Source organism: Heterocephalus glaber, unplaced genomic scaffold, assembly GCF_053883595.1.
Source record: "Heterocephalus glaber isolate CG9 unplaced genomic scaffold, H.glaber_assembly_v1.0 deba00001600, whole genome shotgun sequence".
NCBI lineage: Eukaryota > Metazoa > Chordata > Mammalia > Rodentia > Bathyergidae > Heterocephalus > Heterocephalus glaber.
The window spans coordinates 3,838,809-4,992,241 of record NW_028258372.1 but is presented as its reverse complement, the minus strand read 5'-3'; the positions used below and the strand labels follow the sequence as shown (position 1 = coordinate 4,992,241).

At 38.9% G+C, this 1,153,433-nt stretch overlaps 4 protein-coding genes, 3 long non-coding RNA genes and 4 pseudogenes across 31 annotated transcripts; 4 read left to right on the top strand and 7 right to left on the bottom strand.

The window, feature by feature from the left end:
• Nucleotides 1–209,140: 209,140 nt before the first annotated feature.
• On the bottom strand, nucleotides 209,141–217,897 carry Zbtb18 (zinc finger and BTB domain containing 18). 5 transcript variants are annotated; one of them, XM_087194273.1, is made up of 2 exons: nucleotides 217,879–217,897; nucleotides 209,141–212,768 (listed from the first exon to the last, which is right to left on the bottom strand). In XM_087194273.1, exon 2 carries the CDS (start codon nucleotides 212,752–212,754, stop codon nucleotides 211,186–211,188), a length of 1,569 nt encoding a protein of 522 aa, XP_087050399.1. In that variant the 5' UTR covers nucleotides 212,755–212,768; nucleotides 217,879–217,897; the 3' UTR covers nucleotides 209,141–211,185. The 5 variants fall into 5 exon arrangements, with proteins under 5 accessions (XP_087050399.1, XP_087050398.1, XP_004853561.1 ...); XM_087194272.1 differs by lacking the exon at nucleotides 217,879–217,897 and adding an exon at nucleotides 217,490–217,638; XM_004853504.4 differs by lacking the exon at nucleotides 217,879–217,897 and adding an exon at nucleotides 215,238–217,020.
• Nucleotides 217,898–218,168: 271 nt separating this feature from the next.
• LOC110350922 (uncharacterized) lies at nucleotides 218,169–226,348 on the top strand. The gene is made up of 3 exons (XR_002397868.2): nucleotides 218,169–224,479; nucleotides 225,847–225,934; nucleotides 226,049–226,348. It is a non-coding gene; the product is annotated as an uncharacterized LOC110350922 (long non-coding RNA).
• Nucleotides 226,349–240,288: 13,940 nt separating this feature from the next.
• Nucleotides 240,289–249,986, bottom strand: LOC147823064 (ubiquitin carboxyl-terminal hydrolase CYLD pseudogene; annotated as a pseudogene).
• A 2,416-nt stretch (nucleotides 249,987–252,402) lies between these two features.
• On the bottom strand, nucleotides 252,403–270,851 carry LOC110350952 (uncharacterized). The gene is made up of 4 exons (XR_002397913.2): nucleotides 270,581–270,851; nucleotides 268,454–268,574; nucleotides 263,221–263,305; nucleotides 252,403–257,450 (listed from the first exon to the last, which is right to left on the bottom strand). It is a non-coding gene; the product is annotated as an uncharacterized LOC110350952 (long non-coding RNA).
• A 32,434-nt stretch (nucleotides 270,852–303,285) lies between these two features.
• LOC110350923 (uncharacterized) lies at nucleotides 303,286–334,172 on the bottom strand. 2 transcript variants are annotated; one of them, XR_002397869.2, is made up of 3 exons: nucleotides 330,712–334,172; nucleotides 329,436–329,564; nucleotides 303,286–305,899 (listed from the first exon to the last, which is right to left on the bottom strand). It is a non-coding gene; the product is annotated as an uncharacterized LOC110350923 (long non-coding RNA). The 2 variants fall into 2 exon arrangements; XR_015444506.1 differs by having other exon boundaries at nucleotides 329,436–332,955; nucleotides 333,124–334,172.
• Nucleotides 334,173–345,576: 11,404 nt separating this feature from the next.
• Nucleotides 345,577–351,685, bottom strand: LOC101707118 (receptor-interacting serine/threonine-protein kinase 1 pseudogene; annotated as a pseudogene).
• A 59,695-nt stretch (nucleotides 351,686–411,380) lies between these two features.
• On the bottom strand, nucleotides 411,381–412,381 carry LOC101699367 (S-adenosylmethionine decarboxylase proenzyme-like; annotated as a pseudogene).
• A 6,776-nt stretch (nucleotides 412,382–419,157) lies between these two features.
• Nucleotides 419,158–678,989, top strand: Akt3 (AKT serine/threonine kinase 3). 10 transcript variants are annotated; one of them, XM_004853513.4, is made up of 14 exons: nucleotides 419,158–419,454; nucleotides 428,834–428,991; nucleotides 542,490–542,615; nucleotides 570,225–570,336; nucleotides 577,434–577,578; nucleotides 582,838–582,969; nucleotides 595,312–595,377; nucleotides 596,727–596,795; nucleotides 621,155–621,277; nucleotides 630,130–630,258; nucleotides 640,623–640,837; nucleotides 646,890–646,977; nucleotides 667,393–667,495; nucleotides 673,500–678,989. In XM_004853513.4, the coding sequence occupies exons 2-14, from the start codon at nucleotides 428,946–428,948 to the stop codon at nucleotides 673,583–673,585; spliced, it is 1,440 nt and encodes a 479-aa protein (XP_004853570.1). In that variant the 5' UTR covers nucleotides 419,158–419,454; nucleotides 428,834–428,945; the 3' UTR covers nucleotides 673,586–678,989. The 10 variants fall into 10 exon arrangements, with proteins under 10 accessions (XP_004853570.1, XP_087050183.1, XP_087050179.1 ...); XM_087194053.1 differs by lacking the exon at nucleotides 419,158–419,454 and adding an exon at nucleotides 426,751–426,899; XM_087194054.1 differs by lacking the exons at nucleotides 419,158–419,454; nucleotides 428,834–428,991 and adding exons at nucleotides 478,350–478,464; nucleotides 479,389–479,504.
• On the bottom strand, nucleotides 673,622–895,765 carry Sdccag8 (SHH signaling and ciliogenesis regulator SDCCAG8). Of its 5 annotated transcripts, none has more exons than XM_021265534.2 (18): nucleotides 895,635–895,765; nucleotides 883,929–884,081; nucleotides 882,728–882,813; nucleotides 879,608–879,721; nucleotides 876,517–876,642; nucleotides 869,750–869,878; nucleotides 868,246–868,310; nucleotides 865,275–865,463; nucleotides 857,620–857,758; nucleotides 847,989–848,141; nucleotides 830,088–830,222; nucleotides 826,422–826,538; nucleotides 793,008–793,150; nucleotides 761,846–761,973; nucleotides 759,605–759,713; nucleotides 744,643–744,774; nucleotides 687,024–687,150; nucleotides 673,622–683,465 (listed from the first exon to the last, which is right to left on the bottom strand). In XM_021265534.2, exons 4-18 carry the CDS (start codon nucleotides 879,692–879,694, stop codon nucleotides 683,211–683,213), a joined length of 2,034 nt encoding a protein of 677 aa, XP_021121193.1. In that variant the 5' UTR covers nucleotides 879,695–879,721; nucleotides 882,728–882,813; nucleotides 883,929–884,081; nucleotides 895,635–895,765; the 3' UTR covers nucleotides 673,622–683,210. The 5 variants fall into 5 exon arrangements, with proteins under 5 accessions (XP_021121193.1, XP_021121185.1, XP_004853564.1 ...); XM_021265526.2 differs by lacking the exon at nucleotides 895,635–895,765 and adding an exon at nucleotides 895,082–895,622; XM_004853507.4 differs by lacking the exon at nucleotides 895,635–895,765 and adding an exon at nucleotides 895,082–895,619 and having other exon boundaries at nucleotides 673,622–678,951.
• On the top strand, nucleotides 841,513–843,271 carry LOC147823063 (ankyrin repeat domain-containing protein 26 pseudogene; annotated as a pseudogene).
• A 336-nt stretch (nucleotides 895,766–896,101) lies between the features above and the next one.
• On the top strand, nucleotides 896,102–1,012,774 carry Cep170 (centrosomal protein 170). Of its 7 annotated transcripts, XM_087194047.1 has the most exons (21): nucleotides 896,102–896,236; nucleotides 923,012–923,157; nucleotides 926,850–926,939; nucleotides 933,925–934,006; nucleotides 944,172–944,227; nucleotides 944,318–944,480; nucleotides 945,418–945,552; nucleotides 949,684–950,157; nucleotides 954,630–954,793; nucleotides 954,980–955,276; nucleotides 967,428–967,577; nucleotides 970,003–970,126; nucleotides 972,962–974,791; nucleotides 983,161–983,398; nucleotides 993,743–993,920; nucleotides 996,326–996,496; nucleotides 999,383–999,471; nucleotides 1,007,626–1,007,719; nucleotides 1,008,802–1,008,853; nucleotides 1,010,409–1,010,534; nucleotides 1,011,018–1,012,774. In XM_087194047.1, the coding sequence occupies exons 2-21, from the start codon at nucleotides 923,053–923,055 to the stop codon at nucleotides 1,011,026–1,011,028; spliced, it is 4,629 nt and encodes a 1,542-aa protein (XP_087050173.1). In that variant the 5' UTR covers nucleotides 896,102–896,236; nucleotides 923,012–923,052; the 3' UTR covers nucleotides 1,011,029–1,012,774. The 7 variants fall into 7 exon arrangements, with proteins under 7 accessions (XP_087050173.1, XP_004853576.1, XP_087050172.1 ...); XM_004853519.4 differs by having other exon boundaries at nucleotides 933,925–934,003; nucleotides 944,169–944,227; nucleotides 993,743–993,890; nucleotides 1,010,409–1,012,774; XM_087194046.1 differs by having other exon boundaries at nucleotides 983,269–983,398; nucleotides 1,010,409–1,012,774.
• The last annotated feature ends 140,659 nt before the right edge of the window (nucleotides 1,012,775–1,153,433 follow it).

The window sequence follows — 1,153,433 nt, the reverse complement described above, 5'->3', positions numbered from 1 at the left end:
TGGGTTCAAATAAAGGGGGAGTATTCTGAGTGCAATTCATGGCAATGTGTCTTTTACTATAATGTATTTTTAAAGAAAATTTAAACATTTACTGTATTTTTATCGTAACTCATACCTGAGAGAAATTAAAGGAAGAAAGACTTATCTTTGTTCATGGCTTCAGAGGTTCAGTCCATGGTCACTTGGCTCCATTTCTTCTGGGCTCATGGTAAGGGAGAGGATCATGGCAGGGAGCATGTTGTAGGGCTAAGCAACTCTGCCCTTGGCAGACCAGAGGCAGAGCAAATGAGGGGAATGGGCTGGGATCCCAGTATTCCCTTCCGGGGCATACACCCAGTGACCTTTCCCCAACTAGGCTCTGCCTCCTAAAGGTTCCACACCTCCCAGTAGCATCACCAAGGGGGGACCAAGCCTTCAACACATGAGGCTCTGGTGAGATTATGGATCCAAACCATAACATGATGAAAACACAAGCAGAAAACCAGTAGCGTCTGACTGAGCCAGGTTTGCCACAGTCATGTCAATACATATTTTGTCACTATATTTTGTTTTAGCCACTCTCATGGGTGCTCAGGGATATTCCATTATGCCTCCAATGTGCTTTTCCTTAACAAGCTCACATGCTTTCTGTAGATCCTCTTCTATGAAATGTCTGTCTATTCATCTATTCATCTATGTCTATTCTTCTTTTCATCAATCAACTGGATTATCTGTCTTTCTACCATTGAGTTTTGAGAGTCCTTTATATACATTAGGTTCAACATGCCATTTGTGTCCCAAGTGTTTGTGTACGTGCCTGGTCCGTTTTTCCACCTCTCTCTTCTGTTCATTTTCTGTTTGTTAGTGCCTGTGCTAATGCTACACTGTCCTAAGGACAGTAGGTTAATAAACATTTTATATATTTCATAGGCTTGTTGCTCTTCCTTATTCTTTATCTTCAAAACAGACTTCAGCTACTCTTGCCCTTTTGTTTTTCCATATGAATTTTTTGGACCAGTATGTCAAGTTTTGTATAACTTCATCAGATACAGAGTATTTTTTTTTTTTTTTTTTTTTTTTGGTACCGGGGATTGAACTCAGAACCTTGGCTTGAGAGGCAGGCAGCAGAACCATTGGGCTAAATCCCTGGTCCAGATACAGAGTATTGTAGAGAACTGTGGAGGATTGGCATCTTTATAGTAGGTAATCTTTTCATCCATGAATGTGGTCTAGTATTTCTTTTAAACCTTTGATAGTATAATGTAAGTTTCCTCAAAGGGTCTTGGTCTTGCTATGGTATGGATCTTCAATGTCCTGTAAAGGCCTATATGTTATGTTACAGGGTAGGTTCCTATCTCAGTGCTACTGGGAGGTGGTAGAAATTAAAAGATGTCAGGTCTGATGCAGGAAATTAGGGAAAGGGCAGGCTGGCTGAAAAACAGAATGTAACTTGTCAATTACAAAGATGCTGAAGGGGAGGCTGGGAATAGGATATACTTATGTAACCTGATCAAGAACAAATGTGACCTGTTAATTATGGCCAGGATAGATGGGCAGAGCAACTTCCACTGGACAGGGTCTAGGAGGGTATAGAAAGGAGGTGAGTCTGAGGCCCTTAACTTCGCTGCCACTGTCATCTTGAAGTTCTGCTGTCTCTGCAGTGACTTGTCCAGTGAACACGATGTATCTCTTCTTCTCTTTTCTTCACTCTTTGCTTTTTTTCCTTTTTCACTTTTCTGCACTCTTTCCAAGCTGAACTTTCCTTTACTTTGAATAGAAGTTGCATTTAACTGTTCACCAATTGTCTCAGCCAATTTTTCAATTCTTTGGGTGGGACAGAAAATGACTAGAATCTTTGGATACTGTGCAGTCTGGCAACAATTCCAGTCATAGGGGATATGGTCTTGAGGAGGACTGTGGGACCTCAGCCTTTTCCTCTTTCTTTTTCACTTCCTGGTCATGAGGTGAGTATTTTGCTCTGCCACATGCTGTCGGCATGGTGTGTTGCCTCACCACAGGCCTGAAAGCATGAGGGCCAACCCTTAAAGGACTGGAACTTCCCAAAACAATGAGTCAAAATGAGTCTTTTGTCTTTCTAAATTGATTATCTTAGGTGTTTGTTATAGTGACAGGAAGCTAACACAAATCTTAAACATTGCTAGAGGGGAAGCTTGTTCTTCCATCTTGATTTCTATCAGGAAGGATTTCCCCCAGGTACACTTCTCCTCCTTCACCTACTTCACCCTTAGAGAGAGGTAATGACTTATCTAACATCAAATTTGCAGACTACTTCAACTTATCTCCATCCTTTTCCCTTTGGGGAATAAGAAGTCTATATTGAGCAGGCATTATGCTTGTTTCTGTAGGGTAGGCTTGTTTTTTCCTGAAGGTTCTGTTGAATATAAACTGTGATAGTAGCATCATTATCTCATTCCTAACTGCAGAGAAAAACATTTTCCATTAATTACGATGTAGCTGTAGGTTTTTGGTAGATGCCCTTATCAGTTTAAGTAGTGTCCTTTTATTTCTGAGTTGCCAAGAGTTTTTGTCTTGCATAGAAGTTGAATTTTATTAAATTATTTTCTGCCTTTATTGAAATGATCATATGATTTTTCTCCTTTATTCTGTTTACAAGCAAATTGTACTTTTTCTTTGTAACTTTTAATTTTGATAAGTTTAAAACTTACCTAAAGGGGCCGGGGACTTGGCTCAGTAGTTTCGCTGCCTGCTGTGCAAGTGGAAGGATCTGAGTTTGATCCCTGGCCCCCACCTCCAAAAAAAAAAAAAACTTACCTAAAAATTCAAGATTTGTAAAAGGAAGTCACATGACCTTTTACCCAGATTTATCAATTGTTTTGCCTCATTCACTTTATCATTACCCTCTCAACACACACATATATGTGCATGTTGATTATTTATTTTTCTGGAAAATTTTATTTATTTATTTATTTATTATTTTTGGTACTGGGGATTGAACTTTGGACCTTGTGCTTGCTAGGCAGGCAGTGGAACCACTGAGCTAAATCCCCGGCCCTTGAACAATTTTAATTGAACAAATTAAATTGAAGATATGCCTTTTTATCCCTAAATGCTTCGCATATATATATATTTTTTTATCTTAAATTCTCTTATTGGTACATTTTAGGTATACAATATGTTTACATTTATCATTGGGTGCTTATACCTATACATGATGTACCTTGGTTCTTATTTTTTCCCCATTACCTGTGCGCCCTTCACCCCCACCACCCTTCCCTATTTACATAGACTTCATTTCCATTTTTTTTTCTTTTCTCATAATTTTTCCTTTCCCTTCTTTCCTTTCCCCTTCCCCTCCCACTTCTCCTATCCCTTTGGACCTTTAATTCCTATTTCAAATTATCAATTATTCATTTTAATCATTTAAACCCTTATTTACACTTTCAGTTTCTCACACTGGAGAAACTATTCGGTATTTACATGTGTGACCTATTTATTTCACTTAAGCATATAGCCTCAATATGCGTCCATTTAGCTATAAATGTCCCTAGTTTCTTGTTCTTTATAGTTGAGTAGTACTCCATTTTAATAAAAAAACCACATCTTCTTTATCCAGTTTCCAGTTGATGGGCACTTGGTCTGTTTCCAAGCTTTAGCTATTACAAACTGTGCCGCTGTAAACATGGGTGCACATATATTGCTGTGGTATGATCCTTTTAATTCTTTGGGGAAGATCCCCAGCAGGGGAATAGCTGGGTCAAATGGGACCTCCAGCCCTGGTTCTTTGAGGTATCTCCATACTGATTTCCACAGTGGTTGCACCAGCCTTCACTCCCACCAACAATGGAGAAGGGTTCCTTTCTCCCTACACCCCTGCCAGTGTTTGTTATTGGTTGATTTGTTGATAGCAGCCATTCTTTCTGGGATGAGGTGGAGTCTCAGCGTTTTCATTTGCATCTCTCAAACAACCAGTGATGATAAACATTTTTTCATACGTTTATTTGTTGTTTTTACTTCTTTGAGAAATGTCTGTTCATTTCGGATGCCCATTTTTGAATTGGGTCTTTGAATTTGGGGGGTCTGATTTTTTTCAGTTCTCTATATATTCTAGATGGTAGTCCTTTGTCTGAGGTACAGCTGCTAAAAATTTTTTCCTACATTGTAGGTTGTCTCTTAGCTCTGTTGGTGGTTTCTTTTGCAGTGCAGAAACTTTTTTTTGGTACCGGGGATCAAACTTGGGTTCTTGCGCTTGCGAGGCAGGCGCCAGAACCACTGAGCTAAATCCCTGGCCCCATGCAGAAGCTTTTTAATAAGATGAGATCCCAGTTGTTGATTCTTTGTGCTAGTTCCTGTGCTACTGAGGTTTTGTTCATAAAGTCTTTTCCTATGCCAATGTCTTCAAGAGTTCTACCTAACTTATCTTCCAACAAGTTTAATGTTGCTTTGTATATTTCTTAAGAAGCAAGACATTTTCTTATGTGACTATGAGTCAGTAAAGCCCAAAAATTAAACACTTAATGATACCTTATTATTCATATGTGAATGTTAAACTAACCCTGTGTTCTTAGAATAAACTCCACTCCGACACAGTATCTATCCTTGTCATATTGATGAGATTTGGATTTGAATTGGTCTGGCTGCTTGCTTCCTCCTCCTCCCCCATTAAATTTGTGCTTATGAGAGAATTTGTCTCCATAATTTCCTTCTTGGTAATAACCTTGCTCAGTCTTAAACAGTGAATTAGAACGTATTCTTTCTTGTTCCTCTTCCTAGAAGAGTTGTGTGGATTATACTATCTCTTTCTTAAATATTGTAGAGAATTTGCCTCTGAAGGAATAGGAAGAGTTTTGATTTGAGATTCATTTAAATAGCCAGAGGACTAGATTTTCTATAGTGTATATTTCATAAATTTTTTAAAAATGTCATTTTATCTAATTTTCCAGTTGTTCATATGTAGGGAACAGGGAAAGGTTACATTACTAGAACCTCTGCAGTAAGTCCTAGTCTGCGAGCCACAGCAGCACAAAGCGAATTACAGGAAAGGTAGAAAAATGAGACTGAGAAGAAGCTAAGCTTTGGGTCTGATCAGTGCTGCTCTGGGCAGCAAAAACGAAAGCCCGCAGCTTACCGCGCCTTTTATTCCATACATCTGAAGAAACAAATGTTAACAAATGACTTGCAGAGAGTTCAGTACATCCTGCGTAAATAAGATATAACAATCCAAGAACAAGGAAGAACCTAGTAGATGTTTGTTCCTCCCAGGATGTTTTCAGCTCCCAGGATGTTTTTTGTCCTGGAGCATCACAGCATCACCGGATCATTGAGGTTTCAGTTGTGACCGGAGGCCAAAATGAAATTATGTCTCGGAATTCCATAGCTGGGCAGTAGGCAGGAGAACTCGGCTAACCAAATGATTTTTCCCTAAAATTATGTACCATTGCTCCCGACATTCATAGTATCATTGTATTACCCTTTTAATATATGACTATATAGAGTCACGTTCCCTTGCTCATTCCTGATATTTTTACTTGTGTCTTCTCTTGTTTTCTTGATTAGTCTTATTATTAATTTTCTTAGCTTTTTCAAATAGTAAACTTTTTGCCTTGCCAAGTCTCTCTTATGTGTTTGCTTTTGATTTTTATTAATGTCTGTTTTTATATCTTCATTTTATTTTCTTTGGGTTTAACTTGCTATACCCTCTCCCCAACTTCTTGAGATAGATGCTTATAACATTCATATTTTGGTCTTTTTTCTAATGTATACATTTAAGACTATATTTTTCGTCAAGCACATCTTTGGCAGCCTTCCATAAGTTTTGATATGTGGTATTCATCATTTCAAAATATTTCTAATTTTTATTGTGACTTCTTCAACTCTTAAATGATGTAGCAGTGTATTAATTTCTAAACATACATGGAGAATTTTTGGTTTTTATGTAATTGATTTCTAGTTTAATTTTTTTAAATTTAAAAACATTTTTATTAATACACTTGCAGTACATGATGTTGACCTTCCTTGAGCGGAGCTGGTACATGTACATAACACATCTTTGTTCCTTTCTTCCTCCCCTCTCCTCCCTTCATCCCCTCTCCCACATTTCTTCATCCTCTTCCCATTTGAGAAAGATCTACCTCCCTACTTCCTATTATCTTTTATTTTTTACCTTATTTATTTTTTGAGTTTCTCATATAAAACAAAGCACATGATAATTAAGCTCATGTATCTGATTTATTTCCTTTAACATTATGATCTCAAGGTACGTCCATTTTCCTACAAATGATTCCAAGGTTTAGCTACAGTAGTATGAATTTTGCTGCTAATTTCATGCTACAGGATTTCTATTTTTCTGAGACAGGGTCTTCCTAAATTACCCGAAGTAACTAAGTTACTACAGGCACATGCCACTGCACCTAGCTTCTATAGGATTTCTACAGTTTCAAATTTTTTTTATTATAACCCCATCTATATAATTTTGTCATTTCTATTTATAAAAGACATAATTATTAAGAAAAATTCATATATTTACCCCCGTATTTCCATTTTCAAGATTTTAAAATTTCTCTGTACAGAGTTATATTTCCATTTGATAGCATTTTTCTGCCACCAGAAAGAATTTCTATAACCTTTCTTATGGTGCAGATCTGGTGAAAAACTTTTCCAAAAAGTGACAGAGGGGTTTTTTTTTTTTGGTACCAGGGATCAAACTCGGGACCTTGTGCTTGCGAGGCAGGTGGCGGAACCACTGAGCTAAATTCCTGGCCCCTAGTTTCAAATTTTTAAAGACTAGCTTTATGGATGATATCAGTATAAGCTGCAGGTGTACTTAAAAAGAATTTGTGCAAGTTTAATTATATTGTTCAACTCTTTTACATGCTAACCTTTATTTTCTCGACTTAATCTATCAGTTTTTGAGACAAATGATAGTATCTCTACAATTTTGAGTTTGACTGTTCTTATTTATGTAAAATTTGGTTTTATATATTTTGATCTTTAGAAAACCATACAAATTGAGAATTATTATATCTTCCTGATGATTAAACCTTGATATATGGCTTAAAAATCCTAATTGGATTATCTTAATTTTTTGTTGAATTTAATAAAATTTTATATTGTGATTTATTATGTTTCATTGTTTCCAATATTTTTTCTTTAAGTATTGATCTGACACTCAGTTTTCCTTTTCTTTTCTTTTTTTGCCAGATTGAAAGCTGTCTCCCCTGGTGCTTCCCTCCTTCACCCCTGTGCCAAAATTTCTATTAGTTTGGAATTTCACCAATACCCATTGATTATAATCACAACTACCTCCTTTTTAAATTGGTTTTAATTGTAAATGACTACCTTTTAAATAAAAAATTAGATTTTCCTTGTGTCTTTTCTCTCCATACGTGTTAACCTATCAATTTCCATTCTCATGCTTTAAAAAAGACGTTCCTCACACACACCACAGTTTCCCTTTGGGTAGCTGTTTGTTTGTTGGTCTGTATTTGTGGTGCTGGGGATTGAACGTGGGGCCTCATGTGTGTTAGGCGAGTACTGTACCATGAGTTATACTTCCAGGCCAGAAGCCTTAATTTTTGTATGTCTGAGAACTTTTTATATAATTTTCATTGTTAAAATTAGTTTAGTTCAATATAAAATTCCAGTTTTATAGTTATTTTTCTTGAGAACTTTGAAGGTGTTATCATTTTTTGACCACTATTGGGGCTGATATAAACTTTGCTATGTGCCTAATTATTATTTCTTTGTATATAATGTTTACTTTTGTTCTATAGCTGGTGAGATTTTCTCTAAGTGTAGTTGTATAGTTTTAGTATGAGTCTAGATGTGGCTTTCTACTAGAGAGTTGGAGAACATTTCTCTCCAAGATTTCATGTCTTTCTTCAATTATGGGAGATTCTTAACTGTTAGTATTACAAATATTTCTTCTCTGCCATTCCCAAAACAGACTTAATTTTGAAATCTCATTAAATTAACTTAGGAATTTTTTAATCTAGTCCCTATATCTCTTTTTGCGGTGTGGGGATTGAATCCAGGATCTCTTTCCCACAGAGTTACATCTTCAGTCCTTTAAAAATGTTATTTGTAGACAGGGTCACTCTGGGTTGCTCAGGCTGTCCTTGAACTTGTGATCCTCCTGCCTCAGCCTCTCAAACAGCTGGAATTACAAGTGTGTGCCACCACGCCTGGATGTTTCCTATCTTTTAAGTGCTTGTGTGAAAATAATATAGTTCAATATCATGTATGTTTATGTATATACACATACATATACAGAATTACATAATTTTAAATTTTAAGTTTATTTTTAACTGATGTATAAACATAAAAATTATACCTATTTATGGGGTACCATGTGATGGTTTGGTACATGTACACATTGTATAATGTTTAAGACAGGGTAAATATATTTATCTCTTCAAATGTTTAGCATTTCTTTATGGTAAAAACATCCAAAATCTTTTCTTCTAGCTTTTTTTGGTTTTGTTTTGTTTTTTGGTACCAGGGATTGAACTCAGGACCTTGCACTTGTGAGTTAGGCAGCAGCACCACTGAGCTAAATCCCTGGCCCTCTTCTAGCTTTGTGAAATGTACAGTACATTATTGTAACCTATAATCACCCTACTGTACATATATGTAGTATATACACATATTAAATATATAAACACATTCATATATATGCACACATATTCATATACGCACACACACATATATTCATATACTTTGTTCTGGAAGAATTCTTCAGTATTCCCTTCTGGTTAGCATATTTATTCTTTGTGTCAAATCTCATACTGACTTTTTTAACATGAGTCTATTTTTATATTTCTTTCTATTTCTATTTAGTTCTTGATATATACACCTGTTCCTTTGTTTTTTTCCTCTCCACATGTTCTTGGTCTGTAGAAATGAAATTTATTATTTCATTTGTCTTTTTGCATTATAAACGTCTTTTAAAAAAGAAGTCTTTCCCAGACTGTTCCATAAAATTGATTTAATCAGAAATAATTGAGATTCAGATTCTTGCTTTAATTCTCATTGGATTTTCTCCTGTTTAGGGATATACTTACTGTGAATGGGAGTTTTTTGCTTGTATTTTCTTTCTCTTCACCTTACCTCTACTCCTATTTTCACAGATCTTACAGACATTTAAGTCATCCAACTCTAACCCTGAACTACATCTACTATGTCAGGGCTTTTCTCCCTTAGTACTCAGAGTTCTCCAGGGGAAAGGCACCAACAAGATGCATACATAAAAGATTTATATAGATTTTTTATGGGAATGGCTCTTGATACTATGGAGACCAGGAAGTCCCAGGATCTGCCATCTATAAGCTGGAGAAGCAAAACAGGCGGTGGTATAATTCAGTTTGACTCTGAAAGTCTAGAAACCAGGAGCACCCAAGGGCAGGAGGAAATAGATGTCCCAGCTCAAAAAGAGAGGGATCAAAGTGATCTTTTCTTTACCTTTCTGTTCTTTTTGGGCCCTCAATGGATTGTTTGATGTCCACCCACACCTCTTTACTTTATTCTTTTAAATGTTAATCTTTTCTGGAAACATTCTCCCAGACACACCTAGAAATAATGTTTTAGAAGCTCCTGGACATGCCTCAGCACAGACTTTAGAGCTAGACATATAATTAACCATCACACTTCTCATAGTAATATTGGTGATATCATATTCACAGTCATTAAATTTGCTTTAAGTATTTTTAAATTAATTGTATTGGTACATTTTAGGTATACAATATAATAACATTCATCATTGGAAATTTGCACTTTTACATAATCTCTCCTGAGTCTTATTTTTTCCCCCTTCCCCTGCCCGCCCTTCAACCCCTCCATCCCTCCCAACTTACAAAGACTTTGCTTCCAGTTTTTCATTTTCTCATATTAATTCCATTTCCTTCTTTTCTTTCCCTACCCCTCCCATTTCCCTTCCCCTTTGCCCCTTTTCTTCCTATTTCACATTATCTATTATACCTTTTAGTCCTTATTTGCACTTTCAGTTTCACAGTAGAGAAACTATTTGGTATTTACACATGGGTGTCCTATTTATTTCACTGAAGAATATCGCCTCAATGTGCATCCATTTAGTTATAAATGTCTCTAATTTCTCTTTTTTATGGCTGAGAAGTACTCCATTTTATTTTCTTTAAAAACCCACATTTTCTTATCCAGTATCCAGTTGATGGGCAGTTGGGCTGTTTCCATGCTTTCAGTATTACAAACTGTGCTGCTATGAACATGGGTGCACATATATCACTGTGGTATGATTCTTTTAATTCTTTGGGGAAGATACCCAGCAGGGGAATAGCTGGGTCAAATGGGACTTCCAGTCCTAGTTCGTTGAGGTATCTCCATACTAATTTCCACAGTAGTTGCACCAGTCGACACTTCCACCAGTAGTAAAGCAGGGTTCCTCTTTCCCCACAGCCCCACCAGCATTTGTTATTGGTTGATTTCATGATAGCAGCCATTCTTTCTTGGGTGAGGTGGAATCTCAGTGTTGTTTTCATTTGCATCTCTCAAATGACCAGTGATGCTGAACATTTTTTCATATGTTTATCAGGTATTTCTACTTCTTTGTCTGAGAAGTGTCTGTTCATTTCAGATCTCCATTTTTGGATTGGGTCTTTAAATTTGGGAGGTCTGATTTTTTTAAGTTCTTCATAGATTCTAGATAGTAGACCTTTGTCGGAGGAACAGCAGGTGAAAATTTTTTCCCACATTATAGGTTGTCTCTTCACATTGTTGGTAGTAAGAAGAGATCCCATTTGTTGATTGTTTGTGCTAGTTCACAGGCAACTGAGGTTTTGTTCATAAAATCTTTTTCTACCCCAATGTCTTCAAGAGTTCTACCTAACCTCTGTTCCAGCTGGTTCAGTTTTTCTGTTTTAATATTTAGATCTTTAATCCATTTTGATTTTAGTTTAGTACATGGTGAGAGATATAGGTCTAGTTTTAATCTTTGGCAAGTTGAAACCCAATTTTTCCAGCACCATTTATTAAAGAGGCTATCTTTCCTCCAGTGAGGGTGTTTGGCTCCTTTGTCGAAGATGAGGTGGCTGAGTGTGTCTGGAGTTGTTTCTGTATCTTCTAATCTGTTCCACAGGTCCTTAGGTCTGTTTCTTTGCCAGTACCATGCTGTTTTTATCACAGTAGCTTTGTAGTATAGTTTCAAATTGGGGGTTGTGATACCCCTGCCATGTCTCTATTACCTAGAATTGCTTTTGCTATTCTAGTTCTCTTCTGGTTCCAAATGAATTTTTGAATTGTTTTGTCAAGGCTCGTGAAGTATGCTGCTGGAATTTCAATTGGGATTTCATTGAATCTATATAGTAGTTAGGAAGTATGGCCATGTTCACTATGTTGATTCTTCCTACTCAGGAGCAAGAGATGTCTTTCCATTTTCTGATATCATCTTCAATCTCTCTTTTCAGAGTGCTATAGTTTTCAGAGAAGAGGTCTTTGTTTTCTTTTGTTAGGTTGATTCTTAGGTATTTCAGTTTCTAGGCTGCTATTGTGAAAAGAATCGTTTGCCCTATTTCTCTCTCAGTGAGTCTGTTGTTTGTGTAGAGGAAAGCTATTGATTTTTGTGTCTTGACTTTGTATCCAGCTACTTTACTGAATTTGGTTATTCAATCTAGAAGACTTTTGGTGGTGTTCTTGAGGTCTTCTATATAGAGAATCACGTCATCTGCAAATAATGACAATTTGACTTCTTCCTTTCCTTTTATTTCTTTCTCTTGTCTAATTGCTGTGGCTAATGTTTCCAAAACTACATTGAACAGGAGTGGTGATAGTGGACGTCCTTGTCTTGTTTATGATTTTAGTGTGAAGGATTTCAGTTTTTGACCATTTAGTGTGATATTGGCTGTTGGTTTTTCATAGATGGCTTTTATCAGATTGAGGTAGAGACCATCTATTCCAATTTTTTGTTGGGTTTTTATCATAAATGCATGTTAGATTTTGTCAAATGCTTTTTCTGCATCTATTGAGATGATCATATGGTTTTTGTCCTTGGGTCTATTGATAGAGTGTATTACATTGATTGATTTGCATATGTTGAACCATCCCTGCATCCCTGGGGTGAATCCCACTTGGTCAGGATGTATTATCTTCTGCATTCTATTTTGCTTTAAGTATTTTTTATTACAGATGCTTTCTCTCTTTAGGCTGAAAGCAGAATCCTAAGACACAATCTTGTTAGCAGGTTAATTTTTCACATTTCTTTCATTAAGACCCATTCTGGTCCCCCCCCTTTACCAACAAAAAGGACTTCACTTCTCGTTTCCTATTGTGCACTAGCTATCTCCTCACTCAAGAGTCAAATTCTAGACCCTCACTAAACACAGATCTGCCATTTCAGCTGCTTGGCAGATTTAGTTTCTTTCACAGAGACGATTGTATTTACTTTTGTTTTGTGTCTTGCTTGTCACTGCGAGGTCATTGGAGGAAGGAGGTATGAGACAGTGTGAAGTCCCTGAGCTGTCTTGAGCAGGATTTGATTCACTTCTTATGGAACATGGTATCCTTTTTCCTCCGGTGAATGAACACCTTTCTATTTCAGGTAGTTTTGAGTCAACCTTGATGCTGGTTTTTGGGGAAATTATAGGGTTGTTTACCTAGCAACAGAGCAGAAGAATATAAGGAGCTGTCAGCTGCAAAGACCATAAGACTTCACTCTAAGGGGGTGCTAGAGGAGGTGGGATGGAGGGCTGGGAGGCGTTGAGGTTTCGATCTTAAATGCTTCCTCCCAAAGCTTAGGTGTTGAAGGCTTGGTGCTAGTGGGAGGTGGTGGAAACTTTAGGATAGGGGGCCCAGGTGGAGGAAGTAGGTCACTGGGGAAATGCCTGTCGAGGGGATATTGGGACCCTGGCTCATTTCTCTCTTTCTTTGCTTCCCAGTTGCCATGAGGTGAGCAGTCTCCTCTACCACACTTCCATCATGGTACGCTGGGCTGCCACAGGCCCCAAAACAGTGAGGCAAAAAGACCATGGAGTAATACCCTTGAAACCATGAGCCAAAACAAATTATTCCACCTTTCAGTTTGTTTATTGGAGGGAGGTATTTTGTCACAGCAACACAAGGTTGACTGAAATGGGTCCTTGTCCTCTACCATTCTCTCTTCCACCAAACTTCCCAGAGGAATACAAAGTGTTAACTGCTAGAAACATAGATCTGAAAATGTTGAAAAAACAAGAAACAAGTTGTCCAAATGGTATTCATTTGTTTTTCTTATGACAATATAAACAGACTCAAAAATGTCCAATTAGATAGAAAATTTAAAAGAAGAACAATGACAAATATTTTTGACATAATTGACCATAATCTGGAGTAGACTTTAAATTTCCTACTGCAGTTATTTTATTTTATTTGTTCTTAATAAATTTTCCTTGAGAAATATTTAAAAATAATTAGTATACTTAAATGATTAACTTTAGATATTAATGAGTTGCTGATATTTCTTGAAAGATTCCCAGTGAGTTTGCATTATAATTTAATTTGTATGTGGTGTAAACTCTTGAATTGGAACAAATCTAGAAGATGAAATGTTTTCCAGGATAAAGCTGAACATCACAGTTCATTCAGTGTGAATTTTCTCTTTACAGCCTGTTAAACAACACAACTATGGAGGCGAATTCAGTTTTGTGTGCATGTGATTAAGGGGTTAAAATCTCCGGTTCTCTGAATTTTCTGAGCATGTGGTGGCCAGCCCAGAGCCAGATTAAGCCATGTTAATTTCCCAGAAGATTTCAAAGAGTCGTCTTTTGAAAGGGAGAAGTTTGGACTAATAAGAACCAGGATCACCTCGGGTAGTCACATGGAAAAGAATAGAAACAAATTACTCCTGGCTTGTTCAACATTGTTGCTGGGTGCTTTCTCTGGTCAAACCAGACTGCTTTGTTTTCCCTTATTCCAAAGAGAAAAGTTATTTCAGTAATGTCCTGGGAAAGGCAAGACAGCGACAGCAAAATTGTGCCAAGTGCTCCTCTGTGTTCTCTTTCTTATGATCCACTCTTCCAGAGAGGCATTGCAAAGATGGTGAAGTCTTTGGTGTATCAAGCTCTCAATTTGAATTCCTGGTTTGCTATTTATATCCAGTGAAGACTCAGGAAATTGTTATTTCCAATCTGAGCTTCAATTTCTATTAAAAAAGATAATTAACGTCTACATCATGGTCATGATGGTAAAGATTTGGGTTATGATAAGGTCTATTATGTGCCTGGTGCGCAGTATGTATTTCAATAATGTCTGGGAATAAATGGCTTTTCTTGATCAGGTCAGTAGTTGTCTTTACTCTTGAGAGCTGGTGAAACTCACCACTTTGTGTGTGTGTGTGTGTGTGTGTGTGTGTGTGTGTGTTGCGTGCGTGTGTAATTTGGAAAATGATGTCTGCCACAGGAGAGTCGATAGTCCTAAAAGCATTTGGCTGGACCTGGCTGGAGTGTGAAATAAAATCAGAGACCAGCTACGAGGCCATTGCTACAGTGATCCTGGTGGAAGTAACAAAGACCTGGGAAAGGCAGTGACAGAACACGGCAGAAATGAGATGGACATCAGAGTTGGCACTGGGAGGGATTCAACCTCATGCAGGCAAAGAGGAAGAGTAGAACAGCAGAAAGAAGAGTCAAAGGGTTTGAACCTGAGTGCCCAGAAGAGTGGAGATGCTCTTATCTGAAAGAGGGAAGTCACAGAGAAAAGCAGGAACCTTCTGCTCCCTCTTCACACATCACCACTGGCCCCTTTCCAGCACCTCACGCATGCTGTGCCTCAATCTATTTCGCATGCAGGCCCTCTGTTCCACACAGATCTACATGGTGGCTCAGATTCCGGGGCTTCAGTAAGTCCCTAAAGGGCTGGTATGATGACTCTTTAACAGACGACATCAAAGGCTATCTATCAGTAGAAGTGAGATCATTTGTGAATATGATCTGAAGCCAAAGTCCTGTGTTAATTTTAAGTTTTGCCATAGTATCTGCAGATCCAGGAAGAGGTAGCTGGACAGACGAGGCTTCTGCTAAAGGATCTCCAGTTCTTTTTGGTGGTATTACCTGCGCTAGGAGGTCAGGGCCTCAGACTTGATGCTTTCTTGGCTTCACTGGCAGTATCTTCCTCTACTGCGCTCTGCTGTTGAGGGCTCAGAGATGGCTTAGGTACATGGACGCTTCATGGTCATTCCAAGAAGTTAGGGTCCACAAGAGAGATTACAGTGAAGTCGTAAGATCATCTGAAAACAACCCAAATGAATGCTATTCTTCTCCTAGTGACACCTAGAGAGAGGCTAAACAAATATTTCAATGAGACTGCCATTCCTCAATTTTTAGGACCTGCCCTTTTGGTTATTTTTATAGTTATTTGTGAACCATCATCACTGCATACTTTGTTTTTCATCCTCAACTGCCTTACCCACTACATAAATCAGGGCTCTTTTATTTGTAAGTGATAGAGATGAACTCAATCTGAGTGAAAAACAATTTATTGGTTCACATAGCAGGCTGGAGAGAGCCAGCATCAAGTATGACAGAATCCAAGGGTTCAAATAATATCATTGGTTCTCTCTGTTCCTTTCATTTATCTTTATGGGCTCAATTCATTCTGTACCACTGCTAATGGGCTTCCTGTATATGCCAAGGAAGAAGGCTACCAGGAATCCCAAAACTATGCCCTTCTACATTATGTCATTCCAGGAAAAGAGCACTTGCCCTCACCTACACTCCATTCATACATTATTTCTGGGCAGGACTCTGATGGTCTCAAACTGAGCTACGTGGGTATTTCCCTAGCTGGAGGGAAAAATTCATTAGCAGAAAAAAAGGAAGGTGGGAATCACATGTTCGGAGGAGACAAAATAATAGTGGCCAGTGGCTATGTCATCTGCTTTGATCTTCATCCTTGATGCTAATCAATCTTGAACTATTTCCAAAGCCTATCCTGGTAGTTAGTTAGAAATGCTGCTTCTCAAACTCCATCCCAGCCTTACTGGGTCAGAGTCTAAGATTCCCAGCTGAGTCTTATGTACACTGAAGTCCAGGAAAAGCTGAAATAAATGAAAAGGATGGCAAGGCCTCTGAAGGTGCTTTTCTGAGAGGGCTGGAAGATTCCTGCGTGTGGCTGCAGAGGGTAGCAGGTAACAGCCTACCCAGGTGAACACCGGGAGAAAGCAGCAGGCCAGGTGTGTTAGTCAGCTTTTCATCCCTGTAACAGAATACCTGAGAATATCAACATAAAGGAGGAAAGATTTATTTTGGCTCAGAGTTTCAGGGGTCTCAGTGCATGGTCAGCTGGCTCCATTGCTTTTTGGCCTTTGGTGAGGCAGAAACATCATGGTGGAAGGACACAGGCAAAGAAAGCTGCTCACCTCGTGGCAGCCGGGAAGTACAGAGAATGAGAGATAGAGGGGAAGGGGCCAGAAACCAGACACAGTCCCTAAGGTGAGCACTTCTCTTCAACTAGCCCCCACCTCCTGTTTCCATTAATAATTCTATCACTATGATTTTATCAGTGAACGAATCCACTTGATGAAGTTAGAGCCTTTCGACCCAGTCACTTTCCCAAAAGCCCATTAGTTGACTAGCAAGCCTTTAGTACCTCAGTTTTGGGGACATTTCAAACCCAAGCCATAAGGCCTGGAAACTACATGCATGTCCCAGGAAGGAACTTAGAGGCCAGAGTCAGGCAGGCCACAAAGTCAGAGCCAAGCTAAGCCAAGATGGTTCCACTCAACTGTTGAGCAGGGGCTCCTTGAGCTCCCTGGGTATAGCAGATGGTGATGCAGTCTGGGTGGCTGAGTCTACAGGATGTGTCTTCTGTGGCTTCCACAGAGTAGAGAAGAAAACTTTCAGGCTGGGGAGAGTCTGTTCCCAGAGTTATGATAATGAGGCAAATGGTGGCATGACTTTGTCTCTGTTTTGAATGAACCTTTACTATAGTCAATTGTTAAATGAGGCAAAAAGGTGGCATGATTTTGTCTCTCTTTTTAATGAACATTTACTACAGTTAATTGCTAGAATAATCCTGAAATTTAGATCCTATCTAGTTGCAAATAGAGTCACTTCATGCAGAAGAGTTTATGCAAAACACAATCTTACCTAGACAGACTTTGCCCTTTCCCAAGTGAATTAGTCATAGGAGTGAGATGTGGAAATTAAATAAATTCTCAGTTGGCTCAATCAGTTCCCTTCTCTCTTATCTATTTATTTTAAATAGAATATTCCTGTAAGAAGGGCTGCAGAGGCCAGGGATTTAGCTCAGTGGTTCCAGTGCCTGCCTCACAAATGCAAGGTCCCGAGTTCAATCCCTGGTACCAAAAAAAAAAAAAAAAAAAAAAGAAGGGCTGCAGAAATGAAAGCAACTAGAAGTTTAATTAGATAGAAAGGTTTAGAGGACTAGAGATCTGGACCCAAAACAAATTGCTTTCTGCCACTTGGCTCAAGGCTCTGAGCCCTTTGCAAACATAGCCCTGGAGTGCAGCATAGGCTGAAATCTGGAGGGCTGGGGAGCAGATTTCCACTGGGCCTTGCAGCTGCTCTGGCCCCTAGTGTCCTGCAATCCTGTAAGCTGGGAGGCATTTTTGCTTCCAATGGGGCTCTCAAGTTCTAGAGTGGGGGTTAAGGACCCAGGTTTGGGACTCAGACCTGCTAGGTTTGAACCCTCTCTTTGCCACTTACTATATACACGAGGTTGGGGAAGTGACCCAACTTTGGTCTTCTTAACTATGAGATGTGATAAAAAAAAAATACAGTGTGTTAATCTCGCTCAAAATACTGCGCTTGCTGCAAACATAGCTATCCATCGTTCTTGCCACTTTCTGAATCAATTCTAGAAGCCTTTGCTGTGAGTGTCTTTGGTTGCACCGCTGTGTGTGGCTTTAGGTGCTCTGTCATGGCTGCTCAAAGTCCTGAATCAATTCAAAATGTTTGCCTTTTGTTGACATTTTGACTTTGGGGAAAAGCCAGAAGTTGCATGGTGCCAGACCTGGTGAATATAGTGGATGATGATGCACCATCATGTTTTTAAGAGCCTGTTTTACCATCGAACGGCACTTGGCAGAAGCAGTTAGCATATTTTTAAATCATACCTTGTAAGAAACTCATGAAAAGAACTTCCAGAACTGCCTCAGAAAGTGGCAAGAATGATGGATAAGTGTGTTCAAAGTAAGGGGGAGGATTCCGAGAAGGACTAATGGCAACATCTCTTTTATTGTGTTAACATTTTAAAATTTAAATGTTCGCCATATTTTTCTTTGCCTACTGTATAGGGCAGAATTAGTGATAGGCTCATCATGAGGATTATAAGAGAAAATGTGGACAAAGCATGGAGGTAGAGATTGTCTTTCTCCTAATCATACTCTGCACACACCTATTTCATTCCCATGTGATGTCTATGAATTCACAGTACATTAGTCTTGAAATGACTTGAAGTAACATCCCATCTTTGAGATTATTAGAGACATCCTGAGGATTCTGAGAAATATGGAGTCCTAGAAGAATTTAGAGTTCATAACGTTGACTTTTGAGCATTGAGCAGTTAATGAGAAGGGACTGCCTCTGCTCTCCCATTTTTTTCCAGGTCCCCATGGCTGTTCTTAGAAATGATCTTTCCTGTGCACAGTGCAGGAGACCAGCATTAGTATTCTTCTCCTTATCCCCTTTCGGCATTTTTGGAACAAAGCACACATACACACAAGCCAGGATTTGGACTCCTGGTTTGGGGCACCTCTCCTTTCTTCACTGGGCACAGTTACCGGGAATCCTGTCTGTGGAATGCAGGGTGTGGTCTCTGACGGGGAGGGAGGGCAAAATCCCTGGGAGGAGGGCGGTCCCCTCCGCCTTGGTCACAGTGGCGCCAGCACTTGGAGCTCCACCCATTGTCCCCATGCTCTGAACAGTCTCGCCCTCTGTCTCCCTCAGCCACTAGGAAGCCAAAGACTCTACAGTCAGTAGCTTTACTCTTGAACTCTTCTAAACCCAGAACCCAAAGGTTCACGTCTTATGGGCAAATTTCTAGCATGTTGGCTGGGCCTCAGTCTCCATAGGCTTTTCTGTGTCTCTCTGAGCTGCCACCTGCATGAGTCCACCGGAAGTTTTGAAGAAATGTGAAGATCTAGGCTTGGATTTGTTTGTTGCTTCATTGGCAGTTCTTTCTGAGCAGGCCTTGAGCTGCTCTTCTTTGCCTACTTACCCAAGCAGGTCTCTTCCTCTAGAATAAAGTGATCCATCCCAGCAAATTCTGTTCAACGTTTCTCTAAAAAGTCTTTTTAGCACAGCACTACCCGAAACCAGGATAATCTCTCTCTCTCTGTCCTTCCCTCACACTCCCACCCCCATACTAGGGATTGAACCCAGGGGCTCTGCACCAAGCTACATCCCTAGCCCTTTTAAATTTTGAGACAAGATCTCTCTAAATCCAGGCTGGCAATCCTCCTGCCTCAGCCTTCCAAAGTGCTGGGATTACAGGCATGCAGATTGCACCGGCTAATCTCTTCTTATTTATCTGTACAGATGGCGAGCTCCAGGAGGGCGGGGAGCGTTCTGTGTCATCTCTCTCAGGGAACCTCCATCCAGGGGTTTCACAGACTTGGTGGCTTAGGCAAATGACCTACATTCTCTTCTCTGAGAAAGGGGACCTTGTTATCTAGCTCACAGAATAATCACTCTAACCACCTGGCTCAGGATTTGGTGCAATTTTACTTTCCTTCTTCACTCTGCTTCCAAGATGTTCAAAAAAATATTTGCTCAATGAATAAGTTAATAAATAAATATATATATAATAGAATAATTTTCTATTTCTATGTGCTCCTATTCTTGTTGTTATTTGTCTTATTGATGCTGATGACAAAAAATAACGGTAACTAAAGACTGTTTCTTCCTCTCTGAGGCATTGTTTAAAGCTTGAGGTAGGATAGAAGTAATTCAACCTATATCAACACGGACTACTATTCTGCAGAACTGTCGAAGGCGTGGTGGAAGAAAAAGACTATTCTGTTGCTTCAATTTGTATTTCTCTGATTACCAGTGTTGTGAAGCACTTGTGAAAAACCAACAGAACTATGCTTGTTAAACCATTTGACAGTGACTGAGTACATCCACAAAACACCAACACAGGATTCAGGATGGCCAGGCACACTCTGAAGGCAGTCACACCCCAAGAGTTCCAGGCTGTGAAGTCACACAGACTGTGGTGGGCAGACTGTGTAGCCAGAGAAAGGGGAGCTCCCTGGTGGGGGCTGGGGTCTGCCAGTGGGATCCTCTGACCTGTGCATGTCATGCTTTGCTCCTGGCAATGGCCATAACCCGCTACAGAGTACACCCTCCTGAGAAATCTCTTCTCCAGTCCTACCTGTAGCCTAGCTCCTACTATCATCTTACCTCCATTCACTGGAGAGCCTCCAGGCATCTCTGCCATCCAGAGTCATAACCGAACTCCTCCTGATCCAGGGAATGAGTGGCCTCCTGCCTTTCAAGCTAGGTTCACCTCCTGGGGGCTTACTCCTGTGTCAGGATGGACCTTCCCCTCTCTGGACAGTGGTGAGAGCAAACTCACTCTTCCTTGGAAGGGAATGCCCTGTCACCTGCAGTCTGATCCTGGCTTTGGGCTTTTCTAGAATGGCCTGGAGAACTCAGTGACCTTGGGTGTTTGGTCACAGAGAACACTGTACCTGGGGCTGTTGTGGAATGGTCAGGATGGACTTGGCAGCCCTTGCGTGTTCTTTTCAGGGAATTTTTAGAAAGATGATTGGCTTCCCACATCCCCCTACTCTGTTTCCACGGTCCCGTGAGCCAAGAATTTGGAAAAACTTGTAAACCAAGATTGAAAATAATTTTCAAGGTCATAGAATACACATAATTTTATGTAATTGTGTGTGATTAAGTGAAGCAGTTTGACCAAGTGAGCTTGAACCTTCCCATCCTGGAACTGATCATTGCTATGCCTTTGCCTAACCAAAAAGCCCACTGAAGTATTTGTGGGCATGAATTCAGAATTATTTATCTCTAGGTAAAATAGTTTAAAATAAAAGGTTTCCTGGCTTGGGGAGAGGGAGAGAGAGAGAGAGAGAGAGAGAGAGAGAGAGAGAGAGAGAGAGAGAGAGAGAGAGAGAGAGAGAGAGACTGGTTTTCAGCCAGGTTCTATGGTAGACATATAACTGTGCACCATGTTCTTTGCTGTCATTTCTGATAGTGATTCAGTCAGGCAGAACTGGATTCAGAACACCTCCAAGGAAGGTTTCACTTGTTGAGGGAGGACTGTACCCATTAATATTCAGACCATGGAGACAGGACTCTCAGGCAAAAGCTAAGGCTTTGAAGGTGGCTATTGGGATCCTGCTGACCTTTCCTCTAGGGGCTTACTATACAGCAAGCCAATCAACCCACACTTAGTGCCTGTGAAGAAGCAGGCATGGGCTTGGCCTCTGAGAAAAATACAAAAAGAGGCAACGACTGAAAGATGCCTTTATTGCATATAGAAAAAGAACTGCTAGAATAATGGATATGGTGTAGGGTAGGAAAGTGCAACCAACACCTTCATAGGAGAAGCACTGTGATCTCCAATCACGAATTGGCTGAGGCAGTTTATTACAGTAATAACAGCCTCATAGAAATTCTGGCTGTGCTACCCACTACCTGAGTGATCTTGGACATATTAACCCTTCTTGGTCTCATTTTCCACCCCATAAATGTCTTTTTCTTGTCACTGAGACACAATACTTGATACCCATAACTTAAAGGAGAAGAGATTTATTTAGGCTTACATTTTCTAGAAGTTTCAGTCTATGGTCAGCTGGCTCCAAGGCAGGACAGCATGGCAGAGGGGCATAGCGGAAGAGAAGCTGCTTGTGATACGGTGGACAGGAAGCAGAGTCAAGGGAGGAGCCAGGAAGGGAGATATGCCCTTCTGGGTCACACCCACAGTGGTCCATTTTTTCTGACCAGACCCCACCTCCTAACTGCAAGTCAGCTATTCTGCCCCAATAATCCAGTCACCTTCCAAAGCCCTGCCTGTGAGGGCATGAGGCTTTGAGGGGGCATCCAGATATAAACCATGACATCATGCTAACTACTTCATAGGGCTGCTTTGAGGAGGAAGTGATGTCAATCATGCACTAGGGGTGCTCCCTCATGTATAAAGAAAGCTGCTCAAATGTTAGTTACAGTTAGCATTACCTTCTCCCTGGCTGCTAACACCCGGGTCCCTGGCCACAAGACTCAGAGCTTACTTGGAGAAGGCTAGTTAAGGGTGGCTGCTGGAGGCAGAAGAGACAGATGCTCTGTTGCAGGAGGCTGAGGGACTTCCAGGGAAGGCCTATCTTGGAGTTCTTATCCTTTTTGTGGAAATGTGCAAATGCACAAAACCATAGAGAGAAAAGGACTGTATAAGGGACACCTGCCGAGGCATTTCTTGGATATATCAGTTGTTAACATTTTACCATATTTATTTTATTTATTGTAAAGATTTTACTAATGTATTACAAAGTAAATTACAAATATCATTATATTTCATCCCTCAGTGTATCACTGTGTATCTCCAAAGCAGAAGGACAATTAACCACAATATGGTTATCCCACCTAACCAGTCAACAACTCCCTCCTCAGACAGGCATCTTGGAATATTTTGAATGATCTTTTTGATTTCAAGATAGATTATGCCAGGGAGGAGACCATTTTGAAGACAAGATAATGTTACCATATGGAAGAGAGAATGTCCCAGACACTAGGATTGAAAAGAGAATGCATTGTCTGGTCACCATCTACTCCTCACCCAATAGATATTTGTCCTCCACGCACTTATGGATAAATAGAGTCTGGCCTGAGATCTTTTGTATGGATGAGCTCATTACGATTTGTTTCTTTCAAAAGGAGGAAAACATGTTTTTGAAGGCTGCTTGACAGACAAGGAGGATATTAATAAATGACATGCAAATTTCTTAATTTTACTTTGGCTGGCTATGTGATTGCTACTTCTGCATTACAGGCTGGTGATGGGAGCTCCTTTAAAAAAACATTTACTGAGCTCTGAGTGCATGTTGGGTTCTCCAGATGACCTTGGCTGGCAGGTAGGGGGCAGGGTCATCGTGACCCAAGGTGGGTGAGATGTGGACACATCTGAGTGAAAACTAGTAATTTTGAGACTCTTGGGTGGATAGACTGCAAAGATTTGACTAAAAAGCTGCTTCAAGTTCTTTTTATAGCTCTGTGGCTCACACATGAGAAAGCAATTTCAATTGATTGACCTTTTTAAACTTAATTTTTGTGTTGTTTTTCTATTTCTCTCTTCCACATGTAGATGGGAATGGATGGGAACCACTTCCCATTGGCAAATTTGGGTGCTCTGGGTTTCCAAGTTCAATCATCTTTCCTCCTTCTCCCAAGAACAGTATGAAGGCTGCTCTTCATTACTCTGTGAGATAATCATCCTCTTTGGTCTCAGTGTTGGCCAAAGGTGTTGAACAGTAAGAACCTCAAAGTGTAGGGTAGTGGCTAAGGACATAGATTCTGGAATAAGACTACCTGGACTGAAAACCTGCTTGTACCACACACTACTGGTTCTTTTTTTTTTTTTTATCAAGGGAAAAGAGGAGTCAGTCTTTCAAGTGGCCATTTGTACTAATCAGCTTTTGGCTACTGTGACAAAATACCTGAGGTAATCACTTACAAGGAGGAGAAGTCTAACTTGGTTCACAGTTTCAGAGGGTTCAGTCCATGGTTCTTTGGCCTTATTGCTTCAGAGCGCTTGGTGGGACCTTACATTATGGAGGAAGTACATTGCAGAGGAAGCCGCTCACCTTCTTGTACAGAGAAGCAAAAAGAGAGAGGAAGATGAAAATGCTGGGGTTCAAATATTCTTTTAATAGTGTCCCTCTAATAACTTTCTCCCACCAGGCCCCACTTCCTAAAGATTCCACCACCTCCCAATAGAACCACAGAGCATTTGAGGGATGCTTCAGATCCAAACTGTAGTGCCATTTTTTAATATTTACTCTTTTGAGAAGACATTTTCATTTGTTCTGGAGAAGATTGTCCTTCCTCAAGTATGACAAATCATTTTCTTATGAAAAGAAAAATAATAATTATAAGCCAAGGGTGAATGTTAATGCACAGTAACCGTTTCTATCCTATTAGGTGTTCTGAACTGCTTGTCTCACTTAGCTTTTGTAGAAGCAACTCAACTCCTACTTCCCCTTCTTGTAATACATGCTTTCTCTTGCTTGTGGAATTTTTATACTTAGAATAAAAAGCAGAGTATCTTAGTTTCAAGATAGGAAAATGAGTGCTTATATAGAGGAGCACTTTTATAGCATCTAGAGGTCATAACCAAGCATAAGCCAAATACAATTTGATTGAATAAAGCTTTTATTTAAAAAGTATCCCAGCGCTTAAAAATCTCTACTGATGTTTATGTCACACTGTGCAATCTCCCATAAATTTTAAATAATACTACCATCTATAACCAAGTCATGAGGTTTGAATTACTTGTAAAATAGCGCTTGTGGATACCAGTACTGACTTAATGCATGTGAATATTGAGCCTTACATCCTAGACTATTGACACTGTTCAGAAGTCTACTGAGCAGAAATCCTCATGTGTCCTGGGCAGAAACCTTCCAAACAGGAGGATGACAAACAATGCAAAGGCACAAGTCTAGATCAGTGTTTAATAGGTCAGAAGAGTACAAATTTTAGAAGACTGAGAGATGAGAAGTGCTGAGAAGTGCAGTCAACTGTTTAAGTCACTGGAGAAAGGGGAATCTGAGTAACCTTAGGTAACGCTCACCAAGGGAAAGGGGAAAAGTAAATGACAGAGAAAGGAATCTCCTTCCCTAATAAGCCCATGGTGCTACTGGTAGGTGGGAACCTTTAAGATGTGGGGCCTAGAGGGAGGTTTTAGATCACTGGAGGAGATTAGGGAACATCACTATATTTTCTTTCCTTTCTTCTCTATCCCTCCAACCCATTTCTTTTTTGAGACAGAATATTGCTAAGTTGTCCAGGATGGGTTTGAACTTATGCTTCTCCTGCCTCCCAGAGTGCTGGGATTACAGGCATGTGCCATTATACTTGGCTCTTCTTTTCTTCTTGCTCTCAGCGAGGAGGTGAATGGCTTTACCTTGCCTTGTGCTCCTGTCATGATATGTTGCCACAGGCCCAAAGCACCAGGGCCAGTTGATCACAGACTGAGACCTCCAAAAGTGTGAGTTAAAATAACCTTCTTCTCTTTATTAGTTGACTTATCTTAGGTATTCATTATAGTAACAGAAAGCAGACTAACACACCCCTGGAATGCAGATGTCAGGAGAGACAGGTGGCATTCAGTACATGCATATGAAATCTTGACCATATTAAAAATGAAGTGAAGATCCAGGCATGATGGCACATGTCTGTAATCTGGGGAGGCTGAAGCAGGAGAATCGCTGCTAGTTCAAGGCCCACCTGGGCTACATAGTGAATTCAAGGCCAGCCTGAACTGCATAGCGGGACCCTGTTTATAAATAAATGAGTGAGTGAATGAATGAAGAAATAAATAAGCAAGGCAAGGAATTAAAAAATGGGAAAAACCAGGGCTGGGGATTTAGCTCAGTGGTTCTGTCGCCTGCTGCGCAAGCGCAAGGACCCGAGTGTTCGATCCCTGGTACCAAAAAAAAAAAAAAAAAAAAAAGGGAAAAGCCTGGATACTTGAGAGCATAGCTGAGTTACAACACTGGCCCTGATTGCAACCTCCCCATTCCTTGTTGTGAGAGAGAAATAAAGCCCTACTTCTCTCGGCTACTTTAACAGTGTTTTCTGTTTCTTACATCCAAATGCATTCCTGAGACTGATTCAAAGATTCTCCTGGAAGAGCTGAGTGAAACTCAGTTAGCAATTTGTTAGCTTCTTCTACAGAATGGCACAGTTTTCAGCCTAAAATATCCAATTTAAATTTTTTTTTTCCATTTCATTTTTCTTTCTGTTCAGACCAGGCGATTCCAGATCTAAGTAATGCATCAAGTGTGTGGGGCGCAGCAGTCCTCTGCTTTTGACGACACAGTACTTCCATCCTGCTATTACCACCATCTTGATGAGCAAAGCAATTTTGATGGCAAAATTTCTGCTTAGCTTCACTGCTCTCTCACTTGCCGCTGAAGCCCTTCTGCTCTGTATTTGTTTGTTTGCTTGTTTGTTTGTTGAGACAGGGTTTCAGCATTGCCCAGAGTGGTCTCGAGGTCCTCCACTGGAGTGATCAGCTTCACCCTCAGCCTCCCAAACAGCGGGGTCTACAAGCGTGTGCTGCTGTTCCCAGCTTAGCCCTTCTGTGCCGACTGCGGAAAAACCCAGCACCCCAAAGGAGGTCATGTGACTTTAGTTTACGCAGCTTGACCTTGACCACGTGTCAGGAAAGGATGAGTAGTAGTGTCAGATGTCCCCACGCGTGTTTCATTTCTCTATCTAAAACATTTGTTTATTTATCAAATAAAAATTGACTGTGTATATTTTAATAATCTTCTCAAGAACTTAACCAACTCCAAAGGAAGTTTACTTGCCCCAAGACATCCAACAGCCTCATGAGGCCCACGCTCATGGAATGATTATTTGTGGTAAACTCCTAACTTGCCTGTGTCATTCTTCAGCATCTGAGATGTGATTAAAAAAATATGGTGGATGCTTCATTTAAAAAAATTTATTATAGTAGAAATACATTGCCATTAACCACCCACAAAACATTGTCTCTCACTCCAAACACACTCATCCCATCATTCTGGCCACTTTCTGAAGCAGTTCCGGAAATACTCTTTTGTGAGTGTCTTTAGTTGCACTGTTGTGGCTGCCTTGACCTCCGAAATCCATTCAAAACATTTTTCTTTCCTGGTCATTTGGATTTTTGGGAAGACCAGAAGTTGTAGGGTGCCAGGTTCATTGAATAGAGTGGATGAGGGCAAACCTTAATGTTGGACTCTCTGTTGGATGGTGCTCAGCAATGGAATTCACCATATTTTAAAAATTGTACCTTGTGAAGACACTATAATAATTTTTTAAATGTTCACTGTATATTTTGCTAGATTTTTTTTTTTTTGTACTGGGGATCGAACTCGGGACCCTCCACTTGCAAGGCAGGCAGTGACACCACTGAGCTAAATCCCCAGTTCACTGTATATTTTGATCACACCTCATGTATGGGCCAAAGCCAGTCTTTTCAACTAAACAACTAAAACATGTCAGACATAAGAGAAGCAGAGAGTAGACCAGACTACTTGTACGGAAATCCAAAAATTTTTCCATCTGTATTAACTATGAGATAATTACAAAGTGAGGTGACTATTACTTGAAAGTGAGTATAGTTCACTATTCCTGAAGTCACACACCATAAAGTATGGTGCTCTACACTGACCGTAGTTTGATGGAGGCTGAGGTCACTTGCTAGCCTGTGTTGGTCTTAGCCATTGTCAAGGCGGTATCTGGGTCATAAAGGCTTCAAAGAGTAGGGTCTCATGACTGGTCAGATAGGCTTTGTGGGCTGGGAGAAGCCAGGAAACAGCAGAAAAGCCAATAAATGTAAATTCTTAGTCCAAGGAGCCAAAGTCATGTTCAAGATACCTAGAGGACCTCAACAAGGGAGGAGTGGAATTCTTGTGGTATTTTGTTTTGTCTTGTTTGTTGTTTTACAGTGCTAGAGATCCAACCCAAGGCCTTGTGCATGCTAGGCAAGTGATCTACCACTGAGTTATAGCCACATCCTGGAATTATTAATAAGACAGATTCTTCTAGAGTCCCCAAGTTGTTTCTGGAGCAATGTGAGTTGAGGAATTCTAATGCACTTGCTATTAGGCCATTTCAAACTTTCCTGACTGGCACCTACAGACATAAAGGGCCCTGTATCCTTTGCCAGGAAACCTACAATTGGAAGAGGAGACTAGCAGTATCCTGATTTAGATTGGCTGTCATCTCCTTGCTGCTAGTCCTAGAAATCCCAACAGTCTATACTGGGGATGTAGACAGTCACAGGACAAGCCTGAACTATTTTCCTGGAACATTAATTTTGTTTGATGACAAATAATCAACAACACTGTTATACTTAAACAATATGTTATAGAGTATAAAACAAAATTCACTTGATTTTAGGGAATAACCCAAAGCTTCAAAGCAATTTGCCTTTTTGATGGGTTATGTTAGACATTCACAGTTCTCTGTCCTGGTGAAAGTGCTCTGGCTAAAAGTTTTGAAAGCAGTAAATTGGAAAATAGAGGTCAGAGTCTAATCAGATATTAGCTTTCCAAAGCACCTCCTCCAAGGCAGGGGCATATACCATTTACCTTTCTCTCTCTAGTCCTTTCCCAAACATGACAAAAGAACAAGGAAAAAAGAAAAAAAAAATCCTCTGAAGAAAACCACAGACCACATTTTGGTGAAGATCTTGCAGGATGCCCCTCCATGCATACAGGCAAGGGCGATGTGTGGATTCTCTTTTTTATAAAGAGGATTGTATTTGTCTGTGTGCTTCTCTAAGGCACAGGATACTCATTTTTACAATCAGCCAGATTTGACTCAAATAAGTTAAAATTCCCAGATATCTGCTCATAGCGAATAAGGTGGTACACCAAAGTCTACTCATGTGGTGAAAAGGACTCATATCTTTTTGACTCTGAGGCCTGGACCTAGTAGAACATCGTTTTCCATCATCTCCCATGAGCCTCTTGTGGTGATAGAGAAGCCCACCGATGGATCTGTAGAGCCAAGCCCATCTGCTGGTGCTGACAGTACTCAGTGTGACATGCGCCTGCTGGGGTAGACAGGTGCCAAGAGTGGCTGACAGCAGGTGGCCCCATGCGTGGTGTGGTGAGCCCCCGTGAGTGACATAGGGCAGGGAGGCAGAAGACGCCCTGCACGGAAGCCCTAGGTACAGCTGCTGCCCTGTGGCCCAGGCAGCTGTGCTGAGAAACCCAGCTGAGCACACCTGCCCTGCCCAGCCTGAGGGTGTGGACTGCTTTGAGCAAAACCTTTGTTCCAAGCATGACCTTACAGTGTGGCTCTACAAACAGTGGCAAGAATTCAGAAGGGGAGAAAGCCCCACACCCTCTCCCCTGTGTGCTCTGTGGAGAGTCAGAGAGAAGGCTGAGCCTGCATGCTCTGGGTAGACTTTCAGTGCCTGCTGGATTATACTACCCTGAATATACTTCAAATGCCTGGAATTTAGGAAGGACACAGTAGATTGAGACCATGGCTTTTGAATGAATTTGGATGAGGCCTGAGTTCTTACAACTGCAGCCATGAAACCTTGGCCACCTTCCTTACCTCCTCTGTAAAATGGAAAAACAAAGGATTAGCTACACTAATGTATAGCAGGTGCCTAGCAGAGTGCCTGGGTAGCTGCTGGAAAAAAGTGCTTCAAGGCTCACCTTGGCACATCCAGGACTTCATGGAGCTGGGAACTCAGTTGCTGTCAGGTGTCCAAATAGGCTTTCTGCAGGCCTGTGTTGAGTGTAAACATGCACACGCACATGCACACACACTCTCGCTCGTGCACACCTCAAAGGCTCCTCACCTGGCCTGCTGCTTGCAGTAATAACCCTTGAAGCGGTGGGCTGCTCCACCTGCTCCACAAAGCTGTTCTCCTGGGGCCTGGCTCTCCTCCACTGAGCACTTTGCTCTCCCCTTTTTGTCCTCTGTGTTGCTCTTGGGTCTCTACTTGCCTTTTTTATTCTAATTTTTTTTTTAAGAGATGGGCTTCACTCTGTAGCCCAGGCTGGCCTCGAAGTCCTGAGCTCCAGCAATCCTCCTGCCACAGCCTCCAGAGGGCTTGGGACTGCAGTTGTGCAGCCACCAAGACTGTCTCCCACTGGCCTACAGGTTCTTAAGCAGCTAGCATTTATACCTGGGTGTCCCTGTGGGCCCAGCGGTGAGCACTCACAGACATCGCTTCCTTAGGGGAAAGGCTGCCTGGGGTAGTTTAGGCACTGAGAACATGGAGTTTAAATCCAGGCAGAGATAGGTTTGGATTCCAGTTTGGCTACTACCCTCCTACGAGACTTAGGGCAAGGTGTTTTAGCCTTCTTCGCTGTCAGTTTCCAGAACAATAATATAGGGATAATAATAACATCTAAATGTTCTTATAAGAATCAGTAATACCCATGTTTGTAAAGCAAGTGGTAGACACCGATTATTAGCTATTGCTAGTTTTATTAGTAGCTTTATTATGAATGCATTTTTATGAATTTAATGATAAAAATAAAACATGACCAGACTAGTGGTTTTGGACTTATGTGGTGAAAGCTGAATCTTTGTATCCATTGCACAAGTTCAAGGTCCACTTCAGACTCATGCTTACCATTAAGGTGAGTAGAGAGGAAGGAGACGGACACGTCCCCAGCTCTGTGCAGAGGGAGGGACAGGTGCCCCGTTACCCACAGGGACTTACCAGTCTGCTCAAAGCCCTTACTTCAGCCTTGTGGCAAGTTCTGCTTTGTAAGAGCATTGACTAAATACTATTTCTGATGCTCTTTGGGGAAAGCCATGAGATTCGTAAAGGTAAGTGGAATTACTGTCACACAAAGGAGGAAACCTACAGCAGTTTCACAGTCCTTTTGGATGGCAGTGGCATTTATTTCTTTCTCTTTTAAACTGTGTCTCTTAAGTTTTGGCATCTTCTGTCTACTTGTTTCTAGATACACACACACACACACACACACACACACACACACACACACACCCCTCCATAGAGTTATAGCATGTAACTCTGCTTAAAAGTCTCTTATAAAAGAAGTCAATTTAGGGGTTCCCATCCCTCTCAGGCTACAATCCCATCTCACTGTGTAGTTCAGGCTGGTCTTGAGAACTCACTGTGTAGTCCAGGCTGTCCTTGAACTCAAGGTGATCCTCCTGCCTCTGCGGCCCAAGTGCTGGGATTATAGGCAGGCAACATCACACTCAGCTAATCCGAAGCTTTCCGATAGTTTAGACCTGTATAGGACCTGGCTTCTCCATGCCTCATTGACCTGCATTCTTCCCACTCTTTTTGTTTGCTCTGTTCCAACTACATGGACATGTAGTCCTTCCTGGAGGGAATTTTACCACAGGGCCTTTGCACATGCTGCCCCCTGCCCAGAATGCTTTTTCCCTCAGGTGTCTTCATGGCTTGTTCCTCCACTTCTTTCAGGCCTCTGCTCAGATGTCATCTTATCAGAGGGGACTTACTACTAATCCCAACTAACATTGCACCAAGCACCCCTCATTTTATTTCATTTGCCTTATTTGTCTTTCTGTGTGACACTTACCTCTCCAAAGGTGTATATGAATATTTTTGCCAACTTCTCCTAGTAGAGTATAAGCTCCCTGAGGGCAGAGACTGTGTTTGTTGACTGCTGTAGACCAGCACCTGGCACCAGTGGGAAAAGAGTGAGCCCTAGGTGACCCCTGACACCGTGCCTGTGAGTGTGGAGAGGGAACCCTCTCGCTAAAGCACTTTGCCATGATGGGCTTCAAGTACTCACCCACTCTGTGGATCAGAAGGCCCTGGGTGGGTGGCTGGCCGCCTTCCTCAGCCATGAACTTGGTCTCCATGAGTATCTTGGGTAATGGTCTTGAAATACATTTTAGCCAGCAGATGAGGCAGTGGCTTTCTTGCGGAGGGTCTTACACATCCCATATGCTCAATACATGTTTGAAAGACAACTGCTGAAGATGAAAGGGGAAAACTAGCTCTGTAAAACCACAGACCTTGTAAAATAGGCACTAGTTTTCTTTATCAGAGGGTTGAGGATGAAGTTGGATCAAGGGAGAGCCTTTTGATTGCATGTTCCACCCCTTGTCGCTAGCATTTTATGTGATATTAGGAAATCAAGAGAGGGATTTATTCTGTACTAATCATGGAATATCTTGGAAGATCAGGAAAGTGTTGAATGCTCTGCTCAATATTTAATCATAAATTTTCACCAAGAAAAAATATGAAGTTTTATTTCTTACAGAGATGGATTTATCTTCTTATATCTATATCTTTATATCTATCTATGAACTGTTCACAAGAAAAAGAAAAGCCAAATACTACAGAAGAGAACAAAGAAGAAAGAAAAATAGTCACTCAAGATCTCATTCTCTGGAGAAACCACAGAAAACATTTTGGTGGACATCTTTCAGGATACCTCTCAACGCATGTGTGCAGCATATGGATTCCCTTTCACCAAAATGGATCATATTATACATTTTATGTAAGCTGCTTTCTTTACCTGGTATTATATCATGAAGGTATGTTTCTGGTCAATATATGTAAATCTTTAACCCTTTTTTCTTTTCTATTTTTCAATTTTGAAATCGTCTTAAATAGAATAATGGGATTCCACTGCATGCTGAAGCTAGACAATTAATAGATATTGAGGTTGTTTTCAAATTCTTGCTGTTAGATCCAATTGTATATTTGGGCTACTCTATGAGCATGCCCTAGGCCACCTTATCCTATGTTATGCCTTAGCTCTAGAAATGTGCCCCCAAAGCCTCATGTGTTCAGAGATGGGGCTTTTGGAAAGTGGTTGGATCATGGGGCCCTACACCCACGCCTGGGTTGATCTACGTGTGGGTCCCCAGCTGAGTGTGCTGTTGGGAGGTGGGGCCTGGGGGAAAGAGGAGTCCCTGGGGATGGGAAGGGTGCATCTCCCTCAGTGCCTCCTCTTTTCTCACTCAGCTTCCTGGCTGCCACAGGATAAGCAGTTGTCCTCTACCCAGGCCCTGCTACCACGCCCTTTGTGCCTTGGAGTCAGCTAATCCTGAACTGAAAATGTGAGCCAACTTCGATCTCCTCCTTTAAGTGGGTTGTACAGGTGCTGTGTCCCAGGGACGGGAAGCAACTAAGACATCCAGACTGAATCTTCTGTCACCTATGCCCCCATCCCCTACGGCACTGTCTCCAAGGAAATCTCCAACCACCACAGCCACTGGTGGTCTTCATGTCCATCCAGAAAACACTACCTTGAAGGTTGCTGGTTCTCAGTATCAACCAAATAGACATTTCATTCATCTCCCATGTAGGGAGGAGGGCTTGCTTACTTAGGTCTAGAAAAATTCAGCAGTGTTTTCATAGTGACCTTGGCATCAGTGGTGTCCCTCCAGCGCCCATTCCCTCATCTCTGACAATAGCATTGGTGGGAACTACGTACACCTCTCCTGCTGACATAGTTCTGCTGCACCTGAGGACACTCCCTAAAATCAGGCTGCAATCTCAACGTTATCAACAGTCCACAGAGCCGCACAGGACTTGGCCTCTCCACTCTTTGCTGATTTCTGTTCCACCTACTCTTTTGGTTCCTCTGTTCCAGCCAGGCGGGCTTGCTTGTCATTCTCACCACCATTTTTAATAATAAAAATCCCATGTGGGTCTTTGAACAGTCACCGTTCGTGTCCATTCCTTCCATGTACAAGGTCCTTCTCCACAACCTCCAAGTTACAGGGTTGGAAGCTACTGGGGTCGGTGTGAAAGCCCCTCATAGACCACGCAGGCCTAACCAGGCAGACAAGTATCAGGGAACCTCAAGAGGGCAGAGTATGTTATCGTGGTGGCCTTAAATACCTCCTCTCAATTGGTTTAGAGTGCAGGAGGAGCATAAAGCTTAAGATAATAAACTTTAATGCTATGTGGGTCTTTTTTGTTTTCTTTCTTTTCCATTTTCCTCTCCTTTTGCCCCAGCATTGAACTTGTCAGGGTGGCTTCTTTTTGCCAAACACTGCTGCTGTGTCAGAGTGCGCCTCACTCACTATTATTAACCTATTTAACAGCTGAGGACACTGAAGCACCCAGAAGTTACGTGACCCACCCAGGATCATGTGACAGTGGCCGAGAGTCCAGGGACGCAGGCTTCTGATGGCCGAGCTGCCTTTGGCTCAGGCCCTGCTGTCCATGGGGCCCACAGCAGCTCAGGTTACAGGATGAGTTTCCTGTAACAGCAGTGGAAGGAGTTGTGGAGAAACCCTGGAGCTTTTGCTATCTGCTCACAGGGTCCAGAGATGGGTGGTGATGTTTTCACTCAGTCCGACACTGTCATGGGTGGATTAGGAGGTCCCAGGTGGGTAACTGAATAGTTCACTGTGGCCGTCCATGAACAAAGGAGCATAGCAGCTATCCAGCCCACTGTAGGGAGAGAGGGTGCAGGACAGGGAGGAAGGAGATGGACCTTATGGAGAGCGCACCCTGAGCCAGGCATCATGCTGGGAGGCCTCACATAGATCAATTCCCCGACTCCACATCAACTCTGAGAGGCCAATCAACACTCCAGCTCTCTCCTCCACCCCCTCCTCTTGGTTGAGGAATAAGGCATGGGAGCTGCTAAGTGGAAAGTAGCTAGGCTCTGACGGAGATAGGGTTTTAACCGGTCTTCAATGCAGAAGTTGAGCCTCTCCCGGGCTGTGTTGCCCATCGTGTCCCACCCCCACCCCAGACAGGCTGAAGAAGACCCTGGAGTGAGACCCTTTCCGTGCAGGAGTCCTGCTCACTCCTCTGCACACACAGCAGCCCTCCTTTGCTTCCTGTGCCACCAGTGTGTCACCGAGGAGGACAATGTCCAAAGTTGCTCCTTTTCTCTGAACCTCTTGGTGAGCATCCCTCCAGACCGATATTGGCGCAAGGACACCATTTTGGCTGCAATCCCGCCGAGTTTCATTTTCACTTTTTTATTGAAAAATCAAAATCCGGGGAATTAGAGCCTTTCCATATTGATTTTCCAGGGGCAAGTGAAAATTGCATTCTGTACAGGACCAAGAAAGTGCCACCTTGAGTGGTGACAGGGCTGACGCCGGAGATGACGCGCAGCCAGGGGAATGATGGGGCCAACAGATGTACTCTGTGTCATTTTTCAAAGTGACAAGAGCAAGAACTAATTTTTGGTCCATCCACAATGATTTCTGGCATTAACATTTTATTTTTATTTAGTTTTCAGCTGAAAGTCAAGGGGAGAGAAGCAGAAGAAACTTGAGAACTGGGAAGCTGAAATTTCTCCCTTCAGCAGGTCAGGGCTGGAGAGTCAAGTGGGGCCGTCGTGCTTTAGGACAGCGGAGAGAACCAGGATTGTAGCTTATTTACTCGCTTTGAGGTCCTGACCTTCCTTCTGGGCTCAGAGCTTGCTCCGCCAATTTACCTTCGGCAGGACCTTTTGGAGAAGACTTCCTCTCCTGAACCTCAGTGTTCGCATCTGTATATTGGGACAGAAGCTATCACACAAGATAGTGAGTATTGATTACTTAGTTGATCGACCAAATGGCTAAACAAGATAAATCACATGAGGCATCTGATTTGATGAGATGAATGTTTGTTTCCTACAGTGACTCATTTTTGGCTGAGCGAGCAAACCTCTAAGAAGTTTGAAGTATCTTGAGGCTCATGGCTCAGGTATTCTTTGCCATTTTCAATATTATTTCCTTCTTTTTCCTATTCCATCAGGGTCAGTGCCTCATGTTTGGTTGAGGGTGAAAACCTACTATCCCCCTGCAAAACTGTCTTCCAGGTAAAGACACTGTGTGAGCTAATATACCCAAACAACTGGTTCTTTCCGTCCTGCCTCCCTGCATTCCTTAGCACCTGTAAAATGTCTTACCTTTCCTCTCTTCCATATTCAGGCTGATTGTTGACATCGACCACAGGCCTGAGAGCGAGCAGATCTCAGTGAAGCAGTGAGAGCCCAGCAGACCTGGGAGGACGAGAAGACTCTGCCAGGCAGAGAGGAGCTCAGCTGAACTGCAGGAATGGCCCCGGGAGGCCCCTGGGCACCCAGCTTTGAGGGTAGCTTGCCGACCTGGGACTCACAAACGTTCAGCCAGATGCACAGCTGTGGGAGCAAGGAGTGAGACAGCAGCTTTGAACACACTGAGTGGTTTAGCAGTGCCTGGTAGTGTGTGACACCGAGCGGAGGCGTCAACTCCCAGAACTGTCACCACCTGGGACTTAGTGAAAGGCAAACTCAGCCGGAAATACTGAGTGCCACAGAGGGCCAGCGAATGAAATGCTGGGGGCGGAAGGAAGGGGTGGGGTGGGTGCCTGCGCTTTGAAATTCAGGCAAGGAAAGTTCTTTCAATGGATCCTCTTCCAACCTGCCTGGGTACAACAACTGGACGTGGCATGTGACGGGCGCTGCAGACAGATCGTGTTTCACACATGCAGCTGCAGTATCTGGCACACAGGTGTTTGGTTCTGTGTTTGCCAGCTGCTCTGCAGCGCCTGGCTGCTATGCATGGGAGGGGCAAGGGAGGGGGAGCCTCACACTTGTTGCTGTCAAAAGGGAGGAGGGGGCTCAGCGTTTGAGTCAGCGGGAGTCCCTGGGCTGCTGCTCAAGGGCTCATCCACAGTAGGGGTGGGACTGGGTGGGGTGAGGAGGGGAGGAGGTGACTGGGAACCTCCAGGCAAAGCAAGCTGGCCGGGGAGCCAGACAGCCTGGGAGCGAGTAGCATTTCCGTTTCCGGGGTACAAGGCCCCTGGGCACCTCAAGTCAGGCCCCATCTCCATCTCTAAGAAACTGTGGATCTCCTGCCAGATTTCTTACGAGTCTGGGCCTCAGTTTCCTCACCTATAAACTGAGTGTATAGCACCCAATCTGCAGCCTCCTGAAGACCCCACAAGAAGGTACACAAAGCACTGAGGGAAGCTGCATCCTGGGGCCCGGGCAGAGGTGCAGGGACTCGCCGTACTCCTGGGTCCTCCGTGTCTGCCTGGCCTAGCAGTTCTGGGTCTCAGGCTGTTGCCACCAGGGTTCAGATGCACATGATTGATTTTCTGCTCTTTTGCCTTCCTCAGGGAGCAAGAAGGTGGCTCAGCGAAGACACTAAAGTCACAAGGGAAAGGGAGACAGGGAGTGTGGGCTGGGGACTGTTGGTCCTGTCCACTGCTGGCCCCCACTCCTTTCCCTTTGCAGCCCTGGCCAGTTTGGGGCTCTTCATAGCCGTCACTCTCATGTGGGGCTCTTCCTGGCACTCTGGTCCTTTCAGAGCCCAGGGCTATGTGCTCTGCCCACCACTCTGACCTTGGCACATTGTGTGGGCACAGGAAGACCTGACTGGTGTCTGCGGGAGTGATGCGGAGGAGCAGGGGTGGCCATGCCCTGCCTCTCTGTCCCTCCTGCACCCTGCATGTTGTCTCTTCCGAGGCTGGGAGGTGGGATGGCCCAGGCCAGAGCTGGGCAGGCAGGGGAAGACAGCTGGACCCCAGGATCCCAGGATCTGAGCTTTGGGTGTGGAGACTGGGTGGTCTTTCTGGGGTTGCCTCTGGGATGTTACTAGCTTTGTTGCAGGGGTGACCTTTTGTGGGTATTTGCAAAGAAATCACCATCTCTGGCATCTCTGGCAAGGACTCTGAATTCCTCTAGCTAGGATAGCAGTGGGTGCTCTGGCCACAGTCCCTATTCTTGCTGGGCCTTGCTCCTGTGTGACCTGCACCTACCAAGCTAGATGTCTGCCCGCGAAGGGCCTCCTCTCAAGCTGGGACCCTCTCAATGACCTCTCTACAGTTATTGCCAGGGTCCAAATTACTTTCCCTCCTGGACCTCTCTGGGAAAGGATGTTTATTGAGCACCTGTTATCTGCCAGGCATTGAGCTAATGACTTCACACCCAGTAGACTATAGTGGGTGCTATTGGTTTCCCTACTTTATAGACGAATCAACTGAGGAACAGAGGTATTAAGAATTTCCCAGCATTTCACATCTGGCAGAACTGGGGTCGGGGTCCCCTTCTGCAAGACTGCTGAGCCTGTGTTCTTTCCATGCCATTCAACATCTCTGAACAACTTTGTAGCTGACCTAGCAGCCCTGGGCTATGGGCCTGTATCCTTCCTTTCCAGGCAATGTCCTCTTGAGGGGATAGTGCCAGTCTTCATCCAGTCATTTATTGAACAAGTAGACATTGGGCACCTACTGTGTACAGGCTCTGTTTCAATAGCTGGAGATAAACTGAGTGGACAGAGCCCTCCCCACCCCACCCCAAAGAAGCTTCTAATAGAGGGGAAAGGCAGACATTAAAAGGATATGCACATAATTTAATGAACTAGTTGGTTATAATTGTATCAAGTGCAAGGAAAGAAGAGTGCACTCTACTAAGAGAAGCTTTTCTGGGTCAATCAAGGAGGACTTCCTTGAGGAAGAGACAGATTCCTATCTGTGTTGGCAACCAGGAAAGCATCTTTGAAGGTAGTACCTGAGGAGAGGACAGTGTCCTGGCACCTGGGGTGGGGAGGGAGAACAGCCAGCTTGTGCAGCTTCAGACAGACATTGGTGGATCAGGCACGACCCAAGCTCTCATGTTCAGCTCTGAAAGGAGTAAGGATGTTTTAAGATACCCATGGGAGGAAAACGCCACCTGGAACAGAATCGGCACCATCTTGGTGCTGGCCGGCCAACGACCCAGGCAGATACCACTTTGGTTTGGATCTGTAGTTTTCCCAGCCTGAGGGACAGACTGTGTGACCCTCTCAGGCCACTCCTGAGAATGGAAAGTCACTTGTTGAAGATGTAAACAGAGCGTATTAAAACTGGCAGGATCTAGGTAGCTCACTGCCATCTTCTCTCTTCCTGCCCTTCCTCTGATCCTGTTTATGACACACAGTCTCCATATTTCTGATCACAAGTGTGCTTTTAAGGACAGCTCCTGTGAGCTCTTCCCTTCAACCCAGTACACTCTTTCTGTGGGCCCCGGTGGAGTCCCAGAGACCCTAGGTGATGCCAGACCACAGAAAGGCAGGAGCAGAGGCAAGATCTGGGCCCTCCAGCCTCTTCCCTCTCCTTTGAGAACTTGGTTTCTGATGGGGTAGAGCGAGGCTCCCTCACAATCCCGCTTAGCCTCATCCTAACAAAGCCATAAGATCAATTTACTGCCACTTTCTGAACCTTCCTCCAGAATTGTTTAGGACAAGCAGAACACTGGCTTGTTATTGAGTTTTGTTCTTTCTAAGACCTAAGCCAGCCAGAGGGGCATAAAGAGAAGCTGAGGGCCAAGGATTTAGCTCAGTGGTTCCGCCTCCTGCCTCTCGAGCGCAAGGTCCCGAGTTCAATCCCTGGTACAAAGAGAGAGAGAGAGAGAGAGAGAGAGAGAGAAGCTGAGTCTGCCTTTCCTATTAGTGAGGTATGTGGGGTACTCTGAACAGTGAATACAACCCCAGAAAGGAGCAACAGCTTCCAGTCTTGTCCACACTCGGCTGGACATGTAGCCGGGCTTAGCACACCTAGGAAGGCCCAGGGTCCCTCCAGACCACTCTAGCAGGACTACAGGGACTCAGGAAAACAAAAGCTACTCCTTCCCACAAAGAATTTGGGATTCCTGGTGCATGGAGTCTTGACTTCCGAGCAGCCAACCTTCCAGCTAAATTACAATCCAAGACTTGGGAAGGAATGGAGAAACTCAGGCTGGAGATGGGCTTTCAGTTGCTGGAAGACCCATGGTCATCTAAACACACTTAGGTTGTCCCCATACGTTTCTTCACCTGTTTGAAAAATTAAAGGTTGATTCATAGGCTGGTCATATCTACATGATGCAAAACTACTGTTGAGTTACTTTGCTTTTCAAAACAAGGCAGTGCTTTTGCTCTTGGTTAGAGCCCCTTTCTTTTCTTTCCGGGTTGGATACTGGTCCACTTTTCAACTTTCATTCATCTTTCTACCGTATGGGCCTCAACATCCACATCTATAAATTGAATTTTTCTCTTGTCTTAGCCTATTTTGTGTTGCCATAACAGGATATGACAGGTTGGGGTAATTCAGAAAGAAAATCAATTTGTTCCTCACAGTTCTGGGGTCCAGGAAGTCCAGTATCAAGGTGAGGGTCTTTTTGCTGTGCCACAACATGGCAGGAGGGAGAAAGGCAAGCGAACACACACGTAAGAGAGCAAGAAATGGCTGGACCCACTTTCACAATAAACCCATTCGCGCCATCATAACCCATTCCTGTGATAATGAACACACTTCTCCAATAATGACATGATCACTTTTCAGATCTAGTCAACTCCAACAGGTCCTACCCCTCACTTCTGTTGCACTGGGATTAAGCTTCTAATACCTGAACACTGAGGGACCATAGTACCTCTGAAGAAGAGAGAGTTCCCAGCCATGTTGAATCTCTGAATTGAAAGGCATAAAGACTACCTGGTTGTCTGTCCCAGAAGTTATATTGTTGCTGACTTTAGTTTTGCTTAGGACCCCTTCTCCATAACCGAAGGGACTTTCTTTCCTTGTGGTAGCTCCACAGAAGATCTGAGAAGGTGTTCTCAGCTCTATCTCTGGATATCTGGGAGGTGATGGGGTGGGACAGAGGGAGTCTCATGAAATCTTAAGACTGGAAGAGTTGATGGAGGTCGTCCAAACATGTGCCCTGCACACTCTCAAATCAGCCCAAGTTGTAAGTAAGCATTAGTATGTTATAACAGCATCTCTCTCTATCCCCTGAACATTTTCCAGCTCCCAATGGGAAGATCTCTTCAAGGACCACAGTTTTCATTTCATCAAGTCCCTTTCAATATGAAGATTGAGAATTTGAGAAAATGAGCCATTCTTTCCTTGAGAAGAGTATGGACAACTCTACAGGCCCCATGACAATAAAAGGTGTTCAGCATATTCAAGTACTAAAATTGACTTGTCTTGAAGGGGATTTGTGCCTCTGCTTCTTGTTCTAACTTTTGCCATGTTACACATTTGAGATCACTAGAGAAACCTACCCCATTTTTGTTTGGGAAAGTTGAGAAGAGCCACTGTTCATTGAAATACATATAGAATTGATTTATAATAAACTTTCAGTGAAGTGGTAGACAGAGCCACACTTATTATTATCAGCTCTCTGAGAGTTGTCACAGATATCAGGAGTTTCTTTCAGCTCAATGAAAATTGAGCCTAAGTTTATCATTTTTAATAGACTTTGCTATGTAGAACAGTTTTAGGTTCACAGCAAAATTAAGTGAAAAGTACAGTGATTTCCTTTGTAATCTTGCTTCCACGTGTGCATAACCTCACCATTACCAGCACCCCCACACGAGGCTGTACTTTGGTTGTAGTTGGTGAACATAAATAAGTACATCATTATCACCAGAAGCTGTAATATTGTTTTGGCCATTTGTTCTAGGACTTGTCTTCTGACTTGCAGGGAATCAGCCCCTTCCCTGTTTTCTGTCTCCCCTGGGTATTGGAGACCAACATTATGTCTTCAAAGTCTACGTGCTCTTCTCCAGCAAGCTGCCATCCAGGGCATCCAAACCACTGAGGAAAGGCTTCTTCCAGCTTTGAATCCTGATCAAGAATTCTTGCTGTGGGCAAGAGCAGGACCAGGCTTCAGGAGCCCTCCTCTGTGACCCTAGTCCTGCTGAGTGGACTTCCTGGAACCAACGCTAATGCTTCCTCTCCCTGCGGCAAGTAATTGAGAATTGATTATAGCACCTTAACAATGGCTCTGTTTGGAGGCCTGGGGTTCTCGGCTCTATCTCTGGATATCTGTGAAAAGTTCAATTAGGGTAAAAGTATTAAGCAGAAATGCGAATGCAGGAAAACAGAAGTGGATGAGGCCTCTCTTAGGCCGTGATGCAACGCTTAAGTAAGAAAAAGGAAATACTGGGATGGCCTCAGTCCGTCAGGAGAATAGAGCAGATTTTTGGACGGATGTGGCAAAAATTCTTCTGACACAAAACCTCACACATCGAGGGCCTTGACCAAAGAGGGCCTTGACCAAAGAGGTCCTTGATTAAAAAGTGATTCCAAAGTAACACAAGACCAGGGAGAGCTGGACTTGCTGATTGCCCACCAATGCATGCCCCTTAGCATCCTAACTCCTCTACGGATGTATCATACATATGGATGTATCATCATGATATGGATGTATCATGAAATTCTACACTTTTCTCCTGAAAACTGAGCTTTTGACTTGGACAACCATGGACAGATTTCACTGCACTTCTGGGACCTGCCAAATTTTGGGGTAGCAGATAGTCATTTTGTGTCCCTAATAAGCATTTTAATAAAGTAATAGAGAATCAGGATAGTGACTTATGCAGCCCACCATTGGCAGAGGCCCCATTCTCCTTCAAGGTGACAGCAGCTGCCCACTCCCCGGGGCTGGTGGAAGACCCAGTACAGCATGTTCATGTTCCCTCCTTCCCACTGCCCTGACCCAAATGACACCTTCCTGCCAAGACTCTTACCTGTGCTCCTTCTGGGTCTGTCTGTCTCTGTTCTTCCCAGTCCATTCTGCCCAGGAGTCAAATTACTTTTCCTACAAAAAGCTGTGAACCTGTCACTCCCCATCTCAATGGACCATTACTGTACAGCAGCATTTCTTAGGGATTAATAGGTTTTCCATAAAAAAAATAGGATTTTTCTAGACCAAATAAAATTAAAGAGTTTCTTTACTTGCAGGCCTTTTTGGAACCTTAGGATGCTAATAAGCATTGCAAATTTTCAAATGTGTCCCTCAAATTTACTTGAGTAGGATCCTGGCAGGAAACAAATGGCTCCCTCAAAGGAGTAACTGTGGAGACTGTTAACAGAAGTGTGAGCAGGTTAAGGAAGATGAAGCACCCAGGTGCTAGGAACAGGGGGAAGTCACTTCCACTGGGCTTTGGGGCAAAGGAAGAGAAGAGACCCTGGGGCAGGTGCGGACTTCAGAGAGACAGCACCTCCCCTAAGCCGAAATCTCCCACCAGGGGAAAGGCCACCGGCCACTCATCACTTCACACCCGCTCTGCTCTCCAACCTCCCTCCCTGCCACTGCTCTGCCACACCCTGCTTCAACACACAGCCTCCTCGGGGACGCATCATTCTCTCACCATTGGCAACTACTCAACACATCCCTTTTCTCTCCTAGGGGACTTTCTGGCCACCTCAAAGTGGCCAGATAAGGTGATGATGAGGGCAGTTTCCAAACTGGGACAGGCACAATCTGGAAAGCGATTTCCTGTGTCTTCCTGAGGCGGCATTTAAGGTGCTCCAAAATACCAGAAGACCGGAACATCTCGGTGACTTACAGGGACAGAATGTTTGCGACTGCGACTGTCCTGGAGGACTTTCTCCGCCAGACCTCTGCTCTAAGCTACTGCTTTTGCCCTTCCACTGGGATTTCACGCACTCAGTTGAAGGTTCCATCTTGTCACTCCGTGAGAAGCCCAGGTCCCAAGTCCACAAATGCTTGTCATTTTTCTCCTTGCCCTGAGCCATCATGGTGGCATGAGTTCGGAGCCGATGTCCCAGCTGTGCTGTGCCGGGGGTGGTTTGTGAAGAAGGCGTGCAGTGAGCTGCTGCTTGGGAAGGAGAGGCCCCTCCATGTTGGGGGAGTTCATTTTCAGGGGAGCAGGATGAGGCAGTGTCATGGAGAGTGGGTAGGGATAGTCAGGTCCCACAGGCAGTGAGTGGAGGGCAGGAGAGCACTGGTCTGAGAACAGCACGCACACGTGCATGCAAGTATGTGTGCATGCGTGCACGTGTGTGTGTGTGTGTGTGTGTGTGTGTGTGTGAAGTTAAGCCTTCACTGACCTCCCGGGCTCTCTTGCCTTCCTTCTTGCTTGGCTTCAGCCACCCGGCTCCTGCATACCATTCTCGTCTCCTATCTGAGTTTCAGTTTAACTGGACACAGGCCACAGAACCGCTGGCTGCCACCTGCCCATTCAGCAGGACAGTATTTGGGGTTGAGTGTGACACTTTGTGAGAACCGAAGATTCAGGAATCTCCAATTCCCTAGGCTTATGTCAACATGCTGGCTTCAATAATCCAACCTTTGCCATAGTATCCGAGAGTTTCCAAATGGTCTGCATGGATCTGGTGCAGAACAGCTGGAAAGACAGCTCTGGGCCCGGGGGTCCATCCCCTGTGAGGTGAGGCTCAGCTATAGTTTTAAATTTTGAGGGAACCAATAAAAAGCTTGCATCTTTTGCAGTGTAAAGTCATTAACAAGACTTTAGGCCCTAAGCTTGTCTATATGTTACTCTCGAAGTGTCCGAGGGAAGACGCTTCATCATGAATTAGTGTGTGTGTGTGTGTGTGTGTGTGTGTCTATATGTAACCTTGGTGTCAGGGGACAGAGAGACAAAGGAATCCAGAATAACTGTTATAGCCCAAGAAAATGTTTAATAGTGAAACTAAAAAATGAGTCCTTCCTACTCCTCCATGCCCTCTTTAAATGCTCCTCTTTCCCTTTTGGGTGAGGTTAGGGGAAAGAAAGGAACCACGGATAGGAGGATGCACTTTCTTTGCAGAGGGAGCCCCCGGGCAGCATTTCTGCCTTTAGTTGGAGCAGAGCCTCCCTGCTTGGCATAGTCCCTCTCCTTGGGGACTGAGCGCAGGCCTTGCTGCCCTCTGTGGCCCTGCTGGGCTGCCAAGGAGCCTGCGGACCGGACAGAACAGACAGGGGCAGGCCCGTGACAGTGCGCAGAGATGGTCCGGCCACCGGGCTGCAGGAAGTAGCAGCAGTGCTGTGTCCTCCTCTGGTCCACACAGCCTCTCACCCTCCACAGCCCACTGTGGAGAGCAGTGGCTGGTCGGGCTCCTCTCCGCGTCCTGGCAGTGGGCCCCTGGTGGAGGTGATGTGGCCCCTCCCTGGGCCTGCTGGGAGTCCGCACCTTCTTTTCTTCTCCAGCCACAGTGCAGGGAGCCCCGAGTCCCAGATTCCTGGTTGCCTCTTCCTTCCAGCCTGAGCGCCAGCAGAGCTCCACTTCTTCAGGCCAGCCCGGCACAGGCTCTCCTGCCCTGCCCTGTGTCCTCTCCTTCCACCCCCGTCCTCAGGGGGAGCCCCGTTCCCCTAGTTCTGAGCCTGCTACCTGGCCACTTCCCTTTGAACTTTGCCTTTTTGCTTTGCAGCATTAGCACTTGGATCCGGGGGTGCCTGAGTCCTCTTCCCCTGGGGACTACCTGAAGGACTCCAGACTCTGTTAGCTTCTCAGGACCCGTTTCCCTTCTCACTTGGCCACACCATAGCACTGTGCGAGGTGGGCGGGGGAGCAGCGAAGAGGCCGTTTCCACCTTCTCCTTCCGTTTTGAGTGTCAGCCATTTGCAGGGCTCTGAGCGCAGAACTGCAGGGAATCCCAACATGCTTAGGACTCAGGGCTTGTTCTCAAGGACTTTGACATTTGGGAAGGCTAATAAAACACACATCTGAGCTCCCCCAGGTAGACCAGAGCAGGTGGCCCCAGGAAGGACCAACCCCAGCTTCCCGAAGAAGAGCCTGAGCTGGCTGGGCAGAGGCTTTGGTGTGCTGGACATGGGTCTAAGGGAAACCGGGCCACCTTTCCCAGAAGGTTTAGTAGCTAGACCTAACAGTTGCAAGCTTAAGGGTCTTTAATGCTGCAATTCTGCATCCCCTCACCCCAATTCTGCAAGTCCTCCAACTCCCATGCTCGCTGCTCATTATAATCTGGGACATGGAACATGTGCATTGTTCATCTGAAGGGTCCGAGGAGAGTTCTGCATCTGAGCTGGCACTGCAGGCCTTCTTTTTCACAGCTGGATTTACGGGGAATGTTTCACTCTCTGTATTAAGTGAAAGATGGTCCCTTCTGAATTTTTGTTTTCCTGGGAAACGCCACTGGTAACACAGAAATTCTTGATACGGAAGATGAACAAGTTAAGAAACAAGAGCTCCTCTGTTTTCTCTTTTCTTTTTTGTTGATATCTTCTCTCTCTGCCCAACAAGTACAACGATGCAGGTGAGATAACATTTCATTTTCTTTCTATAGAGATGCTGTTTCTCATATCCTCCCTCTGGCCCCTCTCTTTAATTTCACAAAGAATCTCAACAAGGCAAATTAGCTGACGTGGGGTAGGCTCAGAGGCAGCATTTATGATAACACATTCTCCAGCTGCCCAGTCCCCAGGGTTGGAGAGATTTGGTCTCCCAGCTCCTCCCTGTCCCTTCCACATCCAGCCTTTGGATCACAAAGGCGCTCAGTGTAGGCTCCTGACAGATCGCTGCAACCCGATAGGCACCTCTCCCAGCGAGCACTTTGTGCCCTCGCAGTCAATAGCCACCTGGTCTCCAGGGATCAGTCCCTTGATTCATTCCAGCCACCCTGGAGCCTCCACACCCTACACTGCCAAGAGCATCTCCTTCAAGGGCAGGGTCAGCACCACCCTTGGGTGGGGAGGGTCAAGAAGAAAGTTCTGAAGTCACAGAGTTGACAAAAGGAGTAGGAAGACATGGAGCAATGGCCCCAAACTTGGTGACTGGAAAGCAAAGCAAGGGAAAAAACAAGAAAAAAGAATTGCACAGAAATAAAACAGGGCATTGATTTATTTTATTTTATTATTTGGCTAAGAACTATTGACCAGAGAGAGATGAACAGCCTCACTGAGTTATCTACGCACTCATTGTGAAGGGAGGCAATGCAATGGACCGGACGTCTCAGCATTCCCAGGTGCCATCCGTTCCAGTTTTCCTGGCACTGTGACATTCTCTATTGCTTCCCAAACTTCTCTCCCACCTGCACCTGCCCACGGGCTCCCAACAGTACTGTAGGGTATATATTTCTCCATTACATAAGGGCATGTATTATTGGACATTCTTGCTGCTGACATCCAGCCCACATTGAAACTTAAGGTCTTTTTGGAATCCTTCAAATTTAAAACATTCAAAGTAAAACAAGGTTGGTTTAGAAAACTTTTTGGAAAGTTTCAATACTCATTCATCCCATAATAATTAAATCCTTCTGCCCACTGGTGTCCCAACCCCCAGGCTGGGATGTTGAGGGTCCCCAGCCTGCTGCTCCACTGTTCTTATCCTGATTGTTACAGCCTGGAGATGCACAGCTTCCTTGCATTTTAATGTTGCTCTTGAGATAGTGGCAAAAAAATGAGCCAACTTCCCAGAGTCCTTGTGATGTGCAAATCCCTGGAGGAGGCTACACGCACAGTATTGCTGCACTGATTTCCAAATGCCCAACTCCATGATCACGCTGAATTCTTGCACTGGAACAAAGGGGACTGAAGTCCCTTTCTGAGCCAGAGCAGAGTTGCCCTGGGAACCTGGATCTGCATTCGCTCATCCAGTCCCTTTTCACGGAGCAGTGTGCTTCTAGGGCCTACGGGCGAGATGGGCGGCCCAGGTAGGGACAAGGAAAGGGAGAAACGATGGAGAAGCCCCTGAGGAGAGCTGCAGAAATACGGCACATACTGAGCTGTGGGAGGAGGCTGCCAGTGACATAGTTGGGACAGGGCCCTTTGCTAGGGGAAAAAACCCTCAGTCCACCTTCCTGCACTGCCTGGACTCCCACTACTTCTCTCCCAAACGCCTGGGAATACAGGCCCTCTGGCCAGGGAAAGCAGCTCCTGTCGTGGAGGTGGCATTTCTCTGCTCAGGACCACTCAGAGCCTGCAGGGGGTGGGTACATCCCCACCCCATCTTTCCTTCCCCCTCTGGCTGGAAGGGCACAGCAGTGACTTACTGAAGTTGAGCCCTGGGCCACTTTAGTACTGGTTCCCCATGGATCATCTCCTTAAAAAATCTTGGCAGCTGCGATCCCCTCTACTTTCTGTTTTTAGAAAGAGCAAAGCCAACCTGAAAGGATGGCTCTTGTCTGAGAAGGGGCTGCCCTGTGAATATGGGCCTTCCCTCTGCGGACCTCTGCAGGTGACAAAGACGGAGCTCCTTTGTCACACAGTAAGCTTGGGCGTCGGGGTCACACCCATTCTTCTGCCGATAGCTTCCTGTCACTGACCCCTCTCCCAGCCCTGCCTAAGCTCTCCGCAAGCTGAGGCCCAACACATACATAAGGCTGATACGCACATCACAGACAGGTGTATACACACACATATACATGTTTACATACACTTACGCTACACAAGTGGAGCTGAATCGGCCTCCTCGCACTGAGGCCTGTGCTCTACGCTGTGCTGTCCCTCAGCCCTTCCCGGCCCAGGGTGGCTCCCCAGGCCACCAGGCCAAGGCTGGCTTGGATTCCCTTTGGGATAAACCCATGTGGCCACACTCTTGCTTTTTCCCCACACCTGAACTTCTTTCCCCTTCTTATTCTCTAATGTTTTCCAGACAAACAGAAAGCATGGGTTATGGCGCACGGGGCTTAATGTGACTTAATATATAGACCGTACGTATTCCTCAGGAATCCAGTAGGTTGAATTGAGTGCAAGCTATAGCCCATGGCCAAGGAAGGGCCTGGGTTCATCCATAGTTCACGTGGCAGAAATGAGTGAGTCATTCCTCTATGGCACAGCCAGGGCTGGATTACCCTGCAGCTTCCTTCCTTAAATGGACCGAGATTCCAACTGCTTCGTGAATAACAAAGATCTTAATGTCCCACTGGCCAACGGAGACCAGCCCAGCAACCAAAGGAACCGCAGCAGCTGTTTTTTTCCAGAGTGCTGAAGGCTGCAATCTTAGCCCCGCTCAGCTGTCATGATGCAACCTTGTGGGGTCCGGTGCAGAGAGCACAGAGGATCCAGAGTGTGGGTGCCACCCCTGGAAAACCACAGTCTGAAACGGGCTCCTGAGGTCAGGGGTCCCCCAGTGTGATCTGGGGCCCGCTCCCTGCCTGGGAAGCATTGCTCTTCTTCAAGGGTCACAACACTATTTGGCAATGTTTGTGGCATGCAAATGACAATATTTAAGAATCCACAGGACAGCAAACCTTCTCTTTGCCCTCAATTTAATGTCTGATCAATACCTCATTTTCTCTTTCCTTTGTCTTCTTGGCTATTTGTGCCTGTCTCCAGGAACACTGGCTAAGTATCTGATAAACATTAAATGTTAAACACACATTGTGCAATGCGCTTCTCTGTTAATTAAGTGTAAGCAGAGAAATACAAAAGTCTGCACCTATGTGAAGGTCGTTCTCATTGCAACTTCTGGTTATTTCCTGCATGAGTGCAAGTCATAGAAAGTCAAGATTTCACATTCATTAATGTCACTCGTAAAAATCATAACTCTTATGGTAAAAAGGGAAAAGAATCAACAGTGAGCAAAAAGAACCCTAAAAGGGGAATTGGGGCAGGAATAGCAGATAGGCTTAAGAACATGAGTAGGAAAATCAGCTCACCAGGCTCCAAGTGGCGGCTCTGACACTTTCTTCAGGAATCTTGGGCAAGACCCCTAAGCAATCTCAACTTCAGCTTTCTCCCCTGTGAAACAGGAGCGATGCTTAGCCTCCCAGGGTCGTCCTGCAGATTAAGTGAGGTGACATGGAATGCCTTGTAGTGGGCAAGAGTTTAGGAAATGTGAGCTCCATTTCTTTCCTCTTTTACTCTGAAGTATTCGTATTTTCCAAGCTGAGTGCAAACATCACTTGGATGGGCTTTGGCAGATCATTCAAGGCAAGCTGGCAGGCAGAGGAATTTGCCCGTCCTAAGACCTCTCCATATTAATAGGACTGATTGTGTCAAGGCTGATGGAGCCTTTGGTTCCCAGCCAGGATGCTGGCCACGAGGGCCTCTTTCATGCTTCTGAATGGCTGGGGTTGGGGAGCTTCTTTGATGAGCTTCTTTGTGCATATTCAAGGGAATGGGGTCAGTGTCCCTTCCCTAGAAACACTGGGCCCACATCTTTGCCCCTCAAAGAGCGGCTTTGTTATTGTCCCGGTTGTTTTATTTAAACTTTCTTTAAATTGACCTCCTTTCTCCATAGTATATGCTACAATAATTGGCCCCTGATCAAATGTTTCTAAAAGCATTCCTAATGGCCTTTGGTTAAATGCCACATAAACAATGCTTCCCTGGGACACAGCCCTCTTCTGATAAGCCTTGCAGATCATGGGGTACGGACCTCTGCAGATAAAGATAATCCTGGGGTCTCTTCCCCAAGAAGAAGAGAGCCAACACAGTGCCTGCCTTTCATGCCCGAGCACCACCTCCCCGCTCTGTCTGCCCTACGAGGTGCCCCCACCCTCTGGCTCAGCTATGGTCCAGGGTTAACAAACATATTGACTTACACTAAGTCCTTCTTCAAAGTCCCCATCCCCTCTCCTGCCCAATGTCCAGAACTATGACATGGAATTAAAATAAAGCTATTGTGGTTTGAACCTAATGAACATGGCCTGATAATCCTCAAGGCTGGTTGGCTTTCAGTAGCTAAGACTGTCTAGTATGCTCAAAGTTATTTCTTCACACACATTTCACCATATAAAATGCCCCTGCAAATGAGGATTGTGTACATTGTGACCTCATCTTGACATGAACTTGAGACAGAAAGAGTGATCTAGAAGAATGCAAACCAAATGTTTGAACAAATTACATTTCCACTGAGGCATTATAGTTCATTTTCTTTGATTTTATTGCTTAACTATATTTACTAAATCTTCCCTAATGCTCATATTACATTCTCATATTAAAAATAAAATAAAATAAAGTTTGGTGTTTTAAAGATTACCAAAATAGTGGCTCATAAATACATCATTCTTTCCTCCTCAAAGAGCCAAATGCTGTCTGTTTTCCTTTTTTCAGGTATAAATCACTATTTGCTCTGTGTCAGTCGGTGAGTGCTGTTTACAAGGCTATTTTAAACTAACAAGCTTATTTTGGAAGGTTCTGATAGACTTAGAAGGAATTACAGGGTTTGAGTTGGGTAATGTCTTAGAGCCAATGCCTGTTTTGATGGACAAGAGAAGAAATAACTAAGTGCCTCTTTGGCTGAGAGGAAGCAAGAGCAAGCATTTGAAATTTACAGTGGGTTCAAATAGTTGCCTTTTATATAGATCAGTTAAAAATACAGTATCCCCTAAAGAGGCTAAGCATGGACCATGTCTTTTTTTACACTTCTTTTCCCAAGACTATTTGGTTCAGGAAGGAGTTTGGCTTAGTTAGAACGTTTTATGCTTGCACACAACACGTGCGCTGAGGTGTTCTTTGGGGAGGGGTTAATCCATGCTTCTGAACTAGGCAGCATTTGTAACAAACATCCGGGCACAGTGAAAGCTCTTGGCTCAGTTTCTGATTGGATCCTATAGGGGCTTCATGACCTGCACTGAAGTCGGCAGCTGGTAGAGGGCGCTGTGGTTGGATTTCCCACGTGTTTCCCATGTCCCGGGTCAGGACAGTGCTCATTCTTTCACCTCCGTTGCTTCCTCTCTCTGTCCATGAGTAATGGGCTCATCCACTGTTTCATTGAGTGTTTTCTTCCTGTCTCCCGGTGCCCCAGGGCCTGTGTGCAGAGACTTCGGCTGTTGGAGGGCTGCTGTTAAACGGCTGGCACTGCCGGCTGGCCTGGAAGCCCAGCACCAGAGCGGCCTGCCAAGTCTCAGCACAGCAGAGGGGCCTGATGGACTCTGGCTCTGGGCGGGCGGGGCGAACCCTCCGACCTGGAAAGGCTTTGGAGATGCCGGCAGAATTTGTCAGGGTTGAGGCCTGTGCAGAGAATCGCTGATCATTTACCTGCTTGGTTGCAATGAAGACTTCATAGATGTAGGAGGCGGGGGCCAGGATGTTGGCTGAAGAGACTTCTGGAGTGTCCTGGGGCTGACCTAAGAGAGAGCAGCTGAGAAGAGTACTCCGGACGAAGAAGGGAGCCTTTGATGTTTTCTCAGGAAGCAGTCATTTCCTCTGTTGCAAAATCGCTCGTGCGATAAATGTTACTGTATCGTGTTGTAAATGCCTGTGCTGGCCAATGTGATGAAATACCTGTGAAAAACAATGTAAAGGAGGAAAAATTTTTGGCTCAGGGTTTCAGAGGTTTCAGTCTTGTTCAACTGACTCCATTTTTTAGGCCTGTGGCAAGGCAGAGACATCATGGCGGAAGGGCATGGCCAAAGAAAGCTGCTCACCTAATGGGAGCCAGGAAGCAAAGAGGAAAAGAGCCAGAAGAGGAAGAGGCAGGGACAAGACACAGTCCTAAAGGCCATGCCCCTATGGCTCACTCCCTCTAACTAGGCCCTGCCTGCTAATGGCCCATTCATCTGTGAACTGAATTCAATGGATTACTCTATTCATGAGGTCAGCGCTCTCATGATCTAATCAACTCTCTAGGCTCCACCACTGAACATTGCTGCATCAGGGCTCAAATCCTCAGTACATGGTTCTTTGGGGTATGCTTCCAATTTAAACCATAGCAGTGATGTTGTGTGCAGAAGCAATAGGGGTAGCTTGGGATCTACTGTTGAAAAGGATCGAAACCCTGGTACTAAAGAGAATATTAAGCATCAGGCACTGGGAAATCACATCCATCATAAAATTGGTTTGAGTGTTGGCCTGAAGGGGTGCACTGGTGGAAATTTGCTTTATGTTATAGGAGTTCCCATCAAACTGTGTATAAATTGTTTTGTGATGCCGTGAACTAAGCCAGTTAGAATTCAACTCCTTTCTTACTGACTTACATAGGAGGTTCATGGACTACCAAAGCATAAAAATAAATCTTAGTTTGGGCTGTTAAAAGTTTCAGAATTTGTAAGTCTATGAAAGGTTTACCTTTGTCTATTTAGCAGCTTCTTTTTTGGGAATACAAATTGATAGGAGAAGAAAACTTACAAATAATATTTAAAATAATGAGAGAAGAAACTCTCTTCGAGCATCTACATGCATTTTAGAAAAGCTAATTGTAAAAATATTACCATTGTCCTAAACATACCTATGTTAAACACTGCTGGTTACTGTGGGAGGAGGATGTGGGTAAGAATATGAAAATAAATATGACAGTCCCTATGGGCTCAAATAAATTAAAGGTAAGAAAGAATGCTTTAAATATATCCCTTGCATCCTCAACCATCTTAAGAGGAAAAACAACTCTTGCTGTATCTCATTATCAAATCTCAAACCAATGAAGCTTGACCTGTATTCCTATCAATAACTGAATATTTGACTTTCACAAATCTGTTGGCAATTAATAGCCTGTCTTAAGTTCTCTTCTTGCTTAAGATTTTAGCAGCATTCAGTGCTAATGACTGCTTTCAATTTCTTTGTTTTCCAGATAAGGAATATGTGATTTATTTACACAAGGGAATACTACACAATCATGAGAATGAACCATGTGCAAATATATATAATAAAAATCTCACAAACATATAATTGAGCCAAAGAAGTCAGACACAATAAATGCACAATGTTTATTTCCATTCATATAACATCCCAAAGCAGACAAGACTAGTGTGTGCTTGTAGAAGCGGACAGCTAGAGAGGACATCACCGGGAGGGAGCCCGACAGGGCTGGGGGGGGTGGGGTGGCGACTGCACATATGTGATCGGCTTGTGAAAATCACTGATGCATGGGGAGAGATACTCCCTTGCCTCTGCTGGGTCCTCAGCAGAGGCTGAGGGAAGTCTCCAGTCTTCTCCCCTTGACCACATCTCCTCACCACCAAGTCCATGATCTCTGTCTCCCTCCAGTGCGCTCCAGGACTGGAGGGCTCTCTACCCTCCCTCCCTAGACAGAGCCCCCCAGGTAAGAGTCAACTTCTCTCAGGAAGCACGGAAGTAAGCACCGATGTTTTGATGCTGCAGCCCCAACAATGGACAGCTCAGGCTGCTGGTGGTGACCATGCTAGGACTTATTCGGCTGAGCACCCGCAGGCCTGTGATATGGTAGCTGCCCCGGTGGGGGTGTTGAAACACCACCTCTGTCGGGGGAGGTCATTGTCATGTTGCTTAGCTCAGAGTTGTTGCAAGGGGCAAGATGAGTTTCTGTGTGTAAAATGCTTAGCAACTGACACAAGTTAGGACTTCACGAATACGAGGTGTCAACTCAGCTTCATCTGAGGCGCGCTAGTATGAGGAAGATAGCCAGGCAATGTCTTATTCACTATTATCGCTGTATTCTTTCTCCTTTTTGTTTTCCATCTCAGTCTTTGTACTCTTTTTGCGGCTCTTACTAGTTCTTCTAGGCTTATAATGCCATGGTTTCATCTGCATGGTTTCTCCTTCCTCCCTTCCTCCTCTTCTTCCTCCTCCTCCTCCTGTAACACTGAAGACTAAACATAGGGCCTTTGAACTTAGTTAAAGCCCTTTTTATAATTTTTTATTTCTGAAATAGGGTCTTGCTAAATTGTTAAATTGCCCAGGCTGGGCTTGAGCTTGCAATCCTCCTGTCTCAGCCTCTCAGAGTGCTAGGATTACAAGCATGCACTACCACACTCAGCTGTGATTTCTCTTCCTACCCTGGATACTTTCTCTGAAGAAGCTCATAAGACCCCATCACTTTAACCACAAGTTATATCAATGTTGGCTCAGAAATATCACCTTAACATTGACCTCTCCGTAGATAAGTGCAAGCTACCTGAAGCTCCCGAGCACTAAGTGATGGGAAAAGATTGTTATCGTGGCAACATGAAGCATGGCTTAGATGGTGGCACAATCGAGACAGCAACTGGGTCAGGAGACTTCTATGTCCTGGTGAGAGGTTTCAAGGTGCCATATACATGTCAACCTATTGCACGTTGATCTTGCTTGCATTATGCCTTGCCACACATCTTGATGGATGTGTCCATGTGCCTGCCTCCTTTTCCAGCCTGCTTGACCTATCTGAAGGGAAGAACTTACACCTTTGCATCTTTAGTCTGCCATCATATTGTAGCGTGAGTTACTTATACCAACAGCGCAGCAGTGAGATTGGAAAGGAGGGCAGACGTTTTAGATGTTGAAAGTACTTGTTGATAGAGCTTGTGGAGCAGTCAGAGGTGGAGCCTGAGGAGGTGGGAGGAGATGAAGGGGACTCTGAGCATCAAGTCACGGTGGCCAGGTTGGTGAGACCATTATTTGAGAGAAGAAACATAGGAAAAAGGGACAGTGGGGTCAATGTGTTGGGTTTGCAACACATTGTGTTGGGTTGTTGATTGCAGAGAGATCAAGGCATAGTGGAAATTGGATGTGGAAATGTTAAGGAAGCAGATGGAACCACAAAATTGTGCTGATGTACTATGTATTATTCTATAAAACCGAAAGGATTATTGTTGGAAATTAAAAAAAAATATTGTATTACTCATTGAATTATGGCATCTCAGGGTTTAGAGAGATCCCAATGTTTGTTGAATGCTTGAAGCCTCTATACACCTTCCTGCTGACCTTCCTGTACTTTGGTCTCAGTCTGCAAGTTCTCTTTGTATTTACAGCATTTTTCCTCTTTGATTCACCTTCAAAGACTTCAAAGTTTCTTTTCCTTGCAGTTTTAAGTCTCTATGGCTTTTAAAAAATCAGAACAATTTTTTTTTTTTACCAGTCATCTGCTCAGAGAAATCTGACTGAGCACTTATTGACCTGGTTTGGGTGTCCATAATTTTGCTCATAGACTATTTGACATATTGTTCTAGACAGTAGGAGAAGCTCTGGGTTAACAGGAAGACAAAAGGTTAGAACAGGCTCATCTCGTAGCAACTGCCTTTCCTCAGCGGGAAGTTTGCCATTTTTGGATGTGCTATGCTTACACAAGCTGGGAATAGACTGCCATGGCATGGATCTTGCCTGCACCATCCACCAGCTGAGAGACCTTGGACAGGTTACTGAGCCACTTGGAACTCTGATTCCTTCTGGTAAATGAAGATTTCAATTTAATCTCTTGTTAGGAGGATTGAATGTGTACTGCTGAAATAGTCTCTGCCATAAAGTTAAGTCTTCATAAATATTAGCTCTTATTCTTACCAGCACAGTCCCAGCCATCAACACAATGGACAATCCCCACTGGGGGACCCATGGTGGAATGAGGAAAGATGGCAGGAGTAGTCCTCACTCACCTAATGACAAAGAAAGGAAATGACTAGAATTGCTAAGGACTCCATGTAACAGAGAGGAAGTTTCAGCAATGAGCCAAGAGTCTCTCCACTCACAGTTTTCCAAGGGAGAGAATTGCGGGAAGACGCGGCTTCCGGCGTTTAGAAGTGAGAATGTTTTCATCATCATTGTGAGGCCTACTTTAAATAGTTTGGCTAATTAGGTGATGATTAAATTGCATTGCTTCCATATGTTTGTGCCTTCTTCTGTGCAGAATATATCTGCCTGAAAAGTTGTAGGTAAATTATCTGTTTGTGGAAGAATTCTTTGATAGTTTGTACATAGTAAGCACTGGAGTGTATTGAATGGCAAACTTTTTAAAAGCTAATAATGATGATGCTGATGAACAACCACTAACATGTGAGTACTTACCTTGTGCTACATGTAGTGATTGCATTTAAATCCTATTAGGTTGGGACTGTCATTTCAAGTTAACCCCTGAAGAGACTGAAGTCTAGACAGCAACAGATCCTTGGTGTTGTCAAGACCTCTCTTTCCTTTCTTTGTTTGCATGTTTGGCATTTTGTTGTTAGATATTCTTAGAACAGAATGCACCTGCAGGAGAAACAACTTTCAATGGATCCCTAAATAGACGTGGTGCTAAAGAAGCAGAAGGGCCTGGCACATGGCTCAGCTGAAGGCAGGCAGCACAGAGATGATGTGGACTCTTAGTGTATGTTGAGCAGAGAAAGGCTGAGGTGGAAGAACAGTGAAGAACAGTGAGTGAAAGCAGACAAGCAGAGGGTCTCACGCTGAGCAATTTCAGGTAAGCCCGGATGACATTGCTTTCTTTTTACCCAAGACAACCCCAGACTCATCGGAAATGGACCCATGTTGTCTGCCCAGCCTCATCCCATCAGTCCCTCTTCTCAAAGTCCAGCTTCCTGCACACAGAACACTACCTTTAGTTCCTGAAACATACCAGCTCCTTTCACATCTTTGTTTCTCTACATGATGTACCCTCTATCAGAAACGCCCTTTTTCACAGCCCCAGCTGGTAAATATAATGAAGCCACCACACACTTTGTATCCTTTCCTTTGCTAAACACGTAACATAAATTATCCCTAGTTCTTACAACAATTCTGCAAGGTAAGCATGATTATTTCCATTTTGCATATGGGGAAAGACAGGCCCACCAAGGCTGAGCAATGAATGCAGGTTTACACACTTAGATTTAGGGCTAGAATGTAGATCTGACTGATTTGAAAGGCCATCACTTTCTCCGTGTTCCATACCTTTTGAAATTTCTAGTCACCTTTGAAGTTACAGCCCTAATGTCATTTCCTTAGTGAAGCACATTTCTCTACAGTTCTATAGTACTCTGCATGCACCCTTAAAACAATCAGTACTCATATGTGTTGTACTCTGATTGCACGTCTGCTTGGCTCCCCTGTATAGATTTCATGAAGGAAGGGAGGGGTGTATCTTTATACATCTTTATAATAATGTCTTACCACTCCTCCATCTTCCGACCAAGATTTCTACATTGCTCATCATATAATATGGACTTAATAAATTATTGTTGAATTAGCGAATAAATTAATTAATGCCAGGGAGCTAATTTGTAAAGCTGTGAACCTCCTCCTCTTTGCCAGATTATTGATTCTGCCTCTAAGTATGTTCTCTGTCTGCTTCCTACACTAGAATGATGAGCACTAACCAGATGGCGAGCCATGGAGACGTCCACCCTTGGAACCCAACACCTGTTTCCCAAGCCAGTGTGCTGGAAATGATTGGAGCTCACATCAGGCCTTGGCCACCTTCTTTGTGGCCTTAACAAACACAGTAAAGTAACAAAAGCAATAAACAACACCAGCAGCGCCAAATCTAAGAACTGTATGTAAGACTCTTGATTAACCCTTCAGATCCGACCCAGCAGCAGAAATTCTTAATTTCCCCAGTCCTTACCCATTACAGCATTTGCTGCATCTCTCCACATCAACATGATTTGCATAGACATGTGCTCCGTGCTGCTGCAGTGCTGCTCTGCCCAGCCCTTTTTTTAAATGTTTGCTGTAGCCAAATGTCCAAGCCCCAGTACGAATCTGCAGTTTGTGTTTTCATATAAGCAGAATCACTTAACCTCAGAGAAGTTCACCTACATTTATTGTCAATCATCCCTTGGTTTTTGTCAGCCTGTGACCTACCTTCTTTTAGATTCTGGCTACCTCTCCTTCCAAGCACATGACTTACTTCCAGAGTAGTTCCCTGGAATCTGAGATGACTGCAAAATGTACTGCACCAGGCTTCTTCAACTGACGCAAAGTTGAGTTATCCTTCAACAGAGAGTGATCTATTCATACAATTAAAATAGTGCAACAGTAGGCACTCCAAGTCCTAAAGAGGTTTGTTCACTAATGTCTTCAATGGCAATATGTTGTTTCATTTTGTTTCTCGGAGCCATTGTCCAAGGAACATAGACTTCACATCATGCATGCTCCTAGACTGACCATCCTTCCTGGTTTATACCGGTTGTTCTGGTGTTGCACTGTCCAGGTTTGCATCTGTCGTAGGTAGAAATGTCCAGGTTTGGAAGACAAAGGTTACCTCACTCCTTAATATCCCCTCACTGCACCCAAGCCTATTCATAGACTGCTAGTCCAGCTATGAAATGACTGTGACAGGGAGGCCATTGTGGTGAACCAACCAAGGAAGGGCAGGCAACCAGAGAGATGTGTGCAGATATATAGGACTTCATCTAGTGAGCAGATCTGGATGCAGGCCCAGGCAGGCAGGCAGGCAGGCAGGCAGGCTGCTGTTGGGTACTCAACCCACCTAAAGGGAAGCCCCAACATGGACATGGCAGACTCACACCGGAGGCCTTGAGGAGCCTTGGAGAGACAGTGCAATTTTTTCTGTCTAAAGACATTATGTAAATGTATAAGGAAGAGCCATTAACTGATTAACAGATGAGTATAAATTAGCTCATATGATTAAGTGATTAATACCTATTGTGAATCAGCAGAGTCCAAAGAGAATAGAGTCTGATGAAAGGAGACTAAATATTTTGCCCATTCTATTACCAGGTTTGTAGTTGGCCATGTGGCATCTCATTTTGATGTAATTTCCTCTGTTATTTTGTTTCCTGTGGAGAAGGGATGAAGGGTAGAGGAAATCAATCTCTAGTAAACCTAGGCACATGATCCACACCGCCACACTGGTCCTCCCAGCAGCCCGTAAGGAAACATCTGCATTTCCCATTTTACAATGAGGTGATGGGACTTGGAGCAGCAGGCAAACTGTCTAAGATGCAGAACCAGGACTGATGGCCAAAGTGGATCCCAGATCTCATCACTGTTCTGCAGGGCCAAGTTTCCACTGAGATTAGAAATTTGAAGGGAAAGCATAGCTTGTTTCTGGATGAGTGAGAAGAATGAGTGATGACTGTGAAAAGAGGATAAAAAGACAACGTGAAATTGGTGGTGGTAATGATCATTTCAAATACTGAACTACAGGAACCCTGCTAAAATTTCCACATATATTTTATTTAATCCATAATTAAGATATCTGTGAAGTAGGTATTATGAGCAACTTTCTCCTCCTCTAATTTCTCTTCCTCCTCCTCTTCTTCCTCTCCTTCTTCTTCTGCCTCTTGACACTGGGAAATGAACCCAGGCCCTTCACACTGAGCCCTAAGCCCTTTTTTTAAAAAAAAAATTTTTTTTATTTTGAGACAGAGTCTTGCTGAGTTGCTCAAGTAGGGCTTAAAGTTACGATCCTCCTATCTCAGAGTGCTGGGGTAACAGACATGAACCACCACACCCAGCATGATCCTCTTCTTGAAAATAAGAAAATTGAAGCTCTGGGTCAAGAACCTAGTGGTTGTATTACAATTCAAGTCCAGTTCACTCTGATGACAGAGCTTCTTCTCTTGACCTTTAGTTTACTGAAAGGGATGCAAGAATGAATGAAAACAGCTGGATTAGCCAGCTTTCTGTTACTGTAAGAAAGTACCTGAGATAATAAACTTAAAAAGAGAAAACGTTTATTTTGGATTAGCATTTAGTTCATAGTTGGTCCTGTTGTTGTGGACCCTGTGGTGAGGCACCACATCATGGCAGGGCATGCATGACAGAGCAAGCTGCTCACTTTATGATTACCGGGAAGCAAAAAGAGAGGAAGAGGAACAGCCAGGGCCCCAATATCTCATTCAAGTTTGCACCCCTATGACCTAACTTCCTCCCACTAGACCCCGCCTCTTAAAGGTTCCACTACGCCCAGTAGTGCCATGGGCTGGGGACCAAGTCTTCAGCACATGAGCCTTTGGGAAACATCAAGATCCCAATGATAGCATTACTCAGTTATAGCTTGATGCCAAGCAGCCTTGTGGCTCCAAACTCTGCAACAACCTAGAGTAAAACTTTACTTGTTCTCCATCAGGATTCTGACCTAGAAAAATTCTGAGTAATATAATACCTAGAAACAGCCCAGTATGAAACTGTATCTGAAATAATTATGTGTGGCCTAAAAAGTATTGAAATTTTATTCTCTGTATTATTTATGTTAGTACAGATTGGCAGTCACCTTTAGCTAATTAATTACTACTGAGATAAGAAAAGGTCTATTATAGGAAGAAATTGAATAGCCAATGGGCAATATGAGCGCTTTGTATGTTTAGAGGTGAAGATACAAGAAAAGAAATCCAGGATGAGGCTGGAGTACCAACATAAAATTTGTTTTTTCCTCAAAATTATCAAAACCCAATCCGCCATATTTTACTAGGGAAAAGCAAATCAAGTGAATAAATATAAAATGTGTAATATTAACTCCAGTTAAGTGATGACCAATAATGACTTAGAGATCTTGGTCATTAGCACATGGGCATTAGGAAAATTGGGAAGTAGGGAAATAGCTCTCTCCATTCTTCTCTACTCTGGTTTTCAGAATTCCCTTTCCCAAGGTTTCCAGGGACCCCAGGCCTGCTTCTGGACATCTCCAAAGTCTCGGGATAGAAAGATTTGACCCAAGATTCAGGTCTCTTCCCTCCCTCATCTGATGCTGAACCTTTGCTTGGAGACAGTGTTCAAGTTAACTCACTAGATAAATTCATGCAGATACTTAGCAAGTTCTATTAAACTTTAAAATAGGATCTGCTTCAATCATGCATGTGCTACTAATGCTACACATTTTAAGGACTAGGAAAAGTTGAGAAGGAGCTACTTAAGAGGAGGGAAGTTTCTTGCTGGGCTTCTCTGTGTAGGCCTAGTCAAGTCCTCAGGGAGGGGTTCTGCACCTGGACCTCAGCAGGAACAAGCAGGTTATCTCAAGACAAATGGCCACAGGCTACTAGCAAGTACAGATATTCCTCATTTAACCACCTGCTTGTTTAAAGGCTGCTTAGACATACGACCTGCCACTTGGACTTGTGACCCATCTTTTTTCTACAGATCTCTACGTCTTGTTTATAGAGCCTCAATGTCTTCTGCAGTACACCGTGTTTATACAGCACTGTGATTTTTGCTGTTTTTACTGCACAATACAGTACTGTACTCCTAAGTTCCATTATATATTACAGTACTGCAAGCAAGAGTCATGCAAATAAAAGCAAAGAGTTGAAGTTTCCTTGGGCCATTTCTTTGTTCTGAATATTGTAATGCACATACTAGATAGCATTCCTCACTTAGCAGCCAATTTATTTCATACCGAGCTGCAGGACCATGACTTGGTCATTAGAAGGGGAGTGACTGGACAGTGGCGGACACCTGCTCCCCCCCAGGACCCCTCCCACCCTGCACTCAGCCTCTGACCTCAGACAAGTCACTCTGCTGATTCCTGCCTTCTTTTTCCTTCAAGTCATTTGTGTCAAAATCCATTTGGATCAAGATTCAAGGGAGAAATCGCTTTTGTTTGCTCCAAATCCCCGAGCTTCTTGAAGGCAGGAGCGCATCATGGTCCTACACCAGGTCAGCACCTCACGTGTGCAGTTGGATGAAGGTCACCCAGGAGTGTTCAGAAATCAGGCCCCTGCAGCCAATGTTCAAATCTTTATTCTTTGCGACTCAGCTGGATTATCTGAGTGACCTGGTGATCCACATAGCGGATGCCAGATTTTCCCTCTCCTTCTAAATGTGTTGTCTCTGCTTTTGCATGCATTTCTATATATTTTTAACATTTTAGGAGCCAGGGATTTACCTCAGTGGTTTCGCTGCCTGCTGTGCAAGCGCAAGGACCCGAGTTCAATCCCTGGTACCAAAAAAACCCAACATTTTATTACATATATTCTTGTAACCTACTTGTGAAATAAGCCAATGTACAAATAGACCAAAAAAATGGAATATTCAGATTTGTAGAAATATTACAATGTATTTATTGCCTGGTTGTATTTAAAACTCTTTTAAGAAACCTGGCAGTTCTTGACCTCCTCTTAGTAAGATTCCATCAGAGTAAGAGACCATAGGGATATGACATTCCCTGCATCCACTACTTACTCTCTACACTTAACACCTTCCGAAATCCTTACTGAAGTCTTCTAACAAATGTTAGTGCTCTGTGTGCCACAAATGCATTTGAGCTTTGAATTTTTCAGTATTTGTTAAAAAAAAAAAAGCTTGAAAGACTGCTAGGAACAGGGGGCATCAATTCTGTGGAAAACTGGGGCACAGCCACATTAGGGGACCTGGTCCCAGAATCCCTGGGGCAGAAAAGCAGGTAAATCAGAGCCCAGTTTGTGCCCAGGGTTGGCCACGCTGCCCTGTCACTGGGTTTGGGAGGCAGCTGAAGCCAGGTGGGCGAAGAGCAGAGCGGCTGTGAGCTCTCTAAGGTGGCCAGATGGCAGGGAGCAGCCTGCTGGGCATGGTAATGGCCAACCGAGGCTTGGGCACTTTTTGCTGGAATTTGCTCGCTGTTATCAAGGAGCCAGGTGACATGGGTCATCTTCCGCTTCAAGCCAAGTTACAGGACAACAGGAGAAATCCACCACCTGGCCGCGACAGCTCAGTGCACAGCCCTCACGTGGGCTGCGCGGCAAGTGGAGCCTCAGAAAACAAAACTCTTTCGTGTCTGGTCTTAAAGGGCTCTGCGGAGCTCCGCCGCTTCCAGGCCTGTGAGCGCTGAACTTGCCCTTCACTGGCCCGCCGCGCTTTTCCCTGACCCCAGGGCTCTGGAAGTTGTTCTGCAGACCGACACCCTCTTCCCACCTCACCTAGCTCCCTGCGGTGCCCTCTCCCACTCATCTGTTTCCTGTGTGCTGCTTCTTTAGAGAATGTGCGCAGCAATGGATTTGGAAGCAGTTGAATAAAATGACTTCATCAAGGAAAATAATTTTATATAAAAATTATAGCCTAGAAAGAGAAGGTTGGTTATTAGATTGAAGCAAGCAGCCCTGCTCAATAGCAGAAGTGTCCGACAGAGGCTGCCAAGTCAGGGAACAGGGCTCTGAGGTGTGAATCAGTCTCTGTCCCTCCTCCACAGCCATGGTACTTTTTGGTGACTGGCAGTTGCTATGCGGAACATCAGAATCATAGATTACCTTCCCTCCCTTTAAGGGAAGGCTTCTGATCAGATTTTCCCACTACATTTTATTAATATTTGCATATGTTTTAGGGGGGTCCCTGGCTTCCCACCCCTGCCAATAACTCAAGGAAGCCCCCGAAGGGTGCAAATCATGGCAGAGTGAAAGGATGGTCAATGTCCCATAAGGGGAATTTTGATTTCACCTGACTTGAATTCCAAGTTGTAGGCAATAAGCATTCAAGGATGAAAGTGAGAACCCAGAGTTAGGCCAATAGTCTTGATTCTTAGTCCTGCTATTTGCAAACACATCTTTGGGCAGCTGGAGGATAAATACCAACTTGGGCCTAAGGTGAAGAACCTTTCTAGACGTTGATCTATCCAGGAATGAAATAACCGTAAGGACAATCGGAGGTTTCCCACTGGGTGTTGTTCTCGTGGGGCTAAAGAGAGCTGTAAGGGACAGGAGGAGGAGGACCCTGAAGCAGGCCACAGCAGGAGGAGTGATCCAAGGAAGAGCAGTACACCAAGGTGAGTCCCATGGTCTGAGCAGGGCACATGTCTGAGCATCCTGGCATGTTCCAGAAGTGTGGAGAGAATGGGAAAGACAGCTCAGCATCCAGACTGAAGAAGACTGAACACAGCAAGGGGAGATGAGGGTGCAGAAAGTCAAGTGATGGCCCTGGAGAATATTTTCTGCCAGGTGGCTCCAGTTGGAGGCCAGAGCCCTGCCCTGGGTCAGGCCAACTGCCACCCAAGGACTCTGGCAGTGGATAAGTACCAGGAAGCTTGGGTACATTGAGAGGGCAGAGGAAGAGCCTCAAGGGGGCAACTGGGGTGGTGGGGAGAAAGATGCCAAAAAATATGGAGACTCCTGTGCCCGTATCTTCTCTGCCACCTCCTCCCAATGCTCCCCCTCTCCAACACACTGCCATGGTGACTTCTCTTCCTCACCAAATGACTACTGATATTCATGCAAACCTGGTTCCCCTTTTTATTTATTTATTATTTATTTATTTATTATTTATTTATTTATTGGTACTGGGGATCGAACTTGGGTCCTTGCGCTTGCATCGCAGGCTGTGAAACCACTGAGCTAAATCCCTGGCCCTGGTTCCCCTTTTTAAATTCCAGAGCTGCATGGAATTCCAGAATGAAGTGGCTCTGGGGTCCCTGGAAGTAGAACTCCACTCTTTCTCATCCTGGTTGGCTTTGGTGGGGAGGGATCTGGGCAGAGAGGGCACTAACGGGAGGCTGGAGGAGTTTTCGTTTGCCCACTATTATGTTTTATATAAAGATCGATTTACTTTCTTGGTACTGTGAAATTGAATCCAGGTAGCGCTGAGCTGCATCCCAAGCCCTTTTGATTTTTTAATTTGAGACAGGGTGTCACTAAGTTGCCCAGGCTGGTCTCAAATTTGTCATCCTCCTGCCTTGGCCTCCTGGGTAGCTGGGATTCCAGGCAAGCGTCATTGTGCCTGGTTTAAGATTGATTTTTTTTTTTTTTGGGTACTGGGGATCGAACTTGGGTCCTTGCTCTTGTGCAGCAGGCGGCGAAACCACTGAGCTAAATCCCGGGCCTAAGATTGATATTTTCAAAAGGCAAAAACCTTGACCCAAAGAAAGGACGTCAAGGAAAAGACAAACAAAAAATCCTCAACACCTGGATGTACAATTTGGTGCATCTAGGTGATCCTTACAGACATGAGCATTGACCAAGAGTTGAGGGGGTGGTTTTTAACCCTCTGTGGAGGCAGCAGGCTGGGTACCTCAGGGTAGGTGCTTCGGGTGGGCTGTGAGATCACGCTGGGCTGGTGGTCAGACCACCTCCCTCTCAAGGTTTCCATTTGCAGCCTATAAAGTGCATGGTTCCGCTCAGGTAGAAGATGTCACCAGTCTTCCTCACGGCATGGGAAGCCACCAGCATGAACCAGAAGACCCATCGATGTTAGATCAGGTGCCATCTGGGTATAATCCCCATCAGAGGGGCCGCGGGGGACCTGGAGCCTTCTAAGGTGACATCAGCAGTATCCACACCCAGAGAAAGAAGGGAGTAATGGAAGGAAAGCGCCAGGCAATGGTCACCCGCGTGGCTCCAGCAGGGCCCCAGGCCAACTCTAGCCTGAAAGCATCACGCTAGAGGTGGAAAGCTTGAAATCTGATCCTTCCCCAGAGAACAGAATGAGGGTGCAGTTCCCTGGGGAAAGAGAAACCAGGCTGAACAGAAATTAGCCTTCGCCAGCTGCTCCTGCAATTACATTTAAATTCAGTTAAAAGAACTCCTTTCACTTGATAAAAGCAGTTGTCTTTCCAAATTATTCCCGGCCTCTTTTATTACAAACGCAACATAACAACACCACGGCCAGGTGAGAAGGGTCCTTCTCTCTGGATCTCTGTCACCCTCTCCTCTCCTTGGCCCTGTGCTAGGACACATTAGCAGTTTGTGGCTGAGAGCTGAGAAAGCTGAAGTGCCCTATTAGCATAAGATTCTGTGACTCATTGACTCACAGATTGTAAATCAGACTAACATTGGATTTTAATTAATTATATTAATTTTAGGGGAAACAACAAAACTGAAAAGTCTGCAGTGCTTCATTTACTGAGAAACTCTGAAATGTCTTTTATTTTTAGCAAGAGCCATAAAAACATCTCATACTGAAATAATGTAAAAATCAAGGAAGGGTTGTATTACTCAGCGTGATCACGCCCTTTAAAAGGCTTTGACATTTTCTTTATTTTTGTAAGTTTTTTTAGAAAGAAAAAAATATATGCATGCAATATATGACATACACGTCCATACATGCACACACTACACCAGACCCTCCCCGTAACACCACTCACTACTGGCTGTGATTCAGGATAAGGTGTGTCTGTCTTAGATCTGCTCAACGGTGGATTAATTACTGAATTATTATACAGAACTTGCAATGCATTAGTTTCATTTAAAAGCCTGCTCCATAGTTAAAAAGTGTCTAATACTTGTAAGCACACACACAAACTCATTTTGTGTTTAGTATTCACTTGCATTTATTCATTTATTAATTTATTCAAGCTAATGCTTACTGTATGCCTGGTACCTGTGCAAGTCCTAAGAGCATAAAAATAATCTGAGCCTTAGCAGAGCACAAATTGTAAGGGGAAGTTAAGTGGGGTTTGGCATGATGAAGTGACATGACAGAGCTAAGAGGGCAGGGTGCAGTGGAACAAGGTAGGAGCCCTAAAGGAAGTGGGAATGCTTTTTGTGGTGGTGACAAGAAAGAAAGCCAATAGTGACAGTGTAGGGCTTTTAGTTCAGGAGTAGCTATGAGGGACACTGGAAGGGTCTGGTGCAGGCTAGGGCTGGGGAATACAGCACTGAATACCCAGCCATCGCCACCACCCTTTTGGAGTTTCCAACCTAGTAAGGAGATTATGATTAATCAAACAATAACACAGGCATTTCACTGCCATTGTGCTAAGAGCTTTTAAGGGAAGGTACATGTGCTTAAATGGTGTACTTGCTGAGGAGCTAAGCAACAGCCAGAAAGCAGGGAGGGCTTCCCCGGAAGTGAGCAGAGCCTGATGGTAAGTAGGAGAGGCCAGCCAGGGGGAGGGAGGGGGAAAACGGGAATGCAAAGCACTGATAAGGGAGGAAGCTTGGAGTTCCCTAGAAAATGAAAAGAAGCATAGTGAGGCAGGTGAGAGTCCTGAGACCCGGGGTTGGAAGGTGGGCTGTGCAAGATCACATAGGATTTAGGCTTTCAGGAAAGTGCAAAGGAGCATAATAATGTGCACACAGAGAATTTATTTGGGGGGAAGAATTATGAATTTAAAAGTGTTTAGCACTTGTCTAAGGCCTATGAAATTTAGTTATTCTCCCTAGATCTGTACCCATCTTAAGTCCTTCTACTTGACCAGTCTATGCAGTCTGCACCTTCATGTTGGTCACCAGGAATATATTCTATCCTGGTGGCTCTGACTTCGACCCCAAACCTAGTTTTCTGATTTTTCCCTTGCCTCCATGGCAACTTATGATTTCGGTTATGATAAACTCCATCTCAATGATGGAATAGCTCATTTGTTCAATTACTCATTCAGCAACTGTGTATTGAACACCCCTATTGTACAGAAACTCATTCATCACTGAGCCCACAATATTGCAAAGGTATAAGGCCATGCATAAAAATTGTAATAGTGAACCTGATAGTAGAGGCCCTACATAGTGCACTAAAGCACAGAAAAGGAAAAAATAAGGTTAAGATTTTATTCATAAAAATCCAGCATAATATACGGTTAAATTTCCAGAATTAATAAGGGATTTACCAACACAGTTGAATACTTTGATACTCAGTTTTCTGTGACTTTAACAAATACTTCTGATGATCGACTTATAACGAGAATAGGTTTCTCTGGGCTCATGGCTTTGGAGCTTTTGGTGCATGATTACCTGGCCCTGTTGCTTTTAAGCCTGTGGCAAGGGAGCTGACAGCAATGGACACCACAGGGGAATACTGTTCACCTCTTGGCTGGGATGGGAAAGAGGAAGAAACAGGGGCTAGGCTCCCACTGGCCCCTGCAAGGCACACCCCCAGCCACTGGAGACCTCCCACTGGGCCCCACGCCTGGCCAAACTGGGGGCCACACCCTTAACACATAGGCCTTTGAGGATATTTAAGATCCAACAATAGCAGATGTGATCGCAGTATAAAACTCAGCTATATCCCCATAAATCAACACCAAAATATATTAAAACAGAAATCAACTAATATGAATTCTTTTGAAATAAGCAAGGGCTCTATGGCCAAAATTTAAAAACTGTACTGAGATAGTGGATGCATAGAGGAAAAACCCAAGTCAGACTCAATTTCTCCTATTATACATTCACAACACAGGTACTCCCAAACCCCAAAGTGTCTGCGGATTTCCCCCCACCAGCAAGTATGCTATCAATTCTGCAGCAGACACTGGATGATTGTCCTCTAATCCAATCAGGTCTGATGGTAGCTATCTGGAGATAGTTGAGATACTCCATCCCCAAGACTGATCCCTCTTCAGATGCAAGGCTTGGGTTGCTTTACCAGCTATAAATCAGGGTTTCTAAAACCCCCTCCTCCGGTTTGATTAATTTGCTTGAGTGGCTCATGGAACTCAGGGAAACTTGTTATATCTGTGATATAAAATATCTTCCACAAAGGATACAGATGAAGAGATGGTTGGAGTGAGATACAGGGGAAGGAACATGAAGTCTCCATGCCCTCTGCAGGCGTGTCACTCTCCAGGAGCAGCTACACATTCAGGTATGAGGCTCTCAGAACCTTGTCCTTCTGGGTTTTAAGGAGACTTCACTGCCCAGGCACCACTGCAAAAAGATTGCGTGGGGGAACCTGGCAGGGTCTGTCTACTCAGCCTTCTAGGTCTCTCTGTGCAGAACTGCCTTACCCGAGGGCATGGAATAGAACCCCCGAGGAAAGAGTCCTATGACAAGTGTAGCTTAGCGAATTTCTTTAAGGTCAGTTCCAAGACAGAAGGGTGGGGGACAAATTCAATTTCTGCTTAGGGGCAGAGAAATCTAGTTACTATGACCTACCTTGGGAGGGAAATTATGAGCCAGCAACCATGGATGTAAACTATAAAATATCATGTCACAAGAAATACTAAAGGAAATCTAAATAAATTGAAAAATGTACCATATTTAAGGAGGGAAGACTCAACATTGGAAAGATGCTTATTTTCCTAATTGATTTGTAGATCTATATATCCTAATTCTCATCAAAATCTCAACAAAATTTTACAGAAATTAGAAAATTGATTATAACATTTATATGTGAATATGAAGAATATCTCAGACTATCTTTTTTTTTTGGTACTGGGGATCGAACTTGGGACCTTGTGCTTGCAAGGCAGATGGCAGAACCACTGAGCTAAATCCCCGCCCCTGTCTTAGACTATCTTGAAGGAAATAATCATAGAGGGGGGCTTTCTCTACTGGACACTAAAATTTATTTTAAGTTACAGTAAAGGTAGTATGGTATTAGAGAGATATTAAGTATTAGTACGGTATTATCAGAGGTGGACAAACAGACCAATGGAACAGAAGACAGAAAAAGACATATGATAGAATTCTAGAGCAGATCAGTGGGAAAAGTAATGGCTTTTCAGTGAGGAAGTCCTAGTTCATTAAAGATTTCAATGTGAAAGGTAAATTTATAAGCTGTTGCATAGTAACATAAACTATCTTCCTGTAACATATGTATATACAATCTCATCATAAGATTCAATTATGAAAGATGTATGATTTTTGACTAAATTAAAATTAGAACTACATTCACAAAAAGATACAACAAAAATAACAAAAGGTGAAACCACAGGTTAGGATAAGCTATAATTGTTATATGTCACAAATTCTGTAATAAACTGAGACTACATAAATACTGCTCCAAATCGCCACAGATAAATTATAACTGATAATACATTGAAAATATATAAAGCACTAGTACAAATCAATAAGATACAAGTCTAATAGAAAAATGTACAAAGCCTGGCAAGTTACCCACAGCAAAATCTAAGTAGCGAATAAATATGTGTAAAAGTGTTTCATTAGTAATGAAGGAAATGCAAATTAGAACCACAAAGAGGTAACACTAGAGATAATATGAAGAAGTAACACAAAGATGCCACAATGAGATAATGACTATCAGATTGGCAAAGAATTTAAGTTTGACAATATTATTTGCCAAAGTCTATTGGTGAGGATGTGTAGTAAAAAGAACCCTCATGCATTTATGGTGAGGGGAAGATGTAAATTGGCATAAGTGCATTGGAAAGTAATTTGGATTATTCACCAGAGTTTACATTTACTCAGTGTGCAATTCAGTGCTGCTACCACCCCTGTCTTAGAGAAGAAACCCATGTCTGTGTACATGAAGTCTACATCTCAGACAGAATTGTTGATAATGACTCAAAACTGGAACCAACCCAAATGTCCTTCCACAAAGAATGGATAAATAAGCTGAGTATCTCATTTTATTTTATAATTTTAAATATACCTTTTATTTTTAATTGATATATAGTAATCATGCTTACCTATGGGGTACAGAGCAACATTTCAATGTACCGTGTAGTAATCAGATCAGGGGAGCTGGCCTGTCACCTCAGACATTTATCATTTCTTTAAGGGAACATTCAAAATCTTCTGCTATCTGTTTTGAAATATTCGATTAATTGTTAAGCATAGTTACTTAGTGTGCTAAAGAACATTAGATTTCTTCTATCTAGCTAGTCTCTATACACATCCTCTCTGCACCCTTCACAGGCTCTGGTAAGCACTTTCTTTTTCCTACTTATATGAAATAAACTTTTTAGCTTCCACATAATTTCACTTAATATAATGTCATCAAGTTCCATCCATATTGTTGCAAATGACACAGTTTATTCTTTTCATGGCTGAATAATATACCATTGTGTGTATACATCACATTTTTTGAATATATTATGTTTTCTTACAAAAGAAAACATTGTCAATAAATAGGTGCAGCAATTTGTAACATAAGTAACTTTCAGACAGTGTTGAACAAGAGACATAAGACAGAATATGTACAATATGATTTCCATTCATATGAAATTTTAAAACAGATAAAACCAAATCATATTGTTTATTAAGACATACTAAAGTTGTAAAAACTGTAAATCCAGAGCAGGATTATTGCAAAATTCAGAATCACAGTTTCTTCTAGGGTAGAGGGAGGATGATATGATTAGGAGTTGAGGAGATTCAATTGTGGCAGCCTTCTGTGGTGATTCCTGGGTGGCAGGTAAAAAAGTTTCACTATATCACCATTTGTTAAACTGTACATATGTAGTTTTAATTTTTTCTGAAGGAATATTGCATTTTTCAACAAAAATTTGTTAAATTGCATGCATAATTTAAGAGTTCCCAAGGATTTCCAGTCTTTTGGCATTATTCTTCCCTTTAATAGGCTCATAAGAAAAATGGGTCTTCATCAACTTTTTGATCATGCAAGTCATCTTCAATTTCTCTTTTCCTCTCTTCCTCTTCCTCTCACCCCACTTTCTCTGTACTGGGGATTGAACCCAGGGCCTTCACACTGAGCTACATCCCCAGCCTTTAAAAACAACTTTGATTTTCAGACACACTCTTGCTAAGTCACTACATTGCCCAGGCTAGGCTCAATTTGAGATCCTCCTGTCTCAGCTTCCCAGAGTGCTAAGATCATGGGTGTGTACCACCATACTTGGTTAATGAACAATATTTGAACATTCACAAATGTATAAACATTTGTTTATTTATAATTTTTGTATATATACTACTATTCATAGTTAACTTCCAAGTGGATATGTTAATCCCTATTTCAAAAATCTTGACTTTTTGAGCACCATCATGCCATATCTGATCAGTAATCATTTTTTTCCTTAAAATTTATTTGACAAACAGCCATTTTGTGGAGGTTCTATTTACATTATCACCATTAACTTCTATTTTCATTTTCTTTGTAGGAATCTTTTAAAATCACTTGTCCATTTGGGGGGGGGGGGATGCATTTAGTTAAAACTAGATGATACAACCCATAAATTGACTTCACTGCTTATAGGTGAATTATAATACATGTAAGTAAGCTGGAAGCAATGAATAGCACTGTATTAGTTATCTACTGAAGGGTAACAAATTAGTCTCAAAAACTTAAAACAACAAATATTCATTGTCTCATAATTTCTGAGTGTTATGAATACAGACATGTGAGTGTGACCAAAAATACAGTTCATATTTAAATTTTTTAAATATTATTACAGAAAAGACATGTTGCCATGAATCCCTTTCAAAATCGCCTCAAATTTCAAACCCATTTATCCCATCATTCTTGCCACTTTCTGAAGCAGTTCTGGAAGTCCTCTTTCGTAAGTGTCTTTAACCGTGCTGCTGTGGCTGCTGTGATGTCCTGAATCGATACAAAAAGTTTACATTTCATGGTCATCTTGACTTTGGAGAACAGCCAGAAGTTGCATGGTGCCAGATCTGGTGAATAAGGTGAGGGAGAACCCACCATAATGTTTTTACAAGCCTGCCTTTCTGTTGCACGGTAGTCAGCAGCCATGTTCACCACATATTTTCGTCGCACCTTGTGGTTTAGCTGGGCATCTCTGATCAAGATCTCTCATGAGAATGAATGCAGCATGCAGGGCTTCAGTGTCATTGGAAAGTCCATTGGGATCAAGGGAAGGGTAGGGACTGGTGTGTTATCCCCTTCCATGCTCCCTTATTTAGCGTCTGGCACATTTTACTCCTTTCTCACATAGCCTCTCCACAGGGCTACCTTGTGACTTTCCCAGGTGAGCAATTCAAGAGGGAATAAGAGCGAGTACCCAAGACAGAAGTCACAGTTTGACTCCAGGAAGATGCCCCTTCCTGGGCACATGATCTGTGCAGGAGAACACTCCATGCCTGATTTTCTACTCTGCTGTTTAATCCTGAAATTCTCAATAATTTTAGAACAAGAAGTCACACATTGTCATTTTGCTCTGAATCCTGCAAATCATGTATCAGTTTTGCCCTTGAAAATCATATTTTTGCTAGAGGTCACTGACCACAGGTTAGAGGTATATCTTACCAAACAAGGGCACCTCTGTTTTGCTTTTGTTTTTCTTTTACAGTTCTGGGGGTTTAACCACATTCAGGGTCACACACATGCTAGGATAATGAACTACCACCGGCTGCACTCCCAACACAGGGCATCTAACTTGCGAACCATTCGATTCTCGGGAATTTCATCTGGAGTTGGATATTGAGAATAGGAGTCAAGTCACAAATGTGGTGAAATCCTGAAGAGAAGATCCAGGAAACGTTGCTTTAGGGTCATTAGAGAAATGTTGGTGATTCCCAGGTCCTGGTCATTCAGCTCTTTCTTGGGTTCCATCATATATTCTAGACTTTTACCAACACATTTCTCTTTTTGCTTAATCTAATTATTTGGGTTCTACTCTTTCTTGGTTTGTTTTTTTTTTTGGTACCGGGGATGGAACTTGGGTCTTTGCTCTTGCAGAGCAGGGGGCAAAACCACCAAGCTAAATCCCCGGCCCTGGGTTCTACTCTTTGTAACCAAAGAGTCTTAATAAATTCAACAAATCTTATTCGTTAATGGTGCTTCGGCTAGGACTGTTCAATAGGTTCTGACACACTGTTGAGAACCATTCTTGTGCACCCTTTCAGAATTCCAAGTTGAATGATGTCATATACATAGATTTAGATCCACCATAGTAAGAGTATTTACACTGCAGAAATCAGGAACTGCTGCAAATAAGGAATCTCACTCCCACTCCCCTACAGAGAGCTGGTTGCTAAACATTTAGCAACTTGCCATTGGATCTCTTCCTGCTTTAGTATACAAGGAGAGAGTTACATAGGACTAGGCTCTGTAGGAATGAGACAGTGAAAAAAAAAGATGATCCACAATCATAACAACAGAAATCCAAACCCTTAAAACCCAGTGTCATGACTGCCTTAGGGTCATCTGTCCAGCACTCAATGACCTCCACTCTGAGAACTGCTTTCACTACATGGTTCTGGCAAGCATACCTTCCCACCCCCAGTGTATTAGACCAGCGTGACACATCACCTGAGTTGGGCCAATCAGATTCTCTGTCATGTAATTCGAAATTAGAATTCAATAATTTTCTTTTTAAGGTGGCAGAATGTGCACATGCAATTTTCTCTCCCACTTTCTAAGACATCAATAAAGTATAAGGGAAAACCCATAAATATGAAGAGTATCATGGGCAGGAAGACTTTCAATGCATTTCTGGAATATGAAGTCTGGAAGCCCACTGACAGATGAAACAGTGAGAAAGCATCAGTTCAGACAACTCAGAAGGCTGTACAATACAGAAGCCAACTTGTCCAACAGAAGCTTGGGAAGCCACCAAGCTCACCCGGCAGGCACCAAATTCTACTTACTGAATGTCTGCTCCCTGCACCTCTCGCCTGTCCTCTTTACCAAGCCTAGAAAAGGCAGCCCAGTTCTTTACCCATAGGCAAAACAAAAAGGGGCTTAGCTAAAAGAAAATGAGCATTCGTTGGTTGATGTCGGACTCTTAAAGATCTCTCTGTGCTTGCACTTCGGGGTCCTCCCAGCCTAAAATCCAGTACCCTACCTGACCAACTCTTCCTTTGTTTATTCTGAAGCAAAGCCTGCCATTTGTTGGGCCCTTATCATATCTACAAATTTCCCAGTTAAACACTTCATTTATGAAAGAGTAGGAAAATATACATACAATAGCAGGAGAAACCCAATTGGCTCCCTATAAACAAATCAAACCACTGTTCTTTCATTCGTAATTAGAAACATGCAAGCAAAATTAACCAGATTTCAGAATACAAGTAGCATGAAAACAAGATAAATACAAGTATGAAACACAATAAACAGATGGCAGGGATAATTAAGGGAACTCAAAAATTGAAAGCCAAATAAATAAATAACACAAATATCGAACTGGTATCCTCAGGGAGAGATGAAAAGTATCACATCCACAGAACAAGAACAGGTTGCTTTGAGAAAGGAACAAGGCGAACAGACAAGCAGTCCAAAGGAGGCTGTAAGACAGGACTCAGGCATGTTACATGTTCTCTTGGTTACCAAAGTCAAATTCTAAATTGGGGGTGGCTATTTTCTCCTTGTGAGATGGAATTAAGGGGCGTTTTAAAATTCACATGTTGGGTTTACCATCTTCCCTCATGTAAAAGCAGCAGCTAAGAAAGTAACTTTCAGAAAAGAATAGAGTAAATAGGAAACAGAGAAAAATGAATAGGGCAAGGTGCAGCCTGGCTTCTTGATATTTTTCCCATTTCTATTTCATTCTCCTAGAGAGGCCCATTGCCTTTGGGTCTTGTGAGATGACCTAGTAACTTTTTAATAAATTGAACTTCTCCATTCAAACTAGGTCAAGTTACTTTTTGTTAGCTAGGAAACAAAAGAGTCTTAAGTAAGACAAATGTTCTGGGGAGCTGGAAAGTGATCAACTCTCAAGTCTCTTAGGTTCAAATGTGAGTAAATGGAAGGTCAGAAGAAAAATCAACTCCAATGAGTCTTGTGCCCTTGTTCTTGTGGTTAACTTTTCCCAAATACTACACTGACATTCAAATTATAAAGTTGGACAGCAGATGCCCCACATGCAGTGTTCCCTGCATTTACATTTATTTTCTTAACATCTTGAAAGAAAGATGGAGCTTAGCCTGCCAAATCTCTAAGCACCTCATAATAACCTATTCAGACATCATATGGAAGGATTAATTTAGCCATTTCACACATTAATACAGTAGCAAATTAACCTACCTTTTCATGTCTCTGGGGAAGTCTGGGAATTTTAACTACAACTTTGTATATACTTGAAAATAATACATTTATTTTATCTTGAAAGTCAGACTTATGGGAGTAACACAATTCCACAGAGACAGCCCTGAATTAGTAATATCAATGAGAGACCATCACATCAGTCCCTAGTTCTTTTTCCTCCTCAAGATGTTTTACCAAAATGTGCTTCACCCTCTGGATGGCATTGGAAAGGAGATACCAAAGAGCTAAATGATAAGAGACCCTTGATGTGCTGTGATAGAGAAGAACATCATAGGGCTCTGCTATGATTCCACTGAAGAAGAGAGGTGCACACAGCTTTGGTAGGAAGGAAAAGACAAAGGCAATTTGTCAGGCAAATGGTGATATCCTGATATGATAGACATTGCATTGGGGGAGATTCGCATTTTCATGCTTAAGCCAGCTTTGCCTTTTCAAGCGCATAGGAATTTTATTTATCTTTGTGGATTTAGTCTTTTGGTTCATTTGTTTGTATTCCAGGCAGAAGACAAGTTGCCTTCTCAACCCAGCCACAGTCCATGAATCAGTTGTTTAACCCAAATCCAATTGAGTGTTGCAGGAGAGAGAAGAGGAAACATCCCACACCCAAGTGGCCCACACCACAAACAAAGGGGAGTCTCTGGGTGTCAGCTCTAGGCTTCAGCTGGGCCCAGCAGGAAGCTGATGTCCCTGTGCCAGGGTGAGGGCGGCTGCCGAAGCAGATGCTGGGCAACTGGAAGAACCATTGATTTCAGAAGCTCCAATTCCTCAGGGTAGCAGCCCCCCTCCTCCCCTTGCTGGGAGCTGTGTTGGCCACCACTGGCTGCCAGCTCAGCTCGAACCGGGAGAGTCGTCACCAGCCTCTGGCTCCAAGCAGGAGGTTTGTTAGGAATCAGCGCTATCTGCTTATGAAGATTTATGGAGAAGCCGACAGACATTAGGCTTTGAAGCAGAACTCAGGTGAGCTCTCTGCTACATGGAGGATTCAGGGATGATCAAGAATGATTTCCTCTCCCCTCTGGTTCCCGTTGGTTCTCCAGCTCTGGGCCTGGCCCGGGAGGAAAAGCAAGGGTGAGGCCTGGCTTTCTGGAGCTACTCATTCTTCTTCAGAGAGAAAGAGAGAGACTGGCACCTTTTGTGGCATCTCACATGGAGGGGAAAGGCCAAGATAAATGGATAGTTTCAAGGTCATTAGCTGCCTGAGCTCACAGTTTGCTTTTCTCTGCCAGAGGACTGCTTAGAGGGGTTATAAATGTTTTGTGGCTGGACCAGGGGAGCCCACTGTTGGATCTAGGGCTCTGGAACCTGCTGCCAGTGGCCAATCTGGACTCTGGGGGGCTGTGGAGTGTGCCTTCTCTGCCTTCATACACTTGCTCTGCAAGAGCTAGGGCCACAAAATGTGGAACCCACCCCTTGGAAAGCCCCACAGGCCCCTTCATAGACATCAATGAGCCATTGGCATTCAGGCTTCCCAGCTAAGAAAGGGGAAAGGCATAAGTGAGAAATGCAAATCTTAAAACACACACACACACACACACACACACACACACACACTCAACAAAAGAGGAGGAAGTAGAGTTGGTGGCCCTCTGTGAGTAGAGCAGAGCCCTGGAAGGCAGGGTGGGTAGAAAGGTGCAGTGAGAAGAGGAGCCTGCATTCTTGCGGGAATTTTGGTTTTGTTTCTTCCGATCATTTTCTGGATCCTTCAAGTTCTTGTCTACTACACTCTCACTTCTTTTTCTTTCAATTCAAATTTTTTTATTGTGGCCTTAAATATTTGACAGGGTCGGGTGGGGGGTGGGAGTGGAACAAATTAAAGTTCCAGCTATTTATATTGTTCCAAATTTATCTCTGAGCCTCAAAACTGCACTTGTATACATTTTGACTTCAGAGTACACACACTATGTTGTGTTGTTTCACGTACTTTAGTACATTAATGTAGACATCATTCTTTTTAAATTTTTGTTTCTTGTAGTATTGCGGATGGAACCCAGGGCTTCATGCATGCTAGGTAAGCACTGTACCTCCGAGCTACACCCAGGCCCCCTGACTTTCTTACCTCTCTAAATGGCTGCAAATTGGATCCCTGTAGTGATATCTTAACGGACTTGGCCATTCAACTATCCCTGGATACAGCATTTGTGTAGACTATGTATACCTATGCATCTATATCTGTATCTATATCTATATTTCATCCCCAAACAACTACATCCCAGACCAGAGTACTATAATTATTACAGCCAGCGATCCCACATTGACACATCATTGCCATCCAGTCCATAGTTACATTAGGACTCACAATTGGTGTTTAGACGAACGTATAGTATGTAATGTGCAATGATATGACCCAACATTATCATTTGAGACAGACTACTTTCATTGCTCTAAAAATCCTGTGTATATTTGGGGTGAAATTTATATTTATGTATTTACAATTTCAACCTAAGGTAAAAGTTTATAAATATATATATTTTAAAATGTTAATCTTTGAATAGAATCTGTCCTTTTCTCTTTTTTCCTTTTGCAATACAGTACCCCCACCCCCCTTTCCTTCTTTTTTCAGTGCTGAGGATGGAACCCCGGGTAAATGCTCTACCACTGCCCCACACTCCCGGCCCCTCTAAGTTATATTCTTAGAAATTCAATTTCCGGGTCAAAAAATACAAATCTTTCATAGTCCTTGTTCCATACAGCTACTTGGTTCTCCATCTAAGAAGCAGAGACCAAATTCCAATAGCAGAGTGCACAATGGAAGCCTTTTCCTCTCTGCAGAGTCAAGGTTGATGTTTGCTATTTTTTGTTTTCTTTTGCAAAGCTGGTCTTTCCGGTCCTGTTTCGCTTTACTCGCCTTTTGCCCTGATACTCATTTTTCCAACTGCTTTCATGGACATCCTGTTTCCTCTGCTCACAACTTGTGGTCTAGAGAAGCATCTTCTGTAGCACACTGTGCAGTTGGCAGGTAACTGCCCCCACACACCTGCCGCCCAGTAGCATGGCCCAAAAGGATTCTTGTCACCAGCCATTTACCAAGCCCTTCGGATGCTTGACCTCCAGACACAGCAGTGTTTCCGGGCAGGAAGGCCTCCTTGCTTCTGCATGCTGAGAACTCACCTTCAGGGTTCTCTTAGTAGCTTGGTGGGGGTAAAAGGGGTGGTTCTAACCACAGCCCATACCTTCCACCCGGCTCAGCTTTCTGGGCTTGAGAGGGTAGGGGAGCAAGAACAGCATGATCTCCCCTGCAGGTGGCCATCTCTCCCTCCTTGCGATGCAGGGGCCTGCTTCCACTGACACCAATAGAATAGTCCTGCGGATTCTGCAGGACTGATATGTGCTTTACTGGGGGAGGCAGAGGATATATATGAGGGGCAGAGAGAGACGAGAGAGAGAGAGAATTCATATCAGAGTTTTATGTTTTGTATTTTGCATGTACAGGATTATTATAAAGGATATTACAAGGGACAAAGATGAAGAGATGGATGCATAGGACAAGGGATAGAGGGAGAAGTCACAGTTTCTGTGCCCTGTCTAGAAATTCCTCCTCCAAATACCTCCATGTTCAAACCAAGGATTTCTTGTAATTTAGTAACTTCTCAGGACTTTAGGTTCCCCCAAGGACTTCCTTTACTCCCAGAGATGATTGGTTTGGGTTTCACCAATGAGCAAGTACTGATAAAGAAGAAAAGAGAAAACCAGATCCCCTAGAAATGGTATTTCCAGAGTTCCCGGTACCCATTAGTATCCATATGTTGCTTGAATCTATCTATAGTTGTGGATATATGGTGTCCATATTTATACTATTCAAGCAATTTAATTTGTGGGTGCTTTATGAAAAAGAAATTGAGACTTTTAAAGTAAAGACCTGCAGAGTTTGATCTGGAGCCAACCCTGTCTCCTTAGTGAACATCTCATCAGACTCATGTACCTAATGCTCTGTGTGAGGCAGATGCCAGAGAAGGCTTCAATTAAAAGACATTGAGCCAATGAATGAGCAACAATGTTATTGTCCTCACTTTAGTGATGAGGAAACCTCAATCAAGAACATTTCATTGGGCCTGCCTGGCAAGCACAAGGTCCTGAGTTCGATCCCTGATACCAAAAACAAACAAACAAACAAACAAACAAACATTTCAGCGACCTCCACTGGGGATACTTTCTGTAAACCTGGACCAGCATGTGGCCTGCTGACCCCTGGCTTGGCTCTTTCTTATCTTACAAAGTGTTGGTAATTTTTGCTAATGCTTTCCTAGGGCGGTACCAGCCTGTTTTCTGCTGCTGTAATAAATGCCACAGGCAGGGTGAATTACAAAGAATAAAAATTTATTCTGTTTATGGTTCTAGAGGCTGGGAGGGCCCAGGCTGAGGGACTGCTGCTGGTGAAGGCTTCTTGCTCCTGAGGCCTCTCATCATGTGGTGAGACAGAGCAAGCTCGCTAACTCAGGTTTCCCTTCCTCCTTTTAAAAGCCACCAATGCCATCATAGGCCCCATTTCATGATCTCATCAAATCTTATTTATCTCTCAAAGGCCTGATCTCCAAATACAGTCAACATATGACTTTGGAGATTAGGGTTCAGTGTGAATTTCGTAGGCACCCACACATACACCAGCGCAAGGATCAAATTTGAGAAATTATGTTGAAACCACATAAAGCAGAATTTATTCACCACTGAGGTAGCCAAACATCAGCCTGCAGCAGGGGCAAATTCTGGAATCCCTCTCCCAGGAGAGACTTTCTGCAAGAAAAAACAGATCTGTCACATGCTGTAGACAGTATCACCCAATCACTTAGCATTTGTATAGCTTCAACACAGAGCATCTTCATTTACATGACCTCATTTGATTCCTCTAACAACTTTGTAGCTATAGGTGTTGCTGTTGTGTTTACTGATGAGAGACTCGGGTGCAGAACAGCTGTGTTCTCCCCATGAACACGCAGCTAGCGAGAGGCAGAGCCAAGATGAAAACATCCCGAATTTTCCCCATGCAGTCAGCACGGAGGATGAAGGTGCGGCTCCCAGGACTGCAGTGCTCTGGGGTCATCATTGTGGTCACCATTGCTCAAGTGCTGGTGTCACTAGTGTGTCCTTTGCCATCTTGTCTGATTCTCACAGCCACCCTACTGAGTGGGCACTATCTTTGGGTGAGAAAACTAAAGAACAGAGAAAATAACTTGTTCAAGGTCCCCCAGCCTGCAAATTGCAGAGAAAAGATTTGAACCCAGACGTGGGACCTGTAATCTTTGCTACTAACCACATGACACCAAGAAGAGGTGAAGGTGACCATGGTGACCAGGTGACATCTGGAGGGTCTGCTTGCCTGTCCAAGGATGGTGGCAGAGCCTACCTTTGTTGCCTTGAAGCCTCACCCAGACAAAAACTGGTCTCAGAGCAGAAGCCCTTATGACCTTAAGTCCTAAGCTCTCAGAACAGGAGGCAGAAGCATTTACAGTGGAGCCAGATTAAGGGAGAACAAATTAAGGAAGTTGCCCTTTGCTCAGCCCCAGATGACAACTGGGATTTCTCAAAGAGCAAAGAGCCACACAAGTAGGACCCCCAGAAATGTGTTTGCAGCTTAGCATGACAGGGTTTACCCAGGCTGCTGAGGGCAGGTCCTGGCGCTGGGTATCATGGGGCTGTGTGGTGTCCTTCAGAGAGAAGAGGCAGCCCCACAAGCCTGCAGCAACAAAAACAGAAATTGTTCAGAACCAAGGCATCAAGAGTCAACAAAGAACCTGACAAGCAGAGGGGAGGGGGTTGGCTGTCCCTTAGCCAAAAGAAAAGGAGTCACCTTTGCATTTTCCCTTGAAACTACACACTGTGGGCTGGGAGCTGTCATCCCCCAAATGTCAGAGAGGGACAGGGGACTGGAGAGTAGCTGGATGAAGTGACTTGGCCCACGAAGTGGAAGGTAAATTGGCAGGGCTCCTCGAGGCCTGGGCTGCTGGGTAACACGCATGACTGCTCCCAGCAGCAGCATGGGCTCTGACACCAAGCCCAGGGAGGCCTGGCAGCTCAGAGATTGGGGCTGGCTCAGAGAGCCTGGACTTGGACAATTGGACTGCTCACAGTGGGGCCACTCAGGCTGCCTCTAGTTCCGGCTTTGGCTGGAAGCTGTTTTCCTTTTTCAGCATCCTCTCTGCTCACACCTTATCCTTCCTTCTGTTTCCATCCTCATCCTATACAAACGACAAGACTAAATGCTCAAGGGTCCCCTCTTCCCAATGCCCAGTCAGTTAACTCACTTATTTATTAACTCATCCATTGATCAGCCACAAATAATCATTTTGTCACTTCTGGCCCCTGACTGTATGCCCAGCCCCATGCCAGGCACTGTATATGCAGCACAAATATGTGTTGGACTTAGTAGCTCCCCTCAAGGAGTTTCTAGACTTCAACTGAGGGACAAAAGCAAAAACCAGCTTCAGCAAGAAAATAATAAGACGGAATTGTGAACTGCTGCAACAATTTGAGCCAGAAGTAAGGGTTGATTCTAGTTACTTAATTCCTAGAAAAATTATCCTTGGTCATGTCTTCTATGGCTTGCAAGTGTCTTCCAGAGGCCCGTGAGTTAGTCTTGGTCACCAGCCTGGCACAGTACTGGGAGGTGATGGAACCTTTAAGAAATGGGGCCCATTTAGGTTACTGGGAGTAGACCTTTCACTGTGACCTGGTTCCTTTCTCTTTGCTTCTGGGCCACCATGAGATGAAAATGCCTCCTCTGCCATGATGTCCTGGGCCACCACAGGCCCAAAGCAACAGAACCAACTGAACTTGGACTAAGACCCCTGAAACTGTGAGCCAAAAATGAACCTTTTCCCTACTGTAAGTTGTTGTTCTCAGGTATTTTGTTACAGTGATCAAAAGCTGACTGACACTCTGTCCCATAATGCAACCATCCTCCTAGTTTGCCTATATCTTCAGAGACTCGACAGAGATTGAAACTAGAGCAGATTGGAGTGTGGTTCCATGGATCAGTTGGTGACTTCTGCTTGGGGCTTTTCTGGCTTTCCCAATCCACCTAATGACTTCAGAGAGAAGCAAGAAGAGGAGGGACAGCCCATCTGGGTCTCACCAGTAAGGAACTATGCAGGCAGGGGACAGTAACAACTGCTCAGGAGAAAGCGAGCTTAAAAAAGGAATCTCCCTAGTCAGAGTACTTTTCCAAGTATCTGCTGCTTTGCAGAGATTTCATGTCTGTTTTGTGCTATTTGGGAACAAGGCTGAAAAATGGGCACTGTCATCTGTACTGCTTGTACGCAGCGACTTGAGTCCCAGAGAAGTTAAATAAACCCTAGCAGTGCTCGAAGGTAGTGAGAGACCTGGCAAGTATTTGAATTCATATACCAGAAATTCTCCAAAGATAGGCAGAAAGCTCTGTCCAGCTGTTCCACTGATGACTGTGTCACTGGACCATTAAGACTTGGGAAAAAAGACTCAACTAAGATTTTCCGTGGAGGGATTCTTGATGAAGATGATGTCAAGAAGATTTCTGGCTCAAGAAGAATCGCTAGTGAGGGCAATGTCCAATGAGGAGGCAGAGGTAATGCATGTCAACTTTGCAATGGCTTTCAGCAAGCCTCTTAATTTTAGAAGGGGGTTGGGTTATGGATTTGACAGAAGAACAAAAACACAAATAATTGCTCACCAGAACAATCCCCATCCCCTCTCCAGGAAAATGGCAGCAAAAACCTCAGCCAAACACTTGAAGTTGCCTGACTGTGTCACAGCTCACTTCAAGGATGTGGGACAAGAAGAGAATTCAGGGGGTTGAGAGGAGGAGGAAGTAGTGTGAAGCTAAGAAGCCCTTTACTCAAAACAGCTTTAGAGTAAGTAAGAGAAAAAGGACGTCAGAAATCCCCACCCAGTAAGTTTACATGATGTTAGAATCTCAGAATCCTGGATGGGCTAAATCTCCAAAGCAGTGATTTTCTTTTATGGCATCTTTTTGTCTTTAGAATTCATGTCCTTTAGTAGATGGCAGCCCCTCTCCTTCGTAAGAAGAATTACCTTCAAAACTTGTAGGACTCAGGATTGCCTAATGAAAATCCTCTGACAGGCCTCATTGTCTCCTGATGTTGGGCTTACTTGGAGCTATCTAGCATGTAAAGAGTAAGATGAATTTTATGACCTTCTGTCCGTTCTGAAATTGAAGTTTAGATGATTCCAGCCACTCCCAACTTCCTGTTTCCCCACCACAGAGGTTGCTCAGAGCCTGGAAGTTCTTGGAGCCTGGAAGTTACGTGGTCCCCTCACATCTTCCAGCCTTTGTCACTGTGTCCAGGAGCAGGGAAGTGAGTGCTGGCAGCAACTGTGACACCTGTGAAAAATGTGAATTGATGATCACTTTCCTTAGATGCACCACTTAATATGTTTTATAGAAAAGATCAAGACAATTTTGCATGACTCAAGAGGGAGAAGTGACGGATAGGAAGTATTATTACAAACAGCGAGCTGAGGAACATCAAGTTATTGGTATTGACTATAATTTTAAGGTTTTTGTTTTGTTCTCAATAAAGATTAAATCCAGTTCTTCCACACTGAGGTGTACCGCCAGTGCATTTTCTATTTGTTATTTTGAGATAGGGTCTCACTAAATTGCTAAGTTGCTCAGGTTGGGCTCAAACTTGAAGTCCTCTTCCTCAGTTTACCAGAGTGCTGGATTACAGGCATGTGCCACCATGCCTGGTTAACTTTAAGTTTTTAAATGACCTGATGCCCAGAGTCAGTGATGTCTCTCTCTAAGCTTTTGCATCTAAGCTGCTCATGAGACTCACCTGGTCCTTGCTTTATCTGTTCCCTATCTTCTCCCTTTGGAATGTTTTTGACTACTCTGAGAGGCAATTAAAAATGGTTCCTCATCCTCATTTGGTAATCTACACTTAATTTTGGATTCTGAGAAGTGAATTTTGATTGCTAGGAAGCAGATTCCTTTTTATTCAAGTAGAAAGAATATGGAAACATTTCTGCCTTGCCCTTCATATTTGATTGATACTTTTCACTTTGAAAGCTAATTATATCTGATGTGAAGGAAAAATGGAATTCAGAAATATGGGTATTCTTTTCATGAATTTTCATTCTGAAAATTTGGGTCATCTGTTCAGTTCTTTCATGCCTCAGTTTACCCATTGTGTTAGCTTCCCATCATTGTGACAAATACCTAAGAAAATCAACTTAAGAGAAGGAATAGTTTATTTTGGTTCATGGTTTCAGAGGTTTCAGCCCATGGTTAGTTGGCTCTGCTGCCCTTGGGCCTGTGGTGAGGCAGAATATCATGGTGGAAAAAAAGCTGCTCAAGAAAGGGAGAGAATGGGGAAATCTCCTTCAAGGGCACACTGCCCGTGACCTACGTTCCTCCCACTAGGCTCCACCTCCACAAAGTTCCACCACTTTCCCACAATGTCACAGGCTAGTGACCAAGCCCTCAACCCATGGCCTTTGGAGGAGATTTATGATCCAAACCATAACACTCACCTACCAGCTAAGGTGAGATTCCTGTTCCTCCAATAGAAATGAGTTATGAATCTAACTCATCATATCCCATTGGTCTTGCAGAACCCCCCTCCCAAGGAGGACCTCCAAGGTCACTATGACTTTTCACTCATTACTGGAATGTTCTCCACATCATCCCTGACAGGTGGCATTCAGTCCTGAAGGACATTCTTCCAGGGACTGGAGCCCTCCATATACAAGGCATTTGTTTCATTTCTCTGTGAGTCTCAATATTAGAACATTCTTCCTTATACTCAAAAATGTTCCTATGATACGTATCTATCAGTTATAGATATTTCCACCTCTTGAAACAAAGCAAAACAGATGGACTCTCTGGTATTTCAACCCTTTGGATTTGAATTCTCTTTTGTAGGCATTTTTGTAAGTTGCTTGAAGTACACTCTAAATGAGCATTTTGAGCAAAATAAATGTATTGCTAAATTTGCTGTAGTCACTCTTGTTGTTGGTGAACTCTCAATTAAGCAAACAAAAGCATGTTCCAGTGAAGTGGGAAGTCTATTGAGTATGCTTCTGAGATACAGGTAACCTCATTTCTGTACTACACACCACTAAACCTGCCGGATGATGATTTTTTTCTCATCTGTAATGTTTACACAGCTAATGAGATCACTGCATTTTAAGAGTCTGACCAGGAAGTAAAGGACCTAAGAGTTTGCATAAGACTTACAGATGAAATCCTTTGGATATGTTTGTAAATGTTAGCACTTAACATCAAGGGTCTATGGTACCAGTTAGAAGAGATTTTTATTTAAGCCTTTACTTTAGGGGCTGGAAGAAGTATTATTCAGTTATTTGTTCAACAAACATTTGTTGAGTATGTATTATGTGTCATGAAATGTTCTAGATATTTGTATTACATCAAAAAACAAACAGACAAAAATCCTTGCTCTTGTAAAGCTAACATCCTAGTAAGAGAATTTTTAAAAATGTGCATTAAACCATTCTAATAAATGAACTACACTGTAGGTTCAAAGGTACCAGGGCTGAGGTATAGGTCAGTGGGTTGGATCTCCAGTACCAAATGAATGAATAAATAAATAAATAAATATTGCTTAGCTCTTTAAAGAAACAAACCAAAGGTGTAGGGGACAGGACAAAGTTAGGGGCAAGAATACTGAGAGGGTAGGGGTGAAGTCTGTAAATGAAAATTATAAGGTTGGCTTTCCAGTTTCAGATAGTTGGACAAAGAGACATACTAGAAATTACCAGGGAGAAAGGAAGAAAATCAAAAGAAAAGAAAATGCAAAGCTATTGTTTTGAATATTTTAACAGTCAGAGGCCAGGGATTTAGCTCAGTGGTTCTGCTGCCTGCCTCACAAGCGCAAGGTCCCCAGTTTGATCCTGGTACCAGGGGGAAAAAAAAGAAAAGAACAGTCATAGTAGAAATCATGGAGGGTGATTTGGTCATTGTGAGCTATGCTTTTCAGATAGGAGATCTTATTTTCATGTGGATTGTGATGAGTGAGATTTTCAGTGTGAGCAATACCCAGAGGGTAGAGTGATACAAAGTCAAAAAATGATTTGGGAAACTGGAAGCTTCCATGTAGGAAGCAAATCAGCAGGGTCAGAATCTCAAACTAAATGAACTGCCTGAGGTAAGAAGGATAGGGCTGATCCAAGATGGTGCCACCAGAGAACTGCAAGCCAGCAAGCACACCACAGCATAACCAAAGACAAAAAAGGGGAGAAGAAAGAACTCCTAGTTCTTTATATTTCAACTGGGAGGATAGTTAGGATATTTCTCATAGGCTGTGACTTTGAACAGTTCTGAGAATAGGATAAGTCAGGAAAATAAATCAGAAAGTGCTCCATCCCATATACATATGTATGCTCTCCAAACTGGGCAGAAAAGGAGATATTTGCACATTCTTTCTGTTTCCATATTGGTTAGAAACATTGAAAATGTTATGTCTAGGGCCTAAATCCTAAGAAAACCTACTGCTGAGCCAATGGTCAGGAAATAGATTTAAAAGCAGGCTTCAGGTCTAGAAAGAAGAAGGATGGAGCCTTTGTCAGAAGACACCATCATCTCATCAACTCAAGGCCTTCAAGGTCTACTAAAAGTGGGATTAAAAGTTAAGAGCACATAAGAGGGGTTGTTTTGTTCTTTAAGTCCATGGAGCCATGCTGTGACAGATCTCTACTATGCACTGTGCATGGCCCTGATGTTTCCTTCATGAAAGCACAGCTTTTGGGGGTACCCAAATGAGTTGTGACTGCTTAATTGTGAAGAACTACAGAGAAATCAGAGACCTGATGGAACTTGATTCATAGGGATGCAAGGTTTAATGAATGGAATCCCCACCTCCTGTATATTGACAATTTCACTCTTGAGAATTGGAACAGTTGGCCATTAAATACAAATTATTTAGGAACCTATGAAAATATATGAGAATTAAACATGTTTGTGGCCCTAAAGGAGAACTATAAAATTGAAATTAATAAATATTTTATTTGCAAGAGTGGCATTATGGTGACTTATTTAATTGCTAAATTTACTACAGTTATTTCTCAGTATCTTTGTGGATTGGTTTCAGGACACCCTCACCCCAAACCAAAATTGGCAAATGCTCAAGTCCCTGATAAGAAAATGGCATATTATTTGTATATAACCTACACACATCCTCCACTATACTTTAAGTCAGCCCTGGATTACTTATAATACCCAATTCAGTATAAGTGCTATTCAAATAGTATTGTCTATTGTCACTGTATTGTCTAGGCAATAATGACAGGAAATTGAAGGCCTGTACATGTTCAGTACAGGCACAATTTTCTCCCCAAATATCTTTTTTCCAAGGTTGGTTGAATCCACAGATGCAGAACCCCTAGATATAGTTGTCTTTTTTTTTTTTTTTTGGTACCAGGGATTGAACTCAGGACCTTGCATTTGCAAAGCAGGCGGCAGAACCACTGAGCTAAATCCTCGGCCCTAGAACCCCTAGATATGGATGGCCAACTATAATAATAAAAACAACATTGCACTTGAAAACAATAAAATATATAGATTTTGTCTTCCTACAAGAATTCCTAAGTAGGTACAAACAAGAACTCTCAGGAAAACAGTGCCAATCATAATTTAAATTACTCACAGCCAAACAATTTCAAAGGCAAATTATAATTTTTGAATAATTTTGTAGTAAAAAATAATACCCTCTATATTTACTGTGGGATGTGGGTACATTGTACTATGCATGATATGGAGTAGGCGTGGGGGTCTCCAAATACGAGAGTGTCTAGGGCCAAGAAGGTGCGAACACAGTTGCAAGCTGAGGTCATGTGCTGGATGTCAGGGAGACAAGCGCCCATTGTCTGTGCAGTGCGGAGCCAAAGGTCTATAAAGATAAAACAGCAGTTCCACTTCAGGCTTGGGACAAAAGGTCTAGGTTAAGAAAGCCACTTTGCTCCAGTTCCCCGTGGGTTCCCTCTGCCTACCCGCTTCCTCTTTCCACAACATAGCCTCATTCATTTACTTCGGTAGCTCCTTTCTGGAACAAATTCTCACCTCAATCTTTTCCAGCATGCTACAGTAACAGAGTTCTCAGAGGCTTTGATTGATGGGGTTTGAAACAGTCTTTCTTTTTGGAAATATTTATATTTGATCCCTTTTGGACAGACTGCACATAGCTAGAGCTTATCACATTGCTGGAAATTATGGGAAGGCTCGGAGAGACAGGAACCCTGAGTGTGCCGAGCCCTGGGAGTGCAGAGATTAATACCCATTTGTGCTTTGCCATCCTCAACCTCTGATAAGTGTAAATAACGTTTGGAAAAGATAGTGATGCATCATGATCTATTATATGGTGGCGGTGATTCTGGTTGTCCTGTCTTCAACAGTAATTTATCATTCTCTGCGGTGACACAGATCGCAGTCCCTGCCTAACACTCTGGAATGTATGATCTACTGACTGTAACGGTGATGAATTTGTGTTTATATCATAACATTCTTAACCTAAGCTAGACCTGACCTCCTGCTCCAGTTTGGAAATGTACTGAAAAGACATTTTTTGGTAGACCTCTGTGGTTTTTCAGGTGTTATGACAAACTCTTTTCCCCTTCTTGGGGAGGTGAGGTACTGTGAAGTGGTACAAATAATGAGAAGGTCAATTTGTTGATTTAAGAAAGTCCTCAAATCTTCCTTACCTGTTGTCCTTTTAGCATAAATAATATACAGAGTAAGAGATCAGAAGAGACCAGCCTCATCCTGGCAATCCTCAGAGAGGTTAGGAAGAAAAAGGTTTGCTCTCTCAAGATGTGAGTCTGCTTCCATCTCCCTGGTCTCCATTTGAAGTGTGCCTGGGCTTTTGTGGACCAATGGTGGCATCTGTGTGGATCTACACTGTCCCAGGAGAGGGACAGCAGTCGAACCCAGACCTTTTCAATCTGCCCTCTAATGCAATTAGTTTCTCTGAAAGAGAGTGGGAGGGGCTTACGATCTTTGGGAGGTTTTACAGAAAAACACTATCTGTTTCTCTGGAGCCCTTTCTTTTCTGTGAAGTGTGAGAACTCCATGAAGTACAAAAAAATTTAAATTGAGAATCTGTTATTCCTTTCTGAAATGATCTTTGTATTGAAATCAATTGCCTTTTTCATTTATATGAGAAACCCAAGGATCATGGGTTAAGAAATAATACTGGAGTTACAATTATCTATATTTAAAAGGGTGATTTAGAAAGGCAGCAATTGCATTTTAGACCCCTCCCCCACAAAAAACACCTTTTAAAAGATATTTACCCCAGATTCTCATTTTGAGACAAAAACTACAATAATGCTGCAGCCTGGCAAGGCTGTGGGGAAGCTGCACTTTTCCCAGGGTCCTCCTTGGTCCCAGCATGTTCCTTCGCTCCCTCGTCACCCTCACAGCTCCAGGCTTCCCTACCTGATGCCCTCGCAGTGTCCTTGCTCACTCACAGATTGTCCCCCATTTTCAAATCCCCGACAATGAGCTAGGATGACAAATTTGCCTGTGCTAATGTGCAGAAGCAATACGCATTTTAGCTGAAGTCTCTGGAATCAACTCTTGCTGCCCTGCCGAAGCCCACGGCACCTCAGAGGGCGGGAGTCCAGGTGAGCGTGAATCCAGGGGAAAAAGGAAGTGCACTGGTCTTTGTTACACCCTCCTCTCACTTAACAGAAATGCCATCTCTCATCCTTGCGTATTTTTCTAATTTTTAGATGTAGAATTTTGAGTTACTCTCAGAACAATAGAAATTTCACCAGCATGATCAAAAGTGACACTCATTTGCTAATTTCAAACCCGGACGAGGGGACACGATAATGAATCTTCCATACATACCAGCACTTCACACAGTACTTTGTCATCTATAGTGGGTTATTAATACTACCCCAGAGCCTTGGCAGCCACCACCCTTTATCACATTCCACATTCTACTTTTTCATAAACATCTTATCTCATCCAGCCTAACATAACTCCTAATACTTTATATAACCATGAAATTCAACACTCCACCTTCACTGGAGAGTTCTTCTTTTTCAAAGCCCAATCCTTCTTATATTCACTTTAGATTACAACAACATTAATTGCTATTTTATGCGCATACACAGACAGACTTCTTCACAACTTTACTTCTTGGTAACTTACAAGTGCACTGGTTGACAGCATCCTCAATTAGCAGAATCATTTCCATATCCTGGACATATACATTGATCAGAAAAGATGACAATTTATTTTTAGACAGACGCAGACTGCATAATTTAAATATATTTCCCATTTGGCAAAAATGGTGTTGTAGCTAATGTATGTACAATATTTCCAAAAACATTGGTACTTTCCCATAAATATCTTCCATATTTTTTTCAGTGAGTAATAAAAAAGGTTGAGGTGGGATGTGTTTTATCCCACCACATTATATCATTCCTATTTTTCCTCTTTGTTGGATGGCAATCAGGGGCCCTGATGCCAAGCTTTGGAAGCAACAGCATCTGGCTCCTTGGCAGATCCCGCAGGCAGACTTGCTGCCAGCCTCTAAGCTGCGTCTGGGTCTGTTGCATGGTTTGGCTGCAGATGGACTCTCTGGGTTGCCTCGTGCTTCTGGAAGCCAGTCCTGGCTTTCCTTTGATTCGGAGGACTTTACTCATTTTTATTCATTTGTGAAGAAGGGCCCATCCAAATGTTTCATGAAACCAACACAGGAGAACATTAATGGATCAAATTTTGCCTTTGAAGAGGCAGAGGTCAGTGTGTCTTGGGGCAGGAGATGCGTCATTCTGGAGAGGGGTCTACACATGTGCATGGTTCTTCCCATGAACTTCGATTCTCAGGGCCTTGGAAGGAGGCCAGTTGCGTGTTACCATCTCTCCCTCCCACAGGATGAGTTTGTGTGGTTACCTGAAAAGACAGAAACACAGACAGCTCAGGCCCCCTCAGATCAGTACAGCCTCCTCTTTCTTTTGTCCTTTCAATGGGATTAGGCCCTGAGGAAATAAAAAGGAATGATGGAGGTCCCCTCTTCTTCTCTCCTGTACTGTAGCATTATTATCATCCACATGAGCATAGGATTACACCATGGCAAGAAGAAAGGTGAATATTGAGTCTTAATTTAGTCTGAACTAAGTCCACATGTCACAGCCAGATCCTTCTCTTAGTCTTCTCTGAGATTCTGCCCTCTAAGGAAAGGTTTTCCAGTTGTCTTAGATTTATGAAACCCCGTCACCATGGATATTATTTATCACTCAGAGCCATTAAAAACTCTCAGCTCTGCACATACATACATACCATACTATAATTAAAATAGATTTTATTTCTGTTCTAAGGATTATTACAAAGATTTTGTGGTATTTCTTGAGTAAGTTCACATTTTCATTGATTCATTTCTTAGCTACTTGTTAGATACCAATTATTTGCTAAACACAAACTCTTGCTCTCATGGAGTTTGCTTTCCACTAGGGGATGGTGGACTATGAAACCATGAATTAACAAGATAATTTTTGATAGTGGTAGTACTAGGAAAAAAAAAGATTTGATGTAAAGGTTTGGTCCAGTAGGAGGAGAGCTATTTAAGATGGATTGGTCCCCAATTCTAAGTATATATCTAAAGGAAATAAAATCACTATCTCAAAGAAACATCTGCACTGTCATGTTCATCGCAGCCTTATTCACAATATGCAAGATTTGGAAACAACCTAGGTGCCCATTGATAGATAAGTGAATAAGAAAAGTGTGTTGTTGTATACACAATGGAATCTTATTTCACCTTAAAAAATGAAGGAAATTCAGTCATTTGGGAAAACATGGATAAACCTGTAGGAAATTATGATAAATAAAATAAACCAGACCCAGAAATGTAAGTACTGCATGATCTCCCTTTTATACAGAACATAAAAAAGTTGAACTCATAAAATCAGGAAGTAGAAAGTTACCAGGAACTGGGCCAAGAGAAATGAGAAGATGTTGGTAAAAGGATGCAAACTTTCAGTTATAAAATGAGTAAGTACTGGAGACCCAGTGTACAGCATAGTGACTATAATTAATAACAATGTATTGTGTACTTGAAACTTGCTGAAAGTAGATCCTAAATGTTCTCCACATACACTCTCTCTCACACACATGATAACTGTGAGATGATGGATATGTTAATTAGCCAATTGTAGCAAGCATTCCACCATGCAAATGTATATCAAAACATTGTGCGGTATACCTTGAATATATACAATTTTCATTTGTCAATTGTGCCTCCATAAAATGAAGGGGAGGTTTGACTGGGAAGGATTACTTAAGAAAGTTACACAAGATCGAAGACCTAAGTGATGAAAAAGGAGCCAGCTATGATCTGGGTGAATTGTGTTCCTGGGAGAGAGAATAATCATGCAAAGGTCTCATCAGGGCATGATCTTGGCCCAGAGAGACATTTGAAATTCTAGTAAGGACCAGCAACAAGAGGTGGGCAGGGGCCGGCTGCATCCTTGTGGGTTAGGGTAAAAGGCTTCGAGTTAATTTCAAGAACAATGGGAAACTATTGGTGTTTTAGGTAAGGGATTACCATGATGCATCTATTTCTTTAAAAAAGTCATTTTGACTACTCCAAAGAGGAGTAATCATAGAAACAAGAAATCAGTAATGTAATAATGTAAGAGATGGTATCAGATAATAATGTTAGTGATATTTACATTTATTGAGCACTTAACTGTGTATTAGGAAGTAGGCGTGCTTTATCTTGTCTGATCTTCCCAGAAAAACTCTGACTTAGGGATTATCTTCTCCATTTAATAAGATAAACTGCAGGATTCAGACCTGTGTATGTCTAATTCAGGTAGGCATGCTGCCTCCCTATGAAGCAACCCTAATGGAAAACTCTCCATTATTTTTTTCTGCACGCCTTCAAATAAGAATGAGATGAAGTTAAAAAGGATATTATTGCATGTCAATAAAATGAACCAAGTCCTTTCACAAAATTTTATTTGAGATTGACAAAAAAAAATAGCATGGCAGAATGCTCTCAGAAAGAAGGAGGAACCTAGATAGGGATTTCAGGATTTCAGGTCATCAAAGCCTAGAATATCTTTTTGTGCAATTTAAGGGTGGTAAGTACAGTTCTATTTCTAATCCCAGAAAGCTGGGGTTTTTAGAAGCTCTCATTTCAGCTTTTCCTTCACCCCTAAAGGCCAGTGGCTCTTGAAAGCCTTTATGTTTGAGATGTACTCATGGGGCAAGGAACAGAGGATTTCTTCCCTTGAGTTCATGAGGTAATCTATTCCATATTTCTTTTAGTCCTAAAATTATCTATTTAAATGAGCTGAGAACTCTTGGACATATTGGGAAAATTAAGTTCCAATGAGCCCAGAAGCAGGAAAGGGCTCCGTTAGCAAATGTAGACAGTAACTCTTCTTTATTGTTGCACTTGTGTCAAAAAACACAAAGGAATTGTAAGATATGATCACAACACCCAGCCTTTAAATCTTTTTTGAACAAGCAAATGCCTTCACCAACATGATGGGTTCATTTAGATTCAAGCAACCAAATCATTTGAACCAAACAACCAGAAAAATTCATTCATATTCCCTCTCTCTCTGCCTCCCTCCCTCCCTCCCTCCCTCTCTCTCCTGAATTGGCTGGTCATTTCCCTGCATGTATGCACCAATTTAATCAAGCAAATGGAACCAACTATGTACATGTACTCAATCATACATTGAAATCACTTTCATTGAAGCACATTTTTATTAGTACCTTAGGACAAAAAAAATTTCTTTTCACACTAAAACTCTGTGTATACTTCCCCAAAATTCTGCCACTTGGTTTCTGTCACTTGAAAAATGTGATGTCAGTTTAAGATGTTATGGAATCGTCATTACTTCTTATTATTGGGATATAGCTCATTTCACATCCTATTTATCACAGACATTAGGATCCAGGCATAATGACCTTGAGGTTCTTCATTTAGACATGAGTAATGACTCTTACCACTGTAACAAAAATACTATAAAACAAAAAGAAGGGATAGTTTTGAAGAATAAAGTGTTTCCTTTGCTAAATGGGCTCAGATCCTTTCAAGAACATTGAAACTTCTAGCTTCAAACCTAATAACTTCTGAGTTGGTGTGTCGAGGGATGAGGCTGCTGGTCCCAAGTCCCATAGTCCACCTAACACAAGTGAAGAAGAGCGTGCCGAATGTTGCGGAAGTTTACGTCTCCCAAACACAGCGCCCACGAGACTGGTTCAAAAGGTCAGGGTGTGTCCCAGCTACGCCACTCCAACAGTCTGAGGAAACACTGAGAAACTTGTCTGACCTCACCGTCTGCCCCTTCGGAAAGTCCCATCAGCCGCTTGTTCGCGTGGACTTCCGGTTGTGCTCTCAGGACAAGCTTTCCTGGAAGCACTGGAGTTGTTTTTATTCTATACCTGACGTAGCCACACCCAAATGTAGTGCGCGGTGTCGGTGTCTGGTACTCTTTGCTGCTTCCTCTTCCCTGCTTCAACACCTTCCTCTGAAGCAAGTAACATGAGACTCTTCCCTGCTCATGGCTCCTCCGCATTTTCTGAAACCCCTGACTTGTTTCCTGACGCTCCCTTCCATGGTCAGCATTACGGGCACTTCGTCCTCCACATGGATGATCCAGCTCACGCCTTGGCCTCTTTGTTCCTGATCTCCTTTGCTAAAAAGTGCTTTTCCTCTAGAGCTCAGCGACACACTCCCATGGCCAAACCCAAGACACCATCGTGCACAAGTGAACAACCTCCCTGGTCTCGGCCACCTCACTCTGGCCCCCATCTGCCTTCGCTGTTAATATCCTGTTATCCCCTCCCAGCAGGTTGTGGTGACAGCATGACCAACATTCTGTCAGCCACCCTAGCTTTTTCCTGATCCATTGTCACTACCCCTCACCCACCCCCCACATTCTTGCTTCCTTTCCTAGCTTGGATTCCCAGTCCAGCACCGTAGAACCCTTTGCAAAAGCCCTGAACAATGGTACCTCTTTGTTTCTCCATAATGCCAATTAAAATCCCCATCTTTGTTCAATTTAGTGATCCACTTATTCCTTGCTGGGACTTGAGAGCTAAAAATCTCTTTGCTTCATTTTACATGGAAGCACACCTTCTCCTTACTAAGGCAAACTCCTCCACTTATGATTGGAATCTTATCCCCTGTGTCATCTCAAGGGCTTTGCTCCTACAATTATTTCCTCTCTCTTTCCTCCTTAATTTCTCTCTACATTCATTTCCATCAGCAAATAAAATTTCATCTATGCTACCCATGTTAAAAACAAAGTCACCCAATTCCCAGTCCCTACCCAGTCTCATTTCTGTGCTTTCCCTCCTAGGAAAATCTCTGAGATGGTGGTTCTCACACACCGTTTCCATTCCCTCACCTCACTGAAATGCCTTTGATATGGTTGCCAAAGCCAAAGCCAAATATCAGTTCTCTGCCCTTCTCCCACTGGACCTCTCAGCAGCGCTGGTCCAGGTCACTTCCCCTTCTTCTAGAGACCCATTCCTCACTGGACTTCCAGGATGCTATGTCCTCCTACCTCACTGGCTCTGTGAAGTTCCTCTGGTAGCTCTCCTTCTTTGTGTTCTCTAAATGTTGGGGCACCCTAGGACTCATTCTTGACTTCCAAATCTATCTAATTCCCTAAGGTGATCTTATCCAGTCCCATAGAGTTAAGCCATTTTTATGTTGTTGACCATCTCATTTTTTATCCAGCTCAGACATTCCTTTAAGTTCCAGAGTCAAATACTCAACTGCCTACTCACTGTTCTCATTTATATGACTAACAGGTCCCTCACAATCAGCAGTGTCCACACTGAAACTTTGATTTTTTTCTTTCCCAATTCAACTGAGCTTTCTTCCCCCCTTTCAGTGTATGTCTGCACCATCCACTCAATTACTCAGTCTAAAATCCTTAGAGTCATTATTGATTCTCTTCTTTTCCTTGAACTCTATATCCAATCCGTGAGTAAGTCCCATTGATGCTGCTCTCAGGATAAGTCCCCAAACCGAGCGCATCTCACCATCTCAGCTGCTACAGCCACAGTCCCGGGTCCCCTCACCTATCTGATGGCCTGTGGCTCCTGTTCGCCGGCCTCCCCCGAGCCTCCTATGGTCCATATTGCACAATGCAGATGGGGTAATTTTCCTAGAGCATAAGTCAAATGGTGTTACTCTCCTGGCTAAAGCACTCTGTCAGCTTTTAGTTATGCCTAACATAAAATGAAAAATGGCCACCATGATCTGGATCCTCTCATCCCCTCTAACCTTCCCCAGCCCTTAGGGTTCTTTATACTTCAGTCTTACTGTCCTTTCAGCAGCACTAATTCTCGTCTTAAGACCATTGTACCTGCTACCTGGACCATGTGGAACACTCATCCCTCAGATCTGTGAGCCTCCTCCTTCTTCTTCACACAATACTGCCTCAGAGAATCACTTCCTTGCTCAAGCAGGGCCCTGTCTCCCACCGCATCCCTCGGCTTCTCTCCCTGACAGTGCCATCTTATCTCTTAGGACATTTAGAAGATCCTGAAACCGTAGCGTGGGTTTGCTTGTCTTCTGTGTTTGCTTCTTGTTGTCCCTCTGCTAGCATGTAAGATTATAATATCTCAAGGATTCAAAGCTATGATTATATTTCTTTCTATCAACCACAGGAAAAAAATGTAAAAAAGTAGTTTAATAAAATGAATGTTCCTCGAATGTAATCATTATCAGCCACAACACTCACACTCATGCAAATGTGAAAAACATCCAGTGCACTACTCAGGTTAAAATATTAAGAGATTGTTGGCATATCTACATCTCTGTAATTGGTATCTCATGGTGATTGTCCACTGTAGTTGTCTGGAGCATACAGGCTCGCTCTTGGAAAGGCTGTAGTGCCGTCTAAAGTTTCACTGAGCACTGGTCACATGAAAACAGGTAATCAAAGTTCAAGATGAGGACGGGTGGAGTTCTGTGAACTCTTAAAACTTGGTTTACTCACCTTCTTCCAAAGTGGAGCTTTTGCTTGGACTGACACTGGATGTTACAAATCACCCTCTGTGGTTTTTCAGTTGCTTCAGCCTCCCTGCCTGAGATGGGGGAGTTCAGGCTGAGGAGCATGCACTGTGATGATGGAGCTCTGTCCAGGCATGAGTCAACCGTGCCCATGCCTGGGGACACACATGTAGGATGCTGGGATGAGGACATAATAGAAAATGCCAAAGGCTACGAAGCTGGTTTCATGTAGTTAGAAGCACTTTCAGCAAGGCCCAAGAATATTAAAAGACACAAGCTGAAGAAAGGGGACTAAGGGCAAAGGCATTCCAAGAACCCTAATGCACTAGGAGTACACCCAGGAGGAAATCCTATCCAGGAGGGGAAGTGAGTCAGAGCTTGCTTACAAGACTGGAGAAGGAGGACAATTGGATTGTAGAAGAAGCTTAGCAATTTATATCTTTGGGCTTTAAAAGGGTCTCAGATTGGTTTTTCACATTCCATGGTTAAATTTTACAAAAGTTGTCCCCGGAACGGCCTTCAGGTGAGCCTGTCCGTGGGCAGAGGAACAGGTCTGGGCCTCCTCCTGAAGGACAGAGGATCTGGACAGCACTGGGAGGGCCTCTGGAAGGCATTTCCTGTGTACCCTGCACCTTTCTGGGGAATTGGCAGCCATTCAAGAGCTCTGCCTTATCCTGTCTCGTTAGAATATAAAACTCAACTGGATGCGGCGCTTTGAGGCAGGTGGTCTGTAGTTTACATGCTGCCTATAATTCCTGAAGCCACCTACAGTAAATGCTTGAAATAAATTGTGGGAAATCACCGGAATAATCTTGCAAAAATGCAGGTAATGCTTAAATAAAGGCCACCTAAAGACCAGGGAGAGAGCAGGGGCCAGTGTGGCTGTACCTGGAAGCCCCAGGAGACAGTGTAAGGACGACATGGGAACCTTGCCTACCTGGGCTTCAAGCAAACTCTGTCTGCTCCATTCTCCTGATCCTTTGTCAGAATATTCATCCAGCTGAGTCTCAAGCTCACTCTCAGACACCAGAGGAGAGTCCCTTTTCATCTTCACAAAGTGACAAAGAACAATAGGGAGCCCTGGATATTCCCTCCCTGTCACATTGGAGGCCTTCTTGTGATTCATTCTACTGCTTGGTACAAAATTCTCACGGGAATCATTAGTGGCCTTGGAGGAAGGAAGGATTCTGATGCCACCGCTCATCTCCTTATGAGAGAAATGGCAAATTAACTATAAAAACAAGCAAACAAACCAGCCTGTAACTGGGCAAACAGTGGCCCCATGAGCTATTGACACTCAGATACAGCACTGGGTCTCTGCTGCTGCACCTCACATCTGTCTCCCAGTTCCATGTCTCAGAGCCTCGTGGTCAGAGTTCCAGCTCCTCTTCATATAATTCCAAGGGTGACAAGAAGCTGTTCATTGCTCTAATGGGTTCAGACTCTGGTATATACAGTACTATCACCTTAAATGATTATTTCAAGAGTGTTTAACAGTATTTATTTGTTATTTGATCAACAATCACTTGCCCATTTTCTACAGATCCACCTTGTGGAATCTCTAGGGATCCAGAGAAAGAAAAGAGACATTCCCTGCTGTCAAGGAGCCTGTGGTAGGGGTGAAGCAGGAATCAGCCAATCAGTAATGCCAATCTGATGGCCCATGCTGGCTAAGGGGCACACAAGGCATGTTGGGTAAGGGAAGGGTGTCTGATTCAGCTGCAGAGGGCTCCAAAAGGAAATGCTCTGGGAGGAAAACACACTTATACTCTTGTTCCAAGGAAAACAGAAAATAACGAGGAAGAGGAAAAGAGAATGCACTTCCAGACACAGAAGAAGTGAGGCAGAGACGTGAGTGTATGAGGGAGCAAGGCCCATGCAGACACCTGACTGGAGGGAAGGGTGTGTGTAGGCACCTGGGAGAGACCCAGGGAGGCAGGGTCCGAGCAATGAAGATTCCTCAGGCTCTACTGATGAGCACTGCCACTTACTCTAAAGGCTGGCGGGAACAAGGCACGACCAGGCTTGCTTTGTAGAAGATGTATTCTGGCAGTAAAAGGGACAGAATGGACAGGAGGCTGAAGGTGTGTGGTTGAACGATACTCCAGCCATAAAACTGAGGAGAATTGATGATCCACTGCACACAGACTGAGGGAAAAGGAGTTGGGTACGATGCCCACATTTCTGATTTAGACAAGCCCATCTTTGCTTTAAATGCAACATTGCAAAGAGAGATTTCAAAGGTGACCAAACTTTGTAAGACTCAAGAGGAAAATTTGAAAGTTTCAAAGATAAACTCCAATTACATTAATTCAACAAGTTTTCCATAGGTTTTACTTTCACTCTGAATTGAGAGTCAGAGCCTTAAATAAGCACCGAGAGGAATCTGGATCAGAGGTGAGTTCTGATGGCTGGATGTTCTCAGGGTATAGTACAATTCCCACCTAAATGGGGCGTGACCTTGAATACACAAAGGATGAGGATCCCAAGAATAGAGATTCTGCTGCCATACAAGCAAGATATATAAATATGAATGTCAAGCCACTCCGATGCATGAAAGGCTTTTAAAATGCCTGAGAGTTCCAGAGTGCACTGGGCCTCCATAAGCACAATGAAATGATAATGAAGACAACCAGTAGCGGAGACCACCCACCAGCGGTTTTATTGCTGTAACTAGGAATGAAGGGTCTCCCTGGAACTATTGACACGGGATGGCATTGTCATTTTTAGCGCATGCTAAAGCTGTGATTGTGAAAGGAATTGTCTCTGTTAAACCAGAGCCAGACTATTTATGGACATTCCTGCTCCCCTACATTCTTGTGCCATGGCTATAGGTAAGAAAAAAATGGAAAATGGCTGCTTGGTTTTCACACATTTCTCCATAAATTCCCTGTCCATGCTTAATTAACCGAGGAAGAAATATGCTTTGGAGACTTCTTTTTGGAGGGCTTCAAGCTTAGGTTCAGCACAAGCCCCTACCTTCTCATTTATTCCCTTTTCTTCTGAAAAACCGTGAATCATGGTCCCCGCTGAGGCCACACACAAAGCTGTAGGTCAAAGGACTGTACTTAGCCCAGGAGGGAGGGAGTTTCTCCAGCTATAAGGAAAGGCAAACTCATTTGCTTTTGTATGTGAAATGCAAATATCAGACAAAAATAACTTTATTGTCCTTGCTGTAGAAACTCATCACACACGTGCACACACATATACACACACACAACATGCTCCCTTAGCCTACACTCTAGGCAGTGAGCACCAAAGCTGTTTGTGTGCCTGTGTTTGCACCCTTCCCTAGCTAAGAATATGCAGTGGATGAAGAGCGTGGTGAGGCTCCAGTTTTCAGGTCCTTCTGCAGGCTCTTCAACCCTCCAGCCCAAGCAAGTGGGCAGGCAGGGAGACTGAGGGCTGGGAGATACTCAGTCTGTGTTGGTTTCTCTTGGAGTCTGAGGACAGCATAGACCTGGGGGCAGACCAAGGAAAAGAACTTTGGGGTCAAGTTTACCTATTTGCTTCTGCTCTGAGAAGTTGGATGATGGGTCCCCAAATAGGGTTCGATAGAAACACTAAGTTCTAGTATTTAACAGCACAGTGAGGTGACTACAGGTCACAATAATCTATTATATACTTCACGAATCACTAGAAGAGATGTGCTTAAAGGCTCCTAACACAAAGTAATGATAAGGAGATGGAAATGTTAATTATCTTGATTTAATCAGTACCTTTTGGATGCATGTATTAAAATATCACACTGTACTACATAAATAAGTACAATTATTACATGTTAATAATTTAAAATTTAAGGCTAGGGCCATAGCTCAATGGTAGAGGACATGCTTAACATGTGCAAAGCCCTGAGTTCAATCTCCAGCACTGAAAAAAGAAAAACAAAAAAAGTTTAAAGAGAAGAAAAAATTAACTGCCCTGACTTGATCATTACACACTTAAACATGTATTGAATTATGACAATAATACCCCATAAATTTATACAATTAAAAGAAAAATAATCAAAAGGGAAAACAGAAGTTTGGTTTTTCTCATCCTGAGTGCTTCATTTATTTAGCTGGACATCTGGCTTTCTTCTTCTTTTTTTTCCTTTTGCCTGCTGCCTCGTAGGCGGCTGCTAGAATGAGGGAGTCATTTGTTCAAGAAATGTTATGTGCCAGACCCTAAGGACAGGGAGGGTGACAAAGTGAGGGATCTCTTCAGAGCACTGGAGGGGCGAACTGAGTCAGGGCTGATGGGCCCATAGGAAGTCACTAGCATCAAGAAAACTCAAATGCAGACTACACCCAACAAAAACTGAGCTCAGTCACGCATTGCTGTAAAGCAGAAATTAACAGTTTTCACCCAGTGGACTGATCATTTCACTGGGACTGGGGACTTTACATGAGGGATGAAGGCCTTAGGGAGAGGCCCCGGAAATAGAGGCTGTCTCTGAGGAACAACCCACAGAGTCTAGGACACCGCTGAGCTGCAACTAATGACCCTTGAACTGAAACAAGCCACTTACACCATGTCCCAACCCCAGCCCAGCAGGTCAGGAGGAAGAGGAGGCTCTGGAGCAGCAGTCCCAATCAGGCTTCACCTGTGCCCTCACAACCTGGGTAAGCCCGGGTGACAGTCCTGTCAAGCTTCAATGTGTTTGCACATAAAGTTGGGTATAAAAATACATAACTTCCTGGCTGGAGGCGTAGCTCAGTGGTAGAGCACTTCCCTACCATTTAAGGCCCTGGGTTCCATTCCCTGGTTGTGGGGCAGGAATAGGGGGCAGGGAGAGAGGGGGAGGGGGAGAGGGAAAGGGAGAGGGAGAGGGAGGGAGGAGAGAGAGACGGGGGGGGGGGGAGAGTGCCAGGGACAAACCAGCATTCAATCATGTGAGCCATTAAGATACAACTATTTGATACTGAGGTAGACCAGCAGTACGGGGACAGACAGCCTGTGTCTGGGCACAGGATAAGTAATACATGTCTTCTGACCCTGAGTTTTGTCTGGAAGTGTGACTTCCAAATCAGATATAGATTTGAAATAAGTCATCTATTCTGGATATCTCTGGCCTTGATCATTTCCAAGACCCATGGCCTTATATTGCTGACTGGCCACTCTGCTAATGCCAGGAGAGTGGGATTCACAGCACCCTGTCAGGTGGCTGATACCACCAGGGAGATGGGTGTGTAGCATATTTTGTCTTCAGCTCTTTAGACTAACAGGTAAAGCACATGTCAGAGAATCCACTACCCCGATTTCACCACATCCAACAATTTTGTACATTGTCTGCGGTTCCGATTTTTATGCCTTCCAAATAAGACCTTGTACACAGAGGGCCTGAGGTTGGTGGCTGCTAAGAAAATTCTCCATTTACTTACTCAGGGAAACTTGTTCTTGACTGGACCCTGGAAAAATCAGCCCAGATGACAGTTCTGACTTTGAAAGACTCAGATAAGCCTACATCTCTTAGACAAGGGGAGTTACAGGTAGGTAAGAGAATCTTTGAACACACATGGCTTCCTATTTGCTGAAGGAGGACAGACAGGAGGTGGGAAGGAGGGGAGAGGAGAGAGAGAAAGCAGGGAGATAGAAATGTGACATTAACCACAAACTTATTGTAAACTTGAGGTGGCTTTAGTGAAGAAAATCTCTAAACTGAAAAAAAAGTAACCCAATTGAATTGGAGATTTGGTGGGGTTTGAAAACAATCCAATGACTTCAATTGAAAAGGCAATCATTTCTATTAGTAAATGTAATTATTCTTGACTCCTATAATTTAAAAAAATGAATATATCTGTATTCCTGATGCATTATTACATCTATCACAGAATGCAAAATTGAGGGCCCAGCCTGGAAACAGGTAATTCATGTAAACAATTAAGTACCTATACAAAAACAATGGTTCCTTCCTATCTGCAGTCACATAAAACCCAGTAGGCCTGTGTCAAATATCTGGATATTACTTGTTATGACATTGAGTATATCTAAAATGTATGAGATTGTAACTATAATTTTCGATATAAATTCTCTGGTGTTCTCTGATTTTTTTTTTTTACTAGCTTTTGAAGTTTGACACAGAACAAATTGAGTTAGTAGGTATTTTCATGCACACAAAGACTGAATACTTTCAGTTAAGCTAAAAATTTCTCAGATAATCCTCAATATCCTATACAGATACTTTTGTTGCCAATTAGATCTGAGCCATTTATCCTCCAATAGTAACCAGGTATGACAGCATATTCTCAATAGGCAAAAAATGGGGATAACCTGTCCATTGACAGACGAATGGGTAAATGAACTATGTGCTATATGCACATAATGGAATATTACTCAGCCATGAAAGGAAGTTCTGTCTCATGCTACAACATAGATGAAACTTGAAAACATTATAATAAGAAAAATAAGCCAGCCACTGAAGGAATATTGTGTAACTCTACTCATATGAGATTCCTCAAATAGAAAAATTCAGAGACAGAAAGAACAGTGGTTATCAAGAGGTGGGAGAAGGAGGTTATATTTAATGGTTACAGAGTTTCTATTTAGGGTGTGGCTTGGTGGCAAACCACTTGTCTAGCATGGGTGAGGCCCTAGGTTCAATCCAGTCACCTGAAAAACAAAAGCAGTTTCTATTTAGAATGATGAAAGAGAAATAGCTACACAATATTGTGAATGTACTCAATGCCATTTCACTGTAAAATGGTTCAAATGTTATGTAAAGCCTACTGTCATTTTTAAAAAAGAACACAACCAAAGGAATACTATTTAGCTCTACTCTTGTGTCTAAAACTTACAAAAAGCAGAAATGTATTTTGCATCTCTGAATTCTAACAATGACCGTCAAACTCCTGCTCACAGAATGAAATCATAGCTCTGCAGAGTGAACAGGGCAAGACAGAAGTAAAACAAGATGTTCCTGACACTTTCCTATTATGCATAGTATGATGGGAGAAATAAAAGCAGTAAAAAGAAAAAAATCAGAGTTTTAGGAGAGAAAAAACCCAGCAGTGAGAACAACAGTTACAAGCAGTAAAGAAACTCATGGAGTGACATTAGGAGCACCACTTTGCCCATACATTATTTTTCAGTCCCTTGGGGAGAAGTTGGAAATTTTTTTCCTTCCAAACACATCTGAAGCTGTTTTAATTTGTTTAATGTCATGTTAGTCTATCTGCTTATTCCACACACTCACTCTTAGTGATCACATTATGTATCTAAGGAAGCCAACCCACTTTTCTCTGCAAGCTCCTGAGGATGAGCCATGGGGGTCCTGGCTATGGAGCCAGTCTCACGAGTTCGTCAGCTTAATCAAGCTAATCTGGAATAATGTGGAAAAAATATTCTTCAATATGAAAAACATGTCCTAAACTACAGTTGTTGGCACCCTTGGAAATGGTCCCAAGGAAGAGAAACTGTCCAGTGGGCTTTCAGAATAATAGTGAGCTCCCTACCCAGCACCAATCAGCTCAGACTCAGGAGATACAGTGCTGAGTGTTAATAGAAATAACATGGCAATGGCCAAGAAGCAGAACCGGCAAGGGCTACTCATTCGTTTAGAAAGAACTAATAAAATTCAAAGAAAGTTTTTGATGGTGGAGTACCTATATGCCTATTCCTACAAACTTTCACTACTCCCCATAAGCTAGACAGACAATGAACACAGACAGTCCTAGGATGTCCATTCCTCCTGGAGACTGACTCTGGGGAAAGACATAAGCATGCAGTTGAAGCTGGCAGCAGTAGTGCACACCTCTCTTCCAGCTACTCAGAGGCTGTGGCAGGAAGATCTCAAGTTCCAGGTCAGCCTGGAAAACTTACTGAGACTTTGTTTCAAAATAAAATTTAAAAGGGCTGGGAATGTAGTTCAGTAGCACTTGCATGAGGCCCTGGGTTCAGTCCCTAGCAAGCAAAACAAGGGAAAAAAGAATTGCAGTTGAGCAAAATAATACAATGGGAATGCTCAGGAAGAGTCTGAAACAGGCTGACTATGCTTAGGTTGGCAACATCACAGCTGGGGTCTCACTGGTGGTCAGTGACAGTGAAGCGGCCCAGGGAAGTGGTTTTGGATGAACTCGAAGGCAGGAAAGGAAGATGGTGAAATCGCCTGTACATTCACTTTGGACGCAACCCAGTGGGATTTTAAAGCCGTCCCTTACTTTGAGCTAAGAAAAACACGTGACCAGAAGCCCTTGTCCAGATGATTCACGTGTAAAGACACCTTTTGGCTGGTGGGTGCAGCTGCCAGACCCAGCTTTGTGCAACTCTGCCTGGTGGCCTGCACCGCACAATGGGGAGTCGTCCCTCCCTCCCACCAGCCCTCTCCACTGAGGCCGCCTCTGCTGCTGCTGTTTCTCAGCTGTCCGCAGCAAGCCGTGTGTTTCAAGCTGGGCACAGTGTGCCTTTGAAGGGACTCTTTGGCCCATTCACTGCAGCTGTCCCACTTGTCCTGGCACCGAGCAGCTGCCTGGGCCCCATGCGTACCTCTTGCCCACAAAGCCCAGCATGGGCTGGGTGCCCTTGGGTTAGAAGAGGTGGCTCAAGCCACTCCCCGCTCTCTGTGGCCAGTCATGTACTCTGTCTGTCCAGCACTGCTGGTCACCCTTCCCAGTTGCCCAATTGTTCAGCATCACCTGGCTCAGAGTCACGAGTCTGATGTCTGCGTGGGCTGGTTAGTCAGGTATGCTTGTCCTGTGACCCCAGAAGGCTGACTAACCAGAAATCCCAGAAATGTGATCCTCTGATTGGCTGCTCAGGATCCTGGACAAGAAAGCAGGTTGAACCAGTGGAAAAGTGTCACCTCTGCTGGAAAAACTCCTCAGAATTTGCTCCCCCTGATCGATGAGTTGGTCAGAGCCCTAATATTTCCTACGGGGCACAGTGGCCCCCTCACCACCTTACTGACCTTCGTGCCCTGGTGCGATCTGACTCTGATCTTTATTTTATTTTATTTATTTTGCAGTGCTAGGATGGACCTCAGAACCTAGTGCATGCTAGGCATTCACTCCACCGCTGAGTTACATCCCTGCCCCCTGATCCTGGTCTTTAAATGCAATCTCTCCTCGCTTAAAATTTCTGCCTCTCAGTTATGTTGAGTTGCACAACAACATTTATTAATAGTGTAAAAGTGTATATAATTTAAATAAATCAGAGGCTTCCTGTACCTTTTTGTTTTTTCTCAATCCAGCATACCAGGCTGAACTTACAAAGTAGATAAAAGTAATGTCTGTGGTCTTTATGTCTACTACAGACTTCAGAACATCCACTGTTTCCACAGGACTGTCTCAAGGGCTAAGAATTGTACTGACATCGCATTGAATTAGAAATATTTCCCACAAGTTCTGGGCCAATTTTTTAAAACAAGCTAGCTTCTAGACCACTTGTGTCTTACAGACTGCCTGAATAAAATAAGAAAAGTGATATTAACTTAATATGCAATCCTGCTATATATAAATGGAGAATAAACCCAGAGGTCAATGAGTTGACAAGAGAGGTAAAATAGTTGATGAAAAAGCCATATTAATCAAAAGATTATCATTTTGGTGAGAGTTGACCACTGACCTCCCCCAAGGTACTCATAGCATGAGGGAGAAGGCTGATAAATCACTAAGAATTGAAATTCTGGATGTGAGTTTTTCTGGGTTTTTGTCTTACAGAGACTTCAGGAGCTTAAAGTTAATACTTGATTTATCAGAATTAAAAATTCGTAAAGGAAACAACTGAATTTTACCTTAAACTATTATGTTCAAATTACAAATCCTGTTATCCTATTTATATATCTTTTAAATTTTACAACCACTTTTAAGAAAATTTTCACTTCCTTTAAAAATTCCCTTAAATAGTTGAAATAAAAATAATATGCTTAGGGGAAGGAGACTAAAAAGAGAAACAAGCTGTGTTATGTACCTGTATCCACTCCCCAAGATGATTGTAATCTGCATGTACTGCAAACATACTAATAATGAACCCATTTTCTTTTTTAAATGCTTTCACTGTCTGCTCTATTAAATCTTAGTTTTCTGTCCACTCCCTGAAATTTGCAGTCCTCACCAAAACAAAACTAATGTCCTCCACTTCCTTGATTGAACTTGTCTTTCTCTGACTCTTGAGATATGTGACTATCATTTTATTTTGAATGTTTCCCAAGTCTTTGCCTGCCTGACTCTGTACATCCTGCAAAACATATTGATGGTACCAATATGCCACATTAAAGGCAAAAAGGAAATATGCAAAGATGCCATGATAAAGTGACCTAACCAGCATAATGAGTAGGAGCTAGAAAAGTAAGAATGGAAACATCTTGGTTAAACCCATGTTCTACAGAGAGCGTTCTGTCAGTCCTGAAGGCAGGGAAGTGGTTACAAAGAGATGACATTGGACAGTGAAAAGTTATATGCAAATGAAGGGGACCGATGATGCTAGATTGAAGAGTATAGAAAAGAAATCCAACATCTTAATTAAACAAGCTTCCAAAACAGTTGAGTTTTGTCAGAAAATTTACACAAATATCTGTAGGTAGATATGCTGTGTTGATGCTTGAGTGAGAACAGACATTTTTGGGTGGCAGTAGTATTGGGGTTGGGTAGGAAAACTTTTGTCATCTTTTTAATTTTATTTATTTATTTATTTTTGGTACTGGGGATCGAACTCAGGACCTTGCACTTGTGAGGCAGGCACAGTGTCACTGAGCTAAATCCCCAGCCCACTGTCATCTTATTATGAACAGTCAAGATCCAGGCTGTATTCCCACTTTGCTAGAAGGTCATCTCCTTGAACTTCAAGATCCCTTCCTCAGGAGGGACTTGCCTACTCTCTCACTCATACATTCTCATGGCTCCTTGTATTTCTTCCTGGAATCATGCATCCAATGTGTACTTCAGTAGTTATTCATGTAATTATGGACAACATCTGTCTCTCTCACTCTGTGAGAACTGAGATCACATCTGCCTCATTCACTGACACATCCCCAGCACCCAGACCAATCCAAGGTCTAAATGGTGCTCAAAAGCTATGTGTTGAATGAACGAATAGATGAAGGCATGAACAACTAGAGGAATGATTGATGGAGTCGATTAATCCATTATAGTAATAAACAGTACAGGTCTCTGCTGGTAGAGACAAATGCAATATGCTCCTTTTAATGGTGCTCTGAATTTTTTTCAAGCATGGTGGATCAGCATGTAAGAGCAGTCAAGAGCATTAGTTTTGGTGTCATACCTATGTTGGGTGATCTTACACAACCCACTTAACTCCTTAAGGCTTCAGTCTTCTCATTTGTAAAATAGGAATAATTATAGTATTGTGTGTATTGATTTTATTTCAAATATGGAAGAATTATATGTGAAATTATTTTAAGCAAGCAAATGTCTCAAAATCAGCTACTCAATATTCTCTTTGATCTTACTATGCCTTAAATATAAAGGTATAGATCTTCTGGAAGGTAGACAGATGCATCAATTTAAAAAGCTCTAAGTAGGAGGAAGTAGATCAGAAGAGGCCAGCTTTTGTACCTGAGATTATAGGCAACTCTTAGAACATAGGTACAGCTCTCAAAAGAATAAAAATAATTTCTTCATGAATTATATTAACCTAATGATTAAAAGCAATACCATTTGAAACATTTGGTATGATGTTATAATGTAACTATTGTGACTATAATTTATCTCTAATGTTTCATAAATGTCACATACATTCAGCATAATAGGTATTTTAGATATTCTACTTGAAAATGCAGATTATAGGAAAAAAATTGTTTTTATCAAGTGGAATTCTGATTTTCAGCCTTACATGAAAGGTAGCTTCTCAAATTTATTGTGTTTGTGATACTTTGATTTATACTAATGTTTTTAAAATACAAATTGTAGATATATTTCTATCACTAGAGACTTCTGACTCCAAGCCTTAAGAATGCATATGGCCTCTTGAGTGTATTGCCAGATTTATGATTTTATGATGCTCTTTTTATAACCACAAAAGTTACTCTAAAGCATTTTTTATCATAATTCTCTGTGAATGTTTATTTATGATCATGTTAATATTGTGTTTTAGTATTTTTGTGCTTCTGACAATTTATGACCCATGAGAAGACAAGAATCTATTGAGGCATCTGCTCTGCCAATAATCCTTGGGCTCCTGAAACTAACTGATCTCATCAGATTTCATTCAAATGATCCTATTACTTCACATGGGACAGTAAAGAAGAGATCTGGGTGTTTTTAAATTAAGTATGTCCAAGTCAATGACTAATTCCATAAAACTATATTCAGATATTAATACAAGTTAGGAGTAAGTTGGAATCTGAAATCAATGGCTGCATCAGGTTTCGAGGTTCTTGGTATTTTAGAGCTTCCTTTCAATAACAGGAAGTAAGAAAGTCAACCAATGGAGCCAGGCACATGAGGGTTCCCTGGACTCCTTTGTACTCTCAATTTCGTGCTTGTTGATGCTATTCCTACTCCAGCTGAACTCCAGCGTCCATGTGGAAGCCATTTCTAAAAGACCAGCAAGCCTCACCCTCGGGAAGCAATTACCAGTGTGAAAGTTCTGGAAAGTTTTGTGCGTACTCTACATAGGAGAAATACTGACTTGGGCCAAGAGGTGAACGTGAGCCTGTGGCCACCCCCACTTACCTTGTGGAAAAGCAAACAAAACTCAGAATTCGTGATGTTCCCTGGCTCTCTGCATTCTCTGTTAAAGGAGAAAGGAGGCCTATTTGCCATTTTCTCGAAGTGTGGGCTTTCCAAAGATATGGCACTTGGTTCACTTTCACATATATATATCTTGGTTTAGTCATACTGAGAGGAGTTGGGTTTTGAAATGTCAAAGCACTGGCCTCAAGTAAGTGGGCACAGTTCCCATTTGTACAGCGCAGAATTTCAGGAAGCAAGGCCTCTCTGTGAGATGAGTGTGTGGAGCTTGAATCCAGCCAGCTGATGCTCACTCTCCTAAGGAAATTGGTGGCTCAGCAGATGCTCTGCAAGGCAAGTGAAGGAAGAAGAGACCCCTGATCCTAAAGTCAGCTTCCAGAGCCTGTCCCCTTCACACAAGGGCTCCTTTGAGCCACAGAGGTCACACACAGTTGAAGCCATCCACACTGTGGGCTCAGCATTGTGAACCAAAAGCAAGTGAGATACACTCACACTCAAGGTAAAGACATAGCCATCCATTCCTGCGGGCATGAGGGAGATCGCGGACTATGCAATAGGCTGGAAATTCAAAGTCTGTGGGTTTTAATCCCTGCTGTGTCATGTGTGACCTGGGTGAGCCCTTTAGCATTCATTCTGCTCCAGGGTCCACATCTGTAAGAGGAGGCTTGCACACACAGCTGGTACCTATTAGTAGCTTATTACTGCTGAACTGATGGATGGGACCCCTCAGAGCTCTTCACCTTCTCCTTAGAGAACAGGGAAGATTTTCAAGTCCAGGATCCATCTAGTGTTTTGTTAGGTCCCCCACATAAATGCCTGTCCCATTTCTAGAAAAAGCCTCATCTTACTCTTGGGCATTTCAGGCTGGGCAGTGTCCTTGATGAGGTTGCCAATGGATACCAAGGATGAGCTGCAATCACAGCACATGGGAAGCCAGAAGGCAAGGAAAACAAGAAAGCTAGCAACAGAAGAGAAGCAGAAGATAAATTCATGCCCAGGGCAGAAGGGCTCTGTGCTTTGAGGATACCATAAGACTTAGGGTTCAAACACCCTATGCGGCTGGGAAACAACAGGTCTGCACCTCATTTTCTCCATCAGTAAAATGAAGAAGACTAGGGCCTGTGTCAGAGCATTCTGTAGTGATGAAGCCCGCAAGTGCATGCAGAGTCCTTAGCCCAGTGCTGGCATAAGCAATAATTGTCATGATTAGTACCACCCTCACTCCACGCTACAGCTAAAACGCAAAGCCTATTGATTTCTTATTTACCATGCTGACTTTTTCTGGATACGTCTCATGGCCTAAATGGAGATCTAGCTGGGAGAGGGAGATCTGGATTTATCATGCATTCTTTATGACACAGTTGGAAGTTATTGAATCTCAAGTGTTTCACTGTGGTCCCCATTCACAGTAAGCACCGGCTCCCACTCTACCATGAGAGCTGATCTCCCTCTGGAGACGAAGCACTGAGTGGAGACAAAGAGGCCTCTGCACGCAGCTGGCCATCAGCTCCAAGGTGCGGCGGAGGGAGGTAGAGGTGGGGCAGGTGCGGGAGGGCCTGGGGGGAAGCGGAGCAGGACACAGCATCATGGGGTTTCTCTGCTTCCCTTTCGGCACCTCAGAGGCAGGGACACCCCTTGCCAGAGGGTTTAAAGAGGCCATGTGTAGGCGCACTCAGCCTGGGGACCACCACACAGTTCTCAGGAAATGGTGCCTATTCAAAACTTAAATGCGGATCCTAGTTGTAGTGTTTACGATGCCGATGTTTATTTTCTTGGTGTTCGCTTTTCAGAGACACTCAATAAATATTTGCCAAACTTTGAGAAGTCCGTGGTGGCCATTCACAGAGTCTATTCCTGTGCTGTCTAAGTGGTTTGGCATTCTCAAGCTTACAAAGGAAAGAATGATGGAAAAAATTCCATTTTGTCTGAAACTCCAGGAAATGTGGCTAATCTAGGGGACTGATTTTCCACCATTCAAGGCTAAAGGACAAAGACATGAGGAAGTTCTCCCAGCTTCTCCCAGTCATCTGAATTCTCCAGAAGCATTCACTTTCAGCAAAGGAAAAGTTTAAAAGTTGTTTTCATTTCCAATGAACGTTGTTCCACTAATATTACATTGAACCATTTCAACTTCCACTTTTTGAATAGATCAAAAATGGTCAAATGTTGATATCATAACAACAGAGATGACTTCAAAACACTTATTACACTGAAATAAATGGAGAAATTGATTGTCTATATAGGTGGCTTTCAATATCCATGTTTTTCAAATGAGAACTTTTCAAGAGGTCAATAGTAACCACTCTAAGTCTACAAAATTGTGATTAAAATGAACTACATTTCCCTTTCTTCAAAAGCCTGAACACATGCTTAAAAGACTATAGTCTTAGTTTATGATTCTTTTCAGACTTACTCTAGGAATTACATTACCATTGAACAAAAAAGTTGGTTTTTATTTATTTTTTTTAATGTCCAAGACAGAATACATTATGTGTCAGGCACTTTCTAAGCTCTTTAAACACATTAATTCATTTTATGCTTTTGACTATTTGAATGAGATAGTTACAGTTATCCATGTTTTATAAACAAGGGAAATGAGGTAGAGGGGTTAAAGAAGCCTGTTAAACTCACCCTGCTATGTCAAAAATGAATGCTAAAATAATGACTACAAATGATGTAGGTTTTCTCAACAGAATTTCTTGACCTAATCCCTGAATTCCTCCTATTCTTCACTGTTAATATAGGTTTTTCTTTAATCTTTTGTTGATGTTGGAAGGTGTTATCATACCTATGCTTTTACTATTTTAAAACTACAGGCTTTTAAAAGATGCTCGCAGTATATAAATAGTTAAATAGCAATTTCAGCTCCTCATGTGGATGAGCCATAGAGACATTGTACAGCTCTTGCCTTTGTATATCTTCATTCTCTCTCTCCTTTCTTTGAAAGTGTTGGCTCTGAGGATACTTACATAGAACCAATGTTTCACTATGCATTTACTTAGCTGACTGGACACATTTGCATTCAGTGGTTTCTGTCCATATAGCCAAAATTTTTAATAGTGCTATTGAGTATGCACATGAATTCTTTTAGATATTCTTCTATTTGCATTTCATATAGATGGAAATTATTGTTTGGGGGATTGCATTTTGGCCTCTGGTGAGTTATAGACTTGTAATGAAGATCAGTATGAAAGAAAAATTTCCAAGTTTATGTACAGGTAGCAAATGCTGAAGTCATGAATTAAGAGGCAAACAAGCAAAGTAGTCATCAAAATTCTGCTTGCCTTCAACCAAAACCTTAACCTATATGAGACTAGCACATATCTAATCAATAAGCTTTCTAGAGAACCAGTCCCTGAATCTAACAAGACACCAATTTTGGAACAGCTTAATTGAATTAACGAGAAGATTATTCACTTGGCAGCTGTTGTGTGTGTGATGGGGGGTGGTAGCTGTTGATCACAGAGCCGACAGACTCAGGCACAATCGGCCACTGCTGTCAATTTAATTAGTGGTATAGATCCTGTCTCAAATAGTTCTTCGTTCCAGTACTTGGTGTTAAAGGAAGTATCAATCATCCTAGGTCTTCTTTGATTAAGTGCGTAAGTAACTTCTTCGCTTTTCATGTCTTTTTTCCCCCCGATCCATTCCTTCCTTCACTCAACAGTCAGCTCCCACCATGTAGGACCTGTGAATACAGGATGATACAGAAACTCAACGGATCACTTAGATGGACTTGAAGCAGACTTTTCTGTCTCCAAAGATATTTCTTTTATGGATAACTTCTGGTTTTATTTTGAAAATGTGTGAATAATGACTTATTAAAATGTCAGTGTCAGAATCCTAGAATTTGAAAAAAGATGGCTTCAACCTCTGCTTTGTGGCATTTAAAATTACATTTCCTAAAATTCTATGAGTTATGTTTTTGTCTGCGTTTTCTTTTAAGGCAGTAGATTGCAGAATCAGGGATTCTCACTGGGGACATTCCACAGAGCAGGCTGGCCTGACTCTAAGACTTCTGGGCCCAGCTATCTAATCCCCCAAACTGTAGCACTCATCTTAGTTTTCTCCACTACAACATTGTAATTCTGGGTCTCGGGCTGAGATGACATCAAGAATCCCCTTTTAAATCAGGAATCCATAGGCCAAGGCTGGAGGTATGGCTTTGGTAGAGCACTCTCCTAACATGTACAAAGTCCTGGGCTTGATCCTCAGCACCCTCTCCGAAAAGGAAGGAAGGAAGGGAGTGAGGGAGGAATCTATAGTACAGCAAGGCTGGGACAGGACACTTGGGGTGGAGGTGAGAGGAAGGAACCTCAGAAAGGGAGCTGGCAGGGGCACCTAAGCCAGACTCTGAAGCACCCACCTCCTGGCCTGCAGCAGGCCCTCCCATCCAGAGATGATTAGAGGTGATAGAAGGAAGGCATATAGGTTTCCCCTCCATTTGTTTGCGAGAAGAGAGGCTTCCCTTCCTGCTTCTGGTGAGGCTCCTGAGGGTTGTTAGCATCCCTTGAGTGAAGACCCTGCTACTTATTTCAACCATCACTCCATAAGCATCAGCTCTAGGAATAAGCACTCTTCTGGTCTGGGAACAGAGCTGGTCTGTCTTTAGGGCCAGGCTCTGGGCTGCTAGCAGATCAGCTCATGGCAGAACCAGACTGATGAGCAGGGCTCAAAGCCATTGACTGTTCTCTACGGCAGCATATGCATATTTAATTAGGTGGAGAGTTAGTCTTACCAGGGTCTCAGCAAAGGCAGGCACAAAGCCTGCACCCTGAGCTGCTCTCACAAGACTGCTATAATATCCTTTTCTGTCCCTGCAGAAGTAATTCTGTGCTTGTCCTCTGAGAAGGAGCCAAATCAGTTTTTGTCCTATAATTATAGTGTCTTCAGCATCTATGTTCCCAAATTCACTGGTCCTTAACTAAAATGCACATCTTTATTTGTATATAGTAATGGATGAGAATAATTTGAGTCAAAATAGAAAGTTGCAACTTATAGGACAAACTATGTGCCTAAAACATTCTAGAAGTGTCATAATTAAGCCGTTAAAAGGATGGCATGTGGGAGATAGTCTTATAAGTGAGACCACTTAACATTAGCTATATACATATAATTCTTTTAAATGCTTAAAGTTCAAGTGTTAGCGTATGAAAGTTAGTTATGTAATGATGTCAATCTCTTAAGCAGAATTCCGTGGATTGGATCTTGAATGTCCCCTGAAGGGCCACATTTTAAAGACTTTGTCCTCAAATGGGATCTCCTGGGAGGTGAGCAAACCTTTAAGAAGTAGGAGGATTTAAGTGCTTGGCAGTATGGGTTTGAAGGGGATTGTAGGACCCCGGTCTCTTCCTTCCTCTCTTTGCTTCCTGGCTCCCATGACATGAGCAGCCTCCTCCACCACAATCCACGAGATCCTCACAATCCCTACCATGACATGTTGCTTTGCCACAGGCCCAAAATGGTGCCAATCAATCATGGGCTGAAACCTCTGAAACTATGAGCCAAAATAAGCTTTTCTCCTTTTACATTTATTATCTCAGGTATTTTGTTACAGCAACAGAAAGCTTTTTAACACACAAGGTACTCTGGTTATCTATTATTGTGCAGTAAACCATCCATTAATGGCACAAAATGTTACCTATCATTTCTCCTTATTATTATTGTCTGTCATTAGTGTAGAAGAAAGGTGGGTCTCAAGTAGACAGCTAGACAACTCTTATTCAGGGTATTTTCAGATTAGGGTAGTGGAAACTGGGGTGATTATAAAGCTTTCCTCACTCACATGCCTGGAAGTTGATGTTGACTGTCAGCAGGTGTATTAATCATCTTTTAGTCTGGTGATTTGACATGAGGACCTACAGGCATCACTTTACCTCAGAGCTGGCTAATTCTTCCACACAGTAAAGGGCTTTCATATGCAAACCATTCACCCACCTCCTGTATTGGGTTCTCTAGGGATCTCTCAGACTGGACCACTATGTCCTGCCCTAATCACCATAGGAACAGGTACCAGACAACCAGAGACAATTCCTATGTCCTACAAATGAGTTACACAAGCAAGCCAATCCTATACCTACATATTCTGCCTTTCTAGTCCTTCCAGAGGAAACCACAGTAATGGCTCTTTCCCCAGTGTCCCCCCTCTTTCTGCCCCGTGACCTGCCCTAGTGTTTTCTTGTATAGTCCCTCATGGTTGGTATGTCTTCTGTTTTCAGAGATCTGTGAGTATAAAATCGAGAGCCCCTTCTGTGTCTGTGTGTACCACCATAGCTCATAAGGCCAAATCGTAAGTACATTTTAAAACAGCTGACACTTTGGCTATTGACGGGATTGCCTGTCTACCTGCGGCATCTCCACATGGCTTGTGCTTCCTCACATTATGGCTGCTGGGTTCTGAGGGCGAGCATCCCCCCAAAAGATAGAAAGAGAAGCAGGTAGAGGCAGTATCACCCTTTCTCTGAGCCTCAAAAGTTGCTTAGCGTCCCTTCTGTCAGTTGCTAGTCAGAAAGGTCAACCCATGTTCAAGGGGAAGGAGCTGGGCATGGTGGCACCACATGCCTGTAATTCCAGCACTCTGGAAGGTTGAGGCAGGAGGGTCTCAAGTTCAAGCCTAGCCTAGGCAACTAAGCACCTTAGTGAGATCTTGTCTCAAAATTTAAAAAAATTAAGAAAGGCTGAAGATGTAGTGTGAAGTTCAGTTCCCAGTAACTAACACACACACACACACACACACACACACACACACACACACACAGATAAAGGGGGGTTCTCTTGTGATGTCCTGAAGTTGTGATCTTTAATGCTTTAAATCATGCTAAATTAATTTATATATTTTGAAATTATTTTATGGTCAAGTTTGAAACTTTATTTTTGTTTTCCTGTCAAGCCACTTCCTTAACACAAATTTAGAGAACAATACTCATGTAGCAAACTGAGTTGTGGGCCAAAATAAAAACTCAAACTCATTAAAATTCAAAAATTTGTCTGTGTGGAATGTGGAAAATGGTTATTGGAATTTTAGCTCAAGTGTTACCTGCCTGACAAGAATTTATGTTTTCTTCATCTAATTACTGCTTTTGCTTTTATTAATTAGTTTTAAGAAAGATCTGAAGAAAACTGTAGAGAGAGCATTCAGTCTTTTAACTGATGCAGAAGTGATTAATTCAAAATTCTTGATAATGCTTTTTAAGATACCAGATAGGAGAGAGAGGGCTGCTTCAGTGGTGGTTTGTTTTCACCAGCAAATGACACCAGAAGACCTGAATCTGCTTCAAGAAAACGTGATGAAGGCATTAGATGGGTGAATCTCAGCATGAGGAAAAGAAAAAACCTTGGAAAAAAGAAAGGTACAGAGGCTCAACACTCAGGAGGCTGGCAGAAGGATCATGAGTTCAAGGCCAGCCTGGGCTGCATAGTGAGATCCTGTCCAACAACAACAACAAAACAACAACAACAACAACAACAACAAAACTCCCCAAATTAAATGAGCATTAGAATTTAGAATGAAGGAGGACAATCTAGATGAACTGATAAAGCTAAAGGAGAAGGGAGAGGTAACTTAGTGAAACCCCAGGGGAAGACAGAAATTATTCTCCAAGGAAGATGCATGGAAGAAGATCCAGAAACGTCCTTTCTGTTTTTGGGATGGGCCTCAGTACAGAAGACATCCAAGAGGCAGGGCTTCTTAGTACCAACTTGAACTCAGCGAAGCAAAGGATAGTTTTCAAATCCACAGGTTCTGAAGGTTTTACACCCTAAGGAGCTCTTGGTAATGGCTGCCCACCTTGCACCTTGGTGAGGTGAAAATAGTCACAGGAAGATCAACATCCTGTTTGATAGCATCAAAGACAATTAAAGGAGGAAGCCTTCTAGAAAGTCAGTTTCCTTATCTGTAGAAAAGACAACATCCAAACATCAGCTGATGTCCCTTAAAGGCTGCTGGAGCATGTCAAGAGTTGGTGTCAGGAGTGATGTTCCCCCAGCCTCCTGTGACATGCAAGCAGAGTATACCCATCTTTTCTTCATTCTGTGAAATAATGTGTGACATTAACCTTTAGTACAGACTCTCTCTTCATTTTCACTTGTGAAATGGAATGTCCCTTTTCCTCCCAATCTTTCCTAAGGTCATGAAGATCAACCTTAATCTAGATAGATTCCTTCACAGTTCGGAAAAATGGGGCATTGAATGGCTATGGTTTTAGAATTCCTTGCAGCTCTAACGTGGCTTGGTTCTGTGAGAGCCAAAATAGACAGAAATGGGTCACTGCATGCACAGGATCTTCTCAGTACCCCAGTGAGGAAGCAGAAGCCTGGGCTCCAGCTTGTAGCTTCAGAGATACTGATTCATAAGCCATTCCTTCATCATCTCACGGACATCATTTGAATTCCTTATGAAAGTGAGGCTTAGTTGTCTATGGACCATGTGTGTGTGTGCATGTGTGCATCTGTGTTTGAGAGACACAGACAGACAGACATAGGTAGACCCTTTTGGACTATGATCCCTGACTACACAATTACCACTCTTCAACCAAATCCATTTGCAAATTGGATCAATTGGTAATTTTCAAACCCGAATAATATTTTATTTTGGTTTTTTGATACTGGGGATCGAACTTGGGACCTTGCGCTTGCGCAGCAGGCACCGGAACCACTGAGCTAAATCCCCAGCCCCCGAATGATATTTTAAATGCAAACATTTCCTAAACATTACCTCTTCTAATTTTTTTAAAAAGAAAAGAAGAATTGAGGGCTGGCAGTGCAGCTCAGTGGTACAGCATGTGCTTAGTATGCACAAGGCCTGGGTTCCATCCCAAACACCAAAAGCAAAGAATTACCTGCACCCACATAACACCCAATTACACTGTTTTCTTCACCTCTTTGCAACCTCATCCCACAGTGTCGAAGACATGCATGTGTTTTGTTGTGGCTGTCTTCTTTGTTTTTGAATTGTCTTAAAATACTAGTAAAGGGGGAGAGATCAACAGATTCAAAGAAAGGGAGCTGCAGTTCACACCGGAGTTGCTTTTTCTGGGGAGCACTTGCAAGTCTAAAATAAGACTTGCAAGTGCCATTTGCCTGGAAAGGAGAGTAGCAGGGAGACAGATGTTTCCCTCATTATTTTTGTTCAGAGACACCATTGCTGTTCCGACATGTCACCATCCTAGAGGGCCACAACACAGAGCAGGACAGCTGTGTTCACCTATCTTTGTGACTGCCACCAGGGCCAGGGGTAGGAGACTATAGCTTGCATTTTTTCCTTCATTTAGAGGCCTTGGTTTTAAAAATAAAAACAGTGAGCAATCATTTATTTCTCGTGTCAGGAGACAACCCTGTTTCCTGACTGTCCAGCTAGGATCTTACCTTGTGGGTCTTGGTGGGTAGAAACTGCAAGAAGCTGAAAACTAAGGGGAAATGGGCAGAGTCAAGATCAGATGTGTTTCTCTCTTTTCTCTCCATCTATCTTGAAATAGATATCTTATTTTTTTAAATCTCAAACCCATTGTTGCATGTTAACACTTTCAGATCTGGGTAATAACTCCAAGCTTTCTTATTTGGTGAGAATGTGAAAGCTCTTTCCAGGTATATTCAAGTCCACTCTTGAGAATAGACCCTAGCTACCAGCAGTCCAGGAAATGCTGCATTCTTATATATGTTGGGGAGGATTTCCTGCAAGGGGTCAAGAAAACATACTTTCCCATTGTCTTTGTTTAAGTCATACAAAGTCCTTGTGTCCAACTGGAGAGGCTATTGGTGGCTGCCATGGCAACGAAGGTCGATGGGCAGGTCACACTTTGGCACTGTACGAAAACCCCAAATGGTCACCTTCTCAACAAATGCAAATGAGAAGACAAGGTGCTTCTGAGTGTGTCCCAAGGTTCACCATTCACCACCCCTGTCCCATTTACCTAGTTAGTAAAACAACTGTAGCAAGAAGCAACTAAACCTAAGCCGATACACGGGAAGTGCAGTTTGGCTTATTAGCACTCTTACTTAATAACATTCTAAGAATCCATTTGCTTTTGAATAACAGAGGAGAGCATCAGTGTACAGAAAAAGCAGAAGAGTCAGTAATAACCCTGTAAATCTTGAAGTGAATGTCTCAGTGTCTTGCCTATAAGAGATAAAGCTCCAGAGCGGTTAGCAACCAAGAGCCAGCAGGTGGATTAATGTCTAGATGCTGAGATACCAGTCCCAGGTCTGGCTCAAGGTCTAACATTGAGTTGACAATAATAAAAATAACAATAGAAAGAGTGAGGAGAAAGTCCTGGGAATGACTGAAGTCAACACACAACCTGGAGCCGTTTACTTCCTGTACTGCAGGCATCTGTCAGCTGGGTCTCCCTTAGTTTTCAGCCAGTGTCTTCCTGCTCCCTCAGTGCCCTTTAAGCAGTTTCCACTGCTGAGGCTGACTTAGCAGGCCTTGTCTGTGGCTCTTTGGACGTGGACATCTACAGTGAATACCTAGGGCCACTTGCAAGGTCAGTGTTTCCTAGAATGGCTCCGTTAGGAAGCTACATTTCAAGGGCTTCTTTCCTTAGGTCTCAGAACAACCCATTTGCTGTGGTCCTGAGTGCACAGTAGAGATCAATGCCTACCAGAATGCTGGGGCTTGAGAAAGCTTATAAAAGGCTGAAAGCAAAAGGAAGTGACATAGAAAAATATTCTTAGTAGAGTGGCATGTCACTTGCTGGACTTTTAAGCAAGAGTTAATGGTAGTAATCTGTCAAACAAACAAATAAAAAAGGAAAATGGAATAGGTCTGAAAGAATCTTTCAGTGGTGCTATGGCAGCTGAGTATTTCCCAGGTTGGGGACAAAGATAAACCACCTGCCACATGGTCACTGGTGGGACCCCATGAGACTCTCCCCTTGCCAATCAATAAAGTCACCAGAAGGAAGCTATGAGGCTAAGATAAAACAAAAAGATCACTGGCACATTAATTCCATTAATATTATTAGAATGGAGAAAAAAAACTTGTATTTTATTCTCATTTTCAGAAGTGCTAGTTAAATTAGGTAGCGATAAATTGACCTAGAAAAATTTTACACACACACACACACACACACACACACACACACACACACACAGAGTGGTGTCTAGCAATGATGCCTAGAATAGAAAATGAGATGCTCATTTTCAGACAAGTTCACGATAAGGTCAAGTTACATCTCCATGGGCTGAGATGAATTGAATAAGCCCAGGAGTGCCCAGTTTTATGGATTTTGTCCACAACATATTCCAGAGTCTACTTTTTTCTACCAGGAGGTTACATAAAAGAACTTGCATTCTCACCATGGAGCATGCAGACAACATTTATAAAAGGCAGCAATTCAGGCAGTGTATATAAATGCCTCGAGATAAAAGCGATATGATTCCATTTATAGGAAGTATGAAGTAATAAAAAACTCATCAATGCTGTTAGAAGTCAGGATAACAACTACCTTTGTTTGGGGGTAAATGCTAGTGATTCTAGAGACTTTTGGAATGCTGAAAGCATCCTGGCTTTTTGATCTGGGTGCTGGTCACCTGAGTACATTCAGCTGTAATAATGTATACTTGTGTGCAATTTTTGTTGTATACATGTCATACTTCAGTAATATTTCATGTAAACTCCAAAAGATGATGCAGAACCCAGTACAGAAGTAAGAAGGATCTCTGACAAGGTCTGGCCTGCTTCACAAAGAGAGTGAGATTGAAAAAAAAAAGAGAGTGAGATTTAAGGTGGACTCAGATGGATAGATGAAAAGCTTGAATCAGTGGTGCCCACTCATTCCTGGAACTCAGAATTCTTAACACATAGAGGCTTTCCATAAAGTAGGTGAAGTAGGTGAAGTTACTCAATGGGTTGAATATACACATTTTCCAAACATAAGTTGCAATAACACAGTTGTATAGATCTGATGTTTCCAACATGTCCTGTTCTAAACTTACCTCTCAGTAACCATGGTAAATCAACTTAATGCTGTAATGTAATTTGGAGAGTTTACAGGAGTCCCATGATGAGCTGGCAACATGCATGTATGTCAATAGGAAAACCCACTCCCGTTTTACTTTCGTGGGTTCCATGCAGGATGTGAACTAGGCAGACATTCATCAAGCTCCACAGTGTATTCAAGTACTTCCTGGAGTTTAAACTCCTCAAGGTCAGGGACCAACTTTCCAACAAGTAAGTGACAGAGAACTGGAACTGGAACCCATGTCCTCTGATTCCGAGTTCTTCACTCTTGAGTTTCGAAGGCCTGATGGGCTCATAGACAACATAACGTTTTTCTTGCCAGGTAGATTGAAATGTCTCTATCAAGGGATTCTCTTCCCCGACTAGTGGTGAAGATTTGCAGGCAAGCTATTTTTCTTATGCTTGCATTCATTCATTTCTTCAGCAGATTTCTAATGAGCCCACATTATGAAATGGCACTGTTTGTTAATTGCTCTGAAATATAAATGGAGTACAGTGAGTAATTTCTACCATACATGGTCGTTATAAGAAATCACTTGTAGGGATAAAGTGATTAAAGTCCATGAGAAACTCAGTCTAGTGGAGAGAAGAGAAGCAACTAAATGAATGCAGCAAGATTTCTTAGAGAATTCATGGAGGATACTTGGAAGAATATTATTTTTCTTGATTCGTCTTTCTGTTACTTTGATCATTGTTTTCATTTAAAAACAGTGTTTATTGTCAACCATGTTATTGTGGTATCATCTTGCTTCAAATAAGTACTGGGTGGCAAGGAATGCTATTGTATATGGTCAAGTAAGGCAAAAACAATCATCATCCCTACAGTACCACTGAGGTTTATTTCCTATAGATATTAATGAAGGAATAAAGCTTGGCATTGCTGTTTTTATGTAGGCCCACACTGAGTTACAGGAAATGTCATGGGGAAAAAATGTTTGTCTATGTCCTTGTTTCTACTTTCACTGCTGAGCATCATAGGATATAAAAGCCACAGTGTTCTTGTGCAGACTGAATCTTCTCAGTGGAAACACAAGTCCAAAAAATAGTTCGCCCTCTTAAAGTATCAGGCAAGGTAGACGTTTTTGGCTGGAATCTTACCAAAACATAACTTTGCTTCAATACGGAAATTGTTCTCATATATCTTTTAAAGCTGCTTATAATATTCCTAAGGAAAAAAAAGCCCACATGTAATTGTGAAACTAGTATCCTGGAAAACAGTCAAAAGACTTCTAGTTTGGATCAGAGAAAGATTAAAATAGTGTTTCTATCAAATAAAGTCATCACTCCAAAATTACTAGCATTTCTTTCAATCATTTGAAGAAGGTCATGGAGAAATTGGCTAATATGCCATTTCCCTTAAGGGTAGTTATGATACCTCCAATGCATCTAGTACTTGATTTGTCCATTAGATGCATACTGATACTATAGAGACTTCTTTTTTAGTTTAATCCCTTTTGGAAGCCTCAAAGGCCACTGAATCTCCAAAATCATAAACATTATAAAAAGTCTGACTTAGACACAAAATTTTGATACTTGTTGACTTATGAAGCACACACTATGCTTGGCTTCAGTGTACTTGGTTTTGCTTCTTTGGTAGATAGAGAAACACAGCATGCACTGTTCTCATTGCCTTTGACATTGGTGTGTGCATATAACCAACTGGTGAGTGGTTAACAATTTTGAAATCATGTCCACCCCTGCTAAACATTTGTCAACTTCAACAGCTTCAGAAACTTTAATGACAATGGACACATTAACTACATAAGAAACTTTTTGTCAAGGATGTAAAAGAGAATATGACATTTTTTTCTTCCATCTATATAAGTCCAGAGACTTTCCAAAGAGCAAGTCTTAAGTATTTAACCGAACCTCAGGTAGAAGGCACTTTGTTATTTTTCTGTTCATTTTTGTTATTTTGCATTAAGAAAAAAAGAAAGGCTCTCTCTCAAAACATAGGAATACATTAGTCAGCTTTCTGTTGTGACAAAATACCCGAGGGAATAAACTTCAAAGGAGGAAGGGTTTATTCTGGCTCATGGTTTTAGAGATTTTGTTCCCATTTCCTGCAGGCCTGTGGTGGGAGAATATATCATGGTGGTAACATGGAGAATAGGAGGTTATTCATCTCAAGGTAGACAGGAAGCAAAAGAAAGCTATAGGAATGGGGCAGGTGCACAATCCCCTTCCAGGACACACCCCAGCAACCTAACATCCTCCCACCAGGTTCCACCTCTTAAATGTTCCACCACCTCCCAATAGTGCCACAGCCTCGGACCACACCTTTAACACCTAGGATTTGGAGGAGACATTTCAGATCCTAACTAAACAAAGAGACTATTAATGGGCTTGACTTAGTTGGCAAATGGTTTTTTTTCTATAATCAGGATACCAATCTTTGCATTCAAGACCTGCCCATCATGATCATGGGCACTGCAACTCTAAACGAATGCAACAATAAAAGAATGAGGACAGACAATTATGTAAACATTCCACTTCTGTAGGTTGAAGTAAAAAAGGCCAACCCTTAACAACATCTTTGAAGGAAAACAATCCTTTGTGTGGTAGTCACCTTCCAACATGACACATCAGGATCTTCACCTCCTAAGTGTTCCTGTGGAGTCCCCATCTACAACAAGCAGGAGTGATCAGCGTAATCAATCAACAAGACACTGCAGAAATGATGCTGTGTAACTTCTTAGGAGAAATCAGGAAAGATGTTTGGTTTCCATATTCATTTATGTTGACTCTTGTTAGCTGCCACTTCTAAGTGTATTGGTTTGTAAAGTTATACCCCCATGTGGGAGGTTCATCTTTTTTGAAACTGACAGCTCCCAATTTAAGATTCCATGGAGGTATGAAACATTAGTTCTGTAAGAATTACTGTTATATTTAGACATTTTTATTTTTAAGAATATTTGATCCATAGGGAAGATATATATGCCTTAAATTTGTTACACATAAAAGAAATAGGGAGGGCAGCCAAGATTTATTTATTTATACCTCAGCCTTCCATCCCCACTTTCTTCTGTCTTGGTTAGAGTTTGGGTGAATTTTCCTGATGACAACTTGTCCTAGAGGAACTGAGAGAATTAATTCCAAATGGAATCCCAGAAATAAAGAGTCATGTATATCACCAGTAGATTAGTTTCCTATGGCTGCTGTAACAGATTACCACTGATTAAGTGGCTTAAATAAAGCACATTTATGTCTTACTGTTCCAAAGGGTTGAAGTCTGGTGAAGGTCTCGCTGAGCTAAAATCATGTTGCCCACAGAGCTCTGTTTCTTTCTGGAGGTTTTAGTTGGAGGATCTATTTCCTGGCTTTTCCCAGTATCTGGAGGCTGCTGCATTCTTTGGCTCAGGATTTCCTTTCTCCATTTTCAAAAGCAACAAGTCCTTCTTCGAGCACACCACTCTAACCTTCATCTATAGCCACATCTGCCTGTTATTCTTCTTCCACTGCCCTCCCCTACTTTTAAGGACTCTCGATGTCTCCACTGGGCCAAGGTGTGATTCAGTTGAGGTCTTGAGATGGACACCACCTGCAAAGTTTATTTGGCCACATAAGGTAACATATTCACTTGTTCCAAGAATAGGACATGTTTGGATAAGCAATTATTCTACCTATCACAACAATCTTTAGGTTGTCTAAAAATAATGTTCTTAGGGCTGCAGGTATGACACGGTAGTAGAGTGTTTGGCCAAGGTGTAGGAAGCCCTCAATTTGATCCCCAGCTCCAAAAGAGGAGGACGAGGGGAAGGGGGTTTTTCTTCCTGAAAATTTGTTTTTTGTCAGTTGTAAGAAGCAAATGAGTATTACCAGACTGTACCCTCTAAAATATAGTCTAGGCAGACATGGCAGCCAACAGCAGGGGTAACTCCTCCCTCTGAAGTGAATTTCTTACCAATTTTATCATGAAAAAAGAAGAGAGCATGCACAGCGCCATCCAAGACTGGCTATCTTTAAGATTCCATGGAGGTATGAAACATTAGTTCTGTAAGAATTACTGTTATATTTAGACATTTTTATTTTTAAGAATATTTGATCCATAGGGAAGATATATATGCCTTAAATTTGTTACACATAAACGAAATAGGGAGGGCAGCCAAGATTTATTTTCATTTGACATTATTCTAGTCTCTCTTCCCAAGAGGCAGGATCCACAGTTTGGATTATGTTAATGATTTTCTTCTCAACAGTAATTATTTATGGACTAGAGCAGCAATACATTTCTTTTTTTTTTTTTTGTACTGGGGATCCAATACGGGATCTTGTGCTTGTGAGGCAGGCCCTGGAACCACTGAGCTAAATCCTCGGCTGCAATACATTTCTTAACCATGCCCTTTTTGATTCATACTTCTCATGTGTTTTCTTATTCAAATTAGTGTTTGCTTATTTGCATGATATATAATTGATACTTTATGAAATTGATATGGTTGCAAATTTGACAGTATATTGCATGCTCTGTAATTCAATAACTGTGAAATTCATCCCATTTTTATCAGATTAGAAAACCTAGATGAAAATGAAAAGCTACAATTACAAAGGGCACATGTTTAACTTGCCAAAAGTTTCTGTCAAATACACATCCCAAATGTGAATTTAATATACCTGAAAATGCTGTGTGGAATTCCAAGCATGAGATAAGATGAAACAATGTCCAAAGATTCGGGCTTCTTAGTTAGGAACCAGGAGTAAAGTGAGTAAAAAAAGATTTATTTCTCTGCTGGGCACATGGCACAGATTTCCTTCCGATGGTCAACTGTTTCCAGCACAGAAGGAATCCAGGTGCCCACGCTCTCCACCCCGATCATAAGCACACGAAGGGTTACAGCAAGGATAAATGTAAGGCATGTGCAGCCCACGTTTTTCTTCCTATTAAAACATCTCAGACAGATGAGAAGGAAAGACGGCCTTTTTTTTTTTTTTCAAATCCTACAGGTGGTTTCAGTTACTTGATATGGTTTGTCTAATTGCTCAGGTGTTACGTGCACAAAATAGAGAGCAAATCATCTTTTGTAAAGTTACTTAATCAGCTTCTGAATGTTGCCTGCATCTTTTTTAGCATAAATCCCCTTTTCTGCCTGCAAAAGCTACAATATGCTGTGTTCCTGTCTCACCCTTTACCATCCAGCCTCAAGAAGCTGGATGTGACAAGCACAGCATTAAGGGGGGGGGGGGATGCCACCAGCTGTTGCTAATAAAACAACTGCAGCTCCGGCACTGGTAGCTTCTTCCTCTAACTTCATATCTCCGTGGTGTTGGCAGTAATTGGGAGGGGGGTTAAGGGGTATTTCTCTCTCCAGGGAGACAATAAGAATATTAATATTAATGCAATATCTGCTCCTTCAGATGGGAATGGATAAGATGAAATGACTTAAAGAAGGCTTGATCAATCATTCTGCTTCTCGGCAAGAAAATGATCCTTTTGCATTTAAGAAAGAACATCTGGGTAGAATCACAGTGGTTAAAAGGATGGGGTGGTTGGCAACCCAAAATTCACTTTCTTGATAGAGTTAGAATTTACCCCCACTGTGACTTCTGCCCTTGCTGGAGGCAAAAGCAAAACTTTGAAATGCTTTGCTTGAATATTTGTGCTTGCATTTTGGCACTCCTTCTCTGACCTTACTGCTCACTGATTTATTAGCAGAGTTCAGGAAGGCATCTGAGGTGGCTGGTCCACTTGTCTGAGGCAGAGGACAGGGTGGCTGACTCTGTGAACATTTCTGACTCTGTGACCCCGCATCTGGCCCATGAAGTGCAATCTGCTCCCAGGGCAGCTTGAGAAGCGTCCCCAACCAAAGGCTCTTTGGTGTGATGGGGACAGTGAGCCAGACCGTTCAAAGGCTGAGAGAGCCCAGTGTTTGCTACTTGCTTAGGTCCAGGGAGTCTTCGAGGCTGCACAAAAGGACCCTGCACATGGGCGACAGACATGGGTTTCTCAAGACATCCAAGGGCTCAAGGTTTTGCTCCTGAAAGCACAACTGAGCCTTGTGTAAGAGACAAAGATGTGTGGCCTGGGGAGGGGGTGGGGACACTGATCCTGTTACTGTTCTCTCTCTGAATGACCCAGCATGGAGACTTTTGTGACCTGCATCCCCCTTGCCAGATGCCAGACGGCCATTAGTTAACCAGAGAGGCGACCTTTGCTGTGACATTCCCGCCACCCGTTCACCCCCCCCCCCCCAGGGAGGATTTGGGAGTACAGCGCACGGTGGGGATCACCAGGGTAAAAGCAGCACGGAAAACACATTTGGAGGTTGAGAGGAAGGTAGAAGTAACCAAGTCCAAGGCAAAATGAGGAGGTAGCATTCAGAGAGAATCTCCCAACCTAGTGTGTATTTTAAAGATCACAGTAAAATCCTGAGAAACAGAGCTCATTTTTCTGAAGAGCATTCACCCACTCTGACCTCATTCTCCAAGCCTTTATATTTGTGTGTAACACTTTAATTGTTCAAACCTCCTAAGAGCCTCCTTTGCAACCTTTAATACACTGAGACTCACCTTAGATCTACTCTATCAGAATCGCCGACAGAGCAACCAGGGGGGAGCCACTGCATCCGTAACAGTTGGTCCCAGCCCTCTCCCTGTCCTTTATTCCCTACCTTCCTAGGTATTCTTTCATGTTGTAAGGTACTTAAAACATTGCTGGCATAATCAGGAAGGAAATACATGTATATTTGTATATAATGTGACATTTCTTGTTGTTAAAAGAGATTTTTGTTTTCCCTATCAGAATGCAAGTTCTATAATATTGCTGAGTATCTGATGCCTGGAAATGTATCTAGCACATGATAGGTGCTTAGTAAATACTTGCTGACTTAATGAATAAATATAGGTTTATTCTTCACCCTCTGAGAGTACAGAGCCTAAGAAAGCCCCATATAGATGACCAAAAGCAGAAGGCTGGCAGTGTCTAACTAGGCAATCAAATACTGGCCAAGTTTCATTTCAGAAGATGATGATTGATTCAATTACTATTGTTTTTCCATTTTTGGGCCACAAGCAGGTGAGTTGCTTCAAAGGCCTTCATGGGAACATGCATCCATACACGTGGTTTCTAAAGAAACCCTATTCTACTCTTTAGTACATTATGTTATTGCTATGGAAACAGCGATATTTTAAAGAAGAACACTGGAACTTTCCAAATACAGTATTTATTCTTCTTGTGCTAGCAAAATAATGTGTTTCGCCTAAGAACTTGTTAGGTGGCCTGCAGCTAAATATAAAGAGACAGATTCTCATCATGTGTAAGTCTACGGGAAAATTTGGACCACCAGCTTTTCAAGATACATTTTAAAATAAACTCAGTGCAAAACTCTAGACATAATTGGGGCCTTCGATGAAACACTTAATATGTCAGCTTTTTTTTTTGAGTTAGAAAAATTATTTATATTTGAACCCAAGAAATACCCTGTGCAGGTTCCAAGCTGGTATTACTCGGGGATATTCAGAAGGTCAGAAATAGTTGTTACTCTTGTCCTTATTTCATCAGTGTTCAGCTGTCTCTGTAGTCCTAGATTTCCTGGGCTGGTGTCTCATTTTAACCAAGAGGTCAAGAGACCAGTATGAACCCATATCTATACTCTTGTAGCATAAGAGAAGAGGAACAAGACAGTACCGTATGAGTGTTGTTAACAGGGCCACTTCACTCTAGCTCACACATACAGAGGTTCAGTGTCACTTACCAATACTCACTGGTACCATTTTGTCCTCTACCTACATAGAGTCATGCTATAGCTTTGACCTTGAAGGTCCCACAAAAGCCCATGAGTTAAAGGCTTTGGCTCCAGTTTGGTGTAGTGGGAGGTGTTAGAACTTTTAGGACGGGGTCTAAGAGTGGGGTCTTTAGGTCATTGGACCACCATTGGATCTCTCCAACCAGATGTCTTCCAGAAATAAACAGGTCTGCCAATGATGAACCAGAACCTCCAAAACTGTAAGCCAAAATAAACCTTCTGTCTTTATAAGTGAATTTATCCCAGGTAGTTATTATAGTAATGGAAATCTGTTTAACAATGCGTTTTTAAAACCTCTCTTCCTGCTGATAAAAAATTATTAGCAATTAAGTTGTACAATCCCAGCATTATAGAGATCATAATTTCTTTCATGTATTGAGTGCAAAATTGACAGCATTTTAACATTAGTTTTTACCTTAAATAAGTTGTTCATATCCCTCTTCTTCCCTAGTGATGAAAAGAGTATAAACTTGAAGTCAGAGCTAGGTTTGTCTTCTGCCTTTGCAGCAGAAGAGTTGTTTGCCTTTGGAAAGTTTGCATAACATTACATGCATAACATAATGAGTTATCTTGAAGATGGAACCTAACCCAGACCATGAAATTCATCTTGTACAAGATTTCAATTTTGTCATGAAATAAAGTTTCGCAGTGTGGAATTTTCCACTTGCAGCATCATGTTGGTGCTCAAAACATTTCAGATCTTGAAGGTTTTGGTTTTTGGATTTTCAGATTAGGGGTGCTGAACTTGTAAGAGTAAATTGAATGATTTGCATTAGATTTTATACTACTTTGTGGCATATCTGAGAAAACGCAAAACTCTCATCTTCTTTCTACTCCCTGTGAATGGTGGATAGGAGGCATACACACCCTGCCACTCTCCTGTCACTTCACCAGTCACCGCAAATTGATGACAGCACTGATTCTCATTGATCCCTGGAATTTTTTAAAATTAATTTTATTGGTACATTTTAGGTATATAATATAATGACATTCATCATTAGAAATTTGCACCTTTTTTTTTAAATACTGATGCAATGTCTTTTTTATTTTTTTTCCCCCATTAAGTTTATTGGTACATTTTAGGTATAAAATACAATTACCTTCATCACTGGGATCTTGTACCATTACATGAGTATCTTGGTTCTTATTTTTTTCCCCTTCCCCTGCCCTCCCTTCACCCCCTCCATCCTTCCCTATTTGCAGACTTTGTTTCCATTTTTTTCCTTTTCTCATATTTTTTCTTTTCCCTTCTTTCCTTTCCCCTACTCCTCCCACTTCCCCTGCTCCTTGAGACCTTTTCTTCCTGTTACACAATATCAATTATACATTTTTAAAACTACAATATCAAGATCTAGGAGACATTACCACCGATTTTACAGAATTTAAAAGGATATAGAAAGCATATTACAAAATCTTTTTTGAAATAAATTTGACAACTTCTAAGAAGTACCTTGGAAGACAAATTAATGAAACTAACTCTGGAAGAAATATAAAATTTGAATAGCACCTATAAAACAAAGTATATCCCTAGCTTGAAAACCTACCTATATGACAACAGCAAGCACATATACATTTTAACTGATAAATTATATCAAACAATTAAAGCAGAAAAAAAGAAGGAACACTTCTCCCCTCATTTTAGGGACTCAACCTTGTGCTAATCCTAAAACTGGATAAAGATAATAGAAGAAAAAAGTATGAACATAGATAGAAATTTGTTTAACAAAACAAACTATTAGAAGTCAGATCTGGCAGGATGTAGAAAGTGGTTTTGTTATAGGAATGGCAGTGTTGGTTCAGCATTGGAAGATCCACCCCCAAAAGTCATCATTTTAACAGAGGAAAGGAAAAAGCCATATGATCCTGTCACTAGTTGGAGAAAAAGTATTGGACTAAATTCTACAGCTGTTCATGGTAAAAGCTATCTATCAGGAGACTAGAAGTAGAACAGAAACTTCTCAACAAATTAAAGACATGTACTCCATACTTCCAGCAAGAACGCCTTATATGAACGGAGAAGATACAATGCTTTCTCCCTAAAAGGGAGAACAAGGGCAGATATGCCTACTCTTCATCTGTCCATTAAACTTTGAAACCTAGGCCCAAACCAAAATAGTCTGGCAATAAAATGACACAATTAGGATAGGATTGGCAAGGTAGAAGCAAAATCTTTATATGTAGATGAATTGATCATCTACAGAGAAAATACTAAGAAATCTCTAGGAGCCCCTAGAACTTGTATTTGAATTTAGCAGGATTAGAAAACACAAGGTATATATAAAAATTCACGTCTGTGTATACTTGCTATAAATGAAGAATTGGATATTGAAATTTAAAAGTTATGTAGGAGTACAAAGGACCTAGAAAGGTTAAAAAAAAAAAAACAGTGTCAGGCCGGAGATTTAGCTCAGTGGTTTTGCCGCCTGCTGCACAAGCGCAAGGACCCGAATTCGATCCCCGGTACAAAAAAAAACCAGTGTTGGAAGACGTTTAGTACCTAATTTTAAGACTTCTTCTAAAGCTACAGTAATCAAGGCAGTGTTGGTGTAAGGAAAGACATATAGATCATTGGAATAAAACAGAGAATCTAGAAATAGAGCCACACATATATGGTCCACTGAGTTTTGAAAGATTATTTAACATTAGCATTTTATAGAATATAAACTCAATTCAAGAGCCGAGGAAGAGATAGTGTTTTCAGCAAATGGCACTAGAACACCTGGTATCTGTATATAAAAAATTAACCTCAACCCTTTATTTCCATACATGAAAATAACTTGAAGGGATCCTATGAACCTAAATATGAAAGCCTAAAAGTATAAAACTTTAAGAAGAAATTATAAGGGAAAATGTTTATGAATTCAGGGTAGGCAAGAACTACCTAGGATACAAAAGACATGATGTATAAAAGAAAAAAACTGATAAATGGGATTCCATCAAAATTTAGAACTTTAAATGACATCATTAAAATGAAAAGTAGTCCTTAAACAGACCGTATTTACAATGCATATAACCTATGACCAGAATAAATAAAGAATTCTTAGAGCTCATTAATAAACAACCCAATTAAAAAGTAGACATAAGAAGATGATAAACAGCCAGTATAGCACCAGGAAAGAAGTGCAACTCTAGAATCAGAAAAATACTAATCAGTACAATAATAAGATTGAATTATACACTCATTAGGGAGATGAAGTTAAAAGTTTTAAAAGCCTTGTCATGACTTTTTCTTTTTGTTGGATTCTCCCCCTTTGCGTTTAATTTGTCACGCCCAATGGATTCATTCTGCTGGGTTTCCTGGGGTTGTGATCCTCATTGTGTTTTCCTAGGGTATTGTCTAAAATTTTTTGGAGTCCTGGCTTGATATTCATGAAGTTCCTGAGGTGCTCTTTATCATGAAAGTATCTTATTTTGAAAGATAGTTTTGCAGGGTACATCAATCTGGGTTGGAGGCTGTTTTCTTTTAGGGCTTGAAATACATCACTCCAAGTTCTTCTTGCCTTGAGGGTTTGCATTGAGAAGTCTGCTGTGATTCTGACGGGCTTTCCTTTGTATGTGATTTGTTTCTTTTCTCTCTCTGCTTGTAGAATTTTGTTCTTCTGTTGGATTTCTGGAATCCTAACTATTATATGCCTATGTGTAGATTTTTTTTGATCAAGGCTAGCTGGAGTCCTATATGCCTCACTTATCTGTATGTCAAGTTCTTTTCCCCTCCTTGGGAAGTTTTCTGCCATCACTTCTGTGAACAGTTTTTTAACGTTATCTGGACTCCCTCCTCTTTCTTCATTGACTCCAATCAGTCTTATGTTATTCTTCTTTGCATTGTCTAGCAGCTGCTGGATTGATTTCTTGTGTTCCTTTACAATTTTAGAGCAATATTTCTTTTCCTGGTCACTAATTGCAATCTTATCTTCTATATGTGAAATTCTATCCTCACATTGGTTCATTCTGCTGCACAGACTTTCAATGGAGTTTTTAATCTCCTGGAAATCTGTTTGCATCTGTTTTACAGATTCCATTTGTTTCCTATGTTGAGATTCCATCATGTTCCTCAGATCCTCTATTTTTTTTTACCTGTGTCCTCTCTAGATTTATTAATCATGTCTTGCACCATGAGCAAAATCTCTGCTTTTATCTGAGTAATTATTTCTGATTTCATTTTTCCCAGATCCTCTTTTTTTGCCAGTTCAGAGAGTCCAGGTGGCTGACTATCAGATTGTTCCATCTCTTTTCCCTTTGGGGTTGCTGTAGGTGATCCAGAAGTCTGTTTTTGAGGCTTGTTTATGTGTCTTCTCATTTCTGGGTGGGGAGAAGGCTTTTGGTGCCTGCGTGGCTCACCTTCTCTGCCCTAGGAGCTTGGGATGGCAGCAGGGGAGCTTCCTTCTGGGTGCTGGGACCGGCTCACCTTCTCTGCCCTAAGAGCTTGGGATGGTGGCGGGGGAGGAAATTTACACCTCAACGTAATCCATCTGGTTCATATTTGTTCCCCATTCCCCTGCCCTCCCTTCAAACCCTATCTACCAAGACTTTATTTCCATTTTTTCATTTTCTCATATTACTTCCATTCCCTTCTTTCCTTTCCCCTCCCCCTCCCCCTTCCCTTCCCCTTTGCCCCTTTTCTTCCTTTTTCACATTATCTATTATACCTTTTAGTCCTTATTTACACTTTCAGTTTCTCACACTAGAGAAACTATTTGGTATTTACACATGTGTGTCCTATTTATTTCAGTTAAGAGTATTGCCTCAATGTGCATCCATTTAGCTATAAATGTCTCTAGTTTCTCATTCTTTTTTTTTTTTTTGCTTAAATTCTTTTATTGGCACATTTTAGGTATACAATACATTTACATTTAGCATTGGGTGCTTGTACCTGTTCATGATGTATCTTGGTTCTTATTTTTTCCCCATTCCCTGTTCTACCTTCAATCCCTCTACCCTTCCCTATTTACAAAGACTTTATTTCCATTTTTTCCTCCTCTCATAGTTTTTCCTTTCCCTTCTTTCCTTTCCCCTTCCCCTCCCACTTCCCCTACCCTTTTGGACCTTTCCTTCCTATTTCAAATTATCAATTATTCATTTTAATCATTTTAATCCTTATTTACACTTTCAGTTTCTCACACTAGAGAAACTGTTCGGTATTTACATATGTGTGTCCTATTTATTTCACTTAAGAGCATGGCCTCAATATGCATCCATTTAGCTATAAATGTCTCTAGGTTCTCATGCTTTATGGCTGAGTAGTACTCCTTTTTTTTTTTTTTTATACCAGGGATCAAACTCCAGTCCTTGGGCTTGCGCAGCAGGTGGCGAAATCCCTGAGCTATATTCCCGGCCCACAGTAGTACTCCATTTTATAAAAAAAAAACCCTCATCTTCTTTATCCAGTTTCCAGTTGATGGACACTTGGGCTGTTTCCAAGCTTTCACTATTACAAATTGTGCTGCTATGAACATGGGTGCACATAGATTGCTGTGGTATGATTCTTTTAATTCTTTTTGAAATATCCCCAGCAGGGGAATAGCTGGGTCAAATGGGACCTCTAGTCCTAGTTCTTTGAGGTATCTCCATACTGATTTCCACAGTGGTTATACCAGTCTACACTCCCACCAACAATGGAAAAGGGTTCCTTTCTCCCCACACCCCTGCCAGCATTTATTATTGGTTGATTTCTTGATAGCAGCCATTCATCCTGGAGTGAGGTGGAATCTCAGTGTTGTTTTCATCTGCATCTCTCGAATGACCAGTGATGTTGAACATTTTTTCTTATGTTTATTTGCTGCTTTTACTTCTTTGTCTCAGAAATGTCTGTTCATTTCAGATGCCCGTTTTTGAATTGGGATGGTGTCTGATTTTTTTCACTTCTTTATATATTCTAAATTACTCCTTTGTCTGAGGTACAGCTGCTAAAAATTTTTTCCCATATTGTAGATTGTCTCTTAGCTCTATTGGTGGTTTCTCTTGCAGTGCAGAAGCTTTTTAATAAGATGAGATTCCAGTTGTTGATTCTTTGTGCTAGTTCCCATGTTACTGAGGTTTTGTTCATAAAGTCTTTTCCTATGCCAATGTCTTCAAGAGTTCTACCTAACTTATCTTCCAGCAAGTTTAGTGTTTCTGTTTTAATATTTAGATCTTTAATCCACTTTGATCTTAGTTTTGTGCATGGTGATAGGTGTGGGTCTAGTTTTAATCTTTGGTAAGTCGAAATCCAGTTTTTCTAACACCATTTATTAAATAGACTATCTTTCCTCCATTGAGGGGTGGTTGGCTCCTTTGTCAAAGATGAGGTGGCTGAGTATGTCTGAAGTTGTTTCTGCATCTTCTAATCTATTCCACTGATCCTCCGGTCTGTTTCTTTGCCAGTACCATGCTGTTTTTATCACAGTAGCTTTGTAGTATAGTTTCAAGTTGAGAATTGTGATACCCACTGCCATGTCTCTGTTGCCTAGAATTGCTTTTGCTATTCTAGGTCTCTTCTGGTTCCAAATGAATTTTTGGATTGTTTTCTCTAGTTCTGTGAAATATATTGTTGGAATTTCAATTGGCATTGCATTAAATCTATATAGCAGTTTTGGAAGTATGGCCATTTTCACTATATTCGTTCTTCTTACCCAGGAACAAGGGATGTCTTTCCATTTTCTTATATCCTCTTTGATCTCTTTTTTCAGAGTGCTGTAGTCTTCAGTGTAGAGGTCTTTTGCTTCCTTTGTTAGATTGATTCCTAGGTATTTCAGTTTTTTGGATGCTATTGTAAAAGGAATTATTTCCCTAATTTCTCTCTCAGTGAGTCTGTTATTTGTGTACAAGAAGGCTATTGTTTTTTGACTGTTGACCTTGTATCCAGCTACTCTACTCAATCTGTCAATTAAGTCTAGAAGTCTTTTGGTGGAGTTTTTTGGGTCTTCTATGTAAAGTATCATATCGTTAGCAAATAATGACAGTTTAACTTCTTCCTTTCCTATCTTTATGCCTTTTATTTTTCCTCTTTTCTAATTGCTGTGGCTAATGTTTCCAAAACTATATTGAACAGGAGTGGTGATAGTGGGCATCCTTGTCTTGTTCCTGATTTTAGGGTGAAAGTTTTCAGTTTTTGACCATTTAGTATGTTGCCTGTTGGTTTTTCATAGATAGCCTTAATCAGGTTGAGTTAAAGACCTTCTATTCCAATTTTCTGCAGGGTGTTTTCTTTTTTTATCATGAATGGGTGTTGGATTTTTCAAATGCTTTTTCTGTGTCTATTGAGATGATCATATGGTTTTTCCCCTTGGCTGTATTGATATAGTGTATTACATTGATTGATTTGTGTATATTGAACCATCCCTGCATCCCTGGGATAAATACAACTTGGTCAAGGTGTATGATCTTCTTTATGAGCCTCTGTATTCTGTTTGCCAGTGTCTTGTTGATGATTTTTGCATCTATGTTCATTAGTGAGATTGGCCTATAGTTCTCTTTTTCGGTTGGGTCATTTTCTGCTTTGGGGATCAAGGTGATGCTTGCTTCCAGGAATGAATATGGGAGTATTGTTTCCCTTTCAGTTTCATTGAAGAGTTTAAACAGTAGTGGCAGTAGTTCTTCTCTAAATGTCTTGTAGAATTCAGGAGTGAAGCCATCAGGACCCAGGCTTTTCTTAGTTGCTAAGTTTTTAATTACATTTCAATTTCGTGGATTGATATTGGGTTGTATAGAATTTTTAAGTCATCTTCGTTCATCTTTGGTAATTCACACATATCTAGGAATCTGCCCATTTCTTCTGTATTTTCCATCTTATTGGTGTATAGATTCTCAAAATAGGTATTGATGATCCTCTGGATTTCTCCTGCGTCTGTTGTAATTTCACCCTTTTCATTCCTAATTGCATGGATTTGGGCCTTTTCTTTCCTTGTTCTGATAAGGTTGGCTAAGGGTTTGTCAATTTTGTTCATTCTTTCGAAGAACCAACTCTTGGCTTCATTGGTTTTTTTGTATCATTCTCTTAGTCTCCATTGCATTGATTTCTGCTCTGATCTTTATAATTTGCTCCCTTGTATGAGCTTTGGGTGTGTCCTGCTCTTCTTTTTCTAGAAGCTTGAGGTTCAGCATCACGTTGTTTAATTGAGCTTGCTCTGTTTTCCTAATGTGACTATTCACTGCTATGAATTTCCCTCATGAGATTGCTTGCATTGTGTCCCATAGATTCCAATATGTTGTATTGTCATTGTCATTTGATTGTAGGAACTATCTGATTTCTTCTTTAATTTCCTCTGTGACCCATTGGTTATTTAGAAGTGTATTGTTCAGTTTCCATGTGTTTATGAAATTCTTGTGGTTTCTTTTGCTATTGATCTCAAATTTTATCGCACTATGGTATGATAATATACAGGGGACAATTTCAATTCCTTTGCACTTACTTAAACATGTTCTATGAGCAAGTATGTGGTCCATTTTAGAGAATGACCCATGTGCAGCTGAAAAAACTGTGTATTCTGATTTTGTGGGGTGGAACACTCTGTAAACATCTGTTAAGTTCCTTTGTTCAAGAGTTTGACTGAGCTCTAGTATTTCATTGTTTATTTTTTGTCTAGTTGATCTATCTATTTGTGACAGTAGGGTATTGAGGTCCCCCACTACTGTTGTATTAGTGTTTATATGATTTTTCATGTGCATTAGTATTTGTTTTATATAATTGGGTGCACTCGTTTTTGATGCATATATATTAATGATTGTCATCTCTTCTTCTTGGAGTATTCCCTTTACAAGGATGTAGTGTCCTTCTTTGTCTCTCTTAATCAGTGTTGATTTGAAATCCACTTGATCTGCAAAGAGGATAGCTACTTCTGCTTTTTTGGGGGTTCCTGTCGCATGGAGTATTGTTTTCTACCCTTTAACTTTCAGTCTATGAGTTTCTATTTGAATTAAGTGTGTTGTATGCAACATATTGTTGGATCTTGCTTCTTGACCCATTCTGCCAATTTATTTCTTTTGATTGGTGAATTAAGACCATTAACATTGATGGTTATAACTGATATGTATTGACTTATCCTTGTCATGACCTTTTCTTTTTGTTGGATTTTCCCCCATTGTGTTTAATTTCTTGTTGTGCCCAATGGATTCATTCTGCTGGGTTTCCTGGGGTTGTGATCCTCATTGTCTTTTCCCAGGATATTTTCTAAAATTTTTAGAGGTGCTGGTTTGGTATTCCTGAAGTTCCTAAGGTGCTCTTTGTCATAAAAGAATCTTATTTCTCCATCAATTTTGAAAGATAGTTTTGCAGGGTACATCAATCTGGATTGGAGGCTATTTTCCTTTAGGGCTTGAAATATGTGACTCCAAGCTCTTCTTGCCTTGAGGATTTGGGAAGTCTGCTGTGATTGTGATGGGCTTTCCTTGGTATGTGATTTGTTTCTTTTCTCTAACTGCTTGTAGAATTTTGTTCTTCTGTTAGGTTTCTTGATCAAGGCTAGTTGGAGTTTTATTTATTTATGTATTTATTTTTTAGTTGGAGTTTTATATGCCTCACTTATATGTATGTCAAGTTCTTTTCTCCTGCTTGGGAAGTTTTCTGCCATCACTTTTGTGAACAGTTTTTTTATGTTGTCTGCACTCTCTCCTGTTTCTTCATTGACTCCTATCAGTTTTATGTTATTCTTCTTTACATCATCTAGCAGCTGCTGGATTGATTTCTCATGGTCCATTACAATTGTAAAGAAATTTTTCTTTTCCTGGTTACTAATTGCCATCTTATCTTCTATATCTGAAATTCTGCCCTCACATTTGCTCATTCTGCTGCTTTCAATGGAGTTTTTAATCTCCTTGAAATCTGTTTGCATCTGTTTTATGGATTCCATTTGTTTTTTATGTTGGGATTCCATCATGTTCCTCAGTTCCTCTATTTTTTTATTTGTGTCCTCTCTAGGTTTATTAATCATGTCTTGCACTATGTGCATAATCTCTGCTGTTATCTGAGAAATTATTTCTGATTTCATTTTTCACAGATGTTCTTTTGTTGCCAGTTCAGGGAGTCCAGGTGGTTGAGTATCAGATTGTTCCATCTCATTGCCCTTTGGGGTTGCCTTAGGTGATCTGGAAGTATGGTTTTGAGTCTTATTTACTTGTCTTCTCATTTCAACAGATGCAGCCTTTTATGTGTTTGTTGAGGTGACTTTATGCTCACCCAGTGGTCTTGAATTCTCAGCAAGCCACAGAGTGGCCTTTACTCTGCTGCTCACCTGTACACCAATTCCTGGGTTCAGAGTGGTGGCCTTCTGGATCCCTGAGCTGACCTGTTGTCTGGGTGGGCTTCTGGCTGGGGTCTGTGCACACTTGGGATGGTATCTAGGCATGCCTCTCACTGGGGCCCCTATGTAGCTGTTGTCTGGGACAGCCTTTGGCTAGGGCTGTGGACTCCAGTTTCTGTGGTCTGCCCAGGCTTCTGGCTAGGGTCTCCACATATTTATCAATGGTATCGGGGTGAGCTTCTGGGTATTGCTCTGTACCTGTGTACTCTTTTCCAGGCAGGTCCTTGGCTGTGGCTGATGGAATGGTAGGCCCCTTGGCTGAAGCTTGTGTGCCTATGCAGCTCTTTTCTGGGCCAGCCTTTGGCTTGGGCACGTGTGTAGGAGCCTCTGGGGTCTGGGCGCATTCCCGGCTGGGATCCTCCTGCAGCCCCACCAGTCTGGCCCACACACCTGCTCCCCAGGATCTGTGCGCACTTCTGGTCCCTAGAATTTTTATAACCATACCCCAAGCAACCACCAGAGTTGATTTATTATTTTAAATCTTTTTACCTTCCTTGAATTAGATTATTTTCCATGTTTCAACTGCTTTGAAGATGCATTTGCTAACATTTATTTGCATACTTCCTTTCTATTATGTTCATTTAAAAATCCTAGAAAATGTACTTCTTTACCATTTTTAATTGAACCAGTCATAATTAAATTCCAATACATTAACCCACAGAGCGATAAACTTTTCTGAAAATCCTATACCACTCTTATTTAAAAGAAATCATATCAATCCAGTTCTCTAAAACCTTGCTCAAACCCAACATTGAATCCCATCCATTTTACTCCCCTGTGTTTTATCAATGATTTCATCTCCTTCTGTCCTTTATCAAGGTTCTGCTCTCTGCCTTTTATCTTTAGTGTCTCCATCTCCTGGATCTTTGGCCACTTAATTTTTGGATGAAGTCACCATCCTGTCTGGCTTCATAGTGAGTGCAATTTCACTTGGGCCCCCGGAGCTGCTCTGTGATTCCTCCATATAACTGTAGTTGGTCCTTCTCTCTATTCATTTCTTCAGAGCTTCTAAACCTTCATCTGTGTTCTCAATCTCCAGCCCCAGGCTTCCAGGGGGATGCCAACCTGTCACAAAGAACACAGATACCATTAGGTAGGGACAGCCCCAGCAGCCCTGAGTTCTGCCTGCACCTCTACATACACTTTTTCTTGGCTGGACCTCAAGCCCTTGCTTCATGATATCCAAACCTTCTCTTATTCTGTGCCCCTCCTCTGAGCCAGGGCCCTGAGCAGTACCATTATTTTCCTACCTTTCACCCAACACACCTTTAAAATCTTTTCTTGGATGAATTCCTTTCAGTCTAGAAATGAGGTCAAGAATATGTCTCACAAAAATGAGCTAGCAAGCAATCATACAACAAAAGCCTTCCAGTGTGCTTAGAGTTTCATACAATTTTTTCATCCTTTCTAGGTGCTTTCCCTCTTGCTCCCTGTGCTTGGGGTAAGGATCTGCCTACTTCTGCACATCCAAATCCAGCCCACTCTGAGATTCAAATCAAATGATTTTTGTCTTCTTGACAGCTCCAAATACACATAGTCATCTGTTTCCTTAGACTTTGCTAGTGACCTATCTCCCCCATACCAATCTTATCTCTTTCATCTTCCTTGTGTATAATTATGTACACCTCTGATCTCCTAACTCCTGGGAATGATACAAGGTAAGAATCTGTTGGGTTTATCTCTGTGTTTCCAAAAGTGTCCAACAAGTAATTGCATGTAAGAGAATTTTCTTAGTTGTGGCCATTGTACAGAGATGGTGAATCTGAGCTACAAGAGTCTTATTCCCTTTACACAGTCCTATGTTCTTAAAATTTTCTGTATCAATTAAATCATGATTGCAACATTTTTGTGATCTTGTAATAAGTTTCTCTGAAGGTCTGTTTCCTAAATGCATTTATGTTACACATAGTAGGAGCTCAATGAATGAACAAGTGAATACATTTTGGATGATGATATCTGTAAAGTTTGAATTTGTTAAGGGTAAAATTGGAAGTATTTTGGCTACAAGAAACACATTTTGCTTTTTAGTGTTGGGGGTAGAACCCAGGGTCTCACACATGCTAGATAAGTGCTCCACCACTGAGCAACACCCCAAGCCCTCAAAAGTGTGAGCCTGGGGCTCCCTGCCAGCTGTGTGCTCTTTGATGTAGACCACAGCAGTGCTAATAAAGAGTAGAGTTGCCTCTTGCCCCAACCATGGGGCTCCAGTCCTTCTGCTGTGCTATACTTCCATGTTTAGGATTTTGGCAATTTAACATCTTTAAAAAATTATAATGTAGGCTGGGAATTTAGCTCAGTGGCACTGTGCCTGCCTCGCAAGCGCAAGGTTCTGAGTTCGATCCCTGGTACCAAAAAAAAAAAAATTATAATGTAAATGTCATTTGTTTTCAAAATCTAGCTGTTAAATGGCGATTATTAAGGTCAAAGGTAAAATTGTTACTTGTCATAAGAGACCAGTAGAATCTTCTGCTCCCACATTTCAGACCAAGGAAGGACCACAAATGTTGAATCAGGAGGTCAGTTCCAAATAATTAAAGAAAACTGGTTAAGGACATTTTAATGTCTACTCTGTGTGAAGTCAGGTGGAATCTAAATTGTGATACATATACAGTTGGGGATAACTCTACTGAAGAGAATTTGGGTGACTTTTTTGCTTTTTGTGTTATTTATAATAATTGATGTTCACCTGGACCCCAGTTTTACTATATTTGACAATGATAGGATTATGTAGAAATCTCACAGCACCACAGGTACTTTCAGGAGATCAAAGTACAACCCAGGTAATAAGCAGTTTGCAGGTACTGAGGAATGCACATTTGGTTATTGGATGGGACACTTTGTGATTCTGAATAGGGCTGATGAAAGCATTCACTTGAACCCAGGAGGGAATCTATTATCCAAGAACATAAGAACTCGATCGCACCTTAAGAAAACAAAAAAAAAAGAAGCTTAGTTTGTAGTAGATAACCACAATGGGACAAGAAAGGACAGCATTAGTCCTCAGCAGAATTTCCCAGTAATTGCCTCTCTGAACAGGCTCAAATCAAGTAATCACATAAAGATAAAGCTAAGGATATGAAAAAATAATTCACACATTTAGGTGTGACAAGTAAAGCCTGGATGTATTTGTTTTTCATTCCTTGCTGAAATACAGAAGCTGTATTTTATATCTGTGGGAAGGAGCTATAGGACTGAATGCAGGGATTAAAATACACCATGATTGCTTTCATCAAATAAATAGACTTTATATATAATAGACCTGTATGTATTATTTAGGGAGAGTTTTGCATGGAAATGAAGTATCAGTTACAACTCTGGTTCCCAATTACCTTATACAACTTGTCTCTTCCAAATGGATATTTCAATCTCTAATTATTAAAAGATGAAATGTTGGAATGTTGGATAGATTGAAATCATTTGTCAGATCACGAAGTCCTCATAACATTTCTCAGCCTTAATAACACATCTGCTCTTAGAATGTGGTCTCTTGATAATAGCTGTCTAAAAGTGTCTGAATTTAGGGATTATTTGAGACAACAGATTTCCTTCTATTTGGAATTGAATGAGGCATCTGCTCCCTCCCGGTTAGCTTTGTGCAATAGTCTCAAGGCATTCATAAAAGGGCAGATCATTTTGAACATTATGAGAAGGAAAAAAGACCTCTGTTGACAATCAGATTCACAAAGATGAAGTAAGGAATTTTAAGGATGGGTAGTATTTATGTGTAGAAATATCATTCCATAGTTTATTTTACAATCTGGAGAAAACATGGTGGAACAACTAAGGACTAAAGGAATAACACAGGACTCCAAAACCAACAATTTAGAAAATGTCGATGGAATAGTCAGCAAACATTCACAAAACTGTATCTGATTTAATTCAATACAACAACAGAACTCAGTGGAAATGGACAACCGTGACCATTCCAAAGACCATATGCCAAATTAAGTGTCCAACTGCAAGACTAGACTAAACAGAACGAAAAGTAATACATATAAATCACCTTCTCCATTCCACTTCCAAGAGAAAATATTCTAAAAGATGAAACCATAACAAAACTTTTATGCAAGTTCAAGGGTGTGCTGAATGTAACTACAGAGAAATGTGGGGCAAGAGTTCAAACATCCTTGAAGGTGCTTGACTGATAAGGAAGAGACTGGCACCAGCTTGTTAACTACAGCTAATTATAAAAATTACCATTTATAGTTGGGCAAATTCACTTTGAAATGATGATGTTGCCCTTTTATTTCCACACACACCCACAAAAATATTCTTTACATTTATAAAGAAGTAAAAGAAAAATTTGCATATTGTCATCCTGCAGATAGCTTCACAGATGGCATTAATGGATGCATAACAACAATGAGATAACATTTAAAAAAATGAAACCATCCTCTTCCTATAAGTCACTTCATATTACATGCATAGACTTATATACACATAAGACATACGTTGAGTAGATGGCTTTGTCAGAGGGATAGATTCTCAAATCGCATAACTGTGAAAGGAGTGTAATAATGAAGTGTAAAACTTGAGCCCTGCCTGCATCAAAGTACAGCTGTCTAATCACTGATTATGTAGGACAACACTGAATTGTGTTGAAATAAATAAAGGTGTAATAAGAAACACCCTTCCACTTGTCTTCTGTTTTTCCAGGGTGTCCTTATTCATTGATCTTTCCGTTGCGTTTAACATCACTGATTATCTTCCCTTTGGGAACCTTCATGCTGTGGGATTTTCTGCCGCACGATTATCTCTTGGACAACTCTTTCCCTGCGTCTAAATTCCCTTCCTCCCTGTAGGAGCTCTCAACAGGCAGGGGCTGGAAGATTAGGGGCCACACCCTGGGGCAGAGTTCAAATCTATTTGGGGCCTTTTCACTTGTCCCAGTGTTTGGAAAGGACTACTGATGTTTCATGGGATAGGAAGGAAAAAGAAGAGAGAGGAGATAAAAACCTCAATTGTTCAATGGGATATACCAAACAATTCTATATAACAAAGTCTTCTGCCAAAATGCACACAGCAATCCACCACTGGGACACATTAAGTGGGAAAACCAAATCCTCAACCTCTCATTCATTAGTTGTGAACCTCTACTCTGGAGTCTACTGCTTCCACTTTAGTCAAATCCCCCATACACGCGGGAGAGGGACTCTCCCACATTATCACCTTGTCCTTTAGTGTTGTTTGGGCCCTTCCCAGTTGCTACCAAAGATCTCCTCATGGGCAGTTTAGACTGATAGCTGCCTGGAAGGCTGTCAGACATATTCTCCTTCCTCCCCCTCCCCCTCCTCTCCGTCTCTCCTCCTCCTTTTTCTTTCTTTCTTTCCTCCTCCTCCTCCTCCTCCTTCCTTTATCCTCATAATCAAAAGACTGTGTTCTGCCAGTTCTTCTTATGTGCAATGTCTTTGAGATGTTTCTTTTCCAGGGCCATGGCTACTCCTTAGCAGACACTTCCATTACCCTAGATCAAGTCTAAACGGCATCCCTAAAAGAAGTCCTCTCTTAACCACCTTTCATGCTGTTGCCACCACTGTGCTTATGGAACACTCTCCATCATTTTGGATCATGCAATATGATAGATCTTGCCTATTAGTGCTCGCTGTGACTCTTCATCCCACCCTCAATGCCCTTCATATTCTTCTCCCTATTTCACCTCTCGTCTTTACCTATTCCCTTCTCCCAGAGCTTCTGTCCCAGCCAACCTGATCTTCCCCACAGACTGGTGTGAAGTTTTCATTCCTTGACCAATATCTTTCCAGCTACCCCTGACACTGACTCCATGTCCTCTTCCTCCCACTTGCTTGCTCTATGTGGAGCCAGAGAAAAAAGGAGAAATCAGAAATAACAATCCTGTTTTTCTGTATCATTGTGACATTTAGCTCATTACTAACATTTTTGTATTAGTTGTGATTTTTAAAAAAGTATTGCCTTCAAATATTCTGTATTTTGACTCCTGAAGTTTTAGGTGTGCCCTGAAGTTTGCCCCAAGCCAAATGCCTCCCTTGTCTCACCTTCATCCTGGCCGCTCTTATGGTCTCCTCTCCTCTCATTCTGCACCTCCTGGGAGGTCCTGATGAGTGGCTTCAGTGCTGAAAACCCCCTTGGCTCTGTTTTTAGCATTGATCTAATGCGTGCCTGCTGTCAGGTGTTCTGTGGGTACATGTAGTCGTGGGAGAGTACTTGTCACCTGCAGGCTTGTGCCATTTGGTCCCTCTAGGACCAGGGCTCCTACATTGTGCTCTTCACAGGGCTAAACATTTTGCCCCCTCCACTCAGTGGATGCTTAATAAATAACCATGAGCATCCCAGAATACAAAAGCTGGACAGTGACTGAAGCCTAAGTGAAGATATCAAAATGCAATAACAGAATGTTGACGTTAGAAAATGCAAGAGAAACAGACAAATGAGCAATCTCAGTATTATTCCACTCTTATTTTTGTTTTGAAATTTATCTGCAAATCATTACTGGGCTATGGTTCCTCAGAGATGAGTCCTAGCACCTTGGGTTGGCTGGTCACTGACCACTAGTTACTTACAACTGCCATCCCCAAGTGCTGTGGACCCTCTTGGTTCACACTGTCCATCTCTTTCACAATGAGAGAGAGCAGGGACAGCTCCTCCTCCTTTAGTGTGAAAACACATGGCTATCAGATAACAAGGTTAAGTATTTTAGAAGCATGTGGCAGAATAAATTAGTTTCATCTCACTAGAGGAAGAAGAGTCACCATATTGGAAGATGAGCACTTGTGAATCCGAAGGTGTGGCTTTAGGAGTGGAGTCTTTAGGGATCTAGTGACACCATTTGGAAAATGAGTAGGATCGTATATTTGGACCCTTGGACTTCAGGCTGTTAGAAGTTCAATTCTCTGCCCCTCCCCCACAGCACGTAATTGAGTTCTGACATTCAGAGAGCAGGCAGCTGGGAATCTGGGTCAAACCTGCCTCCTTTCTCCTCTTTGCATCCTTCTCTAGCTCCCTTCCTACTCCTCGCTCACATTCCTTCCAGCTATTTCCTGCTTATTTGCCACCCAAATCCCCTTCCTCAAACCCAGACATGGATAACAGTGCTAACAGGACAAGAACAGAAGTTGAGAAAACCTGATGGTAATAAATTATTCCTCTGACTGTGTATCTTTCCAAATGGTTCCTATGTATAATACTTTCTATGCAAAACAAACACGTAAATTATACATGGGTTGCTCCAGGCTCTTCTAAAATGCAATGCGTTCTCTAAAAATTTGATTATTTTAAACATTAGACAGACCAATAAATATATTTTTGCTGTAGTTTGGATCTTGAATGTTCCCAAAGGTCCATGTGCTAAAAACTTGATCCCTAGTACATGGCACAATTTGGAGGTGGTGGAAACTTTAAGGGGTGGGGCCTAGGAGGAGGAAGTTAGGTCATTGGGGTTTTATCCTTGAGGAGGATATTGGGACCTGAGCTCCTTCCTCTCTTAATCTCTCTCGCTTCATGGCCAGCATGACGTGAACAAATGTCCCCTGCCACATGTTCCCGCCATGATATACTGTGCCTCCACTGACCTAAAGTGAGGGGGCCAAGGAACTATGAACTGAAACCATGAGCCAAGATAAACCTTTCTTCCTGTTAAGTTGATTATGTCAGGTATTTTATCACAGTGACAGAAATCTGACTGACACACGTTTTGACAGGAAAAGGGATAGAAATAACAATCATAGCATCTTTGTTGTTACTTTGTGATGCGCCCAGCTACCCAGTTTTGACAGGGTTATCCAGAAGAGGCATTACATTATCCATCCTGCCTAAAAAGCAGCAGATTTAGGTGAGTTCCTTCAGGGGCCATACAGGATGTTGGGGAAGAGAGAGTGAGTGCAAAGAAGGCTCCCCCAGGTCTCTGGTTGGTCCCTCTCCCTTCCTTCTAAGGCCCCTATATTAATAGCTCACTGGATCTCTTAACATCCATCAAACTTCTAGTACAAACATTTTAATTTATTGAACAAAAGATCTCTTGTTTTAAAAAAGCAACAGGTAAACATTCTTGGACCATCAACATTTGAAACATCCAGGAGAAAGACATTTGAACATCATTATTAATCTGTCCAAACAATATGTTGTATTTCCTGACCTCTAAATGATAGCATTTAAAGAAACCAGAGGGAAGCACGAGTAGCAGTTTGGAGAGCTTGGATGTTATAAGAAAACATATGGAATGTGTTTTATAGAAACATAAATAATATGTAACAAGAAAAAAGCAAGGAGCAGCACACAACCCAAGGCGATTACAAAAGAGTTTCAGAAACATCTGAGAAAAAGGCAAAGGAGTGTATTAGTTCCCTGTGGCTGCTGTAACAAATACCCAGCAACCTGGTGGTTTAAAACATAAAAATGTATTTGCTTACAGTTGTTGAGACCAGAAATCCAAAACCAGCATCTCTGGGCTGAAATCAAGGTTTGGAAGCTGTGCACACCTCCCCAGACTCTAGAGAACCCATCCCTGACTCTCACAGCTCAGGTGACCCCCACCAGCCATCGTCTTATGGCTGCATTGCTCCAGTCCTCCTTGGGAGCCACACTGCCCTGCCTCTTCCATCTGGGTTGAATCTCCTCCCTCTTATAAACACACTTGTGGTTACACTAAGGGTCCACCAAGATAACCTTTCATTTCCAGGTCCTTAACTTAAGTAATGTCATTTCCAAAGTCCTCTTTGCCATATATATATATATATATATATATATATATATATATATATATATATATATATATATTGCAGGCTCTGGAGAGTATGACTGATAGTCTTGTGGGCCTTTCTTTAGCCTGCTGCAGGAGGCTGACAGCAGCCAGGATGAATCTGTACAAAACGTGGAAGGTGACACAAATGGCTTGTTGGGTCCTGCTTATAGTCAGAGATAAACAAAGAAAGAATAGAATTGTTTCATAGAGATGAAAAAATTGTACAAGGTGTGATCAAATTATATTTTATTTTAAAATTTACTGAAGACTCATTGCCATTAATCCTCCTCAAAATACTCCCGCTTGCCTTGAACACACTTGTCCCACCATTCTTGCCACTTTCTGAAGGAATTCTGAAAGTTCTCTTTCTTGAGTGTCTTTATGAGGTGTGGTAACAAATATAGTGAATGCTGCTGCTGAATGCCATCCAACAGAAAGGCCGACTTGTGGAAGCATTATGGTATGTCCTCAGGTACCTTATGTACCAAATCTGGCACCATGCAACTTCTGGATCTTCCCCAAAGCCAAAATGACCGTGAAAGGTAAACATTTTGAATTGATTGAGGATATCAAGGTAGCCATGACAGCACCACTAGAGACATGCATGAAAGAGGACTTCCAAAACTGCTTCAGAAAGTGGGGCCAAATATATGCAAAGTGAGGGGAAGTTTTTTGAGGGGGATTGATGGCAATGTGTCTTTTACTTTAATAAGTTTTTTTAAAAATTGAAATATTCACTATGGTTTTGATCACACTACCTATTTGCCCAGCATCTGAGACAGTCCTTGGTACATAGAAAAGTCTTAATTAATATTTGTCAAATTAATAATAATTGAGCATTGAACATTTTTCATATGTGAGAGTGATTTATATTTGTTAACTCCTTTAGGAAAGATAGAAAGAAGGAAAGGAGGGATAAAGGAAAACAGAAGAGAGAAATGAGAATGAGAGCTGAGAGATGACACAAAAGAAAGTATAAAAGACTAAAAGATTGTTAACCCTACTCTTTATTCCATATAAAAATCATTAATGAATTATTAAACAGAAATAGAATGTGAATAATGTGAGATCACTTCAAGCTTAGCACAGATCTTTAACTTAGGATCCCTGAACCTCTTCACACCAGTATAGGTTGAATAAAAATATATGTGAAAGAAAATAAAAATGAAAACCTAAGACCCTGAGCTACTACGAATTTAATACGACTTAGCATATGGTCCAGTCAGGGGAATATGTGTCATCCTGTAATCCTCCAAAGAAGTGGGATTCCCAGTTATGGGAACAATGGAAATTGTGGGAAACATGGCAAAAAGGAAAGCTGACATCAATGACATAAGCAAACTGTTTACAATTTCTAAAGTTTTATTTACTTATCTGCATAACACATGCCTAAAAGGGTTATTATGAGGATTAAAATAAAGAATGAGGGTCCTGACACATGCTGAGATTTAAATAATATGAATTCAGGGCTGGGGACATAGCTTAGTGGAAAAGTGCTCGCCTAGCATGTATGAGGCCTTGGGTTCCATTCCCAGCACCACGGCACATTAATAAAATAATGTGAGTTCACTTCTGCCTTTCCTCTCCCTTCATTTTTGTTGTACTTTGCCCAAGGCCAATAACGGATGAACAGTGAACAAACTGCAGGCACAGCCAGAGGAAGGGTACGGGCTTGGTGAATTAACTAGAAACTATGTCTTCTTGTAATAGTTGTGTCTTATGTTTCCATAACATCTGACAGTTTTTAGACAGTTTGAATCCCCAGAACAGAACTATACCTAAGTGGTTAAGCACTGTTATGTCATTTGGTATATGAATGTGAAAATGAACAGAGTGATTACATGGTCCAGCAAAGGTGATATTACTCACAAAAAGCAGAAGTGGAATCCAAACGCAAGTCTCCTGAGCATTCATTTAGCCTTTTTCTCTTTATTATGCAGCCTCCCTTACCAGCAATGGTAGAAGAGAATGGGAAATGTTATTGTGCAGATGCCTGAAGGGAGAAATGGTATCAGAAGGGTTGGCCTCCAGTAAAAGAATGGGATTAATGGGTGCAAATTACAGCCAGACACGTTTCGGCCTGACATTGGAGAGGAGCTTTATGACACTTGGAGGTAAAGTACAGCTGACTAAGGTTGCCTAGTGAGATATTCAAGGAAGAGGAGACCAGATGTCTGCATTGGGATCATTTGAGCAGATCCACTCTTTTATTCCATTGTTAAATACATTTTTTTTTTTTTGGTACTGGGGTTCGAACTTGGGACCTTGCGTTTGAGAGGCAGGCACCGGACCCACTGAGCTAAACCCCAGCCCTAAATACATAATTATTGAGCAAAACCCTGTGATAGGTATGGAGGGAGATAGATCATGTTGTCTCTGACGTGGATCACCTCAAATGCCCCTGACAACTTTAGAAATCATACCAGTGTTTGACATTTTTACTTAAACAGATTTTTAAGACATTTGGGAAAACACAATTGGCATCAACAGTGGAGACTTTTAACAACTGACAGAGCAATGCTTAAACCCACCTAAATGTTGCTTTATTTTTCAATATTGAATGGACATACGAAAAAATGTGCTCAGCCCTGCAAGCCTTGTGTTCATCTTTCTAAAGTAGAAACGGACAGTATGACAGGGCAAGGGGTATTTCTTTCTCCAGCCTCCTTCAGAGAGCAATCATTTATTTCATTTATTCATGTACAATCTGGAATGTTAGCTGTAATTTTGAGGGAGGTTAGGTCAACTTAATTCTCTAAGCCTTTGAAAATTTTAAAAATGTAACCATGTGCCAGCCTGAAGTGTTTCAATATTTGCATTTCTAAGTCCTATAAATTATAAGCATTTATTTTATGAAACTTGGAAAGATCATTATTTGTCTCAAATTATACCAGTTCTGCAGGCATCACATCAGAACACAGAATTGTGGAACATATGAGATAGAAACCTGACACTCAGTTCTCTGTGATGTGTTAAATAGAAAAAAAAATTGTACTGCTGTATAAAAAGCTGGATAATCACTTTCAAACCTCAAATTATAAGATTAAATCAATAAAGGAAACAAAGGAAAAGGTACACCCAAATCAGAATCTCCAAAGACAGTCCAGGAATTTAAGGAAGGGTTGAGTAACAAAATAAAAGCTAACACTCAAACTATCACTGAATTGTTTGGGGGCACGGGGGTTGTTTTGTGGTGCTGGGGATTAAACCCAGAAATGCTAGGCAAGCACTCTGCTGAAGTACATCTTTGCCATGCTACTGAATTTATGACCTGGATTAAAAATTCGTTTTACTCAAATCTGTAGTTTATGTGTATTTATCTTAAAATAACATGTTGAAGTATGTTTTGGGTCTTAGGACATTGTTGATATTGTTGATTCTTAAAAAGACTACCTATCACACGTCATGTCATGGCCCATAGGGAATAATATTTCCTATGATTAAAAATAAAGAAAAAAAGGACACTGATCACCTTTCCCAGTAAATTAGTCTTTAAAGCTAAACCTACTTATCCACAGGCCAATTTCTAGCCCACATGATTTCCCTAGACCTTTCCACATTTATTAGTGTGAAAATAATGATGCATCTTGTGACAGCAACCATCAGTTTCTTAAGAAATCACCCCCCAAAATGTTCAATAGATCAGAGTTCTGAATTTTACTTCCCCTAGACCTTTGCGTAGGCCCTGATTTAGCACTGATAGGATCTCCCCAATGCCCCCCCTTTTCCCCAAGGAACCCAGACCTGTAATGAATCATTAATTAAAGTAGATCTTGAATTCCTGATTCAACTGCTGCATGCATAGAGATTTTTTTCTTTAACAGTTAACAACTTTAAGATTCAAAAATTTTAAACCCTCATTGTTTCAAAAAGCTATTTTGTTTCTTTAGTATTTGGAATAGAAATAGGTTATAAATTTAAAAAAGAAATAGGTTTATAAATTTAAGAGCCATGAATGATTAAAGCAATGTACCTTCCTGCTAGATGAAATAAAAACGGGAATCTTTTTCTCTTTTCAGTGGCTTTACAGGATGGTCTTGTGCCTCCAGAATAGGAAAGAGACTGGTCTAATTGTATTTAATTTATAAATATTAAATCCAGATGAAACTTCTTACTTAATTCATAGCCTTCCCTTGGTGGTGAAGCATTGCTCATGTAAACTGTAATCTTTGGGTTAAGAAAAATAGAATTTAATCAATATTGACTCTCCAGTTTCTCTTTCTGGAGTCTGCATATATATGGCTAATGCTCTCCAATATTTATTGCTAAAAGAGCATAATGCCAGCAGACAACTTGGAAATGTATAATAATGACCGAATCCTAGAGGGTGAGAGTCCAGGTCTCTCGTGTGGATCTTCCCCACTTCTGTTCAAAGGAAAAGCTGGCCTCTGTTTTAAAAGGCTGCAGTGAAGCAGTTTTTGTGATTTTCCTTGAAGACACATTTCTGTGTCTCACAACTCTTTGGGAAAATCTTTTATATATTTAACCTATATCCTTACCACGGCCCCTCCTCGGAACAGGTCAGCCATAGAATGTCGCTCTCCTCTGCGTGAGACTCTTGTGCCCATGAGGAATAGAATACAATAGTCCCACAGCCCTCTCTCCAGATATGGTTTCATCTTCTCTGACTGTAACTGCACAAATGTTTCTGTTATGGATCAAAGTCCACATTCCAGTACTGACTGCTGTAAGAATCTGAACCCAGTCTTGTCTTGTTCAGCACTGTGAGAAAAGTAGCATTTAGATGTCAGATTCTGGCCCCTTCTCTGACTGTGACTTTATCAGCAATATGATTGGGAGCAAGTTGCTTACTTAAGTGGAACTACTAACACATCCTATAGAAGTTTGTTGAGAAAATTCAGTGAGATAATGCACAGAAAATAGTTAGATCACAGCCTAGTACAGAGTAAGCCCTCAATAAATGTTAGTATCAGTTCATTAGTTAATATCTACTTATCAAATCCATGGATTTAGACATTGGGCTGTTATAAGTCTGGGGAATTACCATGGATGGGTCAGATAGTTGATATCCTGTATGTGGCTTTCAGACCCATGTGATACCTAGGGTGAGATTTAATATTGTTTCACATCAAGCCTGATTTCTTTTGGTACCTGAATTACTTCCTAGTAACATTATCAGCACCAATGGTACCCTGGTACCTTAGAGAGGTTTAAATAGACAGAGGTTAAAATGATCCAAGAGTTGGCCCATCCATGATGAAGTTTACTTGGAGAAGGGGATTAGGGCTTTCTAGGTTAAGTCCAATGATTTGCAAATGTTTTCTTTACTGAGGAACGTTAACATGTTCTTTAACTGATCCACAGACAGGTAAGATGAGAGAATGTCACTGACAAATTCAAGTGATCAAAAGGAAAAGTGACGGCTTTAAGAGAAGAGACTTACTGCGTGTGGTCTAAAATGTGAGGCACACAGGGTTGATATGGCAGGAGTGTGGATGTGATGAAATGCTGTCCAGGAAAATGGTGATTATTGCTGAGAGCAGTCTGTCTCTGAGTTGGGTCCCGATTTGAGAGAAACATGAGCTGACTGATGGATGCAGGAAGGGAGAGTCTCAGGAACACAATCGAAGCATCCTTTGTGTTGGGGAAAGCTTGACATAGACCCACACCTCAAAACGGCTTTGTGGCTTGCTAAGTAAGGTGCTGAGCTCAAGATGCTGAAAACACTGGCCTTAATTACACTTCTACTTTCCAAAGCACCAAAAATCAGATGATATTTTTAAAGTTAATCAACTAATTAGGGCACAATACTCTTATTGTGCTAGGAAAGTACCTTAGCTTCCCATAGAGTTATGTTTCTACACTATCTAACTTTAGGGGTACTAAAGTGACTGTCCCCAGTGCAGGACCATGAAGCCTGCTCACATGTGCACAGAGCATATGGCTAAGAGCAACCAACCATGCCAGTCTGCCTTTCCTTACTTTATCCCTCCCTTCCCCCCTTCTCCCCCTCTTCTCCCCTTTCCTTGTGGAAAATATCAAGCTGTTTTGCTCATTTTTTGGTTCTAGACCCTCTTCAGTTTTTCAAGGACATTTGCACCACACGCCAAAGACGAAGACCCTATCAACACAAAATGCATAATATGGGATATTTATTGAAACATGGTGGAAAGGAGGTTTCCTAATTTTGTTTTAAAATAGTTTAATATGTATATATAAGTCTGTACGTAGATAAATAGAATGAATTATGAGTTTATCTGACAGTACCTATAGAATCAGAAAGAAAATTTTTTCTTCTTTTAAAGTGATTTATCAGAATAAACCTTATATTTTTTATCAAGTAGATAAAATTACAACACTGACTATTTTTCTTTCACTGTATAAGGATTACCAAAAAAGGAAGAATGCTGGTTTCAAACTTTAAAAAAAAAGAAACCAACTTCTTAAATTGTATCTTAAATGATTGTTAGATGTTCTTCCTGGAGAAATTTTGGCACAAACGGCAAAATTCCTGTGATTGGCAAGCAAAAATAAAGAAAGGGCAGAAGCTGAGTTGTCCATTCATGGTCAGCTAGTCTGAGTTTTAGTACAAACCTCCTTTTGAAGGCTCAGGGTTCCATTCCCTAGACTCAGTGTCAGAGCTGGACGGACCAAGGTCCTGTCCTCACATTTTACTCTAGGAACCTGGGACCCCCAGAGCAGTAGGTGGCTTGTATGAGATCCCAATTACTGATTAGCAGAGCCAGGCCTGAAAGGGAGCTCTCTTGATTCCCAGCTGGGTGTTTTTCCCCGACAACATTGCCTCTTCTCTTGACAGAAAAGGAACCTGCATCAAAAGTCTCCTGAGAGATGCCATGTGGGTTTTTTTTTAAGTGTGATGCAGTTTTTATTCCACTTTGAGAAAAATGCTGCCAAACTGTTCTCCAGGGAGCGGAGCCTCTAGAAGGAGAGGAAGGCTTTCGTGCTTGGAGATCACAATGAATAATCATTCCTTTAACACCTAGACTGCATCCCAAAGGCCACAACCACCCTGGGGAGGCTGATCAGATGGAGAACATGTGAGCTGGATTAAGGAGAAACGACACCGAGAAAAGCTGAGGAGCAAGCAATCAAAGGACGTTGGAGTAGCACTGAAACTCGAGCAAGACTAGGTAGTGGGAGAGAAGTTCGGATCCTCTCTCTCTCACACACACACAAACACTGTATTATCTTCATATGCATATGATGTCTTTTCTTTAGCCATTGAGAGGCCAATAAAGAACAACATAGATGCCTCTTGGCTACGCTAGGGGATTGGATTTCTAGTAGGGGACAGTGTGAGAGAATAAAGAAATCTAGATGGGGTCAAACAAAAAGCAAAGCATCGAGGGATGAATAGAGTTGAAACACAATGGCTGAGTGAAACAAGTCAAAGTGTTTTGTGCCATGCTTGGTGAGCTAGTGATGAGATTCCTTCCAACAGATCAATTTTGAGGCTCTCCCACACCCAATTTATTTTATTTGGGGTTTTTTGGGAAATTTTAAAGGAATAATTTATTTAATATCTATTAAATATTTAAATGTTTATTTAATATTTATTTATTTATTTGACAAAGTCTCACTATGCTTGCCCAGACCGAATTCAAGTGACCCTCTTGCCTTACACGCTCAAGCAAAGGAACTACAGGTCCACACTACCATTCCCACATCTACCTTCATTTTAGAATAATCTTGGTTTCCTTCGTTTTTAACTAAAAAGACAGTTTTAAATAAATCTAAGCTTATAGGATAAGTCTAGATACTCTTGGTATGCCAAAGTTTCTGATAAGCATTTAAATAACATTTTATTTTCCAGATGGCATTAGATATTACAATATCTAATGTATTTCTTCACCTATAGTAGGTGCTGAATGGATATTAGCTGTCATCCACATGTTTACTGATGGACTTAATACAGTACACGTGAAATACAAAGTGATTGGGATATGTGTATTCAGGAAGCATCTTTCCAGGATTTTCTTCTCTAAATACAACCCCAGAGGAGAAATCTGATGAGATCCCACATCTAATTGATTTCACTTTTCATTCTTTTTTCTCACCCATGTTGAAAAGAATATTTTCAGCTTTTTCCCAGGAATGATGCAGTGTGATGCTTCTTAAATTTTTCTCTCTACCACCTGAGCATACACATGCACACACACACACACTCACACACATGCAATGACAGAAAAGAACAGTCTTTCTTTGATCCACATGAACATTTATTCCAAGAGCAAGACATCAGGATCAGGTCTTGCTGCAGCACCTTGTTACATCTTTGTCTCTGAAGGTGACTTTCCAGGTAGGCTGCAGACAGCTGTCAGCTGCTGGCTGCAGGGCCAATAGCTCCACACCCACAGGGCTTCTGAAAGCACCTTGGAATTCCAGAGTGTCCCAGAGGATGGCTTGGAGTGTGATTTTGCCTAGGAAGAGCACTCCCAGTTCTAACCAAATTTGCAGGCACAAGTGATTTTTGTTTTTTTTTGTTTTGGTACCGGGCATCGAACTTGGGTCCTTGCACTTGTGCAGCAGGTGGTGGAAACCACTGAGTTAAATCCCCAGCCCAACACAAGTTTTTTATAAGAAAACATCTGAAAAAAAATTCTTAGTTATGTGAAAATATATTCAACAGAAAAATTAAATCTCTGTCCAGTGAAGTACTTAATTTCCATTATACCTTTGACAACCCCATAAAAACAGCAAGTGGCTTGTGGGGACATGACCTCCCAGGGTGACATTAGCAGACTCTTAAGAGTCATAGAGTGGCCACACTCTGTCACTGGGAGGGATTTTTCTAGAAAAAAATGCAGGGAGGAGCTCATATTTTATCCATGAGAAATAGAATTCTAGGCACAAATATTTCTTTGTTTTTTAAAATTCACCAATATGATTCTTTACTTTGTTTTTCTTTTATTTCTAAGACATAGTTTTAAATAGAAAATTTATAATTTTCAAATACAGCCTTTTAAATAGTCCTAACAGCTCTTGTTACATTGTTATTATTATTTTCATTGTTGTTGTTATTTTCAAATCCAAGGTACTACGTTTCCATATTCTTTAAAAAGTAGCTTAAATCTGGGCCATTCTTGAAAACACTATGTTTTGCGATACGTATGAATTAAAGTGCTTAGAATTCAGTATCAACAAGCAGCAAATGACCTTTGTAAATACACCTAATTTACTGAGTCCATTAGGTTTATGATAATAAATAAAACCTCTGCAATGTTTCATAGTAGCAATAATGCCTTTCAAATGATTCTGTAGTTAATGGCCAATTTCAGAGCATTAAATGTTGTTAACAATCAATTTACTGGATATTATTGTGCTTCCGTTTATAAATATCAAATTATATAGGTCATAGTGTTACCTTTGCAGGCCACTTGCAGAATTTATATTGATGTTCTGTAGAATAATTGTCAGACATTTTATCGTGATGATTTTTTTTTTTTAAGAAAAATCTGATTCTCTTCCGGTTCCTAGGCTTTCACACAGATACTTTCTCTAACTTTTTTCCCCTCTGGATCAGGTAATTAAAAGGGTATTGATGCAAAGAGAAGCCGAGCACCACATGGCTTGGCAAAGTGTTTCCATAAAGTTCTGTCCTGTAGCTGTGGATGCAAACTCAAGCTGGTCATGTGCAGAATTCCAGCATGTTGAGCCCACTACCCCTCGGCACAGCCAAATGTTTCCGCAGCTGCCCTTTTGTCCTGTTTCTTAAATAAACAAAGAACAGATACAAATTAATGACCTAAATTTATGGCAAAACACACTGCCTTCCCAGAGCAAATAGCCTTAAAAGAACAGATGCTAAACTGACATTTCTTACTCACAGACCCCCCAGAGAAGATACTTCGGTGAGCACATTCATTTATATTCTATAGAAACTAATAATTTGTGGAGATGCAGTCGTGTGGCTCAGTGTCACACTCACATGTCGCTTTCACGAGCTTCCTGGCGTGGGCAGAGGGCACTCATGGTTTGTTCTGTGATCTGCTGGCCCATTCTGTTCCAAAAATCTTAACAACTTTATTTCACTTTTGCATTTTATTTGGCTTTAAAATTTTTTTTTTTTTTTTTTGCTGAGAAAGACCAAAAGATCCTTTTACTGGGATTTTAAATAATACCTAATGATTGGGTTAGGTTGGCATCATCACTACTGTGATTTCTAGAGAATGGCAGGAATGGCAGGAAATCTTTTGTTTTACTCTTTACACAGTGTGGAATTTTATGAAAATGGATTTGTTTCCATCAAACTCGGTTCAGAATTTGCTTTCTGCTCTTTGTCTTAGTTTCTATTTTCGCCAGTGCCAATGACATACAACAAAACTTGATGGAAACAATGAAAACCTCGCTGCCGACTTTGCATCCAGGGACTTAGTAGCTTCATAATTTATGGCAAATGGGAATGAAGCTAGGTCACCTCCAAGCAGGCATCAGAACGAAAAGGTGCAGTATGTTCGTTGGCCACACGTTGCGAATTCTCTTTATCCCACACTGTACAATATTTCCAATTTTATTCAATAATTTAATATACATTTTCTTGTCAAGCTTCTTGGCAGCAGGCTATGCAGCTTGCAAGATGGACTGAGAATGCCACAGGTGGGCTGATTAGCGGGTGGCATTTCTGAGTTCTAACAAGCTGTTAGCATTATGTCTGTTTGCTTTAGGTACAGATGTGAAATGATTTGACAGTAGATTTCAAAAGTGTGTGAGTACATTTTTGTATGTCAAACTATGGAAATATTTTTTTAATTTCACACATTGATAGTATGTATTGTATTTATTAATTTCAGAAAGAATATGCCACTGACATGGCATAAAAATTAAAAAGCAGTATCCATAATGTATAAAGTGAACAGATTGAATAAACATCTCACCCCCAGTTAGTCAGAAAGTCTTATCTTGTGCTTCAGAAAAAGTCAGAGGTTGGAATATTGCAGCCAGGAAATAAGTCTTTGAAAAGTTTGTTTTAATTAGTTTTACAGTGTGATGGTGATTTTTAAAAAGGAGGAAGAAAAAAAAAGAAAAAAGAAGCAAAAGGGAAAACAACAACCACACACAACAAATGGCGTGTGGAACGTTTGCCAGTCACATTAAGTGACATCTGCCCTTGTCTAAAATTTCAAAGGTGATTTCAGGATTTATGAAAGAAAGTCTGCTTGACATGCAAAAAGAGAAGTTAAAATAAATCTTAGAAATTCAAATGTTTCTATATAGTAAGGTTACTAGATAGCTGTGAACAATGAGAGACACCCTGGAGTTGCAGAGCAGACTGGGTGACATTCAAAGGTAATTTCACCTAACTAGGGAAGAGAAAACTATTTCTGAGGATGGGTCAGCTCACCCCAGTGGATGAGTTCAAAGGGGAGTATTTGTGCTCAAGCTTGGGGGGATCAGTTCTGCTTTGAGGCTCCACATTCTCCAATGTGTTCTCTTCCTCAGTCCTTGGAGAAGCTTTCATCATGAAATCCATCCTCACCTCTCCCTGTGAAAGAACCTCATGGTGGCTGCAGGGGGAAGGGAGATACCTCTGTCCCTCTCAGGTAGAATCTGAAAAGTCCCTTGGTCACATTCCCCAGATCAGAAGCAAGCCCTGAGCACACCAGATACCCATGTTAGTCCCATAGCGTCCACAGGAAGCTCTGAGCAGACACCAGAGAAATGTGGGTCAGAACTCCATGGCTTCAGGCCGGGAGTGCTACTACCACCGTCGAAGCAAGTACCAGGCAATGTGAAAGGGGCTCTGATTTTGCCTCCATCATTACATGGATGTCAACAGCGCTAAATGATCTTAAAGAATAACTAAAGGACATTCTGATTTTGCAGATGAAAAGAGGGAACGTGTCATACCCTTTCCCAGGGAGGGCTCCCTTTGCTCATGCAAGGTGTGTTGAAAATGTGTGCTTCTGGGCTGGGCCACTTGCTCACAGTCACCCAAGCAGGCTGCTAAACTCCAAGCCTGCTGCAGTGAAGTAGTTTGAAATCTGTATTTTAATGATCGTACTCATTCAACAGATATTTACCAGGCGCTGACTTTGTGCCAGACACTGTTCTAGGTACGGAGAGTAAGCAGGGGATGAAATAGACAACTCTCCCTCCCCTTGGGAGCCCACCTTCTGGTGGGAGAATCCAATCATAAACTAAACAAGTCAGTACCTTGTGTGTTGCTTGAGAAAGTAAAGGGGCCAAGAAGGAAAGAGGGTGATTCCAAGTGCGGAGGAGTGAAATGAGTGTGTTCAGGCGAGGTCACCCTGGAGGAGGAGAGGCTGCCTGCCCAGCGGGGGACCCAGTCACAGTCTCGATGTGGGAGGAGCCTGGCAAGATCAGTGAGTCAGTATGGCCAGAAGAGCAGGGCAAGGAGAGAGCTTGCCTGCAAAGGTAGATGGGTGGGCTGTAGGACACCAGGGTCACTGTAAAGGGAAACAGCTTTTCCAAGGGTTATCACGGGAGCCCTGCTACTGTGAATGTTCCCTGTATGTTTACGAGGCGGAGTATTTCAAATTCCACACAACGAACTTCCCAACCAGGTTTTGGAATGCAACTCATTGAAACATGGGAGCCCGCCCTGGAATATAAAACAGGCCAGAAACAACACCGTCTCATCTTGGGTTAAGCCCTTTACACACAAAACTGGAACATGGTCTGGTGCAAAATGACTCTCTTAACTTTCGCCATGGTTCTCCCCGTGTACCACGTCTCCTCAGCCACACAAAGACGTTCGCCCTGGTTTCCAGCCAGTTCAACAATAAACAATTTTAAAAAGTAATAATCCTAGTTCCTAGATTTTACACAATGCTACATTCTCTGTATTTACTAGTTTTTCTTATTATAGGCTTCTGGCTAATAAAATAATTTCTTAAATAATGGTTATATACGCTACGACCTCTAATGTTGCAGTGATAAGAAAAGGTGGATGTGCTATGAAGCCCATGTGGGAATACCAGTAACTCAACCCAACGCGAGATCTCTGTCACCACCTCTTGTTCTCAGTGCCTGGCATAGTGCAGTCATTGAATCAAAATCTGTTGACTGTTAAAGACATTTTCATCAGAAAGAGAAAGTGGACAGCAGAGAAAAATTCTTCGTAATTTTACCTTCTCAATACAATTGCAGTGTGGGTTATTTCCTCCTCCATCGTACAACCTACTTCTAAAAATAGCACATGGTGGAGGAAGGTGACTCTGTCCTCTGAGGGCTGAGACTGACAACAGACCTGTGTCTCCTAGGTCGGCATCTTGGGCGCGGGCTATACCCAGAAAATGCCCTGGGTGTTATTTCTGGGTGCAGGCCTTTGATGACCCCTACCATCCCGGGGCGGGTAGAGAGACATCAGGGTCCACAAACCCTGCCTGACCTCCTGCATTTGTCCAGCTGCTACGGCTTGTTTCGGCCTCCCCACCAGAGTGCAGCTGCTCTGTGCCGCTACTGTGATGAGCCTGACACCCCTCACCCTCGTGGTCAGAGGAGGACTCCGAAGATTTGACGTTTACACCTCCCCACCCCCAACACCACCATACCAGCTGCCTTTAAACACTTCAAACCACGATGCAGGTACTAAACATTTATTTTCAGCATAAGGAAAAAAGAGTCTCAATTGCAAACCAACACTAATATTTTTAAGAGAACATTTCTGTGTTGTAATGTCCCCGTCTCTGCCTAGTAAGAGAACACCGCTGGTTTGTCCTGTGGAGGACTGGTGATGGGTTGGAGAGATGATGGATTTGCACTGATCCGGCCCCACTCCTGGCTCTCCTGGTGCCCCCTGTGACCAATGGCAGGCATTTTCGAGACAGCTGGCAGGGTGAGGGGTGCAGGCTGGGGCTGTGCTTCGAGCTCACTGGCCTCTGCACGGATCAAAGACTCATTAGCATTTCGCTCTCACCAAATCAACTTATTGGCTCAGACAATCTGTATTGCTTTAAACCTTAGACAGCTATGAAATTTGTCAACTAGGCAGGGTTTGGATTTGATTTTTGACAGTTCCCACCCGAAGACAAAAAGGTACATATTCCCAAAGCCACATATATTGTGTGTACTTATAATTCTAGTTTGGGTTTTTCGCGAATATAAATTAAAACTTATTTCCCAAAGCACCAAAATAATAACTTGGGGTTACAAAATATAACAAATGGGCCACAAGAAAATGGAGAAAATATCTCTCCTGAAAGATCTGGTGGCAAACCACGCAGAACATGACTTCACAGTTTACGTTGTCTCAAGAATCTCCTGCAAGATTTGCAAGATTGTAGAATTTGCAGTATGACAGTGTGGCATGTCTCCTACTCTATGAGTATTAATGTTTGTTCAAAAGATGTTGCCTTCCCATTTCCATTTTTTTGAGATGTGGTCCTTGCTATGTTGCTCAGACTGATCTCTACCAAGTTATTTTCCTGCCTCAGCCTCCCCAGGAGCTGGGACTGTAGGTGCATGCCACTGGCACTCAGCATCTGACTACCAACATAGATTCTACCACTGACTGACTATATGATTAACAACAATCAACTTTACTTTTTTGTCTCGGAAATTTACCAGACAGAAAATGAGAATCACAATATTATCCTGTTATGAGCTCTTTGAGAAAACTGTGCAAAGAAATATTTTTTTAAATGCAGAGAATTTTTTTTTTATTTAACAAAATGAAAGTCTCAGTACAGGAGCATGAGGATTGCTTTCCTTTAAAAGGGGGAAATTTTCATGAAGGCAGAAAACTTCACATTTCAGCTCTGTGCATTGGCCCATTGCTATGACTCTCTGTGAGAGCTGTCCAGTCTGCTGGAAACAGCAAAGGCAACCTCTTTGCTGTTCATTTTCCTTTTAAGAATCCTCCAGTTTCCGTTACAGTATTGCCTGGAAGCAAAGAAGGCAGCAGCCTGTTTTCCAGTTGGAGCCTGATGCTATCTGTGTGGATCTGGGTGCTGGGGGCACAGGAAAGACACAGACTTTGTGACTCCTGCCTTCCAGAGAGGCTCCAGTTGCGATGTTGGCCATGAAGCTGGCACCACGGCAAAGGCTGAGGGCTATGGCCCCCGGTGACCGGGCTATACCTGTCCAAGTCACTGCCATGTTAAGCTTGGGACAGCCAGATGCTTGGTTGGGGGTGTCAGATATAGCAGTGGGGGAGGAAGGAAGAAGAACAACCATTTGGTTAGATCTGAAAAAGAAATCCCAAAAACCATATTAACATCTATTTTTTAAAAACAGGCTCCGAAAAGCCTCCAGTTTCGTGGAGTGCACGGGAAAAACAGCTGTTGGGTGGAGGGGATAATGAATGGCGGGCTGGTGAGCAGCTCGGAGGAGATGGCACTGTGGTCCTGGGCAGGGCGAGGCTGCTCCTGCCAGGGAGAAAGGAGTGCGTCAGGGCAATCAATCAAGTCAGGAACGCCAACCTTTGGGTTCGCAGGGAGGATTTGCTTCTCGGTGGGTTGCATTTTCCTAACTCATAATTCTCTTCAGTGGAAAAGAAGAAGAGGGAACTTCAGGACCGATTGTATTATGGGGGGTCCCACTGAATAAAGCATGTCCCATTGTCAAGGCACCCTTATGAGGACCTTCTTGCCTGCCCGCTTTGCTGAGCACTCAATTAGGCCCTTGAATTCTAAACCACACTATATAGGCTGCGTAATGGGTGTGCAGTTGCCTAAGGTGACTTGAATTAACTTTGAAATCAGAGATGCTAAGAAGCCAGGAGTGGCAGCATACACCCATAATTCTAGCTACTCGGGAGCCTGAGGCAGGAGGGTCACTTGAGCCCAGGAGCTGGAGGCCCACCTGGGAAATACAATGAGAGACTGTCCCTTATAACAAAAAATAAGGAGGCTGAGGGTGTGGCTCGGTGGTAGGGGCTTGCCTAGCCTGCTCAAAGGCCTGGGTTCAATTCCCAACATGATCCTCCCCCAAATTGGGGAACACTCACTCTGTAAGCTTTAGCTATTTCTCAGCACACATGTTTCAGATTCTGCATCTTGTCATCTCTGTCCTTTTAGATAGTGACTCCCTGTGTAGTGTTTTATGCAAATTAAATAATGTCTACAAGCAGTTTAGCATTTTTAATAGTTTAAAATCTTTCACTCCAGTATCTGTAAAGAGGTCTTGTCATGAATTCATTCCAACTTATACAAGGTTAAATTTCTCCTGGACTAGTAAGCCAGTTTATTTCTTAAATGATATTAATAAAATGTGTATGATGGATGCTTTCACATCCAAAGTGAGCATATTGTTAGCGTTGGGTTCAGTTTTTTTTAATCCTATGTATTTTACTAAAAATAGTTTACCCAAAGAAAAGTCTGCTTTAATTTAATTGTGCTTTAAAAAAAAATCCATCATCTGCCAGGAATTAGTTACAGTAACATTAGAATTTGAGACTATAGTCAGCAAAAGAAAACCCCCAATAAAAGAAAATTAATCGGGGCTGGGGTTGTAAACCCGGTGGCAGAGCGCATGCTTCACGTGAGCAAGACTCTGGGCTCAATCCCCAGCACTGAAAGAAGAAAAGCAATCTCTCCATCAGGATGCAGAAATGTATCCACTTAGGGGTCTCTCCACCATCTCTTCTGTGCTGGGGATTTCACCGTTTCCTGTGAAGGAAACGATAAGGAGGGAAGGAGCACTGAGCTCCACTAGATGGGACGGAGGCCCGCCGTGCGTGCCCGGGATGACGGCTTCCTCTTGATGCTGATACGGAGAGAAGGGTCACAGCCGCGCCAGGACAGGCACAGCAGGGGCAGCTGCCACCCCCACTGGCTCGTGCGGTTTGACTCAAGATAACAAAACAGAGCTATAGGAAAACAGAAGAATTCCATTAGCAGGAGCACTCATCCTCCGGGAGAGGTGAGCAGGCCTCAACCTGCCAAAATTCTGTGAGTAATGACACAGCCCCAGAAAATTCATGGATCCCACAGTTTTCAACCACCCCACCAGGTTTTTCTACACCTCTCAGCAATTTTAGATGTAGGCTTCTCAGGTGCCTCCCCCACTGCCATGCTGAATTGGCAGCTCAGGAAGCTGAGCCTCCTCCTTCCTGGAGGGGCTGTTTTCCTTAGGGAGAAGAACCCGTGTTAAACAGGATAGAAAAAGAGTGGAAAAAAGGAACAAGGTAAACAAAGGCAGCAGGGATGCAAGAAACAAACAGAGGAAAAGTTTGAAACATTGAATTTAGGCTGATGCAGAGCAAAAAACTAGAAATAAGCAATAAGAACAGGCATTGCCTTCTTAAGGAGAGATTCCTGGCTTATTCAGAAAATATGTGGAAAAAAAGGAAATTTAAAAAGCACAAAGAAAAGATCCTCCCAGCAAGGATGTACTATGATGTACTAGATGACTGAGAGTTTAAAATAATATTTGAGGATACAAAAGTCAGGACAATTGAAGAACAACCAGGAAACTCTGTAAGAAAGTAATGTGGATTCCCAAATATAAACTTGCAATGGAAAGGACAAAAGAAAAAGCCACAGAAAGAATCAGAAGTTAATGAATCTAAATTATTTGGCAATGTCGTCTTCAGGTGACCTGAACTTCTGGATAAGTCAAGGTTAACATGGAAAGCTCTAAGTGCCCAGTGACTACACATTTAACTGTTTTCTTAAAGACTAAGGCATTCTCTTTGATGTCACGTGGTCATGAACTTCCATTCTTTGTGGTTGCAAGAAACTCGTTTTGACTGAAGAGTGACACTGTGGCATCACACAAACTTGGGTTCAAATGGCAGCTCTGTTCCTTATTAGTTGTAGGCCTCCAGGGAGTTGCTTAAGACCCATCAGCACAGGGGCATAATAATAGTGACAAAATTGTTGCAAAGATGAAATGAGACAGTGGATGTCAGTTGCTTGACACAGTATCTGGTACATAATAACCACTCCATCTTAATTGTTCTTCTTAAATTGTTCTTCTTATTATTGCAATTTCCACTCTGTTTGAAGAGATACAAAAAAGGTATCCGTGAATCTGAATGTATTCACCACATCACTTACTGCTACGATAAACTTCTTTTCTTAGACTCAATTCTCTCTGCCTTTAAAATGAAATGTATTGGGAGATGGGTTAGGCCAGGAGGGAAGGGATTCTGACTAGCTGAGGATTAAGGAGAGATAGGTTAAAATTAACTGCTTCATTGGTATTTCCAATATGATGAATTATAATGTATTTAGGCTCAAAGTTGTAGTTGTAAATTGTCTGCCATTGCCCACTATCACCTTCTGTTTTCTGCCTTGTATCGCTGGGATTCTAATTTCTTAAGACTCCACAGTAGCTCAACCACTGCATGAAATCTGCAAGTTATTTTTCAAACATTGTTTAGTCTTAAATTACTTTCTAAAAATAATGCAAAAATTAAACAACAACAAAAAAAACTTTTAAAGAGGAGCTTGTGGTACAAGTGCTAGGCATACGCAGGCCCTGGGTTCAATCCCCAGCACCAAAAAATAAAAAGTAAAAATAAAAAATATCACTGACTTTCATGGACCGCCAACTGAGGGGCAGCTCCCAAGGATCCAGGAGCTCCCTCCCCACTAAGATGCAGGCCCCCAAGAATGAAGCTTGTGCGCATTCAGGAAGCGCCAAGACACTCAAAGTCATGGTGCAGACAGTGAGGAGGAGTTTTTCTCATGGAATCCGAGAGAAATGTGAACTCAATGTGCACACATCTGGGATAGGAAACTGGCTTCTCAGCTCAAACCGGATTTCAGGGAAATCTGCTGGGCGAGTCTCAGGAAGTATGATGTTTGCAGATTTCATTTTATGTTCCTTTAAAACGTGGTATTAACAGCCCAGAGATCTCTCACATGCTGTGTGAGATACACCATCCAAGCTGCTCAGGTACATCTTTTCTCCCCCACGACCGACCCTACTTAGCATTGACGATTTGACAAAAATCACAGCCCAAGATGGTGACGGCAGCTTCGTTAATAACGATTACCACAGCAGATGGAAAACGGCAGACAAAACTTTCCATAGAATGAGTCTACCACAAAATTTCTTGACGAGACAGAAGGATGGTTAGCTACCATAGAATTATTCCTTACTTAACTGAATAAAACTGTTGAATTTTTACTCGCCCCTTTTGATGATTTTCACAGATCTCCGCTGGCTTACATTTCAGATTCAGACCCCTCGTTCGTGTGTGAAATGTACTACTTACTATTCGGACGTGTGGCACTTCTCAGGGCCATGAAGTGCACATTCTTCCTTAAATGTATGCGTGTACATGTGTTCCTGAGAAAAGTGACTCCATAGGTATTGTGCCCAGCAGTTGATCTTTCCAATGGGTACACACACTTGGACTTCTGCTGCCGACAGAAAGCAAGTTGTACACCCACCACCAGAATGTTTTTTGATCATTTGGGTTGTTTTGCTCATCTCTGCTTTGTGTTGTTTAATTTCGTTTACAGTGCAAATAGCCTCAGCAGACGCTCACCATTAATACTGGAAAACACAGCCAGCATCTCTTTTTATTCCCTCCCTCCCCGACAGCCAGCTCAGTGAGGAATAGAAAGGACTGTGCCCTCCTCCTCTTGCCACTGCTGGAAGGAGAATGAGCCCCCATCCCCTCATGCCTGCTGGAGGGCGGAGGGCCCAGGAGGACCTCAGTGCACTGGCTTCGAGACAGAGCAAGGTGACCAGAGCCAAGCCAGCAAGAAGCAAACCAAGATTCCTCTTTCTGATCCAAAGAGCCTTCCAGTGCTGGGAAAGGATGCCAGTGAGAGCCTGAGTCTTCAAATGAGGCTCTGCTCTCCCTTCTCCACACCAAGGGAGCCCCCTCCAGCAACTTTGCTTAATTAACCTGTTCCAAGAAGCTGGAAAATCCCCTAAGCTGAACAGTCCACAAATTGAGCCTGAACTGCCAGAAGACTCCTGTCGTGTAGACTATTCCGAGTATTAATTACACTACCAAACCCTCTGTGTTCCTGACCCACCATTGAAGAACCACTGGCTAAGCAAACCTGAACACATGAACCATTTCTGTGAGACGCTCTGGGTGGAGGAGAACCAATGCATTTCTGTACTCTCCTGTTTTAAATACAAAACTCTCCCCTCATCCATGAGTGGAAGTTCCAAGACCCACAGTGGATGCATCAAGAATCCACAACCTGTATTACTGGTTTTCCTCTCCATACTACTTATGATAACGTTTAATTCATAAATTACTCACAGTAAGAGGTTAACAATGACTAATAATAAAATAGAACAATTGTAACAATCTCTTGTAATAAAAGTTATGTGAATGTCCTCTCTCTCTCTCTCTCCATCTTATTACAACATTCTCTTTCTCCTTTTTCTTGTGATATAAGATGACACAATGCTTACATGAAGAGATACATGGGACCGAAGGAAGATTCATGTTTCTGGGTGAACATCAAGGGGTTTCATCATGCTAATCAGAACGGTCAATTTAAAACTTTAGAATTGTTTATCTCAGAGACTTCCTGCCTAACATGTTCAGACTGTGCTTGATGTGGGCAAGTAAAATCACAGAGAGCAACACTGTGGATGAAAGTGGACTTGCCTTCAAAAGGTCCTGACCAAGGACTGAGCTGGGCCTTGGAGATCTGGGTTCCAGTTCTAGCCTTCAACTCATCCACTTGTCTCCCCTTGGATTTCTCACTCATCCTACCTCAGTTTCCCATCTGTATAATGTGCATAAGGAATTTCTGGGATTATTGTTGTAAGAACTTATAAGATAACAGGAGTGGAAGTATTTTATAAGCTCAAAAAAAAGTCCCTGTCTGTGTCTAGACTCCATGACTGAGTCTTCTTCCTCAGGAACCAAGAGGATGGAGGGGCAGATTAGGGATGGAGGAACCCCCTCAGGCTTGGGCCATGCCTTCTGTGACCCTGCGACACGGTGCCTGCTGACCTGGTGCCATCCATAGTGAGATGACCACAGCTGGCTCCTTGAAAAAGCTGGGCAATGTGTATTTCCCATCAAATAGGGAAATATGCCTGGGCTGAGATTAAATGTGGGAGTTTGGGGTCAGAGAGACACTGCCCCTTGCTATACAACTCTGGGCACATTATTTAGCCTCACACTACTTGCACTTCCTCAACTACAAAAATGGGGGTAACAGTGGCATTGCCATGCCCAGGGTTGTTGTGATGATTAAATGAGATGATGTTAAGCATTTGTCCCAGTACCTGGCGCATGGTCGGGTCAATAAATGTCACGTAGCCATTGTACTCTGGAGCCCCTAGCATGCACCCAGACTGCCCTATCTGTGCCTATGGTAGCATTCTGTGAATTGGTAGTGTCCAGCCATTCATTTGAGTGACTCTTCCAAGCCATCCCAGACTTCACTCAAATGCTGCCATCTTCATAAAAATGCCCTTGATTTATTCCCCAAACCTGTTCCCCAGAGTGTACTAATCTCAGTGTCAGGGTCGGAGCCAGCACTGGGCGCTCAGTAACCGTGCAGGAATAAAGGGCCCTTACTCGAAGACACCCCAAACTCAGGTCCTTGCTCTGCTCTTGTCTTTTCCAACAAAAGATCCTGCATTTTCATCTCACACTGGGCCTTGCAAATTATATTATCTGGTCGGGTTTGAATATTTTGTTTTGGTCTCAATTCTGCCTTGTAAACCTTATAACTTGTCATTAACATGCATTTAGAATGCAGTTTGTTCTCATCATTCATACAGTTGTGAATTTGCTGACTCTTTGGATTTATGTAACCCCAGAATCAATACTTGCCGGGCTTCCAGGGTCATTGCCAGACATGCAGAGTGGCAGGCTTGTGGCAGTGGGAAGGGGGACCCAGCGGTGGAAGAGATGGGAGAGTCTAAAAGATGGAGATGGAATACATAGGTGGAGCAATCCCCCATGAGGAATGTTCACTATGCATCACAAACACATACTACGTAAAAATCACCCGATATACCTGCTCCCAGCTGAGGTGAAACAAGGCGACTATCTCTGCCTTATCACTTCGGGTCTCACACTGTAAGCAAGTATCCTTTCTATGGTCTATTTAGTGCCACATTTTTCACGTCTTGTGCTTTTTCTTGGTGCTGTTGCTGCTTTAAATGGCCCCAAAGGGCAGTGTGGCACAGTGCTGTCTAGCATTGCTAGAGGCAAGAAGGCTGTGATGTTTCTGCCATAGAACAGACTTGGTTTACAAGCCTTGCTTAGGTATAAGATGCTGTGCTATTGGTCATGAGCTCAGTGTTAATGAATCAACAATATATAGGCAATACCATGGCTCTGAACAGAAGCACACATTAAAACCAGGGTATGTGTTGATCAGTTGGCAACAATGTGGTGCCCAGAGGCACAAAGGAAACTAACTCTGTATTTCTCCTTAGGAAGACCATTCAGGCTTCACTTATTTCAGTGTTCACAGTGACTTTACGGAGCACAATTACCACTAGTAACAAAAATTGCCTCTGAATCCTTTAAGGACAGAGTTTACTAAAACCTGGTTTTACTTATTTTCCCCTTTTCTCCAGTGTCATCTTTGCCCCTCCTTTGCCTAGTCTAGTACCATGAAAATATTGGTGTTCCAAAAAATGTTAACTAAATTAAGTTAGGAGACTATCTTTAAAGAAGCATGAACACCTGCTTGTCAATTTTATGATTTTTCTGCTTGTTTCATATGAAATCAAAGTGCTTGTGCTATTGTAATTATATAAAAGACTGCTACTCTACAAATTTGTAGGCTACTCTCAATTTTTGCCCCTGGTAAAATGAAAAGTAGGTACTAATGTACCAAAATCCTTCACAGTACTCAGACAAAATATTAAGGCTCAGATTTTTTTTTTGTTTTTGTTGAGGAAAAGTTGTCATCGCGTCCTAAAGGGATATATATACAACAAAAGGGTCTGTATTTTGAGGGAAATTCTAGATATGGGAGAAGTCCTGTTCTGAGTTACTCTCATGTGAACAATGTATAGGAGGTTAGACGAAATAATAGCCTGGAAAGAAATGGAACCCATTACTTAGAATAGGGATTATAGACTTCTAGAATAACTAACCTACTTATGTGTTTAAAGCAGATAGGATTACCGGATCCCAGGCAAGGGGCACCCTAGAGTTTGCAGAATGTAGAAAGGAATGACATGCTTTTCTTAGTTGTCAATAGGAGGATGGTAGAGGGCAGAGCTCATTATATCATAGATGAGCTACAGCTGAGCATATTTTTCTAAACAAAAATATCCATTCTCTAGTGACTGAGTCCAAAGCTGTTTACTGAGATCTATCACGCTGCTATTTAGGAGGGAGATAACCTGGCTTAGTTCACTTTACTCAAGGCATCTGTGGACAAACAAGTGCAAAAGGGGTGAGCACCTGGCACCTGGATACACCTGCTCCTCCTACCGCCTCCCATCATCTACCTCCACACTCTCAGCCCCGGCTGCCCGGTGTGCCTCTCCTTCCATGAAAATATGTCCATAGCTAGAAAAGATTTCTCAAAAGGGGCCTTCTTCCAAAGTGATCAGCGCAGTCCCTTAAGTAACCAAGTAAGGCTGAGACAGACCTGTCCTTAGGAAAGACAAAGTTTAGATTATATATACAATGCATCGATGAAACAAAGCATAGCCAGGAGGAAGCTGATTGAAGCTCAGGAAGCTGTTGCTGTTTCCCAACAGCTGATGAAGAGAATGTTTCAGATAACGCATCTTTTGTTTGTTTGTTTGTTTTTGTTTTGTTTTGTTTTTGGTAGCAGGGATCGAACTCGGTCCTTGCGTTTGCAAGGCAAGCGATGATAACGTGTCTTTTGAGAAGAGAAATTTAAGGAAACCCATGACCCTTGGCAACATATCTCTTTGAGTCCATCTAGTAAACAGCAATAAGTTTACAAGAATTGGAAGACAGATGAGAAAAGAGGCTCTGGGTGAAAGAATGGTTTATAAAGATCTGGAAGGAGGGAAGCAGGCATTGTATGTAGGGTTAAAATAATACACATGTGTTAGAGTGCAGAGTGTGGAGCTGAATGTAACAGGAAGAAATGAAATAAAACCTGTTCAATGGAGTCATGAGATAAAAACCCCATGAATCCGAGGCAAAAGAGTATGTGCTCCAGCAGCTATGGGGATCCACCAAGTGTCTTCCAGGAGGAGAACACTATGCTTAGAACTGCAATCAGAACAAATGAAAGCAACAGAGTTGCACAGATGAGTAGAGAAGGCTGAGAACAGGCAGAGAGGCCAGGGAAGCAGTGTGACCATTGTGGACAGCAGGATGAGAGGCGCTGGGGACCGGGAGGGAAGACGAGGAGACAGAGTCTGTGGTCAGGATCATTAGACGGGGCCGAGGCTCTGGGAGGAGGAGGAGGAGGATTCAAACAGGGGCTTCTGAGCCACAGCGACTAGGAAGCAGAGGTGCCTGGTGAGTGAGGTGGGTAGAAGATTTTGGCATGTGGCGTTTAAGATGCTGGAAGCAACTGAAAATTGGCAGAGTGCAGATATGACTGCATCTGAATTGCATTTCAGATATTAAATCACCAACTGTTCTGACTTTGTTTCTTTCTTACCTACCAATATTTCCCAAAAAGGTACATCTAGGCCTGATTTCTGAGACCTGGGGTCACCTAGGAGGAATTTAGCCTGGCTTTGATGAGCTGGCGTGTGTTAGAGAACGTGTTCTTCACAAGAGACTGAATAAAGATCGTAACATTATTACACTTCCAACTACTCATGGAATTAGTAATCTGTATTTTACCTTTGTGTTCTCTTCTCCCTCCTCCACTCTCACCCTCACCCTTCCAATGAGAGGAGAGAGAGAGAGAGAGGGAGAGAGAGAGAGAGAGAGGGAGAGAGAGAGAGAGTGAGAGAGAATTGAGTTTCTATTATTTCAAGCCCATCACTAACCACTGTGAAGGACAGACACAGAGGTGCCAAGCATTGTGCTATCTTCAGAAGAGCTTTCAGTCGGGTGAGGACTGCAGTGGCCGGCAATAGTTATTATTATTGAGAATAATAGTGGTATGGCATTGAGCAGTGAATTAGGAGACATGCCTAGGCTTGGATTGTAGTAGTTAACATATAGGTTCTGGAGCCAATAAGCTGGACTGAAAGTTTTGCTCTACTGCTTATTCATTCTAAGAACTTAATTATTAAAGGTTCTAGGGTCTCAGTTTTCTTATCTGTAAAATGGGAATAATAATTACTCCATAGGACTTTATGAAAATTAAATAACTGAATAAATATAATCTACCATAGATGTGCTAGAAACTCTTACATGTTTTGAGCACGTGTTAAGCACTCGATAAATCTTAACTGTTATTATTTGGCAGTATTTTCATAAATACCATGTCATTTAGTTCTTATAACAATTCTGCAAAACCAGTACTATTTTTCCTATTTATGAATGAGGTCCCCAAGATGCAGAGTAGCTGATATGCCCCAAGTTGCCATGAATTGAAGAAAGCATAGAGTGAATTCAGGTAAATCCAGTGTTCAGTCAACAACAGTGTAACTCGACCTGTCTCAGGATAGGGTGAATTTTAAAAGGGTGCTATAAATCTCAAACTGATCTATACTCTCAAAATTGGAGACAGTTTAACAATGGATGACCATTAAATAATTAGCAATGATTAGAGCTTCTAATATAACTCCCTAATTTAAGCTCATCCCATAAATAGCCATTTAGCATTATTTGATTGTGATAATAAATTAGATTGGCCAGGTATTTCACTTTGATTTTGTGAACTATCCCTGGAGGCAGGGCTTATTGAAAAATTAGCTTCTAATTTCCTATGGCTGAAACTAGTTTGCTAGAATTAATACGTCAAGTGATGTGTTTTTAGACAACATCAAGTGTGGTCTGAATGCTTTGGATGAATATCAGGGAGAGGTTTAATAACAAGGAGATGCCTGAGGTCAGATGTGAGGCTGCCAGGATGAGCTCTGCACTGCACAAAAATGCATCTCACACAGGAGTGAGCTGCTCTCTGCCAACCAAGCCTATGTGGAAGAGTCTAGGCTGGGCCGGCTTTCCCTGGACTCTCCATAGCACTTTTCTATTCTTCCTTGGAGAGTCTTCTTAATCGCTACCTTCAGTTTGCCATCTGGTCAACCTCTCAGGCTCTTGCTCAAGCTAAGTCACATAAGACATTTGCCTAGAGTGTCCTCAAATCCACAGGAAGAATATCAACCTAGGCCTCAAACGAAAGCCAGAAGTGAGTACAAAAAGAGTTGGATCAGAACTGTATCAGGCACTGAAACAGAGAGAGAAAAAAGTGAGACTACAAATGAAAATTGAAAAATACATCTGAAATAAAAAATTTTTAGAATAGCCCAAGTGAGAAAATGCTACATATGTGATGGGTAAAACATTCTTTATATGCAGGATAATCCCAGGCCCTTCTTCCTGGGTGCTAGCCTGGATCTGGACAGGAGGGTAGCTATTTATGTATGTGTCTTCTCTACACTAGACTGAAGCCTTTAAAGAGACTTGATGTGCATCTTGTCATTTTTGTATTCCCCATAGAGTCTGACATATGGCAAACACTTAGCAAATATCTGTTAAATGAATAAAAGAATGATGAATAGAGGTGGGGATGCTACTGCTAGCACTACTGTTACCTCATCCCCCAATAAAATCTATCACTTATTGGACATTTACTAGGTTCCCAAAGTTGTGCTGAGCATTGACACACATAATTTTCTTACTTAATCCTCACAAAAAAACTTACCAGACCAAAGCTATTCTTAGCCCATTTTAGAAATGAGGAAACTGAAGCTTTAGGGAAGTTGTCCTTGCCAAAACTGCATCACTAACAAGTGCCAGAAATAGTAAATCTGTCAGACCCCTCAGCCAATGAACTTGACCACTTGATTGTACTGCTTTGGAGGCACAGTTTTGTTTTAATTCTGAACTGGATTCTAAAGTTTCTGTAAGAGACTTTCCCATCCTCCCCTTCAACCAGCACCACTCAAACTGAGTTCACTGGCCCACTTGGGTACTCTTTGGGCAACTGTACACTCCATGCATTGTCAAATAATTAATTATCTGGTTAACTGGACATCTTGACGGCAGGGACTCTTGTTCACTTACGTTCTCCCATTGTGAATAGCATAATGCCTGGAATACTGTAAGTGATAAATAAATGTTTGTGGGGTTGATTAATTATTGAACTCTGAGAAAACAATGGTCATTTAGTAGACCATGTTGACTGGAGCCTATTTTGGTTTTGATCCAGGGATTCTTTCATGAAAGGCCTGAATGGTCCAAGCGATGAGATAACAGTGGTTTCAGCATTGCTCAGCAGCTACCTTTGGGGCTGGATTTACTGCCCTCTGGAGTGAAATCCTGGCCCTCAACTTCACTGATCTGTCAAGAGCAGTGTTTTTAGGTGTGGGGCTGTTGATTGCTCCATAAGCAAACTGTTCAAGTCACAAGTGCTTCTTGGTACTGGCATGGGAGGTTGATTATGAGGTGGTAACAGGACTTCCATGTTCCCAAGGAGGAAGCTAGGAAAGGCTAAGAGAAATGGGAGTCACTCTGCTCCAACTTTAATATTAACACATTAAAATAAAGGAAGACATCTTAAACCTGGAAAAAATGTTAAAGCTTACAGTAAAATAAGAAACAAAAACAACATCCTAGAATAATGGTTAACAACATGACCTTTGGAGTTGAATTTGTTTCAAATTCTAATCCCGATCCTCTCTTAACTACTTTTGTTATGCAGAGGTAGTTGATTGTGAGCCTTGGTTTTCTTGTCTATAAAATGGTACCGATAATGTCTACCTTATATGATTTATTAGTCTGCTCTCCCTTACTGAAATAGATACCTGAGATGAATCAACTCATAAAGAGAAAAGGTCTGCTTTGAATCACGGTTTTAGAAATCTCAGTCCATAGTCAGTTGGCCTCGTTGTTTGGGGCCTGAGGTAGCTCGTCACAACACGGGGCACCTGCAGGGCAAAACCACTCACCTCATGACTGAGATGCAAAAGAGAAACAAAAAGGAAGAGATCAGGGTCCCACTGTCCCTTTCAAATTCTTATCCCCAATGACCTAAAACCTCCCACACTAATCCCACATCTTAAAGTTTTCACCACCTCAATTGCACTAAGCTAGTGACCAAGCCCTTTAACACATGGGCCTTTGGGAGGCATCCAACAACCAAACCATAGCCTATGCTAAGCATTAGATGATGTGTCCAAAATATTTAAGACAGCATAGATTATAGTGCAAAGGCTCTGTAAAAGGTAGTTGTTATTCAAATGATTAAAGTTTATTTATTTGTTTAATAAGGCTGGAACGGTGAACAGATACATAGAGATTACCCCCATCAAGCTTTGTATTAACTTGTAAACTAGCCACAGGCTCTTTTGCTCTATAGCTACATCCCCGTGTACCCTTTAAGTACCCTCCCATTGGACTCTGAGCTCAGCCATGTGCCTGGCTTTGGCCAGTAGGAGGTTAGCCAACACCAGGTATGGAGAAGCTTGAAAGATGCTTGTGTTTTGTCCTGTCTGGCAGCTCATAGAACTTCTGCTGCCACCACCATGTGAAGAAGCTCAAGCTAGCCTACAAGATGGTGAGAGATCCATGGCCCAATTCCCACCATTTCCTTGGCCAACTGCCCATTTCTAGAATGTAGGCAAGGCCACTCCAATGTCATTGCCTCCAGCTGACCCACAGCCAATCACAGATATATTAGTAAACGCAGCAGAAGTAGGTTGATCAGGCCTAGACTAGAAAAGCTATTTAGCCAGCTCACAGAATTGTGAGCTAAATAAATAGTGGCTGTTTTAAACAATTAAGTTCTGGGGTAGCTTCTTACACAGCCAAAGCTAACTGATACAAGCTTACAGCCTAACACAGGAGCAAATAAGCTTTTCCAGTACAGAACCAAATAGCAAATATTTCAGCTTTGCGACCCAAAAAGTTTTCATTGAGACTACATATCTCTGCTGTTGTATCCCCAAAAAAGCCATAGACAATATAGAAATGGATAATCATAGCCGAGTTTAGCCAGAAGCCTGTTGTTTGCTATCCCTTGCTCTAACACAAAATACAGACATTACTCAAATAATCATACAATAAGAGGTATACAAATAAGTTGGAATAGCATCTGAAGGGCTAAGTCTCATTAGCTATTAAAAAGAATAGTCAGAGAGCTTGCCCCAGGCTTAGCAATTCTGATGAACTTTGTTGATTAGATTTACTCAGAAGCAGACTGTAGGACAAAGACTAGTACAAGCATACTCTCTGGGAGATGATCTCTACTTGGGAGCATGGTAGAAGAGTACAGAGGAGATAGAGAAGAAAACCAACATGAAGCTAATTAATAAGCAGGTTACCATGGGCAAGGTTGGTCCACTGGGGCCTCCAGGGGACACTCTAGGTCAGTGGTGGAAAGCCCATGGCACACGTGCCGCAGTGGGCTGTTTGCATCATTGAAAGTTCTAAAAGGTTCGCCATCACTGGTCTAGATCATAGGAGGGGTGAGGAAGCGGCTTATATATTCTCCAACTCCCACCCATTGATTTTGCAGGTTGCTTCTGGAGGATACCAATTCTCCCAAGTTCTGCCCTGACCCTAACTAAAGTCCTGCAGACAGAGAGACTTCCCAGGCAGAGAGCAGCAGTTTGCAATAAGCAACTGGCCTACAAATGGGGGTCCCAAAGGGAAGTGGGGCCATGGGCAGCCTCTGCTGCAGAATGCTTCCCTGTGGGGGAAGGTCCGAGTAGAGCTGTGTAAGATTAGTAGGACTGATGGGTGAGAGAAGCCATGCCTGAAGGGGAGAAGGGAAGGAGGGCCACCTGGGGAGAAACATATGTAGACAAGCTGTAGAAGCCTAGAACCCAGCATCTATGACAATTCACATCTAACATAGGCTGATCGTTTCCTCGGGATGCTATAGCAAAGTACCACAAACCTGGTGGCTTAAAACAACAGAAATTTAGCCTGTCACAGACAGTTCTAGAGGAAGAAGTCTGAAATCAAGCTTTCAGCAGGGGCATGCTTTCCCTGGAGGCTCAAGAACGGGATCCTTCCTTGCCTCTTCCTAGCCTTTTATTTTTTTAGTTTAAATATTTATTTTGCCATTTGCAGTATGAGTTTATACAAAGTATTTGATATTAATGCTTCAGTTTCTTTATAAATCAAACCAAGATAATGTCATTTACCTGTTTTTTTGTCCCCCAAAGTTCATATGCTGAAACCTTAAACTCTAATGGAATGATATAAGGAATTGCAGTCTTTGGGAGATAATTAGGTAAGAAGGGTGTAGATCTTATAATAGGTTTAGTTTCCTTATAAGAAGAGAGAGGAACACATACCTGTATTCCTAGCACTTGGAAGGCTGAAGCAGGAGGATCACCATGAGTTCAAGGCTAGCCTGACTACAGAGTGAGTTCAAGGGCAGTCTGAACTACATAGAAAGACCTTGTCTCAAACAAACAAACAAGAGTGAGAAAGACAATAAAGAGCTTGCTTCCTCTCTCCCTCTCTCTCTCTCTCTCTCTCTCTCTGTCTCTCTCTCTCTGGCCGGCCCCCTTCGTTTCCGTGTAAGGACACAGCCAACCAGGAAGAGGGCCCTCACCAGAACCTGACTATGCTGATTCTGGGCTTCCCAGACTCCAGAACTATGATAAATACATCTTTGTTCTTTAAGCTACACAATATACAGTATTTTTGTTATAGCAGACTGAACTAAGGTATTGCCTTTACAGGTTGTTGAGACAATTAGAGACAATAAACAAAACACCTTCAAAAGTGCTTGGTAACATGCTTAATAAATGGTAGCAATTCATATTTTCTATGGTTTTGATCAATGTTCTTGAAGTTAGAATGTTGCTTTATGTTGACATAAAGTGTGATGAAATAGGCTTTTAACTGTATCAAGACAGAGAAACGTTGGTAATCAAATATGTGGGGCAGGAGATAACTGGAGCTAACAGGTAACTTAAATTTTTACCTACACTTACACTCTAGTTTATTGTATGTAGGTCCATAACTTCAAACATTGTTACTTTAGTAATGAATCCCAAATTTATATCTCCAGTTCAAATTTCCTCTAACACCAGGTTTGCATATCCATCTGTCTATTCAGCATTTTCTTGGGGATGTCTCATAGGTTCCTCAGACTCCAAAATAAAACTCTTAATTTTTCCCTCACCAACTTGTTCCTCTCCCAGCCTTTCCCATCTCAGTAAATGTAAACTTCATTCTTTCATTTTATTGGCCTAAAATCTTGGAATCATCTTTGACTCTTTTTCTATAACATGTCCCAAAATATATTTCACATCTCTCCTGTAAAATGTACACAGAGTCTAATCTCCTGTGGTTCCTGGAAACATGTCCATTGCCACTCCATTGTCTCGCTGGGCCTCTGCTGCTTCCTGGTGCTGTGTTATTGGAGTCCAAACAGCAGTCAGCAGTCCTCTCTGATCAATGGAAGTAAGGGATCGACGGGGAAATCTTTGGAGTGCGTGGTTGCTTTTTCTGTTCTGACTAAATGACAAACTCAGGATACACCTTGATATTTCCATAACCTCCCCTCTCGGGCCTAATTTTTGCTTGAAGTTGGGTGCAGCCTCTGATCTTGTGTGCTGGATATTTGGGAATGGCCGGGGGTGGTGGTGAAGTAATAACACGTGACCTTTGTAAGGCAGCTCATTCATCCTAGTATTTTATCCAAGTATTTACAGTCCAAGCCGCACTGTTGTTTCACATAGGTCTGATCCGGCACTCTGGATTACATTTTTGCAAATGGCTGATTAAGATAAAACACCTTTCCAGGCTCGCTTCTGAGAGCGACCTATGTACTGACACACACAAAGGCGTCTACCGCCTCTGCACCAACGCACGTCCCCTCTAGGCCAGCGGCGCGCGCCCGCACACGCACAGCCGCTGAAGTTCCACGGCGGCTCCACGCGGACCTCTTCCTAGGCTTTGCTGGCTCCTGGTCAACTTTGGTGCTTCTTCTCCTTGTGATTTAGATCTAAAATGTCCCACAAAAAGCTCATGTATCTAAGGGCTGGGGATTTAGCTCAGTGGTGCCGCCGCCTGCCTTGCAAGCATAAAGTCCTGAGTTCAATCCCCGGTACCAAAAAAACCCCCACCAAAAACAAAAAAAAACCCTCTTGTGTCTGAAGTGGGGCTTTGGGAAGGTGATTGGATCACAGGGGCACTATACTCATCAGTGCATTAATCCATCAATCAGTTCACAGATAAATGTGCTGTTAGGAGAGAGGACCTGGAGGTAAAATTATGGAGATGTGGCCTTGAGGTCTACGTCTAGTCCCTCACCCTTTTCTCTCTGGCACTGTTTCCCTGCTCTTCTTCCCAGCCAGTGTGAACTAAGTAGCTTTGCTCTGCCATGCCCTCCACCATGATGTTCCTGCCTTAGAGCCAGCTGACCATGGACTGAATCCTCTGAAACCACGAGACAAATTAAACCTCACCTCCTTTAAATTGTGGATGTCAGGTATTTTGTCCCAGAGGTAGAAAAGCTGAATAATACACTTGTTTTGTGAACACTTCACTCCAATCTGTGCCTCCATCATCACATGGTTGCCTTTCCTCTGTATATCTGTGTCTAAATTCCACTCTTCTTATAAGGGCACCAGTGATTGGATTGGGATTCAGCATGATCTCATTTTAACTAGATTATATCTTCAAAGACCCCATTTCCTGATAAGATCACATTCCCAGTACTAGGAGTTAGAACTTGAACATATTTTTTTGGGAGGTACAAGCCAACTCATAGCAGTGATAGAGAAGGAACAGCCGCAGAAAGAGGAAAATCAGGAGACTGTGCTGTTACAGACAGCCCAAAGGACATCCTTTGAGGAGGGGGCAGTGACTGCCATAAATAAGAGGAAGATGGCAAAGTGTCCATTGGATTTAGAAATGCAGACATGGAGGTTCTTACCAAGAGCTGATTCTGTGAAGAAATTGGAGAATAACAACGGGGAACATGAGAGGAGGAAATGGAGATAGTGGATTACCACTGTATCAAGCCTGAGCAGTGAAAAGGAAGGAACAGTAAGAATGAAGGGTTTATGAGGTTGAGGGAGACTTTTTGTTAAAGATGGTAGTAACTGCACCTATCACTGGAAAGAACAGATTTTGAAGATGTTGACTATGGAGGTGGTAAGCATAGAGCAGGGTCCTTGACACAGTGACACAGTAGAAAATGGGTTTGTGAGACCAGGCTTCTCTACACCAGGAGGGGAGGAGGGATGACCAGTGTAGGCCCTGAAATTCTCTCCTCTGCCCCTAATGCCCCCATTCTCAGAATAATCTACCTGGTAACCGTCATCCACTGGCGTGCCCCCAAGGAGAGCTCTCACTCCACATTTCCCTAGTGCTTCCCTCTCTTTTGTGATGCTTTACCAGTGTTCATCAATAAATGTCCTTTGTGTCTACCGAGACCCTTCCTAAAAAATTTGAACTGGGAGAAGGAAGTATAAGGCTTCAAGGCCTTGGTAAATTCATGAACTGTCTTGTTGATCTTGAAAATATCCCCAGAAAGAAGGCAGGACAAGATTATCATCTTCATTTTTCATGAGAGGAAAGTAAGACCCCAAGAAGTCAAGCATTTTAGATAAGTTTATGGGATCCAAACCCACATCCTTGGATATCTTATCTGGGCTTTTTCCACTTCAAAAAGCTGCCTTCCCCAGTGTGATATCAAAGGTGGCTTAGAAGTTACATCAGAATAAGGATATTCTGGCTTCCTGAGGGAAAACCAGGGGAAATGGGTCGTTTTTTTTCAAGAGTCTTAGAGTAGCAAGAAATATTTATGGCCTTGCCATATTAGGAATAATAAAGGAGGGTAATATCTGGGGAACTAAATTCATCTTTTCTAGGAAGGCCACACAACTAAAGAATGCAAGAAAATTTTTCTATCATCTGAGAGTATTCTCTATCCAGCAAACATTTACTGAGCTCCCACTGCGTGCCAGGAATTGTTCTCAGCACTAAGAGATAAAAATAACTGAGGTTTTTCTCTGTTCTCCCAACTTAGATGTCATAGTTTGGGTCAGGACGTCCCCCAAAGGCCCAGGTGTTCCTGGCTTGTTCCCCAGCCTGGGGTGCCACTGAGAAGTGGTTTGACTCCTTAGGAGGAGAGGTCTGGTAGAAGGAGGTGAGGTACTTGGGACATGCCCAGAACCCTGGTCTCTTCCTCTTGCTCTCTCTTTCCGGACCATGAGGTGAATGGGCTTCCTTTGCTACATGCTCCCACCATGAAATGCTGCCTCACCACAGGCCCAGAAGCAACGGACTAACTCACAATGAACTAAAACCTCCAAAATGATGAGCCAAAATAACCCCCCACACACACCAGCACAGAGGTGAGCTGCTCCCAGCACACAAGACAAGGATTCTGGGGTGCTGTACCGCCCCCCCATCCCACCGCCAGCACGGAGGAGGTGAGGCATGCAGGTGCCAGCAGCAGCCCCACCCCCTTGAATTGAGAAGAAACATAAACAAGTTTCAAAACCAGACTTCCAGATCACCTAAAACAACCCTAAAGGGAAATGAGATGGAAAACTGTGATACTCAAACCCCCGGACTCCCTGAACTGGCAATAAAAGAGGATCTGGAAAAAATGAAATCAGAAATAATTTCTCAGATAACAATAGAGATTGTGCTCATAGTGCAAGACATGATTAATAAATCTAGAGAGGACACAGATAAAAAAAGAGAGGAGGCTGAGGAACACGATGGAATCCCAACATAGGAAACAAATGGAATCCATAAAACAGATACAAACAGATTTCCAAGGAGATTAAAAACTCCATTGAAAATCCATGCAGCAAAATGAGCCAATGTGAGGACCGAATTTCAGATATGGAAGATAAGATTGCAATTAGTGACCAGGAAAAGAAAAATTTCTTTAAAATTGTAAGGGACCATGAGAAATCAGTCCATCAGCTGCTAGATGATGCAAAGAATAACATAAGACTGATTGGAGTCAATGAAGAAACAGGAGAGAGTGCAGATGAGATTAAAAAACTCTGCACAGAAGTGATGGCAGAAAACTTCCCAAACAGGGGAAAAGAACTTGACATACAGATAAATGAGGCATATAAAACTCCAACTAGCCTTGATTTAAAAAAAATCTACACATAGGCATATAATTGTTAAGATACCAGGAACCCAACAGGAGAACAAAATTCTACAAGCAGTTAGAGAAAAGCAATAAATCATATACAAAGGAAAGCCCATCAGAATCACAGCAGACTTCTCAATGCAAACCCTCAAGGCAAGAAGAGCTTGGAGTGATGTATTTCAAGCCCTAAAAGAAAACAGCCTCCAACCCAGATTGATGTACCCTGCAAAATTATCTTTCAAAATTGATGGAGAAATAAGATACTATCATGACAAAGAGCACCTTAGGAGCTTCATGAATACCAAACCAGCACTCCAAAAATTTTAGACAATATCCTAGGAAAAGACAATGAGGATCACAACCCCAGGAAGCCTAGCAGAATGAATCCATCAGGCTTGACAAGAAATTAAACGCAAAGGGGGAGAATCCAACAAACAGAAAAAGTCATGACAATGATAAGTCAATAAGTATGAGTTATAACCATCAATGTTAATGGTCTCAATTCACCATTCAAAAGAAATAGACTGGCAGAATGGGTTAAGAAGCAAGATCCAACCATATGCTCCATACAAGAAACACATTTAATTCAAAAAGAAACTCATAATCTGAAAGTTAAAGGGTGGAAAACAATACTCCATGTGACAGGAACACCCCCCCCCCCAAAAAAAGCAGGTGTAGCTATCCTCTTCACAGATCAAGTGGATTTCAAATGAAAATCTGAAACACTCTGGTCCCAAGAATTTCAGATAAGGGATACTCAACTTGTATGTACAAATCTACTGTGAACATGTATTTTCATTCCTCTCAAGTAAAAACTTAAGAACAGGACTGTTGGTTCTTAACAGTAATACAAGAAATTTCTATATTGTTTTCCAAAGTGGTTTTATCATTTTTACATTCACATTAGCAGTATTAGAAAGTTCTAACTGGTTCACACCTAAGCTGACACTTGTTCTTTTAAAACTTTTAACTTCATCTCCCTAATGAGTGTATAATTCAATCTTGTTATTGTACTGATTAGTATATTTCTGATTCTAGTGTTGCACACCTTTCCTTGTGCTGTACTGGCCATTTATCATCTTCTTGTGTCTACTTTTTAATTGGGTTGTCTATTAATGAGCTGTAAGAGTTCTTTATGTATTGTGGTCATAGGTTATATGCATTATAAATATGGTCTGTTTAAGGACTACTTTTCATTTTCTTAATGATGTCATTTAAAGTTCTAAATTTTGATGGAATCTCACTTATCAATTTTTTTCTTTTGTACATCATGTTTTTTATATCCTAGGAAATTCTTGCCTACCCTAAATTCATAAACATTTTCCCTTATAATTTCTTCTTAAAGTTTTATAGTTTTAGTTTTTCATATTTAGGTTCATAGATCCTTTTGTTATTTTTATGTATGGAAATAAAGGGTTGAGGTTAATTTTTTATATATGGTATTCTAGTGTCACTTGCCGAAAACACTGTCTTATCCTCTGCTCTTGAATTGAGTTTATGTTCTATAAAATGTTAATGTTAAATAATCTTTCAAAACTCAGTGGACCATATATGTGTGCTTCTATTTCTAGATTCTCTGTTTTGTTCTAATGATCTATATGTCTTTCCTTACACCAACACTGCCTTGATTATTATAGCTTTAGAGGAAGTCTTAAAATTAGGTACTAAACATCTTCCAACACTGTTTTTTGTTCTTTTCCTTTTTACTTTTCTAGGTCCTTTGTACTCCTACATAACTTTTAAATTTCAATGTCCAATTCTTCATTTATAGCAAGTATACATAGACCTGAATGTTTATATATAAAAATTCTAATTGTGTTTTCTAATCCTGCTAAATTCAAATACAAGTTCTAGGGGCTCCTAGAGATTTCTTAGTATTTTCTCTGTAGATGATCAATTCATCTACATGTAAAGATTTTACTTCTACCTTGCCAATCCTATCCTAATTGTGTCATTTTATTGCCAGACTATTTTGGTTTGGGCCTAGGTTTCAAAGTTTAATGAACAGATGAAGAGTAGGCATATCTGCCCTTGTTCCCCACCTTAGGGAGAAAGCATTGTATCTTCTCCATTCACATAGGGCATCTTTGCTGAAAGTATGGAGTACATGTCTTTGATTTGTTGAGAAGTTTCTGTTCTACTTCTAGTCTCCTGATAGATAGCTTTTACCATGAACAGCTGTAGAATTTAGTCCAATACTTTTTCTCCAACTAGTGACAGGATCATATGGCTTTTTCCTTTCCTCTGTTAAAATGATGACTTTTGGGGGTGGATCTTCCAATGCTGAACCAACACTGCCATCCCTATAACAAAACCACTTTCTACATCCTGCCAGATCTGACTTCTGATAGTTTGTTTTGTTAAACAAATTTCTATCTATGTTCATACTTTTCTCTTTTATTATCTTTATCCAGTTTTAGGATTAGCACAAGGTTGAGTTCCTAAAATGAGAGCACTTTCTTCCCTGCCCCCCCCCCCGCCCCCCGTACCGGGGATCAAACTTGGGTCCTTGTGCTTGAGGGGCAGGAGATTTCCTAAAATGAGGGGAAAAGTGTTCCTTATTTTTTCTGCTTTAATTGTAGATATAATTTATCAGTTAAAATGTATATGAGCCTGTTGTTGTCATGTAGGTAGGTTTTCAAGCTAGGAATATACTTTCTTTAATAGGTGCTATTCAAATTTTATATTTCCTCTAGTGTCAGTTTCATTAATTTGTCTTCCAAGGTACTTCTTAGAAGTTGTCAAATTTATTTCAAAAAAGATTTTTGTAATATGCTTTCTATATCCTTTTAAATTCTGTAAAATCTGTGATAATATCTTCTATATCTTGATATTGTAAGTCAAAAATGTATAATTGATATTGTGTAATAGGAAGAAAAGGTCTAAAGGAGTAGGGAAGGGGGAGGGGGAGGGGGAAGGAAAGAAGGGAAAAGAAAAAATATGAGAAAAGGAAAAAAATGGAAACAAAGTCTTTGCAAATAGGGAAGGATGGAGGAGGTGAAGGGAGGGCAGGGAAATGGGAAAAAATAAGAACCAAGATACTCATGTAATGGTACAAGATCCCAATGATGTGAATGTAACTGTATTGTATACCTAAAATGTACCAATAAACTTAATGGGAAAAAAAATAAACCTTTCCCTTTTTAAGTGGAGTATCTCAGGAATTTTGTTACAGTAACAAAAGGCTGACTAAACTACAATCTGGGGAACAAACATGGTATAGGCTACCCTGGTCATGTGGAATGAGTCCTAGAAAAACACTGATGTGTCTGGGGAGCAATGCTTCTTCAGCAACATTGGTTGAGACACAGAGTCTGTGAGAAGAAAGAGGAGGGAGAAGAGAGAGCCCCAAGAGAGGAGTAAGAGAAATAAGGCCAAGATGATAGTAATAATAAAGAATATTTATATAGAGTTTATGGTTTAAAAAACACTCTTACATAATTTTTTTTCATTTAATCTTCATAATAGCCCTTTGAAAAGTAAATAGAAAAGTGTTTCCACCATACGGAAGCTCTGGGAAATGAGCCTTCCCAAAGCAGCAATATATTCAAAATGAATAAAGTAAGAAATATACCCATATTACACTACATATTCATTAGACTTGTCTTCCTGAATTGCATCTGACAGCTTTTGCCTAGATTGAGGGTTCTTTAATTCGTCGTGTTTAGCCCAAGCAATGCTCAAGATTGCCTTATTTTAGGTTCCTAATAACACTAATGCCTGGAGGCTGGCTCAGGTCTCCAGCCCTGGCTTCTCCCTCCAAGCCAGAAACCCCTACATGGGCCTGCGCATTACCAAGACCTGCCCACCCAGCATCCGAAATCTCCTACATCTGTCTGCTCTTTACCTCACGCTCCTCAACCAGTGCCGCCAAGGTCCCCGTGCCACAGTATTTTAAAATGTTTCCTAACTAATCTCCCTGCCTCTCTTTTCTCCCACCACGTCTCCAAACTGCAGACAGAAAGAGCTTTCTGAGATGCAAAGCAGTCCTGTTATCCCCAGCTAAGCCCCGCCCGCAGTGGCCTCCCCTCACTACAGGATGAAGTTGAACACCCCACCTTCTCTCAGGCCTTGGTCACCTGGACCCTCCCCTTTCGTCCTCACTTCCGTCTCCCAGGCCAGGCCATGTGCAACGGCTCCCATGCTTCTACCTCAGTATCCCGCACAGTCTTCACCTCCCTGTCCATCTCACACCCGTGTCCTTTATGTCCTCCTCCCTCCTATGCCTTCTTCTGGTGACATCAAGGGAAGCCTTCTCTGACCTTACAGTGACCTCAGCTGTGCACAATCAAAACATATGGTGAAGGTTTAAACAAAAATTAGAACAATAATTACAGTAAAAGACACCTTAACATTAATTACGCCTCAACACACATGCACACACGCACTTTGAAAACACTTATCCTATCGTGCTTGCCACTTTTGGAAACAGTTATTGAAGTTCTCCTTCATGAGCATCTTCAGTGGTGCTGTCTTAGCTGCCTTGATGTCCTGAATGGATTCAAAACGTCTGCCTTTCATGATCGTTTCGACTTTGAGGAAGATCTAGAAGTCACGTGGTGCCATGAGGTGGATGGCAAATGAGGTGGATGAGGACCCTCAATGTTTTCATGAGCCTGCTTTTCTGTTGGATAACAGTTGGCAACAAGACTCGAATCCCAGAAAGACACTCAGAAAAACCGTCTTCCGGAACTGCTTCAGAAAGAGGGAAGAAAAAGGGGACAAGTGTGTTAGAACAGAAGGGAAGTATTCTGAGGGGGATTCATGGCAATGTGTCTTTTACTTTAATACATTTTTAGAATTTTAAACACCCACCATATATTTTGATCACACTGCACATGTCCATGCATCCCAGCTGTGTTGTTTTCCATGGCCCTGTGCACAGAGGGGCCCCCACACTGAGCACATAGAGAAATCCAGTGAGTGTCTGTTGGATGAAAGGCTCCATAGAATCCATCCCCAGGCACACTGTGTAGCAGGCTGGGGAGCTGGTGGTGTATTCTGCAAGTAAAATGGATTTGGAACAAGGAAGTGAGTTGACCTCACTTGTGCTTTTGAAAGTTTGCTCTGGATTCCGGGAAACCCGTGAGGAGGCTGTGCGGTGGCCCACACCGGAAGTAACAAAGCACACACCAGGAAGGCGTGGGCGGGAAGGCAGATAAGGGAGAAAGGCAGCTATCTCACCGGTGAATCCCATCCACCCCTCAGACAGGAGTTAGGGGACAGACATGGGGATGCCAACAGAGCAAGGAAATGGTTGTGGGAAGCTCTGGAATGTAAATCCTGTCCATCTCTCTTTTGTTTTTTTTCTCTTTTTGGTGCTGGGGGTGGAACCCAGAGCCTCGCACATGCTAAGGACACCCTCTACCACTGAGCTACAACCCAGGCCCTGGAAGTTACATTTGGAATGATTTGTGCACAGTCATTTTCCCACCGCCAACCGACATAAAGACAACTCTTGCACACTCAATACTCAGAAACTTTCCAGGAACCCCTTGGCTTCTGGTTGTCATTGCTCTAGATTAAGGATCTAAGTCTTCATGCTTTTGACCCAAACCCTCATGAGGAGAGCAGACATTTGCATAGCATGGGGTTATTATTGTCGCTTTTTTGGTTATTTATTCAGAGAAAATTTGACTTATGAAATCAACAGTGGTTTGCACTGGTATCTTGCACACGTGCACGTGCACGTCCACACACACACACACACACACAGAGCTTCAAAGCCATGGGACATTAGGGACATCTGTGACAAGGGATGGTGGGCTTGGGTTTTTTGTTTCATTTTGCTTTTTAGTCTTTAAAACTCCCCTTGTCCCATCTCATCGGAGCTGTGCCCTGCTCACCTCTCCTGAGCAGCTCCTGGGGACAGCAGCCACTGTGCTGGCCAGAGACTGTCTGGGGGCAGGCAGGCAGGCTGTCCGATGGGTGGAATTGGCAAAGAGCTCACACATTATTCCCTCTGAAGGCAACCTTCAGGGCACAGGCCAATTTAAACATGACTTGTCATCATTCAGCATAGCCTCGCTAGGTCCCTGTGTCCAACAGTTTCACAGAGCCCCATATATCCGAAGTGCTTATCCCTGTTGGGCGGAAGCAGGAAGGACAGAGATAGGAACATTTTCTTGGAGCTAAATCAGACCATGCTGCATGCCCAGGTTCTGGCTCAGCACGCAGAGCTGTCACGGTCACAGGGAAGCATGTGGGGCTGGAGGCCAGACCATCTGCAGTCAAAGCCCAGCCTGGCCACTTCTAGAGCTATGATGTTGGGTACAATTGTTCAACATCTCTACCTCAGTTTCCTCATCTATGAAATGGGTATCATAAAAGTAACTATACCCACGGTTTTCATGAGGATTAGATGAGATGATACTTACAAATTGCCTAGCACTCAGCACTCTGGAGCCCTTGGGTAGTGGGATTTTGCAACCTGCAGACCCTTTTGGCAGAGTAAATAATTCCATGCTGTGTTTTTAGGGCTCCCTGTCTCCATGGGCATCTGATCCTTTCCTGAAATCTGATTCTCTTAGAGCTTCCAAAATGCTCCTGGAAATGATTAGTAATAGATTTATTTTCTTGCTTTAAAATTGTTTTATTGTGATAAAAAACAAATAATATTAAATTTGGCATTAGTCACATTTAGAGATGCAATCATTATTGTGCTGCAGTTGCAGAACATCCTTAACACCCCAAAATAAAATCCTGCACCCACTAACAGTCACTCTGCCCCCAGCTCCTGAAACTGTGGATCTGTTTTCTGTCCCTATGGATTTGCCTAGTTTGTATATTTCATATAAATGGGATTTTCCTGTGTCCCATTTCCTGTGCTCCTGAGTGACACATTGCACTGGGTGGTCAGCAGTACACACTTTGGGAGCCAGGCCTACCGGGGTCTGAGTACCGCTGGGCCACAACTGGCTCAACCACAGTAGAGAATAACTTGCTGTTTTGGCAACTTGGCTTCTTCCTCTAGAAATCAAGGACACTGATCATAGACTCCTTGCCTGGATTTATGCAAGGAATAATGAGATGACACATAGCCAGTGTGCTGGTGCCCACCATTAAAATTATTTTCCATTCTATTAGTAATGCAGGTTCATTGAAGAAAGACTTGGAAAGCCCAGAAATGTATATATAAGAAAGAGAAATCACCCAGGTGCCCCAACAACCTTGTTAGATTAAGATCCAGACCATGGCTCACCTTGGTGCCAGCCAGCAGCAGTGGTATCCACGGCTCATGCATGCATCGTGGGCTTTGGAGTGGGGCAGCCCTGAGCCTGCCTCTTTCCTCTGCCACTTCATGGTGACCTCAGACAAGTCACTTAAGCGAGAGCTCTAGTTCATCATCTGGCACATTCCATGGGGAATACCAGCTTCTTGGGTTGGTATGAGAATTTAAAAGCAATGGTCAATGCCAAGTGCCTGGCTCATGGTAGGATCTCCATAGTCTGGGCACACACGAGTGGGCCCAAAGTGGGCAGCCCATGAGAACAGCCATGGAGGTGACAAGCAGGGAATCCAGCAGTTGTGCAGAAATGGCTATGTGTCCAGAGTTTCCAGAATCAGAGGAACGAGGAGGACTTTGCAGGCACTGAGAAGGTGCTGAGCACGGCAAGGCTGTGGGCTGTTTGATTTCCCTCCCTCACCTTCACACTCTGCCGCTCCTGCCTGTCTCCCTGTCTCTCCCTCTCCTCCCGGCCTGGGATCAAAGGACAGCTTCCTGTGGATGGCACAGAAGATGTGCACGTTGGGAGGGTAGTAACAATAGCAATGGTAATAGCTGGTGCTTCTAGGGAGGGCTGCTGTATGCCAGGCACCAAGCCAACTCCCTTCTCTCCTCCTCCTCCTCAACTCCCAGAGAAGGAAATAGGGATCTCTGTAGAATCGCCAGGCCTGTGGCAACAGAGACATGCCTGTCACCACGGGACTCCTCTGAGCATCACAGCCACACCTCCTCGGAATCTGCATCCACTGAAACACACACCTAGAGAAGGGAGCAAAGAAAGTGGCCAGCACATGGAGTCCGACGTCCAGTTTAGAACAGCCCTAGAGAGTAATAAGCCAGGTTCCCTCAGGTATCGGGGCCTACCCTATGCTACCAAACTCCTTGGCCAAAGCTGTACACTGTTTTCAGAAAGCCAAAGCAAGGCTACCTGAGCTCAGGACATGTCAGCCTTCAAAAAATGTAAACTGATCCTGTAATGTACAAAATGCTGGTTAATTTGGTCCACATGGCACCAGAGAACTCTGATGCCTGGTAAGGACATATAGTTTGGCTGTGGGCACCCCAGGGCACATGTGCAATTGGGAATGATTACACTGCTGTTTGCCCATCAGATAAGGGGTGACTGATCATTCCTAGTACTTCCACAAGCCCCAAATGACTTGGGGTAGAGCTGTCTCCTCCCGAAGTTGAGTAGCCCCAGAAGGCAGAAAGGGCATGGAGCTAAACCAAGTCCCATCTCCCCATCACTAGGAAGCTCTGTGACCTTAGGCCAGCCACTTTGCTTCTCTGAGTCTCTACGGCTAAACCTGCTGATTAGACATGTGGCTAATGAGAGATTTCTGTCTAATGAGAGAATCCAAATCCCTTTCTGGCTTTAAAGTCTCTTTTTGAGCCTTCTCACATGAACTTTTGGGACAGTCAATGGGGACAAAAGAAGCTGTGGGTATAAATAATCCCTGCTAGACCAATCATGAGCCACTTCCGCAACCAAAGTCACATGCAATACTGCAATATGCTCTGGTCTTCCTGAAATTGTGCGGGTCAGTCAGTTGATCCACAACTATCATAAAACCTCTAGAAACATGCAAAATGCAAAGGAATAAAAAATTGAATTCTGTAAAAAAAATCCTTTTGTCATATCCCAATTTCTTCTCATCCTTTTTTATTAGTAGATGCTTATGATACATAATAACTACATTTATCTTAGGGAATTGACACGTATACATATTGCATCGTCATCATTTTTACTCATTTTCTTTTTATCTTGAATTTTTTTTTTTTTTTTTTGGTACTGGGGATTGAACTCGGGTCCTTGTGCTTGTGCAGCAGGAGGCGAAACTACTGAGCTAAATCCCCAGCCCCTTAACTTGATTTTTTTATAAGCAGATTTAATGGGTTTCAGAGTCAGCAAACCTAGGTTGGGATTCTGATCTCTTGGGAAGTTATACTCTGAAGTTCAGTTTCCTCATCTGTTAAATGGGCATCAATACCAACTTCAACTATGGTGGAGAGATTGGCAGGAATTTGTGTGGAAAGACACAGCAAACATGGGGCATGAGGCACCCACTAAATGCCAGCTGTTTCACAGGTGAGATTCTCAAAGCAAGCTTCTGTGCTTGCTTTTTTTCTTTGGTTTCTCCTAGGTCCTCTGGGACATGGACAACTTTTTTCTTGGCAAACCCAATACACAATACTTAGTGGGATAAACGAATTCATCCATTACTGAAATTACTTCTCTGGCTTTTTCCCTCAGATTCTGACTTCCATGGTTTCAGTGTTTTTCTTTCTATTGTCAACATCTCTTCCAGGCAGTAGGTTTAAATCTTTACTGCAAGTCTTAGAGACACCCACCCCCCCTTTCTGAAGAGGATTCTAGAATTTGCATCTCATCTGAGAAGGCTTACACTTGCATAATATCTCTCCTGAGAACCACCAGGCTCCAGGCAGCCCTGGGGGTGGAAGGTAGAGCTTCCCCAGCACTCAAAAGAGCAAGCCACTGCCCTCACAGGACACAGTGGACTAGACCGTTTGCACTTTGAGCATCCAGTTGCAAGAAACCCCATGCTCACACACCTAAAACATCATCGTAAATAAATCACATTTTAGTCCTGCCCACTCAGCTTACCAGACTAAGAGCAATTAGTATGAGTGGGAGGGAGGCTTCGAGAAACTGGTGGAGGAGAAGAACGTGGCAAACAAGGACAGAGATGTGTCTGAGAGGTGGCCAGGATCCACTCTCCTGAGGAAGCTTCTGTCCTGGAACCCCGCACTGCTTCCTCGTGTCCTCCCTTCCCTGGACTGGAGACTAACTCAGGCTCCTCCTGGCTATCCTCTCTACCTCTGCAGATTGCAAAGCCGGAGAGTGAGGCTGTGTTACTAGTGGATCTGGAAAGCCCACTAGCAGAGAGAGCCTTGTTGCTCCGTGGAATTAGTGAATTGCAGGAGGCGGATGCCACTGCTGTGTTCAGCTTGGTGCGTCCCCATGCTAGGCAGGGCCTGACCCCGTCAGGGTGCCTGTGGAGTGAGCAGACGCCTGCACACAGGAAGAAATGCGTGAGCTCCACCCATTGCAGCAGCAAGGAAGCACTTCCGGTTCAAGGCGATCAGGCCCCCATTTCACAGCTTGTTGCTTTTATGGCCTGGGCTACTTAGGAGTCACAAGTGAAGGCCCCGGGAGAGTGTAGAGGGCAAGGTGTGGGCAGGTCCCAGGGGAGAGAGGCTGCAGGTGGGGTGAGGCCAGCTGCCCTGCCCGGAAGCAGATGGGAGACAAGCAGGAGGGCAGCAGAGCAGGTGAGCCACAGGAGAAGTGCCGGCAGGGAAGGAAGTTGATGAAGCAAGAGGGAGGAGGGGAAGTAGCACATCTGGGTTGCCCAGTGGCGTGGACCCAAGCCCAGGATCCCACACACTTCATCATCTCTTTCCAGAGCCCTGTGAAATTAGTATCATTACCTCTACTTTATGGAGGAGAAAACGAGGTGCGGAGGAAATAAAACCATAATCAAGGTCAAGGAGCTGGCAAATGGAAGCATTGAACTTTGATTCCAAGTGTCACCTGTCCCCAAACCGACATTCTTATTTCCCTGTGCTGTCTCCTGGGGGAAAAAAGCAGGGCGATGGATACTGATCGGAAAGATACACATCATCTGTGATGGCCCTGCTCACTCCACCCTGCTGGCAGCCAACACCACAGCTCACCATCAACCCCCAAGTCCTACTGACTTGGGGGATCTAGGGCCCAGACACTTCTTTCCATCCCTGACTGGGCCACTGCCTTAGCCCAAGTCCATCTGGACCACAGCTGTCGTCTCCTGACAGGTCACCCTGTTCCCACCTCACTTCCCACTTCCACAAAAGAAGTGGTGCTCTTCCTGGAATGCACACTGAAATGCCTCAGCCTGCTTTAGAATGAGGTTCAGATCCCCTGTGACGTGACCCTACCAATCAGCCCAGCATACCCTGGCTACTCTGCCCTCTGAAGTAGATGGGATGGTGGTTCCCCAAAAGATATGCCCACATCCTAATGTCCAGACCTGGTAAACATAACCTGGTTTTGGTAAAGGGTGTTTGCAGATGTAACGGAGTTAAAGATGTTGAGATGAGACGATCATCCTGGATTATCCAGGTGGGTCCTAAGTCTGACGAAAAGTCCCTTCATGAGAGTCAGAAGAGGAGAAACACAGACACAGAGTATGAAGCCACATGAAATGGGGAAGAGATTGGAATGGTGTGGCCACAAGGAACACCTAATGCCACCAGAAACTGGAATTTAAGAGGCAAGGAAAGATTCTCCCACGGAGCCTCTGCGGGGAGCATGGCCCTGCCAATGGCTTAATTTTAGATTCCTGTTCTCCACGATTGCAAGACTGAAGTTTTAAGGTGCCATGTTTATGGTCACTTGTTCTAGTAGCCCTGGGAAACCATACACCCCACCCATGGGGTCCAGCCAGGTTGACTGGACAGAGAAGGAGTGAATGCCTGCTCAAAGCCACCTGGGTCTCCTGGTCCTTCACACGTGTTGGTCCCTCTGCCTAAAATATTCTTCTGCCCCGTTATTATGTGGGTAACTCCTGCTCTCCTGTCACTTCCTCTGAAGAGTCTCAGACCCATCAGCCAGGCTGGCCCCACTCAAGGTGGGTTCCTACTTACTACTCTGTTTTGTGCCCCATCATAGCACTCATGACTTTCAGACAGTTCTTTTTAAAATGGCTTCATTGGCTGTAAATTTACTGAGGTCAGGGACTGCTAGATCCCAAGAGCCAAGTGTGCAGTGTCAATACAGATTTGCTCTGTACTGCATATTTTCTCCTACCTTTCCACACTCAACTCAAAATGGCCTTCCCTAAGCAAGAACTCACAAATAAAAACTATTGCCATCTTTGACTTCCTGGTAAAAGCTCCTTTCAGCCCCTCAGAACATTCTAGTCCTACTTCTACCTCTGGGAAGCTTGAATTAAAGCTTTTGTATGGTCACCCAAACTTGCCCAAGCATGATACCCCGTTTCCCAGGACACCGTGATCGGCTTGTAGTTGGACATATCTTCCCTTTGGAGTTAAATAGATGCTCAGAGAGTGCCGTCCTCCTCCTTCTGGGGTCACTAGCTTGGATGAGGCCATTTCTGTCTATGCTCATCTCCCCCATCATTTGAGGACAGCCCATCTTCAGCTGGAAATATGGAAGTAAACCCAAGAAAAGTGATGGGGAGGGGAAAGAGAGACTGAGAGGACTTAACATCTGAGTCCCTGTATCCAGCCAAGCCTGGACTTCTCAGTTACATGAATTAATAAATTCCTCTCTTTTTTCAAGCTAGCCCAAGTCTATTTTCCCTTGCCCGTGACTTCATGGGTCCCAACAGAGACAACACTTCCACTATTTGGAGGGTATCGACACACCAGTCCTCGCTGGCCTTCAAAGCAGCAGTTGCTGAAATCTTTATTTTAATGAGGAAGTAGGGCTTGATGGACCAGTCGCACATCCAAATTCACACAGTTGAGAAGTGCTGAGTCCCACAGGCAGGCGAGGGGAAGATCAACAGAGGCTGGAAACAAGGCCATATCCGTAGTAGGTCCCCAAAGTTTCCCAAATACAACTCACAATAATTTGACTCCTGGCAACAAAGATAAAATCCATGGTGCCTAAAATACTCACCTTTGTTTTTTTCAGGGTTTGTGACTCTGAATTATGCTTCTCCACCTTGTCCTAGACGACCTAACTCTAATCAGGAGCTTCTTTCAATCTCTTGCACATCTTTATTCTGAGGATTTTGCATCTGTCACAATGGGTCCAAGACTATCTAAGGAGTGACAAGCCACACAGCCAAACAGCCTTTGCCTGCCATTTAGAACCATCTGTGTGGCTCTCTTTCTCTCTGCGGCTGGGTCTCTCCTTCCAAGAGAAAGGCACGTTTCTGGGTTGTGACGTTGGAAGCACATGACGGGGTTGGTTAGTATGCAATGTAGCTAATATCCTACCTGATGGTCATTATTTGCTCAAGCTCAAGGGCCTCATTCATATCTACCAACATCAGTGCTCCTGGCCCCTCCACACCGGTCCAAGGATCCCTGTGTCCCAGCTGGAGAGCATACATTTTGCACCTGCTGCAAATGCAGAGCTCTTCACTGTCATAGAGTGTCCCTCCTAAGTCCCAAACAAGAAGAAAGGGGAAACACTGTGCTGGTTCACATGCTCCATTGTCTAATTATCCCCTGTTCCACTACAGGGCCCCTTGATGGCTATTGCATAGCTGAGAGGTAAACTCAGCAACTGAGTTCCAGGGTCTCAGTAGGATGATCCAGGTAAGGATTTCTGAAACATGTATGTGAGAAGGTTATAAAATAATAAAGAAGGGAGGTTAAATGAACTAAATTGAATGAAAATTAATTAATATTTTAGAGTACTTTAAAAATACATTATTTCACTTAACCAGTTGGCCTTGACGTAGAAATTCACTGTGATTAGCCCACAAGGGAGAATATATTATTCTCACTTCCAAATAAATATTTTCTCCTAGTTTCCCTTTCAATTCAATTGAGAAACATAACTGGCCCCTGTTATTTTGTGAGCTCAGCACCAGCCTCGTTTCAGGGAACTGTTTCCCATCTGCTGAGAACTGCTCCCCTGTCCCTAACCACGCTGGACATACAGGTCCCTCGGTATGGCACCCTGGGGGCTGACCGCCTGTTGTTACAATGGGCCTTGCCCTTGGCAACAACCATTGGTCCAGAAGTGAGCACCTGACCCAGACAGGCCAATCAGAGCCCTCCCTCAGGATTTAGGAACTACAACTGACAAGAAGAAGTCAGTCTCTCTCTGGGTGTCTGGAAATGAAGACATGTAAATGCAGAAGCAGTTGGCAGCCCTGTTCCACCATGTGGACTGAGGAATAGAAAATGCCAATCAGCAGAAAGAGAATCAGAGGCAGGGGAAAGACAACAAATCCAGACAGCCTTTGAGCTTCTCATTCTACTGCTCCCAAGGCCTATCCATATTCCTCTTTTGGATTTTGTTGAATCCAAGTAGCTTTATGATAAAAAATTCTTTTTTGGCTTAAACCAGCTTAAGTTGGATTTCTCTTCCTTACAACAAAAAAGAGTTTTAACTAATATGAGAACATAGTCCTATTTCAGTCTCACTGACATGCTAATCTTGAATTCCTTAACCATTTTACTTGGTGACTTCAGAAGGCAGGGGAGAATATTTGAGTTAGTCTCCTGCCCAAATTAGTCTGTAGTCATTCTCCTGGACTGTTTTGTACTAGAGATTCTAGTAGTTTTCCTCCACCTTGGAATGATTAAGAACATGCTAGAAATACAGGGAATGACTAGGTTAGGGGTCTGGCTACCAATGGTGCATCATGGGATTCTTATGATTATCACTAAGAATTTGGCCTTCTTTTAAAAATCGTTTCCAAGTGTGATGTGTTCTCATTTGATGACCTACCTGAATAAGTGACCTCTGACCCTTGGGCCTATCCACAATCCTCTTGGACACTCCAAATCCCATGTGCCTCATCCACAAGCAGCAGACCTTGGCGCGCTCTTTCCTGGTGGAAGCTGAACATCTACCAGAATTAGCGTTTTCACAGGCAAGGCACTGTGTGCAAGGTGGCTGGGAGCTGTCCAAACAAAACTCTGTGAAGAAGCTGAGGCAGGCAGCAAACTCCTTTGCAGGGCTAGTAGGAATCACTTCTTAGCTAGGAGCCGTCTCTATCTGTTCATTGCAAGTTAAATAATCAACAGCAAAAAAAGAACACAAGTGATACTGTCCCATCCACTTTCTTAAAAGCAGATGCTCAGTATAAAAAATGATGAAAGTCAATAAGCTCTTGCCTAATATTTATTTAAGATTTCTTGGGTTTCTTCTATTAAATAAAAATTAACCAAAAATCCACTGGCCTTGACCAGACAAGAGAGCATATGTTTAGCACATGGCTAGCACGCGTAGACATAAATGTAGTTAGGTATTAAAATCCCACGGGCTGGTAGAAATGCTTGCTAGCCCTACCCATATCCTCCCTTATCAGAGTGTGTGTACCTTTGATCACAAGAGCCTCAGAAGCCTGAGTAGTGTGTTAGTCACCATTTCTACTCTAATTGGAAAATATTTCCTCATTCAAGTTCAATCAGCATTTCAATTAAACAGGTAAAAAAAAAAATACCCAAGAATTTAGGGCTGTAAAGAACCTTAGAGTCACTTGGTCCAAAAAGTTTATTGAAAGATGAAGCAATGAAGTCACTTGCTCAAGACCGCCTAGCTTGTGAGCCGAGAACTTGAGGGCAGAGTACACGCCTTTCGCCAGCCGGTTCCTCTTAGAAGGTCTGATAATAGAGTCCCAGGTCCTCTCTCTGAACCTTGTTGTGCCTGGGCAGCCTTGCTGGCGCTGAGGCTGTGGATGTCCAAGAAATTAAGGCCACTGGCTCTTCTGTGTTCTCCGTGGAGAAAGTTCCGAGGCACAGGGGGCTGGTGTAGCAGGGTTTTCAAAGGCCTGCAGCGGGAGCCCTGCTCCCAGGGATGTGGTCCAGATGTCCTCGTGTTGCCTCTGCACATGCAAGCTCCACACTGCTGCAGTGCCCCACACAGCAGCAGAGCTGCAGGAGGCTTCCTGGAGCCCCAGGAAATGCATTCAAAACACACCTGCAAAAACTGCCACCAACAACTCTCCAAGGAAGGAAGGGCAGCCCACCACAGGATGGGAAGCTGGATGCAGAGACCTGCGCTCCTGCCATCAGCCTGCTTCCTCCTCTGGTCACTTATCATGGCCAGGCAGAAGAAAACAATGAAATTGCAGTGCACACAGAAGTCAGACTGACACATAACCGCACTTTGGAAGACAGGGCCTGATCGCTCGGCAGCTTGAGTGGGAATGTGAGAAAATCATGGGGATTTCACAGAGCAGGTGGAGTTCAGCACAAACAACCCCGAGTGTCTTGCTAATCATTAGCAATGGCACCTTTGTTCAATTGCAAGAAGTGCAGTCTGAGGGGAACTCCCCACCCTTGGAAAAGACACCGTAAAGATACAGTAATAGAATTTTGTGGAAGCTCAAGAGGTGCAACAAACTGACGCGAGCTTTCCAGGTGGAGGGCAGTGCAGCAGTACCTTAGCGTCACCTGCGGCCAAGCGTCACCTGAGTAGCATCCCAGCTTGCCAGTGAGTCCCACTCCCATCTCCAGAGATTTGTCCAGATGCATACGCAGAGGAAAGAGTTATCTTTCTATTTGCCCATGATTTTCTTTGAACAATAGGGATGCCCAGAAAAACGTGGGTTTGGAAGCTTCTATCTGGAAGAGCGTGTGGAGGATTTCTCAATCCCTATTATTTCTGGTTTCTCTATCGGTTGTTACCTGAACAAAGGTGGCAATTCCGTACAGGCTGGCTAAGAGAAGAAAACTGTTCTCACTCGGGTTCTATAAATTACCCATATTCGCACTTTAATATCAAGTATGATATGTATTAGAGTGCACGATTTTGGCTAGAATCAATCTGGAAGGCTGTCAAATAAAACACAAAATAGAAAAATAAATCCAAAGTAAAATTTATGACATGATTTTACTCCCATTGCATTCCATTTAACAAATGCATATGTTTTACAATATCTTTAATAATAATTATTAAACATAGTAAAATACTTCCAAACTTGGCTCATTGCATAATTGTACTTTGAGAGGAAAAAAATTTATCTGAGGCCTTGTCAATATGCCACTTCCTCCTCCCCCAGCTTTTAACAGAAGCAGCCTCTAGTGGAATAATCCAAGCTGTGTTCAAGAAGTTGGCAAGTAGGTCCAATTAAATGTGGTTTTACTGTATTCTGGCGTTTGCATATCTAGTTTGCCAAGAAGTAATCTTTCACAAAAAAAAAAAGGAAAGAAAGAAATAAAAATCTGTACTGGCCGAGACACAGCCTGGATGGTGTAATGCATATCACATAACTCTACCCCATGACTAAGATCATCTTTTTTTCTTAAATAGCTGTGGAAAACATATCAGACATCCATCATATTCCTATATGAATCACAAAACACTATCCTTTATAGAGCTTCTTACATTTATACATGAAGAACTGAAATTCATCTTAATAGCTCTGTTTATTTTAATTATTAAACAGAAAAGGGGTTAGGTTTTGCCACCTGAGCTTGATATATTTATTCAGGTGTCCTCCAGTTGGATTATCTGAATGAGGCTATACAGGATCTTACTGACTAGTAAATACCCACTTGTCAAAGAGTCAGCCATACACATTCACAAACCTGGGTACCTGGAACCCAGAGAGGGCTTCACTGAGCTTTGCAAATGAAATCCTGGGCAGTTCTTTGCTGGTGTTTTATTCAGTTCTCATCCCTTATGGAGGAGCTGACTTGGAGTAGCCCCTTTCAGCTAACCAGCACTCTACACGAACAATCAGCTGTACCCAAAGTCCAGATGGAAAGCTGTCAACAAAGAGACTCCTTCCGCTCTGCCTACTGCATGATTCATCCCTGGCACGAAGACAGGCCCAGAGATGGCTCCACCACCTCGCCTCCCGTAGGTGAGCCAGGCGAGGAGCACAGGTGCCCACTCCACAGGTCGGCAGGGACAAGTCAGGTCGGAGAAGGCTGCAAAACACACAACCTGGCCTTTGTTATAAACCATCATGAGCTCATTAAAAACACATGCAGAAATGGTTAAACAAAATCCTCTAAACCTTTTACAAAATTGCCAGTCCATTAGAAGGACTGAGCTCACAGCAAACTCTCCTTCCAATGTGTGCAATGGAGCAGCTAATGTCCTTTGGACTCTTGTCTATGGCATCAAGCAGAGGGAAGGTTTTTGGGGGGTGCTTGTTTGTTTTTGGTTCTTGTTGTTTTTAACTTTTTAAAAACCAAACTATTAAATATATCCACTAAAAGAACTATTCTACCAAAGATGTGTTGTACAATCATTGCCTTCATAAAAACTGATGGAAATTACAAAATGAAAAGGAAGATTTGTGTCCTTATAGCAAGGAGAGAAAGAAGAAAAAGAAAAATAGATGACTGTGGCTCGAATGCCTTTGTGAGGTGGCAGTGCATCAAAGAGCAGAGTGGACACGCTGAATGGGGATTCTGAAGCCATCCAATACTTGGCCCTGTTGTGTGAAAAAAAAGTTGGATCATAACTTAGATCCCTGCAATATTTACTCAAAATGTGCCGATAATCAGCACTGCATGCAGCAGCAGCATATTCCACTGCCCGGTGGACTTTTACCGGCTGCATCTTTCTCCAAGTGGATTTATTCCCTCTGCTATGATCTGACCGTAGATTGACTGCACTACAATATGGCCCTAACAACACAGGAAATGACACATAGATGATGTGAGGCATGGCACTGAGATACTCTGAGCTCTGATGTGGCATGTGCCACCTTCTCCTGGAGATATTGGAGTTAATCATTTAAATCTCTGGGCAAATCATTTAATATGTGGGCTTTCCTGGGGAATCATCCTTGTTTGTTAACATTACATATATTCTTTATACTGTTTTTTTATATTTATGATACAAGAGTAAACATGAATCAAAGCTTTCAGTATTCATTTCTTTAGCCTTAAGAGAAAAAATATCCGTATTCAACTTAGACTTTGGACCAGATAAATCAGAAAGAGCTTTGAGAGATCCGTCAGCATGGACCAAAAGTGTGACATAGGTTATATGAGGTTTGCACACTTAAATGTGTACCAACCCACCTGAGCACAGGAAATCTTTCTCATTACTATGTTACTTTAATTTTAACACTGCATGTAGAAATTGCTTTCCTCGGGGCCTGTTTAAAACTGAAATAAAGTTGAAACTACTAGTGCTCAGTGAATTTAAATCATAAAAATCCACACTGAATAAAATCCACATTGGTAGGAAGGCTTTGTGATAAAAAATGTCCTCTTGATGTAAAAAAGAATGATTGTAATAGTGTTGTCACCTTAAAATTTACATAGCATCTTTTCTCTAAGAGCTTAATGCTTCTGCATGTGAGGTTTTCATATCATTCCAAGGAAGAAGTGATGTGAGTTTTATTATTCTGGTCTCACAAATGGAGAATGGAGTTCGCAGGTAGGATTCCTCTGGTGCTGCTTTGACAGATCTCCCCAACTTTCCCTTGAGCCTTCTTTCCAGTAAATGATGCTGAGAGGAGGTGAGAAACATTCCAAGAAACCAAGGCCAATTTTCAGATTAAGTGGAAACTTGTTCAGTTCTCCCATTTCAGGAGCAAACAAGTTTTCAGGTTCCTGTGTGGCTGCCACCCTCAGCTGCGTGTCCTCGTTTCTTCTCTCCCTCCTGCATGTCCAGCCGCAGCTCTGACAGCCCCGCAGTTCCCAGCCTGCGTGGAGCAAGGAGTGGTGTCGCGTTGTGATTGAGCAAATAACACATTTTGGAAACCCAAGAAACCCTTTCAGAGCTGGGTGCACTGAGGGAGAGCGTGTCAGTCTGAAGAATCCTGCCAGGGTTTCAGCTCTTGATGAGCTGGAAAGAGACAGAGACCAAAACAAGTCCCTCTCTGACACGAGCAGAGAACATCCTGTTGCATATATTTGTTAAATAATTGAGAGGGTCACCATCAGGAAGAGAGCATCATTCTGGTCTCAGATTCCAATTGTAAATCGATGTAGCAGACAATGGTTAAGTGTGATCATGGTAAATACATAGTTGCATCATGCAAATTTTATCACTGAGGCTCAACTAAAACGTAGATTTCAGATCGGACTTGATCAAAGATGTACCCAAAGGAGGAATGTAACCTTTGTGTGCCTGTAAAGAGCAAAGAATCACATCTCCAAAATGATAAATTCCAAATTTCAAGAATGTATGAAATTCTTGCATAGAGCTTGGATGGCCTTCCTTCCCAAGCCTAGCCCTGTACCTGCTCCTTCCCTTTTAGGGTAGATGAGTGGGAAGTCACATCTGCCCCTCCAACTCTGGGTTTTAGTGATTTTAGATTCATCTCTGTGCGGAAGAATGGGAGGCACTAACTGCAAGGAGAGAGTATCAGGCACATGGTACAGCTCTTCAAATCATGGGAAATAATCGGGCCATTCCAGCCCTTGGATTTTTATAATTTGAATAACAAAGTTAACTCGTTATCTAAAAGCAGTCCAGAAGGCAAATTTCAAAATTCAGGGTACAGATGTAAACTTGGACTTGTTTTTGTTTCTAAGGCTTAAATGTTATTTTAGGAGAGATTTTTTTAAATTATATATATCAGTAAATAAAAATTACAATATGAGGCTTGATCGCCTCATTCTTCAAGGGTGTTATTTGACTAACTTTTAAACACAAACACTTCAGTCATTTAAAATCCTCCATACCGGTCAAGCCTACAAACCGCCTGTTGTATTTTGGGCAAATTATTATTTTTACTGCAAGATAAGCACCTTTACAAAACAAACTGAATAAATGATGACAAACCCTCCCTGCCTCCCCCTTTCACACAGAAGTGATTCTAGTACAGCTTTGAGGCATCCCTCAAGTAAAAGAACATAAAAATAGAATGTGAGAAATCACCACATTTTCTAGACTTCACATTTAGTATGAAAAGCAAAACTTCTTTGTGCCCCAACATATCCCCTAATTTTTTCCCCTTTTCCCCTAAGAATTTCATCCACGTTGGTGTTGTTTATTGCAATAACACCCAGAAACACTTCTGCTCCTCATCTGCACTCTCCGGCATCCCTTCGAGCATATATGTGGCTTACTGGGGTAGGGTGGTAATAGAGCCAATCTGAAATGTAGTTTTCATTTCAAATTTGTTTCCATTTTCTCAAAATGGTAGAAAGTCAGATACAAAATCAAGTTGGCTGGAAAATTCAGTTGTGCAACAGTGTCAAAATCACTGGATGCATAAAATTTACCCTCTTCTAGTAAATAAAAGGACATTGAGAAACAGAGAGAGCAGACTACAAAGTAGAAATTTTACTTTGAGTCTCAACAACAACAAAACAAAAGACTCTAAAGGAATATTTTATATGCCAGACTTCAGTTTCTTTCGTTTCATTCAGTTGCAAAATCTTAGGGATTTTGAAGAGATCTTAAACAAATTTTACACTGCAGGCTCAGGTACAATGACTATGCTTTGAATACATACCTGTGCTGTTCCTCTCTCCTGTCACATGCTTAGGCATGAGACATCTTTTCTCCAAGTTAGGTATTAGAGAAATAGCTGTATAAATTAAATTTTCTTCAAATATGGTTCTATGCTTAAATTTCTTCCACTTGAGAATTTGCAGTGACATAGAGGAACAGCTATGAATTAGAAAAATGGATTTTTAAGCACATAAATAGACTGCACTAACTTCTACGGTAGCACTGGCTCCTAAGCTTTGAATACTTTTCTTCAATGTTTTAATTATTTATTATTGTACTATTGCACATTTCAAAAATTATCCAAATTGACATCTTTAGGAGACATGGTTATCTGTATAATAAGCATGCAATTAACATTTCAATATTACCAATGAACACATGTATATAATATAAAGGTCCACAGAAAAAATATATGTATATTTCTAGTCTCTTTAAAAAATGAATCTTAAGAGATTCAGATGGAAAGCCTAAATGCTTTTTGATCAGAAATCATTTCAGAGCATTAGACTTACAAAAATATTAAGGTCTTCAATAATCCTCTAAAAGTAAAATGAGTTATATTAAGTATGAATTTTTAATAAAATGAACATGTCTGTTTTTACAAATAGTCTTAAGTAACATACATTTATAAACCATGCATGATTAGGATACATTCTTTAAAGCTATCCCCTATTGAAAGTTAGCTCCGGTTTGACATAGCACACATAAATAAGGTTATGCTACTCTTTCAGCTTCAGTACCATTATATATGCATTGTGTATTGAAACAACAGATTTAATCTATCTTTGTTTACCAATATTCAAAAACATTTTTCCATGCTCCACTTCATATTAACTACAAATATACATTTTACAAGCTTGAATATTTGGGACAATAGGACTCTTTAAAATTCCTATATAGGCATATTAAGCATGCGTATTGACAGTTATTAAAAGCTACTTGATTTAATGATTAACTACAGAGATCCTAACAAGCCATAAGCCAGTCACTTTGGTGAGTGGACTGTATGAGTGTCGTGCGGCCTCTCAAAGCCACTCTTAAATATCCTCACTGAAACTGTTACTGCCTAATGTGCTACATTTTAAAGCCAAATTGGGATTTCACTCCTTTTCTGCCAAACTAACTAGAGAGAATGCTTCCTATAGCAAGTCACAAACTTAACTGCAAACCCATTCCTAAAGTAACATCTTATTTGGGAATATGTGGCTATAAATTCCAGAAAATTTCTGGTTTTGAAAGGTTTTTGTTTTGTTTTGTTTTGTTAACTACCCTTCAGAGATTAAGTATCATATACAAAACTAAGAATTACGATGAACAGTAAATTTGTAAATATTAGAATAGAATTAGGAAAGGTATAATTCATCCCTTTCCAAAAAAAAATCATTGATTTCTTTCAAAGGCTGGAATATTTTAGGAAAAAAATATTTTATATGCTCAAATTATCTGGATAATTCTACAATTTATCGTAAGCAGATAATAAAGTATTTGAACTTGGGAAAAATTATTTTCATGCCTTTATTTCCAAGATCTCACCCTTTCTCAACACAAAGCTTCTTTCACAAGAAATTACTAAGTTAATTAGTAGAGTTTTAAAAAAAGGAGTTGGTTTGCAAAAACGCTGAAAGTTTAATTTCTAAAGTGTCTCTGAAAATGAATTGATATTTCTAAAAAATGTTTAGTGTCATCAGTAAGATCTGACTGTTTGGCTATCCTTTTATAATGTTAAGCAAGTCTGAGCAGGGATAGGAGGTCTACAAACAGAAAATATTTCTTTTTATAGAACTATGGTGATTCGGTCAAAAAGTAAGTAGTTCTAGTCTTAGACCGAAGGATCACACACAACGATGTTTTGCCATGCTTCTGTAGGCAAAAGGTAGAAATTTTTTAACATAAGGAACAAAATCCTGTTTGTGTGATAAACTTGGACTCAAGCCAAAATGAAATTCCTAAAAGCTATTTGCTTTTTTAAAATACAATTATTTATTTTTAAAGATATTACCTTTAACATTTTAAAGGCAAAAAGACTTTAATGTGGATGGACCTTTTCTGTCCCGCATTTCAAAATTCATACTTGCTTCATTCACTGTACCTTACAGCAATTTCAAACAATGCAACGAATACTTATAAAAATTTAGATCATTATCTACAGATTAAATTTTTAAATTACCTGAGTTTCCTATCCAGAGGCATGCACAAGTTTCTCTCTTTCAATTAGAAATCAAAGACCATTTTAGGATTTATAGGAATAAAATGTCTTACAATATAAGAAATTCTGAGATCTTAAGACCTATTTTTTTAAAAAAAACAGAAACAATGAGAATTATTAAATCAAATTTTTATATAGTTTGTGTTTTACATATAAACATGGAAGTTCAGGATTTTTAAAGTAGTCATTCCTTAGATTAAAAAAAATTTTACGCGACAGTTGGTAGTTCAAAACAAAAGATTTGGGAAAGTGAGTTCCGTCAGTATGTGAGCCATTATATACTTGTAATGTTCACCTTTTTCTCACCCTCCAAAAATCTGTTTGTAGATATTCATGACAAGTCTATTAAAGAAAAACTCCACTTGATTCACCCATTAATCTGATAGCATAATTAACTAGAGGACATCCAAAACCAGGATCCTTAACATTTCCTGCTTCTCCAATATCCCCCAGAGTACAGCTAGCACCAGTGCTGAGCCCACAAAGATCCAGGGCATAATTGATTACCTGAAAGAAACAGATGTTTTCAAAAGTAAGTGAAACCACATTTTACAAATATACTTATGCATCAGGCCAGATGTCAAAGAAGGAATCCATTCTAATGGTTTCCAACACGATTGTGCAACAAATTTTCTTAAGTTTATCAAACTGATTCCTGTATCTCACTTATCAAATGTGGCAATTTGTATAATATTCTGTTCTAGTTTTGCAATGTTTTAAGAAGTTATTTTCAAATCACGCTTTGATGAGTATATCTGGTTAAGCTTGTTAAGGTAGTACTCGCTTGAAATTAGATGACCAGGGGAACTGAATATGTGAACTCAGTACCTTCAGGATGCTCTAAGTTACTCTGACCACTTACTACAGGAAAATCGAGTGTCAATGTCTTTTTTAAGTCTGTAATTGCTCAAGAAATTATTTTGCAGAGTCCAAATGTATATTCCCCTTTCATGTGAAATGTTTGCCTGGTTAAAACCAAGTGTAAGTTGCATACATATTTTCAATAAAAAGGGAAAATGTAGGATTCCCAATTGTAAATTTCCAATTGTGTTTTACAACAAAATCTTTGTGGATTCCTATTCCAAAGCCGTCAGGGAGCTTATAAACGGGATTCATATTCAAGTCTCAGATCTTACTCCACTTCTACAGAGATTAAGAATATTACCCTTACTATACATCATTTAACATAAATGCAACAGTAGTACTAAGTATTTTAATATGCATTTTTAGGATTGGAAGTTACAGACTTCAGGATTTACAAAATCTCCCTGGTCAGTGCCTAGCCCTAGGTGCAATTTAGGGCCACTTGTGACAATTCCTCTGCAGTCCCATCCAAATACGTGAGGGTTCTGTTAATTCCCTAGGTCAACCAGCAATGTTTCTCACCCTGACATATACCCAACAAGACAGGCCTGAAATTGGGACAATCACATAAGGTAAGGAAGTGTTATTTTAATGTCACATACATTTAAATAATTTTAAAATTTTAAATTTGTGAATTAAAACCTGGAACTGTTTAAGTTCTCCCAGCAACAAAAAGGATGCACATAGCTAATCTTGAACAACTGAGTGCCTGCTAATTCAATTGCCTACAAATCCACTCATTAGCCAAGCAGTCTTCCAAATTAAGACATCCGGTCTCCCTTCAATTTTCCACTTAAACCAGAACACAGAGTAGATTTGACCAATCAACTTAGGATAAAATTACACATGAAAAGTGACTTTACGTTGCATGGATTAGTAGTTGGACAGCCTGTCGTAAAAACCCTGTGCTGCCACTTGAAGTTTCACGGATTCACAAGTTTCTGGGGAATTACCTCAATATTCTTATTGAGACCAAAGAAAATGGGTCATATTTTTTAAATGTGCATTTAAATTAGAATGTTTGCTCATTTCCATTTGGGTAACCTAACGCACATTAATAATTTCATAAACTCTGAATAGAACTGATGTTAAAAGAGACCGTGTACTATACATACTTAGACTCTACCTAGTACGTGATCATAATACAAAACACACACACATACACACACACACACACACGGGAAATTCTCAGTTCATATAATTTATTGCAGTTAGCACACAGTTTAAAAATTCACCAACACACCAATAGTACAAAACTAAACAGCATTATAAGTTATTCCCCCCTCAGGAAAATAAAACATACTATGATTGTCAAAGCTAGATGTCAGTCTAAGTTTTAGAACAGAGGAAGAATGGGAAACTAAGAAAAGGAAGAAGCAATCACTCACAATGACCACAAAAAGAAAATCCAAAAGAAAGTCCGTTTTTCTCACAGACATTGATTGTCTTCTCTAAATTAATAAAAATTATTTTAACATAAACTGTATTTAAAAAAACTAGAAACTCTTCAAGTAACTAAAGATAATGCTCCAAGGCCATTTTCACAGCTTTTTTTGTTTGTTTGCTTTAAATGCCATTACAGCCAAATTAACACACATTTGACCAAATATTTCCAAAACAGTCCAGCAACACACAATGGAGTTTTCCATTCAGTATCTTAAGCACAAAAATAGGCTATGTTTACAGTAGTTAAGGCGATCAAATTTTAAACAAAAGCAATTAAAAAAAAAAAAAGGGAAAAACAGCAAACGTTTTCCATGCTACTCCCATAGACCTTATTTGTAAGTGCAAGACAGGAAAACAAACACTGTGCAAAATGCTTTTGCCCTGTGTGCTGGTCATTCAAACCACACGTTGGGCTGCAGCCTCTGCTGCCGATACTCATAGTCTACTAACCCCGTCCCCATGTCAATCAAGGCAGTCCAGTCCTTTCAGCCTGGGGCTTTTTTCAGTCCATAGAATCTTTTCATGAGTTGGGGTGGGGGGACAGAAAGAAAGGGGTTGCAAAAAAAAAAGGAGAGAATGACCTATTGTCAATTTGTGCAGTAGTTATTCTAAAAATGCTCAACTGGGTAAATGTGTACACCTAAACTTTGAGCTGGCATGGGTTTTGTGCAATTAGAAGTTTGTTATAAATGCACACTGCACATGCAAATCTTTAAGCCGTTTGTAAACATGTATATGTTCCTTGTTATGTAGCGAAGTTACTAATTTGCAGCTTAAGATTTTATTCAGCTTAACAGTTTCAACTTAAAGACAGTGGGAAAGTCAATTTAAATTATATAAAATAAAAATAAAAACAGTGCATTTACGTTCTTCATAACACCAGTTTTTTTCCAAATGGTGCTATTTTTCTAAGGAAATTAAATAATTTTAAACTCACTCGTTAAAGTTATACAATGCAAACAAAGACAAAAATATATTGAACTCATGCATTTCTGTAGCGTTAATATTTACTTTTCAAGACTCAACTAAGAGCATCAACACAACCTGTCAAGTTCTTTGACAACCCCCCCCCCCCGCCGGCCCATGTAATCAATTACAGTATACAAGAACAGTAATTCACATTTTTAAACACACAGTTCAACACTGCTGAAGCTGCGACATCCTTTTCATCCCGAGCAAACCTTCACCAAGACAGTAGTCCAGTGATCCCAGTGTACTTTCAGAATCTCTCACTGGGAACTGTCAGAAAACCAGAAGTTGCCACAGAAAGTTTTAAGTCAACTGCTTGTTTAAAAATAGATAATCCAGCATTTCAGAAATTTTCCATTTGGGTCTAAAAGCATTCAGGTTTCCAACAGCCAGAAAAGGTTCATGCAATTTGAGACACAGAGGCTAATAAAACTGGAGGGAATTTCTACTTTAAGAAACAAAACCAGAAATGTGGGGCACAAAAAAAGAACTCCAAAGACAATGCAGTGTTGACAAAATTAAGCCATATGAAAGCATTTTGTGATAGGACAATTTGTTTCGAAGGTTCTTACTGGCTTACTTCAACTATCCCTCAAAGAAAAGATACCTCTCTATTCTCTGACTTGCTCTAAAGTTTCTTTTATCAGAATGCTAAATTAGTGAGATTCTCATGCTATTATTCTAAAGTGCAAAAACAAGTTAAGATCCCAACTTTTTAGTTCCAGGAAACAAGACTGCTTTTAGACCGTACCACAACTATATAGAGATCTATGTATATATGTATATATATATATTATTTATATATATATATAAAATTATTTCCAAAGTTCTTGAGAGCTATCTTCTAAGGTCCAGTCTCTGACAGCAGGCAAGCTCAGTGCTTCGCTTTTGACCGACAAGGAGTTCACCAACTCACAGTGGAACTTGCGAATGTGTCTGTACAGGTCTCCCGACTGCGTGAACCTGCGCTCACACCACTTGCAGGCATGTGGCTTCTCACGCGTGTGCACCACGGCGTGGCGGCTCAGGTTGTGCGAGTACTGGAAGCTCTTGCCGCACTGGGTGCACGTGTAGGGCTTCTCCCCCGAGTGAGTCCTCTCGTGGCGCTTGAGGGTGTACATGCAGGAGAAAGTCTTCCCACACAGCGAGCACGTGGGCACGTTGACATCGGCCGCCGGCTTGCTGCGGATGCCATCCTGCTCCCGGAAGTGGGTGCTCAGGTGGATCTGCAGGATGTGAGGGCTGGGGAAGACTTTGTTGCACAAGGGGCACATGAAGATCTGGCCCGCAGGGCTCAGGATGTTGGAGACGTAGGGGAGCAGACTGCTCTCCATGCCCCCTTCCACCTGGACCCGCTCACTCTCTGGGGTCATCATTTCGTCATCACTGGCTTTGTCCTCCCGGTCCAGCTCCCTCAAGACCGAGTCCTCCCTCAGAGGAGCCAGATGGGCCGGCTCATACTGTACCCTGTTATTAGTGCTCACACTTTCTTTCACAGTGCTATGTTCCATGTCATAGTCATTAGTGCCAACATCACTCTCATCACAGGAAGCCTCTTTCTCCACCTTCACCTGCACCAGGTTGCTTCTCAGCACGTCCTGTGAAGAGAAATAAGAGCTGTTCAGATTTTCAACTCCTGAAAGGCTGGACTTGACAGACAGGTCCAGCACACAGTCAACATCTGCCGAATCCCTCACGGAGGTGACAGACCTCTGGGACAAAGACTCTGTTGAGCTGCAGGGGCTGGCTACTGTTTTTCCAGCTGCTGTGGCGTGTGGCTCTGCCTCTCCGCCAGCCTGGGGGATGCCTGCTGAGTCTGAGGGCAATCGCATCCACATGTTCCCAGGCTCGGCCGCCAAGTCCCGTTTGCTGGGCAGAATGTTCAATTTTTCATCTTCCCCTTCATCTTCATCACTGGGCAAATCGCCTGCCATGTGGCTGCTGCCATCTGAGAGGCTCTCAACTTTGTCTGAACAACTTGAAGCATCTTCTTCCTTTTTGGTGCTGTCTGCCTCCGTGGTGGCTTTCTCTTTCAGCTTCTTTTTGCAGACTTTGACAATGTCATACATGTGGAGATAACTGGCAGCTGCTAGCACGTCTTCAATGGGCAAGTCTTTGAACTGGAGTTTCCCTTCATACATGAATTCAAGCAGGAGAGCGAAAGCGGGGGCTGTAACAATGTCGCTGTTCAGATGAACAATGTCTCTTTTGTCCAGCTGGTCCTTGTAAAAGAGGTGGAAATACATGCTGCATGAAGCCAGTACAGCTCGGTGCGCTCGGAACTGGGCATCTCCCACCAGAACAGTGCAATCACAAAGAAAGCCCTGGTGTCTCTGCTCGCTCAGACACTGCAGCAAATGTCTACTATGGTCTGGGAACTCCATACTGTCTTCATAACCTGGGGAAAGAAGAATTTCTCATTAGAACCTAATCAAAAACAACTTTTCAGCACTCTGGTCCCCATATAAAAAAATACTAATTCCACCTTGGCTGCTGGGATACATGCCCCTGAATTTTAATCAGGCTTATCACACACCCAGGATCTAAATTTAGGGCGAAAAATGTACACTTCCCGAACTTCGTTACTCCAGCAAACAGTCCCTAATGCATCTCCACCTTCCCTGAACTTCTGATCAAGTTTTAAAAGCCTACATTTAACTTCAGCCTCTTACTGAGGATAGGAATTGAAATCTCTTTCAGAAGAAATTTAGCTAACTCTACTTGACAAATTATGTTCTTCATCAAACTACAAGATAGCTTTAATTTCAAAGGGACAATTCATATCATGAACAAAGGAAAGTCCCAGATATATTCTGAAGATTCAAAAAAACTCATTCAACTATTCTTTTTATTTCATACTTTTGATACCTGACTGTACTTCACATAATTTAAGCAAACACACACACATTTGGCTGAGTCAAGGAAAAAAAAAAAATGAAATCGCATAATTAGTCCAGAAATCAGCAAACAACTTACTTTTAAAGTCAAGAGTGTTACAACAACAAAAGCCTTGTGTATAAAAACAGATGTTAATGCCTTAAGATTTGCAGGTATAGCACACATGTACGAGATCAGAAGGAACTATACCAACAGATGGAAAAGATCATCTTTATTCTGAACAAATCCAAAGATTTTTTCAAATGAATTGAGAAAAAAATGGTTCTATTTTTTCTTTTTCTGGTAGAATCTGTACTTCAACAATACTGGGAACCAAAAGAGCCTTTATTTAACTCTGAAAATTCTCATCTAAACTTTGATCTGCTGCAAGGCAAAATAAGTTCCGTATTAAAATTAATTCCAATTTTTAAGAATAAAGACATACCACTCTTAAATGAAACTCAAAAGCTTTGCAGATTCAATTTTTTTTAAGCCTTTCTAGAAAAACTTCTTTTCGGCTCTGCCTTACCTCGCCAACAGAATATACTTTTTTTCAACATAACATGACATATTTTCTTTTCTCACTAGCTTCTATTCAACTATGCATCTTTGCCTTTTCTGGTAAGGGGGGGGCGTGAAATGGAGAGAGAGGAAAGGCAAAGATGTACAAAGGGTCAAAATTCAACTTTAGTGAGTGAACTCTGTAAAAATAAAGAAAACCTGACTTCCCCTCTCCTGTGACCAGAAGCCAGGCTCCATGCCACTCACTGCAGCAAGTGCAATTTCAGGATGAACAGATACTAATTTAATATTCAGAAATTACTTCCCTTCTTCTACACTTTGCCCAAGATAGCCTAAAACTTTCATCCTAATGCCAGATCCATTCTGCAAGAAGCCACTGCTAGAATAAACCAAGATTTACAATACAATCACTTTAAGTGCCCCACAGCTAACATCAATCCTAATCCTTGAGAGGGCTAAAAATAAAGATTGGAGGGCAGCTCACAAGGTAGCCGTGATCAAATTAGGAGGCTGAGAGGACAGAGGGACGAAGAAGGAAGCTTATAAACATCTGATCCAGCTGACTGTGGCCATATGGCAGCTGCTGCCCAGATAAAGAGATTAAGAATAGAGGAGTGCGATTACAGCTGTCTGGCCAATTCAGGCAGCTCAAATCTACAAGTTCTAAATTAGTCACTAACACAGAAACTCCTGCAAATAATCATTGTCATGCTGAAATTACAGAGCTTTTAAATATATATATTTGAGAGAGAAATGAGGGAACCAGTCAAACTATTCTCCTGAGGACAAAAGTTTGGTTTTTTGCTTTTTGGTTTTTCCTCATCTTAAAAAACCTCCGGTTTCAAAAGCACTACAGCTGTATGTTTCAGTAGTGCTGCTGAGTGTTTTGAAGAATAAAGTTTCACAGTGGAATTAATTACACAACAATCTAGCTTCTTAACCAGAATAATCTTCTCATATAAGTTTGAATGCTGGATTCCAGACAGTTTACTATTTCTGCCCCCCTCAAGCAAAAGGAATCTAAATAACAGTGAACAACAAAAAAGCATTTTAATCCAAAGTGATCTCAAAAAGCAGTATTTCAAAGCCTTTCTTAACATTTCAAAACTTGAAATATTTCTGTGTATTAAAGTTATTTACTTGCTCAAGTAAAAGGGAGAAAAATTAAAACTAAGCAAGCCCAAGACTTTCAACTCCAGTAAGATCATTATTTAATACTCAATTTCATATATTATTCCTAAACTGGGTTAGAAAAGTAATGTGATTTTTTTAAATTAAATAAACAAAACACCAAAACAGAAATATGCTCAATCTAATCTCTTGCTACTCCTACCTTTAGGACACATAAACCTGATTAAGTCCTTTCCTCTGAGTCTTCCTGGCTCCAGGTCTGTTACATCGGTGGAAAAAAAGCAGACTAAGAGAGACAGATGCAAAGTGGAGATGATGTTAGAGAGGAATGAGATACCTTCTCCACCACAGATCCGCACACACTAACTCCCTGTCTGTGTTAGAATAAAAGGCTGAGGGATGGCAGGCTGTCAGCTGCTCTGACATCATGTTCAGATGGAAATGCTACCTCCAGCTGTGCTCCTTTTAATGCCATATGCTACTCCTCTACACTCCTGCCACCAGCTTTTTCTTAGGAGAACTTTTCTCTTCTGTTAGTATAAACAAAATACTTCAAAGTCTTCGTTTTTTTCCCCAAACTTTCTAACAGAAGAAATTGAAAAACTCAGCATATGGAGTTCTACTGTATTTATGGAATAGCAACACTTCTGTCTTAAGTTGGTGGACTGGCTTGCATACTGACAGCACACTCAAGCCACGGTGCTATTCAGGAAATCCAGATTCACTTTTATTCAACTCCAACGTTTAGTTTCAAAGGCAGCTTGGGGATATTTTTTTAACTAACCCATTTGACATCTCCAGTCCCATTTCAACATTATTACCAGGCTTTTTTCTGTGGAGATAATGGTATCCATCACTGAAACACTGGCAGACTTATTAGGAACTATTACTTCAGCCTGGTTCACCTTATTTCACTCTTACTTAACAACTTATCTACAACTACCTTCTCAGGAAAATTTCTCACACTGCCAAAGCTAATGCAAATTTCAATTCTCAGTATCAACAAGCTGAAACTGCACTTTCTGAAATCCTAGAAAGTATTTCAGTTCAATGAGACAAATTAATAAGCTGATACAACCTGCTGCCGTCACTTAAAATGAAGGCTATACCTGCGTATCTGATCTTTCTGCGCAGAAAACGCAGAGCCTTGCCTTGATCTGTGTCCCATAACATTTTTTTCTTTTCTCTTTTTGTTTTTCTTTTTTTTGGTCACTCTGTAATGTTCTTGATCACAAGAAAACCTTTGGGGGGGGGGCGGTCCCGTAAGTTGAGGAACTTTTTAGCTAGAGTTTGTGAGTCTTTTCTAGTGGCTGATGAAATGGTAATGTAACCCGGGCTGGGCTGACCAGCGCCCTGCAAGGTGCTGCGACATCCATGAAAGTCAAACACTTTTCCAACAGGCACTTGAGAGAGTGAAAAGTAGGAAAGGGGCTGGGGCCTGAGGCGCAGGAGCCCCAGCCCCCGCAGTAACTACTTGGTCTCATTAGGAAACCGTGGCAAAGAGTTAAAGGGTAACAAAACCCAGCGACTCTGTCCTGTCCCCGCTTTCCCAAAGTCACAAACCTAACTTTCCCTAACTTCGCAGTGAATGACATAATTATGAACGCCTAGTTCCAGAGCCTCTTCCCCCCAAGCTACACAGCCTAGTCTCCACAAATGCCCTCGCCCCATTCCAACGTATCAGACATTAATCACCCCATTTACCCAGTGGGGTGGGGGGTGAGTGACAGTTTAATGAGCCCCAAGCACCGCAATGGGCCAGCGACTCCCACTCCACAAATCAACCCCTTCACGTCTCGCTACCGCGGACCCACAGAGGTTTTGAGAGGTTGGAGTTTTGTTTTTCAAAGAGGTGCGGGCGGGGTTGGGGGGTGCCGAGTGGGGAAGAAATGCAAATCGACGTAGCTGCCCGTGCTTAGAGCACACGGGGAAAGAGGAAGGTTAAAACCACAGGGAAGGAGGTGGAGGGCGTAGAGCCGGTGCAGCAGGAAAACACCTTCAACAACAGCCAAGAAAGCAGAGCCGGGTCACGGCAACAACAAAAGAAAAGTCGCAAGAAGAAGCCAGCGGGAGGAGGGTGGTTGCTACCGCTTCCCCGACGCCACCGCGCGCAAGCCCCTGGGCCTCCCAGCAACGGCCACGGCCCGGCCCGGGAGGGGCGCCCTGCCCTGCCCTCCTCCTCCCTCCTCCTCCCTCCCGGGCGCACTGCAGCTGCACGGTCCCGGAGCACGGCCGTCCCGGGCGCCACTGCAGCTGCGGCGGCTCCCAAGCCCCCTCCCCCAGCCCGCCGCCCTCCGCACCCGAGAGGCGCCGCCGCAGCTGCACCGGCCGAGCCAGCCCCGCGCCGCAGCTGCACCGGCCGGGGGGGCGCGGCCCGAGCCCGCCCCGCCCGCCCCGCAGCTGCGGCGGCCCCAGCCCCGCGCCCGGCCTCCCGCAGCTGCGTCGCCCCCCGCCGCTCCGCCCGCACAAACTAACTCCACTCGCGGGGGCGCCGGCCCGCTCGCCCCGCCGCATGCCTGCCGCCCCCCGCCCGCCGGGGGCCGGGGCGCCGAGGGCGCGGGTCAGGGACCGGGCCGGCGCGGGACTCACACGGAGCGGCCCTAAGTCACCGCGTCCCCGCCGCCGCGTCCGCCTCCGCCGCCGCCTGCACCGCCGCCTCCGCCCGGCCGCCGCCGCTGCCGGACTTGGTGGGCTTCCTCCTCCTCGGGCCCCCTCCCGCCCGGCCCCCCACCCCCCGGCCCCGCCGCCCGCTCCCTCCCTCCCTCCCACCCCGCTGGCAGCCGGAGGAGCGCGGCGGAGCGAAGAGGGCCCCACTCTCAACGGCTCCCCATGGCAGCAGCCCAGCGGCGGCCGCAGCCTGCCAGACACAGCGAGGGAGCGAGGGAGCGAGCGCGGAGCCGACGGGGCGGGGGGCCGGTTGGGGGGGGGGGCGGCGCGGGGGAGGGGAGGGAGGGAGGGGAGGGGGCGGGAGGACGCACCACGCACGCACGCGGCGGCGCCGGCCAGATGTTCCCCCTCGGCCCGCCCCCCTCCTCCCCTGCCCGCGCCGGGCGTCTGCGATTGACCGAAAGCGGCAGGACCGGCGCTCCCCGCCCGCCCCCAGGCCGCAGACTCTTCCAATAGGAGGGCGTCGTTTCAGAGAGGGCGGAGGGGGCGGTGGGCCAAAGGCGGACTGACAAAGGGCTCTAGCCAATAGGAGAGGCTATCTGGGGCTGCCGCCCGCGCTCGCCAATCGCAGGCGGAAAATGTCGGGGTGGGCGGAGCCCGGGCGGGTGGGGGCCGGTAGCGAGGCGGCGCGGGGCGGAGTCCGCGGGCGCTGCGGCGATGTCGGCAGCGGCGCCCCTCTGGGTGACTTGGCCGTGAGAAAGTGAAAGGAGCCCGCAGGCGGCGGCGACAGCTGCGCTGGGAGGGGCCTGTTTCCAGGCTCCGAGTCCCCGCGCACTTTGTGGGTGCGGAGCAAGCTCTTCGGTGCGCGCCGTGGCGACCGCGGATATACTTTTTAAGCGTGCTGGGCTTGGCCGGGCACCCGGGGACGCGGGACTCTAGGCCGGCCTCGGCAGCCCCTCTGCGCCCTCGCCTGGGTCCCCGCCTGCCCTCGCCGGCTCCGCGCCGCGGTGTCCGCCAGGTGCACCTCGGCGAGCCGCTGAGGGAGGCGCAGCTTCGCCGGCAAGTGTTAGGCAGAGCCGAGCGCCTGCACTTCCCCTAGAAACCTCGCGTCCCGTCTATACTTAGGCTGTTACAAGGCATTCCTGAGTGACCAAATTCTAGGGCTTTACAGTAAAATTGATGCTTGTAGATGCTTTAGCGGATTCCTTAATTGCTATGTAACAAGCCACAACTTTACCCAGGCAAGATGTTAGACTTGTGTCGCTGTTCCTTACCTTCAAATAAACTTCTCCTCAGTCCCTTTTCTTCGCAGTTAAACTGTGTTGATCACTGGCCACAGCCAGGAAAAAAGGCAGAAATTTCTGCTCTGGAGAAAAGTGAAATCTTGTTAAGTCAAATGCGATAAAAAGGTGAATAGCAAAGGGGGGGGGCAAGAAAATGAAATAGAAATCTGCATAGTGAGGAAGTCAATACATGAGTAATTGTCTAAATGAAACGTGTTTATTCTTTGCTAACCGAACCCGGATTGGCAAGCTTGTTGCTAACCAACTTGCGGGGACACCTTTCCAGTGGGCAAAGTGTGCTTTCGCTTTGTTCCGGGTCAAATGGGTAAAGTTGAATGGTGTGGGCAAATCAGACATGTTGAATTGCTAATGAGGTGAAACGGGAGCTCACGAAATTCCTGAGACTGAAACAGCATTGGGACATCCAGTTAGAAACAGGCGTGATGTTCTCTACTCTTTCCTCAATCTTCTGTGTCCTCGTGGACACGGATCACTAAGGTCAAGGCTATCCTATACTAACTGGAGATTTTTATCCCATGAAGTCTATTTTGTATCCATGCTGTTGATAAATTCTGGGTCTTTCCAGTCTTTTGTTAAAAGGCCCAATTTCAATTTCACATGTTTCAAATTAGGAACATTTATAACTGTTCTGATGGATGAAACATACTGAGAGAGAGAAGTAAAAAAGAACACATGCATCGCCAACAAGTTCAGGGGGAAAGGGGGGAGAGTGTTTGCATTCTCAAAGCTGTATCTCACCAATTAAAAATAAGGAAAGTAGATCTCTGGATAAATAGATATCAAATAATTGATAGTGTCAGGATATCAGACACATTCATGAGAAAATCAGAACATTCGGATTATCCACAAAAAACTTAAGATACCAAAGTGTACGTGGTTGAGAACAAAATTGCAAGTCTAACAAAAGGTTTTACAGAATGTATCTACAAGTAGAATAACAACCCCACAGATGTGGAGGAAGAGACTTTGGTGCATCAAAATTATGATCATTGTTTTTTCCTTCTAACACTCATTACTACAATTCATTTTGAGAACTGGAAATAGAGATAAAATGGGTATTTAAGGGAGGCAGTATGTCACCCCTCAATTGCTACAACAGTCTTATCCAAGGTCCCTGGTGCAATTATACTTTCTCTGCCCTTTTAAAATTCTCTGGCTTCATTTGAATTTATAAACTTACTGTGCAAATGATACTTTTAATCCTCTTTAGAAAATCAATATACTGCAAATTTTGACAGTTATCAGATGTATCATAATACAGAATGAATACTATTTTTTATTATGCACCCATTGAAACCATGGAAGGTAAAAATCAAGATTCTAAATGTTTCCTTTAAGTAAGTGCCTCAAAGTGGCGTCTGTTCGCCCCTATACAGCAGGCTTAGCAAATTAACCATTATACCAAACTACTTGACAGAGTTGGTGGTTGTAGTTGATGGGGGAGGAGGGGATTGCTTTTGTGTGTTTGGGATTTGTTGTTGTTGTGTTGTTTTGGAGTTAATAATCTACTTTCCTTTTTTTCCTCACAAAGTGGGGGAGGGTGCAAAAGGTGCCAATACTAAAATATTGAGAAAATACACCATTGCTTTCTCTCTGTAGGAACATCATTCCTGTACAGTTCCAATTAATTTATACTTTTCTAAGTCCTGAAATTTAAAAAGAAAATGCTAGAAGAGAATCTAACCATTCATAGTTAGAGTTCTTGCCAGAGAACAAGTTTTGTTTTAATAACATGCATTTAACCAATTACAATTTAACAGTATCGAAAACTGACAGACCAAATAAAATTTAATTTGATGGGTAACTGCCTAAAATGAATGTCTGACTTTAAATGTGGACCACAGGTTAAATCACTTAAAAACATCAGTATTTTTATTATACTTTATACAGTAGATCATGTTGGAAACGTATCAATGAAATTAATTTTTGAACATTGACTGTATTAACCACATATAATTGGAATTTTTTCTTTAAAAATGAGAGAGGCAAATAACAAAAGACTATATATTCCAATGTGTGATATTTATAATATAACAACTATAAAATGTAACAAAGTACAGTATACGTTAACCTGGCTTTTGTTTTTTGTTTGTGGGTTTTTTCTTTTAATGGTCTCACTGAATTGCCTAGGTTGATCTCAAACTCCTGGGCACAAAGGATTCTCTTGCCTCAGCATCCTGAGTAGCTGAAAATAGCTACCATATCTAGCTGTGGTTATTTTACCTATAGAGAGAAAAGCACACACTAAATGAAAAGTTTGCTCAAGCTTCTAGTAAGCCTGCTCACTTTCCATACCACACAGTACATGAAACTTTTAACTTAGCTTTTCTTTCTCTCCCACCCGCAACTCTCCCCATTCTCTCTCTCCCCCCATCCCTAGCTTTTAGAAATGAACAGGTTGGTGTGGTCTAAAGGGAGAAAGAGGCACAGAAACATAGCTGAGACAGTGAAAAAAGAACGTAAATGAACAAATTGGAACACCTGTCGCAACTGTGAAGTAGACAGGGAGCAGCATTTTTAAAGATACTTGGATATACATTTATACTTCTCCAGAGCACATTATGTACCAAGTCTTTCCCGGGATTGTGGATTCTGTGATACTTGAACTATTGGGTAAGTTCTTGAACTATGATCAGCCAGATGTTGGAGATCATTCTGCCTGATTCCCAGCCCTGAAGACAAAAGTGATGTCTCCGTAAACTCTGGAGGAGAAACCCTCAAGGTGTGCGGGCACCAGTCTCACCCCATACCAAAAAGGCACAGAGCCCGCACCAGTCATTCAAACCTGTGGAGGGTTAAGGACAAAGAGGAGCAAAGGGTACAATATTCCCAGAACTGCCCTTTCGGTGAAGCTAGTTTCCAGTTGCTTACTGTAAATTTGTGTTTTTATAAACAGCAAAATGCCTGAAGGAGGCTCCATCTGGACTAAGACTGACCACTTCAGAGAATGTAGGAAAAACGCAAAGAGGGACTTCAGTAGCCATTCAATTCACACCTCTTTTTTCTCTTTTTTACTATCTTTCTGTCTCCGTCTCTCATTGACTTGACCTTCATCATATGCATTGCACCTTTTGCGTAAGTTTAAAAATGCATATATAGTATTTTCATAGTTAACTTTGTGCAATAAATACATTCATCATTCACTTTATATATGATCCCAGGCAGTGTGTGTGCACGTGCATGTGTGCTGGGGATGGAACCCAGGGCCTTCACATGTTAGGCAAGTGCTGTCCTCCTGAGGGACACCTCCACCCACCCAGGGAATTTTGAACCCCAAGCCGCACTCTTTCTTGTTACACAGAATACCTTCCTGTGATCCACTTACTGAAGTTCAGTCAGTTAAAAATTATTTAAATGTTACCCTAAATAAAATAAATGTATATAGGCAAGCTTACCGTCCTTGAAAATCACACAGTGCATCTAAAAACCAGATGTTAGAATTTATCTCCTGTATTGAAGATTGCATTGATTTGGGTAATTAAAAGATGCACTTATTGGGTCCGAGATTTAGCTCAGGGGTTCTGGCACCTGCCTCCCAAGCGCAAGGTCCTGAGTTCAATCCCCGGTACCCACCCCCCGCCCTGAAAAAAAAGGTACGTGTATTTCATCAATAGATTTCTTTTTAGTTTTGATTTCTAAAGTAATTCATCTGAACATTTGACTTTTCCAGATGATAGGCTGTTTAAAAAGATTTGATATGAACCTATGATATTCATGTAAGTCTTTAAGAGAGAGGTGTTGTTCTAAAATTCTGTAAATATAGTAAATTAGGTATTCTTTTGTTCAAAATAAAAATGTAAACCTTTTATGCTTGCTTCACTCCTGAATACAGCACCTTCACAGGCTTGAACTAGCAGAAAGGAAAATGACACATCCAGAAATTATCTGAAAACTTGCAATACTTTGGAGAAATGTGTGTCTGTATTATCATAATTCTTGTACATTTTCTGCCATGTGCTAGGTGCCAACAATACATGAAGTAATGTAATCCCCCTTATATTTATGACTTCATTATGTATAAATGTCTTTGTGAACCCACTGAACAACAGTAAGATTTTTTTCTTTCAGTGATAATTTATTGTTGATGCCTCGTAAATGCAGAGTAATCCTAACTAATATAAATAATGTAAACTATCTTAATTAAAATCCTTGGTTATAAAGAAACTCTATACATTCAGCACAAAAGTCTGGGTGCATACCAAATTCAAACTGCTTGCAGACATAAAAGCAGACAGAAGGTTAAATCTCACTCCAGAAATTTACTTTGCCCTGAGGGATCACATGCAACTCAGGAAGTTGCTTCTCTTACAAAGAACTAGCATTTCTGCTTAAGACTAAAATGATTATTTTTAAAGTACCCATTTTACAATGCAAATGTGTATCTAAATTAAACTCAGTAAAAATAAGCACTTTAAATTGAATCTGCAGTAATGACTTTATGGGAGACAATAGAAAAAGTGGTTCTCGAATATCAACTATGAGAAAACAGATTTCAAAACCCTCCTAGAGGTCTGGAAGCTTTCTTTGTTCTGTGTATGATAATGTATTGGCCTGTGTTTAACTGAGAACCCATTGCTCTGAAGTTATTTTGTAAAACCGAGGCTGTTCGTGAAGGCTACAGCAAAAAAGAAAAGGTAGATCAAAACAGCAACAACAAAAGAAACTGGTGATCAGTCTCCAGTGCCAAGCCATGCCTTAGCATTTCAAATATGGACAGGTGCAGGGAACGGACTCTAAGACAGCAGCAACGAGAGACTGAGTTACAAAGACACATTCACAATAGGCACTTTAGTCAGACACAAATGACGATATTCTATAGAGAGACCTGGGAGGGGTTACATGACAGTTGGAAGGCTGTGACAATGTAGGGTAATTGAAGAGCAGTAAAGAGAAGGGAAGTGGTTTGGGGAAGAGGCGGTGGTGGTAGAGATGGAACATGAAGTGACAAAGTAAAGGAAGCAGAGATGCTAATATTCTTTGCTGGGCTCTGCTCATCTATGCCACTATTCTTTGTCAAACCATGTCTCATTAATTGTCCATAAATAATGCCTTATGGAGCAGCCCAAAAGTAAAGAGGACTAGAATATACTTGTGGAATGGTGGCCACTCCTTTGGGAGTTGTCCTTGGCAGAGTTACTTTTGCTTCCCCTCCCTTTTTGCCTGGCATTCTAAATTCTAAAGCAAAGCCTCGCCTAAATGATTAAGATGTTAAACACTAAATAATCTTCCTTTAGATTTACAGAACCTAGACCCTCTGGTGACCTTCAGATAACAATGGAATATGTAACGCCTCTTCTTATTCTTTAATCCTGTATATTAACTAACATAAAGCACATAAATTGCTATGCACTTCAACTTGCAAAAAAGTAAAATGTCTAAAGAAAATATGGGAACCAGCTCCAAAAGGTCAAGGTCAGTTGCAGTATTCCAGCTTGGGAGGGGTGGAGACACACCCCCTCTGTGATGAAGACTCCACCCAACAAGTGACCTTTCTACCTACTGTGCCACTGCATCTGTCTTTTCTCTCTACAAATGTCCTTTCACGTGCCTGAGACCCCAAATGTGGTGCTTTGAGGATGATAGCCCACTCCATTTTCTTAGGGCTGGCCCTGGAATAAGCCTGATTTTGTTCCCACCAATTTGTCTCCAGAGTATTGGCTTTTGAGTGGTGAGTAGATGGACTTGGTCCAAGAATACTTAGAACAGTATTTAACTTTTCCTAGATGTGAAGTGTTACAGTGTACACAGTACATACAGTGTGTGTGTGTGTGTGTGTGTGTGTGTGTGCTTGAGCTCATGTGCCTGTGTCATTAGATTGCTTTTTCTGATAAAATCCTGCCTGATACAAAATGGATTTTTTTAAACAATGTAAGAGTTTTGTAGCCCACTCATTACATAGTTGTAGACTGGCCCTATGGAGAAAGCATGGGATTATATTGACATTTCATTGAGAGATATGATCTGTTTGTTAACATAACTAGTCACATTTTAGAAATGAATACATTCACTGAGCACTGACTGAACACCGTCATACATGATGCCTGGTACTAGGCACATCAGCCTCCATTCAAAACATCTAGCTTATTTCATGCCAGATGTATAAATTACCATTGGAAAGAACCTAGGTTGAACTACGTTGATAAAGTGAATAAGGAAAATTTCCATGATCTGAGATACTTTCTATTATTTATTTATTTATTTATTTTTGGTGCAGTGCTGGAGATCAAACCCAAGGTCTCATGCATCCTAGACCCTATTTTTCATTTCCTGTCTTTTTTGGGAGGGATATCATAAGTTCTCTCAGAATGGAGCCTTTTTCTATATGACCAGCTGTATCCTTAGCTGCCAGAATGCGGCTTAGCACATAATAAGCATCCACAAAATATTTATAGGGAAGAAAAAAGGAAAGGAAGGAACAACAAAGAGAGGAAAGAAGTGAGAGAAAGGAAAGGAAGGGAGGGAGAGAGGGAAAGAAATGACTTCGACCTTAGCATTTTTCCAGAGGCTGGAGGTAAGATCAGTGCTTTACATGTTCAGACACTCCCTGCAAACCCAGAACAAAGAGAGAAATGCATTTTATATGTAGACTACCAGAAAAGTGGCCACTTATTTTCTCAGCGGTACTCTGACTCAACCCTCTATGAACATAGTAAATGTTTTACTCTTGGTAAGATCATAGAAATTCTCTATATAAAGAATATTTCATTTAGCTGGGTGCTGTATTGTGCACCTGTAGTCCCAGGTACTCAGGGGGCTGAGGTAAGAGGATTCCTTTAGCTCAAGAATTTGGGATCAACATGAGAAACAGTGAGATCCTGTCTCTTAAAAAAGAAAAGGAAAAAGAAAATAAAGAATATTTCCTCTTTTAGAGATGAGTTATTCCTCAAAACTAAGAGACATAAGAGCTATTATTTTCATTACTTGGTGGAAAATGTGGAAAATATTGAAAAGAAAGGGTGACTCATCCAATGCCCTAGCCTGAAATTGGTAAGTTGCAGAGCTACTTCATCAGTTTGCTGAGTTGCTGTTTTTCAGATATTTAGGCCATGCTGAAACTAGAAGAAAAAAACTCTCATGGGCCCAGTGGTACATGACTATAGTACCAGCTACTCCAGAGACTGAGGTAAGAGTTGAGGCCTCATAAAAAATAAAAAATAAAAAAATGGTAGGGAGCTCCATTAATAGAATCTGCCATACTTAGAAAAATACATAATCTTTTGGATCTTTATCATTACAGAAAAAGTCCATGATCTCAATTGAACTGCATAGACAAGCTAAGAATATAATGGAAGGAATTATTTCTGAATTTTCAAGTATAGTTTCAACTAAAGACATAAGTCATTGGTGGATAAAAATGAAGATGCCTCCAAGCAAGAGACGTTTTCCCTTTCTGCAGATTCTTTTAAGACAATAGGGTCCTAATAGCAATAAATCTGATGCAGAGGAATTGATAAAACTATATATAGGTGCATTCTGTGACTATGAGAAATAAAAGATTATATTTTCATTTGCATGGTTTGCTGGGTTTTATTTGGCAGATATAATAACACAGGCTTCGCAGAGCCCATAAAACAAAGTGAGAACAGCAGCTCATTTGGTGGCAGAATGTAATGGTTATGGCTAAAGGGCTTACATAATTCATCTCAAACCCTTATGCCTATATTTATTATTGTTTAAATGAAAATTAAACTCTCACAGCCATAAGGAGGGATCTGGTCAGAAATTTGAGATCTTTTCTTCTCAGACAGCTTTTGAGCTTATGGGTCTGTGACACTTAAAAACAGCTATAGAAATATTCAAGAAGGCACATACTTCACCCAAGTATTGTTAGTAACTCATTCCTCCAATTCTGCCTTTCTAAATAATTCTAAAACTCCCACAGGATGAGAATGAGTGTAGAGAGAGGCCCTATTCATTACACTGCCTTGGGAATTCTAGTTAGACTCAGAGCAATGTAAGCTAGGGTAAGGGATAATGTTTGCATTGAGCACAAGGTAGTACTTTGAGGGAAGGTTGGAGGGACAATAAAAGAGAAGGGCTGAGGCAAGTGATACTGACATGAACATTTCACCTAAGTAGAGTATCTCTTAATATCATTAGAAGTATTTCTGTTACATCATAGCACTAAAAGATTTTTAAATTCATGCTGTTTAACCACTTTTTTTTTTTTTTTTTTTTGCAAGGATAAAAACCTTGATTCAATTGTGAATGCTCAAGACTATGGGCTTTCTATTAAGGGAAGAAACTGGGTTTACTTTTTTAAGAAATATAGTTTTTTAAAGAGAAATATGATTTTTCTGTGTATGCTTTTTTCTCTCTCTCTCTCTCCTTCTTTCTTTCTTTCTTTTTTCCTGTGGTAGGGATCAAATCCAGGTGCTGTACCACTGAGCTACATTACAGCCTATATGCCATATTATTAAATGCCTATCTGGATAAGGTTTTAAAATATCAATGATCATACCAATTTAGTGGAACTATGTTGCTTAAAACAGGAATATAAAATAACATCAGATTTTTACTTTCTGCAAATCTCATGGCGTAAACACATCATATGTAAACATAAGTTTTATAACATCAATCAAAATTGCATGCCATTCAGTAAGATAGAAATGTTTAGTATTTAAGGGCCATAATAATATTTATACTCAAAGTAGTCTTAAAAATAAAATCAACAGATTAAACCAATCATTTTTAATGACCAGCATATCCTCCCCATACAAGTTAAATAGTTAAGTAAACTCTTAATAGTTTATTTGTGAAAATAAATAAAAATGCATGGCCTAAATTTTACCCAGCATGAGCAAACACATAAGAGGCTATTTTTGAAACTGGGCTATCACTCTTGATTTTAGAACTTCTTCGTTATTTTTAGGTAAATCAATATGGATACTAAAGTGATTAGTTTGAACATTCCAAATTTGAAAATTTTATGTTATTTAGGTTGCTACTATCTACATACATGAACCAATTTGAATGAATTTGGAGGGAAAGACAAATACAAAAAGAAAGTTATTTTAAATGACTATTAAGTGCATGTAAATAACTCATTTTCTCAATAATGAGGTAATTGACAGAATTCATCTTGCTTTGGTAGTGAGCCCAAGCAGTGTGTGTGTGTGTGTGAAAGCACAGCTTTAATTGAACATTATTCTAGTTGAATAGGAATCAAATGCAAGCAAAAATTTCAAGGAACATTAAAAATCAAATAGAATATTATATATTTTCATTTGAGGTCATAAATGTAGCCTATGTATTTATTCTTCTCAGAAGATGGTTGTTTCCTAATCCATACTCATTTTTCAATCAGCTGATTTTGATGGCTTTCCTGTGGCTACAGGAAAGATCTGACAAGTAAAAAGGGAAAAACAATGGTAAACTGACCCTGATAAAGACAATTTCAGAAAAGATCAAAAGGAGACAGAAGGAAAAGGAAATGGGGACAACCAAAAACATTAGGTAAAATTTTAGAAATAAAATAATTGCATACATTGTTAATTATATTTTTGGGGGGCAATACTTTATTTATTGATTTATTCATTCATTCATTCATTCATTCATTCTATGCTAGGAATGGAACCCAGGGCCTCAAGCATGCTGAGCAAGTGCTCCACCACTGAGTTATACTCAGAGCTCACTAATTTTTTTGAATTGGAAATAATATATCCTATTATTTTAACTTTTTCGAAAATCTCCCTTCACTAAATTAAGAACAGGGGACCTAACACCTGGTGAGCTCGGCTATTCTTGGAGTCACCGCCCCACCGCAAGGTGTGTGCACTTGTGAAACAAGAGGGGACTGGAAAGGAAACAAAGGCTTGTTTTTCCTTTCAGAGACTTTCGAGCACAAAGAAGCATAGCTCTCAGAACTGCCTGCTGTCTTATCAATGCGAGTAGATGTTAGTTTGGTCAGAGTGAATATCCAGATTCTATTTCCCCAAATGACTGAAGGGAACATTTTATATTTTCTCTCTACCTCCATGTCATGTGCCTCCAAACCTCACCTCCATTCCAAATGTTTTCCTTTATGCTTTTCACATTTGCGTTCTTATCATTATTATTTTTAGGGTTGCAATCTCCAACAGTCCTTATTTTCACTCAAAATTATAATACAGGGGACTATGGCCAATGCTATGCAGATGGCCAAATAGATAATAAAGACTCAGTTCATGAATAATATCCACTCAGAAAGAGGACAAAAGCAACAGGAAAAAAGAGCCCAAATTGGACAAAATGTGCATGCTATATTTAAAAAAAACACACACGCGATCATTGTCAGAGATCATTAAGGGCGCCCTGTAGTTTTAATTATATGCCAGTGGCACCAATTTGATGTGACTGTTTGCTCTTATAGTCAATAAAAAAGTCATAACTGCCATCAAATTTAAATTTAATTTATTTTCTACACGGCCCTTTCTGTTTTCCTTGGGGTTTTTTTTCCTTTATAACATTAACACTTTTTTTGTTAAAAAATGTGTGAAAGATTAATTTGTAGAATGAGGGGAGCTGTGGGTGCACAGGACAGATGGAGTGGGTGGGACATGACAGTTTTCGTCTGTGGCATCATTTTGTTGTTGCTATTGCAAGGGAGCGAAATAAAGCTCCTGCTACCACGATCATTTCTTGGGGGTCCCTCAGAGGAGGTGAGTTACTTTACCCTCACGCTGGCCACCGAGGCTTGGAGACCCTCTCCCTAACACAGTAAGCCTACTGGAGCATTTTAATTCAAAATTGCTTTTGCTTAGAATTCCGCCTGACTTTTGTATAAAACAGAATGAAATGTACTTTTTCTTGGTAAGCTCACAATACTGCATTGAATTAATGATTTGTCTTCTCTGAGATCTTTATCATAAACCTAAAAAGAATGAGAGCTTAGATGCAAAAAATATATATATTAGTATTGTTGCTTAAAAGTTTTGGAGCACCAGTCAAAAATTCTGCTCGCACTGAAGAGGAATTTTAAAAGATTGTCAAAAATGATGATATGCAAGTTTTGATTTTTGTCTTGGAACAGCTTTAATTCATACATAAGTATTACAGGAGTCCGCCATTGTAAAGGTTCTTATGGAAGAATAAAACAGTTACTGCAAAAAAATCACTGTCATATGGCACACACTGACGTTCTGAGAAAAAGTAAAACTCTGAGGAGGAAGAGGGGAATTCAGGACAGCACGTGGGAGGGAAAATGGGAGCTCTTTTTATGCACAAAGAGATCCATTAACAATATCAGTTTCCTTCTTCCTTGATAACGGAATCAATGTGATTGTCAATAAATGACTTGGTATGACGGAGGAAACGACTACATGCACATGAAACTTTTAATGGTTAATTCTTAGCAAGGCAAGCATGCAGACACCACACCAGCACCACCCACACCTCCACCTCAAACTAGTCCATCTGTGTTGTCTGACATGGTGAGGCAAAGCAGTCCACAAAAAATTGTCAGCAGCCTAAGAAGTGAGCACCCCAGTTTCTTAGTTCTTCTTTGGTCCCAAGGCCGCTTTACCCTGGAGATCAGAGTTCCTATGGATAAGGGATTCGTTACTCGTCACTGTATAGTATTACATTATTTTTCTAACTAGACAAGGAGGAACATGTCTCTGACAGTGCTCCTGAATGGCACCCGGTGGAATTCCAGCTCTACTGGGATCAGGGACATGGTAAGCAACACCACGAAGGCAGCAAGACACAGTGATTAAAAGTCACTGGATTGTCTGCATTTGACACCAGGCTGCCCCTAACTACCTAACTGTAACCAAGATACCAACATACCCAAGCCTTAGTTTCCACTGCTGTAGAACAAGCGGGACAATAATAGTAGGGAAATTCAGCATAGGATTAGAGGAGAATTCAGAGAGACATTCCTTTGTAAGGTATTTAGACAATACCTAGCAGGCAGTTAATTGGCCTTGATTTCCTAGAAGTCAGTTTTTAGATATTTCCAACATCTGATCCTAAGGACACTCAAACCTTCAAATCTTTAATATGAAATATTAGTAGTGTGGGAAAATACAGTGTTGGACTGTAAGTGGGTGGGTGGGGAGTGAGGGAGGATAAAAACAATTAAAAAACAAATAATAGAGTATTCTATAGGAGGAAGTATAAATATTGTTCACTTGGAAAATAGCATAGACAGAAAAGAAATATGATAAAGGTATCTACCATATATTTAACTTAAAGATGTTAGCTATTTTAAATTTATGTATTCTACCAGAATTTCTCTTTAATTCTATACACTTATAGGCATTATGGAAATGAAAGATTCAGCAAGTTCTTGTGGTTCATGCCAACACATGCACAAACATAAACACAGGACAGAGACTGTCTATCCACCAATCACTGCACTATTACCATTCTACCCCTGCTTATACTAAACAACTGCAATCTTTGATATTTATACATGTATGTAATTATTTCTATACAGCTGAGGCACACAATTATTATTCTTATTCTTGTTTTGTATCTGATGCAGTTAGGTTTATGCCTCAAACACTGGAGAAGAGTTAATTCACTGACTACAGAGGATTTGAATTCTGTTGGGCTAAGACTAGGGTGAAATGGGTAAGCATGTGCATTACATCATTTTTTCTAAAACAATGCTAGGGATCAAACTAGGGTCTCATGAGTGCTAGTCAAGTGCTCTACCGCTGAGCCACATTTCCAGCCAAATATTTTTTATTACAAACAAGAAAGTATATGTATGTACACAGATGTGTATATTTTTCCTTCATGATTCTTATGTTTGCACTTATTAACTTTACTACATTTTCCTGGTCTTCTGTTAATATCAGCTCTCCCTTTCTACTCTAGTGATAAAATTCAATTTTTACCATGTACATGACTGCCCCAAAATAAAAACTACAGTTCTCAGCTTCCTTTGCAGCTGGATATAACCATGTGACAAGTTATAGAAATATAAGTAGAAATGCTTTATGTAGTTTACAGGAAGCCTCATTAAAAGACAGTCAGTGTGGCTTTGGGGCCCTTCTGTCTCTGTTGCTTTCTGGTATCTGAAATATGGATATGATGGCTGGAACTTGGGCCGACATAGTGGACCACAAGGATGAATGCCACACAGAAGGTAGGCTGGAGAGTTGAGCTGGAAGAAGCTGCCTGAATTTAATGACTTCCTAAAGTAATCATACCAGCCCAGGACTGCCTACTTCCCAACTTTGTTTCTACAAGGAAGAAATCATATCGGTGCAAATGTAAATTGATATAGTTATTATGTAAAGCAATATGAGGCTTCCTCAAAAAGTTAAAAATAGAACTATCATATGATTGAGCCATCTCATTTATGGCTGTATATCCAAAGGAAATGAAAACAGTATGTAGTCAAGATACAGACGCAATTTAAGTATTTATCAGTAGAGGAATAAATAAAATGAGTATATGAATATACACTGGAATACTATTGAGCCTTCAAAAGGAAGGAAATCCTGTCATTTGTGACATATATAAACATAGAGGACAGTATGCTAAGTGAAATAAGCCATGCACAGAAATAAAAGTGCTACATGGTTTATGGTATATGTGGAATTTTTAAAAAGTCAAATTCATGCACACATCAAAAAAGGGAAAGTGAATAAATCATTAAATAAAACTAATTCTACAGAAGCAGAGAATAAAATGATAGCTACCAAGGGTGGGGAATATGGAGAGATCTTGGCACAAGGTTATAATTGTGTGGGATAAATAAGTTCTAGAGATCTAATATGTAAATGGGACTAGAATTAATATTATAGTGCTGTATTATATACACATAAATGGTACCTATGAGAAGACATGAATATGTTAATTTGACCACAGTAATGAGTTCACTATATATAATTTTTTACATATATATACATTACATTGTACCTCTAAAATACAAACATTTTTATTTAAAAATTCAAATAAAATGAATGGAAAAGAAATTAATTCCAGGTGAAGCGAACATAGGTGATTTTTTGTTTTCTTTGTACTTTTCTGCATTTTAAAAATAAAAATAGATATTGGTGTTAATTTAAAATAGAAAGAAGTAAATTACATTTTATTATTTGAAGTTTCTTTACCTGTATATGAATGTAATTCTAAGGCTTTGCATACATCTTCTTAAACACAAGAGAAATTCTGATATTTATCACTATTAAGGTTCCACCTTTAAATGGAATATAATATCATGTAAGTATAACAACATAACAAAGGTGATATTTAAATAGCAGATTCTAATATGCTTTAAAAACGTGTGCTTATACATTTAAAAACATTAGTAGGAAAAATGTATTATCAGCTTTCTGTTGCTGTAACAAAATACCCAATGTAACAAACATATAGGGAGGAAAGATTTATTTTGGCTCAAAATTTCAGAGGTTTCAGTCCATGGTCATTTGGCCCTGTTGCTTTTGAGCCTGTGACAAGATAGCACATTATGGTGGAAGCATGTGATCAAGAAAACTGCTTACCTCATGGCAGCTGGGAAACAAAAAGGGAGAGAAAATTGATGGTCGGCAATATTCCCTTTGAGGATGTGTCCCCAGTTACCTAACTTCCTCCCACTAGGCCCTGCCTCCTAATGGTTCCCTTGCCTCCCAATAGTACCACAGGCTGGAAACCAAGCCTTTAGCATATGAGCCTTGGGGGACATTTAAGATCCAAACAATAACAATAAATAATGCTAGCTGTTGGAAAAACCAACCCTTCCATCTCGGTGGCTTAACAAACAAAAGCTTATTTCTGACATGATGGCTTAAGGTGGGGGTCCCTGTTCCATGAAGTTATTCAGAGACCAAAGCTTTTTTTCTTCCTGTTTTCACCATTAGAAACTTTATTACTTTCCACATATGGGAAATACTCAGTCACAGGCCCAAACTGACCACAAGGTAGCTTGAGAAATTTAGTTTACTTACCAAAAAGATGAGATGAAACAGAGCACTAGCTTTCTCTCAGCTGAAAAATAAACACAAAATATACTTTCCAATATTCTTGTTTTAAACTTCTTTTCTAAAGGTCCACTTAACAAGGGCCATATTTTCAAGGGTGCTGCTCATTGTGTGGCAAAATATTCTTCATAGGTCATCTTGATATTGAAATATCAATTTGAAATTCAAATGTTTCTTTTTGTAATTTAAAAATATATTATTTCTCTAAAATTTCTGAAGTCCTCAAAATGCTGTTACTTCAGTCATAAGCTCTGGTCAATGCTGTTCTTTGGATTCTTTTGCTCTGCCTGCTTGTTGTTGTTGCCTTTCTCATGAGGAGGGTAATTTTTTCAGCATCTTAGAGAACATGAATAAAAGCTTCCATAAGGATTGATATTGTTAAAATGCATGTAAGTAGTAGTTGGGGAATATAATTGCTCACTAAGGCAGAAAGGACTCTTTAATTTTTTTTATATTAGTATTGGATATTTTATAGGCTACTGTGATTATAAGATACCTGATCTTTGTATAAAATAAGATCAAGTAGAGTATTTTAATTGGTTAGATGCTCCAAAAATAAGTGACAGATTGATAATGATAGATAGATGATAGATAGATAGATTGACAGATAGATGATAGATTGGTGGGTGGATAGATGGATGAAGAAAATGATTGATCTCTAGTTCCCTCCCCAAATCAATCATGATGGTTTTATTGAATTAATCATTTATCAAAGACAATGTATTTGAGAAAACATGATTGGGATAAAAAATAATAGATTCAAGAGGAAGAAAATCTAAGATTTTATTTCACTCTGATAAAGGTCATAAACAAGTTATTGTTGGTAACATTTTATCATGAGACAACTGCATTTTTATAAAAATTTTACAGATTTGATTTTCAGAACTATCCAAAACTGTTATTGTTAACTATCATTTCCTTTGATTGTTTGCCATTTAGAAAAAGGTACTGGGTGCTATGGTTTAGGTATGGAATGTGCCCCCAAAGTCTTATGTGTTCAGAGGTGGACCTTTTGGAAGGTGATTGGATCATGGGGTGTTATACTCAGGGGTGGACTGATCCACTGGTGAGTTCATAGCTAAATGTGCTGTTAGGAGGTGGGACCTAATTGGAAGAGGTGTATCACTGGGGGCCTGCCTGTTTTTTCTTTCCCTGCTTCTACCTTTTCTCTCTACTTCCTGGCTGCCATGAGGTAAGCAGATTTTCTCCTCCAACCCTCTATCATGCTCTTTCTGCTTTGGATCAGCCAATCTGAACTGAATCCCTCTTAACCATGAGCTGAATTAAACCTCTCATCCTTTAAATTGTGGGTACCAGGTATTTTGTCCCGTGATTAGTACACTGGGGATTGAACCCAGGGCTATCATACCTAGTCGTATCTCTAGCCCTTTCTATGTTTTCTTTTGAGACAAGGTCTTGTTAAGTTGCCTGACTTGCCTTGAACTTGAAATCCTCCTGCTTCAGCCTCCTGAGTCACTGGGATTATAGATGTGTGTCACAACAATGGTTTGATTGTTTTGAGGTTCAGCTTTCTTCCAGAGGTCTGAGGCATATGATAGACAGAAGATAAATTACTGTAGATTAGTCTATCTTCCAAATGAAATATAAAGCAAATTTTAGTGCTTTGGCTTGTTCACTGAAAATGTAAAACTGAACTTAAAATGTTGTATTAACCTGAAAAATCTGAAGTTTTGATGTTTATATATGGTAACAAAGAGACTGTTCAAAAATCCTTTTGTAAAGCCAGTAAGAATTTTAGGTTAAAAATGAAAAGACTTTCAACTGATTTTTGTTTGTTTCAAAGATACTCCACTTTGAAAGTATTTAGCTCACCTATATAATAAGTCTGGCACACAGTGGCCACTCAAATAGTTTTGTTTTCTTTTAAATAGTACTGAGGATTGAACCCCAGGCCTTCACACTGAGCTCTATCTCCAGCCCTTTTTCTACTGTTTTAAATTTTGAGATAGGGTCTCACTAAGTTCTTCAGGCTGGGCTTCAACTTGGTATCCTCCTGTCTCAGCCTCTCAGAGTGCTGGGATTACAGGCATGTGCCACCACACCTTGCTCAAATAGTTTCTAAATAATAAGTAACCAGATCCCCAGGGGACTAAGAGAAGAGGAGGGCAAATGAGGAAGCTCTGGAGTCCAGGCTAGTCGTGGGCTCCAGTGAGCAGCACAGAAGTACCTGGTGCTGTCGCTGCAGCAGGAAGCCCACCTGGATGAAGGCAACTCCAGCATCTCCAAGGAGATGAGGAGAGTGAAGCTGCTAACATGGAATGGCTCATTTATGCTATTCTCATGTACTAAAAAAAGTACCTAGCATGTGCATGAATTTTGTGCCTTTGGGAAGGAGGAGGAATTTCTCAGTGGCCTGACCAAGGCTCTGAGCTGCAGGAAACCATCAGAATTTCTTCAGTCTTCTCATGTGTTCTAGGCTGGAGCCAGAACTGAACTAATCTCTTCTTTCATCCAAATCTTTCTTCACATATTCAGACTTGGTATGACCATGGGCCTAGGTCACTAGTTCATAAGCTTTAGTGCTTATCAGAGTCACCCAGGGACTTCTCCCAAAATACCATTGCTGTGCTCCATCTCCCACTTAACTGAATCCAAACCTGCAAGGTAAAAGGGTCTGGACATGAAATCCAAAGGTGTGTGATGCTGTTGAGTGTGTTACTCATTAACAATCAAGAAACCCTGGCCTGGTTTACCTCTGCAGCCGAACAAGATGCATCATTATTGAGTCTGAATGCAGTTGTTGCAGTCTTTGGTCACCACCTAGATACGCGCTATGTTTGAATCTTAACTCCTAAATGCTCATGTATTGAAGGCTTAGTCCCCAGCTAATGGTACTACTAGGATCTGGTGGAACCTTTCAGAGATGATGCCCAATGCGAGGAATTTAGGTCACTGGGGACCTGTCCTTTAAGGGGATATTGTCACCCTGGTCATTTTATATCAATTTTTAAAAAGATTTTCACTATGTTGCCCAGGCTGGCCTCAAACTCATAAGCTCAAGTGATCCTTCTGCCTCAGCCTTCCAGCTAGCTAGGACTACAGGCACGCACTGCCAAATAGCTCAGGTGATAGGCATGTGCCACCATGCCTGGCTCCCTTCCTCTCCCTCCCTTTTCACTTCCTCTGCTACAAGGTAAGATGCTTCCTCTACCACACATTCCCATCATAATGCACTGTACTACCACAAGCCCAAAGCAACTATGGACCGAAGCCTTTATAACCATTAGTGAAAATAAACATTTTCTGCTTTTAAATTGATTAGCTTGAGTATTTCGTTGCCGCAGTGGAAAACTAACACAATGTGGAAGGACTCAGTCAGTATCCTCACTTACCAGTGAATGACGCTCAACCTCATGAAGTCTCTGTCCACACCTCGCGGAGACTGGGAATAGTCTCCATGTCTTAAGAGTGTGCCATTGTATTAAACAACTGACTCAACTCCCAAGCATTTGGACTAAATTTCTGTGAACATATGAGCACTCAAAAAAAGAAAGAGTGAATAAGTGCAGGTGGACTATTAACAACAGTCTGGACACTCATTTAACACTATTAAAAGAATTAATGCATTTCTAGGCATATAAGTGGCTAGAATGGGATTAAATATGATTAATTGTTTTTCATTTAGAAAACCTAGAAAGTCGATCATCTCCAGTTAAAAACAATCTGGTCTTTCAAAAAAGAGGCTGGTCAAAATAAAAATGCCAGATTGCGATGATGAGACTGTCAAATAATTCAAAAATGGAATCATCATTTTTCAGGTTCTTTTATTATTGCTACTACTCTAATAAACTGAAGGCAAAGGGAAAAAAGACAACTGGGAATTAATGTTGTACGGGTATTCTTTTATTTAGCTTGGCTGTCTTTTTGAAACACTGATTTCCATCTATTGAGCCTTTTGATATAGATCAGTTAAACATGAATGAACAAAGTCTTTTTGTCTAGTTTGCCTTATCTTAATAACAAGAATACAGTGTGCTTTCTGCCTCCCTTCAGTAGTTTATAAATAGTCCGTATAAAACTGCCCATTACCTTTTGATACATACTAAGCTCATTATTGAAAAATTTTACCTCCTCATACCCCCTGGCCTTCCTTCATCTAAATGAAACTTTTTCCACTGGAATATATATGGCAGGGAAAATCAGCAAATACTTATGTTCAAACCCCAAGGGGGCAGCCTGCACACAGATGAAAATATGTCCATGCACATACAAGGTTTTTGTTGCACGACAGCAGGCCCAGAGGAGAAAAACAAAGCCTGCACAAACAATTTCACTCAGAGAAGTAAAAGAACCCAGTCACTCACATGTATTCAAATTAATATGTAACCTCCAAAGTTAGTAGAAATCCTGACATTGTTCAAGCTACTGGCACAAGATTAATAGTGCATAAACCACAACACATTTTTGTGAAATTCATATTTACTTAATAATACATAGCACCAACTTTGCAGTCAGATGTCCAGGAAGCAGGCAAAACAAGTTATATTTAGGAGTCTAGCCAAGGACCATTTGCTCATTCATGAGACTGTTCTAAGAAGCCCAAAGCCAGAATATCAAGATAAGCCATTATCTGGGCAATGGCTGCAGGGCTGAACTGCCTCAGCAAGTGTAGTGCATCCATTGGCCAGACAACTAGGTGAGTGAAAATGTGTGCCTAACACAAGCTTGTCAGCATTACTGCAAGAGAAGGGCAGGGAGCATTCATGCTGATGGCGGTCAGAACATTTTATATTCAAAGAATGTTTATTGATTGGTTTGGAGAAAGTTTTGACCAAGGGGGTCTAACATGAAAAATTTATCTGAAAACTAATTTGCTTCTTAGAAAAGAGATTCAGATAAGGGACAAACAATAGCAGCAATTACACGTAAGACAGAAATGCATCTTATCTGCCTCCTGTTGTTTCCTGACTGCTACCGGAGCTGCAAGACCACAGCTTCCACTTCTCATCAAGATGAATTACAGTGAGTGGGGAGCACTTTGAGACTTGCAGAGTGCCTTCTGATCCCACAGGCTGGGAAAGAACAGCAATAAGAGATGCCTCGTGAAATTAAAGGCATAGAAAGCAGCATCCAGTCATGTTGTTGTCTCTAAGCTGTGTTGAATTCTTTCCGTATGCCCTGTGCCATGCCAGGTATGTGGGATACCAGAATGCATTCAACCCTGTCCCCAGGCACCTATGTTCATCCTGTCATTTATTATTATTATTAATTCAAACAAATACTCCATTTGGAACACAATTCCTTGAGTTTACCCTGAAAGAAAAACACTGAAACCTTTTCACTTTTGGATAAATGATTCCCACTTTGGTGAGTGTGACCATACCACACTTTGTCTTATGGGAGCCACGTGACTCATTCCCTCTGATGGCTGTGAACCTGTGAATCTCACAGGTGGAAACGTAAGCGGTAGCTCCCGGCCCTCCAGCTGCCTCGGCCCTCCAGCTGCCTCAGCCCTCCAAGGTGGTCAAGGAGGCCTCCTGAAGAGATGGAGCGCTGCAGGGCCAGCCCTCGTGATTGCAGGGAACAGGCACCTGCAGGCTCATCCAGCCCCCAGCAGACTTCAAGGGTGAGAAATTAGTCTGTTGTGATGCAAAGTCACTGAGATTTGAGGGTTTTTTTAAACTGCAGCATAACATAACCTATGCTGTCTGATACCATTAACAAATGTCTGTTTTCCTTGGGACTTTTAGAGGAGACAAGAAATCACAGACTCTATAGAGATAAAAGGTGCATCACAGATTAATAGTAGATTCACTCAGTGCAGATAAATCTCCCAGTGGAAAGAGATCAACTTCTCCCCCGTGATTTTTACTCTCAATCAGTGTCATCGTCATTGTCACACCAACTCCTCCCAAGATCCTAAACTATTACACCTGCCCCCACCCATGCCTGGCTTCTTGGAACACCCACATACCTGTTGAAACTTTGTTACTAAGACAGGAAGACAAAATGAAAGCACAAATGTGTAAAATTAGATGGATTTGGATTTGCTGAGTATAAATTTCTCTTTTTTTTTTTTTGGTACCGGGGATCAAACTCGGGACCTTGCGCTTGCAAGACAGGCAGCAGAACCACTGAGCTAAATCCCGGGCCCCTGAATATGAATTTCTAATCAAAGTGCATTTGATCTTCCTTTTCCAAACATTAGCAAGATGTTTTTCTTTTTTGCTATTTTGGAGGTGGAACCCAGGCTCTCACACATGCTAGGCAAGCACTCTACCACTGAGCTCCACTCCAAACCACTACAAGAGGGCCAGGGATTTAGCTCAGTGGTGCCTCCGCCAGGCTCGCAAGCACAAGATTCCGAGTTTGATCCCCGGTACAAAAAAAGAAAACACAAAAAAACCCCACTACAAGACCTTTATTGATTTTTGCATCCTGAATCCATTCAGTTAAATCATACCTGAAACTGTAAAGAAGAAATCCGAAATAACTCCTGACTTGGCCAGATGCTGGCTTTGTTTATCCACCCAAAATTATGACAACATACAAAATACAGTGTTTTCTTTTTTTTTTCTTTTTATTTTTTTTTGACTGACACATTACTGTTTTTTAATATAATGATAATTGCATTACATCAAGATTTCATACATGGCAAAATATGGACGGTGATCAAAAGTTTCCAAATGTATGTACTTGCTACATGTTAAGGTCAAAATATAAGTTAAGGATTTGGTTTTTTTCTTTTTGTTTTTTTTTGTTTTGAATTTACATTAAATGTTTTTTTAAAGGCTGTAACATGAAAAAAGAAGAACACAACACAGATTACATTATGATGACCAAGACAGTGTTGTACATGACAAATCAAAACAAAACAAATGTATACAGTAAATATACCAGTGCTGAACATGGTACTTGAAATTTAACCCAAGCTGCATATGCATAAAATGATCTGACTACAGGATTATGCAAAATAAATTTTTTTAGAACACCAGAATGTCATCCATTTGGACTATAAAGTGACTTATTCCCCTAAAGAGGATTTTGAGACAATTTCTTTATGACGTGAAAAGAACTGACATAACACTTAAATAGTACAAAAATAATTGAAAACATATTTGTAATGCAGTTCTCTATAAAATGTACAGTTAATCTTATTACTTAAAAAACTGAAAAGCAAAAGACCACCCTGAATAATGATGAAAACCTCAACAAAGAAAAATGCTCATCATTTGGATATCATTGGCAGAAAACTGATAAGATTTTGTTGAGGGGAACAAGGAAGGTATCTAATGAAGTCATTCATGTAAAATTTGTTCAAAAATGTTCATAAAGTTGTAAATTTCTGCTTGTAACATCTTAAATACATTTTCTACTATTTAACTGGAGGACAAAAGAATATCTTGAAGAAAGTGTTTCTCAAAATGAGGTTCAAAAGTCCAAAAGAGTTCTAATGTGGGCTCAATCATAAACATGGTAAACAAACACCCTGGGTGATTATTCTACACATAACTTTATGTTGTGAATAACTTCTCCTTTTTGTTTTAAAACAAGTTCCAGGCATTAAGAGCAATGTACACGCCTTGGAAATGAACAGGAGAATGTCTATAAACATTTTTCTTTGATGTTTTCATTAGTTTCAAACTAAATTATATGAAGAAAAGACAATACACGAGTACAAGCTTTGGGGCATCTAAAAATGGTTAAAAGATAATTTCTTAGGGCCGGGGATTCAGCTCAGTGGCTTCACTGCCCACTGCGGAAGCGCAAGGACCTGAGTTCGATCCCCGGTACCAAAAAAAAAAAAAAGATAATTTCTTAAATGTTTACAAATGTTAAATCATTCCAAATTTAAAACTAGATCATTAAGTAAAATTAGGATGCTATATATCATCCTTCTGTTTTAGTATCATTTTTATGCCAAGGATGTGAAAGGTAACCATCATCTAAATGTAAATAAGTTATAATGGTACAATCTTAGTTTAATTTAATTTTAATGATCTAGTTTCAAATTCAGAACAATTTAAAACTTATAAACATTTTTCTTTTTTTTTTTTTGGTACCGGGGATCGAACTCGGGTCCCTGCGCTCGCACAGCAGGTGGCAAAACCACTGAGCCAAATCCCCGGCCCTATAAACATTTAATAAATTATCTTTTAATCTTTTTCAGATGCCCCATTTCATGAGAACTATTACCTTTCCAAAGCTTGCAGTCGTATACCGTATTTTCTTCATATAAAAAAGATACAAGTATATGTGTTTTTAGTCACAATTGTTGGTATTTTTTGGATTTTCCTGAAGACTGCGTAAACTCACCCCAAAAGGTGGTCAGTTTCAAAAGTGTAGTTGGAGAGAAACTAGCATAGGCAAGATATTTTACTGAAAAGACAAATTGTTTTCTTGTATCATAAGTAAAAAGAAAAAGTACTAGGCATTATGTCCCACTCAACAAATGGAATGTATGTACAAGTGTGGTTAACAAACGATTGCCTCACTGTTATTTAAATCAGTTCATAAAAATCCAATCTATGAACAAAAAATTCCAGAGGCTCTACTACAGACTATAAGAATCAAGTATTACATCTAAATATAGCTTCAAAACAATAAATTAAAATTACCTTCCTGACATCTCTGAAATGGTTAATTCTATCTAGGCTGGTAACAAGTTTTTCCAAGCATTAAATGGGAACATAAGCAAAGTGCATAGTTGAAAAATAGGGATCAGACCCCTTCTTCATACATCGTAAGATGACTGAAATACTCAAAACCTGCAAATTCATATCCATCAAGCTCCCTCACGACATCATTATCATCTGGGGTCAGCTGGACAGGTTCATTAGTAAATTCAGGATCAAAGTTGTTCAAACTGAATCGCTCAGAGATATTTGAGGGGTTTTTTTTGGGTTTTTTTCCAGAAAGAAGAAACATTTATTTGTATTTTCAGTGGACTAAAAGAGGTTTTAAACTGTCACAATTAAAATTTTATGCTTCCAAAAATATCATATAATCAATGCAGTTAACTTAAAGCTTCAGGTATTAATTAACTTCATTTAGACTTCTTTAAAAACCAACACGAACATACTTTCTAGAGTGCAAAATGCTTATTAAATACTTCGGTAACACAAAAGCAATTGGTTTTGAAGTACAGTAATCCTTTTCTGAATTGCCACCACGCAAAGATACCTATTGCCGGCAATGGGTGTGGAACAGAACTGCCAGCTCCGGGCAATTGCAACACTGAGATTTTGTGTTCAGTCTCTTCACCTCTCAGGATGACCCATTACTTTCATAAGCTCATGGTCGGACTCAGGTACATGCACATATATGCATTGCAAAGAAGTCTGCAAGCACAGCCTTGGATTCTCCTGGGGTCCAAGGAGTGTAGGTCCTTGGGAGACATCTTCAGGTACTTGCCCACTTCCGGGCAGGGGGTCACCTGGGGAATGTTGAAGCCATTCTGACCACCTTCCCAGTGAGCCATACAGTCAAAGAAGACCCAGGCAGAATCGTCCTTCCCATACTTCACAAATGCAACGTAATGACTCGTTTCTATGCAGAGAACAGCAAACAACTCCATCTTCTGGCAGGGGATGCAGCCGTGTCTCCAGTCCCAGTCAGGCAAATCTTTGGGGAGTGACACTGGGTTATATTTATGATTCAACCTTTTGGGATGAAGGTGGACTTGAGTGTTGCAGGTTTTACAAAACCACTCGATCTTTCCAGCTGAGACGTCCGGATCATCATACCGCTCTCTACACTCATACATGGCGGGCCCTCTGCAGATCCGGCACTGCCTGGGAGTATCTTCAAGTAAATCTGTTATATTTAATTCCAAAGAAGGAAAAAATTTTAAAAATAATTTAAAGTCTTTTCCAAATCGAGGCATCTGAATAATCAGACATGATGGTGCCTCTGCAAATTTCAGGTTACTGTAGATAAACGACCATTCTAATAACTGTTGAATTGTAGGAACTCCAACTTTCTTGTTTTTTTCAATAAAAATTTGATGGAAGTAACAATCTTGTACTGTTTGACCTGCTGATCTTATTTTTAACAATGGTTCTACCCTTAAAATGTGGTGAAACAGGATATTTAAGAATTCTTCAGGATCTTTTTCTTCACAGGTAAATCCTGATGCAGGTTCAACTTTTTCAAGTATTTTCCTTAGTTTCATAATTTTTGTGGCACATACATATCTATATATTCTCAGAGGATTAACAATTTCTGTCCTCAGTAGTTCTTGTGTTTCACTGTAATATTCTACATCATTCTTTTCTTTGGGTCTAAGTAATACAGTGTCCAGAACAGAACTAAAAGCAAATAAGCAAAATAAGGTTGAATCTAAGTAACAAGAATTGCAATGACCCTGGATCCCTTTCTTCTTTCCAGTCATTATCTCCAAACCTTCTTTTTCCATTTTTGGTGGAGTGTTTTCTTCTACCACTTCACTTAAATAGCCTCCAAATTCTAGGGAGTTGCAACGCTCAATCTGATTGGAGACAGGCTGCACGAACGCAAACCTAGTCTGGCCTGCAGCTCTTCAGTTTCACGAACAGTGCCGTCTTCGGGGCACAGGTGAAATATTGAGTGCCCCTGAAGGTTCCATCTGTGCAGCCTGCGAATTCATCCTCCAGTTCCCATCCAGCTAGAACTTCATTGAGCCCCGGTGGCTGACCAATCCAGCGGATGACCCCATAAAAAAAAGGAGGATTCTCCTTCACTTCAGCCGGTGAGCCCACTTCCAGGCCATGTGACCCATTTAAGGTATAAAATAATTCAGATCTATTCCTATTTCCAGGGTCGGAGGTAGATTCTGTAGCCTTTGGTTTATTATGGCTGGATGAACCTTTGTCCCCAACACCTCATGACATAAAGGCAAGTTTGAGAGGCCCCCTTTCCTGTGTCATGCTATCTGGGGTGATATCACTGATGTGCAAGAGAATTGCACTTTCAACACTTGCAAAGCCACAAAGCTGTACTCCATCAAACTTTCCATCCCAGTTGCCAATAGGGTTATCCATGTCCACACCAACAAAATATCCTAAGCTCTCTTTTCCTGGCAAAACATCACAGAATATAACTGTTCCAGATTCTATAGTTTTTCCAACCTTCAAAGAAACTCTGGAGTTTATTTCCAAAGTGGGGAGTTCAACCTGCATTGTGTCCACTGGGCCTGCATAATCACTTTCCGGTCCATTGTCATCATCTTTTATGATTTCTAGCTTGTCCAATGCAACAAGTGCTCCACAATCTTCATCACACTGAAAAAGCTGTTTCCCTTGATATACCCCATCAGTGAAACCTTGACCACGACCTTCTTCCTCCGACGCACGGGCCCCCGCACAGCCGAACCTGCTACCTGAGATATTTGGTTTAAATGGAGGCACCACCTGCTTTTGTTCCATCATGTCCCAGTCCACATTTTGAAAGAATGGATGCTCCTGAATATCACCAAAGCCCCTGTGAGGATGACAACCCAGTCGTTCTTTTGGGTATTTGTTTAGAAAATCCTTTTTCACTGCTTTCATGGCATACATACAATTTGATTCTTTCTGTTGGACTAACAGTTCTTTCCCGTAAGTTCCTCTGCCATTCACTTGGAGCAAATCAAAGTCCTCAAACCCTAAGCCAGATGAAGCTTTGCCACTTTCCCCGGTGTTCCCTGCCTCATTCTTTTCATCAACTTGTTCTAAAGTCTCATAAGTTGAAAGGTTATGTGGGATCGCTGTGTGTGCAGGGTCTGAAGCCATGGATGATGGATTGACTGGCATCGTGGGCTCTGATGGTAAAGAACACTGCCCACATTCAATTGTAATATGCTTATGGCACTTCTTGTGAACTGGGAGTTTACAGTTGGTGCACTTATACACCTGGTGGCCAAGTCCCCCTACACGGTCTGTACAGACAGCACAGTGAGCTCGCCTGCTGAAGCGTGTGGCCTGAAAAGTGTGGCCATTCACATAATACAGATTTCTCCAGCAGCCTGCAGCTCTGTGGTGGATGGGTTTCTCTTCTCCTGGACAAGGCACTTTAGGATGTTCTGGTATAGAAGGAGATGAATGAATTAAGAGCTCAGAATCTTTCTTTAGCTTAGAAACCCTAATGGCCTCTTCTAACTCCAAGTGAGGTGACACAGTGTCTGGGTCTCCTCCTTCCTCTACCCAGTGTGTGGTAAAAAGATGTTTATTGTCCAAACACCACACATCTCGATCTTTATCACACAGGCCCTCAAAGTGGATGGAATTCTCAAGAGACCTTGTCATGGTGTCTCTTCCCAAAATCAGGGCAGATCGGGTAGAGGTGTGGGTGGTAGAGGTGCCTGGGAAGAAGGGACCATAGACGGGTTGGCTGCCCAGGGAAACAGGCAGGCAGGGCTCAGAGAACGAGAGTGGTCTGACTGACTGCAGGGACCACACTGGCCGGGGTTCTGCAAGGCTCTCTGTGAAGTTGTTTCCAAGAGTGCCGGCCAGGCCTGGATGGATGGACACCAGGCTTCTCAGTGTCTCTCGGGGGCCGGTGGCTGTGACTTCGGTCTCCCCCTCTGGACTTTGACTCTCTAGGTTTTTTGTGCCTGGCTCTGGGGAGACCTGCCCAGAGCTACTGCATGTTTCTGGGCCTGGTGATACTTGCCCCGCACTCTTCCCAGTTTCTGTGCCATTATTTGGGCTTAGGGAGACTTCACTGGGGTACCTTGATTTTGGTAGATCACTGGTGCTCACTCCCAGGGAGACCGTCCCTGGGGTGTCTGTGACAGTCATGCGGCTGCTGCAGCATGGCCTGCGGCATCTGGATGGAGTCAGCTGTCTTCTTATTCTTTCACAGATACTTTCTCTACCTGGGGTCTTGAGGCTGTGGCCTCTCGAAGTGGAGAAGCAGCTCAGCATGTTCACTGTTGACCGTCTCTGGCCAAGTGAGCTTGGGAGATGGCAGTTATAACCCAGCAGGCAAGAGTTCCAAGTTCTATTTGGAGATGTTGCCAAGGAAGTGACCTCATGTCCTGGGGTTCCATAACCTGAGTCTCCACGTAATAGAAAAGCCTATAGCCCTGTAGGGATAGAGACCCCCTAGGCAGGGAGAGATGAGCCCCTCCCCAAAGGACTTCAGATAGCTGGCAGAACAGGCTTAACCACCCACAAGAAGCTGACAGTCTGCTGAGGATACACCTCCTCTTCACGCTGTACCCTGCAAAGCTTGGTTTGCTAAGATCAAAAGGAAAAAGAACCTTGGCCCTAAAATGTAAAAGGCCCCTGAAAAGACCCTTCCTTGTTGTCCCTAGTAATGAGCTAAGTTAATCATTAACCAATCAGGTAGGGGTGCCCTCAGCCCAGAGGCAGGATAGGCCCCCAACTACTACAAAACCAGCATCTTGAGTCCCCTTGCAATGGTGGCTCTGTTTCAGGTACCCCTGCCTGTCTCTCTGTGAGAAGGCAGCTGTACTCTTGCATGCTTACTCAATAAAAGTACAACTTTGCTTCTACGCTTTCGGTCTCTATCTGATTCTTCCACAACCTTCTGTGTCATCAGGAGAGTCAGGCCCGGGACTGTGGAGACTCTCCCCCTGTCTCCGCCCATGACAGCCATCTTTTCTTCATACTAAATAAATCAGTGGCCACTTCTTTTGTTATTTTCATCTAAGTATCTATGAATATTTTTACCTATTTCTCATCTATCTGTTAGTTTTTCACTTTTGCATTACTGGGGCTTGTACTCTGCATCTCCTCAGTGAACTCTAGCCTCAGACATTTTACTCCAGATACCCACTAAGGGTCTCACTAACTCACAAATTGGCCGGGCTGGATTCCACCATGTGATCTTCTTACCTCAGCTGTCCAGAGTGCTGGGACTGCAGTCACACACCATCCTGCCTGATTCAGTGTGCAACTACAGTGGTCTGGGGTGCCTTTATTGCAGAGATTTTCTTCACTTTTCCAATGGGCCTCCTTTTTCATCAAGGAGCCTGAGAGAGGCCCTCTTTTTGTTCCTCACTTCCGCTCTATCTTCTGGAGCTCAGAACAATGTCCTTTATGACCTCCTGCGCCTCTGTGCTGTGGATCCAAATACTGTCCCAGCACAGCCACTGGGGTCGGGGGAGAGCGGTGCTGCTGGCACCCACGCAGCTCACCTCCTCGGCACTGGGGGGGCTCTGCGCCTCCATTTTTTTGCTGTTTTGCACTGTGAAGTACATCTGAGGATTTTATGTGTCTATGCTGTCCCTGGGCCTACTCTAGAAAGTTGTATAACAAATTTCTTCTACATGAGGGTCAACCTGATGCCAGCAACTTTGAGCTATTGAAATCTTGATTTCAGGATCTGCAAAGATGTGGACCTGAAGAAGATAGCTCTTACAGGACAGTCCCCTTCGGAGCACCGCTTGTTTACCCTTCATGACTGTGTGGCCGGCTGGGAGCAGCACCGTTTGTCAGGAAGAAAGTATCAGGTCACTTGTTGCCAGCAAATTGTTAACTGCTTCCAGATGTGGTAGAGGATGCTTGTAATCCCAGCACCGGGAGACTGAGGATATGCCTTTGAAGTCAGTCTCAGCTACGTACTGTGTTCAAGGCCAGCCCGAACTACATAGCAAGATCCTGTGCCTGGGGCTGGTGTGGCTTCTGCACCTCCATCACAGGGGCTCTCTGATGTCCAGGGGGAGGCAGCATAGCTCCTTGTCCTCCCCTCACTCCCAGATCCCGATGTGGTCACAGAAATCAGCATCCTGGTTCAATTCTCACTGTATAACGAACCATCTCAGAATATAAAGACTTCAAATATCTTCAGTATTAGGGACCATGAGTCTGGTTGCACTGTGGCTTCTTCAGCTGACCCTGCCTGCATCATTCTTGGAGCAACATTCCATTAATGGACATTCTCAGTAGTATGCCTTGAAAGAACATGTACAAGACACTGATGGATACCATCGCTGTTGGGCATGATGAGAGGCACAAGTCTTTCTTGCTGAGATCTGAAATATGGCAAAGATTTCTCTTCTCACAATTTTTCTTCAATATCACAGTAGAAGTTGTAGCTATGCCTCAGAGCCAAGCCCAGCGACCGCTGGACGCCAAGGCCTGAGCACCTGTGTGTGGTAGCAGGATTGCCATGGACTCCCACTGCAGCCGGTGTGTTCGTCGGTGGGCCAGTACCTTCCAGTGCATGGCTGGCATTCGCTGCCCCCTCTCAACCATGACTCCAGTCCCTGCATGGACAGCTCAGCGTTCTGCATGAGTGTCAAACAGTACTTGATCCAGCATCTTGCTATTTCACCCTTCCTTTGATGATAAGCTCTGGAACATCTCCTTCAGCTTCGGGAGTCTCTTCTGTGTCTGGGATCTTTCCAATTTGACCAAAAATAACATTAGCAGCTGATAAACAGTGCCTGGCTTCCATAAAGCATAGCTTGTTGATATAAAATTGCGACAAGGTAGCAGCATTAATAGCCCACTCCATAGGATGGTACGCACTGTGCTCAAGCTGGCGTTTTAGCGTGCTGTGGCAATAATGAGCAGCCTTCTCAAACATTTCCATATGCCGGTAGACTTGAGCCAGGTAATACAGGGTATGAGGACAAACCTTCTCAAACCTGTGAAGAATAAAGTATCTTTTTGATCTTTCTTGTTCAGTAAGTTTCTCTTCTTTGGGAAGAAAATGCTCAGTAGGATCAAGAGGGGGACTCCCAATCTCTTTCATATACTGATTATGCAGTGCTTCTGATGATTCTAGGTAAGCCTGTGCAGTTTTGATTTCTTCTCTTTCAGACCATAAAATACCCAAGTTATTCTGCGCCTGGATGCTCAGGGACGCGCAGGCGGAAGACAGCCGGTACCGGCACAGCAGCTGCAGGCACTTGGCCAGGTGCTCCTCCCCCGCCGACAGCTCCTCCGTGTCGATGTGGTTCACCCCGAGGTGGAACTCGATGACCGCCAGCCTCACCACGAGCTACGCGCTCGGCCTCCAGCGCTTCGGCCAGCGGCTCCAGGGCGTGGTCCCGGCGCCGAAGCCTTCGTCGGCCTGAGGCCGCTCATCCAGGCTGCTCCTCATCGACCTCGCCTCGGGCGGGCGCGGGGCCAAGCAGTGCCTTGACCTCTTCTTCCACTAGCGCCCGGGCGCTGTATTTCGCAAAACACAGTGTTTTCTATGGACCGATGGGATTCTCTATACACAAAATAACTCTTCAAAAGCAGTATTCTCATTAACAATTAATTTGTGATTTTAGATTACTTTGTATGTTCCAAGTAAGCGCTATCTTACTGTGAACAATAATAGTCATCACCATATTTTAAGCCTATTCATGCACAGAAGAGAGTAAGGAAGTTCTTTATAATGTAAATTATTCCTAAATTCTAGAAATTCAGTTTACCCTTATAAACATTACTTAATTACAAATTCTTCTATTAAAATATATAATTGTTGGGAAAACAAGCTCCTGTTTAGTTGCCAGTTCTTGAAAAATAAAACTATATTGAGTCTTACTCTGGGTTAGGGGAAAGTGATCACAAAAGGGAAGTTCGGGTTTCCAAGGCAGGCTTTAATTCTCTGGGAAAAGTAAATTCTATTTACTTCTTGTTTTAGATAATTAAAGTCCTTTTTTTCTTGTGTGTACTATGTTTTAATCTGCTATAAGTCCATTCTACCTCTGAGTTATATCCCCAGACCAAGCTCAGTCCCTAACAGGGAGATGTGCTATAGAGGTTTAGAGCATAGACTCTGAAGTTAGACTCATGGCACTTAACTTGCTCTGCAGCCTTGAAGAAATTTACAAATGCTCTTGGGCCTCATCTTAGCTATAAAATGAGGTTATATTGTCTCTATCTCAAAAGCAGTCCCTGGCCAAGCACAGTGTTTTTTGAGTAGAAATGAATTCATAAACTAGGTATGAAATAGAACATCAAGAAAACCAATCCTGGATTTTCCACAATACTCTGAAATAGAATGCAGAAAAGTTTCCCATGCTGTCCCTGAGAGACTCCAAAAATGGACACCAGTGGGTGCAGATACTGGTTGCTTGGGGAACTCAAATTCAGAGGACTCTCAGAGACCATGGCTAACTACATAGTGCGAATTATTCATTCAGATAGGCCAAACTTGAACTAAAGTTTTCTAGGGCTCACAGGCTGTGCAGGGGCAGTGCTTGTGGGAGTAACTCAGCCCAGCAAGCCCAGCTTAGGTGGAGACTGACTGTGTCCAGTCCTTGGCACTGCAGATCCCACATGCGCACTTCTGGGGTTATGAAATCCAAAAGGTCTACAACCAAAGTGATTCTGTTTTTGTTTTTTGATGAGTGAACACAAAACTTACTTTGTGTCTCTCTTAATCCACTTTGTGTCTCTCTTAATCCACTTTGTGTGGCTACAAGTGAATGCCAGAAACTTAGATACAGATTTATTCAGCTTACGGTTCTGGATTTGGAGATGTCTAAGGTCAAGGGGTCACTCTGGGTGATGACCTTCTTGCTCGTGGGAATTCTGTGGAGTCCCCAGGTGGCACAGGGCATCAACCTGTTGAGAAGGTCAGAGAAAAGAGACAAGTCAGACTGGGTTTCGTAACAGACCTGTTCTTGAGAGAACTCATTAGTCCACTGGTCCATTAATCCAGTGGTACCGGTCTGTGGGTTGTTAGGAAGTGGGCCACACAGCAGGAGGTGAGGATGAGAGAGCAGCTGAAGCTTCATCACTCACATTCCACCTGAGTTCCATCTCTTGTCAGATCAGCTGGCGCTGGATTATCATAGCAGCTCGAACCCTACTGTGAACCGCACCTGCCGGGGATCTAGGTTGTGCACTCCTTCGGAGAATATAATGTCATAATAATGCAAATAAAGTGCTGCTGCTGCCTGCCTTGCAAGTACAAGGTCCTGAGTTCGACCCCTGGTACCCAAAACAAAACAAAAAAAATACAAGTAAGGTACACAATAAATGTAATGCACTTGAATCATCCCAAAGCTGTTCTCTCCCTCAGGCCCCAGTTCATAGAAAAAAAACTGGTCCCCAAAACTGGTCCCCGGTGTCAAAACAGTTGGGGACTGGAATGGGAATTAACCCATACATGGGAACACAGCCTACAGGCCTCCGTCACCTACCTCTTCAAGGCCCTACCATGGGATTAAGTTTTCAACAGGAATTTTCATGGGGACCTTCAAGCCCTAGCAGCATCAGAACTCATCTTGCACTCAACTGAGACCATGTGGAGTCCTTGTTTCCCACTAAGTGTGAATCTTTCTATGTTTTCACTACTGAAATGAGTGCTTATGGGTGCTGGCTGCCCCAGACCTTGCTAGGATGTCACATATGATGTGCACTCCACTTTCTAAACTCTGAACAATTTGGAATTGCAAATGCTGTATGACGCAAGGACTTGTGATGTGGCATTATGGACCTGTGCCCTCTTCCATGTGATGCTTTTTGTTTGGAATTGGGGAAATCACTGACAACTCTATGATGTTTCCAGGTCTGGGATGTGAGCTCTATGGATTCTCTTCTCTTCCACCTCAAGCACAGAGGTGGCATACTGAGTTGGTCTTCGTCATCTTACTAATGACTGTCACCCAGCACTGTCCCACACAAAGAAAATCCACACATGTAACTTGATACTCCCAAGTGTCAATATTAAAAAGCTAATATTTAAATGTATCTTACTTATTCCAATATTATTACTAGGAATTTGAATTTCAATATGTAACCAATATTTTAAAATATTATGAGGGATTTTTTTTCACATTCATAAAATCTGCCAATGCGGTGTGTAGTTAACATTTACTGAGCACATGGCAGGAGCTCAGGCTGTAACCTCCAGGGTGGCAGACCGGTTCCCCTTGCTTCACCGTCCGTACAAGTAGTCCGGGTGACTGAATCCTCCTTGATTATGCAAGTGTCTCTCCAGCTTCTGCTCCTCTCTCCCAGGCCTGTTCTTTCCTCCTCCCTCCCCACACCTTTCTCCTCTCCTTCTTTGTGTGGTGCTGATAACCGAACCCAGGGCCTCCTCGCATATGCTAAGCACACTTTCTACCACCACTACACTCTGGGCCTCAACTTTTATCTTAATAAGAACCACTTTCTCGGAAGCAAGTTGGGCCTTCTCCACTTGTGTAGGAACTATTATTATCATCAGGATCTGGTGGAGAGGGAAATCTGAGCCCCAAAGTTAAAGACTTATCAGAGACACACAGTGAAATCACAGCAAGTTTAGGAATCACAGGGCTCCTCTGTAGGCTGAACACACAGGGCGCAGAGCCGCGGATGGCTGACTCTACCCTGATGGTTTCTCTGGGCCCATCCTTACCTTCCACTGTGTCTCCAAAATCCTGGAGTCTGCTGGGCTTCAGCTCTTTTCTCTCCCTATACTCCAGTGATGGAATCTTTGCTCCAGTCCTCAGTCCTGCATTCCCAGCTCCTCCTAGACACATCTCAAAATACGCATCAAAAACAGGAATCCCTCCCCCCACCCTCCCTGAGCACACACACCAGCAACTACGCTGACCCAGGGCCTGGGTGACTGGCAGCCCTTCCAGGCCCTCTCAAAGTTTCACCCACTGCAATTCAAACTTTATAACCCATAAGCTGAACGTTGTAATTTCACTGCAATTTTACATAAACACTAGTAGACTATTTACTAGAACTTGGGGGTCATAAGGTTAATAATTTGCAATTTACCAGATTTAGAAAACCTTAAAAACCACTGGAAGAGCTGCATGTTGTGGGGCACACCTGTAATCCCAGCACTCTGGAGGCTGAGGCAGGAAGACTGCAAGTCCGAGGACAACGTGGGCAACTTAGCAAGATCCTGCCTGAGATTTCTGAAAGGGGGTAGGGAGCTGGAGATGTGACTCAGCACTCTCCGGGTTCAATCCCTCATACCAGAAAAAGAGAAAAAAAAAAGAAAGATTTTATTTGTTAGGGTCACATGAAGCCAAAGCATACATTTGAATTGCTCAGAGAGAAAAGTGTATTAAATTTTATCACTGCAGTTTAAAATGTTGAAAGGAAACTAATAATTAAGGTAAAGGACACTCATGGTATAATGGAAATTTAGTCCTTTCAACTCAAGACAATCAAAAACTAGTCAATTCCACAATATACACATGTATTAAAATATCAAAAGTTACCCCATTAAAATCTACAACTTGTATGTTTTTATCTATTGGTTAAAAATAAATTTAATTTTAAAAGAGAAAAGAAAAAACTAATCAAAAGTGTTTCTTGGGCCGAGAATTTAGTTCAGTGGTTCTGCCGCCTGCCTCGAAAGTGGAAGGTCCCTAGTTCGATCCCTGGTACCAAAAAAAAAAAAAAGTATTTCCTCTTATTGAACATAAAATTTACCAGATTTATACATAGAATAACCAGATTTGTAGCATAAAAGTTTTAGGAAACCGGGCTTCTAAGTTTGTCGTTTTAATAAACTGGGTATTGAGTTAAAGCCCTCGTGTCTATCATGTGTGCTGAAGGGGCCAGGAAGGTGGCTTCTGGACACGGCAGTCCCAGGGAGCATTTCCACAGACGAGTCTGCCAGAGAAGCCGGGTCAGGAGGTTTTCCAGGGCTGGGTGGGGGTGGCACAGAGAGGCAAGGCAGAAGAAGAGCTGGTGAAGCAGGGAAGACAGAGAGGAGCAGAAGAAGGTTGGCCACCCATCCCTTGAGGCCCTCAGCCTGAAGAAAAGCTGGGGCCCCAGAACCCAGAAGGTGGCCGAAGCTCCCTTTCTACACTGGCGCAGGCTTGGCACTGTCCTCAGGTCTCTGATGGACACTTCTTCATCTGTTCTCATGGGGACTCGTCCCTGATTATCCAGCCGCAGCCAGGGACGTGCTGCCCAAATCCAGCCCTTGGGCAGCAGAACCTGAACTGAGCTTTGACTTCCTGTTCTCAGGTTGTCGCCACCACTGTCTCAAGAAATCTAATGCCACCTTTCATGGAGAAGTAGAGGGTCCTATCTAGCAAATCACAGAAATCCGTAAGCATATAAGGCCTGGCTGTTGTGCTTCTGATTGGTGAAGGTGACCATCGTCTCTCTCAGTAGACTCCACTTCAAGGACACAGCACTGGCCCAGTGAGTGACTGTCTGGTGACAGTAGGGCCAGCAGGATTTATATCACATTCAACATCTTGGATGCTCCAAGATGGATGGAGACTCGCACATTAAAGTTTTCAGTGGACGGCCTTCTTTTATTTTGGTACTGGGGATCGAACTCGGGACCTTGTGCTTGCGAGGCAGGCGGCGGAGCTAAATCCCCGGCCCTGGATGGCCTTCTTAACTCTTGCTAATTTGATTAAAGTCACCATCTTCATAGATAAAAATTTACTTTTGAGGAAAATAGAAGGAGGGGCACAGCACAGGGCAAAGGACTTTTCACAATGTTTGATGGGGACAGAGGAAATAAAGCAGGTAATCTATTCATGGTTTTGTTTGTTTAAACCCAATTATAATTAAGAGACAAACCAGAAGATTAATATATCAGTCCCAATGTCAGTTGTCATTTTGGTCATTAAGCCATATGCCTGTCCCGCATCTTTGATGACAGCCAAACACAAGAATTGGACAAGAAGAAAAAATGGCCAGAGTACTGGGGGAAAATTTTTTTTTCTTCTCTATAGAGCTAAACGTTGTCACTTATTTGAGTTATGTGTAAGACCTGTATTTAGCAAATAAAATACAGGGCACTCTGTTGTATTCAGATAAACAATAAAAATTGATTTTCAGGTAAATATGTCCCCAGTATCGCATAGGGTATAATGTAACATTTGGGACACACTTACATGAAGAAGTTATTAAAAAGTTTTCATTGCTTACGTTAAATTCAAAGTCAGTCGGGCGCCCTGCATTCTATCTGGCAGCCCTCACTACTTGGTCACTGGGTTAATGTATTCTAGCGTAGCTTTTAAAGTAGTTTTAATAGAAACAAATGTACACAAGAATAGTTTTATTTTACTTATTATTCTGACACTGAATGAGGAGGTCCTTCCTACCCTATCATTTGCATCTTGGAGAAATTGAGCGTGCTGGGACTTTACATTGGGACACCCAGTTACTATGCAATGCAGCAGAATCCTGCCTCAGATCTGTGGGAGTGCAAAGCCAGCTGTTTGTCCTGACCCTGTGAACCTCTCAGACATCCAGTTAATAACACAAGCAACCATTGCTTTCTCTTTTTAAAATTTGTGGCAAAATACACATAACATTAAATTTACCATCTTAGCCATTTTTTAGTGAAAAGTTAATCAAGGCTTTTGTATATGGGGAGGGCAAGAGGGGTCAAGGGGAGGGGGAATGAGAAAAAAAGGAGAAGCAGGGTGTGTCATGCGTAGGTAAAAATTCCTCATGATGAATGTTATCATTATGTATATCTACAATGTACCAATAAATGTTTTGCTAAAAAAAATTCACATTGTTGTGCAACCCATCTCTAGGACTCTTTGTCTTTCAAAACTGAAATTCTGTATCCACTAAACAACAATTTCCTGTTCCTATACCCTTTGCCCCTGGCAACCACCGTTCTACTTTCTGTCTATAAATTTGACTATTTTAGGTACCTTATATAAGTGGAATCATACAGTATTTATATACTGATTTATATACAGTATATCACTTATTTTACTTAGCATGATGTTCTCAAAGTCCATTCATATTGTAGCGCATGTTACAACTTCCTTCTTTTTTAAGGCTGAGTAATATTCTATTCTGTGGCTACACCACATTTTTGTTTTTCTGTGTATCCATTGATGGACACTTGTGGTGCTTACAACTTTTGAACACAGTGAATAATCATGTATGAACATCGGTCTCCTATTATCTCTTTAAGGCCCCATTTTCAGTCTTTTTATGGCCAAAACAAAATTATTGTACAGATATACCACATTTTGTCTATCTCTTCAATTATTAAAGGACATTTGGGTTGTTCCCACCTTTGCTTATCATGAATAGTACTACTATGAATGTTCATGTAAAGATTTTTATATGGACATGTGTTTTCATTTCTCTTGGATATATATAATGTCTTCGCCCCACAGGCCTGGTGGGTTAGGAACAAAAGAACTTTATTTCTCACAGTCCTAGAGGCTGGAAAGTCCAAGATGAAGGTGCCGGCAGATGTTGTGTCTGGTGCAGGCCAATTTCCGGGCTCCTAAGAGACCATCTTCTCTCTATAAACTCACATGGTGATAGGGAATGGGGGCTCTCTCCAGGCCTCTTTGATAAGGGCACCGACTCCATCCATGGAGCCCTTGTGACCTAATCACCTCCCAAAGGCCTCATCTCCAAATATCATCACACTGAGCATTAGGATTTAAAACACGCATTCTAACATATACATATTCAGTCTATAGCATTGGAATATTCATAGCATATATATATTCAATCTATAGCATAGTCCACTCTATAGGAGTGGAATAACTGGATCATATGTAACTCTATGTTGAATCAATCAAGGAACTTCTAAACTGTTTTCCAAGCAGTGGAACCATTTTCTACTTCTACCAGAATACGTGAGGGTTCTGATTTTCCCATATCCTTTCCAACACTTGTTGTTATTATCTGATTTTTCTCTTCTTGGCATCCCTATAGGGATGAAGTGGTATCTTGTGGTTAGGGTTTGTATTTCCCTGGTGTCTAATGATGTCCCAAACCTGCGATAGTGTGATACACTTCTGTGAATCCTGCAGGCTCACCCTGCCACTTGATTCAGCGAGTAAGACCTGGGTCAAGTCCAAGTTCTTCACTGAACAGTGTGGTCTTAGGCAAGTTGCTGTACTTAATCTCTCTTGTGTGGAGCTTCTGTCTTCTGTAAAACAAGAAAAGGTATGTAAATCACATAGATGTGCATCTGGCAAATAGTAAACTTCAGTATGCAGTGAGCACTATGATAATAAGAGAGTGGTAATATTGTACATGAGAGCAATTTGTGCTTATAACCCTTTACCTGACTTCTCACTACCTACAGAGTAGGACCCACAGTCCTCAGTATGGCCCAAAGGACACAAGCCCAATTTGTATCTACCACACAAATTGTATGTCTTTGTGATCCACCTTGAGCACCCAGCTTTACTGACACCACACTGTTTGTAGTTTTTCCTAACACCATGTCTTTTCATATCTCTGTGGCTTTACTTATGCCATTCCCTCTGTCTGAAAGCCTTCTTTAGTTTTCATGGCCCAATTAACATGTACTAATCCTTTATGGTGCAAAGAAATTGGGTTAGGGAGCTCACTTGTAGACTTTCATTGTTTCCTTGCCTACTGATTTATACGGGAATTCTGTTAGGTGCCTGTCTCTGCCAATAAGCAGATACTGGGCTATGCTTTGAGGGCAAAAGGAGGAATGCCAGATATTGTTCCAGCCTCCACTGAGCAGAGTTTGGAGGCAGGGAGGACCATGTTTCTTGAGCTACATTATATTCTCCAAAGTACTAGGTACTTTCAAGTGTTGTCAAACTGACCAAAATATGATGCCTCAAGACAGGACAGCTTAGCCCAGTACTGAACTTCCTCCTTACATATGTGTTTTATTGAATGTTTTAAAGGAAGGCTTAGTGCTAAGGGTCAGAATGAATTCCAGGTAAACAGTATAGTGTCTTCTAGATCCCACTCTTTAAACCTTTCCCAGTACTTTGTGGGGCCAGATAACCAGATGCCCAACCCCGTCTGAGCTACCTGTGGGCTCCTGGCTCCCTCTCCCATTATAATCTATCTTTCCTCCTATTGCAAACCAGTGAGTAGAAATAGTTTTATTAAATTCCTTTTAGATTAAACAAAGTCTCACATACTATAGTGTAGATTAAAATGTTCCCCAGGGTCCTTTCTCTGTGGTGTCAGCCTTTGTGATACAGAAGTACCAATGTGAGAATCTTCTCTCATATGCAGAGCAGGAAGTTAACTATAGTTTGTTAGGACCATGTGTTGAAGGGTCAGCCCGTGGCACTATTGGAAGGTGGTGGAACCTTTAAGATGTGGGGCTTCATGGGAGGAAGTGAGGAAACTGAGGGAGTGCTCTCAAAGGGGACATGAGAAACCTGGGAGAATTTTCACTTTCTCTTGTCTTCCCAGACAACATGAGGTGAACAGACCCCTCTTCCACATACTCCTGCCATGATGTACCCCACCACAGGGCCAAAGTGAGAGTTGATCAACCATGGACCAAAACTTCTGAAGTCATGAGCCAAAACAAACCCTCTCCTCCTTTTAAATTGTTTCTCTCAGGTATTGTGTCATAGAAACAGAAAGCTGACTAACACAGAGTACTTTCTGTCTGGGACACACAGATGACACTATTGCAAGTAGAGAATTAGCCACGTGGCCAGTCTAGAAGCAATATCTTGGCTGGAAAATTCCTACCAGCAGTGCTTGAGAATCCTGATGATGTAAAGTTAATCTGGTTAATATAAAGTTAAACTTGTTAAAGAGATAAGCTCCTCAAAGAAGATTCATTTAAGAGGGAATTTTAATGCTGGCAATTTCAACAGGGCCATATGGGAAGACATGCTGGGGGCAGAGGAACTTTTCAGCACCTTCAATTATAACTAGTTCATATTTTTCTTGGAAGGACAGTAGTGGGTGAGTTTATACATGTAATATTCTATTGAATAATATATTCTGACTAATAAAACTGGGTTCACTCCAACAAATGGAAAATGCCTATAGCAATATGGCACCCAACCTCTGGATTTTTCCAAGTAAATAACCTAAGATAATCAAATGTGTGCCTTGTTGGATAAGGACTTATGAGTGTCCTCTACTTACAAGTGTGAATCCCAAAAAAGCAGGACCACTGGCTCACCCATGTGAGTGTCAAACATGGTACTTGGCCTCAAGAAGCCATAGAGAGGCCAGGGATTTAGCTCAGTGGTTCCACTGCCTGCCCTGCAAGCGCAAGAACCTGAGTTCAATCCCCGGTACCAAAAAAAAAAAAAAAAAAAAAGTCATAGAGAAATTCTTGCTGAAGGGGAGAAGGAAGAAGGCCAGGAAAGGAGTAGAGGGATAAGTGGAATCAAGAGTTACCTCAGGTACCACAAGGCAGTACCTCAGGTACTTAAGGCCCCTATTCGGGGACTTAAAAAGAAAGGAACAGTAAGTAGTAGCATCCACAAATACCCCTTGGCCAAAAGGTACAACAATTAAGTCAGTTTTGCCAAGAACTCTGCTGTTTCATTTAATTGTCTCTTCAGAAGTTGCATAGACCTTTTATCAGCCACAGGAGTAAGCTGTTAACAGTAATATTGTTAAGACTGATAATGCTGTCATAATAACCTTCTTCCAGGTGTTCATAACTTCCGGTGTTTAGAGTAGAGTTTCTTCCATTTCCTTCCAAAGGCAACTTTTGGAAGTTTGAGAAATAAGTCTCACATTTATGTTTAATTTGGTAAAAATTACATCCTGCTTATTTTCCTCTTTCTCAGTAGAAAAACACAAAATAGAAATAAAGTATAGAATCAAATAATTTCCAAAGGTAAAGCAATACCTTATGAAATACTAATTATTGTCTTTTTCCTGATCTTCAAAAGTAACATTTGTATTATAAACATACTTTGCCTGTTTTCACAGGCATCATGCATTTTACTTTTAAACAACAAAGCTAGTGCTAAATTATGTTTTCCTTTAAGGAGGATATAATTTCATATTCAACCAGCACAGCAGTTTCAGGCTTACCAATTAAGTCTGTAGAAGGAATTATTATCACCTCTCTAGTTACAATCTCTCCTACCTAGCAAAAATCACAGAATGAAATGGAAAGACCCACATAAAGGTTAAAGAAACAATTCAGTAAAGCAAGTGAACTTGAATGCTAAATTTTGAAAGCACCATTACTACTCGCTGTGTTTTGCATTAATAATTAGTATTCCTGCACCAAGAAGAGATATTTCCAAATATCTTGAACTTGGGCTTGTACATTGATTACATTTGGAGTTCAGTTTTGCCTCTTAATCTTTGCTGGCATTCATAGTACGCTTGGCCTTTCATGGCTGGCTCCATCGAACAATAAATGAAACCACTTTAAAAGTCCAACAACAGGAGTGGTTTTTAGAAAATCAGCAGCCAAACTGATTCACCACATTGGCCTCCTTCCCAGGGATGGAGATAATGCTAGTTGTAGTACCAGTTACTCTGTTTGAGAACAGAATGGTTACCCTCAGGGCTCCAACTGCATGGCTGGTCAGGCGAACTGAAGAATGTCTAGGATGACAGCAATAACGGAGGTGACTCCTAGGCTGGAACAAGTCCTGAATTAAGTTGGTACATTCAAAGTTGCCATAGAAACCCTATTGGAATGTCCTTATGTCTGCAGAATTAATTTTACGTTTAAATGTTAATATGCCTTCCTACATTTCATGATATAGAAAGACAAATATGGAAGAAAGAAAACATACTCTCACGTCTGAGCTCCTTAGGACATTGAATAATTTCCCAACACAAAGTCACCCTTTTTAACTGACGGACCACAGAAGAGGTGGTGTGGGGTGCCACGGCTGGGAGTTCTTTAGGAGCATGTGTGCCTTTACGTCAAATGCAGCACTCTGAAAGGCACTGCTGTAATTCAGCGAACCCAGCTTGTACTTGAAGCCAAATGAAATGCAAAGTTGCCTTTCAATAGCAAACTGCACAGAGGAAAATGCCAGTTAGGGATTGTGAGAAGTTTCAGCTACTGTATTTTTCACAGACTGAATTTTACCAGCAAGTGTCGGTGAGAAAACATTTGGAGGGTCTTTTAAAATGCGTACATTATCAATTAATCTATAGTACGTTTTAAATAAATATTTCTAGTAAATGTAACAAAAACCAGCATTTGTATGGCTTGCACCTAAATTATCATCATCTCTGCAAAGCAGATGCGGGAATGCAAGACGAGGGGAACAATCGGCACTGTAATTTGCCCAGTAACATTGTTTTAGATCTAATTAGTGCTTATGCAGATCCTTTACAAAAATGTGAAAACTGCACCAGGATGTAATTGTTTAATGAATTTAGTGCAAAGCACATCTGCATAAATTCCATTTTAGCTGAAAAAACTAAGTTCAACTGCTATTTGCTCCAGAGCCAAAACATTGTGAATTGTGCCCACTGTGCTTTAGCCTTGCTCTGCTGGCTCGGATATTTCAAATAAATACTACAAAGTTAAAGCCTCCAGCTGCAGACCAACCCATCTGTAGATGTTTGTTATATTTGGCAGTACTGCAGAATGATCGTGCCTTCCTGATGGAAAAAAAACCTCAAAGTTTTGTCAGCAAAAAAAAAAGAAAGTGAGAGAGAGAGAGAAAAGAAAAGTAAAAGTTGAAATATTCATCACCCAATAGAAGTAAAGTTTTGAATATGACTTTACCTAGCAGTGAATTTTAAACACCTGTTCCAGTTGAGCCTACCATGTCAACTGGAATAATTTTATTTTCTCCTGTCCTTTCCAACATTCAAGTTCACCTAAAATGACAGAAATTTAAATTACAAGTTTACTGAAACTGGAATTTGAAGCTTTCCTTTAACTTGCCAGAGATCTTATTTGACACTCTTTATGATCAGAGCATAAGTGCAAAAAATCAGCAACAAAAAAGAGATGAGGTAGGCATGGGTGTGTTTACATGATTGGCTGGAAAGCTGACACTTCTTAGTGCTTCCGGTGGTTTTTTTGTTTTGTTTTGTTTTTCTATTTTGGCTGCTGCATTTTTGTTGCAACACAATGAAGAGCTAAACCAGTAATGTTTGTTCTCTTAGCTCCTGTACAGATAGAGGTGGGTGGGGTGACAGAGCTTGGTTAGGCCCAGTATGGAAATGCTGGGGCCCGAGTTAGCAGAATTCTGTAAAGTGATAAACCATAATTAGTCTTCCCCATTCTTCTCGATATTCCACTTTAGGTTTAAACCACCTGAAAAGAGTGCTGTAGTGCCACTGATGTAGATACTGATTGAAGCAGATACTGTAGATCCTGGGTCAGGCTGTCTCAGGTTAGGCTTCCCTACGAAAGCAAGCCCTGAGGCAAAGATGTGTCTGCAGAACATTTATGGGATAGTATTCCTGGGTGATCCATACCTGGTTGCAAGATTGAGAAGTCAACTTGTGGCAGAGTTGCCATTGAGGCCGCAGCTGCACAGCGTGCTCTGGAGCTGGGTGCTCCTGCAGAATTAAGACTGAGCAGAGGCAAAGGGGTTGGGACTTCTCACTCCATATCCATTACCCCATATCACTGGATATGAGCTGTGCCTGGGGAGGGGCATAGTTTGGCTGGGGCCCTACCCTTTGGCCAGGGGACATCTGTGAGCTGACTGCAGCCAATGCTTGGGGAGGCTGGAGAAATGATGCCTGGGTCCTGACTGAGGATCTTGGCCTTGAACCACGACATCTACTGTGTTTAGTCCTCACGGACTTAGGTCCACTAATCCCTTGTGTAATAACTTCACCCTCCCCGCCCCAGGATCCTGCCTGCAAGATTCTCTCATCATCTCAGCAAAAGGAAGGAGAGTAGGATGAACTGCAGTCACTGACTGTGGGAATATCACTGCTCCTCATCTCGCCTTTCCTCCTCTACCCACTCCATATTACCAGCGTCGCAGATGACACAGACAGCTTACCTGGTGGGTGAACTGGTCGCCCTGCGATTCTCAGGCTATGCATGCTGTGCTTGTCTATCATCAAAATTTGCCAAGGAAGCATCAGCTGAAACCAACATAGGTCACCTGAGTGGCATGCACATTGTCCCTTTCCCGGTTGTATAACAGCCCAACCTCCTCACAATGATCAAAATCAATTACTCCTGCTAGGATGTGACTCCTTTCCTCACCTGATAGTCTCTGGCGCTAAGGATCCTGGAGGAACAGATGGCAGCTACACCTCAAAGTTTAATGAGACGCTTGCTTTGCCCCCTGGTGGGTGCTTTCCCCTGTTGGAACCAAACCCTCTATCTTCACAGAAGCCAGGGAAGATGGAATGGGAAACACAAATTCCCAATACATCACTGAGAGTACCAGTGGGCGGGACTTCGTCTCCTCATACTTTGATTCCAGATCCATGTTTTCTACCTACTGGGGACAGTACCATGCAGTGGTCATTGACTTGGCATCCTAGGATGAAGTCCCATACTTGCACCATGTTATCTTCAAGCTGGTGCCTAAACTGCTCCTTTCCAAGACTGTCTCATCTCTCTGTCAGGCCAGCAGCTTCCAGCTGGTACAATATGGGGCAGGATTAGTAGAGCCCATGGTCAAATGCTTCCTGCTGTATCTCCATTGTTGAGAAGCGGATTACTTTGTGCAATGCTATGCAAAATAGGCTACCATAGCAATGGAACAAACACCCTCTAGACCTCCCAATGGTACCTTAGGTCCTCTAGTCAAGAAAACTAAACCTATACCTGGCATACATTTAGATCCTAGTCATTATAAATCACTTTCCATTCTGGAGTGGAAACAGTGTAATGTAATCAACTTCCCTTTAAGGATGTTTGATCTCTTTGAGGAATAGTGCTCCACTTGAGGCTCAGCGTTTGTCTCTGTGGCTTGAAGATTGGATATTCAACAGTGCTGATGACTAAGTCTGCCTTGATTAGTGGGATTGCGTACAGATGAGCCCATACAGAGCCTCCAACCCTGAGGCGGGAGCTACCATGTTTATGCACCAATTGCATCAGCATTTAGGTAGCCAGTGACAGAGGTTGGACAAAAATGACTGGTGAACCATGTTGTCTATTTGGTTCTTTACTGCTTCTTCTGTAGTAGATACTCTACTACATTAGAGAAAACATTAAAAGATGATGGTAGACCTGCCCAGCATGCCTGAGGTCCTGGATTCCATCCCCAGCATTGCAAAGGGGGAAAAAAAGACATTGGTAAAGATCTCTCCTCTTTACTCCTACTCCCATAGTCCTGTCCATTTTCCTCTTCCCCAGAGTCTTTATCCCTGATATTTTCAGTCTTTCTCCTTCCAGGATAGCTTTTGCCATTGTCCATAAACCTCTGTGTGGACCTCTTGTTTTTTCTCAAAAGTGGATTATCAAATGCATTGTTCAAAGCTCCTCCTATTCAAAGGAGGAGTCCCCTTATCTATACTTCAAGGTCACTCCTAGAAGGAGCTATCATGTAATCACTACCCATTTCTCACTTGTATTCACTAACTCATCTGCCTCTTCCATAAACCAAGGTTGACTTTTTCCTTTCTCCATTAGCTAATCAATAAGAGATGCAACCCTCATGATCATACAGGTGAACATCACAGACATGAGCTAAAGGGGAGAACCTGGTGTCACAGTGGTGATGACACGAGGGTCTGGGCCACTGCTCATGTATCTTTCTTCTGCTGATTTGCCTTGTTTATGTCTCATCCTGGATATATCACTTCTATCTTATGACGGATTGCTCTTAGGCCCACATGACCTTATAACTCGATGAGTTGGCCAGAACTCAGATTATCCTGGGCAGTTCTGGATACATGGCCACTTCATGTGCTATAGTTAGACACTCCATCTCATCCAAGGCCATTAGCATGCCAGGAGCTATTCTTTCCAATGGTATGTAATTCTCTGCTGCAGATGGCATGTCTGTGCTCCAGAACCCTAGGGGTTTTCATTGTGATCTCCTGTCGGTTTGCCATAACCTCCACGTGGCATCTTTTCCCACCACATACACGTCTCATGACAGAAAGCCTGGTACTCTAAATGTTCCAAGCAGCAGGACTGCTTCCATCACCACCCAGATCTGGTGTGGGGCCTTTTCCTGCTCTGTGTCCCACCCAGAGCTTCCACTTCACTTGGTAAATGTGTCAGGACAGTATTTCCAAGTGAGGAAATGCTGCCTCCCTAATCCTAAGAGGCTTATGAGGTGATATGCCTCCTTCTTGGTGAAAGAAGGTATGAAATGCAACAACACTGTCTTTTACTTAAATATTCATGGATATGCTGGACTTCTGAATCCCTTTTTTTTGTTTTTCCTGAATCCTTGTAGGGTCTATCTCTCACCCTCTGGAGAACATGTGTTGTCAACGTCTCTAATTTGCCACATCATTTTCATGTGAACATATTAACTTGATATCATCAAATTAGTGGACCAATGTGATTTTCTTTTTTTCTTTTCTTTTCTTTTTTTTTTTTTGGTACAGGGGATGGAACTCAGGACCTTGCGCTTATGAGGCAGGCACTGGAACCACTGAGCTAAATCCCCAGCCCACCAATGTGATTTTCTTCGTAAGTCTAGATAGTCTGAGACTCTTGTGGACTAGATTATTGCAGACAGCAGGAGAGTTAACATAGGTCTGAAGCAAGAAGTAAACATATATTATTGTCTACTCCATGTCCATTTAAACTTCTGATATGCTCTTCTGACAGGAATGGAAAAGGCCACTCACCCTGGATCTGAGGACACATTTTCATGTTCTGGCAAAATAACAACAAACCATATCTGTAATAGCACAAGAACTAGGACTATTACTTACTGAAGTTTGTTTGTAGTATTTAATATCCTCCAGAATCTCTCTATTTTTTGTAGGGCTCCGATTGGTGAAGTACATGAAGTCTATGATTAGCATAACTCCAGAATACTTTCAGGCTTTATGGGTGGCACTAATCTCTACCATTTTCCTTAGGATACAATATTGTTTCATTGTCATTTATTCTTTTGGCCAGGGAACAGTTTTGAAGTCTACTATTTGACCTTCTATACTTTGCTTTGTGACTCTACAAATTCACAAACCAAAGAATCAACATGGACTTCAGCCAAAGACCAAGTATGTCCATTCCAATGACACATTTGAGACTAAGGAAATGACCATTTGGTGGGTTCATGTACCCACGGGCTCACAGTGAAATCAGTCCAGGTCTTATTTTCACTTACTACTTTAGCCCCAGTATGGCTTATTCCAACAGGAGGAACATGAAAATGCTTCAGATCTCCAGTATTCATGTGAACTCAGAATCTATGTCCAAGAATCCTAGAAATGTCTTGGTATCCCTTTTCCCCAATATACAGTTACCTGAGTAAAGGGCACTGGTTCCTTTGGGAAAATACTGGATGTGTTATAATTATATGCTGTTTCTGGGGTGATATAAGACATCCCTCCTAGGGGCGCAGCTCCTATTACAGTGAGTGGATTCCAAGTCTGAGAACTGGGCCAGGCATAGAAACTGGATAAGGGATTATGGTGTTTTATTGGGATGCCTGCCCTCTGTCCATTCATGAGCATCCATTCATGATTTATTTTGATCTGTAGACTGAGCAATACCCTTGTCAGCTGTCATCTAGTCTACTCCTAGGATTGCTAAGTACTACTAACCATTGTATCCACTTTGATTCTGATACTAAACCCATCACCTGGCCTCAATTATTTTGGGATCTTATCCTCCTCAATGCTGTGAGGGAGCACACTGGTGCCATCAACCACAGCCTTCAGAGGACAGCCAAGCTAAGTTTCTTGACAACACTGAAGCCTATTTTATCAGCATATTCCTTATTGCTTTGGAGAGGATCTCCTGACAGTCTTCAGAACATAGGATCCTTATATACTCATTGTGGATCTGGATCTTCATGGGATTTATCTCTCACCTTTTGGGGTGTCCTCCAGAGCCTCCCAATTAACATACTCAGTGAGTAGATTTTCTAGGTTTTCATAGTATATCCAATTTAGCATATCCAGTTATCTGAGTCTTTCCATCCCCCTCTCCATCATTTTCTATAGGAGTTCTAATAGTTCTTTTTCAATTAGTGTAGCTCACTATTGTTCCGGTGTTTCTGAGGACCAACCTGACAGTATATTCCTAGGGTGTAATCACCCAGAATCCTTGCCAAAGTATACAATTGTGTAGCATAGGAGAAGGAATCCATGTCAACAATCCCCTTCCTAATCCAACTTTGTAATTCTATTGTCCTTGGTAAAGGACTGGCAGGATCCAGACACACACACACTTTCCCAAATTTTGCTTGTGTGTCCTTAGTAATTCCACAGCTTCTGCAGCATATGGCTTCCTTTTGCACTTACAGGCCCTGCACTTTCTTAGCCAAATAATGTTCTGACTTGATCCTAGATATCAATCTGGTAGGGTGGACCTGGGGCAGATCCTGAAGTGGGGAGGGACCAGTGTTTCCTTGCAAGACAGAAACCTGTGCATCATCCATCAGGGAGTGGTCCCCTCTAACAGACAGGAGTGGGCCACTTCTGCAGGCCTCTAGGATTGAGGGAAATCCAGGTTTCAAGGGCTCTTGTGTGATCAACACAGATGTCCCCATCCCAAGCTTTAGGTTTTTAGGCCATGATTTTGAAATAGTAACCTTGTTAAGACTGAGAATTTCATCTTCTGTGGAACTCCATTAACCTTCTAATTAAGTCCTAGGGCTGCTTCTCAACCTTTTCTTCTATTTTCTTTTATTTTTTGCCTTTCGCTGTAGGAGATGAGAATTCTTCATATACTCCAAAGGGGTCTTAGATTGGTGATTATCTATTCAAAGGCTTTAGTTGTCTTTTTCCAATGCATTGGTGGCATTCAGCAAGAGCTATCTGATGTCACTCTACTTTAAATTACTACTCTCTCACCATACCCTAAACTCTCCAGATTATTATTATTATTATTATTATTCTCACATCACAATTCATCATTGATGGAAATTTAAACAATTTCCCAAGACATAATACCAAGAAATATGGATCATCTAATTCCCAAAGCCCAGTTCAGAATAGATACACTCAGACCTGCATCCTTACACCAACTGCTCAGATCAGGTAATAGATTCTGTGACACATTTATGTGTAAAAAGCTTACCAAGGAATGCACAAAGAGCCATACCTGGGAGGCATGGAGAGGAAGCTGGGTTCTCTTAGTCTCACCTGTTCCTTGGCCACCAGGTACCAGCTGATTCCTAGCATTTTCCCATCTCTTTAAATTGTCCTGGCATCTTTATCTTTGTAGAGATGATCCAAGGTCCCATGGTTTCCAAGTAGCTATAAGCTGAAATAGGGATCAGATCACTTTGGTTCAAAACACTCTCCTTTCAAATCAGACTAGTACAGTCATCCTGTAGTTTCTCTCTGGGTGTCTCGGTTTCTCTCTCTATCTCTCTATCTATCTATCTATCTATCTATCTATCATCTATCTATCATCTATCACACACACACACACACACACACACACACACAAAATCATGCACAACCTCCCCCTTTCAGAACTAGTTCCTTCAGGTATCATAAAACTCATTCCCACATCATTGCCTCTTTAGGGATTTGGGCAAGAGAAAGCAGCACAGAGGCTCTGAAATGATCATGAAATAATTGTTTATTTGCCTATTTTATTGTTTGTTTATTGTCTGCATTCATGGAAAAAGAGAAGAGGTGGCCCTGGGAGGAAGCAGCAGTCTTACTCTGCTCCTTTCCCTGAGTTCATAGACCTTTGCCAAATTCAGTTTACATTATTTGCCGGGAAGTAACATGGTTTTCGATATCCTCTGCTTGTTTGGTGTTTCTGTCCCGCTTGAATAGACTCCCCTTTCTCAGGAATGTGACCTGGCTTCAGGATCCAGTGGATTCTACCTGCAATGGAACCCACCGCTCTTGACAAGTAGACTTGCAGGATCTAGGTCTTCCGCTCCCTCTCATTCTCACCCTGTTGCTTCTTGTTTCTCGGTTTTAGCATGATTTCTTTCATTGTTCTCACTTGAATACATAATAGCCTTACCTATTCTAATTTTAATGATTTTCTCCAAACTTGCCTTTGAGAAAAAGACAGTGGGCCCAATTATTGATTGTAATTACTTACAAATAATTACTCTATTACCTACTAGAAACTACATTACAACCAGTAGAAAATCTAGCACCTTAATAATATTTACCACCATTTGGAGCAACTGAAATTGACAGAATGTAGTAGCATAATAGGATCTGGGCACTGCAGAGGAGTTTAGAGACTTTGGAGGGGGGTCTGTTACATGCATGTGTCATCTACTCTTCCTGATGAAATGGAGAGCGGGAGGAATGTTTTGCCTCATCAGAGCTGCAAACAATGGAGTGCTGATGTGAAAGCACCACGTGAGTACTGTGTCCTAACAATCCCAAAGCAGGGACCTGAGCCAAATATCTTTCCCTCTTCATTCTAAGAAAGCAGCAGTTATAGTGAGCGGTGAAGCCATTAAGCAATCACTGAAAAGAAAAGAGAAAAATAACATACCCACATCTTAATATAGAATCCTTAAGGGCTGGCCATCAAAATGATTTGCATAAGCTAGAAAGCTGGATATAGAAGGAGGATGGAGTTTAAGAGGCACCAGAAGGTGTGTTCAAGCTGAAGAAGCAGACATGACCATGACCCAAGTTAGAAGGGCATTGGCTTTGCTTCCACTTGTAAGGCAGCTTGGCTAGTCGCTCAGCTGCTTGGTAGGAGATGGAAGAGCCCACTGGTTCTGAGGTCTCCCTTATGAGTCTCAGGGGAAGTCCTGCTTCCAGTGGACCCTTGTGGTCCCCTCGTTCTCTTATCAGTGATGGGCTCAGGTGCAACTCTACCATCACTTCAGGCCAGTGGTCTCATAGGGACGTCTCCCAGAGGCTTGTCCCTATCTGCTCATTAGATGCCTATGTCACAGCCACTGACACTGCCCTGTTACAACATAACACCAACAAGTTGAGGTCAGCCTATGTCAGGGTAGCAGAGCAAGCAAGTGGAGAGAATTTGAGCCACCAAAATTGCTAATCTGCTAAATCAACTCACTTTGGATCTGTCCTGCTTGCCCTCTCGTTTAAGGGAGATGATGTTTTTTAAAATGCTCTCATTTAAAAGACAGTTTTAGCTATAGAGAACAATTAAGAAGACACTAAATGGAGCTCTCATATATTCCTCACTCAGTTTCCGTTATTATTAATATCATACATTAGCATAGTATATTTGTTAGAATTAGTGAGATACTATTGGCATATTGTTGCTAATTCCATAAAGTGTTTAGTTTATTCAGATAACGTTAGTTTTACCTAATGTCTTTTCTCTGTTCCAGGACTCCATTCAGCACTCCACACCACATTTAGTCTTCATGTCTCCTTTGATTCCTCTGGTCTGTGACAGTTTCTCAGACTTATCTTGGCTTTAATGACTTTGACAGTTCTGAGGAGTACTGGATAAGTGTTTCATAGGATAACCTCTATTGGGATTTGTCCGATGCATTTCTCATGAAAAACTATAAAGGTAAAGTGCCATTTTCATCATATTATATCAAGGGCACTGTGCTGGTCAGCTTTCCTTTACTGTCACAAATACCTGAGATACAACAGCATGTAAAGCAAAAAGAGTTATTTTTAGCTCAAAATATCCTAATTGATACAACTTCCCAAAAGAAGACCTTGACATCATGATTTAGCAATGTGTTACTATTAAAAACTTTTACCAAAGGATATACAAAAGGGCACATGAATACCTCCCTCACATTTAACCTTCCTTCTGTACGTCTTAGCCCAATTTAATTAGAAAAAGCAAATAAAGCTTTATAATCAGGAAAAGAATACTAGCATTTAATCTCATACTAATTGAGTTATATCATAAATATAGTGACTTCATAATCAACTACACTGTAATTTTCATTCACATGTATAGATATGATTAAATAATAATTAAATATTTTTTGTTAAAATGAGTAAAATCACAGAAAAGAGTACATCCAGTTCAGTGAAAATACATGTCAGCCAATATCATGTTTTAATATTTGACATCAGGAATGTCTTTAGAGACCCTTCTGTGTCTGATTAGCATCGTCAAGTAAGTCTCCAAGCCTTTCCTACAGAAGTTTTCTAATCTGTTATAAGGGAATGACAACATCATACTAGTGGAGCCATAGAATTCATTTGTAAAAATAAAAATGAAGTGGGCTGGGGATTTAGCTCAGTGGTTTCGCCACCTGCTGTGCAAGCACAAGGACCCGAGTTTGATCCCTGGTACCAAAAAAATAAATAAATAAATAAAAATAAAATAAAAATGAGGTGATAACTGGAAAAATGCTTTAAAATACGTAAGTATGTATACAGACTTCTATTTAATGAATTATTGCCATGAAACACATAGTTCTTATATGAGAACTATATAAATCCAAGGCATATTATCACAATACAGTTAACTCCTGATTACCTAAATCCTCTCTTTTTCTCTCTGTCTGTAGTAGGAAGCATCTAACACCAGCAATCAAGAGACACTGACCATTGACAGAGCTATAGAAGTTTCCATACTTGGTCCCATGTCACTGGGCAGTTTCTGCCCAGGTTCTTGGGAGCTGGGACACTGTGATCATGGGAACTGGAGTGGGAAGTAGGTGCCTCCCAGATCCAGAGGGTGTCAGCAGGCTCCAAGAGGTCCCTGGGGGTGAGCAGAGAGGCCAGGAGTGCAGGCTGGAGCCAGGGCTCAAGGGCAACATTCCTGAAATGAGTCAGCCCGTCCTTCTCTGGGGTTTCCAGAACAAAGGCTGAGTGTGAGGTGCTGGAGGAGCCGCAGAGCGGCCCGGGTCATGGCTGTGTAGTTTGATACACTTCTGCTTCATTCCTCTTCACAGCCCTGGAAATCCCAGACACATCATATTTTTTTGTCCAAGAAAAATAAAGTAAAAATGAACATCAAGAGCAGGTGAGAGGAAGAAAAGGAGCCAGAAAGTGAGAGCTGAGTCTGCATGTGTGTGTCCTTGTGTATGTGTGTGGATCTGTTATATCTGTATGTGTGGGTGTGGATGGGGTTGTGTGTGTGTGTGTGTGTGTGTGTGTGTGTGTACAATAAGGCACTGAGGCTGTATCCAGCCTCTCCCAGTGTTGGCAGCGGCAGTGAAAGTATTAGAGGAACAGAGGCAGAGAGGAAAGTGACAAATGATAAGGGGAATGGACAGATAGACTGAAATTCAGCTGCTCTTTTCCAGTAACAGCAGGCAGAGCCACCTCTTCTGACCTCCAACTACCTCCCGAGCACCCAGCGGGAAGCCAATGGCAAAGTTCAGGGCCAAGGGAAATTTGCTCCATTTCACTCTTTCCCTGGGAGCCCTCTGGTCCAACCCCTGAAATGAGCATTCTGGGAGGAGCAGGGCTCCCTCACAGGAGGTGTTTACCAGGTCTGACTGGAACTCGAAAACCCTCAGGCCAAGTGCTGAGGAAGTGGGGGAAGGGATGAAAGTCAGTATGGTTTAATCCGATTTTAATGAAAGTAAATTTGGTTAAAGCATACATAAAAGAATTTCTAGTGGCTGTGGGGTATTTACAGGCTTTGGGGAGGAGTGATCTTAAAACATTTTAAATAACTGACCGTTCCTAAAATTGCAGTATTTCACACTGACATTTATATTTCTGGCTTCTCTTGGAAGTGTATGATGTCACAATTCTGGTTCTGAAATCTTTGGAGGGGGAGGGACTCAGCTGGGGCTGAACAGAGGTAACCTTCTCCTTAGTCAGGGGCCTCAGTTTCCTCAAGTTCCCACGCACCTCTTTGTCTCCCTCGTGCTGCTCCCAACCTGCTCACCCTTTAAAACACCTGTTAGCATTTCGGAGTTACAACCTCTGATCCACAAGGAGAGGAAAGGAAACAATAATGAGATGTAAGAGAAAGGTACTAAGAGAGTTGACCAAGGGAACTGGGCTCACTGGAGAATAAGCTGAAATGCTAAAGAAGTGGAAGAACGGAGTCTCTTAAAAGATAAAGTTGATCACATGAATAATGCAAATTAGATATTGGGCTAGAATTCTGACTAGAGATTTTTGAGAAAAAAAGTTTGGGAGAAGTCCAAAGTTACATTTTTGTGGTGCTTAGACATAACTATCACAGAGAATGAACTAGATAAATATGCTTTATAATGAAGGATTTTATAAATCACACCTTCAAAATTGCATTCGGGCTCAGGATTCTAAGAAACTCTGGAACAACAATTTGTCCTATTATAAAGAGCATTTGTAAATTAGCCTGGGATCACTTTCCTATGCACAGTTCAGCAGTGGATTCAAATTAATTGTACGGATTTCAGTTTCTGAAAAAATAAAAGCTCAACTTGGTGTTTATCTCTTTTTCTAAAAAAAAGTGATTAGATGTAAGTCTTGGGTGTTAGAACTGTAGAAGAACAAAAAGTGTAGGAGAAAATGAGCTTATATGGAGGTATCTGAGTAAAATAGCCCAATTTGATTTAAAATATTCCACATATCCCCCAAAGCGCTTCAATTTTGAGAATAAAATTAGTCCAAATGAACTAGAGCCACATGTGATGGTGAAATCAGCAAGAAACTGCTTATTCAGCCTCTTCAAACAAAAATGAATTGTTTTGATGAATGAGAATTCTTTACTGAATTACCGTACGACATGCCAGTAATTTTTTCAATGTCAAGCAGAGAGAGTTTTCATTTGTCTTTTGTTCAGTTCCAGCTACTTAAAAACAATGGAAGGTCAAGGCCACCAAGACAGCACTTGGCATTATGGCCTTGGAGAGGCAGGACGGGCCTGCACCGAGTGGAACGAGCCGAGGGCTCACCTTTCCTCCTTGCATCTCCAAGGCTCAGTCTTGCTCCTGCTTTCCCTGTGTAGAGATGTGTGGTAGGCGCTTAGCCAAGCATTGGGTGGCCAGGCTCAGCACTCTGAGCACACGGGTCAGCACAGTGTTCGAAAACTGTGGTGACGTTATACAAGCAGGGGGCAACTACAGAAACCAGCGTTGGGAAAACAGAAGGGCGTCTGAGGACCACAGGAGAAAGAAAATTACTGTTTCCTCTACCCTCAGCACTTCACTTCCCACGTCAAATGTGTGTGCAGGAAGAAAGGTTCCTGCACCATCCAACTCCAATTCCTAATGAGCATGACCGATGTCGTAAAGTTTAACTCATTCCGGAGTTGGCGCAGGTCCCCTAGACTAAGGGCTCGGAATCAAGGCTGCCCTTACTGCAGATGCCAATTGCTAGTCTTGCCTGGTCCTCCCGAACTTCTGGCTGACTGGCTATAAATCAAGGGCTTGCTACCCTCTCCTTGGGTTAGATAGCAGAACCTAATAGCCCACAAGACTCGGGGAAACATACTTAGGCTTGCTGGTTTATTATCATGGATGCAACTCAGGAAGAGTCAGATGGAAGAGATACATAGGGTAAGGTGGGGGAAGGAAGGTTGAGCTTCCATGACCATCTGGGGCACATTGCCATGTGTTCACCAACCCCCAAGTTCTCCAACCCCATCATTTAGTGTTTTCATGGAGGTTCCATTGTCACCAGACAGGGGCCGAGGAGCTGCCCCAGAGAGGAGATGGGGACCTCCATTTGTGCCTCCTCCAGCATCCACAGGGTAGGTTCACCAACTCCTTATCACAGAACAAGAATTCCAGTACAGGCAGTGAGAAGCATAGGCAGATCAGGCAGAGTTAAGGCAGTGCGTACTCAGAGAAAATAGATGCACACTTGAGAGAGGCACACGAGGTATTATTACTCAGGAGCTGTGGACATTCAGTGAAGAAACAACAGATTCTCTGCCCTTGTGAAACTTATATTCTAAACCAAGGAGATTAAGTAATAAACAATTTTTGAAATCTGTTCAGTGCTCTTCAGAGAATTAAAATCAGTTAATGGGTTAGAAAGTGACTAGATCTTGGCAGAAACTGTCAAGTTGTTTGTTGTTGTTGCTGCTGCTAATAGGGACTGAATCCAGGGCTTTCCCAGTGAGCTGTATCTCCAGACCTCTTTTAATTTTAATTTTGAGACAGTGTCTCACTAAGTTGCTAAATTGTCCCAGCTGGGCACAAACTTCCAGTCCTCCTGCCTCAGCCTCCCAGAGGGCCGGGATTACAGTCATGTGCCACCATGCCTGGCTAGCAAGTTGATTTAAATGGAAATAAAAAGGATTCATTACAGTCAAAAATATTTTGAAAAAGAATAAAGTTTAAGCACTTAACATACCAGATTTCAAGAGACCTTTTCTTTGTGGTTGTCTAATTTCATGCAGAAATACTACTTGGAAAATAAATACCATTAATGAAAATATAACCCATGGATTACTTGGAAGGGCTTTTTAGAAAATGTAGCTTTCTGAGCCTCACCTCCAAACTACTGAATCAGAATCTCTGGAAATGAGGCTAAAACATGCATTTAAACAAACTCTCCAAATGCTTCTGATGCACAGTAAAAGTTTGTGCCTAATCAGGTCACAAGAATGTAAACATGTTGATTAACCTGCCTCTAAAGCATCAGAAATTCACAGTGAAACCCAGAGATTCCAGGTTTCCACTAATTCTTTTTTTGTTTATTTGTTTTTTGGGTTTTGTGTGGGTTTGGTTTTGTTTGTTTGTTTGTTTGTTTTTGGTACCAGGGATCAAACTCAGGACCTTGCACCTGCAAGGCAGGCATGGCCCCACTGAGCTAAATCCCCAGCCCTCCATTAATTCTTGAAAAGAAGTTCTAACCACAGACATAATGCAAAGATTTGTTGTTGCTGATTAGAATAAGAGCCATATACCTTACAACCAGATAGAAAGAAAGCAAAATAAAGTTTAAGAGCAAGATGTGTACTCTTACCAAGACAGAAGTCTGCCCCTTGCATGAGCTGGAACACATGAAAAGGACCAGTATCCCTGAGACAAAACCCCTGACTTTCCTCAAGTACTTGTACAAGTTCTTGGTCAGCAAGTGCAGCACACCTAGTAGAAGAGAGGCTTATATGGGTCTACTACCGTGCTTCTCAACAGTAGGCGATTTGCCTCAAGGGGACATCTGTAATGTCCGCAGACATGCTTGGTTGTCATAACTGGAGAACGGATGCTACTGGCACCTAGTGAGGAAAGGTCAGGGACACTGCTGTACACCACAATGTGCAGGACCATCTCTTCACCCTAGCAAAGAACTATTGCATCCAAAACACCAATCATGAAGCTGTTGTGAACCCCAGATTGTGCTAATTCAAAAGCATAGTTCAGTGAGGTGAGACTAATCTAGTGGTGTGGCCATTCATCCCCCAACCTTGGGAAGGCCGAGTGGCATGATGGGATATGAAACAGGAAACTGGGAACCAAAACCCCTGAGCAGTACCATGAAGTCTTGCTTGCAGGTTAACTTTCCTTCCTCAATGATGAACTCTTTTAGGACAATTTGCTTCCTCTCCAAATTCCCACAGTTAATTGTTCATTCATTCAATAAATATTCGTTATTGTGTATTAGATACTAGAAATTCAACTATAAACAGTGCTTGGCTCATAGATCACAATCTATAAAATTATGTTTCATGATTTGCCATTAAACTTGACAATTTTTGATGGACAAGAATTCATGATGGACAAGGTGCTGTAGGGTAAATATTGGATTCTATTAATCAGTGACATAGATGTTTATAATGTAGGCCATGTAGATGACTGTACACTGATCCAATCGAAACCAATAAGCAAAACTGAGGGAATTCCTATTTTAAGAATCCAAGGAAGTTTCTGAATTGATGTGTGAACAGGTACTAAGAGTGAATCGAGAACCAATGGACTTATTGCAGTTCATTGACCCCTTAATTTCACTCTCATCCTTCCCTCTCTGCCTTAGGAAGCATAGCCCCAAGCAACCTAAAATATGGCATCCTGTGTGTCAGCACCAGACCAGGTCACAGCCTCTGAGAGACCTCCAACATGTGTGGTCATACATGTAAGCAAAGGAGGGTGGCATACAAGGGAGAGAGAGGAGTGGAGCATAATGATAGAAAGTGTTAGCTTAGGAAGTGAGGTATTGTGACTCTATGCCACTTAGAAAGACACTTGATTAGCTCTCAATCAATATCTATTTCTCTTTAATAAACAAACTCCCCAAATTTTAGCTAGGCAATGGTACTCAACTAAAGATTTTCTTTCCCCATCTCCCTGGCAGCAGGTGTGGCCATTTGAAGAGATTGTTGTGGCCCTGCAATTTCTAGGCTACTTGGTCTGAAGGAAGCTGCTTGCCCTGGATCCTTTTCCCTCCTGAGCTGGAAGTCTGACTCACTGCTGCGAGCTGGTTTTGATGATATGGATGGTAAGAGCATCCCAAAGGCTGGCAGGAGCCTGGTCTCCAGAATAACATCATAGAGCAGAGCCAAGGTACCACTCTGGATGCCCCATCACCTCAGGCTTTTATGTACAGGAGAAATAAATACACTATCTGGATTACCTCTGCCTTTGATTTCTGTTAAAATACCCAAATCAATATACAAACTGCTATGGCTAGGGTTTGGCATGTGCCCCAAAGCCCATGTATTAAAGGCCTGGTCTCCAGTTTGCACTATTGGGAAGTGACAGAACCCTTCAGAGGTAGGGCCTAGTGAGAGGTCTTTAGGTCATCGAGGGAATGCCCTTCACTCCACAACAGCTTTGCCCCACCAGTCACTCCTGCCATGATATTCTGTCTTGCCACAGGCCCAAAAGCAACAGAATCAACCAATGATAGACTGAAACCTCCAAAACTATAATCCCAAATAAATATTTCTCTTTATATACTGGTCATCTCAGGTGTTATAGTGACTGACATAGTGTCTTAGTTACTTTCTTTTTGCTGGGACAAAATACCTGACACCCACAAGTTAAAGGAGAATAGGTTTACTTTGGCTTGCAGTTCATAGAGGTTTCAGTCCATAATCAGCTGGCTCCCAGGCAGGGGAGCATGGCAGAGGAGAAACATGGCATGGCGGCAGGAAACAGAGAGATCCAGGTAGGGAGAAGGAGATAATCCTTTCCCACAGTGACCCACCTCCTCCAACCAGGCTTGATCTTCCAAAACCACATTTATCTATAAACTCATCAGTGGACTAATCCCCTGATGATTATCACTCTCCCATGATCCAATCACCTCCCAAAAGCCCCACCCATGAGTACACAAGGCTTTGGGGAAACATCCAGATATAAACCATAACACACCGTAACTAATTAAAAAGTTCTAGCTGTGATTACAATGATTGTGCACACAACTTCCCAATGACCCATCCCATGTGTGTCCCTTATGTAGAGTGGGCTCTCCAAGTACTGTAAAAGTCAGCAATGGTTTCCAAAAAATGGTCTGTAGCTCATGGATCAGCTATATCAGAATCTCCCCACTGTAGAGCTTTTTAAAAACGGGTTTCTGGGCACCCAACTCTAGACCTTTTTATTTGGTAGTAGTTGAGTTGTATATCAGTCAGCTTCCTGCCACTATAACACAATACCTGAAATAATCAACATATAAAAAAAGAAAAGAGTTTTTTTGACTCACAGTTTTGGAAGTTCCAATGCATAATCAGATAGCCCCACTGCTTTTGGGTATGAAGCAAGCCAACACATCATGGTGGAGCATAACTGCTCACCCCATGGCCAAGAAACAACAGAGAGAAGGAGGAAGAGATTAGGACCCCACTTTCCCTCTTACTGGCACACCCCAGTGGCCTCAAGACCTCCCACTAGGTGCCACCCGTTAAAGGTTCCTCCACCTCCCAGTAGCTTTGAACACATGGGTGACATTCAAGATCTAAACTTCCAGGTGTGGTGATCCACACCAGAGAGACAGTGACTTAGCAGGACCCTGTCTCACAATAAAAAATAAAAAGACCTTAAGTTGTAGCTCAGTGCAAAGGGCCTCGGTTCAATCCCTAGTACCTCAATCAATCAACCAATCAATCAATCAAACCAAAATGTAGCTGAAGGGGTCTAACGGTTATCATTTCATCGGGAGAATTCTGAGGTGCAGTGCCGGTATCCTGACACTCATCCCAGCTGCCAGCTCCCTGCTAAGCTCAGCTTCCTGCGGCCTAAGCCATCATTGAATGTGTGCATCTGCCCTCCTCTCTTTTAGGGCCCATTTGGACTCTTCTCCACTTGTCATCTTTGGCTTCCTACTGCTTCTCAGGTGTGGAGTTGTCAACCCTTTCACACCGAAGCCTTCCTTGCCCTCCAGCCTCGGCCCGCAGCATCTCCCTGGAGCAGCTCCCCCTTCTCTGCTGCTGCACCTGTTCTGCCAGAAGAGGACTCGAACAAGGAGGGGAGTGTGACAAAGACACCCCAGGACGGACTCGCCTGCCATGCTGAGGGAAAACTAGCGTGGCCCATTTCCTAACACCCAGCGAGAGCCCAGGCTCCATTGCCTGTGGCATGAAAACCTTTGGAGGTTTCCTTCCGTTGGCAGCAGATCTCAGGCGTGGCAGGTGCTGGTGGTCCAGCTCCTCAACTCACAAAGCGACACTGCAAGCACAGGTCCCTTTGCGGTGCCCTGGAAATGATCTGCTACCTGGGAATAGGCCAACCCTTGAGAGTTTCTGGGCATTTCTCTGAGTTACTCCGGAGTACTTCTTGAAGAGGCCTTGGTGGGGATCACCAGGGAATCCCTCTGAGTCATTGGTTTCCTAAGAATCAGCCGGAGGGCTTGTAGCCCCACAAACGGCTGTACCGCATCTGGTGCTTCACCCTCCGTAGTTGCTATGGACTGGATGCTTAAGTCCCACCACCAAATTCATGCATTAGATCCTAACCCCTCGAGCCATGACGTTAGGAGGTGGGGACTCTGATACGTGATTAGGTTGTGAGAATAGAGCCCACAAAAATAGGATTAGCAACCTTCTAGAGGAGGTGTGAGAACTTCTTCTTCCGGATGAGGATACAGGAAGCAGGAGCCGTCCATAAAGCAGGAAGCAGACTCTCACCAGACCATGAATCCGAGAGGTCTTGATCTTAGCCTCCCCAGCCCGAAGAGCCATGAGAAATAAATTTCGGTCATCTATAAACCAGCAGTCCCTGGAGTTTTATGATAACAGCTCAAGCGGACTGAGGTAGAAGCTTCGAGGTGGGGTCTGGGAATGTGCATGTGTAACAAGTCGCAGGTGATACCAAGGCTGCAGGTGTGAGACGACACATGGGTGCCGTCGCCCTGAGTGTCTGCTGCCTTGGGTGGTGGTCACGGAGGGAGCTTCCCTGTGCGGCTCGTGGGGTTCAGGCAGAGCATTGCTCTCCAGGGAAAAAAAAGAGCAGAGGTGGGCGAAGGGAGCGAGAAGAGAGACAGCACAAGGTCACAGAGCTTGGAGCTGGCTCTGTCCTGTCCTGGCTGTTTGATTAACACATCTGACCCTCTGTTGTCTTTTCTGTAACGCTGAGGATACAATATGTAGATGATAGGGTTGTTGTGCTGACGAAGTGACTAACTACGATGTTAGCACCTGTCTCCGGTACACAGTACCTGGCCAGGAAATGATATTTCAAGCCCCCTGCCTCAATTTCCCACTATTGCTTCCCATTCGGTTTAATGAAATTGTTCCAAAAGCACGCCAGGGATCGTCATATCTACACATGGGTTCACTCATTTATTATCTCTTAATCCCAGGGAGGGAAATCCCTTACTTAGTTCACACCACTGGTGTCCAGCAGTTTGGCTTGTGTGGACAGCGTTCAATAATGACAAATTGTCTTTAACTGCACACTAAATATATAATATAGTTAATGCATATGAGTACCTAAACTCCCTTAATCTTATATTTTTATTATAGCATTTTTAAAGGAAGGCAACGTAAAACTGGATATCTGCCCTCGTTAGGTGACCCTAATGCATCAGTGTGTGGTTCAGTGAAAGCGGTTTCCCAAATTCAGTAATTGAATAAGTAAACTTACATGTCTGCTTAATTAAAAAAATGTGTCTCCTCAGGCACACACTCATAGGCAGGTGCATGTGACATCTGATATACTGGGGTTTTTGTTTTTTGTTTTTGCTTTTGTACAGGGGATTGAACTCAGGACCTTGTGCTTGCAAGGCAGGTGGCGGCACCACTGACCTAAATCCCGGGGCCTGATACACTGGGTTTTAATCTGACTGACCTGTGCAGAGCACAAGACAGAGTTTGCCTCGCACTGTCCACCCCCTCCACAGTGTTCTGCTGTCCCTTACCCCAACCCTGCTCAAGTGCTGCACAATGGAGTCATGAAAAATATCACTACAAATTGCCTAGTCATGTTAAAAGTTTATAACCTTTCCAGGCACGCCCGGCCTGCAATCCCAGCACTCTGGGGGGCTGAGCCAAGAGGGCCAGAAGTTTGAGTGCGGCCTGGGCCAGTCAGCAGCTTAGTGAGACCCTGTCTCAGAATGCTAAAGGGCTGAGCTCTACTTCACTTCTTGTTAGTACATGTTTGCTGTACACAGTGACTTGTACATGTACAAATCACATCTTAATTCTTTTTGGTCCCCTTCCCCATCTCTCTCTGCTCCCTCTAGCTCTTGTTCCCTTCCCATTTGAAAAAGTTCTCCCTGCTTCCTCTTATCTATCTTTTATTTTGCTCTTTATTTATATTTTGGGTTTCTCACATAAGAGAAACCATGCACTATTTATTTCACTTAGCACTATGGTCTTGAGGTGCATCCCTTTATCTGCGATTGCCTCAAGTTTATCCTTTATGGCAGAGTAAATGAAGTAGAAGAGAAACGGGGATTGGGGCTGTAGCTCAGTGTTAAGGTCCTAGGTTCAATTCCCAGGATCACAACAAAGAAAGAGAAGTAGTAAAAATTCACCATCTTGTGGGGCCACATCACTGGCTTTCCAGGGCTGTGTGCAGCACTCAGGGTGGACACACCTGTTTACATTGTAACACTCTGTAGGGGAAAACAAGAAAAACATTTTCTGCATGACTTGAATAGTTTCAAGTGATCGACTCACTCACCAGATGGGGAACCGAACTCTATTTTCTCTGACACTGTCCACACAGGGAGTCAGGGAAATGTTTTCCAGAAAGAAATACTTTTGTGATTTACATCAGCAGCTTACAGGCCTGGATGGGAGTTTTAGTCATCCTTTCCAGTGGGGGGTGGGGTAAGTGGCCAAAGTCTATAAATTGTAACTTTAATATTCCCCTGAAAGCTTTAGGCACCTGCCAGCCCTCCCACCCTGTTATAGTTGTCATCTAAACTGTCCCCTGAAAAGCTCATTGTATTGATTAAAATGAAAAGCTCATTGAATGAAAAGCTCATTGCTTGATTACTGATGGCCTTGGGGCACTGATTGCACCTTGGGGACTCTAACTTCACCCAGTGGATTAAACCACTGATGAAGTCTTCATTTGAAGGCATCACTGGGAGGCAATGGAAACAGGTGGTGGGGACAGGTCAAGGGAGTAGAACATGAGGTCGTGACTTTGGGAACTATGTCTGATCCCTGGCCCCTTCCCAGCTGGCTCTTTCCAATTCTGTTTTCTGGCCGCCGTGGGGTCAGTAGCTCTGCTCTGCCACACCCTCCCACCGTGATGTTTCTGGCTGGGAGCCAGCCGGCTCCGGAAACCTCTGAAACCGTGAGCCAAAATAAACCATTCTTCTTTTACGTAATTAGTGTAAGGTATTTGGTTACAGTGACTAAAAGCTCATTAGTGCTCCTCTAAAATAGGAAAGTCTGGGAATGTAGCTCAGTGATTGAGGACTTATCTAAATTAGGCAAAGCTCTGGGTTTGATCCCCAGCACCACAAAAAATAAAAAGTAAGAAAATAAAACAGGAAAGCAAGGGGCTCGGTTGCTTCTCTCTGCTGGGCTCCCAGCTTCTATTATTGGAGCCTGCTGAAAATCAACCACATCTCCCTCAGTGTCCCATAAGTTGATTGCGCGATCTGTGGACTACCCAGACGTTTTACTCCTCCTTTTCTTTTCTGGGGAGCCATTTATTTTTTTACCTCTTCAAGACAGTAGTCGAGTGTTTTGTACAATTGTGGGCTCAATAAATATCACTGTCTGGCTGAGTGATATCTTCTGTCTGCCTTTTCAACATTTTTCTGTTCATAAACTTCAGAGGGTTCAGAAAAAAATAAAAGGAACTCAAAACAGGCAATGCTTGTTAGCCAACTCTGATAAATTCGTGAAAGGTGGGTGAGTAGGGGAAACGGGATTGTGGAGGCCATAAGGCTGATATTAGTGACTTAGTAACCATACTGAAGAATTTCCAAGTCTACACCACTCATGTTTTCCTCTTCCCATCAATGCAGGGGCAAGACTCGGTACTTTCATATCCCCTCCTATTTATTTCACCTATGCCATTCCCATACTGGTCAGCAACTGGTTTTGAAAACATTTCCTCTATAGATCAGACCTCTGAGCAATGAGTCAATGCTCTGTGCAGCTATAGCAAAGTGGCCCATTAGGGACACATGGAGATAACTGAAGTGGCCCAATAGTGCAACATCAGGAGGGCAGAAATAACAGGGATGGCTTGCCTGTAACTACCTCAATTCATCACCGAACCTCTTCAGGGCTCTGCCTCACAGTAAGTGGCACCATCCTCCCTCTAGCTGTTCAAGCCAGTAATCCAGGGACAATTTCCGGCACCTCCCTCTCCCTCAAACTTTCCCCACCTCTGTATTCAATCCAGTGTCATGCTCTACCAATCCAATTTAACCAGTCAAATATCCCCTGAAGTTATTTATTCCTGTTACTTCTGCATCACCTCAGCTCAAGCCATCACCTCTCATCTGGAAACTGTCCCATCTCCAGCCTTGACCATCCTTCTGCAATCTCTGCTCTACACTGGTGGAGGGGCTTTTCCATGTGTTCTTTGATCTTAAAATCATTCAGTGACTTCCATTTGAGTTTAAAACAAAGACAAAACCTCACTGGGCCCTGGACACTCTTTACGTAGTCAGTTTTCCTTTACTCATAACATCCTGAAGCAAGGTGGAGGAGGAGCCAGGGTCCCAGTATCCCCTTCAAGGGCTCACTCCCAAAGACCTAACTTCCTCTCACGAGGCCCTGCCTCCTAAGGGCTCCATAAGCTTCCCATAGCACCACAGGCTGGGAACCAAGCCTTCAACATATGAGCCTTTGGGAGACACTCAAGATCCAAACTAGAGTGTTCTCGCCTTGCCTACCTCTCCAGTCTCACCATCTACAATGCCTGGCACTGGGGACACTTCAGTACTTGGTGCGTAATGAATGTGCTGCACAGAGCTGCTGACTAAATGACTAATGAATAAGCTTTAGCAACTCTTCCTTCAAACTTAGCAAAATCATCCCTCAACCATCAATAGAATCCTTGTTTGTTCAGTACTGACATTGAACCAAGGTCACTCTACCACTGAGCTACATCCCCAGTTTTTTTTGTTTTTATTTTGAGACAGGGTCTCCTCACTAAGTTGCTTACACTGGCCTCAAACTTAACAATCCTCCTGCTTCAGCCTCCCAAGTAGCTGGGAATACAGGCTTGTGCCACTGCACCCAGCTCATCAGTGGACTCTTTAGGGGGTCTCACACCATAACAACAGACACCAGGCTCTAATTAAAAGTCAGCTCAGGACACTGTGGTCCAGTGTTCTGAATCCCAGGTCACTAAGCACCTCTTTTTACTCATTCCATATATAACTCTTGACTTTCTTTTCAGCACTCACCCCAGCAAGGATTCTATACCCTCATGCATTTATTATTTTTTTAATTTTTTTTTGGTTTTTTGAGACAAGGTCTTATATGTAGCCCAGGCTGGCCTTGAACTCACAGCAATCCTCCCCCCTCAGTCTCTTGAGTGCTGAGATTACAGGCCTGTGCCACTATACCTGCCTTGAAATTCTTACTGCATATGTCTAATGAGAATTTATTTTTAAATCTTATTTAATTAATTGAACTATCTGGTGCATAATCTTATTTGTCAGGATTTAGGAACTCAGCTGTCTTAGGAAAATGTCTGCATGATCTGTGATGGCTTCTGTGGCCCTCCAAAGTCACTCATTCCTTGGAGTTCTCTTTTCCTTTTCTTCACATATGCAGCCTCCACTGGCTGGCCCTAGACTCATAGGAGACACCCACATATAGCCAAGGGCTTGAACTTTTCCAGTGTTTGGTTCCCCAAATCCAGAGACACTAGTTTAATATCTCTTGGAAGGATTCCAGAATCTGTATTTTAACTAGCTCTGCTGTGCCTGGGTATTTGTCTAAGAGGGCTCTCTGCTAATTCTCTACTCTTGGCTCCCTGTGTCATGGGCTTAAATGCTTCCTGTTTCTGTTCCATAGTCTAAAAGAGAGTAGCCTAAAGAAACAGCCATTCTTACAAAACAGTAGTTCTAGGACCATCAAAGTACTATCGAACTACAGTTGTCTGGATAACATAGACTAAATTTTCTTACAGACACAGTTTTACTGGAACAAGAAGACAATGGGAATTTTTCTTGATGGCACATTCATTGTCAAGAAATCCATGGTCAGTTTATACTTTAAAAATTTTGAGCATCCCACATACAAAATAATGAAGTATGGAGATCTTAGCATAGATTCTGGAACAGAATAAATATTTTTTGAATAGGTAAATGATTCAAATTTAGCATCCACCACCGAAAACTATCCATATTAATGGGTTGCCTTTGAAATTAGGGCTGGCAAACATGCAGACAGACATCCTCTTCATAAGTACTTTTTCCAATTTCTGTATTTGGAAATTGAGAGTCAAATGTCAACCAGCTGAATCTTATCTGATTGAAAGTAGAGTTACCAATTGGGCTCTATTGAGATAAAATATTAATCAGATCATTGATTAAATTTTGAAACAGTCTTACTTTGTGTATAAAAGCTATTAAAGTCCATTTAAAATCCTATGACTTACATTTTTTACTCAGAATGTCCTACCAATCCAAAGTTGGAACAGCTTTGGTTTAAGTCAAGTTAATTTTTTTTTCATATTTGGAAAGACAAATGAAAAGTAGCAAAATAGTATGGCATGCTGAGTCTTCCTTCCCTGAATCTAATCTGGATGCAGATGTTGCAGAAGATACTAGAGGCTGGAACTGGCAGAGCAGAGCTGAGCTCAGCACCTTCCACAGTGAGTGTGGTCTGGGGTGGGAAACAGCCAGAGCTGCTGGATTCTTTCTTTCCTTTTGTTCCCTTTTCCCTCCTTTGCACTTGTCTTGGAAGAGCAAGCCCATTGCCCAGGAAAGTTGGGGCTGAGAAGGTAAAATAAGGGCAACACTAGTCCCCACTGGAGTAGGAAACTCAGTAGGTGGACAGACTAGCAGGAGTTCAGGCCCCTTTTCCGCCCTCATTCACGGATGAGCACCTTTCTGGAACAGAAGTTCTAGAAGATTCCCTGGAGGGTAGATAATGACAAAAGTCAGAAAAGCAGAAGGTCTGGGTCTGAAAGAAGTGGGTGCCAAAGAGCAAAGAGCTACTGAGCATTTTCTATAATAGCTGTGAAATAAATTTCATGAAAGAAATTCATTTGGGGTGATACTCTTATTTGATATTTTCTTCCTTGATAAGATACTCATCATAAAATTGCTTTTAAAACTAAATATTTTTCAAAATATGATTCCATCTATCATAAACTTATCTATGTCCCACTTCCCTGAGTGACTTTAGTGCTTAGAGTGAGTCACACTTACATTAGTATTTTAAATATTTAAGTGATATAAAAATGGTGAATACATGTTTGCTGTTTCACTGGGGAAAATGAGAAGAACTTAACTTCATTACAGTATAAAGAGCTTTGTGTAAATATGAGGAAAACCATTGATATTAAGTACAGCCACAAACACAAACACCCAATTAAATTAGTTATATGAATACCTTCATATAAATCATGAAAGGTAGCAAAGTAACCCCCTGACTTTAACAGGCTATTTTGGAGTCAAGGGAGCCAATTAGTACAGATTCCTTGATATTTACAATTTATATATTTTAAAATATCTCCAATCTGGTTATTGCACATTTTTTGGATCTTAACATGTTTAGAATGCTCATTTCATTGGATCCTCTCATTTCCACAAGTGGGAAGTAGAAACTGAGGCCCCATGAAGTTGAAGTTTGTCAGAGGCTAGAAACCAGTTCTCCCCAATCCATCCAGTGTTCTTTCTCCCACACGGTGTGGTGAGCACCCTTTTACGCTATGCCACTGCTGTTTTGGTAAGTCTTTATTTATGTAGCTACATCTTTTATATTAAATCCAAACTGAACCCCCTACACCTTTACTTTTGACCTTTGTTGCCCAGTGTTGATGGTCCACAATGGTTCAATAAACTTTACATTTTTCTTTTTTGAGATTATAATCCCAATAGGTAAGGGCCCTATCTCCTGCAATATTACATTTGATGGAAAATATAACAACCATGTTTAATGACAATCTTCATGATATTCGATTCTAATAATGAGGTGGTATAAGTGTAACTTAGGACTGCTACCATTGAAACCATAATTTTTAAAAATGGGAAGAGTAGTGTGGGAAAATATTCTCACCGCTAGTGAAAAATCACGTTTTCACAGGGTTTGCAAACAGGGAAATATTTGTGGTTTTGTCTCATATGTTTTGCTTTTTTTGGCAAAAGCAAAAGGCAGTTTTCTTTGCAATAAAAACGGCCTTTCGTTTTCGCCAATGCTTCACATCCATTTTTGCCAAGCAAAAAGCTGTTTTCCCAGGAGAAAACAGCTCAAGCAGAAATAAAAGTGAAGCACTATTTGTAAAATTTTCCTCTTTGAAAACAAAAATCACTCCACTCAATGCAAATGCTACCTGAGGGGCTCTGCGTGGAGAAAGATAGTAGGGAAGCCATGGTTAAAACACACACGGAGGACAGGCAGGTCTGTGCACGCCCTACTGAGGTCCAGAGTTGTGCGGCAGATGCCGAATCACCCCGCTGCAGACAGGCAGCCACCTGGTTCCACACTACAAAGACGCAGAGGACACCAGACCACCAGACCGGGTACTGAGTCCTGCTGCTCCTGGCCCAGAGGTAGGGGCTTCTGAGCCGCTGTCCCACTGCTCCTGGTCCAGAGGAAGGGGCTTCCCGGTCACCATCCCTCCTGCTGCTCCCAGCCCAGAGGAAAGGGCTTTTGGGCCACCTTCTGTCCCGCTGCTCCTGGCCCAGAGGAAGGGGCTTCCGGGCCACCATCCCTCCCGCTGCTCCCAGCCCACAGGAAAGGGCTTCTGGGTCACCATCCCTACCTCTGCTCACGGCCCCTGTCCCACCTCTCCCAGCTCAGAGGAGGTAATCCGTGCAGGTGCTAACAGGCCCCCACCCCAGTCGAAATGAGAAAACACGTAAATAAGTCTCAAAACCAGACTTCCAGGTCACCTACAGCAACCCCAAAGGGAAATGAGATGGAACCACTCTGATACTCAACCACCTGGACCCATTGAACTGGCAACAAAAGGAGATCTGGAAAAAATGAAATCAGAAATAATTTCTCAGATAACAGGAGAAATTGTGCCTAGTGCAAGACATGATAAAAACCCTACAAAAAATTGGAATAGATGGTCTCTACCTCAAACTGATAGAAGCCATCTATGAAAAACCAACAGCCAATATCATACTAAATGGTCACAAACTGAAATCCTTCACAGTAAAATCAGGAACAAGACAAGGATGTCCACTATCACCACTCTTGTTCAATATAGTTCTGGAAACATTAGCCATGGCAATTAGACAAGAGAAAGAAATAAAAGGAATAAAGATAGGTAATGAAGAAGTCAAATTGTCATTATTTGCAGATGACATGATACTCTATATAGAAGACCCCAAGAACTCCACCAAAAGTCTTCTAGACTTAATAACCAAATTCAGTCAAGTAGCTGGTTACAAGGTCAACACACAAAAGTCAATAGCTTTCCTCTACATGAATGACAGACTCACTGAGAGAGAAATAGGGCAAATAATTCCTTTCACAATAGCATCCAAAAAACTGAAATACCTAGAAATCATCCTAACAAAAGAAATCAAAGACCTCTTCTCTGAAAACTATGGCACTCTGAAAAGAGAGATTGAAGATGATATCCGAAAATGGACAGACATCCCCTGCTCCTGGGTAGGAAGGATTAATAGAGTGAAAATGGCCATACTTCCAAAACTGCTATATAGATTCAATGCAATTCCAATTGAGATCCCAGCAGCATACTTCATAGACCTCGAGAAAACAATCCAAAAATTCACTTGGAGCAAGAAGAGACCCAGAATAGCAAAAGCAATTCTAGGTAACAGAGACATGGCAGGGGGTATCACAATCCCCAACCTGCAACTCTACTACAAAGCTACTGTGATAAAAACAGCATGGTACTGACAAAGAAACAGACTTGAGGACCAGTGGAACAGATTAGAAGATGCAGAAACAACGCCAGACACACTCAGCCATCTCATCTTCAATAAAGGAGCCAAACACCCTCACTGGAGGAAAGATAGCCTCTTTAATAAATGGTGCTGGAAAAATTGGGCTTCAACTTGCCAAAGATTAAAACTAGACTTGTATCTCTCACCATGCACTAAACTAAAATCAAAATGGATTAAAGATCTAAATATTAAAATAGAAACTCTGAACCAGTTAGAACAGAGGTTAGGTAGAACCCTTGAAGACATCGGTGTAGGAAAAGATTTTATGAACAAAACTTCAGTTGCCCGTGAACTAGCACAAACAATCAACAAGTGGGATCTCTTCTTATTAAAAAGCTTCTGAACAGCAAGAGAAACCACCAGCAGTGTGAAGAGACAACCCAGTGTGGGAAAAAATCTTCACCTGCTCTTCCTCAGACAAAGGTCTACTATCTCGAATCTATAAAGAACTTAAAAAGATCAGACCTCCCAAATTTAAAGACCCAATCCAAAAGTGGGCATCTGAAATGAACAGACATTTCTCAGACAAAGAAGTAGAAATACAAAATAAATGTTCAGCATCACTGGTCATTTGAGAGATGCAAATGAAAACAACACTGAGATTCCACTTCACTCCAGAAAGAATGGCTACTATTATGAAATCAAGCAATAAGAAATGCTGGCGGGGCTGTGGGGAAAGAGGAACCCTGCTACACTGCTGGTGGGAGTGTAGACTGGTGCAACCACTGTGGAAATCAGTATGGAGATACCTCAAAGAACTAGGACTGGAAGTCCCATTTAACCATGCTATTCCACTGCTGGGGATCTTCCCCAAAGAATTAAAAGAATCATACCACAGTGATACATGTGTTCATAGCAGCACAGTTTGTAATAGCTAAAACTTGGAAACAGCCCAAATGCCCATCAACTGGAGACTCGATAAAGAAAATGTGTGTGTTTTTAAATAAAATGGAGTACTACTCAGCCATAAAAAATGAGAAATTAGAGACATTTATAGCTAAGTGGATGCACATTGAGGCAATACTCTTAAGTGAAATAAATAGGACACACATGAATAAATACCGAATAGTTTCTCTGGTGTGAGAAACTGAAAGTGTAAATAAGGACGAAATGTATAATAGGTCATGTGAAATAGGAAGAAAAGGGGCAAAGGGGAAGGAAGTGGGAGGGATAGGGCAAAGGATAGAAGGGAATGGGATTAATATGAGAAATGGAAAAATAGGAACAAAATCTTTGTAAATAGGGAGGACTGGAGGGGTTGAAGGGAGGGCTGGGCAAGGGTGAAAAATAAGGACCAAGAGAGACTATGTAAAGGTGCAAATTTCCAATGATGAATGTCATTATATTGTATACCTAAAATGTACCAATGATTAGAATGAATAATCGATAATGTAAAATAGGAAGAAAAGGTCCAAAGGGGTAGGTGTAGTGGGAGGGGCAGGAGAAAGGAAAGAAGGGAAAGGAAAAATAATGAGAAATGGAAAAAATGGAAATAAAGTCTTTGTAAATAGGGAAGGGTGGAGGGTGTGAAGGGAGGGCTAGGAATGGGGAAAAAATAAGAACCAAGATGCATCATATAAAGGTACAATTCCCAATGAGAAATGTAATTGTGTTGTATACCTACAATGTACCAATAAAAGAATTTAATAAAAAAAAAAAACACACTCGGAGACAAGCTTATCTAGGAGACTGAAAAGTAAGTCCAAGGTCACGTGACTGGTACATTTTAAATCATTCCCAGAATTTAAACTTCCACCCTTCACCTTTATAATCTAAATGTGCCTCAAGAATAACTTTTAAATCAGGTGTGGTGGTATGTATCTATAGTCCCAGCTACTTGGGAGGCTGAGGCAGGAGGATCACTTGAGCCCAGGAGCTCAAGACCAGCCTGGGTAACAGGGCAACAAAGATTCTGTCAAAAAACAAAACAAAACAAAACAAAAAACCACTTAAAATGCTACTTGTTTTTTCCCTCAGTGCCATTTACTCTAGATGGCTTCTGTATTAGTGACATTTTTCCATCTTATTTTACCATTATCCATTTTGAGACTCAACAAAATGCTGCAAATTAAGAAGCTCATGCATTACCTCCTCTTCATGTACGTTCACCAAGCACTGAACAGAGAGGAAGTCATGTTGCTCACGTGGGTGGCTTAGCCAAGGAGGCTGAAGCTCAGTAGGGGGACTTGGCCAAGGAGATTAAGTGGAAGAATCTGGGAGTTCTGAAGTTCTGATTCCTTTTTCCTTGTGTTTTGTTTTGTTTGGTTTGGTTTTGGTTTTGGTTTGTTTTGTGCTGGGGATTGAACCCAGGCCTCATGCATACTAGACGAGTGTTTTTATTTGTTATTTTGAGGAAGGATCTGATAAATTGTCCAAGCCAGCCTTGAATTTGTATCCTCCTCCCTCAGCCTCCTAGAATGAGCTAGGATTATAGGCATGCACCACCATGCCCACTTTTACCCTGACGCTCTTTATAATAAAATCTGATCAGAATTCCCCAATATGGTAACAGAATTTGTTTTAATTTTATTGTATTTCACTTTATTTTGTATTTCCCTTAGCATAATATCCATATCTTTTTTGAAATGTCATGACCTACTTTTCATCAGGTCATCTCTGAGGTGAGAAAAATAACCTTGGCAAAATTAGCTTTGGAAAAAAGACAGAAACTCTCAGTGGCCATTTCAATTGCAAAGAGATGATAAAGCAGTTGTCACCTCTATAGAAGTGGGCTATAAATGACATAGAAAAGTGAAGGGTTGGAGCCAGTTTTAATTAATGATGACATTGAATGATCTATGCTTTGATACTGCCACTAGAGAAAGTTTTTGATTCCATGGTTAAAGAGATTTTGGCTCTAAATTTTCCCATTTATCAGAATTATTGGTTTCTAATTCCTTACCTCACATTGAAGCAGCCAGAAGAGAAAAGAGTAAATATTTTGTGTAAATTTTGGCCTCACATGGCTGGGCAGGTAAATCTTGCTAGTGTACCACAGCTGACTTTCACCTCGTCCCTCCATCTGTCCCAGTCCTAGACAGTTTCTTTGAATAAGAGGCCAAGTCACACCATGGAGAGCAGGAGATTCCTCAGATCTCACTCCCTTCCCAGTTTCTCCATCCACTGGAATTTGCAGCATTAACAGTTAATACCACAGAACTGTTCCCTTAAAAATGGCAATTTTAAAAAAATACTACACATATATTTATCACAAGAAAAAATTTTAAAAGTGTAGTTTTTTTTACTGAGGCTATGTTTAACCTTAGAGAAGTTAAAAAAAATTAAGTATGTATGTAATTTTCCCCTTACAAATTTGACCATTTTACTTTGGGTTGCTTGGGCTTGGATTGTTTCACTTGCGTACATTAAATCTCCTTAACCAAATTGACTGTAAATTTCCTGAGAGCTTGAGCCATGTCTAAACCTCTTTTAAGTCCCTCTCATGACTTCAAACAGTACTGCAACACAGCTGATCATAAATCAATAATTATCGATTAAGAAGGATTTTCACCTCGAATACATCTCAATTAGATGCATTTCTTTAAATTTTTAAATGAATATGGGGAATACCACCTCATGGAAATGACAAAAATCTTGTATCTCAAAACCACATTAATACTACTTATCACTTTATTTTTTATCTGCCATTGTCCTTCTGTCTGTAAGGAGATTTCACAGAAGCAAAATGGAGCAGACCCACTGGTAGTAAACAGCTATTTGCAGTAACTGTAACTAACTGATACCTTGGACAGCGCCTCAGCATTTTCAGTGATTTGAAGGTCATTCAATCCACTGAGTGGGATATTGGATTAAATGAACCCTCAGAAAGGACACAACCAAGAAAAGAGGAGTGGGAAGAGATGGAAGCAGCATGAAAGACAGCAGAACAGTGGCACCCAATTATGCATTAATGTACTTCCGAAACCCCTAGGGCGCCACTTGGAAGTCTCAGGCTTCCTGTCTCCTTGTGTTCGGTGGGAGGCTGGGGGCTCCAGAGGCCCCATCAGCCCAATGATAGCAGGACATCTGGAGCGTGTCTCCGGGCGCGGACTCACCCTAACTGACAAGGGTAGAGGAGTCTGGGGCCAGCTCCAGCCCCAGTGGCCCTGATGCATATAAGTGCGCTTTGTGGAAGGGCCTGGAGTTCAGTGAGGGCAGGACCTGTGCCTGTCACCCTGCTCTCTCTAAAGTGAATACTAAGAAGCTGACATTTATCAAAAGGAACAAACACCTGCTGCCAGTGAATCGTGCCCTGAATAAGGACACACAGAAGAACATCTAGCCAGTTTGCAATGAGAACCAGAGGCTGCTCACACTGGGAGCCTCTGAAGGCTTTTGTTCACTCTGAGCATGGCGACCTCTGTGGAAGGGGCCTCTCTGTATCCGTGCTCTTACTTCGGAGAGATGGAAGCAAGTGAGGTGTTCAGGTTTCCTCTCAAGGTGTAACCCCGCCTCAGCCTTTCCTTTCTTATTCCTCAGACGGCAGTTCATTTATATTCTACTGGGCTTCTGCACATAAAATTTATCTCTGTGTGGGTGGAAGTAACCCCAACTTACTTCCGTGCTGTTCACAGAGTTATTTTCATTATTGGTACATTATGTGCTATCTGTGTAACTCACTGTACTTAGAGAAACAAATGTTGGACTCTGGAGAGGTAAAATCCAGTTTAATTGCTTAACTCTCTTGTTCCCATCAGGGAGGACATTGTTCCCCATCACTTTTCATCAAATAGATATTTTTCCCTTCTTTTTTATTCTTTCTTTTCCTTTCTCTCTTTTCTTTCTGTTTTCCTTCCTCCTTTCTTTTCTTTTTTCTTTCTTTCTTTCAAAGTGCTGAGGATTGAATTCAGTGCTCCACAAACATAAAGCATGGGCTCTATCACCAAGCCACATTGCAGTTCCTCTTTTCTATCATTATTGTTTTTACCCTTAAAAAGATAAGATCTTGCTATGTTGCTCAGGCTGGCTTCAAACTCCTGGGCTCAAAAAATCCTCCTGCCTCAGCCTCCTGAGTTGCCACAGGCACATGCCACTATCTTAAGCCGCCATGCAAGATCTTATTCTTGAACATAATTTCAGTTACTTACAGGTAAGTATTTGGTTGGTTTGGGACAGAAAGCTAATAACTTATTGAGTACTGTGTTAATCAGCTTTCCATCACTGTAACAAAGTACCTTGGAATAACGACTTAAAGGAAGAAAGATTTACTTTGGCTCATGATTTTGGTCCATGTCTAGCTGGCTCCATTGTTTTTAGGTCTGTGGCAAGGCACACACATCACAGCAGCTGGAGCATTTGGAGGAGGAGCTGCTCACTTCATGGTGACCAGGAAGCAGGTGGGGAGGGGAGCCAGAGCTAGAGGACACACAGCACCGACATGATGCCCGAGTCTTCCAAAGGGCCTCTTAGCCCTAAAGACAAAGTCTCCCCTTGCCCCTGTGGCCGTGACCTTGTGGGAGATTTCTTCACTTCCTTCGGAGCCATGGCAGGGCTGGCCAGAGTCCTCATGATCACCTAGACCCACTGGGTTTGGGAGAAGAAGCTTGTATTCTGTCCCGTATGCCCTTGAAACAGGTCAGGGCTCTTTCCTCTGTATCTATAGACTTATTCCTCCTGTCAGGCTTCTGTGACTTGGGAAAGGCAAAGTGGCAATTTCTGGCTGCTGTGTGGGTTATGCTCAGTGACTGAGACTGGAGTCACATCCTCCCCATCAACCCTCCACTGGCACTAGTCTTGACATTACTTCATTCTGTTTCATCCTAGACTGTAGTAGTGGTTATCACATTCACCGAACACGCCATTTCATGGATTATAAATGTGTTCTATGTCCTATAATTGTTTGAAAGGATCCAAAAGAACTACTGAAATGAAGAACCTTGGCCTCAAAGACCTTCCAGCTTGTCTTCTCATTAGCCTTCCAATTTCTTTTACATGTATAAGAACCCAAACTACTGACTTATTGCCCATGGTAGTGCCCTGGCATCAGTGTATATATTTGGATGAGTTTGCTGAAGTTGGAAATGCTAATTATATCCCAATGGCTCCATAATGCTGCAGTTAAGAACCAGGCCTTGGTGTGGGGAGTGTACCTCAGTGATAGACGGTGTGCTTAGCATGCATGCACCATGCCCTGGGTTCAATCCTCACCACCCAAACCAAGCCAAACAAAGAAATATGCCTTGGGTGTATTCTAAGACAAATTTTTTAAAGGTCTATTTTCATCCTCCATTTCCACAAGTAGGAATTTTTAAAAATATGTAATGAGATGTCTCTTTAAAATCTTGCCTAACATTTAAAGGCTCACCCTTTGGGGCCAAGCATCGTTCTCAGCCCTGAAGAAAGGGCAAGTCTTCTGCTCTTGAGGAACATGCATTCTAGGGCAGGGACAGCCAATAAACATGTAACCATACAAGCAGGATTGTTTGCATTGAGTGCTATGAGAGAAAGGAGGAAGAGGAGGCAAAGAAGGAAGCTGAGGGAGGGGAAACAGCGAGATATAATAGAAAAGTGGGCATGAGGGTGGCAGCAGCAGGGCTATTTCAGGTTGAGTACTTGGGAACATATTTTGTGAAGCAGTGACAGTTCAGCTGACACCTAAAGAAAGGAAGAAGCAGCACCTCAATTAGGGAAAGTAATTTCCAGATAGAAGAAGGAGTAGGTGCAAAGTCCCTGGGGCAGAAAAGAGCATGATATCTAAGCTAGTGAAAGCATGACAGCATGACTAAACCTAGAAGGTCAGTGATACAACACAGGACTGGTGACATAAGCAGCTGTCATAGCAGCTTGGGGCTGTGGTAAGGCGTTTGCTTGATGAAAACATGTCTTACAGTTAGCACTGCAGGCTGGACTCCACGCCAAGATCCAGCCTCCCTTGACTATGGCAGAGACTTCCTGCAACTTCAACAGTTAGCTGCACCAGGATTTTCCAACAACCCCACGATAAAGAAGAAAATGTAGAGGAAGGAAAACATGTTTTAACAAAAAAAATTTCAAAGCTATTTGGAAAGGGGAAGAAATAAATCTTTAGTTCCAGGGCTCTCATTTTTAAAGTCAAGGTGGCTCTAGTCTAGTCTGTTACAAAGATAGTGTGAACACCAATTTGTGTTCCTTTGAGTAACGGTTTTGATTGCTTCAAAGTGAATCGTGAGTATCAGAAAGGGACAAGTTTATCTACTACAGAGTCATTCAAAATTCCAGGCATAATTCATCAATTCTTTCATATAAATAACAAAGCTTGTGCCTTGCCACATGATCTGAACTTAAATTGAGATTAAGCTGTGACAGCTAATATTTGTTATGTGCTGAAAACCAGAATCCAGTGTTAAGAAGCAAAACCTACAGAAAACGGATAGTATAAATCCCTTAGATGAATTAGACGTTAAATGAGACTGCCGACAATTGCTCCGAATAATTTGTTAGCTTAGGCATTAAAGGTTATTGCTCCATGTTAAGAAAGTGTCAGTTTCTTCTAGAATGTGGTCCAAACTGCTATTTTAAATTGTTATGGAAGTGTATTTAGAAAATTAATGCCATTTAGTTTTAAAGTCTTTTATTGTTTGCGTTAATTTATGGAAAGAGTCCTCCCTGCTCTTTGTAACATTCAAAAACTAAAGAACAAGACAAGCTTCCCCAGGAAAACCATAGAAGAGCATCACTTTTCCCACCACAGTGAAGGGGAAGATTTAGGAATAAGAACATTCTCTTAGGCAGGTTTAATTAAATATCAAAATGTTAATAAAGCATTTGTCAGTGCTCTTTTTAATTACTTTGAGAGCAATATACTCCCCTATGTTCATTTTCCAGATGAGAAAATTGAGAATCATGATTTATAAAATAATCTCTAGGACAATGTCCTTTACAATCTCTAGCCAGGAAAAAATCGTCATCTCACCTTCTGCTCTTCCTTACAAAACTAATGCCGCTCAGGGTCCTTCTATGTCCCCAGGAAGTACTCATCTCTAAATTTACAGAATAAAATCAGTTTTCTAACAGTTCCTCTTAGAATGGGCTCCACATTGCAAAATTAAAAATAATAGAGCATACATCGCTTCTCCATATTTATATCTTCTGTATTTACATCAGAAGTGAATTTTAATTTAAGAAGCACAGCAACTTGTATTTTAAGAACAAATTAGCCTCATTAGTTAGTGCAAAATGCTGCTCTTCCAACTAGCATTCTGATATTTTAAAAAACTTTATCTTTCCTTTGCCACCAGAAGCCAATCCCCAGATTAAATGGCAGCCCCCAGCCACCCGTAGAGACACCATGGCAAAGCAATCATTGAATTTGGTCACTGCCTTTTGCAGATATCAGGGGCACCAAAAAGGAAGGGAAAACGAAGCCATCTGATGTAAAGATTTATATGTGGAGTGTACTAAAATCAAATTTAAAATGGCCACCTCGGAATGACCCTTAGTAGAGAAGCATCCAAGAGGATTTCTGGGGTTTTGATAGATGAACAGCCCCACTTAATTCTTCAGGGTTGGAGGATCACAGTCATCATGAATCTAATGGCTTTGGAATGAAAAATATGTTAACAATGTAAACTCATATTTTTCAGCAGTGACCCTCCTTTTACTCCCCGAAAAAGATAATTTAATCATCTCACAGTCTTTATTCTTAACAAGTTTTCCTTCTTGTGAATCTTTAGTCCTCTATTTTAAACTCCAGTGCATACTTATATGCTAATTATATTTTAATAATTCTTGGATATTATATATGAAAAGATGGAGGAGAAAGTTTTAAACTTAAATGTTCTGTGCATGTCACTGTTTTAAGCCGAATCACACAGTCCACTTTTCTTGTAAATCAGCCCATCCCATGCTAGTCACTTTTGTTGCTTTATGCTGATTTCCCTCTAGTTCCTCTGTATCTGCCTGCTCCCAGGATACGCAGACCTGAACACAATATTCCAGGTGTGTTTTTGCCAAATGTATTAAATTACTGCACGTCTCCCTCATGAAGTGATGTCTCCACACGTACAGCCCCAAATCACATTAGCTTCCATGGCATATTGCAAACACATCTAATTTGTCCTCCACTCTCCCCCTGGTCTCTCTAGCATTACCATTTTCTGATTTTTTTACTCCTTGTTGCTTACTTTTGTAGCGCCCCCTCACCTCAAAGCATTAGGGCTATACCTGCCTCACTTCATTCTCATTTCATTTGATCCTTTCCATATTTTTAACCTTAGAACCCCTGTGTAGCACTTCTCTTTATTCATTGGTGTGTTTCCAATGGCTCCTGATTTAATTTCATCTGCAAATCTAATTAACATGCTGTTTACCACAGTTTTTTCCAGGTTACAAATGGACATGCTCAGCAAAGAACTGCAGGAGCTAACAGAGATTCCTGAGACCCCTTCTCAGTGGCTGTCCTACTGGGATACCCTCAGAAAGTGCAATTAACTTTGTCCAGCTCAGGGGATGGCTGCTTCAGCCACTTTGCACCTTTTTGATGGACAGCTGTGTCTCTCCCTTAATCAGCCAATTTGGAGATAGAACAATTACAAAAGATAGCAATTACTGAATGCAGTCTGTCATTGCAGAGATGGAGGATGTGAAGAGGAAGAGAAAAAGAAGAAATGGCCCAGATTTAGAGTTGGATGATTAAAAAAAATCTCAGCTCTACCTAGGGAGTAGACCTAAGCAGGAAGAGGCTGAAAAGCAAAGAGACTTCTAGAGTCAGAGAAGGGAAATGCAGCCTGGTTGCCTAGCAAGCTTCCAGCCCATCTCCCAGTCTTCCAATAATCAAAGACCAGTGCTTGCTTCTTGTTGTTTTTACTGCTCTTAAAGATTCCAGGAGTTTCTTAAAATCATGTTGTGGTATTTAAATAATTACTTTTTTTTATACTAGAGATCTAATGGAGGGCCTCACACATGCTAAGCATGCACTGTGCCACTGAGCTATATCCCAGCCTTGAACAAATACTCTTAAGGTATTTACTTTTATCTCAAATTTTATTGTTGTACTTTAAATATATTTCACTTTGTTTTTTAAAGTGAATGAAATGATTGGCAAAATCTTTTTTATAGTGATTACAAACCATAGAGTTTTAAGGATATGGATGTTTCTTTAAATTTTTTTCTTTTTCTTCTTTTTTTGACTCAGTAATCCAAGTTCCTGATCTTTATCTAAATTCTCTTTAACAATTGTCCCAAAGCACCATATCTATTCTCCATGCACAGAGCAAAGACCCCAAAGGAGATACCAGTCAATGAGAAAATATTATTTCCCAACTCTAATAGTCACAGTTCTTACACGATTAAGAAAACTTCATAAGGAAAATAATATCCATCTCCATTTAAATATATTTATTCAGAATTCTTTCTGATTAAATGTATTTTTTAATATAGGAGCATGCAAATAAGAAAGGCAATTTAAAAAATCAGATCGTTGGTAGAAGTTATGTTGAAAACTTGTGGAGCTTAATATAGAAATCCTTCCCACCTAAGTTTACAAACATCAGGAAGAAGGAGAGACAAACCACAGTTAAAGGATGATTTCTAGGGAAATGTTTTTCATATTTTGGGAGGAGATAATCACATTGGATGATCTTTCTTATGTATATTCTACAAAAGTCTTGTTCTTTGCCTCTCTCCAAATTGTTCTGTTCCCATGAAGGAAAGGGAAAGGGGAAAGCATATAAAATTCCAGCTTTCCTGTGAGTTTAAAAAAAGAGGGAAAAGTTCTAGAGGGAAATGTCTGAGAAAGACAAGAATTACTATGACAATCAAATGTCCTCTGTCCGATAAACTGAAAAGTGTCTGTGGGAAGCTTTGACACTGAAGCATCCTGGAGCCCTGAAACAGGTAGAGTCTGCTCAACCTGCATTTCTGCAGTACCTTGGACAGGCCCAGCTCCACACTCCCTGGAGGAGAAACCACGGTAAATGTTTTCTTGAGAACAAACTGAGATTCGTCCAAATTGGACCTCACATTGAGTCCTTGTCTCATGTTGGTTATGTGGCCTCACGTGAAATATTTGATCTCTCCTCCTCAGCTGTCTCAGCTGATCAGATGTCTGCTCTCATCAGGGTGTAGTAGTGAGCAAATGAAATGATGGAAGTGAAACTTCCTACACAAATAGGACATTTTCTGTAATTAAGATTTCACAGAATCTTGAAATATCTATAGCTACTATTAATCACCACTGGAAAAATATTCTATTTTGTATTAGTCAATCCCAGTCCAGAAATATTACCACTAAAATTTTCAAATGAACAGATAGTAATTTAAAACTTTTAAATATTTTAAATGTCTAAACAAATAAAATACCTCTTAAATACTTAATTGCATATATTTCTGATTTTATTTACTCAGTAATAATCTATTTCAAACAATCAAATTTAGTATGTATTTTTTCACAGGATTTCAATCTTGAATTTTATATTTTGGAATTATCCTACCATTTAATTACTTCTAAGTATCTTGCTATATTTCCATGCATTATATTTCTTTACCAATGATGTAAAGTAAAAAGCAAGTCATGTGATATCTATCATTTTGAAATTAGCAAATACTTGATAATAGTGATGGACTGCTAAATAATGAATAAAAGAACAGTGTGTTAGTTAAATTCATTTAGCCATCAGGATTCCTGAAACAACTGCGTTAACCATTTATAGACAGTTTGCATATCAATGAATAGTTGACCTAGTTTGGTTGCAAATATGGCTGAAATTAACCAGATCCCAAATATTCACTCTCAGTTCTATAATTGCTAACTGATCATTCAGTGATCTAATTTAGTATTCATTGGTCAACCTCCAAATGGCCTGAATATTTGGATATACACAGAATGTTGTTATTCAGATTTTGCCTCGAATAACATATAAGCAAGAAAAATATATGTAAAATATGCTATGGAAAAACTCCAAGGACACGTGCGTGCACACATGCATGTGTGTAAAGTTGATATTGCCCATTGCCAAAGACTATTTGCTTACAATTAAAGGACTCCCTAGTGATTATATAGAGATACTGGGATCACATTAGTGATCTTTATTTATGGAAGGAAGCTTGATAGTAGTCTTAAGGATCATGTACCATCTGAACTCACTGGGCAATCTTAACACCCCTAAAAAGTAGGATAAGGAGATAGTACATGCCTTACAAAGTGATGCAACAGGAAGTAGGCACCCAGCACTAACTAGGAAATGTTCTTGGCTAAAAATTGCACCTGAACCTAATCAAGCCTAAAGACCTATAAACAATGCATAATGTTTAAATCAAGTGAAACATACCTAGCTCCTCATTCATCATTACTAAATGATAAAATTCAGAATCCTTCTATCATTTTGATTTGTACCCTGCTTTATTATTTATAGTCACCGTGCTGTGCACCAGTGCTCCAGAACTTCTTAGTCCTCCGTAGCTGTAACTGAGCACCCATCCATCAACCTCTCCTCATTTCTGCTCCCCTCTGACCCCCAGCCTTGTAACCACCATTCTGCTCTCCACACTTCACACCTTAATCACCACACAGAATCCCATGGTGGGCAAAGAAAGGAAAACAATGACTTTGCACAAATGAGCTCACTGCTAGCACCCCCTGGTGTGATGCCTGCTGCATGAGCTGCTGCTCCTGACTCCAGAGTAAGGAGCTGGGGGTGGAGGCTGTGGGGTCTTAGGGATTTGTGGCCAATGCATCTGCAAATGCGGAGAAGGTGGAAAAAGATGATCTCTGTACAAAAAATTTCCTCAAATTTTGAGATTAATATGTACATTTTCCTTAGATTTTTGTTTTGCCTTTGTAAGTGGCTTCATTTCAGGTGGCTACGTTTTATTTTTGTGCACCCTCTCCAACATAACAGGTATTTCTTAAGCTCAGGAAAAATATGAATCCCAAGTTGCCATGTGTAGAGAAGAGAGCTGCTCCACATGAAAGAACTTCTGCTCACACCCTGTCCCCATAAATCCCAGCACACACAGCTCACCACAGCCCTCCAGGGAGAGCAGAGAAGCGTAATGTGGAGCAACTGGAAGGGTGAATGAAAGCACATCCTGATGTCTTGGAGCTAAGAGGAGGAAAAGGATATTTACATACAGCGAGATGTCAACCCGGAAAGTTCAGTGTGCTCAGAAATAGACAGTGGCTGGGACAATGATGGAGGAATCAAAGTGCTACAGCAGATTGCATCTTTCATGTTTAATTTTCATTTAATTCCTAAAGAGGGCAGAGGTTCAAAGGAATGACTCACCCTCCTCATCCTCACCCTTCAGAAAAACTCCCGCCTATCCCACAAACACCCAAGCCTAGAAATACCCCATTTGTTACGCCCTGAATTGATCGTTTTTCATCAAGTACTTATTGATTAGAAACAATGTTCATCTGAGCCTCAGCCACAAAGTGGTGTTTCAACCAAGTGGAGATGGACATTCCCAGCCTGTTCCTGTGAACCAACCCATCTGTCATCATCTTTGTGCCCAGAGGGAACAGTGAAAGTCCTCTTGCCCCCTCCTCCTCCTCTTCCATTTCTTAGTTGCTCTGTCTCACAAAAATACAGTTAACCTATTAAAGTATTTTATTTGTTTTAAGCAGAAATAATTTTGTGAGCATACTCAAAAAAAATGAACTAAAGTTAAGTGATGGTATGAAAATTCCAAACAGCAGGAATACTTTAGTTAAGTTCAACATGAGATTAAAAGAAGTAGAAATAACAGAGAAATTGAAATCAGATATGTTTAAATGCCTTTAAATAGCTGTTTTTATTAAATACAAATAACAGTATACAGGGTCATCTGGAAACAAAGCATGTTTTTAGTGAGATCCAGTGAGAAATAATTCTTATTGTTATGGTTTCCAAAAAGTCTCAGAATATACATAAAATATTCACTGTGTTGCATTGATTCTGAATGGAAACTGATGTATTCTGCTGAGTTTTAGTTCAAAATAGTCTGGAAATTCCTAAAGAATTTTAGATTTACCTGAGGTCCTAGGGTTGGTGACATCTAATCCATTTTTCTCATCTATAATTTCCTTTGGGGAGGTTTAAAAAATTGTTTTTGGTATGTGTATAATTTGTGGTCTTAAAGACAACTGAGGCCTGATTTTCTTTGTTTCCACCTACTAAGATGATTAGTCATTAACACTAAGAGTGATTATTGATATTTTTAAAAATATTGATATATTTTAGACCATAGATTCATTTTTTTAAACAAGAATATGTTTAAGGCAATTTAAGAACCTATTACTTAATCCCTTATTAGGTTTTATTTTATAATGAATCTTTTTTTCCCATGATATGAAAGATTTTAGTTACAATTAAAATATTGGGAGAAAATAATGATTTCTAACTACTAACAAGTTTCTTTGTTCTTCAACTTTCACCTGGCATTAAATGTCAAAGCCCAAAGGATTTTACTGTATTGTATTTTTAATTCAAGCCCCAACTTACAGCATTTTAGATGAAATTTTAAGCCAAGTCCCATTGGTATTTGAAAGTGGCAATATCATGATTTTCCATATTTTATATTCTAGTATTTTTTCTCTTTTCCCAACCTGTTCTGTAGACAGGTTTCCAATTCTGTACCATATCTTCAAATGTGATTCTACAGGAAATTTCATATAAGTGGCAAATAGTCACTATACTTCAGAAACAAATAACCCTCTAATTTGATAACAAATAAATTTCATTTAAATGCAAAATATACTTTCATTTCCAAAACTCTAACCTTTATTTGCTACAAAACTCCTATGAAGAAATTCCATTCATGAATTTTATCTATACCAGAACAAAAATATCTAATTGCCTCTTCTATGAAATCTGTATTTATCAATTATGGCTTTCTCGGGGAAATTCTAATTTGCAAAAATGCTTTACATTCCAAGCTTTAACAGTTGGAGGTGGATGTCCTTAAGGATGGAGGGGGAAAAAGTTCTTTTTTAAATGGCACATTTACTAATTATAAAATGCTCTTATCTCTCTGTAGCCCAAGCCAAAATGAACATGTGCCTTGTACTAAGAAATCCCAGGATTGTCACAACTTGTGCCAGCTGTTGAGGTTATGACACCTGTGCCAGCATCGCCAGCTCTGCCCACTGTCATCTGTTCCAAGTGTTCCATCTGCACTGTTTGTACCAATTCTCCCATTTCTGCATCTGTACCTTCTGCAGAAATGTTTCCAACAATGCCAGCTGTGTCACTGGTGCCAAATATGCCAGATGTTCTATTTGTCCACCCTGGGCCAAATCAATGCAGTTTTGTGCTCATTAGTTTTAGCTGGTAGATTCTATTTTACAATTTTTTGAGATGTACTTAGATTGAATCCAGGCAAAAATCCCCTTTACAATGATATTACATCGATCCATCCATATTTTGCAACCCCAACTTTGTACCTGAAAACAGGAAGTCAGCCGATGTTATTTTGATCAGATTAAACCAGCTCATGATAACCAGTTCAATATGAATTGTGGTAGAGAATTTCCTATGATGCAAAACTCTGTATCACAAAAACCATGGAACACAACAAAAAATTGGCAAAGTAATTAAAAAAGAATAAATTTTGTTCTGATAAACAAATTGAGAATGCTCAGAAATCAATATGGTAAGCCAATTAGCATAATCTGTGGCATAATGTCCCATTAAGCTTCCTGTTTATTGGTCTTTTAATTGATAGAGTTAAACATGTGGATTAATGTTTATGTCATATATTCCCATTTTCTGCTTTCTGCTCCAGGGAGCATTAATCAAAGGTGCACACAGGTGGTAGGGCAAGACCCATCCCTCTTGCTGCTTCCTGTAGAATTAAGCAAGCTCAGGATCTTGTCCTCCAGCTAGAATATAGCTTCTCTCTTCTCTCCCAAATGTCAATTCTGCTGGTGCCAACACAAACCATTCTTGTTCATATGCTCTTCCAGCTTTAAAAATTGAAGGCAAAAAAGTATTTTCATACTCACAACCTCAATATCCTGTGTCACCACAAACCAAAAAGTAATGTTTTTCTCTTTTCTCATTCAGAAGTCTTTTCAAGAAGGCCAAAAGCTCAATCTCTGCATTTTGACCCAAATTCTTTCTTTCCAAATCTTTTTCAAATGTGGAGGATGAATGTACCATTTGTCATTTAAAAACAGGAAAGAGAGGTCCAGAGAACATGAAGCTACCGCTTATTTACTCACCCTGGGTTACTTCACTTGCCTCTGTCAGTGATAAAAGCTGCACCTGTTCACTAGTGCTTGAAAGTTCATGATGAAATTCTCGACGACAAACAAAATGACAGTTCACAGTCATGTCCAGGGATTTGCAGTCACATGAGCTCCAGTGAAGAAATGTCTCACAAGCTTTGTCAGGTTTTCAAAATCTATACAGAAAACACAGTTTCCATAGTGAATCACTATATTATTCCAAAAGTAATGAACTGAATTTAGATCTGAGGGTAAACTCCTGGTAGTATCTTGCCTTTTCAGACAAGGATCTGTTTGCTGAGGCATCAGATGCACAATGGCAACAGTCTCAGCAAGTGCAGATGCAGCTTCCATTCCACATACTCTTCCTATATTGTCTCAGTGATTATGTCTCAGTGTCCCAAGTCATTTACTCTCCTACCCAAGTTTTACCTATTTCTGATCTTTTCGCTACAAACCTTTTCCTACTCTCCTTTGAACATGAAGATGTGATTGAATAAATATCTATTCTATAAAATGGTAGCTTTCTATCAAAATACACCCAGCTCCTAGCTAGAAGGATCCAGTCTGAATCTGTTGACCTCCCTTCTAGAAATTCCATAAACTTTTAAAATTCAAATTCCCTGTGTTGCAAGACGCCAGAAAGGAACATCCTTAATTAGGATAAAAATAGTCTGTGACTTGTTGGGAGTGCACCCTGTACCTTCTCAGTACATTTTAATTAATGTAACTTCAGCTCCCTGCTGACAAAGATGTTTCTGATGGTGTTTTGGCCCAACATATTTACCGCCTTCATGGATGTGAGTCACTTGAACGCTTGGAGAAATCCACAAACTTCAGAGTTTCATGTAAAATAGGGAACTGAGTGTTAGAATTGCCAGGTGGGCCTAAATAGCTGAAAGTATTTTTCATCATCTATCTGACCTTCTTTATGTAACTTCTTGATATGGGAATCATGAGAGCCCTTGGATTTGAAGATAAAGAATTGAAACTACACATTTCAAGGTTTCCATAGAAAAGCAGAGAAAAAGACCTGAATGTTTTAGGAATTTGCTATCATTACATCTAGCTTCTTATTTATTTATTTATTTATTTATTTTGCTACTGGAGATTGAACTTGGTACCTTGCACTGGCGAGGCAGGCGGTGGAACCACTGAGCTAAATCCCAGGGCCAAAGAGTAGCTCTGGTTTTTGGGAGGGTTCTTGGTACAGGGGATTGAACTCAGAATCTTGTGCTTGGGACTAAAAGGTATAATAGATAATGTGAAATAGGAAGAAAAGGGGAAAGGAGAAGGGGAAGTAGGAGGGGTAGGGGTAGAGGAAAGGAAAGAAGGGAATGAAATTAACATGAGAAAATGAAAAAAAGCAAACAAAGTCTCTGTAAATAGGGAGGGATGGAGGGGTTGAAGGGAGGGGAGGGGAAGGGGGAAAAATAAGAACCAAGAGAGATTATGTAAAGGTGCAGATTTCCAATGATGAATGTCATTATATTGTTTACCTAAAATGTACCAATAAAAGGATATATAAAGACAAGAAAAAAGAATCTTGTGCTTGAGAGGCAGGCGCCAGAACCACTGAGCTAAATCCCTGGCCCTAGCTTCTCTCTTAGATAGTTGTTTTTCTGGAATGTGTAAATTGCCATGAAGGAGAAGTCTGTCCATTGCTTCCCTGGCTATTTAAAAAAGAGAACTTCAGTCCTTTTTCCTTCAGTATTCGTCTTCCTGCTTTCCCATTCTCACGGTTCACACTTTCAAATTTGGAAGAAGGGTAAAAACTAACCTTTTTAGTTGCATCATTGTTGGGTGCACTAGCAAACTGAATATCCTTCTTTACAGCCCATGAATGGTAGCAGTTGCACGATCAATATTCACTAAGAGAGTATAAAAGGAGGTACTAACTTATGCTGAGATGTCATGGCCTTAATGTAACTGAGTACTTCAGCTACTATTGTTGTCATGTTCATCATTTCCTCACTCATTTCTACATCACGTTATTTTCAGGAAAATGACATTATTTAACTCACTAATGTTCCAAGACTTGTATTTAGCTCCTAAATGGCAGTCTTCAGCTCCAGTGTTGATATATGTAGACAAGCTATCTACATCTAGAAGTCTGTCAAAATGTAGAGTGGTTTGAGGGAACAGAACAAAGGTTGATATTAAATAAAGTAGGGCAACCATATAAAAAGAATAAGTTACTGCTCTAACTCGATAGGATCAATGGACAGAAGTGGACTGTCTTGGTTAAATGAAACAAAGTGATCAGAGAGCATTAGGAATTAATGATTCACAAAGTTACTGAACCATCAAGTAGAAAGCAGCCATAAAGATTTGCTTATCCAACCAGAAAACTGAGATCCTCAGAGGCTAAGTGGTATATCCAAGCTCATACTGCTAATTAATGGCAAAATCAAATCTACAAATTCTCCATGCCTCAGTTTCTGCAAATGTAAAATGGGGATAATAGTAATTGTATCAAACCAAGAGAGTTGTGGTGAAGATTAAATGAGTGAACAGGTACAAATAAAGCACTTAGAATGGGATCTAATAGGTAGTAAATGCTATGTGTTAATCATCATCATCATTGTCATTGTTGACATTATTAGACTATCTGAGTCCATATGATTTTAACTTTTATAGGATCATACTAGCTGAATCTTGCAAATCTCAGCATCAATTTATAGTCATACTTTTTTTCCTGGGCCGTATGATTGTCTTATTTCCATGTTTTTATTTTGACCATCAAATTGGTTATTTTGAAAAGAAGAAGTTGGAATATGAGTCTAGAATTAAGTAATGGCCCAATAGTTTGACTTCCTGTCTACTACACCGGCACACAATGCATTCGGTTGATGCAGGGAACTCCAAGGTGCCCAAGTTAATGGAAGGAAGCAAATGCATGATAAATGACACGAAAACACTAGTATTTGACTTTGGAAAGAAAGCACATTGTACATCGACAGCACATTCCCAAGTGGTGATACAGCTGCTTTCCAGAGACTTCTTTTGTCCCTACTACAGGTATGTGGGTCCTGAGCAATAGCAGGGAAACCGCCAGGATTCCAGAAGGAATTACGTTGGGAAATTATGAGAAGATGAAGAGAGAAAGGAAATTATAGCAGTTACATCATAAAACTCATGTCTTGTTTCTAAATCACTTTTTGGGTTTTTTTTTTGCTTGCATGCTAAGGATTGAATTCAGGGCCTTGAACATGGTAGGCACATGCTGTAACACTGAGTTACACCCCCAGCTCCTGTAAAGCACTTTATACTTCTCCACTTTTTACTACCATCTTCTGATTCAGGCTTCAGTATTCCGTGGTTCATTAGAATCACCTGGGAGACATGGGCTTTCAAAAGCAGAATGTCAGGGTTTGGAGGTGGGGCTCAGTGCCAGAGAGCATGCTTACCTAGCATGTGTGAGGCTTAGGGTTCAATCCCCAGCAACCCCTCCACCTCCCAAAAAAGAATGTCAGAACAATTGAACGAGACCCTCTTGGGGATAAGCACTGGGAATCTGCATTTTCTTCCTTTGGTGCATATCCAAGCAGTGTATGTGTGTGTGTGTGTGTGTGTGTGTGTGTGTGTGTGTGCGCGCGCGCCAGAAATGAAACTAAGAACCTTGAACATGCTAGGCATGTGCTCTACCACTGAGCTACACCCCAACCCCAAGGTTTCTGTGTTTTTAAGATGCTTACCAGGATATTCTGATGCCCTGGAATGATTCAAAACAAAACAAAACAAGAAAACACTTTTTCAAGCCAAGCCAATGTTTTTCCTCTTCATTAAATCAGCCTCCTGGATGAGGACACGGCTCAGTGGTAGAACACTTGCCTAGCATGCACAAGGTCCTGGGTTTCAGCCTCAGCACCCTACCCAAACCCAAACCAAAACAGCCTCCCGATGGGGAAACTTTAGGAAATTTAAAGTAAGTATTTAGACCTTCAGAATGTTGAGCTTTAGTGCTCGTTTCAGTAGCACATATGCAGAACGTTGAGCTTTAAACAGGAAACATTACTTCATTAAAAAGATTTAGATGAAACTAGGTTAACTTTTCCTGTCTCAGCTTCTGTTCCCAAAGTCATTTCTTGCCTTATCTCAATCCATTCAAGTTGGTCTGAATCACCAAAGCCAGAGACAGAACATTAGCTCCTGAGTTTGCTCCATATGCTCCTGTAGGAGTTTGCCTCGTTGTTAACCTTGTTATAACACAAGATCTATCACAACAAGTGTTGGGATGAGCGATGATAGAGACAGGAATGTGTCGAGAGACGGGTCACTGTGCTGATATTTAGCACAACTGCAAGTACACAGCGAGATTCAAACCTAGTCACAGGATCCTAAGTATAAATCCATAGAGTATTGGACATACAATAGATGGCCTTTCTGAACCAATCATTTCAAATCATGCTTAAAGCAGTTCATAGCACTCTTGTGCATGGAAGCAGAGTTGCTCAACCTGTGGACTATGGCAAACTTGTATGGCCCAGATGGTTCATGGCCCAGAGGGCCAAGATAGTGACTCCTGCATCCCAGGGGCAGCAGAGCTTCTGGGCTAGTCGTCTTCAGACATCAGCAGCCTCACCCCTTTGGCCATGCAGATATTACCATCTTCTGTATGTGCCCATGTCATAAAGAATGCTGGAGAACAGCACTCACAGCACAAGCCAAGCATCAGAGCGACACTCACTAGATAGCTGCATTTCTCGACCAATAGCTTGTAAATAAGAAGAACCAATGGGTGGCTACCATATTTTTTATTTTACTTTAATGCAAAGCAAGTATCACATACGATTCTAATTTCTAAAAGAAAGGAGACTGTTACACTGCTTCTTTCTCTTTTTTTATTTTTATTTTTTGCAGAACCAGGGATTGAACTCAGGACCTTCCACTTGCCAGGCAGACACTGGCGCCACTGAGCTAAACCTCCAGCCCTACACACTGCTTGTTTCTAAAATGGCTTACATTAAAGTAGTTTACATTATGCAAGAGATATAGCCCAAACATACACTACCAATAAAATATTTTATCAAGAGGAATTGTACCTTTTCTTCTTGATTTTTATTTTGAAATGTTTCGATCCTTTTTTCATGAAAGTCTACATTAAGAGAAAATTTTATTTAACAAAAAACTTAACAAGTTTATTCTTTGAAGATGTTCTTTATTGAAGAAATAAAATCATAATTAATACCAAGATCCCCTCTACCTATACTCACAAATTATTTATATTCTAACACATTTCACATTTACTTTATCTCTAATTTTTCTGTCTGCAGAATCACTTGACAGTTGCAAGCATTATGCTGCTTCCTCCCTAAATACATTTTCACATACCACAAAGGAAAAATAAAACATTCCCCAACATGACCGCACTACTGCTGTCCCACCTAGGAGAATTAGAATGGGGAGCCAGGGATTTAGCTCAGTTGGATCCCCAGTACCAGGGGGAAAAAAAAGTATTAGAATGGGATTGGGGTGGAGCTGAGTAGTAGAGCATTTGCCTAACACATGCAAGGCTGTAAATGCGAAATACACACACATAAATTAAAATGAATTTTAACAACCAAATAAACAGTTCATATTTTAATTTCCTCCACTGTTTCAGAAATGTCCTTCATAAATTTTTTTCCCTCTGTCCAAGATACAACCCAGTTCCATTCATTGTACTTGGCTGTGAGGCTGAGGGCATAGCTCAGCAGTAGAGTGCTTGTCCTGCATATGCAAGGCCATGAGTTCAATTCCTAGCACCACACACAAAAAATTTCTCACTGTACTTGGTTATGTCTCTTTAGTATCTTTAGTGGTCTTTCCACATTTTAAGAAATGGGGATACTTATTCTATTTTGTAGAACTAAGTATTGCCCAATTCTGCAATGGAAATAGTCAATTAAGATTTTTTAAAAATTATTTTTCATTTAAAAATTATTTTTCATGATGGTGATTATTTTAAAGAAAGAGAAGCTGCTTTGTAGATCATTCCACATTCTGGATTCATCTTTTCACTCATGCTTAGGTTCAGGTAGAAAGAACATTTTTTAGACTCTAGAATATAGAAGAAAGATGTAATCTCAGACTAAGTGAATACATATGAAGTAAGTGGAGAAACCCCCTCTCTGGTCTCCATTTTCCTCCCTATGGAGTATCAATAACTTAGTCTCAGAATGGCTTTTTCCACAGGCCATCATTAGGGATCCGCCCACCTAGAGAATAAAAACAATCCCACCAGTCCATCTACCAACCAATAGTGACACTGGGAGGAGCAGCCAGGTCCTTGCAGGCCTAAGATTCCCCCGGGGAGGTCGCTTATACAACTGCTAAGACAGCAGATTCTAGCAATACATGCACTAGGTCTAAATAGTCTTATTTTTTTCCCAATTTTTATTAGTGTGTGTTTGCAGTACATTGCAGTTACATTCACTTTGGAGGCTGGTACATGGATACAGCATATCTTGACCAGTTTTGAATCTCTTTAGCATGCCCCCTTCCTCTCATTCCCTGGGTCTTACCTGACCCTGGATATGATCCGTGAGCAAAGTTAACTGTCCTGAGGCACAAGGTCTACTAAACAGCTAGCACAAAGACTTGTCAGTCCCCACTTACTTTCTAAAGAGCCCTGTGCTCTAACAATGTCCCAAAGCCCCAGGACACCCCAAGGCCCAGAGCAGACTTTGTGGATGAAGCTGTGCGCCAAGCTCACCTTCTCCCCCTGCCTGTCCCAGCTGTCACCCAATCCCCTCCTCTCTCACCCCTGGGATGGAATCCAGGCTCTCGTGCATGTGCTAGACAAATGCTCTGCCACTGGGCTACATCTCATCTCCACCCCAATTTCTTTCCAGTGGTCACTCGCCTGCTTCTGGAAAAGGTCTTGTGGATTACAACAGACACTGCTCACCTCAGCCACTCCACTACCAGCCAGTGTCTCTGCACATGCTTGGTGCCATCCCTGAACCCTGCGCCTATCCACAGCCTCTGCGGCTGTCCTTGAGTGCCTACTGCTCTCCCCTTTGCCCCAGAACAGCATCCTTCCATTCCTCTCATTGTCCTGTTCTCTTCATCCACTGCATCTCAACAGGATGGAGACTGTGCACGGGGTGTTCAGGGATGAGTACCACATCATTTCTGATTAAAGGGACATATACATGATGATGGTAGAAGGTTGTGAGCACTTTAAGTGGGAGGGATTCAAGCTTTCTGCAGGAAGTGGGTAAAATTTCTCCTGTTCCACCCATGCTGTTTGAACCACCAAGACTTCACCTTTCAGGGAGACCAGGTGGGTGTGTGCTTTTTTCAGGACAGTAGATAACCAGCTTGAGCCGGAGGTCAATGAGATATGGGCAGTCTCAGAGGGCAGAATCAGTTGGCTTAGAGGTTTCTAGCTTGACAATTTAATCTGAATGTTAGTGGCATTAACTTCTAAGGGAGGTTCCGAGCAATTGGGCTTTCTGGTGGGGCAGATGATTCATTTATTCATCTTTCAAAAAATGTTTCCTTACACCTGCTGTGTCCTGGGTACTGTTTAGTTTAGGACATACTGGTTTTTAGATGCCATCAGAATACCTAGATTAAATGTTAATTTAACTCATCATAAATGTGCGTCAAGTTCAAAATGTCAATTGAGGATGGAGGTATCCATTTAGAAATCCTCAGTGCTCCTCCCAGGACAAATTCTGCTTCCTTGAACCTTATTTTCTGTCTTGACCAAATTGTTTCTATGGACACATTGTCTCTTTAGCTAGGTTACTATATCTTTATTGAACATCTTTAGTCATAGGGTAGCCCACATTCTGTGAGCAAGGGTGAAATTTGCATCTCATTATAGTCGATGTTCTGAGTCCTAGAGACATCCAGTTTTCACATTTATTATGGGTTTTAAAAAACAGAGTGAGCACAAGGATGAGATGTAAACACACAGTACAATGCTTAGAAATCTGTTATATTTAAAAATTGAACTGAAGGGCCAGGATTTTGCTCAGTGGTTTCACCGCCTACTGCGCAAGCGCAAGGACCCAAGTTTGAGCCCCGGTACCAAAAAAAAAAATTGAACTGAATAGAAGAGTTTATTTTCTTATAACTTGCTATAAGATTATTCATTCTGCTGTTTTATGGCCAGTATGTTAATCTGTTTTAATAATGGCTAATTTTTCAAACTAAAATAAAATAGAATAAAATTTATTTGTCATCTAGACCTTGGACAGAACACATGGGTTATCATTTCAGAGGCAAGATAGGACACTACCAGCCATCATGTGGTCACCTATCCTAACTGCAAATAAAGCTCCTGGTTAGTAGGGGAAAGGGAAACACAAGAAGTCTCCTAATGGATGAAAGTTACAAGCCATAAATTATAAAACAATGAAATTATACCAAGTACCACCATTACCTTCATTGAAATCATTCAACCAAAGGCCAAACCAAGGAGCTACATTTGTTGAAGATAAACCAGATAACCTTTGTTGTCATCACTTAATTAATTCAGAGCTTTAACTGGTGTCCTAACATGCCCAGATCCCCTAGAATAGGAATCCCTATTACTAACAACACAGTAGCTCAACCTGGGGAACCTGAGTTCCCAACTTCAGTAACAAGCAACATTGTAATTCTCCCTGATTTATCCCTTAGGCTATTTCAGTAAGGCTCAGTGAACTGAGATTTTAGCTTTTGTCTGCTGCTCTTCCTCTGGAATTCTGTGTATTCCATAAAATAAGAAGTCATTTGTATGATCCAACTTGCCTAGCTCAGAAATAAGTGTAAGTGTTCATGGTCCTTCAAAAGGCAAACACTAGGGGCTGGGGATTTAGCTCAGTGGTTCTGCTGCCTGCCTCGCAAGCACAAGGACCTGAGTTCTATCCCTGGTACCAAAAAAGTCAAACACTATATCAGGGACTATCAATCTAAATAATAGAGATTCTCCAAAGATTAGTGACTTAGATTAAGATTAGAAGTAGTAGAACAAGAGCAGCAGATTAGGAATAGTAGAACATTATGATGGGAATGCAGGTAACATACTAAACCATGAGTAGTAGTTTTGTAGAGGTAGAGACAGGAGGAAGCTATTAAAGGTGGTATGAGGGAGATCGCATAAATTATTCTGAATCAATTCACCTTGGATACAAGGATCAATAATAAGAGTGGCACTAGTCCATGGTTGGATAGGCAGTTCCTCAGCAGATGTCCTTGCAGAAGTATTTTCTGTGTAAGGTGGTAGCCTTTGTGCCAAGCTGTGGTTCTGGCAGAGTTTTATGTGATGGTTCTTGCTATCAGGCACTCATGCACGAGATCCCCCCCTGCACAGCCTTCCAGCTTTGCTTATTCTTTTGTTTGGACTTGACACGAACAGCTCCATTTTGATTCTGAGAGTTTTCGCAGGGACTCGATATCTAATATGCAAGTTTAGGCAAAGGAAAATATCTTAGTTCCCAAGGGCTGCAATGAAGCACCACAAATTAGGCAGCTTAACACAACAGAAATCTATTCTCTTGCAGTTCTAGCAGCTTGAAGTCCCAATTCAAGGCGTCTGCAGAGCTGTGCACCTTCTGAGGCACAAAGGGAGGAACTTTCCTGGCCTTCTGAGCTTCTGGTGATTGTTGGCAATCATCACCATTCCCTGATTTGTGGCCTTGCGTGTCTGTGCCCAAATCTCCCCCTTCTTATAAGAGTACACTTGGATCAGGGTCCACCCTAGTCCAGTAGGACCTCATCTTTGCTTTACTGCATTTACAAAGACTTTATTTTCTGGAAGATATATTTTACCTCACAATAAAAGGAAACTGCAGATTTTCGCTTTTGTTCTTGGTAATAAAAGCAGACATAAAAAATATGTCTATGTGTGTTTAAAGAAATCCAAAATGCCTTAAATTTTCTTAACAAAAAAACATTGTTAAAGTTACATGAAATAAAGGTATTTTATTATAACATTAAGATATAGCTTTAAAAATTAAAAGGTCTACAAATTTGAAAATGTCAGCAATATTTAATTGTATTTTGAGCTTTTCTTTTTCTCCCAGTGCTGGGTTGGAACCCGGAGTCTCACATGAAGCCCTCTGACACCGAGCTCCACCCAGCCCTATTTTAAACTTTTAATATGTGAGGACTTCAACCTACTAACAGGATTGATGAAGCCGTAGAGAGACAGAAACACCATATAGTGGCAGTTGGGTAGATACCTATGCAGACATGAAAGTGGAAGTAGAAACAACTCTTTGGGTATCTAAAGACTATCTCTTTGCAGTAAAATTTTTAGCACTTCCATAGACTATCAGTCATTTCTAACACTTAGGAGTTCCACTGCAGAAATATGACACATAGAGGCAGAAAATCAAGGTTGCAGAGATATTTGAAGCCTAGTAATAGTCCTAGTGTCAAACCCTAGAAATGCAGTAGATGCCTCACTGGGTGTTATGGTTTGGACAAGGGCCTCACTAAGACTCATTGAAGGCTTGTTCCCCAGGACGCCACTACTGGGAAGAAGAGGAAATATTAAGAGGTGGGACCTAAGGAAGATCTTGGGCCATTGGGAACATATCCTTAAAGGAGATTGTGGGACTTGGGTCTCTTCTGCTTCCTCTCTTTCATGTCCTGGCCATGATGTACTACCTCACCACAGGCCCAGAAGCAATAGAGTCTGTCAACCGTGGACTGAGACCTCCAAAACTGTGAGCCAAAATTAACATTTTCTCTTTCAAGTTGGTTATCTCCAATATTTTGCTACAATATCATAACGCTTACTAAAACACTGGGCATACATGCCCAGACCAGACATGTCTAAATTAGCAAAGCCCTCTGCATTGTTTTGAAAAGAATTGTCATGGGCGTTACATTTTTAATATGATCATCTCTTTCAGAAAAACTGAATTGCTCTCTCACCCTTCAATTCAGATCCCCACAGTAAAACACTTTCAAAGCAATTTGCAGCACTCAGTTCTCTGGACCACACCCTGCTGCGACAGTCACATTTACAATCCTCTTTTTCTCATGGAGCTACACAGGTGAATGAGCCTTAGCCCCAGGACACCAGAATCTTGAACAAATGGATTCACAGCCACTCTAAAATTGCAGGTATGCTCCAATCTTCCACCATAATGCTTATAATCATTGCAAATGTAAAAGGCAGCTGAACTGTCCAAAGCAAATCGCTGACAAGAGTAAGTCAGTCTATGTGCCCAATTAATCCTGAAATGTCAGCTTGATCAGATTAATAAAATCCTGGCAGATGAGTAAAACACACTTTTGAGAATCTCTGGATGGGTCATGGAGATGTGATTTTTGGGTACCATTTTTTGTCCATTGTCTTTCTTTTCCATGACTATTCCTCTGTACTGCTTCTGGGTTCCCATGAACTAAGTACCTTTGCTGTACCATATCCTTCCGCCATGATGTCTGTGTTTTGGAGCCACCTGAACATAGACTGCGTCCTCTGAAACCATGAACCAAATTCAGCTTTTCCTCCTTTGAGTTGTAGATGACAGATATTGCGTCCCAGTGAAGGGGAAGTTGACTAACATTCTTTTGCTCTCTCAAAGTCAGCCTCATTGCACATTCTTCTCCATCAATAGGCTCAAGCATATACATCAGTAGTCACTTTTTCTACATTTATCTGGATTCCCATGAAACTGTTCTCTATTAGTCACTTTCCCATCCCTGAGACAAAACACCTACAACATAAGGATTTGTTTTAGCTCATGGTTTCAGTACATAGTCAGCTGACTCAACAGCAAAAGCAGGATGACGGAGAAGTATGGCACAGGAAAAGTACTCAACTCTTGGCAGCCAGGTAACCAAGAGGGAAGGGAGGAGCTTGAGACAAAAATACACTTTTCCAGGGCCCAGGATTTAGCTCAGTGGTTCTGCTGCCTGCCTTGCAAGTACAAGGTCCTGAGTTTGATCCCTGGTACCAAAAAAAAAATAATAATAAAAATACACTTTTCCAGGTGATGCCCCCAGTGACCCATGTCCAACCAGGCCCCATCCCCTAACAAATACATTCAGCCACTGAACTCAATGGATGAACCCTCTGATGAGTACAGAGACCTCCTGATCCAATCACCCTCCCAACACACGAGACTTGGCACATTTTAGATCTAAGCCATAACAAGTTCTAGTGTAGGTTTTATCCCACTAAGACGAGGCAACACCCCCTAGTGAATGGTAACACGATAAATTATATATGATAAGAACTGCCTCTGTCAAAGTAAAATTAACTGAAATTTTGTATATGCCTCTAGCAGAAGGCAATTAAACTAATGATTTGACATTCCTCACTTGTGTTTTAAATGGTATTTCAAGTGATCTGAAAGAATTAATGAACTTTGCTGTGTGTTTAAGTTACTCCCAGGGAGTACTTGACATATACAAAGCACCTACTTCTTATGTTATGGCTAAAATGTCATGTTCTTTTACACAAGACAATGAGCCTAAGTTCTTACATGAACCTTGTCTCAAAACAAGAAGAATAAAAGAAGACAAAAGAAAATTAAAAATAAAAACAAAGCTAAATAAAGTAAGACCTCAGAGATAATCTGATCCAGGGCTGAAAACACTGAAATCTTAGCCAAGTCTCATGAGTCAGCGGCTGCCACCTTGACTGGTCAAGCTGAACTCAGAGACTTCCCACAGGCTGGCGTGGGAAGGACATGTCCTTCTTCCTCTGCCCCAGAGTATAGCCCCTGTCATCTGGAACAGCATCTGAGAGTCTCATCGTTTAATGGCCTTTCCTTGCTTTCTCTCTCCAGATGATCTTTCCAGAGTCCCCCTCTGGGTTCCACACAACAATGACCACACTGTATGGATCACTGGGTCTCTTTACCCATTGGGGGACAGATATCTTCACGAAGGGATCTTTTCTTAATTGTTCCTGTACTCCCAAGGCCTGACTCAGTGTTCGGTGCATAGCAAATGTGCAGTAAGTTTTTGCTCAATGAAAAGCTATTTCTAGAAAGAACAGTACGTGAGTCCTGCCTTTCCAATCTGGGCATAAATTCACTGCATCAAAATTTATCGAAGGGGTTATTTTACCGGTCACTCCAAAAAAGAGACCTGATTGATATACTTATGCTTTCAGAGGGGAAACAGGAAAGCTAGTGTTAAAGTTTAGAGGGCTGTTTAGAGAAATTACAGATTTGACAGCAAATTCCAATCACCAACAGGGTAGGATGAAGGGATGGGGTGGGGATGGTCCATATTTAGGGGTACCTGAGGGTATCTCTGGAAACGAGTCTAGGACACACTAATCATGTGCTAATTACCAACAGTGAGGACAAGCCATTTTACAGATGGGGTTAATTTTACCCTAAGTGGAGCAAGCATCCTTGCTGAAGCAGAAGACTCGTTGCTTGTCTGCCTTGGTTCACTCTCCTCCTCCTTTCTATTCCAGTTAGGCCCTCATGGCCTCTTTGGAGATTAACACCAACTTGATTCATATTCATTCTCTCTCTCTCTCCCTCCCTCCCTCCCTCTCTCCCTCCCTCACAGCAGGAACTAACCATGTAATTCAAGTTTGGTGCCTTTTTTCTGCCGAGTAAAGTCAGGTAATACGGCATTGTGTGAAAGGTCTTGCACAATCAGAGAGAGACCGACCTTGTGTACAAGCAAAGGGATTACGCTGTGAAGGAAGTTTAAGATCTGGGGCCCTCCCTTTCCCAGGTCTCTTCTGAGGCTCTAGGAAGGTCCTTAGCAATTCTGCCTTTGTCACTGTGTGATATTCTTCGTGTATTTGTACATATAGACATACATACACACATAGGTACACATTACATTTTAATATATACTCTCTGGTCTTAAATACAAGTCCTACAAAAAGCACAGCCCTGTGCAGACTAACTACACTTTCAAGCAGCCTGATCTGGCCTAGAAAATTCCATTCCCAAATCCAAGCCCTTAGGCTCTTCCCAGGCCCTCTATGTGTCCCCATCTGCTCCTCACAGATTAAGACTCCTCTCTGATCTCCCTGAGCTTTTCTTGACCAGAATCTGGGGTTGTACAGATAAGAGCCTTGTCTCTGCTTTGGCTTGCTTCTTTGTTTTTTTGTAAGACATCCTCTTTCTAGTCATTTTCCCCCACTGAGAATACAGCTCTCTCCTGTTTTTTAAAGGCACATGTCATAATACAAAACAGAATTCCATTCGGTAGTAAAAAAAAAAAAAATCACGGAACTAGGGAAAGTCTTAACAGAAAACTAGGCAGCACAATCCAAGGTCAGTCTATTAAAACAGATTTCTGAGCATGTTTAGCTCCCTTGAAAATGATAAGCTTGGATTAAGTTCCAGATTACTACCTCACTTCAGTTCCTCCTTGATCCACCATCCATTGGGCTTTTCCCCTGCCATTGGGTGACATTAGGGAGGTCGCTCTTCTAGGAAAGATCTCGCCTCATAGAAAAATATCAGTGCTCATCAAAGAAGCAAGGCCTTTCCTACCCCAGGACATTTGAACACACTTTTCCTGCAGCCCAAAGACCTGGTCCCCAGTCATGAGCAGCCTGATCCCTTCTCACCCTTCATAGCTCTGGGTTAAATATCACCTCTTTATAAGCAGTCTTCCCTATGGAATCTATCATTTCTGTCCATATTTTGTTTCTGTCTCAGAATATTTAATTACGTATGCATTTGTGTGTTTAATTCTTTCTCTTTAAAGCTTCTCGAGGGTAAGAGCCATGGGCATATTTACTGCTTTATGTACAGTCCCTACATGGATATCTGAGGGAGGGTTGTTACTGCCTCGGCTCTCTCCTGCCTCTTCTCAGGGCGCAGTGGCAAGAGGTACAGAATGTTCCTCCAAGGCTAGTGGCAGAGCTCTTCCTAAACAGGCAGGAACAGGGAACCTGGATATTTCCCTTGTCTCAAGAGTTTTCCTTTGAGGGTTACAGGAGAAGGTGTAGCACCTCCAAGACCTATTTTCTCTCCTACTGACAACCACCCCCAATAGGCTGGCTCTCCAAGTCTTGCTTACTGATTTAGAAAGGGTGGCCAAAGGCACATCAAGCCATACCAGGCTGAAAATGGCTTTATCAAGTTCCCTCTGGGGCTTTGCCCCACTTGGAACAATGGTGTCCTCAGACACTTGCTCTGTTTATCCAACTGTCTCCGCAGAGACAGGCAGCAGCTGGTCTGCTTCAACACCAGGGACAGCTCCTCTGGACAAGAGGAGGGCAGGGAGGCTTCTCCCATCTGGGTGCTGAATCAGGCTTCTGGGATTCGGTCCTCTGCTCTGGATGCTCCTCTGTTACAGGTCTGAGCCACTATAATAATCTCAGAGCCCCAGAAGGCCATTCATGTATCTTGGGTTCAAGGACAGGCTCCTCTCAGCCCAAGTTTATGGACTTCCCTCAGGACCCACTATCTCAGACTTATACCTGGATACATCAGGAATGTAGCATAGAGAGGATGGAGGTGGAGGAGATGAACCCCAGCTTCCATCAGGGATTTACAGCCTGGTCCAGTGTGGGTTAGACTTGGCAAAATATTAACTTGGAAGTTATTTGTTCCAGTTGCCTTTTCCTTCTGTTTATTCCTGAAGAATGGGATATTTACATGGATGCTGGCTCAGGATATCCTAGAAGCTGAAGCTTGCTTCCAAGAGTAATGAGAACAAAGTAGGGTCCTCATATGTCTAGAAATCTCTGGGATCCCAGTCCTCCATTATCCTCTAAGGATATGGACAGACTTAGAGACTTACAGTCAAAACAGGCTCATTGTTAGTCAGAGTTCAGTTGCTGTGACAATATACCTGAAAGAATAAACTTAAAAAGAAGAAAAGGGTTATTTTGGCTCACACTTTCAGAGGTTTCAGTCCAAAGTCAATTTGTCCTATTGTTCTATGATCACATACTACCTCATGGCAGTGGAGCATAGCGGAAGGGCCAGGGGAGGGGAGGGGAGGGGCAGGTCCCAATATCCCCTTTGATGGCTCACCCCCAATGACCTAACTTCCTCTCCCTGCACCCACCTCTGAAAGGTTCCTCCCAGTAGCACCACAGGCTGGTGACAAGCCTAATCATAGCAGTTCAGAGGTGACGGCTGTTTCTCTCTGAAACATTTGCTGTGAGGCTGTCATGACCTGCTTAGTGGTTCTGAGGCCAGTACACCTCTGTTGTTAATTTGCCTTGATGTAGCTGTGGAAATAGTTTAGAATGGGTTAAGCCCGACTCCCCTACCCACTGTGGCTGGCAGGAAAAACTGTCCATAAAAATTCACATTTCATGCAGAATGAATTGTTTCTCAGGAGTTTTGCCACCAGAAGGAGAGTACGTACTGCAACCCAAGGGAGCTGGCAGATTGGTGAATGCTGGCTAGTGCAGAAAATGACTGCAAAAGCAGCTTCTCTTGGACTTCAACATCGTCCTGAGCTGTACTTATATTTTTGGTATCCGTTGATTGATTGAGAAGATACACAATGACAGAAAAATGTTATGAATTCAGTCATGCTTTTAAATAGATCTATGTCTAATTAAATTAGATACAGAAGCATCTACACACATTTTCAAAATATAATGAGTAAATTTATGTAAGACATTCTGCATGCAGTCTCCAGACGAGGGTTGGTGGACATATGGATGCCCGGATTCCTTGCCATATTCCAGCACTGCCCAGGCATCTACAGCCTTCCTATTCCAACTATTGGTCTAAGACATTGTGTCAAAGGACCTAGCTATTCAGGCAGGATACTGACAGCCATCAATGTCATTTGTTCAAATGACAAATCCTGGATTTGATGACAAATCCAGGCAGTACTCATGCCCTCAGGACTCAGAAGCCAGGTAGAAGCTGAGACTGCTGACCAAGTTAGGGGGCAGAGGACATCAGTGAGCTCCAGGGAAGAAGGCTAGCATGAGCCACATATGATGTGAAGAGATCCATCCAGCAGGCTAGGACTGGGACAGGGCTCTGCTTAGTAGAGGCCACCAGGGGTAAGGGCTAGGAGAAGGCAAGCAGCCATTGCTGGAGGGGAGAATCACAGGGCAAAGTGGAACGCAGTCATCCAAGGGCCATGCACAAGATCAGGGCTCACCCTTGGAGCTGGCTGACTGCAGAGGCATGAAAAGTCAGCAGACATGGCCAGCATGGCATCCTGAGAGTGCAAGAGCATTTAAAAGGGCTGATACTGCAGACATCTCTAGCATCAGGATTGATGGACCTGGAATCAGACTGAGTCAGACAGCGGAGACATTAGAACACTCAGGCCAAGGGATGAGAACAGCAGCATCATGGGCAGCCATGTGCTCCTGGAGAAAATGGTAGCACACCCCAGTTTAGAAGACCGTGCCACCTGGACCCAGATCACATTAGCACATCAGCACACATGCCCCAACATTCTGAGAACTCAAGTAAGTTGAGAGAGAGGGAGAGAGAGAGGGAATACAGTACTTTCTGAGTCTCCCTACTTTTTGCACTCCACATGCAAAATCACAAGTAGGGGGAAAACATTAATACTTGGGGCCTCACTTCCAAAAAAAGAAAATGAGAAGGAAACAGCTTTATGGGCAGAATCTTTGTGGGCTCTCTTGATTCAAATCCTTATTGTAATTCAGGAGCCAAAAGCTTTTCCACACCGCCCCCACAACTCAGACTGAAGCTGCCTCTCCAAACTGGAAGAAACAGCTCCACATCTTTTGTCTATGCATCAAAAACAGGATGATTAATGTAGATGGTGGCGATGCTTAAAAAAGGATCACTGGGACCCAGGGATGTTATCTAACTGCAAGTTTCTGGAAAATGCTTTTCACAAACCTCAAAGCACTCTGCATCAAACACACCCAATGGAGCAGTCACGGAAGGCCAGGACAATAAACTGAGATGAGTACTGTTCAGAATAGTAAAAAGTTCCAAGAATGGCCTAAAGTCAAAACAATGCATCGTAGTGGGGAGGGAATTCTGCCCTGAGACTACAAATCATGGATGGTGATAAATAACAACTTCAAAAAAAAAAAGAAAATGCATAACCCAGGAAAAGGGCAAACACATAGCTGGTGGGGAGTCTCATCATTGCTCTGAAAGGTAAAACACATTGCCAACCCTACCTTAAAAGGATCACTTTTCTTGGGCAAGAGAGTGCTATACTAATTCGAGATGAAATTTTCAGGTGATGCTCCTAATCTTCCTCTCGTTCTGTGCTAGCTCAAAAATCCCTTTCAGGCAACAAAGATTTCTACTCAGACTGCTCAGACTAGAGCTGCCACCCAACTGTGCTCTAAGATAGCCACCGTATTTCACCCTGATTCTGATGCATGCACCCTGTCTGCAAGTCAGATTGGGAACCCCTTACTTCCTCTCTCCAGGGCAGAGTTTTCACAGGCAGGAGGAGGCATGGCAAGTCCCCTTTCCATTTCTTCCCCTCCCTCTACAACATAGGCATAGTTTGAAGGATGTAGTTTATTCCACAAGTCACCGGGCTTTGATAAGTAGGAATAAGAACAGCACCAAGAGCTGGCCACTTACTATCTACTACTTGCAGACTTCATGCCATGTGCTATATGAATCAAAGTGGCTACTTAATGGTTTCTGGTATGAAGCATACATTTGACTACTCACCCAACCTACCCATTCCTCTTTTCTTTCTTACTAACAAAAAAGCTTAATCTCTCCCTCATGAAACTCGAGTAACACATGGGAAACTGACCCCATCTCCATCTCTGGAGGTAGACACTGATGGGTCTAAATGAATCACAGTGTCTTCTAGAGATTAGCTTAGGAATGAAGACACAGGTTAGGGCCTTTCTCTAGCAACTCTTCCCAGCTGGGGACATGCATGTGACCTAAGTTGGTCCAATCAAACTGCACAGGAGGACTTCCGACCCACATCTCTCCCCTCTCTCTCCACGTAGTTGTAAAGAAAGAAACATGTTGCTGCTGGTAGGCATCTCAGCACCATGAGGGAAACTGTCTTAGTTACTTTCTCACCACTGGGACAAAATAACCAGAACCCACACATTAAAGAAGGAATGGTTTCTTTTAGCTCATAGTTTGTAGAGGTTTCAGTCCATAGTAACCTGGCTCCAAGACAGAGTGGCATGAAAGAGGGGCACAGCAGAGTAGAAACAGTCCAGGGCATGGTAAGCAGGAGACGTGGAGGCAGCAGCCTTCCTTCTTTCCCTTTTATTCCACCCGGGCTACAAGCCTATTGGTTGGTGCCAGCCACACCCAGGTGGGTCTTCCCTCTTCTGTAAATCCATCACCCACACCGAGGACTATGCTAAACCAATCAGTGGACTAATCCAGCATCACACACCCGTGACCCAGCCACCTCCTCAAAGCCCCACCTCTGAGTGCATGGGCCTTTGGGGAGACATCTGGATACAAGCCAGGACAGAAGCCAGGAACAAAGCCAACACATGGAGGCGGGTTGGGTAAGGGAACATGAAGAAGAGGAGCCCCAGCCCTAATCATTCAAACCTGGACCCTGCTCTATCTCAGGACTTCTTGGAATGTGAGATGGTAAGTGTTCCTATTTTTAAGTCAGTTTGAATCAAGTGCTACCTGCAGCCAAAACATGCTAACTGACCTATCTGTGGAGCCTCTCTCTCACTCTCTCTGATTTCTTTCTTCCTTTATTTGGAGGCAGCAGGCTTTTCCAGCTGTGTGGCCTTGGGTAAATTTTTCAACCTCCCTGGTCTTTGTGTCCTTGTGTTTAAGGGAGGAGCTAGACTAAAATAATGTGTAGGATCCCTTCAAAGTTTAACACTTAATGCTTAATAATATATAACACTTTGGCTAAAAAGACAACTGTCATATTAAGTAGGTAAGGCACTGAGATTAGTTCAAACTGGTCCAAGCTGAAAACAGAGAGTTGCCAAAGCACTAAAAGAGATGGCTGGAGAAGACGCGAAGCAACCTCCCATAAACAGCAGGCCTCGAGTCAATGAACACAGAAAATCAATGAGGCAAAAACCCTGTGCCCCTGAGAATGAATGAGGTGAGAATAAATTGACCAAAAAAATTGTATATTCCCTTTATACTCAGCCAAATATACACTAAATTCCCAGTCTCTCTGTTGTGCCTCCTGGCTCTGCCTACCCAAAGAAGTTAAGAAGAAAGGGTCTCAGTGCCTTATTCATGAGAAAATAGAAATAGAAATAGTAGAAAGCACTGGAATGGTGGGATGAGAAATGGATATTATATAGGTCAAGAGGCTCTGAGAGTCCATTTTGGAGGCACTTTCCCTTTCTACATTCTTGTGGATATTTTGTTCACTGTGAGCCTCCTGTTAAATGCGTTCTGCAATGGCGAAAGACAGACTTAACTTGGAGTAGTTTTGCTTCAGTAAAGAGCTGTTTGTGGAGGCTTGTTGCAACTACGTATCTATCACCTCCAACCAGATAGGGATCCAGAGAATGATTTATTTATCCATCTATTTTTTAAGAGCCTGGATCTTGCTATGTTGCCCAGGCTGACCTCAAAACTCCTGGGCTCAAACAGTCCTTCTGCTTTAGTGTCCCAAGAAGCTGAGACTGCAGGCTCACCACTGCACATCACTGCAGTGAAGGAACCGTGAGCGTGAATAATTAAGTGGCTGTCAACTTGAACAGGGGAGCAGTACCATTGAGAACCCAGAGACAAGCACGTCATCCTGTGTCCCAGGCAGCCATGGCAGTGAGAACTGCCATTGTATTTTGTTGCTAACGGACCTCTCTCAATTATTCTTTGCAGGTACAACCCCCAACTATGTCAATTCAAGAAACCCTTTTATCTTTATAAATTAATTATCTCAGGCATTTTGTTACAGTAACAGAAATCTGCCACCACCTCCAGAACCATGTGCCCAAAGCCTTGTCCTCCATAACCGTAAAGACTTCCCCATGAACTTGCAGATGTTAGACATCCTGGAAGTAATTCATGGCTTTCTCATGCTTTCCTTATTTCTGCTTCGTCAACAGCAGTGGCATCCACTTTTCACACTTAGACACATTCCAGGAAAGTTTCTGAACTCCAAAAATAAAAGATCAAAAAGAAAAACTTTTCAGAAAATTGAGTTATAAGCACTTATCAAAGTTTCCTTTCAAATTTATTCAAAGGAAGACCCCCCCCCCGCCAATAGACAACTCTAAAGGTTTCTCTTGAAGTAGTCACATGTATTGGGAAAAAGGAGGGGCTAGAAAAGACCTAGTTAAAGATCATTAGATTGCTGACAAATGGTCAGCTGAATGGATGAGAAGCTAATTTCCCAGAGGCAGGCTCTCTTTAAGCTCATTAAAGTTTATTTTTAAGTTGCTTAAAAATCTCATCAAGAATACTAACTTCTTCCCAGAAAGAAGTTGGGAAATACATCACACAATAAGTAAGAAACACATGATGTTCCAGACTACATTTAGGATATTTTCCTTTAGATTAAAAAAAAAAATCCTTAAACCTCTCAGATAAAAGAACACTCCCTTTTTCTTTCTTTCTTCTTTCCCTCCCTCTCCCCTGTCTCTTTCTTTCCTTCTTTCTTCTTGCTGCTGTGGATGGAAACTAAGGTGCATGCCAACTAGGCAACTGCTGTACCATTGAGCTATACTCCCAGCTAGCGCTACCTGTATTTATCTACCTAGCTAGCTAGCTTATTTCATTCCCTTCTCTCCCTTGTCACTCCCTTCATTTCTTGATCCCCCTCCCATTTGCAAAAGACCTATTGTCTTATTTCTTATTTTCTATTTTTTATTTTGTTCTTTATATTTTGGGTTTCTCACTTGAGAAACTACAATATTTAAGCTTTGTGTCTGATTTATTTCATTTAACATTATGGTCTCAAGATACATCCATTCTCCAACAAATGACTCAAGTTTATCTTTCTTCATGGCAAAGTAGTACTCCACAGTATATAAATTCCACATTTTCTTTATCCATTGATCTGTTAAGGGACATATAGGCCTTTCAAAGCAAAGAAAATCATTCTAGTTCCATACTACAGTCAACCTAGAATCAATACATGATATTTCAGACTTTCTAGGGGAAAAAAGGAGTACTTCAAAATTTCTATACTTGACAATAAATTCTTCATACATGAGGGCAAACTAAAAATGTTTTTGTTATGCAAGGATTCTTGCAAAATATTCTACTTTATTTTTAAAATTCCACTTTGTTCTTTTTCTGGAAAATGCATTCAAGGAAGTACTGTAGTGAAACAAATATTAAGTTGGAACAAGAATGCCTAGAAAGATGGAAGCAAACTAAGAAATATGATGAGTAACTGATGAAGTAAAATTTAGAGCTACATAGGTGATGATGCTATTATAAAATATTAAATCAGGGCTGGGTGTATAGCTTAGTAGTAGAATGCTTACCTAGCATGTGCGAGGCTCTAGGTTTGATCCCCAGGACCAGAAAAAAGAAGTAAAATAAGACTTCTTAAAATAGAGACCTGTTGTAAGAAAGAGCAGTGATACCTTCTCCAACCTTTTCTGTGGCATCCATCTCCTCTCTGTCGTTCAGCTGTATGACAGTGTGAGGGAGTTTTTATGTGAGTAGCCTGTAAGTCTTCTGCCTGCTAGACTTAATTTTCTTTTCAAAATACTGAGCTTCTAGCAAAATTCCACTTCTCTTAAGAAGCACCAACACTTGAGATGTTCTGAGCTTGCCCCTAAGTATGGCCTTTCCTATGAGTAACCTCAAAAAGACAATAAAGTAGGAGATGCTAGCAAGAGTATAAGCATGAAGATGGCCAGCATCCTGGAGTTTTGCCCTCCTAATCTCAACCTTAAGGGAGCCAAAGGAAAAACTGCCTGAAACATAGTAAGCAATCCATACATTTTTTAAAAAGAAATAAAATAGAAACAACTTAGTAGATTTATAAGATTTGCATAATTTATGAAAATGTTTGGTAAGTAACAACCAACCAGAGAAAGTAATTGTTAGATCTTATTCATCTGATTTGTCAGGAGTCAAGTCTTTCTTTCTTTCTTTTTTTTTTTTTTTTGTACTGGGGATCGAACTCGGGTCCTTCCACTTGCGAGGCAGGCGGCGAAACCACTGAGCTAAATCCCCGGCCCTCAAGTCTTAAGATTTGAGGACAGTGACTATATTTATGACTACCAGTTTGTGGACTCTAGAAAACTACCACGAACCCTAAGGGTACTCAGCGTGCCCAAAAAGCAACTTTTCCCCAGGTACTATACTAGGTGGCTTGTAGATGGTTAAGCTTCTGACTCATGAGACTGTGTTTTCAAATACATTTGAGGAATGGAACACGATAGTATATTTCATTCAAGCACAATTCATTCAGCCGATGTTTATTGGACCTTTAGACTGCAAGCACAGTGCTGGGCCCTCAGGCTCCTTACATTTTCTGAATTGCTTTCACATGACTATTCATCCGATCATCATAAAAGCCCACGAAGGGAACATGGATTATTGTCACAGAAGAGGGGCCTAGTATCCAGCAGGGTGAACTATTTTGTCCAGAGTTTTGTCCAAGATTGAAAGGAGGATCTTTTGACACACAGTCCAGTGGTTGGCAGAACAACTGAAGAACACAGGAGTGTTTTTAAGAGATCCTGCTACCCAATGACCCAGAAGAGCTGCCAGTGAGCCCAGAATGTGTGTACCCACTGCAAGCATCCAGCCATTAGCCAGGCAGCCTCACAGAATCTGATCCTAATTAGTAGTTCACCACATACTATGTGCCAGGCATAACGCCAAGAAGTTTCATGTGCACTTTTTCATTTAAGTTAATAATCCCTATAAACCTGGGGGGGGGGGGTTGTGGTTTGGTTTGGTTTTGTTTTGCCATGTGTCAAGCCTTTCTCACCTTTAAACCTTCATTCTCCTGTTTCCCTTGTGGGACACCCTTCCTCTGAGTCTCAGCACAGGCAGGCCCTTCTGAACATCCCATTTCAGGAGTCTCAAATATTTTGAATATTCTTCCGAACCTCTGAGACTTAAAAAAAGAGAGATTTTGTTTATATAGCCAATATTCCCATACTAGGAATTAAAACTGAGAATTTTAAAAATTGTTAATTCATTTAAATAACTGTAACAAATGCATTAAATATGAACACAAAGCATACACTTTTATGAAAAATAACTAGATTTGTCCAAAACAATTTGTGAGATGCATGGAGTTGATCACAGTTTTATAATTCTTTTCAGTGTCTAGCCTAGGAGAAAACAGGCTGATTCTCATTTCTCTGCCATCTTCAACCTTTTGGGATATACTGCTTTAGTTAAAGTATATGAAGAAAATTTGGCCATGTACAGAGACATAATTGGAAAAAGGAATAGTATGCTATAGTGTTTTCATAGTTGTGTAAATTTTTCTGTTATTTTATCAACATTTGGTATGTAGTAATTTCTAAAAACTAAGTGACAATGTGAAATTGTATCGCGTTGATATAATTATACATTGAATTGAGCTGGTATGTTAAAATCCACTGCACATATGCACTTAGAATGGCTCCCTTATTCATGATTTTGTAACTATGCACATTGATCACTTAGAGAATAGTAGTTCACCGAGTTGATGACACATTTCCTTATACAAAGTCAAAACATCACATTCATTAATATCAACATTGATCTCATCAGAAAAGCACCAGGAATATGTCAAGGTGGAAGATATAATTTTCCAAAATTCTAATTTTCATTTGAAAGCTCAAACTTTATTATTGGCAACAAATACTGTCAGTTATTTTCCTTGAAATGACAGGCTCCCTTCATTCTTTTTTTTTTTTTTTTGAAAATATCTACCAGTTATCTAAGTCTGTATAATAATAATTTTTCTATCAATCAACTTTTAAGTAAAAGTGGGGTTTTATGAAAAAAAAGCAGCTAGTTTAGCTAGCAACTTGAATAATTGCACAGATGCTTTTCCTGGAGATAGCTGTAGTACTTTGGTAAGTAGCAGGAGTGCTTTATGCACACATCTACTGTAGCTTTGACCTGGAATGTCCCCAAAGGTCTAGGCATTATTGGAGGTTTAGTTTCCAGTCCACAGCACTATTGGAGGTACTGAAACCTTTAAGAGGTGGGCCTAGTTGGAAGTCTTGGGTCACTCGGGGCAGGTCCTTAAGGAGTCATTATCATACCTCCTTCTCCTCCTCCCTTTTTCACATCCTACTCATGAAGTGAGCTGCTTTGCTCCACCATGCCTTCCCCACCATGACAGGCTGCCTCGTCACAGACCTGTAAGCAACAAGGCCAACTGGTTATGGACTGATATCTCTGAAGCTGTGAGCCAAAATAAACCTTTCGTCCTTATAAGTTGATTACCTCAGGTATTTGTTACAGTAATGGAAAGCTAACTAACACACTGCCCACTTTCAAATATTTTCAAATGATTCGAGGATTAACATTTAATAAAGTTAATACTTTTTAGTGCTTCATCAAGAACACTCATAAATGAAAGTGGCTATTTCTGTACTGATGTGTGGTTAAGAAAACAATCACTGCTAGTATAATTTGGTGCCATTACGTGATAGGTACAAGCACCTTTATCTATTGTGGCTTCAACCTCGCAGTCAAAAAGCCAACACAGTAGTGCCCCCTTATCCAAGGGGAATATGTTGCAAGACTCACAGTGGATCCCTGAAATTGCAGATAGTACTGAGCTCTCCTATATATACATGCCTATGACTGAGGTTGTAAATTGGCCTGGGCATGGTGGTGCATGCCTGTAATTCCAGCACTGGGAAGGTTGAGACAGAAGGATTGCCATGAGTTCAAGGCTAACCTGGGGTACATAATCAGTTCAAAGCCAGGCTGAACTACAGAGTGAGACCCTGTCTCAAAAAAAAGGAAATTGGGCACAGTAATAGATTAACAACAATAATATAGAATACTGATAATATACTGTAACAAAAGTTATATAAATACAGCCTCTCTCTCTCCCTCTCCCTCTCTCTCTCTCTGAAAATATCTCATTGTACAATAAGATCTGATAACCAAACTGGTTTCTACGTGACAAAAGGACGGGTAGCATATATAGCATGGATATGCTGGAGAAAGGGACAGTTAAAAATTTCTGGTGGGACAGAGTAGCACAAAATGAGATTTCATCATGATACTCAGAACAGTGGTGATTTTTAAATTACAAATTATTTCTGAAATTTCCAATTAATGTTTTTGCAGTGCAGGTGACTATGGTCAACTGAACCCATGGAAAGAGAAATCACAGCAAAAGGGAGACTACTGTACAATAAAAATGGAAAATAAAATCTTTGTATTATTATGAAACTGATCTTGGCTTTGTGGACTGAGAAAGGGTTTCAGAGCCTCACCTCATCCTCTGCAGACCACAGTTTGAGAACTGTGGGCCTTCCCATCAGGGTCCATCCAGTTGAAGTTCTACATCCCATTGACCCGGTTGCTTCTAACATCACACTTAACACTGTACACAATTCTCTTTGTTTCTTACTTTGTATCTGCTTCTCCCACTTAAATTTAAGTTTGATGCCAATTCTAAGTACCCAGTGTCCAGCTTAGTAACTGCTATGTTGTGCAGCTCAATCATTTTTGGCTGATCACTTTTCCTCATTTTTCATATGAATAAGCCAGAGCCGAAGAGAGTGGTGGTCATCCAAGGTCATGGTAAGAAGAAAAGACAGGACTCGAGTTTGAGACAGCCTCCCGCTGACTCTTCTGCACTGGTTGTCAACAAGGCACATCTAATTAGAAGGGAATTCCCACAAAGGAGCATTTTATTCCTGGCTATAATTTTTAAAAAATCAATTTCTGTAACTGCAAGACCAGAAGGACGACTTTCTGGCCTTGTTGTTGTTGTTATTCAGTTGGTTTTACTATAGGAAAAATACCGTCATGCCCAGTAGAAACAAGGGCTTTGGCAGGGATGCTCTCCTCTTTACCTATAAGCTTGTGAAAGAGGTGTCTGGGGGAATGGGGCCAGGCGGGAGGGATTATTCAGGCCCCACTGGGAGGGGGCAGGTTTCATGCCCAGCCCTGGACAGCTCAGTCTCAGCCCCTCTTAGCCACAACATACCACCCTCTCTCTCCAGCCAAAGGGAGTTGACAGCAGGACCCACTGGAATACAGCAGCGGCTGGAAGTTACCAACATATCACTCAAGAGTCACAGAAAATGTAAAGCTAAGATCCTCATTCTTCAGACACAGACATACACCCTCTCTGTCTGCCTCCTACTCCCACCCAGGAACAAGACCCCATTCCAACATTTTGAATGACAGCATAAAAGAACGTGATGCTGGCCCACTGGCCTGTGCCTGTCTGTAGTCACAGCTACTTGGGAGGCTGAGGCAGGAGCATCGCTTGAGTCCAGGAGTTCAAAGTCAGCCTGGGCAACATAGCCAGACCCCATCTAAAAAAAAAAAAGAAACAAACAAACAAACCCTGAGTTCTTGTGCCTCTAAGCGACCAACCTTCAGCCTCCGCCACTTTCGACTTTCACAGACGTAAGTACAAGTCAGAGACCCAGATTCTAATATGAATCACCCTTATAATTATTTTCTTCACTTCATTCTCTTACCTTTTAAAATGACAGATAATGACATTTAAATGGCAGACAAGTGACTGAAAGTTCTGCAACCACTAACTCATCAGATGGGCGCCTGCCTTTTAAGAAAACTTTTTTTGAAAACAGATTTCTGAAAACTCAAATATCTGCTTGGAGTTTTCTTTTTGTACATGGCTTCCTCTACCCTTTTCTCAGAAAGAGCCTCTTTAAACGTGCAGCAGCGGGGCGGGCCTGCTGCGCGGTTGGCGGTGCCCTGGGCCTCGGGAAGAATCGAAGCGAGAGCCCCGCATCCCTGGAGGAGCGCGGGACGTGGGCGCGGCCGCCGCAGTGCGCTTGCCGCCGGGACTGCGCGCCGGGCGGGCCTGGCCCGGGGTTGTTTCCCAGCGCCGCGGGCTGCGCGGAAATCTTCAAAGGCACGGGAGGAATGAGCTGGGTACAGCCGAGCATTATCAGCCGCCTCGCCCCCTTTCCCCATCAGGCCATAATCCCCTCTTTGTGCGCTGGGCGAGCACCAAGCCGCTCGTAATTCCTCTCCCTTTTCCAGCTCCAAAGACCTCCGATTGCAGCCTGGCTCGTTAAATCCCTGCGTCGCGCAGGCCCGGACGGGCGGCGGGGCGGGCAGCGGCTCCTCGGCCCCGAGCCCGGGCGGCTCTTCCCACACTCCGGCCCGGGGGTGGCGATGCATTCTGATGAGCCCGTAAGGGGCCCGAGACGGGGCCGCCGCCCCCCGCGTCCTTAAGCGGGCGACACTTTCCGGACCCTTCAAAGTGAAAGTGGCTCCGCTCACAGAACAACAAAAAACCCCCAAGCCACGCTAAGAAGTCCCAGGGGAAAGAATTCGAATGAGCTCTCTCTGGCAGATTTTACTTATTGCTCAGGATGCCAGGAACTGGTCCAACATTCCGGGGAAAAGAGTAGAACAGAAAAGATGGAATTGAATTTTCTACCCTCGAGATGACTGTTGTTCTGTGATGCTACTGGTTAAAATTCACATTTAGAAAGAGAAAGAAAAAGAGGTGTCAGCTTACAACCTCCAGGAAAAAAATATTAACGAACCTTCCCTGAACACTGTCCAGGTGCCAGGTCTGGTTCTAAACGCTCAAATGCAATATATGTCATTTAATCTCACGCAGTTGAGTATGAATACATAATGCCATTTCCTCCTTTTTGTAGATGGGAACCCCAGAGCACAGAAGTATTTATCAAACTTTTACTTCAATGGGGAAACTCCCTCAGTACTGCTCCTTTTCTACCTTGCAAAACCAGGCTAGCTGACTGGCCCTGGGGGATTTACCTGGTTTTAGGTAAATTCTAACTCCACTCTCAGACAAGTGTCTCAATTCCCTCTGAGTCCCAGATTCTTTATCGGAACGAGGGCGCTCGCTGTTGACTTCTCAGGAATGCGGTGGAAAGCAAATGTGTTTGCAAGCACCTTGCAGAGAAGAAAGGCCTTCCGGAATGTCAAATAGTGTCACACTGTCTTGGTGCATCCCTGGAGTGGTGGCCCTAAACACACTTCCGGAGAAGGAAATCTAGGTCCCTCATCACCCCTTGGGGAAACTTCTGCCACAGTTTGTTACACAGACATTGGAAAAGCCCCCATTTCAAAGAAGCCTCCTTGTCCTTTAGCAATGTTAAATACACTACCAATGAACTTGGGCTGCTTCCCACAAGTATTTCTTCGTAACTTAGAAACAAATGTTGGTTCTATGGTTAATATCTTGTTCTGTGATGGGGAAAGAAGCCTTGTTTTCCCGGGGATTTAGCTCAGTGGTTCAGGTGCCTGCCTTGCAAGCATAAGTTTCCGAGTTCAATCCCTGGTACCAAAAAAAAAAAAAAAAGAAGCCCTGTTTCTTTTTTAAGCTCGAAGACTGGGCTAAGGAAGCCACCAACTAGCTCTCTCTTCATTCACTGCCTAGGTCATAGCAATACAGTTTGGGGTGAGGTTCTCTCCCGCCTACCTCTGCTGTTAAAATCCTGTGTGAGGGGGTGGGTGAGAAAATCAGTCAGGAAAGCTCGGTGGAGATCTTCCTGTGAAGGAAAAGGGAGCATGCAAAACTCTGCACGCAGCTGGCCTGGAAATGCAAGTTGTCCTCTGCTACACAGTTGAAAGCAAATGATTCACTGAAAAAGCACAGGAAGACCTGACCCTGCCCAGTAGAGTGCTTCTGGAGGACACACCCTCTACAGGACCCCCTGTGGCACAAGCTCTGAGGGCAATGTTAGTCACTTCTTCTTTTTTTTTCTTTCATTTTTTTTGGTACCGGGGATTGAACCCAGGACCTTGCACTTGTGAGGCAGGCACTGGAACCACTGAGCTAAATCCCCATCACTTCTTGATACTGCTCTTGGCACAGTAAGGAGCCTGCTGTTGTACTTATTATTACTTATGGGTGTGGCCTTGCTATTGTTTGAATCTGAAATGTCCTCCAAAGGCCCATGTGCTACAGCCTGTGACACCATTGGGAGGTCATGCACCCTTTAAGAGATAGGGCTTAGTGGGAGGAAGTTAGGTCATTGGGGGCATGGCCTTGAAGGGATAGTGCCCTAGCCCCTTCTTCCTCTTTGTTCCCCAGACACCCTGAGGTCAACAAACCTCCTTTACCACATGCTCTGGCCAAGATGTATTGTGGCCTGACAGGAAGTGATCGGGCCAATCAACCACAGATTGAAATCTCTAACACACTGAGCCAACATAAACCTTTTCTCTTTATAAGTTGTTTGAGGCATTTTGTCACAATGACAAAGCTTACACAGGCCTGAGTCTGCACAGCCTATGAGGATGTAAGTGGGAACTCTGATTAAGACCTGACATTCAGGAACAACTTGCATCTTTGAAAAAGTAATGTTTTTTTTTTCCCCCTGTGAAACTGTGTGTGCTGAAATGGAGAATATTTCATTTAATTATACAGTTTACTATAGTTCCCATTTTTCTCTGGGAACCAGGAAACTTGGATGTACATTTATTGGTTTTAGCAGAAGTGTGAGATTTTTATGACCCATGTTACCTCCATACCATCTTGGATTCTGGGCTTTCCATCCTATCCATATCTTCCATAGCCCTAATTCAATATTTTCTCTGTTATTATAATATATATATATTCTAGACACTATTTTCTACTAGACCATTGTGGACCATTATAAATAAATAAAATGAATAAATGTTTCTAAATCCCTCCACCTGGGAGTGAGGCCTTAACAAACAGCTAAGGAGGAGCCACCTGTGCTGGAAGCCTGGCTCTTTCATTTAGTCTCGACGATACTGACTTATAGGAATTCAATGAAACTAAATGATGTAGTTGCTCCAGAGAACATTAAGCTACTTCAGAAGCAGAGAATTTACCAACAAAGCCACAACAACCAAGGAAGTTAATACTCTTCTGGAACCAAGTAATGGTCCGGCTCACGATGAATACTGGCTTCCCCCAACCCTTCCCCTGCTCTACTCCATCCCACTTCAACCCAGGGCCTCCCACTACTTTATTTTCACAAGGTTTTTTGATTTTGGGGGGTTTTTTGGGGGGTTGGTTTGTTGGATTGTTTTTTCATGTAACTTACAAAATTGTCCCTTGGGGTTCTAAATTCAGAACACCTAGTTGGCAAAGCAAAATCCAAATGATCAGATAAAATCAGTCAGGATCAAAAATCTCAATGATCAATAGCACCTATGATTATCTTTGTTCACTATACCAAAGAGTCTGCTTTTGTTTCCTAGAGGAGGACAGGAAAGTAAGTACTGCAGTCCAAATATTTCCCTTTAAGGTGGCAGCAGATCATACAGCGCCAGGGCTGGTGCCACCTGAAGCTAAATTATCACTTAATATACATAGTGAGCAGCTGATGTCCAGAAGTGAGCATCAGGCTTCTCGCTAACATGATGAGCAATGGCCATCTGTCCCCACGAAGCCAGCAGCACGACCTTCAGTCCCAGGCAGTGCCAGTACTGCTCTTTCCTATGATAAAGGAAGAGAGAAACAGCAGCTCTAATAAGCTTTCTGCCGTAAGCAACAGCAAAAACCAACATGCTTGTCCTTATTTTTATTATGCATTTTTTTTCTTAAAAACATAGAGGAAGAATCAACAGGAACCTGGGCAGAAAATTAAAGCTGAGAGCTGTGTGAGTCTATTTTCTTGGAAGATGTATGCATATAATTAATATGCACTCAAAGAGCTAAGCAGAGCACATGCATCCTACTAGAGATTCCTTCATGTTTTATTAATTCAAACTACATGAAAATATCCAGATAGAATAAAATCCACAAATCAAAACCTCAGGCCACTAAACCTCTACTGACAAACAGCAATTGTCACTCTAAACTCGGAGACTACTGTTGTTGGCATAAAGTACACAATAATAGAAGTAGGTGAGAACAAATCACTACAAAGATATAACCTCGCTGGTGAGGGGTTTGTAATCTAGACTGACTCATTAAATCCTTATGTGAATTGAATGGATTCCCCCATTTGTCTCCTGCATTCTTTTCTGTGTCTGTCATTCGAGGGATCATTAACATCATCAGAACAAAAAGGGGGAAAAAGTAAGTGGCTGCTTCTCAGTAGGAGTCTATCATGGACAGAGAGCAAGATAACCACATCCAAGATCAACACCAGCAGACAATATAAAATGTTTCTCTAAGCCTCAGCGGCTCACATAGTATCAAGCAAACATGTATGCAGTATATAATTTTTGTAAAGAATTTTATTTTTCCACAACCTTTTACTTAGCTCTCAGGATTTTTAAAGTGTTTTGTTTTAAATAAGTCATTTCCTAAGAACTTGGTTGAATAGTCCATGTAAAGAAATAGCAAACATTCTATTGCACAGTAGGATGACCATGGTTAAAACAATTAATGTAATATATTTTTGAAACACTTAGTAAAGAGGAGTTTGAATGTTCCCCAAAGAAATGATGTAAGTCTGAAGTGATGGACATGTCAGTTACTATGATCTGATCATTACACATTGTAATATGGATTGAAATGTAGCACTGTAAGCCAACAAATATGTACAATTACTAGGTGTTGATTAAAAATAAAAATATTTTAAGAATACATAAGAAATAAATACATAATATAAGAGTTGGTTGTTGTATTCCCTTTGCATGTGTTAGATCATGAGGAAGAAACCAACTCACCAATCTTAAGCTATAAAGATTGTTCACTGTTGGGCTGGTGTGTAGTTTCATGACAGAGTGTGTGTTTATCATGTGTATTTTGCATGGTTTGATCCCCAGCACCAAAAGAAAACAAAAAGAGTATTCACTGTTACCCTTTCAAGAGACAGAAATGAGGAGTGGCCTCAGGGTGGTTCAGCAGCCCAAGGGTACCTTCATAGGTCCAAATTCTTCACATTCCTCTGTTCCACCATGTTCCATAGGCTGGTTTTTCATGCTCTTTGTCAGCTCAGAGTCCACAGTTAGTTAACAATGGATCTGGTATCATGCATTGTTAATATCCCAGCAAACAAGAAAGAGGCAAACACTTGCCCTTGCTAGGTTCACTTTTCATTTAGGAAGGTAAGCCTTCTGTAACCTTCCCCTTGCGACTTACGCCAACACTGAGTCTCATGTTCATCCCTAGACCAATCTCTAGTAAAATAAAAAATAAGTGTTGGCCAATCGTGAGTCACTCCTGGAATGAACTCTCTGCCCAACATCTTCCAGGGGGAAGAGGTAGACAGACGGCTATTGGACAGGTGAAGAACATCATCCCACAGCCTAACTCAAGCCCCACATCTCGTCCTCTTTCCCATTCTCCAAAACATCTTATCGTCACATGGAATTTCTTTGGACTTTATTAAAAAATGGCCCAATGTAAAATAGCCACACACCAGATGGGATATTATATTCAAAATCTGCTCCCTTTATGTCTTTCCGGGCATTTCCCTGATACGTTTCATTCTTCTAATTCTGTGTATGTAATTGTTCATTCTTCTGACAACATCTGTCTGTTATGCTTACCTCTGAGCCCCCTCTCCTATTACCTTCCGTGTTTGAATGACTTTGCAATTGTACATCTACTCATCTGCTTCTATTTCACTAAAAATTTTAAAACTCCAGCGAGTTTTCTCATAGTTCCTACACTGAGGGTGATGTTACTGAAGCTACTATGGCTTCAGTCTCCAGGATCACAGTTGCCAATGGCCAGGCACACTGGGTGGGAAACTTCCCTTGACAGCAACAAAGAGTAAGCCAGAGAACTCAGTGCTCTTGGGACTGGGTCATGATGTCTGCAAGGCCCTCAGTAACAAGTGCCCCTTCTTCATTTACCTTCCACAATCAACCATCAGAGGCACTGAATTGGGAGAGGAGAAAAGCAATTTCCTTTGAAAGAAGGGTACCTTTTCCACCTGGCCATCAAGTCACCACCCCCATGCTCCACACCCCACCCCGGGGCAAGGCCCCTCTAGCTCTAACCTAACGGACCGGAGGCACGGTACGCTTAACCAGCTCCACACCCCCACTCCAACCCATGGCTTGTCTGACCCTCAGAGAACATTACAAGGAAACTGCTGATTCTCTAAGAAAAAAAGAGAGAAAGAAATGCAGGTGTGCCTGGCTGGACAGAGGACAGGGATCCACTGCATGGGAAGCAATGGGATGTAGAGGCCCTGTGAACGCTCCCTATAATCAACATCCCACAAGCAAGGCTGGCCTCACCTGGGCCAGTCTGTGGAGGGGGCTGCACATCCTCCAGGCCAGAGTGCAGCCCCCCCAACCTTTCTTTTGACCTCCTGCGCTACAGCTGAGGCCAGGGGGCAACACAGAAACAAGACTTTTCTAAAGAAATAAGAAGGAAATAAACAGAAATGATTGCAATTTAGCTTCCTGCAAGTCTTCCTGGGGTTCACTTCCAGCCTGGCTCTAGCTCACCTTTGTACATCAGAAGCCATGTGCAATGGGATGATCAAGGGATGGGGTGATTTTGCCCCACAGGGCACATGTAGCAATGTCTGGAGATGTTATCTGTTGTCACAGCTGGGAAAAGAAGTGCTACTGGAAGCTGGCAGGTAGAGGTCAGGTTTAGCAAAGCAGAAGACGAGTGTCACAGCAAGGAATTGGCTTTCCCCAAATGGCCATAGTGCTGTAGTTTAAGAAACTCTGCCCCAGTGGATAGGATCCAAGTACATTGTATGTATTATAACACTATAACAATAACAAAGGCACTACGACATTTGTCATAGTGAAACCCCTTACCTTGTACAAATAATATGTGCTAATCATTATCATTTTTTAAAAACTGAATCCTGCCCTAGAAGGAGACACTTGGTCACCTTTGAAGGGACAAGATGGGCAATGGACCTGGCTCTGCCAGGCATAGCTCCTCGCCCAGCCCGAAGGCTTTAGAAGGGAGGGAAAGACGGCACAAAGCACTGAGTACTGGAAAGTCGGCCATTGCCGATAGAGAGGCTGCACAGGGAGGAAGCTGTACATGCACCAAAAGCCCCAAAGGCCTGGCCTGCAGTTGTCATTAAAAAAAAGAAAAGAAAAAACACTCACCTTACCTGCAAGGACCCTTTGGTGGTCCCCTCCACAGAGGACCCATGCGAGGCACCAAGGAATCTCCCAGCTCTATGCCCCTTTCCAGAGCCTGGCTCCCAGGAGCCAAAGCAGCAGCTGGTAGGTGTGAGAAGGGGAGTGCAAGGAAGGAAGATGAGCTGGCCATCCCCACCTGGGGGCTTCTAAGTAGCAAGGGGGAAAGAGCCCAAGCTGCAGAGGCTACGGTAAGATGAAAATGTCACGTTCTGAAGTTTCACTAAATAGAGCTAGGATTGGCTGGACTGGGACTTTGGGTATCTAAGAATAACTATCAAGGAATGCAAAATGGCACAGCCACTGCAGAAAACAGCATGGCAGTTTCACACAAAAATATTTAAAACACAATTAGATGATCCAGCCGTTCCATTTCTTGAAATACAGTCAAAATAATTGAAAGCAAGGACTCGAACATGTAAGTGTACATCCATGTTTGTAGCACCACTATTTACAATAACCAAGAGTTGGGCTGGGATTTAGCTCAGTGGTGCCGTCGCCTGCCTCACAAGTGCAAGGTCCTAAGTTCGATCCCCAGTACCAAAAACAATAAATAAATAAATAAATAAATAAATAACCAAGAGGAAGAACCAACCCAAGTGTCCACAGACCAATCAAAGGATTAAGAAAGTATGGAACAGACACACAATGGAATATTACTCAGCCTTGCAAAGGAAGGAATTTCTGACACATGCTACAACACGGCTGAACCTTGAGGACAGTTGTGCTAAGCGAAATATGCCAGTCACAAAATGACAAATTCTATATGATGCCATTTACATGGGGTACATAGAGTAGTTAAATTCAGAAATTCAGAAAGAATGGTGGTTATCAGGGGCCAAAAGGATGCGGAATGGGGAATTATTTAATGGCTACAGGATTTCAGTGGGGAGCGATGAAAACTTCTGGATGTGGATTGTTGTGATGGTCACAAAACAATGTAAAGGTACTTAGTGCCACTGAAGGGTACATTTAAAATGTACAGTTAAATGGTGACTTTTATATTGTGTATTTTTATAATTTAAAAAATATTGGAAACTAAATATATATCATAAATACATCTAAATATATACTTACATAACTATATGTATGTATGTGTATGTGTATATATATATATATATATATATATATATTCTATACGTGTGTTCTCACCAAGATTTCTTCCAAAGGGCAAAGAAAGGTGAGCCCATATATCAAGTTTAATGGGGTCAGTAGGGGGAAAATGAAGTCAATTTCTACCTACATCTCCAGATGTCCTCGCTTTTGTAATAAGCCAGTTATTCCTCTGCAACTCCCTGGCACTTGGCAACACCCAAGACGCCTTTCCGCAAATCTCCAATCTACCTTCTATGCTCTAATGTGTGACCAGGACTTACACGTCCTCCTTGGATACTTGTCACTCAAGGGTCACACTAAGGAGAACAATCATATTTCCTGTCCCAGGCTGAGGCCTTGTTCTCTGGCCTTAGCAGGACAATTGTTTTCTATGTCACCTAGCAAAGTTGGGATGCAAATCTGCATAGTGGCACATGCACCACTGTGATGGCCCAGCTTTCTCATGAAGATTCACATAGAGTAAAATTTATTATTATTTATTATGACGATGATGACTTTGGGGCACAGATCTATGAGCTCTAACACATGCAGTAGCTTTACTTTTGAAGTCACAATACTTCCAGAACCCTTGTACTTATGAAGTCAAGAAGCAAGAAGAATCCCCAGCTCACAGTGTGAAGTGAGAACCAAGAGCATCGGTATCCAGTGCTCCCTGTCCCACCCCACCCCATGGCCCCAGGATGTTTGGGCTCAAAAAATGCTCCACCTGCTCTGCTAGTCAGCCTTCCATTATTATATAAAAATAAAAGATACCTAAGATTATCAGTTTATAAAGAGAAAAGCTTTATTTGGCTCACAGTTTTGGAGGTGTTCGCCCAAGACTGATTGGCTCGATGTTCTGGGCTTGTCACAGTGCATCAGGACAGAAGCAGCTGGTGGAGCAAAATCACCTTGCAGCTGGAAAAAAGAGAGAGCGAGTGAGAAAGAGGAAGAGACTGGGGTTCCAATTTCCCCTTCAGAGGCCTGCACCTACTGACCTAAAGACCTTCAGAGGGTCCTCCATCTCCCAGAAGGACCAAGCCTTTAACGCAGGAGCCCTTGCGGGACATTCCTGACCCGAGCTCCAGCACTTCCTGTGCCTCTCTTCTGCTTCTTTCCACACTGGGGGCTGTGGCCCAGGTGGGCCACAGGTCGGGCACCATTCCCTAGGAGCCAGCACGGGTTCCACACGCCCTTCTCCTTCCCACAACAGAAACCGAACACACTGGCACAAAAGTTTGTGAGAGTGACTTTGTAGGCATAGCTTTAAAGAGTCAAGCTTTATGCATACTGTTATTAACTGCCCATGCTTAGCCAATCACTGGCAAAGGAAACGAGGTCAGCAGGAATGGCTTGGACCAATCAAGATTCACCCTAGGAGTGAGGCAGGAACTCTTCCTTGAGTTCAAGGACACCAGAGAATGAGTAGACAAACAACTGTGTCAGCGATTCCACCCAAAACATCATCTCCAGGTCAAGACATGTGAGAGGTCAGGCAGTTTTATCCATGACACTGAGTAAATAAAATATGCAGTGCAATGGCTATGCATAGCAACGAGGTAAAAAGAAGTAAACTTGGAGTTTCAACCAGCAAAGTGACCATTAGAAAAGTTATTTTTCTCTGTCTTTTTGGATCACCCTTCTCCCCACGTTTGTTACATATGCATTTAACTAATGACTTCATTGTTTTTATCAAAATGATGTATGCTTATTTTTTAAATGAGTAATTTAAAATGTTCAAAAGACAACAAATCACCATAAACCTCACCCAGAACTAACCAATGTTAACATTTGATCTATATCATTGAGGACATCTCAATGTATATGCAATGAAAACAGAAATTGAGTTCTATAAAAAGAATTTAATAAATATGACAATGATATTTGTGCTCTGAATTATTAAAAGTATTTGATTTAATTTTACTTGATTTTAATCCAGAATAATAATCTGAAGTGAAATTTAGAGTACCACTGAGTTTTGGATAAATATTTTGTGTGCATGCATGTGTGTGTGTGTGTGTGTGTGACATAAAATTTACTTTAAAAATCCATATAAGGCATAAATTATTTTTAAATCTTAGAGAATTTAGAACAGCATCACAAAGAAGTGCTCAAGGGGCACTGAGAAATCACCAGGCTGCTCCTGCAAAGGCTGGGCCCTCCCTCCTTGAGTTCCTCATCCATCTAAGCCGGCTGGCTGTCTGCTCTGCTGCTGAGCTGGGAGCCGGGACACCTGTGGGACAGACAAACTGAGGCTCATTCCCTGACAGCAGTGCTTCTGTCAGCCCACGACTCTGTACCTCCAAGGAACATGCAGCAATGTCTAGAGGCATTTTTGTGACACCCGGGGGCAGGAGGAGGGAAAGCTAGTGCTACTGGCAGGTAGCAGGTAGGCAAGGAATGCCCACAAACATACTAAAAGGTACAGGACAGCCTTGACAACAGAATTATTTGGTCTAAGGTGCCAATAGTACCAAAGCTAAGAAGCCCTGTTTTGAGGCCCCGCTTCAGGGGTGTGTGTGTGTGTGTGTGTGTGTGTGTGTGTGTGTGTGTGTATTTGCATGTGTGTAAATTCACTTGTATGTGCTTGCTGAGGCTGTGTGGGACTCAGAAGCAGACCTAACAATACATTATCAACCCAAGACACCAGCATCTCTTCTGAGGACAAGACTGACCCTCCTGTGCCCTCCCTCCCTCCCTCCCTCCTGGAAGAGCTAAGTGCAGTGGGTACCATCTGCCTGGTCTTCAGCCTTCTGTTCTTCTACTTCCTTCCTGAGTTTCAGAGGGGCTTTGAAAGGTTGTGTGTTGGAGGCAATTGAGCTGTTTTTTTTTTTTACTTTTGTATTTCTTATTCTTGTTTTTGTTTTGGGGTTTTTTTTTTTTGAACTAGGGATCGAACTCGGGACCTTGTGCTTTCCAGGCAGGCAGCAGAACCACTAAGCTAAATCCCCGGCCCTTTTACTTTGTATTTCTACAGCACAGTGGAGTAAACTGAGGAAGCAGCTCAACAGTGATCAGCTCTGTGGCTCTGGCCTTTCCTGGGGTAAAGACATCACACATGTGCCTCTTCCTGTACATGTCTTCCCTCTTCAGGACACATAGGCTTGGAAATTGCATAAACTACTAGAATGCTAGAAAAGAACTCAGAAAAATTAATCAGGAGTTTTGGTAGAAGGTCCTTGTGACAACTGCCAAGAGAACCTGATTTTTTTCCCCCTTGTACTTTTTCTTCCTCTAAGTACTTATTAACATTGCTTCAATTAATTTATAATTTAATATAATGGAGTAGGGTGGCACATAATTATGAAAGCCTGTAGTGACTGCTAGAACATTTGATATGAAGTTAACAGATCCATAATTTTGGGATAAGTTGTGGTTGTTATTACAAGAAAACACATTTGGACAGAACTTAGAATTTTACTACTTTTACTACACTGGTTATAAGAGCAGCCTGTGGAGAACACAAAATAAAAAACTTGGTTTATTTTACATTCACTTTCTTTGTCTCATTCAAGTAAAACCTCAGGAAACTGAATGAACAACATACGAAGGGTTATGGCAGGAGCTGAAGGAAAACGATCTTTCTGGAATACTTCTCTCCCTTTTAAACGACATTTTCTGGATGGGTCCAGAGCCATTAAGAGGTCTCCCTACTTGCATTTTCCTGAAAGTAGGTTGTTGGCTACAGATTTCTCTTCCCATTCTCTAGCTCTGAAACGCAGGAAATTATCTGTAGGCAGACACACAACCCATATCAAGGAGGACAGAATTCTGAATGTTTCCAGTAGTTCTTCACTAAAGACAGGAGATCGCTTCATGCTGCCAAACCCCCTCCAGGGTTAATTCTGGCTGATGGGTATCAAGCGGTTCAGAAGGTCTTTCCTGGAACACTGGTAGAGGGCCCAGCTGAGTCTGCACACCTTGGCCACTTACTGCCTTCCCTCCTCAGCCACCTTTGGAGTATCTGGTATACCTTTTCATGTGGTCCATCTCACTCGTGGTCATGGTCAACTTCACCAATCTGAGAATCAGTGAAGCCCAATTTACAGCCAGTTTTCCCATTGCTTTCTCAGGTTTTCCCTGACTGGATTTGATGATTATCGGTCAGACTAGCGGTGTTATCAAAGATAGCTTGGTACTTACAAGCTGACTCCTCTTCCAAGTTTATGCATGTATTGTCTAGTTGTCAATTCATTCCATTAATTTCCATATAATGACAGTTTCCAATCCAGATGCCGGTACTGTTGCTTATGCTGCATTTTAGAAGTTCATCTGTTGGTGGTAAGGAGTGGAATGGAAGGGTGAGTGTGCTTCCTGCTAGGTTGGACTCAGGCACTGGAGTCTTATACAGATTGGGCATTTGGCTTGGATTTAGCCCATACCAAATTCCTGCACCTGATGTTCCTTGATCCAATGGTCTTGTTCCAAGTCCGTGGAGATTACAGACTTCATTGTTCCAGTATGGTACGTGGAATTGGCTGGTTAGCCCTGTTGGCTGGTGTCCTGCATCACGATGACTAGTTGCACTGGGATAAGCAGGACCTTTTACCCTCGTGTTCTGAGCACTCTCACATGGTCTTGGCTGTGCAAAAGGGATGTGAGAGACCCTTCGTCTCTTCTCCTCCTCTATGTTATAAGCCACATTCTGTCTGGGCTGCTGTTTTGTCTTCTTGTCCACGAGGCTGCCAAAAACATGATAGTTGGCTTCCTTCTGGAGTTTACCCTCAGAATGGATTCATGCTCTTCTTGGTGTTCCAGGGAGGCAGAAACCCAGGCCGCCTCCACAGGTCCCATCTCGAGTCCCTGGGAACTGTGCAGCAAGCCAGGCTGTTCTGAATGTGACCTGCTTGGAGGTTCTGCCACATAATCAAGTTGGAGAGACTGCATTCTCTTCAAAACTTCATTCTTTAAACTCTGTACATCTTCTTCTATAAAGTCTTCAAATTGACATACATAAAAAGGCTTAAATTGCTCAATACCAGGAAATGTGGGTCAAACTTCCAGGTTTTCCTCCCGTGAGAGCACCATGATCTCCTGGGGCAGTGCTCAAGGATTCCGCCACTTCTGGCCTGTTCCCACCTCTTACGTTTATCAAGAGCTGCTCCGCCCAGATGGCATTTTCATATGGCTCTTTATTTACAATATTGCCCAAAGAACTATGCCAAAGCTACACCCGTCTGACTTCTCTGTGGGCCTGGCCTTGATGTCGTGAAGATGCTCAGGGGCCTCGGAACACAGGGTGCTGCCATCTTTCTTAGTGATGCTCTCAGCTTCCTCTGCTCCTTGTGCGCCTCCCCAGCCAGTGTGCTCCATGTCTTCAAGAAAGCAACACCAAGGTCAGCCACTGTGATGTGAAAGTCATTACCAGTGAGGCTATTTTCAGGCCTCAGGGCCTTGGGTATCACATCTTCTCCATGTAAGTGGCACATGCCTTCAAGAGTCTCTGCAATGATCCTTCCTTTCACAGAAAGCAGGATACCGATCTGGACACGAGGTTGCCCTTCTCCACGTACTCCATCCCTAGGGAGTAGCTGCTCCCCTCCTGGGCTGTGGCTCAGTCTGTACCTCATCTTCCCCTCCTCCAGGAGGGACTGGTGGTGACCGTTTTCAGGGTCACCAGCCCACACACTGGTAACACACGTCCCGAAGCCTCCACTGTCTGGGTCTTCCTTCTACAGGAAGTCCCTGGAATTCATCTTAATTTATGCAAAGGCATATTTGCTTGCTTACCGAATGCTCAGGATGCCCCAAATACACCACTTACTTGTTTGTTTGTTTGTTTGAATGCTGTGCCCTCAGTCACTTTCGTTTCTGTGACAGACTCCCCTCGGGTGGTGGGGGGAAGCAAGGGTGGGTGAGTCAGGAGTTGGGGGGGGACACACAGGGTCCCACTTGCTGGGCTCTGTGGTGGCCCAGCCAGTCAGCTGGCCCAGTCTGCTGAGCCCTCCCAGTCCTGCACTGCAGCGTGATGTGTGGGTCCCACAGACCGCCAGCCCTGGAGGCCCCTGCTGTCCCATCTATCCCATCAGTGACTGAATACACTTGGCCAGGGCAGGGACTATGGCTCAGCCCAGCCCCTGCTCCTGCTGCTGCCCACAAGGGGCGATAAATATTTCTTAAAGTGCATCCATTTACCTAAAAAAGCCTCGAATTTATCCTTCTTTATGGCAGAGTAGTACTCCATTGCATATAAATACCACATTTTCTTTATCCATTCATCTTTTGATGGGCATAAGGGCTCTTTCTGAAATTTAGCTATTGTAAATTGTGCTGCTTCAAACATGTATATGAATATATCACTGTGGTATGATACTTTTACTGTAACTATTTCAGGAAGATACCTAGTGGGGGAACGGCTGGGTCAAATGGAACCTCTAGTTTTAATTGTTTGAGGAATCTCCATACTGATTTCCATAGTGGTTCTGCCAATTTACACTCCCACCAGCACTGGAGAAGGGTTCCTTTCTCCCCACACCCCCGCCAGCATTTGATATTGGCTGATTTCTTGATGACATCCATTCTTTCTGGAGATGGAATCTGTGTCGTTTTAATTTGCATTTCTTGAATGACCAGTGTTGTTGAACATTTTTTCAGATATTTATTTGCTGCTTGTACTTCTTTATCTGGGAAGTAGCTTTTCATTTCAGAGGCCCATTTTTTGATTGGGTTTTCAAATATGGGGGATTTGATGATTTTTTAATTCTTTATATATTCTAGATATTAGTTCTTTGTCTGAGGAGTAGCTGGTAAAAATTTGCTGATAAATAGATGGACCTTGAGACCACAATTTTAAGTGAAATAAATCGAACACAGAAGTTTATCGCATTGTTTCTCTTGTGTGAGAAACCCAAAGGGTAAATAAGGACCAAAATGGAGGACAGATATTGGGAAGCAGGAAGTTCACATGGGAAGGGAAACAACGGAAAAGAAGGGAATAGGGATTAAGAAAAAGAATGGAAGGGGAAAAATGGAAACAAAGCTTTTGTAAATGAGGAGGGGGAAAGGGTGGAGGGGAGGGAAGGGGAATGGGGAAAAAAGAAGAATTAAGATATACTATGTACAGGGACAAATTTCCTATGATGAATGTGATCATTATGTATGGAAAACATGTACTAATAAAAAAATTCTTAAACAATGTTGGAATTAAAATAGAAAAAAGATTTCTTGACTGCAGGTAGATTACATCCTAAAATATTTAAGATTTTTTTAAAAGTAAAAATATTTCAGAATTTAGAGCAATTTTACCTTTTAAACACAGGTTTAATTTTAGTAAGGATGAACAGATGAGGTATTTAGCCTCCTCTCAGCCCAGATTTCTGTTGGTGACATTATTTGTATTGTGTCAAGTTTTGTGATATTTTCACCCTGCTCATTAGTCATAATTCTGAGGCCAGGTGTCTTCAACAAGTATCTTTTGACTTCTTCCTCTGGGTTTTTTGGAAACAAAGTGCCTGAAAGCAACATTTCCCAACCAGACTTGACTACACTTTTCCCGGATTCTCGTTAGGTTAGGTAAATGGTGACTTCCCTGCTGTCTAGCCACATGTTTTTGCCCTTCATTCTGTGCTTTTCTGTACTATTCCTTTCTCACAATCTAACCCAGTTTTTTCTGTTCTGCAAACGCTAAGTTCCTTAAGTTGTCTTTTCTGTTTATTCACTTTCAGCCTCAAATTTTTACATTTACTCTAAAATCCTCCGAAATTTATTTCCTCTACCATGAATTTTACCGTTCAATCTTCTACTGTTTGTTGCATATATAATTTCCTCTAGGAGATTAAAGTCCTCACAGTCTCTCTGAGGGCAGGCAACAAATCTTTTTTTTTTGAAACAGAAAATCAAGTTTGAATACCTCCTTAGTTGGAGAAAAATCAATGTACCTCTCCATTCTTATACTTCAACTCTGTATCGTTGGCTAGTTACCAGGCTTACAGTAGAAAGGCTCAATTACTTACAATTCAGTTCTGCAGAACAACTTTTTCCCACAGGCATCTTGAAAGGCTTTTTCTGTCACTGTTGATTATACTGAAAAGCTTTACAACTCTATATTTTTATAATGTATCTACAAAATGATTATATTTAATTATGAAGTAAATAGTCACATATTAGCCTAGATTTTTTTAAAAATAAGAATTTACCTTTTACCTAAGACTTTGCATGAGATAGTTTGCAATCCCCAGAAAAATACATCTCTAGATGTCTCGTTTTATTAGATACATCCCAGTAGTGCATTGTGTTGTGTGTGTGTATGTGTGTGTCCACATGCGTGTGCAGTGTTGGAGACAGACCCTAAATCAAATACCATTGTATGCTTTTTTCCCACTGCTTTCTACTAGGGTAATAAAAACATCAAATTACCAGATCAAATAAACCCTAGAAGTAAGGGCTTCCTACATTACTGTCACAGAAATACCAGCTACAGTATGTGATTTGGGAACAAATGATGTAGCTGCTCAGCCCTGGCCAATAAGGCCTGTGTCCCCTCTGCTGTACCTCCAGAAGCAATTCCATTTCCCCACCAACTCCTTCCAATCACCACCATTGCTTATGTGTCAGAGGGGAGCAAAGGCGAGGCAGGGCACCACAGAATCAGCCAAGTGGCTTGTTAAAAATACAGGTTCTAGGGCCGGGGATTTAGCTCAGTGGTTCTGCCGCCCGCCTCGAAAGTGCAAGGTCCAGAGTTCGATTCCTGGTACCAAAACAAAACAAAACAATACAGGTTCTGGGCGGGGGTGTAGCTCAGTGGTAGAGCGCTTGCCTAGAATGCGGAGGCTCTTAGTTCAATCCCCAGCACCTACAGCTTGGGTCGGGGTACAGGGGAATAATAACAACAACAACACCCCCCAGGTATTCCAGCTCGAGATGAAGTGGGGAAGCAGGGAATGCCTAGCTTTGTCAGGGCCCTCCCTAGGTCACTCCACAGCATGGGCAAATCGGGAAGCACTGCTAACACCCTCTTGAAGCGCCACTTTTTCTTGGAAGAAATAAAACAGGGAAATAAATGTGCATAAAGAGCACTACCCACGCACGGACGAGCTCAGTCAGGTTTTGGTGGGCGCTGGGGCGCTTTTGCGGCGGGCCTGCAGCCCCGGGGGTGAGGGGATTGAATACATGGGGGCAACAGTGGCCCTTCCACACAAAATGAAAAAGCACCCAGGGACGTACTGCTTGGGAATGCCTGCGCGGCGACTATTTAGCCCCGCAGGGCTTAAGCCGCGCTGCTTGCGCGCTCACAATATAAACAGGAAGGCTTAGGGCGGCCCACGTCCCGCAGACTGAAGCGCCTGGAAGAGCTCCGGTTACCTTGCGTCCCGGGAGCCCGCCTCCTAGGACAAACGTCCCAGACTCGGCGGTCTTTTGTAGTTCATGGGAAAGCACGGCTAATCCGCCGCGGCTGCATTCAGCTCGGGCACAATGCGCTCCCGCCGGCCCAGCCCCGCTCCCGCTGCCCCGACCCGGGCTGTGGGCTGCATGTGCGGGCGCCGCCTCGAGGCTCGGGAGCGGCGGGAGGAGGCGGAAGGAGGAAGAAGCGCTGGCTGCGCGCACCTTTTCCACTCGGCACTCCCCCTAGCGACCCACCCACTACTGGGGATTGAACCCAGGCCCTTCTCACGAAGCCACGACCTCAGCCCCGTTTCTATTTTTATTTTCAGACAGGGTCTCGCTAAATCCCTAATTTGCCCGGCCTGGGCTTGCCCTACTGTGTGGGGATTTGAACCCATGGCCCCAGCGTGATAGACACGCGCTTTGCACTGAGCCACATCCCCAGTCCTCTTTCTGTGCTTTCAAATTCTGTGCCGGTCTCTAAGAGCTTTCCAGGGAGTCACTGACTTGCCATAACAAGCCCTTGAAGTAGGTACACTTTACAGACGGGGAAACTGAGGCACAAAGGAGGCCAGAGGGCACTGGCTGTGCATCCGGGCCTCCCGTGCACACCTGTTCGTTCTTCATCGTTAAATCGCAGGAGTGGCCCCTGCTACTAACACAGAGCCCTGCGACACCTGCCTGCGCCGCCCCTGCCACCCTGAGCGGAAGCATCTGTTTCCCTCCCAGTCACCTCCTGGGGAGACGGCGAGGTCGCTGCCAGTCAGATTAAGGCCAGCCACGGCTCTTCTGAGCAGCTTTCACGGCAAAGCCTGGCCCGGTGGGTGAAATCCTCCGCCTCGGCCTCCACCTGCACCAGTCTGGATCCCCGCTACATTTTGAGTTCCCGTTTTCAGAGAAGGAGATATAAAACACAAGCTGTGGCTGGGCACTGTGGCCCCAGCTAATCCGGAGGCTGAGTCAGGAAGATCACTTCGGCCCGGAACTTGGAGGTCAGCCCGGGCATTTATTAAATGGTGACAAGTGATCTCCTTGGTACCCTGGAAAGTGCCTGGAGTACAGTGTGCTGTGTACCTGTGAATAATTTCATTATTCAGAAAACAACAGGGCAGTAACAAAATCCAGAAACTCCAGGAAGATTTGCCAAGGTTCTGGAGCATTTTAATCCAAAAACTGCACTGAATATGTTGCGGGGTGGTCAGCTTCATTCATGGTTAAAGAAATGAACCTGGGGGCCGGGGATTTAGCTCAGTGGTTCCACTGCCTGCCTTGCAAGCGCAAGGACCTGAGTTCGATCCCCGGTACCAGAAAAAAAGAAAGAAAGAAATGAACCTGGGGTGAAGCTCAGTGGTGGTGTGTGCTTAGCCTTGGCCCTGGGCTCAATCCCCAACACATAGGGAGGAGGAGAAAGAGGAGGAGGAGGGAGAAGAGGAAAGGGAAGAAGGAAGGGGGGGAAGGAAAGGAGGGAGGGAGACAGAGAGAGAGAGAGAGGAATTTTACCTGTCAAACTGGGGCTGGGTGAGAGTAATACTTCATGACACAGTGTGTGCCAGCTCATGTACCGCTTGCTGGTGGCAAATTGAAACAGACTTTTAAGAGATGATTTAGAAATACTTATCAAAGGCCTGGCTGTGGTGGTGTACTCCCAGCACTCTGGGAGGCTGAGGCAGGAAGACTGCAAATTCAAGCCCAGCCTGGGCAGCTTAGGAGACCCTGTCTCAAAATAAAAAGGGCTGGGGATGAAGCTTATACAAAGGACCTGGATTCAATCCTCACTACCACATGCGCACACACACACACACACACACACACACACACACACACTGGCACAAGCACACTCAAAGCCTTAAAATGTGTATATTGTTATCATCTGTTCTACCTGTGGAGTTTTATCATAAGGCAATGATCAAAACATACCTAATAATCTGGATGGAAAAAATGAGACCTTGAGAATGGAAACAGATCTAGATGTCCATCAGTAGAGACTTCTTAGTTAATTTATGGTATCCATACAAAGGAAACCTGTTTATAATCTACTGGTAACAGAAACAAAGCAAATTTGAAGAGTCTGCATAGCACAGTGCATTTTTCTGGAAAAACATGTATATAGAAATATGTCTGAAAAGATACAGAAAATGTTCACCATGTGTAATACCCAGTGACTATGAGTTTTAGTTTCTGCACCATCTAATGTATCACCAATGAATATGTATTTTGTGGGTAATAAAGGAAAACAAAGCATTTTTTGAGATGGGGTGTTCCTATGTTGCTGGCTTCCAGTGTCTGCTCTCAAGTACTCCTGCCTCAGCCTCGTGAGTAGCTGGGACTTCAGGTGCATGCCACCAAACCTGGCTAAAACATTCAGTTTAAAAAAATAAATTTCTGTTTCTTTTACAATGATAAAATGAGAGCAGCCTCTGACTTGAAAGACGGATGGTCCATCGAGTAGGTGAGAATACTCATCAGTCTTCAGAACTTTCATAATAGAATGTGGATCTTGCACACTGGCATGTGGTCCCCAGACACTAGCCTGTCCTTCAGTCAACAGCACTGAGGGTGTGGTCTTCTGCTCTGGCCAGAGAATTTACCTGGAAAGTGTTGTCATCCAGTACTCAGCAAATGCCCATCCGAGAGAAGTGACGTTCAAAGAAGACATCCAAGAGCTTGGACCTCCTGAGGTGAAGCTCAGTATACTTTTACTGCACACACCAGGGTAGTGGTACACACTTACGATCCCAGCTACTTGAGAGGCTGAGGCAGAGATCAAAAGTTCAAGTTCAGAAGGGAAAGGAAAAATTATGAGAAAAGAAAAAAAATGGAAATGAAATCTATGTAAATAGGGAAGGGTGGAGGGGGTGAAGGGCACACAGGTAATGGGGAAAAAATAAGAACTAAGATACATCATGTACAGGTCCAAGCACCCAACGATAAATGTAAGCGTATTGTACACCTAAAATGTACCAATAAAAGAACTTAAGAATAAAAAAAGAAGTTCAAGTTCAGCCTGAGCAATTTATTGAGACTCTGTCAAAATTGAAAGACAAAAGGCCTTGGGATGTAGCCCAGCACTCCCTGGGTTCAATTACCAGTATGAAATGTATCTGGATTCTTATCATGAGCTCTGCACACTCACCTCATTAAATTAGCACTCCATGGCGAAGCCTTCATTGAGTTATGCTTTCCTGTTTCACCTTTGGCTTCCATCTGAGCTTTAAATGAAATGCATGTGCTTTCTCTGTTGTACAGTATCTCTGTGTATTCTCTCTCCACCACATCCCAACAGAGCAGTGACGGTGACATTTAAACTGGGCCTCAGGACCTGCTGAGGGGCTGACAGACCACGCCCATCTTTGCCTCGGGGACCTACTTTTACTCTTCACACTGCAAGCCCAACTCTGTGATGACGTCATCCCTTCTCAGGCCCTCATCAAACAGGAATTCTTCTGTTTGAGCCCCTAAAAACTCTGCCATATTACATGGTACTAAATAATTATTCTTAACCACCGAGCATTTTTAGGAAGCTATCCTTTGAAATGCATCTGTCAAAACTAGCCTTGGATGCTTTAAAAGAAATTCAACACAGATTTAATACTATATTTGCTTCCAGGACTATTGTAACCAAGAAGTACAAACTGATTGTCTAGAAACAGGACTGATGGTCTCTGATTCTGAAGGCCAGCAATCTGATTCAGGTGTCCCCGGGGCCATGCCTGAAACCAATAGAGAGAATCCTCCCTTGCCTCTCCAAGCTTCTGGGCTTTGCTCATGATCCTTGGCATTTCTCGGCTTGAAGAGGTGCCCCTCCTATCTCTGCCCCTGTCACCACACAGCCACCTTTTTCCTGTGTGTCTCTAGGGCTCATCCCAGTGCAATGTGACCCCATCTTAACTAATTACATCTGAAATGACCCTATTTCCAAATAAGGTCACATCCTGAGGTACTAGGGATGAAGATTTCAACATATCTTTGTGTGGGGGACACAATTCAACCCAGAGCATTTATACACAGGATTAACTTTTTAAATCAACTATCTGGTCTTATATAGAAGTTATTTGGGCAGGGAGGGGGGGCACTGGGTATTGAACCCAGGCCCTTCACACTGATCTACATCCCCAGCCCTTTTATATATATATATTTTTTGAGATGAGATCTCACTAAGTCACTAAATGCCCAGGCTGAGCTCAAACTAGAAATCCTCTTGCCTTGGCTTCCCAGAGTTCTAGGATTACAGGCATGTGCTACCATGCCCAGCCAGTGTTTGTGTCTTGAAATAGTATACCAATGGCTGCATTGGTATATATATAGTACATCGATTCAAAAACTGCTAAATCTCGTTATGGTATCGTCCCAAAAGAGTTAGAGACATTATATTACAGTAATACATGCATACCTATGTCTACAGAAGCACAGCTCATAATAGCTAAATCTTGAAAGCAGACTGTGTGCCCCCCAACATGGATAAAGAAAATGTGGTGTGTATAGATACACAATAGTGTGCTATTTGGCCATGAAGAAGTATAAATTGGAGTCATTTGTAGGAAAATGGATGCACTTTGAGACCATATGCTAAATGAAATAAATCAGACACAGGTTAAATATCAAATGGTTTCTCTTACATGAGAAACTCAAAGTACAAATCATTTAAAGAGCAAAATAAAAGACAGATTATAGGGAAGAGGGAGGTAGACATTTTGCAGATGGGAAGGGGTTAAGGGAATGAGGGAGAGGGGAAGGAGGGGAGAGGAAGTCCAAAGGATTAAGATGTAATATGTACATGTGCCAGTTCCCCACAATGAATGTTGCCAGTATGTATTGCGAAAACATATTATTAAAAAACTTTTAAACTGCCATATCTTAAATTAATTAGGATGACAATATTTGTTTAAAAATGTTGATAACTCAAAAAGCAGTTCCATCTGATTATGAGACTTGTGTTAGTCAGCTTTCTGTTGCTGTAATGAATACCTGGAACAATAAACAATAAGAGCAAAGGTTCATTGTGCTCACAGTTTCAGAGGCTCCTGTATGTGATCAATTGCTTTGGGCCTGTCGCAAGGCAGCGTATCATGGCGGGGAGCACACGTTAGGGCAAGCAGCTCATCTCAGGGTGAACAGGAATCAGAGAGAGAAAGAGGAAAAGGGCAGTTTCTCCCATCTCCTCTTCAAGGGTGTGCCTCTAATGACTGGAAGACTCCCACGAGGCCCCACCTCTTGAAGTTTCTGCCACCTCCTAATATCATCAGGTGATAAGGCTCTAACACATGTGCAGTTCTTTTTTTAGTTTATTAGTACATGTGTGTGGTACATAATGTTCACATTCCTTGCGAGGGCTTGGTGTGTGTAACTAACACATCTTGATTCTTTTTTCATCCTCTTTCCCTTCTCTCCCTCCTGCCTCTACCTGTCATAGCCCCTTCCTTTTACCTTTCTTTGCTTTTTCTGTACATGTTTGCAGTACATAATATTTACATCCCTTATTTAGATTTGGTACATGTACATAACACTCCCGATTCCTTTCTTCCCATCCTCCATCTCTTGAAAAGCTTCCTCTTTGAAGACAATCTCTATCATTCTATTTCCTATTTTCTTTCACTTTGCTCTTTATTTTTACTCTAGGTTTCTCACATAAGAGAAACCATGATATTTAAGCCTGCATATCTGATTTATCGCCATTAGTATTATGGTCTCAAGGTGCATCCATTTCTCTACAAATGACTAAAGTTTTATCTTTCTTTAGGCAGAGCAATACTCCACATGGGCCTCTGAAGGATATCCTAGATCCAAACTAAGCAATACTGATATTAAAATTTTATTTTAAAAGTTTGAATAACACAATTTTTAATAGAGAAAAGTTGAAAAGCCACTTGTTCTATATTAATATTCTATCTTATATACTCAGGATTTCTTCATTACAATACATATTGAGTTTTCAAATGATATTTTATTTGAAGAGGAATTCTAGCATTTTTGTTGTGTAAGAAGAATCCTAAACTTTTGGTTTAGGGTTGTGGTAGTTTCCTCTCATTCTACTATTTTGTTTTCAGTAAGAAGATTGAACCGAGGGCCTTCACATTGAGCTACATCCTCAGTCCTTTTTATTTTCTGAGATATGATCTTACTAAGTTGCCAAGATTAAATTCAAGCTTGCATCCTCCTGCTATGGTCTCTTAAGAGCCAGAATTACAGGTGCTTTTTACTTTTTAATCTTTTTCATGAACTCAATTTATTGGGCGCCTACTAGATATACAAAAATACTGAACTAGATACAGAAGAAACAACAGTGAATAAAACACAGTCCTTCTCTACCTGTGGAGTCTCCAGTAACTTTACTGAAAATTGCTTTCAATTTAGTTTAAAAGTAGAGAAACTAATGCATATGGAGCAAATAAATTATTAAAGAAGAAAGAAGAAATTATTATATTATACAGAGAAGAAATTATTAAAAGAAGGGACAATGCAATAAGGAATTACTACTAAACAAAAATTGATATTCTCAAATTGTTAAATCTTTAGAAATCAATGTTTGGTGTCCTCATATCTAACAGGGGCAGAGATGGACTAGAATAAGAAAGAAAGGGTGAGAGAGAAGAAAAGAAAGAGGAAGAGGAGAAGGAGGAAAAGAAGAGGAAGAGAAGCAAGAAGGAAGAGGAAGAGGAACGTGCTTCCAGTAAATCCATTAAAACAAACACCAAAGTCATGACCAGGAACGCAGAGGTGTAGCACTCTCAGGACCCTAACCTTGGCATTTTCTACCTATATGAAAGCTTACTGGGCATATTGGAAATTTTTTCTTATCTTCCTCATCCACTATCACAAACCTGCAATTCCATTAGTCTCCTTGCGGAATATGGCATCACCATCTACTAGGTTCTTCAGACTGACAAAGCAATTCTCACTCCTCTCTCACCATCCCTCCCATCCAATGTATCTCAAAGATTTACCAGTTCTACCTCGTATCTTTTAAATCCGTGTGGTTATTTCCATAGCTATTGCTACAATTGTAGTGTTAAAAATAAAAATTTGTGGTTGGGGCTATAGCTTGGAGGTAGAGGACATGCTTAGCAATGCTTAAGGCCCTGGGCTTGGTTCCTTAGCACCAAAAGAAGTAGTAATATTATACATTTTAAAATTAAGAGAAAATAAAGATTTGCTTTTCATAACCATTTACCGTATCTGAGGTACAAATCCATACCTTTATTAGGATTAACAGTTTTAATTCTGACTACAACTCCATGTATTAGTCAAAATTATTATTCATTCTAAAGATGAAAAGATGAAGAGACATAGACCTTGCATAAGATTCTCAGGAGCACACAGTAAATAAATGTCAGGGCCTACAGATGACTGCCTTCTGAACTCATGTCTAGTGTGGTTCTACACAGCCCAGTAGGTCTACTACACTTCCTTAAAAGTTGGCTTCCTGCTGTCAGATGTGAGTTTTACTCCTCACATACCTCTTCATCCTTTTCTATCTCCGTACACTCCACAGATGACCTTGACTTCCCAGAAAAACTAGAAGCCATCAAATTTATAAATCTACATTTGTTGGTCTCCATCTTTCCTGTTTCCTGGTTGTAATGGACAAAGTATCTTTCCTGGCTCTTATTAAACCTAGAGTTTTAACCTGGGGCCCATAGACCCAAAAAGCATCCATGGAGAGAATTCAGAAGTTTTGTGAACATAGAATAAATATGACACCCTATTTTAATCAAATAAACCAAAGGAACAAGATTTTTATCTTTACCAGCAACAGCAATCACAGATGTTTTGGTATTAAATAAGATTTCTAGATATTTCCAAACAGTATTTATGGTTCATCGCAACCTCAAAATTACAATAGTTATTAGACCCACTGCTAGTGGTGTTAGAATTACTGTTTATACAGAGAGTTAGTAGACCTATATGAATTACTCTGTGATAAACTTGTCTCTTTCTTTAAAACAATTTTTACTATTAGCCTCCTCCCCCAAACTCCAGAATCATAGAGCCAACTGCCTTATAACACTCCTCGTTGACCATCTAATAAGTATTTCAAAGTTAACATGTCCAAATCAGAGCTTTACATCTTTCTCCCCAAACCTGTTTCTCCCTCTGTCACAGCTCCTCAGCAGATGGCTTCATCATTCCCTTAGCTGCTTCCACCAAAATCCTGATCTTCTTTTCTTCATCCCTTTCTCTCAACCTCCATTGCCAAGTTCTGTAAGTGACACCCGCAGACCTCCTGGTCTACCCGAGCAGCTGCTCTGGCCCCGATCCACTCAACCTCGCAGGGATTTCCATCCCTCAACGTCCCAGGCTTGCTCTCCTCTTGTGTTGTTGCAGTCACTGTCACTTCTATTTGCCTCTCTGGATTCTCTCCTGGGCTTCTCCTTCCTTGTGTTTCTGTCCTCAGCTCCAGTGTCATCCACAGCGTGTTTTCCAAGCAGTGACTCTTGAGTACATGTTTCTTGCCTGTCTCTTGTCTGTCTTCCCCACCAGACTGGGAGCTGAGTAAGGCATCTTGTCTGTTTCATTCACTGACTGCCTAATAGATCAATAAAAATGCATTGAATGAATAAATGTTTAATCAACTGTTTCATAGGTAGTGCTTTTGAGGATTAATAAGAATAATGCAAGCTCACCCCTCAGAACTATTCTACCATATGGGACACGCTCAATCAGTCTCCCTCCCATCAAGTCCTCCCTTTCTCTTAATACTTCCTACCTTGGCAGTGATCCAATGTGTTCTTCTTCTAACACAAACGTAAAACTGGGATTCAATTTAAGTCACAGAAAAGACACTATCTGCACAAATAGAAATGTGTTAGGGAAATGAAAATAAATACAGAGTCCATGTTATGATTTGGACCTAAAATGTCCCCCAAAAGCCTGAAGGCTTAGTTGCCAGGTGATGGGCTTTTGGAAGGAGACTGGATCATTCAGACTCTATCAGTAGATTAGTGTTTTAATGAATTTATAATTTGATGGCACTATTGGGAGATGTTGGAAACTTAGGAGGTAGGGCCTAGTTGAAGGGAATGGGCCTTAGAGCACGTCCCTGAGGACTATATCTTGCCCTCAGCCCCTTCCTCTCTGACCCTGGCACTCTCTCTTCTCTCTTTCATCTTTCTTCTTTCTCCTCTCCCCGCCCCCCTTTCTCTGCTGCCATGAAATGAGCAGCTTTCTTCTGCCATACTTTTCAGCCATGATGTTCTGATTCACCACAGGCCCAAAATAATGGAGCCAGTGGACCATAGTCTAAAAACCTGTGAGACCATGAGCCAAAATAAACATTTTCTCCTTTAAGTTAGTTTCCTCTGATATTTTGTCACAGCAATGGAAAACTAAGTAACACAATCCATTTATTATAATAAATGCAGTCCAGAAAGGTTATGGATTTTGCAGGGAGGCGGTCAGGCCTGGTTCAAGTCTTTATTACTTTCCTATCCAGTGTAGTGTGTTGGAAATTTATTCGGTGTCATTGGGCTGTACACAAAGGTAACCATATCTACCTTACAGTTTGTGAAAGCTGAGTAACAGAGGACATAACACATTGCTGACCTTCTCTATACTACTATTTTCATTTGCCACTATAGCAAGCCCCCCTTAAGAAAAAGCAGAGAGAATGTCAAGGTTCCATACAGAGGCCCTATTTTGTTTTATGGTATTTAGTGCCAGATATAATGAAGTTTGTTTCATTTTCATTTTTTTAAATTCATATCCTTCATAGAAAAGGCTATTGCAGACCAGGAGAATTTATCATGTATTTTTTAATGCCATAATTTTTTTTTCTTTCTTTCTGGAGCTGCAACTGAATAAATCCTTTCCCTGTAATCACACTGAAATAGATTCATATCTATATTCAGCTTAGATCCCCACTGTTATTTGGGGATAATTTTCAAATCTTTCTAACAAGACAACCCACACTTCCCATTGATAAATAATAGCCCTGATGCTTTTACCTCCGCACACTATTTTGACAGATCATCACCCTGAAGAAGTTTTTGTGTCTGAGAAAATTAATTTGTCTAAAGAAAGAAGGTATTTTCAAACCACACTTGTAAAAAAAGTCAAATAACAGGATTAAAGGAAAAAATGAGCTATGGAGTAAAAGAGATAGCACCTGAATAAAAGAAATCTCAAAAATACAAAGAATAAAAAGATCAAGAGATAATAACACAAAAAGGAAACTAGAAATCTAAACATTTCTTAGAAGCAGAAAAATGAAAATGTAACTGCATTCTTATTCACTTAGAGAGTGTTCAACGACATGAATGTTCATAAAACAAGAGAAGTTATTTTCACCCTTTGAAAAACTCTTTCTTTTATAATTCCAGAATCATGAAAACCAATTGCTAGAGTTAATAGACACAATTCCTTCATTGCAAGTGATTTTCCATTAGTAGTTTTAATAAAAGTTATCACAACTTCAAATAAATTGAGATGAGAAGTCAAGTTATAGTCTAATCCCTAATTATACCAAAATGTGAATCACTGAGGCATTCTGTCCCATGAGGGACAAAATAATTTGCCAGTGCTTAAGGCAAAAGTTATAAGCCCACAATCTGGGTGTGATGGCACACATCCCTGTAGTCCCAGCTACTCAAGAGGCAGAGACAGGAGAATCATTTGAGCCTAGGAGTTCAAGACCAGCTAGGGCAACACACTGAGACAGTCTCGAAAAAGAAAAAGTAAGCCCCTCTAACAATTGTTCCTACACAACTTTGAAATACAGCCTCCATCATTATAGGTTTTTGTTAAAGAATCCAAACAGCTATTCACTTTAGAAGAGAGTTTCTTATTGACCAAAGCCCTTAAATTCAGTTGCTTAATTAAATGGAAATATCTTTCCCCAAGCACTTTGTGACTGTTCATCATGACACATCAACTTGACTAGAGTAATAAATGCCCAGGGATGAGTAAAGCACAATTCTGGGTGGATCATAGAGTTTTGGCTTTTGGTAATATATATGGTCCCTGGCTCTGACTTCTCTGGCACTGTCCCCCTGCTGTGCTTCATGATCATTATGAACGAAGCATCTTTGTTCCACCACTCCCTTCCACCATGATGTTTCTGGCTTGGAGCCAGTCAATCATGGATTGAATCCTCTGAAACTATAAGCCCAATTTAACCTCTTCCACTTTAATCTGTGGATGTCAGGTGTTGACACCTGGCTCATACTGAAAATGAGTACCAGAGAAGTAGAGTCATTGTTGAATTATATCTGACCATGTGGTTCAGAAGCCTTTGGAACTGGTTTGCAGAAATTTGGAATGGTTGGAGAAGTGAGCTAGAGAAGCTCTAGAATGCCATAAGTAGAGCCTGATTGGTGATTTCGGTCAGAGCTCAGAAGACTAGAATTCTAATAGGAATTCAGACAATAAAGGCCAGACTCAGGAGGTTCAGAGACTTCATCAATATATTTGTTACAGTCTGGCAAAAAACAGTTGTCTACATTGTGCCCATATGTTGAGACTTTTCAGGAGACTGAGATTAAGAACAGTAATCCAATAGAAGAAATTTCAAGGCAGCCCAACATTCAGGCTGTGGGGAGAGTGTTATTACTGCTTTTCGACAGATTTATAGTAAAAATCAGGGCCAAAAAGTACAGCAGAAAAATTTGAAAAACTTAAAATTTGATACAAAATGAATCATGTGTAAAGTTGGAGCCAAAGGAGCTATGGTTACTGAAGAGATTAGCACCATTAAAAAGATACCAAGTACTTTGTACTAGGACAAGAAAGATGTCTTGAGGGCATCTCAAGAATCAGTCATTTGCAAGCTCAGGGGCACAAAAATGTAAATGTTTCACTTGAGAAGAGAGCCCCTACACTCCCAGCTCAAGAAGGGCTGCCTAGTAAATTGGTTCCCCAGGATTTATTTCACTTTGTTCAGCCATCTAAGAACTGGGCCTGGCTACTGCTCAAGCTGGAAGCAGACCTTAGCATCATTGATGTGAGGGTGGGTTTACCAGTATGCAGAATATAAGCATTGTGGAACCATGAGGACATCTACCTAGATTTCAAAGGAAGGTCCAGGAGGCCAGGCAAGAAGCCTATGAAGTGCATGAAGCTATGAGAATGAAGCCAAAGGTGCAAAAAAGACACCAAAAAGTTGGAGATGCCAGGATTGTGGAATCTCTGCCGAGGAAAGCTTCAGGCCATTATCGGAGTCAGCCCAAGACAGAGACCATGTGGGCTTCAACCACCATGACTACAGGACTGGGGTCACCCAAACCCTCTGGAATTCACATCTCATCACCATGTGCCCCAGATGGTAGACACTGAGCTACAGGATTTAAGGTCTGCCTTTCTGGTTTTTGGCTTTGCTTTGGTCTGATTCTTTTGGAATATACTCTGTGCCATTTTACCTTGGGATTATATGACTTGTTTTTTATTTTTCCAGAGCTTCATAATAAGTTTGCATTGAGTCTCAGAAGAAACTTTGGCTTGGACTTTTGAAAAATGCTAGAACTGCTGAGATTTTGGGAAGGGAATTAGTGTATTCCCAGTTGTGTGCAGGATGTTCATATCATGTTAAGTGGAATTAAAAACATGCTACTGTCTTTACTTGGATACTAAGTATGTTTTAAAGAGATGAACCTGGTTATCTAGTTGACAAGGAGTGAATTGTCACCATTAATCATAATATGTCAACTTGATTGGTTAGGAAACTCACCAAGGATTAGTAAAGAAGACTTCTGAGTATGTCTTCTAGGTTTGACCTTGCATATTATATATGGTCCCTGGCCCCTTCCTCTATGCACTGTTCTCCAGCTCTGTTTCCTGGCTACCATGAACTAAGCAGCATTGCTCCACCATTCCCTTTACCACAAAGTGTCTGCCTTGGAGGCAGCTGATAATAGACTAAATCACCTGGAACCATGAACCAAGTTAAGTCTCTTCTTTAAGTTCTAGGAATCAGGTATTGTGTCCTAGTGACTGAAAAGCTAACTAATACAAACTTATTGCTTAGCAGCCTTTCAGGAGTTCATGTAACTCTATTCTATAGTTTCTCCCTTTTTTCCCAATCACTTGCTATTCTACTCGTTAATGATTGTTTTGTTCTATTACAAATACTGTTCCACATTTTATCTCCCTGGACTAAAGAATAAATTATCTTTCCTACTAGAAACACCTTCACACATGCAATAAGCTAAAACTTCCATTCCAAGGATCCTATTCCTGCAGCTATTCAAGTCTTTGTGCTCTGCTTTTTGGTCCATCTCAGGGCTTTTACTAAACAAGCTCTTTTGGTTTGAAGGCTAGTTATGAAAAAGAAATTAATCTGAAAGTATTAGGTACCCAAAAAGAAGGATATCCTTCTAGATGTTTTCAGGCTAGTGAAATCTTCAGTTATATTGCCTAAAGTTAAATTATTTATAGAATTTCCCAATCTTTTGGCAGGGTTATTTAGACAGCTATATACAGCTTGCAACTGCTATACAGATTTTAGGATTAAAGAATACAGAATAAAACAGCAGCCATGCCAAACCATAAAGCAATAACTTGGAATTTTTTTAAATTGCAAGATATTAGTTTCAGGTGAAAGATTATCACGTTAATTCTATCTTTGCATTTGTTCTGGTTCTTATAAAGAAATATTTCAAAAGACTAACGTTTTTTGGTCCAACCTGTATTTGGCTATAAATATACAATCAACATTGGTTCTGTTATCTATGAAAGTATTTAGCATGAACATAAGACACAATTTCCTGATAAGAAAGGCACAAAAATAAAGAGAGTACCACAGAAGCATCTGGAACAATGATGGCTACTCAATTATTTTGGGAAAGCTTGTAAGAATCATAAATGAAGACATTTGGAATAAGAGAGGCAAACCTAGATTTTGAATGCTTGGGGCCATCCTAGCTAGCCATAAGATCTTGTTATACATGATTTTTGAGCATCTATATACTTCAGGATTCTATATCTATATGTGGGTGTTATAGAAATATCAAGTTAAATTTTAAAAATTCAGTCACTCTGATGTGTTCTCCATTTGACATTTTCAACAAATAAGTATCTAGATCTCATTTAATGCTCTGAAGAAATAAATTAAAGGTAACTTCCATAAAGCTTGCCTGTACAATCATATTTTCAATCATTGAAATCATTTTAAAAATGTGACCTTTTTCCTGTTTGAGTAGTCAGTCAGCTTTCCATCATTATAACAGAATACTCTCTATAATTAACTTATAAAGAGAAAAGTTTTATTTTGAAGGTTTGTTTTTTTTTTTTTTTTTTTGGTACCAGGGATCGAACTCAGGTCCTTGCACTTGCAAGGCAGGCGGTGGTATCTTGAAGGTTTTAGTCCATAATTGATTGGCACCACTGCATTTGGGTCTGTGACAGGGCAGAACCTCATGGGAGGAATGTGTGGTAGAATAAAACCACCCACTTCAGATTTTAAAAAAAGAAATTAGGGGGCCAAGGACCCACAGTTCTCTTCAAGGGGACACCCTGATGACCTAAAGACTTCCCACTGACATCAACCTGGGGACCAAGCCTGTAACATATGGGGGACATTTTGGGGGATGTTCAAGATACAAACTATGTAACAAGTAGTAATAAGTGCAGTCAAAAGGTTCACTCACAAGTTTTGCTGCCTTTATGTATTTTCATATCCTCATAATTTTTAAAGACATTCATAGGAGCCAAAATATATTGTGCACTTACTATGTTCAGGATATGATATGATAAGCACTTCATGACATTTTATTACCTGCTAAAGTGTCCATTTTACAGATAAGAAACCTTATAGAGAATAAATCACTTGCCCAAGACCACCTGGGTTTCAAGTATGGATCTGAGAAGTGAGTCAGATGAGACAGTCAAAATTCTTAACTGTAAAAATAGAAATTGACTAGTTGGTTTAAGAAAAAGGAAAAATTATTTAAAAGGTATGTATTAGTCAGCTTTCTTATCACTGAGACACAATAATTGGTACTCACAGCTTAAAGAAGGAGAGGTTTATTTTGGCTCATAACTTGGAGAATTCAGTTCTTGGTTATCTGGCTCCAAGGCAGAAATGGCATAATGAGAGGGCATGATGGAGGAAAGGATTAATCCATTGATCTGTATAGTGCCATAATGATTTAATCATTTTCTAAAAGCATCATCTCTGAATACATGAGACTGGGGGGGGCGGTGTATTCTGGATCTAAACCATAACATTCTGTCCTTGGCCCTCAAAAAGACTCATGTCCATCTCATTATGTAAAGTATATTTAGTCTGTCTCTAAGCTTTGCCAAAGTTGTAATAGTTCCACCATTGCTATAAAATCCAACTCCAAAGTCGCTGATACTCAAGGCAAACTCTTAGCCATGAGCCCTTGTAAAAATCAAAAGGAAAGTTAAATACTTCCAACATACGATGGCACAGGATAAACATTTCCATTCCAGAAGGGAGGATAGAAAGGAATTGGATCAAAGTAAGATCAAAAACCAGCAGGGCAAACATTAAATCCTGTCCAACACTCAAGGCAAGTTGTGGAGAGATGTGAACTTCAAAGGGCTTGGGTAGATGGCCTTGCCAGCAGCCCACATGGCCTCCATCTTGGGCTGGCTCTGCTCATTGCCTGAGATTTTGCTCAACAGACAATCCACACTTCTGGCACCTCCAACTTCCTGGGGGCTCCACTGCACCTTCAGCTTCAGTCTCACAGCTCCATGTACCACCCACTCAGGGGCACATCGTTTAGCCTCCTAGGCCTTATTTTGAAATCTGGGTGGAAGTCTCCCTGATCTCATAACTCTTGCATTCTGCATGCTAGTAAAACTAGTCTCATCTGGACAATGCCGAGGCCCACCACCAGCTCCATCAATAGCCAGGCCCTCACTGGACCATGGCTCAACTCAGAGAAATATGTATTTTTAGGTATCCTTGAATGAGCAGGAAACCCAGAGGGTCTCTTCTCAAAGCACAGTTTTTCAAAGAGGTTTACCCCTTTAAACTCTTGGTCCTGTGATCGGTGAGATATGTCTGTTTCCTGACATATTCTTAGTCCATTTTTCCTGCTGTTCTGATGTAAAGTACTTGGCTTTTTAGTGATACTAATCTGTTCAGCAACCACACCTCCTTTGGCTCCAACTTTATACAGTTTCTTTTGAATCAAAATTTAAATATTTCCCTTTCTTCTGCTCTGCCTTTTGTCCCCAGTCCTCTCTATAAATCTGGCTAAAGGCAGCCAGTAGTACCCATACCACCGTCTGAATAGTGTGCTGTCTTGAAATTTCCTCCACCAGATTAGTTAGCCACCTTTAAATTCAACCTCATGAAAACTCTTGAGACATTCAAAAAAATGTAGACACATTCTTTGCTAAAATGAAGCACATAAGCCCTCTAGTCAAGTTTCCAATAGAGTCCTAATTCCCAACTGAAACCTCATGAGCTTGTCCTATACTGTCCACATTCCAATCAGCATTCTGGCCTTCTGAACTCTGACCAAAATCACCCATCAAGCTCTGTTTATAGCATTGTAAATCTTCTCTGGCCACATCTCCAAACCTTTCAAAAATTTCTTGCAAACAAGTTCCAAAGGCTTCTAAACTACATGATCATATACAGTCTCAGCAAAAACCCCACTACCAATTTTCTTTGTTAGACAGGTTTGTTGTCAGTGAGACACAATACCTGACACCCACAACTTAAAGGAAGAGAAGTTTATTTTGGCTCATGGTTTGGGGAATTCAATACATGATCTGTTGCTCCACTGCAGAAATGGTATGGTAGATGGGGAGATGGCAGAGGTGCTGATCACTTTATGGTAGCCAGGAAGCAAAGAGAGAAAAGGGAGGAGGTGGGCCAAGAATACACACTCCCAGTGACCCACCTCCAATGAGGCCCACCTTCCTAACAGCACATTCAGCCATGAGTTCATCAATGGATTAATCAGTTGATGAGTATAGTCCTCCCAGGATCCAATCACCTTCTAAAAGCCCCACCTCTGAATACATGAGTTTAGGGGGACATTTTAGATCTAAACCATAACAGATAGTGAGGCACCATTATCTATTTGTAGCTACCATTGCTGCAAAAAGGCTCTTTCACTCTACCTGATTTTTTTTATCACCAGATGCTTATCAGAAGTCTGGGGCAGAGGAGCCTAATTGTCTGAGTCTCAGTCATGTGCTGACACCCTGGCTTCAAGGAAGACAGAAATGAGAAGTCTAGTCCCTTTAGCTTCCCAGTGGTGGAAGATATACTCTAACTTTCCCCAAGTTTCCTCAGATGAGAAATTTTCTCCTAGGAGGAAACATACTAGGTCCTTTTGTTCATCACTCAAACATTTAGCACAATACCTAGCACTAAATGGATGTCCAATGAGTATATGTGAAACAAACAAATGAATGCATGATTCAGTTGTCTTGAAAAGGGCACAAGGAAAAGCAGGAAAACACTCTTCCATGTCCGCATATGCAGAAAGGGCTCAACACCTGAAGTCTTCAAACTATATTTTACTTCACATGGACACTTCTATGTTACACTCATTTGTGATAGACTCTTCTGCAGGCAGCAACGGTGTCTTGTTTCTCTCTGGCTCTCTCCTGATGCAGGTCCTGCATGGAGAGAAGGAAAAAAACACTGAAGCACTGGCTTGGTAGATGGATAATTGGTGAAAAGGTAATTGAAAGAACAAATGGACATATGCTCTAATGGAAAGGAGGGAGGAAGGGAGAGAAGAAGAAAGGGAAGAAGAAAGAAAGGAAGGAAGACAGAGAGATAGAAGAAAGAAGGAGCCAGCTACTGTTTCTAGCTCCGTTTTACAGACAATAAGAGCTAAGGCCTAGAGAGATTGGCCTGGCCAAGGCTATATTACCAAGAATTGGCAGAATCTAACCTTGAATCCATGTCTTGACTCCACATCCACCTTCTTAAGCACTACACAGCACTATACAGCATAATTTATAAATTTAAGTTACAAAAATAGGCCATTGCAGAAGGCATTTTTTGTTGCAGAATTTACAAACTTCACTGTCAACTTATCTCATTATTTCTTACTTCACATTTTTTCCAGTAGAAATCAGCCTACACTTGAGCTGGCTCCAGTGAGGGAAACGGAGGGCTGCGCTTGATGCTCTCCAAGGTTCTGAAAACCAATGTTTGAAATTTAAAATTTAACTGCCAGAGTAAAGGTAGCATCATTTTATATTGGCTCTTCAAATTTTACACCCAGGGCAAAGCCATCTGTGAGCGGATGAAAATGAAATAATTATGAAATATAGGCAGTTCTTAAGAGACAAAGTTTTCAACACACCCACATCCATTCACTAAAATTAAGGGATATGAACTCTGAAAACAGACTTCCTTCATACATTCTTGGCTTTCCTCCACAGTTAGGAAAGTCAATCCATGCCAGTAATGTCTAAAATCATGATCGGAATTTTTTGAGCGCTGCAGTAAATATAATCTCCTAGATACACATTGTCAGTCCTGGATCGTGGCTGAGGCCACGGTGAGCATCTGGAAGCAGATACCTGGTGGCATAGGCAAGAACAGCCAGTGGGGTGAGGATTGGAGTCAGAACTGGCAGCCAGAGGGTCTGGAAGAAGAAAGGAAATCAAAAGGAAAGGAGGGGAGTAAAGATCTGAAATAAAAAGAAAAAAGGAGAAGCTTGAATGGGGCCAGTCAGAAAGAAGATGAGGCTGTGGTCAGTGGCAAGTCATGGCTTTTGGTTCACGGGGAGAAAGGTATCATTTACTGCCTCTTTACTCTCAATACCAACTGCAGCAATGCTGTTTCCTTCCAAGTCTTTCTACATAGCTCCACGGGGGTTGACATTGGGCTGGACTGACATCTGCTGCTACTTCTTGCTGCATTCTGTGCTATTTGGAGATATTCTATTGATATCATCCTTCTTTGACCTTGCTTCACTCTTCTCCCTCCCAACTCTCCTTCCGCTGTCCTATTTGTAGCAACTACTTTAGTCCACTAACAAGGGCTCTTTTATCTATTGGTGCTGCTCTTTCTTTTGTTTCTCTTGTCTATTTGGAGTTAGCGTCTTGATATAAAGCCAGCATGCATTCTCTCTTGTCCTTGAGAAACTGTTGAATGTAGCTGACTTCCTAAAACCAGCAGGTAAAAGCATAAGCCAATTCTATATTTCATAGTAGTCTGTTTTATAGTCTTAAACTTTAGCTAAGCAAATAACCATTTTCCTTGGCAGCAATTGTCATCCTGCCCTTATAATCACAATCCCAGGCCAATGAGTTGCAGAGACCACATGCATTTAGAATAAAAAAATAAAAAGAACTGAGCTTCTGTCATATGGATTCTGGCTTCGGCTGTTTGGATCCTGCCATTGCAGCTGACGGTGGTTGCTGCTTACAGAATACTAATTGCTATTACTATTCTGAACTGATCTTTCTTGTGAAAGAAATAACAATATGAGAGAAAAGCTTTTTTGGGGTTGGTCACTCAAAATCATAGGCTGAGTTGGGAGAAATTATATGTGCCACTGATACAAATATAACAATGTATACATTTATACACATATATCTCTAGAATTTTCTCTGAGATGCTTTTGGGTTTGTATCAAGTCAGAAGTATCACGACTTTTTAGTTATTTAAGTTTTGTGTGCTAACTCTGCCACAGCAGTCTGTCAACAATATTTACTGAGTGCGCGTGTGTACACAGAACAGTAGGAGACTGATCTCATTGTTTGTTTGACTCTATTTAGATAGAACAAATTGACTTAAAAGTCTGTTTACCAGAGATTCTCCATTGATCATGTATTCTTTGATGTAGCTTCACTTCAATGGATTTAACATCAGATGTTCGCAAACTTGAATATAAGAGGAAGCCAATTAATCCTCTCCTACCTGAATGGGGTTTTTCCTGATTTGGTAAGAAAGCTATGGATTTGGAGTCAGGAGCCTGAGAACAGAACTCTGGCCCTGCTACATACTAGTTGCTGGAGCATAAGCAAGTCATTTATTATTTTTCAGATCAAGTTTACCAACTCTAAAATAAAGATAACAACACTTCCCTGATGATATCACAGCATTATCATAAGGATTAAGTCCAGACTATGATATGAAACAGCTTTTTAAACTGAAAAGACTCTACAATGTAAGGGATTAGTAAGTACTATGATAATAATTTAACACCATGGCTATGAACTAATACAAGCTGTCAGGATTAAGGATCACAGTTCAGAGGATGGCCATTTGAAATTATTGTCAACCTATTTTCTCAAGTACAAGTTAATACTATTATAATAAATTCAAAATACATTTCAGTTATCTCCTGTGGGGATTTCCTTCCATTGGACAAATTATTTAAAACTGAAAAAAAAATCTTTTATAGGGACAAAGAGCAATTTGGTTCAGCAAAGATCTTTTCATTTTAATAATATTCTTTATAATGCACACTCTGTAAAGAGGATCATTAAAATAATATAGAATATATCTGAATAAGCCTCACCAGAAAAAAGAAACAGTTCTGCATATTTTATAATTAATTACCTCCTCCTAGGCACCAAATTCATAATAGGACTTTTAGGGAGGACTTCTAGAGAGATACATCCATGATAAAGAGAGAACATTTGAATGCTCGAAGAGATATTGAAGAGCATTTTGAAAGCCTTCTCTCCAGGTGCATGGTCTCCAAGTGAAGGCACATTCCCTGCTTCTAGTAAAGTTAAATGAACTTACCAAACAACTGAAGAAAGAGTCAAATGGTAGGTAGAGGCTTAGGATCAATCACAGTCCCCATTTAAGGACTGCTGATCTTTTCCCCCATGTTAAAAAACTCATTAACTGTCCCATAATTTCTCTTTTTTTTAATGAAGAGAGTTATCTTAACACCAACAAATGTAGCTCATTGGTTGAGCACTTGCCTAACGTGAATGAGGCCCTGTGATCCATTCCCCGCAAAATACACACACACACACACACACACACACACACACACACACATAGATACAGCTACAATCCTTCAGAACAGAGAACAGTACTACTGCCAGTATAATTATGTTGTCCTTGGGGTTCTCATTCTATCGCAAACCAGAAAAACTTCCTCTGAGACCAACATCAGTTGGTTGGGCTAAAACTTGATGGTAATTTAAAAGTCCTTTCAACCTGAGGGTACTGTGATTACATAAATGCATTGGAACAAAATTATGCGATCTCCTTCCATCCCCAAGTAATACTTTTTGGCTGAAGTATATGACCAACTATTTGTAAAATTGTGGATAATTTTACATTTTGAAAGCCTCAGCAATTTTAATGTTTTGATAAAAAAGGTGTGATTCTTTCATCACTTAATCATACAATGATTTCACTCAGTTAACAGAAAAATAGGAAAAGAAAATGAACTAGAAAAAAAATCCGTTGTAGATTCTCTTAACTGCTAAAACGGCATGAGTTGTTCAGATATTGTAACAAAGTACATCTGCCATTTTCCCTCAGGTGTAAGGAGGCGGCAGATTCCATTTCTCAGGATGCCGCACCAGTGATTTCAGCTGCTCTTTGCTAGGGGTGTGGGATTCGTCTGGTGTTTTCTATTTCTATTAGCTGTGAGTTTCTCTGCATTCCAGTTCCATCTGAGAACCTGACTAAACTTAGCTCACTCCAGAGAGAACAGCTCCCACTGGGAAGGTGTCACTGGATAAAGTCGCACGACCTAAGTGTCTGAGTAATACAAGCTCTGCGGTTTTGCTCATCAGGAAAGAGAGAAAAATCATATTATAATATCTGTCTTTGTTTTTCCTAGCCATCAGCATACACTTGCCAAGCTGAATTATTTTCAATGGAAGCTTAAGAATAAAAATAAATGGTTTCTTAACAGAACAAAGAATTTTTTAAAAAAGACAAATGATGTATTTCCTATAAATGGAATGAAGAAGACTGTGGCTGTACGATAATATTTCAGAACTTCATAAATGTGCTATACATAGCATTTCCACTTAGTGTTTCAGGCATTCTCTGCCCAGTGGAGTGGCTGAAATGCATAATAATTGTTTCTGTCTAAATCAGGTTTCCTTTTTTAAAGCTCCTGGAGGGACTGAGTTGATTCCTTGTCCTTATTTTCTCCCTGTATCACAGTCTATCCTGAGCATCAGCAAATGTAGGATAATGAGTCCAGGGAAAATTAACCCATACTCCCCTTGTACCCTCATCCATCCATCCACTCATTTATTCAACAAGCATTTGCTGGGTGTCTACCCGCTGTGAGGCACTGTGCTGAATCCTGGTCACCAAGATGCGAAGAAAGATTTCCAATGGGGTAGAATCCAAGATGGAACCATTTAGTGTGTGTCAACCTAGAAAGGCTTGACCTGGTGTTTCCTCAAAACCAAACCTTTTCCTTTTTGCAATCTACAGCTAGAAAAAGACTTTATGTCCCAACCTTGTATGCATATACACACCTTCATGTGCACATACCGGAACCATTACAAACTCAGCACTCAGCTGAAACAAAATTTTTCAATGCTGCACTGAAATACTTTCTGTTCTATTTCATTTAACTTTCTTAAATATCTGTGTGACTAAATTTATTTTACAGCCCATTGGTGGGTCACAGTTTACAGTTGAAAAGCAGTAGTCTGGGAGTCTTCTGCTGTACCTCAGTATGCAGCTAAAAAAATCAAGAAAATTGCCCATGAATATTGTAGAAATAAAAACAAAAGACATTACTGAATCTTGATTATGTGGCAAGAAATGGTAAATATGGGGGGATAAATAGATAGAAATTACTTGAATTTAAACTCTTGTCCTACTTCCATTTGCACACTATATCTTTTATAGTCTAAAGAGATGGAACTGATACAAATATCTGAGATAGTCAGAAGTTTTCAGGCATACATCCAAATCTTGCAAAAAAGCAGCACAAAAAAATTCAGAGATGTAAATATGCTAATTAATAAATACATTTGGAGGCTGACTGATAAACTACCTCATAAATGGGGCCAGGGATTTGGCTCAGTGCTGCTCAAGTGCAAGGACCCGAGTTCTATCCCTGGTACAAAAAAGAAAAGAAACTACCTCATAAATGCTTAGAATATTAGTGCTTTAATTGTGATTGTATTTTTCTCAGGGATGGAACTGCCCAGGGACTTTACCTCTGTCTATCTTGGCCTGCTGTTCAGGTTGCTTCTGTTTTCATTCTGTGTTCTCCTTGGGTCTTCCCACATGTTCTCTCTCTCTTGCCTTCCTGACGAATGCTGGGCACTGTTGTATCAACCCAGTTCTGCAGACCAGGCCGATCCTGAGATCCTATAGATACTGAAGAACAACCATTTCCAGAGCCAAACTATCTTCTTCCATCATAAATCAGCAGCTTCTTTTCTAATGCTTCGTAATTTGCTAAATATTACTAGATAGAACCAGCCTGTTTGTACCTAGGAGTCATGCTTTCTCATGTCCCAAACCCAATCGATTATACTCCCAAGTTCTGCCGATTTTACTTCCTTAATATATGTATTAATTCATTCTTTCTTTTTCATACACATTTTAGCTATCTTTGTTCTGCCCTCACCACTTCTCACTGTGCTAAAGCCTTTCAACTAACCTCTTGCCACTGGCCTAAGCCCCTGAACTGTGCCTGCCCAGTTGAGGGGCCCCATTTAGTCTGTTTTCTCTTGCTATAACAGAATACCTGAGGCTGGGTAATTATAAAGAAAAGAGGCTCATTTAAGTCATAGTCTTGGAGGTGGGTAAGTGCTAATATTGAAGGGCAAGGGTGCTGTAGGAGAGGGCCTTGTGTTGCCTCAGAATATGGGGCAAAAACAGGACAAACAGGTATATGTGGAAGCAGCAAAACACAAAAGCAACCTTGCTCTGTAACAGCCATGCTTGGGTAACTACTGCAGTCCTGTGACAATATCAGCTCACTTACTTGCAGGAGATGCCACTGTCCATTCCTGAAGGTTCTCCCCTCATGATTCCAGCACCTCTCACTAGGCCCCGCCTCCCAGCAGGGCTGCACGGTGGAACAAAGGTTCCAACAGTGGATCTGGGCTTCAGACTCAAGCCCGTGTCAGGGCCTTTCGGCTCCACTTGATTGAGAAGGCTTAGCGTGCTGCTGCCCTACAGTCCCTTTCTTGGAGGGATTTAGGCCAAGTCACTTTTGGTTACCACAGGCCGAACCCCTGGCCTCGCTAGATGAAAGAATCTGACCCCACACACCGCTGATCGCAGGCCCAAGGGGAGATGCAGCATCAGAGATCTGTGCACATGGGGTGGGGGCAGGGGACGGGGATGGAGGTGCTCTGCACCAGACTGGAAGTTGCTGCCAGCCCAGACCTCCCACTTGGGAGCTGGGGAGCAGAGGCTGCAGAGAGCACCTCAGTCTCCTGGTGGGGAGGCACCCAACTACCTAGAGCTGAGTGGGCAACAAGACAGCGCAGTCACCAGAGAGCAACTCTAGGAACCAGAAACAACACTATTTGTACTTTTTTGGAGTCTGGCTGTGCAGCTGTAGACATAGTTCAGTCTCCTTTACTCTCCCCATGAATCCTTCTAATCACTCACCATGAACGAAGCAGGTTTCTGTTGCTTAAAACTCTTCAAAGCCTGGCTTACCTTTTCCTATACCCTTCCTACACGGTTGCAAAAGAGTCTCCAAAATACAAATCTGGGGTGCATTCCTGCCTCAGAATTCCCGGTGGCTTCCCCTTCCCTCTTGAGTTCAATGTGACATCCGGCCCTCTTTGCTCTCCCTGGGCCTCAGCTTCTGCCTCTGCGGCAGCCCAGTGACCCTGGTCCCCCCTGGATTCTGGCACAGGCCTGGCTGTACACACACCCTTTCCTCTATTGCAGCCTAACCCTCCTGTAGCCCCGAGAACCCCACTCATTTGTCGAGTCTCACTCTCTTCCTTCCTAGACACTTCCTTTTATGATCGTCCATAAAAGAAATTAACAGGTCCATCATACAACTTCACAAGTCTGTATCTAGTCTGTCTCCATGCAGAATGGGATGGCAGGGAATTGCTTGGTTATTCCCAGCAGTCTTCAGTTCTTTCTCTCCTACTTTCTCCTTGGACAGCTACACGTGTGCAGGAGCCTTTGAAGATACAACTCTGGACAAGGCAGGCACAGTCCTTGCCCTCCCAGAACCTATGGCTTGGCAGGCAAGATCAGCGTACAGTAAGACAATGTGCTGGGTGTCATGCCAAGGGCAGAACAGGGTCCCACAGGAGGCAACAGTGCAGTTGGGGAAGGTCCTTGTGAACTACTGATGGTCACATGAGTCCTAAGTGGGGAACAGGGCCTAGCAGAAGGAGGAAGGAGGGAAAGAGGAAGAAAAATGTTAGCAGAAAAGGAAGCAGCATATATAAATCCATGAAGGTTAGAAAAACATGGTAAGTTCATGGAAGAAATGTAAGTCCCTTGGAGTTTTTAGAGTACTCAAAGATAAGTGGCAGGTGCTGGGCATGGTGGCACAGGCCTGTAATCCCAGAACTTGGGAGGCTGAGGCAGGAGGATCACTGTAAGTTAGAAGCCAACCTGGACTACACTGAGACTTCGTCTCAAAAAAGCCAAAGGAAAAAGGACAAGTGGCAGGCAATGCACTGGGAGAGAACAGTGGTGAACTTAGTTATTTGCTTTTAATGTACAGCACAGAGAGATGTTTGTGACAGGGCAATAGGAATAGGAAGAAAAGGAAAGTATGAGTCTTGACTTCATGTATAGCCATTATTTTCCTCTATTGTAATTTTTTTTTTAACTGACAAATAAAGATTGTATTTCTTTATGGTGTACAATGTGATGCTTTGATATATCTATACATTGTGGAATGATTAAATAAAGCTACTATGCATCACCTTACCTACTTAACTTTTTTGTAGGGATGACATTTAAAACTCTACTCTTGTAGCAATCTCCATGTAAACAACAAGTTATTAACTAGGGTTATAAACCTGGACAATAGATCTTCAGAATTTATTCTCCCATCTAACTGAAATTATGTACCCTTGACCCACATAGCCTCATTTCCCCCATCCCACCAACCTATTTTTATCATGTGTGTCTGATGCCACTTTTTTAGTCCATTATACCCTGAATTCCTTTACTTTGCAGGCCTTTGGGCTAGAGTCTCAGATGACAATAGCCTAGCAACCTGTCCAACTTATTACATCTCTCAAAATGTGCTTGTTATTCTAAGGAAATAACATACACTCGGAAAGCCTATCTCATTGTAAAGACGCTTTTGAGATTCCCTCGACTGTTCTAAATAAATAGTTGCATGGGGCACATGGGCACAGACCCAGTTTCGGTACAGGATTCTAATATAAAAAGAACCCACCCCAAAACTCCTTTAATAAATTTTAAGAATTCAACCCAATAAATATCTTAAGCCTCGGGTTTTCTTTCATAATCTTCTGTACAGTGAAAACATTATGTGATCTCAACATCTCTGGTAACAGATAGTTAACTTTCACCGTTCTGCATGAGATAGCAGAGTAGCCAGTTTTCCTATTTTCAAAGGCAGAAGAAGGAATACAGAAATGAGGTGAGGTGTGGTAACACTGAAAAATGAGAATGTACAACTTTTACTTCTTTTTTTTTTTTTTTCTGGTACCAGGGATCAAACTCAGGACCTTGTGCTTGCAAGGCAGGCGCAGTGCCACTGAGCTAAATCTTGGGCCAACAACTTTTAATTCTTAATACCGGGGGATCCAAGGCAAAGTCTGCTTCTCCAATAATAAATGTCAACTATATTATTTCTCTGAATTATAAAATAAAATCTACTAGAGAATTCTGCTTAGCATTTTAGTTAGAAAATTGGAAAACACAATCTAGAAGAACATGAATAATAAAACTGTACATGATCTTTTAACAAACTGAAAATAGCTTAATTAAATGAACAGAGCAGGTAAAGCGATTCTGTTATTTAATGACAACCCTCAGCTGTTTGAAATAACCATCTTAATAATCAATACCGTGTTGAGACTTTCATCTAGCATTTATTTTAAGGGATGTATTGTTTTGAACAATCATTTTAAACCTTAGTAAACTGAAGAATTAATTAGTAAGCACGGAGGCTCAGCAAAGTAATGCTTTAGTCTGTCAAACCATCTGCTCAGGAGCACCCTTCTCAAATCTTGGCATTATTGAGGATGGAGGAGCACAGTACTTTTGACATTTACGCAGGTAGACAAGTTGCTCCTTGATATTTAACCATTTCATCTTCCAAACACACAGGAAGAAACTTACTCCCAGCAACAAGCTTATGAAAGTTCTGGCTCCTTCTGTACCTAGTAAAGCCAAGCTCTCTTTCAGGGCTTTTTTTCTTTAAAATGGCTATGACTTATTTACACAGAATGAGTGTTGTCCCTTTCAAAATAGGTGCTGTGGAGGTTCTATTCTTAATCCAATAATTCCTCTATTCAGATTGTTTTAAAAATTCCTTTTTTGGAATTTCCCCTTGCTTTATTTTGCACATTATTTTGCACATTATTTTGCACATTTATTCTCAAATGGGGAAAGAATCCCAATCTACTTAGTGGGATTGGATGTTTCAGCAAAAATGTTATGTAACTGTAAACCAATGAAACAAATTTTGTTTGATGGTTTTTAAATGGACTCAGGAGGCAATTCAAAAAAAACAAAGGAGTTCCAAAATGTTGAATTAGAGACAACATTTGAATAAGCATATAGCTTTCTAAGGGGGCTGCTTGCATTTGGATACAAAGGACTACTTTTGTAAAAAGTCCCTTTCCCTTTAAAAACCCAACATGGAGCTGGGGGTGATAGCCTGGTGACAGAGCAAGTGCTTAGCATGCATGAGACCACAGGTTCCATCCTCAGCACCAAAAGAAAACAAACGAAAAATCTAGCGTATTTCTCAATTGAAGTGTAAATCTGCTTTGTCTGCTCAGCACCTGCCATTCCTTCTTCTGATGACTGCCACACTGCTTTCCTTTGGGGAACCACCTTTTCACCCACTCACAGTACCCTTAGCCCTAGGGAGTGTGTACAAGTTGGACTTAATCAAGTATGCACATTCCATCACCATGGCTACTGTAACTGGCTCGGGGATGGGCCCCAGACCGAAGCCAAGCTAATGAGATTCAATTCCAGGAAGTTGGCTGCAACTGTTCGGAGAGAGAAGCTTGCTTTCTTTGGGGGGTTACCAAGTTAAGAATGTAAACGTGACTGCTAGGAACCATCAAAGAGGAAACCCATCGATCCACTGTACCAAAAAAAAAAAAGAGGGAAGCCAATACAGAGCTGAAAGATGGAGAAAGATAATCCTGATGACATCACTTATGAAGCTGGATCAAGCTCAGCCTGAAGCCGAATTCCTGAGCTTTTCAGAAACATGAGCAATAAATTCATTTTCTGGATTTACAACCACTTAAAGTGTTTTTCTATGTGCATAGGTTCAGTCAAGGAAAAAAAACCAGCAGGAAATACAAATATATTGTCGATTATATTATGCCTACTTATCTTATAATTCAACTATAATTTGCTACCTTTGATCATTTCTATATTTGCCTTTTCAAATTCATTACTGCACAAAGTGTTTTCAATTTTTGATCTCTTACAGTTAGAAATGTAGTGGTAGGTGTGGGAAGGTAAGGTAGTTCATCTTTAAGACCATTTTCATTGGTGACTCTTTAAGTTCAAAATATAATGATTTTGAAGAACATATGTCTAAAGTCATTTCTGCTACTTTAACTTAAAAGGCTAAGAGAATTTAAACCAGAAATCAACTCTCACCTCTTTTATATTCCTTGTATGTTACAATCTTCCCTTTGCCACGCAGGTTAGCAGCCCTTGAGACTTCTGGCCCAATATTTCCCGAGCTATCATAAAAGACATTCCTGACCTAAGGTAGCTCAGTAAACCCATTGCAGGGTGTTCTTCTGTCAAAATCTTATCAATACCTCTGTTTCCTCAGGGGTAGAGAAAGAACAAACAGCAGCCATGGTGAACCTTCTCTGGCACTGTTCACTTTCTCAAATGCTATACACGGCACACTCTTATTACTCCAGTTCTTGGCTATTAATAAGTGCTTCCTGAGGAGAAACTAAGAGCTCTAATTCCATCCAGATGCAGGCAGTGTGCAACACCAAGCACCTCTTCCCTGATGTTCTGGCAAAATTACTAAGAGCGCATCATGACTCACGCCTTTGAAGCATTCCCCTCTGTCCTAAAAGCTGAAACCAGGAAATTTGGAGCAGGATGCCTCTTGGCAATTGAGTTGCAGCCTCTGTAACTCATACCATGGCTCTGCAATGTATCACTTCTGCTCACAGTGGAAGGCGGTTAGCACTGAGGAATTCACTCCGGAGTTCATTTCCGCACCCTTAAAGACCCTTAGAGGAAAATAAAACGAGGCTCACTGCCAATTCAAAGCATCATCAAAAAGAAGATTTGCAAACAAGTCCTTCGCAGCAGACTCCTCGGTGGTGTCGCTCCATACACAGTCAAAGAGCATCGTTCTTTCAGGCGGTGGAGGACGGAGCCGAGGAGCAAGCACCAGCCAGTCTCTTATACAGCAACCAGAGTCCTTGGACACAATCCAGTGCTGTGCCCAGGGTTTCCACCAGGTCCTTTTTTCCCAGAAGCCAAATCTCCAGGACCCCAGTTGCTCAGTGACATTTGCCCCTCTGACATTTCTCTCTTCCCTTCCACAGTGATATTCTGGATAATAAGTGCTTCTGAGAAGGAATAGCATTGAACAAGTCTAGTAAATTTCTCAAGAAACCTGTTCTGGAAATTTTGTGTTCAGAAGATTGGGGAAAAAATTGCAACCATTAAAACTTTCTATATGAGCTAAGTGTGGTTGTGCACAACTGTAGTGCCAGCTACTTAGGAGACAGAGGCAGGAGGATCTCTTGAACCCTTGAGATCAAGACCAGTCTGGGAAACAAGTGAGATAAAAATTGTTTCCCATAAATGAAGAGCTTAATGAGGTCTCACCCTAATCTATCTACCTCACTTCCCAGGCAAGTCTACATTAAAGGAAGTACTTGCTCAGAATAAAAAAATAAGTACATAGAAAACTACCACTTCTGTCTTGGCTGTTTAAATAAGATTTTAGCTAGAAGGGGAAGATAACATCTCCTGGGAAGTTTGAAATAGGCAGAGTTTTTCTCAAACACTCTTTCCCTATTAAGTTTAATTTGGGGAGGGCAAGTGAGAGGGAAGTAAAATTTCAGTAAGAGAGTGGATGTTTATACCAAATGTTTTCACCTTAGGCAAAAAATTGCTTCTTATTCATTTCACGTAAAACTCCATTTAAGATCTTGGAAAGAAATATACCCCTATCACACAAATAGTTTGGTTTGACTTTTCTTTTGTCATTATATAACCTCCAACTTTGAGGAAAACACTAGTATTTATAGATAGTATTCACAAATTATGCAAATAAAAAATATAAGATAGCTTTAGTTGCAATGTTCACACTACAACATAGAGTGACTAATTATTCCAAATTAGTAAAGGAAGTTAGAACTATGAATCAGTAAGTGGATCGCCCTAGTGAATGAAAATAAAATTTATGCTTCTCCCAGATGGACTGCATTTTATTTTTAAAATATTTATTAAGGCTCATTAGCTCTGTGCCTAAAATTTTGTTAATAGATCTTCTCCATATGTGTTTCACCTCTTCAGTCCGCTATAATGTTTGTACATGCACAGTCTAATACTGAGTCATAACCATGGAATGGACTTTGACAGCAAGGTAGATATACAAACAGCACAGTATATTCTAACTCATTCAGAACTACAGACAGAGCACCACCTTCTAGTGTCATGTGGGACAATCATTTCAATATTAAACATGACCTTTAAGGCCAAAACATAGCCCTATGTTCCTCATTTAAATACCACCTACTAAACTATAAATACAACAACGAGACCATTTATCTGCCTGATTTTTAGACCTTGCAAATTTCACATGTAATTGTGTAGCAGATCCTATTCAGAATTAAGGAACAGTCTTATTATACATGCCAGCAGTGGATCAATAGAATTAAATTTTGTTTGTTGATTTAGCAAAACTTCTTGAGCACCTATAAATGTGTCTAGCAGCATCTTGGATACTTTGATGACCAAAGAAAAAGCCACTGTCTCTACCTTCAGGGAGGTGTATCCAGTACAAAGTTGGTTTTGTCGACAGATGTGAAATGGGAGCATCATTGTAAAGGTTTCCCAAAAATATGAAGGAAGAGCCACGTGGATTATGCCTGAACTAGAAATTATAAGGCCTTGGGTTTAAAGGGCAAAGAGTTATGATCAAGAGAGGAAGTTGGGGGCCGGGGATTTAGCTCAGTGTTTCCACCACCTGCCTCACAAGCGCAAGGTCCCAAATTTGATCCCTGGTACCAAAAAAGAAAAAAAAAAGAGAGGAGGTTGGGCTAGTGATGAATGCCCTTGAAATTAAGACACAACAAAACGAACACCAAGATTCTCATGACCAACATGTGGAGGTTAATAGTGTAGCTCTTTTCTTGAAGAGAAAAGTTGGGACTTGAAGGGAAAGATGCTAAAACTCTAGGGAATCACTTCAAAAACAGAGGCTGAGAGCCACTCACAAGCGCTATGCAGATGTGTACAGGTACTTAAACACCCAAGTTCAAGGGCTGTACAGAACCCCGAGTACACTTAACACAAATCCAAGTAGACGGGTTCCATGGAATCAGAAAGAAGAATAAAGTCACCTTGAATGATGGTAGCTGAGTCTTGCAGCTCAGGAACCTTTCAATACCGATCTGATTGATAGTCTCAGAACTCTACATGGAAGTAGTCTGACTCCAAAAGAGATTAGGAAGAGTTCGATTTCTTTCAATCTATTTGTTCTTCTTGAATTCTAAAGGAAAGATTTTGAAATACAATTGGAGCATGGAGAAATAGGGATTTCAAATAGATTAATTATAAAGGAGCTATCTTTGTGAGGGCCCTTGTTTCTTTCAGTTTAATTCTAGTGTGGTCCAACTGACTATGCTGTTCTTTAATATGTGTGCAAAGCCATTGCAATAAAGAAATATATTTGTGTAAAATATATGTGATTAAAACTAATAATTTTTAAGAGATGGAATCTTCCTATGCTGTCCTACGTGGCCTCAAACTCCTAGACTCAAGGAATCCTTCTGCCTCACCCTCCAGAATAGTTAGGGTAATAGGTACCCAGCATCACACCTGGTAGAAACTAGCGATATTTTTGACTCAATTAATCATGCTTATCAGATGCTTGGTTCTTTTGAGTCTGAAGAATCATAAATCAGCAACCTTCATGCACACACATCTGGAAAGGCAGCTTATTTTAAATGCAGCCAAGATGAAATAATAACAATAGCTAACATCCATTAATTTTTATACAGCAGGCACTGCGTTCTTTTCCATGTTGTATTTTAATTAATCCTCTTGACAACCTCAGAATGTAGGAATCATAATTATCACCTTTTTGGAGATTAATTAAACCCTGGACCTTAAGCATGCTAGGCACATGCTATACTACTGAGATACGACCTTTATATATGAAGAAACCAAGAAGAAATTTGGACACTTATGCATGGTTGAAAAGTAGCAGAATCAGAATTCACAGCCAGAAGAAGATCTGATCGTGGAGCCCACTCTGTCCGGCGTCACACGGTGCAAATTCATCTTTTTTCATTCTCTAAGTGCAGACAGTCTGTCTTCCGAGGAGCAAAATTGAGAGAAACCTGGCATGAGTTAGAAGCATGAAAGTGAAACAGGAATGAACATCATGAGGAACCAAGAGACAAACAGCAGAGACCCAAAAATGCACACACTGAAGAGGTCATGAAAATCATTTTAGTGAGGACTTCCTTGTAATAAGCAGGCTCCTCTAGAGAAAAGGACCAATAGGCTGGGGCAGGGGTGGCTAACCTATGGCGCGTGTGCTGTACTGGGCTGTTTGTACCACTGAAAGCTCTGCAAGGTTTGCCATCACTGGGCTAGAGAGAGATAGGTAGCTATACAGATAGCAGTATAGATAAACAGAAAGAGGTTTATCCTGAGGGATTCCTTTACGCAATTAAGGAGGCCTGCAAGTCCCACCACCTGCTCTGTAAACTGGAGACCATGGGAAGTCAGCGGTGCAGTTTGAGTCCAGCCTGAAGGCCCAAGTACCCAGAGAGCCAGTGCTTTCAGTCCCAGTCAAGTCCCAAGGCCAGAGACCCAGGGGCACCATTGTCCAAGAGCTTTAGGAACGATGTTCCCACTCAAGAAGAGACCACAGATTTACTCATTGTCCACCTTTTTCTTCTGAGGGGTCCTTAGTGGATTGGATAGTGTCCACCTACAGTGGTGAGGGCTTTACTCAGCCCACTGGTCCAAGTGCTACCCTCTTCCACCCACACCTCTGCAGACACATCCAGAAATAATGTTTGCCAGTGTACATAGAGCAGTAAGCAATGCCTAGCACACAATCAGCAAGTAGGATGCATGTACTGAATTAATAATTGAATCATTTAAAGAATACAATATTCCAAACTGGAGGCTAAGTTCCCACTACTGTTTTTTACCAGTCCTCTGAGGATATTGTTCCTTCTCTAAAAACAGGAGAGACACCACCTAGAACATACTCTCTGGACTTAGTCTCTGCCTCTTGGGCTCATATCTCATATTTACTTAACAATCAAGACCCAGGAACATATAGAAAAGAGGACATCACTTAAGGAGAGAACTGTGGGTCTCTGAAATCAAAAAGAGCTTATTCTAATCAGTAGATTCTGCGCTCCTTAAACTCATTAAAACAGTTGCAGAATCACCTTCCCAGAAGAGGTGAGCTTTGGGGGAGGCCTATGTAGGAAAAGGTGATGTCAGACTGGCAAGAGAATTTTGTGTCCCCCATGCGGGGCCATGTGGAAGCACATGAGGAGGTGGAGGACGAGGGAAGAGTGGGAGAGCTGAGCAGTTGTGATTTAGGAGAGTGGAGGTAGGGAACGTGGGAAGAGGAGGAAATGACAGCACTCAGTTGAGCAGTGGGCTTAACAATCTGGCAATAAACTGGGAGCTAACAAGGCCCACCTGGAGTGGTTAGTGACAAAAGAAACATTTGCAGCTCACTGAGAAGATTTAATTGAGGAGAAAATAATATGATGTTTGGCTAGCATGAGATTCATGCTGTATCTTGGACCTGACTTTTGGAATTTTTGAAATGGGCAGGAAGTGAGTGGCATGTTTGTGCTTCTGGACTGGAAACTCGTTTCTTGCATGATATTTTAGCACCCATGCCAGCATTATCGTTTTTCGCTCCATGGTGATTTTGCTGTGCTGTTCATGTTTCTTAAGAGAAGACATTTTGTTACTACTATCTTCCTTATTAAAATTGTTTTATTTATTTCTTGATTAACTTCTTGGCAGAGATGTAATTTTTTTGGATGCTAATCATAGCTTTGTGCCTTTTAATTTTTTAAAAATTTTCAATCTTTTTCATAATAGTTCAACTTTGCTTTTTTTCTGTATACTTATAAAAACCTGTCTTCCATATTTAGTCATAAGAGATTCATTCACCTTAGAGATTCCAGTATTCATTTTTTGAAGCCTACAGTCCATCTGTTGCCATCTCCTCTGATATTAAATTATATTACCCTTTGTTATTTCCTCCAGCTTTTGGCAGAGGATAATATTCTCCAATAAGCCCACTTACTTTGTATGTATGAAGTTTTTGTCAGAATTTGCTTAGACAAATCATGTCCAAAAATGTTTATATTTACCCCTCGTTTACGTCATTGGTGCAGTTGGAGGAGGGGGCGTAGATCACAGATAGAAAGTAAAGAACTGGAAATTTGAGTACTATACTAACCAATTCTCACTAACAGTGCCTCAAAACAACACATCATTATTATCTCCCAGCTTCTGTGAGTCAGGAGTGCAGGCATCACTGAGCTAAGTCCTTGTCTGAGTCTCACAGGCTGCCCTCCAATGTCATCGGGCCTGCACTCTTTTGGAAATTCCCTTCCAAGACACCTGGCAGGATTCAGTTCCTTGCAGCCACAGAACTAAGGTTCCCATTTTCCGTCTGTCAGCAGGGCCATGTGTAGTTCCTCACTCCATGGTCCCTCTCATAGCCTGACACTTGCCTCTCAAGGCCAGCAGGAGCATCTCATTCATTCTGAAAAGGCAAGGCCCACATCACCTACCATAACCACAAGAATAACTGTCCTACAGTTTCTACAATTAAATGATAATGCCAGTACAACATATAAGAATCTGTGGGATATAATGAAAGCAGTTCTATGAGGGAAATTCATAGTAGTGAATGCCCATATTAGGAAAACAGAGAGAACTCAAATAAACAACCTAATTCAGAACCTCAAGCTCCTAGAAAAAGAAGAGCATTACAAACCCAAAGCTCCTACAAGAGGGGAAATTATAAAGATCAGAGCAGAAATCAATGGAATGGAGACTAAGAGAATGATACAAAAAATCAGTGATTCAAAGAGTTGGTTTTTTTAGAGAATAAATAAAATGAATAAACCTTTAGCCAACCTTATCAGAAAAAAAGAAAGAAAAGCCTCAAATCCATGCAATTAAGAACAAATAAGGTGAAGTCACAACAGATCCAGCAGAAATCCAGAGGATCACCAATACCTACTTTGAGAACCTGTACTCTAATAAAAAGGAAAACACAGAAGAAATGGACAGATTCCTAAATACATGTGAATTGCCAAAGTTAAATGAAGAAAATATAGAAATTCTAAACAACCCAATTACAATGAGTGAAATTAAAAATGTAATAAAAAATTTATCAACAAAGAAAATCCCAGGTCCTGATGGCTTCACGGGTGAATTCTACAAGACATTTAAAGAAGAACTATCACCATTACTCTTTAAACTCATCAAGGAAATGGAAAGGGAAACAAGGCTTCCAAATTCATTCCTGGAAGCAAGTGTTACTTTGATTCCAAAACCAGGGAAAGACCCAAGCAAAAAAGAGAACTACAGACCAAACTCCCTAATGAACATAGATGCAAAAATCCTCAACAAGATATTGGCAAACAATACAGAGGGTCATCAAGAAGATCAAACACCCTGACCAAGTCAGATTTATCCCAGAGATCCAAGGATGTTTCAACATATGTAAATCAATAAATGAAATACATTATATTAACAGAGCCAAGGACAAAAACCATATGATCATCTCAATAGATGCAGAAAAAGCATTCGACAAAATCCAACACCCATTCATGAAAAAAACCCTACAGAAAATTGGAATAGAAGGTCTTTATCTCAACCTGATCAAGGCTATCTACGAAAAACCAACAGCCAACATCATACTAAATGGTCAAAAACTGAAAACTTTCACCCTAAAATCAGGAACAAGATAAGGATGCCCACTATCATCACTCCTGTTCAATATAGTATGGAAACATTAGCCACAGCAATTAGAAAAGAGAAAGAAATAAAAGGAATAAAGATAGGAAAGGAAGAAGTTAAACTGTCATTATTTGCTGACGATATGATGCTTTACATAGAAGACCCAAGAAACTCTGCCAAAAGACTTCTAGGCTTTATTGACAGATTCAGTAGAGTAGGATACAAGGTCAACACTCAAAAAATAATAGCTTTCTTGTAAACAAATAGCAGACTCACTGAGAGAGAAATTAGGGAAATAATTCCTTTTACAATAGCATCCAAAAAACTGAAATACCTAGGAATCAATCTAACAAAGGAAGCAGAAGACCTCTACAAAGAAAACCACAGCACTCTGAAAAAAGAGATCAAAGAGGATATAAGAAAATGGGAAGACATTCCTTGTTCCTGGATAGGAAGAACCAATATAGTGAAAATGGCCACATTTCCAAAACTGCTATATAGATTTAATGCAATGCTGATTGTAATTCCAACCATATACTTCACAGAACTAGAGAAAACAATCCAAAAATTCATTTGGAACCAGAAGAGACCTAGAATAGCAAAAGCAATTTTAGGCAACAGAGACATGCCAGGAGGTATCACAATCCCCAACTTGAAACTATACTACAAAGCTAATATGATAAAAACAGCATGGTACTGGCAAAGAAACAGACCCGAGGACCAGTGAATAGATTAGAAGATGCAGAAACAACTCCAGACATACTCAGCCACTTCATCTTTGACAAAGGAAGGAACCACCCTCACTAGAGGAAGGATAGTCTATTTAATAAATAGTGTTGGAAAAACTGGATTTTAACCTGCCAAAGATTAAAACTAGACCCATATCTATCACCATGCACTAAATTAAGATTGAAGTGGATTAAAGATCTAAATATTAAGACAGAAACACTAAACTTGCTGGAAGATAAGTTAGGTAGAACTCTTGAAGACATTGGCATAAGAAAAGACTTTATGAACAAAACCTTAGTAGCATGGGAACTAGCACAAAGAATCAACAACTGGGATCTCATCTTATTAAAAAGCTTCTGCACTGCAAGGGAAACCACCAACAGAGCTAAGAGACAACATACAATATGGGGAAAAACATTTAGCAGCTGTATGTCAGACAAAGGATTACTATCTAGAATATATAAAGAAGTGAAAAAAAATCAGACCCCCCCAAATTCGAAGACCCAATCCAAAAATAGGCATCTAAAATGAACAGACATTTCTGAGACAAAGAAGTAAAAGCAGCAAATAAACATGAAAAAATGTTCAGCATCACTGGTCATTAGAGAGATGCAGATGAAAACAACGCTGAGATTCCACCTCACCCCAGAAAGAATGGCTGCTATCCAGTAATCAACCAATAACAAATGCTGGTGGGGCTGTGAGGAGAAAGGAACCCTTCCCCATTGTTGGTGGGAGTGTAGACTGGTGCAACCACTGTGGAAATCAGTATGGAGATACCTCAAAGAACTAGGGCTAGAGGTCCCATTTGACCCAGCTATTCCCCTGCTGGGTATCTTCCCCTAAAAATTAAAAGAATCGTACCACAGTGATATATGTGCACCCATGTTTATAGCGGCACAGTTTGTAATACCGAAAGCTTGGAAACAGCCCAAGTGCCCATCAACTGGAGACTGGATAAAGAAAATGTGGTTTGTTTTTTTTTATAAAATGGAATACTGCTCAGCCATAAAGAATGAGAAACTAGAGTCATTTATAGCTAAATGGATGCATATTGAGGCCATCCTCTTAAGTGAAATAAATAGGACACACATGTGTAAATACTGAATAGTTTCTCTGGTGTGAGAAACTGAAAGTGTAAATAAGGATTAAAATGATTAAAACAAATAATTGATAATTTGAAGTAGGAAGAAAAGGTCCAAAGGGGTAGGAGAAGTGGGAGGGGAAGGGGAAAGGAAAGAAGGGAAAGGAAAAATTATGAGAAAAGGAAAAAATGGAAACAAAGTCTTTGTAAATAGGAAAGAGTGGAGGGGGTGAAGGGAGGGCAGGGGAATGGGGAAAAACAATAAGAACCAAGATGCATCGTGCACAGGTACAGGCACCCAGTGATAAATGTAAGCGTATTGTACACCTGAAATGTGCCCATAGAGAATTTAAGGGAAAAAAGAATAACTGTCCCCATCACCTCTGACTCTGGGGTCAGTGAAGACTGCTCCACCTGACAGCAGTGAGCTTCTTCTCCTTGTCCCTTCTCCTGTCATGTTAGAAGAGGCCCAGAGGAGACTCATGACACTCACTACCAGCCACTGTGCGGATTGGATTGTGTCCACCTAAACTTCACATGTGGAGACCCCAATCCCAGTATAACTACATTTGGAGAAAGGGCCTATAAGGCGGTAATCAAGGTTAAATAAGGCCCTAAAGGTGGGAAGTGAGACTAATATGATAGAATCGGTGTCCTTATGAAAAGGGACATCAGTGAGCTAGTGTTCTCTCTCTCTCTCTCTCTCTCTCTCTCCCCCCACATACACCTGGTGATAGCACAAGAGAGCAGCTATCATCAAGCCAAGACGAGAGTCCTCACAGAAATTGAACCCTGCCAGAACCTTGATTTTGAATTTCTAGACTCTGGAACTATAAGAAAATTAATTTCTGTTGTTTAAGCCATTTGGTCTATGGTATTCCACTATAGCAGCCCACACAGACTAAAACATGTGAGTAACAAGGCCAACTGCCCCATCCTGTTGTGTCAGTGGAGGCCTCATGTGGAGCAATAAAGAGACTTCTTCCCCTTACCCACGGCGTATATATCAGAGGGGCCTGGTGGGGAGCCACAGCCCCCACACCTACTCGTTAGTAATGAGGCACTATCCCCATCAAATGAAAAAAATCCCAGCAAAGACATTAAAAATCTCAGCAAAAATTATAGAGAAAAAACAAATGCAGAGTTTTGAACAGGCAAATAGAACTATGACATGAGACTCAGTTCTCGAGCTCAGCAACAAAATGGAAGGGACACAGGAAAGAATTAGTGGCCCTAAATGTAGAATCATAGAAAATTTCTTAACCAATCTGATAGTGAAGAAAGTATGTGGAAATATTTTAAAACAAGCAGAGCCTCAGGGACTTTTGAGATTATAATAAAAGATATTCTTGCCATTCGAGTTCTGGAGAAGGAAGAAACCAAAGCTGCAAAAACTTTCAAGGATTGCCTGAAACCTTCTAAACTTGGCAAAAGACATAAGCCTACAGACTCAAGAAACTGAGCAAACCCCAAACAAAATAAATATGAGTGTTTGTTTGTTTGTTTCTTTCTTTATTTGTAAGATCACTATAACTTTCAGGTATTCTGTTTTCAGGGGTTTTTTAAAACAAATTTTAAGGCCACAAATTTAAGACCAGAATGTTTCCATATCTGTACCACATTAGCCAGCCTGTGAGGTGGTGAATGACCTGGAGTGAACACGCTGAACCTCTAGTGGCAAAACTGGAGTAATTATGTTTACTCCACGTGCCCACTGGGTTTCAGCCTCAACCCTCCACTTGACAAAGGATGGACCTAGTAAATATTCATTTCTTTCCTTCTAGCTTGCTTCTCTTTCACTTCACATTGCACCACTTGATAGATTCTTATTTCCAGTTGGGTTTCAAGTGCAATCTTGTCTCCATGGTATTGTTTTGTTCCCTTTGAGGTGTCATTGAAAAAGTACAGTGAATGTTAAAATTATTTTTAAAAAATTTTTACAATAAAAGACATTGCCACTAATCCCCTCAAAATACACCCTGTCACTTCACACACACTTATCCCTTTCTGAAGCAATTCTGGAAGTCCTCTTTCATGTCTTTAGTTATGTTGACATAGTGCCTCAAAGTCCTGACTCAATTCTAACCATTTACCTTTCTTGGTCATTTTGATTTTCCATTGGATGACACTCAGCAGTAGCATTCACTGCGTTTTGATGACACTTCATTAAGACATCGATGGAAGAGCACTTTCAGATTTGTTTCAGAAAGTGGCAAGAACAATGGGATAAATGTGTTTGAAGAAAGGGGGAGCATTTTGAGGGCAATTAATGGCAATGCATCTTTTACTATAATAAAGTATTTAACTTAAATATTCACTATATTTCACTGTATCACCCCTTGTATTTCTTTAGTCAAGAGAACTTAATAGGGACACTTACTACCATTATGAACCTCCTTAGAGAAGACTTGTTACAATTTTCAAGATAATGCCTGGCAGCCTAAGTAGATAAGTTTAATGTAAAATCCCATGAATAAAAGGAATTTAGGCTCTTTGAAGAAATATCTGTTCAAAATCTAGATCAGGGAATGTCTTTGATAAGCCTTGAATGTCTTTTGTGCCTTAAAGAAAAAAACTATTGGGAACTAATGGGGTCATGGCTAAGGGAAATAAAAGCCTAATTGGATACACTTCCACTGGTTTAAGATGGTGCAAATTGGGCAACAGAAAGAATGCATGAAGTGTCAGGTATGGTGGCACACACCTGTAATTCCAGCACTCAGGAGGCTAACACAGGAGGACCGCAAATTTGAGGCCACCCTGGGCTACATAATAAGTTCAGTGTCAGCCTGGACTAACTAGTGAAACCTCCCTAAACTCCCCTACAAACACAAAAACAAACAGGGGTAGTGAAACAAAAGGTTCATGGATGATGTCTAAATCATATCTAGATGGCAAAGTGTCCAGGTGTCCCCTTGACCCACCGAGTTCACAACACTCTGAGCAAGGAGATCTGAGCCGTGTCAAGGCACTTGCATTAGAGGACAAAGCAGTGACAAATGAGCCTCCAAGAGCTCTGAGACTGCAAGAACCCCAAAATCACCATGCCATACTCATTACAAAGCACGGCCCCATCTGAGAACAACAGCTGGAGCTGGGAGGAGGTTCCGGAGAGCAAAATCCATGGGCACGCTCAGGGCAATCTGTTGTAACGCCATCTGAAAATTAACAAGCCACATTCCCCTTACATGACAAAGTCCCATGTTAAGGATGAAATCTTGAAAAAGGAATCCAGATTAAGCAGGATGCAAAGGATACGAGTAAATAAAGATATCTAGTTAAGAGTTGGGAAGAGAACTAAAGAGGAAAAGAGGGCAAATTTTAGAAATTACTTTTAGTCACTTTGAAGAGGAAAAAACACACAGATTTTCTAGATCTATAAAGTAAGGAAATCTCTTCTGCTCCTCTCCTAGGAACATAGCAAACTCATTTCATTAAGAAAAATGAGCAATGGAGAAAAGGTGATGATTGACTCTCATATAAAGTTATTATAAGAAAAAAAGAACAAAATAATATCCCTACAGACAATAAAATCAAGCCAGAATAGCAGCCCATGAAAATATGAAAACTATAACATTTAAAGCAAAGAAAGTTATATGAAAATTAGAAAAACTCAAAATCAAAGACAAAAAATAACAAAAAGCAATAACAAATCAAATGCAAAAATCACAATTGTTGAAAAAATATTTTAAAAGGCAAGAAAAAAACCAGAGCAACAAAACAGAAAAATTTTTAAATTATAATTCAAGAAAACTGTTCTGAAACTAATGATATCTTGAAACCATACAGTGAAAGGCACACCACTATACAGTGAAAGGAAAACTAAACCTAATGGCACACTAAAACATATTCTAGTAAAATGATGGACTTTTTTAAAAAGGAGAAAAATTCTCAGACATCTAGCACAAACTAAAACTCTTTTAAGGAAGAATAAATTGTTATCACTGGGCCGGGGATTTAGCTCAGTGGTTCCAGCACCTGCCTCACAAGTGCAAGGTCTCGAGTTCAATCCCCAGTACCAAAAAAACAAAAAAACAGAAACTGTCATCAGACTTTTCTACAGCAATGCTTTATGCCAAAAGACAGTAGAGTTATACACTTAAGACACTCAGAAGAAAATACAAATCATGTATGTAATAACCAGGTAAAATTAATTTCAAGTAGAAAGGTTACATGTAAACTGTCATAAACATGCAAATATTCACATATTATTGTTCCCATAAGACTTCTACAGAAACCTATGATAGCTTTAAAGAATTAAAAGAACTAAAGAGACATGCAGACGAGGACTAAACTTAAGTGCGATGTAAATAAAGATTCACACACAGAGCTAAGGCTAAATGATAGAATTCATAATTGTGGTATCTGACATGGTCAAATTCAGAATAAAAACATTAAAAAATATAGAAAGATACTTATAATGTCAAAGGCACAACAAAGAACATTTATTAATATTTTTGTGTTCAATAAAACAACAAGAATTTGCATAGAGCAAAAACCACAGGAGATAAAAGGACAATGAAGACAAAAGAATGCAAATTTAACATACTTCTCAAACCAAGAAGATAGAAGGGATAAAAATTTTAGAAAGGGTATACGAGAGCTGTATAACAAAGATCAATAAAGTAGTTTTATAGATATCTAGTTTGAGCTTTCAAGCCCAGTACTAAAGAATAGATCTACTTCTCAAGTTCTTATCAACACTCATGAAGAGTGATCATATCTTAGACCATAAAGAAAAATTCAATAAATCCCAAAGAATTATCTCACAATAATGAGATCTTACTAAAAAAATAATGAAATAAAACCCAGAAAGCCATTTTATCCTGAAAAATGCCAGTAAATACCATTTGAGTCAAAGGGAAAATACAGAGAGAAACTACAATTTCTTTAAAAGCATGATGATCCAAAGATATATCAAAATCTGAGACATAGTTAATAGAGTCATCAGTGGAAATTCTGAAGTATTAAATATCTATTCCAATAAAAAAGCCTTTAAAAGTGAAAACTCAATTTAAGAAGTAATAAAAGAGGCTGAGAGTGTAGTTCAGTGGTAGAACACATACATAAAAATTAGTGTCTCTACCTTGATTGGTCAAAAAATAAGTAAGACCCAAATTACTAACATCAGGAATGAAAGAAGGGCTATTACTATAAATGTACACAGTTTGAGAGAGTAGAAAAATATTATGATTAACTTTCTGTCAATAAATCTAACAATTTACAAAAATGGGCAAATTCATTTAAAGTCATGAAATGACAACTGATACATGATAAAGCAGAAAATCTGAAAAACTTCATATTCATTTTTTAAAACTAAATTTTTTTTAAAAACTCTTCCAACAAAAATGTCTCCAGGCCCAGAGAGATTCACTGGTGAATTCTACCAAAATTCTAAGATAGAAATAATACCAATTCTATACAAGCTCTTTAAGAAAACAGAATAAATGAAACACTTTTCAATTCATTTTATCAAGACAACATAACCCTTAAAATAAGACATTGCTAAAGAAATTACAGACCAATACCTTTCATGAATAGAGGCAAAATTCTTTAAAGAATGACAAATCAAATTTGTCAGTATATTAAAAGGATAATACAACATGACCGAGTGGAAATTATCCAAGGAATACAAGATTGGTTTAATATTCAAAAATCAATCGATATAATTTCCCATATTAACAGAACAAAGGAGAAAAAAACAAGTATTCCAATAGATACAGAAAGCTTTTAGCAAAATTCCACAGAAATGTATTGTAACAATTCCTAGCAAATGAAGAATAGATAGAAATTTTCTCAATCTTACAAAAGGCAGCAATAAAAATACTACAGCTGTCATTCAACTTAATGATGAACATGCCAGCCCATCACTTGCACTTGTTAGAGTATCAGTCCTAGTCAGGGTACTAAGGCAAAAAATACAAATAAAAAACACATGGATTTGAAATAAAAATCAAACTATGTCTGCAGATGCACATAGGGAGTTTACATAAAAACTATTAGAAATTAATAAAGAAATCAAATTATACTAATTAATATGCAAATATCATGTTTTATTTCCATAGGCTAGCAACAAATGATTAGAAAATCAAATCTATAAAATGTACCATTTATAGTAGATTCAAAGACCATTAAATACTTCAGGACTAAATTTTTTAAATATGTAAGACTTACACATTAAAAATTAACATATTGTTGAGAAAAAAACTACCTAAATCAGTAGTAAAATAGGCTGTCTTAGTGCATTTCGTGCTGCTATCGTAGAATACTTGACAGTGGGTAAGTTATAAAGAACAGAAAATTATTTTTTACAATTCTGGAGACTGTGAAGTCCAAGGTCAAGGGGCCAACATCCAGCAAGAGCCTTCTGCTGTGTCACCCCATGGCAGAAGGCTAAAAGGCAAGAGTGGATGAGAGGGGTGGGGGATGGACTTAAACATCCTTTCAGCAGGAATCCGCCTCTGCAACAACTAACCCACTGCCATGACAACAGAGCTCATCCATTCAGAATGGCAGAGCCCTCATGGCCTGATCACCTCTTAGAGGTCCCATCTTCATCAATGTGATGTTGGGGATTAAGTTTCCAACACATGAACTTCGTATGTTTAAACCATAGCGTATGCCATGATCGTGGACTGGAAAATTCAATAGAAATTAATTAGTCACAAATTGATGTAGAGATTCAATGCAGTCAAGAGGCCAGCAAGATTCTTCTTTTTGGTAGGAACTGACAAGCTGACTCTACAATTTTCATAGAGATGGAAATAATCTAGAATAACAAATAAGTTTGAAGCTCAGAAGCGATGTTGGAAGACTTACAACTACCTGAGATGTGTGTGTGTGTGTTAGAGAGTGAGAGACAAAAATGTGAAGGGAATAGTCTTTTTCAGTAAGGATGCTGGGATAATTAAATATTTATATGGGGGGAAAATGAACTTCTACCCTTGCCTCCTATTATACAAAAAAATTTATTCCAAATGATTTATAGATCAAAATGCAATAGGCAAAACAATAAAACATTTAGAAGAACACATAGGAGAAAAATCTTCATATAAATATTTCTTAGATATGATACAAAAAGTATAAATATCAGTAAATTAGATTTGATTAAAATTAAGAACTTCTGCTCTTTAAAAAAATTAAGAAAATAAAAGGCAGCCACTATCTGGGAGGAAATATTAGAATTCACTTATCTGGCAAAGGATTTGTATACAGAATACAAAAAAACTCTTATAATTTAACATTAACATTCCAATTGAAAGTGGGCAAATGGTTGAAGAAGATACAAGCATATCCAACGAGTGCAAGAAAAATACTCAACATCATTAAAATTAACTCATAAATAAGCTAATATAACATATCTTTCTGAAAGGCAAAAAGTTAATATGATTTAACTATTGATGAGGATGTAGAACAACTGGAACTTCTGTATTTTGCTGGTAGAAATATAAAATGGTGCAGCCACTTTGGAAAAAGTTTTGGAGTTTCTTGTAAAGTTAAGCATATGACCTATGTGACCTCACTATTGTCCTCTGAGGTATTTACTAAAAGGAGACGAAAACATGTCCACCAAATAGCAGTTTTATTTGTAATAATCAGCAATGTGGAAACAGCTATGACATCTGCCAACGGATGAATAAACACACTGTGGTCTAGCCATCCCCTGGATTACTACCCAGCAGTATAATGCAATGAACAACTGACACACACACAACAGCACAAGTGTATCCCAAAGCCAGGATGGTGAACAAAAGCAACCAGATACGAGTGCAAATTGTATGATTCCATTTCTATGAAATTCTACAAAACAAGATTATAATTACTGATAGGTAAATTGTTTCCTGGGACTGCAGAAGTGTGTGGAGTGGTGGAATGTGAAGAAGCACAAAGAAACTTTGCTCAGTGATGGAAATATTCTCTACTTTTACCATAATGGAGACCCCAGTCAAGAAGAAAGAATGAATTTGCCCTACTCCCAATTTTTAGTTCTCTCAGGCTTTCACAGGACTGAATGACGGCCATCCACATCAATGAGAATGACCTTTACTCCACCTGCTGAGTAAAGACCAGACACAGCCCCCCAGATATATCTAGAATAACATTTTACTAGTTCACTGGGCATCCCTTAGCCCAATCAAGTTGATATGTACAATTAACCAACCCACTGAACTCTTTGAGAGGTCTCTTGTGTTAACTTTACAACTATTGATTTAAATAGACTGGGCATAGTGTAGCATGCCTGTAATCCCAGCCCTCAGGAGGCTGAGGCAGGAGGATTGCTGTGAGTTGGATGTTAGCCTGAACTACATAGTGAGACTCTGTCTCAAAAAATATTTTAAAAATCAATTTAAATACAAGTATTTTCTCCATTTTACAAATGACAAAACTGAAGTCTTATTACATATTTTTCCCATTTTCACATAGTTGTTATATAGCAAAGCTGGGCTCAATCCCAAATCCCAATTCATCAACTCCTTATTAATTCTACTCTATTCTATAATTATTTACACTTTTTTTCCTAGAAAACAAATTCATTATTCTCAATCTTCTCCTTTAATACTCTGAGGAAATTCATGAGCAAGGGACCTTGACTCAAAGAACACTCCATTTCCTTTGTTTCTATTCAACAGTTATAGTTTTTAAACTCCATAGTATTGGTGTGCCTTCCTTGAGTATTTTACTTATTTAGTGAATTTTTAATAGTTCCTTGAGTTAAGTCTTTTCCCAGTTCAACTTTCATTTCTCAGGAATTTCTGAGGATTTTCCTCATTTCACACCTCACACAATTACAGTCTCTTACTCTTTCTTAAAATATTTTTAATTTTTAGAACTAAAGTTATTTCTTAACTGGTACATAAAACCACTGTGCTATTCTCAATTTCTATGAGATTGACTTTTTGGGATTTCACATATGAGTGAGATTATGCAGCATTTGTCTTTTTGTGTCTTGTTTATTTCATTAAACAGAATGATCTCCAGTTTCGTTTGTGTTATTGTAAATGGCAGAATTTCATGGCTAAATAGTATTCCATTGTGTACATCTACCACATTTTCTTAACTCATTCATTGGTTGATGGGGGCTTAGCTTGCCTGCATTCCTTGGCTATTATAAATCACAGATTGTTAATAAATATTAACATGGCAGCCAATGTTCTAATTTCCATGCTATAACTCAAAAAAATTAAATATTATAGAATGGATTAATATTTTATCATCAGGAAAGAAAAACACTGCTTCTCTATACCACACTAGTGAAATGGAATTACTGGAAAAGGAGTTATTCATCAAATGGCCAAAAATGTGAAATAATATTCATTAATAAGACAAATACAATAATGTATCTGTAAAGTGTTATTCTCATAAATATGTACACATGTGTGCTGCAGAGTTACTGTACTCAAAGAAAATTTGGAATTTAACACAATCTATATGGATGTTCTGAAAATATTTCTAAGTAGAAATTATTAATCAACCTAGAAAAGGAGTCTCTTGCTGCAAAATACAAGTAACAGAAGTTCCAGTTTCCAATAAAGGTGGGTTTCCATGTGGGTAAATTATTTGGCAACAAAGCTGAACATATACATATCTTATGACCCAATATTTCCATTCTTAGGTATTTACCCAGAATACATACACCTATTTGCAAAATGATGTACAAAAATGTTCATAGAAGCAATGTTTATAATAACCCCAAAGTGAAGGCACTCTAATGGGCATGCACAATGGAATGGGTTTTCTTTTTAAATGTGACATATCCACACAATGGAATACAATACAGCCACGACAAAGAACAAAACAATGCTACAAGCAACAACATATCCATCCCACAAGCATAATATTGAGGGAAATAAACCAGATTTTTAAAAATACATGCAGTATAATTCCAGTTATATAAACTTAACAAACAGGCAAGATTAATTTATGATGTTAGTAATAAGGAGAATGGCTATTTTTAGTGTGGTGGCTGGGAGGGGTCTGATGAGAATCCAGGAGGGCCAGTGTTTGGTGTCTTGATTGAAGTGATGATTACACAATTAGGTCTGTTTTGTCATAAGCTAGTGGGTAGCTGTGTTAGTCAGCCTTCCATCTCTGTGACAAACTACCTGACAAAACCAACTCAAAGGGAGAAGACTTGGGGCTGGGGATGTAGCTCAGTGGCGCCCTGCCTGCCTGGCAAGCACAGTGTCTTGAGTTCAATTCCCAGTACTGGAAAAAGAAAGAAGGAAGATTTGTCTTGGCTCATTGGCACAAAGTTTTCAGTCTGTGGTCACTTGGTCCTGTTGTTTGGGGCCAGGCACAGCACAGGACATCATGGCAGAGAATGTGTGGTAGAGGAGCTGCTCACTTGGTGACTGCCAGAAAGCAGAGAGAGAGAAGGGCCCAAGGTCACAGTGTCGCCTTAAGGCCACAGTCCTGCAATAGTTCACTGTTGTGTCAACCTGAGTAGGGAACGCCCAACTGATTGGCTTAGTGCAGTTGTGGGTGTGACTGAATGGGTTCACTGAAGATCAAAGACCCACCTTGGGTGTGGGTGGCACCCACCAATAGGCTTGTAGCCTGGATGGAATAAAAAGGGGAAGAAGAAGGAAGGCTGGCTTCTGCTTCTTCAGTGGAGCTGCTGTCTTCATCTTCGCCTTGGATGTCCTTCTCCTGGCTTCCAGCACAGTCCCTTCAGCTTCCTGATACAGAATCACATGGGACTCTGCAGTGAACTCCAGGCCTTTGACTTTTGACTGGATGCTTCGATCTCCAGCACACAGATGGCCCTTCTCATAAGCCTACTTTGTAAATCTTTATATGTATCTTCTATTAAATCTGCTTCTCTAGTAAGCACTGACTGATACACTCCGATGATCTAACTTCCTTCCACTAGACCCAACCTTTTAAAGATTCGACCACCACCCAGTAGTGCCATAGGCTGAAGACCAAGCATTCAGCTCATAGGCCTTTGGAGGACCCTACAGATCCAAACCATAGCAGGTGTACACGCATGATGTCCCCATCATCTCTTTGTCTTTCCCTCTCTTTCTGTAGTACCACATCAGAAAAGTTTATTTTTTAAAATGAGGGTTTAAAAAAGGCATTCTCAAGCATTTAAGAATTGAGAGAGTACATTACAAGCAGGTAGAGTCTTACTAAGAAAAATAGTTAGCAGTGCTTTCCAAAGCTAGATCCATGGACTAATGTCAGTCTGAGAGCTTTTGCTACTGATCCAGATGAGAAAAGTCTACGGACTGGGAATAAGCATTTGGGATATTTTAGAGCCATACAACAGTGCTTTCATGTCTGCTGAATCCAATCATAGTGCGGAGTTTATATTTTGTAAGTCTGGTTTTTAAATTTAATTTAAATTCATGTTGCTTTTTAAAAAAATTAGCCTGTGATGATGAAAAGACAGAAACAGGTCCTTCATTACAGATAGTCAAGAGGTACTCTGCTAACAGGTGTACTTTTAGAAGGATAGTCCCAGATGCACAAAAAGAATGGAGAAGAAAGAAAATGGTAAACGTTTGGATAAATAAAACAATCCCTGGCTGCATAAACATTAATGATAATGTCTTGTGGAGATTTTTTAAACCTTATCTAATTAAGATATACTTTTGCAGAAGTACATTAATTTGGTAGGTATAGGGGAAGCACAGTTCAACCGTTGTTTATTTGCTTGGCTTTTGTTTCCCCCCTCCCCCAAATACCCATTGCTCCAGGACGATACAACTATTTATTAACTTTTAGGCTTCAAAATTTTAATTTTGGGGCTGGGGATTTAACTCAGCGGTTCCACCACCTGCCTCCCAAGTGCAAGGACCTGAGTTCGATCCCCGGTACCAAAAAACAACAACAAAAAGAGTAAATGGCAAAGCAATAGATATTAAAAGGTGGGGGCTCTGGTCTCAGCTGACTGTCTTTGCCAGAAGCTTTAGGTCCTTCTAAGAAGCAGCTGGGATCTTCCAAATGAGCTTCTCGTTGAGCTACAGAAAGTGACAGTGAAAATAAGTACCACGTTTTATCTTTAAAGAGAGAAAAGGAAGCCAAGGCAAAACACATACATACGATCAAATAGGATAGTACTCTCTTTTTTTAAACTCAACTTTTCTTGGTTGTTATATTAAGTGTAAATGAACAAAATCCTCTGGCTAAAACACAAACATAAAAATTCACAGAAAAGCCAGGCATGATGGTATACAGCTGTACTCGCAGCTGCTCAGGCGGATGGGGCAGGAGGATCCCAAGCTTGAGCCCAGCCTGAACAATTTAGTAAGACTCAGTCTCAAAATAAAAACTTGAGAAGGCATAGGAATATAGCTCAGCACTAGAACACTTGTTTAGCACATGCCAGGTTCTGAGTTTAACTCCCAGTGCTGCCCACAAAAACGTCATAGAAAGCACCAACGTACAGACAAATTAAAGTAAAAGGACAAAACATTGGCTCTATGTAAATACTAACCAAGAAAGCTAATATAGCCACACATATGTAATATCCACTATGTATGTATATATGTATGTATATATGTATGTATACACAGATGTCCACTCATATATGTATATGTGTATATAACTCTATATCACTCTTGTGTCTTCTCTCTCTTTTTATATATAAATAGTACAATGTATTACTTATGTGTTTGTGGTAAGGCTGGTGCAAACCAACCTACCGCCTGCCAGTCATATAAAAGCACAGCACATAGCATTGTGAACGGTACATAACACTTGATAATACATGGCTATCCTTGTTTTATGTATTCACTGTACTGTGTTTTAATCATTATCGTGGCATATATGTCTACTTATAAACAAGAATGTTACTATAAAACAGCATGCTATGTTGCAGGGGCAGCAGCATCATACATTTCATGTTTACCTTTTCCCTTGATTGCATCATTTTCTCTCCCCATGCTTGATTTAATCTCATGTTGTTTTGTTCATATGGGCCCTAAAAGCAATACATATTTGTTTTGTTTTGCCATTCTGGGGATCAAATTCTCACACTTGGTGAGGCTTGGTGAGTGCTCTACCAGTGAGCTATACCTCAGTCTTACTGTACCATATATAGCATATATAAATATGAATACACAACACACACCATATAACCTAGGGGTATAGTAGGCTATGTAATGTGCACTGTAGGCTTATATACCTATATTCTATTATATTCATGGAATTATGAAATTGCTTAACAATATATTTCTCAGAGCATATCCTCATCATTAAGAGATGCATACTGTGTTTTTAACATGAGACAAAATAGGCATAATGGTCAAAAGCATTATTAGAGACAAAGGGGGGGTCTCTTTGTAATGATGAATTTATCAGGAATCTGTGAGAAATCTAAATTTGCATGTTTTTAGCAAAATGGCCTTAAAATACATAAACCAAAAATAGACAAAACTTCAAGGAAAACAAATTCACATCAAAATGAGAGAATTAAACATATGCCTTTTAGTAGCTGATAGACTATGGAGATCAAAAAATCATTCAAGATATAAAATAGTTTAACAACAAATTTTTTTTCCTCGAGACAGGACAAATGATTCTTCTGGCTTAGCCTTCCAAGAAGCTAGGACTAACAGCATGCCACCTTGCCTGGCTCAACATGAATTTTATTTTATTTATTTATTTATTTATTTATTTATTTATTTTTGTATAAAATTCTTTTATTGGTACATTGTAGGTATACAACACAATTACATTTCTCATTGGGAATTGTACCTTTACATAATGCATCTTGGTTCTTATTTTTTCCCCATTCCTACCCCTCCCTTCACACCCTCCACCCTTCCCTATTTACAAAGACTTTATTTCCATTTTTTCCATTTCTCATCATTTTTTCCTTTCCCTTCTTTCCTTTCCCCTGCCCCTCCCACTACCCCTACCCCTTTGGACCTTTTCTTCCTATTTTACATTATCAATTATTCATTCTAATCATTGGTACATTTTAGGTATACAACATAATGACATTCATCATTGGAAATTTGCACCTTTACATAGTCTCTCTTGGTTCTTATTTTTCACCCTTGCCCAGCCCTCCCTTCAACCCCTCCAGTCCTCCCTATTTACAAAGATTTTGTTCCTATTTTTCCATTTTCTCATATTAATCCCATTCCCTTCTATCCTTTCCCCTAGCCCTCCCACTTTCTTCCCCTTTGCCCCTTTTCTTCCTATTTCAGATGGCCTATTATACATTTAGTCCTTATTTACACTTTCAGTTTCTCACACCAGAGAAACTATTTGGTATTTACACATGTGTGTCCTATTTATTTCACTTAAGAGTATTCCCTCAATGTGCATCCACTTAGCTATAAATGTCTCTAATTTCTCATTTTCTATGGCTGAGTAGTACTCCATTTTATAAAAAATCCCCACATTTTCTTTATCTAGTCTCCAGTTGATGGGCATTTGGGCTGTTTCCAAGTTTTAGCTATTACAAACTGCGCTGCTATGAACATGGGTGCACATATATCACTGTGGTATGATTCTTTTAATTCTTTGGGGAAGATCCCCAGCAGTGGAATAGCAGGGTCAAATGGGACTTCCATTCCTAGTTCTTTGAGGTATCTCCATACTGATTTCCACAGTGGTTGCACCAGTCTACACTCCCACCAGCAGTGGAGCAGGGTTCCTCTTTCCCCACAGCCCCGCCAGTATTTGTTATTGGTTGATTTCATGATAGCAGCCATTCTCTCTGGATCAACACGAATTTCAAAAGTGCCCCAATGGACATATATAGAATGCAGTCCCCAAATGCAGAATATTTGCTCTTTCTACACATATGGAACATTTACAAAAATTGACCAAAAGTTGGGACAGAAAGCAAGACTCCATAAGCTTATAAATATACTATCATGCAATAAATATTCCTGCATTTTGGAGAATTGAGAAATATAATTCTAAGACGGAATCATAACACAAATATTATCTCAAACAAAAAGATCATGAAAGTGATAGTTCAAAATACGTCAGATGTCATGATAGAAGTTATTAGAGAAAAAGATATAATTTTACATACATGTATTGAAAAAGAAGAAAGGCTGAAAATGAATGCACTAAACATCCACCTTAAGAAGTTATAAAAAGAAAAGCCAAATAAAACAAAAGAATTTAGAAGGAAAGTAATAAAGTAATAGCAATGAATGCATTACAAAACAAGTGTCAACTAAAACTAAACAACTAAAAAGTTATTTTTGAAAACACTGGCAAAATTGACAAACTTCTGGTGGAAAAGATAAGATAAAAAAGAGAAAATGAGCATAAATAACCAATATCTGAGGGTTAGGGTTAGAGTTAGTAAGGAAAAAAAGAATAACCAATATCTGGAATGAAAAAGAGGACATTATAGATTCTGAGACAATGAAAAGAAATCAAGATATTACTTTAAAAGTTTATGTCCATAGGGCCGGGGATTTAGCTCAGTGGTTCCGCCGCCTGCTTCGCAAGCTTAAGGACCCGAGTTCGATCCCCGGTACAAAAAAAACAAAAAAAACCCTTTCTGTCTATAAATTTGAGTTTGGATAAAATACACAAGCTCCTCTAAAAATAATGATATAGTCATACAATGGAGTGTCATACCACAGTAAAATGAAAAAAAAAGTTACAATGGATGAATCTTAAATGCATAATATTGAGAACAAGGAGAAAGTCAAACAAAAACTTATTCGCGGAGTGATCCAGTGGAGGAACATCATAATAAAGACCAAGAAGGGATGATCCCAAAAGACAGAGCAGTGGTTTCTCTTTAGGGAAGAGGGGCTCTCGTTGGGGAAGAGTACCCTGAGTCCTGAGGTGCTGCTCATACTCTCTTTTCTCGATCAGGGTGGTAGGTACATAGGGGCTCATTTGAGACTTACATAGAGAAAATGATTTTCTACTGGATATAAGTGTGGTCATCATGTCATCTTTCTCATTGACTAGTAAGCTTCCTATTTAACTTTTTTTTTTTCTTTTCTTTTTTGGTACCGGGAATCGAACTCGGGTCCTTGAGCTTGTGCAGCAGGTGGTGAAACCACTGAGCTAAATCCCCGGGCCTGACTTTTTTATTTTCACTGTGGTATGAGCGCTACCTCAGCACACTTAACTGACAATTTGAGGCTTGTTCCTATATGGATTAGTCAGATATTAAGTATTAATTGAATTAGAGAAAGGCATTGGGTTAATCATGAAGGAAATTGGGAAAGAAAATATAAATTCATCTAAAAAGAAGTTTTGAAGGGGCCGGGGATTTAGCTCAGCGGTTTCGACGCCTGCTGCGCAAGCGCAAGGACCCGAGTTCCATCCCCGGTACCATAAATAAATAAATAATTTTTTTTTAAAAAAAAGGCGTTTTGAATTATAATTATTCTGTGTTGTTGATATATATCCTTTAAGCCTGGATAAAAGAATGAGCTTCTATTTTGTGGCATATAATAGTGTTTTGGGGTTTTTTTCTTTCAAAGTCAAGGTATTGATCATGTAATTGGTAAACGGATTTTTAAAAATTGTGGGGTCAAGATTCCAGAAAGGCTCCTGGTAAAATCAGAAAGAAGTAGTGAGAGAAAGTAGGCCCAGTCCCGGTTTTATGTCTGATGTTTTGTCGAAGAGCTCCGTAGCTCGGGTGCCGATCCCCCAAGCAGTCACTGGGTAGCCAGACTGAGGGTTTGAAGGCATGTCTTTTGGAAGCAATTCTGGAATTTGCAGTGGAATAAGGTACTTAATGGGAAGCAGACTTACCTCCTGTCGTTCCCCACAGCACGGAAATGTTCATTTAAGAACAATCGGCAGTAGGGTATTTATGATTTGGTTTATAACAATTTTCTTGCCGTGATTTGGGTTGATTTTTTTTAAATTGCCTCTTTCTCCTTCTGAAGTTAGGATAGTATGATTTGAAAAGACATTGATTGAATTCGGAGCAGTCCTCAAACACAACTGGAGTCAAATGCTAAGTAGATGGGTTGACAAACGAGGACACTGTTACCAGTTTAATCCCCATATGGGCCAATTAGTTTCACATAGAGAAGAACTCTGTTCCAAAGCCACAGATTGCACCATTAAGCCCAGTCAGTCGTCTCCAAATTGAGTGTCATTGATCACAAGAGGCCCAGGTATGAGTGTCAATAACTCAGTGCAAAGCCATCATCACCTCTGAGGGCAGAGCCGTCCGGTTATTCCACTCATCCTTCATCTCAGGCATTGTAGACCGTGGCAATGGCTCCTCTGCCCCCTCTCACTTCCTGTGCCTCACCACCTTATTATAAAAGGTGAAAAGTCACCATTGCATAGTTTCCATTTCTGTATGAAATCTGCATGCTTTAGAGCAAATTGATAAAAGCCTTATTGATAAGCAATATGATGGGCTACCAACAAATGACATATGGAGTCATTAAATCCATAATTAGTTGCACCTGAAAAAGTCTAACATTGACCCAAACAGATAAGAAAAGCCAAACGCACATTTTCTAGCTCTTGAAACCTCATTACTTCCTGTTAATAAAAATTAGTATCAAAAGTAGAATTATATTAAATGCAAAATTGGTAAAAGACAATACCTGATGCATTTGACTGGCCTAAGGCATAAATTTCTTTTCATCTTGTTTATTTTCAAAACAAACCAAAATCTTATCAGGTCTTTTTGCTACACAAAAACCGCAGAGCCACCCCTAAGTTGGGACTAGGCTTGAAAAATCATTCCAAAGGGTAATTTGGGGTATAATGAGGTCAAATTAAAGTAATTTAAAAATAGGCATTAGTGAAAATACTGTCATCCTTACAGTCACTTCTGCAAACCTATAATAGGTGTTTTGAAGTGAGGATTCATTTAGCATACTTATCTTTTAGTAATAAAATGTAATTAAGTTAATGGTAAAGCTGACTTTAGCAAAAGGCTGGTGCAGTTTTTCTTTGTAACAGAGCCAACACTCTTGGTTCTTTATGAATTTTTTGAATTAAGCCAAAAATTTTGGAAAATAAAAGAACGATGATTTAAACCTAATGACTGGGAGCCTGGGTGGATGCCATTTGTGAGTCACTCCTTCCCAGGCAGGAACTGCTTTGCATATAGGACTAGAGTTGATAGACACTTTCTAAATGTTTGAACTATTATATTTTTCTTTAATTTACACTCCACATCAGGTTTATTCTTCATATTCCTTAATATTCTTTACTTGCCATTTCTCACCCTAAAGAGCCACTCAGATAGTGTTTTCCTTCCCCCCCCAAAGTAGAGAAATACAATACAAAACTGTCATTCAAGAAGAAAATATCAGCTTTGCATTAGTAAAAGCTGGACTAGAGAATGTTCACACGGGCCTGAAGACAAGTGCACGTGCTAACACTTTGCCCTAGAACCAGCAAACACAGGCCACTCCCCAGGGGCAGGTTCTTTTGGTAAGAGAGCATTCAGTCTGACTTGTCCTCCAAACAGGATGTACTCCAGAATGGGCTAAGCTCCCAGCTGTTTCCTCACCAAGGTCCCCCATCAGATCCTGTTGGAATGAAGGAGTAAGAAATGGGACAGGGCAGGGGTCTAACTTGAATCCACATGGAAACAAGAGGAGAGGAAGAGGGGAGATTGCTCCCACCACAGAGAGCTGCTGGGCCGCAGAAACTGGCATGCTGGCCCTCCTTCCTACAGGACTAGCCATGCTTGCAAGGGACTGTGTGCTCTTGTGGTGTTCTTTGTGTTTCCTGAAGGTGGATTCATAGTGAGACAGACTCTGAGATGGAGACTGAGCTGCAGGAAGTTTGCGGGAAGTGAGGCCAGAATAAATACCTGCAGGGGAGCGAAGGAGGACAAATTGGGCAGGTGGAAAAGTGTGGTGCAATCACAACCTGATTCTGTGGGGCATGGAGGCCAGAGGAGAGATGTAGAGTGCAGAGGTAGAGGTGGAGCTATAGAATCACCCTGAACTCGGGCTAGGGGCTTAGACCTTGCACCCCCAGACTGTATAGTCATTGGGAGGGGATGCAACCTGAGAAAGTGGCTTTCTCAGGAAAGGGCAGTTCCTGGAAGGACAATTTAATTAAGAGGCATCAGTGACCAACATTCCTAGAAGCTAGGGGAAGATCTGCTTCAATCCTGAAAGGATGGGGTGCAGATCTGGGCAATGGCTGCAGCATCCACTAGTATGTTGAAGGAACTCAAATGCAAAACATGTATCATCTTACACTCGAGGAACTCAATCATAAGATGTTATGGTTCAGTCTTCATTTTACATGCAGCCAATAAGCATTGTCATTTGGCCCTTCCTCCTTCACGGCATCAAGTATGGTCGCTGTTAAATTTCTCCCTCTGTCTACTACATGCTTTCTATCTATGCTGGGCTCCAGGAAGTGATTACATCTCAATAAACCCATCAGAAGTCGAAAAAAATCTTGTTAAGTTGAAAGTGCATTTAACAAGCCTACCCTAGGGAACATCCAAGCTTAGCAACATGGAACACTGTGAGTGTCACTTGTTTGCCTGCGTGACTTCATGGCAGATTTGGAGCTGTGGTTGCTACTGCTGCCCAGGGTTGCAAGAGAATATTATACTACATATAGCTCATCTGAGAAAAGATAAAATTTCAAAACTTGAAGCATGGTTTCTACTAAATGTGCATTGCTTTCATACCATCATAAAGTTGAGAAAAATCACAAGTCAGGTACTGTCTGTATTGTCCTTCTACATGGAAAGGTAAACAGAATTTGGCTCCTAATAGGTTTTGATAAGCATCAGTTCCTCTTCTTATCATTCCACTATCCCCTCTTCCTCAATTTGCCATTTTCTCTTTCACTCAGTTCAATGAAGATTTCAACTGTGTTACTCCAGAAAATTGGTTCAACCCAGAAACCAATATCTTCCTATTTATTTGTAAAATTCAGTAGACATTTATCAGCTTTGATCTTTTATGTGACCTCTGTGTAGCAGTCACACTACCAAACACTGTTTTCCTTTTAAAATTCTCCTTCCTTGGCTTTCATAACTCCTTCTGTTTGTCACCCTACTTATTATGGCTTTTTTCCCCTCCATCTCCTTCTGCCCTCCAGTGTAGGTTGCTTCCCAAGGCTCAGTTCTTGCATCACAATGCTGCTTTGTCCCACTTACTCCACGCTCTAAAGCAGACCTCTATCTTCAGACCAAGTCCTATATCAGACTTCCATATTTCCTTATCCTCAAATGCCTCCGGTGTTAAATCAGTTGATTCTGGTAGAATGTGTAGTCCAATTGGCATAGTCTGAGTACTCTATTATGTCAACCATTGTGTTAATTATTGTGCTAGGCAGCTTTCTATCAATAAAACAAATACCTATGGCGATCAATTTATAAAGAACAAAGATTTACTTTGGCTCACAGTTTTAAAGGTCTCAGTCCATGATTTGCTGGCCCTGTTGGTTTGGGCAAGGCAGCGCATTATGGCAGCCCCACATGGTGCAGCCAAACCATCTGCCTCATGGCCAGGAAGGGAAAGAGGACAGGGCTACAGTTTACAATTCCCATTGAGTACATGCCCACAGTGACCTAAGGACATCTCACTAGGCCCTGCCTCTTAAAGATTCTACCATTTCCCAATAGTACCAGGGGGTGGTGAGCAAGCCTTTGACACTTGGACATTTTAAAGGAATTGTAATGTCTAAACTATAGCAATTAATATGCCAACCTAGAAATCCAATGGGCATACTTCCACTTTGACAAAATGGCTCATTTTCAATTTAGGCAAAATAGGTCATCTATTTTCTATTCATAATCTTGCCTCTCCAGAATCCTCTTCTCCAAATTAAGCAATAACAACCATGGTGTATGCATGTGTGTACACACACACACACACACACACACACTCTTCTGTGCTTTAAAGGGAGAATTCTGAGCGTATCATCCTTCATTCCTTCTTGTCATCACCCCTCTGCCGTTCAAATGATCACTCAGCCCTCTATCATATTTTGTTCTGGAGACTTCCCCTTTTCCCTGTCTACTGTCTTTGCATTCATGTAGAATCTCCTTCCCTCTCATGATTATTCTTCAAGTCCATCTCAGCCATCACTGAAATCTTCCCTGTACCTGTTTTCTTGGAGGCCTTGTGGTTATTTTCTCCTGTCTGTTCTAGTGCTTGACCTCTGACTTCTGATCTCATTTTAACACTCATCCAAATTGTCATTAACCTCTCTTTAGGTTGACTTAATTCCCCCTCAGTCCATTCTTAATTGTTCCCCATGCTGTTTCCTTATCCCTTTATCCACTACTTACTTGTGTTACAGTTTCTTATTTATGCTGTCTCCCATGTTTATAAAACATCTTGAATAGGCCCCATATTATATTCACATCTGCCCTCAACTTTTGTCAAAGTAGGGTGAGCACATGTTTATGCAGTTAAGTTGGACTGAGTGTCAACATGTGAACTGTATGATCTGAGGCTTAAAAAGTTTTATCAGGGAAGACAAGAGGATTGAGCAAATATACAAGTAAGTTTTATGAAATCCTGGCCTGGGATTTGAGAAAAAGACTTTATGATAATTGAGATGCAAATGCTTTAAGAATAACAGAAGTGGGGACTTTGCTTCTTTCTTCACTCTTTCTTAATCGTCTCTTGTGGATTATCTAAAGAAGCTTCTGCTTGTATTTTCTTTTCTTTCTTTCTTTTTTTTTAAACAGTGTATTGCTTTTATTTGGGGGACTGGAGGTGGGGGAAAGACACCATGGTGAGGGAAGAAATCAAGGACTGCAAATGCAGGAACAATTATTAAAACAGTAATACACAAAATGAGTAACGAATCATTTTCTTAGGAGGACTTGACTCATGGAAGAAAAACTTTAATCACTGTTAATCAATGTAAAAACATTTTTATGAAGTAGAAATTGGTTTCAACAATATTACTAGAGAAAATGCTCTAGAAAGTGGAGGTAACTGAATGTAAAATCCGGGCAGCAATGTAATAGAAGAGTCCCAGATTGTTAGGCTGAGGCCAACACACAGTGAGGATGAAAGCCTTCTCTGGGGGGATCTTGGACGATACCTGCAGAAATACTACACTGTGCATGAACCAAATTGAATTATTTTCGCAAGTATTATAAAGTTTCATACAGTAAAAGTTTTTTTTCTACATGGACTTCAATTTCACAGCAAGAGTGGAATAGAACACAGAAGAGAGCATTCATGCAAGCCGTCTAACTCGATAGAATAACGCATACACTTCAAAATCATTACACTGTCATAACCTCTAGGGCTTTCTGCAGCTACAAGGTGGTGGTTATGGAAAGCACGGCCCCTGGTATCAACATCTAGAGAGCAGCCACCACCTTCTATGTGTGTTCTCTTTTTGCTTTTTTTCTTCATTTTTCTTAATCAACTCTGCTGTCGTTGCTGCTTCTTAGCAAAACTGATAAAAACAAGATTGTAATCACTGAACATAGCACTCTGGCAATCAAGATGTTTAAAACCTTCAATCTCCTGGGGTGAAGAAAGCATTGTGTGACATTTAGAACTCTGATTAACAAAGAAGGTGGTCACGAATTTTCCTGCCTTGAAGACTTCCACAACTTTCCTGATCAGGTCATCATAGGAGGTCTGACTTAAATTTGTTTCAAAGCTAACATAAGAAAACTCTGGTTCTGGGTGATGTGAATAATCCAATAAATTCCATCCATTTCATTCCATTCACTGAATACCCACAAGGACTGAACAGTGTGGCATCAATGACAGAACCTGGTATCAGGTCATGAATTCCACTCTCAGGAGTGACATCCCTTGCAGTAACACCATCTTTCATGTAGAATTAGTCCATACCTCCTGGGTCAAGCTTGCTCATCAGAATTTCCAGCATCTGATCTGGCTGACTGACTACTCGACTCTCTGGGAAATCCAGAGTGTACAAGTACCAACAGTCAGAATTCCTACGTCCCATACAATATGCTGCTCCATTTGGGAAAATTGCATTAGGAAACTGTTTCTTCCTGGAAATTCCAGTGTGAGTACCCTTGGGGAGAAGGCTTCATGAAATTCTTACGAGAATAAAAGAAGCTTTGAATCGAGTCAAACCCACTGTAATCCCTAGCAAGCTTCAACTGGGGAACCAGTGCTTTCAGTAAGAGGGTGGTACCACATGTCTTCAAAATGAAACGTCTCTAGGAGACAAACACGCTACTCTCACTGAGTGCATAAGCTTCCTGCTTGTCAGTTTTTGTCACACTTACGATTGAACATTGCACATCCTTCAAAAGTACATCCCACTCAGATCCTGGGATAGTGCGAAAATCCCCAGATCCCTGGTTGGTGTCGGGTTGCTGACGGGAGAACCAAACCTCCAGCAGCTTCTCTGTCCCTTCGAAAAAATGTGCAGCTTCCATCACCGTGAGACTAGCGAACAACCAACAACCACAGAAAATCTTCACCCGCCGCTGCCACCGGCCCTGAGGATTGTTCCAGCTGTGTTGCTATAAAGTTCAGGGTTTTTTGTTGCTATAATTTTATAATAACTTATTTTTTAAAAAAGGATTAATAAAAATTTCCCGGCCTTTTTGTTTGAGTGAAAGTTGAACTTGAGTCTGTCTGGAAATAGAGGCAGATACAGTTCAGTCTCTTGTAGTCTGCTGCTTTCCCGTTAGAGAGAGTAGAGCGAGCGCTAGCTAATGTCGCCAGCCATACCGTGAAAGCCTTGTATTTTCTTTTTTGGTTTTTTGAGACAAGATCTCGCTTTGTAGTTCAGGCTGGCCCTGAACTCATTATGTAGCCCAGGCTGGCCTGGAACTCGCAGTGATCCTCCTGCCTCAGCCTCTCCAGTGCTGGGGTTACAGGGGTGTGCCACCACGCTCAGCTATCTGCTTGTAAATTAGAGTTCTAGATGTCGTGTAACTCAAGGACTTTCTTAGATATTTAGAAGAAGGAAACAGCTATAAGGAAGTAACTTTTCAGAAGAGATGAGGAGCAAGTGATCCTAATGTAGGCCAGGGTGACATTTTGTTTATTAAATTGTTATTCTCTGACTCTTGTATACAGTACATTCTGGGTGGAATAAGAAAAGGGCTGGCAGTTTAAACACCCAAATTCTAGAATTTTTTGAATTTTCAATACCTTCCTATACAACAAAGGAAGGTGTGATGGCTAATCTTGATTGTTGACTTGATTTGACTAGAAGGCACCCAGAGAGGTGATTGGATTGTGAGGATGCCGAACACTGAATGGGTTAATCAATAGGATTCACCCATTGGTGAGTTCCTGGATGAATGGGTACTAGGAGGTAAGGACTAGCTGGGGGAAATGGGGGGGGCATGCTCTTGAGGGGTATATCTTTTTCTTGTTTGGATTCATTCCCTCTCACTGCTTCCTGATTGCCATGAGGTAAGCAGCTTTCTCCACCATGCCCTCCCGGTATAGTGGTCCCGCCTTGAAGCCAGCTTGAAACCTTGGAAACCATGAGCCAAAAAAACCCTTTACTCCTTTAAGTTCTGTATGTTAGGTATTTTGTCCCAGAAATGGAAAGGTGACTAATACAAATGGCAACTCCTCTTTGGAAATCAAGGTAATCTTACATTGTTTTAAAAGGAATTCATCTGCTATGATTCAGGCCTGTTTTGGTCCTCAATTTAACCTTTGTCCAGGTGACCAGCCCTCCTCCAAATTGTAGTTCTGTATTTTTGTTCTTGATTTTTCTATATCATAGGATCTTTAGAGATAAACTTTCATTGTGTTCAACTTTAAATTTTTTAAGGAAAAACATTTGAGACATTCATTGGGGCAGGAGTCTCTAAAAATATTTAATAATGTTAATGTAGGTAGTAATGTATGAAAAAGGCAAATTTGTTGGCACTTATTTGTCATCAGAGATACAAACAAATGTAGAGAAGATACTATTCCAATTAATTTTGTGGCTTGAACACCTGTTAATCTAAATATATTTTATTTGGTAATAGCTGATAATTTTTTAATACTTGTGAGCACACATCCAAATAAGAATCAGAGAAAACATGCTGTAGAGAGGATATGCCTTTAATAGGAACTTAAAGTTGACATTTCAAGTGAGATCCCAAGATTTTATTAAAAAATTATGAAATCTCTAGCTAGGTCACTATTATGAAGAAAATAGTTCAAAACCTAGTGTAGGACTCAAACATTTTCATCTACTGTAAGGTACAAAATAGTGGTAAAAATTCAAGTGAGATTTGTGAAAGGATGACGAGAAATCTGTGCCCAGCACCCTTGGAGGGGAGGAGGTGGAAGATCCTTCTTCAGCTCATGGCAGGAAGCTTCCGTGGGCTCCCATCGCTTCATGGACAGCTTGAAATGTGTTCCCTGCAATGGGGGGATTCTGTGGAGTGAGGTCTGACCCCCTTTCAGGAAACTGGGAAACCGTCTGCCCAATAGCTTCTGTGCCTAACTAAGAAGGAGAGAATGTCTTGTGGGGCAAAGGTTGTTTCCTGTAGCCGGGTTCCCTGGGAGGGAAAACTGGCCCAGAGCCATCTTCAGTCTACTCAGGACCTTCTGCTGGGGTGGGAGTGAAAGGATCCTAGCAGACAGAGGAAAACAGAAGCCCAGGGTAATCAGGAGCAGCAGGCTGAAAGAAAAGGTGCATCACCTACGTCACTGGGACAGGAGGTAGAGAAGCTAGGAGCAACACTAAAGCACCCCTGGACAGCCAGCCTCAAGTGCACACCAGCAGCTCCAGGGACCTGCAATGTACAGGGTCTGGCCCTTGGTTTAATGCTCGGTTGTCACCATCTTGAAATTCTTCCTTCTTCTCCAGCAAGGAGCCTGGAGTTACCATTTTGTGTCAGGCTGTGCATATCATGTAGCTTGTCCTGCATGCCAGGCTGAGCGAGCACGATGCTGGCCAACAATGATGCCAGCTGGGTAAGAACTGCTTTGTCCTTTATCCAGAGACTGGTAGGGTGGAGGAGGAGTAAAGAATGGGAAGTAGAGATGGGGAGCCAGCCTGCTCTCCCATCTAAGGCTTTCTGTCTAAAGAAGGATTGAATTCTAAAGCAAATTCAATATTTTGATTAAAATGTCATTATTGAATCCAGATAGTGTTTGTAACTTAAGGGGTCATAGTTTTGTCTGAAGGTCAACAGAAACATTCTGAGAGTGGATTTTTTTTCCTACTAAAAAAAGCAGACTGGTATTATTTAACGAAATGGCACAGAATAAACAACTAAAAGACTTCACAGTGGATTTAAAAGAAGGTCGGGGTGGATTTGAAACTTTCCAGGTGATTTTATAAGTATTTCCATTAGTAGAAGAAACCATGTTCTTAAACAGATCCGGAAACTTGCTGGAACAGGATTGTGTTTACATAAGATAACTGAAGAAAGAGTTTAGGTAATTACCCAGGTGAAGCCTGGAAATTTACTATTACTATTTCACTGTTAGCTGTTGTATTGGAAAGTTCAGTTCCCACAGAGCAGACTCTGAAACAACTAAAAATGCACATGACTACAGGAAGATGAAATTATATCCTAAAACGAGGCTCTGGGATTACAATATGTATGTATTAGTTTTATTGCACACCATGATTCTGCCGCACAGCTGGGAATAATCATGATGTATGCTTGTTGCTTTGGAACTGAACATGAGTTTTAGCTTGAAGCTCTATAAGCAGTTATTTAATTGTGGTCAGTAACTTTCTGTGACCGGAGTGTCCTGACACATAAAATGTAATGCCTACAGATTGCTTAAGTGGCTAACAGACTTAACTGTCTGAGAGAGAGAATATGAATGAAAACCATTTTCATTCATACTCTAGTTATGTAGTAGGAAAAACAAATTGACAATGAAGTAAGAGGGAAGTTTCCACAGTGCTTTAAGTATTCCAGTTTCATGTGGCACCACATTAGTGACATACTCTGGTCCTCCAGAAGGCTCCTGTATTCCAAAACAGGCACTTGGCCTATGCTATATGAAAGACAACCACACAAAAAGAGAAAAAGACAATTGGTATTGATAGCTATTGCAGTGGACACTTCTTTGTTTTAGTCAGTTTGTGCTGCTATTGTAAAAACCCACATTCTGGATGGCTTTTCAGTAGGAGTTTACTTCTCAAAGTCCTGGAGGCTAGGAGTCCAGGTCCAGTCCTCTGCTCACCCAGAGCCTGGTGAAAGCCTGCCTCCTGGTTTGCACATTTTCATTTTCTCACTGTATACTCCTACGGTGGAGAGTAGAGAGAGGGGATCCAGATTCTTGCCTTTTTTTTTTTTAGGGCACTAATCCTCTTCTCAAGGGCTCCACCCTCATGACCTAAGCACACTTCCCAAAGGCTCCACTTCTAGTGCCATCGCATTGGAGCCTGGGATTCCACATCTGAATGTTAGGGGAACACAAACATCCCATCTATCCATAGTATATTACTTAGGCCTTTCCTTCAGTTGTGCCTTTTGGGAAATTTCTTAGTTTATCATCTATTCGCTAATTACAGCTATAGAAGTAACATGGTCATTTCAGAAACCAATAACTGTGTGGCAGAGCCTGACTTGCTGTTCTCCAAATCTTTTTCTTTTTCTTTATGAGCCAGATTCCATTTTGTGGCCTGCCTCATAGTTTGATGGCTTGAGAGAGTTCTTACTAGGTGCACGCAGGTGGAAGGTGATGTTCAGAAAACCTTCCCTGAACCATCCTCCATGCCTTTCCCTTTCTGCCCACTTGACGTTGATTACATGTTGAACACATCAGAGCTCCAAAGTGGAAAGAACTGGGGCCTAACCATTAATGCTCAGTGGAGACCTGTCTGTCATTCAAGACATTAGCTGGATGAAAAATATGCTTCTATTGGTTTGTGATCATACAGATGCTGTGTTTGTTTTTTTGTAGCAGTTTCGTTATAGAAATCTATGAAAATATCATAAATCATACAGATGCTGTGTTTGTTTTTTTGTAGCAGTTTCGTTACAGAAATCTATGAAAATATCATAAAAGAAAAAATAATAAAAGTTTAAAATTTTTCGAACATACAAAGCCAATTCTAGTTTATAAAATAGTTTTAGGGTTTAATCCATCTATGATACAATACAATGTGATGAGACCAGGAGAAATATTTTTTGGGCAGTTTGGCTCATGAGACAAATTTAGTTCTCATCAATATGTTGATATTACAACTGGAAACAAATGAAATGTCACTGATAAGAGATACCTAGTAATTCAGTAATTCAGAATACTGCAACTTTCTCAAAGCAAAATATTTTTAAAAGCTTGACCTCTTTAGTGCTGGTGTTTTGAAACTAATTTTTAAAAATAAAATTGGGTTGTGCTACAAAAGAATAAAAATCGGATCCATTTTTGGGTTTTACAGCAAAGAACCTGCAACCAAAACATTTTGCCAATAGCGATTGTTAGCAGTCTGATAATTATGGGAATAAATTATGTATATTTCATATGTAGGTAGAATTATGAATAGTCTGATTTTTGTTTATTTTTATGTTATTGGGGATTGAACCCAGAGACTTCTTCCTGAGCCATATCTCCAACTCTTTTTATTTTTTATTCTGAGACAGGGTTTCCCTAGCTCCCTAAATTGCCCAGGCTGGGCTAGAACTTGTGATCTCCCTGTTTTAGCCTTCTAGAGTTCTGGGATTATAGGTGTGCACCACCATGCCTTCAGTCTGTTTATTAATAGTTCACTGCCTGTTGAGAAGTATGGAAAAAGGGGAAGGCAGCATTGGAGGACTTTAAGATGCGTTGTGTGCCTTTATTTTTATATCCCCTGCCCGACTGTGTATGCTCAAATGACAAATTTGGTCTAGATTGGTCAGGCAAAACAAATTTCACTTATAAATAGAAAAAACTAAATTAATGAAAACAATAGACACTTCTTTCTTACTTCTGTCCATAATCCCATCAGATGCGGGTTTCACAGGAGAAAAGATGTGGTCCCAGGTGTACAAATAAAACTCGCTCTCTTTATATTAGGGAATATACTCTGGAAGAAGGGACCTAGAGAAGCAGAGGAGGAAGTGCATGTCAGGAGAAACTCTTCTACAGAGAGAAGCCAGTGGCATCAACAATGGGAGAAAACGACAGGTACCTCAACAAGGCTAGAGCCACAAGGCAGCTTAATATGGGTACTCGGTGGGTGTTTCCCGAAGAGATAAAACATGTTTTTTTGTGGTTTTTTTTCAAACTTGCTTTAAAATTTATGGTGTGATATATGGTAAATTATGGTGTTTTTGGAAAAAGTCTCCATTGCACATATTCTCAGGAGCCATGAACTTCAAAAGAAAGAAAAGGTATGTGGTAGTGAATGCAATAACATCATGGCTTCCCCAAAGTCCATGAAGATAACACTAAAACGGGTGTGATTTTGGAGTGAATCACGGTCCCACGGCAACCTGTGCACACGCGTGGTGAACTGGACCTTCGGCAAGGTGCTCGCGCGATGCAGGGCGGACTTGTCTGCCGGAAGGTCAGGTGCGCTTCTGGGTTTCCACTGACCTGGAGCCCTGCACCCAGGTGCAGGGGTGCGGTCGGGCCCCGCCCACCCGGGCTCCAGGTGCGGCGCGAGCTCCTTAGGGGCCGCGGAGACGCCCGCCAGGCCGCTCGCCCTCGCCGGCAGCCCGGGCCGGAGGAGCCCCTGCCGTCGGGCCTCGGGCGGCCCAGAGAAGCCTGTAACTTCCCGCCTGGGAACGACGGCCCCGCTCCCGGCTCGGGCTGGCTGGGGGATGTTCTCGCGAGAGGAGAGGGGGCGCGGGGCGCCGCGGGTTCGGGGGGCGCAGGGAAGCCTGAGGACAAGGGCCCGACTGGGAGGGGAGCCGCGGCGGCGGGCAGGACCGGGACGCGGGGAAGCCGCTCCCGCCAGTCGGCGAGAGCCAGCTCCTGACGTCAGGAGTTTTCCTTAAAGTCAACAACAAGCCCCGCGGCGGCGGCGAGCACCGAGCGGCGGCCCCGCGCGGAAGGAGGGGGCGCGAGGTGGCGGCGGCGGCGGCGGGGTCCCTCGGGCGAGGCGCGGGCGGCAGAGCCCAGGCCCAGGCCGCAGACCCCTGCCCGCCCCGGCGCCCCGGGCCCGGAGCCCCCGGCCGGCCGGCCGGCCCCCGCCCGAGCGGTGCTTTCTGGTGATGAATTTGTAGCCGATATCCGATTCCCATGTAGAGTCTCCGCCTCCTCCTCCGCCTCCCCCCGCCGCCGCCGCCGCCGCCGCCGCCCTCCTCCTTCCTCCTCCTCCTCCCGCCGCCGCCGCCGCCGCCGCCGCCTCCCGCTCCGGCTCCGGCTCCGCGGCCCGGCCCGGCCGGCTCCCTCCCTCCCTCCCCGGCAGCCCTTCGCCTGCCCGCCCGCCGGCCGCACCGGGCTCCAGGGTGCCAGAGGCTCTGCGGGGTGGGGGGAGGACAGGAGGGGAGGAGGAGGGAGGGGGACCCCCGAGTCGCCCCCTCTCCTCCCCCCGCCCCCCAGCTCCATCCTCCGCCACCGCCCGAGTCGCTGCGGGCCGCCGCCGCCTTTGCAGGTAACAGCCGCCGCCCCCCACTGCCTCCCCTCCCCGCTCGCTCCGCGCCCCTCGCCTCGGCCCGGCCCGGCCCCGGCCCCGGCCCCCTCCCGGGCCCTCTGGGACGGGGGGCGGCGGGTGGGGCGAGGCGAGGCGGGGGCGTCCGGGTTGTCACCGCCAGGGGCGTGGGCGGGGGCTGGGTCACCGGAGCGCCGGGCGTGTGTGTGGGTGGGGAGGCCGGGGGATGCCCGGCGCGGAGGACACGGGCACCCCGCGCTTTCCGGGGGAAGATGGGGGGCGGTGGCGCGCGGGGGGCCGGGGGAGGGGTGTCCCCGGCCTAGCGGTACCGAGGGAGTCTGGGCTGCGTCGGCCCGGCGCCTCTCGGCTCTGCGCACCCCGCGCTCTGGCCCCCGGTCCTTCCGGGGCGCGCGGCCTGGACAGGGGGCGCCGGGCGGCGGCCCGGGGTGGCGACGAGGTTACATAACGCGGTGGCGCTGGGGTCTGCGCGGGTGGGCGCGGCGAGGATGCACCGGCGTCCCCGGGGTCTCCTTCCTCCCCCGGCCGCCGCTGCGCTCGGGAGGAGACGGCGCGGCGGGGTGGGGGGAGTGCGTGTGGGAAGTGGGTAACGAGCCTGTCTGTGTTTTTAATAGTAGTGGGGTTTTGATCCGCTTGGGAGTTGTGTGCTAAGAATAGAAATGTGCGGAAGATGCTGGGTTTGGCTGCTCCGCGGATGCTGTCGCTGCTGGCGGCGGCGGCTCGGGCTGCAAGTAAACAAACCAGCCTCTTCCTCGTCCACCTCCTCCTCCTGCGCATCGGTCTGCATCAGCCATGATGCTGGTGGGGCCCTTCGGAGCCCAAAGTTGCAGTCTCGACGCCCAGGCGGGGGTTACCCCTTGTTTGGGATTTCCCGGGAACCTAGAGTTAAGCTGGAGATACCGAATCTCCTTGGGACCAGCTTTTTCTAGGATCAATATTGACTGTTTATCTTCTGAGAGCAGATAAAATGCTTACCCATAAGTCAAAGCTAGAATACTCACCTTTCGCCATCAAAATAATGTTATGAAAATAAAACTCATTTCGCCAGTGTAGTATTTTGGTTGAACGCACAATGGTTGTTAATTGATAGTTGCCAAATAGAAATTCAACAATGAAACAAACCTATGGATCGATATTAATTTCTAGTAGTAATGAAATGTTCACACTTTGTGCTGTATTAAATTACCTTGAGGCTAAAGGCGTAAAACAATGTGTCAAATCATCAATTTAGACATGTACTCCATATTTGGTAAAACGTGGTCATATTAAATGTTTTTAGTGGAATTATAAATTACTAAACAACCACTGTGTCTCGATTTTGGGTAGAAACTCATTCGTTATATTAGGTTATGTAGTCACTTAAAAAGTTGGAAAAGCCAAAGATGGATTGATCCAATAAAGATGGTTTAGGAAAGGAAGATTAGTCTTCAGAATTTGAGTGTCCTTTGCAAAATATGTATAAATGAGTACAAGTATTCCAGTAGGTGGTTGCCTGAAATGACACAGTTATATGTAGGATTTATAGAGACTTTTTTCTTTTGTAGATATACATGTTTGATTGTACTTAAGGATTTGCCTTTTGTTTTTCTTTTTGGGGTTGAGCAAAATATCTGGCTTGAGCTTCTAATTAAAAGTGAAGGAGAGCATATATCATATGAATGAGACAACACTGGAGTTTGTATGAAAGTAGGTAGAATTTTAGTTTTCAGTTGTAAGTTTGTACTGTTTTTGCAGTATGTTTTCTTACAGAATTTAAAATTAGTCAAAGTTGTTTTATGAAACCATGATTCAAATTCATTTTGTCTCATGCATAGTCTTTCCGTAATGATTAGTGAATTTTTTTCCAACCCCAAATTAATTTTTAGTTTAGTGATCTTGCCACTGATTCTTAGTTTTAAGTTGTCTATGTCAGGGTAAAGGTTCTGCTTTGGATTGTATGTAATTTTATAGCTGTAAAGTATTTTTAAGATAAAGTTTCATTTAGCAAATATTAGAGTGAGCTGTGTTAGGGGCTGGTTTGGGTATAAACATTTAATATTTACATTTCCCTCAACTCAGAAGATCACTGTCACTAGAAAGAATAGGTTCCGGGATCACTGCAAACTGGTTAAACTTACGGGACAGATGTACTTAGTACAGTCTTGTGCAAAGAAGGAAGTTAGGATTTTTAAAACTAGCTTTTGAGTTAAACATAGGGCAATTTCCAACTATTTGGGCATCTTTAAAAAGAGGAACCTGTTTTATAAATTGTTACTGTGGAAGTTTAACTTTTACTTAAACTTTGTATTTTTTTGTGAAAAGATGACTAGTAGCACTTTACTTTGTTATACCATTTAGATCAAGATTTTGGGATGATAAGGCACTTAGAGTTAAGGGTATGTTAATTGAATATTTACCACGATTTGATAGGATCTTGACTTTATATGTGTGATTAAATTTGAAGCATTAAAAGGTGAAATTTAAAACCATTTTAAAGTTAAAGAACAAATCCCAAGAACAAGAGAATCCTTTTCATTTTGTTTTGTCTTGTAATTTGACTTGCATTTTAAAGTTAATGTAAGTTAATGGTGCACATAACTTTTGTGGAAGATTTGTGTTAAAATATTTAAATAATTTTAAGTTGTTCCTTAGCTCCAGATTTCAGCTTGTGGATCAGAGTTCTAAATCCTGGCTTCATGTATCTGATCTTAACAGATATTTTATTATGGTTTTTTACATATGAGGGGTTTCCATTCAGTTTCCAGTTAATGCTAGCCAATGTCTGGCGAGCACTTGGCATGTACCGGGTACTGTTGCATGTTCTTTATGTGTATTAATTCATTTTATCTTCACAACAACCCCTGCTATACTTTTCAAAGTGATTTTTATGTGAGAACAACTTATTAAGGCATTTAAAAGTTCACCTCTTCTAAACTTTTCTAATTCTAAAGCACTTTATCTTTTAGTATTTTCTCTTAAGTTGTGCGTAGTCTTGAGGTTTCACAGTCACAGTGCCAAATTTGGACAATATAGTACAGCAAGTTCCGTAGAATGAAGTTGTCGTAGGATTACTGGGGATTGAATCCAGGGGCACTCTGCCATTGAACTACACCCCTAGTCCTTTTTATTTTTGGGTATAGTTTTCCTTAAGTTGTCCAGGTTGGGGCTCAAACTTGTGACCCTCCTGCCTCAGCCACCCTAGTAGGGATTACAGGCGTGCTTCACCATGCCCCGCTGTTAAAACTTTTTCATTTCAGTTGCTTCAAATGCCAAATTAAATGCTTCAACTGCTTATACATTTTATTGTAGCTTTGTAGTCTTTCATCAAATAAGATGCATATTTACTTCTTCTGCCATGTAATCTTCAAATAGTAGTCTTGACTTATAGATGTTATTTTTCAGTTCTATTTCCTTTTCAGTGCTGTACTTATATGTTAGCTCTTCCAGATAGTTCACGTTTCTAAGTGGGTATATTTTGCTAATATTCTTAGGGGAAAATGAAAAGACTTATTTACTAGATGAAAACACAAGATGTTCAAATGAATATTTTTCTCATTTTTCATATTAAGAAAGTAAGCCTCTGTTATTTGGAGAGATTGGGGGGTGAGGGGCAAGGAAGTACTGTTTTGCCAATGATAGAGTTTAGCCCAGATTTGTCTGAGTTGAATCACTGCTTGATATTTTATCTTCCCAACTAACTTTTGAGGACAGTAACTATGTTTAATCATGGTCCGGTCACCTGCAATGCCAATTATATTTGAAGTGGATACTCAGATTTAAACTCCTGTCATAAATACTAGCAGTGTAAGATCTATAAAGCTAGTTATAGTTCACCTAATACTACACTTCATGGCCAAGGAAAATGAGGCACAGAGAATTTAGGCATCACTCTGGGTGGGGCATAGTTGGGAACAGGAGCACAAGTTTCTTGGTCTGTCCAGTCAGTGCTCTTTCTTCTGTACCCTTGTGATGAACTTTCTTGCGGGATTCCAGATTTACTTGTCAGGTCTCAGTTTAATCCGGGTAAAGTCTGTCAAGCTAATTCTTCCATTTAATGAATGATAGTTCAACTGTATTTATGTGTGTGTATAGATTTTTTCATTTTACCTGTTACTAAGGAGGTTGCCAAAGCAGATTTGAGAAGGGTGGTGTATGTATATTGGAAATATATGGCCAGCTACAATCAAAATTCTTTTAGTAGCAGTCCTCAACATGCTTGTATTACAAGTGCTTTCACATAGGCACAAACAACACCTTACAAGAGAAAAGGAGGGGATAATTTATCAACAGCTTATTCAGTGGTTTAGGTGAAACAAATCTGATAAGCACTTTCCTAGTTGCTTCAAAGTAGAATATTAAATATATCCCCTAGCATAAGCTGCTTATTTGCTTTTTAAGAATGGACATGCTGGTTGAAATGATACTCACATGCTCTAAATGGGGAAAGAGGGGAAAATGCTTTTTTTTTGTAGATGTATTTTAAAGTTTATAAATTTGGTTTTGGTTTTTAAGAATTGGCAGCTTGAAAGAACTCCTATTTTGTCTGAAAGCTAGATATTTATTTGTACTTAAATAGGGTAACAACTCTTAAAAGGGAGAGTACTTTAGGATTATTTTAAGTACAAGTTGTCCTGAATTTTCTTTCTGTTTCAGTTATATTTTCTTTCCTTTGAATCCTTTCAAAAGTTTGATAGGTCTGTATATTTATTGTGGTGTACATTAATTTCCTCTCTTTGAAACTCAGAAAATCCCGTAGAATTACATTGCAGATACCCTTGACCATCATTTGTAATTCAAAGTAGCAGCATTCCATTGTATTTGAACATTGTTCTTATTAACTCAGTTTGGCTAGCATATATAAAATATATAAAAAAAAATTTGGTGCAAAACTTTACAATACGCAGTATTATAGCCTAAGTTAATCTTTAGACAAAGTTACTGAGTATTCTGATTTTTAACTTAGAAATTAACATATGGGAAGTTATTAACCTGTGAATTTTATTCTTATTTGTATGAGGAGAATTGCTGGGTGCCTTCTATGTCAACTTACCTTTAGCCTTCTGTTGTGGTACTTTAATTATATTTTCATTTACTCTAAAAACATTTGCTTTTTTGGACTTTGGGAAGATAATTTGGTAAAACAAATTTAATTACATGTGAGGGTTCATATCTTAAATGTCAGTTGCAGATAGTCATTCTTGCTATTTGTCACTAGCTTTATTATGGTAACTGGGGAAGTAATGTCATTATTGGTTGGCTGAAGTTGTGGATGCATTATATACTACACAAACTGTTTTTGAGTCAGGCCAAGTCATATAAGTGGGAGCACTTTAATAGCATTATATTACAGGTTTGGAAAAGATTTTTAAAAATACTTTGTTTTGCTTGCCTCCCTGTAACTTAATAAAGTCCTTGTCACAGAATAGTGTGTATGTGTGTGCGTGTGTGTATGTGTATGTGTGTGTGTGTGTGTGTGTGTTAGGAAGAAGGGGAAAGAGACCAAATAAATAAATAAATAAATATATATATATATTTTTCAGGGAGTGTTTTGAGGCAGGGTCTCTCTTTGTAGCCCAGACCAGCCTTGAACTTGAGGCAATCTTCCTGCCTCAGCCTCCCAAGTGCTGGAATTACAAGAATGCATGGCCATGCCCTGCTCATGTATATTGTAATTTTGAGCGAATGATACTCTAAAATATGTTTGAAGAAGTTTAACTGTTGCTTAAAAATTGCATAGTTGGTTGCTATAAATATGTATCTTAAAAATTCTTAATAATTTTAGGTTTTATTGCTGTTTGTTTTGTTTGAATGCCAAGAAAAAGAGGTATTTTAATGTGTTCTAGTCCTTACAATGGAAGGTCTATAGGAAACATAGTTTGATAAATAGTGAAGAGTATTTATTACAATTTTGTTTTCACACAGATACTTCATGATATTTAACTTCAGTTTTGTTTTTAAGATTGCATAGTAACATTCTCTTTGTTGACTTAAAGTATTTGTTTTCATAATCTATTCTTCATTATAAGCTATCTGAAGCCACATCTTTGTTCCTTCAGTCATTCATTTATTCTGTATTTGTTGAACAGCTTAAGTGTCAGGCACTGTCAAATTGCTTTATTAATTTATATTGTGATTGAATAGAATTAAAGATAAATGTTTTGTATATTATAAAATGGCATTCAAATGCTCTTCTTATTGTCATCAAATTCTTTAGTTTTGAAGATATGTTTGATATAACTGCTTTGTATAAGTTCTAAATGGAATCTGCCATCAGTTTTATGTGAAGTTGTTTTAGGAATAGGAAAAAATAGATTACTCAGCAATAAAATATTCAGTGCAGTAAGCTTGAATGAAGAACTAGATTTTGCCTCACTTGTTGTAGAACACATCTCCATGGAAATTAGGGCTGTGGAAGGAAGGAGGTGAGGTTTGCTTCTTGTAAGTCAGTAACACTGCTTTTCTATAAAAAAAGAGCAGAAGAAAGTTTATTTCTAAACTGTTGATCATCATAATATGTCCATGACATCTTTTAAATTCTGTTCAAAGGTATCATTTTAGCCAGGAGCAATTCTTAAAGCTGAAAATTATGATTATGGTAGAATTTGGTGAAAGTTGCAGATGCAAGTGGATAAAACCATCTCCGTAATGCTTAAGTTCACTGGTGAAGTTTGTAAATTTTGTCTTACTGATTTAACACACAGTTTATTAACAACTTAATGCTGAATATGTAAGCATAAATGCTGACTTTTTAATTTAAAAACTAGTTTTCAAGACAGTTCATTGCAAAATGAAATGAATTGATTTGGATGTTTGAGGGTATTGCTTAGTACTGAAGAGGCAGTGCCAGTAGAGAGCCCCACACGCCTGGGGGCCCGGACTTGGCTCTGCCCTACAGTGGCTGTGTGAGCTTGGGGAGGGAAGTCCCTCCGTGGTCTTGGCTGCTTTTTCTTCGACTGTAAAATGTAGGTCCCTGTACCTCCTGATACATAATGTGCTAATAAAGATTCTGACAATGTACTGTCCATTGAAAAATAGGATCAATTTTGAAAATACTTTTTTTAAGTGTTCTATATAAGGATATTTTAATGCAAATTGCTTTAAGAAGTATAAGGTTATTGGATATGTATTTTTTGTCATTGCTAATTATTATTCCTTGGTCTTTCTTCTACTTTCATAACCGAGAATAATATGATAGAAATTCTCTTTTGCTCAGGTTAGTTAGAAACAAAGAATGGCTTACTGGATGTGGGGTCCCTTGCTACAAGTATATCTAAAGGCCACTGCAGTGCAGCTCTTCCATTGACATCATTTTGGACCTGTGTTCTGTAATGATTAGCTTATTCTTTTTTTTTTTTTTTTTGGTACCAGGGATCGAACTCAGGACCTTGCACTTGCGGGACAGGCGAGGTCCCACTGAGCTAAATCCCAGGTCCTAGCTTATGCTTCTTTATGTGAGTTAACACTTAGTTATCTAGCCTTTTATGTAGCTAGTTGGCCATACTGGGTTCAGTTGAATTAAAATGTTCGGATTCTTTCCTAAATTTTTTTATGGAGGGGTCTGTTTTAAAATGGCGAATGGATCTTGTATGACTGTTTCCTATGGCACGATTCAATTAGGAGTTTGCTGTAATAAAACAAGTTATACTTACTTATTTTAGAACATTTAATATGTTAATGATGCTTCAAGAGGATATGGTATATAGAGTTTTCCTAAACTTACTTGACCAAAGAACTTTATTTTTTTTTAAATTCCCTACAATTCCTCTAATTTAGTATTCTGTCAGACAAATGTACAGTATTTTGGGAAAATAAACCCAGATTCCAATATCCGTTTTTGACTCTACAGCAGCAAACCCTTCTGATTATGATATTGAGTGGTCCTAGTCTTACTTGTAGGTATTGTCTTTGGTCCCATGGCGCATGAGGCTGGGTTGGTCTTCCGTTTAGCCACACAGCCTTTGTCAGGCAATTTAGCCAAGCTGTTTAGTGACTGTTTAGTCTTCACTGCTGATTTCAAAATGATTATGCTCTGTACTTAATTTGCATTGGAGAGAGACCTGTAATCTAGTTCAGTACTGGCTCCAGAGTCTAACCTTGAATTTACTGCTATGTACTATTTATCAGAACGCAAGTTCGTGGAATATTATGGTTATATAGTCTGCCCATATATTTTTCTGGTTATCTAAAATTTATGGCTTCCAAGAGGACCATATAACATCCATTTGCCTGCAAATGTAGAAAAGCTTTAACTCAATTTGTGTTAGCATTTTCCTTTTTAAGGTTGATAAGGTACAATAGAAATAGTCTTGTGAAATTTGTTGCTATATATGTAAGGTTCTTTTTGAGGAATTTAATTATGGTATGAAGTATCTTAATGAAGTCCTGTGGGACAAATTTTTAATTCCTTTTGTAGGGGGCAGTGTATTTATTTTTTGGGGGTAACGTTTTCTTTTAAAAAATGTTTCTGGATACTATAAATATTGAACATGTTTGCTTTATCTTCCTGAAAACTTTGTGCCACATTTGTGGCTCATCTTTCACAAATATGTATACTTTTTTTCTGGCTTCCTTTTATCTTAAGGCTGTGTAGTTTGGAATTAATTCAGGCTCTGCAGTCAGACAGCCTGGGCTCAGATAGGGCACTGTCACCTGTTAGCACTGTTGAATCTGGCAGATAGTGTCACCGCAATGAGCCTTGATTTCCCCTTCTGTGGAAGTAGAGTTAATGCTAACCTAACTGGATTGTTGTGAAGATGACTTGAGAAAGATAGATGTAAGCACCAATAACAGTTCTTGGCACATTTTGAATTCACAGTTTTTTCCTACTTTCGTATTCTTTTTGTTTCACTTTCTCCATTTACTTTAAAAAAGTAAATGATTTTATATTATATACTTACCATAATCTACCTAAAATATTTCTTGGAACAAGGCAGTAATAATACGTAAATGTTGGTTTCTTGACATATTGCATTTTATATAAAGTATAACAATTAAAAATATTCACAGTTTGCTGTAACTGTTTCTGAAATTACCAAGATTCAGGCCACTTAACTTTCATTCTTTTCCCTCTTCTCTTTAAACACCTATCTCTGTGCAAATTTTCTGTATTATTTGTATAGGTGTGACAGTGGTTTTCTTGGAACATATTTTATTGCAACCTCTTAACTTAAAAGTTTCACTATCATTTGAAATCTGTCACAAGACCAGGGAAGTGGGTTCATTATGGAACTATTTAATAAATAAGCTCTCCAGTTTGAAGAGCTAGACTTTTATGTGTGGTCAGGCCAGTTGAAGACATTTACAAAGAATTAGTTGTTTGTTATTGCTATGTGAGTTGCAAAAATGGAAAAAAAAAAGAAATTCTTTCTTCAATACTTCCTTCCAGGCTGAGTCATCACTAGAGAGTGGGAAGGGCAGCAGCAGCCGAGAATCCAAACCCTAAAGCTGATACCACAAAGTACCCTTTCTCCAAGTTGGGGGCTCAAAGGGGAACCATCATGAGCGATGTTACCATTGTGAAAGAAGGTTGGGTTCAGAAGAGGGGTAAGTGCTCCACAAAACTGAAAATAATACGGTTGGTAATCATGGTGTCTTGGAAGCTGATCTTTTTCTGATGCTGGTAAACATGCTGTGTCTATTAAGAGAGAAATGATATGTTATATGCTTGGTAAGATTTTTCTTACTACTTACAGATTTCTTTGTAATTCTTGATTTTGATCATTTATAATCTAGTTATGAAGATAGGTTTGACTTTGTGGTCTGTTGTGTGCGTGCCTGTTAGTGCTGTATTTTTCTGTGGTGTCCATGAATTCGACACTCCACAGAGATACCTTCAGAATCATTTCATGCTTAGAAAGGGTCTGTTTTTATGCATTTCATCACATGTAAATATGTAAAAAAACCAACTTGGATAGTAGCAGAGGATTTAAAGTAGTAAAGCAGGAAGGGTGTACCCACCCATGTAAAGTCATGACCTATAAAAGTCACATAAGTTAGGTAAGTAAAGTCTTGAGTTAAAAAGCCAAATGAGGACAAGAATTTGTTTTGTGTTTTATGTTTAATTTTACATTTTCACTTTTCATTATCTACTTATAGTATTTCCTATTTACCCTTTAGATAAATGCATTATTACTATTTTTGACTATTGAAGAACTCTTTAATGTAAAGCTTAATTTATCATCTGTGAGTTTACTTGCTTATGTGGGTAGTATGTTTTTTAGAAATCTACATTTAGACTAGTTAGTTACTAGGCAACTGTTGTTTACCCACATGACCAAGTTGAGTAGGATGAGTACTCTTCCCATTCTTAGGAGTTTTTAATTTCTATATATCTATTTTCTGGTTAAAAGTCATCCTTAAATATTGATCTTCATATTATTTGGATATCTGTACTTAATACTTACGCTGAACAGCTGTTGTCAAATAATTAGATGTGATTGTGTATTATTGTGCCTTTAAATTGGCCTTGAGTTGTAATTTACATACAATAAAATTAAGCAATTGTAAGTTACACTTTGAAAAGTTTTGCCAAATATTTATAGTATTGTAACAAACTGCAGTTGTGATAAGATTTCATCAAAAGAAAAAGTTACTTTGTGTTCTTTTGCAGTCCAGTACTTGACCCTTAACCCTGGCATTCACTAATTTGTTATGTTACTATAATTTTGGTGTTCTAGAATTTCATTTAAATGGAATCATGTAGTTCATAGTCCTTTGTATGTGGTGTCTTTCACATAACACAGTATTTTTAAGGTACCATTTTGTGTATATCATTAGTTTATTCATTTTTATTGTTAAGTAATATTCCAAGGTCTGAATATATCACTTATTTGTTCATCTGTTTAAGAGCTGAGGGACATTTGGACTGTTTCTAGTTTTGGCTGTTATGCTGTGCACATTTGCATATATGTCTTTGTATGATATTACCCATTTATCTTGGGTAATAACCTAGGAATGCGATTGCAAGGTCACATGGTAAGTATATATTTAACTTTGTAAGAATATATGTGTTTAACTTTATAAAAACTGCTACATTGTTTTCAAAGTGGGTGACAATTTGTTTTGTTAAGTTTACTTTCATGTTATTCTCATATTATAAATTTGGGAAACATTTTGAGACTTCAATGTTTACTGTTTTTTTTTTTTTCTTTTGGTACTGGGGATTGAATTTGGAACCTTGCGCTTGCAAGGCAGGTGCTGGAACACTGAGCTAAATCCCTGGCTGCTGGGAGATTCTGAGTGTGTGTGTGTGTGTGTGTGTGTGTGTGTGTGTGTGTTTATTTTGAGCAGTAGTAGAGTACATCATATAGATGAAAGAATTTGAATAATACTCTAGTATCAAATGAAAAGTAAAATCCCACCCTCTACTTGTCCACTTAGTTTCTCTCTTCAGGGGTAATCATTTGAGATTTTTTTCTATTTTTAATTCTTCAGCTGATCATTATCCTAATTGTATGCATAAAACACTAAACTTTATTTGTGGCTAATCATTCTCATGTATCCTAGTGTCTCTCTGTTGTGAAAAATCATCAATAATTTTTTAGTGGCACTGGGGATTGAGCCCAGCCTTTTTATAGTGTGAGACAAGTTCTCACTGAATTGCCCAGACGGGACTCAAACTCATGATCCTCCTGCCTCAGCTTCCTTAAATGCTTCCCAGGTATGGGGCACTGTGTCTTGCAATAGTGATTCCACTTTTCCACTTCTTTTCTTTTTTTTTTTTTATGGTTGTATTTCTAGTTAAATTTCAAGCTGTTGGAAGTCAACTTCAGAAACCATTCAGATTTTAGCTGTAAATTTAACACTTTGCAAGTTTTGAAAATTTAGCATTCCTTACCATTTTTCCTTACTTTACCTTCCTAACTTCTGTTAACTATAACATTTATTTTTATATTGTCTATAGTTGTGGTTATAGTTATATATATAAATATATATAGTTACAGTTATGGGTCTATAGTTATGGTTGTTAATTCTGGAAAGCAGAAAATAATAATATGATTATGTGAATAATCATGGTATGATGGGATGCTTGGTGAGGAAAGGGATTTCATGTATTTTCTTGGTAGTCAGGATCATGCCATGCTTTAGTTTGGTTTCCAGTTTGTACCACGACTGTTTTTCCTGGACTTTCTAATTGCTGCATTTCCTCTCCTGTTGGCAGAACCATGTGTGCCTTCTTCATCTTAATACTTAGTTATCCAGATTTTTAATTGTACTACTTGTTGATATTCTAAGATGAACAGACTTATTTCTGTATATGATGCTCAACTAATATCATATTATTTAATTCTTTGAGAAGTTCTGTGGTTTCCTAGACCTCCTTCCTTCTTTTGGGTGTGGATTTATTTTATAGTTTTCTAGAGTATCTCGAACTGATTTTGCGGGAGGGATATGTGTAGGTGCTTGTTAGCATAATGTTTGAAAATCTCTGCATTTTCACACCTGGTAATTACATTGGCTAGGTATAGAATTCAGGTTTAAAATTGTTTTTCTTTTGAGTTTTGAAGGTTGGATTCCATTGCCTTTCTGTGACCAGTTTTACTGATAAGAGGTTTGGTACTTGTAAATTATTTTTGTACGTAATCTGTTTTGTCTGGAAGCTTTTTTGTGATGATATCTCTTTATCCTTAGAATTATGAAATTTAAGGAGGTTGTATAGCCTTTTTAAATTCATTCTATAAAAATTTGGTGGACTCTGAATATGAAGGCTTAGGTTTGCTGTCTGTACTGGGAAATCTTTTGGTTATTTTTTTCTCTGTATGTATTTTCTGTAGCTTCTAGATCAACCTTCTGTTTCAGAATTTTTCTTTTATTTTTCATGTCTTTTTTTTTAAAGAAAAAATTGAGAAACTTTTATTCTGGTAAATTTTCTTGATTTTTTGTTTTTTTTCTTCTAGCCCATGATTGAAAAAAAAAAATTTTTTTTTTTTTTGGTACTGGGGAATGAACTCAGGACCTTGCGCTTGCAAGGCAGGCAGCAGAACTACTGAGCTAAATCCCACCCCACCCCCCAAATTTTTTTAAGTGTTTATATTTCTGGATACTCTCTAGTTCATAGTTACCCTCTCTTACAATCTTTTAAATCTTAGGGTAGTCATTAGACTTTCATTGGAAGTTTTCTTTTCCTCTTTGAATAAATTTCAGTTTATTTATTAGGGGTTTTTTGGGGGGCTTATGTTTTCTTCAGGCATCTGCTGATACCCGTTTGCCTGGATAATTACGACAAGGACTGTGTTAACTGGTAGTGCCCTTTATTTATTTTTATAATTTCCCCTGTATTTATGACAAGCTAGATTCATTGAATTAGGGTTTGTGATGGTGATAATTATACTCTTGAAAGTGTTAGTTGAAAAACTAGGAGAAACAAAATTTGTTTTTTCTTCCCCTTACTATTCTTAATTTATCCTTTTAGAAAATTTTAATATCTTATATTTTCAGCATTATTATTTTGTTTTAAGTCAAATAAATTTCTCTAGTTAGCTTGTTGTTTGGCATTATTTTGGTTCAAAGAGATTTTTCCAAAAATTGTGTTTTAGACTGTTTACTTAACCTTGGGCCAATGATTGTCACCCGACCTTTGCTGTACTTGTTTGAAAATAAAGCCTTCTCATCATGAGGTCATAAGAGCTAGAAGATAATGTGTATAGAGGACTGTTTGGAAGTCTTTGACAGTACCGGTAAAAGATAGTAATATAAAAAACTAAGAACTATCAAGGGGTAAGGATGTGGCTCAGTGTTAAAGCATGTTTAGTGTCCATGAAGCTCTGGGTTCAATCCCCAGCACCAAAAACAAGCAGAAAAGTCACAATACAGTTTTTACTTTGAATATGAGTCTTTTTTTCTCAAGCCTGTATTTTTTTTAAGCCTCTGTTTTTCAGTTGTTCTTTTTCAGCTAATCTGATTTTATTGTGTATTTTTATTTGATTAAGTTGTTTTCAGTAAAAACCTTTCTTTAAAAGAAAAAAAAGACTTAATGTTGATATTTTGTAGGTTAATACCTGGTTATGCACTTTTTAACCTTGGTTATTAATGGTATGTTGATAATGAGTAACCTTGATTATTAGTAATGTATTAATAGTGAAATCTTTTTTTTAATTTTTTTCTGGAGCAGTTGAGTGTTATTTGAGGTAATGTAAATATAATATTGTTGGTCTTAGACAATAAAAATGTCAGATAGCAAACAGAAAAAAAGTATTGACTACATTATCTTCCTTGGTGAACCTGGGAGAGCACCTTATAAATCAGTAGCGCAATAACATAGAACCCATTTGCATATATCAAATGCTTACTAAATACTTTTATTCAAAGAGTAGCCTGTAAAGCACAAGGTCCCGAGTTCAATCCCCAGTACCAAAAACAAAACAAAAGAGTAGCCTGTAGATATGTTTTAAGTGACTTTAAATCTCTAAACTATATGTCAAAAGTGTAGTTTTCTTAGGTCTGTTATAGGTAGTAATAATATTTCCTATTCATGAATAATGTAGGACATTTAAAAGGTCTAAATTATGGAATTAAGAAAATTTTAATATTAATCAAGGGCTTATAATTTATAAAATGTTATTTAATAATACTGATTCTTACAAAGTTAAGCTTTTGTTATAATAATGAAATACAGTACTTGACACAAGCTGCTTTATGAAGAGGTTTAGTTAGCTCATAGTTTTAGAGATTCAAGTACATAGAGTACGGCAAACAGTAGGGATGGAGCACAAGCCAACATATAGGCAGTTCGGAGCAGCAAAGAGTATGAGAGGGGCAGGCTTGCTCCTTTTATGACAGTTGTCTTGCAAGAAGTAAACAGGTTCGATGAGAACTGTCTTCCAAGATCATGCTCCAATGACAGGGACCTCTCACTATGTGCCTAACCTTCCACACCTAAAATTTCACCATCCAAAATACTACCTTGCGGCCAAGCCTCCAGTCACAGTGGACTCTTGTGGACATTTAGACCTAGAACGAAGTAGTCCTAAAAGTGGAAAATGAATTCCTTGATAACAAATTAAAATCTGATATTTAGTAGTTACTGGGTTGAAATAGGAACAGATTTAAAGGTGGTTGATGATGTCACTAGATTGAAATTAGAATAAATTTAAGAATAGTTTATTAAAAACATTTTTTTTGAGAGAAAGGATGTTGCCGTGTTGCCTAGGCTGGATGTGGCCTCAAGTGGTGCTCCTTTGTTAGTCTCCTCTAAGTAGTTGAGGCTGTAGGGAAAACATTTTGATGAAAATGCTGTATGTATGTGTTAATTTCTTATACTTTGTGTTGGAATAATATCTAAGATTGTACTTTGTACTCTGTACGTGTGTGTAATCAATTTGTGCTTTCAAATAACTTTTTCTTACACTTACAGTTTCCAATTTAGGGACCGCCACAAACTCTACTGATTAATACATGTCTTACTACTCTATGAGATGGTTTATTTAGAGGAGGTCGGGTTTGGTAATTCTACACAAGTTAGCTTAGTCTCGCTGTGCAAAACGTACTTTAGCAACATAAAGATTATGAGCTGGGCTATGTTGTGTGATTGTTGTGATCTAGTAAAATCTAGCAAGTTGTAAAAATCTAGCAAGTGATCTAGTAAAATCTAACAAAATACATTTTGGGGACTAAGTCTCCTTTTCGCTGTTTGTACTTGTGTTGTCTTTGTTCAGGTTTTATTCATGAAGTTACTTTAGAAATACATTATAAACTGATTAAGGAGAAAGAAAATGACAGTATGATTTCCTGTTTACTGCCTAGTAGCAAGCTTTTTCCATAGAGAGTAAAGAGCTGTGGTATTGACTGTGTAAACCACATGGTAAATTAGAGAAGCTCTCTTTGACTGTTGAGACTATAAAAGAAGAATAAACATAGGAAAATTAAATGTATTTTTTTAATGACCTTGAAATTCTGAAATTCAACTTATGCATTTATAGTAAATGTATTTATAGTGGAATTTGTTTTTCTTATAATTTCCCCATTATTTATTTGAATATTTTAACCCAGAGAGCTGAGTGGAGAGAACCATCAAATGAACTATCAAGTGAGAAGCCATTCACTAGTATATGCATTCTAGAGTTATTTATAGAATTGTAAAGTTGCTGTTGCATACCCACACAGACTTAGCCCTTCCCAATTAACAACTGAAATCTTCTCTGTTGACTTTGTAACTTGCAGTCTCATTAAGTTCACTTATTAATTTTATGTTTGTGTGTATGTATGTATGTATTTTGTAATGCTGGGGATCAAACCTAGGGCCACTTTCCATTGAGCCATATCCTCAGCACTTAATGTTAGCTACTGTTCTGCAGAGATGGTCAGGTCATCTGTGAAGAGCCCTAGTTCTCTTTCTTCCTGTCTAATCTTTATTAAGCATTAAGTAAGCATTAGTTTCTATTTCTGGTTATATTTTGTTGGGTGGGACCTCTAGTACAAGGTTGCGTAAAAGTGGTAAGAGTGGATATTTTTGCATTATTTCTCATCTCCTTGGGAAAACATTTATTTTGCCACTGAGTATCCTCTTAGCTGTTGCTTTTCCGCTGTTGCCTTTTTATCAGGTTGAGAAAATTCTCTTCCTGGTTTGCTGAGAGTTTTAATCATAAATACTTACTCAGTTGTTTTTTTTAACAAAGATTTCAGTGTATCTATAGAAGTGGTCATTTGATTTTTTGCCTTTTATTCTGTTAAATATATTAAGATGGTAAATTGTAGTCATTGCTGGAATAAATTCCATTTGGTCATGATGTAATTTTTTTTTTTTTGTACTGGGAATTGAACTCGGGACCTTGCACTTGGAAGGGAGGCGCCAGAAACACTGAGCTAAATCCTGGGCCCATGATGTATTTTTTATAGTATATTGGTATACCGAATTTACTTACAGCTTGGTAAGTTAGTTTTTCATTTATTGGAGTATTGATTGATCACTAGTTTTCACTTTCAGATTTTGGTGTCAGTTAACACTGGATTCCTAAAATAGATTGGGAGGCTGGTGTGGTGGGGCTTCCTTGTGATCTCCTCTATTAGGGAGGCTGAGGGAGAGGATTTCAAGTTCAAGCCCAGCCTAGGCAACTTATAAAGACCTTATCTCAAAATAAAAAAGGGCTGGGGATATAGACTCAGTTTGAGGGCCCTGGGTTCCCAGTACTGCCCCAAAAAGAAAATCATAAAAATAGATTGGGAAGTATTTCTTCCTTTATTTTTGAAGAAATGTGCATAAAGTAAATTGGTAAAATGGATTAATGAAGTCATCTGATTTGGAGGTTTCTTTATGGTACAATTTTTGATAATACATTTGGTTTCTTTTATAGATTTGGGTTATCAGTATTTTCTCTTTCATCTTGTGTCCATTTGGAAAATTGTTGTTTTTAAGGATTGTCCTGTTTCATCCCAGTTGTTCATCAAGGCATTGAGCATAAAGGTTTTTTTTTTAAGTTTTTCTTAATATTTCCATATCACTTTAGTATCTATAATATCTCTTACTAAATACTGATATTGATGAATTGTTTTCTTTTTTCCCTTTTGGTAGTCTTACTAGGAGTTTATCCATTTTATTGATCTTTGCAAAGAACCAACTTTTTGCTTTGATAATTTTCTTCATCCTTTGTTTTCTGTGTCATTGCTTTTGCTCTTTATTATTTTATTTGCTTGTCTTTTTCTGAGTTCTTAAAGTAGACACTTAAATGATTTTTTTGTTGTTTTGTTTGGTTTTGTTTTTGGTACCGGGGATCGAACTTGGGACCTTGTGCTTGTGAGGCAGCCAGTGGAACCACTGAACTAAATCCCCGGCCCTTAAATGATTTATTTTAAACTTTAAAAAAAATATATAAACACTTAAAGCTATGGATTTATCTTCACTGCTTAACTATATCCTTCAAGTTTTGTATGTTTTCATTATCATTTAGTGTAAAATATTTTCTATGTCTTTTTGATTTCTTTTTTGAATCATAGGTTATTTAGAACAATGTTGTTAAATTTCAAACCATGTAGGAGTTTTTCTAGGTATCTTGGGTTATTGGTTTATATTCTATATTTGGTCATAATTAAGTATAATCTTTGTATGAACTTGGGGTTTTATAGATACTTTGGATTATTGATTTATATTTATATTCCATATTTGGTTATAATTTGGTATAATCTTTGTAATATTTCAGTTATCTGAACACTTCATGATTTTTTTAGTGGTCTGCCATATGGTCTATCTTAATTTTCTGCTATTGTGGGTGTAGTGTTTTATAAAAGCCTGGTCCGGATGGTTGGTAGTGAATCATATCTTCAGTATCTTTACTGATTTTTTTTCTTGAGTTCTGTCACTTGCTAAGAAGGTGCTGAAATCTGTAACTATGCTTATGAGTTTGTTTGTTTCTCTCTAGCTATGCCTTTTTTCTTTATGTATTTTGAAGCTGTTATTACATGCATCCACATTTATGATTATTATATCTTCTTATTATATTGCTTCTTTGATCTTCATGTCTACCTTTATTTCTGGTAATCTTCTTTGTCTAGAAATTCAGTATGTCTGATATTTTTGAGATTCTGCAATATTTGAGATTTTTTTTTTTAGGACCAGTGCTTGTATTTTTTCAAGCGTCCCCTTATATTTAACTTATCAGTATTTTGTAAACTGCTTTTTTTGTAGAGAGGATATAGGTCTTGGTATTTTTAAAAAATTTAATTTGACAGTCTTCAACTTTTAAAATTTGATTGATTGATTGAGACAGAGTCTCTCTGAGTGGTCCAGGCTGGCCTCTAACTTACTGTATAGCCCAGGCTGGCCTTGGACCAGCGATCCTCCTGTTGTAGCCTTTTGAGTGCTGGGATTACAGGTTGTGCCCAGCTAGTCTTTACCTTTTAGTGGGGGTACTGGAACCATTTATATTTAAGGTAATTATTGATATGATTGAGTTTTCTATTTGTACCATTTATCCTTTGTTTCTTTTTCCTATTTTTTTTGTCTTATAAAAATTTAGTTTTGCTTATTTTATGTGTTAAATTCTGCCATCTTTAGTTGGGTAATCCATACTGTGATCTCTTCATTTATTATGGCCATATTTTTTCTTAAGTCCTGGACTGTTTTTATAATAGCTGCTTTCAAGTCCTTGTCTCTTAATTCCAACAAGATTTTCTTGGAGTTGGTTTCTGTTGACTGCTTTGTTTCTTTGTCTGTGATTACATTTTCCTGTTTTTTATCACATATATAATTTTCATCTGTATACAGTTCATTCTGATGATAATATTGTGCAGAGTCTGGATCTATTTTTTTTTTTCTGACTTGATTTTTGTTCCAGCTGGTACTTGATTCTGTTGGAATTCCTTCCTTTATTTACCTTGTTGTAAAGAGCAGCTAAAACTCAGGTTTTTCCATGTTTGCCTTTTTTTTCAGGTTCATTGGAATCTTCTATATACATGCAAGATTCAGGGATTATTTGAGATTGGGGCAGAGTATATCTGTATATTTCAGGGCTCTATCTTTGAGTCTCTATTTTGTAGGACATCCTCTCACTTTGCAGCCATTTCAGTAGCTCTGCGCTTCATCGTCTGACCTTCAGGCACCTTGAGGCAGGTGAGTTGTGGCCTGCACCCTGAGTTCTGTCCCTTCCACCCTAATCTCACAGAGCCAGAGAACCTCTTGCTCAAAAAGCCACTCACTTAGTACAGCTCTCCTCTTTCAAGGACCAGATTCCTTCTAGTTTGTGTTTGCTTTTGCTGCTTTTTACTGCATTCAAGTGGTTGTTGTTGCTTTGGTTTTTTGAGACAAGGTCTTGTTATGTAGTCCAGATTGGCCTCAAGCTTTGAGTGATCCTCCTGCCTCAGTCTCCCAAGTGCTGGGATTAGAGATGTGCACCACCACCAGGCCTAGCTCAGGTAGTTGCTTTTTATATATTGTACAGAATTTAAAATTCTATAAATATAGAAAGGTTGTCTGGTACAAGTTAACTGGAACTGGAAGTGGACCTTGCCAGATACATATTTTATGTGTAATATAATGTAAAATTTTATTTAAGCTTTATAATTCACAGTATTGTTATCTAATGCTTATAATAAGGGATAGGAATATCAGTTATTAAGTTTATGAGAAATTTTTTTTTCAAGTGCATTTAGAAGTTCTAACTAGAGGAGACTTTGTAAGTTGCCTGGTGTTATACTATTCATTTTACAAATTAAAAAACTAGGTTAGATTTTGAGCTAGGGATAGAGGAGGACCAGTACCTGAGAGCTTTTTATTGCTAATCTTTGGTACTTAATGTTTTCTTTCTTTTTTGGTACTTAAGAATGTATTGGAGTATTTTAAATGTCTTAGAAATGTTTTGTTAGTACTTAGTGGGGAAGGGTCTCCAAATTGTTGGGCGGGAAGGGGAAGGTTTAAACCGCCTGAGATTAGAAAAGAGGGAGTATTTTGTGGGATCCTTATGCTGCTTGAATGATATCACTCCCTGCTGTGCATCTCAGTGGGGTGTATAGAGAAGTTGTGGCCTTGAACTTGTGTTATCTCTGAATGATTATCTCCATAGTTTCTATATCTTTTGATGTATAGAAATTTCCTTTAATTATCTGTTGGCATTCAGTAATTATTATCTTCTGATGTGTTAACCATGCACTTGTCACTGTATTTTTTGTTTCAGCTTATGCCGGGTGTTTTGCTTACTATATCCTTTTTCCTCTGTCTTTTGTCAATGAAAATTTCCTATGTCCTTCAAGGCTACATTCTGATTTCACCTCAGTATTTTCCCATATCAAAGCCCTACAAAATTAGAGTGATTTCAGTTTTCTGCAGTCTTGCAACAATTTCTTGTCTTTGCCTCCTTAGGGTTCTATATTGATTAATAAATATATCCATTATTTCTGCTTTCCATTGTTAAATCCCTGATAGCAGAAACTGTGTGTCTATGTATTGTTTCTCTTTTCTACAAGTGGTCCACCAGTACCTTGAACATACAGTTGCTTAATCAGGATTTGATAAATGAATGAAGAAGTTCTGTGAGTTCAAACAGCATTATGTCAGATTATCAGGGCAAGGAATGGGAATTATGACTGCTGATGTAAATAGGGAAGCACAAACTAGATTACGGTTATAAAAGCCTATAGCCAAGGGCCGAGGATGTAGCTCAGTGGCACTGCACCTGCATGGCAAGCACAAGGTCCTGAGTTCAATCCCCAGTATCAGAAAAAAAAAAAAAAAGCCCATAGCTAGGATAGGGAGTTAGTAAGGGCAGTGCTGGGATTCTGGAACCATGCTGTCTCTTTGTAGGATTTGTGTGTTTCAGAATGGAACTAACAGGATAGAGATTGGTAGAATTGATTGAATAGTTACTACTGTCAAATGTGGCCAGGCCGAATGGTCCCAGAATGGATTAATATGTAAGCAATCTAAAGCTAGAAAGTGAGACACAATATGGGAATTTGGAGTGTTTGTGGTTCTGGAAGATTGATGCATACTTTATGGCTAATGTTTGCTTTACTCTTAGAATTGTAAATTATTTCTGAGCTTGTGAAACCTAACATTGGAAACCTATAAGAATCTTTCTACTATTTTTCTGATGGCTCTTTCATCTCAGGCATTACGGGACTAAAATCTCATTGTGTAAAATCTTTTTATAATTTAGCAGTTCTGAGTACTACTGGTCTTTTGGCCTTCTGAGCTTACATAAAACAAGTTTTGTTATCTATTTGATAGACCTTCGGATATTTCAGCATTGCAATAATGTCTTTCCTCAAATCTTTTTAAGAAAAATGTTCTCAGTTCTCTTGTTTATTGTGTGACATGCTTTCCAGCCTTCTTCGTGATGTTGGTGTCTCTTGTGGAAACATGTGTTTGTCAGTGTTTCTCTAACAGTGTGGTACACTGAAATGAGTGCAGTGCTGCCCATGTGGTCAGTGCAGGGAAGGCTACCATGGGATTTGCTGTTAACCTGTCCCACGGTCAGTCACCCTGTGATGAAGTCCTCAGCGCTGTTGAACACCGTGTTCACTTTTTCCAGTATTACCCTTTCAAGGAACTCTTCTCATATATTGACTGTACAAATCTTTTATACACATCAGTTGGTTGTGCAGACGTTACCAGTTTATATTCCTAATGCTGTCTGTTGTATACACCACTCCTGTCACTGGGTAGTAGTTTTGTACTTTTCCTTATTGCATTGCTAAGAATTTTACATTTCTCTGTTTTTGAGGTGTAAGTTTTTAAAAATGACTTTTCCTTAGTTTTTATATGAAACCTATTGTTAGTCAAATTTATAATCTTGATATTTTTACTTGTAAGAGCTTTTTGTTTACTCAAGACACCTTTCTTTTATTAACTGTTTATTTTCCAAAGTGTATTCTCTGCTTTGTCAGCAATACCCAGAAACAAGAGTCATCATCTCATCGGATAAGCTTTTAAAACAGAGTAGGAATTCTGGGTTAATAGGATGAGAGGTAGGAAAGATCTTGTTTAACCATGTCTGTCGCTGTGGCAGACTATAAGTTGGCCCCTGCCATGGTGTAACTCTCTTCCTTGAGAGTAAATAGTACCTATGATTTTCTGTACTCACTAGAATGTGGTGAAGGTTGTGAGATGTCATATCTGTTCTTATATTACATAATAGTCCCTTTGCTATCTCCAAAAAAGTAAAATACCCAAAGCCCAGATGGCAAGAAGTATTAATCATTTTTGTTTTTGCAAATTTTTTCCTGGTTTGAATATACCTTTAACTTAAAAGTATATTTTTGTCATGTAAAAATTTTTAATTGTTAAATATATCAATATATCTAATTTTCCCTTGGAGTTGAAATCATACATATAAACACTTGTGTACTTTGATCATTATGGTTAAAAAATTTGCATTATCTAAGCAATACGAATGCCTCATATAAAAAGTTGAAGCAGCAAATAACAAGCAGTAAATATATAGAGTATGATGTAATTACTTTACTCCCATTTTCCTTCTCAGAGATAACCACTGTTAAGTGTGATGTGCCAATTGAAAGCCAAAATTTTACTTAAGTATTTAAAAATTAGAAAAATGGTTGCCAATCTGTAAGTGGTAGTTAGCTCTTGTTAAGAAATTGAGATTCACTGGATGTGGTGGTGTACGCCTGTGATCCTAGTACTCTGAGGGGCACACTGATGTTCGAGCCTAACCCAGGCAACTTAGTGATTTAGCGAGATCCTTTCTCAAAATAAAGAAAGGGCTGGGGCTGTGGTTCACTGTGAAGTATCACAAAACAAACATAGAGAACAAAATTAGAATTGAGATCAGGCAGGGTTTAGGAAGGGGGAATAATTAAAGAAATGAGACTTTTATACTTTATATTACCTTTTGCATCCTTTGTGTATGGTCTCATTTTACATAAATGACATCATATTCGCTTAACAACATGTCTAATAGATTTGTCCTTGCCAGTATAACTTAGGAAAAAAAAAAGTGAGAAGTTTGACAGAACTTGCTCTCAAGTGAATGTTTTTAGTTCTAGTCCATCTAATTAAAAAAATTAAGTACTCATATATATCTCTTTAATGCAGAGGTTAAGAGGATAACTTCTGGTTGTAACTTTGCCATTTATTAGTGACTATGAGTAAAATACTGTAAGTTCTCATCTGTTATCTCCCCCCTGCTCCAAATTGTACCCAGTGGTGCTCTACCATGGAGTTACTCCAACCCTATTTATTTTTTATTTTGAGTCAGGATCTCACTATGTTGCCCTGGCCGACCTCAAACTTGCCACCTTCCTGCCTTATCCAGGGGTTATGTAGCTGGGATTATGAGTCTGTACTACAACACCCCAGGCTAAATTTCTCATTTGTAAATGTAAATGGAGATACTGATAGTGTCTATTTCATATGGTTGTAAAAATCAGAGATCATAATGTGTGATTAACTTAGCACAGTGCATGGACATACTGAATAGTTAATAAACAGCAGCTATTATATATGCTAGATTTGAAATTAACTAACATTTACACTATTTTTATTCTATATAAACAGAATACTTGTCCTTTTAAGAATTTTATTTTATTTTTTGTGGTTCTGGGAATCAAACCCAGGGCCTCATGCATGCTAATAGTTACACTGTACCACTGAGCTATATCCCTAGCCCTATTGCTTTTTTAGACTCCTGTTTGGTGCTCTGCATTGCTCAAAGATTATTAATACTAACTGGAGTGAATTAAAGTAGTAAGTTACTTGCTAATTATATTCTCAGCAACTTTGGGCATCAGGGTTTTTATGATGTTTCTCTTTGGAGAAGATGAATATGAAAAGAGTTAATTGATACTCTTCCGTTGTCATCTGGCCTGTAGATTGTGCTCTCTTCCTTAGGCCTCATCTTTTATAATTCTAAAATTGTGTTTGTAGCAATTTCTTTTTCAATTCATAAAAAGATTTACAAGTTCTAGCATGTTTGTTCTTTATGTGATGCTTCAATCTTTTTCAGCACTTTCTTAAATGAATTATTGCAAAAGCAGCAAATATGTATATTTTTCTTTCTCATTCAGGATTGGCTAATGCCAAGTGATAGTCATTTTAATTCTGTGGTTAAACTTTATGACTAAAAATGTTTAGCATAGAAGAATATTAATTTTCTGTCAGAAATTAATGAGTTAAGAAATAGAGGTGTAAGTGTAGTATCAACCAATGGAAAATCTAAAAATGAAAATAAAAGTAACAACAAGTGAGATGGTTATAGGGGAACTTAATTTCTCACTTTCATAGTGGGAACTGATGTGGTTAAAGCTGATAAATCAAGAAACAAGCATTGATACCAGAAGTATTAAAAGTGCTGATTATGAGAAGTGGGATGAGGAATGTGTGTGTGTATGTGTGTGTGAATGGCGGAAGACATACTTGTATTTTAAAAAATCTTATGTTCTTTCATATGCTACTGAGTTGTGTAAATAATGATAAAATATAGCCTGTCTGATCTCATTTTACAGAGATCAGGGCATAATTTTATATATTTGTACATGTATAAAGTGATTAGGTAGAAATACACCAAATATTAAAAGTACTTATTTCAACATAGTAAGATTTTTTCTTCATTACATTTCTGTGTATTTTGTAAAAATTTTAAAGTAATCTTAGCAATCTGAGGAAATAATTTCATTATTTTTTCAATACTATTTTAGTTTTTAAGAAATTACTAAGGGAAAATATTTAGGACCTCCTAGATTTAATTTGTTACACTTATTTGATATTAGTATGACTATACTTTTTATTTGTACAAGTATTAGACCTTTTCTATGATGTAAAGGAATGTCATATCATATTTTGTAAAAATGTTTGTAAATGTATTTGTTAGTAAGACTGGCATTCTGCGCAGAATCACCAAAAACCCAGTCAACGGTAGCAACATGAAGACAGGACAGAATCATCTCAGATTCAAGCCTGCACATTTTGCAATACTGGGTTTTTATACTGAGCTACATCTCCACTCCTGTTTCTTTGTTTGTTTAGAGATGAGGTCTTGTTAATTTACTAAGTTGGTCAGATTGGAATCCCCAGAGTTTTGGCCTTACTGGCAGTGCCACCATGCCCATCTGATTTTTCATTCTTATACCTAGTTGTTGCTTTAGAGTTCCGAGATGGCTGTAGTATTAAGCATTACAGCTCTCTTCAAGATGAGCTATGGCTGTTGCCAGCCACACTGTCCCTGATAGCAGGAAAGCCAAAGCTTTTTCGGATGGTCACCACCAGATTTTCTTTTATGTCCTGTTGTTCAGAGCTGGGTTATATACCACCCCTAACTGTGAGAAAGTGAGTATTTGGCTTTCAGGTTCTGTAGTGGAAATGACTGACAGAGGTGAAGGTGCTTAGTAATTATTGTGTTTGCCAGCTACTAATGTGTGCCACAAAAAGTTTTGATAAATATAACCGTAGTATTTGTATTTCAGTTCACAGTTAGGTTTCTAGGAGACGTGGTAGTCTTTCTAGAGGTTATATTGAAAATTTGGCACAGAAGCAGTCTCTAAAATTCATTACATGGAGGTTATTCAAATTAGCCAGTAATCTGGTAGTAAGAGTGTAAGTGTATCAAGTTAATTGCCTAAGTTTTCTTTTTGTTCTTAAATCAGAAAAATCAGTGAAACTGATTCCAACTCTACCAATCTAAATAATGATTCAGCCCCAGATATTCAAATTACATAGTTTGAAGTATTGTTATGTTTACTTGGATTTTTCTTAATACCATATATTTTAATGAGTATTATCCCTTATTTTCTTATTATTCTGTCATGAACTTCTTCAGAAAAACTATACAGTCCTGATTTGTATAGTTGTCACTGTGATATTTATGGACTTTCATTGAAATAGTACTGAATAAGATGTATTACTAACAAATTGTATTTGTTTATAAAAGTTAAGTTTTCATAGTTATGTTTATCAATGAATTGATGAAGTTTTATGTTATTTTTCTTACCAGTTAGAGATATTTATTTAACAAAGCCATTTTTTTCTTAGTCCAGATAAGTTTTACTGCTTTACATTTTTGAGGAGTGGAAAATTATTTTGTACAGTAAATGAGCATATCCATTTCTACATAAGGACAACCTAACTTCCATAGGTGCTTGTAGAGAAATATGTACTAGAGATTTGAGAGGATAGTAAAATTAACAGGCACAGGTCACCTGCTTTCAAGAAGTCTAAAGTCTAGTGGGGGAAAAAGACTTTCAGATGAGTCAGTCAGTTTCCTTACCTTGTGAAATGGTGATGTTAGTGTACCTCCTTACCTCTTTGAAGATTATTGTGAAGATGAACTCAGTTAAATTATATAAAAGGCTTTGAACTAAGGTAGGTTCCATAAATGTTAGCTGCTGTTTCTGTTATTATTTCTACCAAATAGAGATTTGTAAAAGTGCAGACTAGGAAATACAGACTAGGTGGAGACCTACTCTTTGTAAAAGTTGAAGAGTGATAAAATTATTAACCTTCTCTCCATTCTGCTCAATATTTTCCTTTTTCATCTTTGCCTCTCTTAAGGCCTGCTGTGTTGTAAGTTATCAAATGTTGAATGAATGTATCAAGGCATGAATACACTTATATAACTGGAATTTTAAAAAGACAACTACTTAAAATGTTTTAAAGTAAATGTCAGTAAAATTTGGAGATACTTTAAACTGTAGCGTTCAATCTTCCATGCCTGATTTAATTTGTGGATAAAATTTAGAATATTTTTTTCAAGTAAGTAAATGATAGAAATGGAAGAGCTATTACTTTTTAGCCAGGCTCTTTGAAACAAGCTGGGTTTTCAAACAGTTTGATGTTATTTTCTAGGATGGTCTTGGGATATAAATATTTTATCTTGCATACTATAGGAACATCTGTAGAATTACAGTCATCTACTGCTGCATTCAGTGACTTAACAATGATTTATTATTTCTCCCGATTCTATGGTCTGACTCCATGATTCTTTTGGAGATCTTACCTCGGGTCTCTTGTGGGCTGCACTTAAAACTTGGCTGGAATGAATTGGAAGATCCCAAACTGCTTGCTCCCTGTTTGGGTTCTTGGTGCTGAGTGCTAGCTGAGAATGCCTCAGTTCTTTTCCAGATTGTCTTTCTCCAGCCGGGCAGCCTGGCCATTTTACAGTATGTGATTGGCACCTAAGAGTAGAAGCTGCTAGGTTTCCTAAAGGCTGCTTCCAAAAGTGGCGCAATGTTGTTCTAGTGTCTTATTTGGCAAAGAAATCACAGGACTCATCAATCCAATTGCAAGAGGAGGAAAAACAGAGTCCATCTCTGGACAGGAAGAATGGCAGTGAATTTATGGCTTTATCACAGTGGCATAGGGGCTTGTTTTCTTTGAGTGTTTGCCTGTCCTCCCCATTTATCATGTATCTCCTCTTCATTTTTATCTTCCTTTTTCCCCTCATTCTCAGTGAATTTTTATTGATGAAGTTTGTCATCTTTTTCACTGATTCAGATATCTGGGTTTTTGATACAAAATTTTTTTTTCTTTGAGTGGCTTTTAGTTTAGTTCTTGTTTTTTACTTTGCCTGTATACTTTTCTAGTTTTTTTCTTTTCGTGTATTCTACATTTCAAATACTTTTTATCTTTTATTTCTGATTTTTATTGAATCTCAAACATTTTCATTTAAAACATAAATCATGGATTTGGTAGCAGTTCTAAGGTTAGTATCAGAAACAAGGTGTTGTCTACCATGTTATATTGATATTAAGACCCTGAATCTTAGGTTTAGGGGTCTAGTGGAAGATGACTGAGTTCTTCAGCTTTTTTTTTTTGGTACCAGGGATCGAACTCGGGACCTTGCGCTTGCGAGGCAGGCACCGGAACCACTGAGCTAAATCCCCGGCCCTCTTCAGCTTTTGATAATCACCACTGACTTTTATGTTATTAAAACTGCTCTCAGCTAATTACCCATAAAATTGCTGTGAAACTATGAATTGCTCAAATTTTGTGATTTAAAGCCCATGAGATAAGTTGTTGTTATGCTGGTTCAAAAAGCAATTCAATCTGGTGTACAACTTGGGAAAACATCATCTTTGAGCCATGTAGAGGTAGAGTGGCCACGAAGCTTCTTTTCTCACTTAATGCAAATTGTAAACCAAAGGCCATCATGAACTTTTCAGCCATGGGAGCAAGACATCCTGGACGCAAACCTAACCCAAGTAGGGCCTTTTGGTGACTGTAGCCCAGGCCAATATAGTGCCTGCAGTCTCCTGAGAGAACTGTCCAGCTCAGCCACTCTTATCTCACAGAAACGATATGATAAAGGTTCATTGTGTTTAAAGTGCTAACTTTTGGGGTATTTTGTGATGCAGCAACAGATAGTAAAGGTTTTGTGCACAGAGTGGTTTTGTTTTGCTATAAAAGAAATGTAGGACTATCTTTGGAATTCAGCAGTGGGTACAAGCTTGTAGGGAAAGCTGGAAGAGCCTTAAATTGACTATAAGAAGTTTAACCTTTGAGAAGGCTTTGGGTGGAGGCTTAATGGAATGTAAAAAACAAAAATATTACTGGAAATTTGAAGAAAGTGGGCCCTTTTTTTGTAGTGGCAGAAAGTTTAGCAATTCTGTCACCAGCAATAGCATGAGAAGTAGAAAAATGTACATAATGCTAAGGGGATTTCTGACCAGTGTTGAAGGTGGAACCTAATTTAATCTTGTTAATACATGAAACCTGAAAGGCATCGAGGTATGATGGTGCATGCCTGTAACACCAGTGCTGTGGGAGCTGAGGTGGGAGGGTTGCTTGTGATGTACTGAGACCTGTATCAAAATGAATAATAGAAAGAACTGGAAATGTAGCTCAGTGCAGAGGCCTTGGGTTCGTTCTCCAGTACCGCCACCATCAACCTTTTACCCCCCCCAAACCCCAAAATGCTAGACAGTTTTCCACTGAAATATTGTAAAGAGCATTTTTAAAAGCAGTTCACTTTTGCATATTTTGTTTTTAAATTTAAAAATGTTTTCTCTTTTTCTTAAGTAACAGAAAAAGCTTTTTGAAACTTTAAAAATTTATGACGATTTCTTCGTAGATCTAAAAATTATGAAGAAAATTTATGGAAGGAGAAGCAGCAGTTTAAATAGATGGGGAAAGTATGATGAGTAACAAGAGTTCTGAGAGCACAATTGTTGTGTTAAGGAATTGACTGCCATCATATTACTGTGGAATTGAGTGAGAAGTGAACGAAAAACTAGAAAGTAGACATTCTAAGAAGCTTGATGTAGTGGAGGAAAATAGATAGAATTGGAGGTTGAGTGTGCAGTAAGAGCAGGCAAATAATTCTTAGAATGGGGTAATAAATACATTTCTTTGTTCCCCAGAAAACAGCAATAGAACTGTCCAGGTGAAATTGAAAGAAAAGAGAGAGAATATAGTAGAACAAAATCCTGTAGGAAGTTAGGTAAAGTCAAGCACATAAACAGAAATGGTTTGTTTTGTTTGCTAACCTAACATTTGAATTACATAATGAAATAGATCATTAAGCATCTTATGATATGGAATCCCACCTACTAGCCCTATATGTTCAATCATTTAAAGAGAAATGTTATCCACTATTCTATATGAAAATATTAGGAACTCTTTTATTCACACGTTTCCCACTATTTCACCCTCCAGTCAAAAGCAAATGGGCCTTCACTGGTAAGAGCAGAGAATTTCAGTTTTAAGGGTCAGTCACACTGTTCTGACTATTATGTGAGTGGAGTAGGTGCTATTTGAATCATAAATAGCAAGATTTCTATTCTTATAAATCAGTGTCTGGGAATTGCAGGGTTATCATACAGTAGACTTGGATTGGGACCTGGAAGCCAGTTAATTCATTTATCCACCAAATGGTTATTGAATTTTATTATGCAGGTAATGTTAGAAAGTGTCCAAGGTGCCTCCTCCTTAATTGGAGGACATAGATAATAAACAGATAATTAAATAAACAGGATAATTTTGTATAGTGGGAAAGTGCTATGAAGAAAGCAAACCATGGTAGCCTAGCACAGGAAGGAGATAAATTTGCATGGAGTGATCTTGAAAGGAATCTTTGAAGAGCTTCTCTTTTTTAAATTCTGCTTTTGAAAAGGAAATTTTAAACTTGTGGTAAACTATATATAACATAAAAGTTACTATTTTAACCATTTTAAGTGTACTATTCAGTGTCACTGGGTAAATCATATTAGAGTATCTTGTAAAACTGAAACTCTATTGATTAAATATAAATCCCTGTTCTCCATTTCCTCTCAGCCTCTCAAAACCACCATTCTTTCTGAATTTGACTATTCTAGGTACCTCATGAAGTAAAATCACACAATGCAGTTCCTTGGTTAACAACTTACCTGTTCAACGACTGTTTGGACTTATGGTTGAGGCACGCTGTTTGGACTTAAGGCCTGTCTTTTTTGGTTCAGTTCTTTATATCTTGTTTATAAAGCCTCAGTTTTTTGGGGGGGTTACAGTATACCTTGTTTATGCAGCACTGTAATTTTTGCCGATTGTACTGTACAGTATTATACTATAGTTTTACATTTCATTATGCATTACAGTACTGGATGTAAGAGTTACTCAAAAGTGAAGTCCTCAAGTTGGAGTTTACTTGGATCATTTTTTTGTTCTGAATATTGTAATGTACATACTAGATATAATTCTTCATTTAACGACCAGTTCATTTAATGACCTAGTCACAGGAACAGAAGATGGTTGTGAAATGAGGAATGCCTGGAACGTGTTGTATTTTAGGCACATTCACTAAGCATGTTGTATAAAAAAACCCACAGCTTTCATGAGAAGACATATGCTTTCAAAATAAGTATTCTTTCTATAGGTAATGGGGAAAAAATAAACTAAATGACATATTTTGGATTTTGAGGCAAAACAGGCAACCTCATACAGTATATGGTTTTCCTGCTTTGATGCAGAAGGCTGTGATTTGGAGCATGATGTATGAGGGCTGTTGGTCATGTATGATACAGGTAGAACAGCTGTGCCAGAGGGCCAGAAACATGTTTATCAGTGCACTCTTTTTTTTTTTTTTTTTTTGGTACTGGGGATTGAACTCAGGACCTTGCATTTGCAAGACAAACTCAGTGCCACTGAGCTAAATCCCTAGCCCTTATTGGGCTCCTTTCTAAGGGCTATTTGCTTCCAGCAGTTCCTCAGGTGGTAATAAAACTGATTCACTTGAAGGCAAATAAATTCTCAGATACAAACTTTTTAGAAGTGATATTAGCTTTGAAACTTTTTGATATGTAGAAATGTCTCATCATATGGGTGCACATATTTTCTCAAGGGTTATATAGACAATTCTTAACCACAGGAAACAATTGAGTGATTAGTTATCATTGTTATTCTTAGTTCTGTGATTGTTTAATGTGTTGCATTTTTTTCTTATCCTCCTGGCTAGCAAGCTCCTTTCTTACATACTGCATATGTCTTCCTGTCCTCCTGCCTGTGTACTGCAGAGGCGGACAGAGCAGGGGCTCCATTAATGCCAGTCTTACTGTCAAGGGTATTTGACATTTCCAGTGATTTTTTTCAGAGTCATGCAGACTCATGGTTATGTGATGTCTTATTAGTAGTATTTTAGTTTCCTTGGTCTCTTGCAGTGACCTGCAGAAGTTCCTTCATTTAATGAGCCAAAATTGCACATTCAAAACATAGCTTCCAACAATATCAACTGTGTGATCAGTGTAACCTTGAAGAATTCATGGAAGCTACTAAGATGCCAGGAAAGGGCATGTGAGGAAATGTAGAAATAGATGCTTTATTGATTTGCTAATGATCATATCTGCATTGCATTCATTTTGCAGTCATGATTATTGATGAGCACTTTCTATATCATGGCTGTGTCAGAAGGTATCCTGGATTTCCTGAATAATTTTCACCCCTGCCTTGTCTATGTGAGGGATCAATATTGCCTGAATCCAACTGATATGATTTGTTGGTGGCTGCTGTATTTATTTTAAAAGTTATTGGAGAGCTCTTAAGAAAACTCTTAAGAAAAACAAGCATTTTCAATGAACTATTTTGATAATATGTCTAATACAGATAATCCTCATTTAACAACTTCACTGTTTAACGACTGTTTGGACTTATGACCAAGATGTGCTATTCAGACTTAGGGCCTGCTTCCTGGACTTGTGACCCATGTTTTTGGTGGTACAGTTCTGTACATCTTTTTTATAGAGCCTCAGTGTCTTTCTTGTACCACGTACCTTGTTTATACAGTACTGTAATTTTTGCTGATTATACTGTACAGTAGAGTACTGTAGTTTTATGTTCTGTTATACCTTACAATACTGTGTGTAAGAGTTATGAAAAAAAAAGTGAAGTCATCAAGTTGGAGTTTACTTTGACTATTTCTCTGTTCTGAATACTATATACAATTACTCATTTAGCAACCAATTCAATTAACGACCTAGTTGCAGGAATCGAACTCATTTGTTAAATGAGGATTGTCTGTATTTGTATTTTTGTGACTTATTTCACTTGGCATAATATCTTCAAGGTCCATCCATCTATAGTGTGTGTTAGAATTTCCTTACTTTTCAAGGTTGAATTATTTCATTGTATGGATTTACTGCATTTTGTTTATTTTTGAGCTTAGTTCTGAAGAATGAGAAGGAGCCATGAAAAGACCTAGAAGAATAGTGTTAGAAGCAGAGGAAACGGCAAGTGAATGCAGAGGCTGACAGCAATGAACTTGTTGATGGACAAGGAAGGAACAGAAGGCTAGTACAGCCAGGATGTAGTGAGAGGTAATGCGCAGGAGAGAATGGTATTAAATGAGGTTAGAGGTAGGCACACACAGGCAATGTCATTTCAGGCTCTGAAGGATTGGCTTTTATTCTAAGTTCACTGGGAAGCTGCTTATTTGGAAGTTTTAGACAGGGTCCATCTGATTTTCATTTAACAGTAAAAGCAAAACCCACCCACCATACTTGTGTTGAATGAGCAGTCCAGTAGATTTGATGAAGTTTTGTGATGATCCTTTGAGAAATATTAAGTGCTTGTGATGACCCTGTATTCATCAGTATCCTGAAGTAGCTGTTTTCAAAAGAGCTGTGTCAGGACTTTTAACTAAAAATGAGAGATTGATTACACCTTTATCTTCTCATCTACCCCAATCCCTACTAAAGTGGAAGAAACAGAACAAAACGAGGCATGATTACAACAGAAGACAGAAATTGCTATTTTTCTGGAATATCAAAGCAGGTGGACAGGTGTTAACTGACTCAGCAGAGGAACTGTCATAATACTTGTAAGATAATACTCATAGGGAGTATGATACTGTATCCTTCAGAAACTTCTAAAAGGCTCAGCATTTGGAAGTACCAGTTACTAAGGAAGGTAGGGAGTCAGAAGTTGGTTTTGATTGGAAAATCTGTGTACACTGACAAAACCTTCGGGTTCTCCCGTTATGTACACTTGTAGATATATACTTTCATCCCAGTTCCGGGGCTCAGGAGACCAGGGTTTATTCTTTGCACAGTTATGTAAGATGTGCCTGGGCCCTGAAAACAAGAGGCAATGGGTAGAGGATTAGTTTAAAACAGGGAGAACAAGGGAGATAGACATACATCTGAACTGTGGATCTCTTAGCTCTACATCCTTCCAGAACTTTGCAGTCAGGTCGATCCTGCCCACTTTCCATAGAAGACTGGTGGCATCTTCACATACTGGTAGGTCACCACTGACAACACGCCAGTGACCTTGACTGCTTGTATTAGTAATTTTTTGCTGTTTTGCACATTACCTCCAAAACTTTACATCTTAAAACACAGGGCCGGGAATTTAGCTCAGTGGTTTTGCCGCCTGCTGCGCAAGGGCAAGGACCCGAGTTTGATCCCCGATACCAAAAAAAAAAAACCCCAAAACACAAATATTTATTATCTCACACAGTTTCAGAGGATCAGGAATCTGGGATGGCTTAGCTCCAGATTCTAGCTTAGGGTTTCTTATAAGTTTCCAGTCAAGGTGTTGGCCAAGCTGTAGTCTCTGAAGACTCGACTGGGAATGGATGGTCTGTTTCCACAGTCCAGTCACGTGGCTGTTTGGCAAGAGACTTCAGTTCCATAGCTTCCATAAGAGCAAGTAAAATGTGTATGCATGAGATAGAGAGCCCCAGATGGGAGCCACAGTTGTTTTACAACCTATTCTCAGAAATACCATCCTATCACTTTTGCCATAGTCTACTGATTCTAAGTAAATCACTAACTACAATCCACCTTCAAGGAGAAGAGATTACCAAGGTCATCTCACAGTCCCTGCAGGGAGGAGTCATAGGGACAGGGACCTTGACTGCTTGTCCAGCCTTGTTCCCTGACACAGACTTTTCAGTTCTTTTACGGGTCTTACTCTTAAATAGGAACTAACAGTCCAAGACCATTGAGCATTTGAGGGAAACCATCACTAATAAAAATAGAGATCAAAATATACAGAAATGAGGAGGTAGATTAGGGAATGATACTTGGAGCACTGGGAGAAAACACACCTGAGGAATCAAAAGAAAACTAAAAAAGCATTCTGATATTTCTGAGATTTTTCTCTCTACTGAAATTATAGTGAGGGAATACCAAAGGAGAAATCTGTGAGTTTGAGGAGAACTGGATGAGAGATGACAGCAGGTAAATGAACACTGAAAGCCAAGACCCTGATGCGTAATTAGTAACTAACAGTAAAGCTGGAAAGTAGTGACATAGTCCTGTAGACTGGGTAGTTGTGCAGTCAAAAATTGGTCTTCATTTAATGATGATTCCTGGTTCTTAATTTTTGAGCAGCATGATCTATTCCAGTGGAGAAATCAGGATTATTAAAATATAGTTCTTGTTTTCTTATGGTTCTTTTATATACTATACCCTTCTTACTGTGTGTGAGATGTTTTGCAGGATGGCTAATTCTTTTTTGGGGGCACTGACAGTGACACTGAAAAGAAAGCTAGAAAAGAAATTATAGGCAATATTCAAATTAAGAATATGTTCTAAATTCTGTTTATAGAGTAGTTATTCAAAACTTGGTACTTCCTTTTGAAATACTAATAAATTATTAGATTCCCGGACAAAATTTAACAAATATTTCATCAGCTGTTCGCCGAACATTGGTGAGTTCTTGGGGAGACCTAATCACTTTGTATGTTTTCCTGTGAGGGGGCGAAGCTTTGTTTGGATGATAAAATGTTTATATGAGTCCTTAGAGTCAGACAGACTTGAATTCATAGCATGTCTATGCCATTTTTCTGTTGTGTAATCTTGGGTAAATTGTTTCATGTTTGCCTCAGTAAAATGAGCATCATATCTAATTGGGGTAAATAAATATTAGTGTTTTTCATATTACCCTTCTAAACCATGTGAGAGAATATTATTTTTCTAGAGCCTAAGGCGAGGGCAGGTCAGTTAAAGCTATATAAAATTTTTGAAATGGAATTCCTATGTTTTAATATTCTGCCTTATTTGCAACACATGTGTTCCTTGTCACTTGATGTATTTGGGATTGTACTCCGATAGGAGGAGCATGAGTAGTGGACCTAAGCCACCCCTGCTTTGGCCAACCTGCTGTATGAACTAGATCTACATGCTACTTCTTCACTTTGGGTCTCCTTCCTGATTTGCAAAGTGAGTGTTTTATTACAAGATGACTTCCAAAAGCTTTTTTTTCTGCTTTAACATCATATGGTCCTGTGATCTGTGAAGCTGAGACATCTTTTTTGTGACTTGGGTTATGTGGGTTTTGAGGCTTGTGATATATTTACTGTTATAAGCTCAACTTACTGTGTTTGGAGGACTGGAGAATAGTAGACTGGTAACTGATGTTTCACTGTATCATTGGAAAATAATTCTAGTAATGAAACTTACTTTTGAGTGGAAGTACACAGGAGTGGTTATTGCTTTTCTTCCTTTAGAGACAAATGATTTCATGGTGTTATTCATATGAATCTGTTATGTGGGTGTTACCTTTGCTCTTATTAGTCCTTTTCTCCTCTCCCCATAGGTGTGAACATTCTTACTCCTAGAATGATATGGAAGATGTGTGTTTGAAATCATGTTTAAAGGTTGTAAAGCTGATGTCAGGTCATTCGTCACAGCCAAAAGAATCCTTTGCTTGAGGCTAGATCACATTGTTACTCTTATGATATTCATTTTTCATAGTCTGGACTATATATATGTATAATTTCATAATACAAGATATCTATATAATGAATGTTTAAATTTTTAAAATTTATTACAGTAAAAGACACATTGCTATTCATCTCCATTTAAAACACTGCTCCTCACCTTGAACTTATCCCATTGTTCTTTCCACTTTCTGAAAATTCTGTAAGTCCTCTTTCATGAGTGACTTAATGAGGTATAATCAGAAATGCAGTAAATTCTGCTGCCAAATGCCATCCAACGGAAAGACAGGCACGTGAAACCATCACCATGTGTCCTCATCCACTTATTTACTGGATCTTGCACCATGTGACTTCCGGCTCTTCCCTAAAGTCAAAATGACCATGAAAGGGAAACGTTTTAAATTGATTCAGGACATCAACACAGCCACGACAGCACAGCTAAAGACACAAAAGAGGACTTGCAGAACTGCCCTGGAAAGTGGCAAGAGTGATGGGATAAGTGTGTTTGAATGAGGGGGATGAATGGCAATGTGCCTTTTACTGCAGTGTATTTTTTTTGATCAGACCTCATATTTTTTCTGGAAATCTGAAAGCCCTGGGAGTGCAGTGACCACATCTCTTTCACTGACATTTTCTCTTGAATATAAATATAATGGCAAATAAAAGCTCAATTGTAGTCATCACTGTTACTAAACAGTGAATTTAAAAGGAAAGGAAAAACTAATCGAGGTGGTTGTATAAATAACTTTTATTATTGTTCGTGTAAGAACAGTGAAAATTCCCTAGTACAGGAAGCAGCTTTTAAAATCTGCTGGCAGAACCAAGAAGTCAGCCTATCCTTGACCCTTAGATCAAAGATTTTAGAGCCTGAGTTTCCTAAAATCTTCTTCAGTTTAAAATCAACATTTTGACACAATGGAAGTTTTCTTTTAGTCTTCATAAACAGCTGAAATACGTTTGCTAAATTTTTTTTTCAGATTTGTACTAGTGACTTTTAAAGTTTCCTTTCAAGTACCTAACACTTCAAAATGAACTCAGCTGTATTAGCAGATAAACATGTTGATTCATTCTGCAGGGCCTCAGTGAAGCCCGGAGGGGCACAGTTTGTTCTTTACCCCACCCAGTGGCAGAATGTTTTTCTTCCTCTTGTCCCTATTGAGGGAAGGGGGCTGGAATAAGAGACTCTTTCTTTCTTGGGTTCACTGGAATAGTTGAGGGGGAAGGGTAAAAGATTTCTTCACTCTTTACTTAGTTTTATTTTATTCTTGTCATTAACATAAAGGATATGCTTTGGAGTCTGTGCTCATACTATAATACACGCATTGAATAATATTTATTGCTATGTATTCACAGTTTTTACAGAGCCATTTTTACTGAATTTTCTGTTTTGAGTAACTTGTTTAAAGGCCTAATGAGTCTGAGGTGTCTCCAGGTATGTTGCATTTTGAAGGTGAACGTAACTTTGGATGCAAAGAAATGTCTGAGATAGCCCATGAAGCTGGAATAATAGATATATTCATACATAATGAGTTTGTGGTAGAGATTTTATAAAGTATAAATAGAACTGTTATAATAAACTGATGCTTGGTATTTTGAGATAGCTTTTAGAATGTGACCAAGATATATGATATCTAATATTAATATAACCCTACAAAAGTGTACATTTTATCATACATTGTGCTATGAGTTAGAGTAATAAGAAATTTTCCTTGCCTTCCAGTAACGTACTCTCTGTATACTATTTCCTAAAGTGTACATCCTTAACAGGTAGGTTTCTTCACAGATAGATCACTGTCTTTGACTAAGTTTGGGAAATACATGAACTAAAGAAAATTGGAAGTTTTGTTAACATTCAGTTTTCTTTAGGATTCTAAAAAGACTCACATTGTGAAATTCCAAAAAGTGATTACACTTTGCATTCTTTTTCTTATGAAACTTTTGAGGTAGGCTCTGAGGAGAATGGAAGCTTGAGGTACAGTAGCAGTAACATGTCTAAGAACAGCATGGGTAGCATGTCATGGAGCACGCTTCAGAAACATTGGACTAATCCAGTATCCTTACTGAACCTCTGTGCCTGTGATTGCTGTCTCAAAATTTCAATATTTGCTGCATAATCTTTCTGCTTCTTCATCCTTTAAAGGTAAGATGAGGTCCTTGGATTTTTGATTGAATTAGTAAATTGAAAAGAGATTAATAAATATGAGAGATGGAACCTATCATCTCTAATTCAGCCTATCTTGAAGTTTTTCTCTGAGTGTATAGCTTTTGTAAATATAACTTTGTACCACTTTCTTGGTACTGTTCGTATGTCATGATAGTTATTAATATACCTGACTTGTGTACTCCAAGCTTTTATGTGTATTGAGGCAATATGGTACTGAGGTTGACTGATATAACCTCCAAATGTCAATAGATTTTAGAATCTATATTTTGTTTTTGGCTCAGCAAAGTCTAAAACTAGTATATTTGGTTGGTAAGCTCATCACTGTCTTCAGCAAATGGTTCCTATCAGCACATGCTTTCTCAAAGAATGTAGATTACTTGGAGGAGGTATTTTTGTGAGCCAGGCTTTAAAGTGACAGTTCGTGTTTCCCATATTTTATCAGCCAGAACTTAATTAAATGACCATATTTGACTACAAGGGACTGGGCAGTGTGTGCCTAGGAAGAAGTTTTTTTGAACACATGGCAGTTTGTCAGAGTGCTTCAAAGGTTGTAATCTTGAAATCAAACAAACCTTGATTCTGATTCTGGCTATATTACTTTCCCAGAGATGTGATCCTGAACACATTACTGATCTTGTCATCAGTCAGACTTAAGTAATAACAGGTAAAATAATTGACATGTAGTAATTATTCAGTAAATTTTTGTTGTCATCATCATCCTCAGTAACAAACCTTTTATCGTTGTTATAAAGTAAATGTAAAATGAATTTAAATATGGCTGGTTTAAGGAATTTCCTGTGTCTTGTTTCCTGTTCTTTAATTAATATTATATGGTGAAAACTATCAGATCTGTGTATGCCAGAACTTATAAATTTGTTGTGGTTTAGAACCACAGTGCCCCCTACAAAGCCTTTTGTGTTCAGACATAAGTGGGACTTTTGGAAGGTGGTTGGAACATCAGGGCTCTAACTTTATCAGTGGATTAATCAATTGATCATAATTTGATGGGTTTATTGGAGGCAATGGAAATTTAGAAGTTGGGAACTAGTTAAAAAGTATGAATCATGGAAGTGTAACACTGGGGACTATTTCTAGTTCCCAGCCTCTTCCTCTCTGGCTCTTCCTCTTTTTCTCTGCTTTGTGGCTGCCACAAGGTGAACTGCTTTCTTCTACAATTCCCTGTCACCATGATGTTTCTGCGTCACTATAGGCCTAAAAGAAATGGAGCCAGCTGACCATGGACTGAAACCCATAAAACTGTGAGCCAAAATAAGTCTTTCCTCTGTTAAGTTGTTTATGTCAGATATTTTGTTACAGTGATAGGAAGCAGACTAACACAAAATTATGCTAAAGTATATTATTCTTGCCAATTATTTTATATATATACCTTAGAAAGAACATTGAACAATATTTTTTAGAGAGAATGATAGAAAAAGTGGGAAGTTGTCCCAGGAGTTAGAATACAAAGAACTAGATCTACACATAACGGACTTCTCATTCAAAGTTCTCAACACTACAAACAAGAGGCAGTGGAATAGCACTGTCTTTAACATTCTGAATAAAAATTATCCAAACTGTTAATCAAATATGAGAGTAAAAATATTTTCAGAGAGATAAGACCTCCAAAAATTCATCTCCCACAAACGTTTCCTCAGGAAGCTGGAGTAGGTAGTCTGTCAGAACAAGGGGCTGTAAAAGGAAGAAGTAGCTCTGGATCAGAAAGACCATCAGACCCAGGATAGGAATGAGAGGAATGTTCAGGATGGTAGCTGTGCACCTGGCCCAAGGTCTCAGTTCAGACAAGGTGAAATGGATAGGGACCTGATGGGAATAAATATATTTCAAAGAATTTTCTCAGACTGGAGAGTATGGGGTGAATGAGGATAAATGTATGACAGGTAAGTACGTAGGGATAAGTATGTAGAAAACTAAATAAATGAGAAGCCATGTATTCTAAGGAAAACAAAATGTTATACAGGATAAGGTAATTATTGTTTACTGCTTGGCTGAGCTCTGAATAGCCTATGTAGTCATAACGATAAAGCCTTAACTATCGATCTAACCAAAGTCATAATAAAGTCATATTGAGATGGTGGGATTAGGAAGCATAGAAGGCTCTAGACTATGAAAGAGACCCATTTTTTTTTTTTGATACTGTCTTTGTACTAAGCTATATCCTCAGCCCTTTGTTTTTAATTCTGAGATAAGGATATACCGTAAGTTGCCCAAGCTGGCCTTGAGCTTGTGGTCTTCCTGTGTAAGCCTCACAGTGTGCTGGGATTATAGGTGTGTTCCACCATGGTTCCTTTAGACCTAAATCTTACCCACAAGTAGTCACTGGATAAACTAAAGAAAGCTTTCACAAAAGGACATGTTGGAGAGGGGATCTAAAAACTAGCTTTTCTTAACAGACTTTGTAGATCTAGTTGAGTTTTAAAACCTATACATGTGCAGCATTTATTTTTCCTTTTCTGCAGATTTTTTTCCTACATCAGAATTTTTGATTATTTTAGCTTATTACAAATTGTTTAACTAGGTTAAAGTTTTGGTAGTATCCAATTGGATTTGAATATGTAAATCCATATTGTCATAGTCTTTATTATATAGCCACAAAGATCTTACGTATAGATGGTGGCTGGCAATTTTCCACATTGACCACCACAGGATCTGAGTTTACCTGATAGCCCGGTCCTTTGTTGCTTCTATTTGCTCTCCCACTCTTCAATGTTCTCTCTGTATTATGCTCTTCTATAAATTCAGTGTTTTCACAGATTTGTATATGGCCTTTTTTTGGCCTTCTTCAGTTTCATTTCCTAGGTAACAGTAGTTCCTAGGATTTCAGTAGCAGGGTTAACTGTAGTGAGAAGCTGCTGTGCCGTGCTTCTCTTCGTGATGCTGCTTCTCAAGCACAGATCCAAGGGCAGAGCAGGGGTCCTGTGCGTAAGCTCCAAAGACTGAGGAATGGCAGCCCTCCAGCTTGTCTGGTTCAACAGCTTTTAGTAACTTTTGCCGTCTCCACCTCCAGAACTTTTAATAACTTCAGGGCTCACGATTAACTGGTTTACTATTATTTGCTTATTGTATATTTACCTGTTAGATTCACAGTTGTCAGTTGTTTGTGAGTACTAAGTTGCTAGTTCAGTTTCCCCAATGTAAGCAGAAAGGGAATTCATTGAAAATACCAAGGGTCTCCCTGAACCAGTGGAAAGGCCAGGCTTTTGAAGCTGGAGCTATGCAGCTGAAACAGTGCCTCTCTTCCTAAAAGGTCTGTAAAAAAACACTCAGTAACTGAGTATCTTGCTATTTATTATATTAATTAGCTGTTAATACTCTAACAGTACATTTCTAGGTTGAGTATTTTTTATTTTTATTTTCAAGCAGAGGTCATTTGGGGAGGAGAAATGATGGGAACCTTGGGATTTGTACATCTGAGGATTCTAAATCTAGAGATAAGAGAAAGAGAAAGATCCAAATTTTCAGAAGGTGAAATCATAACTTTGTTCTACTTTGTGCTTGAATACCCCTTTGTTAACGGGGTTAGAGGATAGCCTAAGGTCAGTGCATTCGCTATGCATTTAATAAGAACACGTATCTCAGTGTGTTCTTTATAAAATGTAATTTAGATCTCTTGATTAAAACCTACCACTTGTTTTTGGTCTCCTGTAGAAGAAAAAATCCAGAATGTTTGTGATGATTATCATTCAGAATGATCTGACAGAGTTAGACTTCCCCTACAGCTAATATAGCTTAAGGCCTCTCCCTTACACAAGGCCTTTCTGAAGCTGAACCTAAATGGTTTTAAGGTCACTACCTGCCCCACCTCCAGTCCTTTCTGGTTGTGTTGGATTGGGCTCAGGCAATTTTGGAATCCTGAGGAGAGGATGAGTGGGATGCATTCATACCTTTTGTACTCACTTTGTTGTCTTGCTAGCTGAACGGTGTAATATCCCCCAGGAACATTTTGACTGTCTGCTCTGTCAACTCAGCTGACATCCCTACATCAAAGTGCAGGCCCAGAGGTTGCATAGCGTTACGAACTGATACAGGAAGCCAAGCAACACCAATGTTTAGAATCTTATCAGTAAGGAAAAAAAGCAATGAATTTTCAGTCTCATTCTAAATGAAAGACCAGGGCCGGGGATTTAGCTCAGTGGCACCATGCCTGCCTCGCAAGTGCAAGGTCCTGAGTTTGATCCCCAGTAACCCCCCCCCCCCAAGACTGGATAATCTGCAAAGACTAAATGAAAGACCAGATTATTTTTTCTGGTCTCTATATTAGAAATGATATACAAAGTAATTGTCATATGAAGAGCCAAGTACTACACAAAGGGTGATCAAAATACATGGTGAATATTTTAATTTAAAAATGTATTACAGTAAAAGACACATTGTCATCAATCCCTCTTAAGTGTCTTAAGTGTTCCCTCTTACTTCAAACACAATTATCTCATTGTTATTCCTACTTTCTGAAGCAGTTCTGGAAGTCCTCTTTTGTGAGAGTCTTTATGAAGTGTGATCAATAATTTGGTGAATGCTGCTGCCTAGCGCCACCCAGCAGAAAGGCAGGCTCATGAAAATAATATGGTGTGTCCTCATCCACATTGTTCACTGGACCTGGCTCCAGGCGATTTCTGGCTCTTCCCTACAGTCAGAATGACCTCAGAAGGCAAACAGTTTGAATCTCTTCAGGACATGGAGGCAGCTGTGACAGCACAAGTAAATACACTCATGAAGAAGGACTTCCAGAACTACTTCAGAAAGTTGCGGGAACAGTGGGGTAAGTGTGTTTGAAGTGAGAGGGAGCCTTTTGAGGAGGGTTAATAGCAGTATGTCTTTTACTATAATAAATTTAAAAAAATTTAAACATTCACCATGTTGGGCTGGGGATTTAGCTCAGTGGTTCCGCCGCCGCCTGCCTTGCAAGCGGAAGGGTCCGAGTTTGATCGCGGTACCAAAAAAAACCAACGACAACAACAACAAAACATTCACCATGTTTTTCAGTCATATCTCATATAGCCAGCACAGGTAGGAAAAAATTATTATAGAGAATTGTGCTTGGGAGTTATTTATTGAAAATATTATGGTATTTAGGGTTTTGTTTTTTTTTTTTGATGTGACAACTTAAAAAAAATGGTGATTTACTGTAGCTTGCTTTTTTATTCTAAATATTTAGGGTCTAACTTTTTTTTAAAGAGGACTTAAGTTGATAAGATTGCAGCTCTACTAAAACTTGGATTCACCGCAGGCATGTGTGTCAGTTCATCAAGTAGGTTTTGTTTGTTTTCTTTCCTGATGCACTCGTGTCTAAGCCTTTTGAAGGACTTTTAATTATTTACTTCTCAACCGATTGCTTCTCAGTCTTTGAATACTCATTTTATTCTGGTTTACTTTTTTCTTTTCTAAATTTGTACCACGTTACCCATTTTGTTTTCATAGCTTTTACCAACATCCTATTTTTTCTTTAAAAATATTTTTGTTGTAGAATATTCAAGGAATCAGAAAAATAGAGAATAATAAAGTGGCCATGTCCCTTTTTCCTAGCTTTGTTGTATTTTACCATCAGATCTTTTTAAAATTAAGATATATATGGCATTTATGCTTCACTGTCTAATTTTACTCCCTCTCCTAGGTATACGTTTATCATCCCCATGCATTTATATATAAATTTTAAATTACATTTTCTTATGTATAGTTGTATATATAAAATTAGAACTGTAGAACTGGAATATTTTCAAACTTAACATAAATTCTGCAGCCATTATTTTTTAATATTATGTTCTAAAAATGTTTTAGTGTTGATACATGAAGATCTGATTTCTTCATTCTCACTGCTATGTGGTATTCCATGTGTAAACCGCTCTACTTAACTATTCTGTTGAAATGAATGTTTCTCTATATTCCTCATATGTATTATCGTGAGTAGAAAATTTCCAAGTAATAGAGTATGCCCATCCTGTACCTTTCCTGGGTTTTGGACATTGCTTTCTAAAGTGATCATTATCAGTTGACTTCCAACAGCAGTTTATGAGAATTGTCATTTCTCCATGCCTTTGCCATTTTTTTTTCCTTACAACCTTTTTAAAATCTGATATGTGAAAGATAATATTTATATTTTAAATTTATGTTTCTTTGGTTACTACTAGGGTTTCTTATTCCTTTTATGTTTATTTCCATTTAATTTCTCTCATAAATTACTTTTTCTGTCATTGTCTCCCATTCCCCTCCCCTTTTGTAGTAGATGTGATATCTTTTTCTTACTAAATCCTTCAGGTGTTCTGGTTATTAATTATATTATTGAATGGCATATATTTTCTTTCAGTTTGTGGCTTTTCTTTTTTGTTATATTTATACTTTCATTGTACCAACCTTTTTCATTTTAATATAAGACACGTTTACCTGTCTTTTAAAGTTTTGCTTCTGGTATATTTAGAAACTTCTTTCCCTACATAAAATAAGGTTATAATGACAATCACTTTATTAATTGTTCATTGACACATAGCAAATGACCACCATAACCTTTTTTGATGTAAACAAAAATCGGTTCTTATTCCTCTCTATTTTTGTGGGTCAGGGATATGGGAGCTTGTCATTGAGTGTTTCTGGCTCTGATCTCTTGTGAGGTTATAGTCAAGGTGTCAGAATGGGCTGAATTTATCTCAGGGTTCAAATTGCTGGAGGATTTGCTTTTAAGAATAGCTCACTCACCTGACTGGCAAGGAGAGGCTGACTCTTGTTGGCAGGAAGCTTCAGTTCTTCCTATAGCCCCGTACCGGGCCTACTTGATTGTCCTGTGATGTGGAGGCTGGCTTCCACAGTCAGTGATCCAAGAGAATAAGCTGAAACTAATGTCAAGCTGTCCCTCAGCCCTGTTCATAGGTCCTATTTACTGTTTTTATGCACAGAGCCCTTCTGATCTCAAATAGTTGGGTTTTCCTCCCATAACAACCAGTTTTTCAGTTCTCTGAACATCAACTACGTGACCTACAGTTCAGTTGAATTCAGACACTACTCCGAATTAGTGCAGATTCCACAGATTAACGGTTCAGTCCCATGAAACTGTCTCTTTTCTTTCAGATGCCTATTGCAAATCTGGGCCTCCTATACTTTGACTTAACTGGCTATCAATTGGGAGTTACCATCACTCCCTCCTCAGGTGCAGTAATTGGCTAGAATGACTCCTGGTACTCGGGGAAACACCTTACATACATGTGTCAGTTTATTGTAAAGGATATAATAATGAATTCAGATGAACAGCCAGTTGAAGACATAGGGTAAGATTCAAAAGGTTCTGTCCTGCGGAGTTAAGAGTGTGGTGCCCTCACAGCATGTGGATGTCTCCTCCAATCTGGAGGATCCCCAAAGATTTTTATATGTAGGCATGATTGGTCAAATCTCTGGCCTTTGAGGATTAACTCAGTTTACAACCTCTCTCCCTTCAGCAGAGGGTGGGAATGAGGTGGGGCTGAGAGTTCTAACTCTTTAAGGATATCTGGTCTTTCTGGCTCACCAGCCTCTTCTTTGAAGCTGTCTCCAGGACCCATCCACTAGTCATCTCATTAGAATACAAAAGACATCATTCTGGAGATCCTCAGGGTCCTTGGAAGCTCTTGCATTTAAGAACCAGGGAAGAAGACCAAATACCATTACAGAACATGTTCCTGGAGCTTTCTGCCAGGAACCCAGGAGCTGGGGATGAAGACTTGATACTGTGGAGATCATTGGAGGTCATCCTGGAGGCTAACTGCAAGAGGCTCCTATATTTTCTTATAAAATATCTAAAGTATTATGATTGTCCAAGTTCTACTTATTGAATAACCTGAATCACCGTATTGTTTTATTTGTGTGTAGGTTTGTTTTGGGCTCTCTGTACATCAAGAGGATGCTATCTATGAGGAATGTGCCTTTAACAGACACTGAAACTGCTGGTTCCTTGATACTGGACTTCTTAATTTCAGGACTGTGAGAAAAGAACAAGTCTTTTGTTCATTCGTTTGCTCCTTCATATTCATTCTTCCTCCCTCCCTCGCTCTTGTTGCTGTGAGCTTTGAACCCAGTGGGCAACTCTCTTCCCCTCTCTCACTTTTCCCCTCCCTCCCCTCTTTTCCTGGCTCCTCTTCTCCCTTCCCTCCTCCCCTCCCCACTGCTCCACTTCCTTTCTTATTTGCACAGCCTCTAGTTTCTATATCCCCAACTTTTTTATTTTTTATTTTGAGACAGGGTCTCACTGAGTCACTTTTAAGTTGTCCAGGCTTGGCGTAAGTTGCCTCAGCCTCACAGAGTGCTGGGATTATAGGTGAGCACCACTGAGCTAGACATCCTTTCGTTTATTTTTTCATTCTTACGCCACTACCCTTTTACAACAAATCTTGGTCTCTCTAAGGCAAGCTCACTCTTCTTGTTTTTCACATTTGACTTGGTATTCTGGTCTCCAAAGGACCTTTTTAATGTTTGATTTTTGATGTTTGAATATACTAGCTATTTAATTCAATTTTAAAAATGACTTTCAGTATGACATAAATCTAGTTTTGACACAGCACACATTCATACTTTGTAGTTCAAAGACACTGGCCTATAGCATAATGTCCTCAATACAGTATGTAAGACCAGTCTGCTTTGTTAGGATCATACTTTGCTACCCTAGCTGTATACTGTACATTCTAATAACATTGAACTTTTTACAGTTCTTCTCCACACATGGCACTGTTTGTTATTTGTGAATGTATCATCTTCACCTTCATATTCTTTTTTTTGTTGTTGTTTTTTGAGACAGGGTCTTGCTATGTAGTTCAGGCTGGCCTTGAACTCACTGTGTAGCCCAGTGGCAGTCCTCTTGCCTCAGCTTCCTAAGTACTAGGATTTACAGGCATGCATGAGCATACCTGGCCATATTCATGTTTTAAAAATCAGTTTGCGTCATCTCTGGAAGCTGTCCTGCACCTCTGCAAGGCTGAGTTAGGTGATTATCTCATCATACTTTATGCATTTGTCTATCATTGCTCTTACTATATTGCATTGTAATGATTCTTTATTACACCTAGACACTCAAATATTTGCTTTTCTCTATTTTCTTTGATAATTCTGCCTTTCATCTCTCAAATAGCTTACAGTGTTTGCTTGCTTGCTTGCTTGCTTTTTGAGATTGGCTCTCTGTGATCCAGGCCTGACTTGCACTTGCTCCTCCTGCCTCAGCCTCCTGAGTGCTAGGACTACAGGTTCGTGCTCCCACTCAAGTAAGTGTGTAATGGAGGTATGTAAGAGTGCAACTAACGTAGACACAATGTGCTAAGTTAGCAACTACGCAAGGTTATACTTTCTTCGGAAGTCTTAGCTGTAAGTTTTGAAGACGGGCCCACAGCCAGATGGAAATGTTCTACCAGGAACTGTTTAAGAGCTGCTAATAATCTGGGGTAACTTCGACACAGAGGACTTGTGATTTGAGGTGAATTAGGGAGAAAAGGAAAACACAGGCAGACTGTGAGCCATGTAGCATACCAGTCCAAGGAGTTTAAATATTGTAGGCAGAATAGGGCTATTAAATGTTTTTGAGCAGGGAATTAATATGATCAGATCTGTGCAAGATTATTACAGTACCTTTTTACTTTATGAAGGGTCCTTTGAAAAAGAAGAACATGAGGTGGGGGCTGGGGATTTGGCTCAGTGGTTCCGGTGCCTACCTCACAAACTCAAGGTCCTGAGTTCGATCCCCAGTACCCCCCCCCCCCAAAGAAGCATGCTGCACTGCACACAAAGAACATGAGATGGGACACCTCTTAAGGTAACTTACTTTGTAAATTGCATCCAACCACATTTTCAAATTGCATGTTTGTCCTATTGGCCTTTCAGTGGAGAGTTGTCTCAGTGAGCTTCCATTCATCTTTGAAAAGGCATTTTACAGTTTAGTTATTTGCGGCAGCAGTCTGATAAATTCCTTCCAGATGTCATTGACTGCACTCTATTTTGCCTGCCTTGCATTTATTTCTTTTGTAAGTTTTGCTATTCTACTTGCCTTACAGTGGTTGGCTTAACCACCCCCACAGGTGTTTCCTCCTGGAAACCTTTGTTTTACTTTATTAGACCCACTCTTATGACATTTGCCACAGTGTGCTATTGTTTGGTGGCTTTTCTGTTTATTTTAGTAAACATTTCTTGGGTTCCTGGCCTCAAGGAGCTCATTCTTTGACAGTTTAAAAGTTTGTTTATACTATTTAATTGGATATATGAGCTCCTTAGGGGCAACTTTATTTTCTTTTTTGGCACTTGGCAAAGTAGTTGATGCATATTAGGCACTCATTCTTGTAAGAGACATCAGCAGAACAGTATTGGCTAAAAGTCAGGTTTGAATCCTGGCTGTACCACTTCTCCTGGATTCATAGTAGAGAGGTTACATAGCCTGTCTAAGTTATAATTTTCTCTTCTGTAACATGGGGAAATAATAACATCTATCTGTATTAGTCTATTCAGGCTGTCATAACAAAGTATCACAGACTGGGTGGTTTAAACAACAGGAACTTATTGACTCACAGTTCTGGAGTCTGGTTGTTTGAAACTAAGGTACCAATTGGTAGGGCTGTGGAGAGAGCAGGAAGAAAGCTTTCTCAGGCCTCTTCTTGTAAGGGCCCTAATCCATCTCAGTGGCCCCATCCTCTGACTTCATCTAACCATAATCTTCTCCCAAGGGCCATATTTCCTAATATATCCCACTGGGGATTAGGGCTTCAACATAGGAATTTTGGAAGGACTGAAACATTCAGTACACAACATTTTCAGTTATTATATTTCAGTTATTATAATTAACTTATGAAAAAGCATTCAGCACAGTGTATCTAACATAAAAGTGATATTTTATAATTTTAAAATGGCATAAATTTTACTTGTGGATATTGGGGGAGAATCGCTCTTTCTTAGTGGAGAATATGTGATGACGTTAAGAAGGGAAATGTAGGAGGAAGAGCAAGGTTGTGGGCATGCTATTGAGTGATGCTTTCCGCACTGTAGTAGTAGGGCAGAAAACCAGGTGCAAATATCAGGTTTACAGATGTCTTCTAACTATGCCAAGAAAACAGAAGCTTTAATATTCTTCATATGTCACCTTTAAGATGCAGCTTTTAATTTTTTCCCAAATCTTTGTATTCTTCTTGATTTCCAGGAAAGGATGGACTTTTCTGTAAGCTTGGGGAACAGAATTGCTATTAGATCTTTTATCTACAGATAATACTAAATGTATTTTTGTTGAATTCTGAAAAGTTCTGTTTCACATATTTTGCACCCTAAACACTTTTTGATATTTTAAAATTAGAAAAAAAAATACATATATATATAATCTATCCCTACTCTGTAGTTTTTGAGTTTAGATTTTTTCTTCTCTGAGTTGGTGAATCAAGGCCTGATGTTATTAGCCTTTCTGGAACTATTAAGAACCTCTGTTCTTTCATTTTTGGCAATAATTGTCTCCACATTTACTTTATAGAGTTCTCTTTGGTGGAGCCCACAGGCGGAGAGGAAGCACAGGATTCATAAGATGGCGGGCGGGTGAGTGACTGAGAATTTGGTGTAGTCCTTGGGAAAATAAGTGTAGTATTTGCTCCTAATAATAATAGGAATAAAATGTGAAGTATAAGTTTAGACATTATGTTGTCTTGTTGGGTCTATAATAATGGTTTTGAGGTTTTTAAAAATAAATTTTATTGTAACATACTTAACATTGCTATGTGTGCTATGATTTTCTTACGTTTCACACAGCACACAGCTGATTGTTTTAGGAAAGCCAGCACGTCGCATCAGACTCCTCATATGTAGTAGTCATGATCCATAGTTCTTTTCCTGTTTTATTACTATCAGAAGAGGTCTTCAGTACCTTTAGGTCTTGGTAAGTTATCTTAAAAAAATTAATAGACACACTTAAATATTGGTGGATTATTTTACATTTAATTGGGGCTCTTGAAAATCCAAACAGAATTTTCTGATGGTAAAACTTCAAGCCCTAACATCTGTTGGGGAAGATACTTTCAGAGAAGAGAGCTTTTTAAGTCTGCCCTTTATGTCACAACCAAGTAGGAAGAGAATTAACATTGATATAGTCCTGTTATATTATAACATCTGGCTATCTGTGCTAGACCCTGTACACATTTTCATGTGATTCTCAAGCTGAGATTGTGACATTGACATTCTTATTTATGTTTTATAAAACATGAACTGAAAGAGGCACAGAAAAATGAAGTGACATCTCAAAGAAGTTATAGTGGAAGCATATCTTCAAATGAGGACTTTCAGTCAGGAATTTAGCTCAGTGGTTCTGGCACCTGGCTCACAAGCCCAAGGTCCCGAGTTCGATCCCTGGTACCAAAAAAAAAAAAAAGCTTAAACAATTGATGACTTTCAGCCTTTCCTTTAGCACTAAATCATTATTTCATAGTCTGTTTATTGTCTGGTTTTACCCATCCCTGAGCAAACACAACACTGTCCTTACATACTCCCCAAATTCCTTGGTATTCCCGAAGAGAGATGGTTTCCCAGTTCCTTGGTGATCACCCTCCTAGACCATGGTCCTTAGGCTTGATTTATATTACCTCAGTCTTTTGTTGTGCTTTTGGCTAGGTAGTATTACAGAGAAATGCTTTATTAGCAGAGGTGACCAACAAGTATAGCATTCAATTCTAAATATATTGGGTCAGTTATTTGTTTGTTTGTGTGCTTGCCTTTTAAATTAAATTCGCTAACTGTGAAGTTTGTAGTGAGAATAAGGAAGGGTAGGTGAGTTACATGGGAACTTTAATGTTTATAAATTATCATGGCAAGGATCAACAAATTTCTTGCTATAGATGCTTTTGAACAGATTTATTCAAAATTACAAACTAACCATGTGCCAAGACTGTACTAGATTCTGCATTGAAAACACAACTGAAGAAACAGGGTCTGTACCCTCAAGGAGACGATGGTTTAGAAGGGAGATAAACGTGTCCCTTTGTGATCACTCTTCTAGACCAAACACCGAGCACTCTAATAATTATAGCAAGGGAGGTGTGTAGAAGGAAGAGTCGGGCCACAGGGAAAGGAATAGTTAATTCTGCTTGAATGATGTGGTGAGATTCAGAGAAGAGGTGGCAGTTTAATTGAAGCTGAATTATTTTCATAGCTGTAAGAATTTATTTGTATAAATTGTATATATTGCACATACAGCATTTGTTCATACTTCATTTCATTCACATAAATGCAGAGTTAAGGTTGAAAACTTAGCCTCTTATTTTCTCTCCGAAATCATACATAATCATGTATATTCCCCTCCCCTCAATATGTCATACAAATTTCTCTTGTGTTTATTTGTTTTTCCTTATTTTTCTGCTCATTAGCTCTAAATTTTTCTGGTTTTTGGAAGCAGGCTATTACTGCATTCTTTAAGACACTTAGTAGTGAGTAATAGATCATAATAATGGTGGGAAATGTGGAAGAAAGCATGGTAATGGAAACAAATACCTGCTTTTTTATCTTTTTTTTTTACAGTCACACAAATGGTTTCTTCTATTTAGAATGATCTACAGATTGAAAGAGGAGCTAGCTGGGTTCTTGAGCTGAAAATGAGGTAGAGAACAGTTGTCTGGAGGGAAACATGCTTGTGAAATGTTATTTTCTGGCTTGTTTTGGTTGTGAGGCTTTTTGGTCAGTGGCAGTTATGAAGGGTTCTGTTACTGTACATGTCTGTCTCTGTGTTTCACATGTGCAGTTTCTCATGGTCCCATGGAACGTGTTTTACTTTGAAACAGCTGGATCCTGTGGCAGAGCCTGCGTTGGAATTAGGAGACCCAAATTCTGGTCCTATTTTGGACTGTCATTAATTCATTCTTTGCCATTGAGCTCATCAGTTAACTTCTTTCTAGCCTCAGTTTCCTCATTTATTAGATGCTAGGATAATTACTAATTAGGATAATCTCTGAAGGCATTTTTCTCGGTTCAAAATTTCTGTCACTTTATTATTGACAGGGTTGGTTATCTAACAAATTCATATTGCAGGCATCCCACATTTCATGTTCTGTGCTTGCTGCAGTCTGAAGAAAACATGTAGCATAGATATAAATCAGTGAAATAGAGTTGAGAATCCAGAAATAAACATGTACATCTATAGTCCATTGTTTTTTTTTTTTTTAAAACAGGAATGACAAGGCCATTCAATGGGGAAGAATAGTCTTTTCAACAAATAATCATGGGACAGGTGGGTTTCCATATGCAAAAGAATGAATTGGGATCTCTGTCTTGACACTATACACAACAATTAAAGTGGATCAGGGACCTAACTATAACAGCTAAAATTACAAAACTGAGACAAATATACAGTAAATCTTTGCAAGCTTGGATTGGGCAATTGTTTGTTAGATTTGACTTCAAAAGTACAAGAAGTCAAGGAAAAATGAAGTGGATTTCATCAAAATTAAAAATTTAGTTTGTCAAAAGACACCATCATTAAAGTGAAAAAATACCCACAAATGGTAGAGAAAATATTTGAAGATCATGTATCTGGTAAGGGTGTAGTATCCAGAGTATATTAAAAATTCTTTTAACTCAACAAGACAGCCCAGTTTTAAACTAGGCAAAGAAATCTGAATAGATATATCTTCAAATAGATACTATGTAAATGACCAATAGTAAATAAAAATGTGCAGTATCACTAGCCATCGGAGAAACGCCAATTGAAGTCATGTGAGATATTACTTCCCAAACATTAGGATGATTATAATAAAAAACATAGTAAAAAAGTGTTGGTAGGATATGGGACACTGAAAAAAGAGAAAGGATTGATTTACACAGTGCTGGTGAAATCATAAAATTATGCATCACTTTGGAAAACAATTTGCCAGTCCAACTAAAACTTAAATATGAAGATATGTGACTCAGCAGTTCTACACCTAGGTACAGACCTAAGAGAACTGAAATTCTAAACAGTTGTTTACAGTTTGCCAGAGGCTGAGGGGAATAGGGAATGGAGAGTAACTGCTAATGGGGATTTCTTTTTGAGGTAATGAAACATTGTGAAATTAATGGTGATAAGTGCACAGTCTTGTGAATATACTAAAAATTGGGGTTTGTACACTTTAAAATGAAATCTTTATGATATGTAAATCAAATCTCAACCTCAAAAAGGACATGAAACTTAAATAAAATGAGTAGCTTATAATGAAGATAGAAAGGGTCCCTTGGGAGGATGCAGGGTGAAATTTTATCCTGCTGTACTGGACTGGGGACAGATTCTTGAAATAGGTAGACTTTAAGCAGAGATTCAAAGAGTGAATTAGAGTTACTCAGCTGAAAAGTAGCAGTAGAAACAAGGAAACAGGAAAATATATCAGTTTTTTTTAATAACTCAAAGACAATTTCACCTCTATTTCTTCATCTGAAAAGCGTTCATTTCAAGTGCTCATTTTTGGATTGGGTCTTTGAATTTGGGGGGTCTGATTTTTTGAGTTCTTTATATATTCTAGATAGTAGTCCTTTGTCTGAGGAACAGCTGGCAAAAATTTTTTCCCACACGGTGGGTTGTCTCTTAGCTCTGTTGGTGGTTTTTCTTGCTGTGCAAAAGCTTTTTAATAAGATGAGATCCCAGTTGTTGATTCTTTGTTCTAGTTCTTGTGTGATTGGGGTTTTGTTCATGAAGTCTTTTCCTATACCAATGTCTTTGAGAGTTCTGCCTATTCTATCTTCCAGTAGATTTGGTGTTTCTGGTTTAATTTTTTGTTGTTGTTACCAGTGATGGATCTTGGGACCTTGCTCTTGTGAGGCAGGTGGTGGAACCACTTAGCTAAATCCCCGGCCCTCTGGATTAATATTTTGATCTTTGATCCATTTTGATTTTAGTTTACTGCATGGTGAAAGATATGGGTCTAGTTTTAATATTTGGCAAGTGGAAACCCAGTTTTTCTAGCACCATTTATTAAAGAGGCTATCTTTCTTCCAGTCAAGATGTTTGCTTCCTTTGTCAAAGATAAGGTGTCTGAGCATGCCTGGAGTTGTTTCTGCATCTTCTAATATGATCCATTGATCATTGGATTTTTTTTTTTTTTTGCCAGTACCATGCTGTTTTTATCATAGTAGTTTTGTACTATAATTTCAAGTCAGGGATTGTGATGCCCCCTGCCTTGCCTTTGTTGCCCAACATCGCCTTTGCTATTCTAGGTCTCTTCTGGTTCCAGATGAATTTTAGGATTGTTTTCTCTAATTCTGTGAGATATGTCGCTGGAATTTTGATCAGGATTACATTAAATCTGTCTAGCAATTTTGGAAGTATGGCCATTTTCACTATATTAGTTCTTCCTACCTGAGAATAAGGGATAATATCTTTCCATTTTTCTGATATTGTCTTGGATCTCCTTTTTCAGAAAAATGTAGTTTTCAATGTAGAGGTCTTTTACTTCCTTTGTTAGATTGATTCCTAGGTATTTCATGTTTTTGGATGCTATTGTGAAAGGTGTTATTTCCCTAATTTCTCTCTCAGTAAGCTTGTTATTCGTGTACAGGAAGGCTATTGATTTTTGAGTGATGACCTTATATCCAGCTATGCTACTGAATTGGGTTATTAAGTCTAGAAGTCTTTAGGTGGAGTTTGGGGTCTTCAATATAGAGTATCATGTCATCTGCAAATAATGATGATTTAACTTCTTCCTTTCCTGTCTTTATCTTTTATTTCTTTTTCTTGTCTAATTGCTCTGGCTGATATTTCCAGAACTATGTTGAATAAGAGTGGTGACAGTGGTCATCCTTGTCTTATTCTCGATTTTAGAGTGAAAGTGTTCAGCTTTTGTCCATTTAGTATAATGTTGGCTGTTGGTTTGTCATAGAGGGTTTTTATCAGATTGAGATAAAGACCATCTATTCCAGTTTTCTATAGGGTTTTTAACCATGAATGGGTGTTCCATGTTGTCAGACACTTTCTCTGCATCTATTGAGATAATCATGTGGTTTTTTGTCCTTGGCTCTGTTAATATGGTGTATCACATTGATTGATTTGTATATGTTGAACCATCCCTGCGTCCCTGGGATGAATCCTCCTTGGTCATGGTGTTTAATCTTCTTGATGAGTTGCTGCATTCCATTTGCCAGTATCTTACTGAGGATTTTTGCATCTGTTTATTAGGGAGATTGACCTGTAGTTCTCTTTCTTGGTTGGATCCTTCTCAGCTTTTGGTATCAGGGTAATGGTCGCTTCCAAGAATAAATTTGGGAGTATTTACTTCCCTTTCAGTTTCATTAAAGAGTTTGAGAAGTAGCGGCATTAGGTATTCTCTATATTTCTTGTAGAATTCAGCAGTGAATCTGTCAGGACCTGGGCTTTTCTCTGTTGGTAGGTTTTTAAGCTCATCCTAGATTGTCAAAGGCCTTTCGTAAAGACCCAAAGCAACCTAATAATACTTATTATGAAAAATATATATCTTAACCTCTTCCAGAGAAAACAGCATTTATATTTTATGATTAAATTCTATAAATCTTTAACTTTTAGATTATGCCAATTTAAAATTTAAAATTTTTGTGAAATCAGAACTAAATTCTAGAATTTGTCTGTGCTAGACTTTTTTTCTCCTCATCTATTTATATGTCTTATAAGCCAAGTTTCCAGCTTTTCAGCCTCTGGAAATTTTACTGCTTTATTTCTTTGGAGAATTTGAGGTTAATTTCAGAAGCTTGTAAAAATTATTGACTGTATTAAAATATATCAACATTGTTGACTGTAAAAATATTTGGAAAAATCCAGATGTCTGTTAGTTTGCTGTTAGCTTATAAAACATGAAGACAGGGCCGGGGATTTAGCTCAGTGGCGCTGCACCTGGCTGGCAAGTGCAAGGTCCTGAGTTCAGTCCCTGGTACTGCAAAAAACAAACAAATAATAACAAAAAAAATTAAGAAAGAAATTTGAACAGGTACAAAAGAAGAGACAGCAGTGTAACCACACCCATGTGATCATCACCAGCTTCAAAACTTCTCAACGCATGACGTTTGGTCTTATTTTAGCTGTTATCTACCCACTCCTTTACCCTTTGGGTATATTGGGGCGAATTTCAGACACTGTATTATTTTATATGTTTTTTTAAAATCTCCAAATGATAGAAATTATTTTCTAAAAAACATAATATTTTTTTTTTTTGGAACCGGGGATCAAACTTGGGTCCTTGCGCTTGCGAGGCAGGTGGTGGAACCACTGAGCTAAATCCCTGGCCCCTAAAAAACATAATATTATTGGTTTTTTTAACTTGGAAATCTTTTTATGAAAAAACATTATTTAAAATGTTATCTGTTAATATAATTGAAGACTTTCATTTATACAGTTTTATTTGCATACATATCCATTTTTCTAATAAATGCCCGTTCCTAAAAAACAATAACATGGATGTTATAAGAATTTGGTTCATATATCAGTAGTCTTTATACTCATCTTTGTGATCATGATTAATAGGACTGAGGGATGTTTTGCCTTTTACCATATTCAGTGGTTTTTACTCAGTTTACCGAATGTGTCATTTATTATTGACCACCCACTCCTTAGTGAAACACTTGCTTTTTCTGTTTGTCTTTCTGGGTTCATCCCTTTATTGGAGTACTATATGTCATAAGGTCTAATGATTTTTTAGATTTTTGAGAAAGTAGAATTTTAATTATTTTCTGTTTAGCCTAAATACAGGTGTGAAATGATATATAAGCAAATGGGCTGAGACTTTGTTTTATTTTTTAAAATCACTAAGCAAGTATGTAACAAAAGTAAATATATGTGTAAATGAATTTGCATTATTCAGAATTCTAGAATTAGACATCTGTCTAATGAATGCTGTTCTAAATGTTGCTAAATGATTAATAGTAATTAAAAGGTTAAATACAAGCTGAAGAAAGCTTTGAATTTTGAAATGTTTGTAACAGCTAGTAATCTGACTGATGCAGACGTTTTTGTCAAAGTTGAAAAAGTTAGAGCTAATTAATTTCTTGGGAGCCATATGATGAAATTGTAGGTGTGATAACATATTTGAGTAACATATGGTAGTTATGGGGCACCTTTCTAATGACTGAGCAGCCAGTTAAATATAGACTTTTGGGTTTCTTTTATTTCACTGTCATTCTTTGTTACTGTGTATTTTTAAACTGATTTTGTTTTGTAGAGGTCGATACTCAGGATTTAACAATTTACATTCAAAATGTTAATATGAATATGTAATTCTCATCTAAATTAGCATAAATTTTAGTGAAGGTTTCTTTAAAAATACAACCATTTCCCCCAGACTATGTGTGTACTACACTTACACAATTAAATAAGTTAAATGAGTGGGAGTTGACTCTCAGTGCATGTTGATTACCCTCAGTTCACTTTGATTACCTTTGAATGGAGATTAAAGAAATGTTACTTTTGATATACAGTATGGGTGTATTTTTTTTCTTAGTGATTCACTGCTTGCATTTTGACAATAGTATCTTCCTAATCCCTTTTATATAAAAGAGTTCCAATCTGTTTCTTGAATATTGTTTGATAAAGATGACAGGTTAAAAAGGAATTGAAATTATTTTATACCATCTGTAGTTAAAATAGTATCCAACATAGTTTTAAAAATTTGACATAAAAATTTTGCAAGTAGAGAAAACTTAACATAAGGACTTATAGTTTATATTTTCATTTTGTATAGATTGCATTTTTACTAAAATTTTTATGATTATAATCTTGTATGAAGTGTAATATTTTCTGTCATTCAAAGATCTCCACAGTGAAATAAGATTTTAGGGTAAAAATGTATCTGTTGTGCTATGAACCAGCAATGTGAGTCTGTTTCTGTTAGCTTCAGACTTAATCCCAATATTCTGCTCATTAGATAGATGAAAGGAAAAAGCGTTTTCCAGCATTTATAATTCTTATAAAATTGAATTAAAGCAAAACTAGTGTTTGTGTCTACAATTGAAGTAAATGGAAAGAGAATATAATTTTAAGCCTTAAGGAAAATTGTAGGTAAATTCTAGAATTGTAGTTAATAATGATAGATTAATTCTAGAACTACAACTAACATTTTGGCTTCTGCTCTTAATACACTAGTCAGAATATTACTGAACTTTTTATATTGTTGCAAGGTTCTAACATGTCTAGAAATGTTCGACATTGATTTATTAAACTGTTTTGATATTACCACTCTTGTTTCCATTTAAATTTGAGTATACTATGAAGTATTTTGGTATGGACATCTGTTCTATGAATCTTTCCATATTCCTAAATCTGTTGCAAGGTTTTCCCTATCAACTGACAGCTTTGTAAGTGGTGATAAAGAAGACAGATACTCATGAGAGACTGATAAAATGTTTTGTCCTGAGTGGACTTTGACCTCAGATCTTAAGGTAAATAGCATGGTGAAATTTCAAATGATTTGCAGTAAAGCATTGACTTTTAATGCATTTAATAATAAAATATGAAATTTTGGACTATCTCCTAAATACCTGTGCACCCTTTTTCTTTACTGGGTTTTCTGTTTTTATATTAATTATACAGCATATTGGGTTGCATAGTGCACTTTTCATATGTGTGTATAACTTACTTGGATCCTATTAGCCATTACTGCTCCCTCTTCTCCCCAATCCCTTTCTTCGTGGCTGTTGCCTTGTACAGTACTTTCATGTCATTATTTGTTCTAGATTTCATTTATGGGACTCTTCAGTTTAAAAGATAACACTTTTTTATGTATAGCTTATCAGTTTGAAAAATGACTGTTGTGATTTATTCAGGGGCTATCAACTTCAACTTTTAATTGATAAGATGGTTATAATTATTAGAATCTTCAGAAACAGAAAATCCTGAGTATATTTATTTATTTTAAAAACTTATGAGAGTTTCAGTAGAGTAAAATAATTTAGAAATTGACTGCTTTTAGTTTCACTATTAAAAATAATATAAACTCAATTTTTAAATTGAAATTTACTTCAATTTTATAAATTTTTAAAAATTACGATAGTAAGGTATACAGTTCTGTGTAATGAGTTGCAGTATTTAATAGAGAATGGTATCTGTACTTAATACAGAATGGAAAGATGATAATTTTTCATTCAGTGGGATAATTGATATTTTGTTCAGTTTCATAGTTGAATAGTTTTACTGAGAATATCTTCCTTTTTTGCTTTCATGGGTTGTTAAAATATTTTCTATTCAGAGAAGTCTGCCTTCATGTTATAAAATAAGTAAATGACAGATACGAGGTCTATAAGCCAACATTTAAAAATTAGTATAAAGTACTTGGCCTTGTTCCTGAAAGCTGTGCTTCATTCTAGAAATGTTTCTGGAACAGTGAATAAATGATTGTGGAAGATTAGAAGATTTACATTTTAAATACAGTGTCAACAATTTTACCTTGCCATGCATAATTTGCATTGCCAGATGTGCCAAGGTCAGTATTTTAAGCATTCATGACTTAATTATTTTCTGACATTACTTTGTAAGTCTTGAAGACACTTATGATTGAAAAGAAGGATTGAAGAGAAAGCATGTTAATAGTCTTATTAAGGGTGTGGAAAACAGTCCATTTGTGTGGAGTGCAATCCACTGTCTCACATCAAAGCAGTTTTTGGATGCCTTCATAGCCATCTGTAGAGGGTGGATCATTGGTTATACATCAGTCAAATAAAAAGATAATTTTGACATTATCTTTCCTTCTCTAAATACTTTCCTTTTGCAGAATGGTTTGATAACTTGATCACATCATTACAAAGGAGTTCCAAAGGGGGCAATTAAAAAAACATATTACATAGCAAATTTACTGTCTATGATTTTATTTCAATATTTGCTGTTAAATGAAAATATTTAAGAATAGATGATCAGCAGTTTAGCTTGAGAATAGATGATTATTTGTTTCCTTCTAGGAATGAAAGATTACCTTTAATAACATTTTAAATCACAAAGAGTTGTTAAATACATGATAAAACTCAAGAGTCACTATCAAGATGTTAAACTTACCCTTCAGAAATTTAGGAGTAACTTTGGATGATTTTACTTATTTATATTACTAGGGAAGAAAATCTGATTTTTACAAATTTCCTAGAATCATAATTTATTAGTTAAGGGATTTGGATTCACATTAGTAGCTGAGACAATAAGACAAATTCCAGGATAAAGAAATCAAAATTCTGTGCATTTTTGCTTCATCAACAAAATATTATATTTCTTAAAATGCATACTTACTGTATTCCTTAAAGTACATTATGTATTTTCCTTAAGAAAATACAATGTCTTTAACTTAACTGATATCTCTTCCTGGCTAACATTTAGTTCTTACTATGATTCAGACATAGTGCTGTGTGCTTTGTATGTAGTTTTGTTTTAATATTTCAGTGAGATACATATTTGTCTTTTTGTGACTATTTCACTTAGCATTCCTTTAGGGTTCATCTATGTTGTAGGATGTGTTAGAATTTCCTTTTTTAAGGCTAAGTAACCTCCTATGCATATGCCACATTTTGTATTTCCGTTCATCTGTTGATGTCTTTTAGTTTTTGAAAATGCATTTATTTTGCCTATACTTTTGAGGTATAGTTTTACTTAGTAAAGTTCTATGTCAGTTTTTATTTTCTTCTATCACTAAAGATATCATTCCTGTATCTTTGAGCTTCTATTTTAATTACTGACATGTTAGCTGTTAGTGTAACTGTTATGCTTTGGGAGGTAATGTTCCTTTTCTTGGGCTTATTTTAAGAAGTTTTTTTGCTCAAATATGGGTTTCTTTTCTTTTCACTTTCCTACCCAGGCTCAGTATTCAGCAGCTGTTTTGAACATACAGATTAATATCTTTCATCAGTTAGGGGAAATTATTAGCCATTAACTCTTTAAACAATTCTTCTGACCTTTATTCTTTCTGATCTGAGATGCTCATTAAAAACTTGTAAAATCTTCTGTATGCATACTGTATATCTTATCCCCTTCTGTATTTTCCATCTTTTTGTCTTGTTCTTCATTCTGGGTAGTTTCTTTGACAAAGCCATAATTCCCTATTTCTCTTTTTTCTTGCTGTCTAAATTAATAGTTAACTTTTAGTTCGAGTTCTTATTTTTTGGCATTGTACTTTTCAGTCCTCAAATTTCTGTTTGTTTCTCTTTCATATTAGCCACACCACATGTGTAGTTTTATACTTCACTGATGAAAATTTCAAGTTTGGTTTTATCTCCTTGAACATAGAATAATCCTTGTTGTTTAACTTACACTCTGTCTGATACTTTCAGTATCAGATTCATTAACATTGAATTTATGCCCATGACCACTAAACTGATGCCTGAATGAAGCTTATTTAAACCACATGTTTTCTCTGCAAGGCATATCATAGCCTTCTTGCATTGTGAAACACTATATAGAACTTCAGCATTACATGTGGGGACTATTTTAAACAGCAGAGTAACCAACTGAAAACCCAAAATGTGAAAAACATGGCACTAAATATAAGACACAAAGGAAGATGGGTTATAGTAAGAGAGCTGAAGCAACAAGACAAGTGTCATAGCTTGTTCACTCTAATCTGGAAATGTGGGCATCAGGTAATTCAGATTATTTGCCACTTGCCACGTGCCTGCAAATGACCATAAAATAATACTTAGATTGTTGATAGTTGGATTACAAATAATTTTTAATGAGTAGAACCCTGAATAATGAAGATTGTGCTGGTCATAGTATTTGAAAATTCTGTGTACAGAAAGAGTTAAAGACATCATATTACAGGGCTGGGGATTTAGCTCAGTGGGACTACAGCGAGCCCATTCATGCCCATGTTTATAGCAGGACAACTCATGATAGACTGATCTTGGAAGTGGCCTCTATGTTCATCAACAGATGAGTGAATAAAGCAAATGTAGTATTTACACACAGTGGAGTATTACTGTGCCATAAAGGATAAACTTGAGTCATATGTAGGAAAATGGATGCACCTTGATACCATAATGTTAAATAAAATGAACACAGGCTTAAATAGCACATGATTTTTCTTATATGAGAATCCAAAAATACAACTAAAAAACAAAATAAAAGATAAGTATAGGAAACAGGGAGACAGATCTTTTGCAGAAGAGAAGGAGGACCAAGAGGTGGAGGGGAGCGGGGCGGAAGAAGCGGGGAAGGAGACGAAGAAAGGAGTTAAGATGTGTCATGCACACGTACCAGCTCTTTGTGATACATATAATTATGTACTGCAAAGACACACTAATAAAAAGACAAATTTAAACTAAAAACAAATAAGTAAATGGCAAAAATTATATGTAGAATTATGAAGCCTTAAATAAAGCTACCTCAAAGGTGTTTTATTTTATTTTTATTTATTCATTTTTTTGAGATATACTTTATGTCCAAAGGAGTACTTTCTGTAAAGATATATACAATTTTTACAGACAGATACAGTTGCTTTTGTTTTAAAAATTGAGACTATGCCATATTTCTAATTATTGTTGGTCTATTCAAGAAATACGCTGGGGAAAAGTGAATTCTAGAGGGAAAGCTACCCTTCACATGCTGTTCTGCAGTACTGAAGCCTGTGGCCAGAGTTCAGTTCCTTGTAGCTTAAATCCATTTCACACATGTCACTACCACTGTTAGTGCTTCTCTTTTAACACTAGACAATTGATGATTTGGTGGGCATGTTTAATGACTTCTATGACTAGCTGGCTACTGGCCACTCCTCTGGTTCTACAGAAAGAAATCAAGTCCTTCCACCCTATCATCTTCACTAAATCTGACATCTTTCATGGTCTCGCACTTTGCTTGTTGCTGAAACTGCACTTTGCTTCTTTCAGACTGTGACTCTTGAAGGAAACTACTTTTCCCATTACTGGTAGGCATAATTTTCTTGCTTTCTGGCCTCTTTGAAGTTGGCGCTTAGACAGTTTCAAGCCCAGCTTCATAAATACTTTGATTTCACAGAAGTGTATTGTTTTGGTGCCTGGGGTTGTTTAACAGTCAACTATTGCACTTACAAGGCTATCTTATTAGATATGCCAAACCAGCTCCTAGTCCAGCAACACCTGGAAAAGCCAGCAGCACATTTCTAATGCCGCCTTCTAGATCCTCTACTTGGAGAAACTCCACAAACCCATCCCAGCCTCTTTGTTTGATTAGCCAGTCCCTTTTTGTTTGTACGAGAACTTCTGTGATACTTTCTGTTAATGGTTCGATGCAGCTTTCTTGGTTTATGCTCTTCAAGTGTTTGGCCACAAAGGCACCAAAAGAAATGAGAGTCACAATCCTGCCCCAGTTTGTTACACCGTCACTGAAAACATGGACCATCACTCATGACAAGGATTTGACATCATCATCGTTCTTGATGTCCAGTGTTCGAAGCATTCTTGAGGAAGAAAAGCATGCATGTCCCCATTGTCTGAACCTGGACCCTACCCGCCTGGCCACCCGTGGTGGGGGAAGTTGCTATTTGGGCTCTGGAGAATTTTGGGGTTTTATATCTTTCTGATACCCTGCAGGCATTAGAAATCCAGGAGCACCCTAATCCAAGTTTAAAGACTGGCATTTCCTGGTCTACTCTGACAATGAGAATTTGTGTTACAGATCATGCAAGATCTAGTTTATTTTTTTTCTCCTTACCATCAGAGAATAGCCATTTGTTGTTCCAGCTTACTGTGGGAGTTGTTTTATCAGAATTTTCATTTTGTCTAACATCTTAAATTGTTCGCAGTGGAATGTCTGTCTGAATTACTTAATCTCACATTTATAGAAGTAGAATTTTTTTTCTTTTTTTCTGCCTTTTCATGATTTTCATGTTACCGTCTCTTTTTCATTCTTTTTTTTTTTAAATACTGTAATTGTTACAAGGTTGAATAACTTCTCATTTAGGTAGACTCTTCTCATTTGTAGACTACACTAAGATGTAGCCTTTGGATAATTTTGATAATGTAAGAAATACACTGCTATTTCACAAAAGAAAAACAAGACCTGGAATTTGGAATAAGTCCCTGCTAAATTTTTCTTTTTCTTTTTTAATCCTTTTAAATTCATACAATTAATTCTTAGCCATCACTTTGAAAGGAAATACTGGGGTGTATTAATTTAGCCTCCACTTACATATTCATGTGTATTCTGTGGTGCCATGGATAAAACCTAGGGCCTCCTGCATGCTAGGCATGCACTCCACCCCTGAACATAGCTTCAGCCCAGGCTTTCATCGTATTTTATAATATGGGACTGGCCATTATGGAGAAGTTAAATTAAATTGTTGTTACCTTCTGTTTTTATTGAATCTGTCCATGTCCCTCTTTATTCTCTTTTTCCAGACAGCCGCCCTAGTGATTCTGTTAAAACCTAGGTCAGATAACATGACTGCTCTGCTCAGAAACCTCTATGGCTTCCCGTCCTACCCAGAGTAAAGGCCAGAACCCTTCTGGAATCTTCAGCCTCTGGCTGGCCACTCCTCTCTCTGACAGACTTTCTTGTCGACCCTCCCTGTTCTTCGTCCTCTAATCATTCCAGGTTTTTGTGTTCCTGGAATACGCCTGACATTTCCCATCTCAAGGCCTCGCTGTACTCTGTTAGGAAAGCTCGTCCCCTATTATCACAGTGATTAATGATTAAAAGTAATCATTTTAATTTTTCTCAAAAAGTTACCACTTCAGTGTGGCTTTCCTTGATTACCATATAGTCTAAAACTTTACTCCTCCCTCCACAGCTTCATATTTACTCCTTTCCTGTTTTGTGTTTTTCTCCTTAGCATTTATCATACTGTACACTCTACTTTCTTCTCCATCAAAATATAAACAGCTAAAAGTGAGATTTTTATTTCCTTTTTCCTACAGTGATTCTCAGTGCCTGTAAAGAGTAGAGCATTTACTATTTGTTGAATGGATAACGAATGAATGAAATTTATTATCAGAATCTATTTATGAGTTTTAATTAATTGTTAATTAGATAAATCTATGTAAAATACAAATAGACAATGTTAGATAAATCTATGTAAAATACAGGGAAAATCCAAAAAGACGGTTTATACTTTTATCTTTTAAAAATTAATTAATTGATTAATTTATTTATTTTTTGGTACCAGGGACTGAACTCTGGACCTTGTGCTTGCGAGGCAGGTGGCGGAACCACTGAGCTAAATCCCCAGTCCTCTTTTATTTATTTTTTACAAATAATTTCAAACTTAGAGAAGGTGTACATGTAATGCTTTTGTTTATGAGTCACTACCCCTAGTACTTTGACACATTTTCCTGACAAATAAGAATATTCTGTGATATAAAGAAAGTACAAATACTAAGTCAAAAAGTCAATATTAACACATCAGTTACCACCGTCTAGTCATCAGACCTTACTGACATTTTTCCAGTTCTTGCAAAAATGTCTTTTATCAAGAAACCCTAATGCAGGATCTTAACACTGTATTTGGTGTCCAGGGCTCTTTAGTCTTTTTTTGTTTTTCATCTGAAGTGCTTCTATGGTTTTAATTTTTTGATCCTGATGCTTTTCAAGATTACATGCCAGGGCTGGGGATTTAGCTCAGTGGTTTTGCCGCCTGCTGCACAAGCACAAAGACCCGAGTACGATCCCCAGTACCAAAAAAAAAGATTACATGCCAATTATGTTGTAGAATGTCCTGTCATTTGGTTTTCTCTGATGTTTCTTCATGATTACATCTTGGTTATATATTTTTGATGGCTGTATCCTAGAAGTGATGTTTTGTTCTTATTGAATCCTATGAGTTGATGTTTAATTTATCCACTACTACTGATGTTAATTTTGATTATTTAATGAAGGTAGTGTCTGTTTTCTCCATTGTAAAGATAGTTTTCTCCCCCTTTTTAGTAATTTTTAAGTGGATAATATGAGACTAAGTAAAAAATCATGTTTCCATCCAACTTTCACCCATTAGTTTTAGCATTCTTGTTGTTTATTGCCTGACTTAATTACAACAAAATTACAACAAAAGGGGTGTCAGAAGTGGTGATTTTCAAATTCCTTATTTTTCTGCATTCATTAGTCATTCTGCTATAAGAAATCTTTGCACTCATTAATTAATTCATTTATTTAGATCAGTATGGGCCATGGATTTTTTTTTTAACTCAACAAGTTAACAATTCTTTATTGTTATGTATTGTGATATGAAACTGTTTCACATGTGGCTAGTGGAGCTCTTCCACACTTCTTTGGGCTTTAATATGTATCCATCATTCTTTGAGTACCTTTTACTCCCTAGTACAGGAAGATATTCCAGACTCATCTTGCAAAATCTGGGTCCTTGAATCAGTTGTTTTCCAGGGAATCCTAATTTCTTTCTGTGATAATGATTTTTGTTTCTTTTTCTTCAGTACTAGGGATCTAATCCAGGGACACTTTATCCATGAGCTAAACCTAGGGCCTCTTATTTTTATTTTGAGACAAGGTTTTGCTAAGTTGCCTAAACTGATCTTAAATTTATAATCCTCCTTCTTCAGCCTCTTGAGTAGCTGAGATTACAGGTATGTGCAACCATGCATAGCCAGATCAAAGTTTTTATTGCCTATGGTAGGTATTTGATGTGAGAAAAGAAACATAAGATATTCTGTTTTACTTTAAGGAGAGGGTTACTATAATATACAAACCAGTACCTTTTTGAGAATTTAAAAAACATGTTCATGAAGGGCTGTAATTTGTATGTCTCGCTGCCCAAGGGACTGTGATTTGATTTTGATCCTTCCAGCTGGCTCAAACTACTGGTAGTACATGCATGACTGTTCCATTGGGTGGCTGGTACCCTTTCTTAGGGGGTCTTTGATTACAATAATGCAAAGCAAGGAATTGATGAGCAGATCAGATGTCATCATATTACAGTTTCTTAAGGAAAACATTTAAATGCTATAAAAAATTATATTACAGCTAATTTCTGGTATAGCAGTTGTAAATGCATATTATATATACCAGCAATGAGGTGCTTGTAAGAGTTCCATGTTAAAATTTAGAGAATTATTGGTAAACTACTCACAAATATAAATATATTTCTTTTAATTCAAAGAAATTTTTGATTATTATTAAAATAACTTAAATTGATATAGATAGTATTAATATTTATATTTGGGCAGTAATTATTCAGATTCAAACATCTAACTAGATTTGGTCCACTTACAGACTTCTGTTAGTTAAAAGACCCATAAAAGTGATTAGATTCATTTGTACCGTCAGTGGTACAGTCCACCTGATAGGATAGTCATGCATGTATCACCAGTGGTTCAAGCCGGTAGGAACATGTTAATAATACACTGTTAATAACCATTTTGGGGCAACAGGCAAAAATGAAGAAAAGCCTACATCAGGACTTTTATAATGTACTTCTAGCTTTACTCAGAATAAGACTGATACATGAAACACACGGTGAATAATTCAAGACTGTATGTAAATAAATGCTGTGTCACATTAGTAGTGCAAAAGGGGTTTGATTGTTATTTCTCCATCTTGATTTTATAGAAGCCTTCACGGAGAAAGACTGCAGCTTTTCAACTTAGGTCTGGTAGTTTTGTGTAACCTGTCTCAAAATTCCTAATTAATTTTGATACTTTACTGCTTAAGCCTCCAGTCCAGCCTGTTGAAGAATTAGAACTCCAGGTAGCAGACAAAAAGAATAATTGTAGAGACTTGTTGAAGCCCATAATATGGTGAAATGTTTGCATATTCTGGAAAGAGCCATTCATTTCTATCCCAACTTCAGCACTTAACAACATTGGGTTACAAAAGAATTGTGTTATGCAACTAACATGTACATATAACAACAAAAATTCTTTCTTCAGCTAGGTACTTATGCCTTAGCAAAACCAGGTTTCCTTGGGTTGTCATAAATAAATGGACTTTGTTGCCCTCTTTTTCTTGCAGTTTTTAAAATTCATTTTGCAGATGATAGAAGACTGAGAGTCAATACATTTGGAAAAAAGGGGTGAATTTGTAGTAAAATGAAAAAGCTTATTTTCAGGTCAGTGCTAGTCTGCTTATGTATGAGCTTTGTGCATCTAAGTATCTTTCTTTGCTGCCTTTTTAAAATGCTACTTTCATTTTAATTTCTTACACTACTTAAAACCCCATAAATTATAAATTTAAGTTAGTCATGCTATTTCAAAATTTTAGGCATCATTTAAAAGGTTTAGGTATGTTCTTTCACTTATTCTTTAAAGCAGTTTTCATTCTTGTAGTTGCCTGCTGAGGTCAAATGGTGGTGAAGGGATCACTGTACATTTAAAACAGAGTATTTGGGGAGGTTAAGTCAGATCAAGGAGGAATGACAATGAAGAGTATGAAGACCTTGAAACTGGTAGAAATAAGAAAGAATGTGGGAGATGAGTATTTGTTGAGGAAGAAGGTTGAATTATGCCAATAAGGTCCATTCACTCATTTCAGTTATCTGCATAAGACCAGTTCATTGCTGGGGAGGAGAGATGAAAACTTTAATTTCCTTTCCCCCACCCTTCTATTCCAAGGACCTGGATTTAGGGCTAGGCTAGCTGATACTGATAGTACCTTTTAAATGAGTAGACTGGGCCTTTGTGACAGTGTCCTCTGATTCAACTATTTATAGCATTATTCTCTGGAACAAAGCATTTAGAGTACTCAAAAGCTGTTAGTGAATTTAAAGACTACAGACCATTTTTAAACCAAGAGACTATTTGGGAAGTATTATTTAAAAATTTAAGTTCTGTTTGAGTTGGAAGAAATAAACATAAAAGTTGAAAGCACCAAATCTCAGACTGTGCATAATTGAAATGAGGTTGTTTTGGAGAATTAAATTTGGCAAGTGATTAATCCTTAATAAGGAATAATTGTTTTATCTATTTTAGGGAAAAATTAATTTAACAAACCTACTATTATGTGAAATTTAGGTAATGAACATGGGCAGTACATAATTGCCGTAACATTTATAGCATGGACCACAAAAAGGGCTGAATTAGTGTCATCAAATACAAAGAATGTTCATTTCAGAATCAAAGCTGTTCGGAAAGCACTATTCATGGTTACTATAATTAATTCAATGTTTCAGGACTATTGAAAGTTGCTGTGTCCTATCACTTTAATAGATATACCTTTCAGGTACATATCTGGATACCTGCATGAGATTAAAAAAAAAAAAAGTTCTCTGAACAAATGATTTTTGGTTTTGTACCAAAAGTAAAGAAACTTTTAGTATGTTAAATGATTAAAGAGGTCTCCAGAAAGCTGTTTCAGATCCTGTACCCAGTATTAATCCAACTCAGCATCTGGCTGTGATTGGCTAAGTGGAGTTCTCTTGTTCCCCCCCTCTTGTTCTAGAGCTAGAGATTTGGTTGGGTGGGGTATCAGTGTGAATAGCACATTGGCCAATCACAGTGGATTTAGACAGTTGTTAGCACAGAGCTGAAGTTTCTGGAGGCCAGCCAGCCTCCTAAAATCCCTTGATACCCAAGAACTCAGTCTCAGTAGTCGGTGCTACTTTTGTGTATCCTCTCCTCTGCCCTGCAAGTTCTATTCCCCTAAGGGCTGGGTCTTGTTTCAGCTCCTCATGTAGACAAAGGTCCATTCATCAATAAATATTTCTGCCTTCTCCATTTTGCATTTCTGAGTTTGGGTTCCAGAGTAACCTCCCTGATGAAAGTGCTTCTCCCCTCGACAGTGGACTACATTTGCCAGGGGCACGTAGCAGAATGTCCTGATTCTCTCCTACTGGACTAAGGAGAAAAAGAAAACAAAAATACCCCAAAAGACCGTGATTTAAAAAGATAAATATTGTCCCTCTCTTCCTCTTGTAACAGACCCAGGAGACCATTACGTACGTAAAATTTAAATATAATTGCATTTTTTACATTATTCATGTAGTGAACAGTACTTAATATACTTAATAATAATAATACTTTCTTGATACTTAAATCCAAAGTATTTGGCAAGAATGTCCAGTTTGTTTATCATTCTTGGATATGCTTTAAGCAGTCTGTATATGAATGGATTTTTGCACACATTGAAACTTGCTGGTGGCAAATGTCTTTGTATTATAAAATTGCATAGATACTTAAAATATTTTTTTTTCATGATTCTGGGCTGATAATTTTCCATTAGTCCTTTTAGTCTTGTTTTAAGAAAGTCTTTTTTTTTAAGAAAATGTATCTTGTTTGATGCAAAGTAGACTTGTGACAGATGAATTTCCACAAGAGAGATTGGGCCAGATTGCTCAGAATTAGAAAATTAATCTTTTTTTTGTAAAGTATTCTTTCACTTCTTATATGTGCTTGTAGCCTAATAGCGTCAGTACCAACAGGTGAAACAAAAACAAGTTAATTTTCTTTTCTAAAAATATGATATGACCAGTTATTTAAATATTAACCTTACAGTATCATTTACTGAGATCATGCTGTGTAAAGAATAGTATGTTTAGAGTCAAAGCATTTTGATGAGATGGGGCATGTTCAGGGTGGTATGGCCATAGATGAGAGTCAGAGCATTTTGAAGAAATACCCAGAATTGGAGGACAGGGTCATTGAGCTTGCTGCCCTTGTGAAATACTGTATTGGGCAAGATGGGAGAGTATACAGTATTTTTAGGAAAACATGGTTTGGAATTTATAAGACCTTAGGACACATCGAACATAAGATGTATGTTAATATAATATAAAATGTAATACATTAGGAACACTGAATTGTGATTGGAAATAATCAGGACAAGTTTAAACAAAATAGTTTAAAACAGTGTTTTTTAAAGAGGGGAGGGTAGATGAACAGAATGTAAATTTGGTTTAAGTTCACAGGCAAATTAATTTGCACTTACTGCTTGAACCGTTCTTTTTATGGAAACAAGACTTTTACTCTGTTACTGAAGAAAATATGGGACCATGTTGCAAAAGTAGATAGAGGAAGAGTTTCAAAGGAAATAGGAAGAGTGAAAAATAATTACTGCACTGTAGAAGCTAATTGAGAGAGTAGTTATCACAGTATTATACAGGGATTTAAGGAGGACAGGCTGTAAAGAAGGCCCCGATGAGGACCTTGTTGGTTACCAGTTTGATGACTTTGAGTGGTCCGTGTCAAGAGTAATGATCATAAGAGGCACATTGGCAGGAGTTGAATAATGTGTAAATATTAAAGAAATAGGAAAACTCATTATAAATACTTCTTTGAAGTTATCTTTTGATAAAAGGAAAGAAAATTGATTGGAACCATTTCGAGAAAGGTGATTTTTTGGTTGCATACACGCGAGCATATTCGTAGGTTGTAGGGCAGATGCTTCAGTGCCAAGGGAAAGTGTGAAGATTCAACAGAGACATAAAGACATAACCAACTTTTTTTTTTATAACCAAGTTTTAGAGAGAGATAATAAATATGGGAGATGGGAAAGGGAATTAACCCTTGGAAAGGAGTGTGAATGAATCTTCCTTTGCCACAGGGGAAGTGGATATATTCTAAATGAGAGTTTCAAATGGAGACCTGGGATGGTAAAGTTGCTCACATTTAGTGATTTCCGTGTTTCCTAGGAGCTAAGGCATAAAATGAAAGAAATGGAGTTTAGGGGAGAGGCATTTGAATAAGGTAAAGAAGATGGGGCATGGTTGCTTTGGAAAATGTGGTTAAGTCAAATAGAGATGAACAAAATAATTTTCCAGGGTTGCATAAAATTATGATAGATACATTTGGTTTAATTTCATGATTTAATATAGCAGAAGGGTTATATAGAAAATAATCAAAGGTTACATAGAAAATAGATTATATGATATGCCCAAAGTGGAGACTGATAGAATGTTTAGTGAATTAAAAAGTAAATGAAAAAATTACTAGGCTAATCATGGATCCCATGAAGAATGAGACAAGTAGAAGGAAGTTTACAGACTGGGAACACAGGGAGAGGATGGGGTAGAAGTGTTAAGAAAAAGGAAAGAGGAAGCCAAGTAGAAGAGAAATTGGAATAGTAGCTTAAAATGTCAAAGGTAGAGTGTTCATCAACAATATTAGAGTAGTGTGCTAGGTACTGTTGGTGTTCACAAGGGATGAAGCACGGAGCACTGTACATACCGTTCTGCGGACTTGCCACTAGATGTCACTCTGACTCATACGGTAACCGCGCCTTGACACTCCCTAAGATAGGGCTTTTGAAAGTCAAGATGTGTGCAGTGTATCCATGTTAGTCAGTAAGGCATTTGCAGGTCTCTTCCTTATTTCCAGGTTTCTTGTTTATACAGTTACTTTAGAGGGAATGCCTCCTTTAAAACCCAGATTTTAAAATTTATGTTGGATTAATACTGTCTTTGGATTTAAAATTTTTTTATTGTGTTAATCACACGAAATAGCACTCCTCTGGTGAACTTTAAACTTTTAAACTTTTCTGAAATTCAGCATCACAATTTGTGAGATTTTCTCATACTCATTCTGCTAAGTTGATTCTGGTTTTACAGGGACTTATTTCTATATCTGTGAGTATAAAATTTTACTCTGACCTTTTTGCCCTTAGAAGGAACAACATAGTATCCACCCAGAGGTCATATTTAGAAAGTTTATCAGACTTTCTGCATATCTAGAACTGTTTCAAAACCTCCAAATAGTTTGGACAGCTTTATAATATAATTTATTTTGTTTCTGTTTCTGTTTTTGTTTTGTTTTGTTTTTTTTGAGACAGGGTCTCACGGTGTAGCTCACACTGGCTTTAAACTCACTATGTAGCCCAGGCTGGCCTCAAACTAGCAGAGATCCTCCTGCCTCAGCCTCCTGAGTGCTAGGATTACATGGGTGTGCCACCATGCCTAGGTGTAATGTAATTGTTTTAAAAAGCATGCAAAAACCAGACAAACCATCAAAACATGTTGACTTCATCAGAAACAAATAAACAACATCTAAGTGGGCAGGGTGAAGGATGTAATCCCAGGACTCTGAGAGACTGAGGCGGGAGGATTACAAATTCAAGCCCAGCCTGGGCAACTTAGTGACTTAGTGAGACCCTATCTTAAAATAGATAGATAGACAGGTAGGGCTGGGGGTGTATGTAGCTCAGTACAAAGGCCCTGGGTTCAAACTCCAGCACTACTGTAATGATAATGGTAATAATAATAATAATAAGAAGAAGAACAACAACAACAACAATATCATTATCCAGGCATACTGTGTATTTTAAAAAATATATTTATGTCCTTGTCTTCTCTGTTATTTTTTTCTTCATTTAACAGAGGATATATATGAAATTATACAGCATTGCTAGAACTGTTAAGGTGTCTTCAGAACACTATTTGCAGATCATTATAGGAGAAAGATGGATTTTTTCCTGTACTTCCAGTGTTTTCTACAGACCTCATTTCACTGCTCTTTCCTAATTTGTGACCCATTGTAATCTTAAAATATTTTTAGCAGTGTTAACAAAAAACCCTATCCTTTGTCTTAAGTGTCTTGAATTTACTCTTTTGAATTTGTTGACAAAGTCAGTTTGTAGTTTAATGTGGTTTTCTGTAGTACTTCCCAGGGTAACTGACTCTTCCATTTGGAAAGGTGCCCGTTTGCTGTAGAATATATAAAAGCTAACGGTCATCAGGAAAGCCCTTTGTATCAAGTACAGACCAGTGGCACAGACTGGCAAGCTACAGTGAGGGGAAAGATACGTTATTGGAATAACTGGAAATAGAAGATGTCATTGAAACTTGCTTTGAGATTGTAAGACTCTCTCTACTGGGAATGACTAAATGTTACGTACTATTTTGGTATATTATATATAGTAGTAAAGATGCTTTCCTTGAATCTCTTCCTTGTTTCTTGGGGAAAAATTCATTTTGCTTTTGGGTGAGTGAGTATGAACATGCTGTGGCTGAGATGAACTGGGCAGGACACTGAAGCTAGAGGAGTCCATAAAATCTCAGCAATAGCTCTTAAAAATTCTGCGTTTCCAAAATTGTGTTGCAGTGGTCACTGGGAATTGCAGGTTTGGATTTTTTTAAAAAAGCATTAAAGTGTGATGGCAAACATGCTTCATTAATGAAATTTCTCTTGAAGTTATTCTATAATTTCCTTTTTATTCTAAAATTCATTTTTCTACATAAGTTTCAAAATGAGCTTTTTGACTCTTCACAAGGAAAAGTGTTCATTTTATTTCTTTGGAGTTTTGCAATGAAAATATTAGATATTCCATTTCAGGAATATATTCCTTTGTTGTGCTATGAACAATACGTTTATTTAGATAATAGCCATCTATAATTTCCATCTCTAATCCCCAAAGGCCTTAACCTCTATTAGGAGCAAATGTAGATTTTTGTTTGCTTGGAATAGTTTCCTGGGCATGTAAAAACCCTTTTGACATCATTATTTAGGAGCTCCCATCCTCCCAGTGGAATCACAGTCTAATACAAAAACTTTGCAGCTGGTGAGCTCCCAAAGCCCCTTGTGATGATTGTTGTTAAACTCAGTGTGGCAGCTTGCAGTTGTTCCTTTCCTGTACTGGCCCACCCCACCCTCATGTTTATGTTCTTCATGACAATAAGAATTCTCCAGAGGTAAAACTCAGGGCTGAAAATATTGGATGTTTTCTTTGTCCTCTGTTCCTCCTAATTCATTTTTATTCTAAGCATTAAGCATGTTCATAAAGTTTACTGGAGAATATCAAAAGAAAGATCACCCCACCTTCCTCCACTGTTCTGATAATCTTATTTCTTAAAAACAAACTGTTGAATAACAAAGCATTAAGTAAATATGCAGTGATTATAGGTCTTCTCATGTTTTGTGTATAATGTGTTTGAAGCAGATCAGAGTTCATAGTTTCAATCTTCAGTCCTACCTGTGACCTAGTTTCTCAGACTTGGAAGTTTCTTCATCTCTGTGTTCTTTGTTAATGAAATGAGGGTACAAATAACATAAGCAAGTGGCAGTTGATGACTTACTAACTCAGTGACACACTAATCGACAAGAAATTTTCTCTCAAGTTTTTTTCTTAACTTTAGCTAGCTCTAATCAAGTGCAGACTTGTGTTGATATTACTTAGAGGAAAACACATTACTCACAATAAAAGTATGTTTATCTTACTGAACTGTAAAGATGGAGTACATTTTAACTAATTACATGGGATATGATTTGGATAGTATGAAACTGTGTTGCAACCATAAGAAAGATGTGAAAAGACATGATAGGCCAAATTGGAAATGGACATTAAATTAATATATGTATTTATATATGTATATACATATGATGTAGCATATACATCATGTTAAAATATAATAAACATCGAAGTAAGTCTAAGTGGAAACAGAAAGCTAAATAAGTCATCTAGTGAACCTGAAAGACCCTGTTAATTTTGATTCTACTTAGGGAACTTGTGTTTTTTATGCCTTGAATTATTAAATCTAACCTCAAAAGCATGCTTGCTATAGGAAATTCCTTTGGATAGTAAACTCCGCTCTTAGTGTCAGAAATTAAATGGGCAAGAGAATGGTCTAGAAGGAAGAATGATAAATTTTAATTTTAGAGAGCTGAATATTAATATCACCTACTGAGCAAAGTACTTTACTAACCTTACACTTTGTTCTAACCCTAATCCTAAATAGACCTAAATCATCTCTAAAATCTCTGCATATTTTGGTATACTGCAGTATTCTAAAATCAGTGTTTTTTGATATCATATCTCATGTCATTTTCTTAAATATGTGCCCTATACTTTTTTGGGGAACTAAAACCTTTCACAAGGTCATTATAAGAAATTTTGGGGCTGGGTGTGTAACTCAGTGGTAGAGTACTTGCCAGGCACATGCAAGGCCCTGGGTTTGTTCTCCACCAGAAAATAAGTAAATAAATAAAAACTTCCCCTTTTACTTGTAAAAGAACATGGTTTTGAGCAAATTAATACAAACACATTTTTTAAAGAGCCAGGACTTCTGAATGCATTTATCACAAATGAGATGCCTACATGGTGATGAGAATGGCCATTTCAAAAATACTGTTGAACCTAGTAAAGAATGCTAACAGATCGTGGTACAAAAATAAGTTTCTTTTGCTGTTTCCAGTAATAATTTTTTGAGGTAAATTTTTTCTTTAAGTATGAAATACATATAAAAAGTAAAAGAACTGTAGGAATGCAGCTCTGAATTTTCACAAGGTGAGCACACAATATAACTAATACCTGTTTTGCTATACCTTTAGCGCCTATGCTCTGTGATGCTAACAGGATGACTTCTATACCATGTACATATTAGTTTTGCCTGCTTTTGAATATGGAATTACATGACTTCCATTTTGTCAACATTATATTTGTGAAATGTATCCATGTTATTTTGTACTTAGTTTAGTCATGCTCATTGCTATATAATATTTCTATAGTATCTCTTCTGCCTTTGGATATTTGGGTTTTTACTTTTTGACTATATGTCTTTTGTTTTTTGTGTTTTTGGCTGTGTGTATATGCATACATACACATGTCTATTGGGTATGTAGATACCCAGAAATGGAACTACTGGGTCATAGAGTATACGTATGTGTGTTCAGCTGTTGTAGATACTGCTAGACACCTTTCTGATAGGGTATTTCTTTGCATTTCCACCTGTAGTTTGAATTTCTTTTGTTCTGTATTTTGACTAACACTTCAGGTTATCTTTTTCCCTTAAGCCAGTCAGGTAGGTTTGTAGTGATATGACATTGTAGTTTTTACTTTGCACTACCCTAATGACCATTTATTCGGAGTACTAAAAGGAAGTAATTTAATGACAGTTGCATTTAAAATAAATTAAACCTGAGGGTAAGGCTCAATGGTACAGCATGTGAGTAGGATGAGGGGGCCTTGGATTTGATCTCACTGCCAGTAATAGGCAAGCAAGTAATAAATTACATATTATCTAAAAACCTTTGGCATAATCACTTGCTTTATGTCTGTATCTGATAAATTGTGCAGTTCTTTGAAAAAATATTTCTATCTTAATGAAACTATTTCAAACAAAATTAATTTCAAATGCTTTTAAATGTTAGTAAGAGTATTGCTGTTATTTTTCAAAACAACTATCAAAATGAAGTAGTTTTAATAAATAGTGTACATTTTTCTATCAGAACAAATATTAGCTATTGTAGAGAATATAATTTAAAATTGACCTGCCTAACTTTAGTTTTAATGGTCAGTTACACACTTACCTTTTAGTACAGAGTTTGGAATTTTCTCGAGCAGTATTTGAGAAGTGTGTTTCTGAGATGGAGACTTTCCCATGTGCTCCTACCTTTTCCAGCTTTCTTTGCAGTTGCATGGGAACCAGTTGACTAGTTTTTGGCCAGGGGACTGTGAGCAAAAATGCTCTGTGGCGCTTTGGACTGGGGCAGTTAGGAGCTGGTGCACCTCTTTCCTGACCTCTCTTCTTGCCATGGTGAACATGTACGTGTTTTAGAGTTTATGTATTAATCTACTGTTTGTCTCTTGTAATAGGCATTATTATTATTATTTTTTGTAATAGACATTATTAAGCAACCTTATGCAGTTTCAGCTTAGTACATGGTCTACATTTTTTTGAAAGATACTTTGGAGCCTTGAAATATTTTTTATGCCTATGATTTTTGTTTTTCAAGTACTGGGGATTGAATTCAAGGTCTTCACACTGAGCTATATCTCCATCCCTTTTTTTATTTTTCTGTTTTGAAACAGGGTCTCACTAAATTGCTAAGTTGCCCAAAGTAGGCTTGAATTTACCTCGGCTTCCCAGAGTGCTGGGATTACAGGTAAGCACTATCAGGCCCGGCTTAAGTTTGTGATTTTTGTGAGCTTAGTGCTTGCTGCTTTTCTTCAAGAGTAAGGTTTGGAGAATATGCTTATGAGGAGAAACAGGTTTATGCTAGGAAAATAAAAAACACCATACTGGGCTGGGGATTTAGCTCAGTGGTTTCGCCGCCTGCTGCGCAAGTGCAAGGACCTGAGTTTGATCCTCCATACCAAAAAAAACCAAAAAACCCCCACCATACTACCAATTAAGAAAACAGTTGAGACAAATGTTTGAAGTTTCTTTTACCTAAGAATCATACTTAACTATTTGCATGAAATACCTTAATTTTCATAATACAGTATTAAAATGATTTAAACTTACTTGGATTTGCTTTTTAGTTTTAAGTTCATGAAGCTGACAGCTATCACAGGGATGTATGTAACAGACCACACTGAAGATTATGAAGAAAATAGTATATTCTGCAAGTATTTTTGTATACCTTTGAATATATGGTATAGTTTAATTGAGATAAAAATATTTAGGAAAGTAAAGTTCTTTTCTTCTTCACATTTCTTTCATATTTACTTTTTTGCACAAAAGTGTATTTGAAAAACTCTGATTTGTCTTGAATACTTGGTTTTTATCTAGAAAGAATTCCCAGCAACCACAACTCAACCTGAGTTAGTAATAAGGTAGGACTCTTACCCTGTATTCTGTCTGCAGTTCTTCGTGTATCAAATTACTTAAGAAATTTTAGTAGAAAACATGGAAATGTGAGATATATAACACAAAGAAATGATCTTTAGTATATGTGCTGCCGAAGCGAGCACACAAAGAAATGACCTTAAATAGAACCAAATTGGTTGAGAAATGAAAATGAATAAAAAGCATATAATGAGAAGTGGGGGATATAATCCAGCATTAGAGTATTTATTGGCATGCATGAAACCTTGAGTCTATCCCCAGCAGCACCCCTCCCAAATTATGTGAAGAAAATAAGCAACATTCTCATTGACCTAATTAAATATCTTTTATAAGATTATTACTGGACCATGTCCTATAAACTTAAAAAAGGAAAATTTCGATCTCCTATTCAAACTCCCAGTAGTTAAGATTTATAATTTTGCAAGTATATTTTTAAAAGTAAGTATGATAGAATTGTCAGTAGTTTAAAAAATTTTTTTAAAGTCAGTAGGTAACAAAAGCTTAAATTTAAAGAACATTGGCCAGAAAAACAAGCAATTGCTTCTTAATAAGTTTTCGGAAAAATTTTTGTGTCACTTGACATAGATGGTGTAGTGCCACTTCTTGCATAATATTAATTTATTTGTTTTGAGGGAATGACAGAAGCATTCAAGGAAACGAATCACTAATGTTCAAAAACCTATAATTTATGCAGAATATACATGTTTTTTGAAACAAAGGACCTAACCTGAAAACACTAAAAGTCTTTGAAAAACTAGACTTGAATTTATACTGCTTGTTTCCTTTGTTTGATAGATGAGGAGTATACAATTATATGTATATGGCATTAGTTATATAAATTTCCTAGATGAACTAATGCTTCTTTAAAAATTTTCTTTCAAGGCACTTCACAGCTTGACTGAGACCCATTTCCTCAAATTTCATACCCCAGAACTTTACAGATAATGCTAGGAAAGTTTACATAGATGAAATATTGGAGTTTCTAGAGGATATAAATACTTAACTCCTTCCTACTTGGCCTTCTCTATAATATTAGCTACAAAGGAATAGTAAAGATAGAGCCAAAAATGTGTATACAGTAGCCACCCCCTTATTTGTGGTATGTATGTTCCAAGACCCCTAATTCATGCCTGAAACCACAGATAAGTTCTGAACTCTATGCTCTTAGTTTTTCCTGTGCATAACAAAAATTTCATTTAGAAATTAGGCACAATAAAAGGTTAATGACAATAAAACAAGATTTTTTTTTTTCCTTTTTGAGACAAGGTCTTGCTATGTAGTTTAGGCTGGCCTTGAACTAATAGCAATTCTCCTGCCTCAGCCTCCGAGTGCTAGAATTATAGGTGTGCACCACCATTCCAGGACATGTTCAACAATATAACGTGATGAAAATTATATGAAAGTTGTCTCTCAAAATACTTATCACTCTTCTTGTGATGATATGAGATGATGATGTCTCTGTGATGAGGTGAAGTGGAGGGATTTTAGGAATTGTGACATAGTATTAGGTTACTATATAAGGGTTACTTGAATACAGTTACTGGGAAATGCAGGATAGCTTGACAGTAGACCTGATAGCCTAGACAGCTACTAAGTGACTAATGAGCAGGTAGCGTATATAGCATGGATACACTGCACAAAGGGTTGATGAATGCCTTGGGTGCATGAAACAGACAGCACAAGCTTTCATCATGCTATTCAGAACAGCATAATTTAAAATTTATGAATTATTTATTTCTGGAATTTTCCAATTTATATTGTTAATCATGGGCAACCGAAACCACGGAAAGAAAAACCATAGGTAAGGGAAGAATGGGATGACCAATTGATTTAATTGTAGAATTAGGTATCTCTTCCTAAGCACACTGCAGACTGCAAGTAAAAATGTTACAGAGCAAGGATCTGTTTCTGTAAAGGACCAGATAAATATCTTTGTAGACTGAATGGTTTTTATTGCAATTGTAGGTGCACATCTCTGTGTTTGTAGTTTAGGAAAATAGCGTAGACAGCATGTTAACTAATAGGCATGGCTATGTTAACAGTAAACTTAATTTGGAGATACATGCTTCTAGCCTTGTTTTCAGATCCATTGCATTGAGGAACAAAGGCAATTTTGCATTTTTTTTGTAGTCCACTAGCTTCAAAAGGGAGAAAAGGGTCTGAGTTTAATTTTGCATACCAGGGGTTTTTCTTCCAAATTTGTACACCAGATTAAAAAACAAAAACAAAAACAAAATTTCATCCTCCAGATTTAAAGGTAGAGAAACCTGGAATTATATGAGTAAACTCCCTTTATATGAAATGAAGGTCTGCATTAGCTCTCTGACTCTAGAATTTTCTTTGATCTTCAGGTGTTCTTCCCTTCCAATAGAGTCACAAAAACTTGTAAGCATGAAGTGTTATTTTGGTATTACACGTTCCAACTTTCAGAGTCTCCATATTTCAGTGTTAACTTTGTCACAGTTTCTTTTGTGGCCAGTCTGTTGTTTGTGATTGTAAAACCATGTAATGAGCTTCGAGGAGGACCCTTGTCTTCAGCTACCTGTGGAGACAGAAGGGCTTACCTTCAGCACATTTAGAACGGCACAAATTACTCTGGATTGAATCATATTTACCGAGGAACTACAAAGTACCAGGGATTTTGATAAAAGCAGGGGATACAGCAGGGAGCAAGAATGACTTGGTTTTCACCATCTCAAGAACTAGGGTGATGTTGTCAGAAAGGGCTCTAACAGGAGAATGCAGTCTTTATATTGAAAGCTCAGGAATTCGCTGGAGGTAGCTTGCTGACAGGGATGGGGAAGAAGAGAGTTGCAGTGGAACTAGCAACCCGTGGTAGAGGAGCACAAGGGAACAGAGCCCCCACCTTATTCCAGGATCTGGAAGCATTGTGTGAAAAAGGGAAAGAGGAGCTAGATGAGACTGGAAAAGGAAGAGGCATCCAGTGTGTGAGACCTTCGCAAGAGTTCGGGTTTTTCCACGAGATTAGTGAGAAGAGGAGGGGCTTTTAAGTCTTACAATGATGTGAACAACTGGTGATTTTAAATGTTACTTTTTGGTTGGGGGAAGCACCTACATTGTCCAACAAGGTAATCGTGAGCCCTTGTGGCTCAACGGCTTTGAGCTCTCCAAATGTGGCTAGTGTGGCTGGGGAATGAGTGTTAAATATTTTTAAATTCCAGCTTAAAAATTGAATCAATATAAAATCTATTTCCTTTATTATCTTGGTAGGACGATATTTCACTTAAGCTGTTGAAAATTTAGCATCTGAATTGAGTTGTGCTGTAAGTATAAATAAATGCACACTATTTTGAATTTATGGTGAAAAAAGGTAAAATATCTCAAATTTTTTAGTGGTTACATGATGAAGTGATCATATTTTGGGTATATTTAGCTAAAGTACATCACTCAATTAAGTTTACCTGTTTGTTTTTATCATTTTAAGTATAACTTTTAGAAAATTATATGATATATAATGTATCTGTTGTACGATTCTGGCCAGAAATCAGTTAGTTAGCTTGCCCAAGAATCCAGGTGAGAGATCATCGTGATCTCTGCTAGGATTGTGGTAGCCCAGGGTAAGGTGGATGAATTTGAGATCTACCTAGTAGATTAAACAGATAGGATCTGGTATTTGATTAAGTAGGAGAGATGGTGAGTTAGTTATTGTAAGGAAGAAAGGAGGAACCTCCCAACACTAAAGTGTTAGAAAATGTATGTAGCTGAATACTCATGAGTTCAGACATGTAAACAGACAAAAGGGATGCATGTTATTTTTCATCGACATTTTAAAATTATGCAGTTAAAATTGTATTATTGTGCTTCTACCATTGAATTTTTTTAGCATTTTTAATGTTTGTTTATTTAGCAGATATTACTTACTAATTGGTTCCTTAGCGTTACATAATTTTTCACTTCGTAGATTTTAGGTAACTCCCTCTATTTGTTTATTTGTTTGTTTTTAAATTTCTATCAATTTCATTTTAAATGTTCATTTGTGTCAAAGTCAGAGCTGCCATTTAAACTTTCCAAATGAATTTTGGTACATCTGAAAATTGTTTTCTCGTTTTCAATTTGATCTGTCAAAATACAGTGTCACAGTTCTGGTATACTTTTTTTGTGGCTCTTAAGAAAGATGAATTGTTTAATAAATTTCTTCTGAATATATAAAAGGGAAAAAAATCAATGTTCTCTATTATCAGGTCCTTTACATTCACTTTTAAATCATTCTAAAAATGAAAATTTGGAAGTATATTTTCTAGTCCTTAAAATTTTTTTTTTTTGGTACCAGGGATCGAACTCGGGACCTTGTGCTTGCTTGGCAGGCACCAGAACCACTGAGCTAAATCCCTGGCTGTTCTTAAAATTTTAATTCAAAGTACATTTCATTTAAGTTTAAATGCCTATTAGATATATTCTAAATTATATATATGCAACACAATTTTTTAGAACATTCTTTATTGACATTTGTTGTGCTATTTACACAGTACAGAAAGGCATCAATGTGAATTTAGACGCACATGCAGAAAAAAAGAGAACAATTATTAGGAAATAAGTCATAATAAATCAGTGGTCCTTAATTTAAAACTCCCTCTTTATTTGTACCTTGTCACTATCATCTGCTTCAAACCAATAAACAAGTAGGAAGCAGGACCTAAGGCTTTTATAGTATTTTGGAGCATATAGAATCGCTAAACATTTTCACATTTGATAATGTGAAATTTACATTTACTTTTTGTTAATATTCTTGTTTAAAAGAACAAGTACTTTGTTTACATGATGAAGTTTTACTAGACTCCTCCCTAATTTAAAGTTGAAGCACTAAAGTATCTGAATGCCTGTTAAATGTTTACTACTTTTCTTCTGTTGTCCTCCCAAGAAATAAGATGCATTTCTAGCTTCACTTTCCAGTCTCTTAAGCTTATGAAAGTAGTCGAGACAGTTTGTTGACCCCAAAGAGACCTTTTAGTCTCTGACTTGTTAGACAACAGGGTCTGTACTCTTCATTGGCATTCAGATCACAGGCAGCCACTGGGCGCAGCGCAAAGCCAAGCACAGCTTTAGGATTTAGACAAAGCCACTCTGGCAAAGGAACCCAGTTGTCAGGGTAGCTGGCTGGATTGTAAAGAACTACTGCATAATGGGGAGACCAAGTAGAACTATTAGGATGCAAATGTGAAAAAAATGGTGGCGCTAACCTGCAAAAACAAACATTTCTTTTTTGGTGAAGAGCCTATTCATTGTTGCTTTCTTCTGTTTAACTTCTTTGGGCCATAGCTCTAGTTGGTGCAATTTGAGTATATTAGTTTTTCGTAATCTCTAGTCATACTCCTACTCTATATTACTTTAAAATAAACAGCTAATTTTTAGGAAGAGACCAAAGTACTTCAGTGTTTTGGAATCTTCATAATTTATAAGTGTGCCCTACTTTACAGCCTAGATCAGTTTTATATGTTTTTTATTCTCTGATTAGCCTGGGGAATCCTTTGTGTCCTTGATTGCATTTCATCTGATTTATAACAAAATACTATTCTCATCACTGCCACCCATGAACTCTCCTAGTGGACTCTTATGCTGTCTTATTTTAGTGTAGGATGAAAGTATTACATTTCTTAAAACAAGAATGTATTTTATTAATATCTGAAGGAAATCTACCCTTTCCCCTTTCTCTTTTTCACTCTTTGTCCCTGTCTTATGTACCCACTTTTTCTTTTGCTTTCTATTTAGTTTTTATATCTTTCTACTTTTTCATCTTCCTTAGCAAAATATAATTGAATCTGTGCTCTGTTAAATACTGTGATAAGATAAGAATGATACGAATAGAAAGCAGTAACAGTAGTAAAAGGGGGCTCTTTACCTGACTTAGGAGTCAGGGAAGAGCAGTACTAGCTGTGCTTTATTGAGTAGTTACTGTGCACCAAGCAGTGCCTTAGGTGCTTTACATGCTCATTTCAACCATGTAAAGTGTAAACAAGTATAGTTTTTGCAGATTAATATGCAGAGAAAATGTTACTGTCCAAGCTCATACATTTTGTATGTGATAGTCATGAAAGGCTTTGAATTGCTTGTGAGGTTAAGTTGAAACCTGAAGGAAGCGTTACCTGGTACAGTATGAATGGAAACAAGTTATGGAAAGAAGAATGAACAAAATTTTGACCTGAAGAAATACATGTTTCTGGAAGTGAAAGTAGATCGTAGGGTGTGAAGCAGTCTATGAGGAGGAGATTGTGGGAAATGACTCCATGAAGATAACTGCTCTGTGCTCAGAGGATTGCCATACTCTATTCAGTGTGCCATAGTCCATTTATTTGGCAAATGCATGTGTTTGTGAAGTGCAAGGTACATGGGTGTTATTTGTTGGGAAGGTGGAAGGAGTAGCAGAATAGGAGTGGCATCCATCTGAATGGAGCTAGATGGGCTTTGGGTTTCTTTTTTTTTGTTAAAAGTATATGAATTTTGAGCAGTGCCTTGTTTTGCTTTAAACTGGTATATGCCCTTTTATTTTTTATAAAGTTTCCATTTTTTTAATCTTAGAACTTAGTAATTTCCAAGATTCCTAATTTATTTAAGATTGTCATTTAATATTGTACTGTATTTCCTGTTCTTGTTTTATTTTGCTTTAAAATATTTTGAAGCACAAAATAGGTCTATAATTGTTTTCCTGACTTTTAAATCTTAGAGTTACTTTCTTCTTTGTTCTTGGTTTTCATTTTCTTCTAGAACAGCTTCTTTGAGCCTTCTTTAGTATGTACTTCTTTTCTTTGGTAAATTCTGGTAACATTGGGCATCAAATACATCCATTGGAGGTCTTTTTTTGGGGGGGGGATCTGAAGCCTGATTATTATAGCTAGTAATGATTGGTGACTGTAATTTCTAATAAATAATGAATGCTCATTATGGTAAGTGCCAGGCATTATGCCAGTTGCTTTATACATACTATGCAATTTAAGCCTTCCAGCAACTTTATTTGGAGGGGATTATTATATTAATACAATTTTTATAGTGAAAGAAATAGGATTTCAAAGGATTACTAATACCTAGTTTACACTGATAATAGGACACAGAGTCAAGATTTGAATCCAGGCTGTGTATAGTGGCACACACCTAAAATTCCAGCACTTAGAAGGCTGAAACAGGAAGATCACTGTGAGTTCGAGGCCAGCCTGGGCTATACAGTGAGTTCAAGTTCAGCCTGAGCCACATAGTGAGACCCAATCTCAAAAAGCAAACAAATAATATTTGAATCAAGGTATCTGGCATAACACACATACTTTACCTCTGTCTGAAGTCTTTAACTACTATTTGCATTTTCTTATTTCCATATTTTTAAGAATAAATATGTGGCAGATGGTTTAGGTTAACTATTATGAACTCTAAATGTCCCTGCTACTAAATTATCTATTACTGTACACTACTTAATATTTATTTAGGATATGTTTGTGTTTAGCACTAGCTAGAAGAAAATAATTTCACTTTTTAACAGTATTTGAAATAATTTATTTGCAGTCTCAAATTTATTCTGCTATTCTACTTATTTTCACATGGTACCATCTCAGTTACTCATCATTTTCTTCCTCTTCTGATTACTTCTGGAGTTTAACTCTTTAATTGGATTTACATTTTGTTCTCCATCTCAGTTACTCATCATTTTCTTCCTCTTCTGATTACTTCTAGAGTTTAACTCTTTAATTGGATTTACATTTTGTTCTCCATGTGTGTTTGTGTTGAACATGTGCCTACTTTTGTAGTTAGTCATAAAAAAGGATGAAAATTGCTGGACAGTAATAATGAAACCATAAGGATGATGATGATAAGACTGACATTTCTATGCTAAGTTCTTTGCTAAATACGCTATAGTAGTCTGTAATAATAAAAAATGTTGGAAAATATTATGAGAGGAGACAGGACAAATTATTTTTTCAGTTATAAAATAATGCTGCTGGGCTGAGGGTAGTGAGCTTGGTAGAGGGTAGAGGGCTTGCCTGAGGTGAAAGGTTCTGAGTTGGTTCCTAGCACTGCAAAGAAAAAAAAGGAAAATTAAGTAGTGTTGCAAAGTAGTATGGCTAGCCTGTTAAAGTTTCAGATAGCTTACTGAAATATTTTTAATAAATATTTTAAATTGATGGAATAACATTTGCTCCCCCCTTTTATAGTTCACATTGTATTTTTGTAAGCAATATTCTAGGGTTTTGGGTTACTTATGAGCTTTCCTCTTTGCACTCATTCACTCATACATCCATTCCTGAATTTCTCATTGACCAAATACTGTTCCCTTGGGGTGCTGTCCAGTGCCACAGGGTTGACACACTCCTGGCCCTCAGAGACTTGATTCCTTATTTGCAACAGTATTGGATTTAGGGGCCTCTGCCCTGTCAAATAGTTCCTAATGGGAGGCCCTGCCATTTTGAACTTTTGTATTTTCTGGACTTTGTACAAGAAATTACCGGAAACCATGGTGAATTTTAAAATTTAAAAAAATTATGGTGAAAGGTACATTGTCATTAATCCTCCTCAAATATTCCTGGTGTTGTGTTTCAAACATACTTATCCCATCATTCTTGCCATTTTCTGAAGCAGTTCCAAAAGTCCTTTTTTGTGAGTATCTTTAGTTGCACTGTTATGGCTGCTTTGTTTTCCTGAATTGATCCAAAATGTTTCCCTTTCAGGTCATTTTGACTTTGTGGAAGAGCCAGAAGTCACGTGGTACTGTAACTGGTGAATAAGGTGGATTAGGACACACCATAATGTTTTTTATGAGGCTGTTTTTCTGTTGCCACTCAGCAGCATTCATCTTATATTTGATCATATCTAGTAAATACACAAGAGAATACTTCTAGAACTGTTTTAGAAAGTGGCAAGAATGAAGGGTGTGTGTTTGAAGTGAGGGGGGAGTGCTTTGAGTGTGATTAAAGCATTGCGTCTTTTACTATAATTACACTTTTAAAATTTAAGTACACTTTTTGATCATACTAATGTGTTTGAAAATCCTAATTTTAGAACTTATTGCTATACTTATATAGGTACTACCTTTTTATGATGGCTAGCTTTTACATCTGGATATTTTGAAACTTCTTTCATTACATTCAGTGTTACGATTTTGTGCTGTGCCTGTCCAGACTTTGTAGTTATAGCTACAGCTAATGATAAGTCATGCCTTTTACTGCTGTATAGTATTCTATTCAAATATTTAGCACTCTGTTTTACTTAATCTTTAATTGGTAGACTTTTAGAATATTTCTTTTCCCCATTCTTCAGTCAGTGCTGCAATGATTTTGGTCTCTTCTGAACTTAAGAAGTCTGTAGAAGAGCCATCTTTTGTCTCATTACGTGTGCTTTAAAACAGAAGTTACGAATTTTACTTTTAGTGAATTTGATTGGGCTATTTTATAGAAGGTTCTGGCTGAATTTGTTTTTATTGAGTCATTTGCCCTCTTCCCATCTCTTGAGTGAATGTCCTGAACTGGTCATTTGTGCATTCGTATAGCACATTACTGATCAGGTAAAAGGAAATAAAGTGCAAGAAAGCAGCTAATTATAGTAATTGCAGCTGGTTTCAAAGTACTTCTAACAGTTTGTGCATAATGCTTACTTGAAAGCATCAAATGGGTGCTAGTTGTGAAATAGAACACCTGTTTGTTGTTGAGCATGTGTTTATGCAGATGATTGTTGTTGTCAAAGCACCTTGATGTAGAGTAGTCCTGTTTACATTTACATTCTCCCCAAAGGATTAACAGTGTTCTCTCAATAAATTTGCAGTCTATTCTCCTTTCAAAGGCTGCTGTTTGGAGGGTGGTGTGAAAGAGGCAACAAGTGCTTGCTAATCACTTGGATATACATAATTAGCTGCAGTCTGGTACGCTGGAGTCTTTGTAGAACCATGACAATACTGATGGACAAATGCACAGAACAATGGCTATGTCACCATACAGTTGTTGGGAATACTTGTTGTTTCTTCATTGCGATTTTTAAAGTTTTTATTAGTACATAAACTCTTTTCTTGTTCTTTTTAATGAACCACTGTCCTTTATTTAGCAACTCTTTAAAGTCACCACTAATAAGTAATGTTCAGATTTCTAGACTAGGGTCAGAGATTATTATTTAAAAACAAATTTGACATATTTAATAATTCCAAATATTGAGAAATATCCACCCTTTTGTATAGCTCAATCCAGTCCACACTGGAGGATTTTTAGACTAAACAAATGAACAAACAAGTCCAATAAGAACCTGTAGGTTTTAGACATGGAGACATATTCTGTAAACTAAGAAACAAAAACATTCTCTAATTCCCTAATGCTCAACCTTTGCATCAGATTGTTAAATGACCTGGTTGTTGGACTATTTAGACCTCAAACTGTAGTAGTTTACTTATTATAAGTAGATAATCAGAGTAGCCTAAGAATAGGATCAGATTTTTAAAAAACAATAGCCTACATGGGCTAAGAGCTAATTCCAACAGCTAAGCCTAGAGATATTTTAAAAACCCACAAAAACAAAAGATAAAAGATTAAGATAAAAATAGATAAGGACCTCTTCCTATGAAGTAAGCTCTTATCCTTCTGCACTGGATGTAGATAACAGCTCCTCCCTACCTCCAGACCAAGCTTCAAAAAACATTTAAACTACAAAATAAGCAGTTTTTAAACTCATTTCCTTTAAAACAAGTACCTGCACTCTGCCTATCTATATAAGGCCAAGACAAAACAAAACACCACGGTGAGCTTCTATCCCCTCTTGGTGGGTATCCCCAAGAGCCTTTTTTTCCTTATTATTGCTAATAAGAACTCTTCTAAATTCCTCCTGTTGTCCTTGGTTTTATTCTTCAATTTTGTGAAACAAAAACTTGGGTTTATACAAAATTAACTGTTTCAAAAGTTTGCTTCTTGAAATATGAGTGCAAACAAGAGCCACAGACCTTTCAAAAATCTGCTGGGCTATTGTATTTTTTTCCCTTTTCCCACTTCATCCATGCCCAATCCCAATAAAGTTATAAACAGATGGTCACTCACTAACTTAGGATCCTAGAGATCTAAGTGTAGTTTTTGTCCTTCTAAAAGTCATTCTGATAGCACTGTCCAATGTCAGAAATTCTGATTTGGCTCTGTTAATAGAGAAGATGCTTTTTATATAGATTAGAAAGGGTATTTGTTGCCTTTGCTTTTATCTCCCTGGGGAGTTTTATTATTGGCTGATTTGACTGAACCATATATGACCCATGTGCAATGCAACATTTCCTAAAGTGGGACACTTCAGATTTTTTTTAGGTGCACATGGGGAATATTTTTTATTTTATTGCTTATTTTTATATATCAGAAGAATGTGAATAGCCTGTCAAATCTGCCCTCTCATAGTGTGGAAATCAACAGATCACCCAAATGAGAACAAAGACTATTTGGAATTCATAGAGCAAGGGATTCAGCCATGCTCATTTCCCAATGGTAGAGACTCAAAGGCAGGCAAGGGTTGTGGGAAAACTTAACTGGAGAAAGAGAAGAAGCTTCATGTGTGCTCTCATTAGAGGTTGTTGGATTGGGGTAGCTTGAGTTTGGCATCTCATGTGACTAGTTTGGGGAGCGTCTTTAGCTTTCTCAGGTTGGTCCTGTGTTGGAAGCAGGTGCAAAAACTAGGAAAGCTTATAGTCATTGACCAAGTCCAGAGCTTCTTGCAGTTTGGCTTCTCAGGCTGGTTCTGGGTTGGTTGTGGGTTAGAGTTCTGTTGTCATACATGGCTTGGCCATTATCTATTTTCATATTTAGCCTTTAATTGAGAAGTTAAGATCAGATTAGATTTATTTAGGAAAAAAATATATAAACCTATATAAAGAAGAATATTAAGTAAACAATACTGTGGCATATGAGTATGATAAAAGTTGTGACGGCATTAAATGAATGAAGTTTAGGAAAAGAAACTAAAACCCGTTGATATGTTATAATTATATTATAATCAGGCATTTCACTAAGTGTCTTCCAATTTCATTTCATCCTTTTAACAGTGCTGCAAGGAGCATACTAGGATCCTGAAGTTGAAAATGAAAATTCTGAGGGTTAAGGCAGTAATTCGTTTGTGGTTACACAGCTTACTAAACTGTGGTGCTAGAATTCTAACCCACCTCTTTTGGACTCAAAATATGTTACTGAATAAAAGGCAAAAACCTTTAGTTTACAGATGTGATTCCATGAGCTATAAAAGTTATCTTTCAGAGTTCCACTTGCTGTCTTTGTTTTCTTGCTTCACAGAACACTTTTACTTGGGTAAAGAGAGCCTAAACGCATACTTGTTGCAATGACTTAAATGTTTGAGGTTGCTAGTTCCAGTCCGCCTGTGGTTCCAAGTGTGTGACTCTCACTGCCTATTTGAAATTGGCCCTGCTTCTGGCATAGAGGAAATTGCAGATTACCTTTGCTGCTGTTGCGTTACTGAATGCACAAGGTCTTCTCTGGTGCCTTTTCCACATTAGCCTTGGTATGAATACAGATGTTCTCTAAATTCTTGTAGGGTGTTTACCCTTGGTTGCCCTGTCACTGCTGGTGTAGCCATGCCATGTAACTTAAAAGTATGGGTGGTAGAAAACACAAATGTACAGCCACGACAGCACAATGTGTATCTACAGCAGAGCATTTCATTCTTTTGCTTTCATTTTGGTTTATGGTAGATAGCTTTTAATGTCCCAGATACATACAGATTTATATGCCATAAACATACTCCAAAGGTATTTATGAAACCTATAAATATTTAATGCTTGTAGGAGGGAGTCATTAGAGGAGACATTGAAAATACCTGTAAGATGAAAGTAAATGATATTATTCTATTATTAAGAATGACACATTTTCATGGGAAAATTAGAAATACATAAAGAAGAAAATTCTAATCTACTGTCTAAAGATAAGTTATTAATATTTTGTTTTATCGTTTGTGTATATATGTTTGAAATCCAACAATATTCGCTAAGCCAGTTTAGCTTACAGTGGGTTAGTACAGGTAGGGGTGTGTGTGTGTGTGTGTGTGTGTGTGTTTGATTAAGGATCGTGATGTGAGGGTCTCAGTGTTCAAGTTGTATGTGGTTTCCCTCAAGCTGTCATTTTCATAGGATTACAACATTTTGCTTCAAGCTGTGGGAGTGGCAGTTTTGTGTTTTGGTTTTAGAGAGCAGCACCTGGATTCCATAGAGTTAGGTTAGTTTATATAAAATGTTCATGAACTATCAAGTCAGTATGAGAATTCTCTTTTATTTTTAAACTACTCAGATCAGAGCCATTAAATTTTTAAGTTTGATGCTTATAAAATAGTTACCATGTTTCATTTCTTTGGTTTTTTTGTTTGCTAGAAATACTATGAAATACAAGAGAGGAGGTTCTTTTTCTATAGACTGTGAGGATGTGAAACTTGGTTTCATGCATTTTAATACTCCTATTGTTTCAAGAAAAATAGAGTTTTCAACTTTCTTGTTTCAATCTATAAATTACGATTAAGACAAGAATTCTTAACACTAACAAACTTTTGGTATTGTAGACTGATTTATGCAGAGTGACCTTAGGGTTAAATGTTGTTCCTTGTCTGTCCTTTATTTTACCTCCCTTGACAGATGTTAGTTGATTTGCCTTACCCTGATTTTGGTCAGGAATGTATATTCAGCCTCAATGTGTATTATGTAGGTTGGGCTCCTTTTAAATGTTAATGTGTTCACATTCATAGTTCTGTGAATTGCTCATTTTCTGTCATAACCTGGGGGTGTGGAAGGAATCTGTTCCAAGACTAAGGAGGTAGGTTTTACCACAACGTTGACATCTTTCTGCTCTTGTCAAGGGAGGGAGTCTTGGTGACCACTTATGCAACTGCCTAAAACAGATTTGACTGGTGAAATTTTACCTGCCTTGCATTCACTTTAAATTGCTAGAATTTGTTAAAGAATGCCAAGTGTCTGGGTAAAACAAGTTCATTTTTGCTTTCTGTCCTTATTCCTATCAAATCCTTACTTGCTTTTTCATGAGGATGCTCTGCCTTTAAAGGACTGTGAAAATGATGAAAGAAGACAAATTCAGCTCTTACTGTGGTCATTCTGACCTATTTTCAACCTTACACTCTTGGTTCATTTTTCTCCCTGTGTTACTCTGACAACTCTTTTGTGGCCATGAGACTGAATGCCTGGTGATAAATAAAGAACTTTCTTCCGGGTTGAGAAAGTGAGTATTGGTTTAATAAGCTGAGCAACCACAGTCAGCTTTTCAGGAAATTGATATCTGCTATTTTGAGAAAATACTGTTAGAAAATTCCTGTTCAGTTTTGAGAAGAACTGGAATTAGATATTACTGAACAACCGTATTAAATACTTGCTGTATTTTTAGGTTGCTGTCTGCATTGAGTTCACTTTTTTGTGTAGAATATTTTTACATTTAGTGGGAAGGTGAAATGCTACTAACCTCACTTTCTGGAGTTTACATAAGAATCCTCTGACATATATAGCATCATCAGTCTAGTTCTTCTGTCTTTCACAAATAATTGAAATGGATTTGGCCTTCATAGTGGAGAATGGGATGTCCTCAAATTGGAGCTACAGATTTACCATACTGACGATTTATTACAGTGTCCAGTAACAAAGCAATCAAAATTGACTTGAAAACATCATTTGCACCCAGCAGCACAGCAGGCACATTAATGTTGGAGTTGTCCAACCCCAGCCTGCCCTGTAGGGTCTTTATGAGCACTATCCTTTTAAAAAGGACAGTAGCTTTCTTGGCCTTCTACAAAGTGCAAATGCACATAACCACCTTTCCATGTTCACTTTCACTGTTACTTGGAAAAATGTTAAATGTCCCTTCTCGTTAATGTAGCTTAAAATCATATAAGCCAATTAACACTTTTGCTAATTTTTCTTGGCAGTAGTGTTTCAGAAGAATTAATGTATTTGAACTATATATTGAAACAGTCAGAGAAGCCTTCAGAAGGAAGGTAAAGATAAATGAACTCTTAAACGTTTTATTTAAATGTTTAAATTGCCCTTGAAGACCTGATTTCTATGGCTATATTACCACCCTTAATCCTTCAGATCATTAAATCCCTGTGTAATAAGCAGTGTTATTGCAGAAGACTGTATTTTCTTACCACCAAAAAAAAAAAAAAAAAAAAAAAAGCTGAGTTCTGCTGCTTTGTTGTCCAGCCAGATGGATCACCTTTTCTGGAGAGTGACATGAAATTTCTTCACCCTGTACCTTTGCAGACAGTGCTGAGTTCTCATGGAGTTCTTTTCTTCACTGCCATCAGCTGGTGAAATCCTACCCATCCCACCTTCAGAGTATAGTTCCAGTTTCAGTTGTTTTATCCTGTCTTTTGTTGCTCCTGTAGGAATATCGATTCTCTCTTACAAGAATTTTTCTTATTGTACTTATCTTATTGTGCATGTGATTTCCTCTTCATATTGTAAAATGCTTCCTTTTGTGCATATCTCCCAGAACATTTAAAGTATTTTGTGGACTAGAGATTTGCTGAATGAGTTAAGTATGGATTTAATTTAAAATTGAAGTTTCTTCCAATAGGAAAAATTTAGCTCTTAAATTAGCATTTCTTAAAGAGCAGGCTGTAGTTCACCTATCTTAGTGTGTCGTGGAATGGTTACTGAAAGTACAATTTTTTCACAAACTAAAATTAGAATTTCTAGATCTGAGATCCTGGATGATAAGTACATTTGCATTAAATATTAGGTTATATTTACAGTAAAATTTAAAATTCATTCTCTTAAGTATGAAAGAAATTAAAATTGATTTCAGTTTAGAGATGTTCATACATAATGTTGAAGTACCATAATTTTTGTAATGTAGAAAAGTATTTCTCTTGGATTTAAAGAATTATCTTTGAAAAATGACTTATTGATTCTTAATTTTGAGTTTCGATTATGGATTTGCTCCCATAATAGTTCCCTAATGTATGTAGGTTTATAGTATGAAAAATAGAGATATAACCAATTGAATTCATACTTTGTGAAGTAGAAACTAGTGCATCTACACACTCAGTAAAGGACTGAGTGCTCTTACCTTTCCCTCCTTCAGTTATTTTTGATTTTTGTTTTGTTTTGTAAACAGTTTATTTTTTTGGAGCCATACTCCCACCCCACCTCCAACCTCCAACCCTGACTCCCTTGCTGGGGATGGAACTCAGGTCCTTGTGCCTGGTAGGCACGTGGTGTACTGAGCTTACCGCTGAGCTGTATCCTCAACTGTCTCTGATTTTGCCTGAGTGTAGACTTCCCTTTGACAACCTTAGGGACCAGGGCTTTCTTCTCCCATCTCAATAGTATTGTTACAGTGGCCCAGGAAAGCATTTCTAAGTATGGTTGTTTGAGGATATTTATGCAGTGAAATTTGTTTTACCTGTCAGTAATTTTGTATGATTCAATTTTGAATGAGGCTTTTGGGGAGAAACAACTTTATTTAACTTGAATTTTGTAATGTTACCTATAAAGCAGCCAATGGGAGCAATTCATTCTTTGTGGTACCATTTTCTATAAGGGTTGATACCTGGATTGTACTTTGAATGTATAGGGGTTAGATCTGTGAGTCAGTAGCAGTAGATGCTGAGAAGTATTAATATGACACAGTGAGTGCATGAGGTATAATTTGCAGAGAGAATTTAACTTGCATTCTCATATGTGAGAATGGAGGGAAGGGCAGTTGATTCATAGTAGACTGGCTTTAAAAGTGATAAACTCTAAACTGTATCTACTAGGACACATAGAAAAAATAACAGCTTTGAAAGTATAGCTCTTTTTTCTTCCTTTTTGAGTAGTGACAGGAATGTATGAATAGTGATGAATTTAGGAAAACTCCTAAGCTAGACGTTATCTTGACAGTTGGTGGGCAGATGCTCCTGATTTGAGTGTGAGACTGAGGTATTCAGAAAGCACTTCAAAACACTCTCCTCTGCCAGCTAGTGTTATTTTGTTACATTGGAATTATGTTTTTTTAGCTTCTTGGTAAAGGACCTAGTAAGAGCAGGGTAAAATATTTATGGTGTGTTTTGAGCATCATAACACCTAGGCAGTTGTATAAATTGTTTATCAGATCTTCTTGTTACTTGTACACTGATGCATTAAAAAAGACCACGTATATATCGACAGTCTCACCATGAACATTCTAAGTGAAAATAACAAATGTTGAAAAGTGAATGGTCATTTTGAAAACGGGCGCTCAGACTTCTTTCTTCGTTACTTGAGAAGTACTACTTTCTTCTATAGCAATAACTTTGTTTTAATAGTGCTCATTTTTAATATAATACAATATTTGAGATACAATTTATTTCTTTTCTTTAGTTTATTGTTGAAAATAATGAATTGTTAAATGTTGAAAATAATTCTCTTTAGTTCATTATTGAAAATAATGAATCTTAATGTTATTTCTCTTCATTTAGAAAATTTTTTTTTATCTTTTCCAGTGGAGATTGGACAGGTTATTCTCATCCACATTCATTTTGGAATTTATTTATCCTGTTAACCTGAAATAATTTGTTGACTTTCTTTGTGTAGTGAAAGGGCTTTCATTGACTTTAGCCTTTGGTCTGGGAGTGTGCTGGTCACTGAAAATGGTGAAGTTATGTGATGGGAAAACACCTTTTGTAAAACAAATTTTGGTAATTGTTTTCATTATTAGCATTTTATGCATGTGTAAGCACTCACAAACTTAGAATATGATTTAAAAATGTTAATTCAGATGGAACTACTTTAATGGAATTATATCAATATACTGTATATGACTTCTCTGAAGTATTTCTTATGGTAACCAGTTCAAATGCAAGCATAGTATAATAAAAACTTAAGTCAGCAGTCTAGCACTTACAACAAGAATAGAGATGTGTCAAACTATGATCATGTTAAACATTTGATTCATGAGATTAATGTAACGCTGAGATGTTTTAAGCTATATGAATGTTAGTTATTATAAAATTAAAATGTATTTTCAAAATATAGTTATAAATTATTTGTAATTTTTCAAGCTTGATTCTTTTAGATATTTTATTATGTAATACTGTGTAGAAATTTAAAAATTTCTGATATAAAAATTGAAAATTATAATGTCTAGGCTACTTTTATTTTTTATTCAAAAATGATCTGCAGGGGTGATCTTACTTCTGATTAACTTTGTCCAAGAGCAACAAGAAGTTTTATCTAATGCTATGCTGTTTTCTTTTAGTACTAATATTCTTTCATTCTGTAAATGGAAAGTGTCAAGTAGATAGCATTACATTGGAGGAATACATATCCCAGGGCTATTAAGCGCTTCAGTTTACCCCATGCCCCTCATACAGTGCGTTTGTTTAGGTACTGTCTCGAGCAACACTCAGGCAGTCGATTCTTATATTGAGTAATGTGGATAAAATTGTTGTTTTTATATTTCCTGTTACCTTACAAAAATTAAGGAAAAATGCAATTTTTGGTCCTCCTATATTTAAATAATTGGACTGGTAAGTGGTTAATTCCTTTTTTCTCCATGATTTAAAGATATTGAGGAAAGTTAAAAATTAGAGGTACCACTTATTTTATATTTGGTAACCCTTTTTGTCAATGGAATGTATTGCAGCTTTTAAAAGAAAGACTTTTGCATGTTTACTTTTCTGAGAAATACACTTTGAGCTTTTGGAAATAGCTGGAGTATCTGGACAATATAAAAAATATAAAAGAAGGGCAAAAGCTGCTTGCATTTTGATTAGATTCAAATTGCATTAACCCTTAGAACTAACCTTCTTTATAAGTTTTAAAAATACTCGTATTTGTGGAAAGTACCTCTTTATTAACTAGTTTCACTCTAGAATTTAGCAGTATGTGACATTACTAGGTAATCTTTAGACCAGAGCAACCAGACCAATCAGATTGAGATGCTATTTAGGAGAAGTGTTATGGAACTGTATGTAATATGTTAAAGCATATGAAGAGTGTAGTTATGTTTTACAAATTTTGATAGCAGCTCATCTTTGATTTAGAAGCAGAGACTGCTTTCATCTCTCCCTCCCTTATCATTCTTTCCCCTTCTTTTCTTCCCCTCTACTTTCTTTTCCTTCTCCCTCCATTTCCTTCTCTGCTCTCCCTTTCCTTCTTCTATTTTATAAATATACATAACAAAATTCAACATTTTAACCATTTTTAGGTACTGTATATAATAGTTTTCAGTTTTTAGGTTCTCTCATGACACCTAGGCAGTTAAATAGAATTTAAGAACTTAAAACAACTGTTCAATAAAGATTGGCTAGTTGTTCTCTGAGTTCATTTGCACATGCCATACCTCATCTCTTGCCCCAGCAGAAATCTTGGCTGTATTTCCCAGCCTCCTCGAAGTTAGATATGTCATAGACTGAGTTCTGAACTCCAGTGGAGCAGTTAATACTTGCCACTTCCAGGCTTGGCTTATAAACATCACCCGTGTTTGGTCCTCTTTGCCTTTTCCCTCCTGATCATGCTTATTAAACCAAGAAGATGGCACAACCTATTGAAGGACAAAGTCAGAGTCTCTGAATCACTACCTGGTCTCTGAAACACCCACTGGAAAGGAACATGTGTGTTTGGATTATATATCAGCTGAAAATAAAGCTTTCATTGTGTTAAGACACAAAAATCTCATGATTAATTTCTTGGCAGCCAGGATTACCTTCACTAATATACTCAGGGGTGGTTACAATGAGTGGTTGACTTAAAATTTAATTTTTATTTGTTCTTAGAATCAAGAGTCAAGAAAACAAAGATGAACAGAGCAGTGAGAAATTGGGTGTGACTCCAGTTCCAGAAAGTGTTGTGTGGAATTCAGTGAGAGGAGAATGAATAAAAGATAATGAGAAAAATGTACAATGTTGTGTTAGGGAATCGATACCCTCCCCCTCCAGAAAAAAATCCTTGAGAGACAGGAGTTACAGTGAAAAACAAATACAGAGAACAGAACAATCCTTGGGAGTTAGAGGAGTGGGGACATGAAATTGGAAAATCTAGTCTCTGAGATTTGGATAGGCTTTCAAAGGAATTTTGCTGTATTCACATGCAGTTTGCAAGTGGAACACTTTTTTTTCCTATTACAGTGACTGTTTAACATGTTGTTCAGAAAAAAGTAGAATGGGTAAATGAACAGAATGACAAACCTATATATCCTGTGTGCAGAGATTTAGATTATTTCTCCAGTGAGTCATTCTCTTAGGGTATAGTATTATGGTTATGTTTGCTGTATACAGTGTATTGTACTGTGGACCCTTGAGTTATGACTGGCCTAACATACAAACAACTTGGGTTATGACCAGAATTTTAGTTTTAACTTACAACCAAAGTCTTGAGTTACAACCCAAATGCTGGCCGCTTGTGTTTCCAGATGGTCTCAGATACAGATTTAACCCTTAGAGAGTTCTGGAAGGAACATGACAACATCCTTTCCTGTGTGAGGTTAACTGAGAAATCCTGGGCCAGTGTCTCAAAGGACCCTGAGATCCGCCTGTGTACAGGAGAGAGACTGTGAAGGCTGTGTGGAGGAGCCTGAGCCTTCAATTGACCGACTTCATTGGAAGGTGATCAATCCTCTGACGGCCTAGAAAGGGAAACAGCGAGGACTAAAGAAAGACAATAGAGACTTGTGTAATTTCAAAGTACGTGGCGGGCGGGAGGGTCAGTGCCTCAGAGTGGACAAAGACAAAGACACTTCAAGCTAGCCATTATTTATTGGGTACACGCAATAACTGGAGGGAGTATCAGGTGACTTAGGGGGCAATGGTAATCCTGTGTTGATGAGGATCTTAGATTGATGAGGATTTCAGGTTGCTGAGGATCTTATGGTGATGAGTGCAGTAAGGAGAGCATTCTCACAATAGGTGGGACGAGATAGCAGGCTAATGAAGTTGTCCTTCCCCCAGGTGAAACCTTTCTCTTTTTTATTACTACTCAGTTTTCAATTTTCAAAGAACTAGGATGTCTTCAGCTGATGTACACTTGCCCTTGAGCGTCACATAATTCCCCGCAAGTAGTCATACTTCAATTAGGGAATGATTTTCCCCCAAAATTATGTAGAATGGCTCTTGACACAAATTGAGTTACAACCAATCCTGGCAAATGAATTGCGTTCGTAAGTCAAGGGTCCACTGTATTTTTACACCTAAAAGTAGGTGAAATTTACTTACTTTGGGTATGTGAAATATTGAATATAATATTTTAAAAGGAAAAATTCAATTTATTTTACTAATATTCTTCATATTTGCAGTTGGTACCATATAACCATTTGGGCCTCAAAACTGGATTTTATAAGATAGTAGATAAGTAAAATGTCTGTGACTTAGATGTTTAGGGAAGCTTTAAAGTGAAGAATTAGTAATAGGTATAAGACCCAATGTTTCTAATTTTTTGTCTCCTATGTGAATAATAACAAAGAGAACATGTGTGGCCATTAATTTTGCAACACTCACCTCCCACGTTGTGTTGTGCATGGTGGCAGTGGCCAGAAGATGTGGGGATTTTCTTACTCATTGTTCATAGTTGCTTCAGCTGTAGATGAAATTCTCTTTTAAACTCATGGTAAGAGACTCTCAATTGAGTCCTGGTGTTTTTATGGAGGCAGTTGTTATCTCTAATTGAAGAGGAAAGGCTTGCTTTGTTCTTGTGCATGGCGTCTAGTGTAAAAAATAATGTAGTTCCCTTTTACCTTCTGCCTACTTTCTTGCTTTAATATGTAGAGGCTCATAGATATGTTGTATATTCAACACAAATGAATTCTGATTTGTTATTTATTTTTAAAATAGAAGAGCTACTAAAGGCAACTTGAGACCCTAAAGATTTCTTTCAAGTATAATGTAGAATGCGTGCTTTTTAATCTAAATTAGGTGGGGTAGCCCTGGACTTGAGGTCAAAATAACTGTTCTGTGGGCAGCCTGCCCCTTAACAGGTCTAAATCTCAGTCTCCAAATATGTAAAATTATAATATCCTGGCAGCTTAGTGTTGAAAATGGCCTAACCTTTTACTCAAAACCTAAATTTCTTTGATACTATCTTTGAGGGATGGCCATCCAGTGATAGGAAGCTCAGTATCTCTTCTTTCATCAGATACAGCTTTGAGACTCGAGCTAATCATCTCCCCATTATTCTTTGTGTGTCTACAGGAGAAGAGAAACTATTACTTCAGCTACTAGGTACTGCTTTTCCAACTAATGACTTATGAAGGCATTAACTACCATTTGTATTAATAATTTCTTGTGATAAACTAATCCCTGGCAAAGTAAATGTTAAACCAAAGTAAATACAAAGTACTCCTTTAGATCTTCACTTGTTTTTCTGTGCTTCTGATACAACCCAGTCCTGAAAATAAAAATCTTGACCCACAATTGAAAAGCTACTAGACATGATCTTTCTTAAAAATGTACAATAGTAGTAACTAAGTCTATTTAAAAAGTTGAAATTATATGGAAGTTACTTATATGGTTCTGCCACAGGATTAGCATTATTCTCGAATATATTATGTAAAAACTACTCATTAGTATGAAAACAAGATATGTTTTACGTACTAATTGCAAACCGCATATTCATTCACAAGAGTCCTGTCTAGATGCCTGAAAAGTTCTGTCTAGTAATCATACAAAAACATAAATCAATTATTCAGTAAATTTTTGTTTTCTTGACATATTTAGTAATTCCACAAAGCCTTTGATTACTAGTAATTTTTTTCAACTGCTAAGATTAATCTAGGAAACTAGAAATCTTTTTAATATCCCTCCTTTCCTCCTTCTCTCCTTCCCTCTCATTCTCTACCAAATCTGTCCCTCCCATGTCTGAGTGTGCTAGAGATACCAGAGATTTATTGCTCCATCCAGAGCTCTTTCTAAGGGAAGCTGATCTACCCTGTCTCCTATTGTTAGAGATAAATATTCCTGCCCCAGTCAAGCTCATTCGTGGACATTTGACCTAAGAACTCCTGGAAGGAATTGGGGAGGTCAAAGACTGAATAGCTAGGAAATGAAGTGAAGCCATAACATTTGTGTCAGGGTTAGAATGCCAGTAAGGGCTAGACAAGCTGAACTTAGGAGGAAACAAAACCTATGAGCAAGCTGAAAAGTTAGTGGATAGGCTAGAAAGGGTGTGGAAAGTGCAGCAGACCTTCTGAGAGAGAGACATCTAGCCTTGGAAGAGGAATGTGAGAGAGACAAAGCCTCAGACTTCACAGATTCCCCAAACAAGACAAAAGGATTCGATTCCATCACTTTCCAGATCTTATCTGCACAGGGTCTTCTTCTGAAACTCCTTTCCTGAGAGGACGGGCTCCTGTTCTTACAAGTAGCCCATTATCATAATAGTGGCTGCAGTGGGTCATTGTTCCTTGCAACTGAAAGAGCTCTAATAGAGAGAGCACTAAGTTAAAGACAACTTGGTACGTCTTTGGCTGAGGCCTGCCTCCTGAATACCATTCTAGATGCTTCCTAGTCTTTTCTACACCATGCTTATAAAATATTAAGTAATTTTTTTAACTTCTGGACCCTCAAATTTAAAATTGCTATGAATTATTCTTATTAGAATAATTCTGCTTTTATTAGAGAAATGAAAAGTTTGTTGTAAACTGATATGTTGCTTGAATTTCTACTAAGAAAGTCCGTATGACTGTCTTAGTTAACTTGCATTTCAAAAGTCTTGGATCAGGGTTTGCCATTACTGTTAGTACATCAATAGACCACTGTGTTCTTTTTTTAGGGATGTGTCACAATTTTTGAGGAGATACTTGGATATATTTAAGATTGTACAATATGTTTGATACTTAGAGCTCTAAAACAGTTGATCACATTTAATAAGAATACCAACTGGTTACTTTTGTGACATATTTGAGCTCTTAAAAGACACGTTATAGATAAGTCACAACATAAGATTGCTTATCAGACCTGTCATCATTCTGTAATTCTGATTTATGAACTTTCTTTCACAGCTTTGTCCTGTCTCAGTGTAGTTCTCATTTCTTCTTAGGTAGAGGATGTCAGGATTGTGATTACTCAAGGGAGGCATTCTTCTTAACAAACTGTCCTCTAGGTGCATGCTTCTTACTAGAAGAAATTAATTTTTTGGCACTTATGTCATTGACATAATGCAAAATGGATTCATTTGGTGTAGAAATTGATAGCTTTAGCTAAGAAGAACTTGACCAAATGCCTTTTCAGAGGTCAAGTCCATCATTATTGCATTGAATCTTCAGATATGATATCACCCTAAGTATTACAACCAAATGGCCTCTCAGCTATAGACATATCTTTAGCTTGATTTTCCTCAGTAAAATGAAGTTCTTGTTTCTCTACTAAGAATGGCTTTCTATCATTATGTAATAAAGAGATGAGTCATTTAGACACATCTTTGAACCTGCCTTCTTAACAGTGTTGTATCCCCCTCATTTAACCACAGTAGTTATTATATGTTTCTGAGCACAGTTTTAGAGAAGGAATGATTTTTATCCCCTCTCTAGATCGATCCCTTTTTAAACACCAAATAGGGTCATGACCTTGTTAGTACAATAAAATTCACCTGGTTTGAAAGTACACAGACTCAGACATGTGTTGCTGATCACATATTTCCCAAACAAAATATCTGTGTATGTCAAACCAATTCTGATCCAACATAATGAGCTTTTAAAATTTGAAAAGTTTTAGTAAACTGTAAAGCAGTATACAAAAGTGAAATGTTTTTTACTGAAGGTAAATTAGTTGTGTGGTCCAATACAAGTAGTATTAAAGGAAGCTGCTATATTAGTAATGTGATAAAGTTTAAGCCAAGATATTCATTATAGAAAATTATCATTATTTATTGGATGGGGTTTCTTGTTCCTTCTGAATGTAATTGTTTAATTTCCTGGGTGCGGTCACAATTTTCTAGAGGAGTATTGGGATGTTATTTCCATTTATGTATGTATTTTCAAAACATAGATTACTTCAAGCTTTAGTAGAGACTGAGTTCTGGGTTGAACTACAGGTTTATTTAAATATTTTACTTCTGATGTGCCAAAAATATTCATCAGAAAGATATTTATAGTCATGTGAATTGTAGTACTTTAAGTATGTTGATTTTACTTCGCTTGATGTTAAAGGATTCCCAGGAGATCTAGTTAAGTGTTAGGGTTTTTAGAATGTAGTTTGTAATAGGTAGACACATAACATTTTTATCGGAAGGGACACAGCTGCCATTAAAACAAATTTACCTGTATTTAAATTATTAAACCAATCTTACAATTTTTTCTGTTTTTTGTCAGAAAAAATGTCATTTTTATATATTTTGGGCAGTGGTGAGCAATGTACTAATGCGATTTAGGTCTTTTTCCAAATAGTAAGCAGTTTTTAAAAACAGGATTTTGAGGTAAACAAAATATTGTCCATTTATGTTTAGAATGTTTTGTAAATGTGAAAACTTTTCTATATTATGTAGTCCTCCCTGTGCTTAGCACAAGTTTTTCCACATAGTACTTAACTGTTTAATAACTGACTGCAGAGAATTTGTTGAAAAAAAGTTAGAGTATTTACAAGGAGATTCAGTGTGGATAAGAGTTATATGTGCATCAGTGAAATTAAAGAGATTATCTTAATGAAAGATCATTTATGTGGTGATACAGTGTCTTTGAAATTGGTCTATAGAAATCTTATAAAAGCTATAGTTAATTGTGTTGGAGTTTTCAAAATATGCTTTAACTTAGAAACCATCCAATGAATCTGTATTCATTAATTTTTTATTGAGTTAAGGAAAAACATTTTATAAAATGAACACATTGTTTAATTTTGTTTTGCATTTTACTAGATTGCAGTGCAAGGCAGATAAATTAAACCTAGGCAGTTAGGTTGCTAATTACACACAACTTCTCTTGAGTATCAGATATTCAAATCCATTTTATGAATATGGTAGAGAGAATAACAACTGTAAAACAAAGCAGTATGCATGTAAGTGACTGTTAGCGTGCATTTCAGAAAGGATAAATGCTCACCATATGGTACAATTACTGTGTCCAAGTTTTCAAATTAGCTTCTCTCATCCTCCTTATTACTGTCTTTAAAAAGAGAGGAAAAAACCCAACATGATTTATCTACTCTGCAGCAGAACTCTTGACGCAAAACAGCAGCCCAGTTCTGTCCAGTTTTTTTTTTTCCCTTAGCATAATAGAGGCTGTCGGACTTTTTTATACTAATTACTGTGTGAGCCTCAGATGAACCCCCTTCAATTCACAGGGCTTTGTTAAGGGAGGAGCTGTCAATGTGTCTGCCCGTTTGCAGCTGTGCTGTGGCTTTAGCTTGCTTAACATTATGCTGCTTTTTAGACTTGACAGAAGGGATTTTTTTTTTTTTTATTAAGGCAAAGCAGCCTTGTAGCGAAATGGTTTAAGCAGCTGCATTGTAGGGAAGCACAAAGAAGTTATTATTGTGTCTGTTAAGGGGGGGGGGGTAGGATGGAGGGGGAGATATTCGGCTGCTGTTGATGCCGATTGTTGACTTGCCATCTGCCAGATAGGGAGAAGAAAAAAATGACAGCTCCAGCAGGGTGTTCAAGAGGTTGTTTGGAGAGACGCATAAACATGTGCAGATGTCGAACTGAATAATGGCTAGAACTTGAGACGGTTTATGATGCTGCTGATGTTTGTGCATATACAGAATGAATGTATGTGTGGATTTGGTTAACCAAGGGTACATACTAATTATCATTGTTTTCCTGCATGCCCCCTCCCCTTATTTGGTTAATTAGTTTAGAGTTTAATACTTCCTCTTCCCGCCCTTATTCACATCTAGTTTGAGAATGCAACTTCTTTTAAGGACAATACAAACTTTCTTACTCCTGTATATAGATGGTAGCAAACCAGTTTGGTTAATGTTAGGTGTGAGCTGATAACTGATAGCAGGTGGTTTTGATTAAGTAGTCAGTTGAATTGCTCTTAATATATTAACAGTTTAATACTAATCAGTATTTAAATTGTCATTTGAAACTAGAATAGTTTGTTTTATAGCCTACCATTAGGGTTGAGTTAGAAAATACCAAATTTATTTTACTAATTCCATAATACTTTAATCTTAGATGTCCCTACTTCTGAAGCAAAGTTGTATAGTAACCTGGCTGTTTTGGTTAATACTCTTACTTGGTTGTCTTTGACTATAACTGACAGACCTGCATTTTCATCGAGCATTAATGAGTTGGTTATATGTTTCCTTTTGGTCCATTTTTATCATTAGAGATTTAATATATCTGAAGTGCTTTTAAATGCTGTGATTATATTTAAGTATAAATAAGTACATTTATTGAAATACTTGTTTTATTCCTCAGACCTTGAGAAATTGAGAAGGAACAGTAATGTTAGAATTTTTCAGATACTTTCTATAATACCTCAAATTTTTGTAAAATTTCAAATCCAATTACAATATGAATGGAATGACTAGAAAATGAAAAGAGGAGCTCTGACTTGTTTTATCTTTTTTCCAGTTGGATTTATATAATAAAAAAGAAAAAGTACAGAATTATAGATTGCTCAGTTTGACTTTTGGTAAACTCAATGTTTTCCTAAAACATTTAAGGGTTTGTTGTATAATTATAAGTGTGGTTGAAAGGCCAACATACTTGACAGCTTTTTGTCAGGAGTAGTGTCTTTCTAAAAGGAAGCTTTTCTGCCCTTCATAAAGAGATAAGGACAGGTCTAGTATCTAGAAAAACTTCCTCACTGAGTCCCTTCCAGTGACTCAGGTCCGTATTTGCTAAAAAGGCACAGTCATTCATCAGCTACACTGGACCTCTCCTTTGTCTTGTATATTTTTTTTTCTTAGAAGGCCATGAATAGGTCCATATTTTGTCTATAAATTATATATTTATAATTTCATACTCAGTCCTGATATTCCTCCTAAGTTTGGGGCAAGCAACACAGTTTTCCAGGTAGAGGTGTTCTTAAAGTAAGAGTAGTTTGCCAGTGGTGAGGATGTTAATGACCAGCTGACAGAAGATGTGTCTGTGCTTTAGTAATCAGATCTTATCTTTTCTTCAGAGCCATTGCCAAATCTTAGTAGTGTAAGCAAGTAAACATAGTATGATGATTGAAATATTAAAGGCAGCGTGTCTTTTTAGGTATCCAGGCCAGATTTAAATATCACTTAACCTAAATAAGTGAACTTAAGAAAGTCACTTAAATGAATTTCTTCCCGTTTTAGAGAAGGAAAAGTGCTGTTGAAGGATTTTGAGAGAACTAATACATGAGGTGAAATATCTGGAAAATTTGGAGGAAATCAATAGTAACTGTTAGTGATATTTTTGCTAGGTGTTAGAGGTCTGTAACTGTTGTAGTTGGAATATATATCTATGATGCCATGGCTATTACAAAATGAGCATACACAGTTCTAGGGCTGTTTATGGGAACCATCGTGAATACAGGCTTTTACTTTGTTTTACTTCGTTAATTTAGTGACTTAAAATTATTTCATAAATCTGGAGGAAAGGTGATGGTTTAAAGACAATATGGAGAAAACGATTGAATATAAATGTTTTGGAGGTGTGGTATGAGTAGTTTTTGTCTTTTGTCCTGTAAAATCATTTTTCTACTTAAAATTCATTATGATATTGTTTTTAATTCTTTTAATTTAATAGCAATGTGATTTGGAGCTACAATTTTCTCTTCTGAGGCCAATAATTCAGCTGTACTTGAGTTATAATTATTTTTAACATTAGATTTTAGAACACATTATAATCACCATATAAAATGATTCCAGTGACTAAACACTAAAAATCATATTTTTTCTCCTCATTGAGCTTTAAAGCATTATTTGATTGCCAGGACTCTTTATTTTGCAGATGAAGAAATGATCCAAGCCTGTAGGAATGAAAATGCTGTATAAGCAGAACTGTTTTCTTGGAGGAGTAAAGAAGGCACTTTGGTTGACTTGAGGGGGTCAGGAAATTCAGTAGAGTATGATGAATTTCCACAGTGATGCAGGTGGTGTTTCTTTTAAGGTTTTTCTTTGCAAATTGTTTCTTTAGGCATTCGCTCTATTAAATACTGCTCAGTAAATTTGGAGGATGAGTTAAAGGATGTTATTCCCAGGAGGGCTGTCTAATTCAGTATCTAAGAGTGGCTCATTGGACTGGGTATAGGGACTAAGAAGTTCTGTTTCATTTTCAAAGAATAAATTGGCTAAAGTAGAAAAATGCACTCTACTTTGATCCAGTCTGTTTTAATTTAAGGATATTTTAATGTTTAATGGCACATGTGATGGATACCACTATTCTTACACTGATAAAGTTAGTCTGATTTTTAAAAATAAGTGGCAGATTTGCAAAAAAAGAACTCATATAACAAAAAATGGGATATTCGGTAGCCTATGAATTGGTGTATTACACAGATGAGGATGTAACTATTTAAAAAAACTATGAGGCATTTTCACAATGAATGAAACTTGTACTCAGTGTATTTTCAGGATAACATAAAAAAAGTTAGTAACTTCTAGCTTTAATGATATATAGATGTACTTGAACTGTGCCTTAGAAAAATCCTGCATGAATGGTAATTTTTAAAAATATTGGCCAGTATGTTGAAAACAGAATATTTCACTGTCTGACATATTCTTTAAGGCATCTTGCGAAATGTTTTGGCTTAAAATTTTTAATGTGTTTTAGTTTCAAGAAAATCTGATTAAAGATGTTGGTAAACTCGGTAGCACTTTTTAGAACAGAAGATGATTAAGATACAAAGGCGGGAAAGGCAACCGTGAAGTTTGTTAGTTTTTTGGCTAAGCTAGTCACTTATTTGTTTAAGACTGAAACACAACAGCAAAGTTCATAATTTTATACTTTCAAGTTTAGCCTGCAGAGCAACATCTGTTGTTTCCTGGCATCTTTCTGAAGAGTTAGTTAAACTTAAATCCTGTGTATATGTATATTTATTATAGAAAAGAATTTAATAAAATGACCTTTTTTCCCTTGTCCGAATTGGCTAGAAGTTCTGTTGACTTTAAGAAAGCTCGTAGTACTTTTTGTTGTAGTAAGAAAAGATTTGGAATTTAATTCTTTTCTTTGAATTTAAAATATTCATGTTATTGTATACTCTAAGACTAGTACTATTTAATTCTGGCAGTACAGATTTTTAAAACCTAATTTACTCAAAGTTATGCTGGATAATCACATAGATCTTAGTAGAGAATATGCTTTAAGTTTTATGTAGAAGTATGGACTTTTCTTAAAAGTAAATTTAAATCTGAATAAAGACTTTCTTCTAAATGGCACATGTATCAGGTGATCTGCTGTTGTAGAACTAAATTTGATATTTAAATATAGCACTTTTTTATCTCCTTCAATGACTCACTATTTTAAGCTAGTCTGTTGCTGTTTTCTTTTGGGTTAGTGATGTAAAGATTGGACTTAGATAATCACCAATTAACTTACACATAAAACTCTGAGGGAAGATTAGCCTTTTTATGTTCTTAAATTAAAGGTCTGTCACATCCCTGGATTATATAAGGTTAGTTATTTGTTATTTTGAAAAAGTCTTTGTTAAGTGAATTGTAGGAAACGTTTTTCAACTTTTTGTGAAATAGATATTTTCTGAGGAAAAATGATAAAACACCTGATGTGTATTGACTTAGATACTAGAAAGTAAATTTACAGTCCTTATCCCATGCAAAGATTTTTTTACACTTAGAAAGTCAGTTATGAAAACTCAGCCAGTGCTTTGACTCTATGCTGCCAGTTTGTCATTTGTATTATCTTTTATTAATAAATGAGCAGTTAACAAATGAGCCTGTTGACTACTGGCTGTTAGAAGAAATCTTAACATTAAATGTTATATCTCTTTGAACTGTTTTTACTGAATGATTGAATATTCTAGTGTCTCACAGTATGTAAAAAAAAAACACCTGTTCTAAGAGAGCGTTACAATAGGAACTTAGTATTTACACAGTCCAAAATCATTTATCTAACTTTGCCTTTCATTGTATTTTGGATGACTTCTATAAAATGAAGCTTCAAGGCATTTCCTTTCAGATGTCTTGGGTTTAAGAAAATTTTTGTTTAAAGTTACTAGAAACATTTGAAAAGCATTATTATGCTTGTAGAGGTATAAATAATGATGAAAAACCGTGTATTTATGTACAATGAGCCAATTATTTCCATTTTATTTTTTTCAAATTTTTATTACAATGGGAGGTAAAGATTGCTGAAATTTCTGTGTGTTAGGTAATACTGCCCTCAGAGGGCCAAGGTAAGTAAATTCATTTTTAACATAAAGAAGCTTTTCTGGCATTTTTATCTGATCTGTAAGCTTATTTGGGGGGAAGAGAATGAGTTTATTTGAATAATTAGTGTTTGGTTTATGGTTGCATTTCTTTGATTTTTTTTTTCTGTTCTTTGACAAATATTAAATTATCTGTACATTTCAAATTGATGATATTTAAGCACTTTTCTTTGCTAAGAAAATGGTAGCAGATGACTGGCCATAAATTGCCATATTAGATGGGTTTACAAAGAGGATTAAAAAATTACCTGGGAAAATTAAGATGATTTTATTTGGATTTGTTTTGGTTTTTGTGTTTTTGATAGTAGTTATTCTAGTATTCAAAATTATTTGAAACCATACTTTTGAATATATGGGGGAATTTACTGAAATAAACCTATGCGCCCTTCAGTTTTATAAATTTGAGCATAATCACATCTTTAAAATATCAATCAAGAATAATTTACTTCACTGGATATGAATAGTTACATATAAATATACCAAAAGTTGAAATAGACTGTAATTTTTAAGTACTTTTAAAAGCCTAATATTTATCTGTGGTTTTATCATGTCTCAGAGTTCAGCGCATTTGAGATGAAATGATGGTTAGCTTGTGCAATAAAAAATAAACATTAGAAAAGTAGATGTCCTTTGCTTTTTTCTTTTTGTATGTAGTAACTTTTTTATGCGATAATTTGAAAGAAACATTAAAATGTTAGTAATTCAGTGAATTGTCTTTGTATTTTTTTCTTCTGGAGTTACTCGATAGTAAATTAAGAAAGGATTTCTGTAGCAATATTGTCAGTTTTTATCTGGATGTTTCCGTTGGTTAAGTATAAGTGATATGCAGTTCATTATTATTAATAATGAGGGAAGAAAACGGGACTTAAGCTAAGTGAGTAGCAAAAATTGACAGTTTCCCTCAAAACACCAGCACCTGCTCTGCTCAAGTAATGTGGATAATCTGGACAAATGTAACTATTCCACTTTATTCTATTAACTTGATTTGCTTTTATGTAGTCTAATATATTGCACATATTAGACATTCCCTAAATCTCTTCTGATTGGTTTCCTTAGCCATGCTGTAAAATACTTTAATCTTGTAATAAATGTTTATGTAATACTTACTGTGAGCCAGATGCTGTTCTGTGTGCTTTATAAAGATTAATTTATCTCTCCCTTACATTGTCCTCATTTTCTAGAAGAGGACACTGAGGCACCAAGAGACTGAAGGACGGAACTGGCATTTGAACCGAGGCTCCCGCCCACTGCAGGGCACCAACAATAGGATTTTATCTTCTAAGTGGATCTCTGTTACTGTCCCAACTCTGCCCTTCGCTAGCTGCTCTCTCTGTCTTGTACCCTAATGTGGCCGTCTGTGAACTGAGGACCCTGAGCACCCGTCTCTCGTGTTAGTGGAAAGAGATCTCCTGAGGGTGAAGCCTGAGCACAGGGCTTGGCTGTGGACCATCAGGTTTCCTTTTCTTCCTCTGCCTCATCGCTTTGTCCTTTCACCACTTAACGTGCTCTGATGTAGTCTCAGTAAGTGTATCCCTCCAAGGAGAACAAAGGTGGGAAGAAGAAGTAGGAAGGATGTGGATTCACCCTCAGAATAGGTCTGATGAGTGACCTTTTAGGATTCCATATGACTATAAATTTATAGGAGCAACTCATTGTGAGAGTCTTAAGATAAAACCCTGTGCAGTTTTATTTATTTTGTTTTGGTTCTAGGAATTGAACACAGGACCTTGCACTTGCCAAGCAGGTGTTTTTCTGCTGAGCTAAATCCGAAGCTCTGCTTATTTTTATTCTATAAGGCAGTGGTGATGACCCTATGGCATGCATGCCACAGTGGCTGTTGGTATTATTGACAGCTCTAAAAGGTTCACCATTTCTGCTAGAAGGCAGTGATTTTAAATATGGGGGGGGGATGGGTGGGTTGACCCATCTGAGAGTTTCTCTAACTGGTATAGACCTCCTCCTCCTGATGAGCAAGCTCTACAGCCTTGTCTTCCAGTTCCTAATCATTGCCATGATGGGACAACCATTATTGTATATTGGATCTATCACATGTGTTCTGATGGAAAGTTGAATTGAGCCACGTTGTGTTATAGTGATATTTCTGTTTAAAATAGATTTTCTGACATGAGTATAGTCCTTATTTTGAACAGTGGTATGTTTATTTATTCAGTTAATGGTTATTACTAACCTGCTTTGTGGTAGGTACTAAAATAACATGGTGAATAGGTTTGTGTTATTGGCATATTGCTTCCATATTTGATATTCATTAAGGTCCTTTATAATGTGGGGTTTTACATTGATTTAAATATTTAGAGTATGGTATGATAAAAACACAAGAAAATTTACAATAAGGAAGTTACAACATTTCTAGTGAAATCATCCTTCTAAATGGCCCATTTCTTTGCAGTAGTTTAAAATTCCATGCCTATACTTTGTTCAATTCAGGGTAGAATTGGAGACTTTTTGCTATTATGCAGAAAGCAGATTAAAAAGATAGCTCTGCTTTCACAATCTACCAAGGGCGTAAATGTAAGCAAAATAATAATTTAGCTCACATTTAACCCAGCAGGAAGCAGAGTACAGATTGAGTAATTCTCCACAACATATCTTCTGCTGTATAAACTAATCTCATGGTTTATTCTTCGTTAAATTGCCAAGATGCTGTTTTCTGTTGGCTAGTTTGTGTGGGTGCTTTTTCTCCCCTCTTCACCTCTTTTCCTTCTTCCCCTAATCCTTTCTGTTGACCCTCTCCCCCCCAGTAAAATTTGATACTACAGGTCTATCAGGATATTCTTACATGTAAAAGAATGATTAAAGAATATCACTTTTCAACTTAAAGCATGTTTCTTAAAAACAAAGGGAACCAGGATTTGATTAACCAATTTATACAATATGGTCAAACAAACCCAAAATCTTAGAGGTAGTTGGTAATTACCTTTGCAGGCAGTTTCTGGAAGACACAAGACAATTAAAGCACAGATGAAATACTGACAGACCAGCTACATCAGGATCTTAGAGACGTTGCTTTCTAATATCTTGTGATATTCAATGCATAGGTATTTTTCTCATCACTGCTTCAACTTCAAAGGAAAACATGGATCCTAGCCTTCTTTAGGAAGTAGATACGAAAATTATACTTAATGTAAAAATGACAAGTTCATGCATTATGCAGTGGAAGCAGAATTTCTTGACTATAATATACTTTTCAAAATAATCATGAGGGAACATAATATGGTAAGCAGAGGAATGTGGATACATCTGGAAAGCTTTTACGGAATCTTGGAAACACAACACAAAATCAGTAGCATTGTAAACAACTTCCATGTGGTCAGTTGCAGTGGTGATGTTGACCCTTTCAAGGCAGACAAACCTCTCAAAGATGAGTGGGTATAGTGCGTCATCTTGGAATCAGGACAGCAGCAAACCAAAGCTGTTTAATGAAATATTGAAGGATCATATGCTAACATCCTCCCAGTTCCTTCTGTTACAGTAATGCATTAAACCAGCAAATATTGAGCACCTTTTTCTCAAGGTATAAAGGTTGCTGTTTGGAAATGCCAAGGAAGAAGCAAGCTTACCATCACTCACTGTGGTATTCTGGAGCACCAGCAGTGATTAAAGAAATTGCTGGAAATTTTTATTTTTATTTCTTTTTTTGAGGTATGGCCTTCCTGGGTTGCCCAGGCTGGCCTCCTTCTAGGCCTAAGTGATCTGCCTGAGCCTCCTGAATAGCTGGGACTATAGGCACCCACCCCCACACCCAGCTTCTAGTTGAATTAAAATTTCTCACCTCATCCCGTTTTCTCTAGTGTTCCATTCTCACAGCTGCCTCCTAGACTTAAAACTTCATGAGAGGTAGACTATGCCTATAATTGTTCATTGTTGTATTCTTACTGCTTGTATGTATTTTAACACTTTCTAATTTTTTCAAACAGAAAACATGCACTGTGTCAATGCACTCTATCAGTGAACTATACAGCCCCTGTCCTTCTATTTTTTATGTATTTATTTTTGAGACAGGTCTTCCTGTGTAGCTCAGGCAGGCCTCCAACTTAGATCCTCCTGCTTCATCTTCCCAAGTGGTAGGATTACAGGCATTTGTCACCGTGTCTGGCTTACTAATTTTGAGCCAGGATCTCACAATGTTGCCCAAGTTGGACTTAAGTTTGAAATCCTCCTACCTTAGCCTCCTCAGTAGCTGGATTTATAGGGATGTGCCATCATACCTGGTGATACTTAAGTATTTTCAAATGAATGAATCTATTAGAAGCTCATTTTCTCCAATTCTCAATAACTTTTTTGAAAAGTCATATTTGATATATGATGCTCAATGAGCAGCACCTTAACATGAGTGATGGAGGCAGGAGGCAGTAATACTTCTGTTATATTTTGTAGAGTTCTCCCAAATTGCAGAGGTTATTCAAACACACAAACACACACCAAAAGCCAGTTCATGACAGTTGGTCAAAGACATTGTAGAATTTACCATTTTTAATTTGCCCACAGGTGGGTGTTGAAAGGACATAGTTGAGGACTCTGTAAAAGAGAAATGATAACCTAAAAGTTCAAGTTTGCAGAAGCTGGAAAATGTAAACAATTTTAAGTAAAGACATAGAAAAATACTTTGATTCAAAATTGTCCCAGTTCATTACAGTGTAAATAATTAAAACCTTCAGGATTATTTTCAGGACATCTAGTAAACCAAGATAATGATATGTTCATTAAGAAACATATTTCTTTTCTTCCTATTTCACATTACCTATTATACATTTAGTCCTTATTTACACTTTCAGTTTCTCACACCAGAGAAACTATTCGGTATTTATTCATGTGTGTCCTATTTATTTCACTTAAGAGTATGGCCTCAGTGTGCATCCACTTAGCTATAAATGTCTCTAATTTCTCATTTTTTATGGCTGAGTAGTACTCCATTTTATAAAAAAACCACATTTTCTTCATCCAGTCTCCAGTGGATGGGCATTTGGGCTGTTTCCAAGTTTTAGCTATCACAAACTGTCCTGCTATGAACATGGGTGCACATATATCACTGTGGTATGATTCTTTTAATTCTTTGGGGGAGATCCCCAGCAGTGGAATAGCAAGGTCAAATGGGACTTCCAGTCCTAGTTCTTCGAGCTATCTCCATACTGATTTCCACAGTGGTTGCACCAGTCTACACTCCCACCAGCAGTGGAGCAGGGTTCCTCTTTCCGCACAGCCCCACCAGCATTGGTTATTGGTTGATTTCATGATAGCCATTCTTTCTGGAGTGAAGGGGAATCTCAGCATTGTTTTCATTTGCATCTCTCCAATGACCAGTGATGTTGAACATTTTTTCATGTATTTATTTGTTATTTCTCCTTCTTTGGCTGAGAAATGTCTGTTCATTTCAGATGCCCATTTTTGGACTGGGTCTTTAAATTTGGGAGATCTGATCTTTTTAAGTTCTTTATAGATTCGAGATAGTAGACCTTTGTCTGAGGAAGAGCAGGTGAAGATTTTTTCCCACATTGTGGGTTGTCTCTTCACACTGCTGGTGGTTTCTCTTGCTGTGCAGAAGCCTTTTAATAAGAAGAGATCCCACTTGTTGATTGATTGTGCTAGTTTAAATGTGTAATAGGTAATGTGAAATAGGAAGAAAAGGGGCAAAGGGGAAGGGAGTGGGAGGGCTAGGGGAAAGGATAGAAGGGAATGGGATTAATATGAGAAAATGGAAAAATAGGAACAAAATCTTTGTAAATAGGAATGGAGGGGTTGAAGGGAGGGCTGGGCAAGGGTGAAAAATAAGAACCAAGAGAGACTATGTAAAGGTGCAAATTTCCAATGATGAATGTCATTATATTGTATACCTAAAATGTACCATTGATTAGAATGAATAATCAATAATGTAAAATAGGAAGAAAAGGTCCAAAGGGGTAGGGGTAGTGGGAGGGGCAGGGGAAAGGAAAGAAGGGAAAGGAAAAAATGATGAGAAATGGAAAAAATGGAAATAAAGTCTTTGTAAATAGGGAAGGGTGGAGGGCATGAAGGGGAGGGCTAGGAATGGGGAAAAAATAAGAACCAAGATGCATCATGTAAAGGTACAATTCCCAATGAGAAATGTGATTGTGTTGTATACCTACAATGTACCAATAAAAGAATTTAATAAAAAAAAGAAACATATTTCTTCTACTCCCTGAGTGACACGAACGGAGTCCTCTGTATCAAAGAGCAAAGGGCAATTTTAAATACTGAAGGTGTTTATTATATTTATTATCATGCATTTCTGCTGTAACTCTATTTGGGTTTAAGATATATCACAGAATTATGGATTATGTATTCAATATTTATTTGTTGCACTAATATTTATTTATGAAATCCACTAGTCTGCTAGTGGAAAAAATAATCTGCTAAATTTTCTTTTAAATAGCTCATGTGTAAATTTGGTTGACACCTGTCAACAAATAACTAGATATTTTTTGTTTTGCAAACTATGAAATTACATCGATTTTATAATGAAATTTAACATTAAACATCTTTATGTCTTTTTAGGTTAAACAGATTGACCCACGATTTTTATTTAAGAGTATTGTTAAAAGTAGTTTCTTAAAACATCTAAATTTATTTTTACTGAAAGCTGCCATTTTTTTAGGTTTAAGCTGCTCATTGGAAATTCATAAAATACGTACAGTACTCATATTTTATGGTACTGTCCAATTTATATATTATTTAATAAAAATAATTTAGAAAGACCAGTTGTGGTAGTATTTGCTTTTTTTTTGGTACCGGGGATTGAACTCGGGTCCTTGAACTTGTGCAGCAGGTGGCTAAACCACTGAGCTAAATCCCCGGCCCAGGTAGTATTTGCTTTTATTCCCAGCTGTTTGGGAGGCTAAGGCAGGAGGATCCCTTCTAGGAGTTTTGATAACAGTATAGGCAACACAGTAAGACTTTTCCTCCAAAAATAAAAATGAAGAAAAAAAGTCAGTGACCTTGCTCTTTTCTTTGGGAGACTGTTTTTATTTCTGATATCCTGTCTGTGTCTTAAGAAAGAACTATTAATAAAATCAGTGCTATGTTTAGATATTCCATTGCTTTTCCATTTCTTTAGATAAGATACCTGATTTAGATACCTGGCACTAGCTAAAGAGACTTCCCCACTGGTGGAATAAATTTATTAATTGTTGCTTTATTTTTAGAAATACCCCAAATAATGCAATACTAATCAAAAGTTACATTATCATAGCAGCCATTCCGTTTCATAACAAAATTTAACACTTTATATTTGCCAAATATTGTAAAAGCTTTTATGGCCTTACAAAAACCGTTTAGGGTAGATAATATTATGATTCCCATTTTTCACCTGAGAAGCTGAGATATAGAGAGGATAAGTTCATGCAAGTCAAACCCAAAGTGTGTGGCTCTAGAATTCTTGGCTTAATCATTACATTGTCCTGTAGTACTCAGAGAATCTTACTGATGGGACAGGATTAGGAAAGAAACTGGCACCTAATTTGAGGAATTTGTTGACCTCATTATTGATGATAACAATTTGTTATGACTTTCATTATACAGCAGAGCATTTGTTTGACATAAGGTTTCTTTTGTTTTGAAAATGTGTCCACATGTCTTATCACAGTGACAATATTGCCAACTTTTTTTGCATAAATACTATGGCTCTTTCCTCTATTAGTAATAAAAGTTATTAAAGAGGTTTCTTAAGAAAATTAATATATATATTAGGTATAGATATCATCTGTTCAGTTTTTCCCTCAGATGTACAAGTAATATACTTTAAGACTTAGATTGTAGTTAAACATGAAAATAAAATATTAAAACTCCTATATTCTTAGGAAAGTTAAGCGTATACTTGTTTTAGCTTTATGATAAGACAGAAATGCCCCTTACTGACATACATGTGAGAATGCTTCTACTCTACTCCTGTGGGGTGACTAGCTTTTGAAGCCAGTATTATAGCAAGTATGAGTGATCATTGGTAACTTTAAAAGCTGTACTCCTGTGTCTATTAGAAAAATCAGAATTTTAGTTTACTCTAGAACTGTTCGTAATTGGGGTCTTTTATTTTCCTTATATTTTATCATAAGAAAGCAGCATATTTTAAAAGTGCTTGTTTTAATTGAATTCTACATAATCATAGTTTTATGGGTTTGTGAAAGATGATGCTACAGTTATGTAGATTTCATTTGGATTGTGTCTGTATTTGTTTTAGTAAGATCTAAGTTAATCCGCCTATTTGTGTTTTTAGCATAGTCACATTTAACATAGACTGGGTAGGGTAAGTCTCCAATAGATTAATATTTCTGTGGCATTCTCAAGGGGTACGTATTTTTCATCTCACATCTAACTCTCTATCTCTTGTGAAGTCGTTTAGGTCCAGTTTCTGGAATACAACCCAACCTTAAATTTGGATCATGCACTCATCTTTGTGAGAACACAAGGCTGAGTTATGTCTGAGGGTCTTTCCCATTTCTATGTCTGAACAAGTACAGACATTGTCTAGTTCTGTAGGTGAACCTTTTAGAGCTGTCAGTGACCCACACAGTCTGCTGTGGCACACGTGCCATAGGTTTGCCATCACTGCTCTAGAGGAAAGACCATTTGTACTTTTAATCAACTCATTTTCAGTCCATAGATACATACCCCCAACTCTTGCTTCAACATTTTCTGATGTCTTCAGCTTTTAAAAAATCAAAATGTGAGTCTCAGCAAAGTGTTAATGAATAATGAGTTACAGTCTGCATGTGTGGACTAATTGAAGTTGAAGATAATTAAATGAACAATAAGAAATGAGCCCTATGAACTTTGTTGGGGAGCCCTAAGTTGAATGCATACCGCTTCTGATAAAGATGATCCATTTGTATAGCCTAATCAAAATATTTAGGTGGGAAAAAAATCTAAACTCAGATCATGTCCCATCTTCAGTGACACAGGACAAAGCCTTAAAGCCAAAATAACTATTTTTACCTTATTTTTTATAGCCAGCATTCTTTCAAAACCATTGAGATTGTTTGTTTTTGAAAATAGATTACAGGAAATAAATTAAGTGAAGCAAATTTTAGCAAAATTTCAAATTCTACAGCCATTGTAACTAAGTACAACTGTGAATTCTAGAGAAAATCCTCTCAACTCCACAATTCACAAATAGATTCTCTACCATTTAGAGGAGTGAGTGAGTGGAGGTTTCTGTGTGTGGGGGGGGGGGGTTCACACACATGCCCATATGTGTTTCATTCAGAAGGTATAACAATCTATACCTCTCCTGCCACTAATTTTTGTTGTTAGTGAAGAACCTTTTGCTTATTATTATATAATGCTATACTACAATAGAAGCTGTGTTAGTTTGCTAGGGCTGATATAACAAATTACGACGAAGTAAATGCCTTAAAACAGCAGAAATTTCTTCTCTCCCAGTTCTGGAGGCCAGAAGTCAGAAAAAGAGGTATGTGCACAGCCACATTCTTTTGAGGGCTGGAGGGGAGGGTCCATTCCCTCTTCTAGCTTGGGTTTCTGCTGAGCCCAGTATTCTTGGGCTTGTGGCCTACCATTCCAATCTTCCTCAGTGGTCACATTATTTTCTCCATGTGTCAAATCTACTCTCATAAGGACATTTGTAATTGGATTCAGGCCTCATCCAGATAATGCAGGAGAATCTTCTCTTCTCAAAATCCTTAAGTTACCAAACAAGGTGAAACTCATTCTGTTCTACCGTGTATGGTAATATTCAGAAGTTCCAGGAATTAGGTTGGAGCTGAAAAATTTCTGTCACCTGATAACATAGCTCATAGCCATAGTGCAAGATATTACTTGTGTGTGTGGTGATGCTGATATAAACAAAATAGCACATACAATATGTAGAGTATATCATACTTGATAATAAATAGCTGGGTTAATGCTTTATGTATTTACAGTACTTTTATCATTATTGAAGAGTCACCTCCATCTACTTAATTAAAAAAAATGTTTGCTATGAAGCAATATGCTATGTTGGGCCCATAGGTGCCTCCTATTATATCATTATCTTGTGCCTATGGTATCTCTTGATGGGATCGTTTCCTCTTGGGATTGATTTAATCTCCTGTTGTTTTGTTCATCTTGACTCTAGACTCTACATGTGCATATATAGCCTAGGTGTATGGTAGGCTGTGCCATCTAGGTTTATATCTGCCCACTTTGTAATGTTTGTACAATGACAAAGTCACCTAAGAACGCATTTCTCAGAACGTGTTTCTGTAGTTAAACGAAACATAACTATGTTTTGGTATTGGTAAACAGTGAATTTCAAAATAGATGTAATCCTTACCAAAAGCGATAAGAAGTGAAAGTATACAGTAAGATAGAAAGCTGGAAGGAAATTGTATTGGGAATTTTACCCAGTTGTAACTGCAGTGCTTACCGAAGGCTTTTCATCACATTGCATACAATCAGTCGAAGGAAAAAAGACTGACAGTATTTGTTGAAAGTGATGAAAATTGAGTAAAGTTTAGGATTTTGGAAAACATGTACCATTATGAGCTTGATAGCTTCTCAGTACTTACCTAGGTATCAACATTTGGTGTTCAACATAAGTTGATAAACATGTTTCAAAGGCATGCACAGTGTAATTCAAAGTGCAAATAGATTGGTGGATTTCCATATAACAGAGTGCAGAAAGTTCATTAATAAGGTTTTGAATTCCATACTGGAACTAACCTTTTAGAAACTACCCCTTGTTGAATTCTGATATAGTATCAAAGAATTGTATCTGTAACTATTTGAATAGTCATTCTTCCCTTTTCCAGACTTGTCTGTTTTAGTTGTAGTTTTCCTCTGTATTTCAACCAAAATGATACACTGCCAACAGACTGAATGTGGTTAGCAGAGAAGAGAATCCAGCTATTTCTGCTAAGGCAGACATTAAGGAGATTTTTTTTTTTTAATGCAAAGCAGTGGTGCTCTTCTCACTTTGTTTTTTGCTTTAGAAAAGTTGGTTTTATTTTGGTACTTGGAATCGAACTCGGGACCTTGCACTTGTGAGGCAGGCACTGGAACCAATGAGCTAAGTCCTTGGCCCAAGAAAAGTTATTTTTATATAAATGATATATTACATGTAATGAATTTTTGTTACTTTTAAAGAAATAATAAAAATACTAAGTTTTGTCATTGTTAGTTTCTTTTTAGTACTGGGGATTGAACTCAGGACCTCGTGCTTGCGAGGCAGGCTCTGGAACCATTGAGCTAAATCCTTAGCCTTAGTTTCTAATACAGTAAATATTAGACATATGCTACCTAAAAACTCCTTGAGTGCTGAGTAATACTTAAGGTGTAAAGAAGTTCTAATGTAAGTCTGAGAATTGCTGATTTAAAGGATGATCCTACACCTGAGATGCATTTGGGGTGAGGTTACATTTGATGGTGAGAGATTTGTGTTTACATTAAACAGTAAGGCGTCACAGAGCACTTGGGGCAGAAGCATTATAGAATCAGAGCGGTGTGCACACGGGTAAGATTAATGTGGAGGTGAAAGGTACATTGGAATGGAGAGGGTGGGGAGTAGCGTGGAGTAAGGCATTAGCAGGAGATTAGATTTAAGGTATTTAAAATGGTCCAGTTTGGTTTAGGCTGACAGACAGACTTTGTGAAGTCCATACTGACCTAGCTACAGATGGCACAAGGAGTGGGAGAAGTCAAAAGCTAGATTTAAACTTTAGTCAAGAGTAGTTCTGTGATTCAGCATCTGAGATTTAATGGCAAAATAGATCCAGTAGAGAACTAGAAAGTGAAACCAGATAGCCATTCAGCGCTTGTGGTACTGTGGAACACCTCTTTTGCTTAGACATAGAAGAGTCTATTCTGATACTAAGTGAAAGCTTATCTATAAATTTAGTAAAGTATATATTTATTGACCATTTTGAGGTATGATCAACAATATGGTGAATGTTTAAATAAAAATAAATTTGTACAGGAAGAGACATACTGCCATTAACCACCCTCAAAATACTCCCCCTTCTTTTGAAAACGTATCTACCCAGTCATTCCTGCCCCTTTCTGAAGTAATTCTGGAAGTCCTCTTTCTTGAGTGTCTTTTCGTGGCTTCCTTGTCTTGAATCAGTTCAAATCATATGGCAATTTCTGTCAGATAAAAACATTACAGTATGCCCTCATCCACCTTATTCATTGGATCTGGCACTGTATGACTTCTGCCTCTTCTCTGAAATGAAAATGACCATGAAAGGTAAACCTTTTAAATCCTTTCAGAACTTTGAGGTAGCCACAACAATGCAACTGTATACTCTTTTCTTTTTGTGTTACTTTGTGTATGATTTCAAACCTTATTAACTCATGTTCTTTCATGACATTTCATGTTTTTTTTGACTTATTTACAACATTGTATGTAAGATTATTTTCCCATGAAAAACAAATTATAGTCATAATTTAATAATGAAAACTTACTTTTTCAAAAGGTAGGTACACAGTGATAATAGAAGAGAAACATCCATTTCATATTCTTTAAGAAGTGTTTTTCATCAAAATTATAGATAATGTATGGATGATTTATGAAGTGTTTTTAAAATGACCAGAAATAAGCTCTGGCAACCATTTGATAAAATGAAAAACTAAACGAAAAGAGTACTCAGATGAATGATTCTCTGAAGGAATAATGATGCAAATGAATTATCAGAGTGTGAAATCATTTAAGACAAAATATGTTTGGGTTTTTATTGAATCTTAATTGTAGGCTTATATATTTTATAAGCTAAGTTAAAAGAAAATTGCCAAATTAAATTTTTAGAGGCCAGTGTTGCAGGACATATATTGTACCATAATTTTTAGCATGAAAACTGCTGTTCATTTTTTTTAAAGCATTAACATGCTTGCTTTCTTCATGTAGGAGAATATATAAAAAACTGGAGGCCAAGATACTTCCTTTTGAAGACAGATGGCTCATTCATAGGATACAAAGAGAAACCTCAAGATGTGGATTTACCTTATCCCCTCAACAACTTTTCCGTGGCAAGTACGTTAATTATAATTGCTGAGTCACCTTGTATTTATGTATTTATTTGTAGGATTTTTATCTGTCAAATATCTTAGGGTATATGAGAACCCTGTAGAATATATATATATATAATATATAATCACAGGAAAGGTTTTTCAGCTTTGATAGAAATCGTAATACTGTAGTATAGAATTATTGAAATACATAGTCTTATACAGTGTGATATAGTTTAATATTTTTTCACATTTAGAAGTCAAATGTGATAAATAAATTTCCCAAATATGTACTTCAATTTTTTTTTTCACAAAATGTAAACAAAGACCTTTGAACTTGGTCACAAGATGTTACAGTACTTAGTACATTTATAATCAAAGTTTTTTGTCAGAATCTTAGGTTATTTAATTGAATATATGATTAAAAACAGTAGTAAACATTAGAAATTTTCTGGGGAGATTTCATGTTTCTTCCTTACAAATATCAACAACAGTGTTTGTCATTTATTTAGAAATGTTGTATTTGTTTGAACATAGCACAAAATAAACTGAAAGATGATCATAATGACAATAGTTGTTATTATGTTACCACCAGATTCTTCAGACAGTTCAGGCTTACTGATTCATCACTGAAAGGACTTTTCTGTGTTAGTTTAGAAATACAGCATTTTAAAATCGTATTATATTGCATAAGCGCTAGAGTCTGTATCATTGAGATATTTTTTTTAACTGGATAACTTAAGTTTTATCTTACTTGTATGTTGTTAGCCATATTTGGAAAAGATATGAGGGAAATGTGAAGCTAAAATACAATTAAATAAGCAAAAAATCCAAGAAAACAATAGTCCTTGAATGTTACACTTTTAATTCATTTACCATGATAAAAACCTCAATCTTTTTATATCTCTTTTCCCTCTGTTTAAGAAAAAGATAAACTAAAAGACTTGTGGAGCCGTTTGAGTGATAAAGATACTAAGGTATACTGGATTCCTGTATGTAGGGTTTTCATTTTTTAAAAAGCAGACCGTTTTACCATATTAAGTATTAATAATAGAAAATATCTTTTTCCCCACCAAAATATTCATTAAATATTGATGGCTTTATTTTAGTAGGAAATTATTTTTAAAATCTTCCTGGCAAATGAATTATCTTGTATTTTATATTGACTTAAAGACACATTTATTCTGAAGATCATTGGTGAACTTTTACTTTAAATTGGTAGAGATTATCTTTTAAACCATTAACATCATACATTATCGTGTGTCATCTAAAGCCAGTGTCTTTTTACTAGCATTCTATTGGTTTGTCTAAAATAATTTATAAAAGTACAAAATTCTTTTATCTGCTGATCAAAATGCATTTTTTTTGACCTTATGAAATTTCACACCCCACCAAGTTTTAAAGACATACTGTATGTCACAGTCTGCCAACATCTGCTCCAACACCTCTGCTGGCAGAGGCTGAAGTAAGTGCTGCACTTGTGGGGAGAGAGCCTGTTTAGTGACTGACAGTCAGCTTATCCACGAAGTAAATATTAGTTGACATCTGTAATCTTGTATAATCAAGTTAGTTTACTTGCCTCAAACTAACAAGTTGTAGACTAGCTCCGTAGTTTTCAGGAATATTACTAACTTGGGCCTTATAATAAATAGAATATTTTAAAATCTTGATTTACTGTAATCTTAAACTCTATAAATAATAATTACCTAAGGAACTAATGAATCTAATGAGATGGCAGTAGTTGAAGAAATAGTTCCTATTTTAGCTTCAGCACAAGACATGAGTATAACCTTGGGCAAGTCATTTCTCTGAAACTCTGTGATCTTTACTTCCTTCATCAGCATTCCAGAAACACTTGAATTCACTGAACTTTATACAGTTTGTTATTCTGTAAGGTGAACTTTGAGCAGGGCTTTGAAGATTAAGTAGAAGTTAAACAAACCAAAATACAGGAGAAAGATTTTCTAGGCAGAGATTGTCAAAAAAATGTTTCTGTAACACATTAAGAAAAGGCATGGTTGGGGCTGGGGATTTAGCTCAGTGGTTCCAGCGCCTGCCTCCAATGTGCAAGGTCCTGAGTTCGATCCCCGGTACAAAAACAAGAAAAAAGAAAAGGCATGGCTGAAGCAAGAGAAGCTTCTCTTTTCCTTTGTCTCCTTTTTGTACATTGTTTAAAAAAATCATTTTATGAGATATTTCTAAGGTATACTGGGAAAGGTTAAAGAGGTACAATTTGAGTCCTCATTTTTGGATAATTAAAATGTTCTTCAAATTTAATGTATGTGGGTTTTAATAAGATCTTATCAAATAGGATTTTTACCCACATGGAAAAAGAGTAGATCGAGCATGAGAACTGCAAAGGATTTTAAAGTTGGTCTTCCCAATCCTCATTAGATTTTGAATTTCTTGCCTATGGTTAAAATTTTCCAGAAAGGTAATCTATACTCAATTGTTTGCATTTCTTTTTTTTGGTACTGGAGATCGAACTCAAGACCTTGCGTTTGCCAGGCAGGTGGCGGCACCATTGAGCTATATCCCCAGCCCTTGTTTGTATTTCTTAACCACTGCAGTCTAGCATCCCTCCCTTATACTTGTTTGAAGCCACTTTTAAGGAATTCTTCAGTGTCCCTTAATTTCTAGTGTAGGGGAAGAAGTATTTTCCATGCTAGATTCGTGGCTGATGTCCTTGTTACAAAAGACAGATTAACAAGAGAAAAAAACTACAAATGTATTTAATGTAAAATTTTACATGGCAAGAGAACCTTTGGAAATGAAGACCCATAAAAGCAAACTTGTGTGTTTTTATGTTTAGGTTTGCCGAAGAGGAAGATAATTGTAGAAAGTATGACGAAGAAAGGGGGGACAATCTAATGGTAATGAACTGAGGGGAACTTAGCAAGCCCTGTTTGTTCAGATCCCTCTTTGTGTCCCTATGTCTTCAGAGATGAAGATGTTTCTTTGCTCCAGGTATAGGGAGGACATCTCTCAAATGAAGACCTTAAGACCTGTTTCAAGGAAAAGTCAGAAAATCGTTTCTAGGTTTTATGAGCTGCTTTCAGGGGAGAAGGGCAGGAGGAAGCCAAGAATGGGCCGCCATCGTCCTGCTTCTACTATTTTATATAATGCCACAGGGCCACATCCTTATGTCAATTTTCAGCTATTTTTTTTTCTGGATTTTTATCTAGAATATGCTTTGCTCTGTTGATCACCATGCCCTTCTTGAGATGATCTCTCCCATTGTGTTCTGGAATTTCTCTTTGTTCTCATTTTTCTTTGCAGAGTACATAATGTTGGTATTTCATGAAATTCTGGCCAAGAAGTCTTTGTGCTTTGAATCTTCTCTCTGGTTCATCACTTTGACTCTTAAGGTTTTAGTTACAGCCTATGTGCAGCTTACTTCCATGCTTACATTTCTTCAGCTTAGGCTGCTCTGCTGAGCACTTGGTTACAATATTCACTTGGCTATAGGATATCTCTACTCTACTTTTTTTGGACTTGACATGCTCTGAACTGAACTTAAGATGTTTTTGTCTCTTTCTTCGCCTATATTCAATATCTCTGTTCTTAAGCTGCCTGAGTAGAAACCTGGATCCATTCATGCCTTTTCTATTTGTTTACCCTACTCCCAATCCCTTTCTAGTCCTGCTGATTTATTTGCTTTTCTATTTTTTGAACCTATTATGTCTTTTCCTATAATCACTGTGAAATGAGCCTTCATCATCTCTGTTACAGATTCTTAGATTCTTTGCTTCCAGTTTGTACTACTCATATTCTTCCTTCACATGCCTGTCAAAATGATCTTTCTAAAATTGTATCCTAACTATGCTATCCCCTGTGAAAGCCCTGCCTACTGGATAAGGTCCAGATTCCTTCATATATCGTACAAGGATCTCTTCAGTCTGGCCACTCCTTTCAACTCTTGCTTCATGTGTCTTCTGCTCTGCAGTTACAGTATGTTTCAGCAGTACTGAATTGTTTATAGTTCCTCGATATGACCTTTGCTATTTTTCCACAGCCTTTGTTTATGCTGTTTTTTCTGGTTGTAATGGCCTTCTGTTATATTTGCCTGGATTTTTTTTTAAATTTAAGATTTAATTTAGATTTAAATTCTTTTCTCCATTTTTTCTAAATTATTCCCCTCTGCTTTTCTGAACACTGTTATCTTTTGTTGTTTTTGCATTGTTGTGTGGCTGTTGTTCATATATGTATTTCATCCACCAATCTGTGAGTTATTTTAGGGGAAAGAGCTTAGTATTTTATGTCTCTTAGTGCCTACATTTTAGAGCATAATGACTTTCTCAGGGGATGTCTAAAAACATACAGTCCAAATTTCTCCTGTTTTAGATATTTTGGAGATTCAGTGATCTGTTTCAGAAGGTAATAATAGTGAAACATCAAGATTAAAACTTACATCACTCCACTACCATTTAAATGTTACTTCCCTTTGCTACCTCCTATAGTGTGACATTGGGTTACTCAGCTTTCCATTACTGTAGCAAATACCTAAATAGAGGTATCGACTTATAAAGAAAAAAATGTTTATTTTAGATCATAGTTTTAGAGTTCTTATTATGACTAGTTGACCCTGTTGCTGTGGGGCTTGTGGTGAGGAATACAGCATGGTGGGCAGGCATACATGGTGAAGCAGAGCTTCCCATCTCATGGCTAGGGGGTGAAACAAAGGACCAGGGTCTCATGGTTCCTTTGAAGAGTGTATCCCCAGTGACTGAAACATTTCCCACTAGGCCTCACCATCTCCCATGAGCATCAAGCTGAGGACCAAGCATCTACATGTGGGCCTTTTGGGAACATTTCAAGATCTAAACTTTAAGAGATATTTTCCATAGATTTAGAGATGAGATCTGATTTGGGATTCAAGTTCCAACACTTAGTAGTTTTTCTTTGACATGTGGAATATAAACCCTACAAGCCCTATAGAATAGACAATAATAAGCCAAGTGTAGTGACGCATACCTTTAATTCCAGCACTTGGGAGGCTGAGGCAGGAGGATCACTGCGAGTTCAGTGCCAGCCTGGGCTCCAAAGTGAGTTCAAGGCCAGCCTGAAAAAGAGAGGGGTAGGGAGGGATGGAGGGAGGGAGGGGTGGAGAGAGGGAGTATATAGACAGTAAGATTTGCTCTTCATCATTCTTTGGGTGGATAAAATATGAACCATATGTGAAAGTGCCCTTTAAATATAGTGCCACGGAGATGTCAGTTTAAAAAAGGTTGTTTCCATCAAAGTGCATATCTCTAAACAGAATTATTATGGTTCCATGGATTTCAAATAATTATAGATTCAGATCATCTGTGCACAGAAAACACACATTTTGATTGAAAAATAATGTAAGATGCACACATTGTCCCATGGCTCTGTTTAAAGGTACTCAGAAGAAAATAGTTTTTATACCCTATAGTCATCAACTCTGCCATTTTAAGTTATCAGCGTCTCTCTGAATTCTTAGCTTGCTCAACTCCAAAGGGTAATAATTCCTCTGTGGAGGATTTGAACTTTTGCCTGTACGTTTTAGGGTTCATCCTATTTCTGAAAAAGTTCTTCTTACTCTGTATGGCAGAGAAGACTGCCAGCCATGTCCCAAGAAGCACTTCCTAGAATTTCACCTTAATTCGGCGCTGCTAGTTTGTTCACCCTGAAAATACCCACCCCTTTCTTCTCTGAAACCTTTGTTCAGTCTTCTCTATGAAGAATGGGTCAATCTGAATTTCTTTTTTGTTTTTTGTATTACATTCTTTTATTGGTACATTGTAGGTATACAACACAATTACATTTCTCATTGGGACTTGTACCTTTACATAATGCATCTTGGTTCTTATTTTTTCCCCATTCCTACCCCTCCCTTCACGCCCTCCACCCTTCCCTATTTACAAAGACTTTATTTCCGTTTTTTCCATTTCTCATCATTTTTTCCTTTCCCTTCTTTCCTTTCCCCTGCCCCTGCCCCTCCCACTACCCCTACCCCTTTGGACCTTTTCTTCCTATTTTGCGTTATCAATTATTCATTCTAATCATTGGTACATTTTAGGTATACAATATAATGACATTCATCATTGGAAATTTGCACCTTTACATAGTCTCTCTTGGTTCTTATTTTTCACCCTTGCCCAGCCCTCCCTTCAACCCTTTCATTCCTCCCTATTTACAAAGATTTTGTTCCTATTTTTCCATTTTCTCATATTAATCCCATTCCCTTCTATCCTTTCCCCTAGCCCTCCCACTTTCTTCCCCTTTGCCCCTTTTCTTCCTATTTCACATTACCTATTATACATTTAGTCCTTATTTACGCTTTCAGTTTATCACACCAGAGAAACTATTTGGTATTTATTCATGTGTGTCCTATTTATTTCACTTAAGAGTATTGCCTCAATGTGCATCCACTTAGCTATAAATGTCTCTAATTTCTCATTTTTTATGGCTGAGTAGTACTCCATTTTATAAAAAAATCCCCACATTTTCTTCATCCAGTCTCCAGTTGATGGGCATTTGGGCTGTTTCCAAGTTTTAGCTATTACAAACTGCACTGCTATGAACATGGGCGCACATATATCACTGTGGTATGATTCTTTTAATTCTTTGGGGAAGATCCCCAGCAGTGGAATAGCATGGTCAAATGGGACTTCCAGTCCTAGTTCTTTGAGGTATCTCCATATTGATTTCCACAGTGGTTGCACCAGTCTACACTCTCACCAGTAGTGGAGCAGGGTTCCTCTTTCCCTCACAGCCCCGCCAGCATTTGTTATTGGTTGATTTCATGATAGCAGCCATCCTTTCTGGAGTGAAGTGGAATCTCAGTGTTGTTTTCATTTGCATCTCTCGAATGACCAGTGATGTTGAACATTTTTTCATGTATTTATTTGTTATTTCTACTTCTTTGTCTGAGAAATGTCTGTTCATTTCAGATGCCCATTTTTGGATTGGGTCTTTAAATTTGGGAGATCTGATCTTTTTAAGTTCTTTATAGATTCGAGATAGTAGACCTTTGTCTGAGGAAGAGCAGGTGAAGATTTTTTCCCACATTGTGGGTTGTCTCTTCACACTGCTGGTGGTTTCTCTTGCTGTGCAGAAGCTTTTTAATAAGAAGAGATCCCATTTGTTGATTGTTTGTGCTAGTTCATGGGCAACTGAGGTTTTGTTCATAAAATCTTTTCCTACACCAATGTCTTCAAGAGTTCTACCTAACCTCTGTTCCAACTGGTTCAGAGTTTCTATTTTAATATTTAGATCTTTAATCCATTTTGATTTTAGTTGAGTGCATGGTGAGAGATATAGGTGTAGTTTTAATCTTTGGCAAGTTGAAGCCCAATTTTTCCAGCACCATTTATTAAAGAGGCTATCTTTCCTCCAGTGAGGGTGTTTGGCTCCTTTGTCGAAGATGAGATGGCTGAGTGTGTCTGGCGTTGTTTCTGCATCTTCTAATCTGTTCCACTGGTCCTCAGGTCTGTTTCTTTGCCAGTACCATGCTGTTTTTATCACAGTAGCTTTGTAGTATAGTTGCAGGGTACATCAATCTGGGTTGGAGGCTGTTTTCTTTTAGGGCTTGGAATATGTCACTCCAAGCTCTTCTTGCCTTGATGGTTTGTTTTGAGAAGTCTGCTGTGATTCTGATGGGCTTTCCTTTGTATGTAATTTGTTTCTTTTCTCTGACTGCTTGGAGAACTTTGTTCTTCTGTTGTGTTTCTGGAATCTTAACAATTATATGCCTATGTGTAGATTTTTTTTGATCAAGGCTATTTGGAGTCCTATATGCCTCACTTATCTGTATGTCAAGTTCTTTTCCCCTGCTTGGGAAGTTTTCTGCCATTATTTCTGTGAAGAGGTTTTTTATGTCATCTCCTCTCTCTCCTGTTTCTTCATTGAGCCCAATCAGTCTTATGTTATTCTCTTTTGCATCATCTAGCAGCTGCTGGATTGATTTCTCATGTTCCCTTATAATTTTGAAGCAATTTTTCTTTTCCTGGTCACTAATTGCAATCTTATCTTCTATATCTGAAATTCTGTCCTCACATTGGCTCATTCTGCTGTGTAGACTTTCAATGGAGTTTTTCATGTCCTGGAAATCTATTTGCATCTGTTTTATAGATTCCATTTGTTTCTTATGTTGGGATTCCATCATGTTCCTGAGCTCCTTTCTATATTTATTAATCATGTCTTGCACTAGGGGCACAATTTCTCCTGTTCTCTGAGAAATTATTTGTGATTTCATTTTTTCCAGATCCTCTTTTGTTGCCAGTTCAGTGGGTCCAGGTGGTTGAGTATCAGAGTGTTCCATCTTATTTCCTTTTGGGGTTGCTGTAGGTGATCTGGAAGTCTGGTTTTGAGACTTATTTACGTGTTTTCTCATTTCGACTGGGGCGGGAGTCTGTTAGCGCCTGCAGGGATTACCTCCTCTGAGCTGGGTGAGCTGGGACAGGGCCCGGGAGCAGCGGTAGGGATGGTGACCCAAAAGCCCTTTCCTGTGGGCTGGGAGCAGCCGGAGGGATGGTGGCCGGGAATCCCCTTCCTCTGGACCAGGAGCAGTGGGATGGTGGCTCAGAAGCCCCTCCCTCTGGGCCAGGAGCAGCGGGATAGAAGGTGGCCCAAAAGCCCTTTCCTCTGGGCTGGGAGCAGCGGGAGGGATGGTGACCGGGAAGCCCCTTCCTCTGGACCAGGAGCAGTGGGACGCCAGCTCAGAAGCCCCTATCTCGGGGCCGGGAATAGTGGGACTCAGTACCTTGGTCTGGTGGTCTGGTGTCCTCTGCGTCTTTGTAGTGTGGAATCAGGTGGCTGCCTGTCTGCAGCGGGCTGATTCGGCGTGTGTTCCGTGCTACTGGGGACCTCGGTAGGGTGTGGGCAGACCTGCCTGTCTGCAGCGGGGTGATTTGGTGTCTTCCGCTAGACTCAGGACCTCTGTAGGGCATGCACAGACCTGCCTGTCTGCAGCGGGCTGATTCGGCGTGTTCTGTGCGACTCAGGACCTAGATAGGGCATGGGCAGACGTGCCTGTCTGCAGCGGGCTGATTTGGCCTCAATCTGAATTTCTTAGGCCAGTTTAAATGATGAAATGTTTATTTTAGTTTTCCTCTCTTTTTGAAAGAAAGCAAGGAAATTATGGGACTTAAACTTACCCCAAATCATCTGTACCTTTGAATAAATGTTAGATTTTGAGATGTTTAAGTATGTAGACAAATATGCTTATTCTTACTGATCCCTCCACTGAAGAAATGTGGGAATAGAGCAGACACTTATGATATGATTCTTAGACTCACTGAACACATAGTGCAGCTGAGAATAACTCTATGTGTCTATAAAATCTCATAAACTATGTAAATAAATATGGTTTATGAGAGGTTAGAATAACTCACTTTTAAAGGTTTGTTGATCACATGTGTAAATACCGGATAGTTTCTCTAGTGTGAGAAACTGAAAGTGTAAATAAGGATTAAAATGATTAAAACGAATAATTGAGAATTTGTAATAGGAAGAAAAGGTCCAAAAGGGTAGGGGAAGTGGGAGGAGAAGGGCAAAGGAGAAAGGAAAGAAGGGAATGGAAAAATTATGAGAAAAGGAAAAAATAGAAACAAAGTCTTTGTAAATAGGGAAGGGTGGAGGGGGTGAAGGGAGGTCAGGGGAATGGGGAAAAAATAAGAACCAAGATACATCATGTACAGGTCCAAGCACCCACTGATAAATGTAAATGTATTGTATACCTAAAATGTACCAATAAAAGAATTTAAGAAAAAAAAAAAGATTTGTTGATCATTATACCCATACTGGATAGTAAAAGAATTGTACAATACACATTTTATATGTAGGAGTTTGACATTGACCCTGGCCAACATTCATGTAAAACACATAACTATGGGAGGAAATATGGGATTAATTCTCAAAACTGAACTTGTAGAAATAAATGCTGTAGAAATTGGAAGAAGTAATGTGATAAGGTAAGCTAGGATGACTAAGTATGAATTTATATATGTAATAAGGTCAACAAGAGCTCTAAAAGGTTTTTGGAAGAGGAAGTGTGTTATCAGTGAGGTTAACATAAGCAAACATGAAGTCAGGAATTAAGCTGTGGTTCGGTGAATAGTACAAGCAGTATGCTACATGGATAATTTATATTGGAGAAGGAAAAAGCTAAGATTAAATAGATTGCAATCAGGTTGTGGAAGGTCTTGAATACCAATTTGAAGTTTTATCAAAATTCTTTGGAAACTATCAAAAGTTTTTGAGCATTGGATGTCCACATCAGTATTTGATTTAAGGAAGGTGGGGGCAGCTACAGTATTTGGTTGCAGTATACAGTATTGAGATATGTGGTTAGTAAACAGGTCCTGAGTCATTTAGCAAGTTATTGCCTCATTTCCCGGCCTGTCTACTCTCATCTCTGCCACTACAGTGCAGGCTCCCCCATTCTATTCTCTTTTCTCTAATATTCAGAAGTGATGCGTAGGATAGGAAAAACTTCCTTTGCAGATAGCCTCTCCTCACTCAGGAAAAAAATCTCAAAAGCTTTCTCCATTTTTCACAAGGAGAAGCTGAATTATTTTTGATATATCCAGAGTCACTCGCCAAAATTGTAACTATATTTATATACCTAATTATCTTTTCAGTGTTCCTTTTATTTTATTACTTTTAATATTGCATATGTATCTTGTTTTTTTTTTACATAAATTGCTGTATCTTGTTAGGTTCATTTGTATACAGAAGTCCTAACTTTTTATTATAAATGATTTCTTAGACCATCTGGTATAATCATTTGAAGGTTTAGTTCTTATCTCTAATTGTGATCAGGCTTGTAGGTAAATGGAAAGTTAAGTCTAATAATAGGTTTATCTCACTGTAAGGAAAAGAAATTCATCATAAAATAACTTACTGGAAATTTAGTCAAATTGGCTCCCAGCCTTCATTATCATAAGTGGTGTTATGTTGATATATTTTGCAAAACTTAACCCATAAACCAAATTTAGAATTTGTAATGGAAAAAACCTTTGTAAAAACCACTTTAAGACAAGGTGGTTTTTTAGAAAATTGGTGACAATACCATATAGAGTCACTTGTTGCCTTCCTCTCATCAAATTGGTCCAATTCGACCAAAAAAAAAAAAAAAGTAATCTCATTTCATTGGGAATTACTGTGGCAGTGCTGACTTTCAAATCTAGCTTTCAGGAGTGAGTGCAACATCTATTTCTGAGCGCCTCCATCAGTGACCTTCAAGAATATGTGTTTATTTATATTTCCTATTAAATAATTTCACTGTTTGAATGCTGCCTTGATTATAGGTAAGTTGCTTGTTTTAGGGCTTGTATCTTCCATAAAAACTTCAGTGATCTCTAACCCCTCTATCCTGATGTCCGCTGGAGCCAGTTTTTTTTAGATTGAGTCCCATTTATCAGAATACTAAGGAATATGGAGGCCTATTTAAAATCAAAAGAAACAAACTTATAGAAGACAATTATTGTGTATACTCATTTACATTTTTTGTACAGAATTATGTACTGGAAAGTCATTGGATTTAGGAGTTAGAGGTATTTGACTGTGAATCTTACTTCTAAGTCTTTTTTTTTTTTGGTACTGGGTATTGAACTCCGGAACTTGTGCTTGTGAGGCAGGCACCAGTACCGCTGAGCTAAATCCCCAGCCCGCCTTATCTACTTCTTTACTAGTTACATGACCTTGGACCAATTGTGTGACTTCTTGATCCTTATTTTTTTCATCTTTGAACAACAGGTGAAGATTAAATGAGAATATATATGTGAAAATATTTTGTAAATTTTAAAGTGTTCTACAAATGAAAGTTTTAATATGAGATAGAAGATGCTCAGTAATATTTGCAGAACTGAGTGGAATGGCAATTTTTCATCCTCTTTGGTTAAATTACATTAGAGTGGGGAGGAAACTGCTTTGTTGAGTTTTCTTTAAACTGTTAGGTTATAGGCAGAACCCTTTACAAGTATCCCATGGGGTTGAGGGCCGAGGACTAGGGGAGTATTCCTTGTTTTGTTTAATGCCAGGGGCTTTTATCTTAGGGAACTTGTTCTTCTCCTGAGTAAGCAAAGTCAGACCCACAAAGCCTGCTTATCCACCCCCACCCCACAAAAGCCATCACTGTGGCCAACTCAGCACCTGTGTAACTACTGTTCCCTCTTTTTAGCCAGAAGTTGTGTTTTAAAAAATAAAGATAAAATCTTCAAATATTTCTGGCTATTTTAAAAGGATATCTTAGAGCCAGGGGTGGTGGCACTTGCCTGTAATCTTAGCATACTGAAAGGCGAGGCAGAAGGATCATAAGTTCAAGCTCAACTTGGACATCTTAGAGACATAGCAAGACTCTTCCTCAGAATAAAGTGTTTGGAGTGTAACTCAGTGCAAAGGTCATCTCTTGGTTACCCTCCATTGAGGGGAAGGTTAAAATTAATTTAGTTCAGAACTACCCCCCCAAAGGTAGAGGATACAATGGGGATTGTTTAGGGGAAGGCAGCGAAAGAATGGTCAGCTTCAGGGCTTACCTTAACTGATGTTAGCACAGAAGAGAGATCCCTGCATACCCAGTCTTCCTTCTCTTCTACCTTGTTTTTTCCTTCTTCCCTCCTGTCTCCTTGCCCGTCTGTCATGTAACTTTTTCTAATGTCAACAGTCAATTATCACTGATCCATAGCTGCTTGAGTAAAGGAGCACACGATGCATAATTACTATTACTAAATGACTTTTAAGTACTTTTGTCTCTGACACTTTGACTGTTCAGTCTTCCCAAATAACAACCCCACACACTCAGTTTTGAAACTTCCTACCATGTGTGCGCTCGTGTGTATATGATTTAGTCACACAATTTGGAAACATACATCATGAAAATGAATACTTACATATAATTAGGAATTCTAAGTTCTGATGAATATTTAGAAAGTTTTTATTGAGGGTTGTTATGTTCTCAACATTGTACCAGGTACTGAGGTGAAAAAGAAAGAAACGAGGAAGGAAACCAAACTTTCTTTGACCGTTTCTATGTGTCAAGCCCTTTCACATAAGTTAATCTCATTTAATCTTCACAACAACACTGTGAGGTAAGTGTTATGTTCTCCAATTTTAAGAGACTCGGAGAGGTTGTGTGACATGCTGTAGGTCACTTAACCTGACAACTGACAGAACCATAATTTAAACCCAGGTCTGATAGAATGCTAACTTCAAATCCTGTGTTCATTTCATTATTCCATCGATAAATGGTATAACCCTTGGCTTTGAAAAATTTATAGTGTAGTTGAAAAATTTGCTACAAAACTTAGAATTGAGAGTTTGAAATGTTTTATGGTTAAGTTCTGAAGGGGGTTTTACAATTAAAATACACCATTAGAGTTTAGGAAAGACAGGGATCATGAAAAATGGGATCATCAAGAACAGCTTCAAAAAAACAGAAGAACAGCTTCCTTGGGGACTGGGGATTTAGCTCAGCAGCACTGAGCCTTCCTCACAAGTGCAACCTGATACTAAAAACAAACAAACAAAACAACAACAACAAAAAACAGCTTCCTTGGAAATTGACATTATTCAGACAAACAGTAAGATTTCAAAAGATAAAGTAGATTCCAGTAACAAGAGTAGCATTAATTTGAAAAATTATTTCTGAGAAACTTTGGCCAAATAATCTTCTTTCCTGTTCAATGAACTGGATATGAAAATGAATGAAAGGTCTACATGGTACAGTATTTTCCTTTCTAGGATGAAGAAAGTCCAAAGGAGAAAGAATAAATGATAAGAAATAAATACAGCAGTTGAAATATTTAACAGAATGCCCTCACCATAGCAGACACTTTGTTTTCCCAGGTCAGTGTTAGGCACTGGGAACCCTGTTAGCTTGCTGGGTGTTTTATGTGCACTTTCTATACTAACACTACCTTTTTAAATCTTCTTTTCTAGTATATAAATAATTTCATTGACACAAATAAGTGCCCTATTTAAAAATCCTACTTTAAGGGCAATATTTTTAGGCTACAAGTTTTAAATTATAGCTTTTTTCCTGGAAAAGGGTACATTATCTCTTTATATCTGTTTATTTTTTTTAAATCTGCCGGCTCTTGTATAGGAGAGTTGGGTGATGTGGATGGGAAGATTCATCACCTCCAGTCTATGTGTGATAAGAAATGTGGTGGATTTCTGTACAATTCTTCATTAAAGTCTTTTTAGGTAAAAAAAAATAATGAGTGTATACTACCACCCAACTCCAGCCAGCCTTTGATACTGTTATTTATCTCAGTACCAATCTCATGATTTTTCTCCATGACACCCTTTAGTATATGAAAGGTAAAAATAGTTCTATTTGTGGACTGGGGAATTTGCTCGGTGGTTTCGCCACCTGCTGCACAAGCTCAAGGACCCGAGTTCGATCCCTGGTACCAAAAACAAAATTTTTAAAAAATTCTATTTGCATCCCTTTGTGACAGTGCTTATTTATGAACTGAGAAATTTGTAGATAATTTTTGGTTAAGCACAATAACTGTCTGGTTTGTTGAATATTTATTTTAGTGTACAATTTTTAACAGAAAATTTTTAGTTTTTAGAAAGTAGAGAACAGTGTGTAGTTTTTGCTGTGGTAATGAGAACTGTGATTGTATGCCTATTATGTTTGGTGTTTAATCTCATCCCCACAGCACATTAGAAGGAATATATGGAAAGAAGGGAAGAGAATTGACATTTCTAGTGCCTTCTATGCACTAGGTACTTTACTTTTGTAATCACATGTGCCGTAAGAACAACATGACATAAATATCTTGCATTACCACTAAAAAAACCTTGATAACAAAACATACCTAGAGAGATGAAAAACTTCCCCAGAGTTTCAAAGCAAGTAAATGCCAAACACTGATTTGAACTCTCATCTAATATCTGGCTTGAATACATTTAATCATATCTGGGGTTCAGAGACAACTCTTTTCAAGTAATATGTAGTTAGCACCCACGGAAACTTAGAGGTATGCCACGTATTATGCACAGAGGATTAATAGTGGATGCTTATTGTGGCAGCCTGGTGGCTGGATTATTTCATAGACATTTATTATGTAATTTTAACCACTCTGAGGATCAGAATTTGTCTATATTTAGCAATGAAGTTAGACTGAGAAATTTCTAAAGTTTGTTGTTCTTCTAAAGTTTAATGATTGACTTATCAGTAATAGATGATTTCTTGAATCATGTCTTTTGAGAAGTAATAATAAATTACAGCTTGTTGTGCTACGCACGGTACACTTAGATGGTCAGTCTTTTTAACATTCTTGCAGGTAAATAATCTGTTATATTTGTAAAAACTCTGCTCATGAAATTTCTCAGTGATGGTGCATCTTGTAAGTGGTGGAGCTGCAATCTAAACCTATAATATTTAGGCCTCAAGGCAGTGCTTTTTCAGTCCGTGCAGCTGATGACAGCATCTCTGACACCTTAGGGCCTGATGGGGTGGGTTTTTCTGGTGAGGGCAGTTCAGAAGGTGTGGGCTTTCTATACCTCTAGACTAGCTTGTCAGTATCATGAATCAAGTCTTGTCCTACCTCCCTAGTATATGAAATAATATTTCAGAGCTTTTGGCCACTTGGATTTGAGAAAACTGAAGCTTAATGTAAAAGAATCACTAGTGCATGAGGATTTCATAACTGCTATTCTAATTATATCAAAGAAGTCACAGGGCAAGCACTAAATTTTGGAGATAGGATCATCATCTGGATATCTGTGATAAGTCATATAATCATTGCATTTTAAACAAATTAGACTTGAGGGACATGTGTCTTGTTGCTTCCTGAAAGTTCTTAATGCTAAATCACTGCCCTCTTGCCTGCCTCCATATCTTTATGTTAATTTTGAAGCATTTATTATATACTGGGTAAAATTTAAATGAGCCCTAGGGCCAGGAGTGGAGGAAAGGACCCCTAGATCTTGGAATTTAGAAAAGATATAGAGAATCTGTTAGGTTGGAAATAATACATAAGCAGATGCTAATGAAAAAATGAAATGCAGGGGAAGAGAAAAGAGACGAGGGTGCCTGTTTGGAAATTTTATAGAGGAGAGTACATTGCCCCTTTATTACAATAATGTTTCTGCACTATAATAAGGTCTTTCATTGCAAGTTCAGCCTTTTTCATTCATTTGTTTTGTACTCTGCTTCCTCTGTTACTAATTGTTAGCACAATAGTCTTCCAACTATGAAGTCTCAGTGTCCTTTTGGACCAATTTGCCATTGTTTTTTTCCCTCATCCCCCAACCCGTGCACTCAGCATCTATTACTATGGTTGCATTTTTAGACATTTTTTATGTTTTAAAATGGCAATGCTTTTGAAACATGCCAGAATAGTTCATGATAATTGAATCATCCAGCCAGTAACAGTTACTGCTTCCAAAAGCACACTGGTAAAGTTTCTATTTCTATATAGTCTTATAAAGTAATTTGAAATAAATACTTAATTCTCTTTTTATACCATTGCTTCATATGCATTGTTTCCTTTGAACTTCACAGTAGTCCTATGGAAATAGGGTATTTTGTTAAAATATTTTTGTTAAAATGTACTATTTACAGATTTACTGTTTAATAAATTCTTTGAAATTTTAGAGACCATAGAAAGCTAGCTATAAATAGCTTTTTGACTTAGAATTTTATTATGACTAAAGCATAAGCAAAGATTACTTAGATTGACAAACCTGTATAACTTAGTTATCAGACTCCAGACAATTCTGGCTACATGTTAATTCATGAAAACAAGGTTTTTAACATTTTGACCAATAAATATTTCAAATATTCTCTCAGCCTTGTTTGAATAATCTGATAATGATGTTTTCCAAATGTAATTTGTATAACAAAATCCTTAAAATAGTATTCCTTGACATGTTATGTATCACTTAGAATTTTCCCAATCTAATCATCATTGTTGCTTTTAAATGTCATGTTCTCAAGGTAGGTGACAATTATTTTTAGAACATGAATACTATATACTGGGCCTTTTCAGTTTTCTTTGGAGGAAAGCATATTTTAATAATCTGTATGTGACTTGTTTCTATCCATCTGTTTGCCTGAAATCTGCAAGTGAAATATATAAAGCTTATTATAGAGAAGTAAACTTCACTTTCTTTCTTGTAAGCAACCAACATTTCTAAGGCAGATATAAAAAGAAGAGCCCAAAATTTAGAGCTAAAAAACCTGGATGTGAGACTCAAGTTTTATCTCTTTAATGACTTGATAATTTTGAACATATAACTTAAAAATCAAATAGCTTCCTTTTTCTTAAATTTATGAACCAGAAATAATGGAAATACTTTAGAATTTTGAGACGATTAAATGAGAAATATTATATGTGAAATCTCAGTGTTGTGGTGTAGCAGCCGATCATATGCTAAAATTATTATTATTAAAACATTTTTGAGGATATAATAGAAAGCAAAATTTCCCTACTGAACTAAATTGGCAAAGATCTAAAATTAGATATCTTTCCCTGTTCTTGTAGAGATGAATAATGAGCTGGTTATTTTAAGGAGTCTCTTTAGTTAGCTTGGTACTGCTGTGTATCAGTTAAACCAGATTTTCAAATAGTTTTGTTCTTTCTCTCCCCTCTCCCTTCCCCTTCCTCTTTCCCTTCCTCTCCCTCTCCCTTTCCCCTCTCTTCCCTTTCGTTTATTAAAGACCCAGCAACATCCTTGTGGCTGTGGTTAAAATCTTTAAAACTTTATTTAGAGTTACAATTCCTTGAAAAAAAATAAAAATCTATATCTTCTTAAAGTTGCAAGCAATTGGAGGGTGTTTTTTGGAGAGATCAGATTTTAATAATGACTGTTTGACAGTCTTTATATATAATTTTAATGAGATTGTTTGGTTTGGTTGTTTATAATCTTCCGAAATTCATTGTTTATTTAGACAGTAGTATGCTTTACTGTGTATCCTGGGCCTACTTTTTACTTTCTATTTTTCTCCAAAGGGGAAAAAAATTCCTTATAAATCTAATATACCCAGGGAAAGAAGGATATCTTTTAAATGTAAAAGCTGTTGCTTTGAAGTTAAGAATGCAGTTAAGGTTTAAATATTTTTTTCGAATTATGTTATTGTGACTTATTTTAAAAATATAAACATACATACACTTGACTATGAATAGCTTTGAAAGGCAAATTAAGGAGTTTAAACTCTGTTGCAGAAAGTAGAATATTTTTTGAGGAGGAGAATGATAATATGGAAAAGGAATTTGAGTAAGACTGATCTGGCTAGTAGTATGTAGGACAACTTGGAGAGGCAGACGGCTGGAGAGAGAGGACCATCTGGGAGGCCATTTCAGTGATCCAGATTTTGGTTGTAAGTTCCCGGCTTGGGTGTCAGCAGTGAAAAGAAGGGGTGGTTGCAGGAGACAGCACAGAAGAGCTGCTAACACAGATGTTGCTGGCTGACCGTGGGATTGAAGGAGAGGATGAGTCACACATGACTGAGGAAGTGTTTCTTCGTTGATTAGGAAAATGATACAGAAATAAAATGAGTAGAAAAACTGTACTGGCATGATAATTTTCAGCTTGGATGATTAAAACACATGTGCACATGTGTGTGTTTGCTGGATGTGTTGGGAGTAAGGTGATAATATGACAGGGCCTCTGTAGAGAAACTTCAGTTTTGCCACGTGGGATTGGGTCTTCATTGGAAGGCCTGGGACTGGAGGAGCAGGTTCATCAGGTGATTAAGTGACTAGAATATGCAGGGTAGCCTCCCTCTATTAAAACCAGAGTCCTTACCAACTTTTCCTTCTCCCTTAAAGTTTATCTTCATTGAAAAGAATGTTTGTGATCTGTTTCTGTTTTTGTAAGACTCTTTGGTTTATGTCTTGTACTGAGCAATTACTTTGAAGATAACAATAGAAAGTGTGATAACTATTACTATTCTCTTACTTGGTTATGAAAATTTGTTTTATTTTTTTCATAAAATTTAAAAAAATCTTCATTGTACTTAGAGGTATCATTCAGTGATAGCGTGCTTGCCTAGCATGTGCGAGGCCCTGGGTACAATCCCCAGCACCACCTGAAAAGAAAAGTTACATTTACTGCCTTTGTTTACAATTTCAGACTTGGCCGGTATTCAGTAATAAATGTCCACTTGCCGAGGCTTTTCTCATCTCATCTCTTGTCCGTTTCTTACTTCATTCTAGCACCTTGGGTCCTTGCCATGTGGCGGACATGAGTGCCTCCAACTGCAGGTCACTGCTCTCAGGTTGTTCTCTTCAGATCATTCTTCCCCCAGGAACCTGCATTGGCCTCATTTTCATTAAAGAACACCTTTTCTATCTATTCGTTCTAAAATAGTAACGCCCTCTCACACTCACTTGTTCCTCTTCCTAGTTTTTGTTCATAGTACAGTGCTTATAAACACTTCTGTGTCTCCTTTGTTCATTGCTCATTCACCCATCCCCTCAGGAAAATGTAAGCCCTATAGAAAAAGGAACTTTGCTCACTTTTGTATGCCCGATATTTAGGCTTTGCATGGCATATGCATAATATTTGTTTAATTTCTGAATTTACTAAGGAGAGAGTAACATAACAGTAAGGTCTGAGCTTCAGGGAGAGCTCCACTTAGAAGAAGAGGCATTAAGAAAGACGAATGAATGGTCAGAGGTGGTAGTAAGACCAGGCAAGTGAGCGTCATGGAAGTCAAAGGAGAGTGTGACTTGATTCAAAGGATAAAGAGACTGGAGTGTAAAATGTAGCAAAGAAATGAAAATGAGAACAAGAAAAATATCTGATGAGAAAGAGCATGGTGGGTGGAAACCACAGTTTTACTCATTGATTAGGGAACAGGTAACAAAGGCCACTCTTGTAGATGATGATTTTGTGTCATTTGTTTAGTGAAATGAGGATCAGTTAGGCAGTTAGGGAGAGGGAGCAGCACTCAGGGCAAGTGCATTAAAGATGGACTCTGAGTCAGCACCCTGGCCTAGGTGTAGAGCTATTGTTTATTTCACTCTAGTGTCCATGAGAGGAACGCTTCGAAGATATGTGAGTGGAAGTCCCATATGTGCAAAAGGAAATGAGGCATTTAAAGTGTAAATTAGGGTCAATATAAAATAAACTGATTCTTCTAACAGTTACACATTTAAACTTCAGTGCCCAGTGATAATATTCTGAAACTTAACATGACTTTAGTGAGCTCCATTAACTAGAAGTATCTTTTTTTAGATGGGTTATGTATTTTATTTTAAAATAATCTCTACATTCAAGAAGTTAAACCTTCTCTAGTTTATTTTGGTATAAACTTTGAGAAAAGAATTTAATATTATTTAGGGAGGAAGTTTTTGGTTTTTTTGAATAATGAAAAATTTAAACATACAGATAAGTAGAGAAAATAGCTCATCGATTTCTCATATACTCACCACCTAGTTTTAACAGTTAACAATTTACTATATTTACATCATCGTTTTGTTTAAATGTTTAAATTATAATATCATGGCATTCATATCCCACAGTTTTTCAGTATGTCTCTTAAAATGAGCTTTTCCTGCATAATCATACCTAATGAAACTTAGAAATTTTCAATACTAATAGGCATTCATTTTCAGATTTCCCCATTGTTGTCTACAAAAATATCTTCTGTACTTTGTTTAAACCATAATACATCAAGAACAGCAGTTTTCTTTTGGTTGTTACATTGCTAGGCTTTTGTCTTCTGGCTTAGCAGAGTTCTGTGTTCTGTCTCACCACCTTCCTTTCCCCTAGTTTGGATACATTTCCTTACTAAGTACACCAGGCTAGTTGGCCTATAGAAAGTCTTCTCTTCTAGAATTCTGTTTTTGCAGGTGTCATTTAACTTTTCCCTCTACCTTTGTATTTATTATAAAATAGAAGTTAGATCTAAAGAGTCCATTAACTTCACATTCAGTATTTCTCCCAAGACTATTTCTTTGGTGATTCTATGTACTTGATGTTGCATCACATCAGGAAGTACTTAATATTTGCTTGACCAGCTGTTAGTGATGTTGTTTTTCTTCATTGGTTTTGGGTGGCAGTAGCTTCATTCTTCATTATAAAATTTAGATTCCCCCTTGTGGTTGGCAGATAATATGTGGGTTGACATGTTGCCATGCCCCATTCAGTTGTCAGTTATTTTATTTTATTTTTTTTTGGTACGGGGGATCGCACTTGGGTCCTTGCGCTTGCATAGCAGGCAGCAAAACCGCTGAGCTAAATCCCCGGCCCCAGGTTGTCAGTTATTTAATGTAATGATTTCAGCATCCCTAGATGATCTTTGCCTGAATCAATTATGTTATTAGCGATAGATTGTTGTTTAGGTTTTAAATGAAAATAAGTATGTTTGTTGATTGATTGATTGCTTTTTTGAGACAGGGTTAACTATATATAGTTCAGCTGGCCTTGAATTCACTGTAGTAGCCCAGGTAGGCTTCAGCCTCCTGTGTGCTGGTATTATAGGCATCTACCACCTCACCTGACTTTGCTTACCTTTTTTTAAAATGTAACTTCAGTTAGCCAAGGCATAGAATCATTACAGAATTGAGCCGGTACTAATGATTCCATTTACTTACGACTGATTTTGTTTAGGCATGGTACTAGGTAATGAAATAGTAGGGACCTTCAGAGAATTTTCAATCTATAAATCCATTTTTGGGGGGATTATTTTAAAATTTCATTATCCCAGCTTCATCAGGCTTCAAATATAAATTACTTTTTGTTAATAAAAATAAAAATAGATCTCATGATTAATTTTTAGTTATCCACTAGTATGTTATATAATGAAATGGTTAAATGTCATCTTGTTATATCTAAGTACATCTCTGTTTCATGCATTTTATTCTAAACATTATATTATAAACATTGATTATAATTACAAACAATTACAAACATAAGCAAACTGCTCAGTTTACTCTGGTATAGGAGTCCAATGGAGTTTTATGTCACCATTAAATATGGTGATATAAATCTATATGAAATGTATCCACAGCATGTAATATAGTTAATTATGATTTCATTTTTTAATAAAATAGCAAAGAGGTAAAAGGCTGTACATTAAAACATTAACTGTGGGGGAACTCTGAGGGGTTTTGTTTTTGTTTTGGGAATTCGTTTTGGTTTTTGTATTCTATTTTCTATCTTACCAGTTCTTTTGTATTGAGTATGGATGATATGTAAATCAAAGTAAATAATAGTTGAAAAACAACTTGCCTACAAAACAAGATGAATTTATTCACAAAACTGTACACTTACAATGGTCGAAGTGGTGAATTGTGTGACATACATTTTAGCACTTTTTTTTAAAGGTTGTAGCTACTGTACTGCAAAAAAGCAAAACAAGAAGCCAATGTGCCTAATACCTCATTGAGTCCATTAGATGCTGTATTCCTCTTAAAATTTTCTGATAGTAAATGATTGTGTCCTTTCTGTAGTTTCATCATTGTTTCAAAGTGAAATTAAAATTTAAAATTTCATGTTTGCAGAGAACGGTTATTCTAAAAGACTCTGAAAGTATGCATTTGTTTTGTGAGAGGCAGGATTTGGTGGGTATAGAAAAGAAAAATGTTAGTGTTGAAAATGCTGGCTCTGAAAATGTGCTTTTGGCAAACAGTGATATCTAGTGACTGTATTCACTAAATAAAATATGTTAGAAGTTCACATTAACGTGTCATAATTTCAGATTCAGCTTAAACTCACATATAGTATTCCATGTAAATAACAAAGTCATAAGGTTTATGGTAATTAAAATGTCAGATTTTGGAATATTGGTCATAAAGTGAAAAACATCGTTTTTTTGTTTTTGTTTTTTTTTTGGTATTGGGGATCGAACTCGGGTTCTTGCACTTGTGCAGCAGGCAATGAAACCACTGAGCTAAATCCCTGGCCCTTGAGTAGAAATAATGTTAACTCAATCTTATAATCCTCATTTATTGAATCCGTTATGTTATGAAATAAAATATAAGAGCTTGTTTTCTCTCCTATTTCCATATATGTAAAAAGTCATGTTGTCTGTAATAGATTGGTTCAGACAAAAATAACTAGAAATGTGGAACTGGATTCATGCAAGTTGTAGGGTGTGACTTTGCAGAGAAAGAATTCAGAGTCTGATGCCTTCTTTGCTGCCCTTGCTACCTTCTTTCCCTTCAACTAATTCTGAACAACCTCCCCTTACACACTACCACCTACAGAAACAGAAAATGTTAAAGATCAGAATCCTGCTAGGGGACAGTCCTTATTCCAGTGCATCCCTCTGCAAGGTCAGAGTCAGGAACAAACACATTGGGGTTCTCGCAACTCTCAAACATTGCTATCAGGTGAAAATTGTCCTGGATTTCCTCTTAGAAGGAAACTTGTCATCAGTGGCAGCAGGGCTAATCACAGAGAGGGTGGGGTCGCGTTAGAAAGGAACTGGACCATCCCATTGCTTTGACAGATGATTACTGACTTCTAAAGGCAGTTTTTCTAGCACTATTCTTTTCAGAAGAGCATCTGATTTGGATTCACATAGCCCTGGAATAAATCCTTACACAGTTTCTCACAAACTATGTGTTTGGGTCCAGTTATTTAGCTTGAGTCTTGTAAATTCATTCATTCATAAAATGAAGGGTCATGGCATAATACTCTTCAGATTTGTCCCTGGAAACACTCAGTGAACACTGTGCCTGACACCTAGTGATCACCAAACACATCTCCTGCCAGAATTGCTCTCTACCGAGACACCTGTAGTGATCCACTGCCTAGAAATTTAGTAGAAGTTTTATAAGGAGGAAAATCAGAAAGAGTAAAGTAAGACTGCTAGGCACAATAAGACAGGAAATTGGCCCCGTAAATTGATATGATGTCTTTGGTATTTTAAAACTTTAATGTTTCAAGGGGTGTAAATTGGCATACTAAGCAGTTTTTAAATTTTATAATTTAAAAAATATGTTGTACAAGGCTTAACTATGATAAAGTTGTTCTTTGTGATCTGTCAATTCCTTTACCCTTTAATTATCTTACATGCTATACCATAATTATCCCTTCCTTCCGAACACATTAAAGAAATTTTTTGTTGTTCTTACGTGTTTCCGGTACATAAATGATTGCACTCCTCATGGAGAGTTGGTTCATGCACCTAACACATCTTAGTCTTTTTCATTCTCCTCCCCTCCCCACCATCTCTTGGTTCCCTTCTCATTTGCAAAAGATGCTCTTATCTATCTTTTATTTTGCTCTTTGTTTATATTTTGGGTTTCTCATGTAAGAGAAACCATTTGATATTTAAGCTTGTGTGTCTGAATTATTTCATTTAACAGGATGGTCTCAAGGTTTATCCATTTTCCTACAAATGACTCAAATTTATCCTTCTTTAAGGCAGAGTACTATTCCATTGTATGTAAATACCCCATTTTCTTTATCCATTCATGTGCTCCAAAGACATTTTAAGTTTCTTAGTTGATTATTTGAATCACTGTCTTGCCTTGCATCCTCTCTTCTTCTCTACCTTTTTGCTTTGACAAACCTAAATTGCTTAAAATGCAGCCTGACTTAAATCCTATCCCTTGTGCAACTGCACCCACACAACCATGTATTCTTGGGGAGAAATACACAGCCATGCTCTCTGGTACTACTTTTAAATTTTGTCCCTTAAATTCAAGTGGGCCCTCAATGCTACAAGAAGTCAGGATATGTTTACCTTATCTGTATGTTCTTTTATTTTGTTAGAGCTGTATTTGATATCTTCTTTCTTTTCAAAGTTCTAATGCGTCCTTTTTCAACTGTATTTTTAACTGATGACTTCACATCCTAATTAGTTGGAAAAAATAGAAGCAATAAAAAACCAATTTCTACTAGCTTCCACTTGCATGATAGCCCCAGCTGTACCTGTGCTCCAGTTTTACCCTGTCTTCTCTCCTGCTCAGTCACTAAACTGAATAGCCCAGAGTCAACGTTTACTCATCCAGTAAACCTTGTCTCTTTTTGTCTACATAGGAAAGGTATTTTCTCCTTTCCTGTGGCATCAGAATTGCCTTGGATTTTTACTCTCAGAATTCATCATCTGGAAACCTACTGATGTCAGGCACTGAGAATATGCCAGGGAGCTTACATTCTAGTTGAGGAAACAGACAATTAACAGATGATAACATGCTATGGGAAATCAGTAGGAGAGCCCATGAAAGAAATTGTATGATCCTGTATGTGGACTGCAGCGTTAAAAAGAATCACCAAGGTAGGCTTCATTATGAAGATTACATTTCATCAAAAACTTGAAGAAAAGGAGGAAGATGCCTATGGTGATATGTGAGGGGAAGGAAAGGGATGCCAGGCAGAGGGCAAACTTGACAAAAGGCCCTAAGCAAAGGGGGCGAAGTGCATTGTGGAAGAAATGCGTAGAAGACAGAGTGGCCTGAAGGAGTGCTAGGGGAGGAAGTCAGACAGTCAGAGGGCTAGGAGGATCCCTGATCGTTTTGAGCCTTTCGTTGTTTATTCTTAGTGAATTGAAACACTACAAAGTTATTTTGAAAATGTTCATTTTAAGAAGCTCTCTAGCTAATGTGTTGAGAACGAATTGTAGTGGCAGGAGAGAGCTCTTCTAAGGTTTTGGGAAATGATGATGGCTTAGTCTGAGGTGGTGGAGGTGGTGGAAGTAATCAGAAACTGGAAATGTTTTGAAAGGAGATCCAGCAGGATATCTAGGAGTGAGTGGAATGTAAGAGAGAACTCCAGGGTAATTCTAAGGTTTTTAGCTTGAGCAGTTGAAAAGAGGAAGGTGTCATCATACAAAATAGAGGAAAGCTATGGTAGTGGTTGGCAGAGGGAGCATGGGTGGGAGAGATCAGGAGTTCATTTTAGGGCATGTCCAGATGTCTCTCAGAGTACAGTTTCTATCTTTAAGTAACTTAGGCACCTGTCAACATCTCTTGAGTAGGAAGATTCTGGTGTGGCAGCTGGGGAGGATTAGGCAGTAGACACTGAAAATTTGAAGTAGAATTGCCTCGGTGGGAAAACCAAATAGAGCCAAGTCTTAGTATTGTGAAAAAGGAAGATCACTCTGCCAGGAGAAGGAATGGATTTAAGGGGAAAGATACTGAGTTTGGTTTTAGGTGTGGTACTAGTAATTCAACAGTGTAGAAATGTCTACTGTATATTTAGACATGTGTCCTGCTTTTTTGTTAAATGCTGGAGATTGTACTTAGGCCCTTGCATGTCCTAAGTATGTGCTGTGTCACTGAACCACCTCCCTAAGCCCTGACATGTATGTCTCAAAATTAAGACTCAAGATGGAATGAAGCTTGGGTTTTGATATTGATTAACTGAAGGATGTTGGATAACACCATGAAAAATTGTTAGGAAAAAAAAGAAAACTAAGAAGAGCCTTAGGTGAATGATCTCTTTCAATGTAAGGAGTCAAAGAATCTAATTTGAGTAATGATGTGGACCTTCATGACATAAAAATTGTAGTTGATACAGTGGAATCTCAAATTTCGACTGGCCTGACATATGAACAACTTGGGTTAATTAGATTAATGCAAGATTCATCTGCCTCTTGTTATCTATAGCATGTATCCAGGTAAACATCCAGATCTCAGCTGTATTGGCTTACACCCCATTTGAGTTACAACCAGCCCTCGGGAACCAATCGAGTTCTTAAGTCAAGGTCTGGTGTAGTTCTTAGTGTTAGAGAACAGACAAAGCAGATAAGCACTGATGAATTTGCCATCTAGGAGTAAATTAGTTTATTTCCAAAGCACAGTGTCAATGGACAGCCCAACTTTCTCTTGATGTCTACTACCACTTCTCTTTTAAAGTCTCATTTAGCTATACATTCTATAATAATAGCTAGTGCTCTTGACTGCTTATTATGTCATATTTTGTTAAGTATTAAATGAATTTATTATTAATCTTTATGGCAGTTCTGATGTAGGTACTGTTAGTTTCTTATTTAACTGTTGAAGACCAGAGATTGCTTTTGTAAGATTGTATAAATATTGGTAGGAAAACCCCCCAAAATCCAGGGCCTCGGTATCAGAATCCATACTTTGAGCTACTACACTATTTTTCTTTCAAATCTTCCTACATGTTGCTTGATAAAATTTAATCCCTTTTGACTGACTGCCTCTAATGGCTGTGGATACTAAGAGCTAAAAGCAATCATTTATATAAAAGAGCTTTATAATCTAGGTAGGGATAAAGGATAACTTCTTAGAATGGTGTACAATACTGTAAGACTGGTGCTGAGTTAAAAAACAAAACAAAACAGGGACAAAGTAATGAGTAGTGAGAAATGAGGAAGAGAGTGGTCAGTCTGGGACCAGGTATTATAAAAAACTTCATGGAAGGAGTAGAATTTGATGTGCACCTTAAAAAATGGGTCTTACTTTGACTGTTGGAGATTGCATATGAATGGAGTAAAATAAACAGACATTAAAGATAGCAGGAACAGCTGGAACTAAGGCGTACATAGAGAAAAGAGGGAGATGTGTTCAGGGGAAAATAAATGGTCCAGTTTAGTTGACTGAACTAGCCAGAATGACAGTGAATTGGAAAGAAATACTAGCACAGTTCAGACCTAACCTTGGGCGGAGATCCATAGAAAACTAAGGTAGTTGCTGTGTTTTGTTTGGAATAGAATTCTGTAGTTCTCAACTATTTACGTCATGATTAAAAAATATGTATATTTAAAGAGATATTTTATTTCTAGAATGCCAGTTAATGAAAACAGAACGACCAAAGCCAAACACATTTATTATCAGATGTCTCCAGTGGACCACTGTTATAGAAAGAACATTTCATGTAGATACTCCAGAGGAAAGGTAAGAGATTTACTTTTTTTCCATTTTGTGAAAAAGCAACAATCACTCTAAAGATGTATTTGTAACTGACTTCATTATCAGTACATACAAGGAAATATATTTGCAACATGCTATATTTCTTAATAGTTTTGTTTCTGGTATGAGCAACCAAAATATTTAAAGATTTAAATACAAATTTAAAAAGACAGTTTTATAATCAGACTGCATTTTAAAAAACTATGGAATTACTTGTATTCATATTTGAAAGTCTGAGGCAAAAGTGATAGCAAAAGGGTTCAAGTAGTTTGCCCTTATAATTGCAAGTGGCTGCTTGAAATCCGATGTTGAGAAGGGTTCTGAAATTTGGTGTCAGCTCTGTGGGGAAAGGAATTAGGATTGATTGGCATTGACTGACTGTCATCGTTGCTGACAAGAGGAGCAGCAGCACTAATTAGCAAGCGGCATACCAGCTTTGTCAGGGCTGTGTTTCTATCTTCCTGATTACAGTCAGTTTTTGTAACCACTTTCCCACTGCCCAGTTCAGGCTTAGTGTTCTTGTATCTGGTGGCCTGAAAATGAGTGAGAGCTGGCAGCCGCAGTCACAGACTTACTTTCCCACTCATGTGTTAGCATAGTTGTCTTAATTAGCAACTTGTGAGCTTATGTATCATTAGCCTTATTTTCCAAATGATTAAGTTTTGTCATAATAGACCTTTTTAGGATTTTAATAAAGACCAAAAGAATATAAAGAAATCCTAGTAAATGGTAGTTTTTTTGGCTTGGTTTTTGTTTTGTTTTCTTTGCTTGTTTTGTGGTGCTGGGAGTTGTGCCCTACTACTTATAAATCCAGCCCTAAAGTATCATTTCAGTAATTCTTTTTGATCAGTAAACTGTTACGTGCAGTTGCTCTAACCAAAGATTGACACTGATATTTTCTTCTCTGAACTTGTAGCCCTTCTCCTTGGCTGATGGGCCTGTGTGTCTTGTGTGCATACAATTTTGTGTGTCCTCGTCCTCACTCCTGCTCGAGTCTCACTCCACTCCTGCGTCATTGCTCGTAGGCCTTTTCACAGACTGAGTTTCCAGTCTGCTTGTACCTTCACCCATAGCCATAGTTGGGCCAGTTTCTAATATCTTTCACATGTGAGTTTAAATAGCACTTTTTCTACAGAACTTTCTTTGTCTAATGTAGTGTAAGTATATCCCCTAGCTATAAACTTACATATCTTCTTATGCTTTTTATACCAAGTATGTCATGACTATAACACTTTCTCGCTAGACTGTGAACTTCTTGATAGCAAGGATCATGTCTTCTTGCTGTGGGTGTTTGTTTGTTTTTTGTCTTTAGCGTGTAGTCTAGAGCCCAACACTGTATTTGTTGACTAACTAAATGAATGGAGCTTTCTCATGTCAATATATATTCTTTGAAAATATCGTTCTTTTAGTGGATTTATAGCATCTCATTGAAGCATGACTCATTTTGCCATTTGTGTTTACAAAGCTGGATTTCTGCCAGATCTTAAGATGCTAAAATCATTTGCTATTTCTATAATAATACCACACTACTCTTCTGAACAATCAGTCTTCATTTGTATTTATGACTAGAAGGAAATGGAAGATGAAATTTTAGCAAAAATGAAAAAGAGCGTATTTATTTTTGTCACTGGAGTGTATTCTATATTCATCTAGAATCTGGTGTTTGGAGACTTTATATAACTTTAATGTCAATGAAGACGTAAGGAGGCCTAGTGAGAGTCACAAAAACTCCATTTGCAGTGTTGCTCCTAATCTAAGACCCTTACGTGTTTTTAACTAAATGTGTAGCTTTATCTCCCACTTATTTCAGTGCATAGGATTGAACTACTTACTCTTACTCAGCAGTCCGTTCTTTTCTCACAAATGTTAGGCTGTATATATAAATGCTTGGGCTTTTAGATTTTAATATTTTTGCCTTGCTCTGTCATTCTATCATTAATACCACATAGCTTTAATTAGAGAATTTTAGAGCACCACTTCCTGTATTGTTTTATATCAAGATGTTCTTAGCTATTCTATTGCATTTTCTTTTTAAATTAAATTTAACTGATAAGTTAAAATGTAAAAATTACATACACTAATGATAAACATGTCATATTTCCATGCATGTGTAAATTGTATAATACTTACATGAGGCTAAATATTTATAGCTCCTCAAGCATTTATCATGTCCTTCAGATAAAACTTTCAAAATCTTTTCTTATAGCTTTTTAAAATGTGCAGTACATTATTGTTACCTGTGGTCATCCTACTGTACACTAGCACACCAGAGTGTCTAGCTTTTTATCAAACTATAACCTGGTACCTATTTATCAACCTTTTCCTATCCCTACCTCCTCCCTACTGTCACTGGCTTCTCCTCATCAGCATTCCACTATCACCTTTTTTAGATTCTATGTGTAAAATAATCATATGGCACTTATTCCTGGCATATTTTATTAACATAATGATATTCGATTCCCTCCATGTTGTCTCAGATGATAGTATTTCTTTTGTTAAGGCTGGAGAATGTTGCATTGTATATGAATATCATGTTTTCCTTGTCCGTTCAACAGTTACTACACACTTTGATTGTTTCCATCTCTTGGCTGTTTTTAATAATGCTTCACTGAACATGGAAAAGCAAATATCTGTTTGAATAACCCATTTCAATTTTTTTTTTGCTAAGTACCCAGAAGTGAGCTGGCTCATATGGTAGTTTTATTTTTAATTATTTGAGCAACCTTCATAATGTTTTTGGTAGCAACTGCACCATTTTACCTTCCCTCCAATGTTAAACAGAGTTTCTGTTTCTTCACATCCCCACTAACACCTGTTATTTTTTATTTCGTTTCATTTTATAATCCCTGTCATAGTGTGTCTGTGTGGTTTTTGATGTGGCATTTCCTGATGATAGTAATGCTGAACATTTTCTCACATACCTGTAGGTCATTTGTATGTCTTCTTTTGAGAAATGTCTATTTAAGTCTTTTATCTATTTTTAAAAAATTTTGCTGTTGAGTTATAGAAGTTCTTTATTTTAGGTTTTATATATATATATTTTTTCAAATAATCTTCTCTTATTCTTTACATTTACTTTTCCTTCTTCTGTGTTTCCTTTGCTACACAGAAGTTTTTTGGTTGACTTGTCTGTATTTGCTTTTGTTCACTGTACTCTTTGTGTCATAGTCAAGAGATAGTTGCCAAAACTAATGTCATGAGTTCTCCTATGTTTTTTTCTAGGAGATTCGTAGTTCTAGGTCTTACATTTAAATCTTTTCATGTATGATCTACAGTAAGGCTCAAAGTTTATTCTTTTGCATGTTGATATCATTTTTCCAGCACCATTTGTCAAAGAGGCTATCTTTTCTGCGTTGTACAAGTGTGGCACTCTTGTGGAAGATCATTTGACCACATGTGCATAATTTTCTTTCTCAGCTCTATGTATTCTGTACCATTGGCCTGTGTTATTATGCCGGTACTATGTTGTTTTACTTACTGTATTTTTAGAATGTGTTTTTAAGTAAGGGAGTGTGATGCCTTCAGCTTTGTTCTTCTCAAGATTGTTTTGGCAATTGAGGATCCTTTATGGTTCTGTATGAATTTTAGGATTGCTTTTTACTATTTCTGCAAAAATAGTTTTTGATAGGAATTGTATTAGCTCTGTTGATCACTTTGCGTAGCATTGACACCTTAACGATATTAAATCTTTCAGTCCGTGAACATAGGATGTCTCTCCATTTATTTGTGCTACCTTTATTTTTTTCATCAGTATTTTGTAGTTTTCATTGTACAGGTCTTTCACATCCTTTGCTAAATTGATACCTAAGTTGTTTTTTTTTTTTGAGCTCCAAAAAATGAGAATTGTCTTAGTCCCATGAACTAGGTAGCTTGCAAACAATAGAAATTTACTTTTTTACAGTTTCAGAGACTGGGAATTCCAAGAGCAAGGTGCTAGGAGATTCAGTGTGCACTGAGAGCCTTCTTTCTAGTTTGTGGAGGATCCTTTCTCTCTATGTTCTCACATGGTGGAAAATGCAAAGAAGTTCCCCAGGTTTTCTTTTGTGGGAACACTAGTCCCTTTCATGAGGGCTCTGCTATCTTGGCCTGAGACCCCATCTCCTAATACCATTTTCTTTGGGCTACTGTACCCCAAATATCTATTCTTTGCAAACCTGGAATTTGTAAATAATAATTTTGTGTTTTCTTTTCTAGTAGTTTTATCTGTAAATTCTGTTTTAAAGCAGGGCTTAAAAATTTTTGTGATGACAAATACACTTGTTTTTTCTCTGATTTCTCTGATTTTCTCTGATTTTCACTTGATTTTCTCTGTGAATGTAGTTAAAATTATTATTTACTGGTAAGTGTAATTTTTTTTTTTTTGGTAAGTATAATTTTTAACATATACTTTATTATGTCATACATGGCCACCCACACATTATTGGCTGAGGTTGGTTTTCTTTTTTACGGCTAAATGCTGTGTCACAGCCATTCCACTACATTCACACTCACATCCAGAGACACATCTCATGTGTGAGTAGATATCCTCCCTCCCCTTCCTGTTCTATCTATATTGAATTATATCTAGTCTCCCAAGTACTGATTCTATACTGTGCTGTCCCATCGCCTATAGTTTTCTCTCCTGTTTGCCCCTACTGGCAAAAATACTCTATCCTGTCTTTTGCTCATGTTGATGATCACTAACTCATGATGTACATCTTCCAACAGTTGCCTTTTGGTTTGCTGTCATCACAAAAATACCATTGTTTTTCTTAGAGTTCCACTGTACTTAGTGTATACTTGTATGATTTTTATCTATGACACTTTATTGTACTGGTTCACAGTAACAAGTTTTCCCCTATCAGACCACAAATCCTTCCTAAGCCTTTGCATATTTGTGCTTTAGTAGCACACATATTTTAATTAAACATTCATTAGAAAGTAAGTGAACAGTTAGGGCAAATTGTTTTTATATGTATATAAAATTTAATTTGTTTCATGAGGGTCTCATTCTGTGTTATAAATTGATTGTATTTTTAATATTACTTAGAAATTTGAAGATTGGTCGTTTTTGGCCCACTATGCTTTTGCCGCCATTTCTCCCTCCCCCAAATGATATAAGGCTTTTGTTCAATTATAGTGAATTGGCAATTTGGGTCAGTATTTCAAATAAGAACTACTAGTAAAGGGCAACAAAATATTACAAAAGAAAGAAACGAAAAAGAAGGCATCAGATAGGCAACAAAGCTGAAGTCTCATGGAACTGGGACTTCAGTGATTCAGTGTTCTTTTTCCTGTCATGCTTGGCACTTCTAGCAGAGATGTAAAGATTTGGGATTTTGAGGAGCTTCCAGAGATGGGAGCCATATTCTTGAATTCCATGCCCTGCCAAAGAAAAGGCATGGTAAATCACTACATTTGGTAGTTCATATTTTAAAGGACTACACCATACAAGAAAGGATAAAATGGAAATAATTTTATCTTGGGAGAATTAAAGTCCAACCTTAAATTATTTCAGTTCTGAAATTGGATTAGATTGATCTGGTTTTATTAGTCTCTTAGGAACCTGCTAAAAGCAACTGTAAATATTCTCTGAGAAAAGATTATTGCTAACTAGGCCTCAAATTAGATGAGTTTTTGTGAACAGTTTGTAAGGCTCATCTAAAACTTCACACACAGATTTATGACAATGTGGCCAAAACCACAGGGGAAAAGAAACAAGAGAGTAGAATCAGATTTGTGGGCTTCAACAGTGGAGTTATCCAGCAATGATTAAAAGAACTATAGATTAGTATGTTTAAATTTGTTAGGGCCGGGAAATTCAGCAGACAGATGGAAAATACAAAAAAAGAACCAAATGAAAATTTAAAACGGGAATAAAATATTTATAGTTATGCGTGCTAATGGATGGTTTTAATAGTAAATTAGACCTCACATTTGGGAAAATTAGTGAATTCAAAGACAGACTAGAACAGAATATCCAAGACCTCACATTTGGGAAAATTAGTGAATTCAAAGACAGATCAGAACAGAATATCCACAATGAAATATGCAGAGATAAAGGACAGAAGATAAAAATAAGAGCAATGTAAGACAAAGCTGATATAGTAAGGTGGCATGCAGATAGATACACAGTTGGCATCTGAGGCATGAGAGAATGAAGAAGAAAGTGTTTGGAGTGATAGTGTTTGAAAACATTCTAAATGGACTAAAGATCAAACTAAAGATTCAGAAGTCCTGTAAATCTCGAAAGGTAAAATATAGAGAAAACTCCTAGTCCCATTGGATAGCTAAAAACCAAAGCCAATGGGAAAGAATACATGTTTTCAAAGAAGCAGTAGTTAGACTGAAAAGGTGACACAACAGTAGAAAAAAATTGGCATGGAATACAGTAATAATTGGGGATAATGGAATGATATTTTTAAAGTGCTGAAAGTAAATAACTAAGAAAAAAATTTTTTCCAAGAGCAAAAGTAAAAATATTTTCAAGTTGAGCATGGTAACTCATGCCTGTATCCGAACATTCTGGGAATCTGAAGCAGGAAGATGGGAAGTTTGAGCCCAGCTTGGGCAACTTATCAACTTACTCAAAACATAAAATTGTTTCTTTTAAACAGCTGAGGAAGTAGCTCAGTGCAAAGGCTCTGGGTTCAATCTCCAGTACTGCATTACAATTTTTTTCTGTCTAAGAGTGGTAAAATTTGTTACCACACCTGCACTAAGTACCTGAGTATTCTTTAAACAAAATTAAAATTGTCCTTGGGCTGGGGATTTAGCTCAGCCTGCCTCACAAGCACAAGGACCTGAGTTCTATCCCCAGTACCAAAAAAATAAATAAATAAAAAGAAAATAAAATTGTCCTAGATAGAAGGAGAAATGCAGAAAGGAATTAAAAATAATTAGAATGGTATGTAAGCCAGTAAATACAAATGAGTGTTACTGTTTTAAATAATAATGATGTACTTTGTCTTTTATTTGGGGTGATGGTAGAGAGGGGGCACTATTGAGGGATAGCCTGTATTTGTGTTGATTTCACATTTTGTAAAATTTTTAAAAACCACCTATCATCTTCTGTTAATGAGAAATTTTACTCACTTTAATAGAGAAGAATGGACAGAGGCTATCCAAGCTGTAGCGGACAGACTGCAAAGGCAAGAAGAGGAGAGAATGAATTGCAGTCCAACTTCACAAATTGATAATATAGGAGAAGAAGAGATGGATGCTTCTACAACCCATCATAAAAGAAAGGTAGAAAATGATGATGCATTCTACTCAGCACAGCGTTTATTTCTCTGGAAGAAATATGATAAAAACTCCCATTTGCAGAGATATCTCAGCCAGTTTTCTTGTGATATGTGTGCGTATGGGTGTTTCTATGCACATGACTCTGAAATACCTTCTTTAGGACCAAATAATTGACGAGCACTTTTGTACTGAATGCCGACAGGGCTCTTGAGGGACTTGGGATTGAAGTGCGTCATAAATCTTCATAACTTAGATTTTCTCCTTGTTTTCAATACCATTTTAGAAACTTAGGATCAAATATTTTCCCTAATGATTTGGTTCTTCTCCATTTGGCATTCTCTTTCTGCAAGCTGAAGCAGAAATGGCAGTGGTGTTCCTGCTCGGTCCCCTCAAGCTTACTAAGTCAGAGGGAAAGTCAACAGTCTTGGAAGTGATAGCTTTTCTTTTAATGACTGTTCCTGAGCCAGTGCTGGCTCACTTTTCCTTTTCTCACGAATACAGAATAATAAGTACCAATTTATATATTTATGGAAATTATAAATAATCCCTCACTGTTACAGAATTATAAATAATGCTTTTCACTGCTATAGAAAATGGAAAAAATGGCTTCCTTAATTAAGTAAAAAATGGTTATTTCAAGATTTATCAAGATTGAGTTGTTGGAAAGAGACAACTTGGGTCTGGGGTTGTATACTTGTAATCCCAGCTACTCAAGAGGCTGAGGCGGAGAATCACAACATCAAGCCCAGCCTGGGCCACTTAGCCCCAAGAAATGGACTGGAGATGTAATTCAATGAAAAAGCCCTGGGTTCACAAAAAGAGAGAGACAGAGGGAGAGGTCAGTACTGTTTGTGTAAGTATATTGTAGAATATATTTGCTATAACATAGATAAATGAATCTTCAAGTAGGAAAATACAGATATTCAGCATATTAACATGGAATTTGGTTTCTGAGACGTTTTTGCTTTGTTTTGGCATTGTTGGGGATTGAATCCAGGTCCTTGCAGTGCTAGGCGAATTCTCTACCACTGAACTATGCTCACAGCCCAAAATTTGGATTAGCACCGGGGTTAAAACTTTTTGGAGTTGGACTCCTGTGTTCAGAACTTCCCTCTTGCACATGCTAAGTGTGTGAACTAAGTGAATTTATACACTCACAACTTAAAGTTTTTGTTTTCATTAAAATAATTTATGCTTGATCTTGGTCAAATGTCTGCATACGTTTGCTGTTGTCTTTGAAAACTCATCTCCTTTTTTGGTTGAGCCGAGTATTACTTAAGGCACTTTATCTTACCTTGTTCCTCAGTCAAACAAACAAACAAAAAACACCTCACCTAGCTTTATCCACCTACTCACGAATAAGAAAGCTCCTTTCGCAGATGTGTATACACAGGTCCACAATGAACTTGATATTTGACTGCATTGGTAAATTTAAAGTCAGGTCTCAATTGATGTCTGTCCTGTTCAAAACTAAGCTATATTAGCTTTATCCTGTTAAATTCTTTAGGATTTCTAAAAATCTCCTTAACAGATCAGTAAGATGCTGTTAAGATAGAAATTGAAGATGGGAATTTGTAACACTCTAACTTGAAGTGCTGTGTCTAATGAACAGAAGAATTTTGGAAATGAATATGAAAATTTGTCAGAAAAATTTGAATAAAGAGACAGAATTTTATAATGTATGAAAGTGGAAAAATGTACAAAAGACTTCTTTCTGTTAAGGTTGGTTGTAAATGATGATTATAATGGCATAATACATTTTCTTCTTTTCACAATTACCAACGTAGATATTCTTAATAATTCATCACCATCACTAATTATCCTGTGGAAGCATTTATTTTGTATTTGTTTTGTGGTACATCCTGAGCAGTACTTTTGTATGTCTCATCTTTTTTAATCCACGTAAGAATCACGTGAGGTAGGTACTGTGATAGTTGAGCCATCTAGCTGGGCATGGTGGTACATTCCTGTAATCCCAGCACCCTGTGAAGCTGAGGCAGGAAGGATTGCAAGTTTGAGTCCAGCTTGGGCAACTCTACTGAAAATAGTTGTCATTGGATACTTAAAGAAGTTGAATATTTAATCAAGCATATAAGATCTTTTAATTATACACTATGCAACTTTAATATACAGCTTATTTCTTTTTCTTGGTTCATATATATCGAATCTGTAGTTTCTGTAATTACAACCAAATTAGATTAGAAATAAAATCATACAGATTATATTCTTTTGATTACACTCTTCCTCAAAATATGGAGAACTGTTGAACTTAATGCAATGCTTGTATGTTAATTTTCTCTTAGACACCCTTGAAAAAGTCAATAGAATGTTAATATTAGGAAATAGTGGTAGAAAGTGGGGACCTCAGATTTTTCCCCAGGTCAAAGTCCTGGCTGTGTGTGTGATGATGGGAAAGGTGTCTTAGTCCTTTCATCACTCATATCTCTCATCTATAAAAGAGGGATAACAGTGGTACTTAACTCATAGTTGTAAGGTTTAAAATGAGGGCCTGTGCAAATATGCCAAGTCCTCATACAGTACATATATAATGAATATTATCCATCAGTCTTGCCTAGTGTTCTGCTTTGCCACACGAAGACCACATCTTTTCAAACAGATTGTCTCAGAATTATTTACTAAAACTGAGTCTCCAAAATGAAGAAAAAGCAATATTTTAAATTTATTTGGGGCTCACTGTCTTAACCATATCTGAATTCCATTGTTCTTGATTTTATTTCATTTTAAATGAATTAATTTAAAGTCGTTTTGAATGAAAAAGTATGGAAAAATAAAATTTGTATCACAACCTGTTCTATAATGAACCTAATGACTTAGTTAAAGATGGCAAAATGTTACTGTCATTTCTGTTAAGAGAAATGGCTTCTCTAGAACTGTATTCTTTATGAATGTCAGTTATCATGAAAAGAATTGAAGTTCAGATGTTTTGTTTTAGCCTATGACACATTAAAACACAAGCATATCTGCATAATTTACAGGGTACATTTTCTTCTTCCCTTTTTTTTTTTTTGTTACCGGGGATTGAACTCGGGTCCTTGCACTTGCACAGCAGGCGGTGGAACCACTGAGCTAAATCCCTGGCCCTCTTCTTCACTTTTTGAAAATAGTCACTAGATTAAGAAGATAGCTCCCATTTACTGATTGATTATGGTAGCTGTGCTGAAAGTGGTCTTGATATTTGTTTCTTACTTGGAGCAGATAGGTGATTACTTACCATAATTGTGGAATATTGCCACAGAAAAAAAAACCTCTTAGAAAAGAAAGGATAAGGTGGTAGAGAAATGAGACAAGGGCTTGGTAGCCAGATTTAAGTCCAGGTCTATATTTGAATTAAAATATGATGTTTCAGAGGAATTTGATGAGAGGATTCAGAAGTGACTATACTTAGTCTGCCAAGCTGCCTGTCTTATATACCCACCCTGTCAGGTATATGAGGGGTACAGCATATGAGGATAAAAAGCTAATTGGAAATCAAAGCTCTACTTAATTTTTAACTATTCAGTGCAGGCCTTTCTGGGACCAGGTGATTACAATGATTTATACCTCCTACATTCATAGAAAATGTAATTTTAGGATTTGATTTTATCACCTCTGCCCAGCCCTTCCATATTAATACACAGCAATGGCTAGAATGTAGAGAAAGAGATCAGTGTTTGTGTGCAGGGGATGGGGGTGGTAATTGAACCTGCCTACTGAGGAGGAAAGGGTGACATAATGGATTTTGAAGTTGGCCAGGGGTGAAGTTCAGGGGTGGAGTGCCTGCATGGCCTGAATGATGTCCTGGGTTCTATCTTCAGCCCTCCTTGGAGGCCCCTGAGACAGGAGATGTGGGCCAGTATTGTGGACAGAAGGCAAACTGAAAAAGGAGGACCGTGTTGCCTAAATGAAATTTTGAGCAATAAAAGGATATTATGACTGGGTTATGAGAAAACTGTCTTTAATCTATTTATTCCCATGGGACAGACTACCCCAAGTTTAATGTCTTAAAACAACAGCAGTGTCTTATTTTAATGATTTTGTTGTTTGTGAGCAGTTCTGCTCATGGATCTTTCAAATGACTCCCATCAGCTGACACGTGGGCCTCTCTGAGAAATCCAAGAAGGCCTTTCTCACATGTTTGGGGAGTGATGTGACTTTTGGTTGTGGTATTCATAAATCTCTAAACTGAGTTTACATTTAAGAAAGTAAACAGCATACAGTTAGGTTCCTTTCAATCAAAAGCCCATTAAAAGAATAGTAAGGGGATTTCAGAAGGAGATAGACCCACAAAATGAAAGCTGGAAGAGGGAGGGAGATACAGTGCTAAGCAAACAGTTTTAGAATTTTGGAAGTTTGTGGAAGAATGTTGATTGGTAGAGCAGAGCAGAAGTCCACCCAGAGAGGAGTGTAGAGAACAAAGAGTAGTCTGCCTGGAAAAATCTTGGAAATTGTTCAACTTAGGAATGAAAAATAAAACTGAAAACAGGCAGGTTCATTAAAAGACATTCTTCTTAGAGCTCCCTGCTCTCCTGTTCTAAATTACACCGGTTGCTTTCTCAGAAGTTACAACTACTTCCTTCCTTAGATTTCTTTTCACTGAGCTCCAAGGTTGTTCTCAACATTTCTTATACATACCTCTTTTTCTTTCTTGGATTCCATCTCTATTCTGCTTTAATACCTTCTCAGATAGCTCCTTCAGCCATCCGTGGTGGTGCATGCCTGTAATACCAGCCACTGAGAAGGCTGATGCAGGAAGAATGCAAGTTTGAAGCCAGCCTGGGTAACTTAGCAAGACTCTATCTCTTAAAGAAAAAGATTTTGAATAGCATGTGTAAGTTCCTAGGTTCACTCCCCAGTACTGGAGGAAATAAAAAAGCTCGTTCAAAAGTGTGGCTCCCTTAGGCATATTTGGAAATGTTGTGCGGGACATTTCTGATTATTACAGACAGTGTTCTGAGGGTAGCAGCACTACTAAGTCCTTGGAAATAGGTGAAAATCATTTTTCCCGTATGACCTTTCATTTGACTGATAATTTGGCTGTGAAATAAATTCTTGGTTAAAATTCTCCAGTATCTGGAAACTGTTTAAATTATTCTCAGCATCCTTAATTGCTGATAAGACAGCCAATGTCAGTCTGATTTGTTTTTCAAGGATGCTTAGAAATTATAAAATTTGTTTTTGCGTGGCAAATAGATATATACATGCTACCAGTAAACTATGTCAGATATTTCATTCATATTAGATCTTTTAATTTGTGTTTTTCAGACAATGAATGATTTTGACTATTTGAAACTACTAGGTAAAGGCACTTTTGGGAAAGTTATTTTGGTTCGAGAGAAAGCAAGTGGGAAATACTATGCTATGAAGATTCTGAAGAAAGAAGTCATTATTGCAAAGGTAATTGTTTACAAGAGTTGAAGACTAAAGTTTTGCTGGCAGTGAGCACATGTGTTTATTATGATCACTCATGAATGATAAAGTATATAAATTCCATTAAACAGTCAAAATATTGATGTAGGCTACTGCTATACTAATGGATATTTATCAGTAGATAATGCTAAGATTTTCAAAAGTTTATAGTGTACATAAATTATATTAAAACTTATTTTCTTTTACTGAAATAGAAATTTTTATATTTTATGTGCTTGGGAGATTGTTTTTACTGTATATCTGTGGTCTGTATTATTAATTTTACTAGTGTTGCTTTTTAATATTTCCCCCAATGTTCTGAATTACTGAATAAAAGATTGATTACAATAGTATAAATGATTTTGTACTTACGGAGTTTATATAGCATTGAGTGGGAAAGCATCCAAAATACATTTGAAAATACTAGAATAATTAAGCTAAAAGAAACAATAGTCTTTGAAATTTCTTTAGAAATCTTAATCCCCCACCTCATAGCTATATTTATTTTTCTTAATTTTAATTTTTATTGGTACATGTTTGTAGTACTTGCTAATAATATTCATCATGGAAAGCTTTTTTTCATGTTAGACCTTTACAAATATTTAACACATTAATGGAATAATTTCTTACTCAAGAGTTCTACATTGAATACCAGTTCCCTCAATAGGAAAATTTGACCTACTTTAAAATTGATGTTCGCTTTCTCTCTTAATCAACAAATGACACATAATATTATGGTAAACCTTATAGACTAACTTTCAGGTACTTTCGACCAAAGTTGACTCATCTGGAGTGTGTTGCTCCATACACTTCATGAAACTACCTATATTCCTCCATCATGGCATATTTTCTTCAGTCTCGGCTCCACAAGTCTGCATCTCCCATTAGAAGGAACGTTTTGCTCTGTAGGTGTTGAGGCCTGCATTTACACCTTACCTGATAACCTTTAAGAACCAGGTGTTTGTGGAGTTGTATTTGGGTATATTGGGGGCGTATGTGCTCATCACAATGACTGGGGCTAAGAGACACTTCATGACAGTTGCCAGACAGAAACCGGGCATGCTGAATATCCTGCCATGTATTGACAAGCCCCTTGGTGCCTTAGTTTGCGCATTTGTAAAATTGGTAGGATGAAATCCACTGGATGGGAATATTAGGAGGCATAAGATAAGGAAAGTATTTAGCATACACATTGTACTTGTTATTAATTAAACTGAAATTTTTTCTGGAAGGTAGTAGGGTATTGTAGGCTCTCTCACTAAATGATCTCAAATTACTAAAATTTTTATACTTTCATTTCTTTATCCACAAAATGGAGATAATAACACTTATCATTGTTGTTAGGTTTAAATTAATAAAGGTAATAGTATTTACCATCATAATAAAGCTTTAGAAATTACATATGGAATAAACTTAAGATTAGAACAATATGAAATGAAAATATATGATAAATATTTGCTATTATCACTGTCATTACCTACTGTGTATCAAGCATCGGTAAATATAGTTCAATTTTGTTTTCTTTTTGTAGTCTGGCCTCGGTGATCTATTTTTATCAGACTTGAGAACACCCTATTAGACCCTGTATAATTCACTAATTGTACTTTTTTGAGTATCTGTTCATATTTGGGTATATTTCACAAATGATAGACTATCCTGATTAATATAGTTCCTTTCTGTTTCCCCCAACAAATCTATTAGTTTCTTAAAAGAAAATGTACGTATTCCTAACAAAATGACCAGTATGAAATTTTGGAATGTGACAAGAGCTGAGATTTAGTCCTAATGTATTCTTCTCGGAACATCGTATCGTGGAGAAAATGATCTTGGTGTATTCTCTTACAGGTGGCATTAACCTTTATCATTGATTAAAATAATGTCCACTGGGTTTTTCCACTATAAAAATTACTATATTTCCCTTGTAATTAATAAATATATTTTAGGGGAAATATTCTGACACTATGTGAATATCCTGTTTCTTTTAAAATGTTTTACTAATTTTAATACCTGCCAGTGAATCTTGTCTGTAATGGTAATTGCTGTGGCATTCTAATGATCATTTTCTGTTTTCCTTATTTCTTATATATTTATCCTTAATTTATCTGAAAATTGGTCTAATCTAGCAATCTTTTCAAAGAATCAAACTTTCATTTTGTTCATTTTGAAAAATTGCTTTTTTCTATCCTCATATTTATTCTTTTTTGTTTTTTGGGTACCAGGGATTGAACTGGGGACCTTGTGCTTGCGAGGCAGGCAGCGGCACCACTGAGCTAAATCCCCAGCCCCCTCATATTTATTCTTAACTTCTGCTAGCTTTGGTTGTTACTTTGTTCTTTTGTTGTTAGTTCCTGAGGTTATAAAGTTAGGTTTTGACTTGAGACCTTTCTGACTTCAGTTTTTGGTGATGCTGAGGATTAAACACAGCCTTTCACACCAAGCTACATCTACAGCCTCACCCAACCCCCTTTTATGAGATCCTTTCTATGAGTCTCCGTGTGTCACTAAATTGCTTAGGCTGACCTCAAACTTGAGACCCTCTTGCCTCAGCCAGAGTGCTGGGATTGCAAGCATTTGCTACTGTGCTACTGGTGATCTCTGTTCTTTTTCATGTATTTATGTAAGGGGTGATCAAAAATACAGTGATCACCTAAAGTTTAAAAAAAATTATAGTAAAAGGAATATTGCCATTAATCTCCTGCAGAATATTCTGAAGCAATTCTGGCAGTCGTTATTCATGTGAATGGTGCTGCCATATGCCACCCGAAAGAAAGGCAGGCTGGAAATCACTGCTGTGTGTCCTCATCCACTTTATGCACCAGATCTGGCACCGCAACTTCTGGCTTTTTCCCAAAGTAAAAATGACCAGAAAGTTAAACATTTTAAATCAATTCAGGACATTGAGCTAAAGACAGGAAAGAAAAGAAACTCTTTCTCCACAGATCTGTTCCTACCTCTTTCATTTATTGGTGTGTTAAAATTGTATCTTTATGTATTGTGTGTCTAAAAACAGAAACTACTAATTCTTTTTTTTTAGAAACTACTAATTGTTAAGTGCATTTATATCTTAAATTATGTATGAAAAAGATGACATTACAATAATAACTTCTGTATTTGCCATACCTTTTTTTTTCTAGAGATCTCAGTACAAATTCAAGTTACAGTTGAATGTCCTTTTGTTTCAAGCTGAAGGGCTTTTCTTCAGCATTTCTTATAATGCAGCTCTAGTAGTAAGTGAATTGCTCAGCTTGTTTCCTGAGAATATGTTCTCTGTGTGCGCGTGCGCGCGTGTGTGTGTGTGTGTCTGTGTGTGTTGTGCTAGGCGTGGAATCTAGAGCCTTGTGCACACTAGGCAAGTGCCCTACCATTGAGCCATACTTCCTCCTCATTTCTGAACCATACTTTTACCAGATACAGAATTCTTGGTTGTCTTTTGTTTTTCATTCAGCACTTTGAGTATATCAGCCTGCTCTTTGACCTCTTTTGTTTCTCATTTCTGAACCATACTTTTACCAGATACAGAATTCTTGGTTGACTTTTGTTTTTCATTCAGCACTTTGAGTATATTAGCCTACTCTTTGACCTCCTTTGTTTCTTGTTGAGGATCCCTTATATGAGTTACTTCTCTCGCTGCTTTCAAGTCTTTGTTTTTGAGTGATTTTGATTAGAATGAGCCTCAGTGTGGATCACATTTATCCTGCTTGGGGTTCGTTGAGCTTCTTGGATATTTATATTTGTGTCTTTTATTAAATTTGAAAGTTTCAGCCATTGTTTCTCTTAATGCCTGGCATTCCACAATGCGTATGTTGGTCTACTTGAGGATGTCCCCCTGGGCACCATCACTTAGGCTCTGGTTCCTCAGTTGTTTTGCCTTTCAGTTTGCTGTTCTTTTACATCTCTCTAACTTAGGTCTGCTTTTGAATCACTGTAGCTATTTTCCATTTCTAAAAATCACATGTTAGCATGGATCACAGGACCCAAAGGCACTAATGTGCCACTGCAATTCAGATGTAGCCCGCTGTCCAGCCTTCCATTCAAATACATCCATCTTACAAGTGGTTTTTATGGCTCAAACTTAGCACTGATCCCAGTGATGAAATTTGAATTGTCCAAAACCCAAAAAAACCCAAGCAGGTGTGGTTCATCTTTCATACTTCTATGGAGAAGAAATAAGAGCAGTTAGTTTTTAATTCTCTATGGAATATCATGGATAGCTCCTGCTGAATTTATTCATCAGAATTTTATAGTTTGGGTAGATCCTTGGATATTTGATGTATTTATCCTCTGACCTCTATAATTCGTATGTGTCACTACTACATTTAAGTTGCTCCTGCTTGTTTATAGGTTTCTGATATTATCATAATATCAGTATAGTATACTTTCATACTCAGGAACCTGTATCAAGTTAGAATCCCTTCTAAACAAATTATGATAGAAAGATGGTGAATTCATATAACAATATAATAGATGAAAATTGGAATCATTCCCAGTGGAAGACATACTAGGTTTATTTTGTTTCCCCTGAAATTAGGACCAAGAAAAAAGCATTATCAGGATCAAACATGAGTATTATTAGTCTCATTTAGCTCATTGTATTTTTAGCAGTGTTGAGACTGTACCAGGTACTGCTGAAGCTATAGGTAGTGCTACAGACAGAGCAACCAGTGTGCTTCTGTAGTACAGTAGCTGAGGTATTCCCTAATCAGGCATAACATCCTTCCCAATAGCATATTCAGGCAAAGTGGATGTAATGTGTTCAAACACTCTCACTTACATCCAAATTTTACTTTAATCCTGTCACCCATTTCATCCTCAGACCCTCCCTGACTAACTGTAGGCCCTGTTAGGACTTTACCACCGGTTTTGGAATCACATTACACTGGACTCTTATGTCAAGGACGCCCTAGAAGCCTTCTTCTTTACCCCTGTTTCATCCATATATGTGCACATGGACTTCAGTCCCTAGCGAGGGATTGGTCCAAAACTGGTTTCTCTGTAAATTCTGATTCTGATTAATTTGCCTCAAAAATGAGATTCATCGTTGTCATTTTTGCATCCCAGTTTTTTATGTTCCTTTAAATTAGGGTATGATGAGTGTGTTTAGAACTTTCAATGTTGGGGAATCAACAAGTACTCCCATTGGTCCACCCAATTATTGATAGTGCTGCATTAAGTCCTTTGTGTCAACTTCATCAGTGTCTACTTTATTCATTCCTTTCTTTAGTGACCGTTTAAAATTTTGCCCTCCTGGCTTAACTGCTTTGATTATCCTTTAGGTCTTTCCCTATTCTCTGAGTCAGTCACTCCCATTTTCTTAGCATCTATAAGAGCCATGGGAAGAAGCTAAAATATCTGATACAGCTTCTTAATTGTTGCTTGGTTTAATTGCAGTTAGATTATATCAAGTGCTTGTGTAGAAGGGTCCTCTTTAGTCAGGATATTGACCATGACATGACTAAGGGGCATATGATTCTCCTAATGATCATAATGCCAACCTCGCATGGCTTTCATATGCAGCATATCAGCCACGCCATCTGGAGGTGCCATTTAGCATTTAAAGGAGAGGAGGGAAGACAACTCCCCCTTTCAGGATAAACAAACTGCAGTGGCTGGTGCTCAGTCCTCTGGAGTACTTGTCCCCTTGGAAACAATGTATGGTATGTTTGGATCATGTACATTCATCTGGTATTATTCATTTGTAAGTTGTGGGTCTTGTATCAGCCCAAGCAGCTGCAGGGTTCAAAAAGCAAAGGTATTACCAATAAATTAGTCACTTAAACTCCATTTTAGTAAAAGTTGTTTTGAGAACCCGATGATACCAATCCACAAATTGGGGTAACTCCTTCATACCACCCCATTTTTATTGGTTTTTGGTTTTAGCATTCCACCATCTTTACTACCTTCTTGGTGACCAGAAGCCAAGAAATAGTACAGTGTCTTGTTTTTCATCATAACTTATCTTTGATAGTAGCCCTGGGGCTGGATGCCCTAGCTTTTATGGTGTGAAATTTGAGCTTTTTCAGCACCAGTGTTTACCTTACTCTCCTTTACTTTCATTTTAGCTAATAAAGATATAAAAATTACCAGTAGATTGTGTACTGTACTTGTTTCTCTTTTCATGCACTTTTCATGTATCCAATGAGCCAGTGCCTTGAGTTCTGGTGCTGTCATTTCCAAATTTGATTTTATGTGTAATGCATTGCTGTTCTTATCCCTGGGTGACTTTGTACTCATTTAGGCAGGTAGATTTATCATTACCTGTCCTGTCATCCTTCCTTGTTCTAAACATTCTAAACATTGTTTTTGACATGTTTTAGAGAGCCCAGAGTTGAAATACAACTATTTAGTATTTCTGGGAGATGTACGTGCCCCTTGTTTGTGGTTGCCCAGGCTTGTTTAGACATTGGCTGGGAGTTTTGAACATAAAGAAAATAAGGTACAGAAAAGCATTTACATGAGCACTTGAACTACTTTCATACCTGTCCAGAGGAAAAACACATGAAAATGTACTACTAACCAAAATACAGTTAGTATGATTTCATTGTTTAAAGGACCGCCCCCTTTCTGTCTTTTTCCCACTTTCCAGTTTATTCAAGAATACTGAAAAATTATAATGGATCATTTAAAAATATTTTATTTCCTAAAAACTTTTTGGCCTGTTGTAATGTGCAGGACCCTTCTTCTGTGATGAGAGAGATGGGTAGTTACCTGAATCTCAGTTGAAAAGGTTATGTAAAAAGAAATTATAATAAAAGAGATACTTTGCTTTTCAAAAACAAAAAATAGCTGCTCTGACAAACGCTACTTTTGATATCAGCTGTGTCAGGGTCCCCTAAGACCACTCTGTAGGCTCAATGTTTCAGGACTCACAAGAGTCAGAAATGCTGGTGTGTACTTACGGTTATGGCTTCTTATGGTGACCTGATACTGATTAAGGCCAGGAAAGTCCAGGAGAAACCAAAGTGCATGCTTCCCATTGGATTAACAGAAACATTTAATTCTTCTAGAAACTCTTATGTGACAACCAAAGCAGCTTTTCTGAGCCTGGTGTGCAGTTTTTATTGGCAGTCAGAAACATAGGCAAGATGCACCTGCATAACCACCCTGAGCTGCTCAGATTCCAGCTCCTAGAGCCAACTCAGACCCACAGCCTTCATCATTCCATCATTAGTATAAACTGTCTAGTCAAACTGATACCATACAGTCCTAGATCTCAGGCATACAAAAATACATCAGAGAGAACACTATGATTTGTCCCCCAGTGGCTCATGAGCTGGAAGCTTGGTCCCTGGTATGGCAATGTTGAGGTAGCAGAACTTTTAAGAGGCAGGGCTTAGTGGAAGGTAATTAGGTCCTCAGGAGTGGTTTTTTTTTTCTTTTTTTTTCTTTTTTGGTACCAGGGATCGAGCTCAAGTCCTTGTGCTTGTGAGGCAGGTGGCAGAACCACTGAGCTAAATCCTCGACCCTGGTCCTCATGAATGGATTACTGCTGTCTTGCGGGACTGAGTCAGATCTCATGGGACTGGCTTAGTTTCTGTGAGAATGGATTGGTTTTGAACTTCACTTTCTTGGCTTTAGGCTCTTGCTTCCACTCGCTACGTGACAGCTCTTGCATGCATGCTCCTTCCACACTCACCTATTTATCTGCCACGTGATGCAACTAGTGGGGCTCTTGCCAGGGTCCTGGTGCTGTGCTCTTTGGACCTTCCAACCACCAAAATAATGTGTCAGATAAACCTCCTTTTAATATGCATAGCATTCAGCTTTGGATATTAATTTTTGTTACAGCAACACAAAACAGACTAAGTCAGAATATTTTAAGAGATCAGAGCTGACCAAAAGCCACTGCTGAAGATTGGCCTTCTTGGGGAATAAGCAAGACTTGAGCAACTCAGTCTTGCGGTCTTAACCCTTTCCTACACATACATTCATTAAAATGCAGTATCAAACCAGTGTTTTGGATCAGTCACTGGCACCTCTTTCTCCTTGGACTCAATTACTGGTGAACCCTATCCAGAATCTGTTATCTGTGAGGCTGTTTGATCCCCAACTCTTTTATTTTTTACTTCAAGACAAGGTCTCACTAAGTCACTGAGGCTGGGCTCCAACGTGTAATCTTCCTGCCTCAGCCTCCCAGAGTATATTACTTGGGATTACAGGCATGTGCCACCATACCACCACTTTCACAGTTTTAAATAAAATGATGATGGCCTGCTCACTGAAGGGGGAAATCTTAGCAAGCATTTGTAGGAGAGGAGGAAGCAGCCTTTGAGACATCATGGAGAATGTTCTGAGTAAAGGCAGTAGTAACTGAGAAGGCACTGAGGACAGAGTGTGCTTTGCATGTTTTCTGAATAGAGAATAGTGTGCCTACCATAGCTGGTGTAGAGAAAATTGTGTAGGGTTACTTTAAATACTTTTAGGTACTGCATTATAAAGATATTAGTTATTACTCTGAATGAAATAGGCAACCATTGAAAAATTTTAAGTAGTATAATAAAACGATCCAGTTTTCATTTCAGTAGTGTTACTTTGGCTGTAGTATTGCAAATAGCTGTTGAATATGAGTGACAAATTGGAGAGGATTGGGAAAATAAATAGGATAAAGAGGACTATTCCATTCGTCTGCCTCACATCCTCAAGAAACAAAGTCTTGGGCCAGGGATTTAGCTCAGTGGTTCCACCACCTGCCTCGCAAGCAGAAAGACCCGAGTTCGATCCCTGGTATAAAAAAAAAAAGAAACAGTCTCCTGCCATTAATCTTCTTTCTATGAAAGAAGTTAGATGTAAAAATTCATTACTTAATAATTTACTTGGGATAAATATATGGAAATCTGTATTTCAAAAGCAACTTTTATTATATATCCCAGCATTTCTAGGCTCTTGATTTATAATTAAGATCAGCAAATGGATTTTTTAAAAAGTATCACATTGTTTTAGTCCCTAAGTTTTATCACTGTTATTTTTATCTTCTTGTTTTGACATGTTTCTTTTAACTGTAATTAAAAATTATTGGCATCTGTGTTTACTTTTTAGCTTGTGCATACCTTATCTTCATAGCAGAAACTAATTAGTATGTGAAATATAGCCCATTAAATTTGCATTAATGGGAAAAACTAATCAGATGTAAAATATGGTAGAAAATGCATTTTAATATATGCATATATGATATGTACAATGCATTCATTCCAATTCCATTCCTACAACAAAGAACTGTTGTTTCAGCTCTTGTCTCAATACCTCTTTACTTGGCTCCTTCCATGTGTTTACACAGACTACAAAATTTAGGGAAAAAGTTTTCTCTCATGAAACTTTCTAAGTGATTTTGAAATGTAGCTATCATATGTGATGGGTCAATTTTAACAAAATAAAATGAAATACTCCATAGAAATATCTTCTAAAGCACTCAGCTATCCAAATGGTTTCAATATTCACTGTGTTTAGTCTTTCCCTGATTTACTAACTCCAGTTACTTAGCATCCAAAACCAATATTATCTCTTCTGTGCATCTCTTTCTCACTGCTCATAAAGACGTTTCTTCAGATTCATGTTCATATTGAAGGCATGTAACTTTTAGATTATTTCTATTGATTTTATTTTTTTTTGCTTAAATTCTTTTTTTGGTACATTTTAGGTATACAGTACATTTACGTTTATCATTGGATGCTTGAACCTGTACATGAAGTATCTTGGTTCTTATTTTTTCCCCATTCCCATGCCCTCCCTTCACCCCCTCCACCCTTCCCTATTTACAAAGGCTTTGTTTCCATTTTTTTCTTTTCTCATAATTTTTCCTTTCCCTTCTTTCCTTTCCCCTGCCCCTCCCACTTCCCCTACCCCTTTGGACCTTTTCTTCTTATTTCAAATTATCAGTTATTTGTTTTAATCATTTCAATCCTTATTTACACTTTGAGTTTCTCACACCAGAGAAACTATTTGGTATTTACACATGTGTGTCCTATTTATTTCACTTAAGAGCATGGCCTCAATGTGCATCCACTTAGCTATAAATGTCTCTCGTTTCTCATTCTTTATGGCTGAGTCTGTTGATTTTAAATGTCAAAATTAGCTTATAGCTTTAGATTATTCCCGTTTTTCCAGTTTCTGCTCCTAATATAATAGTCCAAGTCAACGAATTTCTTTCTTGGAGTACTCTAACAGCCTCCTAATTGTTCCCTTATCTTTGCTGTCCTTATCAAAGGGAGCATGAGTGAACTTTGTTGAATATAATCACTTTGTGTCAGTCCCCAGGCTCTGTTCCTCCCACCCTATCACCTTACCTAGCCTACACTCTTCTGGTAGCACAAGTTTTCCTTCTCTACTCCATTTATAGGAGTGTATAACTCCCATTTTTCCTTATTGTACTTATCAGAATTAGTTTATTATTTATGAAGTTGGTTATTTATAACCACCTTGTCTTCTCTATTAGTCTGTGAACTCTATGAACAAATCTCATCTTTTTTATTAAACCACTTAATACCTTCACTATCCTTAGCATTTAGTAAGTGTGTGTCAGGGGCTTTGTTTTTTTAATGAATGGACTTGGTCCTGTATAGTGCAAAATAGCCACTTTCATAAAGCATAATTATGTATTGCATATTCACAATTTGATGCTAATTAGCCATAGTATCTGCTTCTCTGCTTTGTTTTTCCTTTAACATCACCATCTAATTAAAATGAAAGCTCCATGAGAGCAAGAACCTTTGTTTTGTTCAGTGCCCTGTCTCCAGTGTATAGAACAATACTTAAAACATATGTTTTGCATATTTGTTGAAATAGTGGCTAGATGAATGAATGAGCTCCCACAGACGTGACATTTTTGAATTCATTCCTGTGAAAAGCAGGCCAACAAACAGTTACTAGGAATCTGCTGAATGTTAACCATTATTCTAGGTGGTGTGGGTGTGGAAGTCTATAAGTTCTGGTATCGTTTCTGCTTTGGTTTATTTTATATTAAAATTTTATCATAATTATTTTCAGAATCACAGTATGATATGTCAGTGACTCTCAAACTGAGCCCTTAATTAAGCTGGCTCATATAAAATAAGTTAGGACTAGGGTGATCTTATGCTTATTCTTGACTCCTCTGGTTTTAAATATTGCATTGTTAATTACCTTTTGCTTTCTGTTCAGTCATAAATTTCTCACCCTCCTGGAATACCTTTCAGATCTTAGCCTTGATCAGTTTGTTTCTCATTTGTCTTTTAGGTCTAACTAAGGACACATGCTTTTGTAAAGATAAAAATTCAGTGTCCTGATGTTTTCCTTTCCCATCTTTCCTTATAATGTAATTTTGATTTGCTCACAGTGTTAAGTTAATACAGCCAGGGGCTTTGTTTAGGATCTTGTCAGAAGCAGACAATGAGGATGCTGTTGGTTTTTCAGCCCTTTATCTTCCTTCTTTTTCTACTTTAAGATAGTGTTACTTTTGAAATATGAAACATCTTTCCTGTTCTCCATATGTTGAAGAAAATCTCTCCTAGTTCACTTTTGATGTCAAAATGAGGTTTGTGAACAAAATTAGGGAAATACGTTCTTTAGTGTATTTTTGTTTTGAAATATATGCTCATTTAAAATTTTCTACCTAGAGTAGGAGGATGTGACTTTTTTTTTTTTTTTTTGTACTGGGTATCAAACTCAGGACCTTGTGCTTGTGAGGCAGGTGGCAGAACCACTGAGCTGAATCCCTGGCCCGGATTGTGACTTTTTTTAACAAAGTACTTTCAAAAGTCTACAAGGAAAAAAATACACTTTTATATTCTGGTACTTTCTGTTTCTAAAATGTGTAATTTAGAATTAAAACTTACATATGTAGTCTCTTCCAATTTTAATAACTGATTTTCTTTTAAATAGGAGATTTGAAGATTTTATGATTTTTACTGAAATATATTTTTATATCTCTCTGAATAAAATTTATTACAAACATGAAGATTATTAACTACCTTATGCTAAAATATTAGCTGATAATTGTTTTTCTTTGAGGGAAAAAGTATACTATTCAGTTTTCTTTATCTCTGATATATTTTTGTGGCTGATTTTCACGTCAGTATTGATATACTTAGATCAAGCATGAGTGAGTTTATGAGGGTTTATACCTCTCAGCCATCTGAATTAAATCATTACTTTGATGGGGGAGGAGAAACAGCAATAAAAGGGAGCATGCTAACGAGTTTTCCATCTTTTCCACTTGATCTTAGCCAAAAGGCCGAGAAGCGATCCATCGTTTCCTATCCTATCTCTGAGTATAACCTCTTCTGATTTTGGAGAAATAGTACAATTTTTATTATATCAGTGCTTAGAATATACTTTAATAGGTTCCTTTTTCTTTCATAGGATGAAGTGGCACACACTCTAACTGAAAGCAGAGTATTAAAGAACACTAGACATCCATTTTTAACAGTAAGTGACTACAAGACAGATGTTATAGTCATAACATTTTAAAGTTAGATAAATTTTATTATAGAAGTGAAACTATGAAAAATAACATTTTCAATTACATTTATGTAGGTTTGCCATTTTCTTTGTGGAGAGACCATGAGTGAAAAAATTTTTTTAAAATTATTAGAATGTGTGGATTAATTTTATAGTATGTATGTACTTATAATACTTCCTGATACCACGACTGCTTTTTGAAACCTTTTTTTCCTTCCGTTGACTCTCCTAGCCATTAAAAAATAACTATAGAGCAAATAGATCATCTCTGGCATTTTAGAGAGTTCACAAAGAAAAAGGTAGACTTGTTATTTTAATATTCAGTGTAGATTTTATCTTTCTTTTCTTTATTAGATTCAGATACATATTTAAATGATCAGGCAGCTATTGTCTTCAAATATGAAAGGCAGAGATTTTAAATGACTGTGTGTCAGAAAGACTTCTTTTGGGGATAGATCACTTTTAAAAATACAGGAATACTCAATTTACTAAACATAGGATAAGTGCTATTATATTTTCTTCGCTAGACAAAGTATATACTGACTTTCATACACGTAATGTGATTATTTCAAAACAAACTGATTTTTTAAAGTCTGTTATTAGGTTCCTTGTAATAGAGATAAGTCTGTTATTAGGTTCCTTGTAATAGAGATAATTTATGATGATTCTACATATTTCTGATTCTAGTCAAGTATATTGAAATTAAAAATAACAGCTAAACTTTTAAAAGTAGAACTTTTTATTAAAGTTTTAGGATTATCTAAAGTAGATATTTTCAAAAGTGTTGCTAGATACCCAGACTTACATTGTCATGTGTTTGTTGTCCAGTGTAATAAGATAACTTTATGATATCTTTTTGTAATATATAAAATTACATGAACCAACTTTGTTGGTTTGGGTCATATTATATAACTAGTGTATAGAAAGTTACTTAAACGTAACAAATATAACTATATTTCTAAGGATGTTCACTAGTGTCCTGTGTAGGCCGTTCTGCACAGATGAGATCTTTAAAGAGCAACACAATTTCAGTTGTATGGCACAGTTATGGAGAAGTGTGCATTGCATTTACTAAGTTTATATTTACTTATAATTTTAATTATCTTCTAATGAAACCTATTGCCAAGCTGAACAAAATTTGTTTTTACATTTCTTAGAAACTCTTAAGCATTTTTAAGAAGCAAATAGACTTTAAGAAACGGTAACAGTTTGTGTCATCAATCATACTTATTATTTTTAAGTGTTCTATTTTTGATGCCATTTAAATGATATGAATGTAGGATTATAATACATCATTTTTTCTTTTTCATTTGAAGTCCTTGAAATATTCCTTCCAGACAAAAGACCGTTTGTGTTTTGTGATGGAATATGTTAATGGGGGAGAGGTGAGTCAAGAAGTAAATTGAATATTTGCATGGTGGTATTTTCATTAAAAATATTATTTAACATACAAATTATAACAGTTCTCTACTGAATAAGAATTTGTATAGCTCTTCTAGCGATTGAATAGATGACAGCTGAACAATTTCTAATGAATTGTTATGATTGTTTTTATGTAACTACTTTTACATACTGGAAAGCATAATCATATTCTCTTTTTTCCTATATTTTTAAATGTAAAAGTTTTACCACAAGTGTGATTTTTGAAATCATGCTATTAAATTTTGGAAGCACAAAAACCAGGAAATATAACAAGGCTTTATTATGTTTTATAAAGCTTTTCCTCAAGTAGATTTTCTGTGAAATTTGTAAAAAGTTCTTTTTACCATTTTAAACTCAATTCATAGGTACATTATGGCTGAGTTTTCTCCTATGTAGTAGCTACAGTAGCTGGGCATGGTTGCACACACTTGCAATCCCAGCTACTCAGAAGGCTGAGGAAGGAGGAGCACAAGTTTGATGCTAGCCTGGCCAATATAGCAAGACCCTGTCTCCAAAAAAAGGGTGATGAGGACTGTAAATATAGCTCAGTGCTCCTTGGGTCAATCCCCAACACCATAGACATTCACTCAAAGCAAGCAAAAATCTTCATTTGGTGAACACATTTTGAGTGCCCAGGTGGTGGGGGTTTATCTAAATGTGTTAAGACATAATTCTTGCTTTGAAGGAGTTTATAATTTCCTTCTAAGTGCATTGTAAATTAGAATGTCTTAACACCTAAGTGCTATAAATTCACAAAAGAAAATGCTGTATGAACAAGATTCCACCACAGAATCTGATTGAAGAACATGTTTCAGGCAGAGAGGAGCAAAGAATCACTGGTGGGTGAATGTAGGGCAAGAAGAACTTGAGTAGTAGGATAACAACAACTCAGGCATGCAGAACTGGGTACTTACATGTCTGAGGCAATATCACTGAGAGGTGTGAGGCCCTCCAGTCTGGGCTGATACTGAAGTGAACAGAGCAAGATACCTAGTGTGAAGTGAGCTCTCATTGTGTTAGAGGAAAATAAGGACACACACATGCATGTATGTATGTTTGTGTATGGACGAAATGTCTCTGTAATTATGCACAGAATAGTAAATCTTCCCTTTGAAAACATAAACAATGGATGGGTATAGAGTAGAAGGAAGACTGCTTTTCAGTCATGTATCCTGTGGCTTTTGTGTTTTATATGACAGGCTTATGTTACCTATTTAATAATTAAAAATAGATGACCAGGGTAGAAAATAATATAGAGAAATTGATAAACTTGGAGAAACACTCTTTAATGTCTGTTTTGTTTTGTTTTTTTTACATAGTCTCACATATTCACCCCCATTGAAATGCTTTATCATGTTGTTCTACCTGTCTGTTGCCACCACTCTCTTAGCTGTCTAAGGAGCATGTTGACTGGTGTAACCTCAGCACATTACCTGGCACATAGTAGGTTCTTGAAAAATATTTATTGGATTATTTTGAATGAATAAATAGAACAAATTACCTCAGGGAAAAGGGAAAGAAGAAGCAAACAAAAGAGGTAAAATAGGAAGTATTGAGAAATAGGAAGAAAAATACTTACATAATTTGTTTTGGAAAGACAAAAAACGTAAAGAGGTAAAATAGGAAATACTGAGAAATAGGAAGAAAAATCCATAATTTGTTTTGAAAAGACTAAAAAGGTAAATTCAGGACAGAGTATCTGAGGATATTTATGAATTACATATTTAGTTTCTGTGCAAGGCACTCTGATAGATATTGGTATCATATAAATAAGAATTAAATAAAGATCCTACCTTCAAAGGGTTTATATTCTACTGGGGATGGTAAGCTACAAAAGTTCTACTAAGTGAAAAGTGTGTCATCTGTGTCAGATGCACAGTTCCTGGGTCCTGGGACTTAACAGGAGTGAAGGAGAGAGAGCTTCCTAGAGGGAGCTATCTAGCACTTGTGCTTTCATTTTAAACCTAGAATACTTACGAGATTAATTAATTGATGATTGTTGAAAAAAATTTTACACTCAAAAGCAGATTTCCAGACTAGCCAGATGGTTCTCCTTAGCATTAAAACTCTTACTTTACTCCTCCTTTGGCATGCCATCTTCTTTTTTCCCTCCAGAGTTTGTTTAGGGTGTGGGCTTTTAGATAAGGACTAAGTTATTTAATACTTTGAAGCAGATGAAATGCTTCTATACATGACAATAATTTTAAAGTGCATAAGTAATGATTACAGCATTGCTATATATGAGATAAAATTTAAATTATAGTTAGCAGTTTTAGTGGAATTTTTATATATGTAATCTCTCAATTTTTTATTCTTTTAGATTATCAAAAATATACTTAATGGGTGAAGGTGTAACTCAGTGATAGACATAGGTTCAAGTCCCAGCAAACTGCCCCTCCAAGAAATAAAAAGAAAAACAAAAGGGAGAATGATTGAGATAATATAGTTTAGTTCCTCTAGGAACATAATAGGGCTATTTCAGTTCTTGGTTTATCATTTCTGGGGAGGAAATCTGTTCTGTATATCCTTGTAGTAACATTAATTTTAGCTTTGTTTTAGGCACATTTTGTCATTTCTTCTCAGATGTTTCATAAAATTCAGAAAGCTTAATTGTTGTAGAAACAATAATGAATATAATAGTTACATTTTTTTAAACAGAGAGGATTAAAGTACTGGAAGCTGTAAACAATATAAATCAACACCTATGAATAGACTATGACTTACCCTGTGGGGATTATCCATGTGGTATCTACAAGACTTGAGCTAAATCCTAGCCTACTGAAAAGTGAGGTCTGGTATAGTGATAATACTCACCCCAATGGCAGCATACTCAGATCTCTTTATTTTGCCAATTTTTGCCCAGTAATAAGCTTCTTTAATGGACTCATTAAAGTAATTATCCCAATATTTATTCATACTGTCTATTGATTTTTAATTAACAATGGCATTCTTTTGGCCTGTGTTATACACTGTTTATATTGTAATATAAATATATTAGTGGAGACATTACTTTATCCTACATTTTCTTTACATTTTTGGTGAACTGAGACCGTTAACATTGATGGTTATAACTGATATGTGTTGACTTATCATTGTCATGATATTTTCCTGTTGTTGGCTCTTCTATTTTATTTTTTCCCCTTTCCATTTAATTTCTTGCCTTGCCTGATGACTTCTTTCTGTTGGCGTTCACAGAGTTGTAGTCTTCATTGTCTTTTTCTAGGATATTGTTTAGAATTATTTGGAATGCTGGTTTGGTATTCATGAAGTTCCTCAGGTGTTCTTTGCCGTGAAAATATCTCATTTCTCCATTGATTTTTGAAAGATTGCTTTGCAGGATACATCAGTCTGTCTGGGAGGTTGTTTTCTTTTAGGACTTGAAATCACTCCAGGCTCTTCTTGACTTGAGGGTTTGTGTTGAGAAATCTGCTGTGATTCTGATGGGCTTTCCATTCCTAGATTTGATTTTTTTCTCTAACTGCTTTTAATATTTTGTTCTTCTGTTGGATTTCTGGAATCTCAACTATTATATGCCTAGGTGTAGATTTTTTTTGATCACGGCTATTTGGAGTCCTATATGCCTCACTTATCTGTATATAAAATTCTTTCCCCCTGTTTGGGAAGTTTTCTGCCGTTACTTCTGTAAATAGGTTTTTTATGTCATTTCTGCTATCTCCTGCTTTTTCATTGACTCCAGTCAACCTTGTGATATTCTTATTTGTGTCATCTAGTGGCTGCTGAATTTCTCATGGTCTCTTGCTATTTTTAAGAACTCTGTCATTTCATGATCACTAACCGCAATCCTGTATTCTCTACCTGATATTCTGTCCTCACATTGGCTCATTCTGCTGCATATACTTTCAATGGAGTTTTTAATCTTCTGGATATCTGTTTGAATCTGTTCTGTGAATTCCATTTCTTTCCTATATTGGGCATTCATGGTTTCCATTTCTTTCCTATGCTGGGTGTTTATGGTTTTCATCATGTTCCTGGGCTTCTTTATTTTTTTTAATCTGTATCTGTTCTAGAGTCATTAAACATATCTTGCTTTCTGGTCACCATCTCTTTAGTTATCTGGGAAATTACTTCTGATATCATTTTTTCCAGAGCCTCTTTCATCTGTTGTGTTTCTTCCCTTGTTACCAGTTCAGGCAGTCCAGATGGTTGACTTTTGGATTGTTCCACCTCGTTGCCCCCTGGATTTACCTTTGGTGAGCTGGAAGTCTGGGTTTGCATCTTGTTTAGATGTCTTCTCATTTTTATTTTTTTGTTGTTGATATTTTTGGTCTAATTCCTGGGTTGATACTTGTATATTGCTTATTGTGAATATCTTTATTGCTAGTATTTATAGACTCCTTAGGGATTGACTATTCCTCAGATGTGTCTTCGAGTATAGCTGGTCTTTGGGTTTTGAGTCTGTCATGATTCTTAGGCAGTCTTGGTTTTGGTATACCAAGAAAGACAGCTGACTAGAGCAATCACATCACTTTGACCAAAGTAATACAATCAGCATCAGCAATAGCATCAAACACAGCTTAGAAAATGACAAATTACGGTAACTGTAACTATTAATCTGTCACCTTTAACTGCATGAACTAGACATGTGGTTATATATTAAAATCAAGGACCAACCAGAAATATGTTTACAGTAAATAAGGCTTCAGTATAGTGAATTTGCCCTCTGGGAAGAAGACTTAGAGGGAGTTGGGGTGTGGTACAGAAATAAAAGGAGAGGAAAAGGTTAGAAGTAGAGCTAGAGGACACAGGAAGATCATGTAAACTTTGGGAAAATGGTGAGACAGGAGGAAAAGAGAAAAGGAAGGAACTAAAACAAGAACAGAACAGACTGATGGCAACAGGAAAACTAGAGACAGTATTCAGACTCTTATAGAAATAAGAACAATCAAGAATAAACAAAACAGGAGAAAAACAGGAACAAGAAAGGAGAGATACAAGAAGAAGAAAAAGAAAAAAAAGTCCCTTTTAAGATGTGTCTCTCCTGTTGCTGGTAGACAACATAGGCAGCAGCATGGAGATCTGAGTCAATTAATCTCAGTGAGCCAGCTGTAGTCCACTGAGATTCAGACTGGAGCTGGCTGCAAAGAGGCCAGAATTGAGCTCCGAGACCTCCTGTGGGTTTGAACTCTGCACGTTTCTGCTGCAGGTTTGAGCTGCCCCTCCCCCACAGCAAGTCTAGGTTCCAGTAGAAGGTGCTGATCCCAGGCATTTGCCAACTGCTGAAGGCCACTCCGACTTTATTACAGTGACTCTCTTCACTCTCCTGGTGGGCTTCAGTTCTCAACAACAAGCCTTGGAGAAGCCCTGTCTCTGCTGCTCACTGCTCTACCATCTTCTGGAGCTCAGAATGATGGTCTTTCTGCTCTCCACCATTGTCTGGATCTGGCTGTTGCTCTTGCAGGTGGTCTGCTGCTGATGGCCCACCGGGGTGGCCCTGCTGGTGAAGGCACATGCAGTGGTCCCCCTGGTGAAGGTGGACACAGGCAGTCCCAATGGTGAAGGTGCACTCAGGAGGTTCCAGTGATGAAGGTGTACTGGGGCTGTCCTGCTGGTGAAGGTTCATGCGGGTGGTCCTTTCTTTACATTTTTGTGACTATCCAAACTTCCTTCAGCTTAATAGACCACATTGGAGTATAGCATGTTCATGACCATTGTTGTTATCCCTGTTTGCCAGTATTATTTAAAGTAATAGAAAATATTGACGAAAGTGAATTGTGAGAGAAATACTGGTAGTAAAAAACCAATGCTAGCTTTTTATAGTCATATTAGTACAATAGACCTGCATCATAATTGCATATACTTTATATTCTAAGAAATGGGCTCAGCAAGGTATAGTTTTGGTAGATAGATTTAATTCAGCAATTGGCATTCTTTTCAGTACATGTATTTACAGAGTGACCTACAGATGAGAAACCTAAATTTGTTATTATTTTATTCTGTGTGAGTTCCTACTTGCAGTCTTATTGTTTCATAGGATATAAACTTTGGTGATCAAAAATAAAGTTTTGAAAAACATAAGTGCATCATAACTACAGGTATTCACCTAAACTATATGCTATCTTTTTTCGGTGATAGGAAACTGCTAAGTTTAAGCACATTAAAAATGACAGTGTGTTGGTCTCAAGTACAATACCTTCCTAAGGAATTTTTAGGGATGATTTTATTAATTTATATATCAACTTTAGAACCTACTCCACTGTTGTCCCTGCAACTGTTAAATTTTTTTTCGGGCCCTGGGCCTTGTACGTGTCCTGAGCTGTATCAAAGAGCTCTATAGCCCTACCTCACCTGTTAAATCTTTAATGAGCAATTTCTATGGGCTGGACTTATGAGGATTAAGAAGTAAGGAAAATATAGTATACTGTCTCTTTAAGGAAGAAATGGGTGTCTGATTGGGCAAATAGACAAAGAGAATACATATAGACTTCATAGTACCATTTTTGCCATGATAGTACTAATTGCTGTGGGATTATGGAGAATGGACACTTGAATCAGTCTAGAAGAAAGAGAGGAAAGGAAAGCAGAGAGTGGCAAGATAGGAAATACTTGAAATGATGGGTAAGCTATGTCTTAAAGCATCATGAGTTCTATTAGGAAGAAAGAGGAGTGCATTCCTATACAAAAACATAAACCAGAAGAGTGGAATGTACAAGAGCATCCTGCCTTTCTTCCACCCCCAGTATAGCACAGTGTGGGTGATACATAATCTTGCAGTGGAAAGCCAGGAAAGTCTGAAGGGGAAGTCAGGGTCACATTGAGACTGTTCTTTCCCAAGTCATTTAGATTTTATCCTGTCCAGTAGTGCATCATGGAAGAATTTCTACGAGGAAATGTTTAGAAAAAATGCTTTGTAGAGGTTCAAAGCTTAAATTAAAAAAGACAAAAATGGAAGCAGGAAAGATATTTAGGATGGTACTGCAGTCAAGAGGTTTTCAGTAACCTGCTTATGAAAATGAGGCAGTTATTGAGAAGGAATCACATTCTAGTGCCATTTAAGTAGAATTGCCAGGATATAAGCACTAAATATAAAGAGAATAGAGAAGATTATCATACAATTTCCTGTTTTCTGCTTGGGGAATTGTCTGGATACTGGGCTATTCATAAAGATAGGAAACATGAGAAGGGAATGAATTCTGGCAAGGATCATCCTAGATTTGAGCTGCTTAGCAGAGATACCAGGGAGGTGGAAGCGTTATGTCATAGATACAAATAGGTGTCATCATCAGTGCTAAAACTGGGGAAGTACAGTAAGGAAATGTTTGGTGTTGGGTGTGGTGGTGTACACCTGTAATCCCATCACTCAGGGTGGCTGAGGCAGGAGCTTAGACTGGGCAACTCACAGATGTAGCAAACCCTGTATCAAAAAATGAAAAAACTTCAAAGCTCTGGTAATATAAAGGCCCTGGGTTCAATCTCTGGTACCATGAAAGGAAAAAGAGGAGAGCGGGTAGAGAGTGCCAAAGGGGGAAGAAGGGGGAGGGAAGGAAGGAGGCAGAGAGTAAAAACATATCTGAAGTTTAAGTATCTGTGCCTGGAGATGCCACACTAAGACAAATGCTAGTGATGAGAGAAGTCTTAAGAAGTTCTGGGCAGGAGAAGCCTTAGAAACTTAGTATATGAAGTAAAACAACTGAAAAATGTCCATTGGATTATACACCCAGTAGCTCCTGAGCAGACCACCTTGGACTCTTAACTTTTGGAGGTTGGTGCAAGGATTGTCCCTTGACTAAAGTATAGAATGTACAGGGGATGGTTTGTAGATCAGTAGAGGAACAAATTCAGGAAAGTGAGTTCAGTGTAGCTTTGGTAGATAGTAAATTGGCATCTGTAGAATTAATTGTAAAATTTCTTTAATGATGTTAACAGTCACACTGCTGCTAACATGTTTAAGCCATGCTTTGAATAGCTTAGATAATTCTAAATTTATATAGGAGGTAGAAAAATGTCTCAGAAAGAAAAAAGTACACTGAAAACTAAGGTGTTACTGAGTTTGATTTAGGCATTCCATACTTAGGGGTCCTCCCCATAATCTTGTTCACAGCTTTATTTCTACAGGCCTGAGTTGGACTTTGTGAGTTCTCACAAGGCTGGGATTTCGAGAAAGTCAGAAATTCATGGGAGGGTAAAGGAAAATAATCATGTAGACATGTAGTTCATCTGATAAGTTCCTCACATGCTTTTACATTGTTTATTAAGTACTAACAAACCTAATACATTCATTTACTATTCTTATCCATACTTAGCTCATTGCATACTCTATATAAATTTATTTGATAAAGTTCATTTTATTTTTTGCATATAACTTTCAGTTTTATGTCATTCTTGAAATCCTCTCATACTTATTCAGATTTCTCATTATTTTGCTGGCATTTTGTCTTATGAACCAAAATCATCTCATTTTAAATTCACATAAGACAGACGTGCCGGCAGCAGCGTTTGAGTTCCACTTAGTAATTTATGGAGGTGTGACTTGGGTGATTTTTAAATTAAAAGTATAATTTTATATTTATAGTGATGATTTTAAAAAAATTTACCAAGTTTATAGATGTGAGTATCTTTATTGTCAGAAATCTGAGTTACTAAATTTTATATAGGTCATATCAGAATTCTATTGCTTTCATCCGAATCTTATTCAAAAATTCTTAAGCCAAGAAAGATACATTATAATATTCACATTAGCATCTAAAGTTCAAAGCAAAATAAGTTGAAACTTTACTTTATATACTATTTGTAGCTTACAGTTTTATAATAATTTAAGACCCATTTGCTAAAATGAATCATTAAAGCCAAGTACTGACTGCATTTAAAGTAACATCTGAAGAAATGATCAGCCTCAGTGTCTAAGAGGCTTACCGTACATTCTACTGTCTCACACAGGTTAGCTGGAAATGGAGGGACTGACCAGGCATCTGTCTGTTTTAATGGTTAGTCTCCAAGTGGTTATGGCACAGAATGACATTTTCATGGTAATAAGATTTCTTAAACTGAGATTGGCTTACACTGAAGTAAGCATTTCAAGAGGATACATAGAAAAAACAGCTCAGCAGTGTGCCCTCCTAGCACTCCGGCAGGCTGAGGAACATTGCAAGTTCAAGCCTAGTCTGGAAAACTTGGCAATTTAAGAAGACTCTGTCTCAAAATAAAAGAATAAGTAAAGGAAGGGCTGGGGATGTTTCTCAGTGTGAAAGCCTCGAGTTTAATCTCCAGCCCCCCCCCCCCAGCAATATTTAATTGAAGACCCCGAGGAGCAAAAACAGTGCAGTGACACAAAGTAATATTTAAATAGCAAAAACTATAGTCCAGAAACACAGTGTATAGTCTTTTGTGTTCTCCATCTTTTACTCCACATAGTATTTTAAGAATTCATTGATATTATTGTGAATCTCAGCAGCATATTTCTTTTTATGTCTTTATTGTGGTTTATTTACCAAGATATGTTCATACAGTCACCACTAGACATTTGAGTACTTTTCAACCTATTGCTATTACATAAAGAGACCTTTAAATTTTAGTACAAGTCATTATGTGAACATATATTTTCAGATACCTTGGGTGAATACCTATAAATGAAATTTCTATGTTGTTTGCTATATTCGATTTAAGAAACCACAGATTGATTGAGCTATTTGTTTTCCCATCTTAACAGCATCACTGCACTTGGTGTGTCATCTTTTTATAATTTTTTATAATTACAATTATACTTATTCTAGTGAATGTGTAGTGGTATCCTATAGCTTTACTTTGAATCTCCGAGGTAACTAATGATATTGAACATCTTTATCTATACTGATTTGCAGTTTATACATCTTGTTAAAATCTTGGCTGTTTCTTTTTTCTTAATTGGGCTGTCTTCTTGATACTTAATTATCAAATTTCTTTATATATTTTAGGTATAAATACTTTAACATAATGTGGTTTGTCTTTCCATTTTATAACAGAATTTTTTCTTATGTATATTTTTGTTTACATTTTAATCAGTAGTTTTGCACATAATTTTTGTTAGGTAAAATTCATCAATTTTGAATATACAATTCAGTGAATTTAAACCAATGTATATAGTAGTTTACCATCACCACAATCATGGCAAAGAACATTTCTTTCACCCCAACTTTCAAAACAATGTTAAATAGCACAGTGAAATAAGATATCTCTGTCTTGTACTTGATTTTATAGTGAAAGAATCCATACTTTCACCATTAAGTATGCTGTTGGCTACAGAATATTTTGGGAGGTGATAGAGGGGCTGTTTGCACGCTATGTAAGTGCTCTACTCTAGACCTTTTTCATTTAACTTTGAGCTATATTCCCAGACTTTTTAAATTTAATTTGAGACAAGGTCTACCAAGTGAGAGGCCTTCAGGCTGGCCTTCAACTTGTGAATCTCCTACCTCAGTCTCTTCAGAGTACATGGGATTACAGGTGTGTCTGACCAAGCTCGGCTTGGTTGTGAATTTTTCCTAGATGTCCTTTATCAAATTGAGAAATTTTCTTCTTTTCCTAGTTTGCTGAACTTTCTATTTGAAAAATTTGTGGTAGAATATTAAATTTTATCAAAGGATTTTCTGTAACTATTGTGATGGTCATAAGGTTCTTTATCGTCATCCTACTAGTATCTTGAATTTCATTGTTTAGATTTTGAATGTTAAATTTTTATTGCTAATGTATACTCTTATTGATTACAATATGTTATCCTTTTGATACATTGTTGGATTCAGTGTGTTCTTTTGCGTTACTGGGGATTGAACCCAGGGCCTTGTGTAAGCTAGGCAAGCAGTCTAGCACTAAACTACATTCTCAGCCCTTTTTATTTTGAGATAAGGTCTCGGAGTGCTGCCTAGGCTGGTCTTGAACTTAGGATCCTTCTGTCTCAGCCTTCCAAGTAGTTAGGATTATAAGTGTGTACTACCACATCCCACTCACTTTGTTCAGTTTTAAGAATTTTTAAGTCTTAGCTAGGCACAGTGGTACACACCTGTAATCACGGCACCAAGGGTTGCAGCTACTTATTGAGACACTGTCTCAGAATAAAAGGGGCTGGTTATGTATTTCAGTGGTACAGCATAATTGGGTTCAACTCCTAGTGCTGCCCAAAAATTATCATCATATAGGTGTCTTTTTCACTTCTCTCCAGGAATGATGTCTCTGGGTTTAGATTCATGGTAATGCTAACTTCCTAAAATGCATTCTTCTATTTCCTGTTAAATTTTTACCAGCCTTTTTTGTTTTGTTTTTTGGGTGGTCCTGGGGATAGAATTCAGGACCTTACACATTCGAGGCAAGTACTTTACCACTGAGCTATAGCCCCTGTCCACCAGTCTAATGTGGTATCAAAAGTTATCTTTGTCGGAAGAGTTTTTAATAATAGATTCAAATTTTGAAAAAAAAACACTGGATCATGCATTAGTCTGTTTCTTCTTGAGAAGTTTGTACATATCCAGAAATGTATCCATTTCATCTAGATTATTGATAGTTTCATTTTTTTCTTCGTATATGTTTGTGATACATAATTATTAACATTCATCATGGGAAATTGTACATATACATATCACATCTTGATCACTTTTACTTCCCCTTCCTCTTTCACCCTCCCCTTTCCCTTCTTTTTCAGCTTCCCTTCCCATCTCAACAATCTACTGATAGTTTCAAAGATCAGCTGTAGCTTGCACTTTTTTCCTGTCTAGTTCATTGATTTTTGCTCTTAGTATTTCCTTCCTTCTAGTTACTTTGGATTTAATGTTTTTCTTTTCGTAGTTTCCTAATTTGGAAACTTACAACATAATCTTTTTTATTCTTTTCTGATGTATTTAATATTGTAAACTTCCTTCTTGACACCAATTTTTAATTCTGTTAATATTTGTAGCATATTTTAAATGTCATTCATGATTTCATTTTTTTTTTGTTATATCTGTTACTCTTTTCTCAAATGTACTGATTTCTCTTGTCATGTTTTCTTTGATCAATGGATTATTTGTGTTAATTTCCAAATTGTTGGGGACTTCTATATATTGTTCTTTTTTAATTTATAGTATAATTTACCTTTTTCACAAAACATACTGTGTGGCTTATATCTTTTTAAATTTATTAGGAATTGCTTTTCGACCTAGAATATATTCTGTGTTGAATGTGCTATGTATACTTAGAAGAATGTATATTCTATGTTGGCTGGAGTGTTCTATGGGTGCTTGGTTCTTGGTTACTTTTCTTCTTGCTGAGACAAAATACATGACACCTAAAGTTAAAGGAGGAAAGGTTTGTTTAGCTCACAGTTTGTAGAGGTTTCAGCCCATAATCGGCTGGCTCGAAGGCAGGGTGCATGGCAGACAGGTGCAGAAGAGAAAACAGTTAATGGTGGGTAGAAAGTAACAGAGCAACAAGAGAACAACAGCTCTTTCTGTCCCGTATATCTTACTATCCAGGCTACCGGCCCTAACACTCTTAATCCTAGTGCCCTTGAGCCTAGCATTGCACCATGAATCAATCCCAGTGTCACACGCTCTAGATCCAGTCACCTCTGAAAAAGCCCCACCTGTGAACACATGAGGCTTGGTGGTGGGGGACGTCTAAGCACAAGCCATTACAGATGCCAATTGGATCAAGTTATTGGATGATGTAATGTTGTCTACTTTATCAAATATTGGGAGAGTTAGGTTGAAATTTCCAAGCACAATTATGGATTTTGTGTTCCTCTGTTCATTTTCCTCTAGCATCCTATAGTTAGGTTATACCTTTTTAAAAATTTGATCTGGTAATTTCTGCCCTTTTAGAATTCTTAGAGCATTTACCATAAATACAGTTTGGATTGAATATTACTATTTCTTGTGTTTACTTGTGTTCTTTATTTTAAAATATCCTCCTTTCCTTTGTATTGACTTTTTTGTAGTATTTTATTTATATTTTGCTTCTTTGAATTAGCCCTGCTTCTTTGTTTTGTTGGTATAGTGGTAGCTTTGAAGTTTAGAATACGTCTTTTCTCATTACAATTTTCAAACTAATGTGGTATCACTTGACTTGTATTTTAAGATCCTTTTTAAGAGATAGGTATCTTTTCCTACCTTTGGTCTTTGGTGCTGTTTTCGGCAGACATTCTACTTCTGCACTGTTATTTTTTTTTTTTCTAAAGGCAATCAGTTATCTTTCAGATAAAAAAAAGTGAAATGAGAAAACAAATTTTTATATTAGTCATTATTTCCAGTGTTTTTTGTTCCTTTGTATGGATGCATTCTTTTATTACCTTTTCCTTCTATGTGAAGAACTTCCTCAATCTTTTGTGTTAGTAAGGTAATAGCTGTAACTTTTCTTAGCATTTTTTGCAACAGTCTTCGGGTTCTTTTTGATAAAATAGCCTTACTCAAGTATGATGATAAATTATAAGTAAATTTGCACATTTTTAAAGTATACAGTTTGATAGCTTTTGACTCATCTCTGTAATAAAGACAATGGTCAGATCTGTCCACAAGTTTTTTCCTGTATAGGTCGAGAGGGACGTTTGAACTAAAAAGCATAGATATAGTCTCCGAATAAGGTTAGTTTATTCATTCAGAATCTTATCAAAAGCTTATTCTGTTGTAGTCATAAAGTTCAGTAGGGTGAATGAAACAGTCATGACTCCTACCAGGGGATGCACATTATAATATAATAAAGCAGAAATAAATCTAAATCTGCTATTATAGTAGCAATGAACAAAGTACCATGGCATAAGAAATAATACTGGGAAACCTGTTATAAATTGAATGATCTCTTTGAGGAAGTAGCCTTGAGTTTGAGGCTTGATGGCAAAGAGTATGAGGAAGAGAGTATAAAGAAAGGAACTGTGTATGTGGAGAGCTGATGAAAGAAAGGAAGGAAGGAAAGAAGGAAGGAAAGAAAGAAGGAAGGAAAGAAAGAAAGGAAAAGAAAGAGAAGGAAAGAAAAGAGAAGAGAGAGAAAGAAAGGAAAGAAGAGAGAGAGAGAAAAAGAAAGAAAAGGAGGAAGGCAGACAGACAGGTAGGCCAGCTGGCCCATTGAGAGTGACACCTGAGCACCCGGCTGAAGCTGCACAGGCTTTTCCAAGGCTGGATTGAAAACCTGTCCACTTCTGTGCATGGGGAGATGGCTTGACTCCAGACAAGCCTCTGCTTGCGTGCAGTTTATACCAGCCCACTGTGAAAGAGACTTGAGAGAAGATTTCTTGATGGAATGATTTACTCATTTTTAGCCTCATAGTAGAAACTGTACAAGGATAATAAAAGGGTGGTATGCGTTAAAGCCAATTGACCTTTGAATCTGGGTCCTGCCACTTCCTGTGGGATGCTAGGCAAGTTTCACATTTCCAATAGTGCCTGTCTTATAAGAATAAGTGTGGAATAAGTGATACAATGCTTATAAATTACTATTGCCAAGGAAAAAGCAGTACTAAAAAATAATGCTTATTATAACAGTGATAGCAGTAATTTATAATTAATATACACAACTATGATACAGTGATAGCAATGTGCGGCTTTTGTGATGGTTGTTACAGCGTAGTGTTCCAAAGGCTAAAAAATGCTATTATTTATTATTTTATTGTATTGATATTTAAAACATTTTATAAAGACAGACATATATCATAATAGATTTAAATATTTTGAAGTTATTTCCTTGAGAATTAATGGCCCTTTAAAAATATTTTTTATTCTTCAAACGAAGAATCTAGTAACATTTAATCTTTAAATATGATTTTAATGAAATGTTTTAATATAAACTTCTAATTGTAGAATTAGATTGGGAGATTAAAATCATTTTCTCTGGAGCAACCTGTTTGTGTGTGTGTGTGTGTGTGTGTGCGACACTAGGGATTGAACTTGGCCTTACACATAGAACTCGTGCTTTACCACTGAGCTATGTCCCCAGCACATGAGCAGGCCTCCATTCCTTGTTTTCCAAAATTTTTGAAATTTTGAGACAGGGTCTCACTAAGTTGTTCAAACTGATCTTGAGTTGGAGATGAGCTGCTAAGACATCTAAACGTAGTCACTGAGTCATTAAATTGTACGTTGTCTAGTCTAGGCTTAGTTTTGCAACCCTCCTGCCTCAGCTCCCTAAGTGTTGGAAGTACAGGCTACAAGTATGCACCACCACACCCAGTGTAAGTTGAATAGAAGTGGTGAACACCTTGGTTATGTTCTTAATGTTTGAGGGAAAGGATTCAGTTTTTATTAAGTGTGATGTTAGCTATAAATTGTTCATGCATGCCCTTCATCAGAGATCGAAGTTCTCTCCTATTCTTAAAGAAATCTTACCATCGATGGACATTGGTTCTTCTTGACACTGTTTTCTGCCTCAGCTGGTACAGTCATATGGTCCTTCCTTTTTAGGTAGTTCCTTTGGTACAATAACACTTTTTCAGATATTGAGTCAATCTTTCATTCCTGAGATTAGCCCTCCCTTTGCCATCATATTTTGTCATCCTTGTATATTATTGGGGTTAATTTGGTAAAGTTTTAAGATTTCTATGTCTTTGATCATTAGGCATAATGATCTGTATTCATCTTTTCATGTGATGACTTTGTCTGGCTTTTAGTAAGATAATGCATAGCTTCATGCTTCTGTTGTCAGTATTCCCTCCACTTTTAGTTTCTGTGTTTGCCCAAAAGTGTAATTACTTCATCCTTAAAGAGACAGTAGAATTCACCAGTGAGTGTTTTGGGAACTGCTGTTTTCATTTAGGGCTTCTTGTCCTAAAACTCATATTTAACTTTGCCTATTTTATATTCAAATTTTATTTTACCCTTTCACATATATCTTAAGATCCTTTCACCAATACACTTTCATTTTCCCCTTCAAACTTTGCACTGTTGCATTTTAGTTTTTCATGTTACAAGTACCACAAATCGTTGTTATTGTTGTCTTAAACAATTATCTTTTGAAAAGATTTAAAATATAAGAAAGGGCCGGGGATTTAGCTCAGTGGTTTCGAAAGCTGCCTGCCTGCCTTGCAAGCTCAAGGACCCGAGTTCGATCTCTGGTACCCAAAAAAACCCCAAAAACATCAGAACAAGCTTTTGTTTATATTTCCCTACAGAGTTACCATTTCCAGTCTTTTCTTTACATTGTGTAGATCTCATTTTTCATCTGGTACCGTTTCCTTTAGCCTAAAGCATTTCCTTCAGAATTTTGTAGAATTTTGATTTGTTGGTTCTGTTTCAGTACTATAAAGATGTCAGTCCACTTTCTGCTGGCTTATATAGCTTCTCATAAGAATTCTGTGTCTTTGTTCCTTGTACTTTGTTTTCTCTTCTCTTTGATTACTTTTAAGCATTTTTCTGTCACTTTCTTTCAACTAATTATGATTTGCCTTAAGTATTTGTTTTTTTCCTGTTCTCTTTTCTCTTGTCTTATCCTAAGAATCTACATAAATGGATATGTTAGCGTGCCTGTTTTTTTCAGTCTTTTCCTCCCTTCCCTTAAGGGTTTTTATTGTTGTTTTGCTTTGGTTTTATTTTGTTTTGGTGATGGTAGGGATTGAATCAAGGGCCTCCTACATGCTAGGTGAGTGTTCTACCACTGAGTTACATCCCCAGTCCTTCCAGTGTTGTGTTGTATTGGGTTTTTTTGTTGTTTATTTTTTGGTACTGGGGATCGAACTTGGGTCCTTGTGCTTGCGCAGCAGGCGACGAAACCACTGAGCTAAATCCCTGGCCCTGTGTTGTATTGTTTTTGATTCTAGGGAGTGAATTGGAAGCACACTACCCCTGAGCTACATCCCCAACCCTTTTTATTTTTATTTTGCATCTTCAAGTTTACTAATGCTTTCTTCTGCAGTGTCTAAGATACTGTTAATCCTATGTAGTTAATATATCTTCATCACACACATTTTTCATTCCTTGAAATTTGATTTGGACTTCTTTTATATCTTCCATTTCTTTCCTAATATATTATATTCCTCTACCTGTGTAACTTTTGGATTATATTGTACATGGGTGCAATATAATATTGGGTATAATTGTAGTATTATAATTCTGCCATCTGTGTTATTTTCTGAGTGTGCTATTCATTGATTATTCTCAAATTATAAAATTTGTTTTCCTAGTTATTTTATGTCTGGTGAGTTTTGTTATTGGATGCCAGATATTACATTTAGGTTGTTGGATACTAGATGTTTTAGAATTCAAAAAAATATGCTTTTAGGCCTTGTTTATTCTTTTGTAATCCTTTCAAACTATTTGTTGCTACAACTCCAGCTGTTTTGTTTTGTTTTGTTTTGTTTTGTTTTAAAGCAGTCTTGCTATGTAGTTCAGCATAGCCTTAAACTTATTGTGTAGCCCAGGTTGGCCTGAAACTTGCCTCCCCAGTGCTGGGACCATAAGCATACAACACTACACCCAGTTTGTGTTTTTCTGGTTGTTTTGTTTTGGAGACAGGGTCTCACTAAGTTGCCAAGATTGGCCTCAAATTTGTGACCTTTCCTCCTCAGTGTCCCAAAGAACTGACATTACAAGCCTGTACCACCACATCAGGCTCAAAGTTTGCTTGTAAGCTTAGTTACTGTAATCTATAATAGCCTGTAGCACCAGTACTGTTGTACAGCTGAGGCAATATCCTTGACATTCTTCTAAACTCCATAGTTCTCAGTACCTTTTTTCATTTTGGCTGGTGAGGACAGTGAAGTTTCTCTGGCTCTTTATGTTAGTGATTGTTTCATCTGATCCTTTCTTGGCCTTAGTATTTTCCTTACATACATACCCTATTAAATAAGACTCCAAGGCAGTCCATTGAAGATTCTTGGACCTGTCTATCTTTGAATCTCTTTGCTATATGGTTATCTGCTCCATGGATTATAGCTACATATTTAGATCTCCCCAGTGTTTGAACTCTGTATTCTTTTTTTTTTTTTTTTTTTTTTTGGTACCAGAGATCGAACTCAGGACCTTCTGCTTGCGAGGCAGGCGGTAAAACCACTGAGCTAAATTCCCAGCCCTAAACTCTGTACTCTTAACTCAGAGATCCTAGGAGATTCTTTGCCTGAGTGTGCTACAGGCTGAGTGTTCTTTCAGCCAGCAAGCTGAGCAGTCGTTAACTATCATCTTATTCTTTTCCTGTTTCTCTGAGACCTCATAATTAATGTTAAATATCCTTGTTTCATTTACTTTATGTGGTTTTCTGATTGTTGAAGGAGGAAGTGTAAATTTGCTTTCTTGTTACTCAATCCCGATCAAAGCAGAAATCTCTTACCTTCATATTTTATAGATGTCTCCACTATTTTATGATGCCTTTTTTGTTCTTTGTACATATAATTCCATTGTTCTTGTTGTGATATAGTCTCTGAGAAAAAGTTTGGGGAATTTTACAGTTTGTTACTTTGTATGTAAAGTGGTGTTTTTCTCAGGATATTTTAAATTTTCTTTCTTTTTCTCTTTTTATTTTTCTCTATTAATTTCAATGTGCTCCAACAGTGTTTTAAGTGTTCATTCATGTATGAATTTTTATCTTGATGGAATTTGAGACACTTAAATTTGTGCACCTGTCACTTTTATTGAGTTTTGGGAAATTTCAGGCATTATTTTGCAAATACTTTTCACTTCCTTTCAGTGACTTCCATTGCATATATGTTATACTCCTTGATAATATCTAATAGGTCATGGAGCCTGTTTTCTTTTTTTTCTAGTTTTAATTTCTGTAGTTTTTTTTTTCTCAAGTTTTGTGTACCATGATCTTTTCTTTCAGTGTCTAATCTGTCATTTCCATTGAGTTTATTTTTTCAGATATTGTATTATCTCTAAATTCTCATTTTTTTCTGTTTTTATTTCTCTGAATTGATTTTGTGTGTTAATGTAAGTGCCTGTTAATTCCATCATCTCTCTCATTTGTAGGTATGTTTCTAACAACTGATTTTTCTCTTGGTTGTTGGTATTTTTTGTTTTGTTTTGTTTTTTTGTATTTATGTCCAGTAATTATTGGTTACATTCTACATCATCTCTTTTGGGGCAGTTTTCAAAAATTTGTTTTTTCTCAACTTTATTGACTTATAATGAGCAAATGAAGTTATATAAATTTAAACTACACAATATGATGATATGATACATGTATGTATTGTGGAATGGTTCCCACCACCAAAGTAATGAATAATACATCCTTCGTCTCACGGATGCACGCATGCGTGCATGCTTGTGTGTGTGTGTGTGTGTGTGTGTGTGTGTGTGTAGAATATTTGGAATCCACTCTTAGCAAATTTCAAATATGCATTACAGTGTTGTTAAGCATAGTCATCATGCTGTACATTAGATCCCTAAAACTTATAACTGAAAGTTTATACTTTTTGATCAGCATCTCCCCCTTTACCACCATCCCCAACGGCTGATGACCACTGTACTAATACTTGTTTCAGATTCTACACAAACATTACTTGTCTTTCTCTAACTCATACCACTTAGCACAGTGCCATCACAGTTCATGCATGTTGTCACAAATGTTGTGATTTTTTTTCTTTTTTATAACTGATATTGCACCATGTATGTTATGTCTATGTACACTATATTTTCTTTATCTATTCATCTGTCACTGGATGTTTAAGTTATTCTACCCCTTAGAATAGGTATATCTGCATTCCACCCTTGTTTCAGTGAATCATGCTTGGTGAATATGGGAGTGCAGATATCCTTTTGAGATCCAGATTTTGTTTCCCTTAGATACATACCCAGAAGTGGGGTTGTTGGATCATATTGTAGTTATGTTTTTAACTTTTTGAGGAACCTCTGTACAATTTACCAGTTTACATTCCCACTGGTAGTGCACGAGGGTCCTCTTTCTTCACACCTTACTAGTACTTATTATCATTTGCCTTCTTGATAATAGCCATCCTAAACAGTGTAGGGTAATATCTCATTGTGGTTTTGATTGTTATTTATTTGATGATTGGTAATCTTGAACAATTTTCATGTACCTGTTAGCCATATTTATGTCTTTGTTGGGAAAATGTATATTCAGATCCTTTGTGCATTTTCTAACCAGTTTATTTGGATTTTTGCTATTGAGCTATAAGAATTACATATATATTTTGGATATTAGTTGCTTATATAATACGGTCATAAATTTTTCTCTCAATTCATAGTTTTCTTTTCATCGTTTATGCATATGTTAAGTAATTTGAATTTTACATAAGTTTTTACATTTTATTTTCTTGCTTCAAAGAAAGGTAAGGTTTGTTCTACTTTCTTACTTGCAAATGTAATTGATATTTTCTAGTCTTGTTAACTTTGTCAGTGTAGAGCTAGCTTTTACCCTCTTTTGAGAGCTCTACTAAATGTCTGACTGTTCAGGAATGATTGTTTTTCTCACTGCTTAGAAATCGAAAGTCTCTCAGCTCTGTGTTAGTGCTAGGAATTATTAGACTTGCAACTCCCCAGTCCTTCTCTCCTTGTCCTCCTCAGGCTCAACACTGTGATGCATTGCTTAGTATTCCATGGCCTGTCCTGTAAGCACTGTCTACTTCACTGCCCTCAAAATCCATGTTTTCCTCATCAGTGAAACCTCTGAGTTATTCTTGGGATTTTCTTTCTGAATAATATATCAGAAATTTCTCCTACATAGAAAGGGGGTATTTTTAGGACTAACGTGTTTTTTCAGGTAGAAGTTTTCCTGAAAGTATTGTTTAATACATTGCACTGTAAATCTTTTGGTTAAATAATATCTTGGTTCATCTCACTCATTTTTTCTGAAGCGGGCACATACCATTTCTACCCCTATTCCACATTCATTTGAACCTACTTAAATCTGTTTTTTGGAGGCTAACAAATGACCTGAAATTCCCAGGTCCCAGTAACTTCTTCAGATATTATATTCGGCTTGCTTTGTACTTCTTTTAGTACTCCATCTCATTTTCCTGCTATAAGTCTTAGTGCCCTAAAATTCTGCCTGTAATTCTTTTTTTCACTTCTTTATGAATTTTTAGAGTATATACTTTGCTTCTTTGGTTTTAAAAATTTCTTCTGTATAAGTGACTTCCATGTGTACTTCTGTATCTTGAGACCCATAGTTTCAAACTATGTTATCAAATGCTTTTTAAAATTTCAACAGATCAAAATAAAACTCAGTGTTTTTTCTACTCCCTTCCTGTTCTTTTCCAGTATACTCTTGGCAGCCACACCTACTTAGCTGACAATAGGGAAACCTCCACATTATTGATGTCTGCCTTGACCCAATTGGTACAAACCAGTATTGAGTCTTCTGAAATGTATCTTGCTGCCATCTTTGGTGATATCCCTCAGAAGTTCTCATCAAGGTCAAATGCAACTTTTGACATTCCCAAAGATATTTATTCTTTAAGTCTGTTCCCTGTTCTGTGGTCAGTGTCATAGCATTAGTAGAATATGTATCTATTCTTACTAGATTGTGATGTCCTTGTGAAAATCTTTCCATTTTCTCTCATGTCTATAGGTTTTCACAACAGCTAGTACTAAGTATGTGTTCAATAACTTTTTATGTTGCACTTTATGAATTAACCTGACTGTTGTCCCAGAACCTTTTATTCTCCCACTGCTGCCACAGTTGTCTTTTAAAAATTAGTCTTTTTTGTTGTTGTTGCCTTTCTTTCTTTGTATGTTTTTCTTCTTTGTGCCAAACCTTTTAACACTGCTTATTTACACAATAAAATTTAAGATCATATTATGATGGTCAAGGTCCTACAGGCCTGAGACCTCTTTTTCACTTAAATCCTGTCATTGCCCTGAATGTATTTCCTTACCATTTTTTTTCTCTTTAGAATTAATGCAAAAGGTTTATTATTTGTTATGTATAGGTACTATGCTAGGCTATGCTAGAGGAGTAATCTTTTTTTGGTTTTACCTTATTATTTTCCATTTGTGAAAAGCCCATCCTCCCAAACTTAAATTAAATATATTTTATCTATGATGCCTCTACAAATCATTCCAGTATAATCTGCTTCCAAATCCTTGTTAATATCTGAATTACAAAATTTATCATAACTGTCTTCCTTCATTGGATTAGAAGTCATAATGGCAGGGAATGGTTTTCTTAAACCACTTTAATAAATAGCTATACCTGCTTAATGTGTACATCTTGAATTTGGAGATAAGTATGCACTTGGGAGAACATTACCACAATCAGTGCTGTAAAAATAAGATTATGTCTTAATCATCATTGTATCCCCTCTCTTTCTCTTCCCAGTGTCCAACAGAGTGACTTTAAAATAATTGATGCTCTCTAAATGAATGCAGAATTGGAGAGTTGGTTTAAAGCCAAAGTGGAAACTGAGGATGATCTAGACAGAAGGAAAATCATGAGAGTTGCGTTAACTAAAGCCAGGAAACATGTTTCAAGAAAGGGAGGAGAGTAGTGATACCCTAAGCACCAGAACAGCAAGAAGTGATGCAGACTGAATAGATCGTTGACTTTGGCAATTAAGAGGTGGTTCGTTAGCTTAACAAGAATAAATCCCGTAAAGTAGCAAGGGTAGACATCAGATGGCAACGGGTTGAGAAATAAATAGAAATCTTCCCCTTAAATATAAATTTTTAGCTGATATTTTTATAAAGATTGGCTGGCAGACAAGTTGAAGATACATGATCTAAATAAAGATCTAGAATTCTGAATATATTATATTAATTTAGGAAGGATCTATATTTTTTGTAAAGTGGATGAGCAGTAGACTTGACATACTTTTAAGAAAATTTAGAAACCTCATCACTATCTCTGTCCCATTAGAAGACTGCCATAACTACATAGACATCAGAGCTTTATTCATCACTTACTAATATTTTATATAAAATAGTGGAAATTATTCAAACTTACAAATTTTTAGAAATTGGTTTATTGATGACCCATGCTTCTTTCTACTCCCTGTCCTTATGTGGACGGTAATACATGAATAATACATGTCTGCCTATGTAAACTGAATTTTAAAAAATATTCCTGACTGTATAAATTGATTTGATCTTTAACATACTATATTTGAGCATTTTTTAGATACAGTTAATATTTCTGTAGTGAGAGTTTTTATAATACATAGTATGATATGGTTTTAATAACTTGTTTGTTTCTTTGTATTACATAGCATTGTAATGCAATCTCAATCAGTACCTTCATAGATTTGGTGAACTGTAACAATATAGTAGGAAGCATTAAAGGTTAGATTGCCAAATATTTTAGTTTTAATATAATCTCTCTCTCTCTCTCTGTCTCTCAGAACGTATAGGGAATCTATTTTATCTTACTTGAAATTATGACTTCTTGTGTGTAGAGCACATCTCTTACCAGTTTTGTAGAAGCCTTATGAGTCACTGATTCATTTGAAGACATGGTAGTCTAGGGTATGGTAACTAGTTTATTGTCCTTTAATCACATGTATGTACTGAATACCTGCCATGTTACCTGGCATTGTACTTAACACTATAAGTAATATTCCATTATTCTTGGAAGATTTCTTAATATAGTGAAATACTTAAACAAAGACTGATAGTCAGTTCATAGTTATTGACACTCCCCCATCTTCATGTATGTTGTTGAATGAAGAAGAGGGCTGATGATTTGTGATTCTTAAAGTAGAGAGCAGAGGCTGGATGCTTGGTCACAGTGAGCACTCAGGAAATATTGTGGCCTATTGGATGGAATAGTGGTTAACTACAAAATGAATTGACTTACAGTTTTAAGTGATCATAAGATAAAAGGTTGGCATTACAGTTAAATATTATTGAAAACAAAAGGATATAGATTGAGAACTATAGCAGGAATTATAGAAGCTTCTCAGCCCATTTTAGGTGTTACTAGAGTAGATTAAAAACTTTGAGCCTTAAGGTTTCTCACCGTCAAAAATGTTGACTGAAACTTTGAATTTATTTCTAGAGTTAGGATGGATCAACAGTTGTAGAGTAACAAATTCATGTAAATCAGTTTGAGCAAATCAGCAGTCCTTTCTTGGAAATCAGATGTAGGTAGATTAACTAAAAATGCTACGTCCATACTTATGTTCATTTGTTTTAATAACATCTCCATACCTAGGCCTTAGAAGAGGGAAGCAGTAGTACAGCGAGGGGAAGACATACTCTAATGAAGGATATTTTTTTTCCTCTGGTAACTGAAGGTTAAATGGGTAGCAAGCAGAATGCCTTAAACAAGATTGGTATATTGATTAAAACGCTGATTTAACAGCTCGAAGTTTCCCCTTGGAAACCTGGAAAAGATAAGCCAGCTGCTGTCTGAGAGTGCTCAGTGTCCACTGAGAGTACACTATCTATCATCACAATATGGTGATGAGAGGTGTTTTATGTTTGTGTTAATTTCCCCCACTAAATCAGTAATTATTACAATCCTGTCCCTGCTGTTTACCCTGCAGCTGTTTTTCCATTTGTCGAGAGAGCGGGTGTTCTCTGAGGACCGCACACGTTTCTATGGTGCAGAAATTGTCTCAGCCTTGGACTATCTACATTCCGGAAAGATTGTGTACCGTGATCTCAAGGTAAAAAAAGTAATCAAAATTTGTTTTTGCAGAGACTATAGGGAAAAACAAAGTAATTACAAAGTTACATAGTTTTGAGAAAAGCAGATTTAGTTTGGAAAAAAGCACTCTGTTTAGGAATGTAGTTTGCTACATTTGACAGGAAATTTCATTCATTAATGTGATGAGATTCCTTTAGGTCTGAGTTTTTGAGGTACAAAATAATTTCTGACTACTGTGGTCACCTATAATCTATAATATTACAGTAGTTTTATTTTCCAATAACTATTATAATTGGAGAAATGTTAAACATCTGAGTAAAAGTTAGGTAACTTTACACGTAACATTTTACAAGTTTCATTCTATCTTAACATATTTATGTTTGTGAAGAATTACTGTACAGTGTTTATGAAGGAACTTTTATAATACCATTAGAAGAAAAACTTTTTGGTAGGTTTAAATGCCTCAAACATTTTAATGTAGCCTTTTATTAATTTGCTTAGATTTTCATATATAAAAGTACAGTATTTCTTTTATTGGTAATAGAGTTTGGATTCCTCTGTGTTCTTCTATGTTGAGACCCTCAGAATAATTCAGGATGGGCAAACATTCTGTAAAGGCCAGATGATAAATACTTTAGTTTTTTCTGCTCATGATGTTTTGGTTGCAACTAATTAAGCTCTGCCATTGGAAGGTAAACCTGCTGCAGACCTTAGGTAAATAAGTATGTTTTGCAGATTTGTGCTCCAATGAAACTTTATTTACGAAAGCAAGCAATGGTCTAGATTTGGTCCACATACCACGGTGTACGGATCCCTGGAGTAGATTATATAAGATAGTAATTCTCATGCCATTGTTATGAATACAATCAGCTTATTTAGGAAATTTTTGCCTTGATATTTTAAACAAATTCTAAATGTTACAATGTCACTTCCTTAAAAAGTAAATCATATAATCTTGATTTGCATAATTAGTTGATCAAGTACTAGTTTATTTAAGATAATTTCTTTTGTAGAAATGTTACCTGAAAATTTTCTGAAATTTTATTTTGTGTGATATGAGTTATGTATCTAAAAAACAATAATTACCACCATACTTCCATGTCACTTTAAAAAAATTTTTATTCTTATCTGATTATTTAAGCAGTTGTCTATGTCATTACAAGTTGTTCCCTATCATGCTCCATGTCGTAAGTGACTTTAGTGAGTAGCTAGCTTATAAATGTTGTTTTATACAGTCATGCTGTATGTTATACATGAAGTGAAATATAGTGTGTATAATTTGTTATTAAAATTTTTTTAAGTTTTAAAATATTTTATTTAGGAACAAACGAACTATGTAACTATAAAACATCTCACTTAGAGATGACTGAGTGAATATAAGTTAACTATGTTTGTATTTAGTTTGGATCTTTTTGTAACTAGAAATAAGGTAGAATTTGGGATCTTATATCTGATATGTACATGTTTCAATAATTCTGTAATATTTAATGAATATAGATGCTTTTGAAGAAATTAGTTATATGACCTGATAAAATATATTATTAATTTTCCAAATATACATAGAAATGTTCTAATCTGTTCCCACATCCACTCTTACTTCATGTTTTCTGAATCCTATTTGTGGGAGGAAGAATGGAAGAAGCCTAGGTTTAAGGAAATAGGAATAGTTTTGAAGTAATGGGTAACATACCTAAAATACTTAAAGCCAGTAGAATTATTAGCTTAAAAAACCTAAAGGAAAGAATGTTTATTTGATTCCTGGCATTGATTATAAAATATTAATTAGGATGGTCTTCTTGATCAGTACTCTCCCTTAACCATTTGTAATCAACTGAATCAATGTACTGGTATAATGAAGTTCATTAGGTATGAATTTTGTTGCACAGTTCTTTCTGGTGATGGAATTAGACTAACTTTATTAAGGGGCTGCATAAAGTACCTACTTTATATATGAATAATCAGTGTGTATTTATAGTATGCAGAGACCACTAACTTTACTGGACAGTTTAAGTGGTCTCTCCTCCAAGTTTGTTTTCTAATATAGCCATAACTTAAAGGCCTGAGTCAGTGTGCAGCACACATTGATGTGAGTGTGTACCAGGGAAGGCATGTAGTGTGTGGGGGTGTGCACCAAGGAAGACATGTAGTATAAGAAACCAGGCATTCAAATGAACACACATACTACTCATGTCCGTAGTACACAGAGTGCACATAACAGAATAACACCGGGTAGGTAGGGTCACAGAAATTTAGAGCTGGTCTGTATTTTACAAGTGATCTTCAAGCCCAGAAGTGAGTTACTAAGAGTAATGGACTACATTGGTGACATAGTCGAGATTATTGGAACCCATGTGTTAGCTTTCTGAATCAATAATGAAATACCTGAGATGGTTGTTAACTTATAAAGAGAAGAGACCTATTTTGGCTTTATGGTCTGGGAAGTTCACTTAAAGATCAGGTTGACCCGTTGCTTTGGGCCCCGGAGGAGGGTGCTGGATGGTAATGGTGGCAGGATGTATGTGGTAGAGTAAACTCATCTCATCAACCAAGAGGCAAAGGGCATAAGGGGGTAGGATCTAGGGTCCCACTTTCCTCCTCTGGAACATAGCCTTACTGAACCCTACCTCCTAAAGTTTCCACTGCCTCCCATTAGCACAACTCTGGGGACCAAACCTTTAATACATAGGCCTTTGGGGATGGGGGGAGGGGTGCATTCAAGGTCCAAACCGTGGTACCATGGATCCTAGCTCCTGGTGTAATGTTCCCTTTCACTGGTATATTCTGTCTTTCTAAAGTTGAAATGAAATTAGAGAGGCGAATGCATTGGATTAACTATAGATCTTTGTAAAGTTAAAATTCAAATTAAGCTACTGAACATAAGCAAATGAATGTTTCAAATATATTTATACCAGATTTGCTAAAAACAGGATGACCAAAAACTGATTTATGTACCAATTTGACAGGTTTTAGATTTGTCTGTGTATTACTAATGAGGCGATGACTGTGTCAGTACAGATTTATTTGAGATGCTTATGGTAACTGTACTTGTCAAGCAAACTGATACCCACCTGGCACTTGCCCATTTAGCATTGGGAGCAAAGCCTTATTTCATGTGCCGGTAGCATAACCTGTTATTGGATGCTGTTTCCTAATAACTTAGTGTTTACAATAACGCATAAATTATTGAAATCTTTGCTGTCCTTTAGAAAGTGAATTGCTTATGATTACTTAGTAAAAACTAATGTTGTTTATGATGGCATAAAAATTCGAAGAAATCTCTTCCAAGACTTCATCAGCACATTAATTAATTTATTTTATTTATTTGGTTTTTTTGGAGACAGGGTCTTGCCATTTAGTTCAGGCTTGCCTTGGACTCACTATGGAGCCTAGGCTGGCCTTGAACTCATGATGATCCTCCTGCCTCAACCTCAGGCATGTGCCACCACACCTGACTTCAGCAGTGCAGTTATTAAAAGCCTTTCTGTTTACTCCTTATTTTGCAAGTGTAACCTATATTTCCATTGATTGTGGCCATCCAAGCACAGGCAAGGGTAAACAAGGACATTTGCAAAAGTAAATGTATTGATAGTGGAATTCATTAAGAATTAATTTCTCTAAGAGTTTATGGGGGAGGATATTACATAAATTACTGTCATAGTCTATGTATGAAAATCTAATCTTGTTTTCTACCTAATCAGAGAGAACTTAACCATTTATATCATTAATGTGAGAAATAGCCAGAGAGAGTTAGATTATTTGTAAGACTCAGTGATAGCTTCAGAGTCTTTGACCACAACTCTCCTAATCGTCATTAGCCCGATATTCACCTTGAATAAACAGAGGCCCAATGAAAAAAGTGTGCTTGCTTTGTGTGCTGTGTCTCAAGACCTGTTTCTCAGCTGCCACTTCTGACTAGACTTACTCTGCATTCTTTCCAGAAACTTTAAGCACTGTTACCTCTAAATTTAAATTGTGCTATTGGGCTATGTCTCATATTTGTACACCTTCTTAAACAGCTTGATAACTGGGGGTGGGAGGATCTCCACTATTGTATATTGAGTATTTTTCAGCACTAGGAGGATCAGAAGGGAAGAATTATACTCCTTCTATTATTCTTTCAGCACATTGAATTTCATGATCATTCAATTCCTACAGGTTAGCTTGTAATATTTTGGCATTTGAATGCCCATAAGCCTCAATCTTCAACATGCAGAGCAGGAATTACTTACTGCCTTGTTGGGCTTGAGGCACCCCTGGTGCCTGAAACAGAGCTTTGATGTATCTGTGCTAAAATGGAGTGTGTGAGCTAGTGATGAGGGAATTATTTTCATTTTTTAAAAAATTTTATTGGTACATTTTTAGGTGTACAGTATAATGACATTCATCATTGGGAATTTGCACCTTATGTAACCTATCTTGGCTCTTATTTTTTTCCCCATTCCCCTGCCCTCCCTTCTACCCCTCCCTGTTTACATTGTCATTTAAGTGAAATGATACTCCATATATGGAATCTGTGAAATGATGCAATATGTGTATATGGTTTTACAATTTCTAATAGATAGCCTGGCCTGTATAGAAATAGAGCTTCCCAGTCTGGCTTCTGGTGTGCCCAAGCCATGGCTTCCCTCACTCTGCCGAGTGGTCAGAGAACGTCCGGCCCTCAGTTGTGGCTGCAGGCAGTCTGTATACTGATCTTGGAATGCCCAACTTTCACTTTTATTGTACCATGAAGTATACAAGATTGGGAAGCACTGATAAAGATAGCTAAGATTTTTAGAGTATAATTTTATTGTAGGTAGCAACAAAACCAGGAAGAACTGTATAACTTTGTTACAACTTTTTATCCACAAAGCACAGAGGAAAAAAAAGATTTCATAGTTTTCCATTTCTTCATGTACGCTCTGAATCAAGAGTGTACTCTGTCAAATAATGCCTGAACTAGTCAGAAAGTATTGCCATTTTTTGGTGGAAATTTGATGAGACAGTATGTTTAATATTTTTTTTCCTCTCCTCGGAAGCATGAACTTTTACAAGTTTGTGTGGTTTCTTGCAGGGAGAAAACCTAGGGCATTGTCTAGGCAAGTGCTCCACCGCTGAGCTATAACCATCTCCCCACCCTAAAAGTGTGAACTTTTTAAATGACAGCCCTCTAACCGATACAAATAGTGTTATTCAGATTTTAATATGTAATCTTTTTCCTCATAACCTATTTGACTTCATCCTGTTCCTGCCAGTAGGTGCATCCATTAGCCATAAACATGCTACCCTGCTCTCTGTCTGTCTTGGGATTCTGGATATAAAACAGATACTTTTACATCTTACAGATAGAGAGTGCTTGAATAGTCTCAGTGACCATGTGCATTTTGCATTTTATGCCTAATAAGGGAAAGAGAAAAGCCATGACTTTTAGAATAGAGAACCGAAGACAGATCATTTGTAGACGTTTTTCTTCCTCCTTTGCACAGTTGAAGGGGTCCTAAAAATGTATGACAGAACATCACAATTATGTTAGTGGTAAATGGACTGTGGAGGTGACCTCCAGATGTCTTTGTTATGTCTAAGTCACTGATACACTTCGAAAAAAAACATTTAGGTGACTATGTGCTTTGCACAGGTTCGTGAATCACCCCACTAATATTCTTATACCTTTATTTAAAGGAAACGTTGTTAATGCATCTGATGTAAATCATTCATTCTGTAATAAGACTGGACATTTTACTACCTTCCTGATGTATCCTTTTGCAAGTTTAAGTTGGTGATTTTTTCATTTGGGGATTTTTTTTTAAGCTGATGCATCTTTATTCATATTTTTGGTGCTGCTTTTGTCATCTACCAGAATGACATTTTAAGATAGTAAGAAAAGAGAAATAATTGATGGGATAAGATAAACACTTGTAAAATAACTGACTTTAAAATTATGAAATAGCTATGCTTTATTATTCAAAGTAAATTATTGTATATTGAAAAGTACTTTTAATGAAGTCACTGAACTGACAAAAGTGGTTTTAAGGAGTTCTATTCCTGAACTTTGCTCTTTCTTTTCAAACACAGTGTTATCTGGAAGAGCCTACAACATTTGGATAACTTACAAACCGGCCATTAAATTCTCCATGTTTAAAGGGAGATTTTTTATTGAATACTTAACAATTTAAGTTCTCCTTTTTAATATCTCATTGAATTCTTAAAACTATCCTATTGGATTGTTACTGTTATTTACCCTGTTTTGTGGATGAAATCGAGGCACATAGAGCTTAGTGGTATATTCAAGGTCACACAGAGAGAAGGGCTGGGATGAAGTTCAAATGTAATTAATGTAAGCCCTGGGACAGAACCCAATCTCATCCACTTCCTCTCTGCTGCCTCCCTTGCAGTATGCTGCGTTGCCCCATTGCCATTTGGGCTCAGTTTATTTCTTCCTATTCTTTGGGGTGTGTGTGTGTGTGTTGGTACTGGGATTGAGCCTAGGACCTTTTAAAAAGTTGATTCATAGGACAGGTAGGGTGACAGTTTCAGCGCTTCGAAGACTAGGCCCCTCAGTTCTAGGCCATCTGGAAAGAGTTGGCCACCCTCATCATGCTCATCAACCCTGTCTTTGCATCTGTCTTATTCCTCATCCTTTAACCATTGGCATGAGGCTCGGTACTTAGATGTGAGGGTAGAAGTCATATGCAAGTCAGGATTTTAAGATATGTATATATTGCTTAATATTTTAAAATGTGTTTATAGTCTTTTCCCTGACCTGGGGGTTGAACTCAGTTCTCCTAGGCAGTGCTAGGCATGTACCCTGCCAGTGAGTTACATCTCCAGTCCTTTTAAATCTTATTTTAGACAAGGTCTTGCTAAGTTACGCAGACTGGGCTTGAGTTAGCAGTTCTCCTGCCTCAGACTCCGAAGTAGGTGGAATAACAGGCGTGCAACCACACTTGACTGGTTATACGTTTTGACTCTTCTGTATCCAGCCATTCAAATTAGCTTTGTCAGAATGTGGAGAAATATTGCGTGCTGTGATGTTCCCATGAAGTGCTTTTCCATACATATATATAAAGCATGTGAAGAGGTTTTGCATAATGCACCCTAAACTAGATGTGAGTGGAAATGGAATGAGATAGAAAATGCATTTACATCTTGTCCAATACAGTATTATTATGCATTATTTGAAATTTTATGAGAATTTTTATGTATTATGTTGATTTAAAAGATTAATATTTTTAAATTTTTATTGCACCATTTAAAAATACATGCAACCATTTATATAGTAAAACAATAAGCATACTTGAAAAAATTAAGAATAGGGCATATACATTTTTATTCAGCAAACCAAGAGAAGCTTTGGTACATACTTCTCTCTCTTACAAAGGCAAATTAGGGGAAGAAAGATGACAGAGTGGTATTTGAAAGAGAAGAAAAAAGAGGGAAATCAAAGGCATGAGAGAAAAAGACAGACCAGGGCAGATAAAAAAGATAGTAGGAAGAAAGAAGACAGACTTTCTTGGTGTTTCTGATTGGATTTGGTGTTTAAGACTTACTGTTTGAGTAAATTAGCCTTGGTTTCTAGGTTCTAGTTGGTAGGGAAGATGCAAGACCGAAAAAACTTTTATTTTTAAAAAGGTTCAATAGTATATTTAAGGTGTGTTCAACTCTATGTAAAGCCTTAGCTTTCTGAAGTGTGCTATGCCTGAAACATGATTGAGTTTTTATTTCAGTTGGGCAGCTCATTGTAGTGCTACTATAAAGAAAGACTTGTCTGCTCTAATCTTTGCTCAGGGAACACAGCTTACTTAGCTGTGTTGAATGCCCATGACGATATGGCAGAGAGTATGATGTCATCACATTTCATGTTAGTGTGTTCATGTCCTTATGTGGAATGCTGTTTTAAATTTGATACTGATTTTAGAGTTCAGGTAAGTACTTTGAAATGTCATCACATTAACTAGAATAAAAAAGAAAAAAATTAAGGAATAGAATAAGTATCCACACCTTAAATACAAGTTTATTATTTATCCTGCTAATATATCTTTTACATTTTTATAGTTTTTCTGTATAAGGTTATATAATCTCAGCTCACCTATGTATCCTTCTGTGAGGATAATCATAGCTTGAGTTCAGATTGGCAGAGAAGTGGTCAGTTATGTTGTTATTTGTAATTGTGCTGTGTTTGCACAAAGTCTTGCCCTGTTTGCCTTTAATAATTTTCAGTTGAGGCAGATGGTCTTGCCACTTGGTTAGATCTTTAAGATTCTCTTTGGTGTTTTTGAGTTAATGGGTTCAAAGAGATTCCAACTTTCTAACATTTGTGCTGTATATTTTATTAACTTTTGAATATTTGACTTTGATTTTATGTTTAAAAGAGTTTATATTTCTTTTTTACAAAAAATTGCAAAAGAGAATATCACCTTATCATATATAAAATAGAATTTAGTTTTGATTTATGGCCACCACCAAAATTCTGTAAGTGAATGAATTTTGTTACAGCAATAGATTCCCAAAAGAAATTGTTAAAAACCATCTGTATATATGCTTATCTCTTTGGGATTTTTTAAAATCACATTTTATTTGGAAAAAAGGATTAATATTTGCTTTGAAAAGCTGATTAGGTTTTGGTTCTCAGAACTTATATGCTCATGGCTCTTAAAACTATACCATCTTTCCCACTGGCTTAAAAATTGGTCATTTCATCATCATGAAAGATTTTATGAAGCAAATTTCCTTTTACACATGAAGATATGGGGCTGGTAAATGCTGAAAGTTCTCTTAACTATAACTATGTTCTTTTTCCAAAATACTCTACTCAATATTCAAAATTTTTCAAAACATCATTTTCCTATTTTTGAAGACTGTGGAACAAATTTTATCATTTTTCTTAAAATGCAGTTGGAGAATTTGATGCTGGATAAAGATGGCCACATAAAAATTACAGATTTTGGACTTTGCAAAGAAGGGATCACAGATGCAGCCACCATGAAGACATTCTGTGGCACACCAGAGTATCTGGCGCCAGAGGTAGGCTTTGGTTCCTTTCCTGTGAAAAGGAACATCGACACTGTGTTTAGCAAAGGCAGCCATTTAAGCATTTTTAAAAATTGAATACTTACTACTACCTTTACCTACACTTCAACCTGAATCAAATTGAATTGGCTTTGACTTGTTTAGTGGGCTATTTTAGGGCCAAGGTTGTGTATAAATTAATGAACTTTATAAGTGCAAGTAGAGTACATCAATTTTATATGGTGACTATGCATTTTATTTTTTTGTTATGCCTATTGCTTCATTTATTAAAATGTAATAATTCAATAATATCAGCAAAAATGTTTTGAGCTTCATAAATTGTCTTGGGCTTAAGAACAAAGACTACAGTGATTATTGAATCTTTAATGTGAGATTTCATACTTAAATGTTGGAAATTATTTTGTTGGGAGACTGCTACACCTACATTTTAGGGTTCACATCAGTGGAAGCTCCAGACTAGTGACTCTGTGCTAAGGGTTCAACATTAGTTCCTTAGTTTATTCAACAAGTATTTATTGTGTGTCTGCCATACGTTGTGCATTTTACTGTAGTTTTAGGAAACTTATTTCCAGGGAAGAGACAGAATGAAAAGAAATAACATGGTACCCTAGGCTCCCTAAAGGGAAAACAGCAGATAACAAGAGGACACGGGGTGGTGGCTGTTTGCTGTGCTCCGGTCACTGTTGCTGTATAGCAAACTTCTCCGTGTGTTACTGAGTGGTAAAATGCCACTTGGTTTTATTGTGGATTTTCTGCAGCAAGAGTGCAGATGGAAACAGCGGAGAAGGGTTATTTCTGCCCCACTTGTGTGTGTGGCTTTAGGCAGAAAGACTTTACATTGAGGAGGTGACTCCGTGGCGTGAGGCTGGAATCGTCTGGAAGAGTCTCCTCTCACGGGCCCCATAGTTGCTACTGGCGTCCCTTGGCACGTGAGGGCTCTGGACAGCAGCATTCAGTGCAGCCTCCCGTGTTTTCTTACTATGGCAACTGTGAAGTGGTCTGGCTCTGAACCTGTCAGAAGTTTAACATTTCAAAAGTGTATTTTCATAGTAAATTTCTTATAATTAGAACATAATTCATACGCCATAGAATTCAGTCTTTTAAGGTGGGTTTTATTTTTACTGTAGTCACAGAGTTGTACAACCTTCCCCACTACCTAAGTACAGAATATTTTCATCTCCCCAACAAGAAACCCCTGTACTCATTAGCTCCCCAGCCTCTTCCAAAGGCAACCATTAATCGACTTTCTGTCTGTTTAGATTTACCTATTCCCAACATTTAATCAAAGTAAAGTTGCATATTATGGTCTTCTGGCTTGTTTCTTTAGAAAATTGTTTTCAAGGTTCATCCATGTTGTAGCATGCTATTGCTACTCCATTCCTTTTTATAGCTATATATTATTCTATTGATACTTAGCATTTGAAAGGTGAGAGAACAGAAGATGCCATTTTTTAACTGGCAGAGTTGGTAGAGGTAAAATTAGGTCTGTCGGTTTGTCTGACCCTAAAGCCTACTTTTACTTTTTGTTTTGTTTTGGGTTTTGGTGGTGGTTGTTCTATTGTTGTTTGAGACAGGGTTTTGCTGTGCAGTTCAGTTTGGCCTTGACCAAAGTCTCTGGGTGACCTCAAATTCATGATCTTCTTGCCTCAGTTGCTCAAGTGCTGGGATTATACAGGCATGCACCTTTACACCTGGCCTACTTTTACTTTGTTCTCTATGTGCACATTGGCCCAAGAAAGTCACAGTTTCAAAGCCACTTACAGATGTAAATAAATGTAATTTTAAAAATTCATGCTTTGTTAACCACCCAGCAGGGAAGGGTAATCAAAAGAAATTAGGAAGTAGAATAAATTCGCAATGATACTGGCATGCCCTGTGTTATCTAGTTACTCATGCTGGTTTACTGTAGCAGTTTTTTTCATTGAAGCCTAGGAATTAAATTTACATTTCAGAAATGTTGAGTTATTGTAAATAAGTGCTAATATTTAAAATATAGTAACTTTCCAATTATTTTTTGTCAAAAATAACACTTTCTCTGCTACAAAGTCTAGAGTTTAAAAATATCTATTTTTGTGGTTGAATTAGGTAATATTTTAGAACCACTCTTCTTTGTTTATTCAAATACAAGATCATATTTTCTAGAATAGGATTGTTTTTGTGAATTTCATGAAAAACAAATTCTTTGTTTTGCTGGAGTTCAATTACCCTTACTATACATTTCCTATGAATGATGATATACCACATTTAGAATACCAAAATTAGTTGTGTCACAATTAAGGGAAATTATTTCTGAAGAAGATAAATATGTCTCATTTCAGAAGCAGATGATCTCCTAAGAAAACAAGGATACTGTTTTCTATGCAAATATCAACTGATGAACAAAACCAAGAATTTAATGCAAGAAGAGTCTAATTGTTTCTAAATAGAAAGTTTACAGTTCACAAGAAATTATCAATTTCTTTTTAAAAACAAGAAAGCATGTCTGTATACCTGTTTTTAATATTACAAAGGTTTTTGTCTTTAAGAAAACAGCTTATGTACCCACCTGTGTTTGAAACACATCAGTTCATAATTAAAATCTTGACATCATAAAGAGATTGATCATTGGAGATATTGCCTGTGGAGGAGAAACTTGGAAACAACAAACTTCTTATATAAATTTTAATAAATACCTACATCATATACTGCATTGTTAACTCAGGGTGCCTCGGAAGTGTTTCCCCGTACTTGAAAAACTAAGAATTTAATTCCTATATTCTTATTTCCACTGTGGACCATTTCACTGAAGAACACACATTTATTCATTATTTATTGAGTATTTATTAGGGGTTGGGGTTTATGTTAGGTGTTAGGAGTACAGTGAGAAGTGTTTTCTGTCACCAGGTAGCTTGCTGCTTAGTAAGGTGGCAAGATGTGGCAAGTAGTTCCTGTGCTGGTGTCACGGACAGTGCAGTGGGAGGAAAAGGAAAAGTGTTTACGCTTGCTGCGAAGGCCTGGCAGTCCTAAATGGGCAGCAGGAGGAGAGCGTAGGCGCCTAGGAGGGCAGTTGGGATGCAGAGGGTTTGGATTGGGTCCTGTGGGTCAGGGAAATTCTCTCCTGCCATGGATGCCAGGAGAGGATGCAGTGGTGTTCAGGGTCAGTGTCAGAGAGGGACTGACGGGAGCTGAAACTGAGTGGGGTGTCCTCACTTCTTTGAACCTTGCAGTTTCTAGTACATACTACTTACTAATGTCAGTCTTTCTTGATAGCAAGGTAAGTGATAGTTCTGTATATGATTTGGAATACTTTTTGGACAACTCCTTCTCTTGTGGATGATTCACTGTCAATATTTTCTCTTCTGCTCTTGTAGAAGAATTGTTCACATGATATGTAGAGATCTTGCTGCAACCTCTGCTTCATCCAACAGTGGTATTCTTGTACCTTTTGTTTTTAATTTAGCAGGAATAATTTTTGTATAAAGATAGATGGAGGATATTTCAAAAGTACTATAGAAAAAAGCGTTAGAAATCAGTTCAAAGCCATCTTATTAAATGTGATATTTAATACAGCAGATATTTCTTAGTATTTCTTACAGCAGATTTGTCAAGAAACTTGTTTTATTTTTTTTTAAACTTAAGTTTTAAATGAACTCAGCTTGCTTCTTGTGGCAAAGACCATGTCATATATGGAAAAAAGTTTTAAATATTCTAGCTTAACCTCTCCTGATGAAGAGTGGGGCTGACAGTACAGCCTTCCAACTTTAGTAGTCATATTAGATCTTTATTTTATTTATTTATTTATTTTTGGTACTGGGGATCGAACTTGGGTCCTTGGGCTTTCGAGGCAAGTGATGGAACCACTGAGCTAAATCCCCGGCCCCTAGATCTTTATTTTTAAAGAAGAAAGACTGGGGCTTTTCTCACTGTTGTTGGTTTTTAAAAGATTACAGAGACCTTATCCTAGCAGGCATATAATTTATGCATTTACTGTGCTACATATGTACAATTCCATTTAAAGGATAGTTTTAAATGAGAGTGTTTTTACTCTTTTTTACATTAGAAGAAAATAAAACTGACCCTGTAATAAATTATGGAACATAAGCTATCTTGAAGGGATTTTATTTTTGTAATCTATACACTTAGAAATTATAAAAGAAATTAGAAATCGTGTATAAACTCTTACTGTTAAATTTTATTATTTGGTTTGGCTTCTATGAATCCAAACCATTTTATGCAGTGCTAATTATTTAGAGTCTCAGCTTTGCTCTTGAGTTAGCAGTACCTGATCAACTTTCCGACTGTAAAACAGTTTGAAAATCAAATGTAGCTTACATGCAAGACCCAACAAAATTAAAAGTGTTAAGTACGTTTTGGCAGTTCACTTTTATTATGCCCAGTCCTCAAATGTACTAGCAGATAATCATCTGAATGTTAGTTATTTTTCACATGCTTATGTGATCACACAAAAAGTACATGCTAAAAAGAAGCAGATGGTGACAGATGGGGAAGGTTGAATAAGGTGGTTTTGGAAACCTAGAGAAATGCACTTCTGTAATAGTGTAAAAATAAAAATTATTTGATAAATTAGAACTAACAAAAATTGGGAAGAATGACTTGATTGTTGGGAAATTTAGAGTATGTAGCTGTAGTAACTATTGAAGGAAAAAATATCTAATTATATCTAAGTTCAAAGTGATTTTTCCCCCAGTGGCTGAAAATGCGGTTTTTGATGCATTCTTCTTAAGTTTTCAAAATCTTAGTTTGAGAAAGCATTCACCTTATGATTTTTATTCATTTTTCTTTAGAAACCTAAGTTTAATATCTCACTGAAAATATCTGAAATACAATATTTTGAAAGTTATTTTTGATACAAAGATTTGTTTTATGGTAATAAATCTTAATACAAATGGAAATTAAATTCTATATAAATTTGAAATCAAAGATACTTATTAACTTCCTAAGAAGTTAGTAAAAGCAGTAGTAAAGACTAGCATGAAGTATGTAGTTGGAGAGAAGAGTTAGACCCTAGCTTGACTGAAATCTATTAAGCAGAATTGTACATGTACTTTAAATCCAAAGAATAAGTGTAAAAGATGTCATTTTGTGGACTCTTTCAATATTATTGTTTGGAAATGTTAAGAGAAATGAATGAAGCCAAAATTAGGTATGTTTGGATGTTTAATCTGCAGGTGAAATTAGTAGCATATACAGTTACATTTTATTAGCCTATGGACAGAGTTCTGTGTATTCCTGCACATGGTGACATTAGTCTTAGAATTTCTAAGCATTTTGTGAAGAGAGTTGTTTTAGCCTTTCTAAAACTTGTGTACAGTTTTACCATTTTATTTAATTATACGTAATTCACACAACCTCTGTCCTCCAGAGGTACTTTTGAAAACCTTCATCTTCCTGGTATTTCTGAAAAGGTCTTATCCCCTATATCAAAGTGAAAATTAAGTTTACCTGATTTCCTTTAGGAGCACAATGATTAGTTCAGATAGACGTTTTCTGCTTTATGGTTAGAATTCATATTTAAGAACTGCCATATGAGTGGCTTGTTACTAGATTGAACATGCGCGATTTACTTGTTTGCTGCGGTAGTACTTTTTACTGTTTTGCAACATTAGCATCATCTCATTTTGTCCCATAGTTAGGTATGGTTGAAATGTGAACTAGAATGGAATGCGTGCTTCTCAGTGTTCATAAGTAGTGGGTTTTATTTAGAATCCTATTAGTTTTTATAGTAGCTGTTTTTCACATAAATTTCTTTTCAGTGTTATATGATATTTGGCTTTGATATATTTGATATGATTCTAGGCAAAACACAAAGTTTAATTTTAAATTCTCTGAAGCATAAGAACATATATATATAAAACTACCCAAACTTGGGACACTAGTGATTACATATAGTATTTATAATAGCTGACCCAGTTTCTTGGACTTGCATAGTGTCTGTTGCTTCAGGATAAAAAAGAAGTATAGAAATCTGTGGGAAGATCCGTGTGAGTGTGATTTAATCACTCTTATTGTATCCATTCAGCTGCACTGGTTCAAGGATTTTTCCTCTCTAGCCTGAGTTTACTTTTGAAAGTGCAATGTAAGCTATATGCATTCTAGGAGAAGGAGGCCAAAAGGCTGAGGATATTCCAGTTCATGGTAAACGGCTAAGTATTCTCTCTTAAGCATTATTAGAACAGCTGAGAAATACTTATAAAGTACATGTTTATGAAGAAACGATGGGGAAACCATGAAATTATAATTATTATGAATTGAAATACATATTTGTCTTAAACTGCAATCTTTTTTAAAGTCTGAATTAGGATATTTGTCAGGCATTACTTTTTAGCAAATACCTGTGAAGCTGAGAATGTATAAAGGGCTTCCATAAATGATAATATTCCATATAGATCTCATGTATTAGTTACCTGAAATATAAGGTTTCAAGAAAAAAAATTTTGGGGGGTTAGTAATAAATTGGTTCATCCAAGTTCGCAGTTTACTTTCGCAACATAGGTGTGCAGACAGTTTGTTTAGATGTTTAATTTTTTCCCCATCTGTTCTGTCAGGATTATTGATTGAGCAGTAAGCCACTCCTGGGTACTCATAGCCTCTTTATAATTGCTTGTCTTGGGAGCATTGTGTGTCCTGGCCAGCAAGCTGGGTGAGGTGTCCCTTCCACCTCTCAGTAAACCCTAATTAGAAACAGAATACTGGGATGAATGTGTGGTGTTGTGTTTTTTTGGTTTGGGGTGGGTTTTTTTTGAAAATGTCTGTTAGCCAGATAAGTATTTACATTAGGAACATTAATTAGTGATATTTAAAAATATATAGTTTTTTATTTAATATCATTGTTTGAAATTAGTCATTGTTTAAGAGCCTATTGATGTTTCTCTCACCTAGCTGGTTTATAAATGGAAATATCTTCATCAGATGTTACCAGAATATTTAATATTAAGTAATATTTACTGTGGCCTCTTTGAATCTTAGGTTTTGTTATATCTGAAAGTAAATTGGAAAATTGAAACTAAGTTCTTTTTTCCCTAGACTTTGTACTCTATTTAGGTTTTGGTTTGATGCGACCTCTCATTACTTTTTAACATTTGTATTTCTTTCAGTGTTCCAGATTCTCTTGTCCTTTATCTGTTTGGGCATTTGTGTTAAATGTAGGTATAAAGTACAGGTACATCCAAGGTTGTAAAAGACAATAGGAAAAGAAGGAAATACCAAATGTCTGCATTCATATCTAAACTTTGAGTGTTATTTTAAAAATCAGTAATATTGATTTTATGGGAAAGAGACACTTAGACTAATTTATCAAGATAAGTCTTTTACTGGATGATTTCTCCAGGAATATGTTTGACCCGTATTTATATACAAATTATGTTATGTTTTAGTGGAGTTAAAATGTACTTTATCATTGTTGTGCTTCTACTTTACATCACCATTTATCACGTCCTTGTCTCAGCCTTTATAATAATCGTGAAATAACCTAGCTTTTTTACTAGGGAAAAAAAATTATGAGTCACAACTCTTACGTTAAAAAGTGTATATTTTCTGTGTTACTATAATTTTAGAAAAAGAAATGCTTTGAGTAAGGGAGAATTATCTTCCAAAAGTAGTATGAAAAAGGCTGTTGGAGGGCTGGGGATTTAGCTCAGTGGTTCTGTCACCTGCCTCGCAAGCGCAAGGACTCGAGTTTGATTCCCGGTACCAAAAAAAAGGCTGTTGGATTTGCAATCATTTGACTTTGGATTTCTAAAGGATTTCACAGTATTGTGTTTTAAAATCGTTAAGATTTAAGGAGATAGAAAGGATATCTGAACAGTGGGAACATGTTGTATATTATATATCCACATGCAGAATATTGTAATCACCTGTATTTTTATTTCTTGTATTTCACCTTACAGCTGTTTGAAGGTAGGAGGTGAACAAAAAGAAAAAAAAATTTTCTTTTTAATTGATAGGAAAATCCTTTAAAGTAGAGAGGGCGGCTTAGTTGTTAGGATATTTTCTCCTCAGCAGTGCTTACAGTTACATGTCAGTAAGACAATACAGTACATCAGTATTGTTCACTCCAAAGTGATACCGCAAACAGTTTTAATTATAGCATTGTACATCAGTGTATCAATCAAAGCATGTATGTTCAGAAGCAAAACCAGTTTGAGAATCAGTGTTCATTTTACAAAGCTAAATACAATATATTTTATCAAACAGATTTTTTAATACAGTTTTATTTTTCAGTTATTTCCCTTCAAAAATGAAAAAAAAAACAAAAACCTTTCTATGTACTCACTTTCCCTTCTGGCTGCACACCAGGTATTTAAACAAAAATAAAGGATTGCCAGTTTTGCCAGCTGGGGATGAGAACCCGGCTGGTGAAATGTGGGTTTGGGAGGCAGTTAATCCAGCTTTTATGCTTTTTATGGTTTTATGAGAAAAAGAGGTTAAAAACCACATTTGGCTCCTTTTTGTGTATGCCACTGTTTTGTTGGTGTTATAGGAATGCCGATAAAGATTAGACTTTTCTCCTTTGCTGTTAGTTTAAAAAGCTGTATCGATTAGATAATGGCCCACAGACAGTACATTCTCCTAACTGGCCACAGGCTGGATCCTCAGTGGTCAAAAGTTACTGTGACTGGGGCTGGGAATTTAGCTCAGTGGTTCCGCCACCTGTCTTGCAAGCGCAAGGACCCGAGTTTGATCCCCGGTACCAAAAAAAAAAAAAAGTTAAACAAAAAGTTACTGTGACTTTAAAATGGTGTGTACAGCATCTCTTTTAACATAAGAATATATGATGTAGAATTCTTTATGCTCCTTTATGTTATCTTGTTTTTATTTAGTTCTTATTTTACTACAAACAAATTGAAAATTGAAATATTTTTGACCAATGATGAAAACTAGAATTTGCTGTCTTCCAGAAAATATTTTCTTTAGTTTGTGATTAACAAAAGATTCCTGGAAAAACAATAAGTGCACTTCCCGTGGTTTACCAGTGCAGTTCCTAGGCTTTTCTGTGTGTGAAACATTGACAGTATTGAATTAAAAATCTTTTCATAGTATTCTATGAATAGATCTTTAAGTAACATGGATTTTCCTTGAAATTTTATTCATTTTAAAATCTCCTGTCTACCAAAGTGGCCTTTCATAGTATTTATAGGTAACCATAAAGTAACTGTCAAAAATATCACCTGCAATTCTGTGAAATTGCTAGTAAATTTTAAATAACAGTCAGTGACATAATCTTCCATAAAGTATTTGACTAATCCAATCTAAAAGAGTTTGGAACGTGACAATTTTGTTATCAAATTTTCTATTATATCATGTTATATATATATGTCTTTTTTATTCGATGAAATTCATGCCTGTGGTTTTGTTGATCTGTTTTTCCCAAAGCTTGAGAGGATCAAATAAAGTAAGCATTAAGATTATTCAAATAATTATTTAAAATAAAATATTGGAATTTGCAATTCCAAAGTAAAATATTGGAATTTGAGAAATATCCCATTGAACGAGAAACCAAGTTTTACCTGGGGCATATGTAAGTTGCCATGTTGCAATGTAAACAGGTTGCTGTAATATAACCAAACTGATACTTTCATACTATTTTTTTACTGAATTTATTTTGCATCCAGTGTATTTTGGGAAACAAATATAAGGACATACACCAGTACATAGTTTTTGTTGTCTTTAATAAAAATTTTATTGAGTTACTGAGGCTTTGGATACTAAAGTTTATTACAAACCAAACAATAAGCCTTATATTTGCTTCATTAATTATTTTCTGAGCTTAAAAATATGGGGGCCCAGAGAAGTTTTCAGATTTATTTTAATGATTGTCATGCCTTGTACTCCCCATTGTTACATTGTTTGTTACTCCTATCTTTTGCTGATTTGTATTACAACTTTCTTTTTTTTACTTAGGTCTTAAAGCAAGAATGTGTAAGGTGCATTGCATGTCCCATAGTCACCACAGTCCAGCTTTAAATTGTTACTTAAAGTCAACGTTAGTGGGCTCAGGATGAAAGATTAAGTAGACCTAAGAGAAAATATGCAAATATGCTAACATTTTTCATTTTATTCCTATATACTTATTTACTTGGGTTGTGTTTTTCTTTTTTGTTTTTTTGTATCACAGGTTTGTTTTTTGTTTTTTGTTTTTTTTTTTAACAAAGACCATTTCTGGATATATGTTGAATATTCCACATATTTGGTGTGATTTGTACCTTTTGTAGAATGCTTCATAGTTTAGAGGTTAAGATCTCAGACTGACTGTAGGCTTTCCAATTGGGATGCATTTTTTATGTAAAACCCTTATGTCTAATGAATAGTGCTTTAAAATTAGTATGTAATGATTAATCGTTTTGCTGATTTCATTTTAGGTGTTAGAAGATAACGACTATGGCCGAGCAGTAGACTGGTGGGGTCTGGGGGTTGTCATGTATGAAATGATGTGCGGAAGGTTACCGTTCTACAACCAGGACCATGAGAAGCTTTTTGAATTAATATTAATGGAAGACATTAAATTTCCTCGAACACTCTCTTCAGATGCAAAATCATTGCTTTCAGGGCTCTTGATAAAGGATCCAAATAAACGGTAAGCCTCAACACTCAGTTACTGATAAATGTGACTATAAGTTGTGATATGGAAATTATTTCGACTTTAATTCCAAGAAGTAATGTGTTTGATGTAGACATCCTCTCACTGAGAATACTGACTTATTTTTAACTATATAATATAGAACATTTAAAAAATTTTATCAACTGTTTCCTGACTTGGAAATTTTATGCAGATTTAACCGCTAAAGACTTTGAGAGTTTCATTATGAGCGAACAGTTTCTTTGTTGCACAGCTGCTTGACCTTGTGGGCCCAGGAGGGCCTTTATATTTCTGGTGATTTACATTGTAGAAAGAATAGACCTGTTTCTGTTCTTTCCTCCAACTTCCAACCTATGATAACATATTTTTTTATTTTTTTGTCATCTGAAAATATTATTCTCTATTTTCCATGCATGACTGAAAGGATTGAAAACAAAGAAAAAAACAGAACAATTTTTAAAAAGACCTTTTACACATTGTATTTCTTTTTTTTAACTAAAGCTATGACCTAGAGTTTTCCAGCCCTTGGAAGCCACAGTATTCTTTGTTCATCTTGACATACATACATACCTTATGTAAATCATGTGAAATGAAAATGTACCTTATATATGAATATGTGGACCCTCCCATCTCTAGAGATCTATTGTATTTCTGTGAAATTCATCTGTGAATTTCTTTGAAATTCGATTAAATCCTAAGCATCTGGAAGATAGATGATTTTCATGTGTTGCTGAATTGTCCATAACTCCTCACACACTGTTTTGTTAGAGTGTTTATTTATGATTGATGTTCAACAAGTATTTATTGACAGACTGAATCAACAAGTGAAGAAATAAATGAATCCTGATATATGGGCTTTATGTACTTTAGAAGTGCTTTATTGCATGTTTCCAGCCTTTAAATTTATAAGGAATGTGACTGTACCTTCAGCAGAAGTAAACAAACATAATAAGAAATACCATTCTTTATTTTGTGAGGAACCATTCCACAAAGGTGTTTGGTAATCCTAACAGCTGAGGTGTGACCTTGTATTTGTAAAATGATTTTTGGTTTCTTTTTCAGGACACTTTGACATCTTTGATCTACCTTGCTTTTCAAAAGCTTTGTATAGCAGATGGGGTAGATACTATTCACATTTCTTTTTGAGTGGGAAACAGAGGCCTGGAGAGGATTTAAGTGATTTGCCCCAGCTCTCACAGAAAGTTCAGGGGGAACAAGGTAGAAAGCAAGTTTCTTGTGGCTTATTTGGTATCTCTTACTTACCTTATTTACAGTGCATTCATTCTGCAGTTGTTCAGATTTTGAAATTGTGTTCCATTTAGTCTGGTGAGGAAACTTATGTTTCTCATTTTATCTGTTTGATTTGGGCTCTAATATTGGGCTCAGTGTCAAGGGCAATAAATTTTAATCCTGTGCTTTTCTGACTCCTCCATGCAGCTGTGGCCACCTTTTCTGTTGTTGCCCTCTTGATCTAATGGCTGGTACAGCAGAATTCTATGATGTTCGTGTCTGTGTCCCATTCATTTGCTTACTATTTCCCCAAGCCTACCTCGTCCATAGCACTAGCATGCAGTAGGTGTTTAGGAACTATTGAGTAAATGGGAGGTGAATTCTAGAATGATATTGGCCTGGTAGTATGTATCTCCAGTCAGAATGGTGGTGTTCTGAAGAAAAGATGTGGTATTCTGAATCATCTGATACTTTCTTTTATAATAAATGTATCAAGCCCCTTCACTGCTGCATTAAAATATAGGGAAAACAAAGAAGAACAAGATGAATAAGTCTCTAGAAATTCACGGAATAATGAGGGACACAAAGCAAATATTCATGGATATTCTGGCCAAACTGTGCAAATTGCTATTGAAATTATTATCTCTGTCTAGGGTATTGGAGAACTTGAGCTGGCTCATGTAGGAGTTGGGGCTGATGTTGATAGTAACTTCTAATATGACAGGTTGGAGATTTCTATGAAAAACCTGGTTGAAAATGTCAGATTAGTTAAAAATGACACAGCCATGCTTAAAAGAAACATAGTGACTGAATATATAGATTTGGGAGCCATGAACATCTTACAGGGAGCTGGAGGCAAGAAAAAAGTGGCAAGGATCAGAATATATGGAGAAGAAGGCCTTCTATAGAATCCTGGGCATCAAAAGTTTAGAGGGAGACAAAAGAGAAAGCCAGTCGAGGACACTGAAAAGTCTTTGGAAACATAACTAAAGAAAATATTATAGTCTACTTCATTATTTTTCCTATTAATAACCTTAAATACTACCTGAAGTTTTTGGTATTCTTTAATGAATTGCTGTCAACTAAAGAGTTGGCTATTTTGCTTTTATTTCTTATTCACCGTTACTTTAGGATTCCATTAGCCCTTCTTTATCTTCCAATGTAGAGTTTATAGGAAAAGCATGACCTCATGCTGCATTCAGTACACTAAGAAGATAGGAATTGTATGGTGTTGCTAATAGTAAAGAATCCAAAGATGGGAATGGTGGCACACGCCTGTAATGCCAACACTCTGGGAGGCTGAGACAGGAGGATTGCAAGTTCAGCATAGGCAAGTTACTGACTTAGCAAGACCCTGTCTTGAAATACAAATAAAATGTGCTGGGGATATAGCCCAGTGAGAAGGCCCTTGGTTCAATCACTAGTGCTAAAAAAAAAAAAAAGAAAAGAAAAGAAAAGAAAAAGAAAATCCATAGGCTCTAAGGATTTAGTTGGTCATTTTCATATTGGACTTTAATATTCTTAGACATAAATAACTCAGTTCAAAGCATAGCGTCTTAAATTTATATTGGAGAGCCACTGACATTGAAATTTTTGACAATTTCACGCTTTGTGGAGAAGTGTGTGTTAACGAATGTCTCTGTTTCTGAAATGGCAATTGAAGATTGTAATCTGAAGCTTTGCACACTAATCATGGATGGCACTATATATATTTGATAAAGATGGTGGCTACATCCAGAACCAAACTATTGAGGTTTGAGTACTGAAGTTTCACATGAAAATGAATAGCTGAGCCTGGATTCAAAGGTTTTGTCTATAAAATGATTATGATTGTCTAGTCCCCATGCATCATCTCAAGCATACTTCAAATGCAAACAGTATTCCAGGCTATCTGCCAGAAAGCTATAAACAATAAAACCTATAATGTAAGTGTAAAAAAGTAGGATAGATTGATTTTTTTTTTATGCAGACTCCTTTGATGTTTACTTTGAAATGTTAAATTCTTTTTAGAAGCATGTATTTAGGTGTTTCTGCTTTTAGCAAGCATTTTGGATCCTCTAGTACTGATCTTCACCTTCCAAGGAGTTTGCAGTCTACTATGGGGAGAAAAGCACAACTTGAAATAGGATGAAGAACAGTGAGGGTGGTGACCAGAATGCTAAGCATTAACTAAATACAGAATTGGCAGGCTGAAGTTTCCACGTATGAATGCCACTGTTATGATCTGATCCATCGGAAACTCCTGTCTGACAGGTGGTTCACTGAAAGAATTCTGTGTAGAACTCAGAGTAGGAGACCTGCTTGTGGGAACCACTTATCGCCACAGATACTTGGGCGTCAGCTGACTGTTTCTTTCCCATCCTGACAGTGTGTCAGTTTCTTATATATAATAATCAGAATTCATTAGACTGTATTTTCAGTGGCTGATTTTCTTCTTACCAAATGGTGTGTTAGAGTTAGTAATTAGTTGTTAAAGTTTTAGGAATTTTGTGAGCTGAATGCTTAATACAAGACATTGTAAAAACTTAAATTTTATAAATACAGAGTCTGCCACAAAAATGTATCCACACTTCAGCAGTTTGCTATACTAATAAATATCTGGAAGCTAATGGCCCCCACTTTGAGCACCTCTTGTAATTGTAGAGACCAAAGGTAATTTGTATTAATCTCAAGTCTCAATAAATTTAGTATTAAAATATTTATACAAATTTTTCTTTGCCTGATGTGTTCCTTTTTTTGATGCATTCTGTACACAAAATAAGTCATGAATAGTAAAGCAAAGGTAATAAATACTCAAAACTCACCACTTCCTAAGAATTTTATTACATTTTACTATTACCTATGTTCCTGAGGTTATGTCTCTATGAAAATAATATGTAATTATAGATAACTACTATGATAGCTTGAAATTGGCCATAGGGGGAGTTTTTACATTGCCAAAACTGGCCAGTACTACACACCTGTTTGATTTCTTGTTTTGATTGTTATACTTAAGAAGGTGATGGAGAAATAGGTGAATGGATAAAGTAAATGTAGTGTGTGTATATGTGTGTGTATATATATATATATATATATATATATATATATAAAACACAGCAGACTAATACCATAAAGAAGTTAAATTTGAGTTTTTTCGTAGAAAAATGGATGCACCTTGAGACCAATGCTAAAGTGAAATAAATCAGTCACAGAAGTTTAAATGTAATATTATTTCTCTTATATGAGAAACCCAAAGTGTAGTACAAATAATTTAAAGTCGATAGGAAATAGGTAGATCTTTTGGGGATGGGAAGGCAATCTAGAGATGGAAGGGAAGGAGGGGAAGTAAAAAGGATTAAGATGGGATATGTACGTGTACCAGCTCCCCACAGCGAATGTCTTTATTATGTGTGGCAAACCTACTAATGCAAAACAAAAAAAAATTTCCATGCTAAAAAAATAAATCATTGAGAAAGCATTAATGGGGCATATGAAATTTAGAAGTTTGTTGTGTCTGCACCGATTACATTGTAAATGGCACACAAGTAGATTCCTTGTCTATTCCACAACTATCAGCCATTCAACAAGGAATTTACTCACATAAATGACAAACAAGTAAAGTTTGACAAATATTTCTGTTGTATCACTTTCATCTTTGACTTTTTATTTTTTATTTATTTTTAAATTTTTTTGTGTGTTACCAGGGATCAAACTCAGGACCTTGTGCTAGCCAGGCAGATGTGGCACCATTGAGCTGCATCCCTGGCCCTCGTCTTTGACTTTAAACAAAAATATCAACCAGTGTTCATGTCAGAACTAATTAGAAGCCATGTGAATCCATAGTTGGCTTTTGTGGTTCAGCAAAAATTAGCAACAGTTCCTGTGAGAATCCATTAACTAAATTAATCTTTATAAATGTTGTTCTTCATATCCTTGGTATCAGTAAAATTTATAGTAAAATTATGTATGTATATAATTTCTCCCAGAGAGCTTGTTATGTTATCAGCTCACATAATTTCTGTGAATAAGTCCAAAGAAAGTGTGATATGCTAAATTCAGATTGTATAGGTTTCCTTTACTTTCTTTTCCTCTTTTTTCCTTATTTTTTTCTCTTCCTTCCATCCCTTCCTCCCTCTTGCTTTTCTATGTTTTTTCTAATTGTCTGATATGGACTATATTAGAAAACACCTGAATTTTATATTGTGCCATATATTATTTAAGTAAATAAGAATGTCTTCAGAAACTAGGAGGGAGAGAGGAGTATTTTTAAACTTTTTAATTCACATTGCATATTGCAAATTGCAAAGCAGATCACATTGTAATATCATGTAGACTGGTGTTTCTGTGGAATTCTTTTGAGATATGGAAATAGTTTAAGTTTATAACATTACTTCATAAATTATTTTCCAGTGAGCTTTAATTGTTCCTAATTTATATTGACAAGGGTACCTTTTGACTTGAGTCATTAAAAAAGGAAGCTAATTTGGAGAATTGATAATGCTGATAGCTAGCATTGTCTGCTAGGTGCTGCCTGTGTTATTTCTGACTTTGCAAAACTAATGTAAAACTTCTTGTTCCTTACAGTATCTCTCCTAAGTACCAAAAGTGGTTGCTTTTTTCAGGTCTGTCTGCAAAATCTCTACTCTTTTCCATTTGTTCTGAAGCTAATTCTTGTTCATAGGACATTAGAAAAATGAGATCCTACAGCAAAAGCTTTTTATTTTTCTGAGTATTTCAAGAACTATTTATTACTCAGAAAATTACACTTTCACAAAAAATTTAACCCATTGGTTTGATATAAATGTTTTATATTCATTTAATTTAATTTTTGTCCTCATAGCCTTGGTGGAGGACCAGATGATGCAAAAGAAATTATGAGACACAGTTTCTTCTCTGGAGTAAACTGGCAAGATGTATATGATAAAAAGGTAGGATGTATTTATGGCATGGTATGTATATATTTTGGCTACTCTGCTAAAAGGAATTTATAGCAAAAACTTAAGTGAATAAATTTAATGATATAGTGATATTTTCCATTTTACTGTGACATTTAGGTGACTATTGAACTTCTTAGCCCAAATTTTTATTTATCATTTGTACTCCCCAAATGCCTCTTGAAATTGTATTCATTGTTTTCAAAGAATTAATCTCTTTTTTTCCCACTTAGCAATTTGGTAGTTCGCCTCTCATTTTTTCTTTAACTGAAAAAAATGAAATATACCTAATGTTACATTTTTCTTCAGGAAAAACTAGCAAAACAATTATAACTTTAAGAATTTTAATTTTAAAGCAAACACTTTAATATATCCAAATCCTCATTGTGAAAGGATTTTAAAGAAATGTAGTTTTTATATTTAACAAAGTAATAATAACTTTATTATCTTAGACTTCTCATTTGAAATAGAACTTTAGTGCCTACAAAATAGATGTTACCAATTACGTCTTTATTTTTTACTATAATCTTGTTACTTGCTCTTACTTTTGTGATTTATACTTGAATTTAGGACATGAAGTCATTGCATTTGTTCCATCTTCTTACATTTTTAGTATTTCAAATATTGTTAGTGCCAGCAGTGATTTTGATATTTTGATTTTTAAATGCTTGTACAAAATTTTAATATGAAATTTTTAGTAATTCATTAATTTACTTAGAATTTTTTTTGGTACTGGGGATTGAACTCGGGTCCTTGTGCTTGCAGGGCAGTGGCCAGAACCACTGAGCTAAATCCCCTGCCCAATTTACTTAGAATTTTTATCTAGTTATTTTTGTTAGTCCATCCATTTCAGTTATTTTAGCTTTCCTTAATATTCATTCTCTGAAATATTTATCCACATTTTTTTAGGGTTTTATACCAGCTATTCTCTGTTAGCTCTAAATAGAGATGGAATGCTATGTGTTTTGAGGAACACAAGTATTTCATTTTTGCATTATGTTGTTGCTATTGGAAATATAGCAAATTTCCTACCCATTTCTTATAACTAAGCATTTAAAATAGTTACACCATGTTTAACCCTTGTATTCAAAGCTTCAAGGCAACCAGTCTCACATATTTTGAGTTTCTATTTTACATTCAAGAGCTGTGGTGTTAGCTTCTTACAACTCTTATGAGAAGCCTGTGATAATTCTTAAATGACCTAAATGTCTATTAAATACATATACACAGTCTGACATCCGGTTTAGATCATCGCTCATGGTCTGTATGACATGGATGCGTACCTTAGGAAGCCCCTCCTGAGCTATGTCAGCACAGCTCAAAGGGACGTGGGAAAGAGCAAGGCCTTGCTGTATCTCCATAAGTAATATCTGGGTCAGAATCAAAGAAAGAAACCACTTATTTAATAGACAGTGATTCAGGCATCAATATGGTATTGCCAACTTTAGGGGCACACCTTTTCATTCTTGTGGTGGTTTCCTTACTACAGTTCAGCTTTTCATGGTAAATGATAGTTTGGCCTGGAGAAAAAGCTCTGAGAATCCAGCCAGCCTAGTAGTGAAGAAGCAAGGCTTGTCCTGGCCCCTCCACTAGGCTGCCACACCTAAAGTGGTCAGCCACCTGGGGTGAATGGAGTCAGAAGAGTCTGCAAGTTGGGTGGAGAGGAGCTCCCAAGACAACGCCTGCAGGTTGTGTATGTGGAGGAATTAGTTTAATTGTTTAAAATGATTAAAAAAAATTGTAAAAGCCCCTTAATTTGAGCAAAGGTGTAAAGGATCTTGCATAAAGAAATACAACCACAAAGTGTAGAGTTTCCATGAACAGTACTGTGCACCAGGTGACTTGAGGGGTCCTGCTTATCAGACGAGGCGCTGGTTTCAGCATTATAGCAGTGCCTTCATATCTTGAGTCTCTTTCTAGAAAGCTAGGAAAATGTGGTAGTTGGATTTGTATCATATCACAGAAAAATAAATGAAAAGAACCAGTCTGACACTGGTAGCTATTTTAATGAATTCAGTTAAAATTCTCATTCTTTGGACAGTGTAAATTAGGAAGTAATTTATGAAATTGAACATCTTTACTGGATCCTTATATCTTTAAAATCTGTAATTTATTCACGAGTGGTCAGTTCATCTCTAAGACCAGGTATTTTATGGCTTTTATTAATGTGTTGGGAGATTTATTATTTTCATTGATTGATTACATAATTATGGACCATTTTTCTAAAAGTTGTGGCAGAAAGACATCTGGAGTTGCCGGTATCTTTAAGGGAGATCTAAATCTCTCTCTAGGCAAAAAAAAAAAAAAGTGAACTAACTTTAATTGCAAGGAGGGTGATCACTACTCACAGCACAGAACTAAAATCTAGACCCCAGTTCTGGTTTGCTTCGTGCCTCCTTTGAAGAATGGGCAAGGCCATTTGCTGGGCTCCCACATAACACTTAAGTCATTTCAGTGCCATCAGGCTTTAAAATTCTCTTTCAGGAAATCTAGTATGAATTCATCTAGGTAAATTCTAAGATTCATATCGATTTTATGCTCAGTTTGTCAACCTGCTAGGATTTTTTTTGTGTGGTTTAAATCTAATGATTTAACAATGAGCCTTCAGATCTGTAAGCACAGTGTATCTCCATTGGTTTTAATTTCTCTTAGTAATGTTTTTTAATTTTCAGTGATTACATCTTGCACATGTTTTGTTAGGTCTATCATTAAGTATTGCATATCATCTGATGTAATGGTATTTAAGTTTTATTTTCACCTGCAGCGAGTATAAAAATACAACTAGTGTTTTATATCAATTTATATTCTGTAAACTTGGACAATTCACTTGTAGAATTCTTTTTGGTAGATGATTACCTATGATTCTGTACATAGATGATCATAATCTTCTATAAATAGAAATATGTTTACTTCATTTTAAATCTTTACGCAGTTTGTTTCTTGTCTTATTATATCAACTAAGACAGTGTTGAATACAAGTAGTGAGAGTGAACAGTCTGACTTTGTTTCTGAAATTGGAGAGAAAAGCATGTTTTTCCATTAAGTTCAATGTTAAGTATGATGTTAATGGCATTAGTGGCAAAAATGGTGAACTCTATAAATAAAGTTGATAATGGTAGTTTAGCTAATGAGCTACAGTAGTTAATGAGCACATCTAGCAGCCAGGTATAGGTTTCTAAATTTCGTGCACCAGTAAAAGGAACCCAAGCTCCTTGATGAAGTGATTGATTTAGGGGCTCATAAGGAGAAAATAAAAGATAAGCCTGAAGTATTTTGTGATGCCAGAAAGTTCAGAAGAGCTTTTTTAAAAAAGTCAGATAGAAAGGAGTCAACCTTGTGGCAAAAGCTGGAACAATTTCAGTAACAATAAATACAGTATTAGATTATTATCCAAAGAATAACATAATCACCCACAAGCCCATGCTTCATAAATAAATGATTGAAAAAAGTAATACTGGGAAGGGACATGTCTTCTTTAAAGATGAGTTCCAGTTAAAGATAGAAGGAGTAAGAGAAGTAGAGAATCCACCCCTAGGACAACAAAGTAAGAATTGGTGCCTGCCGGGTCTGCCCCTGAATGCTAAAATGAGTAGTCTGGGTTTGAGAGGAGATTTGCATAGTCTCCAGGTATCTGCCCCAAACTCTTGTTTACAAAGATAAAAACAATGCCTGGGGCTGGAGACATAGCCCAGGGGTAGAACACTCCGTCACGAGTGGCACGGTCAGTCACTTACCTTACACTAGAGACGCTCTGCAGGCAGTGTTTTCACCAAGTGACCAAGGTTTACGTCACTGGCAGTACCATATCCTGACACCATGTAGCCCACCAGTGATGTGCTGAGGAGAGAATAACACTTGTGTAGAACTCTTCTCCAAAATGATAACCTCAAGATAATCATGAGAAAGCCTGAGGAACATGAACCCACACAGGGACATTCTTCAAAATACCTGGTCAGAGAACTGTCAGTCTCATTCATAATTGGCAGAGAACAGTGGGGGCATTTTCACAGTCTAGAGGAGAGTAAGATGGCATGGTGACTACAGTGTGGGGTCCTGGATTAAATCCTGGAATAGAAAAGTGGCATTAGTGGGAAAAAATGGTGAACTCTAAGTTGGTAATGGTAGGTTAGCTAATATTATTGCATTGATGTTAATTTCTTAGTTTTGATAATTACAGAATGGCTATGTAGGATGTTAAATTTTCAGTGAGGTTGAGTAAGGTGTATGTGGTAACTGTGTACTATTTTTGTAAATGTTCTCTAAGCCTAAAATTATTTAAAGATGTTATAAAATCTGATATTATGAAGATTTTCATTATACCTCTTGAAGAAATTCTGTCTCTAGATTACTGAGTTTATGTACTTATGTGATTTTCATTTCAGGATCACATTTGCCTTTTATAAACAAGGTGTAGGGAGCATTCCCTCCTCATTGGTTTATAGAATCTATCATCTTCCTTGCTCAGTGATTTGGTAGAATTTACCAGTGACCTTACCTAGACATGGAATTTTGATTTTGCCAGAGGTTTTAACGAAGAATTCAATTTCTTTAAAATAGTAATGGGGATGTTGTCATAATGTGTTCAGGAATAAGTTTTGGAATATTGTTTTTTTCAAGGAATTTAACCTAAGTTTTCTGATTTACTGGCTTGGAAATGCATGTGATGTCTCTTGTAATATTTGCAGTATCTGTATTTGATGATCTGTCTGCTATTGAAGATACTGGTAATTCGTGTTTTCTCTTTTTTGATCAGTCTGGCTGGATGTTTATCACTTACTACATTTTTTAAAAGAACTATTGGTTTTGTTGATTTTTTTCTCTATTGTTTTCCTGTGCTGAAATTCATTATTTTGCCTTTTATTATTTATGCTGTTTTTGAGTATACTTTGCTCTTTTTCTAGTTTCTTTAGGTGGGCACTATAGTAATGTTTTGGAGACCTTTTTTTATACTAACATATGCACTTACTACTAAAAGTTTCTTGTGAAATTTTGATATATATTCATTTAAAATATTTTAATTCCCTTTCTGATTCCTTCTTAATTTGATGTTTATTTAGAAGTGTTTTTAAATTTTCAAGTATATGAATTTTGAAGCTATTCTGTAGCTTAATTTTCTTGTGGTTGGAGAATATCATTTTAATTCTTTTGAAACTATCAAGATTTGGTTTATGGTTCAGAAAATGGTTTATGTTGGTATATAAGTTCTGCTTTTAATGTTTGACATGTTCCTCCTAAGATGGTTCCCTTAAGGTAAAAGTATGTCCTGTCAAGATGGCTAATAGTGTAGTTCACAGTCTGTATCCTGAGTTTCTGTCTGCTTGTATTATCAGTTACTAACAAAGATTGGTGAAACCTTTCATTATGACTATGAATTTGTTCAACTTTTCATGTGTTTTAATGGTACTGTTATTTGATGGTTTGGGTTTTGCACTGCTGGGGATGGAAGCCAAGGCCTTGCATATTCTGCTAGGCAAGCACACAGTACCACCAAGCCACACCTCAGCTTCATTATCAGCTGCATTCTCATTTAGATTGAAGATGATTGCGTCTTCTTGGTAAAGTTACCTATTTCTGCATTCTCAATATCCATGGCATTGTTGTTTCCAAAATCTTCCTTTGATACTGATGTAAATGCTCAGCTTTGTAAAAATTTTGTGTGATACATTTTTCTCTTCATTTTACTATTAACTTGTCGGTTAAAGTGGTAGTTTTTAGACACCATGTAGTTTGTTCTTTTTTCTTATTCTTAGGTAATTGATTTTTAGTGAAATACAATGTGTAGCCTATTGACATAGTTTTAAATATATCATCTTGCTATTTCTCTTGTCTACACTTTTATGATTTATTGAGAATTTTTATGATTTTGCTTTTACCTTCTATTGTCTAATGAACTGTGTGTCTTTTTGTTTTAAGATTGTGTCTAGAGTTTGCAATATACATGTTTACATTATCACAGTCTACTTACGCCCATCAAAGACCACAACATATTTCTGTTTCCCCCTTCCATTCTTTACGGTATCATTATCTTCTTTTCCTAAACATTTTTGATGTTATTTTTATATTTTATTTTTACAATTTAATATGCATCACAATGCATAGTGATTATATTTTGATGTCGAGTATATTTTAAAGTGGCTGAAAATACAATATACTTATCATTTTTAGTACCCTTTATATAAGTCCTTTATATAGGCCTGTTCTTCTACTGGAGTTTTTCTTTTTCTTTCTCTTGTATTCTTTTTTCTTTGCCTTTATGCCAAGGCTAATTTAGCTCTACTTCTCAGGCATGAACTTTCTGGGTTTGGAAAGACCTGTGGAAAACAAAAATACATCGGGAGAAGTATAGGGTTGGAAATAATGGAAATGTGACATTTAAGAAGGGGAGAACAATGTGAGAAAAGCGAAGTAGTGAAGTGCAGGAAGATGTGCTGCCTGGAGAAGCCAGGAATCCATGGTGCATGGAAACTCTGTGCAAACACTGGAGAGGTGGCTTGTGAATGTAGTGCATCTCCTTAAAAGGGCAGCTCCTGGGTTTGCTTATGTACTTGCCAGAACCCTGAAGTAAGCACATGGCTTGAGGTAACTGCACCTTTTCACGTTTTGTTGGTATAGACTTTCAGGGAGAAGAGTGTGGAAAAAAAATCTTATTTTTAAGAGATTATTGCACTGTGTAAGTGTTAAGTCACGGGCATTTAACTAAAGAAGATAAAGGACAACAAAGAAAAGAATGTGAATTCTATAGGTACTGTCAAGAAATAAGGACTGTTATTTTATTCTGAAAATATTGGGAGAAAGTTTAAAGTGAAAGATTATAGCTGGTTTGGGTAATGTTTAATTCCAGATAGAATTGTCCAAGGGCTTAGAAATACAGCATTAAGATTGGAGAGTGAGACCAAGAATGAATGTGTATGTCTGGGAATTCAGAGTTTAGTTAGAATTTTGGAAGTGGATTACCTCTGTAAGGAAAAGAGAAGAACAAGAAAATGGACTGGAGAGAAGGAGGGGAGAATTTGAGGCGGGTGAGAAGATGGAGAATATTCATGGTTAACAGTGGAACTTGGGTTGGGGACACATTTCTGTAAGATGTGTCAAAATCCTCTGTGAAGTGTCACACAGAGCTTGTCGACTGAGTCATGACTTTCTACTTTTTGTTTGAGATTTTGGCCTGAAGACTGATTGATGGCAGTTACGCAGATGTTAATTATTATTATTATTTCACGTAACAGGAATACTAACAAGAGAGATGAAAGGCTAAAAATAGGTTTCTAGGTAGCTTCATGTTGATGTTTTTCTTCACACTCAAATAATGGCTCATTTAAAACTTCAGTCAGGGCCAGGGATTTAGCTCAGTGGTTCCAGTGCCTGCCTTTCAAGCACAAGGTCCCGAGTTTGATCCCCGGTACCAAAGTAAGTAAGTAAATAAATAAATAAATAAAATAAAACTTCAGTCAAAGAAAGATGTGTTCCATATATCCACTAGATATTCTGATGGTTAAACATTATAATTACTGTCTTCTTTTGGTCATGAGGCATTGTACTGAGGCTAAAAAAGAGCACAGACAGCTGTCAAAACCAACTTTAGTTACGGCATGAAATGTTAATAGTTGAAACTTTAAAAGTTCTCAGATTGGGTTAAGAACAAAATACACCTAGATTGCTCCTTATAAGGGCTTCCCCTAAAACAAAAGTACACTGAAAACTGGAAAAAATAAGAGTGAACAGAGGTTTAATGGTCAGATGTCAGGAAGGATAAACAGAGGCAACAACAATAATTTGGGTCTGAGTAGATTTCAATACACAAATATTAAATTTTGCAAGTCGATTGTTTTGGCATACATGACATTAATATATTCATTAAAAAGTAATATTCATACCAAATAGCACCTACATAAAAAGTTAAAATGAAGAGAGCTGATGGAAATGGACCTGACGTGTACAGAAGTACAGTTTTGTGGGGTTTTTTTTTTTTTTGGTACCAGGGATCGAACTCGGGACCTTGTGCTTTCGAGGCAGGTGGTGGAACCACTGAGCTAAATCCCTGGCCCCAGAAGTACAGTTACTTAACATGTAGGCATTCATGAAATTTATTATCTTTGCAAAGGTCCACTTTTTGGTTTTGTTGATTTTTCTCCTTAAGTTGTTCAGGCAGGGCTCAAACTTGTAGTATTCCTGCCTCAGCCTCTCTGGGTGCTGGGATTAGAGGTGTGCACCACCGAGCCTGGATGGAATCACTACTGTACGTTTTCCTCTAAGCATTGGTTTCTCTATATAACATAAATTTTGACAAACTGTATTTTCATTCTCATTTAGCTAAAAGTATTTTTTATTTTTCTAGAGGCTTCTTTATTTCTCCTGTTATTTAGAAGTGTGCAGTTTAATCTGTAAGGATTTTATAGTTTTACAGCTGTCTTTTTGGTACTGATTAATTCCACAGTGATAAACTAATTCATTTCCTTTGGATAAATAACCAGAAATGGGACTGCTGGATCATATGATAGCCCTACTTTTCATTTTTTGAGGAACTTCCATGCTGTTCACCCCAATAGGTGTACTTTCTACATGTACTTTTCAGTAGTGTAGAAGGGTTCCTTTTGCTTCAACCCCTTGCCAGCATTTGTTACTCTTTTTAAATAAACAGCTGGCACTTACGTGGTTTTTGTTTGTATTTCCATGATGACTAGTGATGTTCAGCACTTTTTCATGTGTCTACCTCTTTTTGAGAATGTCTACTCAGATCACTTGCCCCTTTTTACTTGCGTTATCTGCAGGTTTTTTGTTGTTGAGTTTTTTGAGTTCCTTATATATCATGGATACTAATCCCTTGTCAGATTAAAAGTGTGCATATGCTTTCTCCCATTCTATAGGTGAATTTTCCAGACTTTATTACTTTTAAGATTTTTGGCTTACTCTTTAAATATCTGTGATCCTATTTGAACATTAATCTGCATTTCTGTCCTAGATTTTAAGTTAGAACTTACAGTATTTATCATTTTTTCTGCATATTTACTGTTTATTCCTCTCCCTGTATGTGTGTGTGTGTGTGTGTGTGTGTGTGTGTGTGTGTCTGCATCTCTGTCTCCCCCTCTTCCCCTCTTCCCTTCTCCCCCCTTCCTCCCCCCCACCCCCACCCTTGTTAGGTACTGTGATTGAACCTGGCCCCTTATACATGCTAGGCAGAGTGAGTCCTAGCTATTTTTTTAATTAACCTTACATTTTTTGAGATATCATTCACCCTTTAAAGTATGCATACATTTCAGTGATTTTTAGGTAATTCTCAGACTTGTGCAACTATAACCACTAATTTATTTTTTTAACTGTATATCCTTTTATTGGTACATTTTAGGTATACAATATAATGACATTCATCATTGGAAATTTGCACCTTTACATACTCTCTTCGTTCTTATTTTTCCCTCTTCCCCTGCCCTCCCTTCAACCCCTCCATCCCTCCCTATTTACAAAGACTTTGTTTCCTCTTTTTCATTTTCTCATATTAATTCAATTCCCTTCTTTCCTTTCCCCTACCCCTCCCACTTCCCCTTCCCCTTTGCCCCTTTTCTTCCTATTTCACATTATCTATTATACCTTTTAGTCCTTATTTACACTTTCAGTTTCTCACACTAGAGAAACTATTCTGTATTTACACGTGTGTCCTATTTATTTCACTTCCATCCATTTAGCTATAAATGTCTCTAATTTCTCATTTTATGGCTGAGTAGTACTCCATTTTATTTTTTAAAAACCACATTTTCTTTATCCAGTCTCCAGTTGATGGGCATTTGGGCTGTTTCCAAGTTTTAGCTATCACAAACTGTGCTGCTGTGAACATGGGTGCACATATATCACTGTGGTATGATTCTTTTAATTTGGGGGGGAAGATACCCAGCAGGGGAATAGCGGGGTCAAATGGGACTTCCAGTCCTAGCTCTTTGAGGTATCTCCATACTGATTTCCACAGTGGTTGCACCAGGCTGCACTCCCACCAGCAGTGGAGCAGGGTTCCTCTTTCCTCACAGCCCTGCCAGCATTTGTTATTGGTTGATTTCTTGATAGCAGCCATTCTTTCTGGGGTGAGGTGGAGTCTCAGCATTGTTTTTCATTTGCATCTCTTAAATGACCAGTGATGTTGAACATTTTTTCATGTATTTATTTGCTATTTCTACTTCTTTGTGTGAGAAATGTCTGTTCATTTCAGATGCCCATTTTTGGATTGGGTCTTTAAATTTGGGAGGTCTGATTTTTTTTTTAAGTTCTTTTTAGATTCGAGATAGTAGACCTTTGTCTGAGGGACCACTGGTGAAAATTTTTTCCCACATTGTGGGTTGTCTCTTCACACTGTTGGTGGTTTCTCTTGCTGTGGAGAAGCTTTTTAGTAAAAAGAGATCCCACTTGTCGATTGTGCTAGTTCACGGGCACCTGAGGTTTTGGTCATAAAATCTTTTCCTACACCAATGTCTTCAAGAGTTCTTCCTAACCTCTCTTCCAGCCGGTTCAGTGTTTCTGTTTTAATATTTAGATCTTTAATCCATTTTGATTTTAGTTGAGTGCATGGTGAGAGATATAGGTCTAGTTTTAGTCTTTGGCAAGTTGAAGCCCAATTTTCCCAGCACCATTTATTAAAGAGGCTATCTTTCCTCCAGTAAGGGTGTTTGGCTCCTTTATCAAAGATGAGGTGGCTGAGTGTGTCTGGAGTATTTTTGGCATCTTCTAATCTGTTCCACTGGTCCTCAGGTCTGTTTCTTTGTCAGTACCATGCTGTTTTTATCACAGTAGCTTTGTAGTATAGTTTCAAGTAAGGGGTTGTAATACCCCCTGCTATGTCTCTGTTACCTAGAATTGCTTTTGCTATTCTGGGTCCCTTCTTGTTCCAAATGAATTTTTGGATTGTTTTCTCAAGGTCCATGAAGTGTGCTGCTGGGATTTCAATTGGGATTGCATTGAATCTATATAGCAGTTTTGGAAGTATGGCCATTTTCACTATGTATAACCACTAATTTAGAACACTTTGGATTCTTAATTTCTTCTTGAAGATCCAAGTTTTTTTCTGGTATCATCCTCTTTTAGCCTAAAGAAATTTTTATCATTTCTTAAAATTCAGCTGGCAAAAAAATAATGTTTGCTTTTATTAGATTATGTCTTTATTCTGCTTTGATTCTTGAAGGGTACTTTCACTGAATATAAACTTTATTGAGTACCTATTTAAATATTTATTATCTTATAAGTTGTATATTTTGCTGGCTGTTTTCAAGATGTGTGTGTGTGAGAGAGATGGGTTTTATAATAAGCCACCTTGAGTCATCTGAGCCACATTTCCCAGAACTGGAGTTTGCTATGTGAGATTTTCATAGAGAATTTTGAGGATAGGAGCAGCATTGCTTCATAGCTCATTCATGTTGTTCCTTTAGTTCATCGCATTGATATAGGTGGTGGTCAGGTCTGTACCTGCCCATCCTCCCCTGAGTGCTCTTTCAGCCCATCCAGGTCCTAGCTGGAGTGTGCTTAGCTCTTAACCAAGGGCCTGGCTTTTGCAGCATATGCACCATCAGCAAAGTCGGAGCCAGAAAGGCTGACGTGGTATTTGCTTTGCCCTTTTGGGCTCTATCTTGTGCTTCAGGGTTCTCCTTCATTCTTCTCTCCCTACTTTTCTTGCACATTCCCTTCTCTGCTTACTGCCCTTTGAACGTCAAACCCAGCATTAAACATGATGACGGCAGCTTATAAGTTGAAGACCCCCTTCGTGTCATTTCTCTCTAGTACATACTCACTCATTGTTTGCCCATGTTCTTGGCCATTGCTAATCAGAAATAGTGGTTAGTGTCTGCTGCACTGCTGATGCTGCGCAGTGCTGATGAGTCTGCTGGAGGAGGGAAAGAAAGTAGGTTGTGTAATAAAGAGGCTTATGACACGTGTGTCTTGTCCATAAACACTACCATCAAAGTAGTGGCATTGTCTCTACTACCTGCTTTTCAAAAGGCTCCCTGTGTTTCACAAATAAGAGCTTTTTTTCCTTAACTTTTATAAGCACTCCAAGCATAACTGAGGTCTTGAAACAGTGTAATGTACCTGTGGATGTTTGTGAACAGTATCACCCATCCCCAGATGAACACTTAGTTCAATGAATGCTTGTAAAGTTATTTGTTTTATTTTTTTATATTGAGGCAGGGACTTGCTGAGTTGCCCAGGCTGGTTCCTGCCGCAGCCTCCCAAGTAGCTCCCCGGGATTACAGGCATAGTTCTTTTTAAATGAGAAATTTTATTTTAAAAACTTTTAAAAATAAAATATGAGTTGGGCTGGGGATTTAGCTCAGTGGTTTCGCCGCCTGCTGCACAAGTACAAGGACCTGAGTTTGATCCCTGGTACCAAAAAAAAAGAAAATATGAGTTTAAATTTCTGGGAATTACTTTTTAAACAGTACATATCATCCACAAAATATGTTAACAAGCCCTTCAACATTTCGACAGGGAAAGATGTACGTATTCATTAAACATTTAATGTGTGGCATAGCTAAAATATTCATTTTGATGGGTGCAACATATATAATAGTTATATATAAAAGTATGATGCATAACTTGAGCCCCCTGGTCCTTTTTTTAAAAAATAGGATCAAAGTGAATGGTACAAACTTCCAGTTACTGGTGTGTGGTTTTGTATAAATGAAATACAATATACTTATTTGAATTTCTGGCTTTATGCCAAAGAATATATCAATATGGCAAAGCTTAGCCTGTGATGTAATTAAATAATGTATGTAATAGATCTTCTGTTTTCCGAGGTCTAAGCCCTCTTTCCACACTCCCGCTTTTCCAATACATGTATGCATATATATGCATATACGTGTATATTCTGTTTTCATGAAAAATAGAGATTAAACCTGAGTTTCCTCCTAAGTTTAGCTATTCTGTTATCTCAAAGAGGTGAAAATTACAGCATCAGATTACTATCTGTGGCAAATCTAAGTGTTCAGCAGTCCTGACAGTTTTTATTGCAAATATGTAGGTCTAAGTATTGTATTGCGTGTATACAAACAAAATGGTAGACAGCCACAGTTTTAAGGTAATTAAGGCACCTTAATCACTGTCTGTGTTAGCTTTCCCAGAAAGTTTCAAGTCCTGCTCTGTATTTCTGAAGTACCTGGAACTGAAAACAGAAGAAAGAATATAGATACATTGTATCAGCAAGTGTTTTGTTGCTGAGGAGGAAGGTCTCTTAAAGACTAGGGTTCATACACCCATGCTGCCATTCCAGCCATGACAGAAATGTCAAATTTGACTCATTCTGACAAGATTAAGAAAAGTCTCTCTCTGTTCTTTCACTTACATTATCAAGAAACACAGATATTTTTCGAAGGATAGTGACTGTTACAGTGACTTGGTAGCATTTAAAATTTGGTAGTGGATCAGTGTGCAAAGGACTTAGGAGGCTGCAGGTTTGCTGCCATTATATAGACTTGAGATTGCAAGGAAACTTCATCTTGATACCATGTCAGCTTTCATTACTGTCACAGCTTTCTAAGTCAGCTTTCTGTTACGGGAGCATAATATCTAAGGGAGTCAGTTTAAGAAGAAAAAAGATTTATTTGCCTCACACAGTTGGCCCTGTTCCTTTTGGACCTATGGTAAGGAAATACCTATGACCAGAGTTAAGGCAGAGCAAGCTACTTAACTAATGATGGCTAGGAAGTGAAAGAAAGAGACAGAGATCGTAAGCCCACCTTTCCCTGGGGCTCACCTCGTGTTCTAGACCCTCCCATTAGGTTTAAAGATCCTGCCTCTTACAGATCCTCCACCTTCCAGTAACACCAAAGAAAGGTCTGTTCCAAGTATGATGCATTTGGGGGGAAGATATGTTGAGTTTGCAGTTAGTAGCTACTTACTGAGTGGCACATAAAAGCTTAGATTTATAGTTGTATTGATAGGGTTCTCTGGCAGAGTAGAATCAGCAGTTACGTAAGGGATTTTAAGATCAGAAGCAGATGGTGCACACTGACCATCTGTGCACCGGGGAGCCCAAGGATCCAGTAGCATCTCAGTTAAGAGGCTGGAAGCCACAGAAGAGGAGGGATCAAGATGTAGTGCCAGTCTGAGACATGCTTGGAAGCTCCCGGGAGAGTTACTGGTCAGAGTCTGCATTGAAAGGCTGAAGAAACGAGTCTAATGTCCACCAATGATGGCAGTAACAAAAGATGCACTTGCTCAAGCAGAATGGAGCTTTTCAAACACAAGCCAACTTCTTCTTTCTTCCCTTTCATTCCAGCCAGGCTGCAAGCCTATTGGATGATGCCCCCCAAAGTCAGGGGGGTCAGTTTGCTGGCCTACACACCAGCTGCCTCTGAAATCCCCCACTTCCTGTCCCTGTTGCAGCCAGAAGTGAGTTTTACTGAACTGCTAGGCATCTCTTAATCCAGTCAAGTTGCCAGTCACAGTAGTCACACATTACTTTGTCAGTACTTTATCATTTCTAAATGGGAGTTTGCACACTGCCAGTTGATACAGGAGTGTTTTGAGAGATGTGACCAGAGGAAAGGAAAGAAGAGATGAATACATAGTTTCAAGTGAAGGTAGAGAATTTTGTGTTACTGTTCTAGGGCTGCTATAACACAGTGCCACAGATTGGGTGGTTTAAACCAGAGAAATCTGTTTTCTCACTTTGCTGGTGGTTGGAAGTCCAGAATCAAGGATTGGTTCCAACTGTGTCCTCTTCCCTTGGTTTGCTGTTGCTTATTTTCTCCCTGTGTCATCATCCTGTCTTTCCTCATCGTTGATGTGTACCCATTATGTTCACGTTCCTTCTCCTGATACAAGGGCATCATTCAGATTGCCTCCTCTTAGTGTGGCCATCTCTTTAGAAGCCTTACATCCAAATACAGCACCTCTGTGAGGTACTTGGGGGTTAGGCCTTTAACGTATGACCAGGAGACACGAGACTCAGCCCATGTAACACAATATTTGAACATGTTTTATGTTACTTAAAGTAAATGTATAGTTTCCAGATTTGTGATGACATCCAGAATTTAGGTATCCCTGATGATTTGTGTGGGAATGCATCTGTTTGAGTATTGTTGCAATATTTTGCAAGTCATAACCCCGTAGCTTTTCCCACACACATAAAGATCTACTTTCCTCTGCAGATGTTTATATTTCACTGAATTGTCTTCTCCTGCTTCTGTGGGGGCTAAGAAAGACAAGATAATGCTTGCAGGTTGGGTATCTTGACTTTGGCTGATGTTCAGTGAAATAAGTCAAAAGCAAAAGCAGTTTTCATCCAGTCTTCAGCAGTTTAAGTGCTTTAGTAAAAAACTTTGAGATCAGAAGACCTGGATTTTACTGTTCCTGTTTTTGTATAATCTTTGGGAAATCATTTCACTACTATCAGATTTAATTTCCTCATCCCTATAAGGATAAACTACATCAAAGCAATATAAATGAGAGCAATTCTATAAATTTTAAAAGATTCAACTAATTTAAAGCATGTTGCCTTTAAATGAAATGCAATTTAGAGTTCAAACAGAAAGATACATAGAAAATCTCCAAATGTTTGAAAACTAAATATAATAGTATATAACCCAGGGATCAAAGACATAGTTGAAGAGAATTTATAAAGAAAAGAAAACATGTGTAGTTGTAAGATAATACACTTCAAAGGAAATTTATAGTACTAGATGATTATATCAGAAAAAAAGAAAAGTCTTAAGATCATGACCTGCGCTTCTCTCTTAAGAAACAAGAAAAAGAGCAAATTAAGCCTACTGCAAACAGAAGAAAATAAGTAATAAAGATTTGAACAACAGTCCCTGCAATAGATAACTAGAAATAATAGAGAAAATTGATAAAAGAAAAAAGATCTTTAAAATTAATACATTTCTAACCTGACTGAGCAAAAATGTGGGAAGACAAATTATTATCATGAAAGTGGTGATACCACAACAGACTATGAGTATTAAGTGGGTAACATGCGAATATTATGTAAAACTCTAGACCAGTAAAGTCAACAGTTTAGCTGAAATGGACAAATTTCTTGAAAGACACAGATTACCAAGAAGAAACATATGACCAGAAGTCATAAATGGCTTTATGTCTGCTAAATGAATTGTATTTGTAGTTAAAATCCTTCTCACAATGAAGACCCCTTTCCCACAGGGCTTCAGTTAGTTCTACCAAACACTTTAGGAATAGTGTCAGTTGTATGAAAATTTTTCCAGAAAATCGAAGATGAAAGAATGTTTGCCTGTTCATTCTTTGAAGCTAATATTAACTTGATACCAAAAGCAAACAAAGATAGAGAAAAACTATAGACCAGTTTCCCTAATAAACATATATGCAGTAATTTTTATATGCAAAAATTCTTCACATAATTTTAACAAATTCAAGAATAAATACAGGGAATTCATTCCAGGAACATAACGTTGATTAAGCATTTAAAAATAAATTGCAATAATTCACTATATTAACAGACTAAGAAAGAAATTAGGATCTCAGTAGATGTAGGGGAAAAAATCAAGAAAATCCAGTATCCATTTATGATCTGTTTATAATTTTAAATAAAACAAAATACTTCCAGTAGATTGGGAGTAGGAAAATTAGTCAACTTGATAAAGTGCATCTAGGAAAAACTTACTAATATCTTAATAGAGAAAGACAGATACTTTCACAAGGCAGAGATATTCACTTTGTTGTTCAACATTATACTGGAGATTGAGCACTATAGTTAAAGCAATAATAAAAAATAAAATGTTTGCAGATTGTAAAGAAATTAGTAAAGATCTTTCCATAAAATAAGAACATGTAGAAAATCTAATGGGAGCTACTAAAGTTTAATCCATTTGTTGCTTGATACATGATAAATATACAAAAAATTGCAGACTACAAAATCAATTTTAAGCGGTGATAGAAATTAATAAAAATACCATTTTCCGTAGTAAAAAAATACATAAAATATCTATACATCTGCCAACAGATATGAAAGACCTTTACAGTGAAAAATAATGTTGTGGAGAGTAATTACAGATAATGTGAATAAATGGAGAGATATATGCATGGATCAGAAGACTGGATAATACTTTTAAGATGTTTATTTCTAAATTGATATATGAATTCAACACAGTGTTAATCACAGTCCTAACAGGCTGTTTTGTAGAAGTTGACAGGTTGATTATAAAATTCATAAGGAAATACAAAAGTCCTAGAATAGATAAAACAACTTAAAAATAATAAAGTTGGAGGACCTACACTACCGTTAGGACTTGCTGTATTAAGCCACAGCACAGCCCTTATGGTCAGTTGACTTTCAGTACAAGTACAGTGACATTTCAGTTCACCACGCAGTGCTAAAGTCAACATACAAATGGGGAAAAAAATCCCCATCATATATTAACTGCAAATAGATCACAGCCCTAAAATGTAAAGCCTTCGACAGAAAAACACTGCAGAAAAACTTTGTAGTATTGGGTTATAAAAAAAATTTCTTAGGGCAAAAGCAGACCCAAAAGAAGAGAAACTGATAAATCAGACTTTATCAAAATGAAGAACTTGTTTTCTTCAAAAGCACTATAAAGAGAATGAAACAAACAGTCATAAACTGGAAGAATATGTACAAGTTACAAACCTGACACAGGACATGCATGTGTAAGAAAAAAAAACTTTGTAAACATAATGACATGAAAAACAGTGGTCAAAAGTTGAACAGACATTTCACCAAAGAAGAAATAAATTCGTGAAAATGCTTAGCATCATTATTCACAAAGGAAATGTGACTTCAAGGACCGGGCCAAATGAGCATTGGTGAGAACAGGAAGCAAGCAGAGGAACTGTCATGCATGGCTGGTGTATGGTAAAGGTATCCACTTTTGGAACCAAGTGAGTGGCTTCTGGAAAAAGCATACATATACCTTTCATAAGAGCCAGCATTCCACTCTTTGCTGTTTATCCAAAATAAATTAATACAACTCTTGTCTATCCAAGACTGTACATGAAGGTTTATAGAAGCTTTGTTTGTAATAGCCCCAAACTGGAACCAACTCAGATCAGATGTCCATGGACATGGTAAGTTGTATTACTTACAGTGGAACCCAGTAACATGGAAGAACTCCTGATACATGGATGAATGTCAAAAGTAATCATGCAGAATGAAAGAAGCTAAAGATATGTACTATAGGATCTCATTTATGTAAAGTTCTAGAAATTAAAATTCTAGAATCCTAAAATTCTGCAAACAAATCTGTATGACAGAAAACATCTGTCATTGTCTGGAGAGTATGGGAAATGAGAAAGAGGACAAAATTACACCAGTAGGACTGGGCACATAGCTCAGTGGAAGAGCACTTGGCTAGCACTTACAAGACCCTGGGTTCAGTCCCCAGCACTGGAAGAAGACAAAGACACAAGGGCATAAGAAAAACCTAAGTTTCATAAATATTGTATTGGAGATGAGATATAAAAATGGGTGCGGGGAGAAAACTGTTGAAAAATAGAGCAGTGAGGGGCTAGAAAATGACGAGGATGACTGAGGTCCAGAGTCAGGAAAGTCCTTGGTACTGACATAGCATTTGAACACAGACTTTTAAACTCCTCTGTAATATTTTGAAAACTGTGCTTTGGGTTTTTAAAGTTATAGTTGACCATTATACTTCTTATCTGAAAGGACAACAGCTTTCCCGTAACTTGAAAACAGAGTTAGATTTTTTACTTTAGAAGGGAGCAGGTGGTAAAGAGTGGGACAAGGGAGCAAAACTTTCGCTCGCTGCCCAGAAGAGGCCGAGTCCACCTCCAGCTAGAAGGGAGCAGGGCTTGCTGGCACACAGCTGCAGAATGGTGAGTCAGGGGACTCGTCTTTGTTACAGCCGGAGTCCCAGTCTCCCAGTTTCATGCCAAACAGGGGCAGTTGTCTCTTAGTTTTTTAAACAAACCCGGAACTCCTTGAGGTGTGTCTCATCACCTCCTGTGTTCTGTGTGTGTGCATGGTGTGATCTGGTGAAGAGAACACACCTGTTCTGTGTGCAGAGGCAGCGCCCTGCTGGCCGTGTCCTTGCACCCCGACAGCAGCCGCAGGAAACCGCAGCAGTCTCCACTCTCCGCCGGCAGGAGTGAGCTGGAGTGTTGCTCAGTGGCCATGTTACTGGCTGGAAACACGCTGAATTTGGTTCCATCCCAAAAGAGGGCCTGCTCATGATGGAGACCAGAGCAACTGAGCACTGGGGAGACGGGAAGAATGGCAAAAAGAAGGGATTCAAAATGTTTCTTAATATGTTCCATAGTCTGCAGTGTGATTCTCTATTTTGAAAATGTGCTTTTAACTGCTTACTCCCCAACTTTGTAAACTATAATTTGTCCAGAAAATAAAGGTGTTTTGCCTTACGTAACATAAATTTTCCAACAGTGAGAGTGAGGAAATATATTAATCTGAACCCAATTGTGTATCTCTGTTTCTGTAAAATTTTTATAAAATGTGCTGATTTCTGTCCATCTGTCTGCTGTTTTCCTGTTGTGTGACAGTTGTGTTCTGTTGAATGGTGCTCAGCAGAGCAGGCCTTCTGACTCCTGCTCTCAGCCTGGGCATCCTATGCTCAAGGAAGCCCGAAGGTGTTAAGACCCTTGTGACCTGGGCCCCTCTCCCTGCCCAGCTCCCCCGCCTCATGCCCTGTCATCCCAGAGAAGTTGCTCTGAATCTCTTTTCGATCCAGGGCATCTTTGAGGATCCAGGAAAAGTTGGAAAAACTTTGTATGTAACTTCAGAGGCTCCTGTGAATCCCTGCCTCTGGGCAGGGCAGGTATGTCTCGGTTAAGCAAAGCTCTTCCACGTACCTGTGACCTAGGGAATAATTGTTACATTGTACTTTGAAGCCAGGTGTTAGAGCTCACACCTGTCATCCCAGCTACTTGGGAGGCTGTGGCAGGAAGATGAGACCCTGTCTATAAAAATAAAAAGGGGTTAGGGATGTAGTTCATTGGCAGAGCGCCTTGGGTTCAATTTCCAGCCATGAGGGAGGGGAAAGCCCTTGTATTTGTAATATTAGCTTTCTTTAGCTGAGCACCAGGAAGAGGATAGGAAAGCCAGCAGGGCTTCAATTTTGCTGCACTGGGAAGAGCCATCTTTCGACCCAATCGTTGACATCCATACTATGCTGTCTGTATTTTGTTACCAGACAGAAATTAGGACAGAGTTTCCAATATTCTCCTCCTACCCTATTACATGGCTCTCCATTGTTCTTTTTCACATTGATCTCTCAGATTTTACACAGAGCAACCAAGATCTCACTGTTGTATCTTTAGACTGTTGACAGAGAAGCCAAACACCGTATCTGCTTCGCACAGTGACTCAGCCTTTGTTTGGTGTTTTTAATCCCCAGTTTTAACCTAGAAACGAATTTCCCTAAATCGGAATCCATTAATAGCTCTTTTCCTTCCTTTGTACAGCTTGTGCCTCCTTTTAAGCCTCAGGTAACTTCTGAGACCGACACCAGATATTTTGACGAAGAATTCACAGCTCAGACTATTACAATAACACCACCTGAGAAATGTAAGTAGACAGTGACTGATAACATTCTAAAATTGAAGAAAACAGTCTGTATAAAAATGTTTGTCTTTTCAAGGTCAGATTCCACAGTGACTTTTATGCTGTCCCATCTAAGATTGTGGAGCTCCCAGTGTGGCGATATCAAAAGCTTTTCTGGGTAGAAAAAATACCCAGGTATAAAGTTGCAGACCAAGTTACAGCCATTAGCCCTTCTCCATCCTGCTTCAGTAGATTCTTCTGACATCAGCTGGAAAGATTCTGAATCGCAGCCCTTTCTCAGCCCTCGATCATTCACGTGTCACCTTTAGAATTGCGCTGGTTCTGGGCTTCCCCATACTGAATAGTTTTAAAATTCATTTTAAATAGAGTTGCTCCTTTTAGCTTTATCTTAAGCACCCACTGAAGACGTAATTTCATTTGCTCTTGATATTGATACATACAAATTAAAGATCTAGTACGATATATGTCCATGCATACTTCAAATTATACGGTAGTGTATCAGCCCCGTGTTGTGAGAAGTACCATAAATCAGTGGATTTTAATGAAAGAAGAAGTTATCAGATGTAACCTACAGACATTCTCATGCTGACAAGGTGTTTGACTGCCATTGATTTGAGAATGAGGATAGGATTGAGTTTGGGATGATGCTGAGATAGCTAAAAGAATTCTTCTGTGCCTCACACAGTAACATGGTGTTTGTGTGTCTCTCCTTTTCCTTTGTTCCCTACATTTCTTCTCTGCCCATTGGTTGGTGGTGCTGACCCAGAGTGGCCCTGTGAGACTAGTGAGGTATGTGGTCCCAGGCAGCAGAGTTGAATGTTGCAGAGTGGACAGGAGTCTTCTGGACCTTGAGTCCTCAGCCTGGGTCCATGGCTCTGCCGCAAGGAGACTGAGCCACCCTGTGCCTGGTGCTTCTGGGCAGTTTGTTCTTTCCTTTTTTAGATTTGCAAAAAGTTGTTAACATTTTCGTTTTGAAAGCACGGAAGTTGAAACCCAGAGAGAAGTTGAGTTGCCAAGGTCCCATAGTTAGTGTCAGCCACAGCTGGGAGCCGGCGTACCAGCTCGGTGGTGCCCAGGCTAAGTTGTGAAGTGTCCGTGTGTTGGAGTGGGGTAGCGTGCCATCGCTAGGCTGGCAGGAGTGCTAAGAGCCAAGCTGTTAGAAAGCCTGTGGAGTCCTCGGCACATGGCTGAGGGCCGTCTGAGTAGGGATACTGGACACGGGCCCTGGCCTCGGCCCCAGAGAGGATGTGGCAGTGTAGCTGTTCCCAGTGCTGGGCAGCTCCAGTGAGCAGTGCAGCCACTGGGCAGTTCCCACCAGGGAGCAGTTCCTGGGCCTGGCCTTTGGATGGAACCCCAGTCGGAGTCAGACCGTCATTCCTCAGCTTCCAGCCTTGCAGTGGCTCCCTTCACACGCTGCATCCAGACTCCCCTGGCTCGCAGTCTCAGCAGGCCAGGCTGTCCCCTCTCTGGCCGCCTCCTGTCCCAGCTTCCCCGCTGCCCTGCCCTGCACTCCAACCACACCTGGAACCCGCCGCACTTCCCTGTGCCTTGGGACCTTGCTATGTCCTGTTCCCCTGCCTCCAGTGCTCTTTGTCTAAGACACTTGCAGGCACGGCTCCTCCTTGTTCAGCTCTCAGCCCTGGAGCCCCTTCCTCAGAGAGCTGCCTTTGGCCTCCGAGCTTACCCTTTACCCACACACCTTTCCTTGCTGATGGTTTTTCCCGTCCATTTGTTTTCTGCTTCTGCCACTAGGACTCAGTAGCTCTGAGAAGAAGAATCTAGGGAACCTGGACCCCCACTGGCCCAGCTCCTGGCTCAGCTCCGCAGAGGTATTGGGTGGACACTTCCTAGAAGGCAGCCCGAAGTGGCGTGGGCCGGGAGGACACACCTGGGGAATCTCTTAGGGTAGCTAACTGTGAATCCGGAAGTCATCACAATAGACGGGCTCTGAACCAAAGGTACTGAGTGGGTTGTTTACTTCAGAAAGTTAGAAGCAAGATCCCAGTTTGGGAGGCAGAGTGAAGATGGACTCAGAGCTGGGAACCTGTCCCTTGTCCCTCCTCTGGGGTGTGGCGGGTTCCTTTGTCTCTTGGGAAAGGAGAGCAGGGCTGGATAATTTCTAGGAGCCTGCTGTTTGTCCTGTTGTGGTCTGAGAAGCCATGTCTTTAAGAAAGACACCTAGAATTCTCCAAGTGGGGCCACTCTTAATTTCAGTGTCATCCCAAATCGAAACCAGTCCACACTGTTGGGTTTCTGTGATCTATTACAGAAAGGGTGACAATCGGCCCAATATGATTGGTGCGTAGCCCAAAGGTATGGGGGGCAGGGTGCTGTGGGAAGGGAGGGACTGCCTAGAAATGTAGACCAGAAAGGCCATAGCAAACTGGCTTGAAAATCTCCTTGGTCACAAGTAAATTAAAGTAGAAACTGTTACAAACACCTCCATAGCTGGTCAGTGACTCTTTCATGACTGATTTGAATTTTAAAGCACTGTCATGGACAGAGAGTATCTGAACCCTTTCTCTCACCTGCATTCCCCTTATGGTCATCGGGTTAAGAATTTTCACTCATGTGCAGAGCTTCTGAAATGAGACTTGATGGTTGAACATGCCTTAAGTCCCCTCAGCACTGTTTCTAGAGCACAGTTTGAATCTAGTTCCTTAGCTTCATGAATTAACAGTATAAAAGCCATCCATCATGTCATTTCAGACACAGGTCATGTTAAAAGCCTCAGTGCCTTGAAAAGATGGGGGCGGGGCCCACTCTAGACAAGACAGGGCCCACAAGAGCCCAGACATTGTCCTGACTCCCAGCGGGTATCAGAGCCTGCTGTGGCCCGGGCCTGTGGAGTGCTGTCTTCCACAGGCATCACAAGTGGCATATGGCCCTGCCGAGCTCCTGGAGTGTGGGCCCAGTCTTGACAGGCCACACTGCAGGCAGGGCAGGGCTCCCTGGTGCCCAGCTGTGCCTGGTCCAGGGGGCAGTGGTTTTCAGTTTAACACTCCCTGGACAGAGCCTGGATTCCCTTAGGGAGCACATAAGAAAGAGTCAGGTCTAGGCTGTGGTTATGCAGAGCAAGGTTTCTTCTGCAGCCTGGAGGAGCAGTGCTGGGAGAAATGGCCCTGACCACTCACACAGCCAGGCTTTGTTCCCGGGTGTCCACAGCAGGGCTGTTCACTGGTGGTTGTCTTCCTACGTGCCACCTTGCTTTTATAAAACAGAATGCAGTTATTTTTTAGAACAAATCAGCAGTTAAGAAAAGCAAAATGTTCCATTTTCTACAAACAGCTGCAGAACATGCCAGATTGTCCTCACTAGTGTTAATTAATTGAACAGATTTTGGAATGTGTTGTCTTTCGTTATATCCATTAATGGTCCTCTGCCTTCTTCTTAGGGAAAAAGAGAATTTTTTTTGAGATCTGGGAGCTTTCATTGCCATGTAATTACATTTGTTCACTGCTCTAAGAAAACTGGGCACTTGATGCTGCTTGGATCCAGACTCGGACTTGGCTGAGGACAGAGTTGATCGTTCTGCATCTCTGTCCAGGCATGCTATTTCTAATGTAGCTCATGTCCTCGTGCTCATCATACCTGTGAGGGCCCTCTCACAGCAGGAAGCTGCCCAGTTGGGCCAAGGTCAGGAATCGACCCCTCACCACTGCCAGCCCTGAGGAAGCAGAGCCGCCGTGAGCGAAGGGTGTCATTGGCTTTAAAGGATATCTGGGAATGGGTCCTCCAGTTTATCTGTGACATTTAGATTTCTCACTCGTGATAAGTGGGGTGGATTTGTTACTGAAGTGACAGCAAAGGCTTAGTCCTCAGCTGGCGTCCTGCAGTCGGGGCTTCCTCCACAGGACGCCCAGTGCTGCTGCACAGACCGCTGCCTCGGAGGCCCTGAAGCTGGCAGCTCCTGCCCCTTGCTGGCAGAGGCGGTACGACCACCGGGCTCCCCGGGTTTGATGTCCGGGGCTCGCTGTGTGTTTGCTGTGCAGAAACACTCGGCAAAACAAAGCTGTTCATGGGGAAAACTGTTTCTTTGCTATGTGATTGGCACCTGTCAGAGTCTGCACACTCCAAATGCAGCTGCTTTTTCTCTAAAGAGGCTTTACACTGTAACTCAACAGCGACTGCCATCGTTCCTCAGCTCCTACGGCTTTGCGTACCTGGAAATTCCGCTGGAGGCATTGACCCCAGGGCTGCTGTGTTAGCTCCATTCTGAAGGATGTTGGGTGTGAAGGCAGAGCCTTCCTCTGGCCTCGGCCTGTGCGGCTGGCCGCTGCTGCCTGCTTGAGTCCTGCCCTGTGCACTGCTGCCTGATGGGTGGATTCCCTCACCTCTGATGACATTAGAGGTCACAAATTCTGGTCAGTTGAGAATCTTCTGCATTAAGAAGAGGTTACAGAAAAGATGACCAATAAGGAAAGAAAAGAAGAGAGATGTTTGTTTGCTCTTCAGACAGTGGCGCAGCACCCTTCTCTGAGGAGTGACAGGGTCACTGCACAGTGCGGCGGGTCTGGTCTCTCTTCCTGCTCTTTTCACATGAAATCCATGCTCCCTGGAGAGGCTGGAAAATGAAAAGAACTGGCAGTGTACCCCTTTCTGGATTTGAGGAAACACTTCCTGTGCTTGAGGATGGGAGTGTGAGTAGCTGACAGATTCACTTGCTGTGGTTGTAGGACAGCATCCAGTTGAAGGAGCGTGGAGTCAGGTGGGAGAGACTCAGCACGTTCCCACGGGCTTGAGCCACCAGTGGGACATGCGTGACCGTTGTGTTGGGCGGATCGTACCATTGGTGGCACATACAGATCTAATCACTTCTATCATCCTTTTTACTAATAAAATTAATAAAAAGCTGCCTGATGGGCCAGTCACGCATGTACCACCAGGGGTACAAACTGCTCAGCAGTGAGACATACGAATTATGGCCCCTTTGTGAACATGTTAACGCAGATCACTTCCCCTGGACAGGGCAGGGAGTCAGGCAGCAGGTCTCTGATCTGAGCTCTGTCTGATGGGTGTGTGTGGTGCTCAACCCAGAGCAGGTGCACAGGGAGGTGTCTTGGCTGAGGGGTGCTTTCTGACAGACGCGTTGTTGTCGCAGTTACAGGAAGAGCAGTGTGATCTTCCATGTTTTTTTTGTTTGGTTGGTTGGTTTTTTGTGGTACGGTGGACCCTCGAGTTATGACCAGTGTAACGTACAAACAACTTGGGTTATGACTGGAATTTTAGTTTTAACTTACAAAGTCTTGAGTTACAACTGAAATGCCGGCTGTGCTTCCAGATGGTCTCAGATACAGATTTAACCCTTAGAGAATTCTGGAAGGAACACGACAGCATCCGTTCCTGTGTGGGGTTAACTGAGAAATCCTGGGCCAGTGTCTCTCTAAGGACACTGAGATCCGCCTGTGTACAGGAGAGAGACTGTGAAGGCTGTGTGGAGGAGCCTGAGCCTTCAGTTGACCACCTTGAGTTACAACCAGCCCTGGGGAATAAATTGAGTTTGTAAGTCAAAGGTTTCACTGTACTGGGATTGAGCCCAGGGCCTTCACACTGATCTTCCCCAGATCTTTTTATTTTATTTTTATTTTATTTTACTTTATTTTGTGGTACCGGAGATCCAGATCTTTTCATTTTGAGACAGAGTCACATTAAGCATTAAGTTGCCCAGTCTAAGCTCAGACTTGCAGTCCTCCTGCCTCATGAAATGAAAGTTATTAAAGATTGGTCCTTATTAAAAACTGCTTTCTTTGATAGTATTTTTACATTTTTATTGAATCTTAAAATTTTGATGTCTTAGAGATGATTTTATAGTATTTCTTCATGGACTATGTGTTTATGAAAAGCAGATAACTTGTAAAATATAATTACTGTGTGTTTTATTGATAAACATGTTTATGGGAGCTGAAGTCCCTATTAATTCCTCTAATGTTAGAAATTTTAAAATATACACCAGACATATGTTGCGAAAAATAAACATAAAGTTAAAATAGCTGTTTCTTGCCCACAGATGACGAAGATGGCATGGATTGCATGGACAATGAGAGGCGGCCGCATTTCCCTCAGTTTTCCTATTCCGCAAGTGGACGAGAATAAGCCTCTTTCATTCTGCTGCTTCACTGTCACCTTAGATTTATTACTGAAAACGACTCCGGGACAGCACCGCCGGGCCTGGCTCTTACAGATAGCAGGGCACTTTCTGACCTCCCGGACCAGCCCAGGGTCTCCGCCCCTCGCCACCTCTCACCCCATGAAAACACACACGTACACAGACACACTCCCGTTTTTGTTTTTGCATGAAATTGTATCTCAGTCTAAGGTCTCATGCTGTTGCTGCTACTGTCTTACTATTATAGCAACTTTAAGGAGTAATTTTACAATCTTTGGAAGTCATGAGCCCACCACTGTTCATTGTGCACAAATTGGCATCTTGATCTTTTAGTTTTTTGTTTTCCCCTAACAGTGAAGGCTAAATGAGATACACTGATTCTAGGTACAGTTTTTAACTTTCTAGAAGATAAATCAAAAACTAATTAGACTAAGAAGATTTAGTTTCTATATCTGAACAGGCAACTGTGGGAGGGTGGTGATACGTTTGTGCACAGATTTAGTAAGGTGGATCTGAGCAGTGCGGAAAGTATGTGTGTCGCTAAGATGTGGCTGGAATTTGTTAGGCAGCGTTGGAGAGGACTGAACAACTGCTGAGATACACATACGTATTCCTAAGTCCTGTTGGATACTACAGAGGAAGCCCAGTGTTATGCATGGACGTCCAGATGTCACGGGCAATCACGGGCAAGTGGACACTGTTCTACCGAGAAACGGCAGGTGCACATGCACGGGATCAGTCACTTACAGGGTCTTAGGGTTCACTGTGCCAGAGCATCTTTCCCTGTGCTTGGGAACCTTTTTCCCTTCTTGATGTTTATCACCTCTGATGGCTGAAGAATGTAGACAGGTGTAATGATCCTGCTTTCACCAAAATTGTACACCAAGGTAAACCAACAGGTGTTTGCCTTATTAGTTTTAATTTTTTACTTTTTCAGTTCTAGGTGATTAGCTTTTTCTCAGATGTTAAAACTTTGAATGTCCTTTTATGATTTTGTTTATATTGCAGTAGTATTTATTTTTTAGCAGTGAGAATTGTATGTCATGTTAGCAAATGCAGCTCCAACTTACATGAAACAGACTTACTGCAGTTTCTTTTGACCCATGTGCAAGGAATGTACACGCTGATGAGAATCATCCACTTTTTGTCCTGTGTAAAAAAATTTTTTTTGATAAGGCTCCGAAATTGTACAGATTGATTAGAACTTGGCTTTGGGAGAAGAGATCCCATCATTTAACCCCTTTGTGCTGAAAATGAGAAAATCAGCTACTCGTGCCAAGGGGTTAGGAAAACAAATAGCTATTGATGTTTTCTCACTTGAGAATTAAAATACTAGGATGACCTGGCAACATAATAACATAATGAAGAAAATCGAGACCTGAATAATGTTAAGAAATGAACATTACTTGGCAAAATCAACAGATTGCGAGCATGATGAAGTAGTCAGTAAAAGATGAAAACCTGCTGTGTTTATTCCGATCAAGGTACATTTATCACTGAACTAAGCCATCAGGGAAAAACAAAACAAAACAGAAAGAACACCTCTAGCTTTTCTTTTTCTGTACATACTCATGTCTCCAAATCCCAACCTTTCTCACTGAAAGGGGACATGTATGCAAACCTCATCTTTCTCCTTCATTACTGATGATCTTCAGATTAAACCCTTTGGTGCTAGGAGCTGACATTTTCCAAAGCAGCCTATAAAGTCCAAGGGGCAGGAGCCCTGCCTGTGGTGAGCAGGAAGGGCGCATGCTCCCTGGAATGATCATGGAGATGTATTCTAGTTCAACTCTGACAGCTCCCAAATGGAAGGCTGCATCGTGACATAGTATTAGATTGCTTTGTATGAGAGAGCAAGTGACTTTCTAGTAGGGTGAATCATATCCATATGCAGATGTCTTAGCCTCGTGATGCTGGAAGTGAGGATTTATAGCTCTGAAACCACTGCTGGCGGTGGGTGGGTCACTGGGACTGACGGGGGTTAAAGGGCATTTTACTAAGGCAGCTAAGACATATTCAGACATAGATTTCATCCTAATTTTTCCTATTTCTGTGAGTGATGTTCATCCTTAGTGTTAAGTAGGAAGTTACAGTAAATGGTAGTTCCTTCTTACATCTATAGATTAACTTTTTTTCACTTGGGATTCTGTTGAATGTTTCACAGTGACAAGAAAGACTAGAAGGTATGTCCTTTCCTTGTCTTGCATCCATTTTCTAAGAAGGAAGCGGGTGAGAAGAGGAGAAAGCCGAGGCTGGCTGACGTCCAGGGCATTTGCTCCTGTAGAGGGAAAGCAGGACACTGTACACTAAGCACACAGCTTTTTGTTGTTTTGGTTTTTTCCCAAAAAATCTCAAGGTGATTTCCATGACCTTGGCCAAGGATACTTTGTAGAGATTCATGATGGGCGCTGACAGTGCCTGGGGCCGGCCCTTCCTCACAGCTGGCCCCCAGTCCCCAGCCATGCACGGGGGGCCCGGTCATCCCTCCAAGGCAGTCGGTGTCACCGAAAATGTGTTCTTGGCTTCGATTTTGAGAATCCTCCCTCTCCCCCGCAGATCTCAGTCATGTGGCATGAAGGCTTAAGACAGTACGCAAAGGTGTGCAGAGGGAAATTGTGAAACTTCCCTGACTTGCCCATTGCTGTAGCTCCAGATTCTGGCAGGTAGAACAGCTGGAAGCCTGGAATCGTCCTACCCAGATACAGTTCCAGCTTGGCAGACTCCAGCTTGGACTGTCGTGAAGTCTGACCCATTGTCACAAGGCAGCCATCTTGGAGGAAATTGGCCTCTTCTGCTTGGATTGTTGGCAAGGGTTGCGCCCAGCTTCGCTTTCTACACTAATTACATAGCATTATTCCAGAATGTTTTCCATTTCTCACACCTGATTTCTGGCTTATCAAAGCTGACTTCTTGGGGGCCACTTGCTTCTTCTAGAATACAAAAGTAAGGGCCTCCCTTACTAACTGCAGGGTCTCTATACTACACCTCAGTGTACACACTTGCTGCTGCCGTTTGTACTGTCTACAGTAGAACTTCCTTATCTTGCTCCTGGTAGTGCATTACAGGCAAGCATGAAATGTAAAGTATTTATTTAAATAAAAAGAAAACCTCTAAATCGGTAATTGAATTACCTCCCTGTAGCTTTATAGTTTGTGACATTTCTTGACCTTGCGAGTTCTTTCATTAGATCTGCGAAAGATTCGGTCAACTGGTTAAGGATTTTAAGCAGACGCAACTATGAACCCAAGAAACTGTATTACTATTATTGTTGGTCATACTAAAACTGTTTCTTTCCTTAAGTATATGACCCACAAGGATGTGAAATAACTACAAGAAACTGTTTTTGTACACTGTACATCCTTAGTATTTTTACACGTATATGATAGGGATGCACATTATTTTCCTTCGTACAGACAGCTTAAATAAAGCACTATGTCAATCTGCTACTTCTCTGTTTGTTGTTGTTGGATGTGGTTCTGTAATCTCAGAAAATTAAATACTGTTCTTTTCTAGAAAAAAAAAAGATTTTTAACAACCCCAACTTGGTATTAACCAATCCAGAATAAGATGTGATAGGAAAATATGTAAATTCTTCGTAGCTTAAACCACATGGGATTATTTTTTACTTCAGTAAAATGGCAGTAGTGCAGTTATACAAACTTGGATGAAGGGCCACTTCCAAAGGGGAGACACTGGGCTCTCAGCAGCGGGATTAAGACAGATCTGCTGTGGAGCTAGGGACAGAGTAGGTCTCAGATCCAGGATTCATTCAGACCCTAATCATCATCACAACAAATGGCTTAGAATTTTTAAGGAACGTAGCTCATCATTGATGTCTTCCTGATAACGCATGGCTCTGCATACTTCCTTTGCAAGAGTATATTTTGAATACTGCGTGGCAGTTAATGAACTTAGGGGTAATAGGCAGGGTGGCTGGACTACAGTCTGATTTATGTTGACTCATTCCAGATGGGGCCTTTTTCTGATTTTACCTCATAAAGCTACTGTTGTAGAACTTGGCTCTGCTCCTGTGACTCAGCCAGAGAGCAGAATGGCTTTTGGGACCAGAGTCGCATATGTGTATGTCATACAGCCAAATTTGGGGGCATTCTTACGTGTGCTCTTCTCTCAAAACCACTGGGGCTGAAGATCCAGGAGGCTGAAATAAAAGTGACCTCTGTAATTCCTTAAGGTGCTATTTTTAGAATATTGTATAATTTATTCACAGTGTACCTACAACAGAATTAAGGACAATTAAAATATCCTATGTGACAGCCTCTATGTCTGGCACATTTGATGAAGCGGAAAACGTCTCTAGAAGTACTGCTGTCTCAGGCTGAGCACTCGGCAGGCTCCACAGGTGAGGGTGGTCTCTGTGGGGGTCAGGCCACCACCTCCGAGCCTAGTCCTGTCACCCTGCGAGGCTGGGCGCCCCTGCAGCAGCACATTTGTGCCGACCTGATGCCAGTGGGGAGCAGGCTTGTCCCAGCTGCAGTCACAACCTTGGCGTTTCATTGACCTCCTCAGATACCACAGTTTTCAGTGTCCATTTTTATTCCTTTAGAGCATTTGAGGGCTTGACTGTGTATAGTACAAATACTATTTTAGACTAAAATAATGATCCATGTACAGATATTTGATATACTCTATAAGTAAATTTTCTAATTTCACTAAGTACATTTGTAGGCTCAAGTTCTGCTGTGGGGAAAAAAGTCTGACACCGCCGAGCCAAAGATGCTTTTTTGTCTGTTTGGTTGTTGTTGTTGTTGTTGTTCACAGAAGGGAAAGAACAGTGTTTCCGGGTGTCTCCTGAATGTGCACATAGTAGTAGGGTGACAAATGTGGATGCTGATGAAAGGCAAGTAAAGACAAAGGACAGTGGGTAGATCGTAAGAAGGGGAAGAAAAGTGAATGGCAGGGAAAACGTTGGGTCCTTAGTATACTTTGGCCTGTTTAAAATATGTGCCTTTTTGGTGTGTTTTGTTCATCACTACTACAGATAAGAAGGAAACATTACAACTCAAGTCCTTAAAAAGTTCATTTATTACAATTCCTGTGTATAATCAAGCATAAAAATGAGCATATTTAAAAACTGACTTCAAGCCATTTCTGAGAACATCCGCCAGGAGCGGCCCTCACCCAGGGTCTGACTGGGCTCCAGTCCAAAGCGTGGGGCAGAGACTGTGGGATGAGGACCCGCCCCATGCAGCCCCAGGTGGTGTCGCCCTGGGAAGGTTGTGCTGTGTTGTGGCATATTGAGTACAAATTGGATGAATGTAAATATCTCTTTGTAAGTCATTTACTTCACTCTGTTTCATCCAGGTCAGCAATCAGATTGTGGCATGCTGGGTAACTGGAAAAAAATGATAATAAAAAGTAAGTTTAAATAGATCATGTTCTTCAATGTGATTTTTCTCCTCATTTGCTGGTTTAGTCACCTTTCATTACTAAATTTTTGATGAAAAATTGGCTAAAACTGTGGAAGATATATATATATATGGTTGTGTAAAGGCCTCAGCTGACCACTGATGAAAGCCCATGATGCACGTGAATATAGGCTTGGCTGTTCTGTTTTAATGCTTTTGGCCTGAAAGGAGGCTGTACTGTGGACACCTGTCCCTCTGCGTAAGAACATCTGATGTGAAGATACGGCCAGAGAGAATCACTTCACAATGATTCGACATTATGGGGTAAAGGTAGAATATTAGCAGGATGTAGGCCGAGGGCCCCTAAGAAATTCCTGGTGAAATGAGACGAGCTGAAGCCACCAAAATTTTAGCTGCACGTAGTTTCCTGTAGCATAGAGGCATTTTCACCTGGGAACCTCCCAGCTGCCAGAAGAGGGAGTCTGCTGTGGCCCTTGATCTTACAGCCTGGGGAATGCTCACACCCGAGTAGCTGCATGGCCTGCCTGTGCCGGGGGCTGCTCCCCTCAGCCTAGACCCCAGCAGGAGCAGTGAGGGGAAGCGTGACCGCCCCCGCCTGGGGGAGGAGGAACACCACACAGCTGCTCCTCTGGGAGCGTGGGGGCCAGAAGAGGCCAGGTGGGGTTTCGCTGTCTGCTTTGCACCCCCGGGGTAGGTGGGAAGGCAACGCGGGGCCTGGTGCTCCCCACGGGGGTGCCCTGAGCTAGACTCTGAGGAGGACTCACAGCCCAGATGTGGCCTGGGTTACTTGAGGATTTTCAAGCTGGGACAGAGTGAAACTGAAATCAGAATTCACCCAAGCAAAGTCTGAGAAGCGGTCTGTTGCTTTGCTCTGGATGGCAGTGTGTGAGAGGGACTTGAAGGCTTTTCAGCAAGCACGTCTGTGAGTGGAAGGCTTTCCTCAGGGGCAGCTGGGTCCCTGGGGCTGGGGAAAGCGCCGCAGGGAGTCAGCGTGCCGAGACCAGGACGTGCTGCCGACCGTCTGAGCAGGCCTTGACTCCCTTCCGGTGGGCTGAGCCGACTGGGTGTGGCTGCCCGGTGACAGGACTGCGTGTCCCTCCTGCCCGCTCTGAGAACGCTGAGGCAGCCAGTTCCCTCACGCCCATCCACCCCCACGTCCCACCCCTAGGGCACCCAGGCGCACCCTGGGAACAAGGACGTGCACAACCCACAGTGGTCTTGTTTCGAAAGACACGTGAAAGGAATCTGGATAGAAAACAGCCACATCTGTGATACAGAACAGAGACAGACTGGAAATACAAGCAAAGTGTGTTACAGTTTTTGTTTCTTCTGTTTCTAACCGAAGCCCCAGGAAACCGGCATTGCTAGCACGTAATGAGGCTTTGCGGTGCCGGTGCCGGTGGGCCCAAGGCCACCCAGTCACTTATCATCTGCGCGTCCCTCCCCTGTCAGCTCTCAGCCCAGCCGAAATGGTCGCCTTCAACTCGCGCGCCCACGCGGGGCAGCACAGACGTGAGGTTCCTGACGTAAGCAGTGGAAGTCGGCCTGACTTTCCCCGGAGGCAAGCGGCTGTCCCTGGGTTCGCTGGTTTTGGTGGGAAGCCCGCCTCCATCCTCACGGTCACATCACAGCACCTCCGCTCGTGCAGTGAGCTGCAGCCAGGTCTTGCCGTCTGGGCCGGCCCGGGTCGCCCCGGCTCTGCTGAAGCTTTCGTAGTGTGTTCTCCGTGCCTCCCCTCGTCCTGCAGTGCAGCCAGGGACGCCGAGGCAGCAGGCGCTAACAGCTGGCTGTTCGGCCACCATTTCTTAGGGAATGCGTGTTTCCAGCTGGCTCCGTCCTCCACACCCTGTGCCAAGTGTGCGGGAGCCGTGGGCACTGCAACTTGAGCCCTCGGCCACCAGCTTCCCGTCCCTAGGCCTTTCAACTTGTCATCGAGGCCCCTCTGCGGCCCTCCTGGGTGCCTGGCCACATCTGCAGGGCAGTGGTCCCCGGGCATGAGAGGCTGCCCCTGGGCGCTGGGCAGCTGCTCCCTCAGCTGTCTGCCCAGGCGACAGAATCGCACGCTGCCCGCCGGCCATTTGGGCTGACCGGTCACCGTTCTCCCTTTAAAGCTGGAGCCTCCGACACCAAACCTGGCCCCTAGTGCCCATTTCTTGAAGTTGACTTTTAAGTCTGGCGTTTAAGAAAGGATTGCTCCGGGTGAGCTGAGCTGTGTGGGGCCTCTGCTGCCTCCCGGGCAGTTCCAAGCTGCCCCTCCTCTCCGGGGCCACCGCTCCCGCCCGTCCGAGGCCCAGGCCCTCGGGAGCAGTTGTGTGTTCCTGCCCTCCCTGTCTCAGTCCCATTCTCTCCTCTCCCGCCGCCTCCTTCCACGTGCACCAGGGTACTAGGTCTGTGGCTTCCTTCCCCATCCGTGCTGGGCTCCGGATAGCAGACGCAGTTCCCTCCTAAAGGGCAGCTAGTTCAGCAGTTGGGGTTCGGGGCCAGGCTCAGTGCCTCGGAAGCTGAACGACTGACCCGAAGAGGTGCGGAGCTGAGATGGGAGCCCAGGCAGTGCGACCTCCTCGCCAGACTAAGGCTCGGTCTCCGCCTGGTCTGGGCTGGCTGGCGAAGGGGCACCGGGGTGAGGGATTCAGCTGTCCACCTGGGGTCACAGAGTGTTGGGGGGAGACACCCTGCCTGGTGGCCGCAGAGCAGGGCCGCACCTGTCAGCAGGCCGGGCTGCTCCATCGGAGTCCTCGAGCCACCCTGCACCGAGCTGTCCCGGGGCCTCCCACCTCCACCGCCTCTCTGGAGTCTGGGGTCAGCAGCTGCAGAGCGGGCCGGAGTTCACAGCGAGGTCACGGCCGGCGTCGCTTCTCCCGCTCTTGCTGCCCCCGGGCCTCTGGTCCAGGCTGTGGCAGCCGGAGTTCAAGGCCCTGCTCTCCCTCCGCCTGAGGCCGGGCTGTGCTGCCCTGGGCTTCCACAGGAGGCGCCAGGTGAGGCAGCCTGAGCCGAGGCAGGCAGGGCAGGCGCAGAAAAGACTGCCTGGCCCCTGAGGCGGCTCTCCCGACTGGGGACTGGGGACTGGCACTGAGCAGGCCGGGGGCGGGGCGGTCGGCGTCGGGGCGGCCGGGCCCGCAGTGCCAGCTCCTCCCAGAGAGCACTGCGCAGGGTCCCGCCCGCAGACCCGAGTTTGTCTCCTGCTCTCCGGAGTCCCCAGTCAGAGCGCTGCCTCTGCACATGGGCAGGTGCCTGTGTTTTATGTGAACCATGTTTCCATGGTAAATAGATTTTAAGATTCCCAAAGGACAGACAGTGTCACCAACAGCAGAGTGGAGCCTCTGGCTGCCTCGTGTTTGAAAGCGTTAAAAATGAAGACAACACTGACATTTGGGGTTGTAATGCGACGGAATTACAGTCTTTTAAAGGCAAGAACCACTTCCCTACACTACATGTAATATTCAGTGTTTTGTTCACTTGTCTAATTGGATTAAAATATTTAGCTCCCTTTAAAATCTTGATTGTGAATTTATATTGCAAAATGTAATGTCTGACTCAGGAAGCAATAAGTGGAACAAATGTATCTGAAGCCATATAAAATTCAGCTTATTTTTTCTTCCAGGATTCTAGTTCTGAAAGTGTTTGCTCTCGGACAGAGTGAACTGTTAACAGCAGAGCAAGCCTGGCTTCAACAAAGCCCGGAGCACTTTTCAGTATCAGTTGCGTGCAGGTTGCCTGGTGCAGAAACAGTTACGAGGTCTGCTTTCCAGTTGCCGGGGAAGTTTCTCCGAGGGCCCTGAGACCCTTATGTCAGAGACCCAGCACCTGGGGTCTTATGTCATTCTTTAAAACCACTCAGGCAGCAGGGAGTTAATGACATTTTAGCTGCATATGTTCGAGTTTATTTTAAAAAAATATGCAAGTCACTTTGGTTGACAGTGTCTTGTACACAGTTTTGAAAGAATCAGGGCAAACTTTAACAGAGTCAGTTTTTATTTGAAAAATATTTTCTGGGAATGTATCAGTGTTTATTTTTGAGGCTGACAATTCGGGTGAAAATCAGGATAAAAACAAAAAAACAACAATTTGGTTGAAATCAAATTGTTTGTTTTCATCTATTTAGAACTCTTTCCAAAAAAATCTTGGTTTGGGAGGAGGCTTTGAGGTTTATTTTGTTCAGAGTATTTGCTGTTCTATTCAGGCACCATCTGTCTCGCAGGTAGCTCACTCCGTGGGAGCCCTGAAGTCAGCTGGGCAGAGCCCTGGGCTGTGGGAAGGACGGAGCGTGGCAGCAGCCCTGGAGTCCCACCCGCCACTGGGCCGCCTCTTCTCCCAGGGGGCTCCTCGGCGGCAGACAAGAGCCTCTGCCCACGCATGCCAGGCCTCTCCTCCCCTCTGCAGTCCGTGTCTGTTCCTCCCGCTTGTTTTTCAACTCCATTCTATGAGTCCTTTGGTGTAATGAGATAATGTCGATGATCTTGAATATAATCACATATGGCTGCTGGATCCATGCACAAGTTTAAATCAAATTAGAAAGTAAATTCACTGCCAAGAATGCTTAAAAGTCATAGGGCCAACTGATTAACCACTGACAAGTCAGCTTCTGACTCTGTTTTCTAAACTGTAAGTGATTCATACGAAGGGCCTAGGAGGGAATCCCTCCCCAGCCTGAACATCCAGGGTGGAACCCAATAGCCTGTGCGGGGCTGCAGCCGTCGGAAACGCCAGCCAGCTGCAAGCAGTCATTACCAGATAAATCCATGAACGCCTGGATGTTTCAGAGGCCTCGCTCCTGGGACAGACACTTTCTGTTCTTTCCCCCATCCCAGATGCCATTCTCCCCAAGAACAGACTCTCACTTCCTCACCAGGTGCCTCCACCCTTTCTGGCCAGCTGTTAGGGGCCCTGGGCGCCTGGCTGGAGACTCCTCACTCTGCTGCAAGCTGTCAGGCCTGGCCCAAGCCCCCGGGGACCCATGGGCCTCAGCCCAAATGCCACCCCTCGCCACTCCGGCCGAGGGCTCAGCCTGTCTCCCCAGAGAGGTGCACCCAGCCCAGCCCTGCCTGGGCGCGTGGGCAGACAGTGAGCACACACATCTCAGGGGATCTCGGTCACGGTCAAGCTGGGTCAGTGCCTCACTGTCTCTGCTTCTCCACTCGGGCAACGACAGCCATTTCACACCCTGAAAGGCTTTTTCTAGGAGTTTTTCCCACAGTGAGGCAGGAGGCTAATACAGCCATTGTGTTTGGTTGGGCCTGAACTGAGAACAAGCCAGCATGCCAGCCTCGAGCTCGGGGTCCAGGCCCAGAACCCCCTCCGCACAGGCTGCCCACTGCACACCAGCACCCAAGATGCTTCTGTCACCAGGGCACGAGCAGGGCTACCTCGCTGCCAGACACGTGGCTGTGTTTCCAGCCTGAAGCAGAGGCCGTTTAGGATAATCAGGCCTTCTGAACATGCCAGATACTCCTGTAAGAGCCCACAGGCCACCCTGAGCCGCTCATCTGACCGCTGCTCGGGACAGTGGGCTCAGGACGAGTGAAGGAGCGAATTGGAGGGATGTGACTCAGCTTCCAAGCAGCTGCCTGGGCCAGAAAATATCCATTCTCTTTTGGGCACTGAGTGGACAGAGATTTTTAGAGTTTAACATGCAAAATTAAGCCATTATGCTTAATTCATCCAGACTGAGAAAATGGAAGCCTTTAGCGAAACCATCCCCAAACAGGAGGTGGAGACGGCTGTAAACCTCGGATGCCCGCGTGCACCAGCCCAGGGCACTGTCCCCGGGAAGGCGGCCTGGCTGATGGCCAGGATCCCTTAGGTGCAGCTTCCCGGAAATACCTGCCTGGGTCAGCAGCGACAAACCTGGCGGGGGGGGGGGCCCGGGGGGGCAGCAGGGACACATCACAGGAGCCCAGGCGGCCGGTGGTGCTGTGGTAAAGCCACACAACCCTCAGACGTGCAGTGGCGACTCGGAGCAAGCTGGGCCCAGGGCTGGCAGAGTGCACGCCAGACCGAACCCTGCCTCCTGTTTGACCGCTGCTGCTATCTGCCACTGAAAGCAGACGTTTTCTCTACCAAATTGCTTTTGTCAGGCTCATCTTAAAATAACCCTATGTGTAATATCTGAGTCTGAAAGGCCCCTTTAGAGAAGGGCGAGACAGGCCGGTATCGGATGGCTCAGGATGGGCAAATCACTCCTGTTCCTTCAGGCAAGGCAAGAAAGACCTGCTAGCTTTTCTGAGGGTTTTTTGAGGCTTGGGAGTTTTGAAAGATGCATTTTGTGCAAATGTTGCAATTCATTTGGCAATTACCAGATTTTTAACGCCCTGGAAGAGGCTCCTAAACACCGATGGTCCATGTTAAGATCCGATCGTCCCGTAAAGCAGGCAGAGGGCGGGTAACAAGCAAAGCGCATGTCACGGGGAGGAAAGTTCGGGTGCCTGGGATTCCCTCTCACCCCAGCTGAATCCTCAATTACTTCTTAGGTCCTTTAGAGGCCAGAAGAGTCACTCATGTCACGAGTCTGGGTCCCTCCATCGCACGTGACAGGGCCCTCCTCACCTCAATGGCTGTGAGCTTAGCTGGGCCAGGCCCACAGTGGCAGGGCCAGGGCCTCACTCAGGGCCTGCCCACCCCACCTGGGTGCCCACCCCACCCAGGCTGAGGGAGGACACTGTGCACGCACAAGAGGCTGGCAGCACGGTGAGGACGGTCCTGGACCCTCTCACGATGAGACCCTGACGTTTCCTCAGTCCAAGTACCTGAGACCCTGCTGGGGGTGCTCACCCCTTCCGATGCCCTTTCATAATGCCCTCGTGCGGATGGGGACACAGGCTCAGAAGAGGCGTAGATGGCTTGGCCGGGCCTCAGGACGGTTCCACTGTGTGGAATCGTTCTCTGGTCATTCTGGCTCCAAACTCTTGGGAGGTTCCCGGACCTTAGTGTCCCCTACACTAAGAACCCGGTGGCTTCTTCTTGTGCTGCCAGCAGGCGTCAGGGGCAGCTGGCGCCCGTTTCTCTCTGTTTACCACTGTGATTATGGCACAGTGTGCTCTCCTCCTTCCCCAGTGGCCTCAGGTCAAGGCCAAGCACTGGGCTGTGCTCACCCTACTCGGAGCCATGAATGCTGTGCAGAGGCCTTAGTCTGAGGGGAAAGCAAAGCCAGTGATTACAGCTCCCTGCTGGCCCTGTAGGACATGGTCATCTGGAAAGGCGAATGAGAGACAATTCCTCATCGTTTCCATTTCCAGATACTCTCTTCCCATGAATCCCTGCCAGCACCTGCTGCAGGAAGTGCCTGGGACCTCACAGCACACTGGGGTGCAGTCCTAGTAAAGGCAGACGCTACCGCCAGCCCACACCGCACCTCTGCGTCCTAAAAATTGCTCGATGGGGCAAAAAGCAGAGCCCCCTGACAGCTAGAGAGCAACTTAGGAGAAAAGATGTTTCATTCCAGTCTCCAAACTCACCTGGACTCTTTCTTCCCCCTATTATCTAACCAGGACGGGGAAAGCCAGGGCTGTTATCAGACTTAGGCTCCATTTGTAGTGTCCCTACTTGCTAGCTGCATATGCTTGTTTGAGCCTCAGTTTCCCTATCTGTAAAATGGAGACCATAAGGTCAATCTTGCTGGCTTGCTCCAGGCGAAGAGAGCAAATGTGTGTTCTCCGTGTAAGGCAGCCAGGCCTCTGTGAGCGCAGGAGCTGACCTGACTCTCACCAGCCGACTTAGGATGAAGCCTCTGGGCTACAGTGTCCCCACACCCTCAGGGGCACTCCAGCCACCCCCTGTAGGACACCCACCTGACCATGTGGTCCTCCCTGCCCTCCTTCTGATCCCTGGTCGGTGCTGCATGCCCTGGGGCTGTGGGAGGGCCAGGCTCAGCTCAGGTCTCCATGCCCCTTCCTTCTACACAAGGCCACTTCTGGGCCTCCCCCCTGGCTTGTGGGCTGAGCTGACCAAGCGGCAGGGAAACCTGAGGCCTGTCAAGGTGCAGCCCTGAAAGAGGACTCCGAACCCCCCTCTGCACTCCCACCCCACGCTGGGGCTCCTGTACCTGGGCCCGTAGCCGGTCCACCTCTTCTGACAAGCTCTGTCTCTCCAGGAGAAGCTGGTTCTGCCTGTTGAGCAGCTGCACCAGCTGCTGGGCTGTGGCCTGGCTGTGCTTATCCAGCTGCCGGAGCCTGGAGAAAAAGTCAGCCCAGAGTTAGAGATGGTGATGGGAGTTGGGGGCTTTGGAGAGTGTCGGTCAGCTTCTCTCCCTGTGACAGAGCAGCTGAGGCCATCTACTCTCACAGAGGAGATGATTTCTTTTGGTCACGGTTTCAGTCTATGGCTTCCCTTTGGGCCGGTGCTGAGGCGCACACACGGCAGGCGTGCATGGAAGAGGAAGGTCTCACTTCACAGGGGCAGGGAGGCAGAGCGAGGAAGGGGAGAGGAACCCCCTCCCCCCGGCCTGCTAATGCCACACCCCTGTGGCCTAATTCCTCCCACCAAGCCCCAACTCCTAATGGTCTCACCGTTCCCTAGGAGTCCTTCAGCCTGGACACCAAGCATTCAGACCATGGGCCTACAGAGGATGCGCATGTGCCAGGCCCCAGCAGTGTGTGTCCCAGGGCGGGTCTTAAGGGGACCATGGGCTGGAGTGTAGGCTGAGGCTCTGGCCTTCAGCAGGGCCTTAGTATACATTTGTTAAGTTGAATGGCCCTGGAGCAAATGTGAGCCTTCCCACCATGCTGCCCATTAGAAAACACACATCATTTGGGAATGGAGAGGGAAAACTAAAGCCTAAACTCACAGGCAGAGGTCAAAGAGGAGAGGCCTAAATGCCTCCATCGTCCAGCTGGCCCCGGCCCTGGCAGGCTGAGCAGACGGTGCCCCGGCTGGAGGAGTGGGTGCGGGGGACGGAAACACTGATCTAAGGGTTTTCCATTATTAATCACCCGGTCAATCACGAGCTCTGGCACTGCTGACCAGATGTCTTTAAAGATACCAAATTTGTCATTCTGCTGATGGGCTCTCCTCCCCAGACTTGCTAATTTACTCAAACTATTATCCTCATCTGGCCACAGACGGCTTCCTCCAGCCAGCCATACCCTCGCCCATGGAACCGTGGGCTTTGGATTAACCCTCAGCAGCGACCCGGTACTGCTCTGAAAAGAAGTTAGCTGTGTGCCTGTCCTCAGCCCTCGCTAGTCAAAGCACCCACAGGGAGAAGGAGTTGTATTTTCACAAGCAAAGGACTTCAAAAGCTCAAGATCCATTTCCAAACCCAGGCTACCAAATCAAGATCTCCCAGAGGGCTCTGCAGATGCTTCGAGGAGCTCTCCCGCGAGGGGTTTCTGGTGCGCTCCGGAGGAGGCCAGAGACACGGACGGGCCTTAGTGTTGGGTCTGGTTCATTTACTTAAAAGTCGAAGCAGCATCTGGCCACAGGTAAAATGAATTCTGCGCAACCTGCATGTTTTGCTCACCCCCTCCTCAGACCCTACGGCAAGAAACAGTACAACCCGCTCCAAGTCCCCTGCCCGCCCCCAGTGGCTCTTCTCGGCCTGGATGGAGTTTTCATTCAAGGAGTCCTATCCTCTCCTGCGAACACTGGGTGGGCTCCTCTTTCCCAGCACCGGGCTGATTCTCAACTGGAGTGAGTGCCTTAACCAGGTGGGGCGGGCGTCAGGAGGGGCCAGCAGGAGCAGCTGGGTGGGGCTGAGCCTGCACCACGCATGCTCAAGGACAGCTCCTCCCTCAAGCCATCTGGCCACGCCCACAACCTGGAGCGCCCAAAGGAGTGCACTGGTGGGATGGCTCCTCTTTCTAGGTGCTCCATCAAGCCTGAGCAAGGGCCTTCTGTCCAAGCATGAGTGTTTTCCTGCATCTGTGCAGTATACTGTCTGTGATCTTGGAGGAGAAAACCTTGTTTCTTTGGGGAAGCCAGGGCATCACTGCTTTGCCCGCCCCATCCCATCACGTGACTGCGCAGAGCACATTTTCCCATGAGTCTCCAAGTCTCAGAGCCACCCAGTGGGGCAGGCCAGACTGAAGCCTTTGGCATTGCCAGTCCCTGGCCAGGTTGTCCCGTTGTCCTCTCGGGGGCCACCTTCCCTTGGAGATCCTGTGCTGCTGTGGCAGCCTGGAGGCGTCCCTTTTAGAGGCAGCCATGTGAACAGACCTTTTTCTTGAGAAGCAGGCCGTGCACTGCTCTCACATCAAGATCAGGCGGGCACAAACCATCATTAGCAGTTGAGCTCCTCGGCCCCTAAATGGCTTTTCCCCTCCAACTAAGTCCGCAGAGAGAACCACAGGCAATGAGCTCCTGAGGTAGGAACCGAAACCTGTGAGAAATGGATGACACCATTAAGGCTCCAGGCCGGAAGGTGCCAGGAATGGCTATTCTCCATGTGGTCCCTTGCCCTGCGCTCGGATCGAATGGGAAAACAGTCCTGCAGACTGATGGGCTCGGCAAAGAGACAGCTGCCCCATCCAGGGCCTCACGGAGAGCCAAAGCCCGCTGTCTCTCGCAGCCCAGAACACTGGCCGTGGCTCAGCCGCCGGAGAGGGGCCAGTTCCTGCCTGGACCTTCCTCCTGTGGGGCCCTGGGAATCTAAACAAGGCCTGCTGGGGGTTCTGCACACTGTGGGCCCAGGACAGCTGCAGCAGTCACTGCAGGGACTCAGAATGGGTGCTGAGTGTGAGCCGCAGGAGAGCAGGAAACCACCTGCTCTGGAGGCTCTGCAGAAGTGGCCAGCTGTGAGGGGCAGATCCTGAGAAGCCCGGCCCTGCCCCAGCAGGCACAGCTCCTCTCACTGGACCACCATGGATGCAGGCAGGCTGGCTTCTTTTTAAGAAGGGTCTAGTTCCGTTACCCAGGCTGGCCTCAAACTCCTGGGCTCAAGCCATTCTCCTCGGCTTCCCCAGTCGCTGCGATTATACGTGCGAGCTACCATGCTATTTTTTAAGCCAACTCAAACACTCCAGGAAGTTGCTCTCAGGAGTGTCTTCTCTCCCTGTAGCTATGCCCCAGCCCCTTGGGAGCAGCCCCTCCCATCACCCCATGGGGATTTGATTCCAGGTCCTACCAAGACCTGAATTCATGATGTCAGCCGACTATGGCTGGCACCAGCCAACATTTGCTGAGTCCCTGGGCTTATTGATTATCCAATTAAAAGTTCACTGTAATCCTCTGCAGATGTGCTAGCATTACCACTCTCATTTTACAGATGAGAAAACTGCACCTGATGGGTTCATTAACCTGCCTGAGCCATGGTAGAGCCGGGAGTTGAATGCAGGCAGGGCCTGGGTGGTTACCTTACAGAGGTAATTCACCAAATCAACTCACCCGTGGCAAAAGCTTCTTAATTTAAGGGCCAAGTACTATGTCAGTCAGCTTCCTGTTGCCGAGACCAATACCTGAGCTAATTTAAAAGGATGAAAGGTTTATTTTGCTCAGTTTCAGTCCATGGCCCCTGCAGCCTTTGGGCCTGTGTAGTACATCATGGCGGTGGAGGAAGCTGCCCACCTCAAGCGGAAGGAAAGCAGAGCAAAGAAAGGCAATGGTCCCAGTACCCGTTCAGGAGCCACCCCCAGCTTCCCCCCATAGGCCCCACCTCCTAAAGGTGCATCACCTCCCAACAGTGCCATAGGCTGGCAACTGGGCCCGTAGGAGACATTTAGGGTCCAAATGATGAAAAGTACTGAGGTGGATGACTGCAAGGGTTACAAATGGTCCTTGCCCTCAAGGCATTCTTGGCCACTTGAGGAGACTGACAGTGCCGAAGCTGTCCGGCCGGTGCTAAATTCAAACTGCAGTGTGAGAAGGGTCTATACAGGAAGTCCACAAAGGAGGAAGCTTGTCACCATGCACGGGACACTTACTATGTGTGGGCCAAGCACTTAGCAATTTATTAACTTTACTGCTCACAACAATTCCGCGAGGCAGCCAGGCACTAATTGTTATCTCTGCTTTCAGGATGAGGAGACGGGTGCAGACAGGATAAACGACCAGTCCAGAGTCAGCCAGCTGGTGAGCCGGGATGTGAAGAGGTGAGTGGGTGCCAGTCTGAAAGGGGTTTGGCCGAGGGCCTTCCCACGTGGGGGCGGCGCTGCGAAGGTGAGGACTGAGGTCGGGAAACCTCCCACTGTGCAGCGGGCTGGGCCATAGGTGTGGGCTGTCGGGAAGGGAACGCTAGGCCCAGTGGAGCTGGGAGCCAAACTTACAAACAGACTGTCCTGCTGCCAATGGAGGGAGGCACCTTAGGCAGAGAGGACGGGAGCAGGACGGACAGGCCTAGGGTCAGGGTGCATCCCGGGACCCTGTGGGGCACAGTAATGCCGCTTCTGGGCCAACACAGGGAGCTCCCGGTGAAGCCAGGTAGAGGGCAGGGATTTTCACCTGGGGCAGGGTGTTTCACCTGCATGCAGGTCTGGAGCCCCCACATGGGCTGGTGAGGACTCCTGCTGCAGTGCGATGGGAGAGGCCCACAGGTCGGGGCCTCACAGAGCCGCTGAGTTCACAGCCTGAATGGGAAGCGGCAAGACACAGGGACAGGGACAGATGACCCCGGCGGGAGGAGGAAAAGCAAGAGAAGCTGGCTGATCCTGGAGGAGCAGCTTTTGTGAAATGCCACCTGGAGGCCGAGCACAGGGAGGTGGGAGAGGGAACCGTTCTGGTGAGGACCCAGGTGAGGGGACAGCAGCCACAGGGACAGGAGGGCAGCAGCCAGCAGGGAGGAGGCTCTGGAGGAGAGGGGATCCCGAGGCAGAGGATAGGGGCTCACAGGGGGGAGAGGGTGCCTCGGCAGGTGACAGGGGCTCTACAGCCCCTCTGGTCCAGGGCAGCACCATTTGCTGAGAAAAAGTACGAGGTGCTAGCTGGGGCAAGGGACACATGGCCAGGCTAAGCTAGGAAGAAGCAGGGCCATCTCAGCCTCACCTCCCGGCGACTCTGCCTTCCTGCTCCTCCCGTTGTTGCTTCTGGGGTCTTCACAGGATGGGGAGCTCGTGTTCAGCAGGTCTCAGGGGCATGGTCATTTTGGGAGACTGCGCTTTCTCAGTCTGTTCAGGTTTCTTGTTCTTAGCTGTGTCCTCTCTGGATGCGAGGAGAGGCACTGCCATGCCAGGGCCTGTGTGGTGTGTGGGGGCTGCTGCATCCCCACAAGGAGCCCCTGGCAGCTTGCAGATCACACACAGGCTCCTTGCCACAGGACAGGGCAGAGCCACTGGATTTCAGAGCTCAGCCTCTAATCAGACCCCTCCCCAGGCCTGCATCTCATCTCTACACGGTCAGGGCTTCCACAGGGCTTTCGTTCCATCCCAGCGACTGATTACCAGCGTGCATGGCACCCAGGGGACTGTGGCCAGGCCTCCGGCCCTGCCCCAGGTCTTGTCCCTTGTCCCATGAGGCACCTGTGCTGCCTGCCCTCACAGGGCACATGGGGTCAACAAGTCCATAGGAAGGTCACTCCCAGGCAGCGCTGTGCCCAGGCTACAGTTCCTGTCCTATGCTGGGGCACAGGTTCGTGCCTTCAGCACCTGCAGGTGTACAACTGCCATCCTGAGCAGGACAGGGGACACTGGGGAAGAAGAACGGCTGTCCCTGCTGCTGGGCTGCACCCTTGTGTGCCAAGGCATTGCCAGGAATTTCAGGCTTATAAGGGTATGGTTACCATGGCAACAAAGAGGCCCAGGTTCCTAAAGGTACAGATGCAGACAAAGCACCGGAGGCTCCCAGGTGTGCTGAGCCGGGTGCATCTCTACTGGTCCAACAGGACCCTCTCAGCCACACCCCACAAGCATTATCAGAACCAGCACTCTACAGAAATATGCAAGACTTTGAGATAAGATGGAGCAAGTGGTGAAATACAAAACAACTTTATAGAGCTGAGTGGGCTGGGGAAAATATCTTATGCAAAACAGAAGCCACGCAAGCTGCCAGCTCCGGTACTGCGCTTCAGACATTCATTTGCTATGAATACTGTGAAAGCAAGTGAATACATATATTTAAATTTTTTATGTTGTATGTGATACATACAAAATATATGCAGTGTAGAAGTAAGTTACGAGGTATAATAACCAAATGAGCACTTGGGAACCTAGTTCAGTCCCACAGGGCCACCATCTGAGCATTTCTTATCCGAGCCAGTCCTACTGTCCTGGAGTTTCATTTGGACATTTCAGTTTCTCGCAACCATTTTACCTGGGCACTTCCTGTGGGCTACTGTGGGCATTTGTCTTGGGGTTTTCTTTCTGGTGATGGAGATAAAATGTCTTTTGTTCTGAAATGTTTCCCACCAGAGCCCCTTCCCTCTGGTCACTCTGACTAAGGCAAAGTCATATTTCCATGGATTTTCCTTCTCTTGGTTCTCAAAGTGCTCAGTCCCTGGAACTTCCTAGGAAGATGACACTGCATGGAAATGAAGGACAGTGGTTTCCAAACAACATCTGCATTTAATAAAAGCTGCAGATTTTTTAACTGTAAAATTGGCGTTCAGTTCTGTAGTTTTCCAAGTAATGTGCTCTAGGATTTACTGAGCATTTACTAAATGCCTAGGCCTGTAAGCATTTTGCATTCATGAGCTAATTTAGCCCCATAACAGTACTACGCAACACATTCCGTGGTGAGGAGACTGAGATGCAGAGGAGGAAGTCATCTCCCAGGTTCAGAGGGAGGAAGGGGTGGAGCCAGGACTACTGAAGCCACCGGGATGCCCCTCCCTGCCCTGCCCTTAACCTTCTCCTATTCCTCCAGCAGATGTTTTGGCCGCTCCTGACCACACTGCACAAATGCCCCCCTGCTGCTGCCTCCACGGGATGCTTCCTGTCCTTGTGACACTCCGGGTCCCTGGCTTTTAAGACCCTGTCTATTTCCCCGTCCTTGTGAAGTCCCTCTGGCCCCTCCCCTGCACGAGCTGTGGCTCTTGACGTGGTTATCCATGCCAGCCAGTTACTGCTTGTCTCGCCCTCCCACTGCCCCAGCAATTTCCAAGGCTAGAGCAGGCTCCTGTTCAGCTTTCTGTCTCTGGTGCTTAGCAAGGTGTCTGCCATTTAAACTGGGAACGAGCAAGCGACTTACTAATGTTTACCGTGAATCCAAGACCTGTGATTTCATCTACAATCAGGTGTACTTTAGTACGTCTTAACTTTGTTCCAGAAAAGTATAACATATAAACTAAAGAACTGTAGAAGGCCGATGGAATCTGCCATTTAGTTAAAAGAATCATAGAAGCAGTGAATGGGTGCCGATTAGAAGCAGGAGATATGAATCCAAATCCTATCACAAACTAGCCATTTTGACTTGGGCCAGGGGCTTGATCTCCCTCAGTTCAGCTTCTCCACTCATGAAACTGAGAACATACCACCTCCTGGAACATGGCCCAAGCAGCATGCATTTCAATAAGACCTCCCTAGGTGGTTCCAGTGAATTCTCAAGTGTAAGAACCGCTGACTGGTACATTAGGATTCACAGTATTAATCACACATACAAAATGAGGTATCTGGAGAATAATTTTTGTGTGGCTTCAATTTTGGATCAAAACAACCAACTGCCTAAATGAAAACTATCCTAGTCTGTTCCTAAAATGTTTTGGCATCAGTCATGAGAACTTAAGCACATGCTGGGATCAGTTTGAATCTTGGTTTCCTCATATGAGACAAGGGGATAAATTAGAACCAAGGTCAGTAAACTTCAGACCACAGGCCAAATCCAACCTGGCCCACTGCCCATTTTTGTACCATCTTCTAGTTGAAAATGTTTTCTTTTGGTACCTGGGATCGAACTCGGGTCCTTGCACTTGAGAGGAGGGGGCAGAACCACTGAGCTAGATCCCTGGCCCAAAAATGGTTTTTATATTTTCAGGTGATTGAAAAAAGAAAGAAGCAAGCCTAATATGTGATCGTTGTATGAAGTTCAACTTTCAGTGCCCTACACAAACTTTCACTGAAACACAGCCAACCATTCATACATTCGCCTGTTGTCTAGCGCTGCTTTTGTGCCAAGTCACTTGGACAGAGCCTAAAATATTTATTACTTGACCTTTTAGAGAAAAAGTTTCCCCACCTTAAGGTTAGGAGAGGACCATGTTTTCTTCCAGCTCTGCATTTTCACAACATTATGACTTTACAAAATTTTGTTACGTTCCTTTCTCCAAATATCACCAGCCATGCAGTCATACCAATACACCAAGTTGAGGTTTTGAGAACCCAATTAGCCTAATTACTGCTCTAGGTAATTAAGTTTGGCAACTAAACTATGCTAATTTAAAGTTGTATACTTTGTTCCAATAATTAAAAATTGCTGCTGTATCTTCCGTAATTCCATCCCATCGATGTGGTCACACAGACTCAGTGGCAGTAGGCCGTGTGCTTAGGGATCTGGAACTTGTTCTAACCCTTTATCCTGGCTCAGAGGGTCCAGGCACTTTCAGTGACAACATGGCCAGTTAAATTTCCTTTGCCCAAATCCACTGTCTAACAGCGATTTCAAGAGTAATTTATCCTGAAGATGATGCAATTCTGGGGGAGAGTTTAGCCCTATAATAAAGAGAATTTATGTTCCCAGTCTGCTCTTTTCTTTTCCATTCCCTTAAGCTCCCGCTTGGGCTGCAGAGGTAGGACAGGAGGCTTGTGGGGCGGTGGCTGGGGGAAGACCCTGCTCTTCTCTCCACATGAATCACGTTGTGCTACAGCTGAGAGGTGCCTTGAGAACGTTCAGTTCAGCCGGTTATGAGGCCCAGAGAGGACAAGTGAGCCGTGCAAGATCCCTCAGCCTGTCTGTGGGAAGCCCAGGGCTGGAAGTCACGTCTTCTGACTTCAAACCCAATGATGTTTGGCAGCATTTCAAAACCTTTTCTTTTTCTTTTTTTTCTTTGGTGCTGAGGATCAAACTTGGGGCCTCACACATGCCAGGCAAGTGTTCTACCACAGAGCTACACCCAAACCCTCTAGACCAGGCCTTTTTTACAATGGAGTTTTACAGCGGAGAGTGTAGCTGAGTAGCAGAGGGCTTGCCTAGCACATGGTTCAATCCCTAGCACCACACACACATGCACACACAGTGTAAGAGGCCTGACAAAGTCCTGTATCCACACTAAATAAGGGTTGAAGGGAAGGAGCTTGAGAGAGGGAAGACACTGGCCACAGCACAGTCTGGGAAAGGCGGGCCCAGGCTCCTTTCCCTGGGTCTATGAGAAAGAGATCAAAATTCCTAGACCAATACTTCTCCAACTAACTCAGTGAAGAAAACAAGATTTGGTTTGTTTTTTATTCTTTTTACATTTCCAATTATCGCAGGCCGGTGGTTTCATGAAGTACAATATAAATAAAGGATGATTTTCCCAACTGCTGTAGAAGTTTCTACACACTCAGTTTGGTTCTTATCTTGTCATGGAGCAGTAATGTTGAGTCTGAGAACAGACAGTCTGAAGACAGGCCTTGGGGCTGGAAGCATTTGTCGGGCAGCAGTGACCTGTCCATGGACTGAGGTTGTCAGGGAGGATGCAAAACCCGAGGCTCAGGAGGCTACCTTGGGGAAGCTTGTTGCCTGCACAGTGGCCAGTGACACGGCCGACCAGCAAGGTGTTCAGCTATTGTGGCTTCGTTCTGTGGCCTCTTGCAGATCCCTGAAGTCCCTGAGACCTGGGCTCTGACACCAGCTCCTTAAAACAGCGCTTCCAGTGGAGAGGAGGATGGTTTCACCCCTAAGAGCTGGGGACTCATACTGCACTGTCACCCTGGCCCTTTTTTAAAACACAGGTGCTGTGTGACCCCAGACAAGCTCATCACACCTTTGAAGCACTGGGTTTGGATAAGGGATCCTGATGCCAGGAGACAGCAGGGATAGGAGGTGACATGTCAAGAATTTTGGACCTTGGGCTTTTGAGTGATGGAATCCTTGCCTAGCACACACTACGTCCTGAGTCTGACTCCCAGCACTGCAAAGAAGAAGGGGAGAGGGAAGAGGAAGTGGGTGAGCAGGAAGGAATTTTGGACTGGGAAGAACCAGCCCTTTTTTTTAAGCAAAAGCAGAGTCACACTGGGTGCAGTTCCACTGTGCAAAAGAAACAGGGCAGAGGAATGGAAATTGTCTCAAATCAGAAGCTTTTCAGAGTAGAATCCAGGTTGCACTGGAATGAAAGCTATACAGAAGCACTAGTGGGAAAATCCACACTGCCTGACCTTACCCCATCCCAAACCTAAGCACCCCCTTAAATAAGCTTTTTTGCAAATAATGGCAAACTTAGAAAATGTTTCAGGATTACCAAGAACACTACATACTCTTTTCCCAAATTCACCTATTGTGATAATCCTGCCCCATATTAGTTATACACCTCTCCCTCACTCTGTGACAGGGTTTCACTATGTTGCCCAGGCTGGTCCGAACTCCTAGGCTAAGGGGAACCTCCTGCCTCCACCTCCTGAGTGCCAGGACTATAGCCACACCACACTGTGATGCCGGCTCCCTTCCCTCTCTGCATACATGCAGCACTTCTGAACCACTGACCATGGAGTGCACAGTGTCCTTTCTTCCTAGAAACAGCAGTGTGGATTTCCTGAAGACAAAGCTTGTCTCTTATAGAATCATAGTCTAAATCAACTACAGTAAATTCAGTATTGATATAATAACTTCACCTAAACTTCTCAATTCTAAATTTTGTCAACTGAACTGAAACTGCTCCTTGTGGCCCACCAAAAAAGATCCTTTTCACTTAGTTGTCCTGTCTCTTCAGACCTCTTTCACCTGGAACACTTAGGACTGCTTTTATTCTGATGAACACGCTTTGCAATGAAAGCAACAGCAGCCTTCAGGAGGACATGAGAACATGAGATGTGTGTGGATCCTGCTCAGCGGCCACCTCAGGTTTTGGCGGCGCAGTACTGCATTTTGGGGAAGTTTCCATTCTAATGAGGTCCTCTGGCTGCTCCCAGAAACTCTGGCCCTCCTGGAGTACAGCAAGTGAGGTTCTCCTCAGTTTCCTTCGCCCTTGGGGTAGGCAAATTGGTCACAGAGGTGTGATGAAGGAAGAGCGAGCCCACGGCAGCTAAGTAACCAGATTCGATCACTATGGTGCACTTACTGGCACACGTCTTAATTAGGTTTTAATGCAAGTAATTTGATAACAACTCCTGGCCATCCACTACAGAACTGTCAATGCTGAAAGCTTTTTATTTAGCTCCTGTGCTGTCTACACCGAGGCAGCCTTCCCGCTGACCCTTGTCAAAGAACCCCATCTGCTGGTTGCCACGGTAACTGAAGGCGACCAATTGAGCTGAACAGAGTGACTCAAAAATAAAATCTGCAGCCAAAGGAATTCTGCTAAGAGTAATAAATCATTTAGTAAAAGGGGGTACTCCACACAGTGATGAGTGTCGGGATAATATAATGGCACAACTCTTCCAGCTAGAGGGCCCATGACAGATCAGTGATTAGGCCTGCTGGAGGGCTTGTTGGTTTCTAGTGGGCTCCGGCAACAGAAGAGCCTGATCCTGCCCAGTTATGTGCCACCGTGGGGCAGAAGGAATGAGCTAAGTCAATTTTTTAATATTTGGGCTGCAAAATTTTGGATTTTCAGAGTGGCAGGAGAACCTGCTGAGGCTTCCAGCACTCCTTGCTCTATATTTTTTAGAAGTACGATAAGTTTGCACAATGGCCCGTGTAGCATAGGAAGCCACTGTGGCCTTGAGGAAGGTGGCAGAGAAAGCAAATACTATGATTGCTTTGGAATCCGCCAGTTTAGCACTGTCTCTCTGTCATCAATCAACTTTCCCGTGTTCCAACCAGACAGCTTCTATGTGCACAGGCTGTGCAGTCCTGGGGAGAGCAGGGAGACCTTGAAACGCAAGGGCGGGCGGCAGTGTCATGGCGGCCTTCTCTGAGGGAGGAGCAGAGGCCTTCTCCCTTGAAGGGACTTGGTTCCTTTGAGAACAGAATAGGCATGCGGCCTAAATTAAGACTTCTGAATAGCAGGCAGAAGAGAAAGAGAAGACGGGGTGTGCTGGGTGACAGCACACAGCAGCTGGAGCCCCCTCATAGCCCTCGCCTCGAAGTCCAGTCATGGCCCCTGCTCCTGCTGTGCAGGCTGGGAAACCCCTGCAGACAGCAGTGCCCCCATTTTAAAAACAAAAGCCCCCAGCCAGGCACACAGTCTGTGCCGTCTGCCTGCCAGTTCCTTGGGGCTGCGTTGGCAGAGGCAAGGCTGGGCGGAGAAGAAGCCATGGACCGGACAGCACACTGGGACAGGGCTCTGGGCAGGGCGGTGGGCCCGAGAGGGCTTGGGGCGGCCTCCCGCCAGCCCTTCTCCTCCCTCTAGGGCTGCACGGCCTCATTTTCAGAGGCTCACGGGCAGGATCCTGACGTTCTCCCACCCGACCCCACAGCAAGGGAAGACCCTGTGTACTCAGTCATCCCCGGAGATAATTTGTGCTTCACAAAAGAGCAACCGCCAAACAGAAGGTAGATTTTTTTCCCCATTGTAAACGCTGCCAATAAATGGCTTTAGGCTCAGAGTTTGAGAAGCTGGGGGCGGCTGAGCAGCCTCGCACCTCGTCTCCTGCGCTCAGCCCTCGCCCGCCCCCGGACTGCCGGCCCGCTGAGCCCTGCGGTGCCCGCTGCGGCCCTGGCGCCATCCTGCGGGGCAGCTGCGCCTGCAGGTGGAAGGGGCCTGCGTGGCCGGGGCGCCGTCCCTGGGCGGCCGTGTCCTCCAGCCCAGCGCCCCGAGCTCACCCGGCCCAGGATCCGTGGCCGCGCACCTGGAGGGCGGCGGGGCGGGGCGGGGCGGGGCCGGCTGGGTGCGGAGCAGCTGGCGCGGGGCGCTCCGCAGGGGTCGCCGGCCGGGACTCTGGCGGAAGGAGAGGATTAAGGCGAGGTGGCAGTTGAGGGAAGGAGAAAAGGGGTGAAAGCTTCATTAACTCCATGCTCACGTCCCAGTTCCTTTCCCCTGAGAAAAGAAGGTTGATTCCCCTGTGATGGGAGAGGTGCTGCGTGACTGTATTTGCTTTTCTTACTTTTTAATTCCTTATTTGTAAACAGATAAACGGATCATTGTTTGCTGATGAGCGTGGAGGGCCCAAATTTTAATTAAACTGGGAGGAAAATCTTGGCTAACAGAGAGGCCAGAGAAATATTACAGCCCGTTTTAATTTTTAGCTAGTGATTAAACTTCTCTTGTGACTTAATTGAAACTGGCAAGGATCTAAGGACTCAAAGAAGTGAAGATAAAGAGGTGCTGGGTACGCGCCCCCTCAACTGCACTGATCAACCCTACAATGTGACGTGGAAAACAGGACTTCCGAGTCCATAAAAACATTTTCCCCCGAGTACTGCTGTGGGACACAGTTGTTCATACTTGATTTCCCTCCCCCTCTTTACAAAGTTGCCATTAGTTTCACTTCTAAGCCCCGCTTCCAGTTCTTTGTCTCTGCTCACTCTCTGGAATTCTCTTCCATATTTCAATTCCCAGACACACTTGAACTTTTGCACACGCTGCCAGTTTGAGCCCGCACAGAATAATCAGTATATTAATTCCACTCCGAGACAGTGAGATTTTTCAAACACAATCTGCCCAACCTGAACTCTTTCCTTCAGAAACACTTCGCCTTTAAAAAGAAACTCCCAGCATGAACCTCATAAGAAGCGACATGTAACAGACAGTGCATGTGGCGCTGGGCATGCAGCTCAGAATTAAAAGAGAATTTTTTACTTTGTTTCTTCAGTGCCATGTGCATAATGTACATGTGGACGAAACTGACATCAGACATTTAAAGCAAAAAAGGGGTGGGGAGAGGGAGATGTGAGGGTGGCAGGAGAGAGAGAGAAAATATGTTGATAAAAACAGTAACTGCTGTTAATCTACATTTTTCAGTCACTGTCTTAATTAAGAATGTTGGGAAATATGTTGCAGTTTAATTGCATTGTTTCAAGAAACTCCAAGGCTGACAAATTTGGGACCATGTACACTTGGAAGGTAAAAGGGATGAAAGTGGTAATGTCTTCCAGCTGGTGGATAACAATCCAAATTATGCTCTTCACAGACACCCCGCCCCCCACATGGACCCTAAACTCGGAAGACAGAGTGAGAATACCCTAACCCTTAAACATGTTCAGTGAGATAAAAGGCCAGTGCTTCTAACCCATGTATGCAAGAATACATTTTCAATACAGAGTGCTCACAAACATGAAATGGTAACTGCCCCTGAAATTTCTGAGTGACAGCTCACTTGGGTAGAAAATAGTTATTTATGAAGGAAGTTGGGAGGAATCTCCAAATGATTTTCAGATGACCTTGTTTAAGTAAGAATCATGGGTCTGTGCCAAAAGTACATAAAATGATGGCAGTCTGGAGACATTCAGCTTTCTAGACTGTGCCTTTTCTTCCTCCTGAGCCCAGTCCCACCTTCTCTAGGTTTCATTTCTCTTTTTGAGCAAAGCCTTGCATTGTTATACAGCAAATGAATTAGAATGTATTTTCATTGCTGAGAGTTCCTTTGAGGGAAGCTGTGATAGACCTGATTGCTTCCTGTTTCCTACAGTGGGTCACAGGTAACTCATTTTCAGTCTGGATGTGGCGCTTGCTCCTTGATCTCATTGTGGAGTACCTGTGCAGTTGGGGTGACTGCCTGTGAAAAAGGAGGTGTGCCTCAGACATTATGAGAGGTGTCCATAGTCAGTGGATTTGTGGCAGCATAAGCGAGCTGCTGACCAGCATTCCTACTGGCCAGCACGACTTCATGTCAGCTTCGTGATGATTCGGCCAGGTACGGTGACTGTTCTTTGACTAATCAACCAGACATTTTACCTTCCATTAACCACAATGTATGCTGTGATATCTGCAGAGTTAGCTACCCCAGAGTGGAGGTGGGCTGAACTTGTCCAGCTGCTCAAGATACTGCATTGCGTGTGCAATGGCCTTGAAATGACAACAAAATAAAATCTCCTTTACCCTAAAATGTTGTGAAATGCCCAAAGAGCTTGGCTAAGAACACACTCACCAGATCTACTCTAGCTGGAAGGTTTTGGGCTTCTTCTGTATCCACACTCCCAAATCAGTGGCCTCAGAACTTGACCACTGCTGACACACTGCCCATATGCTGTCAGTATTGTAGTGTCTCACTTCTTAAACTCATATTCAGATTTTGGGTTATGGAGTAGAATCCTGAAGTCTCAAATTGCTCAGTAAATGGTGTATGTATGTGACCTAATTATCCACAGAGTTCACTGTATCATTTAAAAAAAAAGCCACGCATGAGTTCCAAAGCAGTGAAAGGACACATCTCTCATATGCTCAACACATGGGACCACATAAAATTCTCAGATTTCCCATCTCCTAGGTTTTCTGGGAATGCTGGTGGGAGGATACATCCCCCTTCAATAGCTGGACAACCTCCCCCAAAAAGCCGCTTGCTGGGAAAATTGGTGCAGGGAGGCTGGACCCCCTGGAGGGCTGAGGGAGAGGACATTGAGGACTGCAGCACTGTAAATCACCAAACTGGGAACAGAGAGGAGAGTTCAGGCAGACCTAGAGATAGGAGAACCCACTCACGTAATTATAAGTTGAAAAGTTTTAGTCAATTCTCAGAGTTCAGAAAACATTAAAAGAAGAATACATAATACTGGGGGAGAAAAGGGAAGCAGTACTGCCCGAGGGCCAGTTGCCTCTCCAGCATCGGCAAGGCTGTTCCTGGGCTCACAGGACCATTTGTTCCATTACACAATCTCCTGAAGCCATTTAGAGAGAGCTCAAACAACTGCCTGTACCAACACGACACATGGCTTCCCATCCCGACTCTTTGCTAATCCAGACGCTCCAACCATCTTTCTTTAAGATGCCATATGGTTGGCAGAAGCCTGTAGATCTAGCAGCACATCTGCTTGTACGTTTCTTCTTCCCTCCATCCCCCAACAAAAGAGGGATGAGAGACAGCCCGGAAGGAGGGCATGCTAGTGTACCCCTGCCTAGGCGGACAGCTCTTTTTAAGCACTCCTAACAAAACAACCTATTAAAGGGATGACCAGGAATTATTCAGGGTTAGATCATTTAAAACCAGATAACATGGCAAAAAATTACTTTTTGCCTCTTGATGATTTAAAACAAGATTAGAAAACACAAAGGAGGGATGGTCTCCTTTCCCCAAAGGACTATTACTTTAAAACCGCTTAAAAGCACTCTTTTCTGGGAACCCTTGTGATGCTCTCTTCAATGGGGAGGGACAGCGTCCTTGCCTGAAGCCATTTCTTCTCTTCACTTGGGTCAGGGAAGACAGACAAGCTGGGAAAGTAGCAGATACCCAGAGCCTGCTTTGTTAGCAAGCACGGCGGTGCTGCTGTATGCTAATGAGTCGGCACCGACACAGGGCTTTTTTGGTATGATGAGCAAAGATTGTTGACACTGTTGAAATCCTGGCTCTCCTGGCCTGTGAGCGTACGAGCTGCCTCCTTGGAATCTGGCCCCCGTGAGACAGGCTGCAAAACATAATCCATTCTACTCTCCTGATGACTGAAATCTGGCCATTTGTAACTTAGAGCAGTTGGGGATGGGGGAGCATTAGAAAAATATTCAATCAGGGTGGGGGTCAAAAAGACACTGGAAAAGTCGGGGTTTCTTCCGAACTAAAAGTGAAAGCTGGGAGGCACCTGTGAGTGAGACAGCCAGGATGCTGGCTTCAGGGGCAAAGCCCAAGACGTGGGAGAGGCCTTATCATCGCCTCAGCGGCATCGGCAGGGGCGGCGGGACACTGGCTTAGTGCGGGCGGGCAGTGCTCTGCAGGGGCCGCCCCGCTGCTGGCATCAGCTCCACCACCCAGGAAAAACTCAGTGTCAGATCTCCTCAGAAACGTGCTTGGCCCTTGTGTTGGTTAAGCAAACATGGCTTTTCGTGTTGTATAAATACAGCACAGCCAAAAGCAAAGAAAACACTCTGTTTTGCAAAAGTAGGCCTTTTCTTTTTAATGACAAAGGTAGAAAGAGAAGTTGCATGTTTTGAGTACTGTGCCCATTATTCGAAATATCTCTTTACTTTCCCAGAAATCCTAAGAGATGGACATTATTACTCTAATTTAACAGATGAGGAGACTCAGGCCTAGGACGTTTAAAAAAAAAAAAAACTTTAGCAAAGCTATGCGGCTAGTAAGGGGCCACATCCAAAAGCCCATGCGTGTCTCTGTAGGGCACCCTAGGTCCTGCAGGTACAACTGTGCACAGATACAACACCTCACGGCTAAGGGCTATGCCCAGGGGCCAGTATGCCAATCTAAGCTGATCACTGTTTGCTGGTGAGCAATGAGGTAGCTATAGTTAGCAGACAGGGGTCTAATATTGTAAATGCAGCTTACATGTAATCTACAATATGAATGAAAATTCATGTAACTGAAATGTAAAAACATGAGGGATGACTTAAAAAGCATTGAAATTTTTTATTATAATGAGGATTATCCAAGTGAAAATGTATGCCTTTCATACTATTCACCTTGAAGATAGCATATGTATTTCAACCCCCCTGCCTCTGCCTAGGATACTGCTGACATGTTCTTTTTTTTTTTTTTTGAGCTGTGTTCATGGGCTAGGACTTAGCAGTGCAAATATCTGTTTTCTGTGGGTAGATACATATGCAAGTTTTGCATGAGTATTAAGTGCGTTTAATCAGAATTAATATTTTAACATAACATGCATGCAATGAATGTTGTACTACTCAGAGATGATAGGTTTACTCAAATTAGATAATAAAACCCAAATTCTATCATCAGTAAGAAAAAAAAGCTATTGTGAACAATTCTCTGAATTATTATCACTGAGATGTTGTTATGCAGAATAACAAGTTCGAATTTAAAACATATCCAGACTAAAGTCTGAGTGTGGTACTAGAAAAGTCCTTATAAGTCTGTCTCTTCATTTGTAATATAAAATAATACTATCTACCTCACAGGATTGTTGTAAAAATTAGAGGTAGCATATAGAATGACTGGAACCTAGTAGACCCTCAATAAATAATAATTATTTAAATATAGTGATTATTATTTTAATAGAGTGATTCACAGCTTATACGAAGTGGCTTTCACATACATTAGCTCATTCAATTCTGAAAGCAGTGTAGGAGGCGTTTCTTCTAATGAGTGAGGTAACAGATTTGATAACAAAAATGACTAAAGAAAGTACTATTGATTTATTATGGACCTCATTTTATGAATAAGGAAACTGAGGCTGAGAGATGCTATCAATATCTTGCCTAAATTCACACTGGTTATAAGTGGCAAAGCTGGAACACAATATCAATCTAAAGCCACGATTCTAACATTATCTGTAAAACAGCGAAGACAAGATGAGAAGACAGATTTATGTTTAAAATCCCATGTTCCTTTTGTCTATACCACATTATCCTTGGTGGAAATAACATAAAGCTACTGGGCATTTGGCAAAGAAGTTTCCTAGCATAAAAATCCCTGTCCTTAACACATTTCTGTGTATACTACCAAATTCTAGAGAGTCCTTGAGTCAAGCATCCTGTCAGTCTGTCCACACTCATATATAGCCCTACAGCAGAGTTAAAAATTAAGATGGCATTCTTTGTAATGTAGCACAGGACATATGCATTTGAATGCATCACACATAAACACACACCAACAAGCTGTCATTGTGTATTTGGAATCTGAATTAGCATTGCTGAAATTGTCAGAAACTTATCAGGAGAATAGTCTTTCAATAAAAATTAACCATCTATCAATAGGAGGCTTCCAAAGCAAAATTATTTGCAAGGAATTCTAGAACATTTGGAAGCTGCGGATCAGATGCTGACATAAAGAAATGTGAGCGGGTGTAACCGAAATCTGGATTTATGGTGCACATATGTGCTTAACCAGACAACACTCCAAATAAAGCCACCGAGCTTCTCTTTTGAACTCTCCTCCTGATTCCGCTGGAAGGAGATGGAGATGCTGTAGTCTCAGGTGTCCTCTCCCTCCCTGAGTCTCCTGTACCTGATAGAGCCAGACTGATTCCTGTCAGGTGAGTCCTCTGTGGCTCTCTCTATAGCTTCCAGGCTCCTGATTCTACTGCTGACTTCAATCCAGTTCAAAGTAGAATAGGATTTAAAACAAACAACTCGAACTTTCTGCTATCATCACAGTTCTCCCAAATTCAGACATCTTTGATGCCATTATTAGACAGTCAAAAGCAACTTCCAGGAGGGTCCAGGCATGACTGATCAGGAATGGAAATGTCACTTGAGGATTAGAGCTGTTGAAGCACAAGCTGCCCTATTCATAAATCCTGAGGTCTTCTTGAGAACATACTGGAATGCACTATCTGAAGGATGACTCCTATGTATCAAGAGTGGGGATGGGCATATTTCCTGTCCTGCTGAGAGTCACACTCGGTCTCCGAGAGGCAGACAGATGTTTAAAACTTTCTATCACTAACTTTCTAGGCTGGAGAAGTTCTGGGTTGAAGGAGAAGAACTAAAGAACTGGTTTTATCTAACTTTACTAATGGTATGAATAGGGTGGACTTTGCTGTCAGACCTGACTGGGCTTTCCTTGGTGTGTCCACTCTGAACAGGACCTGAACTAACATTTAACATTCACTTCCTGGGACATGATTCAAACCCCAATTTTGTATTACGTGTTGTGTTGTTTACTGTGCTGAGCACTCCAGCAACTCACAGAGTTGATGCTGCAGAGTACTTACTATAAGCCAGCCAGTGTCCGGAACATTCTGTGTGATGACTCATTCTTAAGAATGCTAGGCAGGATATAACACAATTGCTACCATTGTACAGATGAGGAAAGTTAGGCCTGGGATAAGTAACTTGCCCCAAGGGGCTCAGCACAGAAGTGGTACAGCTGGGATTTGAACCTCTGTCATCTGGGCTCAGACCCCATGCATATAACTACTCTTCATACAGTGAAGCTCACAGGCATTAAGTAGCAAAGGGTATAAGGCCCAGCGAGCCTCCCAGCCACTGGGATTTGTAACATTTTTCCTTTCTGAGTCTAAATTTCTTCAAAGTGCAATGGTATTTTAATAATACTTTTTCCACCTATCACAAGGATGATAGGAAGTCATACCTGTAAAATCTTCAAGAACTGATATAAACCAAATGTTAGTTATCAGTAATTTCATCATAGCCTCATAAATTGCCATCCTTTGGGTGCTAATTAGAGCTCTAAATGAAAAACCAGGTATCCTTTGCTTTGCTTGTTAAAGATGGGGCACAGACTTATTCATTTGGTATTTAAACACCTTTACCCAAATGGTCTCTGATGAGTCCAAAAGGCTGTGAAATTGGCCAGCCCCTTCAGGACAGAAGTGAGGATCTGACCTCCCAGATGAGGACCGAGTGAGTGGTAGCTTTGCTCCTGGAAGCCCCTGCGATCAAGAGAGGTGTCTGCACACAGTGCACAGGGACATTGAAAATAACCAACAACAGACTGAATGCAGCTAACAGGATGAAAAGGAAGATAGGATTATGTATAAAAAAGAAATGCTACTTGTCTTCTAGAGACAGAGAAAATTGTTAATACAAATGAACAGCTGTTTGGGAAGAAAACATTATTCCCAAACCCCAGACGAAGCTCTATTTATTACATTTCAGAGACATTTAAATTATAGTGTCTGAAAACTATCTTATCCTGGGTATCTGTGACACCTAAATTATCTGAAAATCTGAGAGGTTAAGCCAAAATAGAGACTACTATGAGTAAAACTTACAGAGAGAAAGCGCTTTTTATTTTTTTTCCCCTCAAAGGACCAAGTGAATAAATCTGAGGGATAAGATAACCCAATAAACACTGAGTTCCAGGACCAAACTTTTGGGAAATTCATTACAACAGAAAATTTTTAAAAAGGCATTAATATATGGTATTTTACAATTCTAAATGAAAAACTCACTATCCCATTGGTCTGCTGCTATGCGTGTGTTCACATAGGTTCTCCTGTCGCCCTATTGCATCACATTCTAGGCCTGTCCTGGGGGGTCCTCAGAAGTTCTGGAAAGTTCTCTGTGCTCTCAGTGCTGGGCTAGGCCCAGCATGGGAGGTACAGGTCACTGGTGTTCCCAGCAGCCTTGACCTTCCCAGAAGAGACCAGGGCTCACCCATGCCTTCCTCACTGACCAGCAAGTGCCTGCATATCTCCAGACATTTCCAGAGAACAGACTGTTCCCTTTCTGTAAAAAGTCCTGGCAATAAATAAATAAATGAGATTGTATTTAGTTAGGCCTAAGGAAAGTTAAGCAATGGATCAAATGACCAGATTAGAAGTCACTATCATATCCCAGTGTGGATTTAACTCTGTATGTTTATATAGTTGATTCAATTAAAAGTAAAATACAGACTTTAGATTGCAAAAACAACAAAACAGCATCCAGCAGCATAATAAAGTCTATAATCACCCATGACATTCATAGGTTCTTTTGGGCTGTGGTCCCATAGATAGGGTGACCTGAACTTGAATGCCCAAGAGTCTTGCCTGCCCTCTTCAAGTGTGCTCTCCATTCTCTTGCCATTAACTTCTTGTTTATTGTTCTACCTTGCTTCCTACACACCTCACAGGGTGCTGTGCAGTTTAGTTACTTAGTGAAGGCTTGAGATTTTTCTAATGAAAGGTGTTAATGGTGTTATGTAAATACACAGTATTATTTTTGTCTTTATTCCAGCAGTACTAGTTTGAAATAGTTCAGTGTGTGTAAATATGTTTAATAATGTGTATTAATTTGATTATTTTAGTAACTCCTTGGCATCCCAGTTGAATAAGTGGTACAACCTTACTTGCATAACGAAATATTATGTACAAGCTCAGGGGACCATTAACTGGTCTTTGTACCTTTTAAATTAAATTCTTGCTGGATGAGCCTACCCAACACTTAAAGTCCAGTGTAAAGATTTGCTTAACAGAAGGCAGGTCACTACATTGTAACCTCTCATGAGTGGCAACGGAGGCAGATGCGGTGATTAAAGTGTACAACACAGTAACTGGCCCACCCCAGAGGAAGGGAACGGACGTGTAAGCACCCACAAACAGTTGCCACACCCGAAAAGCCGAAGTGAAGAGCATTCAGAAAAAAGTATTTAAAAGCACTGCCAATACCACCATATGCTTTCAACTGGAATTTATAAAAATAAGTATCACCCCGAGGACCATGTCCATCCGCTATTCTAGCTCTGAACAGCCACCTTTGTTCCCGACTCTGAACACCACTTTGTCCAACCATGTTAACAACTTTGGGTCAAGGGGAACTGACCACACCATGGCTCTGAACAAGGGGCTATTTCTAGCCTTCTCTCCAGCCAGCAGGCACCTATACCTGTTGACTCTTATAGGAGCAGAGTTCACATCAACGGCCTTGACAGGTATTTCTAGTACACAGCATTACTTAGCCCCTGTGGGTATGTGCCCATCTGAAGGAATGGTCTCATTTTCCTCCCAATCTGAGATAACAGAGTATCTCTTGTGCAAACGAAGTCAAAGGCATGGGCTCCAGTCATATCTTAACGATGGAGAGAAAATGTCAATGGATTACTAGAAAAACAAAACTCACCTCAAATGGTAAGTTTGAGTAGAACTATTGTAAATAATATTTTTCTGTTTATTATATGTTCCCTCCCCAAATACAAATCAGCCTATAGACCAATGATGCTGTGATTAGATTGTGCTGTACAAGCATTATAAAATGTGGCTGACTAGGGAGGCTGAGGCAGGAGGATCCACTTTGAGTTCAAGGCCAGCCTGAGCTACATAGTAAGTTCAAGACCAGCCTGAACTACATAATGAGACTCTTTCTCAAAAAACAACAAAAAAGAAAGAGAGAGAGAGAGAGAGAGAGAAGAGAGAGAGAAAGAAAGAGAAAAGAAAGAAGGAAAAAAACAAACAGTGGCTGAGTCAGGGCGGCCTTTGGAGCTGGCCAGCCCAGAAACACACAATACGGAATACGGGCTGCTGGGAAGTCAGCAAGGCCAACAAGGCACAAGTGATATTGGGAGCCTACAGGCAGCGGGCAGAAGTCATGTGCTTCTTCTCACCTTAGATCTTAAGTCTAAAATGGTTTACTGAAGTGTGCAGCTCATAGAAAATTATAACAGGAACTGACTTCTGCATATACTATACTGCATGTACTGTGCATCTCCTTATGAGGTGAGTGTTATTAAGGCTCATTATAGTGCACCACGACTGCCTCTCTCCTTGGGTCTCTCCTTTTAGGGCAGGAGTCAGCACGAAATCTGGTACCCAGGGCATCTAGTGCAGTGACTGGCACAGGTAAGTGTTGAAAGAATGAATTTGAATGACAGCATCATAGTGGGGTGACTGTACTTTAAAGCACCTACTGGTCCTGGATCAGAAGGCACCATAGGGTAAAATGCATGGGTTTGTTTTACTTTTTTATATAGTTGGTTTTCAAAGAACCACTGGCAGGAACTGCCATTTCCACAGTTGAAGTAGAGCTGGTTGCATTTGTACCAAAAAAAAAAAAAAGTCATGTCATTTTTGCCTTCTGAAGAGTCTGTGCTCTCTCTCTTTCTCTCTCTCTCTCTCTCTCTCTCTCTCTCTCTCTCTCAAAGAAAACTAGATGGAAGAGAGTAATGCTTTGGTGCAAAAAAGGCCTTGGGGACTTTCCAGGAAAACAATTTTATTGGCAGCAGCTGGGGACCCAGCAGCACTATGATTTTGCTAACGCTGTATAAATATAATGTACAATACAGATGCTGGTGTTTTCTAACTGACCAAAAACCAGGACTTTAAGGCAAATGTGAAGAAAATACAAATTGTTCAACAAATACTTTCTGAGCACCTATAGTGTCTTCTTCTTGGGCTACTGGCACAGTGGAGAACAAGGCAGGATTTTCCAAGGAGGCTGCATGGTTATTAACAGGATGCACATTCCGGTGAACTCCACAGACCTGGATTAGTGAAAGGCTCCAGCTCCATAGCCACACAGCCCTTTTTCTAAACACAATATTGCTTTGTGCCATGTGCTAGAGCTGCCCTTTTGCTACTGTTTGTGTGCTGAGGGTTATTTTTGGAGGCAGGGGCGGAGGGGCTGGGAGTAAGAGTTCATGGCCATCCAGGTTCCTCCTCTTCTAGATCATGTGTCTGGCTACTTGCACTGGGTGCAGCTGGTTGACTGAGTTCTGAGGCTAGCGGAAGTGCAGAGGGAGGGAGCCCTGCTCTCCAGCCTGCTTCCCAGACCCCTCTGTCCTCCTTGCTCTGTCACACTGACGCAGGGTTGAGAAGTGGTGGAGGTGACAGAGCAAATCTAAACCTGAGCCTAAGGACTCATTTAATTGAAAGAGACCCCTTCTGAGAGAGATGTTGTGTTTCGTTTACCTTGGTTTAAAAAAGTCCAGATACATTTTATGAGCTTGGGCCACAGTGGTCACTAAAATATATTAGATACTCGTCCCTCCCCTCAAAGAAGTGATGACCCATTTGGGCCTAGAAGAGATTTTTGCCTTTGGAAAAAAGAAATATGCATGTCAGGGGAATGATGTAGGTGGGGTTGAGGGGTCTTAGCATTCAGAACAGGAATTCATCTAAGAAAACCCTTCCACTGCACCAAAGCATTGCATATTATTGATTAAAAAACCAACCAACCACGCAGTGGTATACTTCGGTGCACCAATAACCCAGCAATATGAGGTGGGATGGAAATTAAATAGATTGTCTCATTGGTAACACACATTTTGGTGCAATAAATTTCAAAACAGCAGAATGATAATGTAGCTCAACTCTGCCAGGCTGTGCCAAGAAAGAGAAAATGTTTCCCACTAATACACATGATTTTGGAGATTAAGAAAATGGACTTCTTAGTCCAGAGCCTCTTAAAGACTCTGCAAGTGATGCCACAGTTACAGAGAACTGGAAACTCCTGAAAATTGGTCTGCAGGATTAAAACAAAGACTTCAGATGCTGCTTACCCCAGCCAGATTTCTGGGGGACCTCTAGGTCCAGAACACCTTTCAGAGCACACACTGGAATAGTCAGGCTGACCCAATGCACTTTCCTTTTGATCAACCTTACATTTGACTGTATTTTAGTAAATTATCCATGTAGTTGTATTTTGACAGCTCTCTTTACAGCAGTAAAACAAAATGTGTGCATCGCAAATGGCAAAGATTCAAATTTCAGCTATGTTTATCCAAAATAGCACTGAACTGCTTCTGTACTTATGCTATACTGCCTACAGCTTTACGGAAGGGAAGACAGATGGGATGAATTTAGCAGGGAAACAGCTGTGGCTTGAAGAAGAGACAAGCAAAAGTTTTGCTATCAGGCTTCATTATGTATCAAGGTACCAGTAAAATGTGTATCCGTAAGGCAGCCAAAAAAGTGTTTTTCATTTGACTAGTGATAATTACCTTTTCTCAACAGCTGACAATGTTCTAAGTAGCATTAAATAGGTATAATAATTAAGCTATAAGACACAACAGGCAGTGGCTTGCTGAGAATGTGGTTCCCTTCAGGTGTGCTGGGAGGCACAGGTGAAGGGGCTGAAGACTTCAACCACTGAGAAATGGAACAAGCCCAACTCACTACTGGTGGGAATCACACAAATAGGGAAAGGGAGAAAAGCTATCCAAAAAGCTGGAAGTTGGGGGCTTTGTGTGACTATGACATTACTGAAAGAATGTGCAGAGCTTTCATCTCTTTCTTCATAATGAACACGCATCATTTGCCTGTTGTCCCAGTCAGTGCAGCTGTGACACCTTCAGCTTATGAAAATGGGTAACGGGGCTTTTTGTCCTCCAGAGCTTCTCCATCCAGGCGTGGACAGCCAGTCACATGTTCTTCCAGACCTGTTTGAGCACTCTGAGAACTGGAACTGCCCAGGACCACACTAGTGAGGGGAGGTTAGTACTTTGCAAGGCAGGAACATTCAGGGTGACCATTCCCAGCACGCGTGACTCCATGCCCGCAGGTCACCCTTGGGGAAATGGACAGACACCCTGCACATTCTCTCATTCATCCTTCTAGGGAAGTAACCTCACTATACACGCTTTGTGTTTAAAGTACAAAACCACCCATTCTGGGTCTGTGATTGTGGAGGAGGGCGATGTGCTTTGTTAATTACCTTAAATCGAGGCCTGTCTACTGGATGACCAAAAATAACAGTAATAAAATGCATGTGCACTACTAACACCTGACAACTTTCTAGACTAAATAGATTCTTTATAAATCTAATATATGCCACACTGGTGAATACAGTAACATCATGTTCCATTAACATCATTAATTCTGCCATAGTAACAGGAGAAAAAGTCTTAAAAGTGGACAAACAAAAAAAGACAAAAGCAATAAACTCTAGTGTGATAGTGATATCCATTAGTATGAAGTTTTTAAAAAAGTTCTGAATTACCATATCACCTTGGAGTGGTAATAAGTGAAAGGATTAGGACATTCAAAAGTATGATTAGAAACTTAATAGCTTCCTAATATTTTACCATCACCTTCCATTCCCATTCTTTCGAAAGGTGGTATATTTTATTTCCTTTTATTACAATCATTACCCCCATTTAGCCTTTCTCTGATGCTTTTTAAATTTTTCAGTGGCTTTTCTTCCCCAGCAGCGCCTCCTGGGCCTCAGGCTTGCATGTGACTGTGTCTTCACAAGTCCCAACACAGCCACCGATTTTCTGGGTCTAACTGGGCCTTGTTCACAGAGTAGGTAGAGCCTGAGAAGTGAAGTCGGACAAGCCTGTGTCAGTTCTACCCTTGCCTCTGGGGACCATGCAACTGGGGTCACTTTTCCTTCCCCTGGGCCTCAGTCTCCTGAATTGTACACTGGAGCAACCTTGGGGAGCTATCATAGAGCACAGTAATGTAAATATCATAGAAAACTGTCAATAACCAAGATTTGCTTCTTTTATTCTAGGAAGAAAAGATTTTACTTTGTTCCATTCTTTTATCTCAGATTATTACTGTTCTTCTTTTTGTTCTCACTCTCTAAAAATCTGCCTCAAACTTAAGGTAACATAAAGCATATCTGAAAATGCTAATAATTTACCGTCTTTACCGTATTATGCCCATTTATCAGAACACAAGAATATGATGCATAGGGTTGTGGGTGTAGCTCAGTGGTAGAGCACTTGCCGAGCATGCTCAAGGACCTGGGTTCCATTTGTAATATTGGAAAAAAACCCCCCACCCATATAGGATCCTCATGCTTCTGATTTGTGTGAGTATAGCATGGATGTTGGGATTTAATTCCAAAACTTATCAGATGCTCTTTGGAAGACAATAGTAGCCATTTAATGGCAGAAAAGCAGTTCAGAGAACACAGAATGGGCACATAAAACAATGCTATAGCCAATTGCAACAGGAAGAGCTATGAGACATTTTGCTCTATGGGAGCTGAAATATTTTTACAATTCTTCAGTTACCACCCTTTCTTCATAGAATTATGAGAAACACTGTGAGGGTTGGAGTTTGGCATCTATCATGCAATAGCTATGTGACCCTCAGTCAGTTACTTCATCTTCCTGTGCCCAGTTTCCTCACTGATAAAATGGAAATAATGCTATGTGCATGAAATGGGGATTGAATAGAACAGTGGCTGGTACCTTGTACCTAGTAAGTACTTCTGAAGCTATTATTAGCTTTTGCTGGAATAATTATATAATTATGCTTATTATTATAAGAGATGTCAGGCAAATTTTACATGGGAGCAAGGGATTTCATACAGTGTTCAATGCCATCAAACTATGGAAATTGGGGGATTAAGGGGTGGGTCAGTATGCAGAAAAACTTGAAGCATGAAATAAAGAGCAGCCACAGGGTCCTGGGCCAGGGAGGCTGAAGGTATGGCTGAGCTTCCCTTACAGAAAAGACCTTAAGAGCATGAGTGGGAATAGTCAGGCATCTTCATAATGTGCTCGGACCCGTACCAAAGTCAAGCTCAGCTAGAGCTCTGTCTTGTGCTTACTAAGCCTTGATTCTGGGAGGCATCACGAGCTAGAATGATCTTCCCTCCTACAGGGAAATCTCTGTCCACACCAGAACACTTGATTATATTTCTAACAGAGAGAGATAACTTGGGAATGGCAGCCCAGTTTTGTCATCTACTTAGAAAAGAGAAGAGAACACATAACAACAGACTAGCAGCAATGTTGTCTCACAGTGTAAGTCAATAAGATCTCTGTGTCTTGGTTTCCTCGTACTGTGAACAGGACTAGTCACCCTTGACAACCACTTAGCAGAGGGGTTGGAGGGTGCCAGCTGAAACTTACAAAGCATGTGTGAGGTTGCAATTATGGAAATACAGAAATGAGTTTGCTTTTAAGAATCAATTCTGAGTGATTTAAATCAATGCATTAAAGACAAAGGCTTTATAAAACAAATGAAAAGGTACATAGCGAGACAAGTACTTTGTAAAAAAACACCAGCATTACAAATGTTACATTTGTGCAAGGACCGCTAACAGCATTAAGTTCAGAAATGAATAATGTATTTGAAAAACTATTTCTCAAGGCCTGATGCCAGTCAATAATGGGAAGCCATCATAAGTATAGAAACTGAGAGGCCAGACAAAGCAAATGCATATTTACTTAAAGAGTAGATTCTTTCTGTATATTTTTTACTGGACTCCTATATTATATTTAAAATTATCAGCTCTGAATGATGGATTTAAAAAAAGAACAATGCTTTGGTTCTAAAACCAATTATTAAACAATGTGGACATTTAAATTTCTTTTTTTTTTTTGGTTTCATAATTTTTACTGTTGAGATGACACTAAGATACTTGCTTTATGTCTTCAGAATCAACAGAACAAATACATGCCTAATCTGAGTATTTTTCCATAAAGAGAAAAACTATAAAGCAATCAATAAACTAATTGGTACAATGTAGGATATATCTGCCCCAAAGAGAATAAAAGTTCATTTCTACTCACAGAGCACTAATGTTTCTAGCATGTATGATAAATACCTAGCTTTCTCCACTGCTTTCCTCTTTGGAAGTGCATCACTGTATATTCTGTGACAATCTGCTCCCCTAGAATTTGGAATTTGAATAAGACAGATTTGGTTGCTTTTTTCCCCAGATGAATGCACAAAGAGCCTTAAAAACAAATGTTCTTTACAAGACAGTGTGATGTGGCCATTTAACATTTATTAAAAATACGGCATCTTCCCAAAGGCCTTTAGGCTGACCTCTAGCTCCTCCAGTCCAGTTCTGGGATAGAAAGTTAAACACATTCTGAACGCAAGGTCCAGCAAAAGCATGGCAACAAGGAAGAGATAAAGATGGAAGATTGCCCTCAAAGTAAATAAGAAAACAACCTACCCACCCCCACCAAAAACAAATAAAGCAAACTACTTTTCCACCCCCTTTAAATACTGTGAATGATCTACTCTGACTTAGGCACATTGGTATAAAAATAAAAACTAAAAGATTAGTGTACTTTACATATTCATATGATAATAATTATGGGAAATACAAATCTCACTGTAATTTCTCTTACCATGTTTTCTCTTAAGCTAATTCCCCTATACTAGAGTTCACCAAATGATTTAGAGCAATGTAATTGGAGGCTTCCATATTTTAAAAATACTACTTACTCTGATACTACATCCCCAATTTTCCATCTGACTCTATCCCAGTAGGTTTGTTAAGTTAAAGTGTTCCACATCTTCTAGTGTCACATATTTTCAATGTCCCTACCAACCCACTGACCTAATACATGCTAATACGTGCACTTCTGCACTGCCTAGGGTAGGATCAAGGCTGAGAACAGAACTTAATGACTCTTTTCATGAAGAGGCTTTAGCCAAATGAAGGAGAGAAAGATGAGCACCATGATGAATTTGGCACAATCCTGGTTCATCGAATGGATGAGGAGCTGGAAGACAGGAAAACCAAAGAAGGGAGCCTGAATTCCAGTCAGTCCAGCCCCTGGCACACATTTCGCCACTTCTACCAGTCCTTGCTCCAAGAACATGCATGCCTTGAGTGCAGAGACCATTCTGACGGATTTATTTGTTTCCCAGGAAATAGGGGACAAATGAGAAACTGCTGGTTTGTTGGCTAACGTTATTAAATGTACTTTGCACTTGAAATGTGGCAAATAACAGAGGGTTCTAATAAACTGACTCCCATTTATAAGCATTACAAGAGAAACTTACTACAACAAATTATGTCACTAAGTGAAGAATGACCACTTAACTAATCCATTTTGTAAATCTAGATTTAATATATTGGGTTTGTTTAAAGTGAGATACAGTGGCAACAGCTTGGCTTTCTATCAAACTGAACTTAGAGTCAAGACACTTTGAATTACAGTTATTTATTAAATTTCAGAGCCTCAGTCTCTTAGTGTAATCAAGTATGATCAAGATGATAGAAGTAAAGCAAGGAAATGTTAAGCAACTGGTCCACTTTTTCATGGTAGGATAAAACAAAACCTAAAATTTTCTTAGGAATATTTTGTTAAAGCTTTAAAAAGTTTGCATTCCTTTATGATGAAATAGAAATTGTACTCCCCTTTAAAAATTACATTTCTCTTCAAAAATGTGCCTGCCCTAAATTTTTCTTTTCCTATAAATTATGGCATTTTTATCCCAAGTACTGTATATAACTTTAAAATACTTATTTGGGTTGTCAAAAGCAAAATGAACACTATTACAACATCATGTGATAGTAGATTTGATTCACTTCACCAAGCATTTCATTTCCACCTCATCTAAGAAGTTTTCTCTGACCACACAGACACCCAGCATGGTGGTTGGCACATTATTATAGGTACTCAATCTCAAGCAGATGAAAGGCCTGTCCATTGTGAGGTGATATGTTATTCATTGTGTAAGATGCAGGGACGAATAAAAGAATTCTTTTCTCTAGTGGCTCACAAGCAACTGGGGACATAGGTTTGTCACCAGGAGGATGGTGTCAGGTACCAAAAGCATGGGTTTTAGATATTTCCATTACTGGATAATTTAATTTCTCCAAGTCTCAATTTTCTCATTGAGAAGGACAAGATTATTATTAATAATAATAATAAATGAGGTAACATATTGCAGTAAACTGATGCCAAATCTGCATTAGCCACTCAAAAAATGCTACCTTTTTGGCGGGAGTGCTTTTTGAGACAGGTGTCACTATGCAGTTCAGGCTGGCCTTGAATTCATTATGTAGTTGAGCCTGGCCTTGAACTCACAGTGATCCTCCTATCTCAACCCCCAAGTGCTAGGAATACAGGTGTGTGCCACCACACCAGGATTGCTGTGTCTTTTCTTTTTTTTTTTGGTACCAGGGATTGAACTCGGGTCCTTGTGCTTGTGCAGCAGGCGGCAAAACCACTGAGCTAAATCCCTGGCCCTTGCTATGTCTTTTCTTACTCATACTTATTCTAACATTGTATTTGTCAACTTTCAGTCACTATGACAAAACACTTGAGGTAACTTAAAGAGAAGAAAGGTTTATTTGGCTCATAGTTTCAGAGATTTCAGTCTGTGGTTGCTCACTCCATTGCCTTTGACCCTATACTTACGGGAAGGAAACACATCATGGCAGGGAGCAAGTGGTAGGACAGAACTGCTTACCTCCTTGTGGTCACGAAGTAAAAAGAGAGGGAGGAGCTGGGGTTCCAGTACCCCCTGAAGGCCACTCTGCAGTGACCTAACTGCCACCCACCAGGCCCCACCCCTTAAAGTTTCCACCAGCTTCCAATAGTGTTACAGACCTGGATCTTTGGGAGATACTTATCCTGGCCACAGCACTCCAGCCCCCAGTGGGTACAACAGCACTGACCAATGGTGCACTGGGACCTCAGGGCATTTAGGCTGGTACTTCACCTCCCACAAATACACTATGCCTCTCTGCCCAGCTGACCAGGTATGAACTCCATGAAAAAGAAACTCTGAAAGTTGGTCTTGTGGAAATTAGTTCCCAGATTCTCTGTTTGGGCTCTGTATCTCAGAATCACAGTCTCAAAAGCAAGACAATACTAATAATCCATCTTGCATAGTATATATGAAAAGAAGTATTTCATGTTTTAAAGGTCATTGAATATATAACAGCTAGATAGTTGAAGCAAAATACCATATTCATCAGTGAAACAGAAAAGTTTAGCAGCATTCATCTGTTCTCATTTTAAATTTACCACAGTATGTAAATGAGAGGATTTAAAAAAGCATCAGGCAAAAATCTGAGCTAGGTGCGAATGAAAAGCACAATCAGAAGCAAATTTGTGACTGCTTGAAGTGTAAGAGTTTGCCAAATGGGATGGTACTTAGATTTTACTACTAATCTGAGTTTATGCAAAGCCAATAGAAGGATCCCAATTATTGTTAAATACCCAGAGTAGGAATTTGCTGCTAAACTGCTGTATCGGTCTCAGGTTGGCTTTTGTAAACATCTTACTTTATGTACTGAAATTATCACAAGAATACCACACACAAACCTGAACTTTAAACACATAGTCCCAGTCATGTGTGTGTGTGTGTGTGTGTGTGTGTGTTTGTGTGTGTGTTCAGGAGAAAATAAACCAAGCACAATTTGGATTAGAGGCTGAATTACCTGGTTTTACAAATATTTTGCTGTTGTTATGAAAATCTAGCCAAGAAGAGCAGTTATTCTACCAAATTAACATTTCAAAATACGATTGATGGCAAAGTGAGATAACCTGATCATTCTTAACAGGATTTTCTTACATCTAGAACATTCACACTACATCAGATATATACAGAGGCGGGTTTGTGATTCACACTCTTATAGATCTCAGTGGGCCAATATGTTACATTGAGACATCAGCCTACTACTTAAACAACACCCTGTCTGGTTTCTATGGAATAAACAAGATGAACCATATTAAATGAAGCCAAGGGGAAAGTCAAACTCAGGAGTGCTGCCATGTCTTGCAATCTAAGAACATTAGACCTAGGCTCTTATGCTGCACTAACCCTACACACTTGGGCCAGGGCTTTGAGCCAGCCCAAAAGAATAAGATTAAAGGTCAGACAAGGGCTAAAGGACAACAGAGGATAGCATGTGGGATAAGGAAAGAGACACCCACTTAGGCACCAAATCAAAGCCTGCTCCAAGACCAAGTTTTGACCCCTCTCACCTCAGGGTGAATTCCCAGTCTTAGAATGCTTCTGTTACTTCTGGGTTCCTCAAGTAACATGAGAGTTAATCAATTGTAAAAAATGAGAGTGATAAAATAGATGTTTCTTCTGCCTCAGTGCCCAATTATTCAAAACATTATACTTTTTTGAGAGGCTCCTATATTTCAGGCACTGTTCTAGGCAGTAAGAAGTCAGCGGTAAGATGAACAGGGTCTTCACCTCATGATGCTTACATCCCAGAGAAGGATGATAAACAAATGGGGTGGGTTCAGGAGTTCTCGAGAGCTTTGAGGGAAGGGTGAAGGGACAGACCTAGAACTTTGCCTGTCACAATGGAGACACTCAAAGAATAGCTGGATGGCATACCCTACAACCCCAGTACCCTGGCGGGCTGAGGAGGATCATGAGTTTGAGCACAGTCTGGTCAAGTTAGCAAGTTAGTGAGGCCCTGTCTCAAAATAAAAAAGGGCTGAGGCTATACTTTAGGGAGAGAGTTCTAGGTTTAATTCCTAGTACTGAAGAAAAAAAAAACCCACTGCAAGAGGGAGAAACCTATGAAAGCAATGGACAAAACACTAAGGAAGAAGGGTTTAAGAACTAGAAGGAAACTTAGTAAAAGCACACTGTTATAAGGCGACAATAATAGGTTCAGAGGTACAGAAAAATAAAAAGGGCAAATGGGAAAACAGGTTGAAGGATCTAACTCTGTTTGGAAAGGTGAGTCAGGGGAGGTTTCCTAGAAGAACTAAACCTGAAGTGAGTCTGCTTTTTTTAACTGTTTATATTTCCTTTCACAAAAGTAACACGTGCTCAGTGCAGAAAATTTAGGCATTATTGCAGTGAAAGAAAACACATCAACAATTCCACTGAATAGAGACAGCTAATGCAGTGCATTCTGGAGTGTCCTGTTGTGTGTATGTGTGTGTGTATGGACATGCACACTCAGGTGTAACAAGATAGGAACATTTTATTCATGGTAAGTGAGATTTCCAAGCTGCATGCTGAGGTCACTGGACAGCCTTTGAAGGCACAGTTATTCTAACTGCATCCTGACCCATTAGTAGGTCATAATATTAATTTAGCAGGCTACAATCAACTTTTTAAAAAGAAAAGTAGAAAATATGGATTGAGGAGGCAATGGTAAAGGTAAACGCTATTTCATAAAATGTGTGTGTATATGTGAGTGTGTCTGTGTGTATGCATATTTGGGTACAAGGTTGCAATGTTTTTTGGGTTTTTTTGGTATAGGGGATGGAACTCAGGTCCTTGCACTTGCGCAGCAGGTGGCGAAATCACTGATCTAAATCACGGCCCCCAAGTTGCAATGTTAAACTTACTTCTTGAGACCCAGGCTAGCTTGAGTATATGTATGCTTGGATAAATACATTTGAAGCAAGAGCTAGAGTAGAGTTGGATTATTCTACATTAGAAAGGGGTAAGGAATCTGTGCTTCCAGGGAATATGAGAAGACAAAGAATTAGTAAGTTAAAGGAAGGACGATCAGGAGAGAAGAAAACTGTTCCAGGGTGGAAATACACCCTGGAAAAGAACTTGGAGGAAAGTAGTAGGTATTAAGGGAGGTTGTTATATTGTTTCTCAGGGATGTATGGTATAAATGTTCTCCATCTTCTTACAGTATCTTCAGTAAAATCCCTGCTGATTACCAGTGCTTTTGTGCATCTAAAGTCTTCGGAGAACTCAAGGAGCTGTTTAATTCTATGTACTAATTGGCATGGGGCAAAATTTGAGCCCACATATGTGAGATATGCATGAAGAAGACATGATGTTTTGCATATATACCTACATTTAGTGTATGCAAAAAATGGAATAATATATAACACTTTCATCCTATTTCTCCATGAAGATATATTTTGAGCATTTTGTCATATCAATAAGTATTTTTTGCTCAAAATGTGATTTTCTTGGCACTTTAAAATTCCACTGTAGGGCCGGGGATTTAGCTCAGTGGTTTTGCCACCTGCTGTGCAAGCACGAGGACCCGAGTTCGATCCCTGGTACCAAAAAAAAAAATTCCATTGTAGGAAATCCCTATAACCTATTTATGTAATTAATCGCCCAATGTCAGACATTTTGATTATTTAATATTTTGATTTGAATATTTTTCAGTGTTTTTCTCTTAGAAATCACACTATGGCTTGGAGTCATAATTAGGAGAACTTGCCAAAAAGAAGTATTGTTACACTTCTTGCCCTAAACTTTTTTATCTGTTTGTGAGTCTGTGCTGTAATGTAGGACTCTTCCACTGAGGACACCATTAGGAGGGTAGTCAGTGTATTGTCAAGTGAATGGCACAGACAATAACACCATGGTGAGGGAGGAGAGAGCTTCTTGGGTGGGTGGTAAGGGAAGGCCATAGATGAGCAAAGGCAGCAGTCCGAGAGAGAACAAGCTACAAGTCAGACTCCATCTCTCTTTTGATACAATTCTTGATACCCTTTGCTTGAGATTTTCTTGTAAAAAACCGTTAGTCTAGTTTGGTGATAGAAATAAAAGATATATACGTTTTAAAATAAAAATGTGTACTTGATTTAAAAAAGTTGAATGAATACATGACTAACAAATGCCATTTTTAAATTAATGGTTACATTCTGCAACTTAATTCCCAGGGTTATAAAGAAATTAAGCCACACAAATAGATACTAGTGGTAGTAGAAAAATATCAATTGATTCCCCTCTTTTCCTCACCCCTCTTTTCTCATCAATTGAAAGACAGTTTTACTTCCTAAACATTTCTCCAGTCTATCCCACGCCTTCCCCTTCATTCTTATTTCAGGGAGTCATCATTTCCTATCTAGTTTCTCTGTCTGGCTCCATAAAATTCATCCTGTTTCTGCCAGAGTGAGTTATTCAAAAGTATAAATTTGCTATTATGCCTTATTTGAAATCCTTCTTTGGCTCCCCAACATCTGCAGGATAAAGAGCCACATCTTGCTATGGATCGCCAATGCATCCTGCTTTCCCGCCTTCCACTCCACCAACTCTGATCAACTTCTAGTTCCTCTACTGCACAATGTAGTTTTCTCCTCCAGAGGTTTTCTCTTGTTTTCCTCTGCCTGGCATGCATCCACATATCCTTGAAATTCAAGTTCTGGCATTTCTTCCTTCAAGAAATTCACCGAAATGGTCCCAGGCTGGGTCTGCTTCTGCTACATGGGTATCTCTACTAAAGCAGGGGCTGGTGGGACTGGGACAAAGGCTCTGCTACACTTGTTTTTCTCCAACAAAACAAGAATCCCTGGAAGTCAGGGTTGTTATCTTCTATATCCCCAAGGCCCACAGGTTTCATATTATCCAATAGGTATTTTACTTTGGGGTTTATTTTGGCTGTTTCAAATGGACCAAAGTATGCCACAGCTCAAAACTGTTGGCAAATAGCTACTAAAGCGAGATGAGTTCACATTCTAAGGCTTCGTGGGAGGGATTGAGGACACATATAAATTAGCCTATATTAATCCTAATCAGTGCCTAACGACTTTTTCTTTTGGTACGGGGGATCGAACTCGGGACCTTGCAATTGTGAGGCAGGCGCCAGAACCACTGAGCTAAATCCCCGGCCTAACAACTTTTAAACTAAAACAATGCCAGTTCCTACAGAATCATTCTTTAATTCAGCATAATTTCATATACTGGGACTTTGTAGATTGATAATACATGGTTCACCAAGAAGATCTCACAGTTCTAATGAGGTGAGAACAAAAACATAATGAATACACAGTGCTCTCAGTGCTGGAAAACACAGGAAAGAGGGAGTGAATAGCTGCCTAGAGTTAGGGGATTCTGGCCTCTAGTGAGAGCTTTAGTTTTCGTTAGCCTAGTCCTACCCAACTTCAAAAGTCTCACGCTGATAGAGTAGTTGTCCTGGGAGACATTGGGAGATCAGACCCAAACACATTTTCAAGGCTTTCCTGGGAGTCATTTGCTCTCTGTATTGAAGTGAGGAGACCTAGAACTCCAAGATGGAGTGTGGAAAAGGGCCAGGGCACTGCTGGGGCTGCCCTAATTGCAGTCAATTAGGTTTCTCTGCTCTAGGCAAAAGCCATAGAGTCCAGGACTCCGTAATCCAGTTAGGATCAACTGAAGATAACCCTCCCCAGGAACACAACTGCATAATTTAAACGAGAAACATGAAATATGGCACTAATGCTACATGTTAAGGACCCGGTGGAAAAAATGGAGCATTTCCAGACATGGGTCACAAAAATAATTATTTTAAAACAAAAGAGATGCTGAAGTTAAATGTTTTGCTTTGAACAAGAAATGGTAATCTCTTTTCAAGGACCATTTTCCAAGGGCTATTCTGTCTGATTAGGTGAAAGATGTGTTTCTAAGCCTCCATTCTGTATTATCTCCTTAATCTATGGTACACAAATCAGTAGCATTACGTAAAAAGCTAAATTTAGCTGATTTTTAAAAACGGTTACAATTTGCAACTTCACAATTATGTTTTAATATTATCAGGCCACCAGGGAAAACAGAAGCTTGGAGAATGTATAACTCATTCCAAATGACTGTCATAAAATTTGTAAAGTCAAAGTCATTTATGTAACTGTTAACAGCCTTAGTAAGTAGCTCCATTAAACATGATTTACAAACCTTAAAAAATACAGACCAACTAATAACACACGGAATTGTTAGATGGCCTAAATAGGCAGAGGGAGCCAATCTTATTTTAATGAGATCAAGGCATATTTAATCGTTGTGATTAATATTTATTGAGTGCCTGCTGGTACACATTATTATACAATCAAACTTTAGATTTATATTATTTAATGACAGTAATTAGACACACATATAGTGAGCAGGTTTTCTAAATGTGAAGATAGAGATAGGTTATTTTAAAAATGTTATACCTACATATCAGTTTCTCATTCCGTCCCATTTTTACCTTTTAGAATTTGGAGACACAGGAAAAGATGACTTTTATAAAGACTGCAAACTCATTTAATGAGTACCTTCTAAGGGCCAGGTACTATCCTATGTGCAAGAGATACAATGATGACTAGGATATGGTTCCTATTCTTAAATTCATAGTGTAACCAGCCAGATGTTGAAGGAATGAATAATGATGATATCCTGTATGCTGATCAAATTGTTGTTTGAGCAAAGGATCCAGGAATGCAAAAAGTAGAGTGAAGGAGTGTAGAGATGACTGCTGACTTGGGACTTGAGAAACAAGAGGCCTCCAGGCAGAGAATAAAAGGGCCTTCCAGGCTGTGGGAAGTCCAGCAAGAACACGTAGACTGTGGATTCTTAGAGATAAGGCTTAAGTATTAGGCATCTTTCAATTCCTAAGCCCATCGCAGGTCCTTCCTATCATACTTGGAACTTAATAAATATACAAAAAGTATATGCATAATCAATGAATAAACAAATTAGTGAATGAATGAACATCAGACTTCTCTCAATTTATATTCAGAGACAATTCTAGACGTTTCTGAATGACGGTAAACAACAACAAAATTCTGAGAGTCTTTGAACTTTGAAAAATTTACTCTTCTTGTTCATTATAGCCAGACAGGTGGTAATAAGAGATAACCAAGTCCCCAGGACTTATTTCTGTCTCAATTGATCCCTTGACCCCATCCAGTGGCCAAGATTAATCACACCCAAGCTCTGTCTGTGGACAATAGGCTCCCATGGTTTGGCAGTGTGGGTGTAAGCAACAGGTAAAACTATAGGCAGCTGTTTGCCCATGAGCTTGAAAGCAATTGTACACTTGGTAACCATGTCACACACTAAAGTAGAAAAACAAAACAAGGTGGAAATAAGAAGCAGGCTTGAGAGCAGAAGAGTGAGGCTGAACTATTCAGGTCCTCTATGAACTACCACAGGGGCCATCTGAATGCTTTGGTGAGTGATGTGTCTCCAACCACAGCTTCACAGAGCAGTTTGTAGCCCTTTAGGCTACAAATTTCTACAAATATTTTATTTATATTATTTAATTAAAACTAGTTTAAACTTCAAAAACGGATTAATAGTTCCTAAGATTTATTAAGACTTTTAATACACTAATGTACATTTTGCCTCTCCAAAAAGTGGATACTTTATGCAATATTCTCCCAATTAAAACATCAAGAAAACCTTTCTTCTAAGACCATCTTTGAGAGGCTCATTGTTAACAGAACACATTTGGAAAAATGTTGCCCCACTCCTTTGGGCCACAGCAAGTGTATCAAAGTAATGAAGAGGCAGTTGCATAGCACTTTTTTATTTTGAAGCAGCTGTATGCTGTAATCACCATCTTGACAAATAGTAAGACCTAATTAAGAAGGAGAAAATGAAATAGATGCTGAGATCCCTTTCACACCAACAATGAATGACAGAATGAAAAGTAGATGGATTGTATTCACCCAGTTTAGAAAAAATAATTGTTCATTACATGTTGATTTGTTTATTCACTATTTAGGAATAAAATTTAATACATTCATAATACTTTTTAGGAACAAGGCATGGGCTCCTAATCCAAGAATTTATCTAAACTCATTTTGAAAGTATTTGCATTTTTTCAGCAGTACAATCTCCTGAGAAAGTAGTCTTTCCATGATTGTATGTAAGAAGTTTGGCTTCCTATGTAAGAAAGCAGCTGCATGTGGTGGTGCATGCCTGTAGTCCCAGCACTCAGGAGGCTGAGGCAGGAAGATCAAATGAGTTCAAGACCAGTCTGGACTACATGGTGAGTTCAAGGCCAGCCTGAACTACATAGCCAGGGGGAAAAAAGCTGGCTACAGGGCCTAGCATCTCCAACTGGGCAGCAGAAAACTTTCACATTAGGGGTGAATCCAGAGTGGGTAGTGTCACAGCTTTAACTGCCAAGAAGCTGTGGAGAGTTTGCTTGGTCTAAGAATGCTCCACTAGCCCAGCTTCTGGGTAGGGCGAGGCTGGCATTCTTATCTTAACAACAGAGAAGGCAGAAAGAGGAGAAAAAATATTCTCTTTCTTCTGTTTCCAGGTTGGCCTCTCTCTGACGCAAAGGGAAAGACGGTGCATGAAGAATGCAAAGCAATATGGATTCTCCTTATAATATCAGCTACTATGTTGTATACCTTTACTTGTCTGACTTTAGCGGTCCTTTCTAAAGTACAGTAAAAGCTCTCTGAAAGGACTGCCACTTACTCTGGTCACCTAATGAGCCAACACTTTCCTCTTCTCTCTGTCAAACACACTGAATGCTGCCCACAGCCTATCATGCTCATTGGCAAACTCAATGGCCAATGACTGCTACCCTCCAGCACAAATGGGACTTCTGCTCCCAGCAGTTATGTTATACTTGCCGAAGAGCCTGGTTGCGCTGCTTACATAAATGCAATTAAATGTTTAGTGAATATTTAATTAGAAAAACGCACATTTAGAAATCTGATTGTTAAAAAGAGTTGCTGATTCCATGAAAACAAAGTGGGATGATTTAGAAAGACTCAACAAAGCTGAATTTTCCCCTATGTAAAGTAAGTCTGTCAAATTAGGTGTGCATCAAATAAATATAAAAGACTTGGTAGGGACAGGGTCATTAAAATAGTGAATTCTCATTTATACTTTCAGTTTTAAAATGAATAATTGATAATGAGAAATAGGAATAAAAGGTCCAAAGGGGAAGGGGGAGGAGTAGGGGAAAGGAAAGAAGGGAAAGGAAAAAATATAGAGAAAAGGAAAAAACGGAAACAAAGTCTTTGTAAATAGGAAGGGGTGGAGGGGTTGAAGGGAGGGCAGAGGGATGGGGAGAAATTAAGAACCAAGATACATCGTGTACAGGTCCAAGCACCTAATGATAAACGTAAACGTACTGTATACCTAAAATGTACCAAAAAAGAATTTAAGAAAAAAAAATAATGGATTCTCCATGGATACTGCTTTCCAAGTTCTTTATGTCCTCGCTTTAGGGAAACAAAAATGGGTGCAAGAACGAGTGTGATTTGGGTGTATTTATCCAGGAACAGGGTGCTGCTCCAAATCAGATGATCCACACACAAAGAAAACGAGTGCGCTCATATATATATCATTTGCCATGGCCTCCTAACTTTCCAATTAACCATCCAACACTGGTCTCTAGTTTACTGCACAAGACAGCCTCTGCTAAAGCTGTTTTACGTCCATTCAACATTTTTCTTTCGATTATTAGTACTAGCCCACCTCCCTACTGTTTTTTTTTTTTTTTTTTTTTTTTTTGGTACCGGGGATTGAACTCGGGACCTTGCGCTTGTGAGGCAGGCGGCGGAACCACTGAGCTAAATCCTCAGCCCCACCTCCCTACTCATAGGCACATATAAACTATTGAGTAGAAAACACAAGACCAGAAGCCAGAGAACATGGGTTCTAACTCGCATTACCTGACTATGGGCTTAGAGGTCACCTTATCTCTTCGGGCCTCTGTTTACTCATCTATAAAGTGTGTACATTAGGACTGAGAATGAGTGGAGATGATAAAAGAAGTTAGACCCAATGTATTTTCAAATCTCTTCTGATTCTCTAAAATGCCGCACAACACAATTTGGCTCATACAACACAGACAGGGCTCCTTAATACATTCACTAGTAGTTAGGGATACAATACATAAACTATTTAAAAAGAACATGTAAACTCATTATTAATGTTGAGAATAAGTAAATTTACTTGAGAAAAACAGTCATTTAGAAATTTAAGTTTTTTAAAAAGAAGAAAATACAAAGTTAACCACATAAATGATTGAAATAAGATTTAAGTTACCAACATGAAATTAATAATTTGAGGGGCCGGGGATTTAGCTCAGTGGTTCTGCCACCTGCCTCGAAAGTGCAAGGACCCGAGTTTGATCCCCGGTACCAAAAAAAAAAAAAATTTGAGAATGAGAAAAAAAATCTATGTTACATCTTAAATGTCTATGCTTTCTCTATAAAAAACTCTGGAAGAAACATTAATTCACAGTTTCAAAGTGGGTTACAAAAAGTTGCAGTTCTGCAAATAGCATACACACAAAAAATTATCTAAATAACTTCCAGTATTAATTTGAACTATATTAATACAAAACAAAAACAATTATTGATTGGAAGAAAATAAACTACTCAGGGAAGAAAATGCCAACTTCTTAAATCCTTAGTTCTACAACACAATTAAAATGAAGTTAAGGCCCGGGGATTTAGCTCAGTGGTGCTGTTGCCTGCCTCGCAAGCGCAAGGTCCAAGTTCGATCCCTGGTACCATAAAAAAATAAAAAACACAAAATGAAGTTAAGCCCAAGACTCAATTTAAGTCATATCTGAATTGCTTTACCAGTAATGCGGCATGTCGAAAATATGTTCCTAAATAAAGAGAAAACGACTGATGCATACTGCTTAACATTGTTTTTATATTCATTTCATTTTGATTGCTTTTTACAGTGGTGCCACAATGATTACATAAAATAGACCCCAGACACAGACAAGAGATTTACATCTTAGCACACGCAATCTTTTAAGATAACCATTTGCCATTTGTGAGCAGGGAAAAGTAGCACGAGTGTAATATTCCGCTTATATGCTGCTTTGAAGTCTATATCAATTTCAAGTTTTCTTCTATGATTCAGCTATTCCAAGAGTTCCAAGAGTCTGAAAATATTTCATTAAAAATTAATGTGTTATCCACACAAATGGCAAATATTGAAAAGTAGGAATATAAATAAAAAATAATAAAAATAGTAAGTCTCCTAATACTGAAGAGGAAGGAAGACAGGAGGGGAGGAGAGCATGTGAAAGGGAGAGCGATTTTAAACATCCGGTTTCTATTCTGGACCGTTTATGGAAACAGACAGACACAGCAAGCGGAAGCCAAATGTGTTCTCGGGCTCTGACAGGATTTGTTTTCCATCTTGTCATTATTTTTACTGTATTCTTCCTAATAATATTTCTCCAATGTTCTAGATTTCCTGACCAACAATATCAGTCTCGTTAGGCGCTTACAAATGAGAACTGAGGATTCAGACATGTTTGAGTCTGGCTGTCTTGCAAGGACTTGGAGGGTCTGACGCTTTCCCCGGAACTTTTCAGCAGAAAGCCAAGCAATAGTCGTAATTTCATCCCCACCCTATGCATCGTTTCCAAGTCCCTTCGAAAAATTTTCTTAGGCTCCGACATGCAAGCTCTGGCACAGCAATAGGTATCCGGTCTATTACAAAAAGGTAAAGCTGAAATAATGAAGCCATTTCACTAATACTGGAACAAAGGAAATAAATGTTTTGTTTGCCCTTTTTATAAGAATTATTCTATATTAAGTAGCAAACAAGTACTTCCTTATTCTATCTGGACCCTTTCAATTTAAATACCAGTGAGAGTCACATTGCTTATCAGGCATGCAGCATGGACATGATCCTCCATCAAAATAAAACACAATAGAGCCGCTCTACAAAAAAGATAATGAGGGAACTATTTTGAAAATATGAAAGAATTGTTGAATGTAGACTACAAAAACACCCCTTTGCATCAAAATAAGTGTCCCTCTTTATTCCACACTGATTATTTTCTATAGAATTTAAATTGTACATAAAATTATAAGTGTGCCTTGTTTAATGTAAATTGATTGTCTCAATTATTGGGAAAGGGTTTGAATTTTAATGGACTATTTTGCTGGAGATATGCCAAGCAAATCAGCAAAAACTCTAATAGCTCTAACTGGAGGTACACAGCCAAACATTTACATAAATCAGGCAGACGATGTGGTCCCGAATGATCCTAAAGTGGTCTGAAAAGGTTAGTAGGCTTTTCTCCAAGTACAAGAAATTAGCTTTAACTTTCTACATTAGAAGAGTCTGTGGCTGTGAGATTCTAATTGGTTTTTTCTTTGAAAAATATGGCAAGATCTACACATTAGTAGAAAGGACTTTCATTGTTCCACCTCTTTTTTTCCTCATGTTCTTTCTTTGTACAGATTAGGTAAGTTATCTATGGAAATCAGGGCTTTACCCTGAAGGTAGAACCAATTTAAAATGCGATAGCACTGTGACACACCTGAATGCTACACTTCAATGTGTAAGAGAAGGCTGCCCCATAAAGTTGGTTAGACTTATTCCGGCCACATGCCACATAGGTACTGTTTGACATATCTCCCTTGTATAAATCCAGCATCTATGATGTCAAACACATCTTCATACTTACAATCACAGGCAAAAGCAGACCTCACCTGTTTGCTCACCAGATGATTGTGACATTTTTATAGTTAAATTACAACCAGAGATGCCAGAGGTATAGATTCACATCTGCCTGAAATGGCCAGCATCCTAAGATCTTTTCACAAACTCTCAGCATCAAGAAACACTGTTGATATAGGTGTAAAAACCATCTCAATATAATGCCATGAGCCATTTACTACACAAATTTACCCCCCAACTAATGGCCATTGTGGTTTTAATTGTTGCTAATTTGAGACAGTTTAGGAAATGAAAATGCAAGTTTAAAAATTTCAATATTCAAAGACTCTTTTGCCAAGAAATATTGGCAATATTAATCTAGATATACATATAGGGATTATATACAGAGTATAACTTTAGATTTGGGCCAGCAAATAAATGTTTCTTTGTGATTCATCAAAATTTCTTGAATGAATTTCTACAATGATAAAGACTGAAGCTGAATATAAGGTATTTCTTTCTACACCAAAGTTCAGAAAGCCTAGTGAGAGCCATAAATTATTAGCAATGACAGTTGTGATTGATCTCTTCCTAAGTGCTGATCTGGCTTGCATAAAACAACTTCAATATTAAGAGAGTCCAAAGTCTACATGATATATCTCTATTTTTAAAAGAACTCAAGAGTTTTTTTGGCAACTAGCTGGTTGATTATAATTCCATATTTCATAATTAGTAAAAATCAGTTTTGGATAAAAGCCTAACTGTGAATCTTAATAGCATGCCACATCCAATGCACTATTTCATTATATAAAAGTATGAATCTGACTATGGGTTTTATTCTACAAATGAAGTGGGTACTGTAGAAATGAAGAACCAAAGCAACAGAACCATGAAAAGAGAGGAGGAAGATAAAGTGAGGCAGTATCAGACAAAGAGGGGGAAGATGAAGAAATCAGGTAAGTTATGCTGGCTAACAAGAAAACAACTCAGCTGCACAGCAGGTTGGGATCCGCACACCCATCCACCCCCCATGCCCCACTCCCAGAGGCCAGGCCAAGTCTCACTTAGCAGCCAGAGTCCTCAACGCATCACTAGATGGAGGCCTACTTTCTTCTAATGACACATTTGCCTGGCATGTAAACATTAAGATTTATATTTAATGGAAAAGAGTGACTGAAAAGCTACCTTAATACTGCTTTTCGATATTTATACAGAATGCCTTTAAAGTACCTCCTCTTTGATAAGGAGAAAATGGCTGTACACATGTTCATATACAAAAAAAAATTATTTTCTAGAAAAACCCATTTAAAACCAATTTCTAGAAAACAAAGGCCCAGAAAATATTATTATATATCATCAAGGTGTGGTCACAAAACCAAACATTCTCTCTAATCTGTTAGGCTTCCATCACCAGCAGGCTGCATGTCATACATGGTCAAAACAATGCATGAAATTGCTTTTTTTCTGTCCTAAATATATGCATTCAATTAAACAAAGGAAAACACTTTGAAAAAGCACTAAAGGAGTTTCTCTCCTTGTGTAATCCTCCCAGAAATTACTTTGTTCACAACCAATGTTTTCGAAATGTCAAAAACATAGGAACTCTCAAAACAATGGATTCATGATGTTTGAGAGTCTAGATTTTACTTTTTTGGGAACCTCAGAGGGCTAAGAGCACAGGGCAGCACTGCTGCCTACAGGGCTGCATGGACAGCTTCAAGTCCATGGAGGGGGAGGCTTCCAGCTTTTCCAGGAATGCGGGCAGCTCTTCCTGGGACTGGCCCAGTGGCTCTCTGACAGGCACATACTGCAGCCCTGCCCAAGTTAGGTGCAAGTTAGGTGCCTTGGAACAAAACTCCACAAAAGTGGTCTAAGATTACTTCCTGAGAAAAATTAGGCTTGTGCATTTTGGTTTTAAAGGAAGACTTGCTATTTTGTGTTTTTCTTTTCCTTTTGTGTATTTTTTATTGAATAGGACATACTATTTAGTTGGAATTGCAAATAAAACTCAAGAACTTATTATTTTATTTAACAAAAGCACACATTTTCTGTGTGTCGGGCAGACTCTGAGGCTCACTTAAGGCCATGACAACGGCGCAGGCGGATACTGGTCTCTTTCCCCTTTCCAGACCAGGAGGCTGACTTGGGGTGAGGTGGAGTAACTCGCCCAAGGTGAACAGCAGGTGCAATGGCAGAGCTGGAGCAGGACCCAGGCAGAAAATCTCTGGAAACTGCATATTCTTAACCACTGGGACCTTGTGCTCCATATTTAAAATGGTTTTTCTGCTACAGATTCTTCACTAATAAAACTGCTAGTTTACGTTAGAGATTGCAAAGACCCATCTACCCAAGAGACACTGTGATTCCATGATGTGATTCTATGACTCTTAGATACCTGAATATAACATTATTGTACTGGGTTTATTTGGCACTTACGTTTTTCTAAAAACTTCCACACACATGATTTGATTTGACTCTCATAACTACTTGTTATAGGATTTAATCCTTGTTTTATTTGAGGCTGAACATTTATCTGGCCTATCCAAGATCATACAGTTAGCAGGTAATGTGGTTGGCCCACAGACTCAGAGCTTTTGTTCCCTATCTAAGATTCTTTCTTATTATATCTTGCTATATTTCCAAGAAAGATGTGATACCTCCTTACAATAAGTTCATAATATAAATGAAGTAAAATAACATGAAAAAATAGAAATAAATATTATTTCTGAGAGCTTGGAGAAAATGGAATAGATGCCTCTGGATGGGGTTGGCTGGACGGCTTGTACCACGGTGAAGCCTTTAACAAGGACTACAGCACCCAGGCTTACAGCTGAGAAATCAAGGTAGACTCTAGGGGAAGGATAAAGAAAATAAAGTAGACATTCATCAAAGACACCTTTGCAGGAGTGCTCATAACCAATGAAGGATAATCTACATGGTAGAGAAGCAAAGCCACAGAGGGGACAAGAGGTGTGCACAATGAAGGCTCTCTTAAGGGCTTTTCGGGGGGCCAACCCTATTGGATGTGATTCGCCGTGACAGATGCATCAGATTCATTTTCTGTGCCATCTCTCCTGGGCCCTCAATCCTTGCTGCTGCTTTTGAGCTCACTGGTTCCATGGTGACCTCTTGGGTCTGCCATGTGGGGTTTACTGTGCGCATTTCAAGTCCTGGGCTCCTTCTGACACTTGGAGTTCAACAGCATGCCAAATCATAGAATTTCAAATTTGGCTTCTAAAGCTGATGCTACCAGGCCTGTTTGATGTAATCTGAAGTGTGGGGGAATTATCACCCATGGGGAAAATCTGGACCCACAAGATGAGAGAAAGCTGGGCAGACAAATCTGCTCTCCTTTTCTCCCTACAGTGAGCTATTTAGAAGCACAGTTTCTGGTGCAGCCTGAAAACATCTGTGCGGCTTTGGTTTTGCAGCTTATCCAGTAGTCACAGTATGGTGATACATTGTCTGACCTTGTTTTTCTTTCTCACTTTCTTCTCCCTTACTCTGGTGTCTAGGGATTACATTAACACTTAATCCTCACCCAGGCTCTAAGACAATCGGAATGAAGAAGTTGGCTCAATAGTAACTAAAGTCCCCACTTGGTGTATATATATATATACATTGTGTGTGTTTAAGTGTGTGTGGTGCTGGGGATCAAACACACTCTACCACTGAGCTACATCCCCAGCCCCTTTTGTTTTTTATATTTGAGATAGGGTCTCACTAAGTTGCCCAGACAGAATTTGAACTTGCAATCCTCCTGCCTCAGCCTCCTAAAGTGCTGTCATTACAGGTTTGTGCCACTGCATCTGGTGATTTAATATATCTTAAGACAGTTATAGAAAGATACAAACCAGAGAAATAAATCATACAAATGCAAGTAGTTTGAAAATGCAAGCAAAATGACTTGTGAAAAGTCCAATTATCTCAGGGATTACAAAGACACAAATGACAAAGTTAAAGATGGGACATGATAAGCAAGAAAGCTACAATGGGGCATTCTGGCTCTTCAAGTATGAGACCAATGTTATGCTGGTTAAAAGGCTAACACCACCACACTTAGCATCACTATCTCTTTCCTACCTAAACGCTTCAGAGGCTCCTTTTCCACAGAGCTCAGAATAAACCCTAAACATTTTGCATGATTCAAGAGAATGACTCTTCCAGATCCAACTTCTGAGGGTTCCACCTCCTCTTAGGATGTAGGAAGCACCCATACCCTTCCATCCACAAATCACTTATACCCTAACAATGAGAAAAAGCCCAACAGTCTCCAAAATCCTTATTTTTCTTGAGACCAATCAGAGGACTCACAATGCAAGATAACAGGTGAAAAAAATTCTCCCTGAAGACAGAGAAAATAATAAAACTGTTTTATCTTTCAAGAGGATGGAAAGGAGAAACAGTCACTATAAAAGTAGGTGAGAGGAAAGCAGCACAATTGTAATGGATTCTTATAGACTAGTGTGATTAGGCTAGAAGCTCCAGGAACCCCAGATGGAGGACCAGAGAATCCAGCACACAGTCTTCTTCTTTCTCCTCCTTCTCCTCCTCTTCTTTCTTTCCTCTTCCTCCCTCTCCTTCTCCCCCACTCTCTCTTTCTTCTTTTTCAGTACTGATTGAAACTCAGGGCTTTGCACATGCAAAGCAAATGCTCTACCACTGAGCTACAGCCTCAGTGGCCTTTTTGTTTTTGAGACGGGGTCTCACTAAGTTGCCCAAGCTGTCCTGGAACATATGGTCCCCTTGCCTTAGCCTAAGTAGCAGGGATTACAGATATGCACTACCATGCCCCACTGGACTCATTCTTAAGCATTTTTCTGTGGGTTTCTTTCTCTGGATAGTCAAAAGAAAGATAGGATGCAAGGCAAGAGACTGAGAGCAGCCATTCTCTCCCAGGTCAGGCACATGCACAAAATCTTATCTACTTAGTAGACTATTTTCTCAAATAAAGCAAAAACTTCTGAAGAAAAAACAACAACAACAAAAATCTCAGAATAAGGTGAGAAGCAAAATAATGTCTTCCTCTGGGAAATGGGTGGGAAGTCCTTGCTCTTGGTTCTATTCACTAAGGAAGGTATGATGGTAACTATTTAAAGCCAGTTCTCAATATAGTGAAAATGGCCATACTTCCAAAACTGCTATATAGATTTAATGAAATGCTGATTGAAATTCCAACAATATACTTCACAGAACTAGAGAAAACAATCCAAAAATTCATTTGGAACAAAAAGAGACCTAGAATAGCAAAAGCAATTCTAGGCAACAGAGACATGGCTGGGGGGATCACAATCCCCAACTTGAAACTATACTACAAAGCTACTGTGATAAAAACAGCATGGTACTGGCAAAGAAACAGACCTGAGGATCAGTGGAATAGATTAGAAGATGCAGAAACGACTCCAGACACACTCAGCAACCTCATGTTTGACAAAGGAGCTAACCACCATCATTGGAGGAAAGATAACCTATTTAATGAATGGTGTTGGAAAAACTGGATTTCAACCTGCCAAAGATTAAAACTAGACCCATACCCTATCACCATACACTAAACTAAGATCAAAGTGGATTAAAGATCTAAATATTAAGACAGAAACAAAAAAGTTGCTGGAAGGTAAGTTAGGTAGAACTCTTGAAGACATTGGCATAGGAAAAGACTTTATGAACAAAACCTCAGTAGCACAGGAACTAGCAGAAAGAATCAACAACTGGGATCTCATCGTATTAAAACGCTTCTGAGAAACTACCAACAGAGCTAAGAGACAACCTACCATGTGGGAAAAAAATTCTAGCAGCTGGACCTCAGACAAAGGTCTATTATCTAGAATATATAAAGAATTGAAAAAAAATCAGATCCCCCAAATTCAAAGACTCAATTCAAAAATGGGCATCTGAAATGAACAGATATTTCTCTGACAAAGAAGTAAAAGCAGCAAATACATGAAAAAATGTTCAACATCACTGGTCATTTGAGAGATGCAGATGAAAACAACACTGAGATTCCATCTCACTCCAGAAAGAATCGCTGCTGTCAAGAAATCAACAAATAACAAATGCTGGCAGGGTGTGGGGAGAAAGGAACCCTTCTCCATTGTTGGTGGGAGTGCAGACTGGTGCAACCACTGTGGAAATCAGTACAGAGATACCTCAAAGAACTACGGCTAGTGGTCCCATTTGACCCAGCTATTCCCTTCTGGGTATCTTCCCCAAAGAATTGAAAGAATCATATGATATATGTGCACCCATGTTCAGAGTGGCACAGTTTGTAATAGTTAAAGCTTGGAAACAGACCAAGTGCCCATCAACTGGAAACTGGATAAAGAAGATGTGGGTTTTTTTTTTTTTATAAAATGGACTACTACTCAGCCATAAAGAATGAGAAACCAGAGACATTTATAGCTAAATGGATGCATATTGAGGCTGTACTCTTAAGTGAAATAAATAGGGCACACATGTGTAAATACCAAATAGTTTCTCTAGTGTGAGAAACTGAAAGTGTAAATAAGGATTAAAATGATGAAAATGAATAATTGATAATTTGAAATAGGAAAAGGTCCAAAGGTGTAGGGGTGGTGGGAGGGGAAGGGGAAAGGAAAGAAGGGAAAGGAAAAATAATGAGAAAAGAGAAAAAAATGGAAACAAAATCTATGTAAATAGGGAAAGGTGGAGGGGGTGAAGGGGAAAAAAATAAGAACCAAGATTCATGATGTACAGGTACAAGCACCCAATGATAAATGTAAACGTATTGTATACCTAAAATGTACCAATAGAAGAATTTTTTTTAAAAAGCCAGTTCTCTGGGGAGAAAGAAGTCTTGATTCCGTGTGTCTACCAATTTCTATGTTGTAAATACTTCTACCAAGGGGGAAAAATTAAACTCTCAGCAATCTGATTTCAGGGCTTCTGAATGAAGTGATCAAATGTGGCTCCCAGTCCTCTTAGAGATTTGTCAATGATACACAGAACAACAGCCTTTAAAGCAACTGATTTTTTTAAGGTTTTTTGATACAGGTCTCACATATATCTACTGGCCTTGAACTCACTATTTAGCCAAGGCTGACCTCAAACTTGGAGCAATCCTTTTGCCTCAGCCTCTCAAGTGCTGGGCTTATAGGGATGTGCTAGTTGCCCGGCATGAGAATGATTCTTAACTTCAGTTGGTTTATAATCTTGGTATAACTGGGGAAAGAGAGTTAAACTTTTCTAAGCTCTTTCTGATTATCATACCTTTCTCCTTTCCTCTACATAATATTCTCAGATTGCTGTTGGACCCCACTGGTGAAGCAGCCTACCTAATTCACCCATTTCCATGGTCAGTGAAATAAACTCTGAAGATAATAAAGAAAAACTTCAAAAGAAGTTGTAATAAGCTCTTTTTTCTAGCAATATCTGAATCACCATTCTCCTCATAAAAAGATTATAATTTCATATCATAACATAATGATATATAAATTGAGAATAACCAAGCAATTTTGTTAATTTACTTGTAATAGCCTGTTGTCAATTATAAAAACGGATTCACAGGCAGCACATCACCAAAGGAGTCCCTGTCTCCAGAAAATTGGTGGTAGTGGGGGGATAGGAGGCGAGGAATATACATCCATCTGCTTTAGCAAAAGAGACACAGATGATTCACTTCTGAATTACAATCCATGCAGGACTTGAAACGTGGTTGTCGGAAAACCATTGCACTGCTGATGGAAGTGTGCAGTGCTGCACTGTAGGGGGTTAACCAACAGCCCCAAACAAACTAAATTATTATGATGAAGCCAAATTAGCAGCAATTTATCATCAAAAGCAAGAGTAGCAGTATTTGAAAGCCAAAATGACCTCCATGCAACACATAACGTAATAATTTAGTGCCATCCCCACAGAGCATTGGAAGTCCAGCTATGTGAGCTTGTGCTGCCTGGCAAGGAGGAGCCAGCAAAGTACTGTGTCAGCATTCTCAGGAATGTGCTTTCATTTACGCAAATCAAATTCAGTACTTCTAGAACATGCACTGAATAGGCTTGAAAACTGTCCATAAGAATTGAAAAGACAATTTTGGATCTGTCCTTTGGCCATCTCTATCCAGGGAGCTTTGGTCTACATATTTATCATTCTTCTAAATAAGAAATGTCCAACTTAAGAAATTTCCTCAAGGACAGGGGGGATTTCTTAAGCTTAAATCTCATATCTACTATCAGCAAGCTTTTTGATTTATATAAATTAGAGAGAACAGAAGATCAAAAATAAAAAAATCAATCCCAAGAAAATAACAACAACAAAAACATTTGAACCAACTGAGTCCTGTCCAGGCTGTCAAAAGAGGCTGGCCCCCCAGTACTTCCTCCTTAGCTCTGGGGTTTCTGGAGTCCCAGAGGGACCTCCCAGCAGACAGTAGGTGGTGTCATGGTGGCTCTGAACTATGGGTTCACAATCCCTTGGCCAGCTGGTGTGAGTAAGTGTCTCCCAAAGATCCATGTGTTAAAGGCTTGGTCTCCAGCTTGGCACTACTGGAGGGGGGAGTGGATCCCTTAAGAGATTGGGCCTAGAGTGAGGTCTTCAGGTCATGTGGGGACACCGTGACGGAGCCAGTGGATCCCTAGCCTCTTCTCTTTTTATCATTTCCCAGCCACTACCACAGGTGAGTGGTTTTGTTCTGCCATGTATTTTCACTTTGATGTGCTGCCACAGGCTGACTGCTCATGCACTACGGCCTTTAAATCGGAGCCAGAACAGATCTTTTCTCTTTGTAAGCTGAGGATCTCAAGTATTTTCAGTACCGATAGAAAGCTGCTTACCATACCAGCTGAAGTAGACACAGCATCTATAACAATAAGAGTGAGGCATATTTGAATCCTTACTTTGAATCTCCTGGCCGAGCTGGTACAAAATAGATGCCCAGTAAACACAGCATAAACTAATTTTGGCCTCAGCTCAACTCACCATCACCATATGCACAAACTTGCATTTATCAACACATGTTCTCTTTCACCATGCTCAATCCTGGCTGACCCGATCCACCTCTGTGCTCAGGAACCTGTAGCATTGTCTTTCTGTACCTCAGCATCTCCAAATTTCTGTTGACTCCAAAACTCTCTCCATAGAAACCGAGTTTTATGAACTCCCGTTGGTATTTATGAAATCATTTCATTATTGTTGCATGATGTGATAAAGAGAAATGTTTTAAGTAGAAACATCTTATTTAAGTGTAAGTGAAAAAATTATTTAAAATTTATTTTGAAAGTAATTTCCTTATTTAACAAGTAGTGCCACTATTTCATTTACATAAATTAAATCCTTAATATATTAATTATGCAAGAAAAAGCACAATTGGCCAATAACATAAATATGTTTTAGCATCAAAAGATATTCTAAAATGTAGATTTGAAATTAAATCCATATTATAGAATCAAAACAAAAATAGCTTTATGACTTTTTTTGGAATTTTCCTCATATTTTTTCTTTTCCCTTCTTTCCTTTCCCCTACCAATTTTTGGAATTTTTGAGTTTTGAATGTATAAGTCAACTGGTACTCTTTGTTTTTAAGTGATGGAAAACAGGCTAAGATTTCAGGCTTCTATTTTTAACTACTTCTTTGAAAAATAATGAATAGCCTTAATTCCTCAAAATTAAAATGTCAAATTGCATAAAAATCAATACTATAAACCATATTTTTAACATCAGCTTTTGAAGAATAAAATTTCCATTAGAAAAACAAAATATGAGCGTTTGGTAAAGATCATTCTGAGGCTAATTTAGAAGAATTATCAAATTTAAATTCATTACTAGCTTGTTATATTTCTATCAGAAGCTTCGTGCTGTTAGACAGTGGTTTTATGTATATAATTTAAAGAATGCATTACTGTACAAAAGGAAAAGAACTATGTAACTGACAGAACACCCAGGACTGCTGGGGTTGGTGCACAGTACATGACCAGATGAGAGAATGACAGTGTTCAACACAGGGTCACTGACCCTGGGTCTTGCACACATAGTTCTACTTTCCAGGGGGAAGTATGTGAATCAATACTTATTTTAAAATAGAGATAGAAAAAAAAAAGCTATGCGATTTTGAACATGAATTCCCTAGACTGCCTATGTAGACACCAGAGGTTCCAAGCTACCAGCTGAAACATTTAACTTTCTTGACTTATACAATTTTCATGATCTTTACAATCTATCTACTCTAACATAAAAAGTTCTCCAATCAGACATGGCTTTCTCAATACATGGCCCCACCACTAGTCCCTCTCTCACTTTCTGTTTTCCCTTATAAACCAAATCCCATGAAAAAGTGATTTCAACTTGCTACTTCCGATTTTCAACTCACACTCACTTTTTAATCCACTCTAATCTGGTGTCGGCACCCACTCTTCAACTAAAACTGCTTTTGTTAATGTAACCAGTGATGCACCTGTCACCAAGCCCAATAGATACTTTTCAGCCTTGTTTAATCACTCAGCGGCATTTGCTTGATCACTTCCTCTTTCCCAGAGCAGCTTCATCCTTTGGCTTATGTGACAATAGGGTCTCTTATCTACTTAAGTCTCAGGTTGCTTTTTCTCAAGCTCTCCTTCCGGTTTTACCTTTACAAGTGTTAGGATCAATAAGCTTCTTTCTTGTGACCTCATTCTATCTCTAGCCCAGGGATCTCTCCTGAATTCAGCCCCTTATGTCCGCCTGCTTATTCAACTTATTCACTTGAACAATGCATTTGAATACTAAATTCAACATGGCTGAAGTGTAACACTTGTCTCATCCCATCCCAGGTGATCTCAACCACAAAACTGCTCCTTTGGAATGTTTTCTAGTTCTCAATAACTAACACTGTGAGGCACTCACTGCTCGTGCCAGAAACATGCTGCCATCCTTGACGTGCGCTACCCAACACCAACAGCCAATCAATTAAGTCCTGTCGATGCTATGTCCTACGTAATTATTATCACTCCAGCCCAAGCCATCCCCACCACCTAACTGGTCTTGGGTAAACACTATGGCTCTGCTCCCATTCATTATCTACTCTTGGGATATTTTTAAAATGTAAATCTCATTACATCATTCTCCTCTGTTTTTTAAAAATATGTTTATTTCTTATCATTGGTAACAGGATAAAATTAAAGGTCTGTAATAAATGCCTGTAGGTCTGGCTCTTGCCTCCCTCCCTTCCTCACACGCCTCTCTCTCCCTTATTCTTTATGTTAAACACACAATTCTTCATCTTCCTCAAAACTACTATGGTTTCCTACCTCAGAACCTTCCATTTTAAGGTTTTCCTTCCTCTGCTAGAGGAGCTGGCAAACTTTTCTAGGAGCAGGACAGATAGTAAACACATAGGCTTTGGAGACAAAGAATCCACAGCCACTGGCTTAACTACTCAAACCTGACACCGAGGCATAAAAGGAGCCATGAATGAGAAAACTATGTCCCTAGGCCATAAAAGAATGGGCTGTCAGCCAAAGCAGTTTATCAATTCCTGCTGTAAAAGGCTAATAATCCCCACACCATCATGTGCAGATTTAAGTGTTATTTTCTCACTGAAACTTTCCCTAATCAGGACAAGTCCCCTTATTAAATGTGCTTGTACCACAAAATATATTTCTTTTTTACAGAAGTGGTCATAATTGTAATTAATTAGACATTGATGAAATTCTTTTGTCAATATCCCTCTTCCCTATAAAGATGTAAGCTCCATCAGAGTGGGAATGATAGTAGCTACTCTGCTATTTTATTTCCTCAGGTAGAGAACATGACACATCGTAGCAATCAATAAATATCTGTTAAGGAATGAGTTAATAATTTGCACTTTCACCTTCAATTGGCAAGTTTATTTTTCCAAGCCTTAGTTCTTCTTTTGGAAATGGACCTAATACTGTAATAACAGTTACTCTCCAGATTTGATAAGGCAGGTGTGGTTTTTGCCAACTCTAATGGAATACACCAACATGAAAATAAAACAGAAGCCAGGCACAATGGCATATGACTATAATCCTAGCACTCAGGGAGTCTGAGACAAGAGGGCAGCAATTCTGAGTTTTCCCTGGGCAACTTGGAGTGACCCTGTCTCAAGATTTAAAAAAAAATTTAAAAAGGGCCATGGAGGTAGCTCAGTGGTAGAATGCCCTGGGTTTGAGCTGAGTATGGGGTGGGAGATACCTTGGTTCTGTAGAACAGGACCAAACTAGGCCCTTGGGCAAAATCTTCTCTCTTGTTTTGTTGGCTCTCTAGCTGAGAATGGTCTTTCTTTTTTCAAAGGGCCAAAAACACAAAACCAAACAAAGAAGACTATCTCAGAGACCATGTCCAGCCTGCAAAGCCTAAAATATTTACTTTCTTGAGTTTTACAGAAAAAAATTTGCCAAACCCTGATCTAGAACAGTGGCTGAGTTTAAGTAAGTATTTCAACAAGTGAATGAATGATATAATATTTTAGTAGCTAAAAAACAGTACTACTTTCTGCTTTTTATCTATGCAATAGAGAAAGTAATTAAAGTTATAAATATATAGCACTCTCCAGCCCTCTAATGCTGTTTATTTTAAATTAAAAGAATAAAAGGAGTCTATATACATTTTAATTTTCCCTCAGTTATATCAATAACTGTTTCTGAGACAGAAGGCTGGAGATGGAATGGAGATGGGATGCCGGAAGCCACGGAAACCACCTCCACTGGAAGGCTGGTTGCTGTTGTTGTGCACTCCATGCTGTGCTGAAGTCTTAGTCCACAAAAAGCAATTCACTGTTGGCCACAGAATACTCAGCTCTTTATTCTTTGAGAATCCATTATCATGGAAACATTAGAAATGGCACAGTCACAAAACATGATCAGGAGCTCTGTTTACTACCAAAAAGAAATCCCCCAACACTGCACAAGAAGAATTTGAAGTCAAAAGATCAGGATTCAGGCTTGAATTTTACCATTCAATCCCTCTGCAACTTTGAGCACGCTCTTAGTCTCTTTCATTGAGTTTTTTAAATCTAGAGAAACAAGTTATAGTTGCTAATGACATTTAGTAGGTGGCTATTATTTAGGAGATGATATTTGGCAGGGGCTTTTACTTGACCTTTCTATCAAAATGAGCATTATCAGCACTGGTATATGAGTGAAGGAACATGCTCACAGAGGCTGGGTGACTTGCTCCAAGTAACCACGAGAGAGGCAAAGGGTTGGGAGTCAAATCTTGGCTTTAGTAAGCTCTGATGAAATATTTAATCCTTTAGGCCTGCTGTACAAAAAGCATGTAAAGCCTAGTTCACAGAAGAAAAAAAAATTGAAATTCTATACTACAATATTGCCAACCTACACCTTAAAAGTAGATTAAAAGTTTTCCTCCCCTATTCCATGTCAAATCTAATTCTATGTCTTTAGTAAAAATAGAATGTGCTCTCCTCTCTGCAGGTAATCAGAACCACCTATAATGAGGATGCATACATACACAAAAGCATTAGATTTTGAGCATATTCTTGGAGTACCATAATGATCCTAATTTCTATTTATTCTGCAGCAATTCTCCTCTGTGAATCAACCACACTCAATATATGGCCTATCAGTTGATCAGCAAAGCTTTATTACCTCTCCTTCATTGTCTCATGTACTTTCCCATGCTGGACACACTGTTCCTCCAATTCATTATTTCTCCTCTGTAACTTCTCCAGTTTATTATCTGTATACATTTTTTCTTGACTCAGCAGAGCTATTTCAGATCTAGAAAGGTTAAAACACAGAAATAATGGATATTAAAAGTTCTTATAACTAGAGCATATTTTTTATTGTATAACTCTATCTTAAATGTCGGCATAATAAAATTATTTTATGTAAAAGAAAATATTCAGAAACTTCAAAGTGTCCAGTAGGGATTCAAGTGTTAGACAAAAAACTCCACAAAAAATAAAACAAAAAAAAAATACCCCCCAAAAAACATACTCTGATAGAAATGCGTTCTCTAAGGAACAATTCAAAAATTATAATGATCAATTATTTTTAAAAAGACCATCACTCACTGAACAAATATTTACCGAGTGCTTACTATAGGCCAGCCACCAAGCTGTTAAAGAAGCAGTCCCAGGCCTAATTTCTTTGACAGTTTCTTTTAGCTAACATAGCCAATTTAATGGCATATGGTTGAATATCAAATAGTTCTGTGATAGTTAATTTTATGTGTCAATTTGGCTGGGCCACAGTGCCCAGATATTTGGCCAAACACTATTCTGGATGTTTCTGTGAAGGTGTTTTGTGGATGAGATTAACATTTAAATCGGTGGATTTGGGTAAAGCAGATTATATTCCACAATGTGGACAGGCCTCCTTCAGTCAGTTGAAGGCCTTAATAGAACAAAGGCTGACCTCCCCTAAGCAAGAAGGGTCCTGCCAGAAGACTGCTTTTACACTTGAACCACACTCCTCCTGGGCTCCTCAGACTCCCCAACCGTCCACAATTACAGAAGCCAACTTCTTAAAATAAATTTCTTTTCCTTTCTCTTTCTTTCTTTCTTCCCTCCCTCCCTCCTTCCTTCCTTCCCTTCTTTTTTCTTTTTCTTCTCTTTTTCTCCTCTTTCTCTCTACTGAATGATCTAGATCTAGGTCAGTCAAGGCCTAAGTCAATCAATCAATAGATAGATCACTGTTGTTTCTGTTTCTCTGGTTAACCCTGGGTAACCCTGGTCAATATAAGCTCTGAAAGGCCTGAAAATGAAAAACAGCAACCTTTTGTCCTGTAACCCCTCAATGAAGCTAAGCAGTGACAAATAATGTAAATTTTTGAAAGTTATTTTTTCTGATATTTACTTCCATATTTCTAGATGTGTTCAGACCACTTGCTCTTGTTCCACTAATTAAGATACTTCTACTGACTTATTATGGTAGATGAAAATTAATTTCTTTTACATGCCTCCTTCCTCTTCTTCTTTCTCTAGCTTTCAGTGTAATTACCAGTATTTCAGATGAGGTTCAATTAATATCAGTATTTACATTATCAAAACTACTTAAATGTTGGTCCTTGCTATCCTAGTAGTATATTTGCACTGTGTACATTAATTTTCTCCAGATTAGTGGGTGGTTGAGTAGCAAGCCATCTTTTCCGATGGGAGACTGCCCAAGTATCACCATCTTTCTTCTCACTGTGACCACTCTGCTTTCCATGAGGAGGATCCTCTAGTGTGCAACCTGCTCTTGGGTAAAACGTGGACTGTCTATGGTCTCAGAGGTGGGTGGAAATAGAGTGAGAATCTCACCTTTCAGAATGCAGACTTTCTCTTAATCCCTCTATTCTACCTTCTGCGCCCCTACTGTAGCCAGAGGTCTCTGGCTTAACCTCTTCAGAGAGGAAGGCCCTAGTATTCCGTGGGGAGGAGGAGTAGCCATCTGGCTCCAAGGGGTGGAGATGGAGTCTGTAATTTTGGTTTCTGCCCTGTGTTCTACTTCTGTCTCTCAAGTATTTCTGGAACTGAGAGCAGATCAGTTTGTTCTGCATATATGTACACCCTGTGCAGACAGTTGATTCACCTTTCTCTACTCTGCTGAGCCAGGTACTATTCCCCCAATCTTTTCTGTCTTCACACGTATTTTATTTGGGGTCACAGATACCTTTTCTGGTGGTGGCTGATGTTCCTTGGGGTGGATGACAACCCAAGTCTCAAAATTGGGAGATTAGAAAGATATCTATCTAAGAAACATTGTATCCTTGTCATTTTTAAAATTAAGCCCTAAATTGTTGCACACTGCCACCATCTCCTCATGCCTGACTGCTTCGACAATCAGAAAAGAAGGTTTAAAATTCTTCTATATTATCAAGTTTCCAGGTTAATGATTAGCTTATTTCCTAAAGTTTATAGACTCTTGATAAAAAACTGATATCCTCCAAAGGAAGGATTTCTCTCTCAAGTAATATCCTTCCATTTTTTGTGAATAAAGGATTTGGTTTGCTAAGGGAAATCTTACCCAAAGACCAAGGTGCTCACATGAATGGAGCACTCTCTCGATTTTAATTCCCCTCATTCCTCACTTTGTTTTCATCTTGTTTCAAGTGCCATCCCAAAGGAAGTTTGTACAGATTAATATCTTGCAGTTTTCAATATCTCAGCACATTTTTTGAAACTACCTCTAGCCTTTATGCATACATTAGTTTATAATTTATTCTCTCGAGCTCTAAGTTTCGTCTTTCTTACTAGATTATAAGTGAGAACATGGCCTGTTTCATTTTCAAGTTCAGATCAAGTACTCATCCACATTTGCTTCTCTTAATAAGAATGTATTCATATTTGAAATATTCTAAGTGAATTAATAATTTCTGTGTTTCCTTTCAAAGTCACATATAATGTAAAAAAGTTTAGAAGCAGTTATAATAAAATTTTAAGTTAGTACTCCTTCCAAAATTAGTATCTTTTATTACATTATACATTAAAATAAATTCCAAAAGAAGAAAAAAATACCTTTAAGTTAGATAAGGAAAAAACACAGAACATTTATTTGTTGTCAGGAACTTTCCAAGCAAAAATGTGTTTTTTAAAGGAAAAATATCACAAAAGAAAAAAGATTCTACAGTATGAAAATATAAAACTTTTACACATAAAAATCTTATACAGTTCTTGAAAAAACAGATTTGTATGAGGATATTCATTGTAGCACTATTTCTAAAAAAAAAAAAAAGCTTGGTTTGCAGCTCAATATCTGGAAAGTTAAACCAGAAATCTATCAAGAGGAAACTGATTATCTTCTATAATGGGAGATCAAGATAGTGTTATGATTATGAGGCTCTCTATGAGTGTAATTTATTGCTTTAAAGATATGGCATTGTTGAGTAAGGAGAAACATTAAAAATTAGCATGTATAGTATGATTCCATTTTATAATTTAAACATCTTTTAATATTCACACCAAATATTAATATCAATTATTTCTGGATGGCAGGATTAGGAATATTTGCCATTTTATTTATCCATTCTATTTCGTATTTTAGGAATTTTTACAATGGATATATTCTTTAGTTATTTTTATTTTTTTAAATGTTTAATAAAACAAAAAATGTAAATATTGACAGTTGAGAAAATTGGTTGAAATGGGATATATAAGAATTCTCTGTACATTTACTTAACTTTTCTGTGAACACAAAACTTCTAAAACTAAAGATATTAATTTTAAGAATATAGAGTCACGCGGAACACACGCCGAATCAGCCCGCTGCAGACAGGCAGGTCTGTACCTGCTCCCAGCCCACAGGAAAGGGCTTTTGGGTCACCATCCCTACCACTGCTCCCGGCCCCTGTCCCACCTCACCCACCTCAAAGGAGGTAATCCGTGCAGGTGCTAACAGCCCCCCGCCCCAGTCGAAATGAGAAAACACGTAAATAAGTCTCAAAACCAGACTTCCAGATCACCTACAGCAACCACAAAGGGAAATGAGATGGAACACTCTGATACTCAACCACCTGGACCCACTGAACTGGCAACAAAAGGGGATCTGGAAAAAATGAAATCAGAAATAATTTCTCAGATAACAGGAGAAATTGTGCCCTTAGTGCAAGACATGATTAATAAATCTAGAGAGGAGCTGAGGAACATAAGAAACAAATGGAATCCATAAAACAGATGCAAATAGATTTCCAGGACATGAAAAACTCCATTGAAAGTCTACACAGCAGAATGAGCCAGTGTGAGGACAGAATTTCAGATATAGAAGATAAGATTGCAATTAGTGACCAGGAAAAGAAAAATTGCTTCAAAATTATAAGGGAACATGAGAAAGCAATCCAGCAGGTGCTAGATGATGCAAAAAAGAATAACATAAGACTGATTGGGCTCAATGAAGAAACAGGAGAGAGTGGAGATGACATACAAAAAAACTCTTCACAGAAATAATGGCAGAAAACTTCCCAAGCAGGGGAAAAGAGCTTGACATACAGATAAGTGAGGCATATAGGACTCCAAATAGCCTTGATCAAAAAAAATCTACACATAGGCATATAATTGTTAAGATTCCAGAAACACAACAGAAGAACAAAGTTCTCCAAGCAGTTAGAGAAAAGAAACAAATCACATACAAAGGAAAGCCCATCAGAATCACAGCAGACTTCTCAATACAAACCCTCAAGGCAAGAAGAGCTTGGAGTGACATATTCCAAGCCCTAAAAGAAAACAACCTCCAACCCAGATTGATGTACCCTGCAAAACTATCTTTCAAAATGGAAGGAGAAATAAGATACTTTCATGACAAAGAGCACCTTAGGAACTTCATGAATACCAAACCAGCACTCTAAAGAATTTTACACAATAGCCTGGGAACATTATATGAGGATCACAACCCCAGGAAGCAAAGCAGAATGAACCCATCTGGCATGACAAGAAATTAAATGTAAAGGGGGAGAACCCAACAAAAAGAAAAAGTCATGGCAATGACAAGTCAATATGTTTCAGTTATAACCATCAACGTTAATGGTCTCAATTCACCAATCAAAAGAAATAGACTGGCAGAATGGGTCAAGAAGCAAAATCCAACAATATGCTGCATACAAGAAACACACTTAATTCAAAAGGAAACTCACAGACTGAAAGTTAAAGGGTGGAAAACAATACTGCATGTGACAGGAACCCGAAAAAAAGCAGGAGTAGCTATCCTCTTGGCAGATCAAGTAGATTTCAAACCAACACTGATTAAGAGAGACAAAGAAGGACACTACATCCTCGTAAAGGGAAGAATCCAAGAGGAAGAGATGACAATCATAATTATCTATGCACCAAACACTAGTGCACCCAACTATATAAAACAAATACTAACGGACATGAAAAGTCATATATGCACTAATACAGTTGTAGTGGGGGACCTCAACACCCCACTGTCACAAAAAGATAGATCAACTAGACTAAAAATAAGTAATGAAATACTAGAACTCAGTTGAACTCTTGAACAAATGAATTTAACAGATGTTTACAGAATCTTCCACCCCACAAACTCAGAATACACATTCTTCTCAGCTGCACATGGGTCATTCTTCAAAATAGACCACATACTCACACATAGAACATGTTTAAGTAAGTGCAAAGGAATTGAAGTTATCCCCTGTATATTATCAGACCATAGTGCAATGAAATTGGAGATCCATAGCAAAAGAAACTCAAAAAATTTCATAAACACGTGGAAATTGAACAACACACTTCTGAATAACCAATGGGTCACAGAGGAAATTAAAGAAGAAATCAGACAGTTCCTTCAATTAAATGACAATGACAATACAACATATTGGAATCTATGGGACACAATGAAAGCAGTCTTATGAGGGAAATTCATAGCAGTGAATACGCATATTAGGAAAACAGAACAAGCCCAATTAAACAACCTGATGCTGAACCTCAAGCTTCTAGGAAAAGAAGAGCAGGACAACCCCAAAGCTCATACAAGGGAGGAAATTATAAAGATCAGAGGAGAAATCAATGCAATGGAGACTAAGAGAACGATACAAAAAAATCAATGAAGCCAAGAGTTGGTTCTTTGAAAGAATAAACAAAATTGACAAACCTTTAGACAACCTTGTCAGAAAAAGGAAAGAAAAGGCCCAAATCCATGCAATTAGGAATGAAAAGGGTGAAATTACAACAGACCCAGCAGAAATCCAGAGGATCATCAATACCTACTTCCAGAACCTATGTGCCAATAAGATGGACAACACAGAAGAAATGGACAGATTCCTAGATACATATGAATTACCAAAGTTGAACGAAGAAGACCTAAAAATTCTGAACAACCCAATATCAACCAATGAAATTGACAATGTAATTAAAAACTTATCAACTAAGAAAAGCCCAGGTCCTGGTGGCTTCACTGCTGAATTCTACAAGACATTTAGAGAGGAACTGCTGCCCCTACTCTTTCAACTCTTCAATGAAATTGAAAGGGAAGCAATACTCCCAAATTCATTCCTGGAAGCAAGCATCACCTTGATCCCCAAAGCAGAGAAAGACCCAACTGAAAAAGAGAACTATAGGCCAATCTCACTAGTGAACATAGATGCAAAAATCCTTAATAAGATACTGACAAACAGAATGCAGAAGATCATCAAGAAGATCATACACCCTGATCAAGTGGGATTCATCCCAGGGATGCAGGGATGGTTCAATATACGAAAATCAATTAATGTAATACACTATATCAATAGAGTCAAGGACAAAAACCATATGGTTATCTCCATAGATGCAGAAAAAGCATTTGGCTAAATCCAACATGCATTTATGATAAAAACCCTACACAAAATTGGAATAGATGGTGTCTACCTCAAACTGATAGACGCCATCTATGGAAAACCAACAGCCAATATCATACTAAATGGTCACAAACTGAAATCCTTCACACTAAAATCAGGAACAAGACAAGGATGTCCACTGTCACCACTCTTGTTCAATATAGTTCTGGCAACATTAGCCACAGCAATTAGACAAGAGGAAGAAATAAAAGGAATAAAGATAGGTAATGAAGAAGTCAAATTGTCATTATTTGCAGATGACATGATATTCTATATAGAAGACCCCAAGAACTCCACCAAAAGTCTTCTAGACTTAATAACCAAATTCAGTCAAGTAGCTGGTTACAAGGTCAACACACAAAAATCAATAGCTTTCCTCTACACCAATGACAGACTCACTGAGAGAGTAATAGGACAAATAATTCCTTTCACAATAGCATCCAAAAAACTGAAATACCTAGGAATCATCCTAACAAAAGAAATCAAAGACCTCTTCTCTGAAAACTATGGCACCCTGAAAAGAGAGATTGAAGATGATATCAGAAAATGGACAGACATCCCCTGCTCCTGGGTAGGAAGGATTAATAGAGTGAAAATGGACATACTTCCAGAACTGCTATATAGATTTAATGCAATTCCAATTGAGATCCCAGCAGCATACTTCATAGACCTTGAGAAAACAATACAAAAATTCATTTGGAACAAGAAGAGACCCAGAATAGCAAAAGCAATTCTAGGTAACAGAGACATGGCAGGGGGTATCACAATCCCCAACCTGCAACTCTACTACAAAGCTACTGTGATAAAAACACCATGGTACGGGCAAAGAAACAGGCTTGAGGACCAGTGGAATAGATTAGAAGATGCAGAAACAACGCCAGACACACTCAGCGATCTCATCTTTGACAAAGGAGGCAAACACCCTCACTGGAGGAAAGATAGCCTCTTTAATAAATGGTGCTGGAAAAATTGGGCTTCAACTTGCCAAAGATTAAAACTAGACCTGTATCTCTCACCATGCACTAAGCTAAAATCAAAATGGATTCAAGATCTAAATATTAAAATAGAAACTCTGAACCAGTTGGAACAGAGGTTAGGTAGAACCCTTGAAGACATCGGTGTAGGAAAAGATTTTATGAACAAAACCTCAGTTGCCTGTGAACTAGCACAAACAATCAACAAATGGGATCTCTTCTTATTAAAAGGCTTCTGCACAGCAAGAGAAACCACCAGCAGTGTGAAGAGGCAACTCACAATGTGGGAAAAAATCTTCACCTGCTCTTCCTCAGACAAAGGTCTACTATCTCGAATCTATAAAGAACTTTCATTTCTCCTTCCCACACTCCTGTCTCCTCCCATCCCCAGGACCCCTTCCTATCTCCAGTTTTTGACTGGATCATTTGTTTTATGAGGGTTAAGTTTTAAAAAAATTCTTTATACATTCTAGATATTTGTCCTCTATCCAAAGAGTAACTGCCAAAACTTTTTTCCCGTTTTGTAGGTTATCTTTTCACACTGTTGATTGTTTCCTTTGCTGTGCAGGAACTTCTAATTTGAAGTAAACCTATTTGTTGGTTTTGATCAGACCTCCCAAATTTAAAGACCCAATCCAAAAATGGGCATCTGAAATGAACAGACATTTCTCACACAAAGAAGGAGAAATAGCAAATAAATACATGAAAAAATGTTCAACATCACTGGTCATTGGAGAGATGCAAATGAAAACAACGCTGAGATTCCACTTCACTCTGAAAGAATGGCTGCTATCATGAAATCAACCAATAACAAATGCTGGTGGGGCTGTGGGGAAAGAGGAACCCTGCTCCACTGCTGGTGGGAGTGTAGACTGGTGCAACCACTGTGGAAATCAGTATGGAGATACCTGAAAGAACTAGGACTGGAAATCCCATTTGACCCCGCTATTCCACTGCTGGGGATCTTCCCCAAAGAATTCAAAGAATCATACCACAGTGATATATGTGCGCCAATGTTCATAGCAGCGCAGTTTGTGATAGCTAAAACTTGGAAACAGCCCAAATGCCCATCAACTGGAGACTGGATCAAGAAAATGTGTTTTTTTAATAAAATGGAGTACTACTCAGCCATAAAAAATGAGAAATTAGAGACATTTATAGCTAAGTGGATGCACATTGAAGCAATACTCTTAAGTGAAATAAATAGGACACACATGTGTAAATACCGAATAGTTTCTCTGGTGTGAGAAACTGAAAGTGTAAATAAGGACGAAATGTATAATAGGTAATGTGAAATAGGAAGAAAAGGGGCAAAGGGGAAGGAAGTGGGAGGACTAGGGGAAAGGATAGAAGGGAATGGGATTAATATGAGAAAATGGAAAAATAGGAACAAAATCTTTGTAAATAGGGAGGACTGGAGGGGTTGAAGGGAGGGCTGGGCAAGGGTGAAAAATAAGAACCAAGAGAGACTATGTAAAGGCACAATTTTCCAATGATGAATGTCATTATATTGTATACCTAAAATGTACCAATGGTTAGAATGAATAGTCGATAATGTAAAATAGGAATAAAAGGTCCAAAGGGGTAGGGGTAGTGGGAAGCACAGGGAAAAGGAAAGAAGGGAAAGGAAAAAATGATGAGAAATGGAAAAAATGGAAATAAAGTCTTTGTAAATAGGGAAGGGTGGAGGGCGTGAAGGGAGGGCTAGGAATGGGGAAAAAATAAGAACCAAGATGCATTATATAAAGGTACAATTCCCAATGAGAAATGTAATTGTGTTGTATACCTACAATGTACCAATAAAAGAATTTAACACACAAAAAAAGTATAGATAATTAGGAAAATATTTACAAAAAATAAGACAAAAATGCCAAGCATCATTAAACTGCTAATACCACTTCAACATAATTACAATTCAGAGAAGTACAAAAGACATGAAAAATATTTGCAGAAGAAGAAACAGAAGTGTTCAATAAATATTTGTAAAATATTCAGTTTCAATATTATTCAAAGAAATGCATCATAAAACCAGATAATACTGTCAGATATTTTTTGCATGTTGACTCTATACCAAATAGTGGAATCCATCCTTTACTTTAATGAGCTCAGTTAACTGAGAAGATAATTGTTTATTTCCTTTTCTCTGTGAGGTAAATATGAAGTTTAATGATTTGCCTAAGGTTACCCAAATGGTGTTAGCTAGTCTTTCCAACTCTAAAGGTGTAGGTTCACCCACTACATAATACTGCCTCTCACGTGTTTTTAAATCTCTCACTTTTTAATGTCACATATATAGTGAATAGAACTTAGTATAATACTTAAGTAACTAAAACACAGTAATACCCTTATAAGGATTCATAATCTTTGGACCAGCAATTCTTTTTTAGATGACTAAGGGAATTAACAAAAATTCAGATTTCTGTACAGCGATAGTTATAGTGTTCATAAAACTTAAAAATTGGAAACATCTTAAATGTCTAATGAATTATTATGCATACAGATGATTCAATTAAATTTTATTTCCAGAGTGTTTACTGATGTAGAAAAATGTTCATTAATGAGATATTAAGTAAAAAGCAGATGCAAAACTCTATCATAGCCTCAATCATCACATAAATGTCTGTGCACATAATACATTTACATACATATGGAAGATGACTCAAAGGAAATATGTTAAAAGGTACCAATAGTCATCTCTGGATGGTAATGCCACAGGAATTTTTTCCTTAATTCTTTTTTGTATTTTCCAAATTCTCAACCTTGAAGATGTCTTAGATAATCAAAAAAATATAAATGCTGTTTGTAAAGTGCACATTGCTATCAAGTGTTACTGTAACAATCTTTTTCTGCTTTGCATAGTTTTCTTTATTTTTAGTGGTAATTTTCCTACTAACTTCCATTTTGTCCTTTACCTGTGTAGAGCTCAAGATATAGTTACGGAACAACTGATTTGCAAAGTTCAAAAAAAAATAAACTTACAAGTTTCTATGTTAATTTTGAGATATATTTGTGGCGTGACTGTCCTAGTCTCATATAAAAGGATAATTGACTCTAATCCATTTTCATAGAAAATTTAGGTATTATCTGGCTTTACAGAAGGATGGATTTTTCCTTGCATTTTTATATACCCGTTACATTGTGCAATTGCATTTGCATGAAATAGAAGATGCTTTACTACTATAATTCAGATTACAATAATTGCTTTTAAAGGAAAAATATGACACCTTAATTTTTAATTCTTTTAGATTCTGTTTTGACTTTTGGTAACAATTAGCAGAAGGCCAATATAATCCTCCTTTTACAGAACATAATTTTTGTAGTATCCCAAACTAATATCATCTAAACATGCAGGGGAAAAAATACAGTTCAACCGGGTGTGTATTCTTTACTTCAATTAAACTCACACAGTTGGATACCTACTGTTGCCAAAACAGTAATATAATTTATACATTATAGTCCACACAGTAAAACTACACTAAAAGTCATTTAACAATATTTATAACACCATAAAATACAGTGTTAAAATATATGAACTGCAATATGTACCAAAATTATAAAATTTGTTTCTCATCATCAGTGATTAAAACCAGGATCATTGCTCTAGCTTGAATACTCACAACTCTGGTGTCAGATTAGAATTCAAATCTTAATGATCAATTTACAATTAACAAGATAGAAGTGAAACAAATTAAACCAACCATTATATATAACGAGACCCCATGGACTCCCATTGTTCCTCTTAATTACAAAACGCAAATCACAAATACACAATGGGCAGTGTTAGACATCAATCCACAAGCCTAGCAACCCAGAAAGTGACAATGACGGAAAAGAAAGAAGAGAAGCAAAACCACGCAGACCCGGTTCTGTGCTCTATCCTGCTCTTTCAGTGCGCAGGTGGAGAAAGGCTAAGACTTCGCACATACTTGATCTCCAGCACATAGGATCTCCACTCCGATGCTGGCAGGGACTCACTCTCAGCCAGCGCCCAACCTTTTGAGCTCTCCCCAGGCCAGGTTTTAGATCACACTGCAAATCGCACTGCTATTTTACTGCTGATTCATCTAAGTGCCTGGGGAGAGGGGACATTTCCTTTACTTTCATAGAGAAAAATCATAGTTGTACCGAAGATATTTAAATATCTCTATTTACCTCCCTCAAAACCAGCCTCCTAACCACAATAAGCTCTCAGAGTACTGGGGAACACAGACGGAAGGGTGAGCTGAAGTTTATCTGTGCTTCAACTTAAATCAGCCAGAATGTCTGCCTGGTGCCAATTAAAAGCAAAATGGAATTAATTCTCTTGCCTGATGGTCAAAAACAAGCTATAAAAATGCACAGAATCGGCATTTCACTTTGAGTTTTAAAATGGGACATGCCATTCACAAGGCCTGGGGTTGCAGACACCACTCCATGCACAGCATGGAATACACAGTGGCAGTGAGAACGGTGCTAATCGCTATGGAGGCTTCCAGAGAACAGAAGCGATACTCACTGTCACAATGCGACTACGGTCTACTTGGGGAGAAAACACGTACAACAGACACACACACAGAGGTACCACTTCAAAACGTTTTCAGAGAGCAGCCTAGCAGGAGGGTGGGCAGAGAGGATGAGGATCTGGGCATGGTGAGCCGAGCCCAGGCTGTCAGCTTCCCTAGTGATTCTGCATGGGCTCTAGTCAAGTGACTAGATCTGTGCATAAAAAAGCTGATTTTAAATAGTAGGAGTCCATTTGGTTAGTGTGGCATTTTGAATAACACAAAAGTCTTAGAGAAATGTTACTACTAAGGAAAGGAAAGAAAAAAAATACATGTTTTAAATTATTGATCAATGTAAAACAAATACACCTGCTTTCAGGGAAAATTGTACTGTGGTACTCTGAGGAAAATCTGGACCATGGTTACCATACAGATTAGGTAATTATTTTGGAGACTGAGTTGCCACAATGACCAAACTTTAGAACATTTTCCACAGTTCAAAGCAAAAGGAAAGTTATTTATCCTAAAAGTTTGGTACAGGGAATGTAGAAGCACACTCTGGGAGGGCTTCTGCAGGGCTTACTGCTGTTATAATTTTTATTGAAAAAGAAACACTCTAAGCCCTTCAAGTTTTATAGGTGGTTTCAAAGCAAATAGTAACATCAAAGTGGAATGATAAATTTGGCATAAATGAGTTGCTGAAAAATGTTATATTAGGAAGCCAGGGAGAAACAAATTGATAGATTAAAAGCAAACAACCCTAAAATCACAGTTTATCCTACCTACTTCTCTCTTGTGAGGCACACAAGTATACTTTTGTAAACTTTAGGGGATCTTAAAAGACTTTAAAATAGTATTCAATCAAGTGTTTACTACTCCCCAGGCCTTAGTTTTGAATCAACCTGTAGTTACAACAGGTGCTCATTTTAATTCATCAGATTTCTCAAGCAAAGTGCCAGAGCATGACCTGCAATGTAACCAGATCCACCTTTTCCTGATGCTGCTTTGCCCTTCAAAAGGCTTTCACTGTAATATAGACTTTATGTCTATCAGGAAAATGGCACTCAGACCTTCCCTGGAAAAGGCAGTAGGAGTCTGGTGAAGTGTTTGCCAAATGATCAGTCAAAACCCTTAAAGACACATCCCCAGTGACAGCAATGGCAGCTCGTGTGTTACTACAGGTCGAGCGCTGTTCCAGGTGCTTCACACAATGGACTTTTGTATTTGTGTATTCTGCATCCATTTGAAATAAGAGTTGAGCATCTGCATACTTTGGAATCCATGAGGGTTCTGAGGCCAACAGCCCACAGATACCCAGGGACACTGGTAGATGCAGGCATGGAGGTATGTCTGTTTTTCTACATATACAGTTCTCATTCCCATAACAATCCTGCAACATGGTTTTAAAAACATTTTTACAGATGGAGAAACTGAGGTTTGGGGAGATCAGGCAATGTACCCCAGGTTACATAGTGAAGTGGCAAACCAAGATTCAAACCTAATTCTTTTTGAATTGCAAAATGTTTGTTCCTACACATTGCCTGTCACAATTAGGGAACAGGCTGACAGACGACAGAAGTCAGTTTGTTTCATTCATTCATTCATTCATTCATCACTCAATAAATATGTATTGATGTCATGTGTCAGATATAAAGGAACACAACATTCAACTTGTAAAGTAGTGGTCAGGAGCTAGAGGAATCATAAGCAAGAAAAGCTGGAGAGATGCTGATGTTGTGGGGCATTTTCACTAGACCTGTATAGAATAAGTTCTAGAGGAGGATCTAGAGGAGGTTAGATCTATAGGAGGAAAAGAGGGCCCAGCGGCACATAGTACAGGTTAACCTTGGTTCTCAGGTTAGTTATTATATGCCAAGTAAGCCAGCTTCAAACAAATTTAAAGGTTAATTTTTTCCTTCCTTACAGTTCTCATCATTGCCACTGTGGCCTGAATTCTCTATTCTTTCTTTCCCTCGTTCCTTCCTTCCCACCCTTTATCCTCCTCCTCCTCCTTCTCCCTCTTCCTCTTCCTTTTCTTTCTCCTCCTTTTCCCTTCTCCTTGTCTTTCTTTTTCTTTTTTCTCCCCCATCCTGTCTCTCTTCTTTTCTTTTTAAGAGAAAAAATCTCCCTGTGTTGCTCAGGCTGGGCTCAAACTCCTAGACCTAAGTAGTCCTCCTATGTCAGCCGCCTGAGTAGCTGAGATCACAGGTGTATGCCACCATGTCTGGCCAGCCTGAATTTTTCGTAACAGTAGATATAAAATATTGTAGTTATTGTAAAGACTGTTGACATTAGAACCAGAAATGCTTAGGTGAGAACCTTAGTTCTCTGATTCACCAGTTATTTAGACCAGCTATTTTGGTTTCCTTATCAGTAAAAGAAGATAAGAATTCCTGTCTCAAGCTGTTGTGAGAATTAGCTAATGTGTATCAAGCACCGATATCTCTTTAATTTCCCTAATTATTTGGTCTGAAGATAACTTTTGTGTGTTCAGAGAGGACTGTGATAATGGATTAAAATCTATAGTGTTAACTATACCAAACAAAGATTTTAAAACTGTTTGACTTACTGTGTTCTTTATAGACTAACTGCCACCTTAACCTTTGTTTTCTGAAATGTCATAATTTTTGATCCTAAACATTAAAGCAGTCAAATAATAGTATGAGTACATAACTATGAAAAATATCAAAGTGTTTGTACAGACAATAAAGAAAATATCCATACAGAGAAAATATTTTCACAGGAAACATATCAATAGATAACTAATTTTAACATTAGTTTATAACACTGGGAATGCTGTTTTTTAAGGAAAACCAAAAAGTGCTCTGAAAGTATTGCATAACTTTACCTACCTGCTTTTTTGAGAGATCTGCTCCAGTTTCTTGGCTAATGAACAGCACTCTTCCTTTAACTTTATCAAAAATGTATTCTGGGAGGTCATCAATGAATACTGTTCATTTTCTAGGAATAACAATAGCCCCACCAACATCAGATGTTTATTGCTGTAGCTCTGCAATGGTTCCACACGTAAAAAAGTAGTAAAGTGCTTTAGATCACTACATATTTCCTAGAAGCCACTAGATTACTTTCAGTATCCCAATTTAAAGGCTCTGGTAAGACACAGAATCTTGTGAGACATTTATTTTTATAATAAAATTATACAGCAGCAACATTTTTGATCATATCAGCTTGGTGCAACATTTTAGTTTAGCATGTTCATAAACTGTCAAATACCTCAAGTGGAGTCATAGATGCTTATATCTTTGTAATATGTAAGATATTATATTTTTATTTTGACAATTTTACCATAAACAGTGTCAAAAAATCTTACAACCAGATAATTCAAAACTGAAATCATCGAGGAATTCTCTTTTACACTGTAATTCATGCTTTATGTTTCACATTTGAGCAGTGTTTACCAGCACCTCCCCTGCTTCTCTAATTATGAAGGTGGAATATATGATTTTTCTTAGAATTTTGAACTTATTGTCAATAGTGTGTGCTTCAGTGGAGATCTGGTCAAAGAAATTGAAGATGGTGGGGTGTGTGTGTGTGTGTTTGTGTGCATGCGCACACGCACGCACAGATGCAAAATAAACGAAAGTGTTTATAAGGTGGATTTTACAGTTAAAAGCTCTTATGTAATGCTCAGATTCTGCCCAAGATTCTTGATCACGAGGCTCTTGCTAGCATGGGGGCAAACAATAATTTATCCTGTATTTCTCTTCGTTTTTAGTGTAAAATCATCTACTGAATCTGGTAAATTTTCATTTCTTCTGGCCAAATACCGTGAGAAGAAAATCTCTACTGAAAGTGCAAGAGGGAACTGTGAGTCATGGAATTTGCTTCTTTATAAGTAAATAGATTATTTAATATATTTCATGTTAGTGATTTTTCACCTATGAAATAAGAAATAATTTTTTACTGTGTCATCAAATACAATATACATTAAATACTGTGACTATTACCTCTCTAAATATAAGGCTTAATAGGCCCTTTATTCCTTTTCAATTTTACCTGATTGTCAAAAAGCATATAGCATACAAAGCAAAATAAATCGAGGCACTAAAATTAAGCAACATTTTTCTGGAGGAGACAGGATCAATTAAACTTGTTTTAATAGTACAATCAGTGTGAAGTATGTGGTGTGGAATTATAATGACTGACACTGTCTTGTTTTGACTAACACTGTCTGTGAACACACAACTCAAAAGTGAAAGGAACTACATAATGCTCTGACTGAACAAATCAAACTGCCTATTTTCAAAGTGCATTTTACTTTCAAATTAAAGGTAAAGAGTTACTGGCCAGCTCTGTCTGCAGAATAGTTGCCAATGTGATGAAAGATGGCAATTTTTAGCCAAGCTGCCAGCTGTGGTCAATGCCTTGTATTAGTGAATTTTAACAGCAGTTGTGAGAACTTGAAGAATGCAAAGGATTAAACATCACTCTAGATTGGATTGGGGGAGGTGGGGAAATCATACAAATGCTAAAAATGTTCGAAGCTGCAAAGATTAAATAAAGGAACATATCAATTTGGAGCCACTGAATTACATCCAGCTGCGACAGTGAATTAAGAACCGATTAATGGCTAAAGCTTTTCTCCAGTTTGGATGCTGAAGCAAACTCATTAGGCTTTTAGAGTAGCTATAATGTGTGTACTGTGGGAACTGTTCAATGCTATTCAGGAGACTCTAACTGTAAGCTCAGAGCATTTCCCGCAGAGCTTCTGATGCTATTTTCTTTATATAACATGTGTGCCTGAAAACCCAGCCAAAAACAAGCCCTTTGTTTTTCTACTTTGTTGTGGTCTCTCTCAGCTTTACGTTTCTTGAACACAGGTAAATAAACTCATAATCCAGATGGTGCAACAGATGTGAGAGCAGCACTCTGAAATCAACAGACAGTGGGCAATACTTTCCATTTTCTCTTTTAAACGCTAACTAATATGTAATTCGGAATCTCCGGTGTAGTTAGCATCTGCTCCCTTCGGCCAGCCAAAGGTTACAGGTGTTCCTGATGTCATTTCACAGTAAGGCGTGGGCCCGGTTTGTGAGCGAGTGCCCAGGCTCTAATCTTTCCCTACCACCTACCAGTTTTGTCATGCTGGGCCTCCATTTGCTCTATCTTCTGTGTCAGCTCCTGCTCTCTTTGCTGGGCCTGAAGGGCTTGGGCCTTTGCTTCATTGCTAAAGCTCTGCTGAATGCTATCTTTTTCCAGTCTGCGAAACAGAGAGGAGATATACAGAAATGTAATCTGCAGATGCACAAACCTCCATCATTTTCCCTACGGATCACAGAGAGCTGATGGGTACTAAATTGTTAAGCATAAGAAGAGAACAATCTTTGCATGGATCCAGCCTCCAACCCCAGGAGAGGAAAAATCCCAAGGACTTTTCTTACACTTTTAAATACATGCCATGAGTCCAAATGAAGTAAAAATTAAAAATTCAGGACTGGTGAACAGTGATATTTTGTAACTTTAAAGCACACATACCCTTTTTTCTGTAACATTTCTTTCTGTTTTGTGCTACCAATTAATCTTTCATCTTCTAAATGGTCAATAAGATCTTGGAATTCTACAAAGAACATGACTTAATTCCTAGTTTAAGTAAAACTTACATTCTTAAAGTTTAGGCTTTGTAGGTCACTTATGGATTTCCTCTGAAATTTAAAATGGAATCTCACATGTAGTGTAGGAGACTCTCTAGAGGCCAGTAAATTCTGCAGGGTCACATGCATATTTTCATTAAATACTTTCACACATAATGTGAACAGAAGAATGAAAATGTATAACTTTCCTTAGCACTTCATAAGAAAATATTTCTTGGGTCATGCTGAAAAGCTTCTATAGTCAAAGATGACATCCCATCCTACTGCAATAGGATGTTGACCCATTCATTAGGCCATTATCCAATCCCAGTGACTCCTAAAGAGAGCACTTCCCAAGCAATCAGAACCTGAGCCGTACAAAAGACTTCCTTGCTGGCAGTACCATGGGTACTGACATTGCATCTGTGCCACCCATGCACACACAGACACACACAGACACACAGACACACACACACACACACACACACACACACACACAGGATCTGAAGTAAGTGCTATGAGGGTTTCCTTCAATTATATGACTTAAGTTTTTTCTAACTCCTGATCTCCTTGTGGGCATTTCTCAACCATGCTGCTTTAGTTTACTAATTGAGATATTTACTGCCTAGCCTTTGCCAAACTAAAAATAAACAATTCCATAAAGCTATCACTACCAGTCTATGTACCGCTGTGGAACTTCAATTCACTGGTTTCTAATTATAAAGCAACATAAGGAAAGCTTGTATTGAATTTGGTCAATGCATGTGGTAACGTTGTAGTGTAAAACTCTAGAATGAAAATACACCCACACCTCACTCAAATGGAATCATCAGGGGTCCACACTAAATGTGAAATAAGGTCCCTTCTGGTTGTTCTAACAACAACACCCCCTGGATGTGGGCCAAGGTCTCGTCTCACACTTAGTTCCAAACTAGTATATTGCAACAAATGGAGAGTCAGACGAGGCTAGTTTTTGCCTCCCCCACCACCCCACTCATTTCTGGCTATAGATCATTGCACATGTTTCCTCCTCTCCTGGAATGCCCCCTGCCCATCATCCAATCCCCTGCATGATGGATACTATTTCTTCAGGGAACTAGTTCCACTCTCTTCCCTTCTCTGGCCCTCATCTTCTGAATTAACTATTCTTCCCTCCATGACCTCAATATATGTTATATATACCCCATAAGACACCCTTGATCCTGCTTAGTTCTTGGTTCACATGCCTGCTTCCTTTTGTCACCTTTGTCTCTTTCTACCCTGAGCTCAGGTCAGCACTTGGCACGCAGAAAGTGGGCACCGAATGTTGAATGGCTGAAAGTTCTTATACCCTTACCATTAAAGGGGGCAGCCTTTAAGTGAAACAAGAGAATCTGCTCTTCTTATACGAAGGAGGCAAACATTCTTCAGACATGTTAGAAAAGAGTACTTGTTAATGGCTTTGTCAGCTGGAGACCATCCTGCTGAAGGAGGCAGCTTGCTAAGAGCTCCATGGAGTCTCTCAGTCACTATGCCCAGGTCAGACTCTGGTAGAGCAGGGGATACAGGGGAGTCCCGGGGCTCTGAGTTCCCTAGTAACTGGGCAACCATAAAATGCACTGTTCAAAACCAATATGCATTTGAGTGAAAAGGGGGCATTATTAATAAATATACCAAGAAAACAGTCGTAGCTGAGAACACCCATTGCAAACCAGGACTTTCAGGACCCATTGCAAACCAGGACTCCAACATAAAGAAGTTGCCAATCTTACTATCAATGTTTAGAATGAGAACTGTTATTCTCAATTGAATTCTGAGTTACACATCAAAGTCTTTCTTTTTTCTTTTTTTTTTTTTCAGTACTATTGGGAAATGTACCCAGGGCCTCTGCCCTGAGCTGCCTTATCAGTCCTTTCTTATTTTTCATTTTGAGACAGGATCTCACTAAGTCACCAAGTTGTTCAGACTGGGCTCAACCCTCAGCCTCCCAGAGTTCTGGGATTACAGGCATGAGCCACCATCCCAAGCTCAACTTGTGAACTTCTGTGTTTCTTGACCCCTTGCCCAATTTTAACTCTATTTAAGAGACTATATTTGTTATTTTTCATCACATAAAAAAATGGCATATTGTTCTTTTCCTTCTTCCTCTCTCCTTTCTCTTCCCTCCTCTGTTGCCCCATTTCCTTACAGAGTCTTTCTGACTTGGTAAGGTTTTTATAAAGCCTCACAATGTTAGAAATGAAAGGGAATCTCAAACCTGCTTCATCAAATTGAGCTCTCACTTTATAGCTGAAAAACAAGTAACAGCCCACAATAAAATCCTGGAAGTCTATAAAGCATTTTAAGTCCACTCATAGGTTACAGAGTGAATAATTTAAATGTGAAGGTAGAATCAAAAATATTTTTACTCAGGGAAACCTATTTTATAACACTATGGAGCAGTGGTAGTAAACCTATGGCGTGCATGTTGTTTTTCTTTTAAGACAAAAGATGTTAACATGTGAGTTGTTTTTTCTAAAGTACAACCTCAATATACAGGTTGAATGGCAGTGTTGGCACTCTATGATAAATTAGTGGGTTTTGGATTGCAATTTGGGCACTCATCTCTAAAAGGTTCGCCATCATTGCTCTAGAGGAAGAAGTAATAAAAACCACTTAGGTATCCAAGAGAAAAGACTAAAGAATTCATATCAATCTGTTAAATATTTATCATGATTCCATTATATGAAACAAACTGTTAGGCATTGGGTCAAACACACAAGACACAGTTGTTGTCTTTGCAGGGAGTTCAAACTGGGAAGGAAAAGGTAGATATGGTCTTCATAAAAAAGTACAGGAGGAAAAAACTACCAAAGCATAAAAAAATGATTCTAGCTGGGTATGGGTACCTTGTAAAGGAAAGCTAATCCAGTTCTCCCACCTGGCTTTCTTTCAGTCTCACTCACAACACTGATGATCTTATTTAACCAAGCTTGTAGATAGGCTTATTTTATAAATTGAAATAAAGAGCAATGGTGGTAAAGACTTTTTTATACTTATTAAAATAGAGCAGAAGGATTTATTCACAATGACAAAAAGTGGAAAAAACCCTAAATGCCCATCACCTGCTAAATGGATAAACAGATTGTGGTGCAGCCTTACAAAAGAGTGCTAGGAGTACTAGCAATAAAAGGAACCAGCTGCTGTTACATACAACACCTAGATGAACCTCAAAAGCAATCTGCTTAAAGGAGCCAGACACCAAAGACATATTTTATGACTTCATTTGCATAACATTCTTGAAAAGTAAACACTAGAGTGACAGAAAAGATCAGTGTTGCCAGGTCCTAGAGGTAGGGGAGGGGCTTGGAGGAGTTTTTGCCTGATAAAAATGTTTGTGTCATGGTTATGACGGTTCCACAACTGTACACATTTGTCAAAATATATGTAATGGCACACTTAAAGTTTGTGATTTTTACTGTATTTAAATTTACCTCATTTAAGCTGACTTTAAAAAGGAGAAAATGTTCTGGCGTAGGAACATTGATTTTCATTCTTTAAGTTATCCACATCACCTGTAATCCACACAACCACTGGCCACACTACTGTTTTCTTGACAAAAAAGACCGAAAAGGAATGGATAAGTACTGGCTAGGTCTCAAGCATGTATTAAGTTTATGATTACATAGTCTTTTTTTCCAGTTATAGTTTTAGCTGGCTATATTTTCTAAAAAGTGGGTGCAATAATATTTATCATTCCACATTCCACATCATTTTAAATCTTGCCTTTTAAAAAATGTCCATGTCACAGAGCAAAAATTATTTGTAAAATAGGGTTTTAAAAAGTATATACTTAATTTTATAGTCTGTTTGAGGGACTAAGAATTTCTGACGATCTTCAAGTTCAACAATAAGCCTGGGACAGAAATGAATCCCTGGAGTCTGAGAACCAGGATCTGGTAGTGGCACTGACCAAGGTACCCCTCCCACCTGCCATGTCTCTGTCGCCTTTTTCCTCATGTTCGAAGGGGTAGGATTAGACATATAACCCTTTGGGTTGTCTCCTGTGACAGCAGCATATCTGTGTGAGAAAACTTGTGAGGAGAGGGTGTGAGTGTAGCTCAGTGGTGAATCATTTACTTAGTATGTGGAAAGCTCTGGATTCAATGCCCAGCACCTCAAGGAAAAAACAAACAAAAAAAACTTGTGAGAAGATTTATAACAGGCTTACTTCCTGAAACCATTCTTGAAGCCAAACAGAGACATGCAACAGGGAGGAATTTGTGCTGTGTTGTTGAGGAATTTGTGTTGTGATTTCAGACACAAACTGTCCATGTGTCCCAATGCCAGTGTCATTAACTTTGACCAGTGGGCCTACATCATCAATGTGATAGAAAGTATTTCATTACTAGCCTTAGGGGTAGGGAAAGAAATAATTCATTTGTAGTGTTCAGCAATTTTCAGTGTAGGTATTTCAACCACGGCCCATTTTAAAATGACATCACCGAACATCAAGTTGGGAAGGAACACATAGAATCAGCTTTTGTGAGCTGATTTTGTGAGTCAGTCACACTATACCACGGCTTAGGTGAGCTCCCCCAGGATTCTCCACTGTAAAGTTGCTGCTTTCCCCTCTGTAATTTTTTGGAAGATACTACGATTAGGCAAATACCTTATTCCTCATCAAACTCCCTTTCTTTTTCAATTATTAACATGCTGATATCATCATGGAGTTATGGATTGTTATTTTATTTAATGGGTTGAAATCCATTATGGTCATTATTTATGTTTAGGTTCAACTCATCCTAGATTTGGGTCATAGGATCCCCTTCAAGCTAGCTCCCATGTGACATGTCTCCATTATTTTTGTGATTTCATGGCTTTCTACTGCCACCAAGATATTGCAGGCTATTATATACTGTACCAGTGTTGAAATCAGCATTTCTCCAAAGAGCATTTTAGAGGAAATGGTATTTAGAAACCAAGATCTATCACTCGGTGGTGCTCATTGCTACTATAAAGTCATTTCTTCTAGGTCACCTTAGTAGATGACCTAGTCAGGGTATGAATATAAACATAGTATAAAATAGTATATAAATATATGTATATGAATATACATTAATACTGATGTTTCCAATTGCAATCTAACAACCTAGATAGAATTTATCTTTCCATATTTGTAAATTTTCTTTCCCAATTGTGAGAAACTTGGCTCTTATTATCTTCAATATATTTTTACTCATTTGTTCAATCTTTGGAATACCCAGAAAGTAGTTTCAAAATTGCTAATCTGCAGAAGGCAAATCTACTAGTAACTAGAATTCAATATCTGCTTATGGTTTTGTTTTCCTTTATTCTTTTAACAAATGCACACATGCCATTTGCAGTTGATTCAGTTTGTTCGCTGGAGTTATGACAATGGAAAACACTAAAAAGCTCACAGAGCTACAGGGTCAGGGGGTCAGGGTACAGCATCAATCTCCTTATTGCCTATGTGACCATGAACAAATAACTTTATCCCCTTAATCCTGGAGTTCTTCAAACAAACAAATGATCAGCTATGTCAAATATTTCTTTATGTATTTATTGATCATTTGTATTTCTTCTTCTGTGAGGTATCTATTCATTTCACATGCCCTGGCCATCCATTAGAGAAATGCAAATTAAAACAACACTGAGATTCCATCTTACCCCAGGAGGAATGGCCATCACCAAGACATCAAGTAATAATAATAATGCTGACAAGGCTGCAGGGAAAAAGGAACTCTTCTACATTGTTGGTGAGAATGTATGGAGATTCCTCAAAACACTAAAAATTGCATTTGACCTAGCTATTCCCCATTTAGGTATCTTCCTGAAAGAGTTAAAGATACAGTATTGTATTACAGTGATACATACATACCCGTGTGTTTATAGCAGTACAATTAATAACTAAATCTTGAAAGCAGCCTAAATGTTCATCAACAGAGGAATGGATAAAGAAAATGTATTTATGCACATTGGAGTACTAGTCTCCTATAAAGAAAGATAAACTTTAGTCATTTGTAGGAAAACAGATGCACCTTAAGACCATATTGCTAAATTATGAAATAAATCAGACACACAAGCTTAAATATTGCATGGTTTCTCTTCTATGAGAAACCTAAATTATAAATGAAGAACAAAATAAAAGTAATAAGAAATAAGGAAATAATCTTTCTCAAATGGAAAGGAGAGGAGAGGGAAGGGGGGAACAAGGGATGAAAAAAGGAGTTAAAATGTGTTACATACATTACCAACTGCAGTAAGAAATGTAAACGTTATGTACTTCAAACATGTACTAATAAAAAATCCTATCCTAAAAGATTATTTAATAACTACTATATATTAATGTTTACCAAAAGCTAATCTCTTTCCATGTGTTCTTTTATTTAATCCTCCTACCAACCCAGTAAGGTAGGTTCTCTTATTACTCGCACTTTACAACTGGGAAAACTAAGGCCTAGAGAAGTTAAACAATTTGTCTAAGTCTTCCAGTTATAACAGCCAGGAAACCCAGGGGTGTCAGATTCTAAAGTCCATAGTGAATCACTATACTTTAATCTCTTACTTATCATAGATGCAGAATAATGAGAGGTTAAAAAGATATTATGAGTCTTGTTTCAATTATCCATATGTGTGTGAGTCATTCAATACCCATATTATCCATCTTAACAGCCAAATCCCAGGCTAGTCCCATATGCTATTGGATCAATTCTTCCTACAACGACACCATTAATTAGTTATATCCTCCTCAAAGAAATACATTGACCTTTGCAAAAACACTTAAAGGTACCACAAATGCATCTTCTGTTTCAAGATGATTACAGGCTCCTAGGAGATACATATCTATCTGGCATGTAAATGAATAGAGAATTGAGACTTTTGTTTTGGCCACTAATTAATTCCAGGAATCTACAATAGTACACGGGATATAGATGTGCGGTCAATAAATATTTGATGAATGAATAAACACATGAATAAGTGAAGAACTGTTAAGAAGTACTAAATTTCCCCACAGGTGTAAGTATCCTCCTGTCTACTGACTAAGGGAAGAAAAAGTGATGAGAAAATCCCTCTTCTGGCCAAAAATTTAATTTAGTGTTTTTATTATTATTGACAGTCATAACAAAACAGAAACAATCATAGCATTAGCAGACAACACGATGCCTTCCATGTTTGAGAAGAACCAAAAATCCTGTGCTTGTTTACTGCCAACAGGGACTACGTTCTCATGTTTGAACAAATACAGAAACACTAGGAGAGATCAAACGGGGAAAGGAAACAGCAGAAAACTCAGGTCTGAAATCTCTATGGCCCCAAGTATGCAAAGAAACTTAATGGCATCATTCATATTTCCTAGAGTAAATTCTTTCTATTTTCTTCACTGCAAAGTATGTCAGAACTTTAAGTGCAATGTTGACATATGAGTTACCAGATCAGAGCATGCGTCACTTTTAGGGAAAAAAGCAGAAGCCAAAAGGAGGTCAACGTCTTTCAAGGGAATATACACAAAGGAAAGAAAATATTTAACAAAAACATCTCTAAAAATAATTTCCCCTCCCCAAAATGTGATTATACTGTCTCCAAAATAATTTGAAAATTTACCTTCCAGGCAAATGAGGGTACGCTTGACTAGATACTTCCTGCTTCTATTACATCTGCACAACTCCCATTTACTTACAACTTTTTCTTTTTTTTTTAAAGTGCTACAAATTGAACCCAGGGCCACACACAGGCTAGACAAGCACTTTACCACTGAGCTACATCCCCATTCTTTGGTTACAATAAAACCACAGACTCCACAGGTATCCTTTGCATATCTGTGCTTTCTGTTTTACAAGGCACATTCAAAAACACTGACCTCTCTTTTCTTTCTAACTAAGAAAGCAAAAAGGTGGAGCAGATAGCCCTGTTTGACAGAGAAAGCACCTCCAGCTCAGGGAGTAAAGAGATTTACTCAAAGCCACGTGGCTAGTAAGTAGTGGGGCTGGAACAGAACCTGTCTTCTCACTCCAAGTTTGGTGTTCTTTCCATTCCATGGCACTGCCTCACAAGGGGATTGTTGAATCCAGCAGTGTACTGCTCATCCATTCAACAAATACTTAAGCAGCTACTCTGTACCAACCACAAGAGTATGGGGATGTATCAGGACACAAGACACAGACTATGCCCAAAGGTTTATGATTTCAAATACAAAAAACAAGTTTGTTTGTTTTAATGGCAATTATGAGAGTATGGTAAATATTAAAATAGAATTAAATTCCTGCTATCATAAAGTGGACAGGGCAGGAATGAGGACTAGTAGGGACAGCGAGGGAGTGTTTGGGAGGCTTAAAATGTGAGTAGGAATGTGCCATACCTAGAATGAGGTCAGAATAGTGACAACTGAAGTGGACAGCATGTGCAAAGACCCAGGGAGGAGAGAAAGCCAGGTGTCTTTGGAAAACGGCAACCATTCTGCCATGACTGGAGGCTGGAGTGTGTATGTTGTGGGATAGCAGTGAGCAGTTGGTGGAGGGGAAATTATTGAAGAAAAATGAGACTGGAGATGGAGGCAGGAGCCAGAACGTGAAGCTATTTTTAAGGCCCTCATCTTCAGGGAAATAGGGAGCCAATGTAGGGTTTTAAGCAGGGGAGTGTTGTGATCACACTCACGCTTGAGAAAGATCACTGTGGCGGCAGCGTGGGGAACAGATGGGAAAGGGACAACATTAGAAGCAGGGAAAGCACTTATTACTACAGCAATAGTAAGAGCAATTTCTATAATGGTTTCTTTAGAGATGGTAGATACCATAGGTAGATGCCGAGAGTAAACAGCCATTAGCCTTGCTTTTTTTCAGTAGTTCAGGGGTACTTACATATCAAGTGATTGTTGGGGACCAAGTTCCTGAGAGCTAGTAAAGCACTCTGTATCCTATTTTACAGCACCACATGCCAAATTCTCCAGGCTAAAGAATAAAGACAGACATCCTATTATGTAAAATAAAGTAGGCCATGATTTTGCCATTGCATCTTTCTTTTTGCATCTTTATATTGCCATAAAGTCATATTTTCCATCTCTGGTCTGTCTGAATAAACTAAGTTTAGTCCAGTCTTGGGTTTCTTCTCTAAAAAATATCAGTTTATCTACATTTTCCTTGTCATCAGTCTCTCTGATGAGTAACTGCAAAGCAGATACCAGTAGGATCAATATATATTATAATGGCATTTCTATAATCTATCAATGGATATACATCATTATCAAATTGTACAGCTAATTGGAAAATTTCTATTATTAAAATGGTTTAGAAATTAACATATAGGATCCATTACTCAGTGGGGAATATGTTGTTTCTTGGTGGTTATCAAATTTATTGAGAAATGTACCATAGCAGTAAGAATTACCATTATTACATATATTTTGATATCTCACTTCTCAAGTAGGATAGAGTAATGCTTCATTTCCATTAAAGGCTGGAAATGAGGTGTTTCACATGAGAGAATATTCTAGGTATTAGACTCATAGAAGTCTTACCCTTTATAGTAGAAATGCATCTAAAATATATTAACTATGTCTTTGCTTTGTTAAGCAAACTACACCAAATACAACAAACTCATGTTGATAATTAAAGGTCATAATTTAAAATAAGGTAATCCCTCATCCTTTTGCTATAGTCTCTGTTAGGGAGTTCCTGTGGATCAGTGCTCACTGTTCTATCTTTAAGTGCCAAACACAATGACTGGAAACAGAAAGCACCCAATAATATTTATTGCCAAGAAAGGTCCTGGAAGCTGTTCTAAAGAACCAAAAAACCAACCAACCAACCAACAAACAAAAACAACCAGAATTCTGATCTGCCTTTAATTTTCTATTAGTTGTTTTGCTATGATTTGCTGCTGTGTTTTTGTTTTGTTTTGCTTTGTTTCTTAAGTGATACCTTAGGATAGTTCCATTAATCTGGCACAAAAAAGTACAAGGGTTTTGTGATAGTTATTTGCTTCTGTAAAGGGTTTCTAGGGTTTCTGTCCTGGTTTACTGACAAATGACTCACCGTGGGAGGTGGTGTTGCAAGGTGGATGTGAGCTTGGGCTTGTCCACACGCGCCCAGGCTTGGCCTCAGACCCTACAGTATACCAGCTGTGTGCTGTCAAGGTGACCGCATATCGGTCTCAGCCTCATTTTCTCATTTATAAGATTATATGCTCAGGATTATGTGAGATTCTCCATACAAAGCAACCACCAATGTCCCGACCAGCTCATCATTTGTGAAATGTCTAAATTCAATTTATGGACAAACATCTGGTTACCTATTTGTCAAATTTATTTTCAACAACTCTTAACAAGTCAAAGATGGGCCAGTAAGTCATAGAATTTCTTAAAATATGATGCCAGTATAATTAATTGTTCATCTGCTCTTCAAGTTTGGCCAATGAGTGGCAGCTTCCTCTTTCCTCCTCCTCCTCCAAGTGTGGTTCACCAGAAAAAGACTAATGAAAGTGACTCCTGGCTATGGCTATCAAAATAAAGAAAATGTTGACATGATTTTCTTGTTTTATTAAATTATTCCCAAGGCTGCAGAAATAGAATTTAGGATTTTAGCTCATGAGACTCCAACTGCATCGACCTTGGGGATTGTAGGAAAGTGAAGTAATGAACATCTACAGTTATGATGGCTAGTATGGCAGCCACTGGCCACCACTGGGAACTGAACACTTGAAATGTGGTTAGATTGGGTCAAGAGGTGCCGTGAGTATAAAATATACTCCAAAGTGTGAGGATTTAAGGAAAAAAAAGAGTCAAAAGTGTTTCTAAAATTTGGCATATTGATCACATATTGAATCAATACCATATCCTATATATTGGGTTAAAATAAACCTTGTTATTACAATAAATTTCACCTGTTTCCTTTTAATTTTAAAATGTGGCTATCGGAAAATTTTAAATTGCACATGTGGTTTGCATTTTGTAGCTCTCATTATACTTCTATTAGACAGCACTGTCCTGAGCATAATTCTTTTGTACACTTCCCTAGAGCAAAGGATCGTTTGTAATCCCAATGGTTCACAAATAAAAATAATATATTGCCAAAAACTACCAAATTTAAATGCCTATGGCAAAGCTCATTTTTATAAAAAACAAGAGGTATATTAAATGACAGTTTTTAAAAAATGTTAATGCTTCTCATTTAAGTAATCTGGTCATCATTATTTGAAAGAAGAAACAAAAGAAAAGAATTCTGATAGAATGCTGAGAACAACTAAAAGTGAAGTCATTAACATATTATACAAAAGTGAATGACAAGGCTGAGGTGCAGAATGGTTGCCTTGAGTGTACAGGGGTTCAATCCTTAGTACTACAATCAATCACTAAATAACACTTTTTAATGTTTTTTCTCTCTCTGGCGAATCAGATCTGGTTTAAAACAACTCTCCAAACACACATTCAGATTTAAAATTAAATTATAAAGCATACAGGCAAGCTGGCAAATTATAGAAAAATTTCTAGTTATGTACATAGCTTGCAGACTTGTAATAGGTGAAAATACATACAGTTGGAAAATCTCTATTATTTGATAGTCTTACTATAATTTTTTTTCTTTTCGGTACTGGAGATCAAACTCAGGACCTTGCGCTTGTGGGGCAGGTGTGGTGCCATTGAGCTAAATCCCCGGCCTTCTTACTATAATTTTTAAATGGGAAATAATAGATTCTCTGAGAGATTTTCTCCCAATAGATTTATCATTACTTGTTTGAACAAGAAATGAACACTTTCAAAGTTCATCAGGAGACCATGTAGTTATATTAGTTAATCAATCTGCCAGCCAGTTTAGTAAACTATTCCACTGCCTGGTGAGTTAATCTGTTCCCTTTCTAGTTTTCGTTTCTTGCAAAACATTATCTGCATCTTGAGGAATAAGAGATAAACTTGTGAATGGTTTCAAACTTCTATAAAAATTGCTGGAGCTAATTTGTTGGAAGAAGTATAATTTGAGAACCCAGAAAGAAGGGTCAGTATAAAAGCTAGGTGCATACATAGTAAGTCCTCTTGAGAATTCCAGTTCCCGTCATCATTATCATTACAATGGTCATTTATAGAAAAGCTCACTGGTCAAGGCTGCTGGAAATAATTATAGGTACCTCCAAGTGTATTTACAGAAAAATTAACACATCATGAGTGCTAAATTTCTGGACTTCTAGGGCTTACTATCCATGAGTTGCTCCATTTCTTCAGAATACAAGAAGGGATCACACAGTAGGGAGGAAAACTGGCACGCTGAGGGTTGAAGGAAAATAAAATCTATTGCAGAGTCTGACTTAGGGCCCCATACTCTGTCTGTACTCATGATTCCTGGCAGGAGATTATCTCAAAGGGTTTGTATACATAAGTATCCATACTAACATCTTTCTCCATGAAAGCTTATTCAAAGAACCCTTCTTCAGAAGCTCTCTAAATTCAATTAAAGGACTGGCCTCTAATTATTTAAATGTCAAATTTATCTTCAAGAACTATTAACACATAAAAGCAATATTAGGACAGTAGATATGAAGAGCTTATTGTTAGGTGACTCTAAGGCAGGGAACTGTTAGCAACTCTTCAGGAAATGGCCAAAGATGCCTCCCCATCCTGTAGCCCCATATTAGACAACTGACTGAATCTGAACTGAAAGATACCTACCTACTTGCTCTCTCTCTCTTTTTCTTCCAGTATTGAGGATTAACCCATGGCTTTGCACAATCTAGGAAAGTGCTCTAGCGCTGAACCGTATCCCAGATCTTTAAAATTTTATTTGGAAACCGGGTTTTACTAAGTTGCCAAGGAGGCCGAGAAGTTGCAGTCTTTCTGCTTCAGCCTCCCATGTGGCTGAGATTACAGGTGCACACTTCTATGCCTGGCCCTATAGGCTATTTTTCTTTTTATAATGACAGTGAAGTGGGGTGAGGGAAGCATGAAGTATGATGCAATGATGAGACAGGAAAACAGTTACCACATAATTTTCAGTTGCCCTACCACAAATTAACTTACATCGCTTGTTCCTAGAGTGTACTCCTAAAAAATCTGATTCCTGGAAGATGTGTGGAGATTTAATGGAAAAGTTTCCATCAGTAATGTAAATTTTGAGAACACTGTGAACTAAATTCTTTTCTGAGATATTCACAATGTGCACCAACATGTTAAAGGCTCTGAGAAGCCCTATGGTGAAGAACCTATATAATGCAACTTTCCAAAAGGAATTGGCCACAGAACCTGTTTTTTGCAACATCTACTGTCAGAGCCAATAAAGGATAGTGAATAAAACTGGAGCCTGCAGCCTGATAGCCCAGGCTTGAATCTTCACTCTACCACTTAGCAGCATTGGGACAGTGACCAAGGTATTAACCTCTGTATACCTTAGTTTCCTTATCTGTAAAATGGGGCTATGGCAGAATCTACCTGGTAGGGGTGTTCAGGGTTAAGTGAGTTAATATGCATAATGTTTCTGTCACTGAGTAAATAGTGAGTTATGGGGGAGCTGTCTTTACAATCACTTCCGGAAGGAGTGTTCCAAGGAGTACATTCGGTAATTGCTGTTTGTAAGCTAAAGGTCCTGTTTTTTGTCTCAAGAATTAGTAACCATGTGCTAAAATCCAAACAGAAAATATTTTCCTTTGCTGCAATGGGTTGTACAATACTTGAACAGAAGATTTCAATGGGTTTATTTGGATAAGTCTTATTAACAATGAGTCCAAAGAAGTATTATGCAGAAAATAGAAAAAGAATTGGACATAGAGCAAGCAGAAGTGGGTGCTGCTTCTTGCTGTCACTAAGTAATTGTTGGCCTTGGGCAAGTCACTAAGTTACTCTGCATCTCTGTTCTCACATATTACAATGGGAGCTGGACTAGATGGATACTTTCATCAATTCATTCATTTCATCTTAAATTAGGGTAAGTTTAAAAATCTACGCACAGACTTCTATGTTTTACACACACACAAACGTGTGTGTGTGTGTATGTGTGTGGCTGTAAGGCACTTACAAAGAAGAATCATGGCCTCTTTATTTTAAAAGTTTAAATAGTGAGTTCCTAATGCAGCAGGAAGAGAATATGTGCTCAAAAAATAATGAATGTATACCTGTTTAATAGCAATCAATGTGCTATTCCTTTAAAACAACCTCAAGACCCCTGTAAGACACTATGCTGGGTATGAGTAAGTTTATGTATTTCTGGGAAGATATTAGTACAGTACTACCACTTGAAAGTTTGCAATTTAATTTGTGGTGTGAATGTCAAATGATGATAGAATTGTTGTGAGGGGTTGTGGCTTGTTTATTGTTTGGGGTTTTTTTTTCACAATCTTTCAATTTGAATACCATAGTTCAGATTAGTTTTATATTATTATTTTACACAGCAGGATCATGGTAGTGGCATTATTGTATTATATAAAGATATTCAATAACTATCATAAAAGAGATGGTAAAATCAGCTCACTGAATTTGAAGTAAGTATGCTCCAATCAATTTTAAGTAAAATTTTAGATTAATAAGAATAGTTACTAGAAAAAAACAAACGTGACATGTTAGAGATATTTTAAAATACAGGTTATTAATTTCTTTTTACTAGAAAAAAATCACTTATTCTTTTTTCTCCAATATATTGTTATACATGACCTTGCCTAAACTTAAGACAAAATCAAAAGTGCTGATCTCCATACATAAATGAATAGGAGTAACTAAACATCTTCCACAACAGCTAACCAAATTTTAATTCATAATATTTACTGAAGAAAGCATGACATAGGTCCTAGCCATCACTTCTCAATTCAAAATGTACCAAATCATGCAGCCTAATCACACGCAGGCTACTTTGACATAGGAAATTTACTCATTTAATTTAATCTGTGTATTTAATATTTATGAAAATATGCACAAAGTTCAGTGGATAAATTACTAGATTTTCAGAAATTCAAAATAATTGTGCATTTTCATCATTTTTTTCTTGATGATTGCTTCTTAATGGCTCCTCCTTTATTAGCATCTCCTTGTTGGTAACAAAAGGCAGGAAACTTCAAGGATAATGTGGGTAGACAGGGCTCACATAAGTGGGATACATGATGTGATCAAACAGAATATTAGCAAGGATGTCTGGTTTGCAGAGGAGAAAGTTTAATTTTAATAGGTCTGATAAAATGAGAAAGTCTTTTCTTGCCCCTATGAAAGTCTTTTCATATCCTTTTCCTATTACAAACTGTACTTGAGCTTGCAGGTGCCTGCATGGAGGCAGGTCACTAAAAGTCAGTGAAAATCAGGGCAACCTCAGCAGCAGAAATAAACCTGCAGATCATGGCAGGCAAATGTATATTTTCAAGAGCATTCTTCTTACTGAAACTGTCACACTGGACTTCACCAAATGAACAGAGATTCAAAACAACAAAAGCAACCAACAGCATCTATGGTAACACTGCAAATGTCTTAGATATTACAGATGTCATCTAACGGTGCATGCATTTGCTTCCCATATGTGAACAAAACTGAGGCACTGCAAGATAAATTTGAATGGAATGTTAACCTTCACTTAAATTTTTTTTTCTTTTCCTAGCTGATGACACAATTTTAGTATTATCACAACGGAGTTTCTGGCTGGAAGAAAATTAAATTAATGGATGGATGAAACAAGCTTAGAAACTTAAAAATATAAACAACTTTCAAATATCTATACTTGACGGTGTCAAGAGCCAAGATGAATGTATTTCAATTGCAACTTCCAAACTAAACTCACAAATTACTACCATTATGCTAAGTGTTAGCTACCCCACTGTGCAGTTTTGCTTTGTGAATTTTTACCTTCCTCTATGAACACTTTTAGCCACTGATCGCACAGCCTTTCAATGTTTTCTGCCTTTTCCTTTAAATAAACTGGCTCTGGCTCCTTCCATCTGGTTCCCCTTCCGTCAGCAACCCTGCACCTGTTCACACCTCCTCTCCTGTTGGATTCCACTGAACATTTCCTCCTCTGCCAGGGCTATTCTGGCACTCGCAACCTTTCTGTCATTCAATCCATCTGTCAGAAGTGAACTTTGTTTACCGCAAGCTTCTGCTTTCTTCTTCAAGAAGCAAAGCCCCTCAAGGTCATTGTCAAATGAACTGTCGGCATGGATTTAAATCCTCTACTGCTAACCAGCCGAAGATGAAGTTCTGTTGTGTAATGTACTTGCGAAAATTACTTTTGGGTTTGGGAAGACAATAATTTGGAGTCAAAGTAGTAAGACATGGTGTTTTAAGGATCATTTGTAAAACCAGACAGCTGATATGTATTTTCTTCATGTGTGTCTGCACTTCTCATTATATTGAGTATGAACTATATGTACAAGAAGCAAAATAAAAGTTTTAAAGTGAAATCAAAATATCACAAACAAGTTTACACTATATAAAAATTGCTTCATACTATACAGCATTAACTCGAGGAATAAATATTTTCACTAATGAATTAGCCAAGGGAGAGAGTATTCCAATTAAGAGATTTTACACTGAAAGGCTTAAAATGTACAAGTATGTACCATTTCAATTATAAGTATAGATTAACACACAGCTCCATTACTGCTTTGAAAAACTTAACCCATAACATACAAATCAATTCATATATACTTTAAATACCAGCATTTAAAAAACATAGTTGTTTAAATATTATATGTTGCCTAACAAACTCAAAATCTATCTAAAGAAATATGTTATCAATAGACCAGTTCTCTGGAAAAAAAAACAACTCACAGAAATTGGGTAAAAATGATACTTTCAATTGAATTTATTCTGTGTTATATACAGCTATCAAGTACTCACTTTTCTCTCATAAATCAGACATAAAAATCAGTTTTTGTTGAACTATTTGCCAATATGTTAGATAATCATATTCTTTAGGAAAAGGAAAAGCCAATATCTCAATTCTAATTCTTATGAGACAAGGGAAGTTTTTTTTCTTTTCTTTTTAGGAGAAGATTATGGAAAATAATTTAAGCAAAACACTGTTAGAATTGTGAGCAGAAAAATGAACACAAATGGCATTGCATTCATAAGGCTGCTTTTATGTTTTACAGGCTTTTCCTAAGGTTTAACCATATTGTACATTCCCATATTAAATAAAACCAATAAAGTCTATAAAGTCTTCTAAGTTATTTTTAGGGAAAAAAAAGCATTTTTGTTGACACAGAATTGAAAGGCAGGTTTATTAATAAAAGCAGCCTAGAAAATAGAATTTAAAATTTGCATCTTAAAGTTCTGATTTGTTAAATATTATAATTTATTAAAATATTTTATTGGGGCAGGTTTTTACATGCTAAAGAAAATCATCATAATGCTAAACATAGAAAAACAATAACAGCTTAAAATTCAAGTAGAGACATACTCTTTTAAACTGTAATTTTCACTTTATTACTAACCTTCTAAATTCCTTGTGTCATATAAATCCTTCTTATGCAATAAATAATGTAAATTAATATGTGACTCTTGAACTCAATATATGAGTTCAAAGAGGCACATTATTTTTCATTTTCCTAAAACATAATTTCCCTCCATGTGGAGAAAATTCCAAAAATTTCCTAATATAAATTTCCATTTATTTACCTAGCAAGTTTGTTAATACTTTTCTTTCCTTTAGTGTAATCAGTGCATGACAGTAGTTGGTCACCTGGACTCCTGCTTCTGAATGGCACTGAAAGAGTGCCGGTAATTTGATCACTTCCGTGATCTGATTTGCTATATGAAAGAAAGGAGCCTTAGCAAAATGCGAGTTTAATAGAAAGTGCTTAGAACACCACGAAGGAATTCTTCATTCTTAGTAAACTGTACCTTATAAAAACACTGGTCGCTTTGTTTTGGAAAATTGGAATGATAAGAACATAAACAAATAAAAAACACTCAGTTTTAACATCACAGCCACACCCGGCTGCATGAACGCGCGCACAAACACACACACACACACACACACACACACTTTCCCTTCCATAAATATGTAAGAAAAAGAAAAGGGAAACTATTGTGATTACTTTTACAGATGCGGTAATTTAGGAATTCAGAGATAGGAATATTTATCTACCTAATGCATAATATACTTATTTTACTTTTTAAACAGGAAAACTAGAAGAAAAAAGTTTAGATAGCTTGATACCAACACCTGAAACAAATTTGACAGGGGGTAAAAAGAAGAGGAATTGAAGCAATGTTGCCAAGTTACACTACAGAAAAGGAAAGCCGTTTCTAAGGGCACTGCTAGGTGAAGACAGGAGCTGATGTTGTTCACATTCTTTAATACAAGTTTTCCTAAAACAGCATATGGATGTACGATGGAAGGTAAAACATTTAAACTCCTTAATAAAGAACTGACCTTAATTTATCTACATTTTGAATGAGACTAGCAGTTCTGCTTTTCTAAGAATTGCAAATGATGAAAATACTATTATTTTTCTCTGGTTTATTGACTTCTGTCTGTGGATACATTCATGAGAGTCTTTTAACAAGAGAGGATATTCATTTTCCACACCCTTTCTCAGTTACCTTAAGGCAAGACCTTCATTCAGATGTGGGACTATTCGTAGGACTTAAGGACAAAGAACTGAGACATTTTCACAGAGTTGAGCAAGGGGGAAATGGATTTGTGAGATTCTGTTAAGAATAAGAAGAGACTAAATGACAACTTTAAATCTGCCACAATCATTTACTAATGTGCTGCTATATCAAATAAGTCTAATTTTTTGACAGCACCAAATTAGATTTATTGCAGAAACTGCTGCATAAATAGCATATGGCTATGTTATACCACCTATTTCAAATCCTGGTAATGTTTCCCCCTCCCCTCCAAGATGAATAAATTGAGCCAAGCTATAAACCTTCTGTAAAAAAAATAGAAATACACAAGTTCAAAAACAGATGTAAGAGATCTGGATTTCTCTATTAAAGTCATAGTTTTAGCATGAATATCCCAACTCTGCATTTAAAGAACCATGATTCCTTAATAAATAATTAAATTTATAAGGTCAGTTTTGCATTTCTTGCAGAATGACTTTGTTTTAAGGTTTTGGGGCTCAAAATTATGCTTCTATTTTAATGTTCAATCTACAGTTACATGGGGAAAAAAGAAGGGCAAATGATTCTGAATCCAACATAGTTTAAATTAGGTTATGAGGAATTACTTAGTAGAAATGCACGTATTATATGGCTGCTTTCTAGTTTTCACTTGTGAAAGACGTCTATGGGAGAAATCATATCAAAAAGTCTTGCCTAATTTTAATTATAGCCTTGATACTGCAAGCTCTTCTATGCATAAAATATATAAGTGATTATTCTGTGTGCCACACCGTACACTAGAACGGCAGAGCCATACAAACAGGAAAAAAAAAAAAATCAAAGTTCCATGGAAGATGGGCTTGAAAACTCATGCAACAAATTCAGAGATGGACAATTCTTCCCTTCCCAATCACTCTGCTAACACCCCCAGCCCCCCAAGTTTGAAATAATGCAACTTTTTAAAGAAAAGTTTCAGTTCTCCCATAGATGGGAAAGACATTGCAAGGTCTTATCTCAGACCAATGGGCACACCACTGCAAACATCATGGCACTCGGCTACCCCGCAGACTCCCTCTCTGTGGTCAGTCTTCCCAGCTGCCCTATCTGTTACTGTCTGATTAGTTCTGCTAAGGAGCCCCTCCCCTGCCAGCTTTCGGTGCCATCTGTTCTATACAAGATGGCTGCTGCCCAGCAACCTAACACTGCCCTCCTACCTGGCACCCGGCTACCATCCTTACCCCAAAGTGCTAACACAGGTTCTCACTGCTGGCAGAGTCAGGATTTCATTACTACTACTTTGACAAGTGCAGGGTTGTTTGTAATTTCTCTTTTATCCTGATTTTGATTGTACAACCACCTCCCACTGATTCAGTTTGCTTCAGTTTTGTTGCTCACAGATTTTACTCTCCACATTAATCTCCCTCTGGCATGTTACTGCATCTGTTCCCTTTTTTATTATTAATTTTCAAATTCCCACCATTTTTGACAAAAAGGAGGCAATCTACACTCTGTTTCTGCCCATTTCATTTTCTTTAATTTGGAAGATAAGTATGAAAGCATGCCAAAGAAGTTAATTCTCCGTTAACAGTTTATTTTCTGGCATCCCTAAGCCTTTGTATATGAAAAACAGATAGGAATAAATGTTGACTGAATCACAACAACATAGTTGCAACCATTCCTGAATTTAATGAAAAGCAAACATATGAAGCAGCAACTAAAAAGTTTATTAGTTACACAAGTTGTCTCATGCTGTCGTTCTTCCTTCTACTTTCAACAGATAATTCTTTGTACAAATCATGCTGGGTGCAGGTCTGAATTTGGGTTCCTCTACAGTTCTGACACAGGCTCTCTTTTCACTGTAGACGAATTTTGTTATTCCTTAATACAATGATCATCTCTCCTCATTCCAGACATTGTTGGCTAATTCAATAGTGAATGATTCTGAATAAATGCCTGGTTTCAGAAATAGGTTAAGAACAGAGAATTGCCATCCGTGCAAAAAAGCAGAACTTAAAGAACCCCTGAGTTGCAGAGCTGCTTCCATTAGATGCTGTTCTGATCAGGAGTTAATATCAAGAATGACAAGTGGTTTTCCTTCTCAACACAAAGAAGACCACTTAAGGTTTAGAAAATAGGAAATAATATATTTAACAATATATCCTCTGTGCCCCTAATCTGTCAATGCCACAACCTTGTCCCAAAGAGTTGGAGTAACCCTCAGTTGCCCCTAAATTCTCCAGACTGATCAATGCATTGTGACTGCTAATTAATTTATTTTACAAGAATTCATATTAAAAGCATTAGAGTCCCTGAATATATAAGCAATGCTTCGGATTTATAGAGCCTTGAATGTGTTAAAATGATTTTGCATATTTGTATATATCCTCATAAAGTCACAGTTAAGCTGTATCTGTAGGAAATAGAGTAGGGTAGGAGATTTCTCCCAGTGTGACAGAAGATAATCAGAAACAGAACTAGGGCAAGTATCAAGTTCAGTCTAACATACTGCAGATCAACTACTGGAAAACAGGTGCCGCAAACTCACTTTTAATGCCTCATTTCAAACACCCTCCATCCCACCCACTGAGTATACACCAATAGTGACTTGTTATTTTGTATACCTCTATGGTTGATATAATTATGTTTAGAATAATGACTCCTCTAATCTCCTGGTTAGAAACAGGCTTCTTGAAGGAGGGTGCAAAGCAGGTTAGAGGCACGTGCAGCTTACTCACCAGCGCCCTCTCTGGGGAATGACTCCCTCTGAGCTTGAGACCCAAGCAGCTTCTGTCTCCAGGCTCCACTCTCAGGGCTTGCTCAAGAAGGGAAGTGCTCAGCCTTCTCCCAGCTACCCGGAGGCTGCTGGGCCACACAGAGCCAAAGTGGAACAGAGGCTTCCCCAGCTGGATGTTGGCTTTCCAGGCTGGTCCCAAACCTGTTCCCTAACCTACCGGGTACCCACTCAGTTCCGGAGATGGTCCATATCCCTGCTAACTTGCGCTAACAGAGTAGTAATGTGACAATGTGTTTACTCAAACTGGGCCCTGGCACCCCCTCCCCGTGAGGCATGGGTCACTGGGGAGACTGAATATTCCTCAAACCTCTTACTTTCTCGGGATCCTTAATGAGCTTTGGTTATAGGATTTATCAATGATTCACTGTATAATATACTTGTGAGTATTAGGGAAATATTAAATAACAAATGAGTAATGACTAGTAACTGACCTATTGAACACATCCAATTAGGAAGAGCTGGTTAAGAAAAAATTACATTAGGGTAATGTTTTGGGGTTTTTTTTTTCATACTCCTTTTACCTTAGAATAATATTGGAGACCAGAACTTTCTTTTGGAAAAATATTCTGGTTTAGGGTTACTAAGATAACAGTCTTAGGAATTTAAAAAATTCCTTGCAGTTTCACCGAACTTGATGCTCATTGTTGTGAGTCAGGGAAGTGGTGTGGGCAATACTTTGCCGGTTTCCTCTGGGCTTCTTCAGAAAATGAGTTGGCTGCTGCTACAACCACACTCCAGGCTGTGGGCCTGTGTGGTGGGGAGAAGAGTATATCCCCAGCGTAGATTTTCACTGCACACACATTTGGGCTTTGCAGAACTGAGGGGAGTGAGCCAGGGAACATGAAGCAGAACCCGCAGACGCATGTTTTTTGGCAGCCTCTGAATCTAACCTCACCGTTCCGAGCCACACTGAGACCAGGGGCGCCTCACCCACCAGACAGGTGGAGCAGAGAGGCTCAGGCAGCAAGGTGCTCACTGGAGCAAAATGAAATGCCTTTTCTCTCCTGGCTCTCTGACAGCCTGTTTTCTCTGATACTGGATGGGGACGGAAAAGATGGATGCAATTTATAACAGCACCAAGGCCATCTATTTTGAGCACTGAAGATGTTGGTTGCACATATATCCATTTAAAATTATTTTTGACACGTTCTCTTCTTAATTTATTCATGAAAGGAGTACAAGAAAAAAATGAGCTTAACTTTTAAATGGAAACTTTAGGCTAAAAATTCTTGAATAAAACTCAGGAGGAAAAAAAAGATAAAGTTCACTGTGGAATAACAAGAATACATGCCAATGTTATATTATCCTCTTCAAATGAACAAAGAGCAAAAGTTTGTTTTGTTTTGACCTAAGCTAATAGATGAGCAAAGTTCCTTCTTAATTTCCCCTAACAATAAAGAGCAGAAGCAAAATTTGCTTCAACTTTTACAGAGAATCTGTTAAATGATGCCAAACTTGGTGCTGGGATGCAAAGATAGAAGAGGCCTGGTTCCTGGCCCATAAGCTGAGATTTTACCTCCCCCAAAGTCTTTCTATCTAGTTTTGACATATGTTTACACTTTGTGGCTGTGGCATCTGAAGGAGCCAGTTCAGGCCCAGCCTAGTCCCCTCCCACCTGGCTGCACGGTTTCAAGCTTTTCCTAAGAGTCCGAGTCCTCATCTTGAAAGCATTGCTCGTCCTCCAGCTCACTCTGTGGACTAAGAAAACTGTGCTAAAGCATCAGTTTGTTTTAATGTCTAATTTTCTATAGAGCGTTAGTTTTATAAAAAAAATGCCCCCCCCCAAAAAGTTCATTTATCATTCACTTGGGAATTGTAGAAATTTAAAATTGATTTTTTGTTTTGTTTTGTTTTTTTGAGATGAGGTAGTTCAGGCTGGCCTTGAATTCACTATGTAGTCCAAGCTGGCCTTGAACTTGTGGCGATCCTCCTGCCTCAGCCTCTCAAGTGTTAGGATTACAGGCATTCTCTGAAGTAATTTAAAACTGATATAGGAGCTGGGGTGTAGCTCAGTGGTAGAGCACATGCTTAGCATGTATAAGCTGATTCTGATTTCCAGAATCAAAAAGGAAATAAAAAATAAAATGGATATAAAAGTTTCCAAATATTTAGTCTCAATTTATATACTTCTCTTGTCATAGACTGGTAGCAACCAGTCCATTATGGACCGCACTTCACACAGCACTGTGGTACAGTACCAGGCATGGTAGGTGGACTGTGCTCAGTATTCATCTATGTGTCCTCTACAGTCTTCTCTTTAATGTTTGGAGAGTTCTCTACAGAAAACAGCAGAAGCTACCCTTTGAACAATCAGCTATGCTTCCTTAGACTTAAGAGCGTGTTGGCAAAGGGCAATATCAGGTTCAACTCAACATGAACAGAGAAGTACTCTTCTTTCTTTCCACTTTAGACCACTTCTTAGCTGAGGGAAAAATCAGAGATTATATTTTTTAAAATATGGAGGCAACAGAGCAGACACCTGTTTTTCACTTGCCCGGGATCCCTGAGCCCTTCCCTGGGTGAGAACATCACTCTTAGCCCTTGCTTCCGGCCGTTCTACGGCCCACAGGGACCTGTGTGAAGGTGACGATTGCATCTGCTTCCACGGGGTGACCTTGGAATGGAAGGTTTTGAAATGGGACATGCAGGAGCTAGGAAGTCACATTCTTACAAAGGCATCTCCTTCATTGTCAGTTTCAGACTGAAGGATGTGACCCTATGGTGTGGAGAAATCTGAAAGAGGAAGTCAACATTCTGAAATGGAGCTCGGTCCTGGGAAGGTAGAATTTGGCAGCGTGGTGGTGCTGTCTTGAGCCTCTGGTCCCCGAAGCCCCAAGACTGGCCACACCAGGACTGTACAAGGTCTTGTCCTAACAGCTCATCACGTGTTCCTTGTGGGGTTTGCGACACCCCTACCAAAAAGTCCTGACCCATACTGGTAGTTTGAGAGGTCAAGCAATTAAACTCTAGAGAGCACTTAGGAGAGTCACTATGTGAAATGTAAATGTGCTGGAATGCTCCGGGAAGGAACCGTTAACCGCTTCTCCCCAATTAATCCGCCCATCATGATGGGATAACCTTGTGACTCCTTTGCTGTACAACTTTCTCACTTTCAAAACCACAGAAATACTGTAGTTCGAGTTGCTATAGGTCAGAGCTGCCCATTTGGATCACAAAAGCATGTCACAGCACAATACTCATTTTGTGGTCTCTCACTTAGATTCCTGTTTGGAAAAAGTCTTTGAATTATGTCATCATTGAAACATCATTTATGGAAAAAAAGAAATACAGATCTTAAATGCATCCATGCCAAAAGCGGCAAGACCCTGAAGGGTTCAGTCTCCATTTGTACCCATGGCAATTCAAATTCTAAATTCTCTGATAATTAAACAAAACAAGGCTTCCTGTGGTACTTCCCCTCCAGATCAGGTAAGAGAGAAAGATGCAGGATATGAAAGAATGTGTTTCAATACAGGCACAGCAGATACGTGAGAGTCTTTCTTTGTAAGTAGTTAATAATAGTCACGTAAACATTCAGAAATGATTGTTTTAGCAATCTGTATCATAAATTAACCTCCCCACATGTATGCGAAATGGTAGTCATGTGAGAGAGATTTAAATTCTGTAGCTTCAAAAATGTCAGGACATGTGAAAAATAAGTATGTGAGGGAATTTCCACTTTTTTTTTTTTGTAAAAGGCTCTTCTTTCCTTTTGGTAGAAATGAAATAAAAGAGTAGAGAAGAATGACAGTTTTATTATAATACATTATATGACTAAGGCGAATAATGGGCCAAAGGAAACTGTTTCTTAGGAAAAGCCCAAGCCAAGATTAAAATTCACTGACATGTATTTATATCAGTGCATAAAGAAAGAGCTCACACTTTTTTCTATTACAAATGTATGTTGCTGATTTTTCTCAGTTGTCTTTTTGGGAACAATTGCATTAATCCATTTCCCTAGCAATTTACATGGAATGACAGTGTAATGGATCAGGGATGACCTTGGTAGGCAAATTACTAGGGTTTAAAACCTGTTTCCATAACATATCAGCTGTGTGACCGTAGATGACTCATTTCACCTCTCTGTGCCATAGTGGCCTCAGCTGTAAAACAGAAGAGTCTGCATCCAAGGGAACTACTAGAAGGGCTAAGTGAAAGGCACTCAGCTTAGGTTCTGGAACACAGCACTGGGGCTCAGTATGTTAGTCCCTGCCTGACTCTAAAAGAGCTCCTCCACGCAGTACGGCACCAGGCAGATACCAAGGTGAACATATTCTTAGTCTCAGGGGCTTCCCTCAGGGTGTGATGAAGGATTCAAAGGAAGAGTGTTCCCTCTGGCAGAGTTATCAGACAGGGCTACAGCAGAAAAATTCAAATTTCAGGGAGACCATGAAAAAAAGGTAAAGTTATAAGAAGGCCACAGAAGGCCCAAAGGATAACCAAGGTGCCCAGAACAAAAGGACAGAAAAGTCCAAAACTACAAAGGGAACTGCATGTGGTTATATTTGGTTAGACAACAGCATGAGAGGATTGGTAGGGATGAAATAAGGCCGGAAGGTTGGAGTCTATGGGGATGACCTGAAATGCCAGGCTGAGTGATTTTGTACTTTCTGATAGTGAGTGTGGCATCACAAAAGGTTTTGAGACTAGAGCAATGGAGTCAAGGCAGTGGCCTATGAAGATTCAATGGGCAGTGGTTAGCAAAAGAGATTGGAAGGGTGCTCAGAGACTGTCTCCTGTGAGATCAGCAGAGCCTACCTTCTGATGAATGTGGGTGGTGGGTATGTGTGACATTTCTGTGTCCACTCTGAAGTCCAATCAAGGAACATCTTACACAAAGGACACACAAACCAACTTAAATACCTACTAACCTGAAGTAGGAACTACATAACAGACTATTTTAAATAGTTGTTACAATAGTCATTGATTATCAAGAGAAATTTAGAAACATGTAGTCTTAACTCATTCTCCAGGCAAGTAAGCAGGCCCAGAGAGCTAAGTGATTTGCCAAAAGATACAAAGATAATGAATGCCTAGGAAAGATACTGTAAAGCAGGTTTCCTCAGTCCAAGGCTGCCTGGGGATCTCCCTTAAGAATCGTGTACAGTTTTAATAATATTTGGTTACTTCACTAAAGCATCTTTTAAATAATTTTTAATTCTCTTCTTATATACAAGTACCTGAAGGCCCCATTTCAGTCTCCTTGGCTGGTAGCTCTTCTAATGAACTTCAAAAGCAGGGGCTTTGGATTGAGAATGTAGCTCAGTGGTAAAGCACCTACCTAACATGCATGAGGTGCTGAGTTTAATCCCCAGCACTGTTAAAACTTTATAAAGATTTTCTACATGTGCCTTCACCCTCTTTTTAAGTTACAACCAATACCTCTATATAAAAGCATCCAGATCTGAGCCTCTAGTTGCAACCTTTTGCCTCACATCAAAACTACACTAGACATCTCCACCCAAGTTCCTAAACAAAATGTATTATTTTCCTCTGCTACCTCTTTTAAATTCCCAGGTTGGATTAAAGGATTATGCAGTCAATTTAGTCTGCAAACAATAGAGTCTCCTTTAATTCTGTCTCCCATTTGCTACTCTAAATACCTCTGGAACATATGACTTTCTTTCCTTTTCACTGGTCTAGCCATGGCCCAGAGCTTTATTCCTGTCCCTCTGGGGCCCTTGCTAATCACTGCTTTCTCATTCCGTCTATTTTCACAATGCTTTTCAATTACAAATAACACGATTGGAACCCATCAAGCTCTCTTGACTTCTTACTTGAACTAAACGGCCTCCTACCTGAGGGGCTGGTTGATTTGGTTGGTAAACAGCCAGCCAACAAATATTTTGGATTTTGAGGACAATACTCAACTTTGCTGTGGTAGTGTCACACATCACACATAATGCATAACTGTACCTACGTTCCGCAAAACTTTATGTACAGTCTTTAGGTATTACAAAGTAATAATGATAATAGTATTGTTATTTCATAATACCATTATTATTATCATTCAGTCTATTTCCCAAGCTGGCCTCAAATTCCTGGGCTCATGTGATCCTCCTGTCTCAGCCTCTCATGAAGTTGGGACCACAGGTGCATGCCACTGTACTTGGCATAAAATACAATTTTCCCCCCAAATAAACAGAAAACAACTCTATTCCTAGCTTATAAATCATACAGAAACAGACAATAGGGCAGATTTTACCCATGGGGTGTCATTGGTGGCCATGTCTCCTGTTTCACCTCTCCAAGTTCACTTCTGCACTGCTCTGTGAGTTTAAGCTATCATGTTGATAGCTTAAAATGCATTGAGATCAATCCATTACTCTCAGAATGGCCAAGACTTCCATCAGGACCCTGCTCCCCCTTTTCAGTCTTACTTCCACCCAATACCTAATCTGATGGTACAGTTTATGTTCTCTGCCACTTTTATGTCTTTGTGTCTATTAGCCCCTGCACTGGTATACCCAGCCCACCTTTGTGCACTTTGAAAACTCCTACACCTGAACTAATTAATTAAGATCACTGCCAACTATCTGCCCCCCCCAATCATTTTCACTCTCAGCTTTCTGTGACACCTTCAGCCGCCCCCGTGCAGAATGAGCCATTCTCCTTCCCGTGTGCTCCCGTAGTAATATTTGCTTCTACCATAGCAGTATTGTCACACTTTACTATAACTGCACTTATAGATCTGGCTCCTTTAACTGAGTCTAAGCAGTCTAAGGATATGAAGTGAGTCTTACTACTATTTTAGGGGCAAGCAGAATACATTGGTACTTCGGTTTAGCAACTTGATTCTTTCCATGATTCTGGTGCAAACCGAGTTGGAGGAGAACCCAATCAAATTCAATGGTTAGGTTCAATATTGCCCTTATGGGGAAATGTGATTCAATTGTACTTCAAAGATAGTAGGTACTCAATAAATGTTGACTAAGTGACCACCGGAGTCTTGTAATAAATGCTGAACTTTTATTTTTCATGTTTAAAATCCAATTTAAATCAAAATAAGGAGAAATACCACAGACAGCTTTTTCTTTCAGATTGATCTACAGATTCCTACTTTAATTTTAAAATTTTCTTTGACCCTAGAGATATGTATCCTGATTTCACCATTACTGCATAATATAGATTTCATATTTGATTTTAAACTGTGATAAGAATATGCCATTCAAGATGTTTGAAACTGAATGGTGAGGTGCCATTTGGATGAGCATTATGTATGTCCACTGGTCTATAGGGAAAAAGGAAAAACGCAATGTTTCTCAGCCACACCTGAGTACACTGAATTAATAGAGAATGATGAGTGCTAGCAAACTCTTTTTAAAAAAAGTATACCAGAGTATTTAGTACTACAGCCAAATCTCATTTTCAGTGCAAAGGAGAGATATACACGGTTCCTTACCAATTGTCATCTTTCAATTTATGAATGTGGATTTTATAAAATATCAGCATAAACTAAACAAAATGCTTTCAAGAGTACTGCGCCTTTAGAAAACAGGTGATTAAATTTTATTTCCTGTAAAACTAGGTTTAAATTTTTATAGAATTGATTAATCAATGCTCAGTGGAAAAAGCTTTCTACAGAGCCAAGCAAAACAGTTTTGCTTAAGAACAAAGGAATTAGTTACCACTCGTCCATTTTCAGCAGTTGGTGCATCTTAATACACTCTATTTGCAAGAAATTGATCTTGTCAAACAGTACAAATTGATACTGCTCGGGAAAACTCTCTCCAGACTTTGACTTCAGTAATTAACTCTCTGAATAAGACAGAATAGTAAAAGGGGCAAAGCCAGCATTAATATTTATTTACTGAAGCTCAGCCACAGAGACATTAAAAGCTGTCTATTTCTGTGGTTTACTAGTACTCAGCACACAAATGGTTGGTTCTCAATACGAGTCTGACAGAAAAGAAAAACTGTACCATTATCATGATGAAGCTAAATTCTGAAACTTTGTAGACTAAATAAACCACCAGAACTAGGTCAATATTATGTTCTCAGTTCCACAATGGCAATACATTAAACAGACATTAAAAGAACAGCTATTATTCTGTAAAATTAAGCAGCATTTTCTCATAAAAGTGTTTCATCTAAGGTTTTTTTCCCCAAATATCATAATGTATAAATGATTTATTTTCTTTCTTTCTCTTTCTTTTTCCCTCTCTTTTTCTTTTACTGTTTAAAAAAGAAGGTGTCAAACCATTTGGAATATTATCACAACAAAATGTTTTTTTTTTCCATAACAAAGTTTGATTTTAACAGAACTAGAGGCATCTTAACACTAACCCAAAACTTTGGGAGGTTCACCAACCTCTAGAATATTTTTTCTCCAAATGCAGGCTGTTCAAGTGGTGCTTTTCTCCATCTGTTATCATACCGTGCTCAGAATTACATTGTCATATTTAATGTAAAAGGGATCAGTCCCCTTTCGTAGTTTAAATTCAACATAGTACTATAATTGGAAGACCAGTGTTTTTCTATTTTATAAACTAAATCAAATATCATACACTTACATGTGTATTTAGACAAAATCCTCTCTAAAAACTGAAAAACTCTAAGAACTGAATAAATCCAAAGGCTTAATCTGAAAACTGAAAAACTGTACTAAAACTCAAAGTGAGAAGGAATCACTTACATGGTAAAGTGAAATATCTACTGTCCCTATTTGATTTTTCCCTTTGTGTGTATTTAGGTTTGCATGTATGTTTTTCTAATACAGCAAATATAGTGTTTGCAGCCTAAATGGTCTTATTTTAATTTAGAACTGAGCTATATGTTTTCTAAAGTTTACAACAATAGTGATCACATCACAGTATCTCATGATGAAAAGAATGCAATCTACAACCTCAATGGTCTTAGCATGGTTATAATAATGACTTGACTATGAGTACTGCTAATCAATTTGATCTCTACATTTTACACCTTTTTAGGTCATGGATTCTTATTTTGTATCAGCTCCATTTCAATTTGCATTTTAGGATTTTTTAATTTTGTCTCTTTCATCACTGACATATCTTCTTATTTCCCTAAATGTATTCATCAGATCCAACATGTCAGTGTTTTTATCAGATGAAGAATTAACAGGAGAGGTTGTGGTGATAGTGGAAGAATTATGTCATTCTGCTTATATTGATAAAGAATCACTTAAATATTTGAGCATTGTAGATGAAAGGTTTTGTAATATATCAGTAATTCTCTGCCACACTTATCATTCATATGTCTGGGTGTTTTGCTTACCACATCTCCACTTTTCTTAATATGCCTGAAAGCTGTGTGTGAATCGAATGACTAAGACTAACTCGAACAACTGTTTGGAAGCCTGTGGCAAAAATCAGTGGAATGGAATCGGGGCGAGGGTGCATAATGGGATTAGGGAGTACCTGGTGAGGTGCAGTTGGTGCTCGCATTCGGCCAGCAGTTCTGTTAGTTTCAGGCACTCCTCTCTGGCCCGGGCTGCCTGCTGCTGCTCCTGTTCCACATGCTGCTTGGTTTCACTCAGTTCTACTTTCAATTTCTCTATTTCCTTAGGTAGAGACCAAGGGGAAAAAAAGCATCCATATGAAATATGTGCACTTAAATTCTAAATTAGCTCATGTTAATTTTTCCTATGGATTTTAATGTGATGAGAAATTATTAGAAATTTTAGGCTAGCTTCTGTTTTATGACAAAGGGAATTAGCACATCCAGATATGCACATTAGTGAGGTTGTTTTGGATGTAAGATGAAATTTGGTTTTAAAAGTGAAATGATGAAATGAGAATAGTCAAAATGTATAATCAGCACTTCCATTCTGAAGCTTGTTGCCTTTAAAAAGTCATTATAACTTAAAATGTCACTACCTTCAAAATGTAATATCTTTAAGAGATTTGATTAGATAGATGCAAGGATTTACACCAAATAGGTGACTTTTTATTTGAAAGCTATGATTTACAATTTCATTTGGATGTAATGAAAACCAGATTAAAGGTTAAAATATTTTAAGGTATCTTTTAGAAAAATGTGAGGTGTACAAGAAAGCATTATTACAATGTTCAATATTATGTGAAAGAATGGGTTAGAAAAGATAGAGCACAAGAACCTTTAACTTCAAAAGTGTATGGAAATTTAGAGCAGCAATAACAGTACATTAAAATTTGCATTTCAAAAAGCAACAAAAGTACTCTAAGATCAATAAATTTGAGTATACAAAAATTTATGAATGTTTGGTTTCAGAAAGAAATTATTTTATCTTACTAAAATATTTCAAAGCAAAAATATTGATATAGAATATAGTTTTAAATCATTTTTATAGTAAAGTAGAAATATTTATTATAGAACATTTATGAAATTAAGCAAAAGAAAATAGACTTGAACATTTTAAAATATTCAGACTAAAACAAGAAAAATTTTAAAAAGGCAGAAATATTTTCAGGTTTAACAAGAAGTGAGAAGCAATTTTGATACACAAAATACAATGTCCTTTTGAGAAAAAAAATCATGTCTAAGCTGAGTATTTTAAGGTTAGCATCTAAATATATTTTTAAATTTCATTATGCAATTACTCAAAATCCTGAATGATCTTCAACTATAGTTAATACATCATGTAAAATAAATTTAACAATTCATTTATATATATTTTCATAATCATATCACTATATTCAGGTTATCCCCACCAAATCTATATATTACCAATAATATAATTTATTGAAAGTTCTCAAATATTGTTTTTGAAACAATGTAATACTGAATATATTGCTTTCAAAGTAGATTTGTTATACCTTTCAGAGTAGAATACTAAATATAAATGATTTATTTCTTCAAAATATTTTTATTTATTACATATTTTTAATCTCATATGTAATTAGAGATAAAAACAACAAAATTAAAATTTTACTTGTTTAACATTTATGAAATCAGCAAAAGAAAGGACAGAATTGGAATTGTATGTTGACTTTAGAACTTCAAAAATTTATTCATTAATTTTTTCTACAATGCTATATGCAGAGAAATGTGCTAAATATTATATTGGACTCAGAGTTCTTTTGTCTACATTCAGAAGTTAACAATTCATCTGGGTAAGTGAGTAATATACAAACAAAAAAACTATCAAAATACAAAGTATATAAAAGACAGAAAATTAGTTGTTAACCATGATAATCCATGCCTCCATGGCCAGATGAGGGCTATCTTAGCACAGGCAAGAAAAGAAAGAAGGTAAAGCAAAAAACTCATGGAGTCTTAGTGTAGATCCCATTAGGAAAGGTCTTCAGTCATTGATTAAGAAAGCTGTATTTTTTCTTAAAATAATGGGAGACATTAATGATTTAAACACATATGCCATATGACAGAAGCTAAGAAAAAAATTTAAAAACTGGACCAGTGTGTAAGATCAAATTAAGGTGGAAAGAAATAGCAGAAGGGAGACAAGACCAGATAGGATGAGTAGCAAGACTTTAAACAGAAACATAAAGAAAGTATGGTGATTTGATGGGAATAAAAGGATAGGTACTAGAGACCAAAGATGGCCCCAGAATTTTGAATTGAGAAAAAACTAAAGAACGACAAATAGAGAAAACATACACGAATCCAAACTTTCTTTAAAAGAATAGAAACAGGGCTGGAGATAGCCTTGCATGTGCAAGACCCTGGGTTCAATCCCCAGCACTGAAGAAAAAAAATAGATACAAAAATTTTTGTAAGCATCACGCAATAGTAACATATAGTATATGCCTCATGCTGATAGTTAGGTTTTTAAGCATAAGTCAAATGCTTTCTTATTCTCACGTGATTACAGAGTCAGAGGCTGCGTTGAAAGTCAGTCAAACAGAGATGGAACATGTAGTTCCAAGAGCCAACACAAGTCAGGGCTCCTGACACAGTGACCTTGGACAAGTCATTCGCCTATCATGTAATTTCTTCAGCCTAAAATGAAAGTGGGACTGTAGCAAGCTCCAAAGACTTGCGAAGACTGACTGGGACAATGAGTATTTAGCTGAGCTCTTAGCACATACGAGTTAGAAAATACCTTTCAAAACCAGCAAAGTGGAAAGTAGAAAAAACGACTTGCCTAAGGGTACATGGCTATCCTTGAAGAGTCCTTGATTAGATTCAGCAAAATTTCCTCCTTCTTTACATAGCAGCATTTTGGTAAAAGCGGAATAAAACTTTACCTATTATAATCTTCAAATGCAAAAAGCATTTTTGTTAGGAAGATGGAAAATTACTGCCTGCCATCCAGCAAAAGAGCTTCTTGGTTCAGATAATCAAAACCAACAAATAATCTAACCAGCTGCACTAGGGCTCAACACTTACTCCCTGAGTCAGGAAAATCTGCCATGGCACCAACTCCAACAGTTAGAAGAGAAAGCTCTTGCCAGAAATGCCACGCTCCCACTGGCAGGATAATCCTTTGCCTCACCCAACTAGGTCAGGGCCGCTTCCTTGGCTGTTCACAGTGACGCAGGCATGAAAGGCCAACAACAGTCAGAGGCCAACTGTGATTCCTCTCACAGTACACTATTAACCTGTGTGTCTACCATGCAGTTGATATGGTCATCTTCTGGCCAAATGGGCAGAGGCAGGTCCAGATGGCTTTACCACAAGATCCTTAACCAAAAGATCCACTTCAAATCATGCAGACAGGGGCCAGGATGTTGTCCACTGGTAAAGTACTTGCCTAATAAGCATTAGGCCCTGAGTTCTATCAGTACCATCTGGGGGTGGGGGGATGACTATAACCACCAAAACAATTGAAAGTTGAAACTGATGAAACAGGAGTAGGGCCAGCAATGGGACAGGAAGAGAGGGAGTCACATTACTGCTTATTTATATCCCTTTATACTGTAGGACGTTTTTTCTTAATCATGGATATATGTCCCTTTATTTTTATTATTGATTATATTTGCTTATCAAAGTAATTCACCCAATTTAAGTCAAATAGCATCCAATTCTTCTTAGCAAAGAAGAACAGTGCCCATGTTCTACCCCTCATGCATCTCTAAGCCTAATCCCCAAGGGTACATTATCAACTCTTCCGACATTTAACTACATATTATTAAATGACATACTTATATTGCTACTTCTTGACTTTGCAATACCAAAAATTATCTATTGGTTTCCTATGTTAAAAAAGGTAACAAGCCAAGTGCAGTGTCACATGCCTGTAGGCCAACATACTCAGGAGACTAAGGCAGGAAGATCTCTTCAAGCATAGAAGTTCAAGGCCAACCTGAGCAACATAGTAAGACCCTATCTCAGGAAAAAAAGTCTATGTTAAGCCTTCTCCATGCTCCTTTGGAGTTTCCTGTTTTGTGGACCACAAGTCATCCTATTTCTCAGTTTACTTTTTTGGGGGGTTGAAGTATATTCTCTAAGTAGCTTTCATAAGAAAGAATATATAAAAATACATGTTTTGTATCTATTTATATGCCTGAAAATGCTCCTGTCTTGTGCATACACTCAATAGTTTTTCAGGGTATATAATTCTATTTTGAAATTGATTTTCACTTAGGATTTTTAACAGATCACTTTTTTCAAGATTCTAATATTACAATTAAAAAGCCTTATGTCATTATAATTCCTAACATTTTTCAGTAGTCCTTTTTAAATCTGAAGGCTTATTTTCTGTAGTCTGAAGACACCGCCTTGTATTATTTTAAGCTATTTTGATGCCAGACATTTTAATAGTTCTCCTAGAACTCCTATACATTGGTTGTTACCTTTGTTGGACTGATTATCTAATTTACTTAATATTTTCCATCTCTTTGTCTTAAGATTCTATCTAACTTCTAGAAGACTCTATTTTCCAAACCTTCTATTGAATTTAAGAAAAAAATTATCATATTTTTCATTCTCATGAACTATTTCTTATTTTTACTGAGCCTTCTATATCTTCTTGTTAGGATATACAGTATTTTAATTTTTTTTTTTGGTACCGGGGATCGAACTCGGGTCCTTGTGCTTGTGCAGCAGGTGGTGAAACCACTGAGCTAAATCCCTGGCCTGGATATACAGTATTTTAAATGTTCCCTTCTGCTCATTAAATGCTGCTTTAGTTTCCTCCAGGTATGTCTTTGTCCATTTTCTGTCTCTAAAATGGAATACTATACACAAGACTGGATAATTTTTTTTTGCATATTTATGTGTCATTTATTATTGAGCAAAAACATTGAAACAGTTTTAATGCAGAAATCTTCCTCTTCTTCCAGTTGATAATCATGTCTTCTGCTTACAAAACATCACTGCTTCCCAATCCAGCTTTCATGTTGCTTGCTCAAAATGAATGCTTTCATATTATAATTTAGAATAAGGCAAAGTTATCCATTTTTGTTGCTTCTATTCTATATTGTACTGGAGTTCCCTGAACCTTTAATATGTATCTGCTGCTTACCCTCCTGGTATGATAACTCCCTCTTCTTTTTAAAGTGGATGTTTCCTTTTATGTTTTGTTACTTCTCAGTAACTCACAAATTTGGTGCTTTGAAGGTATTGCCCAGGAATGGATCTGCTGCTGCTTTGGGATGCTGTTCATACCAAGCACTTGCTTGATCTGAGTAGCAAAGTTTCTGAGGGTCAGATGTGGCATGGGTGCAGTAGGCTGGGTCCTCTATGTAGGGTCTCCTGGAGTGGATAATTTTTAAAGAAAATGGTTCATTTTTGGCTCATGATTCTGTAGACTGGGAAATCCAAGACTGGGCAGCTGCTTCTGGACAGGTCCTCATGCTGTGTCAACTCACAGTGGACGGTGAATAGGCAAGCAGGGGTGTGCAGGAGAGAGAACATGAGGGGCAACCTCGCTTTATAACAACCTGTTCCAGTAGTAACTAGTCCAAGCCCAGGAAGGCAAGAAGTGCACTTCTCACATGATCCAAATACCTCCAGCTAAGCCCCACCTCCACGCATGGCTGCACTAAGAAGTAAGTTTCTGAATGGGAGGCACATTCAAAACATAGCAAGGTCCCACCCACCCACAGCCGTTTGTTTATTTTAGACAGTGTATTATGTTCTAGCCTTACCTCAAATACATGATGAGTCTTGGCTGTACATTCATGTGTAAAAACAAGGCAGTGAACAAAAGTGTGGTTGTAGTGAGTTTTGGGTAACACAATAGTTTAGATTATTGTTCAGAAAATATTCACTCCTATCTGCCTTCCAATGAGAATAGAATACACAGTCTTTCCCAAATGATTTTGAGCTTAGCCATATGATTTCATTTGGCTAATGGAATTTTCATGGCTATAATGTAAGCAGAGGCCATAAATATGTTTATGGGGTTTGGCTTTGCTTTCATGTTCTGATGATTCTCTGTGAGAAGAGCATGCGCTGTGCAGCTGCTGCTCCTCAGCCTGGACCACAGAAAGAATTCAAGTGGAAAGGAACCAAACCCAAACCACAGCCCTGACAACCCGTGACCTACAATCTGAAGCAGACACCCAGTCAAATGCAGTCTAGATCAGCCAGATTGCAGTTGTCCTAGAGACTCGTAAATGTGAGTATACCTGATTGCCAGTGTAAAATACTGAGGTTTATCAATAAAAAATTATTGACTTTAAAGGAATAAGACATGTTAGAATTCACATCAGTTTGGAATTTTATTTGATCTTTGAAATACCTGCATAAAAAATATATAAGGCAGTTGTTCCCATTTATGCACACAAGAAATTGAGGGTCAAAGACATTTAATGGCTGTCCAAAGAAGTCTAACCCTTGAACCGAATCTTCTGACTTTACTGTCTTTGTCACACTGTAATACAAATTATGCAGTGGCTTTCAAACTTTTTAAAAATCAAGATCCACAGTAAGAAATCCATTTTACATCACAATTCAGAGACATACACACACTCTCACACACATATCACGGTAACAAGCATTTTATTAATCTTTATTATGTGAGATGCAGTCTCCTATTTTCTATTTCTTCATATTCTAGTCCTCTTTTGAAAAAGCCTTTTTGGTTTCAATATATAAAACTAATTTCACAATTCTGAAACTTGAAAATAATTCTGTACTTTATATAAATTAAATAGAACCAAAAAAGATTTTTCATTAAGAGAATTTCAGTTACATATTTCTTCTAACCTCCAAAGAAAAAAAATATTCAAATAAATTAATATAAAAAATTACCTTAATCCTAAAAGATAACTTTGCCTGGAAAGAAGCAGCAGCACACAGGAACTATTAGAATCCAACAATTGGGAGGGGTAGGGGAAGGGAAAAAAGGGAAAGGAAAAAATATGAGAGGAAAAAAATAGAAACAAGGTCCTTGCAAATAGGGAAGGGTGGAGGGGGTGAAGGGAGGGCAAGGGAAGGGGAAAAAAATAAGAACCAAGAGACTCATGTAATGGTACAAGATCCCAATGATGAATGTAACAGTATTGTATACCTAAAATGTACCAATAAAGTTAATGGGGAAAAAAAAAAGAATCCAACGACAGTGATTTATCCCTGCTACTAAACATTATGTGACTTAAAAAAATCATTTCACCACCTTTAACATAGTGATTCATTTGGTAAGAGATGAGAATGGGGAGAAAAGAAAAAAAATTGCTGAATAACAGACTGGAATCCAAAAGTCTTTGCACACTTAGAATGAAGAACTTGTGGTTTTGAAACTGACAAAATTTGACAGTGTGAATTTATCACTCAGAAACCAATGGGTGAATTCATAGACTAGCTTATGAAAAGTAATATAGTATGTGATACTGAATTTTGAAACTTAAAAATTTATCATTTGGAAAATAAATAACAGTTTCTATCAAATTCTGTGTAGATAAAAAGAATGGAAATTAGAAATCTAGTATTCACCCGCTGATAATTTTATTAACTTGTAGACGTTCAGATAAATTTTATCAAGTCATTAATACATTTTTGTCTTGGGCTGCATTAGCTACCCATGGCTATTTAAACTACAGAATACTAAACTAAAGAATAAACTCAAGAATATCCCTAGCTGCATTAATTACAGTGTAAGTTCTCAATAGCCACACGGTGGTGATGGCTACCACACTGGACAATTTAGGTAGAAAATATTTTCATCTTCTCAGAAAATTCTATTGGATAGCACACTGGTCTAGAATACAAGAAAATATTATCTAATTTATCTGAGACTCACTCTTCAAGCTAGATTCTTAGGGAACTATCCTATATGAATAAAAGGATAGGGTAAGGAATAATTAAATCATCTTAGAAATGGCCAAAATGATTGTCCTCTTTAATGTAGCAGATGTAGAAGGCTGCTGACATCATTCTAGAAATCCTGTTCATGACCTTCATTTTTGATGGCATATAACGCTGATTTAACATGTTTTTATTTCTGGTCTAATGGCAACACTGATACCAGATATCATTTTTTAAACCATAGATCATTTTAAGTGTTTATTATGTTCTAGGCACTGTTTTAGCATTTTGTATTTTTAAATCTCATTTTGTGCTCTTGACATACTTGTAAAATAAGTATCCTATTTCTGTTTTGCAGATGAGAAAATTAAAGCTCACAGATGTTAAGTAACTTATATAAGGTTATACAGTGGCAGAGCTGCGACTCAAAACTGGGTTAGACAAAACTGATTTCAAGTCCCATACTTTCCATGGTACTATATTGTCTCCTTACACAAACCTAAATGTAACAGAAAATAAAGAGGAAATGACACATAATCTGTGTTCTAAAACTTGTGACCTACAATTTGGCATATGAAGAAGACACAAGTACTACAGAACCATTGGGAGAAGATAAAACTCAGGCGACCTGGATCAAATATCATGCTACCAAATACAATTTGCAAGGCCCTGGCCATGGTTCACCTGGAAGAAGCATTTCCATGAGATGTTAGGATTAATGACACGAAGAAGTCTTGGAGCTTGGACTTACTTATCCTCAGGTTTTATGGTCTACATCTTTTACAACAGCATTTCCCCATACCAGCATGAGTTAACAGGGGACTTTTAGCCTTCCCAATGAAATAGGTAACATGTTTGAGAAACTTTTAAGTTTTCCAGTTGCTTCTAATGGAACTGTTGAATCAATCTGTCCTCCAAGCAATTATTCTTGGGAGAATTTTAAGAAAGTTTTTTCTTTGCATAATGTTAAGAAGAGTTGCATCAACTGAACACTTAAAAGCACTTCCTTGGAACTAGAGTAGTTCTCAGCCAAACGTGTTCAAAACAGATGAGATGCAACTATGGTAGGAAAGACAAGCCTTCCTAAAAGTGTGTATATAAAGCAGAGAAGTTAAGATTTCTGATATGAAGCGGTTACTATTATTACATTGTTATAATACAGCAGGCTTTTTGGTTAAGTAAGTTTACACTAACATTCTCTTGTGCCAAAGTTCAAGGGCAAAACTAAGAAGAATTGCTGCTCTGTGGTCAATTTACATAAAAGTTCAGATGACAGCTCTCTTCTGCACCAGTTCAGTAAATGCTTTGTGTATGCTACAGGAAGAAAAAGGGCTTGCTTTGCATTTTTGTGAATCTAGGTTTCTGTTTATCATAGACAAAATATCAGGCCATTCAGAAAGTACACAGTTTCTTTCTTTAAAACATCAAGGTGCCTTTTTTGTCCCTAATTCTGTCATGCTCTTTCAGTATTCTAAAAAGGTAAAATATTAACATTCTAGGCATTGAATGCTTAGACATTCACGTTGTAAAGAACATAGATAAGAGAGATCTTGACCTATGTCTGCTGATGTTAGTAGTATATAGGATCATTGGCACTGCAATAAGAGAAATTTTAGCTTAAATATGATGTGATTGTTGGGAAGCTTAAAAAAGAAGTGATAAATTTTTCAAATGATGAATTGCAAAAATTGTTAAGTTATTGGTGAACACAGCTAAGAACGATTAGGAGAAGTTAAGATCATAGTTTGAAATCGATAAGAATGACCCAAAACTGAAGATTAAGAAGAGGTGACATTAAAGTAGACAGTGCTGAACTGAATGGAATTTTTTTTTTTTGTACTGGGGCTCAAACTCAGGACCGTGCTATTGCAAGGCAGATGGCAAAACCACTGAGTTAAATCCCCAGCCGTGAATGGGAAATTCTTAAAATAATGGAGTCAAGTACATAAACCTCCTAATTGTTTGTTGACCACACCATTTGTCAGCTATCAATGATGTTGAACTTTTTTTTTTGGTACCAGGGATCGAACTCGGGTCCTTGCGCTTGCGCAGCAGGCGGCGAAACCACTGAGCTAAATCCCCGGCCCTGATGTTGAACTTTTAAAATTATTTGAGAATAAATTTTGCAATACCAGAAAATGCATCAAGAACTAAACTATGAAAAGATAGCCACCAGTCATCATGATATGAAGAAAACACTTTCCACTTCAGAAACACACCTGCCTCCTGCCCAGGTTGTAGCCTTTGTTTTCTACTTTGAAGGCCCCATTTCTGCTCTAGAGTTAGGCCCATGGCCTCAGAGAATGAAATTTCATATCACCCTTGCTATGTGGTACATTTTATCCCTATCTTCATTCATTATGATCACAGAATCATATGGTTCATAATTAACATTACTGTAAGAGGAATACTGGAATGACAATGAGTAAGAACAAGAGGGAAATGGAGGAAGTGAGGGTGACTTTGTCCACCATTCAACTCAGCAAATGAGTTAGAACTGTGAAGCATGAATGTACTGAGCCCTGGGTCAATCACAGAACCTGTGTATTCCCCCACCTCGTATGCACATCTCACCCCACTAAGTGTAATTTCCTTTAAGAAACATGTATATTTTTATATGAAAGCATCCCCAAACATAAGCTAACTTGTTTATCTGACTCCTGTGTGGAAATACAGCAATCTATCTCAACAATAGAAGCAAAATGATGTAAGTTAAAATTTTTGAGAAAATGCATGAATATCTCTCATGTGGGAGGGATATAGAGACTAAACACACACACACACAAAATCAATACATACAAATCCATCAGGGCTATTAAATGCTGATCAATTTACCAGATTTTTTCATGAGTCATTTTGAACATAAGGACTATTCACCTTTGAAGTTGAACTTACAATATGAAACCTTCCTGAAATGCCACTCCACTGTAATGAAATATGCTATTTATTTTAGCAGTAGAATTTATTTCAAAGCTTTATGAATAACTTTTGTTCTATATTTACAAACATTCTAGAGTGAAGGGGTCAATTATACTTGACTACATTCAATGGAAAGTATCAATCACTTTAGTTATCATTTGTGAAGACCTTGGGATCTGTCTTCACAAATGTGAAGGGTCTACTGTATTTGCAAAGATGACACCTTCCTAGCACCCCGGTCCCAGCTGCCAGTCAGTTGTACCAGTGATGACTTACTACCAGACGACGACTGTGCTGAATGTTGCTGAACTAATTTCCAAGAGAAGGTTCTATGCTCTCTTCACAGCTATATCACAAGAGCTTTGTTAATAAAGTTGGTAAACTCAAAACATTTTGGATCTTTGGTAGCTCCTTGTTTTACCAACTGGTAATCCAATCTATTCTACTGCTCACACCATAAAATACTGTACCAAGACATTTACATGCTGAGATATTTACTGTGTCAGTGTGGAGAGAATATAGCCTAAAAGATTGATGTAGGTTTATATTCCTTTGCCTGGTATGCAAATAAAGAGAATCTCCATACTACAACTTTTAAAATAAAGGAAGGCTGAAAAATAGTGTGGCTTCTTTCTAGAAGGAAATCTATATCATGAATGTACTCAACAGTCCAAGGAGAAACCATTTTACACTTAAAATGCTAATACATAAAATTAACTTTATATACATATATTTACACATTATACACATACATTTAAATATATGTATTATATATTACATGTGCATACATATATTAACTATGTAATACATTCAAATTAATTTATACTATTTAATTAAGTAGCCTCTGGGAAATTAGCTTTAAAAAAGAGCCAAGAAGAAACCATGATTCCTTGTACTCTTCCCTGAAAATGAGGCCAACATTCTTGGGTAGAGGCAGGTAAGGGTGGCTGTTTGAAAACACTGTGTCCCAGGTGAGAGTCACCAATATAAAGGAATCCTTGACTTGTGTTTGCTAACAAATTAATACAATTCTTTTTCTTTTTATAGCCACTCTAAATTTATTTCATGTAAAAAAAATTACACCAAACTCTGACCGAGTCCTTTTGAAGGTATTTCAAAAGTATTTTGGTTTCTACAATAAGTACACTGAAAAGAAAAATAAACTGAAGTTGTTTCTCTCAAAATGAACTGTAATAAAAACAGGAAGCTTTTTTCTGGTGAGACATCACAATATAAAAAAAGAGTGGTCTTTTCAAAGTCCAAGACATTGTTTTATATTCTTTTCTCTCATTGAAGAATAACATACTAAGTACAAAAACTGGTAGGTAAAAGAATTACTAAAGAAAAACAATCTATAAATAGCAACCCCAAATTCAGGAAAATATATCAGAGCCATAGAGAGAATGTTCATTTTAGTTGTTGACTTTTATCAACATTTGAAAATAGTTTTATCACCAATTAAGAAAGTCATCCAACACAAAAAGAAAAGAAATGAATTCCAATGTAGGAGAGCCAGCTATTAATTTATTCCTTTAAACAATTTCTTCCCTTAAGAAAAAAATTCCTTTCCAAGCTCTCAGTTAAACACAGTACATGTTTTTGAACATATACTATGTGCCCACTATGTGTCAGACATTATATATGGGTGTGTGTTTGTGTGTGTGTGTGTATCCAGATGGCCAGGCAATTTTTGCATATATATATATATACACACACACATACACATACATATATACATATACACTACACATGTATAATATCTAATGTATTCCACTTTTCTCACTGTCCTTTTAAATTATTAAAATATAAAATGATTTCCTATCATTTTGTTAAAAAAGCAAATCCAGTGATACATGTAATTTATCATATTTCCCCCTCAAATTTATAATCATTTGGGCTACAGTAAGTAACAAATCAGTCCTATATTCTTGTTTAGTTCTTTAAAATATTACATCAGTAAATGTTTTATTAAGTCTGTAGGATTTGTGTTAAATGAAGTCGAATCATCATTTTCACATTATAATTTATTATATTTTTGGATTTTATTCATTTTTATTAATACATTCTAATAGAAAACTCATTGAAAATACACTGAAATATAAATTAAAATAACTTTGTTAACATTGCCCATTACTAATTAGTGCTGCTACAGCAGCATTCCCCATGTATAGAAATATAGCTAAATACAAAAAATAAGACTAAAATAAATTTAATAAACAAGAAGATGAAAGGCATTTTTCAAGAAAGGTAAGGATGTTTTCACTATCTATAAAGATGAAACAGATTTAAATGAATTGAAATATTGCTGTTCCTAAAGATACTTCTGATTTAACTATAGAAAAGCTTTGTAGAAGAAAAAGAAAAAAGAGGAAAAAGAAAAGAAAAGAAAGGAAAAGAAAAGAATTCATAGGTTTAGGAATAAATGATGAGTCATCATCTTGATCTCTCCCCCCAGTTTATAGAAGGGAATTCCAGGGTCCAGTGAAATTAAACCACTCACTGGAGTCCACTCAGCTGGACTAGAACCCAGGCTCCCAACTCTTTTCTGATATTCATTCCTTTCAAATGTGGAATCATGCCAAACTGCAATGCTAACTCAGTACAAGTATAAACAAGCGTCTATTGGCAATAATTAATTTTTTAAATGCAATAAAAGAAAAAACATCATCTGTTTCTCATCTGACAAGTGTTAGTCAACAAGAACTTTTTCTTTTTGGTCTGTGTATTCTCTTGGTTAAAGCTTGTCAATCTCTTACAATCTAAGACTAAAATTGAGACTCAGATTCTTTTTGGAAAAACTGGCTTCGTAAGGCGATATATATTATTTCTTCACCCATTCATGATCTCCCAGCTTTTCACTTTGAGTGGAATGATTTTATTTTAATTTTAAGTTTTCACTAAATCAACGTCAATCAGCTGAGAAAAGGAAATGCAGTTTATGTGATCTGGGTCATTGAACAGTACAGACAACGGAATGCAGTGCCTCTTCTTCCCTAAACTGGACCTTTCTGAGGTCACCTCTCTTTCCATTGACCCAGTTTCTGTTACTCCTTCACGTACTTGGTTACAGAGAGCATCTGTATCAGTGCTTGCCTCTAAAAGCCTAAGTACTCCCAGAAAGCACACCTGAAGCTGAACCAGGCTCTTACTTGAACCCTTTTGCTTGCATTATAAATATTCTGACCACTTAACATGACTGGGGTCATCTTACCTCTCAGCTGCTACTCTGCTCGCTGGTGACATAAGATAGATCTTCTTCCACCGGAAAATCCACCAATTTAACCTTATTTTGTTGGAAGGTTTTCACCAAAATTAATGAGATGCTCTTATGAGGAGGAAACAGCAAATTTTAACAACAAAACTAGGTTTATTTATAAAGACATAACTGAAAAAAATCCTTCTGTACTGAGACATGATGTACTTGATCTCACCTTATGTGGAGTTTTTAGAAAATTCACTATAACTGTGGGTTATATAAATATTTTTGTAAAAGTCTATTTAAGGAACTTAAGGATTGATTGTATTTGGTTTTAACTCAAAAATAACCACCTATATTTTGTAGCTAATTTTAGAAACCCCCTCCTAAGTAGAAAAGAGATGATTTAGTCAATAAATATTTTGAGTGTAGTTCTTTAAAACTACCAGCTTTCACATGCTAATGAGTAAGTTTATTGACCATACATTCAATCACAACAGTGCTATATATATGTTTATGGCTGGGCCGGGGATTTAGCTCAGCGGTTTCGCCGCCTGCTGCGCAAGCGCAAGGACCCGAGTTCGATCCCTGCTACCAAAAAAAAAAAAAAAGATCTCTATATATGTTTATGGCTTTTCATACTTTAGAAAATATTTTCATATACATTATTGAGTTTATATGCTGTGACAATTAGAAAAGCAAGGTAACTCTTTGTTTTACTCATTTTCCTAAAGAGAAATGAAATAAGCATAGAACAGATAAATGTAGGGTAATTGTTAGGTCAATAGACTCGATCTCAAAAACTTATTTTATGAGGGCTGGGGCTTTAGCTCAGTGGTTCCAAAATTGAAATTTAAATCAGGCCCATTCTTATTTTCTCCTTCTATTGGGAATTTACCCATGTATCTTCAAGTCCCATCAACTCCAAAAAGCTTTATATTTACAAAGGCACTTCAATGTCTTAGCCACCTATACCTAAGTTCTGCATTATGCCATCAATATCTTGTGCTTGATGCCACACCACTTATACATACAAGGCACAGAAATAAATGTGTTTTTAAAAATTTGACTAGGATTATTTTGAAGAATGCTCTGGGTTTTAAACAGGAAAACTCGATTTGGTTCTCAAACATCAATTAAATCATAGGAAGACAAAATAGGACATATTAAACTCTAAGGAGGTCTTAAGACACAAGTCACAGGACTCTGGGGCTCTCTGTGATGTGCTGGCTTTAATGAGGATACCACTGGTGTGCTGGTCAGATTTGCCTATGACGTACTTGAGAGGAATAATTTATTATGGTTGCACACCAAAAACAAGATTTACCAGGATTTCAGCAAGCTGACACAATAGGCTAAAACTAAAATGGCCAAGTTCCAGAGAAGTAAATGTAAATGCCTGAATTTACTGTGCAATTTTGGGGCAGCAGATACTTGCCATTAGGAATTTTCATTAACTTTAACCACAATAAGAGTTCAAAAAGAGACACATCTAATAATCAACTCAAGAAACAACTTGCTTTGAAGTAGGATTAACATAAGCTTGGGTGGTAGCCCTACTTCTCTGTACTGGCAGGCCACACCAAAATTATATTTAGTTATCATTATCATCATAACTCTAGAAAGGAACTAGATAAAGTGGAACCCAATCAGCTGAGAGAAAAAAATAATAATAGAGAATGTGAATAAGAATGCTAACATTAGTTAAACTAGTATCTATTCATATTTATCAAGTAATTATTATACATCACACATCGTGCTATGAGGTACTATTAATATTAATCGAGTAGTTATTATATATCATGCATTGTGCTATGAGGTTAACATAGATTATCTCAAATTATATAAAACTCTATAAAATGAGAATTGTATTTGCCTTAATTTAACAAAAAAGGAAAGCCAGGCTTGGATATATTAATTTACTTGTCCAAGTTCACCAGGTAGTAGGTAGCAAGTGAGAATTTCACTACAGGCAGTCCACTTTTGGGACCTGAAAGTCATGGTCACCTACCTACTCACTCATCCATCCAATTACTGGGAGCCTAATTGCACCAAAGCACAGGTACAAAATTGAACGGCACAGAGAAGAGTCTCTGCTTTCAACTTACATTTCAATGGAAGAGAAACATGTTTTTTTTTTAAAGTAAATAATAATAAAATAATAAATTATAATGAGTTCAATGAAGGAAAGAAACAAGGTACCATTAACGGACTAATGTAGCTAGAGAAGTACAGATTTTAAGTGGAGCTTAAAAGAAAGAGACAGAGCTGGGTAAACAAAGAAAGAGTGAGGAAGAATATACAGTATAAGGTAGATGTTTCTCCAAAGGCTCTGGCTAAAGGAAAACCACTGAGGCTCCAGTGACTGCAGATGAAGGAAGGGTGGGTGACAAAGGGTGGAAAGACAGGCAGCGGTCAGATTATGTTGTCTTATAAACTACAGAAAAAAACATGTCTGTAAATGCAAATAGGGAACCACTTGGACTTGTTAAATGGAAAAAGAATGAGATGCAATTCACAGTTTGCATTTGCTAATGTGTCACCAGTGGACTGAAGGGCACACACAATACCTTCAATGAAGCTGATATTGTGATTGGATAAGACACATAATAAATAAAACAAATAAGTTATACAGCAAAATGAAGCAGAAAGACCAGAGAGAGTACTGGGGAAATAGTATACAATCCAAACAGGTAGTCAGGCAAGGGTTCACAGACATGATATTTACACCATGACTTGAAGGCATTAATCTAGTAACCCATAAAGATTCCAAAAAGTGTTCCAGGCAAAGTGAACAGCAAGTACAAAAACCCGGAAGTGGGAGGGTAGCTGATGTATTTGAGGAATGGCAAGAAAGTCTACAGCCAGACCAGAGCGAGGGGGGAGGAAAGCAGGAGATACAGGTAGAGAGGCAGCAGGAAGCCACATTGCTTAAGACCTTGTGGATCATTTAAAGGATTTTACCTTTGAGAATGACTGAGGCAACCACAGGTTGGTTTTAATCAGAGTATCGAGATCTGATGTAGGTTTTAATAGAATCCTTTTGGCTCTTACACTGTGCAAGACCCAAATGGGGAGAAGCAGGGAACAGGGAGGCCAGTCAAGAGACTGTTGCAATAACAGGGGTGAAATGTACTAGATAGGAGCAGTGCGTATATATGAAGAATATATAGAGGTGTAATCAAAATAGATAGTGAATGTTTAAATTAAAATAGATAAAGTATTTATTACAGTAAAAGATACACTGCCATTAATCCCCCTCAAAATATCCTCCCCCCACTTTGACCACACTAATCCCATCATTCTTGCCATTTTCTGAAGCACTTCTAGAGCAGTTTAAAAAATTAATACTCAAAGACAAGGCGGGGGTATAATACCCCCAACTTGAAACTATACTACAAAGCTACTGTGACAAAAACAGCATGGTATTGGCAAAGAAACAGACCAGAGGATCAAAGGAACAGTTTAGAAGATGCAGAAACAACTCCAGACACACTCAGCCACCTCATTTTTGACAAAGGAGCTAAACACTCTCACTGCAGGAAAGATAACCTCTTTAATAAATGGCGCTGGAAGAACTGGGTTTCAACTTGCCAAAGATTAAAAGTAGGTCCATATCTCTCACCATGCACTAAAGTAAAATCAAAATGGATCAAAGATCTAAATATTAAAACAGAAACACTGAACCTGCTAGAAGATAGGTTAGGTAGGACTATTGCAGACACTGGCATAGGGAAAGACTTTATGAACAACACCTCAGTTGCCCGTGAACTAGCACAAAGAATCAACAACTGGAATCCCATTTTATTAAAAAGCTTCTGCATAGCAAGAGAAACCACCAACAGAGCGAAGAGACAACCCACAATACGGGAAAAATTTTTTACCAGCTGTTCCTCAGACAAAGCTTTCCTATCTAGAATATATAAAGAACTTAAAAAAAAATCAGACCTCCCAAATTTAAAGACCCAATCCAAAAATGGGCACTGAAATGAACAGACATTTCTCAGACGAAGAAGTAGAAACAACAAATAAACATATGAAAAAATGTTCAACATCACTGGTCATTTGAGAGATGCAAATGAAAACATTGCTGAGATTCCACCTCAACCCAGAAAGAATGGCTGCTGTCAAGAAATTAACCAATAACAAATGCTGGAAGGGATATTGGGAAAAAGGAACCCTTCTCCACTGTTGGTGGGAGTGTAGACTGTTGCAACCACTGTGGAAATCAGTGTGGAGACTCCTCAAAAAATTAGGATTAGAAGTCCTATTTGACCCAGCTATTCCCCTGCTGTGTATCTTTCCAAAAGAATTAAAAGCATCATACCACAGTGATAAATGCACAGCCATGTTTACAGTGGCACAGTTTGTAATAGCTAAATCTTGGAAACAACCCAAATGCCTGTCAACTGGTGACTGGATAAAGAAGATGTGTATTTTTTAAAAAATAAAATGGAGTACTACTCAGCCATAAAGAATGATAAACTAGAGACATTTATCACTAAATGGATGCATATTGAGGCCATAATCTTAAGTGAAATAAATAGGACACATATGTAAATACCAAATTGTCTCTCTGGTGTGAGAAACTGAAAGTGTAAATTAGGACCAAAATGTATAATAGATAATGTGAAATAGGAAAAAGAGGTTCAAAGGCAAAGGGGCAGCGGGGGTGGGGGGGAGAAAGAAAGGAAAGAAAAAATATGAGAAAAGCAGGAAAAAACTGAAACAATCTTTTGTAAATAGGGAGGGGTTGAGGGGTGGAAGGGAAGGAAGGGGAAAGGGAAAAAACAAGAACTAAGATATATCATGTACAGGTACAAATACCCAATGATGAATGTGATTATAATGTATACCTAAAATGTACCAATAGAGTTAATTTAAAAAATAATATTCAGTGCATTTTTGATCACCCTTTGTATATGGCAAATAAACATGTGAAAAGATATTTAATAACATCCATCAGTAGAAAAATGCAAAGTAAAACAATGAGATACCATACATACTTATTAGAATGGTACATATTAAAAAAGACTGGCCAGATATTTTAAACAAATGTAATTGCTAAAATATGTATATCATTGTACAAAAAGTTATTTTCATCCTGATTCTAAAACTTTTTACCTGATATAGTACAACAAAGATCTAACTTACTAGGAGTCAGAAGATGTCCACTCGCTTAGGCTCTATTACTAATTATTTAGAGGTGACTCTTCAGTTCACTTATTTACTTACTGTCTCATTCATTAACAGCCAAGTATTTGTGCTATGCCTTCTTTGTGCTGAATACTAGCGATACAATGAAGAATAAGACGAGCACCTGACTTCAGTGTGTTACGGCCACTCTGGAAGTAATTTCAGTTTTCCAGGGCTCCACATTTCCATCTTCATTTGGGGCACCCCTTTTGCCCTCCAGGTATAGAGGTAGCAGTGCCTTTCCTAGTTTCTCTTTTGCTAGAATTATCTTACTTTCCCACTCTCTGCTCCCTTCACACTAGGCTAATACATTACTTTACTGTAGAATTTTCTTCTAAAGTACAGCTTCATTGACATAATCCAGATACCATAGAATTCACCCACTTAAAGTGTACAATTTAATGATTTTTAGGAGACTCAGAGTTGGCGATCATCACCACAATCAATTTGAGAACATTTTATCCCAAAAGAAACCCTGTACCCATTAGCAGTCACTCTCATCCTCCCATAATCCCTTCTTCTCTTGTCAACCACTGCTATTTCTGTCTCTATAGATTCACCTATTCTGGACATCACACATAAATGGAATCATACAGCATGATGCCTTTTGTGGCTTCTTTCATTTAACATAACATCTTCAAGGTTCATTCATGATGTAAAATGTATCACTACTCTATTTTTCATTTTTAAATGCCATATATACATTTTCTTTATCCATTCATCAGTTGATAGACATTTGGGTTGCTGTTAGCTTTGGGCTACTATGAAATGATGCTATAAACATTCATATACACGTTTTTGTGTGGGCATGTTTTCATTTCTCTTAGGTATATATCTGGGAGCAGAATTGCTAGGTCACATGATAACTCTATGTTGAATATTTTGAGAAATTGCTAGACTGTTTTCCAAAGCAGCTGTACCACTCTACAATCCCGTTAACAACGTACTTTCTCCACATCCTTGTCAATACTTGATATTATCTGTCCTAAGTGGCATCTCATTTTAGTATTGGTTTATATCTCTATGATAGCTAATAATGTTGAACATCATTTCATGTGCTTACCGGGGATTGAAGTTGGGTCCTTGCGCTGCGCAGCAGGCGGCGAAACCACTGAGCTAAATCCCTGGCCCATCTGAAGAAATGTTTATGAATATCTTTTCCCATTTTTAAACTGGGTTGCTTTTTTATTCTTAAATTGCAAGTATACTTTATATATCCTAGATAGAAGTCCCTGATCAGATATATAATTTTAAAAAATTTTCTCCCATTCTGTGACTATCTTTTCATTCTCTTACTATTGCCCTTTGAAGCTCAAAAGTCCTTGGATAATATCGAATTTATTTCATGTGTGAGTGCATGTGCATGCGTGTGTCTCGGGCTTTTGTTGTCATTGCTAATCTGGGGTCACAATGATTTAACCTAAGTTTCCTTATGGGAATTTTACAAGTTTAGCTCCAATTCTTAGTCTTTTCACCTGTATTGACTTAATTTTTACCCATAATATAAAAACCCAAATTCATTCTTTTTTATTTTTGTGGGTTGTTTGTTTGTTTGTTTTTGTTTATTTTGTGCTGCGGATTGAAGCAAGGGCCTTTCCCATTGCTAAGCACATGCTTGGACACTGAGCTACACCTTCCAGCTCCCTCATTCTTTAACATGTGGGTATCTGGTTCTCCAAGCACCATTTGTTGACTAGACTATACATTGGTTATTTTTTTATTATCTTTGTTGAAAATCAATGGACTATAAATGTGTAAAATCTTTTTAAATATCCTCCCACCAAGTAGGTCACCCCCTTTACAGAGCCCTCAATGCACTGAACTTCCGCGCCAGACTATAAGAGTTGTAAATCTATTTTATTTCTCATTGAAACCCTTGTGCCTATTTAGGTGTGATACATAATAGGTTATCAATAACTATTAGTTAACTGAGTACACAGAAATAAGGCAATTACTCTCAGCTCACTCACAGTCTTCTACAAAATGAGGGAGTGGATTAAGTGATTAGCCTTTTTGGCTCTGGATGCCCAACAAACAATTGCTCTTTATTATCTGAGACTCTCCCTCCAATCCTTTATATGTAGCCACTGAAATAAGAGAGACTACAGAGAAAAGCTGCCTTCATAAACGTCATTGCTATGTGGTTTAAAAGCATCTTCTGCAAATTATATAAAGTGTTTTTCCCCCCAAAAGTTATTCTTAACAACCAGCAGTGGTGTGGGGGAGAAATGGGTCATAGCAATGATCGTTGTTTTTTTTTAATCTATTGTTGTGGTTCCCTTCTGAAAACACAGATAGATTGTACTGATGGATCTGTGGCTACCTCTGTATAACTGAATGTGAAGCAGCCTAAATAGAGGCAAGAGCCTAACTCTTACTGTAAATACCTTTAAAGTGCTTTCTTCTAAAGTCCTCCCAATTTTTTTTTGGTACTGGGCATTGAACTCAGGACCTTGTGGTTGCAAGGCAGGCGGCGGAACCACTTAGCTAAATCACCAACCAGTCCTCCCAATTTTATCTTCCCTAGCTTTCCTCCAGCTCTTCTCATTGTTTTTATGGTTAGGCAATTCTAGGATCCTTTTAAACCTATTAGCTGCTAAGTAAGTCTAAGGTATGCTAAATTCTATATTTTGACACTTCAAATTTCAAGTTCTGTTCAAGAAAAATCTTTAGTAAGCAATATTTCTTTTCTTTTTTTTTTCCCCGGTACTGGGGATTGAACTCAGGACCTTGCATTTGCCAGGCAGGCACAACTCCACTGAGCTAAATTGTTGGCCCAGTAAGTCATATTTCTTGGTTGCAATTAGTAAGATATATAGAAAAGGTGCGTGTGTGTGTGTGAGAGAGAGAGAGAGAGAGAGGGAGAGATTCGGTCCATGTATAGTCTGCCTTGATGTTACAATTTGGATCTTGATCTTAAGTATCCAAACTGAGGTAAAGGTCCACATAAAGGCCTGGTCTAAGTGGTAAAGGCTTGGTCCCATGCATGGTGCCATTGGGAGGTGGTAGAACCTTTAACAGATGGGGTCTAGTGGGAAGCCTTCAGGTCATTAGTGTGTGCCCTTGACAGGAATAGTGGGACCATGGTTCCTTCATCTTCTACTTTTTTGGGGTTTGCTCTAGCACACACTCCTGACTTCCTATAAGACTGAAAGCAACAAGACCAACTGATCATGGATGGAAACCTCTAAAACTATGAGCCAAAATAAACCTTTGATCTTTATAAGTTGATTATCTCAGGCATTTGCTATAGTAAAGGAAAGTTGGCCAGCATGCTTGACTCCTCCTTTAGGTTGAAACATGTCCAGTTTTTGTTATGCAGTATAGCCTGTGTGGCTTAAACTATTATGCACATCTGATAGCCCATTATTTTATGATTAACTTAGGCGTAAAGTTGCAAATGACAGCCTAAAGTTTCTTCTAATACAAGAAGTATGTGACAATTGCCTTTCAGTGTGAGTGAACTCAGATTTCTATGCAGAAAACTCCGAAAAAGATAAAGAAGACTTCAACAGAAAAGGCAGCAGCATTTGTAATGGTGGGAAAAATCTTTCAAGTAGAACAATTCTTTCTCTTTTGTAGTCTTAAGATTTCCCTAAAAGTTTATTTTTGCCTCCCATTTTCCCCTACTGCTACTCTCTGTAAAAGAGACAGAAAAAGATAGAAGCAGTTCCTTGTTTTTTTATTTGTTTGTTTGGTGTTTTTAAGACAGGGCTCAGTAAGCTGCCCAGGTCAGTCTTAAACTTGTGATCTCCTGCCTCAGCTTCCTATGTAGGCATGTGTCACGCTGTCTGGCTCCTTTGTACTTTAATGAAAACTTCCAGTCACGGCACAATTCATAAAGACAAGCTAATGCTCCTACTTGGGTGATTTATTACCAGTGTGTGTGTGGAGGGATGGAACATCAGTTTTAAGCGGAAAGATTCTACACAAAGAATTCTCTATTCTTCAAGGGGAACCCCGCAATTCTCAAGAAATGACAAACGGCAAGCAAGCCAGAAACAGACCTTGTGACGGTCTCGCCTCTTTCCTTAAATGTTAGTGCAACTAATTTACTTAAGTACATCTGTTAACATCAAAAAGGGTTTCACAATAGCTAAAGCTTGGAAGCAGCCCAAGTGCCCATCAACTGGAAACTGGATAAAGAAGATGTGGTTTTTTTATAAAATGGAGTACTACTCAGCCATAAAGAACGAGAAACTAGAGTCATTTACAGCTAAATGGATGCATATTGAGGCCATACTCTTAAGTGAAATAAATAGGACACATGTGTAAATACCGAATAGTTGCAATAATGTGAGAAACTGATAGTGTAAACAAGGGTTAAAATGATTAAAATGAATAATTGATAATTTGAAATAGGAAAAAAGGGCCAAAGATGAAGGAGTGAAGGGAGGGGAAGGGGAAAGGAAAAGAGGGAAAGGAAAAACTATGAGAAAAGAAAAAAAAATGGAAATGAAATCTATGTACGTAGGGAAGGGTGGAGGGGGTGAAGGGTACACAGGTAACAGGGAAAAAAAAATAAGAACCAAGATATATCATGTACAGGTACAAACACCCAATAATAAATGTAAATGAATTGTATACCTAAAATGTACCAATAAAAGAACTAAAAAAAAAAAAAAAAAGGGTTTCACTAAGTTGACTATCTGTTAATAAGAGTAATATGACAATCTAAACACCTTGCAATTTATTAATAATCAAGAGCAGCCTAAACTTACATCTAGAATCTCTGTCTCGGGAAGTCTAGACACTGGAATCTCACACTGGACTCTTGTGAGGGAAAGGGAAATAAAATATGTTGAGGATTTGTGAAATCTCCAAGAGTATTAAATATGTTTTGCTTTCATTTTGATGATTAGGAAGCATTACAACCAGACTTGATGTGATCATATTCTGGTCATCTGTGTTGAGAAATGCCACAGCATTTCATTCCATGGCAACATTCATAAGGGCATCAAGTGAGAACAGAAAGTGAAAGCATCAACTGTTAACGCTGTATTTCTTAAGTAAGACACCACCAATATATTCCTTATGGTCATGAGTTCACAGAGATGAACATTTCTGGCCATGGATATTTAATTTCACAAGTTTTGCAAACCTGGCTACTTCCCCAAAACACTACCTTTGAGAGTTTTCTGCTGCCTAAAATCTGTCCAGTAGAACTGAATTCTTAAAGTAGGGGTTTCATTCCTATTGCAAATTAAACAATGCCTGTCTTTTTTTTTAACTCTTTGTTGTTGTTTTTTTGGTACTGGTGATCGAACTCGGGACCTTGGGCTTGCAAGGCAGACGCCGGAGCCACTGAGCTAAATCCCCGGACCAAACAATGCCTGTCTTATAATTAAATTCAACTGTTTAAAAGACTACACATTTCATTATTTTATTATTATCAAAAATAAAAAGAATATGATCTAAAGTTGCTGACAGTAAAAATTCATTCCTACAATCTTAGCAGGTGTGTCATTTTTATAAAAGGAGAGTGAAACACTGGTAAATATGACACTTGAGAATCCATGTAATTTTTATTGATTTTTATTAATATTTTATTCTTAATGGGGCAGAGAAATAGAAATATTTCTTACATTTCTAGAAATATTTCTAGGAAATATTTAGAACCAGAGAAAACCTTGGCTATCACTTATTCAAGTTTCTCAGCTGAAGGAAACTGAGGTTCTGAGAAATTTGCCAAAGTAGTAAGTCTGAGCTGAAGATGTAGCTTACTGATAGTGTGTGTGCTTAGCATAAACAAAGCCCTCAGTTCAATCCTCAACGCCCCCCTCCCCCCAAAAAAAGAATCCAGTCTTTGGACTCATATTTCACAGGAAAAGTGGTATCCTATGTAATCTCTTTTATGTTCCATCACAAGTCATGTGGTAGTTCTCCATGAATCAAGATAACTCATTTATTTCTACGAAACTAATACTATTTGACTCTAGCATTGCTAATAAAGGGATAATTTATTGTAAATTATTTTAGATTTGGAAATGTTAAAATGTTTCCTTCGGACATGGTGGTGTGTGCCTCTAGTCTCAGCAGCCCAAGAGGCTGAGGTGAGAGGATCACCGGTCAATCAGGAGAACATCCTGGACAGCCCTGCCTGATAAAGAAGGTGGGCAGGAGCTGGGGGTGTGCTTCAGTGCCTCGCATGCCCTACACCTTGGTTTCTATCCCCAACACACACGCGCACACACACACAATTTCCTTCCATTACACAGAAATACGAAGAAAATTTTAAAGATAAACATGCGAACATTTCCAAAAGATAACATAACTAACTTCTGTGTGTGAAGGCTGGTGATAAACAGGCAGTTATACGAGGATGCTGAGCATTGTGGAAGCCCATTTTCTATTGGCAAACTATTATAACAGATATGACGCTTGGGATATTGAGGTCAGTTATAAAAACATCCAAAGGGATCCAAAGATACCTATGTTCTTTGAGTGTGTGCTGCTTTCTCTTGGCCCACCCTCCACTCTGTGGCTCCAGCCACCATGGTGGGCCAACTGACCGCATGTCTTCCTCTTCCCTCTCTGCTGGGCAACACCCTAACCATCCTCTGCTAAATCCTGAGACCCTTTTGCAGTTTGCTGACAGTTACTATGCTTCCTTTGCCATGTATTTATTGGTTTATCTGTCACACATACTTCTTTCTCACAGAAATTCATAATAGGCCAGCACAATGCACACAACATACGGATGTGGAATTAATGCAACACGTGAAGTTCAGGGCAAAAGGGTTCTAACTTTGTATTAATATTTGTTTTCTTTGAAATCTGACTTGCTATCATTTTCCTTAAAAAGTAACTATAAATCCGGGCCGGGGATTTAGCTCAGTGGCACCTCACCTGCCTTACAAGCACAAGGTCCTGAGTTTGATCCCCAGTACCAAAAACAAACAAACAAAAAGTAACTGTAAATGACCATATTAATCACTATAAAGAATATGAAGCAACAAAGGAAAATGCTTAAGATAATGTTAAGTGAAAAAAGCAAAAGCCAACAAATCTAGGCAATGTTTACTACTTACAAATATTACTTATGCATATGGACAAAAAGCAAAAGGTAAAACAGGGAGATGAAAATGATTTGCTTTGTTGCATGAAGAATTATTGGCTTCTGTTAATATGGCCATGTTTATACAATAAATATTGTTTTAAATGTATACACATGTAGTAATTAGGAATATTCAGTGGATACTGGCATTAATATTTCTGAATGTAAAAAATATATGTAGCTATCCTGTGGCTAACGACTCTCAGCTTTTTGGCCTACAGGGACAGTCAAAGAACTGCTGCTACTTGATAGTTCTTAGAATTGCAGAATTGGTACTTGAGAAGACAGTCCATGCGACTGGAAGGTTAGCCTGGGGAATCAACTTTTAAAGTCAAAATAAGCAAGCAAAATTTTTTTTTAAAGAACCAAAATATTTATTATCCCCTGAAAGCGTAGCACGAATTATTTCTTTAAGACCAGTAGCAGAAGCTTAAGAGTATTTTAAAATACAAAAATATTCCTTAAGCTCAGTTTACAGTTTTATATTCCTATCCAAATGCAAATGTGTACTTCCAAATGTTTATTTCACAAGGCATATCATTTCTAAGTGGGCATGTTTTGTTTCCTATTTGTGCTCTTATTTCCCAAATAGCTTTAAATTGTCGTTTTCAGATATACTTTTGTTTAACTGATTTTTTAAAATAAAGTGAATAGCATATCATATTTTCTAGAAAATCAACACCTTTTTAGCATATGAATTTGTGTAATGTTTCTAAGGTGAGATATATATATACTGGTCAAAACAACTACCCAACTCAACAAGTTACTGAACGCTAAATTATTTGCCCAGGGATCTCTGACTTGATATTATTTCAATGAATTGATTTGGAATTGTTCCTTTGTATAAAAATAATAAACTTACTTTTTTACTGCTCATCTTATGACTTTATCAACATAATGATAATTTAAAATTTAGAAACTAAGTTGACATGGTGTTTTAGAAATAATAGGTTCATTAATTTAAGACTTCATTAGTGGGGATATTTTTAATTACTACAATAATCCAATAAATCCCATTTCTCCACTTAAGTGTCATCAGAATAAGAACAAAAGAGGCTGATTTATTAGACATACTCCAGGCTGAAGAATTTTCTCAGCATTCGTAGTTTGGCTGTGAGAAGAACACAAATTTCTCTAAGTATGCTGAACAATGCTTTAGGGCATACTTAGAAAAGATGCTATAAAAAAAGCTTTATTGCATCACACACATGGAACCAGATTCTCCCTCTCATGGGCTGTAGCCAGCATGAAGTTCACACTACATTAATTTGCACTTGTCGATAAGCTGCTTTGCAAGTATTCTTAAGGCATGTTCAAATGTGTATTCTGACTCCTCAAGTAGAATATAAACTCCCTAAGGGCAGGACCTGGTCTTCTAGTTATTGCCCCCAAGTGTCTGGTATTCTGGTATGGGTAAGCCATGCCCTCTGGAACTGCTGTTGTCTGCCTGAGGAGCCAGGACAGGAATGTGCTAAACCTACAGCACTGAGAGTGTGAAGAACAGTGGAGAGTAGCTCTGTCATCACCAGGACGAGTGATTACATGCGCCACAGGCATGCCCAAGTGGCCCCTCCCAGTCAGTCACTTTGTAGAGAGAGAAGTGAGACTGCAGGTGATAGCTGGCTGAGTCTGAAGTCTAGTTCTCAAGAATTCATCCATTATCTTAGCCTGCTGAAGAGAGTATACAGCTTCGCAGACACGAAGCAGATAACAGATCTGAATAACATTTTACTCTGATCTGTAGGTGCTAGGTTACAAGTAGAAAAGACTAACACTGCCATTACCCACGTCTAACAGATATGATGATCTGTTTCCAGGATGTTTCCAGAATCAAATAGAAGACTCAGAGGCCCATTAGTTGGGTCTTTAGGTAAATAACATTGTTACTAATATTGAAAACTAAAAATCCCGGAAAGAAAGTTCCATACACTATTGCAACAATTTATTTCAATCTTCTTACTGTCAGAAAATTCTTATTTCAGACTACTGTGGTTCTCAGTGGCTGTGGTTAAATGATTTTGTTCTTGTTCTTTCCATATTGAAGATCAAGATCAGGTGTTTAACTTTCTCCTTGAAAGAATCTGTCAAATCCTTGAAGACAATGAAGTGCTATTTCAGTCTTTTGTAAGTAAAAGGGTACAGTTCGTCAACTTTTCTTTATTCCTTTTATTTGTCTGGCTTGCAATAGGACTGACTTTCAGGACAAGCAAGACTACCTCTCATCTTTACACAAAGCCTTACAAACAGATGCCCTCACTCCAACAATCTAACTAAGTCAATTGGATTTGGTAAATAATTCCTGTGTTGACACACTACATGCTTAATGTCAGTATTAAAGTGCTGAATCATACTGCTGTAGAAATGAGCAACTCTCAAATCCTTTGCCCTAATTTATTCTAGGCAAGGTTTTCTGATCTATTTCTTTTGTATCTATGCTTTACTCTCAAATAATTACTGTGATTACCCCATGAAGGTAATTTTGAACTGAAATGCTTTCTACTCAATGGTAGCTATAACTCCAATGTTATAATGTATATAATCTATAAGAAAAGCTTTCTATGTCAGTATTCTTATCTCTGAAAAATAAAATTGGTGTTAACCAAAAAACAAAATTATAAATACAAAACAATATTGAGAGTTACACTCTCATTCAAGCCATTATAAAGGCATGTGTCACTATAAAGAAGATGTCACAGCCAGTGATACACTCACTCAGCATTACTGCTTGATGATTAAGAGACCAGGAATGTGGTATATTGGTTGTACTGTAAAGTATTCTAAAACCACTAAGTTTTAAGGTTGATGGGTATTGAAGCTCAAAGCTCTCCATTCAAGAAAGACACAGGAAGCTTTAAAAATAGTTATATTTCCATGTCTAGGACCAGGGTTGGCAAACTTTTTCTGTAAAGGGTCAGATACTAAATGTTTTAAGTTTAATGGGGTACATGGTCTCTGCTGCACCTCCTCAAATCTGCTGTTGTATCAGGACAGCAGCAATAGGCAATATGTAAACAACATAGCTGTGTTCTAGGTAGCAAGCCAGATTTTGCCTGAGGACTATCGCTGGTTAACCCTCCTCTCAGGACACAAGGTGTGTGAGTATGTTAAATAGGTACAGATGTCTGTGTGTGTAGGTGTGTGGATATAAATAAGTACATTAGCTACCAAGTCTCTGCCTCTCCCATGCTTATGACATCTTCACGGGGAGGTGGGGAGGGCAGTCACACAGGCGCTGTTTAGATGGGCTCTACTCTTGTAGTTCAAGGCTTTATGGTCAATGTCTTGAAATTCTGTTTTTTTGGTACTGGGGATCAAACTCGGGACCTTGCACGTGCGAGGCAGGCGGCAGCACCACTGAGCTAAATCCCCAGTCCACTGTCTTGAAATTCTTAATGATGCTATCTTGGAGTCTGTGCTTTGTCAGCACAGTGTGATGGCACTTTGGAACCCCAGCTCACTCGCTGCTGCCCTGGGCAGTCTCGAAAGTGTGCTCTCCTCCAGCTTCCTCTCTGCTGCCCTGCCTTGATATAGCTGCTGCCCTCCACCCAGCATGGAGCCAGGTTATAGGTTGGAGGCTGTGTTCTGCTCCTGTCCTTTGTCCATGACAGGAATCTGGATGTGAGCCTTAGGAGAAGGAGTGCTGGGGTTGAGTGTGCGCCTCTGCCCATACCTGAGGGCCTGGTGTGTCACCCTATGGCTGGAGGACTGAAGAAGCAGAAGCCGACAGGCCACATGTGCACCTCAGCCCCAGGTCCCTGTGGGATCTGCACTTCCCCATCTGTATACCTACACTGGAAAAAGTCAGAAATTAAAGAGCGAGTAAGAAACACTGAGACAGGAAAGAAAGAGACTGACAAAAAAAATGTACATTTTAGTACTTTTAGTATCATTTTTTTCTTGCTTTCAGAACAAATAATCTTGTATTTTTTCTTTGCATAGGCCCCTGATAAGGGATCTTCTTTGAGATTTATCTACCAAATAGAAATTGAGAAAAAGGATTCCATTTGTGTACTCTTCATTTAAGGTCAGCTAACCCCTGTGATGCCAGGGCTTCCTGCAGCATTCCAAAATCTTAAATGTAAGGATATGAAATTACTTCTTTGGGTTTCTGATTCTAAGGAGCCCCTTTGGGATTTAACATGGTAGCCACTTCTTTAAAGACTTTGCTAAGGATTAATTCCTATCTCTTTTGAATGGTGATGAGGCATTTCTTAAGTACAATAAAACATTATGAAATAAAATGGACAACAACAAAGAAAACTTAAATTTTTCTGAGTTTCTTTAATTTCCTTTTAAAGAGAGAAGTAGTGCCACACTCTGATATGCAAACACATACCTGCTTTTCTGATTTGAATAAACCAATTATAAAACATTTTTGAGATAAAGAATTTGAATGTGGGCTGGGAATTATTTGATTTGATATTAGGGGATTACTGTTACTATTCCCGGGTGTAATAATAGCATAGTGATCATGTGAAAATATTCACAGATGTACATTGACGTATTTATGGGTAAAATAACAAATATAATATCTAAGATTGACTTTAAAATTTCTGCAAAAGGAGAATTAGAGGAAGAAGATAGAAGATAACAAGATAACAGAAGATGGAAAAGAAAAAGATGATAAAAGATGAAGGTAGTGACTAGGAAGATGAAGTTGAGGGGAAAATGGTGAAATGGATTAAACACGACTAGCAAAATGTTAAGCATAGGTAATAGAAATTCAGGGATTTGTTCTAATCTTCCCTTTGCCCTCAAGTATTTCTAAATTCCCATGATGAAGTGTGTGTATGTATGCCTATAGCTACAGAAATTTTCTAATAAAAATCAGGGCACAAATTTCTTGTTCTCCTCCATATAAACATCATCTTTTTGGTGTGTGTGTGCATGCACACACAAAAAGCATCCTGTGATGCTGTCAGGAGTTCTCTAAGTTGGAGAGATACAAAGGCGTTGATGGGAAGGATGATCTGCCCATCGGTTCCTGGCACAATATAAAAAAGAAAAGAAGAAAGTGGGTGGAAGAAGCTGCCATTGTTACTCCCCTAACCTTTCCATCTAATTATGCCAGAGTCAAGGCTCAGGTCACAAGGAAAACCATTTTGGTAGTCAACCATTTGCCCTATTTTGTACACATCAAAAAAGCTCTTGTTCTCACCACATTCCAATCTCACAGCTTCCCACCTACTTTAAAAATCTATCAAATGGTCAGATTAACTAAAATATTAACAAAAATGACTGTGTCACAAGGAATACTTGTTTGCAAACCAAGAGACACTTCTCATTATGCTGAATTGCATGATATGCACACTTTAAAATTAAATATGCTTTACATTATTGTATGTATTTCAGATGAATGCTCAACATGTCCAGCTTTTAAAAGTTAAATGTAAATTTCTCTCTTGAGTGCAGATGGTGGCCAAGCAAAATAGCTCTTTGGTCTTACAGACAGAAGGTCAGGTCATGGCTGAAAGACCAAAGAACAATTGCTGCTTTGCTACTCCAAATCATCCGTGGAATGAGACACCACTATTTTCTTTTCTTAAATTGTCTGTTCAATACAAAATAGTTACAAAGAGTACCTATAAGATTTCCTTACATTCTGTCCAAGAAAAAATGGTAACAAGCACATCTAACATAAACATCTTGTATCTGTTCAGAAGTTTTATTCCTAACCCTATGAGCTCCTAAAAAAGCATACCTCTATCTAAAAATGTATCACTAAAAATCATTGTGAAAACTCTTAATATTTCATTATTATGAGGAAATGTCTAAAATGAAAACTATTCCTTTAAAATCTTGCATCTGTGGCCTTCATAGCATTACTGGTGAATTAAAATGAGATAAGAGTACTAAAAGATAAAAATTACAAATACTTTAAAACACTTTATTCATTTACAAATGATACTATACCCTTACTGATCTTGTTTTTTCCTCTAAAACATTATAATATAAATTTAAATAACTTAGAGATTCTTCAGTGTTGTATTTTCCCAGTTAATCCAAAATATTATGATGGCAGAATGTTGTACAATAATGCAGGAAGTATTTAATAATGCTAGTGGTTATGCCAGTAGAATTTAAAGATGTATAACATCAGAAAAGGAAAGTTCTCCCTTTTTGACTTAGTAGTCCTAGGTTTTCAGGACTAGATAAAAAGGATTTTCCATTCCACTATCAGGCACGCCCCCAACTGGATGAAATAAAGTAGTTTCATTACTTGTAAGTGTTAATAATGAAAATATCCTCTGAAAGGGTAAAACTCTTTATAACACTTTGAATATAGTGGTACAAAAGCAGAATTTTAGTTTGGTTGTCTGGATTTTAACTTAGTGCTAAAGATTTTAGTCATGAATTAAAAAACTTTTTTGTATTAAACTTTGTTATCACTTTCATTTCAATACTTTTCTCAGCTGTCTTTGTATCATTTGTCATAAAAAGTTAATGGGGTTTAAAGGGGACAATATGAGAAATACAATAAAAAACCTTGAACTGGAAATATACTTGAAATAATTTTACTTAGAGCTACATACTTTTAAATTATGGCAATTTCTTTAAAATATCACCACTAAGAAGTCAGTCTTACTATTTTAATAGCATGAACAACCTGGTTTCACTAGATACAAAGAATGCAAACCCTCAAAGGCCTGTACTGTCATATAAAAATAGAAAATCAAAAGCAAGCCTATTAGATCTGCCTTTCTAAAAACTTCATCTATGTTGTCAATTGAAATTGCAGCACCTACATGATCTCAATAAAGTTACAACATAAAACATCTGTTCAAACTGCAGTTGAAGTAAGCAGCATTTGCCTCCCTAACATTTCTAATTGCACTGTATTTAGGCTTCCTAAGGAAACATATTCATGGTTATCTTAGTTAAAACTGGTTTCACTCTGCCAACAATCAATTTGATTGACATATTTACATATCAACCCATCTCATCTTACACATTTTAAACTTTTTCATTTAAAATTGGATGCAAGTTGGCATCTTTCAAGAACTTTATGTACATATATTTTAGGTTCAAACTGTGCATTAGAACACTTTTTTTTTAACTTTTGTAAGTAATAGATACACATATCCAAATGTATATTTATGACCTGTCAGATTGGAATTTTATATGCATGCAGTTGTAGTCTCACCATTTCCTGTGAAAGGTGATAATTTTAAGCAACTATAAATGAAAGTCTTTTAATAGTATAAACTAGAACATTGCATTAGTTAGAAACAATATAAGAGAAATAAATAACTTAGGGATAAAGCCACATCAACTTCAGAAAGAAAGTTAGTTATATCTTTAATTGGTCCTTCTACTTGTGCCATCGCTTACCTGATCTTTAATTTCAAGATCCCTTTTAGTTTTAACTCTGTACTCTCTGTGCTCCTTTTCTGCCTCATCCTTCTCCACTTCAGCTTTATTCAACTGGAAGCGCAGTTCTCCACACACCTGTTAGATTGTAGAAACTAGATCAATAGCTGCTGGAATCTACGCGGCAACGCCTGCAATTAGATCTTTTGGTGCCCCCTAGAGGTCGTATAGATGAAATGCAATGGTACTCATCTAAGAACATTTTCTACTGCAGTATTCAATAGAACCCGTTAAGATTTGAAGGCCTTATCGGGGATCATTGAGTCTAACAATTTCATATTACAGATACATGCATAAACTAAAAAATTTAAACTGAAGTTTTTTGTTTTTTTTTTTGTGCCGGGGATCGAACTTGGATCCTTGTGCAGCAGGGGGTGAAACCACTGAGCTAAATCCCTGGCCCTTAAACTGAAGATTTAAGTAATATACCCCCAAATAACTATTTCAATTGAATATTATCAATAAAAAAGCACCATCATACAAATTTTAATTAGGTAAAATAAGTAAATAAAACAGTTGCAATGGTGCATGCCTGTAATCCCAGCTGTCTGGAGGCTGATGCAGGAAGATCACAAGTTTAAGGCCAACTTAGGCAACTTAGCAAAATCCTACCTCAAAATAAAAAAGGGTTGGGGATGTAGCTCAGTAGAGCACCCCTGGGTTCAATCTCCATTACCTCAAAAACAAAGTATATAAAACATTAAGCTATGTTATTATTTACTCAAATTTTTAATTTTTATGGTTAAATATTCAATCTACACTGTAAAATTTTTCTTTAAGGACTTTATCAGTTAGGCTTTTATTTAAATAAATTTATAAAGAAAAATTTCTCTATAGTGTACAGTGTTAATGCACCACATTATTGATATTTAGTGTGCAGTACATAGTACCTACTGTGAACTTTGTAGATAACATCAATCTTATTCTATTAAGTACACAGCACTGCTGAAGTTAAGGAATATTGCTTGGAAAAATTCACAAAGTGGAACTAAACATACTGTACACTCACAACTAGAACATTCAACATAAAAAGAAAATATCATTAAATGATGAACACACATAGAATCTTAAAAGTGTTGTGTATCATTCTTTGTATAATTTGCATTTTTCCCAGCCTCTACAGACACAGAAATATATTTGGAAAATGCAATCAGCAGATACATTTTTTTTGGTAACTTCCTTGTTTTTATTTTTAATTGACAGGTGATATTAGAGATTTTTTAATGTGGTACACTGAAACAATTTGACACATGTATACAACGTGTAACCAACAAATCATCTCCAACATTTCTCATCATTATCTTACAAAGGTTGGTGACTTTTGGGTCCTTAATTGTTGTTTTCTTTCTTTGAAATTGGTTACACAGATTAATAAGTTCTAAGTGAACAAATTATGGGCCTTTTAACATAACATAACCTGTCATGAGATTAATACACAAGTCTGCTTCTAATTTACAAAAGTTTTAAAGATCATATATTACCTAGTGGTTATATCTGCTTGAAACATTTCAATTTTAATATTTCTCTAAAAATCATGATTAGTTTATCATTACTAAGGCATTAGAATATACTAAGGTATAAAACCAGTATGCATTTCCTATGTTCAAGTTAAAAAAAATCATTTGAAAAAAAAATTAAATCTAGCTGGGCATGGTAATATGTGCCTCTAGGCCCTTCTGCTTGGGAGGCAGGAGGATTGTGTGAGTTCAAGGGTGGCCAGAGCAACTCGGAAAGATCCCATCTCAAAAAGGAAAAAAAGAAAAAAAGAAAAGAAAACAAAACTAATCTGAGTTCAAGTTACAGTGACAAGACAGAAGAAAAAGCATAATTTTCCACTGTGGCACTCAGAAAGCTAAACAAGAATAAATTTACTAAAAATTCTACTTGAAAACCAGCTGCTTTCAATGTGCGAGGTTATTCTTTCCTTTTCAAAAAATTATAAATTTACAAAAAGTTTTTTTATTTTAAAGGTAAGTAGAATTTTAAAAACTCAGAATGACAGAAATTAGAGTCCTAATCCTCTTTTTCAGTTCTTCACTATTCCAATCTGTTTGATTTATATCTATGAATGAAGTGGGAAAAATCTCAAGTTGCTAATTCCAGAAAATAACAATTACACAACACCAACACAAACATTATATAATAACTGTCTAAATATTGGGTCCTGTTTAATTGTTTTCTTAATTTTACTTTTAAAGTTCCTTTGCCTTTCTACTTTCAGTTCAGCAGTTGCTATGTTTATCCATAACATTAAAATTTCATCTTAAATAAACAATTAATTGAACAAGAATTATATCATCTCAGGGTTGGAAGGAATCTCAATCATTTTACTGATGCTTCAGTCCTTCTGGATATTTCTAGACACAAGAACTCATTCTTCATGTTGCTATATTTCAACAGAAAGCTCTCCTTCCAAAATGAACTTTAAACTGTCACCACAGATTTCACCTGTAAATCCAGGTGAAGCACTATTATACTTCTGCTCCAATCTCCTCGCTTCAAATCCTGCGTCCACACAAACATACCAGGTATATTGGCAAATACAAGCTTCTAAAATTTTAACATTAGTTAGCTTGAATTTTAGAAAGCTAATGGACAATTATAGAAATTGAAGAAACAGGGGGAAAAGACCCTCTTTCTTAATATGTAAATTAAAATGAATTTTAACTACTGAAATATGAAACAATAATGGCGATAAACTGTCAACATTTAGGAAAACAAGGGATAGGTTTGAATTTTAAACAAATTATCTTAATGATGAAGACTATTAATGGTGATTTCATTTATTATATTATGCATGCCCATATTTAGATTTTTAGTTTTAAAGTAGTTGACTTGAAATCCGGGTGACCTTCTAGTATTTATTAAAATAGAGACCTAATATAGTAATCTTAGCCAGATAAGAACATTAAACATTTCAGTTCTTGGTTTACAAATTAGTAACGTCCATAGCACTGATTGTATTGTATTTTAGTGTATACACTGAAACATCAATATCAAAAAAAAAATTGTGACATTAGAATCTTGATATTAGAGGCCAAATCCGAAAAGGAGTGGGAGAAAGATAATGTTTTATGTTAAGGTTACTTTCCAAGTGCCAATAGATATCTTTGACAATTATTGTGAAGAGCAACCCTATGCTATTTATGGTAAAAAAAAAAAAAAATCACTCCTAATTTAGAAATACAAGTTTTAGCAAATATTCAATAATACAAGATAACTCTTACTTACCAGTTTGTCTTTTCCACTTAACCTTTACACTCTTCAAGGGCTTTGTGTCTAATTCATCTTTGAATCTGCAGTGCACATCAAAGGGGAATGCATAGAGTATGCAAATATTTGCTGAGTGACAATCAGACAGCGACTGTTCTTGAAATAATAAAACTTTTCCACCCCAAACCTCTTCCTGATAATAATAATTTCTTTGCTGGGCATGGTAGTACACATCTGTAATCTCAGTGCTTAGGAGGTTGAGGCAGGAGGATCAAGAGTTCCAGACCTGCCTGGGCTGCACAGGAAGTTCAAAGCTGGCCTGGGCTGCATAGCAAGATCTTACCTCAAAAAAAGTTTCCTTTTCAAATAAAATATGTACTTAAATAATCATTAAACTAAAATATTTTCATTCACCTTTGTGACATCCATTTCCTGAGACGTCAGCTGGTTTTGAACTTCCTCTAGTTGATTAATAGCAGAAATTTTCTCCCTTGTAACCTTTTCCACCTGGAACTCCAGTTGGACTATATTTTGAGACAGGATCAACATCTGTAAGAGGAAATAAAAGTTGTAAACAATAAAGATATTTGAAAAAATACATACTAAAATTTTATTTTATTAATAGAGTCTTACCATAGACACTCAACAGTCTGTTAAGTCATTTCTCTGTGGATTGGGTACACTTATTTCCCTACTTCAACTCATCTATCCTTTGCCCTGACATAGGTACTTCCCTCCCGAATAGGGCTCCCCTGGGATCTAATATTATTACAGAAAATATTTAAGAAGATTAAATTTAAGATTTATTTGAAACCCTAAAATAAATATTAGAGACACAATTAAGTCATAGAACAGACTACCATAAACAAATCTCAGAGGAGGGATGAAAGAATCAGACAACTCATAGATCCTTGTCTCACATGGACTGCCATCAAAGAACTGAGGAGAGAGTTCAAGAAGAGGGTATCTTTAGAGAGAGCTATGGTCAACTATGAATCCCACTTCCCATTCCCCATACCAACAAAGAAGAGGCTGCATGTATGTAGTTCCCTTGATGGGAAAACCCCTGCTCTCCCATTATCTAGAGCTCCCTTTTTATCCTATGGGATTCAGCTCAGCCATTATTTCCTCTCTGCCAGGAAGTGTTCCTGATTTCTAGTTACCAGCATGAAAAGTGCTACTGCACATCACAAGGCTAATATTCAGCTGATGTGTACCTGGGCACTCATGCCTGTTGTCTGTAGCAGCCTGCATCCATTCTCACTGATTGCCCTTGCTGGACAGCATTCTGGCCTATACTCCTCCAATAACCTCAGTGTATACACCCTGATCATCTAACTTCTTATGTCATAGTACTTCTTACACTGTTTTTGTTGTCTCTTTGTTTCCTCATTAGACTAGAAGTTCTGCAATGGCATGCTCATTAAAGGCACCAAATGTTTGAAAAATGAATAATTAGAATAAATGACTTTCCCAAGGAACTCTGTGAATATCAGGTCCTTAGTTTTTTTTCCCCTCAGGATTAAAAATGTTTTCTAGATTTAGAGTTATCTCTTACAGATTTTTAAAAATCCTCTATAGATTTTTAAATTATATTTTGGTCTATTCCAGTGAGCCAGGCTTTTCCAGGCTCTTAATTTCTTAGTTGAACTGTAGTTTTAAAATGAAAAAATGCTAATGCAGAGCAAAACAAAGGGCATATACTATCAGTTTTTTGGGAGTTTTTTTGGTACCGGGGATCGAACTCAGGTCCTTCTGCTTGTGAGGCAGGCGGTGGAACCACTGAGCTAAATCCCCGGCCCAAGTTTTTATCTGTTAAAACAAAAACTGGTAACAAATTAGACATAGTGGTGCTTAAGAAATTTACCGTTCTGCACTGACAATTTAAAAATTTCAGTTTTAAAATTGAAATCAATAACTAACATTTTATCATTAAAATTAAGAGGTTTATGGTAAATTAAGAGCTTTATGGTGATAAAACCAAGACAGGTATCTGTCTTTGAGTCATATAAATAGCTCAGTTGATCCATTTGAAAATAATGAGCCTTGATAGCTATTTTTTAATTTAGGAAGATGAAGTAATTTTTCTGAAGAGTGAAGAGAATTACATAGTTGACTTATGGTTTTTTACATGTCCTTATTATCATCAAAAGATTATTTACAAATCTAATTTGCACATAAAATTAGTTTTACTGATAACAAACTACAAAGTATTCTTGTGCACATAAAAATCTAAACCTAAAATTAAAAGTCAAAAGAAGATAAACAGAACAAAAGTATCAATATAATTTCCTTAATTTAAGAATCCAAGTTCATGACTATCCATACCAGGAAAGTGTAACTACAAGTTTTCTGGAGCCACATCACGACAACAAATTTTAATAGCCAGCTATTTAAAAATCATATATTATATATTTATAAGGAGCTCTACTTGATGGTAACATTAACACTGTAAAGTTTCTGAAGTAAATTTGCAGACATTTAGTTTGCTAATTGTAAATTCTGAGTCAGTTTCTATTACAAGGCACGTAACTCATCTTTCTCCTTTCTTAGGGCTCCCTCCTTCTGCCACCCATCAATTCTTTCCGCTGCCCACTACCTGTCTGCTGCCTCCTGTCACCCACTTCCCGAGGTCTCCCCTCCTGTTGTCACACCTTCTTTTCCCCCATGCCCACCATCTGGAAGGCAGCATCACACTGCAGGAGCTTCTCCATCCACATCTGTTGCAGAGCCAGAAGTAACAGAGACACAGCTGCAACACTGCTGGATGTCCGAGGCGTTGACATCAGGTAAGTCCTTTAAACTTTGACAGGGGCAAGGAAGAGACAAGGACACCCAGGTTGGGAGAGCTTGATAGAAATTTCTGCAAAGCAGTCCCTTGTGTATCAAATATGGTAGAAAGTGGTACTTTCTATACAAGAGATACAAGAATTCAGAATTAAGGAATAGCAATGGACTATTGTCAAGGGAACCAACTGAAAATGTGTATGGAATGCAGCCATTCAGCTTGTTAGTTCATTCAGTTATTCATGGATAACTCACTGCAACCAAGAAGCACTACTGAAGGCAACAAACAAACTCAAATCAGGTCAGGTTCATGGGGAATGATCCAAACCAGTCTGAGTAGACACACCTGCTCTCTCAAATCTTCCAACACAAATGCATTTTTCAAAAAGAGAAAGAAAAGGAAAAGGAAAAATCATAAATGAAAGATAACTAAGTCTCTTTCGTATTCCTCCTAATAGGAAAGCAGGGAGGTCTTCTCTAGCACTAACTTTAACTACCTAGACTTACAATGTTGTGGTTAACTGGTGAGTCTTCCTAGTAGATTATGCTCCCATGCTAGGCAGAGTGATATATATTCTCTATTTAAATCCCTTTAGATAAGAAATTATAATGGATTTGGATTGATAGGAAATTAGATTAGTTATATTGGATTAATTTTCAGTTCAGTTGAAATGAGATTCAGTGAACTAATTGGCCAATACATTCAAAATAATAAATAAAAGGTAAATCTGGGTTTTATATTCATGTCTCTCTGTTTTGTTTTTTTTTACCAACATGAAGGTCCAAGAAAGCTATCCACTAAGGCTACTTCTCTTTTTCTCTAAAGTAAGAATGATAATAGCCACAAACTAAATTTTATTTGGTGACCACCATAAGCCAGACAGTATGGTATTTTCTCTTTTTTTTGGTACTGGGGATTGAACTTGGGTCCTTGTGCTTGCGAAGCAGGTGGTGGTACCACTGAGCTAAATCCCCGGCCCCAGTATGGTATTTTCAAAACATCATCTCATTTAATCCTAGCAAGTCTATGAAGTATTATCAACTTTATTTTTTACTCTTAAAACTTAGGTTAATTTGAAAGCGCAAGGTCCCAAGTTTGATCCCTGGTACCAAAAAACAAAAAACTTAGGTTAAAAAAGTGTCAAGGTCACAGAAAGGTCAGGTTGGCTTCAATCCCAAATCCCTTTTCTCCAAAGCCATTTTCTTTGGTGAGAGCACTTACTTCAGTGCTAGGACCACTATCAGCTCTTTATTCATCTCTCTTTATTTAGGACAGGACCTTGACATCAAAGCTTACTGCAGGCAAAATAAAATTGAATGACTCAGGCTCTAAAATGCATCATATTTCTGTTGTCATATTCGTAAAATAATTGTTAGTTTTAGTGAGAGGTCCTATTACACATGAATGCATCTGGCATACTGCCAGGAATATTTCAGGCCTCCTTTATCCTTTCTGATCAGGAAATCTCATCAGCATATTTTTATACAGTAGAACTACTCAGCAAGACAAAAGGTTTGCATTAAACAATCGCCCAAATAAAAACCTCCTAGGTGTGAACAATAGCTGGTCTTTGCCATTGATGCCATTCTCTCTCATACACAATACTCAATTCACAACTTCACCTCCCTCCATTCCTTATTCATAGTGATCATGAGTCATACTCCTTTCCCCATGCTTTTTGTTTCTAAATCCTGCCTATTCTTCCAAGTTCAGTTAAAATGTCACCCGGTCCACAAAGATGTCCGTGATCTCTCACAGACAGGGATCAGTTCTGACCCTCTTGACCCTCAGCATTTCAGTTCTATCTTTTCAATGGCTTAGGGCTTTTTTTTTGGTTTTCTTTGTATATCATTCAGTTATTCTACAAATACACACATGAGCACATTTTATGTGACAGGGATATCCCTAAATAGTGAGTATGTTAGATCATTCATGTAAGGGACTCAGTAACTTAGGGGAGGCAAACAATTTAACAAGAACTTGCAATAAATCGAGTTATGGGAACCCAGACAGACAATTTCAAGTCAGCCTTGGGAAGCTCTATGAGGAAGTAGTGTCAAGAACTCTAAAGGATCAGTTAAATAAGGTAAAGGAAAATTCCTCCAGTCCTAGGCAAACCACATACAAAGTCATGAAATGAAAAAAAACATTATAGCAGACTGGCATGTTTGCATGTTTGCAAGGAGGTCCGTCTTATGGGGAGGCAGGAAAATAATGAAAGGGAGAGACCACAGAGTCCAAGAACGAAATAACGTGAAATCTTTATGTTTTGCTAAAGGATCCTAAATTCTCTCCAACATTGCAGAGACACATGAAAGAACTTTAAAGGAAGAGCTGGCATATTGAGATATTCATTTAGAAATATCACCCTGACTGTAGTTTAGAGAACAGATGGGAAAGAGGTGAGAGCAGAGGCAAGGGCTGCAAGAGCCATGCAAGGGGTAGCATTGGGAGGGAGAGACAGAGTGAGGTGAAATGCCAAGGGCCTTGGACCTCCAGAATCTAGCGGTGATGAGACGTGCAGAGCGAGAAGGGTGAAGAGAAGAAGGTGACAAGATTTCTGGGTTGGGTAATTGGACAGATAGTGGCTTCACTGGGACGAGGAAGATAGGAAGTAAAACTGGTTTGGGAGCTCAGTAGAAAGTTAAAGATTTAGGAAACCATACCACATATATGGAATTAAAGCCACAGTAATGCCAAAGATACTAACATCTATCTTACTGCTAACTAAACTACAGAACTTTCCATCAAGCTGCTTTTCTGGATGTGTCTTTTCATTGTCTCAAAGGTACACAATATCATTCTCCCAAATTAAGAATACAGATACCAAAAAATCCAGAAAACAGTACTTTTAAGGAGAATAAAAATAAAAAGAATCAGTATATGCAGTAAGGAAGGTCTTTGGTGAACACAGAAATGGTAATTTCAATGGCTATGGGCACAGAAGCTGAAACGGAGTGGGATAAAGAGCAAATGGGAGGTAAGAAAATAGAGACAGTATGTATGAACAAATCTTTCAAGAAACTTAATTAGTAAAAGAAAGAGCAAAGAGGCATATGGTATTGCTGAGGTGGTTTCCAACCTTAGCAGAACACTGAATCATGTGGGCAGCTTTAAAAAGTACACCTGGAGTCCGGGATTTAGCTCAGTGGTTCCGGCGCCTGCCTTGCAAACGCAAGGTCCTGAGTTCGATCCCTGGTACCAAAAAAACCCAAAACCAAAACGAAAGTACACCTGGATCCTAACTTCTGATATTCTGAGATAGTTGGTTTGTAGCACAGTTTGGGCAATGAGATTTTTGTAACTTCTTGTGTACTAAAGATTGAAACCATTAGACTAGCAAGAAAGATTGTTTCTTGAACAGGTGAAGAAAATTGGGATTTTCCTGATGATAAGAAAGACTGTAGTGAAGGTAAAGTTGAAGATAGGGATTAGAGGACAAATGTAACAAGCTCTTTCAGGTAGGAAAGGGGCTGAGCCACAGGGAGAAGGAGTAAAAATTAGGTTTAAGCTTTTCCTATTCTGACAGGGTTAGGATGCAGGTGAAAATGACTTAATGGCAAAGGCAAGAGGAAGATAAATAGGTGAAGTGGTTATCACCTAATGGCTTCAATTTCCTTTATCAAGTAAGGCTCTCTTCTCAGAATGAGGGGGAAAGAGGCATGGTAGAGAAAAGGAAGAGAATAAAAGTGATAGAGTCTTAGAAAACTAGGTCCAAGACCCCATCACTTCCTGCCTGGACTACTGTAATTGCCTCCCACCTGATCCCCCACCACTTACTCTGATTCTCCTCATAATCTAGTGAAAAAAAATGATTTTTCTCATACATAAATGGCTTTATGACACTGCAACTTAAAGCCATTGAATGTTTTTTATCACTTTCTGGATAAAATTTAAAATTCTTCACATGGATTTTAAAGCCACTCATGATTGGTGTTATGGTTTGGGTCTGGATGTCTCCCCAAAGCCTCATGTGGTCATAGGCTTGATCTAGAGTGTGAAGCTGGAATTGATTCATGGTGCAATGCTGGGCTCAGGCACTAGGCCTAAGGGTGTGGGTGCTGCCAACCCTGGGTGGTCTAAATGGAATAAAAGGGGTAGGGAGACACTGTTGGGTTCCCCCCCCTTTATTGCCTTTGCTGCCTTATGTGTGCCATGCTGTTTCTGTTCTGCCATGCCTGTTTGTCATCTCTGCCTTGGAGTTGGCCAATTATGGACTGGAACCTCTGCAAACTGTGAGCCAAATAAATCCCTTCCCCTTTGGCTTTTGGGGCCAAGTATTTTGTCTCAACAATGAGAGAAAAGTAACTAACACAACTGGGTATTTGCATCCTTCTCCAAATTCATCCCCGTCCCACTCTGTCCTTCATTTCCTATGCTGCAGCCACCGGGACATGCTCTAAATTTCCAGAAGGTACAGTGTTTTCCATCCTCAGTATCTTGGATGTGTCATTTTACTGGGCCTGAAACTCTTTTCTCCTCTTCATCTGACCATGTCTTCTCAAACTTTTCAGGTCTTACTTCAAAATATCTTTCTATCCGAAGTCTCTTATGACTTCCTAGACTACTTCATATTTCTCTTTTACACACGCTCATAGCACCTTGTATTAAACTGTTAAGAATTTATCACAATCATAATTTAAAATTCACTTATGAGAGTATTTGCTTAGTGTACTTCTCCCAGGAGTCTATAAGCTTCATGAGGGGATTGTATCAGCTCTGTAACCACTACATCCCCAGTCTCTCCCATTAATATACATTGAATGCTGAAAAAATGAGAGAGAAAGGTATGCCCAGGAGGACTGCTAGAAAGCACTGAAAAAAGTATGGACAACAAAGACTCTGAGAGCACAGAGATGCCACCTGCTGTGGAATCTTCACCAGCTGAGATCACCAACCGAGCGCAGAGAGATAGGCAGGTTTGACACACTTAAAAAAAAACAAAACCAAGAAGTTTAAAGTACATGCCTCCGATTACCAATAAGACTTAAAAGAGCAGAGGTTGTGATTTTTCCTTTTCTATATCCTTAGGCCTGCACATTGCCTTGTACACAGTACATATTCAAGTATTTGCTGTATGAGTTAATTATCACACACATTGGAGTATCATGACACAGTATTTAGGGTATAAGCTATGAATCCACTTAAAAATTTTCTAAATACACTTTTAAAAAATTGACACAGTTGCATTGGTCATCTCTTAATTTTACTCTAATGTAGCAATTTTTTTTCTAATGTAGCAATTTTAATCTTGGTTCCTAATATTGGGACACCTATACCATACTTTTCTAAGGAAAGTACAAACGTTAGCATAACAGTAGCTGGCTGTGCATCTCAGTAGCTGCACTGGGAGAATTCAGAAAGCAATCTTTGTGTTCACCCACTTGATGTGATGAACGGCAAGGTGTGTACATGTGTGTCAAAGTGTAAATGGTAAGTTTTACCCATGTTATGCACTGTTACATTTTTGTATTATAATTTTATTAAATGTTTTCTTTTGATTTTTCTTGTAGAATTAGTCCAATTCAGTGCAATGTTGCATGAAAATCTGCTTTTACAACTTTGGGTGGAGGATGAAAGTGAGTCATCAGGTGATTCAGCTACTAATGATGACTTGGATCATGTAAGCCAAAGAAATTAGCAACATATGACAGACAGATATGACAGAGACATTCAGAATGAAGACTTGATTCAGACTGGTCAAAATGCTACAAAATGGTCATGTATACCTGAACAATCCAATGGTAAAAGCAGGTCAGAAAATGTTATTAGGTTCTTGTTAGGTGTGAAATCTACTGTATGGAAGCCAACACTGCAACTCAATATTGGAAATGGTTTGTGACGGCTAATATGCTACAAGATGTGTTGAAATACACTAATAATAAATACAAGAAAATATTCTATATGCATCAATAGTAATACTCAAAACTATATTTATCATGACACTTCACTATCTGAAATAAAAGCCTTCATAGTAGGACTTTATCATTCTAATTGTCAGATTCTAAAGGATTATTTGGAGAAGTGATAGATGTGGCATTGAGATTTTTAGAATAATAATGACACTCAAGAGATTTGGTTTCCTTTAAAATTGCCTATGTTGAGAGAAGGAGGCTTCTGGCTGCCAGAGCACTGCTCCCAGCACAGAGGAGGAGGCTTCTGGGCTGCCCTACCACTGCTCGCAGTGTACAGGTGAGCCGTGAGGGTGCCAGCAGCAACCCCCCCCCCATTGAAATGAGAAGACATGTAAACAAGCCTCAAAACCAGACTTCCAGATCACCTACAGCAACTCCAAAGGGAAACGAGATGGAACACTCTAATACTCAACCACCTGGACTCCCTGAACTGTCAACAAAAGAGGATCTGGAAAAAATGAAATCAGAAAAAATTTCTCACATAACAACAGAGATTGTGCCCATAGTGCAAGACATGATTAATAAATCTAGAGAGGACACAGATTAAAAAATAGAGGAGCTGAGGAACATGGTGGAATCCCAACATAGGAAACAAATTGAATCCATAAAACAGATGCAAACAGACTTTCAGGAGATTGAAAACTCCACTGAAAGTCTACGCAGCAGAATGAACCAATGTGAGGACAGAATTTCAGATATAGAAGATAAGATTGCAATTAGTGACAAGGAAAAGAAAAATTTCATTAAAATTGTAAGGGACCACAAGAAATCAATCCCGCAGCTGCTAGATGATGCAAAGAAGAATAATAACATAAAGCTGATCAGCGTCAATGAAGAAATAAGAGAGAGTGCAAATAACATAAAAAACTGTTCACAGAAGTGATGACAGAAAACTTCCCAAGCAGGGGAAAAGAACTTGACATACAGATAAGTGAGGCATGTAGGACTTCAACTAGCCTTGATTAAAAAAAAGAATCTACCCATAGGCATATAATAGTTAAGATTCCAGAAACCCAACAGAAGAACAAAGTTCTACAAGCAGTCAGACAAAAGAAACAAATCACATACAAAGGAAAGCCCATCAGAATCACAGCAGACTTCTCAACACAAACCATCAAGGCAAGAAGAGCTTGGAGTGACATTTTCCAAGCCCTAAAAGAAAACAGCCTCCAACCCAGATTGATGTACCCTGCAAAACTATCTTTCAAAATTGATGGAGAAATAAGATACTCTCATGACAAAGAGCACCTTAGGAACTTCATGAATACCAAACCAGCACTCCAAAACATTTTACACAATACCCTAGGAAAAGACAACGAGGATCACAACCCCAGGAAGCAAAGCAGAATGAATCCATCGGGCATGACAAGAAATTAAAGCAAAAGGGGAGAATCCAACAAAAAGAAAAATTCATGACAATGATAAGTCAATATGTATGAGTTATAACCATCGATGTTAATGGTCTCAATTCACCAATCAAAAGAAATAGACTGGCAGAATGGGTCAAGAAGCAAGATCCAACAATATGCTGCATACAAGAAACACAATTCAAAAAGAAACTCATAGACTGAAAGTTAAAGGGTGGAAAACAATACTCCATGCGACAGGAACCCGAAAAAAAGCAGGAGTAGCTATCCTCTTTGCAAATCAAGTGGATTTCAAACCAATACTGATTAAGAGAGACAAAGAAGAACTCTACATCTTTGTAAAGGGAACAATCCAAGAAGAAGACCTGACAATCATAAATATCTATGCACCAAACACTAGTGCGCCCAACTATATAAAACAAATACTAACGGACATGCAAAATCAAATAAGCACTAATACAATAATAGTGGGGGATTTCAATACCCCACTGTCAAAATTGATAGATCAACTAGACAAAAAACAAGCAACGAAATACTAGAACTCAATCAAACTTTTGAACAAATGAACTTAACAGATGTTTACAGTGTTCCACCCCATAAAATCAGAACACACATTCTTTTCAGCTGCACATGAGTCGTTCTCCAAAACAGGCGACATACTCACTCACAGAACATGTTTAAGTAAGTGCAAAGGAATTGAAGTTATCCCCTATATATTATCAGACCACAGTGCAATGAAATTGGAGATCAATAGCAAAAGAAACTTGAAAAATTTCATAAATACATGGAAACTGAACAACACACTTCTGAATAACCAATGGGTCACAGAGGAAATTAAAGAAGAAGTCAGACAGTTCCTACAATTAAATGACAATGACAATACAACATATCAGAATCTATGGGACACAATGAAAGCAGTCTTACCAGGGAAATTCATAGCAGTGAATACTCATATTAGGAAAGCAGAGTGAGCCCAATTAAACAACCTGATGCTGAACCTCAAGCTTCTAGAAAAAGAAAAGCAGGACAAACCCAAAGCTCATACAAAGGAGGAAATTAAAAAGATCAGAGGAGAAATCACTGCATTGGAGACTAAGAGAATGATACAAAAAATCAGTGAAGCCAAGAGTTGGTTCACTGAAAGAATACATAAACTTGACAAACCCTTGGCCAACCTTATCAGGAGAAGGAAAGAAAAGGCCCAAATCCATGCAGTTAGGAATGAAAAGGATGAAATTACAACAGTCCCAGCAGAATTCGAGAGGATCATCAATACCTACTTTGAGAACCTATATGCCAGTAAGATGGAAAACACAGAAAAAACGGACAGATTCCTAGATACATATGAATTATCAAAGTTGAACTAAGAAGGCCTAAAAATTCTAAACAACCCAATATCAATCAACGAAATTGAAAATGCAATTAAAAACTTAAGAAAAATTTAAGAAAAGCCTGGGTCCTGATTGCTTCACTGCTAAATTCTACAAGACATTTAGAGACGAACTACTGCCACTACTGTTTAAACTTTTCAATGAAATTGAAAGGGAAGCAATACTGCCAAATTCATTCCTGGAAGCAAGCCTCACCTTGATCTCCAAAGCAGAGAAAGACCCAACCAAAAAAGAGAACTATAGGCCAATCTCACTAATGAACATAGATGCAAAAATCCTTAATGAGATACTGCCAGATAGAATGCAGAAGATCATCAAGAAGATCATACACCCTGACCAAGTGGGATTCATCCCAGGGATGCAGGGATGGTTCAACATATGCAAATCAATAAATATAATACAGGCGGGTTGGACCAAGTGGGGCTCCAGGCGGCTGGGGACCTCTCTGCCCCGCGGGGTTCTATTAGTGTACTCAAAATATGGGAGGTGTTACATTCATATGAAACATCAATAGATCATGATGAACTGCTTATAGGGAAAACTAAAAAATTGGAAAATAAGGTTAGAACACTGCAGAAGGAACTAACCGAAACAAAAAAAGTGAAATCACAGTTAGAACATGAGAAACTAACTGAGGAGAACTTGGCAATTTAAGATCTGCCTCACAAGAAGAGGAGAAGAGAAGAAATGTCGATTGGTTTTATGAAAAACTTAAAGAACATTTAAGAAAAAAAGAAGAGCAATATTATCAAGTAGTTGAAGCAAAACACCAACTCGAAATTTCTCTTACAACACTAGATACTGAACTGAAGACTGTAAGAATTAAACTGAATCTGGTTTCTGTTAGTCATGAAGATCTATTGCATTAAAATCACAGGTTGCAGGATGAAATTGCCAGGTTAAGACTAGAAAAAGATGCAATAGAAAAGGAAAAGAAATATCTGGAAGATATTGAAATTGCACATGAAAAGAATGCGGACCTACAAAGGACAATGAAACTGAATGGGGAAAGAATATTTCAATGTAATGGACAGCTTAATAGTCTCACAGTAAAAAATACAGTGCTAAATTCTAAACTGGAGAATGAAAAAAATATCAAGGAAAGACTGGAAACAAAAATTGAATCATACCATTCCAGACTGGCTGCTGCTGTACACGATTATGGTGAAAGTCAGACATCAAAAAAGATGTGGAACTTGCTTTCCAGAGAGCAAGGGATGAGTGGGTTCATTTACAGAACAAACTGAATTTTGACATATCTAACCTAAAAGGTAACAATGATATGCTTTCCCAACAGCTTTCTCAAGCTGAAAGAAAATTCAACAGCCTGGAAATTGAGCTCCATCATACAAGAGATGCTCTCAGAGAAAAGACTTCAGATTTAGAACAGGTACAAAGAGATCTAAAGCAAACACAGTGTCAAATGAAGAAAACTGAACACATATATCAGGATGAACAAGGGAAAATAAATAAATACATGGGAAAGCAGGAATCTATAGAAGAGAGATGATCTCAACTACAAAGTGAAAATGCATTGCTTCGATGGCAGTTGGATGATGCTCACAACAGAGTTGACTATAAAGAAAGGACACTAATTAATATCCAAGACCAGTTTCATGGTATTGTGAAGAAACTTCCAGGTGAGGGTAGAAAACAAACTCTCACGCTGGAAGACAGAAATAAAGAGTTAATTGATGAATATAATCATTTAGAAGAAAGAATATATCAGTATGAAAAGGAGAAAGCAGAAAAACAAAAAGTGATGAATCAAAGAAAGTTTGAAAACTGGCTCTAACCTATGTTTATCCTTTTTAAGGAGATTTTCTCAAATCTTTATGTGGCAAGAGTTGGAAAAAAGTATAACTAGAGAAGTAAGAGAAGCTACTACTGAACTTGAGTCTGGATCCTTTAAAGTTTCTCCCACAAGGTCTGCTAATAAATCGGACCAAGATCTAATTTCAGAAACATCATAAGAATATCTGGAGATTTTAAGGAGAAGATATAAGATCTGAAAAGATAATTTTGTTTATTGGACTTTATACATATAACATTTTAATTATTTCCTATTAGGTGTATGATGTGAACTTTGTCAAAAGAAAAAAAACTTTGTATCGTAGATACATGATGAAAATTTATATACTATTTTAAACTGTTTCTTGACATCTGTAACTTTTAAGTGATGTTTGCAAGTAAAAACCAGTGTTATTGAGTTTTATGTAAAAAAAATGTAATACACTATATCAATAGAGCCAAGGACAAAAACCATATGATCATCTCAATAGATGCAGAAAAAGCATTTGACTAAATCCAACACGCATTTATGATAAAAACCGTACAAAAAATTGGAATAGATGGTCTCTGCCTCAATCTGATAAAAGCCATTTATGAAAACTCAACAGCTAATATCATACTAAATGGTCAAAAACTGAAATCCTTCACACTAAAATCAGGAACAAGACAAGGATGTCCACTATCACCACTCCTGTTCAACACTGTTTTGGAAACATTAGCCACAGCAATTAGTCAACAGAAAGAAATACAAGGAATAAAGATAGGAAATGAAGAAGTCAAACAGTCATTATTTGCACATGACATGATACTCTATATTGAGACCCTAAGAACTCCACCAAAAGTCTTCTAGACTTAATAATCAAATTCAGTAGCATAGCTGGATACAAGGTCAACACACAAAAATCAATAGCTTTCCTCTACACGAATGACAGACTCACTGAGAGAGAAATAGGGCAAACAATTCCTTTCACAATAGCATCCCAAAAAATTATATATCTAGGAATCAACCTAACAAAAGAAATCAAAGACCTCTTCTCTGAAAACTATAGCTCTATGAAAAAAAGAGATTGAAGAGGATATCAGAAAATGGAAAGACATCCCCTGTTCCTGGGTAGGAAGGATCAACATAGTGAAAATGGCCATACTTCCAAAACTGCTATATAGATTCAATGAAATCCCAATTGAAATCCCAGCAGCATACTTCACAGACCTTGAGAAAACAATCCAAAAATTCATTTGGAACAAGAAGAGACCTGGAATAGCAAAAGCAATTCTAGGTAATAGAGACATGGCAGAGGGTACCACAACCCCCCACTTGAAACTATACTACAAAGCTACTGTGATAAAAACAGCATGGCATTGGCAAAGAAACAGACCTGAGGACCAGTGGAACAGATCAGAAGATGCAGAAACGACTCCAGGTACACTCAGCCACCTCATCTTTGACAAAGGAGGCAAACACTCTCACTGGAGGAAAGAGAGCCTCTTTAATAAATGGTGCTGGAAAAATTGGGTTTCAATTTGCCAAAGATTAAAACTAGACCTGTAGGGCCAGGGATTTAGCTCAGTGGTTTCACCACCTACCTCACAAGGGGAAGGTACTGAGTTCGATTCCTGGTACCAAAAAACAAACAAACAAACAAAACTAGACCTGTATCTCTCACCATGCACTCAACTAAAATTGAAATGGATTAAAGATCTAAATATTAAAACAGAAATGCTGAACTGGCTGGAACAGAGGTTAGGTAGAACTCTTGAAGACAATGGTGTAGGAAAAGATTTTATGAACAAAGACTCAGTTGCCCGTGAACTACTACAAACAATCAAGTGAGATCTCTTCTTACTAAAAAGCTTCTGCACAGCAAGAGAAACCACCAACAGAGTGAAGAGACAACCCACAATGTGGGAAAAAATTTTCACCTGTTGTTCCTCAGACAAAGGTCTACTGTCTCCAATCTATAAAGAACTTAAAAAAATCAGACCTCCCAAATTTAAAGACCCAATCTGAAAATGGGCATCTGAAATGAATGGACATTTCTCAGACAAAGAAGTAAAAGCAGCAAATAAACATATGAAAAAATGTTCAACATCACTGGTCATTCGAGAGATGCAAGCAAAAATAACACTGAGATTCCACCTCACCCCAGAAAGAATAGCTGCTATCGTGAAATCAACCAATATCAAATGAAGGCGGGGCTGTGGGGAAAGAGGAATCCCGCTCCACTGCTGGTGGGAGTGTAGACTAGTGCAACCACCGTGGAAATTAGTATGGAGATACCTCAAAGAACTAGGACTGGAAGTCCCATTTGAACCTGCTGGGTATCTTCCCCAAAGAATTAAAAGAATCATACCACAGTGATATATGTGCACCCATGTTCACAGCAGCATAGTTTGTGATAGCTAAAACTTGGAAACAGCCCAACTGCCCATCAACTGGAAACTGGATAAAGAAAATGTGGTTTTTAAATAAATGGAGTATTACTCAGCCATAAAAAATGAGAAATTAGAGATATTTATAGCTAAATGGATGCACATTGTGGTGATACTTTTAAGTGAAATAAATAGGACACACACATGTAAATACTGAATAATTTCTCTAGTGTGAGAAACAAAGTGTAAATAAGGACTAAACATAAAATAGATAATGTGAAATAGGAAGAAAAGGGGCAAAGGGGAAGTGGGAGGGGTAGGGGAAAGGAAAGAAGGGAATGGAATTAATATGAGAAAATAAAAAAATGGAAACAAAGTCTGTAAATGGGGAGGGATGAAGGGGTTGAAGGGAGTGCAGGGGAAGGGGGAAAAATAAGAATCAAGAGAGAGTATGTAAAGGTGCAAATTTCCAATGATGAATGTCATTATATTGTATACCTAAAATGCACCAATAAAATTAAACTTAAAAAAAATAAAAAATAAAATAAAATAAAATAGCTTTGTGTTTTGATGACAAAAGGACCTGCCAAGGAAGAGAAAAATTCAACAATTTGGCTGCTGTTTGCTCATTTGTTGAAATCTTTGTTTTGAACTGTCAAGCATTACACCTTTCGAATATATGACAATTGACATACAACTTGCATCATTTCATGGTTGTTGATGCTTTTGGCAATATATGCCAAGCAAACCTCCCAAATGTGGTGTAAAATATATGCCCTGATACTTGTGAAGACATTTTAGACCTTGAATTTAGAAATTTATCCTGGAATTCAGCCACCAGGTCTGTCTTTGTGCAGTACTAAACCGTATGACTTTGTGAACAGACTTGTTGCATCCATTTTAAAAAGTGATGCAAATGTCACAGTCAACAATTGGTTTACTAGTTACTCACTGATATTACATTTGTTAAAAGAACACCAGTTGACCGGCACAGTAACTATTCACAAGAATAAAGCCAAGATTCCTGAAAAAATGTTTCAAGTTCACAATAGAGGAATGTGTAGTACAATCTTGGGATTTCAGGAAGACAGAACACTGGCCTCCTATATGGCAAAGAAAAACGAAGTACTATTGATACTGTTGACATTACACCATGACGATAAGATTGATTGTGAGGCTGGGCATGGTAGCACATACCTGCAATCTCAACACTCAAGAGGCAGAGGCAGGAAGAACCTGTAAATTCAAGTTCACCCTGTGCTACATAGTGAGCTCAAGGCTAGTCTGGACTACACAGGGAGACTCTATCTCAAAACAGACAAAAACAGATTGATAGTGAATCCTCAACACAAATGAAGTCAGAAATGGTCACATTTTACAACAAAATGAAAGGCAGAGTAGATGTTGTTGAGTTATGCAGCAACTATCATGTCACTTGAAACACAAAGCGCTGGCCAATGATTGTGTTTTACTTGACCCTAAACATGTCAGGCATAAACAGTTTCATAGTTTACAAAGAAAATAAGAAGCACAAAACATCATGGAGAAATTTTCTTAGAGGATTGGGACTGGAATTGATAAAAGATCTGCCCAAAGAACTCCTCAAAAGAATTCTGGAGCAGACTGATGAACAAATAGGCGAAACATCACAAGAACCTCCTAAGAGGTTGAATATGTCTTACCAAAGAAGACAGGAAAACAAAACACATGTGCTATCAGTGTAAGCCATACTTGTGTATGGAACACGCTGTTCTCCTGTGTGAAGACTGCCTTAGGTGTGATAATTGAACAAAGATTATTTCTGTGCTAGAGTTTTGTTTGTATTTTCATTGTAGTTCACATAGGAATTTATTTCTGCTGCATTTTTTAGATCTTGTAAGCAGGTAAACAGTTGATGTTTATTCTACACACCCATTACATATTAAAAATTTAGTATTTTATTTTATTAACATTTCATTTTCCTGTTAAGTACACACTGTTTAATATAGTAAAACTCATAAAATTAAAATTAATAATTCATCAATAGAAATACTCCTAAAAAATAAACATGGATGTTACAGTCCCCCATATGCACCTTTTCTAAAAATTTGCCGTGATGTTTTCAGGATTACTGCTAAGTTCCAAATTGTTATTACTTTTTTCAAACATTGCCAATTTCCTATTATCTATCCCTTTTGTCTTTAATTTCTCCCCTCTATTTGTTCATCTGGTTATGGTCATTATTCATTATATAATTGTCCAAACTGATTTCCTATGGTGTGCATAATTGGGTTTTCTCAGTTACTCAGTTTCTCAAAGTGTTTTATGTCTTATGCATGTTTAATCTGTGGTCTGGGATAAAAGTGGGGGTCCTTTCTCCTTTATTTAGCCAACTGATGAAATAAAATCTAGGTATCTCCAGAAAACCTGCTCTCTTTTGGCAAACATGAAGGTGAGAAAATGTAACAGAATAGCAGGGTTAAAGTAAATTCAGAATTTCAACATATGGAATTCAACTGATTATTTCAAAAGGTCAGATAATAAACTTCACTGAGAAATATATGAAATATTATGCAACTTTTAATGAACTCTAAATTACAAGAAATTTGATTTTTAAATGTTTTAAAAATTAAAGTTCACCCACGAATGGTAACCTTTAGAATCACCTGTGACATCATCATTTCAATGTCAATGACAATTCAAGTCCTAAGTACCTTAGATTCCATGTCCTTCCTTGCTTTTGCTACTTCTTTTTTCATCATCTCTTTGTCAAAAGCTCTTTTCTCTTGCTGAGATGAAAGTTCTTTTTCAAGTCGCTCTGTCTGTCTCTCCAGTTCATTCCTCAGCTGCTCACACTGGATTAAAGCCTGACAGAATGAGAGAGTGAAGGGGGAGTTTAGAAGAGGGAAAGAATAAGGAGAAAATGAGACATTAATCTTTATTTTGATTTAAAATAGTTAAAACTCACTATAAAGTCTATTAGAATGATTTTGTATTTGTTTATCCACACCATTTACTGTACTTATTTGCTCACCTATTTCAAGGTATACAGTTAAGGGTTTATTGACTAATCAGCTAGAAAATTCAGGCAACAGACCTTGCTGAGGGCCATAGATAAGTCAGCATTTGAAAACGGTTCAGAAAAACCATTCGTTCTATTATTTAATTATATATTGTGTTAGTGCTATATAAAACATATAAATTTTACTGATTTCTCATGGCTTCATGAATAAAATTTATTTGAATACTTTAAGTGATAGACAGATAAGAATTTTTAAATAAGATGTTGAATACTGTATTTTATTACACATAGCTTTCTATTGTTTAACACTATATTAGTAAAGATTCCTTAACTGTAAGATTTAGTTCATTCCTTTAAAACATACAACTAAAATAAAAATTAGGTAATAATCAAAAGTTTAAATAAGGAAAGACAAAACAGAATTTACTACTTAGTTTTATGAAGATTCTAATTCTGGTAAAAGTTCATAATTGTCATTTAGCATAAATTTCCCACTCAGCATTTCCAGAAATAAAAACTCTCTAATGTCCTTTTGGCCCCATTTACAATAATACTTTTATATATAATATAATGCCCAACAGTAAAATATGGCTTCAAAAATCATAATTTAAAAAAATCCCAATAAAATGAAGGTGTTATAGTATCTTAGTCTTATCCCAGTCACTCTTATCTATAATACCCACTTCATTCAACTTTTATTTTTCCATCAATTGGTAGAAAGCAACATAAGTCTGCTATGACTTACATACTATGACTATAAGTTTTATAGTCACATTTTTGGTAAGAGGAAACTGGTCTCACCATACGCTTGTCTTATGCATTGTTATACTTCCCTCTTGTGAAAAGTATAATAAATACAGACAAATATTTCTAGGATGTGTGAATTTTCCTTAACCTAGAAAGCAATAAACTTCAAAAAAAAAATTTGAGGGGGATTTCTTCTGCAAAGTTTCTATGCTCCTAGGCACACATAAAGTATGAGGGCAAAATTCTATTGCATCAAATTAACTTAAGAACCAAGATAGATTATGTAAAAGTACAAATTTCCAATGATGAATGTCATTATATTGTATACCTAAAATGTACCAATAAAATTAATTAAAAAATAAATTCTAGTTGAGAATGCTTGGGAAAGAAAACTTTAAATTAGATTTTAAAAGAAATGAAAAGGCATAATTTTCCCATGACTGAAACCCTTAGAGCTTGTAATATTATGAATCAGTGACTTTGGGACATCAAAATGCAATTACTCTTGTAAAAAATATTTTATACCAAGCTGATAACTTTCACTGAAATAATGAATACTACTTGCATGATTACTGAATGCAGGCCAATATATCCAATCTAAAGGTTTTCAACTAAACAAGAACTCAGGAATCAACACTGTTAAGTACAGGAATAGTAAAAGAATGCCGAAGACCTCAAAATCAGGCTCCAATGAAGGGCAGCTAAATAATCTATTCAAAGAAATTACTCAGTTCAGCAACAAAGAATAAATGATCCTGCTAGGATAAGAGGCCATTTCCCAAAATAAGATGATTCTTCAGAAAGCACAAAGTAGCCAGGTATTGTGGTACACTCTGCAATCCCAGCACTCTGGGAGGCTGAGGCAGGAGAATGGCAAGTCTGAGCCCAGCTTGGGCAACTTAGTGACTTAGGGAGGAGACCACGTCTCAACATAAAAACTAAAAAGAGCTGAAGAAGTAGCTCAGTGTAAGGGCCCTGTCTCAAAATTTAAAAAAATTAAAAACTAGGTTAATATCTGGTTATTGATGTCTCTTTATGTCTACCCACTGATTCCGTATTTTTTTCACTTTTTCTGAAGTACTAAGGATTGAACTCAGGGCCTCTGCACTGAGTTACATTACCAGTCAGTCAGTTGGTTATTTATTTATACATTTTGAGACAGGGACACAGTGTGTAGGCTGGGCTACAACTTGTGATCCTCCTGCCTCAGCTTCCCAGAGTTCTAGGATTATAGGTACATACCACAATCCTGGTGAGTTTTCACTGTACTTCTATTTGCTTCGTGTTTTTTTGTTTGTTTGTTTGTTTTGGTACCAGGAATTGAACTTGGGACTTTGCGCTTGCGAGGCAGGCAATGGAACCACTGAGCTAAATCCCCAGCCCAATCAACATCTATGTCTGGTCATAATAAAGAAAATATTAAGGATTAGTAACAGTTGGAAATAGAAAACTGATTTATCCTTTCTAAAAATATCTCTCTTCTAATGAACCTCACTAAAATATCTTGGCCTTATAACCAATAATTAATAAACTATTAGTACTAATGTTTTCTCTTTTAATTAGTGTAGGGCTTCCTCCTTATTTTCCAGAATCCCAGCTGACTGTTCCCCTCCTCCATTATGCTCAACTTAGCCATCATTAAAGGCATAAGGGCTGAGTTCTCAAAGACTAGGCCAGTGAATGGTCAACTACAAGGAGATGACATCTTCATAGATGACTAAGTCAATGGGCCTGCATTGCATTTCTCCCAGGAGAAGTGGGGGTGGTGGCTTCTTCTATTCCCTTGATCAGAATGGCTACAGATCTTAAGGAGCTGGGAAATTATACCTTCTCCCATTCAGCTGATTCAATCCTCAAAGGACCATTTCTTTTCTGGGAAATTTCATTATTTGTCATTGTTCTATGCTACACCTGCTTCAAAACATAATTCACTGGACTTAATATTCCTTGTCCTATTTTTACTAAACCAAAGTGTATGCCTTACTATATCAAAAGACCCCCCAAAATTATACCCAATAAAATTTATATCTGGTCAACTTAGTTTTTAAAACAGAAAACTTATCTTAAGACATACAAATAAAAGTCCTTCCAATTGCTACGGCTGCTTTTCCAGAAATGCTAGTACTAGTGATAGAAGAATTTGTGACTAAAGAATTAGATATGAGAAAGATATAGTATACCTATGAACATAAACTTTAGAACTTATTAACATGTTTTACCTTTATGAAATAAATCCCATAAGATGATCATCTACACATTTAAACATGAAGCTTATGAATTCAAATTATTGACTGTGATTTTTTGTTTTAATTTAAAAAAATGATTATTAGTACATGTTTGCAGTACATAATGACTACATACATCATGGGGAGTTGGTACATATGTATAACATATTTTCATTATTTTTACTTCCCCTTTGATTGTAATTTATAAACACCTGCTTAACAGAAGCTTGTTATTCTATCTTTATCTCTTATTTTCAAGATACAGTCATGCCACACTCTAGAAATGTATCATTAGGCAACTTCATCAGGCAAACAATACAGTTACATAAACCTAGATGGTGGAGGTCAATCATCTGATGTTGCCTCTTGATGCAATCAAGAAGTGCAGTAAACTTGAAATGTATAAAGCTGCTGCTAGTGTAACATAGCATACTGTTTTACAATAAACTTTTTTATAAGTAGAAAGAATGCATTCCAAAATAGTAAATGCATAAATCAGTAACATACAATCATTTATTACCATTATCAAGTGTTATGTATTATACCTAATTGCACGTGCTATATATTTTTACACAACTGGAAGCCCAGTAGATTTTATTGCATCAGCATCACCAAAAATACGAAAGTAATTTGTTTCACTATGACCTTAATAAGGCTAAAATGTCACTAGGTGATAGGAAATTTTCAGCTCTGTTGCCTTAAGGTTCCACAGTCATATATGCAGTCTGTCCCTGATCAAAACATTGTTATGCAGCACATAACCATACTTATAACTGTTTTTGTTTTGTAGTAAATAATATGCATGCCAAGGAGCATTATTTTCTATGCTTGTGGCCAAAATCAAATGCTCATGTTTTTCTGATTTTCTTTCTATGCTACATTTCTAATTCCTGACTGATTCTACAGTCACTACTGATTCCTGATTCTACTGCAATCCAAGAAACAGAATAATTTGTTTTTGCTTTTGTTTTTGGTACCAGCGAGATTGAACTCAGGTCCTTGCACTTGCGGGCCAGGCGGTGGAACCACTGAGCTAAATCCCGGGCGAAACAGAATAATTTGGATACTTGAAAAGGGTAAAAATTAGGTTTTGGAAGCATTTATCCAACCTATCAGGTTAGTTTTTTTGGAGGGGGGGTACCAGGGATCAAACTCCGGTCCTTGGCTTGCGAGACAGGCGGCAGAATCACTGAGCTAAATCCCCAGAACCTGCGGTTGGAATTTTTAAAAAGGTCTTTCTTTAGAGGGTTATCTCAGGATATGCCCATTCCAAGTACCTCCGAGGCGTGTGTCTTCAGGCCTGCCAATACACCTCTCAACAATTCCCCTTCCAAGACAGGTAGACAGGGGTGAAGCCTGCTAACCTTTACCAACACGTCACTGAAAATCCTCTACTATTCCACTCTCCTGTATCCCCAGGTTAATTTATTTTGGTGTCTTAAAATTACCCAGAATCGTACTAACTCGAAATTTTCAAATAAAACATTCACTGAAAAGTTACTATGTGTCAGGTATTTTGTCAAGTGGCTTACATGGACTCGTTTAATTAACTCCATAAATAAATTTTCAGTGGTTCTAACTCAGTTGAAGAAACTTGGACTTTGAGACTTTAAATAATTTGTCCAAATCACAGATCTAGAAAATGGAAGAGTAGAGATTTGATCCAAAGTAGTCCCATACCAGAATTCGTGAATGGCACTGTAATCTTCTCATTATACACATATTTTCTTAGAAGAATCCTTAGGCATATACACTGCCACTATAAATGTAAATACACAATGTAAATAAAATAACTACCCTCTTAGTATGCAATACACAAATTGCACGCTAGATGGCAACAAATGCCAAGGAACGAAAGAACAAAGTCCTAGCTCAGCAATAAAAGTTGTAGTTGGTTTTCAAATTAAAATAGCAATACTCTAATGTTTTAATACTCTCTGGAAACAAAATTCATGTATTTTAACACATCTTCTAGATAAAAGCTACTAGACTTGCATTACATATTGAAAGTGCTTAGTAATTCTTGTGTTAACTAATTCAGTGAAAAATGCTAGATTCATAATACACAATGCCTTTGTGTTCCTAATTTAAATTTTAAAAAGAATTAATTATAAAATTTCACAGTAATGTTTAAAACTAATGATTGGTTTCTATTCACCAAACATTTACTGTGCAATTAATATGTAAATGGTCTTATGAGGAATATACTGGTAGACCTGTCACAGACCTGATTTTCAAGGCCCTTTGGTGGAAAGAGTTATATAAACAGCCAGGAAAACATTATAACATTCAGTAGGAATACGGAAGAGGAAGAGATTAATTCAAATGAGAAGTTGGGAAAACTTCTGGGAACACTGTCCCTGAGTTGAATGTCTGTTAAATGGCTATTTCACAGACTAATACAGGGCCAAAAAAGCATTAGCACAAGTAAATTCTTGAAAATGGCCAATTGTAGTTCACATCCTGGAAATGAGAACAGCTTATATGAAAGAGTGTAGTGAAAGTGAGGTGTAGAAAAATTAGATCAGGGCCAGACTTACTATGAAAGATCTGTAAGGACATGCTAATTTTATTTTACTGCAAAAAGGGAGTCACCTGAATATGGAGATTTATAATTCAGAAGCTAAGGCAGCAATGTAAAATATGTGGAGGAAACCAACCAAAATGCTACTGCATATAAAGACTTGAGCCAGGCTGGGTATCACTGGGATATCAGTTACTCAAAAGGCTGGGGCAGGAGAATCACAAGTTTGATGCCAGGCCAGGCAACCCTGTCTGAAAATAAAAAGTAAAAAAGGCTGAGGTGTAGCTCAGTGATGGAGTATTTATGCAGTATGCATGAGACCCTAGGTTCAATCTCTAGTAACACAAATACACACACACACACACACACACACACACACACACACGATTTGGGCCAGGGCAGGGGTACAGGAATGGAAAGGAAGGCACAGCTAAATTGGGGGCTCAGAGAGGTCAGAGGCTGGCAAATGACTGGATGTCAAGAGTAAGGATGAGGGACAGCCAAGATATTTTAATGAATGTAAGCTAGGGCTATTGGTAAGATATTGATACATTGTTTGAAAACAACAATGCAGAAAATAGTGAAAGGAAAAGAAGGGATAGATGGGAAGGTGGAACAAATGAATAACTTGGTTGTGTAGTACATGCCACTAGTATATCATTCATATAAGGAGTCTAGTAGCAACAAGAAATGTAGGTCTGGGGTTCAAGAGAGCCGTTAGAGCTAAAAGCATAAGGTGGGGTTTGTGCTCAAACACAAATAAAGGTTTGGTTATGAGAAGAGGTACAAATTCCAGGAAATCGAGCCAACATGGGCAGAAGGCTAGGAAGGAGCTCTGAGGAATGTCTATATTTAAGGGTTGTAGAAAAGAAGTTAAACCAGAAGAGTAGACAAGAACCATACAAGATGATCCAGAAGAGTAAAATATCAGCTAAATGAAGGGAAAAGATGCAATGCTGTGTTATAATAGGACAGGTAATGGATTCCAAAACTACATATAGGGTTGGAGCGGAGTTAGGATTGGATGATGTCACTGGATTTGGTAATCAGAAAGTGCCCAGTGATGGATCGTTAAGTGAGTGATTCAGTAGCATGAAATCATGCTGTCATTTGTTGAAAATCTGACTGCAATGTGATCAGAAGTGAAAGGAAAGCTACCAGGGTAGATAACTGTAAGGTCTTCCAGTGAACTGATGGATGGAAGGTAGAAAGCTCAGTGGACGTGGATCATGTGAAGCCCGCTTTTTGTTTCAGGAACAGCAGTTATATAGACAACTGGGAGTGGGACAGTGGTGAAGGAGGAAGGGGGATGCAGGAATGAAGTCGTTGATGCAAGTGGGAAAGGGTGCTAAGACCCTACAAGCAAGTGACATGAACAGCTTAGAGAAAGACATTCATCTTGGGAAAGAGGAAGGTCAGAAAGAAAGAAAAAATGAGTGGAAGTGACACTTAAGGGGTCAGAAGATGTTGAGATGGGTCATCTGTTGAGAGTGAGGTGCTAGGGCTGGAGGTGGCAAAATAAGGAAGTGGAGTCCCGCTAAGGAGCATATAATGGAGTCAATTGCAGAGAAAAAATGGTCAAGCAGCTCTTATGACTATGTTCTGAAGTCTATGGCTATTCCTCTGCAATGGAACTCAGTTGCTAGCTTTCTTAAATTCAGCAATGGTTGGCAGGATGAAAACAGCATTAGAAAAAGAACCATGTGTGACTGAGAATAACCTCCCCTAGCAACTGACAAAGCAGATAAAGTGGAAAGGCAAAGCTAAAGGAATTCTAGAGTGCTAGGGAGAACAGAGTCGAATTCCTCAGTGGGTGTTACTGAGTCCCTAAGCAATGTAACAGTGAACAAGGTGGGTCCCTTCTTTATTGTCAGAGATTTCAAAGTTTAATAAAGGATGCAGACAAGTAATAATAATACATTTTGATAAATGTTGTACTAAGGAGTGGTTCGTAGCTGGGGTAAATTTGCTAGGCAAGAAAAGTGTTATGAAAAAAATTCAAGAAAAGCTCAGAAATAAAGACTTGCACCCAATGACTGGTTGGAAGCTAACACTGGAGGCCAGGATGCCATCCACTTTCCCATTCAGGACACTGTAGAGGACAAAGGTATCATTCACTGACTTAGAGAACACACAGCAGCAGACTTGGGGGTGTGCGTGAATATAAGGAGTGCTATTTGAGATTATAAAATTCATATTTAAGTGAGAAGGGAAGAAGACCAGACCTAACACAAAAGAAGAAAATTCGAGAGATCTAAAGGGAAGAGGCTGGAGAACCAGAGGCAGGAATGAGGACATGGAGCAGACTGAACTAGGATGGGGAGGGAAGAAGAGAGAAAGCTTTGGTTAGAGAGTGGTTTCAGAATTTGAGATCTTAGGGACACTTCTGTGGGTGTTACAGTAGCCTAGGGAGAAAATGTTAGAGTTACCAAGGTTGAAGAGGGTTGGTGTTGCACATATTAACAACATGGATGTTGAAACCTTTAAGGATGATGAAAGGAGATAGGATGGAGGGGAGAGACTCAGATGCTAAAGCTCTTTTTTTTTGTACCAGGGATCGAACTCGGGTCCTTGTGCTTACACAGCAGGCAGCGAAACCACTGAGCTAAATGCCCAGCCCTTAAAACTCTTAAATGTGTCAGAGTGTTTTCTAGATAGGGACTTTCTGATAAGATTAGGGAGCACTGAGACTCACAGATTTCAAAAGGAAAGTGGTAGCCAAATTTCAAAGAGGAATGCTAACCAAAAGCAGATGCCCAAACAAAGGCCTGGAAATGGCAATAACGAGTGAAGTAAATGCTAACTCCTCTGTCGTAGCCACATGAGATGAAATGAATTCCAGAAGGGCCTTTGCTGGAGGTTTTGAGAGGCAGAATATCGTCAGTCGATGGTGACAGAGTTCAGAACAAAAGAAGAAATATATGAGGGAGTTGGGTCAGAATGAAGCAGAGAGAAAGAGAGAGAGAGAGAAAAATTCAGATTTCGAGCACCTCAGATTAGAGATGCTCAGCCAGTTCACCCTATCCAATACAACTTTTGAATGATGAAAATATTCTATACCTGCGCTGTCACTATGGTAATCACTGGCTACCTAGGCTATTAATCACCTGAAGCATGGCTGTCGTGTTTAGCAAAAATACAAAGCAACTTTAATGGCTCTCCACTGGTGAAGAACCCATGGCACCCATACTGAAGTGGGCTGTTTGTGTCATTGAAAGCTCTAAAAGGTTCGCCATCGCTGGTTTAAGCTGCATCCTCAAACACAGCAACGAACCAAGAGTAACCGCCTATTATTCAAAGTTCTTGGAACTCAGAACAGCATCTGATCATCAGTGTTGACTACTGTTGTCATTATCATCATGAAGCATGTTTGACTTAGCTTACAATGGAGCCAAACTCATAGTTAAAATGTTACTAAATATATGTATATTACCATGTTTGGCATACGTAGATGTTCTAAAATTTTCCCAGGTATAGAACTTGTCTTTAGTCACACACAACATATACAAATGATTATGAGTGCTAAGATTTTCATAGCATTGAAAAAATAGTAAACAAAGAGATAAAAATATGAGGCATACTCATCTCTCAAAGTATTTTACCATATTGTACTACAATCTTTAAATCGTAAAACAACAGAGCATTTGCAGAGAAATAAGAATTCTCCAAATAGCAAATTTGTTCAACATAGAAAAGTCAGCATTAACACACTGATATTTTCTTTGTGTGTTTGGGAAAAGCTTAGTTATGGAAGAAAAGCCCCAGAAATACTCAGAAGAAAAAAGAGCGGTCCTGTAATGCCTTTATGTTCACCCTATTAAACTTGCCTTGGTCTTTTCAAAGTTGGCTTCCTCAGTCATATGCACAGCTTCTTTCACCTGCTCAAAAGCCCTCGTTTCTCTCTGCTGCCCATCTGCCAAGCTGCTCCTTACGGAAATGAGCGCAGACATTAAGTCGTCTCTTTCCCTGTCGGCACAAAAGGAACATTCAGAATAAGAAATGATCAAATGATGCATACTCCGAACTCGGGGAGGGGGAAGCGTTAGTACATATGAGAAGACCAGGGAGGGCCAGCTCAGCACACAGCAAAGCTCAGCCCAGAGAATGGCCCTCTGTCCTCATTTGGTGAGCACCTAAGGCCGGGAGCATTCCTGGTAGGCCACCATCTGCATGGGACAATAACCTACTGTGGGAAGGGCTGGAATGCTGAGGGCTGCTGGTGGAGCCTTAAAAAGAGTAAGTTAGAAAAAGGGAGGGGAAGCTGAAAAAGAGAAAGGCATCAAAGTGACCGGTATTGTATCTCAAAGTAGAAATCAACACTTTTAAGAGGGGACTAAGTAAAAGGCAAAAGACTTTGTGTCATTGGAAGAGAACCAACTTTGGTTTCATAAAGAAAGAGGGAGAAGAAGAGAAGGAAGAGGAGAAAGAAGAGCAGAGGGCCGGGGATTTAGCTTAGTGGTTTCGCCGCCTCCTGTGCAAGCACAAGGACCTGAGTTCAATCCCTGGAACCAAAAAAAAAAAAAAAAAGAAGAGCAGAAAGAAGAGGAAGAGGAGGTGGAAGAAAGAAGAGGAGGAAGTAGAAGAGGAGACAACCAAGGTTTTGTTTACACCACTGGTTTTCCTCTAGTTTATTTAAACAAATACATGCCCTTTCCTTTTCATCTTCCTCCACAATCCTCTTTTACATCCTCCTCTTTCAATTAAATTCTTTCACTTATTTATGAACACATTCCTTTTTTTCAAAGGGTAGTACTGTTGAAACCTCCAACCTCCTGGTTATGCATATTAATACTCACAATTTAACAAAACCTTATCCTGCTGGGTTTGGCCACTGCCAAGTAGCAAAAATTCTCAAAGCTAAACAGTTTATTAGGGGAAGAAGGGAACAAAATGCCAAAATGATCTGGCATGTAAAATAGTATGGGCCCAATCCCATGGGTTAAATAAATCCCATATAAAATTTCCAAGATATTTGGAATTTATCGGCTGAATAAAAATATCTAGTAGACCAAAGAAAACGTGAGATGGGAACTTTGTATATACACAATGCCAAGAAAAAAAAAAAAGGATGTTGGGCTGTTACATATGCTATTCTATGCTTTATTAAAGAGCTCAAGTTTTAAACTGTTTCAGTTTCAGTTGGAATAAATGCTTGCAGTTTCCTTTTCACTGCCAAGTTCTAAACTATCAGAAAACAGTCAGCTGTGATTTCTTTTAATTTAGCAAACTTTGAAGATTCATATTTTTGATGATTATAAATGCTGAACTGGAATTAATCAGTGACTCCATTTTTAAAAATCTTAAAGGTAAAATAATTTTAACTATTTGCATTATTTGGAAAGTAGCCATATTTTAAGAAACATGATGCTGAACAAAGTTACAATTATTAGCAGTTTCATAAAACTCTTTTTGTTAAAAAATGAATAAATTGCTACAAGTATAAAATTCATGGGATTATGCTGATCTCCACTTTAGAAATTCCTGTTTTGTTTTTTGTTGTTGTTGTTGTTGTTGTTGTTTTGGTACCAGGGATGGAAATCGGGTCCTTGTGCTTATACCTGGTTTTTTAAATGATAAAAAATTTAATATTTTATTCTAAAGGAAATAAAAAAGGAGTAAATTACTTTGATCGAGTACAATCAAGCATAATAATTATGTGAAAAAGTGGGAGAACCAAAGCAAAACGAAATTATTTTAGCTAAAGTAAAACAAATTCAATGCAAGCAAAATTGAATTTATATTTATTCGTATTTCCAAAAAAAAATCCATATAACTTTCTTTTCCATTCCTGATACCATGCCATCATAAAGCCCAAGTTTCAAATAAAAAGAATGGATAAAATAGCTCAGCGTTTCTATGTTTGCTAACAGACAGATCAGAACAGGTCGAAATTTAACAGATTTGCTCTTAAGGGAGATTATGCTGAAGACATTTAGTCTCTTTCCAGGATAGTCTCCTACCAAGAGGAGCATTTGTCACACAGTAAATGCTCAATGCAGTAAGTGACAAAAGAACAACTGTATGAATAAAGAAACCCTAACAGCTGGGCATCAAAAGACATGAGGTAAAGCTCCTCCCCAGTTCTAATATTATAGGATTGAAATTGAAAAAGTCATCTGACTATTAGAATTGGAAAATAATGAGTTTAGTTGCTCTAGTTCAACAATGTTTCAGAATATAAACTCATCAACTTTAAATTGTTGAGTTATTGAAAAATCAATAAACTCCAAAATACATCATCAACGGACTCATCACTTAACAGTATGTAAAATGATTACACTAAATATCTGTACAACCACTGGATCAACACACTCCAACTTTCTGTCTGACAAAGGCCTCAAGGTGGCCTTTAGCTGATATGGGGAGCTCACAGGAAGCCATTTGGCAATTTAAGATTAACCGCTTAGTCACAACATGACCATTGTTTTTAAATTTTCTTTTGTTTTAATTCACCAAGACCATATACCAAATAGTACGCACTCAAAAAAATAGGGAGCTCTGGGCAGCAGCCGCCTCTCATCAACACAATGCCTAGCTTCTGGATCCAGTCCCATGTTCATCTGACTGTGATTTTCTTGACTAATTTCCCATTTTTCAGCCAAATACTTGTCCCTAGAATCTAACAGTGCTACTGGTTATCGGCTCTTCAAGAATAGTTGACTGCCACCAGCCTGGGTGACTCCCCAGTCAGCTGCAGTTCTGCTCCAGAGCTCCCAGCCTTCAGCCAGGCCTGAGGCGGCTCTCAGAAGAGGCAGTTGCATAAATCACCTGATATATCAAGGTGAAAGTGAGAAGGAAGTCCTCTGGATTACCATCTGCTAAGGCAAAAGTTCTTCCAGTGCTTAAAAACGTCACGTGGATGTTCTGATGAATGTGATCAAGGAGCTTCTAGAGCAGAGCAAGCAACACAGTATTAACCTTATTAACCTCTCAACATCCAAGAGCTTCAGGAAAGGCAGCTGAGCAGAAAGACGATGTAAAGAGCATGAGTGTCAGTTCTATGGCAGAAAAACATGTACTCACACTAACAAGCACGAAATATTTAAGGAACTTAGTGGAAAAATCAGAGCAGGAAAGAGCCTGAAAGGATTTCTTAATAATCTCAGGCAAATGTTTAAAAATAAGCAGAGAATTGGCCTTATATATATGCATGAGTTTTACCCTGAAATATGGAGTTTTACCTAAGAAATGCCTTATAATTCCTAAATTAGTCCAACACTTGTTATCAATTTTAAGTATTACTAAGAATCATTAATAAGTATAATCACTGCTGTTTTAAAAAAAGTCTAGAAAGCTGACTACAACATTTCTTTGTTCCTCATTTCTGGGAAGTTCCTGTGTAGTCTTTCAAAGCTAACTTTAGAGAACACTGCCAATGATCTGCCCCCAAATCACAAGCTGGCCTAAAGTCCCAAGATAGTTCTGTGGTAATTATTTTTCCTTTAAAAAAATACACCGAATCTTCTCCAAGGAATTTTAAGCTACAGAAAGGAATTTAATATAAAGCAGTTCCATCTTGATTACCACTGAAGGTATTTGACCAGCAAGCAAAAGCATAAAGAAAGCGGGGTTACTCTTACTTTTATCTCCCTTATGGCATAAAGAGGTCTGAATGAAAGGCAGTTCAGAAACACTAGGAAGGCTCCAAATCAACTTGAAAAATGTATCAAATGTCATCAACAGTTGTTAAGTGTACTTGCCAAAACATTCTTAAGGTCCTAACAAAACACCGCAAATATATGGGTGGTCTGGGCTCCAAATTATGCCTGACCCCCTTTTTGTCAACTGCACAGATAAATCTTATGTGATAGAATCAAAACAGTGCATGCTAAGAAGGAAGATTATTGTGTGTGGGGGGGGGGAGGAGGAAACAAGGAGTAGAAATGATCAAAGTATATTATACACATGCATATGCCAAAAGAAAACCCATTGTAATAAACATGCATTGATTAAAAATAATATATACTAAACAAGGCAGCTTAGAGCTGGTGTCACAATACCACATTTCCAAAAGTAGCCAGCAAACTCTTGATTTACCATATTTAGGGTATAATATTTTAATCTTATTTGAAAATCATGCAGTAAAGATTGTGATAACAGATTGTTGAGAGGTCAGGCTTCTGGCTGCATGAAACTAGAAATCCAAACCTAGAAAGTTTTGGCCACTCTACAAAGTCAGCATGGAACTCAATAGTCAACGTTTTGAAATTCACATGTTGGGAGAAGCTGAACGTTAGCTCAGGCCAAGGGAATCTTACAGGCAAAAAAAATCTGAAAATGGAAGCAGAAAACATTCTATTCTGTTATTAAAGCAGAACATGAGACAACGATATGCTGACAAAGCAACAAATTGAACTAAGTAGATTGATATCAACTTTAAGAGGCTGAGATCAAATTTAGGATAGAGACAAAGGAATACATAACTGAGCAAGAATCCAATTTCTAAATGACTGCCAGACTTGGAACCAACATAAACATTGTAGCTTCCTTTTAAAATATTTTTCTCATGACCTGGAGGGTTAGATAATATGAAAGGCAACATAGTACGGGGAAGAAACCCTTTTTTTAAAATTTGTTGGCTGGTTTTCCTGGATTAGTTTTAAACTCTGCCTCATTTTGTCTGAATAACATGAAATATGCTTTTCCCTTAAAAGTTTTTTTTCCATTATATTGTCCTTGCAAAATTAGTTACCAATATGGTTAAAGACTAATTTTAAACAAGCTCAATCCCAATGCCTCATTCTATCTCTCCAGTAGTAATCACTTTTAAACATATGGTGTCTATCCTTTCAAATCTTTTTCTATGCATGTGTATGAAACCAGAGAAAATATGCTGTATGGCTGTATATGGCCTTAGAAAATACAAATGGTTTTATGTTTAGCTATTTTGTTTCATTTCAATAATATATTTTGGGGTTAGTCCCATATTAGTACATATAAATCTACTTAAATTGTTTTTTTTTATACTGGATACAACATATCATAGTTTATTCAAGCCACAGTTTAGTTACTCTCCTTGGAAGATATTAGGTTGTTCACACCATCACAAACAATGCTCCAAAAAAGCATTCCCTGGAAGTATCTCATTATGCATGCACATGAGTTTTTTCTCTATCACAGATTTTGAAAAGTATAATGCATAATTGAAATATTAAATGGATAGTACTAAATTACCCTCCAAAGTAGGTATACCAATTTATATTTCCACTAGCAGGGTATGAGAATATTCACTTACTTATGACCTTACATCTCCTGAAATGATCAATATTCTTTAATTTTACCATTCTGATGTGTTTTTTTCTGAGATTGATTTCCTTAAATACTAACAGAATGAATATCCTCTCAGGTACTGACATCTTGTTCACCAATTCTTTTTCCTTTCTGTACAACTGGGCATTCTGTCAGTTTTTGTTGTTTCAAAGGAAATTCTTTATATTCTCACTAATATTTTGTTATGTGTGGAAAATATTTCTCCCAGTCTCTTCATTTAATTTGAAATATTTTGTCATAATGAATTTATTTATTTTTAAATAATTAATTTATTTATTTTTGCAGTGTTAGGGGTGCAACCCAAGGCCTCGCACATGCTAGGTAAACATTCTACTATTCACTTATATCCCCAGCCCATGAATTTTTTTTTTAATGGAGTCAACTGTGTCATTTATTTCCCCTTTATAACTTTTGCTTTTCATGTCATGCTTGGGACTATAATAAGCTCAAGGCTATTAACACAATCTTCTATATTTACTTGTAATACTTTTATAGTCCGAATTATAGCTGACTCTATGAACTATTCTGAATTTATTTTCATACGGTACAATTCTATTCTCTTTTTAAAAAATATGAACAGGAAATTTTTTCATTTATCTGAGCCTCAGTTTCCCTACTATAATGTGGGGGTAATAATATCTACCTCAAAAAAAATGATATATTAAGAGATTGTTTTTAAATTGCCTGGCACAACCCTTCCCAAATAATAAATGTTCACTACATGTTATGTGGATATGAAAATATATTTAGTATAGTTAATGGTTATGCTAAATATATATGAATACAGTCATTTAATAATAGTTAACAATATCATATTTAACAAAAACAGAACCATCTGTGCATATCATAAAAAATACCAGCCAGTCCATACTGGAGACTCAGGTTTTAATATAGCACCTAGCAGGTTAGCCATGTGTGGAAACCGTAGCTACCAGATACACTGAATGGTCTTGCTCCTTAGAAGATACTGAGGCATTTTAGTATTTGCTGAGTAGTTAACATAGTTCAGGAAGTATTTTAAGCACTATATTCTTTAAAGATTCCTCAAAATACCCTATTAGGTACTTTATTACCATTTTAATTTTTATTTTAAAAAATTTTTTTGAGACACACTCTTGCTGCTTAGTTCAGGCTGGCCTTGAACTCACTATGTAGTCCAGGCTGGCCTCAAACTTATGGTGATACTCCTGCCTCAGCCTCCCAGGTATTGGGATTACAGGTGTGCACCATCACACCTGGTTCTATTGCTATTTTTAAAATGAGGAAATTAAGGCACAAACAGAAACACTTAGTGTCTACTGCAGGCCAGGCTAGGAACCAGAGCTGCAGAAATAAACAAAATATAGTTGCTGTCTCCATATGTACACAATATATTATAAAATCAAAGGAGAAAAGAATCTAAGTCAGTTGAGGACAAAATGGGGTAGTATTAAGGGAAAATACTTCCAAAAGGCAATGATGTTTGTGCTACTGATGTGAGCAGAGCAGAAAGAGGTGATATTGAACATGGACAAAAAGTAGAAGAGTATAAGAAAACACATATTCCAAAGCATTATTGGATACTATAATATCAATTCTCAAGTTCCACTAAATAACTTTTACAGAAAAAGGCTTCTTATGGAACAGTAAAAATGGAACAAAAAAGATGTACAGAGAATTGTAGTATTTCAGCCTAGATGAAAACCTTGACAACCTAAATGCCGGAGTGTAATTTGTCCTTGCTAAACTCTCCAATATTACTACCATGATGCGGTGGATCTTCCCTTCACTATACCCACCATGTTCTTCACAACAGGCATATGATGAAGATGGGGTAACAACTCTACCTACACTACACATTATGACAGGGAAACCCAAGCAAAAATCAAATTCCTATCACATTGGGTTTTGTTAAGAATAGTGCTAGATTTATAATTATAGAGTCATAGAACTGAACAGAATTGTAAAGAGTATCTAGTCAAATTCTTTTACTTCAAAATGAGAGTGAAACCAAGAGATAAAATTATTTGTTCAAAGTGACATGGCTACTCACACAGTTGGCCAACCTACCCAATCTTTCTTCAGGAAAGCTACAATAAAGGAACCTTTAAAATCTACTTTATCTGAAATGTAACACATCACATATGATTTAGCATGAGGATAAAGAACACGTGCCCTTTAAAGACATAATTTGCTATGTTGCCAAAGGCTCTGCACATAGAAGCATACTTACTTAGTCAGTCTTTCAATGGTCTGGATGTGTGCATTGTTATGGGTTTGGGAAAGAACAGCTTCGTGCTGAGCACACCTCAAACAAAGACCACCAACACGGTTGGAGATATTGGTAGCAAGAAGAGACTCTTTATGTTTTAGTTGCTGTTTAAGATCTTCGCAATGTTTCTGATATTCAGCTAAGTCTTTCCTAAGAAGAGGGAAAACAAAAACTATGAAATCACCAAGTATAAGTATATGACTTTCAAATGAATCATCATAGCAAATTACTACTATCATTTATGGGTGCCTACCTTACTCCATCTACAGTATTACGATACCTTATTAATTCTTACCACAACCCTGAAATGCAGTGTGATTATCTTGACACATTAAATATAATGAGGCTTGAATATATTAAGTAATTAATTCAGGTTCTTGTAAAATTTTACAACAGTTTAGATTCTCTCCTCTAATAGGATTCTACCTCGTTAGGATACTGCCCACAAAACAAAAATAACTCCTGAACAGTTCTTTTAATAAAGGGGAGGGTAACACAATATAACATCACTGGTGTGAGGGAAATACTCTATTATAAGTGATAACTCCATAAAATGTATAAAGAAAACCTAAAGTTCACATAAAGAGCATGGATTTTACCTGTGATTAATTTACTATTTCCCATTTTTAGGAGGAAAGCATTAAAAATTATCTAACCAGAAAATTCTGCAGAGTTGTTTCAAAAGAAGGTAGGCTATAGAAAGATGTGAAATATAATTTGCCAGTCATTTCAAAAGCAGCAGCTATTAGTTGGAAGTATGCAAGTTGCTGAGAGAAAATGGTTGGAGTGTGTGTGTGTGTGTGTGTGTGTGTGTGTGTGTGTGATTTTTGTTTGTTTTTATGTTCTGGGTTCATTCTGGATGAAATTTTTCTCCAAATTGACTTTTTTAGAATTAAGTGACCAATATATGGGTTGCATTTTCCTCCTTCTTCATAGTCATGATTTGCTAAAGTCAACTTGAGCAACTGAGCTCCTTGGCCTAGATGTCCCTTTTCTCCTGTAAGTTTGTGTACACACACACACACACACACACACACACACACATTTTTTTCAAGACAGGGTCTTGTTATGTTGCCCAGGCTAGCCTTGAACTTGCAATTCTCCCACCTCAGCCAGCCTCTGAGTAGCTGAGATTATAGGTGTGTGTCACCACATCTGGCTCCTATTGTGTAATTTTTTCAAAACCAACTCCCTACCCCAAAAAGGAGATAAAAACTGTAACTTCCTAAACTATTGAACGTAGTAGCTACTTTATGGAAGCTCTGTCTACTCCTTGTTGTCAGCTTTTCTATGCTCACGAGACTACAACTATCTTTAACTAACTCCAAAAGCCACAAAACAAGATACTTGGCTGTCAGACACTTTTTAAACTCCTGGTATTTGGGGGCTCTCTAACAACACAAGGCAGATGGAAAAGATATACAGACAATCTAAGGGTTAACAAAAGCTAATCTAATGATGGTCTAAAGTGTGTGTGTGGGGGGGGAGGCTGTTTTTACCCTGACTCCAAGACAGCATTGCTAACATAGTTAAGTTTTCCTTTTCAGTATCACGTAGACAAAGTCTGACTTTCAAATGCTCTATAAAAAGAAATTTGGAAGCACATTCCAAAGTCAAAATGTCCCGTTATTAATTTCTTTCAGGTTCAGGCTCAAAACACATAAGTAGATTAAGTTACTAGAAATAGCAAAAAAGAAAAATTAAAAGAAATAGCTACCTTATAGCCAGAGTTTTCAAATAGTAATTTTATTATTTTCTTTAAGAAAATGTCTCTTTAATTTTACCTTTTTTTTTTTTTTTTGGTACCAGGGATCGAACCCGGTACCTTGCGCTTGCAAGGCAGGCAGCAGAACCACTGAGCTAAATCCCCAGCCCTGCCTCTTTAATTTTAAATCATACTCAAAAAAGAAAGAAACGGAAGAATGCGGAGAACAAAGTCTAATTCATTGAAAACTGGTATTTTAATGTAATTAAAGATGCATAATTGAATTCTGAATGAGATAAATAAGTCACATTCTCATAACTATAATGACCCAGAAATATATTACTTCACAAACTGAATGAGATAATAACAGGTATTAAAACCAAAGGTAAAAAGCAAGAAAGCAAAAATTAGACTATCTTTTAAATGTTAGGTTTCTTAATAAAAAGGTAAAACTCTACAGAAATCCTAAAACTCACCAGAGTAAGCTATGAAAGGCATAAGAGGACTTAAAAATAAATGAAATGATTATAGATACAGTGACAGCTCTAGTTATGCTTGCTCTAGTTATGTCTGATTGGTATATGGGTTGGAAGAATTTAAATCTTGTTTCAAATTGGACTTAATAAAATTACAAAAAGCACTTAAAAATTTTATTTGACTTTAAAATACTTTATTACCACTATCTTAAAATACTCTTTAAAAAAGTAATACCTAACGTTATTTTCTACTCATCATACAGAAATCATTAATGGTTAACTTAAAGTTTTATTGGGATCTATAACATAAAGACTACAAAACAGGTACATGAGCATTCATCATATATGTACACTAAAATTCATCATGCATATAAATATTCAAGCTATTATAGTACATGAAGAATACAGAGAAAAAATTTGTAATTTCAAAACTAGATTGCTTTATTTTCACTATTTTAACTACAAAACAAAATTTGTAAGACTAGTAATCCTTATTTCTATGAGAAAATTCAAATATATTATAGTTGAAAGGATAAATTTTATAATTTAGCTCACAGAAAAGAGATTTAGAAAAGGACTCAAAATTTTATGCTTTTCAACCTTGAATAATCTGAAGAAAATTTTACGTTGCACATAAAATGTTATCAAGTAATTCTAATATTGAGTAATACTGGGAGTTCCTCAAATATTCAAGTATCTTTTAAGACCACTATGCTTTTCCTGTGGCTATAAATGGATGATTTCACTTTACCTCAAAAATGTCAGCTGAGATTCCAGGATTTCACTTTTTGCCTCATATGTAAGTTTTAGCCTCTCCTGTAGAACAGGAAAAAAAAGTTCAATCTCATTATGTGCTGTATTTTATAAGCAATATTTAATTATTAATATTAAATTTATTAAATATTAATTGAATTCAATATTAAACTTTTTTTTCTTTTTGCTAACAAGAAAAGTAATGTTTCCTCTTAGGAAACATTATCTCATCCCAAATTTACTATTTTTATTGGATAAATACCTACTTACAATATGAGTCATAAAAGAAATTATTACTGACAAATGTTTTTCTGTCAAAATCATATACATTGTCTTAACCTTGAAAGTGTGACTCTGAGAAAAACTGTTGTAACCTATTAAGTCCATGAGGGGAAAATTCAAATCTTATAGTTATGGTAGGGGAAATCCCTCACTGTGTCTGCAGCATATTTGACACAATAAATATGTGCTGAATAAGTAATAAAAAGTAGTTATAAATTACATGATGGCATGCAAAACTAGTATACTATCTACAAGCCTCTGGTCTTCAATTATTCTTTTATTCAACCAACATGTATTGGGTTATGAGGGAGCCCTAAAGCACAAGAAGCTTATATTTTAGGAAAAAACAGAAAGATGAGATGAACAATTTCAATTATATATAACTGCTCCAGTGAGCTATGCATAAAATAAAATAGAATCAGAGAGGCAAGACCTCCTAATTCAGCTAAAATGAAATCTATAAGGCATCACAGAGGAGGTGATATGACTTGAAGGATAATTTCCAATACAGTAAAGCCACAGAGGCTAAAAGAGAACACACTATATCTCTGGATGGTTTGTAGATCAGTGTTACCAGAATGTAAAATGGGATAAAAAGGTAAGGTTGGGCTATGAGAATAAAAATACATAGTGAGATCTTTATTTATATGACTCATGAAGTCAAGTTTTTGTCAGACTGCAACTTAAATCAGAAGTATAGAGAAAGGGAAACCAGCAAAGAAGTCACTGTATGTGAACAAAAACAATCAAGCAGTAAGGAACCGAAAGAAAGGAGTACAGAGTATTTAAGAGTAAAACTGAATTTTATGATTGACTGAAGTTGAGAGAGAAAAAGACACTAAAAAATACCCCTGGATTCTGATTTAAGCAATCAAGTGAATGTTGGTGCTGAAGATTATTTCAGATCAATAAAAGAAGATAAAAGGAAATCATAAAAATAATCTAAAAGAAGACAGAAAAAGAAGGGAAACGAATAAGAATAATAAAATGAAATTGCTATGATTTGGATTGAGAATGTTCCTCAAAGGGCTTATCCACTAATAGGAAAGCTGTTTGGAAGGTGATTGTATAACATTGTGAATATATTTAATGCACATGAACCGTACATTTAAAATAGTTAAAGTAGCAAATTTTATGTTGTGTATATTTTACCAGGACAAAAAGGTACAAAATGGGAAAATAAAAAGCAGATGTATGAAAAAAAGTACCCAAATACTCACCAGCTCTAGCTTCCATTTTTCAGCCTCGCCAGCAGCTTTTCGGATATCTCCATCATCATGGGGAAATGGTCTCTTCTCGCCCACCCTGGAATTTTCACCTGTTGCAACCCAAGAATTCTGCATGTTTCCCTGAAATAAAATGTGCCAGTAACTGCAATTAGCATTCAACTTTAAATAAACAGGCATATTTTACAAGTGGAATACTGATTCTCACTCATATTCAATGGGGAAAAAAAGCATATGCTTCTAAGTTACAAATCAAGAAACCTTTCACATTTTCAGCTTATTAGGGTCGTATTCTACACCAGACTCTACACAGAGTCAAATTCCTACAGGAATAGGCAATAATCCCAATGTGAACAAAGAGGAATGGATGTCACTAATTTCAACAAACGGAATTATTCCTTACTCCTCCAAAGACATATACTTCTTTTCCTTTTTTCTTTTTTTCCCTTTGTGGTGCTGTGTACTGAACCTGGGATCGCATACCTTTTAGGCAAGGGTTCCACCATTGAGCTACAGGTCCAGCCCTAAGACATATACTCTTGAAACACACAGCCCTCTCTTGGTTTGTTTTTCATTTTCTACATTTTGTAGAGGGAGGGCTAATAATGACAGTTGCGGGTACATGAGGTGTTTACTATGTGCTGGGCACTGTTTTATGAGTTTCATATAACTTGCTAATGGTCACAGAGGTGGGAGGTGGCTAAAGTGGAAGAACTAGGATTTGAACCCATGCAATTTGGCTCCAGAGTTCATGACTGTGACATAATAAGAAATATTTGATGTCTGTCCCTGGATCCTAAAACCACGGTAATTTTCTGAGTATTCTTAAGAACATCTTTTGATGTACTATTTGGTCTTAGCCCCTGGTTCCTGACTCAGCAAAACCCTTAGAACGCTCAGGGTGATAAGGAAATCTTTTTATGAAAATGAGATGACTGGTGGCAGGGTCCCTAGATAGTTTTAGGGGATGACAGTTACCAGAAGGACCAAGGCACAAGAGGACTAGAACTTTTGGTCCCCCCCCCCCCCCCAGAGGAAAGAGGGTTTGGAGATTGACTTAATCACCCATGGGCAGTGATTTAATCAATCATCTCTATGTAACGAAGCCTCCACAACATCCTATGTGATGAGTTCAGAGTATTTCTAGGTTGGTGAACACATCCATGTGTCAAGGAGGTGGCACATTCCAACTCCTTGGAGACAGGAGCTCCTATACATGAGGCCCTGGACCTTGCCCTATTACCTCTTCAATGGTTGTTCATCTGAATTATTTATAACACTCTTTATAATAAACCAGTTGTTATAACAAAATATCAATATGAGGAATGGGTTGTGGGAACCCCCAATTTATAGCCAAGTCAGACAGAATTATGGGTAACTTGGAGATTGATTATTTGTTATTGGCATCTAAGGTATGGGGTAGTTTTGTGGGATTGAGTCCTTAATCTGTGGAGTCTGATGCCCACTCTGGGTAGCCAGGGTCAGAACTGAACCACTGGATACCAAGTTGGTGTCCACAGAGTAACAGAAAATGGCTTCATGTGGAAAACAAAATCCCAAACATTTGGTGTCAGAAGCGGTCTAAGTACAGAAAAAGGAATATTTTTCCTTGAATCTCCTAAACCATTATGTGATTATGCCTTTCAAAAAGAACACTTTATCTTTAATAAGAAAAAATAGTGCATATATGTTGATAAACAGAAGTGATTTGGGGATTCAAAAAGGAGTGGTAGATGGGCCGGGATGTAGCTCAGGGGCACCACACCTGCCCAGCAAGTGCAAGGTCATGAGTTTGATTTCCAGTACCAAAAAAAAAAAAAAAAGAGCGATAGGGACCATGGAAAATGGAGGAAATATGTCCTGTGCAAGGAAAGTGGCCACTACTAAGTTCCAATCAATAGCTTCCATGTGGGAATGCAAATTCTTATTACCAGACCTTTTTTTAAAGACAAGATAGATTGTAGTTCATTTGAAACATTACTAAATATTGGCTCAAAGTTTGTCAAACAAACAAAACATGTCTTTGGATTGAAGTTGGTATTCCCATTGTCAGTTTGCACTCTGCCACCCTCTCAACATTCAATGAAATATGGAACCTAAAGATTTAGGTAAATTTATGTATGCAAAAGGATTAAAATATGTTAATTTAATTCAAGTAATTATTGACCTCTTGCTAAGGTCCAAAGGTTATAGTGCTCATAAGGGATATAGTACTCATAAGGTTCCTAGCACTGAATAATACTGCAGGGTCATATCATTCTAGAATGTTGTTGTATTAGTTACTTTTCTCTCACTGCTGAGAAAAAATACCTGACATCCAAAGTTAAAGAGGAAAGGGTTTATTTAGCTCACAGTTTGTAGAGATTTCAGTCCATAATCAGCTGACTTCAAGGCAGGGTGACAGAGGGGTAACAGCTCATGGTAGCAGAAAAAGAAAAAGCAACAAGGGACAACCACAACTCTTTCTATCCCTTATATCTTGTCCAGACTACTTAGGGCAGTAAGTAGCACTCACATCCCTTATCCTAGTGCTACTGAACCTAGTATTGCACCATAAATCAATTACACACTCTAGATTCAGTCACCTCAGAAAAATCCCCACCTACAACCGCATGAGGCTTCGGGGGGGGAGGACATCTAGACACAAGCCATAACAGTGGTAAACTGCATTCATCTGTAGAAGTAGTCTGAGATCCTATTCCATATTCTTCTGCAAGTTCTAGTGCAAACATGTGCAGCAGTTACTGTATTCACAAACTGTGCCAAAAGCTTCCAAGTCAAAAATGAACAAGACCAATCTCAGACAAGAGGGGTTTACAGTCTAATGAAGGAAATAAACACCAAAGTGGATAATTTCGATTTAATAGCTAAGTTCTAGGCCCAAAGTGTGCATGAGGGACTATGCCAGAACAAAGAAGGGATATTAAACAAATAGAAACTTAAAGGTTTTCAGGAGTAGCTTTGGCCCTGGTGCAATATCTAGATGGGAGAGTTATTCTAGAAAGAGGGAAGACCACATCTACCTGAGAAAAGTCACAGATGTGAAAGAGCATGGTGCCTCACATAGGAGGATTCATAGGAAATTCACCCATTACTAGAAGTAAATGTACAAGATGATGGAAGTCAGAAGATAAAGCTAGAGAATCAAATTAAGGATCTCAGGAGGAGTATAGTATGCTATGCTAATGTGCTTGTACTTGATTGTGTAGGTGGGGCCAATTCTCCCAAGATGTTATTGCATTCAAAGCTGCTTTTGAGCTCAATGAAGGACAGGGTTCTAGTTTCCTACGGAGAAATAAGAGAAAGCTTATAGACAAAGCTGATTTAGGATATAAAATATTATCATTTTGTTAAAAGAAATGCTAGTCTGATGGACATTTTGTTCTTTCACAGAAAGTTAAAAAAACCCAAAAACTTGAGTGGTATTTAATTAAGTTACCAAAAACTGTATGTATTAAATCCTGAAGTTCATTAAAAACTTTATATTTCTTAATTGAAGGGAGTATTAGTAGTGGAGGGAGACCAAACATAAAAAGAAATGGCTTAAAAATGTTCTACTTAGAAAAAAAAGTCCAAGTGAATGAGTATACATGTCAAAATTTCTAATAAATAACTGCTTTTAATATCATTTTTTGAACTCTAGAGAAAGCTTCCCCTGAAGAGTAATTTTATAGAACAAACAGTGGTGAAAAATGAAGATAGAAATGAAATATAGTGCATAGTTTCAGTTTTTAAAAAATCATCTGGAATCTGGGGGTAAAGGCCTGTAATCCCACCTACTTGAGAGGCGCACGCAGGAGGATTGAAAGTTTGAGGCCAGCCCGGGCAATTTAACAAGATCCTTTCTCGAAATAAAAATAAATAAATAAAAAGGTGCCAGATGTGTGGCAGAGGTAGAACACCTGCCTAGCATGTGCACAGCCCTGAGTTCAGCTCCCTAATCCCATAGAAACACAATCATCTGCTTGCTTCTTCAACTTCATAGCTAGGCCAAAAGCTAATCGTCTTGCTGGGCTCCCTCCAAGTCCAGGGCTGGGCATGCGAGGCACCAAAAAGGACAGTCTTCTCTTCTCTGGTGGGGGAAACTTTTAGTCTATGCAAATGAAAACGGTTTCATTCAGTATTGATGAACTTCTCCTGTCCATGCAGAAAGGTAGTATAATTTGAGGTTAGGTAAAGGGGCTTAGGGAGTCAGACAGTATTGGGTTAAGTCTCTGCTTTGGCATTTTGTAGCTCTGTTACGTCAGACTTGTTATTTAACCACTGTGTGTTTTAATTTTCTCCTCTGAAAATGCAGATAATAGCACCTGCCTTATGTGGCTATTGTGAAACTGAAATCACATAAAGTGTTTGATATAGCGCATGGCACATTATAATGTAGTTACCATGTAGTTACCAATAAACATTAGTTATTACTATATAACTGTTTCAGTTATTTTTCTAAAGAGGACATTATGAAACACTGAAAATCAATATTCAAGTCAGCAATAGTGCTGGCAAATTCTAGCATCAACATTTCAATTCACTCATTAAAAAATGTCTCCCATGGAAAAGAAGATCATATCTCTGTATCTCTTTATATTTAAGAAATTCTAGAAAGTTTTCTTTATATCAAAATTTCCCATACCACACCCTGCATACATTGCTGAAATGCCTCAATTTAGGTACACAAGTAAATGTGAGAGTAACAATTCTGTAACAATAAATGACACAGAAGAAATAGCATGAAAATCCATACCACAGTCACTGGACACATCTGCAAGGATCATATCAATATTTGTACTACATTTTAGTTCATGTAGATGTTTACAGGAAGTGTACAAAACCTCTCTGTAACCTCATGTGTTCTAGGGTTATGACTGAAGTTTTTCTTAGCAAATTCTCTTTGCTCAGTCTGCCAGGCATGTGTGCTATTACTCTCATTTCCTTCCCTTTCTGAATTACTCATTTCTCTTGCTCTTTGATTCACTGGTCTGCCTAATTTCCTTCCTTACTTCACTTCCCCTTCTTCTACTTCTTTGCCATTATATAAATATTGAAGATCATGAATAATGGAGTTGTGCTAAGTGGCTACATATTTCAAAGGAAAGCAAAAGACTATATTTCTTTTCTTTTTTTTTTCTTTTTTGGTGCCGGGGATTGAACTCGGGTCCTTGCGCTTGCGCAGCAGGTGGCGAAACCACTGAGCTAAATCCCCGGCCCTATACTTATTTTCTTAATGAGCAACTTCTAGGTAATTTTAAAAAAAATGTTTATGGTGTTATCTTCTTCAAATTGACATTAAAAAATAAGCAAGAGAAAATTTAAAACCACTAATAATAATCATACAAATTTTCAAAAAAGTTAAATATTGAGGGAAAAATAACTGGTTATAAATTTAAATGTAATTGCAGAAAAATAAACTGAAATACCAATCAGCCTACCTTATTTTTCAGAGTTAACACAGATACTTCTCAAAAGCAAATTCTAACACATATAACTTGACTAAAAATAACTCAGAAATAAAAAACTCTTCAAAAACAAAATGAGAAGATACCTAAGTAAAACATCAAGACTAATACACTAAAGATGACTAAATCAAAGCCACCAAAGTCAATACAAAGTAAAGCTGCAACAGCAAAGTGTTAAAACTTCCCTACAGCCAGGCACAGCGGCACGTGCTTATAATCTCAGCTACCTGTGAGGCTGTGTGCGGCTGAGGCAGGAGGGTCACAAGTTCGAGGCCAGCTTTGGCAACTTAACGAGACCTTACTCAAAAAAAAGGTGGGGAGGGGTGAGAATGTAACAGCATTTCCTCAGTTTAATCTCTAGTACCTCAAAAAAAAAAAAACTTCCCCATGGAAAGCTGAAGTTGTCACAAAAAGAACATCTGTGATTAACCGTGTCCTACAGCAAAATAGTGAAAAACACAATCTAAAAGTATCTCTGACCAGTCATAAGAAGACATTAAATTTAAACACTTTAAATATCTTAACAAGAATTTTGTGCCACAGAACTATAGAGATTATCTGTTCCACTGTTCTTCAAATTATAGGAAACTGCTATTAGAATCACTTAAGACAACTTGATAAAAATTCATATTTCTATGACCCAACTAGACCAACTGAATCAGACTCTCAGGGCATGGAGTCTAGGAATCTATGCTCTTAATCGCTGATACAGGTGAATATTCTCAAATTATTAGTAAAGGAACTACCCTGGAGGTTCAGCCATGCAAAGCCCTACAAAATCGTTTGTTATATAGCCCCCAGTACTACAAAACTAACAAACAAACAAAACTATTTGGTGAACACTGGTTTCTTATCTACAATGGTTAAGATTAACATTTTGATCTGTGGGCCCTCAGTACAATGTTCTTTCTGTTATACCATATTGTTAATTAGATCTATTAGATTTTAGAGCTCACAAAAAGTTTAGAGAAATCCAACAGAGACCTAAGGTAAGGTTCTGAAAACTTTCTAGATTGAACAAAGTTTTCCTATTTAACACACTGTCTGCTTTCAGAGCGATTCTTTCTCCACATGGAAAAAGCATCAATGTTAAGCCTAGAGAAGAAACTGGAGTAAATATTAGGCATCACTACATTATTTCACTTGATAATACATTCCACCACAGTGAATTCTAAGTTTTGAATCATCAAGCAAATACCAGTGTAGCACTTGGCCAAATATCAAGGAGAGAATCTAGAGTTCAGAAGGTTGGGGGAGAGGGGAGAGGAATATTCAAACTAAAATAGAATTTATGCCTTTGAAAATGCTCACAGATGCATCCAGAAGGGTTTGTTCTCTCATCGTCTCCTCTTGTATCTGAGATTTCAGCTCTTGCTGGAGTCTTTCATTTTCAAGCACAACTACTTGTACCCTGTTTTTCATTCCAGATAGTTCCTCCTGTGAAAATCAGAAACCAAGTATATTAAACATTTTTAAAAAATGTTCTTATTTATGATTGCTAGAGGATTCAGAATAATACGAAGTATGGAAAATATACTCTTGATCAATTTCCTAAAATATTATAATTATACTTAAGACAAGAAAGGCAACCTAAACATTAGCTAGTGAACAAAGAGAAGGCTGGGTGTATACAAGTTGAGAACCTGCTGATGGCCGTATCACAAATATGTTTAGTTTCTGACAATTTTTTTTCTCCAAGGGATTGAGGTTCACAGAAAGACCTTAATTAAAATAGTTATCTAAGAAATTTTTAAAAATGAGGTAGACTGCTGAAAAGTAAGATGAATTGTATTATTACTAATGGCCAAATGTCAAGAACTTGTGAGGACTAAGTAGAGGAAGGCTGTGAGATAAAGATATAGATAGATCCAATGATTATCTATGAACTTGAGCCAGATAAAGGGGAATGGTGAGTAAAGCAATTTACTGTTCCAAAAAAGAAAGACTTTGAGAAGACACCCCAAGAGACCTTGACTGAGAAGGCCTGCCTAGGGAATTGGATTCTCAGGATTTGTTTCATAGCACTCAGTCCCCCCGGCACTCAGAAGCCTCTAAGGGCATGATACAAGGGGGTCTGGCTACTCCTCCATGTGGTGGCAGACCTTGGCATCATCTACATGGTACTTATTTTATGGGGATACAGAATGCAAGAGTTGTGGGATTGAGGAGGCTTCCACCTAGATTTAAGAAAAAGGCCAGGGATGCCAGACAGTGTGGCCCTGAGAGCCCAGTGCATGAAGCTATAAGTATGAAGCTGAAGGCCACAGACAGTGAGGGAAACCATCACAAAAGAGAGAATGTGAGGGTTACAAGCAGCAGTGCTGTAGAGGTGGTGCTATCCAAGCCATTTGGAGTCCACATTGTGCCACAATTTGCCTTGGGTACTGGAAACAGAGCTATAGGATTTAATGTTTGTCCCGCTGGTTTTGGTCTTGTTTTGTCCCTATTCCTTTCTATCCCCTGATTTCTCCCCTTTAGAATGGAAATATTTACTTTGTGCCATTGTATGTTGGTAGTCTTTAATTTTCTTTTTGATTTTTACAGGGCTCACAGCTAAGAGTTTGCTTTAAATCTCAGAGAAGACTCTGAACTTGGGCTTTTCAGCAATGCTTAAACAGACTTTGGCAACTCTTAGAGATATGCTAATATATTTTGCATAAAAAGATGGACATGAGTCTTTCCAGGCCCAGAAGTGGAATGTTACAGTTTAGGTCAGGAATGTCCCTCAAAAGTCTCATGTGATCAGAGGTTGGGTTTTTGGAAGTGACTGGATCATGTGAGCACTCTACACATCACTCAATTAATACATTCAATATGGGGCTGTAATTCATATGTCCCACTGCTAGGCAGCTCTGAACCACTGGTGGTACATGCATGACTATTCCATCAGGAGGCATGGGACAGTCCCATTGGGTAGTACAAGGTGCCCAATGGGAAAATCATGCATGTACCACCAAGGGTACAAGCTGCCCAATGGGACAGTCATGCATGGACCACAGGTGGTTCAAGCTAGCAGGAACATGTTAATGCACTGAAAAACTCAGAGCTGAATGTGCTGTTAGGAGGTGGGGACTCATCTGAAGAGGTAGATAACTGAAGGGTGTATCTTCCTCCCAGATCTTCCCTTTACTCTGTGCTTCCTGGCTGCCATGATGTGAGCAGCTTTTCTATCTGACCTTTCTACTATGCTATTTCTGTGTTTGAGCTTGCCAATCATGGACTGAAACTCCTAAAACTATAAGCTAAAATAAACCTCTCAACCTTTAATTTGTGGGCATCAGGTATTGTGTCTCAGAGATGAAAAAAGTGACTCAGACAACATCCTATTTTCTATTATGCTGCTATGGTACTCACAGGCAATAGTTTTTTATTCCCAACTAGTTGGTAAGTTAATTTTACTTTATATTTTTTAAAGTTTTGTCTATAGGATCTTAGGGATTAATAGATTCTTATTAATGCAGTAGCTACGAAGGATATAATTTTAGCTTTATTGGTAATCCCAGAAAACCTACATACTAATGATTGTATCTTCCAAGAACAAACAGAAAATTAAACATTAGGACCAGGAATTCCATTATAAAATCAAGATAATGAAACATCTAGAAGCTCCTTAAGTTATATATTGGCCTTATACCTTTGGAGAACACTCAAAATATTAAAAATATAGTGCATGATACAAAAGATACCAGTAATTCCCATAAAATATCACATAATTCAATCCTTTGCAGCAAAATATACTCCTCCTAAATATATATAAATCACTCATATTACCTATGGACTAATAATAAAAAGACAAAAGGATGAAAGAATATAATAAAACAAAACTAAAACTAAAACTAATGAAATTAGTAAACTACGTATAGTCAAGCAATATAACCTTCCAGTGTCACAAGTTATAGGTGATGCATTTGGTTTTGAGACCATTTTAATAATATCTCATGAGTCATTCTTTTTAAAGTCAAGGTAAAAGTTTTAATAATGACAATGGAAACAGATTTAGTCTACCAGCTTAGAATCCCTGATTGTTGTACCACATCTTCAATAGGTTGAAAAGTGTGGGAGAATGATTGGTATTAGTATTCCAAAACATTTGCCATCTGCTAGGCTACAGTAAATGGAGTAGAAAGGAAAAAATTCTGAAATATGAGAGGGTATTATAAAATCATTAGACATAGTAATGGAATGCTGAGAAATTGAGCAATCTGAAAGGTCATGGTCAAGAATATCATTCCCAAATCTGACAAGCTTCTTTAACACATCAATCTTTCAATAATTTTAGAATGATACTTGTCAAGGAATTGTTATAAACATGAAGACCACTAATAGCAAATTTTAATTTATGGTACAATTAATATACTCATAAGTTTAAATTTATTTAGGATTAAACTAATGAAAAACTTACCTTGCAGAACTTGACTTCTGCCTCTAAATGATGAATGTATTGAGACTGATCATTAATGATAGGAACAAGGTTGTGCACAGTAGGCATATTGGTTTCCTCATATTCTGATGACCTCTAAGGCACAAAAGCCAAATTAAGCATGTTTGGATTTACCAACTAACCTCTACACTCAATAAGGCAGTGATGTGCTATAAACATAGAATATACCCCAATGTACTCAACAGTATTTATTTCTCTATTCTGTAAATTCCACAAATATACAAGATCCAGGGATATGAATATCATTTTTAAAGTCAGAAAGTGAGAACAGTTATAAAAAGCACATGGCAAATGGAAAAATGCTGGAGTGGCATAACTGGCTTGGAATGAACAGCCTATTTGAACTATCTGACAATGTGATGTCCCATTAGTAATTCTGAGATACAAATAGCCAACTTTAAGAAACTGCTATAGAAGAGGGCTGCTAGCTGAAACTACTAGCTGAAAAAGAGGAAACTTTTTCAGTGCACTGAAAAAGAGACTCAAGCATTTGATGCCAAATGTGTCAGTGACATAATATTCCATCTCAAAAAATATTCATTAGAAAAATGTTTTGCTTTTTGTTTTGCTTTTGACATTAGTACTCAAGGGAATGTGAAGGTAAGTTGTTCTGGAGCTCAGAACTGGCAACAGTAGGGCCCTAAAGCAGAGACACACATTAACTTAGTGACTAACAGCACCAAGGATCCCAATGAAGAGATTTCAGAACAAGTTCTAAAGTGATCCAGCTCTTCAGCATGGTTGGGAATTACTTTCAATGTAAACCTTTCTTATCTTATAATGATTGTGAAATGGTTCATAAAATTATGTATCATACCAAGATTTTTTTAAAGAGATAATCTGAAAAAGGGGAAAATGAGAGTAAACAAGTTAAACCTAGAGAAAAGATTGAGACAAGAGAGTTTCTGTTTCTTAATCATTCTGTTTCTCAGTCCAGTAGAAATTCTAAACAATACCAGCTCCATGGCAAAATAATTAACATTTTTGCTTTTTTGGTATGTTTCAGAAATTTAAAAACCAAAGTAACTTTATTTTTAAAAATTAATTATTTATTTTTTGCAGTGCTGGTGATCAAGCCTAGAGCACCATACCTACTGGTGAGAGCTCTACCCCTGAACTATAACCCCAGCACGAGTGTAACTTTATTTAAATGAACCACCTGTGCTGAGTAGAAAGCAATTAATTGTAATTATTTTATGTTGAAAGAAATGAGTCCAGAAGGTACACAAATACAGTCAGTCCTCCATGTCATCCACAGTTTCAACTAATTATGGATCAAAAAGTTTGAAAAAAGCTATGCACAGACTTTTGTTTTCTTTTTTGATCATCATTCCCTAAGCAATATAGTATAACAACTATTTACATAGTACTTACATTGTATTATGTATCATAAGTAATCTAGAGGTGATTTTTAAAGTATATGGGAAGATAACCACAGGTTACATGCAAATATTACGGCCTTTTACATAAGGGACTTGAGCACTGGGTGTTCTGGAACAAATTCCCATGGATATTGAGGGATAACAGTGTTATTATCCGTATGTAGGGGAAAACCAACGTGAAAAATAAAGAAGCAAAAGCTAATACTGCGTGGAAAATGTTCACAAATAATTGGCAAATACTTTGGTATATTTTGAATGGTTTATTATTATTTGGATAGTCACATATTAAAATAAGTAATAATGTCCAGATACATTTTCCATCTGAGAAATGAGTTAGAATCTAAGCTCCATTCTTTTACATATCTTCATACAAATAAACTTGTGCATTTGTAAAGTACAGTAGACACTATATGTGTACTAAATAAATTCTTCTGATGAAGGTCTTCTGATTCAGTAAGCTCCATAATATCACCATTCAGTTTTATCCTTATAAAGTTAATAAGTATGTCTGCAAATTTAACAGACAACTTCATCTAGCAGACTTGAAGGCACTCCGCCCTCAGTGTGCTTAAAAGCATTCTATAAACCAGATATCAATAGTAATAAACTCACTGAATGACACAATATTTTATTAAAATTATACTCTATACTTATAAATATTGAATATGTGTCTTTTTGTGCTTTTCTATAAAGTAGGAATTAAGCACAGAAGTATGTGTCAGGCTGGAGAGAAGTGCTAATCTAGAGTACCATTATGACATTTTGACTGTGAATAAAGCAAAGTGACAGGTCTCCAGTTTCCAGTATGTAGATTTTGTATTTAACTATCACACACACTGATTTTGCTGCCATGGTACATATTTGTGTCATACTTCATAGATTTCTGAAGAATTATTGCAAAATCCCTGTGAGATAGGCCCAAGTCCTTCTAGAAAGTATATTAATAGGCCCTATTTACACTCAAGGGACAGTTTATTATTTTGAACTAGTCCAGAGTTGTATCTCTCACATCTATCCCAGTCTTTAGCATATAAAATGCTTTAATCAGGAATAATACACTGTGTCAAAGCACTACAAATCTACCTCAGAAGAAATAGAACACACTATTTTACAGCTACATTTTTTTTTTGGACCGGGGATAGAACTCGGGTCCTTGTGCTTGCTCAGCAGGCGGCAAAACCACTGAGCTAAATCCCCGGCTCTACAACTACATATTTTAACATGTAAAATAGTATCACATACCCTAGTTTGACATTCAGAAAAAAAAGGTATTATAAGGGGGCACTAAAATAATTGAGTAACTTCTAAAAATGACTAAATATAGAAATGATCTCTAAAAAATGAAATTACTGGGCTAGGAAATGTAGCTCACTGGTACAGCACTTGCCTACATGCACAAGGCTCTAGGTTCAATTCCAGCACCATAAATAAATATTACTATTATGCTTTTAAATGTGTTGTCCTTTTTCTATATTTTCAACAGTTGTGAAATAAATTAAACTTTTCTCTTGCTGACATTTCTCAAACAAATAATACATTAAATATAATGAATTAAAAGTCAAATCAAAAATATATTCCTTCTTCAATAGGAGTATCTTCCTCAGTCAAAATAATCACTAATGCCTTCTACTATTACATGTTTTAAATTGTCTTCAATATGTACTACAAAACACACTTAGAAAATCATTGCTTTACTCACCGAAGGGGATATTTTTCGTCTTCTTGATGGAGATATCTCACTTTCCTTACTTGCTTGTTGGCGTAACAGAGCTTTGAGCTGATTAACTACACAGCAAAAGCAAACATGATTATTCACTTTGATTGAGATCCATGGTTTATGCTATAGTTCCCTAAAGGCTTCTGTATCATGGCTTAGTCTCTAGCTTGGCACTGCTGGGAGGTGGTAGAGCCTGTAAGGTGTATAGCCTAGTGAGAAGTCTTCCAGTTACTGTGGGTGTTGAGGTTAGGGTGAAATTTCAACTTGACTGGCTTTGGGATCTTCACTGGGGATTGGTGTAGAACACTTCAAGGTAAGTCTGCTTGGGAAAGAGGTCTTGGGGGTCTATGTCTGTTCCCTCATCCTTTCAGCTCTGCTTCCCAGAACTCATGACCTAAATAGCTTGGCTCTGTTGTGCTCTCCCACCAAGATGACTCTGAGCCTGCTGATCATGGACTGAAACCATAAGCAAATTAAACCTCTCTTCTTTTAAGTTGGAGGTGTTGGAATTTATGTTTCAGTCACATGAAGGCTTTGTAATATAAAAAGGATGTCCTTGAAGGGAAGGATAAGAGCCTAACCCCTTCCTCTTTCACTGTTTCACTTTCTGGCCACTAGGCAAGTGGGTTTTGCTCTACTAGTACTTCCACCATGATGTGTTGTCTCACCAGAAGTCCAAAGCAAAGGGCCAGTGAATCATGAAATGAGATCTTCAAAAGTCTGAGCCTACATAAACCTTTTCTAAGTTGATCTATCTTGGATATTTGTTATAGTGATGGAAAAGTGAGTAGTACAGTTTATCTTCACCCATCCTACAGCTATGTAACAAATATTGCTTAAACTTCTATTAGACATCAAGAACTGTGCTACTGACTTGGGATACAAACATAAAAAAACCCTACCCTCTGAGAACTAGGAATTAGCTAGGGGTGATGGAGCACACTTGTAATTCCAGCACTCTCTGAGGCTAAGGAAGGAGGATCACAAGTTTGAGTCCAGCTTAGGCAAGTTAGGAATTTAGTGAGAGCCTGTCTCAAAACAAAACAAACAAACAAAAAAAGCTATCCTAGAAAATAAGGGGAGGGCCAGGGATTCAGCTCATTGGTTTTGCCACCTGCTGCACAAGTGCAAGGACCCGAGTTCAATACCAAAAAAAAAGGTAAGGACTGACATTTGTACTCACCGGCATGGCTATGCTGCAGCTCATGCCAGGCTGTCTCAGTGTCCTCATGTCCTACATTGATGCTACCGGAAGGATCCAGTGCTTCTTCTTCAACAGTCTCAGCCCCTTCTCTCAAGGCACATTTTAGTTGGTGAATGCTTCTACTGGCACGCTCTGTAACAAAAATGTGATGAAACTCGGAGCCAATAAATATGAGCAATCACATGGACACTTGATCAGGAAGGCAGTCTCGAAGGGAGAATCTGCTGTTTCTGGAACTTTATGCATAAGAGCAGAGTTCTTGGTGGGGACTATGCCAGAAGAAGGGAGAGAAGACTAAGCTCAGCTGTTAGAGGTTAGATAGGATGATATCTAAAGTTTTTGTCACTGCAATTGTTGATTTCTTCTTTTTTTATGCTTGGGATAGAACCCACGAACTCACACATGCTAGGCCTGTGCTCTGCCAGTGAACACCACCAGCAAACAGTACTGAAAGGCAGAACTCCCTCTTCCCTCAAGCAATAACCAGTCCAGGTATATGCCCTCCTTCCCCTCAGTGCTTAAATGTCCACTACTCTGTCTGGAGACACAGGAGTGGGTAGGTAAGACCAGCCCGAAGGACTCAGTCATGTTACTCCTGGCCTAGGGAAGCCTCATTCTCCCTGAGGACATGATACCCCTGCCCCATCAGAAGACATCCAAATACCTGGCCTAATTTTGATTGAGTTTTGAACAGCTGAAGTGCTCATGGTGGCATACCCTATTGTACAGGCCTCCTTATCCACTGTTGGCTGACTCTTTATGTAAAGATTCCTGGTTAGTACAACTGACCGTTATTAAAAATGAGGCTCAAACTAACTAGCACACTTATATGAAATATGATTGAAAAATACAATGTTTAAATTTTTTAAAAATATAGTTAAAGACACATTGCCATTAATTTCCCTTCAAAGTATTCCAACTTGCTTGGAACATGCTTATTCCATTGTTATTGCCACTTCTTGAAACAGTTCCGGATGCCCTCTTTGGTATCTTTAGATGCACTGTTGTGCATCGATGTCCTGAACTGATTCAAAATGTTTACCTTTCATGGTCACTTTGACTTTGGAAAGAGCCCAAAGTCACACAGTGCTACATCCAGTGAATAAAATGGATGAGGACACACCATAATGTTTTTACAAGCCTGTTATTCTATTGGATGGTACTCAGTAGCAACATTCACCATATTTTTATCACAATGCAAGACACTCATGAAAGAGGACTTCCAGAATTGTGTCAGAAAGTGGCAAGAATGATGGAATAAATGTGTTTGAAGCAAGGGGGAGTAGTCTGAAGGGGATTAATGGGAATCTGTCTTGTACTTGAATACATTTTTAAACATTTGCCATACTTTTTGATCATCCCTTGAATGGTCTTGCTATGGTTTGGGTCTAGATGTCCCACAAAGCCTTATTTGGTCATTGGTGGCCTCAGAGGTGGCTGAATCTAGAGTGTGAGTGCTGGGATTAAGGGCATGTGATTACTAAACCTGTTCACTGATGGGTTTAGCACTGCCCTAATCCCAGTAGTCTGGATAAGATAAAAGGGGCAGAAAGACCCTATTAAGGTTCTTTTGCTTTTGCATCTTCCACTGCCATCAACTGTTGCCCCTCTGCCATTCTTCCTTTGGCACCCGCCGATTATAAACTGAAACCTCTACAAACTGTGAGCCAAATAAACCTTTCTCCCTTTAACTTTGGGTATCAGGTATTTTGTCTCAGCAAGAAGAGAAAAGTAACTAAGACAAGTCTAAAGATTAAAAGGAAGGATTTTTTTTGTTTCTTTGTTTTATTTTGTTTACTTCCCTCTTTTGTACTGGGGATTGAACTCAGGGCTTTCACATTGAGCTACATTTCTAGACCTTTTAAAATATATTTTTATTTTGAGGCAAGGTCTTGTTAAGTTGCCCAGGCTGGGGTCAAACTTGTGATCCTTCTTCCTTAGCCTCCCAGAGTACTAGGATTGCAGGTTAAAATGAAGTATTTTAAAGTATACTGATGAGATAGCTCATCTTTAAAAATGGCCTCAAGGACTCCACCTTACTTCCTAGTGTAATCCTAGTTTGGTAATGATTAGGCCTATAATTTGCATTAACCAATAGAAGGAGTAAGAGATATGTCATGCAAGACCCTGGCCTCATCTTAGCTAGTCAAACTTGCTAGAGAGACCTGTGAAGAAGCCATAAGAAGAGATGAGGCCCTGAGACTACATGGAGAGGAGAGAGGTAGGTCCCTCACCTCCTCCACTCTCCCCATTCCCACCCCAATAGTCCTGTGGAGCCTCCAGAGGGCTCCAACACCAGGGGCAATTTAAGTGCAAGAAAAAGACTTGATTCAGTACCAATTACATATGAAAACAAACATATTTATAAATATATATTTTATAGGACCTTGAAAAACAGGTTCCATTTTTCTCCAAGGTCATTAATTTCAAAATTCAGAAAAGGTGGGAAAAATATAACTTAATAGAAAAATAGTCCATGTTACAAGATATTTAATGTATTTTCTTTGCTACAACAACTCATTTTCTACCTTGATTAAAATAAAGAGACTAGGTCTTTCAGGTATGAGTTAATGAAATTCTATTATTTGACTACAGAAGAGACCCACTGAATTTATCACTACATTTTTCTCTAAACCAAGCCTATTTCCACACAGATCTTTCTCTGACACAAACTAAGTGTTGATTACTAACCAGGCCTGATCTCCCCTTACTCAATCATGAGTGTAAGGAAGTCCAAATAAAATGTATTCCTGGTTTTGGCAATATAAGGAACAGCAATAGTTTTTCAATAACTCAGCATTTTCTAAAGAGATTTGTCAATAGAAAAGGAAAATCAAAGTGTTAGATGATAAGCAATTTAGTTCTCAGAGCTTTTGATTTATGCCCTTAAATCTATGAATAAAGCACTTGCCTGTCCTGCATCCATTAGAAAGGAAACAGTGTTGATTAACATTAAAAGTGCACTCCATAGAGCTATCAAATGACTTTACCTCTAAGACAATGAATAATTATTTATTTATACTTTGACTAAAAGCTAATAAGCTATATTAGGGAAAAAAATCTAAAAAAAAAAATTGAAATGTTGAAAAATCCCTATGGTTGAGTTCTTACATCAGATTACAAAATAGGGTTTTAATAGCCATTTTAGTCCTTTTTATAATATTCTTGTTTAATCTTTTGGAATTCTTAAAGTACATTAGATATCTTGTAACATAAGTATTTTTTCCTATTAAGTTGCAGTAAGGAAATATCATGTGAATAATGAGATATTGAACTCAACAACTATTCCAAAGAGTAGTGATACACAAGGCTTTGGTATTTGTTTTGTTCTGTTTTTGTTCTGTTCTGCTTTGTTTTTGTTCTAGTTTTGTTCTAGTAACTGACTCAGTTACTAAAGTCAGAGAAGAACAGAAGTAATTTGTAAGAAGTATGTCCTAGGGCAGGGGATTTAGTTCAGTGGTTCCGCTGCCTGCCTCGAAAGTGGAAGGACCTGAGTTCGATCCCTGGTACCAAAAAAAAAAAAAAGAAGTATGTCCTAACCCTAAGATCAAGGAGGTAAATGACATTTTAAAGTCATTTCAATACAACATTTCAAAACAGGCTCTGTTTTTCAAACATATACATAGCACCATAATTACACACTATGACAAAGGGTTAGACCTGAGGAATAGTAACATTCAGATGATTCCAGACAGATGAAACCCATCACTCTTCAACTGGAGCCACTGCAACTGAAGCTCACACAACCCTTATTAAGAACACTATTCCTCAGATGCACTTATCTGCTGCTTACACTTTAGACAGGAGTTCCCATTATCATTTCCTATCCTACTGTTAATGCAAGACAGCTTAATCTACACAAGAGACAGAGAGAACACTCACTTCCTCTTTTCTCCTCAGAGGACAGTAGGGTATTTCAGAATGATGCATCTTGCTGTCATTTTTCCAGTATCAACTGCAGGCTGAATGTAAACTCAATTATGAATATGAATACAAACAGGACTTCTGAGTCCTACAGATCACATGAATATAATGCAAGTAAATAACATTTCTGCTGGTCTACTCTCCAAACATTAATCTGTATAATGAGCAGTTAAAAGGTTTTTGAGCTGATGACTGCTGACAAATTTCATTCTCTCTCACTCATTTTCTCAGCCGTTTCCTACACCCTACGTTCTAACTCCCAGCTCACTACTGAGCTTCTCTTCATCAAGATGTTTCTGAACACTATGCAAGTATGTCTCCACCTAGACAGGATATTATGGGTTGGATTTCAAATGTCTCTCAAAAGGCTATGCATTGAAAGCTTGATCCCCAAAGTAGCAGTGTTCAGAAGTGGAGCGTAGAGGGGTGATTGGATCGGATCGTGAGAACACTAACCTCATCCATGGAATCCAAGCTGGAAAGGCTATGAGGAGATGGGGCCTAGTTCAAGGAAGTAGGTCACTGGGGGCTTGGCTCTGAAGGATATATCTTGTCCTTGGTCCCTGCCTCTCTGGCTCTCTCACTCTGCTTCCTGGGTGCCATGGGGTGAGCAGCCTCTTCCACTACACGCTCCACCACCATGATGCTCTGTCTCACCACAGGCCGGTAACAATGGGGGCAGCTGATCACTGACTGAAATCTCTGAAATTATGAGTCCAAATAAACCTTTCCTCCTTTGTTATTCTCAAGTACTTCTTCACACAATGGAAAGCTGATTAACATAAACGATCATCAGCTACCTACATATTGTGAATTATTAATTTCGACATTCTCCATCTGTCCTGGGAGATGTGAAAGAGAACTGCCTTAGCGCCAGGGAGAGTGAAACACCCCGTGAATCACCCAGCTGTCTCTGAGAAAACACGCAATGAACTACTCTCTAGGCTGAGATATTAGATACATTGTAAATGTTCCTTACACAAGCTCAGACTAGAGGAGACAAGAAGAAAAATGAAACCACGGAAAAATAACAGAAACAGGAGTCTGTCCACACTTGACTGTGATGTATCCTAGTTTAGAAGATTGTTGTTGCCATTTACTAGGGGATTGACGGTAGAAAAACGAAGCACACTCCAAAGTCAGACAAAGCCAGCTCTGTAAACAGCAAGTATAATAGCTACATTAAAAGCACAGTACAGAAATGAAAAAAAAAAATCTCCAAGAAAATACTATCCTAAGAATCTAATAGCTAAAAATGTGCTAAAGTGGTTGGTGCCAGGAGTAATAGATAATCTGAAGATGAATGGAAGCATATTTAAGAAAGCAGGGTCTAGAAGATCACTAATGATGTATGGGAGTTGCCAAATTAAAGAGATTGGCTATATTCATTCTGAGGGATATACCTGGCATTTCTTTGGCACCAACTGAGAGGACTTATGTACCTATCACTTCCACTGATAAAGAAGCAACTCTAGCTAGCCTAGCAAAAGAATATGGCTAAAATCACCAGCCAATACAAACTGTATAATTACTCTCAAATATGATTCTTGTGGAGAAAGGGCTATGAGCAAAGCCTTGCTGCCTCTAGCTCATGATTTTGACACCTCGGTGCTATTGACATATTGGACCTGATAATTCTTTGTTGTAAAGAGCTGGATTATGCATGTTTAGCTGCATTCTTGGCTTCTACTCACTACATGCTACTAGCATTTCCCTCCACATCCAGTTGGGACAATCATGATTAAATGTTTGCTTGGAAAAAAAAAATCATCCCTGGTTGAGATAAATAAAACAGGAGAGTTCAATCTTAAAAAATATCCTTCTCATCACAATTACCACATTATTGTATTGTAACTTCGCCTGCCTTTGGAAAAAAATGGGTAGGACAGTGAGCTAGTCTGCCATAGTTGTGCTGGTGAGCAGGGCACAACCTGAGACCATTACTGTTAGGACGGAGTATTTCTAATATAGGTATCAAGGAAGGAGTTATATCTTCTGGCACTGAGAACTCAGAATTCACATTTAACTTAATTTTGTTTCATGGCCTAAAGCATGAGGCAATATTTGTTCTAGGGCCATTCCTTTAAATATTCCAGTGGGTTTTCATGAAGTTCCATCATAATCAAGGTTGCTTTAGCAAATGCGTTAAGTGCATTTCAAGCTACCTTCTCTACAGTTGATCTCTGAAAAGTTATTATTAAGTAAAAGGGTGAAAATACAATTAATCTCAATATTTTGTGCCTTTTTCCATTCAAGAACATTTTAAAGTGCCCTTACAATTTCATAGCACTGAACCATAGTTTTGGTTCTAGATTATCCAAGGATGACAACTTGTTAAAAATTCTTCTGGCTGTTCAATCATATTTTTTTGCTTATTTTACCTTATTAATAGTGGGAAAAGATTGTATCATTTTTTTTCATTCTAGCAAAAGAAAGTGATAAAAGCTAAAACTACTAAAAAGAAAGCCATGAGAATCTATGAACAAAAAGAATACATAAAACTTTATCAGTAAAATCATAACATCTGATATATGAGATGTACATATGTACATACATCTGTACATATGTATATATAACCAATACCCAGAAAACATTTGAGAAAAGAGAAAAAGAAAAAAAATTTATGAGTAAATCAGGGAGAAAAAACCCTTTCATTTAAGTTGTATGCATTTTCTGAAGTCTGCCAAAGGTACAGATGATATCACTGCTGGCTAATCCACTAGCCAAAAACTAAGTTTAACACAGCCATTCTACAGACATGAGCCCTTTCCTGGCAGGAGCCAAACATGTTTGCAGGATCTGGAAAGATGGGCCAATCAGATACAAGTACCACAGAGAACATCAACATTATCGCTGGTCTTCTTGAACTAGAGTAATTTCTTAAAAAGGGGCCTTCATCAGATATACCTCATTCCCATATTCACCCTCTCATTTTCATCTAGTCCAACTCCTTTCTCTGATTTTCAAAAGGCAGAAGGAGCCTTTAAAATTTACATGGTCCAACTGAGTGGTGACGGACCGGACAGATATTAGCAATTCAAGGGTCAGATGGCGGTGCCCAGAAGGAGGCTTTGGGTTGTTTTGCTTGACTTTCTTTTTTGGAGAAAGGGAAGGAGGAAGGAAGAAGAAAGAAAGGGCTGGGGAAAGCAAGAAAGACACTGCTTTGAGAAAAAATAAGCTTCACCTTTCCCTAGTGTCTTCTGCTGACTCTGTCCCACATTTTGTCATCTGCTTGTCTCCTAAATGCAATAATTCTCTACATTCATTCCAAACTTTTCATTTTACAAATGAGGACATAGAAATCCAAGAATAGTTTATTAACTTGCCTAAGGTCTCACAGATGGTCATGAGCAAAGCTAAGTTCAATGACCTGGCTCTTAGTTGTACACTGTCTTTTTTGACTCCATTATACTCTTCCCCCCAATCCCAGAAGGTGTCTAGAGGCTGAGACATCAAAGTCTTGAAAGAAAAATGAAGAACTAGCAAACAAAATGCACATAGAAAAGAAGTTATGTGTTCTGTCATACTAGGTATTTTTTTAATTAATTAAGTTTATTGGTACATTTGGTTTGGTTTTTGGTGGGTTTTTTTTGTCCATCCATACAAAAGTGGGTTGGAACTACTGGAACAGGTGAGCAATGTATATAGATATTATCGATAAGACTTTATATCTATTCCAAACACTGTGGCAATAGATGAGACATTATTCTGACATTCAGGCTATGATACCTCATTTTTAGAGACGTCTATCCTTCTTAAAAAAATCACATCTTTGCACTCAAGTGTGCAGAAACTTAAAACAGAGCCTGAGTTGCCCGTTATTTTGACTTTTCTCATCCTTTTTGGCTACAAACTACTTTATTTTATACTTCATGGCCTTATACAATGATGCATTGAATTTAAATTATAGGAGGGACATTATTTACTAACTTCCCCAGTTATAAATATGTTCTCAGCCATTCTGTGATCTTGAATTATTGCTAACTATACAGTCAATGAAACACCTAACCATACTGCCAGGAGACTGTTCAAATCACCCCTGAATTTAGATTAAACTCTGAGGCTCCAAGAACACCTTAGATATGTCCATTATTTTATTACACTGAAACATTTTGGATCATTTACTGTGTAGGAATAATTCTTTTTTGAGACTGGACTGAAACTTGTTATGTAGCCGAGGCTGGCCTTGAACCTGCAGCAATCCTCTTGCCTCAGCCTCCCAAGTGCTGGGATTTCAGGCTTGTGCCACCACGCGCAGCAAGAAATTCTATTATATATCTGCCAGGCAATGAAAGTCTTCCAACTTTTCTGCCAGAACTCTCCTTTTGAAGAATCATTAAAACTATTCAATTTCTTGCAGAGTGGGCACAGGCAACTCAAAGCAAGAGATATCTCGGAACACATAATCTATTTTAATGAATGGAATGTTTGTCAATTCTAGAATTGCAAAGTAAGCCAATTAAAATATTTAAATAATAAAAGAAAAGGAGGGATCTTTCAAGGGATCACACTGTGCACATATCTGAAAAGTGTAAGGGAAAGGATGAGAGGTGAGTGTGGATTCTGCAAATAGGGTTTCCTATTTTCAGGATTGCTCCAGCACCACCTGAGTCCAGGAGAATCAAGGATTTCACTCAGGCTTCAGGCAAAAAAAAACTATGAACGCTGACTCTGCTTTTCACATTTCCACTTCAAATTTATAATATACTATAATAGTTCCAAAAAGTTATATTTAAAATGAATAAAAGCAGAAAAGTTACAAAATCTAGAGGTAGAAATTCATGGAAAATTGTGAAGGCCTTTTGCATTTGTATGTGTCTCTTCCTGGCTGAACAAGAATAAGGGATATTAGTAATGATTCCATGTGCAGATATATCATAGGATTAACTAGTCAGGAAAGACCATTTATTAGCTTTCCATTAAGTATGAATGAAGCTAGACATTCTAATAACACATTCTTAACTGGGCACAATCACAGAAATAACGAAGTTCCACATATAAAATAACTCCAGAACATTTTGATTATTAAGAAACATACAATTTACTTTAGGCCGGGGATTTAGCTCAATGGTTTTGCTGCCTGCTGCGCAAGCTCAAGGACCCGAGTTCGATCCCCGGTACAAAAAACAACAACAACAACAACAACAACAACAACAAATATATATATATGCAAATATAAACTACTTTTAACAAGGATACTTCGTTTGTTTTTTTTTTTGTACCGGGGATCAAACTTGGGTCCTTGCGCTTGCGAGGCAGGAGGCAGGCGGCAGGCGGCAGCACCACTGAACTAAATCCCCAGCCCAAATTTATATTTGGAAAATGAAGAACTTCTGATTGTGCTAAAGTTCAGGGTTAATTCTTTCTCAAAGCTGTAACATAAACAAATTTTTTTTTTTGGTACCGGGGATTGAACTCGGGTCCTCGCACTTACGCAGCAGGTGGCAAAACCACTAAGCTAACCCTGGCCCAACATGGACAAATATTTAAAAATAAAAAAACATTTTAAAATGTATTATCTTTAAATGAAAATTCATTTTCTAATTACTGAAAGCAGCACCAGTGGTATTAAACATTTATTATAACAGTAGCTTAAAATTAACTTCTTAACTGTCAAAATACCTAACCTGAAATAATTCCCAATGGTATCATAAAGGCTCAAAACAAGGTAAAAAGAGGAAAAGCTTTAAAGAAACATAATGGAAAACAGAAAATTTTTACCAATTAAAAAATTTAAGTAAAATTACTCCTATTGTTGGGTACAGTAATTTTCTTCCTTCCAAATGAAAAGTTATAAGTGGTTTCTTCTATATCTAACAGCTCTTGAAAGCTCTAAACTGAAGACTGATCCTTTAATTTCTTTAATTTTGTAGGCTGAATGCCAAGAATGTTGATAGTTCAAAACAATACTGATAAGTGTGGAAAATGAATAGCTCTACCAAGTCAAGAGTCACAAGAAGACATTTTCTCTTCTCCTTGAAAAAAAATCATTTTCCTTCAAGTACCACATATAAACAGCAGCTGACATTTAATGAGTGCTTATATGCCAAGTACTGCTCATCATCCTTATTTTTTAACACAGTGATCTGTAATTTCTCTATTTATTGTCTTTCTCCCTCCCTAATCTAGAAACTCCACGGAGACAGGGACTTTATCTTGCTCCCTATTGCATCCCCAGCATATAGTACACCTAACTCAGAGCAGGCACAACAATAATTTATGAATAACTTAGTCCTCTAAATTTTTACATATTTTAACTGTTCCTCATAACCTAGAGGAATTTTTAAATGCAACAGAATAACAAAGTGTATGGCATCTAGCAGCATAAGAATTCTTTAGTAAAACTTTTCGTTTAGTTTGGTATATATATTCTGTATAAAATATATTTCTTACTATGGGTAACGATTTTTTAAGAAGTCTGAAAATCACTGATTTATGTGGATTATTTCATTTGCTCCTCATAATTCTCCAGTAGGTAATATCATAACTTCTATTGTAACAGGAGAGAACTATAATTTTCTAGGGGTTATATATGTTGTCCAAAACAACAGCGTCCTCTGCAAGTTTGGACATCACCTCGGCAGATAATCATTCATAGGAACTGTAATAAGAAAATCTGAATTAATTAAAAAGATACAGGCTTTGAAGGCAAACGTGCCCGAATTTTAATACCTGGCTCTGCTACACATCAGCTGTGCAGGCTTTGGCCTGTTTTACCCTTGGCCATGTGTAAAATAAGACTACTCATAACATTGTTATAAGTTTTAAATGATTTACTGCACACCGCAAACTGTTGTGATTCAAATAGCAATTGATGTTTTCCCCTGGATTTAAGTCCCCTTCAATTCGCGGCACTGTAATTTGTGTAAAAAGTGTGAATTACGAATTTATTGGATTAAAAGGCAAAGTACGAAAAGGGGACAAAAGTGGCATAGCGCCGGCCACGAGTTTCTGCTGGCACTAGTTGAGAGAGATGCTAAATTAAGTTAAGACCAGGGCACCTTGTTGAGTCTGGAAACTACTACGAGAATCAAAGGAAGCAACGCTGCTTGACTGTGAAGAAAATTTTCATCCTCCTCAAAATCAGAGCCACATCCATCTCTTCCTCAGCAGCCTGGCTCAAGCCCAAGTGAGGGCATCTGATCTGCTCCCACCCTCTAAGGCCCTGGGTACCAAGGCACTAGGCACAGAGGTTCGGAGCAACTCACCCCGGAGACTCCGTTGATATTGCCCCAGAATCTCCTCCAGGGTAGACTTCCCTGGGGACTTCGCCATGCACAGACTCTGGGCCCAGAGATGGGAGCTACGTGGGGATACGTCCAGCACACACCCCTCCGAGGACAGGCCTAGCACTGAAGGGACGCCCGCTGCTTCCAGTCGCTGCTGTCACTGGGGAGCCTGGAACTCCAGACCGAGCTCCTGAGGACTCTTCCTACCTAGTGGCCCTCCCGATGCACGTCGGGAGTTGTAGTTCACAGTCTCAGGGAGTGCAGCCTCGGGACTCCTAGCTACACTACAGTTCCCAGAGGGTATTTGATTAGGCGGTTTGGCGGCCAAAGACTGTTGCCAAGAGACAGTGTTGGAAGCCCCGCCCTTTCCCTCTAGCCTGGCCCTGTTGAGTCCTGCCTTCTTCCCATCCATGGGTTGTTTGGACCACCCAACTGATAGAAACGGCTCACTGAAGGACTTGACGCTTCAAAATGTGCTCGCAGGTAGTTAATCCCCAAGGCTTTTGAAGGAAGCAAGTAATAAGCTCTAAACCTGTTCAGTTGCGACATCTATTCAAACGGTGAAGTAAATTCTCAGGCAAAGAAGCTCTAAATCTTCCAAACAGGCCTTCTCTGTGGGCCAATACTACAACTCCTAGGATGCCCAGCAACCCGACCTCGGCTTGGAGTTGGCGCACTGCCCGCTGGGAACTGTAGTGCTCGTTGGTTGCGGTCCCGACTCTTGCCAGGGTCCTGTTCATTGTTCCAGCCTGTCTTTAGGGGGCACGCCTGCGCAGTGGGCAGCTGGGAAAGTGTGTGGGTGAGACCCTCCGCACAAGTCCTTTTCATTGTCTGGGGCTGGCGCCTGCGCAGTAAGAGAACGTTGGGCCAGGCGGGAGGAGGGGATAGGGCCTGGCTCCTCGTCCTTTCTCCAGGCGCCTGCGCACTAAGCGGCCGCTCTCTGCCGTTACCGCTAGGTGCGAGGCGTGTGTGGAATAACGTTATTGCCCAGCGCAGCTGAGGGGCCTGTAGCTCGGCCGTGGCGGCGGCGGCGGCGGCGGCGGCGGCGACGACGACGACGACAGTGGCGTGCTGAAGACTCACGGGACGCGACGCGCCCCGCCTCCCCCGTCCAGTCCCTCTCCGCGGTGAGGGGTAAGTGATGCACCCGGCTGCTCCGTGCGGGCGCTGCCGAAGCCGCCGCCGCACCTCACCTCCTCCCGGGATCTGCAGCGGGTCGGGGCGCGGCCCGCGGCGGGGCGGGGACGGGACGGCACGGCGGCGGAAGGGGCGCTGCTGGATGCTCCACGGCCCCGCCGCCCCGCCCTCCCATCCCCCACCCGCGTCCCTCGTCCCGCGTCCCGTGTCCTGCGTCCGCCCTGGGACCTCCCGTTTCTCCCGGCCGGCTGCCACCGTCCCCGCCGCCCCGAGTGTGCCAAGTCGTTTTCAGCGCCGTCAGGCTTTGTGCAGCCCTTCCCCCTGCGCCGTAGCACTTCGCGAGGGCTGCGGGCGGAGCGTCGGAGGGAATGGCTGCGCCGCCGCTGGTGCGGGCTCTCTCCCCATCCCGGGAGCCAGCAGTGTGTCATCCCTATTGTACAGCGGTTCCGGGGTGGGAGGCGGTTTGGGGGAGGTCAGAGGACCGGCGCTGTGGACGTGTTGGGAGGGCGTGGTGTCAGGCACCCCGCCTGGCGACTGCATCCCGCCGGCTCCGGTTCCTTAGTCCGTAGTACACCCGGGGGAGGAGAGAGTGGCTTCCTGTGGGCTTCATTGTCCTAGGATTGAAACGTAGGGTTTTGGTATACTTCCCTTCCATTTTTGCTAGGGGAAAGCATATTAGCGGCTACCTAACACAGGGCGGGAAGCTGCTGGAGTTACATTTTAAATCCTCAAATCTCTGTTTTCTGGTTTTCAGTAGTTTCACTTATTTTTTCTCCCAAGAATACAAAGAAGATAGAGGCTGTACCTGATGGAGTCCCACTATACCAAGGTGATCAATATGAAATTACGGCTGGGTGGGAAGGACTGACAACGAAGCTGTTGTGTACCAGGGAAATGAACGAGCAGAATTGTTTTTTCATTGGGTGGGTAAGGCTTTCATGTTCCTAAGGGAATAGATTAGAATACGTGTTTCTTATTTAGCTTTTGAACAGTAAAAGAAATGGGCCTGTTATGTTTCTGAAACTGTTTTTAGCCTGTTAATGAGAATTCACATGTTCGGCAGGAATTTGTTGAAGCAGAGGATACATCTGGTTGAAAAGACATCTTTTAAAATGATTGAATTTTAAACTTACAATGTTTTGAGCCCCTTTCTGCCAATTCTGTTTAAAACAAGCAGAAGGATGGATGAAGCAGCAGGATAGGGAGGAGCAGGTGGAGGAATAATGGGGAGAGGAGAGAGTTACATGATGAATACAGTATCTAGATCTTCATTGATAAAACTCTGCCTGCTTAAGCTTTAAAGGCCTAGAAATTCAGTTCTGGAAATACTGCATTGATAAATAGCAAGTTAGAAACCATTTTTTAATTTTTCTGCCATTATTTATAAAAAGAAAACCAGACTTGCTGTAGTTCTTCCTGTGTAGAGACTGTCGAATTTCGTGTTTTAAAGTACACTTAACAGAGACAGAGGAACAGACTAAAACTTGGCAGTTAACTAACTTGTCCGTCCCAGCCAAACTAATGGAAGGCAGGTGCTCTTTTGAGTTGTCTGTATCAATGAATTTGATTCTCACAGTTGTATTAACTTAGTCTTTGTCTCTTTGATGTAAAAGCGATTCTACTGAAATGGAACTTTAGTTTTATAAAGTAATTTACTATGTAAGGAAAAGAGAATGTTTTCCTTTCTATTTATCAGTAACAGTTTATTATTTGAAATTCAGCTGTGAGTTTTATAATGTGATCAACTCTAGAAATGTTGCAACTAAGATTTCCAGGTAAGAACCTATGAAGTTGATTTTTCTTCCATTAGTGAATTATTTTCAACTTACCTTACCTTTTGAGAGACATTTGCTTTATCTTAAGTGAGTTGATTTTGCTACATAAAGTATTCATTGCCCTACATTAAGACTTTCTCACCCTGCCCCCCTTTTCATACTGGGGATTGAGCTAAAGGCATGAGCTAAGTCCCTAACCCTTTTTAATTTTATAGACAAGTTCTCCTTAAGTCTCCAGCTTTCCCAGGATGTACTTGAATTTGAGTTCTCCTACCTCTGCCTTCCATAGTGCTGGGATTACAGGCATTTTCTTCAGAATTCACTTCTCAAATTTCAACTTCTCAAAAAAAGAGAAACATAACCTGTGACTTGAGTTTGTAGAATTATATTCAGTGAAACATTAAATGTAACTACCAGTAAGTTTCATGTTTTTCTAAAATTTTGTAAGGAAATAAGTAATCTACATGTTTCCTTTTTTATCATTAGAATAATGGAGTTTGCAATGTAAACATTAGCATCATTCTTCATATTAATACAAATCTCAATATACTTAAAAAACTTATGTGTTTAGTGGTTTGTTCCAAGCAGCAGTTTCTTGTTCCTTCTTATCTTGTTAAAAAAAAAAAGGTTAGTTTTATTTTTGTGTCTGATAGTAATGAAATAGTGCCCATGGAGTACTAAATAGGGTATATGTTTTAAGCTTCTAATCAACGTGTTAAAAAAATTCTCTTCCTGAAAAATATTTTTCATTATTATATTTAGTGTGTAATCTTTTCTTCATGTCATAAACATTGGGGTGTTAAGCAGTGTGCTCTTTCTTGTTTGTTTGTTTGGGTTTTTTTCTTTTTGGGTACTGGGGATCGAACTCCGGTCCTTCCACTTGCGAGGCAGGCGTCGGAACCACTGAGCTAAATCCCCAGCCCAGCTATGTGCTCTTTTAATAAGTGCATGGTACTTAATTGCAAACTGAAGTATCTGAACAGTTGCAGATTATTCTGGAAGTATAACAAAAGATCCATCACATACCATCTGAAAATGCTTGGTTGAATAATATTGATTGTTACATTAAATGTTGATCTTTTCTGTAAGAAATATTAATTTATTATTAATGAGGAAAAGCCTTGGACAATCTTGTCACTAAATATTTTTAGTAATGAAGATTTTTAACAATAATTACTTATGGTGAATGTGTTTTTATTTACTTAAATATTTCATGAAGGCTATATTCAACAATGAGTAAGCCATTTTGAGGTATAAAGAGAATAAGAAAACATCTGTGGTTGATTGAACTGATGTACTGTATTGTCCAGTTTAGTTGAAATGATTGTGCAACAGTATAAATTTTTTTTAGCCAGAGTGAATAATGGCCAGTATGTACAAAGACTAGTTTTATGTCAAAAAAGGCAGAAAAGCAGCCAACAAAAGGAAGATTAAGGAAAACATAATAAACATTGCTTATATATAAGCAGTGATTGCATAAAAGTGGAAAAGAATCCAAATCATGCATTGCTTAGATTTGAAAAACAAGTGAAACATCACAGAAAATGTTATTTAATATATCATTAATAAATGACATAGAAATATTACCTTTTGTGACATGAAATTTTTTGAATGAGTGAATGCCTACAATGTATGGATCACCTCTTAAGTGTCAGGCTCTCTCCCCACCTCCTGTGTGTAATTTATGCAATGGTTTTCTTAAAGTGTTTATACATTTAAAGTGGAAAAAACTTGAAGCAGTGTCAGTGAATATCTGTGCCACATATTGCTAAGTTGTAGAGCCTATGTCTTTGACCAAATACGTTCTATTCAACTATTTTAGCAATTTAAAGGGGCAATATTTATTCCATTCCTGTAATTTATTAAATTTCAGGATTGCACAGAACTTTATATAAAGTCATCCATACAACGTGCCACTTGCTGCTAATATTCCTGAGATTATTGAATCTAGCTCCTCCATGAGTCCTTCCCTGGAGGTAGAAGAAAGCCCATTTAGCTTTCAAGAGTATTTAACAGAAAGATGTTATGTAAATTGAGCTCTTATCTGCTTTGCTATCTAGCTTCTTCAAATGATTATTTTCTTGCGTGAGATACAGTAAGGTTTTTCTCAGTACAGTAGCTTTCTGCTAGATATTCTCTTTTCTAAATTAAATGTTCTCTCACTTAAAGCTTCATATGGTATGGTTTCCTTTGCTTTTCTCATCTCTGTCAAGTTGGATTTAGTCAAGTTTGTCAGTGCTATTATTTTTGTTCTGATCCTGTCCTAATATTTAATTTTGCAATTATGATCTGAATGCAGAGTGTACTGAAACTTCCTTATTTCAAGAGATACACTTGTGTTTATAGTCTACAGATGTGTCAGCTGTTTAATAACATTAATGTCTCATTTGTAAGCAGAAAACTGAAAAATATTATATGACCAAGTAATATTTATATAATTTAAGGGATTATTTTTTGAGATTCTGTACTTCATTCTTCCATTGTTAAAGTAGCTTTTCTTTGTGAAATTATTTTTAGTAGGTGTTAAGTTTATTTTGATGTTGGTTGTAGACTTTTGTTTTGATTTAATTAGTGTTTTTAACCAATAAAAAAGTTAGGCTTGTCATGGTTCTCCATTTTGATTTTTGAAAAGTGTCTGTAGAAACCATTGATAATATCAGCATAAAATAACATCTTTGCATTTAGCCAGATCTCTCCATTCTGCATATACATGTAGTTGATGCTTTGTAGTCAATATTTTACCTTTACCCTTTATTACATTTTACCTTGTGAAAGTTGTTGAGATCTTCTTGAATCATGATTTTGTCATCCAAAGGATTAGCTTTTCTTCCAGGCATTTTGACATTTATAAATTTAACAAACCAGACCGCTAATGTCTTCATCCTGGCCATTTATATAGCCAAGGACAAAGCCATGAAAAATTATAAATAGAATAAGTGTTACATAAAATATGCTGGGGGGGGGTGACAAAATGATAGGGAAAACCATTTGGATATATTTGTTTTTAGTAAGGAGAAAACTGGCATAATTCTTCAGTAACAAAGGAACTGGGTGAAACTAATTTTTAATTTATGAAATGGATAAATTAAGTTTCGTGGGTGAGATGGATGATTGTAGAATTATAAGAAATTAATCAGAATCCAGTGTGGTGGCACATGCCTGTAATCCCAGGACAGAAGTGCTGGGAAGCCTGAGACAGGAAGATCATTAGTTTAAGCACAGCCTGGGCCACCTAACAACTTAGTGAGACTGTATCTCAAAACAAAAAAATGTGAAGGGCTGGGGTTGTAGCTCAGTGCAAAGGCCCTGGGTTCAATTTCCAGTACTGAGAATAAAAGAAGAAATTAATGAGGATAAAGAGATAGTGAATGATTGAAGACTACTATAAATATCATAGTTTTAAATTTATACTTCACTGTGACCACACAGGAAATGGAGACCAATGCCCCGACTTGGGGTACTGACAAGAGCTTTGGTATTATACAGTAGAATGACAACCAGGGGGCAAGACGTATGCATACTCAAGCAGCCTTGGTCTCACTCTGGTCTGACTGATCATTATCTCAGGTATGGTTCTTCAAGGTCTTGGGAAGTCATTAGTATCACTTGAGGAGGCACTTTAGTTCTCAGGAGATGACTGATTTCCCTTGGGGCAGGCTTAGTTCCAGTCACACAGTAAAGCCTTCAGGGTTCCCTATTGTTGGAGTTGGAACAAGTTGGGAAGGAGTCAAAGGAATAAGTTTGATAAAAATAGAGTTAGTTGGGACAGTATTTGGGCCTTCTTTCAGTTTTTTTCAAAAGAAGTAATTTGAAAGTTTCTTCTACTCATTCTCTGTGTGCTGTTAGCACTTTCCCTGAACCAGTAACTTTTTATTACGTATCCTTCAATATGAGCAAATACAGATACGTGTTTTTAAGCCTCCTTCCCTCTTTGACTCAAAAGATAGCCTCATATATCTTGAGGGCTTCTATTGTTGAGTAGTTGGGATGTCTCTGAGAAGGTGACATTTAGCAGTCTTGCATTAGGTAAGGAAGCAAGCTGCGTCAGTACCTGTGGTTGAGAATATTCTGGTTAGGTGCTATGGTTGGGAGGAAGGAAAGGATTGAATTCGGAGAACAAGGAGGCCAGTATGACTGGAGGGGAGTGAAAAGTAGGGAGGAGTTGAGATTGGACAGAATGTATTGATTGATTTTATCTGCTGTGGGAATTCATTGGAAGATTTTGCAGGGAAATGACAAAAGAATGAATTGCATTTTTAAAAGGCTCTGGCAGTTTGGTGGATAATACCTTAGGCTGGAGGGTTTGCAAGTATGGTAACAGGGAGTTGAGTTAAATAATTGGAGTGATCTAGACTAGAGAGACTAGAGCTTTAGACATGTAAAGTTAGGAATGTTTATTTACCATCCATATCATGTGGACATACATATCAAGTAGACAGTAAAATTTACAAGACAATATACAGTATTCAGAGAAGAGATTTGAAGATGCTTTCATTTTGTGTCACTGTAGACCAGAAGAGATCACTTTAATAGGGAGTTAGATTGAGAAGAGGCCCAAGGATTGAGACCCGATACTTTGAACTTTGAAAGCTTAGCAAGAAGGAGCCATCAGGAAGGACTGAAAGATGTGACCAGCAAGGTATGAGGAAACTGTAAACGGGTACGGTGGCCCAGAAGCCAGGGAAAGAAGTTTTAGAGGTAAGGAGTAATCCATCACTTATATCACCGGAATACTAGTTAAGAAATCATATCTTCTTGTCAGTGGTCTCTGAGAAAGCAATTTCATAGACTTCTCTTTATCAACAGGAATGTGCATACTTATTCTCCATTGGAAGCTGCTAAATTTAAAGTCCTGAACAAAGTTTTATTCTGTGTGACCATGTCTATTTCCTGGGAGGATGGGCATGGGTGCTGGTGCTACTGAGTTTTAAATTGGAGAAGCAGTGCCGTTCAGAAAGAGTTTACTATTCTGGAGTTGCCTCAGCGGCATTGATTATGTGATACTGAGTATGTCACATGAAGCACTGATTCATCTATAAAATAAAGCTGGTGACAGACTACTGTAGAGGTTATTGTAATAAAGTAAATAAATGTAAAAAATAAGTGGAAGGTATAATTGCTGGTAGGGCTTTCCTTTTTTGTGGTCCCGAGTGTGGTACTACCGCCTCACTGTTAGATTTGCAGAAATATATTGGCTGGGTGATAAAATACTTTTCATTTTGACTCTATAGGAGTTAATTTTTTCTTCCTGTGGATTTCTTTCTCCTAGGCACACATTATTTCCTAATATTGGGTTGACGTAAAGGTTATGATGCTAGCAAGAGGAAAAGAATATTCAGTCTTTCAGATACTTTTCTCCAAATCTAAGCTCATGCTTTAAATCTAAACAGGGTATCTGAATAATAAGAATTAAGAAAAAAGCAAAGAAGTAAGCAAGTCCCCCTTTTTTCCAGCTAGCAAGGAGAACTTTTTGCTTATAACTGATTTTTTTCTAGAAGATTTTTTTTTACTAGATAAAGGTTTGTCATGTGTTACATGGAATAGAAAAACCAGAAAATCCAAAACTTAGAAGTTGGTTAGGGGCCTTGAAGTCCAGGCAGCTGGATAAAAAACCGTTTTGAGGAAACCAGAGTACAAGAAACATGGAGCCTGCTTGATAGTATAGGAATCAGTATAAAATATTTATTTTGTTTTAAAAATTACATTGCAAATAGATACTTCCTGTGGTAAGCTTTTTGAGGCAGTAGGACTAGAACTTAAAAATACAGGGACTGAGGGTGAAGATCAGTAGCAGAGCAGGTGCTCTATGACTGTTGCCCTGGGCTCAGTCTCAAATACCACCCTCATAGAGTCTCTTGGAAGTAGCCAGGGTGGGTGTGGGGTGGGGTGGTTCTAGGCCCTCCCCACACACATACTAGAATCCTTGGATGTTCAAATTCCTGAAATAGAAAAGATGATTTGCATATCATCTTTACACATCCTCCTGTTCACTTTATTAGCATTATTTTGATTTTGGCTTTTCTTTTTTCTTTTTCTTTTTTTTCTTGAGATAGAGCCTTGCTATGTAGTTCAAGCTGACCTGGAACTCACTATGTAGACCAGCCTGGCCTCAAAATCATGGTGATCCTCCTGCCTCAGCCTTTGGATCCTCCTGTATACTTTAAATCATCTCTAGATGACTTGTAACATTTAATAAAATGTAAATAGTGTGTAAGTAGTTGTCATACACTATTGTTTAGGGAATGTGGTCAAGAAAAATTACATGTTCCACACAGACACAATTTTGTTCCCTTTATTTTTGACCTGAGGTTGGTTGATTTCATGAATGCTTATGTGTGATTCCTTTCTTTTCAGAAAGAATGCTCATCATATTTAGTTGTATAACAACTTTTTTGTCATATATGTTGTTTTTTTCACACATTGTCATTTCCCTTTTAAATGCTATTTTTCCTCAGTAAAATGTTGATGGGTATATAGTCAAATTTCTCATTTCATTTTTTTTATGAAGTAATTGTACTGCTCAAAATTTTGTTAAATACATGCATTTTTTCTTGTGTTTGTGTTTAGAATTTCTGCATACAATGTGTTAATTCATCTAAAAAATATTTAGGCATATATTGTCTATGGTCTCAGTATTATTTATTGCATAATTCTTTATTATGTCCATTAGAAATTGGTTCTTAAGATATTTCTGTATCATTTCTTTTATCCCATCTACCTGTCTCCCTTTTCTGGCATGCATATTACTATGATTTTAAAACATAGGTTACAGTATTTGTTTATCAAGGAATAGATTATTCCCTGTATGTGTACTTTACACTGACTTAAGAATTTATCTAGTTATTCTTCCATACTAATTTTTTTCCAGGTGTGTTTTAGAATTATTTCATCAAGGTCATTTAAAAATTCCTTTTGAGGTTTTAAGTGAGATTGCATTGAACATACTGATTTGTATGTGACCTTAAAGATGACATAGGTACTCTGGAACATGTTTTGCCTTTCACTAGTTTTTGATGGTATTTTTAGGTATATTTAAGTTCCTGTTTTTCTTTTAGTCATGTCATTTTCATTTTCCTAGATTTTTCTCTTAGTTGAAATTTTCAAATTTGGAATTACAAAATTATAGATAGGATTATTTTATAAATTTTTAAAATGTGGTTACATTCTTTTAAGCTAAATAAAGGAAAAACTGTCAGGAGATTATAGTCTTAATGATTTTTTTGAATTATCACTTGGTTTTTATGTCTTTAATTTGTTAATTTAAAAATCTCAAACTTTTATATACTAGTTTGTTTACTAGGAAGTTAGTAAGCTTATTTATTCTTCATTATTTTTGGTTTAGTAGCGAATCTAGCCATTTATCTATTATTATAGTTGTCAGTCCATGTTTTCTTTTAGTCCATCTTATATTTGATACATTTCAAAATAAATTGCAGATACTAGTAGTTTGTGTGTGTTTGTGTGCACGTGTAAGAAGTGTCTGTAAGTTGAGGTTAATTATGTTTAAATTTTCTGAATATTTTCAGCAGCACCATTGAACTATTTTCCAACCAGCCTGTTAAATGAAACACACAACAGTTACAAATGAAACACATTGTTTTCTACTCCAGTAGCAGTAGTAATGCACTCAGTGCTTCAGTAAAGAGCTAGCTGACAATATTGGCAATATGGCTCTGAGCTATCCCTTCCTTTGGGGTAGGAGTGTTTGTGTGTGTGTGTGTGTGTGTGTGTGTGTGTGTGTCTGTCTGTCTGTCTGTCTGTCTGTTGTCTCTCAGTCGTTAAAGCAAAATGGTAAATTCAGGGTTTTTTCCTTTTAATCTCACTACTTTCCACTTCCATTATGCCCTTATCTTTCACCTCTGTGAAGAATTCTATGTTTAGCTGTCAGTGAAAAAAGAGCCTTTGCTTGAAGTGAGAGAACACAATTTTACCTTGATTTTGAGTGGTGCATAACAAATTCTAGAATGTTAAGAATTTATTGCAAAGAATTAAGATTTCAAAACTTGTAAATTGAAAAGGTAGGAGCAAAAAAAATGGAGTTAAATGAAGAGGAAAGCAAAATTTGGAATTTTGGGGAATGTGGCCTAGAGGTAAGGGAGTGGGATTGTTTAGTAGCCGGCAGAAGCAAGTATAGTGATTATTGTGAAGAGTATTTAGAGTATAATTCATTATTAGAACCTGGTATCCTTTTTGCTAGAGGATATTAGGCTAATTCCAAGTTAACATCCCCTTGCCTCCAATATATAAAATGAGAAGTAGAAATATTTAACAACGAATGCTATCTTGACAACCATTTCTTTCATCTACCTCTCAGATGTCAATGGAATTTTAATCACTAGAATTTTTAACACATTCACAGTGGGGCCATACATTCATGACTGGCCCATCAGGCTGTTCATATCACCCAATGAGCCTGTCCCATATCTCCTGATGGAATGTATTAATCTCTGACTTGTCCTTTCCTTTCTTGTTCTTGAGCCAAATTTGTAATCCCTTGTAACAGTGAAGCATAGTTGTCAGCTTGGCTAAATTAAGAGAGTCCTGGAAAGATGGCTGGATCATACTTATCAATGGATTAATCTGCTGATGTCCATGGTTGAATGTGCTATTAGATAGGGGCCACTTGGAGGTGGGTCGCTGAAGATGTGCCTTTGGAGGGTATCTCTCACTGGTGCTGTTCCTGAATGCCATGAATTTTGCAGCTTTGCTCCATTAGGCCCTTCTGCCATGATGTTTCTGTCTTACAGCTATTTCACCATGGACTGAATGCTCTGAAACCATGAGCCGAGTTAAACCTCTGCTCACTTCATGTCCTGGGTGTCAGATATTTTGTTGAAGTGTTGAGAAAGCTCATATATCCCTCCTCCAGTCTCTGCTGTCTAAATCAGCACATTGTTTTTTCATTGCCCTAGTATCTTTTCTATTTTATTCTATTTAATCTTCACAGTTAGAACTCACTCCCATCTCTCCTACCCTTCCATGTTGTCAGCCTGTCCAGTCCAACCTGAAGGAATACCGTTGAGAGATTAGAAAACACATACATTGGTGATAAAGCTAAAAAAATCTCTTGCAGTCCATTATTAGCATTTTAAAAAATCTTCTAACATGCTTTTTTTACATTTATGCATAAGTTCAGTTCACATTAAGTATTTTTGAAGCATTTTTGTCATGTGTTTAATCTACAACCTAGTTATTTTACTTATAATAGCATTTCTATAATGGCAAGGCTGTTAACATTCTCTTTTTTTAAATGAATTTTATTTGTGCATTTTAGGTATACAATATAATGACATTCATCACTGGAAATTGGCACCTTTACATAAACTCTCTTGATTCTTTTTTTTTTTGGTACTGGAGATCGAACTCAGGTCCTTGCGCTTGCAAGGCAAGCGTCGGAACCACTGAGCTAAAGCCCGGCCCCTCTCTCTTGGTTCTTATTTTTTCCACATTCCCCTGCCCTCCATTCAACCCCTCCATCCCTCCCTATTTACAAAGACTTTGTTTCCATTTTTCATTTTCTCATATCAATTCCATTCCCTTCTTTCCTTTCCCCTACCTCTCCCACTTCCCCTTCCCCTTTGCCCCTTTTCTTCCTATTTCACATTATCTGTTATACCTTTTAGTCCTTATTTACACTTTCAGTTTCTCACACTAGAGAAACTATTTGGTATTTACACATGTGTGTCCTATTTATTTCACTTAAGAGTATCACCTCAATGTGCATCCATTTAGCTATAAATGTCTCTCTCGTTCTTTATGGCTGAGTAATACTCCATTTTACTTAAAAAAAACAACAGCACATTTTCTTTATCCAGTCTCCAGTTGATGGGCAGTTGGTCTGCTTCCAAGTTTTAGCTATTACAAACTGTGCTGCTATGAACATGAGTGCACATATATGACTGTGGTATGATTCTTTTAATTCTTTCGGAAGATACCCAGCAGGTGAATAGCTGGGTCAAATGGGACTTCCAGTCCTAGTTCTTTGAGGTATCTCCATACTGATTTCCACAGTGGTTGCACCAGTCTACATTCCCACTAGCAGTGGAGCGGTGTTCCTCTTTCCCCATAGCCCTGCCAGCATTTGTTAATGGTTGATTTCATGATGGTAGCCATTCTTTCTGGAGTGAGGTGGAATCTCAGCATTGTTTTCATTTGCATCTCTCGAATGACCAGTGATGTTGAACATTTTCTCATATGTTTATTTTCTATTTCTCCTTCTTTGTGTGAGAAATGTCTGTTCATTTCAGATGCCCATTTTTGGATTGGGTCTTTAAATTTGGGAGGTCTGCTTTTTTAAAGTTCTTTGTAGATTCTAGATAGTAGACCTTTGTCTAAGGAACAGGTGAAAATTTTTTCCCACATTGTAGGTTGTCTCTTCACACTGTTGGTGGTTTCTCTTGCTGTGCAGAAGCTTTTGAATAAGAAGAGATCCCTCTTGTTGATTGTGGTAGTTCACAGGCAACTGAGGTTTTGAAAGTCTTCAAAGAGTTCTACCTAACCTCTCTTCCAGCTGGTTCAGCATTTCTGTTTTAATATTTAGAACTTTAATCCATTTCATTTTAGTTGAGTGCATGGTGAGAGATACAGGTCTAGTTTTAATCTTTGGCAAGTTGAAGCCCAATTTTTCCAGCACCATTTATTAAAGAGGCTATCTTTCCTCCAGTGAGGTTGTTTGCCTCCTTTGTCAAAGAAGAGGTGGCTGAGTGTATCTGGAGTTGTTTCTGCATCTTCTCATCTGTTCCACTGTTCCTCAGGTCTGTTTCTTTGCCAGTACCATGCTGTTTTTATCACAGTAGCTTTGTAGTATAGTTTCAAGCTGGGGGTTGTGATACCCCCTGCCATGACTCAGTTGCCTTGAATTGCTTTTGCTAATCTAGGTCTCTTCTTGTTCCAAATGAATTTGTGGATTGTTTTCTCAAGGTCCATGAAGTATGCTGCTGGAATTTCAATTGGGATTGCGTTGAATCTATATAGCAGTTTTGGAAGTATGGCCATTTTCACTGTGTTGATCCTTCCTACCCAGGAGCAAGGGATGCCTTTCCATTTTCTGATATTGTCTTCAATCTCTCTTTTCAGAGTGCTATAGTTTTCAGAGAAGAGGTCTTTGATTTCTTTTGTTAGGTTGATTCCTAGGTATATCATTTTTTGGATGCTATCGTGAAAGGAATTGTTTGCCCTGTTTTTGTCTCAGTGAGTCTGTTGTTCATGTAGAGGAAAGCTATTGATTTTTGTGTGTTGACCTTGTATCCAGCTACTTTACTGAATTCGGTTATTAAGTCTAGAAGACTTGGTGGAGTTCTCAGGGTCTTCAAAATAGAGTATCATGTCATGTGCAAATAATGACCGTTTGACTTCATTTCCTATCTTTATTCCTTGTATTTCTTTCTGTTGACTAATTGCTGTGGCTAATGTTTCCAAAGCAATGTTGAACAGGAGTGGTGATAGTGGACATCTTTGTCTTGTTTATGATTTTAGTGTGAAAGATTTCAGTTTTTGACCATTTAGTATGATATTATATGTTGATTTTTCATAGATGGCTTTTATCAGATTGAGGTAGAGGTCATCTATTTCAATTTTTGTAGGGTTTTTATCATAAATGTGTGTTGGATTTTGTTGAATGCTTTTTCTGCATCGATTAAGATGATCATACGGTTTTTGTCCTTGACTCTATTGATATAGTGTATTACATTGATTGATTTGCATGTGTTGAACCATCCCTGCATCCATGGGATGAATCCCATTTGGTCAGGGTGTATGATCCTCTTGATGATCTTCTGCATTCTATTTGCCAGTATCTTAGTAAGGATTTTTGCATCTATGTTCATTAGTGAGATTGGCCTATAATTCTCTTTTTCACTTGGCTCTTTCTCTGCTTTCGGGATCAAGGTGATGCTTGCTTCCAGGAATGAAAGTGGGAGTATTGCCTTCCTTTCAATTTCATTGAGGAGTTTAAACAGTAGTGGCAGTTATTCCTGTCTAAATGTCTTGTAGAATTCAGAGGTGATGCCATCAGGACCCGGGCTTTTCTTAGTTGGTAAGTTTTTAATAATGCTTTCAATTTAATTGATTGATATTGAGTTGCTTAGAATTTTTAGGTCTTTTTTCAACTTAAATCATTCATATCTAGGAATCTGTCCATTTCTTCTGTGTTTTCCATCTTATTGGCATATGGGTTCTGGAAGTAGGTGTTGATGATCCTCTGGATTTCTGCTGGGTCCATTGTAATTTCATCCTTTTCATTCCTAGTTGCATGGATTTGGGCCTTTTCTTTCCTTTTTCTGATAAGGTTGCATAAAGATTTGTCAATTTTGTTGATTCTTTTGAAGAACCAACTGTTGGCTTCATTGATTTTTTTGTATTGTTTTCTTAGTCTCCATTGCATTGATTTCTGCTCTGATCTTTATAATTTCTTCCTTTTTATGGGCTTTGGGATTGTCCTGCTCTTCTTTTCTAGAAGCTTGAGGATCAGCATCAGTTTGTTTAATTGAACTCGTTCTGTTTTCCTCATATGAGTGTTCACTGCTATTAATTTCCCTAAGACTGCTTTCACTGTGTCCCATAGATTCCGATATGTGGTATTGTCATTGTCATTTAGTTGTAGGAAATGTCTAATTTCTTCTTTAATTTCGTCCCTGACCCATTGGTTATTCAGAAGTGTGTTGTTCAATTTCCATGTGTTTATGAAATTCTTGCGGGTTCTTTTGCTATTCATCTCCAATTTCAGTGCACTATGGTCTGATAATAAACAGGGGATAACTTCAATTCCTTTGCACGTGCTTAAACATGTTCTCTGAGTGAGTATGTGGTCTGTTTTGGAGAACAACCTGTGTGCAGCTGAAAAGAATGTGTATTCTGGTTTTATGGGGTGGAACACTGTGTAAACATTTGTTGAGTTCATTTGTTCAAGAGTTCGATTGAGTTCTAATATTTCATTACTTACTTTTTGTCTAGTTAATCTATCTATTTGTGACATTGGGGGATTGAGGTCCCCCACTACTATCATATTAGTGCTTATTTGATTTTTCATGTCCGTTAGTATTTGTTTTATATATTTGGGTGTTTTATATAGTGTTTGGTGCATAGATATTTATGATTGTCATGTCTTCCTCTTGGATTATTCCCTTTACAAGGATGTAGTGTTCTTCTTTGTCTCTCTTCTTCAGTGTTGGTTTGAAATCCACTTGATTTGCAAAGAGGATAGCTATGCCTGCTTTCTTTGGGTTCTTGTGGCATCGAGTAGTATTTTCCACCCTTCAACTTGCAGTCTGTGAGTTTCTTTTTGAATTAAGTGTGTTTCCTGTATGCAGCATTTTGTTGGATCTTGCTTCTTGACCCATTCTGTCAGTCTATTTCCTTTGATTGATGAATTGAGACCATTGACATAACTTTTTCTTTTTGTTTGATTCTTCCCTTTTGCTTTAATTTCTTGTCGTGCCCAATGGATTCATTCTGCTGGGCTTCCTGGGGTTGTGATCCTCATTGTCTTTTCGTAGTATATTGTCTGAAATTTTTTGGAGTGCTGGTTTGGTATTCATGAAGTTCTTCAGGTGTTGTTTGTCATGAAAGTATCTTATTTCTCCATCAATTTTGAAAGACAGTTTTACAGGGCACATCAATCTGGGTTGGAGGCTATTCTCCTTTAGAGGTTAGAATATGTCACTCCAAGCTCTTCTTGCTTTGAGGGTTTGCATTGAGAAGTCTGCTGTGATTCTGATGGGCTTTCCTTTGTATGTGATTTTCTCTGCTTGTAGAATTTTGTTCTTCTGTTGGGTTTCTGGAATCTTAACAATTATATGCCTATGTGTAGAATTTTTTTAAATCAAGGCTAGTTGGAGTCCTATATACCTCACTGATCTGTATGTCAAGTTCTTTTCCCCAGCTTGTGAAGTTTCTGCCATCACTTCTGTGAACAGTTTTTTATGTCATCTGCACTCTCTCCTCTTTTTTCATTGACTGTGATCTGTCTTGTTCTTCTTTGCATCACTTAGCATCTGCTGGATTGATTTCTTTTGGTCCCTTAGTATTGTAAAGCAATTTTTCTTTTCCTGGTCACTAATTGCAATCTTATCTTCCATATCTGAAATTCTGTCCTCACATTGGTTCATCCTGCTGGGTAAACTTTCAGTGGAGTTTTTAATCTCCTGGAAATCTGTTTGCATCTGTTTTATGGATTCCATTTGCTTCCTATTGGGATTCCATCATGTTCCTCAGCTCCTCTATTCTTTTATCTGTGTCCTCTGTAGATTTATTAATCATGTCTTACACTATGGGTACAATCTCTGCTGTTATCTGAGAATTTTTTTCTCATTTCATTTTTTCCAAATCTTTTTTCTTTGCCAGTTCAGGGAGGTCAGGTGTTTGAGTATCAGATTGTTCCATCTCGTTTCTCTTTGGGGTTACTTTTTGTAACCTGGGTGTCTCGTTTTGAGACTTCTTTCCGGGTCTTCTCATTTCAGTGGTGGGGGTGGGGGTGCTGGTGGTGCCTGTGTGGGTCACCCTCTTTGTGCTGGCGGTGGTGGTATGGGGATCCAGAAGTCTCCTCCACATTGCTGGTGGTGGCTCTGCACCTAGGCGCTGAGATGGGTCTAACATTGTCTTTTAATGTGGTTAAAAAGCCTCCCTTTTTTGTGCTGTCTGGTTTTGTAGTCTTGTGGTGGAGCTCATCTGTAGCTTGGAATGCTTGATCTGAATTGAACTGAATCTGATTCAGAATACAGTATTCATATTCTGTAATATTTCTAAATAACACAAAGGTGGCATACTTCATTGTCTTTTTTCCATCTTGATGTTCAGAGCCTTTTTCCTACACAAAATAAATATTACTTTGTATACTTTTCATTTAGTTCTTATTAAAACTGAATTTTGTTGTTCAGAATGAATATGCAGTTTTAAGCGTTTTATTGTTTGTTAGTGCTTTTTAATTTATGCCCATTGAAATTTACTTGGAAAGTTTTAAAGAACATAGATGCCAGTGCCTCTCTCCAGACCTGTAATGATTGAATTCAAGTTTTGAGGTAGAAAACCTAGATGTTGCTTAAGTAAAAAGACTATGATTTACACTAATTTAACTATCCTTTGCACCTTTTACAATTCTTGTATTAATCAGCTTTCCCATTGCTGGACTTAATATCTGACTTCCCACAGTTTTAAGGAGGAGAGATTTATTTGGCTCACTGTTTCAGAGAATTCAGAAACATCATGGAAGAGTATGGTGGAGCAAAGTTGCTGACAGTTCACTGGAGTCAGAAAGCAGAACGGAAGAGCAGCACCAGAGAAGAAGGAGCCAGGGACCAGATAAACGACTCAAGATCACACCTCTATGACCCACCTATATACCCCACAGTGTGCTTTGCTTTAATCCTTGAGGTAGCTCCCAAGCCAATCAAGTTGACAGTTAAGCTTAACTTTCACAATGTCTGAAACTTCAGGACATATGCAGCAAATATTTTTAATAGATATTTGTATTGCTATCTGTGAATTTTTGGTATTAATAAGTTACAACAGGATAATAGCCTTATTAGAAAGGTGACTTACATGACTTCCTGGGAATTTTCTCCTAATTACTTTGTAATATGAATACAGTCAATTTAACCAGTTGGGTTGGACTAGAATTGAAATAAGCAATCAACTTGCTTCCTGTTACCACTTTTGAAAGTTAAATCGTTACTCACATGTACACTCTAAAAATATATATATCCACAAGTGATTCTAATGTCTATGTAAGTCTGAGAACCATTATTTTAATGTGATCTTGCTTCAGTTTTATTCTCAGATGAAAGAGGTAGCATAAATGTGACAGAAGTGATTTATACTTGTGTCAGTGTGTTTTAAACTAAGTTTTTTTGTTGTTGTTGTTTTGTTTTTAGTGGTAGTGGGGATTGAACCCAAGGCCTTAACATCACACTATATCCCCAAGTGATTTTTTTGTTTTGAAACAGTTGCTAAATCACTAAATTGCCCATATTGGGCTTGAATTTGTGATCAGCCTGCCTCAAACTCCCAGTGTGCCAGGATTACAGGTATGCACCACCTCACCTGGCTGAGTAAAGGGATATTTTGCACAAGCAGCTAGATCTCCATTTTGGCTTTGATACTATTACTACCTATCTCTTGGTATTGAATAAGTCATTTGATCTTAGTGTCTCATTTTGTTCATTTGTAAAAGTCAGAGTTTACATTGTATAATTTCTCAGGTGGTTATTTAAAGTGTATGTGAACAATTTAAAGTATGTTTTAGTTTTCTTTTTATGGCCAATTGAGTCTCAAAAAAATAAGAGTCAAAGGAATTGGAGCTTGTATGTAGAATACAGTAGAATATAGAGATTGCTAGAGGAAAATACCATGGGATGGGAAATGTAAAAACAGTAGAAATTTATTTCTCACAGTTCTAGAGGCTGGGAAGCTTATTAAGATTCCAGCAGGTTCAACAGAGATGCCATTTTCTAGGTGTCCTCATATGCAGAAAGGACAAAAGGGTGCTCCCTTTAACCTCTAGCACTTTTATAAGGGTGCTAATTTCATCACCTTCCAAAGGCCATATCTCTAAATGCCATTGCAATGGGGATTTAAGTTTCAACATGAATTTTGGAAGAATTACCCTCTTTCAAACCATAGCAGAGAGAATCAGAGCATTTGGTGGATGTGTGTGCTATGTATGGCATATGGAGATGATAAGAAAAGAGAGGACGGCTGGACAGGAAAGAAAAGTAGAATTGAAAGCAAGGTTTTGGAAGGTTAACTTTATTTTAAAAAAAGTCATGATACTCATTTGAGCTCAGAGTATTATTTCCTAATTATTATTGAATTACTAATATTTTCACTAAAAAACTAATGGTGAAATACATGTAACGTAACATTTGCTATCTTAACCATTTTAAGTGTATGGTTCAGTAGTTGGACATTCATAATGTTGTGCAACCATCACCATGATCTATTTTTGTAACTCTTTTCATCTTGTAAAACTGAAATTCTGTAACCATTAAACAATAATTCCCCATTGCTCCCTCCCTTGGCAACTACCATTCTACTTTCCATCTCCATCATAATTTTGAGTACTGAAATCTCATACAAGTGAAATCTTATACCACTTACCCTTTTGTGATGGCTTATTTCACTTAGCACAATGTCCTTGAGATTGATACATGTTGTAATGTAGGTCAGAATTTGCTTCCTTTTAAAGAACTAATGATATCCATATTTTGCTTGTCCGTTCATCTGTCTATGGATAATTGAGTTACTTCATATTGGTTGTTGATACCAGTAATCTTTTTATCTATCTTAGCTTATTTCCCAATGAAATAATATATCAAAATTCTTTAGACCAGCTATGGCTAGCAGGTCCCTCCTTTAATGAAACTCCTGCATTTCACCTTCTCAGAAAAAAAATCACACTACAGTAAACTGTTACATACTTTATAATATTCTGACATTGATGAACCTAATCACTTCAAGCATGAATAACCTCAAAAATTACAGCATATGAAAGAGTAAACTTATATTAACAGTTGAAATGATTATTGAAAAATTTTAGCCAAAAGGTAAGACTTAATTTCTTATCTAATTTACTAATTTATTTGAAAGCCTTAATTATAACACCTTTATATATGTAAGTATAAAATTCCATACTAACTAGATAAAAAATTTTCCTTCTAACCTAAATTATCAGCTTAGTCTGCATGTTTATATGCCATAAAGTATTTAAGCCATCCTTAATGTACATAGTCTTGTGATTTCTGTTTGTGTAGAGCTGAAGTAGCTAGAGCAGCTGCTAGCCATGTAAGAATATTTTAATTAAAATTAAAATGAAAAATTAATCAAAGTTGCATCAACTATATTTCAAAAGTGTAGTTGTCACGTGGCTGGTGGCCAATGTGGATGTATAGCATTTCCGTCATCATGGTTCTTTCTTAAAATGCTGGTATAATAGATTTATAACCCTTATAATTTAACATGAAGGTAAAAAGAAAAGTTGCATAATTTAGGCTAGTGGCTAGTGACATTATTATACAATCTGAATTGGTGATATAAGCACAAAATACATTCTTGCTTAAAACATATTCTGAGGGCCGGGGATTTAGCTCGTGGTTTCGCTGCCTGCTGCGCAAGCGCAAGGATCCGAGTTAGCTCCCCAGTTCCAAAAAGAAAAACAAAACATATTCTGAGACTTTTTAAATACAGTGTAGTATACTTTGAAATTTCATTGTAATTTTCATGTTAACTGATGCTGTGATTGAAATTGTTTATACCTAGCTCCCAAACAGTTAATGTGTAGTGAATGAGAAAAGGTATTGAAGATAAACAGAAGCCATTTTAAAAGGGTGCATGAGACGATAATGTGCTCAGATCTATTTCAGACAGCAGGCAGAAATAGAAATTGTTAGAAAGAGTGATCTGAGAACAGTGAATTAAAAACATTTGGATTTGAGGGTTTTATAGATCCTTAGCCATATTATTTTACTTTCTTTTCATTGTCACTCTCTCCTAAAGTTTTATTTCCATTCTTTGAGACAGCTTTGTCCACTTATTCCTGCTCTGGTGTCCTATGTTCTGACAAAGTTTTTCAGGTTCACAGTTGTTAATTGATCCTAAAGATAATTTACATTATATTTAGATTCTAGGTTTCTGATACATATTATACCCTAATTTGTTAAATTTACTTCATTCCTCTAAGTTGGTCACCTGATTTTAGTCTCTGGTTTTAATAACCTATTCTTGGGGCCTGCTTGGAGCAAAACAGGTGGCCAAGAGGTGATTGACATGAGACTGTATTTTGCCTGAACTAGCAGCATGTATTGCCCAAAACAGGTGGTGCCAGAGAACATGTTATTAGGTAAAAATATATTGTTTACCAGTCATACTCAAACTCTTTAGCCAGATCTGAGACTCTAGGACTTAATATACTACCCCAATCATTTTAAGATAGAGTTAAGAAAAAGAGATAGTGGCTTTTGAAAAGTCTGACATTTGGTATCTGAAGCCCTAGATTTAAATCTTGATGGTTCTTGTTTACTACTACCAGATTTGTGACCTAGAATAAACCTGTACGTTCAGTTTTTCTTAAGAGAAAAATGTTTTTCACTTGCTTGATTTAGGAGTTAAATGAAAGAATGAGAATGTAACAACTGAGAACAGTTCCTACATAAAGGAAGTATAGGGCTTGATAAATACTTGAACCTAAGCTTAATTGATTTGTTGTGTAAAACAAGAAACTTATGTTTTAACAAGACTTGTACAGTTCTATAAAAGCAAGTCAGACTATGTTTTTCATAAACTGGCAGAAAAAAGTTGTCAAGAACTTTTAATGACTAATTTATGTAAAAGTATAGCATGTTTTCTCAGGTCTTTAAGCATCTTATAAAAATGAATTTTGTGAAGGAAGGTTTTATTAAATTGCTGGCTTTTCTCATCAAATCTTAAGTCTTTTGAAAATATATAATAAAATGAGATAGAATATGGGGCTTGAAGTTTGGAATGTCATCTTCACTTGTTTTTAAGAGAACTTCTTTTTTTAGCTTTAATGCTATTTCAGGTTTAAGTTCTAAATTACATTTGTTTTTGATACATATTTAACTGCTTTGTAAAAAAAGAATTCATTTCGTATATGGCAGATAACAAAGGTAAAATATAGAGTACTCATTGCAAAATAATCATGAGAGCAGAAATTTTCCCAGTACTGAGTTTGTTCACATGAGCAAGGAGTAAGTATCTTGGTAAGAATCCAAAAATAGCACAGATGTGGATTTTTTTTGGAGTAACTGTAAAAATGAGGGTGGAGATTTAAGTAAATAACCGTCTCCCAAGGGTATATTTTCATTATCTATCCCAGATCCAAGTTAATTACACAACAGCTGAATTTTTTAATATGTTTTAAGCCTGTGTCATTTTCTCAGAGATTTTTCCTTTGACCACTCAGCCTAAGCAGCACCACCCTAAAACTGTTATATCATACTTTTCTGTTTTTTCCTTCCAAATATCACTGAAGTTCTTACCCATTTTATTTTTTTTGCCTATTGTTGGTTCTGTGAGAGTAAGAACTTTTTCTGTCTTCTCACTCTCTCCCTAATATCTGCACTGTGTACTTGTGAATTAAGAAAAAGTGAATTAATTTTTCTTTTTTTGTACCAGGGATTGAACTCAGGACCTTGTGCTTGTGAGGCAGATGTGGTGCCACTGAGCTAAATCCCCGGTGAATTAATTCATTTTATAATACTCTTTAAAATAAATCTTCTCGTGTAAGTGGTGTAATGTTTATTTTTATTTCCCAGAACTTACAGAATTTTTATGGTTGAAACAATTATATAGCTACATATAAATGTTCTCTTCATACATATGAGTTCTTAGAACAGTATGTAGTACTTAGTGGCCAATAGATGCTACCTGTTACAAATAAAAGATTACAGAAAATTGTGTATATTTGCTTTATAACATGATTGGCATTTTATTTAATTCTCAGTCCTTAGCTAAAATGTATTTCTTTCATTTTCAGAAATACATGGTTTGAAAAGACAAGAGACTTTCAGTGTGAAAGATAATTTCTATTAGGAATTCAGCAAGAACAAAAATATGAAATAAGAATCCAGAATTTTACATTTAAATTTTTTCAATTCAAGGTAGTTGATATGATAGGATAAAAAGATAATGGTACAAGTTATAGAAACCTATGTGTTAGTTCATGTAGTGGTTCGGTAAGTTCACTTAAATTTATAATCTTTTTTTTTTTCTTTTTTGGTGCCGGGGATCGAACTCGGGTCCTTGCCGCTTGCGCAGCAGGTGGCGAAACCACTGAGCTAAATCCCCGGCCCTAGTTTATAATCTTTATTGGACATTCAAATAACAATTTTGGGAGGTAAGTTTATAATTTTATTTCCCTTTGTGAATTGCAGTGTTATGAGTATGCGTGTATCAGTATAGCATAATGTCTTTAACTCTTAATGGAATATACTCAAGAGAGACATAATTAGGTCAAATGAAATTTCTACTACTTGTTTTTGAAGATTCTCCATATTGACTTCCATAGTGGTTGTACTAGTTTACATTTGCACCAACAATATAGAATAGTTCCTTTTTTGTCCCCAGATCCTAGCCAGCATTTGATGATTTTTGTTGATGATAGCCATTCTGAGTGGGGTAAGATGAAATTTCAGAATACTTTTGATTTTCATTTCACTAAGTGCTAAAGATGATAAACATTTTTTCATGCTCTTACTATCTATACTACTTTTTAAAAAAAAGTTTATTCCATTTGCTGTTTTTTGATTGGGTCATTTGGTATTTTTTTCCATATACTTATTGGCCATTTCTATTTGTTTTGAAAATTCTCTGTTCAGTTCTTTTGGCTACTTATTGGTTGGGCTTTTTGTTTTCTTTTTGGTACCAGGGATCAAACTCAGGACCTTTCCACTTGCGAGGCAGGTGTGGTGCCACTGAACTAAATCCTTGGCCCAAGTCTTTTTATATTAATCCTCTATCAGAAGACTGACTACCAAAGATTTTCTCCCATTTGTCTTTTCATTCCATTAATTGTTTAGTTTGCAGTGCGGAAGCTTTTTAATTTCATGTACTCCCATTTGTTGATTCTTGATACAATTTGCTGTGCTGTTGTGGTCTTAATTCAGGTACTCTTTGCATGTTCCTGTGACTTTCAGGTATTTGCTCTATGTTTTCATTCAGCAGTTTCAAAGTTTCTGATCAAGGTCTTCGATCCATTTTGATATAGTTGTAGTACTGGTGGAGAGATAAGGATGTAATTTCAATTTTGAGCATGTGGATATAGTTTTCTCAGCATTATTTGTTAAAGGAGACTGTCTTTTTTGCAACATGTTTTGGTCCCCTTTGTGAAAATTCAGATGGCTGAAGGGGCTTGAATTTGTTTTAGTGTCTTCTATTTCGTGGGTCTTCATGTTTGTTTCTGTGCCATACCATATTGTTTTTACTATGGCTTTGAACTGTAATTTGAAGTATTGTGTTGCTCTGGCTTTACTTTTTTTGGTCAGGGCAACTTTGGCTATTCTGGGTCTTTTGTGCTTCCGTATGAATTTTAGGATAATCTTCTAGTTCTGTGGAGAATTTTATTGGTATTTTAATGAGGGTCACATTGAATCTGTAGATTGCTTACTTAATTGTTCTTTGTAATAATATTATTTCTGCTGCACTGTGGGCTTTCCATTTTCTAACGTCTTCAGTTTTTTTCTTCAGTATCCTGTAATTTTAGCTATAGAAGTCTTTCTTCTTGGCTAAAGTGTTTTCCTTTTAACATTTCCTTTTCCTTTCTATGGATTTTTTTAAAAGTTCCATTAAATAAGTATGACCAACTAACCTACTGACTTACTTATATAATATTTTTAAAATTTTTCTTCTTTGTACATGCTGAATGCAAATTAGAGGTTTTCCTGTGGTAAAATTTTGATTCTTTGTTGTCTTTGATTCAGGAAGAATATATTCTGATTCAAGGAAATAAATGCTAAAAACCAATTGATAGAAAGTAGATTGGAAACTATTAACATCTGCATTAAGGATTTGGGTAAATGGGAGGCAGTCATCTACATAAGTTGACCATATTAATTGAATAAACTGAGAAGGGAAGTAAGACTTGATTGAGCGTTGTACAAAATTATATGCTTGTTTTGGTGAAATATGTTTCATGTATATGTAGATTAATAATACACAGGATTTTACCCTAATTTTATAGGATTTTGCCTTAATGTTTAGCTGTGCTTCTTATTGCACAACAATTCATCTCACTGTGATTTAGTTTACTTCCCAACGTGCATCACACATACAATTTTAGGGGGAAAATGTAAGTATTATTCTTTTGATTCCTAAAGCAAAACTTGAGAAGGTGCTATCATTTTCTCATTTTACAGAAGAGGAAATAAGGTGCATGAGATAAATAGCTTTTCAAAGTTGTGCAGAATAAAAGTAGTAGAACTAAGATTCAGACTTATCTCTGTCTGTCCTCCTTCAAGGTTTACACCCTTACTGACAAAGCCACATTCTCCAGGATAATGATTCTCAAAGCTCTCCATCCATAGACTTATGGAAATCTCCGAAACCCTTTCAAGAAGGCATGGGATCAGAGCCTTTTTCATGATATTATCAAAACTTTTTTTGCCTTTTCTTCTTGTACTGGCACTGCTTTCATAGCATAAAATCAGTTATAAAGTTGCTTGCTCATTAGTATAGATCAAGCCACTTAGAGTATGCAAGTAGTAATAGTACTCATCATTACTATACATTTTCAGTTAAAAAAATTTTAAAATCTAGTTTTTGCTTAAAAATGTCTGATTAAGTAGTAAAAATTATGAACTATGTTAATAAATATTCTTTATGACTAAGTGGAAGTATACATAAAATGCTTACATGGCATACCAAGGCACCATGTGCTCATTGTGTAAGTTGTGAGCTGCAAGCTGTACTTGCCAGGAATTTGGTTTCATAAAATACATTTTTATTTCAAACAATGATTGACAGGAAAATTACATAGTTGTGTAGACCCAGATATTTGTCAGATAAAGTAAGCCTTAAGGGAAAAATGACAGGACTTTTTTTTTTTTAAAACAGTGATAAAATTTGAGCTGTCAAGAGGAAATTAGAATTTTAGCAAACACATCTTCCAGTGTGAGCTTAATAGCTGCCTGACATTTAAAGACTTTTCCTGGAGATGGATGCTGATGCTAATGAGTTTTATAGTAGTACAAATGAAACATTTCCAGTATTTGGAAGATCTGCATAACTCTATAAACCAGTATTTTCCAAAGGGCCAGTGTACAAGACTGCAGAATCTCATCAAAATGGAAGGTAGATTTTCATGTAAGAGTGTGAATGGCTCATTAAGATTCAGATTTCATGTGACAAATAATCTTGAAGAAACTATCACTTAACAAAATTTTGATGCAGTATCCAAGAAAATTATAATTATTTAAAAGACTATTAAAATATACCTCCTTTCCAAACTATTTCTGATATACAGGTTTTCTTTGTATTTCAAGTTAAACAGTATATGTTAATGAATGCAAAGCTTTGTCTTATATTAAGCAAGACTAAAAGGATTTGCAAAATGTAAAATAGTGCTATTTTTCTCATTATAATTGTTTTTGTTTTGGAAAATAACAGGTTTTCATAGAAATGTTAACAATTTTAAGTAAATTGTTATTTTAAGTGAATTAAGTACCATTTCTTGGTTTTTAATTTTAATATGGTAAATATATGTAACTTATGTAAACAAATATTGTTAGGGTTCCATTTTTTAAGAGTATAAAAAGATCCTAAGAAAAAAATTTAAGAATTGTTGCTCTAAAAAAATGTATTAAGAAAATGAAATACATGTGAGAAAAGAGCAATTTAAACTGCATTCACTTGTTCTATACATGGAAGTCAAACAAGCAATTTCTTTGCCTCTATAAGTAGTTTGTAATTAGATAACATATACAGTCGTCTTTTATGCAGTCATTCTCAAACCATTGATAAATTAAGACATCTATTTGTATAATATTTCTCTTTTCTTTTATTCACATTATCTTAGTGTTAGCATCTCCTTGAGGGTTATAAACATGTATGAGCTGTTCTACAAGCCTATCAGGAGAATGTTGTTTACTAATTGACCACATATCTAATTATCTTAATTCTCTTCCACCTCTTCCTGTCCCTCTTCCTTCCTTTCATTCCTCTTCCTCTTTCTCTTTTCATCTTCTTCTTTTAAAGAGCAGGGTCTTGCTATGTTGCCCAGGCTCTTCTGGATCTTCTGGGCTGGGCTCAGCTGATCTTGTCGCTCAGCCTGCCAACTAGTTGGGGCTACAGGCACTGGCCACAAGGCCTGCCGTCATCTCTTCGTTTTCAGTTTGACTCTTAGTGGAGTTTATGCCTTACTTTACTGATAAAATTTGGTCTATATTGGTTGTAAATGTTGATGGACACAGTTCTAAGTCTACCTATGGGCTTTGGTGAACAGATACTAAAACTAAAAAAATCTGAATTTGTGTTTTTTTTCATACCTCTGCAGGATGACGTAGCTTTGCCGAAGACTTAGAAGCTAAGCAGAAAATGAGCTTAACATCCTGGTTTTTGGTGAGCAGTGGAGGCACTCGCCACAGGCTACCACGAGAAATGATTTTTGTTGGAAGAGATGACTGTGAGCTCATGTTGCAGGTAATTGTGTCACCCTTCTCTGTATGTATCTACTCAGAACTTGGAATTAATATAAAATACATATTGTTCTGCTTCTTTAGAGAACAACACGGTGTAGATTTGAAAACTTCCTGGCTCTCTTTTAACTTACTATCTTTTAAATTATTTTTGCCCTTGAATTATCTAAAAATAACTTCTAAATTTCAAGGAATACATTTTGAAAAATGAGACCTCAGAAGTTTATTCTTAAGTAGGAAGTTTCATCTTACGTACTTTAAAAATATGACTTGTTAGCCAGGCATGGTGTTTGCCCTCCTGTCAATCCAGTTCTCTGGAGGGTTGAGACAGGAGGAGTTCAAGTTCAAGCCTACCCTGAACAATTTATAGCTCAGTGCAAAGGGCTTGGGTTCATTTTTATGATTAGATGTTATTTGCCTGATAGATGATTTTTCAGGTAGTTGTAGAGAAATGACAGTAATACTACTATTAATAGAAACCGATTTAATGCTGGAATAATTTATCCTAAAGAAATTGAGATTTCAGAGAAAACCAAACCTAAAAATTACCTTTAAAACCTTCAAGAGGAACAAGCATTTATGGTGAATGTGTAGGTTTTGTAGGGAGATTGTTTTAGGTAACATACTGTCTGTTTCCAAGGACAGTGAAATTCACAGCTTTGTATTCTAGGAAGAAAGGATAAAATATTCTTACAATGGAATGTTAAACCAACTGGAGAAGGGATTTTTTAAGTTTTACTTATGTTTATAATGGTTATCATTTCAAATGGGATTTATATCATATATTTATATTATTTAATCTGTTTACCTCATCATTTTATTTATGTGGCTAGGAATTAGGCTGTGTTTATTTGCTGTAGTTTAGGTGTCACTAACATTTTTTTCTAATGTCCTTGTTTTTCTCTCCTATTGAGATTTTCCTAAAAAATTCCTTACATAGAGTGAGCTTTGCAGTTCTTCTGTAATAATAATTCCTCTTATATATGTGTGTATTTAAATCTCTGTGGATGTGGTGATAGGCTTTGAAGGGAAGCAGCACATCCCATAGAGCTGTTACTGCTTGTCAGTCTTCTAGTCAAGTTGTTACCTTTTATCTACTCTGCATATACAGGTGAAACAGGAAGGCTAGAAGGGACAGGAATTGGTATTTCTGTTCTCTCGTGTGGGTTAGACTCCGGTGAAACCTACGTTGGTTAGGCTTTGGTGAATGAGCGAAGGCTTTTAATTAAGAGAACTGAATGCTCTGGCGGTGTTCCTCTTCTTTTTCTGTCACCTTGGTGGAAGCAGATTTTTGCACCATCTTCACATTGGGGTCTTCAAAGAGCTTCTGGAGGTGAGACTCCTAAAAGTGATAGCCTCCCAAAGGCTGTGCCCCTAGGGGTTGTATATCTCAAGCTGGTCCACACTCAAATCTGTAACAATTCATCCTGTAACTTTTAATTTTTTCCTCCAGCTAATAGTTTCCTCCAGCTTTCTCTGTAATTGCTTGTCTGTCTAGTTCTCAAGAGTGGCAGTTTGTGCTTTGCTGAGTTGGGTTTTTGTTTATTTGGTGTTAGAGTCTTGATATGTTGCTTAATCTGTTCTCAGACTTGTGAGTTCATATGATCCTACTGTGAGCTCCCAGAGTACTGTGCACTACGATGCTCAGTCTGAGTTGTTTTTTTATTTTTATTTTTTTTTGGTACCGGGATCGAACTTGGGACCTTGAGCTTGTGAGGCAGGCGGTAGAACCACTGAGCTAAATCCCTGGCCCTCTCAGTCTGAGTTTTTGATGTTTAGTTTAACATTTTTCTTACTGTGAGAGTGGAAGAGCTGACTTCTAAGTTTTTTACATGTTTGACTGCAAACTGGAAGCCACATCTCTTTCCCATTGTTGATACCAGCTTTGCTTTTAATACACAAAGGTTTGCAGAATTATCCTGTAATAAATGGTATCGCATATTCAGTGATTCGTATATTCTTTTTTTTTTTTTCTTTTGCTTAAATTCTTTTATTGGTACATTTTAGGTATACGATACATTTACATTTATCATTGGGTGCTTGTACCTGTACATGATGTATCTTGGTTCTTATTTTTTTCCCCAATTCCTGTGCTCCCTTCACCCCCCCTTCCCTATTTACAAAGACTTTGTTTCCATTTTTTCCTTTTCTCATAATTTTTCCTTTCCCTTCTTTCCTTTCCCCTTCCCCTCCCACTTACCCTATCCCTTTGGACTTTTTCTTCCTATTTCAAATTATCAATTATTCGTTTTAATCATTTTAATCCTTATTTATACTTTCAGTTTCTCACACTAGAGAAACTATTCAGTATTTACACGTGTGTGTCCTATTTATTCCACTTAAGAGTATGGCCTCAATATTCATCCATTTAACTATAAATGTCTCTAGTTTCTTCTTTATGGCTGAGCAGTACTCCATTTTATTAAAAAACCACATTTTCTTTATCCAGTTTCCAGTTGATGGGCACTTGGGCTGTTTCCAAGCTTTAGCTATTACAAGTTGTGCTGCTATAAACATGGGTGCACATATTTCACTGTGGTGTGCTTCTTTGAATTCTTTTGGGAAAATACCCAGCAGGGGAATAGTTGGGTCAAATGGGACCTCTAGTCCTCGTTCTTTGAGGTATCTCCATACTGATTTCCACAGTGGTTGCACCAGTCTGCACTCCCACCAACAATGGAGAAGGGTTCCTTTCTCCTCACAGCCCTGCCAGCATTTGTTATTGGTTGATTTCTTGATAGCAGCCATTCTTTCTGGGGTGAGGTGGAATCTCAGTGTTGTTTTCATCTGCATCTCTGGAATGACCAGTGATGTTGAACATTTTTTCATATGTTTATTTGCTGCTTTTACTTCTTTGTCTGAGAAATGTCTGTTCATTTCAGATGCCCATTTTTGAATTGGGTCTTTGAATTTGGGGGATCTGATTTTTTTCAATTCTTTATATATTCTAGGTAGTAGTCCTTTGTCTGAGGTACAGCTGCTAAAAATTTTTTCCCAGTGCATATATTCTTTCTTCCTGTGTCTAGTTATTCGTCTTCACATTAACATTTTTGTAGGCTCATGGTTCATTTTTTAAGTGTTTTTGTCTGGAAACAACTCAATAAGCTCTGAAGTGTGTATGTACTTTAAAGGAGATTCCAAAGCAGTTTTCAAAAACTATAGTGTGTTATAGTAATTCCTTTTTTTTTAACTCTAATTCTTAGAAGTTACCTTTAAATCTAATTTTAACCCCCATTTTTAATGAGAATAACTTTATTCAGAAACATCATATTATGTCCTCTTTCCTCTAAATCTTTGGATTCTTTATGCAATTTGTGTTAATAAATTTTAGTGTTGAAAGAAGAAAATACTACAGGGTGCTTTTTTTTTTTACAGTAAGATACCCAGTTTCAAATTTCTAAAAAAATTGTAACTTCATACATTCAACAAAGTAATTTCTTTCAAAATTAGAATGTGAATTTAGGAGGAATATTTTAAAAATTTCACTACCTTCCTCTTTGGGAAGGTAGCCAAATTTGTGTTGTATGGTAGCACAGTATAAATCTAATGTAATCTACTTTTACTTTGGTTTTTCCTTGTATCCTTTTCTTGTATTTTCTGCTCTCCTATTTACATCAAGTATTAAGCTAAAATCTTTTGTTTAGTGTTTATTATAGTATTTTTTGTATTTATTAAATTTTAAAAATTTCTTTTCAGTCTCGCAGTGTGGATAAGCAACATGCTGTAATCAATTATGATGCCTCTACAGATGAACATTTGGTGAAGGATTTAGGGAGCCTAAATGGGGTAAGGTAACCAGTTTATTTTTTTACCTTATTTGAATATTTGTTTAATACTATAAGAAGACAAATCAGATTGCATTTTCTGTTTGTATTGTATTTCCTTTTTTTTAGTTTGTATTTTACTTTGTAATGCTTGCTAGACACAGCACTTCTGGGGCCATGTAATATAATATGAAACTAGTGCCATATTCCTAAGAAACTAACCAATAAATACAAAAATTGGGAAAGGAGTTGATTGCTTTTATCTATAATGGTTAAAGATTTCATTAAAGAGATGAGACCTAAACTTGACCTCATTATATGGTTGCAATTTATGTAGGAAAATAGTTGAAAGTCTTGGCAGTAAGAATCCAGAAAGCACTTAGAGGGGCAGACAAATATGGGTTCACTGTTGAAAATAAACGGAAAGGTGGTTTGATGCCATATAATGGAGCACATTCTATAGTATACTCAAACAGAACCTGAAACACAACCATCTACCTTACCAGATGTGCAATACTGAGTACTGATATTTGTTCTTCTTTGGCTTCTCGAGGTATTTTTCTGTTACTGCAGTACATTTTTTTCCTGTTTTTTCATTTGATCTCTTTATACTTGGCAGAATGTAAATAGCCACAGAATAAAAGAGAATGCTGAGGGGCGGGGGATGTAGCTCAGTGGTTCCACCGCCTGCTTTGCAAGCGCAAGGTACTGAGTTCAATCCCCGGTTCCAAAAAAAAAAGAGAATGCTAAAACATTCTTAATTTCTTTTCTTTTCTGTATACCAATAATGACAAACCTTTTATAGCTGATAACAAAGAGCCCCCTGTGGTGCATAGGTTTGCCACTACTACTGTATGCTGTGTTAAAGAAACGGGCTCGAGCAAAACTAACACCATGAGTACAAAAGAAGTGTCTCAAAAAATAAACAATAGCAGGCCAATTCAGAACCAGAAACAAACATGTTTTGCAGCTTATTTTTCACATTTGTGTGCATGTTTTCTATATAATGTTAAATGTATATTTTGAAAAGCAGAGGCAGTTTGAAGCAGTTGGGCTATACTTAGTTTCTGTTAAATTGATTATAAAAATTAACAGCACAGATATAAACAATATTACATTTGCTTGTAAATTAAGTTCCCTATATTTTTGTAATATCTGATTTTGTGTTTTTTATCTGTGATATATTAATCTATGTCTCTGCTGAATTGTGAGCATCTAGAGAGTTCATGTACCTTATGCTTCTATAATTATAACCATAGTGCCTAGCACAGAGTGCATAGTATGTGGCACATGAGCCCAGTAAATGTGTTTTTAATGGAATTAATATTCTATCTCAAGGCTTTGTAGAGAAAAACATTAATCTACTTCTATATGTAGAATATGATAACAAAATTATAATCCGGTTTTTTTTTTTTTGGTACCGGGGATTGAACTCGGGACCCTGCGCTTGCAAGGCAGGTGCCGGAACCATTGAGCTAAATCCCTGGCCCCAACAAAGCTATTCTTATATGTCCTTACATTATTATTTTAGGACATAGGGAGAATTACATTAGTGTCTTTATGTCTTTTAAAAGAGTATGATCAAATATGAGAAGTATTTGGTGGTTTAAAAAATCAGGTGAAATATAAGTTTCTAGGCCTATGCTTCTATAATTTGATTATACTTAATAATTTTATGAAAGATAGTAAGTCAGAGAGAGCAACTTCTGCCTTTTGAACTTGAAATTAAGACCTGGATTTGAATCTCAGATTTGTAGTTTACCAGCAGTCTAAAGTGGGGAAAAAGTTTTGTAATGTCTTCAAAATTCAGTTTCATCATGTAGATTCCTATTTTCTCCTGAGGTATAGGGAAATGTAATGAGATGAAATTCATAACAGTTAAGATGCAATGCAAAATTTAGTCTGTTTCGTCTATAAAACATTCTGCTCTGTAGTATTGTTATGATTCCCTGTGACACTACATGTGAATATTTGCCTATTGTAGAACTTTAAAGCATTACACAAATGATAAGTGTATTCTTACCCAAATGACAGACTAGGGAGTATGCCACAAAGGACTTTGGTAGCTATATAATGTCAGAATTACATGAAGTACCAGCTATCGTGCATTTTATTCATAAGAAATTATAGACTATAATTCCTAGTCAATTATGCTTAATATTCATGATCTTAGAATCTTGAGATCACGTTAGAAACTGTAATTTCAGAGGTAGATGGAGCACAGTTGTCGTGGTTATAAGCCCAATTTTAACTCTTACTAATGATGTAACCTTGGACAAGTTATTTAACTTCTCTGTTCCTCAATTTTTAAAAACAGAAATAATAAAATCCTACCTCACAGTTTGCTGGAAAGATAGAAATAAGTTAATAATTTTAAATATTTAAAACAGTACATAATGAGCATCCAATAAGTGTAAGTTATTGCTATTATGGCTAAAACAAGTCAACAGGTTTAATAAATAGGCTGTAGTGTATATACTTTTCAGTGAATATACTGTTACGTTTTAAAGAGTAACACCAACTAAACTCAGATCAAAAGTGATCATGTCCGCTCCTACTTCCTTTCACCCTATCCCAAAATACACTCCCAAGGGACCTAAAATTATATGTTACTGCTATCAGAAATGAAGTTATATAAGCCAGAAGAAGCTGGAACTGATTGTCATGTATTAGTGGACCATTATTTACAAGCCTATTGAAGCTTCTCATTCTGTAAGAACCCTTTTTTGTCTTCAGTTCCTTCTGACTCCTCCTTCCACTGGAGCACTCACCCTTTGCAGGCCATCATCTCCCTACTACTCCAATGCTCTTCCAAGCCTGCCTTTTGTTGCTGTGTTGTGCCCTCCCCCAACCCCACCCAAGCAGTCTGTGTTCCAGCTCCTACTGTGTCCTGTTTTTGTACTGGAGTTTCTGCCAGCACCAGACCAATGTACAAAGTGGAGAATGATCCTCACAGGAAGGTATGAGAGGAAGGCTTAAGGAAGAGAGGAGTCTGGCAGAGTGATTGAGATGGGTGCCCTGCTTCAATGTAATGCATTGTATAATGATATATGTTATTATACAGTATGTGCAACACAGTGTAATATGTGTAATACATTGTATGATTTTATATTATCAATTACGTATTTAGATACATGTAAATTAATTAGGTATTCATGTACTTTGGTTTGCTTCTGTGGGGTTAGTGGTTTGGGGAACTGATTTAGGTTGGGCAGCTAACCTTTCTTAATGTGGAGAGGCCATGGGGTTGGTAGTTCAGAGACTTGCGTTTGAATCCCATGGTTACCACTTCTGCACCCTGAAATTTTGATTGTTACTTCGCTGTGTCTCACTTTTCTCATCTGTTCTTCCTCCCAGTTAGGGATGTGATCAAATAATGCTGACATAGGAACAGAACTTTTTTTCTTTTCACATGTATTTTATTAACATGCTTCATGTTTGATTTAGTGGCATGATTTTTTCCTCAACTTCTCTTTAGTAATTTTTCTTTGTAATTTTAGACCATCAGGAGAGTATTTTTTTCTCTCAGATGTTCTCACTTGCATTTTTGAGCTGCTCTCTCTGGCTTACTTCCTAAGCCTTTATAGACCTTAGGGAGTATGTCTGTCATAAGTGGCAGCATGTTAAAATTGTACGTTTGAGCTCTGAAGTGGCTAGTACACACAATAGGTGAGAGAATTGAGCCATCTTAAATTTTAAATCAATCTGAAGAGTCATCATATGACTTTTAAGTAAACTATGAGGTACAATTTTAAATAAAATTGGCTCTGAATTGTGACATTCTTCTCAAACAGTATACCTAATTATTTATTTGTTGCAGACCAAGTATCAGTGAATCATTATATTCTTTTATTCTCTTTTCCTTCAGTTTCCTCTTTTTTGTATTATATTTTGGTAAACTCAAAGCATAAGTTTTAAAATGCTTTGAAATGTTTATTTTGGAAATGAACCTAATATTAGAATTTATAAATCCCAGAGGCTTAGGATTTTCCTCGCATTACAATGTTTTTGTGCATCATGTTGGAAGGAAGCTTGTAATTTAAAATTAGTCGTGAATCATGATGAGGTGCGATCTAGAGTTTTAGTAGTATTGGACTGTCATTTTATCTGTGACAGAAATTAAGATGTTCACTTCTTCTAATTTGTTTTGAAACACATTACATAGAGCTAGCTATGCACAGAAATTTGAGATGACGGTAATAACATAAGCCCCTATGTACTTTGTTATTATGCATCATTCAAAACCCTTCTCACTTCCTAACCATTCTTCACCTTCTCACCTTCCTCACCTTCCCAAACTATTATGGCCATCTCAATTAAAATGGATTGTTAAAAAGTTGAATTATAAAAAGAAAAGTAAAGGTTCAGTTTATTAAAACATCCTGTTATTTATTTGATGTATGAATTCTGTACAATGAAGTACAGCATTTTTAATTTTATAATTGTAGCAAATTCTAAGTTTTTAACTCCCAGGATGCCAGGAAAATTGGTCTTCACCAATTATCAGTTGTGTCTAGTTGGCCCTTTTTAATTTTGTATATATCTTTACAAATTACTTATAGAAGAATGAAAAGATAATGAAAACAACTTAAAAGTTTGCATTTGTCATGCCTAAATATTTATTAAAATTTCATTTCATATTTTCCAAAGTTTTCAAAGTACATGATACACAAAATGGGCAGTGTTCTTTAAATACAGCTAACTGATCATCAGTTGTCATGTATTCACCTGGACATTATCCATTTTATAAATATTAATTCCAGATATCAGATCAACCTCTGTTTGGTTCTGGCTTAACTACTGCTGGTTCTCTATGCTCTTGCATGATCATAACAGTTTTTTAAAAAACCTTAACAGCTTATAATTTTGTCGAGAGGATGCCCATCTTTTTTATGTAATCATGAAACTTTTTTATCTTCAGATTTATGAACAAGTAGATCAGTCCAGTAATTTTATTCTTACATCATCTTTTTTTTTTTGGTACCGGTGATCGAACTTGGGATCTTGTGCTTGCGAGCCAGGCACCGGAACCACTGAGCTAAATCCCCGGCCCTCTTACATCATCTTTTTGCTTCTAGTTAACCTTTGTACTTACCTTGATATTTTGTTCATAAATGCTGGAACACAAGTCATAAGTAGGTAGGTAGGAAGGAAAGAAGGAGCAATGCGGGGAGGAAGGAGAAGAGAAACAATATTGTCAAAATTTCTTTTTAAATACAAAATGGTTTTAGTTCTTGCTAGAAAGTACTGCAAGATTTATCAGCTGACTGGATGAAAATCCCTTATTTCTGTTTTATCTTTGGAAATATTGTTTCCTTGTTTCTTGCATTAGAGAAAATTCGTGTAGGAGTCTCTTCATCTGAAGAGACATGATCTGATAATTTTATTCATGTTAACCAGTTTTATCATTGTAAATGATCATAGAGTGCTGCTGTCTGTCTCTGTATTTGTCTTATAATTGAGAAATATCTTCCTTTCTCTTTTCTTTAGCTCTGTGAACATTAAATGAGACGTTTTTAATTTTCAGTTGTGTTCTTTAACAATAACATCAAAAACCTATAAAGGTATAGTGTCTCCAGATGTCTCATGTCTTTTTGGAAAGCTGATGCAGTAGTTTGGGCATTGAAATAAGAAAACTGAAGGATGATAAAACAATGATTTATATCATCCTTGGAGGTCTGTACTTTTCACTACAGTAGTCACTGTGTCATGTGTGGCTATTGACCACTTGAAATGTGACTAGTTTAAACTTTTTAAAGACTTAGTTCCACTTCTCCCAAAAAAGAAAAATGTAAATGTGTGTTATACATATATGTATATCTTACTAATTTTTTATATTACTTGTTAAAATGGTACTATTTCGGATATGCTGGGTTACACTAGAACTATGTTATTAAAATTGATTTTACCTCTTTCTTGTTACCTTTTTTACATGCCCTAGAAAATTTAGTATTTGGCCTGATTTATGGCTTGCAGTATACAGAGTCCGTCACAAAATATATTCACAATTCAGAAAAAGAAAAACTTGTATAGATATTTTAATGCTAAATTTATTGAGACATCATTAACACAAATTACCTTTGGCTTGTACAGTTATAAGAGCTGCTCAAAGTGGTGGCCATGAACTTCCAGACATTGATTAGTATGGCAACTGCTGCTTGGGTAACCTTGGTCCATTAAGATTGTTGCACATGCATTTTCAGTTCCTTCTCTAAAGGCCAGTAGTATAGTGGGTTTTATGCAGTATATGACATTTCCCAGGGGCTCCCATAGGAGGATAACACCATCTGTTGAAAAAACATCATATTATTTTTCCCTTACTGAAGTGTATATACATTGCCTGGCCAACTCTGTATATTTCTTCTGTTGGATAACACTGCTCTAAGTACTTCTGTTACTCTTTTGTCTTAATATCTTGGTCATTTTTAGCATTGTTAGAAATAGTTGAGTAAAGATGAAATATTCACCATGATAATAAAATATCAAAATCTCAACATACAGGAAAAATCAGTTCTCTACAATCCCATTATGTATCCTAGCTTCATAAAATGATTCAGAGAGCCCATAGGAGTTTTGTTCTATTTTTTAAAGTAAACTTTCTTTTTGTTCTTTGGAATAAATTCTAGGAATAAAAGTAATGAAATACCAGTTTTCACAAATGGAGTTTTTCAAAGAAGCAGAAATTGGGTCCAGTGAACCCTTATGGATGGTGCATTACGAGTTCAGTATTTCACTCATTATAGTTTGCCAGCTTTTCTTGCCATAATTTTTAGGAAGAATTGGATGTGCCTGTGTATATCTTGACAATACCGTGTTCTTTGTATGTTATCAGTAATAAACAGGAAATAATTTATCGCACTGTAGAATGCATGGCACATCTTAATGATACACAAGCTATGTAAGCTACCACATAATATGTATTTTTAAGTATCAGGTTGGAGAAATTGATCATCTGGAATGTGAGAATTAGTATTTCATATTTAACATAAATTTTTTTTTCTTTGTAGACTTTTGTGAATGATATAAGGATTCCGGAACAGACTTATATCACCTTGAAACTTGAAGATAAGCTGAGATTTGGATATGATATCCTTATATAATTTTATGTATTTATTAAATTTATTCAAAATATTTATTCTGTTTAAATTAACATTTCTTGAGACATAAGAATTTACAATATTGATGTGCTAGAATTCTCCATCAGATTTCTTCCTATGCTAAAACACTACATGTCTAAAATATATATATATATGTATATATATTTGGGGGAATGGTACTAGGGATGGAACCCAGCGCCTTCACACTGAGTTTCATCTTCAGTCCTTTTTTTATTTTTTTGTTTTGAGACATTGCGTCACTAAGTCACTAAGTTGCCTAGGCTGGGCTTGAACTTGTGATCGAGGCAAGACCTCAACCTCCAAGGATTCTGGGATTACAGGTGTGCAGTACCATGCCCAGCTTAAAAAATATATACTTTAAGTTACTATGTCTGTCCCTGAAAGTAGTCCTGGAAAAATTGATGGACTCAGCTTTTTCTTTGCCCCTCTATTTGTATAGTTTGAGCAGTCCCTGTCATACTGTTCCAAATGTAATTTGGGTATCAACAACTAACTAGGGAGATGACAGAGGAGTGTTAAATTTTTGTTCAACGTAGGGATTCTTTTCAGGCGGATCATGATGACACAAAATAACTTTCTGGAAAGAATGTAAAAAATTTAAACCTACCTTTCCTTTCATTCCTACCCTTATTCTGTTTTACGAATTATATCCATGTTACCTACATAATTGAAACTTTTCAATATGATATGTATTCTAAGACTGACACTCTCAGGTTCAGAGCAGTATGCATTTAGTGTGTAAAATTCTTTTGTTTAAAAAAATAAATTAATGACTGAATAGAGACATGACTGTATTATAGAGTAAGAAGAAGAATATATAGAGTAGCATGAAGAATCCCTAGTAAAGGGAAGGTATGTGATTGAAGCTGAAGAAAACATTTCTGTTCAAGGCAAGAAGCTTTGTAAAAAGAACTTATTTAAATGTAATTAAAATACAGATATTCTCCATTATGTTGAATGTCTTTCTTGAAGTTTGATTTTTTAAATCACTACATTTATCTGGATCGTGATAATAAAGAATATCTAAAACATTGGCAAGCTGAATGGGCTTTATCACTTTAGCAAAGTAGTTTCAACTGAGGTAGAGTTGATGCTCAAAGAACTGACACTATAAAATAATCTATCATTTAGGGTTCTCTAGAGAAACTATAGAAACTCATATGTGTGTGTATATATATATATGTATGTATATGATACATGTATAAAGGATTTACAAAGTAGGTTTACAATGGCCGCCTACAGAGTCAGAGGATCCAGTTGAAAGTTAAAAGCCGGGAGCTCACTGCAGAGTCCAGTGTGAGTCTGTATCAGAGAGCTGAAGGGTCTGTGCTTTTGAACCCTGAGGGAACTATAGACAAACATCCAGAGGCCATCATGGCAAAGATTGGAGCATCTCCAAAGATGCAAGAGGGAGGACTTCCTTCTTCTTTCCCTTTTTATTTTCTCCAGGCTACAAGCCTATTGGTTGGTCCCATCAACATGTAGGGTGGGTCTTCCCCATTCAGTTGCAGCTTACAAGTCAGTCATCCAGACACACCCAGAACTGTGCTGTACTAATCCACTAGGCATTTCTTAATCCATTAAAATTGACACCATAATTAATCCTTCACAAATCATATACTAGCTCTTAAAGTTTATGAAAAAATAAAAGTTAAAAAGCTTAATTTTAACATTTCTGTTTAAAATTAGAAAAAGTTTCATAGTACATCTTACCCCATTTGTATTTGAAGAGCCAAAGAATATCCCTCTCCTAGAACTTGTACTGGACTAGAGGGAGCACAGAGCACCACTAAATATACATATTTATTTGTTATGTATTTTAGGTCTTTTAAAAAATTTTAATCAAATAAAAGAATTAACATTAAAGCCTTGATGAATGAATGGGTCATCACTAGGATAAGTTTTAGCAAAAAACAAATATAGGTAGACTGTATATTGTATTTACAGACCTGCTTTAATTCATTTGACATCAGCTGTTTGAAAACATGAGAAAATGGCCCCATACTGAGGATTTCTGGAGACTCCATCCTAAGATGCTTCATTAGCTCAAACTCAGATGTGATAAAAGAAACTCCTGGCTGAGGATGTAGCTCAGTGACAGGCTGCTTGCCTAATATATACAAGGTCCTGAGTTCACTCCCCAGTACCACCAGAATGGGGTGTGGTGCTCCTTATGAATAACAAAAAAGACTTCTACTACTCAGGCAGTGTTAGAGGTTTTAGGAGCTCCGGGCCAGAAACCAAGGAGCAAGATCAAATAGTTTCTCTTACACCATAGTTATCTTCTAAATAAAACAGAAGATTTAAAGAAGAATTTCATAATACTCAAAATCATATCAAGAACATGAGAAATGTCAACTTTAATGAAAGATATGAGAGGAACAGAATGGAAATTTTAGAACTGACATACAATTTTAAAAAATGAGAAAACAACTTTAAACTCTTGAACCAGGCCACGGTGATAACTGTGGTCCCAGCGCTTAGGAGGCTAGGTCGCAAGGATCACTTGAGCCCATAGTGCCGATCTCAAAAAAAAAGAAACTATTAAGAAATAACCCATACTTTTATGGATTGTAAAGAAATTTCTTTAATAGCAAATGATTTTTCTTACATACCAGCTCCTAATATGTCTTAAATTGCTGGGACAAATGTTTTGTCCCAAATGACTTTCTTAGATTTATACAGTCAGTCTTGAGCAATAACTACTTTTCAAATACCCAAGCAAGCCTCATTTAATTTTATTGTAAAATAACATCTCATTGCTTATGATTCTGAGCCTGTTACATACATGAACATTGGCCTATTACAGTAGCAGAAATTTTATTATATAGGATGAAATTATATAAACTGATTTTACTCATTTCTTTTAGTTATACTAAAGAAACTGGTGGTTTATTCATATTAAAATTAATTTTAATAAGTCTACAAGCTGCTATACCTTGGTAGAAACTCACTAATTAAAATGTCACCTTAATAGAATGAACATTTTAACATGGATTGAGATTAGAACTGGGGACCATTTATTTGCCATGTCTTTTTTTCATAATAGAGAAATTAAATGATTTAGAAGGACATGTATTCAGTGAAATATCCAAATTTTCAAAATGGCAAACTCATGAGGGGTACTAAAATACTACGGTTTTAATCAGTCTTCTAGTGGCCCAAACTGGGTGATAAGGAATCCCAGGTTTATTCATTTCACCTTTATTACCATGTTTCCTATGTGCCAGGCATAGTCTAGGGATCTAGGAATATAAAGGAGTCTACGGTCTCCTGGAATTTACACTATAATGAGATTGGAGGAGCACACAAAATGTGGGCGTATTAGTGATAAATCCTATGGGGAAAAATGTGAAAGAGGGCCTCAGAGAGCTAGCATTGGTATATAGGAAGTGAACATTTTTAAAAGGATATTCCTGAAGTCCTCATTGAGAAACCAGCAACGGAGCAGAGATGTAGAGAAAAGGAAGGAGTTGCCTGTACGGATTTTGGAAATTGCTTTTCAAGCAGTTGGAAGAGTTAACTGGCAAAAAACTTGAAGTAGAAACATGTTGGGCATACTTGAGAAACAGCATTTAAAAGCCAGTGTATTTGGAGTCAACAAAGAACATTAATATTTCGGTAGTCTGAATATATCAGCTCTAATAGGCTATTATAAGGAGTTTGACTTTTATTCTGAGCAAATTAGGAAGCCGTTTGGAGTTTTTAGTCAGAAGAGTGACTTGATATGGCTTATGTCTAAGGTGATCTTCGGGCTACTCCTGTTCATAGAAGACTAAGGGTGGAGATTGGAAGGGCAGAAAGATCAGTTGTGTTACAGCAGTACAAGTGCTTAAAGGAGGTTTGAACTATTATAGTAGACGTGATGGCAGTAAGAAAAAGAATTCTGTATTTGAAGATAGAGCCAATAAGATTTTCTAATTAGATTGTATGTAGAGTAAGGTAAAGAGAAGAGTCAAAAGATGAATCCAAGATTTTGGCCTAAGAACTTAGTAGGAAACACTAAGTCTTCGTTAATTGATACAGAGAATTCTTTGGTAGAATAGGCTTTGAGGGTAAAATGGGAAAAGTCGTTTTTCTTGGAAAAATGATTTTTGAGTTTTCTGTATTTTTTCTGTTTGTATTCTGGCACCATTATTTCTTCTAGGCGAAATCTTAGGTCATTCTAGACCTTATTTTTCTAATACAGGCGTTCAATTTAATAAGATTCCCACTAAGCACTCCTTTAATGTTCTGAATACTTTGATTTTTCTCTTTGAGTCATAGGTTAGTAAGTATTTTATATCATCTCTAAATATTTTTTTTGAGTTTTCCAGAGATCTTTTTGTTGCTGACTTCTGATTCAGTTGTTATGTTTAGTGAACATACTTGTTAGGTTTTGAATCCTTCTGAATTTATTGAGACTTGTTCTATGGACTGGAATTTGATCTATCTTATTAAATGTTCCATATGTACTTAGAAAGGGTGTGCACTCTGCTGTTTTGGGGTTGAACGTATAAATGCTCATTAGGTCCAGTTGGCTGGATAGTGTTGTTAAGGTCAACAAATTTTATTGATGTCTGTTCTGTACAGAGAAAAGTCTTAAAATTTCAGGCTCTAATTGTGGGTTTGCCTTTTTCTCCTTGCACAAGTTTTGCTTTGTGGAACTTGAAGCTCTGTTTTGAGGTGTGTATATATTTGAAATTGTTGTGTGGAATTAAATTGACCACTTTTTTCATTATGAAATAATCCGCTTTATTATTATTTATAATATTTGCTCTTAAATCTGGTGTGCTTGGGGAGTTTTTTTGGTTGTTTTTTTTGGTACCGGGGATCGAACTTGGGTCCTTGCACTTGTGCAGCAGGCAGTGAAACCACTGAGCTAAATCCCCATCCCTGGTTTGCTTGTTTTTAATATAGTTGTTCCAACTTTCTTTTGATTAGCATAATGTATTAATTTCTGTTATTTTACTTTTAACCTGTTTATGTCTTTACATTTAAATTAAGCAGTATGTATTTATTCTTTTTAATCCAGTGTGATCATTTTTTCCTTTACTTGGGGATTGAGACCATTCACATTTAATGTGATCATTGATGTAGGTTTAAATCTGTCATCTTGACATTTGTCTTCTATTTATCTTGTCATCTTTATGTTCAGTATTTCTCCTAAAATTTTTTTTGGATTATTGAATATTTTTATGATTCCATTTTATATCTTTTGTTAGCTTATAAGCTATGACCTCTTTCCCTTTTAAAGTTTTTTAGTACCAGCTTTAGTTTAACAAGTTATATCTCCAATTGACATACACCATTTCACATATTGTGTAGGATAATTACAGTAATATGCTTTCTTCTAACTTGGCTTCTGTGCTATGCTACCGTACATTTTATTTTTACATATGTCATAAACCTCATACTGCATTGTTGTTAGTAAAGTCAGTTATCTTTTTAAAAGATCTTAAAATATATTTTTACTCTTATATTGTATATACTCATATCTTCCATGTATGGAGCTGCCATTTGGTGCTCTTCTTTCCTTTGTGCAGATCCATATTTTCACCTGCCTGAAGGCCTTCCTTCAGTATTTATTTCTGTTTTAGTGGTTGTTGTTGCTGTTTGAGAAAGGGTCTCCCTGTATTCCAGGGTGTCCTCATACTTGAGCTCTTCCTGCCCCAGAGGTGCTGAGAGGACAGGCACGTGCTGCGATACCCAGCCCACATTTCTTGGACCGTGGCTCTGCTGGAGGTGATCTTTCACCTTCTATATGTCTGGAAGAGTGTTTCACCTTGGTGACCCAAACTTATTCTTGCTGGGTATAGGATTCTAGGTTGACATTTCAGTACATTTAAGATTTTGCTCCACTGTATTATTTTTGTTGTTTCCCCTAATTCCTCATTTTGAGCCATTTGATTATGACATGCCTTCTTGGTTCTTGTACTTGGAGTTTATTGAGCATCTTGGATCTATGACTTTATAATTTGAATCAAATTTAGAAAAACATTGTTATTCAAATATTTGTTTCTATCCTCTATACTTTCAAGGACTCCAATTAAATGTGTATTAGACTGCATGAAGTCATCTCACAGCTTACTGATGCTCCATTATCTTTTTAAAATTATTCTTTTCCTTTGTGATTTGATTTGCATTATTGTTGCCATGTCTTTAGGTTCTCTGATCTTCTTTAGATAACAATCTAATCTGCCATTAACCCATCCAGTATATATTTCATCTCACACAAAGTAATTTTTATCTCTAGAAGTTCAACTTGGATTTTGTTTCTCATATCTTCTAAGTTTCTGTTTAACTTTTGGACATAGGATATGATTATAATGACTTTTAAATCTTTGTCAATATATCATTTTGGGGTTGATTTCAGTTGGTTGTAGGTTTTTTTTGCATACAGCATGCATGCATGATGATTTTTTTAATCGATGTCTGATATTCTTAAATTCACCTTGTTGAATGCTATACATAAACTTGTGTTGCTGTAAATTTTCTGACCTTTGTTCTGAGACACAAGTTACTAAAATTTGTTAGATTTAGGCGGACATGGTAGTGAGAGTCCATAATCCCAGCACTCGGGAAAGCTGAGGTAGAAGTATCACAAGTTCAAGCTCATCCTGGGCAATAGGGTCTTAAAAAAAAAAAAGATTGGGACTATAGCCCAGTGCAAAGGCTCTGAGTTCAATCCCCAGTACTACAAATAAGACATAAATATTGTTAGACTTCTAAGATTAGTTTGGACTGATTATTTCCACTTCTGAGTCAAGATCTTTTGTGTCTTCTGTAGGGATAAGCAAGCCTATTGACCAAATCTGATACGCAGCCTGTGAAACACAGCTGTGTTCATTAATGAACATATTCTTATGGCTGCTTTTATACTGTACCGTAGCAGAGTTGAATAGGTGAAACAGATCATGTGGCCTGAAAAGCCATATATATATATTTGGCCCTTTACAGAAAAAGTTTGTTGATTTCTGCTTTACCCAGTAGTTTATGGATCATGAGGTTTTCCAGAAGCAGGCACAAATGTATTTCTGTCCCTTTGTGAGCCATGGGTAGCATTACCTCTAATACTTTCAGATAGTTCTTGCTCCAGCCTGCAGTTGTTTTCTCATGCTGATCCATGCTCAACTGAATGCTGGAGTGAAATCCTGTGAAGGTCGCTGGGATTCTCATTGCAGCTTTCTCTAAAGCACTCAGTCCCTTAACTTCACTTCCTTTATAATGCAGGAAGTCTGTCAGGCTCTGCCTAGAGTTCTCCCCCTCACAGTGAGAACTGGAAACTCACTCAGTGTAGGGAGTTAGGGCAGTGATTAGATTCATCTTAATTTGTTCCCATTTTCTCAGGAATCATTGTCTTTTGTAGCTAGATGCCAATTATCTGGCAAGCCATACATTTTGCCTACTTTATGGTTGTTTCAAGTAGGAGAGTTAATCTGGTTCCCTGTATTTCATCTTGTCCAGAAGTAGAGTCTGAGAGGTTGATTTTAGACATATTACGTATACCAGTTGAATCCAGGGGAGAAATGTAGGCTAACAGGAATTTGAGAATTTTCATTGTGTAAATAATGTTTAAAACTTTGAACCTGAGATAAGGGAATAAAGTATAAGGTTCCAAGGATTGAAGGTACATTCTAATATTAAAAATTAGGAGAGGTGAGAAACTAATAAAAAGACTAAGAAAAAAGAACTACTACTGAGATAGAAGGAAAACCAAAATATGGTGTGATTTACATACTTGATAGAAATTATTTAGATGTTGCTTAATTGCTTGAAATCTCAAGATCTCTGCTTATCATCACCTCCATCATATGAGTCATAAGAGCCTAGTACCTTTTTTCTTAAAATGGAGATTCATATCTTTTCCTCAAGAAGTTATCTATTATGCATAATATTTCACAAAATCATGAGGTTAATCAATACTAGAAAATGGGAAAAATAAAATGACATTGTTATATCGTATACTTGGAACACTATGTAGCAGTTTGCTGAGCAATCTAGATAATGACTGCTGAAATGATTAGCAGGGAGGCAAGCATAATTAAAAATTAAAATCTTTTCATTCAAAGGAGTTCATAATTTTTCTGATTAGTGTGGTCACTATCCTCAAATCTTAAATACACTTTCCAAATTTCAAAACTAGTTGACACTTCTCAAACCTAAAAATAATGCAGTTGAGATTAATGAAGGTGAGCCATTGAATAAAAGAACGAAGTGATAGAAGAAAAGTTGTTGGAAAGTTGTTCAAAAGTAAAATGACATTTTTTTCCCTGAAAACAAAGTTAATCAAATAAAAATTTTCCCTTGGATGGTTTTATACCATTAACAGTTTTTAACTTTGGCATCTCATAGGACATGCTTTATTACTACAGTATGGCATCTAATTTAGCATAATTATTTTCTTATTAGAGTTGTAGTTAAGTAAAATTTCTCTTGGGCTGGGTATTTAGCTCAGTGGTTTTGGTGCCTGCCTCGCAAGCTCAAGGTCCCAAGTTTGATCCCAGGTACCAAAAAAAAAAAAAAAATTCTCATATTCCTAATGAGAATATCCAAAAAGCTGGGTAGCTTTGGCAGTTCTAGCAGCCTCAAAATTACATAGCTGAATCTTCAGATAAATTCATGACTTATACAAGAGGATTGTTGAGTTCTTTATTTTCACACTGAAGAGTTTAGAAGTAAAATCTGAACTTAAGAAAAATGGCCCCTGAAGTTCTCTCTGACCTGAAATATGCCCGAGTCTTAAGAGGATACCCCAGACAAATGAGGAATAACCTTCACTCCAAGAAGTTAAACCAGAAGCACCAGGAAGTCCTCATCACAAGCTAAAATTATGATTCGCATTGAGAAAATAGAATAGTTGTTAACTTAAAAAAACATACATTTCCACTGAAAAGTAGGACTGCCATCTCTAGCTGTTAATGAATTCCTTGGGAGTTAAAAATTTACTAGACTTTATTTTTTCATTTAATAAATTTAGTTATGAGATAAACATTTCCATATGTACTAGCAAGTATGTATCAGCATGTGTACATTACAGGAAAGGCAATTTTTAATATTTCAAAGCTATGAGAAAAATATAAAATCATAGGAAAGCTCTGGAGTAGGATTCTATAACTAGATTCTTAATTTGGTTCTTTCTCTTCAATCCCAAGTTCTTAATAGAACAGGAAGAAGTATAATGGAATTGAATAGTATATTCTTCAAAGCTCTTTACAACTGTAAAAAAAAAAAAAAAAAAATCCAAGTTTTTATTTTAACAAGTGGAAACATAGACTAAAAAAATACATTTAAGAATTTACTGCTTCCGTCACGCTTGGGAAGTCTTTCCCAGTTTTTTACTGTGATTGATGAGTGCTTTGACTTGGCAAAGAAGAGTAGAATTTAGTACATACGTGGTTATAGAGGTCCTTTCATTATAGGATTAATCGTGAGAAATGTGACCTCTATGCTTCAGTGAATAGATCTTTTTAAATATACAAAGACATTGTTCTTTTTAGCATAATAATGAAAGCATTCATTATATCTAGCACTTGGTTCCAATCTAAGTAGGATCAGTTGTTTGATAATGTAATATGATCTTGATTGCAATACGTGGAGAAAAGAGGTGGTTGTAGTTGTTGTATGGATCCTAATTATAGCGTTTCTTTTGTACTTGCGAAATGAACCTCATTTTTTTCAGTCTTGTGAAAGTCTGAGAAATTAAATTCCTTTAGGATTTGCGGTTAGGTAATAATTTAGTATGTAATTCTTTTACATTTTTTGAGTAGCCATCAATATAATTTGATCCAGGTACTTATTCTTCATTGCACACTTCATATTGTTGTGAAAATTAAAGATGTCTGTACTCCAGTTAATCACCCAGTTAATTGCTTCTTAAAGGCTAGTAGTAGCTAAAGTTAGAAATACTGTTAGGTTTTATGAATTTTAGTATTTAAGAATGAAAAGTTTTATATTTGTAAATTTATTTTAACATTAAGAGGGATATACTGTAATTCTGCTATAATTGCTATATTGTGTTGCTATACTGATTAGGATGATTTCTTTTTTTTTGGTGCTGGGGATTGAACTTGGATTTCTTAATCACATTTCATGACTATTTTAAACTTGATTGCCACAATTTTGAAGTTATATTCTTCCTTAGCCTTGTTTACATACAAATCTTTTTACTGTAGTACGAGGAGAAATGAGAGTCCCTGAAGAAGCTCTTAAGGTAAAGGTTTTCCCTTTTTTGCGAATCTAGCATTCAGTACAGTTGATTTTATTTGTGGATGTGTCATTTTCATTTTTAAATGTTTTGTAGCATGAAAAGTTTACCATTCAGCTTCAGTTGTCCCAAAAACCTTCAGAATCAGAATTATCAAAATCTGCAAGTGCCAAAAGTGTTGATTCAAAGGTAGCAGATGCTGCTACAGAAGTGCAGCATAAACCTACAGAAGCACTGAAATCTGAGGAAAAAGCCATGGGTAAGTTTGTGCCTTTGACAACATCATGCTTACCTTGATTTTGTAGAAATAAAAATAGACTACTAATGATTTTAGAATGCATTTTAACGCAGCCAATGCTTAATGAAAGCATTATAAAATATAATTACATATAAAAATTATTTGTGTACTTAATATATGTAAATATTTAAAGGAAATATAAATATAGTTAAATATTTGAAGAAAATATAATTATAGTTTATGGAAATATATTATTTCCTGTTTGCATTTTTCTTCTGAATTATAGCAAAAGGAAAAATCTAATAATGCTACATCAGCAATACTCTTAATAATACCTATGAACTATAAAATATGCTTTGCATAAATAATCTCATTCAGCAAACACTTTTTAAAATTGCTAGACATTACAACATTTGTTCAAATAAAACTATTCTGTTAATAACTAGTTTAAATTTAGTTACTGTCCAATGCCCTTAGGCTTTAAAAAAAATTGAAAATGACTACTCATGCCAAAATTTATTTTAGTTTCTACTTTTATATTTGTCTTAATGACCCTTCTGATCAGACTGGTTTCATTCTTCCCCAGTTGATTACTGCCTAGTTTCAACAATCTTGTTCTGCTGAGGGCATTGCCTGTCTGAATATTCAAGTCAAAGGTCATTTGTTGTAAGTGGTTCAGTAAGAACTCTTAACGCTTTAGCAAAAACCTGATATTAAATATTAGAAATATATATATAACAAGTTGCATTACTTAGATACTAGCCAGTGAAAATTTTCATTTAAGTCAGGTCCAACATTGTATAAGGTCCTGCACAAACACTGTTAATTAGTGTAGAGTACTTTTCAGCTATTTAGACTTTATTCGCATTTAATCAACTAGAAAGTTCTAGCATTCCTTGAAAGTGTATTTTGTTGTTGTTTCATCTGCTTTAGACAGATTTTTCCTACTTCTTTCTAGATGTTTCTGCTATGCCTCGTGGTACTCCATTATATGGGCAGCCATCATGGTGGGGGGATGATGAAGTAGATGAACAAAGAGCTTTCAAGTCAAATGGCAAGCCTGAAGAAAAAAGTCATGAAACTGGAACATCAGGTAAAAATATCTAAATGACTATGACACTACATGGGTATTTTAAGAAGCATTTGTAGTCTAAGCAAAAATCTGTCTACTCTAAAAAGAGGTGATCTCCTATTGTGTAACTTGCTTTTTAAAAAAAAAGTTGATGTTTTTATGGCCTTCTTATTTTAATGTAAATTTCTTTATTATTAGTGACTCACATGAAGTATTTTCAATACAAAGTACTTTTATTCATATTTTTTCAGTTTATTAGATTGTTAAAATGTACAACATAAATTAATGATATAAGTGGGACATTTAAAATATTTTAAAATAATTATTAAAATAGATTTGACCAAAATCATAGGTATAAATGAATTTTGTGTTTTCATTCAGTTCACAAGCCAATATTCATGTTTTCAGATGAACAATTTGTCATCTGTTCACAAATTTGAAATGAAGTTACAACTTCTTTAAAACTTGAGGGTGTTCATTTTGTTAAAAGATGGTAACAACAAGATTATTGAGTTCAGCAGCCCGAGTGAAGAAATTATTGTGGATCAGATTCTTAAATTAGTAGTCAAGGAACATATTCTTTTGTTGATGGAGTGGTTCACCAGTGAACTAAGTGTCCATAAAGCAGAAAATCAAGATTTCCAGGAAATAAATAGAGGTCTCAATTGTCTGTCACATAAGGGTATTGAAATGACATTGGAACAGAAGGATGGAGCAGCCAGTTTTGATTGATAACAGCAGATAAGGACCCAGAACTGGAGGAATTAAGTGCAGGATCAAGGCTTAGGATGGAAGACTTAGTCTGATAAATTTCATCAGAATTCTCAATTTTCTGCTTTCGATCCTAGTTCTACAAGATAAATGCAACAGTTTTCTTAGATGGGAAATAAAAACACTGTTTCTTTAGATGTGCTCTAGTTATACCACAATAGAAGTAAAGAAAGCTGGCCTTGTCAACGTGACCTTATGGTGCCCCAAAGTGAATTTGTCAACTTTTTGAATAAATTTCTACACAGCTTTCTTCTTTCTTTCACCAACAGTTTTCTTCACGCCCAAACCATTATTTTATATTATTTATCATGCCTTCAGAAGTAAATAACAGAACTGCTTCCTGACACTAAACAAGAAGGAAATTCAGTGGCTCACATAGTTGACCGTGTCAGGGTTGTTAATTGCCACATCGTGTAAGCAGCATTTAACTAGCTCGTCTCACGATTGCTCAGTCTTGCTGTCCGCAGTGGGTTTGTACCGAGAGCTTCCCCTCACACTTACTGGCTGGCTAATCGCAGCACTCAGGTTACATGTTACTTTGATCACATCCAGCAGAAAAGAGCAGTTTTTCCAGAGGACCTCCCGGAATTTGAAAGAACTTTCCCAAAAGTTCTTAAAACATCTTTCTTCTCATTGGCCTCTCATGGGTTCCAGAGGTGGTCACCTGCTTATCACTCCTTGGCAGGTCATGCGAGATTATCCTGACATCGTTCTTGTTCACCTTGAAGCTGACTGGATATCTGTAGACATCTTTAAGCAGATTGAGCCATGATAATTAGTCTTTGTCATCTTGAAGTAGTTGAATATTATATTTACTTTATTATAGAAGAATGAAGGAACATTTATTCTAGCTTATTTGTATTAGAAGTATCTCTGAAAGGTCATAGAGTCATAAAATACCTTAAAAAACACAAGCATATATCACAGAATTGCTCTTCTGATTTAGATATATGGAATTAATTCTAGCATAATCAGTTATTAAATAATTTTTGAAATCTAGTAATTAAGACCAATAAAGTATTAGTATAAACAAATATTTACTATATAATACATAGTTTAATTTGATATAAGTAAAATAAGTTTTGAAGAGAAATGAAAGCAAATTCCAGAATGTGTTTTTTCAGTGTCCTGAGTGAAGAAAACTTCTATTTTTTTATCCTAATTTAGAAGACTTCTCATAATTTTTCTAGTAGGACCACTTAATGTGTTTTTATCATCTTCAGGGAAGTGTATCTCCCTTCACATAATAAATTTTCCAGATGATTGAACTCTACTTTTACAACTGAAAGGTTTTTTGTTTTTTTTTTTCTTAAATTCTTTTATTGGTGCATTTCAGGTATACAGTACGCTTACATTTATCATTGGGTGCTTGTACCTGTACATGATGTATCTTGGTTCTTATTTTTTCCCCATTACCTGTGCGCCCTTCACCCCCTCCACCCTTCCCTATTTACATAGACTTCACTTCCATTTTTTTTCTTTTCTCATAATTTTTCCTGAAAGGTTTTTTAAAAAAGTTTTAACTACTTCCTAAATTTCTAGTACATGCGTTACCCATATCATCACCTTCTTAGACAGAGAAGGCTGAGTAAAATTTGAATTATTTCTTTGTCTCAGGGTTATCATGAGCATCTGTTTTCAAACTATAGTAGTTTACTGTGGTGTCCTCAGGAGCTTTTCAAGTGTGTAAGACCACTCTATAAAATGAATGATACTGGGGTACTGTGTTTTTGAGACCATTTGTCTGCTCTGGATTGTTTTGCATCTTATCTTTGTAATTACTCTGACAATGTAGAATTTTGCCAGTATTATTCTTTCATTTGGTAGTAAGCAAAACTGAGTAGATTTTGAAAAGAATAATATTTATGTTGAAAATTACTGTCCTCTGCATAGATGATGAATGATGATGATGATGATGATGATGATGATGATGGTTTTAGAAATGGAACTTCCTGACTTCTATAACCTTCCCCCTCACATTTGATTGCATGGATATTACTGTCCCATTCTTCTATAAACTAAAAATAGATTGGTTTGTGTTTATTTCATATTAAGAGTACTTTAAAGAAATCAGTGATGGCACCTGATGAATCACTCCAGGATATAATTTGAAAAGCTATTTCAAAAGACCAAATACTTAATATAAGAATGATTGGAATCAATTTAGGTTTCCTGTACAGTATTGTTTTTCTTCCTGATAAATTGTCTGTAAATGATTTTTCTATCAATCTATTTAAAAACTGAATTTTTGAGCCTCTGGGAAATATATTTTGTTTGAATTCATTCTTAATAAATAAACCATTTTGTGAGTAGATGTGGTTGTTTTACTTCCTCAGTAAGGCAGTTTAATCTCTATTTTTTGGATTTGTACTAATAACATATACTTAAAATGTCTTAGTTACCATTTTTATTTACATACCTTTATGCATTTATTCATAAAGGCATCTATTTTCATACTTTTATATTGGGTTCTGAGACATCTGAAGAATACTGATAGTGTCCCAGAGATGCTTGCTCTTTCTGAATCCTGTTATTAATCTGAGGCTTACAATTCAGCTTTCCTCCAAGTATTTTTGACACTTGTATGCATTCTGCTACAGAGAAATGCAAACTAATTTTCTTTCAGTGTTACTGGAGGGCAATAACTATTTTTACGTGATTTCTTTCATGTTAGTGGTTGGATTTTCATGCTGTAAACCATTGCACATCTTTAACCACTCTTTTAGTCTTTATGAAAATGTATCTGTCTTCTTCCAAGTATCACATATTTTTGTTATTATAAAAGTAGTGTCTCTAAATATAATAATAAGGAATGCTAAGTGGAATCATTACTTCTAAAACATTGCTTACATATTTACTTCATGTTTTTATCCTCATTTTGAGGATCAGTTCTCCATTGGAGCTCTATATTTGTTCATAGACATTTCAGGTACATTTCAGTTATATCATTCTGAGGGAAACTCATGCTTTTTCTGTCACTCTTATACTATATTATATATATATATATATATATATATATATATGTATGTATCTCTGTCTACATTATTTAGTTTGTCCTTTTGCACCTTGATGATTTCTTGATCTATGTTGAAAAAATTATTGGACCTACCCATGCAAGGTCCATCTCTTAACTGCTTTGTTAGCTTTTGCCATTGCTACTACTCACCTTGCATCTCCTGATGGTAATTGAATGGCCTGTTTATAGTCAAGATTCTTTCTTCTCAGTAACCTTTTTTTCTAAGATTTAAATGCTGTTGTTTTTCATCCAGACTATGATCTCCCTTTCTGATCTTGCAGAGTAATACAGTGGTCATTTGCTGATCTTCCTCAAATCCTAGATGCTGCCAAATAGTTTGAATTCTTTCTTATTTTTCTCATTAGGGTGCAGCATAGATGCCAAGCAAGTTGAGGAACAGTCTGCAGCTGCAAATGAAGAAGTACTTTTTCCTTTTTGTAGGGAACCAAGTTACTTTGAAATCCCTACAAAAGAATTTCAGCCACCATCACAAATAACAGAGAGCACTATTCATGAAATTCCAACAAAAGACACACCAAGTTCCCATACAGGTGCAGGGCATGCTTCATTTACCATTGAATTTGATGACAGTACCCCAGGGAAGGTAACTATTAGAGACCATGTGACAAAATTTACTTCTGATCAACGCCACAAGTCAAAGAAGTCTTCGCCAGGAACTCAAGACTTGCCTGGAATTCAGACAGGAATGATGGCACCAGAAAACAAAGTAGCTGACTGGCTAGCACAAAACAACCCTCCTCAAATGGTATGGGAAAGAACAGAAGAAGATTCCAAAAGTATTAAAAGTGATGTTCCAGTATACTTGAAAAGGTTAAAAGGTAAAGTGAATTGATCATTTCAGAACTTCCTATTGTATAATAAAAAAATTCTGACTTCGGTTACCAAACTACTCTCTAAAAATTATATGGTAGAAAACAGCTGCTTTTTCAAAACTTAAATTTCATTTCAAAGCTCCAAAGCAAACTATGTAGCCCATGTCCACCTTAATCATTCAAATAGCCTTTTTTGTTCATCTTTGTGACAAAGCCACATTGGTTTGGTGAATTTTTATTTATACCACTAAATATGTTTCTTTTGCCTGTGGAAATAGAAAATTTATTCAGTTCACTAGTAGAATTACTTAGAAGACAATTCCCATCATTTTCTTGATTTAAGGAAAGCTAAATATAATTTATTCTCTATTATGATACTTCCAGTGAATATCAGTATCTAGATTTGGAAATAAATTGTAAACCATTTGGTATGGGCCAAAAGTTTAACTTGAATAATATAGTCACATTGCTGATGGGGTGCTTCAAACTGTTCTCAGTGGATATTTATAAAACAAATACTTCTAGGTTAGAAATATTTACTAGGTATTTACTAAACTAATTTAAAAATTTAATATTAGTATTTTAAGACAGGCACAGTTAAATGTTCATTTGTGAAGTAGTAAATATATCTGCTTTATTAGCATTAGCCCTTGGCCAAAATTCTTAAAAATTTTATACCTGTATATCGATAATGTCAGCTGATCAGTTTTTTCCAGCTGATTTTGCCAATTTTTTTTTCTTTTTTGAGACAGGGTCTTGCTATGTAGTTCAGGCTGGCCTTGAACTCACCGTGTAGCCCAGCCTGGTCTCGAACTTGAAGTGATCCTTCTGCCTCAGCCTCCCCAGTGCGGGGATTACAGGCACGCACTACCATGCCCAACTTTTAGAATCATTTGAATACAGATTTGAGTTACTGTCTTATATTTAATAAGCTATTTATAAAGGAATGATTTTGAATAACTTCCAGTTGTATGTTAATTCAATAATTATGTTACTATAGTTAATGAGCTTTTAAAAAAAGTGTTCTTGAGGTCAAAAAGCATATATTGTTTACTTTGAATCCATAACACTTTATCTGGGACTTTAGCTTGTGATAGGTACTAATTTGAATAAACATGAATGACTCCACTCTGAATGACCATGGCCTTGGCTTACCACATTCAGGATGGGGCCATTAATTCCTATGTGTAGTTGCTGAACATTTTGAACCACCAGTGATACATATATGACTGTCCCATCATGTGGCTTGAACCACTGGTGGTACAAATGGGTCTGATCACTTTTATTGGTCTTTGTACTAATAAAATTAATAAAAAGCTACCTGATGGGACAGTCATGCGTGTACCACTGTTGGTTCAAGCTGGTGGGAACGTGTTAACCCATTCATTAGGCCCTTGGATTCTGGTCAAGTAATGAAGAAATAGTATTTTATACTTATTTCAGATGTGCTTCTAAGACATTTTAGGATAGGGAGATGATGTGATTACCTAATTCTTTGTTGGCACCTATTACAGTATTTAATTATAAGTCATCAGCAGTTACCTGGCATATGTACTTTTGAGACATAATTGTGATATTTATGTCCACTAGATAGTATTAATACGTAATTGAAAACTGTGTATATATCTGTATTGGTTAAATTTCACAAATACGAGCTACCCATTTGGAAACTGATCATTTGTATGAATTGGATAAATATTAATATCCTACTATAATAAGAGATACCACGAACCTTGAAAATTTAGTCTTTTTAAACCACTCTTAATAAATATACAAAAATGAATTAAAAAGATACTTTAAACAGTTAAAAGCTGTTAACAGTTAAAAACTATCTTTGCAAAGCCCTTTTATGACTTTTTTGTAGTTATAACTTTTCTACAATAGCTGTTATTTTTAAGCATCATTTTAATACATTCTTTGCTCTTGAACAAGGCCTATTTATTTATGAACCTAATTCCAAATAGGGTCATTCATGTCCATGTGCATATTGTAGCTCTACAAATGATTACTGTAGATACTTTAAAACTTTAGTAGAAATCAAACAATCAAATTATATTGTCCTTCAAAGCTGACTTATAGGTAGACATATTCTAGTATGTTCGGTCACTGGGAACCCTTCTTATGGATTTACCTTTAGGCTATTTTAGGGTCCATCCAAAAAAAATATTTTACAAGATGTTAATTCAAGATAGACGTATTTGAATTTCTCTGGACTTAATTATAAGTGACATTTGACTTTCTCTAAAGGAGCTGCTATTATTAAATAAGTTTGCCATCAGTTTCACACAGTTTAGATTATTAAAAGGTTACACTCAGGCACTAAATGAATGCAGTTAGGTAGCATGTAGTGCCAATTTTATAAAAGACTTTCAGTAAATTTTTACAGTGCTCAAAAATTTGACAGGCAAAACAAATAAAAAAGCACCTTGCTCCTACAAGAGTAAAGTGCACGCGCTTTGGGACAGTGAGGAAAATAATGTTCACAAAGCCCATACACTTTCACTCTTTGGGAGAGTTGCAGCTTCTTTTGGCTTCAGCTCCTGACTAGGTACTACTGACCTACCCAAAAATATTAAAAGAAGTTCCATGTATTTATGCATGGTTAATGACAAGGAGAAGGAACAAAGAAACCTGGTGAGGAGAGTTTCTAGTGATACTGGATAAAAACAGAAGATGGCAACTTACCAGATATTTCAGCTTGTGTAACACTGAGAAAGAAACACAAGAAGGTGTGATAACTTAACAAAAAATAAAATGACTAATCTCTAAGAGAAGTTCTAAACCTGTGTTATAGGAAAGATGGTTGAGAGTACCTGATGCCACTTAGTGCCAAATTTTGATATTTTGAAATAAGAATTCTAGAAAGATGGCATTTTCATTAAAACATTTGCATGTATGTTTAGTTATTATGTATGTTTAGTTATTTAGTTATTTGATCTTATTCTGCAAGAAATACTGGAGGTTATTTCCAGCTCTTACAAGTTGGATACCATTTGAGTATAGCCAGTACGACAGTGAAATAGATTATAAAGTATAATGTTTTAAATGAATTTTTATTTGAATTAGTGGTGTTTTTTGAGTTCTGTTTTCCATCTGCTGTCCATGTTTCCTAAATTAATTATCTAAGGCAGGGACCCCACTAATTAAGCACCTATTTTGCTTTTAAAATTGCATTTTGAATAGTTAATAAGTTGGAGGGTTTCAGATGTGTTTGTAATATGATTTTTATAATTTTAATCACTATCCCTTTAATGAGAATGCTTCCTCAACCCTCAGTGGTTTGATCCTATTTACTCCCTTTTGATTCCCTTGTCTATTACTTTCCTAAAACATCACTGTTTTCTATGTGTTCTGCCACTTTCTCTTCTTAATCTTATTTATGTACCATATTATTTACAGCTGTTACTCTGGTATTAAATCATTATTATCACTTGGTAATCTCTAAATTCACTAAGAACAAACCTGTGTGTGTTAAAACTCAACTTTTTCTCTAGACACATCTTCTCCCAATCACTTCTCCCAGTCTTTCAATATGATCATTATCTTGTGTGGAAGCACCAAAATTTATAGCTGAGGGAAATGTGAAAATCAGATTTAGTCCTGGAAGCTTTGGAGTATAGCATTGTACATTCCACTGTACTAGATTTCCTTTATAGCTTCCAATGGTGGGATCATTTAAGCCCTGATATGTGACTTCATCTAAAATATGCATAAGATAACTCTTGACTTTTCATTAACTTAATGCTATAGTAATACAATAATTATCTTTGAATTATTCTAATATACTGGTTATTTAGGTAGAAATTTTAAACCAGTGAAAGATCAAATAATTTTTGTAGTGTCACATCCTCACAGAACTATGAGAGGTAAATTAGTGGTTTTTACTTGCTCTGATAATAGAAAATCATTTGTTAGGAAGGTGATATTTCAGAATTTAAGTATATTCTAACTTCAAAAATGTTTTTTAGATGAGGAATCTAGGACATTTAGCACCATAATGTTTGGTGCTTAGATTTATTTTAGCATTCCATAGTGTACTCTTTTTTCCTTGACAGGCCTCTTAGCATTCTTTGTTTAACTCTTTGAATCCACCATATTTTGGGAGTTGAAGCGCAATTTTCAATAATTCTCATAGGTAAAAAATTTTATGCATTTATTAGTAGAAACTACAGATTTGAATCTTATTAAAGAAAAGGTGTGCTGACCTTCTAAAAGTCTTGAATATCATTGCAAGTTAAGATTTAGAGAAAGAAAAGCAGTCCTATTCATTTGTTTATAAAAGAACTCATTGTTGGGTGATAAAATTTGAATGTAGCCATTACAACTGAGGGAAGTTTGCAGAGCCTGTTACTGAAAGGAACATATGACTTCTGATTGAAAATGGGGAGGGGCCAAAACAAATAGCACCTTTGTATATGCCTCTAGTCTTCTACGTGGACTTTTTTCTTTTCTATTATGTGATTTCATTTTGTGTCCAGGAAATAAACATGACGACGGTACACAGAGTGACTCGGAGAATGCTGGGGCTCACAGACGCTGTAGCAAGCGTGCAACTCTGGAGGAGCACTTAAGGCGCCACCATTCAGAGCAGAAAAAGCTACAGAAGATCCAGGCCTCTGAAAAGCATCAAGACCCAGCTGTTGTAAGTCAGACTGCTTTTATGATTGCATTCTTTGATGAAGACAATCCTAGAAAAAGGAGGTCATATTCCTTTACTCAAAGTACAGGAATCTTATGTCAGGAACCTACTCATTCTGCACCACATACAAAACTTGAAAAAGCAAAATCTCCAACAGCAGATGCCAAAGTGGTTTCTTTGTCTTTACAGACTAGCTCTGCGCATCACAGAGGAGGGGGGCATGGTGTTCCACATGGGAAATTGTTAAAACAGAAATCAGAGGAGCCATCGGTGTCAATTCCCTTCCTACAAACTGCATTATTAAGAAGTTCAGGGAGTCTTGGGCACAGACCAAGCCAGGAGATGGATAAAATGTTAAAAAATCAAGCTACTTCTGCTACTTCTGAAAAGGATAATGATGATGACCAAAGTGACAAGGGTACTTATACCATTGAGTTAGAGAACCCCAACAGTGAGGAAGTGGAAGCAAGAAAAATGATTGACAAGGTAAATAATTGAAATTTGAGTATGCTCTTAGCTGTCGTGTGGTGTATTTGACTGTTGGAAATTATTGGAAAGGCAACATGAAGTACTCTTTTGCAGTCAGTGGCATTGGAACTAAGGGCTTTGTTAGAGAACTACAAGACTGACATGACCAAAATGCTTTATAATTTCATTTTCCTTACATTCTGAGTTTACCTGAGTTTCATGCTTGGACATTTTAAAGGTGTGTAAATGTAAAATAGGCTGTAAGAATTGTATTCTTTGGAATTCTCACTTTGCATGTATTTATATCTCTGATAACATAAACATAATGTTAACCACAGGTTTCCTGTGTGCTGATTTCATGTTGAAAACAGATAAAAATACATGTTTTAGTTAACTTTGTCTTTATTTTACTTCCTTTATTTCTGCCCAATACTGTGTTTGGTGATAGAAAAGCAGTGTATAAAAATAAAATCAAGATTTTTACATTATACTCATTCTAGCCAGGTGTGTCCCCAGTCAGCGCGATTATCTACATTTCACATGTGTTCTTTGTTGTAGTTTCTTAATATATATACTGATTGTTGTATGCTTAAAAAGTAGTTTTTGTCAATTTTGGCCATAATAATGGAAAGTTGACTTTAGAATCAGATATTTTTTTAATCTCCTAGAAAATAACAGCCTAAATTTGGGTAAACATCAATTTCTTATTTAAATTCTTGCTACTCAAAGTGTACCCCTTGGGTAAGCAATGTTGACATCACTTAGGAGGCCCACTCCAAACATGCTGAATTAGAACCTACTTTAAAAATAAGTTCTTAAGTTAGTTTGTGTCTGTGGTAACACTTGAGATGTACTAGTTTAGATTGAGTTTCTAATGTGGTCTCTCGGGGAGTGGGCAGGATAACCCTTTAGGATGCAAGAAAAATACTAGGAGTGATGTTCACCTTTAATATTTTTATATTTCTTATTCCTCTTTTGGAATGTGGTCTAGAGTACATAAAATTTATTATTACATCGTGAACATATATATATATTGCCTAATGATATATTTATCAAAGAGCATATGGTCAAAATATTTTATGTTTGGAGTACACAACTCCACATTTTTAGACCATTGGTCTAGGAAATAGATGTCTATAAGCAGTATTATTATGATTGTTAAAAAGAGATACAGGGTTTAAGAAGCATTCAATATTTCATTCATAGTTATTGGTGCTTTTTCCATTAAGAGATTATTTTATAGTCAGTAGTTATATATTACAGTATTTGAGAACATGGACACTTAGAGGCAGATGGATCTGGGATTAAACATAAACTCCACATGTACTTGTGTCTGCCCTTGAGTAAATTAACCTAAAGAAATCTTGTGTCATTTATCTAAAATGGAAGAAGTTCTTTTAGGTTTTACAAAGAATTGAATAAAAAAGGCTTATCATAATGTTTATTTTGTGAGAGCCCTATAAAGGTCAGCTGTGCTCGTTATTACCTGTATTAGGGGTTTCCACGCAGTGGTCTCTGCACAAGTTACTGGCAAATCCTGGAAAGTCATTTCAGTACTGAAAGGGTCAAATATGAAGCCCAAATGGATACAGTGGGAGGGACCAACCTGGCCAGGTCAGAAAGCTGCAAAAGAAGTCATTGGTACAGATGAAGTTCGTTGAGAAACTTCTGGATAGAAACAGAACCACAAAATTGGGTTCATACCTGTGATCTATAGTTACCATGAACATGCCTTTTCCATTCTCAGAGTCCCAGTTTTGGGGCCAGATTGGGTGTTCACACTGTGGATAGAGAAGCCTAAGATAGTAGAACAGGATTCATTTAAAGGAATAATGGCAGTATGTGATGGAATAATTTGTTCGTTCTTCATTTGTATAAACCAGAAAACAAAGCAGAGAATATACTGCAGGGAAAATAAGAGTCATTACATTATCTTGTGACTACCAAAGTAAAGGGACTGAAAGAGTCCACTGGCCATGATTAAAACTAGAAGTCAAATTCAGGCTAATTGAAGTTGAGCTCTGGGGACAGAAAAGCAGGGAACCAGGAATCAAATCTCTAAAGAGGATGAAGTAACCTGTTGGTGTGGAAAAACAAAAGCCAAGAATAGCCAGAATGAAGGCAAAAGAAGCACTTTGAAGGGCAGAAGTAGATATAGGATCATATCAAATTGCTTGGATGATCTCTGTCATCTAGTTTCTCCTGTTTGAAATTTGGGTGTGAAGGAAAGAAGTAGGAATGATCAGCTGTTGTCTGAACACCAGTGATTTTTAGTTTTAAAAACTTCTCTGTGGTCTGTTTCCTTTTTTATCCCATCATTGGAGAACTAGTTTATTTTATTGATGATGTACCAGACTTGATGTTAGGGAGTGGTGATTCAGATTGAAAAAGCTGAATTCTTCCCTGCAAGAAATTAGTGTATAGTGAGATAGAAATAAAATTCAATGTTAAATGCTTTGATAGGTATAAGTTGTTGAAAGAAAAGTACCAGTAGTTTCCAAGAAGAGAAGTAAGGTTCAACATTGCTTCCTCAGAGAGGTCTTTAGACTTTACTTTAGCTATTCAATCCAAAGAAATTGGTTTAGTCACTCTTCATCAGCTTGTTTCATTTTAATCATAAGGTTCATCACTGCCTCACTAGTTCTCTGGTTTTTGTCTCCTTTCCTTAGAGGTGGGGGGATAGAGAGAAATGTAAACTCTATGACTACAAGGGCTTAGTGTTAACGTATAAACTGTCTTCTATAAATACTGAACTTAATTTCCAGATGAGCTAATTTTGAGCATGTGTAATTAATCCCATAAAAGGTATGGTACATAGAGTTTTCGAAAAATATGGAACAACCTATTCAGAAACACAGGACCGAGTTGAAATGATTCAGACATCCACACTTACTTTTGGAGAAATGGGATTAGTCTAGATACTGAAGTCCCTTGTGTGTCATACTAATGACTTCAATCCTTTATTTTTTTAATACTAAAGGAACTGAAGAATTGTGAAGTAGATTATGTATCTTTCTAAGAACTTTAGTCCTTTTTTAATGCTAAAGGCAGTGAAGAATTAATTGGAAATTTTTAAATAGGGCAATGACATGGTCAAATCACTGTCAGGAATATGAAGTATGGATTGAAGGTTGGAAAGGGTAGGAGCAGGGAAGATAATTCAAAAGCTGCTGTCAGTTGGTTATAAATGTCTAGCTAGATCTTAGGTACGAGCTCTGGGCTAAAACTATAGAGTTGGGAATTATTGGAGAATAGAGGGGTGGATGAATGCAGAATAAGAGATGAGAGAGAGAATGTATAGAGTAAGAGCAGGCAAAATACGAACTTTTTAGCTGTATGAACACTGGTGGATAAAGGGATGAAGATGAAAGAAGGAGACTGAAAAGGATCAAAGAGAGAAGTAAGGCACTGTGGGAGCCTGAGGCCAGAGGATTGTACATTTGAGCCAGCCTGGACAATTTAGCAAGGTTCTTTCTCAAAATAAAAAAGGGCTGGGGATGTAGTTCAGGTGAAGGCCCTGGGTTGAGTACCCAGTACCACAGGGGAGGGAGAGGGAGAGGGGGTGAAAAGAGACACAGACACATAAACAGAGAGAAAACCAAGAGACTACAACATCTTGGAATCAACAAGTCAAAAGGAAACAAGCTACTGTGTCCCATGATCCACTGATGTTAAGTATGTTCAGCATGGAATGTCTTTCCAGTTTTCTCTAATGACCTGTATTCTTGGGTCTAAAGATGAACCGAAAATGTATTTTTATCTTAACTCAGAAAAAATTGCATATAGTTTGAATAGGATCTTTTTAATGACCAGGCTGACCTGATGACCAGGCTGAAAGGCCATATCCTTGCTTTCCAGTGCTGGTGGTAATTAAAAGGTACTGAGATAGCTCTTCTCCACATCCCAAGTTATGAGATTACTGCATTTGTATTAGTGTATTTGTGTTGTGTCTGACGTTAGATAACCTTATTTTGTACTTGTCCCCAAGTTCACCTTTATAATGTTAACCCATGCCTAATATGTGTAAAGACCTCTTGAGTTTTACATCCAAGCTTACCTGGATATGTAATATAATAAAGGGTATTTACTTGCTGAATTGAAGAAAGTCATCTCCCACAGTAATAATAGTCTGCCCCATCCCTCCCCCTGACCTCTGATAGCTACTTTCCTGGAGAACCCATCACAGTACCAGTTTTTTTTCTCCACTCTTCCATCAAATCACATAACCACTGAGGGCAGAGGAAGATTTTGTGAGGGCTACTAATCCCTAGTCTTCTAAAGTAAATGAGAAAAACCTGTCATGAGACTAGAAAGCTAAACATTAAATGAACAAAAAAAATATTGCTCATTGTAGAAAGCTTAGGTTTTATCTTTTTGAAAGAAATTTCTCCTCATACATTTCTTATCACAGAGCACCTCTGCCAGATATTTTTACTGTTCTGTTTTGACTTGTGTCCATTGTGCCAACGTACCTTCCCCCGGAAGTCTATTACTATAGTCTCTTCCCTTGTGGAGCTTGGTCAGTGCAGCTTCTATAGCAGCAGTTGGAAAGACTCCAGAAGCAAGAGAACTGTAACAAGATTGGAAACTCTACATGAACAACATCTAGAGTAGTGAAAGAAATAGCTCCAAGAAATAGATACTGAGAATGTGGATCCTGGAGTAATACTCTAAAGATTTCAGATTAAATCCAAGTCAGAGCCAGGGGAAGTATGATGAATCAGAATCAGAATCTATCTGGTCAGTGCCAAATACAATGCAGAAAAGCTAGCATGTCCACAGTTACTCAAAAAGAAAAGCAGATGTGTGTGGGAACTAAAAGAGTAGAAAATCAAAGAAGAGTCTTAGAGCAATAAGGAAGGACCTTGATAACAGAGTCAGCATTTTGCTTTTGTTTTTGTTTTGTTTTGTTTTGTTTTCCTGCAAGACCAAGAATTGAACTCAGGGCATTTGCACTGAGCTATATTCCCCACCCATTTAATTTTTTTATTTTGATACAGGATCTCAGTTGCTCTTTGGGGACCCGAATTTGATCCTCCTGCCTCAACTTCCCAGAGAGTACTGCGATTCCAGGCATACTCCACTGTGCCTGGCTTTAACTTTTTTTTCCATTGAGCACTTGAAAACTTAATTTTTTTTCAAACCAGAGGAGTTTACTTCTGGTCTCTCTGCTTAATTCTCCTTGACCTTTCTTAGTTCTATTTCCTTCTTTGAAATAAGAAACTCTCCTGTTACATGAATTCCCAAAGCTTCATGAAGGAACTGTCAGCCTTTATTCATTTAAAAGCCTAACTTTTAATAGATTAGGCTTTATTTTCCTAGACTAAAACTCTTATTTGTATTTTTACCGCATCTAGTTCCTTACATACTTCATGTTATTTTTTCAGTTTTCTTATTGTAGCAAAGTATATGTAACAAAATTTGCCATCTTAGTCACTTTTTAGATGTACAATTCAGTGTTATTAAATACATCCCTAATGTGTAATCATCACTACCATCTACTTCCAAGACTTTGTTTTATAAAAGTGGAAATTCTATACCCACTCCATAATTGACTTCAAGAGGCTTTCACTAACTACCCTATCTGGAGCAGACCCAGCACCCTATCTCCTATATCAATTGCCATGTTTTATTTTCCTTATAGAATTCACCTCTGTCTTGTTTACTTCTTATCTCTCCTTTCTAGAATGACCTTATTAGACTTGTAGATACTTAATAAATACCTATTGAAAATAAGGTTGTGACATGTTGTTCATTTATGTCAGTGTTTGCATGTGATTTGCTATATATTAGCTAATGTATATAAATAAGTTTATAGATTGATTAGATACAACCAGGCCCCTACATGTTTTCCTGTATTTTTGTGCCAAAACTAATATCGTTTTTTCCAAAAATAATATCTTGATTCCAGAATAACTTGTTAAAATGTATAGTTTTAAACCTCTTATGTAATCTTGGATTTGCAAAAGTAAGTATGAACGCAAGCTGAAAATCAAATGTGTACATTTCAGCCAAGTTGCCTTGGCTTAAGAATTACTGCTGAGTTTCTAACAATACTTAACTAATAACCTTCAGCTTAAAAACTCTTTGGCAAGGAAAGTAGAAGATGGTCATTGATGAGCAGCTAGATTTTAGGGATAGAAGGAAGGAATATGTGACAAGGAAGTGAACCATAAAAGGAGAGAATTTGGACGTTTCAACTGCAGAGGCAAGATGAGATCTGAGGGTAATTTGCAAGAATGAAAGAAGGAGCTATTGAGAAAAAAATGTGGAACATGTAAGAAATGATGGCACTAATATAGAAGACATGGAAAGTGATACAAAGAGAAGAGATAGATTATGGATATAAGATTCTTAAGGACCCAGGTATGGTGGCGCATGCATGTAATCCTAGCACTTGGGAGGAGGAGGCAGCCAAGCCTGGGTATATAGTGAGTTCAAAGCCAGCATGCCTTATCTACATAGTGAGAACCTGTCTCAAAAAACAAAGCAAACTACAAATGAGTTTTAAGGAATAAAGAGAATCAAGGACACAAGATCAGTTAAGAGGGCAGATAACAATTTAAGAGCATGTTTTATCCACACAGATGCACAAAGGAAGAAAATAGGGTCATGTGGTGCCTTTAAAAAAAATCGAAGTAAAATTTACTCAAAATTGATATTTTAACTTTTTTAAATGTACAGTTATTCCAGAACATTTTATCACATAAAAGAAATCTCATATTCATTGAGTAGCCATTTTCCATTCCTTCCTGGCAACTGGTAATCTACTTTGTCTCTGTGGATATGCTTATTCTGCACATTCCATCTAAATAGAGTCATACTATATATGCTTTTTATGACTAGCTACTTTTATTTATAATATTTCCAAATTTCATCAGTGTTGTAGCTTGTATTAGTACATTTTATTTATTCCTTTTTATGGCTGAATAATTGTCATTGTGTGGAAAAGCACATTTTATATATCCTTCCTCCATTGATGGGTTTAATTTGTTTCAACCTTTGTTTATTGTAAATAATGCTACTCTGAACATGAATGTACGTTTACTAAGATGTGCACCATGGTAAATTATATAACATCTCTAATTCTTTTCTGAGCTCTTCTCACAGTTTTTTTTAGAAGTTGATTAGAAATGTTTTAAAATCACATTATTCATAATCATTAATTTATTCAATTTAAGGGATTTCTCTTTTTAAAAATGAAATTAGATGTTTACACAATGTTGAAACTTCTAAAAATCTTCCTGGTTTTTTTTTTTGGTACTGGGGATCGAACTTGGGTCCTTGCACTTGCGCAGCAGGCGGTGAAACCACTGAGCTAAATCCCCAGCCCTAGAAATCTTCCTCTTAAATCATCTTGACTTAGTTCCTTGACACTAGTGGCTAGAATTCTGCACCATTGTTCTATAATTACGTGTCGGTATTTTTGTAGGACATGGAAACCTCTGTTTTTTTTTCTTTTTTCGGTACTGGGGATCGAACTCGGGTCCTTGCACTTGCACAGCAGGTGGCAGAACCACTGAGCTAAATCCCCGGCCCCTCTTACTGATTTGAACTGGTAGAGACCCAGCTTTTCTTAAATGGAAGGTCCTTACTCCTTGAGGAGAGAGAGGATCTTGTCACCTGAGACTGAAACTTGATTACATTTTTACTTTGGCACTTTGGTATGTCTTCACTTATTGTTTCAAAATAAACTTACAAAAGCTTGCTATTTAATTTTTGCTATCCTTTTCATTTTCATGGGAAAGTTAATTCTGATTTCCCCTGAATTGGATATTTTTAAATCTAATAAATAAGGGACTGGTGCTATTCAGTATCATTTTGGTCTGTATTTGTATTGCCATGTTCGGATGTTCAACCTTGCTCCTCACTGTGTCTTTCTTACCTGTTGGCTTCTACTTCATGTCACAGTAAGCAAGCCTACAGGATGTGTGACTGCTAATGTATATTTGACCTCTTTGCAAGAATTGAGTACATAAAATATACACTCTCATGGAACGTTTAGTGTACTGCTATTTCCACTCCCAACCATTCTAATTTTAGAATTGGAAACTGGAATTTGTACAGTCTGAGCTTTCAAATGATAATGGCAACGAAATGGTCATGAAAGAAATCAGGGTGAAATTTTTCATAGGCTTGGTTTGTAATATCTGTGTTTGTTGTTATCTGGAGAATGTTTAGTTTCTTTAAATCCAAAAATCTAAAAATACAGTCTGGTTCTTATGAAAGTTAGTTTTTAATTACAGGCTACCCCTGCATGGTTCTTTCAGGTGACTTTCGCTGTTTTAAATTCTTTCGTTAGGTTTAATCTTCAGAGCAAGGAATCACTCATACAGATTTGTAAAGTCCCTGTAAAGGTTAATCCATAGTTAGGAAGTACCTACCATACTTCAGTAAGAAGTCCAAATTGTTTGGAGTAGCCATTGAGATACAGATGTGATATCCCATTGTGAGATACTAAATGTACATATTCAAAGGTCAAGATTGAGCACATGTTCCATGATTCTTAGATAGAATGGAGAGAGAAGTGCTATTGAGCGAGCCGTATCCCCAAAATGAATGACTTATTTTTAACAGAGAGCTCTTGTAGTGCAAGTTCACAAAGAAATTTTTACTCTTGTACCATTCCTTCTTCCTTTTTCTCCTATTCTGGAAAAATTAGAAACTACCTGACAAACTTAGGATGCAAGGTTCTAGTAGAGAGGAAAGATAAAAATTAGACAGCTATCCAGTCTCATCTCCATCCCCATTGTAGGCCTGAGCCTAAAGATGTCAGGACTGGATGAGAGACCCAGATTAACTTTTGGGGTTTTGATTTAGACCTGGTCCTGGTGGGGAAGAGAATAAAATTTGAAATATTTTGAACCACCCAGAGGGAGGGATGACAGGTATAGCTGTCTCTGTAGTTGCTAACTAAAGTGGGGCCTTGTGTCTGGATGAAGTCACCTTGGGAAAGAATTTACAATGAAAGAGAAACCTAGAGAACTTCCTTTTGCCTTTGAGGGGCTTTCAAGCTCTATCAGTTATTAGATCATATGTCTGATTGTATGTATTTTAAGTGTGTAAAATATGCTAGCTTTAAAGTATGTAGTCAGTATATTCTTTATTTTCACATGAAAGTTGTCACATGGATGTTTGTGTACCTGGACATGGAAATGAATGGCTGTATATTTCAAGCTGAACTAATAATCACAGCTATCACAAATTTTTCAAAATGCTGTAAAATATAGGTATAAAATCTAAACACTTCATTCCTCATGTAATAGTCTTTCTATCTTACCACTTGTTCGGAGAAGAAATAATAGTTACTTCTCTCACAGATAGGTATATGTACATCTGTCATCAGTTCTTTCACAGGAATCTGTAGAAAGTCATCAGAGTATGTTCTTTGCAGTGTTAGCTTCGCTTTCTCAAAGCATAGTTCTCTGTGTGTCTTTTGTTGTCATTTCAAAATAACGTCAGAAGTAATTTGGAGAAGTTTGCTATATTTTATTTGAATTTTCCAGTGCTTAGATGTTTGAGGAAATCAAGGTTTGAGTATAGACTAAAATTAAATATCAACAAGTCAGAAAATCACAAGGTAATTTCTAAATTAGCATGCCAAAGAGATGCGAAAGTGAAAGTAACCTTATTAGGTTTTTTTATAGTCTACTTTGAAATTTGAGATTTACTTTTTTTAGTAATTATAAAGACATAACAGTAAAAGTGGAATTCAAGGGTTTGAGTGAGGAATGACTAATTTTTTGGAAAGGCATACATAAATCATTTGAATAGCTGTAATTTGCTTTCTTTATATATAGGATTAAAGTCAGAGGATACAGGTATACTGAATTTTTAAAATTGTTATTAAACCTATTCTAATGTTTAGCAAAATGAAGTAGTATTTTTTCTTCTGTTTGTATTTGATTTCAAGTTAATAGCGTACAATTTGCTCTTAAAGCTAAGATAACTTGAATATTGAATATTTCAACAGACTATTAAATCATGGTCCTTGAAAATATTTATATTTGTATTATTAAGTAATTAGCTACTGTGTTCTTTCGTAGTAGCCCATTGAATATTTCAACAGACTATTAAATCATGGTCCTTGAAAATATTTATATTTGTATTATTAAGTAATTAGCTACTGTGTTCTTTCGTAGTAGCCCACCCTCACACTGTACGGTGTACTTCTTTTCCTGCATTTACTTAGCCCAAACTCACTCCACAGAGCATGTTTCTTTTCCTACCTGTAATAAATACACAAACTTGCTTTAAAGATTAATGAAATGAATAAATATTAAGTAATAAGGCCATCTGGTGGTAAAATTTTCAAGTTTTATCAAATTTAGAAATCCAATATCTACTTTACTAAATGTCAACTTCAGAATTTATCAGATACCTCACTTTTTTTTCCCCCAGTACTGGAGATTGAACTCAGGGCTTTCATACTTAGCCAGTCCTGACATCATTTTTTATTTTTTTTCAGAGAGTGTCTCTCTAAATTGCTATATTTCTGGGCCTCAGTCTTCCAGAGTGCTGGGATTATAAGCATGTGCCTCCATACCTGGCCATTACTGTATAACTATTAATTTTTTTCTAGAAAATATTTTAATCTAAGGTATTTTTACCTTACAGAAAACGGAGGCTTACTTTGGTTATGTTCTAGATACCCTATCTACAAATTACTAAATCATATGCTTTTTTAAAAAAACTGTGCTGGGGGATTAAACCTGATGCCTTACGCATGGTAGGCAGGCGCTCTAATGCTGAGCTACACCTTAGGTTTTATTTTTCTTAATTGTAATAAGCTATACAGATCAAGCATTGGGAACCAAGTAGAGACTTGATAGTAAAATAGAATTTTAAAATGTATATGGCCATCTTACTTTTCCTGTTGCTGAGACAAAATGCCCAACACCCAAAGTTAAAAGAGGACAAGTTTTATTTCTGCTCATAGCTTGTAGAGGCTTCAGCCCATAGTCAGCTAGCTCCAAGGCAGGGTAGCATGGCAGAGGAGAAACAGCCCATGGCAAAGCAGGGAAGGCAAAAGACAGCAAAACAACAAAGTAGCAACAGCAAAGAACCAGAAACCTTCTTTCTGTCCCTTTATAGTCCATCCAATCTGTAAGCCTATTGATTGATGCCATCCTCACCCAGAGTGGGGCACCCTTTATCCCAGCATCAAACACTTAATCCCAGCATCACACACCATAGATCCAGCCACCTCAGAAAAGTCCCACCCTCTGAGGCTTATTGTGGGGGGACCAGCCTTAACAATGACTAAAGCTTTTTCCAGTATTTTGGCAATATCCAATGCCTTTCATGTGTCTGGAAATGAGTAAGACTGAGGTCCTGGCTGATTTTTTAAAAACACACACACGCACAAATATTAATCTGTTTGTTTTTGCAAACTGGGAATTGAACCCAGAGCCTCCCTGAGCTATAGCCCCAGCCTTTCTTACTTTATTTATTTTATTTTAGGCTGGGCTCCAGCTCTAGTCTTTAGCTTCCTGAATGCTGGGATTACAGGAATGCTTTGTTTCTGTATTTAGAACTTTTCAGAAATGTTTTCAGAAATTAATATCCTTATTGAGAAAGCTGCTGTTTGTCAGTGGGCCCTAAAATCTGCATTTAAACAGTTATTTGACTGTTAGACAAGTTTGAGAATAACACTGTACTCTTATACCAAAATAGTATGATTATATCTGTTTTTTGGCACCTTAGAAAAGTATATGTATAATATTTGATGGGGAAAGAACAAATAAGAAAAACTCATGTATGTGTCCATAGGTTTTCACCATGGTTTCTCAAATATAATAGAGCAAAGAAATAGGCTGAAATCAAGCTCTAGAGGTACTCTTTCCTAATTCTTTGCACTATTGGAATATTTAACATTATTTGATATTTTAACAAATCAAATATATCCTGAATATTTGTTATTTTTATCAGTCAGTATATTTGCTATTTAAAAAAAATGGTCACACTGACATGAGCCAGAACCACTTGTTTTTGTTCCCTCCATTTATCACTCCAGGGTAATTGAATATTACCCTGTCCTTAAATTTTCCTTGTTATTGAAATTACCTATTAATTTGGAATATTTTTACTTGCCTTTGAAGTTAATGATAATATTTGCATATTAATCTAATGCTTAGCTTTTCATTTATAAAATAATATTTTCTTCTAGGTGTTTGGAGTAGATGACAGTCAGGATTATAATAGGCCTGTTATCAATGAAAAGCATAAAGATCTGATAAAAGACTGGGCTCTCAGTTCTGTTGCCATAGTAATGGAAGAAAGAAAGCCACTGAGTACATCTGGATTTCACAATTCAGAGGTATACTTTGCATCTGTGTACTTTTTATATGCATAAAATGACTTTTTATCATTTATAAATTACATTATTTTAAGTAATTGCTGCATATCCCCTTGTGAAATACTTCTAAAAATTAGATTTTCTTAAGACTTTCAATTTCTAATGAAAGCCTGGAGCAATTTTGGCTTAGTTTTTTGGGGTTTTATTATGCTATTTTGAATTAATATTCTTTGTTAGTGAGGAAAATATTTCAGTTATCAATTAAAAGCTATGTGCTCATTGTTCTAATTAGCATTATGAGACAAAACAAGAAATATATACTGCTATATACTTTTTAGGAAGAATATGTTTGGAAATGGAAGATGTGTCATTCCAGAAAACATGTGAAAGGTATTGCCTGGTAGATATAACTTACATGCTTCCGTAAGTGCCATTTAGTGCAGCCCGGGATGTATTTAGGATAATAGATTAATTAAGGATGGCTTGGTTAGGATAGCGATGGCACCAAAATTTTATTACTCTTCGATGCATCAAAAAGAAATGTTAAACGTATATGTAAATCAGAAATACTATTTATTCAGCTAATAGGCGCTAACATTTGATAGAACCTTTCAGTGTGCTATTTTACAAGGAAGGAAACTGAAATCCATAGAAATGAACTTGGCCAAAGTTTTACTTGTTTGTGGAGCAAGAATTTGAACCCTAAGCAACCTTGATGTTTTAATTCATTCTCTACTCCTAGTGCTTCATGAAAAGAGCTGATTTATGTATATGAGTTGTAAATATATACAAAATATGAATAAAAGAAAATTATGTACGATACTTCATATTTTCTTTTATTTGTATAAGTATATACAGAATATTTTGTAGAGAAGTAAATATACTTATTTGCTTATTAAGGTTAAAATTATGTTTTTATAGTTTGCCGTTTCCTGAAAACTTTCAAAACAGTTACCATATTTTAGTGTTTTTTATTCCTTCTTGATTTGGAGAAATTTTATTCTGGTTTCTGTTTTTCAAAGTGTTTGTTTATTGAAAGCAGGTGATAGTTATTTGAGGGAGTGTATTCATATTTTTATTAATGAAGGATTTTGGTAAATGTGAATTTATATAGACTCCCTCCTTTGTTCTCTATTTCCTTAATCCATAGCAAATAAAGTTTTATATAACTGCTGTGCATTCTTTCCTTTGTAGAAATTATCTAACAGACCATTAGAATACTTTACAGAATGGTTCTTTTTGTCAGTGAAACCCACCCTATTGTAGATATCCTTAGCATGGCCCGATACCTCCTTCAGTCCTGAGAAACTTGGGCAAGCAGGTACCACAAAACTTCAGAAAGTAATTCAAGGCTCACCAGGCTTTGGTATCTCTTAGGCTTCACTGTATGAACGTCATTCTATTTACTTGCTATTTCAACCTATTCCTGAAATTACACAGGACATGAAAGGACATGAAATCATCAGTATTTAGCTGTTACTCATTAATATGGTAAATCTGATATTTTTAATGAAAGATTTATTTTGAACAGATTAAAATAAACTTCTTATCATAGCTTTCCATTTTCTAGTTGTCATTCCATTTCAATATGAAGCCCTGGCTGATTTTTAGTGGGAGGTACCATTTTTAATAATATATATATATTTTTTCTGCACTCCCTAGGTCTTCTAAATTGAATACCTAGATTACCCTGGTTTTTTTTTTTTTTGGTACCAGGGATCGAACTTGGGTCCTTGCGCAGCAGGCGGCAAAACCACTGAGCTAAATCCCTGGCCCAATTACCTTGGTCTTAAGAATTACTAGTGTATTTCCATAAGTCCATGAAAACATAAGGATTCTCTTTCACTCTTAACTATAAGGTTTTATAAAGTACTTGCCTTAAGGACATACCTAAACACAGCACAGATTGAACTGAATGATTTCTAGCTTCTTTTGGAAATGTTGAAATATCCAGAGAGAAGTTTAAAGCTTTGGGTTTTTGAAATCCCTAAAAATTTGATCTAGCAGATTTGATACAGAAATCCTGGAATGAAACTGACTTCCTGGAGACATTTAGAGGGCTAGTGAATAACTTGGGAGTAGGCCTTTAGACTCCCTGTATCTAATAATGGAACAGAACAAACTCCACTGGTCTAGCCACAAAGCTGTGATACACACCTACACCTGTCTGGCAACCTAGTAAATTTTAAGCTCAAAGAATTTATCTTGGTACTGTTGTTCATATTTAAGAAGTACAGAAAATTATACTATATCCACTATAGTAATAAAATGTAATTAAAAGAGATATTTAGTCTTTATTGTATATATGAGGAAATTTAATAAGTAATATATAATGGGGTTTAACAGTGGCTTTCTGTGATATATTAATATAACTGAAAAACATTCTTTTGTGAGAATAAGATTTGTCCAGATGACACGATTTAATTCTCTTATTTTTATACTTTAGGAAGGCACCTCTTTGTCTGGAAGCAAACGTTGGGTTTCACAGTGGGCTAGTTTGGCTGCTAATCATACAAGGCATGATCAGGAAGAAAGAATGGAATTGTCTGCACCTGTTCCTTTAGAAAATGGTATATTTCCTCTTTCTTTACCTTTTCTTTATCTCTTTTTTTGTGAATTCATAAGTCGGTTTTTTAAAAAGTAATCTTAGTATGTATAAAAAGGAAATTAAACATAAATATATTGACATTCTCATGTTTTTAATACATATATGATTTTTTTACAAGTAAAAAGCTGATTTTTTTTTAGATATTTTATATCTTAAGGGACTTTAAAGACTGAAACATCGGGCCGGGGATTTAGCGCAGTGGTTCTGTCACCTGCCTTGCAAGTGCAAGGACCCGAGTTCGAACCCCAGTACCAAAAAAAAAAAAAGACTGAAACATTTCCAAATATTAGATTTTGTAAATTTTTATTTTATGGCACTGAGAATCAAAGCCAGGTCTTCATGCTATACTAGGCAAACACTGTGTACTGAACTATATACTCTCAGCCCCAAATGTGTGTTTTTCTTTAAAAGGTTTTATATGCTTAATAAGTTGAAATGTTCTAGAGTAATGGAGACCTGCTAGGATTTAGTAATTCATCCTGAGGCACTTTTTTGTTTAAATACAAATTTCTGCTATTCATATAATAATGGTTTTAAAACTTTATGGTTTTACTTTTAAATGAAAACTTGTTCTACCTTTTTGGTATTTGCATATCTTAGGATAATAATATAGTTTTATTTTGATTGGTGATATACATCTAAAGTATAATGCCAACCTAAGATAATTTATAGATGAAATATATGTATGAAATTACCTATATTACATATAAATTATGAATTTGAAATACTGATTTAATTTTTCCACATATTGTGTTCTTAAATCATGTCTGTTAGTACCCTATAAGTACATACAGTTATAAATTGTTAATTTACAATTAAATTTTTTTAATAAATCCAAAGAAGAGACTCATTTACGGTCTCCCCTTCAAAAGAAAAAACTTCAAAGAGATGATCCTCAAAGAAAATATATATATGTCCTTTTGTCTGTACTTATAACTTTGTTCTTATTGGAAACGACATTTGTTTTCTTTCTGCCTTGTGGTACCCCAGTATCTGTTGTAAAAATTTTGTAATTACAAAGTAGTTGAGAAAGCTACTTCATAGTACAGTAGAAAAACTATATTATTTACTTACTTACCATAGAAAATAGTAGTAGTTGATAATATCACCACAAGTCTTTGAGGGCAGCCAAGTCATTGGCTTCACACAAGCTGGTCACTGTTTAGGAAACATATGAGAGGACAAGATAAATTTACCAAAGGACCCATAGGAAAATTATTAAGAGTTACCTGCGAGAAGCAAAATTCTACACTTGTCATAAAAAATAATACACGACTTACCTTTTGTGATACTATTTCTGTTTCATCAGGTTGTTAATGAATTTATTTAGATAAGTAGATAAATCCATTTAGGAATTACCTAAAATGTTAAACATACATTGGGTGTATGTTATAGCAATGTAGGAAATACTAGGGGAAATTAAAAAGGTCAAATAACTATTGCATTTTAAATGCTTCAGTTAGCACTAAAGACATAAGACAGACATACTTGCAAGAATAAACAAAATAAGATATAACATAAAGTTAAATTAGTGTTTTTTATATTGTAACCATTGTATCGCTATGAAGTTTAAATGGTAAAAGAGGATTATCAAAAGAATAAAAAGGCCTACAGAAGCTATATCTAGTTTTTTTTTATATTTCTCCCTAAAAGATTATGATGCCTTTATATTTCCCTGAAAAGACCCATTTTTCTCAGAAATACTTTTTATTTTTAACAGTTAGGAACAGTCTCCTCAAGTAGTCTCATTCTCTCATGTGGAAACATTAAACTGTAATTTTTTTCCATTGGGTTGAAAAAGAGAAAGTGGTCATATATTGCTGTAAGTTTCCTTACTATGTGAAAAGACAATTTAAAAATCTCTTAGTTTGTAAAATTATGACATACTCTCTCACCTATAATTTTACTTAGTTTTTTTTACATTCTTTTAATCAGGCTTGAATTTTTCCAAAATTATTAAAAGTTCTGCATTTTCCATTTTACTTAGAAAAGCCAAACTTATTCTTTCAAGTAGACAATAATGCTAGTAAAAACCAGGTACATTATTTTTCTCTACTATGCCACTGAAATTATAGCAAAAAAAATAATTATTTATGTAATTCTGTAATGTACATGGATTCTATTTTTTGAGCAAACTTAAGGACACAGTTAAAAAAAGAATCAACATAGTGAACTTGACTGTTATAAAACAAAAGAAAGAAGAACAACTAGATATAGGTTTAAGATCAGATGACCTTTATACACCATGGTGCCTGTAGTTAATAACAGTACATTGTAACGTAAACGTATTGTATACCTAAAATGTACCAATAAAAGAATTAAAAAAAAAAAAAAAAAACCCAGTACATTGTATACTTGGAAATTTCTAAAAGAGTGGATGTTAAATGTCTTACCACCCACCTAAAAAAGATGTTTAATATGAGGTAATGGATATGTTAATTAGCTTGATTTAGCCATTCCACTATATATATATTTATTCAGGACATCATGTTGTATACCATAAATATATACAGTTGTAAATTTAAAAATAAATGTATTAAAGGAAAAAGATGTTGAGATGGCTCTAGTTTTCATCTTATACTCTAGCATTCCTGAATCCTCTGTAAATAGATTATTAATTTGTGCATTTTGGAATCATGCTTGCTTTTAAAACCTGTTAGTCACAATGATGGTTCATTATTTCATACTTCAGTCACTTTTTACTTGTACTTCATAATCCAGTATAATATGATACTTCTTTTTTGCCTTAATTAATTCTGTTTTTGTGGGGGGGGTTGGGTTTTTTTATTTTTAATAGAGACAGGTATTGGTGAATCTGGCATTTCACTGAGAAGTACTGGCTCTGCAACTTCCTTGGCTAGTCAGGGAGAGAGAAGGAGACGAACTCTTCCTCAGCTTCCAAATGAAGAAAAGTCTCTGGAGAGCTCCAGAGTGAAGGTTGTAAGTCAGAGGTCAGAGATTGGAGAAAAGCAAGACACGGAATTGCAGGAGAAGGAAACACCTGCACAGGTATACCAGAAAGACAAACAAGATGCTGACAGAGCCCTGAATAAGATGAGCAGGGCAGTAAATGGTGAGACTCTTAAAACCAGTGGAGATAATAAAACCCTGCTTCAGTTAGGCAGCTATTCTCCTGGGAAGGAGAAGAATGAGACTGATAAGGAAGCTTCTTTGGTAAAGCAGACATTAGCTAAAATCCAGCAACAACAGGAACAAAAGGAGCAGGCCCAGTGGACACCAACTAAATTATCTTCAAAAAACGTTTTAGGTCAGATAGATAAATGTAGGGACGATTCTTCTAAACAAGAGTCCCAGCCTCCAGAAAAAATTCCAGAGCATTGTACTGCCAAAGGAGAAAGAGTGATACAAAATGAAAGCAAGAGAAGAAAGGCTGAAGAAATTCTGAAAAGTCAGACGACAAAAGGAGGAGATAAGAAGGAGTCCTCCAAGTCATTAGTGAGACAGGGGAGCTTCACTATAGAAAAACCTACTCCAAACATACCTATAGAACTCATCCCCCATATAAATAAACAGACTTCATGTACTCCTCCTGTAGCATTAGCACCTGCAAGTAGGCTACGAGAAAGAAGTGACTCTTTGGATACTGATTCTAGTATGGACACAACCCTTATTCTAAAAGACACGGAAGCAGTAATGGCTTTTCTAGAAGCTAAACTTCGAGAAGATAAAACTGATGAAGGCCCAGACACTCCCAGTTATAACAGAGATAATTCTATTTCACCAGAATCTGATGTGGATACAGCCAGTACAATCAGTTTGGTTACTGGAGAGACTGAAAGAAAGTCAACTCAGAAGCGAAAGAGTTTCACTAGCCTCTATAAAGATAGGTGTTCCACAAGTTCTCCTTCCAAAGATGTCACAAAATCATCATCTGCAGGTGCTAGGGAGAAAGTTGAAAAGAAAACCAAAAGTCGTTCCACAGATGTAGGTTCAAGAACAGATGGTCGTAAATTTGTACAGTCCAGTGGAAGAATAAGACAGCCTTCAGTCGACTTAACAGATGATGACCAGACCTCCAGTGTACCTCATTCTGCTATCTCTGATATTATGTCATCTGATCAGGAAACTTACTCTTGTAAATCTCATGGAAGGACTCCACTTACCTCAACAGATGAGCATGTACATTCCAAACTGGAAGGAGGTAAAGGAACAAAATCTAAGACTTCTCCTGCAGCATCGGGTTCATCCAGTAAATCAACCACTCTCCCAAGGCCACGACCTACCAGGACTTCCCTCTTGCGCAGAGCACGACTTGGTGAAGCTTCAGACAGTGAACTTGCTGATGCTGACAAAGCATCTGTTGCTTCTGAAGTATCCACAACAAGTTCAACATCCAAACCACCCACGGGAAGGCGGAATATATCTAGGATTGATTTATTGGCTCAGCCACGTAGAACAAGGCTTGGCTCATTGTCAGCTCGTAGTGACTCTGAAGCAACAATATCAAGAAGTAGTACCTCTTCACGTACAGCAGAAGCCATCATTAGAAGTGGAGCCAGATTAGTACCATCAGATAAATTTTCTCCTAGAATTAGAGCTAACAGTATCTCTCGACTGTCAGACTCCAAGGTCAAAAGTATGTCCTCAGCTCATGGCTCTCCTTCAGGTAAATTGGATCCAGATTTTTAATAACAGCATGTTCTGTTTTGGGGCTTCTTTTCTTTTCTTTTCTTTTTTCTTTGTACCAGGAATCAAACTCAGGACCTTGCACTTGCGAGGCAGGTGATGGCACCACTGAGCTAAAATCACTGGGGCTCCTTTTCTAAAAATTAATCTTCTAGCTGTCTTTGCAAAACATAAGAGAAATGTTATGATTTCAAGAATTTTTTTTTCCTCTAAAATAATTTTATTTAACTTAGTAAATGGAAAGTTCAGAAGTTAAAATTTCTGGGGCAAAACAGTAATTTCAAAATTAGAAATTAATTGAACTGATTTAGAAATTTTCATTTTATAGTGGATGGACATAGCCAAATTTTTGTGTTAAAAGTATATTAGAAGTGAGTGTGGTCACTAATATCTATAATCCCAGCACTCTGGGAAGCTGAGGCAGGAGAATCAAAAGTTCAAGCCCATCCTGGCCAATTTAGCAAGACTCTGTCTCAAAACAAGAAATTTTTAAAAGGCTGGGCATGGTGGCACATGTCTGTAAACCTGGCACTGGGGAGGCTAAGGCTGGAGTATCGCTGTGAGTTCAAGGCCATCCTCGGTTACCTACTGAGTTCAAGGCCAGCCTGAAATACATAGCCAGACCCTATCTCAAAAAAAGAGCTGGGGGTATAGTTTAGTATGAAGGCCCTAGGTTCAGTCCCCACTACCAAAAAAGAAGCAAAAGTACATTAGAGTTATCTGGATTAAATAGGAATTTAGATTGTACTTCTAAGAACACATGAACCTGATGGGAAACAGTATACCTTTTATTAGTCCTTTTACAGTTAAATGAAATAATTGGTATTTCATTCTTTACTTGTTTTGAAATGTCTCACATACTTTACTTTCACATTTTAAAGTTACCTTTCTTTGTGGTTGGAACAGATGAAGACTAACTCAATTTTTTTCAGTGGAAGAAGATGGATTCATGAGGCAGTCACACATATGTGGGTCAAACTGGGCTATAGAAATTTAACTAATTCTGATTATAGCAGAAATTACTGTTACAACATTACCTGTAGTAATTTAGTGTAATAACTACAAAAACTACTTACTCCCCACCAGAATTTAACTGCTTTGAGCATAATTTGTCAGTTTGTATGCTACATATTCAAAGCTGAAATCACTGAGAATATGCTTGTGACTCTCAGAGTAACAGGTGAGGTAGATTTTTAGGTACATCCTATAAGCAGTCTTAATACCTCCTAAACAGCCTTGTCTATGGGTTTGGCTGTAAAAGCCAGTGGAGGAGACCAGGTGTTGAAAGACTTAAAGATTTATGACTGCTGTCAGTCAACAAGCATCTAAGTGAACTCAAGTCTTGAATTGAGTGGAGAGAAAGCTGGCCCACAATTTTTTGATTTTTGTTTGATTTACATCTACCACAGTAGATCCTACAAGACCCCAAACTAATGGTACTTTGTATATGTTGTTATTGTGATTTTCTGTTTCTTCTCTTCACTGCTTCTTTCCTCCATTCCATTTACCTGTCTATGTCTGCAGGTTCAGTGGTTTTGCCAATGACAGTCATAGTCTGTAGTAGGAGTGGATATAGGTTAAAGCTAGAGCACATATAGTCATCATTCCAAAAAGAATCGATGGCATTTTCCTTGCTACTCTCATCCTTGTTCCACACTTCAAGCTTTGGTGGTGGATTATGAATTTATTGTCAAGTATTTGACTACCATCTTTTGGGTTATGTTTACTCATTATTGTAGTTCTATTGTTTCTTAGGGGTTCCCTTTAATTTTGCCTTTCCTTTGTGCTGCATTCTATGATGTGTACCCTGATAAAGTGTTTTCTGTCATGTTGTTTGCTTTATTACCTCTTCTCCATTCAAGTACGTTAAAATATTTAAGTATTCTTCCATCCTAATTTAAGCTCTGTAGCTTAGAAGTTGTATGTTTCCCAGTAACATGGAGGGGTTCTTCTATATTGATTGACTAGCTCTTAACCACATGAATTACCTGGTTTTGTTTTTCCTTGTTTAGCATGAGGGGCTTATTTGAGATACAGTCCAAGGAGGATTATCAAACCTAAGAAGCAGCTATAAGATGTCTATTTATATGGACAGATAAATTGTGTTTTCTGTTTTGAACATAGAACTTGTTACTCAGTTTTCTGTGTCTTAAGAACCTTGGCTTCCTTAACAAAATTCCCTAGGGAAAATTGAGATACATGTTTTTGCCATTCATATTCACTAGCAGTATAGTAAATAGTCATGAAATTTAAGAGCTATAAGAGTTATTCACAGGTTATTTACTGTGGAGACTGAAACTTGGAGATAATACAACTTGCTCTGCACATACAGCCCTGGAAGGAGCAGGATGAGAATCTAAGGCTTTTGATTCCTAGTCTGTTGCTTTTCTACCACATTTATTCTAGCTCTCAGGAGTAGTATTGTATGCTAGCTTCCAGAAGATAACTAGAATCTAGTGGATTGTTATAAGTATGTACAAGGTCAGTATTACAGTATAAAAGTTTGGGTGCTGTTTACTAAAATCTTTGCAATTCTGATTATTTCACCCAGTTCGTGTTCTCTTTTCCATCTTATGGGCCTAAACCCACATTGTGATCCAGGACTGTATATTCAGATTCCCTCATGATGTCTGTTTTATAGCATTATATTTTATATAGAAGAACAGTGACTAATCTTTCAATCCATCTGGACATACTAAAATAATTGCTCAAGAATAGATGGTATAGGGGCCGGGGATTTAGCTCAGTGGTTCTGCCGCCTGCCTTGCAAGCGGAAGGATCCGAGTTCTATCCCTGGCACCAAAAAAAAAAAAGAATAGGTGATATGAACAGCAAAAAACAAACAGCATAAAAAATAAAACAATAACAAAAAACTCCAAACGTATCTGTTTGATTTTGCTGATTGAAGTATCTTTGATATTGTAACATTTCTATTTAGGATAATTATGCTGCCTTGAGTAGAAAAGGAAAATAGAAGTATTAGCTCTTGAAATATGATTGAAAAGAATGTGAAACCATACTGGTCAGTGTTGCTATGCTCATTGTAAACTTTAAATATCTTGGAATTAACTGAACCTAGCACATGTGATTATTAGAAACAATTCCATATTAGGCTGAATCAAAGTTTGTAAAGAAATTTATAGGATACAATTTGAAGATTGAAACTATTAGGGTGAAATCTTTTTTATTTTCCCTGATGTAATTTGGCTCTAGGAGTTTAGTTGCTCCCCTCACCAAATTCTTCCAGTGATTATTCAATACCAAGTCATAATGGAAACACCCATATCTATTTTGATATATTTAAAATTTAAGGACCCTGAATTAACAAAATAAAGTAGGTTTTCATTTTGTTTTATGTGCCACTTTAAAAAGCACAAACATTATGTTAATATCCTTAGAATTTTTTGAGTGTTGTTTTTCCTTTTTAATCTTCAAAATTTATAAAAGTAGAAATGAAATTAAGGCATGCATGGCTTCATTTAATTTTCCCTCCAGGTTAAAAGCCAAAACAGCATTGTCAGGGATTTTTTTCCCCCAAATGATCTTATTGCTCTATGTTCATATATGCATAAAGGCTCAATATATGTGCAAAACGTTCTTGTAGTTTAATTTCCCACTGCAATATTCTCATGTAGTATAAACAATGTAGTGCTAAATCTGTTATAGTTACAACGTGTTTTAGGGTTAAAATATTTTAGTTACATTACAAAAAATCAAACACTGACATGTTAGGATATGAGTTTTTTCTTTTTAATTCTCTAGACATTATGGATGATAGTGTGTTTTATAGTGAATGTACTAGCTTATTACTTCCACAAGAGGGAGTGTTGCATATTTTGTAACTAAAATAAATTTTATAATTAATATTGTAACTAAGTTCCAGATGAGCTACAAAATTAAGGCTATCTTGGGGCTTTCTCTCATTTTAATGTGTGTGTTATGGAGCACTTTACCAACTAATAAGCACCTTAGAGATTGGCATTTTAAACATCTAAATTTTTAACTGAGTAATGTCATTAAATTCCTTAGTAAAATGGATCTATCAGATAAGCCTAATCATATAAAATGAAATTGATTTCTATAAATTGTTATTTAAGGAGAATAAATTTCAAGAGAAAGAAATAAAATTATTCTCAAGATAGGTAGAAATCAGAAAAACTCATTCCCTGAGAAGTTGAAGATGTCTTTCTTTAATTTGTTATGAAATTTTGCTTTGTTTTTCATAGAAGACTTTAAAAATTTTTCTTTATTAATATCTACTTATATTACATGATATAAAAATATTTAAAAATTTAAAAATAAAAATAGAATAGCTCTTTTAGAAATGGGGAAAACATCTTTCTGACAATTGTAGAACACTTAGAATAGCAAAGAATGGATTTGAGCTCTGAAAATCAGTAGACTGAATTTATACTTTAGTATAAGCAAGGCAAGATATCTCTGGACTTATTTTTTCTCTACAAATTGAAGCATTTAGACAGTCCATCGTCTAAGATGATTCAGTTCTAAATTTTGTATGTTTGGGGAAAAGTTCAAAACAGTGAACAGTAATTTGAATTTACCTCTGTATTATTTACCAGATTGTGAGGAATTTTCTTCAGATAGAATGTGTAGCTGCTAATAGTTTGGAAGCCAAGGTTAAAGAAAGCAAAAAGTTTTAAAAGAATTACTTTGACAAATACTACCAGGCTATAGTGGTCTTGCATTCGAGCACTTTTTCCCAGTCCCTCTCCACAACAGCCGTTGACGCAGACGCTCTGTTGTTATGCAGTAAGTGGGCTAGGTGGTGCACTGAGGTAGTGTGCGCTTTTCTTCACAGTGCTTGCCATTTGTACTGGTGATCCTTTAGTAGCTGAAGATTTATTAATTACATTTTCATTTTTCTGCCTTTTCATACTCATTTTATCTTCTATTTTGGCCCTTGGTTTTACCAAACAAACCTAAAGACGTTATCTTCCAATTTTTAAAATATACTTTATTCTTTTGATTGTTTTTTTTTTTCCCATTAAGTTTATCGGTACATTTTAGGTATAAAATACAGTTACAGTCATCATTGGGATCTTGCACCATTACATGAGTATCTTGATTCTTATTTTTTCCCCTTCCCCTGCCCTCCCTTCACCCCCTCCACCCTTCCCTATTTGCAAAGACTTTGTTTCCATATTTTTTCTTTTCCCTTCTTTCCTTTCCCCTACCCCTCCTACTTCCCCTGCTCCTTTAGACGTTTTCTTCCTGTTACACAATATCAGTTATACATTTTTTAAATTACAATATCAAGATCTAGGAGACATTACCACAGATTTTACAGAATTTAAAAGGATATAGAAAGCATATTACAAAAATCTTTTTTGAAATAAATTTGACAGTTTCTAAGAAGTACCTATGTCTTTAATGTGTTGAGAAGGTTCTGTTCTACTTCTAGTTTCCTGATAGCTTTTACCATGAACAGCTGTAGAATTTAGTCCAATACTTTTTCTCCAACTAGTGACAGGATCATATGGCTTTTTCCTTTCCTCTGTTAAAATGATGTCTTTTGGGGGTGGATCTTCCAATGCTGAACCAACACTGCTATCCCTGTAATAAAAAAACACTTTCTACATACTGCCAGATCTGACTTCTGATAGTTTGTTTTGTTAAACAAATGTCTATGTTCATACTTTTTTCTTCTATTATCTTTATCCAGTTTTAGGATTAGCACAATGTTGGGTTCCTAAAATGAGGGGAGAAGTGTTCCTTCTTTTTTCTGCTTTAATTGTTTGATATAATTTATCAGTTAAAATGTTTATGAGCCTGCTGTTGTCATATAGGTAGGTTTTTCAAGCTAGGAATATACTTTCTTTAATAGGTGCTATTCACATTTTATATTTCTTTTGATTGTTTTTTGTTTGTTTGTTTGTTTGTGGTACCAGGGATCAAACTCAGGACCTTCTCCTTGCGCAACAGGCGCCAGAACCACTGAGCTAAATCCCTGGCCCTCTTTTGATTGCTTTTTAAAGTTTATTATTAGAACCTTTAGTATTCTTACTTCCAGATGCACCTTTAGATAAAAATAGGTAGAAATTTTGTGAAAAGGATTTTTTCTGTTTTTCCTCAAAACTATTTTATAATTTCTTGTCTCAGTCTATTAAAACTTAATTGTAATATGAATCTACTTACATATTGTCATTTGATGTTTATCACACATTAATAGTACTTGGTACTCAATGTCATATTCTGCTTTTATATACTGTACTGTGCCACACACGAAATACATCAGCTGTTGATCCCATTCTCACAAAATTTTGTCTAAATTATCTTAGTTTCAGAGTACTGGCTTATGTTTTCATTTTTTCTGCAGTTGATTAAAACTCTGTGTTACTGGTTTTATATTCTGTGTAGTTTTCTAATAGGTATGACCATAGTTTCCCCATATAAAATAGGAAATTTGAGCTAAAAGATAACCTTTTTCTTTTTTATGAATTTTGTTACAAAATATCAAAATTAACTTTTTCTAAACCTTTTTTTTTTTGGTACCAAGATCGAACTCGGGACCTTGCACTTGTGAGGCAGACGGCGGAACCACTGAGCTAAATCCCCAGCCCTTTCTAAACCTTTTCAATCTTACTTCAAACTTTTTATAAAATTGTTTTCAAGTTGCAGAGTAAATTCAGTTTGTGGAAGTTTTCATGTCTAGAAATGAGTAAAATTCCACCATGGTAAAAGCATTGTTTATGTTGAGAAATTATATTACAGTGTTAAAATTAGAGAAACTAAGCCTCATTTTAAAAAACTGATTACCTAGAGTTCTGTATATGTATTTGTATAGACTTTTACAGAGTGCCCTGAGCTTTCTGCACATATCAGTTCTCTTGTACTCATGAATCTAGATTGAAAAACCCCAGGAGTTCGAAATAAGAAAGTGAATCAGAACAAATGAGTAGGCTCTAATTTATGGCATATTCCTTATAATAGATTTCTCTGTTTTCTTAAGCCAACTCTGCTGCCAGTGTGCGTCAGTTTTTTCTAAAAGCCAATTCAGCCTTTGTCAGCCTTAGGCAAAAATACAGTTTTCAAAAGAAAAAACTGTAAGAGTATAAAATTCTAGTCGGGAAGGATGAGGGAGCTCTGAACTTCATTAATCTGTGCTGATTAAGGTAGTTTCTATTAGAGAAAATGAGCACATGAGAAGAGGAAAGAATGAAAACTCAAACTCTTCTAGTATTACAATTGGAACTCAGCATATGCTCAGGTTTCATCACTATAAATAGCAAAAATATCTGCTTTTTACTATTTGAGAAAAAACAAACATTTTGTTCCCAGGAATTAATTCATTTATTCAAAAATATTAAACTTTACCTAGCCAGATACTTTGCTAGGTATAGATTAGTGAATGTAAACAGATATGGCTCCGTCCCCTGTGAAGTTTATCATTATCTGTTCTTTTCTTCTATTTATGCTTCACAAATTATTTGTATGTTTGATTCTCATATTAACAGCAGCAGTGAAGTGTCTGCGTTAATTTGTCTTCTGATTTTTCAAATGTGTCAGCAATACCATTTTAATTTTTACTAACCTTAAATAAGAAAGTGATCATCACTTTCTTTAATGTGATCAATCACAGTATCTCCTGTGCCTTAAATGTTAATGGTTGTGAGAATAGCTTGTAGTTTTGCTCTTTGTAAATTTTATGCCATTGTCTGTTTTCACCATATGCTTTCAGTGTCAGAGCAGCAGAGTGTTGTAGCATTGAGGATGCTTTGTTGTGTATTTTACCATATAAAAAGCTTTTTTCCAACCATAGCATAACAGGATGTTGAATGACAGAGGTAATGTGTTTTTTTTTCTGCCATAAAGGCATAATTTCCACAGCAGGAATTATGCACATTTGTATGTTGGGAAAAGAAGGTTTTTACCATCTCCATGTTGAAAGTCCATGTGGCATGAGGAAATCTTTTCCCTTGTTTTTATTTTTTGTTGGTGGTGGTGTTGTTGCTGTCATTTTTTTTAAAAATCCATATGTTCACTCAAATGAGAAATATTTGCAATTGAAAAATGCCCGTTAAACATTTCTGAATAGAGCTTGCATAGTTGTTTATCATTAGTGAAATTTTTCATCTGAATGTTCATTCACTATACTATGGAAAACACAGTCCTTCAATTGTTTTTAATTATTCACTATTTTTAATCACCAAAGTGTAATGTTTCTATATTTAGGAGTAGTAGACTGATAGTTTTTGTGAGGTTTGTGTGTCACTTATTGAAAATTGTGCTGTGTGTGCACTCTCATGGTGTTTTGAAATCGTGATTTTTATTTTATCTCCTTTAAATGATAACATAATAATTCTTTTTTTAATGATTAAACTAATTTAGTAAATTCAAGATGGAGGCGCTTTCCTACTGATTATGCTTCCACCTCAGAAGATGAATTTGGATCAAACCGTAATTCCCCTAAACATACCCGTCTGCGTACTTCTCCAGCCCTGAAAACCACTCGCTTGCAGAGCTCTGGGTCAGCAATGCCTACTAGTTCCTCCTCATTCAAGCACCGGATCAAAGAGCAGGAAGACTACATCCGAGATTGGACTGCTCATCGTGAGGAGATAGCCAGGTCAGTTTTGAGTGAAAATTTTCAGCATTCAACTTGGTACCAAAGTTTACCTTTTGCTTGTTGTGAACTAATAGTCTGAGAAATAAAATCCACAGGTCCAGAGCTTTTTACTTTTTATTTTAATTTAATTTTTATTTAACTTAATGTTGGCGCTACTAAATTATTGTAGAACATGTAGAATTGCTTTGGTCCCCTCACCCTTTTAAAATTTCTAGTAAAATTGCTAGATGACTAAGTATAACTTTTGAAAGATAGTATCAGCTCTGCAGAATTAAGACATGTGCACACAGTTTATGATTACTCCCCTTTTAACTTTCTTCCTCCTACTGATTAGAAATGTGTTGCTAATGTTCTCTGGGGCAAATTAGAATAGACAGATTTTCCCTTATACATCTGAGTTCATTAAGTACAGTTTGTTCACCCTTTTAATAAATCAAAATGTGATTATTTTGAATATGAAATCTGTTCACTATAACCTTTAGATTATGTACAAAAAGTAAAATTTATGCTGCAGCTGTGATTTTTAATAACTTACTATGATTGAATACTGAGAAATTATAATTAAACATGCTGTAGGAGTTAAAAGGTAACTTGTTTAAAGTTTATGATGTTAAATTTTACTATAGTATTACATACGTTACCTAAACATTTTCACTATATATATGCTGAAATTACTTTTGCCTTTACCTTAAGACACTATACTGGGCAACATATTAAAGAACATTTAGGGCCGGGGATTTAGCTCAGTGGTCATGAGTTTGATCTCCGGTACCAAAAAAAAGAACATTTATATAATAGTTAACAGATTTTTAAAAACAGCAACAAACTTCTACCATACTTTTAATAATGTTTTATCTTTTTTTTCTTTGTTGACTTCTGTAAATTGTGATTTTTCTTTTATGGTTCATTAGTTTAATTTTTAGATTTTGTTTCTGTTTTTAAATTGCCTTTATTTTTGGAGACTCTGACCTTCTGATCTTGTACTACTTTTTTGTTTTACTATGCAAATAGCTTTTTATGAGACTAATGATCAGAGCACATTAGGCCAGTCATTCTAGTTATATTTAGTAATATATATATATATTTTATATTTGCTTTGAGGTCCATGAATCATCACGAGCTCACAGAATCCTTACAGTGAGAGAATCTTGACATATTTTCTGTTCTTCTGGGTATACTGGCAACAGCAGATCTTGTGCGTCTCATCATTTTCCCCTTCCAATAAGGAAACATCCACCTGTACAAGGTTGAGTGATGCCTATGGGAACTAGAATGTATATGTCTGTCTCCTCTCAGGAGCCTCCCCTCAAGCTCTTGCACCTAAACTAGACAGATTAACCTTTTTCTGGGCCCAAACCACTTCCTTCTCCTAAATATAAAAAAGTTATAATACAAAGAGAAGGAGAAATAGTGTCTGTACATTATATTTTCACTTGTTTGCATTTTGTTATGTGCACCGTATTACATTGTCTTTGTGACTTCATTATCTGTAATAAGATTCTAAGAGCAACCTGGTTAGCCTTTTAATGATTTTCCTGTCTTTCCCCTCTATTTTGTCAGTAGAGCTGTGCTAATAAAGCACACCTTTGGCCTTTTAATTTTTCAGTTGCGTATCTTAGAATCAGAGAACTATCTTTTTTATTTAATGGAAAATAAAAAGAAAGGAAGGAAGGATGTAAAGTGTGGAAAGAAGGTAGCTGGGCTACAGATAGGACTCATGAAGCTCTGAGTTTAATCCATGGCACTGCAAAAACAAAAAGTTACTGCATGCTAATAATACCAGCACTTTGGGAGGCTGAGGCAGGAAGATCACAAGTTTGTATCCTGCTCAACTTAGTGAGACCTTGTTTCAAAATGAAATAAGGCTGGGGATGTAGCTCAGTGCACAGGCTCTGGATTCAATCTTCAATACTGCAAAAAAGAGTTGATAATTAATATTAGTATAGTGCATTAAGTTAGCTTATTGTGAGAAAAATTACTTTCAGAAGACTCAATCACAAACTAAATAAAATGTTAGAAATAATTTTATTCCTTTAAGTGGACTACTGCTGTCATTTAAAGAAAACCTCCATGCTGAAAAAGCAGTATTTACTGAAGAGATGCCATCTTTACTGGTGAACAAATAATTTAAACCTAAAAACTATCCTGGAAGATTATGTACTTCACAGTTTAATACCAGGCACTTGAAGATATTTCAGTGTTTTAGATTCATTATTACACATGCCATTGTATCATTCAATTATATTTTCTAGGAGAGAGCAGTGTTTTAAGAGTTAACAACCGTTTCATTATAGATATGTTATCCCAGAGGGTTAATAGATAGAGCCAATGTAACATTGTAGCTTCATGTTAACTGAGAGTTTTACTTCCAAAGATGGTGTCCTGATTTTGTACACACCCCTGCATACTGTTTTGGATCAAATTTACATGCGTTTCTTATATATTTTTTATATCTGTATATACCCCATCAACTTAACAAAGGACTTTTAAGCATTTCCATAAGCATAATGTAGTGTTTTGTCTGAGGGAACTGTGAAAATGATTGTAGGTGTATATGGATACAACTCTTAAGTGAAAAATAACTTAATTGATTTTTTTTCTTAAATTCTTTTATTGGTACATTTTAGGTATACAGCACATTTACATTTCTCATTAGGAACTTGTACTTTTACATGATGCATCTTGGTTCTTATTTTTTCCCCATTCCTAGCCTTTCCTTCACCTCCTCCACCCTTCCCTATTTACAGAGACTTTATTTCCATTTTTTCCATTTCTCATCATTTTTCCTTTCCCTTCTTTCCTTTCCCCTGCCCCTCGCACTACCCCTACCCCTTTGGACCTTTTCTTCCTATTTTACATTATCGATTATTCATTCTAATCATTGGTACATTTTAGGTATACAGTATAATGACGTTCATCATTGGAAATTTGCACCTTTACATAATCTCTCTTGGTTCTTATTTTTCACCCTTGCCCAGCCCTCCCTTCAACCCCTCCAGTCCTCCCTATTTACAAAGATTTTGTTCCTATTTTTCCATTTTCTCATATTAATTCCATTCCCTTCTTTCCTTTCCCCTACCCCTCCAACTTCCTTCCCCTTTGCCCCTTTTCTTCCTGTTTCACATTACCTGTTGTACATTTTAGTCCTTATCTACACTTTCAGTTTCTCACAGCAGAGAAAGTATTTGGTATTTATACATGTGTGTCCTATTTATTTCACTTAAGAGTATGGCCTCAATGTGCATCCACTTAGCTATAAATGTCTCTAATTTCTCATTTTTTATGGCTGAGTGGTACTCCATTTTATAAAAAAAACACATTTTCTTTATGTAGTCTCCAGTTGATGGGCATTTGGGCTGTTTCCAAGTTTTACCTTTCACAAACTGTGCTGCTATGAACATGAGTGCACATATATCACTGTGGTATGATTCTTTTAATTCTTTGGGGAAGATCCCCAGCAATGGAAGAGCAGAGTCAAATGAGACTTCCAGACCTAGTTGTTTGAGGTATCTCTATACTGATTTCCACAGTGGTTGCACCAGTCTACACTCCAAAAATTGATTTGGAACAAGAAGAGACCCAGAATAGCAAAAGCAATTCTAGGTAACAGAAACATGGCAGGGGGTATCACAATGCCCAACCTGCAACTAAACTATAAAGCTGCTGTGATAAAAACAGCATGGTACTGGCAAAGAAACAGACCTGAGGACCAGTGGAACAGATTAGAAGATGCAGAAACAACTCCAGACACACTCAGCCATCTCATCTTCGATAAAGGAGCCAAACACCCTCACTGGAGGAAAGATAGCCTCTTTAATAAGTGATGCTGGAAAAATTGGGCTTCAATTTGCCAAATATTAAAACTAGACCTGTATCTCTCACCATGCACTAAACTAAAATCAAAATGGATTAAAGATCTAAATATTAAAATAGAAACTCTGAACCAGTTGGACCAGAGGTTAGGTAGAACCCTTGAAGACATCGGTGTAGGAAAAGATTTTATGAACAAAACCTCAGTTGCCTGTGAACTAGCACAAACAATCAACAAGTAGGATCTCTTCTTATTAAAAAGCTTCTGCACAGCAAGAGAAACCACCAGCAGTGTGAAGAGACAACCCACAATGTGGGAAAAAATCTTCACCTGCTCTTCCTCAGACAAAGGTCTACTATCTCAAATCTATAAAGAACTTAAAAAGATCAGACCTCCCAAATTTAAAGACCCAACCTGAAAATGGGCATCTGAAATGAACAGACATTTCTCAAAGAAGTAGAAATAGCAAATAAATACATGAAAAAATGTTCAACATCACTGGTCATTCAAGAGATGCAAATGAAAACAACACTGAGATTCCACTTCACTCCAGAAAGAATGGTTGGTATCATGAAATCAACCAATAACAAATGCTGGCGGGGCTGTGGGGAAAGAGGAACTTAATTGATTTAAATAAGGAAGCGTTTGAGATAGTTCATATAAAGAAAAAGACCTTATGGCTTAGAGTACATCCTTTATGTTACCTCTTTTTTAACAAATATTGCATACTTATTTCTACAGAAAGTTTGAAATTGGACCAGTGATTGTGACACTCAAGAAGGTACAAAAACTAGCATTAGTGTTACAAGTCTTAACAGTTTATATTGTGTTCCTTTAGAACTGTAGTCCCATTTAAATCTTGTAAGGAAAATGGAATTAAATGTGAGGTATGTGTTACATTTTTAAATTTCCATGCTTAAATTTTTACTGAGACTATAAAGGAAGCAGATGAATTATAAACCCTAAATGATTGCGTTAGTTTAGAATTTCTTTAGATTTGAAAGGGATGGAGATTGAGAATAGAAGCAGAGGTTATAAGCCTAAGAGTTTAAAGACAGTGGACAGATACAACAGTTGTAAAGAAACACATAGTGATAAGATATTCCGTGGGCCAGGGATTTAGCTTAGTGGTTCCAGCGCCTGCCTTGCCAAGTGCAAGGTCCTGAGTTTGATCTCCGGTACCAAAAAACAAAAATTAAAAAAAAAAAAAAGATATTCCAGTAAGTGTAATCTAGAAACATTATAAAAATTAATGTGAAAGCTTAGATTCAGCAACCATATGAGTAGCTACACACTCCAGATTGAATAATAAATCGGTTTCTATTTGGAAGATGTCTGTAATTTTTTTTCCTGATAATTTTAATAACCTTTTAGATTATTATTTTTTTTTTTTGCAGCACCAGGCATCAAACTTGGACCTTGCACTTGAAAGGCAAGCATGGCACCACTGAGCTAAATCCCCGGCCCCCTAGAATTCTTTTTAATAGCTTTAGTAGATGAGATTTTTGTAAGAAATATAATTTAAATTAATTTAACTATATATCATTGAGGCAACTTTAAGATAAGAATTGTCATGTGTCAAGAAAGCTGGCATGTACATGCTAGCATGTAAAGCTGGTATATACATGCTAGATGAAAAGAATACTTTTGGAGTATCTTATTACGTCAACAATACATATTGCATATATGTTAAGAACTGTTGAAAACAAGCATGGTGGTGTATGTCTGTAATCCTAGCTACTCAGAAGGGGGCTGAAACGGATCAAAATTTAAAGGTTAGCCTGGGCAACTTAGCAAGACCCTGTCTCAAAATCAAAAGGACTAGGAATGTTTCTCAGTCATAGAGCACTTGCCTAGCAAGGACGAGGCCCTGGGTTCAGTCCCCACAACTGTGAGAAAACAGTGTTACTGCATAACGTGTAAATGGAAATGGTTGTTGATGATATTTTTTCTAATGAGTTTATACTGCTTTCCACAAATATAAGAAACTGCTTTGTATAAATCTCTGCAGAGTAAAAGAAAAAAACCTTAAAAAATAGTTTTAGACGTATTGATGTTTATCTTTAGTTAAATCTTACTAAGCTTGGTTATTCTGTTTCTCATCCTAGTTCATTTATTTCATGAAAAAAATTGACTCTACATGTTGAGTATGCCTTATCCTAAGTTGGGCCTGAAAATGCTTTGCATTTTGGAAATTTTAATATTTTGAAATATTTGCAAATATACAATGATGCAGCTTGGAGATGAGACCCAAGTCTAAATACAGAATTTATTTATGTTTCATATACACCTATGCACTTAGGCTGAAGGTACTTTCATACAGTGTTTGCAGTGTGCTTGCATTGGCTGCAGTCTACTACATGAGGTCAGGAATGGAATTTTCAATTTGTGGTGTCACGTTGGTGCTCAGAAGTTTTGGATTTTTGGAGCCTTTCACATTAGGGATCCTCATCCTATATTATCTTGGGGAACACTTCAAATCCATTCTCAAAATAAACGGATCAACAGTTAACACATTTGAAAAAAAACTACAGGCAAAACACTATAGGCAGATAATGTGAAATGTAATGTGACACAATGAGAAAATCTACTTAGGCCTCTTATTCTTTGTGTCCTTAGCCTAAAAATGGTCACATGGCTTCTCCTAAGCATTTTGCTTGTCTGTAAAATAAGACGACTAATACAAATGCAAACCTTCTTTATAAGGTACTTACTATATTATAATAGAGCTCTCTGTTCTAAGCTTTATGAATATAGGGACCCTGACCACTTTTTTTTTTTAACCACTGTAGCCCTTGGGACCTAGCATAGTACAAATATTAATGGAATAGTAAATGGAATAATAAATTTATCCTACCTTTTTTGCTTGGTAAATAAAAGAAAAATTAACTGTCATTTCTAATAAAGTCATCATAAATTGCTGGTGTTGGTCCATAAACTTCAACAGAACTTTTAAATCTAATTAATTTTTTTTTTTTTTTTTTTGGCACTGGGGATCTAACTCGGGTCCTTGTGCTTGCGAGGCAGGCGGTGGAACCACTGAGCTAAATTCCCAGCTAAATCTAGTTAAATTTTTACACAATTACTACTCTGCATTTCTTGAAAGTCTTTCAAACTAATGTTTTGTATAAGCTTTAAAAAGTTACTTTGTCCTTACTTTGGATTTTACTGTTACAGAAGCTTTCACACATGCTTTCAAGACTATGCTGTCATTCCAAACCCTTTCCTATGAAAGTAGCCACATTGAGTTTTATGTTCAGTGGATGCTTAATGTGGGGGAATTATGTATCTCATTAAATAGCAGTTTTTATTGAATCAAACAGGAGCAGTAGTAGTAGATTTTGTAAGTTCTTGTTTCAAAAAATGCTAAAAGAAAAATGTCTGTTTTCCCCTTTGATTATCACTAGTAGTAGCAGTTATTAGTTCATCAGTCTGTGTGGCTGAAAATGTAAACAACTATATGGAAATATAGCTAAAACTGGAATCTGGTCCTGCCTTAGCTATGAGCAAGCCACTCACCTCTTCTGAGAATGTGTCCTCAATAAATTAGAGAAGTCCTTCCTCACAAGAACTTTGTGGTTCTCAGATTACATAATGTATAGTAGAAAATGCTGTGTTAGAGTTTTTAACTCCTTGATACCATACACCTTTTGGCCATCTGGTGAAGCTTATGGAGCTGTATCTGTGTTTCTAAATGTGTAAACAATCACTTAAAATTACCAAGAATTCCAATTACACTGAAATACCATTATTAAAATATTTTAAAGTAATAGAGTAGCATATGGTTCTTTAAGATTTTTGTTTTGTATTAAATTCTTCTATTGGTACATTGTAGGTATACAACACAATTACATTTCTCATTGGGAATTGTACCTTTACGTAATGCATCTTGGTTCTTATTTTTTCCCCATTCCTAGCCCTCCCTTCACACCCTCCACCCTTCCCTATTTACAAAGACTTTAGTTCCATTTTTTCCTTTCCCTTCTTTCCTTTCCCCTGCCCCTCCCACTACCCCTACCCCTTTGGACCTTTTCTTCCTATTTTACATTATCGATTATTCATTCTAATCATTGGTACATTTTAGGTATACAATATAATGACATTCATCATTGGAAATTTGCACCTTTACATAGTCTCTCTTGGTTCTTATTTTTCACCCTTGCCCAGCCCTTCCTTCAACCCCTCCAGTCCTCCCTATTTACAAAGATTTTGTTCCTATTTTTCCATTTTCTCATATTAATCCCATTCCCTTTGCCCTCCCACTTCCTTCCTCTTTGCCCCTTTTCTTCCTATTTCACATTACCTATTATACATTTAGTCCTTATCTACACTTTCAGTTTCTCACACCAGAGAAACTATTCGGTATTTACATGTGTGTCCTATTTATTTCACTTAAGAGTATTCCCTCAATGTGCATCCACTTAGCTATAAATGTCTCTAATTTCTCATTTTTTATGGCTGAGTAGTACTCCATTTTATAAAAAAACCACATTTTCTTTATCCAGTCTCCAGTTGATAGGCATTTGGGCTGTTTCCAAGTTTTAGCTATTACAAACTGCTGCTATGAACATGGGTGCACATATATCACTGTGGTATGATTCTTTGAATTCTTTGGGGAAGATCCCCAGCAGTGGAATAGTGAGGTCAAATGGGACTTCCCGTCCTAGTTGTTTGAGGTATCTCCATACTGATTTCCACAGTGGTTGCACCAGTCTACACTCCCACCAGCAGTGGAGCGGGGTTCCTTTTTCCCCACAGCCCCGCCAGCATTTGTTATTGGTTGATTTCAAGATAGCAGCCATTCTTTCTGGAGTGAAGTGGAATCTCAATGTTGTTTTCATTTGCATCTCTTGAATGACCCAGTGATGTTGAGCATTTTTTCATGTATTTATTTGCTATTTCTACTTCTTTGTGTGAGAAATGTCTGTTCATTTCAGATGCCCATTTTCGGATTGGGTCTTTAAATTTGGGAGGTCTGATCTTTTTAAGTTCTTTATAAATTCGAGATAGTAGACCTTTGTCTGAGGAAGAGCAGGTGAAGATTTTTTCCCACATTGTATTTTGTCTCTTCACACTGCTGGTGGTTTCTCTTGCTGTGCAGAAACTTTTTAATAAGAAGAGATCCCATTTGTTGATTGTTTGTGCTAGTTCACGGGCAACTGAGGTTTTGTTCATAAAATCTTTTCCTACACCGATGTCTTCAAGGGTTCTACCTAACCTCTGGTCCAACTGGTTCAGAGTTTCTATTTTAATATTTAGATCTTTAATCCATTTTGATTTTAGTTGAGTGCATGGTGAGAGATATAGGTGTAGTTTTAATCTTTGGCAAGTTGAAGCCCAATTTTTCCAGCACCATTTATTAAAGAGGCTATCTTTCCTCCAGTGAGGGTGTTTGGCTCCTTTATCGAAGATGAGATGGCTGAGTGTGTCTGGAGTTGTTTCTGCATCTTCTAATCTGTTCCACTGGTCCTCAGGTCTGTTTCTTTGCCAGTACCATGCTGTTTTTATCACACTGGCCCAGAGGAAGGGGCTTCTGAGCCACCATCCCACTGCTCCTGGTCCAGAGGGATGGGTTTCCCAGCCATCATCCCCCGGCTGCTCCCAGCCCACAGGAAAGGCCTTTTGGGTCACCATCCCTACCGCTGCTCCCGGCCCCTGTCCCACCTCACCCAGCTCAGAGGAGGTAATCCGTGCAGGCGCTAACAGCCCCCCGCCCCAGTCGAAATGAGAAAACACATAAATAAGTCTCAAAACCAGACTTCCAGATCACTTACAGCAACGCCAAAGGGAAATGAGATGGAACCACTCTGATACTCAACCACCTGGACCCACTGAACTGGCAACAAAAGGGGATCTGGAAAAAATGAAATCAGAAATAATTTCTCAGATAACAGGAGAAATTGTGCCCCTAGTGCAAGACATGATTAATAAATCTAGAGAGGAGCTGAGGAACATGATGGAATCCCAACATAAGAAACAAATGGGATCCATAAAACAGATGCAAATAGATTTCCAGGACATGAAAAACTCCATTGAAGGTTCTTTAAGATTTTGATAAAAATGGTATTGTGGTTTTAATGACTAGTCGTGTTGAAGAATGATGATGAAAAATTTGAGACACTGACAGCAACTGTGGTTTGTTGCCTGCATTTATAATTGAAAGAAATGCCAAGTATCAGTTGGATGTTAGAGAAAATATTGTGTTTGTCTCTTATCCAGGCTCAGAGACTCTTTGAATTCTGTGACCTCCAAGTTCATTAACCTCTTAATTTAAAGCCATATTTCTACTTCGTGGTGGTGTATATTTTTCAAGATGATATATAGATTATTTGGAATTAGTTTCATTAATACTAATTTTTGGATTTAAATCTGAGACTTTTGAGTATTAAAATAGTTAAGAGCATTTCCAAAGAACTTAAGTTTGGGGTACAAATCTTTAACGATGTGCAACTTATATAATTGATTCTGTTATAAATTGTTTTTTAGAGTTGTTATTTAAAGGAATTAAACTTCTTTTCTAAAATTATTACTAGGATCAGCCAAGATCTTGCTCTCATTGCTCGGGAGATCAACGATGTAGCAGGAGAGATAGATTCAGTGACTTCATCAGGCACTGCCCCTAGTACCACAGTAAGCACTGCCGCCACCACCCCTGGCTCTGCCATAGACACTAGAGAAGAGGTAGGAGATCTTCATGGAGAAATGCATAAGGTTCTTTCTTTTCTTTATTTCTTTTGCTTTTATCTTTTTGCTTAGTTTATTTTACTTTTGTCCACCCTCCCTGTTTGCATGAAGCTCTGCATTTTCCAACTTTGCTTTAACAATTTCTTTTATGTTTTTATAACAAAACTAGTAAAGGCTAACATTTGGTCTACTATTAACATGAAGGTGTGAAATCATTTAGAATAATCACTTTGCCTGCCAATTTCTGGTCCAGGACTTTACTTGAAATGTGAATATAAATTTGAAAAGCAAATCGGAATTTGATAAATGATTATATAAAGTTTATATATGAAAATACTTGTTAAAAAGTTATTTTTATTGCTAACCAGTCAGTATCTTTAATAGCAAAGAAAGAAAAAGTCAAGAGTTTTCACTATCTTAAATAGTTGTTTTGAATATATACAGACATATACAAGAATATTTTGAAAATTGAAAGGTATATGTGTATACACCACACATACAGAATACTGTGGAATGTGTTAGCATATGTGAACTGTTGCCCATCCAAAACCAAGGCCTTCTGCAATACAACTCTAGAGGACACTGTTTATATAACATTGTTCTAGAAGATATCTAACCTGTAAAATTAATGTCCAGTTTTCTTTTGTCCCTCAGTATCCATGGGGGATCGGTGCTAGTACTTTCTCACCCTCTGCAGATATGAGAATCTGAGGATGCTCATGTCCCTTACAGTCAGTGGTACACTATTTACATGTAATTCATGCAATCCTCCTATATCCTTGAAATCGTCTCCAGATCACTTATAATACCTAATACAGTGTGAATGCTGTGTAAGTAGAATACTGAGTTGTTTTGGGAATGATGACAAGGAAAAAAAGTTTGTATATGTTCAGTACAGATTTAAAAAAATAAAATTCCTCAAATTGGTTGCATCCGCACATGCAGACGGAAGATCGACTGTACTCTCTGGCCCTTTTTGGCTATTTTGATCTGGGACAGAATGGCAAGCAAAGGATTGGCATTTAAAAGGATGAACGTGTAGTTTGGGGGTTGGCAAACTGTTGCCTTACTGCCTGTTTTTATATGACCTAAAAACTAGACATAGTTTTTGTAATTTTAAATGAGTGAAAATATAAGTAGACAAATGAAATAATTTGCAATATGAAAATTATGTGTAATTCACTTTCAGTGCCCATACCTCAAGTTTTAGCATAACAGTGCCACACTCATTTGTTTGTCTATGGCTGTTTCTTTGCTGTAGTGGCAGAATTGAGTAATTGAAATGGAGACTATGTGGTTGCAAAGCCTAAAATATTTTTATCTGTCGCTAAAGAAAAATTTTGCCAGCCCCCTAATACTGATGATTTTTCTAAATAGTAACCAAAAATGGTTAGCCTTTTTGACAAATTTAATTCCGATAAACTGTACTGATATTTTTCTTCAGTTGCTTTTTGTCACATTTCTTCTGTTTTTTAATGGTCACTTACTGTTTATTTCTCTTCATATGTTGACTAATTTAATAAATGATGCTTCGTCAGTCTGTGTAGAGTTTTGTTACCATATTGATCAATTCTACCTGTATATAAAACCATCCTTATTGTTAAAAAACAAAAGGATCTTCTTGGTGGCAAGACATACACATTACTCTGGTACATTTAAAATGATAACGTTGTTTTCTCAGCTTTCTAACTAAATTTTACCTAACATGATTGTACATTTACTCAGACCCAATAAAATAATTCAAACATTTCATTGACTAGACTTCCATTTTTCCTTTTTGTTTTACTTCAGAATATTATAGTAGTTTATTCCCTCTTCAGTAAACACCAGTTACTTAGTATTGTATGTCTATAATTTGCACTGTAGATGGCAGTATATCATTTTTACTAGAATGTAATTTCTCTAGAACTGTTCAAAGTTTGACTAAAACCAAAATATTTATTATGTATAGATGTAATTTTTTTTCCTTTTGTAAACTTAATTGGAATTTGCAATTAATGTATCTTGTAAAGAAATTTGGCACCTGGATTTGGGGAGAAAATAAACCCAGAATATTGAAAGAAACATTATTTTGTACTGGTAAGACAATGTGAGCAAAATGAACTCAGTGTCCATCTGCATGGCTCTTTTTTCTTTTTTCTGTTGAGCATCTGTTTTTCATTTAGAAAAATCTTATTCATGGAAGAATTGAATTCAACTTATATACTTTGAATTCCAAAAATAAGATCCATGCAGATGAACATCTGTTTTATCAAGGAAATACCTTTGAAGTACTTATAAAAAGTAATTGGTTTATTGAAGATATCATGCGTCTTTCTGTTACTACTTGAGAGTGGAATAACTTTTGTCTAATCATAAAAAATTATAATGCCAGCATCTATACTTTTCTAAATTATTTTGTTCTTATAAGGGTTTGCTTTTTGTCCTATTAGTTGGTTGATCGTGTTTTTGATGAGAGTCTCAACTTCCGAAAGATCCCTCCATTAGTTCATTCTAAAACACCAGAAGGAAACAATGGTCGATCTGGGGATCCAAGACCTCCAGGAGCAGAACCTCCTGATCACTTAACAATTACAAGACGGAGAACCTGGAGCAGGGATGAAGTAAGTAAACAGTAAACTTTAACATATGTCAGAAGACATACGCCCCATAAATGGGAAAAGGAGGAACTGGTCAATGAATAGGGCTGAGGAAAAAGTTGCTATCCTTACAGAGGCAATGAAACTATTGCACTGTTGTGTCACATACAAAATAATAAACTCCAAATGAATTTCTTCAATGACATGAACAAAGCTGATACTTTTAGCAAAAGTGTAGGTAAATACCTTTCAACATTGAACCTAGTAGGTGCTTTTTAAAAAGATGCAAAAATATTTGACTTTAAAAGATAAGTTTGAGTATATTAAAATCATGGACTTTTATGTACCAGAATAATTCAGCAAATGTGAAAAGATACGTTACAACCTTTTGCAGAACATACAGCCTGCCAAGGATTAGTATATAGACTATATAAGAACTGTCTTAGTCACTTCCCTCATTGCTGGGACAAAATACCTGATACTCATGACTTAAGGGGACAGAGGTTTATTTTGGCCGAGTAGTCAGCTGGCTCCAAGGCAGAATGGCATGGTGGAGGAAAAGCTGTTCACAGCATGGTGGATGGAAAGCAGAGTCAAGGGAAGAATTGGGACAGGTGATAGATCCATTTGGGTTATACCTACAGTGACCTGCCTCTTCCACCCAGGCCCTACATACTAACAGCGAGTCAGCTATAATGTCCCCATAATCCAGTCACCTTCCAAAGGTCCTGCCATAGCAGTCAATAACAAAGGCAAAAATAATTCGGTAGAAAAATCTACAAAAGATTTAAAAAAGAAAAATCTCACCAAAGAAAATACTGTAAGCTTACAAAATAGGGAGAAAAAGTGTTCAGCTTCATAAGTGTTAAGCTACTTGGGAAACTGAGGTGAGAGGATTGCCTGAACCCAGGCGTTTGAGACCAAGATGGGCAATGTAGCAAGACTTCATCTCAAAATAAATAAAAATACTTAAGCAAATAAATAAAAGTGAATGTGTCATTGAGAAATCAAGGAAAGAAAGGTTTATTGAAAAGGTTTCTATCAATGGAAAAATAGATGAAAGGAGTTTCGGGGGAAATTCAAAGATATTTTCACCAGAGAATTGTTATTTCAGATAGCACTAGAGAAAGGACTAATTGAGCAATATAAAGAGGAGCTGCAGGCTTAGAGGTCAGTGTAGAGGGAGAGCATAGAAGGAAAAGGTTAACAAGAGAGTTGATCACAGGTGGATATTTTTGGATCCTTGGGTTTAAATAATAGGATCTGAAAATTAGTATGTAAGAATATATATGTGTTTAATAGTACCGAGAAGAAAAAGAGCTACCTAATGGAAAAAACACATAAGTAGCTCCAAAGCTACAGTTGCAATAGACTAGTTTTACAACACACTTTCTCTGTCCTGGCCTGGTAGTTGATTTGTTCCTGGTATTAGGAAAAAGGCCCATTTCCTGATCTCACTCATACTCATCTGGCCTGAGGTCTGAGAAGACAAATTTCTTTAAATGTAATAAAACTATGTGGAATAAGTTTTTATTTTTTTGAAGAGGGTAGAAATGTCTAGGTTGGTAGTTACCTCAAGGTTCATATTAGAAATTAACGCATTGTGACACTGAACTGCACTTCATGGGGTAGAAAAGAGAGATACCCTGTCCTGTGTTACAATCTTAAAACTGTCCTATACTTTCTCATTGATTCCTAACTTGTGTATGTCTTCCCCTTCTCACCCCCCACTTTTGGTTTGTTTCCTCAAAGTCCATAACCCGATTAGTATTCCTCCTTATCTTTTCCTTACTTTTATGTTCCTTTTCACATCCTAAGTAGCCTTTGGTCCTCCACTGAATTCAAATGCCATCATTCCCAAGTTGCAGTTTTTCTGTGACCACTTCTTTATTTATGTCACCCTCACTGAACTCATTTTCTTTAGAATTCTTACAGCACTGCATCACAAAATTTAGCATTTCTGTATATGCTTTCTTGTAAAAAGTTTAATAGTATTTCCTGTGTGTTCTCCCCACCACTTCACTGTTCTTTAAAACATCTTGACATACAAGGCCATGTCTTAGTTCCTCGGTTTTCTTACAGAGCCTGGACACAGTTCTGACAGTGTAAAGGAGCTGATTTTGAAAGCCACATCTAGACTGAAATTTGGTCCTTTTTCTAATTTACTACACTAGTTTTGCCTTTCCTGATTTAGCTGAGGGCTTGACAAACCAGTCTACAGGCCAAATCTAGCCTGCCACTTGTTTTATAAATAACACAGCCATGCTTATTTGCTTCCATGTTACCTGTGACTGCTTTCATTCCGTAACAGGAGAGTTGAGTTGTGGCAGAGACAACATGGCCCTCAAAACCTTCAGTCTTCACTGTCTGGTGCTTTACAGAATTTGTAGACCCCTGGTTTTCCTAATAATTCTCCACGAGGGTAGTACCAACACCCATCATGAAAATGTGCTATATTTTTACAAACTTATCTCTTCTCTTGTACTCTGAGGAGCAAGCATTGTACTCTTCTTGACCTTTGTATTCGTATTACTTGGTGAAAGAATAAATAAAAAATTTAGTACCCTAAGGATTTGTATTTTCCCTTTTATGATAATTTTAGTGGAAGTGTGAGAAACCAGGGTCATGATAGTAACTAAAGATAAGATAAAATACGTTGATTTTTTAAAAAAACGATATGACAGTATAATATGGAAACTTGACAAATTATTTAACAGAAGAATTCCTTTGTTGATAGTATTTTTCTCTTTCTCGTTTAAGTTACATGTTACTGTTAGAATCTTCATTGTTTTTTAAATTAAAATAAGCCTGAGTACTAAATGCCTCTAAGTGATGGTGAGCTGTGAGTGTTCTTAGTAATTATTACATTACAGTGGTGATATTTTAATGTGTGCTCTGTGGATGTTTCAGGTCATGGGAGATAATCTGCTGCTCTCATCCGTCTTTCAGTTCTCTAGAAAGATACGGCAGTCCATAGACAAAACAGCTGGAAAAATCAGGTATTTCACTTACCCTGACCTTGCTTCCAGCCACCTGCTGCCTCAGTGAAGTCGCCAGAGCTGAACCTTAAAACCACCGCCACTACCCGGCTTCTTCCTGTGTAGATATAAGTGGTGCCCATAAGCAGCCCTTCTCTAATTCACAGTTAGCAGCTTTCATCAGTTAATTCTAGTAATAACCAGGAATATTTTCCTTTTCCACAAAATAATAGTAAATATTTAAAATTAACAAATATTTAAGACTGCTTTTTAAGACCTGTAACTTTGCTCTGGTTTTATCTTTCTCATTTTAAAGAGGACAGTATGTGAACTCTTGTAAAGACTGGGTAAATTTATGGAACAGCCTCTTGAAGATTAAAATGCTATGTGAATTTTACAGCTCTAGTTCCATATTTTAAAATACACTCATTATTTAAATACGTTAAAGTACAATATTTTTTTCAATATTCGAACTTTTCCCTAACCTGACTCCTGTGCATCAGGACTATATTGTATCAAATATTAAGACCTTCAGTTCCCTGCCATGAAGAATGTGCTTCACAAATATTAGTTGAGATAAATAATTGAAAGAAATAGCTTTCTTTTTAGCTTGACTTTTCTAGAAAAGAATGATTAAAAAAGATAACCATTTAGGGAGTGAAAGGTGGAAGAAAAAGGGATCTAATGAAATGAGAGAAGACAACTAGTCTAATAGGTAGAATAGAAGAGGGTGTGTTTCACCTGTGCCACTGACTGTGTGATCCTGAACAATCTGCCTGTTGTCTTGGACCAAGTTTTGTCATCTGATTCAGAATTAGGTATACTCATACTGCCTATAGAGTGGTTGTGAGGAGAAGAAAAGTTATTTCTCATTCATGAGATACATAGCTCCTTGTAAAATTCTACATCACCCCTTCTTCTTTTGTGTTGCTGCTTCTCAAAATTACATTTCCATTTTTGAAATCAGTATGTTAACCTTGGGAAAATTCTTCCCAAAGTAAATACCTGTCAAGTATTATTTTTATAATTTTAGCACTACCTTGATTCCAAAACCAGACAAGGACTCAACTGGAAAGGAAAACTACAGGGCAGGCTCTTTAATGAACAAAGATGCAAAAATCTTCAAGATATTGGCAGATAGAATACAACAAATCATTAAAAAAGATCATACATCATGATGAAGTAGGCTTCATCTTAGGGATACAAGGATGGTTCAATATGCACAAATCAATAAATGTAATACATTATATGAATAGAAGCAGGTATAAAAAAAGTCACACAATCGTCTCAAAAGTTGTAAAAAGTGCCTTTGACAAATTTCATTTGACTTAGCTATTCCCGTTGTAAGTATCTTTCCAAAAGACAGTGTATTGCAGTGATGCATGCATACCTATGTTTGTACCCGCACACTCATACTAGCTAAATCTTGGAAATGGCCTGTATGTCTGTCCATCAGCAAATGAATGGATAAAAAAAAATGTAGTATTAATATACAGTGGAATACTACTATAACAGAAAGAAGGATAAATTTGTAAGAAAATGGATGCACTTTTGAGTCCACAAAGTAAAATAAACCAGACATAGAAGCTTAAATATTAAATGGTTTCTTTTATATGAGAAACCCAAAGTATAAACAATTTAAAGAGCAAAATAAAAGATAATAGCAAACAGGGAGATAGATCTGCAAATAGGAAAGGAACCAAGAAATGGAGGAATGTGAGAAGGAGAATCAAAATGTGTTCTGTACATGTACCAACTCCCCATGGTGAATGTATTCATTATGTACTGCAAACATGTACTATTAAAAATAAAAAATGTTTAAGTATTATTTTATAGTTTTCAGTTCATAATTCAAAAAAATTGGACATAAGAGATTGTATGTAGTAATACTTCAGACATCCATCAGTCTCTATAATTAAAATTCTAAAATATAATAAAACCATATTTGAACATGATTTATGAATTGTAATATTCTGAACAAATATAATTTTGTGTTGCTTATATATTGAAATAATACAGTTCAGTAGTATATGATAAGTACCAATAGGCATTGTAAAACATACTGAACATCATTTTTAGTGAATTATAAATTTAGTTTTCTAGTTTTAAAAAAAACTATTCAGATAATTTTTTTCAAAACTATTTCAGGGGCCGGGGATTTAGCTCAGTGGTTTCGCTGCCTGCTACGCAAGCGCAAGGACCCAAGTTCGATCCCCAGTACCAAAAAAAAAGCTATTTCAAAAGTATCACTTCAAAATTATTTTAAAGGTATTTAAAAAATTTTTTTAAATGTTTTAAACTATTATATCCCATCTTCTAATCAAATTCAGACATTTAGGAGGATGGCCTATAGAGAGATACTTCACTTAACATATTAAGAAATGGGTTAATTTTTCTTTTGTATCTTGAGCTCATATCTTTATTTTCCTGAAAAATGTAACAGATTTTATATATTCTAGATATTAGCCCTCAATCTGAGAAATAGCTGGCAAAATCTTTTCCCTATTCTATAGGCTGTCTCTTCATTCTGTTGTTCCTTTGCTGTGTAGCTTTTTAATTTGATATGATCCCATTTGTTGAGTCTCTGTACTATTTCTTATGCCATTGGGGTTCTGTTCCAAAAGTCCTGGCCTACGCCTATGACTTCAAGAGTTTTACCTAGTTTATCTTCCAACAGGTTAAGTGTTTTGGTTTTAACATTTAGATTTTTGATCTATTTTGATTTTAGTTTAATACATGGTAAGTTATGTGGGTTTAGGTTCAATCTCTTACATGTGGATAGCCAGTTTTCCCAGCACCATTTATTAAAGAGGCTATCTTTCCTCCATATGTATAGCAGCACAATTCATAATAGCTAAATCTTAGTAGCTGCCTGTATGTCCATCAACAGATGAATGGATAAATGTGGTATTCAATGGAGTACTACTCTGCCATAAAGAAGGATGAGTCATTTTTAGGCAAATGGATATACCTTGAGACCATAATGTTACATGGAATAAATCAGGCACACAGGCTTGAATATTGCATGTTGTGTCTTATTTGAGAAACCCAAAATATAAATACAGAGCAATATAAAAGATAATAAAAAATAGGGAGATAGTTCTTTTGTAAATGAAGGAGGACCAAGAAATGGAGGAGGGAGAGAGGAAGGGAATAAAAAAAAGAATAAGATGCATTATGTACATGTGCCATCTCCCCATGGGGAATGTAATCATTATGTACTGCACATATGTACTAATAAAAATATAAAAATAAATACCTAGCACTAAAAAATAAATAAAATTCTTTGTTAAAGAGAGTAGTGTAATTTACACTGTCTTGTCCTGCTTTTCTTTTTAATGCTTTTAACAAAAGTATTACATGAATATGGTTAAAATACAAATACAGTAGTACCTCAGTTCACTAACATAATTCTTTCCATGATTCTGGTCGCAGAATTAGTTCCACTATTTTGGGTGCAACCAAATTGCAAGCATATAATACCACTGTATCTTTGAAAAAAGTATATGTACTATCTATATGTGTGTATATGTATACATCTATTATATATGAATGTGAATAGGGTATGTACATATATATGGAGTTTTTCTCCTACAGATTTATTTCTCAAAGTTTGTACAAACAGGATCTTGTACTTCCTTTTCTGCATCTTGACCTTTCTATTTAATGATATCTTTACTTTTTTAAGAGTGTTGGTGAAATATTTCTACACCACCTCCATATTTGGTTGCAGTGTGAAGCATGTTACCTTAATAATTCAAAAGCAATTGAATCTTTGGCTTTTCTTAAAGAGCACCTTATATATATATAGTTTTAAAAGTTATCTTAATGACCGCCCATATGTTACCATCCTTTGTTTTTTCAAGATAAATAACCTTTGTCATTTCATATATCCTTATGACTTTTAAATAAGCTTTTCCACAGAATAAAAATTCAAAGTTCATTCATTAACAAATGGTTATGAAGTACACTCTGAAGTACTTTCTGTCTAGACAACAGCAGAACAAAGACCCTTGCTCTCATGGAATTTACATTCTAGTTCATTTATTTGAATAAGTCAGTCTGGGTTTGAATTACCCGTTTCTGCTATCTACACATGACTTGTCTTAATTTCATTATTTCTCTTGAATATTATCTATTTTACTGCCCAACCCATTTGACTTCTTATTAAAATAGCTACATAGAAGTGATAAAAGATTTAAGAAACAATATTAATTTCCATTAAGTAAATTAGAACTTTATTAAATTTTTTTAAACCTGAGGTTTATAATTGATTTTAGAGAAATTAGTTGCATGGTTTGTAAATTTATAAAATCTAGGAGAACTTGTAAATGAGTCCATTGTTTTTATTTTACTCACACTCCATGATTAAATAATTAGCATCCTAACATCCTTTTAGGTAAGGTCTGTTTTCCCTTGATGATTGTATCAATCCCAAGTTTGTTGACCCCATTATCTTTCATAAGTAAAATAGCCATCCTTCACCAGTACACCCCATCTGCCTATGATTTAGTAACACAATACGTGACCAGAGACAAATGCAGTCTACTGTTCCTTGGGACAGACCCCTACTTAAATTTGTAGGAAAATAATTAAGCTTAATTAATTAGTTTTTAAACATGAATTAACAAATCTCTAGGCTCCAGTCACAACCCCACTTATTAATAGCAGGAGTCATGTCTTGGGTTTGTCTCATGCATTCAGTGTAGTTGAAGGTAATATGTAATTGTTACTATTTTGAATTTGATTCCACTAAAATTATATTCTAAAACAGACATTAGGAAGGATTAATAATTGAAATAATACAAAAGTAAATAAAAAAAACACTGGGTTGGAATTGGCCCAGTGGTATATCTCATTAGTAGAGCACTGGCTTAGCATGTGCAAGGCCCTGGGTTCAATCTCCAGTACTGGGTGGGAGGAGTCTTAAATAGGAATAGAGTTTCCAAATGTATTCATTGAATGATTTTTTGCTGTCCAGCACAATTTTTGATGTCTTCATAATTGAGTGGAGAAGGTAGACAGATAGATATGTAATTATAATTTTGTGTGATAAGTACAGAAAGAGAAATATATGACGAGATACTATAGAAGTCAGGCACAGGAAATTCAAAGATTCTTAGAAAAAAAGTCCTGAAGGATAAGGGGAGGTGTTAGTTGAAAAGTCAGTGAAGTGAAAAAGCTAGAGAACCATGAGAGATGACACTGGAGAAATTAGTATGGATCAGCTTAGGCAGAATTTGTTAAGGAGGTTAGACTTCATCATGAGAAACATGCGAAGCATACATTAGTGCTTTGGTACATGAATTTATCTGTAAAAGTATCATGAAAGTCTCATTACATGGTCATATGGCATGGCCTGCTTGTACTATTCCCTAGTTGTCTACCCACCACGTAGCATCTTTTTCAGAGTCTGCATTGAACCCATCCCTAGTCTCTGTCAAAGAAAAATATTTTTGTGGCTTTGATACTATTAAAGTTGAGACCAAAGAGTACATTGATTAATTGACTGATATTATTGCCTCAGAAATTTGACAATTTAGATTTTTTAAAACATCTCAATAACATACTTAATATAGAATGACCCATGTATTTGAGTTGTCGGCAGTTGGAGCACTGAATTTTCTGTGTGTAAAATACTGTGGCAGGTTTTTTTGAAAATATAAATAAGGTGTAAAGCATCATCTCAACACCATGAAATTTATAATCAAGTGGCCAAGTGAGGCACGTATTAGTGAACTGTTATGCAAGATAGCACATGATATAGGAGTGCCTCATAAAGAGTAAGAGGCAAATGAAGAATCACTTTCACCTCAGATAATCAGGGAGGTTTTTATGGAAAAGATAATATTTAAAGGTAGTTAAGACTTTTGATAGCCAAAAAAGGGCCAGCCCAAGCCTTTTTCATGGGAAACATCAGAGAAGTTTGGGGAATGACTGGTCTTTAAGATTTGGGCTACACTTTCTGAACTCCAATGGCTGCTGGGATCAGTTTAAAAGTATCCATATTTAAGTTGTTTGCATACTTCTTGTGGATTCATTTTAAAAGTATTCATACAAAGGCTGTTTTGTAGCATTCTCGCTGTATTCCATGTTGAAGTGTCTCCTTACATTACATTCCTTACAGTGTGTAATGTAGTCCTGCACTAGTAGACTGTCTCCTTGCAACCTCAGTTTGCTTGTGTTGAGGGACAGTGCTAAAAAATAAATTGTGCAGCGGCCAGGGATTTCGCTCAGTGGTTCTGCCACCTGCCTCACAAGTGCAAGGGCCCGAGTTTGATCCCCGGTACCAAAATAAATAAATAAATAAATTGTGGAGGACTTACAATCTAAGCCTAAGACTTGTTTCCTTAAAGTTAACATATTGATTTAAAATTATTTTTAGCTTAATACTTAAATTATTGGATGAAGTGAGCTTTGGAATATAATGTGTTTTCATGCTGAAGTTTAGCCTTCTATTTTGAATCCATAATGTAATCCAAAGAGCACTTTGAAAACTGATTTTTTTTTCTTGAAGATTTATAATGACCTTTGAACAAAAACCGAATTGTGACCATTATAACCTGGTCTAAAATAATTTCTTGATATGGGTTTTTGCTTCCTTAGCAGTTAAATAAAATATTGTTATCAGTTCATTTCCTAAAGCCTAAATTATAGGTTTGGCTACTTCAGTCTGTGTTGTGAGATTTACAAATTGTCTTCTAAAATAAACTTTTTATCCCTTCACAGGGACCTTTTTTAGTGAATCTGGAACCCTAGGTAACCATTCTAATACATTTTCACCAAAAGTGAAACATCTGTGACTTAACAGTTTTAGAAGCACAAGCATTCTATTCACTAACAATCCGCTGGCAGAATCCCCTGAGTTTCAGCACTACATGACTAAGCACAGACATCCTCAGTTGTACAGAGTCCATTTCGTTTCTCAGCTGGCCTGTGAGATAGTCAGGCCTCCTGCTGCAAGGGCTGAGTAGGGAACGTCACAGCTCCTTCTTACTCTCAGGCTCAGTAGGGTAACAGCTCTTAAAAGGCGACTGACAAGGGAGACTCATAATTTACGTGTAGAAAATCTAATTGTTGCTGAGAAGAATAATCTTATGCCATTAATAACCTAGACTCATTGTCGCTTTCTTAAAGAGATTTATATGTAATTGCAGATATTCCACACTTGATTTGATATTGATGAAAATAGCATGAAGATGGCATATTGACCTTTGAAGAAATAACAATAGAAATATTAATTGCTACTTCAATATTGATCAACTTCCACTAGTAATAACTTTATTAATGTTGTGTAGTGTTGATGTTTACCTTAAGATCAACTCCCTGAAGAAATGTAGAAAGAAATCGTAAAGGTGGCTAGTATTTACATCTTCATAAAACTGCTGAATTATATATGTCTCAGAGATTCTATAAAGTATTAGCAAGAAGAGTATACCACATTTGAAAGACAATGAAAACTTTGTAGTTATTTCCTAGATTAAGATATTTGAATTTAATTTCTAAAATAGGATTGTTATCTTTATTGTTAGTTGCTTTTATCAAAAATACATGTTATATAATACCTTAACTCCTAAGAGGTTATACATGTATACATTATCACAAATGAAGGTTTTTAAAGAACAGCACAGTAAGTACTCCAATTTGCAGTATTGAAAATAATGTTCACACTTTGCTCCATCAATAAGCTTGTCTGTTCCTATATAGACTTTTAATTGGCACTGTTGTTTATTCCTAATTCAGCCTTTTCTTAATTTCATTTTACTTAATGCTAATACTGCATATATTCTATCACAATAAAATTTTCTTAATAAGTAAGTTATATTGTTAATTACAAATAATATTTACATTTTGAGGATTATATCCTCTACATTTGTTTTACCTTTGATTTTCAATGAGATAAACATTAATTTATTAATGTATTAATTATTAATAGTTGTTAATATATTGGTCATTAATGGTCATACTAAGTATTACTAGGTATTAATGTTTTAATAACTAGATACCTTTTAAAACCAGATCTCTCACATACATGAAATAATTGGTACTGCTGGCTTGGGATTTCTCAGTTCATACAGTGGTTGTGAAAAAGCATCTTGTTTTTGATATTATCGTTAGCATAACTGATTGGCTTTTGAAATATGAAAACTGAAATGCTTGTTTTTTGACTTACAGAATATTATTTAAAGACAAAGATCGGAACTGGGATGAAATAGAAAGCAAGTTAAGAACTGAAAGTGAGGTCCCTATTGTGAAAACCTCAAGCATGGTATGGTAGTTTTTCTTGAATTGTCAAATATTTCAGTAGCAGAATTTTAAGAGAAAGATAACATTGTTTTGAGACATTTCTTGGTTTATATTGCAAAAGGAAGTATGAATGCACAAATTTGGGAAATGTTATTCCTTCAACTATCCATGGAGGTTTAAAATGTTGATCATTTCAGAGTTGCAGAGAATATGAAGAAACAACCTTTTGTGTTTCTGACTGTTATACATCTTGTTCTTGTATTTTTGGTTTTTGTTTTTGAGGTTTTTGGTTTTGGTTTTGGTTTTTGGGGGGAGTTTTTTTGTGGTTTTTTTTTTAGTACCGGAGATCAAACTCGGGTCCTTGCGCTTGTGCAGCAGGCAGTGAAACCACTGAGCTAAATCCCCAGCATTTGAGGTTTTTTTTTAAGACAAGGTCTCACTATATAGTGCAGTCTGGCCTTGAACTCACTGTACTCCAGGCTGGCCTCGAACTCATGGCAGTTCTCCTGTCTCAGCCTCCAGAGTGCTAGAATTGCAGGTGTGCACCATCATGCCTGGCTCTTGTTCTTGTAATTAATGCATCTTGTTCCTGTAATAATTATACATTATAAATTAACGATTTTGAAATAAGAACCAAAGTTAAGTATTAAATTGACCTGAGTTATTTTCATTTGCATAACCGTGCTTGTATCCTTTTTTTAAAAGTTTGTGTGTTTTTATTGCTCAGAGTATAATTCTGACATTGACGCTGCAGTTTATACATTGTTCCAAAAAAAAAAATCCTTGGACATTTTGTCATAAAGTTTTTGCAGATTTGATCAACACAATCTTTTCAAGATACTTGCTTCTACTGTATAAACTACGTTATAGCTTTCATCTTTTACTGGCATTATCTTGTAGAAAAAGTTACTCAGTTTTATTAAAAATTCTGAATTTGTGTCATTTATTGTATACCATAATTTTTCACTGCGTATCATATTTTATTTAAAACATTTAACATTATAGATAATATGTTCTAAATAAAATGATGGTAAGATTCATTGCTTGTCACTTGAAAATGTTTTAGTTATAGTAAGCTAATTTTTGTTACTGCTTTCCCTGCAGGAGATTTCTTCTATTTTACAGGAGCTTAAAAGAGTTGAAAAACAGTTACAAGGTAAATTTACTACTAAATTAGATATAAAGAGCCAACAATTAAGGAGAAGTGCATTTTAAGAGATAACTTCTTCTTTTAAGTATTCTTACTATTCAGACAGTATTTGATTAAATATAATAGTATAATAATGTATATAAAATATAGAGCTCTACCTATCAAAATTACTCTTAAAAAGTTATTCTGAAACCTGATATAAATAAAAGATTTAATAAAATTAAATCTTAAGCATATTTTAGTGCTTCAATCTGACCATAGGCTAGATGTTACTACAGTATTGTAGTAAACTAATTATAATGTATATTATATATAAATAATAATATGAAAATATATAAATATGCCAAAAGGTATCTATACAGCTGAAAATGCTTATTGATAATTAGCATTGTTTTGATAAAAATTATATTGCTAGTATACTTCAAATGAATTTGTATTCTAATACAAATAGTTGTTCAGATGTCCCTCAGGTGTGAGTACATATTGATTAGAGATTAGAAGAGGAAGGAAGGGAAAAAAAATGAAAGACAGTCTTTGCCTCCTAAACTTAGACAGAAACATTGTTTTGGTTCATGTCAGAACTGGATCATTCATTAGTACCTATGTATATCTTGGCCCAGAAGCCCCTAGTGGTATGACAAGCAGATTCCAGAGCCATCTGCTAATTCTACTTAGTTTCTCTTGGTTGAATAATACAGACTTTATATGTTGGTTCTCAGACATTCTTAGGCTCACCACACCTAAGGGCTGTGATACACATGCGCAAGTAAAAGTGGCTTGCTGGCACAGTATTGTTAGCTGGTAGGATGGAGGGATACTTTTGATCTCTGGTGCTTTCTTCTTCCAGCTCCTTACTGTGCCTAATACCAAGTTGAAAATCACTGCCTTAGAACTTCCCCCTGAGGACTCAAAGATCTTTTGGATCATAAGCTGGTTTCAGTCTTTCCCTGGCCCTTCATATGGGGGTAGCCAGCTCTCTTTGGCCTCTAGGGCTTGCCCTGGGATATTAGTGTCTAGGCCAAGAGGAAACATTACACCACAGTGGTATGCATAGCTGGTACTGTAGCACTTGGCCAGTAAGAATGACAGACATGTTGGGCAGCATTGAAGGATGCTGATATGCTGGCCTCCATCCTTGAGGTGGCTCTGAACCCTGTCATAGCAACTTAACGCCAATTCTCTGATTGATAAGTAGGGCTAGTAGTGTTTTTTAAAAATCATAACCAATATTTTCAACATCCTCTTATAATAAAGAAAGCAGTTTTCAGAAAGCTCTTTCTTGAATTCCACATCTCTACATAACAGTCTTATTACAGTCCTTGAAATGCTCATAAGTGATCCATCTAGGACTTACTAAGCATTCAGTCTGTATATAATCTGCAATATAGATTAGCCACACAATTACTAAAATTGGATTTTAAATACAGTATTGGAAGGATTAGCTACATTTTAAGATTGCATATACACTGAGAGTTCAAATATCCAAATCATAAACAAATCATCCAAATTTAACTGCATCTAGAATTATATCTTTTTTTCCTCTACTACTTTTTTCCTTCAGCTATCAATGCTATGATCGACCCAGACGGAACTTTGGAAGCTCTGAATAACATGGGATTTCCCAGTGCTATCTTGCCATCTCCACCAAAACAGAAGTCCAGTCCTGTGAATAACCACAGCAGCCCGGGTCAGACACCAACACTTTGCCAGCCAGAAGCTAGGGTTCTTCATCCTGCTGCTGTCTCAGTGTCAGCTGAATTTGAGAATGCCGAATCTGAGGCTGATTTCAGTATACATTTCAATAGGTTCAATCCTGATGGGGAAGAGGAAGATGTTACAGTCCATGAATGACTTTCTCATAATTGTTGAAAAGGAATTACCTGTGGAATGAGTAGGAATATTGGAAGCAGTATAGTGATGATACATAAAACAAGGCAGCTTGATCAATCGCAATCTTGTTATACCTGTCTTCTTAATTTTATGTATTTATTTTTTTTACCTATAATGTAGTGTCTTATCATTGTCTTCAAACCACTTAGATAAACACGTGATAGCACACACAGGGAAAAGCAGATTGTGGCAGTTTTGCCTTTGTGGTTTTATGATTTTCAGTCTGAGTTATGTCATTGCATCCTTTCCCTTCATAGATCTTTGTTTTTTTTCTTTTAAGCCATGCTGTGACCTACAAGCAAATTAAATATCCAACATTTCTGAACCCCCATGCCTCCTGTGCCAAGCTGCTCCCTGAAATGGACTTCCTCTTCACGTGTACAGATTTGTTAACCATTCTATTTGCTTCTAGTAATAGGATTTTTATTAGTACTCATTACCTTTGGACACCATGACATATTGCTCTCTACCGTAAAGCAGACCTTTCACAACAGTCATTCAGTGTCCTAAAATTTTACAACATAGATGTGATTTATATAACTTTGTTGCTATGTAACTTGTCTTGGGGTTTATGGAGATTATTATGTTTGCACTAAGATTTACTGGGAGTGGTCGGTGGACATCTCTACACATGTATAAGGACTGTCTTTTTTTTGTACATAGGAGATAATACTGTATTTGTTTTAACCCCACAGTGTTTTACTCCACTTTCAGAAAGATCAATTTGGGGCTGGGAATTTAGCTCAGTGGTTTCACCGCCTACTGTGCAAGCTCAAGGACCCGAGTTCGATCCCTGGTACTAAAAAAAACAACAACAACAACAACAATTTGGCACCCTTTTACAATTTTTTTTTAATGGAAATAAGATTTAGTCTCTCATCTTAGATTTAATGATAACTAGAAAGATTAAACTATACAGTTTAAGTGGAGTATATTTTTTAAACTAAGAACACGTATATTGGTCTGTGTTACCAAGTTTATATGTGACAATTGAAAAAAATTCCCCTTGAAATGATCATGAGATTAAAATTTTCTTCATTAGGAAACTTGGAGAACCAGTAGTCATTAAGAATAGTTGATAGTTTCACTCCCAAGCAATGAATTACTTCTCTGTGTTGCCCTGTAGGACCCAGTAGTAAATCCTGTCTGTCTTACACACTTATAGGGACCCTGCAAGACAAAAATGACAGAAACTTTGGGCTTATGCTACTAAACAGGAAGTATATGAAAAGTATCTTCTATAAACTTGGTTTTTCTCTTTCCAGTAAGTTTATATCTGGATAAGTTTAAAATGAAAGTAATTATCTTTGTGTTTCCAGAACACTATAATTTGGGTGAATTTCAATTCAGTTACTGTTAGTAGACCTAGATTTCCCCCTAATCCTATCAGTCTGTAAAGGTTAAACTGCAACTTTTATGAAATAGTCTTTACTGTTTCAGCAATAACCTGTGCTACATTTGTTTTAAGAAACAAAGTAACTACACTTGAAAACTACAGAATTTTTAAAGTCTTGTACTGCTGGATTGATTAATAAAGATGCAGAATCTTTTTGAAGAGCTGTAAAAACAAGTCTGTTGTATAATGGATCTCCTGTTTTACTTAAATTTTTCAAAAGGTAAATGAACTGTTCTTTGTAAAACTAAATTTCCCATTCTATCTAATAAAGGAAGACAAAAAAGTTTTAAAGAACATGGAAGACACAAATGCTTTGAAGGAATAAATAAAACAGTGTCAACTATTTGAAGAAAACGTTGAACAAAATAATCACTATTGTTCCCTCTTATTTAATCTTTGGGTACTGATGACATCTATATGGAAGTAGAAGGTAAGGACTTTAGGAAAATATTAAAATCTACTTACATTATTGTTTGTTTACACAGTTCTGTTCAATTATAAACATTTGGTCTTTTACTATGTTACTTTTATTTTGTATGGATACATTATTCTCCTTATTTATTTTTGTTACATTTATTACTTATGTTATTTTGGTATGCATTTACAACTCCATTTTTAAATAAAGTCTTTCTGGAACTTTATCCAATGATTATACATTTTATTTTTTCTACCATGACTTACTAATACTCATCAATTTATCAATTAACAATTTACAAACCATTTTCCAAGGCTTCTAGCTATAATTAATGTGTTTGTATTATTTGCAGTATTTAAAGAAAAAAAGTATTAGCCAGTTATTGTAAATATAATTCACTTAGCTTAATACTCTGATGTGGTGTTCACAAAATTTTTATTTTTAGCCGGCCTTAGATCATCAGAAAGCTTATGGCCAGTGTATATTTGGGGAGCAAAAGTAGAAATTTAAAATATCTTGGACATCTTAAATTTGAGAACTGTCAGTTGGGTCTCATTTGACTTCGTCAAATCATTCAAGTTCAAGAATCTGTTGTCTCACTATATATATATCTCAACATTCCAAATTTCACAGCTTGACATTTTGAGACTTTGCACAGTCAAGCCCTTGTCTTATATGTGTACCCCATTTACAAGATCCTTGACTATCTTGAGCTTTGAATCTCTCCATAAGCTTGTGTGTCCTCTCCTTTCCTACTTATCCACAGCCCTTCCATTCCTCAAGACCCCACTAACCTCTCTGTGAAGCTTCCCTCTGACTGCACCACAGCAACAGCTGTGCCACAACATACAAACATGTTCCTTCCCTTCTAATCTCTGAAATAATCTTCATCTCCTAGATAGACCCTGTGCATTAAAATTTTTGTGGCATTTTACTTCCTTCATGTCCTTGGATTGGCTTGCCATGTCTCTGCATGGGAATTCCAATTTTTGGGAAAAACAAACTATGTTTGAGATCCAGACTCATTTCCTATTAGCTAAAAAATGAATTCCTCCATCTTCTGATCTGCAAAACTGTCATTCTTATTATCCAAGTCTCTACTAGTGCAAATGGCGCTATGAAACACTTCTTGAAAAAACTTTCTCTAATACTTTGGTATGTAGTCCTCTAATGTTCCCATAAGTCCCTGAACTCAGTTATGGCCCAGTTTGGATCTCCTATACAAATATGTACAGTACCAAGTGCCTGACACTTAACCAGGCACATTCTCAGTGCAAATTCCTTCCTTCCCTTGAACAGAAACACAGCACTGCTTTTACAGACTAGATGCCAGCATAAGAAGACAGACAATAAGAACTAAAAGTTAAATAGTAATATCCAGGGGAGAGACTGCATTCTTCCCTACATCCTAGTCAATTGTTTACTTAGCTATCTTTCAGGACATTGGGCTGCTGCTTTTTTTTTTTTTTTGTCAGCTCAATTTTTTAAAAATTTGATTTTATTAGTGCATTGGCAGTACGTGCATTTTACAGTCATATTGAGGTGTTAGTACATGTCCATAATATAGCTTGTTTCCTTAACACCCTTCTCTCCCCCTCCCTTCCTTCTCTAATTCTCCTTTCTCCCATTTCATTCTGGAAAGTAAATACATACAGCCCAGTAAATGCTGATTCAATTAAGTATAGTTTTATTCTGGTTTCCAAAAACTTGATGCGGTCTAACTTCCAACCTTCCTTTTCACCCTGGCCCCTCTCTTTTGCTTTAGTTAGGCCCATAGTCTCTTGATTCACCTAAAAGTCACTCTCATTGTCCCACGAAGTTTAACACTGGATTTTAGGTAAGGATGAAGCACCTTATCCGACGTTGTGCTTCTGCCAGGATCTTAGAAGATTCCATGAGGTAGCAGAATTCTATCTGAAGTTGCATGCAGATTGCCCAAGAAAGCATCAACTCCAAGGCTTTCTAGCTTTGGGGAAGTCTGCTTTATTTGGACGTTAGCAAGACCAGTACAAAAGGAGTCTTAACAGTAATACCATACTTTACAGCTCTCAATTCAAAGCTTGTTTAAACTCACTTTCGAGCTCTGGTCTAAGTGAGTTCTCTGCTCCTTTCCACTCAATGTAGTTAGCCTCACACTTCCTCTTGTTACTTTTCCTACATCTTGCCCCTAAGGAAAACGTCCTTGCTGGGCTGGCCCTTTATTCTAGCACAGTATTTCACCTGGGCCTGATTTTTATTAAATGTTCAGTACTGAATTCAGTATTCTTGTACATAGTACAATGTAAAAGAGAGATTTGTTAATTGAAATCTTTTACTGTTACTACTGTAACTATTACTACTGCAACTGCCACCAGGTTCAGCCACTTTTGAGGTAATTGAAGCACAAATAGAGCAAGGAATGGGGTTACTTTTTGGTAGACAGGATATGCAACACTTTACATGCTTTATCTAATTCTCAAATTCTTAAGCTACTACTATTCCTATGTTAGAGGTGAAGGACCTAAGACCTTAAGGTAAAGGAACTTATTCAGCAGCCCAACTGGAATCAAGATCTACTTGACTTACAAGTCCATGTTCTTTGTAACTACCCTTGGTGGTTCTCTGATATGTGTTGGGCCCTTAATATGTGTATTCAGGAGATCCTATCTGGGCCCTGAGTCCCTGGGGTGATCATCCATGCTATGATTCTCACTGAGAGGAAAATTTTATGATGAATAATCGCATTTTTGAAGAAGTTCAAGTGGTGATATTTACAGCTCAAGAAGTTCTCAGAAGCTGAGGAAGGAGCCTCATGACCTCTTCATGTCTGTGTTCATTATTACAAGACAAGCTACCATGGAGATTGGACAGGGCAAACTAGAGTGCAGCAAGAGTTACTGTTAACTCCAGGGGGGGAAGCACCATGGACCCAGACACTTGTAGATAAAATAGGAACTGTAGGGAGGCTGCAATACCAGTTTGCTATAATAATAAGGGTAGTGGCAGTTGGGTTCTCCTTGAAAGAAAAATATCCATCAAATTTGAAATGAGAGAAATACACACACATGCTCTGTTTTCATTATAGTTTTTGTGCCTGAGTCCCCGGTTGCTGGAGCTCTGACTCTACCTACTTCTTACTTGATTTTCCGGTAGTACACCTTGAGTGATGAAATCATTCATGGCCATGACTTTTTCAGCTGTTTCCCATCTACAGCAAGATTTGCAGACCTTGTCTGCTTTCCATGTCCATGATTGTATCCCAGAGTCTTACTTTCAAAAGGAAAAGAAATCATTTGTCCCAAATTGTTGACTATTTTACAAACTTCATAGGTGAATAGCAGTTTTTTAAAAGGGACATAGAAAATGTACAGCCACTTAGGAAATTGGTGTAGAATTCCTTACAGAGTTACATGTACATCTACCATGTAACACAGCCATTCCACTTTGTGTTACCAAGAGAAGTGAAATCATAACCACTGAAACATGCACAACGCTTATAGGATAGCCCCAAATGGGAAACAACCAATTTTCACCAACAAGTAAATAAATTAAGCAATTAGTGGTACATTCATAAAACCAGCTTCTGTTCAGCAATAGGAACAAGCTACTGACATGGTAACATGGATCGATTTCAAAAACATGCTGAGCTTAAGAATGTTTGACTCAATTCATGTGAAATTCTAGAAAAGTTGACAGCAGATCGGGGCTTGTAGGGATTGGGGAAGAAGAAATGGACTTAAAAAGCACAAGAGTTGTGTTAGGCACAGTGGTGGCAATAGGAGTGAGGGCATTTGATGAAACATTAAATTGTAAACTGGTGCTTTTAATATATGTAAGTTATTTCTCAATAAAACATCTATATTAAAAAGACATGGATGTCTTCCTGTAACTGTGATGTGTATAATTCCTCAGGGTGCTTTTTAGCCCAGAGGGGCTCGTCATATACCGTCTGCCTTCTACACTGATTCTTAGCTCTCTGTAGAGTCCAGATTGCTCTCCTCTCCCTAGCACTTGGCTTAAAGACTGACCAAATTGGTTTGAGAAAAAATAAATGGTTGGGTGGAGTGAAAAAGGAAGAAGAATCATAATCTCAATTGTGCCTGAGCTAGGAGTAGGCACTTGGTTTGAAGGGAGATGTTGCAGAATGCCTTGTTATTAGAGCTGCTATGTACAAGTCATACAGCCTTTCCTTGGGTGCCTTTTTAGAAAGGTACATTTCCAGCAGAACCACTAGTAGCAACTAAGTGGTAAGCTAGGATGCTCCCTCACTTGACAAAGGAGCCAACAGCCCTAAGAACTCCAAGTACTGGTAGGTAAAAGGGCAGTCACTGGTTGAGCAGGGAGCTGGGGAGACCACACTTCTACTCACCCATAGTATTTTAGTCCATTTTCTGAACTCTTGAGACCAGATAATTTATAAAGGAAAGAGGTTTGTTCAATCCATATTCTAGAGCCTAAAAAGTCCAAGAAGAGCATGGCACCTGCGCAGCTTCTAGTGAAGGTCTTAACCATATAACATGGCAGGGGTCACCACATGCTGAGGCAGAAATAGTATGTGCCAGCTCAGGTCTCAAAGCAGTGAGTCATGGGGACCCCACTGCAATGACCTTACCTAATTTAAGTATCTCCCAAATCTGCACCTGCAAATAGCAGCAATGTATGTATCTGGGGATTGAGTTTCAGCAGACAAAATTTGGGGGACAGACTCAAACCATAGCACAAAGTTTGCCAAGCATAGAAGAGACAGCCCTATTTTGACATTTCCTAAGCAGATGTTCTCAAACCAGCTTTCAGGCGCATGTCATATTGTAATATTTGGCTGAGAGTCTTCTTTGTAATATTCTATTTTTCCAAACATGAGGTTCATAAGAGTTGGCTGTGCCTGACATAGTGGAAAATTAGCCAAACAGCCCGAGTGGGGTATACTTCTACCCAGGTTATGCTAACCTGTTTGAAAGTAGATGGGCATTTCAGAAGACCACATTATTGGAACTGATGACTTGGATGTAGAACTTGACATCAGAATCAGAGTATCTATTGTCTGAGAGAGAAACTGAAACTCAGACTTTAGATTTTATATTTTGCATCTCATGAAAAATAACTCACTAAAGGTACAGTCAGTGTAAAAGAAAATGGGCCATACAATGGAATATTTCTTGACCACAAAAGAAAGTACTGATAAATGCTTCAATACGTATCAACCTTGAAAATACTATAGTGAGTGAAAGGAACTGGTCATAAAGGATCACAATGCTAGGAGTAGTGGAAGGATTGAGAGGTTGTGGTTAAAGGATACAGGGTTTCTTCTTCTGAGGTAATAACTGCTTTAAATTGATTGTGGTGATGATTATACAGCTGTGTGAACTACTAAAAGCTATCACATGTTCACTTTATGTGAATATAGTTATATATATAGAGAGAGTCATGCATCACTTAAGGGGATGCACATTCTGAGAAATGTATCATTAGGCAGTTTCATTATTTAAATATCATAGAGTATATTTACACAAACCTAGATGGCAAATCTCTGGGCATGTACTCTTGATGTAATGGAGAGGGTGAGGGAACACAAGACATATGAGGCTGCTGCCAGAGTCACATGGCAAACTTTTATAGTAAACTTCTTAGTGGGTAAAAAGTATATTCAAAAATAACACAAAGTGAGGTATCATAAATACATAAACCATAGCAATCGTTTATTAACATTATCAAGTATTGCTATACATTACTGAATATGCTTTTATATGACTGGCAGCACTATAGATTTACACCGCTGTCACCACAGACATGAGTAATGCGTAGTGCTATGTGTTAGGATAGCTATGACATCACTAGGAGACAGAAACTTCTCAGCTCCATTATAATTGTTTTTGTGGTGCTGAGGCTGCAACCCAGAGCTTTGCATGTGCTAGGCAGGTGATCTGCCACTGGGCCCCACCCCCAGCCACAATCATAATTGTATGAGACCACTGTCACAAATGTAGTCCGTCTTTGAAGTGTTAATACATAGCCCATGACAGGTATGTGAATTTTATCTCAAGCTGCTACAAGGGGAGGTGCAGGCAAAGGAGAGGATGAGGAAGAGTAGGAGAAGGGGAGGAAGAAGAGAAAGAGGAAGAAGAAATACGTGATTAAGTGGCCAGTTTTCCATTTAGTTGCATTCTTCCTCATCTGTATTTCCGCCTTCTGGGTTTTCCTTTCTGTTGTTTTTAACACTTTTCTCCCCCTCATTAGATACTGAGATAAATAAAATCATCTTTGACATGTGTGGGGGTTTTGTTTTGCAGGGGGTAGAACCCAGGGCCTCAAGCATGCTAGGCAAGCACTCCACCACTGAACTACACTCTCGGCCTGTGTTCTTTTATTTTAATGGAAGAAAATGGTGTATTTTTCATGGATGAATTTAGTTCATCAGAATGAATCCTGGGAAGAACTATAAGCCAGGACTGACTTGCAAAGTCAGTATTGTGTTTTTACCAAAGAATTTTAACATCACCACTCTAAAATGAGAAGCTACTGTGTCCTCACACTGTGCTAGTTCCCTCCTCACTTAATTTACTCAACAACACAGAATTATAAATAAGAATCATTAGTCAAATATTAGAGAAGTAGAGGCTTAAGTAAAAAGGCTCTAGATGACTGAGAGAGGTCCAACTGACTTCTTCAATCTTATATTTTCAGTCATAAGACAATATAGTACGTTGGTGGTAAAGAGTCTGAAGTGTTGAGAATTCTGCAACTAAATGTAATGCATTATTGACGTTGGGCATGTGATTTCAACTCTGGCCTCATTCTCTGTATAATGGTGGCAGGGGGTGTTGAGTAACTGATCACTAAATTATCTTCTTGTAGGAATTTATATGCTGTGGCCTTCTGCTATTGCTCTGTTTGCTGTCACCCCCCAGATTTGAGGCAGAAATTTATTTTTCTATCACTACTTTGCCTCTTTTCCTACCTGAACAACAATTCACTAGGTGTTCCTCTTTCATTCAGATGTTACTCTTCCATGATCTGCCTGTCTCATAAATCTTCCAGTTGTAATGCCTCACCCTAATACTTCACCATTTCACTTTTGCCAACACAGGAGCTGCCCCATGCTTTGAGTGGAACCTTTGTAGCCCAGCTTTGATGGCACCATTTCCAGAGAAAAGAGTTAATCACTTACTAAATTCCATCCTTATGGCAGGTGCTGTGTGGCCAGAGCAGTTATTCTGAAAGTTATTTTCCCATGTTTCTCCTTTGGCCAACCCACTTGTTCATATTCTCAGAGGAGGAATGTGGCAAGATAAAGAGCAAAACTACCACAATTTTGTCTGGTTTTGAGGTTTTCAAGACCAAAACCATTACAGGAATTTATATGATTTTTAGAGAAATGAAAAGTAAGTAGATTTTTATTTGGCAGAATGTCATAGCTGGAATTTGAAAAAAGGAGCTTTTTTCCATATTAGATAACAAGGATCCTGGATCCCGACAAGTGGAACTGCTATAGCTTCATAGCAATGCCATCAAGGAGAATAACACACTGGAGGAAAATCTCAGCCAGTGTGGCCAGTGTGACAGGCGTCCAGGGCTGCAGCGGCCTGGGGAGAACTCTTCCTGACTCTGTTGAGGGGTAACTTCTGTGGGTGGCAAGACACAGTGTGGCATTCCGTGGAAAATCCCCAGAGACAGTGAAATATCTCAGAAAAACTGAAATCAAGCTGGGTGTGGTGGTGTATGTCTGTAATCCCTGCATTTGGGAGGCTACTGGAGGGTGATCAGTCCTCTCATCTGCCTAGAAAGGGGGGCAGCAAGGGCTAAAGAAAGACAGTAGAGACTTGTGTAATTCGTAATACATGTGTAATTTCATAACACACGGGGCGGGGAGGTCAGCGCCTTAGAGTGGGCAAAGACAAAGACACTCCGAGCTGGCCACTATTAATTGGGTACACACAATAACTGGAGGGAGTATCAGGTGACTTAAGGGGTGGCGATAATTCTGTGTTGATGAGGATCTTAGATTGATGAGGATTTTAGTTTGCTGAGGATCTTATGGTGATGAGTGCAGTAAGGAGAGCATTCTCACAATAGGTGGGACAAGATAGCAGGCTAATGAAGTTGTCCTTCCCCCAGGTGAAAACTTTCTCTTTTTTTAAAATTACTACTCAATTCAAGAACCAGGATATGTTCAGCTGATGTATGCTTGTCCTTGAGTGTCACAGCATCACGGGACCATTGAGGCCTTAACTTGTGACTGGAGGCAAAATGGACTTATATGAATGCCATAGCTGGCTCGTGGGCAAGGTGACACTGGGTCTTAACAGCTATAGACATGCTTTAATTATGAAATGATTTTTCCCCCAAATTATGTAGAATGGCTCCCAACAGGAGGCAGGAGGATTGCAGTGAGTTCAAGACCAGCCTGGGCTACATAATAAGACCCAGCTTTCAGACAGAGGCCTCCACTTGGACATTTACCATAGGAGCACAGACTGGGAGGCCTCTGGAATGAGTGAGATACCTCACCAGCTCACACGTCACAAACCTAAATACAGATAGCAGTGGCTCTGGGTTCACAGAAAGAAATAATAAGAAATTTCTATAGTAAACACAACCCTGAGACAGACAACATACTAGTGATTGGCCTCCACCAGTGGGCAACAAACAAACAGACCACTCAATAAATGGGTGAATGTCTTGAACAGATACTTCTCAAAAGAAGTTCAAATGGCCAAGAAGTTTGTGAAAAAATGCTCACCATCTTTAGCCATCATGGAAAAACAAATAATAGCTCAGTTAGAATCCATCTCACCCCAATCAGAATTGCTGTCATCAAGAATACCAAAAGAATAAATGCTGTCAAGGTTGGTGGGGTGGAAATCTGTAAGGAGGCTCCTCAAAAAACTAAAAATGGAACTATCATAAGGATGAGCAATTAAAATCAGTATACTATGGAGATATCTGCTTGTCCATGTTTCTTTTGGCACAACTCACAATTGCCAAGATATGGTCTAGGTGCCCAGAAATAGATGAATGGATAAAGACAACACAGTATATGTACACAATGGAGTACTATTCAGCCATTAAGAAGAATGAAATCATATCATTTGTAAAAAAAAAAAAATGGATGGAACTGGAGATCATCATATTAAGCAAAATAAGCCAGACTCAGAAAGACAAGTATCAAATGTTTTCCCTAAAATGTGGAATCTTAAAAAACACACGCATAAAAAAAAAGTAAGAGTTGCTTTTATTGACAAGAAGAAGGAAATAAGGAGAGGGCAAAGGTGTGTAATGGCAGGCAACATGGGATGGATCTGATTAAAATATATGCATGGATGAAAATTTTTAAAAATCAGCTATGCTTTGTAGTTTTCAGTGTGCAAATATTTTACCTCTGATTAAATTTATCCTTATGTATTTTATTCTTTTTGAAGGTTTTCTAAATGGGGTCAATTAAAAAAAATGTCCCCTTTGGATTGTTGAACGTTGGAATACCAAATGCAACTGATTTTTGTGTGCTGTATCTGGAAGCTTTACTGAATTTATTAGCTCAAATAGTGTTCATGTGTATAATCTTTAATTTTTACGTATAAGACCATATCATCTAATAACATAATTTTACTCATTCTTTTCCAATTTGGATGCTTTTTCTTGCTTAATTTCTCTGGCTAGAACTTCCAATGCTATGCTGAACAGAAGGGGTAAAAAGTAGGTATCCTTGCTTTTGTTTATAGTTTTTGATAATTTTGGAATATTCAAATCTTATATGGACATATATTTCATTTGCTTTTGGAGATGGCATAATGGGAGACAGATAGATAACATGCAGCTGTATCAAAATCTCCCCACGTGGCATGCAGGGTCTGTCACAACTGAGTCTTGGTTTTGTTCATGTCTTATCCAAATCCCCAACTCAGCCCCTGCCCAGTCCCCAGTCCTCCACGTGTGTTTGTCATGCCTACAAGTATTGGCACTTACTCTTCCTTATGGCTGGAACTTATTTTCTTTCTTTCAGGAGAATTCATTTTCCATTTTAAAAAGAAAATGCTCCTGAGAGAAACTAGGAATTAGGGCAGGGAAGGAAACGGAGCCAAAGGTCAGATTTCAGGTACAGACTTATGGGGATGGCTTCAGCCTGCTGCCCTAGAGGGTGCTGGAGTGTAAAGGATGATCTGGAGTGGCCCCCTAGGCCCGAATCTGGACTTCCACTCTCCTGGGCCATCATCAGTCCTTGGCCAGGCTGTCCTAGGGTGGGGGGTGGGGAGTGAATGACACTAATTTCAGGTACTTGTAGCTATCTGCTTGCTGGACCAACACAAGCTCCAAAGGTCTGAGACAGTGCTCTAACAAAGAGCCAGGTGCATAAAACATTTGAAACAGAAACACAGAAGCCAGGAATGGGATGACAGAAATGGTAAAAGGGATCTGGAGGTAAAGATGCAGCAACAATATCTTTCTACATCCAGGTCTGCATCAATGACTGCTTCCTTTCTGTAGCTTCTCCAAGGTTTTGCCAGACATGGATGCTCTTTTGAACCAAGCCCTTGCATTATTATATATCTCACAGATGTATTACCTTGCACTGTACTTACATGTGTATTTGATTCTCTTCTGGACTCGGATGTGAGCTTCACTTGGATAGAGATTGTGAATGATTTGTGGGCTGGGTCCATAGTAGGTACTCAAGGTATATACCAAGGCATGGATTATGTTAATGAGGTCATTTAAAATGTGAAATTAAAGACATTCATCCTACTTCTCTTGTTTTTGTATTTCTTTTTTCTTTCTTGCTTGCTTGCCTTTCTTGTTTGTTTGTTTATTTGTTTTGTTGTTTTTGAGACAGGGTCTCTCTAAGAAGTTCAGACGCCTTGAACTCATTATGTAGCCCAGGCTGGCCTCAAATTTGTAGCGATCCTTTGGCCTCAATCTCCTGAGTGCTGAGTTGCAGGCATGCACCACCACATCCAACTTGTTTTTGTATTCTTAGACAGGCTTTGAAGTGCTTTTATTTTCAAAGAAGTAGTAAATTCACCCAGGAAAAATAGCTTAGTTGGAGTTACTAACATTTGCTCTTTCTGGTAAATCTCACCCTTTCAGTAGATTTTAACAAAATCAGATAGCAGGCTGACTTTCAGTCTAGCTTGGGGGATGCTTATTAACACTACTGATCATTCCCCACCTGGTCACACCATTGGCTGTGTTGGGCTGTTGCCTCTCTGTCTCTTCTGTAATCCCACCCTTTGTCTGTGCAATATGTGATTCCCTTTCTGACAATGGTATTGAAGGAGAATTTAGGAGAGAAAATGTTGTCTTGGAAAGTTCAGGGCAATGTCATTTAGGCAATACCATTAGTGGGTCTGTCATTCTCGAACACAGTGAAATCCTTTCCAGAATTGATTCATGTTTTCATTTGGTGTCACCTCTTGATACCAAAGAGAGGCATATGTCTCCTGGTTGCCATATTAAACAATATAAATTGTACCCTCCAGATATTCATTCACTTAACAAATGCAGGTACCTCCTTTGCTCATAACATGAACTAGGTGCTAACAGGATTCAATGAACAGGATGGACTGTTCTAGGTGAGTGGATAGACTGTCAAGGGATATGATAAAGCTATTTACAAACACTTGAGCAAATGCAGAGTTATGTGTGTCTCAGAAAGGTTCAGAAAAGTGTTCTGTGCATCCATATGAAATTTGTATTTACCGCAATACATACAGATAACATCATTTATATTTTTAAAGATTTTCAATTTTAGAAAAGTATTTGTCATAGGAATCCTGTAAATGTCTACTTTCCTGATTGAATTAAAATATCATTTGATCTGCCACAATTGACTTTACATACACTTTGTGTTAGCTTTCTGTCACTATAACAAACACCTGAGATCATTAACTTTAAAAGAGAAACGATTTATTTTGACTCACAGTTTTGGAGTTCCAGTCCATGACTGGTTGGCCCCATTGCCTTTTGGGAAGGCCACATATCATGGCAAAAGGATACAGCAGAGCAAAACTACTCATCTCCAGGTGAGGAAGAAAAAATGAGAGCAAGCAAGGGTACAGTCCCATAATCTCCTTCAAGGGCACACCCTCAATGACCTGATGAGCTCCCAGGAAATCCCACCTCTTAAAGGTTCCACTACTCCAGTAGTGCTAAAGTAAGGACCAAGGCTTTAGCACATGGTCCTTTGGGGAACATCCCAGATTCAGAATAAGCTCTGCCATGTATTTACAGGGTAAAGGATACTATTCCATAAACTCCATTCATTTGTTCTCAAAATACATTGAGTTGGGTCGGGGATTTAGCTCAGTGGTTCCTCAGCCTGCCTTGCAAGCTCAAGGACCCAAGTTAGAACCCCAGTACCAAAAAACAAAAAACATTGAGTTTTAGTGACAATTAATATTAAGTCGCCTCTAAAAAGGCAGAATCTCAGAGTTAAATGAGTCAAAAAAAAATTCCATTTATAAAAATAGAACAGGACATGTTCCATGCCTGACAAATTTTAAACATGCAGTCCAGACTCGAGTTGCATTCTCTTATGTCTGTTTAAAAAAATATTTTTTCTTAATACATGTTTGCACTATATAATGATTATCTTTTATCGTGGGGAATTATTATCTTTTATTTTGCTCTTTATTTATATTTTGGGTTTCACATGTAACAGAAACCATGTGATATTTAAACTTGTGCATCTGATTTATTTCACTTAGCATTATATGTCTTTGTAAAATCTTTTTTTTCTGAATTCTTTTATTCTTCTGGGATATTGTGAAATTCTTTAAACATAGGCTAGGGAGAAATGTAACTATATCAGATAGCTGGTTTCTCAGCAGCATGTGAACACCAAGTTCCAGATGGCAATGGAGAGTTTTAATTTTCCTCTGTGCTGGAATGATTTATTGATCTCTATTAAACAGCCAGCAGCTCCATATTCTGGAATGCACCTCAATAAATCTAAGTGACTTAGATTTGCATTGTAAACATGCCTGCTGCACTGTGACTGTTGACATTTCTGGAATGCTATTTGATTGTGTTTTTCCTTGGCCTATTCACAGGCAGCCAGTCAGGTCAGTTTTTAACTGATAGAATCCAGTTTTCAGACTTTCCCCACTCCCTTCCTTCTGAAGATGTGCTGAACTGTGAGCTCACACCAGTCTCAACACTAGCAAAGAGACTGCCGGGGGGCCTGATTTCCCACTAGCTATTGATCCCAGTGGACAAAAAGCTCAGAGGATCAGCCCTGAATATTAGTGGACCAGAAAGGGACAGTGGGGTGCATGTGGGTGGGGAAGGAAGGTGAAGAGGATGCAAAACCTAGGTATACACAGTTAAGGGCTTGCATAATCAGGCCAGTGCTACTAACCACATTACATAGTGGACCAAGAGGAGCAGGGTGAGGTTTGGATCCAGGCAGTGACATCAGTTCATTCCAAAAACATTCCTTGAGCACCTGCTATGTGCAGAGCAATACCCAGAGTCCAGGCAGGTAAGGTTGAGAGGCAGGAATTGGGATATCAGGTGAGACATTATTGAAAAATGGAGCAAAGAAGCTTGCAGAAGTTTAGCAACCAGCCAAGGAGCTCCGCCAATAAGAAACTGAGGATAAAGTCCATGTAAATCATAACAAATTACACCTTCAAAAGCCCAAGAAAACCTTGCCTTTTTGAGATGGCAGGGATCTCCCTATGTTGCCCAGAGGGAGCAACATAGGGAATGTGAACAAATCTGCTCCAGTAATCCTACTGCCTCAGCCTCCTGAGTAGCAGGGACTACAGGTGTGTGCCACTGTGCCACTGACTAAGCTTGCCATTTTGAGCAACATTTTGCAACCAGTAGCCTTTAGACTGATAGCATCAGAATTTTGTGGGTCAAAAAGAAAAGGGGTGGACATGAACAATACCGAAGCAGAAACAGCATTGCAGACAAGTGAAATCAGAATGCCCGAGGATTCAGAAATTATGAAGAAAAGCACTTGTTTTCATGGGCTTTCTTATGTAGCTTTGTAAGAACCTCAGATTTGAAGGGATCTTTTAATGACTGTTTTGGAACATAAAAAGAAACTTTTTTGAAAATCTGGCTGCAGAAACTTTAATAAGAACTCTTACAGTCTTCTTAACTGGCTTTCTTGGTTTGCCATGGTGGTCGTCATCAACAAGAATGCTGTTGAAATCGTGAAATAAGGCGACCTCGACTTTGGGGTCTGAGAGCCAGGGACTCTGCACAGCCCTGCTGGGCAGTAGTTTTGCACTCAGGTGAGGTTGGACCTCCTGGAGGGTGAGGACGGTGTTTTGCTTATCTCTGTAGGTTTTGCTCCTAACTTATGTATGATTGATCACAGCTTTGGCTCCTTTACAAACCAGTCCCAATTTCAGCAGCTTAAAATAACTATCCAACTCTCACTCCCAAGCTGAGAGCCAGCGGAGGGTGGACCAGGCTAGTCAGGGTTGAGCTGAAGTTGGTGGTGAGTGCAGGGGTGAGCCAGGCTCTGCTCCACACGTTTTTCATTCTCACTGGAGTAGCAGGCTTGGTGGGGCATATTCTTTTCCTGGCCATGGCAGGAGCCCAAAAGGGAAAAGGAAAACGTGTAGCTCTTTAAAGTCTATGCCCAGAAACAACAAGCTATCATTTTTGCCCCCATCCAATTAGCCAGAGAAAGTTACATGGCCACACCTAAAGTTATGAATTAGGAAAAATTACATATTTAGTGGAAAGAACTGGAAATGAACATGGCAAAAGCTACAGATTCAGGAAGGGATGAACAATTGGGGCCAAAAATTCAATCTATTACAGTTAATGAATTCATGAATCAGATCTAATTTGTACATTTGCTGGAGTGCAGAGTTGGGAAAATGGGGAAGCAAGATTGTTTCAATGGGACGGTGAATCACTGGGACCATCAGTAAGCCTAATATAAGACTAATATAAGGTGATGTGCTTGGTGAAGATTGCTACTGATATTTCATAACATTCAACTCCCTTTAACAAGACAAATATAAGAATATCAAGGACCAATCATAATTTTAGGCAAAGGGTGGGGGATTTCTTAGTGCTGACATTCTGCAGCTCTCTGGGACTTTTCTAAAAAATGAAAGCTATGGCTGTCTGTTAATCACAAATTTCCCCTGGAGAACTGAAGTGAAATCCAAGTACTGACGTACTTATGCCAAGAAAGAAATCACCCATGTGTGATTTAGCGCTTGGCAAATGGCTCTAAATCTTCATTAATCTTCAATTACCCACTAATACCACCTCCCATCTTGCCACAGTTTCCTCATCCTGAGAAACCATTAGTTCTTTCTGGGCAAAGGCAATTATGTCAACAGGCAGAGAGCTCACTGCACTTCTTAAGTGCAGGTCTTCCATCCACAATGGTGCTCAAGAGGTGGGCCGCCTGTGTTTCTTGATTGATGCTGGTTGGTGACCTGGGCTTATTCCATCACACGGTGATCCTCAGCATGTCTTCACTGCTAGGTTGCTTTTATCAGCTTTAGCCTTCTGAAAATGCTGCTCCCTAATTACGTTAGAAGATGATTGCAAGGATGGAAAGGTATGTCTGCAATTATTGTAGGCAATAGGAAGCTGGTGCAGAAATCTGTGTCCCTGAGTCCCCTGGAAATAATAAATTGAAAACACATTTAAGTTTGAAATTTGGAGTATAGAAGGTAGAAATCCACTTCAGCCTAGTAGCACAAAAATTTCTTCAGTTTTCTTGAATGTAGTTTGAATCTTGAATGTTCCCCCAAAGGTCCATGTGTCCAAGGTTTGGTCTCAGCCTGTGGTGTTATTGGGAAGTGGTAGAACCTTTAAGTAGTAGGGCCTGGTGGGAGTTCTTTAACAGAAGGGGGTCCCTTAGGGGGAATTATAGGACCCAGTCTGGTTCTGGTTTTGTTTTTTGTTTTCTCTGTTTCTGGCTGGTTCTGGTTTTGTTTTTTGTTTTCTCTCTATTCCCTTCCATTGCCATGTGACACCTCCACCATAGGTCTAAAAGTTGTGGGTCTGCCTGATCATGGACCGGGACCTCTAAAACTGTGGGCTAAAGTAAACCTTTTTTCTTTATAAGTTGATTATTGAGGATATTTGTTTTAGTAATGGAAAGCTGACTGACACAAGTCTCTTGTGAACCCTATGATGCTCGAATGACCTAATATAGGTCTTTGCTTCATCTTTATGGCTTTTTATCTTCTCAGCACTTAGAACTATAATCCCTTATTGCTACAGCATACCCCTTTCATGGAGGTATGGGTGGTAGTCATGGTGGTGATGGTGGGGTGTATGGTTTCTTACTTGGTTCCCATAAACCCTGCTCCTCACAAGAATTCCCAATACCCACCTCCCATTTCTGTTGCCAGCTGTTCTCTACCTGTTCTCATCAGGTGTTCTTTACAGGCACTGAACATTCCTCTGGTCAGACTACCAAGGATAGCTCTACAATCATATCCACTGCAAACTATTTGTTCAAAATGAGGCCCCTTTGCCACTGTTGTACCCAGTGAGAGAGAACCAACCAGAGACTGATATTAAATCCACACAGGAGTTTATTACTGGCCGGGACCCGAGCCAAGCATTGGACTTGAGCCTCGACTGGGGGTTGACAAACACGTTTTATACACTTTTGAGGCCAACAGTTTCTAGGCCCCCCTATGGGATAGAACTAGCAAAGCAAGCAAAAGGTAGAGAAGCAGAACGTCCTGCTGTTAGAACATTTGTAAAACAATAGTTGATTAATTGTTGTTTCTAAGAGACTCTCTAAGGGGAGGAGGTTTCTAAGCTTCCTCCTTCTGAGTTCATCTAAAAGGCAGGCAGGTGGATCAAGCAGCAATATGGAGTCTGTCTTGGTAACTAGGGTCTTTCAACTACCATGTCTATGAAGAAGTCCAGCCACCACTCTTACCACTAAGACAATCTGAGGCTCTAATTAAGCCGATTCCAGATTGTCTCCTTTCTGGGGAAAATGACCTCCACAAAGATTTTGTTAACATGGGTATACAGGTATCTTTTTGTATGCTGGCTTCATTTCCTTTGGGTATGTACCAAGGAGTGGGATAGCTGTATCATATGGTAGTTTTATTTTCAGTTTTTGTGAGTAACTTTCATTCTGTTTTCCATAGTGGCTGTACTAATCTATATTCTTACCAACAGTGTATAAGAGTTTCATTTTCTCCTCAACATCATTAACATTTATAATTCTTAAAATTTTTTTGATAATAGCTATTCTAACTGGGGTGAGATAAAATCTCAATATATGCATTTCCCTGATGGCTAAAGATGTGGAACATTTTTCATACATTTATTATACTTCCTTTCTTGTGGAGTGTCTATTCAGATCATTTGCCCATTTATTATTGGATTATTTTTGTTAAGCTTTGAAGTTCTTTTTATATTATGGACATTAGTACTGATCATTTGTCTATTTATTGTTGGATTATTTTTGTTAAGTTTTTAAGTTCTTTACATATTATGGTTATTAATCCTTTGTCAGATGAATAGCTGGCAAATATTTTTTTGCCATTCTGTAGGTTGTTTCTCTTCGCTCTGTTGATTTTTTCCTTTTCTGGGAAGAAGCTTTTTAGTTTGATGCAATCCTGTTTGTCAATTCTCATTTTTGGTTCCTGGGCTATTGGAGTCCTCTCCAGGGAATAATTTCCTGTTCCAGTATCTTGAAATGTTTCCCCTATGTTTTCTTCTAGGAGCTTTAGAGTTTCAAATTTCTGTCTGTTTTTTTAAAAATTAGTATATATTTGCCCAAAGTTTCAGTCTCAAAGTCTTTTATCCATTTAAAATTGACTTTTGTAACAATTAAGAGATAGATGTCCAGTTTTGATTTTTTTTTTTTTAGGACAAGATCTCAGTATATATTCCAGGCTGACCTTAAACTCACTGTGTAGCCTAGGCTGGCCTTGAACTTGTGGTGGTTCTCCTGCCTCAGTGTCCCGAGTGCTGGGATTACAAGCCTGTACTACCACACCCAGCTCCAGTTTTGATCTTGTACATAATCCAGTTTTTCCAGCACCATTTGTTGAAGAGGCCATGTTTTTTCCAGTATATGTTTTTGGATCTTTTGTTGAGAATCAATTGGCTAAAGATGCATAGATTTATTGCTGGGTCTTTTATTTAGCTCTGCTGGTCTACAGGTCAGTTTTTAATGCCAATACTCTGACCCTTAGTATGTTTTGCAAACAGATATGGTGATAACTCCAGCATTGCTCTTTTTGTTAATGATTGCTTTGGCTCTTAAATGTTGTTATGGTTTATATCTAGAGGATATAATGAATGCACAGAGGTGGGGGTTTGGAAGGTTATTGGATTATGGGGCTGATAACTGTCTTGCTGTTCAGAGGCAGGCTCTGGTCAGAAGAGGTGGTCACTGGAGTGTGGCCTGGAAGTGTTCCCTGGCTCTTCTCCTCACTCTCTACTTCCTGGTTGCCTTGAGAGGAGCAGCTTTCCTCTGTCCAGCCCCTTCCACCATGCTGTCCTGACTTGGAGCCAACTGACTATGGATTATAAATGTGACCCAAAATAAGCCTCTCTTTCTTCAAGCTGCTGGTATTAGCTATTTTGTCCCAGTTACAAGGAAAGTGATTAAGACAGGGTCTTTTGTGTTTACATGTGAACTTTAGGATTTTTTTTCTAGTATTTCTTCAAATTTTTATTTTGTTGTTCCAACTGTCTTACCTCTTATTCAGAGAGTCTAATTATATATACTTTAGGCTTCTTAAAGTTGTTGATACTGTGTTCATTTGAAGTCTTTCTTCCCCCTGTGCTTCATTTTAGATACTTTTTTAATGATTCTTTAGATTGACTAGTTTTTCTTCCTATAATATCAAATTTGCCCTTATTTCCTCAAGCATATTTTTCTTGGAATCTATAGTTTTTATTTTTAGTAGCTTGAACTAGGTCATTAAAACTATCTTTGCATCTTTCATGACTATTTAACATGTGCCATCTCTCCTCTACTTTCTTAAACATATGGAACATAGTATTAATAGCAGTTATAACATCCCTTATCCACTAATTCTATCATCGTTCCCATTTTCCTGTCTACTAATAGGGGTTAATTTTTCTCTTCATTATGGGTCATATTTTCCTGCTTCTTTGCATGTATAGTAATTTTTGATTAGGTGGTAAACATTTTGAATTTTTGCCTTTTTGAGTGCTAGATATTATATTCTGATAACAGTCTTGAGCTTTGTTCTTGGATGCAGTTATTTGTGGAATAATTCTTCTCCTCCTCCTCCTCCTCCTCCTCCTCCTTCTTTTTGAGACAGGGTCTTGCTATGTAATTCAGACTGACCTTAAACTCACTACAGTCCAGGCTAACCCTAAACTTGCAGCAGTGTTCCTGCCTCAACTCCCATGTGCTGGGACTACAGGTGTGTACCATGTTTAGCTGAAGACTAATTCTTTTTAGGCTTATTTTCCTCATATGGAATCAGAGCAATTTTTTTTTTTTTGCAGTGCTGGGGCCTGAGTGGAGGGGCTTCACACTGAGCTACATCCTCAGCCCTTTTTACTTTGAAAGTCTTGCTACATTGTCCAAGTGGGCTTCAAACTTGCAATCCTCCTGCATCACCCTCCCAAATAGCTGGGTTTGCAGGTATGCACTATCATACCTATAATTTCTTTATTCTAGGCTAATTTTGCCTCTCCATTGGGGCAAAACTCTCTTATAAATCTACCCAATGTCTAATGAATTATGAGGCTTTTCTACTCTGCCTGGGAGAATATTATGGTTTGGATCCTAAATGTCTCCCAAGGGCCCATGTGTTGAAGTTTTGTCCCTCACGTATGACACTACTGGGAGGTGGTGGAACCTTTAGGAGATGCAGCCTAATGAAATAAAATTAAGTCATTGGAGGTGTATCCTTGAAGGGGATAGGGGACCCTAGCTCCATTTTTTCTCTTTGCTTTCTGGCCATGATGAAGCAAGCAGTTTACTTTACCATGATTGGCTATTATTAAATGCTACTTCACCAGAGGCCCAGAATCAACACAGCTAACCAACCATGTACTGAAACCTCTGAAACTGTGAGCCAAGGAAATATTTTCTCCTTTGAAGTCAGTTGTTTCAGTATGTTGTCACAGTAATAGAAACCCAATTAACACAGGGAGAAACAAACTATTTCCAGACCTATGTGAGATCTTAGGGCACTTTTCTTACAAACATGTTCTGATTAGCACTGGGCTAAAGAATCAAGGGGGAAGCAGATCTCTACAGATCTCTTCAACTGTTTCTCTGCTCAATTTTTTTTCTACCTTACTACTTAGTCCTGGGAACTTCAGCTGCTTTGGTCTGCTTGAACTGCCCATACTGTGTCCTCAGATCTGGAAGTATGGTATATCCAGCCTGGAATCCTGGTCTCTAGGCTGCATCCTGGACACTCTCTCTAGGCAGTAAGTTGGGAATGACTACAGGATACAACTTGTATGAACCTTCCTATCCTGCCTGATGTCTAGTGTGTCTGAAAACCATTGTGTCATATATTATGTCCGCCTTTTTAGTTGTTTGGGAAGAATAAATATGGTCCATGACTCTAGAGGAACAGATTCAATATAAAATACACCTATGATTATACAAGGAATTTATTAGGTTTACAGGATCAGAAGTGGAAGAATCCAAACTGTGTCTAGTAACAGTAGAAAGTTGAAAGCCTGGTTGTCACTGCAGAGTCTGCACTGGAAGGCTGAAGAGTCCGTGCTGGGAGGTAACTGGAGACCAAGGTACAAAGGAAGGGGTGAATACTGGAGTTCCTCCAAAACGAAGAAGAAAAAACTTCCTTCTCCTTTCCCTTTTTATTCTGTTCAGTCTACAAGCTTATTGGTTGGTGCCATCCATATCCAGAGTGGCTGTTTCTTCCTTAGTTTGCAACTGACATGTGGCATGTCAGTCACTAACAGACACAACCAGAATTTACTAATCTGCTCAGGAGTTCTTACTCAAGTCAAGCCGTCATATCACAATTAAGGATCACACCATGTACTGGATCTAGGCCAGAAATAGAAATCTCAGGTAAACTAAATCGAGGATAAAGCTTTTCATGGTAAATCTCTTTAATCTGAAAGTATCCTGTAATTGCAAATCAGCTGCTAAGACACAAAACGAAACAAACTACATAAAAAGCCCTGTTACCACATACAATTACTTACATATGTAAATTGTGACATTTTAATACTTTTACAATTAAAACAAAACACAAAAATCTCAGTTACATGCTGAGAGAGATGTCAGATAGCTTTCAATGTTCTTGGCTCCCAATTTGAAATTTTTGTTTTCATTAATTACCATGACTACAAGTTGATATCAATATATGTCTAAAACACATTTATAATAACGAGATACTGTTTTAATCTGTTATATATGGAGATTGTCAAATTTTTAAAAATAAAAACTGATTTTAAAAATGTATTTGTGCCCTGAGGATGGAGACCAGTGGTAGAGCACTTGCCTGGCGTGTAAGGGGCCCTGAGGCTTGTTCCCTGTACTGGTAAAATAAAATAAAGTTCTCATATCTCTAAAAAAATTTTTAAGCAGTTATTCTAGGCTCTATCATAGAAATTGTTTCTTAGGGGCTCCCGCAAAAGAATTAAGGACAGAGCAGTTGAGGGACAAGGAATGAAGTAAGAATAATGATAGAAAAAAGAATATTACCCCCCAAATAATGAACAGCATCAAATTCTAATGCTTTGTCCCCAAATAGGCTCATTTTTAAAGTATTGCTCTGCAGGTTTAAGATTTCAAGCCCTGCTTAGTTTTGTTTAATCAAACATCTTATCATTCTTCATATTTCCTTGAGGAAAAGTGTTATTTGGGAAACTCTGGTCTAGATGTTAAAATATTTATAATAATAATAATCATGTGTCATTGTAATTGTTATTATGATTATTAGGACCATAGCTGGACTCTTCATATATTAAATGTTCCTATTTAATGATTGCTCTAATGCTGTACTGTGTACTGTGTAATTATTAGCCATATGTAGCTATTTAAATTTAAATTAATAAAATTAAATTCAGTTTCTCATTCATGCTAGCCACATTTTGAGTGCTCAAAGGGCAAGTGTCTAATATGTAATACAGGACTCCTTCTAGTTTGTTTGCTTTTTATAATCCAAATAAATGCCTCAATAATGTAAATCTTCATAAATTTTGAAACTGTACAATGTAGACATTTATCCAGAGTTCTCAACCACCTTTTAAACATCAATTTATAAATCTTCATAAAAGCTTTGTGAAGTAGAAAGCATATTTCCTTCCTGTCAAAAAGACCTCAAGTGTCTTCACTTAAGAGAAAATTTAGTCGCTGGGTTGAACTTAATTGCTCCATTAGTTATTTGTAGAAGTTCCCTGTGGTCCTCTGTGTGGGCTGTAAACAAATGTAGTGAGTATACAGCACTGGGGCCAGAATTGTCGCCATTTTATGCTAGAAAGTGAGAGAGCCGCATGCTTTCTGGTCCCCTAACAGGTATGGGTATAGATGGCCATGCCATGCAGCATTTGCCAGCATCTCAGGTTTGGTAGCTGGAACTTGTCTATCTTCCTATGTCAAACATCTGTTCCATTCAGCACAGCAGCGTCAAAACTTGAACATTTATTTTAGCCTTTTTTCTTTTTCATAACTTATCTCATTAATCTTTGATAGTAGCCCCTACCTGTGGAGAGTAGAAATATCTTTGAACCTGCTAATTAATGGTAACAAAATCTCTGTAGATAATCCAGTCTGGATAGCACTGGCTTTTGGATTCCTGCTCCGGGGCTGCCTCTCTCTGAGACAGTGGCTGGGTGTGGGTTTTGGGGACGATATAATGATGGAACAAGTCAGATCCACCATGGGTCTCTGTGGGTTCACCATGAGAAAAATCTCGGTAAGTTATAAGATTTAGCAAGCAGAAATACAGGATACCTGGTTAAATCTGAATTTCAGATTAATGACAAATAATTTTCGGTATAAGGATAGGGCTAAAAAAATGTTTGAAATTTTTGTTCTTTATCTGAAATGCAATCTTACTTAGCATCTTGTATTTTGTCACAGCACTTGTCATCCCTGGGTGGGGACTTCTGGATCCTCCGTTCACCCTGCAGAGACCAGGGGGAGCCAGGCACATCTCCCCATCCACTTCCACACCAGCATCCTCCCTTAGAACTTCCTCTGGAAGTGGGTCTATTGGACACTTTCCTACTTACCTCAGTGTTTCTCAGCCCCACCTCCACAGCAGGCTCAACTCTGTGGGGTGTAGGAACAGGAGGGTGCTGGGGTCTGACTGTGTTTTCCCTCATCTCTGGTGTCCTTTCTACACTCTACCAGAAAGAAAGGCCCAGCTTTCTTTCCTCCATCGTCTTTTCCTTCCCAGGGGCATGAGGTTCATGGCTTTTTCTTAAGAGTAGGCAGGCTACTTTCTGCAACATAAGGAAGAAATGTTGACCTGGGTAGCCTAGATGTAGCTTTCACTATGGGATAAACTAGGAATAAATAAGATAAAATAATGACTCCCTTACAAATAATAAATGAACACACATCAACTATTTTATTGAACTCATTAATTCATGAGAGAACCAGAGAATTGTTACGAGATGGTTCAAAAGAATACAAAGAGTAGGCACAATTATAGCTTAGTAAGAGTGCACAGATGTATTTACAGTAAGCAAATTGAAGGAAAAAGTGGAAGTGAGTTCTTACACATAGGGGAAGGAAACCAAGTGAACTACCTTGGAACATAGTGCACCTTTTTATGGTGGAAATTATTTGATTGCTAATTAGGTTTCTGCAAGTAACTTCTGTTTCCACAAAGATGTACCTGGTCAGACCCAATGAAAGTGGAAATAACTTGGGTGAATGAGATAGGTAAGATGCCTACTGAATTTCAAAGCGTCTCTATATTTTCTTACAGTTGAATATGTTAAAAGCATTTCTCTATGGTAAGTGTTTTTCCACCTTCCTGAGTCACTCACAAGCTTAAATTTGACCTTGCCTAGGAGCGACTGACTTTTTTCTGAGACTTGCTAGTTAAGAACATTACTGGGGTTAAAGTGGTTAAAACATGAACTCAAAAATCAAATATATCAAGATTTGAATCTCGGCTCTCTGATACTAGCCATCTGACTTTGGAGAGTTGCATGATTTCTGAGTTTGTCTCATCTGTTAAATGGGTATAATAAAACCTAATGTAGATGGCCAAAGGGAATAAATGGCTAATGTGTGCAAAGGTCTAGGCACAGTATCTGGAAGACAGTGGGTAATTAACAACACTTGTTGGACTAAATTGCAAACAGGGTTGGGTTCTATGCTTAGGTCTCCTTTATTCTTACTGTTCTTTGGGTCAACGAGCCTCACCATTCACCTTCTTGTAGTGTTTCTGGATGCTGATGAACGGATAGATTTCTACCCCAATGCCCTATATGTAGAGGGATTAAGGGTTTTTGGTTAATATTGCATTTTCAAAGAAACTGAAACTCAGAGAAGCTCAACAAATTTTGCAGATCACCTGGACCTCAAAATCCAGGCTGACATGGAGAAAAGAACACTGGGTAAAGATTTCAGTCTGGGCTGCAGCATTTGCTTGTTTGAACCTAGGTGATGTTAATAATTACCATTTACTCTTTGCTAAATGTTATGCTGGGGATGTGTGATGGGTTGAATGAATTAACTTTCTTGTTGCTGAGACCCAATACTTGACACCAACTTAAAGGAGAAGTTTGATTTCACTCATGGTCTTAGGGGATTCACTTTATGATTGGCTGGCTCCAAGGCAGAAAGATTAGGAGCAGAGCAGAGCTGCTCATTTCATGACTCTTGGGAAGAACAGCAGGGGAGCAGCACCAGTCCTTACCAGAACCCAATCATGATGGCCTGATTGAACCCCATCATGACCTGGCAAGATCCAGTCTCCAGAACTATAAAGAAATAAATTTCTGTTCAAAATCTCCCAGTCTATGGTATTTTGTTATGCAACCTGAGCAGCTCTAAGACAGCACCTCTTTAGCATCAGCTCATTTCAACCTCACAACAATACTGTGTTGTAAACCTGGGTCTTACACATCTCTTTGGATTTAAATCTCAATGCTCAATCTCTTTGCTTTCTCCTAAATTTCTTCAAGTACAATCCTGTGTTAATGGATCTCTTTGCCTCCAGTTTCCTGCAATCTGTAGGGATCATTAAATGTAAACACACTCAACTCCTTTTACCCTTTCCTTCATGCTCTTACCCCTTTGTATGGCCAAGCAGATATAATCCATTACACATATATTTTCATAATAAACAACTACTAGTCTTCATTTTAGAAAACTTGACACAATCATTTGTCACACAAAACCATTATCTTACACCACACATAAAGATCAACTCAAAATGGATTAAAGATATGAAACCATAAAACTCCTAGAAGAAAACATGGGAGAAAAGCTATGCGATATTGATCTTGACAGTGATGTTTTTGGATATTCCACCAAAAGTTGAGGGAACAAAAACAAAAAACAAGTGGAACTATCTCAAACTAAGGAGCAAAGGATACTCTTAAGTGAAATAAATAGGACAGATATGTAAATACCAAATAGTTTTTCTGGTGTGAGAAACTGAAAGAGTAAATAAGGATCAAAATGTATAATAGATAATGTGAAATAGGAAGAAAAGGTGCCAAGGGAAGGGGAAGTGGAAGGGGTAGGGAAAAGGAAAGAGGGGAATGGAATTAACTTGAGAAAAGGGAAAAATGGAAACGAAGTCTTTGGAAATAAGGAGGGATGGAGGGATTGAAGGGAGGGCAGGGGAATGGGGGAAAAATAAGAATCAAGATATATTATGTAAAGGTACAACTCTCCAATAATGAATGTCATTATATTGTATATCTAAAATGTACCAATGAAATTAATTTTAAAAAAAGAACCAGCAAAATGAAAATATAGTCTATGGACTAGAGAAAATGTTTGCAAACAATAACTGGTGATGGATCTCACATAACTGAACTGCAGAGTATCAACAATAATCTGTTTTAAAAATAGGCTTGAACAGATATTTTTCAAGGAAGACATACAGATGATTAACAGGTACATGGAAATATGCTCAACATCATTAATCATCAGGTGAATGGAAATCAAAATCACAATGAGATATCACCTCACAGCGGTTAGTATGACCATTATCAAAAAGACATAAGACAAGTATTGGTGAAGGTGCGGTGAAAGGGGAAACTGTATACTTTGTGGGAATGTAAATTGGAATAGCCATTATGGAAAATAGTATGGACAGTCTTCAAAAAATTAAAAGTAGAACTACTGTAAGGCCCAGTAATCCCTCTTCTGGGTGCATCCCCCAAAGAAAAGACATCAGCACCCATCTTCTTAAGGAGATAATTGAACTTCCATGTCCATGGAAGCATTATTAATAGGCAGAATGTGTGAACAATCTAAGTGTTCATTAATGGACAAATGGATAAAGAAATTATAGTCTATGTAAATGGGAAGTTAGCCTTAAAAAAAGAGACTGCCAATAGTGACAATATCAATGGACCTGGAGGACATTGTGTTAAGTAAAATAAGCCAGGTGCAGAAAGAAAAAATGTTGCATAAGCTCATGTGTGGAATCTCAAAAATGGTAGAATACCTACAAAGAGTAGAACAGTGGTAACCAGAATGGGCACAGGGAGGAAAAGGGGATGAAATAGGTCAAATGTCACAGACTTGCTGTTCCATGGGATAAATCCGGAATCTATTGTGAAGTATGAGGACTGTCAAAAGGTAAACTGAAGCACAATAAAAATTTTAAAGCATTCATTTGAACAAAAAGTGATTCCTGAATGATGTAGCTGTAAATCAGAAATGGCTGGGGCTTTACCTTAAAGAAACACAAGAAGATGTCTTCAGAGTGAATATGAGGGTAAATCAAAGAAAGTATTTGCTAGGTTTCAGTTACATAATTGCCTGTTTGTTTTCTCTCCTGCTGGAAAGTCCATAGTTACACAGATTAATTGGTAGCTTCTCCTAGGTTAGCCTTAAATTCCATGTTTTTAAACAGAGATATTCACAAGAAATAGCCCAAATTAAGTTTTGCTGAGATTGCAAATCAAGCAAGATGACGGTCACTTTTAAGGCCCAACTGGCTTTATTTGCCCAGAGATTTTTCATTTTAATTTACTTTAGTGGGACTATAGTTAATAATGTATCATATACTGAAAGCTTGCTGAGAGAACAGGTGCTCTTACACACACACACACACACACACACACACACAATAAATATGGAAAGTGATAGATGGGTCAATTTGCTTAACTGTAGTAATTATTTTGCTATGCAAATGTATATCAAAGGTGCATGATGTATTACACTAAATATATATAATGATAAAGAAAAATGTATATAAAAAGTTAGCACATAATATGGACTTAATAGATTGTAATTGTCATTATCATTTGTTCAAAACCAAAATAATTTTCCCCTTTCAAAAGCAGGCCATGACCTTTCTTTTTCACTCTTTTTATCTTGGCTAATAGCAACAACATCCTCTCAAACTGTAAAGCTTGTTGCCATCAAACAAGTCACCAAATCTTATGCGCTGTACCTCCTAGATATCTTTCAATTCCATTATGCCCTCCAACTCTGCTCTCTCTGGCTTTTATCAGCTCTTGCTTAGATAAGCACTACCTTCCTCCTAGTTTCTAGCTGGTCCTCTTCCAGCCCATTTTTCACATTCAATAAATATTTACGGAGTGCTGTTGTTGAACAATATAACCAGAGTGTTTTTTCTTAAAATGAAAATTTGTTTAATGTCACAACTGTGCTTAAAACTCCTTTAGTAGTTACCCTTTTCCTGGGAGATGAAATCTCTGCTCTTTGTTCTGATTTATAAGACTTATCTAGAAATGCCTGTGCCATTTCCAGCTTGTGCCCTGTGTCCAGCCCTGCCAGGACCCCGGGTCCCTCCACTATGCTGTGTCATGCATGAGCCTTCCTACTACAGAATGTTCCCCACCTTCCTCAACTCTTTTCCCTATTAGTGCCCACCTCTTTCTGACCACCCAGGGTAGGGGACTTGTGTTAGTTTTCTCTCACTGCTATAACAAACTTCCACAAATTTATTGTCTTATACACTGGAGATCACAAATCCAAAATGAGTTGCACTGGACTAAGTTTATCAGCCACTGCTCCTTCTGAAAGCCATAGGGGACCATCTCTCTCCTCGCCTGTTTCAGCTTCTAGAGGCTGCCTGCATGCCCTGGTGTCTGGCTCCCGCCTTTGTCTACAAAGTCAGCAACATAGAATCTTCTAGCTTCTCTCTGATGCTGAACTTCTGCATCCATTTTCCATCCTTAAAGCACCATTGTGATTAGATTCTGAATGCACAGAAAATCCAGGATACTCACCGTATTTTAAATTCTGCTAATTAAATAAATCTAGGTTCATCTGTGACTTTAACTCTTATTTTCCTTATGAGCTAATATATTCTCAAGATCCGGGGATTAGGAAGTGGGAGATGTTTGGGGGAACATTTTTGGATGCTCCTGTGGTACTATGTACAAATACAATGATAACATTTATCAGATAAGGTAGTCATGCAGAGTAGCCTGAGGATGTTTCAGAGCACAGATTTCACAGATTCAATTTTGCCTTTATCAATGGGAAGATTTCTTGATTTCCCTATGCTTCAGTTTTGCGAAATACGGATGACTATATTTACTAGGGGGATTAAATTATATTACAGAATACATGTATAGCCCTTTATAGAGTGTGTGACACAGGATAGTTGCTAAATATATGAAAATATTTTTATATGTGGTCCCATAGCCTTGATTAGAAATCTAACACCTAGTAAGCACTGATGGTATACGAATTACATTCCTTTGTCCTCCCTCCTCCTGAACTGTGTCTCTTTTCTATTAGACAGGAGAGGATAGAGCATGAAAAAGAGGAAGAAAAACTGCCACATCACTCTGGAATCAAGATCCAACAAGAAATGATTTCTTAGACCAGCTGTCACTGTGATGGGCAGGAAGTGGTGCGACCCCATGGTGCTGTTTGACAGGACATCAAGAGGCTGAGCGTCACATTCAGGCTGTAATGGGCTGCCAGTGGGCATGGAGATGGTATAATAACCAAGATAAAATGTGGAGCCAGGGCATCATCTTCAGAGCTCCCTAGATGTCATGAACATCCAAAGACAGAAGAGCTCCATATTTCAAACTGAACTTAAGATTTTCTCAGTAATTGGCAGGTGAGAAATGGTCAGAACAGCTTCAAGAGTCTAGAAACTAGTGGAAAGTGTGAGAGGAATTTGATTAACCAAGTGGGCTTGTTGGCCATTTTGTCTCAGAACATTAATTTAGAAATTTAAGTCATGACAGAGAAGTAATGGCAGCCAGCCTATAAAGAATGTGTGCTCTGTTTTTCTGATCTTAGACTTTTGATAGAGGGGTAATGATTTTTCATTTGAGGCAATGTCCTCTGCTCTTTTCTATGCTCCATGAAGAGAGTGTGCGATTGCCTAAGAAGATTATTTCAGCTCAAAGAAATATTAAAATCTAACTAGGCAGATATCAAAATAATCAAAATACCTTTAAAAAATTATCCTGTGTGTATGTGTGTAGGTGGGGGGAATTGTTTTTTTTATCCCTTTAAATTGAAAGATTTGTTTCCCTTTTCTGTGGATGCTGTAGTAAAGATTCAAGAAAGCAGCATAAAATACATGGAATCAGATAACAGAAGAAAGCAAGGCAGTTCTGCTGTCCTGATGCAGACACCCCTCTGTGGCTAATGCACTGCAGATACTAGTGGTCCTCAGGAGGTTATGTTTATGAAATCAGGTGTTTGATTGAAGATGAGATTTTTAAAAATCAAAGTGACTGCTATTTCAATGTTTCCATCCATTATGCACCAAAGCAGAGAACTTGATTCATTGTTGGAACAGATTTCCTTAAAAAAAAAAAGGGGGGGGGGAGTGTAAATTCAGTTTAGTAATAAAATTTGAGGATATTCACTTTCTTTATTATAAACAGTAGGAACCAAGCCTTGTGGACCTCAGAAGTAAAGAATTCATTAGAAGAACATCAGGTAGCTCATGGAATTGACGGAAAGAATGGAGAAGTAGGCTTGAAAAACAAATATCAAAAAGTAAGGGAAGTTATGTAGCTGACATCACTGAAGAGTTACAACACAAGAACACTCAGTTTAGGGAGTCACCAGTACCAGTGGGCCAACCACGGCAGAGCTGCCCCTACTACTCTAGGAGAAAGTCACGGAAGGCTACCCCTCTGTCAAGCATAATAAAACTTCCTTATTACTTCTGCACAATTCAAAGATTCTTGAGATTCTATAATTCATGTGCACCATTGACTGTCTATGCCCTGTCTTGCTCCAAGACCCACACAATGGTGGGTTTCCCTAATTAGAACGGATTTCAGATCTTAGGCAAATAAGACAACAACCAATGAACCAATCAAACAAACAACCAATGAGCTCCACAAAGAATTTTCCTTCAAACTTTCATGTTAATCTATACCATTTCTAGTCCCCATGTAATTTATGGCTAAACTTGGGCTATATGAGAGAGAAAGGTGATTCTGGGACAACAAGAGTATATTGGGACTGTTCTGAGCAAACAGAAATAAATGATTGCCCTATCTGTATCTGAAGAATTATTTTTGTCCTCAAAGCCTGGCTATGTGTTTATCTTACTGAAGAATTTGGTTATAGATGTAATATCATGTTGAAGTACAGCAAGAAGTTTAACATTTCTTTTTACCTTAAGGTGGAAAAAAATCCCTAGGGTGAGGAATGGAATTGGATTTAGTGCAGCTCCCTTCTTGAGAGTCATAAAGATAGAAATATTGAAGACTGAACACCCTAGCTTTTGACAACCACCATGGATTTTTGCGACTGTGTTGTCTGGACTCTGAGTGAAGTGGATGTCCCCATCACCAAAAGTCCTGAAGGAGCAGAGAAAGTTTAGAACTATGATTCTAAACCCCATTAATATGTATAATTAATACTTGTTAATAAGATAAAAAAGAACATGGTGGCTACTGATGAAATTGAATGGAGTCTAAGGATTAGAAGATAGCAGTAATTTAATTTCCTGATTTTGATGGTTTTACTGTGGTTTTGTAGAATGTTCTTGTATATAGGTAATAGCACTAAAGTTTTCAAGGGTGATAGGGCAACATCAGCAACATATCCCTAAAAGACTCAGAGAAAAAATATCTTTGTATCATTATTGCAAGTTCCTGTGGATTTGAGATTGTCCTCTTCTCCCAAATGACTGAGAATTTTCCAAGCAAATGAGAGATATCAAGCCACAGATTCAAAATGTGCTGTAAAATGTAAGTATGAATGAATAAAAAATCATCCCTAGGTGCATCATAGTAAACCTCGCCACAGAATCCCTTTCTGCTTCCAAGACCAATCCCCCTACTCTTCCACTAGCAGAATTTTCCAGAGATCTTTGCCTGTCAGAGTGCAGTTCCAGTGAAACTATTCATTCCACTGGTAGGAAAAGTTCATTCCCTGTCCTCTGCTACTTCAGCACTTTTTGCTTTTGGACCCATGGTTACAATGATGTGAAGAGTGGTCCGCAGAACTGATTTGCCTTTCTGCATTCTTTGCTCTTCTGAATCTCAGCTCCTCTGAATTCTATCCTCATAAATTTCCGTGCTCTTAAACACTTTAGAAAAAATTCTGTCTAGAAGTTTTAGTTGTTCTTAGTCAGCAGGCTGGTTGGAAACCACTACATCACTCTTTGTCAGAGGAAGATTTCCCTTCCAGTTTTAGAACTGTCTTCTGCTCTCTTCTGATTATATTAACCTGGCCCCTTTCCTTCCTAGATTTCTGACTATTTTTAAAATTCTTTGTCTTCCATTTCTTAAAGTGAAAATTTCCAGGGGCCTAGAGCCGTTTACTTCTCCTGTGTTGGTGGCTTGAGGTATTATTTGGGTGGGGGTTGTATCTCTTTAGGATAGAGCTAGGCTGCTTATAAAGGAATTCCTGCCTTAGCTCCCCAAAACAGACCATCATCTCGGGGTCTCATGCAACAAGTCTTGATAAAGATAGCCCAGGATTGCAGGAAAGCTTCATAGTCATCAGGGAACCAGGTTCTTTCTATGTTTTCATACCTACCCTATCATGTGGCTTTCCTCTTCATGATCACCTCAGGGTTACCAATAGCTGTTGGGGCTCCAGCCATCACACTTATGTTACAGATTGAAAGGAGAAAGAAGAAAAGCCAAAGGAAAAATTGTCCTGCTCCCAGATGAGCCATATCCTGAGTATTCCTGCAGATGAGAGTACCATCTGATATACTCTCTTAGCGCCCATATTATAAAGGGGACTTCCTGAAAGTCCTTCACAACACCTCTGCTTATGTGTCTTTAGCCAGAACTTATTTCATGACTCCATCTGACTGCAAGAGATCCTGGGAAATTAGTCTTTTATGCCTGCATCAATGTGCCCAGCTAAAGTCAGGGTTGTGTTAGGAAGAAATAAGGAAGAAAGGCAATCAGGAGGCAACTAGAGCCTTTGGCATTGTGGCTTAAAACAAAACAACAAAAGAAAGCAAGACAAAACAAAAACCTGTATGAGGAGTTTCCTAGGCTGGCCTGCAACATTATTTCTCAGTAATATTTATCAAAGTAGCAGAGATTCTCTTATCAATCCCATTTTAAGAAATTATCCCCCCTGAATTTTTTAATTGTTACAAAGTTTTCAAATAAACAGTACTTCTTTGAAAGCTTTCAGAATTGGATATGAGGTAAGGAAAGGCGTATTGTGTTCCAGTGTTAGTTGTTGATCTGCTTCGTAACATTTGGGACGGTCACTTGAACGCCCATTTAAAGAGCCTTTGATAAGTCTGGAGGATGAATGAGAGAACTTCTTTCTAGAATTAAACATCTCTTTTCAGTGCCTCAGTTAGAAACACACCATTTTTGTGGGGAACACTAAGTTATGTCTAGTGATGAGTACTATCGTCAAATTATATATAACAGATTTAATAGTAGAATTTTTTTGGAGAAAGCAAATATTACCCTTTATTACTGAAATGTATTTCCATGGATAAAATTGCCTCATTTTCCCCAACTATTAAATGGCTCAATAATGCTTACCTTCAAGTATTAATAATTAGATGTGATAGCATGTAAAATTGTCCAGTCTGGGCCTGACTTAGAGTATGTACTTAATAAGTAGTATTTGTAAGTTAATAATAATAATAATAATAATAATAATAATTTAAAATGTATTTTTTAAATTAGCAAATTAAAATTGTATATAGTTATGGTCCATAGCATGACATTTAACATTTGTGTGTAATGTGGGAGGCTATACACAGCAATAACATATGTATTGCCTCATAACTGATTATTTTTTGTAGTGAGATCACTTAAAATCGACTTTCTTGGTGATTTTCAAGCATACAGTATATTGTTATTAACTCTCACCACCATGACGTACAATATTTCTTTTCTCTTTTTTTTGGTAGCAGGGATCGAACTCAGGAGCTTGTGCTTGTGAGGCAGGTGCGATGCCACTGAGCTAAATCCTGGGCCCTCGTGATGTACAATAGATCTCGTGAACTTACTCCTTTCCAGCTGACAGTCTATGTCCTTTGTCCAACGTCTCCTCAATCCTCCCACACTCCAGGCTCTGAGTAACCACCATCCTGCTCTCTGCTTCTGTGATAATAGTAATTTTTATTATTTGAGGGCTCTTGTATACAGTACATATATGTAAAGGAATATAATGGTGTCAAAAGGGGGGTTATCTTTGAAATTCTCTTTGCTTCTGTGATTACTTTGAGGTTTTGTCCATCTATGGCAAATGACTGAAATTGTACTAATAACTTTGTTTAAAAACATTTGGGTCCCACAATAGAACTAATTCTCCTAAACAAGCCAAGCTAAAAGACCTATGATCAGAAACCCAAGAGCCTGAAGTGTTAGTATACTTCCATTTGTTAACTTCCTTTTTTTTTTTTTATAAAATTTTTTTAACTTAGGTTTCTTTTTTCTTTTGGTACCAGGGATTGAACTCAGGACCTTGTGCTTGTGAGGCAGGCGCCAGAACCACTGAGCTAAATCTCCAGCCTTGTTAACTTCCTTTAACTACCTAATAATAGCTTAAATAGTGGAGAGATTCAAATTTGTTATGTATAAGGAATATAACACTAGAAGAAAAAACCTATTAAAGTTTATTTTTTAAGTAGATTGTAGCTAGGTTCTACTGCAGGGTATGTTCTAGCATTTTCAATATCTTTGCCTTCCCCACAGTTATTTGTACAGTGTTGAAATTCTGGAGTTTTTATGAGTCTGTACATCAAAAATACTCTTTTCTGTCTCAATTTCATTGTGGTTAAAATGAGATAAATCCCATTCAACTAGAAGAATGGGAATGCAATAATAGATTTGTTACTCTCAGTATTTCCCCTGTACTTGGGATTTAACTTTACATGAAAAGAATTTCAAAACTAAAAATATTACATGAATGAAAATGAAGCATTTTTGAAGATATTTCAAGCCATGTGAAGTCTGTAGGTATATTCAACTTGTGCCATCAGTGATATAATAGAGAAAGTGTTTAGTCTTGTACTGTCAAGGTGATAAATTCTAATAGCACAAAGCATGAAAATATCTTAAGACACCTGGAAAATGACATACAGTACCTAAGAAATAAAATTTATCTTGACTGTTTGTTTTTGTGTGATCAAACTCTAACATTTGCAGAAGATTTGCATGTAAATGAAAGTAAGAGAAGAATAAACAAGTTCTTCAAAGAACTGAGGAAATTTAGGGGCAAATGTTTTAGATGAGAAAATAGTATGACTATAAAATCCAGTTAAGATGAAATGTGCTAATGAAAGAGACAGATAAACAGAAATTGCCTGATCTTGAAATCTGTTCTTTGCCGGGGTTTTGTGACACAAGTGACCCAATGACTCGTATTTCTATTTATTACCCCTCAACAAACAAACAGAAAAAAGAGACATAAAAAGAAAGAGATGACTAGGTGTTAAGAGAAGGAGAGACATGCCAAAGGAAGAGGGCTATGGAGTAAATACCAAAGGTCACAAAAGCTTACTTTCTTCAAGACCTGAGGAGAAAGTCCTCTATCCCAATATGGAGCGTTTGTTTATGATGTTCTCAGCAATGTACCTCAGGCAGGATGACTTTGCTAACGCACAGAAATGTTAAAAATGCAGATACATTTAATGGTAGTTTTACTATAGTTATTTTTATATTACTGGGGTTTGAACCCAGGACCTTGCACATACTAAGCCTGTGTTCTGCCACTGAGTTATACCCTCAGCCCTTATTATTGTCTTAAAACATTCTTTATAGACAATTCCTTATTGCTTCCACAGACCTGACCATTCCCTCCACTCCACCCTTGGTGCACAACTTAGGACATTTGGGTTTTATAAAAAAGTCATTTTCATTTATAATTGTGCAAGGAAGTTTGGAGAATAGAATGGAGTATAGCTTCATTTCAAAAAGTAGTTAATTGTGTGTGTGTGTTTTAAAGGTCACTGCTTTTCTTGACTTGTTCTTTGTTCTCCATTATCTGTCTTGGATCATTTGTGCTTGTTTTTAATGCTGTTATTACTGAAGTCATTTCTTTCTTTCTTTTTTTTTTTGTACCGGAGAGTGAACTCAGGACCTCATGCTTGTCAGGCAGGCGCTGTGCCACTGAGCTTCATCCCCAGCCCCGAAGTCATTTCTTACTTCATGATCCATGAAACTGTTCCAGTAGTGAAGATAACACCCTCCAGCCAGGGTACAAATCAACATTTTTATGTCCCTTTCTAGGTCAGAATCCCAACTATGGAAGAAATAAGCATATGTCAACTTTCCAAAGCAGTGAAGTTTTGTAAAAGTCTATCCAGCCATGGAATTACATAGCCCTCTTCTTTGTTAAACAAAGAAAATTAAACAGCATGAGGGAAAATAATTTGTCTTGTTAAAATACATGTGTGTGTACAAAATATATTAAACAAAAAGGAGAAAATAGAAAACAATTATAATTCCACCAGTTATACTTGACCATCATTTCTTTGGCTGTATATTTTTTCAACTCTGTAGAGTGCACACACACACATTTATGAATTTTTTCACTGAACAGGTTATGAAGAGTTACCTGTGTTATCGCTATAACATTTTTCTCGAAGACCTTCTAGAATAAGACTCTGGCTCCTCTGTTGGGAAACATTATACTTTCTACAGACCTCTACCTGCCTGTGGAAAAAGCTACTCTGGCCACAGTTATTGCTCAGAAATGAGGTAAAACAAGAGTCCTAAAGTTAAGTAGAGAACTGTTCTGTTTTGTTTAATGTTTTGTTATTTTGAGAGAATTTAAAAGCATTGTGAGCTTCTGGGTGTTTGATTACCACCTATTAGTCTCTCTGAGAAGGGACAATATTGAAAGATTGTCTCTGGAGGTTGTTAGTCAGCTTTTTAAGGAGAAACTGTTTATTTTGGCTCATGATTTCAGAGGTTTCAGCCCATGGTCCCTTGACCCAGGTGGTATGGACCTATGGCAGCACAGTACTTTGTGGCAAAGGAGGAGGCCTATTCACTTCATGGTGACCAGGAAACAAAGAGAGAGATAGGAAGAGGGCTGGGTCTCAATACCCCATTCAAGGGCACGCCCTGCAGTGACCTGATTTCCTCCCACGAGGCCCCCCCACCTCTTAAAGGTTCCACCACCTCCCCATAGCACTACAGGCTGGGGATCAAGCCTTCAACACATGGGCCCTTGGGGGACATTCAAGGTCCCAGTAGCATTGACAGATTAATAGTTGAATGTTTATGTGCCACAAATTGGGAAGACATCTGACTTTCAGGTCTTTCCAGGTCCTGGTGTGAAGCATATCACTTGTTTAAGTGGATTTTTGTGTGTTTGGAACTGGCATCAAGTCCCTGAGTCAGAATCTTAGAGCAGTAAGGGAAAGGAAGTGCTCTCCAGGCCCAATTTCTGCAAATGCAGGAATTTCTTCTACAGCAGTCTCAGCAGCAGATGGCAGCCATCCCTTGGCTGAATTCTGTAAGTGACAGGGAACTACAGTGCTCTTATCAACTGTAATTCAAGCCACTGAAGGATAGGTCTAGAAATCAGGAACTTACTGCTCATATTGAGAGAAGTGTGGCTTCTCCATAATTCCCTAGCATGTGTCTAATGTCTGCTTTCTGAACCATCTCAAAGTAGCCCTTCTCCTTGTTTTCTGAGTCTTTCACACTCTTGAGTAAACACACTAGTTTTTGTAATAGTTGACATACTAGTTGTCTTTCTTAGGATGCACTCCTCGTGTGCCTATTTCCTTCTTTGTGAGGTAGTCAGATTGAGGATGATTTGGACAGATTGCTAGGACTTAGATTTCTCATGATCAAGGTGCAGAATATGTATCAATAGACTTTATACTGAATTTTTATTTTCATAAAGTCTCTCTGATGGAGTAGAGTGAACATGATGCCCACTCATTTGCTTCGCCCCCTAGGAGATTCTCTACAATTGTCCTCCCTGTAAGATTCGCCAGGAGGCTGATCTCTACTGAGGCACCATTCAGCTTTCCTAGGTCTTCAGATTGTGGTTGAGGTTGGCCAATGTGGAATCTTTCAAAGTGATAATCTGCCACCATTTTGAGAGTCAGAGCAAAGATGCATTAAACCATTTTATTTTTTTTCCCTTAAATTCTTTTATTGGTACATTTTAGGTATACAGAACATTTACACTTATCATTGGGTACTTGTACCTGTACATGAAGTATCTTGGTTCTTATTTTTTCCCCATTCCCTGTCCACCCTTCACCCCTCCACCCTTCCCTATTTACAAAGGCTTTGTTTCCACTTTTTACTTTTCTTATAATTTTTCCTTCCCCCTTCCCCTCCCACTTCCCCTACCCCTTTGGACCTTTTCTTCCTGTTTCAAATTACCAATTATTCATTTTAATCCTTATTTACACTTGCAGTTTCTCACACCAGAGAAACTATTCAGTATTCACACACGTGTGTCCTATTTATTTCACTTAAGAGTATGGCCTCAATATGCACCCTTTTAGCTATAAATGTCTCTAGTTTCTCATTCTTTATGGCTGAGTGGCACTCCATTTTATAAAAAGAAACACATTTTCTTTATCCAGTCTCCAGTTGATGGGCATTTGGGCTGTTTCCAAGCTTTAGCTAGTACAAACTGTGCCACTATAAACATGGGTGCAACATATATCGCTGTGGTATGATTCTTTTAATTCTTTGGGGGAAGATACTCAGCAGGGGAATAGCTGGGTCAAGTGGGACCTCTAGTCCTAGTTCTTTGAGGTATCTCCATACTGATTTCCACAGTGTTTGCACCAGTCTGCACTCCCACCAACAATGGAGAAGGATTCCTTTCTCCCCACAACCCTGCCAACATTTGTTATTGGTTGATTTCTTGATAGCAGCCATTCTTTCTGGAGTGAGGTGGAATCTCAGCGTTGTTTTCATCTGCATCTCTCGAATAACCAGTGATGTTGAACAGTTTTTCGTATGTTTATTTGTTGCCTTTATTTCTTTGTCTGAGAAATGTCTGTTCATTTCAGATGCCCATTTTTGAATTGGGTCTTTAAGTTTGGGAGGTCTGATTTTTTAAAGTTCTTTATATATTCTAGATAGTAGTCCTTTGTCTGAGGTACAGCTGCTAAAATTTTTTTCCCACATTGTAGGTTGTCTCTTAGGCTCTGTTGGTGGTTTCTTTTGCAGTGCAGAAACTTTTGAATAAGATGAGATCCCAGTTGTTGATTCTTTGTGCTAGTTCCTGTGCTACTGAGGTTTTGTTCATAAAGTCTTTTCCTATGCCAGTGTCTTCAAGAGTTCTACCTAACTTATCTTCCAGCAAGTTTAGTGTTTCTGTTTTAATATTTAGATCTTTAATCCACTTTGACCCACTTTGATCTTAGTTTCGTGCATGGTGATAGATATGGGTCTAGTTTTAATCTTTGGCAGGTTGAAATCCAGTTTTTCTGACACCATTCATTAAATAGGCTATCTTTCCTCCAGTGAGGGTCGTTGGCTCCTTTGTCAAAGATGAGGTGTCTAAGTATGTCTGGGGTTGTTTCTGTATCTTCTAATCTATTCCACTGATCCTCAGGTCTGTTTCTTTGCCAGTACCATGCTGTTTTTATCACAGTAGCTTTGTAGTATAGTTTCAAGTTGGGGATTGTGATACACCCTGCTTTGTCTCTGTTGCCTAGAATTGCTTTTGCTATTCTGGGTCTCTTCTGGTTCCAAATGAATTTTTGGATTGTTTTCTCTAGTTTGGTGAAATAGATTGTTGGAATACCAATTGGCATTGCATTCAATCTATATAGCAGTTTTGGAAGTATGGCCATTTTCATTATATTGGTTCTTCCTACCCCAAAACAAAGGATGTCTTTCTATTTTCTTATATCCTCTTTGATCTCTTTTTTCAGAGTGCTGTAGTTATCAGTGTAGAGGTCTTTTGCTTCTTTTGTTAGATTGATTCCTAGATATTTTATTTTTGGGGTGCTATTGTAAAAGGAATTCTTTCCCTAATTTCTCTCTCAGTGAGTCTGTTATTTGTGTACAAGAAGGCTATTGTTTTGTGAGTGTTGACCTTGTATCCAGCTACTTTACTGAATCTGTCAATTAAGCCTAGAAGTCTTTTGGTGGAATTTTTTGTGTCTTCTATGTAAAGTATCATATCATCAGCAAATAATGACAGTTTAACTTCTTCCTTTCCTATCTTCATTCCTTGTATTTCTTTCTCTTGCTTAATTGCTGTGGCTAATATTTCCAGAACTATATTTTACAGGAGTGGGGATAGTGGGCCATTAAACCATTTTAAAACATAACAATGGGTGTGCCTTTCTACTGTGTCCTCAGCAACTGTTGGGGAGCCATGTACCAATCCCTGGGCACCTCACCATGTCTACTTAGTCCTCTGAACTCTGTAAATAGGCCTGCCACTCAACTTCTCCTGGTTAACCCTTGGAGAATTCCATTTCCTGCCAGGACCCTGGCAGATACAGAATACATACAGACCACTATAATTCTGAGGACGTTTTCACATGAACTGCACAAGAAAAGATTTCCTTGATTCAAAATATGGGAAAATATTTTTCTAAAACTCCCAAATACAGCACTTTGAACTGGACTCTCAGGAAGCTACTTAAGTTGGTGTTAGCCAATCATTTCCAGTTGCTGAATAATATTGCTCTTGATTTTATTGTTATCTTAGCTTTCCCTCCCCACAATGTTCTGGCTGTGTGCAGATTTCTTAGTATCTGATCTCTATCTCCATCCATAGAGAGGCAGTATAGGATCACAAGGAAAACTCAGCTCTGGAGTAGATGGAATTATATTTGAATTACTGGAAAAGTCACTTAAACTCTATAAGCATTAATTTCTTTATCTACAAAATAGGCACAATGCCAGAAAAATTTGCAGAATTTAGCAAAACTGTAAAGCCCTTATGCCTTGTTTGACCCAGATAAGCATCCAATGGTGGCTTTTTACATAAGAGGGAACACAAATATCAAAAAGAAATAAGAATGCCATTTGAGATATATCATTTGAAAATGAGAAGAGCATGAACTGTCTATAATGTTGTGTGCATGTGAGGTGAGGGCAGGGAGTAAACAACAGAACTGCCCCTCAAACTTCAGGAGAGAGGGAAAAAATAATTTCACTGGGAACTGCAGCCATTTAAAAAGGTGGCACAAAGAAAATTTCTTCTTGACCTGTGACAATCTTTCAGTAACTTTTCTTCTCCAGCTGCCTTTGTTCATTGAACTCTCTCTACCTTTTTCTCTTCTCCAATCATCTCTCCCCACCTCCAGTTCAGAGTTCTTTTTCTCTTTTGACAAAGGACAGTGTTTTGATTTATGAATTAGTTCTATGTTTTTGTTTTATAATTTATTAGTTTCTGCTTTCATAGTTATTAATGCATTATTTCCACTTCCCTAGGAGTAGTTAATCTTATTAATTTTTTGTTGAATGATTAATATATTTGCTTTCATTCTGCTCTAGTTATATTTTATGTGATCTTATTATCTCTATTAGTTATTCTGAAAATTTTATTTTCATTACTTTTTACACAAATATTAAGAGAGATTTTAAATTTCCATGTTGTAATTTCTATTTGTATTGCATTATGATCAGCTAATATAATTGATAACATTTTTATTCTCTCTTCCAAGACTTTTTAAATATATGTTTAACTCTAGATATTTCATGTAAAAATTCAGTGTTTCCTTTTTCTGGGTATAGTCCTTGTCACATAATTATCTGTATATTCATTAAAGGCTTATTCTGTACACTTTTTGTTATCTTCTTGCTATATTATAAGATTAGAAGGATATGTTAAAGTCTCATTATCATTTTTTCTTGCATTTTTTGACATTTTATCTTCATGAAATTTTTATGTATAAAAACTTGTGCTCACAATTTTATGCAAAAAATCTTGAATTTTACCCTTTTTAAATAGTTTTTAACCTCTCCCTTGAGTCTGATCTGTCTGGTATTAATAGTACACCTTTAAAATTCCAGAGAGAAGTTTGATTAAGATTCAGCTGGTTCTCATTCCTAAAATTCATTTGGAGCCAAGAGAGACCTAGAATAGCAAAAACAATTCTGGGTAAAAAAGGCAAGGCAGGGGCAGCACAATCCCTGACTTAAAATTATATTACAGAGTGACAATGATAAAAACAGCATGATAATGGCAAAAACCCAAACAGATCTGAGGATCAATGGAATAGACTAGAAGATGCAGAAACAACTCCAAATACACTTAGCCACCTCATCCTTGACAAAGGGGCCACATATGTTCACTGGAAGAAAGAAAGATAGCCTCTTTAATAAATGGTGTTGGAAGAACTGTCTTTATATATACTGAAGACTAAAACTAGATCCACATCTCTCACCATGTGATAAATTAAAATCAAAGATCTAAATATTAAAACAGAAACTCTAAATCTGCTGGAAGACAAAGTAGGTAGAATTCTTGAAGAGATAGGTGTAGGAAAAGACTTCATGAATAAAATCCTGATCACATGGGAAATACTACAAAGAATCAACAACTGAGATCTCAACCTATTAAAAAGCTTTTGTCAGCCAGAGTGAGAAAGACAAAAGAGTGAGAAGACAACCCACAGAGTGGGAAAAAATTTTAGCCAATTATTCCTCAGACAAAATTTTAGCTGGTTATTCCTCTAGAACATATAAAGAATTGAAAAAAATCAGACCCCTCAAATTTAAAGACCCAATCCAAAAATGGGCATCTGAAATGAACACACACTTCTCAGATGAAGAAGTACAGACAGCAAATAAATATATGAAAAAAAAAAGGCTCAACATCACTGGTCATTTGAGAGATGCAAATTAAAACAAGACTGAGATTGCATCTCACTCCAGAGAGAAGGGCTGTTATCAAGAAATTAACCAACAATATGTGCTGGTGGGGTTGTGGGGAGAAAGGATCCCTTCTCCACTGCTGGTGGAAGTATAGACTGGTGCAACCACTATAGAGATCAGTGTGGAGATGCTTCAAAAAACTAGGATTAGAGCTCCCATTTGATCCAGCTTTCTCCTTCTGGGTATGTTCTTGAAAGGATTAAAAGTGTCAAACCACAGCAAAATATGTGCACCCATATTTATAGCAGCAAAATTTATAATAGCTAAACCTTGGAAACAACCCAAATGCCCACCAACCGATGAATGGTTAAAAAAGATGCATTTAAAAAAATACAATGAAATATTACTCAGCCATAAAGAAAGGTAAACTTGAGACATTTGTAGGTAAACGGATGCAGCTTGAGACCATACTCTGAAGTGAAATAAATTGGACACACGTGTAAATATCACATCGTTTCTCGGGCGTGAGAAACTGAAAGTGTAAATAAGGACCCAAATGTATAATAGATATTGTGAAATAGGAAGAAATTGTTCAAAAGGAAAAGAGAACTGGAAAGGGGGGAGGGAAAAAGGGGGGAGGGGAAAAAGAAGGAAAAAATGAGAAAAGAAGGATAAAATGGAAACAAAATTTTGTAAATAAGAGGGGAAGAGGGGTTGAAGAGAGGGGAGGAGAATGACGGAAAAAGAGGAATCAAGATCGATCACGTACGGGACAGATTCCCTATGAGATCATTACGCATATCTAAATTGCATCAATAAACTTAAAAACAAAAAGATTCAGCTGGTTCTCAAAGTTAGTGGTGGTTCAGGACCGCGGACAGCCCCACCACTCCAGGGGAACCTCTTGGTCAGTTACAACAGGGACAGAAAAAGCATCTTAAAGTGGTGAATTAGCTTGTTTCCCCTCCCTCCCTCCCTCCCTTCCTTCCTTTCCTCCTTTCTTATTTCTTTCTTCCTTTTTTTCTTTTCCCTGTGGCACTGAAGATTGAACCCTGTGGAGCTCTATCACTGAGTTACCACCTTTATTTTGAGGTAGGATCTTGCTAAGTTGCCTAGACTGGTCTTGAACTTGTGGTCCTCCTGCCCCAGCCTACTGTGTTGGCACACATCCCTGCACTTGGCTTACTTTGGTTTTGCATATGACTAAATTGAAGGTTAATGGACCACACAAATCCAGGAACTGTCCAAAGCAAATGAGTTATTCCTAGCGTCTTTAATATTACTGCCCCATTGGATAAGATTACCCTTATGATGAGAGGGACTGCTTTATGCTATTTTGGCAGTGGTATATTTCTACAGATTTATTGAATTAACCTCCATAGTTGTATTTCCTTGCTCACTAAGCAATATTTCGATTATAATTCAGCATCTCATGCAATTCCATCTGCCAGGAGAGAATGTACTAAGCATGACAATGCTAACATTTCAGCCCATAAGACTGCAAAGGACCCAGTGTAATTTGATGGCTTGGTTCTATACATTATTCTCTGTATCCTTAGTGGGATTACTTCAGCTCCAGGAGGATTTATCTTTTCTCAGGTGTTGATAAATCAACTTTTGCATCTACAAGGTTGAGAGTCAGAACTTAAAAATACTTCCTGAATTTACTAAGACATTGTCTGTAATGGCAATCTTCCAGTGACTCCATTCTGGAGCACCCTGATATCATTGTACACTTTGCCTAAATACAAGATGTGATCAAAATGTACAATAAGTGCTTAAATTAAAATAAATTATTCCAGTAAAAGACACATTGCTCTCATGCTTGCTTTGATTACACTTATCCCACTGTTGCCACTTTCTGAAGCACTTCTGGGAGTCCTCTTGTGTAAGTGTCTTTACCAGGTGTGATCAGAAATATAGTAAACATGATGCTCAGTGCCATCCAATGGAAAGGTGGGCTCATAAAAACATTACAGTGTATTCTTATCTACCTTAGTCACAGGATCTGGCACTATGAGACTTATGGTTCCTCCCTTAAAAAAAAAAAAGACCATGAAAGATAAATGTTCTGAATTGATTCAAGACATCAAGACAGCCACTCTGAACAACTAAATATATTCAGGAAAGAGGACTGTTAGAACTGCTTCAGAAAATGGTGAAAATGATGGAATAAGAGTGTTCAAAGTGAGGGGGAGTATTTTGAAAGGAATAATGGCAATATTTCTTTTAATGTAATAAGTTTTAAAAACATTCACTGTATTTTTTTAATCACAACTAGTACACAGACTGTATGTGATGAAAGGCATAATCCTGTAACACCATCAAAATCCCCCCTCTGACCAACACTCACTATCATGCTATGCTTGTAATTGGATCTGGGTCCTTGGCATGGTGAGACAGTAGTGTGACGTTCAAACAGCAACATGGATATATGAACACTGGTTTATTTCCTGGGTAAAAGATCTTAGTTTAAGAAATATCTTTTAACAAATGTTTATGTTTGACCATAGGCGGTAAGGCAATTTATGAATCAGCTAATTGCTCTTCTCAACTCAGAACATCAATATTGCATATTTGTCATTATTATTAGGATTTAGCACAGAATAATCCCAAGGGCTGCCAGTGAGAACCTGAGGAATGGCTACTAAAGCAATCAGGAGGATGCTGAAGCTGTGATAGTGTAATATTCATCCTCCCCCAAAAATCAGAATCATAAGAATAATAAACTTGGTCTCTCTCTCTCTCTCTCTCTCTCTCTCTCTCTCTCTCCCGCACACACATAGACACACACACACACCCTGAAGTGTATTTATATTTGAATTTTTAAAAACCTGTCACTAAGCACTCACACTAATTCCTTTCTCTTATGCCAATAGTAATTGAGGCAGGCTTGCTTTATTTCTAAGGCCATTTCATATGTATTAAACACCAGAAAAAGCATCACCTCATTTTTATGGAGATGCTTTCTTTATGAAATTAATTGGCTACATTGGTCAATTAGTCTGTTGATAGTGTTTTCTGAGTGACAGCAGTGCAGAAATGAACCCAAACAGAAAGTCGTCACATTTTACAAAGACCTTCACCTGACACTCCAGCCTGCCATTTCACAATACTGCAGTTTCCCTTCTCTCTGCATTTGGTCTTCAGATAGCGGCTGGAGGGATTCAGGTGCTCATGTTGCCTCCTGAGAAAATCTGTAAAATTTTTCCAGGAGTGAGGCCCCTGGATAAAGATGAACTTTTAAAACCAGAATGAATCAGCAGCAACAGCAGAATAGTTAAATGAAATCTCTCTGAGAAGCCATCTGGAAGGTTGAGTTAGGAGGGAAATTCCTGACTTCAGAAGCTTCTGTCACATTAGAATAGGGTTGTAGGAGACTGAGAACCCTAAGAACTAGGATTTGCTAATTTCCTATCTCAACCCATTAGGAGAGTTTTTTTCTGAGGCTTACAGGCCAGGACTCTGACTGAAGACTGAAGACCCTTCCCTCAGCAATGACAGATTTTTTTATTATACACTTTAATATTGGATTCATTAGGGTGGGCTGGCTTATGTGTGTTAACAACATTCTTCAAATATCCGTGGTTTAACCCAGTGATCTCTGCCAACCAGGCTTATGTAGGACCCAGTGTTTGGTGTCAGTCTATAAAGGCAGGCAGGAAAAGTATGGTTCTCTGAAGAATCTTAAAGATTCTTCTAGAAATGATATGCCATTTCTGTTCATGTTGCATTGACTAAACAAGTCACATTGTTTTGTCTGCCTTCAAGGATGGTGTGGAATTGAAGTCATACTTAGCTCTGGAAGAAGAATCAGCCCTAATGAAGACCATGGTGCATATTTAGAGCTTGTTTCACAGAATTTATACTGTATTCTATTTGTGTGATTTTTCTACATGTCCAACCAGAGTGGAAACTCTTAAATGGAAAGAAGTAATTGTAAATTTCCTCCAAAAGATCCACGTCATAACTCTGGCATGGTGGGCATAATGGAGGGGTCTTTCTTGATGAATTCAGTCTCCAAAATAACATGAATTATCAGAACATGGGGTTAAAACTTGAATAATGTAGGCCAGAGGAAAAACTTAAATAACCTTTTAGGATAATTGAGACAAGAACAATTGTGGCATTGACACAATTCAATTAATTTTATATTAAATAACTTGCAGAAAAGTGAAAACAACTTGACTGCCCAGCCACTGTAGCATCAGATCACTACTTGGTATGATTTTTGCTGAATAGAGGAAAGAAAGCACTAGTTTAGGTATCATAGAAACATGGCCAATGCTTATTCAGAAAGCAGAGTTTGCTGGCAGCATTATAACTAAAAACTGAGGCATGAGGTTAATTCTTATAGGCACTGAGCCCATCTAGGGATGATGGAAAAGGTGGCACAAAGCAAGCACAGGGTTCCATTATGATTTAAACATTTCTCCTTCAGAATTCATGTGTTGGAAACTATATTACTCACCTTCCATTCTCTAAGACCAAAAGAGGCTTATTTTGGCTCACAGTTTTAGAGGGTTCAGTCCATGGTTGGCTGGTGCCAAGGAAGAAATGACATGGTGGAAGGACATGACAGAGGAAAGTTGCTCAGCCCATGGCTGCCAAGAAGCAGAGAGGGAAGGAGGGAGGAGCTGGAGAAAAGAATATATCTGACCACGCCCCACCGAGGTCCTGAGTCACACAGAACACACCGAATCAGCCCGTTGCCCGGAAGATGCTGAATCACCCCGCTGCAGACAGGCAGCCACCTGGTTCCACACTACAAAGACGCAGAGGACACCAGACCACCAGACCAAGGTTCTGAGTCCCGCTGCTCCCGGCCCAGATGTAGGGGCTTCTGAGCTGCCCTCCCACTGCTCCTGGTCCAGAGGAAGGGGCTTCCCAGTTACCATCCCTCCCGCTGCTCCCAGCCCAGAGGAAAGGGCTCTTGGGCCACCTTCCATCCCACTGCTCCTGGCCCAGAGGAAGGGGCTTCTGGGCCACTATCCCTCCCACTGCTCCCGGCCCAGAGGTAGGGGCTTCTGAGCCGCCATCCCACTGCTCCTGGTCCAGAGGAAGGGGTTTCCCGGCTACCATCCATCCCTCTGCTCCCAGCCCACAGGAAAGGCCTTTTGGGTCACCATCCCTACCGCTGCTCTTGGCCCCTGTCCCACCTCACCCAGCTCAGAGGAGGTAATCCGTACAGGTGCTAACAGCCCCCTACCCCAGTCGAAAGGAGAAAACATGTAAATAAGTCTCAAAACCAGACTTCCAGATCACCTACAGCAACCCGAAAGGGAAATGAGATGGAACACTCAAACACCTGGACCCACTGAACTGGCAACAAAAGGGGATCTGGAAAAAATGAAATCAGAAATAATTTCTCAAATAACAGGAGAAATTGTGCCCCTAGTGCAAGACATGATTAATAAATCTAGAGAGGAGCTCGGGAACATGATGGAATCCCAACATAAGAAACAAATGGAATCCATAAAACAGATGCAAATAAATTTCCAGGACATGAAAAACTCCATTGAAAGTCTACACAGCAGAATGAGCCAATGTGAGGACAGAATTTCAGATATAGAAGATAAGATTGCAATTAGTGACCAGGAAAAGAAAAATTGCTTCCAAATTATAAGGGAACATGAGAAATCAATCCAGCAGCTGCTAGATGATGCAAAAAAGAATAACATAAGACTGATTGGGCTCAATGAAGAAACAGGAGAGAGTGGAGATGACATAAAAAACCTCTTCACAGAAATAATGGCAGAAAACTTCCCAAGCAGGGGAAAAGAACTTGACATACAGATAAGTGAGGCATATAGGACTCCAACTAGCCTTGATCAAAAACAATCTACACATAGGCATATAATTGTTAAGACTCCAGAAACCCAACAGAAGAACAAAGTTCTCCAAGCAGTCAGAGAAAAGAAACAAATCACATACAAAGGAAAGCCCATCAGAATCACAGCAGACTTCTCAACACAAACCATCAAGGCAAGAAGAGCTTGGAGTGACATAGTCCAAGCCCTAAAAGAAAACAGCCTCCAACCCAGATTGATGTACCCTGCAAAACTACCTTTCAAAATAGATGGAGAAATAAGATACTTTCATGACAAAGAGCACCTTAGGAACTTCGTGAATACCAAAGCAGCACTCCAAAGAATTTTACACAATATCCTAGGAACAGACATTGAGGATCACAACCCCAGGAAGCAAAGCAGAATGAACCCATCTGGCATGACAAGAAATTAAATGTAAAGAGGGAGAACCCAACAAAAAGAAAAAGTCATGGCAATGACAAGCCAATATGTTTCAGTTATAACCATCAATGTTAATGGTCTCAATTCACCAATCAAAAGAAATAGACTGGCAGAATGGGTCAAGAAGCAAAATCCAACAATATGCTCCATACAAGAAACACACTTCATTCAAAAGGAAACTCATAGACTGAAAGTTAAAGGGTGGAAAACAATACTGCATGCAACAGGAACCCGAAAAAAAGCAGGAGTAGCTATCTTCTTTGCAGATCAAGTAGATTTCAAACCAACACTGATTAAGAGAGATGAAGAAGGACACTACATCCTTGTAAAGGGAAGAATCCAAGAGGAAGAGATGACAATCATAAATATATATACACCAAACACTAGTGCACCCAACTATATAAAACAAATACTAACGGACATGAAAAGTCATATATGCACTAATACAGTTGTAGTGGGGGACCTCAACACCCCACTGTCACAAAAAGATAGATCAACTAGACTAAAAATAAGTAATGAAATACTAGAACTCAGTTGAACTCTTGAACAAATGAACTTAACAGATGTTTACAGAGTATTCCACCCCACAAAATCAGAATACACATTCTTCTCAGCTACACATGGGTCATTCTCCAAAATAGACCACATCCTCACACATAGAACATGTTTAAGTAAGTGCAAAGGAATTGAAGTTATCCCCTGTATATTATCAGACCATAGTGAGATGAAATTGGAGATCCATAGAAAAAGAAACTCAAAAAATTTCATAAACGTGGAAATTGAATAACACACTTCTGAATAACCAATGGGTCACAGAGGAAATTAAAGAAGAAATCAGACAGTTCCTTCAATTAAATGACAATGACAATACAACATATCAGAATCTATGGGACACAATGAAAGCAGTCTTATGAGGGAAATTCATAGCAGTGAATATGCATATTAGTAAAACAGAACGAGCCCAATTAAACAACCTGATGCTGAACCTCAAACTTCTAGAAAAGGAAGAGCAGGACAACCCCAAAGCTCATACAAGGGAGGAAATTATAAAGATCAGAGGAGAAATCAATGCAATGGTGACTAAGAGAACGATACAAAAAAATCAATGAAGCCAAGAGTTGGTTCTTCAAAAGAATCAACAAAGTTGACAAACCTTTAGCCATCCTTGTCAGAAAAAGGAAAGAAAAGGCGCAAATCCATGCAATTAGGAATGAAAAGGGTGAAATTACAACAGACCCAGCAGAAATACAGAGGATCATCAATACCTACTTCCAAAACCTACATGCCAATAAGATGGACAACACAGAAGAAATGGACAGATTCCTAGATACATATGAATTACCAAAGTTGAATGAAGAAGACCTAAAACTTCTGAACAACCCAATATCAACCAATGAAACTGACAGTGTAATTCAAAACTTATCAACTAAGAAAAGCCCGGGCCCTGATGGCTTCACCGCTGAATTCTACAAGACATTTAGAGAGGAACTGCTGCCACTACTGTTTAAACTCTTCAGTGAAATTGAAAGGGAAGCAATACTCCCAAATTCATTCCTGGAAGCAAGCATCACTTTGATCCCCAAAGCAGAGAAAGACCCAACTGAAAAAGAGAACTATAGGCCAATCTCACTAATGAACATAGATGCAAAAATCCTTAATAAGATAATGGCAAACAGAATGCAGAAGATCATCAAGAAGATCATACACCCTGATCGAGTGGGATTCATCCCAGGGATGCACGGATGGTTCAATATGCACAGATCAATCAATGTAATACACTATATCAATAAAGCCAAGGACAAAAACCATAGGATTATCTCCATAGATGCAGAAAAAGCATTTGACAAAATTCAACATGCATTTAGGATAAAAACCCTACCAAAAATTGGAATAGATGGTCTCTACCTCAAACTGATAGAAGCCATCTATGAAAAACCAACAGCCAATATCATACGAAATGGTCACAAACTGAAATCCTTCACACTAAAATCAGGAACAAGACAAGGATGTCCACTATCACCACTCTTATTCAACATAGTTCTGGAAACATTAGCCATGGCAATTAGACAAGAGAAAGAAATAAAAGGAATAAAGATAGGTAATGAAGAAGTCAAATTGTCATTATTTGCAGATGACATGATACTCTATATAGAAGACCCCAAGAACTCCATCAAAAGTCTTCTAGACTTAATAACCAAATTCAGTCAAGTAGCTGGTTACAAGGTCAACACACAAAAATCAATAGCTTTCCTCTACACCAATGACAGACTCACTGAGAGAGAAATAGGGCAAATAATTCCTTTCACAATAGCATCCAAAAAACTGAAGTACCTAGGAATCATCCTAATGAAAGAAATCAAAGACCTCTTCTCTGAAAACTATGGCACTCTGAAAAGAGAGACTGAAGATGATATCAGAAAACGGACAGATATCCCCTGCTCCTGGGTGGGAAGGATTAATATAGTGAAAATGGCCATACTTCCAAAACTGCTATAGAGATTTAATGCAATTCCAATTGAGATCCCAGCAGCATACTTCATAGACCTCGAGAAAACAATCCAAAAATTCATTTGGAACAAGAAGAGACCCAGAATAGCAAAAGCAATTCTAGGTAACAGAGACATAGCAGGGGGTATCACAATCCCCAACCTGCAACTATACTACAAAGCTACTGTGATAAAAACAGCATGGTACTGGCAAAGAAACAGAGTTGAGCACCAGTGGAACAGATTAGAAGATGCAGAAACAACACCAGACACACTCAGCCATCTCATCTTCAATAAAGGAGCCAAACACCCTCACTGGAGGAAAGATAGCCTCTTTAATAAATGGTGCTGGAAAAATTGGGCTTCAACTTGCCAAAGATTAAAACTAGACCTATATCTCTCACCATGCACTCAACAAAATCAAAATGGAGTAAAGATCTAAATATTAAAATAGAAACTGTGAACCAGTTGGACCAGAGGTTAGGTAGAACCCTTGAAGACATCGGTGTAGGAAAGGATTTTATGAACAAAACCTCAGTTGCCTGTGAACTAGCACAATCAACAAGTGGGATCTCTTCTTATTAAAAGGCTTCTGCACAGCAAGAGAAACCACCAGCAGTGTGAAGAGACAACCCACAATGTGGGAAAAAATCTTCACCTGCTCTTCCTCAAAAGTCTACTATCTCAAATCTATAAAGAACTTAAAAAGATCAGACCTCCCAAATTTAAAGACCTAATCCGAAAATGGGCATCTGAAATGAACAGACATTTCTCACACAAAGAAGGAGAAATAGCAAATAAATACATGAAAAAATGTTCAACATCACTGGTCATTGGAGAGATGCAAATGAAAACAACACTGAGATTCCACTTCACTCCGAAAGAAAGAATGGCTGCTATCATGAAATCAACCAATAACAAATGCTGGTAGGGCTGTGGGGAAAGAGGAACCCTGTTCCACTGCTGGTGGGAGTGTAGACTGGTGCAACCACTGTGGAAATCAGTATGGAGATACCTCAAAGAACTAGGACTGGAAGTCCCATTTGACCCTGCTATTCCACTGCTGGGGATCTTCCCCAAAGAATTAAAAGAATCATACCACAGTGATATATGTGTACCCATGTTCATAGTAGCACAGTTTGTAATAGCTAAAACTTGGAAACAGCCCAAATGCCCATCAACTGGAGACTGGATCAAGAAAATGTGTTTTTTTATAAAATGGAATACTACTCAACCATAAACAATGAGAAATTAGAGACATTTATAGCTAAGTGGATACACATTGAGGCAATACTCTTAAGTGAAATAAATAGGACACACATGTATAAATACCAAATAGTTTCTCTGGTGTGAGAAACTGAAAGTGTAAATAAGGACTAAATGTATAATAGGTAATGTGAAATAGGAAGAAAAGGGGCAAAGGGGAAGGAAGTGGGAGGGGTAGGGGAAAGGATAGAAGGGAATGGGATTAATATGAGAAAATGGAAAAATAGGAACAAAATCTTTGTAAATAGGGAGGACTGGAGGGGTTGAAGGGAGGGTTGGGCAAGGGTGAAAAATAAGAACCAAGAGAGACTATGTAAAGGTGCAAATTTCCAATGATGAATGTCATTATATTGTATACCTAAAATGTACCAATGATTAGAATGAATAATCGATAATGTAAAATAGGAAGAAAAGGTCGAAAGGGGTAGGGGCAGTGGGAGGGGCAGGGGAAAGGAAAGAAGGGAAAGGAAAAATGATGAGAAATGGAAAAAATGGAACTAAAGTCTTTGTAAATAGGGAAGGGTGGAGGGCATGAAGGGAGGGCTAGGAATGGGGAAAAAATAAGAACCAAGATGCATTATGTAAAGGTACAATTCCCAATGGGATATGTAATTGTGTTTTATACTTACAATGTACCAATAAAAGAATTTAATAAAAAAAGAAAAAAAAAAGAAAAGAATACATCTTCCTCCCACAGTGACCTGCTTCTTCTACCAAAGTTCCACTCACATAACAGCACATTAAGCTGTAAACTCATGAGTGGGTTAGTCCACGGTGAGAATTTGGAGGGACATTTTAGGTCTACAATAACAGAAACCCAATCCTCAAAGTCATGTGTTAATGGTATTTAGAGTTGAGAACCTTGAAAAGTAATTTGGTCATGGGACTTCTGCAATTGTGAATGGGTTAACCCACTCATAAATTAAAAGGTTAATGATAAATGGATTAATAGGTTAACTAGTGTCTCAACAGTAAGCCTGGTAGTAAAGCCAGTTTGTCTCTATTTCTGGGATGTACATCTCTTATCATGTACCTGTACCACCTTGAGACTCTGCAAAGGGTCCCTATCAGACCTGAGGTCCTTCAACTTCAATCTTGGAGTACCTCCTGGCCTCCAGAGCTGTGAAAATAAAATACTTTTCTTTACAATTCACCTAGCATTCAGATGTAGCATCAGAAAAGAGACTGAAGCTGACATGTAGTTTTGTCTAAAGGTTGTACTGGTGTTTCTTTACAGTTCACTCTCTGTTAAATGGAAGGTCCTGACTGAACATTTTTATTCTTTATACCCCATTTTCCTCTCCCACCATGTCGGCCCCTAACTCCTACACACACAAACACACAGAGCAGCCTATACAATTTCAATTGTAAATATCTTTGCTTTTGTTAGGGTTTGGATGACCAACCTGCTAACTTGTTAGCGAGACTAAATAAAAGCAAACTCATTGCAGCCCATTTAGCCTGCTGGAACCTACAACACAGCCGTATTGAAAACAATGAAAAAAGACCAGATGAAAATTAAAACAAGTGAGCTCATTTACTCTGTAGGTCCACAGTGTGGTGCTCATCATTTAAAAAATGCTTTAAGCCCACTGTTGTGGCGAGCAGAGGCTTTGCTGAGTTACTCTCAACTTGCCTAGAGGAGCGGAGCTGGCCTGGCACTCTGAAGTACAGATCCCGTATTTGCCTTTCAGAGTGGCTGCTTGAGCTAATTAATTGCTCAACTTGAAAAGCTATTTTTTGATAACTCACTGCAGTTATGCCTTATGTGTTTCTCCACCTATGCCACAAAGGTATTGGAAATTACTTTTGTAGGTTTCCTCACACTGTAGCAACTAGGGAAATTGGCCATTTGTTGTGATCTAATGAGGACAGAATGGAAAGATCTCGAAGTACTGCTCCTGCCTCCCATCTCAGCGCATAGACACCTGGCTCATGCCCTCCCTACCTCTGCCTGCCTGAGAGCACAGCTGCCTTCCAGGGCTGCCTCCTTCCACTTCCATCAATCCTATGACCACACCATCCCCAAGGAAATCCCAGTTTCCAAGCAACAAAGGAGTCACATAAAGATGAGCTCATCATGAGGTTTTTTTCCTCTCACTATTGGCAGTTTGTATTTTTCAGGAGTCTACAAATCTCCCAGTGTTTAATTAAACTTTCCTGTTTGACATCAGCTGCTCTGTGATGCTATCACCATGCCCAAGCCTGAGTGGGCCCACAGTCTAGATGGGAGCGTGGCTAAATTCCAGCTGTTCTTCCCTGAGTCTTTGGGCAGCAGAGGCTGTGACAGAGGAGTTCTACTAGCAGTGTCCATGGTCTCCTTTATTCCTCCCAGCTGCACTGAGCAGTAAAACAGAAGTGACAACAAATGTGTATATCTCCCTGGATCCATTTGCTTGATTTGCCTTTGAGTCCTGAGATGGGTTTGCTCTTTCCTTGGTTATTCTGATGTTTAAGCTTTGCCCAAATGGACTTTGGTCCTGAATTGAAGTAGATGCAAGACTTCTACAGCCCTGGGGAGACTGGAGATGCTGAATATTCAACCCTGGGACTGAAGAAGGCCAAGTTCTGATGAATGTGTCTTGTGGTCTACTAGTTAAAGCCAAACCAGTCTCTTTAGTAGTTAGCTCTGCACTATGGATAATGGGAGATATTTATTTACATCTTTTGATTCACTCGCATTTTTTTGCAATAGACATGAATCATAAGATATATGGTGCTGTTCAGCAATTGCCCAATTATCATGTTGTGATGATTATTGGTGTTGCTGTTTCTGATGGAGAGAAGACTAGGGTGGATGCTTCAAGCATTGTAAATAGTATTTGCTTTATAAGCATTCTTACTTTCTAATTCTTTGTAATCTTAAACACAAGTGTTCTAATGCATAGGTTCAGAGAATGAATGAATGTCCTAGTCACTTCCTCTGTACTTCTCCTGGTAGCTGCACAGGCTCAAAGCACTTTTTGAAAGGTAACTGTATATGAGTAAACAAAACCCTTTTTGTAAGCAGAATGTTCAGGTCCCTCTTATCTAGCATGGGACTCTCTCTTTGCCTCAGGCTAGCCATGTCCGTAGGCTTCCTGGATTTCATCAGGGCCATGATCTCTTTTGTTTTCCCCCATTTAGAAAGCATATATTTTGTCACAGATAGCAAAATATAGACTTATGCTCCCTTGACCCTGGTCTGCATGTCCCTTTTTCAGGGCATGCAAAGGTGACTTACCCGCTCTTCTTATCAAGAAAAGGAGTCTATTTGCCCTGGAATCTGGGCAGAACCTGAGATGTGATTTGCCAAAAAACTCCAAACCAAACCAAACCAAAACAAAATAAAAAGGAAAACAAAACAAAACAACCAAAACCCAAAGGAGGACACAATGTTGTGTGCTTGTTATGGCTCAGATAAAAAATGTCCCCCCAGCGCCCATGTGTTCAGAGATGGGCTTTTAGAAGGTGATTGGATCTTGGGGTTGCTGAACTCATTAGTGGATTAATCCATGGATGAATCCATAGCTGCCTGTGCTGTTACGAGGTGGGGCCTGGGTGGAAGAGCCCGTTCACTGGAGATATGACCTGCCAGAGTGGATCTCCCTCCTTGGTTCCTCCTTTTCCTCTCTGCTTCCTAGCTGCCATAATATGAGCAGTTTTCGTCAACCAGGCCCTTTTACATGTCCTTTCTGCCAGGGAGCTAGCCTCTAAAAATGGTGAGCCACAATAAACCTTTGCGCCTTTAAGTTGTGGGGGTCAGGCATTTTGTCCCAGCAATGACAAAGTAACTAAGACAGAGATTCTGCTTTTGCTGTCTTCAAACGCAAAAACCCTTGTATATGAGATGGTCTGTCCTGCTGCAGGCTGAAGAGTGAATTGAAGAGAACAGAGCCTTCCAGCAGTCCTGTGAGTGAGGCTCTTGTGGACCTGCCAGCCCCTTAAACTCTTCCACTGAACACAGCCAAATGAGGAAGCCAGGCAAAAGAATAAATCTTGTGGTTAGTTCTGAAGCAGCTATTATACAGAAATAGATAATGGAAAAAGAGGTGGTTATTACACAGAAATAGATAGTTGAAAGAGCATTTTGGGGAGTGAAACATTCACATTCTATTCACATAGACACATGGTTAGTAGAATATGGATATGGAAGTGGTGTTGATTGGGACTGAAGTGGGTAAGGGGCCAGAATACAATGGCTTCATGGTCCATGCTCGGGAGTTTAGACATAGTCCTAAGAACAGCCAAGTATTCAAACAAGGGAGTAATGTGGCCAGGTATTCATTTTAAGAAGTTACTCTGGCAACTGTGTGCACAGTTTATTTGAAGGTAGCAAGGCTGGAGCCAGGAAGACCTTTTGGGGAGTTGATGTAGTAATGTACTTAAGAGTTGCCTGTGGGATGGGGCATGGAGAAGATTTTGGAGAGAAGAAAATGGATTTGAAGAGTTGAGAGATATTAAAAAGGCAAAACAGATGTTACATGGATGAGGAAAGTGGATGGGGAATGGTGTCAGCCCCAGAGGTAGAGAGAAAATTTGGAAGGGGAGATGATGAGCTTAGTTGTTTCTTTTTCGTTTTTTTGTTTTTTTTTTTTAATGCTGTTTGTGAAAGAGGCATTCAGTAGGAGAATTCTCATGGGCCGTTTTATGGAGAGGACTCCATCTAACTAGGGCTAAAGTGAACTTACAATAAAGTTGAGGTGATGAATAATGGTCAATTTAAAATAAATATATATATTCCTTTTTGATGAAAGAGAGTACATGAATAAGTCAGAAAGCTAGAGTTTTATTTCTTCAGGCAAAAGCTGTATGCTGATCCTTTAAAATTAACTGTAAAGCTCAAAAGAGAACAAGAAAGATGCCATCTCATTATTTACAATAGATAACATTTTCAAGTTGATTTCATAAGAGAATTCATTAAGCCAGTGTAGAGTCATGCCATTTTAAGTGTAGTGTTTAAGTACCTTTAGCTCTGATTTTTTTAATTAGCAGAAACAAATAAAGCTTCATTTTAACCATGGGGAATCACATTTGGTACTTTTGGTGACTTCAAAGTTACCTTGATGTGACCATGCCAATAAACAGTGACCATCAATGCAACGTTAATTTTCTGAGAAGTCTACCCCTTTCTCTCAGTATTCTCAGAAGATCAGATAGGAAAATGGGAATAGATATCGATTACTTCCAGGACAGGTATCTATGTAAAGTATCAGACAAACATGTAGTAAATTTTTTTGAGTTCCAAAAAAAACTTCAGAGACTGTTTTCACATCCCTCTTTTTCTCTTACATGGGTGATGTCCATGCGCACACACTGCTGACGTTTGGGTCTGCACTGTCCCCCAAAGGGCCATGTGTTAAAGGCATGGCCCTCAGCCTGATGCTGTTGGGAGGTGGTGGAGCTTTCAGAGGTAGAGCACAGTGGGAGGTTTTAGGTCATTCAAGAGAGTCCTTGAACGGGACAGTGGGACCAGGCTCCTCCTCTTCCTCCTTTCTCTTTGCTTCCCAGCCACCTTGGGATGAGCGGCTTGCTCCACTGTGCACTCCTGCCATCATCTGCTGCCCTGGCACAGGCCAGAAAGCAAAGCGTCCAAGAGAGCATGGAGTGACACCTTTGAAACTGTGAGCCCAGATAAAACATCTCTCTTTTAAAAAATTAGTGAATGAATGTATATTATAACTATCAGTGCCTATTAATTGTACAAAATAATGGGTTCCATTGTGACATTTCCATGTATGCATACAACATGCTTTGATCTATCTACCCTCCCTATTACTCTCACTCACCCCCTGTCTCCCTCCCTAATTGTCCCTCTTTGACTTTCATGTCATCTTTTTAAGTTGATTCTCTCGGGTATTTTATTACAGTGACAGAAAGCTGACAACATATACACACAGATACAGGTATAAAAGTTATGTGCTTTGATAGTATTTTTGAGAGTTTCTTAGGTATCAGGTACTGCTTCTAACTGTTTTGTCCGTAGTACATTTAGCCTTCAAAACATCCCAATAGCATAGATACTCCCACTGTCCCTTTTCATTTCATAGGTGAGGGATGAAGGTACAGAAAGGTTAAGAAACTTACTTCAGTGACCAAGCCAGTGAGGGTTCCCCTAGCCCTCACCAACCCAACCAAGAGGAAAAGACTGCAGATGCTAACAATACTGTGGGAATTAAAAGATCAAATGGAGCTCAGCCTGAGCACTGGATTTCATAGTAAAACCCCTTCGACCTTCCCTGCCTCACTTCCAAATAGATAAACAGCGGATCAGGAAGCAGTTATGCACAGTCCCCTCCTTACTGAGCCCAGCTACAGCCCTCTCTTCCCCACAGTCAGTGCCAGCCTACACCAGCCCCTGAGATGGCAGTGTTGAGCTGGGCAGCAGGCCCACAGCACAGACAGAGGCTGAGAAGGGTCCCAGGGCTTCCTTTAGATATTGTTTGTTTGCTGCTTCTTCATTTTCTACAGGTCTTTCTGCCTGAACAGCAAGCCTCGTCACATTTGACTGCCCAGAGCACCCCACAGGAGCCTATAACCTCTTACTCTAGTTTACTTTATTTCTGTACTTGTTAATCCCTTATGCGATGTTACACTCTATTTTTTTATTAATTGCTCTTAAACTTGAAAAGAAGCCATGAGAGGGCAGGGAATTTTCCAATAACAGTCATTTATTGCCCTAGATATAATGACTCCTGACATACAGTAGGATCTCCTTATATATTGCAATACTATATTAGTCAGTTTTCCATCACTGTTATAAAATTCTTGAGGCAATCAACTTATAAAGAGAAAAGGCTTATTTTGGCTCACAGTTTTGGAGACAGATCCATTGATTTAAGGCATCTGCTGGGGGTGCTGGATGACCATGGTGGGGAGTATATCATGGAGCAAAACTGCTTATCTCATGTGCAGAGAACAGATACAGAGATGAAGATGAGAGTGAGATCTCACAATCCCTTTCAAGGGAATGCCTCCAAGGAACCAAAACATCCCACTAAGCCAGATGTTCCAAAGGTCCCAGCATCTTCCAACAGCACCATCCTGGGGAACAAGCCTTGATCACATTGGCCTTCAGGGAATGTTTAAGATTCAAACTACAGCAAACATTTATTGGGTATCGAGGCTCAGCCTCTTTTGAGATAAGGAGGGCTGGAGAGAAAAACAGCACAACTATAATCCGTGTCAAAGTATTCGGCAGCTCTGAGCAGTGTGATGGGATCTCTAGGCCCTGCTCCCAGTTGGAGACCATTCTTTGAGTCTGCTGACTTGATCGCCATCCTTCATCATGGCACCTCACAGGAATGGCTGAGCTTGGGCCTTGACCCTGTGGATTGGCCAGGGGAGGGAAAGCTGTGGAGGACATTATGTCACCCAGGTTCAGCTCTGCCTAAGCACAGGACACTCACATGTAATTTGTGTTTCTTGAACTCTTTTAGCCTGATGGCCTGGCCAGGCACCCTGAGTTTTGGTGTGAGGGAGGATCTACTCCAAGTGGGAAAGTCCAACCATCATATGGTCTTTAAGAGCTTGAGCTTTGAGTTTAGGTTCAAATTTTGACTCTGTCTTTTCCCAGTAGGGTGGATTAAGTTACCTAACCTTTCCTAGCCTCTTTATTCATATTTTAATGAAATGAATTATATTTACCTTATGATGTAGTTCTTGGGGCTCAATGAGATAATAAATTTTGAGTAAACTGTAGTCATTATTACAAAAGAATCAAATTATTTCTGCAGTTGACAATTTAGCCTATTTCTAGGAGCTTTTCAGAATGAAAGATATTTGGTGTGATTTTATGTATGAATTTATTATATATAATTCTCATGCTCCAGGATTGTCTTGAACAATAGGTTTTCCCAAGTACATGCTATAGAACATTTATTTCATGGATATTAATGCCGATCACTGAAAAACTGGGCAAATATTTCAGTGTCCATCATAAGTGGAATGGCTACTGAAAATATCTAAGGGGGCTCTAATGCTCAGTATTTCCCAAATTACAGATTTTTCTTTCAGTGACATGCTTGATAGAATTTAAGTTCTGTGCAAGGTATTTTGAATAGTATTTCTTTAAAAGAAGGACCAAAGCCTGTGTTAGGGGAAATATCTGACATTTTCTTTTATTAAAGTATCAAGTCTTTCTCACAAAGGTAATCTCGGTGTTCATATACTTTTGCTTAGTTAGGGGACCAAAGGATAGGAAACATTTTGAATGATCCACAATAAGCCAGCAGGGCAGCTCGGAGCCTGGTCTGGTAGGTAAGAAGTGAGGAGAATAGGACCATCGAGTGCATTTCCACTGCTGAGCAGCTCTGAGATGGACTTGTAAAGCACTCTGTGGCTAGGGAATACAATATAAACTCAAGAGTCTCCCAGTCATCATTAGGGTAAGAATTACGGTCAGGGCCCCTGGGAAACATAAGGGAGATCCAATTTCATACCTAAGTTACTCTGACTTAAAGTGAAAGATTTGACATTATTGTTGAAATTACATAGAGGTCATCAGCTGGCTGGTGAGGGTGGAGGACCTATTGCTTTCCTCAAGCTGATCAGGTTTTCTTATTGGTTATTTTTGTTTGTTTTGATTTTTGGTGCTCGGGATAGAACCCAGGCCCTTGAGCATGCTAAGCATCTGTATTCCCATAGCTGCACCTCCAGCCCTCTAATGTTCATATTAGTAAGTCTATTTGCCTTAGGCAACACACACACACACACACACACACACACTTAGTCAAAAATCACTTCCTGATGATGTAGGTTCTTTCCTTATTACAGTGGCTCGCCAGTCATTCATTGAGAAACAACACAAGTTCCAAGTGGGTGTCCATAGACACAAACTGGATTTTAACAAATGCTGGCTGTATAAACAATTATTATTTTATTGAAAAAAAATTTCAGTTCCTCTTCTCTCTCCTCTCCTCCTTCCTATTTGCTCCAGACCTGAGATCGAACACTGACTGCATAGACCATGAGCTATCTGAACCAATTTGAGCCTCCGTTTCCCAGCTGAGAATGAAGATATTTATACCCACCTCAGAGGGCTCTCATGAGGGCTGAGGGACACAAAGTGCAATTAGGGACAATTGAATAGATGCTGTTATTCTCAGCATCCTTGAAACTGTGGGCTTTGGTCTACTGGAGAATGGGAGGTGATGAAAACAACACTATTCTTTTCTTAATAAGTCATAGCAGTTAGATGACCAGATTTACAATCCACTGGATGGGAGCTACTGCTTCTGGGGAAATGGAAATTGGGCAGGAACTTGGTGAGGAGGAGGGGAGTGGCGTGGAACTGGGGGAGTCTGAATCCCACCTAGCACATGAGCCTCTTTGGAAACATCTGAAAGTCACAGTTCTATTAACTCATATCTGAAAATCACATAATATTTCAGGGCAGAACTGATCATTCTTGGAAATAAAGAGGGGAGAGAGGCAGTCCTAAGCCTGCTCACACAGGGCTGTCTTCCCTCCTGGAGATCTCAGAGCAGGTGTCCAGCCTTATGGTATGTCTGGGATGCAGGAAATGCCAAGTCTCAAAGAAGCCTGACATGCTCTAGGAGTTTAGGTTTGCACCGATGGGCCTAATCCCAAAGAGCTAACTTGGAGGCCCAGGCCGAATGGCTAAGATTTCTACCGGTTGGGATCTCTCTTATCTTCCTTTGTCTGTTCACTGTAACGCAGGGATTCAGGAGAGAAGATGAATAAGACATTGTCTCCATCCCCCTGGAGCTATCAGACTTGGCACACACCCACCCTGATCAACAGCATGTCTCATACATGCTGCAGTTTTAACTTATTGATATGGGCAAACAGATGCAGGATTGAGAATGTTTCATACCCACGCTTCTTTTTTCCCTCACCCCTCACATCATTCTTTCCTCAGACCATGGTCAGGGAGTTTTGGAAGATGGTAAATTGGAAGAGGCCTTCTCTGCAAAATTCTTCTTGAGTCAGAGTTGACACTGCTGTCCTCTTGGACTGATTACAGTGCCAGCTACCATTTATCAGCTGCTTATTGCCCATCAGACTTTTGCTGGGCTTTGTGTGTGCTATGTCCATTAATCTCACTGAATCTTCATGATAACACTTCAGTGAAGTGTTTTTTGTTTCTGTTTTTCACAAAGAAGGAAAGATGAGACTCTAAGAAGGAGAAGGATTTTCCTTACACAGCTAGTACATGGCAGCATCTGGATGTTAGTTCAGCTATGACTCCAGGATCTTAGTTTTTCCATTTTACCTTGGCCTACTGTCTGTACTTCTGATCTACAAAGAACCTGATCCCAAGATGAGCCTCTAGCCAAAGGGTGAGTGAGGTATCCATGTATTTAATGTGCTTCAAAAACAGACATGGCAAGATTCTTTGAAAAATAAGTTACCTGGATTAAACAATGCCTAACTAAATATGAGAAGACTCTTACAGGAGCTAAATTAGTTCTTCCTTTCGTTGAATATTCTTTTTGTGCCCCTAGGTGTTTGGTGTGTTGACACCAAACACTGAAGCTGATTGGGTTTGTTTTGGATACTGAGTTGACTGGTTGTCTCAGGAACAAGGAATCTTTGCCTTATCCCCATTTCTTACCAGTTCCATTTTTTTCTATTCAGCAAATGAAAATGCTGCTCCCTGCCCTCTGCAGGGGACCACAGGGTCTAGTTTTGTATCATAATCCTAAAGGGGACCTAGGAGCAATACTGGTGGCCCTCTATTTGAACCAGAGGTTACATTTTTCTCATACAAAACACTTGGAATCTCTGTGACTGATGTGCTGATCACAGATAATGGTGACGATGGATAATAATTCTATAATTACACTTTGTACTTCTCATCTCCTCCTGGAAGCACAAAGGGATTTGTAAATGTCCTTACTCAGAATAGATTCATTAGTTACAATAAGATAAAAAGGCTACTGATGAAGTGCTGCCCATTCAGGAAGATGAGGAGACAGCCAGTTGGACCAGAAAGCCCTATTCACTGGTCTCTTCCTCCAAAGATACCATCTATTGTAACCTTCTGAACAGTGGTTTTGGTATCCGGTCCACCCAGGATTGTCAAGGTGAACCTGTGTGATGAAAAGGGTCAGGATCCTCCCTTAAGTGGGCTCCCTCACTCTGCCACACTAGGGTGGGGTGCCGCCTGCCCTCCTGACCACCAAGAATCACCAAGGAGGCTATCCTACCCTGCTTGCAGCTGTCACTGGAATATTTCCTCTACTGGGCGAATCTGGAAAAGAGGAGGCGTTAAACTGGAGGTCTCTCAAGGCCCCTCCCCACAACTCTACGGAAAGTAGTTCTCTTTTCCTTGTGGTTCTTTCTTCTTTATCCTCTTCTCTCCTGTCATAACCTAGTTCCCTTCTTGGAGAATGCTATAGTTTGGATGCTGGATGTCCCTCAGAGGCCCATGTACTAAGGTTTGGTCCCCAGGTGGTGCTATGGGGAAGTGGTGGGAACTTTAAGAAGCAGGGCCTGGTACATCTTTAGGTCATTGGAGGTGTGCCCTTAAGGGGCATTCTAGCACCCTAGTACCTTTCTATTTCTCTCTTTTGCATCCTGGTCATGAGAGGATGGTTTTCCTCCACCTGTCCTTGTGCCATTATGTGCTGCCTAGTACAGGGTCAAAAACAATGAGGCCAAATAACTATGTAGTGAAACTGCCAAAACTGTGAGCCAAAATGAATCTTTTGTCTTTGTAAATTAATCACCTCAGGTAATTTGTTATAGTGGTGTACAGCTAACACAGAGCAGCTGCTCTACCCGTCGCAGAGGGAACAGCCCTGTGTGCCTGGGAAGCTATCCTTGAGCACTGGATGACTGGGCCAGGGTTGGACACCTGAACTGATCTGGGCATTAGGGGACAATGCCAGGAACCTAGAGTGCAACTATATTTTTACTACCACAGGGATTTGTACTAGGCTGTGGGGGATCATTAGGAAAAATTATCCAAAACTTATAAATAAAAGTAGGATGATGACATATTTTTCTAATGTCATAAAGGTACATTACCTAACTGACTCCTAAAGATTTTTAATTCTCTAGGGAAATACACTGTTGTTTGAGTTACTATTTACTATTGATTAAGACTCAGACTCTGCAAAGTTACATGTCAACTTTTGTCTGGTAGAGATGTAAATGATTTCTTCCTGTAAAAAGATTTTATGGCTTTATAGCACATTAACCAATGTGGTCTCTAAATTAGCACACTTATTTCAGCATGCTGCTCCTGATGGTTTATGTAAATCTCTGTCCTTTGGATTGTCCTTTGAAACAGCTTTACCATCCTCTGGTTGTCTGCTTTGTGAAGTAAATAAATCTCCATAAGTGCTTACACATGAGAATTTTGTTTTACTCTTTGAGAATTATGTTTTGGTCACTCAACCAAATAAACTGGGGAAGAGTCTGAGAAATTTCAGGTCCTGTTCAGAATCAAAGTGGGTGGGGCCAGGCTCTATCTATCATGGTGGGCTTGGGGTTCATTCTTAGGTATGAGGGTCTTGGACCAGGGTCAATAAGAGGGATGAGATGAGCCTAATTGTTAATTGGTGAGGAAGGATGGGAGCCAATTAGGAGAAACAAAGCAGGAAAGATGAGCATCAAAGATTAAACCTTTCACTAAATTGGGAAAACAGAAAAGAGTATTCTGGATCAAGAGGGAACCAACAGTGTAATGAACAGAGGCAAACTGGTGAATACCCTTTATCCAATAAGCTCGGTCTAAAGGCCAGTCCTTGTGTCTTTAGTGGTGTTTAGAACTTTGATTGTGATCAATAGTCTTACTTATAATGTCAGCAAATGATGTTATTTTTTTTTTCCTAATAGTGCTAGTGGCCTTACGTATATTGCTGATCTTTATTGCAGCTCTGTTATTGGGTATATGCTGAAGAAAAAGACTGGAGAAAATAAATAACTCAGCCATGGCTTTGCACAGGTAGAATTTCTTACAGAAAGGATTTCAACCTAAAATTTTCTAGCTCCACAGTCTGTGTAGCTTGCCCCTTCCTTCTTTCCTTCCTTCCTTCCTTCATTCCTTCCTTCCCTCCTTCTTCCCTCTCCCTACTCCATATCTCAAACATCTATTGAGCATTTGCCACATGTCACATGCTGTGTTCTGCTCTTCGGATACAGCAGTGAACAAAGTTCTTGTACTCAGGGAGTTTATACTGCAATGAGAAGAACGTGTACAGGAAAAAAATCTCTCATGGCAGCAAAGGCTATGGAGCGTACGGCCTTTGTATTCGTAGTTTTCTTCCCAGGAGCCATGCAGTACTTTCAGAGTGCTTTGGCCTACCCTCCTGAGTGCATGGCTCTGGCCTGAAGAACTGGGAGGACTTTACAGAAACATCTGGGTTCCTTTGTTCTGGGGCCTTTGGCACAGAGAAGCAGACCCAGGGGCAGAAAAAGCTGCTGGAAGCATTGTGCTGCTGGCAGCCAAAAGCTGAATCATGCTTTCTGAAGGCAGTGGAAGGAGGCAGAGGTTAGCCCCTGGGAGTTACTGGCACCAGTCTCTCAGCTCCTGGGGTGCCCTGGAGTCTTTGGAGCTCCCCTGCAGAGAGCCAGAAGGGTTGGTTCCTTCACTCTGATGTGAATCGGGAGTAACTGTTGCCTGATGAGTAACCAAGTTAAAATTCCTGGTACAAAATCCACATTTTTATCTGTATATTTAAGTCAGGATCTCAATGGAGAGGGCATGGCAGGAATTAAAACAGGTTGCAACCTCAATAATCAGCCTGCTTCACCTGTTTGTAGGACTTGTGTTTGAAATGCATTATCAGAAAAGATAAAGAATGACTTTGAGACCACAGCATCTCAAAGACATAATAAAAACCTCCAAAATGCCATAAACATAAAGAAAGTTCTAGAAGCCTTTAGGGCTTGGACAGTTTGGAGGCTCTGCCTCGGAAAGCACCTGCTTTTTCTTATTTAAGGTGCTGAGGACTTTGTTTCAGATCTTGTTTTATTACTGGGGCCTCTAAATATCAACTCTGCATTTTAACTGCTTCAAGAACACCTGGCCCTCCATTCTGCTTGTGAATAAGGATAAAAAGGCCAAGGGGTTGTTAAACAGAGCCCTGGGACATTCCAGTAAAAGGGTTCTGCAGAGGAGGAGGGAAGCACAGAGGACCAGGAGGACCAGCAGCCGGGGGAGGCCTCACATAGTCCCTGCGAGGGTGGCCCTGGCCCCGCTTCCGTGGAGGAAGGTCTGCATTGTGAAGGCCACAGCCTATGTCCTGGCATCTGGGACACTCAGGTCCAGCCTCAGGACGTCCTCTCTCCCTCCATGGGTCCCAGTAGACTTAGCAGGCACTGACGATGTCAAGATCCTGGATCCAGTGCGGCCAGGCGTCACCACAGCCTGGCCATTTCACAGCCCCTGACTGAGCCATTAACTGGGCTCTGCACAGTCACAAACTTGGCTGCACATTGGAATCTCCCAGGGAGTGTTAAAGAACCCCAGTGACCACTGTGCACTCAGACCAGTGACATCAGAACCACAGGTGTGAAGTGGGACCAGACATTAGCAATTGATGGATTCCATGTTCAGATCAGCCGGAGTACCACTAAGAGTCCTGAGAATGAGGACTGGTCTCTCAAATCGTCAGCACAGACGGGAGCAGCCCTGAGGTCCGTGGTGGGAACAGGCCAGTGACAAGCCCACCCTGGGAACACAGGTACATTTCTGTGCAACGCACTCAGCATTACAGGTGATGCAAAAGTAGCATGGCGTTCTAGGGACAGAGCCCTGACCTCTGTGACACAGCATGAGCCAGCATCCCTGGACCATGTTCTTAATTCATTTATAGAGGAGGAAACCGAGAGCATAGGTGAAGTCCCCTGAGTCACCCAACTGCAAGGGAGCAGTTGTGACAAGGACTCCGCCGTCAAGGGAGAGGGAAACCAGTGATGAACTTCATTCTACCCATGCATGTGGGTGAATTATCAAAGCTATCTGCCTCTGGGCCGGAACATTAGAGCTTTGGCATCAAATTTCCACCTGGAAGAGCCAACACCCACCATAAATCTCAACCCATCGGTTCTCCTAGCTCTGGAGCTGATTAGCATTAGTTATAAATCCTCCAGATGGCTGACAGGACTTTCCTTTTTATATATGAACTCTGATCTGCTGCCATCGATGGTCTGGCACAAGACAAATGGAATATTCAAAGCGGCAGCAGCCCTTTTAAATTTGCTATATATAGCGGTGCCTCGGTTCATGAATGCAATTTTCCCCACTATTCTGGTTGCAAACCAAACTGGACAACTGAATCAAATTTCCCTATAAGGTCAACAATGAACCTAACCATTGGATTGGATTCAGTTCTTGTCTTACTTGGTTTGGAACTAGAATCAAAAAGAAAGAATCAAGTTTGTGAACCGAAGCACCACTGTGTACTTTCGTGTCATGGGTCTGTGGCTGAGAAAGAGCTGATTACATGAACTGCTAAACCCCGACAGTGTCTTTTCCCATTCAGCAAAGCAGGGGCCATGAGGATTGAGAGAGAGATGAGGAGAAGGCTGTCACACAGGCTGCGCCCCGTGGTCCCGTGGATTGGCAGGGGCCTGAGACTGCGGCACTCCTCAGCTGACCTGTTAGTGCCTGGGCAGAGGAATTCGGGAAGGCGGGACAGCAATCCCTGTGGGCAGCGAGTGGGAGGGGCAGGGACACCGATCCACAGCTGTCTTGCTCATCGTGGCCCCTCCCTAGGCAATCAAACTTTGGGACAAACTGACAAGAAGCCTCTTCAGAAGTGAGTCTACCACGTGCCCTGATCTGTTTTCCTCAATTCTGTTACCAAAATAGCCACTCCAGCACGTGTGAGTCTTCCCTGCTTTTCTACCAACACAGAGCAATGTTCAGACCTTGAACAACAGCCCAGCACTCCCCACAATTCCATTTCTCCCTGTTTTGTGGGTCTATTTCCCACTGACCCACCAGCTACCCTGGGCTTCAGCAAGCAGGGCGAATCACTGCTTCCTAAAAGTGATTTGAGAGGTCCTGGCCTCAGGCCTATTCCTTCTACCCCCAGAGAATCCCACTCACTCCCATGGCTGCCCCTGCAGAGCCCAGTTCCTGTCTGTTAGTGATCTTCTGACCCCTCCATGGCTCCACTAAAGGCCTTGCAGGGCAGAGCGCATTGTAGTCTTGCCTACAGCATTCAGCACAAGCTGTCTTCAGGCGTCTGTCGGTCTATCTCCAGAAGCCTGTAGAAGGGAGGGCAGAAACAGTAAGCAGACATTCTCTTGTGCTTCATGAGAGTAATCTTACTGATAATCTAGCAGAAGCTCAGATATACCAGGCTGATTAGTACCCTATTGCTACATAACAAATTACTACAAACTTGGTGATCTGAAACAACACTTACCTCACAGTTTTTGTAGGTTAGAAATTTGGGGAAAGAATGGCTGGTTTCTGTGCTTGGATCTCACACAGTTTAAGTCAGATATTAAGCACTGTTGAGTCTCATCTTGGGCTCGTCGTTCTTCTCCAAGCCTACTGGCAGTTGATGGAATTCAGTTCTTGAGGTTGTAGGATAGAGGTCCCCATATTCTTGTTGTTTGTTGGTGTGTGTGTTTGTGTTGCTCCTGAAGATCACTCTTCAATTCTTAAAGAGGATCCCATCCATCTTCAAATGCAGCAAGAGAATCTCTTGCATTGAATCTATTCTATGCTTCAAATCTCTGACTTTATAAACCTTAGATCCTTAGATCTAGATTCAAAGGGTTCAAAGGGATTTTCCTGTCCAGGAAATCTCTATTTTGCCACATGTTTTGGCATAATGAAATCCTGGGATGGATAGAGAGGTTTAACCTGCACTCAAAGCAGAAGGGATTATGTAATAGCTAAGGTCATTGGAGTCATCTTAGAATTTTGTGTAACAAAGGTGTTTATCAATAGTGCACTAACTAAATCTCAACTTTAGGTCTTTTATTTATTATTCTGGTCCCATTTGTTGTTGTTTGAAGGTCTTTTTTATTCGCTTCCTCCTGAAACTGTGTATGTAATCTTTTGTGCGCCAATCTTTTGTGTATTCCTTTCTCTGGAAGTGAATCTACCATTTTTATCAGATTCACAAGGACCTGAGAGTGTTCGTCCACCACAGACATCCACACCAGGAGAACTGAGTTGGAATCCTTTTGATGGTCAATGGACAACCTGGGTGAAGAACCGCCAGTGTGGGAGATGCTCTAGGCTTGGGAGATAGGTGACCTTGGTTTTTATCTCATTGTCTCCAAGGCCTTCCAAAAATCATTCAGTTTTTCTGGGCCTGATTTTCAAGTGAGTATAATAATAGTAAGTTCTCTCACAGTTGTCAGAAGATTAAAAGGATGTCAAAATGCTTTGCAAACCATGAAGTATTTGCATTTGCCAATTGTTGTATGAGTGTGAAGAGATACTGAGAAGTGGGTAAGAGATAATATTTGGAATGAAAAAGGTAGAAGTTTACATTTATCAGTGTAAAATATTAGCTATCTTTTACTTTTCAAAGTCTGTTGGCCCTGGGGGTCCAGGTAAATTCTTGTAACCTTTTGGGAAGGTGATTTTCTAATACATATCAGTAGTATAAGAAATATCCAAGCCATTTGACCCTGAGGTAACATTTCTAGAAATTTCTCTGAAGACTTTAATTAAGAACACATAGATTATAGTTTGGCATCAGACAGACTGGTACTCTGGCCTAGGTCACTCGACAAGTTGCCCTGTGGCTTTGTGCATGATTTAGACACCCTGAGTTTTAGTTTCCTAATCAGGGCTTTGGACAGGTAGGTTGGTAGAAGCAGTTTAGGTGGAGCCATGAAAGTATTTGTGGACTAGGAAGTGGTCACGTGGTGCTTCTGATCAAACCACTGCTCCTGCTTCTCTGAACTGCTGAGTGACGTGACGTTCCAGCTCTCAAGCCATCACCTGTGACCCATGGGCTCATGGACTGTTATAGTCACCCATGAAGCTTCTGCTGCCATATTTGTCTTTGCTGTCCTGTTCTAAGCCCTGCCCTAATATTCTCTTCTCCCATGTGGCTCTTGCCTCATCCCAGAATGAAAACTCTGTCCTCTAATTCTCACAGTGTAGGTAGTGTTTTGCAAAGTAATTTCCCTGCAATATATGCTATAGGATTGCCTGGATACTAGCTACAAACCAGGTTCCTGGTTCCCATCCCAAATTTCAGGGTCAGAACTAGCTGTGGGGATAACTAGCAATCTCTGTTGCTATCAAGTTCTCTGCATGGCTCTTCTGCACATTAAGGCTTGTAGAACACGGATCGAGGCCCTGGATGTTGGGCATAGGCTTCTCGGATGCTGTCTTCTTCTCTGCCTCCTTGTTCTGGTGCTGGGAACTCCTGTTTCTTATCTCTGATACATGTGTATTCCTTTGTATCATTAGTGCACTTTTGCTCACAAGTGGACAAAACCCAGTCCAAAATGATTTAAAAAAAAAGAACATTTATTGTAAAATGTGATAAATAACTGCTCTCAGTCCTGGCTTGATCCAGAGGCACACACTACCACCAGGAGGCAGTTTCTCCCTGCCACCTCACTTGGCTGTATCTGCCCTATGCTGGTTCCATTTCAGTGTGGATTGACCCTGTAGTCAAAGAATGATAACAGAGGTTCTAGATTTTATACCCTCTCAGATTCAAGTATGGCAGAAAACTCAAGACCAATATTCCCATCAAAGTCTCATGGACTCTCCATGGCTCTGATGAGGTCACAAGGACTTTCCTGAGCTGTTCAGATAGCCCGGAGGAAGAGGAGGGACTCTTTTTTTTTGTATTAAATTCTTTTATTGGTACATTGTAGGTATACAACACAATTACATTTCTCATTGGGAATTGTACCTTTACATAATGCATCTTGGTTCTTATTTTTTCCCCATTCCCAGCCCTCCCTTCACGCCCTCCACCCTTCCCTATTTACAAAGACTTTAGTTCCATTTTTTCCATTTCCCATCATTTTTCCTTTCCCTTCTTTCCTTTCCCCTGCCCCTCCCACTACCCCTACCCCTTTCGACCTTTTCTTCCTATTTTACATTATCGATTATTCATTCTAATCATTGGTACATTTTAGGTATAAAACATAATGACATTCATCATTGGAAATTTGCACCTTTACATAGTCTCTCTTGGTTCTTATTTTTCACCCTTGCCCAGCCCTCCCTTCAACCCCTCCAACCCTCCCTATTTACAAAGATTTTGTTCCTATTTTTCCATTTTCTCATATTAATCCCATTCCCTTCTATCTTTTCCCCTAGCCCTCCCACTTCCTTCCCCTTTGCCCCTTTTCTTCCTATTTCACATTACCTATTATACATTTAGTCCTTATTTACACTTTCAGTTTCTCACACCAGAGAAACTATTTGGTACTTATACATGTGTGTCCTATTTATTTCTGTTAAGAGTATCGCCTCAATGTGCATCCACTTAGCTATAAATGTCTCTAATTTCTCATTTTTTATGGCTGAGTAGTACTCCATTTTATAAAAAAACCCACATTTTCTTTATCCAGTCTCCAGTTGATGGGCATTTGGGCTGTTTCCAAGTTTTAGCTATTACAAACTGTGCTGCTATGAACATGGGTGCACATATATCACTGTGGTATGATTCTTTTAATTCTTTGGGGAAGATCCCCAGCAGTGGAATAGTGGGGTCAAATGGGACTTCCAGTCCTAGTTGTTTGAGGTATCTCCATACTGATTTCCACAGTGATTGCATCAGTCTACACTCCCACCAGCAGTGGAGCAGTGTTCCTCTTTCCTCACAGCCCCGCCAGCATTTGTTATTGGTTGATTTCATGATAGCAGCCATTCTTTCTGGGGTGAGGTGGAATCTCAGCACTGTTTTCATTCGTATCTCTTGAATGGCCAGTGATGTTGAACATTTTTTCATATGTTTATTTACTATTTCTACTTCTTTGTCTGAGAAATGCCTGTTCATTTCAGATGCCCATTTTTGGGTTGGGTCTTTAAATTTGGGAGGTCTGATTTTTTAAAGTTCTTTATAGATTCGAGAGAGTAGACCTTTGTCTGAGGAAGAGCAGGTGAAGATTTTTCCCACATTGTGGGTTGTCTCTTCACACTGCTGGTGGTTTTTCTTGCTGTGCAGAAGCCTTTTAATAAGAAGAGATCCCATTTGTTGATTGTTTGTGCTAGTTCACAGGCAACTGAGGTTTTGTTCATAAAATCTTTTCTGACACCGATGTCTTCAAGGGTTCTACCTAACCTCTGTTCCAACTGGTTCAGAGTTTCTATTTTAATATTTAGATCTTTAATCCATTTTGATTTTAGTTTAGTGCATGGTGAGAGATACAGGTCTAGTTATAATCTGTGGCAAGTTGAAGCCCAATTTTTCCAGCACCATTTATTAAAGAGGCTATCTTTCCTCCAGTGAGGGTGTTTGGCTCCTTTATTGAAGTTGAGATGGCTGAGTGTGTCTGGTGTTGTTTCTGCATCTTCTAATCTGTTCCACTGGTGCTCAAGTCTGTTTCTTTGCCAGTACCATGCTGTTCTTATCACAGTAGCTTTGTAGTATAGTTGCAGGTTGGGGATTGTGATACCCCCTGCTATGTCTCTGTTACCTAGAATTGCTTTTGCTATTCTGGGTCTCTTCTTGTTCCAAATGAATTTTTGGATTGTTTTCTCGAGGTCTATGAAGTATGCTGCTGGGATCTCAATTGGAATTGCATTAAATCTCTATAGCAGTTTTGGAAGTATGGCCATTTTCACTATATTAATCCTTCCCACCCAGGAGCAGGGGATATCTGTCCATTTTCTGATATCATCTTCAGTCTCTCTTTTCGGAGTGCCATAGTTTTCAGAGAAGAGGTCTTTGATTTCTTTTGTTAGGTTGATTCCTAGGTATTTCAGTTTTTTGGATGCTATTGTGAAAGGAATTGTTTGCCCTATTTCTCTCTCAGTGAGTCTATCATTGGTGTAGAGGAAAGCTATTGATTTTTGTGTGTTGACCTTGTAACCAGCTACTTGACTGAATTTGGTTATTAGGTCTAGAAGACTTTTGGTGGAGTTCTTGGGGTCTTCTATATACAGTATCATGTCATCTGCAAATAATGACAATTTGACTTCTTCATTACCTATCTTTATTCCTTTTATTTCTTTCTCTTGTCTAATTGCCGTGGGTAATGTTTCCAGAACTATGTTGAACAAGAGTGGTGATAGTGGACATCCTTGTCTTGTTCCTGATTTTAGTGTGAAGGATTTCAGTTTGTGACCATTTCGTATGATATTGGCTGTTGGTTTTTCATAGATGGCTTCTATCAGTTTGAGGTAGAGACCATCTATTCCAATTTTTGGTAGGGTTTTTATCCTAAATGCATGTTGGATTTTGTCAAATGCTTTTTCTGCATCTATGGAGATAATCCTATGGTTTTTGTCCTTGGCTCTATTGATATAGTGTATTACATTGATTGATCTGTGCATATTGAACTATCTCTGCATCCCTGGGATGAATCCCACTTGATCAGGGTGTATGATCTTCTTGATGATCTTCTGCATTCTGTTTGCCATTATCTTATTAAGGATTTTTGCATCTATGTTCATTAGTGAGATTGGCCTATAGTTCTCTTTTTCAGTTGGGTCTTTCTCTGCTTTGGGGATCAAGGTGATGCTTGCTTCCAGGAATGAATTTGGGAGTATTGCTTCCCTTTCAATTTCACTGAAGAGTTTAAACAGTAGTGGCAGCAGTTCCTCTCTAAATGTCTTGTAGAATTCAGCAGTGAAGCCATCAGGGCCTGGGCTTTTCTTAGTTGATAAGTTTTGAATTACATTGTCAATTTCATTGGTTGATATTGGGTTGTTCAGAATTTTTAGGTCTTCTTCGTTCAACTTTGGTAATTCATATGTATCTAGGAATCTGTCCATTTTTTCTGTGTTGTCCATCTTACTGGCATATAGGTTCTGGAAGTAGGTATTGATGATCCTCTGTATTTCTGCTGGGTCTGTTGTAATTTCACCCTTTTCATTCCTAATTGCATGGATTTGGGCCTTTTCTTTCCTTTTTCTGACAAGGTTGGCTAAAGGTTTGTCAATTTTGTTGATTCTTTTGAAGAACCAACTCTTGGCTTCATTGATTTTTTTGTATCGTTCCTTAGTCTCCATTGCATTGATTTCTCCTCTGATCTTTATAATTTCCTCCCTTGTATGAGCTTTGGGGTTGTCCTGCTCTTCCTTTTCTAGAAGCTTGAGGTTCAGCATCAGGTTATTTAATTGGGCTCGTTCTGTTTTCCTAGTATGTGTATTCACTGCTATGAATTTCCCTCATAAGACTGCTTTCATTGTGTCCCATAGATTCTGATATGTTGTATTGTCATTGTCATTTAATTGAAGGAACTGTCTGATTTCTTCTTTAATTTCCTCTGTGACCCATTGGTTATTCAGAAGTGTGTTATTCAATTTCCACATGTTTATGAAATTTTTTGAGTTTCTTTTGCTATGGATCTCCAATTTCATCACACTATGGTCTGATAATGTACAGGGGATAACTTCAATTCCTTTGCACTTACTTAAACATGTTCTATGTGTGAGGATGTGGTCTGTTTTGGAGAGTGACCCACGTGCAGCTGAGAAGAATGTGTATTCTGATTTTGTGGGGTGGAAGACTCTGTAAACATCTCTTAAGTTCGTTTGTTCAAGAGTTCAATTGAATTCTAGTATTTCATTGCTTACTTTTAGTCTAATTGATCTATCTATTTGTGACAGTGGGGTGTTGAGGTCCCCCACTACAATTGTATTAGTGCATATATGACTTTTCATGTCCGTTAGTATTTGTTTTATATAGTTGGGTGCACAAGTGTTTGGTGCATAAATATTTATGATTGTCCTTTCTTCAAGAGGAGAAACTCTTATCAGCCTGGTGTGATGGTGATTAGCTCTATCACAAACACACAGCCTGAGATTTAAGGGGTGGTGTAATCCTGAGCAAAATTTGGAGCTTCTCCTGGAATTAGAATGAATGGCCATTGAGGGACCCCTGACAGAAAATTTCCACATGGTTTGTGAACACTGGACTCTGCACAGAGAAGATGGTGACTCAGATAGTGACTCAGGCTGACAGCATTCTGTCCTTTGTTCTGACTTCATGGGTCTGGTCCTCTCTCAGGTCCCGAGGCCTCCTCAACCCCACGCCCTGTCTTCCTCTCAGCCACGTCAGCCATGCTGCTCTGGGACTGCTTCAACAGGCCCAACTTCCAGACCACAGCTCAGGATCCCTCACATCTCAAACCCAGAAGCAAAACAGAATTTTTTTTTTTAACCCAGGGTGAGAAAAGATCAGCTGAATGAAGATATCACCAGGGGTACAGAGACTTCTTTTATTGAAGCCATTTGGCTCTGTCAGAGGTGATTTCACACAAAAGCTTAGCTTAGAATATTTCACCTGCCACCAGGCTGCCCTGCCAGAGCAGGGCTGGAAGCCCCCAGCACAGCAGTGGGTTGCAGAAAAGGGGCTGCACTTTGTTCCCATAGGGAATGCCCTCCCCACCCTGCTGGAGGTGACCCTGCACCCTGACAGCTGAGATAATGAAAGAGAAGAAGCCAAGGGGCAGCTGGGAGCCAAGCTCAGGGACTGAGGGGCCTCATTCTCTGGAGCCACACTCGAGAGCTGGAGCTGGCCCGGGGCAGCGAGTGGATCCCCGTGTGTCTGAACCACACCACCTGGGTTAGAGATCAGCTTCCCACTTCTGTTGCCTGCTTTTGAGCTGAGACAAATTTCTACGAAGAGCATACCTGCTACTGGACAGGAGCTATTTCTCACATGGCAAAGGGCAAATGTAGCTAAACAAGAGAAAAACAAAGCTCTGAAGCCCTAATAAGGTGCAAATTCCAAACTGGTGCTCAGGCATCCAGGAAATAAGGTTGAGGCTGTGTAGCCTCCTGAGCCAGTGCTGGATGTGAGAGCCACACACAGGACACACATGCCTGGCTTTATGTCCTCCTACTCTGCAGCCACGGAGCCCAAACTCTGGGATTGGCTTATGCTTTCCTGTGTGTCCAAGGAGGAAGGAACGTGGTGCTTGAAATCTGGTTGTTTTAAGAAGTTAATGAGCCCAAATGACAGTAAAGACGGTGAAATATGGATGTTTCCCTCAGAAACGTTAGGGCTTCAGTGGACTTGTTACCAGCAGCAGTTTGTCTACCCTACTTGTGGAGTGGATTGAAGCCAGAAGGAAATCTCTCAGGGGCTCAGAGCTTTTTCCAGGCACTTGGGGAATGAGAACAGCAGGAACATTGGGACGATTTTTCAGCTCTGCATTCGGGGGGTTTCCCTCCTTGTCTGCACTGGTGGAAGTTTTCAGGCTCAGCTGAAGGCCCAGTTCAGCATGGGTGAAAGATGCCTCAGACGGGAAGGGAAGAGGCCAGCCCTCCTCAAGACCACAGTGGGGTTGGTTTCAAATGATGCCCAGCAACTCACATGATCCAGCGGTACTTTGAAGGCAGCATGACTTCAGGTTAGGGACCCCAGCTTTTCTTCCTACTCCATCTGCTGAAAATGTAGGACAATAAATAAGAAATCTTTTTGTAGAGCTGCCTTTGGTTCTCTTGCCAGAAAATCAGTATTGATTGTGAACAATAGGGACACATCTGGTGTGTAGAAATATGAATTTTTAAATAGCATTTTGTGAAATATCTTAGAATCTCACAGAGAGCAACATGGCAAATTATTGATTCAGTCATTTAAAGTGCATTAGCGGAGGATGTCCATCAGATGAACATATTGGCGTCCTATCCAGTGAAGAACATTCAAGCAGGAGGTGACGGTAAATTCTTTTGCATCTTTGTGGGAGCACAGTGCATGACATGGGCCATCAATTACTTTTTTTCTGTTTTTAATTTTGCTTCTGGGATGAGATGAGAAAAGCACTGAAACTATGTTTTCTTCTAGTCCTGACCTACACTATCTACTAGAGACATTTTTTTTCTTGAACTCATCACATGACTTCTTTTATTTTTAATCAGTGAAGTCAAATGAACTTTAGAAACCTAACTGAAAAAAAATGTCAATGAGCAGGCTACAAGGGAGTTTCTGTAAATGTCACATCATTTCTTCTCTGTCCCCTCAACTAAAGCTACAAAATATTTGAAGCACCACAAAGTGCTCTTCCTTTCTTGAAAAGTATTACTCAGAGATGAGAACCAGTATTTGGGCTTAAATGCAACTGTCTTAGGCTTTGTACCTACAGTGCCAGAAACAAAGAGATCGGCATTTGAATAGTAAGTCAGCCATCAACGTGCTTAGTTATATCACACAAAATAATCATCTCCATGAGTCTTCAAAGAATGGAGTAGTTCAATGTCATGGCAGCACAGCCCGATTAAGTCCTATTATTAAATCTCTTTTATTGGTGCATATTAGTAATACTGAACAATGAGCTTTGTTTTGGTATATTGATACATGCATATACCATATTTTGATTTTTTGTTACGTCTCTCTCTCTCTCTCTCTTCTCTCCCTCCCCCAGTCCCTTTCCTATCTCTAAAAGGTTACCTTCTAGTCTCTTGTCATTTCTCTTTTACCTATTATTTTTAGATTGCTTATATGAGAGAAAACATGCGATATTTAATTTTCTGGCTTATTTTGCTTAACAGGATGGTCTACAGTTCTATCCATTTCTCTGCCAGTGAAATGCTTTTGTTCTTCTATGTGGCTGAATAATATTCCATTGTGTATGTATAGTGCATTTGCTTTATCCATTTAACTGTTCATGAACATCTAGGCTGTTTCCACAGCTTAATTGCTATGAATCATGACACTATGAACACGTATGCATGTATCATTATTTTATGTTTTCTTAAATCTTTTGGGAATTCACCAAGAAGTGGTATAGCTGTGGTATCTCTAGTTTTGGTTTTTGAGAAACCTGCTTACTGATTTCCATAGTGGCTGTACTAATGTGCATCCCCAGCAGCAGAACAGAAGTGGTCCTTGTTCCTCAAATCCTCACTAGCACTCATGGTTTTTGTCTTGTTTAATTCTGATGATGGCCATTTGATTGAGGTGGGATGGAATCTCAATGTAGTTTTGATTTGCATTTCCCTAATGGTTAAAGATATTAAGCATTTTTTTTCCATAAATTTGTTGGCCATTTGTACTTGGTCTTTTGAGATTTTTCTGTTCGATTTGCACATCTAAAGGTTGGGCATTTTTGGTGTTAAGTGTTTGAGTTCTTTACATATTCTAAATATTAACCCTTTATCTAGCTAGCAAAGTTTCCTCCCATTTTGGAGGTTATCTCCTCACTCTGTTGATTGTGTTCTTTGCTGTGCAGAATTAATATTTGATGAAGTCCTGCTTCTTGATTCTTGATCTTATTTCCTGTTCTATTAGGATCATATCCAGAAAGTTTTGCCTGTGGCTACAGCTTCAACTGATTTCCCTATGGTTTCTTCTAGCAGTTTCAAATTTTCTGATCTTATATTGAAGTGTTCCATCCACTTTGTGTTGATTTTAGTACAGGAGGACAGATAAGGATCTAATTTCAGTCTTATGCATGTGAATGTCCAGTTTTCCAAGCATCATTTGTTAAAAAGGCCGTCTTTTCTGCAATATATGTTTTTGGCCCCTTTGTAAAAATATTGAATGGCTGTAGGTACTTGGGTTTGTAACAGTGTCCTCTGTTCTATTCCATTGTAGACCAATGGAAGACCATGTCTGTTCTTGCATCAATACCATACCGATGTTTTCACTATGACTCTGTAGTATAATTTGAAATCAGGTATTACAATGCCTCCAGTGTTGCTGTCTTTGCTCAGGACTGCTTTGGTTATTCTGAGTCTTTTATGCTTCTGTATGAATTTCAGGATTTTTTAAAAGTCCTGTGAAGAATGTTGATATTTTATTAGAGATCATGGTGAATCTGTAGATTGCTTTGATAATATGACCATTTTAACAATATTATTTCTGCCAATCCATGAGCAAGGGTGGTCTTTCCATTTTCTAATGTCTTCGATTTTTTTCAATACTCTGTAATTTTCATCATAGAAGCATTTTACCTTTTTGATTAGGTTGATTCCTAGGTATTTTGTTTTTGAAGGTATTGTGGATGAGATTGTCTCCCTGATTTCTTTCTTGGGGGATTCATTATTAGTGTATAGGAAAGCTATTGATCGTTCTGAGTTGGTTTTGTATTTAGCCACTTTGCAGAATTTATCAAATCTAAAAGTCTTTTGATGGAGTTTTTAGAATCTTCTATGTAACAGGTCATATAATTTCCAAAAAGGGATAATTTGAATACTTCCCTTACTATTTGTGTCCCTTTAATTTCATGTTCCTGCCTAATTATCCTGGCTCAAATTTCAAGTATTATGTTAAATAAGTACGGTGTTCAACCCTTGTTTTGTTCTTGATTTTCAAGGAAATGGTTTCAGTTTTTTCCAGTTTGCTATGATTTGGCTGTGGATTTGTCTTTCATTCATTGATCCTTTGTATTGTTCTTTTATTCTCTATTTCATTAAATTTCACTCAGAGTTTTACTTTATTTTTATTTTTTAAATTTTTTAAAATTTAATTTTATCGGTACAGTTTAGGTATACAATATAATATTCATCATTGGAAATTTGCAACTTTACATAATCTCTCTTGATTCTTATTTTTCCCCCTTCCCCTACCCTCCCTTCAACCCCTCCATCCCTCCCTATTTACAAAGACTTTGTTTCCATTTCTTCATTTTCTCATATTAATTCCATTCCCTTCTTTCCTTTCCCCTACCCCTCCCATTTCTGCTTCCCCTTTGCCCCTTTTCTTCCTATTTCACATTATCTATTATACCTTTTAGTCTTTGTTTACACTATCAGTTTCTCACACTAGAAAGACTATTTGGTATTTACACATGTGTGTCCTATTTACTTCACTTAAGAGTATGGCCTCAATGTGCATCCATTTAGCTATAAATGTCTCTAGTTTCTCATTCTTTATGGCTGAGTAGTACTCCATTTTATGAAAAAACACCCATATTTTCTTTATCCAGTCCCCAGTTGATGGGTATTTGGACTGTTTCTGAGTTTTTGCTATTACAAACTGTGCTGCTATGAACATGGGTGCACACATATCACTGTGGTATGAATATTTTAATTCTTTTGGGAAGATACCCAGGAGGGGAATAGCTGGGTCAAATGGGACTTCCAGTCCTAGTTCTTTGAGGTATCTCCATACTGATTTCCACAGTGATTGCATCAGTCTACACTCCCACCAGCAGTGGAGCAGTGTTCCTCTTTCCTCACAGCCCTGCCAGCATTTGTTATTGGTTGATTTCATGATAGCAGCCATTCTTTCTGGGGTGAGGTGGAATCTCAGCACTGTTTTCATTCGTATCTCTTGAATGGCCAGTGATGTTGAACATTTTTTCATATGTTTATTTACTATTTCTACTTCTTTGTCTGAGAAATGCCTGTTCATTTCAGATGCCCATTTTTGGGTTGGGTCTTTAAATTTGGGAGGTCTGATTTTTTTAAAGTTCTTTACAGATTTGAGATAGTAGACCTTTGTCTGAGGGACCGCTGGTGAAGATTTTTTCCCACATTGTGGGTTATCTCTTCACACTGCTGGTGGTTTCTCTTGCTGTGCAGAAGATTTTTAGTAAGAAGAGATCTCACTTGTTGATTGTTTGTGCTAGTTCATGGGCAACTGAGGTTCTGTTCATAAAATCTTTTCCTACACCAATGTCTTCAAGAGTTTTTCCTAAACCCTTTCCCAGCCATTTTAGTGTTTCTATTTTAATATTTAGATCTTTAATCCATTTAGATTTTAGTTTAGTACATGGTGAGAGATAGGTCTAGTTTTAGTCTTTGGCAAGTTGAAACCCAATTATTCCAGCACCATTTGTTAAAGAGGCTATTGTTCTTCCAGTAAGGCTGTTTGGCTCCTTTGTCAAAGATGAGGTGGCTGAGTGTGTCTGGAGTTGTTTCTTCATCTTCTAATCTGTTCCACTGGTCCTCAGATCTGTTTCTCTGCCAGTACCATGCTGTTTTTTTCACAGTAGCTTTGTAGTATAGTTAGTATAGTTGTAATACCCCCTGCCATGTCTCTGTTACCTAGAAATGCTTTTGCTTTTCTGGGTCTCTTCTTGTTCCAAATGAATTTTTGGATTGTTTTCTCATGGTCCATGAAGTATGCTGCTGGGATTTCATTTGGGATTGCATTGAGTCTATATAGCAGTTTTGGAAGTATGGCCATTTTCACTATGTTGATCCTTCCTACCCAGGAGCAAGAGATGCCTTTCCATTTTCTGATATAGTCTTCAATCTTTCTTTTCAGAATGCTATAGATTTCAGAGAAAAGGTCTTTGATTTCTTTTGTTAGGTTGATTCTTAGATATTTCAGTTTTTTGGATGCTACTGTGAAAGGAATTGTTTGCCCTATTTCTCTCTCACTGAGTCAGTTGTTCATGTAGAGGAAAGCTATTGGTTTTTGTGTGTTGACCTTGTAACCAGCTACTTGACTGAATTTGGTTATTAGGTCTAGAAGACTTTTGGTGGAGTTCTTGGGGTCTTCTATATAGAGTATCATGTTATCTGCAAATAATGACAATTTGACTTCTTCATTACCTATCTTTATTCCTTTTATTTCTTTCTCTTTTCTAATTGGCTTGGCTAATGTTTCCAAAACTATATTGAACGGGAGTGATGATAATGGACATCCTTGTCTTGTTCCTGATTTTAATGTGAAGGATTTCAGTTTTTGACCATTTCGTATGATATTGGCTGTTGGTTTTTCATAAATGGCTTTTATCAGATTGAGGTAGAGACCTTCTTTTCTAATTTTTTGTAGGTTTTTATCATAAATGTGTGTCAAATGCTTTTTCTGCATCTATGGAGATAATCCTATGGTTTTTGTCCTTGGCTCTATTGATATAGTGTATTACATTGATTGATTTGGTGAACCATACCTGCATCCCCTGGGATAAATCCCACTTGGTCAGGGTGTATGATCTTCTTGATGATCTGCATTCTATTTGCCAGTATCTTATTAAGGATTTTTGCATCTATGTTCATTAGTGAGATTGGCCTATAGTTCTCCTTTTCATTTGGGTCTTTCTCTGCTTTGGGGATCAAGGTGATGCTTGCTTCCAGGAATGAATTTGGGAGTGTTGCTTCTCTTTCAATTTCATTAAAGAGTTTAAACAGTAGTGGCAGCAGTTTCTCTCTAAATGTCTTGTAGAATTCAGCAGTTAAGCCATCAGGACCCAGGCTTTTCTTGGTAAGTTTTAAATTATGTTTTCAATTTCATTGATTGATTTTTGCATCGTTTAGAATTTTTAGGTCTTCTTAGTTCAACTTGGGTAATTCATAGTTCTCTAGGAACTGTCCATTTCTTCTGTGTTTTCCATCTTATTGGAATATAGATTCTCAAAGTAGTATTGATGATCCTCTGGATTTCTGCTGGGTCCATTGTAATTTCATCCTTTTCATTCCTAATTGCATGGATTTGGGCCTTTTCTTTCCTTTTTCTGATAAGATTGACTGAGGGTTTGTCAAATTTGTTCATTCTTTCAAAGAACCAACTCTTGGCTTCGTTGATTTTTTCGTGTCCTTCTCTTGGTCTCCATTGCATTGATTTCTGCTCTGATCTTTATAATTTCCTCCCTTGTATGAGCTTTGGGTTTGTCCTGCTCTTCTCTTTCTAGAAGCTTGAGGTTCAGCATCCAGTTGTTTAATTGGGCTCACTCTGTTTTCCTACTCTGAGTATTCACTGCTATGAATTTCCCTCATAAGACTGCCTTCATTGTGTCCCATAGATTCTGATATGTTGTATTGTCATTGACATTTAATTGTAGGAACTGTCTGATTTCTTCTTTAATTTCCTCTGTGACCCATTGGTTATTCAGAAGTGTGTTGTTCAATTTCCATGTATTTATGAAATTTTTGCAGTTTCTTTTGCTATGGATCTCCAATTTCATCACACTATGGTCTGATAATATACAGGGGATAACTTCAATTCCTTTGCACTTACTTAATTATGTTCTATAAGCGAGTATGTGGTCTATTTTGGAGAACAAACCCTGTGCAGCTGAAAAGAATGTATATTCTGATTTTGTGGGGTGGAACACTCTGTAAATATCTGTTAACTTCATTTGTTCAAGAGTTTGATTGAGCTCTAGTATTTCATTGCTTGTTTTTTGTGTAGTTGATCTATCTATTTGTGACAGTGGAGTATTGAGGTCCCCCACTACTACTGTATTAGTGTTTATATGATTTTTCATGTCCATTAGTATTTGTTTTATATAGTTGGGTGCACTAGTGTTTGGTGCATAGATATTTATGATTGTCATCTCTTCCTTTTGGATTGTTCCCTTTACAAGGATGTAGTGTCCTTCTTTGTCTCTCTCAATCAGTGTTGGTTTGAAATCCACTTGATCTGCAAAGAGGATAGCTACTCCTGTTTTTTTTCAGGTTCCTGTCGCATGGAGTATTGTTTTCCACCCTTTAACTTTCAGTCTATGAGTTTCTTTTTGAATTAAGTGTGTTTCTTATATGCAGCATATTTTTGGATCTTGTTTCCTGACCCATTGTGCCAGTCTGTTTCTTTTGATTGGTGAATTGATACCATTAACATTGATGATTATAACTGAAATGCATTGACTTATCATTGTCATGACCTTTTCTTTTTGTTGGATTCTCCCCCTTTGCTTTTAATTTTTTGTGGTGCCCGATGGATTCATTCTGCTGGGCTTCCTGGGGTTATAATCCTCATTGTCTTTTTCTCAGATTTTGTCTAAAGTTTTTTGGAGTTCTGGTTTGGTATTCATGAAGTTCCTAAGGTGCTCTTTGTCATGAAAGTATCTCATTTCACCATCAATTTTGAAAGATAGTTTTGCAGGGTACATCAATCTGGGTTGGAGGCTGTTTTCCTTTAGGGCTTAGAACATTTCACTCCAAATTCTTCTTGCTGTAAGGGTTTGCATTGAGAAGTTTACTATGATTCTGATGGGCTTTCCTTTGTATAAGATTTGTTTCTTTTCTCGAACTGCTTGTAGAACTTTGTTCTTCTGTTGGGTTTCTGGAATCTTAAGAATTATATTCCTATGTGTACATTTTTTTAGATCAAGGCTAGTTGGAGTCCTATATGTCTCACTTATCTGTATGTCAAGATCTTTTCCCCTGCTTGGGAAGTTTTCTGCCATCACTTCTGTGAACAGTTTTTTACGTCATGTGCACTCTCTCCTGTTCCTTCATTGACTCCAGTCTGTCTTATGCTTTTCTTCTTTGCATCACCCAGCAGGTGGTGGATTGATTTCTCATGGTCCCTACAATTTTAAAGAATTTGTTTCTTTTCCTGTTCACTAATTGCAGTCTTATCCTCTATATCTGAAATTCTGTCCTCACATTGGCTCATTCTGCTGCATAAACTTTCAATGGAGTTTTTCATCTCCTGGAAATCTGTTTTATGGATTACATTTGTTTCCTATGTTGGGATTCCATCATGTTCCTCAGCTCCTCTATGTTTTTAATCTGTGTCCTGTCCAGATTTATTAATCAGGTCTTGCACTATGGGCACAATCTCTTTTGTTATGTGAGAAATTATTTCTGATTTCATTTTTTTCCAGATCATCTTTTGTTGCTAGTTCAGGGAGTCCTGGTGCTTGAGTATCAAAGTGTTCCATCTGGTTTCCCTTTGACATTGCTGTCGGTGATCTGGAAGTCTGATTCTGAGGCTCATTTACATGTCTTCTCATTTCAATGCGGGGGGGCTGCTACTGGCCCCTGTGTGGCTCACCTCCTCTGTGCTGGGAGAGGTGGTAGGTTGGCCTGGAAGCCTCCTACTCTGCACTTGGAGCTGCAGCACGTTGACCTGGAAGCCTCCTCTGTGCTGGGAGTCGTGGTAGGTTCTCACTCAGATTTTTGTTACATCTTTCCTTCTACTGGATTTGGGGTTTGGTTTGTTCTTGTTTTCATGTATCAATAGGGTAATTATTTGAGATGTCTTTCTCTCTCTCTCTCTCTGAGGCAGGTAGTTATAGCTATAAACTTCTGTTTTAGAGTTGCTTTCATTGTGTCCCATAGATTCTATTATGTTGTGTTTCCATTATTAATTGATTCTAGGAATTGTAAAATTTCTCCCTTGATATTTTTAATATCATGGCGATTTATACAATCTATGTATGTTTGTGTAGTTTCTGTGGTTTCTTTTGCTATTGATTTCTAGGTTCATTCCTTTGTGATCAGATAAGATTCATGAGATTATTTTACTTTTTTATATTGATTGAGATGGCTTTATGGTCTAAATTGTGGTGTATTTTGGAGAAAGTTCTGTGGGTTGCAGAAAAGGATGTGTGTTTTATTGGTAAGGATGGAAGACTGTAGATGTCTTTTAAGTCCATTTGATCTATAGTGTCATTTAACTCTGATGTTTCTTTGTTGATTTTTTTAAATTTTTGCATGGTTGACCTATCTGTTTGTGAGAATGAGGTGTTGAAATCCTCCACTGTGCACATATTTGAGTCTATCTCAACCTTTATATCAAGTAGTGCTTGTTTTTGAAATTTAGTAAGCAGACATTTGGTGCATGTATATTTACATGTTATCTCTTCTTGGTGAAATGTTATCTTTATCAATATTTAGAAGTCCTCTTTTTCTGTTTTGACTAATTTTAGTTTGAAGTCTACTTTTCCAGCTATCAGTATAGCTACTTCTCCTTGCTTTCAGGCCCCAGCTGCTTGGAGTATAATGTTCCATCCTTTCTCTTTCAGTCTGTGTTTGTCTTTGCAGGGGGGTGTGGTCCTTGTTTTCTGTAAGAAACATATAATTGGGTCTTGTTTCTTGATTCAGCCTGTCTTTAATTGGAGAACTAAGACCATTTATATTAAGCATTACTATTGAAAGGTATGTACTAATTCCTGTCATTTTGTTTTTATTTCCTAGTGTTTGATTCATTCATGATTTTCATTCATTTATCTACTCTCCCAATGAGACTTATTCTTTCCTTGGTCTTGTGGCTGTGAGTGTCCCCCTCTGCTATGGTTAGGATCCCTTCAAATACTTTCTACAATGCTGGCTTAGTGGTTATCAATTTCTTTAGCTTATAATTATCTTGGAAGCTCTTAATTTCCTCTTCAATCTTGAAGGATAGCCCTGAGGATATGGTAATCTATGTTGCCAATTATTTTCTTTCAGAGTTTGAAATGCATCATTCCAAGCTTTCCTGGCCTTAATGTTTCTGTTGAGAAATTGGCTGTTATTCTGATGTAAGTGGTTTGGTGTTTCCCTTTAACCACATTTAACATTCTTTCTTTGTTCTGAATTTTTGGCAATTTGAGTATGATATGCTGTGGAAAGGTTCTTTTCTGGGGAAGTCAGTTTTGAGGTTTTAAATGCCTCTATACCTGAGTATCCAACTCATTCCCCAGATAGGGGGATTTTATACTTTAGTTTTAATGAATAGGCTTTTTTATGCCATTAGCATAAAAACATTATGCCATTGTCCTTGCCTGTTCTTCTTATGAATGAATCTTAAATTTACTCTTTTGGAGTTGTCCAAGTGCTTTTCATTTTTTTCTTATTCCTTTTGAAAAAATTACTGTCTGAAAATTCTACACCTACATCTGGATATTCTACATCTACCTTGTCTTCAAGCCCTTATATTCCTTCTTCTGAGTCATCTTGCCTAATGGTGAGACTTCTAATTGAGGTTTTTATTTGACTAATTGAGGATTTTATTTCCAGGATTTCTGTTTGATTCTTTTTCAGAACCTCCATCTTTTTACTGCAATGATCTATCCTTAATTCATTCAGCTGTTTATTTTTATCTTCTTGAGCTCTTTTTACCATTTTAATAATTGATTCATTCAACTGTTTTATTTGTATCTTCTTTGATTTCATTGTTCATTTTAACTATCAGTTTTTAAAATTCTTTGTCTGGAATTTCATCTACCTCAATATCTGTGGGATCAGTTTTTGGGGACCTGTGAGTTTTTGGAAACATTCTGTTGCCTTTTTTTGTCATGATTCTTGTTTTTTTGTATTGAAGTTTGCAGATCAATTTGGATGAGTAATTCTACCACTATTGTGTGGCGATCTTTTAGTAAGTGGATTTCTTTTTGTGACATGCCCCTGGCTGTGAGTGTATCTCAGGATGAAAACACCCACTCAGCCTTTTCAAAGTACTAGGTTCAATCTGTAGCACTGCTCTGCACAGAAAGAATAACTACCAGTAATATCAACATCAAAGACACAACCATATATGAACATATAATTTGAAACTTGTTTAAAAAGTTCTCTACTATTTCACTAACCCAGAAAAAGAAAGAGAGTCATAATGTAGAATAGGCTAGGAACAAAAGAAAAAAAAGCCCTTAATGACAATATTTATGAACAAGAAAAGAAGAAGGAGGGACACAAGAGGGGAAGGAAAGAAAGAAGAGAGAGAAGCATAAATGGAAAGTGAAAGAAGATATAGGAAAATTGAATCCAGTTAATGAATAGCAGAAACACAAAGTTGGAAAACCTCGTGAAATGTTGGTGTGGGAGGACAGGGCAAAACAAAACAAGGGGAGACTATGGAAGCAAAGCAAAATCAATAACTAACACTCATACCAAGTTACATAGACTCTCCCTCACACACACACACACACACACACACGCACGCACACACCTGCACAAGGAAGCAGGGAAACCAGCCTAGGATTTTTCCTTGTGGGGGTGTGTACACTGGAGGATGCTGGAGACAATCACTCCCTCCAGGATGCTATTGTTGGATGCTGCCTGATAACGGGATGTGAAAATTGTTGTTTTTGTTTTTTAGTCCAAAGTGCTTCTTCTCTGCCTCCCTCCAGGAAGGCAAGCTGTGTGAGTCCGGCAGGAGGCCGAGCTCTGTGCCCCTGTGGTCTAGATGAGTACTAGGGCAGATTTGCCATGAGTGAGACTGGCCCACACTCCAACTTGGTGTCCCCCCCCACCTGAGAACCGGGGTACTGGAAAGCCAGGCTGTCCACCAACTCTGTCACTTGCACAGTTCATGGGCATATCCGAGCCATGGCCAGAGCTCCACAAGTTACCAGGCCATGTGCTAGAAGCAGTGCCTGGCCAGGGTCTGCACGCTGTCCTGGTTACTCTGAATGCCTCTGAGCATGGGAGCAGAGTGGGTTGGGCCACAGCCTCTGTGCTGGGGTGAGAAGCCATGGACACCCAGACTTCCACCGGTGTCTGTAGCAGTGCCCGACTCACATTCCCGCACACTGCAAGCCATCATGTGGCCGAGCTGTTTTCCTGCTTTTTGTTCAGCCTGCCATTGTTTTTCCTTCCTGCCTTTTCCCTTTGCGGTGTTTCCCTCTGCCTGGCTGATGGTGCTCACTGCTAGCTGGATTTCAGGCTCTCTGTCTGCCCTGCTGAGACTTTCTCAGCCTGGAGCTCAGTCTCCTGCAAGCTAGAGATTGCGATGTTTCCCATATTCTGTGATTTTAGCTTTTTTCGTGTCACAGTCACCTTTCTTCGGACCCAGCCTCACCACTGGGGTGGGTGTCCACAGCCTTGCTGGTGCAAAGTGTCCCTGTGTCTCTCTTACTAATTTTTTTCTCTACTGGGGTTAGAAGCTAAGGATCCGCTATCACTGAGCACTTTCTATTTCTTTTATTTTGAGACAGGGTCTCCCTAAGTTGCCCAGGCCAGCCCCAAACTAGCTATACTCCTGCTTCAGCCTCCCAAGTCACTGGGAATTACAGGCATGGCCTTGCCATGGTGTCCAGCTAAATCTTACTGAACGAAAGGGCTTCGGCATTAATCAGCTTCTCTTTCTGTGACGAAATACCTGAAATAATCAATTTAAAAGAGGAAAGTTCTATTTTGGCTCACACTTTTGGAGATTTTAGTCCATGACTGAGCCCATTGCCCTGAGCCTGTAGTGTGTGACACGGAGGGAACATAAAACCAGGCACTTCATGGCTGGAAAGGAAGGAGAAAGGAAACAGCAGAGACAGGTCTGAATTCCTTCAGAAGCACAACTCCAGTGACCCGGGAAACCCACCAGACCCCATCACCTAACAGTGCCAAGCACTGGAGGCTCCGCCTTCACTACATGGGCCTCCCAGTGACACTTTCCAAGCCATAGCAGCTCAGCTTTGAAATATCTGCGGGATTCAACTCAGTGCACACACTCCCCTTGGGCATCAGGATGTGGTCTGAGAAAGCAGAGCCCTCTCTAAGGAAAGCTAATTCCGTTCCACAAAAGAAAGGCACAGTGAGAGAAGAGATTTGCTGCCTGCAGGTTGATTTGCTTATATTCCTTTAGGAAATGGGATGGCTCAGTGCACTAGGGGTAGAGCCGACGAAATAAACCATCATTTTACAACATCACGAGAAATCACCAACATCTGAACCTACATAAAAATAATGAAGTAGGCCAGCTCCCTCTGGTAAGATTTTGTGTCTGTCTCTGGAACCCTGCCTCCATTAATATCTATGGGTAATGTCTGATATTATTTTATATTACATGCCTGTCAACCCTGTATTAATTAATACATCCCCAGGCTCTCTCATAGTTACATAAGGTGATAAAAACAGTTTCAGTGGTGATGCTGTATATCCAGTTGGATGCATCATAAGCAAAAACACCCTGGTGAATTGTAAACTGTTTCACCAGGTAAAACTCTTTTTCTCTCTCCCTTGTTCCTTCTTCTTTCCTTCCTTTCTTTTTCTTTCTTTCATTCTTTCTCTCTCTCTTTCTTTCTCTCTCTTTCTCTCTCTCTCTTTCTTTCATTTTTCTTTCTCTCTCCTCTCCCTCTCCCTCTCCTGCTCCCCCCCCACCCCCAAGTTGCCCAGGCCAAATTCAAACTTGCAATTCTGAACCAAAGCTTCCTGGTGTCAGGGCTCCGTCATGGGTGGGACTGGCCAGTCTGGGTTCCTGTAAACCCAAGTTCAAATGCGCCTGGAAGATTCCTGGTTTCCAGAGCCCAACCTCTGCTGCTGAATTCTCACCTCCTTACCTTTGTGTCTCTTTCACTTTCTGACTTTGGGTTGAATTTTCCCCCCTAAGTTCTTACCTCCAAGTTGTAAAAAAAAGAATAAAAAACCATCACTAAACCTGTAAGAAATGGTCAAATTAAGTATTCATTATGTTCCAGCCACTCTTATTGGCACTTTGTATACTTTAACTAGTGTTATCTTTTTGATAACTCCAATGAGGTTCCTATTTCACTATTTCTACTTTCAGTGAGGAAGGTGAGAGAGCAAGAGGATAAGTCACTTGCTCAAAGTCACTCCATCAAAACAGGAGTCCAGCTGACCCAGCTGCAGAACCCGGCTCTTCCTGAGCCCCTGCTACTGTCTGCCTTAGGAGCAATTGCTTATGGACTGCCTGGGTCCCTTCAAAATGCAGCACTAAGCAAGTTTCTTGGATTATAAGCTGTTATGTCATCTCCTCTCTGCTCCTCCCTCAAAAGGCAATGTTATTCATTAAGACAGCCCCAGACTGAACAAAGCTGCATTGAAATAGTGCTGTCTCAAATTTTCTCTGTGTTTCACATCAATTCAGTTTAAACCTTGGTGGCTCCACACACAGAAAACTTTCTGAAGCATCTGAGATTTCCCTTGGTTGAGAGACAGAACATCTCCTCCCACCTGGAAAAGCTTCCCTAGACACACAAGAGCCCTACTTGGTAACTGAGGTGCAGTTCCAGTGGTCCCCTCTTATCTATGGTTTCATTTCCCTTGGTTTTAATTATCTCCAGTTAGCCATGGTCCAAAAATCTTAAATGAAAAAAATCTGGAAATAGACAATTCGTAAGTTTTACATTGTACACCTGAGTAGTATGATAAAATCATGTCCTACCAGAGATGTTACTATTCATGCTGCATATGCTACCTGTTATGGTTTAGATCTTAAATGACCCCCCAGACTCTCGTGTGCTGAGAAGAGGGGCTTTCAGAAGTGGATCGGATTATGGGGGCACTATAGCTGATGTGCTGTGAGGAGGCGGGGCTGGTCGGAAGACAGGTCACTGGGGGCCTGACCTGGAAGAGTGTGTTTCTCTGGCTTGCTCTTCCTCCCTTCTCTCTCAGCTTCCAGGATGCCAGGGCATGAGGAGCTTTCCTCTGCTAAATGTTTTTGTTTTGTTTTGTTTTAGACAGGGTCCCGCTATGTAGTTCAGGCTGGCCTCAAACTCACTGTATAGCCCAGGCTGGCCTCGAACTCATGGTGATCCTCCTTCCTCAGCTTTTTGAGTGCTGGGATTACAGGCATGTGCTACCATGCCTGGCTCCTCTGCTAGACTCTTCCACCATGCCATTTCTGCCTCAGAACCAGCGGACTGTAACTATGAACCAAAATAAACCTCTCTTCCTTTGAGTTGTATCAAGTGTTTTGTCCCAGTGATGAGAAAGTGACTAAGACATTGATCACTCAGTAACCGTCTCAGTTATCAAATGGACTGTTAGCATTATAGTGCTTATGTTCAAGTACTTATTGTACTTGATAACAGCCTAAAAGTGCAAGAATAGTCACGCTGGCAGTTTTATTACTGTACAATGTTCTAATTGTCCTGTTTCATTATTAGTTATTATTGTTAATCTCACATTATGCCTGATGTATAATTAAACCTAATCATAGGTATATATGCATAGGAAAAAACATATGTAGGGTTTGTTATTTCCATGGTTTCATCGTGTCAAGTGTCCACTGGGAGCTTTGGAACATATCCTCCATGGATAGGAGGGACCATTATATAAATGTTAAGATACTAAAAGTATGAAAGGTTACTTTGCGCAGGAGTTTCTTCTTTCTCTTTCCCAGGCCAGTCACACAATTTCTTAACATATGAAATCAATAAGTAGAAAATGACCCTATTAGGCCAGCCAGAACACAGAAATTCAGCACACAGAGCCAAACACTTGCCATGGCCCCAGTCCTGGCTCCACCCGCAGCAGCAGGATAATTTTCTTGAAGTTTGTTAACTTCTGTAAGCATCAGTTTCACTACTTATAAAATAGAGATAATATTAGAATCTCCATATGCAAATAAGTCTTAGCCCACAGGTAGCCACCCTATGCAGTTCTGTTGAATTAAGGTCAGCTCATCTTTGTTGAAATGCTTTCAGTGAGGGCTAGCTATCTGCCTCTTAGGGTGGTTTGAAAGCTCAAATTCAAGGACTCTTAGAATTCTAGATATAAGAGAAAAGTTAGTCCAACATCATTAGTTCATAGGGATGAAATCTGGGGCCCAGAAAGATTAAATGACTTAAGAAGGATGCATCACTAATCAAGGGTAGGATGAGAAATAGGAGAACTTTACAGCATACTTCACTACCTTTTCATGAATTTTGACAAAGTCAGCCTGCTTACCATTTTTCTCTCTAGGTCCAATTTTCTCCCTATTGCAGTTCTGGCAGTATACTTTAGGTACTTTAAAAACATATGTGTTGAAGGGAGAGTTCATATTGGCCATTGTCAGACTATATCATGATTAGAATTTTTTTTGGCCCTTGTTAGTACTCCACAGATAGGTCGTAGAACCAGAAGAGCTTCCATATCATTTCTTATATTTCCTTTTCACATACTATTGAAGAGTGGTCTCACAACACAATTATCCACAGTCTCTCACCTGGTCATATTATAAAATTCTATTCTTTCTTCAGTCTGCCCCCTTGATTTACAAAACCAGTCCCTATATTTTACTAGATCTGGTGATATATATATATATATATATATATATATATATATATATACACACACACATACATATAGACAAGCTTTCTACCCTCTAGATGCTAAAGGAGTAGCAAAAGAAGAGATCCATAAACAGTGAAAATTGGGTGGGAATACAAAGAGAAAAGGTTCTCAGAGCAGAGCGGCAGGGTATGGGGTACCAATAAGGGTGTGAGTGGGCCCCGAGAAGCAGTGGAGGAGGTCATCTTTGGTGCATAAAAGTAGTGGTGTTTCAGAATCTGTTTCCCTTCTTCCAGAGCACATCAGTTCTCCGTGATCAAGTGCAGGCCAAGTGACTGATTTTAGCAAACAGAATTGGGTAGGAGTGATGCATACTACTTCAAGGCCTGGCCTGTGACTCCTCTAACATGCAATTCTCTGTATGCTTCCCTGCTCATTGGCACAATGCAGACAAGAGAGCAACCTGAAAGCCACATGTGGAAGATGGTTGCTAGAGCCTGGATCTGGAATGTTTCTCAAAGGGCTATGTGTTATGGGCTAGCTCTCAGCTGAGTGCTATTTGAAGGTGGGGGAACCTTTAAGAGATGGGGCCTAGGTTTAGGTCGCTGATCATTGAGACCTGGCCATATGTCCTCAAGCAAGATTGTGGGGTGTGAGTCTCTCTCTCTCTTTTTCTCTCTCTCTCTGTTTCTCTGCTTCTGATTTCCATGAAGTGAGCAGCTTGTTAGGCACTCCTTCCTGCCATGTGCACTGCCTTACTATAGGCCCCGAAACAATGAGGATTTTGGCCTCAAGGACTGAAACCTCCAAAACTGAGAACCAAAGTAAACCTTTCCTCTTTTTAACTTGATTATGTCAGATATTTTGTTACAGTAATGGAAAGCTGACTAGCACAAGGGTGGAGCCATAAGATGAAAAGATTTCAGTCTCTGACTTGGAATAGATCTTCTTGCTGATCCAAACATGTGTCATGGGCTGTATGTATGTAAATAATATGCTTCTCTAATGTTTGGAGCCATCATGCATTTGGGGGTTAATTTTTTTGGTATTGAAATAGTTGGTGTTATTTCTAATATTGCAATTTTTAACCTAAAAGCTTGGATTCATTTATGCCATATTGAAACAAAATCAAACTAGTCAAGATAGACTGAAAAAGATACCATCAGTAATCCAGCTTCTTGACTAGCCACTGAACTAACTTGAGAGGTAGACACAAAATATGTTCCTTTCCTGGAAAATTCCATTTGTGATATATTTGGCTCTTTATCCTTACAGAAATCGTTTTAGCCCTGATTGAAATGTTCCTGTTTTTCCAAGATAACATGGCTTACTCTGCAGCCTATTGCTGCTGCTAAAAACCTACATTTTCCTTTTTTTTCTCCTAAGCAAAAAGGAAGGAGCAGGGAAAGCAACTTTACGTCCTATAAAGAGAAGGAAAAGAAGACTGGCAGCTTATTATAAGTGTGGGCAAAAAAGAAGGAAGAGTGTTTTGTCTTTGTCAGTGTAACGTGGGAGGACTTTTCCTCCAGGTACCTGGACTACCCTGTCTCTAACTTGATCTGAGCTAGATCACATCTTATTTTATTTCCTGTGTCTTCCTTGCCCTTTTTGGCAGTTCTGTCACAAAATAACCCGTGGAATTTTGTTTCCTGACACAATCAGAAGAGGAATCACCTGGAGAATTTAAAGGGGGGAAAAAAGAAAGATGTCTTGGTATTGACAGTCCTTGGGTTCATACTTAGGCAACACATTTTCTGATCATTCACTTATGCATCTGTATTGATTACTGATTGCTGCATACTAAAATAACCCACAATTTAGTGCCAGAAATGCCAATTATTTGTTTTCTCATACAATTTCTGAAGGGAAGAAATGTCAGAATGGCTCAGGTGGGTGCCTCTGGCTCAGGGTCTCTCCTACAGGCTGTAGCTAAGATTCTGGCTGGGTCTGCAGACACGCAAAGGTGAGCTCCACCTTCAAGAAGGCTCACTTACCTGGACATTGGCCGGAGGCCTCCGTTCCTCACTGTATGGACCTTGCTGCAGGACTGCTGAGGATATATAAGTTCTCTTCATCCAGCGAGAGAAAACAAAAGCAAAGAAAACAAATGCTTCATGAGAACATTATCATAAACTTAGTAATTATTATGGGCCACCTTGGAGACATTTTTCCAACTCTTCTTTCTGCGATTGGCTATGTTATCAATGAATCAAAAGTTTGCTTTGCTGAGTGAGTGTCTGCTATATCCTAGGACATGCAAAAGAGTAAAATAGCCAAAATGAAACATCTAGTTGAGGATATACCAGGTCTACTGCTTTCTGTCTGATATTTCTCAACAATAAATATAACATACACATTTAGATATATTTTTTATTGTGTATTATGAACATCAAAAGACCTTCATGCTACCAAAGGTTTACATTCTTTCCCCCCAAATTTTGGTTTTTGGCCAACATGTTATTGATAAGTTGTATCAGGGAAGCACTTTCTGAAAAATGAGTCTATATCACAATAGCAGCCTGAGCAGGACAGATTGGCTGCAGCACCCATGGAAGACTCCTACAGTCACATCACCAGAAGTGGGAGGGTCCTTGGATGTGTACTAATCCAACCTTTTCATTTTACATAGTAGAGACTGAGGCTCAGAAATGGCACTCAGTGCTTGGTGGCAGATGCGACATTATAGCCCAGATCTCTCGGTTCCAATTTTAATTTTTGTCTCTGGGATCTACTTTGCCTCTTGCAATAGCAGCCCCAAGGATGTCTACATAACAGAAGCAAAGCCATGTTTTCCGAAGGAAAGCCAGCTGGCTGTTGCTAGCCTCTGCAGCACTTTTATTCGTTGCAAACCACTATCCAAACATTTTGTGGACTCTAATGACAGCCAAGATTTTTGAAGACTTACTATTGGCAGGAAATATTCTCGAACTCATTTAATTAAAAAAAAAGCTCTACGTGGTTGATATTACTATTATCTCCCTTTTACAGACAACGTTAGGCAACTCACACCAGATTGCATGAGTAGCAAGTGTTAAGCCACAGTGTTTAAATACTGGCAATCTGGCTCTGGAGCTTATGATCTTTAGTAGTAAATTGTAGCTAATTGAAGCTTGACTGCTCACCAACTATGTCTTTCCTCTGAACTTAAGCTGTTGCTGGGAGGATTTTGCTTGTGGTATACCTGGAATTCTCCTGGGCACTCTTAAGGACATACAGTTAGTTGTCCATCTTCTTTTAGGAAAATTCCCCCCAAGAATGACAGATCCTTGGCTCCCAGATGCTTGAAAAACTCACTGCACACTTTTCTACCTCTTAATGCAGCAGCAGTTCTCTTCCTGCATTGGAGAAGATCAGCGTAAGGGAGTGGCTTGCAGAGTGGTGTAGCCAAGGGGGTCCTAGGTTCCTACCCCTCTCCTGCCACCAACTTGCATAGTGGCCCTGAAAAATCTGTCAAACCACCTGAGTTTTCAAATCTGTAAAAAAAAAAGTGTTGGCCATTCTGTAATTGCTGGTGAAATTGCTGACTCAGGCAAGGCGTGGCAAAGTATGCTGCAGTCTCAGGTCCTATGTTGGGGAGCAGGCTATGTGTGAGCTTTTAACTCATTGTTCCACAGACTGCTCACAATGTCTAGAAAGAAGGTAAAACTTTCCTTGAAAGAGAGCCAGGATCACCCCTTAACCAAGAAGTCAAACTAAGCAACATTAACAAATACACAGCCTGGATTTATGGGTCTTTTGATGTGATGCAATACAAAATGCAAATCATCATCTATCAAAGTTTTCATTTTTCAACAGCTTTATTGAGATATAATTCACATACTGCACAGCCAATCTATTTAAAGCATAAAACCCCATGTTTTGTAATGTTACAGATTTGTACAATCATCACCAGAATCTAATTTTAAGATATTTTCTTCACACCCCCAAAGAAGCCCCATTAGCTGTCATTTCCATGTCCCTCTTTTCTTATCCAGCCCTAGACTAATCTACTTCCTTTGTCTATCGATTTGCTTATGCTGAACATTAAATATAAATGTTATCATAAAATACTGTATGTGGTTCCTTGTGACTGTCTTCTTTCACTTAGCATGTTTTCAAGGTTAATCTATGCATCAAGTCTTCATTCCTTTTTATAATATTCCACTTGGCTTATTTTTATAATATTCTATTTGGTAGAGAGGCTACATTTTAATTATCCATCAGCTAATAAACACATGGGTTGTTTGTACTTTTTGGCCACTATTAATGATGATGTTATGAAGACTTCATTCATATTTTTGCACGAACATATGTTTTCATTTTTCATGGGTATGTACCATGTGGTGGAATGGCTGGATCATACAGTAACACATGTTTATATATATATTTTTGTATTAAATTCTTTTATTGGTACATTGTAGGTATACAACACAATTATATTTCTCATTGGGAATTGTACCTTTACATAATGCACCTTGGTTCTTATTTTTTCCCCATTCCTAGCCCTCCCTTCACGCCCTCCATCCTTCCCTATTTACAAAGACTTTATTTCCATTTTGTCCATTTCTCATCATTTTTTCTTTTCCCTTCTTTCCTTTCCCCTGCCCCTCCCACTACACCTACCCCTTTGGACCTTTACTTCCTATTTTACATTATCGATTATTCATTCTAATAATTGGTACATTTTGGGTATACAACATAATGACATTCATCATTGGAAATTTGCACCTTTACATAGTCTCTCTTGGTTCTTATTTTTCACCCTTGCCCAGCCCTCCCTTCAACCCCTCCATTCCTCCCTATTTACAAAGATTTTGTTCCTATTTTTCCATTTTCTCATATTAATCCCATTCCCTTCTATCCTTTCCCCTAGCCCTCCCACTTCCTTCCCCTTTGCCCGTTTTCTTCCTCTTTCACATTACCTATTATACATTTAGTCCTTATTTACACTTTCAGTTTCTCACACCAGAGAAACTATTCGGTATTTACACATGTATCCTATTTATTTCACTTAAGAGTATGGCCTCAATGTGCACCCACTTAGCTATAAATGTCTCTAATTTCTCATTTTTTATGGCTGAGTAGTACTCCATTTTATTAAAAAACCACATTTTCTTAATCCAGTCTCCAGTTGATGGGCATTTGGGTTGTTTCCAAGTTTTAGCTATTACAAACTGCACTGCTTTGAACATGGGTGCACATATATCACTGTGGTATGATTCTTTTAATTCTTTGGGGAAGATCCCCAGCAGTGGATTAGTGGGGTCAAATGGGACTTCCAGTCCTAGTTGTTTGAGGTATCTCCATACTGATTTCCACAGTGATTGCACCAGTCTACACTCCCACCAGCAGTGGAGCAGGGTTCCTCTTTCCCCACAGCCCCACCAGCATTTGTTATTGGTTGATTTCATGATAGCAGCCATTCTTTCTGGAGTGAAGTGGAATCTCAGCATTGTTTTCATTTGCATCTCTCGAATGACCAGTGATTTTCAGCATTTTTTCATGTATCTATTTGCTATTTCTCCTTCTTTGTGTGAGAAATGTCTGTTCATTTCAGATGCCCATTTTTGGATTGGGTCTTTAAATTTGGGAGGTCTGATCTTTTTAAGTTCTTTATAGATTCGAGATAGTAGACCTTTGTCTGAGGAAGAGCAGGTGAAGATTTTTCCCACATTGTGGGTTGTCTCTTCACACTGCTGATGGTTTCTCTTGCTGTGCAGAAGCTTTTTAAAAAGAAAAGATCCCATTTGTTGATTGTTTGTGCTAGTTCACGGGCAACTGAGGTTTTGTTCATAAAATCTTTTCCTACACCAATGTCTTCAAGGGTTCTACCTAACCTCTGTTCCAACTGGTTCAGAGTTTCTATTTTAATATTTAGATCTTTAATCCATTTTGATTTTAGTTGAGTGCATGGTGAGAGATATAGGTGTAGTTTTAATCTTTGGCAAGTTGAAGCCCAATTTTTCCAGCACCATTTATTAAAGAGGCTATCTTTCCTCCAGTGAGGGTGTTTGGCTCCTTTATTGAAGATGAGATGGCTGAGTGTGTCAGGTGTTGTTTCTGCATCTTCTAATCTGTTCCACTGGTGCTCAAGTCTGTTTCTTTGCCAGTACCATGCTGTTTTTATCACAGTAGCTTTGTAGTATAGTTGCAGGTTGGGGATTGTGATACCCCCTGCCATGTCTCTGTTACCTAGAATTGCTTTTGCTATTCTGGGTCTCTTCTTGTTCCAAATGAATTTTTGGATTGTTTTCTCGAGGTCTATGAAGTATGCTGCTGGGATCTCAATTGGAATTGCATTAAATCTCTATAGCAGTCTTGGAAGTATGGCCATTTTCACTATATTAATCCTTCCTACCCAGGAGCAGGGGATGTCTGTCCATTTTCTGATATCATCTTCAATCTCTCTTTTCAGAGTGCCATAGTTTTCAGAGACGAGGTCTTTGATTTCTTTAGTTAGGATGATTCCTAGGTATTTCAGTTTTTTGGGTGCTATTGTGAAAGGAATTATTTGCCCTATTTCTCTCTCAGTGAGTCTATCATTGGTGTAGAGGAAAGCTATTGATTTTTGTGTGTTGACCTTGTAACCAGCTACTTGACTGAATTTGGTTATTAAGTCTAGAAGACTTTTGGTGGAGTTCTTGGGGTCTTCTATATAGAGTATTGTGTCATCTGCAAATAATGACAATTTGACTTCTTCATTTCCTATCTTTATTCCTTTTATTTCTTTCTCTTGTCTAATTGCCGTGGGTAATGTTTCCAGAACTATGTTGAACAAGAGTGGTGATAGTGGACATCCTTGTCTTGTTCCTGATTTTAGTGTGAAGGATTTCAGTTTTTGACCATTTCGTATGATATTGGCTGTTGGTTTTTCATAGATGGCTTCTATCAGTTTGAGGTAGAGACCATCTATTCCAATTTTTGGTAGGGTTTTTATCCTAAATGCATGTTGGATTTTGTCAAATGCTTTTTCTGCATCTATGGAGATAATCCTATGGTTTTTGTCCTTGGCTTTATTGATATAGTGTATTACATTGATTGATCTGTGCATATTGAACCATCCGTGCATCCCTGGGATGAATCCCACTCGATCAGGGTGTATGATCTTCTTGATGATCTTCTGCATTCTGTTTGCCATTATCTTATTAAGGATTTTTGCCTCTATGTTCATTAGTGAGATTGGCCTATAGTTCTCTTTTTCAGTTGGGTCTTTCTCTGCTTTGGGGATCAAAGTGATGCTTGCTTCCAGGAATGATTTTGGGAGTATTGCTTCCCTTTCAATTTCATTGAAGAGTTTAAATAGCAGTGGCAGCAGTTCCTCTCTAAATGTCTTGTAGAATTCAGCAGTGAAGCCATCAGGGCCCGGGCTTTTCTTAGTTGATAAGTTTTTAATTGCATTTTCAATTTCATTGGTTGATATTGGGTTGTTCAGAATTTTTAGGTCTTCTTCGTTCAACTTTGGTAATTCATATGTATCTAGGAATCTGTCCATTTTTTCTGTGTTGTCCATCTTACTGGCATATAGGTTCTGGAAGTAGGTATTGATGATCCTCTGTATTTCTGCTGGGTCTGTTGTAACTTCACCCTTTTCATTCCTAATTGCATGGATTTGGGCCTTTTCTTTCCTTTTTCTGACAAGGTTGGCTAAAGGTTTGTCAATTTTGTTGATTCTTTCCAAGAACCAACTCTTGGCTTCATTGATTTTTTGTATCGTTCTCTTAGTCTCCATTGCATTGATTTCTCCTCTGATCTTTATAATTTCCTCCCTTGTATGAGCTTTGGGGTTGTCCTGCTCTTCCTTTTCTAGAAGCTTGAGGTTCAGCATCAGGTTGTTTAATTGGGCTCATTCTGTGTTCCTAATATGTGTATTCACTGCTATGAATTTCCCTCATAAGACTGCTTTCATTGTGTCCCATAGATTCCAATATGTTGTATTGTCATTGTCATTTAATTGAAGGAACTGTCTGATTTCTTCTTTAATTTCCTCTGTGACCTATTGGTTATTCAGAAGTATGTTGTTCAATTTCCACATGTTTATGAAATTTTTTGAGTTTCTTTTGCTATGGATCTCCAATTTCATCACACTATGGTCTGATAATATACAGGGGATAACTTCAATTCCTTTGCACTTACTTAAACATGTTCTATGTGTGAGGATGTGGTCTATTTTGGAGCATGACCCACATGCAGCTGAGAAGAATGTGTATTCTGATTTTGTGGGGTGGAATACTCTGTAAACATCTGTTAAGTTCATTTGTTCAAGAGTTCAACTGAGTTCTAGTATTTCATTACTTATTTTTAGTCTAGTTGATCTATCTTTTTGAGACAGTGGGGTGTTGAGGTCCCCCACTACAATTGTATTAGTGCATATATGACTTTTCATGTCCGTTAGTATTTGTTTTATATAGTTGGGTGCACGAGTGTTTGGTGTATAGATATTTATGATTGTCATCTCTTCCTCTTGGATTCTTCCCTTTACAAGGATGTAGTGTGCTTCTTCGTCTCTCTTAATCAGTGTTGGTTTGAAATCTACTTGATCTGCCAAGAGGATAGCTACTCCTGCTTTTTTTCAGGTTCCTGTCACATGCAGTATTGTTTTCCACCCTTTAACTTTCAGTCTATGAGTTTCCTTTTGAATGAAGTGTGTTTCTTGTATGCAGCATATTGTTGGATTTTGCTTCTTGACCCATTCTGCCAGTCTATTTTTTTTGATTGGTGAATTGAGACCATTAACATTGATGGTTATAACTGAAACATATTGACTTGTCATTGCCATGACTTTTTCTTTTTGTTGGGTTCTCCCTCTTTACATTTAATTTCTTGTCATGCCAGATGGGTTCATTCTGCTTTGCTTCCTGGGGTTGTGATCCTCAATGTCTGTTCCTAGGATATTGTGTAAAATTCTTTGGAGTGCTGCTTTGGTATTCACGAAGTTCCTAAGGTGCTCTTTGTCATGAAAGTATCTTATTTCTCCATCCATTTTGAAAGGTAGTTTTGCAGGGTACATCAATCTGGGTTGGAGGCTGTTTTCTTTTAGGGCTTGGACTATGTCACTCCAAGCTCTTCTTGCCTTGATGGTTTGTGTTGAGAAGTCTGCTGTGATTCTGATGGGCTTTCCTTTGTATGTGATTTGTTTCTTTTCTCTGACTGCTTGGAGAACTTTGTTCTTCTGTTGGGTTTCTGGAGTCTTAACAATTATATGCCTATGTGTAGATTGTTTTTGATCAAGGCTATTTGGAGTCCTATATGCCTCACTTATCTGTATGTCAAGCTCTTTTCCCCTGCTTGGGAAGTTTTCTGCCATTATTTCTGTGAAGAGGTTTTTTATGTCATCTCCACTCTCTCCTGTTTCTTCATTGAGCCCAATCAGTCTTATGTTATTGTTCTTTGCATCATCTAGCAGCTGCTGGATTGATTTCTCATGTTCCCTTATAATTTGGAAGCAATTTTTCTTTTCCTGGTCACTAATTGCAATCTTATCTTCTATATCTGAAATTCTGTCCTCACATTGGCTCATTCTGCTGTGTAGACTTTCAGTGGAGTTTTTCATGTCCTGGAAATCTATTTGCATCTGTTTTATGGGTTCCATTTGTTTCTTATGTTGGGATTCCATCATGTTCCTCAGCTCCTCTCTAGATTTATTAATCATGTCTTGCACTAGGGGCACAATTTCTCCTGTTATTTGAGAAATTATTTCTGATTTCATTTTCCCAGATCCCCTTTTGTTGCCAGTTCAGTGGGTCCAGGTGTTTGAGTGTTCCATCTCATTTCCCTTTGGGGTTGCTGTAGGTGATCTGGAAGTCTGGTTTTGAGACTTATTTACATGTTTTCTCATTTTGACTGCGGTAGGGGACTGTTAGCACCTGTACAGATTACCTCCTCTGAGCTGGGTGAGGTAGGACAGGGGCCGGGAGCTGCAGTAGGGATGGTGACCCAAAAGCCCTTTCCTGTGGGCTGGGAGCAGCTGGGGGGATGGTGGCTGGGAAACCCCTTCCTCTGGACCAGGAGCAGTGGGATGGCAGCTCAGAAGCCCCCTCCTCTGGGCCAGGAGCAGTGGGACAGAAGGTGGCCCAAAAGCCCTTTCCTCTGGGCTGGGAGCAGCGGGAGGGATGGTGATGGGGAAGCCCCTTCCTCTGGACCAGAAGCAGAGGGACGATGGCTCAGAAGCCCCTACCTTGGGGCCAGGAACAGTGGGACTCAGTACCTTGGTCTGGTGGTCTGGTGTCCTCTGCGTCTTTGTAGTGTGGAATCAGGTGGCTGTCTGTCTGCAGCGGGGTGATTCGGTGTCTTCTGTGCGACTCAGGACCTCGGTAGGGCGTGCACAGACTTGCCTGTCTGCAGCGGGCTGATTCGGAGTCCACAATGTTTATATTTTAAGGAACTTTCAGACTGTTTTCTAAAGATGCTACTTATCTTATACCCTTCCAGCAATGTACGAAAGTATTAAGTTTTCTTGTCAAACATATTTAATCTGATTAACAAAGCTTTTAGCCTTAATTTTCAGGTTATGTGGAACATTGACAGAGGAAAAGTTAATGGACAGATCCAGAAGGATCAGGCAGATCCAGAAAATAGGGCAGTGTATAATTGGCCTGATCTCTTAAAAAAGTCAGTGATCCAATGTCCTGAAAAAAGAGGATGGTCATGACCATTTTAGATTACAAAACACCAAATAAAGTATAAACCATAATTGGATTTTAGGTCATAACAAAACAAGTACAAAAGACATTTTTGGGCCAAATTTGGGTATTTGAATATACATGGGGTATTAGATAGTATTAGGGAATTATTGTAATTTTCTTGGATAATGTCTTAGCTAATTTTCATATTGCTGAGACAAAATACTCGACACCCAAAGTTAAAGGAGGAAAAGTTTATTTGGCTCACAGTGTATGGATGTTTCAGTCCATAGTCAGCTGGCTCCAAGGCAGGGTGGATGGCAGAGGGGCATCTCAGAGGAGAAACAGTTCATGGCAGACAGAAGACAGCCAAAGCAGCAAGCAAGTCCAAGCGACAATAGCAGCTTCTTTCTGTCCCTTTTATATTCTCTCTAGGCTACTGGGCTCAGGGTGGGTGCCAAAGCAATTAGTGGGCAAATTTAGTAATCACACACTCTAGATCCAGCCACCTCTGAAAAGCCCCTCATATGACTGCATGAGGCTTTGGAGGGGACATCTGGACATAAGCCATAGCAGATATGATAATAGAATTATGCTTAAATAATATTTTTAAGACATGGAGCTAAATTATTTAGAGGCTTTAAGTGTCATGATATCTGCAACTTGCCTTCCAGTACAGTTCTCTCTCTCTCTCTCTCTCTCTCTCTCTCTCTCTCTCTCTCTTCCTCTCCTTACACACAGACAGCAATAAAGCAAATCATGGTATCTCTTAGTATTTTAATCATGCTGATGTATAGGTAGGTGCTCGATATTTAGCTTTTCTGACTGTTGATGCTTTTTCCTAATAAAAAGTTGGAAAGATAAAAAGGTTGCAAGTGCCATGATTTATAATTTTAGTCATGTTTCCCCAATTAGACTGCAAACACCTGAAGGTCAAGGGCCCTATTCTGCACCTCTGGGCCCACATACCAAGGTCAGGGTTCAGTGCGGGACAGGCTTCTGGTGCTAATGCTTCAATACAGGCACTTCATCACCAACCAGAGGCAATGGAGAAAATAGCACAGACTAGCAATTCCAAAGTATCGCTGGAGAGGAAGGAGCCCTAACATCTTTCACTCTTTATAGCTCTAGTTTGGAAAATGAGAAGGTGGTAATTGCAGTCATGTTCCTGATTCCTGCCAGCAAAAACAAACTTTTCTAACTTTGCTCCCAGAGCAGTTGATGCAAAAGAAAATAGAAATCAACCAGCCTCCCAATTAGCATCACTCAAGTTGATTACTGTTTCTGCCCAAACTGAAGCAAGTCAGCTAAGTAAAATCCTGAAACAACACATAATCTTCAGGGTACTGAACTCTACTATTGCCCTAAAAGAGAATTTGGAAAGGTTCTGGGCAGATACGCACCATCCCATTATCTGAGGGTGGGGGTACATTTCAAAGACTAGCCCTATTTCAATTCCCAGTACCACTACCAGCGTCACAACAACAACAAATCAAAACCAACCAACCAACCAAACAAAACTAGCCCTGCTGCAAGGTGAGTTCCTATGGGTTTACAAAAGGTTTACACCAGGGTCACCTGGGTTAACTAAAAGCAATGAGAACTTAATATTATTTTCAGCATTCCATTCTCTTTCTGACCCTCATTACCAGGAGATGAGAAAGAATCATATTTATAATTTTTATGGTTCAGATCTAAACTATCTCCAATAGGTCTCATTTTTGGTGGTGGAACTTTCAGAGGTGATTGTATCCTGGGGATGCTATACTCATCAGTGGATCAATTCATTGATAAGTCCATAGCTGAATGTGCTATTAGGAGTAGGGTATGGTCAGAAGAGGTGGGCCACTGGAGGTGTGACCTAGAAGGGCACATTCTTGTTCTTTACCCACCCTTCCTGCTCTCTGCTTCCTGGCTGCCGTGGGTTGTACAGCTTTCCTTCACTATGCATTTCCACCATGCTCTGTCTGCCTTGGAGCCAGCCAACCATGGACGAAACCCACTGGAAATCATGAGCCAAGTAAAGCTTTCTTCCTTTAAGTTGTGGATGTCAGGTATTATGTCCCAGTGACAGGAAAGGAGTTAATCAAACAGTTTTCTTCATTTTGAATCACAAATTGAGTCACTTTTTCTTTGGTATTATTTTTAGGACAATGGAGTGAGTGTTAGAAATATAACACATGCCTCAGTAGACACTGATAACTTAGTACTGGAAGTAGAGTAAGTCTATGAGCCCATTTCTTTTTCAAAAATAGCACATCTCCAATCTCTGGGAGACTCATAATTCCAAATGTTCTGCTTTGTTCTTTTTGTAAATTGATAAAATGTCTTGGATAGTCCTTTATTTATGACTTAAATCTATACTTCTTAAATTGCTTCTTTCCAGCTATTGGGATACAAAATTCCTTTTTAAAGTAGTAGGTCCTATCAGATTTTGGAAAGCATAGCATGAAGTTGCTACACAGCAAGAAGGCTGTTTGCCTCATGGAGAACTGTTTTGTTTTTGATCCAAAAGTCTGACCATAGACTGTTTTCTAAGAAGAGTGCTGGTTTGAGCATTCTGCATTTTGCTGAATCATGTATTCAAACAAGTTATCATTCCAACAGACAGTAAACTTGCTTCCAAAAAATATGATCATTGCCCTACCCACATACTAACTCTGCAATTATTGTTCTGAAATCAACCCTTAGTTAGCAGTGTTCAGGCTTTATAGAAATGAAACAGGCCTGCTGAGATTTCTGGGAGCGCAGAACTAACCCCATTGGATTTCACGGAGGAGGAAGAAAGTGGACACAACATTTAAATCAGTTGTCTGTAACAATATTCCCTAAGATATGTTTCAAGAAAAGAAGTCATGTTTAAACAGATTTGGGACTACTGCACATCTGGTTCCTCTGTTGGAGGCTTCAGTGCACACTGAAACATTAAAGGCTTACAAAAACCCAACAGTAAAGAAATCTGTTTAACTCTGTAGAATTTAGTGTTCTGTAGGTTTATTGATCGATAGGATGCCCTTTAAAAATTACATAAAATCAATGAATATCTCAGGGAAGACATTGGAAAATCGTGACCTGTAATTACCACAAAGAAGAAAATGGTATTTAAACAAAGTATAAAAACATTAGGAGATAATCAGAGAAAATTGAATGCTGATTAAATATTTGAAAGTGTTATGCTTTTCTGGTTCTTCAGGTTTTTTTCCTTGACTTTTAACCACAAGTTGAGATATTTACAAATAAAATGATTTGATACATGATGTTTGCTTCAAAATAATCAATCCATCATGAGGCAGCTCCGAGGAGGCAGCTGCAGAAGCTGAGATTGAACATCAGTCACTCAGTAACTGTTCGAGTGTGCTTTTCTTTTTCAAGGGACACAATAATGTTTTTAACAATGCTTTTCTAATGTTCTAGATCTCAGTGCTATGTGTTGTTGTGACAACATGAATTTTCTTCAGAAAGTATCTCCAAGTAGCTTCTGAGACTAGATGGAGGAACACTCCTCAGCACCAGCTCAAGGCTGCCGCTGTGCTGCTATCAGCTGTAAGCTTATGCGTTTTATTCTGTGACAGACACTCCTGGTTCATACTTGGACATGGTGGAGGAGCAAGAGGGATTCCAATGTGTTTTACTTATCTGTGCACTTTAGTCCCATGGCTGGGACCTGCCTGGATTCCAGAATCTTAGGCAGGTGTCTACATTTCTTGTTTAAGGATTTCTAACAAAGAGATCCAAAGCGTCTATACAGATGGAGAGAGAGCTCTAGGAGCTAAGATAAGCAGTGCAAAATCTCCAGTCCCAGGGATTTAGCTCAGTGGTTCTGCCGCCTGTCTCACAAACGCAAGGTCCTGAGTTCCATCCCCGGTACCAAAAAAAAGATTATGACAGTAAGATAAGCAGCGCAGTGGCGCAGAGGAAGGCTTTGGGGTCACATGGGACTCAGCTGGGGGCAAACTCTCCAGCCGGTGATCTAGAGCAACCCGCTTAAATTCTTTCCCCTCTCTGTCCTCACCTATGAAATTAGGGGGAAAAACATAGTAATATTTTCTCAATAAAGCTGTGGTGATGATTATATCAGATAATTTAATGAAAAGCATTTAGTGATCATCTGCCTATTTAGTAATTATCTATCATCATCATCACCATCACCATTATTTTCTGTCCAGTTAGTGGCAGAGATGGCTCCCACTCTGAGTAACTAACTCCCAGTCAGGGTCTCCAAGCCCCTGCTTTATAACGAAGAGTGGGAAATTGTTTCAAAATTCCTGCAACTATGTAGCTGTTAGGCAATCATAGCAGTTTAAAAGAAGCTCAAAATATATTTTTTTTGTATCCCTAGGCAGCCAAACACCCTAAATTTTCCATTACATTAGGAGCTTTTTGGAACATGGAAAGATTGTGTTTTAGGACACAGAAAGTATGACTCAGTGCTCTCTTAGATTGAGGCATGATAGTTGATCTGTATTTAATGCCACCTTCAAAAAGGAAATTTCTATTTGGCGTGAAGTTTAGAATATTCTCTTGGTCAAAATTTGAAGAAATTGGAAGTCTCATTAGGACTCATAAGACCACTGTTTTATGTTTATACATGTAGGTGTATATCTGAATATTGACACCTTTCTTAAAGTATCTGGGCAGTATCTGGATCAATTTGTTTCTGTGGTTTTTATTTGATAAAGAATGCATGAATTTATATTTTCTCCTGTATCACTGAAACAAAACAATTAATTCTACTTAAAAATACTCTTGTATTGCTGCGCAAGTGCAAGGACCCGAGTTCAATCCCTGGTACCAAAAAAATCCACAAAAAAACTCTCGTATCTATGTTAGGAAATAAGTTTTCTCTTTTTTAGCTGTAAAACAGAAATTGGATTAAATCTTAAATATTAAACCTTTATTAGTGGTGTATTAAATATCACAGATAATCTAGATTAGCTTTGTTGTAACATTCTTGGAAAAATAATGTGTGGAGTCACTATTTGCATTCTGAATTCTATTATGTTTGTAATAACTTTTCCAATAATTTTAGATGTATGCCACCTCAGGCAAAAGAAATCAAGAGTGATTATGCAACAAGGAACTTAGGATTCAAATATTCCTTTCAAGGAACTTTGTTCTTCATGTATCTTTAGTTTTCCTGGACAATTCCTTTAAGACTTCAAATAATCAGGTCAGATGACTTCAGGTAATTAAATTGAGGGCATAAATATGTTTAAAAACTTCATGCTTTTTCATTTTCCTGAGATTGTCCAATAATTTCTTAGCATTTAAAAGAAAATCTGCCTAAAGTATTCAGAAAAATTTAGCAATGCAATTGTCCCCTAATTTTCACTCTGACAGTGAATAGTAATGGAAGAGTGCGCTGGACGGAAGGCTTTGTAGACGAGTTACACAAGGAAATTTCTCCACTTTTGCTAAGCTTTGGTTTCCTTATTTGTAAAAATGTTCATTTCGCGTAGTAGTTGGATTAAGAATTGAAATGTAAAGCTTAGCATATAGTGAAGCTTAGTTATCAATGAACCATTGTCAAGTGACTTACAGATCTTTAAAAAAGTGGTTTAGTTTGACAGGAAAATTTGAAATGTTGATTAAATTTGTCCAGTTCACTTTTTCCTCTTTTGGAGATTACTTCCACTTCTGATCTACAGTTGTGAATGAAAGAGCTGTGTGTTCCTCTCTTTGGAACAACATGATTTTGATTCATTAAGTTACTTACAATTCAGTCCTAGGAAGGGCTGGAAAATGCTCCTTTTTTGTAGACTGGTTTATTCTGGTTGCCAGGCTAAGGGTGGTATTCTTTTGAGAACTTCTGTGTCTTAAGCCCAAGAAGAGGCCCTTCAGGGCTTTCTTTAAAATTGTTAAATGCCTGACTATTGCTGAGAGATGGTTCATACAAAATGATATTAGGCAACCCAGTTGGACCATTGCCCAGATACATGGATCACCAGGGGAGCTGAGCATCTTTAAAGATATTTCTCTTCAAGGTATCTTGAAAATACATGGGTCAAGTTCTTAACTATTCATTCTATGATTTCTGGCCAAAGACTAGGTTGTTGGATATAATTCCTAGTAGATCTTATATCCAGGAGTTCTTAGTTGTATAAAAATGGACATATCTAAGAAAAAAGATGATCCTTAGGGCCTTGTGATCTATTTCTCAAATAGCAGTGGATTTTTCTTCCCATTCCCCCCCTTTTCTTCTTTGTGGTTAAACAAAAACTGAACCCAAAGAGTTTAATTAGAAGATTTTCCTTTGACTTAAAATGGCTAATATACAAAGATTTGCTTTCCTACTTCACCCTGTAGCTGGCACATGGAGATATGGTTTATTTTCTCAGAGTATGAGCAAACAATTCTGTGTATAATATAACAAGAATGATTGACCAGGTCTATAGCCTTTTGATTGAGGACATGCCCTCTCTCAAGAACATTTCCCAAGCTATTTAGCCCTCAAGATTGCTAGCTGTCCTTTTGGATATTAAATGTGAGCGAGTTTATTACACTGCTTTATTGCTTGGTTAGAAAGATATTATATAATCTCAGCCACATGCAGTCACTTTATCTTTATGACTTCCTTATTCTCCTGAGCAGAACTCTTAGATTAAAAATAAATAAATTTAACTAGTAAGTATGTTCTTCTTTTGTTATTAACCCCTCCTTGCATTTCTTTGAGGAAAGCTCTTTGCTCCTGTAATTTAACGAAAGAGTCAAGGATCTTGACTTGTAAGGACAAGGATAACTTATCTTTAAAGGATAAGTGGGAGTTCAAAATAATTATGTGATACTACAAAATGTTTGATACTACGTTACTGTCAGAACTCTCAGAGGTAAGCCTAGAGCAGAATACCCCAGCCTGTCTGAAAGATCCAATTCTTTCCCCAGATACAGAGAACTGATATTCGTTCAAAGAGTATGAAACTATTTGAATCAAATTAGTGTCAGAGAGAGATTGAACCTCTCATTGAGAGAAGAGTGGGGTCATCAATAAGGTACAGCTGTATTCTTCCAAGTTGTGATGGGAATCTAGTTTTTCTCAGGTCCATTGCACATCCAAAAATTCAGAGGTCTCGGACCATGCAAGGAGAGACCTTCACATTTCTGGTGTTTATTGCTGATCATCCGAGGTCACTGGCTTAAGGCTAAGTAGATATTTTTTTTATCCAGTCATATAATTGAAGGAGGTGTATATATTAGAGAGGTGTGTACAATTAGAGAGAGATGGGGAAGGAGGGAGGGAGAGAGAGAGAGAGTTCTAAAGCAGGGGCAAGTTGGAATATAGTCCTACTTCATATGAAAAAGGAGGAAGTGGAGAACTAAGTGCTAATCTCTAGTACCCAAGAATGTGATTATATTTGGAGATAAGGGCTTCAACGAGTTCATTAGAGTTAAATGAGGTTACTGGGATGGGTCCTAATTCAATATGATTGGGGTTCTTTTAAGAAGAATTTAGGATACAGATGCACAGAAGGAAGACCACAAGAAGACGCAGGGAGAAGCAGCCGAAAGCAAATCCTGGAGAGAAACCTCCAAAGAAATCCACCTTGCCAACACCTTCATCCAAGACTTCCCGCCCCCAGAATCATAAGAAAATACATTTCTGCCATTGAAGCCGTCCAGCTTGTGGGACTATGTTATGGCTGCTGGAGCACACAGGTGTTTTCTCCTTTCTGGATCCTTCTCTTCACACCTTATCTTTCCCCACCAGGGCCATCTGACTATCTTGGACTTCCCAGGTCTCTTTCAGAAAGCTTCACTGGAGGTTGTCTCTACTGCCAGGACTCCAGGTTCCAGATGCAGGTCGTTGATCCAGTTCAGAGGTCACCTACCAATGTGTGCCACATAACAGATGCTGGAGCTGGTGCCGGTGGATGGTGGGATATGGTGAGTGGGGTGGAGGGAGCAGAGAAGATGCTGTTTCAAAGTTCTCTCAGCACCTCCCAGGGGCCACTTCAGTTGTTAGGTAACTACTACAATCTGATCAACAAATTCCCAGCTGGACTATTAGTCTAAATACTTTCTTTAAGAATGGTAATCAACATGGAGATCCCTGAGAGCAACAGCTTTTTCTTATTTATTTCTGTATTCTCAGCATTTAGCAAAGTACCTGGACCTGAGGTGACAGTCAACAAATCTTATTCTCAGAATCAAGGGGATCATCTTGTCTCCTCTCAAACACTACTGGTGACAGAGAGCCCCATCCTCACTAATGTAGCAAGCTACTTAGCATGATGATGAAGACATATAATTTAGAAAATATATATTACAATTAATTATAGATCTATAGAGATTTAGAAGATGAGGAAATAAAAGTCTCTTAGTTGTAGTGTTGTCACCAGCTAGCATGGATTCATAGCCTCACATAAAATGGAAATCAGGTGTAGATTGGTTCTTGAGTTTTCTGATAATTGTTGTCACTGTCTGCCCTCTTCTCTGGGCTCTCTGTACTTGGTTCCAAAATTTTACCAACCTTGGAAATTTGTACCTTTACATAGTCTCTCTTGGTTCTTATTTTTCACCCTTGCCCAGCCCTCCCTTCAACCCCTCCAGTCCTCTCTATTTACAGAGATTTTGTTCCTATTTTTCCATTTTCTCATATTAATCCCATTCCCTTCTATCCTTTCCCCTAGCCCTCCCACTTCCTTCCCCTTTGTCCCTTTTCTTCCTATTTCACATTACCTATTATACATTTAGTCCTTATTTACACTTTCAGTTTCTCACACCAGAGAAACTATTCAGTATTTACACATGTGTGTCCTATTTATTTCACTTTAGAGTATTGTCATTATATTGTATACCTAAAATATACCAATGATTAGAATGAATAATCGATAATGTAAAATAGGAAGAAAAGGTCCAAAGGGGTAGAGTAGTGGGAGGCACAGGGGAAAGGAAAGAAGGGAAAGGAAAAATGATGAGAAATGGAAAAAATGGAAATAAAGTCTTTGTAAATAGGGAAGGGTGAAGGGGGTGAAGGGAGGGCTAGGAATGGGGAAAAAATAAGAACCAAGGTGCATTATGTAAAGGTACAATTCCCAAGGAGTAATGTAATTCTGTTGTATACCTACAAAGTACCAATAAAAGAATTTAATACAAAAAAAAATTTTACCAACCAGCTGAGAGTTCTTGCTCAATTTGTGTAGAAATCACAAGTGGTCAAAGTATAGCTCTTTTAGTATTAATAGCCCTGGGATTTAAATGCCAGCAGCTAACAGCTTTTTAGTGTTAGTGGCCCCCCTTGCTGCTCGGTACAAGCAGCTACCATCAGTGCTCAGAAACCGCTCTGGGCCTTGGAAATGGTGGCTTGCAGCTATTCTCCATTGCCCTGTGTTGCTTTTGAGCTGCTATTCTCCTTTAGTGTTATCAGCCTTAGCACTGGCTACTTCTAGCACCAGAAGCTAAAAGTGGTGTTACTATCGCTTAGTATACCAGTTCAGAATGCTCTCTCTACTTGAGAAAGAAATCATGAATAAGCAAGAATATGCTCTCTGGAAGAGGCTTGATTAGGATTTTGTTGCAGGATAATGAGGGAACAGCATACAGGCTAAAACTGCTAAGGATATGGCAAGGTTTCTTAGAAAGAAAAAAAGGTGGGCTCATGCATGCAGGGTCAGGCTATTTGGTCATGGACAAGGGTGTAGTGGACCTGACTGAGGAGGGCTGCAGAGGGGTGGATCATCCGGAGAGGCTGCAGGGTGGAGCCATCTGGGATAGGCCTGAGTCTGAATCCTACTGTAGCCAAAACTAATATCTCCTAAGAAGCTGTGAGGCACCTGGTATAGTCAGGCTGGTTATAAGGCAGCCATGCGAGAAAAATTAAAAGTATCCCTAGGAGAGCATCAAGGCTTTCTGCTCCAGTCTTAGTCTCAGTACGATTCTCTTTCCACTGGTCTTGGTTCTGACCCAAGAAAATAACTTAATCTTTCTCATATTTCATATCTTTCAGTCATCTTATATTTTGGCAGTATTAGGCAGTGGATATAGGATATACAGTGGTGAAGAGGTGTGATTCTTGCTTTTGCTTAGGTAATATAGTACTGTGGATTAGTCCTAGGTAACCTAATATATATTATTATATATAAAATCTGTCCCCAGTACTAGATTCCAAATATGTAAGTGCCAATTGTGATAAATGCTATTGAAGTGAGTGGATGCAAGATTTCATGAGAGAGACCTACAGAAGCATTCTGGTTAGATGAAGATCCAGAGAGTGATGTTTGAAAGATTAACATTTAAAATGAGATCTGATTGGTGAGTAGTCATTAGCCAGGGGAGAGAAAGGGAAAGTATATTCCATTAGAACCAGCAGCATATGTGAAGATCATAAAGTAAGTGTTTGTCATATCCAAGAATTAGAAGGCAACCAATGTGGCTAGGGAAGGGGAAGTGTATAGGATTGGTCAAAGGTGTTGAAAGCAGGACTTTCTACATTTGGAATTCATTAGCACTATGGGTGGATGTTCCCCTCTAGTTTCACCTACTCTTCCTTAGAGGAAATGGTTTCTGAAGAGTCCTTCTCCCAGGCTTGTGCCTGCCTTGAGCTCAAATAGGACAGTCCTTCCAGTGGCTCTAAGAGGCTGTATGCATATGCTTGAGTAGCTAATCTTGCATGTCTGAGCATCTTTTTCTTTTTCTCATGTAGCCTTCTCACACAGGAGATAGAATTCTCAAAAAAGACAGATACATTTACAACCATAGGCAAATCAATCACATGGTTTTGGTCATACTTTATTTCTTCCTTGTTAGTTGCCTGCCCTAACAGAGTTTAATCAGGACTTCATTTTCTGCCTAAAATACCTCAAAGTGATGTCCACACTCCCATCTTAGAATGTGAGCTCCTGGCGGAGGATCCAGGGCTGATTCATACCCAGCACACAGGCCCCCACCCCCAGGGCTGGTACCTCATCCCTTGGCTGTTTCTCTTATGGGCTACTCAATTCTGCTGTACTATCCTCACCGAAGGTCACAAGTCAAATCTTGGGGACTGATAGTATAACTCAGAAAAAAACAAAACTATGTTAATTATGTATCTGGTCCAGAAGGAGAATTCCCTTTACAATGTTTTCTGCCTTATTAAAAATATTGAATGGCTTCAGTGATCTGAAGAACATGTCTTTCCAGTCATGCTTCTAGTTAGAAAAGAAACAGATCAATGAAGGGAGTAATCGAACACTTTAGTCTTTATGGGACACTGGTAATTGCTAAGTTGTGCCTTAAACAGGGGTCTGGTGTATTCTGTAATAGCAATCACTGTGGTTTAGAGTTTTCTTTGGTTTCTTCAGAAACGTATCACTTTTTGACAGAGTTGTTGTCTTATCTGAGTTACCAACTAGATTTAACCCATTTTAACAAAAAGCTTTCTTATTCAATGTTGTATTCCCATACTTGGCACAGTGTCTGATACCCAGAGGTGCTCATAGAGATTTATTCACTTTATGATGGAACATGTAGATGCTTCCATTTATATTATTATATTTTGTATCAGTCAGCTTTACCATCACTGAGACACAATACCCAATACCTACAACTGAAAGGAAGAAAGGTTTAATTTAGCTCATGGTTTTAGGAGATTCAGTACATGGTCAGCTGGCTCCAAGGCAGAAGTCTCATGGTGGAAGGGCGTGGCAGAGCAAAGCTGCTTAGTTCATGGTGGCCAGGAAGAAGAGCTGTGAACTGAGTCAGAGAGGAATGAGTGAGGGATCATATGCAGTCCTCATGCCTCTATTACCCACCCAGATGCATGCGGGAGCATGCCCTACTAATCTATTAGGCATTTCTTAATCCAATCAAGTTGGCATATGAAGACTGACAGTCACACACTGGTTACATTATATTGAAGCCTTAACTAACTCATAACTTCATGAAATCACAAGCTCTTCTTGTCTAGGTCCTCTAGTGATGAGGAATTAAGCTGGGAGCAAGTACTCTGTGCTACATGCTTTGCTGGACTAGAAGTTTCCCACCAAATGTGGACATTTCTTTACTTATGTCATAATTAGTTGGCGTAGCCATTGGTATAAAGGAATTGGTCAACACATATCTGTGGAAGGCTGTGAATGTGTAGCAGAGAAGGAATTGTACTGGATTGATAATGTGATTACTAGAGCAGTGAGTAGTCATCTCTGTAGAGATTGGCTTCTAATTATTCCATCATAAGCACTGAGGGTAAGACTTGTCTGGAAGACTCCTGACTTATAGCATGAAATCATTTTGTCAAAGGGGATCGCATGACTGCCTCGGGCTGAACTCTTCTCTTTCTAAGTTGAACACATTGTGCTCTTTTGCTAGAGACGCAACTGGAAAGACCCTGCCGTGCCTCCATGACCTCAGGTCATCTTGGCCAGCTCCAGAATCTGTGGCAGAGATTCAGCTGTCTCATTTTGAATACAAACAGGTTCCTACAATCCCTGGTGGACCACTTACTAGGCAAGGCCAGAGCAAGTTACGTTTGTAGTAGAAACTGTGAAGATGCTGTGGTTAGAATGACAAAAAGCCCTCGGCACTCCCCATACACCCAGGAAAAGCTTCCCTGTGCCACAGAGCCTGCCATTCTCATCGTGTTTTCAAAAGTAGAAGAGATTGAGGGAAGAAATCTGAGGAAGGTGACATGTCTGCTAGTAATCACAGCAGCAGGGATTATTGTAGGGAAAGTACTTGAAAACTTGGATGTTCAAATCCTGTGTCAGATTGAGAAAGTAGCCGAGTTAGTGATCATGGTATAGGGAAAAGGAGAGAGACAGTGAAGAATAAAATGAACGTGTGTATGTATGAGGGCGAGGGAGTCACTTTGCACTAAATGCTAAGTGAAGCCTATAGGTTTGGAACACTAAATTTACTTATTCCCTTATCTCTTTTTTATTGTTGTTAATTCTTAAGTTAATGTGAGGAAGGGCACAAGCAGGTGCAGTATTCAAGTTGCAGTTATCTAAACAAAAGCCCCCAAGTAGGCAAGAACATCAGCCTTTTGAAGGTGGCAACTAATTTAGAACTAGTGCCTGGGTTAGTGCCTTGCACCTACTAGTCCCTAGACAGACGTTTATGGAAACAGTGAATGTCTTACTACCAAACATTTAAAGAAGAATTAATAGCAAATGTTCACAAGCCATCCCAAAAACTGAAAAGCAAAGAACATTTCCCAATTCATTCTATGAAGTCTATAAAACCAAATGGACCTGACACCAAACCAAATACATCAAAAGAAAAGAAAATTATAGACCAATATCTCTTATGAATGTAGATGCAAAAATCTTCAACATAAAACTAGAAAATGGAATCTAGCAACATACTCCAAGCATTACGCATAAGTGAAGTAGGGTTTTATCCTGAGGAGGAAAGGTTAGTTTAACATTTGAAATCAATTTAGTGTAATACACCATAGCAAGAGAACAAAAAGAAAAACCATGTGATCATCCACATGGAAAACATTAGACAAAGACCAATATCCTTTCATGGTAAAAACATTCAGCAATTGAAGAATAGAAGTTTCTCAGCCTAATCAAAGGCATCTACAAAAACCTCACAGCTAAGATCATAATGTTACAAGATTGATTTTCCCTCTAAAATTAATAATAAAAAGTGATATTTGCTCTCAACATTTTATTCAGCATTGTCAGGGAGGATCTAGCCTGGATAATTCAGAAGGAAAATGAAATAGAAGGCATCTAGATAGGGAAGGAAGAAGAGAAATGATCTCTAAGTAGTAGATGATTGCCCGTGTACAGAGAACGTCTTAAGGAATCCACTAAAAGCCATTAGAAGTAATACATGAGTTCAACAAAGTTTCATAATACAAGGCCACTATATAAAGATGAATTGTATTTCTATATACTTGCAATAACAATCTGAAAATGAAGTTAAGAAAAAAACAATTACATTTATCATAGTATAAAAGGAGTATAACACATAGGAATAAATTAAAAGAAGCACAACGCTTGTACTCTACAAACTACAAAACATTACTGAAATAAATGAAAGGCAATTCAGTAAATTTAAAGATATTCCATTTCCAGGAATTATAGTATTGTTGAGATTGCAGTTCTACTCAAATTGATCTGCAGTTTAGCACAATCACCATCCAAATCTTAGCTGTTTTCTTTGGAGAAATTGACAAGCTAGATTCTCAACGTCATACAGAATTGCAAGGGACCTAGAATAGCTAAGCCAGTCTTGAAAAAGAAGAAAATAGTACAACTCACACTCCTGATTTCAAAACTTACCATAAATTAATAGTAATCAAAGGAGTACTAACATAATCATAGACATATTAGAAAAATAGAATTCAAAGTCCAGAAATAAGCCATGCATCTTATAAGCAATTGATTTTTAATATCAATGTCAAGACCATTCAATGAGGAAGGAAAAGTCTTTTTAACAAATGATGCTAGGGTAATTGAAATCCATATACAGAAAAATGAAGTTAGATCCCTGCCTCACACGATCTACAAACATGAATTCAAAGTGTGTCAGACACTTAAATGTAATAGATAAAACTGTAAAACTCTTAGAAGGGAACATACAAGTAAATCTTCAAGATCTTGGATTTGGCAGTGGTCTCTTCTATAGTCCAAAAGTTTAAGCAGCTGAGCAGTGGGGCTGGGGGTGGGAATCAGAAAGTCATATCTAGAATGTATAAAAAGCTCTTATAATTCAAAAATAAAAAACAAATACCCCACTTTAAAAATAGGGAGAGGATTTGAGGAGACATTTGTCCAAGGAAGGTATAAAAATAGCCAGTAGCATATGAAAAGATGCTTGACATCATTAGTCATTCCAGGAATACAAATGAAAATCACAATAAAATACACACTGGGGTGGCTATAATTTAAAAATCAGAAAAACAAATTAGTGGTGGTGAGGATGTGGAGGAATTAGAATCCTCAGATGCTGGTGGCACAAATGTGAAATGTTTACAGCTACTTCGGAAAACAGTCTGACAGTTCCTTAAAAAGTGAAAGATTGAGTTACCATCATTTTTCAATTCCAGTTCTAGGTTTTTACTGAAGGGAAATGAAATCATATGTCCACACAAAAACTTATAATGAATGTTCATAGTAGCACTACATATAATACCTGAAATAGTCAAAATGTGGAAACAACTCAAATGTCCATCAGTTGATGAATAAACAACAATGTGGTATATCCATACAAAGAAATACTACTTGGCCAAAAAGGTACGTAAGAATGGTTAATACATGCTGTAACATGAATAAATCTTGAAAGTGTTATGGTAAGTGAAAGAAGTCATCTACAATCACATATTTTCATTGTGTTTGTATGAAATGTCTAGAATAAGTAAATCCACAGAGGGAGATTAGTTGCCTAAGGCTGAGAGGTTGAAAGGAGGTAGTAAAGAATAGGAGGTTTCTTTGTGGAATTATAAAAGTATTCCAAAATTGATTGTGGTAATAATTCTGTAAATATATTAAATACCATCTAATTATACACCGTGTGTGTGTGTGTGTGTGTGTGTGTATGTGTGTGTGTGTGTGTTGCTAAGGATCTAGCCCCAGGCTTTATACCTGCTAGGTAAGTGCTCTACCACTGAGCTGAACCTCCAGCCCCAATATACTTAACTTTAAATGGCTGAATTACATCTCGATGAAGCTATTCCAAAGAAAAGAAAGTTAATAACTTTAGCATGTGAAATCTGAATAGAGCTATTTTATATAGTCCATTATATGGTTTAATATATTAAGTTCTAAGCTTTAAAATTAATTAATGAAACCTTTCAAAATCACAGAAGTTCTCAACTTAATTTTAAAACATCCAGTTCATTAGGATGGATGAGATTTACTCTGAAGTCCTGCCCAACTTTAGAGGCAGTGGAATCAAGGTCTTAAGGAAAAACTTCTAATCAGCCAATATTGGGACAAATGAAAGACCTGATACATCTAAGTACCTTTCCAACTGGTAGAGAAGACATGGGAAAAATGGTGACAAACTTCTAGGCTCACGTAAAGCTGAGCTCCCTGGTGGGTGAGCTTACCACAGGGTGGTATTCACAGGAACAGCAACCTGACATTCAATAACAATATTTGAAAAGGAATTTCAATATTATGAATGATTTCCTAGATCATCCTTAATACTGAGAAGCTTATTAAAGTGTTTTCCTTACTTGCCTCTCTCAGCAAATCAAGAACATGACAGTTATCAGTATAGTTCTCTCTACCCTTATCTGAACTCATCCCTCTCCACCCTCTAGAATTCTTTTCAGCCCTACTCAAATGGTACCTGTTTGTTTTTCTTCTCATTCCAACTCAACTTCAGTGTCTAGTATATGATTGGCCCAAAACTCTGTCATTTCCAATGGAAATCAATTCAGCTCACTATTATACCCTTTAATTCCCCTCTTCACCTGTCAGCCCATTTCAGTCTGATTAAGAAAAGTCACCAAAAAACCACATCTTCTTTATCCAGTTTCCAGTTGATGGGCACTTGGGCTGTTTCCAATCCTTAGCTATTACAAATTGTGCCGCTATAAACATAGATGCACATATATCTCTGTGGTATAATTCTTTTAATTCTTTGGGGAAGATCCCCAGCAGGGCAATAGCTGGGTCAAGTGGGACCTCTAGTCCTAGTTCTTTGAGGTGTCTCCACACTGACTTCCACAGTGGTTGCACCAGTCTGCACTCCCACCAACAATGGGGAAGGGTTCCTTTCTCCCCACACCCCCACCAGCATTTGTTATTGGTTGATTTCTTGATAGCAGCCATTCTTTGTGGGGTGCACTACTCAGCCATAAAGAATGAGAAACTAGCGTCATTTATAGCTAAATGGATGCATATTGAGGCCATCCTCTTAAGTGAAATAAATAAGACACACGTGTGTAAATACCGAATAGTATCTCTAGTGTGAGAAAATGAAAGTGTAAATAAGGATGAAAATGATTAAAACGAATAATTGATAATTTGAAATAGGAAAAGGTCCAAAGGTGGAGGGGTGGTGGGGGGTGAAGGGCGCACAGGTAATGGGGAAAAAATAAGAACCAAGATACATCATGTACAGGTACAAGCACCCAATGATAAATGTAAATGTATTGTATCCCTGAAATGTACCAATTAACATATAAATAAAAAAGGAAAAGTCACAAAGACATAGTTCACCATAGGAGACAAGGTGAGAAGAGACTGGAATGTTATCTTTCTGGTCACACTGCCCGGTACATCTGACTACTCGAGGTGTCAGGTTGAGACTGGAAGAGTCGTGTCACTCGTGGGAGGAGAGAATGGCCTGGTTTTGTGCTTTTTGGAATCTTCTGCACACTGGGTCAGCCAAAGCGCTGGTTGGAAGTAGGGGAACGATGGCTTAGATCTCTGTGTACTCAGTGACTGACGATCCAGTTTGAAGGACGATTGTTTGCAATTTCATAAGGCTCAGCTACCACTTTCACATCAGATGTATTGACCCTAAGCCTTTAAGGTCAATGAAATTATAAAGCATCTTCAAAGCCTAGAAGAATCCCAAAGGGCCCTGGTCTTTAACACAGAAGCCCTGAGAATGATGCTTCAAGTGGCAACCAGAAAATGGACAGAAAGGGGTTAAGAAACTATCAAGTCCAGGAGCATTCAGACTGCTTTTCAAGTTACTGTGCTTGCAAGTCAATAGCAGTTATTGAGTAATTGTCCTTTGTGTATCAGGCACCAAATTAGCCTTTAAATTGCATGTTCTGCAAAGAGAACACCCCCCCCCCCTTTTGGCGAAGGCAAGTATATCTTTCTGTGCAAGTGAACTCCATCTGGGAATTCCATGGCATTTTGGATGCCCCTGCACAAGACTTGAAGAGATCAGTGCTCTAATTTTGTACAGATGGAAGAGGCAGATTGTTCTCCTTGGCTCTCTTGCTTCTTGTCCTTCAAGCTGTTTAGAAGATTTCAGTCAAATTTAAAATCCACACCGAGACAGTCTAGAAGGAGTTTAGAAGGTTACCTTGATTGAAGATGATTTGCTGATCCGTTATCCATCTCTTATGGAAGTGAAGAGAGATCTGTCCATTGTTTTACCTTTTTCTGAGACAGGGCAACAGGAATTCTGTGCAGGTATGCGGGATACTGTGTGAAATGTCAGTTGAGTTCTCTGAGGGAAGATGCCAGGTGAAGTGCAATCAGTTAATGAGTCTACAGTCATTTGGCATCCACACTTGAAAAAATAATAGTTTTTAGGACCAAGGAGCCAGTTATTCTTATTTTCCCCTCACCCAGTATGCTTCTGGGCTATTTTTGAATGTGTTAGCTCTAGTAGTGAGTAAAGATTAAGGGAGAGGGGAAGAACAGCAAATATTGCTTAGGCATATGCAGGTGAAATGTTCTGGGGAGTATGATTTTTTTAAAATGGTAGAGTTAAAAAAATGTAAAAAAAACATGTCTGCGACTTCTTTGCCTCACGTGGATTGATAATGAAGAGCAGGAACAAGCAACGAGACTGAGAAGTCTGGCTCTTCATGTCTAGGAGGCAACTGTGAGCCTCCTTCTGGGCTTATTCTTCCCCGGGAGCCTCTTCGATGCTGAGATTCCACATCCATTCTTTGTAAGCGACAAAGCATCCTACTCAGCCATGGCTGACTGTAGGAAGGCATGTTCCACTCAAGCAGTCTCCGCCATCATGCTTCGGTTCAAGTCTGCTAATCTCTTTTTCTTGTCAAAAGGGAAGGCAAAGTCTTACCTGCAATCCAGGAGGGACTGGCTTGTTAGATAGGATTCACAGCTGCAGAATGGACACCAAGCTCAATCACTCCTTTGAAACTTTTCAGCTGCCTTAACAAGATAAAATGCTATGTATTTGTAAACTCTAAACCCAAGGTAGGAACTAGGACATGTCCCAAGTTTCTCTCTTCTAACATTTCCATGTATTATGAGCTTGATTGGATGGGCATCTAATAAATGAATGACACCTAGTCTTCAGGTCTGAAAAAGTGGAAACTATAGGAAATATAAAGCTGGGAAAATATGAAAAATTTTGAATGACTATCAGCAGTTTCTTTGTGAAATGTGAAGATTCTAAAAGAAGAAACATGATCTTTAAAATAAAAAGCATTCTTAGTTCTGGGAAGTGAATAAAGTATGCTCCGAATTAGGAGTCATCCAGGAGAATCTGCATCCAAATTCATTCCACACCCAGTGGAATACAAGCAACACAGTAGCCACAGAGCACAATACAATCATTGCACCATATCTGATGTTGCCAAGGTGAGGATTATTCCTTCTAATTATTTTGTGTGTTGGGAAGAAAGACGAAAAGGTAGAAGAAATAATGAAATGATTATAGGATTTTCAAACACGTAGCTGCTTTCTGGAGTTTAAATGTGTGTAGGATTCCTACTGGGGTGAGGGCTGTGTCCGAGACACAAATTCTCACAGCAAACTCAGAACTGCTCCCACTATATTTCCCATTCCTGTGATCACCGGTAGTTTCTGAGTTTTGTAAAGCAATTTTTAAGAGAATGTACTGTTTCTGACAAATGCTTTCAATTTTTCATTCTGTAACTAGCACATGATGGCTAAAGTTGCTTACTAGCTACTTGGTGTTGCTGGGACTGGATATATCAGATGACTCTACTCAGAGACTGTGATAGAAAAAAGGGTGACTATTTACATTAAAAAATAACATTACAGGAATAGACATTAATCCTCCTCAAAATACTCCCTCTACTCACTTCAAACACATTTATCCCATCTTTCTTGCCACTTTCTGAATTGGTTCTAGAAAAGTTCTTTCATGAAGGTCTTTAGTGAGTTATGCTGCCTTGATGTCTTAAATTGATTCAAAACGTTTACCTTTCCTGGTCATTTTGTTTTTGAGTAAGAGCCAGAAGTCACACAGTGCCAGATTCAGTGAATAAGGTGGATGAGTACACACTGTAGTGTTTTTACAAACCTACCTTTCCATGCATGGCACTTGGCAGCAGCATTCACTGGCATTTTGGATCACACCTCATAAAGATATTCAGGAAAGAGTTCTTCTAGCTTGCTTCAGAACAGTGGGAGCTGTATGCCAAAGCAAAGGTGGCTGGTGGTGGTGGTGGTGGTGGTGGTGGTGGTGGGTATTTTGAGGGGGATTACCCACAATGTGTCTTTTACTGTAATATATTTAAAAAAATTTAAACATCCACTGTACACTTTGAACAAATATCATACTACTTCTTCCTAGACTGCCAACATTTTTACTATTGCTAGTTTTATTATTGTTATTGCTGGGATTAACTGTGGTCATTGAGTGACATTTGTTTTGGATGTGATGGTGAATGAGGGATAGGCTGTTTCCTCAGGGCCTAGTAGGCTAGTAGGGAAGGCAAAGAAATACCAACTCTAAAGCACAGGAGTAATGCTGCGCTGGGGGTGTGCATACAGAACTATTAACAGCAAAGACACAGAGGAGGAGGATCCTGAGACCTTTTTTTCCTAGGAGGTTTAAGGACTGATGCTTTTTTAAGGAAATAAAGCCAGCCATGTGGGAATTCTTGAGGGTTTGGGAAAGAATATTTCTATATGAGGGAATATAATGCTAAGAATCCTAGCTTCTTTACAAAGGGCTACCTCCATGACTCAGTCTACCTGGAGAGTTACTGAGTCACCAGATATTTAGATACATGTATCTTAGATACACTGGACACATGCAAGAAGTTTCTCCTTATCCTGGAAAGTTCCATCCTCCCCACCCCAACCACCGTGACACTTACCCGATGCATAATCTACCACTGTATTCGTGATGGATTATATTCCATCAAACAAGAGAGCCATGAACTTGCAGCTGGAAATGATGTTGCATTTCTTCCACAGTAGCACGACTAGTCAACTAGATGGTTCTGTTTAGATCAAAACAGCCTTAGAAGTTGGACTTCCACAAATACAAGAGGTGATCAAAAGATACAGTGAATATTTAAATTAAAAGATAATTTATTACAATAAGAGACACATTGCCAAGAATGATGAGATAAGTATTCAAAGCATGGGGAAATATTTTGAAGGGGATTAATGACAATGTGTCTTATTTTATTAAACATTCACTATACTTTTTGATTAACCCAAATTGATTCAATGTTTACAGTAATTTCTATGAAATAGAAAGATTATGGTGTTTCTTCATCCACCTTATTCACTGGATCTGTCATCATGTGACTTCTGACTTTTCTCTAAAGTCAATGTGACCATAAAAGGTAAACATTTTGAATCAATTCAGGACCAGGACACTGAGGAATCTACAACAGCACAACTAAAGATACTCATGAGAAGGGACTTCCAGAGCTGCTTCAGAAAGTAACAAAAATGATGGGATCAATGTGTTTAAAGTGGAGAAGGATATTTTGAATGGAATTAATGGAAATGTATATTTTAATGTGATAAATGAAAAAAATTATTAACCATTCACTGTATTTTTTGATTGCACCTTATGGATATGCCAGAAAAGAACCAAGTGTAATGTACCAGTTGGAAAACATTGTGGGGAACGTTGTGCTGTCAATCAGAAGCCTTCCTGGAAGTGACCTATTCAGCAAACATGGAAGGAGATCCTTGTGGAAGCTCTTTAGGGAAGGGTTATGGGGTGGGGAGTTTAAGGTCACATTCTGGCCCAACCGAGATGGCATTTTCAATCATTGTAAAGTATCTGTGCTGAGAAGGTTTCTTTCCATCCCTGCAAAAGTCCCCTTTGGAAACTTGGGCGCATTACCCCCTCCCTCCATAGACTTTTCCAGCTTGGGCAGGGGATGACTGACTGAGACTGGAGCCTCTAGTTAAGCCAGGTTCAGAGGCAAGTTCTCAAGAATGTACCAAGGTGGCAGAATCAAGGCAGTGGGAGAAGACCTGCCTTGGCCAATTGGGCAAGCAGTTGGGGAAACCCTGTAGAAGCACAGTGTTGGCTTTAATTAGGTATGGGCAACACAAAGAGACATTCTCTTCTCGCTTGCAAGTACACTCGAACAGATCTGTCACTGCTAAGAACAGAGAATGTGTTTGTTCTTTCAACAATATTTGTTGAACATCATCAGGCGTTGTGATGGTTAATTTTTTGTGTCAACTTGATTGGTTTGGTTAAATAACATTCTGTGGTTGATCTTAACCAAAAGGTTGAGAAGCAATAAACAACATTCTGGATGTGTTTGTGAGGGTGCTTTGGGATGAGATTTGCTTTTTAATAGACAGACTGAATAAAGCAGATTGACCTCTTTAATGTGCACAGGCTGAGCTTAGGCTTTTTCTAATCTGTAGGAAGATGAAAGAGATCAAAAGCCTGAGTAATAAAGAATTCTTTCCCTCTATCTCAGTGTCTGTAAGCTGTTGGCTTACCTGGGTTTGAGTATCTCAGCCTTCATAACCCTTGTGCGGTAATTCCATACAGCAAATCTGTCTGGCCCTCTCTGTCTCTGTCTCTGAAATGCTTGGGACTAGAAATACTTCAGATTTTGGAGTATTTGCACAGACTTTACTAATTGAGCATTTCTTAAATGAAAATCTAGAATTCAAAATTTTTGAGCATTGTGGCAGGACTCAAAACATTTTTGATTTTTGGATAATTTTTGATTTTTGATTTTCAAATTAGAGATGTTCCGTGTGTGTGTGTATGTGTGTGTGTGTGTGTGTGTGTACCCACACTTCCAGATTATTGGATGTGCTTCTCTGAAGAACTCTGAATAATACAAGATAAAATCATGAACAAGAAAATAGGGCCGCTGCTCTCAGTGATCTTTCATTCTTATTGAGTGAAACATAATAAATGAGGCAAATAAGCAGGTGAACAAGAATAGTTTCAAATAGTGATCAAGCCTATGCAGGCTTTAAATAAGATATAGTGTAAGTGACTGATTGGCTCTTTTAGATTGGGTGGTCAGAGAAGGTCTTTCTGAGGAGGTGACATTTAAACTGAAAATTGAATGATCAAAAGTCGGTATAAGACTTGGAGAAACATAGCTTCCCAAAAGGAAGAATAGTAAATGCAAAGGCCCCAAGGGAGGAACAGGCATGTCGGGTAACAAGAAGGCCAAAGTTTTTGGATCTAGTGAATAAGACACAAGACAGTAGAAAATGAGGTCAAAGATTTGTGACAGCCCAGGTTATGTTAACTATAGGCCAGAGAAAGAGTTTAAATTTTGTTGTAATGATAATGAAAAACTATGGGCAATTTTGTTGCTTGGTAGTATTAGTGTATGATTTAAATTTTTAAAAGATAACTGGCTGCTGTGTAAAGAATGAATCATAGGAATTCCAAAATGATGATGGGTTTAATTTACTCTCTAATTTTTATTTCTTTTCAAATATCCCACTAAAATGACTATAAAGAAATTTAAACAAAGAGTTAAGAACTACAAGTACAGTGAGAATGGAAGAGGGCAAAATGGGAATGCTAATTTGGAAGCTGAGAAACCGATGGATGAATAATATCTGATTTATCAGCTATGAGAAAGTATCCAACTTGTCAAGTGTAAAGGGACAAAGAAGGAAGCAGAAAAACATCTGACTTATATTGCAGACATCTCCCCTCTAGTGTTTCTTCAGGGGCTCAGGAATCATCAGGATCAGGTATGTCTGGAAGTGAGGTCTAGGTGACACTGAAGCATTAACCAAAGTTCAGCTGAGTAAACAAACAGAACTTCACATTGATTCCCCTATTCCATGAAGTTGGCAACTGCCTTATCTGACCCCTACAAAAGACTGATGATTCATTCTCCAGAGAGAATGTTATGGATTGGGTACAAAGTGTCCCCCCAAAGTCTCATGGGTTCAGGGGTGTGGCTTTTGAAAGGTTGTTGGATCATGGGGCTGTTATACTTATCAGTGGGTTAATCTATTGATGAGTTCATAGCTGAATGTGCTGTTGGGGTACTGAGCCTGCCTGGAGGTGGGTCACTGGGGGTGACCTGGAAGGGTGTATTCATGTGCCCTGGTCCTCCTTTCTCTCACTTTCTGGCTGCCAGGTGATGAGCACCTTTCCTTCACTAGGCCCTTCCACCTAGGCATGCTGTCTCTGCCTTGGAGTCAGCTGACCATGGACTTAACCCATTGAGACCGTGAGCCAAAATAACCCTGTCTTTCTTTATGTTTTGAATGTCTGGTTTTTTTGGTCCCAGTGACAGGAAAGTGACTAATACAGTGGGTAAAAACTGTTAGTCAATAGGCTTGAGTTATCTGGTACAGCTGAAGGACCAGATGCCAGTCTAAGGATAGGGCAATTAAATGAAAGATTATATACATTATCAGTTCTTAGAGACTTGACAGCAAAACTTATGTTCCACAGGAAGCATTTAGAAAGGCCCTTTTTAAAAAATATTATTTTATGTGTACATTTTAGGTATACAATATAATGACATTCATCATTGGAAATTTGCACCTTTACATAGTCTCTCTTGGTTCTGATTTTTCCCCCTTCACTTCCCCTCCCTTCAGCCCCTCCATCCCTCCCTATTTACAAAGACTTTGTTTCCATTTTTAAATTTTCTCATATTAATTCCATTCCCTTCTTTCCTTTCCCCTACCCCTCCCACTTCCCCTTCCCCTTTGTCCTCTTTCTTCCTATTTCATATTATCTATTATGACTTTTAGTTCTTATTTACACTTTCAGTTTCTCACACCAGAGAAACTATTCAGTATTTACACACGTGTGTCCTGTTTATTTCACTTCAGAGTATGGCCTCAATGTGCATCCATTTAGCTATAAATGTCTCTAATTTCTCATTTTTTATGGCTGAGTAGGACTCCATTTTATTTAAAAAACCACATTTTCTTGATCCAGTCTCCAGTTGATGGGCATTTGGGCTATTTCCAAGTTTTAGCCATTACAAATTGTGCTGCTATGAACGTGGGTGCACATATATCACTGTGGTATGATTCTTTTAATTCTTTGGGGAAGATCCCCAGCAGTGGAATAGCGGGGTCAAATGGGACTTCCAGTCCTAGTTCTTTGAGGTATCTCCATATTGATTTCCACAGTGGTTGCACCAGTCTACACTCCCACCAGCAGTGGAGCAGGGTTCCTCTTTCCCCACAGCCCCACCAGCATTTGTTATTGATTGATTTCATGATAGCAGCCATTCTTTCTGGAGTGAGGTGGAATCTCAGTGTTGTTTTCATTTGCATCTCTTGAGTGACCAGTAATGTTGAACATTTTTGAATATGTTTATTTGCTATTTGTACTTCTTTGAGAAATGCCTGTTCATTTCAGATGCCTATTTTTGGATTGGGACTTTAAAATTGGGAGGTCTGATTTTTTTAAGTTCTTTATAGGTTCAAGTTAGTACACCTTTGTCTGAGGAAGAGCAGATGAAGATGTTTTCCCACATTGTGGATTTTCTCTTCACACTGTTGGTGGTTTCTCTTGTTGTGCAGAAGCTTTTTGATAAGAAGAGATCCCACTTATTGATTGTTTGTGCTAGTTCACGGGCAACTGAGGTTTTGTTCATAAAATCTTTTCTTACATCAATGTCTTCAAGAGTTTGACCTAACCTCTGTTCCAGTCGGTGCAGTGATTCTATTTTAATATTTAGATCTTTAATCCATTTCAGTTTTAGTTTAATGCATGGTGAGAGATATAGGTCTAGTTTTAATCTTTGGCAAGTTGAAGCCCAATTTTTCCAGCACCATTTATTAAAGAGGCTATCTTTCCTCCAGTGAGGGTGTTTGGCTCCTTTGTCGAAGATGAGGTGGCTGAGTGTGTCTGGAGTTGTTTCTGCATCTTCTGATCTGTTCCACTGGTCTGCAGGTCTGTTTCTTTGCCAGTACCATGCTGTTTTTATCACAGTAGCTTTGTAGTATAGTTGCAGGTTGGGGATTGTGATACTCCCTGTCATGTCTCTGTTACCTAGAATTGCTTTTGCTATTCTGGGTCTCTTCTTGTTCCAAATGAATTTTTGGACTTTTTTCTCAAGGTCTGTGAAGTATGCTGCTGGGATTTCAAATGGGATTGCATTGAATCTATATAGCAGTTTTGGAAGTATGGCCATTTTCGCTATGTTGATCCTTCCTACCCAGGACCAAGAGATGTCTTTCCATTTTCTGATATTGTCTTCAATCTCTCTTTTCAGAGTGCTATACGGAGAAGAGGTCTTTGATTTATTTCATTAAGGTGATTCCTAGGTATTTCAGTTTTTTGGGTGCTATTGTGAAAGAAATTGTTTGCCCTATTTCTCTCTCAGTGAGTCTGTTGTTCATGTAGAGGAAAGGTATCGATTTTTGTGTTGACCTTGTCCAGCTACTCTACTGAATTTGGTTGTCTAAAAGACTTTTGGTGGAGCTCTTGGGGTCTTCTATATGCAGTATCATGTCATCTGCAAATAATGACAATTTGACTTCAATTCCTATCTTTATTCCTTTTACTTCTTTCTCTTCTCTAATTGGCGTGGGTAATGTTTCCAAAACTATATTGAATAGGAGTGGTGATAGTGAACATCCTTGTCTTGTTCCTGATTTTAGTGTGAAGGATTTCAGTTTTTGACCATTTCGTATGATATTGGCTGTTGGGTTTTCATAGATGGCTTTTATCAGATTGAGGTAGAGATCATCTATTCCAATTTTTTTGTAGGATCTTTATCATAAATGTGTGTTGCATTTTGTCAAATGCTTTTTCTGCATCTATTGAGATAATCACATGGTTTTTGTCCTTGGCTCTACTGCTATAGTGTATTACATTGATTGATTTGCATATGTTGAACCATCCCTGCATCCCTGGGATGAATCCTACTTGGTCAGGGTGTATGATCTTCTTCATTCTATTTGCCAGTATCTTATTAAGGATTTTTGCATCTATTATTTTGCATTAGTGAGATTGGCCTATAGTTCTCTTTTTCAGTTGGGTCTTTCTCTGCTTTCGGGATCAAGGTGATGCTTGGTCCCAAAAGGAATAAATTTAGGAGTATTGCTTCCCTTTTAATTTCATTGAAGAGTTTAAACAGTAGTGGCAGTAGATCCTCTCTAAATGTCTTGTAGAATTCACCTGTGGGCTTTTCTTAGTTGCTAAGTTTTAATTACCTTTTCAGTTTCATTGATTGATATTGGGTCGTTTAGAAATTTTAGGTGTTCTTCATTCAACTTTTGTAATTCATAATATCTAGAAATCTGTCCATTTCTTCTGTGTTTTCCATCTTATTAGTATATGGGTTCTCAAAGTAGGTATTGATGATCCTCTGGATTTCTGCTGGGCCTGTTGTAATTTCACCCTTTTCATTCCTAATTGCATGGATTTGGGCCTTTTCTTTCCTTTTTCTAATAAGGTTGGCTAAGGGTTTGTCAATTTTGTTGATTCTTTTGAAGAAGCAACTCTTGGCTCCATTGATTTTTTGTATTGTTCTCTTTGTCCCCATTGCATTGATTTCTGCTCTGATCTTTATAACTACCTCCCTTGTATGAGCTTCGGGTTTCTCCTGCTCTTCTCTCTCTAGAAGCTTGAGGTTCAGCATCAGGTTGTTTAATTGAGCTTGCTCTGTTTTCCTAATATGTGTATTCACTGCTATGAATTTCCCTCATAAGACTGCTTTCATTGTGTCCCATAGATTCTGATATGTTGTATTGTCATTGTCATTTAATTGAAGGAACTGTCTGATTTCTTCTTTAATTTCCTCTGTGACCCATTGGTTATTCAGAAGTGTGTTGTTCAATTTCCATGTTTTTATGAAATTTTTGCAGTTTCTTTTGCTATTGATCTCCAATTTCATTGCATTGTTGTCTGATAATATACACTGTATAATTTTAATGCCTTTGCACTTGCTTAAACATGTTCTATGAGTATGTGGTCTTTTTTGGAGAATGACTCCTGTGCAGCTGAAAAGAATGTATATTCTGATTTTGTGGGGTGGAAGACTCTGTAAACATCTGTTAAGTTTATTTGTTCAAGAGTTCGATTGAGTTCTAATATTTCATTACTTATTTTTTGTCTAGTTGATCTATTTCTGACAGTGGGATATTGAGGTCCCCCACTACTATTGTATTGGTGCATATATGACTTTTCATGTCCCTAAGTATTTGTTTTATATAGTTGGGCACACTAGTGTTTGGTGCATATATATTTATGACTGTCATCTCTTCCTGTTGGATTGTTCCCTTTCCAAGGATGCAGTGTCCTTCTTTGTCTCTCTTAATCAGTGTTGGTTTGAAATCCACTTGATTTGCAAAGAGAATAGCTACTCTTGCTTTTTGTCAGGTTCCTGTTACATGGAGTATTGTTTTCAACCCTTTAACTTTCAATCTATGAATTTCTTTTTTAATTAAATGTGTTTCTTGAATGTAGCATATTGTTGGATCTTGCTTTTTGATTCATTCTGCCAGTCTCTTTGTTTTGATTGGTGAATTGAGATCATTAACATTGATGGTTATAACTGATGCATATTGACTTATCATTGTCATGACTTTTTCTTTTTGTTGGATTCTCCCCTGTTACATTTAATTTCTTGTCATACCCAATGAATTAATTCTGCTGTGCTTCCTGGGGTTGTGATCCTCAATGTCTGCTCCTAGGAAATTGTCTGTAATTTTTTGGAGTGCTGGTTTGGTATTCCTGAAGTTCCTAAGGTGCTCTTTGTCATGAAAGTATCTTATTTCTCCATCAATTTTGAAAGATAGTTTTGCAGGGTACATCAATCTGGGTTGGATGCTATTTTCCTTTAGGGCTTGGAATATGTCACTCCAAGCTCTTCTTGTCTTGAGGGTTTGCATTGAGAAGTCTGCTGTGATTTTGATGGGCTTTCCTTTGTATGTGATATGTTTCTTTTCTCTAACTGCTTGTAGAATTTTGTTCTTCTGTTGGGTTTCTGGAATCTTAACAATTATATGCCTATGTGTAGATTTTGTTTTTTGGATCAAGGGAGTTGGAGACCTATATGCCTCACTTACCTGTATGTCAAGTTCTTTCCCCCTGCTTGGGAAGTTTTCTGCCATTACTTCTGTGAACAGTTTTTTATGTCATCTGCACTCTCTCCTGTTTCTTCCTTGACTCCAATCAGTGTCATGTTATTCTTCTTTGCATCATCTAGCAGCTGCTGGATTGATTTCTCATGGTCCCTTACAATTTTGAAGCAATTTTTCCTTTCCTGGTCACTAATTGCAATCTTATCCTCTATATGTGAAATTCTGTCCTCACCTTGACACATTCTGCTGTGTAGACTTTCAATGGAGTTTTTAATCTCCTGGAAATCTATTTTATGGATTCCATTTGTTTCCTATGTTGGGATTCCATCGTGTTCCTCAGCTCCTCTATTTTTTTTTTATCTGTGTCCTCTCTAGATTTATTAAACATATCTTGCACTATGGGCACAATCTCCGCTGTTATCTGAGAAATTATTTCTGATTTCATTTTTTCCAGATACTCTTTTGTTGCCAGTTCAGGGAGTCCAGATGGTTGAGTATCAGAGAATTCCATCTCATTTCCCTTTGGGGTTGCTGTAGGTGATCTGGAAGTCTGGTTTTGAGACTTGTTTATGTGTCTTCTCATTTCGACGGGGTGTTGGGTGGGGGAAATCTGTTGGTGAGTGCATGACTCACCTCCTCTGTGCTGGGAGTGATGGAATGGCAGCCCAAAAGCCCCTACCTCTGGTCTGGGAGCAGTGGAACAGTGGCCCAGAAGCCCCTACCTCTGGGCTGGGAGTGCTGGACCAATGGCCTGGAAGACCCTTCCTCTGCACTGGGAGCAGTGGAATTGTGGCTCAGAAGCCCCATCTTCTGGGCTAGGAGCCCAGAAAAGCTCTTCTTGTGGAAATTTTACTAGTTTAATAGAAAAAGTAAGACGTTGACATGGGGATTCCTAAGTAAATAGCCCAGAGAGATCACATTGTGGAGAAGTCCATATGTGCATAATAGAGTTCTTATCTTTGTACAAGGAGCTTCTAATCACCTTTCTAGCATTCATATAAATGTTTAGAGCCTGTTAGGTATCACAAGATACATGAGTTCAATTTTTTTAAAATTATAATATAAACTGTAGAAACTAGACAAATGAACAAATAGAATGAAACCAGCATGTAAATTTCCATGAAAGAAAAAAGAAAATGTAAACTTAAACAAAATCTCTTTGTTATTACTTGTTTAAAAAGGTAATAGAATATGTTACATCCACAAATATGGAATAGAATGCTATAAAATAGAAACATTTAGAAAGCAAAAAGATCTTGTGACTTTGGAACTAAAAATATTAGTAGCTAGGAGAAAAACAACACAGTGACAACAACAAAGCCAATTTAGTGGAAGGATTGGAATGAAAATCTGAGAATATATTCCAGAAAATAAAGCAGACAAAAATATTAAAAGATAAGAAAAATTAATACAATTTGAGAACTAAAATTCTTTTTTTTTTTTTTACATAAATATATGCATTCTTTATTCTTGTGTGGGTCTGAGGTTAAAAACTTACTTTTATTTATTTATTTATTTATGTTAAATTCTTTTATTGGTACATTTTAGATATACAATAGAATTACATTTCTCATTGGAAATTGTACCTTTACATAATGCATCTTGGTTCTTATTTTTTCCCCATTCCTAGCCCTCCCTTCACCCCCTTCACCCTTCCCTATTTACAAAGACTTTATTTCCATTTTTTCCATTTCTCATCATTTTTCCTTTCCCTTCTTTCCTTTCCCCTGCCCCTCCCACTACCCCTACCCCTTTGGACCTTTTCTTCCTATTTTACATTATCGATTATTCATTCTAATCATTGGTACATTTTAGGTATACAATATAATGACATTCATCATTGGAAATTTGCACCTTTACATAATCTCTCTTGGTTCTTATTTTTCACCCTTGCCCAGCCCTCCCTTCAACCCCTCCATTCTTCCTTATTTACAAAGATTTTGTTTCTATTTTTCCATTTTCTCATATTAATCCCATTCCCTTCTATCCTTTCCCCTAGTCCTCCCACTTCCTTTCCCCTTTGCCCCTTTTCTTCCTATTTCACATTACCTATTATACATTTTAGTCCTTATTTACACTTTCAGTTTCTCACACCAGAGAAACTATTTGGTGTTTATACATGTGTGTCCTATTTATTTCACTTAAGAGTATTCCCTCAATGTGCATCCACTTAGCTATAAATGTCTCTAATTTCTCTAGCCATGCACTAAACTAAAATCAAAATGGATTAAAGATCTAAATATTAAAATGGAAACTCTGAACCAGTTGGAACAGAGGTTAGGTAGAACTCTTGAAGACACTGGTGTAGGAAAAGATTTTATGAACAAAACCTCAGTTGCCCATGAACTAGCACAAACAATCAACAAGTGGGATCTCTTCTTATTAAAAAGCTTCTGCACAGCAAGAGAAACCACCAACAGTGTGAAGAGACAACCCACAATGTGGGAAAAAATCTTCACCTGCTGTTCCTCATACAAAGGTCTACTATCTCGAATCTATAAAGAACTTAAAAAGATCAGACCTCCCAAATTTAAAGACGCAATCCGAAAATGAGCATTGAAATGAACAGACATTTCTCAGACAAAGAAGTAGAAATAGCAAATAAATACATGAAAAAATGTTCAACATCACTTATCATTTGAGAGATGCAAATGAAAACAACACTGAGATTCCACCTCACTCCAGAAAGAATGGCTGCTATCATAAAATCAACCAATAATAAATGCTGACGAGGCTTTGGGGAAAGAGGAACCCTGTTCCACTGCTGGTGGAAGAGAACTAAAATTCTCAAAACTTTACATGGATTAATAGAAGAAATCAGGGGAAATGGAAAAAACTATTTAAAAATAATATCAGAAAACAATCAAGAGCTAAAGTACAGAAATCTTCAGGATCTTTGTTCTCTAAAGGTTCCAACACTATGGTTGAAAACACATCATGATGCATCAGTATGCAATATCAAAATACAGAGGAACAACAATGATCATGAAAGTTTCCAGATGAGAAAAATGAAAACACCAGGGAAATTATTAATTTTAGGGCACATAGAAGTTTCTCCAGAGAGAAAAAGTAATTATAATACACAGCATGGCTTAGCTGTAAATAGTATTAGCTATACTTATCAGGAAGACTCATTGGCATTTGGGGCATTTGTTGTGTAGCAATATCCTGTATATAGATCAGCAGTCCCCAGCCTTTTTGGCACCAGGAATCAGTTTTACAGAAGACAGTTTTTCCACAGATGTGGGTAGGGAGACATGGGTGTGGGTGGCTTCAGGATTAGATTCTCATAAGATGTACACAACCCAGATCCCTTGCATGTGTGGTGCACAGTAGGGTTTGTGTTCCTATGAGAATCTAATGCCACCACTAATCTGACAAGAGGTGGACCTCAGAGAGTAATTTGAGTGATGGGATTGGCTATAAATGCAGAAAAAGTTTTGCTTTCTAGTCCATTGCTTACCTCCTGCTGTGGTGCCAAGCTCCTAACAGGTTGTGGACTGGTACTGCTTCATGGCCTGGGTGTTGGAGACCCTTGCTGTACAATCCAGGACTTTTAGTGGCCCTAGTAGTCACTCACTGGATGCCAGTGATTTAGCTCCCCCAATTTCCAATACTCTGATAGACCAAATAGTGCTTCACATTTCAAATTCCTTAAGAGGCATTGATGAGCCATTTGCAAAATCATTGGTTTACAGAGTCATAATAATATAAAATCCTGATTATTAATTGTCTTAGTTACTTTTCTCATTGCTGAGACAAAATATCCAACACCAAAAGTTAAAGAAGGAAAGGTCTGTAGCTCACAGTTTGTAGTGGTTTCAGTTCATAATTCCCTGGCTGCAAGGCAGGGTGGTTTGGCAGAGGAAGGTCACAGAGGAGAAACAGTTCATGGCAGGCAGAAGGCAGCAAAGCAGTGAAGTAGTGAAGAAGCAGAAAGCCATGGCAGAAGCCTTCTTTCTGTCCCTTATATTCTATCCAGGCTACCTGCCCTTAGGTCAGCTAGTACTCACACCAGGGTGGGGCACTCTTAATCCTAGCATTGCACCAGGAATCAATCACAGCATCACATCCTTAATCCCAACATCACGTACTCTACATCCAGCCACCTCTGAAAAGCTCTACCTATGACTGTTGAGGCTTTGGGGAGTATCTCGATACAAGCCGTAACATTAATTCAATCAAAATTTTCAGATGGTAGGGTCAGGGATTTAGCTCAGTGGCGCTGCACCTGCCTCACAAGCACAAGGTCCTGAGTTCAATACCTGGTACCAGGAAAAAAAAATTGTTAGATGGTGAAGATAGGGTAACCAAGTGGTTGAGGCAGAGGAAGGGACATAGTTCTCATGCTCATTCTCCACAGTGAAAAGTCAATAGATAATAACTAAAAATGACCAATTATGATCTATTCTAATAATACTTTTGTTAAAAGAGGTGAAGGTTTTTACTTTCAAGGAGGAGAAAGTGGAAAGGTTAAAGGATAATAGAGAATTGTATTTTTATGACAACACTTGTAAAATTATTTGATTATTATAAAATAAGATTTGGGATAGCAGTGGTAGCATGATGACTAGTTAGTAGTAAGATTATCTATCTATCTATCTATCTATCTGTCTCTCTGTCTATACATCTATCCCTTCAAAAATCCATTTTACAGATGATAATGGGTCTTGGGAGGCTTAGAGAGATTAATATGGAGCTTCAGGTCATAATCATTAGAGGGAAAAAACAGAAAGCAAGCCAAAATACCCCAACTCTAAAGTAGCACCAGGTCACTCTCTCCTGCCCATAGAAGGACAAGCCAGAGAAAGGAGAAGGCGGGGGCAATAGAGAGGCATTAGGTATTTCCGTGGTTGCTTCTACCTGGGTGTTGTTTAGGGTCATTGTGGATGATGTGATTTAAAGAGCTCTCTGCTCACACAGTGGTAGGAAGGCTGATGAATGGATGGAGCCATGGTTCAACCTGTCCTTGACATGCATTCCCAGAACTGCTGAGAGCAGAAGGAGAACTGGGACTGAGTCCCTGGCTTCAAATGCCACCTGCTGAGGGTGGGATGAGAAGCTAAAGAGTTGTGCATTTCAAGTGGGTGATGCCTGGGGCACTGTCTCAAACAGTATGCTTGTGCATTTAGAACACTGTCCCTCATCATTGTCTTTTGGGAAAATTCAGAGCCTTCCTGTACAATGTCTCTCTATGAATATATCTGAAAATAATCTCATCCCAAAATGAATTTGGTTTTTGTTTCTCAGCTTTTGTGTCTTTTCTTGACATGAGGGAAATCTTATCCTTTTTCCCCAAACACACTGTTTCTCAACTCTGTCATAGTATTTATTACATCAGATACTTTATATAGACATCTTTGCTATTTTTATTACAATATAATCTTTTCCTTGTGCAGAAAATTGGAAAAAGCACTAGAAAATTACAAAGAAAATAAAATCCATCCAGAATTCCACTGCCTGAAGATAGCCAGCCACTGCTTGCAACTGTGAGGATGCCATCCCCATCATAAGTTGGAGGACTCCTGGCGGGTGCGATCAACACTTTCATCTAGGAAGGATTCTCCAGCCCCAGGCAGGGTGCCTGGCAGAGCCAACACTCAACAAATATCTGCTAAGACTTCAGTTAGGCTCCTAGTGTTTAAGTAAAAAGAACAATCAATAATGTAAAAGGTAGCCAGTCCACTTGCACAGAGAGGTGAGGAGGCTGAAAAAAGTCCACATATCCACTTGCAACTCCCAAGAACACTTTCAAAATCATTTCTTGAAATCTTGCTCCTGTTTCCAACCTTGTTTCCCATGACAGCAGCACTCCCTTTCAGGTCTCTTCAAGCATGATCTCACTGGGCTCATTTCCACCTTCATGTCTCCCCCTCTTCTAGATTGTTCCCTCCTGCTGGTTTTCTGAGCATTTTTCCATTTTCATCTCAAGTTCAGTCTTCCATCCAGATGTCTATTTCATTTATTTCTCTAGCTCCTTTGAATTCTGCAGTTTAGCATTTCCTTGCAGTGGACTTGAACCACACACCTTCATTACACTCGTGTTTGCCTTCCTTCTTAGCAGAGGGCTGGGCACAAGGTGGATATGCAACAAAAAAATAATGTATTTTGATGTGTCTACTCAGAATTGTTGCAAATAGCTAATCCTGGGCACAGGAGACTTCTCTGGGTAATTCTAAGATGGGCTATAAAAATACTCTTTTAATGAAGTGGAATCTGAACTACTTGGTTCTGGGTGTTTTCTTTGTTTGTTTTGTTAGGGCTCAATAGAAATATGAAATAGAGAGCTGGTTTATTTTAAACCTGTGGATTAGCCACAGACTAATTACTATGTGAGTTGAAGAGGGCAGCTTTATCTCCTGAAATTTCCAAACACTTAGGAGAGTGAGAGAGCTGTAAAGTACATGGAAGAAAAGTAAAATAATGCAATCAATCCAAGAACTCTGCACATAGAAATGTTTTATTAAGCTCACGGAAAACAACCTGTTCACAGAGCAGGTACTTCATGTGCAGTCTGCATCTAGAAGGTTTGCAGAGCTATAATGGTGAATCCACTTGATCACCAGGCCAGCTCTGACTCACTCCTAGAGTCCTAGGCTCTTGTGAAAATTGAAGCTGCATGACCTCCAGCAGCCCAGGGGAGGTAGCTCCTTAGGAGCAACCACTGATCTTGTAGACACCACGGGCCGCTGGCACTGTTGAGCCCGTGACAGGAAGCTGGGAGGCATAGAACTGGGAAAGCATTTCCTGACCAAGTTAGCACCAGGGGAAATTACCCAAGTAAACATGGTGAAGCCTATGATTTTACCAGGGGAATTTCCTTCCTGTCTCTCTTTCATGCATTTAAATTAGAAAATAAATTAACTGTGTATAAAGATCCAAGTGGATGACTTATCCATATGATGGCATAGCCCTGTCTTGGGAAGAAGCCTCCTGAATATGGTTGACTCACAGACCCAAGCTGACCTTCTAGCCTAAGGGAGGACCTGGAGCAGCTACTCCCCTTTGGCATTTTCTCTGAGGCTGCGATGATGTGTCCATGGTTATTTGACACCTCTGAATAACTGTCTCCTTCAATGCTTACTCCTTGACTGCCAAATGCAATGCACTATCCCGGTGGTGGTAAAGTGTGTGTTAAGGTGGGCAGGAGAAAGCAGAAGATGCATAAAATACCTCTGCTCTTGAGGACCCCAACTGGGAGAGGACCATATCTACCCAGCTCTCATGACAAGCAGAATTCATTTTATATGGTTAGAGAGGTAAGGGGCTCTGAGGGTATCTTAGTGCATTTGGGCTGCTATAACAAATGTACCTTAAATTCGGTGGCTTTTAAACAATAGAAATGTATTCCTCATAGTTCAGGAAGCTGAGCAGTCCAAGATTAGGCTGTCAGCAGATTCAATGTCTGGTGAGGGCATCCTTCCCAGTTCACAGAAGGTTCCTTCCCTCTGTCAACTCATGGTGTACTTATATGGTAGAAGAGGATGAGGATCTTGCTAGGGCCTCGTGTATAAGTGTGCTAATCCCTTTCAAGACTGTTTGGCGCTCATGACCTAGTCACCTCCAAAAAACCACACCTCCTAGTACCATCACCTTGGAGGGATCAGGATTTTAACATATGAATTTTGGGGGGAGATAAACGTTTAGCCTATTGCAAAGATCAAGAAAAGATGGGGAGCTAAGGCTGGAGAGATTTGGAAAGATTTAGCACAGGAGGAGGTAGTATTTGAGCCTGCCCTTGAAGGCTGAGGCAGATTTGGAAGAGGTTTTGGGGACCGATATGAGAAAATGCAGGCAAGAAAAGCAGCAAGCTGTGAAACCTAGAGTGACAGCAACTCTGCGTGGATACAGAGGATGCTGTATGGAATTGTGGGTTAGGGGCATGGATTTCTGAATCAAACAGCCAGGCTTCCCAGTCTGCTTCTATCAGTGTAGCTGTGTGGTCATGAGCAATGTGTTCAACTTTTCTCAGTCAAAGCACTTGTAGGGAAACCTTTAGCGCTGTCCTCAATGACTCTTAGGTTTTGCCATTTATGATCAGGTAGAAAACCATCCTCGCTTCAGCTGATGGCAGTTTCCATGGCAAACAGATTATTTCCCTTCTTTCCTTGTCAAGTCCTTGGGCTAGACTTGAGCTGTACTGGGGAATCCCTTCTGTCCCAGTTCCCACCTGCATATCTCTTCTCCTTAGTCTGCTTTGCCCACCTCAAGGTCCAGGACCCATCTGGTTGGTGACTCCAGCTACCATGGCGAGTGTTTCTAGCTACAAATATTATAAGCACAAGAGGACTCAGGGCTTTTACACTTGGTGAAATGCAGCTTACAAGACAAGCCGACTTTTCCTGCTGGTATTGGTCAAACCATCAAAGATTTTAACCTTCATAGAATCTGACTCTATACTAGAAGGGAAAAGAGGTGTGTGTGTGCGTGTGTGTGTGTGCGTGTGTGTGTGTGTGTGTGAAAGGAACCAGAATTGCAGGCTTCCACGTGCAAAATAGATACAATGGAAATACTTGTACAGAGGCCTGTGGGAATCAAATGAGACATCAAATGAGGTAATGTAAGCAGAGCCCATAGCACAGATCCAGGCACAGAGCAATCTTTCAAAATCTGTTGTTATTTCATAGGATTGT

Coding starts and splice junctions, on each gene's coding strand:
- Akt3 (XM_004853513.4), top strand. CDS start 428,946: ATGAGCGATGTTACCATTGTGAAAGAAGGTTGGGTTCAGAAGAGGG. Junction 542,616..570,224: donor CAACAACTTTTCCGTGGCAA/GTACGTTAATTA, acceptor TTTTATTTCTAG/AATGCCAGTTAATGAAAACA. Junction 667,496..673,499: donor AATAACACCACCTGAGAAAT/GTAAGTAGACAG, acceptor TCTTGCCCACAG/ATGACGAAGATGGCATGGAT.
- Sdccag8 (XM_021265526.2), bottom strand. CDS start 895,148: ATGGCGAAGTCCCCAGGGAAGTCTACCCTGGAGGAGATTCTGGGGCAA. Junction 869,879..876,516: donor AAACCCTTCTGGATGCATCT/GTGAGCATTTTC, acceptor ATTTTATTTCAG/GGAAACATGCAGAATTCTTG. Junction 826,539..830,087: donor AGGAAATGGATGTCACAAAG/GTGAATGAAAAT, acceptor ACAATCTAACAG/GTGTGTGGAGAACTGCGCTT.
- Cep170 (XM_087194043.1), top strand. CDS start 923,053: ATGAGCTTAACATCCTGGTTTTTGGTGAGCAGTGGAGGCACTCGCCAC. Junction 970,127..972,961: donor ACCTGTTCCTTTAGAAAATG/GTATATTTCCTC, acceptor TATTTTTAATAG/AGACAGGTATTGGTGAATCT. Junction 996,497..999,382: donor GAACCTGGAGCAGGGATGAA/GTAAGTAAACAG, acceptor TGGATGTTTCAG/GTCATGGGAGATAATCTGCT.